This window comes from Hermetia illucens, chromosome 5 (genome assembly GCF_905115235.1).
Source record: "Hermetia illucens chromosome 5, iHerIll2.2.curated.20191125, whole genome shotgun sequence".
In the NCBI taxonomy this organism is placed as follows: domain Eukaryota; kingdom Metazoa; phylum Arthropoda; class Insecta; order Diptera; family Stratiomyidae; genus Hermetia; species Hermetia illucens.
Window position 1 is genome coordinate 91,928,841 of NC_051853.1, and position 1,153,433 is coordinate 93,082,273.

At 41.8% G+C, this 1,153,433-nt stretch overlaps 5 protein-coding genes and 1 pseudogene across 7 annotated transcripts in view; 2 read left to right on the forward strand and 4 right to left on the reverse strand.

Moving 5' to 3' along the window:
* Window positions 1–5,652, reverse strand: part of LOC119657565 (coiled-coil domain-containing protein 34-like) — a 13,765-nt gene extending 8,113 nt beyond the window's left edge. Inside the window, exons 1-2 of the mRNA XM_038064524.1 lie at window positions 5,341–5,652; window positions 5,061–5,274 (exon numbers count right to left, since the gene is read on the reverse strand). Coding sequence (XP_037920452.1) covers window positions 5,061–5,239 — 179 coding nt within the window. The 5' untranslated portion in view covers window positions 5,240–5,274; window positions 5,341–5,652. The remainder of the gene's footprint in view (window positions 1–5,060; window positions 5,275–5,340) is intronic.
* Window positions 5,653–5,957: 305 nt separating this feature from the next.
* LOC119657191 (mediator of RNA polymerase II transcription subunit 8) lies at window positions 5,958–7,715 on the reverse strand. Its single transcript, XM_038063994.1, has 4 exons — window positions 7,425–7,715; window positions 7,154–7,369; window positions 6,418–6,544; window positions 5,958–6,357 (listed from the first exon to the last, which is right to left on the reverse strand). The coding sequence occupies exons 1-4, from the start codon at window positions 7,587–7,589 to the stop codon at window positions 6,095–6,097; spliced, it is 771 nt and encodes a 256-aa protein (XP_037919922.1). The 5' UTR covers window positions 7,590–7,715; the 3' UTR covers window positions 5,958–6,094.
* A 7,902-nt stretch (window positions 7,716–15,617) lies between these two features.
* LOC119656739 (teneurin-a) lies at window positions 15,618–785,460 on the reverse strand. 3 transcript variants are annotated; one of them, XM_038063286.1, is made up of 20 exons: window positions 783,917–785,460; window positions 625,951–625,978; window positions 510,799–511,103; window positions 501,221–501,829; window positions 500,515–500,596; window positions 309,662–309,838; window positions 301,960–302,066; window positions 269,278–270,501; window positions 267,437–267,631; window positions 254,025–254,234; window positions 223,518–223,703; window positions 209,571–209,717; window positions 197,067–197,274; window positions 187,873–187,899; window positions 103,947–104,066; window positions 61,978–62,145; window positions 61,721–61,913; window positions 45,274–46,646; window positions 37,212–37,657; window positions 15,618–21,741 (listed from the first exon to the last, which is right to left on the reverse strand). In XM_038063286.1, the coding sequence occupies exons 3-20, from the start codon at window positions 511,001–511,003 to the stop codon at window positions 17,810–17,812; spliced, it is 9,609 nt and encodes a 3,202-aa protein (XP_037919214.1). In that variant the 5' UTR covers window positions 511,004–511,103; window positions 625,951–625,978; window positions 783,917–785,460; the 3' UTR covers window positions 15,618–17,809. The 3 variants fall into 3 exon arrangements, with proteins under 3 accessions (XP_037919214.1, XP_037919215.1, XP_037919216.1); XM_038063287.1 differs by lacking the exon at window positions 187,873–187,899; XM_038063288.1 differs by lacking the exons at window positions 500,515–500,596; window positions 501,221–501,829; window positions 510,799–511,103; window positions 625,951–625,978; window positions 783,917–785,460 and adding exons at window positions 409,736–410,263; window positions 468,409–469,138.
* Window positions 133,260–133,732, reverse strand: LOC119656891 (annotated as a pseudogene).
* A 263,190-nt stretch (window positions 785,461–1,048,650) lies between the features above and the next one.
* On the forward strand, window positions 1,048,651–1,050,958 carry LOC119658159 (protein tailless). Its single transcript, XM_038065427.1, is given in 3 exon segments — window positions 1,048,651–1,048,877; window positions 1,049,790–1,050,083; window positions 1,050,144–1,050,958. Coding segments are annotated over 3 exon segments (1,200 nt in total). The 5' UTR covers window positions 1,048,651–1,048,786.
* Window positions 1,050,959–1,140,058: 89,100 nt separating this feature from the next.
* Window positions 1,140,059–1,141,626, forward strand: LOC119658014 (pupal cuticle protein Edg-78E). Its single transcript, XM_038065243.1, has 3 exons — window positions 1,140,059–1,140,253; window positions 1,140,351–1,140,601; window positions 1,140,663–1,141,626. Exons 1-3 carry the CDS (start codon window positions 1,140,242–1,140,244, stop codon window positions 1,141,096–1,141,098), a joined length of 699 nt encoding a protein of 232 aa, XP_037921171.1. The 5' UTR covers window positions 1,140,059–1,140,241; the 3' UTR covers window positions 1,141,099–1,141,626.
* The last annotated feature ends 11,807 nt before the right edge of the window (window positions 1,141,627–1,153,433 follow it).

Consider the following 1,153,433-nt stretch of genomic DNA (forward strand, 5'->3'; position numbering starts at 1 on the left):
CGTGTTGGCCCATTGTACTCGCCACCCCCGTCTAACGGAATATTCCGGATTCGTTAACGTATCGCAGGATTTCCGTCAGTGGATGTGATGCTACCCGTCGCAATTGGAGAACATCGGCACCAAAGATCTGATGCCTGATGCGTCCATAGGCGGGGCATTCACATAGGAAATGCTCCGTGGATTCCGCTTCCTCATTACAGGAGGGACACGTATCATTTTCGGTAATTCCTATTCTGAACATATGCCCAGCTAGTGAATTATGGCCTGTCAGAATGCCCACAATACACCTGCAGGTCCTCCTGCTTTTCGACAGGATAAACTTTGCGGTACGTATGCTGGGTTCAGGCAGGAAAAGTTTGGTGTGTCGAGCAGCATTTAGGCTCTGCCACCTGTCATTATGGGAAACTTGTTCCCAGTTTTTGAAAACAGATTTAGTCAATGCTACTGATACCCCAATTGCTGGCTCCGGTCCCTGCATAGGGGAGATTGACCCCTCTTTTGCTAAAGCGTCCAAGATTTCATTTCCCTCTATGCCACAGTGACCAGGTACCCAGAGTAGTTCCACCGTATTGAATCTAGACATAGAGTTCAAACGGTTTCTGCATTCCTGAACGATTTTCGAGGTAATCAAAGGACTGCTCAATGCCCTCAGTGCAGCTTGACTGTCACTGCAGATTGCGATGCGCCTGCCCTTCAACCGCTCGTCAATCACCCAGTTTGCCACCCTTAGGATCGCATAAACTTCGGCTTGAAAAACCGTTGCATATTGTCCCAAAGGAAAAGCTCACTTCTCGTTTTTATTCGAGAGGTAGACTCCGGCTCCAGAACCCTCTTCTGTTTTTGAGCCATCGGTGTAGAAGACTTCCGTATATCCCGCTACGCATTCCTCTGGGTCTTCCCAGTGCTCTCTACGCTTCAGGGTAACTACATATCTTCTACCAAACAGATGTATGGGGACACGAGAATCGGAAGGCATTGTAAGAACTGGATTCAGTCCTCCCAGTAACTGTTCCAATGCTCTGTGCCCCCCACATCCGTTGTTTTCCCATAGATCTAATCGAATTAGCCTATGAGCTGCTCTCATTGCAGTGCTTTGAATAAATATATCCAGTGGCTGCAAATTGAGTAGTGCATTCAGAGCTGCGCCGGATGTCGTGCTCATGGTACCAGTGATACCCAGACAAACAGTTCTTTGCAGTGCGGCTAGTTTACGGTGAAAACCTTTTTGTCTCACCTTAACCCACCACACTACGGATGCATATACGAACATCGGCCTAATGATGGCAACGTATATCCACATTACCACATGAGGCCTGAGTCCCCATGTCGAGGCAAAGGTCCGTCTGCACAGCCCATAAGCTGTGAGAGCTCGTTTCATCTTTACCTCTACATGTTTGGTCTAAAGAAGTTTTTTATCTAGAGTGATCCCCAGATATTTCACTTCTTCGGAGAGTTGAAGGGTAGTACCCCTCATCTCAGGGAGACAAAGTCCATCCATCATCCGCAGAAACAGGCACTATCATTGGCGATGACCTGCCCAGAACTGAGCAATTTAAATATATCGGTTTAAGCTATGATACATGAAGTGGCGTTCCATAACTGGGGTTCTTTGGGATCGACGTGTCAACGAACGTATCAAATCTAAAATTTATCGTAATGGCGTCCATCCTGTCGCCCTCTATCTTTCCGAAGGGACATGGGACGGTGTCCCATCTTTAGGGCGGAACTAAAAAAGACTAGAGCGCGACTAGCATGATCCGCGACCTACAAATTAACATGCACCAGCGTGCAACCGCTTATCAGCTGCTAGCGCAGCTCAATGCGGAGGTAAAGGCTGATCTAGTGCTAATAAGCCAGCAATGCCGGAACAAAGATCCGGCTGGCATCTCGACTTATCGGGTACCGCTGCCATCTGGTTTCGGGACGACGTTCGATTTCGTCTTCGTCTTGCCGAGGGAATAGGTTTGTCTGGATTCGGTGTGCAGCGATAATGTTTTTTAGCGTTTACCTGACGCTGAATGAAACGATGCCGGATTTTTGGCGCCGGCTTGATACCCTGGAGGACACTATTTCCAGCACGGAGGGGCGAATCCTGATAGGCGGTGATTTTAGTGCTAGCACCCTTGTGTGGCGTATGCCCCAGCGGGACTCCAGGGGGCAACGGATCCTGGAAATGGCGGCGAGAACTGGGCTCGTAGTTTTAAATACCGGATCTATGCCAACGTTTCGGCGCCCAGGCTGCGAAGGAAGCATCTCTGACATCACTTTGGCGTCAGAATCTCTGGCACCATTGGTGGATGGGTGACGAGTCCTGGAAGACTCCTCGGCAAGTGATCAGTAGTACAGCACCGACGCGGCGCTCCTCCTGCGTGTGGGATATCGCAAGGGTGAACATTGGCAAGTTCGTCGAAGCATTTGGAGCAGGCAGAGTTGCGCCGAAGGGCGCTTCGGGGGTTGGTAGCGTTGCAGCTGACACTGTCGTAGACTCAGTGATGGACCGCGCGTGAGGCTTCCATGCCCCGGATGGGCCCCAGCCGTAATAAACTTGCTATGTACTGGTGGACGGCAGAAATTGCCGAATTACGGAGAGAGTGTCATAAGCTACGCGGTTTGGCACAACATTTACACGCCAGGGAGGAGGCATGCGCCATAAAGGCAGAGTATAGAGCAGCAAAAAGGAGACTCCGCAGTGCGATAAATAAAGGAAAAATTCGCGGCTGGCAGAACCTGATCAACGAGATGAATGAGGAATCTTGGGGACTTGGGTACAAACTTGTCACCCGGAAAATCGGGGCTCTGTGGAAGTCCTACATACTAAGTACCGACCAGTTGGACCACATTATACGGGCATTATTCCCCAGATATCACGTACGGGGTGATGTTTCACAATAAGAAAGCTTGAAGAAGCGGTTCTCACCATGAGAAACAAGAAGGCGCTGGGTTCCGGTGGTATCTCGGCGGATACCTGGTGGATAACTGGTGTTTCGTCTGCATACTGATCGCTTGACATGGCCGGAAAGAGCAGACTCGCTGAGCGATTTGCGTTACTGGGGACTTATCCCCAAGGCAGTTCGAGCTTAGAACAGAGAGTACCAGGGTGGATGCTGTTATGGAGGTCGTGGATGCGGTTCATCGAGTCAAAGCATATAACCACCGATTTCGACGAATAGTGCTTTTCATAACGCTTGATGTCAGAAATGCCTTCAATTCCGTAAGATGGACAGATATGCTAGGCACATTGGAAAACTCATTCCACGTGCCAAGCTACCTCCCGCGGATATTCAGGGAATATCTGATAGATCACTCCCAGTTCTATTAGGCGCTAGAGGGCCAGAGGAGGAAGGTGATCACGTCGGGGGTAGCACAGCGATCCATCCTACGGCTGGACCCCTAAAACGCTTCATACGATAGTTAGCTAGAATTCGATATACTAGTTATGCAGACGACGTTGTGGTACCTGTTGCCGAACGCACATTTGAACAGGCACAAAGCAGACTTGGCATATTGATGCGACGGTAAGTGGATGGATGACCGCTCATGGTTTGTACCATGCGCTGGAAAAAAACCCAGGTAGTCATCTTGACCATATTCCCATATCGATCGGCAAGTTGATTATAGAGTCAATGCTTCAAATTAAAGCAACAGGAAGCAGGGCTACAATTGGAATCTCGACTTTGAGTCGAATGCTGGGCGCCCTATATCTACTAGGAAACTGGGAGCAACAAAGTCTGTTCTGCTCTATGGCGTGGATGGTCTTGACAAGGAGGGGCATCTTAAGCGCCTTGCTCAAGCGCAGAGATGAACAATTTTGCAAGTGGCGTCTGTTTATAGCACTGCCTCGAAACCGGCAGTGATGTTGATGGTGAGAGTGATCCCCATTGCTCTCCTTGCTCAGGGGCGTAAAGTTATCTGCAACCGCCTTTGAAGAACCGCAACGCATCCTTATCGAGTTGCTACTTTCTTGGCAAAATGAGCGGAATGCGCGGCTCATCGACAATTTAGATCCGTGGTTGAACCGAAAGCATGGTAAGATCGATTACTTCCTTATCCAACTTCTAAGTGGGCATGGAAGTTTTCAGTCTTACCTGCACAGGATTGGGAAGGCGCGATCTCCTGATTGTGTATTCTGCAATGAAATAGCGGAAGATGCTGAACATACTTTTTTTCTTTTGTGAAAGGTGGGATGGCTTTCGTCAGCACCTTTATGGAGACACAGGGTAGACAAGACAAGACACACAAAAGAGATGCTGAGGAACGGTGGCATCTGGAGTTGTGTTGTGCATTATGTTTGGGTTCTTCTTATTGCGAAGAACATTGAGCTCGACCGGTGGAGGGACCGGATGACAAGGGATTCCCTGAATAATAACTCCCTTCCCCTCCTCCCCTTCAGTTGGCGAAGGGAATTCCTTGATTTGAAGGCTCCCGAAGCAGGGAGAGCGGGAGGGCTAACCCGAAGTTATATGTCAAGACGTTCCAGATTAGTTCTCTCATGAAAACCAGGTGTTTAGTTGGTAGACCAACAGCGTACTGTTACGGGAATTCAACACTTTGTACGTAAACGTTTTTACATACCTTACTCCAAAAAAAGGGTTCTGAGTGTTGTCCGACTATAAAAGGCAATGAACGACGTCTTAAGATAATGGAGACGAAGATGTTATTAGCGTAACGCGCCTTGATCACATTCGAAATGAGGATATTCGCGATCGTGGAAAAATTGCGAGGCGTCTTCGATGGTGTGGTCAAATAGTTCGAAGATAAGCTGCAAAAGGCCGGCCGAAACAACGGTGGCTTGATACGTTGGATGATTATTTGAAGGCCTCGCGATTAAGTCCATATTAGGCCTTCGATAAAATAAAATGGCACAAACGATCATGACGACGCGACATCGCTTATGAACGAAGAAAAAGTAGGGAAGTCGTACGTTGAAGTTGAAATGCATTACCAGCAACCGGGAAACATTGTTTGATGTAATTTCGATCAATATAAGCTTCCAAATGGCTCACTGCTTTAATAAGCCTCAATATTCAAAAGAAAACTAAAAACGGTTAATTTCTCATTACCTCACTGTTTTAAAAGTGTTAATCGGCGAACGGCATGTTTGTCTCGCTTGGAAGTCTTGATCGGTCCCTTTGACACTTGCTGCATCCCCACATGTGTCGTTAAAGAATTTCCTGTAAGTTTGTCGAGTGGTTTCGATTTCCTTGCCGTTGTCGTCAATGCGAACTGAATAAAAAGCCATTTTTAATTTAACTGTTTTGTTTGGCAGGCGGCGATCTGAATTAGTGTAAGAAAAACAGTTAGTAACCCGTAGTAAATTAAAAGAGAATAAATTGGAGTCACCTCAGTTGAAAGTTGTGTTGAAGGTCTGCTGTGCACTATGAGCCAATCCGCTGTGCTGTTTTTGTTTTAGCACGAAGAAAACAAATTGTTCACATCAAATAACAATCAAACATCGTCCTCAAAGTCACAACTAATATTCCTTTCGACTCAGAATGCAGGAGCTAATTTTCAAGACAATCCATTAAGTATACAGAGGAGGGGAAAACAGTTTTTGGATGAGTTTTAATTAATATTTTACCGAAACACACCGCGAGAACGGAGAATAGCGTTAGCGGAAAAAGGGAGCTGCCTTTGTCTACAACCAAAATAATAGAAAAGACAGCTGGACTGATTTTTCGTGCAATGATAGCTTGATCGTTTCGCGGCTATGGCACTGGGACTTGTAGGGTTATAATCAAAAGAATACGTGACACGAGCCGGGGCGGCCCTGCGCCGCGATGTAGTTGTCGAAATTCCAATTTAGTTGTCTCGTATGGAACCTGCGAATATGTTGTATTGAACACTTAAATGTTCAGAATTCTACATGGGGGCGCGCTAATTCATTTTTATAATAGGCGAGGCAATGACTGAAATGTTGGGCCTTTATTTTCAAGAGAACCAAAGGAAAGACGGGCAGCTTCTAATCAATTGACACTATCGTGTATTATCTTAGCAAACGTACAAATTACTCCTTAAATATACTATTTACTCATACAGAACCTTAAAAATAACATTTTATATCACAAAGTTCCACCCGCACCCGCCGTGGACACAATCATCGCTGGTTGAATGGGTGAATTTGTGAAGCAGATTTGATGTTGGTTTTAATCGAAGAAGGTGCCTTGCCGAGCGGGTTCACCCCCGACGGGCTGACAGAGCTCATCTGCGTTGGTGGGCGAATGGTTGGCGGCACCATGAGACCTCCTGAGGGAGCGGAGCCCGGCACAGATACAGGCATGGTCACCTTAAGGCCCTTCCCCATGCCGACCGCCGCTACGAGTGCCTGTGTGTCTGTCATGCTACTTGTTTGCTGTACGCCTACGGTGATTGGTTTGAGTATTGTGTCTGGCTCACTAAAGCACAAAAAATTGTACATACCTGATCGCGCCGACGACTCTATCTCCCACTCCTCGCGCGTTTTACTCACCATCTCCGCGATGTGAGACACGACTTTGTTGTATTGTGTAACTTGCTTCATGGCAGCTTCTGCTGATAAATTGCTCGCCTGGAATAATTTAGTGCGTTATCGACAAGCACATATTTCTTGTGAAAAAGTGGAGAATGTAGGAATGCACGCATTGCAAACATTAAACTAGATATTAAAAGTGGGAATTCTAACTGATCATTGTCGGCTGAACTACCACCTAGGGAAGCTAGGGATATCTACGAACACTGCCTGCAGGTTTTGTGAGGAGGACGAAACCTCTATGCACGTCCTGGGACAGTGTCCGGCATTTGTGCAAAGTAGGTCGATACATCTGGGAGAACACTTAATACCAGATGCAAAGCTGAAACATCTGGAAGTGGGGAACATACTAAAGTTCCTAACGGTTACAGGCCTGCTTGAGATACTATGATCAAGAGGTACACTGTAACCAGTAAAAAGGGCACAATAGTTCTTCAAGGACGCGGTGCGACTTTCCCTTAACAGAATAATAATAAAAGGTTTCCATATTTCTAACGCAGTACTTATTTGCGAGCGATACAAAACTTGGAGGATGGATTTTTTGAGAAGAGGAGAAAAGCGTTATTCTTTCCAGGGAGATGTGCACCGATGCCGCCCACTTTTTGGAGGGTTTTCTCCGTTCCTCATTCATAGGCGACGTAGATTTACCTTCTGTTCATGCTGAAGCATTCTTTGTTCAGCCGCCGGTTCAGGTTTAGTCCGCAGATAGTCAGGAACGATGTCGTGCGAAAAGACCGGCACCCGGCCCTCGGTTAACTGCCACAAACTTTCGTCGCGTTCCGGCGAAAGATGCAACGGAAGCACGGTCAGATTTCTAAGCGGCGGACCAAGTTCCTTGGCCAGAATTTTCGACAAACCTGTGAGCTGCAATTAACAAATAATATTAGAAGAAAGTAAAACAACATAAATGACAACCTACATGACTTGAAATCAAAGCGAAATTATCAAGAAACGTCGGCCAGTTGATGGTTTCGTACTCGGTCTCCAATTTGTGTATCATTGCGCCAATGGAAAGTTTTAGATCGTTCAGTCGACTCAGGACTGATTCAAGGAGCATTTCAAGTTGTTTTTCCTCACGGGACATTTTTGACTAAGGTTTAATTTACTTTTTTTCGGAATATTTAAGCAGCAGCGAGAAAATTCACCGAATCTAATGTTCACAAATATACTTTCGTATGAAGTAAGGTTGACATATCACTTTATCATAAACGTCAAGTGGTTACAGCGGTGACGAGCAGGTTGAGTGAAGTGAGATTCTGTAACTTTTAGCCGCTGGTTTTCGAATATCGAATATCGAATTCGAAATCTACGGTTACAAAAAATTCAACGTCTGAGAAAAATTTTATTATATCTTCCAAAACGTATGTATTCTCGGGAAATAGATGCGGACCAGTATTAAATCGCTTACAAACGAGAGCTTAAACTATTAAGGTATGAGAAAGAATTCAGCGCAAATTAATTTCGTAATAATGCTCTTGAAACTATGTTTATATTTTAATAATTTATAAAAGAAGTTCATATCGAATTTGATTGCGTATGACCATGTATGAAATATATAACAAGCCGGGAATGGAACAACAAGCTACCTTTCCGGTAGTGTCCCTCTCTGACTTTTTTAAGTCACAAAGCTAAAGGCATAAATTGAAAAAAAAACTTCTAATCCAGATGTGTGTGTATGAGGTGAAGGGCAGCCTCTGAGCACTCAAACCCTAGTGGTTCATTGTACTCGATTCTTGCACCAACGATCTGATGTCTGATGCGTCCATTGGCCCGGTGAGTTGGGGCTTAAAAATACACCCAAAGCATTCCCTGCTTGTTGTAAGAGGCGACTAAAATAGATAAAAATTTGTGGACTAGCAACCTGCAACTTTTGAAACTACTGCTACCGAAACGTCAACAACGGCTCCGATAGAGACTGACCTACCTGACCTCGAAAACGGACTATGATTGATTTCTGGAATGTACGCACGCTCCTTGATAACGGTAGCGATGCTCGCTTGCTCCAACTTGACCGGGAGTTCCAGCGATACCAGGGTGTTCAATACTAGCCTTCTTTTCTTTGTGATATTGGGACACTCTTCATATGAATGTATGTGAAGTTTCATTTCAATCTGTCAATTCATTTTTTGTTTACAAGCCATTTAGTATCGACGTGTCACAGTTGATTGGATTTTTATTTTTAGAAGGTTTAAAAGCAAATGAAATTTATGAACGAATGTTGAAAGTGTGTATGAACTCTTCGCCTTCAATTATTGTGGTATAGTAGAAAGATGGGTTGCTAAATTTAAACGTGGTCATAGAAGCCTTGAAGACGATCCACGTCAAGGACGTCCAAAAACAGTAACAACATAACAAATATGGCATAGGAAAATCTTCGATTGACTGAAAGAGACTTAGTGCAAGTCCTAAGCATCTCATTGGGCAGTGTAACCAATGTTTTGGCTCTATTGGGTTTGAAAAGGCTGTGTGCACAATGGGTGCCGCATTCGCTAACAATGAAAAAAAAAAACACATTCGAATGCGACTTTCTTAGCAACATTTCGAGTGTTTTCGAAAGGATAAGGGTCGATTCATCACTATGGATGAGACTTGGGTCTATCACCATGATCCTGAATCAAAACAAGAGGCTAAAGAGTGGTGTGAATCTGGTTTTTCGGCTCCGAAACGAGTTCGGGTCCCGAAACCGGCCAAGAAGGTGTTATCATCATCAATGGCGCAACAACCGGTACCGTCTAGGCCTGCCTTAATAAAGAACTCCAGACATCTTGGTTTTGCGCCGAGGTCCACCAATTTTGCTAAGAACCCAGGGCTCCGACGAATACATAAGGACTGGCAAGATCATAGTCTTGTTCAGTAAGAGTTTTGACCTTATGAGGCGTTTCGAGCCAAACAGGTTTTGTAAGCTGAAATAAGCTCTGTTGGCAGCCAATTGTGCGCGGATTTCATCGTCATAGTTGTTATTGGTTGTGATTTTCGACCCTAGATAGGAGAAATTTTCAAGTTGTAATCTCCTATCTTTATTGTTTTCCTTTGACCAGTGCGATTCGATGTTGTTGGTTCGTTGGTTTTTGGCGCTGATGTTGCCACAATGTACTTCGTATTGCCTTCATTAATGTGCAGTACGAGATCTCGCTCCAATCGCCGCATGCTCGATCTGGATGTTGATGTTGAATGATCTCGAGAGTGATTCTGCTGCTTTTATCTTGCCACGCACACTGGTCAGCGTCAGCCTAATCAGCCTTATCAATTTCGTCGGGATACCGAATTCTCTCATGCCCGTGTAAAGTTTTACCCTGGCTATGCTGTTATAGGTGGCTTTAAAATCGATGAAAAGATGGTGTAACTGATCTCCATATAACAACAGTTTTCCCATTACTTGCCGCACAGAGAAAATCTGATCTGTTGCTGATTTGCCTAGAGTGAAGGCTGGTATGGGTATGGGGTTGGTATGGGTCAATGATGTTCTGGGCGTATGAGGCTATCCGGCCTAGCAAGATAATGGAGAATATTTTAAGATAGTACTCAGCAACGTGATACCTCTATAATTGTTGCACTGCATAGTATCATCATCATCATTAACGGGGCAACAACCGGTTATCCGGTCTAGGCCTGCCTTAATAAGGAACTACAGACATCCTGGTTTTGCGCCGAGGTCCATCAATGCGATATCCCTAAAAGCTGTCTAGCGTCCTGGCCTACGCCATTGCTCCATCTTAGGCAGGGTCTGCCTCGTCTTCTTTTTCTACCATAGATATTGCCCTTATAGACTTTCATCCATACGGATTAAGTGACCCGCCCACCGTAACCTATTAAACCGGATTTTATCCATAACCGGACGGTCATGGTATCGCTCATATATTTCGTCGTTATGTATGCTACGGAATCATCCATCCTCATGTAGGGTGCCAAAAATTCTTCGGAGGATTTTTCTCTCGAACGCGGCCAAGAGTTCGCAATTTTTCTTGCTAAGAACCCAAGTCACTGAGGAATACATGAGGACTGGCAAGATCATTGTCTTGTACAGTAAGAGCTTTGACCCTATGGCTATTTTTGTAAGCTGAAATAGGCTCTGTTGGCTGACAACAATCGTGCGCGGATTTCATCATCGTAGCTGTTATCGGTTGTAATTTTCGACCCTAGATTGGAGAAATTATCAACGGTCTCAAAGTTGTATTCTCCTATCCTTATTCTTCCTATTTGACCAGTGCGGTTTGATGTTGTTGGTTGGTAGATTTTCGGTGCTGACGTTGCCACCATTTACTTTGTTTTGCCTTCATTGATGTGCAGCCCAAGATCTCGCGACAATCGCCGCCTGCTCGATCTGGATGAAGGCAGTTTGTACGTCTCGGGTGGTTCTTCCCATGATGTCGATATTGTCAGCATAGGCCAGTAGTTGGGTGGACTTAAAGAAGATCGTACCTCTTGCATTTACCTCGGCATCACGGATCACTTTCTCGAGGGCTAAGTTAAAGAGGACGCATGCGTAGTATCCCCCTTTTTATGTACAGTTTATGAACTGCTTCATGCTTGTGGTCGCCTCCATATTTAACTAATTCCGCTGTATTTCCATTGGGTTCCTGGAGACTTATGGTTTTAAGTTGGTGGATTGCACGGACTGTTTCTTCTATGCTTGACGGTGGCAGCATTTCTCCGTCGTCTTCAGTTAGCGGGACCTCCAACTCGCCGATATTTTGGTTGTTGAGCAGTTCATCAAAATACTCAACCTATAGCTCTGGGCATATTGGCTGGAAATCAGATTTCCCTCTTTGTCTTGGCAGGATGAACATCGAGGTGTATAAGGTTTCATCCTCCTGACTTGTTGATAAAAAAATCTGCGCCTGATGTTCATAGACCTGTTGGTTCTACCAGGCTTCATTTTTCCGTCTGTGAAGTCGCTTGACGGAGTTCGTGATAAGTCTCTACCCGTGCTCGCGATCTTTGAGAACGCAAGATTACTCGGTATGCAGCATTTTTCCGTTCCATTGCTAGCTTATATTCATCGTCGCACCAGGCATTTGGACTTTTCTTGCGCATGGGGCCAAGTATGTTTGTGGCCGTATCGATGATAACGTTCTTTAGGTGGTTAGCTGTTAGCTGCGGTTATTGCGGCATCCATTTCCCCCTTTATAGGTGTTACGGAGGGCTGTATTGTGAATGGCTCCAGTATTCACTATCACCTGATTTTCAGAGGGGATTCTAGGTGGTGTTGTAATTCGAGCTCGGAGCACTATGCTAACGAGATAGTGATCCGAGTCTATATTGGTTCCCCTATATGTTCTGACATTAATTAAGGTTAAGAGGTGGCGGCGTTTGATTAACAGGTAGTCAATTTCGTTGAAACTGGTCCCGTCTGGAGAGGCCCACGTATGTTGGACCGTTTCCGCGAAAACAGGTACTTCAACAACCTTTTTATGCGATATTGCTAACTGAATAATCCGCAGTCTGCTATCATTGGTATCCCTATGTAAGCTATGGGAGCCGACGTATCGGCTGATACACAGGTCGTCGGCCACGCGGAGAGATGGGAACGGATCGATAAACGAAACGTGTTGAAGGCTCTACTGATCGCTGCGAGTGATGGCGGGCATGACGCACTTGAACACCGCGGCAAGAAAGAATTTGTTATTGAGTAGGTCAGGGAAGCGGAAGATGCCGCAGATTGCAATGGTTTCAGAATCATATATCGCATCATGAAAGAACTTGCATGTGGTCGCAAATCTTTGGATGGTCTTGTAAAGGAAGTCAACGGTCGACTTTTCATCCACGATAATGAACAACTGAAGAGGTGGAAAGAACACTTCACCATGTTTCTTAACCGTATTACATCCGGTGAGGTTCCTCTTCTTGTGGATGAAATGGCTAGTCACGGTAACATGCGGATACGGACTGTTCCTCCAATTAGAAGAGAAATCATTTCGACAGTCAATGCCCTCAAACGGAGAAAAGTCGCTGGGCTTAAAGATCTCCCCACATAGTTATTTATCGCTGCACCTGTAGTTACTGCAGTTACTGCAGATCTGCTACTTCCACTCGTACGGAAGTCTTGGGAATTCGGGACCTTTTCCAGAGAGTGGAAGGATGATGATGATGATGATCGTTAAGATTCCAGAAAAGGGCACACGTTTTAAGTGTAGAAATCGGAGGGGTGTCTGCGTGCTCTCTGTCGTTGCAGAAATAACAGCTAAAGTAGTCCTGGAACGTATCAAAGAACATTTCGAAAGCTTGATCTACAGAGAGCAGGCTGGTTTCTGCTCGGGATCCTCCTATATTGAGTGCGCGGGATTTAGATCTTTGCTGCACTCGCTCTTCATCGATTTCGAGAGAGCTTTCGATAGCGTGAACAGGGAGTGAATCTGGAGTGCTTTATGCAGGAGGGGTATTTTGGAGAAACTAACAGCTAATATCAGAGCGACATATGATGGTGCAAAAGGTCATGTGTTGCACCTGGGTAAAATCTCGGAGGATTTTAGGATCCAATGCGGAGTCCGGCAGGGTTGCATTCTGTCAGCGATATTATTTCTCCTTGTTATCGGTTCTGTTCTTCATGCTGCCTTTTCCAGAGGTTGTGGAGGAATTCAATGGACGATGACAGCTGAATCCATTCTCCATGGGCACTTGGCGCAGAACAGTAATCAAAAATCAATTGCATTGCCTGTCTGACAATATTTTAGCCCAGACCGGTATTTCGCACGTAAGGCATCACGAATTTCTACTGTAAACCAGAGCGGGTATTTACGGAGCTTATGACACGATATGGGAACAAAGCATGGAAGCAGTTTTTCCAAGGTGTCATAAAACGCTGTGACAGCCTGATTGCAAGATAATTAAGGACGCCAACGGTCCAATCAACCGAATTAAGAAACTTATTTGGATCCAGGAAGTCGGTTTTATGGAAGTTGAATTTTGGAACCTTTTAGTAATGGTTGTACGGTGGATCGAGTAATATAGAAGTCGGCTTTAAGAGGAGGATGATGAGCATCAAATTTTAAGATAAACGGAGTTACTTCGAGATATTAAGAAACGAAAGTGAAGAATGTTGAAAAAAATTAAATTAAGGAGGCCGTTCCCATGACTGGGATGGACGTGAAATTGTAAGGCGGAGCAGGAATTCATGAATGTCAGGAGAGCTAGAAACGAGGCAGTGATATGTTTGGGAAGAACAAGTGATCCGGCGGAGGTCGCCCATTCAATTGAGGGAAAATTAAAGTCCCCACAGAAGATGAATGGCTGACTGGGATATTTAGTTGAGAGAATATTCGCCAACGTATCTAAAAATTCTTCCACTAGCGAAGCTGGATAGAAAAACGGACAAAAAACATATAATAAAGACCGTGATACAATTCAAAAGTGGAATGTGATCAGTGGTTGCCCCATAGGGCGGGTGCTTAACAAGGTTATAGAGATAAAACGAACATGCTGTTTCACGGCAACCCTCTACCTATGAGTTTGTCCGAACACTGCACACTGCGATCGCAAAGAAGAATTGAGTACCCATTGATAAGCTCAGAGTTAAAAATACTACTTTCAAGACATGTTTCAGTAAGACAAATAATCTTTTGTTGATTGGAAAATTCCGATTAATGTTAGATTCCAAAGCAAATTCTCAAGTGGAGACGAGAGAACTTTTGCCTAGAAGGAGGGTAAGCTGATGAGTTCGGAACTTCTTACCAATCATTATTATTTTCGATACTGAATAGCAATATTTATAATATATTAGTGTATACTTAAAACACACCTCTTGAGATTAATACCTAAAAACAGGAAGTAATCATTATACTCAACACGCTCAAGCTTATGCGGATGACGTGGCTGTGCTAGTTGTCGATCAAGATCCCGGACCTTAGGCATGAACTTTCAGTAAATTCAAGTAAAACCAGATCCAGCAATGATTTACAAAAAGGAGGAAACTGAATGGTCTTTGCCTCCCAGAGATGAGGGGTAAAACCCTTCAACACACTGAAGAAGTGAAATATCTGGGAGTTTTTCTAGACAAGAACTTTCTTTGTAACAAATATGTACAGGTGAAATTTAAACGAGTTCTCACAACTTACACGGGCCAGGTGAGTGTTTCAAAATTGTGGGGCAAGCGACCACTCCGCCAATTACCGCAAGTGTTCTAACTTTGCCAGAGTGATGACGAGCAACTGATACGATGAGAGTACGGCGTTGCATCACCTCGGCACCAACACGGCCACAAACGCTGTCAACCAACCAAACTCCCCTAACAAGTTTGTCAATCGTCAATACCGACTGCACGAAATAATTTGTGGAACCGGACGGCACCTGCTGGAACTAACCCGAGTGCTAGCAGTTCAGCAAGATGAGAGCCGAGGTTCTTGGTCCTCAAATATTATCCCCCTGCCAGGACACAGAGTTTATCAGGTGCCTTGACTCAATAGTACAAGAAAAAACTAAACCCACCCGGGGTAATCTAGTCTAATAGAGACGTGAAGCCACAAGGCGGATCACTTTAAAAATCGTTCAGGAATGTAGAAATCGACTGAACTCTGTTTCTAGATTCAATACAATGTAATTCCTCTGGGTATCCAGTCATTATGGTGTAGAGGGAAATGAAATCTCGGATACTTTAGCAAAAGAGGGTTTAATTTTCCCCATATTTGGACTGGAACGGCAATTGGGGTTTCAGAAGCAATGGCTGATGCTGCTATCAAAAACTAGGAACAAGCTTCCGATAAAGACAGGTGGCTGAGCCTTAATGCTGCTAAACACACCAAACTTTTCCTGTCAGAACAAAACAAACATGGCAGAGTTTATCCTGCCGAAGAGCGGATAGACTTCCAGAAGTATTGTGGGCGTTCTGACAGGCCATAATTCACTAGATGGGCACATGTTCAGAATAGGAATTCTCCAAGATTTTCTATGTGAGTGCTCCACATATGGACGCATCAGACACCAGATTCTTGGTGCTGATGTGCTTCAATTGCAGCGGGTAGCATCACATACACTATCGGAAATCCTGCCATTTATAAAGACGGGGGAATCGAGTATAAGGGTCTGAGTGCTCAAAGGCTTTGCCTGGCCTCCACCTCAAACACACACACACACACAATTATTATACTAAAAATAGAACAGGAAAGTAAAAGTCATTTTGTTTCATTTTTCCAACATGTATTTTTATTGATAAAATTTTTTCCTTTTACTTTTACCATTTTTTGTTTTAATGTTAAGACGTGTGTCGGGTCCTTGCATTTAATATATATAATTTAAGGTATATACAGCTCCTAATATTGTAATATAATTACAATTACTAATTTATTATAGCTTACTCTTTCATCCCGATGCTGTTGTGTGTGTTGGTAATTTTATATTATATGTATATTGTTCATTTTTCTTCCAAATGGTTTTTTTTACATTTATATTACTGCTCATTACATTTACCTTCTAATGGTTGTTTAAGGGTTTATTCGGGGATAGTTGCAGTTTGCCTTTTTGGGTGTTTTGTTAATAATTTAAAGTTCCTCCTCCTTTTAGTATATAATATATAATTTCTACAATTTTTATTTTCATTTTAATTTCTATAAAATATCCTTTCTTTTCTCTTAACTTCATCGACAGCTTAGGGTTTTGTTCTGTTTTTATTTTCATATTATTTATGATGCTATGAAGTTGTCATTCCTTTAATTTTTTTTAATCTCCTATGTTTCTATGAATAAAATTAAGAGAAAAGGACCAAAGAAATGTAAGGAATTAAAAAATATAACAGTTACAAAATTCTGCATGCTTTTTAAATTTTCACAATTTTTTTATTTACAAAATAATATCGCGCTTTTCAGCTATATAGTCTTAAAGTACTTAAATATAATACTTTATCGGGGAAAAACAAATGAAAGTTCTTAAATTTATTGAATTTCAGTATAAATTTTGAGTCTGTTTAAGTTTTGTTAAGGTTGTGTATGTAGTTTTCCAGTTTACTTCGTCTATTGCAAATACAATTACTATGACATTGAGACCATTTAAATGCAATATGTTTGTGTGTTAGCCTGTTTTACTCGTCTTGTCTGCTTTTGTTTCGCTTGCTCTCTAGAATCGAATAGTTTTTATTAGTTACGCCACTATAATTTCTTAAATCAGCTTTATATAGTTTAGATATTTCCTCCCTACGTTCTTATACCTTTATATTACCTCTAATTTATAGTAGTATTTGGCAACAATATAGTAAAATATGACAAAAACGAACAATTTAATAAATGTTAAAAAATTAATGACATCAAAGCTATGCGGTTGAGGGTAGTTGCGGTAGTGCAACGGCTGCAGATGGCTGCGGACTTTTAAGGCAAGTTGGGTACATTTTTTCGGTAGTACTGTTTAGATGTCTAAATTTTCTGATGTTGCAATATAAAAAGTAATAACATAATATAAAAAATAACAGTACTATTGGAAGTGTTTGTATTATAAATATTCGTTCCCAAAACCTTGAGTTATTGAAAAAACCAGCTTCCATCCACAACCTCACACTACCTCAACCGACATCCCCAACTCATCAGGCTCAAAATTATACACACACACATCGAATCCGTGTATATATAACAGAGAGTATGCGGTAATGGTACAATTGTTACAAATTCGAATAATTCATTATCAATTACATTAAATTTTGACAATTTTCACTTCACTTTTAAAAATTCTCTCCGTACAATAGATCTTGTTGAAACCGAATTTAAAATATATGTGTATATATATAGATAGAGATCTTATATGAATATGTTGTTGTTGTGTGTTCATAATCATCATTTCAGTGTAAATACTCTATTAGTTTTTATGTTTTTCTTTTTACTTTTTGTTTTACAAATTGGTCTCATCATTTTTCTTCTCTGGTTTTTCATTTCACCTTCGCAAACAAAAAACCTTCTTGATTCTGTCCTTTCATATTTTATTACTAAGTTTGTAGTCCAGATAAATTTACTTTAGCACTATTATTTTGCAACTATTTGTGTGTTTCATTCCGCGCTTTCTTTCTCTTCAAATAAGTTTCACTTGACAAGGTTCGCTTCATTGTGTTTTTTGTTTTTGTCTTTAATTTAAATTTAAATACTACGCCAGTCTCAAAAAGCTCGTGACACTATTTTTTTAAGAAATTTCACTTTAGGTTTCCATTTTTAGTGTTTGTATTTAAATATATATAGGGTTTTTGTAAATTTAAATAATTTTGCTCTGTTTTTCTTCACTTTATCCTTCAGTTTCTTTCCCTTTGTATAATATAGTTTATATGTATATTTTTTATTAATTTATTGAATATATAGATTTTTACTTTACTTCAGTTCCATACTAATACTAACAGTTAAGCTAACAAGCGTTTTGATCTAAACATTGGATATCGGATGATAATGATGTTGATAAGGGCTGCTGCGATAGTGACGAGGGTGATCCTGCTACCGCATCATTCGATTCATTATTTTTATTATTATTTAATACAGAATTAGGATTATTAATAAAATTATTATTAGTATTTAAAATAGTTGTTGTGTTATTAATACTTTCTAGTTTACTTGTCGCGTTTCGACGTCGTCTTTTTCGTATCTGTGTCGCTTTCTTTTTAACGAACCTAATATTGAAGGGATCCTCAGAAAGCTCGGGATATAGGTTAACGTCGTGGATGTATTCTCCTTCGTATTGGTTGACGTATCCCTGCTTGAGTATCTCGTCGATTTCGGATTGAGTCCAATCCGTCGTGGTGGTCAAACCATTTCGAAGGGCTTCTTTCTCTCGATGCCACGCCTTCCGGACGGCTGTTAATTTGGCGTGGTGCATAAGGCGCTGCTTCTCCTTCTCCACTGTCGTACCGTATCGTAAATTGATCACGGCATGAACTCCGTGTATCTTAACATCTAGATAATTGCTACCACTTCCATTTTCTCTCGTTATCTCATGGAAAGTGGTATTTACTTGACCCTGTAAGCGTTTCAATTGTTGTCGATCTTCACTCGATCGCCACGAGTCTTCTTTTACAAAGAAGAAGGCATCTTGTTGCGAATTATGAACGACAAATGTGAAAGGAAGAAGTTTCGAGCGATTGAATACAGAAGTATAAACATCTCGGTATATAGCGTTGGCTGCTGGAACACTGGACACGATTGCCTGTCCATCAAGTGTCCGGGACACTACTATGCCTTTTCCAAATGGTGGATCGGAATCCGATCCGATCTTTTGCGGGCTAGGATTCATAACGTCGTATTTCAGACGAGACTTGGGTGGGGCTGATAAATGCTCGAAGTTGAACAGTCGTCGAATTGATAGATATGTAAGGAAGCCAGACTCTACGCTCATTGTTGGAATGTTATCTATTGACCGTTTCAAAGCCAACCCAATCGGATTTTGTGGAGCACGACCCCATAGTGAAGGTTGCTCCCATAAACGTCTGCTCAACTGCGGTACCAAGTTTTCAAGGTTATATCCCAAGGTTTCCATCCACATAGAAAAGTTTGGCGGGTAATTGCGGTCGTGTTTTATATTAATTGGATCATTTCCATTGAACCGGTATAAATGCATTTTCGTAGGAGTAATTACTTTTTGCGCAACGTCTTCCCAGTTTGGAGACATCCACTGGCCGATGAGTGGATCATAAACTTTGCCATCATGCATGTGTACTAGGGTAGTAACTTGGTCAAGGATACCTCCACAGAAGTCGATTGGAAGATAAAGGTACGGATTCGAATCATAAACAATGTGACCATATGGGGATCGCATGATCTCACGAATTCCTTCTCCATACTGATTGAAGACCATAACAGGCGTACCGCTCTGATCCGTAGCAATGTAATACTTATGACGATACACCTGAGCGTATATAAGGTGGCCGCGATCATCATAAGTTAGAGACATCAATTTTCCATCTCTGGGTGAATAAATTTGACTCACTTCATATGGCCGCTGCTGATTATTATAGAAAAATTGTGTAACATTGCCGAAATTGTCCTTCCTTGTGGTTAAACGCTTCAAATGATCGTAGTAGTAGCGCACATCAAATCGTCCTCGTTTAGTTGCTCTTATCAGCAGACCTTGCGTGTTATAATGGAATCTCTCTTCACGTGCATTTTGAGCTACTAGCCCACGCGAGTCATACTTGTATTGTCCTTCACCAAACTTCACTATCCTATCTAAGGTGTTGTATTCCATTGGGATGGTATTACCACGATAAGTAAGCGATAGCAGGTTTCCATTGTCATCATACCTGAAGCCCCAAGGTTCTTGGGCTTCCACTCCAATCAACTGACCATCACAGTCCCAAGTATAGTTCTTGACAGTAGTATAAGAATTGACAGCGACATTCCTCGTGTAGGTTTTTGTTTGGGTGATCCTTCCATGCACACCATAAGTGAAGACCATGCGGAAGACTTGCATTCTATGAATAGTTACGGTCATCTGACTTTCAAGGAATCTTCCATCCACGGTCCTGGTGAACGTGCCAGTTCCATCCGAAATTTGCGTCTGATTTAGTTTCGGATGTGTCACTTTGAATTCACCAATCTGATTAGGTTGCCCAGTTTTTGGGTCGTAGGAGAGTATTTGCTGTGGTAAGTTTTGACCACCGATTCTTCCTTGCAGCGAAGACACTCTGAAGTTACTGTCGTACTCATATGTGAACTTAGCATTACTGAGACCGGTCTTAGCAGTAAAATCAATTCTTTCTTCAGTCAATAGTCCGCCTGTGTATTCGAAGTCCCAGCGATACTCCAACTCTCGTTCTGTGTGAGCGACTGTGCTGGGCATTCCAGTTACTTCGTTATAGGTGAATTCACTTTTGCCGTCTCCATGCACTATTTCAGTAACTTGCCCTGCTGAGTTGTATCTGTATACAATCCTAGCTCCGTCACCGGGGAAAATCGTTTGAAGTAATGCCCCAGTGTGCGAGAAATGCTGGAGATACGGTTTAGCACTTCCAGGAGGAGTGTATGTGAACCGGACGAATCCTATTGAGGTTTGCATGCTGAATGTATGTTTGGTACCACTTGGAAGAACAACATGTCTTAGGCCTCCATCATCATCGTACGTTAGCACAAATTTCCTCTGACTAGCCAGTCCAATTTCAGACACCAAGTTCCAATCATTGTAAACATAGGAGACTATACCATCTTGTTGACTTGTAGTTTCTGACAGTAATCCGTGTCGGTCGTAAGTGTATTTGAGTTCAGCTGGACCCCAGCTCCAACTTTCGATTCGATTGAACCGGTCGTACGTTATGTTCACAGGATATCCATTAGTAGGGTAATATGATTTAGGCAGGCCAGAGGGATCGAATGCCACGATTAGGATTGGAACCCGATTCATGTCGTAGAATGTTTCCCTGCTCGTGAATTGATCAAATTCCACTCCTAAGACTCGTGTATTATTCACCCAGATTTCACGATTCAAAGTTTGCTGGGGATTTCGTACATCTCCAACAAGATTATAGACTGACCTCATATCATTCGTAATACCATCACCCATCATGATTGACTGATGAGACCACATGGCCAACATTTCAGCTTCAATTGGTAGAGCAGCTTCGAGAAGAGGGTGTCTGGCAATGGCAGATGATTTTACTACAATGCCATTAGCATCATGGATGGCCAGTGTGTTATTTGCCTTCATTTGAGCTTCCGCGAGCTCTTGCCCCTTCTTTATAATAGCTGAAGTAACTCCACCGACAATTAAGAGCTCATTGGATTCGCTTCTTTCTTGAGAGAATAGGGATTGTATTGAAGCGTGAACATGGACTAAGAGTCCATCATTTTCCGACAGTTTTGATGAAATCCTTACAACTTCGCCAGTCGGTAACGTCATTCCAATAACTCGACCAAATTCATCATATTGGTAAATATAGGTTTCACCATTGCTGGATCTGCTGTTGAGCAAGCCTGTATTGCTATCATAATCCAACTCAATTTCAAACTTATTTTTCTCGGTCAGTTTTGTTAGAATGCCTAATCCGTTGATTTGGAGTTCCGATTTATGATCTTGTGTGTTTTCAATGGAGCTCACCACACTGCTGTAGTCTCGGAGGAATTGTATCTTATTGCCGGAGCTATCCGTGACTGTAGATAATCTGCCGAAACTTGTGTTTTTCGAGTAGAGGAAGGAATATCGAGTTTTTCCGGATGCTAGATCCTTTGTATCCACGTGTTGACCATAACGGTTGAACACATAAATTTCACTGGTGGGCGGGTAAGGAATATGGAACTCGCCGTTTTCATCGTGGCTGGGCAAGTAGTGCTCCAATGCCAGGATGTGCAATGATCCTGGAACAAAAAAGAGACATTGATATAGCGAAATAGTGAATATAAAATCGTAAAATGATAAATAGGACTGTTTTGAAAAAGCTGCGGAAGCTTGATACTTGAATACGTGAAAATACTTTGGGATCATACGATGGCTTGGTGAAAAGGAAGACAGAGGTCTCCTAAAACATTTTGATTCGGATTCTTTTAATCATTTGATCACAATCAGTTCACAAATGTTTTCTGCTTATCTGAATTAATAGATAGGACTAGGAGGGATCCCCAATCCTAGGTGGTATGCGTTGTGGAGAGTGGTGCAAAGGGTTTTTTATTTTCATTTCAGCTTCATTAATGTTAGGTCAAATAGACCGTTTAAGAAAGCGTTTAAAGCTAACCGTCAATAAAACTTCTACAGTTGATCCTAAATCAATGCTAGGCGGCTCAGAGCCAGCCCATAATTCCGTATCATAGAGGAGAATGGTCTACGTAGCACTCGGGGGAAGATGTCTCCTCCTAATGGTAGGACCCCCAAAGTAGAGCCTTAGCCAACTTAAGGCCGAAACACCTGTTGTATCATGCCTTGCCCGCTGTTCTTTGAAGTATGAAAAAGCTGATCTTCAAGTCAATTCAAGGCATCGTTTGTTTTGACTCTATAGTCAGTTCACTGATCGACATGGGATAGAGGATTTTTAGTTAAAATGACTGGTTAAGAGCAGTCACTTATCTGCTACCCCATCATATAAATATACTAAGTCTGCCATAAGTCTGTTCGACAGTGCGTCCGACAACAAATGCCGTAACATCTTTTGTATAATCGATCAGGGGCGACTCTTCTAGTATGCTGAATCTAAGCATACTATTGTACGAAGCGTTCCGGAGGGTGGGCATTAGGATAGACTATTCGTGTTTCCTTTGACCTGCTGTGCATCCTTTAGCCCCAAGAATCTCATACAGCAGGAAGTCTTCTCACATAATTCTTCTATATCTGCAAAAGGGAAGCTAGCACACGGAATGGATTTCTTAATGTCCGTAGCATTTCTTCGGCCTATCTTACGGCATTGAAGGCATTTCTGAAATTAAACATTACGAGACCACTATCCGTCGAAACTTACGGCCCTGCGTCTTAGTTTGGTAAATTGCATCCACGACCTTTATGGCAGTATCCACCGTGGGTCTTCCTGTTTCAAGACATGTCTTGAGAATAAGTTTCCGGTAGGGCGTATCGCTGGGGCGAGTTACTCCTGATAGGCTTTTTGATTATCTTCTGGACTACTTCAAACATATAGAGCAGTCTCCTCCTCGGGGTCTCCGTTGCCTTTACTGATTAATGCTAGTTTCATCACTTATCAGCGACAAATGCCTCCTTCCAGGCCAGCGTTCAATATGCGGAGCAGTAGAATCGACCGTTTGTGGAGCATCAGTTTATATATCTATGCCGGAATACCGTCGAGCCCTGGCAGTTTCTTATTTCTCATAAAGTTGATCGCCCATTCTAGCTCTTTCATGGAGAAAAGTTGGCATGCTTTGCGTCTTCCACGCTGTTTTCATAAATCCGAACGAGATGTCTAGGGTATAATCCTCGAATAATGCAGTCAATCTGTTCGGCATTGAATAACCAAATCTTCCGGAGAGCCTTAATTTTTCGGGGGAGTAGTTTATAGCCGGTTCCCCACGGCACCCCATCCACCTCGTTTGCTACGCCACTCTTCTGTCATTTAGTGCATGCCTCCTCTGACTTGTTTAAACATTGTATTAGAATGTGGAGTAAATGACATTTCATCTGCGGGTCGACAATTTCCGCCGTTCACCAATACATAGAAGGCTTGTCGCGCCTGGGTTTCGTTCAGGCCAGAGGCAGTGTCTGATGAGTTGCCTTTAGTTGCGTTTGTCTTTTTAGAGTACTTGGCTGCAGAGGAGCCCGTGGACCAGAAAAGTAAGAGTAAGTAAGTTGCCCTCCATTTGGTCTGGTCCGACATCAAGTTGATTTAGTTTTGGCCTAGCTTAGGCTTAAAGTATGGTACTTTTTACGTTGAATATAATTTGCACCCACATCGTGTTTGCGGTTATATAAAAATGAGCGACTATCACCTGTTGTCAGTTTCACTGACGCTGCTCCCAGGACAGATGTGAGGAAACGTCTGATGTGTTACCTTTGCCTTGGATGAAGTGGTTAGTCGTCTTTGAGGTTCATAACTAAATTTACAACACTGTCAGCTGCAGCTTCTCCATTTCAAGAAGTGAGATTCAGCTTAAGGAGCATTACAATGAGCAGTGCTAGGTAACAAAGGTGATTTTCGATATAGAGGCAACTCAGTGCGGTCCAGGGGAGGGTTTGAATGTTAAGATGAGATCTCACAACACCTCTTTCTGGGACGCGATGGAAAAGCATGGTCTTAGTAATTGTAATAACAATGGGGGAAAGTTTATAGATTTCCGTATATTTCATCGCTTTGTGAGCAGTTTGAGTGTAGAGCCTGCCACGTTATTTGGGTTTCGATTGACCAGCAATAAACATTGAAACAAATTGACTACATCGTGATCGGCACTAGATTTAAGAGTTGTCTTCTGGATGTGTGCAACAAATGTCGACCTCGAAAGGGAACATCATTCGATGGCCGTTCTCTACACTTGCGTGTCGCTACTGCGTTTGCTTATAGGGCAACATGAATCGGCCCCATGCGCATTGCCGCACGTTGTAGATATTATTATAAATTTAGTTGCATAAAGAAGAAATCAAAGCTTTTAATTTCTCAATTATAAAAATACGTAGCTCTTCCTTCTTTTTAATCTATGTATTATAGATTAGTGTTGCGGGAAGTACTCAATTCCTTCTTCAATACTTTATCTGCGTATTTTTATCATTTGAGAAGTCTGCAATCATTATAAATGATAATTAGATATTTTAATTTACAGTTTGTGGCTGCCTCTTTAATCTGGCTAAGTGTTTACTGGCGGAATTCTATATTTCGTCCAGCATAGTTCCAGGCATATTCTCTTGGGGAACTTCTGCTCTGATCTTATGTTATTCGGTGAGACCATCTTTGTGTTTTACCTGGACTCTCCGTTTTGTGAAATATATGCAAAGGAAACCGGGGAGCAAACATTTGATTTTAGCATAAGAATAAATACAAACCTTTATGATCAGAACCAGCATTCAAACCTGCGGTTTAAAAATCGCCAAACCGATGTTGTTATCTCTTTTTCTTTTTATTTTCTTATTAAAATCAAAAAAAATATTAAAATCGTTTACTGTCTGTCTGTCGCACGCATTTTTCTCGGAGACGGTTGTAGCAATTCACACCAAATTTGGTGGAAAGGTGGGAACTGTGAACACTTACGCATACAGTGAGTTTAAATTTTTTTTTCATCAAATCTAGTCAAGTGGGGTATCAAGTCAAAGGTTTGGTTAGCACTTTTCGAAGCCGGTCTTATTTTTGACACTTGTTGAAAAGGTGGGGAGTGCGGAGGGTCGAAGGTGATCATGTCTTTAACAGACCCATCCTCAGAAACTACCAAACCAACAAATCTGAAAAAAAACAAGAGGCTGCCACTATATGGTACCTAGGCTCCGAAATACCCGCCATACCGATATCTGTTCAAATAAAGTTAATAATAGTACATATTACCATAAATTTTAGTAATTGGCTGCAAAACCCCCCTTAAGTCCTTCTAGCACCACGAAATTGTGAATAGTCCAATTGTACGACAATGTAGGGTACCATATAGACCATAATCTTGCCAAGTTTGCATATATTACGTGCTACGTATTAATGAGACAATTGTACACTCAAATGTCCTTATAAAAGAAATACACGAAACCTTTCATACCTGAAGCATCCAGCTTCCGGTTTCCCGGATATTACTGGGGATAACAAATCTTTTCCAATAGTGAAACAAGTGGATGATCGTTAAGAGAAACCGGCTAGCAAGACACACCCACCGAATGTGGCTACAGGATCTTTCGATTTGGGAACACGTTTAGAGAATTGAAACGTGTATAAAACATTTAAGGCATCTTTTTGGGCAACTGAATTATTTTTTCTTTGAAAAAAATAGGGTCGCCATCATGAAATAGTCATCTTTTTTCATTTCTTAAAGGGGTCATCCCGTGTGTCGGATTTGCCGAATCGTTTTTAAGGTTTTGTGTAAACACACAAATCGGATTACTGTCTGTCTGTTTGTCTGTCCGTCACACGCATTTTTCTCGAAGACGGTAGAAGGGATTGACGGTAGAAAGGTGGGAACTGTGAACGCTCATGCATACGAGTATAGTGAGTTACATCCTTTTACATCGAATTTAAGGGGAGCTCCCCATACATGCAAGAGGAGGGTGTACACTTTTTTTCATCAAATATAGTTATGTGGAGTATCAAATTGAAGGTGTCGGTTAGTACTTTTTGACATTTGTTGGAAAGGTGGGGAGTCCGGGGGGTTGAAAGTGATCATTTTTTTAACGAACCCATTCTCAGAAACTACCAAACCGAAAAATCTGAAAAAATCAGGTGGCTGCCATTATATGGTGCCTAGGCTCCGAGGTACTCTCCATAATGGTACCTGTTCAAATAAAGTTAATAATAGTACATTACTATGATTTTTAGTAATTGGCAGGAAACCCCCCCTGACGTTCACCCTAGTATCACGAAATTTCGCAGCAGTATAGGCTACAGTATAGAGCATAATCCTGCCAAATTCGGTGAAAATCGCATTATTACTAACCAAGTTGTACTAGGTCAAAACTGTCGCTTCTCTGCAAATTGAAGACAATGAATGTCAATATCATCAACGGCGCAACAACCGGTATCCGGTCTAGGCTTGCCTTAATAAGGAACTCCAGAGATCCCGGTTTTGCGCCGAAGTCCACCAATTCGATATCCCTAAAAGCTGTTTGGCGTCCTGACCTACACCATCGCTCCATCTTAGGCAGGGTCTGCCTCGTCTTCTTTTTCTACCATAGATATTGCCCTTATAGACTTTCCGGGCTGGAACATCCACATTGAGCCGGATTTTATCCACAATCTGACGGTCATGGTATCACTCATGGATTTCGTCGTTATGTAGGCTACGGAATCGTCCATCCTCATGTGGGGGCCAAAAATTCTTCGGAGGATTCTTCTCTCGAACGGGGCTAAGAGTTCACAATTCTTCTTGCTAAGAACCCAAGTCTCCGAGGAATACATGAGGACTGGCAAGATTATTGTTTCGTACAGCAAGAGCTTTGACCCTATGGTGAGACGTTTCGAGCGGAATAGTTTTTGTAAGCTGAAATACGTTCGAATGACTTCGTTAAAAGGACAAGAATTGAAGCCAAAGCTGTACATGTGTTTCTTGAAGACACCTAAGGTTTATGGACTAGCTATAGCAGATTAATGGTCAGTTAAGATTTCATGGCTAAAAATCGTATTCTATTTTTTAAATGCGTTTTTCTCGAAACTGCATGTTGAAAATCGGCTGCCATCGTAGCCCAAAATCTATTCAACGAAATTCTTTGAAATTTTCACGACTTATTCCCAACGGTCCGCAAACTAGGATAATTGCGATTCATTCGGTAGTTTTTTTGTATTAATTGAAACAGCCATGAAAAGACACCAAAATTAACAAAATATGTTTAATACGGCACTAAAAATTTAGCTTTTAATATATTTTTAATAATCTTAGTTTGCGGACTGTAGTTAAGTCTGTACGTTAAAATGCCTTTTTTTTTTCTTTAAAATGATCCCAGCGTCCTTTAGTGTGGCAGCAGAAAAGCACATTTTTTTTGGAGTTGGGTGTATAAATTGCTCTTTCAATAATGAACTTTGCGATCGGGCTGGAAAAATTACCATGCACGCTCAAGATATTATTAAATCTATGGTGAAAAATTCGTATTTGTATCTTTATCCAGTTCTTCACAAAAATTCTAAAAAAAACAAAAAAAAAAAAACGGTCTTCACATGAGATGACCCCTTTAATTATCCTCAAGGTGACCGTTTGCACTTACCCCAATATTCTTTTCAGTAAAGGGGTCATTATATGCTTAGTATCTTCCTTCTTTAGGGAATCTTCTAGAGCAAAGAGCAAGCTTTGTAACACCTTTATCACAAATGAAGTGCGTAGAAAACATGTAACCTTGTATAAGTAGATTACATAATGGGAGATTACAGCACTCATTAAGTTTGCTTCCCGTTGGGCCGGAATACAAAAGCAGATTATCCACTTGAGCTGGTTGTTTCCTGTTACCTACAAAGGTATTACGCTTTCAAAGGAATCTGCGGTTGCTAGGTTTATTTCGATCTGGTTCAAGGATGAAGCGTCACTTTAAGCATGACTGACTTCTCGTTAAAGAAGTTGCACCTTCAAACTCATATGCAATTTTAAGAAACCATCAGCCATACATACATCACTACTTAAATTTCATCCACCTGGCCCAGGATAGCCTCCAATTAATCTGTGAGCTAAACGTCTGCTGGAAATATCGAACACGGAGCAACTTCAAATTGATGAATTCATTGTTACAAGCAATTTCCTTGAATAACTTTAACAAATCGATTAATTATACGGGACGCACTTGATGGGAGGCAGAATTACACACATCCAGATACTCATTCCCACACATCCGCACATATGTGACTACAAATGCTTGTAAGCTAATTGAAGGACATTAAGCAATACGTTTTATTGATGAGAAATCACTGTTGCGTGAAAAGTTACAGTTACAAGATGAATACTACTCAGCATGGTTGGCAGCCTCCTGATTCCTTGACGCAATTGGCAGAAAGGTAGGACGAGGATAGAGTCAAACACATCAATTTCATTTGCTCTTCCATTTGAGCATCGATTAGACCCCTAATAAACGTTGCCAATTACTAACAGACAGAAATCGAAAGCTTGTAAGTCTTGACCGAGGAACAGATTCAATATGTCCACCGGAATATTATTCATGACATCTAAGGATTATTAAATTATATTCCCTTCGGGCAAGCCGTACAGATGCACTGAATACACAACGCCCGAGAAGTTTGGGGCAAGTAATTTTTTGGAGGTTGGTGAGCTGTGTTTGCCCAAAGCAAACAGGTCGAAAGTCCTCAACTGTGAATACAATAGATATTTCTGCTATTTTCATTTCATTTGCATATTCATCGATTTTAATATGGAGCTGGACCTTAATATATACAGGAAGCGTTAAAATTCGCATACATAATTAAAACTTCAGTGATTCCTTTTCAGTGTTCTGAGAGTGAGGGAGGATTACGGAGGGAGCCTTGCTGTCAGGGAGTGGATTAGGTGGCAGCCAGGATGAATTCGAAGCGGAACGGGCGTATCATAGATAGTATGAATATTTAAGTAAGGAATAAATTTATAGACAAATTGACGAGCAACGGATATGTTCGTGTTGTATCGATGTTCCACTGACTTGATATCAACTTCGATTATATATTTCCTTCCGATTCAGTGTCTATCTGGAAGCGTATAAATTATGGATGGCAATGACTTCATATCTATGCAGAATTTGGATTTTATCGCTTGCTCCTGATTCACCGTATTTTGCGATCTATCCAGGATTCTACTTTATCTTGACTTTTATGAATGCAGTGGAGTTTTCCCTCAACAGCACTGATAAGTGTAACCTGTAGTAGTTCCTATGGAAGGAGGAAGAGTTTAGAAATGATATTTCTAAGGAGAATTATTCAACATTCCGTTTATTTACTGTAACGGGGTTAACACAATGCAGTGCAACAATCATGTAACTAGTTTACTGAACAAAAACTCGTTTCAGGAGTTTAAATAAAAGTTGGCCTACATGCACAGATTGTATATGTACATAATTGGCCAGTAATCTTTAAACTGCAAAACTCTCCTTGTGTAGAAACTAACGTTACAATTACAGACGGACAACTTTTGGTTCTTGAGTAATAGCACAGATTTGTTTTGAGATTCTCTTCATGATAGTGCATGTGGGGGTTTTCTGCAAGGCAGCTTTTCCAAGGTTAATAAAGAACTTTAATATGATATAACCTGAACACTCTTGATCCGAGATTTGTTTCCTGAAAAACATTAAAGGAATTGTGGCTGCGATAACTTTGTCTAGACTTAGTTTTGTGGTAGTCGAGACATCCAATTCAGAGGAGAGAGGGTTCGTTGAAGCAGCTCATTGGAATGGAGGAGAAGATTCCCTAGTAGAAATTGCTCTACCTCTTTCTTAATATTAGAAAGGGCCTTTAAAGACTGATATGGGAAAAGGAACTAGGCTGACGAATCTAAACTGTATCTAGACAGACTCAACTTTGATAGATAGATGGATAGATTTCAATCTGAAAATCCGTCGCAAATTCGATCAGAAGAAGAATTTTTAAGGATAATCCTTATTAAAAGAGAATTTCTAACAGAGATACAATATCCAATAATTGTAAGTAAGGATTCCTCACAGGCTGCTAACTAGACATAGGGAAAAATTGACTAGAAACTTGAATAATAACAGGGTTGTTGTACCACCGCCAATTTACACGGATGAAATCGGAGTGGCAACTCAAAGCATCGCACTCTGGAATCTGGCTATCTCCACCATCCTAGGAGTTCGCTTCAGTGCGTCCAATTCAAACCAGTAAGTTACTGTGGCTCACGCTGTTTGCTTACGATGGTTTGAAGTATTTTATTTCATTCTGTAGTAGCTGTTAAAACAAAGGATTCTACTCGACAAGTGATGATCTCAACGTGATAGGCGTTTCAACTAAGAATGGTGATCCGGGACCGAGGCCAAATACAGCACTGGGTACTCTGAAAATAGCAATCGGGGGTATGGTTGCTCCAAATGGTCTTTATCTTTGCGGAGTCCATCCAGTGGCGAAACGAAAATATCGTAATTTTTCGGGTAGAACTCTTGAAAGAACATCCATTACAGTGTTGTATATTCCGCGTCGAAATCTTTGCTCTGAGGAGATGTAGAAACAAATATTTTTCAAGAAGCTATCACCTAGGATCCAGTATTTCCTGGTAATTAGCGTATTGTCAATCTGAAGCGGGCAATTGGAGGGCGACGAATGGGAAACATGATATTATGTTGTTGCATATGAAATGACCGATTTGGCAATCAAGTGAAGTTAGTTGCGATTTTATTGTATCAAACCACCACCAGTTGGCGTTGTTAGTGTCGGATAATGAAGTATAAATACTCGTACATTTAATCAAGGAAACATTTCAGATTTCAGATTTGTGATAACAGTTAATGAAAAGGAAAAAAGGATGGAAAAGAGCCAAAAACGTATACTTTTCTGTATGAGTTCAAACTCGGTCATAAAGCAACGGAGGCGACCAGGAACATTAACAGCGTATTTGGAGCTGATACGGCAAGCGAACGAACCACACGGCGGTGGTTCAAAAAATTTTCGTCAGGCGACGTAAACCTTCAAAGTGAGCCACGTGGACATCCAGGACGACGAGCTGCGTATGCTAGACGAATCCGCCACACGTCAGACTGTGAGAGACATTGCAGAGAAACTGGGCGTACACTACAGTTTCCCGGCACTTGCAACAACTTGCAAAGGTGAAAAAGCTCGACAAATGGATACCGCAAGCCCTTACGGAGCAAAACATGGCGCTTCGAATGGAAATTTGTAGTTCTTTACTCTCCCTCAACAGAAGTAACCCCTTTTTGCACAGAATAGTGACATGTGATGGAAAGTGGATATTATACGACAATCGTCGCCGATCAGCACAATGGCTAGATGCTGATGAGCCACCGAAGCATATGCCGAAACCGAGCCTCCATCCGAAGAAGGTAATGGTGACTGTTTGCTGGTCTACATCTGGAGTTATCCATTATTTTTTTTTGGCACCTGGGGGAATGATAAATGCACAGAAATACTGTGCCCAACTCGGGGAAATGCACCAAAAATTGAATGCCGAGATTGGTCAATAGAGATGTTGTGATACTCCTTAACGACAATGCACGACCTCATGTATCCAGAACAACGGTTCAAAAGTTGAACGAATTTCAGTATGAAACTCTGCCTTATCCACTATATTCACTGGACCTTTCGCCAACCGACTACCACTTTTTTAAGTATTTGGATCATTTTTTGGCGGAAAAACAATTTATATATAAAAAAAAAGTCAACCGACGACGGCTTTGCGGTTTCTTACCAGGGCAGAGGCAAATCGTCAGACGCTGCCTCACCTCTGCCCTGGGAGCAGCGTGACCGTAGCGGCTCGCAGATGTTGAATGCTCCTTTATATAATTCGTAAAACACGACATGCCTACGAATTATATTGAGCGCAAATCCGCCTTATTGACCAAAGCTGGCCAGGGCTGAAATATTCGTTTTGAGAATGAAGGGGGTCCTAAGTCCGCATCAACTTAATGCAGGTCCTGCATTAAGTTGATGCGGAATTAGGACCCCCTTCATTCTCAAAACGAAAATTTATATATTTTTACCATCGCCGTTTCTGGTTTACCAAGAAGGTAAGCGATGGGCGTTCAACAAATTGTCTCAATGAAGAAGATGGATGTAAAGCATTAATTGTGCTCAAATAAGCACCCCATCGAACAACGGCAACCAACTGTTTATCGATATTTTTTCTCCAATGGCCACTTATGGTACCTACGAATCTCGATTTAACCTGAAACAGGCGATGTGGTATGGTTTACACGTTTTATATGTCGATTTTCGTAGGCTAACTTTCTGAAGCATTTGATGGTGGACACTAAAAATAAAAGACTCGTCGACAACGGGTCAAGTACAAGCAACCTTAATTAGAAACGTTTACTCAATATACCTGTCGAATATTGAAGGCTCTCTCAGCAGAATTTAAGCCTTTCTGGTCTCATGTCAGATCTAGTCGCTTTTCGACTGCTCCGCCGGTGGCCAACATAAAATTCGATGATTGTGTTTCAGTCTCCACAATTCGTCTACTTCTCTTCCTCACTTTCCCACCCTTCTTCCGATAATTTCGATATTCTTTCACCCTATGCCTCTTCTGTCCTTTGCAATTCTCAAATTTTATATCGACAATTTAGATATTAATGATTCTTATGGTCCATGCATCTTCTTAATGTTTAAAAAAAATGTAAACAAAATATCTCCCTTTCTCTCTTGGTAATTTTTAACAAAAGTTTATCTGAAGGTGTCTTTCCAGACAATTGGAAGAAGGCGTGTATCATCCCGCTGTACAAAAAAAGGCGACGCCGCTTTAGCTGAAAACTACCGGCTCTTATCAATCTTTTGCTCTGTGTCTAAAATAATATATCAAAGATTGCCTTTTGTCTTGATTCGGACATCTTATTGCCAAGGAACAGCATGGGTTGCAAAGGGGGCGCTCGACCGTAACTAATTTATTGGAGTTTACCAACTTTACAACCAAATCCTGACCAGATATTCCAGCGATTTATGAATTATGTACTGCATGCAGGCCTGATGAGATGGGGGGTGGGAAGGGTAATAGAAATAGAAATTTAAACAAAAAAAAAAGAGATAATAGGCTGGCGCACACAATTTTCTCCCTAGACTTGGGCCCTATTTTCATTCTGAGATTTTCTTTCTACGGCCCTGGCTGCATAGATTGGATGTTAGAAAGTGTCACATTAAGGATGTATTAACCATCTCCAAATCCCGCAATACCAATGGACCTCACTGGATCGATTAGGAAAGCACAGAATTTCGGAACATTTGAGTTCGGCAGGACTAAGGTCAAATTACTAGGACACCAGATGTCCAAGAAGAGAATTGAGCAATTTTATGATTGCGCCGAAACAATCGTTATTGCCAAGAATGTCAACAAATTGTGCTAACTATGAAGCTTTCACTACATTTTAAATTTACCGGTATTTCCTCCTACACACGCTCCCGAGTAAAAGCCAACTGTTAACGTCCAACCTCCCGGTGAGGCAAAACGATCAAAAGCTTTCGACCTATCCAGCGAAAGCAACCAGTTTAATTTTTCCACACGGGGATGCACCTCTTCTCCTTGCTACTGAAGCCTCAGACACCGGAGTCAGCACCGTATTAGAACAGGTGACACACGTTGCGTGGAGCTAGCCGCCCTGGAATATTTGATTGCGACACGATGCGGAGTTTGAAGTTGCGGTGAAATAGAGTTTAGTTCTGTTGGCTGTAAGTGCGCATTTTACTCATACATGTCTCGGCCGTCTAGTCTACGTGTCTTAGTGACGTTGTGTTTCTTCTGCGAAAGTCCTTTTTTCTTGTTCTAATATTTCATAGTTAGTACTTGGCGATTTCCATTTGCTTGGATTTACCTCCATTTCGGAATCTCTTTATAAGGATCCGTTCAAATCGACCTGAATTGGTTATACTTTCGATAAGAGCTACCGGCTTTGACTCCTCGATTATGTGGAGACGCCTTTGTTGTAGCAGGAGAAGCTACGGAATGTAGATACTTTGATATTTCATAAGATTGGTATATCTAAGCATACTTTAATTCAATTAACTGAGTCCGTCGTCCTTGTTTTGTTCATGATTTTTTTTATTAATTTATAGCCACTTGCCGTCCACCTTTACCGAAAGGGTGGATTAACTAGTTTATTCTGTAACGGAGATCAAACTTTTCAATGGCTAAAGTAATAATCATGCGCTTGGGACGTTAATCGCAGCAGCTTCGTTCTTTCTTTTTCTTTTCTCTCTTTTTCTCAGTAGAAAGCTGTTGATTGATTCATTACTCCTGATCGATGTTGTGAAGGTTTTATTTTAATGATCATTATTTTATGTAAGACACTTTTTGGGGTCAGAATTAATATTTCCGGCAGCCAAAGGGTAGTATAGGCCCCAGGGGGACACGTTGATTGTTATCCTTGATGGAGCATAAAAGCCGGGAAACGTCTGCTGAACTAACATCAGCAGCTACACTACCAAACCCTATCTCGATCTCCGCGTTGCTGGTAGTTCTTCCTTAATGAAGAAATGCAGACGGTGAAGCATGAATCTCCTGCGCCAAAAACGGGACAAATTGTAATCACTGGTCCTCGAGATTGCGGGTTGGGTAAGGCTGACAACCCTACAAGAAAGCAGCCTGCAGGACTGGAGGGATTCTACAATGAAGAACGCGGTAACGAAAACGATCAAATAATTTGCACTCTTTCTTATGCGCTTTCTGTATAGAAAAGGAACTGACACGCAGCTAGCCGATACCGTGTCTCAATATAAAGCCGATGTAGTAGCTTTTCAAGAGATGCAGTGTACACTAAACCACTAAACCATCTAGTATAGTGGCCATCTAGTAAAGCATGTGTTCGGAGTAGGTTTCTTAGTCAGCCAAAATATGAAAAATACTGTTATCAGCCTTGCCAACATAAACTTTTGCGTGGAGAAGGTAGAAATACAAGCCTCATTAACGTTCATCCCCCTACAGAGGAGACTACAGTGTCGGAGAAGGATACTTTTTACGAGGCTGTGAAGCTTGCACCAGGTATGATATCAAAATCGTACTTGGAGGTTCTAACAGCCAAGTAGGGACGGACCTCATATACCGACGATTCGTTGGCTTCCATATAAAACTACCAATCACAGGGAACTACGGATTATGCTACTAACAATGCCGCACGAAACGCCTCTCCAGACGGGACCACTTTCAATCAAATTAGCCCCGAGCTAATTAAACGCTGCGACCTCTCAACCTTGATGAATGTCAGAACATATAGGAGGGTTAATACAGACTCGGACCGCTATCTCGTTGGCATGGTGCTCCGAGCTCGAATAACGATACCACCTCAAACCCCTCTGACAATCAAGTGAGAGTGAATACTGAAGCTATCCACAACAAAATTCTCCGAAACATCTATAAGGGGGAATGGATACTGTAGTAACATATGTCCTGGAGGTGACGCATCAACAAATAGTTTTCAAAGCCACCTGAAGAACGTTATCACTGATACGGCCATCAACATACTTGGCCCCAGTCGAAAAAAAATTTGGAACGAATGGTTCGACAATGAATGTAAGCTAGCAACGGAATAGGAAAATGCTGCCCGCCGGGCAATGTTGCCCTCTAAAAGAAGACGCATCACGATCTTGTCGAGTGGAGAAGTGACTTCGCGGACAGAAAAAGAAAGCCCGGGAGAACTAACAAGTCTGTCCACTCGAAAAGTACAGGGAGCAACCGCACCAAGCGCGGAAGTTTTAGCAATAAGTCAGCAGGATGAAGGAGGAAAATCTGATTTCCGAACGCATGGGCATATTGAAGCGATCGGTTGATTTTTTTGATGAATTTCGCACCAATCAAAATATTGACGAGTTGGAAGTCTTGCTAACTGCTAAATATGGAGGCGACCACTACGCCCAGCGATTTATCAACTAACATAATGCTGAAGGTGGGAGGCAGCGAATCAATGCCTGGCGACTGACAACATTATCTGTCCCATACATAAAAAGGGAGATATCAGGCAGTGCAGCAATTATAGAGGTATCACGTTGCTGAGCACCACTTATAAGATATTCGCCGGTATCTTGCTGGGTCGGATAGCCCCATACGCCCACAACATCTTTGGCCCATACCAAAGAGGCTTCACTCCAGGCAAATTACCAACAGATCAGGTTTCCTTTCTGTGGTAGGCGATGGAAAACTTTTGGAATATGGACATCAATGGCACCATCTTTTTATCGACTTCATGGCCACCTATGATAGCCCAGATAAAATTGTACATGGCCATGATAGAAATCGGTATCTCGACCAAATTGATAAACCGACTAGGCTGACCCTGACCTGATAAAAGTAGTAGTAGTATTGGTCTAAGACAAGGGAATGCCTTATCATGCATCCTCTTTAACTTGGCCCTTTAAAAATCGATCCATGATGCTGACGTTAATACGAAAACCATCATTATCCTCTGGCCCAACTACTGGATTATGCTGATGATATTGACATTATGAGAAGAACAACCCGAAATGTCAAATGACACTGGTCAAATGACTGGAGTTCCTTAGCAGCGCAAGCTTAGACGTCTTTGAAGATGATGATTAACAGTTTCGCTAGTTAGTACATTGGCCGCATCCAAGAAGTATACAATAATGACATGATTTTTTTGGTTCTGTCTAGAGATACTGAGGTTGTCACTTAGATACTTAGATTTGAGTAAATATTATCCCCATTTTACGGTTATATTCAAAGATTATTAATTTCATTAGAAGCGATGAATACTTCATATGAGAAGTAATAGTCAATATTTATCACCTGTTTATTTCGAGTTATGCGAATTTGCCGCAAGCTGGTAACGTTTGTACATACATATATATTTATGATGGCTTAAATGTGTGTTGATGTTTTTCTATTATCTTGGCTGCTCATTATTTCAAGGCATATCTACACACTAATCAGACTGAAATGAATCCAACCACAATACGAACGATTGCATTGTGCCTTGTATTCCACATTTACGTTGTGTCACAGGCAGCGCCCGTATGGATACTGTAAGTAATCCTTTGCTCAAACTGTCTACCGCTATGTCGGTTCATTCAAAAAAACGGAAATACCTGCATTAAACCACATTTACAATAGAGTATATTTCTTACCTTGATCCGCTATGTTTATGACGCCATCTTGTGCGACAGCAATCGCAGATATAGCTTGGAAGCGGGCATTCGACGATAGAAGAGTCTCCGCATTACTCGTCGTTGCATCCTCATTATTATTGGCGTCCCGATTGCCTGAAATGGCAGAATTAGAACCAACAGGCATTCCAGCCCCGCCACCGACAGCATTGGCGCCCACACCAGACAGCACGCCGTTGATAGTTGTGCCAGTGCCACTACTGCAAGTGCAGCCTCCACCTGATGGACTCATTCCAACTCCAGCCATTATCGTCATGAGGATGGAAGGAGCAGTTCCTCCGGGATTTCCGGTACTTCCGCCACCGACGCCACCGCCGCCGTTTCTATTTGGATTAACGGTAGTCGCGAACGTTGTTGCGGAGGAGCCAGTATTATTGCCGATTGTACTGCAATCGCATGCCAGTGACCTGTAATTATCGTTATCATTAGTCCTGGGGTTATAGACGACGACGCCGCGGGTGAAAGGATGCGAAAGGATTGAAGTTAAATGTAGACGGGAGGCAGAAATTATAAGTAATATGGGCGCGACTGTGTTGTCGATTCTAAAAAACATGCAGTCCGCGGTGTAGCCATTCATTTCTATCCAAATTAACCATAAATTTCTTTTGATAAAACATTAGTACAACTAGAAGTTTGAAGTAAGTAAGACAGGAGAACTATGTTCACAAAAAGGAACCTTAAGTGCCTTATTTCAAGCCTAGACCCATCAATAAGAATGCATGCACAATCGATAGCGCAAACAGATTGCATTCTGCGCGAATAAGTGCGAATTCTCAGCTCCTTGGAAAACATATTCGATAACCCAGTTCTTAAGTGGATACTATCGAATTGTATGCAAATCCTGTTCGTATCGGGAGAGTTGCAGCTTAGGCGAGAATGAATCCTTCGAACACACTATCATCCACTGCTCTTAAATAGACTAGACAGGCAAACGCGAACAATAGCGACGTTGATGATATCGAAATGCTCATCGCAAACGGTCGGTATCCTTTTTGCTATTGTTATTTTGCACATCTCTTGCTCTAAGTTTAATCACCGGGACTGACTCGAAGGAGGATTTGAGCTGCAACAGCAGGCAGGCAAGGATACTTGTACAATACATTGAATTGCAAATATACGCTCCTGAGTGCATATAACGCAGAGTATTGTATGCAAGTAATATTTATACAATCTCGACTTTATTGCATTAATGCAGTTGAATGCAAATATTTGGATCTTTTAATATCATGCCGGTAATCAGACTCTAGGTTTCTCTTGTTTCAAATGGATCAGCCTTTTAATGCTGATAATGACGAGAATAAATGGAGGGAAGAACTGAGGTACCTTTCTACACTGGATCGAGAGTATTTGCTAACGTTTTAAGACTTCACTTGAAAACAATAAACGTTCTCTGCCTTTTTTTCAAGTAAAACAAATAAAGCTTTATTGCTTCCTTCCTGTGAGTCTAATAGTCTGCAAAGAGTTAAATACTTAAGAATTAAGGAGCATATTGTTTTTTACGTCAAGGGCAAAAATGATTTTTAATGAAATATCCTATGCCACATTTCGGGAGACATAAGGGAGTAATACAATACTGTCTCTCTTTTATTTGGATGAGAAGAGGAGACAGAAATAATGGAGTTTTTGTGAATACCTTACCAGGGGTCTAGCTTTAATGTGCATGAAGTGACCAAAAAGTAGGAAGGAGAAACGTCAATATGGAAGTACTGCCTTATGCACGCTTGACATTCATGCTAGTGGATGTAAGGACTATCTATTACTTTTGTCAAGTTTCGTCGGAGCGTCGAAGTCGCTGGAAAACGACCAAAAGGGCCGCCGAAACAATGGCGGCTTGATGCGCTGGATGGTGATTTGAAAGCCTCGTGACTGCATCCAGATCCGACCTTTGACAATAGGTTGAAAGAGAAGAGGTTATAGAAGTCCGGGAGTGACCAGAGCAGCTAGAATAGAATTTCCACCTAGTCCTAGACTTTCGCTCGTGGGAAGAGGAAGGTTTCATATCCCTTGATTATCAGCTACATTCAGTTTAGACTGAAATTTTCGTGGCAACATTTAGGTGAGAGCCTTATTTCTTGTTTATTGTTAACTTTAAGGTAAATCAACTCAAGGATCGACTTTATAATGACCACAACTATGGTGGTCTTTTAATTATTAAGAAGATGTTGGTCTTTTAATTATTAAGACCTATTTTACTTTTTGTCATGGTCTCACTGATCTGAAGCAGCAAAAAACAAGACAGAGAGATTATGGTAGCCTTGGATTTGAAAGCTATGAATTCATTTATGTAATCTATATGTACAGTTTTTGGGTATATTTCCAACTAAACTAGTTGCTCTATAAGATGTTTTGTTTTATAAGCGAAGCGACTTTAAAATTCAAATGGACCTTATGTAACTTCGCTGAGAAGAGCAATAATTTATAATGAGGCACATGGCAAGGGTCACATAGTTCAAAGCAGATATTTTGCGATTACCATTGGGATAGGAAAAGTTCCAGGCGCTATACAGAAGAAAATATAGGCACTGCCGCGCAGATTGATGTGAAATATTCTACTCCGGGAGCCAACATATCGTTCTCCAGGGGTCAGTACAGAGCTTTCCAGAAGCAAAGCTTCTCATCTACCTAGACCGTTAGTGAGTGAATATAGCTACATTCTATAGGAGGGGATCCTGGTTTTAGCAGATCGAAACTGATCTGGGCTAGAGATTCGAAAATACCCCTCCCCCAATTTAGGGTATTACGCGAAATATGTCCATTAGATACATTGCAGTCGGGGCTAGGTGGCTGTATTCTAACGGAGTCTCACTGATATCTGATCGCCTCAGTGAGTGAGCCTCACTTTACCGTGCTACAGGGTGCTATGGCACGATGAAATTTTCTTGCGAAGACCACGCGCAAAAAAGATGGTCATGATCAGAAGATCGAGGATCAGCAATAATAGGTCCGAAGCTGGCATATCAGACGTTAGAAAGAAAGGGCAGGGGTCAAAAGTTAATTTTTCTGCTATTTGAACGTAGAGCTGGAACTGGGAAAGGCCCTCAAGAAGGTTAGACCTAAGTCTTCAACGACAGAGTAACGAATGCTTCTAAAAAACATAAACCCGAACCTAAGAAGGAGTAAACCCTAGAGGTTAAGGGCGGGCGTAACAGCCAGAAGCCCTGTATGGTTAATGGTAACCGACTGCCTATTGCACCCAGATCTTTGTCCGAACAAAAATTCATTCATGTGGAGCAAGAAATTATCAAAAACCTTATCGTACGGCAGATGTGCGAGAGATGGAATGCCACGCTCTTGTTCGGCGAAATATGCTTTCGATTGAGTAGTAGACTGAACGGCGAAATACATGGAATGGAATGGTAGTTCCTAAATTACCCGGGTTGAAAGAAACAGAAGTGTGACGGTCTGCTTTCTCAAAACCGTAATGATGCATTTTGAGAAGCTTCTCAACTTCATGGTTGTTCAACGTGAGTATCTATACAGACGGCTGAAGAGAATGTTCTGAAGTAAATCAGAAGGCAAAGGAAAGCATTTTACGATCTACCCGGACCGTATCATAGATTCAGTAATATCGCGGGGTGAAGAAGGATACTTCAAAGGACATATCGGGTAAAAAAATTTACGGAGGTCCCTAAAAAAATAGTGATGGATATGGAGGTTGATGGGGTAGGAGCGAGTAAAGAGGAAGAGCTCGTCTTTATTGAGGGGGAGAGGCTAGACGATTTCAACTTGGATCTGCAAGGGCTTGAGGAGGACAGGGAATTATGCGCCATATCAGAAGAGAAGGACAATACTATGACGCTGCAAAAAAGCTCCAGTCATTAATGGAGTAAATGGATAGTCCAAGTGAACCATAACAGGGAAATATGGGCAATTTTTGAGGAGAAGATTGGAATAGTGTTCTCTCAAAAATCCTGCGTGCGGCGGATTTGCGGTTTACGAGGAAGAAATATGGCAGGCATCGTGAACAAGGCGTCTCGTTGGGTTATCTTCTGGAAGATGCCACCCGGATTCGACCGAGATAATTTATTAGACTGGTGAGAGGAGGGTACTACCATTTGGGGAAGCAGAGACACTGTACAGGTGAGTAGCTTCTTGAATTCATCGTTAGTAATAGATTAGAAATACATAATGTAGAAAATATGGCAATATCTGTGACTAGCACCGGGAAAGAGGGAATATTTTTATGAATGGAACTAGAGCGTTTATTATAATAAGATGTGAGAACAATTCTGAAATAGATAGTATAGTAAGCAATCCCAAGAGAGCAGAGCGGAAAGCCTATGTAAAGCCAACCATACATGCTCGGGGGAGCCTGTTAGTTTCGCCTAAACAGTAGACAGGTAATCGATGGGCGGAAGGTATGTGGGGTTTGATTTGCCAGCTAGGTTCGACTGTTCACGCGGCCAGTGACCGATTGAAGAATGACTCAGGCTACCAGCTAACCTGATGGTCGCAGGACAGGTTGTTTAGGTAGTGAAAGTTCTCTTCATCATATTAATTTTATGTCAAACCATGGCCAGGGTTCGACTGAAGATGCCATCTGGCTTGGCAGAACGTGTATGCAGTTGTCAGTTCAAGAGGCGACTTAATGAACTGACAGGCCTGTTGGAGCTTCTCTGGCTGCCTTAAGGGACCTGAGTAATAACACGACTAATATAGAGGTGGGCGATGATATCAGGAATGAACTAGAATTGCAAATAATATTGGACCGCTTGAACAGAACCATCATCGACGCGTATGAGGCAAGTTGGCTGGTTCAGAAGTCACCATACTAAGGGAGGTATTCTGGTGGAACACGAACTAGGATGAGGACACAGTGCTGAAAAGTCTTCAATCGGGCAAAACAAGCCGGGGACTGGCTAAGTTACAAAAACGCTCGGACGACGTTTAGAAACCTGATCAGGAAGATTAGGAAGTTCTGTGAAAGGTTTGAATAAACTATCTAGTTTGTACAAGGTTTTGGCCTTGGATAGACTAATTTCCTCTGTTTGTCTTAAAAAATAGGTTGGACCATTTAACGATAATGAGAGCGAAAAGGTACACCTAAAAAGCTTATTTCACGGGGTCTCTCACGGTAGAGAATAGAAATAGTCTGCCTGAAGTTATTATAACATACAGAGGAAGGAAAAAGGAAAACTTCAGAAGAGCAAAAAAAGTTTGCTCCGAAGCTAGAGTAAAGAATTGTTGTTGGGAATTGTTAAACCACTGAAATGAGGAGATGTATGTTCCCAACAAAGGGGCTAGAAATCATTTTTCCCCTTAGAGTGGAGGAAGCAGTGCCATACCGAAATCGAAAACCGGCCGTCGTTTCCATTCTGAAAGGGGCAAAAAGTACTCTTTTTATCCCACATTCTTCAAACCAATTTCCCGACAACCCTGGTCGTAAAAACTAATGTTCTAATGTGAAATCCACCGGGAGCCACAGTGTCAGTTCGATCACATAAGAGCCACTAGACTACATGACATAGAAGTTAAACAGAAAATATAGGTCCTATATTTGGGAATTGTGGTAGACTGGAAGCTACTCTGGAAGACGTATCTCGGATATGTATGGAAAGATTTAAGATTTTTGATGATTTGTAGGTCTATAGCTGGAAAGAAATGTGGGTCCACGCCGGAAATACAACGTTGGATTTAAACAGCTGCAGTAAGGCCAATGGTTATCTATAGGTTAGTACTCAGGGCGGTCACAACAAAATTTGTTGCACAAACTTCAAAGACTAGCTTGTGTGTATTTGTTTGAGATCAGAAGAGCATGCCCAAGGGTATCCCTGGAAGTCCTTTTGGGATTGAGTCCTCTCTATCTTCACTCACAGATGCGGATGAGCGGGGGTATCAGCAAGTCGGAAAGCTATCTAAACCGAAAGAAGGTTAACAATCCTTCTAGGCGGTATTCTAAGTTACTGATAGCAAGGGCCAGTTTAGCCCCGCAACTGATTATGTAGTACATTGGCACGCTTTTCAATACAAAGGCAGCGGCAAGGGTTATTGGTTCAAGTAGTAGATATCAGCCGGGAACATACGTTGTTGTTGTGCTTACCTTCAAGTTGGGAGTAGCAAATTCACTTCAAATTATTGCACCTTTAACTGATTGGCAGGTAGTTATATAGGTAATCGCCCGAATTTGTATAGATTGTTGTGGGAATACTTCTTACAAGAAGGTCTGGATACTTTGGGTCCCAGGCCATATTGAGTTAGAATGCGATAAGGTAGCGGATGCGCCGGCTAAGAAGGGAGCCGCAACATCGTTCTGTAGTTCAGAACCTTTCAGTCGAATCCGGAAGTACTGTGGGGAGTTACTGAGAATAGAAGAGTCCATGGTGATAAAAGAGAGTGTGAGGAATTATTTGAACCTCACCAAGGAGACCTTTAAGATCGTAGTGGGGGTATTCACAGGCTGACTGGAATATTACAAAAAGCGTGGCTGATTGGAGATGGAAACTTGGCTAAGCTGAATACAGTCTTAAAAGTCACCATAAGTACCTTGCACATATAAGGATTACAATTAAATCTAAGCCATTGTTATTTAGTTCAGGAGCTCCTTTCAAAGACATCCTAAGAAAAGATTATAGAGAAAGAGTGTGGGAAAATAGAAGAGTGGAACAACAGAAATTGAGTTAGTTGCTTAAAATTGACAACTAGAATATGTGTAGTTACATATTGAAATGATTCGCAGGGATATCGTTTCCATTGTTGGAAAACCTTTAATGATACCGATTAGCACGCCATGTCTACCAGCAGAGAAGCTCAAGCACATTCCCTTTCAGCTTGTTATTGTTGTTCTGAAATAATAATGGTTTTTTTTGCGATAAACCCAAAACGGACTGAAAATTAACAAATTCATTCACTTTGAATTGGAATCTTGATTTTAAGTTCTGCTGAGCATAATCTAGAGAGACCCTTCGTTGCTATGCATCATGGAAACTTGTCAATTGCACTTGCCGTGCTGTTGTGGATTGGAAGTAGGAAATTCACTTCAATTATTAGTTGCGACTGGTTGTAAATAGAAAAAAAACTTTCAAACAGAATACGAGTGAACTTTGTTTTATTCTGCTGAAATCAACAAGTTTTTTGGTGCCATTGCAGTCGTCGATTATGGAAATGGGTTGAATACAGAAGAAACACCCGGAAAAAAACTATACTAAATTCCTCCTAATTTACAAGAACAAGCTTTCATATCTCCTCTATGCCGAAGGACTAAGGGCGATGCGAGAATCTCCCTCTCGAATACTGTATCATAGCATAGCACTCTTACATTCTACAGACTTTTTTTGCTTCCTTAAAAGAACATGGAGTTCAAAGCTCAAGCACATTCCCTTTCAGCTTGTTATTGTTGTTCTGAAATAATAATGGTTTTTTTTGCGATACTAGCATGGCCTGTGACTATGACGATGCCAAGTTCAAAAGAAGCAGAAACTCAGCTCCATGATGATGTGGTAACAGCAACCATAACAGTCTGCTGGCAAGATAAGGGACGAGGATGATGCAAAAAAACGAATCTGAGAACTGAAAAATGGAAATGAGATGCCATAGCCAAATTGAAGTTGGAGTTTAACGGGATTGCCTGGGGGAGTTTGGACGTCGAGAATGTTTGGTGTTATGGTTTTTATAAGGGTATACTGCATCCTATCCTGTTAATACACTCTGGGCTATTTGACTATTTTAGCGTTAGTAATTTTGCTCTTGCTGCAGAGAGCCCATATATGTGAGGACGTCTATATGCAGTTCTAAAGGAAGTTTTAAATTCATAGCATGGAAAGTGCCTGTGGAGTTTACTGGAAAGTTGTTTAGCTTTCTTTCTTGCTATGTTTCTTGCACAAATATAACTAGTGTAGCTAGTCGAATATCTTATGATGTAATATCGGTAAGAGAGCGGAGAAAGCTTAACAAGAAGGTATGATAACAAGACCGATGCTTAGTGGTATCTCTCCCATCTGTACCTTTATGCATTCAAGCCCTACACATAATGCAATCTTTCATGGGGGAGGAAAAGATTCTCTCACCTTTGAAATGTTCAACTTACCCACTATTCTCCTGTTTCCCGGCAAAGTATCGCATATTTCCGGATGTGTCAACAACACGTATCGAGTTAATACGTCGCGAATCCGAGTCGGCCACATACAGGTCACCAAATGGAGAGAATGCCATAGCCAAAACCGTGCCCAAAACGTTATCAGATGTTTTATTTTTATCTGGACTATTATTACAATGTAGCGGTGTACCGGCAACAACGCGTATTTTCATATCGGCTGTTAGTCGCAAAACAAGTCGATCGTCAATGAAATGCAGGGAGCCATCCAACGGACTCAATGCTAAGCCGGTTGGCCATTGTAGTTGAGCCTGTGATGCCATTAATGTTCCCGAACAAGGGACTGGGCTCCAATGATTGTGATGGCCATGATGTCCAATCAGCGTATGAATAATTCCCTTGGGGTCGACGGCACGGATGTTTGTGCCATCTGCAATGTACATTGTCCTATCGGCCGCTATCGCCAATCCTTTTGGATGAGAGAGGCGAGCTTGAAGAGCTGGTCCCCCATCGCCACAGTTGCCTTCATCGCCAGGAATGCATCGTTGTCCACTTCCAACTACAGGCTCGCTGTTTATAGCCGGATCCTTGACTTTTTCCAGTTTCAAAAGCCGCAAAATTTGATGTTTTTCAGGATCTGATATGTACAAGTGTCCATCTGCTGGAGACACCGCTAGATAATATTGATAGGATACCTGCGTGGCACTCAGCTGCAGAATGGTAAAAACTTTTCCGTCCGGCTGTATTCTTCGTATGAGATTGAAATCCCCGACATACAAGCTTCCATCAGGACCGGAAGCCAATGCTACAGGGGTTAATAGTTTTGCATCCTTAGCAATGCCATTGCAGTGGTCTGGACAATTCAATGGTCGCTGTAGTCCGGTTCCCATGACCACCTTAACTGTTCTCGGATATTCTTTCATGTGTAATGTGCTTCCATCACCTTTCTGGAGAATTCCCTCGTGGAAATTGTAGTGGTGATGTATGTCTAAGCCCCATCCTCCGATATCCGAAATATCTACATCATATCCTTGAAGTTTTGCAGTTTGTGTAATCCAAACAGGCTCCTTGCAGGTTGAATGCTGATATCCGACAGATATTCGGGCTATGGACACACCGTAGACTTTTTGTCGATAGACATTGCGTTTGTTCCAGGCGAAAGTGTGAGTAAGGTTTGGATCGGCTTCATAAGTTTTAATGTGAAGAGATCCTTCGATTTCTACTCCTACGTGGACATGTGTTAAGGTTGGTGGAATATGGTCACCGGTTAGCCGCATTCGAACTATGCTTAGGTAGCCTGATGCTTGTGATGATTGGTATGTTAGGTGTAGTCCGGATCCTGGGATTTTGATGGATTCTTGCACAATCTAGAAAAAGGAAAAATAGATTTATAAATGATACTATCAAAAGTTTTTGGACTGAATTTTCATATTTATTGGCCATAAATAAATGTTATTTATGCTTCTCGTAATCTACGGTATAAGATAGATTTTGCAACTTAATCCGTTTTCTGTAAATGATGGAAATAAGTCAACTGTAGACTACCAAGGACAATGCAGTTACGATTGATATATGAGTGTTTAGGAAGATTGAGAAGTGGAAGCCAGAAAGGACAAGACAATGAAAGGAAGTTTTGGGCAATTTTAGGGCTGATAAAATGTATTCCCGCCTTCATGGGTCTGTTTTTTGCTGTTTTGCTTTCTTCTTTTTACCTTCAGCGTAATTTGGAAGAACTGGCAGATTGGGGGAAATACGTAAGACTTATTATTTTGGGAATCGTCTGATAAACCTGAACTTCTCTGTAGTTTTACTGCATTCAGTTTGAAAATCCTGGGGAAGTAGCATAAATTACGATAATTTGAAGCGAACCACGCTCTACAAGAGAGGACGGCATATGGTTCGGAATGCCATACAACAAGGGCCATACTTTTTGATTAAGTAATGAAATGCTGATAGGCTTCTTAATCCGGAAGATCAAAGCGAAGTTTGCAGGTGAAATGGACATTTGTGTAAAACGAAACCTTATTAAAATTGGTTTACTGCCTATCTGTTTGTCTGCCATACCCTTAAAATTTGGTGGAAAGGTGGGATTTGCAATATAAGGAGATGTAAATTTGTTTTTCACCAGATATGGTCATGTAGAGTATCAAGTGAAACGTTTCTACCACCAAGCTTTGTAGAAATCGAACTATTGTCGACAAAGTTAAAATAGTTCAAAGTTGCCTCTTTTGTGCAAATTGATTGCAGTCTAACGTTCGTATTACACTAAAGTAGCACAGATTCCTACTCAAATATTCTTATATAAGAAATACAAAACCTTTCATACTCGAAGCGTTCAGTTTCTGGTTTTCCCGACTTGTATATCTTTTGAGGTTTCTTGAGTTAACATGAATGTATCTTTTAGATAGCTCATGAGAGTTTTACATAATTCTGTTAAACATAGTCCCAGAACTGTTTGGAAAAGGAAAAAGGGGGGTGTCTAGAGACTGAATGACCGAGAAATAGCTAGGTTTCGTAGGGAGCAGGTGAAACAATAGTTTTTAATAGTGGTCACTATTAATTTAATGCGACAAATACTCAGAAGTAGGGAGGTGAGTTAGTGACTTTCCTGTAAGTTAGGTCAAATAAGATTTCGCACTCGTCTTTCGTTTGAAAATACTTGCTTTCTCGAAATTATACGAGTTCACTCTTGGTGGCGAAATGAGATTAGATAGCGGGACTTTAGAGAGAATTCTCTTCCCTCTTGTGGCACTGTATTATTTTACTTTGAAAAACCTGACGGAAGTAAGTCTAAATCTGTCTTACCGTTTCCTCAATGTGCTCTTGGAAGATGGGTTTGGACAGGACACTCACCGAGAAATGTTCACCAAGAATAAGGAAAGCATTTATCCAATGCTACGCATCAATGAGGATTTTTGATATGGACGATAAGGTAGTCTTCTATGAGCAACCAAATGCTATTCAGGAGAGGCTTACTAAAGGTGCTGTTGCAGTCGTAATGTATGATTTGAATGTCAAGAGCGTCAGCTAGGTTTCAAATGACGGACAACATATGGGGAATCAGATAGACTACATTGTTGTCATAAGTATATTTAGGGAGTTCTTTTCTAGATGTGCATAATACAAGGCTTGTCGATATCGGCCTCGTTTGCGAATTGAAGGAGCTCTCTACCACTATATTTGATCTTAGAATATCCGGAAAATAAAAAAAACCGTAACACGCGGATATGGATTCCTCCTCCAAGTAGAAGTGAAACCATCTAGGTCATTAACGCGCTTAAGCGAAATAAGGCTGTCGGGTTTGAAGGTCCACCTGGGAAGCAGTCTCTTCAATTATGGTTATGTTACTTCATAAATCTAGAAATCTAGAAATTTTGGGAATTGGAGGCTTCTTTTCAAGGGAAAAAAGGAATGGTTATGAAGATTTTGAAAAAAGGGCACCCATCTTCAGTATGATAATTGCATACTTATTGCCTTCGCGAAATAAAAGTTGAAGTAATCTTAGAATGTAACAAGAAATATATCTTGTACTAGCCGCGTTAACATTCCTCGGATCATTGTAGAACAGTGTTCTGAGATTAGATTAATACTGCAACTGCTGCAACAGATTTCGAGAAAACTTTCGACGACGTAGATAGGCAAGCAGAACTGGGCTACAAGTAAATACGAACAAAGTGAAGATTGACAGTTGTGCGGGTCAACGCACTCTTGTTATCTGAATCAATGGGCAGAGCATTGAATGTGTTGAACAATTTGTATATCTGGGAAGCGTTGTTAAGATTAATGCGCTAGATCTTTGCAATGGATAGATCTCACACATTAAGAAAAGTGGATGGAATTACCATTACTGGCTATTCCATGCAATGGAGTCTACTATCCCCGGGGTAGTCGACGAGTGGTTATCCCAGAAACACATGACCCAGAACGGTGAAAGAGAGATCCTAGCACCCCGGGAAGTCCGGAGGGAGCTGGAACACATTTCAGGATATTCAGCAACGATAGGGCGTAGGCATGGTTGACAGATTACGTTCGATTTATGTTTGGTTCATAAGTTTACCAAAAAAATCTGAAGCACTTTGGACTTGTAAAAGTCAGAAAGAATTTAGCTCCCTCCCTCCCTCCCTCCCTCGTCTGGTATTCGGTTTACAATCAAGGCATTCCAATTTTCGCGGAAAACTTGCAGTTCGACAGGGTTGTTATTTCTACCCACTGCAAATTTTAGGGAAGAATGGTTTACCGTACCGTACCGTATATTTTATTTGACATTCTATAGCAGCTAAGAAGCGAAGAAGCTAGGAGTAAAGGGAAAGGCAATGAAAGCCAATGAGAAATAACTGTACTCCTTTGACCGTTTATAAGGGTTTTAAACTTACTGAATCTATCATTAAGGATAAACAGATGAGGATATTAGCTACATTAAAGAAAATCAAAGAAAATTTGGACTTCCCAAAGACTGCCTTATGATAAAGAACAATATTTCGGTTTGGTGGTTGAGTGTCAGTTTATCTTGTTGTCGTCAGTTGTATCTCAATCGATCATTGATGTTGATAGAAATGGCTAATAAGGTTCAATATAAGCAAAACGTTAAAAAATTCGCTAGGGCCTCAGGAATAATAGAGCTGCAGCATAATCTTCATCCAGGGCATGGATATGTCTAGAAAAATCTAACTGCCTAGAAAAGTCTAACTGAAGAAGGCCAAGCCCGAACTAAACCACCTGAGCAGAAATAACAATAGGATCCGACGAACCTATGACAAGTGATGAGTTTTCAGAAACCTTAACGGTCATGTTTGGGTCACAAATTCGATCGGTCTGCTGCCAAGCCACACAATGTAGTTTGAGTCAGTCGTCAAATGGTTCTGTGTGGGCGAAAATAAGTGGTGTATAAATGTACAGTTGCTACACCTCACTACATTTAACATTGTCTGAATTTGATAACATGTTTGCCAATCTTGTTCTTGACGCAAGGGGACGATGATCAAATGTGATTGCCAGTGACTTCAACGTATGGGGCTTTGAATGGGGTGCACTCCAGTAGAACCTTTTGCGGGGTTGGACTCGATAGTAGACCCAGTCCGGCGCGTGGTATGCTCTGATACGTTAATGAGGATTACGGTCACAACGATCAGCAGGGAATCTTTTTTTTTAATTATGGGGGAGCTACAGAGCAGAAAACCAGCCTGCCAGGGAAAGACGTCAGGCTGCTATGCAAATGAGCAAATCTTCGTAGAGCTTAACTAGACCAATGCTTTCATGGAAGGAGCTCCACGTGACCTCATGCATTGTCAAAGCATATGGCTTGGAGATGCGAATATCCCAGTAGAAGACTTAACTGGTGGAATAATAAACTGAGCACGCTTCGGTTAGCTTGCCACCGAGCTAAATGAACGACGGTAGGTAGGTTCAATAAGGGGTAAAAGCATGGCTATAAGAAATCTCCTCAGAAACATCAATTTGGCTATCTAGCGGAGCAAGAGCGGCTTTGTTTCGAGGTGCATGCGAACCCGTGGTGGAACACCTATAAAATGATGATGGGTCAATTCAAAGGGCGTTAATCGCTACAAATCACGCGCATCGATGTTATAATGAATGAGGCCTTAAGCTAGACGTGAAAATTAGAGGTATTAGTGGGCTAGAATCCAACATACTTGCGCGTCCAGCCAGATGATAATAAGATTTTGGTTTTTACATAAAATTTTCAAAATGAAAGAAAGCAACGCATTCATTTGTGATAAAAAGATTTTGGGTACAATAAGAAGTATTAAAACTTATGAGTTTTTTTTACGAATTTAGATCGAAGTTGAAGCCAAAAAGTACCGAATTTGAATAAGAAGGATTTGGGTCAAAAGTATCAAGTAAGGTGAGCTACTGGCCTAAATATGATTAGTACTCTTCAAATTTGCATTGCTTTCAATTATCATAAGGATAAACTAGTGCACTTGGTCTCTATTTGGTTGCAGCCACGAACCGTAATCTGCAGCTCCACTTTGTAATTTTCTCTTAATAGTGACAATTTCTCCGATTATTGATTACAAGCTTAACACCAGGTTATGCTATAGAAATATGACTATTGTTATCTGATTATTAATATGCAGAATGTTTGCTTCTAGTTATTGCTTATTAGTACCACACCTTCAAGTAGATCCTCAAAAGTAAAAACGATTTCATTCAAACTCTTAACAAAAGGGGTCCTGCCTCATCCAATATCATTAGATTAAACTTATTAAATTCCACTACCCCTCCACTTGCCTAGGAAGAAATATTATATTAAACTGACGGAAGAGGTAAAAGCATCAGTTACTCGAAATTCCCCCTTGAATTTTGCACTCGAAATTGTATAAGTGCCTTTCCATTTCATCATGATTACAAATTTCCGTCCTTTTATTCCATGCACAGCATTGCATTGCATTGTCATCATCGTCAAGAGAATTTCGAAGTACGAGAGAACTTTTCACCCCAACGATTTACCTGCAATTTATGTTAAGAATATTTCCCACCAAGAGTTTCATTGTTTGCACCAGTTTTATGCTATTATTTCATACTTACGAATACCATAACGTCTACGTACTTTAGAGGGATGCAGTATCCATTATTTTTCTTTTCTGGAAAACTTTCATACCAGAAGCATTCCAAAGATAGTTTCCCTGGTCACGGGAGTCAGCACTCATACACATTCACCTAAGTATACAGGAAGCCCTGAATGATTTTCTTCAAAATATACTTTTGTTTCCTCACCTTTAGGAATATAACGAGATTAGTTGAGAGGGCGGTTCACATTGAAAGTAGGACAAGCAGGAAGCTTGCAAAAGGAAGTGGAGCCGGGCGGAAACATGGTGACCGATAGCTTGGATGCATTCCAATTCCAAGATAGAATCCAGTGACCAAATGCTTGGAAATGAAAAACATAGACTGGAGTCTCTTGGCACAAATACAATGAACGTATTATATTTTATGCTTTCTAAGCTCCTTAGGATGAGTGGAATTATTTTCCTTCGATATAACAAAATTAAAAATAATTTTGAAAAGGGAACTCTTAGAAGTAGTCAGTAGTTAAGAAATTAGGGAGGCAAGATAAATTGGGCTGAATGAACAGAAGGAAGAACGTAGTCAGCGGAATTGTCTTCTTTGGCAATGAAAAAAATTCAAAATTTCATTAAAGTGGACTGTCTAAGGGATTCTAATCAATAATGACTACAGCAGATATGATCAGAGGGTCGCCGCATTTTCAAGTAGTTGCTTGAAGAGGGAGGTCTACAAAAAAATAGATAAATTTTCAATTCAATGTCCTTCTTTTCTCATTGTTGTGTGATTGATTTATTAGGGTGGAAAATATCAAAAAAGCCCTTCACATCTAACAACTTATTTTTCCGCCACAAATTCAAAATCGGACTCTTGAAAAATTGAACTTTTCTCATATTTTGTCCGTCATCTCAAGACACACGAACCGAATTCAAAGCAGATAGGGTAGGATATAAATTGCATGAATCCTCTGCAAAGACAAGAGCCTGCCTAGCGTAATATCAGAAGGGTATACTTCCCAGACATAATCCTTCTCGATAACAACTTGGTCGTCATTTCTCTTCTTTTCATGTCCGGCCGTCGTCTCTCTTCAATTCAACCTTCAAGACTACTGTCTACAGTACTTTTAATATTTTATTGTTTCAGAAGTTGCAGCTCCAGCAATACTATTCTACTTATGGAATAATTCAGGAGCTGACTACTTTCTAATCTGAAGTCAAAATGCATTTTACAGAGAAGCCACCACCGTCTCCATTAATATTATCTCTTGCAGTTTGAAGCGTTCATACTTGGGGAGCAGCGCCTGGGAGATAATGGACCACGAAGGCAAGCAAGACAACAGAGGAGACGATGGAAGCAAGAAGAATACTTGAGGGCAACTCAGTTTGGTCTTTGAAAGACGTGGAGAGTAAAAATCTCAACACACAAAATAAGGAAATGAGAGTTGAATATAATTCGAAAGGTGAAGCTTAACATTCGTTCCGGAACGGCAAAGCATCCTGGTATCGTCCGTTTAGGTTTTTTCTCACATTTTTGATGGTGTTTGAGTTGACTATGCTTTACGTGAAAATCATGATAATGCAATTTTGTGTTAACGTCAGCTAAAACTTTCTCCAGAAGCTACAAAGGTACGCTGGGTGGTTACAATGCAATGCGCTGAAAAGCTCCTGTCTGGAAATGTTTTAAAAGAGAACGACTCCAATTTGCTCCACAATGAATTAAAGATGACTCGATAAATGTATATCCAAAGAGACAAGAGTCTATTTAGGCTACGTAGGAAAAAACTCTCAGGTATTTTTTGCCAGGATCCTTAGAAACTGTCGTGGTAACATATTTATAGGCTCGAGTGTTCCTGCTTGCATTCGACCCCATTGCAGTGCTCCGCCCAGCACAACTCATGAATCTTGTCGTGCACTTTACTACCGAAACCTAGCCATTGTGCTAGAATGCATCTTAGTGATTTAGTTTCGTGCTCGGGCGTTTGAACAACAAAAATCCTCTCCGGAGAATGTTTAACCATGGCAAACAAATAGTGAGGAAAGATGGTGTAGCACGTTTTACCATCGACTGCACAAAGTTTGAGCAATTACCGCAAAACAATTACCAGATTAATTGATTTTACAGCACAAACATGAGTTAGGTGGTTGGAGGCAAGTATGATGATGGTAGTTGTAGGGCAGAACTCATGCAATTAGTACAGTGGACGGGAAATGCTGAATTTGCTACTGTACTCCACTAAGATATATATTCGTGTCCATAGTTCCTACCCTTCCCCGGATTGTCTTCCAAGCTGGCCTCAGTCTTGTTGTCGGAGCGGTGAAACACACAAGAACTAATAGATCCAGATAATTATATTGTAGCAGGGTTGACTGAATATTTGTCCCAAGATAAATTAAGAACACATACAAGGTGAACCGAAACTCACTGGAATTCAAGGGCGCTTTGTTATTCAGGACAAGACCGGAATACATCAAACCTATGGAGACTGATGGTAATTTGCCTTAATGGCTATCAGAAGACGCTACGAAGTTGATTCATTAAATTAAACAGAAAAAGACATAAATATTACAAAGTTAAAGTAATTGGAGTAAATCTGGACTATTGTGGGGTAGTTGAAAGTGCGCTGTATTCTAAATAACATACTCGTTGTCAAAGTCTTGGAGGGTTAACACTTTCTTTATTTATTTTTCACCTGACAAATTTCATAATTTTCCATTTCAAATTAAAATTTTTTTTAAAATTTTAATATAAAATTGTATATCAACTTTTTAGCTCTGGATAAGGATGGAGTTGGGATCTAACCTCCTAAATTTTTCCTGTTTTATTTCATAATCTCCATTGTGTGCTTGTATTTGCAATTAATTGGGCGGTTTCATGTGGAACTTCATTAATGTCCACTGACAATCGAGAGGACTTTCCAAGTATTAAGAAGCTTAAATTGTGGCGTTGCTAATTAGTCAGGAAGTACCTTAACTGCATCCAATAATTTATTTTCTACCAAAGTTGTCTTTCCTCTAGAAGTTACTTAATTGTCTAATTGTGATTTTGCCGTCCTTCTAGGGATTCAATTAGTTGAAATGATTGGATGGTTTTTCTTTTTCGTTAGTATTTTACTTTAATACGTATATACCGATATCTCAGGAACTACTTGTTTTCTCGTAGCACTGGAGAACCATTTGTTCCCTAATGACTCCTGAAATATCGGTATATGCCAATTGAAATAAAATGTTAAGAAAAAAAAAACCGTTCAATTTGAGCTGAATTAAGATGGACTTAGCCTCAAAGACATAGCCGCAATTTAAGGGTTGTCAAAAAGTTTGAAGTTAATTTTCAAAGACCTGAAATTAGTTCTGAATTTAATTTGGAAAATTCCGAATTATACTAGCAAAATATATAATATATATATTCATTTGTTTGTTTGAGAAGATTAGCCGAATTTTTTTTTCAAACTGGCTAATTCTGAACATATGATGATTCACCATAAATTTCAAAAAGGTTAAAACAAGGCTTGATTACATAATATATTTTTATGAATGCAGTTATGGAAACTACTATCTTATCCAATTTTAAATGGGAAGGTGCTAATAAGACTCCAAGTAGCAGGAACAGCAGCAGGAGCTTGTAAGTGTAGATTTAGACAGAAGGGGCTGCTGATGCCAAACGTATCATAGAAAGGCTAGTTGCTCGTAGCTACCCAGAAGTGCTGGCCAGGTAATACAACGGTTGCTAGCCGCAGCGCCCTGTGTTGGAATCAACAGCATGGCCCCCGGAGAACGAAGCGGCAGACTAGCAGCTTTCAGCCTACAAACCAGTACGAGTGTCAGACATACTACTGCTGTCCCGAAACCGTGGACATCTGGGGCCCCTAGGGAAATGAGACCCGACAAGAATGAAATGAAGTTGAATGGAAGTCAACGAAGAAGCGGACTTCCGCTGTGGTTCTGCTTAAAAGCCAGCATCAGATGCCATTCATATTCTGAGTAGATTGCGAGGAATGAGGACGCCGGGAAATGGTGAAATGGTCATCATTAAGGGGAGAACCACATTAGGAGTTTTTCTTAACTTAGCTATACGCTGCAAGAATTTATGGGCGAAATTCGTCTTCCTTCATTTTTTATGAGTGTAGAACCGACCGATTGTAACTATATTTTATTCGTAATTAGAAGTGATAAATGCCTTCATGAATATATCCGAAATGGGATTTTTCAAGCAATTTTTTTTTCAAACCCGTCATCATCCTCCTTTCACAATAATTCAGAAAGTAATAAAACGATCGATCGATTATGAAATATGGAGGTATAATTCTTTATAAAATTGCCAAGAATGCGAACTAAAATTGTGGCAATATCATATTTTTAAGGGTATTTTTTTCTCATTAATGTAAAGTGTAAAATGTAATGTCAAGTGTAAAGTGTAAAAAATTTTTTTTGCAACAGCTGCCAAATTTTTGATTTGAATTATTTTCACCTGCATTGGTTCATATTTATATTCTTAGAAAATAAGTTAATAATGTAACATCAAAAGATTTTTGGCTTCAGATGAAAATCGGAGCCGCTATAGGTCCCGCATTTGGAGAACTCTTGTTACGACCTTCATCGAAATAATGCCGCACAACTTTTTTATTTTTGGCTTATATTTTTCAAAAAAGTTCCCAAAAGTTCTTCGCAAGATGAGTAATATAATATCCAAATTTTATTGAACTTCAATTAATTTTTCCCACTAAAAATCTCCAAAAAGTATGTGAAAAAGAGGCTTTAACAATCGCCTGGTTTTTAAGCCATTGTTAATGAATATAATAAATGCAGGCTAATGGATGGCAATACTGAAAGGTATTGGCGAGTGTTGACATAAGCTGACCATCGAGTACCTCTTGAACCATATTTTCCCACGATTGTCCGTAGGTATGCGAGAACCATTTCCTTCTTTAGAGATTTTCTTAGTTGATGCGTTGCTAACATCAGCGGAGCCTGAGAAAAAGCTCAAGATTATCACGTATGACGAGATTCCTAGGAGACCTCCACCCTGGAAACCCCAGAATCCCCATGGACATGGAAGGGGATGAGGATCCATAGATAAGCAGCCAACTTATCATATTTTGAGTAAGTGGAGAGTGTGCCATGGCATTGGAAAAGGCGGGTTACAGAGTGCGGTTCGGAATCAGATACGCAAAGTTCAAAGTATTCCACTCCTCGAAAGTGGACGGCAACTTGGACCGGGTCGACGCCGTCAGCGAGCTTTTAGAGGAAATAAAGATTGATGTGCAATGGGACCGATGATCACCTAAGTACGCATACCATATCATGCTTGAAGTGCGCCTCAGCTTGCCCACTGATCTTTCTCTAGAATCGCACCTAAGTTTCAGCGTGGTCAAGCTGGAGCAGCTGGGGATCATGTGTCTCCTCATCATATTAAGCTAGTTTCACTGGATGAGTTATGAAAGTTGACGTTTACTATCTATAATAATTGAGGAAAGTCAACTTGTGGCGCGGCAGGATCTGCACCATTCGAAATTTATTTCGAATGTTGCAGATGCGGACGGGTAGATGGCGCGGAACTCTCCACTCACTCATTTTAGAACGCACCAAGGGAGTGGAGAATTAGCGGTGGAAAAGTGCCGTTGGTTGGGACAGTAAGGACCGCATGGAAATAAGTCGGTCTCTTCTGTTTCCAACCGTGGCAACGAACACTCGCGAGTAGTTTTGGACATTTTAAGCCGCCTTAGCCCAACTAACGAAGTTAAAGAATTCTTAGCCCAACTAAAGAAGTTAAAGAATTCTTAGCCCAACTAAAGTGCGAAATAAATTATAATTTATTAATAATAGTATACACTATCCTCGAATTTATTTTCTTTGACTCAACTGTGTTTCAGTTACTATTATTAACTTCGCATCGTACATCAACTACGAAAGTAGTGCAGCCGGTTAAAAACTTGTAGGCAGGACAGTTTCAACATAAATGAAGGAAGAGGAGGACAATTTTTCTGTCTATAAAAACTTATTGATGTGTAGCAGAGGCACCGCCCTTCTTCTTCTCCAGCTAAGGAAATTTTTACGGTTTGGAGGATATTGCTCCGCTAAATTACAATGGAATTTCCAGGGTATAGGATTGTAGAGTTTCGGACTAGAGATCTTTATCAGTTCACAGCTGGTCAAGTTATCGGATCAAATTTCGTGGTGTGCGCAATGGTAACACCTATAGGATAAACGAATTAGAGCCACAGATTGGGGCTCTAGAGACGAAATTTGAAATTACCTTTAGAAGCTCGAATACAGCAAGAGGGCACCGAGGTGGAACGAACATCCTTTCAATTTCAATAAGCTGACCAGGCTGCTACAGGGATACTTAAATACAGGCAGCCAGACAAGAACTATCTGAAGGTATAAATCAGAACTGCCTGTTTGCAGTACTGTTAGAGCATCGAAAATATTAGTTAGTTCTGGCGGGAACTTGGAGCTGCTAGATCAGAGCTATAGAGACCGCTTTTCACGAGGAAATTAATACGGTTGAGTGGTCATTACAGTGCCGTCCTATCATATCGGCAAGATTATGGAAGATCCTTAAAAAGGTGCACATGTGCCTTGATGGGTACCGTTAATAAATTAGCAATCGAGGGATTTCTTGCTGCTATTCGCATGAAAGATGAAAAGTATACTGGATAACATGTGGTGACCCACAAGAGTCCATCCTGGACCCATTCTAGTGGGTAATTATGTATAGCAGGATACTGATAATAGATTTTCCTACTGATAAGGGCACCATTGGTTTCGTGGACCATATTGGACTGACAGTTTTTTAAGTCTCTTCGAAGAGATAGAGCTTCGCAGGAGGAGCAATTCGTGATAATAAGCTTGAAGTAGTACATACTTATTTAAGACATTTGAGCAGAAACATATCTACTTACAATTTGTGTTCAAGCAGTGTTCAGGGGTAACGTTTGACCAGAAGGTAAATTTCAAAATACATCTGAAGTAGGACTCCCCGCCTCCCTGATTCAAGTGTGGGCAACTAAAGTGGAGAGGAAAATACATAGAGCGAAAATAGAAACTGGTTATGACAAAAGGGCAGTCTGAAAATATTACTTTTAACGAACAATATCTGATGAAGAGGCAGGGGTGATTGCAGAGCTGAGCCCAATTAAAATTCTGATGAAAGGACTCAATATAATGGAACCTATGCCAATGGAGAATTTTCTTCTCGCTGACGGCAATTCGCACGAAATGAAGTTATTTATGAATAGCAGGATGTGTGGAACGAATCAGGAAAAAGATATTGGACATAAAAAAATCACATAGGATATTCTGAGATGAGTCGAAGTATACCGATAAATAAAGCAGAATGATGCAAATTGAAGGCTGAATCTTGCTTTAAACCCTTGCAGAGGTAAATATCGTACTAGCCAATGTTGGATGGATGGTCACTTTCAAAGGTAGTGAGGTAGCGTTGATCGTTAACCCGACAAACCTCATTATTTCGTTGATGAGAGAGCCGATCTCCCTAAATAAAAAAAATAGGATGGATGGCTAGTCCTCCAACACACCTTATAGGAGGAAACATTTCTGGCGGCTCTAGAAGTAGGTCACGACCAGAAGGGTACACCGATTGAAAGGTCCGCTTTTGCGAGTATATAAGGCATATGACTTCACAATGCCATGACTGCGTCCATATCACAACAGGAAACCAAACTAGTTTTTGAACCAGGAAACGTTGGAGATCCCCTTTTCGAAAGCGTGGAGACTGTGTTAAGGGGTAAGATGGAGGGGGAACACCAGGAGATGGAGAAGAATACCAGCATCCCAAAGGCAATTGTAGCTTAAGGCTAGTACGAATCTGTGGGTACTGCTTATTAAATTGTAACGAACAAGGCAATAATGTTATGGGGCACTTGGCTCTAGGCTTTAAAGCGTCTTAAATCATTTCATTTCTAGATCGCAACCGTACAATAGGAGGCAATGGGGCTGTTAAGATATGATTACCCTGAATTGATTCACATTATAGTTGAGTGGACCGGTACTGGATATTCAGTTACAATACACATCCCCCAAATGTCACCAGTGAATTTTGGTCTTCCGTTACGCCAGCTCAATGTTGCAAATAATTATAACTTTTTTCCGCAGAAGCAGCAGAGTGCAATGTCTATTGGAATTCTAGTGTTACCCAGGAGAAATGAGGACGTATTGTAGATGTCCAGAACAAAGACCTCCAATTGACTGCTAATGTTAAGAGCGAGTGACTCAAAAGCAGATGTGAATTATGTATGGTGGAAGCGGTGTTTCCTTCTATAATGTTTCGTCCAAAAACCACATGTCGTATCATCTTTACATCGCCCAAACTGTCTCTTAGACAACATGGGGAAGATGTCGGAAAGGGTAATATATAATAGGCAGTCTCCCTTCATTGAGTTAGTAGGCAGCCTACTGGTAGTATTAGTTCAATGATCGATGCGATAGCTGTGGTTGTGGATCTCTCTTTAGAGGCGATGGTCGTTGGTGAGTGCTATACGTTGTTGGCGCTGTATATTTGGCGTGTTTTAATTCCAGCATCTGCAGTTGTGGGGCAAACTGGGTACCTCTAGTCACTCAGCTCGATTAATCGAGAGGTTGCTTTTGGACAGGCTACTCTGCAATCGCAGGTATATCGTAAGGTCCTGTGGAACATTATCTATGAAAGAGACCTTGTCCTGGAGGTACCAAAGTAATGGTAATTGGGTTTGCAGATGACTTGGCGTTCACTGTAGTTGCGATGGGAATATTGGACAATGATGTGAGACGACCAATCGAAAAGACAATGTGCAGCGCTTATAGGACAGCGTCGCGTAATGGAATGTGTGACATTGCAGAAATGCTTCTTTTTTATCTTCAGTGAACGAGGCGCACTGAGCATTTCCGGAAACCCACCCAAAAGGAATTGTATGGGAGAAGGCGACAACAGTGGGCTGTTGGATTCGTCACCGATTCTTATGAGAGGGGTTCAATACTTGACGCAGTTCCTTACGCGACCCGGTACTTATAGAAAAGTATTTGAATCGCTTGAAATTGGACGAGTCTCTCAGCTGTTCGGAATACGTCTGAGAGTTTGAAGCACTTTATGTTCCATTGTCCGAACTTTATGGATGAAAGAACCAGGTTGAAAGATGGCTTCAATGTGATAATGGAACCTCGTAATCTTGGGATAGAGATGCTGAAATTAGAGGCAAATTGAAGCGCGGTAAACGCAACAATAGATACAAAAGAAGCTCTAGGCTCTGAATCGAGTTCATAAAGTGTGACAGTTGCATTGGTTGGTTTATACTAGAATTCTCTTCGCGAAGTAATACTTTGCGATGGTCCCACAACTGCAATCTGGTTTAGTAACGTTTTTAAAGATTTATACTTTCAGCCATGAAAAAACCTAACTTCTTCTTTTTTCAGCCTTTGTCCGGTTCACAAGCAGGGTCGGCTCATCGTGATCGGTTTCGCCATTTAGTTCTATCATATTACTGAAGAACTCCGCCTCAGTTATCATATTTTAAAAGTTAGCTAATCTAAAATAGCCAGAATTCCATACAACTTAAACTTAACTTAAATTAGTGGCGATTCTTTTTTGATATGCAAATGAACAACTGTTAGTGCTCTTGGCTGATTGATTAATTAATTCTGCTTCTAGGACGAGTAGTACATTTATTTGATAAGGTGCACGCGCAACATTCATTTTTGGTTATTAAAATAATGTTCAGGTTTCATATAAAGCGTAGCGAGAAAAATCTTCTTATTTTCTGCAAAAGTTGGGCATTTTTCTGTCTGAGCAAAATATGATGAAGTCCATAATCATAAAAATGGATTAATTTCGATTTATTATGCCAAAAATACAATACAATATTTGCCTTGTCGGATTGTATTTCAGTTTACCATTACATCATACCACTATCCAAATATTAATCACTTACCTGTGTTTCCGCAAATATTACGCGCTTTCCAGGCATCGCACCAACACCGTTTGGCATCCAAGTACTGATAAGCTGCGGTTTAAGGATTTCATGATTATGGTCCATGCAAATTTCTCCAGTAATCAACGACTCATCCGGGAAACGATAGGAGATTGTGTTCAGGAAAGTTAATGCTGGATTCTTTGGTGGTATTCTGAAAGAGACATTTATAATAAATGTAAATTTGACTAACAATGGAGAATTGTGAGGGAATTTACTTTATTTGTGCTCTCATTTGTTCATCTTCGTCACTGAGTTGCATCTGAACAGGTGGAAGGACAACTATTCGATTCCAGGGTACGAAGACGGTACGAGTTAATGGCCGGAATGGTGACCGTTGGAACTGTAACGTAACAGCTCCACCTCCGTTGACTAAAACATCGAACCTGTAAGGAAATTAGAATGCATTAATTTCAAGAAGATGCTTTATGAAGTAAGGGTGGAAATTCCCCCAAAAAATAGTTTTCTGTTCTTAGATAATAATTACCGTTCATCTGTATTTATGCACTTTCTCTATTTGGAACACAGATTTTAAAAGAAAAGAATATGTCGCGTAGTCCTACCCCGCAATGGTCAGACACATTTCCCAATCAATTATCTGAGAATTCAAAGTGAACTCCGAAATCATGGTTTACATGGTCGTCTCTTAAATATTTGATTATGTTAATTGCAGTATAATGTGTACAACCATTACTTTTCATTACAATCAGAACGTTATAATTAAAATGTACATTGCATAATTTAATGCTGAGGCTAAAATCCTCCATTTAAATGACTTGCACACTACGCCTTTTGTGTTCCCACTATTATATAAAATACACAATTAACAAAAGCATCAATTTCGCATTAAAATAAATTAGGTATTTTGCGAGAGAGCAGGTACGACGAAATCCAATTTCAGTGAACAGTGGCAATAATAGGCATTTCTGCTGTCCCAGTCAAAAAGTATCAATTTACACCAATAAATAAATTTGCTAATCGCTAATGATAGTATCGGATGCAGTGCACATTGATGAATTTTTAATGTCAACCATCATAGAGTGAACTCTGAGGAGCGTGGAGGATACTGTTGGTGGAATCATCATGAATCCGTATCAAATCAAAGTTCTACTCTCTTTCAAGGGAGATGTGGCAGCAATGAAGCGCTACCTGATCGAATTTCCATGAATGGTGCTCTTCATTTGCCTAATTTTACTACCCCCGTACCAAAGAACGGTGTGTATCGTTCTCTATTTGTTGCCTTTGTATTGAGAAAATAGACAAAACTTCTATTAAAAGTTATGATCATATATTTTACGCCATTTATCGATTTTAATTAAGATAAAACCAAAAAGTGGGTGGCGTAAAGTTGGAACGTTTTGTTCAGTTCATGTTCACTTACTCCCACTATCTTTCAGGAAAAGACGGAACGGGCGACCAGTGGGGTGTTGCGACATTTTCGTTGACAAGGAATTTTACGTGTGAGTTAAGTGGACGATTGGGTGAGGAGGGTGGTCTGTAAAAATCGTCCGGCGTTCGTTTTCCAATTTTCCTTCGACACTCATCTTTTGTTTGTTTTTACATCGGCCAATTTTTCGTCCCTACGTACTTACTACATTCCTCGATTGCGACCCCATCGTTCAATCGTCTGTCACTGAACTTACTATATGGTGGAAATGATTTTACCCTTCCGTTACTTGGGGTACGATTGTTGTTTTGTAAATGTACACTTTTCCACCAGAGATAATAGGGAAAATGCGTTCAACATGTTCTTGAGAAGTGCTCTCAAAAGAGAGCAGATAAAATGGGGGAGTGAAACGATCAAAATCGAATGGACAGAAGAAAATGGTTCGAAATGGGGGGATGCTGTCGGCAACGCTGGAGCTATATTTTTCCTTTGTTGATTTTATAGCTGCTATGAGGCTATAGGCTTGTAGATGTGTTGGCGCATCTTAGCGCTACAGTTGTCCACTCGATGCTATTCCTCATTCCTTTTCCATCCCCTCGAGAAATATATCCCCAAAAAGTTTCGTTATAATTAAATAGCTTTCAAGGGGGTGGGAGATGAAAATTAATTTCACTTTACTGAAGAAAATCAATTAAACTACCCTGTCATCGATTCTGGCACAACGTCTGTTCGTCTGTCTGTCCGACATCGGTGACGACGACGTTGTAATCACAAAGGCTCGTTTCGAGCAAAAGGCGCTTACGTATAGTTAAAGCTCACCTTTAATCCTTAATATTTGGTTCGTTGATTATGTTACGCTTCCGGCGATGTTTACTGTGCATGTATGTATTTTTTTTTCGAAACATGCGATATGTTTGAGTGGGATATTTTTTCTTCTTCTTGTGTGGGGTTTGGTGGTGGGAGAATTTTGTGTGTGAATCATTCCTCCAGAATTCTTCCCCTCATTGTTGGTTAAAGAAGCATTTCGATTATTTCGTGCATTCCTCGAACGTTTAATACTTTAAGAAATAGAAAATAATTGGAGGTAATCTATCTTTACCATAATTGCCATGATTTTGCCAGTTATAACCCAGGAAATTGACCTATCTGATTTTCAAGCCCCTTTTTAAAACAAACCTCTATTAAAACCCTGTTTGCCTGTCTGTTTGACTGTTTGTCGGTCATTCTCAGTTTACTAGAAAACGGTTAAACCATTTATCACGACATTTCATGAAAATATGCGGTCTGTGAAACCTATTTCATGCAGTGAGTGGTACAATTTTTTGATGAGTTTAAGGAGAGGGAGGAGGGTTTTCACCTGTGAAAGGGGAGTGTAAACAGTTTTTATCTTTAGCTTCTCACTTTTGATATCAGTTGGAACATCGGGAGGTAAGAACTTAAAATGTGTGGAATGTGTAAAGCGAAATAGGTCTCGTTCGTAAAATTCAAAGTAAAAATGTGCAAAAATCAATATGTTACACGAAATCTTTGCCTCAAAATACATGTAAATATGTAGATCCTATTCTGATATCTTCTTGTGAAAAGCTAATAATAGTAATTTACTGTATTAAATTATTTTATAGCTTACCCTAGAAAAACAAAATTTTGCATTAATAGAGGTCATGTTATAAGGCACGATATTAGCAAATTCTGTCGAAATCCGATTATTATTATTAGCAAAGCTGTCAGTATGTCAATATTATCTTTTCGGGTGAATTTATTGCAGCCTAAACTCTCATAGAATGTCAGTATGTAAGAAATAAAAGTGCATAATCTGTCCCTATTATTATTAAGCGGTGTCATAACATCATTATGCAACAAAAAGAACGTAGCGTATATGACATTACACCCGGTTATATTACGTTACCAATCACTGAAACAACCTGGTCAATTGAAAATTGGCTCAATGAGTGAAATAGTGATCGTTCAATCAACAATGTTAAGTGCTGCTGAATGTAATTAGTACCTGGTCTCCCGGTACAAGTTTTATTTACATTTTATTCTATTTTTTGCCGAATTATAAAAATTCTAATGCTGTGAGCAAGCAGCTACTACAAAGAAATAAAAAGTGTACCGTGTGGAAGTTAAATGTATATTCCAGATGGATTAAAAAGCGCATGTTTGATGAAAATCTATAAAATGTGTGTCTTATTGTACTGAGTGATAAGAATCATCTAGATAGAAAATAATGGGAGGCGGAATAAATAACAGACGATTTACAAGAAATGGCGTTTTTTTGTAGAAATGTTAACACTAAAATATCATATTATTTTACTGACAAGCCAAGCTGCAAAATTTTATATTATAATGTACAGAAATTTTTTTTAATCATCCAAATATGAAAAATTGTTGTCCCTACGAAGCAGCATTTGCAGGAAATTTTGCTGTACTGTACAAATGGAAAAAAAGTGCCGCTAAAAGTTACTGATTTTTTATTGAAGGTGGAAATTATTTAGCCGTGGTAATTTTGACGTTTCCGATTAATCATGCCCTGGCGCACCAACAAAGTTTGATGACAAAGAACTGGAAGCGTTACTGCAATTAGATCCGTGCCAAACCTGGCAGGAATTATTAGAGGCGTGAAATTTTGATACAACGACGGTTAAGAACGCGAATTTATTAAAAAAAGAAGGAAATTCGACATCGCGCCAGTTAACCAAAAGTCAGCAAAAAGCCTTGTGAACTGCTTCTTGAAAGACACAAAAAGAAGTTAACTTTGAATCGAATAATTACGGGTGGTGAAAAGAGGGTTTACTATGGCAATCCTAAGAGAAAAAAAGCAAGAGCGAAGCGAAGTCAACACCAAAACCAGACTCTCCCAGTAAGAAGCTTATGTTGGGTATCTAGTGGGAGTAGCAACGTGCGGTGTATTACGAGTTGCTGTGACAGCTGAACGTTGGGGTGGGGGTGAATTGGGGTCGACTCGTAGATCGCTTCACAAAATCAGGAATTCTTTCAAAGAGGGATCCATCTTTTACCCAAAAGATGGCAAAACGTCATCGATGCAGATGGAAAATATTTTACTTAATTTCAGCTGCAAATGCTTTTTAAATAAAATTATATTTGAATGCCTGAAAAGGTCTGTTATTTATTCCGTCTTCCAAAATATAGTTTCTACGAATCTGCAGGAGTTTTCAGTGATGCACAGACTGGTTTGACTATGGAATGGTAGGTTGTGGTTGTTATTTTTTATATTGCGACTTTTAATTTACATAGTCATTCCAGGTTCCAGTCCAACCATAGTTTGGCCGATAGCTCATGAGTTAGGCATGGTCAGATGGTACTTATTGAATTGAGTTTGTCTATTGTTAGTTGAATGGGGTTGATACCTTTGAGATGTATAACATGCTCAGAATTGCCCTCATAATTTGTGCTCTCTTTGAATCGTTGCTTTATTTGGTTTTTTAGCAAACCGCGTCCCGACAAATGGATTTTAAAATGCATAAACGAATGAAGAAACAACGATTTTTGTTGATAAGTCCAACTTATTGTTGTGGTGTAGTAGAATGGATCGCTTCCTCAGAGTGAATGTAATTTCCTGAGTTTTCTGTTAGTCAATTTTCGTTCGCCATTTCTTCGACCAGTTTAAGATTTTGTTGGCACGTTTTTATAACTTTCGTCGTGCGGTATTGATCTGGGCATAGCGACAAGATCACGAACAAAAGTTGAAGTAAAGGTTGTGGTACGGTGTGGTAGGTTTGAAGTTTAGAAGATTTCTTGGTGTTGATGTTTTTTAGCTTCTCAGTGGGAGAGGAGCGTGTGAATCGCAAGGGGAGGGGACAAGAAGCTGCTGGGGAGGAATAAACATCTGCAAGTTTGTAGAGTCTGAATACATAGGAAAGGTGAAGAGCAGAATCTCCGGCTTCGTCCTCGTTACTTATTACCTAGTTGCTAGGCGGGTTTCTAATGAGCGTTTGCTGTTGCTTTTTCCATTGGTTAGTTGGGTCATTAAGGGTGTTTTTGCGTTCGTGCCTTTCCTTTTCTTTTTGATTTTAGGAGAGAAATGGTTCACCGTATCTACTGTATACCTTTATAGTTGAGTTTAGGTTTGTGTCTTTTCAATCCAAAAATGGCTTTAAAAACTCTTACTCGTTGTTGCTTCGGGGACTAGTGACATCTTCCTATAATTTACCAACCTGAGCAGCTTGTGACTCGCACTAATCGACAAGTCCCTCATCCATTCTAAGATTTTCTAGCTATTCGTTGTGGGTTCTACTTTATTTTCAAATAGGTTTCGGAAATTTTTAGGGAAAGATCAGCCCATTGGAGCTTTCGAAACCTGTTATAGCTTTTGATTTCTCGAATCCGAGCTGCAGTTTTCATTGATATCTTTATTTCGATGCATTTTGTAACACTAGGAATTTCTTAGGAATTTTTTTGAATCCTTCTCTAATACTGAATACTATCTTATCTTTACTTGAATAGATGTTGAAACGGGATGAAGCCCTGGATTCTCATCTATGCATAACACTGTATGAAATTAGATACTTTTCAAAAGGCGTAACCATAATTGGTTTCGGAGCTGGTATGGCATAGCACATTAAAGAGCTTGAAGTCTTTGCAAACGAGGCAGCTTTAAAAGTCTAGATTATATTTGGGTCACGTTGGGTGCGGAAGTTCTGATTACAGATTCAAATTGGCGGGCAAACCACATATTTCTTACCGATCCAAGTGACTAGGAGATACGACCGACTAGAAAGTAAATTTCCAGTCACATTTTGAGAGAGTTGGCAAAAACATTTGGAGCGAGTAAGTTGCTTGCGAGAACGTTATCAAATGTACATACGTGGCCCAAAGCAACGCTATCGTCTTTTTCTTTCAAGGTTTTTTAGTTGTTACTTTTTTTAGCTCTCTACCGACCAAATGCATTACAAACACCTTATGCTCGCTCAACAATATTTGACGAAGTAGTATGTGTGATAGCAATCATGCCCCCATCAACTATAATTTTGTCAGTAATAGTATTTTTTTGTTAAGATTGAAAGTTTAACTCTAAGGCAATTGGCATTAAATTTACCAAATATAAATAGTCAGACAAGCATTTAATGGGTTGCATCAATATTTTGTCTTAAAAAAAACCCTAAAAATAGGATTAAAAAATGTTAGAGAGGTAGATACATTGACCTTGGCTAGAAATCGCGGGTTAATAGGAAATGACCGATGGATCGAGAAAATTGGAAAGGATTACCTCAAGAGGTCAAATGACTCGTATCAGAGTGCCAGTCGAAGGCTGATCCTTGGGAACTGCATACTTTCACAAACAGAACGCGACCTGCGTAGAAATTGGTGAGACATCATGAGTAAGCATGCCGCTTTCTGTGAACAGGTGGTTGGAAGCGCGGTTATCATTCCGTATGATTAAGCAAGCTTACGCAAATACTGCTATGAGCAACTCAACAGTCTTTGAATGGCACAAGTTGTTCTGGGAGAAGATGGAGCTCGTCGAAGAAGACGAACGTGCTGGCTGTCCGTCAACATCATTGGTTTGCGACATAATTGAAAGAAGTTCTGAACTATGGTCGTCAGTTGTCAATTCGTCCGATTAGTGAGGATTTGAGCTTTTCCGATGGCACCGCTCATTGTAGTATCATTAGAAAATTTGGAAATGAGGAAAGCATTCCATGAGTTGTTAATGATGATTAAAAAGCGAATCGTTTACAACATTAAACAGACCAAAATATCTGTTGAGAAAACCCAAATTTTCGCCTCTACGAGGTTGTCGGAGATCAAACCTGATGCTAGTGTGATTCGACAACGAAACGCCAAACTCAGAATGTCATATAATCAGCACTTTCTGCCCAGATGAGTAACTATAAAATGAAAACCTTGCTTTCCGCCTTTTTTTTATCATCGTGGTGTGAAGCAGAAGGAGTTTTAACCTCTTAGTCAAGCAGTGAATGCACAGTTTTACGCGAAAATGCGTAGTCAGTTGCAGAAATGGACCAACCATGTGGGATCACACATTGCTAGTTTGTGGAAGCTCCGTAACGACGCGTCCTGCTAGACCACTATGTTCATGCGGGAGCTGCTGCCTCCGTAGGGTTTTGCTACGTTCCTTCATCCCCGAAGACATTGCTCGATTTAGATTTTTTTCTCCTCCCTCGTCTGAAACGAGCGTAAAGAGACAGTGATCCGACTTTATAGAAGAGTCGAAGCTCCTGTAACAAGCACTTCTCACTACATTCTGGTAAATAACCACCTGAAGGCGTTACAGTTTGTTGCGGCCATAGACCCCAATATGGAGCATAGTGCGTCAACAACAACTATACGCTTCTGATGTCGATTGCTGGCAACGTGTTCCAGTCCTTTTTACGATTTTCCGAGAACCTTGCACTCCTCCTCCACTGATCTATGTCACGTTATTCTAGGATGACCAACTCACCGAGTATCATCTCCATCTCGTTGGATAGTGGGTTCCATTGCATGACATAATCATCAATGAAGTTTCTTCTCAATGCATAACCTATGCACTATTACTTCTGTCTTCTTATTACCAAGTACTTGCCCCTTACGCCAAGGAAGCTTTTCGATTGTTATTGTCTCAAGCCAGAATACTCCGATGACATGACGTAGATACGAAATAATGAAAGCTTTAGGCGTCCGAGTATGTCGGATGTCACGATATAGAGTGGCCATTCCATGGATCAATGTACCTCAAACGATTTGTGCTATCCACCATTAAATTTTCTACCATCGTCAAGAGGACACCATCTTCAGCAGCCCAAAGAGAACATTGACCCCGAACGACCTCAACTTCATGTTGGTGTTGAAAGAGTTGCATTTCCTGGTTTTTAACAAAATAGCGAAAGCCAAATAAGACTGTTAAAGTTCGCTGTCTCCGTGGGCAGAAGCAACGTTATCTAGATATACAAATTTTCGATGTGCTGCCTATTAATGTAAACAGGAAGACTCCGACGATGCTCAGACTGAGAATCTTGGTTTTGTTGCTATTTATCTTCAGCCCCGACTCTATCTGGCTCTATTTTCAAATTCAGAGCCATTTCGTTAAGGTCCATGACTTAGTGGAAGAGCAAGCAGTTATCGTTAGCGTAGTAAGTTACATACTCTTCGGAAAAAAAGTTCTTTTCGAGCAATTCACTCCAAGATATGTCCACTGTGAATATTACCTATCGACATGTTCTTCTTTGTATGTCTTCTGTTAAAGGTTTTTTTTTGTAAAATAAAACCTTACGCGTCTGATTGTCTGTCGCACCTATTATATCAGAAGCGGTTACCCCTATTGATGCGAAATTTGCTAGAAAGCTCGGAACTGTAAATCCCCTGGCATGCAATGAATAACATAGTTACACTTTCAGTTAAGTTAAGTGCCCCATACATGCAAAAGGGGGTATCAAAGTTGTTTTCATCGAATATAGTCATATGCGTTTAAGTTAAAAGTTTGGATAAATACTTTCCAAAGCTAGCATGAGTTCTACCGTTTTCTGCAAAAGAAGGAGCGTGGAGGCTGGAAAGTGATCATTTCTTTCACGGAGCCATTCTTAGAAACCATTCAATTCAAAAATCTGAAAAAAGTCAGGAGGCTAGCATTATACGGTGCCTAGACTTCAAAATACACTCCATACCGTTGTCGTTGCCGTTAATAGTAGTATATTAACATGTAAGTAAGTATAAGTATATTTTATATGAATGAATGACTGGGAACTCCCCCTCAAGTTTATTCTAGAATCACCAAGTTTGGTGGAAATGGTATCATTACTAACAAAGTTATAATACGTCAAAGTTGTCTTTTCTGTGCAAATATATTGCAATCTAAGAGTTTGACTGTAAGCATCATACTTAAGTGAATATTCTGACAAATTAAAAGCATAAACAAGCTAGTTACAAATGAGATGGCCCGGTCAAATATTCTTATATACGAAATACACAAAATTTTTTAATATCTGATGCGCTCAACTTCCGGTTTCCAGATTTGTTTTGTATTAGGATTTATTTCCTATTTGATTTTTAATGAGACTGAGTTTCATTATCATTACACTTAATGCTGTGTAAGTGATAAGCATAGCCTACCCACAGTAGTACATTCATGAGCACGCTTGATTTGAACTCGAGGCAATGAAATCGAGAGGCTGAGGTTCAAGCAACTCAGTCATCGTACCGTTAAGTGTTTCTCTAGGAATATCAATTCTGGGATACTCAACGCAATATAATTGGGGAACAAACATTACATTTGTGGTCACGATGGCGGAATTTAAAAGAGAGATTTCTTTAGCTTAACAGCAAATGAGAAGAGTTTGAAAGTTATGGAGAAAGCAGGGATCAGATAAGAGATTTAGCGGAAACGACATTTTCTATTAATCGTCGGACGAAACTTATTTCATTACACTCAGAAGATATTGAGGTACTCTCACATATAAATAATAAAGTTACAAAGATGAATTTACTTTTCTTGGTTATTTCCTCATTGCGATGGTGACCACATAAGAAACGACCGATTTTTCTATAAACAGCTTTTCGAGCTATCCTGTAGCTGTGCTACCGGTCATGCATGTACTACGCCAACATTCCCATGAAAATGTGCTTAAACGTTTTGATATACGATGAGAGCAGAACAAGCATAACTTATATAAATACACATGGCACTAGCGGATATCACGATATTGTCTACATAGGTACACTATCCTTTCGAATAAACTTGTTTTCCTGTTTTTCTATTTCTTCCTTCATTGCACGAATATGTATGACTGTCCACTATGTACCCTTCATCTACACACTGGGTTTCTCTATTTCTACACATGGTCCCATGCTCAGGGAAACTCATAGCTCTCGTATTTACTAACTCTACTCATTCCCTACATGTATACCATTGCCACTGCTATTTTTTTCCTTCATCCAGAAAAAATATAAATCCTTTCTGTTTCTCACGTTTTCCATTCGAATATCGAAAATGAAGATCGATATCATCGCAATGAGGGCAGAAAAAGCTTTTCAGGCAGACATTTTTTCGCAAGCACAGGATGAAGAAGAGGTAAATGGAAAAGGTATCGATATCGACATCGTCATCGGGATATCAGTTTCGGCAAAACAAACCATTCCGTGTTCCAATACAAATTTTCCCAAAGGAGTAAGTTTTGCATTGATAGTTGTTGTTTGTGTGCACGCTTTCGAATGTTGATTACCTTCAGAGACAGCTGCACTGGCACAACCATCGGTAAAATCACTTTAAATCAGTGGAAAATGCTTTAAGTGATTTTTCCTTATTCAAAAAAGCTGGGAAAATTGAGTTTCGATGTTCGTTGTTTATTAGCTTTTAGGGATGATGCTGGATGTAGTAGAACATCGTATGGGAACGAATTCAATTCCAATTATAGGACAATTTCTACTTAAAAAACGGAACCAGCTTCGCAACACAGCTAGCACGGAAAAAATTTTTTATTTGGCCACAGGCAGGAGAGAAAATTATGCATAATTTCAAATTAAATAAAGTTTACATTCATTGTCATAAATTTGCAAATTATCTGCGCCACAGTTTATCCACTCCTTCTCGAAAATGCACGTTAGCATACAACAGTTATTTTATTGTATAATTTCCTATTTATTAATTTCAAGTTATTACCGAGCCAGCCAGATCGAATTTAAACTTGCTTTCTTTCTGCATTCTCCACAACCAAAATATATGCCAAATAGTATGGAGTGTTTTTGCGAGTTCCGATAAGACCGAAGCTGGAGGAAGTGGCTCTAAATTGAAGTGAAAAGTGGCATGAGGAGGACGCTCGTATTATATCCACGAGCAGGGTATAGAACTGGGAATAAACATCCCATGTAATGAGTGGGAGAGCATATTATGTGCAATTAATTAAGAGCTGCTTCTGCTACTTTGTCCAAATATTCAGAACGTTGCTGCCCCCACGATGTATATCCTGTGCCAGGCCTCGTTTGAAAATATCTGAAGCCAAAAGATCCTTGCAACAGCGGTAAATATACATAATATCGTTTGCTCGTATATTTTTTGGCTTCCTTCCATTTTCACAAAATGCTTGTACGTCTTGTTGCAGGGTTGCCATTGAGATGGTGGGGGGTCGCTTTGAAGTCATGATAGAGTGTAAAGGAGCAGAAAGCTAAGTATGAGGTAGTTATAGGCAACTTTGTGTACTGTCGTATTCAGGAACAGTTCAAAACAGCGTTTGAGAAAACTACTCTCGGTTTCCCGATTATATTCTTATATATGCGTAACATGCGTCTGTAGCGAGCTTATTGCAGTTGAATCTATTGTTTCCTTTAGCCTCCACAAAATATCCTTTTCGTTAGTGATAATTACGCTAAAACTCAAAGTGTGCCAGCTCTTTCCTATTTGAAAAGTCAAATATGGCAACTCATTTGCGATGTAGTTGACGATGAGATCCTCAACAGACTTGGCTTTGCCTTTAGGACTTATTAAAATTATTTTCGTGCAACAGAAAATTTTCATTTTCAAATATACCGCAGATGCCTTATAGTAAAGCCTGATCCATTCAAATCGTAACATCAAGCAAACGCATTTTATATACACAGCCAAATTATATATGAACTTTATACCTATTCTAATATGCATGCTTTACAGTTCTGTTTGCAGAAGCATACATGATAAATGTGGGAGCTGCTAACCTACAAAAGATTTTCCATTCTCTGCTGAGTAGCTGAGTTGCTTCAACCCTGCTTGCTCGCAAGCGTTCAAACACTCGCTCGGCTTCTTCTCCTTCTTATTCTTGTGTACTTATTAAGCAAACACAAAAGGTCAAAAGATATCTGAAATTAATTTTAGGTAATAATTTTGGTAAGATACTAAGGACTTTCAGTTTGCAGAGCTGCTGGAGAAGGCGTTGACTCGGCACAGCTTGGCAGCTTAGTTCAAGTGTGTGTTTATGTAACTTTTGTAAAGGCAAAATCAACAGAAACGTATATCCTTAATTCAATGGTTAATTGAATGGAATTATGAAGAGACCAAATCGTCTTGAGACAGCTCGAAAGCAGTACAATTCTTTTATAGTTCTAATTACGTCGAGGGAGTCATCTTTCTTTACATGTTGCTTTTCTTGACAGTCAAATTTGGGCATTCAAGGAACCTTTTAGTTTTGGGAAATTTCTTCGATTTTTCAACTAATTTGCAGCAAATGAATCGCTAAAAAGGAGAACTTTGTATGTAATGGGCAGATTCTGAACTTTTCTTTCGTAAATTCGTAAAAAAGTGGAAGTATTAGAAATTCGGATTGTCCCTTGACATAGACCAAAGGTGTCAAAAGTTCTAAACTCTTTGTGGAGTGTAGAACATTCACAGAGTCCCACTTTTTTAAATGAGACTGTGATATAGTTTCATAATCATCACATCACATCATTATCGCAACAGGACAGTACAAAGATGAACACAAGCACCTATGATGAACTGGGATTCGAACTCAGGGCAACAAAATCAAGAGGCTGATGCTTAATCAACTCAAACACGGCGCCGATGTAGGCCATCGCTGTGATAATTTATCTATATATACAAAATATTGCTGAAATTGCGTTGTAATTTTATAACTCAAGAACATACAGCGTTATTGTTGTTGTTCTAATTGGTGTATGCGAGTCATTGAATAATTGAAGCAATGAGTAAACATGGAAACAAAGGTGCACCATTTATAGTGCAGTTGGGAGCCGCTTCGTTAGCTGGTCATAGCCCATTTGGCGTTGTCATCACTGTTGCCCAATATGTTCACTCAATGAATTAAGGCAATTCTATTTGTATAATTTTTTTAAGCTTTTGTGTAAAACATACGGTCCGTTACATCCTTTTACGTCCGAGGTTCCCATACATGCAAAAGGGAGGTGCAAATTTTTTTCTCACCAAACATATGTAGTCATGTGGAGTATCAGATGAAAGCTCACGATTAGTACTTTCCGAAGCTGGTGGGGAATTCGGGGGTCAAAAGTGACCATTTATTTGAAGGGGCCATTCTCAGAAACTGCTTGACCCAAAAATCTGAAAAAAATCAAGAAGCTGCCACTATATGGTGGCTAGGTTCCGAAATACCATCCATATAATAATAGTATTCTACTCTAATTTTCAGTAATTTACTGCAGAACCCCCCTTGAGTTTACCCTAGCACCACGATGTAGGCTATAATATAGAGCTTGATTCTACTAAGTTTGGTGGAAATCGCACTGTTACTAACAAAGTTATAATAGGTCAAAGTTATCACTTCCTTGGAATTTTAAGATTTTGAATGTCAATGCCACCCGAAAGTGGATATCCTCATATAATATATACGTATATTACGTGTTACGTACTAATGCGACAAATTCACACTCAAATGTATTTATAAAAGAAACACACAAAACCTTTCTTACCTGGAAGAATCCAGCTTGCGGTTTCCTCACTTGTTTTTAATATGAAACAAAACAAGAGGACTGTATACAACAGCAAATCCAGTGGCAAAGGGGCACGGAATGTCATTGTGTATCTTTGGGGTAGGAACGAGGTAACTAACTAGCCAGTATGACCCATGTGGTTAATGTACTGGTGGGTCGGTGTGTCGATGGCATTTAGATGGTTTTTATTATATAAAATATATACTTAATATATATTATTATATAACAAGTCGGGAAACCGGAAGCTGGACGCTTCAGATACGAAAGGTTTTGTGTATTTCTTAGTACGTAGCACGTAATATATGCATATATTATGTGGGAATAACCACTTTCGGATGATATTGACATTTATAGTCTTGAATTTGGGAAGAAGCGACAACTTTGACGTATTATAACTTTGTTAGTAATAGTGCGATTTCCACCAAACTTGGTAAGATCATGCTCTATGTTATACCCTATATTGTCGCGAAATTTCGTGGTCCTAGCATGAATTTAAGGGGGGTTCTGCAGCGAATTACTAAAAATTATAGTAATATACTATTATTAACTTTATTTATGCAGATATCAGTGTGGAAGGTATTTCGGAGCCCAGGCACCATATAGTGGCAGCCTCCTGATTTTTTTCAGATTTTTCGGTTGGGTAGTTTCTGAGAATGGCCCCCGTAAAGGAATGGTCACTTTCAACCACCCGCACTCCCCACCCTTCCAACAAATGTAAAAACTAAGACCAGCTTCGAAAAGTACTGATCGAGACCTTTAATTTGATACCCCACATGACTATTTTTGATGAAAAAAAAATTCACACCCTCCTTTTGCATGTATGGGGACCCCCCCTTAAATTCGTTGTAAAAGGATGTAATTCACTGTATGCGTGAGCGTTCACAGTTCCCAGCTTTCCACCAAATTTGGTGTCAAACGCTGCAACGGTCTCCGAGAAAAGTGCGTGTGACGGACAGACAGACAGACAGACAGACAGACAGACAGACAGACAGACAGACGGACAGACAGACAGACAGACAGACAGACAGACAGACAGTAAACCGATTTTAATAAGGTTTTGTGTTTACACAAAACCTTAAAAATGGAAGGTTGTCCTTTGCGATCGATAGACTCCGAAACCTTTCAACCAATCGCCATGGAAATTATCATAATACGTGTATATATTTTTGAATGAAGAAGGTTTATACGCTATATACGTTGCTGTAATTTGCTATAATAGCATAATAGATGAGGCTGCAAAGGATGAATTTCTACACTGTTCACCCGATTGTCATGAAATTTGGTATATACATATGTTTTTCCATGGAAAGTATTTTGATCCAATGGTGCTGTGACAAATCGACTTTTACTCCCTTCACATGATCACGATTAAAATCGGTGCACATTTGTAGTTTTTAATGGGAAAAATAATTCGGATATTGGAAGATCAAGCAGGTATGCGTCACAATTGCCGGCCAGTAGAGCTGCTGAAATATCTGACGAACGAAACTCAAGATTAGAAATACAATGAATCAGAGCTTCTACTTTAAAAGCTGCTGAAACACGGGGAGAGTAGGAACCAGGCCGAAAATATAACTGGGTTAGGGCCTTTACTGCAAGAGTTGCTGAAACATCGGAAAAGCCAGATGCATCATTTGACAACATGCGAGTTTGAGCTTCCATTTCAAGGGCTGCCGAAACATCTCAACAACATGGTGTACAAACAACGCGAAATTGAACGCTCACAACAGGCTCGAATAAGATTGAGAATCGAACCCAATAGCATAGTATTCAATTGCAATAAGACTACGAGTACAAAATGCATGCAAATATCCTCATTGAACTAATGTCTCTTTTAAGTTTCAGTGAGAAATGTGTTGCTCCACTGGAAAGGTTAATTTGCCACCACTGACTGACCCGTTAGATCCACTTCTGAAGTTGCTTGGGAATCGAAGCACTATTTACAGGATATTCGAAAATAGAATGCATGCTTTCAAATCACATCGTTTGGAGCGGTGAAGTTTGCAAAAAATGTTAATTTTACACCAAAATTCGAGTTGTAAAGACATTAAGGTCTAGGGAGTTTAACGTAAAGGGGTTGTCGTTTAGGCATAATCCCATGGTCTTCTTCAGATACCAATTGATTTGAAGACTACAATTAGAGTCCCGTCGAGATTGCCATGGCCAAGGGTATATACTGAGTCCATGAGAGACCTATTTAATACCTCTGTCGCAACTAAGGGGTCCGGGGCTCGAGTTGCACAATGAAACTCCACACTAGAGCCCACAATTGGAACTGCGTACTGGCCATGGTAAAATTTGAATGCTTAAGGACGGAGTTGCGTATGGTATGAAAACTGTCACAAGTTTTTGAAGAACGTCTCTTTGGTACCCTACTGTTCTGGATATAGCGCATGAAGCAAACCTTTCATTTTGGCGCCTGTAGACACGGTGACGTTGATCTGGACCTCTTAAGGCTATTCTACTTTCATCCGGGAATAGAACGTCCTTTCATTTCCCACAGTACAGTCAGCATATTCTCGCGCGAAAGTCTAGTTCTACGGTGTTATGGGAGCAGTTGTGGGACGCGAGCTGGTCGACAAATCCGAAGATTTCTTTCTGCCAATCTTCTTCTAATGGTACGTTCACTCACACTGACTCAAGAAGCCGAGTATGAGCTCCAGTAGCGATGCAAAAGCGATTTCTCAACACATTGCTGACAACGAAGCGGTCATCCCGAGTTGAGGTGTATCGATGTCAGCCTTAATCTGGCTTGCGGGTGTATGAGCCTGCGGAATCGACTGATGGCATCCCGTATTGTGACATAAAAATATCTGTTTAAAATGGCGTCCTAACCTCGTTGATTACACCGACAATTCGTGGCTCTTATTTATGCTACATTATGTTGTTAGATGAGTAGGCATACAAAACCGGTTGCTTTCCGACCAATTCGAAAGTTATTAACATCATGTTACGTAAGATTATGATTCGTGAAAGACTACGTAGAATATCAATATCAAATATCAAGTGCCGCGATCAATCATGGAGGCGGATCTATGACGGTACGGTCTAACTTTTTCCGTGATGCAGTTTGCCCAATGTTTATGGTAGTGGATCTAAGGACTATTGTACCACATTCTCGCGATAAATTGGGTAATTGAATGTTTATACATGACAATCTTTTAAAGTTCTCGGCTTGACTGACGAATAGTTAGCTAGCTGACAACCATGTAAACATCCTTCAATGGTCTCTACATACCCCTGACTTGAACGACGAATGTCTCTGGGAAAACGATTAGGGAACGCAGTTTTACAAAAACAACTGACCTATATATCGCCAATGAGTAAGAGTAGACGAGACTTCCAATATATCTAATTTTTTGGCTTGTTGACTCCATTCAGCAACGCTGACGTAAAGTTATTATTACGAACGTAGTATAACTAGTAGGGACACCAGTACATCGACCAGGCAAAACGAATATTTTGGGGCATTTAGTAGTCACCTTGATTTCGATAGTGGTAACTAATAAAGCAATTCCATTACCTTTCTTTTAATTTTTGTTTTAATATCCCAACATCCATTTACTTTAAAATACTAACTTTAAAATAATAATTTTCATTTTTAATTCTATTGCCAAATTTTCTCACATTTTAACTTATCACAGAAATCTAATATTTATTCCAATATTTCAAATATCAGTCACCTTTTTTTTGAATTTGCAGATTAAGCTCGCGTGTTATATTCCGATAGGTATATTCGCTGTTCCATGTTTGTTTGAGTTTCAGGTTTCGGTACGGACCCACACACCGGTTAAGGACACGTTCGTAAAATAACACATTAGGGACTGAAGTGTTTAGGACCAGCAATTGTTTTAGTTATTGCGATAGAGTTGAGAGATAGAGTTTCAACTATTCAACAGTATTGCCAAAAGATGGCCTCATACAAAAGTGTCCAACTAGGGTCCCTTAAGTTGCAGTTAAAATCAAGAGTATATTTGTGGGGGAAAACTTTGAAATTTTTTGTTAAATTGCGAATTATCTTTGATTTTAGTGTGTTACTGTTATTAATTCACTTATATTTCGTAAGTTATGCCACCGTCTCAAGAACTGCACGGGCGAGCCCCGAAGTGTTTTATGCGAGTTTGTACTAGTTTGTTATTTTAAGGACGTGAATTTGATATTGTCAAAAGTTGAACGCTTGTTCATCTCTCGAACTAGAGCATTACCGTCTTTGCATGGTGGCATTCGTACGTACGTAACTTGGTGACATTCTTGAAAGAAGCGGGTCAGGATGCGAACCCGCCTGGTCTTTCGAGGATAGATTGTGCCGTGTTTTAAAATATCAGGTGAGATATTGTGTGTCTCGTCGTGGACCTTCGAGCGGATAAAACATATTAAATCATATTAAAACGATGTGACCGTGGACCTTCGATGGCAGTAACCTTGGGATAAGTGCAAAGAGGCCAACAAAACAGAATTGAATCATACCTTGATAGTAAGATGGACTAGTTACTGGTACATGGAAATGCCTTACATAGCTTTAGCCTAGCGCAGTACCATCTTTATATGATAATAAATGAGTCGGGAGAAAGTGCTACATGGGAAATGTTGACACACCAAAATGTGGTGCTCAGAGCAAAACTAGTTTGTTATTTTGATGTACATACCACTAGCATCTCCTAAGTGAAACATAAATAGATGCAAATGTCACATTATATTCTGTAATTTTATCATCGTGCAACTTATTTGCATAAGTAACTTCGGCAAGTTATTCAACTCATTTAAACTTGTAAGGTTTCCATGAAAAATCGGTTGAAATCACAAACATGATATATTACTTCCGCTTTTGAATTAATAATATATAATATGCAACCCATCCTTTTTCCCTTTACCAGCTCTCATCTCATTATCGTTCCCCAATCCATTAAATAAATTCTGCAGATAACAGCTAAATTCAATTACCAAATAACTGAATTTGCTGGCACAGCGTGGTTAGACCTAACTTCCACTTGACTGAGCGTAATCTTCCGTATGGTCATAGGTAGTTCAGTCTGTCGGTCCAGACGAATTTTCCAAGAGGCAAAAAATTGAATGGTGAACTCCATCCTTGTTTTGTTGTTCTAACTCCTTTTTACAATATATTTGTTTTGTACGGTGAAAATCCAAAATCACCTTTTGATTCGACTATAAGCCCTAAGTGACAACTAACGCCACTTTAGAAATCTCTTTAGGTGGTCGAGGTGGTGGTATCAACTCTACCATGTTAGTGATGCTCGTATATTCCGGAGGAGGGCGGTAAAAAATATCCCTTTTGGAGCAAAGGGAGTTTTACTAAAAAAGGGTCGATTTAACTGGATTTAGCGTTATCCGATGATAGGATATATAACAAATGTTGGTATTCCCTACACGTTTTGGACGCTACGTTGTTGTTATTGTTTTTTCTTTTGCTTTGTTGCTGTTATATTGCTCATAATCTACCCTTAGTGTCGAATGGTAGACAATGAGAAACCACCTGCTAAAATACCAACCTGACTGTGAGTATGTGAAAACATATGGGAGATAGGGAAGAGCAAGGATAGGGTTCTGAAATCGGTAAGATGTAGGTTGTTTCTGTCCAGTTGAAATTTTCAGTGATTGATGCAAATAGAATGGGTTATGCTTTTACAGAGTTAATAAGTAAATGAATCGTTTTTAATTATATTAAAATAAATGTTCCGCTGCTAGGAAACGGTCACTAATTTATTATTCATAGGGGATTATAATTTGAGGAAGGGTAATCCGTAACCCTATTCCTTGCTCTTGCTTAGAATGTATTACAGAAAAAGGGACCCTTCTTCTGTTTAATTCAGTTCAACTTACTTCAGTTAATTGTATTCGTAACTAAATTCTATCTATCTAAATAAAATATCTAAAACTCGTTCTGGTGATATGTTTGGCAGCAGTGAAGAAAAATTGGACCAAAGCAGGATTGTACATGTTCATTGCTATACTTCTTCGCTACTACTCCAAACTATATGTTTCTGAGGTGACTTACTCTTCGGCCATCATGAGATACTGGATTTTTTGCCCTTTCTTAATATCAGACCTAGCCACTGCGACTGATGTCTTCTTATCAACATGTCTGCTGGTGCAGCATTCCAGCTTTCGATTTGAGATTGTGTGGGACCCGAGCACAGCAATGATATGATGGGGACCGTTATTGATGAATACGTGGGCTTTTAGAGTAATACTGGTTGTCAGCTTTTATGTGCTGCTTTTATAAAGCAGCGCAGTAAACATTGACGCCGAACGATCTCAATTTTGGGCAAAACAGCCAAGTCACATTTCTCGAGGAGAGAAAGAGAAGTAAATATAGTTTATAGGTGGCACGGAATGCCATTGCAAATACGCCGGTTAGGTACGAGGTAGCTAGCTGGCGGGTGTGTCCATGATGTCTAGGCAGTTTTTTGTGTATGTTTCCTCATCCCGTGCACCACATACACGACACCAACACCAGAGTAAATACCCAACATATTTCATGCGCAAATGAATACAGAACGTTGAACATGTGCAATGCTATTCTTCCACCATACAAGTTCCACTAATGTGCCGGGAGATGAATCATCCATGATTCGTAGAGATAGCAAGGATATGTTATCAGTGTTGTTATGGCGTTTAAGAAATGATGGCACTATTCTTTGCATTCTGATATGTCTTGTGGGGAACTTAGCTTCAGAAACGTTATGATCACAAAGCAGCGGTGACCGGATAGAACCCCGGTGAACTCCGCTTTTGACTTCAAACTCTTCGGATTTTGCGTCGTGATGTATCACTCTAAAAGGGCCGGAAATATAAACGACTACAACGATTATTCTAAAGAGCATTTTGACAATATAGCATCTAATAAATATCTCCAGGATGGTCATATTCTAGGCTCTTTTTGATATATTGGACGAATATTGCTAGCTTAAAGTGTGCAGACTCTACCCTTAGATTATACAATCAGAAAATAAAAAAGAACATTTTCGAAAATTAGTCAGTTCTGAGATCAGTTGAAACATTTTAAGGATGTACATTTCAATGAGTAGCTCACAAAATTCAGGATGAATGCTAATTTCATGAAATTAATTTAAGGTAAGAATGTGTTTTAAACAAAAAGTGATTGCACTTTGGAATAATATAAATTGATCAAGGTCACATGGCAGAAGACTAGATAGCATGATTCCATCTCATAAGAAAATTATATAAAAAGCCTTCCCCAGCTTTCGCCGTTCCACTTCTTCATGAAGTATAGGGAATCTAGACAGTCTTGTTTTTTTAATGTTGTTTATTCTTAAATTTTTTTATGAGGATATTTAGAATTTATTGCTCTCATAATTTCCGAGTTGTCCTAATCTCGGCAGATGCTGATTTTTTTTAATATTAGCACTAGCTGCCAAACATTTACATTTTAAAAATGTGGTCGCGGCTAGTGATAAGTTAATTGGAGACTCCGTAACTTGAACTCGATCGAATCGACACTTCTTTCAAGATTAAGAAGATACACTTAATCGCTTTGGCTATGGCAATATTGAATAAGGTTGCTTCGTTTTTTTTGGAGTGGAATAGCTCTGAGATCTCAGAGAGGAATGTAAATGCCCTTGTCAAGGAGAAGTTTTTGCCTTTATTTCGAGATATAGATTGATTATTAAAAAACCGTCAGGCCTATCTGTTTTATTTTTTCACAGATAAAATAGGTTGTCTGCCGGTAGCTTCCCAACAAAATTTTCGTTACTAAAATTCTTTCACCCTATACTTGCTGGACTATTGAAAAGAATATGAATGCCTCTACTCCTGTTCCGGCAAATTTTCTGTTCCCTGTCCCTTCTTTATGTGTATCCGTTATCATCATTATCATCACCATCAATGGCGCAACAACCGGTAATTGGTCTAGGCCTGCCTTAATAAGGAACTCCAGATATCCCGGTTTTGCGACGAGGTCCACCAATTCGATATCCCTAAAAGCTGTCTGGCGTCCTGACCAGGCAGCGTCTACCTCGTCTTCTTTTTCGACCATAGATATAGCCCTTATAGAGTTTCCGGGTGGGATCATTCTCATTCATAAGGATTAAGTGACCTGCCCACCGTAACCACAGATTTTGTCGTTATGAAGGCTACGGAATCGTTATGTAGGCTCCCCCTTGTGACACTTACATAAGTGTAAAATGCAACACGAATGGTTTGAATTGGCAGTTTTTTCGAAAGTATTTGAAAATGATTGAACAGCCAGTAATTGGCAGGATCAGTGCTACCAAAAAGGCAGCTGACAAAACGTAGACAATGAGTTACATCATTCTACGTCAAATTTAAAGGAGGACGGGGGGGGGGGGGTTTCCATACATGCAAAAGAGGAGCGTATTTTTTTTCACCAAATTTAGTCATGTGGGATATCAAATTAAAGGTCTTAATTAGTACTTTCCAAAGCTGGTCTCAGTTACACAGGGGGAGGGCGGGGCTAAATTATTTTTCTCCATGGACCCATTCTCAGAACCTAGTAATTAACTGCAAAACCATTTTACAGTAATATAGGATATAATATAAAGCATGAACCTACCAAATTCGGTGAAAATCACGCTATTATTAACAAAATTATAATGGGTCGAAAGTGTCCTTCAAGTGCAAATTCTAAGGCTTTGTTAAGTATTAATGAGCCGAATGTTCACTCAGATGTTTTTGTATAGGAAATATGATACGGAAAACTTTTCATACCTGAAGCGTCCAGCTTCCGATTTTCCGACTTGTTTCATTCTACTGGTGGTGTTGTTAACCCTGATCGGAGATTATCTGACAATATCTCCTGAGATTAAACCACAGTGAGGGAGAATGGAGTAAAATGGAGACGACTTCGGCCTTCCACGATTAAGTATTTGGCGAGGGGTTAGCTACTACTCTCGGAAGAAACCAAAACCATGCTTCGGATAAGATCAAAATAGCGGTTATAATTTATAATAAATAAATAAAAGTGGACGATTCTATTGGATATTGGAACGTTTGAATGCTTAACAAATCCCGTACATTGAGAGAGCTTCTTCAGTAAGTTCCGGGATATAACGTGAATATCCTTGCGGTCCAAGAACCGAAATTGCTAATGTTTGATAACTCCTTACAAATGAAAAAGGCTCGGAAAGGAGACAGTTCGGAGAGGCGTTCATTTTCTACAATACTTTTAAATACCTCATTATAGATTTCAAACCCATCCCCCTATGTGCCATACGCTTAAAGCTAAAATCCTTCAATGTATAGCTTATTAATTGGGATGTGTCAACTGTGGAGAAGAATGAAGCAAACAAAGACGAATTTGCTGGAATACGTTGCATTACCACCGGACGAGACAACACTGGCAGTAGGAGATTTCCAATCGAAGCTAGGACGACAGGAAGACACAGTTCAAAGTTCAATGACAGCCATCCTTAATTCAGGTTGAAGCAGCACAACTCAATCCGAGGGCCAACAAAGCTTCTGGCGTTGGCGGGATATTAGCGGAGCTATGGAAAAAAGGCACACCAAACTTTCTTGCACAACTTAGTCGTAATGATTTGGATTCGTGAAAAATACTTGAGAACCCGTGCAATGATGCCCCAGAACCACAGGTGCTTGAGAAATGTTGGAAATTTAAAGTTGATATATGAATTGAAGCACACTTTAACACATTGAATAAAATAATGCTCACCTTTGAATCCCACCGAAGCTGGTACGAACAACGAAATTAACTATGGGCAACACAGAATTCCAGGTCTAAGGAGAGTTGGAACCCAGGCTCATTAAACACAACTTGGATTTCAAGCAATGAGGCAGACTTGTTTTCATCATGTAAAATGTAAAATGCGGAGTTGCACGAAGTCTGCATTTATTCTATTCAAACTTTGCTTGCGCTGGTCAAGTCTTGTAGAGCGTACGGACGACGCAAGAATCCCCAAGCACATTCTAAAGGCATACGACCAAATAGAAAACCACGAAAGAAATGGGAGTGACTTGCGATGCTGAAGTGCCAAAGACCCCTTCCCTTTTCAGTTTCACCCCAGGCGATGATATTGATATATTGGGAAGTATAGCTTGAAAGCTGCAAATTGCTTCATCCAAGTCAAGCAAATGGCATAAGGTCTTGGACTGGTGTCGAACAAAATGTGGAGTCATTAGTTTCTACCATAATGGTATGCTGAACCATATGTTTCGAAAATAGTTAAAAAAAATCGGGTGCTGAAGTCCTTGTTTCTTCAGTCAATGAAATGACAGACGTAGATACCAAGGGTAAAGGAAGGTAAAATCAGAACCTCTTTAGGAGTCAAGGTCGATTTTTGAAAATGCATTAATGAACCAAAGTATGTTTTTGTTTGTGAAAACAACAGACAGTAAAATTTCAATATACATTGTTAATTTTCGACACCTGATTTTTATTCTGTGTAAAACTAACATTGATAGTTCCGAGTGATATTGACGCTCAGGTTAGGTAGTGATAAACCCCGAAATCAAGTGCAGATCTCAAGCACTAATTAATATAAGTTGTTTCCGAATCATCGATCCCTTCTAGCGAAGGGTACGGCTTCACCGTTTTCATTTCTTTGATTGTCTATCATTTCATCGATAAATGTTTACATAAATATATATAAATATTTTCAAAATCCACAAAATAAAAACCAGTAGGATTTCATGAGAAATTTAATTCGCTGGGAAGTAAAAAAATTTTCCTGCGCCTCCGCCTTTTTATATGAAAATCTGGCAGATGGAAATTTAGTGAAAGGGTCTTCATTGTTGTATTTGTTGTCTTTTGTTCTAGTCCTCACGACTTTCCTTTTTCAACATCTTGAGCTGGAAATGTTTATTTAGGTGCTGCGGGGTGAGTTTTTAGGCACATTGTAATTCATGATTTGAAGAGGCATCCGATTTTGGCAGACTCTTTTCAGAGAGATCAGAGTGGTGACTGAGAGGATGGACTTCCAAGGAAGGGATTCCAAACACCATTTGCACGGCCAGAGATTGCACTTGCAATCAACGAAGCTGTGAGAAACATGCAAACCAGAGAGATCAAGGAATTGGCTCATCGATGGAAGACGCCGGTTGGTTATAGGAGTTGCAACCTAATATTACAGGATAAACAGCAGGTTAAAACAGCCGAAATTACGAAAGTAAGTAAACTGAGAATGAAAACACACTGCACGTCTAATTACCAGGTAATATCCTCTACGAAAATGTCTGCACGTGATGGATGGATGGATGGATCTATAATGTAGACCCAATAAGCCTTTGAAATGAAAACGACGAAGCAGGCTCCGGATTATTATTATAAGAAAGCGTATTCATCCATCTATCCATCCGAGCGGAAACTGTTTTTTGGATAATTGAGAAAACACATACTGGATAAAAACAAATATTGGTCACAACAGGGTCTACATTCCAAAATTTTCGCCAGGATTTATGTCTGGCCAATAATAAATCACTCACTCAATCACTGTGATTTCCAAGCAATCATAGGAACTGACAATTTCTAGTCACTTTAATAACCCTTTCCCTGAAATTCTGGCACACTCGTATGTCCTATATAAGGATCAAATCCGTCGTTGGGTTAAACCGATGGTTCGCCAGTGGTAATCGAAGAGATAAATATGGTGTGTGTATTTATATATTTTTTGTTTTTATTTTTATCTGCTCCATATTTGTGTATATACAGATATTTTATGCATCCAGACGAAATTGGCTTATCATGATTTCCAAGTGGGTGGATCAGATCACAGTCTTTCCTATAAACCAGCATTTAACAACGACGGCAACAACTTGATGCCAAGGACCCTATTATAGCAGTCATGATGGGATGGCTTAGACTCTTGTGTACGTCATATATATATGTATTTTTATACGGATAGATGGGAATACGTTCAAGGAGACCCCCCTTGTGTATATTTCCTGCCGATTTTACTTTTTTTCTTTTCTCTTCGAGCCCGATTGGGTATATAGAATACGATTGTATTGCAATCAATTTATAATGTTCTCTATCCCTCTTATTGGAATACAAGAAATTGTGAGGATTTCTTTTTTTCTGTTTGGCCCTTTTGTCTTTCAATGTTGCTCATGTTCCTTGCCATTTTTTGTAAGATATATAGAATTCAGCAAGTTCTTATTTTGTCCCCACAATTTTCTTCACCAAAAAGGTCAAAAGAAAGTTTCTTGAAAGTGACCCATTTCGAGCGAAGACGAATTTTTCTTCTTGTGTTTCTCGGGATGTTCGCAAACTTGTATTCATGTGTATGTCATTGTGTGGAACACGTTACATATTCTTAAGCTCGTCCCTGACCAAATAAATTGGGGAGGATTTCGTTAAAATGAAAAATTAAAGTCGGCAACATGGTCTCTAAGTGATGGGAATAAAAGGAAAATTATTATGGTTTCTATTCGTTCGCCTTCCTGGAAGATGTATGAAATCCTGCTTCCTTTTCAGAGTACCCGAAATGTACAGGGATGGAGGTTTTGGACCCTCATCGGACGAACAATAGATAAAATGCGGGGTTGGCGAACTCAATAAAAACATAACGTATGGCCACAATGATCATATATGCAAGTTATTCGACTGGAAAACGGATTTAATATTGGATCAAATTACAAGAGCTGGACGGAAGGGAACATGATAAATTTCGACTGCTCTTTATTCGACTATCGTTATCACTTTATAAGGATAAAATATTAAAGATAATTGGTTGGTTTTTTATGATGTGGAGAATGATGTAATACGATGACAATTCCTTGGGGGACAGGAGATGAGTCATTTTGTCAATAATTTGAAGGAGATTTTATTCCATTTACGAAGACCAGGGGGCGAGTCAGTTTTGGCGAATAATTGGGATTGGTAGAAAAGAGAATTGGAGCTTCTTTTAAATTATAATAAAGATGACTAAGCTTTTGGGATTTGTCCGAAATGAAATTTATAAGTAGTTTCTGAAAATAATTTAACATTTTATGCTGCCCTTTAATTTGCCATAAAAGTTGCAAATACGACCGTTGTAGGTGATTGTCAGACTTGATTTTATTCGACAATGTCCACTGAAATCAACATTTGAGCCTTTCTGTCAAAATAATATATGTGCTTATTGAGACATTCAAATTAAGCAGGAAATAACTTGACTGACTCTTGGAGCAAATCATCTTATATGATAGAAAATCAAAAATCATATTTTGGAGAGTACTCCTCTCCCTTTAGCCAAATAGTAGCGTGGATCTGGTGTTAGGTTGTTCCTGACGGCTACCACAAGGTGTGCTCTTTTGACCTGGGAGTCAGTTTCTGACAGATTTCTAACTGCAAGATTCCGGTCCAGGTTAAGGAGCATCACAATTGTACAATGCTACTCACTAACGGAGACTTCCGATATAGTGTAAAAGGATGTTTTCTACTAGCAATTACACGCAGTTCAAGGGAGGCTTCGTAAAGGTAATATTGTGATGGTAATGGGTGATCTGAATGCCAAGGTGTGCTCTGACAACATCTTGCGTGGACTTGTGATCGGGAAACATGGTCTTGGCGACCGTAACGATAGTGGTGTGAGGTTTGTGGATTTCTGCAACTTTCACAGCCTGGCACATTGTTCGAGCACATAGTCCTTCATAAGGTCAGTTGGTGTTCAGATAACCGATACTGTACGGACAATTAAAGAGAGACACTGATATCGGCCATCATCTGCTGGTGGCTTTCCTTCGCTTAGGTGTTTCATTCGCCTGAAGCTCAACAGTGGCATAGTTACTTTGCTGGTCGGAGTACAGGCATACTGAGTTACCCGCCTGAGAATATCGATGAGCATTGCGTCGCTATCAAAGATGCTCTTTTCTCTGATACTATGCTGATTGTCGGTTCCCCCCCGGTTCTGGTTGAATGCGAAATCGTGGAAGCGGATCGATGAACGGAAGTGGTTGAATGATATATTGACCGCTGCGGGTGATAGCGAACTCGAACTCCAACACCGACCGAAATTGCGGGAAGATCTAGGTCGTACGCGCAATAGTAAAAAGGAAGGTCAGGCGAGTGGAAGATGTCACAGATGCAATAATTTCAGGAGTATCTACTGCTTCGCGAAGGAATCCGCGTGCAGTTGCAAATCTTTCGATGGTCCTGTGAAAGACGTTAGCGGTCGACTCCTCATCGACGACGATGAGTAAGAGGCGAAAAGAAGTGTGGTTCCTCCTCTTGTTGAAGAAATGATTAGCCACTGTAACATGTGGATTCGAACCGTTTCTTCACGCAGAAGAGAAATCATCTCTGGAACACATCAAAGAACATCTCGAAAGTTTGATCAACAGAGAGCAGGCTGGTTCCTGTTTTCAATTTTCTTGCATTGATCACATCAACATCCCACCGATTATTTTGGAACAGTGCGCAGAGTTTAGATCTTCATTTTACCTACTCTTCACCGATTTAGAGAAGGGTGCAATAGCGTGAAAGGACAGTGTATCTGGCGTGCTCCACGGCGGAAGGGCCGGAAAAACTAATAGTTATTACCAGAGCGACATATGATGGCGCAAAATATCACATGCTGTACTTATATAATTATATATATAGTTATAATTTTAGAGGAATTTCAGGTCCAGAGGACGTGGAGAAGTTCGATGGACCATCACATCTACCTTGCCTAAAATCTGGAAATTTGGAAGTGAAGTTATTTCAGTACCGAGCTTAAGTTGAGACTGTTCTGTGATAGTGCTCTTTCCATGTTTCTATATGATTGTCGCATTTGTAAAATTACCCCTACTCTCACTCGAAAGCTCCAAGTCTACGTCAACACCTCTTTGCGCCATCTCATCGGAGTGCACTGGTCTGATATTATCAATAACGAAGAAATTGGTCGGTGCTCAGGCTTAACACCCATACTCATTGTTATCGGAAGGAGAAGATAGCAGTGGATAAGTCACACACATGCAGCGGAATCTGCCCTCTCAAGATATCTGACGAGTACATCGCTCCGAAGGCATTTGGCCCAGGAGAGTAGAGAAGGAGTGTGGGCGTCTCGGAAAATCTTCTGGGAGCTGACGCGTTGGCGTGTTTGACGCTTTTTACCTCACCAAGGGGTAAATTGTAACCATATATATGTATATGGCGAAAGCAGACAATATTGGGAATATTTTGTACAATTTTCAGACCGAAATTCTAATTATTTGCTATGTTTCAGCAAATCGAACAGCATATGAAATGTTGACGTGCATACAAGACGAAAACGTTAAACGCATGCTTCTCGACACCACACTTTTTCAATTAGTGGGAACCACAACTATAATTCTATTCACCCGATAGAGCTGATATTCTTACATATTATTCTACACATCAATAGCTCCGGTTCGAACCACGAACAATCGTATTAAGTAAGTATATTTGCAAATAATCTCTTACTTTTATTCTGAATTTTCGGTTCCAGATTACTACATCTGAAAATTTGCTTCCTATTAGACCCCCACCTTTTTTTTCGTTGAGCTCACTTTCGCCGCATAAGACCAATACAAACGATTATCGAAGTGTTTAACTTTTCTGTCACAATTCACGACCTCAACAATATACAAAAAGGTCGAAAGGATTACCTTTATTTTTATTGCCAAAAAAAAATCCCTTAAAGGTTGAAATATTGAGCGCCATACAGGAAAACCCCCTTAAATCAGGGCATGCCAAATATGCCTGTCTGTTTGTTCCTCTTGAATTTGCAGAAAATTTTCCATTAGGGGTCAAAGCCTCTGATTACTATAATTGTCATAGTAAATATCCTGCTGCAATAATGTGTGTTTTCCTTTTAGTTTTGCCTTTTCAGTAACCCTCCTCATTCCTTCTCATTTCAATCTAAACTTGGATACATTGCGACATAGCCGCATTACATCAAGCGAAGAGAAGTGAATTTCGGCTCCTAGACGGAGTTGAGGTTCATTGTGTACCCGCTATCGTTGCTATATCGTCCCTTAGAAACGTGGCCGTCCTCCAAAGGATATGAATTTTCCTAATTGAAATTTATACCCGTCTATTGATTTTATGAAGGCTGTTTGTTGGCAATGTTAATTTAATTAGAGGTGCGGGAGTTTTCTGTTTACATAATATTAGCGAAATGGTTTGAATGCCATCAAGAAACAAACAAGAAACCCAGAATATTGTGATGTGGTATGCCGTCATGCTGGAACGGTTTTAAATGATAAGAGCCCGAGGAAAATGATCTAAATTAGATGAATAGTGTATATAGGAAAATGGCGTTTCTGTATATGTGTTTTATAGTTGGTAAAGAAGAAAGTTATTTCTGAAAAGGAAATTCATTAAACTTGAAGGCAAGGGGTTTCCGCTTTTGAATTTTTGAAAAGAATTGTGGAAATCCTGAAATTTTCAGTGAACAGAGTTATTCGAGGCGTGTACGTATCTCCGGCGGCGAAGGCAGGTATTTTTGCCTAAAACTGGTGGACCTTCAGGCAAGTCATCCTGCTAGGGACCCATGTATCTTTCAGGAATTTTGGGGAAAATGTTGGAGCGGACAATTGCTCTTAGTTATTGAGAGCTAAAGAGGTGTTTCAGATCGTACGAATTCACTAAAGCCAGATCACTTAATGATGCTACCAAATTGGTTATTAGCTTGGCCAAAATAAAATTCATGGAAAGGGTGAGAAATGTATCTCAAGGAGTACATTGCCTCTGCGGGTGCCCCACGGTACTCCGTCATGGGTCCATTCTGGAAAATTATGCACAATAATGTAAATAATCTTCCGCTTCCGTGGAAGATTACCTCGTCATAAAACATTTTAAGGATGCTCAGTTACACTCATGTGGAACAATAAGTGCTGTTAAACTTCATTATCGAGCATTGATGCGGATTAAAAACAAGTCGGGAAACCGGAAACTAGACGCTTCAGGTATGAAAGATTTTGTGTATTTCTTTTATAAAGATGTGAGAATCTCCGCTTTCAACTGATATTGCCATTCAAAGTCTTGAATTTGCACAGAAGCGACAGTTTGGCCCATTATAACTTTCTTAATAATAGTGCTATTTTCACCAAATATGGTAGGATCATGCACTATGCTGTAGCCTACATTGTTTCAAGGGGGTTTTACTGCCAATTACTAAAAATTATAGAAATGTACTATTATTAACTTTATTTGAACAAGTATGGGTATGGAGGGTATTTTTGGGGCCTAGGCACCATACAGTGACAGTCTCTTGAGATAGTAGGCTGACATTTGTAGAGAACGGACGTGTCTACAAATTGATATTATTAATAAAAATAATTTAAAATTGAAATTAAATTAACTTTTATCAAGAATATAAAAAGATATTTATATTACTTAATTAATAATACATAATTTAAAACTTAATCGAAACTAATTTACTTTTGAGTTATTATCTAAGTTACTTTTCCTTAAAAAGTTTTGAGAAAACATTCGTTTTTTTTGGCTTGGCGGGAATGAGCGGTGAGCCGCCGGCGGGTGGCGGACCAGACCGGCCCCCCACCATAAGGTCTAGGGGCACTCGGATCGGTCGTGGAGTCCGCAACGAGGAGGATCCAGACTTGAAAATAGCCAAAGTGAGGATAGCCAATCTTGAAAGGAGAAATGGCGAGCTGGCGAAGACGCTCGAAGATTTCAAAAAGCAAATGACAACATTGATAAAAAAAAATGAAAAGCTGACAGAGCAGCTAATGGCTGGGGAGGCGGGCCCGCCGTCTCCAAAGGTAGCCAGAAAAAAGGTTAAGCTATCTTCGACTACTTTTGCAATCATGGAAGAACCGGGCTGCCTTGAGGGCGAACAAGTTCTCGACGGCGAATCTGTCCGTATGGAGGACATAGAAAGCAGTAAAGCAGACGATACGAGAGTCGGCGACAACGGTGGCGAGGGAAATGTCCCAGAAGAGGATGCTAACCAGGCAAGTTGCAATAGTGAAGATGGAAAATTGGGTGAGTTTTTGGTCTATGTTTCCAAAAAATTAAAGAAAAAAAACAAAACTCAAGAAAAAATGATAAATAATGTTAAAAATAATGCAAGTACCAGTGAAAATTTAAAAAATAATGCAAGTATGAGTGAAAATTTAAAAAATGGTCCGACTGGAGATACAATTAGCACCCGAAATAAAGAAAAGGGGGAAAGGGTGCCCCCCATTAATGTTTATAAATTAGGTGGTAGAGATTTAGCCACTCTACTTAATAGGAGCGCGGGGCTCTCAAATTTTGTTATTAAAAAGACGGGGGCCGAGAGAGCCCAAGTCAAATGCAATAAAATTGCAGATTATAAAAAAGCACGGGAGATCCTCGAGCGAGTGAAGGCTCCTCACTTCACCTACACTCCAAAGGAAGAGAAGGTGCAAACCTTCCTTCTGAAAGGCTTGGATGCGGAGGAAGAGCCCGACGAGGTGCTCAAAATGCTCCGGGAGACGGGAACTGAGGTTAAGTTCCTCTCAGTGTCACGGTTTAGTACGAGGAGGTCCGTTTTGGAAAAACAAATCCTGCCGCACTTCCTCGTGCAGATAAGCCCGGAGAGCCGGGGAAGCGATCTGATCGGCATCAGGTCGCTTAATTACCAGGCCATTCGTTTTGAGCGCCTGCTAAGGGGCGAAATAGTCCAGTGTCGAAGATGCCAGCGCTATGGTCACTCGGCAGTGAACTGTCAAATGACCTTACGATGTGTAAAGTGCGGGAAAGACCATACCGCAGCTGAATGTTCGCTGACTGAAGCAGATGGCAAGGAAAAAACTTTCTGTGTTAACTGCGGAAGCGGAGGGCATCCGGCTTCGTACCGTGGATGTCCTGTATACCGCAATGTTAAGGTCACAAGGCAGCAAGCACCGAGATCGGCCCAAAAAACGAAGGTGTCAGCGGCGTTGGATGGTACCGTCCCTTCGGCACCAATCGTCTCGGGGATCCCATTTGCAGAAGTAGTTCGACAAGGGGGAGCTAAGAAGCCCCAACAAGATGCAAGTGGCGGGATGAACACTATCCTCAATAAAATACTAACCATGTGTGAAAACATGCAGCATACGCTACACGTACACAATACAAAAATAAATAGCATAACAGAATATTTACACAAACAGCATGCCCGCTGCTAGGTCTGCAGTCACAGCGGTACCACTGGATGGTCTCCGGATCATCGCGATTAATGTGAATTCCATCGTAGGAATCCATCGAAGAGCGGAGCTCCTTGATTTCGCTGCCAGACAACAGCCTGACATAGTCTTGATTTCAGAAACCCACCTCAATCCGAGGCATTCGATAACATTCAAGGATTTTGAATTCGTGAGGAACGATAGACGAAATTGTGATGGGGGAGGTGGTACCGGAATACTTGTGGGTCGCCATTATCGTTTCAGGCATATTAATAGGCCTGAATTTGAAACCTTTGAGTGTATCGAAGTCTCATGTATTCTTTTTTCACTGCCTAGAGGAGGGAATTTATACATTCTGTCAGTCTATGCAGTGGGAAACAACCGAGCCAAGTTCAGGGAGGAATTCCATTCTCTGTTTACGATACTCGAACTGAATAGGCTGCATAATTACTATATTATAGCTGGCGACTTGAATGCTAAGCATACCTCGTGGCTAAATGCCACAAACAATCCCAGAGGGGTATTCCTCAAATCTTGGATAGAGCAATACCAGATAGAGTATAAATGCGAATTATATGGGTCAGAGAGTCCAACCTGGCCCAGGGCAAATTCCTATCTGGATTTGTGCATTGCTGACGCGCGCTTGAACTTTAATTTTAGGAATCCTCAACGGAAACTACAGACTCTTCCTTACGATAGCGATCATAACGCTATTCTTATTGAAGTTCTGTTTGATGGACGAAGAGTTCGCCTTCTGCCGATGGACAGTGGTGTCCACAGGCTGAACTTTAAACAAACAAATTGGAAGAAATTCCAAGAGAGGTTTATTTGGGGATATCGAGAGGAATGCCCACCTCTTGATGGGGAAAACGATAGTACAATTGCACCAGGTGACAGGAACTTGAGCAACGAGGAAATACTTCAGTATCTTCTCAAGCTGGAGAACTTAACGCTGGAAACAATTGAACAAGTCGTCCCTAAAATTAAACCTCGCAATAATATGGAAGGATATGAAACTGCAGCCATAAAACGGTTGAAAAAAGTGAAAAGCCTTCTGCTCACTCGCGTCAACAAAATCTATCGGAGATATGGGGACTATCATCATCCCATATTGGTTGAGTTCAAATCACTTCTAAAGATCGCGCGGGATCTTATCCGTCAACATTACGTAAATGAAGTGAACTTCCAGTGGCGGGAGAAGTTAAAGGGTATTTCACCAAGCGATCCAGATTCCATGTTTACTAAGATAAATACGTTATTCCGGAAGAAGTCACGAATAACTGTGCCGAGAATTAAAGTCGGTGGCAGCGAGATACAACACCTCATTGACTCAGGTATAGACACGAATAGTGTAACTGCTGATGCGCAAGGCAATTACATCGTGATGGATGATGCTCTGAAACTCGAACTTATAGGGGAGCACTTTGAATCGGTGCATCGGCCCAGAACGGATTTAGAGCCAACGCAACTTTCGGAAATTGTAGAACGAGATGTCCACAATTTCAAATATAGCCTGAACGGCACCACAGTTCTCCAATTTAGCTCTGCGTTGCAGGCTGATCTCATACCGAGTGATAATCTGCTTGATTACTTTGTCTCATGTGTTGAGTTAACTTCCATATTCAGAAGAGTGAACAATAAGAGATCATCCGGTATGGATGGCATTCCCAACGTGGTCCTCAGGCATTTACCAGACATTGCCATTCGTAATTATTGCATTTTGTTCAATAATTTATTGAACAATTCCTTCTTTCCAGGACAATGGAAGAAAGCCCGAGTATTCCCGATTTTAAAGAGAGGGAAGGATTCATCCAGCCCTCAAAGCTACCGCCCAATCAGTTTGCTGCCTAACATCAGCAAGGTGTTTGAGGTTTTGGTATTGAAAGCCTTGAACGGGCATATCAAGAAGAAGGAATTATTGCCGAACGCGCAATTCGGATTTCGATCTGGACATTCGACAATACATGCAATAACGAAGGTAACGTCTGATATTTGCTGGCGGATTAACAATGGTGAGTGCGTAGGCGCTTGCCTTATAGACATGGAGAAAGCCTTTGATACCATCTGGTTGGATGGACTGATTTTCAGGCTCCTGAAGAATGAGTTTCCCAGTCACCTCGTAGCGATGATGTGTAGTATGCTGTATGGCAAGTGCTTTGTTATTACGGACGGAAATCTCACTACTAACAGAGAATTTCATGTTCTGAATGGATTACAGCAATGGACAGTGACTGCGCCTACACTTTTTGCGGTATTTGCCGGCGAATTGCTCAATTCTTTCGATTTTAATAAATCTCCTAAAAGGTCGTTGGTTGCCTTTGCTGACGATCTGATAGCCTACACGGCGCACAAGAAGGTAACTGAGGTGCAAGTTGAACTTCAGAAGATGTTCAATGATATTAAGTTCTTCACGAACAGTTGGCGGATGAAAATCAATGCGCAAAAGTGTGAAACGATTCTGTTTCGAAATTCCTTGGCGTATGCCAGTAGGAACTTGAAAAGGAATTGGAGAGATTTCCACATTGTCGCGAACGAGGATAGTTCAGAGCGCATTCCTCATAAGAAGTGCGTTAGATACCTGGGTGTGCGTCTTGACGAGCGTCTCCAATTTAACGAGCACGTTAAAGTCGCGCTAGAAAGCGCTCGCAAGGCATTCATGTCTCTTCGAAGACTCTTTTATGCTCCACATCTTAGCCGGAAGGTTAAGATTATTTGCTATCTTACTTTGGTTAGACCGGTGCTTACCTACGGGTGTGCTATCTGGTTTAATTTGAGTGCTAGCCAAATGGAGAAAATAAGGATCTTTGAACGGAAATGTCTGCGTGCTTGCACGGGGCTTAATAGGACTGCTTCGTCAAACTATGAGCACTATGTAACTAATGAAGTGATGTATGCAGCTGCTGCTGTGCCAAGAATCGATACAGTTATCGTCAGATTGATTCGGAATCATATAGTGCGATCTGCTTCGCATGGTGAAAACCCTTGGGTTTCGCAGCCGTTCTACCCAAATGATGGGTATTTCGAGAAAACTCTCACGACAGGCTTCATTCCTCCCGAAGCGTTCGTGTATCTTGACAGGAATGGTCTAATTCTTGATTCTGCCGGTGATCCGGTTATGTATCATATACATAGGCGGGCCACGGACAAAAGGATAGAATACCCCCCGAATTTGACAGTGGGGGCTCCGGGATTCGACTGGAGATACTCCAGAGCGAGAGCAATTGACATTAAGCGGGATGAAAAAGAGAAATCTTGGTACTGGTGGCTGCGGGATGCCGGTTAGCGGTGGCCGTGCTCAGTCCTGCCATTTGTTTCTTGGTGGGGCTTTGTAAATATGTATACATTGAACGGGCGCTGATTTTGTCTCCAGTTGTAACTTATAAATACATACGTTATTATTCTTTGTTTTGTTTTTTGTTTGTTTTTTTTTGTATGGATGTTATTTTAAAAAAAAAGAAAAAATGTGTAATATAAAATCTATAATTATGATAATTTTAAGAACAATAATTTAAGTTAAAAGTGTCTTTTGAAGCGATCAAATATTTATTATTCCTTTTTATATTTCTTTATTTGCCACTAAGGCCAAGTGAATTCTGTCGGGTTTTTGACCATTTCCCGACAACTTATTGTAAAATTAGATTTTCCTTTCTTACTGTTTCTCTTCTCTGTCTGTAAATCGTTATTCAAAAATTTTGAGAGCCCACAGTGGCCATTAGATTTAAGTTATTTTTGTTATTTTAAAAGATTGTTTTTTATTGTTCATTTTTCCAATCCATATACTATTGTTACCTATTTCTTAAAAATAAAAATGATTTTAAAAACAAAAAAAAAAGACAGTCTCTTGACTTTTTCAGATTTTTCAGTTTAGTGGTTTCTGAGAATGGGTCCGTTAAAGAAATTATCACTTTCAATCACCCGCAATCCCCACCTTTCTAACAAATGTCAAAACTAAGATCGGCTTCGAAAAGTACTAACCGAAACCTTTAATTTGATACTCCACATATCTATATTTGACGAAAAAAAGTTTAAACTCGACGTAAAAGGATACAAGTCACTATATGCGTTGGCGTTCACAGTTCCAGTTCACACAAAACCTTAAAAAGAAGCAATAATTATCACCAAATGCCGTATGCTGCATCGAAATTAAAAATCATTCGACTACATTGGTATGAAAACTGATGCAAAGCTCGATTTCGGGCAGTACACAGAGTTTACTTGCGATTAAGCATGCACCATCCACCAGGCTACTTATAGCGAGGGTGGTTGGTTCCATCGTGGTGTATACAGTCTTAATTTGGAGAACAGCACTGCAAGTTTTATATAATGGAGGTGACCTGAGGATGTGTTCTGCTTTTAGGACCACTTTAGATGATTCAGCGCTCAGCAGTGAGAATGATGCCTGTTGCCATATTGGCAGATGAGATAGGGATCATAAGTTCATCTCTCCTTTATTGCAGAAGAAGAATGATGAAAGCGACCGATCCATAAATGTGTGGAAACAGCTATGGGAATAATGTTCACAAAACTGTTGGTTGTATACTCAGACGAAGTGTTTGGAGGATCCATCCGACACTGAGAACACCGTCAATATCTTTAGAGATTTAAATTTGGTATTTCTCCTAGTTATCCAAACTGCAATAGAGTCCTGAAGAACCTAAGAAAACGCGTGTTCTGTGCAGAATGTTAACGTGCCAGGGGAATCGGGAAGCTATCAATTGGATGATGAAATTTATTTAGGTTGAATTGCGCCGTGTATAAAAGAAAGGACAGCCAGCTAGAGTAGGCTGATTTTGCTGTGTGATGCTATATCCTTGGCAAAGTAGCGGGGTATCGTGAATGTAAAGTAAAGTAAAAGGGGCACAATAGTTCTTCAAGGACGCGGTGCGACTTTCCCTTAACAAATAATAATAATAATCGTGAATGTCTTTAATGGGTAAAAATTACACACACTGACACACAGGCCAATGTTTTTGAAGATTTTTACCTCCGTAAAAAGGGACAGACGGACGCACTAACCGGTGATGAAATTATTTTCATAAAGTTATGTTTTCGGTTTCGGGATAGCTATGCTTTCGGTTTCCGGCTATCGTACGGAAAGTCGCGGTTCCACTGCCACCAATGGGATTTGTATCGTGATTTGAAGTCGGATGCCAGTCGATTGAGCTGTGAATGAGCACCTGAGTCAAATTAAGGTAATAATCTCGGGCGAGCGCAATGCTGACGGTCTTGAATGAAGTACTCTAACACACTTCAAGGCCTTGATCCAGTTGGATTGTTGCGCCAACGACTATCATTATTATGTTTTTGGTAATACTTTAAAAACGAAAGTTAATTATGACAGAATGACTTAATTTTAGTCTTTTTTCCTGTAACTTTTTGAATATTAAAATTCATAATTCCCAACTGTAGGTGTTCTCCCTTTTCTCAACTTTCCTATTGGCTTTGAACAGAAATATTCGTTTATGATTTGACGTGCTGCCTTCTGTACTTCTGGTAATGTAAAAAGAGTGATCTATGATATAACGAAAAAAGAGTAATCTATAACGCGTGTAACATAAAGTCATTTTAAAGCTTTTGCAGCAGAGACTTCTATAATTTTGCTTTGAAATCTTATCAAAAATAGTCATGACGTTGTGCTTTCTATTGATTGTGTCCTGACCCTTATATGTGTTATCTACATATGTAACCAATATCAACTCTCAATCTACACTATCGACATTCGACATCAGTTTGAATTCATTATATTCAGTCAGCCGAGAAACCGGAGTAAAATTTGTAACAAAATTGCGTCAAATACAAAGCATCATGGTCAATGGAGTTTATCGTCGATGATATAATGTTATGGATTGTGCGGACAATTATTTTGGTAAATTGTATGAATTCAGTGTAAATTATGAATAGATGGGAGACTCCAACGGAAAAGAAGATATTATATGTGTCTTCCCTCTAGTAGTTTCCGGAGTTTATTAAAATCAATTCAAGCCGAATTTACTTGAAAGCTAAGTGTTGCGGATAATATAATGAAATTTGTGGGAGTTTATGGTCCTTTGAATGCAATGCCATTATTTTGTAACCAGTTTGAGGGAGAAGGTGCATACACATGCGAAACGAGGGTATCACATTTTTTTATGTCAGGTTTCAGAAACTATCTGAAAGAATAGAAAAAACACTGGCCTGAATAAAAGTTAGATTTGAAGTCATATCCTACCGCAACATCTACTCGAATAAAGTTATTGATGCAACTTGTCAATTTTCTAAATATACGGAAAACATCCTTCCTGTGAAACCCGATGAGCGACGTGAGGTTCTATTGAGTTTGAGAAGGCACACAATGGGAAAGCGAGGTACCATTCTTTTCATATAACCTAACAAATAATGCTGTGGAAGTGATAAATCTACAGCAGCGGGATAAAAACAAAGACGGTACAAACATCCACCAAGAAAACAGTCCGCGTGGCAGTTAATTAGTTGTTAGGAGTTTATAAAATTGTATTATAGCTATTTCTGAGTATATGGGGCAAGAGATTCGGTGGATTAAATCTAGCTTCAGCATCGTGCTGGTTTATGGGGTAGGGGGTTTCTCCATCGATGGCAGCACTACAGAGAGGGTGAGTAGGAAAAATACTCGAGTTATAGATAAATAAAGTTAGTAATAGTATAATACCATACTTTACAAAAGTCCCCTTAAGTTCATCCAAGAAGTACAAGTTTTGGTATAGTTGTAAGTAATAATATAATACACAATTTTGCAAAGATTGAAGGAAATCCAACTAGTATTAAACATAGTTACAGAAAGTCAAAATTTTGCATTTCACGTAAACTTATCACAATCTAGGACGTGTATCGCGTTATCACTATATAAAATGAACTCATATGAACCGTGGAGCTGGATATATCAAGGAATATTTTGAGTTTTTAGCTACGTACGAATGGAAAAATGTGCATAGGAAATTTCTCACACAAGATGAAAACGAAAGTTTTCTACCCGAAGCGTAGGGTAGTATATAGGATAAGAAAACATTTGGATTTTTGGTATCAAATCACTACAAATCCAGATATGCTTCCTACCAGCCACCCACTTTTGTTTCGAGGCGCCCACTTTGGCCGCAAAAAGCAAATACGAACGATTATCAAATTCGTTAATAAAAAATGAGAGATTACATTTTCTTATATTGCAAAAAAAATCTCCTAACCATTGTGTTGCTGCAAGTCTTTATAGAGATCACGGTTACGGAAATATCAGGGATCACCGGATATACATTTCAGAATATTGGACTGATATCGCTGCAGCAGATTATTTGTGGTTTTCTAATGAGGTGTATTCCCAGGTCTCTTGTTGGGGTTTACCAACGATCTTGATCTTAAATTGATGACATTTTTTTTTGCAAAGTGAAAGTTATTTGGGCACACTTTGACTCATTGACCTTCATCCTCCACATCTGAAGCCTGTTTTCTACTAACAAACATTTGCCAATTTTCCGAAAACTCGGGCTCGAGGCGCCATATGATTACCCATGAATCTGTAACCTCAGTGAATAATGAAAATGATTCATTATGCGGTATTAATATATTTTCAGTTTAATTAGTTGAAATATTGCATGTTCGTATATTCGTTCTTGTTTGTGATAAGCTTTCTCCGCAAAACCTTGTTGAGAGAAAGAACTCTGAAGAGATATTTGGCTGTAAATTGAACTCAAACTCATATTATTTTATATCCTATGCCTCATTGAAGTAATATTTCTTTGAAGATCTGCCTGCCATAAAATGCGTAACATAAAATATTAAGCCTTCATATTTCTTAGTTCTAAACTCAGCACATTTTACTAAATACGCCCCGAGAAGAGGGCCAAAGGAAACCCATAAATGGTAACATATTGTACAATTTAGGCACTTCTAGTTATGGTTTGTTTGTTTCCAGTAGCTTCCAGGCAGATAATCAGATAAAATGGTAGCCAGCCGTGCCTATCTATTGCACCATGTTAGGATCAAGTTTAATGGATTGTTCGTAGCGTCTACCGACTAGAAATCCCTGCGTGTGGATTCGTAACGGTTTAGTTCCGACACAAATTAATACGAACAACATATTTCAGCTACTTTTTGGACATTGGAAAACATCATAGATCACCGGGATCATAAAACAAAAATTAATTCACTTGAAGTGATTTATCACGGCACATTATAATGAACAACATTTTTCTTATGCTTTGTGGTCGCTTACTGCCATTGCTTGTGCTTTCTTTTCCTTTTCCGTATACATAGAGTCCTTGGCGACTTCACTGCGAAGTTAGATGCTGTGAAGCGGATTCTGAAGGAAATGCTTAGAGACTGTGTAGGAAAGTGCGACGAGGAAATTCCTTGAGGAAAGTCCAAAAGATTTGTAGGTTTTCTGAAGGTATCTTGTTAGAAGATAAGTTGGTGTTGTGCGTTGGCCATAAGGATTTAAATATGACCGAAATGAATAATAAGATAAGAATAAATAATGCATATTATGAATTTATGATAACGCGCGCGCATTTGAAAAGTGAACGTTTTACCATTCGTTGTTTCTGTTGACTCGGAGACAATTTACATAATTATTACATTAGCTTTCTACGGCGAGGGAATAAAGTGCAAATAATGGCTATTGTGGGTTTGTTTTTTTCGCCTTCGGTAGATACTTGCAGGAGATGTTTGAGTAGATACTGACACTTTATTGATGGTGCGGTTGATGTGAGTTTCTCCTTCTTAGATTTATTTTTTTCGGGAATGTTCTGTAGTTCCAAAAATGATACACGGAGGAGTTAAGTATGTATGTGTATGAGTTTGAAATATAGAATGAGAGGAACGTATTAGTTGGAGGTAGTTCAATTTTAATGAGTGCTTTTATTAGGGCAAATATAATAATTTAGCCCCAATTAAAGTTGCTGAATTTGTGCAGTATAAGTGAATTTTAGCTTTAGTTATAGTCACTTTAAGCATGTATAAGTTTTAAACGGTCAAAGCCATCCGGATCTTATCAGATTTTCTTTAAACTTTTGTAATTAAAATCTTCTTTCAAAACCGATAACTCCGGTACTAAGAAAGATCCTTTCAATCAAATAAATATCACAAGCGCTCTCTTCGCAAATCGTCTACTGTCAAAGCAGTACACAGCGTAATTAAATAGGCTTTGCTCAAATCATCCCAAACGACGATGTCATTTCACTAATGCCCCCTCTTCGTTCTTCCTTTCAATGGAAGCCCTCATTTTCAAATAATTTTTAATCTATATCATTCCCAAGTCCTACTAAAGCTTATTTCGTCTCCTCCCTCTCGTTATTCGCTCCCTCTTAGTCGCTATTTGTCGGAAATTTATGATGCAATTAAAAATTCGAAATCGTATCTAAGCTACTCGTCTCTACCACTTACCATCCTCCTTGGCGTGTCAATGTAAATCCAAATCTTGAATCGCGATCCACTGAGACTCGAATTCCAACAATTCCTAATCCTTGTGGCGTGATGACTTGTCCTCGCATAACAGAAACTCGGCTACAATGTTAATAAATTTCAATTATCAGTAAATTAAATCATTGTAATAATGAAATGTCGATTTATAAATAATTAGAGAATTTACGAAAATTTTTAAATGAGAAAACAAAATATATAGTATAGGAGATATGGTATGTATTTTATCTACAAAATATCGAGATTTCAAAGGAATGTCGGATAACAAAGAAAAGTTTTGATGAGGACAATTTTGATTTTTATGAATACATTGACATTAACTAACCAACGTAACGAACTTAGTGCAATTGTCTACTATGAATGGATGATAACAGTTACCTAATGTATGATGTTGTTCATAAAAATTACGACAATTAAAAAATTATTTATATTCATCGATTTAGTGCAAAACCTCCGAATTGGGATAAATAAAAATCTGTGATTGAATGCGAACTGAAAATAGTTGTTTCCTCCATAGAAAGATGCATTTTAAAAGTAACTAGAATAAATAATAAAAATTTACATCTACCATTTACAAAAACAGGTGAAGGTTTCGACTTTAATGAACTACTTTTTCTCATTATTTCTGGTTTTTGCACTTAAGCGCATAAGTATTGTACGATTTGGAAAACTGGTACACACTTCAAACTCGGGAAAACTAATCACTTAACTTTAGTATTTTATTATTGACTGAATTATATTCTTTGTATGAAACTAGGACGTCTGAAATTGGTGGTTAAAAAGGCTACACCGACTACTGTGTATCGATCAAGGACAAATTCCGAGAATTGCTCTCCGCTAATAACATCCATAACTTTACTATGGAATTCTATAAGAGATTCCAAATGGAAAAGGGAATTAGTTCGTTTTTCTGCATGAGCTCTTTGCGAAAAACACCACGAGCGCCGTATGAGGAGTCTCAAGGGTGAAACTAGGTAACCAATTGAAAAGGCGGCATATGAAAGAAAGTAAGGCCATTGAGGTAACATGAATAGGAATCGTATAGTGAATCAACTTTCTTTAAACTGATTCTCTGATGCTCTACAAACGGGGCTCGAAAGAACCCGATCTAATAGACCATTAAAATAAAGTTCAATTCTACGAATTGTAACCTAGAACATTTTATCAATGTTGGGGTGAACCCTGGTAAGGATGGAAAGGAACATGATGAAGTTCAGCGGAGAATCTTACAAACAACATTATCTGGGAAGTCACTTCAGAAATGTATCACTAGAGGGGTTTTCTACGCTTCGAATCTGCATAAGTAAAGAAAGTGGTTTAAGAACCTTTACATTAATCATCCAGGCGATGCATGTTTGGTCCGTCAAATATGTTTTGGTTGTAGCAAATTTTTAAACCAAAGAAAACCCAGTTCCTTTCCTAAATCATTGGTCACAGCTATGTGGGGATCCAGACGACTGCGAATAACATTGCAGAACCAATATCTATTCAGGGTTGAGAGTAATATCAAGCAATTTCTTCACAAGGGCGGAACTGTTTGTGAAAAAAGCATCACACCAAAGGATTGAGCCAAGTCGATTGATGAACGGTAACCATTTAAGTTCGTCTCCACTAAGTGCAAAAGTGTTTTTTGATGCATGCTAATATATCGTTTTGCTAGCTATGGTCGGGAGATGAGCGAACTTTGTCAAATATGTTGCATATGACATTGAAGACGAAGTGGGATTTGAGTTCCAAAACAACTGAACTCTAGATTGTATCCTCGCTAGGACTGTATTGTTTTAACCTCTGTCCTGTTCCGTATTTTGGTTGGTTTATCTGCCTTGGATTTGCTACATCTCTACGTTCTAAGCTTGGGTTGGGTGGAGCCAAGACTTCGCCATATAGCGTGTCAAGCCATCGCTGGTCTAGTTGGTCTCTCGTTCGTTTTCGATCAATTTGGATGTTCTCATTTTGGATATGATTATAGTGAGTTATGCTACTGATATATTGCAACATTTTCATCTAAATTTACTTTGGTACCTGGCCAGCTGTTCAAATCTACGAGAGCGTCAGAAAATATTATGCTGCAGTTTAAGGAATGACGCATCAAAAAATCGACAAAGTTGGTTGATTCAGAGTCCAAGAAACAGTACCTTGGGTAAAAAGGAATACCGGTCCTGCGTCCTGTTGTGATCGACGATACGATATTTGAGTCAAAGCGAATGCCTAAGTACCTTGGACTGACACTCGACTGGAAGATGATGTTAAGTCGACTAATGGCGAATGTTGGAGACCTTACCTTTAGCGAGAGACGCCTTCTCGGGCATGCGATCTAGTTCAATCAACTTTACAGCGGGGAGAGGCGGGGGGGTATGGACTGATACAAAGTACCCTGTGCAACTATAGGGAAATGGAGCTCTGCAGAGGACATCTGCATGTTGCACACTCTGACAACTGAGAGAGAAAATCTCGTCGCTTTCATTAGCGAAGAACCCAAGACCAGCTATAGACGCGAGGGAGAGGGTGGTTGCTTGATAAAGACGATGACATACACTGGCAACACTTTCGGGAAAAGAAGGGAAAACCAGATAGACCACATCCACATCGGAAACTTGTTTTTAACTAAACCCAAAATATGGTAGGCACTTTGCCCAGCTTTTCAATCTCAGTGGCAGGTCGGGAGAACGGGAGATTCAGCCCGAAGGATGATGATGGCGAGGTATATAGTTGGTGGTCCCTCGCGGGAGTTCAAAATTCAGGGGGTAAAAGTGTTTGACCATTCTGCCAAAAAACACATCAAGTCGAATGTGTGATGGTTGTCATTTTTGTGGACTTCCTTTCATCGTTTGGCATCATTTTTAATAAATTGCGTGTATTGGGACAGTTTTAAACCACACAATGAAAGATCCCGAATAGGGATCATTTAGTTCCATCTTATTGTAAAGATACGCCGTCGATATAAAAGCAATCGACCACATACGAAAAATCAAATATTTTTAAAGTTGTGTAAGATGCTTTTTGTTGGACTAAATCTATCCTTTTTGGGCCGAATTTGAATTGCAATGCATTTTTGTAGGTGAAACTGAATATCCCGCAATGGACAGTGGGATCATTTGGCATTTGTATTGGCAAAATTTCTACAGTGGTGATCAGCACAGTGGAAGGCAACATCTTGTTGCATGAGTTGCATTCAGATTTGCGTGGCTTAGGAGAGTCACTATTTGCTATTTTTCAATTGCTATATTTAGCTCTGCTTCGAGGATGAGCAAAATAGGCTTTTATTCCCGATTTGACCATCACAATATATCAAGTTCATGATAGATTAATAAATTGAGCCTTATCGGGAAAGAAAGGTTTTAACCCATTTAGCAGACCTCTGTAGACGGTGGAAAACTTGAGTAAAATCTTGCATATTTGTGGCGCCGGTAAGTTAATTTGTTTCAAGAGGGTGTCCTAGGTGATATTTATCTGAATAATGCATGTGCCCCTTTCAAACGATTATGGATTTCCAAAGAAGGAAATTCAATAACTGCTCCTTAAGACACCATGGATAAAAATTGAGTTAAAAGCATGAAGATATGCAGCTTTTAGCGGAAGCTGACGTTTAGTTCAACTGGCTTTTGCAGTGTGACACGCAAAAATTAATTAAATGAATGAAATTAGTTGGGAAAGTTGCAGTCTGAGGTGAGAACCAAGAAATTGAATGTTGTATTCTCTTTTTGAAATAATAAAATGGCCCAGTCGAAACGCTAATATGTGAAACATTGTAGGAGCAGAGACTACGCGCGGTATATTGCCAGCGCGGTTGAAACCAAGGTGGTTTGATACGCTGAATGGTTATTTGAGAGCTTCGTGACTGCATGCAGGTTTTTGCCAACAACTGATTAGGACGAGCCGTACCCGCTTGTGAATGGCGCAGTGGTTCAAGAAAAACAAGAAGAAGGTTTTAATATGATCACTACCTTTAAGAATATCATTCTCAAAGAATGTTCCTACTTTGTCTGAGGACATATTGAAAAACGCAAGAAACAAGCTGAACCCTTTTGGTGTTATTATGATAGCTAAATGGAATATTTTCAAATTTAAGGCGTTTTGCTTGGCTAAGTGTAGAATTGTAAAAAGGGAAGATGGGAGAAAGGTCTGCCTAGAGATAGATTTATAGGCGAGACCTTGGATAACTTTCGGAGATATTATATTTATATTGAGGGTTTTAGTTACGAAAAGAGAAATCGGTTTCAATGGCAGTTACTCTTTGCTCTTTAAACTTATAATAGTTTCGGCTTTCAAAGTGCCACAAGTGCTTGAAAAGTGTCAATTTCTAGACGACGAAATTTGTTCCTTCACTATAGCAAAGCGTCCACGAAAAGGGCGTCGTCCAGAATATAATGCGCGGAATACCTAAACATCGGCTGGTATATGGAACTCCATTTCATTATTCGATGCGCCATCGATGAGATTTGCATCCACCAGTTGATTTAGAGTCAAAGAAACAGTCAATGGTTTGCAAGTTACTATTATCTCCACAAGAATGAACTTACTACAGAACTAGGAACTAAGAACTAAGTTAAGAGCCGCTGCGGAAATTGTTTAGAGGGGGTCCTTCCGAGTACAACTGCTTGGATATTTGATAGCACATTCTGAAATTGCATTAGTGAACAGCCTTTTTCGTCTTTGATGATTTTGTAGGTTCATTCGTGATGCAAGGGAAAGGTGAACAACGAGTTTGCATCAAATTTGGTATGAAGTGAATGATCTGGTATGTTCAAATCGTCATCTAACCGTTCGGTAAAAGAATGAGGCATTTTGTTCATACCGAAAAATTCTGAGGGAGAATTGCGTATGCATTTAGTGGCGGCAAAGTTTGTCCCGAGGATCAAAAACAAATCAGAACTTCTTGAAATGGTAAACGGCAATGAACATTTCTTGAAAACCATTATAATTGTAGACGAATCATGAATGTAAATCTACGACATAGAGGTAAATCATCGCAATGGAAGAATCGCTTCTCTCCGCGATCGAAAGAGATCACTATGTGTGATGTGTGCCAATCTATTCCATTAGTCGATGCGCGGATCTCAGACAATCATATGCAAATAAAGTCAAAAATTGATTACTTTCCCTGCTTGATTGTTATTGTGATCAATTTCCCATGTGGATACCAGTATCTGAAGTTATTTTATTCACTAAAAGATTTAGTAACATAATTGGAGAGAATAGCAATGTCATGCATATTGGATTGCGAAAAATTTGAGAAATATGACTGAAAATTACAGTTACAAATAAGCAAAAGAAAAAAGATTTTAAACATAAAATCGGAGTTAACATTTCAATCGATCTGAAAAGTGAAATTAGTGCTTCGATTTCATTCCATTCTTTCGCGAATATCTATATATGTATATCTGAAAATGATGAATGATGATGATGAAAAGCATCCTTTTATCTTTTTCTGAAATCAGCAATGAACGAAGAAAAACAAAGATCATTTTCCCCAATTTCTATATTAATATATATGTATTTGGATACCAAATGCACTTTCTGAGATATCAGAAGAAAGTTTAAATGATCGCTGAATCCTTGGTATTAGCAGTTTTTGAAAATAAAAAAATCTCTTTGCGAATTCAAAGCTTCCGTCGCGAATATCTTCATTAGCTGAAAACTGTTAATCTATAATCATAAGATTAAATTCATATTGGATTCTTTCTCCGTTATTTCCTGTTCTACATCAAGGTGCATCTTGCAGAGCCAATTTTTCGATTAAACTCTTCAAGGGAAATAGAGAGAGGCGACGAATCTTTGCACAATGAATGCAAACATTCTACAGTGAATCTTTCGTGCGGACCAAATTCAATTTCCGTCGAAGGTACTGGCTACCATCCTCTTTTTAACTCAGATAATATCTCGTTGCATTCGGATTGTATTTCAACTATGCTTGCGAAGGATGTGATGATGTTGATTGTGTTGTATAATTCAACTTTTAAGGTGAAATGTATGTTTGGCTGGATTCGATTTCACCCTCGAATTCCTTTTGCCCGTATTGTTCTCAAAATTCGACATATGTAATAATAGAAAGTTTGAATGTAATCTACCCGAAATGAATCTGGAGATGAAATCAATTTTCACCAGTCCACATTGCAATTTGAACTGGGAGATGGAAACGTGGAACTCATATTAGGGTGGGATGGCATATTTGCAGGAGTGAAGTAAGATTGATCAAGGAACTGCAACCCTTCAATTTGAACTCAATACATCCCATATTGGCTAGATGCAGGAATTAAGCAAAATCTGGGATTTGCTTCTGGAAAGGTTATATGCATGGAAGTGAGATGATGATCGATTGAACTTATGATCGGTTCAACGAGGATAATATTCTAAGATCCAAGAATTAAAACACTAACTTTTAGATGGGTTTAGGTGCGAAATTGTCCTGGAACACTTTTCCAAATTCAACTTTTTCTCAATGATTAATGACAAGAAATAAGTATGCCATCTAACGTGTGGCGCACCTTTTAAATTGCAAGATAGGGGGAACCGTATGATAAACTATAAAAACGTCATACGCATGGTATTTCTCTCTTACCAAGGACGGCAATATGCTTAGAAATTATAGGAGATAATTCAATTATCATTCTCCGCTTATCAACTAGAACGAAACTACCCTTAGAGCTCTTCACAAAATTAAATTATCGTAGTTATGTTTTCAATGGACACTTTTATTGCTCGTATTTTGCAAAATAAATTCAATTTAATCTATTCGGGCTCTGCTCGCAGTCAGAGTAATGGAATCTAAACGGAAAGAATAAGAATGATGGCCACATGACCCAATTCGAATTAAAACTATTGCCTTGAAAGTAGTGGGAGCAGTAGTGCCCGGTGGTGGTTTAGTTTCCCATACGTACATGCGACCAACCACCAGCAATTCACAATTCACTGGTCAAAATGTTCTCATTGTGGTCCATTAACGTAGACTTTTTTATGACTCAATAAAAACTTTTTGTGGTGAACAATTTAATGATTTTATCATGTTCTTTCTTTAGGCTTATTTTCTATTGACCCTTAATGGAAGCCATCAGGCTAGACATGCATGAAGGCGAGAGGGAAGGTATCAGAAAGCTGTATTTTGTTGAAAATCTATGTTAAGTAGAAGGATGAGTCGAGGGACTATTACAGGGACTACACTCGTTTTGATGCGTAGTATAATTTCCGTGAAATCAAAAAGTTAATTTAATGTGCTTGTTTTGACATTGTCTAATTTGAGGCTTTAATTTTGAAGCACTGCGATTTTAGACGAGTATGTGAAGTCTATTGTTTGGCGGGTGTTTATTACATACGTAGTTATGTATAATTGTTACATTTTAGGTATGGGTACTTTTTAAAGGAGTTTTGTTAAGGGAATACTCTAGACTTGGAACATCAGTTTCTGAAAAAGTCGATACAGGGATAACTTCGTAGGCAGCGATTGTCATCCCGGCTTAGATTTGAACTTGTTGATATTCGTCCCAAATATGATTCACGTTCATTTCGTGTTCAGTAGTGCATATAAGACCTAGGAATACCATTGGTGATCCTGTTTTCCGGGCACTTTCCGCCGGACGGAACCGTTCTCTGTCTCCTATTCACTCTTTTGTGGAGAGTAGGCCATCCAGCCAGTTTGACTTTTCAATGAGACTGTTTGAGTTTCATTATCATCACCCCTAATGCTGTGCAAGGTTGAGTTTCATTATCAGCACACTTAATGCTGTGCAAGTGATAGGCCTACAGCAGCAGGACCGTACAAAGACGAACATAAACATCCATGACAAGTTGGGACTTTAAGCCGCGACAATGAGATCGGGAGGCTTAACTGCAACCATCTCGACGATTGTCCCGTCGGGCGTTGAAATAACCACAAGTATTCCTAACCATGTTGTTTTTTGAATGCATGAACAAGCCTTTTGAAATCAAAGCAACCAAGGGTGAGAATGTATACCAATAGTTTTGCTAACCTACTACTTGGAGGATATAAACTTTCTTCTCATTTTTATTCATAATTTACCTACTGACCTGGAGAGGATATTACTGCAAGGCAGTCTTAGCTATATTTTGATAATTACAACTCCTTTTCATCATTGGAGCAGATGACAGAAATGCGATGACTCGCGAATCAAACTTCTTCCTTTTGTTGCGCACTTAGAGTAATTTGGTTAAAGTTCATGACGGCATAGAAAGGAAGTACACGTTACCTGTCTGGTCAATGAATCTAACAAAATATTTCAAGTTCCATTCCGCCCGTGTCCTCAAAATAAGGTGAAATAATATGAGTTTTCATCGCGAGATACCGTCAACAGAAAAATGTATTCTAGACGAAACACAGAGTAAGCTTTACTCTAATTTCACTATATGCAGGTAATACCACAGTATCCGTAGGAAATTTAGATCCATATTCTTTTTAATTTCCGAATAAAACGAAATTAGCTCTAGGTTTCCAGCATCCAGTTCCTCTAGGCATATTAATTCTTGGATCACCTTCTTCATTTGGCACCGTTCACAGGCTTTTCTCGGCTTGGCTCTTTCTAGGCATGCAAATATCGTATATTTTAATTATCTTTACCCCACAGTCAATAGATGCCTAGGGTAGTTCCACGGAATGAATGAATTTAGATATAAAGTTCAAACTAATTCTGAATTTTTGAACGATTTTCCAGGCGACTTGAAGAACGCTTAAAGCCATCCCAGCTGGTTGGCCCTTCCTGCAGGTTGTGATGCAAATGTTATTTAATCGTTCGTCAATTACCCGGATGTCGCTTGTAGAACAACCTATACTTCAATCTTAAACGTCATTGAAGGACCGAGAAAAATCCACGCCCACTGCTTTCACTTGATAGGTAGACTTAGGGGTTGATTTGTTTCTGGTCTGTTTCAGTTTCCGTTGAGCTTACAAATAACCTTTTATCGCTTAACAAACAAATGTGCGAGGATCTTGGAATTATAAGGTACTACAAGAACTGGATTCAGTTATTCTAAAGGCTGTGAGCCTCTTCCGTTTATTCATTCTCCATACGCCCTATCGAGTTTGTCTGTTTCCATAGCAGTGTTCTGAGACCTATATCAAGCGTTGCAAATTGAGCAACGCTTCGTTGCATTGGATGTCGTGCTCATAGCACTGGTTACACCACGCATGCAGTTCTTTGCAATGAAAATGCCTTGGCCTACTATGGATACATAGGTACAAATCGGTGTAATGATAGCAACGTAAATCCACATTATCACATGAAACTTGAGTCCATCAAAAAGGCTTTGAAGTGTGTTAGAGCACTTCATTCAAGACGTAATGGTACACTACAATAACACTGTAGGAGGCAATGTTGCCAACATTGCGCTCGTCCGAGATTATTACCCTGATTTGACTCAGGTACTCACATCTGAGTCGACTGTTATCCGACGATACAAATTCCACTACCACCAGTGAGGTTTGAACCGCGACCGTACGCTTCCGCTTGATCAACACATTTACGTATATCTGGACAGCGTGTCAAAGTTCTTGATTTGAGCCCATTGTCCCCATTGGAAGAATCAGAGCCAACCAAAGTATAAACATTGTTTGACGTTTTCGGTTTCCCTTCCATCGATATAGATAGGGAGAGTATTGTATTCTTACCGACTCTCTCCTTATCTCCCATTCGCTAAACTTAAATGAAGGCAGCATGAAGAATCCCACCGATTATAAGGGGAGATAGTATCAGTGACTTAATGAAATTCTAGTGAACTCCGGTTCCGGAAATTCACTTAAATTACGTGAGTTTTAATAACTTATACCTGTTTTTTTTCTTGAGCCTTATTCGGTTTGTTTGGTCTGGAAGAATTTGACTGGTTGTTAGGTTGTTGCCTTGAAATTTAAAGGGAAAATAGTTACGAATAATGCGGATGTCTCGACCATACCATCGAGGGAGACCAAATGGGATATCCATCAATAGCCCTGATTTGGGACTATTCTTCGTTTAGTTTAGGTTCATGATTTTTAACATCTGAGTCTGCCGCAAAGATAAGTCCTTGAAAGATTTTGAAAAATCAAATAGGGGGCAATGAATTTGAATGCAGCCAAGGTTACTCCCCTACAGTTAACTGGTTTAATTTAGGGGAAGGGGCAAATGCAGTTCCGCGGAATCAGGTCTTTTTTGAGGCATTTCGTAAAATAGTCTATTTAATGGCCGTTGCCTGTGGTGTAGCTTTTTCTAGCTGCTACAAAATGTTCTTTTCGAATTCGGTAATGTAAACTTGCTAGCAATTGACACCAAACTTGGCAAATAGGTGGGAACTGTGAACCGTCACGCATGTAGTGAGTTAGATCCTTTTAAGTCGAATTTAAGGGGGTGTCCCCATACATGCAAAAGGGGGGTGTACATTTTTTTTCATCAAATATAGCCATGTGGGATATCAAATTAAAGGTCTCGGTTAGTACTTTTCGAAGCTGGTCTTGGTTTTAACATGGAAAGGTGCGGAGTGCGGGGGGTTGAAATTGATCATTTCTTTAACGAACCCATTCTCAGAAACCACTTAACTGAAAAATCAGGTGGCTGCCACTATGTGGTGCCTAGGCTCCGAAATACCCTCCATACCGATTTCTGTTCAAATAAAGTTAATAATAGTACATTACTATAGACCATGATCCTACCACATTTGGTGAAAATCACACTATTACTAACAAAGTTATAATAAATTCAAGACTTTGAATGTCAATATCACTTGAAAGTGGATATTTTCACATAATATAGGCATAAACATACTAATGGGACAAATGCACACTCAAATCTCTTTATAACAGAAATACACAAAACCTTTCATACCTGAAGCGTCTAGCTTCCGGTTTCCCGACTTGTTTATTATACATAGGAAAGAAATGCAGGGCCGAAGCTGATAAATCTATTCCAATTGCAAGTACATTATTTTAAGCCTGCATTAAAGCGCATGAGTTTTTGCGTGACAGCAAAGATCGATTCTTCTACCTATTCCGTCGAGAAATCGACTAAGTGGGGGGAAAATAGTAAGTAGTAGTAACTCTTTAGAGAGTTAGGGCTTAAACATTTTTTCGAAATATTCCCTGCTTGTTGTCACAAAAATAGGTCAAAATCGTCGTCACAGAAAATTGCAAATTCCGTCATATTAACAATTTTCGGGGATAGTGTATAGGCTCTGCAGTATTTCAATACGTACCATTCGCAGTCTGCGATAAAGGAGGCTTTCTGCAAGTGTGAACAGTTTAATCATCATCAACTGAACAACAACCGGTGTGCATATACATGCCTTAATAAGCAACTCAAAACAACGTAATTTTTTTGCCAAGGTCCATCAACGTCATCACTCTATCTCAGGCAGGATCTGCCACGCCTCCTTTTTCTACAATAGATATTGCTTTTATAGACTCTGAGGATATCCGCGATGGATATGGGGTTGCATCGATCGTGGAAAAATTGCAAGAGAGGCGCTTTCGATGGTAAGGTCACGTAATTCGCGCAAACGAGAATTTACCTGTCAATATTGGTCTGAACATCGAAGTTGATGGTAAGCGACCAAAAGGCCGGCCGAAACAACAGTGGCTTGATGCGCTGGATGGTGATTTGAAAGTCTCGCGATTGCATCTAGATCAGGTTTTTGATAGAACTAAATGACGTAACAGATCACGACGAGCCGACCCCGCTTGTGAACGGGACAAAGGCAGAAGAGGAAGACTCTTTGGACAGGATAATTCTGACCCATACGAATTAGTTGATCAGCGCAGGTAGTAGCCTATTCAATCGCATCTTATCAAGAACCAACATAGGCAATGGAACCGACCGTCCTCCTGTAGGTGGCTAAAAATTCATCGGAGGATTCTTGCATGGAACATGGCTAAGAATTTGTGAGTTTTCTTGTTAAGAACCCAATTCTCCGAGGAATACATGAGGACTGGCAAGATCATTGTCTTGTACAGTAGAAGCTTTGATCCTATGGTGCAAATTTGCCAACGGAACAGTTTTTGTGAACTGAAGTAGGTTCTGGTGGCTGCCAACAACCGTGGGCGGACTTCATAGCTGTTAGCTCAGGAGAAATTTTCAACTTGCACTCTAAAGTGGAGGCCTGCGATATTCCGGCTGATTAAATTAAATGCAAATAATGATGCCGACTTCATTTCCGGGTTTTTCTTCCAGGTGCATTTATCTATAAGTGTCGCAGATCACTTTTTCCAGGACCAGGTTAAAAAGGTGCATGGTTGGGTTTTCCCTGCCCTTCTCGTTGTTGGTGATGAAAAGTCTCGAGAGTGATGTTGCTTTTATCTGGCCTCGCGGATAGGTCAGGTTTATCTTAACCATAATTTAATCAGGATACAGAATTCGTTTATGGCCATATAGGGTTCTACTATGGCTTTGCTATCACAGGCGGCCTTGAATTCAATGAAGTGATGGTTGTATTTAAACAGTTTTTCCAACGGGTGCCGTATTCAGCAAATTACTACCTGTATAATTGCTGAACTGAGTGATATCCCCCTTTTCAAACAAATAATTCTCCGGTGCTAACCATTAGACATAGGTTCGCTTCCTCACACCTTAAGTATAAGCTGATCATCCGTTTGATGTAGTTAGTCGGTTGAATATTTAACCAGCTCAGCTGTAATTCCATCGAATATTCGCAATTTATGGTTCTTCATCATGCTTTCTATTCTTGGTAGTGGCACTATTTATCCTAGGTCTTCAGTTGGTCGAAGTCACAAGTCCCTGATATTCGAATTGTTGAGCAGTTCATCAAAATATTCAACTGATCTCTCCAATATGCCCATGCGGTTGGAAATCAGATTTGCCTCTTTGTCTGGACACCATGGCTTCATCTGCTGATTCAGGTAGGTAGAACTTCCGCACCTGATGGGATTGTTCCCTGTACTTCTCGAGTTCACAGATCAATTCATTTTCCCAGGCTTCCTTGTTCCGTCTGTGAAGTTGCTTCTCCGTTCGTCAAAGTTCTGGTGGTAGCTGTCTGTGCGTAACGCATTCTCGCAGGAATTTCAAATTGCTTCAGAGTCGAAACCGTAACGTAACTTTTCCCTTTCCATGTTTTTTCCTAGATTCATTAGCAAGATTGACCAATTAAAACGAAATTACATCTTATTAATATCTTGAAAAGTATTCCAGTCATAATAAACCATAGAAATCAGTGAATTACTTGGAAAATATAAATTAAGGCTCAACTTGAAGTTCGTAGGCCGAACATGCTCTAGACTTAGAGCCACACAACAGTGAAATCAGAATTTAATCTCTTTAACTGCCCAACAAATTCTCTACCATTTTCGAGAGTATCATATAATATATTCTTCGTTTTACTTATTGCCATTATCCTTCGAACAAATCCCCATCATTCTTCCAACAAACCATTTTCTTCGCCATCTACGGTGTCTTTTCATATTTTTGCCTCGTGCAGTTTTTCTCAACAGAAGAAAAGGAAAAAGGCACAGTTTCTCTCTCCTCTGTACATTATGTATTCTGCTCACTAAATGTGCCCGGGATATATTTTTTTATCCACCTTAATTCCAAGTTTCTTTTTCAGTGTAAAATTTTTTTTGTGCTATGCAAATATTTCGAAAATTTCACTGGGAGTATTGCGGGATTGTAAGGGATACGGCATAGTCGAACGGAGCCGGGCCGGAGAAGAGGTTTTAGAAATACACTAATGATTGATGGCATCAGTTCAGGATCTCTTAAGGCTTAAGTATTTAGTGTAGGAAAATTTCTTATAAAACCGTTATGAAAAGCACGTCTAGATCTCTGACGGAAAAGTCCCGAACGTTTTGTCGACGTCTTATATGAGGATGGAAGAGATAAATACGGGCTAACGATCAATAGCGGGAGAGTGGGACACGATTTGGACTATAGAAATGGCTACTCTAGACGAGCGCTTTTCAAATTTAAACTTGGAAATTATGTTAAATTATTGCAAATTCCCTGCTTCGTTGAAAACTTTCTATTGCGTATTTCTCATATTGGCGTGAGAGTACTATAAAATTCGACTAGAAACTTTTAAATGCAATAATGCAAGAACATCTCCGCTTCTAAAAAATATTCATAGATAACATTCTAATAGATGCCGTGACCCAAATTTTGGCCCTTTTTGAAATTCACGTGATAAATTCTCTTCTTAATCTAAAGTCGACAGATCGCGGTCTGGTCATGGAGTATGTCATATTCATTTGGGATTTTTTTTAATGACATATGCGGATGGAGATATCCTTCAATTGGATTTAAAACAGTTTTCGTCTCTTCGTTAAGAAGTCAACAGCTTTAGTTTGGAGGAGTGTTACAATACTGCTTTCTTGCACTTTCCACTTTCTAGAAAGAATGGAAATGAGGGTCCGTTTTTGGTGTTTATGAGAGCTCTTAATGATTAACACCCTTATTTTTGACGAGTTGTAAAAATCAACTTTGCATTTCAGGCAAAATAAAGGTGTCCCTTTTAATTCAGGATGTTCCGGTGTATTAATTTATGCGTAATTGTGAATATTCAATATTTTTAGGAGTTTCATTCAAATTATTTGAAACAAATAACATATTTTCCATATTTTACCACAACGTCGTCAGAGCTTATCAAATTTCTGAAAAATTTCAATTGCTGTAATAAAATATTCTGTATTAAAAGTATAGCACCCATTGTGCTTGGCACAATAACGCGGGCCCTTTTCATGAAGGTGACGTAAAGCGACGTTTTCTTAATTTGGTTGGCTGAAATGGCTTGTCATATTTTAGCGAGAACGCCCAAAGTCTTGCCAGGAACATATTCTGAGCACCAGGCGTGCTTGATAGTTCTTCAAAGGTTACAAACATACGTGCCTGGAAGTCGGTCATCTATCAACAAGTGTAGGAAAAATCTGGCAAACGTATTTCCCGGGAAAAGGGTGTCTACATACATAAGAATGGGTAAAAATAAAGATGGGGTTGGAAAAATGACGACGACACCAAGGACTGATGATAGCTTTGTTTCAAGCCTCCTCTCATATTACAAGGATACTTTAGCGTATCCCCAATGTTGTGTAACTTTCTCGGCATGTCCTTTATTCCGCAATATTGCAAGCCAGTCGGCAGAGCAACTTTTGATGAGGGTTAAATAAAAACCAACGCAACGCACGATACTTCAGTTTTCCCTCATTTTGATATCAATCGAAATTGAGGTTCCCTTGTATATGTTATTTCTTTTGCCTTTTCCGCTAAGCAACAGCCTTTCCAGAAGAAGGCAGAGACAGAAATTTGATTATCAGTGGAGTTAATTGACACAGATTTTCGCCTGAGCTGAGGACATCAGATGAGATCGAAAGATGCCAAGATGGGGGAGATTGGGTTACTCGAGTAACGAGAGGCTATGATGGAATTGAGGGGTGCATAGCGAATTGTGCGGTTACTTTGACGAAGGACGACGTGATTTTGGCAGGACGATATTAGGGGCACACAGCGTGGCCACTTATGATAAATGCAGGGACACACGTGCCGGCAATGCGGTATTAGCGATTTTCTGCCGATTAAAGGACTAAGTAGAGGCGTGTGTGCAGGCGAATAGAGAAAATCGTTGGCTTTGAAATTTTATCAAAAATGAGATGAGATGCAGTGTACATAGATGCACGTGCCATTTCTATGCATGCAGACACGTGGATTGGAATGAAGAGGTGTATTGGCAGGACAAATAGTAGTGACTGGCAAAGATTAAGTTACGCCTCCTGCGAAATTGAAGTGCATTACAACTTCATTGTCTGGATTCTGGATCCTGTGCGCATCTTATCGAATTAGACAATCTGCTTTGCTTCGGTGCGGGTATTTCTGTGTTTATAAACACTTTGTAGCATGCTTTTGGGTTGTTTGTACGTATTAGGAAAGTATAAGGGGCGATGGTGAAATTTGACAGTATTAGATGGGAATTGTAAAATGGACTTTGTAAAGATAGAGTGAAAATCGATGGCAGCTTTCAATTGATATCTGTGAATCTCCTGACGATGGTATGGGATTGCGAGAAGAAGAAACACTACTCCGAAAATCACATTTCAAAGCCTTCTTTCAGTTCGAATGGTTTATGGTAGTTTTTATGTCGTATAACCCTTCCAAGTTGCCTTCGCATACAATCCGTGGGCTGAAATATATTCGACATATACTTTTCATTTCTTTTCCTCTAAATATCTTTACGGAATCCTTGAGAGAGTTTTTCGTTACAAGCAGGAGACACATGGCGAAATTAGTAAAGTATTCTGAGGAATTACAATGAACCTCATATTGAATAACATGTCAAACCTGGAAAGGTGAGATTTTGGGTATGAAAGGTTTTGCGTGCGTAGGTATATTACTGTCTGATATATTTTTAGTCTGCTATTGATATGTCAATGCCATTCTATGATAACAGTAAATTCACACAGTTTTAAGCTATTACAACTTTGTTTTTGACTTAGTAATGTTTCTACCAAATCTTCAGGCGAGGTTAAGAAACGAATCCAGCTTGCAAAACTTCCGTCTTCCATCAAGCTGCATACCTAAGATTAGGAAGCTTCTCATCTGCAAGTCCTAAACCTGTATTACACATTGAATGCGAAACATGGATCCTTAAGAAATCGTTTGAGAAAATGCTGAATGCATTTAAAATTAGAGCTCTAAGAAGAGTTATCGGAGAGAAGCATGATAAGGATTGACGGTGAATCAGGCACAACCAGGAATTTAATGAAATATTTGACAAGTAAAAAGTTTCAAACGATCACGAAGATACAAAACTTATGATGGACTGGCCAAGGTCCAGTCCCGAAATGGACTGTAGAATCTCAATGAAGATAAAATTCCCAGTATTGTGGATCGCAGTATGGTTAGTACTTGTGCTCCTGGAATGAACTTGAAAGGAATTTATCAGCAAATTTGACAAAATACTGTTCCAAAGGGATATCGAAATGGAATTCATTTTGAAACTTAGATTTCAGAAAGCAGTACTAAGTGATTTTTGTTAATATGTAGAATAAGTTAAGAGCGAGCCCTGTTACATTTGATAATGCGTTTATTTGGATCTCCCTCCAAGTTTCCTATTTCTTGGGCTTCCACTTACCCTATACTCCAATTGCTGATAAAATGAGGCTAGTTTCGAAAAGCACTTATTGATACTTATTGATTTATATCCCAATTGTTAGAACAAACATGTTTGTCCTGTTTTCAGATGTGTACTTTTAAACGGTATTGAAAATGATGATATTCATTGGATGTAAAGAGTTCTACAGGAACAATACTCTAACCAAATTCGTCATAATAAGCTTACCAGCTTCCGGATCAATTGTGACAGACACGGGGAGTAAATAGCTTCCGAATGTTTACCCCACTTTTTTCGTAGTAGGAGTAAACATTACTCTGGAATTTGTTGTTTAGAATCAGTTGGGGGAGTAACATTGAAGATATACGGAAACCTTTATGTAAACTCAGGTAAGACAAAAGATCACGTGAAGGATTCGAAGAACAATGGCAAGAAATTCAAAGAAATTACTTCGTTTTCATGAGTAATCACAGCATTGTTTTCCCTAGAATTCGTTGCGGGGCACTGCATACTTAAGAGCAAAATGGTTTATCGAGCGCATTCACGCGTGCATTGCTGGGGACGATAACCTTGGCGAGGAAGACCCACCGAATTTGAAGGGCACATCTGGGTGAAATTACTAGATATAGGATCACAACAATACAATTTGACCAATGACATCGATAGTAAAGCAACTGACTGGAGTTGGTATCTTTTCAGCGTGGAATGCCCAGGTTGTTCGAGAACCAATGGCTCGTATTCGGAGAAATAACATCATCTTCTTCTTTTTTATTAGACTTAGCTCCGGGGAAGTAGTTCCTCCTTTGAGCAGACTCAGCCCGCCGGTCCCTTCCTTATTAGTAAGTATGAATCTTTCAGAAGTATCTTCAACTTTGTTTAAGATGGCTTGAATATAGTATAGACAAAAAGGCGAGTGATGTTTCAAAGCGCAGTCCTAGAGGATGTCAAGCGAGTTGGAGTCTTTGCAGATAACTACAATAAGGCATGGGACCTTTTGGATGCCGATCCAGAAATCTTTTGGTTTTAGATGACAAGGAGATCTAAACGTAGATGCACCTATTTCAAACCACTCAGAAAGACCCTTGAATCACTTTCAAAGCCTTGGACAACATTGTGACGGTAGTATAGTACTGCTGGTTCCAATGTCAAGACTTAATCAGGATGCTAGTTCCAGTGAAAACGACGGGTCTCGAGGTGGTGAGGTTTTCAATCGAAACTTGTGTTCAATGATTGGAGTCATCGTAAATGAATACCCAGGTGCCGACGCATATCAATTATTCTTGAATTTCTACCAAGATTACGATAGCATGAAGCATTGCATTGAATAAACTATTCCTAGAATTAAGAGTCCATTCGAAACAGATCTGGCTAATGAGAGCAAGACGGAAGATAGAGAGTGTTACGCACGAATTCAGCTAGGTACTAAGTGCCACTCAATCTGATCAGCAGGGCGACTTCAGCCGATTCAAGAATCTTCCTGTCGACAAAATACACACAGTTAACTAGGTTACCATGAAGACGTGTGAAGGAAGTGCTTCAAGAAATAAAGGTTAGGCAGAATAGCAAGCAATCGGGAGCAAAGCGTATGATCCAAATACAAAAAGTACCCCAACAGGCAAAGCATCACAGTGGATGATAACAACTTTGAAAAAGTACATCAATTCGTCCCAGGGGTCTTATTTTTAAAAGATGACAGCAAAAAGTACGAATTATCATTGCAATTGCCATGCCCAAGTGCAAGTGCCCCGTCGTAACCTATAAAAACCTCAAAATTAGCAATGCAATAATATCAGAGAAAATATTAGTGCTGGAATGCAGTCGGTCGTAAAAATACAAATTTAGAAGGATTGAGAAGAAGAATTAAGGAAGTATTTTCCACTTGTGGCTAAATAGGTTTACATATAGAGTGTTTCAGATGACAACTATCCCCTTCTTGGAGAAGCACACTAAAATTACTTAAAGGTGCCAGTCACACCATAGCCTTTTAGTTGGTGAGTATTTAGCGACTAAAATCAAGCAGGAAAAACAAAAATGGAAAACAGGAATGGCCAATACAGGAACTACGATTCCGTGTTGAAGACCTGTCGAACAATATATTGGTGTTATAAGATGATTTATTATAATTTTCTACAGAAACATTGTACGTATACCTATATCATAGGTATTCCTCATAATAATAGCAGTAGATGGGAATATGATGTAAAGGAATTCGAGGAGTTTGGCATCTCAGAAAGATTTCTGCAGCTCCCATAATACACACTGTCAGCGCGGATTGAATGTCCATACCATTGAAAATGCCTCTCTCGCAATCCACGATCGCTGCAACCCCATAGAGCCCACCGGTGTCCTCATTTCGGATTTGATCAGAGAATCGTCATGACATAATACAACATTTTTGACTTTTTTTGGCTTTCTACGGCGAGGTGACATTCATTGTCTTTGGTAGCCGGCTAGTATTCAGAACTATACAGCAAAGGAAGGTTTATGAATTATGAAAAAGTTTTAGAGCATTTAATTTTGAAACAGTAGCAGTATGCCACGAGGTGGTCGGGATTGCATTTGCTCTCAATTATTATGACTATGACCTAGGTAGCCATTTGTATTCTCTTATATCCACTTGCTGTCTACAACGCAAATTGTAAAATATTGTGTTGTGTTCTTTATCGTTTACCCTGCAGCTATATCAGCGACAAACGAAGCCTAACTGATAATAAAACAAGGAAGCGGGCATTTTGGGGATAAAGATTTCGTGTTCATCTCATGTGAGAAATGCTCTACGCTCATTTTTCCATTCGTATATGGTTAAGAGTCTTAAATATTCCTACATATTTTTTTCAGACTACAAGAAATACGTACATACTACAGACGTGGATATTATGCTCACGCTAAACAAACAAACATAGCCTATTACCAAATACTGTATTCTATATGCATGTAAAAAATATATAAATTGATCGTACACTTATTTTCGATTTACTTCGTCCATAAAAGTAAAAATAAAAGTATACATGTAAAGTACGTATATTGAATACCGCTTATTGAATGTATAAATATATCTGTCTGAATTAGGCCACCACCCCAAAGCTTTATATAAATACATACATATGTCTACCTCGAGTGATAGATATTGATACATAAATGATTAAAAAATTAAAACGAAATGTTTCCCTCCTGTGATATTGACAAATGAATATGTTATGATGACGTCATATACGTTCTAGAATACACAAGTTGAAAACTTCACCTTCTATAACTTGGTTAATGATAGTTGGATTTTCTTCAAACTTCCCAAAGTAATGCCTTATGTTATTCCTTATACAAGTGCCAAGTGTACTTCTAGCTTGGACTTAAGGGGGGTTTCCGGCTAAATTTCTAAAATATGCTAATATACTATTATTAACTTTATTTATGCAGATATCGATAGATTTCGTGACTTTTTTCAGATTTTCCGGTTGGATAGGTTCTGAGAACGAGATCTGTTACACTTTTTGGGGGTCATGTCTTGAGCCCTCACTCCCTTAAGTTTCACACGGGGTCAAATATGGGACTAGTCTCGAAAAGCATTAATTGAGTCTTTTCATTTGATACGGGGGGATCCCCCCTTCCTCGCCTTAAATTTAACTCAAAATGGCGGCACTTGTTGAATATAAGGGTAACAGCCACATGATCTCACCAATTTTTGTGACAATTGGTTCAGCCGTTTTCGAATAAATCGGGTGTGACAGACGGACAGACAGACATCGACTCGATTGGTTTCACACAAAATCTTAAAAGGGAGTGAAGCCGACCAACTTGCAATTTTTTGCGGAATTGTCGTACATGCCTATTTCAACATCCTAGAACACTATTCTAAGGATTGAAGGATAGGGGTGTTTGCTTGGATCTCAAAGTAGAATACTCGGCATTTGCGTTTCCCCTGCTGTTGAAAACTTATTACACTAGTCAAAGTAATACTGAAGTACTTGAAAATTTCGAAAGTTTTGCTCAGAGTGGGCCATTTTCTGTGGTTGATCATTCTGAACTCATCAGATCTATACCCTGTCGATTATAGGAGAACAATGTGCAAATTTCTTTTGCATCGGAGAAACATTCCTGCGATACAAAAGAGACACATCTAGAAGTAAATGATTCGTGGTGCAATTATTTCAAATTTTAAGGAAGTTGACATCCAAGACGGTGTCTTACAATTCTCTATTTTGTCGCTTATACTACTTCTCTTGTGATCGGCGACGCCCTTCATAATGACTTCGCCGGAGAATGTGACAACAAAATCATCTTCTCATGTCAGACACTTCGAATATATGTGACCGGTTCACTGCATTCAAATAAATGGATCTAGGCCTAGAAAAAAAAGGCGCTTGGATTGGATATTAATACCAGCCAACCAATGTTCTTGGTCTGGTCATAGCACTTCACAAAACTGTCGAAATCGGTTTTGCTCCGTCTTTACTCTTTTACTCGATTGCCCTTCGTATTGATCGCTGCGTAAAATCACAGTGGTCAAGCCGAAGGTCCTTTTATTTATGAGAACTGCTTGCGACCCAAAGCTCTTTTGAAAAATAAGTATAGTATATAGTATATAAATTGTATGAATGCCTGTTTGAAATCTAATTGTCTAAGGGAGCAGGTGAAGTAAACCTTATTTAAACGTAGATATTAACTAATCCAAAGTGGTAAATAACACATTAAGACAATAAGTTTGGGATTCAAAATGCACTTGAAATTTCCTCCTTGTTGTGACCTTTTCATTAGGTTGGATGGATGGAATTTATGCGCTAGCAATCTGAAAATTTCATCACAGACAAAAGGACGAAGATATGAAAATAAAGTTTTCAGAAAAATTACCTTCGGAAGTAGTCTAACCCAAAGGACAACGAGAAAAGGACAACATAACCTTTGGAAACTCCAATCAATCACTCGAAGCAGATTGAATAATTAAGGAATATGGAATGAGAATCTAAGTTCAGGATTCATTATCATTTCTTAAATATGCATATCGCTCTCATTCCTCCGCTTCATATTTGGTTCCTCTTTAATGGTCTCTGTACCCAAAATAAACATAATCAATATCCCGGGGAAAATACTCCAATGCTCCAACGGAAATCAACTAATTACATTGAACAATTTATTGCCATTCCACACCTCCAATTCCTCACTCGAATATCCCGAATATTGCAATATCATTGTGTTTAGCCAATAAAACTTTACGACAATATTACAATCATTTGCGTCTGACATGGCACAGACCTCCGGGAACTGTCTCGACTACAAGAACTCTTGTGCCATTTTCATTAGGACACAATCACAAGTTATTATTGTGTCTTACTACAAACTTCATTTCATCCAATTATTTGAAATAAGATAGACGGCAACGCGCGACCCTGGCCAGGACGAGGACACGAACTATTCGTTATTACACAATCAGGGCGAGAGGGTATCACAATCGTAAAGCGTTAAGGACAATATATCCGGTCCGGGCCGGAATCCATCGAGCAGCAAAGCAACTTGTAATAATGTCGTCATAGTATCCACTCGAATATCTAGTGCCTGCCAGCGGCCGACCAATCGCTACAAAAATCAATCGATTGTGCGTCAAATTTAATCCCACTTACTTAGTTCCACACGATTAATCTAAATGCATTCAACAATTGAAGTTCTTCCTTCCGCTCCTCACACTACCTTTCGCTTTATAACACATAGCGTTTTCAAGTTGGGTTTCGCGCCCTTAGCCAGCTGAAGGGGAGAAATATTAGGTTTGGGGAAGCAAAGCCGGATATGATGGGAGGACACTCGAGCTGTAGTCAGCCTTACGCGACATTTAGGCTCAAATCTTATGTACACAAAAATGAGGGAAAAATTTGCTCGTTCCTTTTGTTATTTTTGCTTGGGCTTTGTTTCTATTCTTGCCTCATTCACTGGCACGGATGGGAAAAAATGGAGAAAAAATGAAAATCTAATATTGTTTGTTGCTTGAATGAGTGGGTGAATGAATGCAAGAAATGAGCCTTACATGCCGGGGAGAGAGAATATTTTATTTTCAACGACGACAACGTCTGTGTCTGTCGGGAGTTGAATGCTACTTTGAAGGAGGTTTCGGGTTGCCGATGTTGTGTTTGCAGGACTTTCGCGAGAGGCCTGGTAGATATGATAATTTCGGGAATTTTAGGATTGCACAGTTATATTAACCAGATACATTTTGATGTGGTGCCTGTTTCTATGCATGAATGTATAGTCCTTTAAAGGTTAACTTATCAGTGAAATTGTGAGACTTCTTTATTTTTGAACATTGATTTTCGGGTTTTTGGGATTATGTAGGAGGGCAGCGTAAGGTGAACGTGAGGATGCCCTCGATATTGATTTCGGTGCTTTATTTCAACACATTTCAATTTGAAGCAAATTCGTTTGGCTTTGAACTTTGTTTGACTTATGCGCCTTATCATAGGAGGCGGCGGCAAAGGATGCAAACACCCCAAACCTATGAATTTGGTGGTTGGAAATCGTTAACCTACCTTCGTTGCTACCATGAGCGCAGAACTCTGTATATTTTACTTCGAGAAAAAACAGCCTCTCTTATTTGGATTTCAAACACTGGAGGTGAAGAATACCGAATTTGGATAAAAATGTGCCGTGGAAGTGTGTGTGGACGGGCATTCCGGTAGAGGTGGACTTGAATGATTATAGTCGCCAAATTTCTCCAGTGAAGTTAGCTCTAGCTAGGTGCGGCTCTGTTCTTGCCGTGTGCAATAGTTAACTTAATTAATTGGTCATCGTTAAAGTTATAAATTCAATGCAGTGACATTTTACAACATTTTAGGACATTTGCTCCTTATTAGCACACCCTCAGCTTGTCGAAGGTGCTCAAGCCTGGGGACAGTTAGTAACTGTTTTAATTTTCTATTTTTTCTAATTTTAAATACATCTCTCTTTTGAGTTTCAAGTATTGTCTGTGGTGGAATTCTCCAAGGATCAACCAGATCTTTCGTGGAGGGTAGCAAAGTTACAGATCTTTGCGTCGCTTTTCACAGATGTCTTCTCTCCTTTGACAGTGATTGGACATGTCTCCTATTCAGTAGGAGTAAAGGGGATCCGATCCATAGCCTTTCGTTAATGCCGTACGTATAAGCACAAAGACAAAAACAATCATGGACGACAATTGGGATTGAAACTCCGGGCAACGAGGTTGAGAGGCTGATACTCAACTCAATCATCGTACCGAGAAACTGGTGTACGTAACCTCGTAAACTCCTCCATCTTTGCGGATTTGCACCCATTTGCATATTTTCCCCGCCTTGATTTTGCTTTCTGATTTTCGCTCAATATCAGCGGGCTTAAAAACACGGAGGAAACATCTACCAAAAGTTTGTCCAATGTTAGGGCCAGAGCAACCGGCAAAGAAAGAGATACAAGCGCATTTGGAACTATATTTAAACCAAGGAAGATCCGAGGTAAAAGGGAGAAGAAATTCAATAGCGAAGCCATAATAACACCACATGTTACACAAATCAGACGAACACAGAATGGAAGACATCTCTTCGAACTATCCAGAAAAAAAGAGTGAGCACGATTTGTAAAAGAACATCACTCGGCAACCATTCGCATCAGTTCAACATTAGTTGCAATAAAATGTAAAGGTCTGATGGCATCTCCATCATAGAGGAAATTTGTATAGCTCTCAAGAATCGGCTGAAACTAAGGAACGTGTAGTATGCGAATGAGAAGAGTCTAAGGAGATTATATGGTAAGCATGACTATATCCACTAACCAAAAGAATGAACAACATTGAATCGCACTGGTCAAACGAAAGCAATGAAGGGAGAAGACGACAACTTTGAAATCGTTGAAAATTTCTCCTATCTAGGGTCAAAAATCACAACCGATAACAGCTATTACGGTGAAATCGGTGCACGGTGGTTAGTAGCCAACAGAGCCTATTTCAGCTTCCAAAACCTGTTTCGCTCGAAACGTCTGACCATATGGTCAAAGCTCCTAGTGTATGAGACTGTGATCTTGCCGGTTCTTATGTATTCTTCGGAGACTAGGGTTCTTAGCAAAAAAAAACTACGAACTCTTGGCCGCGTTCGAGAGAAGAATCCTCCAACGAATCTTTGGCTCCCTACATGAGGATGGACGATTCTGTAGCCTACATAACGACGAAAGTGATGAGCGATACCACGACCGTCTGGTTGTGGCTCAACAGGTTACGGTGGGCGGGGCACTTAGTCCGTATGGATGAGAATGATCCAGCCCGGAAAGTTTATAAGGGCACGTCTAAAGTGGTTATGGTGATGATAGCGAAAGAATCGTTTGATGAAGGAGGTACTGCACGCTTGCGACTCATGCTATCAAGGACGAGTTCAACTTTGTGAACCTTTAATTGCATCACAAGCTCCAAATCATATGTTAAATATAATCTTCGACTACAAGCCGTTGTCGAGACTATGACGTTACTAGTCTCCTTATGAAATCGAAATTTAGGAGAGTGAGACAATATGGATGAGAAAGCTTTGCCTGGAACTTATTAAACATAAAATTGAGATAGTGCTTCGAACAACGCGGTGGAAACTGTAAACTGTTTACGTTTCAATCGATGAACACATCATTCATTTTTTGGTTTTCACTGGAATACCTTAAAAAGTAGAGAGAAATCAGCGAATACGGTCAAACCTATGAGGAAAAAACGGGGCAGAGATGAAAATTATAAAGGTTTCATTGGAATTTTTATTATTATATTAGTATAATCTTCCCTTTTCCACCACCCCCTGCCTGAGTCTAGTGTTCGGCTCGAAGTTAAACTATAAAGCTCATTTGGTAGAAAGCAGCTAATATCAATCCCGGAACAAAGCTGTAAATTACTTCAGTCACTAGCCACTAAACACAGCCGACGACTACTTCTATCAGGAGTCACTAGCTCAGTGCTGGGTGTAGAGGTAATTCCATAGATTCGGTTCCGATGAATCACATGCCAAGATGCAGCCCAAGATGCGGAGCACTTTTCATTCATCTGAACAAGGTTCGAAAGCTTAAGACGAAACTGGGCTCGATTAAGATAGTGTCCTATTTAGCAGTGAGAAACGTGGTAAGCTAAATGGTGGGATAGGGTACAGTATGGATCTTGGTAGTTGCAGCTGTAAAAGGAAACATCAGGAGCAAAAGATGCGGAACCGAGGCGTAGAAGCCAATTCCCAATGGATGGCACTGCGCCAAGCATTAGCAACCAAGGCAACTAGGAACCGCAGAACAGGTTGGATGGTGAGGTCAATCTTAGCGAGTTATTAATTTGTCATCAGCGTGGGTAGCACGACCACCCCACTGAAAGCGCTCGCTCACCTTGGCGGCTGCCCAGCAGAACAAACGAGAGTAAATCGCCGGATGTATACTTTGTATTCGAGATGTTCGTTTATACCTCGACCGCAAAAGATGCCATTTGTTGAATACGTCATTTCACCCAGATTGACTAACAGTGGGAACCGATGGTCAGAACTGATTATACTGAATGAAGTGACCATTCCACGTTTGGACGAGTTGTTGATCAGGTACTCATATATTGCGAGACGCTGGGCAAACATCGTCCGTATGTGCATTGTATAGTGCGCCAGAGGTAGTTTTTCAACGAATATCGGCGGAGTTCCGCTCACACATTGACCTCTGCTCTTGGTATCTCGGTAGAACATATTGCATTGGGGAAGGGGCTATTGACGTAGATAAATTTATGTTTCGAAATAGCAGTGCTTCTACCGGTGACGGTGGCGCTGAGTGGTGAATCACTGAGGCATTAACGGCATCCGGTGCATAGTATAACGTGCAGGTGGTAGTACAATGTTTTCTTTGTCCTACAAAGGTTGACATTTTCTTTGCTTATTATGCTATGCAATCTATGACGTAGAATAGCCGAGGGAGAATAGGAGAATATAAGGTCGACCATTTCCAGCAATCCGTAATGTTAAAGCGCAGGTGTAGTTGCCATATTATTTGCTACATTAGAGGTCTTCAGTAAACACATATAGGTGATACTAAGGAGCTTTGGTAATTTACTTATATCATTTATATACCACATAAATGCATAGCAAGTTAATTAGGGATCAAAACTGAATACTTCAAGATTCTTTTTACGATTGGGTGTTTTAGTAAAGATGTCTCTATGGAGACCTTCTGGGAGTCTCAAATTCATAACAGTTTGATCTTCTCAGAGAAAGTTCTAATAAATTGACAACACTAAACAACATCAACAATTCAGTGCTCTCGTTCGACTCCAGAGAACAGTTAAACTGTAGCATTTGGATCGAAATTGCTACCCTCGACTTCACGAATAGTCCTTAAAGTAAACATAACACCACCCGGGGCAGCGAAAAGACAACACAATACACATATGTATTGCATACATATCTGCAGCATTCTCTAATATGTATAGATGAGTGAATTGTGGATTGGGAATGGCTCCCCAAAGTGGTTTAAACCGAGAAAAGATTGCACAATATGTATGGAAAAAAGTAAAGGGTGGCGCATTTAGTATTGTGGCCTGAATGGCGCGGTAGGGCTTCAAATGCTTGCCGGTTACTCGGTTTAAGAACAACCAACCAACCGAACCGAACCACTTTGTCCTCGAACAACAATAATACTTTTATTATTATCAGACTGAAGGACAATACGAGTATGTAGTCGACGTGTACGCACGTAATATGAACATTTTCATGTTCTTTTCTTATATTTTTCCTTTCTGGTCTGCTTTTTTCTTTCGTGTTGCTCACAAAGAAATGCCACCACTTTAAGATAATGATAACAGTAACGAAGACTTCCAAGCCCTGTTGCTATTATCCTGACGCCAATGCTCTTACTGTTGAAGACAATATACATATCTATAATGCCAATAATTTTCTTGTTTTTATTGAACTTATTTTGCCTTGTATGTATCCTTGCAGGGTTTATGCCTGATTGCATTATGGAGTAGCAAAATTCGTTCATAATGTATAGCGCAAGGAGGATATACATAAAAATTGCGAACGTGTTTATGATGTAGACACTTGGTGCAGACGGGTAACAACCCCAGCAGGAGGTGGACCTTTGGCTGAGGATAAATGTAATTGTTTTGCCCGCTTCTGATGGCTTAAAGTATCAATTAGGGATACATTAAAACAACTGGGATTAAACTTGGGGGAAGATGTAATAAAATACGCATGATGCCAGCATCGATGACTACTACTAACAATTTTCTTTTTTCTCATTGAATTATCTAAATGTTTGAACAAATAACAATTACAACTGATGAACGAAGGATTAGCTCAATAATGCCAATTTTTTGCTTTTATTGTGGATTTTATTGTGCCCATACACATAAGTTTATCGTATTTTCGTCCTTGATGCTTAGGCCATGTGATGTATAAGCCTATGGAAACTGTCAATAAGGACAAAGCAGCCTTATTCGAATTTACTCTCATCCTTACCTTCTTCGCTAGATAATTAAGGCTGAACACAATATGTTTTTATCCAAGAATGTTAATGTCATCAACGGGCGCCTCCGGTTGCATTGAGTAAAACAGCAATTTACTTCACTTTTTCACAGATCTTTTTCATAATTTGATTAAGAAGCAAACTGAGGGGCACAGGGACTATCCTACCCTCTCTTTCGAGCCCGATCAATGTTAAGAGTGCTATATTATTTGCAGCTTGAATTTGTGCAGTTAAGTCCTGTAAATAAAACTCACTGTTAAGGGACAGCGGCTCATCGAAGAAGGTCAGCAGTCACAATATGCCATGAGACCGCGTCAATAGGGTACTTGGAGAAGGCAGGTAGTGAATATGGCCGGATAAGTGGAAAACATCATAGATGTATTATTAAAACATATAACTCGTCGAAACGAACAACGAAAATCTACAACAAGGACTCGACGTTATTACCGCGATGGCTCGGGACCGTTGCATGCAAATGCGAAGGCAGGTGCAACTTCAAAAGTTTCCAGTGGCAAAGAAATGTGAGAGGCGGTCGCTTAAGGTGGACAGTCTACATGTAACCAATGCCGGATGTGGAGAAGCACCACACATGGCATTCGAAATGTCCGTGTCGACCTTGAATTTCGCAAGCCGACGCCAATATTTGCAAACCGATTACTGGAGCGGATTTCCTAGCATGATGACTGATTTAAGAGAATCGAATAGTTATAGACGTAACTACTAAGATGAGCATAAGGGAAAATCTAAACCCAACGACCGCTGATGTCCGCATGGGTCAGCGTTTGGAGAGCTAGGATATCATGCGGAAGGTTACAATAGAAATCTCACTGTTGACAGTGAGACTTTTATAGTCACTGGAAACAGGAGTTTCAATGGAGGTGGATTCAAAGAATTTGCAAACCGACCAACAGTCCGCGAGTCCACTAAACATGGCACCAAAAATGCGACAGGCGAATGGCGGCGGTCCAGCGACTGCATCCACAATATTCTGCAATTCTCGTTGAGCAATATTGTTCGGCATTGTCCTTAGCGCTTGAGAACTTAGACAATATCTATAGCGGTGACGGTCTTGCTCTTGACGTATTCAATGTATGTAACAGCATCACGGATAACCTTTTCCAAAATACTGTCAAGACACCACGAGTTTCCTCAAAGATGACGCTTCACACCACCTCGGCGAGCGAAACGACAGATTGCTGGGTTTGTGATATTTTAGTTGTTACCACGAAGAACTTTCCACCTCCTTTTCTCAATCCTTTGCCACCTTTTCCACGACCAGTCATCTTGAATGTATCACTGGTATCGCATATGCACACACACACATAAGTCATTAATTTTTTTAAAAAGGGACGGGTGGTCGAAGAGACCATCAAGTGAAGAGCAGACTTATGACTCCTTCAGACATCGAAACAAAATCTAATTTTTGAGCATAGTGAATTTTTACCGTCATTTCACGAATGAAGTAGCTGAAATCCAAGCGCCATAAAAAAAATTTAAGGATAGTCGAAGAAAATTGTCAAATTCCAATTAACTGGACTCCAAAGACACTAGCAGCATTTGGGGAATCAAATCGAAGAATGGCGTGACATTGCCCTGGAGGAGGGGCATTTTTCCAATTGGCATCTCCGTGGACTAGCTAATCAGCGTTCAATGGGAGCTGATAAGTTTTAGCTTGGGAAATCTACGACTGCCTGAGCACTCATGCATCGCTTCAATTAGCGATCAGGCAAAGCATACCCTAGGAATATGCCTTAATTGCATTTCAAAGCGTAGTTCAGTACGGAGATCCAGCATGTAATAGGCAAGGAAAAAATGAGTGTGGCCGTAAAAGAGAAGAATAGAAATCCCAAGCATCATTAACGTATATGGAGTACTGAATATGCCGATGAAGAATTGTAAGATCTTCTAGGCTCAAATACAAAAGTTTACCCTGCACCCCATCTAGATCGACAATTCAACTGCAATAGCATACGAGTATTGCGATCTTTCGAGAGGAATTGCACGACCTTACATTCAGCAAATATGCAACATGGTCTACGAAGCACCCAACTCCAGAGTCCGATGCAAGAGTGACATAATTAAAAAAAATTATTTGCCGTATCATGAAATCAGTGCGAATGGCCCTAGCATGGCAAACCCGCAAAGTCGGTCGATATATACAAAAAGAAAACTTTAAGTTTTCTGTAGCAGAGCGCCGATTCCAACACATAGACCTCGATATAGTGGACCATCTGCGACCATTCAACGGATATCGCTATGGGATCACCGTAATGGACCGTTTCACGCGCTGACCAGGGGTGGTCCTTTTTTAACCGGCCAATGCAGGCAACCCAGTAGGAATGGTTCTATTGACAGTTGATATGCCTTTTTAAATGGTCGGAGGTCGTCACCACTGATCAGGGTAGTTAATTTAATCGGTTATGAAGGAGCAGGGATCAGGGCATATCATCCACAGACTGGTTGCATGAGCGACAGCACAATAGAATGCCTAAAGGAAAAAATAAGGAGACAGAAATCCTCGACTCATTTCTATTCAGATTATGAACACTTATCAAGACGCATTAGTGGACGTATGGAACATCTTTGCGAATCCCTGTAGGAGTTATACCCACTGATGTCGATGTGCGGGTTCCACAATTTCGGTGACTAGATGAATTGATTGCAGCAAATACTAACAGCGCATAGGGAGGGCAATGTGTTCCAGAACAAGGATCTACACTCGTATTCGCATTCACGAAGACCTTTTGAAGTATTATACGGGTAGTCGATAGACTTTTTCGCAGTCCGCTCGGGACCGGATTACCAGCGTCTCAGCTGCATGTGTAAAACAAGCGTTCATTAGCTATTATAGCGAACGTGATACCGGTAAGAAACGAACGAGCGAGCCTCGAGAGTGTCAGAAAAATCACAATGCACCCTGCTCTTGCAGATTATTTGGAAAGGGGGGGGGGTTACTTGGCGACCGCTGGTGGAAAAATTCACCGCTTCAAAGGCCAGGCATCCCGTGCGCATAGAAGATCAGTTGCCACACTGCGTCATGAGATGCATGTGAAAAATTATCTAGCCCAATAAAATTTCATTAATTTTTAAATTCAAGTCAATGAATGAATGACGAACAACAGCCGTCAGTTGTGAAATTGGTTTTCTGGAGTAAACCATGATGTTGTACAGTAGAGTTTGTCTGCAATGCTCAGGTATAACTGTTTTATAGCGACGTATATTAAATAGATACCAACATTGAGTAGCTGTCTACGATGGAGCGTCGGCTTCTTATTAAATGCCAAATTTGGATGCTGCTTGCTTTGATAATCCCTGATGACATCCTTGATACTTTTTTGCAGGTCGGATGGAGCAACAAAATGCTCCGCCATTTTCCTAGGTTAAAATAAATAAATCTGTCATCTGGGATTTTCTCCTGTTCGCATATTTTTCTGATAAGCGCCTGCGTGAAGCTTTTCATACCGATATTTTAACCTCTAATAACTACAATGTTATACCTACACGATCAACAAAACTTTGTATAATTTTGTACGTTTTATCCGGGTCAACCCTAAATGCCTTCCATTTGAAGAAATCAACAACAGTGCGTTGAAAGGGAGGCAGATACAACAACTTGGGAAATAAAATTTGGAAGAAGAAATTCCTATATTGACTCCAACATTTTGTGGGCATAAGTGAAGCCGTAGGAAGCCAGAAGGAAATACTTCGAAGAATTATGGACCCTCTATCAGAGGCGTATATCAGGAGGATTTTTTTAAGCGATGTCATGACCGTCGTTGAGTTGTGAATAAATCCGGGTCAGTGGGTTTTGTGAGGCGGGTTATCTCCACATGGGTGAAAATGATCCAGTCCAGGAAGTCACTAGGGGTAGTAGTTATGGTACAAAAAAAAAGATGCGACGGACCAGGGCTCAGATGGAGCAATACCACAAACTAGGGCGCCAGGCAGCTACTAGGATGTCTGAAATTTCTTATTAAGGCAGGCCTAGACCGGACACTGGTCGTTGCGCCCTTGATAATAATGATAAGCAGCTAACTAGAAATTATACGAATATTACTGTCTCTAAACGTAAATGGAGTTATCTGGGAATATTTCAGAAAGGTAAGAGGTGACTGAGTACGTGGCTAACTCAACTCTTCTGAAGTATCAAATATTGATGACTATTTTTGTTGTCCAACTGTGAAGTTATCACAACTTATGGAGAAATTCGCATGACAATTATGATAATGGCAACATTATACTTCCAGAAAAAATACGCATCTTCCAAAATATCAAAAGCTCCCTCTTCTCTACGACATTGAAAATATGAACGAACCCAGAGCTTAGAATTCAAAAATATTCGGCTTGCTACATTGTGGCAAAGCACTCGGAGGCTCCTTGCTGACTTCTCGAGAAAAAGACTCCATCAAGAATTTCTTTGTGCGTTCAAATTGACCTGAATAATGTGGACTACCCTTTTGTCACTCAAAGCGAATGTGGAGTTCAGCATGCTCCTTCGTTTTCGAGATATCCAGTCTAATTCGGTCACGTTTGACGAAAAATGATAAAAGTACACTAAAGAACTTAATTGAAGTGTCTGTGACAAATGGCGCCCAACGTGGTGCACAACCCTTAAACATCTTGACAGAACCCCTGGGAACAAATTTCGAAAAGTTCTTGTAGTCCATTAGAGTTACATTTAAGGAAATAATTGTTCGACAGGAATAAAGAATTTAGGTTCTTTTAAAAAAAGTAATTACTTAAGTGAGGAGAAACAGTTTCTAGACGAAATTGAACCACATTTGGGGCTACTATTTACAATCTGTATGAGTGACTTTCTTATAAATATAAAGACCGACTTTAGGTTGGGTTTTTGGTATATATGTAATTCACTTTGAATAAAGTTGAGTGGCTATAACAATCATGTCTAGGCTTACCTGCTCTAGTCAAGGAGAAGTACTGAAATGGGGTTTAAATAAGCATTGCAATTTTCTTTCAAAGATAAGCGAGTTTATAAAATTGAACTGACTTCCAGTAATAGGATAGCGATAACCTGATTGATCAAATAGCTTTCTTTCCTTACACAATTAAAAGTTTTGGATATATACAATTGGACTAAATTTTTATGCTGGGCAATTCTACCACGAATGGACCACTTTATGGTGATTATTGGGGAATACGAACGAAGGACTGTCTAAACCTCACCAAAAAGAATCTCCGGATTGTAGTGGGAATACCCACTGGCCACAGTCAACTACACTAGCACCTGGGGAAGCTAGAGATATCTGTGGACACAGAGTGTTGGTTATGTACGGAGTGTGCCGAAACCTCCATACACTGTCTAAGAAGTGTTCGGCACTTATACAAAGTTGGTCGGAACACCAGGGAGAATACTTAATACCAGATGGCAAGTTGCGCAGATATTAGATACTAAGATTAGATACTAGGTATTGAAGAGTGAGAGCATTTTATTTCAAGATGATAATGGTCGTATGCTGGATGAGCCTAGGATTATTACCCTAATTCGGCCATTATTATACCGATTTGACTCAGATATTCACTCACAGAGCCGCTACCCTATTTTTCGTAGGCATAGTATTTTTCCTGTGTAGTGCCTGTTTCTTTTACTGCTCAAAGAGGGTCCCTGTTCTAAGTTGCCCTCGCCACTTTCACTTCCTACAGCATAGTACCATCCTAGTCCTAGTTACTTTATTATATTCTAGAATCCACAATTATTGCAATTTACATTTTTATTTATTGTTTAAAAATTAATTCCAGAGACTTTTCTATTTGACTGCCTTCCTCCTCTTCTTCTACGTCTTTAGCCTTTGTCTCTTTCAGTAGTGGGGTTGGTTTTTATTGCCTTTCTAAATCTACTATGAGATAGATGGTTCAAAGGATTAACTATTGCATGAATGAGTTGATGGTAGCGTTACGGGAACAACAAGTGGACTTTCACCAGTCAACGTGAGTAGCCAATGGATACCAGATCGACTAAAAATGTCAATAACCAGTTGGCTGACAGTTGGTATATAGTTGGTTTGCTGCTGTTAACAAACACGGGGGCATTCAAATATCAATTTTTTAAGAACTTTTCTCCTGTTCATTTCTGAGAACGAGTTTAAAAGGACCTAATTTTTAAATGACAAGTCTTTGGAGAATTATGAGCAGACAGCAATGGCTCGCTAAGTTATGATCAAAAAGGGATGGATAAATGAAGATGAAAAAGGCAAGATAATTACTGCGCAGAAAAAGAAATAAAGGGCTGAAGAAAATTTGCAAAATGAAATGCAACTATACACGAGTCTGCATCATGGGATGGCCCAGCGGAACATCAGAGGAAGAGCAGGCTATAACACAAGTCAGACGAAACCAGAAAAATAATGTAAGATTAGCGGATTCAACTGATTTTGAGAGGCTAACCAAAATGAAATAAGAGACAAAACGTGAATTACTTATTGAGTGTAATGCCAGAATCTTCAGCGGAGTTCACTCATAACCACAGTCTGCTACTTTCTCAAGATTTTCGCTGAGGTCCGCTCACTTGCCTGGCATAGTAGAGGGCAGATCATGTGGAGATCATTAGCAGAGGTGGTTCTGGTAACCATTGCAATTGAATTCGTTCTACGTTTTGAAAATGCAGATAATTGTGATTACAAATGGATCGAATTTTTACTCCTATCTTATATTCTGGCTTCAGGTACAGCACACATTTTCCGGGCAAGTGTCCTCCTGTATTATTAGTGAAGTCCACACGTGAATTAAACCAACATAGTTGCCTGATCGCATTGACTGAAAACGCATCTTGTAGTTTCACGATACAACTGAACTTTAGCACTCATCGAATCACGTAATGAAAATTAAACTGTCCTCCATGGAAGGAGAGAGAAGAAGAGAAATTGAGAGTTAGGCTGTTTAGCGAAAACCAATCAATTAATCCTTCAACATAGATTATAATTACTATTTTATACTTGAAAGCATAACAGGAGTTACACAAGTCCAGACTATTCAGGTTGGACTTGTGATCGGTATAGTTAAGATTCAAACGAATGGACTCTGGAATGTTGTGTTTTCGAACACGTTGAGGTTTAGATAGGTTTCAGTTCTAATAGTAAAATTATGAGATCGATATATGTCAATTGCTGTGATCTCAGCAGACTTGCGTTTTAGGGTGTGCGGCGACACTCATTTTCGTCTCAAAAAGTAATGGCGCTTCCGTCCATTATCTTCCTTAAGGCCATATTTTTAGCGTAGGACTCCAAATCCTCTAGGGCAATCCTCTACAATAAACATCGTTGGCGCGACAATCCAATTAGATCAGGGCCTTGAAGCCTGTTAGAGCACTTCATTCCGACATCCAGTCACTATACACATGTCACCAGTGAGATTTGAAACACGACCTTCCGCTACGAAAGCTTAGTGCTCTAACCACTGACCCGTTCAGACAATTTTCTATCCCTCATAGTAAAACGGGGCAAAGAGGAAGGGAACCCATTGTTCAAACCCATTGGTGTGCGAAGTTTTTGCTGTCAGTGCATTGATTTGCGGTTGAGAGTTTTTTTGGTAAGACAACTTTTTCCATTTCGTAGAAAACGTGCTGGCAGATTGTACGGAACAATGCACGGCTGTGTAATTTTGTTTCGTGTTGTGGAAATCGACGCCAGAAACTATTGTAATGCTTAAGACTGTCTAAGTAAAACTAGAGCCTAGAAGTGATTTTCACGTTTTAAAACTGGGGAAAAGTCAATTAAAGATCAACTCCGTTCAGGACGCCCTCAACATCAAGAAGCGGTGAAAGCGTCGACAAAATCAATGCCCTCGTTCATGAAGATCATCGCCGAACTATTGATAAACTCTATAAGATGTCTGGAATATTATGAAGATCAATTCAATTCCAAAGATTTGCACATAAGAAGAGTTATAGCCAAGTTTGCCCCTCAACTTCTGACAGTCGACCAAAAAAACGTCCACTTCAGGCATGTTTTGAGCTCTAAAAACAGCCCGAAAAAGACCCTGCATTTTTTCCTAGGGTGCTGCAGATGGCATACCAACCGGATAATCTAAGAAATACACAAATCCTTTCGGGCTAAATTTAATAAATGGAGAGATAATTTTAGATATAATTAAACACAATTATTGATATGAGTATGTTGTGCCCAGATTGAAATAACGAATAAGGTTTTGCATCTTTTGAATTTAAAATTGTTGAATGCTGACTAAATAATACTACTAATAATATATGAATAAAAACGGCAACTCAAGTTTACTGGCCAGGCTGTTCACCGCACAATGGTCTCTAGAACAAATCTGTGTTTTGGGGGTCGTACGTTTCACTTTTCTATTATAGAAAATGCGCGTACTAAATTTCGTCTAAATCGGGTAAAAAAAAAAGTTTTGCACAAAAAATAGGGTGAACATAAAATTTCTGAACAAGCTATATATATTCCCTTTAGACAATTACAAATATCCTAGACCCTGATCAGGATTCGAACAAGATAGCGAAACTGATACTCCGTCACGTTATTGGAGACGCGAACATGTTGCGCAGGAATAGTGGCATAACACGCAATGATCACGTGTGGATTGATTGGTCCGATCATGGAAATATACCAAGAGAGTCATCGTCGATAGTATGGTTATGTAATTCAAAGAAATCTCTAGCTGAGGCTGACCTGAATATCCAAGTCGGATCACCATCTAATGTCGGTGGTTTGGTATTCCTTGGGTTTCAGTCGGATCAAACCTTTGACTGAGAATAATTTCGAATCCAATCTATATGAGTCGACTGCGCTACCGCATGCAAGTAGAAGCAGAAAGAAAAAGATTAAAACATGTTCCTCGATAATGGAAATTTGCCGAAGTTAAAATGGTTTCTCAACCAGTAGCCAAGTTGAGTTGAATCGCATCGGCCAATATTGCTACTCCCCGCTACTGCCATTTATTTGAAAGGCTCTCCTTAAGAGATTTAAACAAATTATTTGGGATCGAAAGCTGGTATAAGGCTCCCCAATTTGGTCTCCCCGAAAAGCATTCCACAATTCAACAGGTGCAAAGGACCACAACTCCGATTGAAAACGGAATGGGAAAAATCAGGTCAGGCCAGCTATTTTTATTGATATCGTTCAGACGTTCGATAAAGCATGGCATTAAGATGTGCTGTATAAATTGCATAGGGACCTCCCGGAAGAATTGTTTGAGATCCCGGACGAATCAGGTCAAACATTTCGGTATAACAATCGATGGTAAGCTCAGTTGGAAAGGACACATTCTAAAATGCAAGGAAGAGTTAAATGTTAGATATAGACACATGTACTGGCTATTGGGGCGGAATTCTCAACTTATTGTCGACAACGAGCTGCAAAGTTACAAGCTCATCCTAAAATTCATGTGAACGTACGTCCTACAGCTTTGGGACTGCGATGAAATAAGCAAAATTAACATGAAGACGTTTCGAAACAAAGATCTTAGACAGTAGGAGACATAAAGAGGATTTGTGTAGGGGTCTGAGAATATGGATAGTTAGTGAAATCATCAAAGGGCATGCAGCCAGCGATTACGTTCACATGATAATAACTGAGTCGAAAAATTGACAGATACCTCAAGTATGACGAGACGACTGAAAAGAGTAAACCCAAATGACTTACTAATATAAAAGAAAGCCCGCCTAAGAACATTGAGGAACAGTCAGTTCCTCCGGAAACCTAAGCAAGGTGCTTGGGTTGACTGCGGGGTCTCTTCCTATCGTTATCAATTTAAGCTGCTGGATGGGGAAATTTCGGTCGTAGCTTGACGAGAGGTGGTTTTAGGGGGTCAAAATCTCGCACTCTTTGGGCACTGACTTATACTTACTGATTGGACGAATCACAGATTAAAGGAGGCCGACAACTTCATCAGTGCAGTGGAATAGTCATCCTAGAAAAATATGGTGCAAAATAGTCGAGAGAGTAGATTTTTCCATTCCAGAAATCTGCATTGATGGCTTGTAAGAGAGAGAGATTTAACGCGCTATAATCTACGGAGGATATTATTGGATGGACTATCCTACTTTCGAAATCAATTACTTTGTATTTTTGATCGTAATGATCATGTTTAAAAAATTTGGAACTCTTTGCAGCATATTCAAACAATAACAAAGTTTTTCACTATCATAAACGTCCTCCAGTCTGTCACAATATTTTCTACTGACTTTTTGGAAAGTTGAGTACTTTCATGATCACTGATATAAATTGAAAATTGCATGAATGGTTGTAGCAGGTATCCGGCGAAATAGCAGAGTCCATATTTTTGGCACATTCGTCGATTTATTAATTACCACCTATTTTTTAATTAATATTCGGCTGGAATCAAAAGTAAGTCCATCACAATTATTGAGCAAAAAATTCATTCATTTGTGAATTGTAACTTTGCCATAGGATAGACGCAAGCCTCTTAAGGTGTTTCGCTCACAGTTTACTTTTTCCGATGTTTATATTTTCAATTATATATATGTTTATATTTTCAATTATTTATTTTAGAGTCCTCAATATCCGCTTTTCTCTAAGCCTCGTATTATATTCATAAATAAACAGATCTTCGGAATTCTTAATATTTTGCAAAATCTTTGCCTTGAGGTTAACAGTAATAATATCTGATGAACAATGCAAATACGCAAGAAAGTATATACGAAATTTAATTGAAAGTCTTTTAATTAAACCTCTCGCTTGCCTATACGTGTTAATATATGTACCCAGCACACTCTGTAAGTAGCTAAGAGGATTTTAAACATAATTTCCGTTTTCGCCTAGGAGAAGCGACAAAACAAAAATTTTCGCATAAATAAACTGCAGATAATATAATTTAAAAAGTTTACACAGATATATTTTGGTGGAAAACACTCTTGTTCATAGGAAAAACACCCATCAGAATACCTTGTAAAATCAGGAATAAGTGACGGCGGGCCGGCTGCGGGAAGTAAGCAGGCGAGCAAGTGTGAGGAATTGCCCCGTACGTTAAAGCAGACTCATGCCACCCACCCCCAAAAAACAAGCAAGTCAATACAGAACATCGACAACGTAGTCTCCTTGTAGTCAACTTCGACGTCGAAAATATAATTGCAGCCACCATTTTCACCCTCGAGCTATCGACTCTGACTCTCCTGTCTTTGGGCCGCTAGCACTGTAAAACCCCCCACCCGAACCTCCGCTGATGAGTGAGTGAGTCCCGCCGCCTTTCCGCCGTTTCCTGTCATGGAAATCTAATTTACTGTAATTGTTGTTTAAAAACCGATCGATAAACATTTAGGGTACTTCATCTCCGTTTCTTGTTTGCTTCTCACATTTATGTCTCCTTTTGCTGTAGTTGCCGAGGACGGTGAGGACGACGACAAGTTCTAAGTTGGTATTCAGTGTTACCGAGTAGCATGGAGGCTCCGAAAAATGTCGAGGGGTTGCTGTCAGGATGCAGGGAGCAGCGTAGTGCTGGAAAGCATACGAGTAGTATGTATAACGATTTTCCAATATGGATAGGTAGTTGACCTGAAAACCCATCGTCCGCCGTTCCATTCTTTCATCCAACCTTCGAAGTTAGTTGTTGAAACTTAAGTTTGTGGCTGAGTGTTTTACAAAGATGACAGTTAGGATAACAGTTCGCGACAAAACGGAATGATCCTTTAAAATGGAACTTTTCTATTATCGTTTAGGACTTCTCTGCTGTTTTAAGATCTTGAAGGAAAGTTTTAGAGAAAAAGAGGAAAATATCCTTGGAAATATGTTGCAGAGTTCAGACTGGAAGGAGAAGCGTCCGACATAATTGAAGTTTGAAATGAACACGTTATTGTTGCAATGAAAAACCACTGAAGTTATTGAAACTGAATTAGAAATTTTTCAAATGAATTGTTTCATGCAATGTCGATGAGACCTCCTCAGTTTGAGTTTTACTTAGTTATATTTCGGAAGGTCCCAGCTGAGCTGAGAAAACAAGCAGAAGTGGATGCTTACAACACTTACTGTAGCACACCCTACTTTTTAATTTCATCCCCGAACAGCAAGAAGGAGGCGACTAAATAAGAGCACAGGTAAGCTTATGAAGCACCCTTTTAAACAGAATACACCTTGAAAACGAAGTGTATACACTCTTGACGTCTTATCGTGGAGTGGAAAGCTTCAGTTTTCCAACTCCTTCACATCACCCATCCTATGTCGTGATCCTTTAAGGATTCGTTCATTTGTTGGTACGTTTTTCAGTAAACCACAACGGCGGAAATCTTTCTATGCGGTTTGAACGGTTGGGCGTGGGATGAAGTGGAGTCTAAGACCCATCTTTCCATGGCTCTTGTTTCTGCTTAAAGATCCAAGAGAATACGCTACAATATCAAATCGCGTGACATACGAACAGAAACAAAGTTATAAGCTGGATTTGTATTTACGTTTGTAATGGAACGATTAAGATTTCGAGATTAGTGGTTCGGTTTCGTCTAAGGAAAGCTGAAATTTTCGCGTTCTATTTACGGATCATGTTAGTTGCAGGGAGCAGAACCGATGTCAAGTTGATTTCTCCGTTTCATGGCTGAGATTTATGCTGGTACCCAGCACTAGTATTTCTCGTAGGCATACAAGTACATGCTGTAATTAACCATTCATTTATAATGAGTTTGAGGTTTGCGTTGTGAATTGGAAATTCTAGTTTTGATTTGGCGGAGAATCCGTTGAAAATTTTGCGATTTTCATTAGCTATTCATGACTGTGAGGCTTCATATGTGATGAGGTTAAGTCGTCTGTCAGTTGAATATGTGCATTTATAAACATAACCTGAATGTTCAGCCTTTTTAAAAAACAGGCATTGAGACTATATTGCAGAAAGGAATTCTGCTAAAATAATACGCTCATTTTCAAGTGCAACCATGCTTTTGTTTTTACTTCAGAAACAGAACAGGGAGGCAAGATATTGTAACTTTTGATTTAAAAAATTGGAAGATATCGCTTAATGTCTACGTTTTTTGAATGAATATTAAATAATGTATACATTCCCTGTTCACTGCTCTGTCGAACAAGGGGCGTCCCCACTCTTTAACAAGAAGATTGTGTTTCAGTTCTATTTTCTTTATGCCTACTAAGCCCGCCGCAGTGGGAAAATACAGCCATATATGCCTAATTAGGATTCAAGTATAGCCAATGAGGTCAAGAAGCTAAACTAACTCTGTCACCTTACTGTCAAAAATTTTAAAACGCTATATGTTGAATGGTTGAATGTTCAATTCTGACAACGCCATTGTTGACAGAGTAGAACGCTAAACTCTCAACTTTATTGCCGTGCTTTAGACTTCCAGTTGTCATGGATGTTTGTATTCATCTTGTGCTACTGGCTACTGTGAGCTTATCACTTGTGCGGAATCAAGCGTAAATGTAGCTGAAACCATCACTGAATGGCAGAAGAGATGGGATGTATCAGAAAAGGGGCTGCTAGACCCACAGTGTCATATGGGATATTCGGAGATAGATCGGTGCACTAGGTTTCGACCTAACACAGCTTTTGAGGACACGGGGGTTATCAAGCATATCTCTATCGATTTGGGCATGCCGATTCACCATATTGCCCAAAGTACCTGAATATTGAGGATTCACAGTTTAGAGGGCTGTATTGGAAGTTACAACCGGGGAGCACTTAACACACATACAACATGGTGGCATCCATAAGAAGCTCAGGAAGGAAGAAGCGACAAGAGGAATATGAAGGAGATCATGAGTGCAGGATAAATTTTGATGCAGCCTTGTGATGTAATATCATATAGGAGAATCGAAGGAAAAGGCGGTCGTATTAGTGGATAAGAGTCCCACATAGCCGTCTGGAAGAAGTCGATGGTAGCTTTTGAAGCTTTCGACCGGAAATAAGTAGTGATTGGGTAACCTGCAATAGTTGCTAATAGTTTTCTCCGGGTTTCGACCGTAGCGCACGTGTTTGTTCAAATGAAATGAGCTTTATAGAGGTTGAGTAAAAAGTAATTCCGTATTTTAGCAACAGTTGGTGTTAGCACAATTGTGCCAGTACTTACTGATGTAGAGGTCAATGATGAAGAAGTCTCCATTGAAACAATACAGATTGATCAAAAAAGATATTTGGATATGTAACCAAGTCCATTCTTTGGAGTTCTCGTTAATTCAAAGTTAATTTGGCGGTATCTATAAACATCTGTGGAATGCTGTTGAAACGCGAAGAAAATGACCCGTTTTAGGAAACAATGAATTGAAATGTTGTCATGAAATTACTTGAAAAGCAGATTATGCTCTCAGTGTGATGGGACTGGAAGGGTCTGGTGTACTTTGAGCTTCCACTAAGACCCCAACAATCAATTTGGAAGAGTACTGTCGGGAATTGGATAGGTAGAATGTATCTGTCATTCAGAAGTTTGGCTCCATACCGACAGCATGAGACCACATAGATTTTTGGTAACCTGTCAATAAATATTAAAGCTTGAATGGGATGAATTTGACCTTGCGCCATCGGAGTTCCATGTTTTTCGCCATTCTTCAAAACTTCTTGTATGGATTAATATTACATTCAAATGCCTTGTTCAGTTCCTTTCCAATACGAACAGATCCTTCTACGAAGGAGAAGTTATAAAATTCATCGAAAGGTGATAAAAGGTCATTGAACAAAATGGGAAATATTTTACTAATTGATGTTTATTCTATATAAAAATAAATAACTGACTTTGAAAAACATGCGAAGAATATGCAATAACCTATTACTCAATCTAATAATTAACTGGGAAAATAGTAGTCCTGTTCAGCAAAGATTCTATGGATTAAATTCACGTTAGCAATCTCCCTTTGGAGTAGATAAGATCTAGACAATCTAGAGAAGGCACACCCGCCTCTGAGTGTGCATAGTTAAGACATTCGCTTCGAACTCCACGTATTAAAGGAACTAAATGTGCTCAGCATCAACATCAACTTCAGAGTGGAAAGGAGGAGATTGTCCCGGGCTCGGAGTTGTCTCGAATGTAAACATTAATTGAATCTTCACTCCTACAAAATAGATATTTATTAAATCGTAACCGTTCTTCAATTAAATTAATAAATTTTATATTTATACTCTAAATCATAACAGCTAAGATCTTTTGTCGTCTTTTCATTTCTCTTGGGAGTGTAGGGAATTTACCATGGTATTGCTTTTTGGTCCATTTGATTTCCAATGCGACTGTGTTCCAGCTTCAATGTCATTACCCTTAATGCAGTGTCGGTGCAGTCCAAAGACGAACAAAATCCTCTATGACTAAATGCGATTCGAATCTGAGGCAGCGATAGGCCGACCGACCAACCCAATCGACCTGGCATAGTGTGTCTGATTAGGTTTGGTTGAGAGATTAGGGAAATTGTAAGGCCAAGCACTCATGTTTTCGATTGGACCTATTATAGTATCAAGTAATATCAGACTATTTGGACTATTCAAAGGTCTCCAGCCTACGGCGTTCGCAAACTTTCGGGAAACTAAGAACGTCTCTCAGAGGTAGAGCCTACGCCGATTCTTCATTGAAGGAGGCATTTTATCTGAACTCTAAGAAAGCCCGGTAGTGCCTCATAACGGGTCTTTCTCCTTCCATTTCTCACTTCGGGTACATATATCAGTCTGAATTTTTTCCATGTGGTAGTTCAAGCAATGGTGTTCATTGAAAGTTCTACTAGCTGTTTCATGACCTTCTTAAGGGCAATAAAAATGCCGATCTAGGAGTCTAGACTCCTTTCATTTTACGTATACCAAAAGGAGTTCGAATTTCTCCGTTTGCTTTGCGAACATTTACAACTTCACCGTTCAGAGCATACTTGATCCCATGACTGTTGAACCGGATCCTTGGCGAGCCCGTTTGTTAGCTCGTCAGCGAAATTTAGGCGCCCTGTTTCCTGTATCAGGAATATATCGTTCAATCGATAATCTGGTTTTCCGAAACCACCCTTCGTTCCGATCTGTCTTCTCTGACTGGCCTCTCGGTGAAAATTTTTGAGTCTGTAAACCCAAAAGACTCGTGGCCTTTTGTTGAAATTATTCCATTTTGATGATTACGACAGAGTATGTCTTCCCAAAGACAAATCTGGAAACCACATAAAAACCAGCCAGCAGAGCATCCAGTGGTTTCCATTTCCTTGTATGATTATAGTATTGATAGCCGTGCCACATCCGAATGCTATCAAGTTAAGTCGACTTATCTAGGATATCATCCAGTCCAGAGGAGGGCATAATTTTTATCGTATTAGTAATACTTAAGGAAAGAAGTCTTTGGGTTTGTGCTAGCACTTTTCTGCCTCCAGAATCAGACGGTGCATGCATACATGAAAATGGGCTTTATGATGGATATCTATATCCAATGAACATGTTGTCATGGAAGTTCCCTAGTCTTGCTCATCGCAGTCCTCCATTACCAAAGCGATTTGTATAATTTCTGATATCATTTCTGGATATGACGATTGTTTGTAACACCTATGTTTCCACCATTAATAAGGTGGAGAGCATGTAATCTTACTTATGATCCTAGGAAATATATTTAGTTCAATCTTTCTAGCGTTCGTCTGAGTCCGTTGCGGAGGCACCAACTGCTGACTATCAACTAAATTCTATTCAAGAGTTCACATACTTGCTAATAATAATTACGTCCATATCGTGAGCAACAGGGACGACAACAAGGTGTTCACTATAAGGAGCCACAGCATGGGGAGAGGACCTCTCCCTTTGCATATCTTGCTTTAATAGACTTTTCTCCGACCGCAAAGTGGCTCTTCCTCCACTCCAGTTATGAAGACTCCAATTGCACATCGATTCCATGCTATCTTGCATCACTCATTGCTCGGAAGCTCGGAACGGGGTACGGTTTAAGGACCTAGGACCTAAGGACTTAGACCATTACCCAGGATCTGTTCCAGCAAACAAACGAGAAAGTTAACGAAGTAACCATAATCTTCAGCAGTTAGCGGTTTAAAGGTTCAGGTCGTGGAATGAGATATGGTGCTTGGAATACATAGAAGCCGTGCAAAGTTCGAAGCTTTGAGGAAATATATATAGTACCTTGGCAAAGGAGAAAGGAGAAAGAACGTTGCGTAGAGGCAGATTTGAATCCCGGGGAGCTACCGTACAGGACTGTCATGGCGAAATTGAAGGGACGAATATTATAACTGACCTGCCCGTATGTTGTTCTCAATATAATGAAAGAGTTATTCACACTGCAGAAACAAAACCGCCTAAAAATGTAAACCAGCGTTGGCCGTTTTTACTATGACTACGCTACTTGGAGAGGGTCCTGTGGGAATAATAAAGCATTTTTTAAGCTCCATGTAAAGTCAAGGTCTGAGTGATGGAAATTATCGGTGAAGGAAATAGGCAAATAGAGATAACATCATTAGATAGTGAAGCTGATAGGGAAAGCCTCGTAGCAGGCATTTCCCTGTTATGGAATATAAGGAGTTGAATACTAAGAAAGTTCGATGAGCAGTCTTTTACACAAAGTGTAAAGCTTCGATCCTTTGGGGACGTAGAAGAAGAGAGAGTTGGTTTGTTTGACAGACATACACAAAGCTGATTGTTTCTTCCCAACCCTTAAAAATCGACAAATTTGATATTTGTCTCCTAAGGGATAATAGATATGTTTTTAGTAAAAAAACCCAGATGCCGCAGTCGCCATAATGTCTGATACTCATAATAGATTCAACACTCTTGTCAATTTGCTTTTAGTTGATTAGCGTTTACCAAAGCACGCGTGGAAACAGAAAGCGAAGGAAAAGGAGATGGAGTAAAGCAGACAAATATTTCCAAATCTCTGGTACTAATAATTTCTTCTCTCCACGACATTGTGATAGATAAATTAGTTGAGTGCCAGCTTCTTTGTATTTGGATCTTGTCATGCATGCTTACGGTTCTTTGTGCTTGCCACATTTTTCTAGGTTCACAACTTTACCAAGATTGAGAGTTATTGCATATTACAATTAGGATAGATAGACTAACATTGGGATGACTTCTTATGAAATAGAACGAATACTATTTCATCAAAAGGAATTATGTAGAATATCAAAAGGAAAACTTCGACTGGTACGTCCCACATATGGTCTTACTTTTGGCTACCGCAATGAATCATTATATTATCGTCAGTGACATCTAACAAGGTAGCACCTGGAAAATATGATCCTATCGTAAACTCATAAAACTTATATCAGGATGATCTGATTTCAAAAAAGTTAAATTCAATTCGCTTTACCCATTTGTATTTAAATGCACTTTTCATCATAGATACTATTCATTACATAGTTTTAACGAATGCAATTGCACATGTATGCACAAAGAAATGATAAATGTGATTGAAATTGAATTATCAGGATGGCATAGTGAGAATGTATAATACAATTCCCGATATAAACTGAATATTTAATTTAATTAATGAATTCAATAGAAATGGAGACTATTTTTTCATTCCAAATTCGATAATTAATCTATTTATGCACAAAATGTAATTTTTAATCCGCATTAAAGAAGGTCAAATAAGGCATGGACATTTTTCTGTTTTTCGTCAGATATATATTGTTGGCTTTTTTTAAGGATTTAAAGCCGAGGGCTTTCATTTTCATAATAATTTCTGTTCTAGTTACTTAAAATTTTCTTGAGTGGTAGTCATTTGTTCGGAAAATTGAGTATCTAGTTTACTTAATCAAGTTGTGTTATATATAAAATTCTATCTCCGTCCACTTAGTAAAACCATTACTGAGCCGGATTCAGGTGATCCTAAATACAAATCAACCAAAGAACTGTGTGAATTATCTCAGTTCCTCGGCGTAATAAATTCCAATTATTGCTTTTGTGTACACGCCTCGAATACCCAGACGTCGATTAACTCTATTTTAAGGAAGAATAAAAAAATGACAAGTGTCCAGTATCCTGGACTGGAGACACTAACAAGACATTCAATTATGAATCGATTGATTCGTGAATTGAATTAATTCTTCTAGAAAATTTACAGGACCAGATATTTGCTAGGTTAGTTACGATCTATATTAGAATTCACCGCTGATATTCAGTATATAATAGCCGATTGCAATATCATGTCTTTCAGGGGACGCAGTAGAAATCGCAGTAGTAATCATCGCTCAGCAACTGTCAGCTACTCAAGCAACAAATGCCGAACTGAAAAATTTGCTTAAAGTAGGAACAGTACTCATCCTCTGACAAGTGCCCATTTATGACTTTCATACTGGAACCGAAGTCTGTTGTAACGGGTCACTTGATGTGTCGCGGCTGTATATTCACCTGAGTCTCGAAAAGGATTTTCGAAATGATCCAGAATGCTGCGCATGAGTGAATTTATTCGAAGGAAATTCGTATAACCCGATTGGAACCATCGAAAATGTTCCAACATATCGATTTGGATATAATCAGTCAGTCTATAATTCTCATTAAACGGTCACAGATATCTGTTAATACTGACCGATCGTTCCTTTCGTAGCTATCAGTTCATCAGTTACCTCTCATTGTAGGGTATGTCGCTCTGAAGGACCTGCACTTAATAAGAAGAGAGGTTTTTTTGCAGCTTGCAACTCGTCTTTTAGGATGTAGTCCCGTTCAAACAATTGACTACCATCCGTAGCAAGCAGACTCTTGATCACCTCAAAAGTTGGATAGAAATCGTTTAACATCTATATCTAGATTTAATAAAGTGGAACTACTTTGGGTACCTAGTTTTTTTTGGCGTAGAGGGAAATGAAATCCTGGATTCTTTAGCAAAAGCGAATTCAATTGCTACCATACTGTGGACCAGAATCGAAAATTGGGATGTCAATAGCATTGACAAGTGTTGCTGTCAAAAATTGCGAGCACAATTCCCATAAAAACAAGTCAAAGAGACTCAATGCCGCACCAAACTTTTCCAGCCAGAACCTGAAAAAACATACCGCAAACTAAGTTTTGTCGAAAAGCCCGAAGATATGTTGAAGTTTAGTGAGCAATCTTACCGGTAATAATTCCCTAGTAAGACATATGTTGAAAATAGGAGTGTCCCTCCTGTAACAAGGAAGAAGAATCCATGGAATACTTCCCATGTGGGTGCCCCCAATTGTAGAGGGTAGTAAAATCTAGAATCTGGGATATTCCACTAGACAGGATCTACGACATTACGATCTGAGTGATCAGACGCTGGTGGTTTAATGGTTTAATTATTTACAACTTTTTGAATATATTTTCCTTTAATTAGAACAGAAGACTTAGAGAATCTGGTATGGAGCGACATTCAACGGAAGCAACAAATGTTGAACGTATACTCGTAGGTGCAACTTTCTTGGATAGTACAGAAACCCCAATAAGGAGATGTTCGATAGAGTTTGAGTTATTACAAAGGTCACTGCAGAGAATTTTGCATAGAGTACACATGTCTCTACACATAATTCAGCTTAAAGCCGATAGGCTAGCAACAACGATTTGAATTTGCCATTCTATCGCAAAAAGCAGAAAAAGGCGGCGGAAAATTTGAGGGTAGCAAAAAGCAGAAGCAGCAAGAAGATAGTCTCCTAAGTATATTTTTTGGTGCGGTATACCACTGAAAGGATTATTCACCTATACCATATTCCTTCAAGAATGAAGGTGGTGACGTACTCTCCATTACTAGTGCTCAATATCGAGTAACTCTGCAACATTTTCTATTGCCAGCTATGGAAAACTTCATAACCCGTGATCCATGCAAGAAGAGAAGTGATAGCGCTCACTTTGAAGAAGTCTATGCCTCTGTTAAATCACATTTTCGACGAATACAGTTTTTCCTGCAGAGGGAAGATCGATTGTCCCCTGGGTTCACCGCATTTAACCACTCATGAGAGCATGTGTATATGTGAATGACCCGAATATTCCTAATTAAATCACGGTTATACCCCTAACTTTTTGTGAAACGTTATGGAAAATACTTTGATCAGATCACTAATACTGCCTCTTCCGGGATATCGTTTTTGATGTCTAAGCAAACAAAGTATTGCCATTCAAAACTGGGGGGGCCTTGAAGTGTGTTAGAGCACTTCATTCAAGACCGTAACGGTACACTAAGAGACAATGTGGTCAGCATTGCGCTCGCCCGAGATTATTACCCTGATTTGACTCAGGTACTCATTCACAGCTGAGTCGACTGGTATCCGACGTCAAATCACGATACAAATTCCACTGCCACCAGTGAGATTTGAACCGCGACCTTCCGTATGACAGCCTAGTGCTCTAACCACTGAGCTATCCGGACACATTCATTTTAAATATCAGTTAAATATAAAAAAGTTATAGAAAATTTGAATTTTGTGTAAAACAAAACCTTATTTAAATCGATTTACTGCCTGAATGTCTGTCTGTCTGACGCAGCACTTTTCTCCAAAGTGGCTACACCAATTCGAACGAAATATGGTGGACATATGGAGATTATGAAATCCTACGCATACAGTAAGTAACATAAATTTAGATGGATTTTAAAGCGGAGCTCCCCGTACATGCAAAAGGGGATGCATCACCTGATGTACCTGTGTAGGGTTATCAAATGAAAGGCCTCAATTAGTACTTTGGCAAGCAAATTTTAGTTCGACATTAATTCCAAGATAGGGGTGTAAGGAATGAAAGTGAGCAAGCTTAAAGTGAGACAGGACTCATTTTCGAAAACTACCCGACCCAAAAATATGAAAAAAGTAAGCGCAATACCTTTACTTGAAATACATCAAAATACATCTCATACTGATATCTGTCCAAATAAACTTAATGATAGCATATTATCAACTTTCTAAAATTTACCGGAAACTCCCGCTTAAGTTCCTGCTAGGAGTACCAAATTTTGCCGTAGCATAGATGATACTATCACCCATAATATTGGAAAGTTTCTGCTATTAATGTCAAAGTCGTAAATTTCACGTGAAGTTACTACATCTTCATTGTGATCATCAACCGTGCAACAGCTGGTATCCGGTCTAGATCTGCCTCAATAAGGAACTATCGCGATCCCGGTTTTGCGCTGAGGTCCACCAATACGATATCCCTAAAAGCTGCCTGGCATCCTGACCGACCCGATCGTTCAATCTGAGGCATGATCTGCCACATCTTCTTTTTTTTACAACAGATATTGCCCTTATAGATTTTCCGGGCTGGATCATCCTCACACATACGGATTAGATGACCCGCCTACCGTATAGTATCGTTTATAGGTTTGGTTATTATAAGAGCTACAAAATCGTCCATCCTCATGTAGAGGGCCAAAAATGCAATTGGAGGATTCTTCTCTAGAACGCAGCTTAGAGTTCGCAATTGTTCTTGCAAAGAAACCCAAGCCTCCGAGGAATACATAAGGATTGGCACGTTAGCTGTTTTGCAAAATAAGAGCTTTGACCCCATGGTGAGACGTTTCGAGCCAAACAGTTTTTGTAAGCTGAAATAGGCTCTATTGGCTACTAAAAACCTTGCGCGAATTTCATCGTCGTAGTTGTTATCGGTTGATATGAAAAATTATCAACAGTTTCAAGGTTGTATTCTCCTATTTTTATCGTTCTCAATTGCAAGCGCTATTTCTTCCGACTTTTATGCTGACGTTGGCATCATATATTTCGTCTTGCCTACAATAATGTGCAGCCTAAGACCTCACGCGACCTGGATCAAGGCGGTGTGTACATCTTTGATTGTTCTTTTCATGATTGTAGTTAGGTGTACTTCAAGAGGATGTTGCCTCTCGCATTTAACTCAGCATCACGGATCACTTTTTTCAGAGCGAGGCTAAAAGAGATGCATGATGGGGCAACCCCCTGTCTTAGACTGTTGTTGATGTTAAATGGTCTCGAGAGTGATCCTGCTGCTTTTGTTTGACTTCGAATATTAGTCAGGGTCAGCCTAGACAGTCTTAACAATTCAGTCGGGATATCGAATTGTCTCATGGCTATGTGCAAAAATCTGATCTGTTGTTAATTTGCCTGGAGTGAAGCTTCTTTTGTATGAAGCGATGATGTTCTGGGTATATGGGAGTATCAGGCCTAGCAAGATGGCGGAGAATATCTTATAGATGGTACTTAGCAAAATGATACCCCCATAATTGATGTATTACGAGATATCTCCCTTTTGTGTACAGGGCAGATAATACCTTTTTACCAGTCGTGCGTTGATTCGTTGCCCCGCGCCTTGAATACAATTTGATGAACGTCTTGGTGTAGTTGGTCGTATTCATTTTTTACTAGTTCGGCTGTAATTCTATCGATTTCCGGTGGCTCATTCCTAAACCGATGAATTGCGAGGATTTTTTCTTGGTGTTGGCAGCATTTGCCTGTCTATTTCAGTTGGCGGGACCTTTAACTTGCCGATCTTCTGGTTGTTGAGCAATTCATCAAAATACTCAACCCATCTCGGCCGGATATAAGATTTCCCTCTGTGTCTTGAAATGATGAGCATCGAAGTGTATCCGGTTTCTCTTTGGACTTTTCGAGGTCACAAACTTGTTGGTTCTTCCAGGCTTCCTTTTTTTGTCTGTCAACTCGCTTCTCCGTTCGACGAAGAGCGCTTTGAGAGTGTAGCATTCATTTGTTTCATTGCTTGCTTACATTCACCGCCGAACCTGCCGTTCCGACTATTTGTATGACAGGGACTAAATATGTTTGTGGCCATATCACTTTCAGGTGGTGTCTTCAGGATCTCTGTTAGCTACGGTTGTTGCAGCATGTGATTCCCCCGTTGATTGTGCAAACCAGGTGCCTCCAACAACCAGTTCGTGCGATACTGCTAACTGAATAATCCACATTTCGTTATCATTGATGTTTTTATGTGAGCAATGGGAGCCAACCTACTGCCTCAATTCAGGCTTTAACCTACTTGATTGTTAAAATCTCCAAGTATGATTTTGATATCATGCCTCGGTCACGGTTGGCGGATCCGTTTTACTGCCTAGTAGAAGGCCGTGAACGCTAATGAGGCTTATTTTCCGAAATTTGCCTTTGAAGCACAGAGAACAAAGCCATTTGTGATAAGAGCAGGATTCGTTCCAAACGTACTCAGAGCACATGGTTTATTGGATAGCCACTATAATCTATGGTTTAGTGGCTCTTCTCCAGCAAACCGCTCCCTGCCCAGCGGATCGGTTAGTTGCTTTCCAGTTTTGTTTTGTCTAGGGAGCACACGTTCCATGAGAAAATACGCAAACCGTTTGCGGGTTTTCTTTGTTGGATAGTCTTCTGAGGCTCCTTTTATGGCTTTGTAAGACATTACTTTCCGTGTAGGGACCTCTACCCAACCCAATCTGGAGGACAATTGGTACAATTTTTTTAAGTGCGAGAGACTCGCCTTCATTCTTCTCCGTCTGCAGTTTTTCGTTCAGAAATAATTCAAAGCGATCGGCGTGTGATGGAGAAGATAAGGTTTGCTTGCTAGCAGAGCTGTTGGTTTTGGTTCACCGTGTATACAATTGCACGTTTTTGTCCTAGGACCTATACGCCCCTTTGATTGCATCTTAAACCATGCAAATAAGATGCTGACGTCATAATTGACAATCAGACTTTCACGGCTCCTAATATAAGGAACACTCAACCTTTGATAACTGAAGCGTCCCGTTTCAGGTTCCCCGACATGCTTTTATTAAGAAGGATTTCGTTTTTTTATCTCTTCTTATTTAAATATAATTAAATCGTCAATTTTCGGCTACTTTTGGCCAGCTAGATTTATGCATGCGGATACACTTTCTTTGTTTATAGCTGTTAATTCTGCCTGACCCCGTAATTTAGTGTATTCTTAAATTAGTTTAATTATGACTCCTTTGTTAAATCGAACTTTTACAATTATCATATTATGTTTCAAACGAGTATGTATTAGTAACGTAAACTATTTGACCATATTTAACATCAAAATACTCGCTTTTAGCAACATCCCTTTGGACATTGATGATATTAAAATTGGCCCCCATGGGGCTAAGCAACAGTTCGCTTCCTATGCCACGACAGTTGTTATCCGTACATGTCATTTCAGAATTGATCTAATTTAATGATTCCCTCCCCATAAATAGTATCCATCCATGCCCAGGAATTATTTGCAGCTTATTTTATCTGGATTGGAAGCAGATTTCGCATAAAACAACTTCCTCGAAATATAACAATTGCATATTAACCTAAATGTAATTTGTACCCAGCGGGAACATTGCATCATCCGCGGTATTTGCATAATTATTATTCCAATGGCAACATTCCAAATGCATAATTATCATTTATTTTGTTTTTTTTTTACTTTCCACTGTTTTACTGGAAAGGGGTAGGGGCGGCGACTGAAGGGGCACAATAGCAGATACGACCACAGTACACTTGGTCGAACGATCATAATAAATTATAACAAATGGCTACTATAACGCCACAAACGTGTCGGGCAAAAGTACAATACAGCCGACCAGGGTGAGAGCTGTTACAAGTTGTTGCCTCCTCGTATAGGACCCTGTGTCCTGTGCCATGTTGTCCTAGCCCCTCATATAACTAACAGGCATGGGGTTGACCGCAATAATTCCCAACGTCATTCCAACATTTAAAGTCATATGGAAACTTTAATATAATGTTTTGATTTTTTATTTCGCTTTTCATTTAGAATTCGTGTTGTGCCAGATATGAATTTAATGCGCTAACACACTGCCACCATGAATTATTGTCATGTCGATTGTAATATGACGATAAGGCTCGGTACACAATATAAATCGTGGGAACGGGGATAGTATGTTTTTTCGCGGATAGTACCTATGTCGTGTATGACATTAAAATGCCTTTGAGTTATCTGCGGCGGAATGGCTGTTTATCCTCGTGAATGTGGAAACGGCATGAGCACAGTGAAAATCGAAATTAGGTATATGGCCTGGTGTTAGAAAATTTAGATAACCTTTTATAGGCTGCCGTCTGAGATTGATCACAATATTAAAAAGATACCCTACATTCGGTGCAGTACGAAACCTTCAGCATTGTAGGGTTCATTTTCGGTCTGGCTTTACAATTTTAGATTCTCTTGCCATATTAACTCCCCACTCATTAGACTTATGATACACATCAACTGTAGCAACCAAATTGAAACAACAGGAATGGAAAAATCACACAGGTGTGCCCAGAATTATACCCAGGTACAGTTCGTCGCGTTTTATGCAGACGAACGTACATATTTGCAACTATCGTGATAACAGAATGCGAGGGCTCTAATTTCAGAATAAAATTACTGGCCTCAATATACACAAACAAGGATAATGACTGCATACAATTCTAAAATTGCTGTTTATATCTGAAAATGCATTTAGCTAGATTTTATAAATTTTACATAAACCCAAAGTTATTACCATTTTTGAAGCGAATATAAATTAACACCAACCGACTGAATTGGTCAATAGAGCAATTATCATTGTTAATGGTGTTCGTTACCTGGGAATGGATATCCCTGATCAGAATAAATTGAACTTTCCCTCTACGTTCGATCTATTGTAATTTGTGTTTAAATTTCATTTTATTTGTGCCGGTTTATGAATAGTGTTGTGTGCAAAGTTTAATATCGAAATGAAATTAAATGAATGCTGGGACGCCAGAAGAGACCATGAATTGTTCGCGATAAGGATTGTAGTCGTTTCAATTTTCCTTTTGAAATATTACAAAATTTACGGATTGAATTATTTTGTGAAGCTTTTCGGGACTACTAGGTGGATGTTTCATCATTCAGATAAATTCAAATTTGTTGCTGGGTTCTAACTGGAGAACGTTTAGCAACACAATATCTGGTTGTGACGAACGGTTTGGTAGTTTGCACTTAATTTGAATCATGGACTTTGTAACTAGTAGTTTTGCAGATAATTATTTTGAAGACTTTCCAATTTAATCAGGTCTACCGCGAAACTCTGTGCCAACGAATACACCAAAGGAAGATGAGTAGATCAAAGTTTCATTACTAATTGCCATTGAACTAAAGATTCTGAATTGAATATGAAAATGCATTTCTGATAAAAAGCAAATTTGTAAGGGTTTTCTTTTATATTTCTAATATGATTTCATAACCATGCAAAAAACCGAAAAAATATGATAGAGAATATATTTTTTTTTAGAATGATGGGGTCCAAAGTCCACATCAACTTAATGCTTTCTCAAAAAAAATATATTTTCAGCTCTGGCAAAGCTTTGGTCAATACGGCGGATTTGCGCTGCATATATTATAATTCGTAGACATGTCGTATTCTACGAATTATATAAAGGAGCATTCAACATCTGCGAGCCGCTACGGTCACGCTGCTCAGAGGGCAGAGGTGAGGCAGCGTCTGACGATTTGCCTCTGCCCTGGTAAGAAACCGTAAAGCCGTCATCGCTTGACATTTATGATGAGAGAACTTATTATTGTGGAATATCAAACTCCGCCATGTTAATAACATGTATAGTATCCTGGTCCCAAGCTCAGGTAAAGAAGGAGGATTTGAGGCAACGTACTTTATACTATCCTCAGTAAACAAAAATAATATGCTGAGACCAGGGAAAGAGATAAAAAAGTATAGTTGGAGTTATTCCACTATGCTAAATCCTACCTGATCTCTCTTAGTGACAGGTCCCGCGACAGGCCGACCAAAAAAATGCATCCAATGTCGTTGAAAACAAGATAATCGGATCGAGTAACAAACCTCAGTCCACGCGGCAGGACGGGCCCCGGCCCTGTTAAGAAATGGGCAAGAGTTCTTGACGCAAGGAAAGCGTCAGGACGCAAAATGTTGGCACTCTAACTGGAAAGACCGAGGAACTCGCAAGAGCCCTTCGGAAAACGCGCATTGATATCTGCGCTTTGCAAGAAACCCGATGGTCTGGTGCGAAAAGCTGCGACATAGAACACAAACGCGGCAAAAATGACTATAAACTTCTCTATTTTGGTAGCCTACACACTCAATACGGCGTTGGCATTGCCATCTCAGAGGGTTTCCGTGATGCCATTAAAAAAGTCGAACTATTTGATGATCGGCTGATGAAGCTCACCATTATATCAGCTGATCGCACTGTTCACGTCTTCACCGCATACGCACCACAGGCAGGTCGACCTGATGCTGAGAAAGATGCCTTTTGGCAACTTCTCGCTGAAAAGACTTGTCACGTGCTGCTGACAACTATATCATCATTGCCGGTGACCTTAACGGTCATGTGGGTGAAAAGCCAAACGGTAAGAGGTGCCATGGAGGAAAGGCGTTTGGAGCGCGCATGAGGGTGGCGACCGTATAATTGGTTTTGCGGACACCCATGACCTTGCACTTACGAATACATGGTTCATCAAATGATTGTTTCATCTTTCTACATTTTATAGCGGAAAGAGTAAAATGAGCCAACCCCGCTTGAGAACGGGACTAATGATGAAAAAAAAGAAGATTACTGTGGAATATAAAGCAATCTTTCATTACAAGTTCACGGACAAAACTGATAGTGAGGAGGCTGACACTGCAGTGGTACCCATAATACTATTGGTGTGGTCTTCATGAAATAAAACAAGTTGGAAACTGGAAGCTTGGCGCTTTAGGTATTGGAAGTTTTTTTTGGATTTTTTATATAAGTATATTTGGGTACAATAACCAAATTTCTACATATTGGTAGTGTATACGCATACAGTTACATGATTTTAAGGGTTGGTAGTTTCTGAAAAGGAGCCGACTTTGACCAGTTATATCTTTGTTAATAATAATCGCATTTCCACTAAATTTTCCAGTATGGCGCTCCGTCTGGTTTGATAGCCCATATAACCATATTCAGGAAAAAAATACTCACTCCCTTTTTGCATATATGGGGCTCTCTTAAATTCAACGTGAAATGATGTTCCTCACTGCAAGTATGGGGGGTTGGTTCACAGTTCCAACTTTGCCACCAAATTTTGTGTCAGGTGTTCCTAAGAAAAGTACGCGTGAAAAATCGATCGACAGGCAGACAAACATCGGATCGATTTTAGTAAAGTTTTGCTTTCCACAAAACTTGTTGTCTACAATTTTTCAGAATAGTTGGAAAGATATAGTAAAAATTACAAAATCCTGGTGGATTAAACGAGGGTAGATGATTCGAATGGCAAAAAATATCGGTAGACTAAATTATTTGATTCAATTCCGTCATAATATGTAACCGTGAAAATGTTGAAAGGTCACCTAACTGTATTGAGTTTCTTTTCAAAATTAAAAAGTTGGAACAGAAATTCATGCGTATTTTTTCCACTATTAAAATTGTTTCTGTTTTTAAAAATAGATATAAACACGGAAATGAACATACCACCAAGGCATCGTTTTGATCAGCAACGGTCAAACAACTGGTATCCGGTCTGCTTTAGTAAGAAACTTCAGGCATCCAAGTTTTGCGCCGAATTACACCAGTTCAATGTCCTTAAAAGCTGGTTCCGCTATGTCTATCTACGCCAATTGCAGCCGATTCAGCGAGATTTTGTCCATAACCAGACAGTCGTGGGGCATAGGCTACGGAATCGTTCATCCTCTTGCAGGAAGTGGAAAATTCTTCGGAGTCCTTTTCTATCGAACGGTTAGCATCGTCCTCAAGAACCCGGGTCGCCAAAGGAAAACGTGAGGATTAGTAAGATCATTGTGTTATACACCACCCAATGATGAGACGTTTCGAGCGGAACAGTTTTAGTAAGCTGAAATAGGTTCTGTTGGTTACCAACAACCAAGACATCATAAGAATAAAATTGTGGCGATGTTTTTCCCGCTATTAAAATGTTCTTCTTGCAAATGCTGATATTCCGGGAATTAATTATATACTTCATCAAACTTTCTGATCGGGGTATATTCTCGAATACTATATTTTCGAAAATTTTGCCTGTTTTGAGTTAAAGAGAGAGAGGGTCCAATTCCCCCGGGCTGTCAATTTTAGTGGGGGGAGGGGCCCGGAGTAGAGACTTAGATAGATAGATAGATAATATAGAGTGATTCTTGTTTACCTTGGGCCCGGATTATCATTCTACGGTCCTGCTCATGCATGAATATTTTTTGATGCCATTCAAAGGGCATTGTTCGATCGCTTCGATCGAATAAAGTCCATACTGACAAGGAATGAGACATAATTTCAAATTATTGCCGTATGAACCAACGGAGGTAAAACGGTTGCTACTAAAATCTCGATAGGCATTGACTAAAATGACAAAATCAAATTAAATCGACTTCAAACTATTGACGAGTCATATTTCCAATGAACCTTCAAAGTGAACCCTACAAGAATCTCTGCAATAACGGATGAATCATGGATTAGGTTGGTCGAGCCGCAGCATGAGTATCTGGTTGTCAAACATGTACCTTTGTGTAAGCTATGATGGCCGGCATGGATGTGTGTAGCAGTTACATTTCTTGAAGTCTTATTTTTGAAAGGGTATAGGAACATGCCCCGGTAACCCCCTTTTCGACACCCGTGATTGCTTCTGACTGGGAAAAACCCAGGAGAGCACAGTTCATTGTTAGGTTTGCACACTTGAAGTATTGCGTGTTTTTCATTAGCGCTGTGTGTGTGGATTATTCCCACAGCATTCAATGGTCAATTCTATCGCAGCTAGGAATGGGCTGGCAGGAAACAAGCAAGGCCTAAAAGGGGAAGGTCATTAAATTGTTGAAGAAAAGCCAAAAAAATTAAAGTCAAGTATCCGCATAAAGATGAATTTTCTTCAGAATAAAATGCAGTTCAATGTTGATATGATGAACATTTCTCAGCAAAAAACTTAACTATTGGTGGAACAGTGAATTGCCCAGCCTTCGAGTGGGTCAAGAGGGAACAGGACAACTGCCCAGAAGGAAGGAGGTAGACACATTAAAAGGGCAAGAACAAACATATAAAGAAGTCTCAAGAAACTTCAAGTTCCAAATAAAGGAAATTTTAAAAGCAAGAGGTTTGCAGATCGATTTTCACAAAAGCTCATACGAGAGATCAGGTGAACTACTTTTATCATCATTTAGGGGTTATTTTCTAAGCTAGAACATTCCTCATAAGAGGCTTGGGAGATAATAGTTGTAGTATTCGAAATTTGCTATAAAATATGCTCCTCAAAGACAAACTTAATCAGTCCTTGAAATTTGTCGTAAAAACAAGGCAGGACTCATTTTCCAAGCTGTACGTGCATCATGCATTGCAGGGGCGATCTCACCAGCATCATGGGGGTTCCAGAATAGCTCATCCTATTATTATTCCGTAAATTGTTTAGGCGGGACCAAAGCTGCTTTGATTTTGGTACCATACTGATAGTGACCTCAGGAACTACATTGCCTCCGTGAGTATTCAACCGCGCTCTGTACTACACCGATGAAACATTGTGAGGATGTCGGATTGAACTCACTCCAAGACAAACTTCCGGACCATAATACATAAATAATACCCATATTTATTACAGGATTAAAGGGAAATGTTAAGCTGAATTATATGTGAAAGTGGTGCTAGGCGCAACGTAAAATTTTAATTTGCTCCTGCTGCATGCTCGCTACAAAACATTGTCAAGAAGAGAAAGAGTTGATGAAGTTTGAGAAGGAGAGAAGAGAAGGAATTTTGCTGGAAGGCCCCAAGGAAGACATGAAACTGCCTTCATAGAGTCGCTATCACCGTTCGAGCCATAATTCTTCGCCTCCGTTATTGGCATTCTTTGTAAGGTCAGGCTTCGCTATATACTTCTACAAATTAAAATCACTTTTATTGTTCGATGCCTCACATGGCCAAGTTATCCAGGCAATGTAGCACAGAGATTTCGCTGGTCAGAAGCCCGTTCCCCTATTTCCAAAAAACGCCGGTATTGGATTTCCCAGGCCCTTTGTTTTTATTCCAATTTCGTGTTATGTTCCTTTCAATAGCTATTTTGCGCCTTAGAGAAGTGCATGAGCATATATTCAATTTGTCTCGGCGTGACAAGAAATTTATTCGGAAACACGTATTCGACCCAGATGGGGATGAATTCTGCCGAAATTTTACTCAGGTAACACAGACTTTCCTATCAGGAATCTCCTCCATGCATGGTGCAGTGAATTTTTTGCAAGTTGCGACGATTTGTGTAGTCGTTGCAAACATGGACGCGGTCTACAAGTTGATGGACGAAATAGGGGTATATTTCTCTAAACAATCATCGAAGAATTCAATATCAGATACAATAGGATCCTTCGGATGTCACAAAGTCTTTGTTAGAAAGGTTGTCAGGCTAATGTTGGAGGCAACGACATTCAGAGGGGCTGCACAGCGACTTTCCAATTCTAGTATAATAGCCGATTTCGAATTGGATCAAGTCATATGAAAAAACGTATTAGCAGCGAAATTTCTACTCCAAAAAAGACATTAATAATAATCGTTGGCGCAACAATGCATGTTGGATTAGCGTTGTGCCCTAACCACTCTGCTATCTGGACACTATCTACCAAAAATATTCCAGGTCTGTACAATAAAACCGAACCTTATTTAGAGAAGCTAAATTGAACAGATTAGGACAGGGAATTCTAGAACATTCTCCTTATCATCCCAATTATCAGCTATAATTTTTTAAGGTCCTCAATGAAGCACTTCGAAAACTACGTTTACAAAGGAAAGAGAAGAAAGGGCCGGAAATATTCCATTTCGGGGCTTTGAGATTAAGAAATAATATAATTTCGCCAGGAAAAGTAAATGAGGTTACAGCAGAAAACGTTGACTGACGCCTAAACTGCCATTGAGGCCTTGGACTCAGTGCTGATATCTTTCAGGCTGGTAGAATAGTTCGGAAATGGGCTGAACAGTCTGTGGGACACGCTCAAAGTCACTCTCGTTTGCATGTCCGGTCATAGGAACATAGAGGGGAATTTGTCGGCCGGCGGACTGACTAGGTGAAGCTCCGCTCTTGTCAGTCCTTTGGTGGACATAGTCTGCTGTAACTTGCTACAAGATAAACTGCCGTACGTCCTCTCACAAAATCTGAACGTAACTAGTCTCACGCGGCCAAGATAGATCCAGTATTTATGAGACATCGTACAGAAGGAACATTCCCTGCCCGCCGCGAAAACAACATAAGTGACTACTCATGTCTAAACAAATCCTTGGTTGAGTTCATATGCCTTCTAAATACTACTCTTGTAAAGGAGTGTGGTCCTTTGGCAGCTCAGTTCAGATTTCGGCCGGTGGGGTTTGCTACCGATGTCTTAGTGTTGACTGTTAAAGATCGATTCGTAGAGGAGAAATAGTGGGCATTGCCAACATTCAGCCTAAGCAATGCCTTGAATTCCATTAGGTGGAAAAAAACATTCGAGGCAATATTCAAATTACACAGGAACCCGTTCTTGGTCTTCTAGGTTCAAAATTATTGATAATTGTGTCTTCGATCATTCTTCTTGAAATAATTTCGAGGATGATGGGCTGGCTGGAGAATGCCGATCGATCATGGAGCGAAAGTTTAAAGTAAATCCGAATCGTAGTCTAAACAAAGAGGAGGAATGACAACAAAGGCCAACATTTTAGCCATTATTGATTTTTCTGGTCCCTAATGCAGGTAGTTTCAGTATACCTGGATCTCTATATTTGGATAAAAGCCGGATGGCAAACATTTCTTCCAACCTCTTTTATAGTGTCGCTGTTATGGGACGAAAAAAATACGAGTGCTCAATACGAAAACGATTTGAGGGGTACTTTACGTCGAACATCCAAAACGGTCGAAACGGATTGCCACAAACGTAAGAAAGTCCTGGGAAGGGTCTTGACAGCCGAATATACCAGTGAATGCAAAGAAACAAACAATATTGACTAGGAATCAGGAAGGACTGAAACTGAATGGCCGACGTAATGCCAGAGCAAGCTGCTTTTGAAAAATAATCTGATACACAGATATTCTACTAGAAAGTGATGTGAATATATTCCTGAAAATACCGAGGTAATAACTTTTTGAAAATAAAAGTGGTCTATAAAAGCGCTATCAGAAAACTATCTTTCTAAGAATAGTAGGTGCAAAGAAGACTTGAGTGGATCGAGGAGTATAGCGAGCCAACTGATTTAGAATAATTTTCAGAGCTGAAACTTTTTTGGATATTCATAGTGGTGGAATATGTATGGGCCAAGAAACTTATTTTCAGGAGATACAATTGGCACATGACTTCATATTTACAGTTTACATAAATTCGTGAAGGTATTTGTTTTCATTTGCTAGTGTGATGATAGCGTTGAAAAGAGTAATCTGAAGAAGAGTATATTAACCATCTCAGAAGCCATCTCAGATTGAAATGTTTGGGCTTTAATGTATATCTAAACCAGGTCATTCTTTCGCTGGATTTTTTCAGTCATTCACAATGGATGTGAAAAGTTGAATTACATATATGTATATAACGGCATGTCCGACATAGCAAAGCTCATGCTTATACCCCTTTTTCCCTTTCTTTTTAATAAACTGCACTTAGGAGGTTCATTCAAAATTAAATTGGAATCTTCATTCGGAGCGTCCAACAACCGAGATATATAACCTCGAAGCAATGATTGCAATAATGTAACCAAGTAAATCTTACTGTATCAACTGCACCGGAAAAGGAAAGTAAGAGTATAAAAATAGGAGCTGCCAAAGTTTACTGAGAATGTTGTGCTTGCCAAATAAATTTTGAAAAAACAAGAGGTACGATTGCAGAGTAGACCCCAATGATAAATTCCCAGAGGGAGAATAATGCAAATAAGATCCCATGCATGCGGTTATACAATTATCTATTGATAAACACAGCTCACACGGGGCGAAAATATAACTAAATGGAGAGGCCAGGCTCGTTGGACGCACGAAATCATATCGGAGACTTCGAGCCAGGTCGAATTGCGTTACCAGACTTATGACCAGGTACAGAGCTTATAAAACCATTCCTTACCGATAATGATGAATTATCAAAGTAGGGTCCAAGCATAGCATGGCGAAGAACGGGGAACAAATTTGGTTTTTAATTTGGTTTTTAATAAGGAACAGAATTAGAGGCATACGAGGGGGGGGGGGGGGCAAAAAAAACGAGAATTTCGTCATAACTTCTTTATTTCTCAATATTTTTATACCAAATTTCAATCACCTTCAAAGTATTCGCCTTTGGCTACAATGCACTTCTCCAAACGATTCCTCCATTGTTCAAAACATTTTTTAAATTCACTGATTGGGATGTCCTTTAAGCCTTCCAGCGATTTTTGTTTGAGTCTATAGCACCACGATTCATCACCAGTAATCACCTTGGAAAAAAATTCAGGGTCCTCTTCGAGCTGATTTTGAAGCTCAAAACATGCCTGAAGTCGACGCTCCTTTTGCTCATCTGTCAGAAGGCGCGGGACAAATCTGGCTGCAACCCTTCTCCTGTGCAAATCTTCGGATAAAATTCTCTGAATTGAACTCCATGATATTCCCGACATTTCACAGAGTTGATCATTGGTTTGGTGACGCTCTTCACGAACGAGGGCATTGATTTTGTCGACCTTTTCATCGGTTCTTGACGTCTTTCTTTCTTCCTTCTTTCTTTCTTCATTTTTAAAACGTGAAAACTAATCGTAAACTCTGGTTTAATTTAAGGCAGCATCCCCATAAGCAGTCTTAAGCATTACAATAGTTTCCGCGGTCGATTTCCCCAACAGAAAACAAAACAGCCGCGCGTTGTTCTCGATCTGTCATTACGTTTTCGGCGAAATGTAAAAAGTTGTTTTACTAAAAAAAATCTCACAGGCGAACCGATGCACTCGCAGGGACACAACTTCGCACACTAACGCAGGTGACGTAACACTAACGGACATGTGGTCAAACAATAGGTTCCCCCACTCTCCCTCCCCACCACAGCGTAATTCCCGGAACTTATGGGTCCCCCCTCGTATATTAAAGTCGAAGGAAATGTGGACTAAAGTCGACAACGCAACGCAGCTCTCAGAGAAAGTTGAACTGTTTAAATGCAGTAATATTCTACAACAACAGTCTTTTATTCATTCCAAGGGAGATGAACAATATACACTAGTTACCGTTCCTTTTTCTTTAAATAGCTGCTTTCCTTTTTCTTTAGCCTTTTTCTGATTGATTGATGAATTGGTTCATCTGGATTGGTTTCGCAACTTCTCTCGATCACTAGTGGAATCAAAATTATTTCGAATCATCCACTCGCGTTTCGGTCGGTTTTTGAGTGTACCATTGAAGATGCTTCGTTGGCAAATTCCATTGCCATATCAATCGTGTATGTCCATGTTGCGATAAGTTCACCATTGGCTAGGAAGACAGATTCGAGGTAATTAAATCGCAAGTTCTGAACAGATTCAAGTCATTTGCGTCCCAGCCATAATGTAGCAAATACGGCAATTTCAAGAGGGTAACGGGCTGCGATCAATTCTTTGGAATATTTTGGTTTCAGACTGCTGGTAGGGCACGTTCAACTGGTAAAAAGTAATAGGGCAATTCCGGTAACTAAGATTTATAGCAATTTACGTGTTGGAAGGTGCACGCTACTTTGGTCACGTGAACGTGTCCACACCGAAATAATGCTTGCCTTATGGAGAAAAATGAGATGAGTAGGAGCGCTAGCATTACTTCACCTTCTATTCTATGGACTTATCAGTCATCTTGCAAATATTTTCAGTTTTACGAATTTGCTGCTATGCATTTGTGGCAAGCGTTGAAGTGGTGATTTCGGAAGCCATTTTCAACCACCGAGTTTAATTAATCCTTTGTCGGGCTTCGTTCTTTAAGTTTCTAGCACAAAATAGTTGGATCCAGTAGCACATTCAAGATTACAATTTTAAGGTTTTCATATGCAGAGAAAAAAAGAGGATTTTCAAAATTCACGAATAGGGATCAAATCAGCAAAATTTTTTTGTCCATTGAGAACCATCTTGCTAGTCTCCAAATTATTCGACAGGCTGTTTTATAGAATATAATATGATTTATATTTCATGGTTTTGAGTGTCCTTGCATACCATAAATCCATATATGTGTATCTATGTCAATCCACCTTAATGAGTGGTAAGGCCTTTAGTATATTTGGATAATACAGGAATGTCTCCGCACAAAACCATATCAAATTTATCTCACACGTTACAGAATAGACAATCTTCAAGTAGCTCAGGTCAATAAATTACGTTATTGAATTTCAGTAGCAAAATGACGTAGGATATTCGTGATAGTATATTGTTGATGACTGCGTAGATTTCAGGGGCAAATTATTATTGGTAAAGCATATTCAGCTCCCTTTGTTGTTAGTTACAATGGTCATAATTGGTTTTAATAATGAATCTTCGACAGCGCTAATGTGGGTAGATTCACTGCAGTTATTTTGGCAGCTTTAACTTACATTTATTTGCTCTTAACACTAGATGACGACTATCGTGCCTTGATATCTTGGCATATTTTCAAATGTTCTTACAAAACTTAACTTTTTCTTACAAATGACTTTTGCTTCTCTATTAGAAACGTAAAAAAAACATGCGTTACCGGTAAATAATTTCAATTAAATTAAATGAAAAACCTCCGACAAACAAAATAAACTTCCAAAAGCATTTTATTGGCTTTTTCTTCAACCAGGAGACGACGGTGTCCTTCGTTCCTTTCTCAACTCCATCCTCACGAACTTGACAACTTAATAGGTTCGTAATGAAAATGGTATTTTGTCAAGCATGACATAATGAAGCCAGAAACGAGGTTAAATTTGGATACAAAGGAAATTGAATGTCGTCAAAATGGAATCTGCCCGTAGACGTCAGGACAGGACTGTGGTAAACAGTGTCATAATTGATTCATTCATGGTACACATTGATATCGTAGTTTTTTTTCCAGTGAAATGACGTATCTACTTTATGAGACCAGTATCTTTTTCATTCCAGGTAGGTAGCTAAATTTTCCATAGACATGTAGAATAGACATTTTAAGTTCTGGGGTAAACCTTATCAATGATAACTAAGTTTAATTATAATAATTAATAACAATATGATAAAAAGATGCATAAATTTAGCAAAGATTCTATCTAGGGTATTCTGTCCTTGATACGGACATATATAATATAGTGGAAGAGGTGATAATGCGATCTCGTGCTGGGAAATTTGCCCATTCGACCAATATTTCATTTAGTCACGCTATATATGGTTCGCTTAGCGTATCAAGTAGGGAGGTAAATTGCAATTATCTAAACAACCATAAACATCGCCAGCAATTCATATGTCATTAGTTCAGATTTGTTAGCGCACGCAACAAGCTTTTGGGGCAACGAAAACCTTTCGCATGATAATACTTTATCAAAAGTTTGAGTAGATGAAGTGATTGACAATAGAAAGATACCTTCTCAGTAGGAATGGGGCAACATGGAATGAATACCTTTTTTACGGAACTGAAACGAAAAGGTCACGATTCAAGTTAAAAATAGTGATGGCTATTACTAGCTCAATCAGTATAATCAGGAAGTAGGATAGATCGAGAGACCGATGTTTAGCATAAATATGTTTTACAATCAGGAGACCAAAATGTGCCGCGAGAGATTGATATGCCTTCCACTGATTTTGGATCAGGAGCAGAAGAGATAGATGGGAAGGGACTGTAGTTTTAGCATGAAGGGATAAGAAAAGGGATGAACACCGAGAAGTTAGCACCTGATGATAAGAGATTCTGAAGAAGAGTATATCGGTAAAAATCGGTATTCAGTGGTAAGACGTATTATTCCCCACTAAGTCACAGGACGATCATAAGTAACTATAACCAGTAAAAAAAATTTAATGGCACTCGGAGACAATGTACAGAGCTCTTTATGTGTGATCAGAAAAAGTTGAACTTCCATTCTTTCGACGATTCCTCAGTCCTGACTAAATATCACTTACAGGATGTCTTGATCAAGGCGTTAACTAAAATTCAGAATTTTAGAAATTAGGAATATTTTCTGGGAAGCTAGGAATGATATCGGCTTCGAAAAAAACATTCGTAAAAGTTTGCATAAAATAACATAGTAGGCGTTTATCCCTTGGCTGCATGTTAACTTTGACCAAGTGGAATGTTGGGTGTTGGGTGGTTTAGCCCAGAAAAAATGATTTTCTGAAAATCAAACTTAGTCATTGTTTGAATACATCATTAACAGCAACGAATGAGTCAATAGGGCTGGTGGACATCAATCTATACAAAAGGGAACAACCAGGGAAAACTAGTTGTTGATCAAGATGATTGGAGAGCATGATTAGAATAATATTGAACAAAAGCTAATCCTACAATTTCTTGCACGTATCAATAATATGGCCGCCACCCGCACCAGCTACTGTAAGCGACCCTCTTCACGCGTGAATAGTATCCTATCGTGGAGTTGTTTAGGAACAAAAGATTAATGTAACGTATAAGTCTGGCTATCAACAGCTCACTTCTGGACGGCTTACCTCAAAAACAGAAGAAGTGGCAAGAGGTGAACGTGCAGTTTCATTGAAGTAATTGACGACTGATAATTGGGATGATCACTTTGGTAATCTTCAATGTCTACGATTATTATAATTGGGGACCAATTTGGGCTAGGTTTCGCAACTGTGCACTTGTGGAAGGGAACTTATTCGAGCTCCAAAATTATTTTTTTATTTGCCGCTGAAGATGACATCAGCCTTTCAATTTTACTGGACTTCACTTCATTAAGTTTTAGGTCTCCATGAAACAACTGTTCTATGACGCATTCCTTTTTGACACTGAATTGCAGAATTTCCCGTCGAACTCCTGAACCTTCCCCTACCTTTATGTGAAATGACAGGTTTTTCGTTGGATAACCTTTTTAGCAAATCAATATTGGATATGTATGCTGATCTCCTGCTGAATCCCGCCAATCTGAATTCCAGTTTTGTCGCTTTATGGTAGACGTGACGTGATAACATTTGGTTTCGCTCATGCGAATTCTCCACTTTGCAAGCCAGCTATTCAATTCATCTTTATCGGGTTTACAGATTTTTTATTGCAAATTGAGGATTGAAATGATGGAAGCTTTTATCTTTTAGACTGAATTTCCGTTCAACGAGAAAAGAATCGAAAACTTCATTTGACCGTACTGGAGGCAATTTCTTTATTTTGGTAGTCAGACCTGCGTCTAAGATTGTTGAGCAAGATCCCCTAGCCTTCAGTGTACCTTTTATCTCAGAGATGATGAACTTCCTCGGCTGTACCGTACTTCTTTTGAAAAAAAACTGTAGTTACGGCAATATTTTGCTTCCCTCTAGATATGGTGTGATTTTCCAAATCAGTATTTTTGAAAGGGATTTGAGAGTTTGGAGAGGCGACCGTAACTAATGGATATGGTTCCCGCGTTTAAAGGTGCAACTCCACTTATAAGTCCGCAAAAAACTCGCTCCGCGATATGGATGTAGCTAAAATCCCACTTCCTATGAGGTCAGATAACTTTCGAGAGGCTTCGTGACAAGAGTCGCTTCAGATGACTCTTGTCCGATTAACCTCTTCAAGTACGTGGGGGCGACATTCCTCAACGGTTTAATTGGCAACTGATTAAAATAAAAATTTTTAAGCTAAAGGCCTGTAAATTTCGAAAGTAATTTTTGGAAGAAACATCGAACATCGAAATCTATGAACATATTAAGGGGTAAGGATTTGGCGATCTTTCTGTAGAGCGATTGTAGTTTTGAGTTGCTACCTCCACTGATTCGAAAATAGGAATCCAGCATCCCTTAAAGGGTCTTAAACACAATAACTGGAGGGGTACTTAAGTGCTAATCTTGGAACATATCAAAGAACACTAAGAGACCCTGATCCAAAGAAAGCACGTTGGTTTCCGCTCTAGATCATCATCATCATCATCATCAATGGCGCAACAACAGGTATCCGGTCTAGGCCTGCCTTAATAAGGAACTCCAGACATCCCGGTTTTGCGCCGAGGTCCACCAATTCGATATCCCTAAAAGCTGTCTGGCGTCCTGGCCCACGCCATCGCTCCATCTTAGGCAGGGTCTGCCTCGTCTTCTTTTCCTACCATAGATATTGCCCTTATAGACTTTCCGGGTGGGATCATCTTCATCCATACGGATTAAGTGACCCGCCCACCGTAACCTATTGAGCCGGATTTTATCCACAACCGGACGGTCATGGTATCGCTCATAGATTTCGTCATTGTGTAGGCTACGGAATCGTCCATCCTCATGTAGGGGGCCAAAAATTCTTCGGAGGATTCTTCTCTCGAACGCGGCCAAGAGTTCGCAATTTTTCTTGCTAAGAACCCAAGTTTCCGAGGAATACATGAGGACTGGCAAGATCATAGTCTTGTACAGTAAGAGCTTTGACCCTATGGTGAGACGTTTCGAGCGGAACAGTCTTTGTAAGCTGAAATAGGCTCTGTTGGCTGACAACAACCGTGCGCGGATTTCATCATCGTAGTTGTTATCGGTTGTGATTTTCGACCTTAGATAGGAGAAATTGTCAACGGTCTCAAAGTTGTATTCTCCTATCTTTATTCTTCTTCGTGTTTGTGTTTGACCAGTGCGGTTTGATGTTGTTGGTTGATTCGTCTTCGGTGCTGACGTTGCCACCATTCCGTTCTAGATGCTCCTCCATTATCGGCCATATCAGCACCCTTGTACAGCTCCCTGCTCCACAAACCCTTCACCGAAGATTGCATAAATATGGAGTCAATCTGGAATGCTCTGCGTAGGAGGGGCATTCCAGGGAAATTAACAGATGCTACTAAAGAAGCATATTATGACACAGAATGTCACGTGCTGTACCGAGCAAATATCTCAGGGTAATCTAAAGTTCAAAACCGAGTTCGACAGGATTGGCATGTTGTCGACAACGTTTTTTCTAGTTATCGGCGAATTCTTTATGCTGATTTGGCTGAATGACATGAAGTTGTCCAGTAGGTGATGTTAGCTTTCCTCTCATAACGTTGTTCACATCTACTTGCTCTTTCACGGAGCAATGGACTTTAGCCAAGTTTTTCTGGGTTTAGAGCAGGAAGCAAGCAGGGTTGGATTAAAGGTAAACATAAACAAAACCAACCGGCTCCACTGAGCATCGCATTCCTCTTATTTGCATTATTATATATCTAGCAAGCATCGTTTCTTTTAATAGCGTCAATCGACGCATTAACTCCGATAAATCCAGTTTCACTTTCACTGTAACTATATCAATACCAACATCAAATTGAGATTGTTCCGTACAAACGTTTTTGTGCTACCTTATAAAGCGTACATCAACGAATGTCTAACTTTTCACCATGATTCTCTGGCTTGAGACAATAAAAATAAAGAACTTGGATATGGGTCAAACATCTATAGACATGTTCATGAGAAGACACATAGAGGACGATATCTCCATTGTGAATTATACTACGCAATGCAACGCACTGGATTGCTAGGGATTCGGTCACCCTGGGAATACGCGGCGCAGAACGGTGGAACGGTTGAGGAGTTGAAACTCATTACGAAGGTATTTTGTCAGCAAAATGATTTCCTTTTTTAGTCGATAAAATACTTTATGTTTATTTATGTTCAAACGAGGAGTTCGATCATCCTTTGTCAAATGCTTCCATTACGTAGATAACATCTGCATGCTCCCTGCCAAGAACTTTACGCAAATAACTGTGGACCAACGATCTAACCCAACTTTGGCGTCAGCTATGAATCACATCCGTACTTTGTTTTGGTCGTTAGTATGATCTGGGAGTCACTTTTAGATAGTTGTTTAGTGCTTTAAGCCATCTCTGCTTTTGGGGGACTTTGGGTTGCTTTCTATTAAATTGGATCCTCAAGCTAATTTTGGTTAGCCATTTAGCAACCACGCAGATGTAACGACATCACAGGCACCTCTCTTCTAACTTTTGACTATCTATACGACACGCGCCCGTCAATGTCGTCAATGCGATTGTGATTCTGGCCCCCTTAGCAAGGTGAACAAATTTGTTTCCACAACTACCAAATAGCATTGGTAGCCTCCAAAAGAAGGAGACGGGGGGCATGGCATTCGTTGATATGTCGATCCGAAATGAAGGCAGGTGCGCTAATCCTTCACCTACTCCCAGGAACGGCAATGAAATATGCAATCGTGACAAGATGCTGTAGGATCAAGTTGAAAGGTAGGAGATGATCCCCTTATACATACATCAATACTTAACTCTTGCTAGTCTAATTCCTTTGATTTAGTGTAATCTGCTCAATTCTAGTCCTAATGTCACGAATATGCCTAAATCTACGCGCTTTCGTTAATAAAAATGGTAAGGGAGTAAATTCAATAGTAAATACATAATCGTATTGGTGGGAATAATTCTTTTATCAAGAGTTTCAGAGAAATGGGTTCAATTGTTGATGGCAACCACAGCGAAACCATAGGTCAAGGTGGCTTCGACTAATTTTCAAGTCATTAAATTATATTTTTTCTGAGTTTAATGGGAGTAGCTAACCATGTAAAATTCACCTCAAATAGGGAACCTGAACAATTTTTAAAAAATAAGAATATTGTAATGTTAATGTTATTATATCCTGAAGAATTGATTCTACTTTTTTTTCGAAATTCACCCAGAAGCCAGCAGGAGCCACTGAACACCCAGGGCACTCAGAATTGAAAGTATCGATATATTCCTCAGTGATCCAATAACTAACCCTTACAATTCTTGATCTTTCTGAGTTTCACTTCTCCTAACTAAAATTGTCTATGGTACTTCTAATCTACACACCAAAATGGAATCTAACCAGCGAGGATTCACACAAAAACTCGAAATAATTCCCAATTCCACCCTACCAACAAAACACTTTCATTCCCACTAAGAACACAATCTCACGTCGTTCTACTTCCGCGTTTCGGAATCAAGCGCGTCCACAAGAAACTGCATAGACTATAATAGATTTTTTAAACTTTTCTTCCGTCTCTTTTCGGATTTAGATTAATATTCCCATTTAATTTCCTTCGTTTTGATTGCTTTCCTTATGTAAAGAATCATTCTGCGAGAATCTTTTTTCTTTTCCCTCTCCTCCTTCCTTCATTCCAACGGTTTCAAAGTTCTATTTGCTGGACTAGTTGACTGACTATGATAGGAACTGACGGCAATTGGTGGTACATTACATCTACCCTTCAGCAGTAGATAATACCAGCCAACCCTTATTTGCATAGTAAGGTACGAGGAGTAAGTACATATTGTGTTATATCCTACCCATAAAAAAGATAAAACCGCTCCAGTGCAGACAGTCTGTGATAAGAAAGTATGATTAATTAAAAGTATGTTTGATGGGATTTCGACAATTTCAGATTGGTCAGGCTGCTTGGAGATTTAATTGAGGTTTATTTTCAAGTTTATACCGGGACTCGTCTGGCTGGGGAGATTTTGGGGAGACTTCAGGGAGAAACCCTTCAAACTTTATTTTATTTCAGGGCTGCTAATAAATTGCAGGTAGGGTGGATAGTTTTGCGAGCTACTAAATCTTCTCCTTTTAATCCTTCCTTTCAGGGCTCATTCATAATTCAGTCAATGAAAAGAGCGCAACTTAAACGACCATAAAATTCTTCATATGTGGCTAAAATAAGCTAAACAAATTCAAAGCGAAACTTTTGACATTACGCTTTATCCGCTCCAGCTTAAATCGTTTGAAAACGTTGGGTAAGATCCTTTTATATAATCCTGGAAACATAGTAAATTGTTAAAGTCGAAAACAAGCGCCTAATACCTTCCTATTCGACTTATTTTTGTAACCTGTCCAGTTTCCGGCTATATACTGTACATAGTGTGTAAGTCCTCTTACAGCTTAGATTCTTATGTTCCATAAGAAACTCAGGAGTTTTCCGTCAGAATGGAAAGATCCCTTAGAATTCATGAAATATTTCGACGAAAGATAGTCTCTACCCCGCTTAACTCAACACGAGAGCCCAAGTCCCATCCAGTGTGGCTTGGTTAGAAGTTTTCGGCTTGGCTTCCCATACTCCGTGGCCTGAATGGAGTTGAAAATAACAGGAGAGTGAGTTCATTGAAAAGTTCCTGTGGAAGCGTCTTTGATGTCTTACGGGATGCCCTAGTTTTCACTCTAGAAAGTATTGAGGTAATTTTATGCTTAGTAAAATGGAAATTCCGTTTGGTTCACGATTTTAACTTCATAGATGTTGGTCTGGGAAGCGTTCATTCGTAGACACAGCCTTCATCAGAAACCTTATGTATAGAAGAAGTAAATGGTATCTAGTGCTAAGTAAGTGCACCATTACCCAACTAGAATGTCCGTCGTCGTTTTCGTGCAGTCATTTCCATTTTCTAAAGTTTCTTTTCTTTTAATTCCCACTTGTAGTGTTCTTCAAGGAAACGAGAAAGTAGATAGTGGTGACTAAAGCTAGGTGTGCTTCCACACTGAGAAATCTCGTGTTGGGCGAAAACAAGGTGTACTCTATATAGAAGGATAGGACAGTGACAAGGAAACGTCGTGTGATGGTGAGTTTTCCCAATTGTCTTCCAGTCACGACACGACCAGCGTAAAGGAGGTTGTCAAACAATAGCTGCTAACGATATGCATTCTTCATTTCGAACATGGAATTTGAAACCTTGAAGGAGGAAGTTAGAAAAGTATTATAATTCCCGCTGAATGATGAATATTGCTGAGTGAATGGAATTTTCTAAATTCACCACATAGATACATACATATGTATGCTCCTGAATCTTTAGTCGAATCAGACCAGTTCGCTCTAGTTTTCCTGGAAAGAGATCACACAAGTTTCGGAGCTGAGTATATGACTCCTGGGAAATTTGGCAAACTGTCGAAACGTGTTTTATTTATTGCATGTATTTGGTTTCGGGGTGTTTGACTTGGGAAATTCCTATTAAGTCGCCATTCTCTGAAATACTTATTGTCAGGATTACCATGATTATATGCAAATTTCTATGCTGGAATTTTTGCATTCATTTGACACGGTATTTCTTTTGTTGTGAATAACTTGGAGAAAATATGGTTTGACAAGCGATAATAGGAGAAACGATCAAGTTGAAATCAACATATATGTATGTGCATATGTGATATTTAAAAAGCGAATTTGGTGCTCGTATGATTCTGATTCACATAACCAGTAATGTCGTTTTCTACAGATAAAATCCCCCAAAAATTTGTAATTTCTCGAGTTTCTTCATGCTGAATTATGCAAATATTAATTCTCTCTACTCCGAAGGGAAACAGGTGTTTGAAGAAATGGATTCTAAATATTCTATGTAGAGTAATGAAGCAGTGAGGAGCCAACTAAAAAATTAAGAGATAGCACCACAAAGTCCAAATTGACTTCATGAACTAGTGCTGAGTGAAAAGCTGGCAGCCACAAGGCGACATTGGCTCGGGGGACGAAAAGGGAATAAATTGCAGGACAGCAGGCGGCATGAGCTACGAAGCGTGACCGTGCCATTCGTCCTAAGAAAGTGAATGAAGATGAATTTACTGATCATGGCGTCAGCAGCACCCAGGAAGATAACTAAAAAGCAGGTGATCAGCACCATCATTATGACGAAAAACGAGAAGAAATTTGTAGAAGAGTGTTCGTTAGTTTCGAAAGATATGGCATGATCTGGTCCAAGCTAGAAAAGGAACTGAAATAAAAATTTTCAGATGGTTGCCAGATTCATCAATGCTGACGTAGAGACAGTAAAAGCAAGACGAGTCACCTTAAGGCTATGGATATTAAATGTTTATTATAGGTGATCCAGGAGCAAGAAGCCACTGACGTAAGGGCAGCTAAATCCTATACTTCAAGATGGCAACATCAACAAAATATTAAATCTGGGACCTTAGGTTTAAACAAATTTTTGAAGGCGACCATGACCAAATATCTGAAGACGGTCGCAATAGAGGATATTGCTTTTATTGCCCTGATTGACACTGAGTTTGATGAGAATGCTAGAATAAGCTTACCAGCAGTGTAGTGCATATGAACCAGAATTGATGGTATTTGGTTTTCTGAGTGACCTTGTTGATACGTTTTTGATCTTAATGATGCGCATTAAGTTGAATATATTCTAAAATATTTTCAGGAACAGAAGACAAACAAAATTTACTAATTTGTCTGGAAAAGAGGGCGGCATTCGGTGTGACGCTGATAGTTAAGGATGAAATACTTACGATTACCATCTAAAGAAAGAAGCTCCGTTGAAGAAATTATTGATGAATAGAAATTGGTGTTGTACGGTTAGGATTCAGATTACGTCATCGAGCTAGTAGTCCGGGCACCAAAAAAAATCCAGTCCGACATATAGAAAACTGATTTGTAACCCTTAATAGCCGATTCGTTTTCTTTAGCATAAGGTTTTCCCTGTGCAATTCATTTCCTTTCATCCAAAAGCTTTTTCTAGAGTAGAACGAAAGTGGATCAGCAGATCTTGGCGGGGGGAGGCGGGAACGGATGAGGCCGTTCTATTGTTCTCGCGAGAAAGAGGTTCTTGAGATAGCTGGTCCTTATGGTTTAACAGTTTGTTGGAAAATTGTAAATTCCAGGTGGTGATGAATTTTCCTAAATCTTACATGACTAAGGATGTGCTTAGTTATCTAGGTCTCACTATGTCCTTTAGAAAGTTTATCAAAGTTTACCAGAAAACGACCCACGGTCGCATGAGAACTGCAGAAATCAAAGCGTTCAATATTTTTTGAAAAGCATAGATTATATCGTCTCAACCTATACACTGATGCTTGGCAGTTTGGAAGCAGCGGACCAAGGAGACCACAAATTTCACACCCTATATTTTGCGAGTGGGAGTGGAAGAGGACTACATGCGCGTACGCGGGTGATCACCGTTATTTTGCCTTGGATAAAAAATTTATAGTTGCCAACTATGTATGGCCAGGTAGAGTATCTGATACGTAATTGCATAGACTCTATCTTAGATGAGCGACAAGTGCTGGTATGCGGCGGGTTTGATTAATACTGCAGACCTGGTATATTTTTTACATTCTCGTATGTATATCGATATTTCGAAAACCTCCCTGATTGTATAAAACACATGAATAAGGCCTCCGTCAGCTGTTTAGAAATATCTGAATGCTAGATCATTACTATCATAGATGGCATTCACAAGAGTTTGCAACAAAAAATTTGAACGTGCAAATTCAACACAATATTCAATAGTGAATATGCATGCTTGGGTTTTTCCCACGTTAAAGCTTTAGTATGACATGGAAACGTACTCATTTCTAATATACGCCAAACCCGAAGGAACTCCAATGTGCTAGAAGAACATGGCATACACAGAAAATAAGCGCTAGTCGTTAGAAAAAAAACTGTAGAACGACTTCGAATATGTCTGGTTTGTCACCTGAATTAATATATGGAGAATACATGTACACGGTGACCAGATAGCAATGATACATGTTCCAATTGCTTCAGCAGCTGGAAAAGTTACCAGTAACATTCAGCTGTCAAAATATTCAGTCAACTTTGTCATTTCATCATGAGTCGTTTCACGCTTGTCAAATATGTAGAGATAATCAAAAAATATAATGGAAATTCCTGCTTGTGAGTTCGGTTCTCATCATGGATTCAGTGCGTAGGCGATTCATCACACCATGGTAAAATTTGACCGTGAGTACACTCTTTTGGATCTTAGGTCGCCAATCAGACAGACTATATTGCAAAGTGAAGAAAACACAGCGGCGTAGAGGTCAGCATCAAAACAGAGCCAGGAATATCGTTTCGGAGCGATCAGCTGAATTGCGCATCGCATGAAAGTAAACCCGCATTATTTTCTGGTTTGATTTGGGATTATGCTTACGTAGGAATTAAAATTGGATGATCACGGCGGATGCGTTGAGTCCGCTAATTGCACATTGGAAATATTGGTCAAGTTCGATTTTTGGTCAAAAGATCATCCTTTTGGACGATGCCTATTATTGGCTCAGCGACTATGTAAAGAAGCAAAATTGTCACTTTTTCAGCAATCATGCACTACCAGTGTTCGCCCAAGCATCACTCAATTCACAAAGTTTGCCAGTTTCGTATGGTTTATGGTGTGCCGGATCATTGGACTTTATTTCTTTCGCAATGAGGAATAAAACGCCATTACTGTGAATGATCTTCGGTATAGAATGACATCAATGGACTTTCTTTGGCAGGGATCGACAACATTTATATACTCGTGCTTCTAAAAGGACGGCGCTACATTTCTTTTGGGTTGCGTCAAATGTTTAGTCTACGCTGATAAGTAAACTACCTTGGATAAGCTCGAGGCCAACATTCAAGACACTATTGCCGTAGTAACACCGTACATATTGGACCAAGCCTTCAAAAGTGCACCGATCGCTACTGACGGTGGCAGCAAAGCTGTGGTGGTAAATTAAAGGATGTATTCCATACATAGTGACATTAACCTAGCGCCAATAAAACGGCACAATAAAAAAAACATCTCACCCCGTGGAGCTTTATTTGGCTAATAATTGTTAACAAAACCCCCAAGCCACTTACCGTAGATTTCGAAATTATCAACGAAGCACTATTTGATATTCGAATACGAATGAAGTTTTTTAAAATACCACCAAAGGAAAAGATACGGTAATTAAAAATGAGTGTTCACGGGAGAAGAACAGGAGGGCATAATCTCCAGGAGACTAATGATGTCAAGGAACAACTCTTCGTCGCCTCCACCTTTAGTAGGGATATGGTAGTGAGCTCTACATATTTCCAAAATCGGAGCATATACCAAAGTGTTTGGAATTCTTATATGGCGGCAATTACAGCCAGATCGAAAATGTGCTTACTCAGAAGAGATAGGCTTCTGGTATCACCAATATTCCTACATATCGATGATACATTTCAGAGCGAATCGATGGATCAGGTGTACGTTTCGCATCCGGAAAAGAAACTAATATCTACACTCAATAACCAAAAACCACACTCGTCAATGACGTATAGGGAAAAGTAAGGGATATTAAAGAAAAAGAAAAGAAACTGGTTTCGCAACGCACTATGGACCGTTGCAATTTTGCAGTTTACAAACGAGACAACGAGACAAACAATGAAAAGGATAATGATCGGAATCCTAACCTAAAATAAGTACAAGTAGAGTGGAGCTAGCTGAAAAAAGAAGGACATTGATACTGCCACCAATCCATCATCCTTCCAAGAGATTGACGGAGCGATAAACGGCCTAAAAGCAAACAAATCGTATCGATGATACACTCACTACTGAAATGCAATCACAACTTCGTGAAAAAAATTATCTTCATACTTATCCATCAAATATGGAAGGGGGGAGAAATGCTTGAGAAGTGAAAGGGGTAGAAAGGGTAGAAACAGTCCGTGCAATTCTTTGGTTGAAAATTCATTCATCACCAGATATCGATCGAATTGCAGTCGAACTGGTTAACTATGAAGGCAACGAACTACATCAAGCGGTACATCAACTGATGCTTAAGGCATGGGATAGCTGTCCCATACATAAAAAGGGAGATTTTACGCAGTGCAGCAATTATATATTACCTTGTTATGTACCATCTATATCAGTTCCCCAAGGCAATCAGTTCTCCCATCCTTTCATCGACTTCAAGGCCGCCTGTGATAGCATACCAGGGGAAAACTGTACATAACCATAAAAGAATTCGTTATCCCGACTAAAATGATAAGACTAACTAGGTTGACTAATTCGCGAGGTCAGATAAAAGCAGCAGGATCACTCGCGGGACCATTCGATATCAGAAGAACAGGGGATGCCCTGTTATGCATCTTCTTCCGCGATGCTGGTGTAAATGCAAGATGCAACATCCTCTCAAAGTATACCCAATTGCTGGCCTATGCTAATGATGTGGGAAAAACAGCTTGATACATATAATCTACCTTTCTTTAGAGCGATCAGGCGGCAATTGATGTGAGATCTTGAGCTGCGCATTAATGAAAGCAAGACGAAGTACATGGCGTCAACGTCAACACCAAAAAAAAAACAAAGGAGCAGCAACATCAAATCTAACCCATTTTTAAAACAGAAGAGTCTTAAACAGGAGAATGGATTCTCTTCGACGCTCTTCGATTTATTCCTTGAGCACGCAATCGGAAAAATCGTTGGTGATACCAAAGGTACGCTGTACCAGTCAACGTACAAATGTTAACGTACTCCAATAATATCAATATCTTATGGCGCTGCCTTCTTAGTATCAAAGAAATCTTCATAAAACTCGACGATGCAATGAAAGAGGTAGAATTGCGGATTAATAAACAAAAAAAATATGATACTCGATCTAGAAAACAAAAGCAAGCTATACAAAGAACCACAATTGGTGAATACAATTTGGAGCATGTTGATAAGTTTTCATATTTGGGGAGTTGAAACACAAATCGAGGAAGACATTAGGGACGGAAAATTTGGACTTTAAGTCAACATTCTTTAAAAAAATGCTAAACGCCTTTTAAATGGAGACGTTAATAAAAACGTTTGTGGTAGTTTGAGAGGATGACGGATGGTCAATCAGTTGCATTAAAGATCATTATGGTATATATGACAATTTAGATGCCTTTCAGGTGATCAAATTAGGAAAGCTGCAATGTACTGGCCACGTTCAAGGAATAAAATACAAAAAAATATATTCAAAAGGAAATAAATGGCTGCAGACTAGTCGTAAAGACTCAACCGAGCTGGGATATGCGGTGATTGATTGAGAGGGCACGAGGCAATGCAATTGGGAAGTCAAGGCTTCAAATGGGCTAGTGGTAAACAAAAATAGGAAGGTTCTGGGGATTTAACGTGAGTACCTGCCGTATATATATAGTCCCACGATCCTCTTTAGACATGAATTGATTTAGAGACCACAATCAGAGCCCGCCGTGACTGGTTTATAGTAAGTGCACGCTCAGTATTCATGCCAGCGGATGCAACCTAACGCGACTGTCGACACCACGGGATATGGTGATCGAGTTGTACAGCGCAACTCTACGCTTTAGCTGACAAGGAACCCTGCTAGTAATATGGGCACAACCACCATGAAACTGGGCTGAGAGTACATCCTCCAAGAGTTCTCCCGGAGCATATATTTTCAGAGGATCATCCTAGCTCCCATGGTTGCAGATAACATTAGTTGAGGCTTTGTAGCAAGAACCAATTCAGATGAGTCCCATTTTAGACTCAGGTTTGATCGTCCACCTAGAGTATGTGGGGACGGCACTCGACGAACTAGAAGAAAGGTTCTTTTATTTTACCGACTCAACGAATGATTAGAATGTTAGACGTGTAATATCGTGCCCAGGGTTCGAAAGTATGCAGAACTATTTCTGATGGTAACGACGCTGAAGCATATTCTGAAAAATAGGAGTAACTATGCTCCACATAGAAGCATACATATATATACATACGTACTTTTTTGAAAAATCCACTAGTTTGTATAGAAAGTCTGAAGTATTAATTCAATCGCGACAACTAGGTATTACATTTGTTCACTCAACAAATGAAGTCAATCTATTCCAAAAACTATTGAAAGAAATGAAGGAATTTGACAGAGGGATAATTCGATTGGTTTTACAGAGTATGGTCAGTACATCAGGACAGATTAAACTACATAACACATTATCAGCATTAGAAGTCACTAAATGACTTTCATAGTAGGCAATAAAACATAATTATGACTGAGAAGTGGTATCAGCGTCATGAATTGCTGTTATTATTTTTCTTAAGAAGTTTTTCTCTTCATTTGCTGAATCGAGAATTAGAGGACTGGGTTCACAATAGTAAATTGAATAATCTGGATTCTGTTCATAAAGAGTGAAGCTACGAGCCTGTTTATGCAATTTACGGAGCAATAGTTTGAAACAAGAACTATTGCTGCGCTTTCTTGCCTAAATTTAAAGCTCAGGTCCTACAAGCCCCGCAATTCATTTTTCATTTACAGATAAATCTAAGGGTAGTTTGCGCTGTCGTACATACTGTTTTGTTTTAAAAATCAAGAACGAATAATGCAGTAATAATTAATATTTGTTTAGAATAATTTATAATTAAAATTTCAGATGAATTCCTGAATTTCAGCACAATCACCGATTATAGATTACCATCGAAGAAGAAAATAGCAAAAGTTTGAAATTGTTTAAATACATAATCCTTAATGTCGAAAACAACGGAGAATGTTAATCAAAGCCTTAAAGCTTTCATTGAACCATATATTGTAAACTTGATTCACCTTCCATAGAAATCTGGTAGATACTTCAAACTAAATTCTCAATTTTTTTCTAGTCAATGCTGCGAGTCGAAGGCCATAGATATGATACTTTATATTTCATTTTGTATATTTACTACTTACGGATGTTTTGATAATGTAGGAAATCAACCTTATCAAGGCATTTCCTTTTGAACAAAACATTCGAGCAATCGAACATATAGTCAAAAACGTAAAACTTGCGAACAAAGGTTATTGATAAAAACACAATTTGAGACGAAACATTGCATTTGCAAGTGCCAATAGTACGCAATCGAAGCACTAATTACCACCTTTTTAAGCTACTTTTAGATAATATAGATATATGAAAATTTTAGTAAAATTTAAGAAAACAAAAAGTCCCTAAATATTTTCTGACTAACTTTCAAACATAAGATTATAAATATTTTACTAAGAAAATAAAGGTCATTAAAATATCTAATGCCTATTTGTTTATGGTACTTTGGATTTCACACATAAGGCGAGTGATGTAGACACAGACAAAGAGGAAATTGGATACATATAGGGGTAGAACATATATAATGGGAAGGATCTTATAGTTTTAAATTTTTTTTCTTGGCTCTACAGTTGTAGAGTTGCGTATTTTGATTGATTTAAATCGTTGTTTGTTTTTAAAATTCCGCGATATGTCATAGTTATTTCGAATAGTACCTAGTGATAAAAATTCTATTGTTAATATTCGAATTGATTGCTTAATCTGAAGATTATTAGATTATGAAGGATAACGACTTCTCTTCAATATCACCCTTAATATTTTCTTAAATAAATAGATTTTATTTAATATATCTAATAAATATGATAGTTAAAATTCTACGACTGTGACAACTATTGATGTGTAATTGAAAAAAAAAATAAATAAATGAATCTTTTGTTTATTGTTCATGACTTCAAGATTCCACATGAGTTTAGATAAGCAAAGCAAAGAAAAAACAAGATGCAAATTGCAACGTTGAAATGTATTAATTGTGATAAATTATAAAATAATGCAATTGAAAGCCGAAATAAGAAGCGAAAAGGTTCAATTTCAATTTTGAAAATTAATAATAATTTGCCCTCGATTTTGTTGTTGTTCATTTAGCCAATAAATTCAACTGAATTGCTTTATGTTATTTCACTTTGTTGTTTATTAAATTCTACTTATAGAGCGAAGTTAAATGATATTTTCAAAATATTCATTTTTTAAAATACCTGAACAATGTGTTTTATACAAGTGAATATTAGAATTAATTGGAGGATTGCTTCTTGAAATTTCCTTAATTGAAAATATTCGAAAATATAATCATGGTGAATTAGATATTGTTATTACAATAAAGACAGTTGTTCACTTTTCACCAAATATTGTAAGGCATGAACATTAGTTGGAAATACAACCAAGTACGTAGGCTTAAAATTCACTTTAGATATGAAGTACCAGAAAAGCAACCTATGTAATTGTGACGCGCTTTTTCAAAGGACGTTTCAATTCGTAATTAGGGCGAATAAATACACTATATGGCCGTAACTAGTCCAAACTAAAAATGTTTACTGTTAGTATCATAAAATAACGATGTATCAATGACTAAATCTTTACTCTGAAGTTCAAATAAATATAATATACAGAAAAATGAAAATATTCCGTTTGATGAAAGCGGAAAAGAAAACAATACACTCTAATAAAATACCATAAAATCAAGAAAAAATAAAGAAATAAATGAAATATGAAGTTGAGTGATGAAATCACCAATACACATACATATACAGGGTAAAATTTGCACAGACACGTAACACATACAAAGAACATGTACATATAGATTTGAAATGAGCACAAATATTTTATCTTTTGCATTCAGTTTTGCATTTACATCAAATAAAAGGAAAGGTATCTTTATGGTTATGATAGTTTAAGAGAGCGGATATTTTTTTCTGGGAAGTAGGGGTATCAGCGGATGCAAATAATAGCAGTAAAGATATAGATTTTTTTTCCTCATTTGCTAGAGCTTAAGTAAAATATTAACCATTTGGAATTGATTAGAATTTTGCATATATAATGTTAATTTGGCCTTGCTAACCAGTTTCAACCTCATAGATGAACATTTCAAGAAACTTACGTTAGGAAGTCAAACTATATTAGATAGTTTTACCTCTGCAAAATTTTACTTTTTTGAATATTAAAGCCAAATTAATTAATTATTTGGATTAATTTTATTTAAGCTTTGTCTAGCGATTGTTAAATGGATTTTATGCTCGAAAATTTACTGAAAAATAAGAGGCGGGGGAACACGTAACACATATCATCAGAATAGAACATTAAACAAATATTTTTAATGAAAGTGAACACTTTGATCACTATTCAAAGATGATAACAGAAACATAATAGATATATAATTTTTCGATAAGAATATTCTTTCAATTTTACTTTACTTAGAGTACACAGTCACTTCACTTACCACGGTATAAACGAACTCCAAAATAGGCTGGAGTCGAAGTCAATATTTCATTGTTGAGCGTTTTCGTTTGCATTTGTATATTTTTTTTTTCGTTTTTGTTTTTTCAATTCGATTTTTTTTTAATGCAAATACGATTACAATTTCATTGTAATATTAGTTTGGTTAGTAGTTGTTGGAGTAGCAGGAGTAGTAGTTTTAATCATTATCACATAATAACATGTAGGCACCGATCGTCACACGGCACATCGACAGGGACACAGAGAAGACAGGACAAAAAATATATAAAAAATATAGAAAAAAGAAAAATGTAATTATGTAATTAGAACTTTCAACATTAGTTGAGGTACAAAATATTTAGATTTGTCCTTCATTTTTTTCTGGGACGGTTAATCCCGTAAAGTGTAATTGGAATGTTGATGGTGAAGGGCTGGAGCAAGTTATGCATTTTGTGGGAAAAGTGAGTGCAAATAAATTATGTGACATAGTAAATGGTCTATGTATGTAGTGGGTGAATGTGACTTTGTGTGTATGGATGAATTTATGCTTTTTATCATACTAATGCATTGATGTAATTTCGATATGCTTGCTTGACTTTACGAGGGTCTGACTTAAATATTCTGTTTAGATGGATGTACGGATCACAAGGAATGTCTGGCGAATGTGAGTTTCTTCTTTACCTACTCTTGTCTAATTGAGGAATGAGGAACGGTGAATAACTTCCCACAGATCCTGAAGTCCTGTTTAAGGTTAATCCTACACGGCTGTCTAACAAGAAACTGACTCCACATACATTTATACACGCGCGTATGTAATTTATATTAAAGTTTCTGGTTATTTTCTTTTTATCCTCTTAAGTCGTTTTAATCTGGTATATCGCTAAGGGACATTCCTACTGACACTTAAAATATTAAGGTAAGCGCTTATCTTGCTTGTGCTTATGTAAATTAGAATTGTCCCATTTTCTGCCTGACTCAATGTCCATGGCAGAGTGTGCAAAATAAGCAGGGTAGGACTTAAATTAAAAAGGACTTTTTCGACACAGAAGCGTTTTCTCCTTGAGATACACGAACCTACCACCAATCCACCTATACATGCACATCTATATCATTTACCTTCTTATAACGACCAAAAACGTTGTACTACCTTTTTTCTTGTTGTGTACAAGCTTATGCATATATAAAGAAGCCCCGGGCGGGAAATTTTCTTACCGTTGAAATAAATTTGCAAATTCAACAAATTCATGACTTTGTAAAATATCTTATATTGTTTTTCTCAATGTAGCAATTAAATGTTAAGACGAAGGATGGCTGCGGTGGTGGATGGAATCGTGATGGCATGAGATGCGTCTGAGTTTGGTTTTATTTAATTTTAACGCTGAAGTGGATAGTGAAAATTTTAATAATTTTATTTGCATGTTTGCCGTGAGGCTCTGAGCTGACAAGGAATAAGAGATTCAGGGAGTTGTTATGGATCCAATAATGAGCACTATACTATGGTTTTGCAGGAAGGTTTCCTTTAATAATTGATATTAAGGTGGACTGTAGATTGAACAACGCCATTTTAATATTCCATCTCTAAGGAATCCTTCGGCAACCTATCGTACCGCAGCTGCGGATGAAAGATGGAAACAAAAAGCAATTGAAACTTTTCCCGGGATAAGTGTAATTCTTCAGACGTGATTTTAAATGTCAGCCAAATAACATTGTAAGCTTGCCTTTCTTGTGATCACAAAGACAATGTGATTATCACGCTTATTGAAAATATTTGCGGATGCTTCAGGAAGGTTGCTATGCCATCAACATGTGATCGCGCTCTTTTCTCCGGGGGACTAGTCAAGATTTAAACTCGTGGTTTTCAGTCGACATAATTCATACCCATGCTGTGTTTTTGAATTAGCATATTTGGATGTTTTTGAATTAACATATTGCAGGGCAGCATCTGATAAACTTGTCTTTGCACGAAACTGTGATCAAACTTTTTAAAAAGTTGAGTATTTGTCCAAAAAATGCTGAACCATGCACTAGGAGGAAATAGTAAGTTGGTCCTGCAAATTATTGCGGTCCTAGGACGATTCTCGATTTCTCATTATGTTTATATTTTTCGGATTTTGTAAGGCAAGGGAAGCGTTCATCCTCAACGGATACACGTCCAGGCAGGCGTTATTGAGAAGCAAACGAGCCCCAATGAGATAACGGATGTACAGAACGAACTCGAAGCAACAACAGCCGCGAAATTCCTTTACATAAACGAAACAAAAAATTTACACCTTCTTCAAGCCCCCAACCAAAAAGGGCAAATGTTGAAAAACCGTGAAGGACTAGAATCCGCCAATTTACACACTAGAGGCATATCAAATTCCTTGCTCCTGCGGAAAAGTCTACATAGTGGAAACCGATAGGACGATGCAGCAACAAATTGTGACTGTGAAGTTCAATTAAGTCATGCTCTTTAGCTGTGGTGAGTATATGGTGGTGGACGAGCTTAGATGAACCTATTATATTATAGCTGTTAACTAATTATTATATAATGAATTTAAAGTGTTAATCTGATTTTTTTCAAATTCTGACGTAATCAAACTTAATTCAGGGGATTAAACGGCAATATGTGCCTCAATTCTTAATAAATGCCCATCTACAGCCTACTACCAAATCTTTCTCTCATCTGCAAGGTGGTATCCTTTGGTCCTTCAGATTGAGGTCTGGACAACTTGCTAATAATCTGTTTACAATATAATATTGTCCTCGAAACTGAGCATCGAATCGGAGCTGAAATACTATGAGGAGTATGGAACGTGTACGTCATATTTAGAATTGGCGTTGTTAGAGCAAAAAATGAGCAGATTGAAAGCTATGAGATATATATGTTGGCGGCCCTGAAGACGAAATCATTAACAGTTAAGGTTCTCAGGTCCCTAATAGAGAGATGAGCAGGGCTGTTCACTATATTATAATGTCTCGGAACTTGATTCAGAGCCTCGGCTCGGGTCGAAAATATAACATAGACAACGGAAAAGAGCTCCTAGTTTCAAACCGCAAACATGTTTTGAATTTTCAACACTCTCGCTCATGGAGCACTAATTGAACAGTTTAGAAAGTACAAGGCAGATATCTTAGCGGTCCAGGAAACGAAATTATCGGGAAGTGATGTGAATACTACTTACTAAGCTTAATGAATTCACAGACACTATTTGATCTGACGAAAGTATACCGGAAGATTGGCGCGAAAGTGTGATTTATCCTATTTATAGGGAAGGAGATAAATTCTGCTGCGAAGCGCTGACGTTAAACATCGATGGCTCGGTAACGCAGAAAATATTTCCTCAATTTGAAGTGCCAGTAAAACTTGCTAGACTTGCCAGAATGATAACGAATCTGTCTAGTGCTGAAGTAAAGACACAGACTTCGAATTCCGAACGTAACGAAGGAGTTTGGCTTAAAAATAAATGAAGAGAAGACCAAAAACATGAAGCAAACTGCCCAAAAGGAAGACGTCAGTCAGGCAAAATGTGACTCTAAACGGTTAAAATTTCGCTGAAATCGCTCGTAGTAGATGAGATCTTCCCAGCAAAAGTCCAGATGCCCATTTTCCGAGCCTCACTAAGGATAGTAAAGGCAGGATAGGATTCTTTTCTTTTTTAAAATAAGAAAGCATTCCGAAAACAATACGCTGGACATATACTGCCGTAGTATGGCTAGTGATTACCTACGGGGCGGACATCTGAGCAGATAGAACCGAATAACGCAAAATAGTCCAGGAGTAGCTCCCTTCAAAAATAAGCTTTTGTGTTTATCATGGGGCAATGAGGCCACCGCATCCGAGGAGATGACTCTGGGATTGGCTCCTCTTCATCTTCACATACAAGAAAGACAATCTAGGGAATGGCGTATCAGTGAGGCGGAGAGCTACCAAATCGATGACTATCCCAAATTAATGATATCGAGGGATAACACGGCAATGAAGTTACATTTCGCCAAGAAATATAAAACACGATAGAGTAAAAGTGCAGATTGGGGAAGCATAGCAATAACCTATGGCTTAAACCAGCAACTAATTACATGTTAACTGACAGGCCCCTCACAGCAGAAGGGGCAGGTGTCAATGGTACAAGGAAAATGTACTTCGAGTCAACGGGTAAGCATACGTGTATATTTCATGCGCGAATATACGTCGAACTCTGGTGTAAATTGCAGAGGAATTATAGGGGACAGAATATTGCAATTATAACCAACAATCACGCAAATATCAAGATACCTATAATTAACCAGGAGAACTTTAAACTGCTATGGGAATTGCGTAACAGATTGTATACTTTTGAATCGTATAATAAGTTCTGGATACCATGGGATAAGAAGGCAACGAAGCAGCGGATGAGGTGCCAATCAAAGGCGCAGAAACGCCAGTGAACGGACCAGATCCCAGTTGGGAAGGGATTCATGGCCATGACAATAATGAAAGAAAAGGAAGAGTAAGGTCTTACCAGGGCTGGAATAGTCCAGGCTAATCATGGGGGAACATGAACCAAGGCGCTCACAGAATTGTTTAAACCTTATTAAAAAAAACTCTTAGGATCATAGTGGAGAAACTTGCGGGTCACTGCAGGCTAAATTGCAAGCTAGCGATTCCTGAGGATATTGCCTGCATGATTTGCGACGAAAGTGAGTAACCTCCATATATATTTTGGGGCCGTATGCGGTACTTGTGTTATGACGGGGGAAATAGTTAATATTAATTGTTAAGTTCAAACATCTTGAAGTAGGAAACATCTTAAAACTCCCGGTGGTTATAGGATTGATCGATATGTTACGTATATGGCTAACAGCACTACCATCAAAGAGGAAAATTTTGAAGGAGGTTGTATTACTTTCCTCTATGCCAATATTATTATTACCGATTCAAACAAGTCGACAGTTGTGTAGTTGTGCGTAACTCTCAGACAGAACAGCATCGAAATGGACGAAATCAACATTCGCATCATGCTTGCCAATAAAATATTTTGCAGCATGCTGTCAATTCTGAAAAAATGAAAGTCCCAATAGAAAAATAAAGTTCCCAATTTACAAAACTTTGATTGGGCTGGTCTTGCGTTACAGCAGTCAGGTGTAGAAGATAAACCAGGCCGGAGAGCGAAATGGTTTCGAGACCTCTGGAGAATTTTAGGCCCAGTGAAGATAGGCGTCGGATGATGAATGACATAGAACACTGAGTTGTATCTACGGAAAGTCAGAAGATTCAACAACTACATTGGGCAGCACATGTAGAGCGTGTCAATGATAGAAAAATTCTGTCTCCCAGGTGCCTACCTTAATTAAAGGGAACGGATGAGAAGGTTCGCCGAACAAAAGACAAGAAGAACAAAAGAAATATGGAGACTTCGACTTTGGGAGGCCAAGTATCGACATCGGACCGCAGCATAGAAAGAAGAAGTAGAGTGAAATTCTTTTTTTTTCTCCTTAATAAGCTTTGAAAACGATAGATCATCCGTTTTTTCAGAATGTATAAAACTAATTTATAAGCTGAAATTTGTGATAGTTGTACAATGAGGCGAGAAATTCGTTATAACTGTTAACACGACATCTTTCCAATTTAAAATTTCAACCACGCAAAATTATATTAACTTCAATTGCGTTGTAAGCAGAATTCTAAAAACGGATTAATCCGTTTCAAACTTTAGATAGATAGTCACAATTGAGACTATAATACCGGGCAAAGCGTCTCGTAGATATATCGAAATTACATCAATTCTTATGTGAAAAATTTTGTTATTCATTTATCTCTAATGATGTGTATGTGTGATTGTGAATTGTTTTTATGATAGCTTGGAGGTCAAAGTTCTAAGCTTCTGAATTTGTATTGGTTTATCTTACATAATAAATACGCATATATTGAAATAATGATTATCTTCCATAGAGCAGAGAAAATAAAATTACCTAGCCATATTGGAGAAAAAACTGAAAACAGTATGTCACGTAAACAAACGATAAAAATTGCCAAACATACAATATTAGACAGAAAACAAGACGGCTTCACTCAAAGTATATTCAAATTTAGCTTGTTTCGAAAGCAGTTGAAAATAAAATGGAATAAATTCATTTATCAACACACTCATCCTAATAGATGCACACCTACTTATATTATATTTTGATTTTGATAATATACTCTTAATAATGCGTTGAAAACAAAAAGAAAGTATGCACACTCTGAAAAACTAAATAAAGATTTCTCCTGCAGCTTTCACATTTAAATTGATCCCAAGATTAAAACCTAACCCGTGTGTTTCTGGTTGACTTATTTCTCTAAACTATATCTAAATACTTTCAAAAAGTATCTTTTCTCTAAAGCATCCTACAAAATTTGATTGCTTTGATAACACAATTTAACCGAAATTTACTAAACATTTTTTTCAATTGTTTTATGTCCTTGTTTCATTTTTTACATTGCCGAAGAATTGAACAATGCTTTTCTTCCGTTTTCGCGCAAAACAAAAAAAAAATAGATTTTTATATCTACAGCTCATTGTGCTGTCAAAAAATCACAGCGTTTTCTATAATGACTAAAATTCAATGATTATATTGAGATTGTGGAATAGTGAAAGGTAAACCGAAAATTGAAAATCAATACAACAACAAAAGATGAGGCGGTCAACTAAGGTCATGAAAAACGAAGTAGAAAATGGAGTAAAATTTCCTGTATTTGATTCTATAGTTAAGATGAGCATTTGATTTGAATCTGTAGATTAGGAAGACAAAATGTAACTGAGAAATGTATTTTTCAAAGAAAAAGATATTTTCAAACAGGCAAATTATTTATAACGGCAAATAAAGCGTTTGTAAGTTTGAAATATTTCATGTAACTGCCTAGTTGTCTAGTTGTTAATACTAGCTTTTCTTTGCAATGAATTATATCTGAAACACCATGCGATATTGTGGATTTATGTGTTAATATGATTTGTAAAATATTTTTTTCTTTTCAACTAGAATTTAAGGGTGAAGGGCTTGAGTGAGATTGAATTAATCAATCACTGGATTATTATGGATGCAAGATTTTGGTTGCAAACTAAACCGTTTATTTAGCTACACAACAAAGAGTTGTGATTGAGCTATTGGCAAGTACTATTAAACATTATCCTTTATCATAGAGTAGCATGTTAAATATACTGCTCCTTTATACGAAATTTGTTAGTAAAAATATCAAACTAAAATAGCAGTATTTTCTCTAAAGATACTTCTTTAGGTGGAAAATAGAATTGAAAGTAGTAATATTTCTTAAAGAATTCAAATCGAGGATATTGTGAAAGGCCGCAAGGCGAAAAACTATTTCTTTCCATAAAGCCAAATATTAATAAGGAGGATTACCCTTTGGCACCCTATAAACATCCCTGCTAAAGTTGCTCAATTTTGATCAGACTACATTTTGAGCACCGTTTTCATTAACAAACTAATTAGTGGTGTCTAGCATTTCGAGGAAAAATAGAGAAATTATATGATTTGCATAATACTAAAAGCATGGAAGCTTCATGTGAAAATAACACTTCTGGGGATAGAATTCGGTGGTGTAAGTTCAAAGAAAAATAAACCTTGTCAAACCAAAAGAAATATACCGAAAAATCATAACACTTCAAACATGTCACTAAGGAATAACTGAATACACATTTAGTGAATATTCCCATATAACTCAAAACGATGGATTTGGCGAAAGGATGCTTGCAGCGCGGTTCGCATGCTCTTTCCCAAATTTATATTTGCATCACGCATAATTCTGTACGAGCGTTTTACTTTGTTAGTTACGAATCGTCTTCAGATTTGTTATTGTTTTAAATTTACACGAAACATGAAGGGTAAGACGAACACAAGGATGTAAAACATTAGACAATACACATACTCAATGAAATGCTATCATTTGTAATTTGTTCATACTTTTCATTGAACACAGTTCTTTCTTCCATTGGACAGAGGATTTAATTGCATGTATTCGATAATTTTCGAGCTTTTTTCTTGCATAACTAAAAATTAAATATTTTCTAGAGACACATTCTCGGCTAGCTAACTCCCATTTGGTTTCGTGTACAAAACGTTAAACTTAGCAATGTCGGCGAGAATTGGCTTCGAAACATATGAATAATAAAATGAAATGTATTTTGAGATGTAAAGCAAGAAAGGAAAAAGCTCAAAAATTCTTTGATTACTTATTTATTTCGATTGTATTTGTCTACATTACAACATACCATCACCGTACTGTAAATTTATAAAAGCAAATAATCGAATTTAAAAATAAATTTCAATTTACAGTGCATTAAAATGGATTTTAAGGGATAAATGAATTTCCTTTTTTGTCGGTTTCAACAAATTACATTCGGGGAAAAATCCAATATAAAAATAAATACAGTTCGTATTTATGATCATCTCAGGCACATCGACATTTTTGCAATTATTTTTTTTTGTGATTGAAATTATTAAGTGAATACAAACAATTAAATCCTCAAAATGGAACTGAATAAATGATAGACCAACACTGAGGGATATTGGCTGCAAGGATATGAAAGGAAATACTGGGTCAACATTTTGGTTTTTTGATTCTATATAAAAAATAACTGATCCTGATTATTACTAAAATAAACGAAATTCTAATTTTGAGCTTTTTTCTTTTCTTGCATTTTCTTGTAAGAAATCATATGAAACTTTCTATATAGTCCTAAGCTAACTTTGATAAGTTTATCATAGCGAACAGTACACAAATCTTATGTTCAAAGCAAATAAGAAACGAAAAAGAGAACCGTTAAATGGTAATTGAATGTAACAATTCATTCAAAAGTATCAGAGGAAAATCAAATTTCCTCTTCTCCTTCACCTTCATTGTGAAAAACTATACAATTGTTAGATCATCAGGGATTTCCAGTTCGATAATTGATATTAAAATTTTATGAAATTATCTAATGATAATAAGTTGAAAATAAAATGAAACGCAATCAATGAAACATAATGCTTTCATCCTAAAAGTATTTAATATCACTTGATGACTATCAATTAAAAATGCAAGAACAAAGTAACAGAAACGGATAACACCATAGAACTGTTTCTTTGCATAGTTTTTTGTTATGTTCTGTTTTCTTAGGAAATATCTGGTATCTCTTTAGAATTTACATATTTACCAAAGATACAAACATATATATACGTATAAAAGGAATCAAACCAACTTACCTTTCACTGTACTCGTCCATATGGGCGTATGATTGGACTGAATTCTCCTCGATAAGGAACTTCACTCTTTGGTAAAAGGAAGCTGTTACGGATGGCGGTTGCTTTCGTAAAAGCACTTCTACAGGATCGTTGGATGACAAGCACATAATATGCTCGGAGCATGCTGGATGTGAACAACATTCACTGTCCGAGCAATCCGTCATTCCATCTGCAACGAATAAAAGGAAATGTTTGTGTCAAATATGGTACGCCTTTGTAAAGGTCTCTACTTATAGGATTTCGTTGCTATAGCATAAACAGGAAATTGTTTTACTAGAAAGTTACAAATCGCATCAAATCGTCTAACTGGAAAACCATATTAGGAGGTTATCAGAATCGAATTTTTTTATTGTATAGATCGTTAATTTAACAATCCCAGAATACACTGCAAAATAGCATATTTACAAATACTGTATTTTTTTCGTAATTGCGAGTGAAACATTGTTATTTTCAAACGCGTTTTACTCAAAATCAACCCAACGCCTGTTGTTACATGTGATAAAATAGCATACTAACAGGTGTTAAGGGAAGGTGTACTAACCAAAGAAAATGACGATGATAATCGAATACTGAAAACTGCTATAGATAGACTTGACATTTTAAATAGAGGACTTGACGAACAACAAATAGGAATCGAACAAATTTTTGAAAAACTTAAACATTATAACGTAAGAAGGCAAAAATAAACCAAGAAAAGCAAATGACAAATGTCTTGAAAATCATAACGTGGATTGCAAATGGACTGCCACAGCAGTCTTTTTTAATACTGAGAAGATAGGAGTAAGCGTTATTTCAGAAAACCACCTCATGGGACCGACGAACGCCAAAATTTGTGTTTTTTGCTCATATCATCTCATCTCTTCAATATACTATCTTCCAAGATCTGATGTTAAAAAAGGAGATTTCGTTCGACTCTTCCAATTCATCGGAAGCTCCTTCATTTTATGAGCTAAGTTTAAAGCAAAAAATGGATTATTGAGATCTAAGTTACCAATATCCAGAGGCAGAGCATTATTTGAAGTAGGAAGAGCACAAAAGTGCAATTTGCACTCCAGTGATAAGCGTACATACTGGTCGCCCGACGTGAAAAAAACACCCAATGTCACTGATTTCTTCGTAACAGGGGCTACCACACGAATACATCCATGAAAACATGATGTCTGTTCACTCGCCTGTCATAATGCTGTAGCGAAAAAATGACGAGAAAACATTGTCCTCGCAGGCTGACTAATAGATAAACAAATTAGGCAGCTTCGAAATGTACGTCCAAGAAAAAGTTTATGACTGAATGACCAAATCAACGCTGCTTATCAACTCGAGGGGGAGATCGATTTACTGTACAAGAGGCGGCCTAGAAAAGCACTCCCGCTCCTCATAATGGACTGATTAAAAACTGCACTGACCTGTCCTGCAGAGATTAATGAATTATTTGCAGAGAAACGTTGAACTCGCAAACTATAGTGTAAGATCGTAAAAGGAAAGAAGAAAAACCCTAAACTTTCTGACAAACAAGCTAAAAGCCTTAATAAAAAAATATAACAAGTCGGCTGGACGCTTCAGGTATAAAAGGTTCGTGTTTCTCTATATGAGGAACTTTGAGTGTGTGGCAGTTGCACTTGCATAATAACTTAAAATTCAACTGCGTAGGTAGCTCTACACAGTACTTTATCGATTATAGCTAATTCCATACGCTTCCACACTAGGAGTGCGCCATTATTAGCAAATGTGAAGAAGTTCGCCAAAACAGAGACAAAAAGGGTTCCCCCAATAGCAGCAAAAGGTAAAACGGTTGGAGAGAAGTAACTTCTTCACATAGGAGACTTTAATATTTCACTCGAATATCAATTATTCTCATTAATTGGGACGTCAGCATCTTATTTCCATTTCTTCGAAACTGACAAGTTAACTCTAATGACCGGATCTACGAAACTTGACATGCATATGTTAGACATGCAAAATTTGGTACTCTTAGGATGAACTTAAGGTGGGTTTTCAAACAATTTCTAAAAGTTGGTAATATGGGAACGTGAATGAAAAAAAATTCACATTCCCCAATAATCTCCACGTAAATTTGTATCACCCACTCTATGCGTGGGATTTTATAGTTCCCAAAGGTACACCAAATTTCATTCGGAAAAGTGGGTGAATTGATTTTAATAAGGTTTTGTGTAAAACAAATAAATTTACATTAAGCTTTATGTGGGGCATCAAATGAGAGATCCCGATTCTGAATCTGATATGAGTTTCAACATGAATTGTAAAGGGGGCGAATAAGGAGTCAAAATGTACATCACCACCAAAAACGAGTTCTTCAGCAGATAAATCTCAAATCTGACAGCACAAAAATACACAGGCTACTCACTGCGGAAGGCTGCGAAAGATCTAAAAACACCCAGATAACAAATCGCAGCTATTAAGCAGGAAAACGGACAATGGGTTCGCTCTGCATTGAGTAAGTAATCTAGAAAGCACCCTGCCGCCTCTAGATATACAAGCGTCTACATGCTTAAGCCCAGTCAAAAAAATGGACCATTACCCAATACGCCGTATAAGACTAAATGAAGTTCCTGGCTATGAACTTATTAGAAGGAGAATACTGAAAGAATTACCAGAGAAGGGTCTAATCATTGTTATAAATAAATAATGCAGCTTTCAGATGAAAATACGTGCCTTGAAAATCGAAAGTGGCCGAAAAAACCAGGTGGGTTCAGCCATTTTTCTCGTTGCCACCCAGGCGTCTGATAATGTGTGGCACCAAGATCTGTTGCATAGGGACCTCCCGGAAGAATTTTTCGGTATCTGAAAATCATCTTGTATCAGAGCGGCTATTCAGAGTGAAATACCGCTATAGAGTGAAATAGGAACCTACTCTGAACTGAAAAAAAATGCAGCTGGTGTACCGTGAGGTGGTGTTTTGGACCCAATACCATTTGTATACCAACGATATACACACTGACATCCTTACCACGGGTGAAAAGTTACAAATAGCTACTGAAAACATTGTAGAATGGATCAAGCAATGGAAAATAAAATTAAATGAAGTCCAAAAATTGGTTGATAACGTTAATATAATGAGACGACTGAAAAGAGTAAGCCCAAATGACTTTATATTAGATGCCAAAAGATGTAAGCTACTAGAGAACAGCCAGTTCTTCAGCGAAGCCAACCGAAGCGCTGAGGTTGACCACATGGTCTTCTCCCAATAAAAACGAAACTTAAATATGCAAACAAAGCTAACCTTGTCGGGGTTTTGACCATTTCCCGGTAACTTACATATTATTTTTCAATGTAATGAATTTTGTTATATTAATTAGTAATTGCTCAAATCTCACTGGTAGCAGAGGGATTTGTTATCGTGACTAGAAGTCGGATAGCAGTCGACTCAGCTGCAAATGCGTACCTGAGCCAAATCAGGGTAATAATCTCGGGCGAGCCCTCCTACAGTATACTGTAGTGCACTGTTGCGGTCTTGAACACGCTTTAAGGATTATTACGTCAACGATTATTATTGTTATATTTCTGCCTTGGTGTTGTGTTTTGCAAATTACCCAAAGGAGCGTATAACACCTGCGAATCGCTTCGCTCACGCTGATCCCAGGGCAGAGAAGATACAGCGCCTGTGGAGTTGCCTTTGCCCGTAAGCCGTCGTAGTCCCATTTTAATTTTTGAACCTGGGGTGGCAAGCCCAAAAAGAGGAATCCCTTGAGCAAAACGAGAGGGAGTAAGTTGCTCTGCGACTGCCGAATTGTGGAAGCGGATTAATGTACGGATGAGGGAACTATACTGGGCGGGCCTACCAGGGATGGAGCAGTCCAGGGTGCTTATTGGGGGATACGAACCCATGCGCACAAAGGATTGCTTAAACTTCACCAAAAAAACCTTCGAATCAGTGGAAATTCTCACTGATCATTGTCGGCTGAACTATCACCTAGGGAAGCTAGGGATATCTACGGACACTGCCTGCAGGTTTTGTGAGGAGGAGGACGAAACCTCTATACGCGTCCTGGGACAGTGTCCGGCACTTGTGCAAAGTAGGTCGAGGCATCTGGGAGAACACTGAATACCAGATGCAAAGCTCAAAAATCTGGAAGTAGGGAACATACTGAAGTTCCTAACGGTTATAGGCCTGCTTGAGATGCTATGATCAATAGGTACACTATAACCAGTAAAAGGGGCACAATAGTTCTTCAAAGACGCGGTGTGACTTTCCCTCAACAGAATAATAATAAAATACAAGTGATGGCGGGTGTGAGGTATTCGAATTCCGATACCGTGTAAAGTCCCAGGCTGTTTAACATTTTCTGCGCTGTGGCAATAGAGAATTTGTTATTGCGCTGGTTAGGGAAGCAGAAGATGCCGCAGAACGTAATGCCTTCAAAAGAATATTCCACATTAGAGTAAAACCACGGATTTCGACGTTCTCCCCGTAAAGTTAGTTATGCTTGCACCTGCAGTTTCTGCAAATGTTCTACTTCCCCTCGTACGACACTTTTGGGAATTCGAAACCTTTCCAAAAGAATGGAACAAGGGGATAATTGTTTCAATCGTTTCGGCATTAACAGAACTAGATCCGCTTTCGCTGCCTTGCCTAAAATCCAGAATAGCAGAGAAGGAGTGCAGATGCCTCTACAGGTCCTGGGATGGGTTGGGGCGTTGATGTTTTTGACGCGTTATACCCCACCGAAAGGTGGATAACAACCGTATCTGTTGGGTAAATGGAAACCACGTATGTTACTGCTCACAGGGTAGAAATGAGCCAGTATTTGAAGAGTTGCTTCTGCCTTTATGCCCAAAATTTTTGAACAAGTACAGTTGTTGCACAATCATCACATTCAGTGAAGTGCGCTTTAGAAACATGGAAGCTGGCTTTTTGTGGCTTATCTTTTCCATACTACCGGGCTATGTGCCACACAGGGCAAAGCCTCCTAATTTCGCGACGGGATTTCAGACGGAATGATAGCAACTGGCGAGGATTAATTCTTTTCTGGATCTAATTTAGAAATGATGTTTACAAGAACAATCTACAAATATTATTATAGCACTCAAAATACACACATTTCTGCCGTCTTTTGTCTCGCGTTTTCGAAATAATAGAAAAATAGGTTGACACTTTCCCCATCGCACAAATTTTTCATCAACTGCCTGGTAAATTTTGAAGAAGCAGTGGACTGGCCCGCGAAACACTGCATGTTTTAATAAATAAAACTTCCCCGGGAATAGGACAATATCAACCTATTTTCCGTCGTTACCATATAGGTGCCCGGATCAAATACTTAAGGTTGGCCTCACAATAAATATGTTTACTCCATTTCATTATTCCTGTTGCTTCCTTTACTTAGGGACTTCCAAGCTTCATTTCCAATTCAAATGACTCAATTGTCAAGTCAATCCAACAGCTATACAGCTCCAAATAAACAAGGAACTTTATGCAAATCCCATTTAAATTGGAAGTAGGCAAATTACGGGTGTTGAATGGAAAAAATAATTAAAACCCGATCTTGCCCACCAACGGCATTTATATATTAAATGACTTCTAACTTTTATTATAGGCAATTTGCTCCCTATTTTTATTATACTCGGACGGACAGTTTTTTCCCACTCCCGAAGGACTACAAATTGTAGGGTTACACAATAACGAAGTCTTGCACGCTTCCTTGTACTATTACGTATATAATGGTGTACAGGACGAACTCACAAGTCAACTATATTGATAGCTTGTTTCCTGAAGGGTTTGTTATTTATTCCCTTGAATGGATTTATGTATTTTCAACCTCGCTCGAAAGCAATCCGAGGAGACATAAAAAATGGAATATAATTAGATAGGGAATGCCAAAGGAAGATATGTTTTTCATCTATGCATTTTCACTGGAAGCGCTGTATGTAGATGATTGATAAACGTATATAGAAAAACAAGTCAATAAGATACGCAAGGAATGAATGATGCGGAGTAGCAAAGCTTCCACAGGGAAAGTGTAAGCTGGAGTGGGAGATTTAATAAAAGGGCGGCAGTTGTCTATACAGTAATTGAGAGGGAGTCAATCATATTTTGCCCATGATTAATAGAATAATTTCAATTAAAAGACTATTCAGGCGTACTGTCTGTGCGGTACATATATTATCGTTAGATTGAAAATATTGAAAAAAGGTTAGAGCATGGAATTTGTTGGGTAATAGGATTAATTGTGCAGTGGCCTCCGTATAGAAGAGAAATATTCAGATAGCTTTAGGATTCTAGACTTCGGCTTCAATAAAAACCAGGAATTTTTCCTTTTCATATTATAACGTAGTTCAGATGAAATGAGCCCTTTGTTTTCATTCCAGACAGGGTAGGCCTTTGATGAAGTCAAGGTGAAACCCCGTACCTGCATCGTGATCGAAATATCACTTAGCTTACTCAAAGTATCGCGGAAATAAAATTAGTAAAGATCAAAGTGGCCTTGCTTGCTTCTGATCCCTCTCATCCAATTGCGAGTAAATCGAATTGTAACACAATACAAGAAATAAATTACCAAGCGTTGCGAGAGCTAAATGCATCTTTTATATTCACTCGGCAACGCCCTTTCTGGCAACATCAAATCACTTCAAATTCCTTTATCCATTCCTTATTGAATGAGAGGGAGTGGAAAATCACGAGTCCATTTCTTCTATTTCACAACCAAATCCAATAAAAAATACGAAACTTCATTTCATTTATTCGCTTCGCCTTAAAAGTGAGTCCTTAACAGCAAGTTTATGAAATTTCACATTAATAATTTAATAAATAGTACCGATGAAGTGCTGGCTGCTCGTTCGTCCTGTTTCTCTTTAAAATATTGCTTTTACCTTTAATCAAATCCGATGATGATTTTTCAAAGGGCAACCATTTCGAGAAGGGGATGAATGTCATGCCACGGTGCTACCCCACAAATATTAGCCGGCTCCTTGGCTTCTGTGTAATAAATCGTCGCCGGAGAGGGTAAATCGTCGTTGCAGTACAGATTTCCTATGATGAAGAAGCATTCACAAAGCACGAGTATCTTTTCCTTCGTTCTGCTACGGCTCTCATCAATATTTGATATGCATGGGAGGGCACTAGTGAGGTTTTCAAAAGAACGAGGTTGCTTCGAGGAAAACGAATTGTTGCAAGTTTTATCCCTTTTATGCTTGCGATAGTTCGTGATGTACGAGAGTGGAAGAGGTTAACCGTGATTTCAGCTTTGTTTGAGTGAAATATGTTTAAAAGTTTATTTAAATTTCATGATCCTTTGATTAGCAAATTTGGATTTGATTTGATGGTGCAAAATTCATGTGTTTTGTCATAAAGGGCAGGGCAGGGCTCGGATTTAAGGATACTTCAATACTAAAAGTTTCAAAAGAGCATTTCAATTTGGGGAGAGCAAAATAGCTTGGTAGAACGGAAGAAGACATAGTGAAGATGAAATCGCGTGGGACATAGTGCGTCAAACACGCCCACACGGCTTTGCGAAACTTTGTTTAGGTTCTCTCTTAAAAGTTCTCGTTCCAGATTTTGCTTTTCTAAACCCAAGGCAATTATATTGAATGTAACTAACCAAGGGTGACTAATGTCAGAATCAGCGAAACATCCATTACTAATAATAATAATGTAAACCATTCGTTAAACTCCTTTTAGGTAATATTCCAGAGCCTGTCACGGGAGACACCTAAATGGCTGGTATATAGTGAACTTGCATAATACAGTGCACTTATAATCACTGTCAGCTATGCCTCCGACATAACCAATTCAACATATCCACTTTATTCTGACAAAATTTAGTTTTTCTTTTTTGGATGATTTCTTTTCGATTTTTTCCCGGCTTGAAAAGAAAAACGAGACGCAGCGGTGACTGTCAAATTATTGTCACCTTGTGCCGTTCACAAGAGTCCGACATGACGACGAGTTGGTGCGGGTATATAGAAGGCACATCAGGATATATTGATATTGTTGCCGATAACGGCGGCGAAGGCTTTGAAAGAGATGGGAGCTGAAGGGGGACTTGCGGGAGCTGAGTCTTACTCGTACTATCAGTGAACAAACGAAACGAAATATCACATAAAGTGGAGATGGCTTTTCAGCCCATAAATGGGACACCCTGAACACATCGACATATCGAAATGTAATAAAATACAAATAAATCAATTTTGTGTCTGAAGAAAGTGAAAAGAAGTACGGCGAAGACAGTTAGTGACTATCCTTACGGTTTCGAGACGACGAAAATTGTGTGTAGGAAGGACATGCATACGTTCTTTGCCTATTTCTGCTCACCCTTACCCTCTCCTCAATCGATATCTTCTAAAGAAATTCAAAATGGACTTGACTTGGGGGAGAAGGAAGGGCTGCAAACCGCTACCAGTGGTGGGTATGGCGGCATAACTAACAAATTTTCTCCGGTAGGATAGTGAAAAGAATGTGGGGTGCGAGTCCTTTACGGGAAACCTCTAACAGCTGCACAAAAACATGCCGACTGAGTGACTGTGTCGACTGGTTCCCCAAAGGTGAGGCGCGTTAAAGCAACGGCAGCGATTTATCGGACGTGGCTGAGGCGCGGGTGGTAACAAGGCAATAAAATCAAGTTCTTCCTTTTCAAGTGAATTTCGTTCCCATACGACAAAATGCGAGACGACGTTAGTCCTAATACAAATAAAAGTTAGTCAAAGAAAATTTTTCTATTTCCTTCCACTTTAGAATTTTCCTATTTATTGACAACGTTCTAGGGAATTGTTTTCCTTTGCACGGAGAATACCCTTTTTGAATTCAATTCGTTTCTTCGATTCGTTTCTGAGGTTTGACTTTGATCGCTGCCCGCGCTGTTATGCCGTTTGATGTGACACTATGGACTGGTAGCGAACGCGGTACACGCTGCGCCCTAGAGGACTGTATTACGTTTTTGGTGGAATAGATTCACGACGAGAAAGGGGGTCATCTCTACAGTTGACTTTATATGGGAATACTGCCGGGGGCACCATGGTATTTTTATACTGGGGTTTACACTGTGGAGGAGGGTACTTCAAAAATCAGATACATACAAATTTGCAGTCGTCAATTTTGCTAAATCGATTTTGAAAGCATAAAAAGTTGTTTGTATGTTGTTTTCATGGCGTAATTTTCATATTCAATTATTGGCCTTTTATTGGGAATTTTGTTTTGTTTTACTTTTGTGTCACATTGTTATGATTTATATAAAATTGGGAGCCTTACAATGTTGCCTGGTGTGGTAACCAATTTCTCCAATTAGCACCATGAATATTTTTTTTCTCTCGATGCATACCATCCTGAAAATGGAGGAGGCCAACGTGACAATTATTGAGTTTTAAATATTAAGGCCCAAATCGGAAAATATGTCTTGAATTTATAAAGTATAGGGACACCTCTCCCAAAACGCTCAAAAAAGGAACAGTTGAAAATCAATTTCAATTGAACAATGAAAGAATGGCTGCGGAAGACATTTTTAACAATTATATCTCACCTAGATTCGTCGTCGTAAAATGCCGCAGGCATTTTCGCAAGCTTTTTAATTTAGTTTTTACTACTCCAGATAATGGACATGGACATACTATAGCTCCTAGAGGATACAAGGGTTTTCGCACAAGCATTTGTGGACGATCTAGCTGTAATAATTGCTGGCAGGTTTGCAGACACAGTATATGACCATGTTAATGCAACTCTGAATGTAACCCATAGTTGGTGACTTTGCAACGGACCAACGGTGAACGCAACGCAGACTTATGTTCGCCAGAACATTAGGTGGGCCAGTTCTACTCATTTAGCAAGGCCGGAAATCCAGCTCAAGTATTTAAGAGTACACCTCCACACCAATGTGTAAGCACCACATCTTGGAACAATATCAGAAATCCTGCAGATTGATTTAGTGCTGTAGGACTGCGATAGGTAAGGCCTGGGGACTTTCATCTCAATGGATTCAGTGGATGTATACATCTATAATAGAACCCATTTCGGTGGATGGATACATCGTTTTCTGGCAGAGACTGAACTCAGTTGACACAGACTTGAAGATTCGGTTGCGTAAGTATTACTCAAGTAATGAGTACGACGTAGACCACAACACTCCAAACTATCCTGAATTGACACCCCATTCATTTCGAGGTAAAACAGAAAACAGCCAAAGACACACATAGACCCGATACTATTGAAGCCTGGAAAGGTGGCAAATCGTACGGTTATACGTCGATCTGGAAATCTTTGTAAAAGAGCCTGGAGTCGCTAGAGCAGCATTTTTGTTAAAAAGTGGGACATGAAAATCTTGTTACGGTGGTTTCTCCTGAATACAGCCAATGCGAGGAGGAGGATCAGACACTTCATATGCAGTTGCCCGGTCTTCTCAGATCTCAGAACATAACAACGCGGTAAGGTTTTCTTCAACGAAGGATCTGCGAGCTCTCTGCCTCTGGAGAATGGCGTCACATTCGCAAAGCTTGCGGACATTGCAGGGAGGCTATTAAATAAGCGATTTCCGGGGATAGTACAATGGACCTAACAAAGGCCTGAGCGTTTAGAGCTGCCGCTCTTCCACTAAACTAAACTAAACACCCATTTATCCTAGTTATGCTGGATTTATGGATGATCCAGTGCGTGTATTTTTTTATGTCTTTGATTTATGAACGAAAGTAGCACCCAAAAGGAAGCTCAAGGCAAATTAGTTGTATTCGAAATTCTAGTGTGGGGAATAATCGGATAGCAAAACCATTGGAACACGTTTCATTGAACGTTAGCCGAGGAGATATTTACAAGGCTAGGAGAAAGTGTCTACTAAATTGTTCAAAGAAAAATCCTTATGGTGGTTTTATGGAAAGGGGGAGTATGGGCAGCTTTATTAGTCACAAGTACCATAGGCTGGCACTAGCCACTTGGGCTTCAAAGACCTGTAAAAAGTGGTCATATAGGTTTGCGAAATATCAGCTTAATAGGTAATGTTGCATCATATCACTTCGATAATATATTACAAAGTATTACAAAGTAGTATCACAAATATTGTCTTTCATTATTCTAGCGGTACACTCGGCAGCCGATATTACTAAATATTACTTATCATTAGAGTGATTTGTTCTGTATTTTTTACATTCATAGGCAATGGCTCGGTACTTGACAACTGCTGCCGGAACTTGTGCTACATGGAGCGATGATATTGGATATGACACCACAAAACATTACCTGTCACCGAAGTAATATCACCATATACTTGGTAATGCGATGATATAAGGTAATAATAGGTAGTGCGGTGACGCTAGGTAATGGTGTGATGTTTGGTAACGTTTGGGTCGCACTCTTTAATGGTAATCTGAAATTACACTTTAAGGTGATATGACTTTTGTGATATTACATATATCACCTACCTTCCCTTGTCGGGTTTTCTATTAAATACGATTAAATTTGCCGGACAGAAGAATTTACTTATTGTCACCGGATACTCTCTTTCAGATTGCTTGGGCAAAACCAAAATAGCTTACCCATCCAACACAGGAATGGAAAGTGAAAGAAGAAGAAAACATAAAATGCAGGGATACCAGCTTTTAAGAAGTGGCTAGTAGACTCCCAATCGCCCATATTGTGCAGTGTTCCGTAAAAACGACAAGAATGATTATACGTTGATAATCCAAGTATTCAACTTTTTGTCGGCATTACCTTTTGTGAGGACTTTGGTAGCACTGTTTAGGAAGTTGTTTAGCGGTTAGCTGACTACTATCGTTTTGGTTGACCGGAGGATCCATTTCTGTATTGCGTATGCAACATGCCATCGGAGTACGCTTGCCTGATACTATTTCCAACAAAGACTTGTTCGGCGCACAAGCCAGTTAACTGTGGAAGATTTGATCGCAGATTGCAGATCAGCAGTAAAATAGCGTCCTTCTCTCACAGCTGTACCGTACGAGACTGTCCCTCTTCAAGATCGGCCGAAAATTCTTGCCATCGAATGGCTGAAGAGCACACTGATCCGATTTCGTAAGAAAGGAAACGAAATGGTCCCACTAAGTCGACCGCCAGCCATTAGGAGTGCTATAAAAATATGAATTGGAGTCTAAGGTACCACCTCCAAAGCGACCAGCGGACAATTTTTGGGGTCAAAAAGCCCGTGTATATCGAGTGTGTATGTGTATATGCGGTGGGAGATAGGAGAAGCCTCTAAGCACTATTTCTCGATGTCCTAATGCCAAGGACAGTAACTTGTTTGCTGGCCGATGAAGGGAATACTTCGAGCAGAATAATTTCCTAATCTACTATTTTCGTAATCAATGATGGCATTTTAAAAAAATTAATCGTCAATGGAGTAAGAAGTTGAAAAGGTAATGAACGGAATGAAACCAGGGAAAGCAACACAATCAGACGACATTGCGGGTAAACTATGAGAAGCGAGAAGATAAATTTTACACGTGCATTAAGCGGCTACATTTTACAGAAAATCGATTTAATATTTTATCGTAAGTAGCGATTAGTAAGTTCTGAATACTCACCATTGTCATTATCGATGTTATCCTTACAATTCATTTCCAAAGGAATTGAACAATCTGATCCTGCCCATCCTTGATTGCATTCACAGCGATATTCACCATCTTCAAGAGTGCACTGTCCATTGCGAGAACACCCATTTTCACAGCCAGCTGTAATAAGAGAGTGAGAAAAATAAGTGAAAAATAGGAAATGAAGAAAGCAGTGAATATTTTGAAAACGCATATTTATAGTTTATCAGTTATCTTTAACAAAGGTTGCAATACAATCTAAAAATTCGAAGTAGATTTAAGGAAGGTGTTGTAAGTTTATAATCAATTAAAAAGAAGAAACGGAAGGTCGGAAGTAGATGCGAAATCCTGTGGAAGGTTAAGGATGATAATTTTCTACCGAACCTGGTCAAATACGCGAATCATATAAGGTGAAAAAAGGAGATTTATTACATGACACACCGCAAAAATATGTTAAATTTCACTATCTTCATAAAAGCTACTGCTCCAGTTGCGAAGTCAAACTCATCAGTATCTTACCGCTAAGACCACAACTTGCAAAAATTAGCGATCAGTTGGGACGTAACGAATGCCAATATTCTAGTGGACTGCGGCAAATTCAGCATCGGTTCTACAGGAGTCGATTTTCAGCACCCTCTCCTGCATAATAATGCATAACGACCTTTTAACGTGCCGACTGCATGAAGTCATTGTCATCGACTTTGCAGATAATATCTGAGTGATACGCGTGGCGCAACTTACCAAGGCGATTGAGATCCTTTTCAAGTAGCTTATTTGGGAAATAAGAACCTGGCTGAAAAACGTTGATCTCGCGCCCACACAAAAACCAAGATTGGCCACATCTTAAGAGTGCAGCAACAAAAGGATTTGAGTATAATGCTTGCGGGAATGTTACCAGATAACCGTAGGTAAAGCTATTGACTTCTCGAGGATTGTTAACTAGATTTTGTTTTATGCAGCTCCTGTCTGAACTTTGAAATTCGGGAAATAATTATATAGGAAACATATCGAAGGTCTGTCCCGATTAACTGTATTGCGAACAGTGTATATTCATTGAACAATATCCAAAGAAGCAGCTTATTTTTTCTCTGGAGTATAGGGTGTGTGTTCGGATAGCTGAGTGGTTAGAGCACAAGGCTGTCGTACGGAAGGTCGCGGTTTAAACCTCACTGGTGGCAAGGGGATTTGTATCATGATTTGGTATCGGATACCAGTCGACTCAGCTTGAATCAGTACCTGAGTCAAGTCAGGGTAATAATCTCGGGCGAGCGCAACGCTGACCTCCTACAGTGTACTGCAGTGTACCGTTACGCTCTCCACTGCAGTGCTTTATCCACATTCTGTACGACCCTACTATTAAATAAACTCTACGGATCTAGACTGGACAATCGAAAAACACCTCCTCCAATCCAGGGTGTCATGTGAATCGTGCCCGTTGGATAGTTTGCAGTCGGGGGCGACTGACTGTTTTCGAACGGGGAGCTACGGGGCTATGGCACGGCGGATTTACTCGTGGGAACCAAATGAGTATACGAATAAAAACAAAAAAAAAACAATAAGCAAACAAGCGGGACTCCGTACGTACGTGATTACACCTAAAAATGGAGAAGTTGGAATGTGAAGCAGTGGCTCCAAGGTTAACATTAGCATACTGCGAGGACTACAACCAGCAGAGACCACTGCTCAAAAAACAGAGACAAGCAAAAGCATGTCTGAGATCAATATGTCAGACGTCAGAAGAGACCCTTAAGAAGACTCAGAATAGATCTAAGCGATCTTTATCGGAGCCAAGAAAGCGAGGAGCAGCGAAGATTAGCCTACATGAGGGGAATGCTTCCAAAAACATAAACCTGTAGAAGGGAAAACCCAGGTAGGTCAGGGAGAGAAGCAGGAAGTCCGCCATTAGCTGTTCCAGTACGACTGGTCATACTGCCAAAAATGTTTCCGGCAGAAATACACACTCATGAGGAGCAAGAAACTATCGAAGACCTTGTCGTCAGGCAGATGTGGAAGGGCTGTATCGCGAAACTTGTGTTCACTGGGATACGCTTTCGGCCAGGTTACATACTGATGGACTGATGAAGGACACTCTGGAGTGGCTTAGGACTATAGTTCGTAAATTGGTAGGCTGGGAAGGACCAAAACTGTCAACATCTGTTGAGGATGATATACCAGGAGCACATATGGTGACAGTGTTTGTTCCTAAAGCCGCAGCATCAGAGGCGAAAGATCTCATCGGTCTCCTAATCGTTCAGAATAAGGGTCTCCATACGCGATTATGGAGAGTCTGCAGAAGCAAGGTGGAGGGCACGGATAGACTCCTCACGATCGGGATGGATGACCGGCCCCTGGAGGCAATCACACGTCGGAGTTGCCATATCAACTATCGATTTGACAACATACCTGTGCACGCATGCAGGGAAAAGCCGATTGAGAAGAGGAGACATTGGAGGACATAGAGGCGGAAAGGACTGGATCAATTGGAGATGCAGACCTGCTGCCTCGTGAAGAGCAGAAGCTAGACCTAGATAATCTAGCGAAGTCGGGGGAGGAGAGTGATACTCCGATACTAGAGAAGAGCTCCAAATAATAACGGAGGATTAAGAGATCCGTATAAATCTCCACCTTGCGAAAGCCGCATCTGCGGTAATTGCAAGCGCAAGTTCCAAGCAAAATATTGGAATAGTGCTGGCTCAGGAGTTCTCGGTTTACCGGGGGCAGATTTGCGGTCTGTAAAAAGGAAGCATGCAGGTAATTTGGAACTCCTCTTGCGAAAAACCAACGCTCATCACGAAGTCTGGGGAAGCAGTGATACCTACCGAACAAATGAGTACCTTCTCGAATCGATTCTGATCAATATGTTAGATATATATAACATAGGAAACACTCCAACATTCGTGACTAGCACTAGACAAGAGGTACTAGACATAACTCTAAGGAATACTCTGATGAACGGGCAGGTCAGAAATTGAAGGGTGTCGGATAAGCGATCCATGTCGAATCACAGAATAATCAAATTTGACATTGAGGGCAACTTCGAAATCCTATGCAGCACACCTAATCAAATCATGGCTTACCTTCAAAGCGACGGTGATATCAGGAGCCAACTGGAACTAGAAACAGTGTGGAGAAACCTCAACAAAATTGTCATTGTCGCATATGAGGCTAGCTGTCCGGCCAAGATAGCTAAGTCGTCATGGGATGTACCTTGGTGGAATAGAGACTTAGCCAGAATAAGAACAGAGGTAAGAAAAATCCTCAACCAACCAAAACAAACCGGAGACTGGCCGAGGTACGAAAATTCACTGACTGTGTATAGCAGCGCGATTAGGTAAGCTAAATGGAACAGCTTCTAGGGATTCTGTGAATGGATTGAACAAACCACAAAACACTCTATTCAAAGCTGTAGATAAAGATGGGGCAATATCTTCTGTCTGTCTAAAAAAGGAAGATGGGAAATTTACTGAGAATGAGGAGGAGGATTACCGGGGTCCTACCCAACGGCGGACGGAGATACCCGCCTGACATCCGAACAACGAACAAAAGAGGAAGAATGGAGAACTGGAGACTAGCAAAAGATTTATGCTCGGAAGCTAAGGTAGGAACTTTTAAATCACTGAAATCACCCGGACTAGATGGCATCTTTGTAGCACTACTCCGGGCGGGTAAAAGTGGTCCGAAAGCGGGTATAATGGATGGTAAAATCTTTCAGAACAATTTAGCTAACAACGTTCGTATTCAAAACAGCGAAGAAGCTCATTGAAAACTATATTGGAACTAACGTTCTAATGCGTAATCCTGTCCATCAGTGTCAACACGTTTACTAGACAGGAGGGTCAACCGAGCATCAGCTGACGGATGTATTATGGGATGCCATAGAAACAAAAGAAACAGCGTTTTTGCATATCCAAGGAGCATTTGATAACACAAGGGAGTGGGAAACACCCTGGCTTTCTGGATGGACAGAATGTAAGAGGGTAGGTAAATTGAAGTACCGACAGGTGCAAATTCTATTGTCTTGAATACTAATGAAGGTTTTAAACAGGGCAGGGTATTATCAGCGACGAGCTAACAAATATTGAAATACAAATCCAGGGTTACGTTGACGACATTATTTTAATCTGTGGGGGCAAATATGAGGATATCCTATGTGGTAGAATCCAAATTCGATTAAGGTTACCAGTTCCTGGTACAGGAAGGTAAGGCTAAGTATTAATACAGCCAAAACCATCATAGCACCATTCACTAGGAAGCGTAAAGTTGATCACCTCAGAGCCATAAATGAGAAACAGAGATCAAATATTTGGAAATCACGCTAGACCGAAAATTAATCCGGAAAACACATGTCGGAAATACTTGCCGGAAAGCTACGAAGGCTCTGATAACTTACAGGTCCATAGCAGGAAAAACATGGGGTTACGCCCGGAAGATACTGCTTTGGATGTATATGCAGTTGTAAAAATTAAATATGGCGTGTTAATTTGGGCAGGAAGAACTGAACTCAGCACACAAGCTAGGAAGTCACACAAATTCCAAAGACTGGCTTGCGTCTGAATCAGTGAGGCAATGACTACATACTCAATGGCATCCCTGTAGGTCCACCTGGGATTAACCCTTCTTCATCTGCATATACAGATACGACCAAGGAGGGCAAACTTCAGGATGGCCGGGAGTATCAGTGAGGCGAGGAGCTGCCTAAATCGAAGGAAGGTTGATATTCTTGCTAGGCCTATTGATACCAAGGGATAACATCTCAACGAGGTTTCATTCCGAGTTTGAAAGGCAAGGTAACAAGGCAAACTGGGAAAGCGTGGCTGTGACAGACGGCTGAAAACGGCAACTGATTACTTGGTACACTGACGGATCCCTCATAGCAGAGGGAGCCAGTGTAGGGGTCGTTAGCCCAAAAAAAAAGTGATTCAAACCAATGGGTAAGCACGCTAGCAAATTCCAGGCCGAAGTATACGCTATAGACAGATGTTCCTTTTCAACCTCGAAAGGAATTATAATTAGCAGAACATTGCTACTCTGATCAACAACCAAGCGGCGATCAAGGCATTTAGGGACCCAGGTGAACTCTAAGCTGGTAAGGGAATGCTTTGAGATTAAACTTCGCTAGGCTCGCTAGTAAAGTCTGGATACTTATCGTTCCAGGTCATGTTGAGTTGGAAGGCAGCAGCGGCGCCTCTGCACGGACCAGAACCCTTCGGAAATGGATTCGTGACTATGACATTAAAAAATTAAGAAGAACGGCTGAGGAAACTATACTGGGCGAGTCTACCAGGAATAGAGCAGTCCAGGATACTTATTGGGGGATACGAACCCAAGCGCATAAGGGACTGTTCAAACCTCATGAAGAAGAACTTTCGAATCATAGTGGGAATTCTTGTTGGTCACTGCCGACTAAACTATCACCTAGGGAAGCTAGGGATATCTACAGATACTGCATGCAAGCTCTGCAGGAAGTGTTTCGAAACCTCTATACATATTCCGGAGAATGTCCGGCACTTATGCAAAGTAGGACGGCAACTGGGAGAATACTTAATACCAAATGCAAAGTTGAAACGGTTATAGGCTCGCTTGACATACTATAATGAATAATAACACTATAACCAGTAGAAGGGACGCAATACAACTTCCCTTAATAGAATAGTAATAATAAGGATGAAGGTCATGGAAGAGGAGGCCTGCCCTTCTCCTTCCGAAAACTCAATCTTTGTATTTTTCACTTCAATTAATAAGTAATGATCAGAAAAATCTAAAGTAAACAAAGCTCCTAAAATTGGAATTGTGCTTATTCTGCTCGTGTAATTGATACGTAGCTTTGTGAATAGAGTATAAATCATCCACAGTAATGTGGAGCAAATACCCCTTATGCAGTATACCTTTGAGTATACAAGAACAATGATACGTGCACAACACATTTTCCCTTGCAAAACATACGAACTCAAATAGAAGCCAGTTGTCTTCAATTTGCTGCATTCATATCATAATTGAATAAGGAAAACAGAAATAATTTAGTAAGCAGCTTCAAACCACTCAGACAAATTGAATTTTATGTTTCCTGCCCTCGGATATGCAGATAGATTTTCAGCCTCGTAGATATAGATATCGTTTATGATCTGGTTCAAGCAAATGGGCCGAATTATGTATTCGATATATAAGTAACTTGGAAAAAATCGATTTCGACAAGGATCTCCTCCATTCATGCGGCTGAAATATTTGCATCGACGCCGTAAATTATCCATCCATTTTTGTCAGTTGGGGCAATAACCTTTGGATCATAATAATTAACCCGCAAAAAAATTGACGCTGCATTCATCTGTATTTCAAGAGATGCGCTATTAAATTTGAATCAACTATTCGACCCTTAAAGATGGCATGTTCATCGCAAAATGCGCTAGAAAATAAAAGGAAAGCATAGAACTGTCTGCAGAATTTCATGAGGTCTCCTGATTGAAGGCGAAGCGAACTTTAGATAAAGCTGAAAATGATAACCCTCCCCTGACTTCTGCGACGACCTGGCAGTGAACTTCGGCACGGACAAAATATGAAAAACAGATTACAAAGTATGGAATATTTCGCGATAATTTCAGCCACCACTCCTGATTCCGCCACTCGAATTCTCAATGAAATGCAGTGAATTCTGCTTTATTTAAATATTTAAATTCATCTCACGGTCGAAACATTGCAATATTACATAGTTTCAACTACAACAGCCCACAGCCAACATTTAAATTTTTAATCCTATCCATTTAAAAATGTCAACGCCAAGCACAGATGTATTAAGTGGCTAAAACATTCGTCGTCAATCCCGCTCCGTCTCCTTGTCCCCTATCTAGTTTTGCAGTACATAATCGGGGGAGGCTGTCACAGCCATCTCAATGAGAGGGTTGGACACTGTCGCAATCCTCGAGTCCGCCAGCCAAAGTACTCCAGCTCTCCTGAGAATACTCAGAATTCTAGTATTCGGTATTTTTCCCGACTATATTTTTTTCTATTTGGCTTGCTCCTTGCTCGCTGTTCCTTCGTATTATCTGCATATCTTTCAGCTTGTCTAGATAGGTGATACACAGAAACATTATAGACTACGACGACTTTGACTTTGTGCTGTGGAGTACGACGTCGTGCAAAATATTCGACGAAATTCCACTTATTTTCAACGGCTAGACTATTTCTCTGAGGAAAAGGATTCTTTTTGCCTAGTCAGCATTCTTCTAATTTCTCTGTCTAGTGGTGAAAATACGGAATGGAGTATAGCGAAGGAAAGCGTCACATCGCTGAGAGTGGAGGGCAGTTCTTGGCGAAAGGATTGCGCTACTGATGGTGTTTGAATGGTTTTTGGAATAGAGTTGCCGTGATGAGTCCTTATTTCTCGGGATAGAGGATGCTTTAATCGAACTTGTAATTAAGGGCGAGTGCTTTATTGTCAGCTTTTTCTACGTAGCAATCGAAACCTGCCAAACGCAAGGTTCAGCAGAAAAAACGTTAATAGCGCTTGGACAAAGTGGTGCGCTGTAGAGTATAAAAAAGATTTTATAGCACATCTCATACGTAGTGAACTGTTTTTGTTACAGTCCTCAATAGGTTGCTGACCTACGTTTAAAGAAGCTACTTTCGAGGTAATACAAATACAATTAACTTTCAACATGCAAGGTTACATTGAAGTAGAAAAGACTCGAAAAGCAAGGACATTAGAAGATGTTCCGACTTAAGCAACTAAACATTTCTTTATTATTCATTAATTAAACGGAGAACTGTCAAAATGGCTCGGACAGAGGGCAACGATCCTTGCTATTTCGAAAGCAAGTCGACTCGAGCCTCCCAATTACTAGCCACGGATAACCAGCAATCAACCTGATGGGCAACTAACGTCAGCGGCGTAGCAACGAAGACCTTATACGGCGTGGATTTATGATTTTGGGAAACGATTCGGCAGAGGTTGCACATGAAATGATATCTGTGGTACTCTGTTATCTTATTACACCAGAGGGAGGCCTACGTTCAAAACTAATGCATCGTTAAGTTTGCAATGTAGGCTCAGTTGAGATGGACTGCTGACTAGCGCCTGATGTCGGCTCTGAATATAATCTCCCATAACAATTTATGTTAACCCATACGTCGCCTCCCTACTTGCATAGACAATCACGGGGATCATGTGAGGCGACTGCACTTTCTAGCGGAGCTAGTAACTTGCAGCTGGGACCCAAACTACAATGTCATTCTCTCACCCTGATTTGAGAAGGAGTGCTTCTCGGTCGGTTTACTGCCGTTGCCTCAAAAACCATACACCGATTTTCCCAATGTCATTCTCTCGCTTTTTGAGACATTACACCAGGCAATACCTTACAGAATTGGCTGTAGTCTTTCAATCAAGAAGCGGATATTCTCTCAAAATAGCAAGATGGTACCGACTAACTCACTCTGTGGTTAATAGAATATTAACCGTCCTGGACCACATTCGGGATGCGTTTGTTGTCGCTCCGCGCAATGAGGAAATCACGGCGAATGGCAACAATGTTTTTAATTTGACTAACACTTGGGTTAAACTAATCCCCCGGATGAGGGCAACTTGCGATTTTGTTTAAGAAGCGTTATGAATTGCAATTCAAAACAAGCTTTTAATATTAGGCCCCACTCGGAAAGCTAAACAAGAAGTCGGGAAACCGGAAGATGGACGCTTCAGGTATGAAAGGTTTTGTGTGTTTCCTTCATTAAGACATTTGAGTGAATTTGTCCTATTAGTACGTAATAGGTAATATACGCATATATTATGTGAGAACATCCACTTTCGGGTGATATTGACATTCAAAAGCTTGAATTTCCAAAGAAGTGAATGTATTATAACTTCGTTAGTAATTGTGCGATTTACACCAAACTTGGCAAGATCAAGCTCTATATTATAGCCTAGATTGTTGCTTTCGTGGTGCTAGCATGAACTTAAGGAGGGTTCTGCAGCCAATTAGTGAAAATTATACTAATATACTATTATTAATTTTGTTCGAAGGGTATCGGTATGGAAGGTATTTCGGAGCCTAGACACCATATAGTAGCCCCTAGATTTTTTTCAGATTTTTCGGTTGGGCAGTTTCTGAGAATGGCCCCGTTAAATAAATAATCAAATTCGACCCCCGAACTCCTCGCCTTTCCAACAAATGTCAAAACTAAGATCGGCTTCGGAAAGTACTAACTGAGACCTTTCATTTGATACCCCACATGACTATATTTGGTGAAAAAAATGTAGTCTCTCCATTTGCATGTATGGGAACCTCCCCTTCGTCGAAACAGGATGTAACTTACTGCATGCGTGAGCGTTCACAGTTCTCACCTTTCCACCAAATTTGGTGTCAATCGCTGCTATAGTCTCCGAGACAAATGCGTGTGGCGGACAAACAGACAAACAGACAGACAGATAGACAGACAGACAGACAGACAGACTCTGACGGAGCAATAAGGAGGAAAATAATTGTTATGATTCACACTTGTGCGAAGTTAGCTCTATCGGTTAAAAAGATACCAATAACTCAAATTTGACCACTAGCCTTAAAACAAGCTACCTTAAAGTACCCCTTGCTTAGCCTCTTGTAGTAAAGGGAAATAGAAGTCTCTAGGAGAACCTGTACAATGAGATAATATCATGTGGTAGGAAAGTATTACTTTATAGAAAAAGGAATGTGTCAAAAGCAACAACTGCACGAAAAGGATTAGCATATATCTGAACAGTCCACTCGTTATCAATATTTTAATTATTCTTTTTAGTAAAAGGGATATTCCTACTCCCCTATGACTACGCACTGTGCCCTGCCAAGGAGTTTATGAGGGAAGAAACCTCAAGGCACCCCAGATTCCAGTGGTGATCCAAAAATCCTATCCTGAATTGTTATGTGGCAAGTGGTGGTGGTGAATAGCACCAACATAAAACGTTGCAAAGGTCTAGCAAAAGTAGCTCCTGGGACGCCCAGCGAAACCTAGAGCAATAGTCCTTGCACTTCCATAAAGGTGTAAGGCCATTAAGTGCCATCACATTATTAATGCAAGCAGTTAATAATACCAAAAAAAAACTATTTTTAAAAGGCCTATCAGCGAAGGTAACACTCCGCAAATCAATGACACCTTAGGGAGCTTATTGGGAAGCACTAGGCACTAATACCTCGCACAAATCAGCGGATTAAAGGTTGGTTGGAGGCCACGATACCGATTTTTAGCCGACGGAATTATAACGCGCTATGCGGTAGTTGGGGCGCAGAAAGTGGATTCCGACGGCCCATTTCAGTCTCAAAAGCGCAAAGTAATCGATCCCAAGCACCCACTAGGGATGGTGTAACCCTTTTGTTACGAATGGAGGGCAAAAGCTTCAATGCGTTGGAGGACAGAGACTGGGACATAACCTTACCTTTACCCAGATAATCTTTGAAAATGTAAATAATAATAATGATAATAATCGTTGGCGCAAGAATCTATATTAGATCAGCGGCTTGAAGTGTGTTAGAGCACTTTATTAAAGACCTCAATGGTACACTACAATAGCTTTCGGCTACGACAGCCCGGCGCTCTAGAAAATTCAGTCATCCGGATACACTGTAGGTAAGCAGTTATTATTAAATGCATAAACCTTTAAAATAGCAAAGGTGCATCGTTGGTAGGGGAAACGAATCGGCCTTCGACTCAACGCGGCGGAAAAACGTAACTAATATTATCTTCTATATCGCTCGAATCGACTTCAGTGTGTTAAGATAGGATGTTTCTGAGGGGCACTTACTTTCAGATCAATGAACCTTCCTGTGGAAGTCATTCAAATCGATAATCCAGAGAATACATATTGTACCCAGCGCACCAAGAACTGAGTGCATTATGAGCGAAACTTTGCAATTAAAACAGGACGCGCAGAAATGGTTGCTAACACCAGGACAAGTACCACCTCCTATGGCGAGTACAATGGGCCAACACGGCCTGAGTGCTCAGAAGCTGTAGCTTCTCCCCCACCATACACACACACACCACCTCCTATGATAATAGCCATAGACTGGCAAAGAGACGCCAGAACACAAAGTGTAACAGGCGACACGCCGACCTTTTAATAGAGGATATAACACAGAGCAGCGATAAGAATATAGCCAAAGGTTTACCTTTCAAAAAAGATCCGTAAAGTCTAGAGGGATTCTTGAAACAAAGTCTGTGAGGAGAAAGGAAATACTTCGAAAAGGAATAAACCTTCAGGGGACTTTAAATAAAGATTTAGCTGGGACTTGGAACATTAAAGAGATCCAATAAACTATACACAAAAGTGGGAAAAGTCCTAGAAATTCGAAAGATATCTGAGTGAAATTATGCGGTGTTTCCAATGATTAATTAATTGAAATAATAAAAACTTGTTAGCACTGATGAAGGGAACAAGTGGTTCCCGAAATATCGGTATTTGCAAGAATAAATATCCACACCAACGAAAAAGAAACAAGTTTTTATTATTTCAATTTCGAAAGATATATTTGTGGGATTCTGAAATAGGATCGTGTAGCCAGGCTCGCGGGAATGAAATATTTCAACACAATAACGCAAGTAAAGATGACTAGAATTTTGCGAACTCGATCGTGAACTTATTTGATCCTTATAAGTCTTATGGTCCAGATGGGGTCTACCTCATGCTCTTGCAGCAGACGTTTCCACTTATAGAGCAGTATCAGGTAAAAGTGGTAAAATCGGTATCACACTAAGATACGGTTTGAGGGGAAACTAGGGTGATCTATCTACGAAGGCCACGGTGGGATTCAACCCAGGCTGAAGCGTATAGGCCAATAAGTCTCATTCCCTTCGTCGTCCAAATCTAAAAAATTGGTTGAAAAATGGCTGAGGGAGGAGTTCATATTCTTCCCCTTGCATGTATGGTATCAGTGTGCATACCAATCAAGATCATCTTGTAAGTCAGCACTCCATCAACTAGTTTCGACTGTTGAGACCACACCAAATAACAAACAGAACGCTATCGCAGTCGTGGTGGACGAAGCACGTACTCCGATAATCCTTCCGCTAAATCAATGGTGATACCACCAGGAATCATAATTTAGAAACTACAATTTGTAGGCTACTGCAGTTTCGGGAAAGCCGGCAAACTATGTCATATTTATGCGGTGTGAACTTTTTCCGCTACGAAATGCAAATGATGTCGACGGGGTGGAGTTGCATCACCTCTAATTGTTTTATTGAACGGAATAGGGTATCATGCTCAAATCTATACTGGTGGTATCAGCATACTCATCACGGGGAAATTTTCGCAAACGATCTTAGAACTGATACAATAAAATCTGCGTTCAATTGAATGGTGATGGGAGCGCAAGAATTTCGCGGCAAACCTGAACAAGGTCAGTTCTCTCGGGTTTCCCCAAAAAGAAAAATGGATGAAACCAAATTCCTACTCTTACAACTAATAAGTGGGTCCAAAAAATCTGGGAATGGTCCTAATTAAAAACCTAAATTGGAAGAAACAGTTTGAGTGTATAAATAAACAAAGATAATAGGACATTTTTTCCTAAAAGAAGGGTCGTACGTAAGACATTGGAGCACATGGCTTACTAACTGTAACAAACTTTGGGGAACCCTGCGTTTAGCTATGGATCACCGGAATAGTGGCCCAAGGACGAACAAGCACAAGCTATTAGAAACTATCCTCGCTCCTGTTAAAAACTATTTTCGCTGCCTGTGCATTACTGGTGTCAGGAGGAGTATATCGACCGTAGCTTCGGAGACGCAGCTGTAATTGTCACTGTTAGAACTCACAGTAAAAGACGAGATAATTTTGAAGTGGAGAAGGGTATTGTTGGTAATGAGAGGACGAAGGAACGTACAGGAAAGTAGTCCCAAACATCTTATCATCATGCTTGACTGGGAAGTCAAGCAACTTGCCCATCTATGGGATACAGTGGTGAACTATACGCAGGACAATCACAAATCGAAACTAGGTTGGACAGATAATAAACGGACATAATAAAACCAAAGTTAAACTTCATTTGTCACATTTTGTTTGATATTTTACAACATATCGCTCAAGCTATCATCGCACAGGACCAAAAAGCTACTGAAATTGTGTTGGAGTTGGCTTCCTGCCAATCATTATTGTCAATGCAAGAATTACTTTTGCTTCATGTTTTCCGGATGTTGCACAGAGTGCAGTCTTCATCATGATACTCGAAAATTCCACAGTAGCGAAATAGAAATAAATTCTCCCGACAAATCTCATTGGTAACTCCACTGCTAGAAACTTGTTCCTTGTTACGTTCATATTGCTATGTCCTGTACACCCCAATAAGCATTCTGTTGTCAATTTTGAACAGAAGAAAGTCATCACATTTGAATATGTTCGGAAAGCAAACAAACTTTTTTCCGGTAATACAACAAGATGGAGCTACGAAACAGGAGTAAAACGAAAAACTCGGCGTCGAAACCGTCCGTGGGCAATGTCATGTGGGCCGAATTTCCAAGGCAGTATCCAATATTCCAGATGTAATATACAGGAGCCAATTATACGAGAATGCTACCCTTATATTAAAATTTTTTCTCCTGCGATCTGTCTGCCCCATCGATTTTTTTCCGCTGAGTTAGAGAATCCATAAAGCTTCAAATTACATCAACATATTGATAGTCGGATATCTAAAACGGAACAGGACTCGGTAATTTGAACTGCAACCAAGCACCCGGACACACCGCGTCGGGCACACAGGCTGCAGCTAATGGGCCATTTATTCATGTCCAATTCCGTTTCGATAGTCACAGAGGTGTAGTAAAAACGCTGTTCGTTTTGTGGGAGGATGGAATAAAAAAATCCCGGCGAGGGAACTGTGCAAGTGCTGAGTGCCATGTATTGCACCGGAGCTCCAACTCGAGCACTTTTCCAATATTACCAGTACATATAGTAACAACATGAAACAGTATAGAGGCGATGATACTTACGCAAAGTGCAATGTCGGCCATTCCAGCCCTGCGAGCAGACACACGTCCCATTCTTGCACTGTCCGTGACCGGAACATCTGGCATCACAAGGTAATTGGTCGCAAAGATTTCCGGTCCAACCTGGATTGCAGCGACATTTTCCCGATTCACAGACACCGTTCGGTCCACAATCTAAACTGCAGACAGCTGAAAATAAAAATAATTTGCAGAGTTTTATTAAATTGTCTAGGAAAGTCAAAGGATGGTGGATGTTCGAAAAGGGGACGAAATAGGCGAAGTGCTATTTACTCCATCACATTGGTAGCTTCCACATATATAAGTATATACGAATTTTTAATTTAATTACTGCGGAAGCAAATTACTGGTCGTAGTTAAGAATGAAAAATAGAAAATCTTTTTTATTTGGAACATTACCTAATTGAACCCAGATTTTGGGATCTAACTGTGATTTTATTATTATCATAGGAATTTGCCTACACATCGTAAAAAAACTGTAGCTAAGTCAAATACTTGGCTCTGGATGTCCAAATGAAGGTCCGTAGGAGAAAAAATGCTGAGGCGAATATATGGTGGGAGTACTTCTAGATGATTGCAATGAAAGAATTAGCTTATCCACCACTTTCGCAGTCACTGCCGACATTTAGAACAGTTCCATCTTTATTTCAACCCTCCATCTTCACTCCTCTGGCCAGGGCACGCCAGAGTGTGCGATTTTTACCCACTAAAACCAACCAATTTTCCGGTGATAGCACTTCACCTAGAGTATCCTCTAGGTTCCTCCTTTCTTCCACGAACCTAGGACACTGGAAAAAACGTGCGCTGGGTCCTCGTAGTTTGGACAATTAGGCGAGGTGTCCAATTTAAACCTGTACAGGTCTTGACGGTATCCTCCATGGCCGGTGAGAAACTGGGTGAGATTATAATTGATCTCCCCATGCTTTTTCTCCAGCCACTCCCCGATGGAAGGGATCAACGTCTAAGTCCAACGCCCCTTTTCTGACTGGTCCCATTGCTGTTGCCATCTGCTTATGGATCTCTCCTTTTTGGCTTTTTTCACCTGAGATAAGGGAGAGATGGACCTGGTGTTATAAATGTTCATCACCTCGGTTGCCAGGATGTTAAAACGGCATCATTCCAGAGATGACGAACGCTCCATCGTCTGAGACGGTCCAGAAGGCAGAACACACCCTTAGGGATGTTCTTCTGTAAACCGTACTCAGTTTATGTGTATCGCCTAAAACCTACAGTGCTTTTCCCCAAACTGGGATTGCATACAGCATGATAGAACTCACCACCCTGGCTATGAGCAGCCTGCAAGTATTCCGCGGGCCTCCTGCGGTCCGCATCATCCTTACCAGAGCAATACTCGTGGTGGATGCTCTTTCACAAATATGCTCTATGTGCTGCTTAAAATTAAGTCCCCCGTCTATCATCACCCCCAAGTATTTGACGGCCGGCTTGGAAGTGATGATCCGATTACCGATTCTAATGCAGGCATAATTTCTTTTGCGGCGCTTAGTAATAAGGACCGCTTCCGTCTTTTCCTCCGCGAGTGCCAATCCAGCACTTCCTAACCAAACCTTAACAACACTGATTGCTTCGCTTGAGTACAACTCAGCATCCTCGAGATGTTTTGCAACCACAACCAGTGCTACATCATCGGCGTAACCCACCAACGTGGCCTCCTCCGGAACCGAAAGGTTGAGTACATTATTATACATTATGTTCCACAGTAGTGGGCCTAGTACAGACTACTTTGGGACACCCGCGGAGACAACGTACTCTTTGGGTCCATCACAGACACCTGTCAGCGACTCAGTTGCTCTGAGATAGACGGAGCAGCAACCCTGCCGACTGAATCAACGTTACTCATCGGTTACTCATCGGGAAACACCATGAGGGGAATTGTCCTGTGAAACTTAAATTTCTCGTAAACTCATCTGTTTGTGCTAGAGGAGCTTATACATGCGATTAAATTGCTCTACTGCGACTTGAAGAATAAAGATCGAAGGTATTTCAAAATCGATTTGTGTTTCATTAGGTATGTCAAGGAAGCGTCCTCTGCTCACTACTGTTTGTTTTTGCCATGAACATTGTCACGCGGAACATCTAATATGTATAGCTGCCTATACACTGCTTTATGCAGATCATGTTTTCCTAGTGTCTTACAACAAAACTGATCATAAAGTGCAGTGATCGCCTCTCGCAGCGCGCCTTGGACCAAACCTTAGTAAAACGAGGTTTTTGATAGCTGACCCTAATGATACAAGTAATATCACTGTTCATGCCAACGACTTGCTGAGAACTGTGTAATTTGGGTATCTCGGGTTGTTATTATTATTAGCTACGAGAGAATTGCGTGCTGAAATTGTTTCACACTTGGAAGAAGTAGCGTCCCACAATTGGCATTCTTTGTGATTGACACATTAACGAACGTTTCAAATCCAAAATTTACCACAGTGTTGCCCATCCTATCCCCTCTCTAAGGTTCTAAAAGCTGGCCTATTATAAAAGACACTGAACGACGCCTCGTGTTTGGTTTGACAGCCTATCTATTCAGGTCAGCCGTATGAGAGAGCAAAACGGTATAACTGAACAAGACGAGTCGCCCCCGCTTCTAATCAGGACAACTGCTGAAGAAGAAGAAAAATATTACTCTTAAGGAGTGCAATAAATCGTATAAAACTGAAAAGGGCTTCAGCCTCCGCAAATTGGGGAAGGCTGAAAATGGCTCATCGGTGAATTTCAGAGGTTCGTAAAATTTGTTTTGCTTACAAATATATTAGCGCTTGTAGGTTTAGATTTGGTTAAACTAAGGGAGATTAAAGGGAAGCGCTGAAGCTCCGCTACTGACTGGAGCTAGGGAGCCACCCTGAGTGAAGGTGGGCGCGGAAAGCAGAAGAAAGGCACGGAATCCACGAAATCGCAATCTCTGTAGAGAAGCGTTCTCGGGACCACCTTGCCACCAAAAACTTCTAATTGTTGAGTTTTTGAGATTTCTGTGGATGGCTACGTTTTTCATACACCAAGGTGTACCCGTGATAATTCGTAGCATCCCAGATTGGACCTTCTTTCGCTGTGTGTTTTGAATTCCGCTAGCCCAGGTTGGTATTATGACGGTTTTGTAGAACAGACAGTTGCGTTCAATTGCTAGCTTGGGAGTTTTTATTTAGAAAGCAACATGTGTTTTTTATTTTCAGCTTCTTTTGGTATGCCTTTGCCTTGATATGTTTTCTCCACGTTACTTGCCTACCCAGGTGGATACCGAGACTTTTTCCGCATACTGCTGAAGTATCATTACACCACTGATTGAGTCTTTAGCGTAGTTCTGTCACTTTAGGGTAAAAGTAATATTACGACATTTCGGTACTCTATTCTGTAAGCCACCTTTCAATTCGCCCTGGATGGATTTGTAGATGCCATGGAACTTTCCTTAAATTTACTCGCTCTTGAATGACCCGAGCAATTTATGTAGTTCGATATAAGAAACACTTTGGCATAACTATAGTTGCTTTTGTATTTCTTATCAATATTTGCAGTAAATGGAGCAGGAGTACCCTCTCCAGGTGTCTCATAAATGCCGCTTCTTTGTCGGTATCACTTCTACTTCCATCTGCCATCTTCTCATCTTAGTGGTGATTCATTTTGAATAGGTCCGCCCCTTCATGCTTTCAGTTGCTCCTCGTAGGGAAAGGTCAGTTGATTTAGTAGGGGATACCTAGCTTTGCAACTCCTGCTCTCACTTATGGTTAAAGGCTTCATTGAACTTGTCTTGCTTTGGTCAATTTCCTTTTATATCTGGCGAACGGTGCATCTTTGCAAATTGTGTTTTAGTTGGACCAGCTTTAGTATTCTATGTAGTCTACTATTCTTTTGCAAGTTTTGAGCAGCCACAGTTGTCTACACTACCTCTGGTTTTCAAAGAAGTATTCACTTGGAGATATGTTCACATATTTAGCAAGACCAAAATCAATTAGGTCCTGGAATCTTCGTCGATCTGCTGGCCAATAAATGGAGATGACTTCTAATTTAGTGTGACGGGATATCGCATTCCACAATTATCTTCCTTTAGAAGTGGTTTGGATTCCCAACAATTGTACTTTGATAAATCAATTTCGGTTTATTGTGTACCGTACTAATGTGATCCTTACTAACAATAATTTCAAGTGAATCGAATGGATCCTAATTACTAAATGTTTCCACGGAAAACCCTTGTTCCTAAGAGTAGGAAGTGAGGGGATTAAGCAGTTTAAAAAGAGGTTGACGGTAAGTCTTTCCTTTTGCGATAGGTAAATTATCTAAACTGCAAGCTTATTATTTAACTGTATTATTTAACTATTTGGCGAAGTGTTTGAAATCGGGAAATCAGCTCCGAAAACTAACAAAGATTTGAAGAAAAGCCAAATACATGCCAATTTTTCATCCAAGCAATCAAACTCTTATTGAGTAGTTAGAAAGAAAACGTCGTCGGGAGCTTTTGGATTTGTTTAATTCTTACAACGGCAATCGCACGCCTGTTTGAGAAAGGAGGGGAACGAATTATTATAGTTTGAGTGGTCGCATTATACCCAGATGTCTCAGAGTTCAGTTGGGACCTCAGTAGAATTCACTATTAATCTACTGCATCTTTACCTCATAAAGATAGTGACTCCCTCTTGAATTGGAAATTAAAAATATCCCCTGGATATCGTGAATATTGGGATCAGCAATACATAGATTTGTGAGTTGTCTTCTAGATGTGCTTCATGAAAGCGGCGTTGGCATCGGGCTCGATAGAGATTATCATCCAACATTTCCTTGCCTTCGTTTGCATGTTGCGGCCATAGCTTGAAAGGATCGATCCCCCAAGTTCATCTTGCTGATCGGCAGGCAAATGCCCTGAAAAGTCCACCGGAGAATATAAATAAGCACTGGGCCATCATTAAAGATGTTTTTGCCTTTGGTGCAATTTAGATCGTCAGCTACTATCGGCAGAGAATTTATAAGACCTTGCTGACTACGGAATCGTGGCAGCGGATAGATGAACACAGGGGATTAAAGGGTCTCTTGATCGCTGGGAGTAGTGGAGACGGGCTCAATCTCAGATACCGTGTGAAATCTTGGAGCAGCATGGTGTGCACAGTGGTAAAATTAAATTTATGATTGCGCTGATCAGGGAAGGTGAATGCGTCGGTAATGATGATTTCAGAATCATATACTCTTCATGAAAGAACTTGCAGATGGTAACAAATCTTTCGATGGTTCAGTTAAAGACGTCAACTATAGTTTCACCTACGACGGCGAACAGTTTAAGAAGTGGAAGGTGGGTTCTCAAGTGTATAATATCCGGTGAGCTCCATCTTTCATGGATGAAATGGCTACTTATTATAATATACGGACTATTCTTCCAAATAGACGTAGAAAACCCGTTCCGCTCTCCACTCCTGCCTCCGAGAAACCACTTGGGTGCTTCGTGCCATCGTAAAGATGACTGCTAAAATAATCCTGGAGCATATAAAGGAACCTATCAAAGGCTTCATCAATGAAGATTAGGCCGGTTTCCACTCTGGATCCTATTGCACTGACCACATCAACATCTTTCTGAGCACTTTTGAACAAGATGCAGAGTTTAAATTCCCGCTTCAACTGCTCTTTTTCGATTTCGAGAAAGTGTTTAACAGCGTGAACAAGGAATCGGTCTGGAACGCTCCATCCAGTCGGGAGAAATTAGTAGGTATTATTAGAGCATCTTATGACCGCGCAAATTATTACGTGCTGTAGCGAGATAAAATGTCAAAGAAATTTAAGGTACAAAGCGAAGTCGACCAGGGTTGTATCCTATCATCGATATTATTTCTCCTTGTTATCGGCGACGTTCTTCATGCTGCTTTGTCCGGTGGTTCCCTCAAACAACGCGACTGCACTGATGATATCTGTTTGCTCCATCATCCAGATGTAGGCTTTGCCCAAATGGGTTTACATTCATTGCACTTTTCCGAATTGTGGCAGAACATTGACATTGTCGAAAAATTTGTACATCTAGATAGCGTTGTTTCCTTCGGTGGAGAGTCTGATATCAAGGGGGCAAGTTATTGTAGGTGTCCTGCGTTTAATTCCGAGGAGGATGTCGGATCCAATGACTTACAATAGCCCGTTTGGTTGGCAAGCAGGAAGTCCGGGATAGAGTTGTTTTTATTGCAGTGTTCACCTATCATTAGTTTGATGGTCCGCTAAAAAATTTAGGCGGAAATTGAAAGAGTAGGTAGGCCTGTAGGTTTCCTGAAGGAGAAGATTTTCGTTTTTTTTTGAGCAAGTAAGATTTGAGCACATTTCCGGCTAAAAAGGAAGTGGCCGTTCAGCAGGCGGTGGTCAAATAATATTGACAAAGAATAACAAATGGATACAGTGCATTTTTAAGCTTTATAAAAGTGTTTTAGTCGACTTTTTACTCTTGCTCTGTTTCATAAAATATAATGTATTATACACTTCAAATAGGGTTTTTCTTCTGTAAAATTCAAATTTCCCCTAAACCCGATTTTCTCCCAAAGACGTTACAGATTCGGTTCCATGGTGGTCGGGACTGAGTAGTTCTAATGTATTAATATTTAGTAAAGTTTTGGTGTGTCGTCACCAGAAACTGTTGGCAAGCAATTATCATCCTAATTTCAACCACATATTTTACCAGTTCTCCATCTTTTCTGCCTTTCGGGTCGAAATTTCAGGAGTAAAAACAAGTAAGTTTATTTTTCAAATTTACTTGAGAAAATTGCTTGTGAGCAGTGAGAAAGTCCGAGCATTATACTATCCAACATCGGGAGAAAAATCAGGTCCAGATCCCGTTCACAATAAACATCATATTTTCCTTTTGGTAAGCAACCACTACCGGAATCCCATGTTTTAAAATTAAAGTGTTCCCTTTCCGTTATTTGATCTTCTGCAGTTCGTTGATCCTGTTTGTAAAATTTCCATGGTGAGCTTTTGAACCATTAATTAATTATTGGCAGCAGACACCGTTTTCCAGTTAATGAAAAAAGTGAACTCCCTCATGAATACGCTGGGCGAAATCCTCACGTAAGCGACCAGTGGGTTTATAGAGACCACATTTTGCTGCATGTGCAGCATGCAATCAATTACCACATATGATTAAGTACTCATTCCCGCACATGGATACAAGTAGCAGGACACTGTTTATCCTTAGCATTAAGTAAAATCTCGTCCTATTGTATAATCTCCTTGGTAAATTCAACCTTAATCAATCATCTCTCGCAATCTCAGTTCGATATGCTTCAAGTGCTTTCTAATCAATCTGAAAACGGTTGCTGGCAACAAAATCAATGCGTGTCATGGCAATATAATTTAGCGTCAATCTCAACCAACTGTCTGCCTTTTTAGCCTGTCGCATAATTCCCTACAACACCCGCGAGTTTCCTAGCCCCATAATGCAACATCCCAAGCCACCGATATATCGCCGTTCGATTGTCCTAACGACAGTATCATTACAAATTGAAGGAAAATCCATACATTCCAGGCGAAATGATTTATTCCTTTTCCCTGCATTACACTGGTGGAATAAATAACTACCATACACCCCTCATTTCACAATTCCACTAATTTTTCGCTTCGATGAAGTGAAGTGAATGCAGGAATACTAGTCCTTACTATATCTATCACCTTGGGTGAAATGACAACATGGCAAGTCTTTCAAGGTCAGGGGAATTGAATCTGTTAGGCACGCAGCCCGAACCTGAGGCTCAAATAATTATCAAGGGGTCCACAACCATCAGAGACACGTCAGGAGAAGTCATCCCTCACGCATTCTATCTGTGAGCAATGTTGGCAGCCACTGGTGCAGATGCAGTCATGCACCCTAAACTCAATCCCAATATTGTCATCATTGAGCTCGTAATTCCAAGATCAACCCCCGTCGATTCATAGGGGCATTTTTCGGATTCTCAAGACTATTGAGATCTGGCAAGAAGGAGGGTGTCCCATCCCTCTCTTTGATGCGGACAAAAACCGGGAGGTGCGGTATTAATATTAAATTCTATCTTAGGTGAAGTTAATATTACCCAGGATATGAGGTTAGGGGAGAGTAGTTTGAGGAGTGCAGATGTGGATTGGATGAAGACACTCAGCATCGCATACTCGCAATTCCAACTATGCTACTCGTTTATTATGAAAATGTAATATATTTTTTTCAAATTAGATTCGCTCAGATGTGAGATTTCTTCTTTCATAAAACATGAAATCGTAGGTACAGTGGCAGAGATGTTACTTATACTTCAATGAATAAAAAATTGAAGGTAATTTTTGCATCAATTTAACGGTGCGCGAGGTTTCTCTCCTTCTCTCTCATTTGCTTTGATTTTGATTTGCTTTTGAATAAATAAAGTGCTCCAGAATGAATTTCTTATCCCAGGTTGTATCCCTGTCGGACACGTCGGACGTTTGTGTTTGTCGAATTGAAGAAGTTGAAGTGGGTCCCTTATTAGGACTGTAGAATAATGGAGGAGACTGAAGTGACCTCGTGAGAAGTATCTGTGTAGTATCTAGGATAATATTCCTCTACAGGGTCTTATTGAAATTACGTTTTTTTGTTTAAAACATATCAATGTAGACTTGTATTTATATTTTCTTTTTAATTATTAACCGAATACTTCCAAGGGCTGAGGTGTATCCTTTTCATACCAGGTGCTTATGAACGCCACGATTAATAGACCAATAAAACCGAAAACTTTCAAGAAACACATTAAACTCAACAGTTGTTTAGTGAGTTGCTTCTCCCTTTTGTCCGAAATCTGGAAATATAACTACCTCAATAACAATATCAAGGTGGGGCTTTTTCGCGTCAATATTCTCCCAGTGTTGCTATATAGGGGTAGTAAATGAAAATGAGCGCCACTATTATTTGGAAAGGTTTTCTATGTCGTGCCACCTGAGTATTCTGACTTGAGGCAATAACAAATGAACAACTTCCCCGACGTATAGGTCACATACGGGCAGATGGGTCTACCAGGAGGTGGATGTGGTGGAACCGACTATACCATGATGGCCGGCATGGAGCTAACGGCTTGCAACTGAAGTCCACAAATTCGATGACAAGAACAGCAGCAACAACAATGCCAACAGCAAAGTCGGCAATAGTCAAAATTCTTAGAAGGAGCGGTAGTATACCGCGTTTTGCCGATCCTCACAAATAAAACTGTGGATCCAACCATAAAACATTTTTCAAAAACCGCGAAGTTTTTCACCCGGGTCATTTCTGGAAAGGCAACAAGGTCCACTGCCCCAGTGAGGAATGAACTGAAAATAGCAAAGCTGATAGTCAAAATGCTGCGAGAAAAAATGGAGGTATCTCAGCGATATGGGGTCGTGTCATTGTGCAGCAAAGTGACGAAATCGTCAAGCATTTGCTGGCAAAAGTTATCCCAGCGGAAAGGAAGATCCGGAAAACAAGGGTAGAGGAGGAGAGGCAGTTTAGTAAGTGTGGAGTGATTTTAAAGAAGAAGGCAGTCATCATCGCCCAGCAAAGTATTTCAACGGACGTTGCAAATTACATAATGGAGATTAAAAGAACCTCCAAGATCTATCACATACCTGATTCCTGGTAGATCGCCGAAGACAAGTTGAGGAAAAAGTAAGTCGTTAGTGTTAAAACTAGCTGTGCAAAACTCCGTTTCCAAGCCCACCAAAGAGAGAGTAAGTATGTTAATCAGAAGAAATTCCGCGGGGTGGTAACCAAACGAACTAAGTAACATCAAAGGAAGACGCACATGGAGAAGTTGGACAACGATTATAATGACCATAATTACCAGGCCCATAGCGAAATGAACAGGGATAGCGACATCAAAGTAAAAGAGAAGGGGCAAAGGGAGGCCGAAATGGCGCTAGCCAGAAGATTTCTAGAGATCTATCCGGCCTTATTTGAGTCAAGGTCTGACAAAAAGAATAAGTAGTCTAGAGCATAGCATGGGTATGAAGGTGTTAATTTCCTGTCAGCAAAGTCGTTTCGCGATGTTAGAAAACTGCTGCAAGGTGGTTATAACCTAATGTTTTAAGCACTGGGTCTGTTGGTACATTGCCAGAGTACCCAAGAGCCCTTTGTGTTATAAGTATAGCGAAAATGTGTGTCAAGTCAAGGCTTGCACCTCAGAGGAGTGCCGTATTCTCTGCAAAGAAGGTGGTGTGCAGAAAGCAGATTAGGTTCACGTTCCTGGTTCTTTTCGATGACCAATATTCAGAGAAGAGTTGTAGAAAGGAAAAATCCAAGTAGTATGAACAACATCTTGCAAGCAAAAATGCACAGGGGTAAATCGATGTTCCAAATAGTAGGACAAACATTTGACACTGCTGCCATCTAGATTCGAGGTACCGTAAATTTACGAATGCTCTCGTCACGGTCCATTTGTGGGAATAACTTTCCTCAGCATTTACTTTACGAGCCCGAGCCTCGTTTTCGGAAAAAGCTTATCTTCCTGTAGGAGAGTATTAGTTGAAGTTAACTTTAATACTAGAGCCCTTCCGCGGGACATAGCTCAACCAAGCTCTCAGTGAACGCGGGTCTTCAAAATGAAAGTTAGGGCGAGATTTCTAGTCTTGCATATTGGTAGAATTCCGATATATCCGGTGGTGAGGGTCCTATCCCATATATGGCCTTTGCTATGGAGTTCAGAATGCGGGGTTTGTAACGGTGGAAGTCGCAGGAGGAGGATATCAAGCGGAATGGGAGCGGGAAAACTGGCGAAAGTAAATGTTCTGAAACTAACTCGAAAGGGGTATATGAACTGCGAAACTCATACGAATGAAAAAGCAGTCGTTCATTAGTGAGTTCAACGATGAGCCTTTTTATAGCAGCTTGCGATCCCTCAGCGAACAAAACAAGACTTCGTCAAGGGAAGTTGCTGCCACACTGGACAACTAGAATTGCCCGTTTGCGCCAAAGGTAATGCGAGAGGCGAAGATCAGGCAACCCTTAGAATAAAGAGCAGCAGCAACAGCGGAGAAGGAACTGTGCAATGATATTACTAGGCAAAACCCAAACTGCTAGCAGAAGTTATATGGTAACATTGACAGGAAATCATGGAGCCTCGGCTATATGTTTACTAGCCACAAACCTCGACGACCACCGATTACTCTGACATAGGAAAACTACACAAAAGGAGGAAATCTTACAGCTAATTTTTCTTATTAATCCTATTCAAGCCTATGTTTTGGACGAAAAAAGACGACCAATAAGTATCCATTTTTTACGATAAAAGAACTAGAACAAGCACCAAGGGCGAAAAGGGTCGGAATCATTTAGGATCTCGGTGAATTGCTGTAGTTTGCATTTATGGATAAGCAGGTTCAATGCATACTTGTTAGGGATATGCCCCTTCTGCAAGGAAGTGGTTCGAAGAGTTCATTAAGCGGAGATTGGAATAGTATCAATTCTGCAAAAAGGACCCAACATGCATGAGGCAAAGGAAAATCACTTTTATTGGGTATGTGCATAAGCTTTGCCAAGTTTTTCAAGGTTACTCGTGTAACATTAAAGAAATTGATTTCAAAAAAGTAGTTGCGGTGGTTATCAATTTTTTTATATCTCCTCGATAAAGTCTCCCAACAGCTCCTTCACTCACTTCAGGGAAGTGAGCAGACGCTATTTTGGAGGCGTCAAGTCTAGGAGGTGCTTCATGGGGTTGGCCGCGTGAGGTCTAGAAGTGTCGTAAAGTAGGCAGACTTTCTACTTTCACTTCGGTCTTTTAAATTTTTTAAGGACTCACAGTATCCTGCCTATGCTATAATTTTTTTTTTTGGCCGAAATTGTTATTTTGAATTTCTCGACGAAGGATAAAAAGGTGTGATATCACTGCGGAAACTCTATTATAGTTTTAGGCGTGTAGTGGCCACCCTCGTAAACAGCTTTATCATCATTATCATCAACGGCATGATAACTGGTATCCGGTCAGGGCCAGCCTTAGAAAGGAACTACAGGTAACCCGATTTTGCGACGAGGTCCACCAATTCGGTATCCTTAAAAGCTGTCTGGCCAATGTCATCGCTCCATCTAAGGCAGGGTTTGTCACGTCTTCTTTTTCTAATATAGATATTGGCCTTCAAGAATTTCCAGGCTGGATCATCCTTATTAAGTGACCCGCCCAATGCACTATATTGAGCCCGATTTTACCCACAATCTGACGGTTGTGCTGTCACTCATAGGTTTCATCGTTATAAGGTCTACGGAATCCTCCATTTTCATGAAAAGGGCCAAAAATTCTCTAGAGAATACTTTTCTGGAATGGAATAGTTTTAACCGCACTAAAATCTCAACAGGTTTTTCCCTTCACAACGAGGCCTTAATAACGGCCTGGCTGTCACACTTGGTGGAAAATTAGATCGACATTTTTAGCAAGAGATGATCGATCTTAGATCAAGAGTTTTTATCATACCAACCTCGAATTGGACTCATTTTTATGGGGAGTAAACAGGCTACATGGCAGTGTTACCAGTCTGTCACTTACTTTTTGGACGTGCTTCTTATCATTGGGACAGGAGGATAAATTAACTGATACTGAACTATTAGATGGGTTCGAGGGAGATTGTGCCACCATAGAAAAAAGAATCCGATCCATGGATTAGATTACGGAATTCAAATTCTGGGGTCTACACAAGTCACAGAAACAAGGAAGACTGCGTTTTACGCCTAAATATACAAGAATTGGCAATTTCACTGTAAATAGGGATGAAAACTGGATTCTTCACAAAAATATTGAACATCGCAGAAACGTTTGCAAGAAGAACGAAACATGCCTTTGACATCAAGAGCCATTGTAAGGTCTTTTTCTATTACTAAGTTTTACCAAGCCAGCAAACCTTAAAAGCAGAAGAATAGTCTCGAGACTGAAGGGACATTGAAGGGAAAACGTCCATCCCTGGTTAATAGAAGGTAAGGTTATTTTTCACACAGACAAAAAAAAATTAGAATTAGTGTGTCGAAAGATTCCAGCTTGGTGTCTTAGAAGCAAAAGAGCTGAGTTTAAGCTTAAACTTACTTAAACTCAGCACTAAATTGTGTCATGCGTAAAATTCCGTACACCGCATATTCTCAATTTCGAGATAATAGATTTAGCTGTTTTGAAGTCAATTGGGCGAACATGCAACAACGGCTTTCGTTTGTACAAAACATGGGCATAGCCTTCGTATCAACCATTGTAAATTTGCATGTATATTCGTAAAACAGTATGTTAAACCAGTTTTCTTTCTATTGGGAGGGACTCAATCTGTAGTTGTGGGTCTGAAAATAGTAATTATTCGAAAAGTGCAACATTTTTCCCCCCATAAGGTTCGAGTTACTAGAGAGTATCGTCCTGTCGCCCTCTATGGTTCTGAGTGTTGACCTACTATAAAAGACAATAAATGGCGTCTTGCGGTAATGGAGACGAAGATGTTGCGTTGGACTTGTGGCATGATATGTTTTAATCACATCCAAAATGAGGATATACGCGATCGTTATTGGGTTGTATCGATCGTGGAAAAAATGCGAGAGAGGCGTCTTCGAGGGTGTGATCACGCAATTCGTGCTAACGAGAATTCACTTGCCAAGATTGGTCTGAACATCGAAGTCGATAGTAAACGACCACAAGGCCGGCCGAAACAACTGCGGCTTGATACGATGGATGAGGATTTAAAAGCCTCGAGATTGCACCCAAATCAGGCATTCGATAGAGCCAAATGGCGAAACCGATCACGACGAGCCGACGCCGCTTGTGAACGGGACGAAGGCTGAAGAAAAAGAGAAAGAAATAGAGAGTATCGTCATAAGTATCATATCAGTAGATATTTGTAAACGACAATTAAGCCTGAATAGACAGGGGAGTCATCGGGAATGCCTCAGCTACAAAGCTTCACGAAGACTTATGTACAGACATTTTGAAGGATTCCTTCAGCGTGGTTACTTGCGGTACATCCATTTGTGAGATTTTGATAGTTGCCGCAGATATGCCCTTATCGGGTTCCGCGCTCCGTTTTAATGAGTGCAGTTGAGTTTTCCAAATCAGCGGCCATATCTTTTAATTCTCTCAGAAGTTTTATATATACATAAAAGCGTAGCACCAAATTCCATAGCCTAAAAATATTGTTATTTTCTTCTATCGTGAACAAGAATTTATATCTCCCCTAAGCTTTCCTGTAACATCTAGGGAATTCCAAACCTACTAGCATACGCAATTCTATCCCAAACTCCAATCATATTTCTACGGAAAACTATCCACTCTCGTGAAACATATGTATGTGTACAGAATTGATAATTCCCATGATAATATATGTGAGACATTTTAGCAAAAACTATCTATCTTCTACGCTCCAAAATCAAATCACGAATTCCATTAATACCAAGAGTCCAAGAGTATCATCATTATTATATAGTTGCCGTTTTCGATAATCTATTCAACACTATTATCACTCGACGCCCGCAGAATGCTAAATGAGTGTCCTCTCAATGACACATTCAATGAACTTCCGACGAATGGGTGGGACTGCTCCCTCGTCCTTTATCTCATATACCGCTTGTGCTCTACATTTCGGTATGCCCATTATGCGACAATAATTACTATTCTCACTTTGTATGTTCTCGACAACGAAAAGTCAGCGACCGGCGGCCATTTATCAAATTGTTGAAAATTCTATCGGTTGTAACCTTTGCTCAGGAACTACCTATCTCCATCCTCCCTGCTCTCTACCTCATGATTTGATCGGTGTGCATTCGAAAGGGTGTCGTGGAGTATTGTTAGTGCTCCGGGGTTAGCCATCCTCCCTCCCACTCGATACGACAATAAAGAGAAATTTAATAACGTCCTGACTGCTCAACATCGACTAGTATCCCCAATCTTGTCAGCTTCATTGTTATCTATTCTGTAGTTGTATTTTATAAATTTTTTCCTCCTTTTCAATGTCTGCTACAATGCTAGGCATAGTGCCTACTATTCACTGAGGGTGCTTGTTCTTCTTTCCCACAGAAAAAGGAAACCCTTTCATTTTGGGGTAGGCTCTTCGCTGGGCTTTTTGTTAGCAGTTCGTTCTACTCTGACCTAGACGGGCTCAGACGTCTTTCAACATGGCTTTTTTACGTGGAATGATAAGAAAAATACATGCCCTACGTGCCAGCATATGTGGATTAGGCGAATGTGTCGATTTTTCCTGGTGAAAAAGATGAAATGTTTGAGCAAAAAAGAAGGAGCTGTTGAAAATATGTTGATGAACGGTCTTTGTGTAGTAACTGCCCGAAAGACGGTGGAATATGTGGTGATATACCACAAAATGGAGGCAATACTTCATTTTCTCCAGAAGTACTTTTATGTATATTTCAACACCAGGAGATAGTAGTTGTTTAGTTGTGTGATTGACCTCTGTGCTGCATTGCTTCATGAACGTTGATGCAACAGAAGGTGCAAGTTCGGTACGGAGGTGAAATGCTTTGAAATCTCTTTTCGGAAGGGTAGACTTTATCTAGAGCATATGAAATCAAGAACATTCTTTTGTAACGCATGAAAGACTCCCGGGTTGAAAGAGCTGGGCTTATACTTCAGGAGAGGTTGCATATTTTAAACGAACCTTTTGTGAACTGGGGTAATCAAATCTCCTATTAGATTCTAAGAATCTTGTGTGTTAGTTGGGTACCCCAAAGAGCAATGCACTTCTTCGAAAACAATTGGCAAAAGGATTGATTTTATCAATTAGTTACGAGACAAAAGACGGTCGCTGGCGTTAGAAGCAAAGTGAACATGAAATGGATATTAATAATGCTTTTAATGACGAATTTTAGTGCGAATCAATTGCTAGACTAAGGAAGAACGCAAATGCGTACACACGTATTCTAGCCTATACAGGCTTTCGGTAGGCCGTTGTTCGCGAACAATCGTTCTATCTCGTTTAACGCTTAACTAAACGCCACACATCAAGTTGAGGCAGTTTGCGTTATTGTTCCCTCTGTGCTACGACATACGTATATGGAGCAGCATATTGAGAAAAGCTGACAATTCCATTGCGGACTATGCCATGCTATGGAACCCACTATCCCAGGATACTCAACGAGTGGGTTTTCCTAGAGTTAGAGTGGTTAATGCGCTTTGAAGTAAACTTAGAACAGTTACGCAGTGCGTTAAACGGAGCGGCTGAAACCCTGGCTGACCTGTACTCCGGTAAATTTTGAATTTGAGACATTTGTTGATATGGCGATCATAATGCCACTGCATCTAAGTTCCGCTGACGGGTGAAGCAACTTCATAACGCAGTTCACCATTGGTTGGTAGCATTGATCCGAGATAGTTAAATCACTCAGGTCAGTGCCACTGACAGCGATCCCGTCTGTTTCGGTGGGGTCGGCAGTTAAAAACTCTGCTTTATTTGAATTCGGTCTAAGATCAGTGAATGAAAAGTGCTATGAGATGGGCACCAAGGGCAACAAACAAATGTGAAGGCAGAAAAGAGAACAAACTTTAATTAATTTAGTTAGGTAAGGGAGGTGGTGCAGTTACAAGGGCTCAAGGTCACCTCAAATCGTCTATCAAATGGCTTGCGCGTTCGCAGGCTTGTACAAATCTGTGCACATATTCAGGGACAGAGAGCGCCCAGATTCATTGAAGAAAACCATACCGAGGTATCTTCGTCTGAGGTCTCAAAAGTCCGGGAAGCAGCTACGTATGAAGTGCAGATCCGTCTTCTCCTGTTCTCCAAATTGGTTACACAGAGCCGAGATTTTATGAGCCCCAGTTCCAAAAGTTTTTCAAGTGGGCAATCAGCCCCCGCCTCGCCTGGAATATTTCAGTAGTGGATTACCACACCTGGATGGAATATTTCGCAGGAGATTGGCTTGACACATTCATCATTATAGGTGAAGCTCGCCGATCCCGTTATCTTTCCTGGTGCTAATAAGGATGAAAGACGGAGGGTGGTTACCATTTTGACACTGAATTTCAGCGGAGAGCGCAAGAAAAAACCAGCAGAGGAGTAGTGTTCAGACATGACAGCAATAACTACCGTTCCAATCGAACCAAAAAGAATTGAACTGCCCGAATTTGTAAAGAATTGGATTGTATAAAGCTAGCTAAGGTGCAGGAGCAGTGCTCACGGGAACAGGCTAAAGCAGGAGTCATTATCGAAGTTATTATAAAAGAGGACATCTTTGAATAGACAACCAATTTTGACGGGTCGAATAGCAAAAGTTGAAAATCAGCGGACTACGAGAGACATGTGCTGGCACGAAAACTGCAATCATAGGTTAACTGGTAGAAAAAAGCGGTGAGGAAAAAATAGACTCTGCTGTTTTCGACTCAGAGAGCAGGTTTCCCTCTGCAGTACTTTAGATTAATTTGGCCACATAGCGTCAATGTGCACGGACTGCGTTAGTCTAATATCACGAAAAGATGCAAAAATATGGAAGGGAAAGTCAAATTTATAAGAATATATGATATATGATACTGAATGTGGGTTTCACAAGGGAAAGGAGAGTTTTCATTTCTAGAAGGACACCGAAACCTTCTTACAAAAACAGCATCTCATCTCAACAGGTGGGCCTGGCAAGTTATACTTTGGCATCGAAGTTAATGAAGTTCGTCAGAATAAAAAGAGTTCCTTCTTCTGTGCCTGCTTCGTTTCTTGGGTTTCTTTAGCATTTGTCTTTAAATGTCCCAGATTAATGACCGTGTCCTTGTATTCCTTATCATCATCAATGGCGCAACAATTCCTTACACCCAATAATATTTCACCGCCGTGATCGACTGTGTCTTCGTATCCATTCGTCGGTTTTCCGATTGGCTTCTTCCATTAATTTTCCCATTGAATGTCCTTTCGGGTGTTTTCACGTCGCCCATGTGATGTGAATGACCAGCCTACTGGGCTCTTTGTAGCCATATTATGGTCGAGACTTTGACTCGAAAAGTACAAAACGAGTTGCGGTAGTTTAGAGTGTGTAGGTTATACTTTACTATGAAATATTCTAGGAGCTAGTGTTAGAACCACTTAATGGGAGCTACACGAATCAGAGATCTCCGCAGGTGTTAAGAATATAAATGTGGAAGGTCAGAAGACTCTCAGAAAAACAGCCAAATCTGAATATGTGCAATTAGAAAAAGAAGCGGATGAGCAGTATCCGAAAGCGGACCAATTATCTTTCGCCCTGCTCATAGGAAAAATAATTGAGTTTCTTGAATCCATAAAGGATAGAAACAATGTGCACCTGGCCATCAGAATATAATCAGAACCATTACCAATACCAAAATGTTACCAAGAAGTCAAATGTCAGCGACGGCTTTTCAAAACTCAAAGGGTTATTAACTTCACACTTCGAACCCTCGTAAGACGCCAAAAGGCATCTTATCGGTGAAGGCAAAGTCAAGCTAAATAACCGAAGTCGCAGAAGCAGCGGCGCTAGTTGCACATAGGTTGACATCAAGAAAACATCTAAACGTAAACGGAAAATAAAGTCTTAATTGATCTTTACCTCCAAAGAAGATGATATGCCACATTCCAGTCGAATTTGACTGGGAACTGATGACTCTTGTGGAGGTAGTATGGACGCCATCCAAGAAATGGTAGTTTCTGGAAATTGGAAGTTTGTCAGAGCAAAAATAGCTAGAATTTTCTGTCAAGCACAATACGACAAAATACGCCGAAATGCTAGGTGGGCGGTTTTGAATGTGAGAACTTCAAAGTCGAAGTATTAGTATTAGTAGACGTATTCTGCTTGCGGATTTCGTTGAGCTAAACTTGCTTTCGGGGGACAGGCTTGGGCTCAATAATCATTCTGACGTACGTACGTATTGGCTGGAGAATGGCCTGGTTTGTTAGTGAGTGATCGAAACTGTACGGTGTGCAATTCCGCGTATGAAGAGCTAGACAATACGGTTAGCCCGTGAAAGTATTTGAGGACATGCGCGCGTAGAAGCCAGCGTTTACAGAAAAGGAGCTCATAAAAAAGCATATTATCCTGCCAAGCTGGCCAGGCAAGTGGGTCTCTTGGAAAAAGCTTACAGGGCCTTCATTAAGAAATTGAGGGGGCGAACACCACAACTGATTTACCTGCTTCTCATTTTCCATATAGTGACATCTCTCTTTTCGCGGCATAGAGCAAGCCGTAGGAAGTGAAAACAAGCATTGGACGTCTTTGCCATACTTGCGGTAACAGAGGAGGAGTTTTTGGAGATTTGTTTGGGAATCGGAGGTAGTAAAGCTTCTACTTGGGATATCGTTCCCACTAAAACCCTTAGGGTCACTGTTAAAGTCAACCATGACTGGTTTATCAGCGTATCTGAAGCATATATGGTAGAACAAATTTCTCCTGCTCCATGGAAGAGGGAGAAGACTAGCTTTGCTACCGAAGCCCAACAATTAACTGGAAGACCCTGACTGGTTTAGACCTTGCGCTGATTAAAACTGAAGTAGTCAATGGTTAAGTACGGGCAAATCAAAACAGCAGCGGATAGATATGAAGCTGGAGTTGCGTCCATAAGTCAGTTAAACGGAAATGTTGACGGTCCTAAATCTAGCAGGAGATATCTTGTCTTGAGTGCAATGAATGCTTTTCTGCTCTATGGTGCGAACTTATGGGGGGATCACTTGGCAAGGAGGATTATCGTAGGCGCCTTGCGCAAATATAGCGACGGGTTCATGTGGTGTTTGCCTATTACATCAGCTGTGACGGTGATCGCGGGAGTGATCCCCTTGCCCTCCACGCTAAGGAACATAATGACAATAGGAAAGATTCAAGGGGAGAATGAATGGCGACTCTTGTGATTAAATTCATGAGGAGATTCAGATCCATGACTGAATTGAAAAACCTTTTTCGATGGGATTCTTTAGTAACTTTATGCAGGCACAGGGGAGCTCACTCTGGACAAGATTGTGACAGAAATGATGAAGATGATGAAGGTTGATAAATGGAACCGTGCTGTATATTATGTTGGGGTACTTCCTTCGGAGAAGATTGCGCTCGATCAGTGCAGGGATTCGATACCATGGGCTAGCCCGAAATAATGTGTCAAATGGTTCCAGAACCGTTAGGGCAGGAGTATAATTGTGTTCTAACCCTTTCCGTTTTGTGTATGATTTGACTCTGGTGGTCGTGAGATTGCTCAGGTGTACTTCAATGTAATATTCCCAGTATTTTTTGAGCACTTGTTTCAATAGAAGAACTTTATTTATCGAGGATTTGACTTTCCTGAAATCCTATTAGCTGTGCTGGAGGTGAAGTTTCCATTCGAGAAACTTTAGCAGAGATGAGAATTTATTTATTATGATTGAGCGCTTTTCTTCCGCCAAACATCGGTCCATATTTTCGCACTAATTTGCCAAAAAATTATCCAAAAATATGCACCCTATTGCTTTATTAGTTCACATGGTATTCCATCTAATATCTGTATCTTATTAAGGTATAAGTCTAGCATGATAGATTTAATTTGTTCCAACGATGTGAGTTTTTTTGCGACGTTGTCGGAGAAGTTATAACTTTTAGCTGTTTCCCATTAGACTTGTTAGCTCACCTTATTACACCCTCTTCTGTCGTTCTTTCCCATAAAGAAAGGGCCGATTTCCTTTTGGGTATGTCATGGTGTGAAAAAAATATTGGATCTACATTTGATCAGACGGTACCCATTGTGCTCGGAATCCTTTTACTGAACAGTTGGAAACTGGTCATGATTTGACCACAACCGCCATTCCAAGAGCAGTTGCTGAGAGTTAAAAGTTCGCTTGGATATACAGATTCCGCAGTGATCAACCAATTGAGAGATTCAGGTAGAATTTCGGAAGCGGATAGACCTTGTTGAGGTGATGAATTCTTCATTATACCAGGGAACCGAGGTATTTACTCTTTCCCCGTATAACAAGCAAAGTCGTACTGATTCCAATAGTTTACCTGAATAAACTTCTAAATAAATCAGCGATGCCATGAAGAGTCTAATGCTTGAAATTGTTAGAGAAAGGAAGATTTGCATTTATGTTTCCTTCATATTCCCCCCCCCCCCCCCCCCCGGAGGAAGTTGTTAGTCTAGTTTTTCTATGAAGCTAAGAAGAAGTTTCCGAAAGGCATCGAGATAATGGTAGGTGGTCTGAATGCTAAAGTGAGCTCTTACAACACCTCGATCGGTCACATGATATCAAGGTACGCGCAGATACTGACCGCCACTCTATACAGATGCGAAATTATTTTTTCCATCAACGGATTCAAGTGAAATCAGGTGGAGGCGAAGTGTCATTTAGGTACTTCTTGCTCTCGTTAAGAAGTTAGCGAGAATACTCTTGCAGTACATCAACGAATATTTCGAAAACTTGATCGACAGGGATGAGGCTAGTTTCTGCTCTGGATCCTCCTGTACCGACCACATTAACACTCTTTGGATTATTATGGGACAGTGCGCGGAGCTTAGATCACCACTCCAGTGCTCTTCAGTGATTTTGAGATTTCACGGAGGTGAATGAGTCGCCCTAGAACTACGCGAAGGTGCATTGGTATGATTAACGCGATTTAGGGGTTTAGGGCAACTAGAGATTAATGAATGGCAACAAAGTGAAGCAACCTTTGTTCTGTAGGTTAGTCAATAGTCTTTAAAGATACGTTAAGTTAGAAGCATATCATAATGTTCTTCAGTGTTGAGCGGAGGCACTCAAGGTATGCAAATATTTCAATGCAATCACCAAAGTAGCATAAGTTTATTAGGCAGAATTGCTTTTCAAGAAGTCAAATATTCCATCATAATTAACCCTCATTTTACAAAGTTTCTTATGATATTCTTTGAAACATCACTTTGCATGCCCATCCTTCCAACATAAAAAAATTGGCTCAAAGCACTCATTACCATATTTACAATAAAAAAAATCAATCAATCCAATTTCTCCCTCAAATTACCTCATTAACATCGCCATATTACATGAATACATAACAAATTGCCGATGAAAACTTTTACATTTTGAATTTCACTTGTTATTCTGATGACTCAAAAATATTGACACAGCAATAAAACCGCAAATATTGACACGAAGCTACATACATATGTTCCACGATGCTACTCGTTTATCAAGACTAAAAAAATATGTTTTCGTGACTGTTTATTATGGAAAATTCGCCACCTACATACTTGCTTTTCCTTCCCCCGGCGACTTCTGGCCCTGGTTCTCTATAACGGAATCTGTGGCTTATTTTCGCGTTCATGTGCAAACATATATTCTGTTCAAATTTCGTCAATGCCAGCAAAATTTCGGTTCTGCCAATGACGAATTCGCCAAATTACCAACATTATTCCGATGGCCAGTCTTTGGGTCTTTTTGGCTTTACACATTATCACTAAACTGGAGCTGATTGTTGTTTTAGCAACAGCATTTGCTTATATGATAGATATGCGAGAAAAGTGCTTACCGCATACGAAATGCCTTTTCCATAGAGTACGGTGAGAGCCTGGCATGGGGCTAGGATTCTACAAGCGCAGTGCTGTGGGGTGGCACTAGGCTATAGAGGGACTTTCGGTACAGATAAGATTTGAGCGTAGAATAGTAGAGAATAACCTGTTTGTGGTGAAATCATCATTCCCTCTACCTTTATGTTTATATCCTCTCATCCAGATGGGCATGGAATCAGCGGCTGTATCCCCGCACCTCGGCCCCCCTTCAACTCCATTATGTTTCGAAAATGGCACACACGAAGAGAAGATAAAAACCACAACAGCATGAAAATCTCTTACAGTCATTTACCATCATGTCATGTTCATGGCCTTTAAACATTTCCGAAATATTTTATGCTTCTCCATGTTGTAACGAAAAATATCTCGCAAAAGGATACAAGGCTTTACATTCACGTCCTCGCTCATATTCATCCGAGAACGGCTCCATCCCAGTGCCAGGCATGGGTATAGTTATAGCGTGCGACCATATACGTACACACCCCAGATACATCGAAAGCTGCCATGGCGAGGACGTGAGAAGTGCAATTGTGTGGGTTTGGTTTATCGATTTTTCATAAAGATATGACACTTTTATAGTAGAGCTTTCTATCTCGTGGCCTCTCCGTGGCGGGCGACGCGACACTATAAAGAGGAAATGTCTGTCAACGTGAAATGTCTGTCCCTCCACTGCACTGGCACATATGTAGCCCTACCCACCCCATAGTCCGTCCTGTAATAAAGGCATGTAGCGTTTAGGGTTTCCAGAAGGACACGCTGGAACACATATACATACAATGTCAAAGGCAATAACACTTACAAAGAATGCTGTGTCGTTAAAAAATTCGTCCTGCCACAGGTCCTATTTTCGTTCAACAACGTCGGCTTTTATTCGCGAACATAAGCCTAACATCGTAGTCGTCCGTCCATTTGATCCTGAATACTCGCTGTGATGCTGTTGCTGGAGATTTACGACAGCTCGTAAAATTCTTCGCTTTACCTTCGAATATAAGCGTCAATGGACGCCGTGGATGCTATGACTCTCAGGCTGGGTTATTCTTATTCTAGTGCCATACGTTTTGGGTAATTTTGATTCCTTGCATAAAAACATTTGTTGGGTAAGCTCTGAAAAGAACTTGATTGGCTACTATGTATTCTGTTACGTGGACATATTCTAGGGAATACAGTATCATCCCAAGATCCGTGTCAGTAACCTTGCAAAAGTGTCACGCATTGCAAGTCTGACGGCAGGTCTTTATCTAGCGGTCCTAATGAACAATCACTATCTGCAGGCGTTTAGTTTTCACAAATGTGTTTATTTATGGTTCATGTCAAAGGATGAAAGGACGACTCAACACGTACTCGTTAATCTTTTCGAATATACTTATAGTAAAGGAGTAGGTTATATTCAGCCACTATCAGCAAATATCTGACATGCCATTAGATATATAATCCAAATGGATACGTTAATTGTAGGCATTTACGCTAGCAAGTTACCACTAATTTTTTCGAATGCTCTGGTGCGAATGGCCGCCATATCCTTTTACGTCGAAGTGTGAGCTGATTTGTTGTTTACAAAATTTGTCTTGATTTTCATAGGTAGGTGTGGTTGCTATTCACCCGTCGTGAGATATCCGCGTCATTCTCCGCATTTCGCTGAAATGTACTACTGATCTAGTTTTCTTCTTTCTATTCCACGCAGAGGTGGTTCCAATGTTTGGTATTATTATTTTCTTGAAAAGCTCAATACCGCTTGGTTTTGCCACAAAACTTTTCTACAAACTCCAGATTTGTCTAATCTCACCATCAGTTTTGAGTGTAAGATTTTATTATAGTACACCAACTATCAAAAACTATCTTCGGGGGGTTGAGGAACCTTCCACCCTCTTTGAACCACACACATTCCACCACTGTGTATAGTGACGCACCGGTGCAAATGAGTTGGTCCTATTCGAGGCGATCTTCAGGACGTTCCGGTAAAATATCTCTCGGTAGCCTCAATCTCAACAGGTTATGTTTCAGAAGCACCCCTGGTATCTTTTTGTTGTTCGCTTTAGCCCATCCCTGCTTCTTCGTCGAGCAAGGCGAGCAGCTCCTTCAGATATGACCTTTTGCTCTCGGCAATGGGTAATTATTGGATTCGAGGCTTCCCAGAAAGCTCGTTTTCTCTTATTTTGATGAGAATTTGAGCAATACAGGTTGGATATTCTGGGGTTAAACCGGCCCTATTTTATCGTACCCTTGGCCCCGAATCCCCCTGGAGTAATTATGAATCCGACCTCGTATTAACACTTACTACATCCACTAGGCATACCTTCATGTCCTGGGAACTGGTGTTAAATGAATATCAACTGCGAGATTCCAATTCAGATCGAGATACATCTCAACTATGCAGTGTTACCGATCAATGCAGTCCAGTCGATGCAGTCCAGGACAGTTTACGTAAACATGACATTGTGATCATGATGGATGACCTGAATACTAAGGTGCACCCTGATAGCACATATGATGGGGAAAATCATCCTGGAAATTTGTAGCTACCTTCAACTTTAACCGCCTCATCACAGGAAGCGTAGTGTTCGTGTACTGGACCTTCCATAAGGTCAGTTAGGTTTCGCCTAATCGGCAACGTACATCTATCTAGTCAGATCCATTAATGTTGTGTTTAGTAGTATATTTAGGATATATAAAATGAAATAGAGATCGAAATCGGCCTCGAAATGGATCATCACCTGATGGTTGCATGCTTTCACCTGCGTATTGTCTCCGTATTTACTTACAGATGTGGATAGCCTCCACGCCATAATCTCGACATATTCGAATTTCTTGATTCCGTTGTTGCTCAGGACTGGGAAAACTACACAACAGTTCGCCGGAAAATATCGATAAACATTAGAGTGCTATCAATGTGCTTTGTTGCCTAATGCAATAGAATTTATTGGCCAAGTTTCGAACGAGCGCCATAAGACCTGGCTGATTGCCGAAATTTAGAAATGAATCGAAGACCATAAGGAACAGGAGGCCCCTAATACCGCTGTGAGTGGAGAGAACCAGATACATTGAGCTCCTGTACCGCGACAAATTTTAAAATTTGCAATGTTGTGGGCTCCGTGACAAAAGGAATTTAGTATTGCGCCAGTCAAGGTGGCAGAAATTGGCACAAATTAGAATGATTTCAGAACTATCTACAATATCCAAGGGGAATTTGCGGAGGGTATCAAAAAGCCAATTAAGAACGGAATTCTCCTCATGTCCGATGACGAGGACCATAAGAGGTGGAATATGAACGGCGGTTCCCAATCGCATAACACTCAGTTAAGTGTCATCTCTTGTTTGAAATCATTAGTCACCATAATACGCTGATAGGGATCGGTCCTCCAAACCAAATTGAAATTATTTCTGCCGCTTGAAGGTTCGTTGGAGCCTCTGAATTTTCTGTAGAGTTCCTACTTTCATTTATTCATAAATTCTACTAACTTCTTTCCCAATTAGTGGAAAAACTGCACCCATCTTGAGTGCATCGCTACCATCGAAAATACAACGGTTAAAATAAATTCCGTAGGGTTGTATTCTGTCACCAACACTGATCCTTATCGTCTTTGGTGAAGTTTTTCATGTTAGCTAGACTGTAGGATAAAAAGGACTGCAGTCAAACACATCGACAACGTTGCTGGCATCTGTTGGCTCAGTCATTGGGTCTGGTCAAATGCCTCTGGAAGTGGCCCACAAATTTGGGATTCTATCTTCGTAAATATGATGAGTAAGCCTGAAGAAAATGTCTGGATTTTATCTGCTGCAGTTAATTTTCTAAGGAAATGCTAAGTCTCAAATTTACGCATCCACTAAGACCACTTTTTTTGAGAAGGATAGCCTCCGCTTTTCCTAAATTGGTTACAGATAGTTTTAAGACCAAGGTCCGGTTTATACTTCTCTTCATATAGGGAAATTTCAGATTTAATTACAAAGATTTTTGCCTGCCAGCATGATTTTAAATTTGTCTATTTTTCTATGGGAAACTGGCTTAACAGAAGATTGCTCGAACCGGCTACGGTCCTACTACTGTGAAGGATAGCCTTTCATTTTCCAACCAGTGGAGGCACTGATAACCAACGACGGTAGAGTGCTCTGATCCTCAAATTAGGAAAATTTCATTCTGTCGATCAAAGCGTGGCAGCATCTTATCAGCTGGTTTCATATTCAAGTAATGCAACCTCCGCGATCTCGCTCCTGATTTTATCGGAGCCTGAGCTGACCATAATATTTTAGATAATATTCTAGTCTAGGTACCGTGTTTCCATCGAAACTTAGGATCAAGATGTTAGCACTAGTTAAACTCCTATTCCATTGCCTTGCAAATGGCTTCTTTTTGGTTCTTAGTACACATAATTATCAAGTTCTGCTTCCGAAACATTCACCGAGTGTGCAGCTACTGATCACCTACAGAATTATGCGATCAGATACTGTACCCGCAAATTCGTGGGTTGTTATTCTGATTGTATTATCCCCAAATGCTCGCGTTCAGACTTTCTCCCCCTCAGAAACCATATCAAGGTTTTCACCACCGAAAGCCATAGTAAATGAGAAAGAGGATCCTTCCCTGCAAAATATCCCCTCTAAGACACCTTGCTCTATCGATTGCTCTCAAGCCAAAATGCCGATTTTCCCTTTCTATAGCGTGTCAATGATCCAACTAACTATTATAATAGTGGATGAACTTCACACTTTTTACCTCGTCATAAATTGCTGCAAATGAGCCTTAATTGGAGGCACCTCCCATATTTTTGAACATGCCCAATGCGCATTTCTTTTCGGTATATAACCTTCCTAGTTCCAGGTTGTTAGCTCATAGAGTGATGTCTCTGTGGGTTTACTTTTTGGTGGGTGCAGGCAATGCAGTGGCTTTGGTTTCTATCCCGAAGTGACTATTTCATTGTTTACAAACTGACCTACCAGTCTAGCTAATCTTTCTGTAGAAATAATGCCCGCCGGTTCGTATTTGGAATTCGCGGGCAAAGGATATTTATTCCCTCTATTACTAAGGGAGGGATGATGGTTTTAGGCCCTCATATCAAGGGATTGAAAATTCGCATTTAGAATGCTGGAATGACACTACTTTGCATGTCTTCAGCCTCTGGGTTTGAACCTGAGTAGAGATGCTTGCTCAGAATTGATGATAGCTTGTTAGCTAAGGTCGCTCGAAACAGTTATGAAACACTTTGGTGAGCTTAAAACGGTTTGAAAACCACCTCTTCTACTCGGACTAAACTTGTGACCGTGGAAAATAAGGATCCGATTCAGATAAGCCGCTACAAAATGGAAGAAAGGATGAAGAAAAGGAAAAAGGTGGTGGCCGCTACATAGACTATCGATCAAATTGTTTCGGTCGTCTTTTTTTATCTCTCATAAATTTCGATGTTTAGGCTAATATTGGTAAGTGACTTTTCATCAACGCGAATAACATGTCCATACCATTGAAGATGCTTCTTATTGATCTCGAATGCTTTCACATCACACCCGAAGTGATCATGGGGTGTTACGCCTATCTCTATAGTCGACCAGCACTCAGAATCATAGAAGATGATAAGGCGACCGACACTGGCGTAAATTTTGAATTTGAGATGTTCGTCTATCACAAAGAACGCTAGTTATGAAACGCAACTTCATCCTGGTGCCGCTGATGCGTGAAGTATGAAACTACTTCATCATTTGCTGATAACAGTGATCGGAAATATTTAAATCGCTCAGTTCTGGATAGGTCGCTGCCAGTTGCATGGAATCGTATACAGAGCGCTGGATGTTTGGATGTCCCGTGTGACAGTGTCCATAAAAAGAACAAAGAGAACAAGGAGAGTAGAGAGGGAGCTTCTTCGATGAACACCGATGCATACTTCGGTGGGGGAGATAGGGAATATGACCTATTCGGGAAAGTGCGTCCAAATCTGCAGCACTTTCGTTTATATATTTATCAAGAAAGGAATAAGGAGAAGAATTAAGCGCAAGTACTTCCCCATTGCGAATATGAAATCAGAGAATTTTATATTGCTAATGATTTGACACTTCTTTGATTCGTTTTCATCGACATTATGAAAACATATACTCTACACAGGAGGGGTTGCCCTCCAGAGACCCTATAGTTATTATCAGATTTATATGTGATGTTAGATGTCAAATCGAGGTAATTTTTTTAAGAGTTTTGAACTCAAAACTGGAGACCACCAAAGTTGCATTCTGTCGACGATGTTTTTTCTCCTTGTTATCGGTAACGTTCTCCACGCTACTTTGCCCGAAAGAGTTGAACGATTTCAATGAGATCTTTCCTCACGCACCCCAACTACCCACCTACTGGCTTTTACTTGTTTCACACTAAATGATAGACCTTGGCTAGATTTAGAGAAGAGGCTAAAGAGATTCGGATTGAAACCAAACATCAATAAAGCCAAGAATCTAAGCCTGACGGGTCTTTCTATTGGTACTAATTGGAAGCGGAAGTGTTTTTGCTGCGATGGCGACACTGAATTTCCTGGCCGCTCGCTATTAACATCATTAGATAAACATTTTTTGTTTTATTGAAAATCTGAAAATGTAGATACCTCAACTGTTTCAGGCTAATGCTTCTTTTGGGAGTAGCGCATGAAATGTGGCAACCACTGTTATTTGACAGTACCAAGTCTTCACCAGGACTGGACAGCGTCTTGTCATTCTAGTATTCTGGTTTGTTATTCTTTCGAAAGATGAGCTTTGACAGCACATGGCATAGATACCCTTAGGCATATTGACTAGAAGGCGCAGGTCACAGCGGATAGATGACACATTAAGGGAGAACGACAACTCTATTGCTGGTTATGCCATACAATGAGGTCTACTATTTCAAGATTGCTGACAATTTCGTCGCAGAACAGTTATCGAAGAGGGTGCTCCCTGAATAGGTAGCCCCAATTGTCTAAGAGCTATACGATTAGTTTCAATTAATTTGTCATGTTTACAGAAAATAGGTCCACTCTCCCAAGTCGATGAGTAGGTCGCCCCAAGAGCATTTCGCATAGAACAGTAGAGGAGGAGTACGGGGATCTCCGGAAATGCTATACCCTACCGGACACCAGCTTGATCTTGCGAGGAAAGTGTGGAAAGCTAGAAATCTGCAAAATGAAAATGTCATCAATTGAATGAGTCTTTTGTTTTCAACATCTTCATGAGCATGAACAGGAACATGTAACAATATTTCCCATAGTTTTGTTGCATGGTAATGCTAATTGAAGTCACCAAGGCTTTGAATCTTAAGATATACATACATACGGATATGCATACAAACTGTTAATGCATTTCTGTGTTTACATTTTGTCTTAATTTTGATATGTTTAAATAATATTGCAATTATGCTGGCTTTAAATGAGAATCGATTGGCAGCCAATCAAATAGATGTTGATTTTCAGCCCTTCCAGCTGTTGAAACCCGATTAATCCGTAATCTCATTATTCCTCGTATCTGCTTTGCATTTTAAAAATCCCTTTTACGGATTTCCCATCTCATTTAATAGCAATAAGCTATCCGCATCAATCCGATTAATTTTAATTAATCTTTTGTCTCCACTGTACGCAACTAATGCATGAGTTGTAGGAGTTCAGAAGTGAAAACCGGAAAATTTTTAGAGTGGCTTTTCCTCCTCTTCGAACTACGAATTTACAAGTCTATTACTTATGTGAAGCTTAACATATTCCTGCTGATGATGCACAAAGCCGGCCTTTGGTTCTCGGAAGTCAAACACTGCATAAAACTGAGCAATGCTGGAATAGTCGAATCTATAATAAGACACCCCACCATCCGGCAAGATGACTGAGCAGGAATATAGTATGGCATTTTAGGGAGGTAGTACCACAAAATCACAGATTTTGGAGATAAGTAGGGCTTCCTTTTATCTCATCAGTGCCATTGTGTAGTTGTGTCCCTGCAATTCTATTAGGGACTTACGCCGACAAAATTTTCTACTTTAAAGGGGAGCAGACTTTATCCTTTGATTCGTCGCTTCCAGAAGAAGATTCGGAGTAGAGCAGACTAACTTTAGAAAATCTAAATTTCTACGTTACATATGTTCGTACAAACATAAAGGCTTCCTTCATGCACTTACCTTGAGAACAATCAGGTCCGGTCCAGTGCCGTTCGCAAACACATGAGCCACTTTCCAAATCGTACGTTCCATGCTCCGAGCATCCAGGTAGACATTGATAGACTTGCTGGTCAATTGTTCCACAGTCCTCGCCTTGCCATCCGGCCTTACAGTAGCATTGTCCGGCAACACATGTTCCATGACCAGAACATGATGGATCAACACAATCACCTGAAATTGCAAAATATGCATTATGTAGATGTGAAGAGGAAATATACAGTTCCAAGTTTGCAAATAAAGATAAGCTTTAGAAGTGATGAATATATTATATGTCAGGGTTGATGGAAGAATGGGGTTTTTATGCCCTAGTTTGGTGTGATGTATTCGAGGAAGAGCATTCTAAAGCTGGGAAAAATACTTTAATCGATTAGATGACGTTAGATACTAAATTATGAAAGGCATACCTATGTAACAGTCATTGTTATATTGCAAACAGGAGGAAGATGGCGTTTGCTAACTTTTTAGGGGAATACAAAAAATTCAAATACAAACTTAGCAAGCAATCGTCGTTAACTTTTGGAAAGCCATTTTATAACTGAAATTGGATATGCTCCAAGCTGAAATGTTCAATTTAGGATGGGATTTAAGGACTTTCACGTTTATTGAAAGAGATAGTTCAGATTCGTTTTAGTTAGTCTACGGAAAATGCAACCCCTAAGACTTAGCATCTGGCTAGTATGAAGTGTTACACGTTAGCAAATAACTTCTCATGAATTTCAAACAAACGACCCTCGTCGGAGTACAAGAATCAGCTCCAGTAAAAGCCAACAGCGAATGAAATTGGTCATGGAGAGAAGGAAGCGAGGGAAGAGTGAAGAAAGCGACTATTTCTGCTGATGCTATTTAACTGGTTGACTCTACAGTATATGGCCAGAAAGCAAATAAATTGATGTGCGTCGAAGGAAGTTGCTTCTTGCTATTATTAATATACCAGTACGGATGGGGCATAGGTGTTTTCGTGCTCTTTGAGTTGGGATTTAAAGATGTGCTCGAAATATTCCCAGCTACTGATCCTTGCACGTGTTGACGATGGTTAGTTCGTAGTAGCTTATAGCTACAATCAAAGTGTCCAGCATATGGATATGGAAGTTAAGGGTTGGTAAATACTTTCTAGGTCACCATCAGCATGAAAGGAAAGTGCTGCAACTCGAATAATAAAAGAAATTGGAAACCTGACTACGGTCGGTTTACCCGCATAATTGCATCTTCTAGAATACAGAAAAGGAAGTCACAGCAGAAAGAAACTTCAGCCACAAATGAGGGGGGATTACAGGCCAAATCTTTTTTCAAAGAAAAGGCGGAAGAGGGAGAAGCTGGTGATGCCAAACCTGTATGCGAACACCGCGAATCTGGAAAGGCTCCCAGTCGACAGCAGAGACCATGTACTGCGGAAGAAAGATATGATCGTTGCTGTATCACCAGATCTACCAACATATACAGAAATTGGACGCAAAAAACTGAAGAGCTTGGCCGGATGTGGGGACGAGCTAATAATCCTCGTGAGACGCACTTTCCGGGTTAAGACGGTTACTCATCACATATAAGACTTCGCTTATGGCTATAAGTATAAACAATGGTCAAAGTAATTTGCAGCATGCAAAAGACTTTTCCTTTCTACTAGCACCAAGGCTCACAAAGTTGAAGAATTGCTCTTATCAGTTTCGGGTACAAGAGCCATGGGTTCGGTGTAACAAAAGCTTTGGTATTTGATCAGTAAAGGGGGTTAGAATCTTTTACGAAATAAGTTTTGCTGGACTTATGACTGTCAAGGTAGGGTGTGCACCAACATTCCTAGGCGACTAAGGAGTCTTTCCGAGACAATGGAGAATTGAAAAAATTCAGAAAATTGACGGTATTCAAAGAGAAATTCCAGACGAGACTCCTTTATGTTGAACTGCAACTGCGAAAGGAAAATTTCAATGCTATGCATAATCCTTGAAATGGGTGAGTCGGATAAGTTTGAGAAACCGGATAGACTTTCATGAACTCCAAAGTGGAATCACTGCAGGCTCTCATGGAAGTACAAGTACATCCAGGAAACCAAGTAACATAACTGGGAGGATAGTCTTCATACAGAAGCCAGATAATTTCACACAGATCACATTGACATCATTCTTGTCTAAATGTTGAAGAGACTGAGTGTCGCATTCGCATCCATTCAATGAAAACAAACACGATTAATAACGTTGATTGTTGATTGCTCATTATTGACTGAAATCTCGGAAGGATGTGTAGAAATATACAAGGCCCTGACTTCTAAAATTGTAATTCGTTTCAATTCCACATCTAAATTAAATATAGTGAAGTTAGTCTGGTTATCTGCCCACTGCTAAGAGGCAAGTGAAATTATGAATTCTTTTGCAAAAGAGGGTTCAATTTCTCCCATAGAGAGACCGGAAACACGGCCCAGAAGCAGTGGCTAATGCTGGTATCAAAAACTGGGAGCAGGCTTGCTATAAAGGCATGTAGCAGACCTTCAATGCCCCTAGAAATGTCAAGTTCCCCTTGTCAAACTTACTAGATAGTTTGTCCTGTCGAAAAGTCGGATGATATACAAAGGCATTGTGGATATTCTGAGCGGCAAATTTTTTACTAGTTGGGCGTACGTTCAGACTAGAAACAGTACAGGATCATACAGGATCATACGTGCCTAGATTTGGCTAAGAGGCAAGTGAAATTATGAATTCTTTTGCAAAAGAGGGTTCAATTTCTCCCATAGAGAGACCGGAAACACGGCCCAGAAGCAGTGGCTAATGCTGGTATCAAAAACTGGGAGCAGGCTTGCTATAAAGGCATGTAGCAGACCTTCAATGCCCCTAGAAATGTCAAGTTCCCCTTGTCAAACTTACTAGATAGTTTGTCCTGTCGAAAAGTCGGATGATATACAAAGGCATTGTGGATATTCTGAGCGGCAAATTTTTTACTAGTTGGGCGTACGTTCAGACTAGAAACAGTACAGGATCATACGTGTCCTAACTGTGAGGGGAAGCAAGCAACGCTACGCAGGACACTTCTTATGTGAATACCTCGTTCAGATACGAAATTTTTTATGCTGATGTGTTTTAATTGCGGTACGTAAACGAATTTGGGATACTCCTTGACCCAAAAGATCTTAAATTTTCTTCCTCTTTCTCAGCTTTTGTCCCTTCACATAGCTCAGTTTTTCCAACTTGAGCGAGAGGAGGCCTTCAATAAACCATGATGTCTTTCCTCAAGTACCTTGATTGAGTCATAAACCTTGGCGGAAAGTTTCTGGGTTTGGGGACGGTGGAAAACAGAGCCAAAATGAACTTAAATACCGGCAAAATCAAAGTTCTGAATTTGGTAGGTAGTCGCGTTAAATAAGGAGGAAGGAAAGTTGTTAATTCAAAACGTGCCTTCCCAGCCTTTTGCAGGTAAGATTGAAAACCTTCATGCTTGCTTCCTTGCCTTTTGCTATGTTTTCAACTCCTCCAGTTTATGCTGTTATTCTTTATGAGCAATCAACTAACTTGGCTCCTCTTCCTTCCGCTTCTAGATCGTTTTTTATTTCCCAGCAAGGTGAAGGTGAAGGTTGAAAAAGGTTCTTTCCCGAGTCGAGTAACATTCCAATCGATGGCGGTGACTCTGTTATCTTCTCGCGAATGGGTACGGGGCACAGGGTCGGAATTCTTCTTTGATTCAAACTGATTATTGACTACTCCCGTTTTTTCCTGATAATGGCTGAAACCATGGGCCGGCCTGCTTTTTGCCTCTTCGACGATGTGGCCCGCAACAAGTCTTGCAAAATCGTTTGTATAACCGGCAGACTGTTACGTGAAGTGTTCTAGAAACCGGGCCTAGAAAGGACCCCTGGATCCCCCAAACGTAATCTCCATAAACTCTCGCCTTGGCGTTTCATAGGGCCTTACCGTTTCATAGAGCAGGGAGGGACTCTCATACAGTCTCTCAATATTAGTAAGAAAAAGCCCGGTATATGGAAAGAATTTTTTAGTGTGCCTGGCGTGTACACAGTTTTGAATAACAGTTTGAACCGCAGAAACACACACACGAATAGGCCAACCTTTCTTTCAGTTTTTACAATCTTTTCCAAACATTAAATGCGCTTGTCCTTGATACAAACTGAACCGAGAACTGTATGATGAACTCCCACAGACGCAATAACAGTTAACCTTTTATTTAAAAAAACGATTGTGTCTCATGTTAGCTACAAAATTTTACTGAATTGGTACTGAAATTTTCAAATCCGGAGACTGATAGCTGAACTATTCCATCAAAATTGCAAGTGTGTGGCCGGGCTCACGGAATTGAAGGTATTTATACAACAATCATTACGAAAAGCACTCCCCTATCGAGATCAACTCATGTACGCCTCAGCTTGATGAACCGCATCCAATCCCCGACAGCATGCATCGCTTCGCTGGATATACTCCTCAAAGTGGTCACTATACAAACGACCGCTCAGTATCTCGTTCACCTTTACTGATCACCGCGGGCCTTGCAACCATCCAGTGATAAGGAAATTAGGCCCTCTTCAGATAAGTGTTGAATGTGATGAGCAGTAGGCTCATCGGAAGTTTATATACCTCTGTAGCGATACCGTCAGGCTCTGGCGTGTTCTTACTTCTGATAAAGAAGAGCGCCTTTTAAATGGTGAAAAGTGGCTATGTTTAGCATCTTCTACTCCGTTGATATTACCCTGAATGAGATGCGTTGCGAATAATGTCCTGTACAATTTGGTCTATCTGTACGTCATTGAATATATAAGGTATCTACAGAGCCGTGATTTGTTGGATGATCAGTTTATAGCCAACTCCCCATGGGTTCAATCCACCCCGTCTTCTGTCGGTAGCGAGCTTTGTTTTTATTTATCGCGGTGCGAAATCTCTTTTTAGTTGCTCCGCACCCTGTTTGTCATTTTGGTGTATGTCCCTTCCCTGTCATTTAAAGAATGTGTCAAACGGCAGTATTATTGACACTTTTTGCACAGGTCGATAATTTCTGCCATCAATCCTTTCGTAGAGGCTTGCGAACGCTGGGGAATAATTTCTGGGTTCCTGAAACTAGCGTTATCAGGTTCATAACTAAATTTACAACAGTAGCAGATGCAGCCATTCACTTCCGGAAGTGTCCTCCAACTTCAAATTCTTCACCTTCGCAACGTTCCACGCGCCGGAAGAGTACCAGGCGGTTTTACGTTGAGAGATAGTATCCATAACTTTAAACGTGATGTACTGATCGATGCTTGCCAAGAAGTGTTCAAGAACTTGCCGCCTCCACCGATCACACTAGTGATTCCGACGCGAAGATTACGTTGAAAATGCTTGCTTTGCAGCCTAGGCGCTGGAATGTGGGCATAGAACTGATGTTTATGACTATAAACCCCATTTCCGCCGGCATTTTTAAGATATGCGATATATCTGACGTTTTCACGGGAGCGCCTTTGTCGTTGCAGATCTTCGCATTGTCAACTACTTTCCCGTTAAGTTGCTAGTAGGTTGTAGATATGTATCCAAAGTGTAAGCGTTTGTAACACTTGGAAAATCTGTCTGTATTCCTACCTTACATGCTTTCTAATCAATTCTGATTTCCTGGCTTTTCAGAAGTTCCCTTCCATATTGCGCAGCAATCTACACCTCAGAAAGTTGTTGGCATCGAGAACTGGCGAGGGTCATGCTAATCTGTGCATTTGTTGCATCACGCTTGATAGGTTCTTTCACTTCGGTGTGCTCTGCAAGACAGTCAAGATTTCCAAAGAGCACATAGGCTCTAGGCCAGAAATCAAAGCCTACAAGGAGAAGCACCCTTCCTTTTCCGCATGAACGATACTTCTGCTTCATAGTCCTCGGGCTTGATCTCATAACGGATTTCAATCTTGTCTTCCACCAGTTTAATGAGCAGAGTTTGAGGTTGTTTCTTCTTGTTCTTCTTCGCTTTTTTTTCTGTGGCCTGAAAACTACCTGTATGAAGCCTCCTCTGTGCTCCTTTTTTCCTCCTCTATTAGCTCTGCAACGTAGTATTTCTGGAGTTGTATTTGGCCTTGCACAAGTCACTTCGGCTATTTCAGCCAGTGAGGTCTCCTTCACTAAACATTGTGCCAAGTGACCCATTTGCGTACTGCGACCAAACGAAGTCAGAAATGCGTGTTCGCTTGGAAAAAAATCCTTTACCTCAATCCCCTCATGCCCGATCTACACTTAGCTGATCCTGGAATATACGAACGGATCAGCAATCAGGATGACACAATTTACTAATGTCAATTCGAGGTCCACCTCCCGCCCGCAGTCCCGAAGAAGCATGTTCCAGATACATGCCACAACTACCTGCTTGCCAGAGTCAGGTTCACATCACCCCATCGACGTTTGCAGAGAGCTGTCGACGGCTTCGTGTACCGGTCACTCCAGGGTGTGGTGCTTAAGTAATCCAATTAAGTAATTATGATTACTTATTATTTTTATTGAAATATTTAAGCGAACTCAATGCGAATTTTATACAGCAAACTCAACGCGAATTCTATACAGTAAACTCAACTCAAATTCTATTTTCAAAAAGGACTTCCATAGTCTTTAGCAATTTTCAACTTAATCATTAAATTCAGTGACAGGTCTGAAAAACATAATTACTGCGATCTTCCACTCCCTTGGTGTGCCACGCAAAGTGGATAGATCCGCGCCATCTATTCGCTCGCAACATTCGAAATAAATTTCGAATGCTGCGAATCCTGCCGCGCCACATCACTCCGCCCCCAGATGAAACCTAGGGGGTTTCAGCGACTGATCCCCGAACTTCGTTCGCCGTTAATCCACAAAGCGGACACGACGTTGCTTCGGGGCGCACGCGGGTTTCAGCCTGGACAAAGAGACCGCCTTTTTGTGACCACCGATCTCGAGCTGGAAGAAATGTTCTCCCCGCTCGAGAACGCGGTACGGGCCCTCATATGGAGGCTGCAGCGGCTTCCGGACGGCATCCGTCCTGATCAGCACATGCGTGCATGTGTCCAGTTCCTTGGGCGAACAAGCAGGTATGGACGAGTGTCGAGTGGGTGGTGTCGCCTTGATGCGCCGGAGATTGTCCCTCAGCAGACGCACCAACCCCGACTCCGTGAGACCCGATCTCTTGTCGAAGACCGGATCGCTTGGGAGTCTTGGGTTCTCCCCGTAAACCAGCTCCGCGGGGCTGGCAGCAAATTCCTCTCGGCGGGTTGTACGAAGGCCGAGTAGGACGAGAGGCAAGACTTGCGTCCAGGACGGGTCGTCGCGTGCCATAATGGCGGCTTTCAGCGTCCGGTGCCAACGTTCCAACATCCCATTGGATTGTGGGTGGTATGCCGTAGTCCGCTGGCGTTTAAAACCAAGGAGTTTGCCTAACTCGGAGAAAAGGGTGGACTCAAATTGCATTCCCTGGTCAGTGATGACCACTGCAGGGACGCCAAAGCGAGGTATCCACTCTCGACAGAGGGCTTCAGCACATGATTGCGCCGTGATGTCTTTCAGAGGTATTGCCTCAGGCCACCGCGTGAACCTGTCGATGATTGTGAGGCAATACTTATAACCATGCGAGTCTCGCAAAGGCCCTATAATGTCGAGGTGTATGGTGTGGAAACGCTTGGTAGTGCGGGGGAATGAGCCCACTTCTTTCCTAACATGCCTGGAGACCTTACATTTTTGGCATGCGATGCACTCTCTGGCCCAGGAATTAATATCCTTGTTCATGGAGGGCCAGAAGTATTTTCCGGTGACTAACCGGTTTGTTGTCCTGATGCCGGGGTGCGCCAAGTCGTGAACTGCGTGGAACACTTCCTTGCGAAATGTGGCCGGAATGTATGGCCGAGGTCCCTTTTCCGAGTCTTCGCAGCAGAGCGAGAGGTTTGAGCCGAAGATGGGCAACTCCCGAAATTTGTATTTGGGGTTGGACTTGAGGCTCTGAAGTGCTGCGTCATCCACTTGTGCCTTGGCAATAGCCGAGAAATCGAGTGAGGCGGGGATGTTAACTTCGGAGACACGAGACAAAGCGTCAGCAACAATGTTGTCCTTCCCGGACACGTGCTGGATATCCGACGTAAACTGGCTTATGAAGCTCAGGTGTCGAAGCTGACGAGGGGACGCTTTGTCGGGCTTCTGTTTCAAAGCGAACGTGAGAGGCTTATGGTCCGTGAACACTGTGAACGGCCTGCCTTCTAGGGAGAAACGGAAGTATTTGATGGACAGGTATGCGGCGAGCAGTTCGCGATCGTAGGTGCTGTAGTTCCGTTGAGCGGGATTCAACTGCTTCGAGAAAAAGCTCAACGGCTGCCAAACTTGGTCCACCTTTTGGTGAAGGGCAGCACCTACTGCGATGTCAGAGGCATCAACAAAAACGGCTAGGGGTGCATCTTGCAGAGGGAATGCCAAGAGTGTAGCGTCAGCCAGTTGTTGACGAGATTTGTCAAACGCGCAGATAGCCTCTTCAGACCACACGATCTCTCGTGTGTCCTTAGTTTTGGGGCCAGACAAGTACGCGTTCAAAATGGACTGGAGATGGGCGGCCTTGGGCAGGAAACGACGGTAGAAGTTTAGCATGCCCAAGAACCTCCTCAACTCCCTCACTGTCTTTGGACGCGGGAAGCTTGTGATTGCTTGCACCTTGTCTGGGTCGGGCTGTATTCCTTCAGGGGAAATGAAATGGCCGAGGAATCTCACCTGTTGTTGAAGGAATTTGCATTTCTCAACGTTTAGGACTAAACCGGCCTCAAGGAGACGTTGAAAAATGCACTCGAGATGGGCTAAGTGCTCAGACTCAGTGGAAGAAGCGACCAAAACATCATCCAAATATACGAAACAGAATTCGAGGTTTCGCAGGACTGAGTGAATGAACCTTTGAAAGGTTTGCGCCGCGTTGCACAATCCGAAAGTCATCCGGGTGAACTCGAAGAGTCCAAAGGGTGTGCATATTGCCGTCTTTGGAATGTCTTCAGGAGCTACTGGAATTTGGTGATAAGCCTTGGTTAAGTCCAAGGTCGAAAAGATGCGGCAATTCGCGAGGTGATGCGCAAAGTCGTGGATGAGTGGAATTGGATATCGGTCAGGAACAGTCTGTGCATTTAGCCTTCTGTAATCCCCACATGGGCGCCATTCGCCGTTTGGCTTAGGGACCATATGCAGTGGGGAAGACCAACAGCTGTTTGAGGGCCTGCAGATACCCTGTTGAACGAGTTGTTCAAACTCTTTCCGTGCAATTGCCAGTTTCTGAGATGGTAGAGGACGCACCTTCGAGAAGATCGGGGAACCAGTAGTGATAATGTGGTGCTGCACAATGTGCAGCTTCACTGGTTTGGAGAGACTACAGTTGGTAGTAATCTGGCTGAACTTTTGGAGAAGTACCCGAACACGAGAGTCGGTAATGTCTTCTAAAAGAACGGAAAGATTATTGCCTGGGTGAGATACCATATGTCCCGACGTATTAAGGTTGGTCGTGGAATCTATAAGAGACTTGTTTTGCAAGTCCACCAGCAATCCATAGTGACACAGGAAGTCTGCGCCTAGTATGGGGAAGCTGACATCCGCCAGGATGAAACGCCACGAAAACGTCCTACGCAAGCCAAGACTCACGTCCACTTGCCTATACCCGTACGTGTTTATGCGGGAGGAATTTGCTGCCGCAAGTTTGAGCGGTTGAGGGAAAAGTTGATGATGCTGGGGTACGGGAAGAACCGAAACCTCCGCACCCGTGTCGACGAGGTAGTTGCGCCTGCTGAGGGGGTCAAAAATAGTTAGGCGACGTGGTGCTGCGTTCTGGGTGGCCGCCGCCAAAACCCCCCGCGGACCTAGTTTTTTGCGGTAGAAGAGAATCTACACGGTAGCGTACATCTTGTCGCTTTATCCCCGAATCTGCGGTGGTACCAGCAAATCCCTGGGTCCGTGGACTGTCTTGACGACCTGCTACCTGATCGCCCTTTTCGGATGGCAGACCGCGAGCGTGCTCGCGATCTGGCGCCCGAACGCTGAGCGTCCAACGTCGCCCGCATCTCGGCCATACTGGCTGTTAATGCAGCAATCTCGCGCCTCAATTCACCCACCTCATCCGACGGTGGTTGAACGGCCGCCAAGGTTGGGCGTACGTACACCTCCTGAACCTGGTCGGCCGTCGCTGCCAGTTCCTCCAAGGAACCGGAGACGCAAGCGAGGATCGCCTGGGTGCCCTCCGGGAGCCGACGCAGCCAGAGCGACTTGATCAGGTCTTCGCCGATCTTACTCCCACCCAATTGCCTCATTTCACGAAGCAATTGGCTGGGAGTTCGATCACCTAAGGTTAAACCTGCCAGCAAGTGGTCTAATTTTGCCGACTCGCTTGCCGACAGGCGCCTGATCAACTCGCTCTTGAGCTGCACATACGATGTCGACTTCACCACGTCGGACACCAGAAGTATGGACTCTTCGTCCAGGCCGATCACCGCGTAGTTGAAACGGGTCGCGTCCGATGTGATGCCGGACATTTGGAACTGTGCTTCCAGATGCACGAACCACAGTTCGGGGTTCCGCCGCCAAAACGGAGGAACGCGTACGGCGAGGGCGGTCACTTGCGGGTTCGATGGGCCTGCTGCGTCTTTATTGTCAAAAGACATCTTGTTTCACGAAAAGTACGAGATTGAAATGCAAACGCGGTGAGTTTATTCTGAAACGCGGTGAACTTTACACCGACACGGCAGGCCGCACCCACAAATGCACGCACGAAACGAGAAAAAACGAAGCGGACGCTATCCAGCGCAGACCAAAAACACCACCAATGAGAATGGAGGACTCGCGATGCTAAACACCTGCACGCCGACTCTTGCAGCGATTTCAATTTTTTTATTACTATTTTTTTTTTAACTGAATAAATAAATAAATATTATATATAAATGAATAATAATTTATCTTAAGAATAACTCCTCGTTGTTTGTCGGCTGTAGCTGCGGCGTTGGCGGTGCTGGGGACGTCCGTTTGTTGCCGTTGTTGATCGTTGTGGCAATGATGACTAGTCCGGTGCGTGAAAGGTGTTGTGCAGGAGGGCGTGCGTACGGGAAGTCGCGTGAAAATCCACTTCTGGTGAGGGTCCGACGTGTGTCGCGCAGTACACTGTGTAGAGAAGGTTTTCTCGCGTTTTTCTTTCTTGCCTCTGCTCCGACTCGGGATGTGGAGATGTGACACGTTTTCGTGATGTTTACCACGGCACTCCACACTCAACTGTAGATGCGAACGCGTGAAAATCGCTTGCCGTACGGTCTACTGATGTTTTGGAAGGATTTCTCAGTCCTTGGAAGTTCTATTTCTGCCGTGTTGTTCGGACGAATTTTTGTCGTTAATAGAACTTCACCAATGTCGGCGATGGTGGAGTTGAGTGCGGCGGCGAAAGTGGCTGCGGCAGCGATGGCGGCTGCGGCTGCGGAACTCTTACTTATCTCCAATCGGTTGTTGCGGCTGCCTGCTGGGCGATTGTGCTTGCGCAGACTGCGATTTGTTGATGGGGATGATGATGTGCTTGAGTTTTTCAATTTTGCAGGTTCTGGGAATTCGGGATCCTAGTTGTTGATGCTGTTGGTGCGAGTTCCGGGGTCACCAATTAAGTAATCCAATTAAGTAATTATGATTACTTATTATTTTTATTGAAATATTTAAGCGAACTCAATGCGAATTTTATACAGCAAACTCAACGCGAATTCTATACAGTAAACTCAACTAAAATTCTATTTTCAAAAAGGACTTCCATAGTCTTTAGCAATTTTCAACTTAATCATTAAATTCAGTGACAGGTCTGAAAAATATAATTACTGCGATCTTCCACTCCCTTGGTGTGCCACGCAAAGTGGATAGATCCGCGCCATCTATTCGCTCGCAACATTCGAAATAAATTTCGAATGCTGCGAATCCTGCCGCGCCACAGTGCGATGCCGGTTAAGGGGCAGAGCTGCTTGTTCGGCCATCTTGCAGGCACTATTTTTCATATTGTGAGAGCCCCGTTAAATATTGGAAACGACCCCGGGGGCTTTGAGTAGAATGGACGTAATAGTTCACGGTAATCGGCGATGATGTGGGTAGAAGATGAATGATCATTTTAGTGGGTGTATGTCTCTAGCAGACACCGTCTGCTAAGATAAAGAGATAAAACTGAAGTAAGGGATTTTTTTATTCTGCTCTATGACATTATGAAATGCTTTCTTGGCGGTTGTAAGTTTTCAGTCAAAAGGCTTGAGGGTGACTTATTATAATAATGATGAAATTAATGGGAAAGACCTCTTCAACACGATCCTTAGTTGTACGGCACTTGTCAACCCGCTGTAGTTGGAATCGTTGCTTCACATAAGATACAGAGTTTGGAATCTCGTCGCAAATGATTTTTTTTATTACGAGAAGAATTCTCGTTTAGAGAAGTTCGCACAAGGGGTATCAGGGATATTTAAAATCCAAAACAGGGAACGACAAGGCATCATTCTGTCACTGATACTGTTTCTTCTTGTGGCCGGTCAGTCGACATCCTTTTATCTCCCTGCTGCCAATGACATGGAGGAGGTTAATTTACAACGACACCTTTCCACAACCACGGCGTTACTTCTCCGAAAGGGGGCAAGGACAGCTGTCCTGAAGATTACCACAAACAAAAAAACAAATTATAAGTCTCTAACTGCATTGACGGAGAAGAGACTGTGAGACTTAGTTCGATGTGATGTGACACATTTATAATGTTAAATCCGCTATCTATTTCATCCCCACTCTGAGAATGTTGATAACTCCTCCAATATTAAGTTGGACTAGTCAGTACGAATATTCTCTATATGTTTCCAATTCCTTTTGAGGAATATATCTGTGATGAGAGCAGTTTGAACGTTCTGCGAGAAGTCCATTTCGATTGGTAGCAGGGTCCTAGACATAAAATCTGCAGAGTGTAAAAGCAATATAAATTAATGAAGGGTACTTGCACCTCCTATTCGGCTGTCATAAAAACTGCTTAGCACTCTGTCCCAATGGAAATTTCCATCCCATTAGTCGAGGAGCGACTCAATGAATTTCCTGCTAACAAAATTTTCAAAATATTCCATTAAAAGTCACTTCTTCCAATTTAATAGCCATTACCCTAATGACCACAATGTACTCCAGTTAAACGCTGCACAGTTTCATTAAAAGCAAAATCCTCACCTTTGCAATCTTGGAATGTACATGGCAAGCCAGTCTTTTCCATGTTCCGTGTACGGGCAACAAAAGGAAATCTGGCACATAAGAATTCAATTTGAATACTTCGATAACAAGGTGGAAAGAGCTTACGAAGGACTTTAGCATTCGTGCCGGACAATGTGCACATACAAATTCCATCTAAGTTTTCCCCCACATTGTTACGACAATGAGACATCCTATCTATTTGTCAGTATATAATGCAGTACTTACGTTGCTCGCAAAATGCTCCTTTCCATCCACGTTCGCAATTGCATTCACCTTCGATGCATCGTCCGTGTCCTGAACATCCTGGCTCCTCGCATTCACCGGACGGTATATCGCATTCCGGCCCCTTCCAGCCTTCTTCGCAGTGACAAATTCCTCCGCCGTAGTGACCATGAGCCGAGCATAGAACAGGGCATACACCTGCATTTTGCGAAATTCAAGGAACGTATCGGTGCAGGGCAGGAGTGTCCCGTGATTAGATTGTCGTTGTTGTTAGTTTTCCATCGTAGTGGTGGAGCGCCATGGTAATATGAAAGAAAGTTAAAAAAAAATAAATTAAATTAATAGAAAGAAATAAATGCATTAGAGTTGGGAAAGGAGAGGCCCCATAACTCCCTCTACCTTTAATTTCTAGGTCCTGGAAGGCTCAATGTTTTCACTATAGTTTCACAACCGAAATCATGTTAACATGCAAATTCCAAAACTAATTTATACTAATTAAAACCGATGCAGTAATGAAATACCGATGAAGTGAGGAAATGGAACGAAAATCGAAGCTGTAAAAGGTAAATCCAGGGAAACAGAATCCAGACTTTCTATTAGGAGCGAAAGGATTTTTCTGCCCACATTGAAAGGTAGTTAGGCTCAGGGGCTATGCTGTTCAAAAGGGTCTAGTGAGTTTCACTTTTATAGGTCGCATGACCTGAAAGTGCTCTTGTATTCTTTTCCGCTGCAAAAATGGAGCCATCATGAAATATACCATGTGCTCCTGAGTCCTCTTCGGTGATTGAATAGTGGCGAATAGGTAGATAAAAGTAAGTGGAAATCTATTATGAATATGGCGGCACTGGAAACGCTGAAGAGTGGATTGAACTACTAAGGCCGGTTGGATCGAAATCCTTTGTACTGGAACAGCATCCGCAATCTCCTAAAAAAGTCAATAAACTCTTCGCTTAAACGAAGTGCTTTCGACATCATTTCATCCGTAAAGAGAATCTTCAAATTAAAAAAAGAGGAAAATTCCAATATCGACTTCTTTCACGCCATCCAATCAATCTAACTCTCTATCTATTTCTGAAATGCTTTATCGAACCATGAAAAACATTTAGTAAAATGCTCTTTATTTTCCGAGAAGAAGTTCTTGAGTGAGAATGTGGAGTGGTGGGCGAGTGGAGTGGTAGGAAGTGTAAAGGAAATGCAGAGAAGTGGTTCGGGAACAAATAACAAACATGCAAGGAAGTCCCGTACGATATGGCTAGAAGGCAAGCGAGTACATATTTTGAGGAATCCTTTCACCTACGTACTTGTACGCCAGTGAATGGCAAGGTATGTGCTGATGACGATGTGAAACATACGTGAAAATCTCGAGAACAAAAAAGGGTCGACATGGATCCACTTAAGCCCTTTGTGGTTGAACATTGTAAACTTAAAATAGCTTGAGGTAATTTCAGGAGTCAAAGAAGAGCGTATTCAATACGGCTCGTCATCATGTGTGCTTAAAGATATCCGGAATTTTCTTTCGGCAAAACTCGTCGATTTTTTCTTAGGGAAGTTGAAAGTCACCCCGGCAAAGAGGAATGCAATTGCCCGCGAACATAACGTTCTGAAAAGAATGGAGACTGGTCTAAGGGAGTGAAAGCCATATTTGGCAACTTCAGAAAGTGAAAGTGGCATGCAAACGAAAAATCCTTTTCTATTCGCTTTAATTTTCAAACTGGGTTGAATTCGGAACCAATATTGAAGTATAGTAGTTGGTGCTTTGCGGGCGCAAGTTCACCATTCCTCGCTCTTTCCCGAGCAAGAACATCCTAATGAACCATATGAAGTTAAAACTGGACAATACTCACTTTTGGAACAGTCGGCACCCTGATATCCATCAATGCAATCGCATTTGCCTAGGTAACAACTTCCCCGTCCGGAACAATCGTTGGGACACGTCGTGCTCACACCCTCGGCCTCCTCAACCACAAGGGTTACACTGTGTGCCAGCAATTCATCATTGTAAACGGAGAAGAACCAACGCCCAGTATCCAAATATTGGAGAAGTGTAACGTTCACCATCATTGTGTCAGTGTCCAGGGCTGGCAAACCGTCCGACGAGGACCGCTTCGAGATTAAATGCAATTTCTCCCGAGGAGCTACAGTTGCAAAGATTTGTGGCTGCGAGTCCTGTCGCCCATGCGGTTGTTGTAGCTGGCGTTCAATGTGCTGCTGGGGTTGGTTGCCCTCAGATTGCGCTATATTTACGGTCAACCCTGGCGACATTTGTAACAGTTGTCTTATGTATTCAGGTTGATTGCTAATATCCAACAAGTCGACTTTCAGGGGTTCGGGCGAGGCAAGGGATTTCGGTGCGGTCGATAATGAAACAAATGTTGCCTTCGGGCTCATCCTCTCGTCCATATCGTCATCATCGCCACCATTGTACTCCTCATCGTCGGATATGATTTCGTAAGGTGGGGGTGTAGGAACCGCTTCGTACAGACTATCGTAGATTGCATCAACAGTTACATGACGTCGTCGACGTCTCCGTTTCAATCGGCTGTCCAGGCGTCCTCCTTTGATAAATTCCACAAAATCGTACTGTGTCACACTGGGGGCAACATTTCGCCTACCGTACACCGCGAAATTCGCACCCCACGGCATGGTCAGATTGAATCGAATGAACGCAGGCTGTTTATTCCGAAATTCCAAATTCCAAAACTGATATGGAGGGATTGTGGCGTGATAAACTTCGTTGAAATCTCGCAATTCAACAACTTGTGGCCATTTCAACTGTTGTTGTTGTGCCGCGCTGAATTGCTGTTGATCTTGGAATTGTTGCGGTTGTTGTTGCTGTGCTTGCTGTTGCTGCGTTTGCGGTAATATGTTGCCCAGAGCAGGATTCGCATGACCTCCACCTGTCGTGTAGGTGCTATGATCCAGAGTACTACTAGTTTGCGGCGATTCCTCCGTCGGGGGTTGTGTTGACCCCAGTGAGTTCTGTGTTTGTTGATCATGCGTTACGGACTTTACATCTTGGACTAGAATGCAATTTGATGAATCGATATTGGATTTCATCGAACTAACAGCTGAAAGAGAATAAAAGGAATGCGGTTAGTGGTAGAATTTCGGAAGTTATGAAAATTTCGGAAAGGAGTTATCTTGCCCAATTTCTTATGATTATGAAAGCTTAGTGCATCTCTTACTGGGTCTTGCTGAAGAAACTTGTAACAGATAAGGACTATGATAAAATCATAAACTTAAATCCTCACCATCATTATCAACAGAAGTCAATTAAGGATGCTAATGTTCTGAGTAGATATTTTTGCTCAATTGAAATAACTAAGAAATGAAAATAAGTCAGCTCATCGCAGAATTGGTTCCATTTAACAAAGGGGCGCGGGAATAAATTGGAAAGGGTAAATTTAAAACCTGGAATACGCAATCTGTTCTGACATTGCCAATGGCAACTTTGCTAAATTTTTACCCTTTTAGGGGTAGTAGAGGAAGGGGTATTTTTGCGCTCTTGTTACAAAATGATTGATTGATTATGCGAGGAACAAATTGTGCTTGAAAAGGTATTTCAAAACATACATACATAGGAAGCATTCAAATTCTATCCACTTGAAAATGTTGAGATTAGAGGCCGTGTAGTAAGAATAGCCTTGAATTTGAACTAAACATTAAACTTATTGTTATCAATTGAGATTGCGTATGATAGTATCAAAGGTGAAGTACTGTATTGTGTCATGTGCAGGTTCCGCCTACTAGAAAAACTGGTACGAGTGACCGAAGTGACGATGGCAAGACTGAATTCAATGTAAAGGTGCTTGGCGAGCTAACGCAATGCGTGGAAACGAACTGTGGAAAAGCAAGGAGATGGACTCGCCCCTACGCTTTTTAACCTAGCCGTTGAATATGTTATCCGAAAACTGCAGTTAGGTGCCACGGGGACATTTCTCTACAAAGATTCGCAAATAGTGGGATTCGCTGACGATATAAAAATCATGGCACGATTAATTGCAGACGGCAAGGACGTATTCCTACAACTAAATGAAACAGTGCAAGAGATCGGCTTCAGAATTAATGAAAAGAAAACAATATTCATGACCCAATCCAGAAGACAGGCGCGAATACGACAAAACCTGACAATGCCAATTTTAATTTTGAAAACGTGGACAAGTTTGTGTACCTAAAAGTAAACATGGCGAAGGATAGTAATGAAAAGGACAAAGTTCAGCGACGAATAATGATGTCCAACAAATCATACTACTCAGTCCTAACGATAACGAATAGTAAAAGGGTGCACAGGAAAAATGAGCTCCGAATCTACAAGATCATAATACGACCTGTGCTGCTATACGGCTGTGGAGCATGGACTCTAACGCAGACGTTAGAAAAGTCCATCGACACACTCGAAGGTAAAGTTCTACGTCGAATACTTGGACCGGTAAAAGAAGGAGTTGACTGGCGAATTAGATACAACCATGAGTTGTACCAGCTCAATGATGACCCAGCAGTATCGGTGCTAATAAAGCGACGAAATTTCCAGTGGTCCCATTACATAGAACGGATGGACGGCAAGTGAATACCTAACAGGGTATTAAAAGACACATCCGAAGGAAGTTGCCCAGTATGGAAGCCATGCAAACTTTGGGAGAGCTCAAAGAACGAGGCCAGTAAAAAGCTGCTGATCGAAGGATTAAGCGGAAGTCTATCCTGCAAGGCCAAGTGTAGAAGAAGAATTGAGAGTTGGCATTTTTTAAAAATATGTTATGAATTTTTGACTTTTTTCCGATTGCAAAACTTCGACTTAATTCTTAACTAAAGGGTGTTGAAAGTCTACAATAGGTATTTTAGCTCTGAAACCTCTTCTTTTTAGAGGTCTTTTGGTCCATTATCACTGCGGTGATAATCGTTCTCTAAAGAGAGCATGTCGTTTCCCAAATAAGATCTACATGAATTGGGAAATTCTAGCAATATTTTACTGCAAGTAACAGAGACAATTAATAAGGAGGCTTTTATGTAAAACCTTATATTGAGATGCTGGTTAAAAAAGTTGTAATTTTGTGTATTCGATTGGTTTCAGCAAAGCCCTTGGGGGTGTAATCCCATCAAACAGGGTGACCTAACCCATTCTATAGGAAGATTCACCGAAGGTTATCTAGTTCTATCGGAATCGGGATATCCTCTGATGACCTATTCTCCGAGAGATATTTTGGAAGAAACGCTTTCGGCCTAGTTGTTTCTGGTTAACTCCTTTGTGGGAATTTCATGATAATTGTAGTTATATCCATCATCATCAAACCAGAAATCCTTTGGATCTAATGTAATTATTGCGCCATATATTACATATTACACAGAGGTGTTGTAAAGGTCTCGTATTCAGTGATATGAGTGCTGAGTTCTCAGTATATACTATTACCGCTGGGGCAGTTACTATGGAGCTTTAATCGTGATCACAAATCATGAGTGTCCGAAAAAAGATTTTTGAATTTAATTCACCTAGCTCTTGTTCATTCCTTTGTGGAGAAACACTAATCAACTCATCAATCCACTCCTTTTAAGGGTTTGTGTAAAACAAAACAAAACTTTATTAAAATCGATTTACCGTCTAGTCTGTCTGTCACATGCACTTTTCTCAGAAACGGTTACTCCTTTTGGTTTAAGAGGAAAGAGCCCCATATACAAAAGAGGGTTGGAAATTTTTTTTATCGAATATAACCATGTGTGATACCAAATCAAGGGTTTCAATTAGTTCCTTCCAAAGCAGGTCAGTTTAACATGATGGAAAACGGTGGAATGCGAAGGCTGGAAAGTGACCATTCCTTTTACAGGCCCACTCACAGGAACTGTTCAGCCGAAAAAATTGACAAAAATCAAAAAGTTGCCACACTCGCCTCTAAACTTTACAATACTCTCCCCACTGACATCAGTTCAAATAAGGTTAACAAATTAAATTACCATGTTTTTTAGAAATTGACTGAAACCTCCTCTCTTCTTTTTTTTGTTCAGCCTTTGTCCCGTTCACAAACTGGGTCGGCTCGCAATCCGATTATATTGTTTCTAACGATATTGGATATATTTTCTTGGTCAGCCTGTCGCGGGACCTGTCACCAAGAGAGATCAGATAGGATGTAGCATAGTGAAATAACTCCAATATACTTTATTTACCTCTTTCCCCGATCTCAGCATTTTATTTTTGTTTTACTGAGGAGAGTACAAGGTACGTTGCCTCAAGCCCTCCTCCTTTACCTGGTCTTGGGGCCAGTATATTGTGTTAATGATACTATAGTTTTGGTAGGTCAAATTTATTGCTTTTGTGTCAATTTACCGCAATGTAAGACCCTGATATTCAAGGTCTTACATTATCGCACTAAAGTAAATACTGTGACTAATTAAATGCATGAACATTACAAGTTAGGTGCAAATGGAACGTTCGGGTCCTCATATTAGTAAAAGAGCAATTTGTTTTCACCAAATATGGCCATGTGGATTATCAAATGAAGGGTTTCAAGGAGTTGATTCTTTTTCTTTAGCCTTTGCTCCATTCACAAGTGGAGGCAAGCCGAGATCGGTTGCACCATTTTTCTCTGTCATTTGTCTGATCTGGAGCAGTCGCGAGGCTTTCAAACCTTCATCGATCACTGTTGTTGGCGGCCTTTTGGTCATTTACCATCGACTTCGACATTCAGACCAATCTTGGTGAGTGAGCGGCAGGACCATACCATCGCCTTCCTCGTAACTTTTCCACGATTGGTGCAACGCCATATCGATCGCGGATATCCTCATTCCGATGAATAGCAGATATTAGTTTTGACATTCGTTACAAATGAAAGAGTGTCCGAAAGGAATAAATTACTCCAAGGGCTCATTTTCAGAAGCTACTCAACGGAAAAATCTGTAAAAAATTATGGGTGTTCGTGCACATGGTATGTAGGCCTCAAAGCACTCTCTGTTATGATATTCAATAATAGTACATTTTTATATTTTGAAAATTTATTGCGAACATCCCTTAAGTTCATCCTAGGTCCGTAAAATTGCAGTAAGAGAGGCTTTAATAGGGAATATAGTACTGGAAAATTTGGTGGGGATCCTACTATTATTTATAAAATTCTAGTGGATTAAATTACTGCTTCCTAAGAGATAAAATTTCAGTACCACATCGAATTGAATATCGGGTATATTCAACGTATATATACTACATATGTAGTACGGTGATCAAAAAGTAAGGTGAAATTGTCATTTAAAACTCCCGGGCATTAGGAAGGCAAGTAACTTTTTTTTTCCTAGGTTGGTAGGACTGTCTATAACGGAGCGGAGCGAATATTCTTGTGCGGACACGCTGAAAATGTTGCGGAAGGCCTTTGGTGGACAAACTATAGCCCAAAAACATGTTTATAAGTGGTATAACGAATTCAAAGCGGGCCGAGAACGCGTTGAAGACGAATCGCGCTTTGGACGACCATCAACATCTACGACGAGAGCCACGTCGAAAAAATAAAGATGTGGTGCTTGAAAATCGTCGATTGACAATTGGAGACCTCGTTGATAGTCTGAACTATCATTTGGCTCAGTTCAAAACACTGATGCTTTGTGTCTCAAATGCTTCAAGTCTGGAGTGGTTCCAAAATCGCTCAATTTTTTTGGAATTTTTCGTGACTTTTCTGCCGAAAACTCGACTCATATCATTCCGCAAGCACCGAATTCGCTTGATTTGGCTCCGTGCGACCTCCAGCTATTCAGCAAACTCAAAAGCTAAGGCGGAGACGCCGTTTTGACACGTTTATATGACTACATCACGAAAACGGGTTATGTGACTACAAAAGTATCCCAACGATATGCGCTCGCACCTATCAGTACTAATCATGCTTGGAAATGTGAGGAGTGGATATTTCAGTGTAGCTTCAATATTTGCAGTTAGACCTTCATTGTTAATTTCGCCATTTCTTTAGATTTTTCGTATAATTCTGTCCTTTGAACTGGCTTCGGCCAACTGGAATGGTTTTTGCCTATTTCGCAATTCATAAGTAATTACATGTAATTGCGCCCAACGTGGGACTAAACATTCGTAAGATTCAGGCTAGACATTAGTTCCGGCTCCCAACTTCGTATTGTGTATCGGATAGAGAGATGATAGTTTCTCGACTTTGATCTCGGCTAGGTTACACGGTCTTTCCCCGGAAGCAAATGATCCTAAGCTTTTGAATCTGAATCCAAATAAAGCTTATCTACCTTTATTAGTCGTTATATGTACATGAAAGTATGAATTTTAACGTTTCGATCTTCATTACGTAATGAAGGCACTTAAACTAAAACTCTTTAAACGTAACTTTCAAAATTTAGTGTGAAACAAACCGTTATTAGAAATTCAATGTCTGCTGGCCTGTCTGTCTGTTCACCTCTGATTTATTTGGAAGATGGAGATTTGATGAGAACATGCCGTCTATTTACTTCGTTTACATATAGCAAAGTGGCCCCATTTTTTGCAGAGTTTAAGGAGACTCCTCATTTTTTTCACAGATTATAGCCATCTGTGATATCAAATGAAAGGGCTCAATCACTATTTCGGATTTGAGGTACATCAGAGTGGAATTAGAACTCAAAATTTGTGCTCTGGAAAATGAAACATTTTTTCAGAATTTATCTAACCGCAAAATCTGAAAAAAAGTCACAATGGTAGACCTATACGAAATCTAGGCCTCGAAAAAAATCCCATTCCGATACCTTTTCAAATAAAGTTAATAATATCATAACATATTACCATATTTTAGGAATTTACTCCTCTTACCCTCTTATAGGTAATGATATAAAATACATCATCCAGGGCAGAGGCAACTCATCAGGCGCTACGTCTGCCTGGATGAAACAGCAAGTCATATATTTTGCAACTTTGATGCTTGCCCAAGGATGAGGGATTACAACCAAGAAAACATGTTGCTTTCCAACTGGTCCGGTCCGCCATTAAGTGGATGACGGACTTAGGAATCCTCGATTCTTAACCAAAATGTAAGTTTTGTTTCCCCGCTTTTTTCTTTTGAAAGTAAATTCAATTCTTTTGGTCAAATTGATAATTTTTGGTGTATTGTTGTAATTCAAAGATATTGCTTTCGATGCCCCTGTGCTTTTAGGGCCTCCTTCTTGCATGAGATCTTTTTTACTATGTTCGAAATTTCGTTAGTTACTCTGATTACTAGAGAAGTGTTTATTACAATTAATTTGTAATGATTTATGAGCTTAAAATGGGACCATTTCCAACTTGGATGGTCTTTTGATCATCTTGCAACCCAGAAGGCATTAAATAGCTAAGGTCGATTATGATTTCATTGAATAAAAGTTGTACAACTTTCTTTGTCGGAAACAGTTTTTTTTGAAAATATTTTTAAATTTTCCAAGCCAATATCAAATCATAAAATAGACTCGGATAGTTACTCAGACATGGCCATGTCAGATTATCCCTTCATTTAGAGTTGAGGGGATAGTTAAGTGATAGTTAAGTGAAATAAATAAATGTCAACAATAATCAATAGGAATTTCCTTGTATTATTTTTTTTTGGCCAGAATCTAGGTAGAATCTTACTAGTATATATTCCTTACACATATTCAGATGAGAAAACCTTTGCTTTAAAATGTATAGAGCTTCCTTCACTCATAATTTCTAGTATTGCACCACCATTTTCCTAAAATATGAGGACGAGAAAACATCATCATTGCAATTCTCTGTAGCGGAGCTATTTAACTCACCATCCTGAAGGTCTACTGATAGTTGTAGGTACATTCCGCCTTCCATAACAATGTTGTGTAGGCTTCTTATTTTTTACTACAGTGCTAAATTTTTTCTTCTTTTCTTTTTCTTTTCACTGTTGGAAACTTGGAAGCTAAGAGCACCTTCAATGCTCTTGGTGTTGTTGTCTTTCCTCTTCATGGCCAAATTTCTCTGACCGTCACTGTCACTTTTTGATTTTCCGCTCCCTTCCCGCTTTTCGTTTTGTTCAATTAGATGAACTTAAGGAAGAGTAACTTACACCAGATTTGCAGATTTTTATTACACTGAGTAAAGCTATTTGGGCTGTGAAATTAAAACTCCTAATTAGCAGTTTTCCAATCAGGTTTTGATATTGGCTGTAAAGGACAGAAGTGCAGGGGTTCGAAGGAGGTTTATTACGTAAAACACGCATTCTCAGAAACTACCCAACCGAAAATTTTGAAAAAATTATAATGGCCCATGCAAATGGCATATATTATTATATTTTGAAAATTTACTGTAGAACCCCTTAACTTCATCCTAGATCCATCAAATTTTGCTGTAATATTTTATGTTCTAATATGAAGCATCATACTAGAAAATTTGGTGGAAATCCTATTATTATTAACAAAGTTATAGTAAGTCATATTTGCCTCTTTCCTGTCAAATTACTTTTCCCTAAGAGATCATACTAGCTATGTATAAATGAGACCACCGTATTCAAATAATTTCTCATAAACATTAACGAAACCTTTCATACCTGAAGCGTTGAGCTTCCGCTTTCCGACTTGTTTACATTTATATTGCTAAAATCGGTTTAATGTCTAGTTATGCCTCCACGTCTTCACAGGTACATATTCGGATAGAACACCTAGACTTCAACATACATCCCATCCAGGAGGGCACGCAAATAAAGTTAAGTAAATTTACTCGAAAATCCTCTTGAACTTCACTCGAGAACTACACACAAACAATAATATAGAACTATAATGTAGAAGATGCTATTGAAAACCCTGTGGCTAATTGCACTGTTACTATCCACTCCCCAATATAAAGCCTAGCACCTCAAAGTGAGACTATTTTCATGTTATAACGGTAGGGTTTAATTTTGCACTCTATCCCAAAGGAGTAAAGGAGGATATTAAGGAAAAAACTGAAATCCCACTCTTAAACCCCGTTGAAAAATCGCGTCGGTCACCGTCCTAAAAGTTATGGTGGTTCAAACGGGAGGTATTTTGATATCATCATAGTAAAGTGTGATTTGCCAACTTGACTCTCGGAGGGAAGGGGGTAATGTCTGCTAGAGACTCATATCGGCCACTACTGCTTCCTAGCAGCGAAAATTTAGCGAAAACCGTGACTATAGCAGTTTCAGGACTCCGGTCATCAAACAACTGAACGATTTTCCAGTTGCCGTGATTTGGCGTATGGTTTTCGGTTCTTCTACAATCTTTCAATAATCTATTATACTACAAAGGGCATGGTCATTATTGAAGACACGCTTTCCTATCAACAAACTCAGGTACGCGATAAACTAAAAAAGTATTTTCCAAAACGATGGGAAGCTCACAACTTGGCCAATCTGGTCGCTTCCTCGGTGTACCATGTTCTTCCGATTTTGCTTTGTGTATAGGATTGCATCATGAACAAATTGGCCGAGCGCAACTAGCCTGCATTGCATGTATCCTGTTAATAACTTTATGGAGCATAGCACATCCATATAGTCTCTTTGAAATTATCGTGTTTTTTCTCCGTTTTCAATGAGATTGCGGATCAGTTTTATTATCATCACACTAGATGCAGTGCAAATGGTAGACCCACAATATCGAGACAAAATCAAAACATACATAAACAATGAGAGTGAGATGCTAGCGCTCTATCCCTTCAATTATGGTGCAGTCACCTTGATTGGACCACTTTCCAGGGAGAAAATCTCACTATAATCTAACATTTTTTTCTGAAATTTTGGAGGATTGATCGAGACTCTCTTAATAAGGATCATCTAGGTATTTCTAATTAAGACGCGCTGTCCTGATAATTTAAAAGAAGTTATTTTGAAAAGGTATGCAGACTTTGTAACTACAAAGGTGAGGTAAGATTCTGAGGTATTTCAGAACACTTCATGCATGACAGAAGGACCGGAGAGAAAATTATGCCGAAAATCCGGAATATTGAACAATTTTCGAACCGTTGGAAATTATTTGCATCCGCTCCACCACTATCTCGCCAAGTCTTAAAAGCATCTCCGTATTCATTAACCAGACGACACCGGGGTAAGCAGGAACATCCTAGGCAGAAGTGACATCTAATGAGCATGTAATTTGGTCTGGATCTTCGCGGCTCCACGCGAGTTTTCTGGAACTTATCGTAGATTTCCCCAAATAGATGCGAATAAGATTAGGGACTGGCAAACTTTTTGAGCACTCAGATGCTAGTGGTCTGTTTTACTCGAAACCCCAAACAGATACTTCAGATTGTGCTATGAACCCAATATATGATATATTGGGGATGACGTGTGATGGACTGAAGTATCCAAATCGACCCTTCTTCCCACAGTTCTGAGCCTTACTAGTACAGATGCGTGCAAGCGCTTGTCGACGGGGCACTTTAGTGAAGACGTGCTTAGATTTGAGAGGGTTCTATGGGCTTCTACGTTCAACTTTGCTAATTAGGTTAGGTTAGGTTAGGTTTTGGGATGGTTACGTCATTGTAATTGATCATAATCAAACGGGGGCATCATTTTGATCATCTGCTACACCTACACTCATCGCAAAAGCAGAATAACAACCAAGGTGGAGTTACTACCCATTTTTGAAATTTGTGTATGTAACGCGATCCAAACAAATGTAAATCGTTTACCTACCATCGCATCAAAGCCCCTCGGGTTTTCTCAAGGGTATGTAGTTGTTCAGATTGTTCTTCAAGTAACTCGACCGCTCTATTACTAGTAACTTTCGAAGCAACATTGAATGGGTTTATGAAAAGAAATTCAAAATTAGTCAGAGATGAGATGGTCCAGCGGATATCTTTTAAAATACTTGTAAAAGTTTACTTAAAGTACCTACGCCTTGGGTGACCAATCTGGAACCAATTTTGTAGTTTTACAGGACTAGTTTATTATAACACCTATTTTCATAGAGAGAAGTGATGCCAAAGAACGAACTTTTTAAATTTGATAGATATTGCTTCTTAAGTGTGTTAAATGCACCACGAATTTCCAAAGGACATTGCCCTGATTTCGTAGGTTGTCTCCTTTATTATTCCTCCACCATTTCAAACTTGCTGATTAGGTTAGGTAGTGGGTGTTTTGAAATATTAAATCGTTGGTTATATGCATGGCAATGGAATGGCAACTAAAATATTAAATCACGAACTAAAACTCTTTCTTCAACATTATTTGCATCCACCTTCAAGTTTTGTATTTGCAAATGTTTCCAACTTCAGCATATTAGTTTGACCTATTTCGAAGTTTCAAGCAGTTTCCCGATTTTCTTGTTTGCGCTGGTGTGAATATAAATAGTTTATGTTCAGTTCACAGTAAGTTTCCGCCAATAAATAGACACGAATAAAGTTCGCATGGCTACATTTCAATTGTAAGAAGGAGCAGAAACACATCCTTCCTTAAATTCCATTCCTCAGAAATATCATTTCAAGGAAGAAGTGTAGGAGCTGCTTCCAAACTGACTCTTCCTCTTTAAGTTCACAACCATAGACATGATACATCGCATAAAAATGTGATTTGTTCTCTATTTCAATATTTCCCGAAAAAGAGCACTGCGTCGCCTGAATAAATTCCACCGAAGAACACAATATTCTGCATTAATTTGGGGATAATCCGCATAATATAATCCATCTCGAGGCATAATCAAAAGCAAATATGTGATCCATTTCTGCCTAAAGTGACGTTATTAAAGAAATTCTGACATACAGCATCCATCCACTCCGTGTTTGCCACTCGTGTATCGTATATCCATGCTCGTCGCCCGAGTCAGTCAGCCCCGATCCCAAGGGGGAATCTACCAGGACACACGAGATACCTTTCAGGCTGACGGGACATAATTCAAGTTAACATATTCAGTGATCTGAAAGAAACTCATGTTTAATATTATAACGTGTCCCGTGACTGAGGTCCTCTTTTTCTCCCACTCCTCCCCCGCTTAATGCTTCCATCTTCCCCACACTCTACTGCCGACCGGGCAACAAATTGTAGATATAGTATAAGAAGTAATGGCGATTGGGCGAGAATATCTTGCCGCTGGACACTTAATTTATTTAGGCATCCGAATCACATTAAGCATGTTCGAGTGAGTAATAGATTTCAAATGCGAATCGGAAGCGGGTCCGAACTACATAAACGTCCTGGTGTTCACGTTTTAATGAGGTGCCAGCGTAGCGATCTAATTATTATGCCTACAAGTCATAATTACAAACACTTTGGGCACGCGATAAGTTCGTTTAGCGATACAATTAACTGGAGACGTGGTGCCACTGCCATAGTGAACTTGGGAGTTAAGGACGAAACCGAGTGCACGGCAAAGGAGTAAGACTGCGATTGGATCGAATTTCCACTTGATTGTTGTGTCCCATAAACTGTAATGGACTCGTTTTAGTTCCCTAATGTGTACATTGCGTCCAGTGCTCATTTAAAAGCAACATAGACTCTTCTTGCTTACAGTTGCGCGAAGGAAAAACGCTAGCCTGCTTTCGAGTAAATTCAAAATCTAGTTTGCTGAGATTTGATTGAAATGTGTACCAGGAACTCCAAATAGGTGTCTTAAAGATACTTTCCTCATTACACTAATGCAACTGTTAAAATATAGTTCGGGGAGTATTTCAACATTGGAGGCTTGTGAGTTGGAAGTAACATTCCCGTCTCCGTGCTCACAGAGTTTCACGAGTCCCCCATTTCGGTTTTATTGAAATCGTTCGTGCAGTCTTTTTCCACACATTGTATTTCATAATAATGTCAGAGGAGGTTCAGTTGTAACACCTACAAAATGTTTCTCTTATAGGACTTGACAGTAAATATCGATGGAGGTGGTGAAACGGGAAGAATAAATTTCCGGGACATGAAAAGCTAAAGGAAATTTATAGAGCTGTCGGCTAATTGCAGTTTCCCAAAGACTTAAATGACATGCAAGCTTCGAAACAATTTTGTTTCATGTAGCAATCGCGTTCCGCCCCCGTACAGGACATCGCCGGAATGTAGGGTACTGTGTGTGCACAGTGGAATATACGTATGAAGGTTTCAAAAGTTCAATGGGATCTGCTACCCCCACTATCACGCCCACTTGTAACATGCATACGAATAAGTTGAATTAATAGAAGCAACATCGTCGTCGTCGTCGACGTTCCATATATGCAAAGGCTTTGAATGGCAGGACTCGAAATTGCTTCTCATTCCGCATTCCTTTGACGTATTACCGTGGTACATTATCACATGTAAGGATACACTCTATTACGTCGCCACCGTTGCCTGTTCCATCTATCCCGCTGCGCGCTCCAACGTCACGAAGGAATGATCCAGACGAAAGCCGACCTTAATGTTATTGATACATCCACCCAAAAAACCTGTCAATTTGTGATGAGAAGAAAAATACGTTTTTGGACCACCATGACTTTGAAGTCAAAGCGTTGTTGGGTGAGTCCCTCTCGGGCTTCGTCTCTGCATGCTCAGTTGTTGTTGTTGGCGGTACGATGTTGTGTGGTTTTGCAGCGAGGCGCTCCATTAATTTAGTAATTTGATACCTTTTGAAATCTCAAACTTTCGTTACCAAGTTGCTTTCGACAACGTCGAAGACGTCTTTAAAGGAAAATGTATCGTTATGGGTCAGATATTATGTTACGATGTTTCTATGGCTTTCCCGATTCGATGCCATTTGCCTCTCGTTTTTGGGGGTTACTTCGTTATCAAAGTGTGCGCAGTTGTTACGCAAAAAGACTAGGAACGCTTCGAGGAATGGGGATGTTGCACGGTATCGATTCATGGTTTTGCGATTAGAGAGACGGAAAATCAAATCAGAAATAATAAATTGGTTCATGGGCAATACACGGACACAGTTTACGTTGTACGAATAGTGGGAGCGAATTTTAGAGGCTAAAGAATAAAAAATTGGTCCAGGCAGTTAAATTAGCGGAAAGAGGAAATGACTTTAGAATAAAGGAAAAGAAAAAAACAGGTCAAGGTTTTTATTAAAGTCAATCAAAGCCGAAACGACAGTTCTCATCCAACTACGCACAGCGAACAGGTGAAAACCCTGGATTCTAGTCTGTCAAAAATATCTGCCCAATACAAGTGCTAGTGATGGAAATAACAATTGAAAAGAAATATCCATATTTTATAAAGAAGGATAAAGAACCTAAAAAGCATTATATCAATAATATGACTTGCAATTTCATTCAAGGCAGAAGCAACTCATCAGGCATTGCTTCACCTCTTCTCTGGGAGCAGCGTGGCCGAAGTAGCTAAAAGATGCTATTTTAACCAGAACAAATCCAGCTAATAGAAGTCAGCCTTAAGCCGACTTAAGTTAAACCAGCTTTGTTCAGGGAATTGAGGGAGTCCTAAGTCAGCCATCCACGGGCTGGCCAAGATGCATTTATATTTTCTGTAAGCTGGAAAATTCCAGATGATCGGTACAAATGTAAGATCGGAAAATGTGACGAAATTCTATAATCACACTGTTGAGAATAGAATCCTAATTAGAACTGAGTCAAGAGGAGTGAAACACATCCAATATACGATTTACGCTATTTAGTTGCCTGAATAATAGTCGAAATTAGACAGTAGAAATGATTGCTATAAAGGTTTTGCTACGACTACCGTCAGGCAACTGCAATCCAATTATTAGGATGGACGAACACAATATGATATGATAGCATCTACCGATACAAAAGGCATCCCATAAGTTTACAGGTGCAATTAAACATCCACTGTGCGCCAACTGGGCCTTCACCTTCTCTGGATCTCTATATAATAATTGTGTTGCTTTATGTCTCACCCCCTGCAAACCTTCTCCGTATATTGTATCTTTTATGTACTTCTCTGCGCCTCTCTCACCTGTGTGAGGAATTGTTTGAGAGTATGTCTGAAATCCTTACTGTCAGGTTCCCTTCCCATTGTCAACTGGCCTAATTATCCTTGCTTCTCACGCTCCCTCTCCCCCCACTCTTGCTTCCACTCTCTTCTTTTATGAACACTCGTTACGCCCTGTAATTCAAAGCCACCAAAAATCCCTTGGACCACGCTTTCGATCTTTTCCTTTCCAACCTGCACGGGTGCTACCTATCCATATTTACTTACATATCATTGTATTGCTCTAAGTTTAAATCTACGCAAATTTAACGTCTCGATTTAACCTTAACTTAAATCGATGGGGATTGTGATTTATCTAATTCAACCTGCGATCAAGCCCTTAGAAATTTGTACAATATCTTGGCCCACCATGCAGATCTACCTTTCTAGAAAGACAACCTTGCTCATTTCAAGGATATGCCCTTCATTGGGAAGTTAGTGATTAAAAAAGTACATAAGCGGTGCTTGATTATCGAAGATATCACCCCTGCTCTCAGTGATCTGAAACCATAATCCCATCCAACTTTTCCCCACTTTAGTCACAACAATTTTGTGACCTGGCTTGTTCTTACGTGTCTTCCCGTCCTTCCTAGGTTGAGTAGAGTAGTAGTAGTGGAGTAGAGTGGTAATCTTGACACCAATGCCAGATCTGGTTCCAATGGGCTTGCTAACTTATTCCTTTTTGGTAAATATAACAATACGTCTCCCTCCCATGCTCCTAATCATCAACAAAAGTTTTGAAGAATATTACTTTGCTCGCCTTTGGAAAGAGGTCCTTATTATTCCCTTTTTCGCAACTTGCTCCAAAAATCTCGAAAAATACTTCGAGGCCTAGTTGACTGACTTGGTCCACCTCATAATGAAAGAACAGCATGGTTTTTGTTAAACATCGATCTACTGCTTTAAACCTTCTGGACTACGTTGTTAAATGCCTTAATTTACAAAAGGAGGTGCACTCTATTTACAATGATTTGCCTAAAGCCTTTGGTGCCGCTAACCACAATCTTCTTCTTCTTTTTCTTCAGCCTTTGCCCCGTTCACAACCGGGGTCGGCTCGTCGTGATCGGTTTAGCCATTTCATTTTACCAAATGCCTGATTTGGATGCAATCGCGAGGCTTTTAATTCCCCATCCAGCGTATCAAGCCACCGTTGTTTCGGCCGGCCTTGCAGTCGCTTATCATCGACCTTGATGTTCAAACCGATCTTGGCAAGTGAATTCTCGTTAGCTAACCACAATCTTCACCTCTCTAAACTCTCTGCCCAACTTCACCTCTTCAATCATCCCATGGCTCTCCTTATAATTATCACACCGTTCCTGCAGAGAATTTTTTTTCATAGAGACGCATCCCGTTCGTTCCCTACTTCCTCTGGTGTTCCCCAAGGCTCTATGCTTGTCCCATACTATTCCTATTTTAATGACCTTCCCTGCATCCTCGCAGACAACCTTAAATTATTTTCCCTGTTTAGTCTCCTCCTGCGTCATAAATGCACTTACCAAGAATTTGCTATGAAATCTTCACGGCTGGGCTAGAAACAAAACTTTGCAACTCCGCCTATATACCGAACAGTTGACCACTTTTCGTCTGCTCTATCTTGACTTTCCCCTACATTTCGGGATTCGAGTCGGCGCAAGGTGACTGTCCAAAACATCGCTAGACGATCTATACTTTGGACCATTTCGCAAATCGAATACTTAGAAGCTTGTCTGTCCTGAGCCTGTTTGTGAAATAAGTACTGGAGGCAACATTCATCCATCATGAAAAACCCCTCGTGATAGATTCACCACCAGCCATTTTTTCGTGATCGCCAGTTAGTGTTGACCCTTTGTCTCTACGAATATTTTCATAGTTCACTCACTCTAGAGTTACTTACCTCTGAAATTCTTAGAGGCATTTTCACGTCCTGAAATGCTAAGAAGAAAGGAATAACCCAGAAGTCTCACTTCACGATCACCAGAGACACCTAAAGCAACAAAAATATGCAATCCGTGGTCGATCCTTTTATTTTTATTTTATGATGGGATAAGAGCTTGAGTGTCAAAAGAACCTGCCCCATCAGGGCCTGATTGGCATAGAGGAGATTTTCTGGTAGAAAGGAGGAGTAGAATATTTTGGAGTGAAGGATCTTTTTAATAGTAGAATTTTTTTATCCATTTTTGGTTTCCAATCACTTTTAGATTTGTTGACGTTTAATTAATTTAATTAATTTCAATACTTCATTATTTTTACCTTATTTTCTGTTGCCGCTACTGGCAGTTTTTACTGCACTATTTCTCTGTGCCTTTGTGATAAGTTTCATTTTTCTTTTTGTCAAAATTCGGTTGATATCTTAAAATATTTATATTTTTTTGTTCGAGACCGAACTTAGCTAACTATAAGCCCACCCACGATGACGCATTTCTCTACAGATGTGTTCTGCATCAGCCCTGTACACAGTGATTTTCATGAGTGATTATGTTTTGACTGAGTTGCAGAGCTCCACGCACCTCCAAATGGAAGAATTAGATAATTCTTCTTAGGAGTCTGCGCCACAGAACTGCTTCCGGTAACCGAAAGGAGCACTCTCGACTGCTCAGCCGGTTAGTCTATCTTCTGGAAATCTTAGAATAGCGACCGTCTATTTCCCGGTCTGACCTTTTGGAAACGTCAAATTAATTGACCGAATTTCACTCGACTTTCATGGAAAAAGTTTCTCAAAACCCGATCTGTTCCTTTCGTTGACCCAAAAAAAACTAAGATGCAGAAAAGGAAACAACTAGAGGAAATGCACCACCATGCAATTCGAAGGAGCTCATTGTGGTACACCAGGTAGTGGTACAAACCCGACTGTAGCAAAGTTAGCAAAGAGAGTTCAATTGTCACACCTAAGAAGAGTATTCTTTCTCGGAATCATCCCTTTTTTCCACTTCTTAGAAAAGGATCTGTCAAAACTGGAGTGGCTGCTACTAATTTTCGAAGAAGTTATCAAAGCCGATACCTTTACCCATTTGATCACATTGAAGAGAGAGATGATTTCGCTTCTGTATCCGTATCTGTTTGTTATGGCGACTAACTAATGTTACACGGTTGAGCACCCTTCTTACTTGCGGCAGCTTCTGCTTCCTTGTTCGGCGAAATAGTAAATTTGGTTCTATTATATCACGTAATATAATGTCTCTCCCGAAATTTGTATCAGAGCTTAAACTGGCTACTTTCGTCACATTTCGTCTATGTTTATCAGTTCGCCTCTACGATTCCTCAGACAACAAAGTCTTGTGACGCGGCCGACGAACTGAGTAATACCTGAGAAACGAACAGTTTCAATGGAGGTCCAACGCTCATCGTCAACCTCAATATTCTCAAAGCATGCTGACCAATAAGTAAAATAATTCTGCAGCTCTCCAACCTTGTAAAATGTCCGCGTTGTGTGTTAGATACATCAAGAAAACAGCTTCTAAACTTTGGCCGATTTGATTATTCGTGCGTTGCTAATCACTTGAAATTCAACTCACTTATTGCAGACTTTGTGCACGAACAATGTAAGAAATGGCGAGGCCATTGTTGTTATAATTACTAAGGGCATATTTCCCGATGGCCTATATATACCAAGGCCTAACTGAACATTCAGATTACCCATGATGATCCCATTGTCACCTTTAGGAAACCTCGCCTGGACTACATTAAATTGTTCATGCAAACCGTTCTTCTGCTCTGTGTTAGTTGTCTCCGTTGATGTGTAATACTGTACCGTTGAAGCATACTGTCTAAAACCAGCCCCAGGTAATGAGAGTACCTGAGATGCGGTAATTCAAACAATAGTGGCTCAGCCCTCCTTTCCCAAATGAACATGGCGCTTACTTTGACGTTCAAATGATAAATTTTAATATGATTTATAACTTATTGTATGAAGCTCGTTTCATTAATGTGGTGCTGTCGTCTTGCTAACTGGCAAGGGTAGAGTAACTAAACACAACGTGCTGGTCAATTCAATGTAGACTCTGATTCATGAACCAGGTCAAGACGGAATTCTAGCTGCGCCTCGGCTAGAGGATATCGTTTCACACGTTGCTAAGAGCAATACAAAATGTGACAAGGAAATGGGACATCTCTACCAAAATCGTTCCATGAATCCAATTCAATCACAATTAGAGGGCGAAAAAACTCAAATTAAATAAAGCATATCATCGTTGGTGCAACAGCCAGGTAGGTTGCACGCCACTCTTTTAACTTAACATGATTACGCTTTGACAGGACAGGACAGGACAAATTCAGCAAAGTTGTTATAACATGAAAGTCAACATTATTACGAAAATTAAATTATAATTTAGGAGTAATCAGCCTCGAGTTTTATTCTTCTCCCACTCCATGTTAATTCCAGTTGACGAAAGCGCCGATAGTTGATTCCTTATTGCCTTTAAAGAGCAGTTTGAGGAGTGTCTCAGGTAATATGTAACGCTATCGTAGTCCGTTAATACTTGAAATGTCAGACTCCGTTAGACAACTCATTTCTATCAAGTTGATCTGGATTTGGAAAAAGGAGCCAGAAACTTCGGTGCGCCTTCTTTTTGAATGAGTTAATACCTATCCGCAGATTTTTTGATCAAATTGCTACTCCCATGAGGACTTCGAGACTCGAGAAACTCAGAAGGCTTAGACAATACATAAAACACTTCTTTGAAAGAATCTAAACCAAAAACCGTAACTTAGTAGCAATTATTGCCAATTTGATTTCCTAAAAACCGTAACGATAAATAAATAATAAATGTATAGAACGTGTCTTTTCCCTGTTGTAGTAAGCCTGGAATACCCTATTACATTCTTGCGAGTCCCACAAACAAAGCAAGAAATGACGCAAGTTAACGCTATCCTTTCGCATTCGAAATATTTCTGATTAAAATATCGATTCCTGGCTACATTAACCTATCCTTTATTACCTACCGCCGACGCTTGAAGGCCACTATCAGGCAATGTAGGAACGGATAGACGGATATGGGTTTCTCCTAGATTTGAATGTGATCTATTCTGTGAAAAGGAGATATCTTCCACATAGAGTGTGGCCTTGGAGTAGATATAAGATAGTCAAGGAGTCTTTCTTGGATGAATCGGATAAACCGAGAGTATACAACTACGTACATTGGTACGGGTGGTTTAACAGTGGATGATTACAAGAAATATGGCCGCTGAGGGTGATCAAAGTCACCCTCAACATGTAACCATTACATATTGATTTGTTCGAGTTTATATACTGTACAATCTATCGGGTTCGGATGGGTTAGTTTAATAGCATTTTCATTCATCCGTTTCCAAAAAGGGAAGTGCAGAAAATAAACAAAGTGATGAATGATGGTAGCTGGAAATTTAATAAAGGGAAGCATATAGGATGATACAACTGAAGGAGATGTCGAAGATTTCCTTTTACTTGTGAAGTGGGTAAAGAGATAGGCTTTATACGAAAATATTATAGATGAGAATTTTCGAATACATAATATGTTAGTGGTACTTTTTCCCGAATCCAATTCGGGCTGAATCAGTGTCTAACGAATTTTGGTCCTTTAGTTATGATGCTTTTGGTCGACACACGCTTTATAGTATCGAATCTCAAGAATAAGTAAACATATAAATTTGCTTGTAACATCACGGAAGAGTATCACTAAACAAATGCGTTTTGCGAGATACTTAGAGAACCTTTTATAAAAATGGGATGATTTTTTAGAGATAACGGTGGGTGGGAAAATTTACATTTGATACAAGAATTCGCCCATTCTGTTTTGGTACCCTGCCATAGCGTCTCAGATAGAAAGAGAACTAAAGCCCATTTGCACTGCAAAATAAGGAAGCAGATATTTCGTTGCAATAGTCAACCTGTAAACTAGGCATTCAGAAATCACTCAAAATAAAAAAGATGTAAAAGACAACTAAAGCCCCCCGAATAAGGCCTGTCCTCTGACACCAACTTTTAGGGCTCTCATGACCATGGGAACCGCTTTCAGACAAAATATCCATCCAAGTTAACGTCCATCGCAATAACCTATTAGTACCCACCAACGGAGATTTCCGATAAAGTGGCGGATGCTTTTTATAAGCAGCTCCTTAAAGGGTCATCCTAAAGGTGAAGGGGTCCGAACATGTAATAGCGAATACGTTACTGGGGGAATGATAAAGGCGAAAGATTTGTAGTTAACTTTCATCACCTCACCATTAGCGGGATAGCATTAAACTACAGGATTTGACATCAGCTGACCAGTACCGAACATTTAATCAGACCGTGGTCAGCGCTGATACAGACTTCGAAAGACACCAACAAGCTTAACGTTGTTTGCATAAAAACAAAAAATTGCTCCCCATTTGGTCCGGTCCAACATCAAGTCGATGTGGACTTAGGATCCCTCACTTATCCTAAACCATTGTTTGCATAGCATCCACTAGCAGAAGCGAAGAGCTTCGAGCATGCCTCGTCTATCAGTATAATGCATAAACGCAAGAAATTTTGAATAATTTGCCAATATTTATACAGTTAGTGCTATCATAAAAAGTACTTTCATCTCCGGCGCAAGTCATATAGTTTCCCACATCCCTGATAGTTGACAGTCCTGATGATCGCTGTAAATAGAGGCGCGCCAGTAGCCTGATATCAGAGACGGAGGCAGAGATGGAGGCAAATTTATCATTGTTTTAGTCAGGGAATCAGCGGCTGCCGCAAACTACAATGACCTCAGTAAGGTATTATATCGCATCAAGAAAGAGCTTACAGGCTGCCGTGATGTTTTCAATAATCCTACGAGTGTGTGAGCTGAAGGGAACACTTTAGCACGATTGGGTAACACTTGGTGAAGCCTCACCTCTCTATGGTGAAATGATAAGCGATCAATACACACATATACAGTAAAGTTAGAGGGCTGGTGTTGTCTTGAGTTCTTTTTGTGATGATGATGATCTTTCAAATTTCGTGAGCATATTAAGAGTTTTTATGCAGAAGGGAACCCCGAAGAAATTGAAAACTATTATCAGATCATCAGATATGGGTCCGCGAAATGTCACGCGTCAGGGTAAAATCTAGGATGATTCTGAAGTCCAAAGCGCAGTCAAACAGGGTTACCGGAGCGACTCATCAGATGCTACTTCACCCCTGCCCTGGCAGCGTGGCTGCCGGGATTCGTAGATGTTAACGCCCTTCTTTTATATATTCGCGAAACACAACATGACTGCGCAGTATCTGATGAGTTGTCTCTGCCCTGGACGAAACCGTAAGCCGTTTTCGTCCCTGATTTTTGAACTTTGGATAGCTCAGTGCGAGGGGTCCGTGGACCAAAAAACTGAGAGTGAACTGTTTTCAATTTGGTCCGGTCCGACATCAAGTAGATGTCGACTCACGACTCCTCAATACGCAAACAAAAAATCGAACCCCGGTTAACCTTTTTTATTTTTAACTTGTGTTTTGCGAATATTTAAAAGAAGAGCGTTAAGATCTAGGAAACCATTCGGTGTCTGGCTCTTAGGGCGGAGGCAACATGTGATGATTTGCCGCTGTTCTGACTGAAACCGTAAGCCGTCTTTGTCCTTGATTTTTGAACTTTGGAAGCTAAGCTCAGTACAAGGGCTCCGTGAACCAAAAAAGTGAGAGTGAGTTGTTCTCCATTTGTTTCGGACACCTTAATCCTCAAATAAGTAAAAAATGTGGTTCTCTTTACGCCATATAATTTTCAATCAAATTGACCACGTATTATTCAAATGCCGTGACCGTCTGCCTTGATGAATGTTAGAATATAAACAGGACTCAATGGAAGAAGCATCAATAAATGATTGCAACCACCTAAAGAAGGTTATCATGGGTACGTACATAAACTTATTTAACCTCAGTCGTAAGGAATGTCGGAAATATTACTTTAATGGATTAATGGATTCCTTAATACAGGGTTACTTAGTTTACTACGACGACATTACAGTCATGAGAAAAGACTTCTGTTCTCATCTAAAGAGCTTGTAGGATGTTTTACAATGAATTCAGGATGAAGGAGTCAAATCAACCACCCATAAGTGTTCGTTGTTCTAAACAAAGATGAATGACTGTAGTCATAAAGTTAACGCTGAAGGAGAGAAAATTGAGACAGTGAAAAAATGATCAACGCCCAGAAACCTTCACAAGCTGTCAAGTTTCCTTGCCGTATGTACTTACTATCGACGTAAAGGCCAAAAGAAATCACCTTAAAGGAACTATTAAGACATGCGACGGGAATTGTTGACAATAGTTAAGGCAGTGAAACATTTACCTAAGTCTCTCTGTAGACAACGATTCTATTATATTTGCAGACGGACCGTACGACATAACGATAAAGCACCATAAAGCAGGTCAGCATGGTGACGCTGATGTTCTGCAAAGGAGATGTTGCGGTGAGTCTGAGATGGAATCTGAACTCTGAACTTGTAGCAATGTGGAGGGAAACTTCGAGTTAGAGCTTGTCAAAAACGTATGTGCAGTATTTGGCGTCTAGAAAATCCGAACAACCTCAACGCATGCACAAATAGAAGAAATTGTGGAAAGAAAGGAATAATATGATTGATGAAGATAAGAAGAACTGGGAAAACCAATATAGCTGCAATTTACAATGCAGCTTTGCTAATGAATGTGATTTTCTGCCCTAATTTGCGGCTATTAGAAGACTTGAAATTGGGTAACGAAGAGAAACGCTGAAGATTATATGTTGAAGAAGCGGATAGTACTTAATATGACCCATAAAATATTTAGGCGATAATTACGTTAGGATGAGGATCCTTGCCTGAATAACAGTAAACAGTAACAATCAAATAACAGGAAACACTGAAAGCCAAGCGCATCGCAATCTGTAGCGGTAGTTAATGCAGGTTGAGTAGTACTTTGATCACTTCAAAAATCGTTCAGGAATGTAAAAACCAATTGAGCTCTGTTTCTATATTCAATACGGTGGAATTACTCTGTATACCCTGTCATTGTGGTGTGGAGGGGAATAAAATCTCGGATACTTTAGCAAAAGAGGGGGAACCCATGCCCGGACCGGAATTAGTAATTGGAGTGCCAGTAGCTTTGGCTAATGCTGCTATCAAAAACAAGGAACAAGCTTCCCACAATGACAGGTGGCTGAGTCTTAATGCTGCTAGACACAGCAAACTTTTCCTGTCAGAACCAAATAAACATATCATAATACACTAGCTGGGCATATGTTCAGAATAGGAATTATACAAGATGATGCGTGTCCATCTTGTAATGAGCGGAATCCACGGAACATTTTCTATGTGAATGCCCTGCCTATGAACGCATCAGATATCAGATTGTTGGTATTGATGTGCTTCAACCGCAGCAGGTAGGATTACATCCACTAACGGAAATCCTGCGATGGAATCGAGTACAATGGAGCACTAAGGTCTGAGTGTTCAGAAGCTTTGACTCTACCCCACCCCAAACACGCACATATACAAATCCAATAGCCAATTCCTCGGTAACACCTATATTGGAGAAATGGATACCGCACTAGCAGAAGCAGGAGATGTTCTGCAGATGAAGTATCAACAAATGATTTTCACACCTACCTGAAGAACTAAAAATAGATACCGTTTCTGATCCTTGTAGGAATTTTTAATATTAAAACAAGTAGCTTCTCTGCTTAGCTAAGGATTGATGAAACGAGCACTTGTCTCCTGAAAAATTTGTGTATATGCATAATAAAAAAATTCCTTGTTACTTGTTTTAATATCACCGAAGGAACGCGCATTGGGAACCAGGTTTGGCTCCAGTAGAAAAAAAAAATCTGAACGAGTGGTTCGATGATGATTGTAAACTAGCAACACAATGGAAGAAGAAGCGGTCAATGTAGCCAGTCCAAAAAACCCAAATACGTGCTGATATTTACCACGAACTCCATCGAGCGGAAAAGGGACCCTGGGAGAGGCAAAAGGTAATATCAAAAGTAATATCTTTAGTCGAGTATAAGGCATCCAACCTCACATTTTGTTGATATTGTTATTTATTTTCCTCCATTTTTCACTGAGACCGCACTTCAACTTCATTATCATCACACTTAATGCTGTGCAAAGGATAAGCTCACCGTAGCGAGACAATCACACAGTAGCTGATACCAAAGATGTTTCACTCTAGCCAAATTAACAACAGATCAAATTTTCTCCTTGCGGGAAATGGAAAATTGCCGTCAGTTGCACCATCTTTTCATGGACTCAGCTGCCTATGATACATAGCCAGGGTAAAACTGTAATCAGCTTTTGGAAAACTCGGTTTCCCGACTGAAGTAATAAAACTCACTAGGCTAACTCTGAACAATGCCGTATAAAAGTAGCAGGATTACTATCGAGATCTTTTACCATTAACAACTTCATCATCATCGCTCCATCTCAGGCAGGATTTCCCTCATCTCCTTTTTCTTGACTATGGAATTGTTTATAATTTCTCCTATGAAAAATCGAAAATCACAACCGGTAGGTATGGCGAGAAAATTCGTGCACTGTTGATGGCAGCCAACAGAGCCCATTCCTGCTTACAAAAGCTATTCCGCTCGAAACATCTCACCATAGGATCAAAGTTCTTACTCTGCAAAACAATGATCTTGCCAGCCATCATATATTTCTCGGGGACCTTGGTTCTTAGCAATAAAAAATTATGAACTCTTAGCCGCATTCGAGAGAAGAATGCTCTGAAGAATTTTTGGCCCCCTACAAGAATGGAGAATTCCGCAGCCTACATATCGATGAAGTTTATAAGTGATACCACGAACGTCTGATAGTGGATAAAAGCCGTCTCAATAAGTCGCGATGGGCGGGTCACTTAATCCGTATGGGTAAGGATGATCCAGGCCAAAAGTCTACAGGGGCAATATATATGGTAGAAAAAGAAGACGTGGTAGACCCTGCCCCAGATAGAGCGATAAAGTTGGCTAGGACGCCAGGCAGGTATTAGGGATATGGAATTGGTAGACTTCTGGGCAAAACCGGGACGGTTGCTGCGCCGTAGAATGGAATATCTTGTCCCCTAGCTTAACTGTAAATACTAACTGTCCCCTAGCCTAACTGTAAATACTAATCTAATGTTTAGAAAAACTATGTTGAAATATCTATTTTTCTACATAAATTCGGATGCAAAACTGTCACTGACCTTTCTTCCGATATTAAACTTGAACCTTTGCATATCTTTCCACACTCGTGAATTTGAGCTACCATACAGGGGACAGGAAACAGGGCGACAGGCCAAATTGTATTCATGTATAAAATAAATAATGAAATTTCTGATTTTTTTAACAACGCTAACCACGTCATGATAATGCATCCTATTAAACCCGTGGCGCCAAGTTGTACAATGTAATTATGATTGTTTGCAAACAAAATTCATCTCACCATCAAGCAGTGAAAACGAGGGAGTGAAAAACTTCAGAAAAATTCGGTAATGACTTGAAATAACGGCATTACCGCATGATTGTACAAGGAAATGTTGAAGCTGCCGAAAAGTTATGCCATTAGCACCACAAAAACAGATTTGAATCAATTCAAGCATCCAAAGTAGTAATTATGGAGTCCTTCTTCCTTTTTCACAATAGAAAAGCACAAGAGGGTCCAGAGCCAGACAACACGTATGGATGCATAGTGGAGCGTACCGAGGCCGAGATCTACGGAAGCGCATGTTATTTCATAACACCACATTGTTTGATCCCCGAAAATAACAAGTTTCCCAGCTACAGATACGTGCATATATACAGATAAAGAATTGGAACAGCCATAACACGGTGGAATCTATAGAGTGGATGAGCAAAAAGCTTACTCGGATGGCATTCACGAAAAGCATAGGAAGGGGTTTGTACAGCAACAGAAGGGAAACAACCCCAAAAAGCTTTCAAGTACATACAACTTCCGGCTATACAAGCGCATTCTAAACATTACACTAGCGCAACCATCGCCATCCGTCTACATCAAGGCAGAGAAATATCTATTTCGGTTTTGTGCAGAATGAAAAACAAAAGGGAATAAGCTTCCGCGAGTGGTGTGGGAGGCAGGATGAGAAATTGGGCCACAATGGCCATATCGGATGGAGTAATTTAACAGCAGACCGGTGTTGCCACAAGAGAGGCACTGTCATTTATTTGATGAGAGGCCTCCCGTTTTTCAAAGGACAAGACTGACCATATTGCTGGTTTTTGGTTGACCTAACGCTGATATGGCATTACTTATTAAGGAATCAGGAGGCAGATCTACAGTGTAAATATTCAAAAGCTTGTGATATAAATAAGTAGGCCGCAGCCTTTTCTCCTTTTAATTTTGACGGGGGATACAAATAAGCCTTCGGCTGTGATAATGGTAACTCCTACCGAACTGAAGCTGCTTATAGCCATACCGGAATATGAAGCTATGAATCCACAATATAGCTACGGTGGCCTCTACCAAACTATCAAATTCTTTTCATCATCGATTTTACGTCAGAGAGACAAACGACTGCAGACAGTTATAAAATAGGTTATGCTTCAACTACTACCATTCAAGACCTGCCACTATAGAAACCACACCAGGAACCAGGCCAGTTACATAACATGCCGAAATCTCTAGATACCATCTACAGGCAGAAACTGGCTTCACTGCACTCTAGACTCCACGAAAGCATTCACTGAATGTTCCATGATTGCATGCAACTTGAGCGTTCTCTGCTCCGTGAATCCTCACTTCTCCGATTTCTCGGTTCGGCGGAATGGCCAGTTAGGGAGCACCATTCCAGCCGCTGCTCGAAGCCAGGTTTCCCCATACTACCCAACATTTTCGCAAGGGTTCGGCAGTACAAGGGTGGTCACAGGAAAAAGAGCCGAAGAACAATAAGGACAGAGTACATCCTTTTATTTGAGCTCTCTCGAATATCCACTGTTCCCGCTCGGTAGAGTCCTTATAGTTTGAACTGAACAAAAGTTGCCGTAATTGCGCATAGTGGAGAGGTTTTTAATTCACTTTGAATTTGTCAAAACGAATTAAAGTTCGGTTAAAGTTTATACGATGTGAAGTAAAGGATTTTCCTGACGCTTTTCGTGGATGCGGTTCGAGTGTGTGGATTTGGTTTTAACGCCTAGTTCTCTGTCCTCACTATACGTTTCGGTTTCTACAATATTTCGGCCGCTTGATTATGATTTATCTGAAAAAATGAAAGTAATATCCAAATATCTGGCACTAATGCAAGTAGGTGGGCTGCTACTTGAGGGATGTTTGTTTAGATGGTGAAAAAAGGATCTCAAAGCTGCGAATTGAGCGTCAATCGATTATAAAACTGCTTGATGACAGAATTGAAGTTGCTGCTTTATGCACTTTCATGTGTTGATACACTGTTGTCTACATCATATTTGTAGGGTAGTTTAGATACAATTTTTCACTGCATTTCTATAAAAGCAATGCATTTCTCTAAAAATTAAGCTGAAGATACTTATAGCCATTTGCTAGATCGTTATGGTTCCGAGAAGTTAGGTTCTTGGAGGCAACAAAAGTTCTGTATTTGGGGGCTGTTTTGGATGGAACTGATGAAATTCGGGGATTAGTTTTGTTGTCCAGTTAATGAAAGATTATGTGCGTTTCGAATGAAAACAAAGCATAAGGCGCCTTCTCGGTACAAAGAATGGAAAAATATCAAACTGTTGTATTGTATTGGATGGCGGAAATCGCCGGGCCCCGAAAGGAGTGTCACAAACTTCGGCGCTTGCCACAACGTCTAAACGACCGGGGGCAAAATTCGCTACTAGCAGGACTTGCTCGATAACTCGTGGGGACTCGTTTATAAACTGGTAACCCGAAAAATTGGTGCTCTGCGGAACTCTTGTTGACTTACGGCCGAGCAGGTGTACCGGTAGATAACGTCAGTACTCTCTACAAGAAATAAAAAGATATCAGGGACCGATGGTATCCCGACATATGTATACAAACTAGTGTTCCAACATCGGCCAGACCTAATGATTGGCTCAATCAACGTATGCCTGAAGAAGGCAAGGTGGCGAGGCTTATGTTTATCAACAAAGGGAAAAGTGACCCTTAGATGCTATCTGCATACTGTCCACTTTGCATACTTGATACTGGCGAGAATGTGCTTGTAGAACCTATTAGGAATAGACTCGCTGAAGCGATATGTTCTGCCACAGATTTGTCCCGAAGACAGTTCAGTTTTCGAGCAGTTGGATACATATTGAATGCCGTTATCAAAATCGTAGGTGCGGTTAACCGTGCTAAGGCACGCTTAACGCCAGAAATCCTTTCAATTACGTAAAGAGATGCTAGCACTCTGCTGAGTTATCTCTCGCATTATCTGAGAGATCGCTGTCTCCTTTAGAAACTTAGGGGAGGGCTAGAGGAGGATAGTGTGGAAAGACTCGGCGTGCCAGAAAAGTCGCGCCTGGTCGTTTATGCAGATGATATTGCGACACTTGTTGCCGGACGCACTGAACTGGCACAAAGCAGACTTGGTGCATTAATGCAACGAGTAAGCGGATGGATGACTTCTTATGGTTTCAGCCTTGCGCTGGAAAAAAACAGACGTAGTCATCCTACCTAAAAAAAAGCGTCCCATATCGATCGGTGAGTGAGTAATTAAAACAGTGAAAACCAATAGTTAAGTACCTCTGATTGATGGTCAACTCAAGGATGAGCTTTTTTCGAGCAAATCGGCCTTAAATCGGCTAATGGCGTGCTGACAGGTGGAGTCTTGTTGACCATTATATTCGGGTTCTCGTTGACGATGGGAAAGGTGTTTAGTTGGTAGTCCGTAGTGTACCATGCGAGAGTCCAACACAGTCATTTATTGCAACGCATTCACCTACTCAAACCCCAAAAATAAAAAATAGGCAAACATGCCCACAAGAAAGGAACATTTTCATAAATAGTGCGCCATGAGCTCACACCAAAAACTGAGAACTCGATATCTGAAAAACAATACGCCTTAAGTGCATTCGTCGATATTCAAGGTGCAGTCAACCCTAATAATAATAATCGTCGGCGCTTCTGCCACAAGTGAGATTGTAACCACGACCTTCTGCTACGACAGCCCAGTCGTCTGGACACAGTCAACTATGCCTCGTTGCAACGCATTGATGATGAAATGATTTGTGATATAGTAAGAGAGCATGGCATCGATCCTTTGCTAATTAGTTCAATTTTTTACATGCTGGAATGGAGAAAGATGAACACATTGATCAGTGGGTTTCCTACCGAGGCAGGATGTTTTACGGGGTTCTCCTTTCTTTGCTATCGCTTCTAGTAATGGAAACTTTATTATGGCTACTACAGGACGCAAAGGTCTTCGCGCTAGCATTTGCGTACCACTTAGTCGTAATAATTGTCGGAAAATGTACAACCTTGTGAATGAAAGTCTACAGGTAATTCACAGTAAGTGCTTCCCTAACCGACTTATAGTATCTGAGCTAGCTCACTAGAAACGTTAGGTAGGGTAGCTACCCACTATCCTTCTTATAATATCAGGGATGCAACTCTAGGTGGTACAAATAGTTAACAATTTATGAGCACATTTCGACGTCAAGGTAATGCGGAAGAGTCATAACCAGGAACAGCATCCGGAATCCTGTAGATTACTCTGATACTACGACAATGCGATTGGCAAGGTGGCAGAGACGGAACTTTACTAGGCGCAAGCAGCAAGCTATTGGTATAGATCTAACGGCTTGATTACCTAAGTATGGCTGGAGTGATGAGTATTACGCCGGCTGCGGTGCTCGAAATTATTCCATATCTATCCTCTGTCCATTTGGAGTTGAAAGGAAAAACAGCCAGCAACGCGTATAGTATTGGAAGGGATATTAAAAAAATGAATTTACTTTCTGTAATGTCTTCCGGATCTCGAATTTACATTTCTGTTTGATGCAAGCTAGAAAGTTAGCCTGAAGCCCAGAGAAAACAAACTGGGTCTAACACAAGTATCCCGGGATTTTCATAGCCATTTACTTCTTTCTGCATCTCAGAGTAGGTACTTTTTGGCAGCAGATCTTCGAGGGAAGCGTAAAATTAGAAGCAAAAATGGATCCTGTCTTCATCACAGGCCCATGTAGCGGCCGCATGCGGACTTACTACGCGACATTATCTGGAAAAGGTCTTGCAGGCACACATCATATCGTTTCTGGAATTCTCCAATAAAAACTTTGTTTTCATTGATAATAATGCATGCTATTATACGCCGGCATTTGGAGGAGATGAAAGCACTGTAAATGCCATGACCAAGGAGTTGGAAGAAACCATTCAAGATTAATGTTACCTCGAATAACCACCGCAACATCAAATTCTAAGGTGATTTATACACAGATGTAGTATAGTGCGATCTACAGAGATAACTAAACAGCAGGGGGTTGAAATCTCGAATGCCTTCTCAAAAGAGTGTTCAATTTCTCCTCCCTTTCAGGATCGGGACTAGCAATCGGAGTTTCGGAGTATTGACAAATGGTGGTATCAAAAACTGGGAATAAGCTTCCCATAAGAACAAGTAACAGGTAACAGGACACTACGATACATAAACGCATCTGGAATATCACTTTAGACGGGGAAATCGAGCACAGTGGACCACTCCGAGATGATTGCTCAGAGGCTGTACTTCTCTCCACCTCATGCGCACACAAACCACAAGGCAGATGAAGCCATTTCCTCATGGAAGTAGAAGCTAAAGCTGCAGGCAGAATCAGAGGCAGGAAATTCGAGCCGGGGTGGATATTGTGTGCTCCTCCACTTCCCCTTTCTTTGGAATCGAGCAATCAATCTAATTTTGCTGAAGTTCCTTCTTTCAAGTCCATAGAAAAACTCAAGGCAGGGTGGTAACCTCTTTTCTGCTCCTCTCGATTGCCTTGAAACAATCTTTCCGAATTTTAGTTTTGATTTTTTGTCCGATTTTCTTCCAGGTAACGCGATTAAGGGCTAATTTATGTCTTCTACATTTAACAAATGTGCGATACTCATATCAACTATAACGACATTTGATTGATCTGGTTTTATCGCTTACTGCACATGATTTTTGTCCAAAGAGACAGTCTCGCTTCCTTACATCAAGAGTGCAAGTGGTTTGCTTACAGACGTAGCACTGATGAGAGGGAGAGGGAAAACAGTTATTCCCCCAAGTTTCGAGTTTTCTCGAGAAACTTCATTGAAATGAAGGAAGGACACGGCAGGCCTGCGTTAGGCAGTGAGTCACTGACGAACATCCAGGCTGAAGAGCAGGCAAACAATGCCTTTAAATGTCGATTTTAGAGAACAGGTACAACTACCCCGTTTACTTTGACTTGAAGACAAAGTTTTATTGACATACCCCCAAACGCTTTTCGTGTTCTACAGGATAATCAACAAAACTTTTTATTGCTGGTTATTGCATCCTGCTTGCAAAATCGATGGTTTTCTACTATTTTGGGCTAGCAATAGTAAATTTAATAATAGTATGTTGGGTTACATTGTAATCTGGAAGTCCAATGGACATTTTGTGTCTTTATGGATTTTTTTTTCAAGGCTTGATGCCACATATTTACTATTACGTATTAAATATACCGCTGAAAAGCAAAGATTCAACAAAGACATCGTCAGATAAATATCCAACCAATTATCTCTCTATTAGAAACTAGTGGAGCGAAAAGCGACCTCATTTCATCATACCAACAACTCAGTATATTTCTAAAATTATGCATCTCATCCTCGCTCAAATTCCTTTGAACTCCTGCTTTGTCATAATAATTACTTCACAATATTTATCTTTTCTGTAAGCCAACTCACCTGCAAAATAGGCCAGCATTGCTGTTAATCCAACGGCTAATAGAATTAAGGCGATACTTAAACACTTCCAGGAACATCTGTGCTGACATCTTTTGTCTATGTGAAACCTGCAAGTAAAGAATTCAAAAGAAAAACAAGCGTAAGAAAATCTCAAGCCAGAAAACAATGAAGGACGTTGCGTAACAATAGACTGAATTAATTTTCATGCATAAATGTTCCTTCTTTTTTATAACCGTTTTCCTTTATCCGGATACCGCTTCACTTGCGGCCTATCCTAATCTGCGGACCCTCTTCGCCTACCTTCCGCACAAGCCTTATAAACTTTGGCGAGCAACTTTCTTCCTAGATATTTTCCTTTTCAATTACTAGAAAATGTTAATTTCATAAAACTTTCCATTATTTCCTCCTCTAGTTTTTTTCGTCCTTGCGTTTCTCCCATTGCCATTTAATTCAATTTTTAATTAGTTTTACGTTCGTTTGCATCAAAGAATGGAGCACAAAGCCAAGGAGGTATCTAGATGGGACGAACCAGAGGGGTCGCCGGCATCAAGGGCCGCATAAGGTTCAGCTCGAGTTTGAACTTGTAATAAATTGCAAAAAATTAGCGCAATGCATCCCGTCCAGTGTGAGTTCAAGCTCTCAGATATGTCAAAATAACAAATTTCAAAAGAAGTTGAAAAATCTTTCCCATTTTTTCCTAGGCATAAAGTGAATTTTAATTACATCATCATCCAATTGCCGGGGATGATGACAGCAGTAGTAAAAGGCGGAAAGACTTTCCTTTTTTGGAAAATTTGCAATTCAAGCACAAAGTGGAAATATTTACGTGGTCTGATTCCGCAACTAAGGTGTACTGACGGCGATGCCTACGCTAGTTATGTCGGATGGAAATTGAGGCTATTTTTCTAGGATTCAGGTGGCGAATGGTATGAAATGAGCATTAGGCATGTGAAGTGGGATTTAAGCTTTTATGTTATTAGTAGTCTTGGCAGAAGGACTAATCTGGGGCACGATGATTCCGTAATTTATGTGTTGCTCAGGCATCGTGTAATACAGAACCACCTGGACTGGAACAATTCCCTGAATGAGTTTAAAACGCACATGCAGCTGTCTATTGTTCTTGAAAACGGGCCCCTTACTGCTTTCAACCCGTTGATTGCCTTCCTTGTAATTGTTTCTCGGACATTTGTGTTATAAAATTGCAGCTTTGCGCCAACTGTGTTCAGAGCAAATATCTTAAATAGTGAAAGATAGATTATTGTAGTCACTGAATTATTCAGCAATTAACAGAAATTGCGTGCCCTCCATGACATTTGTTAAAATATGTCAAATGATGGAAAAGCCAAAGGTCAATAGCATTTTGCTGAAGGAGCGTGCAATCTGGGAATTTTTAGGGTAGGCGTAGATTGAAATGAGTCTAATGGTTTTGCGATGCTAATGAGAATGTCAATCGATAAATCATTACACGTGGCCCTTATTATTTGCATGCAAACTGTTCTACAACCTGAAACGTGTCTAAATGTTTGTTCTTGAGACAATCACGGAAGTGAATGCTAACGAAATTTGAAGCCAGTTGCGTAATATATACTTTCAGCTCATGTTAGCGAGGAATTGGACATTTGCGTCAGCGGGTGGTTCGAAACGTATTTTTTCATGTTGTAATGTAACTCAGAAGAAGGACTTAAAGTTTTCGGGGTAAAGTAAAGTAAAGTTACTGAAAATATTTAAGTTTTTTTGGGGTTTGGAAAACGAAATCTGCATTTCCATTTCAAAGCCTACTTCCTTGGTAGATCTCTCCGACTGTTAAAGAACTTACGATGGTGATATCCGCGGACTGATTCTTTCACCCCAAAAGAAACTATGAAACAGCTTTGTTAAATTCTTTTGTAACGTGATCATTTCTTTCTAACGACGGTGTAGTATCTTGCGTCGAGCTAGAGTAATTAACACTCATTTGAATGGACTTAAATGGAAAGAACAGTTTGAATCATAAAAAGATAGATACACAGAAGGCACACGCAATAATCTAGGAAATTCAGTGAATTCCGGGTGTAACACCCGATAAGTCCAATTAGCGCTGTGTTGTGCCGCTTTGATGCCACAAACTCCGAAGACCATGACTACTGTGGTAAGAGCAAGGAAGATTTTGAGAACCAGCACGTGACTTTCACGTGGAGTCCTCCCAGCTTGCAATTAGAGATCTCCCGCAGGAGAATGGTTTAGGTAGTGTCCGTAGCCTGGTTCTAGCTGGAGCTGGACAATCACAAAGGAAGTGCTCTAGGGTTTCCCCGTCATTTCCAGAACTTTGGCAATGCGAATTTTAAGGTATGCCCAGTTTGATTGCATGGTCGCATGTATGTCAGTGCCCCGCGCAAACCGCCATAATATTGTATGCGTTTGCAAGCGTCTGGCACAAGAGCTTTTGCGATCGGGTCTTGTCATAAGCGGACCAAATCCTCCATGGCTTGGCGCAGGTGGTGAGCCTTCGCCATCGAAAGTCAGCGCTAGGTGCTAAATTGTGCGAGTAGACTCCCCTCCTTACAGTCACGAGCCGGGCACTGACTGTGTCTAACGAACGTCTGCGAAGAGCAGAGCCCTCGCTCATTGTGCTCTATGTTGCTAGGACCAGGAACCCGGCTCATTCTCCTCTGTGTTCCTCGGACCAGGAACCCAGAGAAAGGTGACTTCAACGGGTCCCTGCACTGCCCCAGCACCCCGAATGATGTCACTACTGTGTACAAAACCTTAATAGCCGCTTGGCTGTTGATCAGAATAGTCATGTTACACCTTGGGCTTAAAAAATGTCCCGGCCATCGGCAGGCTTCCAACATCGTCATAACTTTCTGTTGGAATACATTGGCAAATACTGGTAGACGAAACGGGTACGCTGTGTGTGTTCGAGAAAATTTCCGCACCGAGTTCTCAGACCATCTTGAAACTTGACTTCGGTGTGGTGTAGTCCTTAGGAAATGTTCTGACATCCCTTGGTACTTCGCCTGGGAAGTTACTATGGCCGTACGTCTTCGATCTCTAACATCAGAACTGACGTACTCGGACAGAGGTCCAAAGTGAGGAGGTATAGCAGAACATTAAGAGCATCTGCTGGGTAGATTATTTGAATCCTATTATTTTCTCAGCGGCTGTACCAGACAATATAACCGTATGCTAGGATAAAACGAACTGCGGCTGTGTCCTCAGCAGGAAACCTCATTTCCTTACAAAGGTCTTCTTGCAGGCCTACAGGCGCCACTTCTATAATTTCACTTATAACGGAGGGAGCCATCCCTGGCACCAATATTACCAAACCATCAGCATACGCCACCACTTCACCCTGCTCCTGTCCTATATGTGTAGCACTTGCTCTGCATCACTATCAACCAGAGAACCGGCGTTCTTACGGCGCATCTCTGGTCACATCTCTGGTAAAGTGGCTAGTTAAAGGAATAGTCGAAATTCAAACCTCCAATTTCTGTCAAATCGAGGCTGTAGCAAGAATTAGCTCAAGTGACGTATGGGTATAGTAGTTCACTGGCCAGTAGAAGCCAGTGAAAGTTACGTCAGTTTTCTGAAAGAGTCTAATACTTCCCACAAACAGTGTGTATACTTGCCACGGAAAACAAATGCCAATTAAACATTTTCTTTGTTAAAATAAAAGTTTTATACAATCGCGTGATGTTTGTTTATAAATTTGGTTTACTATCTATACAGTTATAGATAATTCTTCCGTTTGCACTAATTCCCTACTTTTTGAATTGCTTTTTTTTTGTGTATCTTTCAATACCGCATGTTTCGCAGATGAGTGAAAGAAGTGCAGCTGGGATTAGCTCTGATATGTTTTCCGATAAAGAATGTTCTGAATGATGAAGAAACGCCAGCGTCCAGAGTTGCCAGGAAGGTTTCGATTTCTAGCTTGAAAGGGCGTAAAGCAACGAATCTCAGGAGCAACCGGCAGGTCGTCAACCGGAGGATAAAAAACGATCAGCAGAATTTGGAACTTGGAATTTAGTACTTTTTTCAAAATTTTCGCTCCATCAACCAAATTACACCGGGATGTATTTATTTCCTAATTGCAATAAGTGTTATTCGAAAAATTGAATGATCAACTTATGGGATTGGTTAATAAGGAATTAAATTCGTCAATGCTGTGAGAATAATCCTCATTAAATTGCTATTACATGTTATGCACCAGTGCAGCAATGCACGAATGCCAACCGTATAACTATACCTAGCACTCTTTTTCGGCATATATCACTTTCCTCGGACAGCAAAATTAATCAATGAACTTCGCTTGGATTCTTGTAAGTAAAGCCGTTCGGCCTGCCGGTTACGCCGCCAGAGCCCGCAGTGCACCCCCCCCCCCACCAGTTTAATTGAATGCACCATCCACATCATTAGTTCAATCCAGGACGTGGAAAGCCTTGAGACGTGAATTTGAGATATTTTTGTGTGTGAGGATTTATTAAAAATGTTCACCAGCGATAAAAATGCCCATAAAATTCTCGTTCACATCCCAAACAAACAATAAATTATCGCTAACAGCCTAAACAAGTACGTCTGGCCGGTTAGCCGAATCATTTTTCATTCGATCTTCGGCCGCTTGAAGAGTCCAAACGGACAGGCCAGAACCTCCAATCCCCGTTACAGCAGTTGGTAAAATGCGGACTATTCAGAAGTAACTGTACGTGGATGGCGGGCTGCATTTTTATTAACCGTATCAAAATAAGACTTACACTAGAGGGCCAAAGGAGGATGGAAATCACGTCGGGAGTAGCACAGGGATCCATCCTAGGGCCGGACCTCTGGAACCCGTCCTACGATAGTCTGCTGCGATTCGATATTCCCGAAGAGTCGCGCCTAGTCGGTTATGCAGACGACATTGCGGCAAAGCAGACTTGGCATATTGATGCGACGAGTAAGTGGATGGATAACTGCTCACGGTTTCAACCTTGCGCTGGAAAAAACCGAAGTAGTCATCCTGACCAGAATCCCGACCTTGCGTCCCATATCGATCGGCGAGTTGACTATAGAGTCAAAACCAGCGGTTAAATACCTTGCTTTAATGCTCAACTCGAAGATGATCTTCTTCGAGCAAATCAAAGCGACCGGGCTGCAGCGGGAGTGGCGGCCTTGAGTCGGCTAATGGCGACAAATTAGACCCGTGATTGAACAGAAAGCACCGTGAAATTGATTACTTTCTTACCCGACTTCTAAGTGGGCATGGAGGTTTTCAGGTGCACAGGATTGGGAAGGCGCGATCTCCTGATTGTGTGTTCTGCAATGGAGTGGCGGACGACGCTGAACACACCTTTTTCTTTTGCGAGAGGTGAAACGGCCTTCGCCAGCAGCTTTATGCAGATACAGGGGAACTCTCTCCAGACAACAGTGTCAGAGAGATGCTGAAGAGCGCTGGCAGCTGGAAAACGTATTGCGCATTATGTTCGGGCTCTTCTTATTGCGAAGAAGATTGAACTCGACCGGCAGAGGGATCGGACGGTAAGGGGTTTCCTGAACTAACAACAATTCCCCTCCTCCCCTCCCGTTGGTGAAAGGAATTCCCTGACTTGAAGGCTCCCAAAGCCAGGAGAGCGGGAGGGCTAGCCCGAAGTAATGTGTCAAACGGTTCCAGGTTAGTTCTCTGATGACTGGGAGGTGTTTAGTTGGTAGTCCGCCAGCGTTCTGTTGCGGGAGTCCAACACTCTGTGCGTAAACACAATCACCTACCCTACTCCAAAAAAAAAAAATCAAAATAAGACTTGGAAGAACGTGGCAGATGTACAGATATAAACTGTCCCCTGAAAAATCTTTGGTCGCCGAAAGTTTACATTACAACTCAAGTCCGCATAATATAACAAAAATCAATACAATATTGAAAAAAATCCTGCAGGATTCATTTCGGAAGTAGTCTAGGGATCCGAATCCTAAATGGCATTTTGCTATTTTTCGGTACTAGTGAATACCAATATCAGTTATGAGCATTTGGCGCTAGCGGCAATGAAGATATTTTAAAAACCCCCCTTTCCTCCACACACCATGGATTCAATATCGCGTCGAACTCCCCGGCAATGTTCGCCTTATCAGCACAACTTTTGTCTTGAACGGGCTGATTAGCACCCTTTTGCAACCCCTTCACCAAGTATTGATATGTATACGAATAGAATGAAGAAAGTTGCGGAAAAAAACAAGATAGAAATACTGGAAACTTGTATACAGCAGCTGCTGCCGGCATGGAGCGATTTACCTGTGCCGATGAACTAAAGTAGTAGGTAGTTTTCCTTTTGTCCAGTTTACATGAAAGCGACAGAAAGATTGAAACAGCAGAAATCATTACAGAAAAGGAACAGATACGTTTGCCGAGCTCTGTAAGAATTATACAACCAGTCGACTTATCAAGCGATGGCCTACGCGCCTATATATTTGCACTTAGGATTAATTTATTGTCTGATAGTGTGGTTTTTATAATATCCTCAATGAAAAATCACCTTACGAAGAACTATGAGGACCCTGATTGACAAAATTTTCGAGGTTAAGCACCTTTATCACGTATAGACTAGAAAAGCGGAAACAAAGCTTTTTCTGCATTGGAAACGAAAAAAAGGAATATATATTTTCGTGTATCATGCAAAGCGCTAGATTGCGATGAGAGATATTTATGTGGGTCCCCCTGCAACGACTAGTACGAATAGTACGATGGGTGGTACTATTATGAAGCAATGAGGAGTTTACCTGTTCATCGTCGATCTCGAGAAAGTTGTCGGTAGTGTCAACTGGTAGTGTATCTGGAGTGCCGAGGATCTAGAGGGGTTTAATGGATTATGTCATCTTTCCTCACACTTCGACTACATTGACTAAATCTGCTTTCTTTTTCACGGAGTCATTTCTTGTTGTTTCTATCGAAGGCGGCACCTGCTGTCAATCAAGGCATTGATAGCGTCAAATCCGACTTCGCTGTTTACCTCAAAATCTGAAAGAAACTATCAACTTTTCCGTTTCAGTACAGAGCTCTCCAGCACACAACCATCTGTTCGACAAATACAAATTGATAAATGACTACCAGAGACAATTGACGTGTTGATCGAGTATTGCCTTCGAATTCCATTCACTGATACTCTCCTGGTCTGGCTTCACCACACTCGAAAATTGAAAAACCAATCCTCTAAGTTAAGCCACATTCCTTGCCGTTACCGAAAACTACGTTATCAGGACGTTCATTTGGGATTCGTTTAGTAATAAATTCATAAAAAATAACATAATCATAATATTTTCAGGATTCATTTCATCAATTTTGCGTAGGAAGCAAACGGCTAACACCCCCAGCATTTGTGAAAAAGAACAAATCAACAACTCCGGCCTATCACAGTTATTCTCTAGATGTAATGAGGGCTGGGATATCACAATGGGGTTTCGGTCATTTCACCCCGTCAACTAACAACGTAGCTCATATAAGACTATATTTTTTATACTCTCTAGAGAACAACTCCTAAATTTCTGCTCTTTTATTACAGGCACCATTCCTTCCAGAACGGCGAATAATATAGAGGCATCGAAGTAGAAACTACGCCTCACACGTCATGAAAACTAGAGGATATTGTATTAAAAAAATTGACACTACTGACACTACCCTTGTATTTATAATTTGACCACAATTCGAATTTGAAGTCAAAGAATGAAACCTAAACGAAATACTACATAAAAGTTTACAAACCTGGATGGCGAGTATGGTGAATAGTGCGGTGTATGGGATGAATGCGATGTCCTTAGAGGAAATCCAGGCATTACAAGCGGAGATGTACCCCCTAGTTGGCAATGTGGACCACTAGAATTATTTGCCGCTGACATTCCAGGTTGTTGCTGTTGCGCATTAGGTTGCATTGTTCCTAACCTGGAAATGGAAAGAGAGAATATGGGAATTTAGTATTGTAGGAGCGATAATTGTTACTAAAATTCATTATTTTATTTCATTTGCTCCATGTTAGGTAATGAATTTTGTCAGTTAAAATAAGTCCACTCTTGCAGTATTTTAAAAAATTCAAATGTTTGCAGTTAACGCGTAGAGTTCCAAAGCCGTTTTCTAAAATTTCAACGTCTACTGTTCATTCATTGAAGGGTGGATCTACACGAAGTTCTCTTCGTTCTTATTTTCACTTTTTGCCCCATTTTGTTTCACTGTTCAGTTTCATTGTCATCATATTTAATGCTGTACAAGTGAGAAGCCAGCAGCAGCCAAACAAGCACAAAGTCGGACGCAGATATCCACGATGACCGAAATTCAAACCACGAAAATGAGTAGTATAGTCTTTCGAATAAATCTATATCTGACGAGTGTATTTTATTGAAAATATTCTCTGAACCAACCCTGCTTTACATCAGGGTCAAAAGTTGCCACTGATTTACATTTCCAATATTACGACTCAATTCTATGATCAATCACATCAAATAAAATTATCCTTGCTATCATAGTTGAAAGTGTTTTCGAAGTTCCAACAAGTGGTCACCAGGATCGTCTGTTCTATATTGTATTTAGAAAGTGACCTTTGAAACCATAAAGGAAGAAGCCACAACTATACACAATACCAAAAAACTCGATGCACACTGTAATTAACGCTGAACCAAAAGTGCTCTTCCGGTTTGACTAGGATCAACCATGCAGACAGTGTTATATCAAAAATAGAAAAAGTTGGTAAAGTTGATGGTTCACTACAGTTTCACTAAAGTATCCCGTGGACATGTGCTTGCACGCCTCTGTGGTGCTAACCAAGGTCTGGACTGTAGATATCCTTTTGGAGTCAGACAACGTCTTATGAATTGCCTCTGCCCTGGACGAAACCGCAAGTCATCTATTTTCTTATAAACAAAATTGTTGTTACTTTTTATAATCATGGTTGTATAATAAACAACAGATGAAAAATGATCAATAGAAATAATGTGATGGGAATGTACAATGTAGAAGGTAAGAGCTATTACCTAAGATTTCTTTGAAAGATCTGTGTATCCGAAATACCTGAAACAAACACGTCAAAATGCCATGCTCAATTTCGTTAGACTACACGCCTCCCATGACAAAATATTTGTCGCGTCCCAAGGTACTTGAGGAAGGCGTGAAATAATCCAAATTACCGAAAGCGTCGTAATATTCATAATCACTATTCCTAGAATTGTTTAGTCTACCTCCAGCCTGCTTGGCTGGTATAGGGATAGTATTTTCCGCTGAGCTCTTCGCGAGTAATTGCAAACGCACTAAAGTTACGCAATGAAAAACGTCCTAAAATATCTTTTCCTCGAAGTGAATTGGGGATCGAGCGAACACCCGAAAAACTCAGCTGTTCTTCTTTCCAATCCTCGGTCGACCATGCGGACCCCGGTTTAACTACAGTAACAAGAACGCAAGCAGCCGTTTCCGTATGGGAAAAGCGGCATAAATAAGAATTTCCATATTGCTAATGCCGGTTACCCTGCACCTAGCCGTGTGTTAGCATAAAAATATGCATTATATTGCGTGGAAAAAACATAAAAGGGAAAACGACTTAAACTTCCTAAGTCAAATCTATCGTGCCTGTTTCTTGTCTTTTGCCAGTTACCAACATATCGTCCATATACGTATCTGATCTGTTAGCCTCCAGTTTCTATAGGTTGCCTAAAAATATTTGACACGCGGAAAGGCCCTGTTTTGTACAATGCGTTCTTGGATGTCTAGTAAGGCTCATTCATACATGTGAATGCCAGTTATATAGTTTGACCTTCATTCACCATTCAGCTGAATTTTAGTGAATCTTAGTCCACTCCTCGAATAACTGCTGGGATTTTTTTAAAGACAGGCTCGAGAACAACGCTTTCGTATTAAAAGATGCTTGTCTTTCCTTAACTTATTAACTTATTAACGACGACTTCCTTGCTGCTTCTTACTTGACGCTCTCCTGAGTTTAGACCTAGCCTGTTTACTCTTGCCGAAAATCACTTTTTGGATCGGTTAGCTTGTGGCTGCGATTATTTCTCTGACTTCTTTGACTTCTTTATGAATTTGCCGGAGCCACTTGAGTCTGGATGGAGAGGGGTTAGCGATTCTGAAGGTTGTCATAATAATTGATTTGCATTCGGCGCGAGCCTTTTGCTTCCTTTTAAGGAAGTCCTGAAGATTGTATAAGTAATATACTGGTTTCTCTTTTAGTTTTTTAATGATCCTCTGGTCGTTAGTTCCTTCTTTTTTCTTCAGAGTCGTTCATTTTGCGGGATTTAGTACTCAGCGGACTTTATCTCGAAAGGTTTGATCCCTTGTGTTGTGATGTGTCCGGATAGCTGAGTGGCTAGAGCGCAAGGCTGTCGTACGGAAGGTCGCGGTTCAAATCTCATTGGTAGCAGTGGAATTTTATCGTGATTTGACATCGGATACCAGTCGACTCAGCTGTGAATGAGTACCTGAGTCAAATCAGGGTAATAATGTCAGGCGAGCGCAATGCTGAGCACATTACCTCCTAGTGTACCGTTACGGTCTTGAATGAAGTGCTCTAACACACTTCAAGGCCCTGATCCAATTTGGATTGTTGCGCCAACGATTATTATATTACTATTGTGATTGTGTTGTGATGAGGACTTTACTTTTTTTTTGAGATTGTTTTTCTTCCCTTTCCGCAGGTATAGACTATGTAAATTGTCTCCTATATTTCGTCCCTGTAACGATTCCTCCCATGCGTTTGTCTACTGAGCTGCATTCCGTAATTAACGAAAACAATTTTTTCTAGACGCGAGGATACACCACAGCGTTTTATCACCCTTACTTTCGAAAGAACATTCGTCCATCACAAAACATGTATCGAGCTTTTTTCGAAAATGAGGTTTTCAGCTGGCGTACCGTAGTGTTCTGTCAAAGTTTACGCTAACCTTAGAAAGTTTGCTTTCGAAACGATTTCATTAATTCATCAGGCAGGGAGTATGCCCTTGTCTAAATAACATGTTTTACCATGGCACGATATATTCGAGAAGGACTAAAAGGAAGTCGGTGATCCAGCCTACACCAATAAAGTTCTCGAATCACTTTTATTTGATAGGAGAAATTCGAAGCATGACGAAAACGACCGTTTTTCGTATTGCAACCGATGATTTGAAGATGAAGACGGAATAAGTGTGCTTCAAATCGTTCCCAAAAGTGTTGAATGATGAGCAAAGGGACATGTGAATGCTTCAGTTCTAAGAACTCTTGAAAATATGGGAAACTGGTCTTAATTGAACTTTAAGATCAGTTCAAGCGAGTGATGACTCATGGATGTCTGAGGACACCTTTAGGGTTGTTCGGCACCAGGAGGGCATACGTAGTCAAAGCCAGAGTCAAAACCATACTTATTTTAATCCGAGGCAATATTCGCCATGAGTTCGTACCTGTCAAGTATTGTGAACGCAACTTTCTACTTGGAAGCGCTCAAAAGACTGAAAATGAAATAGAAAATTTGGAGGAGAATTGAAAGCATCCGGGACCATTGTACATCGGTGCTATAAGGAGAAACCTAGACCAAATAATGTTAGGTTGGCTTTTTATCTGGGGGTTAAAATTCAACAGAGAATACCCGAATGCATCATATACACTCAGGCCCGCTATCATGACGTTTGGAAGATCAAAGCCAAGAAAGAATTCTTTTTTTCATCTTAAGTTTTCACTTTTTAACTCTTTACGAAACTCATGAGAATAATGTATGCAATTTCTTGTTGAGTGTTCAAAATTACGTGTGGAGATTCCAAAAAGGCAAGTTTCGTATAAAAAAGGCTTTTTACAAAATCCAACCAACCAATCTGAGTACGTCAGTTTTGACATCCACGAAAACAATTACGTAACAACATTGATTATACTGGTCGAAGGTTGCCAGGATACAATTTTTTGGTAATCATATACTCTTTCTCTGTGGAGAAGAAGACGACGAGAAAGCTTTACTTAAATCAAAAAGGGAAGAAAAACTGTACATCGCAATTAAAACTTTTTTCAAATGATGTCAATCAATAATGAATGTGCCTCTTACTAACAACGTTACGCCATCAGTCCTAAGGTTTATTCATAATATTAGAACGGTAGCAGATCTTATCCGAAATCCATCCCTAAGTCATTCGCAAAAAGATGTCTTGATGGAAGAACAATTTAATCAAAAAGTTGACTGAAGGTTTCGTCCAGGGCAGAGGCATCTCATCAGACGCTGCCTCACCTCTGCCCTGGGAGCAACGGGACCGAAAGTAACGACAGATGGTAATTGTTCCACTTAAATATAATCGCAAACACGTAATGGGTACGAATTACATTCAGGTGAAATCCGTCATAGTCCAGACCTAAACCAGGTCGAAGTAAATATTTTTCGTTGAGGATGCTGGTAGTCCTGAGTCCGCACCCACTTAGTGACGGACCGAAAAAAAAGAACCAAAAAGTTGATTGACGGTTTCGTCCAGGGCAGAGACAACTCATCAGCCGCTGCCTTACCTCTGCCCTGGGACATGAAGTGCACAGAAAGATTACGTTTATGTCATGGACTACACCGGCCAAAGCGACCGCGGGCCCTCCTTATCAGTATTGAGGTCCGCAGCGAAGCAATGTTTACTGTGAAAGTACAAATCTTTGCCAACTGACTGAAATGTTCAGTAGTGTTCTTCCCCTACATACCCCGTTCATCACCTCCTTCTTTACCATGATGATGACAATATACCAACATTTGCATGGCTATAATCTTTTAACGGACTTCGAGAAAGAGGACCTCCCACTTTTCCCTCCATACACTCTTTGCTACCTGTGAGGATGGGGTTAAATATTAAATTTTACCATTAACGTCTACTTTTTAAAGGAAATGGCCTTGCAAATCTTTCCTTTCTCCCTTCAAGGAACCCCCACTTTGAGGAACTATAACGTTTTAAGGGCGGGGGAGGGGGGGGGGATAGGCAAAACTAGTTTTTATCGCAGTTGAAGAGGACGAACCATACTTCGTTCTCCCTTTCCGGAGATGGGGTTGAATATTCAATGTTTACCTGAAATATTCCACACTAAAATAACGATATTACGGAATAGTTTGTACATTTAGTTATCACTTGTTTACATTCAGTTTTAGTACTTATTTGTTCACTTCAGTTTGAAAGATGTATAGGACCCAAAACAGCTGTTACGAAGTGCAATAAGTCCCTTCAACAAAAAATTTCCAATTGTTTACTAACCAGTCAAAATGAGCACAATATCAATCTATTTCTTGGAGCTCCTTAAAGACACTTTTTAAATTTCTTGGAGTCCTCACATAAAATACATATTAGTCACGATTGAATCTGATTCTCAGATAATATTTCAAGGAGATTTCTGAGAGTTCTGAAATTCATCCGATAAGAGAGCCACAGATACTTCAGGGATATTATGGTTTCTAAGAATCTCATATAAGTGATCATAAATTTGGAATTCTAGATTAAATTAAAATACTTGTCCTGGTATTTGGGAACAATTTATACCAAACAATCAAAGAACCTCTCCATGTCAAGCATGCTTTCAATAACTTTGTGGCTTTCAGTGTTCTTCATAAAAATGTCATTTCAAAATCAATGATACTTCTTTGAAAAGCTGTAGAATCGTAAAGAAAACGAGCACCAGTACAGGAAATTGCGAACATTTTCTCCATTTTATTCACAAATCATCGTTAAATTTCTTGCATGTTTTGATAGCCGAAAGTAATAAAAACCATTAATAAAAACATCTTCAGACAATCATCAACCAATATCAGCGTCATCTAATAAACAGTTTCCAATTCAATAAGAAAGACATCTTTCTGATTGCAAGAGAGATATCATGATTATCGTTATACCTTGTCCGCCCGTCTGGATTCGCCAATAAAATGCGATTAGGAGAGAAGTGCTTTACGAGTGGATCCTCTTAAATATTGACCATATTTAAGTGGTGAAACAAGCTATAAAGTGACACGAATTTCCTAGTTTATAGTCTCATAATTTACAATAAGTAGGATGACTATATTCTCTCATTATGCGGTTAATTTGGAAAACATCTTTTACAACTATTGGAAACTATTAAACAGTGTGTTGCGGAATAAACCAAAAGTAATTTATCCCTTAACAGATTTGATATCGCATTAACTTCAAAACGAAAACCTACACACAAGCTTGTGGACAGCATTAAAAACTTAATTTATATTTGAGGCGCATCATCATCATCTGGTCGCATAAAAGTGATCATAGTTAGATGCAATGGTTAGGTTGATTAGGGGCGTCCAAACCGCAACCGATTTAGAGGAATAGAGAGTGCCGATAGTAAAATGTTTTTCAGGTGCCGGGAATATGGTAAAGGATGTATTTTTTTTCTAGATGTTCTTCGAGTGATCAAACTTTTTCTCACTGTTGAGTATTTACCAGCACTTTGTGAGTAGAAAGTAGTCATCTTTTGGAAATAGTCGACTGGCTATTTCCGGAATAAGTAAGGCAACGCATTTAGATCAACGGCAAAAAAAAGAACCAAATTGAGAGCGAAAAAAAAAACAGGAAATTAGGGGTAAATTGTCTCGTTTGGCTAATAAATTAGAAGTCGAATCTAGGCCTTGTCTCCAAAATGATCTTCCATAAAGTGGTACTCAAGCCTAAACTCAAACAAGAAGCTTTCGGGGCATAACCAGAGTAACATGACTCGTCACAACCCTAAATATATGCTAAGTTCTTCACATAACCCTAGTTAAAATCGAAATACCTTCTAATCGGAAGAAGTATATTTGATAACTGCAAATTTATGCTAATATATTGGCTCTCCTCCTTACGTGGCTCAAATTTGCTCTAGTGGAATTCACTTGGTGTCGCTAGCTTTATAGAGATCAGCTACTGATTGATTGCAGGTACCTGCAGGTAACTGCTGACAAATTGAGGTCCGAGCATTAAGAAGCTAGGTAAAGAGTGGGAAATATCAGTTGGATCTCGCCGTGAGATTTAGACGGAAATTTTGTAGTACGCCTGATAGCGAACGACCAAAAACCCACTAGTTTCCAGGACTGTCGGGAATTGCTCCAACAATCAAAAGAAGGTGAGAATTTCTTTTCAAGGACCACAATAGATGACGAATCGCAGGTTATGGTTATGCAAATGAAAAGAAATGCAATTGCAGCAAAAAGCTTGCCAAGCTTGATTTGATGTTAAGGGAATGCTGATAGTTTCCTTCGATGCTAAGGGTGCCATTCCCCAGGAGTACTTCTTCAAGGCTCCACAGTAAAGCAGACTTCGTATATTGAAGGTTTAAAGCAACTTGATGACACTATCCATTTCAGAAATGTCGAGGAGTCAAAACTTCATTACGACAACGCTCCAGCCCATTTAATCCTGAGAAGTTGCCGTGATAAGACGCTTCAAATGAAGAAATGGAAAAGGAAATGAAATACATTGAAAACCAATGTTCATTCCTAAAATATCGGGTTACACTTGCTTCTAACGAAAGATCTAGCAATAAATTTTTATTGATAAAGCTTCTCCTTGCTTTGGGGAGGAGCGGTGGGGCATTATCTTACAGTTCAGGATAAGTTCTTAGATGATAATACCCATAGTACTACGAGTGTAATAACTAACCAAGGGATAATTAGCCGTCCCCAACTTATAGATATGTACAATGACGGTGTTAATAACTCTAGAGCAAGGGCCAGTTGCTTTTCGCTATGTAGGCCTTCAACGAGAAAGAAGTCCTCGATGACGTTAAAAAACCATGGCGGGTGGATGCTTCCATGCAGCTTTAATAGGTGGAAGACGATACGAATCTAGAAATACTAGATTATTTTCAGTAAAAAATATAAAGTAGAATCAGCAAACGGCATTTAAAAAGGGTTAGATTCTGAGTATAGCAGGTTCTTTGCACAATCACATTGGGTGGTTACATTCCGTCGTTATGAAGCTTTATATCGCAATTCAAAGGCTCTGACAAGGAAGGTACGACTAGGATGAAAAACTCCCTTGGGTGCGCAAGATTAGTTCACGAAGATATTATCACTTTTAGATCATCTGAATTGGATTCGGATTCCATATGTGCCGCACATTTGATTGCTGCTAAGGGACACGCCATACCACTGAAGGTCTTGACAAGCTATTTCCAAACTAGAGTTACAGAGCGTGGTTTTATTTATGAAATCATATCGAGATGGGACGTGGAGCTTCGGAATAATCCCTACAAAGTTCATTGCTTACCATGCTTACACTGAGTTAGAAGTAACTCTGGCGTGTATTCGAAGCTAAAAAGAGCTGGCAAATAATATAATATAGTAGATTCTCGGCTATCTGTAAAATCTTCGCTTCTCCCAAAAGCCATAATATGAGGAAGAAATGGAAACCAATCGATTGGGCCTCCAGAGGCATGCAAAATTCGTGAATCATGAGCTAAGGGCAAAACTTTCAATCGCCCCAAAAGGGGCGTAAGTAAAAACTATCCGAAACTTTGATCGGGCACGCGTCTATAGATGAATCAGAGCCTGCGAAATTCTTTACCCAGTTTTTCTTATTAAGGCGGCTGAGAGTGTGAATCTCTTGATCTTTAACAGTCCTGGAACTGCTACAGCCCAAGCATGGGATAAGCAGGTGCCCCCACCTGCTGGTCGAGAGCCTGGTAAGGAGAATTCAAAGGAGACCCCCGGTGAAAAAGTCACATTGGTAAGGGACTCTCAATTCTTTTATCGAAGGACAGGGCTGACTTCTTGCGAGTGGAATGATGTCTGACATATTCCCCTTTTATAACCAGAGACACCTTATCATCCTAGGGAAATGTAATCTATCAGACTTTCCGATTCCACAAATACATGGTGATCATTATGGGGTAGCGCTAGTTCTGACGCTATTTATTACAGTAGAATCCCCATAATGCGCATCGTCAAGCGACTGTAGATTTGGTATGAAATATTTGGATTACCAATTATCGGGAATGCAATATAAAGAAAGTTAAATCTGAGGATTCGCAAATTTGTATTTGTACGAATTAGCCTGAAACGAATAATTGATGTACCATTTATCAGAATTCCACTGTATATTGCAGGGTTACGGCCAAGGGTAGAGAAGTCGATCAGGAAACATCTGAAATACACCGGTCCGAAGCAAATCAAAAGGAAAAGCCGATCCACAATGCGAAACAGGTTTCCCTTTTGTGAATGCTGTTTGCCAATCCATTTGTATACAGCCCCCCTGGGGGTTCTACCTTCTGAAGATCGACGAAAGCACCTACTTGTCGGCACTTATCAACATCATTCAGAACATCCCTCTAGTTGGAGTCCCACTTAGTCAAGAACAACTTGTCTTCGTACAGAGTTTCCGACACCTTCTGAATAATTTCTTCAATTTCATCTATTATCGATGCTTTGTTGTCTTTGTTGATGATTGGGAGTAGCAGAATTTGCAGATACATTTTCGTTATATCGCCCGAGGAAACGAAATTAAATTTATAGATGGGAGTAACGATGCCGAAGATAAGTGTTTTGAGCCTTAGCTTAAGAAGAATTCTCTTATTAAGGGCGATCATCCCAAAAAACAACTCGAGTTATATTAGTTCTAAAGCAACATTTTATTTCCCAACTTACACAGCCTATGCAGACGCAGACTTAGGACTCAAAGTAGCTCTTGCGTAGCTAATATAGACAGAACAATTGCAGCAAACATCCATTCATTCCTTAGATTAAAAAGCACAACAAGATTCGATTCGACGATCAGAAGCGCTGTACTATGAAAAAAACCCAGTGACCATAAACTGACAATGTTTGAATAGGAGATACAAAAGTTCATATCAACTATCTACCTTTTGGTATTCTAATGCACTTCAGAGCCAAATAGATCTGGAATAAGAATTTGGTCATAAAGTCACAAAAATATGGCATCAAAATTCAAAATAAATGTAACGCATTATTATTTTGAATAATCCGTATGTACACCGTTATTCGGCTGGTGTATCTAAACTAAAAGAAGTTATACGCTTCTTAGGAAGTAATAAGACGGAGCTATTGAAGTGTTTGATGAAAGATACACAAATTCCAAATTCCTCAAAAGATTGACTAGAATGCACCAACGTTCTTTTTTACAGAATATCCTTACTAAATGAGTATCCGGGTAACTCAGTGGTTAGAGCACAAAGCTCACTGGTGGTAGTGAGATTTGTATCACGATTTAACATCGGATACCAGCCGACTCAGCTGTGAATGAGTACTTGAGTCAAATCAGGGTAATAATTAAGAGCGAACGCAATGCTGACCACATTGCCTCCTATAAGATACAGTAATCCTGTATCAAGGCCGTTACGGCCTTGAATGAAGTGTTCTAACACACTTCGAGGTCCTGATTCAATTGGATTGTTGCGCCAACGATTATTATTTTTATCCTTACTGATATTCTGGAACGTCAGATACACTTTCTGTTGATACATCAGAGTAGTAACATCAGCATACAAAATGTTCATTGATGGTCAAAAAGGTCCCGTATTCCACTGACAAAATTTCTTCTTCTTTTTGTTTCAAAGTTTCAAATAATCATAGAATGTTATGAACGGTGTTTCTTTGATCACTGCTTATTGCTAGCTTGAACCACCGAATTGACCACCCAACCTTCAAAAATTTTGTAAACAACTGGATCTTTGTAATTAATATGCCAATCGCGCCAACGGATTTTTGGAATATTTCAACATAGAATAAGATGAATTTCAACCCAGATATTATTGCCCCAGTTAAAAGATGTTACATCTAACCTGCAAATATGGGTGATAATTATGACATTTTTTTTTAGTTTTATTTGGAAAATATAACAAGCCATAAAGAGGCCTAAAAATTGTTGAGAGCGATTCAAAAAATTGTTTAGATATTTGCGATACTTAACATATTCCCAAACAGCCCTGAATTCGTCCTAAGAATTTTAATTATTTTTCTTTACTCCAGATATACTGAATTTTTACATGGTGATTAGACACGATGACATCTCGTGCATCTTAGATTCAGTTTTCTTTCCCATTAAAGACGCCCATGGGAATTCTCTAATGGCTTTCAAGCAATCCACAGCCGTTGCGGATTCATCAAAGCTTAAGTTTAGATTGCGCTCCGAAAAGATATTAGACAATCAAGCTTCATGTGAAAATGGGCGGGGTTTCAACGGGGACCCAGCTGCTTATGTTCCCTCCAATAAAGTGCTTCTCTGCGATTCTTAGCAGGCACCAGCAGAAAGAGTTAAAGCTCAGTATAACGATCTATTGATGAATTTATGTCTTTAATGTTCTGAGAAATGAGCCGGAGTGTATCTTGTGTGCATAGTCATTTTCGATCTTTAGTAAATTTATGTATCTTGAAATTGGGATATTGATATTTTTACTGGGTCCAAAAGAGTTTATTTTCATGCCGAGCGGAATCTTTTTAAATGGATTGATTTTTTTTACCGCTAGACTATTTGTTGGATATTTATTTTTCTTGCAAAGTGAACATTAATCTGTTGATTGTGTGATATTTAATTTCAACATGAATTTCACTGAAATTTATGAAAGATGTTTAAAGATATTTCTTCCAAAGAGTGTGAGAATGATGAAAATTTAAAACATATGCACATACGGAAATTATTGAAGATAGTTGAATATTTTTAGGATGTTGTGTACCGTTCTGCATTCATTTTCCGGAAAAGATATTTTTTTAAAAGGCATCAGCTCGTATGTTCCCATTGAGTAAGATTATTGCCATATAAACCCACATTTCATATGTACTCTCTTCCTTGTGGATCTTCCGGTCCCGACTGAGACAGTTAGGTGTACTGTTCAGTTTTATCGTGGGCAATTGAATCAGATTATAGTTAACTTCTTCGCGTCTCAGTGTCCGGACCTTAACGTTGGGAATTAGTTTGTGGTTTGAATGACCCTTTACCAATCAATCCCACCCCAGTTGCCTCCTACTTTGAAATTCTTCCCGGTTTCCCTTCTCGGGTGCTGCGGGGAAAATAGTTCAAGCGAAACAAATCCGTATCTGCATGTTAGATATAGCCCTTGTCCGTAGGATAACAATATTCTGCCCCCTATAGTTCATTTCGACGTTGAAGGAGGCACTATTGACGAATATTTCCCCTTGAAATATGTTCGCGTGCTTATCTAGTGATTCAAATGTATTATCGAAAGCCTTTGAAACATGTTCAAACAACCAAGAGTTTGGATAAAATAGAAGAAATGCAAATTACTTTGAATAAAAAAAAATTTAAAAATTCTTTTTATTTACGGTTTTGAGTGAAGGATCGATATAATCCATTACTTGCCTGATTGACTGACTGCACTACATATTTCGAGGAGTAGCTGAAGTTGTAAATTCTAGCGGATGGATGTCGGCCATCGCCATCGGCGTGATCGGTATCACTAGGTGATATAACATACATACAATACATAGGACAGTGTACACATTAGGAGGAAAGGATTAGGGAGTTGCCTTGCCTCATCTGATTCCTAACATGCTAAGAGGAAACTCCATCTCGGTATTCCTTAATAGATGTACCACGGAATACGAATTGCTAGACAAACTCTCTTCAGCAGAAGCCATGACTTTACCATATGTGTGTAAATACAGGCATCATGCACTGCCAGTCCTATGTTCTAAGATCTGTTTAATGAAGTTGAGCTCTTCTCTTCAGGGCACCCATTTAAGCCTCTAACAAGACGATAAATTGGTGACATACAGGTCTTGAGGTACACACCAGTTGTTGGGCACGAAACAAATATTAGGAACTCTCCTGTCCAAATCAGCCAACGGCGTCTTCAAACGTTAACCCCTATGGTAGATCCTTGGAATATACGGTTTTTTTTATTTTTTCTTCATCAAGAACTTGGCTTACTCACTAGGGATCGGAGAGTTATAATAGTAGTGATTATGACGTCCTGGATTGCCCAAATGAATTCTTTCCTCTTTGCAAAGGGCTCCCCACCATACAGCAATTTGTTCTACAAATGGAGATCGACATACAACTGCTTACCCTGAACTGACTTTGACTTCCATTCATCGATCGGCTCCTGGGCCGACTTTATCTCAATTAGAGGATTAAACAATTGATCCTTTAAGTTAAGCCGAGTCAGTTCGCAATCTGTCTTACAAACAGTTGGCGGTGAAGTTTTACCGTAAAGTCAATCACGCCCCGGATTGTTACGAGACAGGTTCATCTGATCTTCTATAAAATTTGGGTGGTGCATTAAGAGCTCAGACATAGCAGTTTGCATCCGCCGCTAGTCATTTTCCAGATCGGTTTTCGTTCATGGCACTATTTCGAGTTCATATACCAATGAAGGGATAATGAACGTATTCAATGTGCCTACTTTGTGCTTGCCCGGGAAATGCAATTCCAACACTAGCTTTATACGTCGCGATAACTCCTATAGCAGAGCATCCTTCACATCACAAATTCGGACATGGGTGCCTTACAAAATCGATAAGTACTTGTCTGTCTGGGTCATAGGTTGAATTTAGAAGCCATCAATGCTACTTTCTAAATTTTTGCCTTAACCAAGTTGCAACCAAACATCGCAGCTGAACATATGTACAACGTAAGATGTACAACGGATTTCAAATACGGTTGGAGTACCAGGATATAAGTTAATGTCATCCAAGTATTGATATATTAAGTGTTTTAGTTCGCCCTTAGTACATGGGTCATTTTTGATTGCAATACCATGCCTTCTAGCATCATTAGTATCCAATAGTAGGTTCAGTGCTATACCAAACCACTAGCAACTCAATGAATACCCTTGGAAAATGCCACTGCCTATACGGATGAACTCTAAGGTGTTGTTACCCTCACGGTAATATACCATCTTCTCATTACTGTCGCAGAAAACTTTATTAGCTTTGGATTAATGCTATACAGCCCTAAATAGACGTCTTTGGTTCCTGGTTGGTAGCTCTACAAGGACCGAGTCGATAATTGGTGGCTGTGCAACCTATCTGTCAAATTCGGCGGCTCTTTTGCTGCTCGGACAGAACCTGTTAGCGTTGAAGGTTTCACTGATCCTTCGACTTATAATGACTGTTATGAGGAGGTTTACTGAGTAAGTTATTGATATGTCTACGGGACCTTGCAGTGGAACTAGGTAGGTCATCCCTGCACAAAGGAAACGGCTTAGGCCTCCTGTGTTTCAACTGACGTTGTACATTGATGAACTTGTTATGCTAGGGGCTCTCAACTCTATTCAGGCCGAGTTTCCTTCAACTATTCAGGGTGTTAATGGGGGATCTTTTCGGCCTCTCAAACGAATAGCAAAAAAACGGATCTTCTGACAGTCTTAACACAGTACATGGTACACAATCGGGAGGCAATCTCATAATTGATTTAAGATAGAATTCTCGGAGTTGCTTGACGCAATGGAACCAGTTCAATGTTCTACACGCTCCCTGAAATTCATTTTGAACCACAGTGGAGAATTCAGCCTGGCGGTGAGGAAGAGTACTTCGGCGAGTACTGGGAATGTTGCCCGCAGTATGGCAATGTGTTGTAGATACCGTCGCTTTTGGCCCCATTGACTCTTGACCACCATCTTCCAGGTTAACCTCTCGTCGGACGCGCTTCTTGATAACGGCTGGGATACCGTCACTGTGAGTGATACAGTGATATTGATCCGAAGCCCAACCATGTGTTTGTGTTGCGGGAAACACTTGACAAGCCTTTGGTGCAACAAGCGACGATTAATGTAGTACTTGCCCCTTAATTATTATTATTATTCTGTTAAGGGAAAGTCGCACCGCGTCCTTGAAGAACTATTGTGCCCCTTTTACTGGTTATAGTGTACCTGTTGATCATAGTATCTCAAGCAGGCCTGTAACCGTTAGGAACTTTAGTATGCTTCCCACTTCCAGAAGTTTCAGCTTTGCATCTGGTATTAAGTGTTCTCCCAGATGTATCGACCTACTTTGCACAAGTGCCGGACACTGTCCCAGGACGTGCATAGAGGTTTCGTCTTCCTCCTCACAGAACCTGCAGGCAGTGTCCGTAGATATCCCTAGCTTCCCTAGGTGATAGTTCACCCGACAGTGACCAGTGAGAATCCCCCCTATAATTCGGAGGTTCTTTTTGGTGAGGTTTAAGCAATCCTTTGTACGCATGGGTTCGTATCCCCCAATAAGCACCCTGGACTGCTCCATCCCTGGTAGGCCCGCTCAATATAGTTCCCTCAACCGTTTCTCTTCGTTTCTTAGATTCATAGTCATGAAACCGTTTCCGATTCCACAGAAGGGTTCTGGCCCGTGTAAAGGCATCCCTGATCCGTTCTTGGCTAGTTCATCCGCTGCCTCATTGCCTTCCAACCCAGCATGGCCTGGAACCGAAAGTATCCAGACCTTGTTGGACGAGCCGAGTGTATTCAGTCTCTCAAGGCATTCCCATACCAGTTTAGAGTTCACCTGGTTGGACCTAAGTGCCTTGATCGGTGCTTGGCTATCGGTGAGAATAGCTATGTTCTGCCCCCTGTAGTTGCATTGCAGATTAAAGGAGGCACATTTGTCTATGGCGTAAATTTCCGCCTGGAATATACTAGTGTACCTGTCCATTGGCTCAAAGTACATTTTATTTGGACCAATGATACCGGCACCCGCTCCCTCTGCTATGAGGGATCCGTCAGTGTACCAAGTAATCAGTTGCTGGTTTAAGCCGTATGTCGCAACCACGCTCTCCCAGTTTGCCTTGTTACTCCAACGTGTTTCAAACTTCTTATCGAAGTGAAACCTCGTTGTCATGTTGTCCCTCGGTATCAGTAACTTGGGATACCGCCTAGAAAGGATATCAATCTTCCTGCCTGCCTAATATTACTCCGGCAGATTCAGTGCACTATCACAATGCTATGGGACCTCAAAGCTGGAATAGTGGCCCACGTACTGAGCTATAATCCCATTTTGTTGCAATTTTTGTTTGAACACGGGTCAATCTTATTTTCATTATGTTTACCTTGAACAAAAACTAATTCATAGCTCTAAGTCATTATTTTTAGCGAAAATGCGTTTATTTTCGTATCCCTTTGTAAGCAATTGTGTACCTTTAATAAGATACAATTGTTTATTTATTTAGAGGTGATGAGTTCCTTAGATACAAATTTCGGTTCCTATCATTAAATTGCTAAATCAAACGATTGTCCAAACATCAATTACTTATCCCTTTTTCTATGGAAGTATCCAAGCTATCTTGAACAAAATCTCGCAATTGTCCGCGGGGCTCGTCCAATACTTCCATAATAAAGATCTTCTTAAGTAAATATTTGGCCAATGCACTCGTCACAATTTCCCTTTCTAAATATTCAGATTTCGTTTATTTGTACGTGATATGTGCATGAGCTGTATATAAGCACATATAGGGTATATATAAACATCATCCAATTCTGTTGGCCAACCGTTTGACACACAATGGAGAATCGATCAGATGGGACGATAAATCACATTCTTTGGAAACAAGTACGTATACGAACATTCCTCCGATAGTAATAACAAATTTTCTCCTATTCATTCATCTAAATTCTACGCACCAAATCGTTTATTTTCAACCAGCTCAGGATTGACTGACATGTTTGTCGTATGTCAATAAACTAAAAACAAACATTTTGTTGGGAAGGAACATTTTGCATGATTTCTTTCTCTCTCATCGACGAGGCCAGACGGAATTCTGAGGACACAACCCAGAATATTGGTCTGCATTTTACGATCGAAGGGTGTCCTTAAGCATAATTTAACAATATTTATTTCAACACAGAGGCAGCGCACTGTCTGACAACGCCAAACGCAACCCTCGTTGCCGATAGATTATCATATGATAATCCTTGGAATCGCCCGCCCTTATGACAGGACTTTAACAATGGACGATTTCTTGCTTTACAGCGAGGGGTTTCCATTTGTTTGTAGTTGATTAGTTTTTGTGAAGAGACCATTCTAATGGGTATTATGAATTTAATCTTAACAGGAATTTCAGTGTTGTATATTTGATCCTTTCCATTTGAATCAAAGCTCAGTGATAATTTGGATTTTTAAAATCCATATCTTGCCTGTCAATTTTTCGATTTTAGATCCCTTTCTCGGAAATTCGGTTCATTGTTAACAATCATACTACGTATATGAATCTGCCCCTGCGAGCATACCTTGGTTAGTTTAGCTCTTCTCTTGTACAGCAAACACTAGGACGCCCTAGGACGAAACCAGACGAATGGTTCAGAAGCATATGTGGGCCGCCTGGCAGGCTCTATATTACCCTAGAAGCGACATACTGTATCTAGTTTTTGGCACTAGATGAACGACCTTTGAGTTAACTTTAGCGTTAAAGATACATCTCGCCCACATTTACATACTCGTACTCACCCCCGTTCGCCCATTCCTACATAAAGTTCCGAATGTACATCCGCTTGTAGACTTCTCGAGAGTGTCCTGCCACTAGTGTCTGTGAGAATGTTTACAAACCGTAAAAAATAAATAGTCCTAAACTAATTGAGTTTACAATTAAAACGGGTCGAGTGTATTTTATGGCCCAGGCACTCAGTCTTTTATGTAATTGTACAGCACACTATATACAACGTACATATAGTGGAGATATTACCTTCAGTTGACGCTTGACGGTAGTGGTGACTACGGGGTAGGGGGATAAGAATTTATGTTCCGTGGAAGGTGTTTAGAAAATGCAGGAACTGTTACTGAAACAAAAGGATGATGAAGCACTTTTTAAAGGTGAAATACGTCCATGTTACCAGGGCGATGACAAAGTACTATTTTCCATAATTAATTGCTAGGTGGGGAGCGATAACTATTGGCGTCAAGGACTACGAAAAACTGTTATTTCCTTTTTGTGTCATTTACAAGTTTTATTGTTGGCCAGTTGTTGTTTGGTCACTTTTGAAGGAAATACTTAAATGAAGGGATGTGTAGTATGTGGCTGTTAAGTATAATTTATGCCATTTTCATAGAGTGGTGCTTTTGGTCCAATATTTACTCGAATTTTATTTGAGGGAGGCGAAGAGGAGAAAGGAAACATTATTTAGAATGAGGCCTAAAAAAGTGAAGAGAGAGAGGACTAATTTCATATTTCATATAAAATCGACAATCCAGCCCCGGTACAAGTAGAAACTTCGACTTACTTACTTGAGCGAGATTTCCGGTGATATAAGCGGGTCATTTCTGGGGAGCACTTCCCTCCCTCTTGCCGCACTGTGAATTTGTATTCAGGAAAGCCTAGTGACGGCGAAGAGCAAAGCGGGGGTTTATCTACCACTACCGAGTAGCAGCGCTCAGATGTCCTTGGAACTGGTTTGTGATAGGATGTTGACGGCGTGACTCCAGTCCATCTTAAGGTGCAACATAGTTTTGGAGTGTTACGCACCGACGGATATTTCCGTTTTTGAAGAGAAGTATGCTTTCTATGAGGAACTCATAACATGCTTGGAGTTGTGATGGGAAGGTATTTCCTTGCTGACCGTAAAAATAATGGCGATAGGCCACAGAGTCAGTTGAGTTTCAGCTGACCGCCCGAGAATATTGATAAGCACTGATCTGACATTAAAAGTGACCGTCGGTTTTGATGATGTTGTCTATATCGTCCAAAAGGGCCTTATAAGACCAGGCTGATTGTGGAGATGTAAAGTGGATCGATGCATTTAAGGAGTTAGGGGCTCTGTTACCGTATTTCCCGGATTATATTATATCTTTAGATGACCCTGTAAAGGATTTCAACGGTAGGCTTCTCATATACGCTAATATGCAGCTGAAGAGGTGGAAGTATTCTGAACCCTATACCATCTGGTGAATTTCCCCCTCTTGTAAGTGAAGTATTGAAGCCAACTTATTGCTGTTCTGAACCAAATAATTAATATTTCGAAATCCCACCTCATCTTCATATGACAACAAAAACATTAGGGTATTTTTAAATACTTATTTATACATTTATACATGATCATTTTAATTCCTTTTTGATGAGTATACCTCGCTTCTGAACAGGGTAAACGCTCAAAAAGAAGAAGAAGGAGAAAAAAATTTTAATTCCCTTCTGAAATTTTTATCCCAGAAGCCTCTTACCTATAAATTGATCGAAATCCTAAAACCTATTTAAGGATTATTCAGTCATATTATTCAATTTATTTTGTTTTTTCTCTTTCATTGCATAGTCTGGCCATATACATGTATATTCATGCTGTGTGCCAGCGAATGCACTTCGCCTAGCGGATCAATGACATTGCTTGAAATAGCTGAATGTATGGAGCATGGAATTGTTCTAGGAATGCGTGCGACGACTTGCTGGAGAAAATGCCAGCGAAACTTTCCTGTTTTTTGGCAGGTGAACGGATGGTGGAGGAAACATTTTTAGGTGCGTCGGAAAAACTCAAATTGTGAATTAATTGACGACTACATTTACCCGAGGCAGTACCAAATAATGAACTTCGCCAGTATATAGAATAGATCTCCTTGAAAGTATTAATTAGAAAGTGGAATTGTGGGAATCTGAAGCACATAACTGTTAGCGATGGCGCGCACCCCACAAAATGATTTATGGTAAACAAATCTTCAGCCGGCCTCAGTGGAACAGCGATGTACCTGCGCAATTCGTTGAAAATTTCATATTGTCGTCATTGATCAGTTACAGTATATTCGAGGAAGGCGATCGGATTCGAGTTTGCAAGGAACGGTTATACTCAGCGTAGGCTCAACATTCATTCCATCATCGCAACTAAGGGGTACGGCTTCCGAGTTATAAAGTACAACTCCACACATAACCCCACGGGAAGCTCTGCTCCCGATAAGGGTGTAACCACAGCAAGCATGCAACCCTGACAAAATGGGCAAGTGAAAATAACTATGCCGAGAACACATCCGCTAGGAGTTTTTCCGGAGCACATGATCTCAGACGACTATCCCGGTTTACAAGGTAGCTGATAATATCCAGTGAGGTTTCGGGGCAAGAGTCTTTTCCAGACTCTTGTTCGAACGTCTTCCTTTAGGACGTAGGGGTAGCACTCCTCATGGGCTTGACTAAAATCAGAGCCATTACAAGACCTATCCTCAAGCCACATATCGATCAGTATACAATAAAGAACATCAAATCATCACGTGACAACACTAATACAAAACACACGGAACTAGTACTCACCACGCTATGGTCATTCGTCCATCATGCTGTAAATGAAGCAGCGTTGAAAAACTTTCTCCGTTTTCAGAAGGTAGCACACGCGTTTGCATTAACGCATCGAAGCGTCCCACTGCTAGTAAGGTGCTGGCTTAGATCATGTGATCTAGATTGAGGATCAGTACACTGGACATTTAACCAGACCTATGAATCTCCCCCACACGCAACACAACCGTAAGTGAAGGAACAAAATCTCGTTCAAGCTTCTCGGCCCTGTCAGGAGGAAGCTCCCCTCTGGCAGATAACATTTCGCGTACTTATATATGCGATTTTAGATGTTACACTCTTGTCCAACAATTTTATGATCGTTGGCGGTGCTAAACTTTCAAGCTGATCATTACTTACAAAATCGTCTTACAGTTCTCGATATTGAAGGTCATGGATCAGCGGTCTACTTCTAGATCAAGAGGAGGAATACCCAAAAATACCTGCATGGCATGTGTCGAATTCGTGCGACATACAGGGAGAGACGATAACAAGGGCCACTCGCTGAGAGACGTAGAATAGTTTTCTCACTTCATACATGCCTCATTACAGCAATACATGCTGCGCGGTTACTCTTGAAGAAACACCGTAAGAAGTATCGCCGTCTTTACACTGCATTTCTGGATCTAAAAGAAGCGTGACTGCGTGCCCACGAACTCATCTGGTATGCTCTAAGACAACACTTACTGTCAGAAGAACTCGTGTGCTGGGTACAATTGCTCTACCATGATCCGAAAAGTAAAGTTCGGCACGCATATCAAAACCGTTTCGTGTCTCTGTTGGTGTTCATCAAAGTAGCGTTCTCTCACGACTCCTCTTTGTTCTTGTTATGGACATCATTGCACCGGACATTCAACGTCCAGCGCCCTACACCCTGCTTTATGCAGATGATGTTTTCCTAGCGTCCAATAGTAAAAATGATCTCGGGCAATTTATCCAAAAATGTAATGATCGCCTCAGTTTTTGACGACCGATCCCATAAAGTGGGCACTATTACTGTCAGCGGCAGTGATCTGCCCAGAACTGAGTGATTGAAATATCTAGGGTTAATGCTATCAGCCAATGGAGAACTGCGTTATGAAATTGGTTCATGCATTAACGCAACCTGGATGAAATGGCGTTCCACCCCTGGTGTTCTTTATGATCGACGTATCAACGAATGTCACAAATCTAAAATTTACCACAATGTCGTCCGCCCTATCGCTCTCAATGTTTCTGAGTGTTGGCCGACTATAAAGGATAATGAACAATACGGTAATGGAGACGAAGGCGCGATGAATATGGGGGTGCACCGATGGTGAAAAAAGTGCGAGAGAGGCGTCTTCAATGGTATGGTCGCAATAACGAGAACTCAGTTGCGGGTATACGTACAAACGTTTCGCGAATCTGATTCCCAAGAATGTCAGTTTCTTCTGATATTTCAAACAGTCTGAATCTTCGATATGCCTGTGGTCAACCGCGCTTCCTGCGATGAAGAAAGCTCTTTCCAGCTTTTTCCAGACAGCCTCTTGTGTTTCGACAGCAAAAACGTCGAACTAAGGTTATCAGATGCGCTTTTGAAATCTACAAAGATTCAAGGATGTAAAATGGATCTTTCCAAAGCCGGGGGAAGAGATATGGCCCAGTATGACTCAAAATTACCCTTAACCTTCTGTGGTGACTTCAGGAGCAATCTCCCAGGAAGCAGGGAAATAACTCTCCGTAAAAAGACTCATACAAATGCTGAATATGAGATAGGATGGGCCATCAGATTGCTTCGCCCGTCATCTCCTCCCAACTAACTTACTTCCGAGATCTGAACCTCGCCATTTTCGCCTCGATCTTACAGCACAGCAAAGCAGGAATTTCTTCTTCCCCTTCAAGTCGCGAAGAACAAGAAACCTATCCCGTGTTTCTCCCATAGAAAGTTTAGTGTATCTGAAAAAGCTGGCATTAATCGCAGACCAGCGGGAAGCGAGTGGAATCGCTGGGAACGCCAGGAACTAAGGAACCTAATGACTTTCAAATTTATGATCGCGCAGCGTACTGTCGTCTTTGCGTTCCTTCGGCGCTAGAAAGAGAATCCATATTTCAAGTTCTTTCGGAGGAGTGCAAACATTATCTTACGTTGATAGAACGATACAAAGCGAGTTCCATGTACTACTATCATAGACCAAGATATTCAGTTTGAGTTCCAGTTTTAGGTATTTTTTTACGGTATGTTTTTGGCTGAGCAAAAAATGGTACGTCAACTAAAACCTGGCCTCAGACCGGCTAGTTGAATATTCGTATCAATCAATGAAAGTAGTATGTGCCATGACCATAACTTGTATTGGGTGGACCTTATCCCTACAGTCTTACTCGACCATCTCAACAGTTCCAAAGAGAAATGATCGAAAAGGTACCCGAAGCTAGCTGGGAGTGAAGGAATAAGGCTATACCCAATTCCTACTTAGCTATCTCTTACCTCTATCTTTTCGGTAACAGCTCGCGATTTTCCTCGATTAGTGGTTTATGGTGTGGCCCTACTGCACCATATCAAGGACACGTGACACGTCAATAATGTATGAGGGGTGTCAAAAGAGCCCTCCATATTCCCGAGCATAGCTAGCACGGATAACTTTTGCCACGTTTTCTATTATTGGGATAGTTTCACCCTCACGTCAACGTTCATACATACTTTTGAAAATGAAACAAACCTTATTTAAGAAGATATTATTTTCTTTGTAAGTTAACTTTTTTCCGAAAAATTTTCTTTTTTCCAAATTCTAGGAAACAAAGTTCCCGACAGTGAAACATTTTTCCCCAGGAACGATTAAGCTTTGATTGTTGTTTTGGTGTGAGCAAAATCCTTGGACAAGGAAAAAAGTTGTTCGTTGATTTTAGCTGAAAAATTGGTCTTGCTGAAACCATGTGTTGTACAGAAATCTCTGCAAGCTGTATCTATTCATTAACAAAATCACAGTAGTTCGGCTTCTTTCAAACTTTTAGACCGATAAAAAGGGAGCAGAACACATTATCTAAAGCCACCACAATTCTTGACATGCAAAAGGTGTTCGCATAACATATTAAGACGAATTCAGGCCCTCAACTATGCACAAAGGAGATATTTCCCGCACCCAATATTTTTTCGTAATTCATTCCTTTAATGACGGATTAAATTACACGCGGCATTCAAATCCAAATGCATCATTTTCAGGGGCTCATCAAATTCAAGCCATAAAGGAGTGAAGTTCTAAAAGGCCAACAACGTGGCAACGATAACGGGCTTGGATGATGGCGAACGGTGGTGATCGTTAATTCTTCAGCCATCAGATTGGTGTGCTGTAATCTAAAACCTCTTCAGCGTTCTATGCTCTCTTGCAGTCGTAATTTCGGTATTTCGCGGTCGGTATGGTTTCCATTCTTCTTTGGTGCTTCTGCAACCATTTACCACTCTTCTCTTGTTATCGCCGTGTCCTTTATTTCTGTTTCAGCATCTTTAGAGTGGTTTTTTTCGCTCATGTGAAAATCGCTTTCACATTATTCTGAAATCTCCAGGCCCCTATATGGTAGTATACATGATATGGCTTCCACCCTCGGAATTATCCTCTCATAACCATGTAGCCTGAATATCAACCCATTTAACTGATAATATTTGCCAGGACATTAATCAAAGAGATGCAGACAAATTTACGTTGCGCATCTTCACACAAGAATGAATTTATGAAAACGGGTTCGACCGAGAGCCAGATAGGGTTGAATGTGCCCTCATGCACGAGGACTGATGCCGCACCTCGGCTCCCACCATCACTATCACTACTCTACCGCCTCGTCCTTTCTGTTTCTACGTACAACCACTTAATGTGGCATTGGAAACGTGTGGAGGCTATTCGTCCTTCACCATATTTTTTCTTATGAGGGCTGCCATTTGGAGCTTGTATTGATTTTCATTTTACATCCGGAGTACGTGCTCGAATGATTCAGTACTTTTCAACATCCACTTGAAGTTTTCCGGTGAATTTAGGGCGGAGCAGATTTTCCAAATCAGTCGAGAGTGGTCTCAGCTGCCGTCAAGTTTGAACCGAATTTCGTACTCTTCGGAAGTGAAGGGTCAAAGAAACGGTATTAATTTTAGCAAAGGCTTAAAGGATGATCCGAGTTTTGTGAAATGCAGAGAAGATCGCTCTGAACTACTTCTGAGATTTCTAGTTGCTTCTCGATATCCTCTCATTGCAACGGCAACACAAATCCTAACCGAACGTATTTGCGAAACGTAAGGAGTGAATGAGCAGTTGATACGCAGATACGGATAGTAAAGCAGATACCCCACTATAGAATACATAATATTGAATATTATGAGAGTACCTATCTATAGTGTTATACCTCTGTTTGTCAAAAAGATATGCTTCTCGTCCGTGTGTGCGGTTTGAGGATCCTTTCATGGAATCAACGACTATCCTATCTCGCATTTGGTTATAAAAGACCGACTTTTAATGTAAATACGCTTAGGTCTACACCATGTAAAAGGTTCCTCTTGTTGAGCATTATTATGTATTATATGGAGGGGGCACATGTTTCCAATTTATACGTTCCGCACTTATATACGTACGTATATCCGGATCCGACCGGAACGCTGCTTCGGAAGGGACTAGAAATGATTTCGAGGGGTTTTATGATGATATTGTGTTACTGGCAATTGCAAAAGCCTTCTTAAATAAACACTAAGCCCATCTCGTAATACGCCTGGCCAACGTAAAAATTTTCCAGCTGCCCGAACGAAACGCAAAATAAACCCGAGGCCACTCTACTTACAGGATTTAATATAATGTGGAATGTTAAATGCGAACAAACAATGAGATTTTTACGGCATTGCTGAGGTAAAAAAGAATGGCAAATTGTGTGCAAAGTGGAGAGTATACGCGTGGAGATTTGAGTATTGCAATATCCTCATATCATTGGTTCGGTACAAAGGCGAATTCCCGTTTATGTACTAATTTTTGTTACCACTCATCTGGCACAGATTCATATCATTTTGGCCACCCTCTGCTTATTAGAAGCGGGGTAACCTTTGAACTATGTACTGGACTCCTCATGAGCGGGGTCAGGAGCAAAAACTGGGCACGAGGTTAAAGTTATACGCCCCCGGAATCGAACAGTCCGTGCCCGGGGTAAATTTCACCCTTGTCCCTGGCTCTCGATAGGTTTGTTCGTGAAACCTTAGCAAGCTTGACTTAGGGCTCCTTTTCCTATGTGCTTTCAGTGGGTACTAATATTTAGGCCCATTACTTTCAGTACTTGAACAGATTTCGGAATGAAAAATATTTGCGATAAGCAGGAGCAAATCAGAAATTTAATAAGTGAGATGGACAAAATACGCCCTCCAAGGACTGAGGCGAAAATGTTCCCTTATAGAATTAGCAATTCTCTGCTGAACCTCGTTCCTCGAACCAGGTTTTTGGCTAGGCTAACGTCTACCTTCAGACTGTTCTTAATGCAAGCAATTTAAAGTTTTTTCGATTATTCGTATATCCTCGTCCAGGAGGAATAGCTTGCCAAATCTCACTAATTTTCTCGTATTTGATTTTTTCCATCGAAACCACCGAAATGGCACTTGATTTTTTTCTCCTTATTGACTCGTCCTCCTTTGAGTTGTTTCATCCACTTCTAGGCAAATGAAAAAAGTGCCGTGTACACAGTCTGGCTGAGCCAATACAGGCGCGTCTTCTATTCTGCCGCTTTCGCGCCTTACTTCTTCCACCCACTATTGCATTTTTCAATATGATTTTCCATTGAATGCTTTCCGCAAAACGAGATTTTTTTGCCGGGTTTCCTTTTTACAGAGTTTCCAAGTGACTTTGGGCTAAGTCGTAATCTCCTGTCTTTCGTTTCATAGAAAAAGAAGATTGTCTGCCTACAACGTTTATTATAAAAAGGTCCCTATACGTAATAGTTCGCATCCTTGATTCCGACTCAGCCATATTCTTGTACGTAAGAGCGTACGTCCTTTTTGTTGTTGTTGCCTTTGTTGATTTTGCTTTTTTCCGGAGGCCTAATGCAACCAGTTTAGCGGCGAGGCGTTTTCGCTTTATGTACTTAAGGTCTGTTACATTGGGAGTGCGCGTCTGCTCTCTATAGATGTCCTATTGTATCTGTATCTTTAAGTCTCTCTGGTAGACTTGAGAAATCACAGGTGGTGGCACTATGGCTGGTTGTACTCTACGGCAGGTTTTTTTTCAATGTTACCTTTCAATCATTACGCTCTCTGCGGCAAGGAAGAATATCTTTTTGTTTTTATCTGAGGTGTTTTCTTTTCATGGTGGGTTGGGTACATTTTCAATGGAACAGTGATTCTGCACGTAAACTCAAATGAAAGGAAAAAACGTTTTCGCAAAGAGAGAAAATTAAATAAATTTCAAGATTTAATGATGCTCTTGTGTGGGCACTGATGAGATTAATGTTGCTCGTGTATCGTGGGGAGCCTATTACCGACATAACACGGTCATGTTATAGACTAGAGGAGTATAATTTATAGATTCCAGGTCTTATGCAAAGTCCTCAGAGATTGAATGTGGTTTATAATAGGGTGTTACATTCTGAAGTCGAGGCATGGGAATTGAGCAAAGCGTGAAGCCAGATTATAAATCAAAACTTCACAAGGTCTATCAGGAAGCTACTATGTGCATAGTTTTCAGTGCAAGAACTACAAAGTGCCCACGCAATTAAATTAGGTTAACACTCAATGGTACATATACATGTGTACTATGCAGGTTTGCATGCATTGCATGAAAATGGCTGTAAAGAGCTCCAAAAAGTACTTTAATTTGCTTCATAGGCAGAATCAGAGAATTCAATGAAATTTCTAAATGGGAATTCCAAAAAGATCCTGCATAAGGACTACATTTAAATGCTTGGGGAAGTAATTTGTAAGTGAAACCGTTTCTGTGCAAAGTGCTTGTGTCAGACAGACAGACAGATGTACTGCCATCGAATTACGGCCGAATGAGAGAGTAGGAGAAAAGAAGGGGATCTCCTAGGAAATCAGCAGTCCTAAGAGGAAAAAGGACATACAGGAAGTTTCGTTCAGAATGGGATCAATACTTGGCCAAAGAGCGAACATCGGCTAGTGTAGCGAAACCCAAGGCAAACGAAAACAATGAATGGATCAAAGTGACGAATGAAAAGGCGAAAAGTAAAGCGAAAAAGCGAATTCACCCATCGGTCATTGTTACCTCAAGCAAGGACAAACTGTCCTATACGATTCCGATTGATTCCGACTTCAAGGATCTCAGCGGAAATGTCAACAGAATCTGAAGAACCCAACTCAAACATGAGATCCCCTTCATGTTTGAGCTCAAAAGATCCAGCACGGGCAAATCTGACAGCTTTCTCAATCAAGTTAAAAACTCACTCTGGGAAAATGCCGCTATATTTGAGATCTACATACATACAGTCCAAGGATCTCGAAGAGTCACACTGAGGGGTGAATTTTGCATTGCCTGGAAGGAACAATTCAAGTTAGAAGATTGCCGGTGAAGGCAGCGCAGAAGTTGTTGGCGGAAAAGTTCGGATTGGGTGGGCAGTCTGCTGAAATCTCACCAACGAAGTTTTTTAAATGACTCATGTTTGAACACCACACGTAGGCATGCACCAGCGGCATTGATCGCAGTAGGGACTCAAAATACATTTTATTCGAAGGAAAGCAGGGACAGTATGCTCGGAATTCAGGAAAGCGTTGACTGCTATGATTTCAATCATTGCAAGATTTACTGAAGCAGACCACTTACCGGATCTGAGATGGAAGCTGCCATTATAAGTGAACTTTATAGAAACCATCACCGTAGAGTTGGGGCAACAGGTTTGACCTGTAGAGCGTTAATATAGGTGTGCGGTCGACAGTTCATACAATGTACCATGAATCAGGCCCACTTCTTTTCACTAGGTCTGACGTTGTCTAAATTCACCCAAAGCGATTACTAGGCAATCCTCTTTGAACAATGGTGGGAGCGACAGGGCAGAAAACCATCATGCCTGAGACCAATAAAAATACCAGGCTACTCCGCAAAAGGTTTGGATGAGCAGACTTTCATGGAGGTGTAGTTGAACCAGCCTAATAACGCAGGTGCTTCTATAAAAAGAGCTCTCCATCCGACACAATATATCGCGTCCATGCCTAGGAACCCCGCATTAAAATTGGGAGTTATATCATCGCTTTAACGTCTGCCATTAAATAATTGGGAGGGATGGTAAACGCAAAGCTCGGTTACAAGCAATACCTGCAGCTTGCTTGCGATAAAGCATCTACTCCGAATATTGCCCAGGCAAGAATGGTGCTGAACGTGGGAGAACCGCGGCTTACCTCTAGGTTACTTATAGTTGGGGTGATGAGCTCGGTTTTGCTTTATGCAGTCCTACTTAAGGCAGGAGAACAGAGAGGAGGCGCTCTACCTTTAGGACTGTCTCAGTTGATACAGCGTTCGAATCTCCGGTATAATACCGATTAACATTTGGCAATTGAGATGACAGGTATATATAATGCAAATCCTATCTTTCCGCAGATGAAGAACGACGAAAGGGAGAGATCAGTAAATGGATGACAAGATCATTGGGAATTCTCGGAAAAGGGTCTTGGAGTGGTATGGGAGACGGCATGGTGAGATGCTCGCACGTCAGGAGGATTGCGATGCTATGAATTCCATGATCGTATCTATCCAGAGAAAACTGCGGAAAGCACTTCCAACAGGAAGAAGAAAGAGACAGTCAATGAGGAGCTGCATGCAGTTCAAGAGAGGTGGCGTTGTGATCGTGATGCTAAGGCGGACTCCAATAACACCCTTGTTTGGGCATGAGATGAATTAACGCGAGACTATTGTAGGAAGGTTTCTGGACTTCTGCAGTTTCGTCCGCTTCCCCATGGTGGCCCATTGTTCGAGCACAGAGCCTGTTATGAGGTCAGTTTAGTTTCAACCGATCAACAATATACATCTAATCAGATTAACCATGTGCAGTTTTCTTCAAGATGTGCGCAATAAGAAAGGCGTTGATATGGGCCTCGATCGAGATCACCATTTGTTGGTTGGTTTCCTTCGCTTGCATATTACTTCCACATCTACTCGCAAGGGTCGGGTTCTCCACCCACTAAGTTTAACACGGTGTATTTTCGTTCGACTGTGGAAGAACTATCTTTCTAACCGGACGTCAACCACCAATCGAAAAGTTGATGTCCGATAAAGAATACGTCCTAAGTGCATTCAGGGACATAGAATGCGCCTGGAATTATAACTCAGACGCCGGGATTTGTAACGCGGCAAGACAGCATGAAATCGATCCGCTCTTAATCAGTTGGATTCTCCACATGCTAGAGTGGAGACAGATTCACATATCGGTCGAACAGAAGTCTATTGAGGCAGGATGTCTTAGGAGTTGCCCACAGGGAGGAGTCCTCTCTTTTCTGTTATGGCTCCTAATTATGGATGCCTTGCTGGCTCCTGAAGGCCACAAAGGTTTTTGCACAAGCATTTGCGGTTGATTTAATCGTAAAAATTATCGGCAAGTTTGCGGGCACAGTATGTGACCGCATGAATGCAACTCTGAATGTAATACACAGTTGGTGCCTCCATAATGGACTTATGATGAATGTTAGGAAGATTGGACTAGTTACGTTCACTAGGAACGTCAGATGAGTCAGCTACACGCTACCCATATTAGCAAGGGCTGAAATTCACCTGGTACAGATAGTCAAATTAAGGAGTACATTTCGACTTCAAGTGAAAGTAGAAACACCATATACAGGAACAATACCAGAAATTTAATAGATTGCTCTTGTGCTACAGGATTGGGATAGGAATCCCGGGATTTTCACCAAAATGGATTCATTGGATGTATGTATGTAATGTCTAGTGGCCAAGGCTGAACTTTGCTAACAGTAGGGGGTTGATGACGCCGATTCAGAGGCTCGGTTGCTTAAGTATTACTGAAGAAAAGAGTGGTACGCCAACCGCGGCCCTCCACGCTATCCTTAATCTATCTTGTCATCCGGCATCCCACTGTCAAGTCGACTCTGAACGGGAAAATTGCAAGGATTCACACAGCGGAATAAAGAAATTCGAACTCTTATCGGCAGGTGAAAACCTTTGAGGGACCGCTAGAGTGGCATTTTTGTTATCCCTCAAGAAGTGGGACGTGAAAACCTTCGTAGCACTTTTAACGGAACAGTGGTCCTTAAACTACCATATGGATAACATCGGGATGGTGGAAGAGACGGCCCTGCACCTCAGATTTCAGACGAAGACACCATGATAAGGTTTTCTGCAATAAAGAATCTGCACACCTCTGCCTCTGGAGAATGTTCTCAGATTTTCTAAAAACTGAGAATACCGTAGGCGGGAAGCCATTGAGTAGACGATTTATGGGGATAATACAATCGGCTTAAAAATGGCTTGAGTGCTTGCAGCTGCAGCTCCCCCAGTAACCAAAACTAAATCTAATCAGGAAATGACCCAGGTGGGAGTGTCTGTTTTTTCACTGGATATAGGGAAAGCCGGGGTGAAATAGAAAGATGGCGGCCTGGATAGTTAAGCGACGATGGAGCTGGCGACATTTAAGTCGCCCATTATTACCAGGACATTTTCATCAAAAGAAACTGCATATTGATGAAGGGCAGCGGAATCCACCAAGGCCACCTAGAGGTACTCCAGACTTTGAGACATGGTATGAGTTTCTCCTGCAACTGAAAAAGTAAGGTGATGTAAAAGTCTCCTAGCGAGCAAAGTCAAAGTCAATCGTCGCGTAACAGCTAGGCGTTTTGGACTAATAATATTTACCATTAAATTAGGTTGAAGTAGTGACTCTTTTGTGAGTTGGAGGTTGAGAATTCATTCAGAGTTATCTTTCCATTTCAGAAAAGTAGACTAAATTTACGAGCTAGTGACTTGAATCTTGAATTCCATTTTATGTTTTGAAAATTGCTACTAAATCTCAGAAGCAGACTGATTTGTGGATATGGGCTGCAACTACTAAGAAAAATGAAATCAATCCATCAAACTATTCCTTGCATCCCCTGTTGCTTCTACGGAGTTCCTCCGTATTTGTAAATTTTCGTAAATTCAGATCATTCTCAAAAAGTGGAAGAATGGGATCATTTCTTAAAGGTATTTACAGGGAGCACATTTGGAGTGCACTATGCAGGGGGGAGGGCATTCTGAAAAAACGTAAAGCTGTTGGCAGCGCAACATATGAAGGTGTAAAATGCCAAATGGATCGACGTGAAATTTTGAAGGGATCAGAAGTCCAAAGTGGAGTCAAGCAGGTTGCATTTTGTCACCAACGTTTTGGTTAGCGTTGATTTCCATTATGTTTGCTTGGCTGGAGGTAAATGAGGGAACTCAAAGCAGCATGCCATCTTTCTTCAAACGCCTAGATTATGTTGATGGTTTTTGTTTTACTGCGTATTCCCAATCCGAGTCGTGGATGTCAGTAAGATGGTTCTAGATTTGGAGGAGGAGGCAAGCAGAGTCGGACCGAAGAGTAATGCTAACAAAACTAAGATTCTCAATGTCATGGGACATAGCAGTTTTCCTGTTTCCTGTTTCTTGTGCTAGATTTGCTATCGCTCTTGTTTAAAACCTGGAAATGCAGATATGTACCTTCAACGTCTACCTTGTTTCTGTCCTGCTATATCGGAGTGGCGCATTGAAAATGATCGCCACTGTTACTTGAAAGCCCCAGGCTTGATTAATACTTGTTAGTACCGTGCCGTCGGTTCCCAAAACAATTTATAAAACATTCCAGATGCCGGTAAATGGATAGATTAGAAAACGGAAGCAGCATTGGATCAAATTAAATTATTCGAGCTTCAAACTAAGTGTTTTAAGAGAGTATATGGCCTGGTTGTTTAAACATGTGTAAATGAAATTGATGCCATGGGAGGTGCAATGGAGCTGTCTTGCGTCCAAACCATTGATGACCATAAGCGTTGTTACATTGATGGCCGGCACGATGACTTCTCAAACAATCAAAAAAGTAATTCTGTCTAAAAATTTGGCCAAATAGCGACAGCCTTGCTTCCAGCGCCTGAAAGTTCCAACAAATGTAGAACAGGGATAGTGATGGCCGCGTCATTCTTCCTAGTAAATTACTTGGTTCCACTTCCCAGATGGCAGAACTTACATCATTTAACCAAATACCATTTGACCTAATCTCAATATCTGTCCACACATCCCACTGTTCCCGTGCAATCGATCGAAAATTAATTAAAGTTTGTTTTGTATCTCTTTACGCCGTCGGCGTTGTCTGTCGTCATCTTAAAACCAACCAGATGACACTAAACCCTAACTTCATTAACAACCTGTTTCACTTTTTCCACAAAAATAACAATGAATGCTCGTCTTCTGTGACTTAGTCATCAACATACACCGCCGACGACTTCTGAATTTGTTCCAGTGTCAACAGGCTGTACGTGTGTTCAAACAAGGAGACAATGTTCTGGAGAGAAAAAAGGTGCAATGATAAGGTTACGTTGATTTTACTCCGAAGATACATATATTTATAGCTCAATTTACCTTGATGTCATGATCTCATCGGATGGATTAGGCGACCCATGGGCATTTAGGCGTCTTTGGTGCTCTACGGACAAAGTCAACTCCTAAGCACTTCTCTTCAAAATTCCTTGGGGCAGAACCCACAACACAATTCCAGACCCTATTAAAATTTTACCTGGAACCTGTCCATGTTCCTTTTGGATACACCTTAACGTTTATCTTGGTTTTCGTTCTTTCTTCAACGAGCGAAGATTAAGGAGCGTAGAAAAAGGCCCAGGTAAATCGTGAGTGGGTTTGCATGGTATGAGTATGTATTTACATGTGCGCTGGCAGGAATAACATTTCAACAAAGTCCTGGATACCAACTGGAGTAAGAAGAAGCTCAACGTTCATGCAATTAGAGACTAAGGAGACTAAGCCGAAAATAATAAGCAAAAAATTCTTTGCAACAGATGTTCTAGTCGAATGGCTGACTAAGAAAAAAAGATAAACTCGTAGGAGAATTCCTCTTGGGTGCTCGAGAGCTGCACAGTGCTTTGCAGTGAACATTGATCATCTAATGGCATTATTTTCTGTAAATTTTGAAGAGCAGAAGATTATGCTACTTCAACACCGATAGTGGGTGAAATACTGGCATCCTATAAAGCGTTTGCATTTTAGCTGTTTCCTATTTTGGAAAATTAACTGGAGGATAAAGTTAGGATAACATGGCGAAGCGAATAAAAGTTAAACTGGTAGTTGTTGTGAATGTGAAATTGAGAACGGTGACCTGTCCCACCTTAAACTGGTAACTATCAACTTGATTTGAGTCATGACTTCAAATTTTGGACTTCGTTCCTCATATTCCCGTGGTCAAACACCCCAATGATCTTCTGTACTGGAAATTCGAGCATCACCCATGATATCCAGGACAGTGTCTTGTGGATTGCTTCAAGTGTCGTGCTCTTGTCGGCACTGTTAAAGAAGAAGTGTATAAGACTGTGTGGATTGAAAGAATCTTTGAAGCGAAAAAACGGTTCCTTTCCTCGCACTAAGCCAAACTATTTCATAGTTGAGAACAGCCAACAACAAACATGCCACCACATATGAATGACTGGCATCGCTCTGAAATGTTTATTGCATCACAACATGTTGATTGAAGCGATCGAAATAAATTGGAAGCTGTCTGGGAACACTGAAGATGCCGAAAGCGAGATGTTGGGCTGGTCGAAGCAATCAAAAGTTGTAGTCGGGGCGGTAAATCTTACCCAGCCTCGGAGGAGCGGAGCTAAAGATCTTCGATGTGTTCCGAAACGGAAGTACCAAACCAATTAATATGAATGATAGTTCGCTTTTCCAGTCGGCTAGGCCGTCACTTACCCAGTTCCTTTTTCGTTCTAAAGGTGCGCCACTGTAAGTGCCTCTCTAATGCTGGCTGGGTGCAATTGACGCAATTAGAGGTATGTTTTTAATTAGGAAACAAATTGCCTTTCAGTAATTAGTGTCTCATGATGTCGGAAAATGGAACTGAAATTGTCTTGAATCATTTTTGGAAAAATTGTTTACAGGAAGAGGGCATAAGTGGTTTCGAGCTGAATGGCTCCTTCCACTGAAAATTGGGTGGAAAATATTTTCAGTGATAATAATCTATTAATCAGAATCGAATGCACATGTTGAAGTTGCTTAATTTTCTGGAAATTTCAGAAGAGACTGCATGATTTGGAGAGAAACGAATTTGAAAGCAATGCCTTCAAGCCTCAAATAAACACAAAGCGGATCAAAGGGTGCGTTATATGTTTTTTCCATTTTTTCTTTGTCCGGGTTTTGAATCAATCCCAGGGGGCATACGTAAGCGCGACTGATATACATTTTCTATGGAACTTGGCATTTAGATTTATGAGCTCCTTTTTTGGGAGAATAAACCGTTCATATCTAGGAATTCACATATTTTACACACATATCATATATTTTCTCTGTAATTCTTTTAATATGTTTGAAAATCATGCGGGAGTTTGTTTAAGAATAAATCTAAGAGATGAAAAAAAAATATAATAAATTTATTAAAATTTTTTCACCCTTAAAAATGACATTTTATTTCGCATACTCGAAGCAGACATGAAGTAGGAATGCATACTTCCATTTCGAATGGTTGAAGACCGCGACAGCAACTCAAGTCGTAGGAGGTGGAGGAAAAAAATTACCATCTCAAATGGTAGTTAATAGGGAGTCCTCGCATAGCGTCGAAATTGTTAATGTCTCGTATTTAGGTGTCACGATGAGCCACTGCGGCTACTTCATAGGAATTTCTGCGAATCACTTAGGCAGGCTAGGATAGGCAGTGAACGAAATTTTATCATTCACTTGTATGTCATCATTGAAAACGCAAAAGACAGAAGAGCAACATGTCGTTCCTTCTTGCACCAAAGATTCCTCAAGCGCTTCCACAATACATTCTAGTCGCAGACCAGCGCTCTATAACTCGCATTTGACAGCAGCAAATATATGTAAATATCTTGACCTCTTTACGGAAGCTAGTGGCTGAGGGTCGACGGGTCAGTATTCCCCAAAACACTCTTCTTCGCCTTCAAACTGAAACTTTACAGATTTTCAATAAAGCAGAGAATTTTATCTCAAATCAATGATAGAATTCTATTTTAACTGTTCCCTGATATGTCAGCACCTCAGCTACAATTGTTTGTGTAATGTCAGATTTAGCAGAGCAGTTCATCAGGCAATTACAAAATTTGAAAAGAGTATACTTATTAAGGAAGATGCAGTATTGCCGCAAGGAAGGGAGATTGAAGGTGGAGCCGTGACGGATAATCAACCCGTGGAAGGTTCATTTTGAAATGAAGGGTCCAGGTGAATTTACGTTGTACAACTTCAAGAGCTCGACAGTCACCGACGCGGAAGGGTGACCAGAATATTCAAGGATGTTTCTGACAAGTCGGTAGCTCTCCACTAAGAGAATAAGAAAAGGATGCTTGGGAGGGTATAAGCGAATAGCATTTCCAGTGGCAATTAATTACATCCGTGTCAGGCTGTTAACCGAACACTAACGGACCAGAGAATTGATAGGATTGACTAGGCTGACCCTGACCAATGTGTAGCCGACGAAATCTATGAGCAGTATAACGACTGTCTGCTTGTGGATAAAATCCAGCATAATAGGTTGCTGTAGGCGGGTCGCCTAATTCGTATGAATTAAGATGATCCAGCCCCAAAAATATATAAGAGCTATGGTAGAAAAAGAAGACGAGGCAGACCCTGCCTGAGATGGAACGATGGTGTAAGTCAGGATGCCAGACAGCTTTTAGCAAAATCGAATTGGTAGACCTCGACGTGAAACCAGGCTGTCTGGAGTTCCTTACTAAGACAGGCCTAGACCGGATACCGGTTGGTGCGCCGTTGATGATGATAAACGGACCAGAATATAGAGGCTGGACAGGAAGAGATCACAGTCCAGCGAAGAACACACATACACACATGGGGAGGTGACGATGGAGGCGAGGTCACTGATAAAAAACAGGACGAGTAGGGGGCAAAGTATAGAGTCTTGGGGAAACTAGGAGAAGGGGCGAAAGAACGAAATGAGTAGCCATGAAAAGAAACTCTGCAGGAGCAGTTTAAGAAATAGGACGAAAGCCAGGAGGTGATTGAAGGCGGGAAATTGAGTGGAGAGAGTCTGAAGAGGAGGATATTATGGTGAGCGATATCACAGGCTTTGGAGAAATCAGTATAAGTAGCATGTATCTCCTATCGTAAATTAAAGCATTTAGCAACAAAGTTAGGAAAGACCAGACGGTTTAAAGCCGTCGATCTATGTTTCACAAAATAATGCTACTCATTGACAAAGAGGTGACCAAAGTGCGTGGTCAGAAAGTCTTTAGTGTATCTCTAGAGGACTCTGGAGCAAGAAAATAGAAGAGAAATGGGACGGTGGGCCTCTTTCCAGAGATGAGGAAAGTAGCATTAAACTTTTCTTGAAGATTATACACAGGTGGAGGGAGATGTGTTTTTTACGGTTAAGAAGAAAGAGTTTAGGAAGCCCACAAGAACCAGGTCCGAACTTGAGGTCAAGATTAGCAATGAGGAATTCAACTAAAGAAGGCTTAAGGAGAAGTATGGCCAGAGATACATAACAGTCTGCAGTTAGAAGATATGTAGAGGGTGGAGTGGTCAAGGAAGAAGATACAGAACAGAAGTAAGGGCAGAAAAGGTCGCTATGGGGAGTTGGCAGTGGAGCTAGCAAAGCTGATGCAAGAAGGAAAAGGGTCAAAACAATTTCAAGTTATCGCGGCAAGGACAATTTCTGCGCTCAATAAATACCTTTTTTGCGCTGTATTAGTCATGAATTTCACAGTGGAGCGCATTGCTTTAAATTTAGCAAAGCCGACGTCATTCTTGGAACTCCAACGCAGGGCGACAGGGAAAGAAGGGACATAACAGAAGAGGAGATCACACAGGATATTGTAAAAGGTGCTAGGAGCTTGATCATAATATGTGATCCCAATTGATAGACGCTAAAGCTGAGTTGATACCGTCAAAATTGGCTTTGCGGAAGTTGAACTTAGTAGACTTATGCGCAGCTTTGGAATTTGAATGGAGGAGCTCCGTTTCAAATTCAATTGGGGGCACTGTGCAAGGAAATAAAGAAAGGTGGCGCTCGGGGAGGCTGGAAAGAAAAAGATCTAGAGTGCGGTCCAAGGAGTTTTTGGTGGTATTGAAATTCAGAGCTGAACCAGCGTTCATGAATAACGAAAATAGAAGGGAAGAATAAGAAAGATTGCTAGAAGGAGTTGGAAAGCTAGGATGATTAGGCCAGTGGAGGGAGGCGCCAAGTAAGAAAGGGAGGGAAGGGAATCTAACAGTAAGAAATTTCGAAAAACTGCCAAACAATTCTTCGTACAGGTGAGCGTAAGGGACGTACATACAAGATATAATGAACGAAGAGAGTTGGGCGGGGAGACACGAAGAACAACACAGCACTACAGGACGAGTTCGGCGCGCAGTGTATATTTTATTGCAATTAGGACCCCACTTACGTAATGCATCCCGGTCCCTGTCACAGCAGAAAGTGAAGTGCCCTTCGAGGAGCTCGAAGTTTAACATGATATCCTCCAGGCAGCTTTTAGATATGCAGATGACAAGGCGTTGCTGAGCCAGCGCGAATAAATTGCAGGTTCCCAACTAGGTTCTTAAACCCCTATTATTTTGATAGAACAGACGGACAGTAAACGCAGATCCAGTTACGTTGTTCGGTGAAGCAAGGGGGTTGTCCTGAAATTTACCCACGAATCGTTGCTCTTATATGGCTTGATGAACGTACCTTCAGGCTAGAAAGAAGGATTGCCGATGACGTCAAGTTCTTGAGGATAAGTGATCTGGGTCGTATCACTCCGGCAGGGTTGCTGTCTTTTGTCACACAGACAGAGGAGAAACCAACTTCGTTCTTCTTCGTCCGTAGAAGCTACGTACACTAGCCTGGTGAGAAACAGTTGTTTAGGTGGTCACTGGCATGGATGAATGAAATGCCAGGCTATAGAGCAGTGACAGGAAGTGGAGCTTCGTTGACGATAGGAACGATGTCAAAAGGTGGGGCGGCTGTGTTCCAATTCATGACCTGTTGACGAGGATGCGGATATTGTGCCGGTGAAGGCGCGATGGAGCGAGGGTAGATTGGAGACTCCGTGGACCGAAACTCATCGCATCGGGGGCCATTAAATCAGAGATGGATAGGTCGCCATTGATAACAGTCATCATCCGAATCAGGATTAGTAATCAGAAATTTTGTTTTTACAAATTTGACCACCGAATTTGTGAAATGAGGGTATAACTCCAAATTAGAATGAGTTACGTGCGCTCCTTGCACTTCATAATTCTCGCACTACTTTCACAAACAACAGGTTGATAGTTATAGTTATCTTATTGTAGAAATGGCTCAGACACCGACTTCTGTTTGAGTTTTCCCTTTTAAGCCTTTTTACTTTAGAACTCTTTCATAGTAAATACTTTCAGTTGAACAAGGTGTGGTTTGTGTTATGCACCTAATGAGAAGATTTAATTTCCGAAGCATCCGAATATTGGTTGGTACGCATCGAGGCTATACGGGCCAATAATGTGAACGGTGTAAATATGGTGTTACCTAGAGGAATCTATTAGACCCAATATGGTAAACCTATTTCTGGATAGAGGTGTCTCGGATTTAGCAAATTGGATTTAGGTAGCTCCAAAAATTACTTAGGGCGAGAACATCCTGAATAGAGGTTCCCTACGAAAACGTCGTCTAGCGTTTATTGTGTAAGTTAGAGTTAAATAGTTTCCTTAAGGATTTGTCTAACTCTAAAAATATTTTGTTGCTAACATGCCTCTGGCTGGAAGGGTGTCATCTAGAATATTATAGATGGAGACTAAACAGTTTTTCGTATGGACATCAGAGCACCTCCCAGGAGTCGACTTAAAACAAGGCCGAAATTGAATGACCACTTCGAACACCTCGAAACTGATCGGAGGACCCAGCGGATAACTGAAGTTACAGGCAGCTCGGTTTCTGAAATTGAAGGGCGTGGTTGCTCGACCGAGAAAAGTGAAGACGAACTTAGGGAGGTGAAGCATCCATATTGGATCAATAGAAGAAGACGAAGAATGCCAGAATCAAAAATACCGCCGAAAGCTACTAATTTATGGACTATTAGTTTCGAAGTTATAATAATCAAGCTGATTTACCGTCAATTTCCCAATCAAGTTATCTTGAGTTTAAATCTCTTAATTACGGATGTTTGTAATCGTCTTTACAACTTGGACACAGTTAAGTGTAATAATGATAATGAAACTGAAGCTTAGCTTCATACAAAATGAAATCTTGCTAGGAACCGCCGAAGATGGTGTCCAAATGTAGTTGCCCGCTGTGCTCCATATTGATCTATGACAAACTAGCTCAACTTTTGGCTCTCTTTGGAACCTGACTTAGGGGATCTATCTAGCGCAAATAAGAGGTATCCAGCCAGCCCCACGTTAACCAAAACATTAGCTAGAATTTTCCCCACAGGGCGAAGATACAAACGCAGCAAATCTAGTTAGGGCCAAGTTACCTCGCTAAGTATTTCATTGAATTTTATTTTATACCAAAGAGATCTGTTTTGATTTAGCTGGAACTGTGATCTGACGACAAAAGTGGTAGTGGATTGGTCACACGTTAAGGAACAATTGCATTGCGCCTCCCAAGGTGGCCGACGAGTGGGTCGCCCCAAGAGCACTTGGCGCAGAACCGTAGATGATGAGTGCAAGCGTCTCGGGAAGTCGTGGGTTAGCTGAAGCATGTTTCGCGTATGTTTGGTTGATAATAAAACTAGCGGTGAGGAATATCGATTCCTACCATCAAAAATGGAAGGACGATGGTCAGAAGCAAACAAGTGAGAAGTAAATCTCATTCGCGGAACACTACTTGGTTCGATTATTTCCAGAACGGATATTTTTCAAAAATGTTGCCTTGAGTCACAAAATTATTTGGTCCCGCTGGAGGAAATATTGCCTTTGATTCGTGGTTTGTTGCTGAAATTCAGAGTTGGCTTTCTGGATATACTTATCTAGAAAAGATTCGTTTTGAGAAAAGATTGTTTTTCGATTTAAGGGTAGACCTGGGATATCGGCGTGTATATCTCTGGAGCTAGTTGTTATTACAATCGGGATGACTTGGTCTTTTGTTCGGAATGACTTAAAAGTAGGTACATTTATTAAAATTGGGGACTATATTCCTACATTTCTAGCTTGAAAGCATTTGCGTTACGGATCAATTAGACGGCGGACACACGCAGCTAATAAAAGAATTTGAATTCATTCCGGCAGGTGCAAACCTTTGGGAGAGAACCCGAAATAGTTAGAGTAGCATTTTTACTATCCCTCAAGAAGTGAGAAACGAAAACCTCAGTAAGGCTTCTAACTCCTTCCTAAAGCTTTCCCAGATCTCACACAAAGATATCTTATAAACACCTTTCTCAACGAAGAAGAGAACTTGGTGAGAGCATGCGACGGCGCTGGAGGAAAGTTGTCTGAGTATATCTCTCAATGGCAAATGGTCTCATATAGGTGATCTTGGTGTTTGCAGCTGCAGTTTTTGAATATATGAATTTCTCTACTATCATCCAGGTTCCTTGGCTAGACAATGGGATATCATTTCATTTTTCATGGATAATTAGAGGACCCACCGGTTGCGTCGACGGCAGGAACACTGACTTTAGTCTTCACTATAATAATACTAATAGTAGGTCACTCACCCATCATAATTCATGAATTAGTAAAAACAGGTGAGATATTACTGTCTGTAATTCTAAAATTTATCCCTTTACTCGACATGGGATGAAGTACTTCAATTCCAACTTTCTAATGTGATGGAACCTAATATAAATTGTGGTGTTCACTCTGCTAAGTTTCTGTTTTTAGTTTTCCTTTGTTTGGCTATTATCATTGCGAATATTGAGAAAGGACCACAATTCAAATAATATAAACCGAGTTAATTTATGCAAACGTATGAATGTGGTACTCATCCCTCCGAAACAGTAATATCTCGATAGCTCAATGATGCGGTGAATAACAGAGGAAGGCTTTCATTCCATGTAGACCTCTACATAATTGAAAACACAGGTACAATTCCCATTTATCTCAGCAATATGTTCATTCTTTTATTAATTGACGGGCAATCCTTCAGCTTTCCCATTTTCAACATTTACCTTTCCAGCATTAATTACTCGCTCCCATGCATAATATTTCCACGATTTTTGATCATTTGCTTGGCCTATTTGTTTTCCATTCTGCTTTCCGCAATCGAAAACTACCGACAACGGGTATCCACTTCCACTTACAATCGGCAGACTCGTCAGAATTTACACCGCGACCGGTTCAATGCGAGGATTATCCTGGCAACCATGTACGTTCGCATATAGGCATCAATTGAGTCCGGACTATGTCCTACATTTTCATGGATAATTTATCATAAAAAACTTTAATTTGCATACTTTCAATTCATTCATTTGCGTAAACACATTGCACCAATTTATTGAAAATATACGACGTGTAAAAAATGCCAGAAAAACATGGACGAAAAAGGAGCAGCAAAGAAATCGGGACCATAAGGTAAAGTGTTCCAAGATAGGGAATTCCTCTACACCACGTTGATACGCTTGTTTGCGAGCAAGGATGGGGACTTCCTTTGCCTTTTTCTTTCTGTTCGTATGTGAACAGCAAAAATTGATTTCATCCTTACATATAAGTTAATATGAATTTTCCAAGGAATGCCACCACCGACCACGTCACAGTCGTCGTATGGCAACGTAACACATAATGTACATGTGTTCGTTGAGTGTTCTCGTCCCAATATCCTGATACCCGTGCCGCTTTATTGTTCCTGCATGAAAGCGGGAATGATGCGAATGGAAAGATACACATACATATATAATATAATGGAATTTTATTGATTGTCTTCGTTTTTGCGTTTAAATAATCTGGATTGCTCGAAATTAGAATAAAAACGAAGCGCACTGGTTGTCGAAAACAAATTGTGGCCAATACGAAGTTAGGAAGAAATGTAATACCTTCTTGGCAAGACATACTTTTCTGGAAACCTCCTGTGCCTTTGAATTATACTCGTAGGACCTACCAAAAAAGTTCAGCAAGTTATTCGCGACTCCTAAATTTTGAAAATTCGGTATAAACTGTATCTGAGAACACATGAATGGAAATAATTTAATTTTATTAAATTTGTAGATATTTAACTTTAATAGTCCAATTCTTTGCAAACCACAATTTTTAGGTACACCGGAACATAGACTAGGTTTTTACAATCAATACTCGATAGATTTAACAATTAGACTTTATTAATTAATTTATTTAAAGAATGAAGAAAAAGTGAAGTGACTATTTGCTCGTTAGAGGCAGAAGAGAATTATTATCTCCTTCATGTGTTTCTTTTCTGCCTCTAACTCATGGCACACTTTTCTCGCCAGTCCTCCAGTCCCGTGGAATAATAAATAAAATAAATTTCGAATGCTGCGAATCCTGCCGCGCCACAGATACATGTATGCGAAACATATAATCCTTGGTTTTAATAATCCGATGTGCATACATACTCTTACAGTTTCCTGTAAATATCTATTTTCGCCCTAACATGTGCTCGATGAAGGAACCAATGAATACAGGAACAGGTAAGGAATTAGTGCGAATGATGAAATCAAACTACGCACAGAATACTCGTGTATATCAATAAGGGTATACACATATACATCCATTTCCACCTCGTCCTTCATCATACACACTCGTTCTAATTTTCTTGCTCCTGACATTGCGTTGCAGCAATCATTATTTTCAGGATATACACCAATTTCCTGAACCTATTACTTGATATCAGATGTTGATTTATAAAGTTCTAGGAAATCAGAATTCAAGAGCAAATTACAATTGAATAGTTCGTGACGATAATTGGCGTGAATTTCTTTGTGATTCTACGGGAAATGCAGGTTAGGATAGGTTGTGAGATTAGGACAACCGCGGTTTCAAGCACTAAAGCCTTTTATTAGGCCCATTGTACTATCCCTCGAAAATCGTCGGCTTCCTGCCTGTGGTGTTCGCAGGTTTTTGCGAATCTGAGCACACCCTTCCGGAGGCGCCGCCTGCATAGATTGAAGACACGCTTTCAAAGGTATCTTTTTCTAAGGCCAGAGAAGGCTAAACAGCTGCATGCGAAATGCAGAACCATCTCCTTACCCAAATTGATTTGCATATGGTAGTCTGAGGAGCACTGTCCCGTTGATCTTCCTACTGCGATTTTGATATTCCCTCTCCAGGGAACTGTAAAAATGCCATCCTAGAGGTCTCAGGTTCTTATACAAAAATCTACTCCTGGCTATAAGCATTTTAAATTCAAAACCATTGTAACTTTACCCTTGAGAGAAGGCTGGGCAGTGAATAACCTAATGCCAAATGCTAGCTCACCACCATTATCCAATCTAACTTTTAGGTAGCCAGCCTGTCGTGATCAAGTATTCACATCATAAATGTTTCGTTGAGTCGGTCAAATTTCAGCAGTGACTAATGAATATGGGATTCTATTTAGTGCTGATAACGCTACTTCAATGTCGGAACAGATTTGAATGATTCATTCTCACCATTTGTATCTGTTGCCAATAAAATGGCATATATCTATGAATTTCACCTAGAATAGGGTCGATATTTTGCAGAGAGTTCAGGCTAGCTCTATTATCGGATTTGCCGAAAACATCTATGACCTCGACTTATCCTCAATGACTGACGCTGTGAAAATGATCGAATCAGTCATTCCGAAAGATTCGTGGCCATTCATTGACCATTCCTCTCTTTGACTATTATGGCAATGTGTGCCTTCTGAATAACAAACTTGGAGAGCATATGATCAGCAGGTATGAGAGCCACGTGTTGATTGTCCAGAAAGACGCAGGCTGCAGAGTTTGCCGCCTTTTTATGCGCTAGTATTACTAAGTCTATATGCATCATAAGATGTTGTCCGTTTTACCTCCGAAGAAGCGAAGATTTAGACCAGATTCGAGTGATATAGATGACGTGCTTCTTATTACGCTTATCTTTGCTAGCACCCTTCTGCTGTTGGGAAAGTTCTGGTTCCACCCCCAAGTAATGCATTCACAGATCAAATCATATATCCAGTGAACCGGTTTTGAACAAAGTGCTTTGGTCTTACCTATTGCAGTTCTACAGCAGCTGGCAGGGTTTTGAATACTGTTCCTGGGTATGATACTTTGACGTTGAGATAAATTCCAAAATACTTGACTTGGATTTCTACTATTTGATAAAGTGAATAGCGTGCAGCTGTCACATCTAGCATTCAACGAATTCGTTACTGAAGCGCAAACTATGAATTATTTGCGGGTTTATTTGAAAACTTGCCGATAGTTATTACGGGTAGTCCTTTGTGTCCTCTAGGAGCCATGCTACTTGCAGTGGAGCGGTGAGCCGAGAATGCACATATCCTTTATTAGTTTAGTAACCTCTGCAGTCCTTTCAGTAGAAAAGGAGATAAACGGTTCGGTCGAAACCTTTTTTGAGTCCGTGTAGGTAGCTTCCGAAGTTTTGAAGCAAAAATCCACATTAACGTAGTCTGAGGTGGTATGCAGACTTAGAGCGTTTATTCCCCCTACTACTAGAGCAATAATGATGCCATCTGGGCCCGAAAATTTCTACCAATGGAACAAGTTCAACCCCTATATTATTCGTGCAATTGATTTGTTTAGATTTCTGGACAGCGGGCTGCTTACTTGGATGGCTCTCCGCACTTAGTTGCGATTACAGGTGCTGCCTGAGAAGTATACTTTGCCGTTTCCTCATGGATTTCTGCGTAATTTCCGCTCCGCAAACATAAATTAATCAGCTCCCGGCTATGTTGTTAGATAAGGATCCGCTTCTATTCTATCTATTCACCATCAATGGGGATAGTTTAGCCGACCTTGAGCTCTTCTTCAGAGCTTTCTAAGCCTTTTTGTACCGATTGCAATACAGAGCTAAACCTGACCTTAGAACTCCGGTGAGGAGTGCCTTTCCTACTTTCCTTAGTTTTACCGATCTTGGTGTAGTTGGTTGACACTAATTCATGTTTCTTCAAATCTTTTTTTCTGGGGCCTGAGAGCGTAATATCATTCAATATGCTGGCAACCGGTGACAACAGCCGCTATGGCAGGGGATGCAACTGTGATGTTTACGAATTTTCGCTTGATCGCAAACAAGGAGACGACGACGATTACTATCTAAGTGTAATAGTCTGAATCCCCTCGTGTTGACATGGCCGCTAACATTGCAACTTGCAATCTTTATTCATGGCATATTTGGTAGATCTTTTGAATGGTTACCGCTCAAAAGAATTCCCTTATTTAACGGTTGAATTTTATGATTAGTTCGAGCATTGTGTTCGTCATATAGGCCGTTAGCGGGGAGGTCAGTAGAGATCACCATCTAAATCTCTGGTGGGTTAACCAGAAAATTGACTACTCATTGCGGAGTGTTTGCAATATTTTGGATTTCCCATAAAACCTGAGCATAACTCATGGGCAAGAAATGATACCTAAAAGGCACTGGGTTTTACGAATTATTCAAAAACAGTATTTACGGTATCTCCCATCCGGGGTAGACAGGTGACTAACCCCCAAAATCTACTCCCTGATGGGCGCACGAGTGTGTACCTCGTATATTATCGACAGAATCAAAAAACAAGTTAGCCATTACAAATCATTAGAGGAAAAACTAAAAGAATTACCAAGCATAGTGATAATCTATATTTTGAATGTGCTACTGTAGCTTCAGTATTACTTATTAGATTTGGAGACTTGGAGATTTTCTGTGATTTCAAAACGGCGAAAAGGACAAAGTTCAGGTTACTTCCTATAGACTGATAAGTGTCCTTCCTTTTATTTCAAAATTGTTTGAGGAACTGCTGGTGACGAGAATGTTATGGTTATATCTAAAAACGATATCCCCCTCTAGGATCAGTTTTGATTTTGTGAAAATATAGTATTATTGAGCAAATTTACGGAGCCAAGTAGTATATGAAGCAAAAATGCTGCTCCTTGGAGAAATGCATCGTATTTTGGAATCTCTCCCCGTCAAACGTAAGTTCCAAGCACCGGAAGAGTTTTTTTTGAAAATAATTATGAATTTTTAAAAACTAACCTGGTTTTGATTATATAAATCTGAACGTTTTATTAAGGAGGCTTCCACTTACCTGTAAAAGAAAAAAAAAGTATGTTAATTTTTAAATGAATTTAAAATTAGGCGGAATATATTATAGGCGCATTAATCTTTCTGAAAATAGGAATTGGTTTTGCCAGTCTTTTTATTTATTATAATAATATAGATCTCTTCTCAAGTATTTCTTCCAACAAATTCTTTCAATGCAACAGAACTACAAAGTGGAATAATACGTTGTCTCAACCTCAATCACCTGGAGATCTATTTCACTTTTTCCTAAAAACAATTCTAAAGGTTTAGATTATTACTGTTCGATGATCAGGCATGGCTGGGTTTGCGTGTTGATCAACCCAAAATTGTTAATTACTCCAGAAGTGCGTCGCTTCGATGTCACAACTCCCAAGGCCATGGCAAAATGCATCGATTTCTTCACCCTACCGTTAAAGGTTTCTTTGATATCACCAGAAAATGGGTTAGTTAGTATTCATTGTTTCGATCTAGCTATAGTTGGACGATTGTAAAGAAAGTGTACAAGACTGTAGATTGCGCCAGATGTTCGCCAAAACCGGGACCTCACTTGAATGAATGAGATTTTCCTTGAAGACCAACTGACGTTAGCGTAGTCTGTGGTAGATACCTTTGATGACAGGTGCTGTGACCCTGACGGCATGTTGCAATGTATTTGACATGGACGCTGAGCGAAAGGAGGTGAACGAGTACGTTGAGACCGTCTTGTAGCCATGACCGCTTAGGCTTTGACTAATAGTCAGATTACAGGACTAATGGTATCCAAGTTCGAGATAAGTGGCTGCTTCCCAAAATTGACTTGATTACCTTGTTTCTTAGTATACGTAAGATTTCTCTTCAACCCTACTTTGGTACTGGATCCTAGTGGGATTTTGTGTTAACTTTGTTCAAGTCTTTTTTTACTTTCAGAAGACGGCCTTTGATACAAAGTGATGTATTGGAGAAATGGAACAGATCGAAAAGCGATGGACTTAATATTTTAAGAACCATAGCAGAATTTCCATACATACATGGCCCACCTACGCTTGAAGAAGTCGAGGATGTATCTAGATGGAACACCTGCTGAGCTATTAAGAGCAAAGTGTATGAAGATGGCGACCAAGCTCCGCCTTGTTTTCACTAATGACGGAAATCACTTCAATAGCGCTACCTAACAAAAGTCTCAAGGATCTTTTTTTAAATAAAAGCCTTTTTCAAATTATCAGCATTTAAAATTTCAACCAAATTCAAACCACTGAAAAGTCCGCGGCATATTGTGTGACGTCAAAACTCCACCCAAGAAACTTCAGTTACTCATAAAGATATAAAACTGTCAAAATTAATTTCTTGCGTGAAACGCCAAGGAGGACGGTGAAATATTGTTTTGTTCCTTGCTGCACCAATAACTCCACAAAAACCCCGCAAAAAGGTTTTTTTGGCTGCTCCGAAAGGAGATATTCGTGTGGATCGCCATCGTCCAACTGAATGTAATTTCTTTGGTGTTAGGTTTAAATTGTGAAGATCATTTCAATATGAGTTAACATTTTTTAAACTATAACTCCAATCTTAATTGATAATATACGACTGCGTTCGAATTTTGTGTCATTATTCTTCCAATTCAAATCAAGTTACAAGCGAAAATATACTGCAGAATATCCAGCCAGCTCAGGGTCCTGATCCTGCTCAGTCCAAATCCATTTTTTTGCACCCTGTTAGTCTTTCAGAAACATTCGTTTTACCAGCGCGAGTGAGATTTATTGCTCACTTGTGTTCGGGCATTATATCCGCCAAAGCTGTCCTTACACATTAACTGCACATATAGTCATCTTCTAATGCTGGGAGTTTATTCTCTGTGTTACGACAGCAAAACGTGAACGATGAATTGGGAGAGCTAAAATCAGTGTTTTAAGACCATGGGTTTTCATGAGAATTTTAGGCGCACTGAGCATGGTCGGCGAATGAGAGAGAACAGTAAGTTCTATTTATATATTAATTATAAATTGGGAGCTCCAGGGCAAGCTATGTAGGGCTTATGGACACCAAAATAATTTCCAGGCGTCTATTCAAAGGCACGATTGAAGGTAAACGACCATCTGAAAAACCTGCAACTAGAAGGGAGGAGTCAGCGAACGCCGGAAGCTATACACTGCCTGATTTTCGACATCGAACTGTAACTCCTTAGAAGAAAGAGACTGATTGGCACAAAGTCTTTTGCAGACTCAGTGACAAGTGAGAGTTTCTACTTTCGGAGGCTCTTTTTGACGAGGTTTAAACAATCTTTCAACCGTTTGGGTTCGATTTACCGTATAAGCATCCAAGTCTGCAATCTGACCTAAAACTCAGGGTATCTAGACCTTATTGAGTAAGTGGAACATGTTCTGTCTCTCCAGATATCTGCATAAGAGTTTGTAATTAACCTGGTAATATCTAAGTGTTTTAATATTGGACCCTCGGGTGAAAGGGTTCCGTTAGTATACCAGGTTATCAGTTGCTGGTTTAACCCACTTGTCAATGTCAGGCACTCCCAGATTTAGGCAGCTCCCCGCCATGCTGGCACTCCCGCACATAACTGTCCTCTTTGCCCGCATCTGTATATGAGGATGGAGAGAAATTAATTGCAGAAGGACCTCCAAGAATGCCATCGGGCATATCATCATTCACCCACTGGTATAGACGCAAGCCAGTCTTTGAAGTTTGTATAACTTGCTGGCTATTGTGCTGAGTTTCGTTCTTTTTGCCCAGATTACGGCCCCATAAGTAATCATCGGCCTTACTTTTGCAGTGTATATCCCAAGTAGTATCTTCGCGGCACATCCCCATTTTTTCCCTGCTATGGATCTGCAAGTCATCAGAGCTGTTTTGAACATTTGTCTTCCAGAGTAGTAGTAGTAGTTTTTAAGTGTCATTCTCAAATATTTGACCCCTGTTACTCCTTTCACCTCGATGCCATGTAAATTAAAGGTTCTCAGGTGATCAAGCTTATGCTTCCTACTAAATGGCATTATATTTGCCTTGGTGGAGTTTTGGACAGCCCCACCTGCCTGCACTAGTTACCAGTGATTCGTAGTCTAGTTTGGATTCTGTCGCATACTTGCCCTACAGATTAAAACAACGTCATTGGTTTGGATCCCACCTTGTGGGTAATATTGGGTAGTATTCGTTATAATAGAGTTTGTACCTTTTGGTACATCTATTTGCCTCTCACTGGTGGCAGAGGGATTTGTTGTCGTGGTCTGTACCTGAGTCAAATCAGAATAATAATCACGGGCGAGCGCAGCGCTGACCACATTGCCTCTTACAGTGTACTTATTAGGCCTACAAATAAGTTCTGTCGGTTTTCACAATAGATAGCGTAGCTTGTTTTTTATTCCATTGATCCACATTTCCAAACATTCATCGGAAAGCTACTATCAATAGGCACAAACGTCAGTATAAATTATTTAATTGAAGTGTAAACAACAATACTTTTTTCATCAACGAAAATGGCCAGTTTTGTACCAAATAATGTGTTTTTGCGGGGAGTTCTACTTCATTATTTCAATATGAAGGAAAAAGCAACCGAAAGTCATCGCATTTTGGTGGAAGTTTATGGTGACCATGCTCTATCTAAGCGAACGTGTCAGAGGTGGTTTGGATGGTTTAAGAGTGGCAATTTTGACTTGGAAGACGAAGAGCGCGCCGGACGGCCAACAATTTTTGAAGATGAAGAATTAGAGGCATTGCTCGACCAAGATCCATCGAAAATGCAAGAAGAACTTGGAAAAACACTTGGAGTCACTTAGCAAGCAATTTCCCACCGTTTAAAAGCAATGGGAATGATCCGAAAGGTCGGAAATTGGGTTCCGTATGAACTGAAGCCAAGAGACGTCGAACGCCGTTTTTTCACGTGCGAACATCTGCTCCAACGACAAGAAAGGAAGGGTTTTCTGCATCGAATAGTTACTGGCGATGAAAAGTGGATCCATTACGATTATCCCAAGCGTCGGGCAACGTGGGGATACCCCGGCCATGCCTCATCATCGACGGCCAAAGCGAATATTCATGGTGAGAAGATCATGCCGTGTATATGGTGGGACCAGCTGGGTGTGGTATACTATGAGCTGCTAAAACCGAATGAAACAGTCACGGGCAAACTCTACCGACGTCAAATGATGCGTTTGAGCCGCGAACTCAAAAAAAAACGGCCGCAATACCAGCAAAGGCATGATAAAGTTATTTTGCAACATGACAATGCTCGTCCACATGTTTCACAGCCCGTTAAAACATATCTAGAAACGTTGAAATGGGAAGTCTTATCCCACCCGCTGTACTCTCTAGATATTGCTCCTTCTGATTACTATTTGTTCCGGTCGATGCAGCATGGCCTGGCTGACCAGCACTTCTCCAATTACGACGAACTCAAAAAATGGCTCGATGAGTGGATAGCGGCCAAGCCGGCGAATTTTTGGCACGATGGTATCTATGAATTGCCTGAAAGATGGAAGAAAGTTGTGGCTAGCGATGGGCAATATTTTCAACAATGAATGTATAACCAATTTTTCACAATAAAGCTTCAAATTTAAAAAAAAACCGACAGAACTTATTTGTAGGCCTTATATTATTATTTGTCTACAAAAGGCAACTACCACTCTTAGGATAGATCCTAAGATGATGTCTAGACCTCTCTGCAGTAGAACTGAGAAAATGCCATCTACGCAGAATGATTTCAGTTGCTTAAAAGTTCCCATTGCCCATTCCATTCTACTTTCCGAGCATATCTCTTTCGCTAGTTTCCGACTCACTTTTTCCCCTTCTCAAGGGACGTTGTTAAGGTGCCCGATAGAATGCTATTGCCTTCCCGCATGCGGTAGGAAATGAGTTCTGAGAAGCAGGCAGAAGATATTGTCTTGTCTTTGGCAATAGTTGTGTATAGCCTGGATACTTCTGTGTTTTTTTGTTCTACCCCTTCACAGAATTTCCTGAAGTTATTTCGTGCATACCCTAGAAGATCACCGCAAAACTAAAAGAAGGCCCAGAATACTGACAATAGATTTTGAGATGAAGCAGCAAAGAATGAATATTCTGTGTAGAGAAAATATAATTTTAAACCCAATAAAATAGAAAACACTGGAAGCAGGAGAACAATTTAATAGATAAAAATATAATTCAGGATGCCGTCCCTGACCCTCTGATTTGTGGGAAACATTTAATTACCACCATAAACTTAAATACAATTTTAATCAAATACACATTTACATATGATATGAAGCTCGATCAAATATTAAATGAACCCTGATGAAACGATATCTAAATACCATTATGCCAACAAATTTTCAGAACAATTGCATTTAGTGGTTCTGTCTTTCATCGATGATTTCTGATAATTTCATATGAATAACACCGCAAGGCTCTTAACATACAAAGCTGAATGAAATTAGAGCTGCTCGCTATGTTCTCTCTGTCTTCACCGCAATACATAACAATGGGATTAATTGAATTAATTATTCTATTTCCGAATTCATTCTGCGTGAGATTCATCCGACCTTTATCAGTGAAATCGGTTTTTGCAACCTAAATGATAGCTCGATAATTTGCCTTATGAAGCCATTGAAAATAAATTCATTGCGTTAAGTACATACGCGCAACGAATTTAGATACAAATATGTAAAATGAGACGTAACTAAACGCGTAAACACTAAATTAGAAATTAATTGCATCGACAGACCTTTCCGGTTACATGACGGCTAGGGAGGAATGGATTACCGATTGACAGCTATCCCTAAAACAAACGTGTCGTTCATATTTTACGAAATGTGTAATGAATATCTGCTACGTTGATCCAGATCCGGATTTAATCCAGATCCCGGAGAACAATTTAATTAAACTGAAATTTCAAAGTGCTCATCGCACACAATGCTGTCCCATTGGTGCTCAGCTTCACAATTATAAAGTTATCATAGGGGAGAGCGGTGGCCTGGTGACATGCAGCTTACACCCCACCCCACATGCACGAGCGCGGTTGGCAGGGCAGGGCATGAGCTCCAGCCTGGAAATCAGATCGCATCAGCGTCAGAGCGGTGAATGCCGAACCACTTGAAAATTAGTGGTGTGCAGTAGATGACGCCGAAATGATGAATTACCCAGTGATGGATTAGTCCTGCGGTATTTCGACACTCAAAAAAAGAAATGATTAATGACGTGCCGGGCGGCCACGGGGCCTACACGGACGCTGGTCTCCATGTATGTTGATACCTATTCGATTTCCATCCCAGCCTGTCAATGTTTTTCTGCTTCCTCGTTCGTGGCCAGTTGCAAACTTGTAACAATAGTTTGCCATTGTTGTTTTTAGCATTTCATCGGGGAAGGAATCTGCAGAAAGGAAAAAACAACCACTCCGATTGCCACTCAAGCGCAAAAGGATCGAACGCCTCGGCCGTAAGGGCAATGTGTGAGCTCATGCTTTTTCGCCTGTTTGCCGGATTTTTCCGATCGATTTCCTTAACAATAAAATTCAATTAATAACCGAGGCTTATGGTCCCACTTCCGAGCCACATAAACTGAAGACGAAAAATTCAACTGTCCATCCAATTGAATTTATGGAAAGCGAAATCATAACAAATTGCAAAATAACAGGAGCAAGAATGTATCCAGTCGAGCCGTCATGTCATATTTGAGTGTTTTGATAAATGTTTCGACCTGGCTTGATGTACAAGTGCATGTCTGTGTTTGTTTTCCATGACTTTCCCGAATACCAACCTGAATTTTGAAAGATTACTTTTCTTCCTTGTGGATTCCTATTGTATCTAGGACTGGAGAAGGAAATATGTAGATTTGCAAATTGGGGAAAGCTTTGATAAACAATTGAAATTTTCGAGAAAATCCTATGGAGTAGGGATCAAGTTTGAAGTTAGGAAGTTAATAAGTTCGATTTGAATTGAACATTGTTTTCAATAAACGCAAAACTCCCTGAAGACAATACTTGAGCTATTGATTTACATTCTTAATATGCATATTCCAATTATGCAAAAACAAACACTGGAAATCATTCGCCAATTTCTAAACTCCACTTCCCAGGATGACACACTACAAATGGTTCAGTTCATAGACAAGGTCAGAGACAAGATAAATCAGAAAACTTTTTGGCTTTGTAAATATTTATTTTATCTTAGGACCAATAAGTTCCGCGTCCATCAGTATCAGATTACTACGTAGTAGTCGTTGTAGTATGGGAGGCCATGGAGAACGGAAGTCAATAATTGGAGCCTCCTACGAAATCATTTTCAAGTAGGATATCGTTTTCCCATATGTATGCTTAATGATGGTATTCAACCTTTTCTAAAAATAGCTGGGATTTAGAAGCTTTAGGGGATGTTCCGCTGACTAAATATATTTGTTGGTTATATGTGTGATTTTTATTCTGAACCGAAGTTTATTCATACGTACATACGTTAATAGGGATGTCTATTAACCGATGTAATGTTAGTGCCACTATTATTAGATTTTGTAATTATGAAATTTTGGACAATTCAGAGGTGAGTGTTTCGAGATTCCGGGCAAAAGTCCCAAATCTTGGATTAACCGATCACCTCGATAGTGTAGGAAGAATGATCATTGTCGCTATGGTACATGCAAGAAGACTAAATACAGCAGAAATAAATTAAGTGCATAGGGGGCACCAAATGTCATGGGACGGCGTGTCGATGGCACTTAAATGTGGATGCCATGTGGCAAGTCAGAAACAGCTGGCACTAAAACCAGATCTAATGGGCGAAACTCTGGCGCATTTACTGTAGAAGACCGAACATGCGCAATGATTTTTCCCCATCATACAATTTCGAGCAATGCGGTGAGAGATGAATCTTCTGAAAGAAGATGTTGAAACTCGAAATCTTAACTAGTTCGATCGCTAGGAACTCAACTTTAATGCTCGATGAGTAGAAATCGATTCTATTCTAAACCAAGCATCGGTAATGATCTTCGATTCATCGAAGAAGTGCTTGATCTTCCTTGTAAATTGTGAAACAAGTATGAGAATCCTTATCAGCTTTCTGTTAAAAAAGCGTAAGCCAAGGGTATATGATTAGTTTAGTTAATTTGCGATTGTACATGCTATATGGCTTCTATAGTTAAGCCGGAAGCTATCTGCCATCGTCACATAGTAGATGTATCAGGTGCACGCCGTCGGTGATGGACGACGAACTGTACCTTAGCTAACGGTTCAGTTTTGGTTGGTCGTCTAATATCCATGTCCTTGGACTGGCACAGCAATTTGTTTGATGACCTGTTGGTCGACTGCTCTCGGAATGAATTAGCGAAAATGATTCAATGTCCCTAGAAGCTAGTGCATGGCACGATACCATATTGATGTTCTGGCAAAAATATTTCACTCCGATGCTACCAATTCATTTCGCCATATTGACGACTACGCTGAATTTTTTAAGATGTTCGAATAGTCATTGAAGGTGTAGCATGTGCTATTCTGGGTTTTCCGATACTAGAAGCATGTCATTAATATAACAAACAAGTCTAATCTCAGAGGACGTCGTTCGTAAAAAATTGAAATGACTGGGGGACGTTCAGCCGGACGATTGTCATGACGGTATATTCAAAAAAAACAAAATGGGGTGACCACGCGATTGGCTTTAAACAGACTAATTTTGGTAAAGATTTCCTTTGTGGTGTCGGGTACTGGTCATATTTCGTCACTATACTCAGCCGCTCTTAATAGCTATATGATCTTCAGGTTCCATTTTTCAAGTTTATGATGCAAGTGAGGAGATGAGCAAACAGTGGGATATAAAGCCCACAGCTTTAACCTAGAACATGTTGCAATAATAGCAATGAAGGAAATTGACACAAAAGCGACACTTTTAAAGTATATGATACAAGCTTATTTAAAACCAAGTCGAACCTTGCACCGATGCGGAAACGTATTCTGCAGCGCTTGTTTATTTTAACATTGTATGAATTTCAACCGAACTGGGTGCAATAGCGAGTTTCCCGTTTACCCAAGTATATCAAAATTCGATTGATTATTTTCATAACTCAGCACACTCTAATTGAATATAAAGGATCACTCGAACAAAGTGCAGCAGTATTTCTCTAGGCAACACAATGAAGACTGGGTTCACCGGTAAAATAAACTCGAGATCATTAAAACCATAATAAAGCCTGTCTTACTTTATAGTTGCGAAACGTTGACTTTGGCGCTGCTGTTTGAAGGTTTGAATGTAAAATCCTACGACGAATTCCTAAATGGGACAAAAATGGAAATAACCGGCGGGGTTCGATTTAACGAAATCTTGAAACTACAGATTTCAATTGACTGACATGGGGCGAGCAATTATACTGACCACTTTGCGATCAGCAGTAGATTTAGGGATTGTCCCCTGGGCATGCGTAATAAGATATGCCAATGTTAGTGGCCTCCAAGGGGATCACCATTTGACGGTCGTTTACGTTTGCTTCTGTGTTGCGTCTGCTGTCTCTCGGAGGGCTGGAGAATTGCGACCCCCCTAGTTCAACTTCGACCGCTTGTATGATCCAGCTGTCGACAGTGGGAGAGCTATCTCGCTGATCGGACGGCAGGAACACTGAGTAACCCGCGCGAGAATATTGATGAGCATTAGGCCGCCATCAAAAATGCTCTTTTTTGAGATGCTATGCAGGTCGTCGGTCACATCCAGAAGGGGCGTCATAAAATGTGGTTGACTGCTTAATCGTGAAAGCGAATCGATGAACGGAAGGGGTTCAAGGCTTTATTACATCACGAAAGATCTTGTATCGTCGCAAACCTTTCGATGGTCCTGTGAAAGACGTTAACGGCCGACTTGTCCTCTTTTTCTTCTATCTTCTTTCACGATGACGAGCAACTAAAGAAGTCGGGACAATGAAGCCCATAGTGTTTTACGTAGGGACCTGTCGTGAGACTTAATCCTACGGTCCTCTTAAGACACGGATTGATTTTGTGACCACAATCAGAGCCCCGCTGAGACAAGTAACAACTGTACCAGTCTTTACCAAGTGCATGGCTTAGCATTCATACTGGTGGATGCAAGAATTACCTAAATCTCTACCGAACTATGGAGTACGGCACCCGTGTTGATACGCAACACCACGTCGAGGCCCGAAGGTCTCTTCTCGCTTGAGCACAACCACAACCGCCATGAAACTCTCACTAGGGGGGCCAACCGCAAATAACCGAGCTGCCCTCACATACAACAGGAGTTCACCCGAAGTATGTGAGTCCAGGGGCTTTCCCGGTTCCCATGGTACCAGTATACCCCTGGTAAGGTTTCGTGACCAATTTGCCACTCCAGATGAGTCCCCGTGCAGACTCGGGTCTGATCGCCCTGATTAGGTCTTTGGAGCATTCGCCTACTGAATCACGGCCAGCAAACCAAAGTGATTACAGCGTCTTCCGGTGCCACCACTATAGAGGTTCTCCTCGACCACTTGGGTTTGGTTTGGCCGATAGGATTGCCACCCCATCTTCCTCGCCGCCAACTCTGAGCACCAAAAGAAGTCGGACAAAAAGATTTCACGACGGTTCTTAACCGTATCACAGCCGGCAAAGTTCCTGGTCTTCTGGATGAAATGGTTAGTCACGTAATTACTGCCATCAATGCACTCAAACCAAGTAAAGCCGTTGGGCTTGACGGTCTGCAAAATTATTTATCGCTGCACCTGAAGTTGCTGCAAATCTACTACTTCCATCTTTTCGAGAGATTGGCAGAAGGGGGTGATGATTAAGATTCCAAAGAAGGGCACTCACTATCAATGTAACAGTTGGAAGGGCTCAAATAATCTTGTAACGCATCGACGAACATCTAAACAGCTTGATCGACGGAGATCATCAATCATTCATCAAGTCAACACTCTACGGCTCATTTTGGAACAGAGCGCGGAATTTAGACCTTCGCTTCCCCTGCTTTTCATTTATTTCAAGAAAGCTTTCGCTAGTGTAAACAGAGGATGAATCTGGAATGTTCCATGCGGGGCGGATATTCCGAAAAAACTAGCTAATATTAGATCGACATATGATGACGCAAAATGTCATGTGCTGCACCGAGGTAAAGCCTCAGAGGATTTTGAGGTTGAAAGCGCAGTTTGCCTGGGTTTCATCTTGTCACCAATACTGAATTACGGTGAGATTCTTCATACTGCCTTCTCCGAAGGACATGGAAGAATTCAATGGACGACATTATCTTTCCTCAAACACCTCAACTACACTGATGACATCTGTTTGCTCTCTCGCCGGAAAATGCACTTTGGCCAAACGGTTCTGGATTTGGACTGAAGATAAACACTAACAAAACCAAGGTTCTTAGCCGGACAGGCAGAGCATCGAAAACGTTGATCTATTTGTATATCTAGGAAGCGACAGAGGCTTGCCGATGGATTCGAACCATATATATACAGCGTGGCAGGTGATCACCTATTCTCGGACAAAATATCGTCGATAACGAAGCAGTGGAAGTGCAGAAATCCACAAACTCCTCACTGTTATCGTTACGGTCCCCAAGACCTTGCTTGCCCATTACATGTTTGAATAGAACATCATTCGGGTCGGGTCATCAATATCGATCACAATGTCATAGAAAGCCTCCTTTTCCTCTGCATTGGAAGTCGCCACATTATCGATAGCACTGTAATATTGAATATTAATTTTGGACACCGGATTGATGGTTTCTTTCAATAGCCTTTGGAAAGTATGATAATACTGTGCCACAGGAGGGAGAGGAGAACTTTTTGTATTTCGTCTAACACCAGAATATCTATTCTATCTGCCTTACCCGAGTTATGGAAAGCATGTATTCTGCAATCCCTTCATATAGTTGTCAAAGGAGTATACTAACACTTCAAGAATCAATTAGTATCTTTATATGATGACCAACAATATTATTTATTGACTTTGCCTGAAGAACCCAGCAAAAAATTTAAAATCTTATGGTACTGATTCTAGCTTACAGAATACAGTGCGTTTTAACTCGCATATAACGCAGGCTAATATGTCAGGATAAGATTTTCATTTTAGCAAATATTTTCTTTGCACTGGTTCTCTAGCACAGGCACTTTCAGCTCTTAATGGACGTTTCCATTTTTAATGGGGCAGTTTGCATAAGTTGACTTTCTTAGTATCTTCGATTATGCTCGCTGTAGAAGTTTGACATTCCGGCACTTTCTTATGGCTGAATGTCGTAATTTCAAATTGGTTAAATTATCGCTTCCAAGAGAAAAAGTGGTGGTGGTGGTGTATTTCAGACTTAGTTTTGATCTCTGGTTGTGTTAGTCAGTGATATTTTCTGGTCCTTGTTATTATTTGTGTACGCGTAGTCTCAATATACCGTTTAAAGGTTTCTAAATTTTTATTATGAGGATCACTTATGTTTGAACGTGTTTTTTTCCGAGTGTAAATGTTATCAATAAATCAGCAGGATGAAGCTATATATACTCAATGTTCATCCCGTCGAGACTTCTTCTTCAGCCTTTGTCTCTTTCAGAAACGAAGTCGGCTCGTCTTGATAACCGTCCAGCGTATCAAGCCAGCGTTGCCACCCGGCCTTTTGGTCATTTTTTTTCGATCTCGATGTTCCGACCAATCTTGGCAAGTCAATTCTTGTTAGTGCAAGTTACATGACCATACCATTGAAGACATCTTTCTCGATCCACGATCCACGATCCACGATCGGTGCAACACCATATTTATCGCGGATATCCTCATTTCACGTGATCATGGCGCGTTACATTACTAATCCAACGCAACATTTTTGTCGCCCTTACGCTCAGAACCACCAAGGCCATATTATAGGCATGAGTTTAGTATTTTGATGAACGGCTTGAGGTATCATGCAGTGCAACTATTATAAAGGTCTCACCTCGTTGAGTACAATCTATAAGATATTCTCCTTTATCTTGCTAGACCGGACGAATTAGGGGATCTCAGTGCAAAGCCGCGATGTATAGCGTTGCTTATTAGGCAAGACTAGACTATTTGTTGCGGCGTTGATGATGATGATGATGATAGTGAGGTGATGGCTTTTTTGTTCAATCACTGTTATCCTTCCATCCTAAAATCACCTTTCGACTTGCTCGTGCTGTTGTTGCGGATATCAGGAAGCAATCAAATATTTGTAATAATGTAAGTGTGACGTGTATAATGCAAAATGGGACCGAGCACGCTTTCATCGGGAATTTCAGTTCCGATGTCTTAACATTCCAAATTATGACTCTGAATCATTGACCTGAAAGGAGTGATGGTAAAACTCCATGCAGGTTTGGATTCTTCAACCTTGCGAAATTCCTGCGCTATGTCAGAGAATGTCGCTGAAAGTTCTTTTCTTTTCAATAGTATTTCGTATTGCATTCGCTATTCGGTACAAATGATCAATTATTTCGTGCTTTTCACGGAATCTAAACTTTCTTTTAATTTTAGATAAAAGCAATTTTTGGAAGAATTTTGACAAATCTGGCAGCAGACATACTGTTTAAAATGAAGCAGGTGCCTAGGGTTATAGATATTTCAAATAACTAGGAAAGTAATTCAGTGCGACCAGCGTAGAAGATTTTTAATCGTCATCGCAGTGATTTTGCCGTACTCAGGCGCTTGAGATAATCTCTGATGGCATCCATGACGTGTTCCATTTTAAATTTAATATTTCTGCCCGCTACTTGTTGCGGTAATTTTGTTGAATGGAAAATCAGATAAGAAGATACTTCGCAAGTCTTAAGCCAATGCAAGGGCTATGTCTTTCACCCTTTTTGCGCAATCTCCATTCAGCAATCGAATAGGGAATTGCAGCGCATTTGAACATACTGAGTGTTCAGATAGTTTTGTTGAGTCTAGTGGGCAGACACGGTTTCCGTTATTTCTGGCGCGTTGGGGCATCAAGTGGGGCCGGACTTAGGGCTCACTCAATTTCAAAAAAAACTCCCAGCTACTCTTTGACCAGAGTAATCCATATGAAGCTTAATTAGAAAAAATGTCAAAATATGCAGATTGCTATCCAACTAATGTTCTATCCATTTTAGTCACAAGTTGGTGGCAAGCAGAGTGAATTCCTAAGCCTCACACCTCAATTTAGACAAAACTAAAAAGAATTCGCTGAAACAAACCTGCATATGGAATTAGCTAAATCTTGCGGGTTGAATTTTGAGGCGAGGACTTAACAGGCTTTGAAAAGTGTTGACCAAAGAGAGCTTTTGTATGCACACTTGAACAGAAAACAGATACTACCCTTAAAACAATGTCCTCATAACAGAAGTAGATTTTTAACGAACAAAAAATTTGATCCTCTTTTTCTACCATGGATAAAAATAAATGTTTCGTGGAAGAGGCTCGCATATTTCATAGAATTTCATCTCTTTAGTTACTCTTGATCAGATCGGGCTGAAAATGTTGACTAAATTGTTATTCTTCATTCTGTGTGAAGTTAGCTAAATGATGATTTTTCGCAGCACTGCATATGCTAATTTAGCACCGATCCACCGTTGGAGGGTTTTTAAGAAATCACGTTTTGCTTTGGAACTTTCTTTCCCAAGATTGTTTTTGTATGTGAAACTTCCGGAATTTCTATTCATAGAAAACCTTGCCTAGAGCAAAACATTAACCTTTTCGAATGACTGGTGTGGGCAATGCCAATATACTTTCCTTTTTCCATTCAGCGTTGCATCTTGTTATCGAAATTTTCCAAAATATGATGAAGCACTAAAATGGAAGTATGCATAGTAATGAATGGATAATGAGTTAGGAATAATAAGAACAACTTATCGTCTCACTCAGAATAATCATCACTGCTGAAGGAGCAGCGTTTTATTTCCAGGATTCTGTGACCACCTGATGCAAAGATGCAAATTTGCTTTTTGCGCTTACAGGATTAGACTTAGAGAGAGAAAAAAGAGCTAATGCAAACTTACTACTTTTCATTCCATTTTTCCTCCCCCCATGACCTTTACAATTTAAACTCCAATTACCTGTCTAAAATTTGTTCACCAGTTTCTCTCCTTTTTTTCAGGACTCTTCGATTTTCGATTTCCATATGTAAATACAATAAATTGCGAAAAAATGTTAAAATCCCGAAAAAGCGAAACCCCATAGTTAACAACCATAGCTGGCTCAGTGAATTCAGTCTTTTGACATACGCGAGGCTACATTTGACATACAATAGTAACAGAGCGAAGAAAAAAACATTCCGAGTAGGGAATAAAAGCGGTCGAGCTCATACATAATGAAAATTTTCGAGAAAATTTGCATTTAATACGTCTCAGAGCGATTTAGCAAAACATTAGTGCCTATCCAATGCCACCACCAAGGCTCAGAACAGGCAATATTTTTGCCAGAATATAGCCATCAACCTACTTGGCTTCGTTGCTAACATGTTGTCTGTATGCAACGCTAGCGTTCTCGTGATGCTGTTAGAAATGGTTGAAAGGCGAAAAACGTATCCTGTTGTGTACAGTATGTGACCAGAAGGGTTTTGACGGGATAACGAAGCAGTTTTAGTTTCAATATTGCTGTCATTCGAATGCCGAATTAGTGGACTATAGGGAAACGTATTTCAGGAGATTCTAGTTAAAAGTCAGTCTCGCATTTTTATTGCGAACTGCGAAATAGGTAGTTTTAATGTTTCACTAATAAACTGCTATTTGGCTTGGAAAATATTCCGACTCATTACTAATCGAGAGTCGCCACTAAGAAATGATTATACTGACTCCAAGAATACTTCTATCGACACAAACTGTATATCGGAAGCCTGTTCTATTTCGTTCTGTCGACATCCCCCAGGGAACAATGAACGGCAATAATTTATTGAATTTATGAATACCAATTGCCAAGCTCTTTCCAGCGCCGCCGCTGTTTTTCCATCACGGCAGCCAACAACTACCATTGTACGAGCATGACGCGCTACAACAAAAATTCCTGCCAGAAGTGCTCCTGAAACTGGCTCAATGTAGGTTGGTTTCTTTTTGGGACGATAACGACAGCGACGACTACCAGGACGAATAAACTCCATGCATGTATTTAAGAAAGTTTTACATTCTCTTTCCCCGAACAAGAAAACTTTCTGACTACTTCGCGAAAATAATTTCTGCAATTTGCTCTCCTTTAGTGTTTAAGCCCGGCATTGAAAAAGGACGGTGAAAAATAACGAAACTTTAACATACACGGCAGGACAGGAAATTTGACATTTGGGCGACACGATGTGCTTGTTACTTCCAAAGTTCTTATCCCTCATAATTTTTTCGGGGGGCCTTAAATGCAAACGGCTGTACCTTAACAATGTATGCAGTAAGGTACTTTTGTCACGAATGGAAGCCACTAGTACATCCAAAACTTTTGTGCTGGGCTGGGAAAGGCAAGTGTTTAAAATGAAATTTGACGGATGTAGGTTAATATCCAACTGGTGTAAAAGTGCGATAAAATTTGTTTGGAACGACAATCGGAATCAGTGATTCCGCTGCTGATTCGCAATGAAGGGAGACTTGCTTCCCTTTAAAGAGTATTTAGGTGACAGCATTTTATGTTTAAGTCCCATTTACATCCCCAATACTACCTACGCCGTTGAGAAATTTCGAACATTAGGAGTAGCAGGAAAGCTGCAGTTTAGGAGCTTCAAGTGTGGGCAACACGAGTTGAGCCCAATTTTCCAAAATTACGGCTATACTGCTGCTGGCAGCTGGAATCGTATTGCGCATTATATTCGGGCTCTTCTTACTACGAAGAAGATTGAACTCGACCGGCAGAGGGATCGGACGGTAAGGGGTTCCCTGAACTAACAACTCCCTTCCTCCCCTCCCCTCCCGTTGGTGAAAGGAATTCCCTGACTTGAAGGCTCCCAAAGCCGGGAGAGCGGGAGGGCTAGCCCGAAGTAATGTGTCAAACGGTTCCAGGCTAGTTCTCTGATGACAGGGAGGTGTTTAGTTGGTAGTCCGCCAGCGTGCTTTTGCGGGAGTCCAACACTCTGTGCGTAAACGCATTCACCTACCCTACTCGAAAAAAAAAAAAAAAAAAGACTATCTTCGGAGGACAAATTTAAAAGGATCTTTTAAGCAGTAATGAAGACCAATAAATTACATACGTTCTACTTATGGTTTTGTGAACTGGCTTCATTAAATTTGTAATGCCAGCAAGTTTATAGGATGCGATTGTGACTGCAGAAACACTCCTAACGAAGCTAATCTTAATACTTGTCTAACCAACGGCAAGGGAAGGGATACGCGATTAAAAAACAAATTCACTTGGCGAATTCATGACGGCGAAACTGTTAGCACGTTTGGTACCGATTTTATACAGTTCAGGTCCAAAAGCCTTCATCTTCAGGATATATAGTACCACCGGGGGCTTAAAGCAATAAAGTGCACGAAACGCAACTGACTTCGTTCCATTTTCTTCACATCGCTTGTTTATATTCAACAAAAAGACAAAAATACGGTTCTTGGTAGACAAAGGCGCCGATATGCATTTATATGTGGTGCAAAAATCAAGGACAAGATAAAATGAGATGCTCCTAACCTATCTTGAAAAACCCAACGACATTAGTCACGTCATCAACAAGTGCATGCAGATGCGACAATACCTCAGCAACTGGTTCAATAATGGCTACCTCGTAGGCCAGTATTCCTTGCTTTGCTGTACTCAACAACGGCTACCATGCCTCGGATTTGGATTTTTTGGCTACGATCTCAACAACTGTTTTGAGGCTCTACAGAACGCTTCCTCCTACTTAAGCGAGAATTTTAATGGTATTACCTGGATTTTCTAGGATTTAGTGAGGTAAAATGGTAAGATTGCGAGAAACACCCTCTTCCCTGTCAAGACATTGTGCCACCTGCACTGTGGAAGGCAAGCATGATTCGGATTAGTAGTTACTACATCCGCAAGACGCGTCCTGATGTCCAGTGCATATCGATTGTGAAATTCTGGTCGAGAATGAAGAACATGCAGTGCTAGGTACCAGCAGAGACCTTCGCTACTCATGAGAAGGGGCTTATTATGAGTAGCCCGATGCAGTGCAGGAGAATCTCCCTAAAGGTAGCATAACCATCAGCCTCACCACAACTAGATAAGCAGTAAACTTACAAATTGTCATCTAAATACATGAAACAAGGGATTAGTCTCTTCACCTACGTACTTCGTCTGCACTTACTCGTAGGGAGCCTAGATGGTCCTAACTCAACATGGCCCGGTTTCGTGACACGGCCGTAATTCAGCTGTGGTAAAACTATCTTCTCAATGGGACGAGAGGCATCTTAAACAGCCCGCCTATTGGCGTTACGAGTGTGGGCGACCTGGATAGACTTGAACTCTAGTACAGAGAAAAAACTCAGGAAATGCAGCGTAGCGAGCGCCGGGATGAATTTCCACCCCGTGCAGATGGTACTCAGAAGCGGCGGTGAGGAAGACGGGGCAGCAACCCTGGGGTATTTCGGAGGGAGAATATGAACACCTGCGGTCTATTCGAGCATTTAATGGCATAAGAGTGTTCCGCCCCGTGGATCAAAAGATGACCCAGTTAACTTAAAGCCAAACAGATGGATCGCATCGTACGGACACTATTCCATGTGAGCCCCGTACTGGTTGATGACGGCAGTACAGAGAGCGCCGAGGACTTCCTACTTTTCTCTATAAAAGAGTTGGAAGAGGCAGTTCTCTTTATGAAAAACAAGAAGGTGCCAGTACCCGATGGCATCCCAGCAGAGGTATACAAACTTGTGTTGCAAGATCGGCCAGACCTACTGTTCAGCGCATTCATTTCATCAATTTTCCCTTCTCGTTGGAAGGTGGCGAGGCTACCGCTGATCGGCAGAAGGAAAGGCGACCCTGAGTTGCCGTTTTCATACCGACCACTTTGTATGTTCGACACCGTTGGGAAAATGCTATAAAAGCTCGTCAGAAGTAGACTCGCTTCTAGGCACACTATACTTTACACATGTCGAATTATCTCTTACGAATATTGAGGGATCATCTGAGGAATCGCCCCTTGCTCTATAAAACGCTAAAAGGTCAGAGGAGGATGGAAATCACTTCGAGGGTAGCGCAGGGATCCATCCTAGAGCCGAACCACGGGAACGCTTCCTATGATAGTCTGCTTAAACTTGACATGCCAGAAGAGTCGCGCCTGGTTAGTTACACAGATGATGTTGTGGCGCTTGTTGCTGGATGCACTGTCGATCAGGCGCAAAGTCGACTTGGCACATTGGTGCGACGGGTAAACGGATGGATGACCAGTCATAGTTTCAACCTTGCATTGGAAAAACCGAAGTAGTCACCGTGACTAAAAAGAGAATTCTGACCCTTCGTCCCATATCCACCGGCGAATCGATAATCGAGTCAAAGCCAACGCAAAGAACGTTGGACTGACTCTTGACTCAAACATGAGCTTTTTCGAAGAAGTCAAAGCAGCATCGGACAAGGATTCAACTGCAGTTTCAGCCTTAAATCAGCTAATGGCAAATATTGGATGCCTACGTCTAGCAGACGACGTCTTCTTCTAGACAAGATTGTCGAGGAGATGTTGACCAGTGTTAACAAGTGGAGTCGTAGTGCCCATTACGTTCGGGTTCTTCTTGTTGCAAAGGAGATAGAGCTCGAGCGGTGGAGGGTCCGGATGACAGGGGGTTCTTGAACTGACAGTTCCCTTCCTCCTCACCCCTCCCGTTTGGTGAAAGGAATTTCTTGTTTTGAAGGCTCCGCAAGGCGGGAGAGGTCGGAGACAAGTCCGGAATAACGTGATAAATGGTTCCAGGCTAGCTCCCTGACGAGGGGGAGGTGTTTAGTTGGTAGTCTGATGGCGTACTGTTGCGGGAGTCCAACATTCTGTGCGTAAATACATTCAACTACCCTACCTCCCTCTAAAAAGGGACTTTTGCAAGTTTTCAGCATGACAGAATTCTCATCCATACGTTTGCATAGTTTATAAAATCAAGATACGAGAATCTGTCGACTGATTAGGGAGATACTTGGGTGCATACATTTAAAATAACGAATCCCTCAGAAGCTGTATTTGGCTTTTAGCTCCAGAAAAAAATTACATTCGGGCAAGCAAATAGAAATTGCTACCCACTTAGCAATAACGACCTTCAACAAAGCGTTTTTGTCCATTTTGCAAGAGTGGAGACGAGAAACGCGCAAAATTATATTTTGCAAAAATATTTGTAGAAAGTCAAAACATGTCCAAATTCATTTCCAAAAATTGGCCTGAAGTTTGCGCTTGATGGTAGAAGACAACGGTCTACGACAAGGGGATGCGCTATCATGCGTCCTCTTTAACCTGGCCCTCGAGAAAGTGATTCGCGATGCTAAGGTAAATGCAAAATGTACGATCCCCTTCAAGTCCACCCAACTACTGGCCTACGCTGACGATATCGCCATCATGGGAAGAACCACCTGAGATGTACAAACTACCTTCATCCAGATCGAGCAGGCGGCGCGAGATCTTGGGCTGTACATCAATGAAGGCAAGACAAAGTATATGGTGGCAAAGTCAGCCCCGAAGGGCAAGAAGAATAAGGGTAGGAGAATACAACTTTGAGATCGTTGACAATTTCTCCTATCTAGGGTCGAAAATCACAACCGATAACAGCTACGACGATGAAATCCGCGCACGGTTGTTGTCAGGCAACAGAGCCTATTTCAGCTTACAAAAACCGTTCCGCTCGAAACGTCTCACCACAGGGTCAAAGCTCTTACTCTACAAGACAATGATCTTGCCAGTCCTTATGTATTCCTCGAAGATTTGGGTTCTTAGCAAGAAGAATTGCGAACTCTCTACATGAGGATGGACGATTCCGTAGCTTACATAACGACGAAATCTATGAGCGATAAAATCCAGCTCAATAGGTTACGATGTCACTTTATCCATATGGATGAGGATGATCAGGCTTGGAAAGTCTATAAGGGCAATATCTATGGTAGAAAAAGAAGACGAGGCAGACCCTGCTTAAGATGGAGCGATGGCGTAGATCAGGACGCCAGACAGCTTTTAGGGATATCGAATTGGTGGACCTCGGCGCAAAACCGGGATGTCTGGAGTTCCTTGTTAAGGCAGGCCTAGACCCGATACCGGTTGTTGCGCCGTTGGTGATGATGATGATGATGATTGTAGAAGACCGACTTAAATTGAAAGACATGGACTTAGCGAATGGAGATTTACTGTATTTCCCAAAAGTCAAAAACTTTTCTGCGTGGGTGTGTTGATGGATGGAGCGAGAATATCTTGAATTCATTTATGTATCGCAGGATTTCCATTAGCATAAGTTAAAAATGCGCCATAGACGCAGCACTCACATAATTAATATTCCATGGATACCAATTCCTGGTTACGGGATGGACATGTATTACCTTATCGAATTCCTATTTTATACATATCTTCAGTTCTAGTTTTGTAGCTTTCGACAGTATGCAATATGTTTGTTCGGTTCTAACAGAAAAAACCATCCAGGGCGGTGGGTTTTTTCCTTGTGCCAATCTACAACAGTATGTTAAGTTGAAGTGTATGCGATCGCAAGAGCGACAACCTGAGTAATTCACAGACAACTGAAGGTTAGCCGTGTCGCGAATGCCAAGCCGCCTCAAGAGCATTATGTAATCATTTGATTACTCCAAAAATTTGTTCAGGAATATAGAGATCGTTTGAACTCTATATGTAGATATGTGTGTTTGTGGTGGTTATTATAGCCTCTGAACACTCGGACCGTGGTGCCTAGTGTACTTGACTTCTCGACTAACGGATTATCGTGGATTCATTTATGCAGGATATGTTAGTCGATGTGATGCTACCCATTGCAACTGGAGCATACCAGTGCCAAGGAGCTGTCTGATGCGTCCATAGACGAGACATTCACATAAAAAATGCTCCGTAGATCGCGCTCCCTCATTTGAGGAGGAACACTTATTATCTAGTAAAATTCCTAATTTTAACATATGTCTAGCTAGTGAGTATGGCTGGTCAGAATACCCACAATACCTCTGCAAGTCTTCCTGCTTTTCGAAAGAATACACTTTGCAGTATGCGTATTAGGTTCTGTCTGGAAAAGTTTTGTGTGTCCAACAGCATTTACGCTCTACCACTTATACCACCACGCGGCAGCCATCGACAACGACTTTTGGCGACAAATCTGAAGGAGTCGGCTCTGAAGGACCACCCTGAATATCGACACCCTGGTGCTGGAACCAACGATACATCTACAGATGGATACGGCCCTTAAGAACAGCTCCGAAGATCAACTCTCTTTTTGTAGAATATTAAAAATACACGCATTTATACCAAAAGTGGAACGCCTGATGATTATAGCCCCTCTGTTAGAACCTGATCCCCGAAGAGATTTCATTTCCTTCAATACCACAGTAACCATGTATCAAGAGTATGTAGATGCGATGGAACTCATTTGGGCTATGGCGTAGAGAGGAGTCAGGTCCCAGATGTTTAAGCAAAACAGGATTCAATTTCCCAATTCGGGATCAGAAGCTGTAATCAGGCTTTGGCTCATGCTGCTATCCCCAGTATTCGATAGCAACGTTAGCTAGCTTCCCATAAGAACGGATGCCAGAGTTAACACCAAATTTTTCGAAGGTCCCTTACAATCAAATCCTTCATAATTGCTAAATTTAAATGTTGCGGTAGCTGGATTTATGTAAATCCAGTGCGCTGAAGCAAACTTCCAATACAAAATGGAAAATATGACGAAGTCGAATAGTCGGGACTATTAATGGCACGACCTTCAATTAGAATTTCATACCAAAATGATCCATTTGGCATTGAACGCCTCATTTGACTATATGCTAACCATTTAGACATTTCATAATCACGAAGAACTATATTCTAAAGAAAACAGCCCAAAATGTACTCTATTAAATTGAGGAATGAATCAAATCCAAACTCCGAGAATTATATTGCCCGAATTAGTATAGAATGTTACACAGTCTGTTGACCCAACTGAGGGTCCTTTTTTATCAACTCATATTTTTACTCTTTAGCTTTGTAAATCTTTTCGGGTTTTACTACTAATTGAGTTCACCTCCTACGAGCAAATGGGTAACATGCCAGAAAATATCATAAACTTTTCCATTTTTCTCGGAAGTATCAGCCAATTTCTCAGCCTCGTTCATGAAATAAATTCAAAAATATTTATAGTCAAATCAGAAAGAATATTTGCCTGGCCACGATGTTTTTTATTATATCAAAATACTTTTCCTTCTAGTAAAGGTTTATCCATTTTTCTTGGAAACTTTTTTTTGGGGAATTCGAGGAGAAAGGACATACTTCAAAGAAATGATAAAAAAGTTTTTTCCCGATAAGGACTCTCTCGTTACGCCTTGAGAGAAGAAATATATTTAATTCTCCGAAGATTTTCCTACGGTTTTTTATTTCTCTTCAATGAAAATATTCAATTCGTCTCTTTCAAGCAGCATGTGGGCGTCATCAAAGTGTAAATGTTGGGGTTGAATAAAAATTGGGTTCACCGCAATTATCGCCGCCAATCGAAAACGGTGCAAGAGTAATTAAAAAAAATATGTCTTTCATAATAACTCCAATTTATTACCTTCACTTTCAGGTTGGTGGCTGCAGATACAAAACCGGGAGCATCACTCTCCCATGTCCTTGTCAAATTACCCTGTTTAAATTTAACCATACATGATACATTGGTACTTTGAACTCTGCTGCATGTTCACCGTTTCGGTGCATGCATGTACGCATCACTATTAATTAGGCATCATGAGAAGTACGCATATTTCCGCTTTCCTTCAAAACATCACCTCATCATCGTTACGAGCCAAAGGAACCGCACACTCGGGAAATATGTCAACGGCTTGCCTATCCAAAGTCTCCCCGAATTCCTATAAATGTATCAAAGAACCCATTCACTACTTTATTATATGCCACATATTCTCAGCTCTAATTGACGACGAAAACGGTGGCAATGGCCATTCTCGGGGCGTGATTGCTCCGTCGATGCTGCAACGCTGGGAACCGCCAGCAGGGAAAAACGTAACACACATTATTATGGTCCCTTAGGAGCGCTCTCTAAATCTTAAATTAACAGCATCCGCTTCGATTCTGATGTTGAATTTAGTTGAATTTGAATTCAACTCTATCGTGCTCTTTTTAGATATTTCCATACCCTTTCCATTCACATTGCATCACTGGCAAGCCAAGAAGATTCGACGGCCATCAAAACTGAATGGCATAGTTGTATTTGGTTGTATCTAACAAATTATCTGAGCATTTATCCGCTTTCAGTCCTGTTCTGGATCAGCTTCTTGGTCCATACTCTTGCTGGGGCTTAGTTGGTCTTATGAAGGCAATGGTTGTACAAGTCTTCTTTGAGATAGAGTAACATCTTTAAGAATATGTTCTACATGGTTGGTGTTTGGGGTTGGTGCTGCCAACTGGCGAGTCGAACCCCAGAATAAGATTTTCTCAAGCTTTTTGTACCCTATAAGATTTTGTGAGGGAGTTGCATTGTAGTATGCAAACTTTTCAACCTTCAAATTCATGACCGGAAATTCTGCAAAGAATGAACGACCCAAAAAACAGCAATGAATTTGGAAGAAAAGTTGAAAATGTCTTTTTTAACTTTTGCCAAGGCCAGCAGTTTCTGGAAAATAATTCTAATAAGTGTGCTTTCTGGAGGACTCTCCAAAATCATTTGGAATAATAGGAGAGCGGACGAATTGTCAGGGGATAATTCAGAACACAGTGAAAACACATGGCAACTCCCCAAAAAACCAAAAATGTCTCCGGTCTTTGCAGCTCACAACCAAAATCCAAAGTCGGATTTCAGATGGAGATGAAGCTGTTTTGCGGTTGTTTTTCCCCAATGATGTACCGACATTTAGTGCTGATCTTTGAAGAAATAGTCCCAGTCGTCGTCAGACAATACACATACACCCCGAAAATCTCCGCAAGCAAGCCACGACAAACCAGAAGCCAGAACAACAAAATCGGAATGAGCAGAATAATTCCAAAGCCCAAATGCTTAAGAAGAAGAGCTAAACGCCAAGCAAAATAGCAAAAGTATAGCCAGCCGGCATCCATACAGTGAAGCAATTTCGGGGGATTAGAGCGATGAATGCTCCTCCTGTTCGGTGGAGCCATTGCAGAAGACGAATGACAGGGGCAATAACAGGGACAAGATCTTGAACATTAGGATGCCGTAAATTTCTTTAATTAAATCTTTTCGGAGCTTATTTCGTTGCGTACACGACATTCGGAAGAAGGTGGTCACAGTGTGGTGAAAGGGGATGCGCAGCTCCGTCTCTCATTTTGATTGATTCCTATTCACGCATGGAACAATCATTCCAATGGTTGATTAACTTTGGGCGCTTTGCTGAAAGAATGTCACTAAATTTCCACGTCGTTTGGTGGCTTCCTAATAAAACGAGACAACGATATCACAGAACATCATTGCAATGAGGTGGGATTGCTACCAGGTACTAGGCTTATAAAAATTAGGTGATGTACCATAATTAAAAGGTGGTGTGATGGGTCCATGAATTTTAAGAAATCATAAAGCGAAGAAGGCATTCAAAATATTAAAAACTAATCACTGGAATCAAAACTAGCAATTACTACATTTACGATAGCGGTATTGGGACCATGCACAGATGCTTACATCCTTTCTTGTAGCTTTGTAGGTCAGTGTTTATCCTCTGCTGCCATGTCTACTCCAGGTTCCCATGGTTTCGAAAATTAGCCCGTTGGAAGGGAAACTTGTAAATTACAGCCGGAAATTTTGACTAACCGCGAAATCGAAGCAATTTTTCACCTTTTTAAAGTCAATAAAGATAGAATGCAGAACGAAAGATATTAGAGCCCAAACCCCGGAAAATTCCAACAATAAACATTGTAGAAGATTACAGCTGTAATAATACACTCGCGCAACACGAAAACAGATTCGATTCCATCAAGCGCTCCAATATTTATGGGTTGCTATTTGTTTTGAAGAGGAAGTTAATGAAGAAAGTACTTTGGTTGCTTCTCAACTCCATGATGATCATATTTCACCACACTTGGGGCACATTGCAACCATAATAGCCCCAAATTTTCTCAATTCAGCATTCTTCAAGCATTAGTGTATCTATGAGCTGAAGCACTTCTTGTTCATCTCACGAACACAATGTACCAGTATTGTAGGAGCGCATCAAAGAAAAGATGGATAGCAATGATTTGAAATTCTAAGAAGCAGAAATTTCATCTTATTCACATGGCCGGTTCAATTAATATGCGGTTTGTTTAATGGCAAGGCGATCAATTTACGCAATGGCGGTCAATACTTTTTACGATACAGATAGGGGGACCGAGAAGATCTTTACATATTCTGAGAATGTTTTATTAGTCTTACCGAAAAAGACCTGGTGTCTTAGGGAAAATATGCAGAAAGCCCACGATTTTATGTCCAGTGATTTACATTTGGGAGATTAATGACTTAAAGTCATTAGGAGCCATTAATCACATTGTGAGCTGATGGAAATTTGTTTACTCATATTGGCTTCGGGTTTACTTTGTTTGTTTGTTGGTAAAGTGTTTCTCAGGTAAATGGCATTTCCGTTGCTGTTTCAGAGATTTCAAACAGTGCAGATACGTCATTACGGAAATATTTCAATCAGGCAATTAATTTCAGCGGCATGTTTTTAGTCGTTCCAGATATCGAATAGCGCTGAAAGCTTACCTTACTGAGTGCATGTTTGTTGATACTCGAATGTGTCTACTTCTTTGTCGGATTGTCAGGAGCAACAGGTACTACCAATGATTGCCGTGGAGATTTACTTTGGAAATCCAGAGTTTTCATCACATCGGCCATACGTTTATGTATACAGTATCTTCTGAGTAATCGGTTGAAGAAGGCGTTCACAACACAGAGAGTACTTTGGCAGAAAATAACCCCAACTCGTTGTTGATATTGAAGTTTCTGCATTTTCACACTTAGGACAAAGCAAGGAAGGCGGGTTTAGCGTTGTGGAGGCACCGAGTGTAGGGCAGACGGATGGGGGTGATGAAAGGTGGTGGTAAAAATTTCGGCAGGTCCGGAGTTCTCTGAGAAAGTGGAGTAGGGAAATTTTAACAGACTTGAAAGAATTATCGCATTTGGGAGTCTGCATGATTTCAACCCGGATCTAGTTTTTGCCCCCTATAACCCTGAACATCCAGTTAGGTGATACCATATGCGAAAACTTCGATGCGCAACAATAGAAATTACCCGACGATCGCAATGCTCTGTCAATTAATGCGGATGGGGAAAGCATAATAACTCGTTAGATTCCCATGCCCAAACTTTGTAAAGAAATAAAAACATTCGGTAAAAGTTGAACTTTTAACCCCATCCGCTGATGGGGTGAGGAATTTATGAAGGAAGATCTCCCTTCTTCACCTTCCCCCCTCCCTTTGAAAAGTTATGGACCCTCAAAGTGGATTTTTCTAATATCATTGTGGTAAAGTTGGAATTTCCAAAACCAAGCATTAAGAAGAGAAGAGAGGATACGCAATAGGAAGGGGAAGGCCCCCTCGCTTTAAATAATTGCAGCTGCCATCCCTCCTTATGTTAGTTATGTCCCAGCAAAGTAAGGCCATTTTCATATCAAAATGAAAGGGTTCGAGCCCCATCCCTGCAGGCGGAACCTTCTCCTTTCTACTAAATTCCTTCTTTATCCTCTCTCCTTAACGGGGTAGAGTTCACAATTAAAACTTTACCATGACGGTATCAAAAAAATCTCAATTTGGACCCATAATTTTTTAAGGGAGATCTCCTACTTCCTTTCTATATATGTCCAGCCCCCTGCGAGAATGGATTTGAAAATTCAACCTTTGCCAAGCAATTTAGTTGTTTCTTCTACAACGGGATAATGGGATATAATTTGTTATATATTGTTCATATCAGTCGCTATAATGAAGATTGAATCACTGAAATCCTTGTAAAAAGTAATCACCGTAAAAGGCTGACCAGCGAGATAATAAACGGGCCTCAAAGGAGAGATTTTAGTGAATAGCATAAGTAGGATTTTCTCACATTAGTGGCAACTTGCTCCGAACGTACCACCGATATAGTGGATCATGATTTGACTGAACGCAGAATGAAGACAGAAATGAGTTGAGCATGGAGCCCTAAGGCGCCCACAATGAGGAAAAAATCTAGATTGGATGTAACCATTGAAGAAGACACCATCTAAGTAAGACCTCAACCAAGAGAGAATAGCTGCTGGAAATCCATACCAAACCCATGCTGTTCTTTCACAATAAGGTGATCGAAAGGAGACGAAACGCAATGTTTACTTGTGAAGAAGGAGAAAAGAACGGATATAGGGCATGCAGTTTTGGACTAGCCACCTTTTTGCCTTAAAGGATAATACGAGTTTCCCCCATATCACATGTCCAGAAAATTACCTTCGTTCTGCTTACTTTTTTTGTAGAATGAGATTATGGGTATCATCGGGACCGCAACCGATCACATTAGCGATAATAGAGGGATTGGGACGAAGAATTGAAGATATACAACCACAAAAGTTTAAATTCCCATATAGTAAGCCTTAGAATTTCATAGTCGAACGTAGGGTTATCAAGTTGGCTCTATATTCAGCATTATTGGAGCGTTTGAATTTTAGTCGAGCCTTGTGTTTCGCTCGATGAGTGTGTTAACCGGATAGGATATTTTCGTAGCCTTGGATCAGAGAGGGGGCGAAAAGGAAAGAAGTCTTTTCAAGAAGGCATGAAATGCTCAAGCAACTTAATTGCCTGATAAATTTTCCGCGGTGCGTTGTAAAATTATCATTTCATAGTAAACTGCTTTTAGAAAATTATTCAGAGCTAAGAAGTCGGAATTATGGAAGTTTTTAAGATAAAATTTTGGGCTTCTTGCAACGGAAATCGATTTCAAGAGGTGAATCGTGATCATGAGCGACCATATAAGGATATTAAGGCAATTAGGAATTCATAGGGATGAGTAATACACTGCCCAACGGCGATTAAAACACCATCCCCTGTGACGTCCACCTGACGCTATCACATCACGACCGCCACGACGAACACTATAACCACCGAGAGGCTCTCCATTGTGTCCTCCAGAGTCAAGCCAAGATACACAAGTGACATCTGCGGATTTGGCAAACAATCTCAAACCTGGCAGCTTGTTTCTGACACCCCCTCATGTTTTAGTATAAGGATAAAGGTGTTGAGTGTGATGCCGAATGCGGCAATCCTTCCGAAAATTTACAGGGCTTTACAGCTTTAGCTAAAAATCTTTAATGAAAACGTCCGAGGTTTAAATCGACAGATAACTAATTCATCCCGCTCACGTCATGTGGATGTGAAATTTTCATGATTTGACGAGGATTGTTGTCATTCATCAAGTTAGAACAATCAAACGAAATCAGCAGATGTCCCAGTCATGCTACCTGTCCATAGGCAGGACTCGCACATTGTTCAGTTTCGATTCGCTAATGTAGTGAAAACACAAGGCCAAAACGAGCCAGTATACAGCAGGCATTTTTTTCGACTCGAGTGGACTGAGAATATGAACTTCGTTATCATCCGCTTCGACTACGAGATAACAACGCCGGCGGCGGGTACAACAGTTGCACCAGAGATTCGTCGAGCGTTTCCCGCAACACGCGCATGTGATTGTGCAGCGAGTTGCAGATCAGTATCGCGTTATTACTCGCGGCGATAAAATCCCAGCTATCTTCCGGAAGCAAGTTCGACTTGAGGGCATCGCGGAAACTGATGACCGATAGGGGCAGAGGCTGCGGCATCAACACCAACACACCACACTGCAGGCAACAGTTTTAGTACTCACCGTGGCACTCTTCTCCACTGCCCGGCTGAAACAGAGCAACTCATTATCAACGCGATAGGTGTAGGACATCACAGGGTACTAACACCTCAGACCCCATCCGTGTACAAAAAGGAATCTTCCAGCGGATTCATTGTGCTTTCTTTAGTTGTGCATGGCATTGAACCCCCTATTGAATGATACTAGAAGGCATGGTTTTGCAAAAAAATATAGTTTACGTGCTGTTTGTAAGGCAAATTGCAAGCTGGCTCCTAATAGCTTGAAGGATCGACCTTTTAATTCTTTGACTGGGATGAAGTCAAACGAAGGCCGGACACACGAAAGAAAGTCGAAGGCAATGCAAAGTAAAAACGCCTCTTGCAGCCATTTTCCCGTCTGCATTTGTTGGACGTTCAGGATGGCGTGGTCGTTATCAGAGCTTATAAAAAGTTTGTGGTGAAAGTTCAGAGGAAGAGCAACCAGTGCGGAAAATATGGTTCAGCGCTAGAGACTTTGAACCATTTGATTTCTGGTTACATTGTTATGGCGGAGAAGCATATTGTCTGTGTGTAAGGTGATCCATCAAAACCTTGCATATAAGTATAGGCTGAGCACGGGAACATGTCCTGTTTACCGGTATGAGCCGCAAGCAGTACTCGATGGTTCGGTTTATAGTATATATTGGTATTGTAAAGTTCTAAGTGATCACCACCACCACATAATAAGCATGACGTGCTGTTAGTGGACAAGACAGGCCGCCCCGCGTATATAGTAGACGTTGCTATCCCCCATGATAGCAATGGTACACCACAAGTTTATAGTACCATGTAGGAAGCAAGGTGATCAGCACTGCACTGAAAAGGAAACCAAATTTTAATTCTAAGCATACCTAGTGGAACTTCAGGTTAGTCTTTTCTGAATGTAAGGGATTGTATAAGGCAATCTCAGCCAGCAAATTTGCCTGTATGTGAACAAGTTGGCATGCTTACTGGCCGACTGGCATTAGCAAAACGACAGGTTTATTCGATTTTTAGTGTCCAAGGAAACAACATCCACAATGTACAATCACACAATTTGTCTGTCCATTATGTCAGAAACTAGCAATGCACTTGAAAGAAGAGGCAACGTATGGCACGCGCGTCTTATTAATCAAATGAAATGCCTGCTCACTGGGAGATGGAGGCGAGCAAGTAGAAGTTTGCACAACTAACCTTCACTTTGCTACCTCAATTAAATGACCTGGGAATACATCTTGATAAAAGGGATTATCCCTACGGAGAAGAAAGAATATTAGATTTTCCAAAATCTGAAACGAAGAGATAGCCCTTTAATATAAAGGTAGGGAAGGATGCTTATCAGAAGCTCGGACGGCAATAACTTTCAGCACAAGGCCGCAAAGGCCCGTAGATCCAGAGACTTCTGGAAGCCAATTACCTACAAGACCTTAAGTCTACAAGACAAACACAACAAACGATTAGCTCTTGTGGTATACTACTAAGGATAGGGACATAGTCCAAAAATAATAGCCTGAGGATGTCGAGGAAGGGTGGGAGGCCGCCTCTCACTAAACATTTGAGGCAGGAGGAACAATGGTCGAAAATGTGCTCCCTCGTAGATCCTCCCTTTCGATCATGGGTCTACGTGCGCGGTCGAGCGGTTTTTTTTATTATTTTCTCTTCCAGTTTTCACTTGTGTGTGCTTATATCGTTAAGTGCACACGAATCCCTACGTCTGTTTAAGTATGTTTTTTTCAGGATCCGTTGCGGATCCACGAACTGGCAAAGACACGTGAATTTTTGCATAATTACACCTCAGGGATCGAAGTGTTCAAAGGATCCCTTCCCATTCCCGAGCCTGGCTAGCACAGAGGCGTACAAGCACTTGTCGCTGGAACACTTCGATGGAAGTTTAGAATTTGCGGACCGACCTTCATGGTCAATTTAGCCAATTTTTTTTAGGTATTTGGGATAGCTCTTCCATCTAGGTCGTCTTCTTCACTCAGGATGTTCGTTTGACCAACCATAAACCCATTGAGTCATTACAATGCATATGTATGTTTAAACGGGCGTTTCAGCCAATGTGGGATTTAACTATAAGGCTCTTCCAAATCGCCCAATCTTAATCTGTTAAATCGATGTGAGTCCACAATTCTGAGATCTGTACACACGATGAAGTATAAAACCTGGGAAACGCCTGCTGAGCTAACACCAACAGCTCTATAGTACTATCAAATCCTAGCTCCGCCTCTACGTGGTGATCGCTGGGAGTTCTTTCTTAACGAAAAGTTCCAGACGGAAAAGCCTGAAGTTGAGTCTCCTTCGCTTGAATACACCAACTGGGCCTCCAGGTTGAAAGTTGGGTAGGACCGCCAATCGTATACAGAAAACTATTTATTACCAAGCCACAAAACCGACCCGACAATGAAGCGTTCCCTGTACAGAAAAGGAACTAAAAAGAGCTAGCAAGCAACTAGTAACAACTAAGTAACAGCGTCACATAAAAATGTGGTGGACAGGAAACGGTTTCCTCATTTTAAAATGACCACGACCTAGTTTATTCTGGATATTCACTTTTCTAATTAAATTTAAATTAATAAAAGAAATAGGGTAAAATAAGAAAAAGAATCTAAGTTAACACAGGAAACCAGGGCAATGATGTGTTATTATGCATGACATTCACTAAGGATTGAAATTTTTTTGAATCTGCCTAATGGAGAAGAGCGGATCTAAGGTAGTTTTATATATTATACGCTAGTTAAAGAAAGGAAGGATAAATTCTTCACACTGTTTCAATGGAATTGCTGGGAAAATTTGAATTTGTACCATCTTTGCTATTACTTCTAACACAGACTGAGAATCGAATGCGACTCAAGGTACGAACTTCTTTGAAAGCAGAGTAGGAGGAAATTTCATAATATATGCTTGACCATTTTCAAAAGCTGGTACCTTTTCCCCTCAAATGTCAGATGTCCTCTCAAAACACACACTATATAAGTACCGATATAAGTACACACTATTTTTCCTGAATTAGCGAAGAAGTAAGAGGTTAGAATAGTGGACTCCTTCCGGGAATACAATCCATTAAGGGATTCATTTACTCTTCTGATACCACAAAAGTCATTATCGATAAATACCCTCAAGCAATATATTCTGCCCGTGTACTTCTACTTTATTCACCGGAGTTGCTTCCAAGTAGTTCGTACTTTTTCTTTCAATAAGCCAATCGACCACTTTTCGATGTGCACGGTGACAAATCGGTTCCGTTTTTGAGCTTTGTTCGCTCGGCTTGTGTAATTACTTCCTTCTCCAGAACGGAGCAGAATTTTAACAACCAATTTCACTTCACTTTGGCGGTGTATTTTTAAGTTACCTGTTCATCGCCGTGCAATAGAGAATACGTTCTTTGGAAGCGGTTACCGAGTTACGCAAAAACAAAAGCAACCATTAAACTTGAAAGGATTCTGTTCATACGGAATCTCGAGTCTGAGCATTCGGGTACCCACCTCTTTCTAATTACTGTCGAAACCACTAACAAATTGATAAATGCCGAAAGGAAGCCGTAACAAAGAAGCCAATAAAACACATTGCTCTGCACGAGGGTTAAACATATTATTTCCACTGCGGGGTTACCAACGTCTTGTCGTTAGTTAATCAGGTTCACGGAGGAATTGTTTTATTGATCCACTTATTTTATACGCTTTATGGGGAGAAAGTCAAGTTAGCGGGTTAATGGAAAAATATTTCAAAAATGTGTACATCCATACTAAAAGCAAGTCTTTTGGGCAAAGGCATTCACTCTATCACTCCTTAGAGAAGGAGGATTTATCGACCAACGCCATTATAACGAGGACATTCCATTGTGCGACCGAGAGACTGGCGAAGCAGACCTCATTATCGAATACTTATTAGAGGAATGAATTTTATATAGCGAAATTTTATATGGCAATCAAAATATCGCATAAAGATACAATCTATTCTGAACAATATCCCTTTATCGGCGTCGTTATGTAGCTTTATTGTACAATCTTATATCTGAGACCGTAAGTAAAAGCGAGTAATGAGGTGAAGTTCTGCAGCTGGTAAATTGGTAACACTATCCTTCGCTTCCAGCAGTCACGGGCACTCCACCATCTTACCCGGCGATTGCTAACGAGAGTATTTGAAAACATTAGATCCTCCCCGAAAATGATTTACTTTTCCTTAATAATCCATCAAGAATATATATAGTGCCGCGTCCCAATAAAATCACTCGTGTTTCAGAATTATAAACACAAACCCTATTTAACAAGCCCGTAAGAAGTTACGCGTGGGGTGGGATGCTGCGACGGCTGAAAATATGATGCCTACTCCAGTGCTAAGAGGGCCTATTATGGAGCGTAAAGCGCTACATTTTCCTACAACTACGTATAATACACAAGACATGAACCACCCCATAAAACACCAAAGTGTTTTGAATTAAACCTAATGAAATACCCAGATGAATTATAAATTAGGGGGTCGAAAAAGACGAAAATGTCGGCTGCACCCACAACAGCGGCGCTCCCACAGCGCTCCACTCCGAGCCTTATCACACTCTCCCACGGATGGCTGTGCACAGAGTTTTTAGCTCCTCATCTCTGCTAAGGGTTGCGAATGGAAACGTTATTCTATGCCAAAAAGCTTTACAAATCATTCTTTCGGGAGTTGCTTTACGCGTTGCTGCGGTCCATAGATTTCTCAGTTAAAATGTAAGAAACGTGGTAAAGAAACGACACAACGGCTTAGAGTTTCGCCACTTTTAAGGGAGTTCGTCTTCATCGGTGTAGTCGTGATGATAGCATTGGGAGAGTTTTTTTTTAAACGTACGGGAAAGGTTATATCAAGCGTACTAGTTCAGAAGAGGAGGTGTTAACTGTGCCCCGATTTTATAAGAGCATGAACTGTAAATTGACTGACAGTGGTAGAGCCAAGTAATTGAAGGGTTGGAAGCGACATTTTCCATGCTTGGTTAATAATTCAGGACTGTTAAATGATGCATGTTTTGATTTGGAGTTTTTAGAATTTAATATCACAATTTCAAGCTACAATCATATGAATCTGCAAACAGACATGTACTATAAGAAAAATTCATTTATAATCCACTTGTATCCGGATTTTCTTGTGTATGATAATAAATGGAATATGTGAAGAAAGGAGAGAATTACGGCATCTTCGCAAATATCTACAGACTTTTGTCCACTGTTGGGAAATAGTTCAAATAACGCGTTTAAATAAGGATATAAATGTGGCGGATGTTCATATGTGTTAAAATGATAGGTTAGATTGAGAGATTAGATGTAGCTCTTTTACTAGGTCCATTATAATATGCCCTTAAATTACCTACTTAATGGTCTTCTACCAGAGGATTTCACAGGTTTTTACCAATCTGAAGACGTCTTGTAGAAGAAAGCCTTTCCTGCAAATTTTCGTCTAAGATTTGCATATGAAATACAGGGTAGTTGTCCCTTCCGCCTAACGTTGGGTGCATATAGTTCAGAACGACAATATATTTTTTTCATGTCGACCACAAGGTGCAGCGTACCTTTGGAAGCCTGCTAAAGTTCTCGTGGTCCTCTTTCCAACGGCCACGGAAACTTCTCCCTAGACTTGATAGTGGATGGTCTAACGTCAAATGCTGGCTCGCATCGGACCATTCTGGAGCCAGTCTATCTTTTGAATTTTTTTTACAGTTTGAAGTTGCGAATGCCTCAAAAATGCCTAAGCTTTACGGACAAACTTCCCCTCCAAAGAGATCTTGTTTTTTCTGGTAAGCCTCATGGAAGATTTCTCGAAGGAACGTCCTTACGAGACCTTCGCCGGGAGTGCAACTCTGACTTATTTAACACCATTACCACCTTGTGTCCAACTCCACCGTTGAGCACATACGAAACATGCCTCCATCACTGTTCAATCCCGAGGTATGCGGTTGCTACAGACTCCTCTTAAGCCGGTGCAGTTCCTTACGGAATTGTTGGATTCGAAACTCAACTCCAAGCTCCAACAGCTTATGCCGTCCATCGGTAAACGAAAGAACCGTCCTCCAATTGCATGCTTGAATACGGCGCGTGTATTGATGGTTACGCATTTACGATATCCAAGACTTGTCAAAACTCACCTTCGCTACGTACAGTGGAAGGAACAAGTCCTCCAAGGAACAATATGCGCGCTCTGTGTAAACACAAGAGCAACTCCTTTTCGAACCCTGTAATTTTAATCACGCTATGGGTCCAGCATGTTCCTACCAAACCTTGATTTGTTTCATAGAACTAAATGAACTCAATACATATAGCCCAATAGTATTGTAATATAACACGTCAACAGTTCCACCAGCCTTATGTCGAGCTGCTTTTATCCGATGTGTGAAGTCTCAAGACATCCGCCTACTGCATCATGGCCACAGTGAATACAGCGTTTTCCAGTACGACCGCATGGAAATTTCCCTATGGCTAGTTTGATGTTGATTCAGCAGACAGGATTGCTGCCCCCTCTGTCTCCTCACGACCTTTGAGTACCTGTATTTAAGGACAGTTAAAAACTCTGCTTTTAAATTTTGCTGTCGCTATAACCGTGCTACCGATTTATAATGAGTGTAGATGAATGAAGAGATGTGGCTGCCGAGTTGTCAAGCGCAACTCCATATATTATGCCCTCAAGGGATTCTACATGTAGTATTCGGACCTTCATAGAACTGTCACCAAAGAGTTAACCGCAAATAACCGGCCTGAAAGTACATCCTTTAGGAGTTCCCCTCATGCTCTCAGAGGAAACTCCTGAGTCTGTGGAACCAGATAATCTTCGGTGAAGCTTCATGACAGAAGTCACCCAAGATGCATCTCTTGCAGACTCATCAGATTGGGTAAAACGACAAATGGTTGCATATGAATTTCCGTTAAGTAATAAACAACATATTAGACTTCCTTTGGAGCTAACAACAAGAAAGAGAAAGGGGGGGAGGGAGTTGGCGGGGGTAGTATGGTTTAGACCTCTAAAAGTCGGGTTTTGAAGGAGTATTTATCTGCTGATGATAACCAGAAACTAGGCCAGCTGGATGTGCACAGGATGGTGAAGACGGAATTAGTCTTGGGGTTTCTCGCGCGGAGATATTCGCATTTCAGGCGGAAAAATGCGAATTTTTATTATTAGTGACAATAGATTCAGATGTAATGAATAAAAAGGTCGCATGGGAAGACTCTATAAGATCAGTTAACTTTCTTTTTGACTCGTCCGTTGCTAATGTCAGACGTCGCCTATTTTTTTTCTTTTTCCTTGCCGATGAAAATATTCACCCAGATCGAAAATCCTCCGAGTCTGTTTCATTATTTATGTTATAATAGAAGGTAGAGTATCTCCAATGCATAGCTAGGAAATAAGATAGAAATTGCTTTGGAATATGGCAAGGATTTCCATATGAAATATTTTCGGTAATGTTTGCAACAAAGTTCAGTATTTTTATAAAAAATGTACGATTTTAAGCCTGACAGCATTGAGGTTTTTGCTTCCTACTGAAGAAAAGTGCAGCGGAGTCGGAATGTTTTGCGAGACTTATGGCATTTATGCTCTATCCGCATCTTAGTTCATAGTTTGGTCTCGCAGTTTCCAAAGTGATGACTTTGAAATCCGCAATGAAAAACGTGGGCGAATGCCGACAAAATTTGAAGACTCAGAACTGGAGGTCATTTTGAGCGAAAGTGACACCTTGTGTCAGCAGCAAATGGCAGATATACTGAAGGTCAATGAGACAACTATTTCACTTTGTTTGCAACCCATGGGGGAAGACCACAAATCGGGAAAGTGAGTAACACACAAGCTGACTCTCAGACAAATGGAAAACAGGAAGAAGACATAAGGAATCCTGCTTTCCAGCTGCAATAGAATGATTTTCCGTCATCATAACGAGAAATGTATTTGCTTGGAGAACTTAAAGCAAAAAAATCGTGGGGCGGCAGAGAACAACCAGCATCATGGTTAGCGAGACCTAGTCGTTTTTAGAGGAAACGCTATTTGTTCTGTGCTATCAAATAGGTGTGTTGTATCGTGACCTACTAAAACCTGACAAAACAGTAAATGTTGATCGTTATTAACTGCAAATGATCAGTTTGAACCAAGCTTAATCGCCACTTTCACCAGACTTGGATCCTTCCGATTACCACCATTTATTTTCTTCAAGGGGGCATGCACTTACAATATTTTTTTTTCAAATTACGGGGAGGTCGAAAATAGCCTTGATGAATGGGTTTGGGGTCCATAAATTTCTAGGATGAGAAATAAGGAGCTGTAGATGGAAATGGATGCAAACATATTTTGATTATAGATATTTTTGTTTTTCTTTCCAATAGATGTTTCATTTTCACTTATTAGGTGGGTTACACACATCTCCAAACATGTCATCAGCTTAAAGGTTGGACCTCAAGTCAGGGTCGCGAGTGTAACCCCATCATTGACGAGAAGTAGTCTACCACGGAAGAAGCCGACATTGAAACTGCAGTTTTTCGCAAAACAAGCCTCATTCGGCGAATGCCGTTAAGTTCAAGTTCATCATATTTCAAGGAAAAAATTTGCGCGGCTGGTAAGCTAACCCCTGTTTTCATAGATCAAGAAGTTTGCCACCGGATCATTTTGGGCCCGATACTTTCATTGACTCAATAATACTTCGGCGATACGAATCGAATGTGTTGTTGAAACAGTCAAAACTAATCCAAAAATAATATCAGACCCACTTTTTTAAATTTCACGACGTCTGTAGATTGACCCAAGTTGTTGCACTTCCGTTCATCATAAACTACATTGATTGAATTCACACAACTTTATAAGGAACCCATGATTTGGAATATAATTCCGGTTCCGGTATCGTAGTGACTTCTTGTTATATAAATTAATTAAACTACGAGACCGTATCCTATTCAAAGTATTGCCCTTCCATTGTCGTGGTGTAGGATCCGCTTCCCGCTTCCCCACATCTCTGGCTCCTTCTTTTTGACAGCTTCCCGCAAATATTTCTAGGTTTAAGCATTTGAACGGCAATGATAAAATGCCTGTCCCTTCTAAACAGTGTTTTTTCCGAAGCCCCGTTGGTACATTATTCAAAAAGCCCAGAATTTCTCTTACGTCGTGACTGGTATAACGGTACTGGTTTATACCGTAACAAAGGGGTACGGCGCCCGAAATGTTTAATACAACTCCTGTCCTCCGCGATGTCTGCACAGCCGCTAAAGACGTCTTCGAACCAGAAATACGGCGGTTTCAAATTCCTAAATCCCATGCCGACTTCACATTAGACAAAACATTAATGTAATTTGAATGCTCATTCATAAATAATCAGAATTCCCCTTCCATTCCCCTTCAACACAAAAGGTTCTCACGTTTTAATTCCCGGAAGCCCCAAAATAAAATTTAAACTTTACTTTTTATTTTTTTAATTGTCAAACATCAAAATTAACTTTAACATCTTGCTACGCTTTCCCCATAAATTACATTGCCTCTCATTCACATTTCATCTTGTCATTCTACCTAGCGGTTCTGTTCAGGCAACTGCGAAATATTTCTCGATTTATGTAAACGCATAGAGCATAGGATTTCTGATTTCTGGTGAATAGTAGCTGGCCAAGGACTTGAAAACTCAAGTATATCCTGTCATACAGAGAATAATTTTTTGCGACTTTATTTGTTTGGGGGTGCAAAGGCTTTTCCCTCTGGATCATGAGACTTTTTATTTTAAACTTTGCATTAGTTGCGTTTCAACTTCATACGACAAGCCTTTTTGTATTTCAGATTTCTCCGCGGTTTGATCGCACTAGTTCAATGACACTCAAAAATTTGGTGAACAATGTGAAGCTGAAGTGTCAAAACGACCCCACCCTTCGTGTCGATGGAAGCTAGATTGATTGCGGGTTAACTTTTATGGCTAATTTCGCCACTTCTTCAGGTTTTTGGAATATCTTTGGCCTTTTCATTATCTTCAGCCAACTCAACTAGCCATTTGGCCATTGTGCAATCAAACAAGTTGTTGCGAGACGTTTGCAGGTCTGCATGGAATGACAATTGTTTTTTCCGACCGACGTTTGGTACATTTATTACTTGCATGAGCGTCATACAATAAATGCACTTTACATTGTAAGGTTTTGAGTGAGGTAAAATCTGTCTATTTTTCCAGAAATTTCTCTTCTCCTCCACGACAAACCTTCAAAGTAAACTTGCAGACCAAATGAGATGCATTTCACATGATTATCCTCCCTATAGTCTTGCTTTATCATGTTTGAAATTGTATCTTTTAGGGTTGATTAAAGAAGAACTAGGAGGATAACGCTTTTAAGACGATGCAATGGTAAAGTTTATTGTGCGTGATTGCCCCCTGACATAAACCCTCTCCACTTTATAATGATGTGGACAAACATCTACCAAATACTTGCGAAGATAAATTTCAAATGTTGAATTATATTATTGTGGTATACAATTTTATTTTATTTTTTATTTTGACAAGTATTGCTTATATTTAATATTCCCCCAATGAATAATCTGCTTCTGTGAAAGAAGAAAGGAATGGCCTATTCTAACATTGTCTGTAAAGATGCAATTTCAACCAAACTTTCTTGTATCAAGCTAATTAATAATTTGGTAGTATCATGCGAATTAGTAATTTCTGGGAATGGCCCCATCAAATAAGTGATAATTTTCCAGCCTCCGCTCCCCGGCCCCCTCTTTACAACTAATGTCTAATCGAGACTTTTCAGTTAATATCCATGACCATATTCCGAGAAAAAAAAATTACCTTCATTTTTGACATGTATGGATAACTGCCTTAAACTTAACCTAGAACGAGGTTACTCAATGCGTGAGTGGGAATTCGCAATTCTCATCAAATTTTGTGTCAATAGGTATAACCGTTTCTGAGAAAAGTCCGTTTTTTGGCCCAAAATCTTTAAAAACCTTCCAGAAGATAACAGGCAAGATGTGATACGCATATTTTGAAAACTTTAACTTAGCAGATACTCATCACAATTTACATTAAATTTTAGAAAAATCTGAAGTAGAAAACTAAAACGAATTTTCGGACGTTAACAGTTGTCGGGAAAGTAGCAGCACGAAATTTGGTACGCATTTAATAATCTGGAATAAAGGCTCAAGATAAAGTGAACAACAAGGCATAAAAATAAGACCGTCTTACAATGCCACTTCAAAAACGATAAACATACGAGAAACCCGAAGCCAGTTATCGATATATCAACTTTCATTCACGAGCATCGTCCAATCGTCTAATATTGCCTCACAAGATGGACGTTTCCTGAAATTGAGAATTGGGTTCCTCAAATTTCATTAAAAATGAAATGAAAAAGTATGTGTCTATTAATCTTGAACGAGACTACTGTCCGTCACTGTATGGCGAGCTTGCGACCTTCGAGCAACAGTAGAAAGCCTGAAAAGTGATACTTAGCTCCTCTCACACTCGCATCCGTTCACTTGGCTCCCTTAACGCTTTGCTTGTTTATATTTCCTGCGACGTACAAAGTGGGTAATGTTCTTAGTCTAACCTTGAATTAGGGCACAAAGGAGGGTGTAGAGCAGAATGAAGTGGCTCTCTAGTCTGGTAAAATGGGGAGTCGGTCACCCTACGCAACAAGAGAGCCAAAAAAAGCGAAATACAAAGAAAATGAAATCTCGGATGATCATAAATTTCCAATTTATTCGCGAAATAATTTCTCCGAGACGAGATAATGGGATGTGAATTTTCCTTGCTCCCTTCCTTATTCTTTCTCTCCTGTGTCTTATTCGAAACTGGGGTTGATGTCGACGGTGGTGATGCTCCTTTCTAGACCAGATACCCTGGTACCATATTCTGTGAGAAAGGAGCTATGTTCATCTATTTATGTTCGTAAACTTTAGCAGATTTGATATGTCCGTGCTGGAGGAACATGCTAGCATTTGTAACTCGTACGGTATCCTTTTTGGGTGAGGTAGATTGCTTTGAACTTTCAGGAAGATGCATACATGTGGTGACTTTTCAATAAAGTCATTGGAAACTACACAGGTAAATTTTCAGCTAATGCGGAGTATACTCGTATGCTGGGAATGAGGACGGAGTTTATTCATGTTCAGGTGAAAACGGCGAGCAACTGGACATTTTATGCAAAGACGATGGACGTCCGGGAAGTTTTGATGAAAAAAGTTTTGATGAAAACCACGATCCGTAGGACAAGGGAGGACATTACTTTCAGCTGATAGAAAACATACATTAACATGGTAATCACTTTTGTTGAGCAAGTGATAGTTTGAATGAACATTTTTGGGATCATATGTCAATAACTTTCCTTTTTTAGAAGAGTCAATTTGCATGGAAAAGCCCGACTTAATGCTCTGTAGTGATGCAAAATCCGCCTGAACTTTTCGTCATATGAATTATTCTGGATTGTGTCCAATGATTATTTTATGCTGGTAACCTTTCGAAAATATCAATTTATAAATAACCATCCTTTGTGCTGAAATGTTCTTCTCTACGCTTCCTCTTCATATCTTCCGGTACCAAAACGGATAAGGCAGCTACCATGTATACATCCCTTAAAGTACTCCACTTCTGATTCCCCACATATTCTTCAGGCCCAAATAAAACAAGTTCTATCTTTTCGATAAACCTTACAAGAAACTACCCTACACCTACCACGGCACGGAGAAGATCAATGCGAAGTTTGCACGTGCTCTACGCAATAACGTAAATTTAATAATTGAATCAGGATATAATTCTCTTCATCCCGTTCGTTCAGCCGAGCTCAGGTCGTATCGTCCGACTCGTATTCCTTTTTCGCACAATCGCTGCGTATATCAGGACGTAGGAACATCGTCTACAAAGTTGTAGCACATCGTGTATGCAGTGACAAATCCAATTAGTTATGTCTGAATGGATATCCAGTTTGGGAGGATATTCGACTTTAATTCAAGTTGAAAGGATTTCAAATCGGGACGAAAGTGGTGTATGGAATCCTAAAAAAGACCTGCCATTCTGGCCGCCATCTTGCTGCTCGGTCAAATCTGGGAAACAGCCAAATGTTGAACGTGCAGCAAAGGGGGACTGAATGTCGGCTCCGTAGAAGCAACACAACGCCAGCAAAATTGGATCCGAGAATAAAAAAAATGAATGAAAGTTTTGGAAGTATATTGGCATATTGAGATAAAACCATTAATAATGAAAAGGGATCAAAATGGATAGCGGCAAAGGAGCTGAAATGCTCCGTGGCCATCGACGGAAAAGAGGTTCAATTCGATTGGAAACAATATTGCATTTTATCAGTAGCAGTCTGATGAATTCATTTCAGATTTCGCAAGTCCTTTTCAGGCTCTGTCCCTGTTTCATCAGTTCCATCTTCAGCCTGTTTTGTTTCGCCGAACAATACCAATATTAATCGTTGAATATTGAATGCAATGGCAGATTGCTTACAGTCTAATCGAACTTGGCAATTTAGGCATCTACCACCGCGAAGTTGGGGGAAATTCAAACCCTGTCTGCTATTCCATTCTCAAGTCAATGAGAATTTCAGTCAATTGGCTTTTTTGTCTTCTGTTGACGCCTTTGTGCAGCGTAGGATATTTACAGAATCTATTCATTCTTAATAATATTTTGTTTCCATTTCATTGTCAATGGGAGTATGCCCACTGTGCAACTGATAAGCCTACAGTTGCGGGATAATCGTGACGCAACCAGGACTCGAACCCGGGGCGGCGGGGTCGGAAGACTGCTGATATTGAACCAACCCGACTATGGGACCGTCAATTGCTTTAAATTCAATTGAAGCCTTCAGCTAAATAATATGAAGGACAATTCGAAATTTAGGCAGACTCTGTCAATTACATTGAAAAAATGTCCGATTTATATGTATATAACATTCGGTATGAAAAGCTATACATTTTTCAACGCACATATGTATGTTCGCGTCTCTTTTCCTACGAGTAATTTGAAAGTGGATTTCGCAGCTTCGATTTAATTATGAAAACATTTTAAGCTACATCGATGATCACCCTGGAAGTAACTTTGTTAGCATGTCCCTTTCCAAATGCAACATGACACCAAAAAGCTTTGGTCCATTGCATGCTTTTAACATATCCAAATTCAATTTTGAAATCCCTAGTAATTCGATTGCTGTCTTATCGAAACTTCAATCATGGACCATTTACGCCACTAAGTTACGGCAGAATGAAGGATGGATATACGAGCTGGGCCATAGATATATTTTTTTTGTCCTTCGCTTATAATTTACGAGTATGACATGTGATTTTTTGCCGTAATAATTACATTTTTGCATGCTGAATATAATTTGAAGGACAACATTTCAGTTGGGTGAACTCCATCAGCTCGGGAAATTCGATAAAATTAAAAATTTTACATATGGCGACGATGATGATGATGTATCCGGTGAATTGTGAAATAAAAACGGAATTGATTAAACTGCATTTGAAAGGATGGCTTTCCCATTGCTCAACCTGTGAGATGAGAGGAGTTTTCTAGGGTGAAAAATATAAATATCTCGAATATTGAAAAAAAAATCCGGAATTGCTGTACGGTACTCGCATCCACACAGAAATTTTGATTTAACTAATACAGTAGCGAAACTAGGGTTCCGATAGCTTCACGAACAAAATAAATGAACATCAAATAACAGCTCGTAAAAATTTTATTTCCAGGATAAAACCGTAACCGTAAGTTCCAGTGGGCCCTTAGCTTAGGTGTCTAAGGAATATGAGCTTCTAATCTGCGATGGTATCTCAAAACTTAAGTGGCCAGTAGGTATCTTCATGCGGTGGCATCGGAGACAGGGTAATTAGATTGAAAGTTGCGGTACAGTACCGTTCAACATTACGGTCGACACATTATGCAGGCTCCAGATTCAGGGTTTGAGGGACAGAAAGATAAAATAAGCGATTAAGCGAATTAGGAAGAAATGAGGAGGATCACCAAGAGGAATTCCGTGAAGTGGTAACCAAACGAGCCAATCAGCGCTAAAAAAATATGACAATGGCCAAAGTGACCCCCTCACAGTAAAGTTGAACCCAAGTCTGATAACAACAGAGGCATCAAAGAAGCAGAAAACCGCGGCCAGATAACTTTCTCATAAAATCGAACGCTGAGAAATCTTTTGGGGAAGTCCTTAGTGAAATCTGAAATAGCATCTAACCAGAGAACGTTGGGATAAAAGCCAAATCTCGAATTCAAATCGATGGCAGTCCAGTTCTGAGCATCCTAGTGGAAAGCATCCTAGCGACGAAAGCACTACTTTTCTGTTTCCTTGAAAGAAGGCTTCCTTCATATTTCGTAATGATTGTAAGAGTGAGGCCATTTGTCCTTTTCTCGAAGAATTGCCACCATTTAGTTCGCCGTGGGCCAATGAGGTTCTCAGGTTGTCTTAAGGATGGCCGCAGTTAACAACGGAAATTAGGGTGAAATAGGCTTGTAGGAAACGGGTTTAATGTCAGTGACAGTGAGAATATAGCGGCTGAATCGACGAGACCCCCCAACCTCGTTGTGTCTTCCAAAGTTTTACCTCCATGGCATCGGTTGATGTGTGGCTTTTCTTGGATACATCTATAGCGATCGCCTGCAATGACAATACAGTAGTGGCCAGAAGGCGTCTTTCTCAGTACCTAGTCGAGCTGCTCGTGAAAGCAAATCGTGCCGCCAATTGAGATAATAGTCAGGTTCATCAGCCAATCATATAATGGTTTGACTTTTTCAATGGCATCCTGGAAGCTCTCGGAGATGGCAATGCCATCACCATCTTGAGTGCGTGGGCTATCAAAATAGAGAAGATTATATTTGTTTTTACCGCGTCCATATTCTACGTCGCAGTTTGTAGCACCATATTATGGGATTTCCGGTCCAATATCGATGCTGGACACTAGCGAGTTTTTCCTTCTTACAATGTTTAGTGTACAGGCACGGATTCGGGTGATTCGGGCTAATTTGTATGGGTCTTGATGCCAGCCACTCTTTAAGAACTTCTGCTTGACTGAACCATTCATTACTTTCACATTTACTACGTTCCCTTAGATCCCCTATTGCTGACCGCTCACAAATCAAATCAATAGAAAGACATTGCTGCGTCAGATAGTATAGTGTGGGAGATCTGAACTAGGGAAAACTTTCTTCACTTTTTACTTCTTTCTTCCCTGCGCAAACACAGGAAAACATTACTACGTTACTACACTACATTACTATCGAACACGTCTGCCGCTCTTCGCGCTTTCTGTCTGCGTCATCTTTATAACTAAACTAACTGCTAATCCATTTCCCTATGACTTCAATATTACCCCAATAACGTCTTACGGACTTATGCTAGTTTATAGAAAATGTTCCAGGCTCCTAGTTTTTAAATAAAATTTTGCCCAATAGACCATAATGTGCTTTGCCTTCACGTGTGAAACCACTTTAAGACGAAATGAAGAATCTTCAAATTTGACGCGGTATAAATACTTCCCGTAACCCTCAAACCTTCACAAGAATTTTTGGGGGGGCAGTTAATTTTGCTGCCGCTGTATCTCGGTCTTCCATTATTGACCATCATCTATGTTTGCAGTACGCTGGAATTTACCTCCTAGTACTTGATATTGTAATGATGCACCCAAAAACCAGGATACTAATATTTTTTTCCTATGGTTGGTAATCTAGACTTCTTTTGCCTTTTGTTTGGCTACGTCAAAGTTAACCATTTTAAAGCATCTAATTAGGGTATCGTTCATTTTCATTTTCTAATCGTTTAGCGATGACGACCATACCCATATCTGCAAATTCATTATCGTAGATTCTTTCGTAACGAAAGGGATAAGAACGAATGTTGGCAATGTTGCAGTGTAGCCCTGACTCAGCCCATTTAAAATGAGACTAATTCGAGGTTAGTATGTTGAAAACTCTCGAACCAGGATCATCTCTTGTAAAAAAGGTGACCCAATCCCTATCTTCATTTTTCAAAACCACAAAAAATCATGGCATCCGTGTTTTGCACTATAAAAGCAACATTTTGATTGAATCTGTAGCTCAGGAAGAAACCAGGAATGCGGCAAGATACTGTGAGACTGTGGCGCAGCGGGGTTAACGATATTCGAAATTTCTTTCGAGGTAGATTTTCAACGTGTCCCACGAAGAAAGAAGCGGTCAAGCCAGTTATGGTGCTCACCCCTTCAACTTCGTACTAACCCTGTACGCTATTTCCCCGCCTGCGGATAACGTTTTTGAAGTAACCTCCCATGTTGGAGTGTATCATCTGATGGAGCCCATTTCCAAAATTTGCGTGTGCTTCCCGTTTGCAACCCACAATTCCACGATTTTATTCTTCTACCTATTGGTATAAATTTGTCACTCCCTCGTATTGTATTATCGTTGCTTTGAATTATAACAACCGTGTATGTAAATGCCAGCTGTTTTTGCCCTAACGAATTCAACTTTGATCTCCTTTTCATAGACATCCTGTAAAACTATAAAACTAAGTATTGCGAAAACCTCTGAGTGGCTGTGGTTGATTTACATTAACCATCATTCTTCATTGCGTTTAAGCTCCTCCCAAATGCTGATCAAAAATTGATTCCTATGGCATACCGCCAACCATCACCCTCTGTCTGTATGTCTGTCACATGTACTTTTCTCAGAAATATTGACGCGATATTTTGTGGGAATGACATCATTTTACGCTGAATCAAGCGGTTAACATGCGACCACATGTAAAAGGCGGATACCATTTTTTTCCACCTAATATAGTCATAATGGAGACGAAGATGCTACGTTGGACTAGTGGCGTCACACGTTTAGATCACATCCGAAATGAGGATATCCGCGATCGTTATGGGGTTGCACCGATCGTGGAAAAGTTGCGAGAGAGGCGTCTTCGATGGTATGGTCACGCAATTCGTGCAAACGAGAATTCACTTGCAAAGATTGGTTTGAACATCGAAGTCGATGGTAAACGACCAAAAGGCAGACCTAAGCAACGGTGGCTTGATACGCTGGATGGGGATTTGAAAGCCTCGAGATTGCACCCAGATCAGGCATCCGATAGAGCCAAATGGAGAAGCCGATCACGACGAGCCGACCCCGCTTGTGAACGGGACAAAGGCTGAAGAAAAAGAAGATAGTCATAAGGAATGCCAAACAAAAGGTTTCGATTAGTACCTTCAGAAGCCAATCTTGATGGTGGCATGTGTCGTGAGTGGTCATCTGTTTCAAGAAAATATTCGCAGAAATTGCCCAATAGGAAAATTTGAAAAACTATACTGCTTCTTAGATACGATGTCTAGGTCTCAAAATAGTGTTTATTATATATTATATAAACCACAAAATCCGTAGGTGAACTAGAGGTACTCGGCCAAATATGTTTACCCCTTGTCCTGTCGTCACCGGATAAAAGGAAAATCACATTCCTTGTCAAGGTTAGAATCGTAGTTGAAATGATGATTGTGACTAAAATCTTGAATCAAATAATAGAATTTCAACGTCGTGGAAGAAGGAAGCAGGACAGCTGTCAAATATTAAATCATGCTAACGTGAGACCAGCGTAATAACTTTTAAGCCAAAGAAGTATTCATGATCGAGAAAGCTTCTGTAAGAGGCTAATCTATGAAGACTTTGCTCTAGATCATGTGACGGGCGAGAGAAAACAAGGTCGAATCCTTTTTTCGACGATTTTCAATAGAGTTTTCGTCAAATCCGAACCGGAAAAACATAAGAGTAAGAACATCGTATCCAAAGTCGCAAAAGGTAGTGCAACAATCTAAACAAAGATGTGAAATTATGGCATTCAGAAAAAAACTCCGCTTATCATTATAGACAAAAATTGCACTATTAAGGGCGAATATTGTCGTAATCGAAATTTGCAAATACACAGTGTGCAGCGAGTGGACTAAAGTCCGACAGCGAAATCCCTAAGCAATATTTCCAATATGTATCTAGGATGAGCTCGCTGCCATTCTTCGAAAGACAGTATCCGGAAGTCCAAACAGGGACTGGGCAGATTGGTCTGGTAATTCAAGTGATTCAAACCCAATTGAAAATTTGTATTCTAGATTAGAGGAAGCCGTGTTTAAAAAACAGATTTGAGTGCAGAGCAAGTGGAATGGAGGATAATCAAGCGCGACCAAATAGGAAGGACTTCACAGAGCCTTGTTCAGCGGCAATCTGCATCCATCCATTATACTCCTTCCAATTTCTTAATTTCCAACCCGCCATTCATCTATATCTCAAAAAGTTAGTTATTAAAATTATCAATTTAATTTTCATAATTTATCTTTCCCAAAAACTCTGAAATCCCTTTCCATTTAAAAAACTTGCTTGCACTTGTGGTTGCTCAGGCTGCATATTACTGCATGCAAGTCGAAAGTTTTTGGCTGTGGCTGGGGCGAATAGAAAGTTGATGTAAATTTTGATGTTGCCACTGCCGACATTGAATTGCAAGTTCAAGGTAGCAGAATTACCGGGAACTGAACCTGCTGATGAAGGTAGGGGGATGAGCAGTTGGCAAATCTTTTTTTGGGCTGAGATTGATTTCCTAAGCAAGACGAACTGGCAGTTACGATTTTGAAGAAAAAGTAAAGTAAAGAAGAAGAATTTGGTTTTTTTTTTGGGCTTAAGAGTCGGGAGCCTGGTAGACGAGAGTGATATCCGTGACTTAAAGTAAAAAATATAGCAAAGTGAGAAAAGTGTTGACTGTGCAGGAACGTACGAAAATGCATTCCTTTGTTTGGCAGTCATCATTGTGGCACATGTGGACCAGAGCGGCAATGGTTGCTTAGTTATAGCAATTTTATCGCACGATAGTTGTGTGATCTCTATGCAAAAGATATACAACATGAACTGGATTCTTTACGGCATTATTTCTCAACAAATCGCCGTCAAGATTAAGAGGTAAACGAAAATTATCTTTTATTGCAGGGGGATCAAGTAGATGGTGGTGTCTTGTCGATGAAACGGACACCTCAAACAGATGGTGAATCATCTAGAGATCAACTCAAGAACGAGAATCTTGCGTTAGTTTTACTCGATTTGGAAAACTTTAAAATATTTGGATATGAGTGACAGTGTAGGTGAACTATTGAAACAAGTCATCCTAATAGGTTACACAAAATGACAATAAATTTAATAAGTTTATATAGAAATTAATCAGTGGGTAAAGTCGGGAGTTTATCAGTGCTTTCCTTCAAGCACGACTTCGCAGAGGTTACAAAGGTGTTTTACCAAATATATACGAATTTGGAAGCACCTAGGGATTACTTTTTTCATGCGCTATAATCCTATTAAAACTGGAATACAAGGAGAAATCAATTCAACTCAGTTGAGAAGGATGTAGCATATGCTGGCTGCCTCTGATTCTGGAATGATAATCAAGGGAAAATCCCTGAAAAAATCAATTGACGGTCATTTTTAGTCATCTTACATTTTCAGGTTTAGCTCACGTGTTGATCTCTCGCTAGGTTGGCAAGTCTCATGTTTGTTGATATTTAAGCTTCCGGCGCGGAACATGCATCGGGTAAGGACACGTGAAGTTTTGTTAAATAACAGATGAGATATTGAAGTATTCAAAGAACCCCTCCACATTTCCAAACGTCAAGGGTCTTTTGGCAATCGACAAATCATCACACTCTAATAAATAAATTAGTAGTCGGGAAACCGGGAGCTCGGCACTTCAGGTATGAAAGGTTTTCTCTGCTTCTTCTGTGAGTATATTTGAGTGCAGAACTATCCCATTTGTACGTAGCCTCTTATGTATATGCATTTAGCACCATACCACCAGCAATGTGGACCATAATATGGAGTACCATTCTGGAAAGTTTGGTAGAAATTCTGCACGTTATTAACAAAGCTATAATTGGTTAAGGTTGTCCCTTTCCGAAGTATTATTATTTGTTGGGGCATAAAATGCCAACTCCACACACATTTCTTATCAGGAGCGCTGAGCTTCTGGTTTCTGGCTTGTGTGTAAATAACATGATCGTGGAGTAAGCACCAAGGACCTAACTTAGGGATCTGAATAGTTAAGAGTTAAACGACTGGTGCCCCTTTGAAACTGCACTCAAGCAATTTTAGGTGTGAAGATGTGAAACACAACATTTTTAAGGGTCTGATCTCAGTGCTCATGACTGTCAAGAGTCAATTCCGGTATCAAATTGTTATAATTTATGGAGTAGATGACCTCATTTTTGCTTAAGGAGAAGACTACGTCTCTTGGTTAGCTTGTGGGACGGAACGCTGAACGACACAGAGACTGGCACATAATATGTAATTCACGTGAAAAATCCGAGAAATATGTTTACTCGCAGAGCAATAACAATTTCTTCATTTATCTAACTTTTACTGTTCCCTTTTCGCTTTTACATTTTTCAATAGACCCACGTCGTTGTCTCATTAAAGTCCTGCGTGAGGCAAGGCTGAAATCTTCCCCTTCGAGTCCGTTGGTCCATTTGTATCTATCCAGACGGTTTTCATTAAGTTCATCATTTTTCAAATTAAAACACGGTGGATTCGTTGAACCGGAAATGTTGCCATCTCGAAAACTCTCCAGACTCCAGCAATTACCTTGTCACAGCTACTTACTCACGCTGTATTTTCTTTGATAAAAAAAGAAATATTTCGGACTCGAGTACGTGATAGACGGCAGTGCGTAAGGGCCTACGATGCTGTTGACAAATTCCTCCGTAATTGGTTGCAGCCAGTAGACGACGCTTGTTAAAAATACTCGTCTATGTGGCGGGAGAGTATTGTTTTGAAAAAATTATTATATGTATGAAATTTCAAAACAAAAGCCGGAGCACCATTCTAAAAAAAACCCTACACGTTGTGTGTGCCTTGTTGATCCGGATTGACTCCTAACTAAATTGCCCTTTAAATTACACGATACTTGCTTCCGAGTCTGCTCTACCTTCCCCCGATAACGAGCATTCCTGTTGCCGTCTTTAATATCATCCGCCGATCTGTAATTATTTCGACTATAGTCGGGACCTTTGTTGTTAGTTCCCCGTGCATTTTTATTTTAAGCCGCTCACTTGAGAAGTAGAGTCAACTAGCAACCACCCGATGAAACTATAACACAAATTGGAAAAAACAATTTTTTTTCAGGCGAACAGATCCAGTTTCAGACACAAAGGGTCTGCAAATGTTCCACTTGCAACAATAACAGGCAAACGGGAAGCAAAATGTGATGAAGAGGCAACAAGGAATGATTCCTGAACGTATAGAGTCTGAAAGGTGAAATTTGGATATATGTAGCCCGTGCAGATACGACGAGTAGATACAAGATTCGCATTGGAACGAAAGCGCTTACTGCCCTGTGGGAAATTACTTGTATTCTTTGGTTCGCTAGTCAGGCAGTGGTTGAGATTGCTGTGACTTACCAAGAGTTGCCAACGAATATGACTGACGAAAAGTGTTAAGTTGGGCTACTTTTTGGTCTGCAAAATAAATATTTTTCCATTCGTTCCATGGCATGGCCAGCCTTAAAATTACTCCAGAACTATGCGAATAACAGCAAATTACTAAAGTTACGAACTTAGTATAATGAAAACTGCTCAAAGTATTTCACAAATAAGGCATTGTAACACTATTCTTCTATCAAATCCACCTTCTTGTTGGAGTTATGTTATTTTGAACAAGCTCCGGCGAACCGTCCTTGTTAGGGCTATTGTTCACGTCCAACGACTGCTGCGTTACCTCATATTCTCCGTTTTTGTTACTTAAATTCGCCTTTCAGCTTTCTTCCGCGTACTCCTTATAAAAAATATATAAGAAAAGTTTCAAAATAAATTTAATATTTAAGGATTGCATAAGCAGAGAGGAGTCATGCTGACTCAAAGTTTGTATAAATACGGAGCTATTACACACCAAACAGCGTACGCAATGTTTCAAACTGATAACTGAATGAACATGAAAAAAGTCTTGAGGCATGAACAGGACAAGGAAAAAGTTCAGAGCCCCCGACGTAATCATCGTCCTCGTCGTCTTCCCAGAGAGGAACCCTTTCCCCGGTGAACGTATAGTATTTACATATATGTGAAATTTATAACGCATGTTGGCTCCGGCAGGAGAATATGCCTCATAAACGGTGGATAAAATAAAATTTCTTTTTCCTTTATTAAATAACAAACACAACAGAGGAACTTGGAAAACGCCGCCCTCGCATTCTGCATTATCCACAATTGCCGGGAGGATATTAAATATTTGAGTATTAACAGAAGAGTGTTGTTATTGAATTCTGAAACAATGGCCTGACCGCCCCTCGGCAGCTTCGGATATGGTGAATGTGAAAGGGTATCTTATTTATTGATGCCTCTGAAACAATGAGTATTTTTGATTATGGCTCATTATTTGGACAAATAAATGGTTTGTTTGCCAAACGAGGACCTCTGGGAGGGAATTCCTTTGTCCTGTGCCGCCACGAACCATGGGGCAATATGAATTTGCAATTTGGCGCTGTTAATAAAATATATTTGGTGTGCTGCTGTGCTGCTCCACTGCTCGGGGGACTGAATGCATTAATTAACTATTAGTTGATAAACAATGCCAGCTTGAATTAGCCAACGAAACCGCATTCGAATGTATTCCCTGTAAATGCAACCTGTTTGAAAATGACGACGGCCCAAATCAAATTAGCCTCGTTGGGGATCCTCGCGCTTCCTTGGAATTCCGGACTAATTCCAATACTGAATAAAATTTAGCACTCACAACGTACTGAAATCGCAACCGATCTAACGCAATGAATACTGTTCCTAAATTGTACTTACCGACTGGGATGAGGTTGTGGCTCATGGGCGAACGGTTCGGCGTATATGTTCCGGGATGGCGGCACCCTGCGTGGCAGGGGTGGTGGAACCGGATTGTAACTATCCATGATTGTGTCACAATCCGAATATTTCATCGACTTCATTGTCATGGTTCGGGCGAATTTTAAAAATGGGCGGCGACAGGACGAATTTTCAAATCAATTGACTTTTAAAATTCGTACGTACGCGAGCTTTTATTTCACATAAATCGAATAGAAAATTACTCGCGAATAAAATCATGTATTTACTCAACCGTTAACACGTTTCACGCATTTCGATCAATTATGTGCTGTGCAAAGAATTCACATATGAATTTCCTCTCGTTGGGTTTTCGCTTCCAATTTCACGTGCACATATCGTATATGTTGTATGTGGGTGTTCGGAATAATTTAAAATATTCAATGTCTTGCCATTGCTCAGGATATGATTATCATTTCAGCGATAAAAGTTGTTATGTTCAGATGTGTACGCTTTCAAGGTTCATATTTTCTAGAAAAGAATATAATAGTAATGAGTAAATAAAACGCACAGATATTCCGTGCGGATAGAGAACCCAAGGAGAATAGCTTGCAAAGCTGTTGCTTCTATAATCAACGCAAAAATATATGTATAGATGCAGACAGGGCTGGTTGCTAAGTGGAATGCGTTAAACCTACAGTCAATGGTTATTTTGTAATAAGAAAGTACATTTTCACCTCGGGTAAAGGTGCAAGAATTTCAAATGCTAGGAAAGAATCATTGTCAGCGGCACAACAATCTGTATCCGGTCTAGGCCCGCTTTAGTAAAGAACTCGAGATAACTCGGTTTCGCGGCAGTTGGATATCCTTAATAGCTATCTGGCAGCCTAGCCTAGGTTATCACACTATCTCAGGCGAGGTATAACGTATCTGTTTTATCTACCTAGTCATTGCGGGATCGCTGCCAGCTGCATGATCTGTGCTCATATGGATTACGTGATCCACCCACCGCAGTCTAGTGAACCGAACTTTATTCATGTCCAGGCGGTCATGGTATTTCATCATCATTTCATGTCCATTCTCCTATAGAGGGCCAAAAATTCTTCGTGGTACTTTTTTCTCGAATGCCGGTTGCGATTTTCGACTCTAGATAGGAGAAATCTTCACTGGTTTCTCCTACCTTTGTTGTTTTGAGTTCGCCAGTGTATGGATAAAGGCAGTTTCCACCTCTTGATTTGATCTTCTTCGTTAGTCTTTGTCCGGTTCAGAAGCGGTGTCAGCTCGTCGTGTCCTATTGCACCATTTTCCTTGGTCTCATCAGCATGGAGTCGAAAAGCTCTCAAATCACCATCTAACATATGAAGCTTTCATTTTTTCGACAGACCTATTGGCAATTTCCTATCAACTTAGCTACTTAGGCCAATCTTGCAAGTGAGTTTTCGACAGCGAAAATTACAATTACATAACGATGGATGTCTTCATTTGGAAAAGTTGTACCAATGGTCCAATGCAACATTTTCGTCTCCATTAGTGCGAAGCACCGTTCATTGTCTTCGATACTCGGCATAGAAGACAACAGTGAGTACATTTTGCATTTAAGACTTTCATTGATGCGTCGAACAAAAAGCACCTTAGTTGTAGAACGCTACTTTCTTCAAGTTACGCGAATACGTGGAACAATTTCATATCGCAGTGCACCATTGTTTGATAGCGTTGATGCGAGAAATCTCGGTATATCGCTGCCACTCACAGTGATAGGACGTGTTTCATTGGGATCTTTCGCCAAAAAGGCTGTTCTATTCCAATTCAGTCCAAGTCGATCATTTCACTTTGGGACACGTGACTCCACGTCGACTTTGTTATAAGATGCTAGGAAAATATTATGTCAATATCATGGCCAAAGATCAGCAGTTGGGTGGGTTTAAAGAGGATAATAAGTTTACATCAGCACCACCGATTACTTTTGTAAGGCCAGGCAAAAGAAACATGTTTAATAGGGGTTCCCCTTGTCTTGGATCGCCCCGTCTTTATGTGCCTTCGCACATTGGTCAGAATAAGCCTAGTCATTCTTATCAATTTAGTCGGGATACCGATTGCTTCTATGATTCTGTACAGTTTTTTCCCTGATTATGTTACCATTGAAGTGAAAAAATGATGACTAACAGATTTTCTACTGACGGTCGCAACGATAAAATCTGATATGTTGCCGATTTGCATAGACTGAACCCCCTTTGGTATGGCCTGTTGATTTTCTTAGTTTACTGGGTAATCTGTTGTAGCCAGGTGGCGGAGAATATCTTACAAATGATACCCAGTAATGTAGTACCTTTGTAATAGCTACATTAACCCCTTTTTCCATTAATGGGGAAACTAATGCCTCACTACCAAACATCAGGGATTTATTCGGTGCTCCCAACCGCTTGAGAAATTCATCAAAATGGTCAACCCACCTCTCACAATATGCCCGTACGGAAATCAGGTCTCCCAGCAGGATGAAGGCTTCACTCTACTGACTTGTTGGTAAAACTTCCGGGGCTGCTCTAGTTGCTTCCTGTACTTCTGTTAGTTCTTCCAGGCTTCCTTTGTTCCAAAATTGGAACTTTGAAACTTTTGACTAGTTAAAAGGAGCAATTTGAAGATGAACAGAGTGCTTGCTGTTACTCCGATTTTGTGGAAACTAATTGTGACTCTACTTTCGCCTGAATAACCAGTAGACAACGGTTGTGTGGTCGACAAATCTGAACGGCAACGAATGCTGTGGCGATAGGCAACAGCAACATAAGACAACTTCAACAGCTTAACTGGGAAGAAGCTTGCAGCAACGAATGATCGTATTACCAGCGATGTTAAGGGCGACAGCAATTGCCGCAGTGGTAGCCCATCCAGCGATACCGGTAGCAGAATGATCAACAATGCTAGAACGTCAACTTGGCAGAAGAATACATCAGTATCGAAGTAATGATTGAAGGAAAATTGTTTTGATACCACCACCAGTACTTCTAGCACACTTACTATCATAATAAAGCCCTAGCTATAAAAAGGCTACATAAGGAATTCAACCTTTTGGAAATCACGAAAGAGGTGAAGGCTGCTCATCCCCAAATCTTAATAACTCCGTCGCAAACTTTCTGATGAAAAAGGATAAATTACCTATTTAGCCATAATCGGGACTATGCATTGAAATATTTGAACTTGACGAAGTTTCTAAGGTATGTACATGCTTCATTAAAAGGTTGCTTTTGATAAATTCAACAGTGTAGAACAAACTTCGGACACATTGCCCTGAGTCATAGTGCACAGATGTGTGAAGTACAGAAGTTTCTCGGCAATTAGCGAGGAAGCCCGGTATTAAAAAATATGCTAACGTGAATTGCATCCACGAAATTTTAAAAAAAAAACTTCACCTGAAACTTGAAAAAGAGCAACAATAAACTAAAGTAATAAAAACATTGTCACACCTAATGAGCTTTATGCTGAGATCACGAGAAAGGATTTAAATCTACAAAAGGGTACCAATCAGAACACCCACATCGGCAGATTTTCTAATCCTGTTTCGCGACAGCGGCTATTTTTAAACTGCATTTAGAGAACAAATCGTGTTCGCGCCATTTTACGTGAGCTGCGACACCTAAAACAGCCGGTTAAGAGTTGATCACCTCTTAATAAGTGGAGCCTTAATTTCCAGGCACACCTCCTGAGATTGAAAATGCCCTTTATAATTGGCTACATACAAATCTAAATCTTGAGGTCATACCATCCGAATCACTCACTAGGCCATGCAATCAGGTATTCACTAGAGTTCTTCATGGTGTTAGATAGAATTAGACAGACCTTTCAAATAAAGCTGCAAAACTCTCCTGGTCTTGCGAAGAAATCCTAAAAGATTGTTCCACACATTCCCATGTCTATGGGAATAAAGTCAATACCGAATATAAGACTTGTCATTTTCAATCCGTTCAATCCGTCGTCCAAACTTTAATGACTTTCTGATAAACTTAAAGGGGTTTTTGATGGAGGGTATTTTAAAGCCTAAAAGTCATCTAGTTCCAACGTTGTCGTGGATTTTTTGATTAAGTAGTTTCTGAGAACGAGTCCGTGAAAGAAATGATCACTTTTCTCTCCCTTCATTGCATGAGGACAGCTTTGAAAAGTACTAATTGAGGCCTTTCATTTAATATCCGACATGACTATATTCACCGAAAACGAATTGTACACCCTCCTTTTGCATGTATGGGAACCCCCTTTTCCATATATAGGAACCGCCCTTAAGCTCACGGATCACGGTTATTACTGAAGACAGTACTACGTTCGCTGCCTCAAATCGAAATTATCAAAACTGCATAAGCAGACTCTGCTCTCTCGTTTGGTACATTTAATCGTTGGTAAAGGCTGTTTAAAAATTATATTATATAAAGACGATTAAAGATAAGAAGAGAAAAGGGAGACCAATAGCACGCGTCGTGCGGGCTGTAGGTTAATAAAAAATAACCTTAGATACCTATAGCTTTCGTTTTACACGAAAGTGTGAAAAAACAAAACATCTGCACAAAGATTGTAGCGCGTGGTTTGACTGCAGAATAACAAGAACAAGAGTTTCATACGTGGAAGAGATTCTGAACATACTTAAAACTCACCATAATTTTCTGCAATAAGTAATTCTAGGAGATAATAATATTGGTACTCTCGTGTGAAAGACGGAGGAACTCGTAAGAGCTGTTCGCAAGAGGCGCATCGACGACTTGATGTCGTGAAAGATGTCTTTTAGGCAATTACACGCGGCAAAAACTTGTAACGTACCTGCTGATGACTCTATTGTCTTTGCTGGTAGTAGTTATGGTAATTTGTGCGGAAAGATAGATTGTAATAAGCGTCCTGGAGGTAAAGGTTTGAGGTCGACTTTATCGACACTCTCGGCTATTTACTTGTCAATACATGGTTTATGGTGGTCTAATCTGAAATCAAAGTACAAATACGATTCACAAAGCGCCCAATGCAACCCTTGGGCTCACTAAACGTGGTAAGAGGTTCATTAACCAAGGCACTTGGCATTTCAACGTATGGGTGACAGTCGGATATCTAAAAGGGTATTCGAGGGGAGAGCAGAAAGATGATGCTAGCGGGAAAATTCGAAAGGTATTGCACAGATCCTGTTGATGGAGACAGCCGGGATAGCTGGAATTTCGCAATCGGAGGACGCAGCGGATGAATCGAGATGGAAGGAGTAAGGAGATCCTGAAGGCCAAGGCCCGACATCGGCTGTAAAGCCTCGACGAAGAAGAAAAGAAACGCATTTATCATAAATTTCTAGTTGGTGATACACTGGCCGATCGGAAGTTTTTTGAAAATGTGAACTGTGAACAAAGGAAAGAAGAAGAAGAAGGAAAGAAAATCGCAATACACTACAAAGATCTAACGAACAAACTAAACATTTGGGACCTATACCGCCTTGTTAAAAGCTGACCCCAATGCACAGAGGTTTCTATTGAGTTTATGACTAGAATGGTACTTTTCTCACCGACTGACAAGTTATAACGGACATATGATACGAGCACTGCGAATAGATATCAACGGAAGGATTTGTTCATAGGGACGATTCCACCTTTCGGTGCCGCGGAATTTGAAGAGGTAATGAAATGATTGCAATCGGGAAAGGCAACAGGACTTGATGACTTCGTAGCTGGGTTCTGGAAAATACAGAGTTGGATTGCATTCAGGTTCAGTGAGGTCCTCGATCGCATTGTTGAGGACTGAGGAGGATGTACGACAACAACTCACTAGCAAGAAAGCACCACCGTTCCAATATGGACGAAGAAAGGGAATCGAGCAGAGGGCTCAAATTACCTTTCGATATCATTTTTGCCCCTCACTATCAAAATTGTTCAACACAGTTTTAAGAGAGTTGTGCGACATTGTTCAAATAACCGTGGTTGTGAAATGCAGTACACACTTCATGATTACTCATTTAGAGACTTGATTAGAAGCACTGCCCTCTCGGCAATTCTGGATCTAGAAAACACGTTGGGTCATGCACCACAAAAGACTCATGCTAGTGCCAGAGAAATCAAAATGTCTTTGTCGGTGTCTCCACTCTTCTTCATTCTTCTTGTTGTGGACACTGCTTCCCAACAAACAGCCCTCTTTAGTTGATGTTTTCATAGCGAGATGTAAACCGATTTTAGTAAGGTTGTTTTTTATAAAACCTTAAAAAGGAGAAAAATTTGAGAACCAATTTGAACTAGTCTCCATAAAATTCGATTTCTTAGTGAGGACAGAGAATTATCCGAAAATCGCCACTACTTTGGCTTTACGACAAACTATATCCGGTAAGCTTTGAACTAGTCTCGATAAAATCTGATTTCTTAGTGAGGACAGAGAATTATTCGAAAATCGCTACTACTTTGGCTTTACGACAAACTATACCCGGTAAGCTTCGTTCTTAATTCGCAATAATATAAAATTAAGGTCAGCGCAACTCGGATGAAGTGGTGTTCTAAAACTGACATTCTTTGAGATTGATATATCAATCAATGTCTCAATTTACCAAAGTGCCACCCTCTATGCTTCCAAGTGTGCTGGCCGACTATACAGGGCAATGAACGGCGCCTCGTGGTAATCGAGGTGAGGATTTTACGTTGGACCAGTGGCATAACACGCCATGATCACAACCAAAACGAGGGTACCTGCGATTGATACGGAGATCGTGATCGTAGAAAAAAAATGACGTAATCGATCAACTTTGCAGATGAAGACGCTTCTCAAGATAGATTTAACGCTTAAAAGTAACGAAACTTTTTTTGTCTGCGAGTTTAAGTTCAAGCACCACCATATTATTAAGGATAATGGCGGATTATGTTAAATACAATAAAAAAGTAATACTCTCCCATTTTAAAATTAGCTTAAACTAGATTTGATTTGCATCGAAAATTAACCCTCTCAAGAGATCCTCAGAATAAAAGAAAGAATATTCTGAGGTAGGAACAACGAATCTACAAAAAGCTATGAATTATATTATAGAATGCACAAGGAGAAGGAAAATAAAACTAAATGAAATCAAATTGAATGATATTAACTTCCCTAGCAAAAAAGTGAATTCAGCCGAAGTCATCATCAAGGGACAAGGTATGCCACTGGCGAATGAAGTTAAATATTTAGGTATTACCTACCCCCCCTGTAAAGCTCAGTTGAAAGAAGACATCATAAAAAATAAGGAAAATATCAAATGTATTGGATGTTGGGATAGAATTGCCAGTTCATCATTGATACCAAGTTATTAATTTATAAACAGATCCTGAAGCCCATATGAACGAAAAATATGCAGATTTGGGGCTATATATACCAGGGAGACTAACTTGAAAGTTGTTTAAATTTTCCAAAAAAAAAGTGCTAAGAACCATAGTAGATGTTCCCTGATACATTTGAAATGAGAATCTGCATGGGAACCTACGAAGACAGACGGCGGAGGTCATCAAAGGGCATGCAATTAAGAACCTCCTGCGGTTACGTTCGATTATGAATAACGAAGCCCAGGAATTGGCCCATACCGCAAGATTGTCTAGACGACAGAAGATAGTTAAGCGGAACGACTTGTTCACACAAAGCAGAATTTTCCAAAAGACCCAAGCTTATGGGGTACAATCAGTTCTATAGTAATAATAACCAAGGTGAGAGGTTGACTACAGTCTTTCCCCTATAAATGTGAAGCAGAAGTAGTTCTAGTGGGTGTGATGGGTAAAAACCCACCCTCTCGGGATACGTTAACCGTCATACTAGTCCTTTAAAGATTTTTTCTAAAAACATTAAATTTTCGAGTGGAAATTACTTTCATAAATGAAATTTGTAGAATTGCAACCAAACATGTATTGTATACACACTTATTATCTATATGTGTAGCCGCAGCTTTCCAAAATAAAACCTATCGGGATTCCACTGTAAATATTTTATGATTGCTATCAGACTTACTTAAAAGGGTAAAGTCTCTGAGGAGCGACAACAGCAAACACACAACGACGACGTAAAGGGTAAACATTAAAATTCTAAAACTGCAATATCCTATGGGCAATGGGCAGTTTAATTTTCTTTTGAGATTTCTTCATATTTGTTTCTCTGTATTCCTTCGTCAAGTGGAGAAAGCAAGTAAACGGAACCAAAAGGGAAAAAGCTAGCGCACAACTAAGATACAAAAACAAGAACAATATGGTTTCCTCGGTTGTTTTTTCCTTTTTCTTTTCGCTTGCAGCCAACTCTTTTGATTCTTCTGGTTCCTTGATTCTGGTGTCTGCAAACCTCAGCCGGCATGTCCGAAGGCATAAAATTTTCAATTCACGAACACGAATTCCCTTTTTCATCGAATCGTGCAGCCCACTGATTGCGTGCGTGCCTTCATCAATTTCCTTCATTCAAAAGACATCTTTCTGATTATGGGGGCACTTTATGGAGAAGTTTTCTCACTCTTAGTCTAGGCAGTGCGACCATGCAGTATACCCACGTACTGGGCGAAATTATGTTTCAAGGGATTGGTTTCATTTTCGGGAATGGGAAATTTTAGTCGGCAGTTGAATGTTTGGAAATATTTTCAGTGCAGTAATGAAAGGACTTCTAGGAAATTGAATTAATGTATTTCCGGGACTAGGAGTTTTCCTGCGACAACTCACAGAGTTAGTAATGACTTTCGTATAAAAGCAGACTGAAATATCTTAGCTGGTTTAATAATTCCAGTAAGTGACCTTCAAAAGTGGGATCCTTATCTCGAATGAGAAATATCCAACTTGCAAACTGGCCCTGCAGGGTTGTTTGGAGTGACCAGGGTAAGCTCGAAGTTCCCCAACTTCTAAAGTTACGTAAACTTAGTATATCAGATATGAAGCAAGTTTCCAGTGTTACGTGCAATGATGGTGTTATTATCAAGCAGAATGCTAGCAATTAATTTTTCTGAGGTTATTAAACAAGTTCCTTCATCAATTTATCCAGGTAGGTCAGCCATGCTGTCCTCAATATATTCAGGTTGCTTTTTGATAACAAAAGCAGCAATTACTAAATCAGCCGTTAAACTGTATATTCCTTTGACGTGGGAAAGAAGCATCACAATCCACAGAAGATAACACAGTCCAGAGCCACGGAGGTCTACTTCTGTGATGGTGTGCTCTCCTGCTTCCTTATCTGCTATCATCTTTGCATGCTAGCCCACAATTAAATGTACTTTTGCTTACCGGATCGATGCAGGCAACAGAGAAATATTTATGTATGTATGCACAGTTGTGAAACTGCTGGCTGTACATTTATTGCAGTGCGCAAAATTTAAAATTTTGAACGATTGCTCGTATGGGAAAACACTTCTTTTTCTTTATCTCTGCTGACTGGTGGATGGGGGAGATTAAGGAGTTAAATCTCATCAGGTGTATACAATTGGGAAGAGATAGATAAAACAGTTTGTTGAAAGGAATGCGTAGTAATCCCTCACACACAATCTAGTCACTGTGTATTTAGTTAGCGGTGTAAACTGAGAATTCACAAAAGTATGTGGTGTTCTGTACGAGAAAGACAGAAGTTATCGAGGACCAGGCAGCAGAGGACTCTTACACCCAGCTTTCGGAACAGCCAGTATGTGCGCTCTATTCTCGACTGGGCTCTCTGTAGCAACTCTGGACGGGATGTGTACGCTGAGCCTCTGAGCTAAATTCCGCAAGTCCAGGTTGGCATTATTACGGTTTTGTAGAGGAGGGTCCCAAGTTAGAGCTTTTATTTAGAAGCTAATGCATGTTTTCTGTTTTTAGCTTCATTTGCAATCCATTTGTCTCAATATGTTTCCTCCACGTTAGTGGACTGCACATGTGCATACAGAGATGCCTTTCCCCAGTCTGTTGAAGAATCATTCCACTATTGATTGAGATTATAGCACATTTTCGTGGCAACATATAGTTTCGCTCACGCTAATTCTCCTTTTTGTACGGAACTTTTTACTTACAAAGCCAACATTATCTTCACAGGTTGCGGCTGTTAGGTTATGGTCAGTTGGTATTTCCGAAGTATAGATCAGCTAGGTCAGGTCGTAAGTTGTAATCTGAAGACTTTGTGTTTTACCCTGAATTTGCACTCCAAGAGAAAATATTACAAAATTGCATGCAACTGTTCTGGAATTAACTTCTCTGTTCCAAAAATTAGACCTCCGTTTCCCACTTTGTCGAGGGTTTAGACCACGTCCAAGAAGACAGCTGAATACAGGTAATACATTCTATTGTCCATTGTGTTCCTTATTTCAGATACGGTCCTGTAAACTTGTTGAATGTTAGCATGCAATTGCAAGCCGGACGGATAATGAGGAACGACCTAGCTTTCCATTAGATATGGTCTGATTTTCACAAATCAGTAAAAGATCTTCGAAGACCTTGATCCTTCCTAAATTTTTTGTGTTTTGCATGAGTAAGGATTTAGGTTAGCAATTCCTGAATTGAAGATCCCTTCTCCTTTCTTCTAACTCCCCGTAGAGCTCAGATAAAAAGGGCACACCTCCATACTTAATGATCGGAAGGTGCTACAATGTCGTGGATCTTCCCATATCGATTGCATCGCACGGGACACAAGTCCTTCGATTCCATGTGCGAGATTAAGCCGGTACTTTTTGTTTTTGTTTTTACCATTTAGCTTTGCGTGCGTTTTTCGGCAAGTTTTCGTTCTTCTCTCATAATCTCTCAGTTTTTCATGCGGCCCCAATGCATCACGTATATGTGAAGTTTTGTATATGATGTGAAAGAGACTAAAGTGTCTAAGAGAACTCTCCTCTTAAATCCCGCGCCTGGTTAGCATAGAAGAGTCTAAGTACTTCAGTGGTGCATTTAGGTGCTGGCGACCCTGCGTAGTTTACTTTCGCCACTTTTCTGCTTTTGTGATAGATGTGAGGTCGCAATTGGTCGCAGCCAATGCGGATGGACACTGTGGTCGTCTCTTACCTCTGCATTGATTACAAGTTATTAGGCCATGCCACCTTCGCTTTGCTAAAACGTAAATGACACTTATGTACTCTTCCGCTTCAAAAAATGCCTTACCTCTTGGGGTAATAATTTCAGAACCATGCATATATTGCATCGTTCATGGTAAGGCGGGCCCAGAAATGAAATTCTGCTGATTTTCACCATTGTAAAGTTGGTAAATGCTTATTAAGCGCTACTAGAAAGTATGACAATAGGCAGTGAAGATGAGCAGCCATAAGTATCATACAGAGAAGAGGCGATTTATACAAAATGAAGCAGCGTGGTGTCCCATTAATGCTGAACATTTGGGTCCATGTCGTAGAATGTGTGTGGGTGGGGCATTCAAGTAACAATTGTTCAACATGTGGTACCCATGATTTCACAGCGTCCGGATCATTTTTTCTGGCTTTGTTTAGCGACGAGCTGACAATCCATTTGCTTGTATACAGCGTTTTCCCTTGAAATTTTTATTACAAAACCCATTCAAACTAACACCTTTTCGAAATTTTACAAGCTTTTTTTGAAACATTATTCCATTATAATAGTACTTAAAATATTAAAAATAATCATTCAACTTTTTTTTATGTTTCCAATACATTGCTTGGATCGGTTATATACATGCCCATGCTGTGTGCAAGCAAATACACTTAGCATAGCAGTGCGCCTACGGGATGTGAAATATGGCGGTCTTTTCGGCGGCCTAATAATATCATCGCTTTTTGACTTACTTCCTGTTAACTCAGAAGAAGCCCAAACCTAGTTATCTGATTTAGACGATTTAAGTATTTAATGAAGAAATTATTGTCAGTCTCTGAGTTAAATTTCCACAGAACTCAAACTAACAACGAAGACCCGGTATGTTTATGGTCTGGGAGTGTAAGGAAGTGCGAATATATTAAAAATGGTTCCTCCTGAATAACCGAGCCAGGAGAAACATGAATTGAGGACGTGATTCGCTGTGGATATTCCCTTTCGATTGTGGTTCCTAGGTTTCAAATTCTACCGGTCCCACCTTTCTATTTTAGCTTCGAATGTGTTTCACGCGGTCTTTTCGGGTGCAATCCCAGGCACGGACCCAAGGACACGGGGAATTTTGACGATGACGTGAGAAGGACTACAGTGAGCCACTCGCTTCCTCACATTCCCAAGTCTGGTTAGCACAGAGGCATACATGGAAAGGTTGGGGGTGAGTCCTCACGCTCAATTTAACAATTTTTAGGATTTAGGGCTAGCTCTGCTTTCTTAGTTGACTCAACTACCATCGCAAGATTTCCTAAGTCAGATAACAACTAATAGTGAAGGATATGAGGACCAGGATTGTTGAGTTTCAGAATTGATTCAAGAACAAACATTGTTTATGTGGTCCTTATAAAAATATCGACGTAAAAAGCATTACAATGTTTAAGGCAGAGGACTCTTTTTGGTATGCATTCTGCTTTTTATGTCGTTGGAATGCCAAAAGGACCGAAAAAGGAAAACAAGAAAAAGCTTGCTAAACAAGAAGATTATGAAATTTCCAAGACTGAAACTGCACAGATAATTCGAATTTTACTTGACATTGGTATGAGCTTGAAACAAGTTTATTCATTGACTGGAAACTTAAACGTGAAGCTCATCACTAGAATTTTGATGTTGTATGAATTAAAATTTCGTGTTATTTGCGTTTGTTGAACTCGTAAAGAATTATTTGATTTCAGATAAAATTTTCAAATTTTATGAAACATCTAAACTTTTCGTCCGCATATTTAGTTGAAGAAATCTGCTTTAAACTCGCAGTACTCTTCCTAGAAAATCTCCTCAGTGAACCTACTCAATTCGGATTTGAGTCTAAATTATTTATTATTATTTTAGTTGTGGGCCAATCCAACCATCATTCGTCGCTTGCGGCCGTAGCGTGATTATACCATTATTTAAGACATAACTTTGCATATCGTCTCTGGTTTTTAGGTTTGAAACCTGCAGTATCTGCAACAGGCATGAACCCTGCATTTTACGATTCTCTTGAAGCACGCAAGCATTCAAAACCCGCACGTATGAATAAATCTTCAACCCATTGAGCCGAAGTATCTGTGTTCTTCGAAAACTCCAAGCATCTATAGTTACCGACTTATTCTTGTGTGCTTTCAGTCTAATAATTTCTGTTATTCTCTTCCTCCCGATATGTTGAATGGGCGAATCCAGAAAGACCAGCAATTTTCTGAGCAATTCCCATTTTTCTTTCAAAAAAAGTCAAGAGAAATAAGTCGAAGACGGAGAGGAAAAAAAACATTTTTCTTGTTCCTTTGCGCTTGGCTTGTTTGTACCACCATAATCTCTGTACCAAGTGTTTTGGTTCGGTGAATATTGTAGTGTACAAAGTCTACGGTCTCGTTCGTGTAGTTCATTCTTAGCAAGCGCTACAAAGGGAGCAGAATCAGATCCAACGGAGGCACAGTGCAGTCCCGGCCACTATCGACTTAGTTAAGGTTCTGATTCTTTGGATCAATGTCCAAAGCCCTCGTAAAATTCGTATGCCATGCTCCTACCCGAGTTCGAACATGCTGAATTGATGTATATTGGTTGTATGGTGGTTGCCCCATTATCCGAGATCGGACTTGAAGTGGGCATGCAGAGATTTCTCAAAAGAAAAACTTTAAAGAATTCGAACCGAACGCATATAAAACACTACGGACATACGGACCACAGTCAGATAAATTGGTTAGAGGTGGATTGAGGTTGTACGTTGGCAGTGGGAAATGTTTGTCCAGCACGGGAAAACGATTTTCGCCGAGAGTACTAGGAAAGTTTCAACATCATGTGGGGGGAATGCAAACATTTAGCGAATGAAGAACATATCATTTTCGCATGAATATAATGACTAACATATTTGGTAGGACGAAGGCAAAGTGTAGAAAGGGATTGGAAATCGTTTTATACTTCGTTTGCCTCAAGTATCTGTTTTGCCGAATATTAATCATTCAAATTTGAATGGATTACCCAAAGGCTCAGCAATTAATACTGTTTACGGTAACGCAATGCAGTCACGCCTCCATTCCAGCTAACCAAATATTTATGCGCCATACTTTCATTGTTTCCGTTCATGTCTGCTGGAGCCGTGTACCTTGGGGCCAGGACAAGACTCTCATTTATAATGAATGGGTTTATTTTTGATTAAAGCAGCATGATCGCTTGATTAGTTCGAAATACCGGTCTCTCTATCCACACACACTTGAGACACAACACACAGACTGACAGATAAATATTTGGTCTACGATCAATCAAAGGAATCTCCGCTCCGGAGCACTCAGCTCAAAATTAATGTAGGTAGCCGCAAATACCTCAGACATCAAAATAATAACTTCAGATACAACACCACACGGTTGATAGCAATAAGAAGGTGTTAACATGAGTCTTCAGATGTGAAAAGATGACTTGCGAGTAATCTCGCGCATCCCAGGCACGAATATCTCACAGATAACGAACGCCCGTGTGTACCTGTACACGTTTGTATCTATGTAGCTTGCGTTGATTAGTTTCAATTGTTAGACACCAAATGTACATATCTACAACGTATCAAAGAGCAGTTGGACACAGGTAACACGTTAATGGGATTTCGTGGTAGAGGACAAGAGAGTTGGTTGGATTTTGGGGTGCCAGCAATTGTAAGGTGGGTTTAATTACAAAATAAAAACAAAAAAGCAGATACAAGGAAAGGAATAACTCAAACAATAATCCCAGAGTGTTTTCACTTCATTATCGATTATTCTTGGCTTTGCTCGGTCGTGTTTGCCTGCGTCCATCGTTCATACGGAAAATATTTTGTTTGTATTGTGGCCATATTGGATGGAGGATTTTCAATAGATTATCGGTTTCCGTTTTGGCTAAGAAGAATTACACGCTGAAAAGAGATTAGCTTGCATTAAATCTAATTTGATGGAGACACAGCACAGGGAAGTAAGTGATTCCTCGATTAAGCGATCATTCAACTTTCCCGCAGACGATAAATCGCTTTAATGATAGATACGCGTTCAAAGAGTTTGCTGAAATGGTGGATTTTCAATGCCCCAGATTAGAGTTCGAATGGAACGCTTCCTCCTTCTAAGGTTTCCTGAATAACTCTAACCGTATATGTACACGGAGTGCATTCTCTCCACTTTTGAAATGATGGATTAATCGCTGAATGCAGGCCGTTATGAAATAGCTGAAGGCATTAAATTTTGCAATTGAGTGAGATAGGATTCATATATTTTACTCTGTTTTGGGGTTGTATAGGAGGATCAGGGATTACTTCGCAAACCCTGGAAAGCCTTTACAAGACTGCTGCTATAGTTTACACATTCCTTGCATGAATGCTGCACGATACAACTATTTTAGTGGTCATCCATTTTTTCGATACCATTTTTATAGTACGATTTGGCCGAAAAGGCCTCCATTTCAACGATTACCTTATGATCGACGCTAAATTTCTTTCCAGCGAGCATTGTCTTTAGATTTGAGAACAGGAAAAAGTCACTGAGGCCAGATGTGGAGAATACGGTGGTTGCAGAAGCAATTCGAAGTCCAATTCATGCAATTTTGCCGTCTTTTCATTGAATTGTGATACCGTGCATTGTCTTGATGAAGCAGCACTTTTTTCCGCAATTTCATCCTTCAAACGCTCTAATAATGCTGTAGTTCATGGGTTTTTCCTTCTCAAGATAAAATATTAGATATTGCCTTCTGTTTGTAGTTAAGTCTAAAATTGATAGACCAGTAGCTTACTCCAAACTACAATTTTATTTTATTATGTATATATATATTTCGGGAGCAACTTACTCCCTTCATCAGTACAAAGCTACCTTAGTAGCTTAGTAGTTTGGAGTAAGCTACTGGTCTATCAATTCTCAAGATAGTTGTGCGCATCCTAAAATACTGATGCCATAGCCGGTTCGATCGGTTCGCCACGTGCAGTCCATTCGATCGTTTTGTGATTTTGGTGTGAAATGATTGAGCCATGTTTCGTCTATTGTCTCATGGCGACGCATAAATTATTTTTGGAGCGTCCACTATGTGCATCGTCTTCGGTGGTCATTTCGCCTCGCTTTGACTTAGCAAACCACTTCTAAACGGTTGATTTTCCAGGTGCCAAGTCCGAATATCATTTATTAAGCCAAGCGTTGCTTTCAACAGATTTTTTTTACCAAAAAGCAATGCTTAATTAACACACGAAATTCCTTTTTATTTATTTTCTTCAAATGCTCTATCCCACAAGCTAATAGTGCGTCAAAATTTTACACGTATCTTTTGAAGGTTAAATTCATATGGATTTATAATTAGGAGCGCTATCTACGAGTATGTGTTAGCCTACAAAATCTGACTGTCTTTCATACGCAATTTATCCGAAAGGGATCTAAAGTATTGTTACAAAACTGGAAGGGAGTATGGTTTCCGTGGTAACCAACTGCTTATCATATAGCGTGATGCGCTTCGGTTAGGATAGACAAACCAGAATACAACAAACAAAGGGGCACAATAGTTCTCCAGCTTTTGTCCCGTTCACCAGCGGGGTCGGCTCGTGGTGATCGGTTTCGTCATTTGGCCCTATCAAATGCCTGATCTGGGTGCAATCTCGAGGCTTTTAAATCCCCATTCAACGTATCAAGCCACCGTTGTTTCGGTCAGCCTTTTGATCGTTAACCATCGACTTCGATGTTTAACCTATATTTTGGCAAGTGAATTCTTGTTAGCACGAATTTCGTGACCATACCATCAAAGACGCCTCTCTCGCAATTTTTCCACGATCGGTGCAACCCCATAACGATCGCGGATATCCTCATTTTGGATGTGATCAAAACGTGTGACGCCACTAGTCCAACGTAACATCTTCGTCTCCATTTTGAGGGAACTTACAACCCTCCCAATGCCAAGTCCCACGGGATTCAATTCGAAAGTTCACTTCCAGCTCTTTCTTCCCAGCTGAGACACCAAAGGAAACATTTTTGTGCTCGATATGGAGGTACATTTTCTTCTAATCGATTGCTAGTCGAGATGTCAGATATGCCTTGCGTCATATCAAGTGGCAACTTAGCAAAGATCGCGTCCGGATAATATAGTGGTGGTAGGCAGCGGAACGTCACGGTTCAAATTTCACTGGTCGCAGAACGATTTGCATCTGTATTGGATGCCGGATACCAATTAACTCACTTGTGAATGAGTATCTGAGTCAAATCAGGGTAATAACCAAAGGTGAGCGCTACGCTGGCCAAATTACCTCTTACAGTGTACCGTAGTTCTGCAGTGTAACCTTTGGTTTTGAATGAAGTGCTCTAACACCCTTCAAGGGATGGATTCAATTGGATTGTCACGCCACGTCACGTCATTATAACTAACATATGTAGTCCGATGTGGGCACGTGTAGGATGGGGGAGAGCATCAACACATGAGTTACTCATTGCATTTGGCAACGCCGCCTAATGGAATATCTCAAATTCGACAATGTGGTCTAGGAATTTCGGTTAGTGCGTATGTAGTTAGTCTCCATAAGCAGATCAGCAGTAAAAGTCGCTCTCGGAACAAAGATGCAGCTAATGGGTAATGGTCAACCAAAGTATGAAGAGTATTTCTGCATGTCTTTCTGCATTTCGATCGGATAAACTTCTTCCTGACAGGAAGAATTTCCTTTTTGTTTTTGTGTTCAGACTCAACCAGTTGCGTCTGTTCTCATTTTTTTGTCAATGCTATTGACATTCCAATGCGAGTCCCTACATGGGAGAAATTTAGCCCAGAGGCATACGAGATTTCAGTGTGAAGACCTCAGTATATCCTGTAAAGTGTTCTTTTGGTCTGCCCTAGCTTTCTTTAGCTAACTTTATACTAAACATTAGAAGAACTGGTTCCAATTCGTCTTATATCACTTCCAATGGTCCCAGATAAGTCTGTGGCCTATTCTCATTACAGTGCTCTGAATGTATATCTATATACAATAATTCTACACTTATTAGTATATCTAGAGCTGCGCCAGATGTCATCCTGCGGCATTCTAGTTCGCTGTAGTATGGCAAGTTTACCGTGAAGTGTTTTTCTCTAACATTCACCGTCTACACCACGGATTTAGTGGCGCAGATCGACCGAATGATAGTAGCATATATTACCACATTGCCTCCATTGAATGTTCCAAACAAGGAAAGTTCAAAAATTATTGTCCTTATTTTTGGAATATTTATATGCCGGCCAATATACTATACACAAAGTATAGCACGTCTGCCACGTCTACGTAACATCTTTGCTAGTTCAGTGATATGCACTTTAACTTACTCCGAGCCTTCCAGAAAAGTTTACATTCCTCCTGTTTTAGGTCAAATGCCTAAAGGGTGACCCAATAGTGGCACAGTTAGCAATGCGGTCGTCACCCACGCCGCATTAATGCATATAGAAAAACTGCGACAACCATTAAGACTGGGAACCTTGTTTTGTTGATGTTAATCTTAAGTTCAACTTTACTTACCCCTCTTTTCAAATCAAGAGCCATTTGATTAAAGGTGAATAAGTCGGTGAGCAAACATATGTCATTGGGGTATTCGAAGTGTTTGTATAAGCTCGAAGTCCTCTGGATAAGGCAGCATGGAGAACATCACCGATAACAAGAGAGAATATTATCGGTGGCAGCATCCAACCTTGAACTTGGTTTCCAGTTTCAAACTCCTTAAAAGAATTTACGGTAACGCAATTCTGCATAGAGTTTTTCAGATAAACCGCCTTGTCATGATATCCAGAGCTTTCTTGAAGTAAATGAAGAGCGAACGAATGAAGCGGACGTTTCTACTCCAAACATTTTTCCCAAGTGATCCGAACGATATTGATGTGGTCAGCCCACTTTCTGTGAATCTCTTCTCTAATGCATTCGAGGCTAATTTTAACTATAATCTTTGGGTCGACAAGAAGCACATAAGCACTCCAATTATTCGTGGGAGATAATCAAGCCCAGCAGCCTTTTCCCGCTTGAATTCATTGATAGCCGTGATGATTTCAGTTTTGCTTGGTGCAGCAGTTTCTATCCGCATGGTGTTGTGATAACTAGAAATGTCATCGACAAGAGGTGAAACTTCACTATATGTTGTACACTTGACCACCATGGCGAAATGTTCCTTCCCCCTCTTAAACACATGGTGAAACCTTGCATTCGCTAGCAAAACAGACCCTAGCTGTATCGCAAATGTGGTGAATAAGACCCTTTTTCAAGAATTGCAACGAAAACTACTGAGTCTGCATTACTTTCGAGTGGACCAAGATATATTCGCACTCTCTGTTTTTTTCAATCCCAACAGTTGCAACTGAAAATACGGTTAATTGGTAGAAAAAGGAGCACTAAATTTATGAAACCGCAAAGAAGAGATGTCTTTATTTCAGCTGTATTCTAACGCATTACTCACAGAGATACTTGTAGAAAAACGAACCTTAATCTATCTCAAGGAATTTAGCGAAAACAGGGAAGTCGACCAAAGGAGCTGCACTCTGCTGTGGTTACAGCGAGAAGGAAGAACCGTACTGCACCCGTCTCATGGCAGTTCACCAAATTCAGATAGTGCAGTGCCTCGACGCAGGAATTTACACTGCCGGCGATGCAATAGGTAGTTCATGTCTCCGCTGTGCGATCACATTAAGAATTCACATTGTTTCTGGAGAATAGATCAGCGGGGAGACCACTGCAAGAGGAAGAATATAACTGGAAGTATTGTCACGCTTAAATATGGTACCTACAGGGAGTGAGCCAATATTTACCAGAGGAAAGAATTGTAATCGGTATTAGACGTCATTCATTACACTAGTCAAGGGACTACATTGGTTTGTCAAAGTAAAGTACAAACACGGTGATCATCAGGATATCATCTACCAAAACTTCTACAACTAGAATATTAATTAATAATAATAACTCCGCCGAAGCCGGTCCCAAGCCCGGTTGTGAAAGGAGGAGGGATGGATAGCTTCAGTCTGAATGGCTGTACGCCACCGCAGCGTCTCAGGGGGTAGGTGAGGAAAGTGCAGGAACTTTGCAGTCTTGCAGATTACTCACTAAGGAAGCTATCTACACACCTGGCAGCTAGGGATAAAATGCACCACCAAAAAATGAGAAGAAGGAGAAATTTAAGGTCCGGTACGGATAACCGGCGGGAGTCGTCTGACTTGGTGACTGGGTCGGGCTCTCGTAATGGACAGCACGGCGTCGAAACCGCTAGTCGTGGGGCGGTTCGACGTCTAGGCGCCACGACAACCAGGAGCACAGCTCCGCCTGCTGCAGCTGTTTCGCCACAATCTGTGGCGACCACTTCAGCAGGTTCGCGTAGGAAGCGGATGAAATAGACTGAAGAAATGAACCTCTTCATCATCCGCTCCTACTACGAAATAACGGCGGGGGCGGGTACAACATCTTACCGTCCCTTGTTGCACCAGAGATTCGTTGAGCGTTTCCCGCAATTCGCGCACGTGACTGTGCAGCGAGTCGCAGACCAGTACCGCTTTATTACCCGCAGGTATTCCCAGGCTCTATGCATCTCCAGCAACTCCGGGAATTCTATCTCAAATCAATGATGAGATTGCATCTCGACTGTGTGCTGATATGTCGCTGCTGCAACTACAATCACTTGTGTATTGTGGTGCAGTTGCGGCTATCAGATTGCACGGTCAGAAGATTCGCTTTCGCGTTATTGGTTTGAGTGACAAAAGAGATCCACCATGGAAAATTCGTCTGGAACGTCGGCGGGACTCACTAAGGCAGGACATTGCTAGACTGATTCAGATCAGCACTGGCAATGCCAGCCGACGGGTGAGAAATAAAGTGCAGAGGGTTTACCGGAACTATGCCATCCCCTGTGAGACACCCGTAGTTGAAATTCTGGACACACTAAAACAGAAACTTTCTGTCATATGCAGTCGGTTACGATGGTATGGCGAAAGTTATTCCAGACGTGTCCAGAATGCAACATACGCGAGGAACCAGCGGAGCTTTTTCAGATCTCTCAACGAATCCCAACGGAGCGCCCAGACAATACAGTTCTCGGTGACGGAAGCGAAAGAGTATTGGGGTGGACTTTGGGGGTTACCTGCCCAGCATGCTGAGCATGCTGAGTGGATCACCGTCGAAGGCACCCGCCATGCCAATACACCTGGCATGAATTTCGCGGATGTTACCGAAGAGGAAGTTCGACGAGCCATAAACATCTCGAAGAACTGGAGGGGCCCAGGTCTGGATCGGGTGCAGAATTTCTGGTATAAGAAATTTACCAGCGTACACAGTCGGTTGGCACGCAGTATAAATGAGGTCATGAGTCGGCCGGAGGAATTTCCACCTTTCCTCACTGCGGGAATTACCTACCTTATCCCTAAGAAGGACACGGTTTTGGACCCCGCAGACACAAGACCGATCACTTGCTTACCAACCCTCTACAAATTCATCACGTCCATTATTAGTGGAAGGATCAATGCGCACCTCGAGACCAACAACATTCTGTCCGAGGAGCAGAAGGGCTGCCGAGTTGGGTCAAGGGGTTGCAAAGAGCAACTCATTATCGACTCGGTAGTTGTAGGACAAGCAACTAGAGGCCAAAGAAACCTCTTCAGTTGCTATATCGATTATGCCAAGGCTTTTGATAGCGTTCCGCATACCTGGCTAATCGACATCCTACATCTGTATCGCATTGATCCGAAACTAATAAAGTTTTTGGCGACAGTCATGGAAGGGTGGCATACCACCTTATCAGTCCGTACATCTGAGGGTGCTAATACCTCAGAGCCCATCCGTATACGGAGGGGCATCTTCCAGGGGGATTCATTGAGTCCTCTTTGGTTTTGTATGGCACTGAATCCCCTTTCATGGCTACTGAATGATGCTAGAGGGCATGGTTTTGCAATAAAATATGGCCTACGTGCTAAGTGCGAACTGACACACTTGATGTACCTAGATGACATCAAGCTGTATGCTGGTACTGACAACCATCTTAGAAGTCTGTTGAGAATAATAGACATGTTCAGCCGTGATATTCGGATGGAGTTTGGATTAGACAAATGTCGAATCCAAGCCATCCGCAAAGGTCATCACGAGCCGCATGCCGGACATAGCATTGGTGACCTCCACATCGAAGCTATGACCGAGACAGACTTCTACAAGTACCTAGGAATTCTGCAAGGAACCCATGCTCGAGTTGGTGATCTGAAGGAAGCTCTGCTGTCCGAATTCCTGCGACGTGTAAAGCTGGTGCTGAAATCGCATCTCTCGGGGAAGAATAAAATAAGCGCGTTGAATGTATTCGCTATCCCTTCACTGGCTTATGCATTCGGAATATTGCCGTGGACGAAGACCGACCTGGAAAACGTCCAGCGGCGGATACGGACAACTATGTCCAAATTCCGAATGCATCACCCAAAGTTTGCCGTGGAGCGGATGAACCTGCCTCGTGACATCGGAGGTAGGGGCGTGGTTGACGTGGCGGCACAACATCATCGCCAAGTCGACTCGCTGCGCGCTTATTTTTACAGCAAAGAGCAGGCGAGTCCCTTGCATGCGGCTGTCTGTAAGGCAGACTGTGGACTGACTCCACTTAACTTGAAGGATCGATCTTTCAATCCTTTGAGTGGGGTGAAGTCGGACCAAGAGCGGATCGAGGAATGCAAGTCGAAGGCAATGCACGGTAAACACGTGAATTGTCTTTGGCAGCCATTTGTCGATTTGCATCTGTCGAACAGATGGCTGTGTGCTGGGGAGCTCTTTGCTGAGACGGAGGGGTTCATGTGTGCCATTCAGGATGGCGTGGTCGCCACCCGAGCTTATAAAAAGCTCATCATGAAAGAACGGGTGGAGAACGACCAGTGCAGAATGTGTGGTTCGGCGTTAAAGACGTTGGACCATCTCATTTCTGGCTGTACTGTTATGGCACCGGTGCAATACATCACCAGGCATAATGCTGTATGTAAGGTTATCCATCAAAACCTTGCATACAAGCATGGGCTGATCACGGGGACATGTCCGGTTTACCGATACGAGCCGCAAGCAGTACTTGATAGTTCTGCTTACAGCATGTATTGGGACCGGCAAGTTCTGACTGATCGCCATACCGCACACAACAAGCCTGACGTACTGTTAGTTGACAAGACAGGTCGCTCCGCGTATATTATTGATGTTGCTATCCCCCATAATAGCAACATTGAACGGAAATACGTGGAGAAGAAGGTGAACTATGAGCCATTGGCTCGGGAAATCAAAGAAATTTGGCGTCTCGAGCGGGTGGTTGTAGTTCCCATAATATTGTCAGCTACAGGTATTGTACCTAAATCCCTCACGGCTTCCCTTGATGTCCTGGGACTTTCGCACAGTCTGGTTCAAACCATGCAGAAGTACACCATTCTGCATACGTGCTCGATGTTGCGGGGGGTACTCGACGGATTCTCCCACTGACCTACCACCGGCCACCACCACCAGTGCCCCTTTAGTTTTTAAGTAGGTAGGATCGTCCGAGCCTAAATGCTTGGCACTTAGTGCTAGTATTAGGTAAAATCCGGCATCTGCCGAGATTGTGATAACTCGGAAATAAAATAACGATAAGCTGGGCAAATGACGAATTTGAGACAGAAATATTCAAGGAAGTATTTCTGAAGGACTTGTTGCTATGCGTAATACAAAAACAAAAAAAATGGAAATTTCCATCACGACACACCATTGGCAAATTATTTAAGCTGATAACGTACAGTAGACTACTTCTTACCGCAGAAAGAAAAGGCGGCCTTTCTGATAACCAGTTTGGATTTTGTCCCGGAAGATGTCGAAGATAGTCATTGGCCTAGTAAGGGCAGCAACGAAGGAAGACGAGTGTGACGAACTGTTAAATCTGGGTGCAAGCAATGCCCTCAACTTTGCAAAATACCATAGAAGCAATTCATCAAAGGCCCTTACAAAAAGCCGCTTAACACTCAAAAGTATTGTAAAGTTCATACTAAAGACAATGGAGGCATAAGACCAAGTCGAATAGATGTCAACTATCCATGAACCACTAAGGTAGTGAAGCCCATGGTGTTTTACGTAGGCATCTGTCATGAGACTTAATCCTACGGCCCTCTTAAGACACGGATTGATTTTGTGACCACAATCAGAGCCCAGCTGAGACAAGCAACAACGGTACCAGTCTATACCAAGTGCGTGGCTTAGCATTCATACTGGTGGATGCAAGAATTACCTAAATCTCTACCGAACTATGGAGTACGGCATCCGTGTTGATATGTAACACTACGTCGAAGCCCGAAGGTCTCTTCTCGTTTGAGCATAACCGCAACCACCATGAAACTCCCACTAGGGGGGCCAACCGCAAATAACCGAGCTGTCTTCACATACAACAGGAGTTCACCCGAAGTATGTGAGTCCAGGGGCTTTCCCGGTTCCCATGGTACCAGTATACCCCTGATAAGGTTCCGTGACCAATTTGTCACTTCAGTTGAGTCCCCGTGCAGACTCGGGTCTGATCGCCCTGATTAGGCCTTTGGAGCATTCGCCTACTGAATCACGGTCGGCAAACCAAAGTGATTACAACGTTTCCCGGTGCCACCACTATGGAGGTTCTCCTCGGCCACTAGGTTTTGGTTTGGCCGATAGGGTTACCGCCCCATCTTCCTCGCCGCCACCTCTGAGCACCAACCACTAAGGTAGGCAGGATTCAGACGAAAACAAGAAAGGGGGCAGCCGTAACTAGTCGTAGTTGATTCACGATGTAATACTTTAGAATAGTCCCATGCGAAACTTGTAATGATGGAAACAAAACAAAAACAGACAAATGGATAGACAGACACATAGTCAGAAATTATTACTGAATTTGGCTTTTTGAACTTTAAAAATCAACCATGTTACCTTAAATAAAAGACGCAGTGACAACTGAAGATGTTTTATAAGCAGTTTAATTAGTATCCTTTAAAACTAGATCTATTTTCGGTTAGAATATTGGGGAGCTAGGACGCAAAATGTTTGCAGCATCTACATGAAATCTAAGCCCGACATTATAGTCCGTCTCAATATCTGTTCAAATAAATTTCACGAAAAATTTACCAGAAAAGTGCCTTAGGTAAATCCTAGACGCTACTATAATTTATAATAGTAACTAGAGAAAGATCTTGGGAAGTTTGGTGTAAATGCAAGTATTACTAACAACGTTGTAATAGGTCAAATTTCCTTTTTTCGGCCCATGGAAAATTAATTTTGCATTAAAAGTCCACAAATGCACAAATGTCGCACGGAAGGTTGCGGTTCAAATCTCACTGGTGGCAGAGGGATTTGTCTCCTACAGTCTACTGTAGTGTACCGTTACGGTAAATGCGAAGGGAGTGTCCTTGCTTATTGTTAATTACTAGACAATGGGATAGGGTATGGTAACCCATATGAAGAATTTGTCCTTTAGAAGGGTTTTGGCAGTTATTTCACAATTGAATTTTTCGTTACGAAGAATCGAACAGTTCAAAACAGCACATGCCACCTGCGGTGTGCAGCTTCCGGGTTTCGATTTGTGTGCAGCTATTTTAATTGCAGATTTTTGTATGGTTCTCAAATTCTACCAAACTTAGATTGCAACTATGGTGTAGGTATGCAATACTCCAATTGTGTTATTCATAGAACTTACTCTCGAGACCGAACTCTCGCCATGTGAATCAGTCTTAAAAACCAACCTTTCCCCAAATACAATTTATAATTTTCAGTTATGGACACATGGAGAAGTTCAACCCCGTAAATAAGGCACAAGATCAGAAAGCTGAAGCCCAGCTTTTGGTTTTTGACTTGTTTTGTAATTTCTTCTTCTTGTTAGTGACGACATATTTTAAGCCTGAAGTTGAGAGGCAAGCACAGAGAAACTTACATTAATTAATGATGGAGGCAAGGGAGTTCCAGTATTTCATCACTCGTATTTTCCAGTCAATAAAGGTTGGCAGTGATATGCAAAATTCCACGAAACAGAGGCTACAAAAGAATGGGCTAATATTTTTCCCATTAGTGCTGATTGGTATTTTCTTCCCATTCAAACAAACAACGTCCACATTTAGACAAACCTAAAAATAAACAAATCAAAATTCCCAACTAAATCTGAAGCATTTATGCAATTTTCTCCACTAATTTCACCCGAACAAAATTAATCATGGCATTTTCTTTTCAGACATAAATTTGTGAATGAAGTGAAATGAAATGGTGGATGGCGATGATTTGTGCTAAAAATACACATCAAAAGTAAACCCAATGCATTTGCATGGCGTTTGTCTTTCTGCGAGCGTGTTTGCGCAGAAAGGACGTATGGACGGCATAAGAAAATATTGGAAATATAATTGACATAATTGGTAATTTATGATGTTTTATTTCGGTTGGCACGAGGGAATAGATGAGGCTGTAATTCTTCAGCGGGGGTTTCCTATGAATAATTTCCTTTCTTTGTTTATTATATTCAGCTTTCAAAATTTTGTTGCTAATTTAATTTAATGCGTGGCAGGTTCATTTTGTTGGTGTGGTAGGAACATAATTCGGTTTTAGACTTTGATGTTAATTTGTCAGTCTACTCTGAAAGTCGTTTCAAAATATTTCTTTACAGAATCATTTATGAGGATTAGAGAGAAATATTGAGTCGTCTGCCTAATTAATTGTCGGTTGGGTGTTCGACAGGACATAAAAGTGCTTCATTACTTTGAAATTAGAGTCGTGTTGCTTAGCCGAGAATAATGTGTTTATTGAAAACTTTTCAAGGTTTTGTTCAAAGCAAAAGGTTGGCCTTGTTGCAAAAATATCTGTTGGAAATCTTGGAGAATGTTAACAATCAAGTCTTCAGGTTGTGTCTTTAAGTTCGGTTAAGAAAACTCCATATAAAATCCGTTTGGCTCGTAGCCCTAAAGGTCTGACCCTTAATCCTTACGGCCAGAAGACTCTAGAGTCAACCGTCGCAATGCCTGCGTAGACATGCTGAGATATTTAAGGTAACTGTATATTAGTGCAGCAGATAGCCCCTTCAAGTGAGGACCAACAAATACGAAATAATGAGTAAAAACCCAAACAAAAAAGATGATAAAGCGAACAAAGATACAATGGCGGATGTTAATGTCAAAGCGTTCAAGAAGAGACAATGCCGTTTTAAGTGACATTTGGTAGCTCGAAACCTGAACAGAAAACCCGGCAGACAATATGAACGTGAGCCATCCACAATAAGCATAAGAAGCGCCTCAAATGCTGGGCTGGGGCAGAAGAAAAGGATGCGTGGATTAAATGCTGATGAATCCTACGTAAAGAGCAAGCTGCAATGATGGAGCAGAGAAACATCAATATGTATATCCTATTTTGCAAAGTTTTTTGACTCCGAATTTTGAATTTACAGTTGTTATGAACAAGATACGCGCGCAGAGGTCACCTGAAGTGACTTGTCCTGGACGCTTGCCCTAAATAATTATAAAACTTCTTCTGTAGAAAATTTCCAACTCTAGTTCCACCGGGCATCTCTTCAATACTTTTGGTTGCTGGGGAGGAACTACGAGGAATCTGTGGGCTGTTAGGAGAGCAAGGTTTCGGGATTGTATGGAATATCGAGATTCATTTCCCGCTTTGCTTGAATTTGAAGGGCGGAACAAAGATATTGCGCATGTTCGATGCGCTGTAATCACTTGCATGTGGAAAATTTCGCTCATTTTGTTATAATGTTAGTCGTCATCGATACACACGCCAGTTAGCAGCCTCGTGCCTAACTCATGTATATGCAATGGCAATCCGTTTCCGTATAAAAACTCGATTTGTTTCTACTGAATGTAGTCTTCTTGGACAACTCTTAATTTGTTCGCAAACAGTTTTGATTTATGAATGGTGGAAAGGGTATATTCCGTCTAATAGAAAAGATAGAAGTTGACGTTGCTACCTAAATCCCAAAAATTACTTTATGTAGCCTATTCATATTACCCTACCTGTCGTTTAGATACCACAAGAAAGATATTTCAGAGGGTACCCATCAAATAGAGTATCTGCTTTCATATAAGAAATAATAATAATAAAAAAAAATATACAAGACCGTAACGGTACACTACAGGAATATAATACCCTGCAGGGGGCAATGTGGTCACTACTACTACTACTGATTTGACTAAGGTACTCATTCACAGTTGAGTCCACTGGTATTCTCCGTCGAGCCACGATACAAATCCTACTGCCACTAGTGAGATTTGAACCGTGACCTTCCGTCCGACAGCCTAGTGCTCTAACCACCGAGCTATCTGGACGCATATAGGAAACCGTTTGGTTATTAGAGCAGCAGTATGCGGCGAGCCCTGTAGGAGTAGGTAATTCACGAGGCCTTCCAGTCTTGGTTCAGTTGGTCTAGAGTTGATTGTGATTTTGAGAAACACCGAAAGTGTAGGGTCATAGGGTGAAACCATATATACTATCTGAAAATATTTGCGAATGGTCAAATTAAATCTAGAACGAGGAAAGGCAGAGATGCCTTACCATCGCCTGCAGGCAAACAACACTATTAATATTCAGTTTGATGCCTATAAATCTGGGATTAATGATCGATGCCAGGTAGAATTTCGTGAACACTAAAATGGCAAGAATATGCTAGGCATCAGATGACTGCCACCAGATATTGAGCCAGAGAAGCGATATTCTCGGCAGAACATGAAATTAAGGGTCCTCCACTGTATAATGGATCTCTAGTTGATTCAACCTCTTCAGGTCTAGTGAACAAAAGTTGGAACATTCGTGCAGTACGTGGTGCAGACCATGAAAACAACGATGGCTATGCCTAAAATCACAGGCGAGGTATATTCCGTAAACAAATTGACGCAATTATACCGTGTTTTTGAGAAATTCAACGTTGGTTTCCTCAGACAAATTCTAATTATGTTTACTTTACATAAATTCCATCTTTCAATATAGTCATTTATTTTAGGCCACCTAATAAATGTGTATAGTTTTAGTGACTTTTAATGGTTCATTATATATATCAGATCCACCTTATTGCTACTACAAGGCTAAGCTTTCAAAGGCGGGGTGGCTGCTAAAATTCGACTTTTGTGGAAGGATACGTTGGATGTTAGAAATCAGTCGATCTTGCTGAGCTTAATATCCTGTTAACTAAGTTATTAATCACGTCAAAGTTTGTTATCCATCACACGCTTCAGTAACGAGGATCAAATTAGGCCTTGCAGCTTAAGGGTTGAATATAAAAACTAGAATTTTACATCTATTGGTATTTGCATTTTCTGTCAGTTGGAATCCTTCTCTTTTGATAGCTATCATATATGCCAACAAAATACCATCATTTTGTAGATTTTGGTATGTGATCAGTCCAAAAAATATATTTTATAGGATCCTATGAAAAGCAGGTAGTTCGTGGGCTTAGAACCATTGTTTATTGGTAAAGTGACTGCAGGAACACACAGATTTTAAAACAGAGTAATGATTAAGGTAAATGGAAGCTACTCAAAAGGCACTCATCGTGTTTTTAGTTTTGTCTACCTCAAGATGAAGCAAAATTTGTAATAAAATTTTGGCCATTCTTCCCAATTAACCGTGACCGTGCAATGTTACCCAACCGTAATGGCATGTCCCCATTTTATCGCAATGATTGGAAACGTTAAGGTTAAAACTTGGCTTTTCAAAACTTGTCCGGGAATGCTGCACTAGTAATTACCTCAATATCTGTAGGTGTCACCGGTATCACTAGTGGTGTTCTCGGTCCTAGACCTTAAATATCACTTACTAGCACTTTTAGTCGAAATTCCCTTTCGGATCAGACGAGCTGGCAAGAAGCAATGTAGGTTCTGGAATTTTAAGTACCTGTCATGTGGGAATAATCCCACGGTTCTTTTTGGACATGGATTAATTTGGTGACCCCAATTAGAGTTTCGCCTTACTACCATAATAGTAGTAGTTTATATTAAGTGCATGCCGATACTAAAGGATGTGAGCTTATCGACATAGCATCTGTGAAAGTATGTTTTGAAAAGCTGAAGGCCAGTTTAGCGCAAGTTGCGTTACTCGTCTATTCAAACACCAACGCTTGACTTGTACTTATTTGTGATCCCTCTCAATTATCCGATCAGACTACGCTACAACAGAAAGTCGTTGGGTTTCTATTCAAAGAAATTGAGCCTCACAGAAGCCAAATGTAAAACCTTTCGACCGCGCAACTTACTATGCCGTAAAATTCTTTATATACATGCTCAAGTTGAGGGATTTTACTATCTTCACAGACCACATAAGAAAATTAGAAAAGGGTTCACCATGACAATAACACGCATTGAAACTACATCAGCGAATTCTCAAGAGACATTCAATATATTGGGTTGGGGAAAAAGAAATGACGTATTTTGTCAATAGATGGCGACACTTAAACATATCTTGTGTTGTACTTATCGGATCGGGTCATACTATACGGCGATTTGAAGACGACAATCTGGGCTACAAATGTCCCTTTGATAGTGTTGTGATCGTACATTTCAATCTCAAGTTATAGCCCGTCAAAAATGGAGTCCACCAATCATGAAACTCGTCATATTTTACGTTTTTACTACCTGAGAGGTAAAAATGTAACGAAAGCGGCCGAAAAAATTTGTGAGGGTTATGGGACCGATACTGTAACGATTCCCACAGCACAGTGTTGGTTCGATTGATTTCATTCTGGTGCAGTGGATGTCGAAGTATACTCCGTACTGGTAGGCCAATCGTCATAGAAACCGATAAAATCGTCGAAATCATCCAAGTAGACCGGCATGTGAGCATTCGCTCGATTGGCCAAGAACTGGGTACGGACCGTTTGGAACCATTTGCAGAATATTGGATTCCAGAAAAATCTGGATGTTTGGGTGCTACACGAGTTGACGCAAAAAAATCTCTTGGACCGAATCAACGCCTGCGATGCACTGCTGCTCAACTATGGCCAGATCCTCAATTCGATCCCCTACTGTGAGCAACTCGACCGTTTGAAGCAGGCAGTTGACCAGAAGCGGTCAGAATTGGTCAATAGGGATGATGTTGTGTTCCACCAGGACAACGCTCGGCCTTACACATCTTTGAGCACCCGCCAGGAGCTACGGGAGCTCGGATGTGTAGTCCGGACTTGGCACCAAGTGATTATCGTCTCTTCCGGTCCATACAAAACGCTCTTGGTGTTAGTAAGTTGGCTTCAAAAGAGACTTGCGGAAACTGGCTGTCTGAGTTTTTTGCAAATAAGGAGAGGGGGGGGGGGGATAATGAAGTTATCTTCTAAATGGCAACAAGATTGCGAACAAAATGGTGAATATTCGGCTTAGATCGGATAATTCTAAGTATGTTAAATAAAGCGTCAAATTTCGATCACAAATACGACATTACTTTTCCCCAACCCAATATATATATCTGGTAAAGGAAGGAAGCTGATGCAATCTCTGGCATCAAATCATGAGAAATTACTACTATTGATTACGAGACCCTGGCATCTTCATAAAAGGGGCATGACCAGATACAAATATGTTTGCAGCCCAGCTTTTGTTTACTACTCAAGGGAAAGTAACTTCCTGGGACGGACGGGCTCAACAGCAAAGGTGCCCCGATATCTTACAAAATAACTTTGCAGGGCAGCTTCTATCATTGTGCACAATCAATCCATCAGGGTCTAGAGCTATAGCCAAATAGGTCAGTGAAAGGATTGATTGGGAAAGGGTATGCCTACCTTCTAAACGTTCGAAAATTTAGAGACACGCCCAACTGTAGAAAGGTTTCGACATATTCATAAAGACATAATAGCGGCGCCATAATCTTCAAATTATAGATACTGTCTTGCCTGAATTAAGAGTCACTTATTCGCCAAAAGTATTCCCAACGAACACATGGAAGCAAGGACTGTAGCTCATGCATTTTACAAAAGACGAGTCAGTGAGCTTGATTGTCCTTTAAAAGTTACCATCGACCAAGGGAAGCAGTTTTTGTTAGACTTATACAGGTTTAGATGACTTACGGTTTCGTCCAGGGCAGGGACAACTCATCACACGTTGCCTCTGCGTCTGCCCTAGGAGCAGCGTGTCCGAAATGTTTACCGGGAGTTATTTTTGGTTGTTATTATTTCAAAATGAATATAATTTCCACGTATTATGAATACCAGACCAGAAACGGAGAGAGGAAGTTTCTTTTCAATTAGTTCGGTCCACCATTAAATGGAAGGCGGACTCAGGACTCTCTTATATCCTTAAAAAAATGTATACAGGTCGTTTCGCCGGTTGACTAGCTCGAAGATAACAAAAGAACAGCTCAGCCTCAAACTAGTGGCTTCACCGACACCTCAAGCAGCGATTCAATGTCCCCAAACAGATACTTGATCTGAGAAAGTGTGCAATAAATTCGTTTAAAGTTAAATGGGAACCTGCCATATGCAACTCTTTGTTACGTTTCTTATGAGGGTTTATAAACATTACAATCTAGAACTGATTAATGCAACTTGCGATTACATGACTTATTTTCCGAAACCTCTTACTTCTTGTTATCAGGTAGGTAGGTAATAGAGTAGTGAATCGAATGCTAGTCCTTCAAAGGGTGGAAATTATTCACACAATCTATTATAAATAACTAAGCTAAAGAATAATCGCACGAAAGCTTAATCTAACCAAGAATTCTAACTCATTAAGTTGATTTTACTTATGCTGGCAGATTTGGATGCGAAGGCTCGGCGTGGGGAGAATATTCTTATAAAGGCGTAGTTGGTCTTACTACTATTCACCTACATGGAATTCCACATGTTTGTTGATCAGGTCCAATTTCGTTCTCAGAGTCCACGCCTTCTACTGAACCCTTAAATATTTCCTCAAAGATTAGCTTATCATGGTAATTCCCCCCTTTCTTTCAATTCCAAAAATAATTACTTCCCTTTGTGAAGTTGGCCCATCATTCAACAATCGTGTCGAATGCCATATCATCAGCTCCCTTAAACAAAACTAATTACAATTCGTCACGGTGTCAGCAATATGTCTCGTCCTATCGTTCTCAAATTTATAGCTTTGGAAATAGTCTTTAAGCTGGATTATTTATTTTAAATTCCAGCCGCTAACAGTGGCGTGTTGGGATCGCAATCACTTTCTAAATCCCGTTCGATCCCCGGGACTCTCGCTTTCATTGTTTGTTTTTGTGGGTAGCTGTGAGGTAATTTCTTGAGGACTGAGCACAAGTTATGAATTTAAATATTAACCAAATATTAAATTAGTCACGTTTGAAATTGAATGAATTTCTTGTCTGTAGATCGATAAGAGCCATTTATAAGCATTAATATTCTAGGCATCTGAGTTCAATTTGTTGATGATAATGGTGCATTTGTGATTGAAATTGCAATGACCCTTATGAACTTTCAGTGGTTTCTGTTGGAGGGGTTCAAGTCGCTGATGAATTTATTGATTAAGATACTGTAGGAAAGTATGTAGCAGGAGATGAGAGTTGCAGTACTTAAGAGCCTTCATGCATAAAACAGAAATCAGGGACAGAAATCTAATTATATGAATAGAGGAGGGTAGTAGGGCTGAATTCCCGGCGTATTATTTCTCTAAACATTTCCTGGTATTATGCAAACATATAGTAAGGACAGAATGCAACTTAAATGCTATTTTCAGGTATTTTCACGTGGGAGAGTTGTTTTGCAAGATTTCTATCAAAAGGCAGCATTTAGGAACCCTCCTTTAAAGTAAGTAGGAATTATTGTACTGTTTAGGCCTCATTGTTTATCTGGTCAAGTTCTTCCCTATATTTTTAAATCTCCGCCCTTATCGTTTGTTCTTAAAATCTGGAGCTTCAATTCACAGAAGAAATCAAAATTATAAATTCAAAGACATAAATTCATCAGCCATGATTGTCTTGTAATTGAAAGAATTGGAAGAAAGAAAGAATCAGGATGGGACGGGCCACGTAGTAGACACAACAAACAGATCAAGGCATGTGCATGCATTCGAAAAGCTACCACTAAAACTGCCTTTTGAGTTAGAATTAACATTGCAACGACGACCGTACTAAACAAAATTGACGGTTGTGACTTTTCACTATCAATTGAAGTCAATTTAAATAGAAGGAACACACTCCACGGACGTACAAAGATAAGCCATTATTTCATTGTACATTTCAGAAAATTTTAATCAGAATTATTGCTTACGCGGCCATCATTTAAAAGATTTGATGTGCCTTTAAATGTCTGCTTCATTAAATGAAAGAATTTGAAAGTTAATAATTTTGAATTAATCAATTTGTATGTTGATTGACCGTAACGAAGAAGACTTGGAGGTTCTTCGTTCTTCAAGTTGGAGAGCATGATGTGCGCACTTAGACTCAATATGGGCGAATGTTATATCATTATTGCTTGGTAGAAGATAGTATACTTGATTGTGAGTTGATTGCACACAAATTCAATAGGGAAGATGACGAATGTATTGAAACAGAATAAGGTTTAGTGCTCATTAGAGAATATTCTCATAATATGGCGGCATTATATAACAAAAAACAGAAAAAGAAAGTTTCTTAGACTCGATAGCCATGAGTCAACTTGCACTTATCGAGCGGGCTGGAAGAACAGTTTCCTTAGTTTAGGGAATACTCGCAACAGATCGAAAGTTCCAAGCTGGGCTTTTTAGGCTTGATAAGTTGGGACGACAAATTTTTAGTAATACATATAATCCAGTCGGATGTGATATTGCTATTCCATGAATTTTACACAGAATTAAAACGTAAATAACTCTGTTTATTATAATTTCGTTGACAAAAGTTTGATATGCACCAAATTTCCATTATGTGGCGCTTTCGTCTTTTTATTGTAAACTAAACTTACTTTAGGTTTCTCAATGAATTTTCAAGAAGTGATAAGTCAATGCTATTAACGTTTATAGATTGGTACGTCAGTTTTACTTGTGTGTACTTGTCAACCTCCAACTGTCAGTGTGATGAACGGAAACTCGACTCAACTCTTTGAAGCATCGTACGGGGCAGCAGAGCTTATCACTTATTAAAAGGAAAAAGTATGATATTGAGCCAGCCGAGAAGTCCTTGAAAACTAAATGAAAAATAAAAAAATACAATTCTAGAAAGAAATCGATTTGCAAAAAATCTTAACTCCTCTGCTCTTTCCAAAGGAGATAGTTGAAAACAGAAAGGAAGGGAAGGGAGAAGGTATTTCTATGTTGTTTCGTGAGTGCAATTTTCCAGTGTTGGACAAGATTGCCCTCCAATGAAAATGTGTTTGAAATTATTGAAATTATTCAACCAATTTCTGAACTTCGGATCCATGTAGATAATTTTTTTCAGGTCAATATTTTCTAGAAAAATATAATAAAAAATATTTTTTTGCGCCCATAAATCCATCTTCGGAGGAAATTTTCAATAAATATCATCGACAGGTCTTCGTCGGTCGTCATGGAAAATTCCGAGAATGGCTTTAACAGAATTGTTTTTTTTTGTGGAGATAGGTATTACCCAGTCTAAAAAAGTTATTCTTGAAATATCGGGGGGTTTTCGAGAGAGTTGAAACAACAAATCGTTATCGATATATATAATACCTTGGCGTGATTGATGCATGATTGCATCCAGAGGATACTGATGATATTTCCGAGTCTTAAAATTCCAATTCCAGTTTTTCCTAGCAGTACTTATTCCAGGAAGTGTAGAAGTTGGGCAGTTGCCTCTCTTAAGTTTAGCCTAAAAGTACCAGTACAGTGATAGTCCAGGTCATACAATGGAGGACAGTATTAGTAAGTTTGGTGGAAACCTTGCCATTGTTAACGAAATTATTTACAATTAACCAAAGTTGATTTTTCCGCGAAACTTAAACTTCTTGCAGAACTTGCACCCTGAGATATTATATATAGATATGTTAGTGGTCGGCGAAATTAATAATCTGAAATACTAAGAGCATATACAGTATGAACTGAATTATCGAGCTTCCGGTTTCTGCCAACGGATCAAAAATATTGAGGATTGGCGATAATGCGGGAAAAATATTTTATGATATTCTGATGCTCCGAGAACGAAAACCATACTTCATCGCATTATCATCTTGGAAGATGGCAGTGTGTGGTAGCAATACGCTAGGCATAGTTGTGCCATTGAGAATGTCGATTCATAGTTATCCGGCCAGTGTCGGGCAATTTTATTCATTGACCTCTATTGGTAAATTTTGATTTTCGATCACCATGGACACTGTCACTCACAAAACGTTATATAGTTCGAGTGCTAACGGTCCGCGCTCTTGTAAAGTTCGAGAAGTCATACATCTCGCCATTCGCATGGTATAAGCGTCGGAGAACACACAATCATCCAGATTTGGATGGTGCTATTAACTACTTAGTATTCGACATAGCTAAGGTAATTTTAGGTGACGAACTTTTGCTGCAAAAGGTGTGCAGAACATGCTCTGTAGTCATAGCGTGTAGAGGTAAGCGCTCAAGCGGCCTATTTTACTGCCTTATGACTAGAAAGAAGTTCAGGAAAACGATGTAATAATAGAACAGGCTGAAGAGACTGGCACAGTAATTATTTACTGGGAATTCATAAGCTGTCAGTGAACTCGTAAGTAATAATGTTGGTTTTATTGCAGATATATCAATTATTCGCCCCAGTGCCGATAATGTCGGGGAAAGTGAAAATGACCTTCCAGATTGACTATGGTCAATTACTAGGGAAGAGCTATCCTTAAACCGAAAAAAAAACGAAAGTTGACCGTGTAAATTAGAATTAGGGGGTTACGAGGCCAAAAATTCTTCGGAGGATTCTTCTCTCGAACGCGGCAATTCTTCTTGCTAAGACCCCAAGTTTCCGAGGAATACATAAGGACTGGCAAAATCATTGTCTTGAACAGTGAGAGCTTTGACACTATGGTAAGACGTTTCGAGCGGAACATTTTTTTTGAACTGAAATAGGCTCTGTTGGCTGACAACAACCGTGTGCGGATTTCATCATGATAGCTTCTATCGGTTGTGATTTTTGACCCTAGATAGGAGAAATTATCAACTGTCGTAAAGTTGAATTGCGACCGCGACCATTATCTATCCAGAGAGATATCGATGTCGGATAGCAAATAGTGAAAATGGAAAGTTCACCCGGTATAAGGTTCGATATTGAAAAGTTCTAAAATGAAAAATGGCATTGAAACATGTCGGGAAGTTAGAAGATCAAATTCTGCTGAGGCTGAACTAGGGAATCGATAGCACTGAAGTGCAATAAGCCGAAAGTGGCAAGACTACCAAGGGACCAAAGGAGATAAATACGTAGAATCATTATATGACGCTGCCAAGATCTACAGAAAGGAGATCGCATATAAACGACGAAATCGGCAGATCAATCGATAACCAGAAAACATATGATGTAAGATACGCTTACAACCTGCCGAAAATTCTAGCCTAGGGATATTTTACAGAGCCCATAGAGTAGATAAAAAACCAATTTGCCAAAGATTTTGGGGAACTGCTCAATACCCCAACACAACATCGTACAGGCACCTATTCCATCACCTGCACTGGAAAAAATGAAAGATATCTTTAGAGTGCTCAGAAACAACAAGGCACCAGTTGTGGAAACTGCAACAAAATCGATTAGACTTACGAGAGTGACATTGAGTTAGTCTAGCGTTCAAGTAAAGCCACAAAATATGTTAATACCATAGGATGGACCATTTCCAGCATTATTCAAGATCACTCTTTAGCCAAACATGGCAGATGCCTAAATAGAATGTTATTGCGTAAATCATCAGCAAAGGAAGTTGACCAAAATATGAACGAAGAAACGACCACAATTATGATACACACGAGTAGAAAGACGCCACTCAGACAAAGCGTAGCCCTAAACGATTACAGCCTCGAACAAGTCGACAGTTTTGTGTCCCTAGGCTGATCTCGCTCTCATGATTTTCCCACTTCTTTGTGCTAGCAGTAAGACTTAGACGATGGTATACTGCGGAGAGCCAAGAGAATCAATCCTGAGAAGAGTTTAACCCCAGTGTCTACAGTGAGTTAAACGACACGCCATTCATTTTGAGAGTCGAAGCTGCAGCGGGCAGTGGAATTCCCAGGCGACTACTCATAGCTAAAATTAAAGGAGTATTCACAAGCTGATCTGGGAACGGGAACAAATGCGGGGACACAATAGAGAACGCAAGTTGTACACTGCTCGGTTTCCGAAGTTGACTCAGACCAATTATGAGAAAAGTCACTTGCAGGTGTCATATGGCGAGAACATATGGAATAAAAGTCAGACCACTCCCTAAATTTTAGATACTTCTAAACAGAGAATTACAGAGCGAATATCGACTGAATGCGATTAAAAACACCTTGAATCTGCCTGCAGACGATACCTGAACATGAATGAAGAACGTATTTGTAACTGCAGCGATGGAAATTCTTGGGTATGAATCCTCGCGCAGAAGAAATAATTTGTTTGACGGGGAATACGAGAAAAACAGTATGTCGAATGAAATACAAGGACGAGGAAAGAGAAGGAAGAAAAGAGGAAAAGTCTTATAAGATTCAACGATGTTACAAAGTAGTGAAAAATAGTCTTACAAAGTAGTCAAAGCCTGAGATACGAGATAAGATAAAAGGACAAATGAGATGACTTTTGGAGGTGCTATGCATAAAATGGGGAACCAACTACAGTGTAAGGATTATAAAGGTATCAAAGATCATTGTTATGCCATCACAGCTTAAGGGGGGAGTAACGTTTTCACATTTTTTTTTGGATTTTTTTATTTGAGTTTTTGAGATGAATCTGAGCAAAACTAAGAAAGATGCAGCGGTTCAAGCAGTCTCGCCTAATTTATTACTGACCGCGGACTCGTGATTCAAATGGCAAAAGGCTACAGTTGCTAATGCAATTGATTCGTCGAAACACACGTATAGTGTCCTCGATCCTATCTATTAAGATCTGAGCAAAGATGGCCTCCTGGAGCGATATCTCGGAGGTTTTAAGTAGAACTACAATGAGACTTCGCATCAACTGATTTAGAGAATCTCACTAAAGCAGTTGAGTGGAACCTCTCCCATCGTTGAGAGTGTAGCTTGTGTGGCGGCCTGTGTCTTCAGTGAAGGCTTTTTGTTTTACTAACCTTCAGGCATGAGGCATGAGAATCAGTAGCGAGCCACGCACACACGAGTGCGCGTGATAAGCCGAACAGAACCGGAAGCTCAAAAACAGATTTAAAAGAGGCAGGATTCGAACGTTTTATTCCAAATTTTCCAGTGTTCAAAACTTGAATGAAGAAACATGTTTTCAAAGTCGGTGCCCCTCATAACTCCAAAATTGCCGCACCGATTCTTTTTAAATTTTGAACACTATTTCTATAATTTGCGAGGTAACGTTGTAGAGTTTTTTTTTCAAATTTGTCTATATTGTTCATTTTGCAATAATAAAATTAGTCGACTTTGTTCAGCAAAAAACGGGTTTCCACTTCAAAGTGCTCCTAAAAAGTGAAAATTTTAAATTTCGAAAAACCCTACCGGCATTATTTGGTAAAGGTGATTATCGAAAGAAAGAATTTTTTATTTCAGATGATTCAGTACCGAATTAATGGGGCGCCGTGATTCTGTTTTCCCCAAGACGCTTCTAAATAATTGCTGCCATTGACATTTCTTCAAGCAAATTTTACATAATATTCTACGAATGTCATGCCTTAATGTACCATTGGTTTTAAATAGATTTTAACACAAAATTGTTCTTTTTCTTGCACGAATTAACGTTACCTTCCCCTTTAACAAAAATTTTAAAACATAACATCAGCAGGAGGGTTTTCAATTTGGACGATTACCAATAAACCAGTGCTGAAAAAATGGAAGTTTGATTACAAAGTAATGCTTACTTTTGTAATGTCAGCGAAAGTTGTCCAACTCAGCAGAATGACTATGAGCAACTCGGCGAAGAACGTCAGAATCAACAACAATTTGACGAATGGTTTCGAGTTAAATAGCGAGTACAATGGATAACTAGGGTCTGAGTGCTCAAAGGCTTCACCTCTTCCCCACCTTATGCACACACACATATAGACATCGAACTTAAACAGGGTGCTGGGCTGGCTGGTGGTGGGGTGACTTCATTTTTATTCAATCTTGGACTGGAGTATTTTATGTGGAAGCATCCCGCAGATATCAGAGAGATGATGCTCTACGCAGACGATATTAACATCATGTCATGAACCTTTACTCCTTCGAAAAAGTTTGTATATACCTTGACGAGGCAGCAAACGAAGTTAGTATACGAATCAGCGAAAACAAAATAAAAACAAGTCGGAATACCGGAAGCTCGCGCTTCGGGTATAAAGGTTTTGTGTTCATCTTATGTAAGAGACGCACATTTTTCTGTCCGTATATAGCTACAAATCCAACATAATCCTTCATATTTTTCCAAACTACGAGACATACGTACATATTAGAGCCATAGATATCACGCTCACCCTAAACAAACAAACTGCCTATTACCTACTGTACACATATATGCACGTATCTAAATTTATCGTACCCATATTTCCGATTTACGTCTTATATCTAACTGAATTAGGCACTACCCGCAAAGTTCATTAGCACGCATATATTATATACCTACATACACACATGTCTGGTTGACAAATAACTAAAAAACTAAAACAAAATAATTGTCTGCGACCCAATTCATAAGAGTTCATTTCGTTGTGGTATTGACGAATTGATATGTGATGATGACGTCATGCGGGTTGTAGAGTGCACGAAATTCACAAAAAATTGTAAAGTTTCACCCCCTACAACTTTGTTAATAATAGTTGGATTTTCTTCAAACTTGACCAAACTGTGCATTATATTCTTCATTACACGCATGCCAAATTTTGTACTTCTGGGATGAACATAAGGGGGGTGCCGGGTAAATTTCTAAAATATGGAAATATACTATTATTAACTTTATTTGTACAGATATCGGAACCGGATATATTTTGAGGCCTAGATTTTGTAGAGGTGCACCACTGTGATTTTTTTCAGATTTTTCGGTTGGATAGGTTCTGAGAACGAGACCTGTTACACTTTTTGTGGGTCATATTTTGAACCCTCACTCCCCTATGTTTCATCTGATATCAAATATTGAACCAGATTCGAAAAGTACTAATTGAGACCTTTTATTTGATACCCTACATGGCTACATTCTGTGAAAAAAAAATTTGCACCCTCCATTCACATGTACGGGGAGCCCCCCTTAAACTTAACACAAGATGGCGCCACTTACTGCATGTAAAGGGATCTCCAGATTACATACTCTCACCAATTTTCGTGACAATCGGTCTAGCCGTTTCCGAATAAATCGGGTGTGACAGACAGACAGACAGACAGACAGACAGACAGACAGACAGACAGACAGACAGACAGACAGACGGACAGACGGACAGACAGACACCGTCTCGATTCTAATAAGGTTTTGTTTCACACAAAACCTTAATTAGGGCGCAAATCTGAAGAAAGATGCGTATCAGGCAAAACATCTCAATTAAGGAATACAGGGAGACAATTGACTAAAAGGTTTAGTGAGCTTAACGAGATTAGGAGACGAATTCAACTCGCAAATATCGTGCTATTCCGTTCTGGTAAAACCCAGTTGCATAAAACGAACGGTATTCAGTAAAGGTTTGAAACGAGCTGTAAAACCTCAAAATATCTTAGAAACTAGTGATTGAATATGTCCTTAATTCTAAAATGGGAAGTGATGCTTATTTCTTCTTTGTAGGATACCACTGACGTAACGTAGAGCGAACATTAGATTGTAATATTGGTATACCTTATATTTCCTGATTTCTATAGATATTACTATTGTGTTTCCACTAGATACCTAGACCTAGAAGAGGTTACTCTCTAGCTCTTTCTTCCTAAACATATCGAATACACTTTTCACTAGAATGATGACATGGTAGTTCTATTACATCACGAAATCACCGAAATCAAACCGTAACTGTTAGTCCTGCTTGATATTCGATTGCACATGAGAATCGAGGGATACGTAGGTCCAGTATTTGAGGTCCCCAAAATATCGAGTATAAAAGAACAATTGTTCAAAATCGAAAAGCAGTTTATCCATTCACTTTTTTAAGAGCATTAAAATCTGTGAGGAGAGATTATATCTTCAACAATCCCACTTACAGATAGTACACAAGTGACCTACATTTTATCCAATCAACTTAATTGACGTTTAATCTAGTTCGGCATATTGGTATCTAAAGAGCAAATAGGCAGAAAGTTTAGACCAAATGATAAAAATACGGACTTCGAGGACTCCAAGGGTAGTTTCATAAAAAGGCATACAAACAGCTTTCATTGGTGGAATGAATCGGAACACTAACACACTCGTTGATTGAAACTGTATAATGATCGATGGATTGAAGGGAGCATACAGTACAAAAGGAGATTTGTGGCAATCGAAACCCTTAGAGCATACATGAAAACATTTTCAATTCAAATCAAATTCGTTTCGAGTTAGTTTGTAAAGAAGTACTTCTCTTTAGGAAATCACAGTAGACCAACAGATGCCTCAAATGATTGATTCAATCATCATTAGCTGCTCATTCAACAAGTTTCGTTTCTAATGGCTTCATTTTACTCCATCTGGAGTTCTTCTCATTACCAATAAGTTGCTATCACAATTTCACCCAAAACACCCTGATGTCAACGTGCTATGCAGCACAATCACAGTCAGTGTCCTTTTCTACTAATTGCATCCTGTTTAAATATTTAAGGGCCAAGTGTATTTGAAAAGTTACCTTTCCACATGCTCCCACAACACACGAGCTAGTCGCTAGTGTCATACATATAATGAAGTCACGTTTGAGCAAACATAATTGGAAAACTACTAGCTGACTTCTTTCCGCTTTTCGTTTTTTAGAAACATTGAATAAGTCATTTCAAGTAAACTTTTCAAAAAGCAATTTAGTTTATTGCTGCGATTCAGGAAAAAGTTGGAGAGCAATCAGTTGGGCGTTCGAATGTGGCCATGGAGATAGCGTCGTATATTACGTGAGCATGCAAATGCTCAGAAAATATTCTCAAGAAATTACTTAGATGCAATTAAGAAGTTTGTTTGTCTGTGAATCAGGGGATGCAGTGTAATGAATTGACGGCAATTCAGTGTTATATGATGCATTAATTTTTCATGGTTCAATTCGAAAGTAATGGCGGCAGTTATTAAATATGTTTACATAGTAATACGCACTTTCGCGTCTACTGCAAAAACCTTAATGTTTCTTGCTTATTGACCAGTACCTATAAGTATGGGTAATTCCAGGTGCTATTTGCGTCCCTCCCAGTATATCATTTATTATATTGGAAACCGAGCTAGAATTTGCCAAGGATGCCCAAGTTGAGAGGATGTTCGCTGATTCAGACTTCCCACGTTACCATTTGAATGTTTGGTTTTGGAACCCTAGCAATAGGTCCATTTTATCAAGCGGCGTTACAGTATTTTTTTCGGCAAGCAGAGTTACAGGGGATGGAGAAAAAAGTGGAAGTAATAGGGCTAAGGATGTGTGAGATGTCTTCAATCCCGTAAAAGGGCCACGCCGGCCCCCCCCCCCCCTTTTAAAAAGTTATGGCTCCTCCAACGGAGTATTTGAAAATCACCCCGTTGACGTTTGATTTGACAACCCTACCGTCGGAGAATGACGATACGCAAAGGAAGCAAAAAGGAAGGGGAAGGTCCCCCCTATTGAAATTTCATATATATTATTTATAAACTGGGAAGAACTCCTGCAAATTAAGTCGGTAATTGCCTTATTATAAAAACAGTTTCCTTTGAAGCGCCGTAACTCTTTACCGAGTAGTGACCGCTACGAGTTTTCTGTATCAATTGGTATAAATTGACGAGAAGATGACTATTCATAGGACCTTCCCTTACAGCAAAATCAGCTCTCCTCTTCAAATTAGACCTAAACAGAATACCGCGATACAGAGGAAAGATCCACGGTGGATCACATCCTCGATCGGTGCTTCCTCTTCCCCATATCTTTAGGAGATTCGGCCTTGGATCTGGAGTTATTACTGCTTCACGTTGTGGAGTCAGTATTTTTTTATTTTCTCCAATTTGGTTTGTCCACGTGCACATTACTTTGCCTTTTAAACTTTGTGTTACACGCCTCTTTCTCGGGAGCCAGTATTCCACCAGAGCCACCAGTATCATCTGGTGTTTCCTTGGTAGCACATCTATCCGCCTTTTGACTCTTGTATGTCATCGCCTTCCAGAAGCCTCTGGATCTATGCTTGTCAGGAGTGCATTTCCCTACCTGTGTGCGAAATGGCCATCTCTTCATTCAGTTGCTTATTTTTAATATTCTTTCTTTTTCATCGGGATGAGCGACATGAAAGAGGCAGTCGGCTAAGGCGGTGCCGATTCCGTCCTGAATGATTCATCCTCACTTTGTTCTTGGATTTCAAACGAGGAAGATTTAATTTTTGTGAATCCCATTTGTTTTGGATTGGTCATTTTGCACTCCACGATGGAGGAAAGCAAAATACCATCCGCCGATTCTTCGGAGGAGTGATGAATTCTGGAGGAAGAAATTGCCAATGTACCCGAAAGTTATTATTAATCGCTGATCTTATTCGTAATTATTACGACGTATGCGTTGTTGGAAATTCTTGGTTCTTTTCAAATCGATTATCGTAATTCAGAAGCCTTTCCCAACTTGACCACAAGACTACCTGTCTCTTATCTGAAATTTTTGGAGGGGAAAATCGTCATGTTCTATGGCCTTGTCAAATTCGTCCTTGCCGTCACCTAGCAGAAGACCTTATGGTGTCAAGCCGGAGTCGCCAATCGTTTATTACTTAGAGGCGTCGTTAATATTAAGAGTAGACCAATTCAAGGAGATTCTGGAAAGAAAGCGTTTATGCACTTTGAAGAACCGCGTGTTGTGAGCCGACCTCCTATCACTGTTTAATTGCCGTTGGCGTAGCCTCCACTTATAGTTCGAGCCAGTTATCCGAACGTGTAACTCACAATTTGAGTTCATGCTTTTATGGTCGAAATATTAAAACGTTTGACTCCTAAAGGACACTTTTTTTAATGAAATATATATATATATGTATATGCTCTGTACCGACAATGCGAAAAACCGTTGCTGGAGATTCGGTAGTTCAAGATGTGAATTAATTGGCTCAATCTGCGAAATGTTCTTCGAGGTCAATTCTGTGACCACTTACCCGGTATTGATCTATGGGAGTCAAGACCCAACGTGAAAATTAACTTTTTGTCGAAAATTATCGGGAAGTGTACCAGACTGCACCAGCTACCCTAGAATACCTTCTATGACTGGAAATCATGCTATCAACATTTCCCATCCCTAAAAAACTAGTTGGTTGCTTGTAAGCCCACATAGTGTTTTAGGGTCCAAAACGGCAATTATCGGAAGGGGATGCTTGTAGAAAAGGACGGCCGGAACCTTTCCGGTACCTTTGAAGTTGAGATGGCGGCCATCCATTCTTGTGGCAAGGTTGTGGTATCCCTTATATCTTTAAGTCACATTGTCTGCATTGAATACAGCCAGAAACCCAGAGGACGCGATCATCTGGGGATGAGAACACATCATACCACCGACCACCCGTCGAATTGAGACGTTCCAAAATATTGACACATAGATTACAGATTTAACAATACCACTGATAATTGCAAGGAAGCCAATGCTTTCGGTCGTAAGACTCCAACAGTTGCAGTCATCATATGATAATGCCACCTATGCTCAAAATTACAATAGGAGAGGAGTCCTAAGAGGCTTAATCGCGAGGCTTTATGACCTCGGTATATAATCTCAGAATGAAAGAGTGACAGAAGGAGGAATCTTGATGGAATCTCGAAAATGTCTAGGTTACATGTTTAGCAAATTGTAGTGCATTAGGTAATGTCTGGAGAAATGTAACAGTCTATCAGGCTACTTTACAGTTGATATGTAGTTCCCCTGTTTACTCTTTTGTGGAATAAAAGGCATCCGCACAGTTTCAAGTTTCAATGAGACTTTGTTTCAGTTTCATTATCATCACACTCAATACTGTGCAAGTCATAAGTCTACAGCAGCGGGGTACCGTAAGTACCAACACAGACTTCTAAGATGACCAGAATTCGAACCCGGGGTAACGAAATCGAGAGGCTGGCACTCAACCATCACGGCCATACACATATGGAGAAATCGCAGGCAAGTAGGATAACGTACATAAGCATTCAATAAGGAAATTTCGATCCTGTTGAAATCCGAAGATGGAAGCAGAGAAAAGCCCGGAAATCTATATGGACACTGAGGACATCGAAGTTGTAGCTGCTAACATGGAGTTCATCGCTGAAAATTACGCCAAAGTTATGAAAAGAGCGCAGAGATAGAGGTTGTTCAGAAGAAGAACAGGAAGACGGGTTTGAGGAGCGTTTTGAGCGTTAGCCAATAGCCAATCCATTCACAAAATACCAGTGTGTTAAAGAGTCTATGTTAGATTGGGAGGCGGCGCATTGGGATGCGATAGCAAAAGCAGGCGGTGTCGAAAATAGTAGGGGTCCCAAAGTGGGGCCTTCGGGGTGTCAGACGCAGAGGAGAAAACTCTAACATATAAAATTTGGTGGTGGAAGCGTGCGCTTAATGAATAACGAAAGGTGAAAGGCGTGAAAAGCCGTAGCCTGCATAAAGACGAAATCTATCAGCGATACCACGACCGTCTGGTTGTCAATAAAGTGTGGTGGTCGGGTCATCGAATCCGTATGGATGAGGATGATCTAGCTCGGAAAGTCTTTAAGGGCAATGTCTATGGTAGAAAAGGAAGACGAGGCAGACCCTGCTTAAGATGGATCGATGGTGTAGATCAGGACGCCAGACAGCTTTTAGGGATATCAAATTGATGGTACTCGATGCACAACCGGGGTGGCAGGCCTAGACCGGGTATCGGTTGTTGAGCCGTTGATGATGACGATTTTGTCCCTTCAAAACGAGTAGCACTGAAAACGGAAATAAGTGGTTTCCGAAATATCAGTATATACATATTAAAAGAAAATACCAGCTGGAATCACACTTAGAGGGTGAAGAGTTAAGCAATAAAAAGGAGTTCGCAGTGAAGCTGGTGAATTTGATAAAAATGAAAAAGGACTTAGCGGAGTTGTTCCAATATGAGATCAAGTGAAGTTGAAGGACAGACTTATTAAGATTGACTTTGAAATGATCAAAGCTAGATCTTTTACTGAAAAACGCAATTTTTTCCATGCTATATTCTCCCGGCGAAGGTTGGTTTGGATCTCAATAATGACCAAGGTATGTAATTAAGAGTAGGACAAAGACAAAGAATATGGTATAAAATACGTAGGGTATGTTGAGAAAGTGAGGGCCAAAACCTTGCCAGGGTTAAATTTAGAATACGAAAATTAGCCCTTCATCATCATCATCAACGGCGCAACAACCGGTATCCGGTCTAGGCCTGCCTTAATAAGGAACTCCAGATATCCCGGTTTTGCGCCGAGGTCCACCAATTCGATATCCCTAAAAGCTGTCTGGCGTCCTGGCCCACGCCATCGCTCCATCTTAGGCAGGGTCTGCCTCGTCTTCTTTTCCTACCATAGATATTGCCCTTATAGACTTTCCGGGTGGGATCATCTTCATCCATACGGATTAAGTGACCCGCCCACCGTAACCTATTGAGCCGGATTTTATCCACAACCGGACGGTCATGGTATCGCTCATAGATTTCGTCATTGTGTAGGCTACGGAATCGTCCATCCTCATGTAGGGGGCCAAAAATTCTTCGGAGGATTCTTCTCTCGAACGCGGCCAAAAGTTCGCAATTTTTCTTGCTAAGAACCCAAGTTTCCGAGGAATACATGAGGACTGGCAAGATCATAGTCTTGTACAGTAAGAGCCCTTCGGAAGTTAAAATTAGAAGTTTTGCGCATACTATAAAGGTTGAACCGTGCAATTTATGGATCGGCGTTAATATAACAAAATGTGTAAAGACACTGAAAAATGCTGAAGCAGGTTGAAGAGGAGGATCGAGGATTCGATTCAACTGCTTCGTAGTGAGATTGAAATTAATTACGGGTTGTTTATGAATATGGGTTGAAATTGAGAGGAATTAGAGTAATAATTGAAATAGATAATTGCAGAAAACCGAGATTTTTACCAGTTTAAGGTTTGGGAGGACATAGCAATTAAAATTCAAGATAGTCTGCCACAGAACTTTTGATTGAGTCAGGAAAAATATACACAGGTGCCATAAAAAGGACTGCATTGAGTGCAGAAATAAATAAAATGGTCAGAGAGAAAAATATAAAGAAAAAATAGAATCAGCTCGAAAAAGAAATGTAACTGGGAACAAGGCAACTATTATACATCAGTGTGACTTGAACTCTCCTACAGAAAAGTATCTTCAGTGTATCGAAAATCGAATATCTTGCCATCTTGCGATGTTTCAGTGACATGGAGCTCAAGTTCATGAGGTTCAAGCAGATAAATTATAGTTCGGCAGATTGATGTCAAGGATTTTCAAAGTTTGGTAGGTGGTCGGTAGTTTGGGGCGAACCTTTGTTAATTATTCTAATTACAGAAGGACTTCTCGCAATTAGAATGAAAGCTAAATTTTTTAATGTGCAGTTAATTAGTTCTTACGTGCATGCAGAAGATGGAATTAGAGATCGAGTGCATTGCTTCCTGAAACGGACATACGATTCCCTTGCGATGTCAAAGTATCCTTCGGTGATTTTAGTGTAGAAATGGGATGGAAGCAAACACAACAAGCAATAGAGAGCGTTTTCTCGATTTCGCTTGTAGTAATTACTCTGTTGATAACTTTACATGTTTTTCGCATACTAACATTCGTTAAAGAACATGGCTATAGTCAGACAATGCTATCTTTAGGCGAATCGACCATGCTGTACTCGGACGTTAGGAGCCTTCATGGATCAAATTTCAAACTCGACCACTACTTTATCATAGCCCAATATTAATGTCATATGTCGTGGAGTGGTCCTCGACTCCAAGACTCGATAGATCGAAATTAAACAAGGATAAAAACGCAGATACATACATATGGTTACATTAGGACAGACTACTCAGAGCACCATCACAACAGCAGCGACCCTAACAATAATGGAACTACTATCACTATAAATGGTCACTGAAGTAACAATGCAATACTTTTGACAAAGGGAAAATAAATGACGACTTGATGTGAAATGCTACGATTCCGTCATCAGAAAGGTTATAAACAAAATCCAACCGAGTCAAAAAGGACATTTAGGATTTATTGGCAAGAAAACAAAGTTTATTAAACAAAAACATTGGACACGGAATGAAGACATAATTTTTAACCTGGACGAAAATAAGATGAAAAGCAGCATGCAAGTTGCACATACGGCAATGAAAAACTCACCAAACGGTAATAGATTGAAAATAACTTTCTGTAAAGAAGGAAATGGAGATATTGTCCGTAATTGCCATGACATCAAAACCTGAACCCCAACCTGTTCGTCAGAATCATTAGAAGGGTCGTTCTAGAGGTGCTAGTAAATATGTGGGCTATCACGGGGTCACCGACCAGACACCAATTCGAAGCTGCCATACAACATTCAAGGGCAAATCAATTACTTGGAGCTGATTGGAAAGGATCGATATTCTCCAGTATCATGCATGGCCAGCAAATTTGCACAGATAAGGTGATACTAGGCGAATTTGGCGAGAGCATATCACTTCCAACATTCCAACAAAAACGAGGTAAACTATGCTATAAGAATTACAGAGTGTTTTCACTATTGTGTACACCAATCGAATTTTGAGTAAAATAAAAAAAACATTGACTGAAAAACAAAAAACAGGAAAAGGGGGTCGAAAATGCTGTATTACTTTGGATTTTCCTCAGATCAAACTCGAACCAATAAACAATTCAGATAAGTCAGTCAATGCAACTTACTTTAGGATATTAGCGCAATTTTGTTAAATTTAAAAACGAACAAGGAGAAATTAAACAGTCAACCATATAATTAACTGGAAGGTCCTCTCAAGAAAAAAGTTAAAGAAAAACCACCGAAAGACTCCTGGAGATGGTCACTAAACCAAGTAGACTGGAGGGAAACCATCCGGAAGGCCTAGGACGAAATCGGATCTGTTGAGCTTTTGAAGAAAAAGGGAACATCATAAATGGACAACGTAAGAAAAATCCTAAGCCGGATATCGAATATATGCACTTTAGATTTTTAAATGCCTATATGGAAACTGTGATTTGCAGGCATAGGTGTACGTAGGTACGTAGGATTCAAGAACACAATTTGTTTTTTTAGAGACCAAGTCCAACGCAAGCTTTTTGAAACTATACAATCTAGAGGAACGACCGATTCTTTTGCTAATATTTTATATGTGATTTCGACCAGTACCCGAATCCTAGTTAATGATATAGGCGATGTCTAAGGAGTTCAATCATGAAAATGTATTTGGGAAGGTCTGTATCGATCTATACTCACAGAAAGTAAATTCAGTATAAGTAAAATTCATCATTTCGTTTCTATTCATGTTGGCAGTTTTTGAAGTACGATTTTTCAATGATTCGGGCTCCGGACAGGCCATTCCTATTGATAAAAATATGATTTCCTTTAGAGAGTATCAACCATTATATATACGCCTATATATAATATATAGTATGAAGAAAAAAATGGTGACATATTTCTTGAATTTTACTAGGATGGTCATTCCTTAGTTGGCACATTATACTTCCATTTTCTCAGTCAATGAATCAGGTGCCATCAAGTACTTTCTCAACATTTGGTAACATTCCAGAATATCTCGGTCAAGGATTTGGAACTACAATTTCGGAATTATAATGATTTTTCTTGTGCTTAAAAGCTGCCTTGATATAAACGGAATTAAAGACGGAAGGAAAATGAATTTTCATCTATTTCGAATCAGGGAAAAGAAGATTCAAGACATAATTAATGCTGCAAACCAAATCTGTTCTCTCTGAACTTTCCTTAGAAGTATTTTTATTTTTGTAATAATTGTTGATTTTGAAACTTGAATTTAGATTTATTTTTAATTTCATAATATTTCTAAAAATCTTCAATTCCGGTCAAATATCTTATTGAATGTGGTGAAAAGGACCCACCATTTCATACAAATGGGAATGTGCAAGAATTACATAATATACATTGGAGAATTGAACCCGTCTCTTTTCCATCAACTTCAGATATTAGCAAACCATCATAGGAAAAACCTACGTACATAGCCATATTCAAGACTAGAAAAACAGGTTTTATTTTCAGGTGCATTATTTCAAGGAAAGTGCAAAAGGAAGAAACGCATTTTTGTAAAGTACGTGACAGAAGAATGGAAAGGATGCGCTCAAAACATTTAGGTGATCTCTTGAAATCTACCTGAGCACATGTCAAAATTTCCACTCATAGTTTCGATTTAATAGCAAGTCCTTGTACCTGTTATAAGGTTAAGTGTGTATGATCTCCTTGACCATATTTCAGAAATATATTTTCATTTATTAAAAGTATCAAACTGGTTTGCATGGCTTATATAAAGCACATGATTACATATATAAGAAATAAGATGTTCTTTTTAGTTCTTGCTTTCCATATATATAAGTTAAGTTAGTGATCATGGATTTCTGATTTAGGCACAAATTTCTCCTTAGCTTATCGCAAACATTTTCAATATATTCAATAGGCATCAATGAGGATCGTTTTGCCACTTATCGGGGAAGACCTTGAAACGTGAATTTGCTAGTTCACTCAGCGATCTTCAAAATTAAGTACTTTACTTTTAGATAGCGTCATATCGTACTACTGTAGCTTAGTGTTATTGTGTGCATATGTGATTTGTGTTATTATAGGTAATTAGTGATTGGAGCGGCGTCACTAATGAGGATAAATTTTGCACCATCGAAAATATCCGAGAAGAAAGCATGGCAGAGTATTTTACTATGCGTTCCAAAGAGATAATTAGCGAGGGTTCAGAAAGAGAAATAAACAGCGTCATGCCGAACCTTAAATTTCAATGGGAACAAATCTCTGTTTCGAACGCTTCCGAAGTAAGCCTCGAAAAGTGAAAATTCCTAAAACTGTGGGGTATTACCATATACCCCACACAAGGTTTTGAAAACAATTCAGGAAAAGGGCCTTAAAATGTTCTTGAAAATATAGAGGTTTGGAGGTATGATATTCTCATCTTCGTGAAGTCGGCTGAAAATCACAGAGAAATTGTCACGCGCATTAGAGGGTAAGAGCTTAATGCCGTCGTCTGGACTTCTCCAATTTTGAAAACCATGCTAATCATTATTATACCAATGAACCCTGCAGAAATCTTGTCTGGACTAACCATCGACACAAACTCAGTGTCCCGAGAGGACAAATAAATCTTGATCGGGACTTTTAAAAGCCACTTTTGAGCTATCCTTCGAACTCGTAATGAAGGTGAAATACATTCTTCACCAAACAATAATCCTAAATAAAGTCAGAAGTTTTGACAAAATACGGCTCGTAAACTGTCAGAACTTCGGGCATATTGCCGATAATTTGTCAATAATGCAGAAATGTGAAAATTGCATGAATGATCATCGAGATGCCCAGTCTACAAAGAAATGGTAGCCAAAAAGGAGATAGTCATAAACAGTAAACTCAATGAAATTGTTTGAGTTAAACAAACAGTGGTACAATTTTCTCTTATCCCCAAGCCGCTAACAAAGCACTGCCAATAACGACAACCAAACCTACGGTGATGAAAACGTTGGTTGAAGCCCTTGCTACAGTATAAACATATGACCAAGGACAATTCGCTTTCATTAAATCAATGGAGTTAAACGTCTTAATATTCAAATTTGTAACAGTTCAAGTTTCAGTTGATTTGCTGTAAACAGGTTTCGACTGTTTTCGGGGACATACCTAAAAAACAGGTATAATATGAACTTAACCAGATATAACATTACCCAGATATGCACCGCGTTACCTTCATAATAAGAAAAGGTTAACCACTTCGACTGCAGCAGCACCAATTAAAATAGCTGATAATACACTCTATGTCAAATGCATGTTCCAACTGATCTCAAGATAAAATCCAAGTCCCTCATTTTCGGTGGCAACTTCTGCTCGAAGTATACCTCTTGGGGCGATACTGCAGATCACCAAATAGAGTAATCCAGTTCAAATGGATGAACATACCAAATTTTCCCATAAAACTCACCAGTCAGTCGATTCTTGGTTATTTCCTGCTTTCTGAGAAAACCAAACACTCTTTGCTGGTATAATCTTCTAAAATGTCAGCTACACTCAGTTTGAACTATTCTACTCGTTTCAGCTGAAATACTGAAAACGATGATATCCTTCGCCTACAATAATTGGAACAACTTTAAGTTAGATTTAGAACCAACGTTGAACCTGAAGATACTCGTCACTACCTACGAAGTCATGATACACCTCAGTCAGATTGATTGCAGGCGGACATCTTAGTCTTAATTTCACCATAAATATGGAAATAAAGTCAATGCCGAATACAAAACACTAATCTCTTATCCCCCCATGAAAATAAAGATAAATTGATAAACTTCTCTATTTGGAAATCCGCCGAACAAACTGTCTGACAAGCTTTCAGACTTTATGTCGATTTGTGGAATTGACCAAACTCTTTAACAACAAAAATCTGTTGGTCGCGAAGTAATTCTTAAATTTATTATTAGATGGGAGTCAATGAAATTTCTTCCGGTAGTTCTTGGTAACTACATTAACAATGGCTACTTCTGCTCTAGAAGATAGCAAAAGTAGTTGCTGTAATGAAAAAAGGATATTTCTACAAACGATAAAATTTCATCTCCATTTCAGTGTTATATAGCATGGATCGTGAGGTTGGTAGGGTAGGTGCGATCTCAACGTGCACTAAACTATCTTCGCTAAACCGTACTCAGTAGATTTCACATCAATAACGAACCCTCAGATTTAGAAAACACCTTTGAAAATATCGGTAAACGAACTCAGATATAAATTCATTGCCTATGAATTTCCTATAACGCCAGTATTCCGATTGGACTTGCTACAAGCTTCTTTGATGATAAGCACGTCTATACCAGTGTACGATATGAAATGGTAAATAATACCTCATCTCTTGCCAGTTACCTCGCGAGTTCTGCAGGAATCCATTTCAAGACTAAGCTTTTGTAATATTTTGACGCGTGAGTGGCACCAATCTGATCCAATTTTTTGTCGACGTGCTTATCTTTTCTTGGACTCCTACGTGGATCACCTGCTTTAGGAATGGCATAGGAAAATATAAGGCATCTGAGCGGCACACTTACGCCACTTTACAGTCTTCTCCTTCAATTGGCAGGACAGAAGTGGACCCGTCAGAGGTTCATTGAGAGAACGGAGAATTATCTAGAACAACTTATAAGACACCTATACCAACAGGGCAGCTCAACGCAATTGTCAACATTCTTAACGCCTTGTTAACTTGTGAGCGCTTGAACTAAACCCGTCATCCCTTCTCTTGTTAATACTCTCTACCTGATAGGGTTACACCGAGTTAAGCACAGCACGAAAGAGAGAAGCAGTATTTCGGTTATAACAAGAGATGCACACAAGATGTAGAAAAAAAAAACGAAAATGCCTTGTTTGAATAGTAAAATTATGGAAAAGTCTGGACTTTGTTACTGACCAATGGTAGAACTAGGAGATGCTAATTGGTATTACTCTGAAAATAAGTAGCAATTAGGCGATTATTAAACAGATGTTTTTTTGGGTTTGCATCTAATATAGAGGAACCAACTTTTTTAAGCAGTGTAATAAAACAGTGTACTGCAGAAAGTTCGGCAAAGAATAAATCGATGGATCACTAGGATCGTTATCTGACTCAAATTTTTGGTTTTGCCGGCTGATCCCGAAGTTATTATCATGACGAATCCTATTGTACTCTATCATTGCCAATGTTTTTCTGATTGCTGGAATGCATTTAGCTAGCGAAAACTAGTAATTCGTGAGGTATACCAACGAATTTTGAAACGAAATGAAAGTCTTTCAAAGCGACTCCTATGCTTAGTCTTTAGAAATCAATAAGATGGTGGTCAATGTATCAGGAAAGGTTTGTTTTTAGTATGTGTAATTTCTCACCCGGTAGCTGTGAGAGTCTCAGAAAAAAGCAACTTTGACTTATTTCGAAAAAATGTAAATGAGTTTCGGGCAGTGATTAAACACTTATATTTCAATAACCTGACAAATAAAGAGATCAATGCAGAGTTGGGTCAAGTTATGGCACATTTGCCCTTACGTTTTTTACTATTTAGAATTATGTAAAAGAATTTAAACATGGCAGTGGAAGTGACTGTTCCGAAATGACTGACACAATATAACCAATATTAGGTGATAGATGCGAAATATTCGAGACGCCAGGCATATGTCAAAGTACGGTATTCCGATTTTGACAAAGACTAGGTTTGAGAAAAATTTTGAAGAAATGAGTTCTGCGTTTGATCCCAGCAGAGGATGAACAAATTTATGTGGTCGACTCTGAAGTTGTTTTAGCGTTTCTCTGTTTCGATTTTGACCAAACGTGGATCTCACACTCCAGAGAGAAAGGAATGGTGAAGTTAGTTTTTAATGGCGGTCGATGAAGATTCTTTCAAGTCACTAAACAAGTCACGAATTGGCCAAAAAATAAACCCAGATACACTTGTGTCCACGTCGACGCCTTTTGAACAAAATCGTGGCGAGAGTGAAAAATAGTATCTATACGCCAGTATGAGACAAAGGAAAAAATAGGTGTTTTGAGGAGAAACGCCGCACCCGATAATCAAGCAGGACCTAAATCCAAAGAAGATTTCAATTTGGTGGGGTAAGCGCAAAGTGAGCTCTACATTACCCGTCTGCTCCGCGTAAATGAAGCAATTCAGGTGAAGAGATCCGATCGACTAGGTGAAACCATCTTGCTTTACGACAATGCTATGCCCTATGTTGCGCAAGTCGTCACGAGTGCCCTCAAAGAGCCTGAATAAGAGGCTCGTTAGCATGCACCATACTTGTGCCAATAGACTCCCATCTTTTCCGCTTCCTATCAAACCAAATGAGAAGCGCTACTTTGGACAGGAGAGGAGATCAAAAACTAGCTAAACAATTTCGACAGCAGACTGGAAAATTTTTGGCGGCATGGAAAAAACAAACTGACAGAAAGATAGAAGTAGTACCGATGAATATTATAAATTAATATATTGTTATAATCGTTGTCTTTCGGTCAAATAAAACTCCTTGAAAGAAAAAGAGCGAACGCTATGATCATATTAACCAAACCAAAGCAGATACTGTCCGTTTTTGAGGACTTACTGAATGCTCCTCGTAACTAGAGCAATTCAAAAACTATTTCCCCTAATTGGGAATAAACAAATCCGTCAGAAGCTACTTAATTACTAATCGAAGTATCTGAGTAGCTTCATCGAAAACAGTAGAGCACAGTGTGAGGAATTACTTTTAAAATACTATAAAGCAGAATTTTATATCTTCCCATTAAAAAAAGTCTACTCTTAAGGTTCCAATCAAGTGTTTGCGTAAAACAAAATCTTATTTATTTTGTATTTTTTATATTCGATAGAATATCGGAATAATAACTATTTCATGAGAAAAAACACGCGCGCTAGGGGCGAGCCCGGTATATTGAATCTTCATTCAACTCGACCTTTCGAGGCAGCAGTATTCCTTTCCTAAACTTTTCAATAAATATTGTAGTTAGAGGTGGGTATAACCTTTAACTGGAAGTATAGTTCATATGTGAAATATTTAATAATTTCGGGGATTATTCGCTTCTCATAAGTTCGGGAGGAAAGGAAAAATATCCATTATTTTTACGATAACATCTCGGAATCCGTATATGTCACCATTAAAGATTAATTTGTTTTTATATAAATATGTACAACTGTAGGCCAAATAGTATCAACTTTCAATTGATTTCGTGTGAAACATTTCAGATAGTGAAATGTTAAAGGCAAAGAGAGCCATAGGAGAAATACGCAACAGGTGAATTCTTTTAAAAATCATTTATGAAAAATGGAGACAAAAAGCTCCCCTTTAGAGAAAGAATTCTACTTCTATATTTTAAAGGGACAGAATGAAATGAATGAATAAGTATTTGCGCCTAAATTGAAATTTATTTTCGTTAATTTCCTTTAAAGACAACTGTGCGCTGGCGATGAACTTTCGGTCTTCAATTTGACGTTTAAAAATTACCTAACTTTGAATATCCCATTGGGATGGAGGTGGATGTTTCTTTTTGGTACATCGCTTATTATAGTCTCTCCAATTCTTCACCCCAATGAAACGTTGCATAAATCTTTTAGTATTTGCATTTCTGCTGAAGGTTTTCTTTTCACCGTAGGAAGAAAAACTTTGTCAAATCCTTCTTACCTAGGACCCTTCTCCACCTACACCTTTCCGTATTCAACATTCAGGTACATGCCAGAGAACATTTCCATTCAGAAAACAATATTTTTGACAGGAATTTGCCTATAAATCTCGGCATAACGTTTTTCATTCAACATTCATTTTTCTCCTGTCTCAGCTCTTATGTGTGAAATATTCGAACATATGTACATCGCACAGGATTCCCAAAAGGACAATTCTCATAAGTGTGCAAACACACGTTTATGATGTCCGGCTTATTTATTTTATTTCATTTTCATTTTTTCCTTTGCTTTCTGCTGGATTTCTATACACACTTCGCACCGTTTTCTATACTTTGCAATAAAAATGCCGCACCCTCTGTTATACACTAAAACTTACTCTCACTCTCTCACTTACACTCTAGGAAACATAACGGCATCATAAATTTCATCCTGTGCGATTCTCTAGTAGACATATTGACTGAACAGGACACATGGAAGTCGACAGTGGAAAATAAGCCATCGTTTCACGGAGAAGGACTATTGAATCCAATGGTGGGAAAACGCTCTCGGAAAGTGTTCTTTCTGCATGTTAAAAGTCAAATATTTTGATAAATGTTGTTAAGTGGGTTGTTTGTTTCCCCCGTAAGTGCCTCCGGAATATAAATTTTCGGAACAGCGAATGTGGGTTAATCGGACTTGTGTTCCATGCATTTACAAACTATGGATTTTGTATGTCAGTTAACATGTGTTTTAGGGAGATTGCGGTATTCATCGAAAATTGTATTTCATCTGAATTCCTCACAGGTCTAATGCGATGATTAACTTCTTATAAAAACGAGCACCACTAGAGCAGTGTCCTCGATTTATCTCCATAAACTTAAACACGGTACAGGAGGCCTAGGAGGACAACGAATTCGCAATGCGAAACCCAAAGTTTCGGTCCGCATTCAATTATACAAGCAAAGAACATCTCTTGTTTTCTCGAATTTCACGCAAGGAACACTTATTAGAGATAAAGTAAGCAATTAACTACGGTAATTACGTTCGGTCTCGAAAACATTGCGACAAATGCGTATCTACAGTATATTGGGGCTCATTATTTATTACCGCAGATACTACCTGGAGTTTTCGATGCACCAGTTTGGGGCTTTACGTAATACAGAAACTTCGTTATTGATTATTACCCTTCGTATTGCTTGGTTAGCAGAACGTGCCGTGTATCTAAAAACTGATTTTGAAGTCCCGAGATAACATAAAGTTTGTAACAACAGAGGACTTGACCTGGTCCCCGCTACTCCATTCTAGTGATATCTAGTAAGCAACAGGCTCCACTCATTTTGTTAAGCTATCTCCCTGTGTTCTCTATCCTTCAATAAATGTACATAAATGTATAACTTTTATAATTACTTTTGTTGCCAATTTGCCGCATTTATCTGGTACAACTCCACAATACTCGAATTGACATAGAGAATTGCACTGGTATCCTTGGACAGAGCTTTCAATCAATGTGACTTGCAGGCTATCGTAAGGACTGTTTCACGCTTGTTCTATTCGTTGTTCGCACACTAAAGGACACACAAAACACTTTGGAGGACCTATAAATTGGATTCTCGCTCCTTCGGGATTAATTCATCACTTCTGGATCGGATATTTATTGACAAAACACTGGATTGCTGAGGGACAGCGACAACATCGACAATAACAACGAGTAGGCGAAAAACTCCTGACGAAAGATTCGTCCGATTCTATTGGGACATTTCGCAGGACGCGCCGAACTGCGAGTTATCAAATACCATAAACAGGTACTTAATTGAATGGACCGATAAGACAGAATTATTTCTCATTTCAAACGAAACATCTCCGCGCATATCATTCTTTTGCACATCACATCAGATAAGATGCCGTGGATGGGACGGAAGCAAGATGCACGCATCATCTTCCAATGTTCGGCGCATTTCACGTGGAGAACTCGAACGGACACAACTAACAAGTAGTACAGCAGCTAGTGTTTCTCACTATTTCACAAATTTTCCAAAACTGGATTCAATCTCTAGATGTTGAAGTCAATGATGAGGTTGAATCCTTCGCGGACGCATCACAGAGCATATACAAGCGGTGATAACACCCCGACACAACACTGAAGACTAAACACCAAGAACTCAGTCGATACCTTTGGCAACAAGATTGCACGAATGGGTGTCGTTCAGACTAGGCTGTGTTCAGAGCGAACCGACAAACACGGTCGTGGTATTTTGGTCTTGCAGTGGCGGTTCTGGTCTTAAACCATAGACTCCACTATAGGAACCACTCTTGCCTTCTCTTGTAACACGCTCTTGTACTCTTACCAAGCAGCGGCATACCCTTCGACACATAGGTGCATGCATTACAACGTTCTTTTTTCCACAAGGTGTTCAAAGTTTTGGACTAAGCACTGTACACTATACATGGCAGAAGCGACGAGTTTGCGCCTTTGGTCCAGGCGGATGATGGGGGTGTGAGGCCATGTCAAGTGTTGAGTATGCGAAATGTGCGCTAAGTAAATGGCCGATCTCCGCATGCCATGGTAACGCATTCGCAGATGCATTCTTGGTCAGAGTTTAGTGGAGTTTGCGTTCCAAAACGAGTATCGAGTTGAGAAAATTAAGAGACTTAGTTCAACTAGAAAGAGATATGAAAAAGGATATCATTCTCTTTGTGTCCTTTGGAGAGTAGCATGTCGTGCTCTTTGATGATGTGCACTCGATGAATTGAATGCAATTTGGGTGAAGGGTATAATTCATCCCCGCTCGATGAAGTGTACGAGAAACTTTTGATCAGGAATGAAAGGATATGATGCACACTATATTTGTTGCTTGTAGGGTTTTTATATAATCTGAACTTGAGAATGAGAGAGAATGAGAAATATCCTTTAAGTGTTTTAAATGATTACATCAAATAACGCGGCCACTCAACTTTCACTCAAATTGAGTTGATTTATGACAAGCTCCTGCACTCCAGTGCCTGGGAGCTATGTAACTTATATTTAATAAATCTATCAAATACAACCGTTAAAAAGTTTAATTGGCAGACTTTTGAGATAATCTATGAAGTTAAAAATAAATCATAAAGAAGTATCGTTTATTTCTAATTACGGAAGGTGTAGTATATAACTGCAAAAATTATGAAAGCCAGTTTTTTTTGGTCCGTCGAGCCGGATCAGCAACATCGGAGAAGGAGAAGCCTATAATTGAACTGCTACAGAAAATTGAAGATCAATGAAACAGAGTAGATCATTGCCATTTGGAGCCAAAACTATGATCATGTGTTTAGGATTTTCAAACTACCATTTAACGTTTATACTGTTAAAACCATGTGGAATTTGAAAGGACTACATTATCAGAAACAGCGGCGGAAATGACTTTAACATAACAGTCCATAAGAGGCCATACGGGTCATACGGAATATCATGCTAAAATGAATTCGAACAATCAACATAATGGGCTAGATATGCTCGAAGCTAAACAGAATTTGTCCCGAAACAGGACAGCATCCGTCGGAAAACAAAACAGCCGAAATTGAATACAACCCACATGTTGTAGAATTTAAGGATAGACTTTCCGAGTTCAGGTGACGATAAGGATGTACCGACGTGAGGATTCAACTGATGGAAACCCATAATTATCAGAATCAAAGTACTTACGCTTGTTAGACCTGGATTTCATTGAGAGAGCTCTTCAAGTCCCTTACCCACGACAATAGGAGATTTCCTGGTGTGCAGATGTTACAGTATCTTCGGGCATCCGCCGCTTCCTCCGGCTTAACAAATCAGGGATCTTAACATGACAGATGCCAACTACTACTCAACTTGGAATCAAGCTCCTCATTGCTCAATAATATTTGGTCCGCAGTTGTCTAATGTCAGTAATGCAAATGAAGTCTTGAAACTAACCAAGGAAGATAGCAGATCCAGTGAAACTAGATTCCACCTTTTTGCATCGGAAGCTCAAAAAGCACCAAAAGCAACTACTAAAGCTAAACCTCTTCCAATTTACCTCCTTGGGAACAGCAGCGAAAGTTTGGTGGAGAAACTCCAAATAACTCTTGGGAGAAACAACTTTCACATTGTTCCCTTTAAAAATGGAGAGATTTATCAGACAGAAATTCGAATTTACTCTGAGGACGGGTCTAGAAAAGTCACCAAGGATTTGAAAGGAAATGAAAATACTACACATACAGGTTACAAGCAGCAAAGGTCTGTGCATTGTAATCAACGCATTGAACGAAACGTTGTTTCTAATGAAATAAAAGAGGAATTTACGGAGATAGGACATGCGGTCAAATCTGTTAATGAACCGAAACAGATTAGCGCAAATTTTATTCAAAGTTGAGCCTAATTCAGAGACATGCAAGTTAGGAAAGAAAGACGATATACAATCTTCGTTATCTTTTGTACAAGAGAATCACAGTGAAAGGACTACATAAACGCAATGGTCTTGCCTAGTGCATGAACTATCAGGAACTTTGGAACACCAAAAGATATAGGACATTTTCTAGTGCAGATTAGGTGAGTTCCTTCAAACAGTTCATTGTACCAAAAATAAAAAGGACTTTAGAGCTAGAAAATGCAGTAATTGTGGACAAAGCTATACTGCCAAATATAGAGGATGTCAAGACAATAAAGCCTTGAAATAGAACGCACTTCCTGTTCCAAGATGGAAACAGCAACAAATGAACACTGCGGCAGAAACTTAAACATTGTCAAGTTCCGATAGCTTTCCAGCTTCAACTATTTGCCCTGGAGTGAAAACACAACGTCAAAATGTATCTGGAAATGAAAGTTCACAGCCAGAACAACCTTCGATTCTCGCTACACTGTCTAATAAGATGAGTTAGTGAATACTACCAATAATCCAGGAGCGAATTAAAACCTAAAATATGATGCTGCGGACTAGTTTAAATAAGTCGGGAAACCGGAAGTTCGGCGCTTCAGGTATGAAAGGTTTTGTTTGCTTCTTCCGTGAGTATATTTGAGTGCAGAACTATCCCATTTGTACGTAGCCCGTTATGGATATGCATTTAGCATGTCAGACTACCCACTTTAGTGTGATATTGATATTTAGTTGCAGTAAATTTACACGGTAAAGTCGATTTTGAGCTACTGTAGCTTTGTTAGTAATAGTATGATTTTGATCAAACTTGTGGATAATATGCTACATATTATATTCTATATTACTACAAACTTTTACAAATTTAGTGCGTGGAGGGTTTACTCAATTTGTCCAAAAATGTGGTAATATACTATTATTAACTTAATTTGAGCAAATATCGATATCGAGTGTATCATCAGATTTTTTAGTTGGGTAGTTTCTGAGAATGGATTCGTTAAAGAAATGATCACTTTCCACCTTTCCCACTAACTGCTTTGCTAACAAATGTCAAAACCAACACCGGCATCGAAAAGTACTAATTGAGACCTTTCATTTGATATCCAACATGACAATATCCCTTAAAAAAAAATTTACACCCCCTTTTGCATGCAATATGGAAGGATATCACTCACTGCATGTCTGGGCGTTCACAGTTCCCACCTTCTCACCAAATTTCGTGTCAATCAGTATAGCCGTTTATGAGAAAAGAGCGTGTGACAGATAGAGAGACGGACGGGCAGACAAACATCGAACCGATTTTAATAAGGTTTTGTTTTGCAAACCACATATCAGCCTGTCAGCCTCCTTACTGGCTGACGGATATCAACAAAGCTTTAGATCTAATCGACTTTGGAGTCTCGAAAGTCTGGACGCTTTTGGAAGACCAAGAGTCTGATATAAAACGATATCTGCGCGCTTCCCGCTACTGTGTCTTCTGACTGTGGAAAACAGCCAGAGATAAACCAACGTTCAAATAGCTTATGTAAAGAACTGCCACGGGGCAAAAAGCAGTGAAAACAAAACGAGAGTATTGGCAGTTCACCTGAAAGAATTATTCAAACAAATCGTCAAATGCTATTTAAACTTCCCAGATGTCCAATTAGCAACAAAACTAAGCCACCTGCAAACATCCGAAAAAGAAGTTCAAAGTATTCAATTTGATGTGATACTGATATTTTATCTCGTTGAAAGTAGTAATTTGTCGCAAAAGAGGCAACTCTGACTTTCTATAACTTTGTTAATAGCAGTGGGATTTTCACCAAAATTTTCAGTGTACTGCTTCATATTAAAACCTGTATTGCTGTAATTTGCCGGATCTAGCATGAACTTAAGGAGGGTTCGCAGTAAATTTACGAAATATAATAATGTACTATTATTGACTTTATTTGCGCAGCTATCGTGACGGAGAGCATTTCTACGCTTAGATACCATTCGTATGGATCACCACATTTTTTTCACATTTTTCGGTTGGAAGATAATTTTATGATCCACTTTTTGGTGTATGGAGACCGCCCTTAGGTTCATCGTGCACCAATATAATATATAAGTTCAATCATTTTTTGTGGATGCTACACTTTCTCTGAACTGCAAGTTGTTGACCTACATCAGTGCTTAAACTTATATGGGCTTATAGGATTCAGCTATGGGGCTCTGCCAAGTTATTCAAAATTAGTCTATTTCAGTCTAAAATTCTGAGATGTATATTCGGTGTTCTCTGGTATTTCAGCAACTTTGATCTTCATAAAAACTTGTAGACAAAATAATAGTGACATAATAGTTTCACACAACTCTATTAATTTTGATTGTCACTCTCTAAATATTTGTTCTTTAAAATTCAATTCATTTAAATTTCCAGGAGTAGCATAGGAGGAATACGTGCATCGTACTATTGGCAACGGCAATGATTGAATTTTAGAATATCAATGGCAAATTCATTAAATTGCAGGCACTACTAGAATAAGAATGGATAAAGGTTGAAACGAAAATGTGGCTTAGTGGTCATACCTGGGTTTAGAAGCACACCCATGAAATGTAGAAGGTAAATACCAATAACCAAGAACAAAAAAAAATTTTAGACAACGAAATTGGTACCATTGTTCTAATCACCAATGCAATCACGAAGCCTTTGCATTCTACAACAATACTCAAGGAAGTTCACATCTTGCTAATCTGCTGACTCAAATTACCAAACGAAAGGTAAAATAGATGCTCAACGGTTCGCAGACATCTAAGGGAACGCTTTTTGGACAGCATTATTCTCGGAATCTTAGTGGCTCCATCAAGACACCATATTAGCATTAGCTTTGTTAGCTTTTAAACACGAACGAAAAGGATGCTTCCCAGCGGGACGTTTAGTAAAAAAAGGAAGAGCCTGAGGTCCGCTATCCGCTATCAGACTACCAGGGAGTATGCTGATCCCAAGCCCAGGTAAAGGAGGAGGGTTTGGGGTAACGTACTTTGCACTATCCTCAGTAAATCAAAAATAAAATCTGAGATCAGAAAGAGATAGATAAAGTATAGTTGGAGTTATTCCACTATGTTAAATCCTACCTGATATTTCTTGGTGACAGGTTCCGCGACAGGTCGACCAAGAAAATTCATCTATTCCGAGCAAAAAAAAAATGTGTGTCTGCACACTAAATGTTGGCTCCCTAACTGGAAATACTGAGGAACTCGCAAGAACCCTTCGAGAAAGATGCCTTCTGGCAACTTCTCGATAAAAAGAATTGTAACGTGTCAGCTGATGATTATATCATCATTGCCGGCGACCTTAATGGTCTTGTGGGTGAAAATAATAGCAAAACTGATCACGAACAGCTTGTCCAAAAATGCAACGATCGCCTCATGCAACAGGGTTTCAGATTGAATCTGAATAAAACTGAGTTTTTGCCGGTCGATCCCCAGGCACAATCACTGTCAACGGCAGTGACCTACCCAAAAGTGAGCGATTTAAATATCTCAGGTTAATGCTATCAGTCATTGGAGAACTCCGTTATGAAATTGCTTCACGCAATCTGGATGAAGTGGCATTCCAGAACTGGTGTCCTTTGTGATCGACGTATTGATCAACGTCTCAAATCTAAAATTTACCGCAATGCGCTCTGTGTTGTTGACTGACTATAAAAGACAATGAACGGTATGTTTCGATAATCGAGGCGAAGATGTTGCATTGGACTAGTGGTGTGGTACGTTTTGACCACATCCGAAATGAGTTGAGCGATATGGAGTTGAATGTTCGTGGAAAAATTGCGAGAGAGACGTCTTTGATGGTACGGTCACGTAATTTGCGCCAACGAGTATTCACTCGCCAAGATTGGCCTGAACATCGAAGTCGATGGTAAACGACCAAACTGTTGGGCGAAACAATGGCGGCTTAATACGCTAGATGGAGATTTAAAAGCCTAGCGATTGCATCATTTTCTCCATTGCCGGCAGCAAACTAGAGGGCCTTCAATTCCACAGACAACCAGATCTTATGGCGCCTCTTCGGAACGTCGGCGGCAACCTGCGTCTTGTTATGCACATTTAGAAAATAGTTCGCAAATTTGTGGCCAATTTAACTACATACGGTGTCGGTAATTTGAAATCCAGCTGATCATATAGCAAGCTTTGTGCTCAAATAATTTGCCAGCAATGACGAGTCGATGGAAAATGCAGAAATCCACAAACCTATTACCATTATCGCTACGGTCTTATCACATGTCCGGGCGAGGTATTGTCAGAGCTCACCGTTGCATTCAGATTACTCTTCATATTCACATGTCACCTTTAGGAAGGCTTTTCTAAACTACAACGGTGTACTTGCTTGTATAAAGCATCATTATCCACTATATCGAGAGTCTCCCTTTGTGTATAGCTCTGTACAATTGTGATGTATCTTAACCTGGACCGAAGAGCAAAGTGCGCCTTGCAATAGCCGTCAGTTACAATCCGACACTGAATTTACATCTGCTATCGCTTGGCTTGGCCTCGCACTCTCCAGAGTGCCAGCATCTCCCTTAGCTTAGGTCCAGTTAGACAACTTATTTTGCTGGAATTCTCCCTCTAATTGGAGAAGGCGAGCATTGCAGGGAGCCTCGAAATTGTCGTTGAGGGGCGTGCTCATATTCCAGAGACAAATCATTAACCATTTTCGATAGCCGAATGTCGTAGCCATGAGTTATTGACATATTGTATATATTCTTAAACCCCAAGTCACAGCGTATCAGGTAGGGCGTGGAAGATACTCAAAAATATAGACCAAATATGAAGGAGAAACGGTGCAGGGTTTCGAAACCCAGCAGCGCCAGTTTTTGTGAATAGGCAGTACTTAATAATCGTCGTACTTCGATAATGGGAATCCTGGCTCATGTAGCATTTAATGCTAGAAGAGATGTGAAGGTGAAATGGAATTTCGATCTATGCTGGATGTTTTTCCTAAAAGGTGGAAGCTTGACAGATCGCACCACTGTTCCTCGGCACTAAGGATTTGGCGCGGAACTCGGCAAGGAATGGCATTTTTTTACTTAGTGAATGGAAAAATGAATTGTGTGAGTTCGTTAAGGAGACGTGGAACATTCACCAAAATATTCGCCACCGATAAAGGGCATTAAGTTGCCTTATATTAGCTCTCTGGATCTCAACAAGCTCCCAAAAAGAAAAAAACCTCTTCATCGCAGGCAGATTGCTGAAATATCGGCGAAAGTTGGCAATTCCTCGATTGTGGCCACAGTAGTCACAAAACAGGAGCATCAAAAACCAGTGATCCTTTGAGATATACAACGGTGGGTAGCAAAAAGCGGCAAAAGAAATAAAAGATCTATCGAGAAATGATAATTACCTCAAAGAAAGGAGATATGTCCCACGTCGTGCATGAATGTGGATCCGACATCGAGAGAAAGGGGATCTGATGTTTGAATTAAATAAATCCAGCGAGAAGTCAGCGGATAGTTTCCGCGGCCATGTATAAAAGGTATTAGGCGAGCAAGTCGAAGTTAGAGCCCGAAAGCAGAAGCTAATGATCGAATATAAGGACCTAAACGAAGTGACATCTCGGGAAGATGCCTGCGTACACACTGTACTGCGGAGAAGATCAAAGCACCATGGAAAGGAAGGCATTTTAGGTTATACAGAAAGCTTCCATTAGCTTGCCGGTGAAATCAACGGTTAGACTGATTACCGCGGGCAAGGTAATAATAGGTTGGTTCTTGTGCCAGTATTTCTCAAGAAATGCCTCGCACAATACGATAGATTATGCAGGATGGGCGAAAAGAAGGCTATTTTATCAAAGAATTTGATGGAGATCCACAACGCATGTCAAGGGAAGAGGGATGTGGTCGATTAGCATGTTGCAGATGGTGGCAAGTGTCTGGCATATAGTAAGCAGCTGAATCGTAAGGCTAAATAGGGTTGACATAAATCAACCTCAATGACTATGAGGCGGCTCAAAACCTGCTCTCATAAATCATTCAACGCAATATACGAAACGCATCTAAATTAACATAACGCTACTTGATTGAGGGTTACGTCTGATAACATGCCGATATGTAAAAGACAAACCATATGAGAACCAATGGTCTACCCTGATGCTGGCTTTTCCTAGTGCCACAAGATCGCAATACGACGTTTTGAAAGTGATTTCGATGCGTGGGCCATGGAGTGGAGAGGCTGATAAACTACCAAGTCCTCCTTGAAATCTTAGCGGTACGACGTTGTACTGGACAACCATGAATGCAAGCTTACCTTCCGTGGTAAAAGGTTAGGTCTGAACAGAAAAATTAAGCAAGTTAGTGAAAAATACATTGATAGTGACCACAAGCCCATCTTTCTCGATGGAAACGAAGAAAGCGATATCGGGAGGCGCACTGGGAGTAAACGAATAAGGGGGGATCTTTGAGAAAAGAATATTTCTGATCTGATAGGATTAGCTATAGAAAAGATGAATCAGTAGTAATCAGTTCTGTTCTGTAGGTAGAAGTTTGTTACAGAAGAGGTATATGTATAACAGCCAGCTTCCGTTCAATTGCTTAGCGTATTGTTTATCGGACGGACAGTGTGAGTTTTGGGGAGCACGTTCAAAACAATAAAAGTGTTCGCAGATCGGTTTCGGGAGGAGTTAGCCGTTGGTGATGACGCTATACGTCAAAAATGTCTTTAAGTTGAGCCAATTGAGTTCCGATTAAAGCACAAGGCTGTCGTACGGAAGGTCGTGGTTCAAATCTCACTGGTAGCAGTGGAATTTGTATCGTGATTTGAGTCGATACCAGTCGACTCAGCTGTGAATAGGTAAAGTCAAATCAGGGTAATATTCTCGGGCGAGCGTAATGCTGACCACAATACCTCCTATAGGGCACTGTAATCCTGTAGCGAGTTGGGTTAATTGAGGTTTACTTCTCGCCTTCTATGGTGCGAGACCAACTGGGACACGATGAGTTTGGCATATCGATGAATCGCACTAAGGGTGTACAGGATATAGAAGGCAACATCAGGTGACGAAAGATGAGTGATCGCGGGAATGATGCCTATGGATCTTCGGACGAATGAGGTACCCTGTTTCCACCGGAGAAGAAGAAGGGATCATATGTGAAGTGACGGTGGAATTCAGAAAAGTCACTAGGAACGAAGTATACAGGAGGTGACAGAAAAATGGGCCGAATTGTGATGTATAAAGCTAGAACTCATCTGCGAACCTGTCCGTTGATAGAATCTCGTGGTATTATTTATATTTGTATATAAATTATTTGGGGTAAGTGATTTTTAAATGTCATTTAGTTAAACGTGTGTAATAATATCACTTCTTTCGGGACAATATGAATCTTCGGAGGAATATAGGTCGGGACTGTTCCTTTTATTTCCTCTTCGGTTATCCTCCTGCCCAACTAAATTAGGTGCAGTTGACAACTGAAGTAATGAACTCCTCTAAAAATAGTGCTGGGGAGGAACACTGATTGAAAATTCAAGCAACTTATGTGTATGTTACGCTTCGTGCCATTACTTCTAAAGACAGTTGGTGAATATAATGGCGATAAACAACTCCTGCGTGTCCTTTTATTCATGGAATGTGGATACTCTTTTGGTCGAATTCATTTAGTTAATACGTTCGCTGCAATGGCATCTCTATACCTCATATATTCATATCCTGAAGAGAGAAAATATATGTTGTGGACTAACCGCAATAGTCAACTTTGGAGAGTGAGAGCGAAGAGAATTCAGTGAACTGGCACAGAAGAGAATGTCAAATAAGAGAGAATAAATCCGTGTGAAATAAACCTAATTAGATATTACAATAAAATTATATGCGAGAGATATCGATCTTTTGGATCTCCACTCGTTGTAGTTTTTTGTTGTTCCGAAACACCTCTTCTCAGATGATTACTTTAAGTGGCAAAACAATATGCCGGAACTTTCCTTTGACCCTTGTGACGGGCTTGTTTCGGAAATTGTTCTCACTTATATTTCTGGTCGGTTTCCACTGTATAGTGTATTACGGCAGGAGAGAGAAAGGGAGATTGTTGTCCTCGTGGTATCCAACATCAAGAGAGGCTATGAGTACCCTCCAGGGAGAGTATCGGAAATGTGGACGTGCTGCACGGATATAGCGCACGTTTTTTCACAGTGCCACCCTCTTCCTTTTAACTTCTGACAACAAATCCAACTTCCTTTTTACCTTTATTGCGTCCTAGCACGTTTTGGAGCGATTTTAATGCGCTCTGATGTGGTTTTCGTCATGGATTGCCCTTAACCCTTTCCCATCGTGGGGAGGTTCGACACAGGTGAGACATCCTGACGAAATAGGTGGCAGCGTTGGGATGATATGTAGTCGATGGACGGAAATTTTAACTGTTGATGCGTTTGCGTATTAATTTGGAAATTTATTAGGTTTGTCTGTGAAAACATACATATTTCATGGAGCTGAAATTGTGTGTTTGGGGGAAACGATTTTAGACGGAGAGGAGAAAATAATGACTTTGCTCGTAAATTCATGTACAATTTGGCCTCACCTATTTATTCGGTGTAGAATGAGGGGAGTTGTGCCAGTAACAGTTGAACAAATCTACGCATATAAAAATAATTGGTGTTTCTGGTGATATATTGTTATCTGCCTTGTGGTATTATGACGTATGCTATCATCATTCGACTTGATAATTGTAAAAACCTTTTAGCATATATTGCGCAGCTCATACTATAGTTCGGGTCGTTATTGTTTTTTCATTTAGACTAAAACTTACAGATAATGACCAGTTAGAAGGTTTAATAGTGACAATAATTCATTTCTAAATGAGAGCTCGGTGTACAGGAAACGTTCAAGTCATATAATTACAAAGCCATTGGATTGTATTATTTCGGGAGTCTAATGAAAATTAGGACTTTTTCGCCTTCGACATGAGCGTGTACATGGGTATTACTTGGTTCACATGTTCTTCCGTTCCTTTACATAAATATATAAAGAACCGAGGATTAAGTTTATAATTGGATACAAAATTAAGGGTTAAGGAAATTGGAAAGGAGATTAGAACTTCGTTTTGACTTTTAAGTTGTTTTTCGAGACCACATATACGACAATATTTCAGAAAACATTTAAAGAGTTTGTTTGATTACCGGATGCGAGTTGAATTAAGTTTCTACTAAACCAGTTGCATTAACTATGCGCCTCCGTTGAAGGTTTGTGGCAATGCGCCTCAGTATCAACCGGGAGTTACCTCTTCTCAGTGTTCCTCCTCCTACTGTTCTGCGCCATATATGTAGATCTAGGACAAACCATCTGTCGACCATCCTGAAATAATGAATTCCATTGGCATGGCAGAACCCGCATGGAACTATTGTTCCTTCTAATGTTTCATTTTGTTCTGCTGCCTCTCAGGGATCATCAGCGATATTTAATAGGAAGTCAGACGAGTAAAGTAGTTTTGAACCCCTGGCTGGAAGTATACCTGCGTCCAAGGTAGCAGCCTTGAGAAAGTCTCTCGGTGAAGAACGAACCACGAATGACCGATGCACGTCAGATCACATTGGAGTCCACAGAGCCATTAACAGCTCGTTGCCGTCGTCGATGGATCAATGTGGTAGTTGTGACGTGTATTAGTAGTCAGTTCTTTCAGTAGTGCACTTTGAATTGGTGTTAACAGACCGCGTTGCCCGGAGCCAACGCTGATCGATTTGCCACTTCCGAAATCAGCTAAGTATAGGTCAGGCCTGAGGCAACAGAAGTAGGGGTTTGCCCCCGTACACCCATTCCTGACTATTGCGGTCCGCTTCTATGGAGAATAAACACCGCACACCGCAGCCTCCAGTGAGGGTTAATTACCCGATGTGACACCGCGACGTACAAATAAATAAGAAGCCTTGCACAGTGGTGTGGCTGACGGTAACTCAAATCTCCCATAGTGATCCCGTTCCCCTGAAGCGGACACGAATTGAGTGGAAATGTAGTCGATCATCTTGGCTAGTACTGAAGAGGAAAGGCTCATCAGTGGTGAAGAACGTCAGTAAAGGCGTCAAAAATGGGCTAAAGGAACTACTGGACCGCATCACCTTCTGCAGGCGAATGTGGAGAGCAGTGAAAGAAGCGCGGAAACCAAAAACCGCCGTACTTCCTGCTGAGAACACTACAAGCGCCAAACAGATCGCAGATAGCCTACTGCAAAGCGAACGGGGGGAAAACGGAAAGAGGGAGACGAGGCTGAGACTTTATTCAAGTAGTTTCCAGTGCCCAAAATAAAGGATAAAAGGAAAGACCTCGCTGCGCCGCTACCCGTCTCTCCAAAAACAAGGGGGCTATAAACCAAAAATTAGTAAGAGAAAAGACGAGGAAATGAAGAAAGTCCCCGAGCAATATGCGGGTGGATCCATTAGCAGCGGAGAAATGAAAATTAAGTGCTATAGGTGTTTGGACTATGGACAAACGTCAGCAACTTGCAAGGAACCCAGCAGGAGAACAGCATGCCGCAGATGCGGTCAAGTAGGTCATCAAGCGAATACCTGCAATGAAAACGAAAATTACACTCTCTGAAAGAATCGTAGCGCGTCTGATGAACGCGTTGCTCACATTACGGGTTCGGAGCGGTGTCCGGCCTTTAGGGCGGAAATAGAAAGGGCTACGACGTACCAAATTAATATGCGCCGAGGTGCAACTGCTCACCAGTTATTAGCGCAGTTCCATACGGAGGTCTAGGTTGAGCTACTGCTAATCAGGGAACAAAACCGGAACAAGGACCCGGCTTCATGGCACCTAGACTTATCGTGTACCGTTGCCATGTGAATTTCGGACTGCCTTCGACTTCGTGTTCTTGTCCGAGGCCGAAGGAATGGTTTGTCTGGAGTCGGTGTTAAGAGATAACATTTTTTAGCATTTACCTGATACCAAATGAGACGATGCCGGACTTTCTGCCCCAGTTTGATACTCTGGGGGACGCCGTTTCGGGCACGGACGAGCGAATCCTGGTTGGCGTTGACTTTATTGTTAGGACTCTTTAATGGGGCATGCCGCAGGCAGACACCAGAGGGAAACGGGCCCTGGAAATGGCGGCGAGAACAAGGCTCGTACTTCTAAACACTGGATCCATGCCAACTCTTCGGCGCCCTGCTTGCTAAGTATCCCTGACATAACTATTCCGACGGAATCTACGACATTGGAGGAAGGGTTGCGAGTCCTCGTAGAGTTCACGGCAAGCGATCAACGGTACATTGCGCAAGAAAGGGTTGACGCTACTTGCCGCCGTGTTTCAACCTGGCGCTCCCTTTGCGTATAGAACGTCGTGATGGTGAACGTTGGAAAGTTCGTTGAAACCATTGTAACAGGCAGAGTTGCACTGAAGGACGCTTTGAGTGGTGGTAGTGTTGCAACTGGCACTGTTGTAAAATCAGTGATGAACCTGATAATGATAGCTTGTGAAGCTTCCAATGTTCGGAAGGGGCCCAGCTGTGACGAACCTTCTATGTACTTGTGGACGGCAGAAACTGTCGAACTACGGAAGAGCTGTTATAATGGCACAACCTTTACACGTCCAAAAAGGAGACTCCGCTGTGCAATCAATCAAAGCAATGCTCGCAGCTCGCAGACCTTAGTCAACGTGTTAAATAAGGATCCGTGGGGACTTGGCTATAAACTTGTTACCCGGAAAATCGGGGCTCTGCGGAAATCCTGCATTCTATGTACCAACCAGCTAGACCACATTGTACGAGCATTATTCCACAGACATCCCCTACGGGTTGATCCTAACACAGCGAAGAGCGTCGAAGATTGTTCGCTTTTCACAATGAGAGAGCACGAAAAAGCAATTCTCACCATGAAAACAAGAAGGTACCAGCTACTGACGGTATCCCAGCAGAAGTTTATAAACTGGTTCTCAGTCAACAGCCAGACCTGCTGCTCGAGGCGTTCAACGCTTGGCTGAAGGAAGGCATTTTTCCTTGTCGCTGGAAGGTGGCAAGACTTGCACTAATCAGGAAAGGGAAAAGAGATCCTGTTGTATGTTGGACATAGCATTGCTTGAAAAGTTTATCAGGATTAGACTTGTTGAGGCGATCAGCGCTGCCGAGGACTTATCCCCAAAGCAGTTAGAGTATACATTGGGGACATTCATGGTGGATGCTGTCATAGATGCGATTCATGTAGCCGAGGCACATAGTCGCCGACTTCGACAGATTGTGCTTCTCATAACGCTTGATGACAGAAATGTGTTCGATGCCATAAGATGGACGGATATGCTAGGCGCATTAGAAAACTGATTTCACGTGCCAGTCTATCGCTTCCGGACATTGAAGGATTATCTGAAAAACCGCTCCCTACTCTATGAGATGTTAGAGGGCCAGAGGAGGATGGAGATCACGTCGTGAATAGCCCAGGGATCCATCGTAAGGCTGGACCTCTGGAACGCTTGCGGCGGTATCCTGCTAAGAGTCGACATACCAAAAGAGTCGCGTCTGGTCGGTAATGCGGCCGACGTTGCGACACTTGTTGCCGGATGCACTGTCAAGCAGGCGCAAAACAGACTTGGTATATTGAAGTGACGAATAAACGGATGGATGACTGCTCATGGTTTCAGCCTTGCGCGGGAAAAAACCGAAGTAGTCGTCTTGATCAGAAAGAAAATTCCAACCCTGCGTCCCACATCGATCAACGAGTTGGCTATAGACTCAAAACCAACAGTTAAATGCTTAAATGAAGATGAACTACATGAAGTTTATGAGAAATTGGTCGCGATAGAATATCAGTGGCCGTAACATCTTTAGTGGAAAGTTTGTAGATTTCTGTAACTTTCACTACCTCGTCTTCGTCAGAAGTAAATTTAGAAGTTGTTTTCTGAATATGAGATGATGATGCTTAAAAGGTGCAGTGGTTTACCTTGAGAGATTATAAAACACGGCTGATAACGCAAACATAGAGGAGGATTGATAGAAGCAAGGAGCTGAGGAGTCTGCTGTTGGGTGCAAGCGATGTATTGAAGATCCCTTCCCATGGAAAATACGACGTACTGATCAAGCAAGCAAATTTATCACGAATAGCAACGATGTTTCTACCGTTTACCTTATCATGAAAGACTTAGCAGATAATCGTAAGCTTTTGGGTTGTCCTATAAAGAAAAGCTAACGGTAGGCTTTTTATTCACGATGATGAGATGGCACGCTACCCTAACGTACGGATACAGAATGCTCTTGCAAATAAAGTGAAAATATTTTCAACACCAAGAAAAAAACTGCCCACTTTTAAGGTTTCCATGAAATGCTCTAACACACTTCAAGGCCCTAATCCAATTGTTTTGTTGTGCCAACGATTATTATTAATCTGAGCGACATGCGGCAGCACAAGATGTCACATGTTGCTTAGCTCTCGGAAGCCTAAAGCGAACTCAATCAAGTTACTGATACTTTTCTTGTTCTAATCGGTGGAGAGTTGGTGGTTGGAGAGTTTGAATATACAATGTTACCGGTCTCTCGCTTACGTTACCCAGGGTTTGAATTCTTTTCTTTTGAATGTCCTATCTCCCATCCCAAAACCCATTTATTTTAAGATATTACTTTATATATTGTTATTTTAATTTTCTTTTTAAAATTTTATTTGCAACCCCCCTTCTAACTTTTAAACTTTCCGAAATTATAAAATCTATTAAAATATGTTCCATTCTAATCTGAAATTAATCTAATATCTATTCTGAATTGATCATTAACATTTTTCTTTTGTTGTTGCTTTCACTATGCATTGCATTGCTAAGCCATAGACTTGATTACGTTGTGTGTTAGAAATGCTTTTCTGGCGTTTGTTTCTGGTTAAGGCGAAATGTTATGCATGCGAATAATACTAAGGATAGGTGATGCTATGTGTTTTTAAGGTTTTGTGTGAAACAAAACCTTATTAGAATCGAGACGGTGTCTGTCTGTCCGTCTGCCCGTCTGTCTGTCTGTCTGTCTGTCACACCCGATTTATTCGGAAACGGCTGGACCGATTGTTACGAAACTTGGTGAGAGTATGTAATCTGGTGATCCCTTTACATGCAGTATGTGGCACCATCTTGTGTTAAGTTTAAGGGGGAGCTCCCCATACATGTGAATGGAGGGTGAAAATTTTTTTTTCACAGAATGTAGCCATGTGGGATATCAAAGGAAAGGTCTCAATTAGTACTTTTTGAAACTGGTGCAATATTTGATATTGGGTGAAACATGGAGGAGTGAGCGCTGAAAATATAACCCCCAAAAAGTGTAACAGGTCTCGTTCTCAGAACCTATCCAACCGAAAAATCTGAAAAAAATCACAGTGGTGCATCTCTATGAAATCTAGGCCTCAAAATATATCCGGTTCCGATGTCTGCACAAATAAAGTTAATAATAGTATATTTCCACATTTTAGAAATTTACCCGGCACCCCCCTTATGTTCATCCCAGAAGTACAAAATTTGGCATGCGTGTAATGAAGAACATAATGCACAATTTGGTCAAGTTTGAAGAAAATCCAATTATTATTAACAAAGTTATAGGAGGTGAAACTTTACAATTTTTTGTGAATTTCGTGCACTGTGCAACCTGCCTGACGTCATTATCACATATCAATTCGTCAATACCACAACGAAATAAGTTCTTATGAATTGGGTCGCAGAGAATTATTTTGTTTTAGTTTTTTTAGTTATTTCCCAGCCAGACATGTGTGCATGTAGGTATATAGATAATATATGCGCGCTAATGAACTTTGCGGGTAGAGCCTAATTTAGATAGATATAAGAAGCAAATTGGAAATATGGGTACGATCAATTTATATACGTGCCTATATGTGTACAGTATTCGAAAATAGGCAGTTTTTTTGTTTAGGGTGAGCGTAATATCTATGGCTGTAATATGTACGTATGTCTCGTAGTTTGGAAAAATATGAAGGAATATGTTGGATTTGTAGCTATATACGGATAGAAAAATATGCGTTGAAATTTCTTACATAAGATGAACACAAAACCTTTATATCCGAAGCGCGAGCTTCCGGTATTCCGACTTGTTTAATGCTGGGTAGAAGCCGGTTCGATGAACTGCTGAAGCTGTTCTTTGTTTTTAGGTTGGGGAGTAGAAGAACTCACAGCTGACGGATTGGCGTTGTTGCGTGGACTTTTGCTTGCTTTGTTCAAGGAATGAAGTTTGATTTTTGTTTGGGAAAGGAATGGGGGAGCAGAACTGATTTGATAAGAGAAGAGTATTTTTAAAAATGAAGCATTGACAGATATTGGTTTAGTATCCGGATAGTCACGTCTGTATTTTTGGTTGTTCTTATAAGAATTGAAGCGATCCGTAGCGTTCTTCATACACAAAACGTTTTGAAGTGGCGGTAGCAAAATAATAATCTAGAATCGCTTGGGAAATATGATTATTAAATCAAATTAAACATCGGCTGTGACTAAAGTTAATGTTTACGAGACACTTTATTGGAGTTTCAGTATTTGCGGTCGGACCTTCACGATCATTGTCGGCAACTTTTGTGTTCGATTTCGGCAAAATCTGGATGGATTAAGACTACCAAATCAACTAATCCAAAAAGTCATCATAGATCTGTGTAGGCAGTGAATGGAGTAGACCTAGGAAACCACAACCCAAAGAGAATCAGGAAGATGGTATTACTTCCTATTGCACCAAAGATTTCAATGACTTTTCTTGCAATATTCATATGTTCTTGTACAAAGGATTACAACCAGAAAGGGTATCCTTTAATACTTTGCTGTCCGAATGCCTGGGACGTTTGAAGGTGGTACTAAAATTGCATCACTCGGAGAAGGGTAAAATATCCACATTAAATGGATTCGTTATCCCTTCACTGGTATTTGAATTCTGAATATTTCTGTAGATGAAGACTCATGTCGAAAACGTATAACGGTGGAAAAGGTCTACTATACCCAAATCTCCTATTTAACACCCCACCTCTCATAACATCAGAGGTAGCGGTAAGTGTGTTTAAGGCAGATTGTAGACTGAAGGAAGGAAGGAAGGAAGGATCTCTGTCTGCGTGGGTTGAACTCGGGCCAGAAGCGGATTGATGAGTAGAAGCCGAAGGTATCTTCATTTCTTGAGTCGGTGGAGAAACATGGTATTAGGGACTTTTTTAACAATGTTCTGAGGTTTGCGTTTTCTGTAAACCCGCGATCGTCGACGATGTCTCCGCAGAACTTTTTGTCCTAGTTCCTGGTTTTTCTAAAGAACTGCTTCTACCATACATCATCATGAGCAGGGAGACAGGGATTATCGTCGAGATTCCCAGGAATTGCGTCTTTCTTGCTAGTGGCAAGTTAGAGGGATATTTGCGTGCTCCCTGCTATCGCCAAATTTATAGCTTAAATTATCCTCGAACGGATTAAAGGAAGCTTAAAAGCCCTATTGACTGAGCGCAGGGTGGATTCCGCTCTAGATTCTCTCGAGTCGGTCACATCAATCCCTGCGGATTATTATGGAACAGTGTGCTGGGAGCAGATCTTCATTTCACCTGCCCTTCATTGATTTCGAGAAGCCTTTTGACAGTGTTAGAAGGTAGTGTCTTTGAAATGCTTTCGGCAGAAAGGGTATACTTGGGAAATCAAAAGATATATAAAGCAACATATAATGGTGGAAAATGGCAAGTGCTGAATTAGGCGTCGTTAAATTTTCCAAACTTGGTTGCATTATTTCTGCCGACTGTTGCACCGAACTCAATGTTTATTCTGGCCCGAATAAATCTCGAATAAAGAGCTGCGATGTCGCACGAGCCGGGTACGTATTAATTAAGGGGCAGAAGTGGCAATTACACCTTAAAAAGGGATGATCTAGAAACACTGGAGGCAAAATCGTAGATGAGGAGTCTAGGCTTCATAGGAAGGCTAGAAGTGAGCTGCAGCATATTTCGTCAAGCCGTCAATGATAGAATCTAGGCGTGGTAAAAAAGCGAATAAACCAGATAAAAAATTGCTAGGGCTTCCAGTTATCGAACGAGGCCTGCTTTTTAGAATATGTTTCTCGATCTTGAACCCTCAGAATACCCTTGCCCTTATAGTTTTTTCCACCTTGATCGGGGATTCATTGAAATGAAGTGAAGGAACTTTGGAAAGCTCGCCTTTCTCTCTTACAACACTGCCCTCGTGTGTTTTGGTAAGCATATTGGTACTCGATTTAAATCTGGCGTTGGAATGTTGACAGTTATCTTGCCATCAGGAAGCTAATATTTGGCAGACCTTGACTATAATATTCCGGTCTAGTGTAACTTTACACCACTATCTGTACATCAAATCGTTTCATATAAATTTGCTTGCTGCGGTCAGTTACCTATATACCTTTCTGGCGAACGAATGGTTCTTCTACCGCAAGGTGAGTGGTCATCAATCTAAGTACATCAAAAGTTATTACGTCTACGGATCAACTTCGATTTATCTGTAAGTTAGATTTTAGCAACAATTCGGATAAAGAATTTAGTTCAATTTTCCTATTCATGTAATATGGTACTTAAGAAGGTAAGGATGCCCGTGATAACCAAAGGAAGCCTGTACTTGTTTAATGCTCTTATTTTTTGATATTATCAAACATTTATATTCATGTTTCTGATTATATAAGCTATAATTTTTCAAACTTGATTTATGTAAATAACCCTATTTCTAGTACATGAACGTCGGTTTGTCGTATAGGTGGTATTTCTTGGATGGTGACTTAGTGTGGAGCATCATCACGATTTATGTGATACAAATCAACCTCAACCATTGCCAAGCAGCTCAAAACTTGCTCTCACAAACCATTCGAGAGTGGAATGTGGACTTGGCGGTAAATCTGTGATCCTTACCCAAATTTCGGTAGCATTGCATGGGCTAGACACTCATTTTTAAACGCGACGATAGGGGCATGCGACAGCAAACCATTCAAGAAACAATGGCTTCCCCGGAAGCCGCCTTTGTAAGGGCAAAAGTCAACGGAGTCCAAATCTACAGCTGTTACGCTCCTCCTTGCGCAACATTAGCGCTATATGAGAAGATGCTAGAAAATCGTCAATTTGGCTAACCTAAGTAAGAGTGAACATTAAACTCACAGCGACCACCAGGCCATCTTTCTCGATATCAGAAACGGACGAAGCGACAGTCGAGTGAACAACTAAAGTTGAAAAACAGGGATAGGTGTTTGGTTCACTGGAACTTTCGAGAAAAGAACTTTTCAGGTGAAGGGAATGGCTCTGCCAGCGGTAATGCATGCGCGCATGCGACTCTATAATGCTACGGCAGAAGCTCTACCACACTAGTAAACCAAATTAGTGGTGAAATAAAGAAATCACGCTGTTGAAAGCTTCGTGACTGAGAGCGGGGGGACTTTGCCAAAGGACAAGAGGTAAGCCTGAACATCAGCAGATGGAGAAGAAATACCGTGATATTCGAAGTAGGCTTGAGAAGGCTATAGGGGAAAGTAAGTGGAATTGCTACATGCAGTTAGGCCCTGAGGTAAATTCCAAACCATGGGGCGCTGCTTACAAGGTTGTAATATAATGTAATAACAAGAATCGTGGACAAAAATCACTCACAAGCGACGTGCCCACGATTCTTTTTCAAAATAATCAATCAATCATTTCATTAGGCAATAGGAAGAAAGTGGACCGCAGCGAAAGGCGGAGGTTGGCTGAAACCCCAAAAGCCGCACGGCGTACTCTATTCACATCGCCCTATCTGTCTTTTAGGCTCTATGGGGAAGGTGCTATACAACAGGCTGCGTGCGTTCGTCGAGCTAGTGGGTACTCAATCGGACCGGCAGAATGGGTTTCACAGAGCGCGGACCACTGTCGATGTAATAGCAATGGTCGTGGACCTGCCTCGGAAGACATCGACCGTTGGTAAGTGTTGCGCGGTGGTGATGTTAGTTGTCAGGAATACCTTTAACTCAGCCAACTGGGGTTAGATCAAGGGCGCCCTGGCTAAACTGGGTGTCCCTGGTTACTTAGCTAGGGTAATCAAGAGCTATCTCTCGGAGATGTACGACAGGCCGAAGGAATATGTTATGACAGTAGATGTTCCCCAAGTATCGGAGCCCCTGCTGTTGAGCATAATCTATGAAGGAGTGCCCCCGGGTTGTCAAAATTCGGGTTGGTAATCCCGGGGTCGTCTCAAAATCGATCATTAGATCCCTGAGCTGAATGATCGATCTCAAGTTGAGCTTCGAGCACAAAAAACAGCAGAGGCTAACTCATCTCTAGCAAGAGTGATGATTAATATTGGTGGGCTAAAATTTAGATTGCTTATCGCAGGGTTGGTGAAATCCATCCTGCTATACGTGACACCCGTCGTACTGGATAACACAATGAACCAGGCAAAGGTTCGGCATACGGCGAATGGCGCTGGGGGTGTGCAGTGCATATAGGACAAAATCCGGTGAGGTAGTGCATGTTATCGCGGGGACGATTTCGTTGGGTCTTTTAGCGAATGAAGCACTCAGTCTCTACCGAAGGAGGAGCCCGAAGTGACTACGTTCTTCTGGAAAGCCACTAGGAAGGAGTTGTACAGGAGACGGGGGCAACGGTAGGATAATTCTGGAAAAGGCCGTTGGACCTATACTCTGATCCCATGTATTGAGAGATGGGTCGAGCGAAAACACGGAGAATTGAATTACCACCTAACATAGTTCCTTACGGGACACAGTGGATACAGGAAGTACTTGCATCGTTTCGGATTGGATGAGTTCCCAGACCGCTACACCCGAGGACCCGGAGCATGTTAAGTTCCATTCTCCGAGATTTAGGATTGAAAAAGGGAGGTCAAACGATACCCTCAACTATCGGGTCCCATAATTTCGTGGAGAAGATGCTGATGTCGAAAGCAAATTGGAGTACGGTAAACGCAACAGTACCTACGATACAAGAAAAGTTGCAGGAACTGGATCGTGTCTGTAAGGCGCGACGGGCGCGAGACTTAATCGTACTGGTGTAAACCAGATCCTCCTCCCGAAGTAATACTTCACTATGGTCACGCGGAGGTATGGGCAGAGAAATGGGGGTGGTTTTAGTGGGTGAGAATCCTACGCAATCTGGCGTAGTACGTCTTTTTAAGATTTGTATCTCCACCCATAAAAAAAAAATAAATAAAGGTGATGTTTGGTACGTCTCTAGTATTTGCTATCTTATGTAAAATTTTTGCACTTGTCAGTATGGTTGTCGTTTTCCATTGACAATTACTGCGAAATATATTATATATTGAATAGGATATAATTTTCAAAAGATTTGCAGGAAACATTCGAGTTAGATTTTCCTCTGTAGTACACTTTTTTTCGAAAACGTTTTGATACCGTCACATTTTTTTCAACCTTCTTTTAAGTGATTGGATAGGCTAGACTTTTTTATGCCACCCAAAATCTATCCTCTTTGCGCCACATTTATAAAATATTCAAAGAACTCGGAACATAGTGCCGGCAACATACTAAACAAGCCATAAACTACATTATACAGCAGCTAAGAACGTCCTACGCCAATCGACCTAAGTCGGATATTATTTTGTATTTTCGACAATGCTTGTTTTATTTCGGTAGCAACAGCATTATCTAAACTTTCTTTCAGTCGTTTGCTACTTAGCTACCTTCTATTCAGCAAGACTTCCTTCTATGATACATTGATACAATATTCAATTTCTACTACCAGCACTAATCCATTGAATTACGTGCTAACGACAATCTTTCTCCTTTCTATCTTCTTGTGATGTTGCATCGAAACGGTTAAGCTTTTACCTATCGATCTTTCCATCTATAAATTACAGTTTTTCTCAATTAAAACGATGATATATATTTTATGTGTGATGATTCAGAGCTGGTCCCCGAGGCAAGTCATCATACAAAATGTAACAAAAGCACATTCTAGACGTCGATTAAAATAAACATTTAATTCTTGAATTTTAAGCCGCTTTTATCGCGACAGAAGTAGATATTTTCTTCTTAGAATGTATGTTGCCAGTAGCACTCAAATATGGAATCAAAATATTTAATATCTGCGGTGTACAGCTTATATCAAAATAGATGCGTGCATGGGAGTAATTCCAGATATTAAAACTTTATTAATTGGCTCAAACGGAAAGCAGTAGGAGTAATGCGAAACGCCTCCATAATAATCCCTCTCTGCCAGGAATTCGACGTGTTTCGTTTTATCGGAACAATAATATCTCAAACTTTTGGTTCGCATTTCACTGAAACCATTCGAAATAGGATTTAATGTGAAATGGTTAGTTTTGCTATAAAAATCCTTTTTCCTTAGGCCCATCGTCTGGGAAACACTATTTTGCAACAGCCTATATAACGTCTTCTAGTTCGGCCACAGTCAGATCTCGAAGCAGACGATGAATCTAAAGACCATCTGATTGAATCTAGTGCTGCGGATTAAAACGTTTCTCTTTTTCGATTTTAAGCCTCCATAAAAGCACACGAGTATCAAATGGTACACACGGCGACAGCACCAGCATCCTAGTATTGAGCGCTCTTCCTATCTTTCTATCTGCCTGTCTGCCTCTACTTTTGTGTGTCCACGATTAAATCCGTTTCGAGATACAACACGAAAGATCATTTAATTCCCATTACGTGTATGGGTGCAGATGGCATTCAACTCTGATCCTCCTCAATTGAGTTTTGAGATTCTTTCTAATGCTAGGTGTACGGGAATCTCCGATTGTTTGTTTGGACAACCGATTGCCACATTTAATCATTACCGCATCTTATTGTATGGGGTCGTTTGGGGTATTTTATTGAGTGCACATAAATCCGAATTTGGAGGCATGTAATTAACGTGGATACCTATGCGCCACTGCACGTAATGGAGAAGCTTCTTGCCTTGCTTACCATTTGTTAATTCCTCCCAGGGTTGAAGATTGGCAGAAGCATGTCTCCTGTGTTGGCCTATTTTATGAAGTTAAAGCAGATTATCACAGATTTGTGATGGTTTAGAAAATAAATAATTTAAGGGTGCTTAGTATTCGAATAATTCCAACTCCGTAATCATTATTGCCAAGATATGATAATACCGCAGCTAATTTTGAAGGCAACCTGTAATATTAAAAGGGAATTTACAATTTTGGAGATCAAATGGGGCAATATCTGGAGAATACATGGCTGTATATAAAAGTCAATATTCCTCTACGATATGGGTCGAGTCTTATCAGTATCAGTTCCACATCAGTCAGTCAGCTAAACGGGTTCGGACAGACAGGCAAATTTGCTCGATGGCAACGATCTTTTTTTTCCGAACCAACTCGGCTCACACCTCCCAGTTGGTAGCCCCGGATAACCACTAGTCCACTAACTAGTAAACTAACGTGAGCGGCGACAGCGACACACGGCATCGACTTACGATTTGGCAAACGTTCCGGAAAGGGTGCATATGAACTGGAAGCTGTGGCATTCTGTTACCTTACCTGTGACATCTCGGAGAAACGGCTTTCAGGTTAATGTTACAACTGCCTCCGTCTCGATAATAACCTTGGCATGGCTACAAGTACGTTCAGAGCTATGACACCATTAAGTTGGCAGTTGGCTCAGTTTAGATAGACTCCTGCCTTGCACCTGATTTCGGCTCTGAACCCAAACTGCCGTAAGGGTTTGTATCAATCCATGCGTGACCTCCCTGCACGGATAGACAGTCACGACGATTAAGGCAACTGCACTTTCTAGCGAAGATAGTGGCTTGTAGCTGAGACTCAAATTAAAATGACAACAACAAGAACAACAGCAATGAGGAACACGATGACACAACCAGCAATAGCCGAAATTTTTAAAACGAGTAGTAGTACAAAAAGCTCTCCGCTTCTGGCGGCTAAAATGGGAGATCCCACTATAAATTCCTTTACAAGAAACGCCAAGTTATGACGGTCATCTACTGAAAAAACAGGAAGGTCCACTGTCCCAACGGTTAATCCGACGGGAAGTGAAAAAGGGAGTGACACCCTAAAGGCTAAGAATCTTGGGGACCAAAAGGGGGAGACGCCCTCCAATTTGAGTTCGGAAAAAGGTGCCAAAAGAAAACATGGTAAACTCCGAACTGCATGACACCCCCTTGTCGGGAAAAAGAGTGAAGAACTCTCCAATCAGGCACAAATGCAAGTCATCCCATCGGAGAGGCTGGAAGTCATACGAAAGACAAGAGTAGAGGAAGAATTGCTGCACGAGAAGTGTGGGGTGGTCTTACGGAAAATGAAAACTACTACCACCGGCCATCTCCATGGATGTTAAAAACGCCATGATGGAGATAGAAGAATTGCTGGACCTCATTACACACCACCGAAACTGGATGAAAGCCGAAGAGGAGCTGAGGGAAAAAGTACATCGGTAGTGCAACGTCTAGCAGCGCAAAACGCAGTGCCCTCAGCTCCCCAGAGGGGAAACCAAAAATCGACAAAAGAAGGCGAGGAAGAATTCTGCGAGGTGGCAATGAAGCGAACCAAGCAGCGTTGAAAAGAGAAGAAAACACAACAACTTAAGTTGAAGAACGATAGCAATGGCTCTACTGTAGGAAAGTCGAAGTAGACTACAACTACAGCGTCAAGGAAAAATAGTGGAGGCAAACCACAGTCAGAGGCCTTCCTCAACTGGTAACGACCTGATGGGGCAGATGGTGCAAGAAAGAAGAGTTGATTTGTTGCTTCTAAGTGAACAGTACCGAGAGAAGAGCCATGCCCATATATCTATCACTGCTGCCATCTGGGCGAGAGACACGGTTAATTTTCGAGTGCGGGCCTATGGTCGAGGAGACGGCTTCGTTTGGATTCATTGTGCGGAAGTGATATTTTTCAGCGGTTACCTCACATCGAACGAATTTATACTAGCTTTTCGGAATAGACTCTTGGAGAAAGAGATTCGAAATACGGAAGGGAGGATTCTAGTCCAACGAGACTTTAACACCAGGGCGCCCGAATTGGGCATACTTCAACCAGATTCTGAAGGGATACAGATTTTGGACATGGCCGTGAGGACAGGACTCATTGTCTTAAATACCGGTAGCAGTCCGAAATTACGACGCCCTGGTTGGTAGGTCACTTTCCCTGACGTAATATTTGCTATGGCGACCTTAGTGTCAACGGCCCAACGATGGGAGATACCACCCGCCGTGTGTCACCCGCCGGGTGAAGCATCCAGAAAATCGACATAGCAAAATTTGTCGAAGCTCTTTTATGAGGGTTACATCAGCCACAAGACCCGGGCGCACACAGAGGAATTGCAATTGAGTGGCTAGTTCACTCAAGAATGAGCCATATTACCGCAGCTTGTAATGCATCGGCTCCCAAAAGGAAACTGTTTTCCAGGAAATTTGCAGTGTACTGGCGGACGGTTGACATTGCAAGCGTACGAAGAAATTGCCTCACACGTCGGCGGATTGCGCAAGAGGTTAAGATGAGGTGACTCCTAGAATAGCGTGGGAAAAGGAACTCCGCCACGAAATCAACAGGTAGGAGGCACGCTGCTGACAGGAGCTAATTAAGGACGCAAGCAGAGAGCCATGGGGCCTCGGGTATAAGCTGGGTTCCGAAAAACTCGATGGCTATCGGTCGCCCTGTTCTATGGAAGCAGCGAAGGTGCAAGAAACCGTGCAGGTTCTTTTTCCTCTCTACCCCATCCGAACTGATGCTGTCGTTGAAGAAGTGAGTACTGAGGAAGGCTCTCTATACTGCAAAGGAACTAGAGGAGGTCCTGTCTTTGAAGGACAAAAAAGCATCAGGACCGGACGGTATTACCAGCGAAGTATTGAAACTCGTATGTAAATACAAGCCGGACTTGCTGGTCAGCGCATTCAACGCGTGTTAGACACCGGGTGTTTTGCCCTCCCGCTGGAAGTTTGCGAGACTTGTGCTGATAAGCAAGGGCAAGGACGAGCCAGAGGCGTCGTCAGCCTATCGTCCGCTTAGTATGATGGGCATAGCGGGGAAGCTGCTTGAAGAGCTGATCAAGCTACGACTAAATAACGCAATATGTGCTACGGGAGACTACTTACCAACACAATATGGTTTTAAAGCGGGGCAATTTATACGATTGGGGAAGTGGCCCAAGCGGCAAAACTGGTTTACGTACATACTCGCCACTGTCAGTGCCGCCTTTCTTTCTGCAAGGTGGTGCGACTTGCTTGAAGTACTAGAAAATTGTTTCGATACTCCAGGATACCTCTTGTGGATGTTGAGGGACTATTTAAGAGGCCGCGGCCTACTCTACGAGACTCGAAAAGGACAGCGCAGAATGAAGATGACATCGGGGGCAGTTCACGGACGTTTGGAACGTTTTATACGATAGCCTCCTACGAGTCGATGAATCGCATTTGGTCAGATACGCGGACGATGTTGTGGCACTGGTTTCCGCACGCACGGTTAAGCAAGCTCAGCGCACTTTGGGATTCGTGATGTGGGGAGTAAGCAGATGGATTGCTGAACGTGGATTCTCTCCAGCTCTGGAGAAAACTGAAGTCGTTGTACTGACCAAGGAGAGGGCTCCTACAGTCTCTCAATTTTCGTTGGTGAAGCCATGGTTTTGTCGAAGCCGCCGATGAAATACCCAGACATCTTGATAAATACGAAGATGAGCTTCTTCGAGCAGATTTGCAACACCGCGGACAAGGCTGCGGCTAGAATGCTTGCGATTTGCCGGCTGATGTCCAACGTCATTATCCTGCAGGCGTCGCTTCCTGATGAGTACAGTTCAGCCCGTCCTCTTTTACGGTTCCGAAATATGGGTTGGCTTCCTTAGTAAGTGCTCTCTGCGCATGGCAGAACCGAGAGGTACATGGATCGCGCATCTCATAAAAGACGTGCGGCCGTGGTTCAATCGAAAGCACGAAGTCGAAGTTGACTATTACTTCCGCTGCTCAGCTATAGAGCTACGAGCTGAGTGGCAGGATATATACAAGGCATTCTTAAGACGAAAAAGTGGAAGATAGAGGGATAGACGAGATGCCAGGGTGGCTGAGGTTCACTGAATCCATGGGGTTTTGCTCCTATACTGAATAATCAGATAATGTGTCAAACGGTTCCGGATCAGAGTCTTGGACGCTCCAGGGGGTGTTTTAATGAGTAGTTCTGTAGTCTGAGACAGGAGACCGACACTTTGTGCGTAAATGCAGTTCACCTCCCTACCCTACAAAACAAAAAAAATGGATTCATGTATATAACACATTGATATTCGAATTTAAAACGTAAGATACATACGAGTTAATTTTTTTGAGCCTGCATTAATCGTTTCACGTAAGTAACACTTGGTGATTCCGACTATCTCATTATCGGCAGAACACACGCTGAGGGGATGCACAAAATATATTTTCAAAATATATTTTCAAATAATGGCTTTTGTTTCCTGATTCCTTTAGTTTCAGTTTAAAAAAAGGCAATTAATTTACGTATATGCACGCAAATAAAGAGGTGACCAACTACGCCAAACAGTTCATCAACTTATGCTCAAGCTGCGGGACAGCGAATCAATGACGATAGGCCCATACGCCCAGAACATCATCGGCCCATACCAAAGGGGCTGCACTTTGGGCAAATGAAAAACAGATTTGATTTTCTCTCTGCGCAAACAATGGAAAAACTGTTGGAATATGACCATCAGTTGTACCATCTTTTCATCGACCGCCTATGATAGCATAGCCAGGGTAAAACTCTACACGGTGATGAGAGAATTCGGTATCCTAACGAAACTGATAAGATTGAATAGGCTGACTCTGACCAATAAATGAGGAAAGATAAAAGCAGCAGGATCACTCTCGAACTCATTCAACATCAATAACGGTCTAAGACAAGGGGATGCCCTATCATGCGTCCTTTTTCATTTGACCTTGAAAGAAGTGATCCGCGATTCAGATGCTAATGTAGGAGGCATCATCTTCAAGCTCACCCAACTACTGGCCTATGCTGGCGATATTGACATTATGGGAAGGACAACCCGAAATGTACAAATTTCCTTCATCCAGATCGACCAGACGGTGTCGGATTTAGGGCTAAAAATTAATCAAGGCAGAACGAAATATATGGTGGGAAAGTCAGCACCAAAAAACAAAGAAGCGATAATATAGAATGCACTATCCAAATAAGAGCAATAAAGATAGGAGACTATAACTTTGAGACGGTTTATAATTTCTCTTATCTAGGGTCGAAAATCACAGCCGATAACAGCTACGACAGTGAAATCCGCGCATAGTTGCTTGCAGCGAACAGACCCGGTTTCAACACAAAAACACTGTTCTCCTCAAAACATGTCACGGTAGGGTCAAAACTCTTACTGTACAAGTCAATAATTTTGCCAATCCTCATGTATTCCTCGGAGGCTTGGGTTCGTAGCAAAAAATTGCGAACTCTTTGCCGCGTTTGAGACAAGAATCCTCCGAAGAATTTTTGGCCCCCTACATGTGGATGGACGATCCTGAATTCTATATAACAAAGAAATTCATGAGCGATATTACGACCGCCTGGTTGTGGATAAAGTTCGGCTCAATAGGTTGCGGTGAGCGGGTCGTGTGGGAGAGGATGATCCGGCTCGAAAAGTCTATAAGGGCACTATTTATAGTAGAAAAAGAAGACGTTGCAGACGCTGCCTGAGATGAAGTGATGGCATAGGCCAGGACACTAGGCGGCTTTTAGGGATATCGAATTTGTGGACCTCCGCGCAAAACCGGGATGTCTGGAGTTCCTGACTAAGGTCGGATACCGGTTGTTGCATTGCTTCTTACGATACGCCCAATGATGACCGACGAGTAGGCCGCTCCAGAAGCAGATGGGCCTCAAGAGGAGGGGTAATGAAGTATATTTCAGCAAACCCTCGGTAGTCGCATTATTATTTCGACTGAAGTATCAGGAGCTAAAACTTGAAAGTATGAGCAGTTTCTGCAAAGAATGCAGGTTCAAATAGATCAAGTAGCTGCGTTATTATCTACTACAGCCAGCGCAATGTTTTAACCGCGCACAGAACCAGTGTTATTTAAAGTTCCATATGTATCTCAAAATAACTAAGAAGGTAGCACAATCATATCTTATATCAAAAGTCAGCAATTGTCTGTCCGTAACATATGCGTGTACTTTGTATGTACATAATATAGGCACGGGTCCATGTACGACGAAGGTTCAATTTCCTTATTTCTTCGGAAAAACGACTACAACAACGCAATTATATTGCAAGATCCCATAAAAGGGATCCTGAAAAGGCTCACCTCAATCGACAACATTTGTAATTCTTTTCTACAATTGGATACACTCGATATGACTCGATAGTCGGAAGACGGGAGCCCGGTCTCGAATTCTGTCAACTGTAAACAAAAGGCACATATTCCGAAAGGACTTGAAAATGTTCGATAAAAGGTTATTATCTCCATAAATCCTACCTGAATCCTTACAACTTAGATTCGGATTTGAGCGAACATCAGGTTTTGGTGAACACTGTAAACTGAACAATTCACCAGGGCTACCGTTTTGACTTGTCCCACTTGCCAGGGAATTAACTTTAGCCTGCCTGATGTAACGTGACACCGTGCTTTGCTCACCAAGCTCCCTTCTACCCTTGATGATTGCCTAAAGTCCGTTTAGGGGAAAGTTATAAACTGTATGATACTAAGTCGCAAATCCGATGCAATTTTTATTAAATAGGAACAGCATCCTTGCCTAAAATGCAACACTCTTGACAGAACCCTTCGCCGAGGAGTCTACAGAAACTTATCTGGAGTTGCTCCGTATGTTCATGAAGCCATTGTGTCCTGTCGATTATTGCTCCATCCATTCGTATTGAATGGAAGCATGTTTAGCCGAGAACGGAAAAAAGAACGGAACAGGAGGGTTTTCTTTTCGAAGGAGATCACTGTCTCAGCACACTATTACAGGACACCTTAAGGTACAAATTATTGATAAGAACTACTGAATTAAGCCATGGCCGACACTCGTCCGGGAGGGAACTTCAAGCAGCTTCCCCGGGAATCGAATTTCAAACTTGACTCAATTTTCTCCTTCGCTTTATTCTTTAGTTGAATAGTTAATTTTAATTAAGAACTCAACTGGAGCATTGTTGAATCTCCTTCGGCTTACGACACGATAAAAACTTTCTTCTTACTCCTTAATTGGATAAGAACGCTTGTAAAGTCAAAAGCGAGGCCTAACTAAATGCTCTTCCCGGTTAGCTGGCAGATTTCATAAATGAATTGGTATCCCAGAGCAAAAGGTTGGATGGTACTTACCCTTGTTGGCTGTGCGAATCACTGGACGTAATTGACTTTGATGGAAATTCACTTGAATGTGAATTGTCTGCCATTAAATAATCTATAAATAGAAGTTGAAGAATTGAAAAGTGTAAGAAACGAATAGAAGTGGTTGCACAGGGAAATCTGACAATCGGAATTGGTGGAAATTGGACTGGGGGCGGATATGTGTGACGGGAAACTTCAAAGAAAGTTTTGATTTGGAGTACGAGGAGCGGGGGAAAAAAACAATCTGACACAAGAAGGTGGTTTCGGGTCTGATGCGACCAGGAGGGCAACGCATAAAAGACATCGTATCAGAGTCTCAGTCAGATGTTGTTAAAACTTTCTGAGTAAAAGTTCGACGCCCTTTAAGGGTGTAAAGCACCGGCCATGAAAAAGACAAAATAACTTCCACACCACCAGGAGAGTGTTAACTTGTTAGCTTTGTACAATTGTTGTTGGACTATTTCTGCTGAATGGAAATCATTTCCAGAAGGTCCAAGTGAGGTTGGCACGTGGAAGGAATCACTAGGAAATAAAAGCGCCTACTAATGGCTTCCCTTGTGTTTTTTGCTCTGCGAAATATTGAACTATTGCAGAAATAAAATTGAGATTGTTTGACATTTGTTTTATCAAGTTTTCCTGATCTGAGTTCGTGTTGGTAGTATTTTGTAGGGATGCTCAGTGTTAATCCCGAACTTACCTTTCTGGTGTCCCTGCGGAATGAACGCCTCGTGCTTCTGGTCGCCATTCTCCTCATACTTGAGCTGGTAGTCCGAGCGCTTTTGCATTGACATCAGCAACGATTGTGTCCTGGGTGGTATTTCGGGTGGGGCAGGGTCTGGTGGTTGCGGTTCATATAAACTCTTCGCTGCCTCCCCGTAGTGATCGCTTCCATCGTTCCCACAATCCGCATCGTTTAAAGCTTTTTGAAAGTGTTGATGAAGACGACTGGTGGCATTACTATTCGACGAAGTGGCACTACTTGATGAAGTCATACCGCTTGCCCGGTTGAGCCGGTTACTTTTCGATCGATTTGACCGGGATGTGTTGGAAGTGTGATTTGGCTGCAAGTAGCTGCTGTCTGAGCTGTGAAGACGATCCAGGACAGCTGTACTCCCTCCATTGTACGACATTCGATCTGACTCGATGGGAGGATGTATTTCATATTTTAAGTGAAATGGATTCCTAGATTTGGCAGTTGAACTTGGCGAATCGATTGCAGCGTTTTGATATGATTGCGGGTACTCTGTTAGTAGCGATTCGGTTACTTCTTCATTATCACATTCGGAACGGTAAGATCTATCTACATCTGGAAAGAGAGTAGAAAGAATAACTGTGTAAGTGGTCATCAACACAGATTAAACAAATTAAAGTGATGGTAAGAAAGATATATCGTTTTTGTTTTCTCTTAAATATGAATTCAGTTTGTGTAATAATTTCAATTCGCTGCGGCTGAAGCTAGCCTTATTTTCTGCTTTCAGTACAAAGTATTCAGTCAGTTTCGCGTTCATAATTAACACTTCTCGGACAAATCTTGAAAAGCGTATGAAATTACTAGCGCGGATTAAGTCATGCTGCCAATTATAAAGGATGCGAAGTCATTAAAGCCGTGGAGTAGAACACGTTTCCTGTTCAAAAATTGGAACAATAAATTAACACTTTGCCAAAAAATTAAATATTGTCTAGCTCGGGTAACTGTCAAACTTCAACTATGCACCCTGGATTGCGATTCGTCGACGTAGTGAAAACACAAGACTAACAAGAATCTATCACTGATAGTTAACAGGAAGAATTACCTTCGATTCTCGCTATACTGTCGGGTAATATGAATCAGTTCATGAATACCATTTTTCTTTCTTTTTTTGCGGGAGGGGCGGGAAGTGGAAGTAAATACGCCTACACACTTGGTTTTGGGCTCTCCAAACGGTACGCCTTTGGACTACCAACTAAACACCTCTAAATTGTGAGAGAACTAGCCTCGAACCGTTTGCCACATTACTACGGGCTAGCCCCTGGGCTCTTCCGCCTTGAGAGCGGAGTTCTATCTTTTTTGCGATAAAAAGAATCCCAACCTAACGTGCAAAACGGTTCCACCAGTCAGCGGTCCACACCGTTTCCTCGAAAATATTGTCGGGAGAGAGCTTTCACGTCTTTAAATAAAGTTGTTGGCGAATCCCATACCACTTTCTACAAGAAAAAAGTTCTGACATCCACAACCTCATTGCAGAACCCACAATCAGGAGATCCTGCCTTCCCAATTTTGCACAGGCATGATTGGAAACCTTCACACCCACTTAGCAGTGGGTAAGGAAGTAGTCAGTATCACCATGCTTCCCATTCAGCCGCGTAGCTAAGTGGTCAATTAACTGTGCATTCCATTTGCCTCTTGTCTCGTTTTGCCAAGAGATTTGCCACTCATTTAGTGTAACCGCCGTTCTTCACGAGCAACCACCTTCCTTGCGCTTCCATACGGCTCTATGTTCCATAACAAGAAGAGTAATGGGAATCATTATACCAATCACCATCACGGCCAGTGCAGGTTGTTTACGATATGCACGCTTGCTAGAAGGATCAGCCTGTGCATAGAGCAGAACATACTGCGTTGTATTGTTTATAGAAAACGTAGCCTGCTAGATGTAGGACCCCGAATGTTAGCCATTAGCAGATTTAAAGTCGAAACTCTAAGTGCAGCCTTGTCCGTGGCTACTCTGATTTGATCAAAAAGGCTGATCTTTAAGCCGAGCTGCTTTTTACCCGATTATCGACTTATCGATCGCTATGAAACGCAAGGGCGAGATTCTCTGTCCCGTCAGGATAACTAGTTCAATGTTTTTCAGTGGAAGGTTGAAACCATGAGAAGTCATCCATCTGCTTACCCGTACTGATCACGTCTGCTTTGAGCCTGTTTGACAGTGTGTCCGGCAACAAGCACCACAATGTCATCTGCATAACCAACTAGGCGCAACCCTTCGGGCGTGTTGAGCCTTAGCAGACTATCGTAGGAAATGTTCCAGAGGTTCGGTCCAAGGATGAATACTTCCGATGTGCTCTCCATTCTCCCCTAACTCTTTAGTCTCATAGAGCAGAAACCGGTTTCTCAGACAATCGCTCAATATCCGTAAGAAATAGTTCGATACATGGAAAGTACTGTCTAGTATATCTAGAGCATCTTTTCATCTTCTGGAAGTGAAAGCATTTCTGACATCAAACGTTACGAGGAGCATCACCTGCCGAGCACGGCGGGATACTATCGATATGTTTTTCATAGATAGGACTACCTTTTCTAACTCTGTTATAAGGAAAAGTTGGCAGTCGTCGGTGCCTACCACACCGCTGTCATCATTCCGTACGGGATGCACAGGGAATTATTCCCATACAGCACGTAGCGTCCCGATTTTTTACGTTACCAATTTATAATCGAGTCCCCACGGGTCTTCATTCACCCAATCGCGAGCTTTACTTCTGTTTATTGTGCTGCAGAGTTCCATTTTGGCTCTGTAATTGAGTACATGCCGCCTCCTGGTCGTTTAAACGTTGCGTCGAGCGGTAGGGTTTGTTTCGGAGTCCGGTAATTTCCGCATTCTATCAATAGGTAGAAAGTAGGCCACATCTCGATGCCCTCCTGGGCATAGAAGCTTCGCAGGCTGTATTTATCAGATTCATAACTGAATAGAATCCGGATAGCTGAGTGGTTAGAGCACAAGGCTATCGTACGGAAGGTCGCGGTTCAAATCTCACTGGTGGCAGTGGAATTTGTATCGTGATTTGACGTCGGATACCAGTCGACTCAGCTGTGAATGAGTACTTGAGTCAAATCAGGGTAATAATCCCGGGCGAGCGCAATGCTGACCACATTGTCTCCTACAGTAACTGTAGTGTACCGTTACGGTCTTGAATGAAGTGCTCTAACACACTTCAAGGCCCTGATCCAATATGGATTGTTGCGCCAACGATTATTATTATAACTGAATTTACAATCGCGGCAGTTGTAGAGCCACCACCCCTGGAGTGCTCCTTAACGTGGCCCCACCTGCTCCACAGCTGGAGCCGGTGTTTACAACAACGAGTCCTATCCTCGCCGTCATTTCGAGAATTCGTTTCCCCATGGATTCAGGGTGAGGAATCTCCGTTTAAATGTCCCAGCATTGAAGTCTTTCCCGAACAGGATCCTAGCTATCCCCTTACCCTTGAACAAGAATCCCGAGGTGGGTACCAACCCGAATCCAAATGACAGCGGTTGTTGATATGTCCGGGCGCCATGACGGTGTGTCTGTGCATATTGCACATGATATGCAGGATCCGGATCATCTTAACCAGATCCTAGTTTTTTCCAGTTCTACTCCGAAGATTGGACACAGTTTCGCAACGAAATTCTCCTTTTCGTTGCATGTATTCGCTCTAAGTTCTACTTGGCCGCATCGGCGGAGTGATGCCCTCCCAGGTTGTAGACGTGCGCCAGTAACCTTGAGAAGTTTCCTCACGTATTGCTTCACCACAGTAAGTTTTTGTCCTCGACAGTTCGCAAAGATGATTTCAATCCGGACATTCGCACATAGTTCCAGTTCGTTCTTTTCTGTGAGGCGGTCAAGATTTCTGATTTCCAGAGAGCACGTGAGTTCTAGACTGGAAACAAAAGCTTCCTCTCCCATGAACGTGCCCTCGCTTGTTGCCTTGAGCATAATTCGATCAGGACTCCACCACTTTTCGTTTTCCTAATGGAAGACACTTCTGCTTCGGTATCTTCATTCTTTACCTATAACGGATTTCGCTGACGACTTCCATGACTCGGCTTAATAAGTTAAGTCCGGGGTGCAGCCTTTCTTCGCTTCTGCACCTTTCATTTCGCGTTGTACCATTCGTGCCCGCCCTAATTTTACGCAGAGGGTTTCCAGATGATGCGGCATTTTGTTGAGTCCTGTCCCTCTTCGCTATCTTCTTTCCAGTTCTTCACTAACTGAGTGATTTTTTTTTTATTTTACGTTTTTATTTTTCAATTTTAGCTCGCTTTCTGGTCGTTATTTGTTAGTCCATCGCGAATTCCCCTGTATTGTATATTTTGGAATCCAGTGCGAACCCACGCATCGGGATAGACACGTTAATTTTGTAGTAATGAAGCATGAGGGATCAAAGCACTCAAAGGATTCCCTCGCCCCATATTCTCGAGCCTGGCTAGCACAGGGGCGTGCAAGAACGTGTCGACCGAGCACTTTAATGGAGCTTCAATCTTTGCGGGCGGATCTTCACGGTCAACTTCGTGCCACTTATTATAATCGCTCTGATCATCCTACCCAATTAATATCATTACAGTAGACCAACTGCTTGGCATCGACGCCGCGGAAAAGGACACTCGGCAGCAAGCAGCAGACCACAATGTCTCCGAAACATAAACAAACTCAGGTACCTTAGAGGAAACAGGTGAATGTCAAGATTCCTCCTATTGTTATTGTAGATCCTGCAGAGAACTTCAGGGTTACCCTGGGTGGTACCCCAAAGTTACCCTCCTCTGATCTCCAGATAATAGGAACATAGAGAGGAATGAGCGAGCCAACGGACGGCATTCCTTCGGGCGCCAACTCCGTTCGCCCTGCTTGAAGCAGTTACGGTCTTTGTGGGAGTTTTTTGGCATCAAAACGGGGCACTATAGGAGTAATTGAGTTTTTCACAATGGTCACTTATACTTACATACCTTATTTCACCGTATTTGGTATGTTCAATTACAGCACAAGCAAATTCCTTTCAACACGTTCGCACTATCTGGTATGCTGGTATGGGTTCGATCATTGACATTGCTTTCGCCAGCTTTTTCGCTTCTGCCTAAGATGAGGTAGTTGGTTAGCGAATAATGATCATCAGACGGTAGTGTTTGAAATCAAAGAGCACGGAATGGCGCAAAGAGGTCCAAAATGGAAGGAACTCCGCCAGTATGAACCAAGGATCAGCAGAAAAGTTAACCAAACAACTAATTGAATGTGTTGCCAACGCGTGCGATGCTGCAATGCCGAGAAGAGTTCTCAGCAGAAGAAGCTCACCATGCTACTGGTGGAGTTATTATAGGAAGAAGCGTCCAACGTTCGAGAAGAAGTTTGAATTTCCAGGGCTGCTCTCCATATTCAAACAATTGAGACATGATTTGCAGAAAGCCATCAAACAAAGCAAAAACAAAAGCTTTAAAAACCTTTGCAACGAAGCTAATGTAAACTCCTGAGGCACAACATATAAGATGGTGATGTCTAAAATAAAGTGGGGAAGAAATCACCGCAAGTAACTTGTCCGGTAATGCTGGCATCGATAGTGAAGATACTGCTTCCCCAAACATCGAACACAGTCGTCAAAGCAATCGGTGCAGCTGGTTTAGAGACCATATCGCGTACCATTGAAGATGTAGATCCAGATGTAGATGAAGATCCAGGTATGCAACAAAATAAAGGATAAGAGAGCACCGGGACCTGATGTTATTTCCAATAAAGCAGTGAAAGCAGCCTTCCACGTGAGACCAGATATGTTTACACGAACAATACAAAAATTCTTCTACGAAGGGATATTCCATAGAAAAAGAAAGAGCAGTATTTGGTTTTGTTGCCAAAAAGGTAGCAAACGAGCTGGTGATTCGTCGTCATATCGCCGATGGGAAGAAAGGGCTTCTTCCGATATGCTGTTTGGATTCAGGAAAGGTCGCTCCACCGTCGATGCAATAAAGAAAGGTGAGAGATGGCGATGGGGGTAAAAGGAATACTAAGCAGTGGTTACGTTAGACGTGAAGAATGCTTTCAATTCAGTAAACTGGTCTGCCATTAAAACGTTCCTCATCCGAATGAACACTCCACGCTACCTGAGAAATATAGTGTTTAACTACTTTGCAGACAGTGAGCTAAAGCACGAGAGCTGGAAAGGCAAAAATTACTACCGTGTCTCAGCTGGAGTCCGCAGGGGTCAGTACTGGGTCCACTCATGTCTAACATCAAGTCTGATGGAGTCTCCCGCCTGCATTTGCTGGAAGGGGTAAAAGTAGTAGTGACGATATTGCTGTGGTTGCAGTTGCAAATCACATTGCATCACATTGAGGCAACAGCCAGTGAAGCGATCTGGAAAATCGAGAGTTGGCTGGAAACTGCTGGACTAGTGCTCCCAAATAAGAAAGTAGAAGCCGTATTGAGAAGCGGCTAGACCCTGGAATACTCCAAAATTCGAGTTGGAAGCCCGACAATAAGAAGCATGGAGGCGTTACAATACTTAGGTGTGATGCTCAATAATAGACTCAAAAGTGCATGTAGAGTATTTCCAAAATCACATATTGCACATATTGGCGGACCCATATACGTCAGTAGAGTGTTGCCATCTCGAGTCATTAGCCCAGTCTTAATTGATGCCGCTCCTGTATGGGCTGCAGTATTGACGACTAAGGAAATGTGGAGAAAACTATTACGCTCGTACAGTTTATGTACTCTGAGAGTGATTTGTGGCTATCGAGTGATATCAGACGACGCGGCATTAGTTATAGTCGGCTTGTGGCCGGTAGACATCTTGGCTGAAGAAATGTCACGAAGATACATTAAGAGAAGGGCAACCCAAGACCCTGCGCAGTTGATTAAGAGCGAGGAAAAGGCATCATCAATGGTCAGATGGTAGACCCGATGGGATAGCTCAACAAAAGGTCGATGGAAGCATAAGCCGCTTCCGATCATCCGTATGTGAGTCAATTGTTGCCAAGGAGCCTGTAGTTACGAGTTAACGCAGTTGGTCACGGTGGGTACCGCAAATATCTACCCAGGTTTGGGCATGGCGACTCGCCAGCATGCCGAACCTACCGAGGCGAGGAAGAAGACGCAGAGCATGCAATATTTTATGGCAGTCGCTTCGCGGCGTGGAAAACCAACTTTCCGAGAGTGCATCTTCTGGTGAATCGCATGGGAAAACAAATGTCAGGAATTAGTGTTATTCTAATATGGCCATATAGCGAAAAGGAAAAGGCGAGCTTACAGCCATACAGAAAGTAGAGCGGGGTGAGCGATTGAAGGATAGACGGGGGTGGTTTAGTATGTAGAGACGGAATTACGTCCGCGAATCGTGCACGTTAGCAGTTTTTGCTGATGACATTGGAAGATCTGTGCAAGGACTATCACAGGGTGTGTGTGTGTGTGTTTATGGTGGAGCAGAGTGTGTTTTTATGGTGGATTGGTGATCCATTGTACTCGACTCCTCCATCTAACGGAATATTTCGGATTCGCGTATGAATCGGAAAATTTTCGTCAGTAAATGTGATGCTACCCGTTGCAACTGGAGCACATCAGCACCAAAGATCTGATGATGATAGGCGCACATTATCATAGAAAATGTTCCGTGGATTCCGCTTCCTCATTACAGGATGCACTCGTATCATCTTGGATAATTCCTATTCTGAATTCTTTTTCTGAACATATGCCTAGCTAGTGCATTATGACCTGTCAGAATACTTACAGTACGTCTGCAAGTCTTGCTGCTCTTCGACAGGATAAACTTTGTGGTCTGCATATTAAGGTTTTGGCAGGAAAACTTTGGTGTGTCTAGCAGCATTTAGACTTTGCAACCTATTATTATGGGAACTTTGTTCCCAGTTTATGATGCTACTGGTGCTTCTGATATTCCAATTGCTGGATACAGTGACCAGGTACCCAGAGTAGTTCGACGGTATTAAATCTAGACATAGAATTCCTTGCGCAGTAGTTAGGCTATAATTTGACGACCATTCTGGTTGCCTAAATCTTATGAGCGTACCAATGTCCTGAACAGGATCATCAGCACCTGCAAAGCTGTAAAATTTTATGTTTGTTTTCCAATCAGGGAGTCAACCGAAATTGACCACGTCTCGATGTCACCTTTTTGAACCAATCTCAAAGCACATTACAACAACTTCAATTGGTCTTTCATCATCATCAACGGCGCAACAACCGGCATCCGGTCTAGGATTGCCTTAGTAAAGAACTCCAAACATCCCGGTTACGCGCCAAAGTCCATCAATTTGGTATTTCTAAAAGCTGTCTGATATTGTCTTTATCGACTTTCCGGGCTGGACCATTCTCATCCATATTGGTAAAGTGACCCGCCCACCGCAACCTGTTGCGCCCGATTTTCTCCACAACCAGACGGTCGTAGTGTCGCTCATAAATTTCGTCGTTATGTAGGCTACGAAATCGTCCATCCTCATGTAGGGAGCCAAAAATTCTTCAGAGGATTCTTCTCTCGAACCCGGCCAAGAGTTGACAATTTTTCTTGCTAAGGGCCCAGGTGTCCGAGCAATATATAAGGACTGGCAAGATCATTGTCTTGTACAGTAAGAGCTTTGATCCTTTGGTGAGACGATTCGAGCAAAACAGTCTTTGTCAGCTGGAATAGGCTTCGTTGGCAGCCAATAACCGTGCTCGGATTTCATTGTTATAGTTGTTATCGGTTGTGATTTTCGACCCCAGATATGAGAAATTGTCAACGGTCTCAAAAGTTGTATTCTCCTATCCTATTGCTTTCATTTGGCCAGTGTGATTCGATGCGAAGTTGTCACCATGTACTTCGTCTTGCCTTCATTAATATGCAGCCCGAGATCTCGCGCCGCCTGAACGATCTGAATGAAGGTAGACTGTAGATCTGGGGTTGTTCTTTGGTTTTTGCTGCCTGCAAATATTGGTGCGCTCATTTGCAGCTTCATCAATTCAGATAAAAAGAAATCTTTCCATTGGTTACATTGGACTCTTAGGTAAAATGCATTTAATTGCACGTCACTATGGTCATATACATAGCACTGTGATTTAACTATTAGAAAAGAAGGCTAATAATGATTTGTGTTTTTAAATGGATATAATTATATGATTACTATGTAGGATGTACAGTTTGGAGAGATTTTACTGTCGAGTGGTTTCAGGTAAAAATTTAGAAACGATAGCTATATAGCTACATAGGGGCATCGAGATGAACTGCAGGAAATTGGAAGTTGGATTTGGCATTTGATTTTAAAAAGCGAATTATTGTGAGAGGACCCATTACATTATATATGTGTACGGCTATCTTGTAACAACTTCTTTCTTATTCTCATTTCTACCGTAATATGTACTTCATATGAGGGCAATATTAATTTAGATGACTCAGAAATCGGATCAATTAACCGAAAATACCGCTCCCTCTTACCCCATATATGTCCTATATATTTATTATAGTCCGACTAATGTCATTTTCGACTTAGGACGGGTTTTCATGGAACCAATTAGCGTCCTAAGCCGAGGTATTTCCGCAATAGTTCTCCATTCTACTCACCAGCTAATTGTTGGCTCTGAATAAGCAACGAGGCTAGCAACTGTGTATCGAAAGCGCCTATCGTCTGTTGTTTCTGGTTCTGGTACTCCTCCTCGCTGCTGCTGTATCCATGCCTGTTATGCCATTCAGCCGATCTTTGCCTGCGAATTTGATCGCCGAAATATAAATCACGCTTTCGTCCTATTGTTCCTGAATGGCTTGACATGTTTGAGTATCGCGAGCGGCGCGCTTCCCAGGATGAATTAATTAATCAGAAACGTATTCAGTGGGTTCGTATCCATCCGCTGGCTCCGGTCCTCTGCAGACTGTAAACAAACCAACAAAAGAGAGTGTAATTATTGAAGGGGTCTCTGTCAATTTCAAATTATTTATTGCATTCTGTTCAGCGTTGGATGATGTGTAATTAGGAGGTACCTAGTATCCGGGTAGCAAACATAACGAATGGTCGTGAAGTCGAATTTATTGTTCCGAGGGTTACTGCAACGGAGGGAAAGAGTGTGCGATAAATGTGCGGATGATGAGGCATCGTTTCACCATTGTATCGGTTGAATTTATAAATTCAATTTGAAAAAACTAACCCACCTTAGCATAGAGGAATTTGGAAGTGGAGGAAAAAGTTAATTCGATTAAATCCGCTTTAGACGTAATTATTAGGGAGTCTTGCAGTATCTTAATTACATGTACAACCATGTCGAAAGATTTAATCATTTGCGAACCACAGTTTCGCGTCTAACCATTGCTTCAGCCAACTTTAGATGCTTGGATTTTAGTCAAATGAACCAATTAAGGCTTCCTCAAATCGTTTTATATTTTGGACGATTTAGGGCCCTTTAAACCCAACCCTGAATTTTCCATTCTTTTTTCGTTGTCCTTGATATCATTTTGAAAAAAATCACCCCAGGTTCGTTTTTAATGTGTTCGCGTTTTTGAGTGTTTACAATTTCCCTTACTTGTGAGCCGAGAAAGGGGTGAAAATGAACCTTTCAAAGGAAAGGCCACGCCGCCTCTCACTTAATTGTAATTTATCGTCGAAATTTGTCCAAATTATGTTTAATGTTGACTACACGGGACGGGAAAACAGTTCCAGGTTGTGTGCATGTGCGTATCCTCGCCCAAAAACCGTCACTCATTTCCCAGTGAACATAGTCCCATTGAAATATGGGACTCATGTGTGCAACTGAAAGTATGTTTGCGGACTTTCAACATAAATATCTGACATCCTTGTTCGCGCTTTCCTTGGTTGCTTCAGGGAATCTCTCAAAGTAAGTTCAGTTTGGATTGAGTATTTGATGTGGAAAAGTGGAATCTAAATCAACTATCCCTTGGACCCAAACCAATCTATACCCAAGGCACTGGAAGATTTTCTGAGAGATGGCGCAGCGTGCATCGAAACGAATCTGGTCCAAAGGAAATTGGTACTTATGCGGAAAATACTGACCTACATGCAGCGGTTAGATTGCAGCTGTAATGCTTGATGCGAGTAATTTTGGAGTGGTAACTGTAGAGCAAATACACATGTGTGTACATATGGGAAAGATAATGGACTATCTTGATAATGGCACATTTTATGCTTTTCAGTGGAAGGCATCTGCACGTTGTATGAATCCGTCCAGAATCAAAGCTCGTAGCAGGCTTTAGCCACCACCACTGAGAATGCAATTTCCAAATTGAAAATTATAACAAAAGTGTTCTTGGACAGGAAAAGTGATGTCGAGAAGAGCTCAAGGAGCCAATTATTCATTTAATTAACATATGTGTGTATGCGGAACGCAATTATTTTAATTTAATGGGAAAAGCTTTGAGCCCATGAAAGTCTTCAATCTCTTCCATTTATTTAAGGGCTTTGGTCCTTCAAGTATTATTCTTTGGTCAGAGTTTTTGACCATTTCTCAGTCAGAAAATAGAGAACAACAATAACCATAATGAGAGGAACTGGACACCTTAATGTAAGTGACGGTTTTGCCTGCTTCCGACAGAAAACGGGAAAAGACGGCTGTACCGAAAGAAACTTTAGCCTGAAAGGATAGGGGAATACAGGCTACCCTTTCCTGTCAGAACCTTTTCTTTCGTCTCTACCCGGAAAAAGCGGAAGAAAGTGAACCTGGAGAAGTGAGCGCAACTGGTCCGATTTAGTTAGTTAGTTTAGTTTACTAGGGGGGCCGCAGCTCCGAGCACTCAGGCCATTGTTAGGCCCATTATACTATCCCCGTAAATTGCCTATTCAATGGCTTCCCGCCTACGGTGTTCGCAGGCTTTAGCGAATCTGAGAACATTCTCCAGAGGCAGAGCGTGTGCAGATTCTTCATTGAAGAAAACCTTGCCAAGGTGTCTTCGTCGTCGTCGGCAGCTGCATAGAAAGTGCAGGGCTATCTCCTCCTCCTCCTCACATTGGCTGCACATAGCCGAAACCACTACCCCAATCTTTTCCATATGGTAGTTTAAGGAGCAGTGTCCCGTCAAAAACCCTACTTCTTAAGGGACAACAAAAATGCAGCTCTAGTGGCCCTAGGCTCTTTCACAAGGATTTTCGCTTGCCGGCAAGAGTCCAAATTTCACCACTCGGTTGCGTGAATCCTTGCAATTTCACCTTTCAGAGTAGACTTGGCAGTAGATGGTCGGATTCCAAGAGCTGGTTTTGGCCCCACTATTGTGGATGCAGACCCTCGGTGAGCCAGTCTGCCAGTCTCCTCATTACCAGCAATGTTTGAGTGCCCCGGCACCCATATCAGGAATGTTTCGTTCAGTCGGCTAAGTTTCAACGGCGCTCGATGACAACTCCACACCAACTGGCTTGATATGTCGTTGTCGTTTAGTGCTGATAATTCTGCCCGACTGTTGGAACAGATTCGAATGGTACGACTCCTCCATTTTTGTCGCAGACATTCTTCTGTTGCCAATGAAATGGCATACATCTCCGCCTGGAATATGATCGTCATTTTTCCGAGGGGTCGGGCCAGTTCTATAATCGGATTCTCCGAGAACACCCTTGTGTCCGATCCATCTTTCATGACTGACCCGTCGGTGAAGATTATTAGGTCTGTGATCTGAAAAGACTCATGGCCACTTGTCGACCATTTTTCTCTTTCGGTGATTACGACAGTGTATGTCTTTTCAAAGACGAATATGGAAACCATATGATCGGTCGGCATCAGGGCTACCGGATGTTTTCCAAGGAATTTTCAGATAGACGCATGACCGTGTGATTGGCCGCCTTTCCGCGCCCAATGCTATCGAGCCTATATGAATGGGGGGTAAATTTAGGATAGCTTCAAGTGCCGCAGTCGGCGTAGTACTCATTGCTCCAGTAATACTTAGGCAACCAAGTCTCTGTATCTGCGTTAGCAGCTTCCTGCTGTTAGCAAAGTTCAGTGTTGGCCACCAAACGATGCATGCATACATGAAAATGGGTTTTATTATGTATGTATACATCCAGTATATCCGTTTGGGTGAAAGTCCCCAGGTCTTACTTACCGCATTCTTACAGTACCAGAGCAATCTGCAGGATTTCTGATATTGTTCCTGGATATGATGCTTCCACGTTAACTTGGAGTCGAAATGTACTCCGAAGTACTTGACTGTTTGTGCCAGCTGGATTTCCGCCCCTGCCAAGGTGGGTAGCGTATGGCTGTCCCACTTGACGTTTCTAGTGAACATGACTAGTCCAGTCTTCCATTGCGGAGGCACCAGCTGTGGATTTCATGCCGAGTTGCATTCAAGTGGTCACATACTATGTCCGCAAACTTAGCGGTAATTATTCCGGCTAGGTCGTCCGCAAATGCTTGCGTGAAGAATTTTTTGTCCTCCAGGTGCCACAGCAGGGTATCCATTACCAAGAGCCGTAACAGAAGAGAGAGAACCCCTCCCTGTGGGCAGCCCCTGAGACATCCTGCTTCAATAGACTTCTGACCGACCGTTATATGGATTTTTCTCCACTCTAGCATGTGAAGGATCCAACTGATTAGCAGCGGTTCGATTCCATGCTGTCTTGCCGCATCACAAATTGCCGCGAATAAGGCATAATTGAAGGCACCTTCGATGTCCATGAATGCGCCTAAGGCGTATTCTTCTTCGGTCATCACCTTTTCAATTTTTGCCGTAAGTTCATGGAGTGCCGTCTCCGTAGATTTGTCTTTCTGGTAGGCGTGTTGCCTATGGTGAAGTGGCCACTTAGGAATGTATGTATCCCTTATAAACCCATCTACTAGTCTCTAGTCCTTTTAGCAGAAAGGACGTTAGGCTGATCGGTCGAAAGCTTTTTGCGTCTGTGTAGGCGGGTTTTCCTGGTTTGGGAATGAATAACACCTTCACATCCCTCCATTTAATTGGAATATAAGCGTGTGCTAGGCATGCACGATATATATTCCGAATGTGTAGACCCAGGGCATCCATTCCCTCTATTACTAGCGCAGGGATGATGCCATCCGAACCTGCAGACTTGTATCTATGGAACGAGTTAAATGCTCAATTAACTCGCTCCAGTGATACTACTTTCCATGCCAGATTCCAGTCTCTCGGTTGAGGGCTGTATGCAGCTGTTGGCCCCGAGATTAGATTTTGGATGCTGCCTGGGAAGTGCACTTCAAGCAACTGGTCCAATACCGGCATGTAGAAATGAATTCATGCACCGTGAACTTGAGAAGGCTCCCAGCCAGCGACAGCGGAAGGTACTACAAAAGAAGGCACAGCATCTTGGGAATAAGGACATCGGCGTTGCTACACTGCCAAATGTGGCAATATCTAGAGAAATCAAGCACAAGAGGAGCTTTCGCCGGAAGGTGGGGGCAAGCTGGTAACTTCGGTGAGACCCATATTGGACAGAGCGAACTCTTCAGTTAGGGGCGGTTTCCACATTAAACTACACTTATGCCAACAAACATGTTTTTTAGAGTTTTGTAAGCGTTAAATCACAGAGTGCCCGACTCCTGAAAAGCGCTCGGTCGGATTACCAACTAAACACTTCCCCATCATTAGAGAGCAAACTGGGAACCGTCTGACACATTACTTTGGACAGGCAGGACTAGCTGCTCTCCCGGCTGAGGAAGCTTTCAGATCAGGAGGAATGGAATTGTTAGTTCAAGGAAATTCTTGCCCGCTGGCCGACCTCAATCTTCTTTGGAACGAGAAGAACCCAAACCTGCAAGCTCTCCTCACCATCTCTCTGACAATATTGTCTGGAGAGAGTTCCACTGTGTCTGCAAAAAGTTGTTAACGAAACCTACCCCAAGAGGTATGTTCGGCGTTGTTCGCCATTTCAGCGTAGAAAACACAATCAGGAGATCATGCCCTGCCGATCTGGTGCAGATAAGCCTCAAATCTGCCATGCTCGCTTAGAAGTTGGGTAAGGAAATAATCAATTTTACCATTCTTTCGGTTCAGTCACAGATTTAAATTGCCTACAAGCCGCGCAGACCATCTGCCTCTTGGCTCATTTTGCCAAACAAAGTTGTTACTCGGTAAGTGGGTAAGTCCTTCACAGACAACCCTCGCTCTTCCGGCTGCAGCTTTACGTTCCTATGCAAAAAGGACAACAGGGATCATTCCTATGATCACCGCGACGCGACACTACATTCAGCACAACTGCTGCGACGGGGCATGTCTATATTGTGGCTGCAAACTGCAAACAACTGTATGTTTTGACATTCCAACAAGTGGGTGCAAGTCAAAATTGTCTAAAACAAAGCAATTCACTGAGTTCGTGTGGTCGTACCTTTAGAATCCAGCTGCGGTCCTGTCAGCTGCTGCTCCGATTTGTTCGAAGCAGTTCATCTTCGAGTGGAGCATTTAGCCAAGGCATTTAATCGCTGGTTTTCACTATTTAGTCAACTCACCAAACGACAAGGGACGCAGGGTCGGGATACTCTTTCTGGTCAAGATGACTGCTTTGACTTGCTTGTCCAATAGCGCGTCCAGCGACAAGTGCTGCACAACCGGCTCGATGAACAGCATCCTGGCTTCTGCAGCAGCATTCACCATTTATTTCCCTGCTGTGAACCAAACGAACTGCCTTGGGGATAACAGTTGGCCATCTGTAAGTACAATGGCGAATGGTGTAGTTGTGGGGATTATAGACGCCTGAATACTCAGACGATCCCACTCATTCAATACTTTGCACTTTATTTGGCAAACTGTCATGTTTTATCGACCCTCTATCTCGCCAAGGCTTACCATCAAATATCTGTAGCTACAGTAGATATTTCAAAAACGGCAATTTGGACAGCTTTCCTACTCTTCCAGTGCACACGGATGACTTTTGGCCTGTGAAATGTCACACAAACCTCCCAGAAATTCATCTACTCTATGCTACTCTGCTGTTTTGTCTACTTGGATTACATTCTCGTCGCATCTTCCACCGAGTCCAAACATTTGGTACAACTCCGTTCACAATACCCTAATTCTTAACGTTGAAAAATGCGGTTTTTTTCAGCAGCTAGTGAAATTTCTAGGCTATTCCACCACCACTGGTAGCACACAACCCGATCCAAACAAACTGCAAGCGATCGTGAACTTTCCAATGCCAAAGGCGGTGAAAGACCTTAGAAAGTTCTTTACCAGTTGGTGAACCAAAACTATCGACTGTTAAGTTTCTTCTCAAAGCAATTTAATTCCGCTCAACGGAATTATAGTGCTTATGATCGGGAATTAAGAGCCGTGTATCAGAACATCAAGTACTTTCGTTGTTCTCTTGAAGGTAAGCCACTTACCGTGTCACAGACCATAGGCCTCTAACTTTTGCCTTAAGGTGCAAGACCGATAAAGCGTACCCTCAACAATTTTGGCACTTAGCCTACATCAGTCATCCAGCCATCAAGGCATTCTACATGTGTCCGGCAAAGACAGCCTAGACGCTGATACTTTCTCTCGGATCTCCAAGACCAACATTCCAGCTGCAGTCGGGAATCGGTGTGGCTCAGAAGGGTCACGCAGTTCTTCAGAGCCTAAACTCGGACTCCAAATACAAGTTGAAAGAGTTTCCCATTTTCGGCTCACTTTCCTCTACCTACTGCGCGATCGTCCTAAATGGACCTGGGCTATATATACTTCCCGCTATCCATAAGAAAGTGTTTAGCTCGATGCACGATCTTGCGTACCCTGACATTCGGGCAACGAACCCGCTAGTCTGCAGCAAATATTTCAGGCCGTTCCTGAATAAGCACGTGAACTCTTGAGCCACAGAGTGCAACGCATGCCAAAAGTGTAAGATCACTAGGCATGTTAAGAAGCAATTAGGTGTATTCCCCTGGCACTGGATGTATGTGTGCGGCGTTCACGCATCCGATTTTGCGAACACCCATGACGCCGACATTTCACCACCGTCACCGATTGCAAAGCCGTTCCCTAAGAGACCATCGCACCTCAACATTAGCCGTTAATTGCCGTCCTGCAAATTAAGCCACCGATAACATAGCGTGTGGAACGCACTGGCCGCCGCGCATTAAATGGTGGCGATTTCGTGAGAAGAAAGAAGGAATGATTTCACTTACGCGATTACCAACCATTATGAATATGGAAGAATCGTGGAACCAAATGAAAGACACGATCTATATAGGGGCCTCTGCTACCTTCGGGGTTCTCAACCCACTTAGGCGGTACATCAACCCAGATGGCTTCGGAATGACTATGTTGAAATGAAGGCCAGCGAAAAGAAACGTCTCTATCACAACGTTCTCGACGATAAAACGCTCGGACCATTACAAAAATCTTTACGGTAAGCTGGACACTCGGGGTGGCGAGAGAGATTTGAATCAACTTGCCAAAAGCAAAACGAACGCACACAGGATATCGAACACTTCTGTTTCGTTAATGACAACATGCTTACCGACCGTCAAACCGCAATGAATAGACGACGAGAATACTTCGCGCAGATTTTAACTGAAGAATTCGCTCATCCTCTACTTCCATAATCATTGCCGCTGTTTGGAGCAGTTCCACCTGTTAGCGCAACTGGTGGCAGAGATGGCAGTGAGGAAGACGGGGCAGCAACCTTGTCGGCTGAACCAAATCCAACTGGCTGAGGAGAAAATGTATAGTGTTGGCACCGAGAGACGCCGTACTCACTTTGGCTTGCCGGCCGTGATTGCTCCGAAGGCCTAATCAGGGCGATCAGACCCGAGTCTGCACAGGAACTCATCTGGAGTCGCAATTGGTCACGAAACCTTACCAGGGGTATACCGGTACAATGGGAACCGGGATAGCCTCTGAACTGTCATACTTCGGGTGAACTCCCGTTGTATGTGAGTGCAGCTCGGTTGGTTGCGGTTGGCCCCCTAGTGGGAGTTTCATGGGGGTTGTTGGTAATGTTCAAGCGAGAAGAGACCTTCGGGCCTCGGCGTGGTGTTGCGTTTCAACACTGGTACCGTACTCCTTAGTTCGGTAGAGATTCAGGTAGGTATTGCATCCACCAGTATGAATGCTAAACCATGCACTTGGTATAGACTGGTACCGTTGTTGCTTATCACAGCGGGGCTGATTGTGGTCACAAAATCAATCCGTGTCTTAAGAAGATCGTGGGATTAAGTCTCCACGACAGGTGCACACGTAAGACACTCAAGGACTCACTGTCAGCGCAACTGAAGTTGAGAGACAATAAAGCGAATGAAATTGGGGAAAGCCACAGGACCTGGCGACATCGTATCTGAGCTCTGGAAAGCGAAGAGGTGGGCACCAACACTCTGGCTCAGTGACTGGCAAGAAAGTACCATAGTGTTAATATGGAAAAAGAAAGGTAGTCCAGCAGAATGTTCAAATTACCGTCCGATGCGGTTACTTTCCCATACCATGAAGATTTTTGAACGCATTCTTGACAACCGTATTCGCGAAATCGTTGAAATAACTGTGAATCAAGCCGGATTTATCAAGAACTATGGAACTAATTAGGGTTACTCATGGAAAAACAACGTGAGAAGCATCGCCTTCTTTACATTGCATTTCTGGATCTAGAGAAAGCTAGTGACCGGGTGTCACACGAACTTATCTGGTATGTTCTACGACAATACTTAGTGTCAGAAGAGCTTGTGCGCTGTGTTCAATTGCTCTACCACGATCTGAAAAGTAAAGTTCGAAGTGTGGCGGTGTATCAAAACCGCTTCGTGTCTGTTGGTGTTCATCAAAGAAGCGTTCTTTCACCAGTCCTCTTTATTATTGTTATGGACACCGTCACACGGGACATTCAACGTCCAGCGCCCTATACACTGCTTTATGCAGTCGATGTTTTCCAAGCGCTTAATAGCAAAAATGATCTAGAGCAACTTTCCCAAAAATGAAATGATCGCCTCATGCAACACGGTCTCAGATTGAATCTGACTATAATTGAATTTTTGACAACCGATCCCCATGAAACGGGGACAATCACTGTCAGCGGTACAGACCTGCCCAGAACAGAGCGATTTAAACATCTCGTGTCAACGCTATCAGCCAATGGAGAACTGCGTTATAAGATTGCTTCACGCATTAGTGTAACCTGGATGAAGTGGCGTTTCACAACTGGTGTTCTTTCTGACCGACGTATCAACAAACGTCTCAAATTTAATATTTACCGCAATGTCGTCCGTCCTGTCGTCCTCAATGGTTCTGAGTGTTGGCCGATTATAATGAGAAAAGACACCTGCATACGTATTTTGATCCCGTCCAAAACGTTTCACAGAAGGCTTGGTCGCAGTCCCCCTTAGGGGGGGTTTAGGAATTGCCAGGTGAAGTTGATAGCTCAAGTTGAATGACGAATATGGGATGTGTTTATTTAAGTCCAATATCGATCCTGTTTCTCGTTGTAATGCTCACAAAGTGAGAGCTGTAAGTAGACTGTCTCTTCTACCGAGTGACTGCTCTACTTAACCCTGTCGTAATTTGCCAACTTTCAGAGAGTAGATCATTTCGGTAGAAGAGAAAGGTAATTAAAAGTCCTAATACCAAGTAAGCACCGCCAGAGCACTCCCTTGCTAGTGATTGAGTGCAAGGAAATTACGATAATTCAGTTGGCCGCGCCATGACGACAGCTGAAGGTTTGTGGTATTGTTATTGTTGAACTGTGGGTGGTGTACGAAATTATCAAAGGCCCGCCTGATAACAATCAGCAAATCTGGCTTGTTCGGTAGATTTCGTTGAGTTTGCCATTGCAGGTTGTTGAATAGGAGTTCAGCAGTTTTTTGACATGTCTCTCTCGGGAGCGTGTATTGTCATGGTGGTTTTCTGATGTGGGTTCGAGATTGGGTATCTTTCGATTACATGAGAAGTTTCTTGTTGATAAGCCAACTGAAGACAGTGGCGCTATTTGTGGATTCGTTTTCAGATGAGCTTCATTTAATCGGTTGCTGGGATATTGACGTCAAGTGATCGTTGGGGAGTTTGCCGATGCTGTTGGCTTCGCCTGGCTGTCTTGGGACGTCTCTTTTTATATCCTTGCGATATAATGCTTATATCGGCACCTGTGCTTATAGACAACCGCGTTTTTATTTCAGTTGGACATACATAGGCGTTGTGAAGTGAATAAAAGGGTACCATGCGCATTCTCCGAAATCCATTTGCATGATTTCGTGCTTTTGATGGCTTTGATACCAACATATATCCTTGAAGCGAAGATTTTTGAAATTGCGCTTTGTACGTTGAGATTTCCGTCTAGATAGATTCATAGAGTGAATCTGCTGTTTAATTGCGCGTATCTTTGCTCGCAGCTCCGCGAGTTGGCTTAACATTGCTCAACTACCTGCGTTAAATATGCTTTTACTGACGAAGGTGATGGTGTTTGTAGGTGTAGGTGTCTGCGAGGCATAGTGTCGAAAGAAATGCGCGTAGACCTTGTCAGCTACGTCGGCTGTGGTTTGTGATGGATTGATGACCATTCGTCGTCATAATCGGTTGGAGTGGAGATGGTAGGCGTCTTACCCATAGACTATGCATAAGCGGCTCAGGAACTTTGGTATCGCCAAGACATTGCAGGCGGCGGAGGAATTGAGAGGGTTTCCCGTCACCCATGAAAATGCTCTCTATGAGCCACCGTTTAGCACTCAACCGTTTTATTGGTTGTTCAAGTAAGCGGCTATATAAGGTATTTGTCACTGACTCTAAAATTATGTCGCGGACTTCGGTGACACTGTGTGGTGGTAGCACTGCTATGACTTGGAAATATTGCTTGACTCCACTATTTCAAACCAAATTTCGAGCTCCTGTGGATTGAAGTCAAGAAATATTGGAACTCAGTTTCCCATGGTTCGAGTCGTTCTTGTGTCTGCGGGTGTATTACATGCTCTCGTCATACCACAAACCACATTAGGGGGTTTTCAGAATCGATTTTTTAAATAAATTGTTAGCTGGTTCTTTGGTGGTTCTTTAGATTTTATAGGCGTTGAACAGAGGGGTTATCGGGTACAGGCTCAGGGCCCACCGCCGAGGAGGTAGCTGCTTTACGTCCTTACCAAATTCTGTAGAATTATGTAAATAATGTATTCGTAAATACTTAGTGTAAGTCTCTTGTACGAGTGCAGTTATATGCATTGTAACTGCTTCTATTCATAATTGAGAGTGATAAATGTCTTCATATCCATAAGGGGATTGTTCAATCATTTTTTTTTCAAATGTATTTTTCTCGAAATGACGTTTTTTAGGGTCTTGTGTAAAACAAAACCGTATTAAAATCGATTCAATGTCTGTCTGTCTGTTTGTCACACACATTTTTCTCCAAAATGGCCAAACCGATCCGAACGAAATTTGATGGACAGATGAGGACTATGAAATCCCACGCATACAGTGAGTGGCATAAATTTAGGTGGAGTTTAAAGGGGCGCTCCTCATACATGCAAAGAGGGGATTCAAAAATGTTTTTCACCGGGTATAGTCGTGTAGGGTATCGAATGGAAGGTCTTCCGAAACTTTTACTTTCCGAAACTGACATTAGTTTTGGTGTGAATTGCAAAGTGCGTGAGTAAGGAGTCAAAATGTACGCACTTAAAGTGAGACAGGACTCATTTTCGGAAACTACCCAACCTAAAAATCTGAAAAAAATCAGGGTGGTGCGCTTAGATGAAATCTAGGCCTTGAAGTATGTCCCATTCCGATATTTGCTCAAATAAACTTACTAATAGTATATTACTACTTTTTAGAAATTTACTGAAAAACCCCCCTTAAATTCATCCTAGGCATCAGCATAGGGGACAATATTTCCTATATACGTGCTAAATTTTGTGGAAATCTGGCCATTAACGCCAAAGTTATAGCAGTTCAAACTTAGCAATTTCGCGCTAATTTACTGCTTCGAAAGCCATGCAAATAAGATGCTGACGTCATAATTAACGGGAATAATTAACATTTGCGTGAAATATTAAAGTCGCAGTTATGAAGAATCTATTTATCTGCAGCCCTTTTTAAGGTTTTGTGTAAAACGCTTAGGCGAAATCTAATCTCCGAGAGATGTCCCGTTCCGGTATCTGCTCTAATAAATTTACTAATAGTATATTATCAACTTTTAGAAATTGGTTAAAAAACTTAAGTTCATCCTAGGTGTACTAAATTTTGCACCGACATAGAGGACAGTCTCGTGCATACACATGCCGAGTCCCATGAAAATCCAACTATTAGTGTCAAAGTTATAGAAGTTCAAACTTATCAATTTCGTGCTAATTAACAGTATCCTAAGGCATACAAATAAGATGCTGACGTCATAATTAACGAGAATAATTGACATTCGAGTGAAATATTAAAATTCCATTCAAGAAGAATCTAATTCTTCCTAGCCCTTTTTAAGGTTTTGTGTTTACACAAATTTATTAAAATCGGTTTGCTGTCTGTCTGTCTGTCTGTCCGTCCGTCCGTCTGTCTGTCTGTCTGTCCGCCACATGCGTTTTTCTCGGAGACGGTTATAGCGATTGACACCAAATTTGGTAGAAAGGTGGGAACTGTGAACGCTCATGCATATAGTGAGTTACATCCTTTTACGACAAATTTAAGGGGGGGGGGGGTCACTATACATGCAAAAGGAGGGTGTAAATTTTTTTTTCATCAAATATAGTCATCTGGGGTATGAAATTAAAGGTCTCGGTTAGCACTTTTCGAAGCCGGTCTTAGTTTTGACTTTTGTTGAAAAGGTGGGGAGTGCGGGGGGTTGAAAGTGGTCATTTTTTTAACGAACCCATTCTCAGGAACTACCAAACCGAAAAATCTGAAAAAAATCAGGGGGCTGCTACTATATGGTGCCTAGGCTACCAAATACCCTCCATAGCGATACCTGTTCAAATAAAGTTAATAATAGTATATTACTATAATTTTTAATAAGTGACAGGAAAACCCACCTTAAGTTCACCCTAGAATCACAAAATTTTGCAGCAATGTAGGCTACAGTATGATTCATGAGCATGATTCTGCCAAATTTAGTGGAAATCGCACTATTACTAATAAAGTTATACTAGGTCAAAACTGTCGCTCCTCTGCAAATTCAAGACTATGAATGTCAATATCACTTGAAAGTGGCTATTTTCACATAATATATGCATATTTTACGTGCTACATGCTAATGGGACAGATGCACACTCAAATCTCTTTATAAAAGAAATACACAATACCTTTCATACCTGAAGCGTCTAGCTTCCGGTTTCCCGACTTGTTTATATTTGATGTTGGTTAAATTCTTGGCATTTGCTAATAATATTAAACTCAGAGTGTGAAGCGTATGAGGTTGACTATTATCAATACAGGGCTTTCCACCAAATGATTTATTTATATCGCTTTCTAGAAAATAGAGGGTAATGGAATTTTTAGCTATGTGACACGGAGCTGTCGTGCACTCGCCGCTCTTCACATCTTTTTCTTTTTGTTCAGCCTTCAATTGACAAGCGGGGTCGGCTCGTGGTGATCGGTTTCGATATTTTATTTTATCAAATGCCTGATCAGGATGTAATCTCAAGAGCTTTAAATCCCCATCCAGCGTATCAAGCCACCATTGTTCTGACCAATACTAGTTATTGAATTCTCGTTAGCGTGAATTACGTGATCACACCATCGACAACGCCTCTCTCGCTGTTTTTCCACGATCGGTGCAAACCCATATCGATCGCGGATATTCTCATTTCATTTGGTGTCACGACACCAGTGCAATGCAACATCTTCGTCCCCATTACCTCAAGACGCCGTACATTGTCCTTCATAGTCGGCCAACACTCAGAGTGCGGCAGACGGACGACATTGCTGTGAATTGCAGTTCAGCTCAATATTCTTAGGAAATAAGTTCATAATTTTGATTTTGAGTTTCAGATAAAACTGGAGTCTCTACAAGTCCTGCAGTTGGAAAACTCTAGTTTCGGTTTAAAATTTTCCAAAAATTTCTCAAAAGTTGCTCGAAATATGACTAATGTGGTTTCCCCATTAACGGAAGCATCCTAACTTTGATAAGAGATCCTCTGATTACTGGACCGTAGTATTGCCAACTTTCTTCCAGAGAATATGATTTTCTACTACTTGCCAACGGTGCGTCGAGAACAAGTATAGTTTCCAGTTTCATTAACTCGTTAAATTTCTAACCTGGAGGGAGTATTCTTGGTACTTAACATATGGGATAGGTGGTGTTATTTGAACTGAAAATCCCAGGACTTGCTTATGTTGACATCAAGGATTTATTCACGTTTTTCAAAAATCCATACACAATCGTTGACGATTTTCCTCAGAGCCGGGGGCTTTGTTTAAAATTTTCGAATCTCTACCGTAAATAAAACAACCCCTGTTCGATACTTCCAGCAGGTGAAATACAATCAGTTTTCATAAACATTTAATTTCATTCCCAATTTGAAGGACGACCATGGACTGCATATCCTGCACAAATTTGCAAGTGATCAAATTTCGTTTCATAGCACTCGGAGCACTTTAGATTTGCTCTTTAACCAATTCCTTGTAGCACTAGAGTTGCTCGTTAGTTTGTTTTTCTGAAACTTGGAAACATGATATCTAAAATCCGGACTCCATTCGGCATAAGAAGCATATCTTATACGATGCATAGCAAATAATCACATCAAGTGCAAATTAAAGTCTTTCAAGGCTCGTAGCTCAGTTCTACGAAGTTTCGTCCTCCTAGCGAAATCAAACTTTCTTCCAGGACCTTGCGATTCTTGTTGTATGTTATTCCGCGCCGGAGGTGCTAATGAGAAATTGCAGAACAAATGTAAGGATGCGCTTTGCAATGCAGGGTTACTTTCATCAATGACTCTCAGCAGATTGGGAAGGGAAGCTGGAGTCAAAATAAAAAATCAACCGCAAATGAAATTACGAAAATTCAGAAAACTACGTTTTCAAAGAATTTACTCGTGTATTCGAATTGAGCTCGTGTGGCTTGAATGCACTGTGCACTGCAGTCGTCTGTGAGTATGTGTTCCAGTGGCCACTTAACCTAAATTTGCAGTGAATGCAGTGGAGTACATAAGCTGCGTTCATATATGTACGTGCACGGTTATGAGAAATTTTTAATGAATCCCTGCCCAGGGAACAATATAACGCTTAATCGATTCTACTCTGGAATCAGCCGTAGTTGTCAAGAACGTTTAGACAATTATGTCATTTGAAATTCATGACTGCCGTCTAACAGCCTTTAAAGCATTTAATTTAAACAGGAACGTTCGAACGTGTCATGTGCTTAACTTTGTAATTCTCTTTAATTAGGCACGATGCCTAGGCAAGCCAATTATCTTTAAAACCTCCCTGCGGACATAAATTGAACTCGCATGTAGTGTATTTTGGGAGGGAAAGTGTTAAATGTCCTAATGAGGCGATATTTGGGGATCCTGTAAGCAAAGACTTTCAACTGATTCAAATAGGATTTGGAATTGGGAATGCCAGCGTGTAGGTTGCTTTTACCCAACCGAATGGTTGCAGAAAATAAATTTAAATTGAGCTTGGTTAATTTAGATTTAATTTTGTGTCGAAACATCGAATGAGTTTGATACCATCATAAATAGTTTCTGGTTTTCGTGTGCTGAGATTTTAGAAACCCCCTGAGTAGACTTTGATAATTTCTATTGACCGACTTTCAACCCGTGATCAAAACTTTCCAGGATAATTTCTGAAAATAGTGGAACACCGGATAATAATAAGGTAATTTCCAAAATTATCTCTTCTTTCCGAAGTAATGGAAGGAAAACTCATTTGCGAAGATTGGTCCGAACATCGTAGTCGACAAGAAACGACCAAAAAGCAAGCCGAATCATGATTTGAGAGTTTTTTGACTCCATCGAGATCAGGTCTATGACCGAACAAATGACGAAAACTATCAAAAAGAGCAGACGGCGTTTCTAACGGGGCAAAGGCTGAAGAAAAAGTAGAGATAGAAATCTCTTGTGCCAGGCAGTTAAAGAGATTCAGAGATTCTCAATCATTAAAGCCACCTCAATATACAGCGGTACGAACGTGAGGTGTTGCTTTCGAGTGGCACTCTGGTCAATACCTACACGTTTAGGTTACGCGTCGGATTTGCTTTCCACGGCTTTTCCAGCTCCTTGAGTTTTCCCTCCCTAACCTCAAGATATCCTCTATGAGGTTGCGGGGTGTGACATTCACGAGTGTAGCAGTATATCCTGGAAAGTCGGGGGACACGTCCAATCCGAAACGATGCAAATATTCCTTACAATTTTCGTGTCACGTAAGAAATGCCTGGTTTAACACATTTTTCACTACACAGGACCAATGTATTAGTCCAGCGATAATTTTTGGAACCCCGGTTGTTGGCATTTCCTTTTTGTTGTTTTTTTGGGAGACTTGGATGGATTCGTCTTTGGATAAAATTATGCAACTTATTCATACACACACCGCTACATCTGACGCTGCCCTATACTGTACACAGGATGCGCTGGTAAAAAACCCTATGGACAATAAAATAAATAAATCAAAAAAACATCCCAATAACAGGGAAGGAGGAAGAATTGACTGCGTCTGGGCGCAGCACGAAAGCGTAGCTCATCGCAGTCCACCACCCCAATAGAGAGGAAGCCTTGCAAAGTGACGGGACGTGCGGGGACGGCAACTCCATTATTCTACAGTGACCCTGTTCCGCAAAAAAAAACTCTGTCAAAATCGGTAGATCCCAGCAGTTGGATTCGGAGACAAACTGAGAGGAGGCACAGTTGACCTTTTAGCTACAGCTGAAGATGTTCGCGACAAAGGTGAAGCGTTTGTAACCGGCAACATTCCGCCAAAAGAACGTCAGCAAAGGCGTTAAAAACGGGTTAATGGAACCGCAGGAATTTCTGGAGTGCACTTTTACGGACAAACATGGACAGCAGCGGAAGACGCGCAAAAATCAGCAACAACCCCACTTTCCTCTAAGAACACTATAAGCGTCCAACGGATTGCCAACAGTTCACTGTAAAGTTTACTTGAGAGAAAGCAGAGAGAGGAAGATGTACCTGAAGGAGACTTTATCCAAGTAGTTTCTAGGGTCAAAAAGAAAAGAATTTAAAGAAGGGCCAAAGGAAACAAGATGTTACATCGTCAGAAACTCGTCTGTCCAAAGACAAGGAAACTTCGAATAGAAAAGGACTAACAGAAAAGACGAGGAAATAAAGACAGTCCAAAGGTGTCAGACCCGAGGAGTCAATTTTGTTGACATCAATTGTATCTAGATATAGTGTAGAATATATGGGCAAATTGATTTGTTGATCTTCGGAATCGTTCGGAAATTATAGTGTTAAACATGTCGATTGCCGCAATAAAACACTTATTTATCAGTCCGAATGACGTTTGAATGACTTCAAGAGAGAATTGAAGCCAAGGCTTTGCATGTGTTTCTTCAAGAAACCTAAGGTTTATGGACTAGGGTACATATTTGTATCCTTCGCACATTAGGATAATTACAATTCATTCGGTAATTTTTTTTTATTGATTAAAGAAGCCTTGAAAAAACACAAAAAGGAACCAAAAATTTAATTTTCAATATTTTTTAACAGTCTTAGTTTGCGGACTCTGGCTAAGTCTGCACGTTAAAATGCCGTTTACATTTTTTCTTTATGGCGATCACAACGCCTTCTAGTGTGGCAGCGGAAAAATATCTTTTTTTGCAGGTGGGTGTAGAAGTTATTCAGTATTTCAATAATGAACTATGCTATCGGACTGGAAAAATTAGGCAGAAACTGCCGACCTAGGTGAGCTTCGCCGTTTGGCGTAACGTTTGCATGCCAGCGAGGAGGCATGCGTCGCAAAGACAAAGTATACACCAGTAAAAATGGACGATAAATAAAAGCAAAGTCCGCGGTTGGCAGAACCTTGCCAACGAGATAAATGAGAACCTGTGGGGACTTGGCAACAAAATTATCACCCGGAAAATTGGGGTTTTGCGACGTTCGCGTTAACCAATAAAGTAAAAGGAGACCGTGAGCAGCCGTCAGGAAACCGACCGCCCTATACGCTTGACACAGCCGGGGAAGTGCTTGAAAAGCTCATCAAGAGCAGATTCGATGAAGCAATCTGTACTGCGGGGACTTATCACTTGGGCAGTTCGGATTCAGAGCAGGGAAATCCATGACAGATACTATTATGGAGGTCATGGATGTGGTTCATCCAGCCGAGAAACACAGTTATGGATCTCGATGGGCAGTGCTGCTTATAAAGTTTGATGTTAGAAATAACTTCAATTCCGTAAGATGGGCATATATGCTAGGAACATTAGGAAACTCATTCCACATATTGAGCTATCTCTTACGGATATTAAGGGATTATCTGAAAGAACACTCCCTGCTCTATGAGATAGTATAGGGCCAGAGGAGAATGGTGATCACGTCGGGAGTAGTACAGGAATTCATTCTAGGGTCGGACCTTTGGAGCGCTTCTTACGATAGTCTGCTAAGAGTCGATATGCCAAAAAAGTTGCGTCTGGTCGGTTATGCAGACGATGTTGTTACTTGTTGCCGGGCACCCTCTCGAATAGGCGCAAAGCAAACTTTGCATATTTATGCGTAGGGTAAGTGGATGGATGAACGCTCATGGTTTCATCCTTGGGCTAGAAAAAACTGAAGCAGTCATTTTGAGCAGAATATCGTTCGGCGAGTGAACTATAGGATCAAAACCAGCCGTTAAATACCTTGGTTTAATGCTAGACTCGAACCTGAGTATCTTCGATCAAATCAAAATAGCAGCGAATAGGACTGTGGCTGGAGTCTCGACCTTAAGTCGGCTTATCGCGGATGTTGGGGGCCCTATAATATATCCACCATGAGACGTTTTTCTGTGAGAGCAACGAAGTCCATTCTGCTCTACGCCTTGCTCAAATGCAGAGACGAGGAACTTTGCGAGTGGCGTCTGCCTATCATACTGTTTCAGAGCGACACCGTCACCGCGGTAGTGATTTTCATTGCCTTCCTAGCTAAGGGACGGAAAGCCATCTACAGCTGTAAGTACCCCGTTACGAAGAAAATTGATCTCAGCCGGTGGAGGGATCAGATGATAATGGGTTCCCTGAACTCATTTACAAAGACTGGTCTGAAAGTCGGAGTTACTGGCAAACCGAAACGATACAATATTCTGTATAATTACCATGTTGCGTAAGAATTGCCTGGTTTAACACATTTCTCACTACACGGTACTAATGTACGGGTCCAGCAACTATTTTCGGAATCATCCCATGGTTGTTGTGATCTCTTTTTTGGCAGTTTTTAGAGGTGTTGATTCGTTTACCCTCTCTGGTGAAAATAGTACGCCTCATTTATGTACACACTGCTGCATCTGATGACCAGTATTCTGAACTCACTTTTATTTGGTTCCCAGCATTGTCCAATTTCACCATCACTGTGATAAGAAGGCTGTGACAATATTTTGGCTACCGATGTAAGGCGTCTTTGTTGCTATTGACGAATTAGCATCTTCTGCTTTCTTTCAAGCATAGTTCAGCCTGGTATCGATGACTGTTCCTAGGTGTTTAATGATCAATATTGCGTCGATTTCGTAAACACCAAACTGGATGTTCACAGCATTGCTCTTCCTGTCACTTCGAGTTTCATTATTCGTAAAACTGATTTGATGGTCTAAATGCTTCCACGCCATCAAGGCGACTGCAACCACAGCTCCGTCGTCTGTATACCCAATCACCGCTGCATCCTCTGGATCACGACGGTCAGCAGGGGCTGCACTACGGAATCATGGAATATGGCACAATGTACAGATTCGGTCCGTCACGTCGCCCGTTTTACTTAAAAGAAGCCTCTCCGAGAAGTAGCTCTCGTTTAACCAAGCTAAATAGTCAGGGAGAACCAGTTCTGCCAATGTACCCTTCACCTAACTCTGTTTGCATTAATTAAAGGCATTGTTGGCATCACCTCTGACAAAGGACATCATCTCCTCAACCAGATTCATGTTCGTTGCTATCACTTCAACCGTAGAACAGGCTCTCTCAAATCGCTTTTATATACTACCGAAAATTAGCCTGTTAAATACCACCCACTTTAAAAGTTAGCACCTAAAAGGCAAGGCGGTGTGAGGAATGTACTCCGGGTGGTTTTTCGAGCTTTGGCAGCAAAATGAATTTATGTCTTATGTACTCCTTCCACTAACGAACAATTAAATGAGCGGCTAGTCCCGAGAGACCGAGCCATCTTTTTACCTTTTTTTCTAAACCTGCGCATTGGGTTGCAGCTTTTCCCATTTCTAACATCGAGAAAGATAGTCTCGTGATGATCGTGCGTGTACTGCTCCTTACGAGAGATATTAAGGCATGTCAGGTAGGGTATTTTTCTTAGCCCGTTATCTCCGAAAATCGGAACATATCCAACTTTGACTTGTTCAGTATCCAGCTATTCAAAGCGTCTGATTAGGATCTGACCCCGGTATTCATCATTTGACGCTGGTAATTATTCGAATATTCCTTGCATAGCATGTACCATCAACATGTTTGTCATTGCCAGGCGTATCACTTCACCGAAATAGTCCCATTATAATTTCGACACGACGATACTGACAAATTACTATTTACATTCAACTTTATAATGGTTTGTGGAAGCAGAGCCTGAATTCCTTCGCAGTGCTTGAGATTAATTTGCAGCAACTATATTTACCGGTTCGATCAGCTTCCTGAATAATGTTGCCGGTAGTCCACTCCCTCTTTCTCTCTTGAATAAAGTATAATATTGGCTTGGGAGTCCGGGCTCTTCCATTTCAGGGCACCAGTAACAACATGATGTCGATGTCTTTCCCTCGGAGGAAGACCAACTCAATAGCTGAGGTGCACTTTGAGTGCTACAGATTGGCCTGTTTCGCTGGTGTATGCTAGACCCCCGATTTTCACTTTCGCTTTCTCGACACCGAACTGCACTTTGTAGTATGCTTTTTCCAGGTTACAGGAATGTCCATCCACCACGCGATCCATCGAGATCCCAGGGTTTTTCACGAACAGGGATTGGAGGAGTTTGCCCGTATTCATGAGGATCTCCGGTAACCAGATCCGAGCAGCCAGTCTCCTGTTCCTGTTCTTTTACTTCACGCTCTCCGTGGCATCATTGATTTTAGCGAAGAATGAACTGGGAAACTCTCTGGAGAATTGGTCCTTGAATGCTATCTCGTTGCGGCCCAGGACCGCTTTGAAGGAATTAAAATAAATAATACAACCCCCTTTTCCCTTTCTTGCCCAAGAGATGCATGATGATTATCCCCAACAGTCTGGTCTCAACACTACTCTTGAGCAGAACTCCAGAATCAATGATTTCAGGTTAGGAAGATTGCGGTTTATACCCGTCATATCCACTTCGATAACAATGGTCTATAGACTGGAACCAGCTAGTTTGGTTACCGCCCCATTCATGAAGTTCGCCGCTGTTGATTCAAGCGTAGTTGCGCTATAGCTACCAACACGTAAATTGCCTTCGATCGATACTCTTTCCTGACAGAAGGGCTAATTCAAAATTTAGAAAGATCTGTTCAAAATGGCGCATTTGGCTAATTGACTTTGAATAAATCCTTTATAGACCCACTTAAACCAGCCAACCAATTTAGACTTCGACTCCTCCCTGACTAAAATGACAGTAATATCAATGACCAATACGACTAATATCGACTCGGATTACTATCTCATTGGCATGGTGCCCCAGGCTCGAGTAACAACACCCTCTGAGAATCATTTGAGAGTGAACAATGAAGTCATCCACAAAACAGTCCTCCGTAACACCTATAAGGGGGAAATGGATGCCGGATGGATACCATAGTCAACAGAGGTGCTAGAGACGAAGCATCGCCTTCACGGCCACCAATATTGATACGGCTACAAACATACTTGGTCCCAGTCGCAAAAAACAGGCGGAACGGGTAGTTCGATGATGATTGTAAGCCAGCAACATAATGGAAGAATGCTACGTACCGGGTAAAGCTAAACTAACTCTATCATGAAATCCGTCAAGCGGAGAGACGACTTCATAGCCAGAAAAAAGAAGCCTGGAAAAACCAATAGGTCTATGAGCTCGAAAAATTCAAGAAACAGGCGCGGGAGTTTTATCAAGAAGAATATCGGTGAAGTTTCGGCCAACTGATGATGACGGACAAATGCTTTTATCACTAATTATAGAAGAAACAGTCCGTGAGATGCATCGGCTTAAGAGCGCCAGCAGCCAATGAAATTTCAGCTGAACTGGTTAAATATGGGGGCGACCAATTACGGCAAGCAGTTCATCAAAGGTCAAGGGTGTGTGATAGTGAATAAACGCCTGACAACAAGGTATTATCTGTCCCATATATAACATACACAGCGAAGCAATTGTAGAGGTAGCCAGTTACTGAGTACATAGATTTTCTCTATGCAGTAAACGATAGAAAAACTGTTGAAATATTGTCATCAATTCCACCACCTTTTCATCGACTTCAAGGCCGCCTATGATAGCATAGTCATGGTAAAACTGAACATCGCCATGAGGAAATTCGGTATTCCGACGAAATTAATAAGATTGACTAGGCTGCTCCTTACCAATGTACGGGGCTATTTAAAAGCAGTAGAATCACCCTCGAGGCCAATCGGCAGCAGCAACGGTCTAAGATAAGGTGATGCACTATCGCGCATCCTGTTAGTCCATTTACCTATGGGCCTACGCTGACGATGTCATGGGAAGAACTACCAGAGATGTACAAATTGCCCGTTCGAGCAAGCGGCGAAGATTTTGGGCTGCGCAGTAAACAAAGTAAGACGAAATATATGGTCGCAACGTCAACACCAAAGGCCAAAGAGACAACAACATCAAATTACATTGGTCAAATGTAAACAATAAAGATACGAAACTACAACTTCAAGGCCATCGACAATTTTTCCATACAATGGTCAAAAATCATAACCGATAACAGCTTCTATGATGAAATCTGCACACGCTTAGTGGCTGTCAACAGAACCAATTTTGACTTACAAAAACTGTTCAGCACGAAGCGTCTCACCATACTCTACAAGACAATGATCTTGCCAGTCCTCATGTATTCCTCGGAGACTTGGGTTCTTAGCAAGAAAAATTGGGAACTCTTTGACGCGCTCGAGAGAAGAATCCCCTGAAGAATTTTTGGCTCCCTACATGAGGATGGACGATTCCGTAGCCTACATAGCGACGAAATCTATAAGCGATACTATAACCTCGTTGTGGATAAAATCCGGCTCAATAAGTAGGCCAGGATGATCCAGCCCGGGAAGCCTTTAAAGGCAATATCTATGGCAGAAAAAGAAGATGAGGCAGACCTTGCCTCAGATAGAACAGGGATATCGATTTTTTTTGGATCTCGGTGTAAAATCGGGATATCTGGAGTTGATCATGATGAATATCAAGTATTAGCTGCAACTTTTCCTACCACTAAAATTTACATTCCATCTGTACACGTATAGAATAAGTAACTCTCGAAATACGTACAATCACACATCAGCTTTTATGACAGTTTAAGAGAAAAATGTAGATTTTTATTTAAGACACTCCTAGAAAATTAGAATTATGATATTATTATATTATTCCTAAGTGAAGTCCCGTAAAGTCGCACCCAGAAGCCCATAGTAGGGTAAAGTATAATTAGACACCGTAATAGTTGCTTACTATATTCTGTAATTGAATGCTGACTATTTACGCACTTCGCGTGACGGGGGCTGACTTTTCCAGCATTTATATCTAAATTAGAGGAAAACAAGTGCCTTTTTAAATCTGAATAAGTACTACTTTCATTAAAATACAAAATTCCTATTTTTCTACTCAACTCTCTCGTCTAAGAGTAGCCCCTTGAGCCCATCTCACCTTGAAACAATCTTTCTAATTAACTAGTTAGAATCTCCCATTTACCGGGGAATGTTCTTATTGCGTTGCGCATACCTCCATAAGTTGTGCCAATTTGTTGCAGAATTATGAGAATTCAAGGATAATTTGACCCTCGAAGAAAATCTGAAATTCTTCTATGAAGAGATTTGACGGGGAAATGGGCTAACCACTACTCGAGCATTAATTAGACTATGAAGGAGAAGGTGGCGGCGAACAGTTTTTAATAGCATCTTGTTAGTAATTATGAAGGCCATTCTGGCAAATAAGAAGTAAATGCTCAGCGGTAACTAGCTCCCTGTCCGACTGTGTGCCGGAATGCTTTAATTTTCATTAAGGCCAACTACTCTATTTCTTTGGCTGTTTGTTGGATTTAGTGGCATTTAATTAGTTTATATTAAACTGCTTTAGAATGACCTTTAATTAATGCTAGATTTATTTTAATTGTAGAAGTTCCATATTCCGTATCTTATGTGATGTGGACTAGTAGATGCACGAGAGTTTAGCTCTCAATTTTAGGAGTCGTACTCAGACGCTAGTTTATTACAGATTTGAGAATATTTCAGATGGTGTACTTTATCCGTAAGGTCGACAATAATTATAGTTGGGGCTGGCACTAAGATAACAATCTGTGAAAGTAGCGTTAGTCGGCTTAGTTATCTGCATTTTGGGAAGTCCTGAAGGGAGTTGGAACATATTTTAGCAAACCGTCAACGATTTATAGTTGACGGGCTATATCCCACTTAGGCATCTAGAAAACACTGTAGCATATGTTCCTAGGCCCTGTTTGAGAAAAGCTGATTGTAACGTTATGTATGCATGGAAGTGAATAAAAATTACATGTTTCTAATTATAGATCCATCAGTATCGTCGTATAAGTTTTAGATATTTAGAGTTAGGTAATGTGCAATTCGAAAAGAAAGCATCTCACCTGATCGAAGAATGACAATATCTCCGGATATTAAACGATGCTGAGATCAGGGAAAGAGATAAATAGAGTATAGTTGGAGCTATTCCACTATGCTAAATCTTATCTGATCTCTCTTGGTGACAGGTCCCGCAACATGCTGACCAAGAAAATGTATCCAATGTCGTTACAAACATGATGATCGGATTGAGTCATAAGCCTCGAAAAAATGTTAGGGCGTCCATCTCAGTCGACGCGGCAGGACGGGCAAGAGTTCTTGACGCATGGACGGCGTCAGGACGTAAGCAAGTTAGTCTGAACACAACAAACAAAACAAATATGTGTCTGCACGCTAAATGTTGGTACCCTAACTGGAAAGACGGAGGATCTCGCAAGAGCCCTTCGGTAAAGGCGCATTGATATCTGCGCTCTGTAAGAAACTCGATGGTCTGGTGCCAAAAGCTGCGACATTGTACGCGAACGCGGTAAAAATGGCTATAAACTTCTCTATTTTGGTAACCCACACACTCAATATGGTGTTGGCATTCCATCTCAGAGGGTTTCCGTGATGCCATTAAAGAAGTCGAACGATTTGATGATCGACTGATGAAGCTCATCATTATATCAGCTGATTGCACTATTCACTTCTTCACCGCGTACACACCACAGACAGGTCGACCTAATGCCGAGAAAGATACCTTCTGGCAACTTCTCGATGAAAAGACTTGTCACGTGCCGGCTGACGACTATATTATCATTGCCGGCGACCTTAATGGTCATGTGGGTGAAAAGGTAGACGCTAATAGGTGCCATGAGGGAAGAGGTTAGGAGCGCACAATGTGGGTGGCGAGCGTATAATCGATTTTGCGGACACCCATGACCTTGTACTTATGAATACATGGTTCATCAAACGATTATCTCCTCTTCCTACATTTTACAGTGGGAGCAGTAAAACGCAAATCGACTATATTCTCATAAGATGCCAACATTTTACCACTGTCACTGATTGCAAAATCGTTCCCTATGCGACCACCGCACCTCAATATCGGCCGTTGATTGCCGTCCTGTGAATTAAGCCACCGAGCCACCAGCGTGAGGAACGCACTGGCCCGCGACGAAATGAAGGTCCGTGAAAAGAAACGCCTCTACCACAAATTTCTCGATGATAAAACGCCTGCTAATTAGCAAATTTATAAGAATGCCAACCGGCAAGTAAAGAAAGCTGTCGCTGTCGTCATTACAAAAATCATTGTGATTAATTTCGACACTCGGGATAGCGAGAGAGATCTGTATCGACTTGCTAAAAGCCGTAACGAACGTACATAGGATATCGAACAATTCTGTTGCGTTAATGACAAGAACGGTACTTTGCTTACCAACCGTCGAGCCGCAACAGATAGATGGCGAGAATACTTCCAGTATTTCAAGTGATGAATTTGCTCATCCTCCACTTCCACAATCATTGCCGATATTTGGAGCAGTTCCATCTGTCAGCGCAACTGGTGGAGGAGATCCTCCATAGTGGTGGCACCGGGAGACGCTGTACCCACTTTGGTTTGCCGGCCGTGTTGCAGTAGGCGAATGCTCCAAAGGGCTAATTAGGGTGATCAGACCCGAGTCTGCACGGGGACTCATCTGAAGTGGTAATTGGCCACGAAACCTTACTAGGGATATACTGGTACCATGGGAACCGGGATAGCTCCTCTCATACTTCGGGTGAACTCCCGTTGTATGTGAGTACAGCTCGGTTATTTGCGGTAGTCCCCCTAGTGGGAGTTTCATGGGGGTTGTGGTTATACTCAAGCGAGAAGAGACCTTCGGGCCTCGGCGTGGTGATGCGTTTTAACACGGGTGCCGTACTCCTTAATTCGATAGAGATTTAGGTATATCTTGCATCCACTAGTATGAATGCTAAGCCATGCACTTCGTATAGACTGTGTGTGATTGTGGTCACAAAATCAATCCGTGTCTTAAAAAGTCCGTGGGATTAAGTCTCCACGACAGGTACCTACATAAAACACTCAAGGACTTAACTGTCAGCGCAACTGGTGCTCAGAGGTGGCGGTGAGGAAGACGGGGCGGCAACTCTGTCGGCTGAACCAAAACCAAGTGGTGGGGGAGAACCTCCATAGTGGTGGCACCGGGAGACGCTGCATTTACTTTGGCTTGCCGGCCGTGATGCAGAGTCTGAACGGGGACTCATCTGAAGTGGCAATTTGGTCACGAAACCTCACCAGTGGTATATTGGTACCATTGGAACCGGGATAGCCCTTGGACTCTCATACTTCGGGTGAACTCCCGTTGTATGTGAGTACAGCTCGGTTGTTTGCAATTGGCCCCTAGTGAGAGCTTCATGGGGGTTGTGGTTATGATCAAGCGAGAAGAGACGGTCGAGCCTCATCGTGGTGTTGCGTTTCAATACGGGTGCCGTACTCCTTAGTTCGGTAGAGATTTAGGTATGTCTTGCACCCATCAGTATGAATGCTAAACTATGCACTTGGTATAGACTGGTACCGTTGTTTCTTGTCTCAGCGGGGCTTTGATTGTGGTCACAAAATCAACCTGAGTCTTAAGAAGACCGTGGGATTCAGTCATCCAGACAGGTGCTCACGTTAATACCTCAAGGGCTTAACTGTCAGCGCAGCAATAAAACGAATGTAGTGTTGACGACATCGCATCTGGCTCTGAAAAGCGAAGAGCTGGGACCCAACTCTGTGGCTCAGTGAATTTTCTAATCAGGTTATTCGGAAAGGAAGAGCACCATCTGGCTGCAAGAAAGTGATACTATTCTAATATGGAAAAAGAAAGGTAGTCCAGCAGAATGTTCAAATTACCGTCCGATCCGGTTACATGCCATACCATGAGGATTTTTGAACGCATTCTTGATAACCGTATTCACGAAATCGTTGAAATAACCGTGAACCAAGCCGGATTGGTCAAAAACTGCAGAACTACTGACACAATATACGCCGCGCGTTTACTCATGGAGAAACACCGTCAGAAGCATCGTCCTTTTTACATTGCGTTTCTAGATCTAGAGAAAGCATTTGACCCTGTGCCATACGAACTCATCTGGTATGCTTTACGACAACACTTAGCACCAGAAGAACTCGTGCACTGGGTTCAATTGCTCTATCACGATCTGGAAAGGAAAGTTCGAAGTATGGCGGGTGATCAAAACCGCTTCGTGTCTGTGTTGGTGTTCATCAAGAAAGCGCCCTCTCACCACTCCTCTTTGTTCTTGTTATGGACATCGCCACACGGGACATTCAGCGCTTTATACACTGCTTTATGTAGATGATGTTTTACTAGCATCTAATAGTAAAAATGATTTCGAGTAACTTTTTTGGTGTTTTTTGTGATCAACGTATCAATGAACATCTCAAATCCAAAATTTACCGCAATGTCGTCCGTTCTGTCGCTCTCTATGGTTCTGAGTGTTCGCCGACTATAAAACACAATGAACGATATCTTGCGGTAATGAAGACGAAGAAGTTGCGTTGGACAAGTGGCATGACACGTTTTGATAACATTCGAAATGAGAATATCCGCGATCGTTATGAGGTTACACTGATCGTGGAAAAATTTCAAGAGAGGCCTCTTAGATGGTATGGTCACGCAATTCGCGCTGACAAGAATTCACTTGCCAAGATTGGTCTGAACATCGAAGTCGATGGTAAATGACAAAATGGCAGGCCGAAACAACGGTGGTTGGATACGCTGGATGGAGATTTAAAAGCCTCGAGAATGTATCCAGATCAAGCATTTGATAGATTCCAATTCCGAAACCGATCACGAAGTTGAGACTGTAGTGGAAGCCACTATTGCAGGATGGCCGATCAGTAGGTCATCCTTAAGCTCGGTGGAGCTGAAGAGTAGAAGCTCCTCGAAAATCCATGTGGAAGTTGCCGGATATTCCAGTGAACCGACAGCAGTGACCGGTCATGCCCTAAATATTGCTTTATGGTAACCATATCTATTATCGTAATTTATACGATATTGTTCTTGACATTCGCATCCGAATGCTTTCTTTATCCAAAGTTATGTTCCGTTGCACATATTACATATATTATCGCATAGAAAGACCGTAGAAAGAATATCAAAAGAGGCAGATAAAACGTTAAAGGTGTAATAAGATATTATCTATAGTATATTAAGAATAATAATTCGTCATCAAATTGACCGTCAGATTTCCACTCAAGGACGTGGTAGCTATAAATATGCCCGTAGCTGTCCTCAAAAAAGGATACACTAAACAATGAGATGTTTGTCCGTCACTTTTACTCAGCAAATTCAGAGTTACTGTCCCTTCCATTCGATGACACTATCTACCCTCGAATCAAGATTGTCGCTTCTTATAATTTTGTTTATTCGTAAACATCCCGCTGCTTCTCGACTCTCCTGTCGTTTATATTACTCAAGCGCGTACTCATATAATTTACAGCTCAAACATATGACCTATCTGCACATATTGGAATTTGGCTCGAGATTTTGTATCTTCGTATCTTATATCTAATCCATTCGAAGGATATTGCTTCTGGTATATTTTTACGGTGTCGAAGGGTGGTGTGGCTACTCTTGCAGTAGTGTGGCAGCACCTATTCGTCTTTCATAAGGAGTCTGGACGAAAAGTCGTTATGGGTGAAATCTTAACACATGCTTTCACCATTACGCTCAATGTTGCCACGTTATAGGATGAAAAACTGTGAAAAGATGTGGATACATTAAAGTTACGTGATTGCAATTTATTACTGACTTCTGGCAACAAGCTCATGGTGGATGACTAAAGTATCGACTGCTCAGGAGTAATTCGGAGTTTCATATGTATATTAGCTTATAGAGTTAGAAGTTACAAATGAAGCAGGCAACTGATTCGCATTTTAACACGTTAAATTTTCGACCGGATGAATTCTGAATGCACACATGACTCCTTCTGTGGTATTAAAGTTTAAGAATAGCTCAAAAGATAGTTGTGTGGCTGAGGTGAATATACAACGTGATCTGCAATTTGTGGGAACTATTCGCAGCTTGAGAAAAAATCTCTGCCTGAGATAATTTGTGTTAATGTATGCCTCCTGTCCACTCCTTTGGGGGTAAAGGGCATTTTATTTCTCTATTTCACATTGTTGTTATTTTTTCCTGTTTGATTTTCAGTTTCATTATGATCACTCTGCACGATGTGCGAGTGGCAAGCCTACAGCAGCTGGAAAACACAAAGACGAATATAAACATCCATGATGATTCGGGATTCAAACCCGAAGCAACAAGTTCAAGAGTTTGATACTTAACCAGCTCTGTCATTGCACTATCAAATCAATGGATAACGTCAAAAACAAAGTAGAATTCACTGTGACCTAGAACGTTATTCAGCAACCACTGGTGCAAGTAATCCAATCTTATGAAAGCACCTATAACGTGCTTTTATTGAATTATCTTCTGCAGAAGGCACTCATAGGCTGTCAAGGGTTGTCGAAGAGCAGCGAGGAATGTCTTATTACCGGGGGAAACAAAAAAAAACCCCATGACAGTCGAGTAAAAGTTACTACATTATTTTGCAACAATGAAGATGACTCTGAAGGAGAGCCGTGATAAGTACTAAAGCTAATTTCCCCTTCCACTTTCCTACCTCTTTGTCTACATCAACATGGCATGGATCTACTTTGCTTTCCTCTCGGGGAGTTGCGTTGGCAATCCAAACGGCTTAAGGATTTCTGTGAGCATATCCTTAATATGGATTGTCCTTGCATTATACATATAATGACAGTATAATGCCGGCGGATTAATGAAATTTATTAAATTATTGCTACAATTCTGAAACTTTATTGCTTGTGCAAACACAGGAATTCATACCCGTCTGGGGACTAGTGGAGAACGTGAAGTGGGAGTCGAGTAATCCACTTTGTGAACTTTGAGACACATTTAATCACTTTGCATGATTTCAGAATGTAAGTTAAAGCTTCGAATCGCACCTTTTATGGTGGAGGGGGTGGCATGACGTAGTGTCTACAGAATGTCTTGCCTTGTCATGGAAATTGATGTATTGCGAACGCTAACGCGTAATCAAATAAGGAATGAAATTTAATTCGGAAATTAGTTTGGACTAATTGGGGTGTAACCTATTACATAATGAACAAAGACTTTGTGTTTGCTTTGAAGTTGTTCGATATGAATATCGGATTCCGTGGAAGTTGGGCTGCGGCAAAACAAACAAAAGAAATTGGTTATGTGCTATACAAAGTTATCTTTTAGGGACCGTCATAGAAGCATAGAAGACCAGCAGTTCAGCTAGACCCAATTTTCGGTTCTAAACATTTCCTGATTATTATGCCGTTCTCCATCTTGTTGAGGGTAAATACTAGACCATAATTGACTACTTTTGTAAATTTTTGTTGTTTTAATTTTGAATTTTGTCGATAATAATGTGATATAAAAGTAAAAGAATATTTAAAATTGTTAGAAATACCAACCCGTGCGAATGGTTGCCTGTTTCATTAATAATCAACACCACCACGACAATCCACTTGCAGCTGAAACCAAAGGGGGTAGGGGGGAATTGGACGCACGTTAAAGTTAAAATGACTTCTCTTCTTTTCTGCGCTTTCTTTCTGAAGAAAGGCTTTGGCCGGGCCATGGAGACCTTTTGAGACTGGCTACGTGTTTGACTTTGAAGGGGCCCTCGGAAGGTAGCTGCAGTGGCCTTCGGGAGGCTTCCGGTCCAGTTAGGACGTGCGTGCGGAAGCCGAGATCCTGGGCCTGCTAGCCTTGTTTTTCGTGTGGTTGGGGGAATGTCATGGCTTCACGTTCCGCAGTGCGTTCTTGAGCAGACGCAACAAACAGTTGGTGCTGAGTTCCGACTTAATATCGATTACAGGATTGCTGGGGAGTCTTAGGTTCTCGCCGTATACCAGCTCCGCGCAACTTGTAGGAAGTGTCAGGGCTTGCGACGGGAATAGATTGTATTGGGCATTATAGTGGCTTTCAGTGTTCTGTACCATCTTTGAAGCACTCTATTACTTGATCTTTCAAGCATTTGAAGCCGAGAAGTGTATCGTTGACTGCGAGGCAATACCCAAAAGCCACTTAAGCCGAGATGAATTGTATGGAAGTCCTTAGCGGACCGAGCGAACACGTTTACTTCTTTTGTTTTGAATTTCTGCATATTTCTTCATGGATGGCTAGAAATATTTTGCGGTGACTAACCAATTTGTTACGAAATAATTCCTTACGGAATTCGGCGGGATATATGGCCTTCGTACTTATCTGAGTTCTCGCAGTATATACTGGATGTTGAACCGAAGATAATAAACTCCCTAAATGTGTATTTGGTGTTGATCCTAAGGGGCTAAAGAACTGCGCCGTCATTCTGCGGATCCACAATGGACGGAAAATTTAATATCCAGACACCTGTTAAATATCGTAAGTGAATTCACTGCTAAAGCTCAAGTGCCTAAGTTGGCAAGGTGACGTTTTGTCGGGCTTTCCTTTCAAAGCAAAAGTGATTGGCTTATGGTTCGTGGATATTTTAGACGACCTGCCTTGAAGCTAATACCGGAAGGATTAAGTTATACGGCTAATAACTCACAATCGTAATTGCTGTAGTTCCGTTCAGTTGAACCCCACTGTTTGGAAAAGAAGCTCAATGCCTGTCAGATTTGGCTCACCATTTACGGAAGCGCAGCATCTGTTCTTTTTTCCTTCAGCCTTTGTCCTGTTCGCAAGCGGGGTTTGCTCATCGTGATCGGTTTCGCCGTTTTGTTTTATCAAATGGTTGATCTGGATGCAATGTCAAGGCTTTTAAATCCCCATCCATGGTATCAAGTCGCCGTTGTTTCGGCCGGTCTTTCGGTCGCTTGCCATCGGCTTCGATGTTCAGACCAATCTTGGCAAGTGAATTTTCGTTTGCGCGAGGCGGTCATTCCATTTTTGGACAAGTTGCTCAAGATCATTTTTGCTATTAGGTGCTAGGAAAACATCATCTGCATAAAGCAGTGTATAGAGGTCCCGTGTGATGGCGTTTTCACGGACCTTCATTTGAACATCGTCATTCGAAAGCCAAGTATCTCGGTTGATGTACCGCTTACCTGCAGAGCAGCACCTGAGGCTGAGGAATCGACAAATACGGCTGGGGGTGCATCTTGCTAAGGAAATGCCAGAAGCTGTTGCTTGGTGTTGGTGTTGCTTTCAAACGCCTCGATAGTCTCAGGGGGGAGGGGGTACACAATCAGACGAGAGTTGGGGAGAAGTGGGAAGCACGAAATCGCTTGTACTTTAACTGAGTCGCGTTCAATACAGAGGCCATCGGGTGGCCGTGACATATCACCCGTGATTGTAACAATCTGCATTTTTTAACGTTGAACACTAGACTTATATCAAGGAAACGTTGACAAATGTCCCCGAGGTGCTCAAAATGATTGGACTTAGAGGAAGACGTAACCGAGACAATTCAAGTAAACGAAACAGAAGTTAATAATTCGCAGCACAAAATGGTTGAATCTCTGAAAGGTTTGCACCATATGGCATGGTTCTAATGTCATTCTTGTCAGAGCGGATTTGATGATATGCCTTGCCTAATTCCAAGATCGAAAAAATCCGGCAGTTCGCGGAATAACGCGCAAGTCATTGATGAGTGGGATGTGGTATCGGTCTGGCATGGCCTGGATATTTAAACGTCTGTAGTCGCCATAAGGTCTTCAATCGCCATTGGGTTTAAGGAACATGCAAAGGGGCGCGGGCCGATAACTGTCTGCATGTCGGCAAATACCTTGCTTATAAAATTCGCTGAATTTGTCCGCGGTGGTAACGTACGCAAAGATAGCGGAGTCAGTAGTTTCGTTGTGCTGAACATCATGCTTAAGGAGCTCAGAGAGATGACGAGTATTTGAGGAAGTGCGCGAATCTCCGGATCAGCAAAGTCTTTAGAAACGATAGGTTTAACAAGATGAGATTTTTCCTGATGATCTAAGGGAAGTTGTGGGACATGTTATGAATATCCACTAGCAATCTATAGTGGCGCAGGAAGTCTGCGCCTAAGATTAGAATGTTGGTTTTTAGTCTTATCGGCCAGCATGTCCTGATACTTAACGGAGGCCTTGACGAGCTATTACGAGGTTGCCCAGCAGGCGGATCTAGATGCTGATCTAGTTCTACTTTCCGAACGCAAAGCATCGAAGGGCTCTGTAACTTAGAAACGGTGACAGTTAATGTTGTCTGGAAACCTTGTGTACTCTACGAAAGCTTCTGCAGCCACAAAAACTGTAGCAGCTCGGTAACGACTTTGTCACCACTTATTTTGGTTTGGCGCACCGGCACCTAGCGTTAGTTTTGTTACTAAGCGGTTAAGTCCGACCAGCGCGTGATTAAAGCGAGTGGCGTCCATAGTCAAGTGGCTGAAAGGAGCGACAAGAAAGAGCGGAAAAAAGGAAAACGGTCCTCCGTCGTTTTCTCCTTATTTTTGATTTTTTTTAAATTGACTTTCAGATTACCGGTTATTTGTTTTTAAGCTTTTGTGTAAAACAAAACCTTATTAAAATCGGTTTACTATCTGCCTGTCTGTCTGTCCGTCTGTGTGTCTGTCCGTCACACGTATGTTTCTCGGAGATTGACATCAAATTTGGTAGAAAGATGGGAACTGTGAACGCTCACGTATACAGTGAGTTACATCCTTTTACTTCGAATTTAAGGGGGATCCCCAGACATGCAAAAGGGGGGCGTACATTTTTTTTTCATCAAATATGGTCACGTGGGGTATCACATTAAAGGTCTTAGTTAGTATTTTATGAAGCCGGTCTTAGTTTTGACATTTGTTAGAAAGGTGGGGAGTGCGGTGCGGGGGGTCGAAAGTGATCATTCCATTCTCAAAAACTGCCCAACCGAAAAATCTGAAAAAAATCAGGAGACTGGCACTATATGGTGGACCGAAATACGAAATACGTCCATACCGTCATCTGTTCAAATAAAATTAATAATAGAAAATTAGTATAAGTAATTGTAATTGTAATTGGCTGCAAAACCCCCCTTAGGTTCATCCTAGCAGTGCTGTAGGCTATAAAATAGAGCATGATCCTACCAAGTTTGGTGAAAATCGCACTATAAATAACAAAGTTATAATATGTCAAAGTTATTGCTTCTTTGAAAATTGAAGACTATGTGTATCAATAGCACCCGAAAGTGGATACTACGTATTAAGAATTACGCAAAACCTTTTGTTTTAATTTCGCAGTCACAAAAAGTCGGTTGTGTTAATAACTGTATGCGTTAATAATTTTCGCATCAACTTCTCAAATACAATTATTAAAATCAGAATGAAATTGTTTGATTATTTTTTTTCACAATTATTACTGGAGAAGTGCATTAAACTGCACTTCGTGCACTTTCTCCTCTGACCCTCTTTCCATTTTCTTCCAGACTCACTTCGAAAAACACTTTTCGTTGTCAAAAATAGTTTTTTCAAGTCATGGCATGGCATGATTTTGACATATCAGGTACCGCTATCATCTAGCTTTGGAACGGCTTTCGACTTCAGATTCTTTCTGAAGGTTCAAACACCGGATCCACGCCAACGTTCACGCGCCCAGGCTGCGAAAGAAGCATCTTGGTAAGTTACCACCAGCACATGGCCATCGAAGTGGCTGACGCTATTTGTAGGCGTGCACCAACCCGTCGCTTCCCAGCCATGTGTAACGTCGCGAGGGTGAACATCAGAAGATTCATTCCTTAGAGCGGGCAAGTTCCCGCGTGAGGGCACTTCGGAGGATGATAACGTTGCAGCTGAAATTGTCGTAAATTCAGTCATGGACCTGATAACGACTGCCTGAAGTTTTCATTCCCTGGAGGTGCCCCAGTCGTAATGGCAGACGGCGAAAATTGCCGAGTTACGGAAGGAGAGTCACGAGCTCCGCCGTTTCGTACAAGGTTTACATGCCCCAAGGGAGAATACATAACCACTAAAAGGAGGCTCCATAGCACGACAAAAAAAAAACGAAGCCCGCGATTGGCAGAACCTAGTCAATGTAGTAAATGGGGATCGGTGACGACTTGGTTATGAACTAGTCACCTGGAAAATCGGGGCTCTCTATATTTAGTACCGATCAGAAGGACAGTATTGTACGAGCATTATTCTGCAGGGATCCTGTACGGGTTAATGTCAGTAGCAAAGATTATGAAAAAGCTTGAAAAGGCAGTTCTCACCATGAAAAATAAGAAGGCGTAGGGTCCTGATGGAATCCCGGCGGATTTCGTCAACGGCCCGACTTTCTGCTCGGGGCATTCAACGCTTGGCTGAAGAGACAATTTTTCCTTGTCACTGGAACGTGGCGTTGATAAGGAAAGTAAAAATGGTCTTTGAGCTGGAGTCTGCATGCCGACTGTTGTGTATGCTTGACACAGCCGGGAAAGTGCTCGAAAAGTTCATTAGGAATAGACTCGCTGAAGCATTTCATACTTCCGGGGCTTATCCATAGTACGGGTTCACAGTAGGGAGATCCATTATGGGTGGTCATGGAAGCAATTTATCGAGACGAAGCAAGCAGTAAAACGAAGCAGCGTCAAACAGGGCTGTAGCTGGTGTCTTGGCCTCGAACCGCCTAATGGCGAATATTAGGGGCCCTATATCTACCAGGTCCCCTAATAAATGCAACGCAGTCTGTTCTGCTTTACTTCGCGGGAATATGGACTATTGCTCTTAGCAAGGAGGTATATCGTAGGGCCTTTGCGAAAGTACAGAGACGGGTTGTTTTACTGGTGACTTCTACCTTTCGGGCTGTCTCAGATCGATGGGGGGTTGCTCCTATTGCCCGTCTTACTAAGGAGCGTAAAGCCAAGTTCAAGGAAAAAGACCACGAGATATTTTCTCGTGAAGAACGGCAACGTGCACTAGAAAAGTAGCAAGTTTATTGGCCAAACGAGACGAGAGGCAGATGAAATGTAGGACTCATTGGGAATTTAGTAAGGTGGCTGAATTGGAAGCCGATTGAGACTGATAATTTTCTTAACCAGTTTTGAATGGTACCATATCCTGATTATTTGTTCTGCAATGGAGTGGCAGACCACGCCGATCACACCTTTTTCTCGTATGGTAAGTGTTATGGGTTTCGTCAGCAACCTTATGTATACATAGGGGCTCTCTCCAGATAATGTGGAACTGTTAAGGAGAGCTGGAAGTTGGAGTCATGTTGTGCATTAAGTTTGGCTTCTTCTTGTTGCGAAGAGGATTGAGCTCGACCGCTAAAGAAGCCGGATAGGGGGTTCCTTAAACTTCCTCCCTCCCCTCCCTTCCTTCTCTCTCCTTTCGTTGGTGAAAGGAATTCCCTGGCGGGAGAGCTCGAGGGCCAGCTGGAAGTAATGTGGCAAACGGTTCAAGATGATGGGGTGGTGTTTAGTTGGTAGTCCGACGGCGTACCGTCAAAGGAGTCCAACATTTTGTGCCCTACCCAGAAAAAAACTGCAAGTTATTTTGAATTTCAATTGTCTGTTGAAGAATCGCGACGATAAAATTTCATGCAATTTTCAAAAGTCATATTAATAGTTAAAAATGAAAATGCCAATGAATAATAGAATTAAACCTGTGAATAATTATTTATTAAGGTTTTGGATTATTGGAGTAGTAGCTTATGAGGAGTGCAATTTATCTTAAAATGTTCAGTCTGCAATCGTTCATACTAAATGGGAAGCTGCACCAATGAATGGTATTTTTTATGTTTGGGGAAACCAACGCCACTGTTTTTGGTATTTATGTATTATCATCCATTAAAGGTTCACGGACTACTTAATAATATTATTTTCTTCACAACATTACGTCACTTGTAGTTTCTTGCAGAGCTGGATAAGGACAAGGACAAATAAACCAATCTTAAATAAGAGCAGTTGAAAATATACCTTACACGGTTTACCTTTCACGGAAGACACGTTTGCTCCTAGGACCATCTAAGAAATTCATGCTCCGGAAATTTTATGCTCTTTTGAATACCTAAGGTTGAAAAATTAGAAGCGCTGTTGCTTTATTATCTGTTCTAACGATGAAATTTCATGCTGGTGCAACTTTCGTGACTGTGTAAGTGCACGTCCGTTAGCATACACAGTCACGAACCTAGCTATGTACGTATGTGTATCGAACATGGCACTGTGTCACCACGTATTGGACTAGGATAAGGACATATAGCAAGATGTCATTTTCTTGTGGTTTTATAGACTTGGGACTTCCTACGCCACAGAAATAATAAAAAATGCCCATAGGAAAAACGAAGAAAACCCATGTTTGTTTTGCGGTGTGAATGTGGAAGCGAGAGGCAGGACTTGTTGTAAAAAAGGTCAAACAAACTTTCGCCTCTTGGTTTCCTTCCTTGAAAAGAAAACACCTTAAAGTTGGCAATAAGACATGGGAGCGGGGCAGAAATGAAGTGGTATAAAATGAGCACTCTTAAATAAATTATTAAACTGAAATTGGAAAGCTTGTGTGCTCGATGTGGGTCGGTTGGTTCGGGGTAAGGTTTCCATCTTCTTCTCGTTTCCAACTGTTTGTTTCCATGTCCTACTAAGTGCTAAAGCTCTTAAGTGTTTTTTTCTTCTGTTTTATCTTTTCCTATTTTTTGGTAAACATTTCTATATTTTCACTCTGCAAAATATATTCACTGGCACGATTGTGTTGGACATTTCTTTCTATGAGGAATGATGAATTTGGACTTACACTTGTATCAAACAACTCCGGAAGTTAGAAATTTCGAAAAAAAAATTCTAAGGAGCTTATTCAGGCGTAGATTCAAAAGGATTATTTGCAATATCCATAGAAAGCTTTATAAAAGGTTTTCAATCACGATGGATATTTTGTAATATATATACATATGCTTCTGCTGGAAGAACGATGACAATCACTTGCATTTTTGATAACACAAAAATAAGCCATCTTCGCTGAGAAAGTCCTAAATTAATTCGGATATCGATAAGCGAAAGTTCAGAGTGACTTGTCCTGAAGTGGAAAATTGACATAAAAAAAGTAATTTTAACCAGTTACAATTCCTGACACGTAAAATCTTTATAAAGGATGCAAGATGCAAAGATGTTAATAATAGTAGAATTTCCACTAAACTTTCCAAATGATCTCCACTACAGCAACATTTTGCAAATTTCCTAAATTTAGTATTACTATAATTAACTTTATTTTAGTAGATATCAATACGGAGATATATTAAGACTTAAGCTTCATTATCATATTTATTTACACAGTAGAGTTTGTGTTACGGATAAAAACGGAAAACTAGTGATATCAATATGTGAAAATCGAATGACTAAGACCCTCGATAGTGATTTCACGAGAGCGGAAATAGCTGGTTTATTTGGTACGCTGGCCTTGAGCCAGTTGTGTCGGCGGCAGTTGTTCAGTGCGTCGGCGGAGAGGGTCTCACTGCCGGCAATGCAGTCGGTGGTTCTTGCATCCGATGTGTCGCCACATCACTGTTGAAACTGTCAATGGGACTAACAGGCAAACTGACGCTTCGCGGATGCTTTTCTGGAGCGTCCCCGGTTAGACGAAGAGGTTCAGCCTAGACAAGGGGACCCATTTGAGCTCGTCCCGAACGACGAGCTAGAAGGAGTGTTCTTGTCGCTCTACGAGTTCAAAGGGGCCCTCATATGGTGGATGCAGTGACCTCTGAAAAGCACACCTGCGAGCATGTCTCGAGGACCCTTGGAGGTGTCCACTGCAGGCGTCGTATGTCGGGAAACTTCGAAAACGCGTCCTTGAACAGACGAAGCGTACCTGAGTCGCTTAACCTTGCTCTGATATAAAGCATAAGGCTGGCAGGGAGTCGCGGATTCCCCTCGTATATCATCTCCGCGGGGCTGGCCATGAAATTTTTTCTCTGAATTGTGCGGAGGGCGAGGAAGACGAAAGGCAAAGACTGCGACCACGACGGATCGTCTCGAGCCATTAAGGTGGCCTCTAGTATCCGGTGCCAACGTGCTAGCATCCTATTGTATTACAGATGGTATGCAGTGTATCTGTGTCGTTTGAAACCCAGGATATTGCCTAACTCCGAGGAAAGAGTAAACTTAAACTGGTCCATGATGATTACGACTGGTACACCAAAGCGCAGGATCCATTCTCGACAGACAACCTTGGCACATGTTTGTGCTCTAACATCATTCAGAGGATATTGCTTCACCGTGTAAATCTGCCGATCATTGTGAGGTAATGCTTGTACCTCGCAGAGGACCAATGGCTTGATCCGCATTTTATAAATTAACATTTACCGGAGTGCAACCGCTTACCAGTTGCTGGCGCAGTTTGCTGCAGAGGTAAATTCTGGTCGAATGCTAACCAGCGAGCAATACCCAAACAGGGACCCGGCTTCATGGCATCTCGACTTATCGGGCATCGCTGCCATCTGGGTTCAGGATGACGTTTAAGTTCGTGTTCTTGCCGAAGGCCGAGGGAATGGGTGTATCTCGATTCGGTGTTTAGGGATAACGTTTTTTAGTGTTTACCTGGCGCCGAATGAGACGATGCCAGACTTTCGGCGCCGGCTTGATACTCTGGAGGACGCTGTTTCGAGCACGGAGGGGTAAATCCTGGTAAGCGGTGATTTTAATGCTAGCTGACAGGCGATTCATTTTCCGCCCTTCCGTCCTTCTTCATGGACGGCCAGAAGCATTTTCCAGTCACTAACCGGTTCGTCGTCCTGACGCCCGGGTATGCAAGATCGTGTACTGCGTGAAATACTTCCTTTCGAAAATCGGCCGGAATAAATGGCCTAGCTCCTCTGTCTATGGTCTCACAGAGTTAGTAGGAGTTTGAACCGAAGATAGGAAATTCTTTGAACTTGCATTTGGAGTTTGTCCTTAGGTCCAGGAGCTCTACGTTGTCTTTCTGCGCATCCGCCGCCGCGGTGACTGTGACCTTCGAAATTCGTGGCAAAGTGTCCGCAACGACGTTGTCTTTTCCTGACACGAGTTGGATGTCGGAAGTAAACTGGCTGATGAAGCTCAGTTGCCGGAGTTGGTGAGAAGAAGTTTTGTCGAGCTTTTGTTTGAGCGCGAGAGTAAGGGACTTGTGGTTCGTGAACTCGGTGAAAGAGCGGCCTTGAAGGGAGAAGCAGAAATATTTAATGGAGAGGTACGCGGCGAGTAGCTCACGACCGTAGGTACTGTAGTAACATTGAGCTGAGTTGAGTTGATTCAAAAAGAAGCTCAACGGTTGCCAGGTTTGGTTCACCCGTAGGTACACAGCCTAATGCTAGGGGTGCATCTGGATTAGGAAATACCAGAAGTTTAGCATCAACCAGCTGTGGTTTGACGACTTCAAACTCTTGAACAGTCTCAGTAGCTCATGCAACCTCGCGGAAGTCTTTCGTTTTGGGAAACACAAGTAACCGCTGAAGATCACTTGGTGATGAGCGACCTTCGGTAGGAAACGACGATAGAAGTTTAACATGCCCAAAAACTTTCAACTGGCGCGGTTGGTAGGGGAAAGTTTTTGATCGCTTCAACCTTGTTTGGGTCTGGTTGAATTTCATGAGGGGTGATCATGTGGCCGAGAAGTTCCACCTACTTGCATTTGCCAATGTTTAAAATGAGCCCGGCCTCAAGGAGACGTTGAAAAATGCCCTCAAGATGGTCCAAATGCTTAAATTCGCAGGAAGGGGCGACCACATCATCTATGTAGATGAAACAGAAGTTTAAGTTTCGCAAGTCAAAGTGGATGAATCTTTGAAAGTTCTGCGAAGTCAAATGTTATCCTGGTGAACTCGAAGAATCCAAAAGGTGTGCAGATAGCCGTTTTCGGAATGTCTTCAGGAGCAATCTGGCCAAATCCAAGGCCGTGAAAACACGGTAGTTTGTTAGTGAATGTGCAAAGTCATGGATGAGTGGAATAGGGTATCGGTCCGCAAGGTCTCCATTCGCCATTTGGCTTAGGAACCATATGGAGTAGAGATGGCTAACAGTTATTGGAAGATCTGCCTTGTTTCATGAGATCATCAAACTCTTTTTTTGCAACAGCTAGCTCCTGGGGTGATAAGGAACGCAGTTTTGAGAAGGTCAGGGAACCGGTGGTGCTATTTTCGGCAAAGTGCGCGAATGCGATGGTCGGTAATAATCTCGAAAACAATAGAATGAGTGTCGTTTGCACACGCAAAAGAGGCTGCGGGGTCTATTAAGACTTTGTTCTGCAGGTTCATCAACAGCTCATAGTAACATAGGAAGTCTGCACCAGAATTGGGGGTGCTAATATCCGCCAAAACGAATCGTAACGAAAACGTTCAGCGCAATCCGAGACTCACCTCTACCAACGCCCTCATCTCTATCAACGCCCGTGTCGACGAGAAAGCAACGCCTGTTCAGAGTGTCGAAAGTTGGAAGGTGACGTGGTACTGCGCTACGGGTAGCCGTCGGCGAGGCAACCAGCGAGCCTTATTTTCTATTTTGTTAAAATTGCATTCGGTTGTACATTTAATCGCTTGAGTTCCGAATTCACGGTGGTATCAGCAATTCATCTGTCCATTGAGGGTTCCGTCGTACGACTACCCGAACGTCCTTTTTTGGAAACGGATTTTCCAAACGCAAAGTACCTACAGTCGCCGTAAGCTTGGAGACCACGTCTGCAAGAGTTGTCATCATTTACTTGAGATCTTCGAATTCCCGGGGTGTGTCTCTAGACACTTCTGAGACCACGGGTCGCGCGTATACCTCGTGGAGTTTGTTGGCCCTGGCGGATAGCACCTCCTGCGACCCCGGGTCCGCGCAGGTCAAGATAGCGCTTGCGTTCTCTGGGAACCGCTGTAACCACAGCGTTTTCAAAAACTCTGAAACGACCTTATCCTCTCCACCTGCCTCATTTCTTTCGGCAGGACACAGCGGGACTTTGTGCATCAATGATTTCATCAATGCAAACTAATGAAAAATGAATGCATGAAAAACAACGAATTTTTTACAACACTCATATCTTCGCGAAATTTCAGATCAAGTGAAAGTTCGAATTACGGTCAACACATGGAACCGTTTAATATTTGCGAAAATTATGCTTGAATCCTTGTGAGTTACATTTTGATTTAGACTGGCCTTCGACGGAACAGTTCCTAAAAAAACTCATGCACATGTCTATGCTTTTTCGCATTCAATGGAATAGCTTTTCAGTTTCCCCCTTCCAGCACGGGGAAAATATTCTTTGCAAGAACTCCTTTGCCTGCTGCTGGGTCGTATGAATACTCTTACTGTGAAGGTATGGATCAATTCTTTTGCGCCTGAGGTGTGCAGTGCTGGACACGATAGCTGCTGGATCGTACGAATAGAGCTTAAGAATGAACATTTTAAGCGACTATATAAGGAAGGTAAAACGGACCTCTGGGGTGGCGCCTGCAAAACAATAATTTCGAAATTCAAAGGAAAATGCTTTCCACCTTGCCTTACTTGCTCAAAACTACTACATGAAATAGTGATGAATCGTTTCCTACGAAATAACGACCGCTTACTTCCTCAAAGTCGGTATAGGGCCAGGCCAAAGATAAGCGAGAAGTAGATCTTAGAAGTCGTGAAGCAAGAAAACGAAAATAAGGTGCCTGGCCTAGATACCGTCCCCAAAAAAGTTCTTAAGGCAGCAATGAAAATAGTGTCCACTATGTTTGCCGAGACATTTACCTTACATGTCCAAGAAAAGGAACATGTCCCACATAATGGAAGACGCAAGAACCGATACTCATTCCCAAATGAAACAAATCTTTGTGCGAACCGTCATCTACAGGCCGATATGCCTTTTAAATAACACTGGCAAATTATTTGAATGGTTAATCTAAAACCGATAACCGACGAAGTAGCCCGCGTAATAGTAGGAATGACCCCGATTGATATTCTTTAGAGTGACAACGTCTTTATGATCGAACTTATCTCACCGGAAAATCTCCCGCCTATCCGCACGAAGTCGCGCAGAATGGCAGGAGAAGTAGAACAAGTCAGAAAAGGCCGCTGGTATAACAGGACCTTAAGGGAAATTCGAGGATGGAACAAGCGACACCAGGAGGAAGGAGGTTTCGACTTAATGCAGCTTTTGAGCGGACACGGAGATTATCGAGTATATAGAACCTCCATCGATTTGCGCATGACGATTAGCTATATTCCCCAAAGTGCCCGAATATTGGAGAGGACGAAGAACACGTCATATTGCAATGCCCGAAATTCACTGTTCAAAGGGCTGCATTGGAAGTTACAACCAGGGAAAACCAAGATGAATCTTAAGCAGGGAGAATCCAGTCAAGAGGAGCAACAGAGCGACGAACACAAATACGAGTACAGGATAAATTTTGATGCAGACTTGCGAGGTAATACCATATGGGAGGCCCGCGGAGAGAGTGGAAGGAGAAAGAGGTGGATTTAGTGGATAAGAGTCCCACATAACCGTCTGGCTGAACCCAACGGAAGCTTTTGAAGCTTTCCATCTTTCATCGAAAAAATTCAGAGATTTTAATAAGACTTGGTTTGCCATATACGGTGTGGAGGCTCGGAATCCCAGTTCCGGCGGTTTTTGAGAATGTGGAAGCTCATACCTCGAATGTAGAGTCTAGTTGGAGGAAAGGACTTCTAAAATAAAAAACACAGGAAGATGTTCCGGGTTGGATAATAATCTGTCGCCTTAGGGAGCAGATTCTCTTGAAGATATGATTCAAGTGACCCTTATACGAACATCTGGTGAGGTCATGTACAATTGCAGAAATGTGACTGGGCTTCCCAGTGCTGTTGTGTGACAGAAAGAGAACCTGTTAGCAGTGTCAAGTGCATTATCTACTATGAGAAAATCAGGTTGATTCAAATAAAGCTGGGTCACTATGATGTCGTTTTTAGACCTTCTCTCGCCGGCCACCTACAAACCGGAGGTGGAATTGATTATAACAAACAAATACTGACTATAGAAAGCTTGTCAATAACCCATGCGTAACTGATCTAACAAGTTGTCAGATAGCTCAGTGATTAGAACAATAGGCTATCGTGCGGAAGGTCGCGGTCCAAATCTCATTGAGAAATGCTAGGGCGTCCACCTCAATGGACGCGGCAGGACGGGCCCCGGTCCTGTCGAGAAATGAACAAGGGTTCTTGATGCATGGATGGCGTCAGGACGTAAGTAAGTTAGCCCGAACAAAACAAATACGTGTTTGCACGCTAAACGTTGGTACCCTTACTGGAAAGACCGAGGAACTCGCAAGAGCCCTTCGGAAAAGGCGTATTGATATCTGCGCTTGGCACACACTCAATATGGTGTTGGCATTGCGACCTCAGAGAGTTTCCGTGATGCCATTAAAGAATTCGAACAATTTGATGATCGGCTGATGAAGCCTTCTTCTTCACCGCGGACGCACTACGGACAGGTCGACCTGATACCGAGAACGATGCCTTCTGGCAACTTCTCGATGAAAATACTTGTCACGTACCTGCTGACGACTATATTATTATTGCCAGCGACGTTAATGGTCATGTGGGTGAAACGGCAGACCATGGAGGGAAAGGGGATGGGAGCGCGCAATGAGGGTGGCGAACGTATAATCGATTTTGCGGACACCCATGACCTTGTACTTATGAATACATGGTTCATCAAACGGTTATCTGATCTTCCTACATTTTATAGTGGGGACAGTAAAACGTAAATCGACTATATTCTCATAAGACGCCAACATTTTACTGTCACTGATTGCAAAGTCGTTCCCTAAGAGACCATAGCACCTCAACATCGGCCGTTGATTGCCGTCCTGCGAAACAAGCCACCGATAAAATAGCGTGAGGAACGCACTGGCTCGCCGTGCATTAAATGGTGGCAATTTGGTGAGAGGAAAGAAGAAACGACCTCATTCATACGATTATCGACCATTACGAATGTGGAAGAATCGTGGAACCAAATGACAGACACGATCCACAAAGTAGCCTCTGCAACCTTCGGGATCACCAAGCCAGGTAAGCGGTACATCAACCGAGCTACTTGGCTTTGGAGAGATGATGTTGAAATGAAGGTCCGTGAAAAGAAACGTCTCTACCACAAATTTGGCAAATTGGCAAATTTATAAGAATGCCAACCGGCAAGCAAAGAAAGCGATGGCTGTCACCCGAGCGAACCATTACAAACATTTTTATGATAAACCGGACTCTCGGGATGTCGAGAGAGATCTGCAATGACTTGCTAAAAGCCGGAACGAACGTACACAGAATATCGAACACTTCTTTTGCCTTAATGAAAAGAACGCTACTTTCCTTACCAACCATCGAGCTGCAACGGGTAGGTGGCGAGAATACTTCGAGCAGATTTCAACTGGTGAATTTACTCATCCTCCACCTCCACAATCATTGCCGACATTTCGAGCAGTTCCACCTGTCAACGCAATTGAAGTCGACGAGGAAATAAAACGAATGAAATCGGGGAAAGCCACAGGACCTGACGACATCGCATCTGAGCTCTGGAAAGTGAAGAGCTGGGACCCAACACTGTGGCTCAGTGAATTCTTTAACCGGGTTATGCAGCAAGGAAGAACACCATCTGACTGGCAAGAAAGTACCACTGTTCCAATATGGAAAAAGAAAAGTAGTCCAGCACAACGTTCAAATTACTGTCCGATCCGGTTACTTTCCCATACCATGAAGATTTTCGAACGCATTCTTGGCACGCGCGGTTACTCATGCAGAAACTCTGTGAGAAGCATGGCCCTCTTGACATTGCATTTCTAGATCTAGAGAAAGCGTTTGACCGTGTGCCACACGAACTCATCTGGTATGCTTTACGACAACACTTAGTGCCAGAAGAACTCGTGCGCTGGGGTCAATTGCTCTAGCACGATCTGAAAAGTAAAGTTCAAAGTATGGCGGGGTTCAAAGTATGTTTTATTAGCATCTGATAGCAAAAATGATCTCGAGCAACTTGTCCAAAAATGGAACGATCGCCTCATGCAACACGGTCTCAGATTGAATCTGAACAAAACTGAATTTTTGACAACCGATCACCATGAACCGTGCACAATCAATGTCAGCGACAGAGATCTGCCTAGAACTGAGCGATTTGAATACCTCGGGTCAACGAAATCGCTTCACGCATTAACGCAACCTGGATGAAGTGGCGTTCCACAACTGATGTTCTTTGTAATCGACGTATCAACGAATGTCTCAAATCTAAAATGTATCGCAATGTCGTCCGCCCTTTCGCCCTCAATGGTTCTGAGTGTTGTCCGACTATAAAAGACAATGAACGGCGTCTTGCGGTAATGGAGACGAAGATGCTACGTTGGACTAGTGGCGTGACACGTTTTGATCATATCCGAAATGAGAATATCCGCGATCGTTATGGGGTTGCACCAATCGTGGAAAAGTTGCGAGTGAGGTGTCTTCACTCACGAAATTCGGGTTAACGAGAATTCAGTTGCCAAGATTGGTCTGAACATCGAAATCGATGGTAAACGACCAAAAGGCAGGCCGAAACGGTGGCTTGATACGCTGGATGGGGATTTAAAAGCCTTAATATTGCAATTATGATGATTTCCGTTGTGGAAAGCTGTAAATTGAAAATGAGAAACAAACATTTTGAAGCATTTCAGAGAAAATTCCCCAGGAAGGACTCATCCTGGGCAGTTTATGAGTCCCGCAGAATCTACTTGAGAATACCTTTGTAGCTATACACGTTTTCCTTTTAAGGCACAGTTACTACGGAATGAAGGTAAGTATCATCTCCGTCTTTGAATGGAACCTTTGTGATCTAGGTCATGTGGATTTGATTTTAAGGTAATGCCTTTCGGCTGGTGAATTTTCAGTTGCGTTTTTTGGCAAAAAAAATGTGAATACGAGCACGATTCGCACACAGTGACTTTTTCTCCCCACCGTACGATCAAGCGGTTATTCTCACACCTATGATATATTATGATGTCGATGCTCCGTAAATTATATCTTTTATCATTCTTCTACTACTTAACTTAAAAACCGCCGAAAAGGCTTCTTTATGTGCATCATACGAATGAGTCACCTCTGTTGCCACGCCTAAAAATGCCTTTACTGATACACCGCAGTTCTGCCTCCCGGTTACTTAAAATGTATAGCCAACTATGCTATTAATAGGAACATTTTTGAAAAGTTGGGCTTACTTACTAACATACTAGTATTCTATAGTAATATATGACTTTAGCTAAAGTGGCTTTACTGCACGCCGATTTGGCTTTGCTATGCCACAGATTTAATTATCCTGAACAACAAACCTCTAAGCAAAGGGCGCTTTTATGTATGTATTATAGATGGCAGCAGCTACACCCGTACATTCTGAACGAAAGTGATTTATTCAACATCTGATGTTATGACTATACATGCTGAAAGCTATATAATCCAGTTCGAAACTTATCGAGATATATTTGAAGTAGCAGATTCATCACTATGGACCCGTGTTCAATACAGTTCGAGTAACCAGCTGGCGAAACCCACATGCGAACTAGGCTACCGGTATATGCATATCGATCTAATCTTGCATATTCCCCCAAATTTTTATTGCAAACTTTCTTATTCAATGGGGATATGATATGCTCAGGGCGAGCTGACATTGCTTTCATGAATCGCTTCGAATAAATGTTGCCATGAAATACATATTTGGGTAGAAAGCATCGTATCTTTTCGCATGAATGAAAACTGTTTGTGATCCCTTTTGGGAAATATTCCAAGCAACTAATTTTAGAAGGTTCCAAACTTTTGTACCATTTTGTACATTTTAATTCGATTTCTTGTAATGGAAATATTTCTTTGTGCTGCTTACATGTTCATATCTCTTTAGTGAAATAACGAATGTAGATTATTTTCTGCATGGTTCAAAACATGAGAGCGGGACAGGATATTCGGAATGTGCGTCCAGCATAAATAGCAAATGTATGTGTTTTTAAAACACACCATTCAATAAATGTTTACATTGAAGTTAATGTACAGTGTAAGACGCATGGATGCATCGAGGAAATAAGGAGCTCACCGGCATACGCTTTCGACCGGGTTTTGTACACTGTGTGGCAGAGGACAAGACTGATCGGCTTAGGACTGTAGTTCTACATTACCAGGATGGAAAGGAATGGAACTGTTTACATGTGCTGGGGATGATATACCAGGGCACACATGGTGACGATCTCTCTTTCCCAGGTCGCAGTGATTAAGACGGGGCAGCTTCTAAGTCTTCTCATCACTCAAAATATGAATCTCCACATACGGTAAGGGAGAGTTTTAGAAGCAACAAGGAGGGCAAAGATAAACGCCTCATAATCGGGGAAGATGACCGGCCCATGAAGGCAATTAAACATCGTAACTTCCCTGTCAATTACAGATGTGGTAACCTGCCTGTCAAAATGTACAGGGAGAAACAAACGATCGATTCTACAAATAGGGTGGAAAGCCTACCGACTTCCCTGAAGAAATCGCGAAGGCCATAGAAGCTGAAAGGGCGGAGCGGAGCAGGAAAGTTGACCTGCTACCCACAAATGAAGCTAACGGCCAGCATTGAAATAGCCCAGATAAACGTCCTCCTTGCGAAAGCTGCATCTGCAGTAATTGCAAGGGGGAGTTCCAAAAATAACATTGGAATAGTGCTAGTTTAAGAATCCTGAGTGTTCCTACGGCAGATTTGCGGTCTGCGAAGGAGAAATGTGCAGATAATTTCAGGGTCCTCTTGTGAAAAAAAAGGACTTGCATCATTCTCAAGCGAAGCTTACCTCGTGCCTGTTCAAGTCTGGGTGAAGAAGTCAGGATACTTCCTAGGGTAAGATCCCCGGATTCCACAGGAGTTTGTCATTAGATTGGCGAAGTTCTGGGAGAGGGTGGCGCGACCACTTCGCATCGCCTACCTTGCCACCACCCACCATGAGATCTAGAGAAGTGGCGACATTCTTCAATTCATCCTTAGTAATAAGCTGGAAATACATACATAACGTAGGCAATACGCCAACATTCGTCACCAGTACCTGGCAAGAGGTATTTTTTTTCGGGTAGGGTAGGTGAATGCATTTACGCACCCAGTGCTGGACTCCCGGTTCGGCATGTCGTCGGACTACCAACTAAACACCTCCCAATCGTCAGAGAGCTAGCCTGGAACCGTTTGTCACATTACTTCGGGCTAGTCCCTGAACTCTCCCGCCTTGCGGAGCCTTCAAATCAGGGAATTCCTTCCCCCAACGGGAGGGGAGAGGAGGAAAGGGACTGTCAGTTCAAGGAACCCCCTGCCATCCGGTTCCCCCACCGGTCGAGTTCTATCTTTTTAGCAACGAGAAGGGCCCGAACGTAATGGGCAACACGGCTCCACCTGTCAGCACTCCTCAGCATCTCTTCGACAATGTTGTCTGGAGAGAGATCCCTTGTGTTTAAATAGAGCTGCTGACGAACCCCATCCCACCTTCCAGAAGAAGAAAAAGTGTGGTGGGCGTCGTCCACAACTCCATTGCAAAACACACAATCCGGAGATCGCGCCTTTCCAATCTTGTGCCGAAACTCCAGCTGTAGCTTTGTTCGCTGCTGCTTTGATTTGTTCAATAAAGCTCATCTTTGACTCAAGAGTCAACCCGAGGTACTTTACCGCTGATTTTGACTCGATTATCGACTCGCCGAACGACATGGGATGCAGAGTCGGAATTCTCTTTTTAGTCAGGATACTATAATACTTCGGTTTTTTCCAGTGCAAGGTTGAAACCATGAGTAGTCATCCATCCGCTTACCCGTTACATCAATATGCCAAGTCTGCTTTGCGCCTGTTCGACAGTGCGTCCAGCAGCAGGCGCTGCGACATCATCTACATAGCCGACCAGGCGCGACTCTTCTGGCATGTCGAGTTTACGTAGACTGTCATAGGTAACGTTCCACAGGCCCGGTCCTAGGATGGATCCTCGTGCTACCCCCGACGTGACTTCCATCCTCTTTTGACCCTCTAGTGTTTCATAGAGCAGGGAGCGGTTCCTCAGATAGTCCCTCAATATCCGTAAGAGATAGTGCGACACGTTGAAAGTATTGTCTAGTGTGCCTAGAATGTCTTTCCATTTTACGGAATTAAAGGCGTTTCTGACGTCAAGTGTTATGAGGAGCACCACCAAGGCAAGAGGTATTAGACATAACTCAAGAGAACACTCCGATGAGCCGCTTGGATGAGCGGCTTGGTCACGAATTGGAGTCCTGGGATTGATAGAAACTTTAATAATGATCCGTTACTTATGTGCTAACATACGTTTCAGTAGCGGGCAGGTCACTAAACAGTCGTTGGGGGATGTATTATTTATCCCTATGGCCATAAGAATTTAAAAAGGTGCTCGGTTGCTCAAAAAGTAGGGTATTCTAACCGGCATATCTTTCACAGGGGAACGCAACTTTCATTAGGACATATACTAGCGATAGGGTTAAGTTCAGAGTCATCTTCTACGATCGCTAAGATACACAAGGTAAAAGCAATGAAATAAAAGTCATTGCTTATTCAAAGTTGGAATGCTACCACCTTGGGTATATATAAACTCTCTTTTTAAATGCGTTGCAACTATTCAAGTTAATTCAAGTGCTAAGTACAATAAATGAACAGAAATAGGAGGCACAAGAGGAATCGAGGTTGCTTTTCGCCTAATTCTATTTATATTTCACAGCTCTAGGTTGAGTGGAGGATATCTCAAATCAACGTCTAGTGTATGAAGCCATCGCTGTTTCGGTTGGCTTTCAGTAGCTAGCCAACGATCGAAAACATAGGGAGCAACAGGGACACTACGACAGATTTTCCATTATAGTGGTTCGTTGATGCGTCAGTTGCAACGTACGTCAGTTATGGAACGCTACTTCATCCTGGTTGCAGGGATTCCTTGGAGCAGTTTATTGTTATTTGGTAAGATTGATCGACATAAATCGCTCAGTTCCATTCATGATAGTAGTGTACAAGGCGCTGGACATTGGATGCCCTGTATGTTAGTCTCCATGACAGGAACAAACAGGAGGAGGGAGGAGGTACTTTCTAGATGAACACCGACTGAGATATGGAATCGTTTTGTAACATTTCGAAATTCATTCTTCAGATTGCAGTAAGCAATTTAACCCAATCCACGACCTCCTGTGGCAGTAATTGTTGTCATATTCCATACCGGATGAGTTTGTGTGAGATACGGTTAAACGTTTTCTTTAGATCAGGGAATCCAATGGTGTCCCTACCGAGTAACCGCATAACCGAAATTGCGCCAGTAACCCAGTATTTCTTTCAATTTTCTAAGAATTTGTCCATTATCGAAGGAGGAAAGATCATGCAGGTGAGCTTAGGGCCATTATTCAATTAAGGTTCATTATAGTCAGTACATATATATAGTTGCCAACATTTTTAACGCTCGGCGCATTGGTTAGTTGTGCTATTCGATCTCTTCCTATACATTTGTTTAAATTGGCAAACTACATGGATGTACAAGTTGTTTTTGTATGACCGAAAGAAAAGAGGTCCTGATATCCACCTTGAAAAGGATCATAATATAATGGTGGGTTGTGTTTGCTTGGGTATCCCTACCGCATTTGTTTAAAGAGGCGCAGAGCATCGGAGCCTGGAATTCAATATGGACCATCTCCGCGATCTAACTTTCATCCACGAGAGGGAAAACAAGAATATTGATGAACATTGGTTTATCATCGAAGGTACCCTTATCTCTGGCTCAGATGGACCAACCCCAAAAGGAAGTAATAAAACCTAGCTGACAGGGTTGATGATGAATATAAAGAGCAGAGAGTCCTGTTGTTGACTACAAACGAGGGTAGTGCGACGCACGGAACTTCGTTACCGTGGTAAAGTACAAAAAGTGCAACGTAGCCTACACCTTGGTTAAATTGTTCTAAAATGGTCCGAAAAATAAAAAAAAAAGTGTGCGGGTATATCAAAACTGTTTCATCATTCGTTCGGTGTTTATCAAGCAAGCGCCTTCTCAACACTCCTCTTTGTTCTCGTTATGGACACTGTCATCATGCGTCCTATTCAACCTGGCCAGGGAGAAAGTGATTCGCGACGCAGAGATAAATGCGAGAGGCACCGTCCTCTTCAAGTCCACCAACTACTGGACTACGCTGACGATATTGACATTATGAGGAGAACAACCCGAAATTTACAGTGTACCTTCATTCAGTTCGAGCAAGTGGGGCGAGATCTCGGGCTGCACATTAATGAAGGAAAGACGAAGTACATGGTGGTAACGTCAGCACCAAAAACCAAACAATAAAGATAAGAGACTACAACTTTGAGACCATTGAAAATTTCTCCTGTCTAGGGTCGAAAATCACAACCGATAACAGCTATGGCGATGAAATCCGCGCACGGTTGTTGACAGCGAACAGAGAATGATCGCCTCATGCAAAATGGTTTTTGACAACCGATCTCCATGGAACAAGCACTATTAGTGGCAGAAGTAGATGATTTAAATATCTCGGATCGATGCTATCAATGGTGAACTGCGTTATGTATTTGTTTCACTCATAAGCCCAACTTGAATGAAGTGGCGTTCCATCACTAGCGTTTTCTGTGATCGAGTATCAATTAATGTTTCAAATCCAAAATTTAACGCGTTGTTGTCCGCAGTCTTATCCTTTATAGTTTTGAATGTTGGCCGACTATAAAAGATAATGAACGGCACCTCGCCGTGATGAAGATGAAGATGTTGCTTTGGATCAGTTGTGTAACATACCATGATCACATCCGAAATGAGCATATCCGCGATCTAGATGAGGTTGCACCGATCGTGGAAAAATTGCTTCGATGATGTGGTCATATAATTTGTGATGACGTGAATTCGCTTTCCAAGATTGAGTTCAACATCGAAGTCGATGGACAACTGCTATAAGGCCGAGAAAACAACGATGGCTTAATGAGATGAATGGTGATTTAAGAGTCTCGCGACTCCATCCAGATAAGGGCCGATCAAGGCGAGCCGACCCCGCTCTTAAACTGGACAAAGAGTGAAGAAAAAGAGGAATAAAGAGTATATTTTGGAATCTTTTATGCTGATTCCTAAGAAACTAATAGCGATTTTCGAAACGACTTACGGTGTCCCAAAATGTGATGCATCGAGGTAAAATTTCAGAAAATTTTTGTTTTATACAAGGCTTTTCATTATTTCATCTTGTTTAATATAAAAAACTCACAATAAGTTTTTAAATAATGAAAACTAGGTTTAAGCCCCGTTCACTACCAATATAATAACTTTCTTTAGATGGTCTTATTTCAAACCTTTGGTTCACAATGAATAGTGCTAAGTCAGTGATAAATTCTGAAAATAACTTGGCATTAACAATGGGTTTCATAATGTGCCAACAAATTACTACATTGGCTTGGTTTATCAACTTCTTTACGTTTATCCATTAAGCTAGACTGGAATTTTCAAGTGCTGGTGGATTTTCGGAGATCTATCTAGATAGGCCTTAAAGTATACTTGATTCGCAGTTTAGACCTTTTCCAAAGAGCCAGCTGCCGATCAAGATCCATCCTGAGGCAATGGACGTCGTTGACCTGATAGATATCAATTACGTTCAGTGCAACGAATGGTCATGTTTCTCACTTGAGTGTAAAGATTATTTGACATCATCGGATTTCGCTCAGTTTTATTCACTACTTCTAGCAGCTCACGATTTAAGTTTCTCTTGATGTCAAAAATAGATCAAATCTGGTACTTCTTTTAGAACAGCCGGCGAATATGTTAGTTACAATTCACAACTGTTCTCAACTTGATGAATCGAAAAAATGCTCGAACTGCTCCGTGCTAATTCCAAATCTTGGTAAGTAATATGCTGCGGGTATTCTTACCTATTTTGTTAATCGGATGACTGTCGTTTGCAGACGAAAGTGGTAATACCACTTTAAATAATAAGATCTGATTTTCGACTCTATCAATATCCCCGTCCTTCGATTAGTCTGGCGGAATCGCTTCTGTATCGCAGATATAGGTCAGCTGAATCTCTCTGGGCTAGCATATCAATATTTTTCCAAGTATCCCAGTATCTCCTGCTTCCTTAACCAAATCCCGTTTACATTCGGATGTCTTATAGCTCAACCATTTTTCAATGAGAAGAACCTACAGAATTTGAATTTGGTTGCGTACCATCTCTTGAAAATGGTTTTGCAATGATGACAAGAACTGGGACATTCTCTGCGTAAATGCCACGAGAAATCCCTCTAGATTTTGGCAAGAGCTGTTCACAGACCAATATCTGGTGGCATAGATCTCATAGCATTGGTACAAGTGATGATTTTCTGGTCATTTGGCTATGTAATTGCTGTTTGCAAAACCGTGGAAATGCTTTCACTTTTAGGTATTTTTGCAGGTTTTAGGTGTGGCTCGTTGTGGTTTTTTTGGTTAGTATATACACTGGGCAATCTTCACGATTAATGATATATGCCTCGCCGAAATCGCTATAGTTACACAGGGGTGCTAAAGTTTAATGCTGCTCCTTCTCGCTATGACCAACTTCATTCGCTGTCTTGGCTGGGGTACGGAAACCTCGGCTACGGTGAAGACATCTACTTGCCTTCTCATCAAGTAATGAACTGGGGGCAAGCCAACTCAAATTTAAGACGAGGACTAATAAAATCAATTTCCAAGTTGGGTGGTCATCGCACTCTTCCTATTTGCATGAATGAGTAGAACGGGACACTTCGTATTAACTAGATAGCGTTGTTTCTGTCAACAGGGACATTGAACTCAATGTCACCCGACGTGCTAACAGCGCTAAATCCTCAGTGAATAATTTGTTTAAAATCTGGAAATGAAATAATCTCAACACCATCTTCAAGTTGAGACTGCTCCGTTCCAACGTTCCCCTCTCTCCACTCTATGCTATGCTATGCTGAAAGCAGAGCACTATTTTCTTGGAAGGTTTCGGATTGACCCTCATAAAGATTCTTAAATTATTTGGTTATAGCGGCTCCCAGTGAGAGACCGATTTATCCAAGTTAGGGAGACATGATTCTTGGTTCCGTAGGCGATCAACCTAATTAACTCCTTTTGTGCTCTCACCAACTTTGACCAATCGTCTCGCGCTATTTCCAGGGTTTTCCAAGCTTCCAATGTAGTGTGAAGCATTGGACTGAAAGACAGGCTAATTTCATCATTCCCCAGAGTTCTATCCTATGTAAGAAGACAATTTATGTTTCGCACTCCAATAATAGACAGAAGGAGAAAAGAGACTGCAATATAACTATAGTAAGATGCGCAACGCGAAAATTTGGAGACATTCGTGTCAACATTCCGACCAGGACTATCAATCACAACTGCTCTGTGGTAGCTGATGTGATGCTATGTGTCCGTATTTGAATGGCGAAGGAGCTTTCGAAAACACTTAGAATTCACAGATACAAAATGCCGTAGTCATGAAGGGGGTTGGGATCACCCAGGCCAACAACCAATTCTATTGTTACGAACATTATTCATGGTTGTTTACAGCCTGGGGTACTATTACCGCTAAAGTAGGGTGCAGTAGTTGACAACCTTCTAGCAAAGCTAACAAATACTGGAATACTGGTCTAGGGTTATGTTGACGATATTGTATTAATTTGTAGGCACAAAAATTAGAACACCCTTTGTGAAAGAATCCAAATTAGATTAAGAATTACTAGTACCTGGTGAAGTGTGTGCGTACCAATCCAGCCAAGGTTATCATGGTACGATTCGCAGCACAAGCTTGGTCACTTGAGAATCATTAGACTGTATGGAATAGAAGTGTAATGAGAGACAGAGGTTGAAAAGTGATGTGAATTACAGTACACTAAAAGCAATTTTAGAATTATGTCGGGCAAACTTGCAGGATTGGGAGATTCCTTAGTGGGCATGTAGGGATATAAACACAAACGCTCGCAGAATTGTGCAAACTTCACTGCACGTTGTAAGATAAATTACTACCTGGCGAAGCTAGGGATATATGCGGGCATTGTCTGAATATTATGTCAGAGTGATGAAACCTCCATACAAGTTTCGGTACAAGTTCAATCCTTGTGCAAAGTAGGTTAAGGCATCTGGGAGAGTCCTTACCATCAGTTACCAGACTGAAATACCTAGAAGAAGGAAACATCTCGAAATTTAAGTCAGCGATAGAGTTGATCGACATACTATAGTCGAAAGGGATAAAAAAGTTCTTTTAGGAAGCGGCCTTACTCCCCTGTCGTACCGATTGCCAAACTTTCTTCGTCACGGAATGTGGACGTTATTACCATCACTACCTAATAGTAATGACTCTCCGTCTTTCACTGCGTTGTGCCTACTTTGTGTTGTGAAATCCTGTGCCTAGTCGGTTTGTCGGGGCAACATAATATCGGTTGGCATCCCTGCAACTTATTTTGTATACAGCGTCTTCCTTTAGTGGGCCACCCTCACTTCGTAGTCGTTTTCTACTGGAGTGGATATTTTTATAATAAACATTTTACCGCGCGAAAGAGTTCGTACTTTTCTCTACCTTGAAGTCATACGTGACTCCTGATAAAGCAAGATAAGCGAGGTATTACACCGTTTTAAGATCGGCATTTTTTAAACATTTTTTAAACTTTTTTTAGAGGCTTTAATTTTCACGGACCTTCGTTTGGACATTGCAATTCCAAAGCGAATTATCTCGGTTGATGAGCCGCTTGCCTGGCTTAGTGACCGCGAAGGTTGCATCAGTTGTTTTATGCATCGTATTTTTAACTTGGCTTTATGATTCTTGGACATTCGTAATGGTTGGTTATCGCATAGTGAGGTTAATTCTTTTTTTCAGGGAGTCGCCACAGTCTAATTCGCGGTGGTCTAGTACGTCCTTCACGATGTTTCAACGATTACTTGATTTGCAAGACAGATGTGCGATGGTCTTACAGGGAACGGCGTTACATTTAGTGATGGTGATATATGCCTATTATTACTATTACCATTATAAAATATAGAAAGATTAGATAAACTTTTGTTGAACCATGTATTCACAAGTTCAAGGTCGTGAGTGTCCGTAAAATCGACTATACGCTCCCACCCTAATTGCATTCTCCCAACCTTTTCCCTATGGCACCTGCTGCTGTCCTTGTTTTCGCCCACATGACCATTAAGGTCACCCGCAATAGTCGTCAGTATGAACCGAGTTGTTGCCAGAAAACATCATCCTCGGAATCAGGTCGACCGATCTGTGGTGCGTATGCAATAAAGAAATGAATCTTGCGATCGGCAGATATAATGGTGAGCTTCATCAGAAAATAGATAAAATAATATCGGAATGCATCAAGAAATACATGGAAGATTTCGATAGAAACCAGGCTGGTTCCGCTCGAGATCCTCCTACGTTGACCATATAAACACTCTGTGGATCATTTTGGAACAGTGAGCGGAATTTATATGACCGCTTCAACTGCTCTGCATTGATTCCGACGGTACTTTCGACAGCATGAACAATCTGGTGCGCTCAACACAGGGGTGGCACTCCGAAGAAATTAGTAGCAATCATCGGAGCGACATGTGATCGCACCAAATGTCACGCGCTTCATCGAGGCAAAATCTCAGAGTAATTTGATGCCCAACGCGGAGTCGCCAGCGCTGCGTCGATATTATTTCTTTTTGTTATCGGTGGCGTTTCTCATGTTGCCTTGTCCGGAGGACGCGCATGGGTTTAATGGAACATGACATATTTCATCAGATACCTTGACTACGGTAATGATATCTGATTTTTAGTAGCTCACCGGGTTACGGACGACAAATGGCTGGTAGAGTTAGATTGAATATAAGCGCCAACGAAATCAAGATTCTCGGTCTGACAGGCCTTTGCAGTCTCCTTATCTGCATTAATGAACAGAGCATCGGAGGCGTTGATCAATTTGTATATATTTAGGAATATTGATTTCTTCCGAAGGCACCAAATTGAATGTTGCCCGTCGCATACAAAACTAGATTCGTGTCCGCTACCTTGTCTAAAATCTGGAAATGCAGTTATCTCAACACCGGAGTGAAGTTGAGACTGTTCTGTGCCAATGTTCCTTCTGTGTTGCTCTGTGGAAGTAGTACTTGGAAAGTCACCCACACTGTTACTTAAAAGTTGCAAGGCTTGATGAACACTTCTTGGCGGAATATATATAGATATATATTAGGTTGCCGTATTTGTGATCGAAATTTGAAGCTTTATTTAACGTACTTAGAATTATTCGATTTAAGTCAAATATGCGCCGTTTTGTTCGCATTTAGTAGGCAACTTCATTATCCCCCTTTTATAAAACCCCCCGTCCTTATTAGCAAAAAACTCAGACAGCCAGTTTTCGCATTCCTTTTTTGAGGCCAACTTAATAGCACCAAGAGCGTTTGCATCGACCGCTTCAAACGGTCGAGTTGCTCACAGTAGAGGACCGAATTGAGGGTCTGGCCATAGTTGAGCAGCTCATAGTGGATGATTCCCTTCCAATCCAACCAAACACACAGCAAAACCTTCCTGGCCGTCAATCCGGGCTTGGCGATGATTTGGGCCGGCTCGCCGCGCTTCGACCATGATTTTTTTCGCTTGAGGTTGTAGCACTTGATTCACTTTTCATCACCAGTCACCATCCGCTTCAAAAATAGGTCGAATTCGTTCCATTTCAGCAATGCATCGCAGGCGTTGATTCGGTCCAAGAGATTTTATTGCGTCAACTCGTGTGGCACCGAAACATCCAGCTTTTTTTGGAATCCAAGCTTCTACAAATGCTTCCAAACGGTTTTATGGTCTATACCCAGTTCCTGGTTAATCGAGCGCTCACATGCCGGCCTACTTGGGTGATTTCGACGGTCTCTACGACGATTGGCTTACCAGTACTGGTAGTACTGGGTGTATCTTCGATATCCACTACACCAGAGCGAAATCAATCAAACCAACACTGTGCTATCCGAATTGGTACAGTATCGGGTCAATAAACTTAACAAATTTTTTCGGCCGCCTTCGTTGCATTTTTACCTCTTAGGTAGTAGAGACGCGATATATGATGAATTTCTTGCTTGGGGGACTCCATCTTTGACGCGCTACAACTTGAGACTCAAACATACGATCACAATACTATCAAAGAGACACTTGTAGCACAGATTATCGTCTTCAAATCGCCGTATAGTATGATCCGCTGCGATAAGTATAACAGGTATGTTTAAGTGTCGCCATCTATTGACAAAATAAGACATTTCTTTTTCCCTAACCCAATATATACGTACCAAGTTTATCCTCACCTGAGTTGCAAACGCAGAGCTGCATGCGACCAGTCGCGTGTCATGGGTTGCGGATAATGACATGACCCATCGAGTCAGCTACGAATATCGCAAGTTAATCTTGTAAATAAGTAGCCGCGGACAAGCAGAACGTTTCCCTTTGTGTTCGTCCTCTCTTACCCATTCTTCCCTTTCAGGAGGAGTAAACCTCCTTAACAAATCCGTAATCCGGGGTGAAGGGATCGACGCGCCTATCAGATGAATTGCAGTGACAGTACACTGTATTTCAGGGCTCTCCTACAAATAGCTTCCCTACCTTTGGAGATAACCATGGGACATTGCAACATTGGGCCTCTTTTACAGGGTCGACTGCCTCCCCAACTCTCGTGGGAACAAAATTGGGGATAATTTTTCAAATTCTTTTGATGGGACCCCAGGGACACGAAGACAGTACCCAACACGGTTAAGAGTCGTTCAACAACACCAGAGCGGCTCTTTGCCCTTGGACGTTTTGGCGGTTATGGCGTCAACCACCAAGAACGGGAGACCTAGGCGTCGTATGGTTTGGACGAGCCAACTTAACGAATTTATTGTCCGCGCCTATTACCGTGTCACGGATTTGAAACGGAATCCATCAGGGTACCGACACCGACTCCATGACGCGTTCATAACCCGCTTCCCGGAACTAAGTCATGGTCCGGAGCAGAACGTTGTCAATGAATACCGGGTGATAGTGAAAAATAATCGAGTTGTCCTACCAACTAGGCAACAAATATTCCAAGAGGTTTCACTTGAGCTCGGTCTGGAATTACCGGACTGAAGAAAGGAGCAACAAGAATACTCCCCTTATAAGGCACTCCATGAACCCAGTAATCAGGAGAAGCTTAGTGGCTGGGGATGTCGACCCAATTTATAAAGAGGCTCTGACCGCATTCCAGGTCGCATTCACAGAGTATGCTGAGATTCTCTCAGACGCTAGGCCAAAGATCCCAAAAGTGAAGTTTACTTCGGCAACTACTAACATCATTGTTGGCGTTGAGAGAATTTTCGCTGATCGTTTCGCTAGCGGGATTACTTCTACAGAGGTTTACAGCCTGATCTACGTTGCAGCTGCCACGGTTATTTGTCTCCATAATCATCATCTTAGAGCGAATAATAGAGGTATGCGCAGAAGGACTTTAACGTTCTGGGTGTTTCGACTCAACAAAAGAATCGAAAAGTTGAGAAAGGAGATTGGTCGTGTCACGCAAGCACTCCTTGGAAATCCATCACCAAGAGTGCACAGATGCGTTGCGAACATCATTGGAAACTACCATCTGTCCAATGATATGCCAATCGAAGAAATCCTCGAGGTGCTGCAGAAGAAACTTGCGGTATGCTCCAATCGCATCCGTAGCTATCAAAAAAGCTTTCAGCGAAGGACAGACGACACCTTGTTCTTCCAGAATCAACGAGGATTCTACAAAAATCTCAACAACTCAGGTAGGCAAAGTAACCTCGATCTGGATCAGGCAGAAAACTTCTGGAGAACTGTTTGGGGCGAATCCAGCCGTTGCAAGTTAGAAGTGGCGTGGCTCCCACACCTTATGCATTCATGCGAAGCCGTCCCCGAAATGACCATCCCTGACGTAACTGAAGTCGACGTAGAAACAGCCCTTGACAAGGCAGGTAACTGGAAGGCGCCAGGAGTTGACAAGATTCACAACTTCTGGCTGAAGCGGTTCAAGAGCACTCACAGGATATTGGCAAATCAATTTAATCAGATGATTGCCAATCCTGATTTAGTTCCACAATTTTTCACCAAGGGGATAACTTTCCTCATCCCCAAGGAACAGGGTGCCTCTTGTCCTTCAAAATGTCGACCAAATACTTGTCTTCCTACCATCTACAAGGTTTTCACTTCAGTTCTGTGCGCGAACATCTCAAAACATCTTGATGTTCATAAATTGATAGCTGAGGAGCAAAAAGAATGCGCAAAAGGCTCCCGAGGCTGCAAAGAACAGCTTATAATCGATGCGGTAGCTGTAAAGCAAGCTGTCTATCAGAAACGAAATATCTCGACAGCCTACATCGATTATAAATCAGCCTTTGACTCCATATCACATTCGTGGTTACTACAAGTGTTACGCTTCTATAAAATCAACCCGAATGTCGTTCTCCTTCTGAGAACAATAATGAAGAAGCTATCGGTATCCTCATAAACATCAGGAGAGATACCAATCAGGCGTGGCATTTTCCAAGGCGACTCTCTAAGCCCACTGTGGTTTTGTTTGGCTTTGAATCCGCTATCCCATCTTTTGCATGAAAGCAAATATGGGTTCCAAGTCAAGCATGGCATATTGTCGAAATGTACATTAAGCCATTTAATGTACATTGACGACATCAAATTGTATGCCAAAGACGAGAACCAACTTCGCTCCTTGCTGGACATCACCAACCACTTCAGCAGGGATATCGGCATGCAGTTGGGTTTGTAGAAATGTCGCATAAAAACAATTGTTCGGGGAAAACACACCGACAACGAAGGATACAGCCAAAATAACATCTGAATTGAGGGTATGAATTCGGACGACGTCTACAAATACCTCGGCATATTGCAAGCAACAACACCTGCTGTGGCAATAATCAAATCTAAGTTGCTGGGGGAATTTGAACGACGTCTGGATCTTGTCCTTAAAACTGAGCTGTACGGGAAAAATAAAATCATGGCAATCAACATCTTCGCCAGTCCTTCTATACACTTCTATACACTTTCGGTGTGATACAGTGTAGTAATACTGATTTAGAATCTGTCAATAGACGGGTAAGGGTAGTTCTTGCAAACAACAGCATGCACAATAGAGCTGCCGAAAAATTGAGGATCACTATCCCACGTCATGAGGGAGGAAGGGGGGTACTTGATTTAAAAACGTTGCACTTCAATCAAGTGCATTCTCTTCGTGAGTTTTTCTATGACAAACCATCCTCTAGCCAAATACATCAGGCTACCGTCATGGCAGATAATAAATTATCTCCTTTGAACTTGAGAAGCAGAGAATGGGATCCCATATCGAATGTTACTTCAGTCCAACAGAAGATCGACATGTGGAAAGAGAAACCCATTCACGGAGGTCATATAAAAAATTTGTTGTTGTCAGGCATTGACATCGAAGCCTCCAACAAATGGTTGAAAAATGGTGTACTTTTCTATGAGACCGAAGCATTCCTAACTTCAATTCAGGATGCTTCGCTCCCAACAAAAAATTATAAACGGTGTTCTTCACGACTCCTCAATCATCAACTTCAGTTGTAGGTTATGCAACTGTCAAGAGGAGACCATCCAGCACATAACATCTGCATGCAGGATGTTGAGCAGTACCGAGTACACCAATCGTCATAACTCCGTCTGCAAGATTCTCCATCAAAACCTTGCGTTGAAGTATAACTTAGTGGCAACCTACCATCCTTACTATAAGTATACTCCGCAGAGAATCTTGGAAAATGATCGGGTTAAACTACTGTGGGATCACACTATTGCCACCGGCCACAGTGTTAATCATAACAGACCCGATCTAATTCTGCTTCTGAAGAAAGAACGAGTGTGCTTCATAATCAATGTAGCCGTACCATTGGACCGGAACACTGTTGAAAAACAGCACGAAAAAATCCGGAACTACGGCCCCTTGGCAGACGATATGAAGCAGACTTGGAGACTACAAAAGATCGAAGTAGTCCCAGTAGTAATTTCAGCGACGGGATTAGTCCCGCAGAACTTACATAAAGCGCTGAAAACGCTCGATCTTAGGGCTGGACTATACATGGAGATGCAAAAAGCGGTTATCCTTGCAACCTGTGCTATAGTCCGAAGAGTCCTGTCCGGTAACAATCTGACCTAGTGAGTTTCAGTCTTGACCGGCACTGTCTTCGATTCAAGATCCATGTCTCTGTAGTGTAGAACCACCGCGTCATTGGCTGAAGTGTTTGCGACAATCGGGATGAAAGTCCTGGGGGGTTAAACGTGAGTACCTGCCGTGAAGGCATAATTCCACGGTCCTCTTCGGACACGGATTGACTTTGGGACCACAATCAGAGCTCCGCCATGCAAGCACAGCGGTCCTGGTTTATACTGAGTGCAGGTTCAACATTCATACCAGTGGATGCGAGGCCTATCTAACACCTCTGCCGCAACTAAGGAGTGCAGCACCCGAGTTGTACAGCGCAACTCCACGCTCGTGCTCCGAGTAGCTCTGCCCGCAACCACAACCACCATGAAACTCCGACTAGGGGGCCAACCGTAAATAACCTTGCCCAGAACACATCCTCCAGGAATTCTCCTGGAGCTCTCTCTCTGCTCTCAGAGAACCATCCCGCTTCCCATGGTACCAGATAACCTCCGGTGAGGCTTCGTGGCAGAGCCACTTCAGATGAGTCCTTTGCAGACGCGGGTCTGATTGCCCTCCTCGAGTACGTGGGGGCGGAACTCCCCAACGGGTTAACTGGAATCAGTGACAATCGGGATGTAGGAATACATTTTCGCATGGTCGGTATGTTTGGATCATGGCACATCGACCTTTAACTGGCAAATTGACGGGGAATTAAAGTGAATTCCATAATAACAAATATTTATTTAGTATAATACTTATTCTCAGTTAGCCTGAGCCTGAATACAGAAACATGCAATGTAATACGCTACGAATAAATTATTTTCAAGTATAGGTCAATGTTCAATATTAAAATGGATGCTATGGAATTTTTTATTGGGTTCGATTTTCATAACAAGAGAAATTTTAGTGAAATATGGATGGCGTAGAATAAAATATATCCGTTACTTCCCACTCTTTTCAGTTTTAGCTAATTGATTTCTGGAGAATTTAGATAGCAGGAATATTAAATATGCAAACTTCCAGGTAATTGTATGCATTTCGAAAGTATTTTGAACGATTTAACCTGATGCTGTGAAGGGGACCAATATGTGAATATATCACGTTCGATTGAATTTTGCTTCATGTCTAAATGGCTCCAAGAGAATTGAATACTTTGATTGATGAAGCACACGCTTCCATATTTCACCGTTAATAAACCGACATTGAAAATAATCGGACAGGCCCCTGTGCAAAGTGCATTCATGTGCAAATCCTTGTTAATTGAAATTTTTGGAACAACCAGCACTTACTGGTACGCACTTAAAATATGGAGCTTTAAAATTCGCTTTCGGGACGAATGGTTTTTGGTTTATGTGGAGCAATTGTTTCATAATTAATAGCACATAGCATGGCAGCCTATGTGGCAATGAAATTTAGCTCTGCTTCTCTCCCAGGGATCAACGCATTCCAAATTATTAAATGGACGCAAATAAAGAGCGCCACCATTGTGCTCCCTCAATTTCAATACTTTACACGGTCGAGTAAAATATGCGCATATATTCATTACAATCAAAGTATTGTCAGACCTGTAATTATGAAGCTGATGATGTGGAAATTTGAGATATTAAACCTGAAATATTTGAAATACTGACAATGCATGTGCATATCAACCCATGTTGGGCGCCAATTGTTGGAAGAATGTTGAACTCAACAATTAGTAAAATCTATTTATGATTTTCCCCATCCTACTTTGCTATTAACAAATAATTGAACTTTGCTTTGTTATTCGATAATGGCAAAATATATTTTTAGATCGAGTGGGGTGACGCCAAAGTAACGCTTTTGTATGGAACTTAAGATTTTATCCTCTTTTAACGTTGGGAAAACACAGGTGGATAATGTTTTGAATCTTATGCTCTTTTCTGACTTTTTTTTCGACTACTAACACTCAGTGGAAAGCATTTAGGCTTGGACGATGCTACCTACTCAAACTATAAAGGGCAGGTGGCAGTGGCCGGTGGTGGAGAACTCTCCCCACATCGAGCACGTATGCAGAACGGTATATTTTTGCATGGTTTGAACCAGACTAAATTAATAAATAACTCCGCCGAAGCCGGTCCCAAGCCCGGTTGTGAAAGGAGGAGGGATGGATAGCTTCAATCTGAATGGCTGTACGCCACCGCAGCGTCTCAGGGGGTAGGTGAGGAAAGTGCAGGAACTTTGCAGTCTTGCAGATTACTCACTAAGGAAGCTATCTACATACCTGGCAGCTAGGGATAAAATGCACCACCAAAAAATGAGAAGAAGGAGAAATTTAAGGGCCGGTACGGATAACCGGCGGGAGTCGTCTGACTTGGTGACGCAATTCGCGCACGTGACTGTACAGCGAGTCGCAGACCAGTACCGCTTCATCACTCGCAGTGACACAATCCCGGCCACCATCAAGGAACGTGTTCGACTTGAAGTCATCGGGGAAACTGGTGACCGAGAGTCGATGGGGGCAGAGGCGGCGGCATCAACAACACCACGCCGCACTGCAGGCAACAGGTTCAGTACTCGCCGAAGCACTCTTCTCCACCGTCCCGCTGAGGTTTCCGCTGAGGTTCGGGACGAATTCCAAAGAGCGTGTATAGAATTCTCGGATATGGATCCGTTGCATAGACCAGGTATTCCCAGGCTCTATGCATCTCCAGCAACTCCGGGAATTCTATCTCAAATCAATGATGAGATTGCGTCTCGACTGTGTGCTGATATGTCGCTGCTGCAACTACAATCACTTGTGTATTGTGGTGCAGTTGCGGCTATCAGATTGCACGGTCAGAAGATTCGCTTTCGCGTTATTGGTTTGAGTGACAAAAGAGATCCACCATGGAAAATTCGTCTGGAACATCGGCGGGACTCACTAAGGCAGGACATTGCTAGACTGATTCAGATCAGCACTGGCAATGCCAGCCGGCGGGTGAGAAATAAAGTGCAGAGGGTTTACCGGAACTATGCCATCCCCTGTGAGACACCCGTAGTTGAAATTCTGGACACACTAAAACAGAAACTTTCTGTCATATGCAGTCGGTTACGACGCTATGGCGAAAGTTATTCCAGACGTGTCCAGAATGCAACATACGCGAGGAACCAGCGGAGTTTTTCAGATCTCTCAACGAATCCCAACAGAGCGCCCAGACAATACAGTTCTCGGTGACGGAAGCGAAAGAGTATTGGGGTGGACTTTGGGGGTTACCTGCCCAGCATGCCGAGCATGCTGAGTGGATCACCGCCGAAGGCATCCGCCATGCCAATACACCTGGCATGAATTTCGCGGATGTTACCGAAGAGGAAGTTCGACGAGCCATAAACATCTCGAAGAACTGGAGGGGCCCAGGTCTGGATCGGGTGCAGAATTTCTGGTATAAGAAATTTACCAGCGTACACAGTCGGTTGGCACGCAGTATAAATGAGGTCATGAGTCGGCCGGAGGAATTTCCACCTTTCCTCACTGCGGGAATTACCTACCTTATCCCTAAGAAGGACACGGTGCAGGACCCCGCAGACACAAGACCGATCACTTGCTTACCAACCCTCTACAAATTCATCACGTCCATTATTAGTGGAAGGATCAATGCGCACCTCGAGACCAACAACATTCTGTCCGAGGAGCAGAAGGGCTGCCGAGTTGGGTCAAGGGGTTGCAAAGAGCAACTCATTATCGACTCGGTAGTTGTAGGACAAGCAACTAGAGGCCAAAGAAACCTCTTCAGTTGCTACATCGATTATGCCAAGGCTTTTGATAGCGTTCCGCATACCTGGCTAATCGACATCCTACATCTGTATCGCATTGATCCGAAACTAATAAAGTTTTTGGCGACAGTCATGGAAGGGTGGCATACCACCTTGTCAGTCCGTACATCTGAGGGTGCTAATACCTTAGAGCCCATCCGTATTCGGAGGGGCATCTTCCAGGAGGATTCATTGAGTCCTCTTTGGTTTTGTATGGCACTGAACCCCCTTTCATGGCTACTGAATGATGCTAGAGGTCATGGTTTTGCAATAAAATATGGCCTACGTGCTAAGTGCGAACTGACACACTTGATGTACCTAGATGACATCAAGCTGTATGCTGGTACTGACAACCATCTTAGAAGTCTGTTGCGAATAATAGACATGTTCAGCCGTGATATTCGGATGGAGTTTGGATTAGACAAATGTCGAATCCAAGCCATTCGCAAAGGTCATCACGAGCTGCATGCCGGACATAGCATTGGTGACCTCCACATCGAAGCTATGACCGAGACAGACTTCTACAAGTACCTAGGAATTCTGCAAGGAACCCATGCTCGAGTTGGTGATCTGAAAGAAGCTTTGCTGTCCGAATTCCTGCGACGTGTAAAGCTGGTGCTGAAATCGCATCTCTCGGGGAAGAATAAAATAAGCGCGTTGAATGTATTCGCTATCCCTTCACTGGCTTATGCATTCGGAATATTGCCGTGGACGAAGACCGACCTGGAAAACGTCCAGCGGCGGATACGGACAACTATGTCCAAATTCCGAATGCATCACCCAAAGTCTGCCGTGGAGCGGATGAACCTGCCTCGTGACATCGGAGGTAGGGGCGTGGTTGACGTGGCGGCACAACATCATCGCCAAGTCGACTCGCTGCGCGCTTATTTTTACAGTAAAGAGCAAGCGAGCCCCTTGCATGCGACTGTCTGTAAGGCAGACTGTGGACTGACTCCACTTAACTTGAAGGATCGATCTTTCAATCCTCTGAGTGGGGTGAAGTCGGACCAGGAGCGGATCGAGGAATGGAAGTCGAAGGCAATGCACGGTAAACACGTGAATTGTCTTTGGCAGCCATTTGTCGATTTGCATCTGTCGAACAGGTGGCTGTGTGCTGGGGAGCTCTTTGCTGAGACGGAGGGGTTCATGTGTGCCATTCAGGATGGCGTGGTCGCCACCCGAGCTTATAAAAAGTTCATCATGAAAGAACGGGTGGAGAACGACCAGTGCAGAATGTGTGGTTCGGCGTTAGAGACGTTGGACCATCTCATTTCTGGCTGTACTGTTATGGCACCGGTGCAATACATCACCAGGCATAATGCTGTATGTAAGGTTATCCATCAAAACCTTGCATATAAGCATGGGCTGATCACGGGAACATGTCCGGTTTACCGATATGAGCCGCAAGCAGTACTTGATAGTTCTGCTTACAGCATGTATTGGGACCGGCAAGTTCTGACTGATCGCCATACCGCACACAACAAGCCTGACGTACTGCTAGTTGACAAGACGGGTCGCTCCGCGTATATTATTGATGTTGCTATCCCCCATAATAGCAACATTGAACGGAAATACGTGGAAAAGAAGGTGAACTATGAGCCATTGGCTCGTGAAATCAAAGAAATTTGGCGTCTCGAGCGGGTGGTTGCAGTTCCCATAATATTGTCAGCTACAGGTATTGTACCTAAATCCCTGACGGCTTCCCTTGATGTCCTGGGACTTTCGCACAGTCTGGTTCAAACCATGCAGAAGTACACCATTCTGCATACGTGCTCGATGTTGCGGGGAGTACTCGACGGATTCTCCCACTGACCAACCACCGGCCACCACCACCAGTGCCCCTTTAGTTTTTAAGTAGGTAGGATCGTTCGAGCCTAAATGCTTGGCATTTAGTGCTAGTATTAGGTAAAATCCGGCATCTGCCGAGATTGTGATAACTCGGAAATAAATAATAAAATTCCGCCGTAGCCGGTCCCAAGACCGATTGTGAAAGGAGGAAGAATAGCTTCAGTCTCAATGATTTTACACCACCGCAGTGTTTTAGGTGGTAGGTAAGGAAAGTACAGAAACTTTGCAGCCTCGCAGATTTCTCACTAAGGAAGCTATCCCAACACCTGGCAGCTAGAGATAAAATTCACCACCAAAAATGTGAAGAAGAAGAAATTTGAGGTCCGGTACGGATAACCGGCGAGAGCCGTGTGACTTGGTGACTGGGTCGTGCTCTCGTAATGGACAGCACAGCGTCGAAACCGCTAGTCGTGGGGCGGTTCGACGTCTAGGCGCCACGACGATAAGGGGCACAGCTCCGCCTGCTGCAGCTGCTTCGCCACAATCTTTGGCAACCACTTCGGCAGGTTCGCGTAGGAAGGGGATGAAATGGACTGAAGAAATGAACCTCTTCATCATCCGCTCCTACTACGAAATAATAGCGGGGGCAGGTGCAACATTTTACCGCCCCTTGTTGCACCAGAGATTCGTCGAGCGTTTCCCGTAATTCGCGCACGTGACTGTGCAGTGAATCGCAGACCAGTACCGCTGTTTTACTTGCAGCGACACAATCCCGACCACCATCGGGGAGCGTGTTTGACTTGAGGTCATCGGGGAACTGGTGACCGAGAGTCGATAGGGGCAGAGGCAACAGGTTCAGTACTCGCCGAAGCACTCTTCTCCACCGTCCCGCTGAGGTTTCCGCTGAGGTTCGGGACGAATTCCAAAGAGCGTGTATAGAATTCTCGGATATGGATCGTTTGCATAGACCAGGTATTCCCAGGCTCTTTCCATCTCCAGCAACTCCGGCAATTCTATCTCAAATCAATGATGAGAATGCATCTCGACTGTGTGCTGATATGCCCCTGCTGCAACTACAATCACTTGTGCATTGTGGTGCAGTTGCGGCTATCAGATTGCACGGTCAGAAGATTCGCTTTCGTATTATTGGTTTGAGTGACCAAAGAGATCCACCATGGAAAATTCGTCTGGAACGTCGGCGGGACTCACTAAGGCAGGACATTGCTAGACTGATTCAGGTCAGCACTGGCAATGCCAGCCGACGGGTGAGTGTAGTAGTATAGAGCAGAGGGTTTACCGGAACTATGCCATTTTCAGTGAGACACCCGTAGTTGAAATTCTGGACACACTAAAACAGAAACTTTCTGTCATATGCAGTCGGTTACGACGGTATGGCGAAAGTCATTCCAGACGTGTCCAGAATGCAACATACGCGAGGAACCAGCGGAGTTTTTCAGATCTCTCAACGAATCCCAACAGAGCGTCCAGACAATACAGTTTTCGGTGGCGGAGGCGAAAGAGTATTGGGGTGGACTTTGGGGGTTACCCGGCCAGCATGCTGAGTGGATCACCGCCGAAGGCACCCGCCATGCCAGTACGCCTGGCATGAATTTTGCGGATGTTACCGAAGAGAAATTTCGACGAGCCATAAACATCTCGAAGAACTGGAGGGGCCCAGGTATAAGAAATTTACCAGCATACACAGTCGGTTGGCACGCAGTATAAATGAGGTGGTGAGTCGGCCGGAGGAATTTCCACCCTTCCTCACTGCGGGGACTACCTACCTTATCCCTAAGAAGGTGCAGGACCCCGTGGATACAAGAACGATCACTTGCTTACCAACCCTCTACAAATTCATCACGTCCATTATTAGTGGAAGGATCAATGCACACCTCGAGACCATCAATATTTTGTCCGAGGAGCAGAAAGGCTGCCGAGTTGGGTCAAGAGGTTACAAAGGGCAACTCATTATCGACTCGGTAGTTGTAGGACAAGCAACTAGAGGCCAAAGAAACCTCTTCAGTTGCTATATCGATTATGCCAAGGCTTTGAATAGCGTTCCGCATACTTCATCATCATCAACGGCGCAACAACCGGTATCCGGTCTAGGCCTGCCTTAATAAGGAACTCCAGACATCCCGGTTTTGCGCCGAGGTCCACCAATTCGATATCCCTAAAAGCTGTCTGGCGTCCTGGCCCACGCCATCGCTCCATCTTAGGCAGGGTCTGCCTCGTCTTCTTTTCCTACCATAGATATTGCCCTTATAGACTTTCCGGGTGGGATCATCTTCATCCATACGGATTAAGTGACCCGCCCACCGTAACCTATTGAGCCGGATTTTATCCACAACCGAACGGTCATGGTATCGCTCATAGATTTCGTCATTGTGTAGGCTACGGAATCGTCCATCCTCATGTAGGGGGCCAAAAATTCTTCGGAGGATTCTTCTCTCGAACGCGGCCAAGAGTTCGCAATTTTTCTTGCTAAGAACCCAAGTTTCCGAGGAATACATGAGGACTGGCAAGATCATCTTGTACAGTAAGAGCTTTGACCCTATGGTGAGACGCTTCGAGCGGAACAGTCTTTGTAAGCTGAAGTAGGCTCTGTTGGCTGACAATAACCGTGCGCGGATTTCATCATCGTAATTGTTATCGGTTGTGATTTTCGACCCTAGATAGGAGAAATTGTCAACGGTCTCAAAGTTGTATTCCCCTATCCTTATTCTTGTTCGTGTTTGTGCGGTTTGATGTTGTTGGTTGATTCGTCTTCGGTGCTGACGTTGCCACCATGTATTTTGTCTTGCCTTCATTTATGTGCAGCCCAAGATCTCGCGCCGCCTGCTCGATCTGGATGAAGGCGGTTTGAACGTCTCGGGTGGTTCTTCCCATGATGTCGATATCGTCAGCATAGGCCAGTAGTTGGGTGGACTTGAAGAGGATCGTACCTCTTGCATTGACCTCAGCATCACGGATCACCTTCTCGAGGGCCAGGTTAAAGAGGACGCATGATAGCGCATCCCCTTGTCGTAGACCGTTGTTGATGTCGAATGGTCTTGAGAGTGATTTCCGCATACTTGGCTAATCGATATCCTACTCTGTATCGCATTGATCCGAAGCTAATAAAGTTTTTGGCGACAGTCATGGAAGGGTGGCATACCACCTTATCAGACCATGCATCTGAGGGCGCTAATACCTCAGAGCCCATCCGTATACGGAGGGGCATTTTCCAGGGGGATTCGTTGAGTCACTTTTGGTTTTGTATGGCACTGGACCTCCTCTCATGGCTATTGAATGACGTTAGAGGGCATGGTTTTGAAATAAAATATGGCCAACGTGCTAAATGCGAAATGACACCCTTGATGTACTTAGATGACGTCAAGCTGTATGCTGGGACTGACAACCATCTTAGAAGTCTGTTGCGAATAATAGACATGTTCAGCCGTGATATTCGGATGGAGTTTGGGTTAGACAAGTGTCGACAGAGTCTAGATAAAAAATATTGACCGGAGAAGCAGGAGACAGGCTCTAATATGGGTATCACCGATATAGCCTTGGAATCGGGAAATAGAAATAAAGAAGTCAGCATCATGGAAACTCCGCAAACTCCTATGTCACGCGTACTGTGCGAAGCTGTGCAATGTATGGAACCTGTGGTGACGGAGTTTTTCTTCCAGAATCTCCTTCTTGGGGGTATTTGCATTGAACTTTCCCAAGAGCAAGACAAACTGAGTTGTGGGGAGGAGACCAAAATCACGGAGCAATACTCGAGGATTCTGCTATCGTGGCAGCTGGGGAGTCATAAGGAAGGTTGTATAGAGTCAAAACCATAAGGGGTACGTAATATAATATATATTCTCGCTTGTGGGGGGAAAGTGAATAGAAAATGAAAGAGCCTGAGGCGTCGTGTCCGGAGAATTTAATTCTTTTCCTTCATGTTGGTTTCAGACGGAGGTTCCTATGGATATCGGTGGTGATGAGCATCAAGAGTGACGTAATAGAGAGCGTCTGGAAAATGGGAAGAGCAAGGCCTACGCAGGTGTGCTATTTAAGTGATTCCTGGTTAGGTATATGCATAACAGAAACAAAGAGTGGAAGGAGTTCTTTGGAATGTTAGCCGAAGTGAATGAAAGGGGGAGAGATGAAAGCTATGGCGAAGCCTTCCTATAATCGGCCGAAGCATTCCTCGTGAAAATACGAGGAGCTTGGGACAGGCAAAATATTTTCAAGAAATAACAAACGGAATTGCGTGGGGTAAAGAAGCACTTCGATTAGCACAGTCATAAGGGGAAGAGGGAAGGAAAGATGGATTGAGTTTTCATCAGTTGCCCTAGCCAAACCTGCGCGGTTTCTATTGCAGCGAAAGGGAGAACTCTGAATTCATCATCCAGCTAGGTTTCAGAAATGCGAATGATATGATAGCTTACCTTTTAAGGCATTTTGAGGCGCTCGGAATGGTGGCAGGTGTAGTTCGGGATGCTTTTGTGGTGATCAGCAGTGATATGATATTGAGAAAGCGTCTTAGAGTTTAACTCGTGATTTATGGTGCGCGCGTCGTCGCTAATATCGAGTGAAGGTAGTGCCCCATCAATGAAGTTCAAGATGTTGCACAAAGCTTAGTTTGAAATGGTCAACATCGACATTTGTGATTTTATCAGAGCCTTGGGGAGCAGGCATAACGGAGGATTGGGGGGACTGGGATGATTTTGGTATAGACGACGCCATAGTATCTTGACCAGAGGCAAAGTTTCTCACCACTCACCGCAAAGTAGTGGAGCACATAGTCGTGGTGAACCATTTCCGAGGAAGGTATGATTAGTGTTTCACTGAACCGCCAGAAAATAAGAAAATCACGCATAACCAACAATATAGAAGTTTGTGTCCGGATAGCTCAGTGGTTAGAGCAGTAGGCTGTCATATGGAAGGTCGCGGTACAAAACTCCCTGGTGGCAGTGGAATTTGCATCGTGATTTGACGTCGGATACCAGTGGAATGAGTACCTGAGTCAAATCAGGGTAATAATCTCGGGCGAGCGCAATGCTGACCACATTGCCTCCTACAGTATACTGTAGTGTACCGTTACGGTCTTGAATGAAGTGCTCTAACACACTTTAAGGCCATGATCCAATATGGATTGTTGCGCCAACGATTATTATTATTATTATATGATAGAAGTTTGCGGTACCTAGAAACACGCACTTCTCAACAAGGGCCAAGGCCACGGCTATTCCTGACTACTCAAATTGATCAAGAGACGTAATAAAACGAACAAATGTAATATGCGTTCCTGCATCCAAAAGAGTGAGGATTTGATTAACCGCCCGTCTCGGGGGCGATCTCAGATTCCTTGAATCCTGAGGAAGGCGACAAGTGGTCGCCGAAATAGGCATCTTTGCTGAAAGAATAAAAACAATTAGTGAGGCGAAAAGGGAAAGATTCGAGATTTTAATTTTGATTATTATGGTTAAATATAAGTCTTGCTAACTGTGCACCATGCAGCATATTTTAGTAACTAATCGATAAATACTTCTATAGGCGGTCACTAATCTGAAGGAGTTCCTGGCAATCCAGTTTTGATCAAGGGGCTAATAAAACGACGTAGTAGGATTGCACGCTGAAGTCCAGTTCCTGGGACATGCAGTTCTTCAAGTCCGTTTCTACGACAAGATCATTATCGTCCATCAGGTGACTTCCATACCTAAGACCAAGGGAAAATGAATGGACACTCGATAGATGCTAACGGAGCCTGCAAAATAGAGCATACCAATTGAATCGAGACAAAATGCTGTCACTTCACTCAAATATCAACGATTCCCTCGAGGACCTCAGGTAAGCTAACTTCAAGGATGTGTGGGATCACTTGGGCTATTAATCAACGACAAAACTCTCATTGTCAGCCAGTGATGCGTTGTGATGTCCAATCTGTGCTATGTCCAGTGTTCTTGGGGTGGCCCACTCGTCGGCAATCGAGGGATAATTCGCTCCAGTGCATATCGTAGCCATTCGGTGGCACTGTTGACAGAAATCACGTCGTCTGGCGTTTATCTTCAGTCTAGCTCTACTTGCCTCTCTTTCCAAATCTACAGCCATTTGGCCACGATCCATGACTGGTAAGAGAGCACACAAATATCAGCGTAGTCCGGAGCGCAGGGAAACTTCTCCTACGTAAGGCAAACCAAATACACTGCCTGTTCCTGGTGTAGAAAGCTTTCTCGAAATCGGTGAAGCGCATGTTAAGTGAAATTGTAAACTGTGTGCACTGTTTCAAAATGATCAGTAGGCTGTTGATGTGGTCAACACAGGAGAATCTGAAGGGGATACTAGCCTGTTATCCGTCGATCAAGCGTTCGAGATGTTTTTTAAGGCATTCAAGGATCATTGTAACTATTATCTTAGCGATTGCAGGGATCACGCGAAAACTCCTCCAATTGGTACATACAAAGCGGGTGTTGTTCATGATGATCTTAGATCTTTAGACTTTAATCCCTTTTTGCCCTCTGCGCAAATGGTCCCGGTTGAAATAACGCCTCTAACAGAGACTTACTTACTTATAGTCGTGGGGACTATAACCTTTCGGTATTAGAAGCCGTTTGTTATTGATTTTTTGAGTATACTCACGTTCCTCAATAACGGTATCATGGCACTAAAAAAGCGCAATTTTTCCAAATTGAAGGAAAGTTTCGGTGAGATAGGCTCGATATTCTGAGACTACGTAGAATGAGATAGTGGACTCTGGGGAGTAATTTCCTCCTTCTTGCGAAAAGGTGCTTTTGTAATCTAGAAAGGTTAGTGGTAGCAGACGCGATGACAGTATTGGTCTGTTGCATTGAGATTCCGGCCAGGTTAACGAGGATCACAGATGTGCAGTGTTACGCACCAGCTGAGATTTCTGACATAAAGGAGAAAGATGCTCTTTATGGGTACCTAGACGCAGTTCAGAGGTGCAGTGCGATCGTGATAGGTGATCGGAATACCAAGGTGAGCTCTAGCGATACCTTGCTGGAGCGTGTGATGGCAAGGCGATCATGACAACAACAGTGAAAAGTTTGTAGACTTTTGCAACTTCCATCACTTCGTCATTGGCGGCACTCTGCTCAAACATCGGGCTTGCCGGTCTCGATAGAGAGCAGGCTGATTTCCGTTTTAGATCCTTCCTTATCGATCATTTTAACACCGTCCACGAAGGGCTTAGCCTTCACGTGCCAAAGAAAGTAATAATAGTTACTAATCGTAAGAAAACAATGTAGTTAAAGCCCGGGTTGGTAACCACGAGGTCGATAGATAGCTAGGGGTAATGATCAACGCCATGATAAGTTTCAAGGGGCATCGGCATCATGTGCGAGAAAAGAAACAGTAAAGGCTAGTTTGTTTCTAAATAGGATGATGCTTAATGTTGGAGAGCCAAAATAAAGTCGCAGGTTGCTTATTGCAGGAGCGGTGAAATCCCTTCTGGAATATGGAGCGCTGGATAACACGATGAGCCAAACAAGGGTCAGTTCGACATAATGCCTAATCGCGCTGAAAGTATGTAGGACAGTATCCGGTCAGGCGGTGCTTGTCATCACGGGTTTGATTTTCTTGAATCCTCTAGCAAATGAGGCACATGTGACTACGGATTTCCGGAAAGTCACCCGAAGCAGCAGGAGAAGACAGCAACAGAGGAGATGCCGAGGTCAGAAGCAGATTGAGCGAGTATAGGCCCCAGTCTGAAACGTGGATTGACCAATACGATGGAGCATATAACCTGGAAAACTTCTGCTGAACCAAGCACAACAGCTCTATGTTTAAACCCTAGGTATCTCTACCTCCATGTGGTGATCGCTTGGAGTCCTTTCTTAATAAAAAACTACAGACGGAGAAAGATGAAGGCGAGTCCCCCGCGCCTAAAAACGGGAGTAGGATACCTATTCAGCCAAAAAATAAAACCTGCATTGGAAACATAAATGCGAACCAAGTTTCGAAATATAAACCTCATTAAAGTTCATGCCTGTACAGACGAGACTGCAGAATCGGAGCAGGATATCTTGTACGAAGCAGTAAAGCGAACACTCGAAGCTTGCTCCAAATATGATATTCAAATCAATCTCGTAGATTTCTACAGCAAGTAAGGACGAACTCCTTATACAGCCGATACGTTGGCTTCAATAATAATAATAATCGTTGGCGCAACAATCCATATTGGGTCAGGGCCTTGACGTGTATCACAGTCCTTCATGCAAGACCGTAGCGGCACACTATAGAACACTGTAGAAGGCAAGGTGGTGAGCATTACGCTCGGTCAAGATTATTACCCTGAATTGACTCGGGTACAAATTCACGGCTGAGTCGATTGGTATCCGACATCTAGACACGATAACAAATCCCTCTGCTACCAGTTAAATTTGAACAACGGTCTTCCACTACGACAGCCCAGCGAGCTAACCACTTGAGACATGCGGGCATTGGCCCCAATAGCGTACATAAAACTGCGAATGATAACGGACTGCGGACTATCAAAGTAGCGGTTTCGCACGAAATGGTTCTTGGAAGTACCTGATTTTCAAGGGAAGCGGTCCACTAACACGACAACGACTTCCCAGACAGAAAAAGCAAACCATAGCCCTCGATGGTCATCCTGTCGAGGCCAAGAGACCAATCTAATTTCCAACAGAATGGGTATATGGGTTGAGTACTTTGATGAGTTGCTCAACAAACAAAATATCGGCGAGTTATAGGTCCCGCCAACTAAATATCACACAATGCAGCAATTATGTATGTATCACCTTGCTGATTGCCAACTATAAGATGGGCGGATAACCCCACACGCCCAGGTCATTAACGGCCATACCAAAAAGGCATCATTTCTGGCAAATCAGCGACTAATCAGATTTTCTCCGAGCGACAAACGATGAGAAACTGTTGGAATATGTCCATTAGTTTCAAAAGTTTCCCATTGATTTTAAGACTGCTTGCGATACCAAAACCCCGGCCATAACCAAATTTAATTGATTATGTTCACCCTGGCCAACATCCGAAGCCAGATAAAAGCAGCAAATCACCCTCGAGACCATTCAGCATGTTAACGGTCCAAGATATGATGTTGTCCTATCATGCATTGCTTCTAACCTGGCTCTGGAAAATTTAATCCGCGATACTGATGTAATTGCGAGAGGTGCCATCCTCTTCAAGTCCACCCAACTAACGACACCATGGATTAAACAACCCGAAATGTACAGTCTACCTTCGCCATCTGGATGGCGTAGGGGGCGCGAGATCTTCGGCTGCGCATTAATGAAGGCAAGACGAAGTAAGTGGTATGTATTGTCGGCACCAAAAGCCAAAGAAGCAACATCATAAAATGACTCTGGTCAAATGAGAACAACAAAATTGGAAGACTTCAGCTTCGAGACCGCTGAGAATTTCTCTTACCTAAAGTCGAAAATGACAGTCTATGGCAGCTGCAAGGATGAAATCCGCGCTTGGTTGTTGGCAGCCCGCAAAGCCTATTTCAGTTTATAGAAACTGATCTGCTCGAAGCGTCTCACCATAGTGTTAAAACTCTTACTATAGAAGACAAAGATCTTACCAGTATGCTTCTATTCCTCGATGACGAACTCTTAGTCGCATTCGACAGAAGAATGTTCCAAATAATTGTTCGTCCCTACAGGAGGAGGGACGACTCCATAGGCATATAACAACGAAAGTCTGTAAGGCAAAATCTATGGTAGAAAAAGAAGATGATGATCAGATCGAGCGATTGCTTCGGTTAGAACGCTAGACAACTTTTAGGGATATCGAATTTCTGGACCGAAACCGAGGAAGTCTGAAATTCCTTACTAAGGCAGGACCAGACCTGATTCCGGCTGTTGTGCCGTTGATGATGATGACTACACAAAGATAAACCCAAATATCGATGAACAAATGGATAACAAGATCGAAAAACTATTCCTTTATCAACTCGAATGTCGTACCATCAACTGTCAACTGGCGTTTAAGAATACACTCAATGCCAAGCAGGTATGGCAACTAAAGGGGATAGAAATATGTGGGCTACCACCCTGCTAGCCCCGAATTTTTATTACTTTGGAAACGTCAACAACATTTTAAACCACACTCCTCAAAATATCCTCGAGGTCTCTAAAATGCTCGATTTCTCTAATTTGAAAGCGAATTCCGAAAATATAGATTTAACGTTCTTAGCCCAAGCAGAGTGAAATGATGGGACATTAGAGAATTATCCTCCTTCCCGGTACTGCACTTTTGTAGTCTGGAAAGTGCTAGCAGACTTGAATCCAGTGACGACTACCGCAAGTCGCTCTTTTTTGCCTAAGCAAACCGTTTCCGATAGGATCTTGAATATAAGATTTCGGTTCAGGTTAAGGTGCATCACTACTGTGCAAGGATATGAACCAACGGAGATTGCCGCTGGTTAGGATATGAATGGTTCATATATGCGTTTACAGGAGAGGTTTCTGCAGTTTAGGAGAGGTTTTTTAAGAATGATATTAAGATCATAATGCGTGATCCGAATATTCAGATGGTCCCTGTAGCACATTGCTCGTGCATGCGGTGGATAGATGTTGTTTTTATGATAAAAATAACAAGGGTGGAAAGTTTGTCAACTTCTTTAACTTGCAACGCTTCCTCATCGGCGACACTCTGTTTGAGAAAAGGGCTTATCATAAGGTCAGTAAGGTTTCTACTCACCGGCTATAAACATCTAACCAAATCGATTACATTGTGGGCAGTAGTAGATTTAGGAATAGGCTTCTGAATGTGAGCAACAAAAGGAAGGTTGCCATCGGTGTTACGAGTCACTATTACATCAGTCCGTCTGATTCTAAGATGTTGCTTGATTTTGTAAAAAAGAGGTGGACCGAAGAACGTCAGGAATTGGGAGCTGTGTTAATGGCTGCGAGCGGAGGTGAGTTTGTCGTTTTAGAGCCCTGATATGACAGAGAATTACAATGTAGTGTACGCCGCGACGAAAGAGAGTTCATTTTCATGTTCAGGAGGGAAGCAGAAATTCCGCTAATAGTAATGATTTCGGCAAGGCTTCACGAAAGAGCTTTCAGGTGGTCTGTTCAACAATTGTGGTATGAAGGTTCCGCATCCATGCTGATGAGCAGCTAGAGAGCTGAAACGAACAGTTCTCTACGATTCGGCATCGAATAACATGCGGTGAACGTGACAGAAGCGAAATGGTCTTTGTTATCAATAAGCTAAAATGGAGTAAAGCTCCTCCTCTTGATGGACTTTCTGGAGACATTGGAGTGTTGTTCCTGCAGTGTGCGCGGAGTCGCTATCTCCATTCATTCGTAAATTCTGGGAATCTGAAATGTTTTTCGATGAGTGGTAACTCTTTGGTTGTAAGAACTGGAGGGGTATTTGTGTGCTTAATGTTGGCGAAAGTATAATAATAATAATAATAATCGTTGGCGCAACAATCCATATTGGATCAGGGCCTTGAAGTGTGTTAGGGCACTTCATTCAAGACCGTACGGTACACTACAGTATACTGTAGGAGGCAATGTGGTCAGCATTGCGCTCGCCCGAGATTATTACCCTGATTTGACTGAGGTACTCATTCACAGCTGAGTCGACTGGTATCCGACGTCAAATCATGATACAAATCCCACTGCTACCAGCGAGATTTGAACCGCGACCTTCCGTACGATAGCCTTGTGCTCTAACCACTCAGCTATCCGGACACTGGCGAAAGTATGTTAGCTAAAATCACCCCAAAATGTGTCAAATCTGACCACAGTAACACGGTCAACATCGTTGTGGAGTAGTCAACAGGGATTAGATTAGGCCGCCATGCAATTGCCGTCCCTCCTTAATGTGTGCCCGAACCATGGTCACTTCTGCCTTGCGATCACATGGCGTACGAGTGCTAAGCTTTGCGCGACTAAGTTTTTCGTAGTGTAAGGGAACGTTCTCCGATGATACGCCGCAGGTAAGTATTTACGCCTTGGAGTGACAGGGAGGATGACTTTCCGTGTGCTACTCCCATATAGCAACACAGAAAGAATGCCACAGGGCAGTCTCAATTTGATCTTCTTGTAGTGATAATTGCATTTTCAGATTTCAAATAAGGCAGTGAAAATGGATCTAGCGCTAATAATTTGTCGGGCAACATACAGTTTGGGGTCACCATCAGCAGAAACCACACTTCCTACATATATAAATTGCTCAACGCTTTCGATGTTCTCCCCAGTAATTCAAATAGGGAGAGTATAATGAGCTGCCAGACTGAGAAACTTGTAAGTATTATAAAAGTAGTTCCTTTGTCTCTTATATTATAATTCTTTTAAAGAAAAATTTTTAAAAGGAAAAGTTAGTTTCCCGTTGAACTATAGATTTTAGTTAATGATTGCAGACAGGTGTTTCGGACACAACATGTGTCCTTCTTCAGTGCTCGTTTTGTAATTCAAAAATTACAAAATTACAAAACCAGCACTGAAGAAGGACACATGTTGTGTCCTAAATACGCGTCTGCAATCCTTGAACAAAATCTATAGTTAAACTGGAAACTTTTCCTTTTAAGAATTTTCCTAAGAACCTTGGCTTCGTTGGTGTTTATCTTCAGTCTAACTCCTCCTGAATTTCTTTGAAATCCAAAGCAATTTGTCCAAGGTCCATGACCCGGTGAGAGAGCATAGTCGAAGTATTTGGTTCATCGATCCACTTTCATGAATCCCAGCGAGTGGGGCCTTATGCCACCCTTGCCGGACGTGGTCGGCCGCCGGGAAAAGAACGTTTCTGATGGCAATCCAGTGCTTATCGATATTCTCCGCAGAATTACTCGGTTATCTGCTGTCCGCAGAGTTACTCGATTATCTACTGTCTGGTGACAGCTGGATCAGACAAGCGGTAGATGTTGAACATGGGGATCGCAACCCTGCGAGGAGTGGTGAGCGCAAACCCAAGTGAACGTAATCGGCCATCACATGGTGATTTCTCTCGAGGCCTATGTCAGCGCCTCTGTTGTTACGTACATCTAGGAGACAATTTCTAAATCTTTACATTGCCTTTCTGGATCTAGAGAAAGCGTATGACTGCGTTACATACGAATTCATCTCGTATGCTTTACGGCAACACTTAGTGCCAGAAGAACTCGTGCGCTGAGTTCAATTGCCCTACCACGATCCGAAAAGTAAAGTTCGAAGTATGGCGGGTGTATCAAAACCGCTTCGTGTCTCTGCTGGTGTTCATTAAGCCAGCGCCCTCTCACCACTCCTCTTTGTCCTTGTTATGGAGACTGTCACACGGGATATCCAACGTCCAGTGCCCTACACACTGCTTTATGCAGATGATGTTTTCCTAGCATCTGATAGCAAAAATGATTTCGAGCAACTTTTCCAAAAATGGAATGATCGCCTCATGCAACACGGTCTCAGATTGAATTTAAAGAAAACTGAATTTTTGACGACCGATCCCCATGAAACAAGCACAATCACTGTCAGCGGCAGTGATCTCCCACGAACTGAGCGATTTAAATACCTCGGGTCAACGCTATCAGCCAATGGAGAACTGCGTTATGAAATTGCTTCACGCATTAACGCAACCTGGATGAAGTCGCGTTCCAAAACTGGTGTTCTTTGTGATCGACATATCAACGAACGTCTCAAATCTAAAATTTGCCGCAATGTCGTCCGTCCAGTCGCTCTCTATGGTTCTGAGTGTTGACCGACTATAGAGGACAGTGAACAGCGTCTTGCGGTAATGGAGACGAACATGTTAAGCTGGACTAGTGGCGTCACACGTTTAGATCACATCCAAAATGAGGATATCCGCGATCGTTATGAGGTTGTACCGATCGTGGAGAAGTTGCGAGAGAGGCGTCTTCGATGGTATGGTCACGCAATTCGTGCAAACGAGAATTCACTTGCCAAGATTGGTCTGAACATCGAAGTCGATTGTAAACGACCAAAAGGCAGACCTAAACAACGGTGGCTTGATACGCTAAATCGGAATTTGAAAGCCTCAAGATTGCACCCAGATCAGGCATACGATAGAGCCAAATGGCGAAACCGATCACGACGAGCCGACCCCGTTTGTGAACGGGACAAAGACTGAAAAAAAAAGAAGACTACCGATCGCAAAGTGATCGATCTGATTGCTCCTATGATGTCAGTCAGTTAACCCAACTGACCTTATGGCAGGCTCTGTACTCGAACAGTGTCCTGTCGATGAGAAGGCGGTGGACGCTGCAGAAATCCATTTAAAAGAAATGGACGTTTTAAGAACTATCTAGAGCATTGCATAAACCTTCAAAGCAGAAGATATAAAATATCATCCCAGTGCACAAGTTTAACAAATTTCTTGATGGATTATTAACCATCTGAAATGGACCCTTACCAGACAACGATACTTAAAGGATTTCAATTAAAGATGATATAGAACGTCATTTGAGATTCATATTTAGTTGCGTCCCTACCAGCAGCAGTCTAGTTAATGTGCCACTACACATTTTTTTACCAAAGTAACAAAATTTCAGATAATTCTAAAATCTTTATTAAAAAAATTTAGTGTCATTCCCGTCACATATTACCATTCACATAGATTCAAGATTTTGAGATACCAAATAATTAATTAGGGTCAAGTGGAAATGAAGCAAAAATAAATACCATAGATAATCTCCCTAAGTAAGATTTTCTTGTGTGAAAACTTACCGAGCTGAAATGCAGCCTTTAAGATGATCCTTTCATATGAAAATGTTGGGATAATGGCTACTTTTGCGTAACCACTAGTGTTATCGATGATCATAGAGAAAAATCGAAATAGCATGAAATCTTATTCAAGGCATAATGAGGGCTAGTCGAGACTATCAGGAGATTGGTTCATAAATCTCCAAGATCCGTTATAATAATAAATAGAAGAATGAATGACGCTCTATACAGGATGTGTGTATATACCCGTACGGGAGTTGTGGAGGTCGTGACCTTTTCAATGGGTTTATATAAGTTGACCGGGAAGCCCAATAGGACTTTCGATTTATCCGAAGGTAAGATTCAAATGAAAGTTATTGGCGTTTTATTGAAAGACATGACCTTAATTTCACTGTTGAAAAGGGAGATAAGGACTTTTCTGAAACATTCACAATAGATTTTTTTATTAACTGAAACCCTGAAAACACGGTTTGGGAGTGAAATGTTGGGGTTAGCTTCCGCAGGTTGTTATTTTTGGTAAGCAAATTTACATGTATAACTCTGCAAGGTAAAAATTGTAATCACAGCATTCCAGCATCCGGTATGGATGTTTTTCCATGGAATAAATATTTGTGGAACATGTGGTGCACATCATTTCTTGCCTCATTAAATAAACCCATCATTCATGCTCCTCGTATTAATTTTTATGTAACACATGTACCCACAGGCAATATGTGTACTAATCAGTTAAAATTGGATTTGAAATTTAAAGCTAAGCGAATAATGCTATTTATGTTTTCGCCATAAACTGATTGTATAAAATTAATGAGGGTATTATGGCATTCATTTGCATTAATTCCTTAATTGGTAGGGTTACTACATCGCCATAACATTTCCGGGAAGGATTTACTACTCAAATTCTGCTTATGTTATAATATTGGATTCGATTGTTTTTTTAGTTTGAAAATCTCCTTTAGAAATGAAGTAGTAAAGATAGAAAGATTCGAAGCTTTTACAGATTGTTGTAAAGCATCGATGGGTAGTTAGCATTGCCCATTTGTGGAGGTTATGTGTTATTGCATAGTACAGTGAAAATTCTTATGGGCGGACACCGACGGTCAAGCAATTTTTGTCCGCTCAAGAGGGGAGGAATATTACAATTCTTCGAAAAAAATCTGTTGAGGATGGTCACCTTTGTGAGCAAATGAATTCGCTTTCTAAATGTATGACGAAAGTTTATTTCAGTCTTTACCAGGCGAAACTTAAATTAAAGATTTATTACATTTTTATTTATATTATATTTTTCAAAAAACTGGGAAATTGTGGACTGACGTAGCATTTTCTGTTTTTCTTTCAAGAAGAGTGTTTGAATACGTCCCTCTAAATTTTTTATATGCTCCAAGGCAATATAGTCGTTTTTACAAAAACTTTCAGGTTGAAATTGTTTTCAAAGCAGTCTGATTTGACAGCACCTCTGATGCTTCCTCAGGCTGTTCAGTGTCGTAATCCTCTCCATCTAAGCCGATTTCGCTACTGGAACAGTCGATCTCAAGCTCTGGAGATGCAGATGGAGACTCAGTGGCTAATTTTTTATCGATTTCGAGGAATTCTGTTGCGTCGGAATAGGCCTGCCCAATGTTTCTGCCAACTAGAAAATAGAAGACAACGTTGCTAAGGGCAAGTCATCCTCAGAGTTGAATTCTTCTAATTCAGAATCAGGCTGCTTTAATGAAATGCCCAGCCTCCAAGACGTTACTTAGTTTCTTCGCCGAAGAAATGTCAATGCTTGCCAAGATGTGTTTAACATGTATACTGCGATAGTGAACTTTGCAATTTTTAATAATCTAATCTAACGGTTGACAAGCTGATGTCGTGTTACTTGGAAGAAAAATAATTTGTTTATTTAGTAATTTCAAGTCGCGAGGATACGAAGTTTCATTGTCTAGGAAAAACCAAATTTTCCATTTTTACTGTCTAATTTTTCGGTCAAATTTCATTAGCCACTGAGTCATTAGCACGCATATCATCCACGCCTCTTTATTAAAATGCCAAATTATTGGCAACCGCTTGATGTCCATGGAGGCAAATGCTCTAGGACCTGCAGCTTTCCCAATCACGAGTGGTTTTTCTTTTCTCCTGGTAAATTAACGCACAGTAAAATTGTTAACCTTTCCTTGGACAATTTTCGACTGTGACACTTATCCGATTTGAGAGCAGGCGTTATGTTGGGTACTTTTCTAAAGGAATTGGGCATTATCAATGTCCTAGGGTATATAACTAATTAAAAGTGCTGGAAGTTTTTTTAAAAATTGTTCAGCGTCTTCTGGATTAACAGCAGAGGCTCCACCAAATACATTTCGAAATGCTATCTTGTGCACTAAGAAATCTTTGCAGCCAAACGTTAGATGAAGCGAAATCTTTAAATCCAAGGTTTAAAGCTATTTCCTTGGCTTTCTCTTGAACAATTGGTCCCAATAATGGAGTGTTTTGACTTCGGACCTTGGAAAACCAGCTATGAATGAGTACCTGAGTCAAATCAGGGTAATAATCTCGGACAAGTGCAATGCTGACCCCATTGCCTCCTACAAGCTACTGAAATCGTGTTATTTCTATCGTACCGTGTACGGTTACGGTTTTGAATAAAGTGGTCTAACACACGTCAAGGCTCTGATAATTCGAATTGAATTATCACAGCCATGATTATCATTACTATTAACCAATCTTACAGATGGGGCAATTTTGTATGTTGATCAAGTAGTACAGGAATGTATGAATTGGCCTGCAAGTGGCTGCATGGGCAAAAATAGACGGCATATACACCTATATTTGCTATGCTCCTGCTCCTGACATTTCACTTTAACTTGCTGCGATTAAATGAGACAATGTTACGCTCATAAACGAAATTAGCACATACATTTCTTATCAAGGGACGCGTGTACGCTTTTCAAAGGTTAGTGTCCGGCTATTATAAAATTTACTGACCGTGTCCGGACAAATGGGGTGTCCGTCCACGAGAGGCAAATTATTCTGATATATACAAAAAAATCATAATCAGAGAAAAATTGTCTGCCAAAGAGGGGCGTCCGCTAAGAGAGCTTTCATTATTTTTGTTCCTTCAGCGGGCACACAAGGTTTCGTGCACAAAACTCTTCTTTTTATTTTGTCCCAATTAGTTTTTAAGCTTTTGTGTAAAACAAAACCTCATTAAAATCGATTTATTCTCTGTCAGTCTGTCTGCCACAGGCATTTGTCTGCAAAAGGGCTAAAGCGATCCAAGCGAAATTTGGTGGGCATATGGGAACTATAAAATCCCATGCAAATGCGAATGACTTAAATTCACGTGGAGTTTAAAGGGAGACTCCCCATATATATGAAGGGAGGATGTAACATTTTTTTTTCATCGAATATAGTCATGTGGGTGGGGTCATGAAAGGTCTCGATATGTACTTTCCGAATCTGATATTAGTTTTGACGTGAAGTGCAAAGTGCGCGACTAAGGAGTCAAAATGCACACACTTAAACTGAGACAGAACTCATTTTCGGAAACTATCCAACCCAAAAATCCGAAAAAAATCAAGAAGGTGCGCCTATATGTCCATTCCGATATCTGCTCAAACAAATTTACTAATAGTGTAATACCAACTTTTAGAAATTGACAGAAAAACCCATGTTAAGTTCATCCTAGGAATACCAAATTTTGTACCAGCATAGAAGACATTGTCTTGCATATGCATGCTAAGTTTCACGCAATAGCGCCAAAAGGTAGCAGTTCAAACTCATTAATTTCGGGTGAATTTACTGTATCTGAAGCCATGCAAATGAGCTCCTTACGGCACAATTTGCGAGAATAATTGACATTCGCGAGAAATACTAAAGTCCCGTCTATGAAAAATCTGCTTTTCTCCAGCCCTTTTTGAGGTTTTTGTTTAGTTCAATGACTGTCTGTCAGTCAGTCTGTCAGACTCGATTTACTCGAAAACAGCTTCTCATACATATGAAAAGGGAGTATACATTTTTTTCCTCAAATATGGTCATGCTGGGTATCAATTGAAAGGGCTCTATTACTATTCCAGTAGCATTCTACAACGGTATTCGATATACGTTCATATGTATGTATGAGCATGTACATGCTTTTGCGCACGAAGTAAATCGGCAATATGGGTATGATCAATTTATGAGGTTGACTTCAAGCCTCCAGAAATTACCAATCAGAGCGCAGATGAAGAAGGAAACAAGGAGCAGTTAGAGTCAGGCGAACGGCATAAATTGTTTTAACGAGGATGAGGAGACTGGTGTGCTACGAGAAAAGAATGCTAATGAAAAGAGGCAACATGATCATGCTAAAAATGGAGTTAGAGGTAGTAATGTCAGAGGGTGTAATGAAACAGTTTCAGTTCCTGCCAGTGCTGACTCGATTACGCCTCTCGCAATTGATGAACTAACGTGCTCTACTGCCCGAGACACCCCTCTAACCTTAAGGGGGTCATCCCGTATGTCGGATCCGAGAAATCGATTTTTTTGGCATCAATTGTATCCAGATATAATGTAGAATATATGGGAAAAGTGATTTTTTGATATTCGTAGTCGTTCAGAAATTGCAGTGTTAAACATGTAAAATGTCACATGCCAGGTTTATGTCGATCGCCGTAATAAAGCGTGTATTTATCGATCCGAGTGACGTTTGAATGACTGCGTTAAAATCATAAGAACTGAAACCAAGACTTTACTTGCAGCAGATTAATGGTCAGTTAAGATTCTGTGGTTGAAAATCGCATTCTACTTTTTAAATGCGTTTGCCTCGAAACTGCATGTTGAAAATCTGCTACCACCATAGCCAAAAATCTATCCAACGAAATTCTTTGAAATTTTCACCGCTTACTCAGAACATATTTCTACAGTCTGAAAACTAGGATAATTGCGATTCATTCAGTAGTTTTTTTTTTTATTAAAGAAGCGTTGAAAAAAACACAAAAATTTACAAAAAAAAGGCACTAACAATTTAGCTTTCAATATTTTTTAATACTCCTAGTTTCCCGACTATGGTTAAATCCGCACGTTAAGATGCCGTTTTAATTTTTTCTTTAAGATGAGCACAGCGCCCTCTAGCGTGGCAGCATGAAAACTCCTTTTTTGGAGATGTCTGTATAAGTTGCTCAGTATTTGAATCACGAACTATGCTATCGGGCTATTGGTATTTGCACCTTTATTCAGTTCTTCGCAAAAAATTTCTAAAAAAAAACGAAGAAAAGCGGCCTTCACGTGGGATGACCCCCTTAAGAAAAAAATTAGACGAAGAAAGTCAGGAAGAGATATAAAATCAGACCTCCCTCTTTGCACACTACATCGGGCGAGATTGAAGGCTGAGAAAAAAACGCTAAAACGAAAAATAACAGGAGGGGAAGCCGGCTCGGCGCTTCAGGTATGAACGATTTCATGTAATAATGCTCGGTTCTAAGATGGAGCTAATAAGTTAAGTAAATTTTAAAAATATGTTAATACATTGTTATTAACTTTATGTCGGGAGATATCGGTATGGATGGTATTTTGAAGCATAGATGTCATATAAAGGCACCATCATAATTTCTTCTAGATATTTCTGGTTGGTAATTTCTGAGAATAGCCCCTTAGTTTAAGTGGCATTTTTATGACCCTCTCACTCCCCCGTTTTGCAATCAACTTCAAAACTGAGACCTGATGCAAAGCAACAATCGAGACCTTTCATTTGATAACCAATTTGACTATATTCGGTGAAAAGAAATTCAACCTAGAAAGAGTTAACTCACTGCACCGGATTTCATAACAAAAGGTGTAACGACTTCTAAGAAAAGTATATGTGGGAGACCGACGGACGTCTGTGTGTCCGATTTCAATAAGGTTTGCTTTCAACAAAACCATAGAAAAGGAAAAGTCACTAGGGTGGCGAATGCTAAGAAACAAGTGTTTGCAAAGAGCGCCAAGAAATCTCGGTCACAAACTCGGAATCCGACGACTATTCAGTCAGAGTGAAATTATGCCGTGTTTCCAACGATTAATTAATTGAAATAATAAAAGTTGTTGTTTCTTTTTCGTTGGTGTGGGTATTTATTCTTGCAAATACCGATATTTCGGGAACCACTTGTTCCCTTCATCAGTGCAAACAGTGCAACTTGTTTGCACTGATGAAGGGAACAAGTGGTTCCCGAAATATCGGTATTTGCAAGAATAAATACCCACACCAACGAAAAAGAAACAACAACTTTTATTATTTCGACTATTCAGTGCCAAACAGCAGTCTCGATTTGGACATGAGCTTTTTAGCAGGAGAAAAAGAAGAAGACCAAATAGCCGACGTGGACGTGGCAATTAACAAGAAGCAATACTGAGATCCAGCAGCTGCAAACAGAGGATCTTGGGGTGATCAAAGTACAGGGCAAAGTCTTCTTTTCGGTGTTGTTGGAGTGGAAGGAGTGTTTTTCAAGAGAGCTCCTAACTACGATTTTCGGAAACCTTCGAGGAAAAAAATATTGGTGATGTTAAAAGGAAGTTGACTCAGCCGTTGATTCACATGAACCCACGTTTTCGAAACACCTTATGATGGAGACCTGGCTGGGGTTCATTAGAATTTATTGATTTGACTATTGATGGGGACGGGAGATTTCTACCAAAAGGTCTCAGTTTTTGTGTTATTTTATCCTATTTGTATTTTTTACGTTTTCTTCTGGTCATTAAAGATAGGTTTCAGGGAAAAGAAAAATTAATATGGTTGAAAGAGATAACGTTTATTTTAAGAATTGTATGCTTCTAAGAATTGAGAAATAAATTATAACATCCACAGAAAACCTGCTGTTTTTCTTTCACTTTTCTTACTTTCTGGGCAATAGGGTAAAAACTCGCAACAACAAATTTCAGTTTTTTCCCACTTAATGGAACATTTTCTGATTCTGATCGGATTCTGTACTTCTGTACAACAAAGCCACATTCATTTATTCTTGAAAATGATACTTTACTATTTCACCGTTAATGTTCTCAGCGAACTAACTTACCAGATACTTTCTAGGATGAAAACGTTCATTCCAGTAAGAAAATCAACAAATATTATTTACTCATGAAAAAGATTAGGCTGATGCACAGTTTTATTATTATGAATGTACTGGGTATGTAGATTGCTCTGGGATAATTATCTCTAATGTGACGGTAGCTTCAGAATACCCATTAAATGCCATTGACGTTTAAAAATTAGAAAGAAGTCAAGGATATTGGATTTGGATTTATTTTTTGAATAAATATACGAAGGCCTAGGTGTGCTAGGGTGTCATATACATATATAGCTCCTTTTCTGAGTCGACTTTTTGTGATGAGTCGACTCAATTACATCAATGGACTGAGCAGCACGACTGAGTCGACTCATTTATGAGTTATCCATCTCTAAATGGAGTCACTTTTTAAGTCTGTCTGTCACAGGGACTTTTCTCAGAAACGGCTATACCGATTGACACGAAATTTGGTGAGAAAGTGGGAACTGAAGACCCCCAGACATGCAGTGAGTGATATCCTTCTACGTTGAGATTTAGGGGGGGTCCCCATACATGTAAAAGGGGGGTGTAAAAATTCTTTTCACCAAATATAGTCATGTGGGGTATCAAATGAAAGGTCTTAATTAGTACTTTTCGAAGCCGGTCTTAGTTTTGAGATTTGTTGACAAGGCGGGAGTTGGGAGGGGTGGAAAGTGATAATTTCTTTAACGGACCCATTCTCAGAAACAACCCAACTGAAAAATCTGCAAAAAATCATGAAGCTGCCTCTATATGGTACCTAGGCCTCAAAATACTCTTCATATCGATATCTGTTCAAATCAAGTTAATAATAGTATGTTACCATATTTTTGGGAAAATTGAGTAAAACCCCCTTTAGGTTTACCTCAGAGTTATAAAAGGTCGTACTAGTATGAATATGAAGTATGAATATCTCCAAGTTTGATCATCATACTATTAGGAACATAGTTACAATAGCTCAAACTTGTCTTTACCGTGTAAATTTATAACCCAAAGTACTAAATCTGATATGCTAAATGCATATTCCTTCCGTATTACGTATAAATGGAATAGTTCTACACTCAAATATACTTACACAAGAAGCAAACAAAACCTTTCGTACCTGAAGCGCCCAGCTTCCGGTTTCCCGACTTGTTTTGTGTTGATTTTGGGATTTTAAAAAGCAAAAGCATTAAAGTAAAGGAAGGACGTCGATTAGAAATTGCCTCATATCGGTCGAGTAAAAGGGTCGAAAAATGGAATCTAAGCGTCACACTGATAAACTAAAACGGGTATTGTAGGAAGAGCGCATTTCTCGTCAAGTCAAGTAGTCAACGCGAAAAATTTATCATTTGTTGTGTATTTGTTTTCCTGAATGCCGTGGAATGCCAAAAAGGAACCACTTTTAGATGACATCGTTCGAAATTTCACAAACATTCAGTGAAAACTATTAAAAATTGGGCAAGTCTTGAGGCTTCTAGACAGTGGCTTAATTGACGTCTTTGGAACCGAGAATACAGTAACTTCTTTCCTACACAGTTGCAACCATGCGACGTCAAGAATTTTCAGTGACATCCAAGCTGATCTAACATAAAAGTGGAAAGTCGTGTCCCACGGTTCTCTTCGGACACGGATTGATTTTGTGACCACAATCAGAGTTCCGCCATGACTAGCACAGCGGTATTAGTTTATACTGAGTGCAGGCTCAGCATTCATACCAGTGGATGGGAGGCCTGTCTAACATCTCTGCCGCAACTATGGAGTACGGCACAGCGCAACTCCATGCTTGAGCTCCGAGGAGCTCTGCCGGCGATGTAGGCATAACTACAACCGCCATGAAAGTTCCACTAGAGGGCCAACCCCAAATAACCGGCCCGAGAACACATCTTCCAGGAATTCCCCTGGGGCATATGCTCTCAGAGGGTCATCCCGGTTCCCATGGCACCAGATAACCTCCGGTGAGGCTTCGTGGCAGAGCCACTTCAGATGAGTCCTTTGCAGACTAGGGTATGCTCGCCCTCGTCGAATAAGTGGGGATGGAACTCCCCAACCGTTTAACTGGAATCAACCCGAAGCGGAGAACCGCAACGAAATTTTTCACCAACTAACCGCGCTCTGCGTGCAACATAAAAGTGGAAAAAAGTTTCTAATCAATTGTGTCGGTTTGATATCAACTGGATGCCGACTTAGGACACACCCCATTCGCAAATTAATTAATTTCGGCCAAGTTTGGGACTGAATATAAAGCGGTTTCCACTTGGATGTTCGCACTCATATCGTGTTTGCGTTTGTGTATAAAGGTGTGACTACCACTCAGCTCCTCGGCCAGAAGTAAGGCAGCCTCTGATGAGGTGTCTCTTCCCTGGACGAAATCGTCAGCCATCCTGTTTGGATTATAGCAAGAGGACTGACGGCGCGATGGTTGAGGGAGTAGAGCGTCAGTCTCCTAATTTCGTTGCATTGGGTGCGAGTCCCAGTCGTCATGGGTGTTTGTGTACGTTTTGCGTTTGTCTCGCTGCTGTGAGCTTGCTACTTGCATAGCGTTAAGTGCGATGATAGTGTAACTGAAGCAAAATCTGACTGTGCCCTACACTCAACTAAGGAGTGAAACACAAAGTAGTCCTCAAACTTTTTTTTGTTTTGGGAAAGAGTTGTCCTGAGCCCACCATCCATTTAGTGGCGGCCGTACTCGTTTGAGAAGCTTCTTAGTGCTTGCGTTAAGGGCACGGACTCCTTTCTTGAGCATGTGCCCAATACTTTCAAAAATTATGTTTTATGCTTGGTCGGTTTCGATCGCAGGGCAGAACCGATCTAATCAGATGCTGCCTAAGCACCTCAACCCGTACAGGGTGACCGAAAGCGGTTGCAGGTTGCATATAACTCATTTGTTTTGTACAAAACCTTATTAAAATCGGTGTACTGCCTGTTCGTCTGTCCGTCAGACGCATTTTTCTCGGAGATGGTTGCAGCGATTCACAGCAAATTTGATGAACATTTAGGAACTGTGAACGCTCCCGCATACAGTAAGTTACATAATTTTACATCGGATTTAAGGGCGAGGGGTCCCCATATATGGAAAAGGGGGGTGTACCTTTTTTCATCAAATGTGGTTATGTGGTATCAAATGAAAGGTCTCGTTTAATACTTTCCAAGGCCGGTCTTAGTTTTGACATTTACTTGAAAGCTGGGGAGTATGGGGATTGAAAGTGATCATTTCTTTCTCAGAAGTTGTCCAACCCAACAAATTTGAAAAAAGTCAGGAATCTGTGACTATATGGTGCCTTGGCTTCGAAATATACATCTGTTTAAATGAAGTTAATAATAATATATTACTATAGTTTTTAGCAATCGGCTGGAAAGCCTCCTTAAGTTCATTCTATCACCACGAAACGCAACATTGTAGGGTATAACATAGATCATAATCCTACCAAATTTGGTGGAAATCGTACTATTACTAACAAAGTTATAATAGGTGAAAATTGTCACTTCTTTGCAAATTCAAGACTGAATGCGGATATTCTCATATAATACTATATATGCATATATTATGTGCTACGTATCAATGCGACAATTGGACACTCAAATGTCGTCATAAAAGAAATACACATAACCTTTCATACCTGAAGCGTACAGCTTCCGGTTTTCCGACTTGTTTATTAAATTCAAAACGCGACAAGGCTACGAATTATATCGATCGAAACCACCTGAAGCCATTCACAACACCTATAAGAGGGAAATGGATGCCGCAATAATTACAGCTAACAGACGGTTCGAAGATGAATGTAAGCCAGCAACGAGACGGAAAAATGCATACCGAATAATCTTTCATTTTCAAAGACCGCGGACACAAACAGAGACCTATAACGAACAGCGTGTAGCGGAGAAGCGACTTTTTAGGCGGAAAACAAACAGGTCTGTGAATTTGAACACTATAGGTGGCAACCGGAACAGCAGGGTGAAGCCGTATACACTATGATGTTTATCCTGCCGAGACAAAGAGAAAAATCTGATTTCCGACAGAATGGGCATATTGGAGCGACTGGTTAAGTATTTTGATGAAAAGTTGAACAACCAAAATATTGGCGAGTTTGACGTCCCCTCAACTGAAGACGACGGACAAATGCTGCCATCACCAAGCATAGAAGAAATAGTCTGCGCAATCCACCGGCTTAAAAACCATAAGTCCCCAGGAGCCGATGGAATTACAGGCGAATTGGTTAAATAGGTTAAATATGAAGGCGACCAATTACGCCATACGGTTCATCAACTGATGCTCCAGGTGTGGGAGTGGCAAAGAGGCATTATCTGTCTCCCTCAGAAGGGGGATATCAAGCAGTGCGGCAATTATAAAGGTATCACGTTGCTGACTACCATCTATAAGATATTATCCGCTACCTTGCTAGGCCGGATAGCCCCATACGTCCAGGAAATCATTGGTCCATACCAAAGAGGCTTCACTCCAGGCAAATTATTATAGTAACAGATCAGGCAGGCCATGGAAAAACTGCTGGAATATAGCCATCGCTTGCAATATCTTTTCGTCGACTTTAAAGCCACCTATGACAACATAGCCAGGGTACAACTGTACACGGACATGTGAGAATTCGGCATCTCGACGAAATTGATAAATCTGACTAGGCTGGTCCTGACCAATGTGCGATAAAGATAAAATCAGCAGGATCACTCTCGAGACCATTCAAAACCAACAATGGAGAAAGTGATTCGCGGTGTAGATATCGTTGTAAGAGGCACCATTCTCCTCAAGTCCACCCAATTACTGGCCTAAGATGATGATATTGACATTAACAACTCAAGAGTCTGCCATCATCCAGATCGAACAGGCGGAGCGAGATCTCGTGCTGCACATTAATGAAGGTAAGACGTAGTACATGGTAGCAACGTCAGCGCCAAAGAACAAACAACCAACAACATCGAATTGCACTGGTCAATCGAAAACAAGAAAGGTAGGAGACTACAACTTTGAGACCGTTGAACATTTATCCTCTCGAGGGTCGAAAATCACAACCGATAACAGCTATGACAATGGAATCCGCGGACGGTGATTGGCAGCCAACAGAGTCTATTTCAGCTTACAAAGACTGTTTCTGAAACATCTTACCATAGGGTCAAAGCTCTTACTTACATGATCTTGCCAGTCCTTATGTATTCCTGGGAGAACTGGGTTCTTAACAAAAAACTGCGAATTCTTGGTCGCGTTCGAGAGAAGAATCCTCCGAAGAATTTTTGGCCCCCTACATGAGGATGGACGATTCCGTAGCCTACACAATGACGAAATCTATGAGCGATACCATGACCGTCCGGTTGTGGATAAAATCCGGCTCAATAGGTTACGGTGGGCGGGTCATTTAATCCGTATGGATGAGGATGATCCAGCCCACCTCCCAGTCTAGAAGGGCAATATCTATGGTAGAAGAAGAAGTGACAAACTCTGCATCAGATGGAACGATGGCATAGCTTTTAAGGATATCGAGTTGGCGGACCTCGGTGCAAAACCGGGTTGCCTGGAGTTCCCTATTAAGGCAGGCCAAGACTGGATATAGGTTGTTGTGCCGTGGATCATGATGAAACTGCCTAGCTTCAAAAAAGAACTAAATGCCACCTGTAACCGCATTAGAGATAACGGAGATAACGTCTGATGATATCGCCTATGCCCTGCGATAGATAGCAACCAAGCCAAATACATAGTACTGAGTAGCCCTCCTCTCTAACTTGCGAAACTCCCATTATTAATCAAGGGGCACAAACAAAACCTTAAAATGGAATAGCGGCTGGACTCCACTATTCCTTTTTAAGGTTTTGTTTGTTTATTTTAATTTAATTTCTAGCTTTACTTCGAATGGTATATTCTGATAGTTATGCGACTTTTAAGTTCTGGTGTCCACCCATCTACATGAGGGGCTGAAGTGTTTAAATGAACCCCCATATTCCGGAGCCGCAGCGCAAGCATGCGAGTGTCCGCGAAGTACTTCGGTGGAACTTCAGTATTTATCAACCGGCCTTCACAGTCAACTTTACCAAAAATTTTAAGTTTTTTGGATAGGTCTCCATTCTAGGTCGACTCCAGCTGCTCAGGATAGTGTTCCAATTGTCAAATCTCAGTTGCCATTGTACAATTTTTACAAATTTTCATTTACCCCTCGTTTTGATTGTATCTAAAAATTTTTTTTTGATAAAATGTGGCCAAGCGGGGTATCAAATGAAAGGTCTCAATTAGTACTTTTCAAAACTGGTTCCGCATTTGATATTGGGGGAAATATAGGGGAGTGAGGGCTCAAAACATGACCCACCAAAATTGTAACAGGTCTTGTTCTCAGAACCTATCCAACCGAAACATCTGAAAAAAATCACAGTGGTGCATCTTTACGAAATCTAGGCCTCAAAATACATCCGGTTCCGATATCTGGACACTGAAAACTCAGCGTGGGTGTAACAAAGAACATAATGCACAATTTGGTCAATTTTGAAGGAAATCCAATTATTATTAACAAAGTTATGGGTGGTGACCTTGCCATTTCCGGTGAATTTCGTGCATTCAACAACCTGTATGACGTCATCATCACATATCAATTCATCAATACCAGAACGAGATGAGCTTTTATGAATGGGATCGGAAAGAATTATTTTGTTTTATTTTTTTAGTCATTTGTATATGAACACCAATTATTCCAATCAGACATGTGTGTATGCAGGTATATAATATATGCATGCTAATAAAGTTTGCGGATAGTGTCTAATTCAGATGGATATGTTTGTACATTAAATCAGCCGTATTTAATATACGTACTATATATGTACATATGTATGCTTTTGTGCATGAAGTAAATCGGAAATATGGATACGAGTTTATATACGTGCATATAAATGTACAATATTCGGAAATAGGCAGTTTGTTTGTTAGTATAGTATCTATGGCTATAATATGTACGTATGTCTTGCAGTTTCGAAAAATATGAAGGAATAGGTTGGATTTGTGGCTGTATACGGATAGAAAAATGTGCCTTGAAGTTTCTTACATAAGATGAACACAAAACCTTTATAGCCGAAGCGTGAGCCTCCGGTATTCCTACTTATTCTATCCTCTCTTCGAATACCCGTTTAGGTACCTAAGTGTCGTTCATATGTTGCACGTGGTCAGTCTAATACAGCTTCTAAAGCTTGATTATTTTGTAAACTTTAGGGTCGTCAAATATTTGATACAACTAATGGTTGTATTTGATTCGCCACTGGTGCTCCTCTAGTTTAGCACATATAATTTTCCTCAGGACCCTCCTATTGAAGCTATTGACCAGTTTTCGAAAATTTGCATCAGGGTCCATATTTTACATCCGTAGGATAGCCCATGTCTTATTATTATTTTGGGTATACGGTGGGCGTTTTCTGTCTTGTTTGCCTCATAACTTTCGCATTGTTTTCATTAATTCGTAGACCAACTTTGTTTGCTGTTTGACCGAGGTTTACGCCATAATGAAGCAGCGTGCCGTCTGTGTCCAAAGACAATTTTCCTGTAACCTGCTCCAGTAACAAATTGAACATACCTGATTGAAGTCCGGGAATATTAGATTGACGTCGATATTGAATTGCTAGCAGTTTTCTAGTGTTTCCTTGGTATTCACCAATCCTCTTATCGGTGTAAAGTCTAATAGAAATTGGTGTGGTCTCAAAATATTTTGAGTTGGTTCACAGAAACTGGGATCTCTTATTTGAGGTGTCCTAAGTTTGTCGCCTCATTTCACGGGAAGCCACCAAGGAGTAAATGGCCACCATATATGTGTATAAACGTAAATGGAGGTGCACGCAATTATATCTGTCATTGCGTTTTGAGAAACTACAAGGGCTTAATTGGCTGGCGGTTTCACAAAACCCCCACATATATTAAACATGAGTAAATCCAAATTAATATTTCTCCAGTTCATCTATGTGAATGAAAAATATCGTTCAATTCGTTTTCGTTTGACGCATCTTCATTTCAATGCCATGGATAGCATCTTTCCTTTATTGCCTGGTCCAATCTGTCTACAATTTTATTTATAGTTTTCATTCACACGCGCAATATCAAAATATAACAAATTTATTATTACGACGCCCATTTTCTGCTGCCTGGTAACAACAAATGACATCTCTGTGCATAAAGTGTAACCATACGGCCTACAATATCATTACATTTGTCGTTGACGCTGAACCCCGGGTGACTTTCTGCTGTAAATATGTAGGTAGAAATGTCTCCGGTGAAGCGTAAAAATTCAATTTAGTACCTTAAAGGGTTGAACATAGTGTATTGTTTGAACCCTCATATGCGTCCCAACGTGAGGTATCTAATAAGAAATATTGGAACGCTTTTCAAATATTTTAAGTGAGTGCTGAGTTATTATTTTCAAACATGGATAAGAAGAGTATTTTAACATGTGAAGATTTGCAAAGTATTGATTCAATTACGAAAATATTTAGTGTTTATTAAAATAACATGATGTCATACCTCCCCGAAAGAGGGCCCACATAGATGGTCAATTAGGAGAAACTTATGGGAAAAACCCTAGGTAATCTAACTGCTCGAAACACGACTCCTTAATAAACCCATTACTACTACAGTTAATACTTTCGAGAAAAAGGCCTTCAGCAATCCAAATTGTTGCAAGAATATGATAGTTAATTGGTCCCTCCGGATTGCGTAATGCACTTTTCCTTACACATATTCCCGAACAAGTTAATTCGATTTTCGAACCAGACTGACTTCTCGGTTTAACATATGCACATCCTTTTTTGGCACGTCACCATTAATATCAACATAAATGTGTACCAATTAATAAAATTAGGGTTGAGCCTGGGGTGTTCATATTGCGATTCTGTAGTTGTCAAATAGGCAATTTTTAGGTTAGAATCATGAAAGGACTGCAGTCGATACATATTATATATATTATGTCGGAATATCAACTTTTCCATGCTACGGACATTCAAAGCCTAAGAATTTGCACAGAAGTGACAACTTTGACTTATTATAACTATATTAAGAATAGTAGGATTTCCACCAAATTTGGTGGGATTGTGTTCTATATTATCGCGAAATTTCATGATTCTAGGATGAACTAAAACCCAAAATAAGATTAATATACTATTACTAACTTTATTTGGACAGGTATCGATATTTTGGAGTCAGGCAACTATATAGTTGCAGCTTCCTTGTTTTTTCCGATCTTTAGGTTGAGCCAGTTCTGAGAATGGGTCCGTTAAAGAAATGACTGTTTTTCCACTTCCTACCTCCCTCTTGTGAATTAAATGTAAAAACTGAGTCCAGGTTTGAAAAGTACCTATCGAGACCTTTCGTTTGATACTCCACATGGTTATATTTGATGATAAAAAATATTACACCCCCCTTTTGCATGTATGGGGACTACCGCTTAAATTCGGCATAGAATGAATCAATATTTGGTGTCAACCGGTATAATTGTTTCTGTGAATGAAGAATATGTGAACATTCGAGGTAGGCTTAAGCAGACTAGCAGCATACTTGAAGGAGCTTTGTGCAGAAGCAGACCAAAGCCTCTGGGAACAGCCTACAGGATGGTTATGAAGAAGATGAGAGGGCGAATGACAAAAGTAACGTGTCCGCATCTTCTGCCCTTCCCTTTGGATAGAGGGCAGCGCAAAAACATAACCAAGCATCGGCCTCCTACTCCATTTGTCCAGCGTGGAAGACTCACTAAAGCGCGGAAATCTGAATCCTTTCTGGTCCCACATTCGCAACTCCCGCCGCCCTGCCCAGTTATCCCCTCCATCCATTAAATTCTCTGGCTTATCAGCAAACTCCCCCCAACTATCTTGTGATTTACTCTGCCGCTACTTTTCGTCAGTCTATGTTCCTCCCCCTTCCTCCGAATCCCTCCCGATAGTAGATGTAGCCTGCCCCGCATCGCCTACCATTCCCCTTCTTACCTCTATCCTTGTCGAATACCTCATTGGCAAACTTGATGCCAATGTCGGACCTAGCTACGATGGTCTTCCAAACCTCTTTTTGCTCAAAACTGGTAAGTCCATCTCCCTTCCCCTATCTATTATTTTCAACAAAAGCTTTGAAGAGAATTATTTTCCCAGCTTGTGAAAAGAGGCTCTCATTATCCCCATTCACAAAAGTGGCGATCGTTCGCTTGCCGAGAATTACCGTCCCATTTCCCTCCTCTCCTTCTGTTCCAAAATCCTGGAAAGATATGTCAGCGACTGATTGTCCGTCCACTTTGACCAACACATAGTGAAAGAGCAACCCCCTTCGTTAAACGTAGGTCCACTGCCTCCAACCTGCTTGACTTTACCAATTTTGTCGCCAAATGTCTAAATTCACGGCAAGAAGTGTATACCATTTACACTGACTTCGCGAAAGCCTTCGACACTGTAAATCACAAGATACTTCTATCCAAACTCTCGTCCCTAAACGTTCCCATACCACTTGTTTTATGGCTTGCATCTTACATTTTCAACCGATCCTGCCGCATTTCTTTTGACGGCTGTACTTCCCGTTCCTTCTCCCCCTCTTCTGGCGTCCACAGGGGTCCATTCTGAGTCCTTTGCTATTTTTATTTTTTATTAACGACCTTCCTCCCTTCCTTACTTGAACCTGTTTGCTCTATGCAGACGCCCTTAAGCTGTTTTCCGCTATATCGTCGCCTATGGACTGTGTTTCCCTTCAGAATAACCTCGAGACTGTGGTTCGTTGGTGCTCGACTAATGGTTTAGCGCTAAACGTCAGAAAGTGTCACTCTATGTGCTACTCCCTAAAATCCTCACCCACTTCTTTCTCCTACTCGTTTGACGGACATTTCTTAGTCTGCTTAAATTCCACACAAGACCTCGGAGTCACTTTCGACAATAAGCTCCGCTTTGACACCCATTGCCTCGATGTCATCAATCGAGCAGCAAAATTGTCAAGCTTTATTCTTCGCTCCTCCTCTGATTTTGACTCCATCCAACCCTCCTTAGCTCTCTTCAATTCTCTCGTGAGGAATACCCTCGAGTATTGCTCCGTGATCTGGTCACCCTCCCGTAACTGTGATTGTCTTGCCCTTGAAAATGTGCAACGTAAATTCACCCGTTCCCTCTTCTTTAAGAAAAGCTTCCCTCGTGTGGATTACCCCTCCCACCTCCGCTTTCTGAACCTTCCCTTCCTACAACAACGTAGATCCTATCTGGATCTATGCACATTCTTTAAACTTTTCTCAGGTCTGATGGACGCTGGCGAGATCACCTGCCGTCCTGCGTCTTATAACACACGTAGCGCAGACATTTTCAACCTGCCCTTCGCAGAGCTCGAAGTCTATTTTCATTCCCCGATTCCCAGGCTTTGCCGAAATTATAATGCAAAACAGCTTGGTCCTTTTAACTTCCCTACTTTAAGTAGTTTCAAACGTAGGATAAGTTTTTTGCTTTCTCCTCCTCCTGAGGACAATAATTAATTGGAATTTTCTCTGTTTGTTGTCCGAGAATTGGTGATAGCAAAGTTCCCGGTCTGGATGCTGTTCCCAATAGAACCCCAAATCGCTGTTAAGGCCAGACCTGACTGGTTTATCAGCGTATTTGGGACATGCATGTTAGTAGGAATTTTCTCCGCTCGGTGGAAGAGGCAAAAACTAGTGTTACCCCCGAAGTCGTATAAGCATCCAGGATATCGGTTTTCATACCGCCAGATTTGTCTTATCGACACGGTAGGGAAGATGCTAGAAAGGGCCATCTATAATAGATTTCTCTTTATCATTGAGTATAAGGATGGACTATCAGAGCCACAATTTGGATTTCGACAAGCTCACTCAACGACCGACGCCGTAGACGTTGTTTTGAAGTCGGTTCGATGTCGCAATTGCTTGTGGCATGGGTGGTTCGCTGCACACTATTATACGCGGCACCAGTTCGGAAGAAAATACTAGCGTGTGAGAGCAATCGGAGGAGGGTAAATATGACTTACCGCTTAGCGACGCTAAGGGTGTGCAACGCTTTCCGTGTGTTATTGTGGCAATGGTTCTTATGGGCATTCTGGGAAGTAAGGCACGCTGTCTGTACGAGAAAAGGAGAATGAATCCACCTAAAAGGGATACAGAATACCGAAAAGCGGGAGTTGGTGAAAAAGTAGCAGTAACGTTGAACCCAAACTTTGATTCCCCGTTTTGAGGAGTGGAGTTAGCGATGACACGACGAGATTAACTACCATCTGATGCAATTCCTATCAGGGTATGGTGGTTACAGGGAGAATTTGTATCAATTCAGGTTGGGTGATTATCTCTTCTGTTCTGAATGTGTTATATGAATGTTATGTTCTACTGTTCACAATTTTACTCAGAAAGAAGGAGCTTGGAAGACTCTTTGAAAATCAGCATAAGCCGGCAGAACATCATTCGGGAAATGCTGAATTTGGGGGGCACCTGGTATACGGTGAACTCCACAATCAAAAGGATGCAAGCGGAACTTCGAAAAGCGGAGCGCGCAAGGAAGACGTGAAGGACGGAAAGTTCGGTCGCCCCGCGGTATCGCGGGAAAGGAAGAAGTAGAAAGTATGGGTGGTTTTAGTGGGTGAGAATCCCGCACACTGCTAGAACCGGAGCTTCAGTGTCTTACTAGCAACTAATTCAAGACCAATGCGCCTGCAGGAAGTAGGACATTCGAAGATGGAGAGGTTCACCTTAGATCGTGGCTCTCGCGAAAATTTGACGTTTCTTCATGGAATGTTCCTAAAACCATTAGGTTAGCGGACTCAAGGTTCAATGACTCGACACGAGTCGATATGTTACTAGGAGCGGAATACTAAACTAGGGAAGAACTAGCCGCTGCTGCAGAATACATTTCTACTGCAGAATACGTTACTCGGATGGATAGTTACGGGGAAGCTGATGGAATCGGGTGAGTCTTCTGTGGCATGCGGGATCTACACATTAGATGAACCATCAGAGCGCAGCATTGAGTGGTTTTTGCAGGCCGAAAAGCTTTAAGAATTCTCCACGCACACATTAGCACTTTTATTGTAAGCCTACCATTTTGCGATAGCACCAGGAAACTTGGAGCCTCCAGGGATATAGTATTGAGCAGGTTTCATACACTTGAATCCAGGGTAGCGAAAAAGGAAAACTTGAGGAAACAGTATACCGAGATCATAAAGTAATATCTCAATCTCGGTCATATGAAGGAAATCAACTCGAATCAGATACTTCACCCTCATTATTTCCTATCAGATGTGGCCATGCTTCAGCCAGAGAGTAAAATTGCAAAGTTAAGGCTCGTGTTCGACACCTCCGCAAAATCATCGGCAAACGTTTTGTTAAACGACATTTTAGACAGAAAATTCCTTTTGATTTGGTGAAGGGAAGATCCAGGCCGCCGAAATTCAAAAGTAAGTAGTGACAGTTTTGCAAAAGGATGATTTTAAGTTTAGGAAATGGAGTTCGAATCATAAAGCTTTGTTGCAGGAAATTCCATAAGAAAATACAGAATTGTGCCAAAATCAATGTCCTTCACAGGACCATCGAAAAATTTGCGGCTACATGCCAGCTATTTTGGTATATGTTTCTGAAATCACTGCGATCTGCGGCGTCTTCCGCTTCCCTGACCAGCACAATAGCAAATCCTCTTTTGTTACGACGTACGAAATTTTGCCTGGTATTGGAGTTTGAATGTGTAGCACCCGCCATCTCTCGTAGAAGAGCTTTCAATAATAATAATAATATAATAATTGTTGGCGCAACAATCCAATTGGATCAGGGTCTTGAAGTATGTTAGAGCCCTTCGTTCAAGACCGTAACGGTACACTGCAGTACATTGTAGGAGGCAATGTGGTCAGCATTGCGCCCGCCCGAGATTATTACCCTGTTTTGACTCAGATATTCATTCATAGCTGAGTCGACTGGGATCCGACGTCAAATCAGGATACAAATCCCACTGCCACCAGCGAGATTTGAACCGCGACCGTCCGTACGACATCCTTGTGCTCTAACTACTCGGTTATCCGGAAACAAGAGCTTTCAGCCTTTCGCGACAGCTGGGTTACGCAAGCTGACGCTGACGCTCTGACGCTGCCGGTCAGTTGAAACAACACATCTTACCGCGAGCTCTACGGTCGAATAATGTGTCACCAGTGACGAGGTGGTGGAAGTTGCAGAAATCTCCACTATATTGGAAGTCACCATTGATGCATTGTACAATTGTAGGAGCATCAGAATCTAGACCGGAATCTTGCAGTTAGAAGTCTGTCAGAAACCGATTCCCAGGTCGAGAGAGCCCGCCTTGCGGTAGCCGTCAGAAGCAACCCAACACCGCATTCGCGTCTGCCACCATTTTCCATTCTAGAGTCCAAAAGCACATTGCCATTCACGGTAAGAGGGAGAAGAGAGAGAGAGTCCCACCAACTTAATTCGCTTAGGTCCAGAATGTCTAGCTTATATAGTAGGAATTCCCGCTCAAGTTGGGGAAGGCGGGCATTCTGAGGACCCTGGCTACCATTCTCGAGGAGCGAGCGCATATTCCGAAAACCAATCATAGTCCGTTTTTGATAGCCAAAGTTCGTTGCTGTGAGGTCAGTCCCTATCCGAGGGGTTATTAACGTTTCGGTAGTATTAAAGTTTCAAAATTTCCAGGTTACTAACGCAAAAATGTCTATCCCTTTTAGTTGCAGTTTACGACAAGCAGGGAAGACTTTGAGTGTGTTCTTAAGCCCCAACTCATTGGGCACATAGCTTGCAAAAAGTTACCTACGACAGCGGACTGCGGATTATTCAGTCAGCAGTATCGGAGAAGATGGTTGTTTAAAGCACCTGGTTTGCGCGGAAAAGCGGACTACAAACGAATATGAGCGTTTTCAGTGAAGAATTTCGTTTGATAGATTTTGGGCCATGGTGGCAGCCGATTTTCAACATGCAGTTTCGAGAAAAACGCATTTAAAAAGTAGAATGCGATTTTTAGCCATAAAACCTTAACTGGCCATTAATCTGCTATACCTAATCCATAAATCTAAGGTTTCTTTAAGAAACACATCTAGAGCCTTGGCTTTAATTCTTGTCCTTTTAGCGAAGTCATTCCAACATCATTCGGACCGATTAATACGAGCTTTATTACGGCGATCGATATAAATCTGGCATGTGACTTATCACGTATTTAAAATTTTATTTTCGGAACGACTCCGAATACAAAAAATCACTTTGCCCATATATTCTACACTATATCTAGAGGCAAACGATGCCAAAAAAAATTCGATTCCGCGGATCTGACACACGGGATGGCTACCTTAACTTGGCTTGACGACCGCAAACTTAGCATAGACATAATAATCTTACTTTAAAATTATTGACTTTTCATTAGTGACTGGCGGGTGCTAGACTTAGTGAGAACTCCCATATCATAATTACTTTTAGGAAAACGGATTGGACAAGGTTCAATGCTTTGAATAGGCTTGCCTTATTACCCGTAGCAAACACGATAAAACGGTTTCCTGGTGGAACCAGGAACTACTAAAATTCAGAAAATCAGACGACTTAATAGAGATGGGTTAATCAAGTTGGAAACCCTTAGAAAACCGGATGGAACTTTGACAACCTCCAGGGTCGAGTCCGTACAGATTTTGAAAGTACACCATCCGTGAGAATAGGTGACAAAAGTAGAGGGAAACGAGGGGAATTGGTATACTGCGAAAGCAGTAGTTACTAATGGAAAAGCGAGGGTTTCTATACTTTCAAGCACCGGACCTGGATTGCATCCATCCAGCGATGCTAAAGAAAGGTATGGAGCAATTATAGCGACTTCTAGAAAATATTTATCGAGGTTATCCTGCTCTGAGTTATGTACCTATCTCATGGCACGAGCTTAGTTGACAAAGCAAATACAAACAACTCTAGACAAATCAGGTTAACATCATTTTTATAGAAATGTCCCACTAAATGAGAACTAAAAGTTTACCTAGCGTGGAAAGTCCAGTGAGTCTGCTCGTTGCTCTTCGATTTCAAAGATAGAGGCCACAATTCTCAAAGACCAGTACGCAGTGATGGTGTTCGTGGACATGGAAGGGGTCTTGGAGTGTTTCTCGATGCAAAAACTAGGCAGTAAGGACTCTGATGAAACCGCGAAAAGGAGAGGATCACAATGAGTCGCCGTTAAGGACTGCGCATAGCCCCGCGACACAATAGTCTATTGCAGCCTCGTGGGGAGAGTGGAAGGACGAAGAGATGGTTTTAATAATAGTCTCACATATCCGCATAGCAGAAGCCAGTAGTAGGTTTTGAAGTTTTCCACCTGCCAACGATGCAAAAAAATATAGACATTAAATTGGAATTAATAAGGTATTGTGTCTCATCAATCTTAAAAAATAGTTTCAGGAAAATGCAGATAGTGGGGGAAATTTCATACAATGAAAATTAGGCAGCGGTTTAATAATTCCCAACTTTTCAGTACAAAATATTGCATAAGACGCAAAATTTCGTACATGTCATTGTCATCATAAACTGAAGCCGACGCAACCGTAAACCACAAATGTCGCTATTGCATTTCCTATTTGACTATCCAAGTGAATGGTGGATATAAATATGTTCGCGAAAAATAATAATTTCAATTTGATTGGCAAAATTTCGAATCCAGGAGATTGATTTTATCGTCCCTCGAAATTATTTTCAAATTCCAAATTGTTTTTTCAGATAAAATGTCACTAGAATGTTATGCCGCTATGGAATTATGCTTTGCTAATTTCCCAATATGCTTCCAAAATAGCACAAAACTGCCACAGATTCACTTTTGAGCATTGACGGTTTTAGGATAGCTATTCTGTCTGAACAATTTGTTGTTAATACTTTGGCAAATATGCGGTCGATCCCTACCCAAATATTCAATATATTTGATATGCCGAATTGGTCAATTCTTTCCGCTATTGACTCAGTAATCCGCTTACTATATTTTTGTGTGGCTGCAGGATAGCATAGTATAGTGGCTTTGCCCTAAATTTCGTTGTAACGTTTGATGTACTCCATATCCGGCGATTAGTTTGCATTGTTAAAAATTACGGTATGGCTTGCAATTTTTCTTTGGTTATAATGTTGAAATAAATTCCGGTTAATGCGGTCGGAGTTTTGATATGCATTCGAGAATATATTCATAGAAGTAATTCACTGGGAATTCTGAAAATTATTAACATTCAGGCATATCACTACAATTGGTAGGAATCCCTATTTTTGATTCCTTATATGCCTGCACGTTTTAAGTCCTTAAATATGAAAATGCTTTTAATTGTTTACGCTTCCTTAACCGTTTGATTTTGTTCATACCTTACCCTTTGTATCTAACAAAGGGCACACGCGCATATTGACTCTTGAAATATATGTGTTCACGCTTAAGCCCTTGCTAGATACGACTCAGGCGAATCAGGATTAGCATTGTAGAGCATTCTATTTCTCGTCAGTCACATAAAATCTTACACACTCGCCACCCCTTATTTCTAGTTATTACTGGCACGACAATTTGATCATACGATCGACCAAACTTTTTTCGTCAGTTCCAAAGGCTGTGGGTAATTCCACATCATACGATCAAAGCCTGTTATGCCCCTGATTCAACGCAAGGTCTTCGTGTACATCATCGCGAGGCGCCACCCGTTGACTTTGGTGGTGGGTAAGCATTGAGAATTACAACCGAAAACACTACGGCTGATGCTGTTAAAAAATCTTCGCTAATACGTCGATTCTAAATATCATTAGTGGTGGTCTGTGAACTCGAAAATTACAAGAAGTAACTGCATCAAGTGCAAAAGTTTTACCAGCAAGTCAGCTGGATGAAGTCGATGCCCATCTGCCTGGACAAAAAGGGAAATCTGATTTCCGACAGAATTTGCATATTGGAGCGATGGTTTGGGTATTTTGGTGAAGTGCTTAACAACTAAAATATCGGCGAGTTGAACGTCCCGCGAACTGAAGACGGCGGACAAATAATCCTGCCATCACCAAGCATAGAAGAAACAGTCCGTGCAATTCATCGGCTTAAAAACCATAAGTCACCAACAGCCGATGGAATTACAGCCGAATTGGACAAATATGGAGACGACCAACTACATCAAGTGGAATCAATGCCTGACGACTGGAAACGAGGCATTATCTGTCCCATATATAATATAAAACTATAGAGGTATCACGTTGCTGAATACTATCTCCGCTATCTTGCTGTTGGATGGGCCCATACGCCCAGAACATAATTGGCCGATACCAAAGAGGCATCACTCCAAGAAAATCGGCAACAGATCAGATTTTCTCTCTACGGCAAGCGACGGACAAACTGCTGGAATATGGACATCAGTTGCACCATCTTCATCGACTTCAAGGCCCTCTATGGCCGTCTATGGCATGGCCAGGATAAAACTCCACTCTGACATTAGAGAATTCGTTTTCCAACGAGATTGATTAGGCTGACTCTGACCAATGTGCGAGGGCAGATAAAGGCAGCAGGATCACTCTTGAGACCAGTTAACATAAACAACGGTCTAAGAAAAGGGAATGACTTATCATGTGTCCTCTTTAACTCAGGCCCTGGAAATGTTAATGGCCTACGCTGACGATGTTGACATTAAGGGAGGAACAACTCGCGATGTACAGTCTACCGTGATCCATATTGAATAAAGAAAACTGGAATTATTCATTTCGGTACTAAACTTGACGAATTAGCAATGGACATTCAAATAAAAAATACTAACATATGTCATATTTCCGAAGTATAAATGAAAGAGAACGGAATGGTGAATATAAGGGATTTCATATGGTATTAATTGCAGTTTCCAGAGAAGAAATGGTGTTATGACGATGTTTATTGGATTCACGTTGAACTACGCCCCATACGTAGTAATCCAGATTATTAAGGTCAGGTGACCACAAGTTCGGTGTTATGTGGTCATGGAAATTATCAGCGTGTAACGTAGCGACCTGTGATTTCTGCCGTTGGTCTTTTGGTCTTGGTCAAAATTTTGTTCGTCAGAAGAAAAAACCATAACATCTCGGGCGGTTCGCGATATTTAATTTTGTTGAGAAGGCGTTTTGATTACTTATTGATGTTATTGATAACTCGCTGTTTTCGTATTTTCTCCGACATAAACTGTCTTCTGCACATAACGTAGGATTTATACCAGAGGAGATCTTCGTGGACAACTCGACAGATAAGATCGTCAGAAACATTAAGCTTCCTCACAAGGGCCTCATTGATTTTGAAAGGTCATCGTCAATGATCGCTTGTACTTGCTGAATAAATTCTGCAGTTCGGACAGTGTCAGAATGTTCCTCGTGTTTTTTGCATTTTGCGGCAGATTGTGCATCGCCACCTGACGCTTCCAAGTCACAACGATCCTTATGAACGAATGAACGGCACACTTAAGAAAATTGGAGATTTCTAAATCGGTACCTTTTGCGTGTATAGCGACAATAACTGCATGACTCTTCATTTCTTGAGTTAAGTTGTAATCCTCCATGTTATTTTTGAAAAAGAGCAAAATGAAATATGATGGTCTCGAGAAGTTATAGTATCGGGGGAGGTTTCATTATAGATTCCAATATATCCCAATCTAAAGAATTTCTAATTTGTTGTTAAAAATTACAAAACCTAACAACTAAAGTCCCAGTCGAAAAGGCAATGGTTAAAAAAGAGGAATCAAACAACGATCCAATAATGAAACAGCTAAACACATTGTTGATGCTCTGGTGATCTACACTCAAGGACACACATAGGGACTGACCCAGCAATGGTATTGAGGGTCCCCAAAATGCTCGCTTTTTCCAAGCTTATGAGAGAATTCCGGCGAAATATAGACATTCTAGGCTTATGCGAAGTGAGATGTTGGGACTATGCTTTTGTACTCTGGAAAACGAAGTGTTAGTAGACGCAAATATGGTATCAAACTATTGTGAATAGCTACCGCAAACTGTCCTCCCATTACCTGCTAGCCAATCGTATTACAAGATTCTAAGTCTAGGTTAGAAAACATCATGATGGCGCAGTATTATGCACCAATAAAGATTTCCAATATAGAGGCGAAGAATGTTTTCTATGAACAATTATGGTACGCTCAGTCCCAGAGAGACTTCTTAAAGGTGGCATTATGATTGTTATAGGTGATCTGCATGTCACACACGGTTTTGGTGCCTTATTTTCAACAACTGTGAAAGGTTTATAACTTCTGCAGATTTTACAGTCTCATTATTGGTGGCGCACAGTTCAAACGCAGAGCCTGAGGAAAAGTTTCAAATTGATGTGGAACAGTGTGGAGGTCTGAACTCACAACTACTCTTGCTATTTATTGAATTAAAGGAATCTTTCGGCAGCGTCAACAGGGAGTGCAGCTCTATCCAGGAGTGTCATTTCGAAGAAACTGATAACTATTATCAGAACGACATATTCGTATGATGAGGTAAAATTTGCTGATGTTTTTTCTTCGTGTTATTGGTGACGTTCTTCATGCTGTCTTGTCCGGACGACATTTAGGGGTTCAGTGGTCGATGTTATCTTTCTTCAGATACGTAGTCTATGCTGGCAATAAGCGCCAACTCCCTTTCAAATGTTTCCGGACTTGTAGAAGGTGCTGAGCAAACTTGAATTGGAAATGATCATAAGCAAATGTATCTTCCCAACCCCAAATTTGTTTCACACGACGTATTAACAGCATTAAATCGGCCTTCACTGTTTTGTTCAAAATTTTGGAATGGAACTATTTCAGTACTAACCAAAAATTAAGGCTGTTCCGCGCAAACGTTCATTCTGTGCTATATGGGAGTAACACATTGAAATTAGCTATCACCTTTACTCAGCCGTTTCATCAGTTCATGTCTGTGTCGTGTCATCCAGGCCTTCTAGCCCGAGACAATAACAAATAAAGAATTTTGTCAGCTTACAGGAGAGTACCTAATCAGAAATCGAAAATGGGAATGCATAAATTACGTATTTAAAAAGGTCGACAATTTCATTACGGGTTAGGTTATATAATGGAACCCACTATCCCCAAAATGCATGTTAAGTAGGCCCTCTAGATCTGCAGGATGTAGGCCAGTGGATTAGGAGTGAAAGTTTCTCGGAAAATTGTGGAGGGAATTCAAGTGCATTCCCGGGACCAGACTGTGGCAAAGGGGACTCTGAAAACAATATAACCAGACCGAGGGGCGACCGGTATAATGATGGGCTGAAGGCAACATTTGAAGACCCGCATCACAGCGCTGATGCGTTTTAACACAAGGTGTTAGCGACCATGCGAAAATGTATTGGTACCTTCTCAATTGTCGAAACATTTTCAGCGGGGCTTTTACTGCAATGCAAGAAGGCAGTATACAGGAGGAGTCAGTCAAGTGGCATAGTGGAATATCATTGTGTATCTTTGGAGTAGGTACCAGGTAGCTAACTGCCCGGTGTCCTACGTGGTTAATGTACTGGCGTGTCGATGGTGCTTAGATGATTTCTTGTATGTGCTTCCTCGTCCCATTTGACAAACCATAAACAGCTCTGCAATACCACATGCCCATTATCATGTGTTCGCAACCACGAGGCTCGAACATATGCAGGGGGGGGGGGTGTGTTCTCCATGGCGGAGTAGGCCTTGATGGGTCGAAAAAAAATAATGGAAAGTAAAAAGTGATTTGACATTTTGGATTTTCAATGAACGCGAACTTGAGTTAGTCCATAATGAACTTTTCAGCTTCATATTTTCAATTTCGTTTTTGAATAGTTTATTACGTTCCGTTTAGATAATATAATAAATAAGAAATAAAGTTGGAAATTGATTACAGCGTTGTATTAGATTTGGGGCAACTTTCTTCCTTGAAGGAGTGAACAGGAGAGGGAGAGAGAATGCTTGGGTGAGAATTCACATCGAAAGAAGATTTTTATCTTCAATCGCATCCATCGTGAAAATATTATTATAAATCGAAAGCAAATGCTAGTGATAGTCAAATCCAAGAGACTAAACTTGTTTGATGACATGGGATAGTGACCCTCAATTGCAAAACTAGCCCTTAGGCAGATTCTAAATCACCGAACATATACAGGAGGAAATAGCAAAGTTTTGATTTCCATTATTTTATGTTTTTCCCCAACAGCTTTGTTTTCAGGAGAAAATCCAGATGCCGTTTAAATTGCAGCAACTTAGATTTAATAATTGCTATAGTAGGTGGTGTTGCTTTTGTCGACGTTCATCAGAATCCATGATTGATGAATGATCGATATCTCTTCTGATATTTGTGAGGATACCAATAGATTAGGGCTTCAATTCTTCATCAGTGTTCTCAGGAGAAGAACGGCATTGTGGTTGATTTTATACAGTAACCACAAATGTGAAATGGACAGCCTGCGTCATAGCTACTGTATCGATTATCATTTGTTCTTGGTAGGTTCTGCAGCCTTTTGCACATCTTTTTTGATCCAAGGAATCAATTTATGAGCATCAAGATCCTTGAAGATGTTCGCGCAGAAAACTGAAGTGAAAACCTTGTAAACGGTAAGAGGATAAGTAGTTGGTCCACATTTTGAAGGCGATCTTAAACTTAATCGTTTTTGCCAAAAGTTTTGAATTTTGTAAACTCCTGGAGTATTCCAATTACTTGCCTTTTCAAGAGCTATTCCATTATCATCTTCAGTGATGTTGGCGTGGTCATTTCCGGGAAGGCCTTGCACGAGTGCATGATTTTTGGGAACCGAGTCTTCTGTCGGATCCAGATGGAGGTTACTTTCCCGATCTAAGTAAGTGATATTTTTAGATTGTCTCAGTATATTCTGGGGATGCGACTTGGAATACGGCCAAGGTCTCATTATAAATTTGGTCGATATCCCCGCTTTCCAAGTTTCTCCTGATTATTAGATTCATATAGTGCTTTACAGGTGGAGTATTTAAGTTGTTTCTTTAATTACTCTTGTAAATCGACGACTCCACAATGAGTTCAAGCAAATCTGTTGCCTAGTAGGTAAGTCAATTCGAAGATCATTCACTTTCACCTGGTATTGCTTGACGACGTTCTGTTTCGAAACATGACTTAGTTTCGGAAAACGAGGTATAAGTGCGTTATGGAGTCGCTATATGTACCGTGCTAGATTCCGCTTAAAATGCGTGACACGGTTATAGACGCGAACAATAAATTTGTTCAGTTGGTTCGTCCAAGCAATACGATGTCTTCCATCCGTGATAGTTGGCGACATAACTATCAAAACGTCCAGGGCCGAAGAGCCACTCTGATGTTGTTGAGTGACCTTCAATCGTAGTGGGTAGTTTAGTTTAACGTTCTTCAATCTTGCAATGCCCCGTACTTATGTCCAAAGGTAGGAAAGAAAAGAAGGTTACAATCCGAAAATAGAAGAATGTTTATAGGAAAACAAGCGCAAATTAAAACGTTCCGCTTGCATGCGGCTCCTTACGGCGCGCGCCTGGTCGCATGCAGTTCTGCGTTTGCAATACAGGTCGGAATTTACCTGGTATCCTATCCTCGGTGGAGAGAACTCTTCAATTCACATTCTTAAAATATGCTGAGGTTCTTTTAGAGATGAAGCACGTCACGGTTGTTCGCGTCCATAATCAACTTCTTGGAGCATGTAATAGAGGGGCGCGCAGTAGGACTTTACGGTTTTGGGTATTTCGACTTAAGGAGGAAAACCACTTTAGATCTCTCGGGAGGTACTTAAACTATACTACTATACCACTAAACTATACTTTAATAAGAAAAGCCTATAAGAGCTCGAATTGTGCGGTCCGTTTTCGTTTTCGTTCGTTTCCCTCCTTTTATGAATTTCTTATCCGATTAACCAAAAATTATTTGGAGCTATAAGACGAGGTTATAGTCCAAAATAGTCCCTTTAGAATGACATATTTTTTTTTCAATAAAACAGCGTTCTGATGGATACTCACTTTTTTTACAACGTAGCAGTACTGGTTTCTGAAAGATAAAATTTTTCAATTATTAGTAGCTAGTAAGGAATGGACGTGGGCTGTACAAAATTCAGAAATGAAATGTTTTCTCAATGTTGATGATAATTAACTATAAATAATAAGGTTGGTTAGTGCTTAAAAGAAAACAGTACGAAATGCATCAACGAAAGTCTTAAATCCAAAATTAACCGCAATGTTGTCCGTCCTGTCGCCCTCTGAGCTCTGAGTGTTGGCTGACAATTCTGATTGTTGGCGGACTATAAAAGTCAATGAATGACGTCTCGCGGTAGGAAAATGCCGAGAGAAGCATCTTCGATCGTATGATCGCTTTAAGGAGAATTCGCTAGCCAAGATTGGTTTAAGCATCGCAGTCGATGGTAAGCAAGCAAAAACCCGGCCGAAACAATGATCGCTTGATATGAAAAACTCACAAATGCATCCAGATCAGGTCCTTGATTGAAGAAAATGGCGCAATCGATCACTACATGTCGACCTTGCTTGTGAAAGGGGCAAAAGCTAAAGAAAAAGGAAAAGTTCTAAATTAATAAATTGGGAAAGCCTTCTTGATCGTTGTCCGGGGAAAGCCCTATTTCGCTCACGTAGGCGTTGAGAAATTACCTAATACATATATGGTGAAAATTAAGAACAACAGATTCTGATGCTTTAAAAAATCTATTTACACAGCGCCAGGAAAATAACTCGATGTGTTATGCTCCAAATGAAACGATTCTAGTTTCTCTTTAAAAAATAGTCTGGAATCACATCTTAAGAAAAAATGTATTTGATAAGTAGCAGTAATATATAGACCTTGTCATGGATGTTTATGCACACGTATCAGTTTGAACATTTTTTAAATTTATCTACCTTAAAGGCACTATTACCGTCGGGAAAACACACCGCTTGCAGTGAAACAGAGAAGAGATTATCATCAGTAGAAATTTACTGTTACTGTTTAATTGGTCCTTAAATGCTCAGCTGATGGACCGAACGCAAAAGGTGCTATTTGCCATTGGAGGTGAGTTTTTTAAAAAAAAAAATCAGGCAGTCAAATTTTATTAGTCGTTTTAATAGCTCGGAACATTAATAAAAGTAATTATTAATTGTTTTAAAATGATAATAAAAGCTATAAAGGTAGACAGCAAATTGCTGGCTCAAATTGAATTTTCCACTTGGTGTGGTTTTTGGGTAAAAGCACTACAAAACGTTATGTTCATAATTTAAAATTCATCACGACTATTATTGCGGAATTATTTTTATTTAGTGGAACCATTTTTAATGTTGCTTTTGTCCTCGTTTTAAATGACTGCAAATTATAGTAGACTTTCGGTTATTTGAACTAAATGAGACAGTACTCGCTGGCATAATGAACATTTTGGATAATAGCGAGATTTTTAAATCCGACAAATGAGAATTAAACATCTTTAAACACACTTCTACCTCCTGAATATAAACGCACTCGAAGGATTAAACTAAATGCGGGTATGCGGGAAGCTCTCTCAAGAAGGATTAATCAGCGACAAAACACAGGCGTAGACAGAAGAACTATAACTGAATCGCTAGTTCATTCCCCAATGAGCTTTACTATCGTACCTTGCAATGCATTAGCTCCCGAAAGGAAACTGCGTCCTCGGAAGATACCTGTATATTGATGGACGGCAAACCTACGAAGGAACTAGCTCAGACTTCGGTAGATTGCTCAGCATTCCAGATCAAATCGAAGTGACTGTTAGATCCGCCGAATATAAGAGAGGGGAAAAAGGAGCACTAAGACTGGATGGTATTCCCAGCGAAGTATTGAAACAAGCAGAACTTGCTACTCGGTTCATTCAGCGCATGTGGGCAGCTGCAAGTAAGGCTGCAGGTAAGATATTTATGATTTGCAGGATTATGTCCACTGCGGGAAATCCCCTAGCCAGTAAGCGCGGCTTGCTACTGAGTGCCGTTTAGTTCCCGCTTCTTTACGGTTCCGAAGTATGGGCTGATTCTCTCAGTAAGGAGATCTATCGCGAGCATCTAAGGCAAGTACAAATGCGAGGGGCCGTAAGAGCTGTATCCGCCCATGGAATCGTCTCGGAGCCAGTAGTAATGGAGCTATCAGGCGTTATTCTGAATGCTCTCCATGCTTCGAAGCGGAGGTTTATATACCTCAGAAAAGAAGAGGAAAATAAAGAAGCCGACACTTATAAAGAAGGAGTTGGTACTCTCAGCGGCAGCAATCTTGGGAAAGAAAATCGAAGCACGATGAGGTTGCCTATTCAGCTGTTCAACGGGCATCGGTATTTTCAATCTTACCTTCACACAATCGGGAAACCACGGTCGCCCGACTGTATTCATTACATTGTGGGGGACGATGCTTGCTGCACCTTTTTCTTCTGCAAAAGATGGAAGCGCCATCACTACAGCCATCACCTTCCGATGGAAGGGTGTCAAGTGTCCTCAAACATCACAATTGAAACCATACTGCAGAGCGAGGACACGTAGAACAGAGTGCCACGTTACACTCAAACCATTCTTAATGCGAAGAAAACAGAGATGGATAAGAAAGACACCGGGTAACTGAGACTCCCTGAACCACCGTACCATACTCCTATATTGAATAGCTCTGGCCTGAGGTAATGTGTTAAATGGTTCCAGGTTAGATTCCTAGAGGCTCCAGAAGGTGGTTTAGTCAGTAGTTTGTCTGAGTCAGAAGTCCGGAACTTTATCCGTAAATGCATTTCACCTCCCTAAAATGTCTCAAACGAAATGGATCAAATGAGAGATCTCAACCAGAACTTTTCAAAACTGGGGTGCGGTTTCACGTAACTTTAAAATAGAGAGTTACGACCCAAAATATACCCACCATAAAGTGTAAGATCTATTTAACCCCAAAATTTGAAGAAATTACAATAACGCAGAAATCTAGGCCTCAAAACACATTCCATTCTGATATCTGCTCAAATGGACTTAATAGTGAATAATGGTATGTTGAATCTTCCTCCAGCCATTTTTCCACGTCTTCGCGAGAAAATTTCAGCTCCCCGCCAGTTACAAGAGTTTGCTCTGTTGCTTTTAATCCGTTATAATCTAGATCATAGTTAGTACTAAACAAGTTTTCTGGTCCATAAGCTGGATCGAGGGGTTCGTATTTGAAAGTTAAAATTCCAGACTTGTGTTTCTATTGTTACTGCGTAAATTCCCTGGAATGTTATGATGTCTTTTGGGCTAGCCATGCATGTTGGACCTTCGAAAGACATCAGTGGAAACCCTGATGTGCATGATTCGCGTCTATGCACTAATCGACGCTTTTCCGAGGTCTGCAACCATTCGTCCTTCAGCTGTATCATGTGATCCACCAGGTAATGCACATTCGGAATGTTGGCCCTCCAGGTCACGGAGCTGCTTCATAAGAATGTTGCATACCTTGCGCTTTGTGAATGCTTCAAATGGTAACTACAGCCCCCATGGCGACGTTTGATCTACGCATCGATGATTGAATAAGATTATGTGTCAATCGCTCGCTCGTTGCATCGGTTCTGTCAACTAATGATTGGTTTTGCCTTTTCCTCCAATTTGGTCATTTCTATGTCGCCGATCTTCTGGTGTTAACTGCTAACATCTCCACAGCTAAGTTGATTACCGGTAATAACCACCCTCTAGACACAGGTCCTATATGACCGTAACTCGTTTTTTCTGATTTCCTTGGTCGTAAATGCTGCAGTTTATATATGCTAATGGCTCGCGAGAGCGTATCTGGGCCCACGAGGGTGTTGCCTTTAGCAGTGATGCCTTTTTGGCTGAATATTCCACATGCGCCTTAAAGATTGGTCGATTATCGAGCATTACTTCTAATTGACTGCCTCCTCGCATCTTATGCTATGGTATCCAGCCCTTATTTCAATGTATTCCACTGTTCTAGTGCGAGCACTAGTTTCAAGCCAATCTTCGATCTTCCAGACCGCTTCATTTACTGCTGTCCCGATCTCGTGGATGTGCTCGGCCGCCACAACCACGGCAATATCCTTGGCGAAACCGGCCATTTTTACTACCTTCGATAAGGGCAGGCGTAAGATTCCGTCGTACATGATACTCCTCAAAACTACACCCAGCATCGATCTCTAAGGGAGGCCTGCTAACATACAGTAGTAACTTCATCGGTGTTGTATTTACTTTCCTGTCAGTGAAGTAACCATTATGCACTCACCCTGATAAGCAATTTGCATTATTGAATCCATTCCCTATTTCCCACATGACCACCACATAATGCTCTTTTCATCTTCAGCGCAATCCCTCGCCTTATGTGGCAGCAACTAGGATGTCAACTCCCACCTTTACTGCATCGACGGTGAAGATATCATTCTTGAGTCCCAACTTGCATATTAAATAGAGCTGCTTCGTCTTTAACTATATCCAGCAATCTGTTCCCATTATTCCTTATAGAATTTTTCCGACCGTAGCCAGAAAGAATATTGGACGATATGTGGCCATCTACCGGTCATTTCTCTCCTTTCGGTAATAAAAATAATCGTTGCTGCTTGGAATTTTTAGCGAACATTCCTTCGTCGAGGCATGTTAGCATGGTTGGTTTAACTGTGCCTGGTCTCGTGCGGACAGCTGTTTTCAATGCTTTGATAGGAATATCATCGGCGCTTTTTTGTCGATTCTTTATCTTCTTAGACATTTTCAGAAATTAATCTTCCGTGGTACGGGAAATGATCTCCAAATGGGCCATTTCGCTTGCTTCGATCAAGATGTTCGACTTTTCCGAGAACAATGACTCCATTATTGAATTCAGCATTATCGGATAAGTTACCTGCGGTGTTGGCTTCCCCGTCACTTTAAGCATCACAACTCTGTAGGTTATCCGCCGAAGGTTTCCCGCAGCTTTCTTGCAGATGTCTCGGAATTTCCGCGTTTCTTTCTTTAACTGCTTTCTGCAAGCCTTTCTCCAATTGAACGAGCTGTTCTAAAAAATTCAGTCTTCCCCTCAATAGTTGAGTGAGGTGTGGCATGGCTTCCGAGCACTGAGAACGAAATGGTTCACTCTACTCGATTCCCCCGGGTTCGGAATACCCCGGATCATGGTGGTCAAAGGGTAGTATAGTTCCCAGGGCGAAACGTGAATTGGTACCCACGATGGAGCATAAAACCTGGGAAATGCCTGCTGAAACAACACCAACAGCTCTACTACCAAACCCTATCTCCATCTCCACGTGGTGATCGCTCGGAGCTCTTTCGTAACGAAAAGCTACAGACGGAGAAGGATGAAGGCGAGCCTCCCGCGCCTAGAATCGGGACAAACTGTACCAACTGGTCCTCCAGGTTGGGGGTTGGGTAGGGCTGACAACCCTACACGGAAAACCGATGTTACGTAGCCACGAAAGGAGCCTCGAACAGGATGGACTTTAAAACGACGGACCCGGCAACGACAACGGATTAACGATTTGCGCATTTTCTCATGGAACGTGCGCTCCCTGTACAGAGATGAAGCTGATGAGCAGCTAGCCGATACCCTGCCCCAATATAGGGCTGATATAACAGCGTTACAAGAGATGCGATGGACAGGGACCGGTTTTCTGGAGAAGAGCCGCTACACCATATATTATAGCGGTCATCCAGTAAACCATGTGCACGGAGTAGGTTTCTTAGTCAGCCAAAAAATGAAACCTACTGTTATCGGCTTTGAAAACATAAACGAACGGCTATGCACTCTGCGTTTGCGAGGCAAGTTTAGAAATATAAACCTCATTAACGTTCACGCCCCTGCAGAGGAGACTACAGAGTCTACGAGGGAGTAGAACTTCAACTTCAACCACTTTCAACCAAATTGACCACGTGTTGATCGAACGCCGCCATCTCTCAGCCTTGATGAATGTCAGAACATACAGGGGGACCAATATGGGCTCGGATCACTATCTCGTTGGCATGGTGCTCCGAGCTCGAATAACAATACTACCTAGAATCCCCTCTGACAATCAGGTGAGAGTGAACACTGAAGCCATCCACAACACAACCCTCCGCGACACCTATAAGAGGGAAATGGATGCCGCAATAACACAATCACAATCACTTGAAGAACGTTATCATGGATACGGCCACAAACATACTTGGCCCCAGCCGCAAAAGGAGTCGGAACGGCTGGTTTGACGATGAATGTAAGCTAGCAACGGAACGGAAGAATGCCGCATACCGAGTAATGTTGCATTCTCAAAGAACGCGGGCACGCGCAGAGACTTATCACGAACTCCGTTGAGTGGAGAAGCGACTTCACAGACGGAAAAAGGAAGCCTGGGAGAACCAACAAGTCTGTGAACTAGAAAAGTACAGGGAGCAACCGCACCAGGCGTGGAAGTTTTACCAACAAGTCAGCAGGATGAAGCCTTATACACCTCGATGCTCATCCTGCCGAGACAAAGAGGGAAATCTCATTTCCGACAGAATGGGCATATTGGAGCGATGGGTTGAGTACTTTGATGAGCTACTGAACAACCAGAACATCGGCAAATCATAAGTCGCCAGAAGCCGATGGAATATGGAGGCGACCAGTTACACCAAGTGGTTCATCAACTTGTGCTCAAGGTATGGGACAGCGAATCAATGCCTGACGATTGGCAACGAGGCATTATCTGTCTCATACATAAAAAGGGGAGATATCACACAGTGCAGCAATTATAGAGGTATCACGTTGCTGAGTACCATCTATAAGATATTCTCCACTATATTGCTAGGCCGGATAGCCCCATACGCCCAGAACATCATTGGCCCATACCAAAGAGGCTTCACTCCAGGCAAATCAGCAACAGATCTGATTTTCTCTCTGCGGCAAGCGATGGAAAAACTGTTGGAATATGGAAAACAGTTGCACCGACTTTAAAGCCGCCTATGATAGCATAGACAGGGTAAAACTGTACACGGCCATGAGAGAATTCAGCATCCCGACGAAATTAATAAGACTGACTAGGCTGACCCTGACCAATGTGCGAGGCCAGATAAAAGCAGCAGGATCACTCTCAAGACCATTCGACATCAACAACGGTCTACGAGAAGGGGATGCGCTATCATGCGTCCTCTTTAACCTGGCCCTTGAGAAAGTGATCCGTGATGCTGAGGTAAATGCAAGAGGTACGATCCTCTTCCAGTCCACCCAAGTACTGGCCTATGCTGACGATATCGACATCATGGGAAGAACCACCCGAGACGTACAAACTGCCTTCATCCAGATTGAGCAGGCGGCAATTGGCGCGAGATCTTGGGCTGCACATCAATGAAGGCAAGACAAAATATATGGCGGCAACGTCGGCACCGAAGACGAATCGACCAACAACATCAAACCGCACTGGTCAAACACGAAGAAGAATAAGGATAGGAGAATACAACTTTCAGACCGTTGACAATTTCTCCTATTTAGGGTCAAAAATCACAACCGATAGCAGCTACGATGATGAAATCCGCGCACGGTTGTTGTCAGCCAACAGAGCCTATTTCAGCTTACAAAGACTGTTCCGCTCGAAACGTCCCACCATAGGGTCAAAGCTCTTACTGTACAAGATGATCTTGCCAGTCCTCATGTATTCCTCGGAAACTTGGGTTCTTAGCAAGAAAAATTGCGAACTCTTGGCCGCGTTCGAGAGAAGAATCCTCCGAAGAATTTTTGGCCCCCTACATGAGGATGGACGATTCCGTAGCCTACACAATGACGAAATCTATGAGCGATACCATGACCGTCCGCTTGTGTTACGATGGGCGGGTCACTTAATCCGTGTGGGTGAAGAGGATCCCATCCGGAAGTCTATAAGAGCAATATCTATGGTAGAAAAAGAAGACGAGGCAGACCCTGCCTAAGATGGAGCGATGGCGTAGGTCAGGACGCCAGACAGCTTTTAGGGATATTGAATTGGTGGACCTCGGCGCAAAACCGGGATGTCTGGAGTTCCTTATTAAGGCAGGCCTAGACCGGATACCGGTTGTTGCGCCGTTGATGATGATGAGACATGATACCACCCGCTGCAATTGAAACACATCAATACTCAATGATTTATAATCGTCCATAGGCAGGGTAGCCACAAAGAGATGTTCCGTGGATTCCGCTTGCTCATGATAGGCTGAATACATATCATCCTGTAGAATTCCTATTCTGAACATATACCCAAGTAGCAAACTATGACCAGTCAGAATAATCAAAATCCCTCTACAGTTCTTCCTCCTTTCGACAGGATGAACTTTCCTGTATGCTCCTCTGTTCTTATGGTCTGAGAATGAAGGCGACCAAACCTTCTTTTGCTAAGGTAGTAGAGACTTCATTTCACTCTACACTGCAGATAAATAAAGTAAATAAATAAAGTATCATCGACACCATGCTCTGCGTACCATGGAAAGCCCCTTCAATATAAACGAACTTAGTTGCCCATCGCGTACTCGTCTTTCAGGTTTGCCTTCTTTAACCAAGAAATGAACAACAGACTGTTAGGCCTTCCCATGTTGATTTTTATTTAGTTGGACCGATCGCGACCTAGCGACATCACCGGTCGCCGCATGCTCGATTTGAATGAGGGTAGACTGTACACCTGTCGTTGTTCTTCCCATAATGTCAAGGTTATCAACACAGACCCAGTAGTTGGGTCAACTTGAAGAGGATGATGGCTTCTGTATTAGCATCATTATCGCGGATCTCTTTTCGAAATACCGGATACCGAATTTTTTTATCGCCGTGTATGGTTTTATCCTGGTTTTGCTTGAGTATCAGTTAATGAACCACTGCAGTTGGCCGCCCCATATTTAACCAATTTGGTTGTAATTCCATCGGTTCCTTGCAGCTTATGATTCTTATACCATTAAATTGCACGGACTGTTTCTTCCATCCTTGGTGCTGGCAATATTTGTACACCATCTTCAATTGGCTTCTTGATAGTTCTCCGCCTTTCACCACGTTTTTTGAGAATGCATCATTGTCCCGTAAGCAGCAATTTTCCATTCCGTTGCTAATTTACTGTCGAACCAGCCATTCCAACTTTTTTGCAATTGGGGACAAGCATGTTTGGGACCATATCAATGATAACGCTCTTCGGATGGTTATGAAAATCATTCGTCGATGCTTCATCTTCAGAAACACTATTAACTGTGGTTATTGCGGCATCAATTGTCTCTTATTGTTGCTTCGGATGAATTTGTTATTCATGACTTCCGTTTTCGCTCTCTTGACTGTCAGAGGAAATTTATCAAGGCTGAGCGGTGGCGGCGTTCAATTAACACCTGGTCAATATGGTTGCAAGTAGTCTCGTCTGGAGGGGCGTACGTTTATTTGTGGTCCGTTTTGGGCGCACACCAAATACTTCCAAGAACTCCTCATTCGATGCTGCTAACCGAATAATTCATAGTCCGTTATCGTTGGTGTTTTTATGTATTGAAGTCGATGTATGGCCTCAACAAGGTCTCTGTTCCTGCTTAACTGTTAAAATCTCCAAATGTGACTTTTGATATCACATTTGGAATAAGCCTGGAGGATCTGTTCTACTGCCACGTTGAAGGTTTCCTGCTCCTACTCTGTAATTTCTAGTGGGCGCGTAAAAGTTAATGAGGCTTATATTTCGACATTTGCTCGCAAAGTAGAGTGCGTAGCTTTCCACTTATGTTTTCAAAGTGGATAGCACCAGGATCTATTTTAACTGACCAGGGAACGTACTCCGGACACATGGTTTGCTCAAATGCCGCTATATAGGGGTAGTGACTCTTCTTCAGAAAACTGTACCCTCTCCTACGCATTGCCACTTTTCTATTGACTTTCCATACTATAACAGCTTACATTGGCTTTATATTAAAACAGGGTATCGGCAAGCCTTTTCTGTACACGGAATGCACGATCCATGAGCAAATGCGGAAATCGTTAGTCCATTTTCATTACCGGGTCTGCCGTTGTAGAATCCATCCAGTTCGAGGCCCCTTTCGTGACTTCATAGCTTCGGTTTTTCGTGGAGGACCAGTTGGTGTAGTGTGCTCCCTTTGTAGGTGCGGGAGATTCACCTTTCTCCTTCTCCGTCTATATTTTTTCATTAAGAAAGAACTCGCAGCGATCACCACGTACAGATGGAGATATAGTTTAGTAGTATAGCTGTTAGTGTTCGTTCAGCAGGCGTTTCCCAGGTTTTATGCTCTATCGTTGGTGAAAATCCACGTTTCGCCTTGGGGCCTATATTACCTTTTGATCACCGTCACGCGTTAGTCTGGACTTTATTGCACGAACCGGTCTTTATTTTAGGCCAATACCAATACAAAATGGCGCTAGGGCGAAATCATCCACCGACTTCCTATCTTTTGAGCGCACTCGAATCATTTCAGCATTTCTCGACCATTCTTGAAGCGCTAATTTCCAATAAAAGCGATGTTTTTCCGTAAGCAACTTTTTAGAACAATTCACACATGGCTTGCAATTCCAATATGTTTTATCGATAGGTAGACCAGAGTAGAGTTTAGAAAAATGATCGGACCTCATTACTTGTCCGACCCAAATTTGGAAAACCTAATCGGACGGCTAGTCAAGTTCGTCATCCTAGAGTCCGGTAGAGTGGGAATGTGACAACCGAAGATCTACTGTGCCTAGCACCTACGATGTTTGAATACTCGTGGTTCTCTCGAATCCATAGAAGTGATGGTTATGGGTACGACAAACAACGTGACTCCCAACCATAATTTGCAAAACCCGAAAATAAAAACTCGCATCCAAATATTTTCCTATCTCTTTCCACGGGAGCCTCATATCTGATGGAATTCACTCAGCAAAAGGATACCTCATCCTTTAGTTTGACAAACAAATTGTATTTGTTAAGTCTCATCCCCAGAAGGGGGTTTAAACCATTCATTTATGTTTTCCTTTTTTACCAAGTTTTTATCTTCCTTCTGGAACAGACTAAAGCTGTTGGAGTGATTATTTTACATCGGCACCGCCTTGAGTAATTATGCTAATAATAAATTGTGTATTTTGTACACTTCCTAATCAGACGGGTAGATGTACAACCTGAGATATGCTCGGCTCCCTACCAGCTGGTATTTGTATAGCGAGCGCTATTTAAAACGCCTTTAAAATTTTAATCTACGACACGAGGGTTTGCTTATCTGATTTAATATTCTGAAGAAAGTCTACAAGAGATCCAGTAATAAATTATGTGCTAGGGTGAAAAATTATGCGGTAGCTTGAAAGGTAATTAATCCTAGGTGAGCTAAATAAGAGCGTCCTTGCCTTAGGATGCAGCCATCAAAATCCATCGCTATAGACATAACACCTATAAAAGATACAGTTGCGAAGCATCTCTGCGCCATTTCGTACTGCTTCATTCACTGTCTTGCTGGGAAATATTTTCCGTCCCATACACACGAAGCACATCATAAAAGGTATGATAAGCGACTTGAGAACATCATGTCAGACTAATATTTTATTATAAACTTGTAGAAAACTGATTTACATCTGATAGCGTATCTAAATGTAATGTCTATTTGGATAATCCTTTTCCAACGCCGGTTTGCTGGTAGATCGCATAAAAGCTCAAATCCAGACAGGGGAGTAGTAGGCCCCAGCGAGAGATGTGGGAGAGATGATAAATTGCCGTTCCCGGCTATACAGAATTTACTGTCAACATTAGAGCGATGTATCTCGTAGATATGACACTCAGGATGTCATGCTAAGCATTCAACATATACGAACTTGTGTTTCACTTAGAAATGCACATGTCAAATACGCTGTGTTTAGAAAGGGTTTTTTTATTTTCCGTTTTTTTTTCAACGTATGAATGATTTTCTCATTTTCTTTCTCAACACTCCGGCCCCAAACCTTCATGTTTCCGAGCACAAACGCCTAACCGTGGCTTAAGCGTTCATACGTCGAGTCTGCAGAGCAAAATTTGCTGGAAAATGACTTGTTTCACGTCGCTCAAATGTGTTTACTTAATCTTTCTGTAGAAATGACAAACCATTTGATATTCTTGTATAAATATGCTTTGGGAAAGATTTACTGAAGCAATCATAAACCTGCTTCTGGGATTCTAGACATATCAAAAATGAATGGGCTTTTCAGCCTGAAATTACCACAAGTGAATATTTTATTCCTGTACCGTTCTACTTCCACTCTTTCTAGTAAGGGTTAACTATGTTGAAATGGACTTTTCAAGATTATAGAATTCTTAAATTTGGGATTCCATTTGGACTTATATTGTGACTTTTAGGTGAACGAAAATTGTCGTTCCATGTCCTAGATCCTGCAATACACCGAATGAAATTCAATGCCTAATCAAAAGCAGGAAGCGTCGATCTTCAACTGAGCATAATTTCCGTCCTTATTATGATAAATTTGTAAAACACGATTTACGTCGACAAATTGATGAACTTTATATTAGCACACGAAAACCTACTTCAATACCCCACAAGAATTCTGCGGGACATAAATTTCAGCGCCTGCTTTTCGAGCGCAAGTACCCAGCATTTGCTGCTTGGGTTTTCCCGTAAAATTCCTCGGAAGCTTTTCCTTGAATAATGTGCTCCACATGGTTGGTCTGGGAAAATTTATTGTATATTATTACTTGTAGTGACTCGAGGTGCAAAGGTTGTTCGCAAAGTGCATAACTTACAATTATTCTGATTGAAAAATTTCAGGAAGAGGAGGAGAGAGAGTCTTGCCGATTGGGATTATGTATGTAGTTATCTAATTTGCAACGTGATTTATGAGTTTTCACAAAGTGTCATTCCCTAATTTCGTTAGGAGAGGGAAAATCGTAATCTACAGGGTGAGATTGTTTCATTGTCAACTGATACTCAACCGGATGCAACGAAGTTTGGCTGAAAATATGTACATATGTCTCGAAAATTTGGTGACATAAATTCAGCAGTCCTGATTTAGTGAGGTCAAATTCTGCTATGTGGAAGCTTCTCAGTTCTCCGGGAACCTGCAATAACTTTGAAGGAATTTACAACGACTATTATTTCTCCGAAATGTAGTAGCTCCAAATGGATGGGATCAAAGTGTTTAGCTCGTGCACAGGAAGCGTTCCATTCTAAGCATGGTTAGGTTTTTCCATAAGCGCACATCATCAAGTCTTCGTCTAAATGGGGAATGCTTTCCTTTGAAGAATCAGACAAATGGGGAACAGCGATATATGTGATGAACATTATTCTGATATGCATGAATTCTCCTTTTGATTAAGATGGGAAAGACAGATCGTCATAGAGAATTTCTGAACTGAGGAAAGCTTGAAAATGCAGGACTTGTCTTTTTAAAATCATTGAATTAGCCGAGCTAATATCTCCAATTAAAAATATTTCTATCGCGACTATACCGTAGCTCCCTAGCCAAGTCGTCTCCGAATTAGAAACGAGCGAATGATAAAATAATCAGGTAGCGAATTTTCAAAAAGAACTGCGCCCTTTCTCTCTTTCTCTATAGAAAATAAAATAAATAAATAATAATAATAAATATTCCTAAAACGAATAAAAAATAAGGATACCAAGCATGCCAGTCACAATGTTTCTCGCGAACATTTATCTAGTGGATGTGAAGGATTGATTTCTAGGATGTAAAGCTACATTGTTACCATCGGAAGGAAGATGAAGGACTGCAAGGCTACAGTAAAACGAAGCAAAATTGAATAACCGTGAAAACAATTATTCGCTCCAGTGGATACAAGACATACAGAGAAGGTTGAAAATGTGTCAAGATTCTACACAATAAAACACTTGGGGTTGATTCGCTTATATGTGGCTACCAAGCCTGACGAAACGGGGTTGGAAAGGCGGCCCGAAGTTTCCTCGGAGGCCTGAATAATAAATTTTAATGAGAAAAGGGGTAATAGGGAGTAGGCCAGGCCCTCTTTTCCCCCATACTTTCCTGTTTTAAAATTACCTCGTATTTCAGTGTAATCTGGATCAAGGCTGACGAAAAGTTGGGGTAAGGTCAAGCCAATAGAGCTGATCATAATATCCACTGTTCACTACTACCTGGTGTTACTTCAAAAATGTCCGCGCTATGGGAGTACTGGCAGAGCAGTTCATCAGGCAATTGTAAAGTTTGAAAAGGGAGATTGAGGGTGCGAAGCCGTGACAGATAGTCCACCTGGGTAAGGCCTTTTTTTGAAAAAGGGTGAATTTACGTTGTACAACAATGCGACAATCATAGTTCAGAAAGGGGAACCAGGCTAGATAGCAATATTCAAAGATGTTTCTTACAACATAGTTGAAAAGTGTTAAGGAATGCTGAATTAAGGATGAGTCCGTGGAGGAATGGTTGATAAAACCAGACATTTCGGAAGCTCGATTAATGATGTCAATGAAGTTGATGGGGGGGGGGGGGGTAAGTTTAGTATAGACAGTTTGGAGGAGAGAATATTGTGGTCAACGATATCACCTTTCGTGAAGTTGGTAAAGGCCAAAAGGTTTGAAGCAGTAGATCGATATGTTATTCTTTCATAATGAGGGGACCGAAATGCACGGTCAGCTAGTCGGAGACGTATCTCTCGAGTATTTAGAAGCAAGATGATAGAAACTAGGTGGGGCAGTAGTTCACAGCTAGTGAAGGATTTTCGCCCTTGAGGGTAGGGATGATAAGGGCCTCTTTCGAAAGATGAGGGAAGTAGCACTCTTTTAAACTTTTGCCGAAATTAATACACAGGGAGATGGATATGTATTGCTTACAGTTAACAAGGAAAAGGTTAGGATACCATTGCAACGGTCGTAGACTTGGTCCGGGAGGAATTGGCCGCTGGTAAATGCTGCGCGGTGGTGATGCTGAATATCAGGAATGCTTTTAACTCGGCCAACTAAGGTTGGATTAAGGGCACCCTGGCTAAACTGGGTGTCTCTGGCTAATTAGCTTGCATAATCGAGAGTTACCTTTCGGAGAGACTTTTTGGTACGAGACGGACGACGGGCCGAAGGAATATGTTGTGACTCCGTACTGGGGCCCTTGCTGGGGTGAACATAATGTACGACAAAGTGCTCGGCCTTCGCGTGCCAAAGGAGGCAACATTTATTGGTTTTGTAGACGACCTGGCAGTGGTAGTAGTTGCGAAACACCACCAGGACGTGGAAATGTGTGCAAGCGAAACCATTCATGCCATCCAAGCGTGACTCCAAATGGTGAAATTGGATTTGGCGGAAGATAAGACGCAGGCGGTCCTTATTACCAATCGGAAGGAAAAACAATACTGTTAAAATCCATTTTTTGGTAATCCAGTCGAAGTGACTGCGAACTTCCGAAAAGCCACTAGGAAGAGATGCCAGCAACAGTGGGATAATTCCGAAAATGGCCACTGGACCCATACACTGATCCCGTGTATTGAGAGATGAGTCGAGTGCAAACATGGAGAATTGAACTATTACCTAACGCAGTTCCTTTCGGGATACGGTGGATACAGGAAGTGCTTGCATCGCTTCGGATTGGATGAGTCCGCAGACTGTCCCGAATGCGCCGCTAAGCCCGAAGACTCAGAGCATGTTACCACACATTCTCACCGGATTTTGTGACAATTTGTTCAGCCGTTTCCGAGAAAATCGGGTGGTCAAACAGACGGATAGACAGGCATTGAACCATTTCTAATAAAGTTTTGTTTCACCCAACTACGCACAGGAATCAAAGAAGAGTTACGGGAAAGGCGATATGCATAACTAAGACTTTGAGTTCATAAGATAAACTTAATAAGGTCTTCCAGCTTATTTACCATGCCGGATACGTTCGCTGAGTTGTTCGAAGCATGCCCTGCATTGTTTGAGTGGATGTAACTTCTTTTGATACCCAAGCTTTGTAAACCGCCAGACGAGCCTTACTGACCCATATATATAAAATCATAGTTCTGGATTGCCGATTGGCTAGAGAACTTTTACAATGGGAATTTGGCTTGCGTAAACCGATCTGACTTCCGAAATAATAGAATGGGTTACAGGCTTGGTTGACACTATGTGGATTTGAGGAATGCAACACATTCAGTCAACAGCATAGAATCAGATCATGTGTTCCCTAACGACGATTGATATTTTCTTCTCTAGTCTGTTTTTTCGACAACCACACAGGGGAAACATGTCTTTAGTACAACACTGATGATGGACTCAAAGAACATTACCACTATTGTGGAACGTCATGTACAGTGATGTACTTAGCCTTTAACAAATAGATAACGCCAAAAGTATAATGAGTTTTGGTAACAAGCCATCTTAAGGATGGCAAGTTGCGCTCAAGTGAAGATGGAAATTCGGGAGGCAAAAAATGTAAATGCTGAATACCGAAAGGAGGAGATGTGCAGCAAATAGATTCCCTAAGCCTGATGAAAGGGGAAGGAAAGGAAGGAATTATCCGCGGGCCCTGCATAGAGACACAAAACCACCAAACCAACGCTACGGGGAGGATAGAGGGGCCCGCATAATTTCCACTCCGGTCCCACCCACAGCCCTGCTGGCTGCCTAAAGTCGACTAAATTTTAACATTCAACTGTTATTTTAAGAGGCGTTATTTCGTTGAAATTAACTTGCAATAAATAAACGACAAAAGATGATGTTATCAAACACACCAATAATCCATTTTGCACTTCCAGTCAGCGAATCAACTTCAACATTCAATTGGGCAAGTGGTCCTTGCCTGACTCAAACATCTGGACTACGCTGATGAAATCTGTTGGCTCTGTCATCGAATCATGGACTTTGGACAAATGCCTCTGGACTTGGAAAGAGAGGCATGTAGAGTTGGACTGAAGGTAAACACCAACAAAACCAATATGCTCAGTCTAACAGGTCATCGCGCTCTCCCTATCTGCGTTAGTGGGCATAATAACCAAGGCATTGATTAATGGTACCGGACTTGATGGTGTTGGGTGTAACTATTTGCAGCGATGCTGCCTTGTCTACATTCTGGAAATATAGTTAATACCTGCCAGATTAAAAACCTGGCGTAGACCTGCAACCTGTATATGATGTGATTGGATAGGTCAAGGAGGCGTACAAAACTGGAATTGATTTCGAACGTGGATAAACACTTTATTTTTCTTATTTGACATTTTATTAAATTATTAACAAATTAAATTAATGATTATCAATTACAAATTAATTGCCCGTGAGGAGCCCCTCCTCTTCTTGGACTCTTTTCGCGAAAGACAATTTTCGCTGTTAAAAATTGTTTTTCGATGTCGTGGTCAACTTGACTCGCACGTGCGTACGAGACGCAAGTTGTTCGATCTGCCACAACACTCCAGGCCGTTCACTGTGTTCCCGGACCACAAGCCCCTTACTTTCGAGCTTAGACAAAAGCCCGACAACGCGTCCCCCCGTCAACTTCGGCACTTGAGTTTTACGTCTGATATGCAACACGTGGCTTGAAAAGACAATGTTGTTGTAGACGCTTTGTTTCGAATCTCGGAGGTCACAGTTCCCGCCGCGATCGATTATACGCCAATCGCCGAGCCGCAGAAAGACGACGTAGAGTTTCAAAACCTGAAGGCAAACTCCAAATCCAATTTCAAGCTGTTTCTTGTTTTCGGCTCAAACTCTTATTTACTCTCCGGGCCTGGGTCCCTTATCTGACCCAGGCCATTCATTCCAGCCGATTTTCGCCGGGAAGTATTCCACGCTTGTGCATCCAGGCATCAGGACGACGAACGGCTTAGTCACAGGAAAATCCTTCTGGCCGCCTATGAACAAGGACATGATCTCTTGGGCCGGACAGTTCATCGCGTGCCAAAAATGCAAGATTAACAAGCACGTATGAAAAGAAGTAGGTGTATTCGCTAGGTCCACCAAGCGCTTCCACATCATCCATCTCGACAACATCGGCCCCTACAAGTAATGCCTCACAGTCGTCTACAGGTTGATGCGATGTCCTGAGGCAATACCTCTGCCGTACACTACAGCGCAATTCTATGCCAAGACCCTCTGTCGGGAGTGGTTCCCGCGCTTTGGAGTACCAGCTGTAATCATCACCGATTACGGAACGCAGTTCGGATCTACTCTTTTCGCGGAGTTAGGCAAGTTCCTTGGCTTCAAACGTCATAGGACTACTGCGTACAATCCACAGTCCAATAGTATGGTCGAACATTGGTACCGGACGCTGAAAACCACCTTAATGTCTCGCGACGATCCGTCCTGGTCGCGGTCCTTGCCTTCTGTCCTCCTTGACTTCCGCACAGCCCACCGAGAGGAGTTTAGAGCCAGCCCCACGGAGATGGTGTACGGAGAGAATCTGCGCCTCCCCGCCGACCCTGTGCTGGACATCAGAGTAGGGTTAAGCGACTCTGGCATACTATGTCTGCTCGGAGACGCGGTTTCGAAGCTGCGACCGACTCTTCCTTCCCGACACGCGGCAACTGAGGTCGACATCCCCAGGAACCTCGAGGTGTGCTGATTGAACGGCCGCGGAAACAGCTGACGACCTCACAGGAGACTGGGGTGAAAAATGTCAAGAATGACACTCTCGTCGACTCTCCCGATAAGTCTGCCGGGCAGTTTACATCATTTTGATTTAAGACGAAAAAGCATAATCTAAATAGTAACGAAAGTAAGTGTTAATGAAATAACGTAAATATAAATACATTATTGTGATATTAAAACAAATCACGTAAAATAAAGTGTCGTAACAACTTGGAAATAAATTACGTTTACATGAAATCTGATAACTTTTTCTTGGGGAAACGTTCTGCAATGTTTACCGCCATCGGTTGTCACTATTACATCTGCTCCGGGGGAATGGAACATCGATCTCCAAAATTCAATGCGGACCACCCCCGCGATTCGCCTATCAGTTAAAAAGCTTTCTTATTGCACAAGCGAGGCAAACTCTAGACAAGTCTTATGAAAATGTTGATGAACACTGCGCCGACGTCAAAAGCGCCTTTCATTTCAGTGCGGATGACATTCTCTGTCACTTTGTAAAGGGACGAGACAAGACCAGGTAGAATACGAAAGACCGGAGGAGGATCGGCGGGCATAATGATCTGAGAGGCGGAAGAAACACTTTACGCTTTTGTCTCTTAACGAAAGTTTGATCGACAATGGGGACTGTTTTTCACTTTGTATCCTCTTATACTGAGCACATTAACACCCTTTACCCTTTTAGATCTCCGCTTCACTTCATTGATTTCAAGAAAGCTTTCACATCGTCAACACAGAAGGAAGGGCGAAAATTCTCGAGAAACTATTATCAGAACGACGTATGACGGCGAAATATGTCACATACTATACTGAGGTGGAATCTCAGAGTAATTTGAAATCCAAAGCAGTGTCCGCAAGGTCGCATTTTGTCACTGCTACTTTGTCTTGTCGTTATCGCTGAAACTCCTCATTGTGCGTTGGCTGGAGAACGTGAGAGTCCAATGGATTATGTCATCTTTCCTCAAATGTCGGCTTTTACTCATTCAGGGATACAATGGTTTCGGATTTCGAGAAGCAGGGAAGCAGAATTGGACTGTGGATAAATGCGCTCTTCCTATGTGAATTAATGGGTAGCATTTGGAGGACGTCAATCAATTTGAACATTTAGATGGAGTCGTTTCTGCGACAAAAACCCTGGGGGAGGTATTCCTAGACAATACAGCTTGTTTGGCATATGGGTCAGATACTCGTGGTCGTGTTGATTAGAAAACAAGATTGACAGTGGATAGGGCACACATTGAGAAATTGTGGGTTGTGCCAAACAAAGTTCGACGAGTGGTTCATTGTAGAAGTACATGGTGTAGAACCGTGGAGGAGTACAAGTTTCTAGGTTATCCTAGGACCTTGTGGTTTTTCATGGGGGGAGCTGCAGCTCATTGCCGTGAACAAACAGCGATGTTGTCCGAGTGAACTTGATAAGCTAAGCCCTACATAGAGCTTTATGACTATCATTTATCTACTTCGAGGGCACGATATGTTGTGGTACCAGCACACTACATTTAGGCCCCAAAATATACCATTCCAATGTCGGTTCTATAATCGAAATTCGAAGTACGTGCCTTTTTAAAAACACTTGCATCCAGTTCCAATTCATTGGTAAGCCATCAAACATATATGAGTGGGGGAATTTCAAATATTCTGTTAGTTTGGAGACACAATCTGTGTGCTCGAATTTCTTGGTGACCGATATATTCAAGAAATCGTGGGCTGCAGGTGGCTCTTACTCTCACCAACAGGAAAGTGGAAATTGTGTAACATTTACCAGATGGAAATATGCACAAAGTATAAAGTTCTTCAAACATTTGTGGGCTGCATCCGATAATCAAAAAATATCTGATGAGGGAGTCAGAAATTCTTGGTTAAAATTGGGCTCAGAAATGCTGGATTTGTTCAGAAAGTCTCAAAATCTGTTTAGATCCCAAATTTAAACCTAAATATATGTACATATGCCAAAATCTAATCCGCATAGTTTTCTGTAGTCGAATTCAAAATCAATGTTTACATTCTATTGATACATAAATGCGAATATGCGGAAAAAATGAGAAACTCTCTAAGAAGCATCAAACCATGCGACAGTTCGTTACCTCATATAACCTGATAAACGCTTTCCTCACGGTACATATCCTTCTTAGTACTCAATTCTGCCGAGCTGCGCTCTATTCACTACTTCAGGCAAAGCATAATAGCCGAAAATAGTTCAATGGGGTAGAAACCCTGGAGCATGAATTCATAAATTCCCGCTGTGCGAATACATTGCCAATTCACATACAAACACCCAGTCGTCGAATTGACGTGGGTATATCACCTGGAACTATTCATGCTGAACATTTTCGCTTCGCATTCTGTTTAATAGAAGTAAATCGTGCTAATCGAGGCCAATTCACCCTGAAACGGGCTCGATTTCCAACGTAAATTAATTGCGTATCATTTCACCGTAAAATACGGCTAATCGATATCTGAATGCACTAAAACCATGTCTGCTAATAACGCGGATAGCTACCTATGCGTAATAACCAATTTCAATTAGTTGTGTGGGCACGAAGACCACTGGTGTTTTCTTCTAATAGAAACATTCCCACACCCCCAGGTAAAGCCAACTCGATAAAATAAGAAATCTTGTCGGCATTCCATTCCGGTGAAGTGTACGATACGTTCCTGATTAAATGTCGACTCTATCCATTTCCCATATTCCCAGGTTGAGGTGAACGTATGTGAAAATACACGCGTGGAAGTGCTTTTAACCATGCAAAGCAATACTTAATGCAAGAAGGCAAGCAAGGACAACTCCGTGTCTGAACAGCTCCTCTCCGCTCCTATCTCGCCGTGCATTGGTATTCCCTCGAAGTAAGACGTACTTTGCCTAGCTTACCGAGAAGGGAGAGTTTCCACGAAGGATAGAAAAGTTTGATAAAAGCAGGGCATCGAAGGAACGGGCCGTGTTCATAGAAAAGTTCAGATATCTCTCTCTGTTTATAAATAATTCGGTTGTCAGGCGGAAAATGTCGATGTGACACATAAATGAAAAGTTTCATCCTTGTCAGTTGATGATAAGCAAATATTGAAAAAATGAAAACTGAAGTTTGTTTTGAAGGGAGTTTCAGGAATTTCGATTCTTATTTCGCTTATTGGCAACGAGGATATTGTAAACATGTGACCCACGGATCGGTTTCAGGAACGCTGAAAATATGGAGAGGAGGAAAGGCTTCCAATGTTTTCTCAGATACAAATGGTGGTAGTGAACCTAATCAATAGCCTCATTAACTTTTTCAGTCCTTTGTTTATCGCCCCATCTGACATGCATTACTTGCACTTTATACTACTTGTCCAGAGGATTTGCGGGAATGCATTACTATTTTCACCCTTTTGTGATTAATAAATCAGCGTCATTCGGCTGCAGTAACATTGGACATGTTCAGTACTACTGTTGGGCGTAATCTGCGATATTTTCTCCATGTAAATGATTGTATGCATATGGAATGCAGCACTTGAAATTGGTTGTAGCTTAGATTAGGAAGGGTGAATTTAGTATTAACAAGTGGCTTGTTAGAAGGTATGATAAATTGTTCGAGGTATCACTGGATCAAACACACTTCATTTAGGAATTCCGAACAGTTTGGTAATCCATGGTACTTAAGGGGGTTTTCTATGTAACGACCAATATTTGATCCTTTCTTTAGATTTTCTTTGACAATGGAGCAAAACAAAATCTTTTTATCTGTTATTATTGCATCTTAAATTGTGATACAAAATTGATAATTACCAAATTTAATAATTGTTTATTTTCTGATTTTTGGTGTTAAACTTCTAGGTTGACCTGGAGGGGGGAGGCAGATCGTGTATTTTAATTAGGGACAGCCCTAATATATTTAATTGCATATATGGATATTTAAGGAACCACTTGATGCCTTCCGCAGTGTTTATAAATAATAACTGCGCGGTAGCCGGTCCCAAGCCCAGTTGTGTAAGGAGAAGGAATGGATAGCTTCAATTTGAACACCTGTACGCCACCGCAACGTCTCAAGTGGTAGGTGAGGGAAGTGCAGTCCTGCAGATTCCTCACTTAGAAAGTTATCACCACACCTGGCAATTAGGTATAAAATGCACTACCAAAAATGAGGAGAGATTCGTCGAGCGTTTTCCGCAATTCGCGCACGTGACTGTGTAGCGAGCCGCAGACCAATGCCACTTCATTGCTCGCAGCGAGATAATCCCGACCACCATCACAGAGCGTGTTCGACTTCATGTCGCCGCGGAAACTGGTGACCAGAGGTCGACGGGAGCAAAGGCGGCGGCATCAACACTATCAGGCCGCACTGCAGGCAACAGTTTCAGTACTTGTCGAAGCACTATTCTTTACCGTGCAGCTGAAGTCTTCGCTGAGGTTCGGAAATGGATCCTTTGCATAGACGAGGCATTCCTGGGCTTTATGCATCTCCACCAACTCCGAGAATTCTATCTTAAATCAATGATGAGATCGCATCTCGAATGTGCTGATATGTCGCTGCTACAACTACAATCCCTTATCTATTTTGGTACAGTTACGGCTGTCAGATTGCACCGTCAGAAGATTCGCTTTCGCGTTATTGGTTTGACCAAAGAGATCCACTATGCAAAATTCGTCTGGAACGTCGACGGAACTCACTAAGGCGGGACATTGCTAGGCTGATTCAAATCAGCCCTGGCAATGTCAGCAGACGGGTGAGAAATAAAGTGGAGAGGGTTTACATAAACTATTCCATCCCCAGTGAGGCACCCGTAGTTGAAATTCTGGACACACTAAAGCAGAAACTTTTTGTCATGTGCAGTCGGTTACGACGGTATGCGAAAGTCACTCCAGATGTGTCCAGAACGCCACTTACGCGAGGACCCGCGAAGTTTTGCCAATACGCCTGGCATGAATTTTACAGATGTTCGACGAGCCACAAAAAACTTGAAGAACTGGGCAGGTTCAGGTCTGAATCGGGTGCAGAATTCCTGGTATAAGAAGTTTACCAGCGTACCCAGTCGGTTGGCACACAGCATAAATCAGGTCATGTGTCGGCCGGAGGAATTTCCACTATTCCTAACTGCAGGGATTACCCCTTATCCCTAAGAAAGACACGGTGCAGGGCCCCGCAGACACAAGACCGATTACTTGCTTACCAACTCTTTACAAATTCATAAGGTTCATTATTAGTGGAAGGGTCAGAAGTGCTGCCGAGTTGGGTCAAGGGGTTGCAAAGTGCAACTCATTATCGACTTGGTACTTGTGAGGCAAGCAACTAAAGGTCAAAGAACCTCTTTGGTTGGTCCAGGTCCTACGTCTGTATCGCATTGATCCGAAACTAATAAAGTTTTTGGCGATAGTCATAGAAGGGTGGCATACCACCTTATCAGTGCGTACATCTGCTAACACCTCAGAGCCTATCCGTATACGGAGTGGCATCTTCCAGGGGGATTCTTTGAGTTCCCTTTTGTTTCGCATGGCACTGAACTCCTTTTCATGGTTACTGAATGATGCTAGAGGGCATGGGTTTGCAATTGAATACGGCCTACGTGCTAAGTGTGAACTGACAAACTTGATGTACTTAGATGACATCAAGTTGTATGCTGATACTGACGACCATCTTATCAGTCTGTTGCGAGTAGTAGAAATGTTCAGCTGTGATATTCGGATGGAGTTTGGATTAGACAAGTGTTGAATCCAAGCCAACCGCAGAGGTCATCACGAGCCGTATTGCGGACATAGCATTGGTGACCTCCACATCCAAGCTATGACCAAGACACACTTCTACAAATACCTAGAAATTCTGCAAGGAACCCATACTCGAGTTGGTGATCTAAAAGATGATCTGCTGTTCGAATTCCTGCAACATGTAAAGCTGCTACTGAAATCGGAAGAATAAAATAAGCGCATTGAGTGTATTCGATATCTCTTCACTAGCTTATGCATTCGGAATATTGCCGTGGAGAAAACCGAATGCATCATTCAAACTATGCCGAGGAGCGGATGAATTTGCCTCGTGACATTGGAGGTAGGGGCGTGGTTGACGTGGCCGCACAGCATTATCGCCAAGTCGACTCGCTGCGCGCTTATTTTGACAGCAAAGAGCAGGCGAGTCCCTTGCATGCGTCTGTCTGTAAGGCAGACTGAAGACCGACCCCACTTAACTTCAAGGATCGGGAATTTCTCGACGGATTCTCCCATTAATCAACCACCGGCCACTACCTCCAGCGCTCCTTTATAATTTAAGTAGGTAGGATCGTCCAAGCCTAAATGCTTGGCACTTAATGCTAGTATTAGGTAAAATCCGGGATCTGCCGTGATTGTGACAACTCGGAAACAAAAAATATAATCAAGGGTAGCCGCACTGCGTCCTAAAAGAACTACTGTGCCTCTTCACTAGCTATACATAGCACATCCATAAACAATAGTACATCGTTTAAACCTATAACTGATAGAAACTTTATTAGGTTCCCTACTTCCAAATGACATCTAACATTAAGTATTCCCCCAGGTGCCCCACCTTACTTTGCACAAGTGCCGGACAGTGCCCTAGAACATGTATGAAGGTTTCATCAGTCTCATCACAGAATCTGCAATGCTCGTAGATATCCCTAGCTTCCCCAGGAATTTAGCCTGTAGTGACCGATGAGTATTCCCACTTTGATCCGGAAGCTCTTCTTGGTGAGGTTTAAACAATCTTTCTAGCGTTTGGGTTCGTATCCTCCCATGAGCACCGAAGTGAAACCTTGCCATATTATATCGCGGTATCAATAATTTGGGGATACTGCCTAGAAAGAGTATCAATCTCCTAGGAGTTCATCAACTACTACGCACCACATGAATAGTGATAATACCCTACATTGTGAAATTTGTACTTGCCCGTACTTCCATTTGTATACTCCCTAACATTCTGCTCATCTGGAAGGCCGGGGAGTTTTGCACTCCCATACGGATTACGGCAGATTGCATCCCTGTGGGCGATGTGTTATCGAACGCTCCTTCGATGTGCAAAAAGGTGTAAAGCGCTATTTCCTTTGTTTCTTTAGCATCGCGAACTACATCCGTCGGCTGATACAGGGCAGCTTTGGTTGGACTTCCTGCCCGGCAAGCGTGCTAACATGGATGAAGGAGATTACATATTAGAATAATAATTCTAATATAGTTGTCTATGTCCTTCTCCAGTGTTTAAGTACGAAAGATTTCAGGCCAATTGGTCTAAAAAATTTAGGGTGAAAAAGATCCTTTTTACCCGCTTTCGGAATAAAGACTACTCTTGCTAGTTTTCGTGCCCTTGGTCTGTATCCTATGGGTATGCTACCTCATGCGACTCTTAGGAGAGATTCTAAGATGGTTTTAAGGCCCTCTGGAGTAGTGCTAGGAAGGTGCTATCTATTGCGGGTGATTTCAGTTGTTTAAAGGTTCCCACGGCCCATCTTACTCTAGCTTCCGAGCATACCTCTTTCTCTAGTTTGCAGTCCTCCTTTTTAAGGTTTTGTGTTAAACAAACCGCGATGGACTTTCGGGGCCACAGAGGAAGTATTCTTCCATTTGTGTAAGAGGGGAGGGACCAAGAGAGACCCTAGGCCTAGACCTTAGGAGAAGTGCTGGTTCCAGGAAATCCGTTAATGGCGAATGGCAAAGAAGTTTGGGAAAGGGAGTTTATGATCGCCTTTTATTGAAGAAAAAATGAGGCCAAGCTAGAATGATGTCATATCTTGATAGGTTGGGAGTTGGTGATGGTTTCAGCGAAATAAACTCGCAAAAAATCTTCTTTTCGCCGGAAGATTTCCAGGAAGGATTATTCCAATTCTTCAACACAGACTTTTTTAATAACAGCTAACCGGGCCCTTGGCGCATATGGTATGTTCATTACTGGCTAGCCGTTGGACCATTTCATTTAAGGTATCGCCGCCGTGCGTAAGATACCACAGTAGGCGTATTTCCAGCAAGTTGGGGGGATTTTCGGGGAAGCCTTTTTACTGTGCTAGAAAGATAGCTTGTAGGATCGCAACTGGCTGAATTCATAAACTGGAAGCAGAAGCTTTCTCTATTGTGGAAGAGATCCATTTGCCAAGGCGAAGGCGACATGGAGAGAGGCTGTTCTTGTGAGACCTAGACAGGTTTTCAATTGTATGACCAACAAATAGTTAAGCTTGGATTCGATATAATAGTGTCATTCTGGCTTCGGGGCTGAGTCAGGTCACGTTGTATTTTAATGATCCAATTCACCTCCGGAATTCAAGCGTCTTTGTGCTTGCTAAGTACTTTCTCTAAAGTAGGGGTTTGCTGAACGAAGGGATGAATGATCAGTAGAAGCTGAGGGGTTTTGGTGCTGGGCGTGTAGTATGCTAACCGGTTGTTAGTTTGTTTTCCTCCTGCGGAACTTGAAGTTATTTATTTTAGCTTAGGAGTCTTTGGTGTTGGAAGTCGAGGTGGGTAGACCCCCATCCATCCATTTAGTTTTATACTTCCGTGAGTTCTCCTCGCTGCAAAATGAGGCTTGAAATATGACTGTTACCAGTCTTTAGGGTTTGCTCTTTTCCCTTTAACTGGAAAGTTTCCCTTAAGTATGCTGTTTTGCATAGATTTGACAAGATTGTCGTTAAAAGCTTGCAGAGTACCATCTTAAGGAGGAATTGAAGGTGTTTCATATCTGCTGTGATTCTGGACGCAAGTTTAATTTCTGTAGCAGGTGGTTAGAATTGTTCAGTGTAGTAAAATTGTCCAGTGTGTTTCAGGACTATGCAGTGTTTGTTACATTAGATTGGGGAAGACAATGTTTTCGCCCCGAGCCAACAAAATGAAATTCCTATTGCTTAGGAAGTTAAATTCGAAGTAACAAACAAAGGTGAGCATAGCTTCCCCCTTAGGTGAGGCTCTATCATTTAAATCATTAGGCACGATGATATTGGGCTTATCACTCAGGAAATTAAGGAGGTCCAGGGGAGCAGAATAAGAGATGCCTGTGGAAAAATGAGGAGGAAGGCACGCTGACGCTACAGTGAGATTGGGTATGAGCTTTAGAGTCTGAGCAATCATAATATCAAAATGAGTCCTGAATTTCAGTTTGTCATAGTTTTCATGAATGCTAGGACCGTACATGCCGTTCCTAACATTAGCAATCAGGGTAAAGCCTAATACGAATTTAGATTTAGGTTTTTGTTCTATTATGCAAAATGGCAAGGATGTTATATTGTGGATTTATTCTAAGGTAAATTGTGGATATTGTTCTATAGAATTTCGATCATTTAAATTGCAGGTGGTTGGATGGCCAATGCAGTTAGGAATGGAATGACATGTTGTTGGACTGGGTGGAGTTAAAACTAGATTGATAAGTTGACTTAGCAGTCGGTCGAAATGGCTCACGTTGACAATAGACGAGCATTCAAATGCGGAGCGTGTTGGGTCTTAGGGCTATTCTTGTTCCATTTGAGGATATGGGCTATTGTTCTACTTTAGGACTGACCTGTATGACCTCTTGGTTGGCAACATCAAACTCCCCCTGGGAATTTTTGATCCTTGCAAATCTACGGGTTGATAATGCAGGAAGTCTTTGTCAAGTGACTCATCGGAATTTAGAGTAATGTAATGGTTGGTGTAGTTCTTTGTCAATTGCATTGTGTGGAGAGCTTTGGCACAGCGCACAGAAGATCCCCATTTTAAGTAACTGGAGCTGTAATGCGCCGAACGACGATTTACGAAATGTGTTCCAATAGGAACTTGGGTGATCTGGGTGAATGCTAACACGCCAGACCTTTGGAGAGATTAATAGCGCTTTATGAAAAAGAAACACATTGGTTGCAGCTCCACGGCGGCTTGGGTGGTATTGAGCATCAGGAGCCACCTTTAGTTGCAGATTGTGCCATTTCAGCCAACTAGCAGCTAGGAGTTGTTTTGTGAATGTGCGTAACAGATGAGGTTGTTTATATTCGCTTGCTTGTTGACTCCGCTAACCTTTGCACGGTTGGAGGGCTGCAATCCCTTAAGTTTACCATCGACCGCTTGTAAGATCAAGCTGTCGTTTAACAGTGGAAGAACTATCTTTCTAGTCGGACAACAGATGAACTGAGCAACCTGTCTAACAATATTGTTGAACATTAAGGCGCCATCAAAAATGCTCTTTTTAAGGTTTTGTGAAACAAAACCTTATTAGAATCGAGACGGTGTCTGTCTGTCCGTCTGTCTGTCTGCCTGTTTGTCTGTCTGTCTGTCTGTCTGTCCGGAAACGGCTGGACCGATTATCACGAAAATTGATGAGAGTATGTAATCTGGTGTTCCCTTTACATGCAGTAAGTGGCGCCATTTTGTGTTAAGTTTAAGGGGGGGCTCCCCATACATGTGAATGGAGGGTGCAAATTTTTTTTTCACAGAATCTAGCCATATGGGGTATCAAATGAAAGGTCTCAATTAGTACTTTTCGAAACTGGTTCAATATTTAGCTTCGGGTGAAACGTAGGGAGTGAGGGCTCAAAATATGACCCCCAAAAAGTGTAACAGGTCTTGTTCTCAGAACCTATCCAACCGAAAAATCTGAAAAAAATCACAGTGGTGCATCTCTATTAAATCTAGGCCTCGAAATATATCCAGTTCCGATATCTGTACAAATAAAGTTAATAATAGTATATTTCCACATTTTAGAAATTTACCCGGCACCCCCCTTATGTTCATCCCAGAAGTACAAAATTTGGCATGCGTGTAATGAAGAACATAATGCATAGTTTGGTCAAGTTTGAAGAAAATCCAACAATTATTAACAAAGTTATAGGGGGTGAAACTTCACATTTTTTTGTGAATTTCGTGCACTCTACAACCTGCATGACGTCATCATCACATATCAATTCGTCAATACCACAACGAAATGAGTTCTTATGAATTGGGTCGCAGAGAATTATTTTGTTTTAGTTTTTTAGTTATTTGTCAACCAGACATGTGTGTATGTAGGTATATATATATGGAGCACAATAGTTCTTCAAGGACGCGGTGCGACTTTCCCTTAACAAAATAATGTAGGTATACAATATATGCGTGCTAATGAACTTTGCGGGTAGTGCCTAATTCAAATAGATATAAGAAGTAAATCGGAAATATGGGTACGATCCATTTATATACGTGCATATATGTGTACAGTATTCGAAAATTGACAGTTTGTTTGTTTAGGGTGAGCGGAATATCTATGGCTGTAATATGTACGTATGTCTCGTAGCTTGGAAAAATATGAAAGATTATTTTGAATTTGTAGTTATATACGGATAGAAAAATGTGCGTTGAAATTTCCTTCATAAGATGAATACAAAACCTTTATACCTGAAGCACGAGCTTCCGGTATTCCGACTTGTTTGAATGCTACGCAGGTTGCCGGAATGATGGAAGCGAATAGATGAACGAAAGGGATTAAAGGTTTTATTGATGAAGGTGAGTGCTGACACGGTCGAGTTCAACGTAGTGTGCGCCGCGATAAATAGAACTTTGTTGTTGCGCTGGTCAGTGCGACAGAAGCTGCGCAGATTGATGATCCTATAAAAGACTTCGACAATCGGCTCCTCATGAACGATGACAAGCAGGTGAGGAGGAGGAAATAACACTTTACCACGATTCTTAACCGTATCACATCTGGTAAAATTCCCCCTCTTGTGGATGTAGTGACTAATCAACATACGGATACGTACTGCTCATCCAAATGCAAGAGAAATGCTCTCGGCGGTCAATGCACTCAATCGGAGTTAAGCCGCTGGGCTCGACGCCACGCTCTCCCTGCGGACTTATTTATCGCTGCACCTGCAGTTACTGCAGATCTACTACTTCCACTCGTATGGGAATCCTAGGGATCGAAGATCTTCCAAAGAGAGTGAAAAAGGGGGTGATTGTCAAGATTGCAAAGAGAGGTGCCCGTTTTGAATGTGGCCATTGGAGGAATTTCTGCGTGCTCTCTGTTGCTGCAAACATAATAGCTGAAATAATCCTGGAACGGATCAAAGAACATCTCGAAAGATTGATCAACACAGAGCAGGCTTGTTTCCGCGGCAGGTTTTACAGCATTGACCATATCAACGCTTCACGGATCGTTTAAGAATAGTGCGGGGAAAATGGATCTTCGCTGCACCTGTTCTTCATCGATTTCGAGAAAGAGATAGGGACTGATTTCACGGTTCTCACCTTTGTTATCGAAAACGGACTATGGTTAGTTCCTGGACTGTGCGCACACTCCTCGACACTGCCAGTGAGGCTTCTGAGAATACCCACTTTCTGAAATTTGAGCGGGAGTTCCAGCGATATATGATGGACATACTGGTCTTAATCGAAGTAAGATTAAAAATACTTCTCTCCCACTTGTGACAATGACTATGTACTCAAACCAAGTGGGAGCAGACATACATCCGGTGCTAGGTTCTTTCTGACAGCTACCACAAGACGCGCGCTCTTGACCTGGATGCCGGCTTTCGACAGACTTCCAACTTCAAGATTTCGTTCCAGGCTAAAGAATATCACAATTCCGAAATGCAATGCACCAACTAAGACTTCCGCTGTAATAGAGAAGGATCCCTTCTAGGATCAATTGCACCCATTCGTGGAAGGCTTCCTAAAAATGATATTCTGATCATGATGGGCGATCTGAATGCCAAGGTAGATTCTGATAACACCCTGCTTGGAGATGTGATGGAGAAAGACGGCCTTGGCGACCGTAACAATAATGGTGGGAAGTTCGTGAATTTCTGCAGCTTCCATCGCATCAACATTGGTGGCGCATTGTTCAAGCCCAGAACTTGCCATAAGGTCAGTTAAATTTCAAGTGACCGACGCCGTACGAGCAATCCTTTCAACTACTTTGCGATTAGTGGTAAATTTAGGAGTTGCCTCCTGGATGTGCGCATCAAGAGATGCGTTAACTTCGGCCTTGAAAGGGATCATCATCTGATTGTCACTTACTTTTGCTTGGGCATTGCGCTCGCCACTTTTCGCAGGGTTGGGGAACCATCCTGAACATGAACCTTCGCTGCACTTGCTTTTTATCGATTTTGAACAACTGAAGTTCTCTCCGCAGGAGGGGCATTCCAGAGAAACTAATAGCCATTACCATAGTGACATATGATGGCACAAAATGTCACGTACTGCACCTAGGTAACACCTCGGAGCATTTTGAAATCCAAAGCGGAAGCAGCCAGAGTTGCATCTTGTCACCGATATCATTTCTTATTGTTATCAGTGACATTCTCCATGCTGCCCTATCTCAAGGATGTGGAGAAATTCATACACCTCGACTAGTCTGATGACATCTGTTTGTTCTCTCATCAGATCATGGACCTTGGCCAATTGGGTCTGGATTTGAAAAGAGCGGTAAGTCGATTTGGACTGATAATAAACCAACAAAACCAAGGTTTTCAATCTGACGGGTTATCTCTCCATCTGCAAACAGTTTGTATATCTAGGAAGCGTGGTTTCTGTCGACAGTGGCACCGATCTGCATGTTTCCCAGCCTATTGGCAACACTAGATTTGCTTTGGCAGTTCTGTTTAAAATCTGAAAATGCAATTATCTCAACACCGGGGTCAAGTTAAGACGGTTCTGTGTTAGTGTCATTTCAGTGTTGTTATATAGGAGTAGCACATGGAAAGTGAACCCCACTGTTACTCAAAAGCTCTAACCGTTCGTCAACACCTGTCTGCGTCGTATTTTCAGCTGGCCTGACGTTATCTCAAACGAAAAACTTGGTCGGCGTTCAGGCCAGGCAATGTGATCGGAAGCGGTAGTGGATAGGTCAAACATTAAGGATGGGCGATAATTTCATTTTGGGCTATGATATACGGTGGAATTGATTCTCGCAAAATAGCCAACGAGTGGGTCATCCTAATGGTACTTGGAGGAGGACAGTAGAGGAAGGGTACGGGTGTCTCAAGAAGTCATAGATGAGCTGAAGGACACTTCAGGTAACGGCGAACGATGGTGCGTAGGTGTAGTTGACGCGTACACCCAACCAAGGGGTGAACAGCAACCTATGAGAATGGATATTTTCATTTTTTCCGCTCAAGCCAAGTAATTCGGTAACAAGTACTTGGGTCAAAATTTATATTTAGTTCGGAGGATTCATTTGAAGGAAAATGGCTTTCTTATCACGTTTCTGTTATTTTTCGCGCTATTTAAAAAAAGTTTGGAGTCTCTGTTAACCCATTCCTAATATTTTATTATGGTTGTATCTATATGCGAATATTTATCGAACCCAGGTGTGTAGATTTTTCATAAAACTTTTTTTTTGCTATCGGTACTAAGAAAAGTAGAAAAAACGGCCAGGGAAAGCGAAAAGGAGGAAAATAAAAAGGTATACGCAAATAAAAATCAAATGGCGAAAAGATTTCGCTGTGTATAGACGAGATGAGAAGCAAAATCAAAGCAAATTCAAGGCAAAGTGTATTCTGTTCTGATGCTGGAGAAATGTGTACACGTAAACACGCCGTAGTTGAAGGCATTACGACAACTACTCCTGCAGAAAACGACTGGCTTACAGCATCCCCATACCTTCAAACTACGTAGGTATGGAAATTTCCGCAACAGCTGCTACAGGATATTGGACTACAACTTTGAATTCAAGCCCGTTCCGAGTGCTTGCTGAACGTGCTCCCATCTACATCCTTATATATGTACATAATCTCCACGTTAGGGTGCCAGACTAGCTCTGATCCTGCTCTTGGACCGACATCTGAAGTACGTACCTACTGAAAATCGATAATAACCATGTCAACGTAATGAATTTGCGAAATTTGTTTCATAACTCGATTTCACATTTTACCTCAAACGAACTCGCCTGCCATCATCAGACTGTATCGCCTCCGCTTTCGGGGAGCGCACGGTGCTGCGGATGGAAATGAATACCTTTTCCCATTACTAAACACTTTAGTCTAATTATTGTTAAGATTAAGCTCTGGCATAATTTCCTGAAATCTGAGAGATAACTTCTCCAACCGCAGTATCTGGTGTGCTTAGCCCCAACTTGTTCCCTTTGTAGGATAATTAAGCCACAAAAGTTCAAAGCGATTGTTAGGAGTGTATCAACCCCAACCAAAGGAATATGATAATTCATTGAGAGGGATTTTTAAGGTATCGGGGAACTTACTTGGAATGCAGGAGTATTCAGTTGATTGAAAATGAATCTGCAGCTTTTTCCGCAGACAATACAGATAGCACAATGTTATGTCGCATTCTTGTCATATGAACTATGTTCCAATTTGGGCGATAAAAAATGGAAGAACTTGCCGGTTGCAATGCAGATACACATGCTCCTGCTTTGAAAAAAAACAGCACTCAGTACTGAACATGGGCAGAAAAGCAATTATTGACTACATTCGTTGAACTTTTTGAATTCTGCCATAGATACGTCCCTTTTTGCATTCGATATGACCGAATTAGGAGCTAAGCGCTATGTGTATGCATCCTGGCCCTAGAATTTTGATTAACGTGAGAATCCACTTTTCATGCTTCGTTTGATAGTGAAGGCTATCAGGCTATAATTAAAACCGTCAAGTCAATAAAAAACGCGGACTTTGTGAATTATGAAACTTGATCGAGTCGGAAATAGGTCGATTCAAAAATGAGCAACTGTGAGGCCTTCAATTATTCAAGTCCAGTCCTAGTCCAGTTGAGTTTACAAGATAAGGCTGGCAGCATGTACATGTTAGATTGGAAAATATTGATGGTGGAATTTTCCACGGACGTACTGACTAATGCTTTGGAACTGTAACAGGAAAGACGTCAGGAAACACATGTATTCACATGGGTGTGATCCGAGTGTATTTTTAAACTTCAGAGTCGAATTTTTTCCTTTGTAACATAATCGTGAAATTGCAATTCTTTAATACGGAGTTCGTAGACATTTTATGAAAGGGAAAGCTTAAATAAAAGCGATCCATTTACAATACTCTTCATTTTTATGTGCTCATAGTTAGTCTTGAAGTCTTGAACCGACGGAAAAACAAAAATATCAAACTGATCAACTGATGAAAAAAGTCCCGAAATTGTTGTGTTGCGTTCAAAAATACAGTTCCATACTATTATTAACTTTATTTAAGCATACATCGAAATCGCGATTACATCTAAGCCTAGATACCGGTTTTGACAGCTTTTGAGGCAGTGTCCATATATGCAGAGCAGAAAAGGCCGGCAGTTCCCATGGGGCTCTTCCTCATTGATCACCACCCAATCGACCCCGCGCATCCTACACTTTAAAAGGCGTAAAAACTGGACGAGCTTGTGCTAATGCAAACGGTAACCAGATCTGAGAGATCAGTCACCTGGGAATCTCGACGTATGGGATGACCTTGTGACTTACCCGCTTATCTCAGCGACGCACGTACCTGGTGATTTGGTCTTCGCATGCTATGGCACAGTGTATCATAGATCCCAGAGTCAAATGAGAAGAATGAAAGCGAGTCTCCCACGTTTAAAAACGGCACATATTGGACCACCCGGTCCTCCAGGTTGGGCGTTCGGGACGGCTCAGAACCCTACACGGAAAACAACCTAATACGAAGCCACAAAACCAACTTCGGACTGGACTGACAACACAACGACGAACCTGGCAACGTATACGGAATAACGATTTGTGCATTTTCTCATGGAGCTTGCGCTCCCTGTACAGAGACGGAACTGTCAAGCTAGCCAATATAGGGATAATGAAACAGTGTTGCAGGAGATGCGTTGGACAGGGAGGGGTTTCCTGGAGAAGAGCCACTACACCTTATATTATAGTAGCCATTCAGTAAATCCTGTGCTCGTAGTAGGTTTCTTAGTCAACTAAAAAATTAAACCTACTGTACACTCTGCTCTTGTGGGGCAAATTTAGTAACATAATCCTCATAACCTATCACCCTTCTGCAGAGGAGACTGTAGTGTCGGAGAAGGATACCTTCTACGCGGAAGTTTAGCGGGCCCTTGAAGCCTGTCCATAGTATGATATCAAAATCATATTTGGAGATTTAAACAGTCAAGTAGGGGCCGAGAACGTATTCAGGCGATACGTCGGCTCCCATAGCCTACATAGGGATACCAATGATAACGGACTGCAGATTATTCAATTTGGAAGCACCTAGTTTGCGCGGAAAGTGGTCCACACACAATCGTGGGGCTCTTCAAACGTGACCACTTTGAACCAAACCAACCACGTGTTGATCGAACGTCCTCGCCTCACAGAACACAAAATGTCAGAACATATAGGGGGCAAATGTAAACTCGGATCACTATCTCGTTGGCACAGTGCTCCGGGCTCAAACTACAACACCACCTACAATACCCTCTGACAATCAGGTGAGAGTTAACTCTAAAGCCATCCACAATACAGCCCTCCGGAACACCTATAACAGGGAAATGGATGCCATACTAATCGTAGTAGCAATAGAGATCCTGGAGATGAAGCATCTACAAATGATTTTCACAATCCCCTGAAAAACGCGCAGAGACCTATCACAAACTAGAACCAGTACCGTACCAGGCGCGGAAGTTTTACCAACAAGTCAGTAGGATGAAGCCTTTCACACCTCGATGCTCATCCTGAAGAGGCCAAGAAGGAAATCTGTTGGGTTGAGTATTATCAGTATCAGGAGCCGATGGAATTACAGCCGAATTGGTTAAATATGGAGGCGATCAATTACACCAAGCGGTCCATCAGCTTACGCTCAACGTGTGGAACAGCGAATCATTGGCTGACGACTGGCAACGAGGCGTTATCTGTTTCATACATAAAAAGAGAGATATCACACAGTGTAGCACTTATAGAGGTACCACGTTGCTGCGTACCATCTATAAGATATGCTCCACTATCTTGCTAGGTCGGATAGCCCCATGTGCCCAGAACTTCATTGGCCGATACCAAAGAGGCTTCACTCCAGGCAAATCAGCAATAGATCAAATTTTCTCTCTGCAGCAAGCGATGGAGGAAATGTTGGAATATGGACACCAGTTGCACCATCCTTTCATCGACTCTAAGGTTACCTATGATAACATAGCCAGGGTAAAGCTGTACACGACCATGTGAGAATTCGGTATCCCGACGAAATTAATAAGAGTGACTAGGCTGGCCCTGACCAATGTGTGAGGCCAGGTAAAAGCAGCAGGGTTACTTTCGAGACCATTTAACGTCAACAACGGTCTCCGCCAAGGGAATGCCCTTTCCTCTGGAAAAAAAATGATCCGTGATGCTGAGGTAAATGCGAGAGGCACGATCCTTTTAAGTTCACCCACCCAATTGAATAGCGATGCAGACAGAACTACCCGAGACGTACAAACTACCTTCATCTAGATCAAGTAGGCAACGCCAGATCATGGGCTGCACATCAATGAAGGCAAGACAAAATATATGGTGGTAACGTCAGCATTATATCGCACTCGTCAAACGACAACAATAAAGTCAGGAGACTACAACTTTGAGACCGTTGATAATTTCTCCTATCTAGGGATAAAAATCACCATCCGCGCAAGGCTGTTGGCAGCCAACAGAATATATTTCAGCTTACAAAACCTATTCCGCTCGAAACGTCCATAAGGCAATAATCTTGTATTCCTCGGAAACTTGGGTTCTTAAGAAGAAAACTCCCGAACCCTTGGCCGCGTTCGAGAGAAGAATCCTCCGAAGAATCCTTCATAAGGATGGACGATTCCGTAGCCTCCATAACGATGAAATCTATGAACCATACTACGACCGCCAGGTTGTGGATAAAATTCGGCTCAACAAGTTGCGAAAAGCTTATAAGGTTAAAATCTATGGTAGAAACAGAAGATGAAGCGGATCGTGCCTGAGATGGAACGATGGCGTAGGCCAGGACGCCAGGCAGCGTTTAGGGATATCGAATTGGTGGCGCTCGGCGCAAAACTGAGATGTCTGGAGTTCCTTATTAAGGTAGGGCTAGACTGGATACCGGATGTTTCTCCGGTGATGATGATAATGATGCTATGACATGGAGGCCATGGCCACCTAAGAGGAATTAAAACATGATATGAGTCCACCTTATTCCCTGTTGCTCGAGGACTACCTTTGAACACTGGTCCATACTTCGGCTCAATATGTATGCAGCCCGTAGTCTTTTCGCTCAAATGGATGTTCAGTTCATGTCTCGTTGTACCCACCCTTGCACACTCTGCCCGCTTGTGTTGCTATTCGACTTTATCTTGAGATCGATTGAGTTTGACGGCGGTAGGTTTTGTGATTTTCCGAGCGTTTGTATTGTATTCTGCGACCATTGCCCGGTATTGAGCGAGGTCCTTTTCATGCCGCTCATCAGCTTTTTTTTTATTAGAATATGTAAGACCTTCTGGTACTGGCTCTTGCACAGAGCTCTAGTGGATCTCCGTGTCGTTGCTCGCTTCCGCTTGCTTTTGAAGGGATGCACGACGTTGACGGTTTCGGATGAAGAGTACTTTGGCTGGTGGTCCCTACGTGTAGTTCGACGACAGTGGTTTCTAATCTAGAAATCATTAGTCCGCCTGCCGAGACCCCTATTATTAATTTTATCACGGCGGTGCTATTGCTGGCTCCGATTGTACTGCCTGCAATGGTTACTGTCTCAGGGCTGGATGCGCTTGGCATCATCACTTCTTCTCTTTCTTATTCCTTTTTAAGGTTTTGTATAAACACAAAACCTTATTAAAATCGGTTTACTGTCGGTCTGTCTGTCTGTCCGTCTGTCTGTCTGTATGTATGTCTGTCTGTCCATCACACGCATTTTTCTCGGAGACGGTTATAGCGATTGACACCAAATTTGATACAAAGGTGGGAACTGTGAACGTTCACGCATACAGTGAAGTACATCCTTTTACGTCGAATTTAAGGAGGAGTCCCCATACATGCAAAAGAGGGGTGTAAAATTTTTTTCCGTCAAATATAATCATGTGGGGTATCAAATTAAAGGTCTCGATTAGTACTTTCCAAAGCCGATCTTAGTTTTGACATTCGTTGGAAGGGTGGGGAGCGCGGGGGGCTGAAAGTGATCACTTCTTTAAGGGGGCCATTTTCAGAAACTACCAAACCGAAAAATTTGAAAAAAATCAGAAGGCTGCCACTATATGGTGCTTGGGCTCCGAAATACCTTCCATGCCGATATCTGTTTAAATAAAGTTAATAATAGTATATTACTACAATTTTTTGTAATTGGTTAGAAACCCCCCTTAAGTTCATCCTAGTACCATGAAATAGTGATATAGGCTATAATATAGAGCATGATCTTACCAAGTTTGGTCGACATTGCACTATTACTAACAAAGTTATAATACCTCAAATTTGTTGCTACTTTGAAAATTGAAGACTATAAATGTCAATATCACCCGAAAGTGGATACTCTCACATAATATATGGATATATTACGTGCTACGTACTAAGAAATACACAAAACCTTTTGTACCTGAAGCTTCCAGCTTCCGGTTTCCCGACTTGTTAAGGTTATGTGTGAAACAAAGTCTGATTGAAATCGATACAATATCTGTTTGTTCGTCTGCCGCGCAATATATACTCTGACACAACTGTAGCTATTGCCACAAATAGTGAGAATTTGTGGTCTATAAGCCACTTGACCTGCAACGATAATGGATCTGGTTGATGACATAGCGGTGCTTGTAAGTTGTTTTATCGCAATCATTATTATAACAAGTCTCCAATCGGGAGCTTGGAGCTGCAGGTATAAAAAGTTTTATTGATCTGTTATGTAAGAATATTTGGATACACAACGGTTTCATTTATACATAGCTCGTAGTGTATACGTTGAATATACCCGATGTGCAATTCGTTGCGGTATTGACATTTGATCTCCTAGGGAGTTTCACGCGAAGGAGGTAAATTCGACCTACTATAACTTCGTTGATAAAAGCAGAATTTCCACCAAACTTTGCTGTATAATGCCTCATATTGCACCCTATATTACTGCAATTTGATGGATCTAGGATGAACTTAAGGGGGCTACGCAGTAAATTTTGAAAATATGATAATATGTTATTATCAATTTTATTTGAGTATATACCGTAACGGATACTATTGTGATGACTAGATACAGGCCACCATAATTTTTTCAGATTTTCCAGTTGGGGAACTTTTGAGAATGTGTCCTTGAAGTAATTGATTCTTTTCGGATCCTATCAGTCCTCCCCTTTGCAATCAATGTCAAAGCTAACATGTGTTTCGAAACATATTCTCCAAGACCTTTATTTTTTTATCCCACAAGATTATATGCGGTAAGATCTTTCACATGTATGGAGACCTCCCCCTTTAAGTTAATCATGGAACATTGTTTTTCATTCCATATGTGCGGTTCACAGTTTCAGCCTTTTTACCAAATTTCGGGACAAAAGGGGAGGAAAGTGTCCTTGACAGACAGATAGCCAGACAAACGGACAGACAGGCAACCAGAACCCAGCAAAACCATCAAGCTCCCCAGCGGAACAAGAGGGAATGCTTTACCTAGGTCTATTCAGTGGCGGACGTAAGTCCATGGGGAGAATAGGCGACAGTAAAGCCTCGGACCTGGACGAAGTACTGGATGAGGTCCTTACTTGCTCTGAATCCAGACCGGACTTGTTAGCTCAGTATGTTCAAGGGATATTTCCAGCAGCATGCAAGCAGCAGAAGTTGATACATATGCCTAATGTTGGCAAACATCCAGCAAACCATCCTCCGACAGACTCATATGCCTTCTGCGCTCTGTGGGGAAATGCTAACATTTCGGATCGGCAACATAGATTTTCTTGAGGCAGATCATTGCTGCTTGTTTACTGACTTGACCAAAGATGCAATTACCGGAAAGGGTTGCAAAAGCGGACATTGCTTGGTGGTGACCCTGGACGTGACAAAAGCATTCAATTCGGTCAATTGGAACCTAATATGGGAATCCCGAAAAAACATTAGTATTCTCGCTTATCTTGCTGCTATTATCAATAGCTATTTACAAGAACAAAGGCTTTGGTATGACACCAAAGACGGGCTCTAGGAGTACTTTGCTTCGGCGGGTGTCCTACTTGACACACTCCTATGAAACATCATATACAACCATGTTGTCCCCCAGGTCTTTAAGGAAGCCACGGTAGTGCGTTACGCCGACAATATAGCACTGGTAGTGATTACAAAGGATCTCGAAGATGTTGAGTTATATGTATGCGAAGCGACCGGTGTTGTTAAGAATTGGCTATAAGTTCTGGTTCGACACTTGCGGACGAAAAAATATTAGCGGTTGTCATCGCCAAGCGCCATAAAAGAAGTATTATCCATAATCAAATTGGGGATTATGTAATCACTTTCGGTCATCATCAAACTCAGTTATAAGTAACACTTGCAGCATGTTTGCAGCAAAGCATCCGCTGGAAGTATGGCATTGGTAAGGATTATGCCAAACGTGGGAGGGCTACGGCATACTTCTAGGCTGCCTATACCCAAGTTGGTGAGACCGATTTTGCTTTTAGCAGCCCCAGTTGGGACCGATCTTAGGTAACGCTCATAAACTGAGTGCAATTTACAGGAGGACCGCCCTAAGGGTGTCACAGTATATGGAATGATTCCGATAGATATTTTGTCCGATTTGGCCCGCATTTATGATGAACGCGGTTTTCAAACAGTATGGTCCCGATATAAAGAGGCGTACTACAACCTCACAAAATTTCTCGGAGGCCATGATAGATACCGTAAATACCCAGGTCGCCTTTCTGTCCTAGTAGCGAGTATGCAGGAGGACCCGGTCCATTTCTTCATGGGGAAGAGTTGATAGAAGACATTGGAAACGATTGGACCGGAAAGCCTCATTGAGGAAATATTTGAATGCGATGATAATTGAAATGCAAATGACCCCATGCTGAGATGCTTTCAGCATAGGTTGAATGAGTAGGAAGGGACGAGAAAGGCACGGTTTCGAATACAATCGCTTGACGACAAAGAAGTAACTAGAGCTTTGCCAACTCGACGGCGTAATATTATGCTTTGCAGTGGTTTTACCTGCAGGTGAACAAGAATTAGGGAATGGTTTTCATAGGTAAAAGCTTCCCACGCTAGAACGTATGTACTAGTGTCTTCTAAAGATTTTCACCTCCAGGAAAGAAGATAGATAGATAGAAATTGAACCGATCTGAATAAGATTATAAATTACATAAAAAAAACTAAAAGTGAATCCAACAGTAATTGACTCTTAAGAACATGATTATATCTATATCTAATGACCACTAACTGCAAAAATGGAAGTTATAACTCCACCTAGAACTGTCTTTTCAAAGGAAAAACCGTTCGCTAGTATTTGTCTGCCGAAAATAATTATATAAAGCTCATATTTCAGATATAATAGAATTTCCTCGCTTTTCCACTAAATTCCGGAATTTTCAGGTAAATGGTAAAAGCATGTTATATACATGCGGTCATCATTTGGATGTGGTTTTTGTCTTCATTTTTGAACACATATCATTACGTACTCATGTGAAGAACACTTAACAAAATTGAGGAAAATGCAATCTGGTTAAATTCATTTTCTGATTTCTTATAGAGATTTACTTGGGAAAAACCAAATGATAATTTCGTTGAGTGCAAATACACTGTCTTCATGAAAAGATTGTTCTAAAATGTCAGAAAGCACCACCTGAATATCACAGTGAATTTCGTAGTAGTGTCCCTGTTTGTGCTGGAGTATAAACAAGTGTATAAATAATTTTCTGCATCTGTTTGGTTTTTACCTGTAGCTTACATTATAGGAAATATGGTTTTATCTGAGCAGTTACATAAAATGGGGCGGGGTAGGGACAGTGAAATCTCTACCAAAAGGCTCAAAGTTGAAAGTTCTTTGCTGGAAGCCAGCGAAAGTAGTAACCTTGCTAAGAACCCTCACCGACGTAGCAGTATCTGAAGGGCACGCCATTTGAAAGTATTAGTTTCCTGAAAACGGACTCCCTCATGGTTCATCTCAGGTTGTTATGCCAAAGGACAGGCTAAGTCGTTCTTTGTATATCGTTGATATAATTTTCCTATGTAACTTTTTGTTTTTCAACCACGACATAATTGGTCGGGATCGGAACAATTTTTAAAACTGCTTGATTGTCTGTCCGCTTGTTCGTCGCATGCACTTTTCGCACGTTGCACTTAAGCAGGGAGGAGTTGGGAGTCTCATGCACCGAAAAGAGGGGTGCATCATTGTTTTCACCGTGTGGAGTACCAAATGAAAAGTCTCGATTAGGTAGGTGATTGCAAAGGGACTTGTGAGGGAATCAGAAAGGGGCCAATTACTTCCAGGACCCGTTCTAAGAAACCATCTAACCGAGAAGTATACACGGTGTCTAGGCCCCGGGGTACTCTCCGTTGCGATATCTGCTCAAATAAAGTTAATATATTATTATATTTTGACAATTGCTGCGAACTTCCCTTAAGTTCATCTTAAATCCGCACTAACATAGGTCTCAATATGAAGCAGTAGATAAAATGCCAGCACATTATCGAATCGCATGTTTTTAAAGATGGAAAAATCGAGTAGCCAAATATTCTTATCTAAAAAACCGGCAAAACCTTTCATACATGAGACGTCAAGCTTCCAGGTTCCGACTGGCTTTTAATTTCCTCGACCTTATTGTTATTCTTGGCAATCACCAAGTCAAAAGTATACACGGTTGTGCACCTGCTCATAATTTCATTGAATTTCTTCTTTTTCTTCAACGTTTGTCCGGTTCACAAGCGGAGTCAGCTCGTCGGTTGAGCCGGTTGCGTTCTGTCAAAAGCCTGATCTTGATACAGTCGTGAGGGTTTCACATCCCCATCCAACGTATCAAGCCCCCGTTGTTTTGGATGTTCAGGCCAATATTAGGAAGTGAATTCTCGTTAGCGTGATTTACGTGACCATACCATCGAAGACCTCTCTCCCGCAATTTTTTTACGACGGTGCAACCCCATATCGATCGGGGATATCCTCATTTAGGTCGTGATCAAAGGGGATGGGTCCTGAAAAATTCAGTTTTGTTCAAATTCATTGGACGCTACAAAACCATCATCTGCATAAAGCAGTGCATTAGGCGCTGGACGTTTGATGTTCCGTGTGACAGTGTCCATAACAAGAACAACGAGAAGTAATGAGAGGGAGCCTCCTCCATGAACACCGACAAAGCCACGAAGCTATTTTGATATACCCGTCACCCATCGCTTTTTAACTGCGTAGTGTATATTGCGTAAGCAGTTCCGCAGTTCCTGACAAACCCTTGCCAATCACTGTTCCACTTTCCTCAATAACCCGATTGAATAATTTACTAAGCTACAGTGTTGGGCCCCAGCTCTTCGCTTTCCAGAGTTGCGCTGTTTTATCGGTGGCTAGATTCACAAGACGGCAATCGACGGCCGATATTGAGATGTAACGGTTTCATAGGGAATGGATTTACAGTTAATGATGGCGGTGAAATGTCAGCGTTTTATGAGAATATAGTCGATTTACGTTTTACTATTCCCATAAAATGTAGAGAGACAATCGTTTGATGAACCATGTTTTCACAAGTACAATCTCATGGGTATCCATGAAATCGACTGTAAGGTCGCCCCCTCGTTGCGCGCTTGAAGCTCCCATGGAACCTGTTTGACCTGTTTACACACGCCTATTCACCCAACGGACCATTAAAGTCGCATGTAATGACGATAGGTATTGTAGGTATCTTTTTCGGCATCAGGTCGAGCTGTCTATGGTGCGTATGAGGTGAAGAAATGATTAGTACGATCAGCTTATATAATGATGAGCTTCATCAGCTAGTCATAAAAACGCTCAACTTCTTTAATGGCATCACGAAAACCCTCTGAGATAGTAATGCCAACACCCGTTATTGGGTGTTTGGGCTACCAAAATAAAGAAGTTTATAGCGATTTTTATTTTTCGTAATCTAGGGTCAAGTTCTCACCGCAATTCAACAGATGACTGTGCAGCAACCGACAGAGGCAAACCATACACTGCTAGTAGTCTAAAAAGTCTGTATTTAATGGATAGTCTGTTTCCACCAGCAAATCTCTTATGCGTGCTTATTACGTGTGCCGTTAATCGATCTGACCAATGCAGAAGGTGTGGGGAAAAGGACCCAAAGTGCAGATTGCGTAGAAGGAAAGAAGGGTCAGGATATTAGGCATATTACTGGAATCAACAAAAGTTTTGATTTTGAACCGATGCTTACAGTAGCGAGAGTGTGAGCTGCAGCATTTGCTCCATAGATCACCTATGAACGAGCACAGAAATTGTCATAATAAGCGAACTCCAAGGATGGGAGTTGCTTTGTGGGCATTCGGTAATCTAAATGCAAAGCAACGCACAACTGGTCTTGTGTGGACGGAAACAGGCCTACAGTTGCAATGCTGTTTAAAATTTCACATATGGATCTCAAATGTAAGTTTTTCTTGGCAACTTCAGCTCGCATCACCGAATGGGGAAACTCATTGAAGAACGTAAGGTGTTATTGTCTTCTGGAAACTTTTCGCAGTTTAACATTATAGTGACTGAAGGGGGGTGAAGTAAATATATACCAGAAAGATTCGGTTCAGCTATACTGAAGAACCTTTCATTTTTGGAATGTCAGTGAAGGCCCATAGCGATGGCCAATCAGTCATCGTTGAACCAGTCAAGCGGTGTCCAAAAATGATGCGCAATTGGTGACTCCGCAACAAACGCTAGAAAGACTGGATTAATTATGTATGCAAAGAACGTTAGGTGGGGTAACTACTAAATGCTATCCACTGCTGGTGTGTTTGTTAGCGGACTACGAAACCTACCTCATCTACCTCATAGAAGAAATCTCGGCTATATGTAGCCAATGTGAGGAAGAGGCGCTGCACTTCATATGCGACTGACTGACTTCCTCAAATCTCAAATAAAGATACCAAGGTAAGATCTTAATGACGCAGCGTTCTTTCCGTCCCTAGGAGATGTTCTTTGATTCATAAAATCCCGCTGGGGAATGGAATGCTTGCAGCTTTGACTCCACCGCCAAACTAAACTAAATATTGTATTACTATACATTTTCATTTGGAAATGCAACTCACCAACTGGAAGTAGCAGATGGAAGGTCATCGCCACTGTTACACGAAAGCTTCAAGTTTTCATCAATTCATGTTTGAGTCATATGTTTGGGGTATTCCGGCCTAACATAAGAACTAATGAAGAACTTCATCGGCGTAGACGCTTCACACCCGGGGATATTTTGATTAGAAAGCGAAAGTGGCAATGAATAGTTGTCCCTCCCCCCTCCAACGGGATTGCCAAATCTTCCATCAGGCACGTCCTTTCGTGCAAATAAGGTCGGCGGATGCGTTATGGCCATATACATGTACGCAATAGAAGATATGCGCGCGGCATGCTGATGTGCAGCCCGGGTTGGTGAACAAACGCCATCCGTGGATAAAAATTGATAATAAGGAGAATACCCAAGATTCAAAGTAAATATGGAGGATTAAAAAGGAAGCTTTTCTCACGATGCAGAGTGTCGGAAACCCAATGCCGGTGGTTTTTGGTTGTAGGGAAGCGGGTTCCTGGCCGTCGGTATTCAGCAGCCACAGAGCCTCAACGGCATCTAATTACTACAGATAGTCAGCCGAGAATCCATGCGTGAGTTCATCAAAGAGAGGTGGAGCAGTAGTGCGCACGATGGGTAAAAAAGGTCCAGGAAGTGTGGAGAAGAGGATCATCTTATCAATGATTGCACCCTAGATCCACGATGCATGTTCTGCAAAGGGAAAGAGGGAGTAGACGACCGACAGGTTGTAGGTGATCGCAGGTGTCCGATATATAGAAGGGAACTGAAACGAGTGCAAAATGTGACAAATCAACTTCAATCATTGCGAGTTAGTTCAAGACCTGCTGTCGTAAACCATTCAAGTGTCGAATGGGGCATTCATCTATAACCCTAAACGAAATTTCGGTAGTGCAGTGCTACTTGAGTGACTCATCTGGAGGCGATGTGGCATTCGGAAGCAAGCCATTCAAGAAACAATGGGTAATGGTAAAAGCAAACGGCGTCCATAATTACTGCTGTTACTCCCCTAGGACAACATTAACCCATCTTGCTGTTAGATGCTACACACCACAGCTCTAAAATAATTCCAAGCATAGGCCTTGGACTGGGGAATGCCCGGGGCCTGACATCGCGTTTACTAACGTTGGATGCGTGTCTACCTTCCGAGGCAGAGTGCTAGGTTCCATTGTCCTTCTGACGTACCTCAGTACCTCCTTGGCGAGGCCGATGATCCGGTGGGTGAGTGAATATTGCACCCACAATGACCACTAGGCCATCTTTCTCGACATTTGAAACAAAAGATTCGGCAGTCGAATGCGAAACAGAAAAACCATTATAGCTGGCTGGTCCACTGAGACGTTCGAGGAGGAAACATTCCTGGCAGCTTCAGAAAGAAGTCACGGCCTGAAGGGCACGGCGCTAGATAAAATGGGCTAGCCATGTCAGCAGGTAACTGACGCATGAGGCTTTATAATGCCTCGACGGCAGTGGAAAACCGATCTAGTGGTGGATCCCGATAACTCCGTTGCTGAGATTATCGTGTCATGAGTAAGGGTGCTTTGCAAAGGACAAGAAGGAAGCCAGAAAATCCGGGGATGGAGAAAGAATACCGCTGTCTTGGAAGCAACTTTCAGAATGCCTAAGGGGAATTGCTACAATCAGGTGTGCCTTGAGACAAATACGAACCCGTGGGGCACTGCCTACAAGGTTGTAATGTCGTAACTCCCTATCTACGAAGGAAGCGAAGCGGAAATATGAGTTTGGGAGAGCGAGTTCTACATACATGCAAAAGAAGGGCGTAAATTTTTTTCACTGGATATAGTCGTATGGCATATTAAATGAAAGCTCTCGATTACTTTCTTACTACTTTCCGTAGTAGATATTAATTTTGAGCTTAGGGGGAGTGCGGGGATTTTAAAGTGATCATCTTTTTCACGGTAGAGATCAGCCGCGACCATTCACAAAGGCAAGCAGCTCTCCTACCCTGCAGTTAGAGATCTTTCTAACGTCATCAAAGGCACTTACCTAGTGTCTAATCTGGCTAGAGCTGGGTATTCGTAAAGCAAGTGTCTGAGTGTTCCCGTTCTTCTCCGCAGCTTCAGGAATACGAATTTGACGGTATGTCGTGTCGGGCGGCATGATTCCTAAAAGTTAGCGCCCGTGCATCAGCCGTAATTTTGTATGAATTTCCATGCGTTTGGCACAAGAACTCTCGCAATCGAGTTTTGCCATAGGCAGATCAAATCTTGCTCGACTTCCCATCTGTTTCCAGCGGGACCCGCCAGAGCACTGCCACGGGCAAAACCCCGTTTGGCTAGTATGTCTGCCCATTCACTCCTCTATATGTTCCTATGGCCCGGAATTCAGAGGATGGTGACCATGAGCCTGCCGCGATATCGCATTGCCGTACCAGTCTCGGGGATGTCGCCGCTGAGTACAAGAACTTAATGGCCGCTTGGCTGTCGGCCAGAATGGCTACGTTACGTCAGAGGCTCGGATCATGCCCTGCCATTAACAGGCTTTTAGCATCGCCAGTACTTCCACTTCCACTTCGGATTCAGTATTACATTCACATATTTTATATTGGAGGAAAGAATCAATCTTTGTTCATTGATCCGCGGAGGTGAAATTCTGGTACCCTTGCCCTGGTGGGGAATAGTATCAGTTCCCTTTATGATGAATCCGCGTCTTGCGGCCCACAGGCAAACATTTCCTAGCGTTCATTTCATAATGAAGGGAAATATCCTAGACATCAATATCACTAAGTCATCGGCTTACACCACCCTCTTCATGCCGCTCCTGTCCAATATTTGCAAAATTTTGTCCATCACTATCAAGAGCACCGGAGACATAACGCTACCCTGGGGCGTGCTTCTACTCACAGTTTCAGCCAAGTGACTATCTCCCAGATCCAAATGGATTATTCAGGTTGTTAGCATGGATATTATCTAATCCGTAAAATACTGCTCCAATCCAGGCTTCAAGGCTTCCTTGATGGCATTGGTACTAATGCTGGTGAATTCTCCCTCTATTTCCAGGAAGGGTACTTGTGCTACAGTGACCGCTCGATCATGTCAAATACCAGGTAGGTTGAAAAGTTCGTAGGCTAAGATAGAAAAAAAATTTTGATAACAGTTGCTTTTATTATTCAATATAGTTGCATTCGAGGACAATTCAAGTATTATCACTGTCATGCAACTCTTCGATATCATTTTTATAGTACGATCTGTCTTTAGTTTAAAAATAGGCCTCAGTTTCGGCGATTAGCTCTTCATAGACGCTAAACTTCTTTTCAGCGAGCATTCTCTTGAGATCTGATAACAGGAAAAAGCCGCGAGAGGGGGGGAGGGGGGCAGATCTGGAGAACAAAAGCAATTCGATGCCAAATTCATGCAACCATCAGTTCGAGGATTTTCATTCTGTCCATGAACCTTTCGTCTTTTTAAGAAAAGATAGTTGTGAATGTTTCTTAGGCGGAATATTACTGAGTCTTTCAAATTCGCTGCTTTAGATATGGCGAACAATAGTCCTACCAGGACCGCCTGTTGACAGTCTTGATGGTCGACTTGTACTTCTTCAGGCAGTTCTTGCATGGTTGTCAACATTTTTGATTGTAGTAAACTTTGAAGATCTCCCTGGTCAGCTTTCTGAGGCTGGACAGATCTTTATTCCACCACGGTGGAAATTTCTTTTTGCTGTATTTCGAGGTTTTAGAGGCAGGCGAGGTTTTAGAGGCAGTCTTTCTCAGAGCCCTCACTATTAGCTCCATTTCGTCTGTCGTGCCAATGTTACCAATTTGCGCACTGGAGAGTTTGTTCTTGATAACTTAACCCAACTTCCTCCAGTCGATCCTCCTGCTATGGTGGACGTCAAAGGTTGCAATTCTTCTGGTAGAGCTTATCGATCGTGAAGCCGAGGAAATATACATGTTCTCTGTTCCCAGCTTGCTCCAGCTTGACCACAACTAGGTCGCCGGAACTCAGGTCTGGACACAGAGAAACTTACACACTCTTCCGCGCTAAGATACATGCTCTAATTCTGTCCCGATTAGCGTCTCTTGTGCTATGGAATAAATTATAATATTTGCTTTGAAGATCTTTGGTGGTTGAATTGCCTCTGATCCAGTGCTCCCGTGTTAGTGTGACTTCGATGTCTTCATCTAGGAGGAAGGTAAGCACATTAACTGAGGTGCACTTCGAGTGCTGCATATTTATTTGCGATACCTTCAGCAGGATCTGCTTCCGTAGCGAGTTCGTTAGCCTTCGTCGGACCATCGATCTTCGTTTGCTGCAACAGCTCATTCGCGACGTCGACTGAGATTCAGGTCGTCATCTGCAATTTCGATTCGTAGTTTGTCTTCTCCATTCTCCATTTATACAGAGCAGGAAATGCCTGGGCTTCCCTCAGCCCTCAGCCTCCTTCAACCGTTAATTGGAATCCTGGGGTTTTGAAGGCGGAGGGATTGGATGAGTTTATACTTATTCATGCGGATCTTCGGCAACCAGATGCGTTGTATGAGATAACTTTGAGCTTTACTCCCCGCTAGGCGTCTCTGTTCTTGGTGATGCACGAACTGAGAAAGTTCCTGCAGAATTAGTATTCGCATGCTATAACGTGGAACCCACGTACCACCTGGAGGAATCGAAGCAAGGAATAAATCCCGTGTGTTGACCTTTGTCGTCGAAGAGATGCTGGATGAACGAGCTACATACAAATGCGACAGTTTTGCTCCCAAATATACATATACCAAAATTACACAAAACTTTTCATACACCAAGCTTTTCCGGTTTTGGACTTACTTTTCAATGCCTCAGTTTCATAGGAGGAAGAAAGAGCCTTAGGTAGAACGGTGGCGTCGGAGAACCATGGACGTAATGAAAGACCGCGTGAAGTGTATCAAGTGGAACTGAGGGAGGCGGAGCGAATTATGCAGGAATGGATTTGAGAGGGATCGATTGGCAAAGAATATATAACTGGCTAAGTGTGCCCCACAAGTTAATATTTTGCCGTGGCTCCACAGAAAAGAATACAGGGATTTAGTATGACTTGTGTGTTAGTGTTTCTGAAAAAATCCCGAAAAAAAGACATAAAATCCAATTTCAATAAGATAATGGTTACTCTTCTTACAACCTATAAGTTTTGCAATGTTTCTATAATTTTTCAGCCCATTCGAACAGTACACAATATTATTTCTATTTACACAAATGTAGCGTTATTTGCAATTGTGCATTCAAAAATCTACCTACAAGTGAAAATACATGTTACAGTTTATGGAGTCAAATTCCATTAATTTCTCTTTCAAATTTACTAATATTTGGAGAAGGTTAGGACGTAATCCACCGTAATTAATAAATTTTCACTATTCCTAACTCTTCCATACTCCATTATGTACTCTTCTTCTTTATCAAATAGCTATCAGGTATCGGGCTTCTATCGACTTTCCACAGCCCAAAGGCAAACTCTTAGTGATAACACTGCGGTTGAATGGTACAATGAAAAACCAAATGGAATCGAACTAATTCCAGGGGAGCACAAATCGTACGGTTAATGCCCAAGGATCACAATGAATCTGGTATCACAAAATGTTCACACAAACCTGATGAATGTTTAATTATTGCTTGCTTGGGGCGGAACTGGACTAAATTTCGCAATGCGTGGAACCATAATAATTGTCAATGCGGTTCGAACCCTTTTCCCTAACACTCTTGCAAAAACCGCCACGTAAATCATTTTGTTATCAGTAGCACCTTCAATTTTCCATTTGTTCGGGGGATTCGGAGTGCCGGAAGTAGAAAATAGTAGGGTAGTGAGGGTAGTAGTGACAACTGTAAATTGGTACAGTGGAAGACGACTGGAGCTTCACATTCGCACATCTGAGGACGACATAACATTGCAATTTGATGTTCAAGTTGGGGTAAAAAATGTGTAGACATATAAATTGTGTCCAAGAAAGGATAATGCTAATCTGAAGTAAGTGACAATTTTTATGTAAGTCCGTCTGCACAAACAAAGGCTAGGAATTTCGGACAAATTCAAGTCATACTTAGTGAAATTATGGCTGCCCAGCATCTACACAAATCTGCTAAGATATGTGCATAATTTGTTTCGACTGAACAGTTTTCACCGTGCGGCGCTATCACACCCAGCCACCCTCGGTTCGCAAAAGCACAACGCCACTGTTTGCCACTCAATATAGATAGGCACCTGCCTACCTAATTAGGAAATTCAAGGATCATAGATTTCAAATATTACTGCGGTCGACTGCTTTTGGGATGATTACGACGAGATCCGCTTTCGTAATCAGTTTTTATGGATCGACCCTTTTCATTCCCACTCGGGGTAGAACGACACACTAGAAATGATGTACATAATTAATTCATGGATGCTAACTCATTCAAATGGGGGGTAAAGTCACACTTAACTTTTAGTTGGGATTCGTTTAGGGCAGCGATACCGAAAGTTTTGATATGATTGCTTTAGATATGGTAATTATTAGAAATAAAGTAGGTTGTTCCTGCCACTGCTGGGGGAAATGAGGTATAGTAGACTTGAAAAGGGATCGGCTGTCTAAAGTTTCTAGATATAGCATTACAGCATCTTATTATGTCTATCACCGTCGCAATTCCGTTCATGGCGCATTTGTTAAGAATTTATCATTTCTGGATATTTAAAGACCAATTTCATTCATTTGCTTCAAATCTGCTACTGACGATTGCTAAATCCAATGCCAATTAAAATTATGTTAAATAAGATGAAACTTTCAAAGTTCGTAAAAAGATTAGATTAAAAAAATGTGCATTATCCATGGACTTCATTAGCAAAGTCATTTAAATAAATCGCACATGTAGAAACGGAAGTTTTAGAATTTCAGATAATTGGGAAAAAGTTCAGCTCTTACGTAGTGAGTAAATACTGAAATTCCCTTGCTATCACTTAACACAAACTAGGCCATCAGGTGTACATGACGTTATGATATATACATATCAGCGGTTGCATACAGAGCAAGTCGGGAAACCACAACCTCAGTGCTTGAGGTATAAAAGGTTTTTTAGTATTTCTTATGCATATAAGAATAGGTAAGTGATAAATATACGCATAATTTGTCAGATTAAATAGTTAGTGTGAGAGAGACCAATTTTTTCTTAAAATGGAATGATCACGTCATGCAACACGGTCGGTCGGATTGAATATAAATTAAACCGAATATTTTTTGGTCGATTCACATGAAGCAGGCTCAGCAGCGATTTAAATATCTCGGGTCAACGTTATGAGCCAAGGGAGAACTGTGTTATAAGATTTTTTCACGCTTTAATGTAATCTGGATGAAGTGGCGTTCCGCAACTGGTGGTCTTTGTGATCGACGTATCAATAAACGTCTCAATTCGAAAATTTACAGCAGTGTTATCTCCCTTTATGATTTTGAGTGTTGGTCGACTATAAAAGTCAATGAACGGCGTCTTGAGGTAACAGAGACGAAGATGCTGCCTTAGACTGCGTGGTCACCTAATTCCCGCTAAGGAGAATTCAAGATTGGTGTGAACATGAAAAATGATAGTAAGCGACCAAAAGGCCAGCCGAAACAACGGTGACTTGATACCCTGGCTGCGGGTGTGAAAGCCTCGTGACTGCATCCAGACAGATTTTTGATAAAAAAAGCTGGCGTAGCTGATAAGGACGAACCGACTCTGCTTATAAACGAATCAAAGAAACCACCACTACCACTCCTAAAACTACTAGTAAACTATGTCCTTAGCATTCATTAGATTTGTGGCGCCTGTAATATTCTCCATCCTGCTTTATTTGCGGATTATTCGATAAAGATTCTGAAAGTCTTGCATTCCACCAGATACAATGCAAGCTCTATCTGTCAATTAATGTACGCGACAATTAATTATATTTAAATTTTCAATTCACAATTAATTTATGATATATTAAGTCAAAAGCTCATCAGTTAGAATATACAGGGTGTCCAGTTCGTCTTGCGAAGAAAAAATTGAGCAATAGTGTACTTTCAAAAAGTGAAATATTGCCTACTCCGTTACGAAGTTTTTCTCGTACTCTTTTTTGGGAAGACACTACTTACTACATGAAACTGTTTATCGTCGAATCCTGATAAATTCAGTTATCTTTCTGATACCATTTTTCGATTCAACGTTAAATTTTCTCCTAAGCCTACATTAATGTTACGCAGTTATTTCAAGAAACACATCAATTTTAGATATGGAGTTTCTGAATATTTGAAATTTGTATTATTCTCCTAAGCAGACTTCACGCAGTCAATATATTGATCAATGTCGGCTGCAGATTGACATGAGGTATTAAAGACGATATTAAATATTTACAAAATTCAAATTTTTTGAATTGTAATGTTCATTATCGTTAATTGATAGCGACATTGGTGAATATACTGATAATGTCCGGTGGAAGTTTAATATTTGTATCAATATTCAGTCTAGATAAAATTTTGTGCTGAGTTAATGTCAAGTGTTTATGACGCAATTCAAACGGGGTCGTTAATTTTATATTATTTGATGTAGGACAGAGGTTAAAGTAAATTGGTTCTCGAATCAAAATACAATTAGCGATATGATGTGCTGGTTAATCCCAAAGCTCCCAACATCATAGCTGTCGCAGGGACAAGGAAGTAGAAATCCACTGCGATATAAATTTTAGATTTCTTTAAAAATTGCTTTGAAGCTTTGCTCTAGCTAGAGATGGCTACTCTCAAAATTACCTGCATAATAGTGTTGCCTCTGGCACCTTCTCCAGTCCGCATTAACAGGTAAGCCGTCTCATGGAATGAGTTCGCTATTGAACCCGGCCGTGTAGATCGCTAAGACTTTTTTGTTACGGTTTTTGAACTAATTTTTCCAGGATTTTAAACACGTAGTGGGGACGAGAAACCTGGAATCACTGAAAAGCAACTGATGAATAGTGCGAATAGATTCTGCTCCTTACCACAACCTAGAGCGGAACCACGAGCGAACTAGCATCACCAATTCTAAACGGAATAAATTGTACCATAAGACCCTGTAGGTTGAAGATTGGGTAAAGGTAGCAACACTATACGCAAAACAATTTGTTAAGAAACCCCTATCAGTCAGTAGGATGAAGCTGTTAAACAGCTCGATGCTTATCCTTGCTGAGACAAAGAGGCAAATCTGATTTCTGATTAAATATAGAAGCGATTAATTATACCAAGCAGCTCTTCAACTAACGCTCAAGGTGTGAGACAACACACAACTGGCATCGGGGCGTCATCTGGGGTATCACGCACTACAGCAATTGTACCGGTATCACATTGATGAGTACCATCTATAAGACATTCTTCCTTATCTTGTTAGGCTGGTTAGCTCCATAGTTAGTTAGTTTAGTTAACTGGGGGAAGCCGCAGCTCCGAGCACTCAGGCCATTGTTAGGCCCATTGTACTATTCCCGTAAGTTGCCTATTCAATGGCTTCCCGCCTACGGGGTTCGCAGGCTTTAGCGAATCTTAGAACATTCTCCAGAGGCAGAGAGTGTGCAGATACTTCATTGAAGAAAACCTTGCCAAGGTGTCTTCGTCTGAGATCTGAGCATGCCGGGCAGCTACATAAAAAGTGCAGGGCCGTCTCCTCCTCCTCCTCACATTGGCTGCACATAGCCGAAACCACTACCCCAATCTTTTCCATATAGTAGTTGAAGGGGCAGTGTTCCGTGAAAAGCCCTATTAGGGCTTTCATGCCCCACTTCTTAAGGGACAACAAAAATGCCGCTCTAGTGGCCCTAGGCTCCTTCACAAGGATTTTCGCTTGCCGGCAAGAATCCAAATTTCTCTACTCGGTTGCATGAATCCTTGCAATTTCACCCTGGTTCTGGCCCCACCATTGTGGATCCAGACCCTCGCGAGCCAGTCTGTCAGCCTCCTCATTACCGGCGACGTTAGAGTGCCCCGGCACCCACATCAGGATGTTTTGTTCAGTCGGCCAAGTTTCAGCAGCACCTGATGACAACTCCACACCAACTGGCTTGATATGTTGTTGCCATTTAGTGCTGATTATGCCGCCCGACTGTCGGAACAGATTCGAATGGTGCGACCCTTCCATTTCTGTCGCAGACATTCTTCTGCTGCCAATGAAATGGCATACATCTCCGCCTGGAATATGGTCGTAATTTTTCCGAGGGGTCGGGCCAGTTCTATAATCGGATTCTCCGAGAACACCCCTACGCCCGATCCATCCTCCATGATTATTAGGCCTGTAATCTGAAAAGGCTCATGGCCACTTGTCTACCATTCTTCCCTTTCGGTGATTACGACAGTGTATGTCTTTTCAAAGACGAATCTGGAAACCATATGATCGGTCGGCATCAGGGCTACCGGATGTTTTTCAAGGAATTTCCAGATAGACGCATGACCGTGTGATTGGCTGCCTTTCCACGCCCCAATGGTATTGAGCCTATATGCGTCGTTGGCCGCTTTCCGTTTCACCTCCAAGTGAATGGCGGGTAAATTTAGGATAGCTTCAAGTCCCGCAGTTGGCGTAATACTCATTGCTCCAGTAATACTTAGGCAACCAAGTCTCCGAATCTGCGTTAGCATCTTCCTGCTGTTAGCAAAGCCTTGGCCACCAGACGATGCATGCATACATCAAAATGGGCTACATTATGGATGTATACATCCAGTATATCCGTTTGGGTGAAAGTCCCCAGGTCTTACCTAGCGCATTCCTACAGCACCAGAGCAATCTGTAGGATTTCTGATATTGTTCCTGGATAAGATGCTTCCACGTTAACTTGAAGTCGAAATGTACTCCTAAGTACTTGACTGTTTGTGCCAGCTGGATTTCCGCCCCTGGTAAGGCGGGTAGCGTATAGCTGCCCCACCTGACGTTCCTAGTGAACATAACTAGTCCAGTCTTCTTAGCGTTCACCGTGAGTCCATTGCGGAGGCACCAGCTGTGGATTACATGCAGAGATGCATTCAAGCGATCGCATACTGTGTCCGCAAACTTACCGGTAATTATTACGGCTAGGTCGACCGCAAATGTTTGCGCGGAGACTTTTTTGTCCTCCAGGAGCCACAGCAGGGTATCCATTACCAAGCGCCATAACTGTGGAGAGAGACCCCCCCCCCCCCCCCCCTGTGTGCAGCCCAACCTGCTTCGATAGACTTCTGGCCGACCGATATGTGGCTTTTTCTCCACTCTAGCATATGAAGGATCCAACTGATTAGCAGCGGTTCGATTCCATGCCGTCTTGCCGCATCACAAATTGCCGCGAATGAGGCATAATTGAAGGCACCTTCGATGTCCATGAATGCGCCTAAAGCGTATTCTATTTCGGACATCGCCTTTTCAATTTTTGCCGTAAGTTCATGGAATGCTGTCCCCGTGGATTTGCCTTTCTGGTAGGCGTGTTGCCTATGATGAAGTGACCACTTGGGAATGTGTGTATCCCTTATGAACCAATCTACTAGTCTCTCTAGTCTTAAAAGACCGGTTTTCGATCTTCGTTTTGAAAGAAAAGACTTGGTTCTTTCTCGAGTACAATTTTAATACTGAATCAGATACAAATTTTTTCTTAGGTTTACACTTACGTTTCGAAAATACATTCTTTTGTGGGATTTTCCACATCCTATCTTTATCTTTACCTTATCCTTCTAAAATGACATCCCTCGTATTTGTTATTTCAACGACCTTCGTACATTTCATTATCTTAATCCTAATTATGGTTTAGAACCCATTTACTAGGTATTGATGACACATTATGATATTGTGGTGCATCATCGAATTGCATTGATGACATAACTTCATATGCCCAGAACATCATTGGGGAATTCCTGTAAAGTCTATAAGTTCAATATCTTTTGGTGGAAAAAGAAGATTGGGCGGACTCTGATGAGATGGACAATGGCGTTGTCCAGCAGGTCAGACAGCTTTTAAGGATATCGAATTGGTAGAGTTTATCGCAAAACCGGAATTTCTGGAGTTCCTTATTAAGGCAGGTCTAGGCCGGATACCGGTTGTTGCGCCGCTGATAATAGTAATGAGTGTGGGGTCAGTTTAATATGCTACTCTCGTATAATATCATATTATTTATTTTGGATAGAATAACGATATGAAGCTTAGCAGTATTATTTCGTTGACGGACATCGAGTTTCTTACCACGGTCAGCAGAAACAACGCTAAATTGTTCGCCGTTTTTAATATTTAAAACCGACAGGGTGAGTGCAACGGCATATCACAAAAATGACGTTGTCCGTTGAAACGTTCTACTTCATCTAACCAAGCTAACATGAAGAATCAATTATAGAATGCCGAAGAAGAAGAATTCGTGCCTGACAATTCTGAATTGAAGTCGCTTTTAATTCGATTCATCGCATTCGCCGGGATATGTTGCTTTGATAATAATAATAAATGAGATGAGTAATCTGTAGGGTGAGACTGGGAGTAGGCTTCTCCAAATGACGAGGATGTCTTTGCCTGCTGGTACCTTGGACACCTTCAGTTTCAAATAAGACCCTTAGCCATGTGGCCGGGCTAGTTAGGGTAGACATTTTTCCTCGACTACTCGTGTCAACAAGTTATGGACTCAACAAAAAGTAGATAAAACAGACGATAGAAGAGGCGGGAAAGAAACTATTGGTTTTCAGCTTCAAATCCACTGTTTTCGAGCTGGGTGTAGCGAACGCCGGCCACAATACTCGTGACCCGAAACCATCGTCGTCGGTGGTCTGCCTCAAAAGCAAGGCTGACAAGAATTGCAGTTACCGGAAAGCGACAAAAAAGCGGAGATCCACTGCAGTCTTGCTTAAGAGCTAGCAGCAGAAGACTACACATATTCCGAGGAAACAACTTCTTCTTTTTCTTCAGCCTTTGTCCCGTTCACAAGCGGGGTCGATTCGTCGTGATGGGTTTCGCTATTGGCTCTATCAAATGCTAAACAACTTCTGCAAACATGTAATCAGTAGCAGCCAGCCAACGAGCCACGAACTACGAAACCCTACAGCGACGTAGCCAGGAGTCACTTGCGTGCGAAGCTGACGGTTGGTAATTTCGCTAGCAGCAAATTAGCTCCGAAAGTGAAATACACAGAGGACTGAAAGTGCGACTCAGCTAATTTGCTTGTCTTCCTCCTAGAGCCAATTTGCTTGTCTTCCTCCTAGAGCCAGACACTAGACCTAGAGCATGCATCCTTGTTAGGAAGACTCTACATGCTTTTCTATGTTCGGACTTGAGTTGCAGTGACCTTATCTTGGGTAAACAGGAGTGATCGGGAGCGGAGACGTGTATACTTCCCAGAACTATATTGGTAAAGACCGAACAGTCCACTAAAAGAACTGTAATATTTGACGTTAACAAGCTGTGGCGGTGCCAATGCAATGCACATTTTGGTCAGCTAAGAAATCAAAGAAAAGAGTGAGCTATTCTTTGATTTTATTATTAAAACAAATCTATCAATGTGTAACAGGGCCAGTACACCAACCTTCCATTTTTCCAGCTTGGAGAACTGTGACGGTTGTGAGGAGGTCCTAGATATTACCCTGCAATGACGACAGTGATTAAGCGCCTCGCTTGAAGTATATGTAGCCCTAGCCGGGCTATAAATGGCTTCTACATATATAAATTTTCCGCCCAGATGACATAAAACCAGCTATTCTACAGATGCAGCAAGAAAGGGTTGCGCCGTTGATTGTTGACATTGACCAGAACTGCGATACGTACCACACTTTTGTAGAGAAGTGCGCGTGGTTTTCATACCGAAAGCGGGTAGGCGCCGCGAGTCCGCGAAGGACTTTCAACCAATGAACCTCACCTCTTTCGTGTCGAAGATTCTAGAACATGATTTTGAATATCTACGTAAGGAAGATTATGGAGAGTCCCAGCACGCCTGCCTCAAAGACAAATTCACACAGGGGGAAGTTTGTAAAGGATTTGAGTGTAATAGCCGATCATAAGTTAAGTTGGAGATTGAATAGGGAACTGAGGGTCAAGTATAATCTTCTATGCCTACAAGAGGACTTTTGATAGGAAATAGAGTCTTTGGCCAAGGATGGTTGTTCGGATGTACCCAGCCGTGCCTTGTCTCATCCTAACTTACGGTTTTATTGTGTGGTTGCAGGTGCTGAGCAGAAGAACGACAGAACCGAGCTTAGTATAATTCTAAGGACCATGTATGTAGGTGCTACCGGGGCTCCGGAGCCTTGGCCGGCATATGCTTTCTATGTACTTCCACACTACCTCCCCTGGAACTTTATATGAAATACTTTGTAGGATACAGTGCTGGCAGCCTACGTGATTTCGGATGTTGCACAACGAAGCCCTACGCCATAGTAATATCCTGAACGAAGTATGTCGAAAACTCTGGACATTCTCTATGGACTGTGCCACACATAAGGAACTTTCCAATCAAGGTAGAGCGGAGCACAGCAGATGCCTACCTACTCTGTGTATAAAAGCTTTCAATGAACCTTGTTAGATTTAAGTAGAAGTTTGAATTTTCGTTTGTCTTAGATGACGCGAATTTAACGCGGTAGTCCAAGCCAAGGTTTACTTTTAGTGAGTTAGAAAGTTGAATAGAGGAAAAGAGGGAGACAATGTGAAACAGGTCTTTAATTCCAAGTTTTAGGTCCAGAAGAATATTGAATTATGGTTAGGAAAGGAGGAACATAGTCGATTTCGTGGTCGTTGCTATCGGGCGGTGCTGGAACTAAAGGGATTTTTGATATGAATAGCGTTGCAAATTCTCCTTGTGTATATCTCTTTTAACTAGGGCATAGAGTGACAGAATCCCATATTAGATTGGATATTAATTCGAGATAAAAAAAATTAACAAAACTAAGACTAACCCTTCCTACTAATAAATTATTGTCTACTAAATTTGAAAATTTCTGATATATGTTGTATCAAAATGCTCTCTATATTTCAACGAGGAAGTGAAACTATTTTTGATGCAGAATGGCTTGAAGAGCGACAGGAAATTTAATAGTTTTATATCGCAAAAAGGCGCCGAAATTGAAGATAGGAGGATTTGAGCAGAAACGTAGTCGTTAAACTCGTTTCTACTGACACGTAAATAGAACTCGTACGTTATATTTCGAATATGTCTGGACTGACAAAAAAGTTTTTTGTTTGAATATATCCCGAATTTCATTCAGTGTTTCAGTGGAGATGGCATAGTTCGACGCACTACAGCGGACACTCTGGAATCAGCAAATTTTCGCCGCCTCAATAAATACAAAGCGATCAAAGGGTCGATCGATGCAGTATGAAACCTGGGAAATGTCTGCTGAACCAACACCAACAGTTCTACCACCAAACCCTAATCACTGAGAGTTCCTTCTTGTACGTCCACATTGTTATTTGGGAATGTGTTGCGGAAATACCAGTTAGAAACGGAGATATATTACTATAGCAACTTAGTTTTAGGTGATTTGACAGAGTACTATAGAAGAACCCCACATACCTATATTTTCAATATGAAGCTGCGAAAGTAGTATAAAATTCGAGGAGAATTGAGTAGGAGGACATAAGCTCCCATAGGATCTCTAGCAAAATGCCGATGTTACTAGAGATCCTTCGTTGTTGCACTCCTGGATCTAGAGAAGGCGTTTAGCCGTGTTCCAACTGAAACCCATTCGGGATACTGTGCAGCAGCATCTAGTATCAGAAAAGCTTGAGCAATGAATTAACCCACTTGGAGTGTCTGCCGATGTTCATCAAGAAAGCACCCTCTCGCCACTCACTTTTATTCTTGTTATGAGCAGTTTTACATAGGATATTCAACATTCAACTCTCTATACACTACCCTCTACAGATTATGATTTTCTAACGTCTCACAACAAAGCTGATCTCGTGCAATTTGTCTGGAATCTCATGCAAGATGGTCTTAGAGTGAATAAAAGCTAATTGTGAACCGTGTTATGAAATTACTTACACATTTTTTGCGGTAATGGAGGCAAAGATTTATCGTTGGTTCAGTGGCATCGTGATCATTTCCGGAATGAGGACATCCACGATCGATATGAGGATGCACCTATTGTGGAAAAACTGCGAGGAAGACGTACTCCATGGTATGGAGCTCTGATTCACGCTGGAGAGAAGTTACTTGCTGAAATTGGTATGAAGATATAAGTGGGTGGGAATTGACCAAAAGGCCGGCCGAAATAACGATGGCTTGATATATTAGATAGTGATTTGATAGACTCTCTATTCAATCAAAGAAGTCGACCCCACTATGAACGGGAAAAGATTAAAGAAGGAGAAGACTCTTAAATAAAGGGAAGGGTAGAGTATTAGAAATAATGCAAGTTCCCAATTGTAAAAGAGACCCATAACATAGGATACTATAATGCGAAATTCTCTGCAAATCTCACTATTGTTCACAAAGTTGTAGTAAGTTAAAATTGCCCTTTGTCCATGTGAATTTGCTTCATGCAAAAATATTATGCATACATATGTACATACAATGTCAGCATCATATTAAAATAAATAGTCTGGCATATCTCGCTTCCTTGCCAACTACTTTCCATCACACCGCTTAAGACGAGATAATTAATCAACAATATTGGAAGCTCTAATTAAATACACACGGAATTTAGCATCACATAAAATCGCTTCAGAAAGTAATATTACAACATTAGTAGCTACTTATTTGCAATCTTCTATTTGCTTGTAAAGTCAAGGCTAAAAGTGGAACGAGGCTGAAGTTCCAAATTTAATCTCTAATTATAAAAGTTCAGATAGAGACATGTATCAGATTTTGTTTGAAACAGATCTGTCCCCATTCCTGGACTTTCCTGCAGAATGACGTTACATTTTGTGATGGTACATTGTCAGTATCATGCAGGGACTGCAAAGAATGCCAAAATAATGAACATAACGAGCATAATGAACAGTCTGATTTCCGAAACAGTGCTTCATCATTATTTCATATTACGTCAGTATTTTTGGATCCTTTGTCAACGGAAAGGTTTTTTTTTTTCGAATTAATAATATCGACGAAATTTTCATTTTTCATTTTTTATCTTTCCCAACCATGTAGGCTTTCCGTGTGCTCAATTCATCTCTACGCATATCTAATATGCTGTGTGTTTGCTGTGTTCATATCGAGGCATATAATGACGATACGCATTCAGAAAAGCAATTATTGTTAATTTTACCCACCTAAAGGAGCTTTGCTGTCATAATGTCATTCTATATGCAAATTCCATTTCATATCGTCTTATTCCATAAATAAGGAAAAAGGGTAGCACATACCACTTGAGCTTCAAAAATCATCAATCACTGACAAATACAACTAATTCCATTCATACCAGGATGCGAGACCATTTGCACACTCGCTCAAACAAGGGTATTGTACTCGTACGTATGTCCTTTCACCAAACAGAATGTAGGTCCTGTGTGAAACATGGCGATATACAAGCACGAACAAATCCATCTTTGGGACGTGAGAACAGCAAAAGGGAGCGAAAAAATAAAACAGCATGCTGAAACCGAACAGAAGAAAAAATGATATCGGGAAAATGCTTGGATGGATAGATCCCTCTCTAGCATCTTTGCTACGTACGCAATTTCCACGTCCTGCCTCTCAAACTCGCAATCGCTCATCGAATATAATCAACAAATCCATCATAGGAAAATTCTTCGTTTCCCTACTTTTCTTGAATGCGTAGAGAAAAACAATTTCGACCATGATAAGCGTATTTCTTCATCCGATACTGGAAATACTACCCTTTGGGCATTCGAGGATAAATCCAATATAATTTATTGGTTTATATATTTTTGATTCCGATATATCGGCCCATTAAAATGTTAGTGGCGTATGCAATTATGACTGGGCTGGAGTCGGTGCAGTACAGGACTTAGAGCTTGGAAGGTTGAACTCGGATCGGGACGACTGACTGACGTAAAGGACTGCTCTTTTATGTTTGTTGGAGCCAATACTAATTAGTTCCGACGGAGGTAATTTAACATTTGAGAACTTAATCAAAAATTCCCTAAGTGGTTTCCAATTCAATGAGCTCTCCTCTGAATATGTTCCGAACATGTTAGTAACAGATGATTGCTGCACAGTCTACCTAGTTCTTGAGATGGATTTCAACCTCAACTAAATAGGTAGCATCACGAGTTTCAGTTGCCGGAGAAATCGTCGGGAAAGCGAAGCTCAAAGTTTGTCCTTCCAAATGTGTTCATACGTTGGGAGGCACATACACACGCTTATTAATTATTCAGAGAATCCTTATAATCATGTGGGTTTACAACTAATTACATATGTATTTGGAAATTACCGCCTCACTGACTGCCTATTAATTAAATTAAAGGTTCTGTTCGTTTCTAGCTGTCAATTCTAGTTCTATGGCTTGAACGACAACGCGTCATTACAACATTTTCATTATAATGTCCGCGGCTTAGCGAGAGGATCAGTATTTCACTCGCATTTTCCGGAGTCAATTTAACCAAATAATGCATGCAATAATGTGTAATAGTCCCTTCATCCTCCCTTCCTAAAGGGGTAGAAAAACCCCTTTAGTTTTACGAATTATCCTTCTTTATTTCTCAATTCAAATCCCGTCATTCATTTAAATACAATACTTAACAGTTCAACTAATTAAATTTTCTTAGTTTTTTAAAACAAACCAACAACGGGTCCCTTTCCGTTAAATTTCATTGTCCAATTTCAATTAAACAATTTTAAATTTTATTTATTCATAAATTTCCAATGTAGCCAGTGAGAATTGGCCAACCGTTCGTTGATCCTGGCCGAGGGAAATGACTTGCTGCACATAGCAGTTTAGGTTGCTGTTGACGTTGAGCTGGCAAGTTCCAGGCCATGGACCAGAAACGAAATTGGTGGGACCGAGACCGGCTGACGGATTGACCGCAGATGAGCTGAACAGTTGTTTAGAGGACACTGTAGCAGCAAATAGTATTAAGTTAAGTAAGTTCAATCCAATTAAACTCGCGCTGTTTATAGGCTGAAATCGTGCTCACTTCCGTTCCTTGTATTGAGTTGAAATTTTGATTTGCCTTAATTATCTAAACATTTAGTGGAAGTGGGAAGTGGTTCGATTTTGTTTCTGGTTGCAGGACGACCTACGATTTTACTGTGTCACTGCTCTTCTGCATCCTGCTGCTCGGAGGGAAATCTGAGAACTACATTCCTTTCTTGTGAGAAAAGTCAGATTTATGGGAAATTGGTCCATGTGGGAGTTTCTGATGAGTAAGAACTTAGACTGCTCAGTAAGTGTAAGGAATGGTTAAGAATTTACATTTTAACAGGTGATCTCAATTTGACGTTCTGATTTGAAACTTTTGTGTGTGTTATTACTGCGTCGACCGCGACTTACCAATGGATGGATGCGTTTTCCTCCGCCCGGTGTCTTGTTTCGCTTACGTTCTTCACATATGCAGGGATATTTCAGGTTCTAGTAGGAGTTTTCGAGATTGCTGAGGGAAGACTATCGAAAGTGAATGGTGTTTGAGCGAGCGATTTCGACGTTTCAGGACGAATTAGATGTTAGACCAATACCAGTCCCGTGTTTCGATATCAATTCAAGTGGGCGAGTGCTTTGCTCTAGATCGGAACGAGCGATTATTTATACGTTTACGCTATTCTTCGACAAATGTAAAAAAACTAGATGATTGCGAAAGTTATGGAGATGACATAACAAACATTAGGTTGCATTCAGCAAATCCGGATTCATAATTCTGGGCTCTACCGATAGTTCAGTGAATGTTTCTGATATTCCCAAAGACAACGAGGATGATGCATTGAGTGTAGTTATGTAGAGTAGAGTACCCAAATTTCATTGACAAGAAAGCTATTGATAAAGTCGTTGAAGTTCTCCGCATCTGAGCTTCCCTGCGTCGCTAATTTTCGAGTTCCCTCTAACTCAATGCTTGCGTCGATCGGCAGGTTTATACTGGATTATCCTTCGCTGTGTGTCCGGACGACTCAAGTGGTTAGAGCGCTGGGCTGTCGTAGCGGAAGGTCGGGGTTCAAATCTCGCTGGGGACAGAGGAATTTGTTATCGTGACTGGATGTCGGACACCAGTCGACTCAGCTGTGAATGAGTACCTGAGTCAAATCAAGGTAATAATCTCGGGGGAGCGCAGTGCTGACCACATTACCTCCCACAGTGTACTGTGGATTAAATATGGATTGTTGCGCCAACGATTATTATTATTATATTTCCTTCACTAGGTGCACCGTTGATGGACATGTTTCACAAGAAGCTGTTTTGGCCTTCAGCTCTATATAAACGAGTCTTTCTTCGGTTCCAGTCTTGTCCAGCTCTGACTTTTCATACCCTTCACTATTCATTGTTACGCACGCAAGCATGGCGTAGTGCACTTCTTACGCAAGTAATAGAGAAAGAAGATGAAATTCCTAAACGAATATGTCGAAGAAGCTTACGAAAACTAAGCGAAACTACACTGTCATTGAAAAGGTATGTTTGGTAGCGGTAGAGATAGTCTCAAATTTCGAGCATTCGTAGAAGGCTCAACATTCAAAGCCGTAACTAACAAAGTTTCAGTCAAATGGTTGATGAAATAGTTAGGCCTGCACAGAGGAGTAGCCAAATGGGCGTTGAAATTTCAAGGATTCTCGTTCGTCTCAGAACACAGGAAAGGCTATCAAAATATTGTGCCAGATTCTCTGACTCAAATGCATTGTCGAACTGAAGTGGATACTTTGGAGGGAACCGAAAACACTGCGGATGTGAATTTTAATTTGAATACAAGCGAAAAAATCATGCTTCGGGAAACTGTGGATTCCGGAGGAGCAAACGACACCGGTAACCGCCCGTGTCACCATTCATTCTTTGGCAAAACTTTGGGTAGACTGCATTTGTGATATTATTGGCCTAAAATTACTTTATAGGTGAAGGACTACATCTGTAACTGCGAAAAGCACAGAAGTCGAAAGCTCCCAACCAAATCCTCCTTTCTTCAGCTGCAATAGCACTGATCTTCAACAATGCGTATAGATCATCATGCACCGGAAATATTGGGTTAAAAGTTCTTCTCGAAATTTTTATTGGTTGAGCCGATCAAACGCCTCACCGTAAATGCGCTGATGAGATACCTGAGAAATAAGATTCAAGAACCTCCGAGAGAGAGTGAACCATTAACCACTGATTGCCATACGCACATATATGTGTAGATGCGGCACTAAGGTGGTGGCTTTTTTGTGAGCTGTGGATTGTAGACTTCACTCCAAGTATTCCCCTGTCGTGAAATACTATTGAAAAGGGATAGAGGCCGGATATTAGCTGTGAGATATTAGATTCCGTAATGGCAATGGTGATAGGTAGGCGACTTTCTTGAGCTTCCACCGTCTCTATATTCCTCGACAGTCCTTTGAGGAGCATTAGCGGTAGGTTTCATCCTCACGGACGAGCAGTGAGAGATGGACGGGAACATTTCCCAGTTCTGAACCGTCTAACATCTGCTAAAGTTTAACTTCTTGTGGATGAAATGGCCAGTTACCATGCAAATATGGGCTAGTCCTCTAAATAAAAGAAAAATTATTATTATCCCCGAGGAACTATCATCGCAGCTCCTGTGCCAGCAGCACTACTTTTTTCACCATTTCGTAAATCCTGGGAATCTGAGATCCTTTCCAGTAATTGATGGAAGGGGATGACCGCGAAGACTCCGAAACAGCGTACCCCTCGTGAGTATGACAATTTGAAGGAAATCGGCGTGCTTCCTCCCCGTTGCAAAGATAATAGCTTGAATTCCACTGAAGCGCATTCAAGAACATACCAAAAGCTTGAGGGATAGAAAGTAGGCTGATTTCCCCTCTGGATCCTTCTGCGCTATTCACGTCAACACCCTGCAGGTTATTTGGAAACAGTGCGCGGAATTCAGATCTTCGCTACTCTTGTCTTCATCGATTCCTTTCAACAGCGTCAATAGGGAGTGTATTTGGAATACTCCACGCAGGAGGGGCATTCGGGATCTACTATTACCTATTATCAGAGCGGCATATGATGGCGCACCGAGGTAAATTTTTCCGAGAAATTTGAAGTTCAAAGTGGCATTCTGAGACTTCAAAGCTATTATCAAATTACGGTTGTTGTGAAGGTCAAGCAGTGAACTGCAGGATAGTCTGATTCAGAGTACAGGCTTTTGGGAGCTAATCTATTCCTGTCTGAGGAGAATATTTGATTCACCAAGCCATTCATCTATCAAGGCCGTTAATGGGTGGTATCCGTATCAAAAGCAAGGAAACAGGAAGTAGACAGGCCTCAATGGTGCAGTTGCTAAATGAAATCTGTGCTATCTGAAGTAAAGACTGAAGGCAAGAAAAGTCCTAGTGACAGCTCAGGCAAACCTGAGCCTTTGGCATCATAGCTAAGACTGAAGAAAGGGGAAATCTCCGAGCGGTAAGAGGTGAAGGCAAGAGGCAGTTGACCCGCCGATAGCTATACTAATGCGGTAAAGAGCATACAACTGGTTACGCTCACATGTGGGGAGCAGGCAATAGTTGAGGGCTTTGTCGTCATTGAAGTATCTGAGGAATAAAATAATCCGCTCTTGTTCACTGGCATAGGCTTTCTACCAGGTATTATACTAGTTCACTGCGCGAGGATAAGGTGAGCCCGCTTAGGATTATAGTTCCCAAACAATCAGAATGGAAAAGAACGGAACTGTCGACATATACTCAGGATGATGCACCAGGGGTACACACGCTGACTGCCTACCTTCCTAAAACAGCGATTGAGACGGGGAAGCCCTTGTCACTCAAGATATGCATCTCTACATAGGCTTATGAAGAGTTTTTACAAGTTCTTTACTTGGAGGCGAAAGGCAAAATCTTCACCATCGGTGTAGATGACTCTGAAGGCAACTAAACTTCGTTCGTACTATCAATTAGAAGTTTGGTGGCATACCTGTGAACCGCACAGGAAGAAGCCAAGCAGGCATACTTCCTAAGGCACATCGGGTGGAAAGCCTACTGCATTACCAACCAGGAAATTGGACATGATGCCCACAAAAGAGGAGAAGCTGGACGACCTAGATCTTCTAGGGATCAAGTCGGAGGAGTAGAAAATTTCTCCCATTTGAATTAGAGCTGCAGGGATTAGCGGCGCCCGGGGACACCCCTAAAATAGCCCAGGTAACCTTCCAGCATGGAAGAGATCCATCTACAGTAATTACAAGGGCAAAATCAAAGGATATCATGGGAATAGTACTGAGTAAAACGCGATGGCTGTAGCGGGGCAGATTTGCGATCTGTGGGGAAAAGATATGTAGGTAATTTGAAATGCCTCTTAAGAAAAACCAAGAATTTGCATCATTTTAAAACAAACTTAAAATATGCATGTTTTTCACAGTTTTTAAGTTCTTGTGGCATCAGGATACTACCCAGCTCACGACACCTGGTTCCCATCGGCATTAGTCAGTAGACTAGCGTACTATAAGAGGAAGGCACTACTTCTTCTCGACTGCGATGCCAACGCCTATAGATAGAACATGGAACATTTACCGAGAATGAGGAGGTGATGGTACATCTGTTTCTCGAAACTCATTTCCCGCGGTTCTACCTTACGACGGAGGGCAATAGCATTCTACCTGACACCCCAAAAATGGACAGGAGCAGGAAAAATATGAATTGAAAACCAGCGAAAGAGATATACTCGCAAATTAGAGTAAGATGGGAAGTGGGAGCCTTTAAATTAGTGAAATCACCCGGGGTAGATAGCGTTTTCCTAGCACTATTCCAGAGAGGCTTGAAAATCATCTTCAAATCTCTCCTAAGGCTGGTAAGAGGCAACATATGGTATATGTCAAAGGCATTGCGACGAGTATGGGTCACCATTATTCCAAAAACGAATAAAACGGATAATCTTCACCCTACATTTTCAAAAAAAGTTCGGGAACTTTCTAATACGCAATCCCCTACATTCATGTGAACAGGCTTACCGGGCAGAACGGTTAACCCAATCCGCCTTGTATCAATTGGTGGATCTAGTCCGAGATGCCATAGAAACAAAGTAAATAGAATTGTGTGCGTTTTTGTATATCGAAAGATCGTTCGATAACCCGTCCCATACGGGGTTACGAGATGCCCTACTCCGTAAGGCAGTGGAAACCCCCTGGTCTTCTGAATGGGAAAAGTTTTTGGAAGTAGGCAGTTAGAAGTACAGATAGGTACACACTCTATTGTCATGAATATCACTCAAGGTTGCCCACAAAGTGGGATATTATCACCATTAAGGCGGAGCATGGTAATAGATGGACTCCTAGGAGAGTTAACAAGCACTGGAATACAGATCCAGGGATACGCTGATGATATTGTTTTATTCTCGAGGGGCAAATACGAGAATACCCTTTGTGACAGACTGTAAACCGGACTGCGAAGGTGTAGGAAGCCAGGGCTGTGCAGAAATCCGGTCAAGGCCAATATAGTGCCATTCATCTTGATCATCTGAGAGCCATTAAATTACATGCCATGGAAGTGAAACAGTAACAAAGGTCAAATATTTCGGTATAACATAAGAGCAAAAACTTCTCTGTAAGACACATGTTGAAAATATATGTCGGAAAGCTACGAGGGCTCTAATGACGTGGAGGGCAAAAATGGGGATGCACGCTGAAAATACTGCACTGGATATACACTGCCATTGTAAGGCCAATGATTACCTATGACAGAGGTAAACTTAGCATGCGTGTATATCAGTGTGATGATACAATGAGAACTTGCCTAATGGCATCGCTAGAGGCCTTTCTCGTAAAACGGGGAACTGTCAATATCAAAGGAAAATTAACGTTCTTTCTAGGCGACATTCGACATTTCTGATACCAAGGTATAACATAACAACTAGGTTGCACGTCGATAAGAAGTTTGAAGCACGTTAGCGCAACATGGCAAACTGGGAAAGCGTAGCATTGCCCTACGGCTTAAACCAACAACCGATAACCTGGTACAGTGTTGGATCTTTTATAGCAAAGGGTCAGTGGTTCAAGGAAAACGCAGTTTGAACCTCAGGTAAGCATAACAGCATATTCTAGCAGAAATATATGCCATAAATAGATATGCCTCTTTCAACCTCGGAAAGAACTATATGAGGCAGAACATTAAGGCTGCTATTAAGGCGAGACAAACACAAGCCGAATACAAACATCCATGATAACCGGAACTTGAACTCGCGGCAACATGATTCAAAGGCTGGGGCTCTACTCCTTAGCCATCGTGCGGTCAGTAGTAGTTAACCTTTGTGTAAAGTACTCCAGATGTACTTAATTTTCTATTGTCGGCCGCTCTTTCGAAATAGAAGAGGTGAAGCTGGAGTGGAGATCTGATGCTCCAAAAAAGTCCAAAAGGTACTGATAAACGATCAGCAAAGCATAACCTTGAGTGAAAGCCAGCCTGCTATTTCAATACAAATTTTAGTATCTTTACGACAACAAAGAAGCACGAAAGTAGCATCCCAATTATTGTACTCAATGACGTTCTTCTTGGAATATGTACTTTAATCTAGACCGGGTGCATTTTAATCTGGGCCGCACTCAAAAGAGGCAACTGCCAGCGTCAAACTATCCAGAGCACAAAACCACTGTGGAGAACTAGGTGGAGAGAAGTATTCATAAGAATCCCAACATCTCACTTCACTTAAGCTTAGTTTATATAACCCAAATTCTCAGTTAAAGCGAGTGTTCTGGGGCCAGGCGGTACTGTTGTCAAGGAGTGAGAACTCCTTCCAGAAATCAATCAAACTCGACTTATGGAAAGTAGAGATCGGAGCTGTCAACTCTGTCCATAAGCTCACAAAGTTCTATCTCCTTTCGCCGCCTCTTAATTGAAGAAGGAAAAACTGGGAGTGTAGTTTGAAACCGCAGTTCAATGCGTGTCCGTTACGAACATAATATACTTAACTCTTGAAGGTGAAACCAAAGTATATGAATTGCAGCCAAGGACATTTCACGCTTCTGTAAAGGACTGACCTTTTATACCGGTCCTTATTTGGTTGGGGAGCGATTATGATGCCATGAACCGAATTTCCGTCGTATCTAAAAGACGAACAGCGATGGTTTTGCCAGTGTTTTTACTGTATATCTTAACTCAGTGACGATAATAATTAATTTTCACTCAAATTTGCGGATACATTAATATTTCACTGAGACAGCAAGTTCAACGAAAACAATACTCGCAGAAATGGAGATTTCCTTATTCATAAATAATAATATCGCATTTCGTCCACTCACTCAATCATATTATCGTATTTTATCCATGATTTCAATCAATAACTTTTAATTTTAATGATTTTTTTCATCGAAAAGCAACATTTCAGGCAGATGGTGAACATAATATTGATTCGTGCCGTTGTGGTGTCTGATAAGGCCGAATTTATCCGAGGTTTACTTTCAAAGAAAAAAATGGGAATGCAATGAGTAAACAAAAGGAAACAGTCCGAGGGTAGCTTTTCAGTAAGTTCCGCCTTTCCGTTAATCACGTTTTATGCCAATAAGTCTACATGTGAATGAAAATTTTCAGTGTTATTTACCCTTGCTGCTGTTGATTAATCATTCATTGCATTTCCTGACCATATGAAATGTTTTCGGAACTTACCTGAAAGTAAAATAAAAAGTTTCGGCTTTACTTATTTCAGATATACGCTGTGTAAATAATAAATCTTAGCAGCAATTAAATATGTGTTATATATAGTAAATGGTTAATATATTACAAATGTATGTAATACAATATGTGCTATACCGAGACAAAATATTTGAAAGTTAATGCCTTATGGAGGATATTTACGAATTTCCAGAAGAGTATTGGTCCCATTACTGCTCTCAACCAAGGGCAAGGGGATAAATATGCAACGAACAGATTCTAGTCCGCCTTCTAAACCACCGTAACCACATTTCACTTTCCAATGATAACCTCGACGATATCAAAAGATCCTCCTGCGGAGACCATTTACTATTAGATACTCTCCGCAATTCTCTCTTTTCAGGTCGTTCCGCTAGCGAATGGTGACATTGTGTATTGGCTACTATAAATGCTTCTCCAGCATCGAGCGAAACCCTGGTACTTCGACTGGGCAAAAGAGACCAACATACCTCAATCCTACCTACAAGCACCTAGCCGCCGGAAAAGAGAACATTATAGCAAACTACTCCCTCCAAAGCTACCATTTCACCCTGAACAGTCATGACAAAAGCACCAAAACCGGCGGCAAGGAGTCCATTTTCCGATTTTAATCGATCTCATCATTCTATCACACCCATCCGGTCAATTATCCGCGCAATCGGGAGAGCTTCCCACCCTTCCATTTTGCCACACTGAACATCATCATGTGTCGATCCCATCCATGCCTCGAGTATTCAACCACTGCCTCCTCAACGCCCATTTCTCTACTGATAAAAAGAATACGGTATAGTTCCTATCCCCAAATCCTGTTAATCCCGAAAGCCTATGTTCATCCTCGCTTCTTCCACCGAGATTTTCAAGCAGCGCATTAAGTCCACTATAGACGAGCCCAATGACACCAATTGTACACCTCCCGACCTCTAGTTGGTTTTAATACTGGGTTTAGAGCGCGTTTCCTTAAAACGGGCATTCTTCCCAGTATTACCCAAGAGAGGCCTCTAATCGACACCGTAGGACAACATGAATTTGCTTTTAAGCTTTCTAAAAGCCATCTTTAAACTAATCATAAGTTTCCTAGATTAACGAAAATTTCAAACCAATATCCTACAGTACATTTCGATATTCCACATTCCGTTTTCCCTGGTCACCGTATGACTTCCTAAACTAAATCTCAACCCTAATTCTATGTATGTCCAAAAATATGCGGAAGACCTGATCTCATAGAAATCCAATAAGAACATTTCCATGGCGAAATTCGTCTGAATTCCTATATGAGTGAACTTTCCCGAAACTTTCCCGGAAAAACCTTTAATCCTCAGTAATATGATGCAATTATCATTCACGCCAACCTGGGAATTGTACTGAAATTTGGGAGGAAAACGGAAGTGGCAATTCCGCCCTTTCTTTAAAAATTAGTATCTTCCCAATGTGAATGAATTTATTTACCGCATTCCCTATGTTTTGAAGATACCCAACCCAGCAAACGGTGCTTGCCAAGTCTACATGCTGCGGGAGACTACTCACTAACACAACATAGTTTCGGAGTGGGGCGATCAAGCCGATTGAGGAGATTTTCCAAGCGGAGAAACTGACTGAATCAAATAGTCACCACTGTCGGCGAGTGGTGGTTCTTGTAAGCCTAAACGAAAGAAAAGCCTTCAATTCTGCGAGGTGATCCCATATGCTATAGACACTGAAAAATTATTTCTGTATACAGGTTACCTACTGCGAATAGTCCTCCTTGACATTTCCGAAGTAAAGGCTGACCCTCAGATGTACCACAAGAGCTTAGAGCAAGTATAAAGACGGGCGGCTCTTCGAGTTGTCTATTGAAAAGGAGGGGGAAATAAGGAACGCTTACAAAGACAGAATGCGCATTTTTTGTGCATGGCAGCAGTCTAAGAAAAGAGAATCGAGGGTTAGATGGACCGCGTATCCCATCAAAGATGTGCGGCCGTGGCTCAATCGAAACTACTATGAGGTTGACTATGACTTAATCCAGCTGCTCAGCGGACATGGGTATTTTCAATCTTATTTACACACAATCAAAGAATCACGTCGCCCGACCACGTTTATTGCAAGGATGTGGTGGATGGCGCCTCTTTCTTCTGCAGAAATCATCATCACATTGCGCTGGGTGTCACGCGTCCCCGGATAACATAAATGAGACCATACTGCAGAACGAGGACACGTGGACGCAAGTGGCGCGTGGCACACCAGAAATGGATAGAAGAGATGCCAGAGTAGCTGAGGTTCCCTTAACTATAGGGTTTTGCTCCGATCTTGAATAGGCCTGACCTGAGGTAATATGCTAAACGGCTCCGGGCTAGAGTCCTGGACGCTCCTGCGTGCGTGTTTTAACCGGTAGTCTTTCTGAGGCAGGAGTTTGGAAGGCAAAACAAAAAACAAAAAAAAGAAAAAATCTTCTGATTCGACAATTCCTCGTTCCAGACAGAAAGGTCATATTTGATAGAACGGAAGAAATATATTTCTAACCAAATCCCAAATGATTCCTGCCAAACTCACAGCATAGATTGTCTGCTTGCCTGTCGTGCTATTAATTTTTTTTACCAAATGTCAGGAACATCTCATCACGTAGCTGATGTAATTGAGAACCTCTTGCTTCGACTCATCTTTTTTCTCAATTGCTGGTTCGAGGTTTGTGGATTTCTGAAGCTTCTACCGACTCGTAATTGTTGTTACATTCTTTGAGCACAAGGTTATGGGAAGCATGTTCTTCAGATCCCTTATGTATCAGTTGGGTTTTAACTGACCTACACCGCACGTTCAATCAGATTGAGAAGTTTCCGATCGACAGTAGATTTAAAAGTTGTATTCTGGATATAATAAGAGAGACACTCGAAAGGGATAGCCATCCAATCATCATTTGCCTCCGTTTGCGTATTGCGTCCGCCATTTTTCATAGGGTTGGGGACCTGCAAGTTCAACATCAATCACTTATATGATTCAACTGTCGCTCGACAGTGGGAGAGTCCACCGATTGGGTGATATATAGCATCAATTATCCATCTCATAATATCAATGAGCATTGGACGGCCCTCAAAAATGTTCTTTGCTTGAGCGTCGTCGTCGACCACGTCCTGAAGATGCACGACAAAATTTGGCTGACTGCGGAATCAATGAAGCAGACCAAAAAAACGTAAGAGACTGAAGGCTCTATTGATCTTTGTGATGGCGGGAGTGATGCATTACGCAAGAACCTTCGATATTCTCCTCAGGGACGTTAGCAGTCGATCCTGTATTCACGGTGATGAGTAGTTGATCACTATGGTTCTCAGCCGTATCACATTCGTTGAAGTTCAAACCAATCTTGCATAGCAATTTATCTTCTCACAATTTTTCCACGACCGGTACAACTCCATTTAGCTCGCAGTGATGGTTCCATTTTTGAACAAGCTGCTCGTCATGTGGTTTGCTATTAGACGCCAAGAAAACATCGTTAGATAGTGTGACGAGAGAGCGCTTGCTTATTGAACACCGACAGAGAGATGAATCGGATTTGATGGTAGAGCAATTTGATCAAGCCGGGTAGTTCTTCTCGCATTAGGTTTGGCACAAGGTCAAACGCCTTCTCTAGATCCACAAATGCAATGTAAACGCCTTCTCTAGATCCACAAATGCAATGTAAACGCCTTCTCTAGATCCACAAATGCAATGTAAAGAGGGTTATGTTTCTGACACCGCGCAAAGTGTATTGCGTGAGTAGTTCCGCAGTTCTTGACAAACCTTGCTTGATTCACGATTGTTTGAACAACGTTGCGAATAAGGTTGTAAAGAATGTTTTCAAAAGTCTTAATGGTATGGGACATGGAAGATGCTGGTCTTCCACGCTTGGAAAGTGGTGCTTACTTGCAAGCCAGATGGTGTTCTGATCATCTTAATAACCCGATGGAAGAAGTCACTGAGCAACAGTGTTGGATCCTAGCTTTTCGGTTTCCATTGCTCAGATTCGATATCCCACATCTCATTCGTTTTATTGTTTCTTCGACTTCAGTCACGCTGACAGGTACTCCAAATGGCAGCAGTGCTTCTGGAAGTGAAGAACAAACAAATTCTTCCATTGAGAGTTGCTCAATATATTCACGCCATCTATCCGTCGCGGATCGTCGGTTGGTAAGCAAGGTATCGTTTTTGTCATTAACACAATAGAAGTGCCGACTTTTGATAAGTCGACAAAGATTTCCCACGCCGTCCCGAGGGTCCAGTTTATAGAGAAGGTGTTTCTAATGGGTCACTCAGGTAACAGCGATGACTTGGTTTTCTTCCCGTTTTGCGCCGAGTAACTTATGGTAGAAGCGTTTTTTTGACGAATCCTTATTATTTTTAACGTCTTCTGTGCTTCCTTGGCTAGAGAGCGTGGGGAAGCTCAATGGACTATACCATTTTTTCTCAACCACTCCAGCAGCGCTGATTATATCTGTTACTCTCACACCGAGTCATGATGCTTGGCCACAAGGATCTGAAAAAGAGGCAAGCAGAGTCGAACTGAAGAATTGCATGCAACTGAATTAAGGTCCTCAGTTGAACTGGTCAGCACGTTTTTGATATTTGCGAGGGCGTTGTATATCTAGGAAGAGTTACTTCTGCGGAAAATGGCTTCGAAATTGAAGTCAGCAGACCTATTAACAGCACTAAGTGCGCCTTTGCTATTTTATGAAAAAGTTGTGAATGCGCCTATCTCTATACTAACATTAATTTGAGGTTATCCTGCCGCAGTATTCTATCTGCTATGTTGTATGGGAGTAGTGCATAATACGTGACCGCCACTATTACTTAAAAGCTTTCATCAATTCATGTCTACGCCGTGCCGTCGGGGTATTCTAGCCTAAGTTAATAATTATCGAAGAACTTGGTAGGTTTATATATTATACATATATATATACACTCGCGGACGTATCGATGAGAAAATGGCAGTGAATGGTTTGCATATTAAGGAAGGGCGACATTTCCACTGCGGATTTTGTCATGCAAAGGAATCCACTATTCTACGAGGCCGACGAATGAGCTGCACTAGAACAACGTTCCGTAGAACAGTGGCTTAGGAGTGCAAGATTTTCAGAAAATAGTGGGGGTTGCTGATAAACATTGCCAGGAACCGACGACGATATATCTAGGTGCGTTCCACGCGCTGCGCCCTACATGGGATTCATAACAACCGTATAAATGTAGTTGCACTATCTCCTTCTCGGTCGTCCATGACAGCACAACCAAGGTAAAACTTTACGAGGTCAAAAGAGAATTCGATATCCCAACCAAATTGATAACACTGACTGGGTTGACCCTGATCAATGTGCGTGGACCCTGATTTTATCAGCCCAGTATCATCTAGAGACTATTCAGCATTGACAGCCTTTTAAGACAAGAGAAAGCTATATCATGCATTCTTTTCAACCTGGCCATGGAAAGAGTGAGCCTCTTCAACTTTTGACCTATGCTGTTATTGACATTATATTCAGAACAACCTGAGATGTACAGGTTACTTTCATCCAGATCGAGCAGGCGGCAAGCAGTGCGACATCTTAGCGTGCGCATTAATGAATGCAACACAAAGTACATTATGGCAATTTCAGCACCAAATGGAGTAGGAAAATATACCTTTCGACCATTGATAATTTCTTCAATCTAGGGGCGAGACGAATAATAACAACAGCTACCGCGATGAAATCCGCGCACTGTTGTGGGCTGCCAATAAAACCTATTTCAATTTACAAAAACTGTTCCGCTGGCAATGTCTCACCACTTCTACGGTTTGGAAGAAAAATTACAAACTTTTAGCCGCGTTCCTGACAAAAGTCCTGCGAAAAATTTGACCCCCTACATGAGGATGGACGATTCCGCAGCCTATACATGACGAAACTTATGAACAATACCACGACCGCCTAGTTGTAGGGAAAATCCGGTTCAACAGATTGCGGTGGGTGGGTCATTTAATCCGTATGGCAGAAAAGAAAGACGTGGTAGACCCTGCCCCAGATGGTGCGACGACGTAGGGATATCAAATTGGTGGACCTACTTGCAAAACCGGGATGTCCGGAATTCCTTACTAAGGCACACCTAGACCGAATACCGACTGTTGCACCATAGATAATGATGATATAAACGCAATTAAACCTTAACCACTGAAATAGTAAGCGGCATCTTTTCCTTATATTACCATATTGCCACAACGCTCAAAACGAATTCCTGAAGCCAATCGAAGGTATTCAACTATTTGCCAAACAAACCATTTAGTAGAAAATAATAACGAAACAGACACTGCTTTCATTTCAATCGACGAATCAAACACAGATAACTAATAATTGACTAGTGCGACTACCTGAAACGACATGATGCTTTATGATAATTAAATAAATTGCAAACCATTTGCGTCTGTTCTGCCATCTATAACCGATACAAGCACAGAGTGAGGCAAAAAATTGAAATTCATTAGAGAAATATCAATTAAAACTAAAGTGCACAAAGGAAACGTTATAATTTGAATGAATCGAAACGGGGGTCACATAGAAAGGACCGAAAATTGGAGGAACAATCGTCAGGGTGGAAGTGAAAAGAGTCATATTCACCTTCAATGTGATCATAAATACATGCACCAATGTATGCACATATTTAAATTATAGTAGGGTATCTTGCCAATACAAGCTACATGCATATACAAATTTTGAATTGCGAACCCACTTTAACCAAAATGGTTGCTTCCTAAGTTCAGGAAGCCGGATAATTAGATTAGAGATATTGTGGAGCCGTCTCCACCCTTTATTCATACCGGCTATATGTAACCCAGTCTACCAGCTCGGTTTTCTCCAGGTGACAGTTTAAGGAGGAATGTCCCTTGAAAAGGTTTTTGTGTTCCCTTCTTAAGTAGTAATCATTCCCATTTCCACTCCGGAAAGCAGTTTCAATTGGCAGCACGAGTTCAAATGTTGGAATAAATGTAGATTGTTCATAGTCCTAGCAGACTCACGGGTATATGAAGACAATATGTGTCCTCTGATTATTACAACAGACTATGTCCTCTCAATGGAATCCCCTTTCTGGGCGCCAATGGTACCAAACCTCCAATCACCTCCTCCTCACTCCTTTTCATCTCATTACAAAGTAAATGGAGGTAGATTCAAAATAGCTTCAAGTAATATGAATTGCATGCAAGTAGTTTTCATCACTCCAGAGATGTAGGCGTAACCGATTCCCTCCCTTACCGTATAACATCAGACGAAGCAGCACGTGTGATAGCATTTCATTGACATCATGGCAAGTGAGGGCCAACTCCTCTATGACCCACCATATGCGATCGGCGAGGCCTGTACCTATCGTCGGGAACTAGCACGAAGTAAAATTATTTCAGAGTGCAAGAAAGATGGGATGATTCACTTAAAGGACACTGTATTCACAAAATTATTGCAGATGTCTGAAAATGGACCAAACGAAAGCACATTGAACTTAACTTAATTCCTAAGCGAACATGGAGGGTGCATATCTGTATCGCTTCTGGAGTGACGACTCCCCATATTGCCCGACATGCGAGATGATTCCGAATGATGCTGTGCATGTTGTTTTCAACTGCCTAAGGTTTGCCGCACATGGGGTGGAGGACGAAGTCTGCAAGGTACTTATCTGAAGTGACTCTAACCACGAAATCTTACCGAAGGTTATCAAGTACCATAGGAACCGGGTTGGCTCTTTGAGAACATATATTACAGGAGAGTTCCTGAAAGAGTTGCTTTCGGCCCGGTTATTAGCTTTTCGTGGATTCAAGACTAAAGTTGCGCTGTACAAGTCGGGCGCCATATCCCTTAGCTGGGGCGGGACTCTTATTGTAGTCTCCAAATCAATCCGGAACCGAAGAGGATCGTGGGATTATCCCTAATCGGTAGGTATTCACATTAAAGTCCCAGAAAAGTCAACCTCCAAGGAAGGAAGGAGAGTACAAAAAAATCCATAATGTGAAAAACAAGAATCAGGAGCAGGATCTGTCGGTGGCGCAGTTACCTTATTCTTCCAGGAAGCGGAAGGTAAATGCTTGGCAGAAGAAAATTTCTACCACAAAGAAGAGGGGACCATAGCCTAAATCTTAACTGTCAGAACCATCTTTCGCCTCTGCCAGGGAATTCGGAAGAAAGGAAAGCGGATAATGTGAACGCAACTCGTCTAATACGCGGAAACTACGCAGATTGAACACCGTGAACTTGGTAAGGCTCGTAGCCGAAGACAGTGGAAGGAGCTGCAAAAGAAAAATAGGGCCCCTTTGGAAGGTAGAACTTTCGGTGGAAGGTGGAGGCAGGCTGGTGACCCTCTTGAGACCTACATTAGACGTAGCATACTTCGCGGTAAGCGTTGAATTCTAATCACACTATTGTTTTGTCTACAACTTTGAACGCTGCTCAGAATAACTTACATCATGCCAAAGCCACTTCCTTTCTACTGACAGGAAGGTTGGCAAAGCTAAAGAAGTATTCTTATCTTTTTGACACAAGAGCCATGAGTTAGATTTTATGAAATCGGTGGAATTCATATCATATTTTGCGATGAAAGACCCACAAGGTCGAGGGCATACGTACTGTGTCACAATTATTAGGAGCAATCATACTAAGGCTATTCTGTTCCCAGGACCTTTATAATAGTTGCAATCATGTTGCAATACCAGATTAATAATAATAATCGTTGGCGCAACAATCCATATTGGATCAGGGCCGCACTTGATTCAAGACCGTAACGGTACACTACAGTAGACTGTAGGAGGCAATGTGGTGAGCATTGCGCTCGTCCGAGATTATTACCCTGATTTGACTCAGGTACTCATTCACAGCTGAGTCGAGTGGTATCCGACATCAAATTACGATACAAATCCCATTGACACCAGTGAGATTTGAACCGCGACCTTCCGTACGACAGCCTTACGCTCTAACCACTCAGCTATCCGGACACATTAATAGTAAAAGTAAAAATTCGGTAGTTACTTTTGTGTACTTACCCTATGAATTCTTTGTGTCTCCGATGACGCAAGAATTAAGGGTAGTGTATGAGGAGTTAAGTATGCTTGAATTTTTAGTAGCCTGTGATGCAAAAAATCAAAATATTTTTTGAGCGAATGGCAAATGGAATCCTAGAGGCGAGAAGCTAGTTGCGTGAGAAATGTGGAACGATGGTCAATTAGAATGTACTTGAGGAACGGCAAGATGAACGAGAGACTTAAGGCACTGCCGAGTCTTTAAAAAGGATAAGTCAGGCAAGTTTGAGTTTCGTTGCAAACCGGTTGAAGCTTTCACGAACTCGAAATTTGTGTTATTGCAGACTCTCTTTGAAATACTATACACAACCCGGAAGAACAGGAAACGGAAGTGGGAGGGAGAGAATTAGTGGTTTCTGCAATACAAAAACGAACGCCTTCTGAGCACTTCAAAGTACTTGGCATAGATGGCATTTCTCTAGCGATACTTGAGTAAGGGACAAAGCACTTAGAGTGACCTCGACGCATTTTTTTCAGCATGTCTTGCTCTAGGTTACTTACCCGCCTCTTAGCAAAACGTTAAGGTAGTCGTCATACCGAAAGCTGGAAAAGATGACTACTGAAATCCACAGAAATTCAAATTCTCGATGAAAAATCCAGAGAGACTGATTGAGCACCAAACGCGGAGGAAAGCGCTACGTTTCTACCCACTAAGTGAAGCAACAGTAACAAATCATATGTACCTGCTTTTCATTCCTTGGTTTCCGAGAAAGTGGACGCAACTCTGATTACCGACTGACAGTAGATTAATAGTTGGTGCACGGGCTTTTAGTAAATCTAAATAAAACCACTATAGGACAATGTACAAAAAGGGAAGAAACTGAGACGATATTTCAAGTCTCTTTGGAACAAAAGGAGGAGGGAAGGAGGAGGGAAGTGTATGTCGAAAGGAGGAGGGAAGTGTATGTCTGGGTTTTACCGATAGTATGTGTATGGCATTCGACGTAGGTTTATGTTACATACAATACTTAATTTGCAGCCCATGGATATAAATATTCAGAGCGTTGCAGTGAGGGAAGCTCAGAGTCTAATCGTTTGGGTCTATGACGAAACTGTGGTCGAAATTGATGGATATTGGGAGAATTGAATACAGTTCTAGAAAACCTCATACATCTGTTCGGTAGAAGATGTAAAGTTATCTTCAAACTCAGAGAAACTGGGACTAACCAGAAGGATATACCGACGGTTTATGAATAGAAGAGGGTTCTAGATTACAAACTTGTAGAGATGTAGAAATACCCTGGGTTTCTGGCCACTGTGGTGGAGGTCGAAATGAAATCTCAAATGCCACCGAATATTTCTTGACTTGGCACCGAATATTGCCTGAGTTAGCTCCCCCCGGGAACCCACACTACTTTTCCAATGTTCTGCGCCAAGTGCTTTTAGGGTGAACCACTCATCAGCCGGATTCTACTGCATATCGCGACCAGCAATGCAATTGTCGCCCCTCCTTAATATATAACCTACCCATTGACACTTCTGCCGTACGACCACAGGACGTACGGATGCCAGGCAGTGTAGGAGAGGCGTTTGAGAAAAGATGTCACAGTCCATTGAACAGCTCCACACGGACAATGCAGCACGAAGAAGAAGAAGCAAACATTTCCTCTAACAGTAGACTAACCGCTTAAGTTTGAGGTGAAGAATCCAAAAGCGCCTCCTTTAGATTTTATGCCCTAGGTCAAAACAACACCTTCGCTGTTCTGTCCAGCAATCCAAGCAGGAAGAGCGCAATTGCCTTTTTCAGGCCAGATAGAGTCAGACGAATTTAGCAATAATATGATATATATGTTGTTATTCATCCTTTGTGGGGTATAGTGAGTCAACCACGCCTACACGTCATTGTACCCAGTGCGCTGAAATGTAGATAAAGCAACATGAAAAACGTTACCGATGACAAGAGGAAATAATCTCGGCGACAACATGCAACCCTGCCGGGTTCGCCTTGGACCTGAAAATCCTCCGAGATTTTATCTAGGTGCAGCACGTGACATTTTGCGTCATCATATATCGCCCTGATAATGGTTATTAGTTTCTCTGGAATGCCCTTCTTGCATAGAGTACCCTAGATATATTCCCTATTCACGATGATTTTTTCATGATGAAGAGCACGTGTAGGGATGGGGGATCTAAAAGAAGATCTAAGTTCGGCGCCCTGTTTTAAAATGATCCGCAAGGCGTTGATGTAGTCACTGCAGGAGGATTCGGAGTGGAAACCAGCTCGCTCTCTGGCGATCAAGCTTTCGATGTGTTCCTCCAATTGTCACACTCAAAACGGGTGACTAAACGAATCTGGGATATTACGTTAGATGGGGATGTCAAGAACCATGAGTTTAGTGTTCAGAGAGTACGCTCCTCCTCACGACCCACGCACACTTTGAGTGGAGATGTCTTGGACTACACATCCATTTTATTGGCCATCGGATTTGTCACTTGTAACCTGAGATTTATAAGCCGTCACTTTGTTCCTAAAACCTTTTTTGCATCTATCTCGGAGATAAAGATATTTTAAAAGCTCAGCTTTCCCCCGAAGTACTTCCTAACATATATATATATACTATGAGGATACATAAGTTTCAATAGCGTTTGATCAAAGCGAATGCTTTGGGCTGGTTGAAAAAACTAAGCCCCTCGATTTACTCTTCGTCGTAGATGATCATCATCAACGGCGCAACAACCGGTATCCGGTCTAGGCCTGCCTTAATAAGGAACTCCAGACATCCCACTTTTGCGCCGAGCTCCACCAATTCGATATCCCTAAAAGCTGTCTGGCGTCCTGGCCTACGCCATCGCTCCATCTTAGGTAGGGTCTCCTTTTTCTACCATAGATATTGCCCTTATAGACTTTCCGGGCTGGACCATCCTCATCCATACGGATTAAGTGACCCGCCGACCGTAACCCATTGAGCCGGATTGTATCCAGAATTGGACGGCCATGGTATCGCTCATAGGTTTCGTCATTGTGTGGGCTACGGAATCGTCCATCGTCATGTAGGGGGCCAAAAATTCTTCGGAGGGTTCTTCTCTCGTCGTCGTCGTAGATACCTTGGAGAATCCCTTACGCTCAACGTTAGTTTAATCTGGAGGAAGTGGTTTGCATGGAACTGATTTGCTCGATTTTTCCTTGATATACTATACAAATTATTAAGCAAACGCGCCCTTTATTGTTTTAAATAAATCCCCTAAAATCTGGAATTTGACTCAATTTTGAGCTGTTATCATTAGATGTAGGTACCAAAGCTCAACAGAATTGTCGATGTTTGTCCTTCGTTAATTCAACTTTATTTATTAATTAATTATTAAGCGGAGCAACTATGAAATAATCATTGAAAATTGAATTAAAAGAAACTTGAATATCCGGTCCGAAGAAAATATACGCTTTCACAATTTCACAGAGTCTAGAACTCTACAGCTTGGGTAAGTACTATATATGTTTTCATTTCACCATCATCTCCTCCCTAGAAGAGCTTCACATTCAAAACATCGTATTAAAACGTAAATAAATAATAATAAATTGTGCCCAAGAAAGCGACTGTATTCTCCCTAGAAAGGGCCATTATTCATTAAAATTTATTGTTTCTTTAAATCCTCTACCTAGATTTCTACTCCATTAGACTTTTCTCGAAAGCCAAAGACACCCACAGAACAACAATCATAATTTCCCTCAGTTTATTCCAATAGAAGCTGGCCTGCGTAGGCTCCCAACACATTCACACAATTGTGCACTGCATACAAGATAAATGTATTGTTAATTGTGCATCGTGGCTTTTAGCAGCCCTTCACAAATTAACAGCCTTCTCTCGGAACGTTTACTCCTTCTTGGCCTTCTGAGCTTAAGCTTGATCCGGTGGACCGAGCCCCATTTGTAATTCTCAGGGATACTTTGTAGGCCAGGCATGGACAGTATTAAGTAACATCTCCATCTCAAATATAAACAGCCGTTTGCATATATATATACGTCGGGCTGAATTCCCATTTGTTTTCATATTTGTGGCCATTAATAATGATTAGTGATACGACGTATTTCGGTAGGACTCCCTCTCTTGCTTTAAATGCCAGGCATAAAATGTGGCCATGCAGCTCTCTGGGCGCCCCTTTATAACAAGTCTCTTGAGCCAGTGCTCAGAGGGTTAATAATGTCGAACAAGATTTTGCGTTAATTTTCAGTAATTAACTTAAGGTGGACAGGTTTAATTAGATCTTATGTTGGTACTTATGTTACCTAACCCAGCAACAGTGAGTCAGTGGAGCGGTGCAAATGGAATTGAGTCAATAAAGGGCGAATAAAAGAATAAAATCCGTTATTTATGGCGAATATTAGCGCCAGGAGCTAATTTCTGGTAATATTACAATGATGTTGGAAGATGGATGCTATTTGTTTTACCCTCGGTTCCATCGCGCATCCGCTGTCGCAACGGAGCGGAAATTAGGATTCATTTAGTCAATTTGTTACTATTATACATGATCTCAGTTGACCGAATGAAAAAAATGGAAATTGTGCCGCTCAGGAAAGTATCTATATTCATATTCCTTCAAGGCATTTCTCCACATAAAAATCTTGGATTTCCGGGAGTAAAAATGCTAAATGTACATACCATATGCTTTTCCTTTTTTTTTTTCTGGCACATTTACTATCTTTTATACATATAATTATTGATTGATTCCTCAAAATTCCAAATTTATAATTTTTCATTGTGCTTGGCCTACTTGAACCTATTTAAGTAGTATCTACACAAAAAGAAAGAGCTTCACTTTGTTGACCTAGCGACAAGCAAGTTCGGTCGCTCTTTCAGTCGCATCCGACTTTTCTCTTGAGTGCTAAGTGTTATAAAATGAAGTGTGTGTGTGCACATATTGAGAATCTCAGAATGACCAAATTTAATTCGAATTCTTTGTCGAAGGGGGTTGTTGAAATTGGATCCTGATCTTAAAGGAATCAACCCCACAGATGACAGTGAAGATGACGTTCAATTCAGCGTTGCGCACTCCCCAGTAACGGTTCTGAAATGCAACCAGACCTTTCCGAAGAGGACGATGAAGTTGCTGTGTTGAGGCGGCAAGTCCACCACCTTACCAGGCCCGCAAGAAGATGACAATGGATATGAATGGCTTGTATATCTTTGGGCATACCGCCTGTAGTTTCTAATGGTTTCTAATGACGATCTTATTCCTGAGAATCAAGGCCGATCCCTCTCAACAAACCAATCCCTCAATCCAAACCATCTCAAATATTTTGTACCCTTACCTCCAGTCCCACATTCAGTCCTATGCATCCATCGCGAGAAACGCTTTTCGTCCCCAAATCTGCTTCTCCTATTTACCGTAGAAATCCAAACATCCTTTAACTCGTACACTTACGAACTCGTCGCCCAACTCAATTCCTTCCCCTTCACTTACAACACCCATTCTTCTCCAATGGAGAAACGCTTAGCGTTACTATCCTTCCTCAGTCAGGTCTCCCCGGATAATGTCTGGTGTCAATTCAGCAGTCAGCAGCCAGTAACGTCATAAATTATCAAAGTTCACACAAACCTGATCTTCTTTTCCTCAACGAAAGCGAACTTAATCCTAGACACAAATTTCGCATCCCCAATTACACCACATTCTGCACCGACCAATTAGTTGGCGAAGGTGGAACTGTGGAACTGTCATCTTGGTAGCAACTCCCCATCACGCCCAGAAAATTTTCAATTCCACGAAAATCACCCCTCCCTTGAGCAAACTGTCATCTGCGTCTCCAACCGCCCCTTCCGTTGTATTCCTCATGAGCCTTTACTGTCCTAACCAATCCCTACACTCTGCCGATATTACGCACCTTGCCATAGGACTCTCCCAATAACCCACAATAAATGCTCCTCCCTCATACTAGGAAACGACATAAACGCCAAATATAGTTCATTGTACGACGCCCCCATGAGACCAAACGGCAGAAGTTAAGCCAACTCGTACGCCCAAAGCTAACCCTCCTTCACTGACCTCTTCCTAGTAAGGGACAATCTCCCGTTCCAGTCTTATGGCATCACCACTCCCATAGACCTTCCAACAATACCAGGCTTGAGGCTTCAAACCGACCTCCCACAATCCAGCTTCTTCCTAACTACGCTGCTCCCAACTGGAGCCTCCTCAACCACGTGAACAAATTCACCGCCGTCATTCTCCCCACTGCCCGTTCCAGTCAAATAGACTCTGTTGTACGAAAATGCACAGAGATCATTCTGGAAATATATATGTCGCTAAAGTATCCTTACAGGGCCCCTAATTATCAGGGAATAATCACGTTCGCTTCCGAAACCATTAACCTCATCAAGCTTCTTCGTCGTCAACTTCACGACCACAGATCCCCCCGCATATATTGTTAAACAAAACTTTCATTCAGAACGATTGAGTAAAATTGTCCATATAAAAAAAGCCTAAAAACCGTTTCCTTTCACTTTACTAAAATGATTTATTAATAGGCAAATATGCATATTTCGACAAATACTTGTCGCTTTCTTTAGTTCTTAGGTTTGAATGAAATTTCTTTTTTCATCATATATTTCACGAATTCAATCCCTGTACGCAGAACATTTCGCCGACCAACACGCAGGCATAACCGACACACGTGCGGCCAACCACGGTGCAATTAACCAATTAACCAAACCCCTATCAGCCTGCTCTCCCCCGCAAAGGATCCCTCGTATAAATTATGCAGACAGCGTCGCTCTCCACGTTTCTAACGCTGACACACCAGTTCGCCAATACGTGCCCCTTTGTACATTTCCCGATCCCTTCACAAGATCAAGCAGTAAGTCTGTTTCCCCTTACTTGCCGTCACTTCTCAAAATTAACCGGTCTGGACCAGATCCCAATTATCGTCATCAAGAAGTGCCTTAAGTCCCTTAGCCCCTTGTATCCAATCTATTTAACTAATGCATCCTCACTGTCAATTTTCCCACATTTCCTCCACGATATCATTTTCCCCCAAACTTCCGAAAACAATATTATCCCACCCCTCCAATTTTCAAACAAACGAGCTCATGATAGCCCCCATGAGCGCCTTATCCTTAAAGCCGACATATGCCCCATTCTAAATAACAACATCCCTACTAATGCATAGCTTCTCGATATACAGACTTTCCACTTTGTCTTTCACTAAGGCCTAATCAATATTTATCCAGTTCCTTTAATTTTCACCCCACCTTTTCAAATTAATTTTAAGTTACAACTCCAACCGACAATCATTTATCCTTATTTCCGACTTCCTTTCGGACCCATTCTCACCTCCAGGAAGAATCCCACAAGCATCAGTCTTGTCAGCCACCATTTTTCTCTATACTGCAGATATCCGTTTTGAACACCCTAACAACACTCTCTACGCTGTGAGAACCATTCAGTACACTGACGACTTGATTCTTACCAACATCTCAAATTCTCCATTCAATCCCTCAATAAATTTGTCCACTCCTGGAAACTCCTTCACAATTCGTACAAATGCGATGCTACTGTCTACCGAGGTCCACTTTAGTCGGAAGATGACAGTGGACAAACGAAACCTCAACATCAAAGTGGGGCAGCTTCCATCCCCTCTAAACACCTGGGGTACACCTACATTCCCGTTTATCACCAATTCACCACGTCAACTCCAGCATCTGGTTTAATAACTTTGTGGACATCCTTAACAAAAATTTCTCAATTCGCCCCGCTATAAATAGCTCTGATTGCGTTCGGCTTCGTAGCCTGGTGCAACCTTTCGTCTCCTCAGATGAAGAAAGCGTCTACCCCCGCATGATTCCGATATCCTCTCCTCCTATCTCTCTTTCCAACCAGTCTGCTCATTATCACAATCCGTTCCTAAGAAGCTTGCACAAACATACATGGGCCTCCCCAGACGGGACTACTTTTGACCAACTTGACGAGGTGCAGATTAAGCGGAACATATAGGGGGCCAAAATAGACTCGGATCACTATCTCATTGGCATAGTGCTCTGGGCTCGAATTACAACGCCACCTACAATCCCCTCTGACAATCAGGTAAGAAGGAATACTGAAGCCATTCACAACACGGTCCTCTGTAACACTTATAAGGTGGAAATGGTTGTCGTAATAACCACAGTACATAACAAATGATCTTCACAACCACCTGAAGAGCGTTATCATTGATACGGCCACAAACATACTTGGCTCCAGCGGAGAGAAAAGTTGGAACGACTCGTTCGACGGTAAATGTAAGCCAGCAACGGAACGGAACAGTGGTGCATACGGGTAATGCTTGACTCTCAAAGCACGCGGGTACGCGCAGAGACTTATCACGAACTTCGGTGAGTGGAGAAACGACCTCACAGACGGAAAAGGAAGCCTGGGAGATCCAAAAAGTCTGTGAACTTGAAAAGTATAGGAAGCAATCGCACCAGGCCAGGGAAGTTTTACCAACAAGTCAACAGGATGAAGCCTTATACAGGGTGCGGCAGCATAACTTCCTTTTTTCAAAACTCAATAAATACTATTGTATGCATCGGAAAATATTTATTTATTTTTTATAATGTAGGTACATGTCTAAAGTTTTTATTTACATTGTTTTGAAGATCAAATCTGTTAGGTGACGTCCCCCATTCTCCATACATTGCGTAAACCGATTTCTGGCGTTTGCCATGACTCTTGTTAGCATAGCAGGTGTTATGTTGGCAATTTCTTCTTGGATGTTGGTCTTCAAATCTTGTAGGGTTCTTGGACGGTTCACATAAACACGGGATTTCAAAAAAACCCCATAGAAAAAAATCACAAGGGGACAGATCGGGAGAGCGTGCCGGCCATTCCAAATCGCCTCTAATTGAGATAAGGCACGTTCTGAAAGTGCCTGCACTATCGCCATCTTATAGGGATGAAAATGAAGATCATCACGAAGAATTCTTCTCACAGAACGATCGGATAGTCCAAGGGCAGATGCGTGTTTGCGCGCAGAACGCCGTGGCGATCGCAACATTGACGTTTTCACTGCTTCAATGTTCTCAGGTGATCTAACGGGCCGAGGGACTCCAGTTCTTCCTTTTGTCGCACTTGCAGTTTGTCTGAATGTAGTGACCCATGTAACAATTGATTTGCGGTCTGGAACGGGAGCCAACGGGGCTAAATTAAAGCGATTCCGAAATGCACGCTGTGTTGCAATAACCAAACATCCGCTTGAAAAGTAAACCTCAACGGCAAAGGCACACTCCTCACTATTCCAACGCATGATGGCGACTGAACAGTATCGGGACAAAACTTTACAGTATCCCCTCTTGAACGAGACCACTAGCGCTCCGCTATGACATCAACTAACTGAGTGGCGCGCATTTTAAAAAAGGAAGTTATGCTGCCGCAGCCTGTACAACTCGATGTTCATCCTGTCGAGACGAACAAAGAAATCTGATTTTCGACAGAATGGGCAGTTTGGAGCGGTGGGTTGAGTGTTTTGATGGACTGCTCAACAACGAGAATGTCGCAGGAGGTCAATTGAAGACGACGGAAAAATACTGCCACTACCAAGCATAGAAGAAACAGTGCGTGCAATCCACCGGCTTAAAAACCATAAGTCGCCAGGAGCCAATTGAATTATACCCGGATTGGGTAAATATCGAGGCGATCAACTATACCAAACGGTTCATCATCTGGCGCTCTAGATGTAAGATAGCGGTTCAATGCCTGACAACTGACAACGAGGCATTATCTGTCCCATACATAACAAGTCGGAATACCGGAAGCTCGCGCTTCGGGTATAAAGGTTTTGTGTTCATCTTATGTGAGAAACTTCAACGCACATTTTTCTGTCCGTATATAGCTACAAATCCAACATAATCCTTCATATTTTTCCAAACTACGAGACATACGTACATATTACAGCCATAGATATCACGCTCACCCTAAACAAACAAACTGCCTATTTCCGAATACTGTACACATATATGCACGTATATAAATTGATCGTACCCATATTTCCGGTTTACTTCTTATATCTATTTGAATTAGGCACTACCCGCAAAGTTCATTAGCACGCATATATTATATACCTACATACACACATGTCTGGCTGACAAACAACTAAAAAACTAAAACAAAATAATTCTCTGCGACCCAATTCATAAGAACTCATTTCGTTGTGGTATTGACGAATTGATATATGATGATGATGTCATGCAGGTTGTAGTGTGAACGAAATTCACAAAAAATTGTAAAGTTTCACCCCCTATGACTTTTTAATAATTGTTGGATTTTCTTCAAATTTGACCGAATTGTACACCATGTTCTTCATTACACGCATGCCAAATGTTGTACTTCTGGGATGGACATAAGGGGGGGTGCCGAGTAAATTTCTAAAATGTGGAAATATACTATTATTAACTTTATTTGTGCAGATATCGGAACCGGATATATTTTGAGGCCTAGATTTCGTAGAGATGCACCACTGTGATTTTTTTCAGATTTTTCGGTTGGATAGTTTCTGAGAACGAGACCTGTTACACTTTTTGTGGGTCATATTTTGAACCTTCACTCCCCTATGTTTCATCTAATATCAAATATTGAACCAGATTCGAAAAGTACTAATTGAGACCTTTGATTTGATACCCTACATTGATACATTGATACCCTACATTCTGTGAAAAAAAAATTTGCACCCTCCATTCACATGTATGGGGAGCTCCCCTTAAACTTAACACAAGATGGCGCCACTTACTGCATGTAAAGGGATCACCAGATTACATACTCTCACCAATTTTCGTGACAATCCGTCTAGTCGTTTCCGAATAAATCGGGTGTGATAGACAGACAGACAGACAGACAGACAAACAGACAGACAGACAGACGGACAGACAGACACCGTCTCGATTCTAATAAGGTTTTGTTTCACACAAAACCTTAAAAATGGCGATATCACGCAGTGAAGCAATTATAGAGGCTTCACTCCAGGCAAATCAGCAATAGGTCAGGTTTTCTCTTTGTGAGAAGGGGTGGAAAAACTGTTGGAATATGATTGATGACCATGCACCATCGTTTCATCGTGGTGCAAAAATCCAACTGGCTCAGGGCCTTGAAGTGTATTATAGCACTTCATTCAAGACCGTAACGGTACACTACAGTACAGTGTAGAAGACAATATGGTCAGCATTGCGCTCGCCAGAGATTATTAACCTAATTTGACTCAGGTACACATTCACAGCTGAGTCGACTGGTATCCGAAGTCAAATCACGATACAAATTCCATTACCACCGGTGAGATTTGAACCGCGACCTTCCGCACGATAGCCTTGCGGTCTAACTACTCAGCTATTCAGGCACTTAACGGACACTATGATAGGATGACCCGGATAAAACTGTACACGGTCATGAGAGAATTCGGTACCCAGACGAAATTGATGAAACTGATTAGGCTGGCCCTGACCAATGTGCGACCATTCAACATTAACAACGTTCTAAAACGAGGGGATACTCTATCATGCGTGCTCTTTAACCTGGCCCAGAAAAAAATAATTTCCGATGCACAAGTTAAAACAAGAGACATCATCCTCTCCAAGTCCAATCAACTACAGATGTATAGTCTACCTTCATCCAGATCGAACAGGTAGCGCGAGATTTTGGGCTGCACATTAATGAAGGCAAGACGAAAGCATAGTGGGAACGTCAGTGCCAAAAACCAAAGAACGGATAACATCGCACCGCACTGGTCAAAGGAAAACAATAAAGATAGGAGACTAGAACTTTCAGATCGGTGAAAATTTCTTCTATCTAGGGTCGAAAATCACAATCGATAATAGCTATGACGATGAAATCCGCGCGCGGTTGTTAGCTGCCAACAGAACAGGTTAAAGCTCGTATTGTACAAGATAATGATTTTGCCAGTGCACAGGTATTCTTCGGAGACCTGGGTTCTTAGGAAGAAAAATTGCGAACGCTTGGCCGAGTTCCAGAGAAAAATCCTTCGAAGAATTTTTGGTCCCTACATGAGGATGAACGATTCGGCAACCTCTGTAACGAAGAAATCTATGAGCGATACCACGACCGTCTAGCTGTGGATAAAATCCGGAGCAACAGGATGCGGTGGGCGGGGTCCCTAATCCGTATGGGTGAGGATGATTCTGGACGGAAAGTGTATTATGGCAATACCTATGGAAAAGAGAGAGTTGGAGCGATGGCATAGGTCAGGACGCCAGACAGCTTTTAGGTATATTGAATTGGTGGAACTTGGCTCAAAACCGGAATGTCTGGAGTTTATAAATCATTTCAGCATCAATATCAATAAGATTACTGCCCGTGCTCAGTGGAATTTCATTATGAGTGAGCAGGCGTAGAGTAATCAATGCAGAGTAGGTGGTTCGAAAATGTGGAACTACGTTCTCTATACCGAGACGAACTGCTATTTACTTAGAAATTCTGCCACGGCGTATTAGGTTTTATTTCAACGGCCTAAGCCTATTCGGCCGAGCATAATAACTCAACACTTCAAGAGCACTGACTCCTTCAGGATGGGTACATTAATAATAAATGTCCTCCAATTCCTTCTTATTTTGCTACGATTTGGTTTCGGCAAAAATGACGTTTCTCTGAAAATCCATTGCGTATCTTCATGCTATTAAGCTTTTAATATCTGAAGCACTTCTGGAATAATCCTGTGTTATAAACATTGGCAACTAATGAGGCCGCATTATTTATTGAACACATCAAATCCGATGATCCTTTGAAAAGCTGTACATTTTCTTTGCTTAGTAAGTTGACTTGGCGAAATGAGTTCCATAGTGGTTTCTGGTCCGTGAATATGAAGAAATGTTCTCAGCAGTAATCTTGAATTCAACGTAACTACCATTGACGCCTTTGTGCTGATTGCTAATTGACGACACGTGCCAAATTTTGTACAAATTCGCAGACAATTAGATCAAAAACATTTCCGAATGGTTGTCAGCTAATTTGTAAGAACGAACTAAGTACTTTTAAGTAGCTAAGCGTACGGGGATGTTTCCCCAGGAGACTCCATTCCGATTAAAGCAATTAGAGAAGTCTTCCTAATTAGTTACACTGCTGTGTAGCAATTTTACATGATAGCTACCCTTTCACTGTACTCGTGTGTACCTCAAACAACTATCATCCCTGGAATAGGGGCGATGGCTACGCAAAGAATTCAGTTCAAAGCCTGGCATATTTGAACTTTACAAACAATCAGAAAGTTGAAAAATTGGAAAAATACAGAGAATCAACAACGAAGCTCAACTGTGGCTTGTATTCCTCTCAGTGCAGAAAACCATTGCAACCTTTGATGCGGTTTTCAATCTATGCAAGTTATGCTCCCTTATTATCTTTGTATTTCCATAAAGATGAAAACTATCTTTTTCAGAAGGGGCAGGCAGGAATGCGGGAAAGGTGGAAGCCAGTTACAACGAGAAAAATGTGTATACTGAAATCGTAGGAAAAACCTCTCAAAACTAACGTTTGCTCCAATTATAAAGAAAGACTCGAATGGAGTAATGGCTGCAGTTGTAAGGATGGATGCCGTTGCCTGGGAACCGGAATGAATTTCTAACCTTCTTGGCTTTGAAATGCTGAACATTGAAGAATTGTACAAGAGTCGATGAAATGAGCATTTCCTTCAGGCCAAGGTACAAGAAAATATCCACTCCATTTAGAAAATCTGCAAATTGGAAAAATAGTGGAGAACGGATGAATATAATATTTTTAGGTCGTTTGCGGATTTAATTAGGAAGTTGGTTTAAGTAAATCTTGGTTACATAGTCTACTTTGTTATTTATATCAAAGCTACTTTGGAATTACCTCCACCGATATTCTATCTGTCTTCAGGGATAGCTGAACAACCCCATTCACTTCTTTGGTTGAAAATTACCTTGTGAGAATCAGATTCCCCTGGCAGAAAACAATGGTCAAATGAACTCTCACTCTAGTCCTTTTCGCTTGCTGGGATAATCTAAAGATGCTAAACTCAATTCGAATGCTTGTCATGTGGGAATGAGCGTAATACTTGTTTCCAAATGTTGTCCTACGAAAACTAGAAAGCGAAGCAGGCGAGGTCATTATAATTAGTTTTCATACTCTCTGAGATTCTTCATATTCGTCGCCGTTACCATTGGAAATTAGATGGCGAAAAGGACAATACATGGCTACGGTAAAATCACGGCTTCCTTGTTAATGTTGCGATAGTAACACTTGAAACTAATGCGAAATTTCAATTTGCCGACTTTGCTGTATTTTCTTGCTTGCGAAATGGAAGTTGGTATAAATTGTAGTAAATGCATAGATTTCTGATGATGAGGAAGCAGAGAAAGTTAAGTTATGTTAGTTTAGTTGAGCGGAGGAGTAAAAGCTTGCAGCAATCATACCTTTTATTAAGCCCTTTTTATTGGTCTCTAAGAAAGCGAAGGTTTTTTACAAATGAAAACCTTTACGAAGTATTTCTGTCTAGAGTCTGTGTAGGCAGGGAAGCTACATGTGCAATTAATGATCGTCTTCTGATAGTTTCGACTGCCACAAAGGGGCTATTTCTCAATTCTGCAACAAAGAGGCAAGTGATACAATCTGTGCAAGTAGATTCGTGCTGTATGGAAAGCCCAGTCGCGGCTTCCAAACGATGCATACAATTACGTCAAAATTGTCTTTATTATGGATGTCTGGAAGCTCTCCGATCAGAGCCACACAACACGAGGGTAATCTGCATTCTGCCTTTCTTCTTGAATATGTTGTTTCCACGTTTGCCTGGAATGGAGATCCACTGATAAATACTTGATTGCTTGTACCAACTAGGTTTAAACCCAGTATAAGGAAACGTGTAACTACCCCTTGCGTTCTTGGTAATAATAATTAGTCCAGCCTTCCAAGCCTTCACTTCACGACTGTGGATTGGGTGAAAAGTTCCGTCCAAGTGGTCACACACTGTGTTCCCAAAATTGCCAAGAATTATTACCGCTCCATACTTCCCGAGAACCCAACACTCTTCCTCTACGGCTCTGCGAAAAGTGCTCTTGGGCCAACTCACTCGTCAGCCATTATGGGAGAGTGGGTTCCATTGCATGGCGTAGCAAGTAATGGTATTGTCGCCTCTATTAAGTGTCTGATCTATTTGCTGTCCCTTCTGCCTTCTAATCAATTTGTTCAGGGGTACTGTTACTTCCTCCGGAATGCCCCTCTTAAAGCACACCAGATACGCTCTCTGTTGACACCTTGTCGAGAGGCAGGTGAAGCGAATATCTGATTTCCGCGCACTATTCTAAAATGACCCGTAGCTTGTTGACGTGGTCAATGCAGCAGGATCCGGAACGGAAATCAGAGGGCAGGTCGATCAGGCTTCTGAAATGTTCCTGTTTTCTCTGCGACGGCAGGAAGAACACGGAAACACTTCTTCGCTAGTTTCGGCTCCCCTAATCAGTGCAATAACAAATTCTTATTTGCCACGTCGTGCAACATGCTGAACTTCCCGAGATTTAGTGGTTCCCGTCATGAGATCTGCAGCGTGTCACGCTCAACGTCACTCGTAGCGATCAACAGAGCCTTGAATCCCTTCGATTCATCGATCCTCCGGTCAACCAGATCTTGTGACGCCCCTTCGGAACATACCTGACGACCCGCACAGCACCTAAGAAAAGAGCGTTTTTGATGGTGTCTCACTGTTCATCAATATTGTCAGGTGGGTTACTCAGGGTATCTGACATCCGATCAGTAAGATAGCTTTCCCAGTAATAGCTGGATCATATAAGGGACCGATATTAGACTTGGGGGCGAAGTTCTCTAATCCTGCGAAAAGTGGTAGACGCAACGCCTTAGTGAAGGCAAGCGACCAGTAGATTGTGATCCCTTTCAAGGCCAATGTCAGTGCCTTTTTTGTTACTCATATCCAAACCCATCTAATCGTATGGCAGCTCTGTGCTCAATCAATGTACCACCAATAAGCAGGCGGCGAAATATGTAATATTCCCACCTTTATCGTTACGATTCCCAAAATCATGCTTTCACATCGCACGAATAAGGGGCTGTCGGAGCCCACCCTGGTATTCAGATCACGCACTAAGATCAAAACAACACCTTTAAGAAGCCTCACCTAAACTACGTGTAATTGCTCATAGAAAGCATCCGTTGATGGACTGCTGCTCCTTAACTTGGATTAGAATTTTGCAGGCAATATCTTGTCAAAAACTTGCTCTCAGGTCAAAGGAGCACGCCTTCCGGTAGTCATCAGTAATGAACCGAAACTGGTTTTGCCTCTGCTGCCACTTGGGTTTGCAGAGCACAAAAGTACATTGCAGCAAGAGGGAGAGGAGCACTCATGGTAGTCCCACCATCCACTTCGGTAAGGCCCAGAATTTTCTTTCCGGATTAAGGGAGCGAACCTTTTGGGGTCATTCGACTCTGTTGTCGAGAAGAGTGTTTATATTCCAAAAAGCAATCACAAGCCTTTTCCTGTAGCTTAAGGACACAGTTGTGTAGTTAGTCTATATCCTCTGTCTATATCCGAGACATTGTTAACGTTTCCGTAGCAGTCGCCGCTTTTAGTCGCCTTTTACGGCAACAATGCAAGACTCTACAAAATGCTTGCGCGAAAATCGTTCTCCTTCAGGAGCCATAGTATAGTATCACTTATCGGCAGCCATATTAGAGGGGAGAATTCCCCTTGCTGCGTACAGTTCCTAATATATCCTGTCTACTACGTGGATCTTTTTCATTCCTAGATGTGAAGAATCTGAAATTCTTTGTCATAAATTTCCCTTGTTTCGATATGGATATCGCCTTGAAATCACGCAAATCACTTGAAAGGTAAACGTGTACGAAGCGCGGTATAGAGTACATTACCAACATGTGATTTCAGGCACCCATCCCCTCTATGACTAGAACAGGAAAGATATCATCCAGGCCCGCAGGTTTATATCAATAGAACGAATTGAATTTCCATTTCACTCACCCAATTGACAGTGCTTTGAATCCGAGTCTAGTGTCATGATTTAAGGCTATATACGGCTGTCAGCCTTGAGCTACGATTTTGGATTCTGCCTATCACTTCAAGCAGATCGCTACCGATTCCCTCATAGTATTATATTATGTGTACTCCCCGCTCTGAAAATGTAGTTCACTCATCTATTGAATGCGGCCCGAACCAGTCAGTCTTTCTGCAAAACCGTTCCTGGATTGATAATTTAGCCAAGCTTATACAATTCTTCAGAGCTACGTACAGCGCGTAGCTTTATATGAGCAAAAATCAGAATGGGATGCATTTTGAGGGCTAGATTTCGTACGCGTCATTGTGATTTTTTTCCAGATTTTTCGGCTGGAAAGGTTCCGAGAACGAGACCTGTTTCACTTTTTGGGGCACACATTTTGAGCCCTTTTTACCCTATCTGTCACTGGGCATCAAAGATAAGATCAGTTTCGAAGTTTCGCCCTTTCATTTGATACCCCACCTGAACATATTCGGTGAAAAAAACTAAACCACGCTTTCGTATGTTTGGGCAACCCCTGAAACTCAACACAAAATGGCCGTTTCCGAGGAAATCGGGTATGACAGTCAAACAGACAGACCGTTCATATCTGCATCGACTTACATACCGTTTGCTTCCAGCTATCGCTAAAATACCTGGGACTACTGGGACTTTCTACTCAAAGCTTAATTTTAAATATAGGCGGCCGAAACACAGCCAACGATTACTTTTATTGTTAGTCGTCAGGTTTACTTTCTTTTACGCAGCACTAGTGTGAGCGCCTGTGATAAGAATCGTAGAAAATAGCAGACAATATCAACCTGGATATCGGCTCTCCGCACATGCTCCGTCTACCGGACAACATCGTTTGAGACAGCATGCATAATTCCGGAGATGATTCCAATGGATATTTTAGCCGATGAAGCAAGCCGCTTGTACGAAAAAGAGGAAGCTTAGCAAGTAAGCTGAGCGAATTAGATCATTCGCCGCATGACAAACTCCATGGGATGAGACGAAGAATGGTAGAAGGACATTCAGGCTAATCCCGAACATAACATACACGAAACCATGGTGAGACGAATTGCGACTTGACTCAATTATTAAACAGGTATGGTGGATACAGACAGTACCTCTACAAGTTCGGGTTGGGTAAGTCGCCAGATTGTCCTTCATGTGAAGGTGTAGTAGAAGATGCAAAACAGGTGCCTAAGATTCGAACGCCCAAGGAGAAACGTCGAGAATTTTTTCACCAAATATGTGGAATATCAAATGAAAGGTCTCGATCAGTACTTTCTGAAACTGATATTAATTTTGACATTGGTTGCAAAGGTGAGGGGTGCAGGGGTCCGTAAACGGTCAGTTACCTCAAGGACCCGTTCTCAGAAACTACCCAACCCAAATATCTGAAAAGAAATGCAAATGGTGTCTAGACCTCAAAATACTCCACATACCGATACCTGTTCAAAGCAGTTAATAAAAGTATATCACCCTATTCATTATAAGCATATTTTCTAGGAATTGATTGGGAACCCTCCTTAACTTTATCCTAGAATATCCCCAAGTTTGGTGAAAACTATAATATTACTGACAACAAAGTTACAGTAGCTCACATTTGCCTCTTTCGTGTAAATTTACTGCAACCCAAAACACTAGCATGACACTCTAAGTGTATATACATTATGAGCTACATACAAATGGAGCAGTTCTCCACTTAAATATCCTTACATAAGAAATACACAAAACCTTTTATACCTGAAACGCCGAACTTCCGGTTTTCGACTTGTAGCCTTATGGGGATCGTTTTATATGCCCTTCGGAACATCCATATAGAATTAAAACGAGAGCATATATATTATATATACTCGGTACTCAGTGCAAATAATGAGCAGTCTGGCTGGGATAGTTTTTTTAACTTTTCTCATTAATCTCCTTAAATGTTGTCGTCTTTCAAAATAACTGCACCATTGTGCTCCGGAAAATTACTGTTGTTACATTTGAACATTTTGGCGTTGTGCCAGTATTTCAAGTTCCTTTCCCCCAATGTTACACAAGATGTGGGGGCAAATATCCTCTAAATAAAGGAGAGCGTGTCCCATATGCCTAGGCGAGCACCAGGAAATGTGTTCCAGCTCTTCAGCGAAGCCTACACTCTTCCTCTACTGTTCCGCGCCATGTGTTTCTAGGGCGATCTATTCGTCAGCCCGTCTGGGATAAAGAGTTTTTGCCCTTATTTGATGTATAACGTATACACTGCTACAGGGACCAATTAGTGCATTGCAGGATAGACTAATGCGGAATGTAGCTCTCTAGGGCCAACTTATCTCTCTTTGAAAGTGAGGCGTCCAGAGGCCAAGCCTCTCGTCTACTAAGGCCGTTAGAGGGTATTGATACGAGGTAACTCTACTAATAACAAAACGAGGTAACTCTACTATTAACAAAACGCTACGGATCTAGACTGGCAGTCGAAAAATACCTCTCCCAATCCAGGGTGTCATGCGAACTGCGCACATTGGATAGTTTGCAGTCAGGAGTAACTGACTATATTCGAAAGGACTCTCAATGATACCTGGTCGCCTAAGTGCGTAAGTTTGATCTTACCATGCTACGGGGGACTATGGCACGGCGGACCTTCTGACCCCCATATTTGTGGAAATCAAATCAGTAAAATTACAATACAAAAATAAAAAAAAAACTACAACAAAACAAGCGGGATCCCGTACCACACACAAACTCGTTATCCAGGCCGAGGCACATCTGCGAAATACTGAGAACCAGGTGATTACACCCAAGAAGGAAGAAGTTGGGAAGCCAAGCAGTGGAACCAAAGTCAATATTGATATACTGCAAGGACAATAACCAACAAAGACCATTGCTTAAAAAGCAGGGACAAGCAAAAGCACGTCTGAGACTAATATATCAGACGTCAGGAAGGAGACAGGCTTCAGAGGCGCAAGTACTAAATCGTACTTGCGTAATCTGATGGAAGGCCTGAAATCAGAAGAAAGCAGGGAGCAGCAGAGATTAGCTCGCAAGAGAGGAACGTTTCGAAAAAATCCAAATCTAAACCTAAGATGTGAGGAATCCGAGTAGCTCAGCGGTAAAGGCAGGAATTAGGACGGCCACCATTAGCTATGCAAGTGCGGTCAAGGACATTCGACTGGCCATACTGCCAAAAACGTTTACCGAGCAAATATTCACTCATGAGGAGCAAGAAATCAGCGAAGACCTTGTTGTCAGACAGATGTGCAACGGATGGACTGCCAAACTTGTATTCACCGCAATATATTTTCGACCAGGTCACATAATGATGGACTCCGTGACGAAGGATACTGCAGAATGACTTAGAACCATAGTTCCTAAATTGTCAGACTGGGAAGGAGGAGCTGTCTACATGTGCTGGGGATGATATACCAGGAGCGCTAAAGATGACAGTGTACAGTAGCTTCTCCCGAAAGCTGCAACAATAGAGACGGAAGATCTCATGCACCTACTAATCGCTCAGAATGAGGATCTCCATACGCGATTATGGAGAGTCTTCAGAAACGAGGTGGAGGGCAAGGGTAGACTCCTCACGATTGGGGTAGATGACCGATCCCTGGAGACAATCAAACGTCGGAGCTGCCATATCAACTATAAATTTGGCAACATACCTGTGCACAGGGAAAAGCCGAGAAAAGACACCGGATAGAAAACATATGGAAGTCGCCGAAGAAATTTTGGAAGCTTTAGAGGCGGAAAGGACTAGATCAGTCAGGGATCTGTTGCCCAGTGAAGAGCAGAGGCTGCACGACCTAACCTAGATCTTCTAGGTCTTGGTCAGCAACGCGAATGAAAGCTCCATGTCGGAAGAGGAGGGTGATAGTGTGACAATGCAGAACAGCTCCAAACAATATCGGGGCCAATGACCAGCACTTAGATAGCCCTGATAAACCTCCACGTTACGAAAGCTGCATATGCAGTAATTACAAGGCAATTTCTTAGGAGAACATTGGAATAGTACTGCCTCAGGAGCCCTGGGTGTACTGGGGGCAAACTCGTGGTCTCCAAGGAGGAAGCATGCATGTAATTTGGGATTTATCTTGCGAAAAACCAACAACCTGCATAATCCTTAAATGTAGTTGAAACTATATATATATTTCAGAGTTCCTAACCGGTGACCTTGTGGCCAAGCCCCACTAGAAGCCGGAGGTAGCACTGGAGAGACTGTCGTGACATCGGGCTATTTCCCAGGAGATGACATCCCGGCCCCACTGGAGGTAGTCGCTAAACTGGTGATTTACTGTGAGAAGAGGGCCTGACCATTTCTCGTCGGTTGCGATACCAACGCCCATCAAGAAGTCTGGGGAAGTAGTGACACCAATCGAATACCTACTTCAATTTATTCTTAGCAATAAGTTGAAAATATATAGCAAAGGGAATACTCCAATATTCGTGACAAACACTAGACAAGAAGTACTAGACATAACTTTAGGAAATACTCTAAGACAGTTAAGTCATCAAGGGATGTTCCCTGGTGGAATGGAAACTTAGTCAGAATGAGAACAGATGTACGAAAACTCGTACGCCAAAAAAAAAAACAAACCGAGGCCTGCCGGAGTACAAAGATGCACTGACTACGTATAGCAACACGATCAGGGAAGCGAAGCGGAACAGCTTCAGGGAATTCTGTGCAGGGGTCGAACAAACCATAGAAGCAGCCAGGGTAAACAAAGCTGTAGCCAAAGACGGGGCAATATCTTCTGTCTGTTTGAAGAAGGACGATGGCGCATTTACCGAGAATAAGGAGGACAGATTATACCGGCTTCTGAGAATTCTTTTCGCGGGGTCCTACCCCACGCCGGCAGGCGATAACATTCTACCTGATAGTCCAACCACGGATAAAAGCGGAAGAAAGGAGAACTGGAAGTTAGCAAAAGAGGTATGCTCGAAAGCGGAAGTGGGAACTTTGAAACCACGGAAATCACCCGAAGTAGATGGCATCTTCCCAGCACTAATCCAAATCAAAAATCATCTTAGAGTCTCTTCTTAGGGTGGTGAGGAGCAGCATAGCCCTGGGATATATACCGGCTCTGGAGGCTCTGGAGGCGTGCTAAAGCGGTATTTATTCCGAAAGTGGGTAAAACGGATCCTTTTCACCCTAAATCGATCAGACCAATTTGCCTAGCATCGTACTCGAAACGATGGTAAAGGTCATAGACAAGTATATTAGAACTAACATTCTAAAGCGTAAGCCCGTCCATCAGTGTCAACACGATTACTGGGCAGAACTGTTCTGTATGAAGTTATGTGGAGTATGGTAGTGATGAACTTCTGGACGTGCTAACAAATACTGGAATACAAGCCCAGGGTTACGACGACATTGTTTTAATTTGATGGGGCAAATATGTGGATATCCTATGTAATAGAATCCAAACTGGATTAAGGATTACTAGTGCCTGTTGAAGGAAAACGGGACTGCGTATCAATCCAGCGAAAACCACAAAAGTACCATTCATTGGAGAGTGTAAGCTTAATCACCGAAAAACAACAAGGTCAAATATGTGGGAATTATGCTAGACCAAAATTTACTCTGTACGACGCATGTTGGAAAGCTACAACGTTTCTAATGGCTTCTATGGGGTTGCACTTTGGATATTCACTGCAATAGTAAGGCCAATGGTTACCTATGGGGCGGTAATCTGGGCAGAAAGACTTCAAGAACTGGCTTGCTAGTGTATCAGTGGGGCAGTGAGGACATGCTCAACCGTATCCCTGGAGGTCCTCCTGGGACTAACCCCTCTCCATCTGCACATACAGATGAAGGTAAGAAGAACGATCTTCAAGATGGTCAGGAGTATCAGTGATGCTAGGAGCTGCCTAAATGAAAGGAAGATTCATATTCTTTCTAAACGGTACCGCGAATTATTGATACCCAAGAGATAACATGATATGAGCCAAGAAGGGAGCAGGGACGCCTATACACGGGCCAGAATCCTTCCGTGGAATCGGAAACGGGTTCATGGCTATAACATTAAAAGATGAATAGGAACGGCAGGGGGAACTATACTGGGCGGGTCAACCAGGAATGAAGCAGTTCAGGGTGCTTATTGGGGGACACGAATCCAAGCGAACAAAGGTCTGCTTAAACCTCACCAAGAAGAACCTCCGAATCATAGTGGGAATTCTTACTGGTCACTGCCGGTGAAACTATCATCAACGGAAGCTAGGGGTATCTACGGACACTGCCTGCAGGTTCTGCGTCGAGTGTGTTTCAAACCTCCATACATGTTCTGGAACAGTGTCCGGTACTTATACAAAGTAGGTCGAGGCACCTAGGAGAACACTTACTACCAGATGCAAAGTTGGAAGATTTAGAAGTAGGAAATATACTAAAATTCCTAACAATTATAGGCTTGCTTGATATACTATAGTTAATAGTTACACTATAACTAGTAAAAAGGAGCACAATAGTTTCGTAAGGACGCGGTGCGACTTCCCGTCAGTAAAATAATAATCGACTGCTTCATCTGCCCTGTAATTAACACATCTACTGTTACTAGCCCTTATCTTGACTCAGCCCTTCCTTCAAAATTTTCGCAGGACATCGCACTGTGAAGGAGGGTTTCGGTGGCATGAAGCTCGATCTAATATACACTTCACAATTTTAAGTGGAAAATTCAATATGAACTCTTGCCTCAATCACTAGATGAAAATATATGGAGCACGAGTATATTAATGTGAGCTCCCAAATTTCAATTTGCTTCACTTTCATCAAATGCCAGAATCACAGAGAATGTGGGCAGAATTTTTCTTCCGAGTATGATTGGCCTAATTCTCTTTGAAATTGTAATTCAATGTAGGTATGTAGGTATGTATATATTCACAAATTATTACATGGTGCTGAATTTAAAATGAATGGAATTGAAATCTGATAGTAAGTTCTGGATTTGGTAAAATGATTTACAGGGACAATTCAGAAAGAACTCATAAAAGAAGAGCGAGGCTAGTTCAACTCGATTATGCGTTTCCTTTTATCAACCTAATTAAATACAGTTCCCTAATCAACTTTTGCATTCTCTCCTCTGCCCCGACAATGCCAAACTTATTTCTTTCATAAGAAGCAGATCATTCTCGTTTCAATTTCAATATTTGTTTCCCCGACTTCAACTTGAATTATAAATAGACGAAACTTTTCATCACAGTACATCGTTCAAGTGAATAATCCACTCTCCTTAATTGACTGACCAACATCAAGGGAATATAATAGAATGTAGGATGAAAGAACGTAGTGACTAATTAGAAAAATTGCCAGCGAATCAAGTTGCGCCTTAATTGGAAATGGAATCCACAAATACTCATCCAACTTGAAGCAAATCATCTAAAGAATTTCCAGGATTTAAGCTCGCATCGTACTAAAGGCAAAGGAGGATTGTTCAAAGTAGAAACCTGGAGATGAAATTACGAATTTGGTGGTGGTCCTTTGTGAAGGGAATTTGATTGATGACACACATCCACCAGGGAGCACGATTTGCTCATTGAGGACTTGCCGCTGGTTTATTACTATCAACGTAGCAGTCACTGCTGCCTTTGTGGCCCCTCTCCCAAATATCAATTACTACTGTGGGCGCAAATGGATGACAATTACTACTTCTGTTACTTCTACATATCCACTCGGCCCCAGATCATCAATCTCTCCAGACGAACCTCCATCAAATTTATTTCTTTATTGTCGATTTCTAAAGTACACAAACGCTTCCATGTTTGCCTGCTATTGCATTCATACATCAACCGAGTGTGGCCATAATTCTGCTCTGGTTTGGCTTTATTGCACCCTACGAAGCTGTTTGCCACCGAACGGGCTTGCGTTTCATTTTTAATTTTCCAGCAAATGCCTGCGCCGGAAATGAACACAACACCAGCCCATCAATAAAATAAACTTCGAAAGAACAAATATCTAAAGGCTAATTGCCGTCCGCAGCATATAGCAAAATACCCACCAAGTATTCGTCCTTCTTGCACTGGGCGCCATATGGCGAGGGTCGTGGCCGCTGTAACAGCTTGCAGGCATATCGATATTTGGACGCACCACCCCCTCCGCCGGTCCGCACACAAAAAGCTTGCACCCGCCTAACTGCCTGCTATAAACTTGTCATGCTAAAACCATTCATAGCTAATTGATTACACTTTGTTACGGCTTATCGCTTTCATAAGTTCACCCCAGAACCGACGCTTTAAAACTAACTGGCGAAAGTTTTCCGCAAAAGATACATTATTAATGAATTCCTGCGATTCATCCTTGTCGCTGTCGCTGCTATTGATGAATGTTCAACTACGACAGTAGTTGGAAAGTGTAATATTTTATTCAAGAAATTGATACTAGTCGCAGGCAGTGTGTAGGTCCCTCGGAGATGAGATCACTGCTTTCTTTGCGAGCATTCCGAGCAGATTCAGTATTTTATTTGCGTAAAAGAATTACTTTTAATGGACTTTCTATGGAGGAAAATTTATATTCCAGTCGGGGGTCGTGGCTTATTCAATTATCTTGTGAGGAACTTTGGGTATCAAATTATAGCGTGCTGGATTCGAAGTTGATGTGGTGTGAAATTATTGGATTCCAGTGGGAAGATACGACAGGAGCTATTCTTATGCACGAGACATCATTATAAATGGAATCATCCGAATAAACTTTCTAGACAGGCTTCGAGTCATGATTTGCTCAAAAGGATAACAACAAGCCTCGTTGTTACCAAAAATAAAATTACTTTTCTGGCTAATTCCTTTCAGATAATTCAATTTAGATGTAAACATCTGGTGTTGCTCTGTGTGTATTATTATTTAGGAAGCTTCATACATTCGAAGTAGAATGAATTATTGTGGGAGGTAGGAGTTTTGGATAAAAAGATAATCCTTCTATCCCGAAGTGCGGAAAATCTTCCTTGTTTCAAGACTTCTTAGGAACACTAGAAAATACACAATAAAAAATAATAATAAAGTCGGAAAAGGAAACTGGCCCCATTGGGAAAAAAAAATTCGGTGGCTTTCTTACCTATGAAATTTGGGTGCACAGCTGCTCCACACTTTACTTTTTAAGATGAAAGTACTACTTTGGGAATGTGCAGGAATTGAATATTTAGGGACGGAAAAAATGAACATTAGAGTTGTCCTTTGCTAATCCCGAGGGCCAACTATTTAATAAACTATAGTGTGGCAAATTTCAAACGCGCAGGTATGCTAAAAATTAGGTGCATTTCAACGCTCCACTCAGGCACAACCTTGTCGTGGTGGAGTTGCCTGAAGTAGTTCGCTACTATACTAGGAGTATCTAAACAATATGATCGAATGAATCTAAAGAAATTATCTCTTAAAGTTCCACGCTTCAAATTCCCCTCGGACACCACCTTGTCGTGGTAGTGGAGCTTGTGATAATTTACTACTGCACTAAGAGTGTCCAAGTGGTAGGAAGCCACAGGCTTCGAATCTACCCGCGACTTTCAGAAATCAGGTCGTGTCTGAAGCACAGATTTTGGAGGAACTAGAAGCTTGAATATGGCCGACCTGTCGATGACTTTGTTGCCTAAATCTTAGAGAAACCGGAAGAGGAAGATTCGGCGGAAGGAAACGTCAGGCGCAAAGGAGAGGGGACTACAGTCTTGCCTGTCAGAATCTTGTCTTCCGCCTTTACCAGGAAAAGCGGAAACTAGAGAAGGAAATTGCAGAGTTTGAAAAGGGTACACATATCAAATAAGGTGTTGCTGTAGGGAGGGGAGATTGAGGGTGCGGAGTCGTGACGGATAATCAACCCGTGGAAGGTTCTTTTTTCAAAAGAGGGTCCAGGTGAATTTGCCTTGTACAAATTCAAGAGCGCGGCAGTCATGAATGCGGAAGGGGGACCAGACTACACAGCAATATTCAAGGATGTTTCTGACAAGGGAATTGAAGAATGTTAAGGAGAGCTGGATTGAGGTAAAATCAGAGGAGGAATGTAGGATAAAAGCAGACATTTTGGAAGCTCTATTGATAATGCCAACGAAGTCAGAATTGGTCTTTGAAGGAGCTCAGGAGCGAAAGGGGTTGTCCGCTGAGTGAAGGTCGTCTGCGTAAAGCAAATACGGGCTGGTGGGAATGGAGGCGAGGTCATTGATAACAAATGGGAAGAGTAGCGAGCCAAGTGTAGAGGCACCACCAGAACACCAGAGGAAGGAGAGAAGGAAGAAGATGAGTAACCATGAAAAGAAATTTTGCAGGAAAGGTATTATAGATAGGAGGAAAGCCAGGATGGAGGTCCAGTAATGAAAGTTTAGAGAGGAGAATGTTATGGTCAACGGATCAAAGGCTTTGGAGAAATCGGTATAAATAGCATGTACCTTCTGTCGTGAATTCAAGCATTTAGCAACAAAGTTGGTAAAGACCAGAAGGTTTGAGGCCCTAGATCTATGGTTCACGAAACCGTGCTGCTCTTCGACAATGAGGTGATCGAAATGCGCAGTCAACCAGTCGTTGACGTATCTTTCGAGGATTTTGGAGCAAGAAGGGAGAAGAGAAATGGGGAGGTAGTTCACAGCAACAGAAGGGTCTCCGCTCTTGAGGATGGCGATGATAAGAGCCTCTTTCCAGAGACGAGGAAAGTACCATTCATCTAGACTTTTGTTGTAGATTATACTCAGGGGAGATAAATGTGTTTTCTGCAGTTAAGGAGGAAGAGGTTATGAGGCGCATCGGGGACAAGTCCGACATTGGGGTCAAGATTACCAATGAAGAACTCAACTAAGGAAGGCGTAAGAAGAGGAATGGCCAGAGATTTAGAGCAGTCTGCAGTTATGAGAGTTGTAGAGGGTGGAGGGCTCGAGAGGCAAAACAGTGAAGAGAAGCAGGTGCAGAGACGGTCGCAGGATTGTTGTGGGGAGTTGGCAGTGGAGTGGGTCAGCGAGACTGATAGAAGGAGGGATAGATTGAGTGGGATTACGAGAATTGCGAGCGTGAGACCAAAAGGGCTTTAATTTATCGCGGCATGGTCGGCTTCGCCGCTCAATAAGTACCTTTTATGCGCTTTTCTGACCATTAACTTCACAGTAGAGCGTATAGTCTGAAAGTGAGCAAGGTCGACGTCATTCTTAGAAGCCCCAAACTTCTTCCGTAGTGTAGGTTTCAAGCGAATGATAATAAGAATTTTCGTTGTGAACCAAGTTAGGTACGAGCGTAGGTAGGGAGGGGAAGAAGGAACATAACAGGAGAGGAGATCGGACAGGATATGGCAAAAGGTATTTAGAGCTTGATCACACGATGAGTTGGTTAATATATGTATCCAGTTGAAAGACGCTAAAGCTGAATTCAGACCGTCAAAATTGGTTTTGCGGAAGTTGAACTTAGTGAATTTACGCTTGGTTTTGGATTTTTAACGAGGGAACTCCGCTTCAAATTCAACCGCGGGGTGATGAGCGTTAGTTTTGACATACGGGGATGTGCAAGGAAATAAAGAGAGGTGGCACTCGGTGAGGTTGGGAAGGAAGAGATCGAGAGTGCGGTCCAAGGAGTAGTATTCATAAAGGAAGAAAGTGGAAGGGAAGAATGGGAGAGATCGTTGGAAGGAATTGGAAGGCTAGGATGATTAGGCCAGTGAAGCATGGGGAGGTTAAAATTTCCGGAAAGAAAGAAAGGGAGGGAAGGGAATCTGATTGTAAGGAGTTTAGACAAACTGTCAAACAATTCTTCATATAGGTGGAGGTGTGTAAATTTAGCATATTTTTGGAGAAGAAGCAAATGCAGTCCTAGAGGAAAAATCTATTTTCTTTTACTACTTCAGATAGTCTGATGTGGGCCAAAAAGAAATGAAGTCATTGACCTAATAATCTACACTACAAGGTTGTTACAGTTTATTAGAGACTGGCGAATGCAAGATCACCGTTACTTAGAATTTAGTTGCCTATTGCAGTCGAACAGTCTTTAATACGAAAACGGAATCTTAGGAAAATGGGCTGGACAAAGTCCAATGAACTTCTTGGCAACAAACTGATGCTCCCTAGACAACAAAGGACCCCTTTGGTGATAGAATATCGATTGGAAATTTTGAATCACACGCTTTAAGGGGGCTTCGGTTTCTTCAATTTTCCAAGGCCAAAGCGGTAAAACGGCTCCATGGTGGTATCGAGAACTGCAATGACTCAAGAAATCAACCAGACGGCTTCTGCATCGTGATTGTAACAGCAATAAGACTGGTTAAACTTCCTGAACCTACAACTCAATATAAGAGGCTCGTATAGCGTTCCAAGAAAGACTTCTTTAGAACATATTGTGAGGAACTAGAAGGAGAGAGAGAGACTTCCAGGCTGTGCAGAGTACCAAAAAAGGATGAGTTGACCAACCTGGAGTAAAAACTGGTAACTCCGGAGAGATCCATAGAGGGCGAACAGACTGCAAGCTTAAGGGTGCCCGAACATTCGGCGAAAACAGAAGAGTGAAATAGTTGACCTTACAATTATGTTATTAATAATAAGAAGATATTAGGATCTAAAGACAGGCGGCCGTTAGAAGAAGTCTCACTGTTAGAATAACACTATTACTCAAAATTTAGTTTAACTTTCCAGGCCGATTTAATACAAAGACAAAATACAAGGTAGCCAATTTGGGCAAAGTTCATAGAGGGCACTTCTTAGGCAACTAAGGAATCCTTTGGCGATGGGAGCTGAAATAAAAACGTTTAGCGCGCTTTGAGAAACCTTCTCCTACTATCCGAGACAATCGGTGTAAAATGGTTCCCTAGTGGAATCGAGGACTGCAGAAACATAGGAAAGCAACCATCCGACTGCATGGTTATGAAAGCAATAAGAATGGAGATGATAAGGGGATAAAGGAGTTTCTGTAAAAGTTCGAAGCATATTACCCTTAGATATTTCTATGAGGAACTGGAACACGAAAGAGATACTTTAAGGGGGTGCAGGGTCTTTAAAAGCGATGAATCGGCCAACTTGGACTTGGTACCGGATGGCATTTTCATAAACCCTAGAGCTGCGTCAGAACGCATTTTGGGAGATACGTCAGAGGTGGCAGAGCTGGGAGAGTATTGACGATTTCTGACAGAGAACCCGGAACATTGCGGCAGCAATGGTAACCATGGTGAAGGACGAGCTACAATAAGGCACCGGCCATGAATGGCATCTATTCAACGATGCCAAAGGAGGGTATAAAACACTAACTGAGACTTCGACCAAATATTTATCTCTTGTCCTGGGTTAGGTGTCCGACTTCTGACAGAAGGTTAAGGGTAGTCTTCATAACAAAACCTAGGAAAGCTGAGTATTGAAACCCAAGGAATTTCAGTCTAATTAGCTAAACATCATTCTCGCAGGATGTCATTCGCGAGAAGGCACACATATTGCACCTATTAAATAAAAACCAATATGCTTATCAGAGTGTAAAGTCTTATTACAATTCATTCCCTAATTTCAAAGATAGAGGAAGCAACTCTGAAAGACGGGAAAGCGATGAAGGTGCCTGTGGTTATTTAAGGAGCCCTTGACTGTGTATCTTTTCAAAACTTTGTGATGCATGCACCCAGTGAATAAAGTGTCGGGTGCACTTTAACTGAGGGGATCTATGTAATACTAACACAGAGATTGCTAAGTGCTGAAGTAGCGGCTAATCACTTCCTGACGAGAGAGCAACGGAAGTCTGTCCAAGGAGGTGTGCTGCCGCTACTTTTATGCAGTATGTTGATTAATTTACGGCCATATGAACTTGCACAGTATACACCTTAGCTTATGCAGATGATGCTGCTAGTTGAGATCACGGCACGTTGACAATTAATGCCTCAGGCGTGAGCATGTTAAATTATCGTTCCGTTCAAAGGGGAACTCGGTTCGTCTTGATCAGTTCTGCCATTTTGTTCGGTCATACGTCTGATTTGGATAGAGTTGCGTCGGATGGCTTTTTGGTTGTTACCCATCGACTTAGATGTTTAGACCAATCTTAACATATTAGTTAACACCAACGCCAAATATATGTCAATTCCATGAAGACGCGCCTTTCATAATTTCGCTGCGATCGATGCAACAAGAACACAAAAGAATGGTAAGATTGTGATTGCGAAACACTTCGCTGGTGCTGAAATGCACTCATGCAAGGAATCAGCGCTGTTAAGGCTTGCTTAGAGAACGTTGGAATGATGCTTGTGGAGGACAAAGCAGAAGCGGCCTCCATCAGCAAGCACCATGAGAGAAATTATACCCCCCCCCCCCCCATCAAATAGATGCAAAGCACATAAACTGAGTACAATGCATACAAACACCGCCCTTAAATTGCCTTCTGCTTTTAGGATTGCCTTAAATGATTCAGTGTTTTGCATATCGGGAAGGGTGCCGGTTGACATCTCCCTAGAGGAAATGACGAGCCTCTACAATGCAGACGAAGACCTACAAATAGGAGAAATCTATTAATAGATGGCGACAACAATGAGGATGTTCAAGGTATGGTCGATGGATATAGAGGTTGATACCAACTACCATGGAATAATTAAAGAGATCAGTTACAATCTCATATACTTTCTTCATGGGCACGAGAGCTATCGTCAGTACCTCTACACGTTTAGATTGGACACGTCCAAATTGTGATGGTTTCTTTGAGGATGCAGAGTACGTTTGAAATCCATACGCGAGAAGAAACATTCTGAGCAAAATGCTGGTACCGGAAAATCTGTCACAAAATATTTTAATATGCATAGAAAGTTGGATTACGATCAACTACATGATCGGATTCATAGAAGGTAAACTGACAAAGGTGGTTGCGAGAGGCGGTAATTTCGGTACGTAAAAATCCCAAATACTGGCGTCAATGTGACAATGTTTTTTGAAGAAACTTCTCTCTAAAATTTTCTCTCCACCTCTCTTTCGAATTGATTACTAAAAACCACCTACTAAAAAAAAAGAAATTCTTATATTGAATTTTTGGCTTTTGGTTTAATGATATTAATCATCATCATCAACGGCGCAACAATCGGTATCTGATCTAGCCTATCTTAATAAGGAACTCCAGACATCCCGGTCTTGCGCCGAGGTCCACCAATTCGATATCCCTAAAAGCTGTGTTGCATCCTGGTGCTCCATCTGAGGCAGGGTTTGATATTAATAGAATATTCTTTTCCATCCGTCATTCATCGCGTTTTATAGATTTGTTTGTCCACCGCAGTTGTTCCTTGAAGTTGCTTCCCGTCATACATTTGCATTTGCCACTCTATTGCGGATTGGGTCGTAGTGAGGTATACACCAGCTAATCTGGCTGGCAAACTCCGACTTCATATCTCTGTTCGCCAAGGAGGCTTTGTGATCTTTGTGATGTCCTACTAGGCCCATAATCTGCACAATATTAACTAGGAAGATAATGACACTGAAGTATTTATGTTCAATACATCAAATATGCAAAAAATAACATTATATGGAATCAGTTTTCAGCACAACGTTACAGAGAGTCTGTACAAATGCTCGGTTCTTCTCAAAGGAATGAGCAGAAGACTCAATTGACCACGAGGGAGTCCACAATCCTTAAAAGCTATGTATACTAATGGTGACGTAGGTTAACAGACGAACCATCTTACAGAGGATATTGCTGTGTGTAACCGTCGAATGATGTTACAGTAGAGACAGCTATCATAGGAAGCAAACTAAAGGAAAATATCGAAGATATCAGAAATACATTCACTGCTGGTCAAAATAATTCAAAAGCTTTGTTATTATCTAACGGAATTTGCTGAAGTTTGCTTACTTAGTGCCAACTAATTAAGTTTTGATTACTATATCTACTTGAAAGAGCAGTGGTAGTGTGACTAGTAGTATTCCAAGACTTTCCAAGAAGTCTTCACTGTTCCAGATCATATAGAGCACGCACGTATGTAGAATTATAATTCTGCACGATTTGAACAACTCCCAGCGAAATTACAACAGAAAATATTATAGGAAATACAACAACCTGTCCAGAGCGTCAAATTCCTTCCGAGACTAAAGTTAGCAGTTTACTTTCTGCTCCATCCTCGTATTTTCTTCAAAAAAGCACCAACAACGTTTCTATCACAGCATGAATATACGGTGGTAACTCTTGAAATAAAGAAAACCTGTCACTCTAAATTTTCCCCCGTATCGCGTGTTTATTTCTACCTTTTTTTTAATCTCAGAGATAATGTTTGGGAAGGACACGCAGCTAGTGATCGAATTTTAATTTCTTTTTTAGATCCCACATAAATGGAGAGTATAAACCGAATGACTCCCACGTAAACGGAAAATCGTTTATTTGTATGTACAATATAATGATGTATCACCGTTTGTAAGATGCGTAGTCCAAACCAAGATACGGATAGCATCCTGAAGTCAGTCACATAAATAATGATTGATGATAGGTTCCAGATTAGTTTCCATTGAAACCACAGGCTAGCCTGGAAACAAATTTAGAAAAACCTTTTGAAAGTTATCTTTGTACTTTGAGTAGGTCGAACGTGTGCATCCACCAAAGGACGACTATAATCAAGTTAAATCCGAACGCATTAGTGGATGAGCTACAGACAGCTTACTTGATACCAGGTAAATTTAGATAGGAACTCTGTTATCCTAGATAAGCCGGAATAAACTGGAGTAGAACGGTGTGCATGTGGCTATTTATTATCATGCTATTTGTTCAAAATAGCTATGCACAAGCATTTTTGCACATGGTATAGGATAACTGCACATTATCCATATCTAATGCATCCATTCTTCATAAAGTAGAAAATATTTCCTTTGGACAACATCATCATGCAGAAGAAAAGCTCATTTATAATGTGGGAGAGTACAATGAAAATAGCACAAGAGGGGTTTCGACGAACCTGAACAATAGTGGACTTTTGATAACAATACAAATTATTACGCTACGCGGACTGGAGATGAACTAGTTCAGGCGAGCGCACATGTCACTTGCTCCTAATTCGTGTTTGATATAAATCACTTCTTGAACACTTGCCTGACGTAGATCGGTTTAGGAAGTAATTGTAATGTCGCTAGTTCTAATAGACGCAACTGTGAGACTGCTGTTACTTTAGAACCAGATGACTAGTTAATTTTCGACGATAGAGTTTTGCAAAGGGCCAACTTCGAATGATTGGGACGTATCTTCCTACATCAAAAAAGTTTCAAAAGTACAATGGCCACTGCGACAGCCATCAACATCAGCAACAACTACATCGAAACTGAGGTTGTCGGAATGGCCAAATTTACCCCAGAAGAATGCCTCTACAAAACGAATAAATAGATAGTGAGGCGATTTCAATTTTGTGAAGCCCAAAAAAAAGAACCTGAATAAGTTTTAATTAATATCTATTGCCCTTAGCACTGGGTTCATGAAAAGATGGCTTCCCTGCTGTATCCAAAAATAGTAAAGAAACTTAAGTCTAAAGTGCTCTCGCAGAGGAGGATGATTACGCCGACTAAACGCTAAACGTAAGAGATTACACAGGGAACTGACTCTACGGATATAAGGATGGGAATGTAGTTGCTCATCCCATTCTCTATTTCGAGGAAGAAGTAGCTCCTTCATAAGAGAAACCCGACATTTTCTTCCTAACTTCAATCGGAGCATAAATGCAGTGCGGTGTTGCAACTGCCAACCCAGAATTTTATAGTGTACTGTTGTACTGGATGCAAAAAAATGCTAGTGCTTTCCCTAAATAGGCGAGAATATTCGCCGCATTCAAATTGGTTCAGTCACTTTGAGTGTTAGCATACCACCTTCAGAGGCAACCAGCATATGCAACGTCGATTCCAAAGACAGTGAAATATTTCCTCGTTATATATGCGATTTAATAGATGCTTCCTACGCGTCCCCATACATTTAGTGTAACATCTCTATGAAGTCCTCGAATTTCTACTTGCTGAACTATGGTAACAAATGTACTTCCCAACTAACGATATTTTGAGCCACCAGTGTGACTCCAAAGTTATTAGAAAACATTAAGCCTGACAGTATCACTTGAAAGCTCCTGGCCATCCGCGCGCAGTCTCTCTTGGATGAACTCCGCCTCTCTTTTTCCTTGGACAATGCACCAACCTTTCATTTGCACCTGACCCAATTTTCCAAAAATGTCGAACGTATTTCCATCATCTGTTGCCTTCAAAAGGGTTTCTAACAGTCTAATAGTTAGATCACGTCCACGCAATGTTTCATTTTAGCCAGAAACAAGCATTAAAATTGTATTTCGCAATATGCAATGTAAAACACGTTGATGATGTGTAAACAACAACGAAGTTGAATAAATGTTTGTTTTTCCAAGTGTTGGAAATTTTTCTATATTAACCTTGAAATGTTTACATGAATTGTAGAGTTTTGTGGGAAGTCAAAAAGGCGGGGGTCATTTTAGATAAAAATTTTATAATAAACAATAAAAAAGATTATTTTTGAAATATTATTTTAAAGTGAATAAATGTCTGGATGGTAAGTAAGGAATTATAAGGATGGAAATGGAGGTGTGGAAGGGAGTTAGGTGCAGCCTTCAAAATCTTGGGCAATCTCCAGTTTTAAACTGATCGTCTCATCATTATTTTCAATTCCAGATTCAACTGCACCATCGTATCTAGAACAAATGCTAAGGACACATTACCCGGTAGCTTATTTTTTATAAGACTTATATCTCGCGTAACGTTATGGTACCCATAATAATACCAACCTTTATAGATCGTATAATTTCCAGCACATTTTATTGCAAAACAATTCACTACAAATCAGCCAAATTTGACAAAAAATCTGAAAAGGCTTTTTCATACACACAATCAGTACCCAGTGTAAGGCATTGGTTCCTTTGATTAGCTGCTTGAGCACTCTATCCAGGAAGAATGTGACTCACCCTAAGTTAATACTTTCGCACACTAGCTCAACTACAAAACCAACTGAATGATACCATGAATGGTAACAAATCCACAGGCTATAACGATATACCTAAATCAACCCCGATCTCGTGCTCCTTTGAGGTTCATTATTTTTTTTTAATACACTTTGACTGAAGCTATTTTTGAAGAACTTGAAAAGTAATTAATGAACCAGAATATGAAAAAGGACATCTTAAGCAAATATAAAATTTCGAGTTTATAACGCTCCCAAGCAGTTCAAAAAGTGTGCATCGTCCAAAACTACGAAAGTAATAAAGTTATCCAAGACCATTAGTTCAGGCTTTAGCATCATAGACTTCAGACTTAAAATAAGTATTAGCTTGTACCAATATGGACTTTGGATGTCAGCTATCGTACAATTGTGGATTCCATTGCCAGGCGTGGCTCACAATAGAGTTTTCGCTATTTCTCAATCTGTCATCCATCCGCTGTCACCTTGTCATTCTCAGGAACCCTTCTACGGGTATCTGATCCATGAACTCACGAAGTTTTCCATTTGTTATTAGCTCAAAGCAAACTACTCTGTTGACATGACGCAAACATGATTTGGTGAAAGGTTGGAACTTTCGAGTAATACTGGAAGTCTCCTTCTTTAACGCCGAATAACCTCAACTTCGCGTTGTTGTTTAGATAACTCTATATCCAAAATATGATCGTTAAGATTGCGAAGTAGGGCACCCATTTTAAGTGTGACGGTTAGAGGGGTATCTACGTCCTCTCTGCCGTCGCATGGCTAAAATGATTCTGAAACATACCAAACAATATTTCAAAACTTGACGGAGAGCAGGTTGGTTTCCGTTCTCCTCTTGCATTGACCACATCAATGCCCTACCGACTATTCTGGAGCAGCGCGCAGAGTCTAGATCTTTGCTTCACGTGCTCGTCATCGATTTCGTGAAAGCTTTCGACAGGGTGAACAGGGGAGTATATTAGGAATCTTCACTCAGGGGGTATTTCGGACAAACTAATAGTCATTATCAGAGCGGCATATTATGCGCAAAATGTTACGCACTGTACCGAGGTAAAATTTATGAGGATTTTGAGGTCCAAAGCGGAGTCCGCCAGGGTTGCATCCTGTCACCGATATTATTTCTTTTTGTTATCGGTGACGTTCTTCATGCTACCTTATCCGGAAGACGTGGAGGAATTCAATGGACATGGCATCTTTCCTCACACACCTCGACTATGTTCATGACAACTGTTTGCTCTCTCACCAGGCCATTAGCCTCAGCCAAATGGCTATAGATTTGAAAAGAGAAGCAAGTAAAGTAGCACTGAAGGTAACACCAAAAACACCAAGGTTCTCAGTCTGATGGTTCATCGCGTGCTCCCTATCAGCGTAAATGGACTGAGCATCGAAGGTGTCGGTCAACATGTATATCTAGGAAGGACGGGTGGCAATTACATTTCTAGCTAAATCATGCAGTGCAATCCGCTGTTCTAAGATGGCCGACGGGTGCGTTGCCCCCAGGGCACTTGGCGCGGAACAGTAGAGGTGGGGTGCGAACGTCTCGGGAAGTCAAAGGGAAGGGCTGAAGGACATTTCGGGTAACCACGAACGATGGTGCATAGATGTGGTTGACACACTATACCCTACCGAACCACATTAGGTTCAGTGCAGCCATGAGGTCCATGACTTCATTAGGGTAAACAGATTTCATCAACATAGTCGAGGTGTTCGATGGAGGATGACATCATTCGGTAAGCTTTGCCGTATCGTCCATGATGGATGTCACCTTTAACGAGAAAAAAAACTATCGGTGATAGTAGGGGAGCCGTCTCGTTCTGCCAGGTTATTGATGGCCTCGCTTAGTGTGCGCTGTCGAATGTGTAGGCTCCGCACAACAATTTTTACTCTTACTAGGATGGGAATGATGTCATCTGGGAACATTAATTAGTATTTATGAATCGAAATTAATTGGCCGTTTATGCCAAATGCCAAATTCCAGTTTCTGAATTGAGTGCTATATATAGTTTTGATTTTGGATATTGCTTGGACCGCGTATTTGAACTGATAATCTGTTGCACTTCGAAGCGATAGTGCATCGAAGGAGGGAATTCTTGGACGCTACTTCCGTGTTATGGCACGAATGACTATAGTGGCCGTGGTGAAAAGTCAAACGTTACCAGTTAGATGCAAACTTCTACTCCACAAAATTGGCTTAATGTCCTTCTAGACTTACATTTAGCATTTAGTCAATGACTGGTTCCATAAGGTCTCATCTGTCAAATTTATTTAGGAAACTCACTGGCGGCAGAAGGATTTTTGTAGGATACCAGTCGGCTAAGCTATGAATGAGTACCAGATTTAAATCTGGGAGATAATCACCGACGAGCGCAATGTGGACCACATTGTCTCCCACAGAATACCGTAGTCCGGTCGTGTAGCATTCACTCTGTAAGCACGACACATTTGACACATTAACTAATGCGTCCAATACAAAATTAATCGTCCGCTCTAGTGGCATCACTGGTTCTGAGGACGACCAGTGGCATCACTGGTTATGAAGGACTACCTGCGCTGCAATAATGGATACAAAGATCTTATAAAAACCTGCACAAATAATGAAGCTTCTTTGAAGTATTCGAAAGAACCTATCAACATTTTCGAGGCTAGCTAATAGGAAAGCAACGAGGCATGTAAGAGCGTGTCGACGGAAAACTTTATTTGAGCCTCGGTTTATGCGGCCAATCCTGCCAACATTTTAGGGTTTCCGGATTGCTCTCCTCTCTAGATCGACTACCGCCACCCAATATGGCCTTTCGGCCATCGACCCATCCAATTAATTTATTACAAGGAGCATTCCGTATTCACACATTAAGGTGACAAGCCTTTTGACACAACAAGCGAAATTTTACCAGATCGTATATTCGTAAGAACCGTGTCAAAGTTGTGTTTATCGCGAATGAAGGGACGACCGCTAAACTCCCTCACAGGACTATGAGAAGATGTGTGAACGCCTGCAAGTTCCTTCCAGGAGGAGTGTATGGTGCTGCAGCCGTTATTCCTTGCGGCATCTTCTGCTTGCCGGACGACACCAAAAGTAAATTTCCTTTTGTCATGGCGCAACCTGCGCCTGATTTCCCGATTTTTCTTATGGTATGGGAGCTCGAGCACGTGACACTCGAAGCCATTCAAACAGCGATGAAAAGTACCAAATATCTTTGGCAAGTTTCCCATTCAGATCACCTTTACGAGATCTGTCCTGTATATTCAGTTGTTTGTAGATATACTTCTTCTCCTCTGTATCGACGGAGTATATAGCATTGTACTGTTGATATGCACATATCATTGCCGTTCACCCGTTAATCGAGCCTAACGTGCCAGACACGTCTACGTGCCATAGTTCATGGTTTTCCGAAATGCGTCTCAACTGCTCCTAATATTTAACGAGACGCTTGCATTCCTGCACTGGGGCGACCCACTTATCGGTTACCTTTGGATAGTGGATTCCACTGCATGGTGTAGCCAGCAAACGAATTGCCTCTCTCCCTTCAAGCGTAACCTATCCATTGCCATGTCATATGGTTAAGAACTATGGTGAAGTGTTCCTCAGTGGCTGGTCATCCTGAAAAGGAGGCGTTCGTTGAAGTCCACCGAAGGACCTTCGAAAAATTTACCACCACTTGCAAGCTCCTTCTTGATGCTATATACCGTTGTGAAATCATTATTTAAAAATATTGACAGACGTGTCTTTCAAGATATCATCCTTCCGAGCTGCAAAGTAGCTCTTCCATCGTAGCCCTTCAGTCCTGCGAGAGGTCGATTTCAGTACCTCTTTCGTGGTGCACAATCTAAGAAACTCCTAACTCTATTGCTAATCGGAAAGCGGTCAGTCTGATTACTTCTTTAGTGTCGTTCAGTTGAAACTTAACTGACCTTACGGCAAGCTCTGAACTCAAACAATGTGCTACCAATGACGGAGCGGCGGAAGCAGGAAAAATCCGCAAACCTTCGCCATTATTATTACGGTAATTAAGCCCATATCGGAGCAAGATTTCATCAGAGCCGACCCCTCCCTTGGGTTGCATTTATCTAATCATCAAAAGTGCCCTTTTTTTCTATATTGGAAGCTTTCGTTGCTTCTCATTCTGGACCGGAATGTCACAGTCAGTATCATGTCCAAAGGGGCTCCCATGTAATGAGGGTAGACCGTGCGGTTGTCGTAAGCATAAATCCAACACCGAATTCGCTTTGCTGTCCCAGCGTAATAGTACAGTGACGCAAGAGGGAGCGGAGTCCTCCAGGGTCCCACCATCTGACCTCACTTGGCCACAGAAAATCAAATTTTCTCGTTCTGCTAGCCCACAAATTCCTGTGCTTTTCAGCGACAACCGGGGAATATTTTCGGTGAATTCCTAATCCCTAACTTAAAGGGCTATAGAGACTCATCCAACTTTGCCAATTGTTCAGATGAAACTAAAATGGACAATTTTTTACTACAATTGACAAAAAGTAATTATTCATATAGGACAAGCACTTTATTTGAAAAATACGATTCGCCACATCAACACGTAGACCGCAACTTTTGAGAATTATTCCCAACTCTCGATGAAGACACAGCTTACAAATTTAACAACGTTCCCGCCCTTCAAATTAACACCGAACATTCCTTCTGGGCCATAACAACCGAAAGTGGTGAGGACCAATTAAAGCTAGTAAAGTTGAATTCCAATTTAACGAGAGAAAATTTTAGAAACTCATTACAACGGCAAACTCTGCATGTTCCATAGACAAACTGGTAAGGGTATCCTTATCAGCAGTTTCCCAGACTATGACCTACAGAACGAAACTTGAGTTCGCTCTGAAATCCTATGTCATCACGTTTACGGATGAATGAACGAAATTGCATAAAATACTTCTTCAACAAGCTCCGCCGGTATCCGTAGGATTCCTACAATAGTTTCTTAAGATACAACAGTTCACTTCGTGCATCGTTAGCTTCGCATTGAAGTTGGGAGAATCTTGAGGTAGCTCAATTATAAGAGTCTACATATTATTTGCTAACAAAAGGAAACCCGCTTTGGTGTTTTAGCATTTTGTAGAAAGTAACGTTATTTCCTCAATTTAGATTTGGGGAACTGAGGGTAACCTACTTCAATGTCGGACATAGAAGTTTCTGCAAGAGAAGGTGAAGAAAATTTATTAAGTATTACGACTTCTTGGCAATGGATTCAGGCAAGGTACAGAGTTTCACATGGACGAATTTTGATGTGATATGTAACATCACAAGAGAAATAGAAGTTGTTGGTATTTCATTTCAATGCGAGCTGGAATTAAAAAAATTAACCTCAAATTACAATTGATTCGTTGCCTGTCTACACTTCCAATAAAGTTTAATCGGAGAGGGTCCACCGTCGTGGATGGTGCGAATTTGCGAGCTATCTCATGAAGACAGTAAGCGGCATGATTTGGCGTTAAGTTTAAATGAGTTTAAAACTTAGCTGTGCAGGCAGCCAAACACAGCGATTTTCACCTTTTCTAGTGAAATTCGGTCTTGCGTTGTAGATCAGTAAGCATTCCATTATTGCGATGGCCTAAGTACATTTCGTTCACAAGGCATACAACTTGGCCGGAGTTAATGTGGTTGGGAATCATGGTGAAGAATTGCTTCCACTGCAATAAGTTGCTCAAGCCACCGTTGACATCCTACACCATACTGTAGAAGGGCCTTTTGTGATGCCCTCTACAGTGTGGAAATTACTCATATTTGCCATTGGCTTGGGACAATTGGAGGATCACGATACCAGCAACACTATAGCAATTCCTGGTAATTTGATTTCAGCATACATTTCATTTAATTGTGCCAGAAAATCTCCCAGTGACAATATTGACTGGCGGTCAAAGGGTAGTATGTCCTAGGGCGAAACATGGCTTGGTACCCACGATGGAGGACAAAGCCTTGAAAACACATGTTAAACCAACACCAAAAGCTCTACTGCCAAACCCTATTTCCACCTCCACGAGGTTCATGAAAAACTACAGACGAAGAAAGAGTCTCCCGCGTCTGAAAACGTGACAAAATGTACCTACTGGTTCTCCAGCCAACCTGGTTGGGTAGAGAGGACAACCCTACACGGAAAATCCAAGTTACGAAGCCATAGAAGGCGAAAGGCTATGCCATCTGCGTTTGAGAGGCAAATCTGGAAATAAAAGACTCATAAATGTTAACGCCCCTATAGAGGAGACTGCAGAGGCGGAGAAGGATACTTTCTACGAGGTAATTGAGCGGACCCACAAAGCCTGTCCCTTATCAATCAATATCAAAATCATACTTGGATATTTCAACAGTCAAGTAGGGACGCAAAGCTTACATAGGGATAGCAATGATAACGGACTGCGGGTTATTCAGTTAGTAGTGTCATATGAAATTGTTGTTGGAGGTACTTAGTTTGCGAGGCAAGTAGTCCACAAACAGACGTGGGCCTCCCCGGAAGGGACCACTTTCAACCAAATTAACCACGTGCTGATTCAACGCCGCCACCTCTCAGCCTTGATGAATGTCCGAATATATAAGGGGCCAATATAGACCGGACCACTATCCCCTATATGGCATGGTGCTCCGAGCTCGAATTACCACACCACCTACAATCCCCTCTGACAATCAGGTGAGAGTGAATACTGAAGCCATCCCAAACACAGCTCTCCGTTACACCTAGAAAGGGGAAATTAATGCCTCAATAACCGAAGCTAACAGATGTCCTGGAGATGAAGCATCAACAAATGATCTTCACAACCACCTGAAGAACGTTATCATTGATACGGCCATAAAGATACTTGGCCCCAGCTGCAAGAAAAGTCGGAGCGGCTAGTTCGACAATGACTGTGAACTAGCAACGGAACGGAAGAATGCCGCACACCGAGTAATGTTGCATTCTCAGAGAACACGGGCACGCGCAGAGACTTATCACGGACTCCGTCGAGTGGAGAAGCGACTCACAGACGACAAAAGGAAGTCTGTGAACTAAAAAAGTACAGGGAGCAATCGCACCAGGCGCGAAAGTTTTACCAACAAGTCAGCAGCATGAAGCCTTACATACCTCGATGTTCATCCTGTCGAGACAAAGAGGGAAATCTGATTTCCGACAGAATGGGCACAGTGGAGCGATGGGCTGAGTGTACTTTGATGAATTGCTCAACAACCAAAATATCGGTGAGTTGGAGGTCCCGCGAAGTGAAGACGACGGACAAATGCTGCCACCACCAAGTATAGAAAAAACAGTTCACACAACACATCGGCTTAAAAACCGTAAGTCGCCAGGAGCCGATGGAATTATAGCCGAGTTAGTTAGATATGGAGGCGACCTATTACACCAAGAGGTTCATCAACTGATGCTCAAAGCATAGGACAGCGAATCAATGCCAGCCAACTGCAACAGGGCATTATCTGTCTCACACATAAAAAGGGGGATATCACGTAGTGCAGCAATTATAGAGGTATCTCGTTCCTGAGTGCCATCTATAAGATATTCTCCTCTATCTTGTCTGGTCAGATAGCCCCATACGCCCAGAACATCATTGGCCCATACCAAATATGCTTCACTCCAGGGAAATCAGCAACAGATCAGATTGTGTCTCTGCGGCAAGCGATGCAAAAACTATTGGAATATGGCCATTAGTCATTGCGCTCGCTCGAGGTTATTACCCTGATGTGACTTAGGTACACATTCATAACTGAATCGACTGGTATCCGACATCAAATCACGATACAAATCCCACTGTCACCAGACCTTCCGTATGACAACCTTGTGCTCTAACCACTCAGCTATGCCGGCACGGCCATGGGAGAATTCGGTATCCCAACAAAGTTGATAAGAATGACTAGGCTGATCCTGACCAATGTGCGAGGCCAGATAAAAGCAGCAGGATCACTTTCGAGACCATCCAACAGCAACAACGGTCTATGACAAGGGGATGCCTTATCACGCGTCCTCTTTAAACTGGCCCTGGAGAAAGTGATTCGCGATGCCAATGTAAATGTGAGAGGTACCATCCTCTTCAAGTCTACCCAACTACTGGCCTACACTGGCGATATTGACATCATGGGAAGAACAACCCGAGATGTACAGTCAAACTTCATCTAGATCGAGCAGTCGGCGCGAGATCTTGAGCTACACATGAACGAAGGCAAGACGAAGTACATGGTAGCAACGTCAGCGCCAAAATCAAAACCGAAAAAAACGAATAAAATCGAATCGCACTGGCCAAACAACGAAGATTGGAGACGACTAGTTTCAGATCGTTGAAAATTTCTCCTATCTAGGGTCGAGAATCGCAACCGATAACAGGTACGACGATGAAATCCGGCTGTCAACAGAGTCTATTTCCGCTTACAAAAACTGTTTCGCTCGAAACGTCTCACCATAGAGTCAAAGCTCTTACTGTACAAGACCTAGGTTCTTAGTAAAAAAAATTGCGAACTCTTGGCCGCGTTCGAGAGAAGAATTTTTTGCCCCTTTATGAGGATGGACGATTCCTTAGCCTACATACATAACGATGAAATCTCTGAGCGATACCATGACCGTCGGGTTGAGGATAATGTTCGGCTCAATAGGTTGCAGTGGGCCGGTCACTTAGTCCGTATGGATGAGGATGATCCAGCCCGGAAAGTCTATAAGGGCAATATCTATGGTAGAAAAAGAAGACGAGGCAGCCTAGTGCTCTAACCACTGTGCTATATGGACTACAGCTTCCTTCCGCTCATATCTGCGCTGAGTCATCGGTATATTTTGATTTAAGATGATTACTATGATAATAAAGACCTTTGCGGCGTACGAGCTAGATACCTGGGCACGTGTTGATGAGAAAACGAAAGTGGCAGTGACTAGTTCACATATTAAAGCATGGCAAAAACTGACTGATATAAAAGCCTCTATCCCGAAAAGACCTTACACCTAGGGCAGTGGTGGAGAAATCTCGGAAAGTCGTGAGGTGAGATTCGTTATATGAAGTGAGAGCGATAATGCTCCGTACATATCATAGGCAAGCGAATACAGGAAACGATGGTACCACATTAGATAATTGAGTATACAGAATTTGGCTAAGAGCTTTTTGTCCGAGGCAACACATGTTCCTGGCTATTGTGGCCCGCTCTTCAGCACTCTACACGCTGGTACAATTAACGCTGGCTTTATTACCAGGAGATAGTAAAGAACGGTGGAAAGCTAGCTACGCTTCACTTATTACGAAAAGTATCAAGGACCAAAGCACCCGATGATATCCAAGGGGCGCACGGTGAAATACAGAGGAAGTCTTGCAAAGTGACCCAGTTACCGGTACGGCGACGGCAACTCCAGTCTGAAAGAAGTCCAGAGGAGGCCATTGAAACTGGCCAAGCATTCGACTGCCCTTGCAGGGTTGAAAAGGAAAGGCAATCTCTTGAAAAACATTAGCAAAGAATCGCTAGGACTCTCCCGGACCGCATTTACTTGCAAAGACAGACACGAACGCGCGAAAAGCAGAATCAACCATACCTCCGCCTAATGTAATCGCCGAACGGACCGCAAATACTCCATTACCATGCAAATTGCGGGAAAACCATTAAACCAATTGAAGACAATATCTTCGCGTTAGTTTTTAACGAGAACCACAGCAAGATCAATTTCGAAGATAATGGAGGAGAAATATCTTCCTCTTCGAAGGATGGCGCCTTCGTCTTAGGTTCGATAAGCGTCAGTTCTGTGAGGTGACCCAGCGACTAGATGAGAAAAAGCTCTAGTTTCAAGCCTATGTGCTCTTTTCAAATTCGAGATATTGACTGTCTTACAGGAAGGGCCGAAGTAGAAGAAGAAGCCATTAACAGTGAATACCCAAAGGCGACCAGTGCCCGGACCTCTGCGGAGTCCGGAAGTCAAAAACTCACTGTGATGGAAATTCCAGAGCAATACTTGGGGTAGTTTCTTTGCAGCAGGGAAATAAGAATTGGTTGGCTAGCATGTAGGGTGAGAATAGGGGTAGCCCCTATCAAGTGTAATAGGTGCCTAGATTATGAGAAAAGCCTGGGGCCGGGCTAATAAGATCCACATCCAACAAACCAACAGTGTAATTGACCACAGGTGGCGATAAAAGTAACCTTGCGTTGATTAGTGGCATTACCGGAATAAAGGCGCAGCCTGATAGCATCTTGATTTATCAGGTATTGCTGACATATATGTTCGGGATGGTGCCTGACTTGGCTCAGGCTCAAAGTCAAGTTTTAGATGCCGGATCCACGTTGCACAGGATTAAGTTTAATGATAATGAAAATAAAGCATACACACACACAGTGAACAGGAAGTGCAATTATCTCGTTCAGGTTGATGTCGACTGCATGGAAGATGATGACGATTACCCACTTTTCACTATGTAAGAGCGTGAAGAGGCAGTCCTTTCTACGAAAACGCCAGGACCTGACGGTATCCCGGCAAAGGTACAGAAATAAATGCCTCATTACCAGCTGGACTTAATGCTCGGCTTTTTCAACACTTGCTTAGAATTGAGCATTTTACCTTATCGTTAGAACGTGGAGAGGCCGGCAATGAATAGGAAAGGGCAAAGAGACAATAACCATGAGCAGCCATCTGCATATAAAATGTCCTTGAAGCAGCCGGGAAGTAGCGAAAAGCTTGTAAGGAGGCAGTTCAGTTTTAGAGCAGGGAGAACTACGGTAAAACCTGACATAGGAGCCGTGCGAACGAGTTCAGTTGAGGCACACTACCGCGGATTTAGACAAGTCATTCTCCTCGAAAGGCAAGATGGCAGAAATGCCTCTAATTTCATGAGATGGTATGATATGCTGGGCATCGAGTGCCGGACTATATCATGCTGATATTGAAGGATTATCCGAAAAACCTTTTTCTGGTCTATGATATGCTGGAAACCGAGAAGAGGATGGAGATAATGTCGGGGGTTGGACAAAGATCCATTGTCTGGCCGGATCTTTAGAAACCTTTTTACGATGGCCTGCTAAGATTCGCTGCACTTGTAGCACGGAAGAAGGGAGTTGTTCCCAAAATATCGGTACATTACTGAAAAACCCTAGGGGTCCTACCTCTAGCGAGAGACGTTTGTTTATGACTCGAACGCAATCACTTCTACTTTACAGCGTGATGGTAGGGGCTCGTTCACCTTCTGCAAGTACAGAGACAGATGCTTTCCAGGTGGCTCTAGCTACTACACTGCCTGAGCACGAACCATCGACTGTATGGTTTGCAATGGATTAGTGGACGACGAATACCCCTTTTTTCTTGTCGGAGGTTGGGTGAAATTCATCCTCAGCTTAGTGCGGACAAAGCACTCCTCGCAAAATATTGTCAGATAGATTCTGAGGAGGAGTGATAGATAGAGCCAGGTAAAGTTTTAAAGTATTCCAGACTAGTTCTCTGATGGCGGGGAGGCTAGTATTCTGATGAGTGAGTAATCCGCGGTTTACGTACCGGGAGTCCTATACTCAGTGCATAACAACTCTTTATAACGAGGTTAATTGCAAACTATTACGAAGATAAAAAACAATTTGAACCATTTACAAATGGCTAGAAAAAATGGAAACTTAATATTTGACCAAAAATTGACCTTAACTATCTAATGTATAAAAGCAAAATAGTCGACAGCACTCCATGGTTTGCATTTATAAATGTAATTACCTTATTTCATAAAAAATATAGCACACGACAAATACCGGTCGTTGTGGGCTTTAGTCAGTTCTCTGTAACTGACGTTTTAAAAAAAATTCCGGGCCACTGGGTGCACTGCCCGGAAACAAGGTTCTGGAAGGCCAAGAAAGACTACATCAGCCGAAGACAGACTGATGCGGAGATTCAGTCTGCGGGATCGGTTGAAAAGTTCATTAGACATTAAAAAAGAGCTCAAGGATTCCATTGGGATAGAAATTGATGCATCAACGGTTCTTCGGAGGCTGATAAAGGGCGGATTTCATGGCCGTCGTCCTGCAAAGAACACTTTTTTAAATGGAAGAATGTGGAAGCAACGCTATTTATGGGCAAAGGACCGCGAAAATGGGACCCTGAAAAAATGACAAACTGTGGTATTCTCCGATGAATTCGAATTTAATATTTTTGCGTCGGATGGGATCCATCACGTATGGAGAAGAAAGGTGAGCAATTCAATGGGGAGTGTATTCAGACCACAGTACACCAGCTGGTGAACAGGATGATCTGGGGCTGCTTTTCGTTTTATGGTGTGAAAGGACTTTTATTAATTGATGGAACAGTCAATGGTGCAGCATCTAATACCTTGTATTGGAGAGCAATATCAGCATTTAAGTGGGGTCAACTTTCAGGACGATTCTGCGACCTTGCAAAGTAAAGTACTGTGAAGACTGTGAATAAAAGTCCCTCCTGAAAAATTTTGGATAGTTTTCTTTTCTCCAACAACTATTTTTAGAGCAAAATATCAATACATAAAAATCTTGAGTTCATCTTAGCACCACGGAATTTTGCAGTAACGTAGGCCATAATATGATCTTATCAAGTTTAGTGGAAATCGCATTATTACTAAAAAAGTTATAATAGGTCGAAATTATCATTTCTTTGCAAATTCAGGGCTGTGAATGTCAGTAGCACCCGAAAATGGATACTCTCACATAATATGTGCACATATTACGTGCTACGTATTAATGGGACAAATGCACAATCAAATGTTTTTATATAAGAAATACACAAAATCTTTCATACGTGAAGCGTCAGTTTCCGGTTTCCCGACTTGAGATGGGCGCCCTCTGGCCTAAGTAAATAGTAAATATATGGTAAAAAATTCAAAATTTTATTCAGTTCTTTACAAAAAATTATCTAAAAAGCAAAAGAAACGCCCTCACACGGAATGACCCCCTTAAGTCAATTTCCTATGATCGTTAAAGCAACCGGTTTAGGAGAAACGACAAAAGTAGATGAATAGACCATAATGTTTGCAGATGACCTGCAGCTATTTAAAATGGCAACTATGAAGTATCTTTGTGTCGATACAACAAAACCTTAGTCTCTATGCAACTACCTTTATTACATTTCAAAATGAATTAACCTAACTTTTGCTTCAGCTTTAGAACGCTGGTATGGTGGATTTATTTGCGATATAGTATTATTGGAGGCAATACCCTACTTTTCATTGCATAAAGTTTGCTTCCAATATAGAAAGATTTCTTTCAAAAGCAAAAAGAATAAAAACTCCCTGAACTTTTCTAACTACCCCAACCTACTTCTGAACCTCTTTGTTTTTTGTGCATCGACATTCATAACTCGGAAAATTTGAAAAGTATTAAATATTAATATCTTCCTCCATTTTTCAATATATTTCACAGTCTACTTGGAATTTCAGACAGATCCATTACAATGGGTAGACAGAATGTGCTCAATTATTCAAAATACCGAACTGTGTTGGTTAAAGTTACCAAAAAATTGTTATCTTTGAGAAAAATGTATAATGCTTGAATGTAACTCATTGAATCTTTGAATATGGCATTTAAGACTCATCCTACGTATTTGTGGGACGTGTTGAATATGTAGAATACGCGGAGATGGACGAGAAGTTGTTAAATGGAAAAAATGGAAAACGAACAATTTCATCCACTATGCTTCGTCCTACATTACTGTATAGTCCAACGTTATGATACAAACTATGGGTTTTAATTTTCGACTAACCTCCTCAAGTAAGGCATGTCAGCATTTTCGATGGAAGAAATTAAGTTTGGCTGATAAATTCAGTCCAAGTGATTTTGATATTTCTGCTAGAGTTGACACCTTGGTCAGCATCATTTTAACATTAAAGACGAAGACTGTATCGATTCTTCCAACAGATATAAATTTTCCGCAAAATCTAATTCATTCATATAGATCAAGGAAGCTGCCGTGAGTTAGTCAATATAAGGTCCTAGCAAATACCTCGTCTTGAGAACAGAGTAGGCCTATTTCAACAAAAGCACTGATACCACGGTGTCTACATAACAGACACAAAGCCATGTTAGCGTACCATTGACTTGCTCATAGAATCTACTAACACTAACAACTATTTTCATTTTGTGTCATTTGTATGTATATTGTTTTCGGCGAAGCGATCAAATTCACTGTACAATTTTATTTGCAAAAACTTATCACGTTTTAACTACTTACGAAACCCTAAAAATCAATTAAATATTTCGAGGTTAATATTGAAATTTTCTAACATTTCGAAGACAATCGTCAACTCTTTTTGTTGTTGTTCCCAGATAAATATAACAAAAAGTATTCCTATCGCTTATTTCTGGCTAACGCAAAATATTTTGCATGTAGATGCTAACATCTAGCAGTATGGCTATTGAGTAGACGCCGAGTCGATACTATGTTGGAAGAGAAGTTGATTTGTGCTTGGAATGCCAGCGACGCTAGTGCTAGTTGGCGCCCTCAGTGGCTACTCTCCTTCTGCCAAAAAATTTTTTCAAAGAAATGCAGTGTGATTTCGGGCTCGGAAAGTTCAATGAAAAAGAGGCAACCACTTAAGCTGCTGAAGTCTTGCCTCGCTATCCCCGTGGTGTCTACCGAGTGTAAATTCCGGTGGTCATTGGTGGTCAATAAAAAGGTTGTTTTAATTTGCAAAGTTGGGCCATTGTACCTATACCGAACCTCTTCCCCTTCATACCTATTTCTGATCAACGTTTTTCTTTGATGTCGTGTAGATTGACTCAATTATTCCGATCCGCGCAAACGTTTCGCATGCTTTGGATAATTTGGATGAATTTTGAAGAAGAAGAACAGTAGATTCTGGTGATGTCCTTTTATCATTTATTATAGAAAGGCTGCTTTGTATTAGGAACCAGGTAAAATTGGGTAAGTAACTACTTTGCCTGTTTTGCTCCTTACGATATTCTGCTAGATTCTGAAGTTAGATAGGAAAAGATTCCGTTGGTCATTTGAATTTACTTTCGTGTTCCACCGGTCCAAGAAAAAGATGATACAAGGATGTAGAGTAGTTACCTACATTTTTGGGAATTATTTTTTTCTTCATCCTCAGCAAACCGCACTCTCCAAAATGACTTGAGGATGATGAAGCAGAGGGCAAACGGAAGGCCGCGCCTCTTGAATATCTGAGACAGGAGAAGCATCGATTGAGGATGCAACCTATCGTGGATCTTCTCTGTCAATCGCTTCTCTCGGATCCGGAGTTAAATGGCTCCTCGTTCGTGGTCGAGCCGTTGTATTTTATTTCCAGCATTGGGTACGCGCGGTGTCCCATGCTTGTGGTGGTACATAGCCACACATCGCTTTAAGAGCATGTGGAGTTTTGTAAAATGACACGTGGGCGACTGACTCAAAGAAACCCTCCCCCCCCTTTCGCCAAGTATGGTTAGCAAGTAGGGATGCAAGGGTCTTTCGGTATTGAAAACTGAAGCGACAGAGAAAACGATGTGAGAAATGTTCTGCCTGCAGTGAATTAAATCGAGGTGACTTCGCATGAAAAGAGAAATAAACTCACTTACAACACTGGAAACCCAAAAATACGATCTAGAAAACTACGCACAGCACAAGAACCGTACTTTGCTTATCAGCCCACGAGCTACGATGGACTAATGGCAGTAATAGACTAATCCAAGAAGCAATCAAATGAAAGGAATCACGGAGTGTTTCTATCGGTCGGAGGAGGGTAGAATACTGTCTGAGTGACGAAGGCATTACAACGGAATGTTCCTATTACCGACGGATACGGTTGCTGTGCCATGAAGAAACACCGCAAGAAACATCGTCCTCTCTACCTTGTACTGGAGCTACGGAAAGAGTTTGACCGTGTGCTACACGAACTCACCTAGTACTAGAGATACTCGTGCGTTGGGTTAAATTGCTCTACCACGACCCGAAGGATAAAGTGTGTCTGGTATACCAAAACAGCTTCGCGTCTCTGTCGAGGAAGCCCAATTTCCACTGTGCACTGTTCTATTCAGATTACCTCCACTGTCTCATAGCGAAGTTGATATCGAGCAACGTATTCAAAAATGGAAAAATTGCCTCATCCCACAGGGACAGACTGAGTCTAAATAAGATAAAGTCTTGGGCGAACGATCCCAATGCAGCAGGCATCATACTTGTAATTGGCAGTGACTTGCCAAGAACTGGGCAATTTAAATATCACCCAACAAACGCTTAAAAAAGACATACAGTCAGTTCCGAAACCATTACTAAAACTAAAAGCTCAGACGGGGAAAAGAATGTGGCCAATGAATGAACGTCAGCTAACATAGCAAAACCTAAGGGGAACGAGAAAAATGGATTGGCTCAGGTAACCAACAAAAAAGCGAAGAGGAAGGCAAACTTGTGAATTCGCCCTGAAGCGATTGCTATCTCTATCTATCTACAATCTTTGCTATGTCGAGGAACTTAAAAAAGACAACGCTGATCCCGATCTAAAAAATCTGAGCGAAAATTGAACAGAAAAACCCAGAAAGGAGATGTCAATTGTGCAAAGTAAATGAGGGATGCATTACGGGCATATTGCTGGAAGTGATAAATATATAGAATTCAGCAAACCACTAACTGCTTCCGCATTGTAGTTGTGAGGTTTACTCGAGCAACCCACCTAGGAATCCAAGATGAAAATTGCCAATTGACGAATGTGTCGCAAATATGACTGGTGAAATGGCGGGTATATGGTTGACAACCCATACAACGAACTTCAAGTCAAGCTGCCAGTGGTTTTGTACGACTACATCAATCTTGTTCTCGGCGCAGTAGGCTGAAATCCAAAGGCTTGAGTGGGGTAGCACAGAAGCCAGTGTAACAGGACGCAATCGATTATAATCTTTTGCGCGGTTGGAATATTTCTAGCCTCCATTTGGAAAAGGGGGTCTACCTCAATCATAGGCCTGACCTTTGTCAGTCCGGCGCTAGCACGTGGTATGTCTTAGTTTGTGAGAGAGAACCACACCCGCAGCAATAACTAGGCGATCGCCAGCCAAAGTTCAAAGATCTATGGGGGAAACCACAACGCAAGGAACCATCATGTCAGAAACCGACAAAAACGCCCGGCTGATCTGCCCTTTGGATGAGCAGACTTTTATAGAAGCGTAGTTAAACCAACTTAAGCAAGCGCCTCTACGGAAAGAGCTCTGCATGTAACACTGTGCATCCACAAAGCATGTGACACGTTCATGTTTACAAGATACACATTCCCCAGTATATGACCCAACCACTGTAAGAATAGTAAACTAGTAAGCAGCCGTCGATCAGCCTACCATTGAGCCAGATGAACGGCTCAGTGGACGGTAGGCAAGATCGATCAGGGATAAAAAGATCTCGCCTAAAAATAAGCCCGGAAAACGCTCAACCTGGACATCCAGCGGAGCAGTGCTCATATCTGGAGGTTACCCCGCCGTCTTGAGAATCATCCCCAGCAAGAGAGGAGCACTGACAGCTTCCAGCGGCCTCTAAATGTGACGGTTATTCGGCTAGTCCAAAGAGAAGTTGCTGAAGATCTGCGGTAGGATAGGAGAAAGTGAAGCCCAGACTGGACGTAGTGGCGGATAAGGCCTTTGTGCTTTCCTCAAAATCAACACCGAACATGTTCGCTGAGTTGTTCGAATCGCTTACCTCGGTGCTTATATCGATAGCTATTTAGAAGAACGGAGGCTGTAGTATGACAACTATCACAGGAGTACGTTTTCTGGGGAGGTGCCCAATAGTGCTCCGAACTAGCCCCACTGTTATGATATCATCATCATATAAGACGATGGACTTCCGATGCCCAAAGTGGCCTGGATGGTGGGCTAAGCCGACGGCACTGGTAGTAGTAGAAAAGCACCTCGAAAATGCTGAGTTATAGTTATGGTCTGACACTTGGGCGGTGATTAGAATCCATAATCGTATCGATCCAAAGCAAACTGCGAAAAAAAAGATAGTTTAAGCATCCAAAAGCTTAAAAAAGTACGCCAGGAACAAGGTTCACAATATGTTGTATAAAACCCAAATTTGGCTGTTTCTGTCACAACAACACGTGAAGAATAAGCCAGGCCGGAAAGCAAAAAATCAATGCTTTCGAACATCGAGCCCTTAGGACAATCTTACGCCCAACGAGTTTGGACGGCGGCAAATGAGCCACAACATTGGGCAGAACTAGTACATATGGTGAAATAGCAGCATGCATAATGAAAAAAAGAGAATTTTTAATTTTTTAATTTATTCAAATGCCGAATAGTGGGTTTTTTATTCATCATATATCGCTATTTCGAGGACCAGTTGGCCTCTCCCTCAGTGATTCTTTTTATTTTCATTATAAAATAAGCCGGAAGAACGTCACACAACCGAAGAAAAAAAGCAGCATGCATGTATATTAAGTTTCGGAACTTTCAGTAGGTAGGCGATGTACGTCAGAAAAATTTCCTTGAGTCCAAGGCAAACGGGAAGGGAGGATTTAATGGACAACGCAAGTCACAAGCTGCTCGCTCTGCGGAATTGAAAGACACGTTCGCTCGTGCGAGAAGAAAAGAGACGAAGGCTTCGCGAGGTTAATCTAACTGTTTGCGGCCAGGTAAACTAGATCAGTATCAGCAACATTTCATACCTTCAACGGACATCAGGTGTCGAAACTCAGCAATAAACATAAGGGGTATCACCATTATTAAGCAAAGAAGCCTATTCAGTCGGTGATAATGTCATATGAAGGAACGAGCATCGCTTAAAAGAAGTCTTCTTTCGGATTGAGCGGGTGGCATATCAAAACCTTTCGCCTAAGATGTGTCTCAACATATATCAAGAGTTATACGCAGCACCTGAATCAAGGAACATTAACTCGCGGTTTATTAACCAAGCCCTTAGATCCAAGCTAACCCAGATCAAACTTCCTCAAAACAAAAGGGTTTTAAACGATATCATTGATAGCACTGTTTGTCAGTACACTGAAGCTACTTATGAGGTATGCGACGAGTTTGTGCAGTCCACACCTTTAACTACCGAAACCTCACTTCCATCCGTCATGACTTCCTTCAAGATATACATTACAAGTAAACTTTACGGTGGAAGTCATTTCCCAATTTCCATTAAGTAGAGTAAGAGGAAAAAAGTTGACTGGCCTTGACAAAATTCCAAACAAGATCTCCAAAAAATGCTCGGCTACCATAAGTCCTTTGCTGAATGCACTTTCCTCCTATCCCGAAGAAAAATGACTGTACCCTCCTTTTTGATTGCTGCAGGTGTATCTCTACATCTTCTTAATCTTAGCCAAAATATTCGATCGCACCAAGAAACTAATCATCGATGGGCACTATGATAGGAACAATACTATTTCAGATTTCCAGTTCTGCAACCGAACCGGTCATCCGATCTGCTACCTAAAACGGGTAAACGTCCAGATGAGCCATCCTCCTAAAGACGCATATGTCTTGTAGACACTATGAGTAAAATGTTGGACCGGGTAATGTATGAAGTTGTTGAGAGCCAAGGAAGCCTGTCCGATCAGCAGGGCTGCGTACTGGCCCCACTGCTGTGAAACATCATGTACGATATTGTTCTTAATCTGTCGGTTTCACTCCGTGGCCTCCATCGTTAGGTGTCACTCCGGTGGTCACTGGTTGTATTCACGCGAAGCAATCAGTGTTATTAAGGCCTGGTTATAAAGCGATGGACTGGAACTAGCGGAGGAAAAGGTGGAAGCGGTCCACATCACTAAGCGCCTTAAGAAATTATGGACAATAATTTCCCGGTGCCATGGGAGAAAAGCGTTTGGAGTACGCAATAAGGGTGGCGAGTATAGTGTCATTTTTGTGGACACTTACGACAAAGTTAATATTGATTCATCAAACGGTTGTCTCATTTTCCTACATTTTATAGTGGGAGAGGTAAAATGAAAATCGACTATATTCTCTTAGGGTGTCGACATTCTATCATCGTCACTGACAGCAAAGCTATTCCATATTAGACTGTGGAAGCGCTGCAGTGTGAAGCCGCTTAACAGCGATTCATTCGAAATCACACGAAAGTAGCGCAACTTACAACAACAAGAAGCACGGGCGGATCTCCATAGACTTGTCAAAAGCCAACATCAACGCACACAGGATATCGAACACTTCCGTTGCGTTAATTGCAAGCACGGTACTTTGCTTACCGATTGACGAGCCACGACGGATAAATGACCGGATAATTTGACCAAATTTCTACGGAAGAATTTATTCATCCTCCACCCTTGCCGACATTTGGAGCAATTCAATCTGTCAGCGCGACTGAAGTTGCGGAATAGCCAAACAAATGAAATGGAGGAAAGCAACAGAATCTGACGACATCTCTGGAAAGGGAAGAGCTGGGACCCAACACGACGGTTGCGTTCCCATACTATGAAGATTTTTGCACGCATTCTTGACAACCGTTGACAATCGTTCCAATTACCGTGACAGAAATGGAGTTTATCAAGAACTTCGGAACTACTGACGTAACGGCACGTTGCGCGATTACCAATGGAGATGGGATCTAGAGGAAGCATTTGACAGTGCTCCACACGAACTAATTTTGCATACTCTGTGGCAACACCAAGTACATCTCTGTGGGTGGAGGAAGGAAGTGCCCTTTCACCACTCCTCTTTATTCTTGTTATGAACACTGTACCGTGCAATATCCAGTGTCTAACGTCCGATATACTTTGTGCAGATAATGTTTTCCTAACGTCTGAAAGTAAGGTTTTTCTCGGGCAACTAGCAAAATGGAATGATCGCTTCATGCCATGAGCGGCCTAAGATTGAATCTGAATAAAACGGAATTTTCGACCACCAATATTATTGAAACAGGCACTATCACCGGCTATTTAAATACCTCGGATCAACGCTATCAGTCAGTGGAGAACTGCGTTATAAATTACTTCTCACATCAGCGTAACCTAGATGATGTGGCGTTCTCCAACAGGCGTTCCTGGTCATCAACATATTAATGAACATCTGAAGGCGAAAATTTACAACATTGCCGCCCACGCTGCCACTTGATATGGTTCTGAGTGTTAGCCGACTACTGAAAACATTGAACGGACCTCATAGTAATGGAGACGAAAATGTTGCGTTGGAATAGTTGCGTAATACGCCATGATCTTCCGGAATGGGGATATTCGCGATCGATATGCCGTTGCACCGATGGTGGAAAAAATTCGAGACAGGTGTCTTGGATGGTATAGTCATTCGCGCTTATGGGAGTTCATCTGCCAAAATTGGTCCGAACATGGATGGTGGCTTGATACGCTGAATGATGATTTGGAAGTTTCGCGATTGCATTCAGTCAAATCAGCGCACCATTAAGACAAAGTAAAATGGCGGAACCGATCAAGACGAGCCGGATAATTGATGCAAAATTCAGTCTTAACTCACAGAAAGAGTATACTTCCCAAAAGGCATCCACAATGATTATGGTCCTAGCGAGGATGATGTCGAATGTAGGATGGTCACGGTGTACTTCAGGATTGCACATAGCCAGGGTGATGAGTTATATTATGCTCTGTCCAGTCCAGGGATGGGATCACTTAAGAAAGGGTCGCTGGATCCACATTTTAATTCCTGCCAGTGTCTCGAGAGAAAGCAGCAGGGTCAAATATAATTTTACCCAGTTTCTCACCAGCCATGGAGGATCTCGTTAATACCTGTATAGGTTTAAATTTGACATCTCACCTGTTTGTTCAAGCGATAGAATGCCGTAGGTCCCAGCGCACCTATTCTTTAAATGCCCAAAGTTTCTGGAAGAAAGGAAGAACTTAGAGAGTAACTCTATGTGAGATGCCATCCCCGGAAAATTTTGTCCAAAGAATGCTATCAAGTTACGAGGGCTAAGATGCGATCAACTTCATAATTGCAACGATCTAGGGTAAACTGCGGAAAACGGCAGAGGTCAAGTAGGCGCAATTGCGAACGCTGCGCATAGAAAAGAGAAGATCTAAAATAAGCTAACTCCGTCCGGAGTAGGGAGAAGTTGGAGGTGGTTTTAGTGGATAAAAATACCACTCACTGGCGTATCCAGGCCTTCAAAAGAGTCAACTCCTGCAACTGCTTAGTCTCTGTAACGCTCATAACCGTCTGTTCGACAGGGGAGGTAGAGTAGGCGTATATCAAGCTGTTCCTGATCCACTTTCCTTCCCACTTCCATCGCTCTCACTCCTCCTCAAACTATGATCCTTGCCCACGTCACGTATTATTCGGGAACTGGGGCCATAAGCAAACAAAAGATACTTATCGCGTTCAAGAGGAAAATCCTCCTCCAGCTCTTTTCAGGACATTTTAGCTCCAAGTGACTAATTTTGTCCAGTGGAAGCTTTTGTTTGCATGTACATAGCGCAATGAGATGACAGAAAAATAAAGAGACAAAAGAAGATAAATATTTAATTCCACGTCGCATGTAATCTGGAAACGGACGGAGGATAGCGATTTCTAAGGGCTCGTAGGAAAATCAAAGCCTGCATATGATTGATGATTTTCCCGCCGGTTTTTATTAGAGAAAATCAATAATTTAATATATTTTTCATCTTCATTCATTCAACGAAGTGGAATACTACGTACCGTTCCACTGTCCAGAGCAACAGTTTCTTCATCTTCTTCCGTTTGATTGCCACCTCACACAGGAATCTGAGGGAAAGAAAGCAGATGGTCCCGCGGATTGTGCCATGAGTGTAATCACCTTCCAAGTTCCGATTGGGAAACAGAAACGTACTGAAGCACCAAGGAAACGGAATCTGTGCGACCACCGTGGTAGAAAAGTCCATTGAACCGTGGGAAATCTATATTTTTTAGCGGAAGTAATTCAGCCGGACACCTATCCGCAATTATTAAGCTCAAAAATAAAGATGAACAAATGTGGGATGCAATTCACACACACGATATCGGTCGTCATTTGTTTGCCATTCGTAGGCGAGCGACAGTACATAACGATATAGCAGGGACGCGAGAATAATCAACACTGGCTTCATTCAGATTATTTAGATTAAATTTTTGGCTGATTTGAATGGCAATTACTGTTAGTCCAAGCAACACTTACTCCTACATACATTACTTTTCATTAGTTGAGATGAATTTATGAATATTCGGATTTCTCACGACTTCAGAATTTCACCGTACTATCCCCGCACTAACTCATTCACACCGCGACAATGCACCCCTGCTGCACAGGAAACCGGAATCAACTGCTGGTTGATCTGGACTTTTAGCACCACATTGTCTGGTGGTACAAATGCAACACTGCAACAACAAACCTTAACTTCCCAACGAAAAACTCTTAGAGAGGTTCACGGGTGTGGGAGGATCTTTACTCATTTTTTAAGTTTTTGTATAAAAAAAATTGTTAAAATTGTTGTCTGTCTCTCTGCCTTTCCGTCACACTCACTTTTCCCAGAAACCCTTATATCTATTACTACGCAATTTGGTGGGTAAGTTGAAATTATGAACCCCTATGGGTGCAGTGAGTGACAGCATTACACATTCAGTGTAACAGATGATCCCTATATATGCAAAAGGAAGGTGTACAATTTCTTTTTACCAAATATATGTAGTCATGTAGAGTATCAAATGAAAGACCCTAATCAGTACTTTCCGAAGCCGATATTGATTTTGATATTTCTTTTAAAGGGATGGCGTTTCAGGGTTAGGAAATGATGCCTCATTTCACGGGCCCATTCTCAAAAACAATTCAACCGGAAAATCGTATATCTATATACTCATATTTCGAAATACAGGTACACTTCGACTTATATCATTTTTGACTTATAACACCCGAAAAATTAAGGAGCATGCTTCGAGTTGACACATTTTTTTTTAAACAAACCCACATACCTGTATTGATAAAAGATACAGCTCCCCTAAAAGGAAGGGGCAGAGGCAAGTTGTTAATTTAAAAAAAAAGAAATAATTAAACGTTTGGACGAAAGAGAGAGAGAGTCGCGCAAATTGCTGTTTCCTTAGGATTGAAAGTATGTGCTGTAGATAAAAAGGAATGCGGAAAAACTCGCGAGCATATTAAGCCGGGCATTTCTTCCCCAGGAAGTACCATAATAACAAAACACCGACCCTTTGTATTAGAGAAGAAGGAAAAATTGTTGTATGCTTGGACTTTCGACATGAACCAGAGAACAAGTCGGGAAACCGGAAGCTGAGCGCTTCAGGTATGAAAGGTTTTGTTTGCTTCTTGTGTGAGTATATTTGAGAGGGAAACTATCCCATTTGTACGTAGCCCGTTATGTATATGCATTTCGCAGTGAGAATTAGTACTTCAGGTTGTAAATTTACATGGTAAAGACAACTTTGAGCTACTGTAACTTTGTTACTAATAGTATGTTTTTGATCAAACTTGGGTATAATATGCTTTATATTATATATTATACTACTACCAACTTTTATAACTCTGAGATAAACTTAAGGGGGGTTTTACTCAATTTTCCCAAAAATATGGTAATATACTATTATTAACTTAATTTGAACAGATGTCGATATGAAGTGTAATTTGAGACCTGGGCACCATATAGAGACAACTTCATGGTTTCTTTCAGATTTTCTCAATTTCCATCCCTCCCACTCCCCGTTTTTTTAAACCTCAAAACTAAGACCGGCTTCGAAAAGTACTAATGGAAACCTTTCATTTGATACCCCAAATGACTATATTTGGTGAAAAAAAAATTTTTACACCCCGTTTTAGATGTATGGACCCCCCCTCCCCTAAATCTCAACGTAGGAGGATGCCACTCACTGCATGTCTGGGGGTCCACAGGTTCCACCTTCTCACCAAATTTCGTGTCAATCGGTATTGCCGTTTCTGAGAAAAGTGCCTTTGATAGACAGACAGACAGACCCTGCGAGGAGTGGCCAGATCTCCCATCAGGCGCGACCCCAGATGGCAGATTGGGGCGTACCTATTGATGTGTAAATATGTGTTCATGCACTTTTATTTTCTGACTGTGCATGGGCTAATGTTTGCTCATCTCTGGTGCGTGGACCAAAATGGCTATGGGAAATATACTCAGAATATAAAACCACCATGGAAGACGAGAAAAAGAGGAAACTTACGGTGCAGGGGCTCGGAACCCCATTACCGGCGGCTTTTGGGAGTGAGCAAGCGGGCTCCCGGTCGTCGATATCCTCGGTGGTGGACAACTTGGCCACCTTGGCATATAATGTTACAAGTGATTTGGATCTGGAGAAGGAGGTGTTCAAGCGAAGTACGACCCTATCGAGAACACCAGTAACAAGAATAAGCAAAGATGAACTGAAGGCAGATCGTTGGATGGAAAAAATAGTAATAACACCCACCGCATATGATTAAGATGCGCAACAGCAGGAGGTGCCCCAGAAACAAGGAATAGAAGAAGAAGCTCGTCAACTTTGAGATCTCCACCAAAGCCAAAGACGATGAAGGATAAAGTACAGGCAAGGCCAATAAACGTCAAAAGTGAAGGAGCCTATAAAAGGAGTAACTCTGCCGGAGTTTATAGGGAGCAGAGTCCCGATCCGGAGGAATTACCCTTCACCCAGCTTGGGGCAAAAATAGTTGAGCTGTCCGAATTTATCAAGGACAAGCACAACGTGCACCAAGCCATAAAGAATATGGTTAGGGCTATTAGACTCCTCTATAATAGACCGCAGATGGAGGAAAAGAATAATAAGGATACGCCGAACGCGCTGTACAAACAGTATCACAAGCGACCCAAGTGACGCCTAACCGTACTATTATCGAATCACAGCGAAATAAACGAGTACGTGAAAAAGAGGGGGATCCTATAAATAATCAGCAGGCGCGTAAGAGAAAAAAAGGTGGACAGGACATTCTGAAAACCTGGACTAACAGTTCAGAATGAGGAAAGCGTACAGCGAATGTAGGAAACTCGACCAGCGACTCGACTCGAAGGCCAAGACGAACGAAAACGATGGATAAACTAAAGTTACGAACAAAAAAGCGAAACGAAAAGCAAAAGTGCGTACTCGTCCAGATACGATTGTTATCTTCTGTAAGGGCAATCCGTCCTGCGCGAAGATACTCGAAAAGGTCAAAGCAGACTTGACCTAAAAGATCTGAGCGGAAATGTGAACCGGATACGAAGAACCCAGAAAGGAGATCTCATGTTCGAGCTGAAAAGATCCAGCGTGGGCAAAGCTGATAACTTTCGCACTCAAGTGAAAAACTCACTTGGGGAGAATGCCGCAGTGCGTGCCCAAAACCATGAGATCTATATACAATGTAAGGATCTCGATAAAGTGACATCGAAAGAAGAAATTTGTGCTGCTCTGCAGGAGCAATTCAAGTTGCAAGACCTTATAGAGGAGTCTGTTGTGGGCCTACGAAAAGCCTATGGTGACATTCAAACGTACCAGCGGAGGCAGCGCAGATGTTGTTAGCTGCCGGAAGGGTTTGAATTGGATGGGTTCTCTGCCTTTTAAGAGAACAAACTTCACTAAAGAGGTGCTTTAAATGCCTCATGTTTGGGCACTTCGCAAAGGCATGCATCAGCAGCAATGATCGATCCGATCGATGCAGGAGGTATGGGCAGAAAGGCCATATTGCCAGAGAGTGCAATAGGGACCCCAAATGCCTATTGTGCGAAGCAAAAGAGGGACAGGATAACCGGCACATTGCCGGTAGTGGCAAATGTCCGGAATTTAGGAAGGCGCTCACTGCAATAAAAAAATGAGGTTTATTCAAATAAACCTGAATTATTGCAAGGTCGCTCAGGATTTACTTGATCTGAGAATCTGAGATGGAAGTTGCCATCATAAGTGAACCGTATAGTAATCATCACGGTGGCATATGGGACACAGATTCGACTGGTGGAGCGACGATACGGGCTTGCGGCCGACAGGCCATACAATGTACTGCAAGTCAGGCAGCCAGTGGCTTTGTGTGGACGAAAATAAGTGCTGTATATGTATACAGCTGCTACGCCCCGCCAAGTTTGACACTGTCTGAATTCGAGCAAATGCTTGATAATCTTGTTCTCGACGCGAGGGGACGTGGTACAAAGGTGATTGCTGGTGATTTCAATGCTTGGGCCCTAGACTGGGGTAGTAGGGAAACAAATGCTAGGGGGCGCAGTTTATTAGAAGCTTTTGCGCAGATGGACATGGTTTTGGCTAACGAAGGTGCTGTAAATACCTTTCAGAAAGCGGGGTCAGGCTCGGTTGTAGACCTGACCTTTGCCAGCCCTGCGCTGGCACGTGGTATGTCCTGTTGCGTCAGCGAACGCTACACCCACAGCGATCACCAGGCAATCTTCTTTGAGACATGTGTCGAGCCTCAGGCTAAAGAGCTATCATGCCCGAAATCGAGAAAGATTTCAGGCTGGTCTGTAAAATCTTTGGACGAGCAGACCTTCATAGAGTTGTGGTTAGATCAACCTGATAAAGCAGGCGCCTCTACGGAAAGAGCCGTCCATCTGGCTCAATGCATCGCCAAAGTATGTGACGCGTCCATGCCTAGGAAGTGCTCATTCCCCAGTAGAAGACCAAACTACTGGTGGAATGATGAACTGACCGCCCTTCGACCAGCCTGCCACCGAGCCAGAAGAGTAGCTCAGAGGGCGGTAGGTAGAGTCGATCAAGAGCAAAAAGAGTGCGCCTATAAGACAGCCCGCAAAACCCTCAAGCTCGCCATCCAGCGAAGCAAGAGGAAAGGCTTTAAAGAGCTCTCCTCAGAAGCGGACATAAACCCGTGAGGGAGTGCTTATAGAATCGTGATGGGACGATTCAGAGGCCGTTCCTCTCCGCAGATCACGTGTCACACCCTCTTGCTGAAAATCATCCAGGGGTTATTCCCTCGGAGTTGGAATATGTCGGAGCACCGACATATTCCAACCACCTCCGAATCTGACGGCAATTCCTCCAGTCACCAGAGACGAACTGGTGGAAATCTGCGGCAGAATAGGAGACAATAAAGCACCGGGTCTGGACGGAGTACCGAATAAGGTCCTTGGGCTTGCTGTGAAATCCAAGCCGGACATGTTCTCTGAGTTGTTCAAAGCGTGCATGTCCGAGGGAATATGTCCAGCGGTATGGAAGCGACAGAAGTTCGTGCTTCTGCCTAAGCCTGCTAAACCTCCAGGTGAACCATCCTCATACCCGCCCATATGTCTTTTGGACACTGTGGGGAAAATGTTAGAGCGGGTAATCTATAATAGATTACTCCCGGTAGAGCCAAGGCGGCCTTTCAGATCGGCAGTATGGGTTCCGTAAAGCCAGATCAACCATTGATGTCATCAAATTCGTTACTGGCTTGGCCGAAGATGCAATCCACGGAAAGGGTAGTACTAGCAAATATTGCATGGTAGTAGTGAAAAATGCATTCAATTCGGCCAATTAGAATCTAATAGGGAAATCACTAGCGAAGGTTGGTATTCCCGCCTATCTTGCCGCAATTGTCGATAGTTATTTAACTGAAAGGAGGCTCTGATACAACTCTGGTACGACATTGATGACGGACCCCCAGTAGCACGTTATTTTCGCGGGTGTCCCGCAGGGCTCCGTATTTGGCCCACTACTGTGGAACATCATGTACAACGATGTACTTAATCTTCCCCCTTCGGGAGAAGCCACACTGGTGGGTTACGCTAACGACATAGCGCTGGTTGTTGTTGCAAAGCATCTCGAAGATGCTGAGTTATACTCAAGCGAGGCAGTCGGTGTTGTTAAAAGTTGGTTAAAGAGCTCTGGTTTGACACTCGCGGAGGAAAAAACAGAAGCGGTCCTCATCACTAAGTGCCAGAAGAGAAACTACGCCTGTATAAGAATCGGGAATCATATCATCACTTCCAAGCCGACCATCAAATACTTGGGGGTGGTGATAGATAGGAAGCTCAACTATAAGCATCACGTGCACAGTATGGCCCTGGCGAGGATAATGCCGAACGTGGGAGGGCCACGGCATACCTCTACGTTGCTTATAGCTAGAGTGATGGTCTCAATCATGTTCTATGCGACCCAAGTTTGGAGAGAGTCTTTGCGGATGTCAGTTAACACTAACAAACTGAGTGCAGTATACAGGAGGACAGCCTTGAGGATAGGCTCTACCTTCAGGACTGTCTCAGACGATGCAGCATTCGTCATCTCTAGAATGATGCCGATTGACATGTTGGCAGATGAGATGGCGAATATATACAATGCGAAGCCAATCTCTTCCTTATTACATACGAAAGACGCGGAGAGGGAGAGTTCCATAAATAGATGGCAAGAGCGGTGGGAACGCTGGGGAAAGGGACGGTGGACTCACAGGCTCATTCCTGCTATCAAGGAGTAGTTGGAGAGACGACACGGTGAGATTAATTATAACCTCACCCAGTTTCTCTCGGGGCATGGAGGATATCGATTCCAGGGGACCCATAGTATGTATTCCTCCACTGTCCGAGATTTGTGGAAGAAAGAAGGAAACTAGAGGACACTCTAGGAAAGGTGCTGGTACCAGAAAATCTGATGCCGAAAATGCTAGCACATCAAGAAAATTGGGATGCGGTAAACTTCATGATCGCATCTATCCAAACCAAACTGCGAAAGGCAGAGGAGAGGAGAAAAGCGCGGTCACGTCCGCCGCGTATAGAAGAAAGGTTGCTAAGCTAGAATGATCTGACTCCGCCCTGTGATGTAATACCTTATGGTGGTTCCGCGGGGCAGGGAGGGAGTCGGGGGTGGTTTTAGTGGGTAAATCCACACGGTGAAGATTTCCACCTCCTGGAAAAAAAGACAGGCAGTAAACCGATTTTAATAAGGTTTTGTGTTTACACAAAACCTTAAAAATTAAGGAGCCTACTTCGAGTTAACCCGTTTTATTAGAAGTTTTTAAAAAGTGTGAATGTGTTTTATTGAGTCCTTGTTTTCTCGATCCTTAGTTACATATTAACATATTAGTTGAAAGGGAAGAACTTAGTGCACGTGAACAAACTTCAATGGTTGTGAACAAAAGGAGCAAATTATTTTGGTTTATTATAGTTGGTTTGCAAGTTGACATGAAAACGGAAGAACATTAGAAGTTTATTCTTAGATAAACATTGAGGGTGAGTTAGGTAATTACACTTTCCGATAATGTTGGATGAGGATCCGTTGTATGTAAGCAATCTGTTCAAATAAAACCTGAAAGGAGCGGACGTGAGGCAGAGGAAAGTTATTAATTTAAAAACAAAATTGGAAAAAGTAAATGTTTGAACAAAGGAGAGAGAGCCGCGCAAATTGCTGTTTCCTTAGAATTGAAGGCATGTGCTATTAGGCAGATAAAAAGGAATGCGGAAAAGATTCGCGATCATATTAACGCGCACATTTCTTCACCAGGAAGTACAGCAATAATCAAACACCGACCCTTTTTTTAGAGAAGACGGAAAAATTGCTGTATGCCTGCATTCTCGACATGAACCAGAGAAACCTATCAATTTCAATACTATCAGAAATGAAAACGAAGCCTTCCAATTTAATGCAGGTCGAGGATGGTTCGGCAAGTTCAAATCAACATTGGGTCTGCATAATTTAAAATTGACTGGAGAAGCAGCTAATGCTGATAATGAAGTAGCGGGAAAAATTCTCGACATGCCTAACAGTATTATTAATGAAGGCGATTACAGCCCAAGACAAGTTCTTAATGGCGATGAGACGTACTTTACTATAAGCGTTTAACATCACGTACATTTATTTCCAAGGAAGAAGCTACAACACCAGGCTTAAAAATCTCCAAAGACTGGCTTACACTTGTTTTGAGCGGAAATGTCGCTGGCGATTTCAAACTGAAACCTCTACTGGTGTTCGATTCGGAAAATCCAAGGGCCTTAAGAACTATTTCGAAATCCACTCTGGCAGTTATTTGGAGATATAATAAAAAGGCTTGCGTAACTTCGGCGTTGTTCACTGAATGGTTTAAAAATGAATTTTGCCCAGGAGTCAAAGAATACTGTAAAAAGAACAACTTATCGCACAAGGTTTTGCTATTAGCCGATAATGCTCGAACATCCTGCAACTTTCAACCAAAGCGATGAAAATGTAAAAGTGGTCTTCCTACCGCCAAATACCACTTCCCTGCTGCAACCCATGGACCAATACCAAGGTGTAATTGCTACCTTTATAGCATACTATCTGTGTCGAACTTTCAGGCAGTTGGTGGAACGTTTACACGATATAATAGCATTGGATAAAACTTGGCAATTATCAATTAAAGAAATCTGGAAAAATGTTGGTATTCTCAAGGCTGTTGAAAATGTCGAAGCTTCTTGGAAACAGGTAACTAGTGGCGCAATGAACAAACCCTGACGTAAAATCTAGCCAGAAGCGGTTGAGTCTCCTTCTGGAATTGATATCGACAGAGATTCAGAAATCAACAGAAAAATTCTTGAAATTGGGATACTAAAGGCTTTGACGAAATCGATGCAAAGGATATATTTGACTCCTGAAGTGCCACTTTCCAATGAAGAATTGTTGAATATTGTAACAGATGACACAGAATTGGTACAACAAAATTTAGATGAATGAGGAAAAGAGTTTCCAACCAAAAAAATTTCCAAATTTTTGGAACACATTGAGAAGGCACTGTAGTGAAGCATGATCGAGACAATGAAAAGAGGCAGACAGTGTCCTTTCAATAAGTTAAAGTGATGAATGTTATTGGGAATTGTACAAATCAAGAAAACTTAAAACAAGTCAGACAACTTTAACTAAATTTTTCACACCGTCAACATCTGGCACAGCTTCTCAAGCGTCATCAAGTGATGAGGAGTGACTCATAAATATTCATATTTACTTTTACTTTTGTAACATTTTCTAATAAATCCTCTTTATTTTGATAGTATAAACTAACAAGTCGGAAGCTAGACGCATCAGGTATGGAAGATTTTGTGTATTTCTTTTATAAAGAGATTTGAGTGTGCTTTTGTCCCATTAGCATGTAGCACGTAAAATATGCATATATTGTGTGAAAATATCCACTTTCAAGTGATATTGACATTCATAGTTTCGAATTTGCAGTGAAGCGACAGTTTTGACCTAGTATAACTTTGTTAATAATAGTGCGATTTTCACCAAATTTCCCAGGATCTGTAGCCTACATTTCGTGATTTTAGGGTAAACTTGAAGAGGGTTTTCGTGTCAATTACTAAAAATTATAGTAATGTACTATTATTAATTTTATTTGAATAGGTATCAGTATGGAGAGTATTTCGGACCCTAATCACACGGTCCGTAGTTTCTGAGAATGGATCCGTTAAAAAATGATCACCTTCACCGCACTTTCTAACAAATGTCAAAACTAAGACCGGCCATTAATTTGATACCCCACATGACTATATTTGATGAAAAAAAATGCACACCTCCTTTTGCATGTATGGGGACTCGACGTAAAAGGATGTAACTCACTATATGAGTGAGCGTTCACAGTTTCCACCTTTCTACCAAAATTTGGTGTCAATTGTGTAGGGTAGTCGTCTTTGGGCTTCATTTTACCAGAATTTCTCCAGTAAGAGTAGCCTACCGAAGGAGGGCTCCACATACATGCGAAAGAGGGATGTAAAATTTTTTTCACAGAATATGGCCAAGGGGAGTATCAAATGAAAGGGATCGACTGGTGCTTTCTGAAACTGATCTTATTTCTGATATTGGATGAAAAATTGGGGAGTGAGGGCTCAAAATGTGTGGCTGAAAAGTCAAAAAGGACTCGTTCTGAGAACCTATCCAAACTCAAAGTCTGAAAAAATTCTCAAATCTAGGCCCCAAAATTCATCCCGTTTCGATATCTACATAAATAAAGTTATTAATAATATATCATTACCTTTTAGAAATGTAGATGGAAACCCCTTTTTTTGGGGCGAGAGATTAGGGTAGGTTTACGCACAGAGTATTGAATTCCCGTAACAGTGCGCTATTGGACTACCAACTGAACACCTCATTGTCATCAGAGAGCTTGCCTGAAAACTTCGGGCGAGCTCTCCTGCTCTCTCGGCTTTGAGAGCCTTCAAGTCAAGGAATTCCTTGCACTACCAAAGTTGTTAGTTAGTAGGTAGGCGGAAGGACTGGATGGCCAGGGATCCAGTCCTTCCGCCGGTGGAGTTCAATCTTCTTTGTAAGAAGAAGAGCGCGAACATAATGCGCAACACAATTCCAGCTACCAACGCTCTTCAGCATCTTTCTGTCAATGTTATCTGGAAAAAGCTCCCCGGTGTCCGCATAAAGCTGCTGACGAAAGCCGTCCCACCTTTCGCAAGAGAAAAAGGTGTGCTCAGCGTCGTCCGCCACTCCATTGCAGCATACAATCAAGAGATCGGGTCTTCCCAATCCTGTTCAGCTTCACTGATAAACGTAATAACGATAGCGTGAGAACTTCCCTGCCCCGGAGGGGCCCCAGCCTTCTATGTATTGGTGCACGGCAGAAATTGTTGACCCATGGAAGGAGTGTCATAAGCTCATCCGCTTGGTACAGCGTTTACAAGCCCACGAGGAGACATGTACCACAAAGAGAGTATGGATCAGCGAAAAAGAGGCCCCGCAATACAATAATTAAAAGCAAAGTTCGCGGTTGACAGAACTTAGTCAACAAGATATATGAGAATCCGCGGCGATTTGACTATGAACTTGTTAGCCAGAAAATCGGGGTTCTGCGGAAACCATACTATATACCGACCAGATGGACCGCCAAAGGCCAGACTTGCTGCTCCCCGGGCTTGCAATGCTTGCCTTAAAGAGGGCATGTTTCTTTGTTGCTGAAAGGAGTCAAGAATTGCATTAATCAGCAAAGGAAAAGCATACCCTGAGCGGTTGTTTTTTGTTGTTGTTGTTTTTTTTTCTTCGGCTAAGCCTGGATGTGGGATCTTCGAAAGACATCAACAGAAATCTCTGACACGATTCGTGGCCAGCCGTCATGCTGAAACCTGTGTAGATAGTTACAGTACCGTCGTGCCCAGATAGACACTGTCTTAGCTGGTAACTGCAGGCTTCGTGAGACGACTGACCCGCACGCGGACGGTCAGAACCAGCTTTTGTGTCCATCAGACTTCCGTTGAGCTATTCCATTGGGTCTGCTATCTGACCATTGCTGATGCCTTTTCCTCGTAGTTGATCAATTGTACAAAGGCTTAGGTTATCGTTCTCCTGATATAGATTCATGACATCCCGTTAGCCAAGATGTCTACCGGCAACAGCCTGGCTCTAACAAACGCCACGTCGTCTGAAACCGTTTAAAAGCCACAAATCATTCTCAGGGCACATATTCTGTACGATGGAAAATGGGCTTTTTTTAATTACCTTAGTCTTTAATGCAGCAGCTCATACAGGAGCGGCATGCAGCAAGACTGAACTCATCATTCGAGATAGCAACACTTTGCTGATGTATTTGGGTCCGCCAATGTTTGTCAATATTCGCGACAGTGTTGCCTGCAACAGTGCTGCCATTTTTTTGACGCATTGAATTTGGGTCCATTGACGAGCTTCCTTCCTTCTTATGGTCTGCCTTGCAGCCAGAATTTTGAAGTATGCGATGGTTTTCCGGTTTGTTATCAAAACGGCTTCTATTTTGTGATCTGCGAGCACTAATCCAGCAGTTTCCTGCAAACTCTTGATCTTCCAGATGTGGATGTGTTCCACCGATTGTTTCGATGACTGTGTTCGATCTTTGTGGGAACAATATCTTTACTATCGATGTCAGTACTGGACAAGTTACTTGCGGTGATTTCTTTTGCTTTATTTTAAACATCACTACTCTATACGCTGTGCCCAAAGGTTTACGTCAGCTTCTTTGCATAGGTTCTGTTTTTGCTTTGTTTGGTCGCTTTCTACAAATCGTGCTTCAATTGTTTGAATGTGGAGAGCAACTTGCGGAACTCCAAACCTCCAAAATGTGGGACGATTCTTCAGGCTTGACCCTCAGTTTCTTTACTTCTTCACTCCACCAATAGCATGGTGAACTTCTTCTTCTAGAAATTCTTCTCGGCATTGCAGCATCGCGCGTGTTGACAACAGGCTCAATTAGTTGTTTGGTCAACTTTTCTGCTTATTATTGGTTCATACTGGCGAAATACATCACCAAGCCAAATGTATCTTTGTCGAAGAGGCTTCCATTTCGCACCTGTCAGTTTGAGATTCTGCGCCATTCTGTGTGTTTTGATTTCAAAGAAATACCGCCACTATTACATCTTAGGCAGAAGAGAAAAACTGGCTTTAGGACATGTGTTTGTCCCGCAGTTATTTGCAATTCCAAATCCTAAAGACGAAAACGTTTCTAGTACACTGCGACCTCTGACGTTAGTGGGCTTGCTACCCTGCCCACTCGTTGAAGTCACCGCCGATAATTAACGAACCTCTAGTGTTTGTGTATATCGCCATATACTACTCATCACACCAGATCATTGTCTGCGGAGGGATGGTTGGTCGTGGTTTCGGTTTTGCGCTGGAAAAAACCCGTCCGACCGGCGTCCCATATCGATCGAGGAGTTGACTATAGAGTCAAAGCTCGCGGTTAAATACCTTGCTTTAATTCTAGACTCGCAGATGAACTTGGCTGCAGCCTGAGTCTCAGCCTTGGGTCGACAAATGGCGAATGTTGGAGCGCGGAGGTGCCTTGCCCAGCTGCAGAGACAGGGAGCTTTGTGAGTGGCATCTGCTTGTCGAACTGTCTCAGAAACGGCCGTGAGGTGATCGCGGGAACGACCCCCGTTGTCCTCCTTGCTCTGGAACGTAAAGCTACAGCCGCAGAGACGAATATTTAATAGAGGTGGTTGCCTGTGATGAACGTCAATGTTCACTTACCGAGTGGCAACGCTCTTGGCAAAATGAGCCAAGTAACAGATGGGCTGCGCGGCTCAGCGACAATTTACAGCTTACAGTCTTACTTGCACTAGATTGGAAAGGAATGGATAAATATTGGAGGAAAAGAGGAGAGATCTAGCGTGCAGGATTTCGGAAACCTAGTACTGGTCTTTTGGGATTCGGCAAGAAGGCGTTCGATATCAAACAACCGCAATGCCTTCGTAGTAGGAACCTTGGCTATTGTGATATATAATGTTATGCGTAATCGCAGTAGAGGGTGTAGGACTGATTCCATTGCATTCTGACAAAACTCGTTCTTTAGTAGATTCCCACCCTTATGAACACAATTCACTGCGAATGAAAGTGCTACCCCCAAAGTCGGCAGTATAGCAGGATGCGAGACGGGGGAAACTGTGGCAAATAACTAAACGAGCGAGTTAAGATGTAGCGACCAATCGGGAGTTTGTCAAAATCATAGAACTCTACAATTTTATTATGGAACGCCGGGATATATATCAGAATATGAAAGCCATGATAAGATGGGTGAGGTGGGCAAGGACCAGGAGCAAAGAGAAGTCGAGGCGTCCGAGGAAAAAGTAGATCAGGCGAAATAAGTTATGGGTTTTCAAAATTCGGGAGAGGAATAGGCTATGCTATGCTAAAAAAAGCAAAACTTAAATATCCCGAATTCCGAAGAGAGGAATTGGACCTCACAAGGAGAAGTTGGAAGCCTAGGTGGTGAAACCTCGTAAAAAGTAAAATAGAAGGATACGGCGGAAAGTTACTATCATCTCCAAACGAGGCGAAAGGTCATACGCTAACATTCTCAGGAGAGTAAAGGCAGAACTCGCCAATTGGGGGATAATGTTAGCCACATTAGATGGTCTCAGGAAGGTGTGTGCACAATTTTGGAAAGTTTGATAAAAAGTCAACTACTATTAGCAAAGTTATAGAAGCTAAAATTGTGTATTTCACATGAATTTATGGTACTCTAAGACGTACATAAAGCAATCTCATATGAGCGACGGAGTTGAAGTTTGGAAATAAATATGTACATCAAGAAATAATTAGAATTGGAGGTATATGCGAATGAGAAACGCAAGTAGGAGATTTCTCTCATATGATAAACACACCTGAAGCGTCCAGCTTCTGGTATTGCAACCTATTTGTCTGTTATGAAGACAAGAGTCGTTTTCCAAAGAGTTCAAAAGGATTACTCACATCCTGAAGTCTGGCAAGCACAATGGTAGCCAAACGTATATTTGGGGAACATTTCAGGGAAGCTCCATTATTTGCTGGTGAACCTATGTCACCTCAAATGGTTCATGGCCACCTCTCGATCCACCACTTAATCATCCTATAATTGTTCTGCAATAATTAAAAGCAATGGCGGTCAAGGTATAGGTATAGGGCCCAGGGCGAAACGTGGACTGGTACCAACCATGAAGCACAAAACCGAGGAAACGTCTGCTGAGCCAACACCAAAAGCTCTACTACCAAACGTTATTCTCACCTCCCCGTAGCGATTGCTGGGAGTTCAGAAGACAGAGAAGGATGAAGGCGCAATTGTACCTATAAACGGGAGAAATTGTACCAATTGTCTTCCTGGCCCTGGGTTGGGTAGGACTGACAATTTATACAGAAAACGGAAGTTATGAAACCAAGAACTGAACGGATTTTACAATGACGGACGTGGCAACAGAAACGGACAAGCGATTTGCGCATTTTTACATGGAACGTGCGCTCCCTGTACAGAAAAGGAGCTAGCCGATACCCAGGCAGATGTAACAGCGTTACAAAAGACACGTCGGACAAAGACTGGTTTCCTGGAGAAGAACCACTACACTGTACATTATAACGACCATCGAGTAAACCGTGTGCTCAGAGTTGGCTTTTCAATCAGCCAAAAAATGAAACCACCTGGTGTCAACTTTGAAAACATTAATGAAAGGCTATACATTCTGCGTTTGAGAAGCAAATTTTGAAATACAAACCCTCCCAATAGAGGAGGCTGCATAGTCGGGGAAACATACCTTAGACGAGGCAGTTGAACGGATCCCCGAAACATGCCCAAAATATTACATCAAAATCATACTTGGACATTTTAACAGCCAAGTAGGGACGAGCACGTATTCAGGTGATATGTCGTCACTTATTGTTTACATAAAACTTCAATGATAACAGAATATGGATTATTCAGTTGGCAATATCGCACGAAATGGTTATTGGAAGTACTTGGTTTGCAAGCGGGCCACAAACAAACGTGAGGGGAGAGGATCACTTTGAGCCAAATTGTGCACATATTGATTGTAAGTCGCCACCTCTGTGCACCACAAACAAACGTTGTTGGGAGGGAACCAAATTGGTCACATATTGATTGTAAGCCAGTACATGCCAGTACATTCAACAAAGTCCTCCGTAACGCCCATAAGGGGGAAATGGGCGACGCAATAATCGCCACTGAGATCCTCGCAATGAAGCATCGACATATGATCTTTGCAATCACCTGAAGATACAACCGCATATATACTTCATATATACTTGAACCCAGTTGCAATAAAAAGGTCGAAACGATTGGTTCCACGATGAACGTAAGTGAGCAATAGAACGGGAGAGTACTACATATCGGGCAATGCTGCACACTCAAAGAACGCGGGCACCCATCCAGTGTAGAAATGGAAGGAAAATGAAGCCTGAGAGAAGCAACAGGTCTTCGAACTCAAGAAGTACAGCTAGTAACATATCCAGGGCGGAAGTTTATCAAAAGGTCCGCAGGATAAAGTCCTATACACCCCAATGCTCATAATGCCAAGACAAAGGAGGAGATCTGATTTCCAACGGTATAGGCATATTGTCCGTGCAACTCATTGCCATAAGAATCATAAGTCAATTCCGATGAATTTATAGCCGAATTAGTTAAATATTGTGGCGACCAATTGCACCAAATGGTTCATCAACTTATGTTGAAGATATCGAGAACAGCGAATCAATCCCTAATGGCTGGTAACGAAGCACTATCTGTCTTATATCATCACGCAGTCCAATTATAGAGGTATCACGTTACTGAGTACCATCTATAAGATATTCTCCGCTATTTTGTTAGGTCGGATAGCCCCATACGCCCAGATCATCAGATCAGATTTTCTCTCTGCGGTAAGCAATGGAAAAACTACTGAAATATGGTATCATTTGGACCATCTTTTCTTCGACTTGAAGACTGCCTATGATAGCGTAGCCAGGGTAAAACTGTACACGGGCATGGGAGAATTTCGTATCTCGACGAAATTGATAAGGGTAATTAGGCTGACCCTGAAAAATGTGCGAGCTCCGGTAAAAGCATCAGGATCACCATTGAGGTCAATTAGCATCAACACGATGATAGGAAGAGCAACCAGTAATATTCAACCGACCATCATCCAGAACGACTAGACCACACACTAATGAAGGTAAAACGAAGTGCATGGTGAGGATATCAGGACTTAAAAACAATAAAGCAACAATATCAACAAAAAAGCTAGGAAACAACAACTTTGAGACCGTTAATAAAATCTCCCATTCAGAGTCGAGAATCACAGCCGATGACAGCTATGACGATGAAATCCGCGCGCGGTTGTTAGCTGCCAACAGAGCCTATTTCAGCTAATCAAAACTGTGCCGCTAAAAACGTCCCACCGCAAGTTTAAAGCTCTTACTGTACAAAACAATGATTTGCTAGTTCTCATGTATTCCTCGGAGAACTAGATTCTTAGCAAGAAAAATTTCGAACCCTTGGCCGCGTTGGGAGACGATTCCTCCGAAGAATTTTTGGCTCCTTACATGAGGATGGAATATTCCGTAACCAATACGACGACGAAATTTATGAGTGACACGTCGAAAGTCCGGTTGTGGATGAAATTCGGCTAAATAGGTCGCGATGGGCAGGTCCCTTAATTCGTATAGGTGAAGATGATGCAGTCTGGAAAGTCTATAAGATAGAGAAAAAAGACGAGGCAGGACCGGGATATCTGGAGCTCCTTTTTAAAGCAGGCCTAGACCAGATGCCGGTTGTTGAGCCGTCGAGGACGATTGAAAACAATGACTTTTGTTGCTCTACTCTCTCCCAAATAACTTTCCCCGTCGACTTAACCAAAAAAAAAAAAGTAAACAGACAGGGCTGTCGGGGAAGTCGAAAAACCATCGTGTACTACAAATTGACGAGAGAGTTCCCCAAAAACTGCATATGTATGATGTCACAGCATTAGACCCGATTTCTCTCGTACAGTTTTCAAGTGGTCCACATATTATTCGGAAACCTTTGCAAGAGGTGGAAATGTTACTTGGAAAACTGCCAGAATTTTCCTGGAAATTCATAATAGGCTACAGCGCTTCTATGGCATGAAGTATTGTGACCACATTTCCACCAAAAGAAAAAAGAAACCAAGAACACCAGAGAAGCAAACAACAGTGATGCAAATTAACTTCATCAAAAGTCCCCTCCCTATTACTTGTTTTTTTAACCATTCTGGTAAACTAAATGCGTTGTCTAGAAAAAGGGAATAGTTCCTTGTTCTGTTCCATTAAGGATCCCACAGTATCATTTGACTTTCTGGAAATGAAAGTAAAGAGTTTTGTTGCGACTGATTACCATCTGAGCTCAAACATTGTTATGTCCTGAGCCATTCTCGTTTGATGGGGACAAATGAAAAAGACGAATTCAACTTGTTTATTTTTTTCGCTTCCAACAAGGATACACTGAAGAAACGTCCTTTGACCTTATTGCTAATACTTTTTAACGAATGTAAATCGTTTCCTGAATAAAGACCTTTATAAAATTAGATTGCAAGACAAAATCGTGCTAATGATGAAAGTGCAGGTTCTGGTCGACCGTCATTCTCCCTGAGAATTTTTAATAAGGAAAGCCCAGCTGAATCCATTCTCCATTTTTCCCGAAACGACAGATTTTTGCTGTTCTTGTTTTGATTAGAACCAGCTTTCTTTTATTGCCTAATATCATAATCTTTAAAAAAAATTTCTGGAATTAGAAGTTGGAATCCGAGGAACACAGCATCGGATTCTGATAAAACAATGCCTCTGTAGGCAGCGAATTGTCTGCCTTGATGTGTATCCGTCCAAGAGTCGTCATTAGAACATACAAAGGATCAAGCTGACAAAAAATTTAACAATCTCCTGCGGAAAATTCCTGGGAACCTTCTACACGTTTCAGATTATCGTATCAAAATGGAAGGAAAAACAAAAGTATGAAAAGCGGAATAGTGTGCGAGCAGAATGCTTGCCAAATTCCATTGTACACATGAATGCATTGCGCAACAAGTATACGTCCTTTGCGAATGTTATTCCACGACACCCCACCGACAAATGGTACACAACAACGTAAATATTCCACGCTAGGGGTGCTGCCGAGCTCAGTATTGTTATTTCAACAGAATTTTTCCAAGGCATTTTCTCACATTTAGGATGAGAGCAGATAAGGATTATTGTTATGTGACTGTTCATAATGGTTTGTGTTTATTGAGAAAACAATATTAACGGAGTAGAATGGGAAACTTTTGGCCAAATGAAAAATTGTCAATGATATTGTATTCGAAACTTACTTTTCCGGAAGTTGCACAGCCATCTCAGATAATTGATTGAATTTAATCTTTGCTCTTTCCCAACGACCGAACAGCAGCAGATCGAAGAGATTAGATTCCCGATGGACACCAATGGGACGATATAAATGGTATTACTGCTCCTGAGAGTTTGTTTGTGAAGCGAAAGTTTTGATTGCCATCCTCTTTGAAGAACCCGAAACTAGAATCCTAGAGTTCGACGACGTACGAATTCCTTTGTGTACGGTTATCCTTGTGTCAGGGTCTAGATCACTTTAATCCAACAAATAAAGCCCGAGTATAGCAGTACGACGTGGACAAAAGAATCGAACTCCCGGTAGGCCGGAAATAAACCCATTGGTTTATTCGTTACGGATTCAGGATCTCTGCTCTAAGAGTCCGCAATGTAACGTGACGATAATTGCTTAATTCAGGTATTTATAGTCAGCACGCAGCTATGGGATTAGAATACCTGCCGTACTGGTTGGAAGATGTTCCGTGATAAACTTCTGAAGGTTCGGAAGTCACACACTATCTTTACTCAACAATTTTATCCACCACATAAATTATTCAAAATTTCGATTTAGGTTCAGTCGATAGTATCTTCTGTTACATATCTCGATCTTAACGTACATATATTCGTACCCACACATTCACCAGGGATCCGATGACAAACCAATAAAGGAGCGTATCAGTCACATGTCAAATTAAATCAAATTGAATCGAATATTTATCAAAGAGGCCCAGCACCAAGCCTGTAGATGCCGCGGGAACCAAGCAACGTTCGCCACGACTCTCCGAAGTGTTCGTGGCTCTACGTACGAGGCAACATTCCTATTCAAGGACCGCAAGGAATTTCTCTTCTCAGAGAATTTATGGCCGATAGATACTCCAGAGATATATTTATACCACTTCGAATCACTTTCGCCGACACTTCCTATCTTCCTTCCTGCATCACTTTTCGCCACTTTCCGTTCACCGTTAACCGCTTTCCGTTCTCCGTGCCTGATTCACTCGACTTTTCTGATTTATTAAAGACAAAAACGACGGCCCCACTGCACATACGCGCTAGTTGAACATAAATAAACAGACAAATGCCTCAAGCACATTTTGCACAATTCATAAGGCTCAGGGGTGAGAGCTGTACTGCTGCAAACCGAGCCCGATCCCGAAAATCTGACTGAGCTACCCTTGCATAGGCAGTAGCATGGCGCTTCCCTTAATGGCACACAGAACTTTTCTTAAAAATACATGCTTTATGACTTGACCCACTACCGTATTCCTCACTACATCGGATGCGAAATGAAGATTCCCATGTCAAAAGTCGCACCAAGGAGCAGAATGAGCCGTGGCAGCGAACGGTGGTATGCACGTTAATTCACGAAGGTAACTAAATGGCAGGAGATTTAATCAGTTCCCCCACGAAATAAAAAAGAAGATTTTGGCACCCGATAAACACCAAAAACAAATATTAAATAGGAAAAGTCCTCAGTCAAGAGTGCTGGAGGAGCTTTGCACGCGCGTGTCGCAGTCCTTCCAGGCGAGAACGATTCTTATCAAAACTCGACTAGAGACTGAAACGGGATGTTCGTACAAGCTTCGATACAATATACGCTAAGGATTCAGGACTCGGGGCCTCCCATTAGTCTCCGATTGCCAGGCGAATCCCTTCCGAATCCGATTGTCGACTTCCAGCCGAAGCAAGTAACAGCTTCCACATATCCTTAAGCTTGGGGCAGGCATGAGGCCGAACGCACGACGATATCTGTTGTAGCCGAGTGTGTCCTTTTCGCGTGCGGAAATTCGTGAATAGCGCAACGAAAGCTCTGGCTTTTGGAGACTTCTCTGAAGCTCATGGATGTCTACAATGCGTGCAGGTGGGGGGTGAATCGTCGGGAATTCTCCACGCGAGTTCTACTCCTTGATAATGATAACTTCGGAGGGCATTGCAAAGTTTCGTGCTTAAGATGCCCTTAAAACACTTTAATTCGGGGAATCGTAATAAGTTTGCAGCGTAAACAAAGAAGCTGATTTTCTTTTGCAAGTGTTGATTAAATTCAGGAAGTAACCGGAGCAGAATATGGAAGTGGGTGTTGGAAATTTGCTTGAATTCCTCTGTGTCACTACGAACCTTAATTAGCTATAAATCGAAGGAAATTTGTGCGTGTAATGCGTTCATTCTGACAGAACTGCTCTATCTTGATATCCGGTTTAGCTTAGAAAGTTTGCATAGTTTCCGGAAGTAAACTTTCTGATCACAGATGGTCACGAAGGCAAAATTTGTCTCATGTTTTCTGCATTATGCTAGGAATGCTGCAGTTGTTGGGAGCGATGCAAGAAAAAAAATTTGCACCTCATTGAACTTTGAGGGTATGGTCATATCATTCACCCTAATGAGAACCACTAAAATTTGTCCAAACGTCGAAACAAATACGAAACGACAAAATGACAGGCCGAAACAGCGATGGCCTGGTAGATTATGTAGCGATTTGAAAGTCTCTCGATTTTATCCGGACTAAGGTCACAACCGTGAAAAATGGGAAACACGATCTAGAAGAGCCGACCCTGCTACCGAACGAAGAAATGCCAAAAAAGGATGACACCGATCTAATTCTGGACTAAATGGAACATTGCTCAATATATTAATGGTATTCCTAAATTGTATTTTATGAAAACCATCAAATCTATGGTTTTGGTTAGGAGGTGGTTATTTAGCCAAAGTTTTAAGTAAATGATTTATTTTGATGATACTTTCCTTTATTGGTTAACAGTAATGTAAAATAGATACAGATGCGTTTTTCCGGGACCGACTGTCCCCTTCCATTTTCCAAATCAATTTTTTGTATCAAATGTACCGACCAATTATTGTCCCTCACTAATGCGTGGCCTTTCCACATTTTGACATGGCAGTGAAGCGGATCAAGCGCAGTTAATGCGTTGAGAAACGTCCAGTTCGCTGTCTGCAGAAACCACGTCTCCTACAAACACAAATTGATCTACACCTTTGATGCTCTGCTCATTAATGCAAAAAGGGAAAGTGCGATGGCCGTCAGACACCAACAAAGTCCTTGGTTGATTCTTATCTTCATTCCCACTCGGCTAAATCCAGAACCATTTGGCCAAGGTCCTGGACCCGAGTCGAGTTGTTTGAGGAAAAATGTCATAAACCATTAAACCCCTCCACCTCCTCCGAACAAGACCCCCCTCCACCTCCTCCGAACAAGACCGAAAACACCAACGATAAAAAGAAGAAATAATATCGGCAATAAGATACAACCTTGAATAGATCTGCTTTGTACGTCGTTCGCCATCAGATGTTGCGCTGATAGTAGCTATTAGTTTCTCCGTAATGCCCCTCGTGCGTAGAGCATGCTAGATATAGTCCCTTTTCACGCTGTCGAAAGCTTTCTCAGAATCGATGAAGAACAGGTTAAGAGAAGATCTAAACTTCCAGAATTGTCTGTAGGGTATTCATGTGGTCATTTTAGGAGGATTCGTAGAGAAAACCAGGCTTCTCTCTGTCGAAGAAGCTACTGAACTGTTTTTTGTTGCGTTCTAGAATTATATTAACTATTGCCTTCGCAACAGCATGAAGCCGTTTTCACTCTTTGGTAAACCTCTCTTCCCAAAATTTCCGTGCTGGTGAAAGTAGCAAATCCGCAATAACTAGAGGTGCAGCGATAAGGAACTCTCTGCGCGGAGACTACCAAGCCCAGCGGCTTTACTTCCTATAAGTAGATTGATGGCCAAAATGATTCCTCTTCTGCTTAGAGGCACAGTCCGTATTCGCAAGTTACGGTGACTAGCCATTTCATCTTATGATGCAATGGCCCCTCGGGGTGTGGTGGGCGACCTGAGTAGCACCCGAGGAAAAAGTATTTCTGATGGCGGTCCAATGCTTAGCGATATTTTCAGGCTGGTTACTCAGTATATCTGCCGTCCGATCATCGAGATAGCTCTCCACTGTCGGGCGGTAGCTGGATGACACAAGCGGTCGATGCCGATTTTGGGTTGCAGTTGTTCAACCCGGTGAGAAATGGCGGATGCAACATGCAAGCGAACGTAAGCCACCATCAGATGGTGATCTCTTTCGAGGCCGATGCCAATGCCTCTCTTGATACGCACACGAAATCCATGAACCGCCTACCATTCTGGTTGCGGTTCCCAAGACCCGACTTTCTTCTTCATGTATACGAGGGAGTTGTAGTTAGAGTCCACCTTGACATTACCCATCATGACCCCAATGTCACCTTTAGCAAGCCTTCCCTGAGCTGCGTGCAATTGATCCTAGAAAGCATGCTTCTCCATTATATGAGCAATATCCGTTGGCGCATAGCACCGTACAATTTTCATGCTCCTTAACCTTAACCGGAATCTTGCAGTTAAAATCTGTTAAAAAACGGCTCTCAGGTCAAGAAAGTTCTGTGTGGTGACCGCCCAAAACATCAGGACACCGGATTCTGTTGCCACTTGGCTTTTCAGAGTATAAACGCTCATTGCCGATAAGCGTCACAAAGGGGGAGGAATACACTCCTGAGTCCGACCATTTTACTTCGCTTAGATGCAGAATATCGAGCTCATTTCTTTGGAATTCTCATTCACGTTGGAGAGTTGTTGGTGAGCGTGCGTAGATCCCAGAAACTAATCAGAGTCCGCTTTCGATAGCCAAAGATCGAAGCTTGAAGCCAATCCTTAACCGAGGCATTGTTGACGTTTCGATAGCAATAAAGTTTCAAAATTTACAGGTTGCTAGTCTAAAAATTTGTATCCCTTTTAGTCTTCTCTTACGACAAGCAAAGAAGACTTTGAGTGTATTCTTATGCCTTAGCTGACAGGACACAAACTTACAAAACTGTGGATTTTTTGTAGCGATCCATTGAAGGTCGTAACTATTGCGATGTTGCAACCTAGTCCTAGTTAAAACCGGGTTACATTACTTATAAGCATAATTTTCCTGGTTTTTGCACAAATTATGGCGGAACTGAAATGTGGAGAAAAAGATGTCTTCTCCAAGACTTCGAACTTTTAAAGCGTCGTTATGTAGTTCACAGGAAGGATTGCTTTGAGTTTTTCTTTTAAAGTAAGATCAAGGCAAGTACCCATTTCCAGAAACATATTTTTCTGAACTAACTCTGGTCTCAAGCCTGTTTGAGAATGGAGAAAGGACAAGGCACTATAGTCGGAATGTAGAGTAGGTGGCACCTTTTTAACATCTGTAAAATGGAATTAAAAATTCATTCAATTCATTTGTCATAAAAGGCAATATTTGAGCGACCAGCTGGCAAATTTCAAAACTTTCTTTTTGCTTTAGAGTCACTTTTTTGTTAAAGTAGGGAGATAAGATACATTTAAGAACTCTTATCTCAGACGGACATCAACTATCACACAGTTTCAGTAAATGAAGTTGGACGATCGTTATTTTCCTATATGTGGGTAAAACTAGGAATGTCCATATCCACTGAGCAGCTGGGTTAAGTGATAGTCAACTTCACCGTGATTCGATTAAACCACAGCGCATGTCTTTAATGAGATTGACGGTCAATCTAACCCTTGATTCTTTTTGCTAGATTCCTGCCACGCGCTGAGAGTCGAATTTGTTTGACGAAGCTCATCTTCGTGTTTATCATGATATAAGGTATTTCATGGCTAGCTTCAACTAGACCATTATTCCACCGACCTGAGTATGGACGGCCGTGGGAACCCTTCCCTTGGTCAGGACGTCTATCCCGTTTTTATCTGGAGGTAGGGGGAATCCATGCTCAACCATCCATTGGCTGATTCGCCCCGTCACCATTCAGAGTGTAGGCTGAGCTTGTTCAACTATGTGTGTGGCGACCAGCACACCATCATCGGTGCATACAATTTCATCTATGCATCAGTACACATCGAAAGCTGGGGGTGATAAGGCTCACTGCTCAGTTCGCTAGCGATTGAAACGCTCTGTCTGGGTCTAGATTTCTTTGCTGGTTTACCCCTTTTAAGAAAGCTTTGGTAAATTTGCTAACGTCGATTTTCCTGGTCTTCAAAATGGTGGTTGCTGGTTGAAGTTCAGAACATTTAGAGGAACTGCTTGTCATTTTTAAGAAAATGTACAGATAATTATTTGCCGTGAAATCTTCTGACCATATCTCACCACAGTGCCTACTATGTCGGTATAACACGAAGCGAACTCCTACCTCGTTGCTGCTTATTTGGGTGCAAGAAATGGGCTCTTTTTTCGAACGCCATCTGTCCCATCAGATCGTGAGCAGTTGCACTCCTGTGCGTGTTCGTTTGCAGGATATGGATCATAATGCTTGACTTTTCACTTTTAGCAACTCTTCTTTGTAGACCTGGCACCGCCCGGAACTATGAACGTGAGCCACGTCTTCTATTTTAAGTTTTTGCTTCCGAAGAATAAAGCATTTCTTCGACCACAAATCTCATATTGTGCCTGGGTTCGCCACAATTGTAGCACAAGGTGCTTCTGTTCTGTATCTTGCAAACCCCCAACATTTAAAGCAGCAGGTTGAAAAACTTCAAAGCCTGTGTTAAGCATTATGTCGCACAGCTAAATTAGTTCACTTTAATTTGATCTCGCCGCACTCGTAACCGTGCTTTTCTGGTTTCGTTCATTTTTCGCGCTTTACGCTGAGTAGATCCGATCTCTCAACTCGATCGTATGCAAATCTTCTTGGCATGCCAACTTTTCCGAGCTTCATTCCTGGTATTAGCGCCTCGCTTAGAGTTTCCTCTCGTCTAGGAGTCCAGCAATGATTCATCGGTGACTCCTCGACAGGTTGGATTATCGGATGTTCAATTTAAACCTGTATAGGAAGTGGCGATATCCTCTTTTCTCCTTGAGAAACTAGGTGAGATTATAATTAACCTCCCCATGATTTTTCTGCAACTCGACGGTAAGGATTTGCTTCTGTGGCCACGGGTCCTTTTCTGAGCGCTTGCTCTTTTTATGGAACAGGAGGAGAGGAGATGTTAACCAGCATCACTCCAGAGATGATGAATGCTGTCTCGTTTGAGGCGGCCCCAAAGGGGAAATTTCTTGTCATGGTTGTCCTTCGGTACGTCGGGCTTAGGTTATATGAGTTACTTGAGATCTGGAGAAATTTTCCAGAAATCATGGCCGCATAGAGCAAGACCGAGTATACCACTCTGCCAATTAAGGACCTACAAGTATACTGTGGTCCTCCTACATTGACCACCATGCTTACCAAAGCCATCCGCGTGTGGATGCTTCGTACAATATATGGAAATATACTGCAAATGTTGCTTAAAATTGAGGTTCGCGTCTATCATTACTTCCAATTTTTTTGGCAATACTGACATGATCGCTAACTCGAGCGTAATTTCCAGCTCCCTAACCAGTCCTCAATAGTCTTGATAATTTCGTATGAGTATAACTCAGCAACTTCCGGATGCTTTGCTTGTACATGATCTTCCATACCAATGAGCCCAGTACGATCCTATTGGACACCCGTGGAGACAACGTAATCCTAGAGCTGTTCATCTGTGTATGACTATGTGCATCTCCTAGCTATCGACTGTGTCACTTCATCTCCTTCCGCTGAGTCACCTGCCTTATTGGGTTTATTTAGTCACATTCCTATAAAGATTTGTTCATCCAGTGCTTTTGGCCCCCAGCCTAATGTCCTTCCCGGCTTTGGGAATCCTGCCTATCTTTCTCTCTCCATAGTTGGACACAAGTCGCAAACTGGAAGATCGGCTCTTTAGGTATAAACAGTGGTGTTGATTTTATATGTAAGAATATTTGGGTACACAATGGTTTGATTTATACATGCCCCGCAGTTTATACGCCTCGAATATGCACAATATTGAATTTGATATGATGCTGGTATTTTATAATTTGAGGCGAAAGGGACGACTTTGTTAACAATAATAGGATTTCAACCAAAGTGAAACTATTATTAACTTTATTTGAGTAGATATTGTAACTGAGAGAAATTCGGGGCATAGATACAAACTGCATGGGTTACTATAACTTTTCCGATTTTTCGTTGGGTATTATAGTTTCTGGGTACCCCTGTATTCCTCCCCCTTCCAACTATTATAGTAACCAAACTTCTCCCTAATTGGGACCTTGCATTTAATATCCCAAATAGCTCTATCTGGCAGAAAAATATTTTGCACCTTTTTTTTAGGTCCCACCTTAAGTTCAGTGCGGAACAGATCATAGTCCAAACTTTTCCACAAAATTTTGTGACAATCGGTAAAACCGTTACTGAGAAAAGGAGGTGTGGCAAGTAGACAGACAGCCTTTGGCCGATTTTAGCAACACACAACGCATTGGCGGAGCCTCGGATATGAACTGAGAGGGTAAAGAGCTGTGCATAAGGTCGTGGCATATGTAGATTAAAAAGATCACATCATTCAGACGGTCGAGGTTACACGAATAGTTAAGGCCTTAAAAATCAAACAGTGAGTATACTTCCACCGGACAGATTTAATTACGGCGTAATCCTTATAATGGTAAGGGTGCTATCATACTGAAACATACTCAAGAATATTGCGTACAAACGAGTAATAAAGAATTACTGACAACCTTGCAGCGGTTATTATGATTGGGGTAGACTTTGAATTTTGGCGCGGTGCAGGCATTCACGAACGCTATAAAAGGAGTAGATGATTTGGGAGAACGGATATATCAGCAAAGGCCGACCACATTCCTCGTCCTCATTGAGAGTGAAAGACTAGTAAGGATATGAAGTGAAGAGAACATCCTCAGCGTATCAAAAAGGTGGGCAAGAACAGGCAAAATGAATACAGAAAATAATGGATGGGATGCAGCTTGAAGGTGAAATGTCAGTCAATGGCTCAGAGGTGAGAAAGCTTAACCAGTTGACTGTATGTCTTTTTTGCACCACATCAATTCGACCCGATGCTTGAAATCGAAAACGTGCTTTTCAAAATCTGAAATAAGTCGGCAAACTGGCAAGCTTCAGTATGAAAAGTTGTGTGTTGCGCATCAATTTTCAGAAGCCATTTACATAGATCATCTACTCTGGAAAGTACTCTATAGTTTATAATTAACTCCATAAGCCCGTACACTAGGAATTCAACATTATAATCGAATGCAAAGCAAATGTAAAGAAATTTACCCAAAACAGATACAAGCAACGCGGAATCCATAAGCTCGGCGCTTCAGGTATGAAAGGTTTTGTCGATTTTTATGTAACAATATCTGGCTACAGGATGGTTCCATTTATTATATATAGTAGTAAATATACCTCGAATATACCCAATATTCAATTTGATGTGGTATTCACATTTTCTGTCGTAGAGAGTAGTAATTTCACTGGAATTTTCTTAATAATAATTGGCCTTTCCGTATGCTGCTTTCCATTAAAATCCATCTTGCTGCAAAAATTTACGGATCTAGGATGAACTGAAGGGAGTTTCGCAGAGCAGAGCAGATATTGTAGCGGCGAGAATTTGAGGCCTAGACACCATGGGCACGGACCACCATGATTCTTTTCAGTTTTATCGGTTGGCTATTTTCTGAGAAGGGTTCCTTCAAATAATTGACCCATTTGGGCCCCGCCCTCCTTCCCTTTGCCACCAATGTCAGAATTAATGTCTGTTTCGAAGAAAACTGATCGAGACATTTTATTCGGTACCCCACATGGCAATATTCGGTGAAGAAAATTTTCATTCCCCTTTTGCATATATTCCCCGCCCTCCCCCCTCAAACTTAACAGAACAATGTTACTCACTGCCTGCAAGGAGAGTCACAGTTCCTATCTTTCCATTAAATTTCGTCTCAATAGTAAACGTTTATGAGGAAATTGGTGTGACAGACAGACTAGCGGCCAGACACACAATAAGGTTTTGTTTTCAGCAAAGCGAAAAATTAAAGGTATTCACTTACTGTCGGTGGGTTAAGAAGGTGGTAAGGACTCCAGGAATATGTTGTTTCAAGCAGCTAAGTCCCCTTCACCTATGATAAATTTGCATATTGACGCAAGTGACGTTTTAGTGAGACAGTATGATATCGTCGGTTGTGACCACCGAAGTTCCCAATGGGGTACTAATCGTTAAAACTTTTGACGAAAACGCCCGGCCACGAAAATGATAACAAATTGAATCCAGCTATGCCATGGGGGTATGTAATTCTAAATGGTCCTATAATTTGGCCCGGATGGTTGATTTAGTCAGCGTCGTACAAGCAACCGGAGATGGGAAGTACCCAGTCTGTACTACGTCAAAATGTCCTCAAACGATGTATTGAAAGCTAATCTGGATAGGGCAAGTTGTTTCGAGGCACGACAGTATATAAATTCCTACACGAAAAATCAACAAATTACACATGAACCGCTGACCTTCCGATTTCTGATTTATTTTGTTTAGGTGATCCTTTCATTGGGGTCAGTCCCATTGTGTAAGGACTAAAATACAATTTCGCAAGGCTGAAAAGGGTTATGATGAAATATTTTAACTGACTCCCTTTTCCCGTGGGTTATAATATTTAAGAGTTCCTGGAGAAAACCTAATTTTTGAAAAGTGTGCGCTTTGCCGAAAACGGAAAGTCGATGAACCAGAAAATGGCGTAACATTCTCCCTCAATCCAGTCCAATCCACCATAGAATGGATGAGGAGACATACATATATGGTTGCCATTAGGGTATAGCGCATCAACCACACCTACATGCCATGGTACCCGAAACATTGAAATGCTTTTCAATTCCTTATCAGAGTTCCGTGACGGTCGCTTTCTTCCTGTACTGTTCTACACCAAGTGCCCTAAGGGCTACCTGCATGTCATTTTGACACAGTGGATTCTCCTGCGGCGGCGGCGGTATCCGGTCTAGACCTGCCTTAATAAGGAACTCCAGACATCCCGGCTTTGCGCCGAGGTCCACTAATTCGATATCCCTAAAATCTCCTGGTCTACTCCATTGTCCCATCTCAGGCAGGGCCTGCCTCCTCTTCTTTTTCTACTATCCATACGGATTAACTAGCCCCCCCACCGCAACCTATTGAACCGGATTTTATCCACAACTTCACGGTCATGGTATCGCTCATAGATTTCGTCGTTATGTAGGCTACGGAATCGTGCATCCCCATGCCACTTTTTTCCAGGGCCAGATTAAAGAGAACGCTTGATAGGGCATTTCCTTGTTTTAAACCGTTGATGATGTTGAAGGGTCTCAAAAGTGATCCTGCTGCTCTTATCTTCCCTCGCACATTGGTAAGGCCAGCCTAGTCGGAATACTGAATTCTCTCATGGCCGCATATTGTATTACTCTGGCTATGCTATCATAGGCGGCTTTAAAGTCGATGAAGAGATGGTGCAACTGATGTCCATTTTCCAACAGTTTTTCCATCGCTTGCCGTACAGAGAAAATTTGATCAGTTGCTAATTTACCTGCGTAAACCCTCTTTGGTATGAGCCGTTCTCGGTGTATGGGGCTATCCGGTCCACCAGGATAGTGGAGAATATCTTATAGATGGTACTCACAACGTGATATTTCTATAATTGCTGCACTGTGTGATACCCCCCTTTTTATGTATGAGACAGATAATGTCTCGCTGCTAGTCATCCGGCATTGGTTCATTGTCCCACACCTTGAGCGTAAGTTGATGAACCACTTGGTGTAATTGGTCGCCTCCATATTTAACCAATCCGGCTGTAATTCCATCGGATTGTGACGTCTTATGATTTTTAAGTCGATAAATTGCACGGCCTGTTTCTTATATACTTGGTGGTGGCAATATTTGCCCATCGTCTTCAGCTGGCGGACTTGCAACTCGCCGATGTTCTGGTTGTTGAGCAGTTCATCAAAATACTTAACCCATCTCTCCAATATGCCCATTCTGTCGGAAATCAGATTTCCCTCTTTGTTTCGCAGGATGAGCATCGAGGTTTGTAAGAGTTCATCCAGCTGACTTGTTGGTAAAAATTGCATGCCTGGTGCGGTTACTCCCTGTACTTTTCTCATTCATAGACCTGTTGGTTCTCCCAGGCTTCCTACTTTCGTCTGTAAAGTCGCTTCTCCGCTCGCCGGAGTTCGTGATAAGTCTCTGCACGTGCCTGCGTCCTTTGAAAATGTAACATTACTCGGTATGCAGCATACTTCCGCTCCTATGCGACTAGGGCCAAGACTGTTTGTGGCCGTATTTATGTTGTGTTGATGTTGATGCTTCATCTTCAGGGTCTTTGATGACTGCGGTTATTGCGGGATCGATTTTGCCCTTATAGGTGTTGCGGAGAGCTGTGTTGTGAATGGTTTCAGTGTTAATTTTCACTTGATTGCCAGAGGGGATTCTGGGTGGTGTTATTATTCAAGCCCAGAGCACCATTCCTACGAGATAGTGATCCAAGTCTATATTGGCTCCCTATATGTTCTGACATTCATTAAGGTTTAGCAGTGGCGGCGCTCGATTAACACGTGGTCAATTTCGAGTGACACTGCTAATTGCATAATCTGTAGCCCGTTATCGTTTGTGTTTTTGTGTAAGCTATGGTAGCCGTGTGTCCGTATAGCTGAGCGATTAGAGCACAGGCCTGTCATGCGGAAGGTCGCGGTTCAATTCCCACTGGTGGCAGTGAGATTTGTATCGCGATTTGACGTCGGATACCAGTCGACTCAGCTGTGAATGAGTACCTGAGTCAAATTGGGGTAAAAATCTCGGACGAACGCAATGCTGCCGACAATGTCTCCTACAGTGTTATTGTAGTGTACTGCTACGGTCTCGAATGAAGTGCTATTACACACTTCAAGGCTTTGATCCAATATGGATTGTTGGGCCAATGATTATTATTATTATTATTTGAGCCAATATATCGCCTGAATACGGCCTCCATCCCTACTTGACTGATAAAATCCCCAAGTATGATTTCGACATCTAACCCGGGATAGGCTTTGAGGATTCGTTCCACTTCCTCGTAGAAGTTATCCTTCTCCAACTCTGCGGTCTCCTTTGTAGGGGCATGAACGTTAATGAGGCTTACATTTCTAAATTTGCCTCGGTAGCGCATAGTGCATAGCCGCTCGCTTATGTTTACAAAGCCAACTCCGAGCGCATGGTTTACTGGATGGCCACTATAATATATGTTGTAGTGACTTTTCTTCAGGAAACCGTCATTGTCGTTTTCGTCATTATGGAGTCAATCCAGTTCGAGGCTCCTAGTAGGTTGCTTTCCTTGTAGGGTTGTCGCACTATCCAACCTCCAACCTGGAGGACCAGTTGGAACAATTGGTCCCGTTTTTAGGCATGAGAAATTTGCCTTCATCCGTCTCTGTTTGTTGCTTTTCGTTAAGAAAGAGGGTTTGGTAGTAGAGCTGTTGGTGTTGCTGCAGCAGACGTTTCCTAGTTTTTATGCTTCATCGTGATTACCAATCTACGTTTCGCCTTGAGACCTATGACCTATGACCCACCGACTACCACTTCTGCTTTCCGATCACAAGGCCCATGAGTGCAGACCTGTGCGCTGATCAAGTTCTTTGTTTGAAATAGTATCTGGCCAGTGTACTACGATAATACTCTGCAGGCGCGTTACGGCGTTACTCCAGAAAAGGAGTAAGATCGGTTAAGAACCACACCCCTCCAGTTGGTAGTCATGGTGGATGCAAGTTCTTTGGTGATGTAGATAGGTGCTCAGAGGTGGCGGCTAGAAAGATGGGGCGGCAACCCTATCGGCCAAACCAAAACCAAGTGGCCGAGGAGAACCTCCATAGTGGTGGCACCGGGAGACGCTGTAATCACTTTGGTTTGCCGGCCGTGATGCAGTAGGCGAATGCTCCAAAGGCCTAATCAGGGCGATCAGACCCGAGTCTACATGGGGACTCATCTGAAGTGGCAAATTGGTCGCGAAACCTTACCAGGGGTATACTGGTACCATGGGAAGCGGGAAAGCCCCTGGACTCACATACTTCGAGTGAACTCCTGTTGTATGTGAGGACAGCTCGGTTATTTGCGGTTGGCCCCCCTAGTGTTAGTTTCATGGTGGTTGTGGTTATTCTCAAGCGAGAAGAGACCTTCGGGCCTCGACGTGGTGTTGCGTATCAACACGGGTGCCGTACTCCATAGTTCGGTAGAGATGTAGGTAATTCTTGCATCCACCAGTATGAATGCTAAGCCATGCACTTGGTACAGACTGGTACCGTTGTTGCTTGTCTCAGTGCGGCTCTGATTGTGGTCACAAAATCAATCCGTGTCTGAAGAGGACCGTGGGATTAAATCTCACGACAGGTGCCCACGTAAAACACCATGGGTTTCACTGATGATGTAGATACACTTCTGAAATCATTCCGATATGCGGTAATTTCCGCCTCCCTGACCAGTGCAATAACAACTTCCCTTTTCTCACGGCTTACACTACATTGAAATTCTCGGGATTTCGGATGGTGTTGGGGGTTGAGCGTGTGACGCTCGTCATCACGTAGCGGCCAATATAGTCTTCAATCCCTTCAGTCAGCTAGATTTTGTGACGCCCTTTTGGGAAGTTGCCGACGACTTGCATAGTATCTGAGAAAGGAGCATTTTTGAGGGCGACCCAGCGATATTTTCAGGCGGGTTACTCAGGATAATTGCCATCTGATCAACAAGATAATTCTCCAAATGCCGAGCGAATAGTCGACGTTAAGCTTGGCGGATCGTGACTCTCTAACATTGAGAGAACTTGCGGACGCAATATGCAAGCGACCAATGACGAGGCGGTGTAAACAGTAAAAACCTACAACCCTTCCATCATTATCGTTGCGGTCGCGAAGACCGTGCTTCTCATCACATGTCCGAGAAAAGTGTTGTTGGGGGACACTTTCTTTGCGATCGGTCGGATCTGCAATCGAAAGAAAGTGAACTTAACAATCTCTCGATTCTAAAATAAAATTACTATAATATCATATGCTAACATCTAGTGGTTTTCCTTGTTCCCTTTAGAACGGCTTTGTGACCATGTCTTACGATACCAGGATCGGGACATGAATGTTTTCTCAATATTTTAAGAATCTTTTTTGTCTTAGCTGTGGCCCTCAAGAAGTTCATGTGAAAGTTGGTAATGTAATCGTTCAGCCATTTCCCTTATATCTTTCCTGATAAAACCCCGCGTTCTGCAGAACACTATTCATCACATCCCCAATAATGGATTTTCGGACTTCCAATAATGTCCCTTTCCTCGTTATTACTGTCATTAGTTTCAACACACTTGGCTTTCCTTTTTATATTAGATACGTGGAGGTTATCAAATTTCGCTTCCCTGAATCTTGGCAACTGTTTGTGCATGACAGCTTCCGAGTATATTGTATGATATATCAAATCCGTCATTCCCGTTTCAATATAGTAAATTCGCGTTCATTATGTTTAATGAAATATTTTTCTTTAGTTTCCTCTGGATTTCTAGTGATTTTTCCGAAATCAGGATGAAATCTTTCACTGTTGGTACTGTCTCCTGCAAAATTGGTTTGGTTGACAGTTGCAATTAACATTTCACATCATTTTTTCGTCACCATTGCCGCTACTTATTGTGCTTAGTTGATTATTTATAAAGCCGTTGGTTACTAGAAGTCACTTTGATTTCGTGCTGAGATTCTTGTCCAACAGGTGTCAGCCATATTTCCTATTTTTAAAGCTTCGTACTTCCCATCTAATTGTTATGCTTGGCGCTAATTGGAATTTCACTGGGGCTGAAGGATGTATTCCATAATTAATGCAATCCTTGTCCACGGTGTATACAAGGGATCGGTTTTCACTTTGCAAAGGTGAATAGTAAAATAGTAAAGGGAGAGCCCGTGTCTATTAGCGCGGAAAATGTGTCACAGTGATTTAAATCAGTGGAAGTTCACCCAAGACTATGCAGTTCATAAAAATTTACTCATCGCACTAGAGCCATCGACAAGATTTCATTCGACCAGGTCGTTGAGACTTAGCAAGGAGTGTACTTTCAGAGAACCATCCTCGGCCGAAGACCTCATTCCCTTACAAATGTCCTCTTGCACGCGTAGAGGGCTATACAGATATTCACTCGGTTCCGTGTTCAATCTCCAATTTAACTTAGCATTCAGGATTACAACCAGATACTTCACTTTGGGAGAAGAACCAATCTTTGTTCATTTAGTCGCGGAAGGTGGCAATTGCATCAGCTCGATTTTGGTTGGAGTTATGCCGAGCCCGCATCTTGATTTCATTCATAAGGGAATTTATAAAGTTGTCAGCATACCCCACTAACTTCTGTGCAATATACGTGGAGGTAGGTAGGTAGGTATCAGTGGCCGCTCCGAGGAGCCCAATTAGCGCTTTGGTGCGCCGTTTTGATGCCACAAACTCCTAAGACCGTGACTGTTGTTATAGGAACAGGGAAGCAGAGTGCAGCCTCCTCGGATCTTCAGAGCCAGCCCGCAGCATTCACGAAGGAAAGCAGCCCTCCCACCCTGCAGCTAGAAATCTCACTGAGGTCTCCAAAGAATGGATTACCCAGTGTCCGCAGCCTGACTCGAGCCAGAGCTGGGCAATCGCAGAGAAAGTGCAGGAGGGATTCCCTTCTTTCTCCGCAGCTTCGGCAATGCGAGTTGTAGGGTAAGCCGAGCCTAGCGGCATGGTCCCCTATAGGCCAGTGCCCCGTGCAGACCGCCGTAATCTTGAATGTATTTGCACGCGTCTGGCACAGGAGCTCTCGTGATCGGGCTATGTAATAAGCGGGCCAAATTCTCCTTGATTTGGCACAGCTTGTAAGCCTTTGCCATCTCAGGCCCGCGGCTGCTAGGTAGTGCGAGTAGACTCGGCCCCCGACAGCCGCCAGCGGAACACCGACTGTATTCCCCGAGGGACTGCCAAGAGCAGAGCCTTGCCTGGCCAATCCGTCAGCCCGCTCGCTTCCCTCTATGTTCCTATGCCCGGGAACCCAGGGGAGAGTGATCTTGAGCGTGCCGCCCAGATGGTTGAGCCCGTCTCTGCACTGCCCCATCAACCGGGAAGATGTCGTCGTTGAGTACAAGGCCTGGATGGCCGCTTGGCTGTCGGTCAGAATGGCTATGTTACGCTTGGGGCTCGAATCACGCTCCAGCCATCGACAGACTTCCAATATCGCCGGTACTTCCGCCTGGAATACACTGGTGAAACCTGGGAGACCATACGACTTGGATATACCGTGTGTATTCGAGAAAACCCCCGCGCTGACTCCATAGGCCATCTGTGATCCGTCCGTAAAGAATACCGTGTCATAGTCTTGCAACACGCCGCCAGTCTTCCACTTTGCCCTGGTTGGAAGGTCCACAGCAAAGTTTCTCATGAAGTTCTGCTTGCGTGTGACATAGATTGCTGTGGCCGTAGGACTTCGCTGCCCAGCATCCGGACTCACGTAGTCTGACGGCACTGCACGCTGCAACATATTTGATGTGGAGGTCAAGGGGGAGGAGATGCAGGAGTACATTGAGAGCATCTGCCGGGCAGGACTCCAGAGCCTCCGTAGCACCTGCACACGCGGTTCTTTGAATCCTATTAAACTTCGTTCTATTGCATTTTTTCTTCAAAGCCTGCCTCCATACAATAGAGCCGTACGTCAGGATCGGACGCACTACAGCGGTGCACATCCGGAGAATCATCCTCGGCTGGAGGCCCCATTTCTTTGCAACTCTTACAGGCATAGAAGGCTATACAGGCCTTCTTAACCCTCAGTTCTATGTTCAACCTCCAATTTAGCTTAGGATCCAGGATTATACCCAGATACTTTACATTAGAGGAAAGAACCAATCTTTGTTCATTCAGCCGTGGTAGATGGAATTCAGGTATCCTTGTCTTGGTGGTGAATAGCATCAGTTGCGTTTTGGTTGGGTTTATGCTGAGTCCGAATCTTGCGGCCCACAGGCACACCTTTCGCAACGCTCCTTCCATGATGTCGCTCATAATGGACAGAAACATCCCTGATACTAATATCACCAAGTCGTCGGCGTACGCCACCACCTTCACACCGCTGCTGTCCAATGTACGTAAAATTTTGTCCATTACTATTAACCAGAGCACCGGTGAGATAGCACCACCCTGGGGCGTGTCTCTGTTCACAGCTCTGGTCAAGTGGTTGCCTCCAAGATCAGACTGGATTATCCTGGTACTCAGCATGGATATAATCCAATGCGTGAGATACCCCTCCAATCCAATACCGGTCAAGGCTTCCTTGATGGCGTTGGTACTGACGTTGTTGAAAGCGCCTTCTATATCCAAGAAGGCAACAAGGGTATACTGCTTGTACTGTAGCGACCGCTCAACCGTGCCAATTACCTCGTGGAGGGCGGTTTCTGTGGATTTTCCTTTGAGGTAGGCATGCTGGGACTTAGAGAAAGGCGTTCTCTCCATAATCGTCCTTAAGTGAATGTCCAGGACGCGTTCTAGGGTCTTCAGCACGAAAGAGGTCAGGCTGATTGGCCGAAAGTCCTTCGCGGACTCATGGCCGCGCCTGCCCGCTTTCGGTATGAAAACCACCCATGCGCGCCTCCAGGACTGCGGTACGTATCCTAGAGTGATGCAGCTCCGGTAAATCTCCTCAAGCCACAGCACAACCCTGCTGCTTCTGTAGCATGAATGGCATTATGCCATCTGGGCCTGGAGATTTGTATGCGGAGAAGCTGTTTATAGCCCAGCCGATCCTATCCCCGGTAATTACCGATTCGATAGTCTCGCACAGCTGGGGTTGCCGCAAACCCTCCAAGCGAGGTTCTGACTCACAGTCCTCTTTGCTGGAGGGAAAGTGCGTTTGCACCAGCAGCTCCAAGGTTTCGCTAGAAGATTCCGTCCAGGAGCCCTCCGACTTTTTAAGGAAGGATGGACTCTTATGTTCCTTGGACAGAGTCTTACTGAACCTCGCGGATTCACTAGTGCTTTCAATGTTCTGACAATAGTCTAGCCAAGACCGCCTCTTGGCGGTCCTGATGGCCGACTTGTACTTCTTTAGGCAGTCCTTGTATGGCTGCCAGTATTTTTGCCTGTAGCAGATGTTGAAGATTTCTCTGGTCAGCTTCCTGAGACTAGAGAGATCTTCGTTCCACCACGGTGGCAGGGTCTTTTTGCTGTACTTAGCAGGGCACGAGACTTTGAAGGCGGTATCAAATGCCTTCTCCAGAGCCCCGACCTTTGACTCCAGTTCGTCTGTCATGCCAATCCTACCAATTTGCGCACCGGAGAGTTCGTTCTTAATTACCTGGTCAAACTTTCTCCAGTCGATTCTCCTGGGGTCTCTAAAGGGCTTGGAGACCTCTGCGGCGAGATCTAGACTGAAGAGTATCCAACTGTGGTCAGAGAAGGTTTTCTGGTCAGACACTCTCTAGTCCTCCACCCCAAGAATCCCGTTGTCGGTTATTAGGGTGATATCAAGGACCTCCTCCCAACTGTCACAGTTCTCCAAGCAGGGGAAATGAAAGGTTGGTGTACTGCCCCTGTTACACACCGATAGATTTGAAGTAATAATAAAATCAAAGAATGACTCACCTCTTTCGTTGATTTCGGAGCTGCCCCAAAGCGTATGCCTTGCATTTGCGTCGCAGCCTATCAGCAGGTTGGCTTTCTTTGCTGTTATGGTGTTCGTCAGATGTTGTAGTTCTTCTGGCGGAGCTGATCGGTCGTGAGCCGTGTACGCCGAGGAAATATACACGTTCTCTGCCCCCACCTGCTCCAGCTTGACCACAACGAGGTCACTGGAACTCACGTCCGGGCACAGGAAAGCGTGCAGACTCTTCCTCGCAAGAATACACACTCTAGGTTTAGCCTGATCAGCGTCTCCTGTGCTGTGGAATAAATTAAAATATTTGCTTTGGAGCCCTTTCATGGTTCGGTCGCTTCCGACCCAGGGCTCCTGTATTAATGCGATGTCGACGTCTTCCTCTAAGAGGAAGACGAGCAGATTAGCCGAGGCGCACTTCGAATGCTGCAGATTTATCTGCGTTACCCTCAGCATGATCTGCTTGCGTGGGGGATTTGTCAGCCCCCGTCGGACCGTCGATCGTCATCTCCTCGAACAGCTCGTTGGCGGCGTCGATTGGGTCAAGGTCGTCGTCCGGTTTTGCAGAGCGGAACACTTTTACTTTGGCATTCCCGACTCCGAACCACACTTTATAATCAGCCTTTTTCAGTGCCTCCAGGCACTCCTCGTTTATGCGGAGTAGTACGGGCTGGCTGTTTATCTGAGGTTCCTCCTCCTTTATAACAACCCAGTCGTCCATGGGAATCCCGGGGTTGTGAAGGCGCACGAAATGGACGAGCTTGTCCTTCTCCATGCGGATCTTCGGCAACCAGGTGCGAGGACCGGCCTGCTGGGAATCTCGTCGAAAGGGATAATCTTGAGCTTAACGCCCCCCCCAGGCGTCGTTGATCTTAGGGACACACGAACCGAGAAAGTCCTTAGAGAACTGGTCCATGCAAGCTATTACGTGGAACCTATGGACCACCTGTGATGAATCAAAGTGGGGAGTGAGTCCCGGGTGTTTGCCTCCGGTCTCCACGAGATGTTCATAGACCATGCCCGACAGCCTAGCCTCAACACTGGTCCACACCTCCAGCGTTAGTTTTGCCGCTAGCAGAATTGCCATCCGCCAGCGCCACACGTAAGTGACTCCTGGCCACGTCGCTGAAGGGCTTCGCAGTACGTGACCCGCCGGCTGACGGTTGCTGTACAATTTCCTTCGTATGTTGCTTGGCGTCTGCGCTCTTGCCCACTCTGCTCCGCTTCTTATCTTGTTCGACCTCGTCTTGAGATCGATTGCGTTTTAGAGCGATGGGCTTCGCCTTCTGCTCGTCAGCCCGGCGTTTGCTGTTGTATTCATCAACAATCGCCTGGTATTTAGCGAGGTCTTTTTCATCCCGCTCGTCGACAGTACTAGCCTCCTTATTCTTGGCAATCTTGCCGAGAGCATGCATGGCCTTCTGGTACTGGCTCTTGAGCAGGACACCCGTGGACCTTCGCTTCTTAGCCGGTTTCCGGGGACCGACATTCTTGTCGGTTTTCGCTTTCGAGGGATCCCCCGACGCTGAGGGCTTCGGGTCAGGAGTACTATGTCTGGTACTCGCTACACCCAGCTTGACGGCAGTGGGTTCCTGGCTGGAAGCCACTAGTCCATCTAACGCCTCGCTCCGGGAGGTCCCTGCGGTTGGTTTCAGCACAATGGTGCTACGGCTGGCACCGAGTGTACTGGTCTCGACGGCCACTGTCTCCTGGCTGGAGGCCAGCAGCTCGTCCTCCGATGATGCGCCTGGCATCATCGCCTCCTCTTCTATCGTCGTTTTAGTTTTTTTTGTTAATTGAGTCCATGTCTTGGTCCCACGAGTAGTCCGGGAAGAATGTCCACCCTGGCTGGCTTGGCCACCAGGGTAAGGGTCTTATTTGAAACTGAAGGTGCCCAAAGTATTCAGAGTTCGCATATTAAAGACCAAGCTCCCCATTGGCCATGCAGCCCTCGGCATATGCTGTTCCACCTTGGCTTGGGGTCCTATTAGCACCTTCTCCGGTGCAGGGAGGACGATCCCCGGGCTGTTGCTTCAGTCCATCCCCCCGCCAGATCTACTTGCCCCTAACACATGACCAGCAAACAAGCAGATCCTCGTCAGTTGGATGAGCCTACACCCAGCCCGGCCCTACACACTCTTGGCCCGTCCGAAGACGGTTTCCAGCGGCCACCACGCGGAGGTCGTGTGAGGACTTGCCGAATTATGCAACTTTAACCTGAAGCATAATCAGACCGGGCCGCCATATATATATACGTACAATTTCGTGCATTATTATCAACAATAGTACTGGAGAGATGCTGCTCACAGCACTTGACCAGTGGCTACCTCCCATTATGCCATCTGGGTCCAGAGATTTATATGTGGAGAAGCTGTGTATAGAGCCGTCGATAATTCTCGGTTTGATAATCTCGCATGATTTGGGTGGCTGCAAACCCTCCTCGTTGGCGAGAAGTACGTCTGAATCAGCAGCTTTCAGGTTTTACGAGAGAATTCCGTTCAGGAGTCTTCCAACTTTTTCGGAAAGGGTGGACTCCTATGTTCCTTTGGACAGAATCTTGCTGAGTATCGCGGATTTGCTGGAGCGTTCAATGTTCTGACAATAATCAAACCAGAACTCACTCTTGGCGGTCTTGACGAGCGACTTGTACTTCACCAGGCCGTGCTTGTACAGCAGGCATTATTTGTGTCTATGGTAGAGGCTGGAGACCTCCTCAGCTTCCTGAAGCTGAACAGTTCTCCATTCCGCCACGGTGGCAGTATGTTCTTACTGTATTTAGCTGGGCACGAAACTTTGAAGGCGGCCTGCCTTTTCCAGTGTCCCGCCCTTATACTGCAATTTCTCTGTCCTGTCAATCTTAACAATTTGCACACTGGAGAGATTGTTTTGATAACTTGACCAAACTTCCTTCCTTCGATCCTCCTCGGGTCCCTAAAAGAGTTGAGGATCCCGTACAGAGATCTAGACTGAAGTATTCAACTGTGATCTGAGGAGGATCCCTGGTCAGACATTCTCCAGTTCTCTACCCTAAAAATACCATTATCTGTCGGTAGGGTGATATCAAAGGCCTCATCTCAATTGTTACAGTTCTCCGAACTAATGAAATGGAAGGCTCATGTATTGTCCACGTTACGCAGATAGCTTTGTGCTAATAATAAATTCAAAAAGAAAAACACCTCTTTCGTTGATTTCTGAGCTGATCCAAATAGTGTTGCTTTCATTGGCGTTGAAGCCTATCAACTAGTTGCTCACATCAATATATACGTCGTCTGCTGCTGCCTGCTCTAGTTTCACTACGGTCATGAAACAGAGAAATGTGGCGGCCTTTCTTGGCTCCTCTTTTACTGTGGATTAAATTAATATTTGCTTCGGAGCACTTTGGCGGTTCGGCCTTCTCCGATCGAGGGCTCCTTTATTAATGCCATATCGAGCAGCAGCACTTCGAGTGCTACAGATTAATCTGAACTATTCTCAACATGATCTGCCTGTAATCGAATCGCCGATCTTCATCTCATTCAACAGCTCGTTGGCGGTGTCAACTGAATCCAGGTCGTCATCAGTTTTCGCGAAACACTTTCACCTTTCGGTTCCTGACTTCAAATCGCACTTTGTAATCTGCCTCTTCCACTGGTGCTCTGAGGTGGCGGGGAGGAAGACGGGGCGGCAACCCTGTCGGCTGAACCAAAACCAAGTGGCCGAGGAGAACCTCCACGTGGTGGTACCGGGAACCGCTGTATCGCATTGGCTTGCCGGCCGAGATGCAGTAGGCGAATGCTCCAAGGCCTAATTAGGGCGATCAGACCCGAGTCTGCACGGGAACTCATCTGAAGCGGCTTCGGTCACGAAACTTTACCAGGAGTATACTGGTACCACGGGAACCGGGGTAGCCTCTGGACTCTTATACTTCGGGAGAATTCCTGTCGTATATGAGTACAGCTCGGTTGTTTGCGGTTGGCCTCCTATTGGGAGCTTCATGGGGCTTTTGGTGATGTTCAAGCGAGAAGAGACCTTCCGGCCTCGGCGTGGTGTTGCGTTTCAACACGGGTGCCGTACTCCTTAGTTCGGTAGAGATTTAGGTAGGTCTTGCATCCACCTGTATAAATGTTAAGCCATGTACTTGTATAGACTGGTACCGTTGTTGCTTGTCACAGCGGGGCTCTGATTGTGGTCCCAAAATCAATCCGTGTCTTAAGAAGACCGTAGAATTAAGTCTCCACGACAGGTACCTACTTTAAAACCCCAAGGACTTAACTGCCCCTTCCACTAATTTCAGGTACTCTCCATTTATGCGGAGCAGAAAAGGTTGGCTGTTCGCCTAGGGTTCTTGTTCTTTGATAGCCACCCACTCGGGGCGGATCCTGCGGTTTGCGAGGGGCAAGAATTGGACGAGCTAGTCCTTTCCCATGTGGATCTTTGGCTACTAGATATGAGCAATCAATCTCCCGTGAATCTGGTTTTATGAGAAGACCTTGAGCTATACGTCCTCCCAGACCTCGAGAATTAGTTCTTGCATACTATGGCATTTAACCCACTAACCATGGGAGGAATCAAAGCAGTCTCCCTGCTAGATGACCACCTCCGAAACCCTGGCTTCGGCAATCGTCCACACCGGCAGCACCAGTTTACACTAGCGTGAGTCACAACCCACCAACGGCACAAATAGTTGACCCCTGGCCATGTCACTGAAAAGTTTTGCAGAAGTTTTTGGCGTCCGAGTCCTTGCATACTCTGCTTCGCTTGAGTTGCTTTTCGACCGCATCTTTAAGTCGATTGTGCTTTAAGGTGGTGGGCTTTGTCCTTTGCTGGCCTCCCAGGCGTCTTTTCTTGTATTTTTTGTCTGGTATTTAGCGATGTCCCTTTCGTCGGTAGTACCTGCCTCTTTAATCTTCACAATCATGCTTAGAATATGTACGGCCCACTACCCTTGGCTCTTGACCAAGACTTTATTGGACTCCGGTGGCCGACATTACTTTCGCCCTTGTTGAGGAGATCCTCGTCATCGACGGTTTCGAGTTGGGAGTACTATGGCAGCCACCAGGATAATGGCTTTACTTGAAACTGAAGAAGCCCAAGGTAGACTAGGCATACACTTTGCCTTGGGGCCATCCAGTGCAGGTGGATGATCCCCGGGCTGTTGTTTCGATTCATCCACTCGCCTGATCCCCTTGCTCCTAACGCATGATCACCGGGCAAACAGGTTCTCGTCAGAGCCTATCGCCAGCCCGGCCCGATACACTCTTGACCCGTCCGAAGACGGTTTTCAGTGATCGCTGCGAAGAGGCATCCAACCTTAATCTGAAACATAATCAGGCGACACCAATGAAGAATATCCAAAATTAAAACCAAACATGAATGAGCAGAAAAGATATTATGGTGGGTTTTGGGAGCGGGTAGCAGTGGGAATCTTATCTACTGCGGCATCTAATGTTACGAGCGCATGAGGGGGACTAGAGTTGGGTCCATCGACAAACCTGTTAAGAAAAAGCTTGATTCTTCCATGATCCCCAACCGGTAGAGAGTATATAATGGGAGGATGTGCAAAAACAGAGATTTTGACCCCAAACATCTTCCCTTCTACCAGTAGTGTAAGATGCAGTGGCCAATCAGGAGCACTTTAGGTAACAAGAGCATAAAGTTGTACGAATTTATAAAGGGACGACGGAATATTAACAAGACTATAAGGGCCATGACAACAAGCATCAGGTTGGTGTTTGATGGCGCCCAGGATGGTGATATTCTTAGGAGAATAAAGACAAACTCCGAATTCACTAATTTGGGGGACAATGTTAGCCATATTAGACATTCCCAGAAAGGACGCCTTATTTTGCAGCATAGAAAATATAAGGATGCAGCCTGAGAAAAATTCTTGAGCCAAATTGGAAAGGACAGGAAGCCGTGGTAAGGGTTAGCCGGGCAGAAATCTCCATAGTTGTCAAGGATATAGATGAGATCACCATGAAAGTGGAGGGTCACGGAGACTTGAAAACGCTTATCAGACTGCAAGAGTCAGTGGTAAATACACTAAGGAAAGCTCAATATGGAAGACAAACCGCCATCATCAGTTTACCAGTGGAGGTAACACTCACACGATTCTCAGCAGGGAGAGTAAGAGTAGGCTGGAGGAGATGCTGAACGGAAGGCCAGAGCTGACCCGAGTTGCTTATGTTTATGTTTAGCGTCATTAGGTGTGGAAAGCAGCACCAGTTACCCGGAATACGAGAAAACCCTTAAAGCAATTGACGAATCAACCTCAATTATTGCCAGGTTGCGCAGCAACGACTCTCGCAAACCATTCCCAAGAAAAATAAGTAAATAGCTAAAATAATCCTTAAACTCAATAAAGTACACTTCAGGGGCATGATCGACAGAGAGCATGGTCTGGAGATTGGTCCTGCTGCTTTTATCTGGCCTCACACAGTGGTCAGTTTCAGCCTAGTCTTATCAATTTCGTCGGGATACCGAATTCTCTCATGGCCATGTACAGTTTTACCCTGGCTATGCTATCATAGGCGGCTTTAAAGTCGATGAAGAGTCCGTTATCATTTCTATTTTTATGTAAGCTTTGGGATGCCGAAAACCCGAATGTCTGGTTATCTTACTAGGGCGGATTTGGACCGGGTGCCGATTCCGCTGATAGTCATGATAATGATGATAGTTCATCACAGCGTAATGGATGAAATAGTGTCCTGCAGCTTACGTCTCCTACGTAGTGGGCGAACGATAAATATAAGAAACGCTATCTTGCGAACACTTCCAAAGTGAGCACATTTACGGTATGTATGGGGCTATTGTCGAGAAGTTTCACGAGAAACATTTTCAACAGTACGCTCTTGCTATTCATGCTGGTAGTAAATCATTACTAAAATTGGCTTAAAATGAAAAATGATCCAAGGATTGCCGGAAAGAGTGATTGGTTGACAGATACTGATTAAGGCTTAAAAACCGTTCAACTCTGGCGGGCCTAGTTTATGACCAAGAGAAGTTATAAAAGTTAAAAACGTAACTTGTTCTATTTCAGTCCTTGCCCTAGTTTTAAGTATGGTTGTTGTGAAATCTCAAATTTTAGCTCCCGTACAGACCAAGCCTAAGTGTCATGATTGTCGGTTTTCGAACAATCTATTATCCCCTCCCAGAGTTTCACTACAATTCTTCTAGGTTATCCAGGTCCTTGTAGTTCTCAAGCAATACTTCGTTGCTTAACTGGGGAAGGGGACTCCATTATGTAGTATAGCTCGAATTTGAATCCTGGCATTTTCTTGATGTGTGACCTATCAACTTCCACTTTCACTTGTTCATTCTGTTCAACACATCCACATCAACCCACCCCATACACCAGGTTAGTTTCTTCATTCGAGATTGTGTTTGTCCAGAGTGTCCAGATGACCCAACTCATAGCTTCGGAGAGACAGTGATGGCGATTTAGTTATTAATGCTCAAGCAGGTTCTCTTCGTCTTGGTTTGACAGCAAATATAAATACTTCGAAATCAATTAAACCTGAACCTGTATTATGCCAAGAGCTGTAATACACTAGAAAAAAGCTGATGTGAACAACTTACCCTTATCAGTTATGCCTCATATAATAGCAAAAACCATAATTGGTGCATCCTATGCGGCTTTCACAAATCCACTCTAGACTATCTAATGCAGTGACAAAATATATTTTTAGAACTCCAGGCGTCTTGTTTGCATGTCCTGTAGCGAACAATTTCAAATCCTCTTATCAAAAGCTTCGATGGTCGAGATTAGCCGCACTGCCCAGCTCGCAAAATGAATTTGTCTTAGCCAGGGGGTGCAATTACTCTGGGACGAGAAAAGTTTATGAATTGAATTTAATCTCGCCCACACTTGATGCAGCTGGAAATTGTACCAACAATTTTCACTCTCTCAGAGTACACTAAGCAGAAAATAACGAGCAGAAACAACAAGCAGTAAATGGCATTTCTAATTAGTAACCAGCAGAGTAGGAACTTTGGCCTTTTGCTTGGAAGGTGCTTACGTATTTCGAATCATTTTCACTTCTTGTTTACCAGTTCACTGGGGTATGGCGCGGAGTCATCCGTCGTGACACAAATATGATGTTTAACTTCAATGGGACTCGCCATGAAAGGAAAAATACTACAGAATAGACTACATAAAGAACACTAGAAAGTGGTAAGGAGCGAAAAGAAGCTGCGTCGGAGTGTGTTGGGAAAAGTAGTTTCAGTTCGCACAAGTCCGGCGTGCCACCTCGAATGCACACTTCCTTGCACTTAGTTTATAAAACTTTTCCTCAACTCAAAATATAAAAAATTAAATTGTTCCAAAGCTCTACGCATATATATATAATGCCGTTTCACCCTTGAAACGTGTCCCAAACATTCGTATATGCATTCCACGTTCATGCATGTGCCAAAACTTAAGCAAACAAGCTATTAATTGGTGAGTAAGTCAAGGCGCCAAATGCGCCTGCCGCCCCTTGAAATTTACCCCAAAACTTCTTTTACAAACTTCTTCCACCTTTCTTCACTCAAGGGTTAACAACTCAACAATTAATAACCGTAATCGTTGTTAATATTTAATAAAAAGTAGTCCAGGAGCCTGGCGGTGACTCTTGAGGAACTTGAGGGACGGCAACAACAGTGATAACAGCAACTGCTGGGTAATGTCACCAAAACTTTTCCTAACCGCCCCATGTATAGCCGAAACACAAAAACCTCGAAAGCACCGAATACATCCGCATGTTCCGCTAATACGCAAAGTTTGCTTGTGGCATGCGGCTAAGTTTCTAAGAGTCCTTTTTTCTGCTGCGACTCGTATCAGGCGCCCCCAAGGTCGTCATCGTCAATGTATTTTGGGGCTGTTCGTTGGGGTTCAACGACGTAAGATGGGCGAGCGCGCTCCAAACAGACACGAGGGAAGGTGAGGGCGGCTCGATTAAATGAAACGAGATGTGATGGAACCCTAATGGCAGCGATATCTGAGACATAAATGAATTTCTAAGGTAAATGGATTGTTTTGGCGCGACTGATAAGCAGATAGTAAGGGACAACTGCCACGTAGGGCTGCCAGAATTGACTCAATTTAGACGGGCTGGAATTTATGTACAAGTTTTCAAAATCATCAATAGCAAAATATGTGAGCATTATTAGATTCGATTTTGACTAGATAGCAGGTTGACTATCTGTTTTGGTGGTTGATAAATATGATTTAAGGGCGTCTTCTGTTTGCAGTGAAATGTAGTCACTACAGTTAGCTTTTTCAACTCGAATGTGTATTATTTGCTTATTCAGGATTCAAAAGGATGTTGCCCAGTAAACTGAATCTCAGTCTATATAGACAATTAACAGATGGGCTTTCAATTTAGGAGGAGATTATGAAGCAGTGTATTCAATAAAATAAAAATAAAATGCTGAGATCAGGGAAGGAGATAAAAACAGTTGCATTGATTCCACTATCATAAATCCTACCTGGCTTTTCTTGTGGGCCCGGTTCCTGCCGAGAAATAAGGAAGGGTTCTTGACTCATGGACGGCATCAAACCGTACGCAAATTAGTCCGAACTGCATAAATCCGTGTATATATTCCATTTTTCGGTACCCTCAATGGTAAGCCGATCGATCTTGCCAGAGCTCTTCTCAAGAGGATCATTGATATCTGCGCTCTGCAAGAAACTTGATGACCTAGTGTTAAGAGCTGCTGTATAGCACCCGAATAGTCCCCTTTTCCTTTTTCAATCTTTGGACCTTCTAGATGCTGGGTCGGCTGATCTTGATTAGCTTCGCTATTTTGCTCGAAAACGATCACAAGTCGTTCCAACAGTGAAAAGTTTGATTATAAATTCGTTTTATTATTAATGAATAATATTATATTTTATTTATTTTTTGTTGGAAGAAAGTTTATTTATATGTTCTTCTTCTTTTTCTTCGGCCTTTACCCCGTTCACAAGCGGAGTCGGCTTGTCGTGATCGGTTTTGCCATTTAGCTCTATCGAATTCCTGATCTGGGTGCAACCTCGAGCCTTTTAAATCACCATCCAACGTATCAAGGCAACATTGTTTCGGCTTGTTTTTTGGTCGTTTACCATCGACTTCGATGTTCAGACTATTGCGAGAAGCAATTTCTTAGCGTAGTTATCTATTGGTTGATGGCGTTGATCCGAGGTGTTTAAATCAGTTAGTTCTGGGCAGGTCACTGCCGCTGACAGTGATTGTATCTGTTTCATAGGGATCGGTTGTCAAAAATTCAATTTTATTTAGATTCAATCTGAGACCGTGTTGCATGAGGCGATCATACCATTTTTAGCCAAGTTGCTCGAGATCATTTTTGCTATCAGATGCTAGGAAAACATTATCTGCATAAAGCGGTGTATGGGGCACTGGACGTTGGATGTCCCGTGGGACAGTGTCCATAAAAAGACCAAAGAAGAGTGGTGAGAGGGCGTTTTATTGATGAATACCAACAGAAAGACGAAGCGGTTGTAGTACACCCGCCACACTCCTAGCTTTACTTTTCGGATGGTGGTAGTGCATTTGAACCCAGCGCACGAATTGTTCTGGCACTAAGTGTTGTCATAGAGCACACCAAGCAAGTTCGTGTGGTGCACGGTTAAACGCTTTCTCCAGGTCCACAAAAAGGAAAGTAAAGAGGGTGATGCTTCTCACGGTATTTCTACATGAGTAAGCGTGCAGCGATTTCACGAATACGGTTGTGAAGTATGAATCCAAAAACCTTCACGGCACGGGAAAGTAACCGGAACGGAGGTGTTATCTATCCTGTGTGCGTTCATTTCGGCTTTTGGCAAATAGATACAGATCTATTTCGCCGTCCCAAGTGTCCAGTTTATCGTAAAGGATTTTGTAATGGGCCAGTCAGGTGACAGCGATCGCTTTCTTTGCTTCCCAATTGGCATTGTTATAAATTTGTCAATGAGCCAGCGTTTTATCGTGCAGAAACTTGTGATAGCGGCATTTCTTTTCGCGGACCTGCATTTCAACATCGTCATTCCAGAGCTAAGTATCTTGGTTGATGTACCGCTTACTTAGCTTGGTGATCCGGAGGGCAGACGCCGCAGTATGGATCGTGTCTTTTATTTGATTCCACGATTCTTCCACATTCGTAATGGCTGGTAATCGCATAAATGAGATCATTTTTAAGGTTTTGTGTAAAGACAAAACCTTATTAAAATCGGCTTACTGTCTGCCTGTCTGTCCGTCTGTCTGTCTGTCTGTCTGTCCGTCACATGCATTTTTCTCGGAGACGGTTATAGCGATTGACACCAAATTTGGTAGAAAGATGGGAACTGTAAACGCTCATGCATACAGTGAATTACATCTTATTACGTCGAATTTAAGGGGGGGTCCCGATACATGCAAAAGGGGGGTGTAAAATTTTTTTTCATCAAATATAGTCATGTGGGGTATCAAATTGAAGGTCTCAATTAGTAATTTTCAAAGTCGATCTTAGTTTTGACATTCATTGGAAGGGTGGGGAGCGCGGGGGGTTGAAAGTGATCATTTCTTTAAGGAGGCCATTCTCAGAAACTACCAAACCGAAAAATCTGAAAAAAATCAGAAGGCTGCCACTATATGGTGCCTGAGCTCCGAAATACCTTCCATGCCGATATCTGTTTCAATAAAGTTAATAATAGTATATTACTACAATTTTTGTAATTGGTTAGAAACCCCTCTTAAGTTCATCCTAGTACCATGAAATTTTGCAATAATATAGGCTATAATATAGAGCATGATTTTCTGGTGTCTGGTGGAAATCGTACTATTACTAACAAAGTTATAATACCTCACATTTGTTGCTTCTTTGAAAATTGAAGACTATGAATACTCTCACATAATATATGGATATATTACGTGCTACGTACTAAGAAATACACAAAACCTTTCGTACCTAAAGCGTCCAGCTTCCGGTTTCCCGACTTGTTTCTTTCTTCTCACGAAATCGCAACCATTTAATTCGGGGCGGGCCAGTACGTTCCTCATGCTGTTTTATCAGTAGCTTGGATCGCAGGACGGCAATCAACGGCCGATGTTGGGGTGCGATGGTCTCATAGGACCGGCTGTGCAATCAGTGACGGTGGTAAAATGTCGGGGTCTTATTGTCGATTTGCGTTTTACTGTTCCCACTATAAAATGTAGGAAGATGAGACAATCGTTTGATGAACTATGTATTCATAAGTACAAGGTCATGGGTGTCCGCAAAATCGATAATACTTTTGCCACCCTCATTGCGCGCTCCAAATCTCTTTCCGCCATGACACCTTTTACCGTCTGCCTTTTCACCCACATGCCCATTAAGGTCGCCGCCAATGATAATATAGTCGTCAGCAAGCACGTGACAAGTCTTTCCATTGAGAAGTTTCCAGAAGGCATCTTTCCTTTCATCAGGTCGACCTGCCTGTGGTGCGTATTCGGTGAAGAAGTGAATGGTGCGATCAGTTGATATAATGGTAAGCTTCATCAGCCGATTATCAAATCGTTTGACTTCTTTAATGACATCTTGGAAACCCTTTGAGATGGCGATGCCAACACCATATTGAGTGTGTGGACTACCAAAATATGAAAGTTTATAGCCATTTTTACCGCGTCTTGGTTCCGAGTCACAGCTTTTGGCACCAGACCATCGGGTTTCTTGTAGAGCGCAAATATCAATGCATTTTTTCCGAAATGCTTGGTCTCCAGTTAGGGTGCCAATATTTAGCGTGCAGACAAGTATTTGTTTTGTTCGGACTAACTTAAACAGTTCACTTTCTCCACATTTGGTGACCTCGACATCGACAGCACACGTGCCGAAGACATATTTTCTGCGACCTAATGTTCCCCGGTGCGGTTCCTTCCTGTATCTCCAGATAGATAAAACAACAGTGAACACTTCACTGCCCAAAACATCGTGTTCAATCATCCTGGTCAAAACTCTAACGGCTAGACCCCAGTGTTATATTGTCACACCGCCCACATTGCCTGCAAATTCTCCGAAATTAAGGAGAAGATCAATCTTCGGTCCGGCAAATCCTTCAAGGAAAGCCCTGGCGTTTGCTCCATATTCGGGGAAGGGTCAACTTCTGCTACAACGATTTTCTAAGGCGGGAATTTTATGCACCAGGAATTTCCTGCTCATTTGGGTTACTACGGCAATTTGTGCAATTTTAGTTCACGTCATTACACTCAACTCCAAAGACGGCTACTGAACAAAAGGACGCAACAGGTTCGCACACCCAGTCAGCTGTTTAGGGAAATGAAGCAGCTTGCTGGGCGCACAGTTGAGTCGGCTCTGCCCCAATCTAAGTTATTGCAGCGCCTTTCGGAGAGCACTCATGCCATTTTGGCGTGTGCGAAATTCGGTTCGTTAAACATGCTGATGGCAAATGATGATAGGTGCACTCGCGGCCCATGGTTCTCGAGATGTCGAACGACGCGCCGGCTAAACTCGCGCAACTACAGCCGCCAATGACCGCATAGGCCGCACCGTTAGCTCGGGAAATAGTGCAAGATCCGCTTCATTCGGGCAATCGGGTAGTAGGTTGTAACGACCCTCAACAAGTACCGGGCTACGCTGGTATCACCGAACACTTGCGGAAAAAGAACTGAACTTGTCGGTAGCCCTGCAGCGCTTTCCAAAACTGTTAAGGACCTTAGAAGGTTCTTGATCATGCTAAACTTCTACCTTTCTTTCTGCCCAGGGCCGCCTACAATCAATCGATCTTTAGCAACTATCTGTCCGGGCAGAAACACAAAGACAGCCGACAGTTTGAGTGGCCCACAGCAGCTATCTAGGTATTTGAGTCAATGAAGCAACGACGAACCTGGCAACGACAACAGAATAACGGTTTGCGCATTTTCTCATGGAACGTGCGCTCTCTGTACAGAGATGAAGCTACCAAGCAGCTAGCTGATACCCTGCCCCAATATATGGCTGATGTAACAACGTTGCAGCAGATGCGTTGGACAGAGACTGGTTCTGTGCAGAAGAGTCACTACACCATGTATTATAGTGGCCATCCAGTAAAGCATGTGCTCGTAGTAGGTTTATTAGTCGCCCAAAAAATAAACCGTGCTGCTATTGGCTTTGAAAACATAAGCGAACGGCTATGCACTCTGCGCTTGCAAATTTGGAAATATAAGCCTCATTAACATTCACGCCCCTAGTGAGGAAACTGCAGGGTTGGAGAAGGATACCTTCTACGAGGCAGTAGAACGAACACTTGAAGCCTATCCCAGATATGATATCAAAATCAGACTTGGTGATTTTAACAACCAAGTAGGGACGGACCCGTAATGTTGCATTTTCAAAGACGCAGGCACGTACGCACAAGGCGCGGAAGTTTTACCAACAAGTCAGCAGGATGAAGCCTTGTACACCGCGATGATCATCCTGCCGAGACAAAGAAGGGAATCTGATTTCCGACAGAATGGGCATATTGGAGCGAACGGGTGAGTATTTTGATGAGCTACTAAAAAATCAGAACACCGGCGAGTTGGAGGTCCCGCCAACTGAAGACGACGGACAAATACTGCCACCACCAAGTATAGAAGAAACAGTCCGTACTATTCATCGGCTAAAAAATCGTAAGTCACCAGGAGACGATGGAATTACAGCCTTATTAGTTAAATATGGAGACGACCAATTACACCACTGTGCACGGCCATGAGAGATTTCGGTATGCCGACGACTGACTACGCTGATCCTGACCATTGCGTGAGGCCAGATAAAAGCAGCAGGATCACTCTCAAGACCATTCGACATCAACAACCGTCTAAGACAAGGGGATGCCCTATCATGCGTTCTTTTACCCTGGCCCTGGAGAAAGTGGCCCGTGATGCTGAGGTAAAAGCGAGGGGTATGATTGCCTTTAAGTCCACCCAACTACTGGCCTACGCTGATGATATCGACATCATGGGAAGAACCACCCGAGACCTACAAACTGCCTTCACCCAGATCGAGCAGGCCACGCGGAATTTTGGGCTGCACATGAATGAAGGCAAGACAAAATATATGGTGGCAACGTTACGTTAAACCAACCAACCAACAACATCAAACCGCACTGGTCAAACAGAAAGAATAAGAATAGGAGACTACAACTTTGAAACCGTTGATATTTTCTCCTATCTAGGGTCGAAAATCACAACCGATAATAGCTACGACGATGAAATCCGCGCGGTTGTTGTCAGCCAACAGAGCCCATTTCAGCTTAGAAAAACCGTTCCGCTCGAAACGTCTCACCATAGGATCACAAACTCTTATTGTACAAAACCATGATCTTGCCAGTCCTCATGTATTCCTCGGAGACTTGGGTTCTTAGCAAGAAAAATTGTGAACACTTGGCCGCGTTGGAAAGAAGAATCCTCCGAAGAATTTTTGGCTCCCTACATGAGGATTGACGATTCCACATTCTACATAACGACGAAATCCATGAGCGATACCATGACATACCATGGTGGCGGGTAAAATCCGGCTCAATAGGTTTTGGTGGGCGGGTCACTTAATCCGTATAGATGTGGATGATCCCACCCAAAAAGTCTATAAGGGGAATAACCTCTAATAGAAAAAGAATACGAGGCAGACCCAGCCTAAGATGGAACGATGACGTAGGCCAGGACGCCAGGCAGCTGTTAGGGAGTTGGTTGAGTTGGTGGACCTCGGCGCAAAACCGGGATGTCTGAAGTTCAGGCCTAGACCGTTGATGATGATGAAGCAACAGTTGATGGTCGCCAAGCTTCTGGCATTTCCCCAACAAGATACACCCTTGAGTTTCTTCTCGGAAAAACTAAACTCCACACAACGGAACTACCGTACCTACGATCGTAAGTTGTTAGCTGCGTACCTCCCCTGGAATAATTCTTCTGGGAGACAAATACGCCCGGGGAAAGCGCGAGCGGTTCGATTTGACGAGCTGAGAGAGCTATGTCTCGGGCTTTCACTAAAACTTCTTGGTTGCTGGTGGTAGCAGTACGCTATGTATATAACGCGGCCTTGTCTTGCAGCATTTTCAAGAGGAGCAACAAGGTCCAAACACATAGGGCGTCGAGATTTTTGCCTGGCCACTAAGTGCAAACTCACACCCCATTAGCCATTGATTGTTACCCTGCGTCTAGTCTTGTAAACTGATTGTGAAGATAGGTTCGCGAGATGAAGCGCGTCTTCTCCTTCTGCACACAATATTTCTCTTTTAGCATTCGTTGAGTTTCATCATCATCATCAACAATAGGTATCCCGCCTATGCCCGCCCTAATAAGCAACTGCAGACATTCCGGTCTTGCGAAGAAGTCCACCAATTCGATATCTCTAAAAGCTGCCTGGCGTTCTGGCCTACGCCATCATTCTCTCAGAGACAGGACCTGTCACGTCTTCCTTCTCTGCCATAGATACTGTTCTCATAGATTTTTCATCGTCGCAGCTGTTACGGATTGCGCAGCTTTTGCAATTTTTGACTTTAGATAGGACAAATTTTCAACGGCCTCAAAGTTGTATTTATTTATATTTATCATTCTCATTTGACCAGTGTCATTTGACTTTTTGGTTTTTTTTTTGGTTTTTTTGGTGCTGGCGTTGCCACAATGTACTTCGTCTTGCTTTCATTAATGTGTGGACCAAGATCTTGCTCCTATTGTCTTCTGGCCCATCTGTATGAAGCCTATATCTGGTTGCTTTCGCATGATGTTGATATCGTCACCATAGCCTAGTAGTTGCTTGGACTTGAAGAAGATGGTGCCTTTCGTATTTGCCTCAGCAATACGAATTACTTTTTCTTGGACGAAGCTAAAAGGGATGCGTGACAGGGCATCCCCTTGTCTTAGACCGATGTTGATGTCTAATTGTCTCGAGAGTGTATCTGCTGCTTTTTTCTGGCCTCCTTTATTGGTCTGGGTCAGCCCACTGAATTCTCTTGCGGGGGTATTCAGTTTTATGCTCGTTATGCTGTCATAGGCGACCTTGAAGTCGATGAAAAGATAGTGCAACTGATACCCATATTCCATCAGCTTTTGTATCGCTTGATGCATAGAGAAAATCTGATCTTTTGCTGATTTGCCTTGAGTAAAGCTTTCTCCGCTTGATCGTCAGTTGATGAACCGCTTCATGCAGTTGATCGTGTCCATATGTAACCAGATCATTTGTAATTCCATCTGCTCCTGGAGAATTAGGGAGAGTAGAGGGGCTGCGTTGACTGTTTCTTCCATGGTAGGCGGTTGCAGCATTAGTCGCCCGTCTTCAGCTGGCAGGATCTGCAACTCGGTCCTATTTTGGTTGTTGATTTCATCAAAATACTCAGTCCATAGTTCCAGTTTGCACATACGGCAAATCAAATTTCCCTCTTTGTCTCGGCAGTATGAGCATCGAGAGATATAATCCTACTAACTTGTTGTTAAAACTTGCGCACCCGGTGCGGTTTCTCCCTATAGTTTTCGTGTTCACGGAGTGTTGGTTCTCCTGCCCTGTTTGTTCAGATTCCCTCAGCTTTATCTTTTACCGTCTTTGACATTGGGGCATTTTGAACAGATACTTCGAGCGAAATCGCCTTCTTTGACCCTTAATCTCATTTCAACCTATCATTCCTCGCCTTTGCTTTTGGTGTTCGTACTGGAGTCGTGCTTGTTCGAACACCCGCTGCTTCGAATCTTAATCTATCTACTACTCCTCCTCGGACACTACCTTCTCGTGGTGGGAGGGCCTGTGGTAGTTTACACATGAAGGTAGAAGCAATGGCTTGTTGCTAAAGTGTTAAAAAGTCACAGACTTTGAATCCGCTGGAATCCTTTTGGCAGAAGGTTAAGGTAGTCTTCATTACTAATCCTATGAAAGTTGAATATTCACATCCAAAGAACTTTAGACAAATCAGCTTGATATATTTTTCGCTAAAATATCTGGAAAGACTGCTTGAACGTCACATTCGCGAGAGAACGCTAAGGTCACTGATTACTGTGAGTCTACTACTGCTCTTAGCACTCAAGGATGGAGAACCCAAGTCTGAAAGGTGAGTACGTGTTGGGGGTGTTTGTGGACATTAAATGATCGTTTGGCTGTGCAGCCTTCCAAAAGCTCTGTGATGCTGCCAAAGAGCGTGGTGTTAATGAAACCTTAAGTGGATCTATGCTATGCTGACGCTGTGTGCTAAAGTGGGCGTTGATCACTACCTAAAAACGGAAACGACGATAGGTAGCTCTCAATATGTTGACCGACTCGCTTATGCAAATGACGTGACTGTACATGTTGTTGATCGGGATTAAGGAACGGTGTGCAGAGACGCACAACGCGCCTCTGATTTCATTGACAGGCATAGGTTTTCTGTCACCTCAAATAAAACCATAATGGTCTCATTTACAGAAAGGAGGAAACTCAATTGTCTATGCCTTGCAAAGATGAGGAGTACAACCCATCAACTCACCGAAGAAGTGACTTTTCTGGGAGTTATTCAAGAGCAAAAGAGGGTTCAATTTCCCCCGTATCCGGATTGGCTGATACTGCTGTCAAAAACTGGGAACAACTTCCCATTGTGACAGGTGACTGTCAGAGCCAAACATACACACGGCAAGGTTTATACTGCCGAAAACCAGCGAGACTTGCAGGAGTATTGTGCTCTTTCTGATTGGCCATAATTCATTAGCTGGACATATATTCAGAAAATTAATTCTCCAAAATGATACATGTCCACCCTATAATGAGGAAGCAGAGTGCATGCAACATTTCCTATGTCAGTGGCTCGCCTGTGGACGCATCAGACATCAGATGTTTGGTGCTGACATGCTCATGTTGCAGCCGATGGCATCATATCCACTAACGGCAATTCTGCTATACGTTAACGAATTAGAGATATTCCGTTAGACGGTTAAATCGAGTACAGTAGTAGTAGGTTCTAAAGGCTCAAAGGTTTTGTCTGTCCCCCACCTCAAAGACACACGTACACTACTCTCAGAAAATTAGTCGAAAGGGTGGAACTATGAAGCCAAACCCATGCTGTATGAGACCGTTATGCATGTAGCTTCAGAAAGGGATAATTTAATGCTCTTCCAAGAAGACTCAAGTAGTCATCTTCCTATTCAGTGAGAAAAACGGACACGAATACAAGTTTAGGGAAGCAGTGAAACTTCCAGAATTGCAATCACTCGTATCTACCCACATAAATTTTCTCCAGATCAAAAGTGATATTCTGCAGACTTTAAGTTCAGGTAGATGGCCACGTGGAAAATTCGGTTCACTCGCTTGTTTGCTGGCAACACTCATTGTAGGAGCACTATCTGAAACGACATCGTCTAGCGACTCCCTCGGGGGCGCGGAAGTTTTATAGCGGAATGATCAATTTGTGCGAACGAACTTTTAAGGAGTCCCCGAAGGAGTGAATGTTAAGAAAGTAAGTGAAATTCAACGAAGAAAGTGTTTTGAAATAAATTAAGGCATGCACATATCCCAATTTTTTAGGTATTTTCGCTTTGATGAAGTGATAAAAATAAGAGGAAATTGCTTTCCACCCCCATCCCTTCCGTACGAAATTGGCGCCTGCACAACTCCAGTCCAATGTCTTATTTATTCAATGCTAATTATTTGTATGAGACCTAATGTGATTGGAATGTATGAGATTATGATTATGGTAATGACTGCATAATTTTCTATTAAGTAAGCTCGTTCGGTGAACCAACAGCGAAGGGCGGCCAGACAATGCCACGCTACTTCCGACCACCATGCACGGCAAGGATGAGCTAAAACTACCTATGAGCAATGTGCGGACGACTCCGGGTATTATAACACGTACGTTCCATGAGGCAGTTGTGAGTCCTTTTGACCGTAATTTTCGGATAGAGCACTGTCATTTTACGTCACTGAAAATTGTTATGTTTTCTAGGTAACGTGGAGGAATGTCAGATTTACGATAATGTTTTAATACGATAATGGTCTAATTTGGGAAGCGAAAGGTGGACAAGGAGGGCGTCGTATATGGGAATATAGTGGATTATGGCTTCGGATGTTGGGAAGGATTTGCACACATTTGAATTTTAAAGTGTTCCACAATAAATAGACAGTGAACCTTCGATTCGGCTAAGGTAACTTGTGCACGTAGTTCCTCCATTTAACTTTCGCAATGTGCATAAATGTGCAATTCCGTTCTCAGCAAATGTTGTTTTAAAATTCTATCTTGCAAATTTAAAGAGGAGGACATTAAGGAAGGACTACGAATTTTTCCAGTCCAATATTTTCCCTGGGAGAGTAGATAAGTAATTAGGGAGTAGCGACTGGCATTCTTCAATTAAAATTTCAAAATATTTGCCAAAACATCAAGTGGAAAAGAACAAAGTTTGCTTAATTTTGCTTTATTGATTTTTATAAACATCGACATAATGTACATAATTACTGGCCAAAATTAGATTTCCAGCTAACGTACCCGCAACCGCTTGCAAAAATAAGGAAAATGAACTGAACGCTCATCCCTTGAAACATTATCCTAAAAGGTTTTCCCTCCGAAATCAATTTTTTCTTGGTCGTTCTCTTCGCAGAAGATAAATATTTCTTAGAACGCCTGCCGGGCATTCGGTAAATGGGCCGATTTACGTTTATCCTGGAGTGAACTTAAAAGCGACAATTTGAGTTACTATCGGGCCAAAAGTATAGCAAATCTGATTGAGATATTCAAAGGATTTCGAGGACGTACGTTCGTGTAAAACTATGAAGAGGGTTGACAGTTTGACAGGTAAGTATATAGATAAATGTGTTATCTTAAGATAATTTCTGATTTTCTGATAGAAAGTTAGAAGGTCGCAAATACATTATTGATATATTTGTCGGTATTTCGTTCTCATAGACATGCTAGATACACCCATTCCCTTAAACATACATAATCTATCTATGAATGAAATCGAAGGGCTTCTATTCGACGGTGTAATTATGTCAACATTAGCGCTTGGCTTTCTATTATTGTTATTAACATTATTTGTTTATATTGAACTTGTTAGAGGTAGTTATTAATTTTCGAAGCAATATTAACTAATTGAGGTTCAAGGTTTTCTGTAAAAGGAAACTTTATGAGAATCGATTCAATCCCTATTTGTCATTTTTAAGGTTTCGCAAAATAAAATCTTATTAAAATCGCTTTACTGTCTGCTTGTGTGTTCCTCCGTATGCCTGTCTATAATTTTTTAAGGAGTTGTGTGCGTGTGCGTTGAGTGAGTGTTGAGTGTGCGGGATTTGACCGACTAAAACCTCCTCCCTGACCCCACCGTACTTTGCACAACCCACTCAATGGAATTACAGCGAATAGCATCATGAATTACTACCCGCGTAACTGAGCATCAAGTACGTTTTCCCTCCAAGGCAGGCCGTTCACCGTGCTCACGGCGCATAAGCCTCTCACTTCTGTCTTAAGGGAGAAACCCGACAAACCGCCCCTCCCCCGCCCGCCAATTTGGGCCTACGTTACATCAGCCAGTTTATATCGGACACTCAACATGACTCCGGAAAAAAACAATTTAGTCGCTGCCGTTTTGCCTCGGATTTCGGCAATCGCAGAACTTGCAGTAGGACTCCAAATATAAGTTTAAGGAGTTCCCGATCTTCGACTCATCTTCAACAACTACTGGAAGATTTCTGAAAGGAGCCGGAAGTGTTTTGCTCCATACACGATTCTGCGCACCTTGCCATTCGGAAAAAGAACTGGTTAGCGTCCAGCTTGGGCGACCATGAAAAAGTATACCTCTGAAGGATATTCCAAAACAGTGGACAGAGGGCCAGTCGAGAATAGATTCCGCGCTTTTGTGTTCCCACCATAATGATCACACACCATGGAATGCGATTCGAATTTAGTCCCTTGAGAACTCGGGAACGCCAAACACCAGCGGATAACCACACACCATTCACAGCTCATTGGTCTTGCCTTTCGTTTTACTTGGCCTTCGTACTTCAAGCCGTGCTTCCAGCCTACCTGATCTGGTGAACCCACGATTCCCCAACAGCCTGATCTTCGACAAGATCGACGGCTCATAGAAATCGGGTTGTTGCGCTGCTACAGGAAGCTGTTCCCAGATTGACACCACCTCAGCGATCTCGTCATACGCAGCCAGCGATTCACACCCATAGAGAGCTTGAAGTCTGCACCCAAGTTTTGATATGGGCTGATGCTACCAGAACCCATTGCAACCACCTTACGAGGATCCCCATACAGTCCGCGAGCCTGGGAAGCGTACAATCAGTTTGAACGGTGGCAAGCCAAAGACGATCTCCTTAGACAAGCTGAAACCTTTCTTGCAGGGCAGAAGGCACCGTAAGGAAGGATGAGCACAGCGTATGTATCCTCACTGCGAACTCTCTCGCCGAAATCAAGTGCAGCTTCAGCTTGGGACCGAGTGCTACGATGTAGCGACGGACAAACAGGAAGCGGGCGGCTACTAGGCCAGTAGGACCGCAAGGTTTAAAAAAACGTTCCAAATTTTAACAAGTAAATATTTTTTTTAACGGGTGGTGGTGGAAATCGTAAAAAGACGCTGCTGGGCCAAGTTGCAGGAGTAGGTGGCATTTTTACTCACTGAAACCATCCCCACTTCCCTTCCCATATCCCTGCAGGACCACCGTGAAGTATTACTTCGCGAGAAGGGCTTTGGTTACACCAGCATGACTAAGTCGCGCGTGCACTACGCTTTCAGGACTCGCGATCCAGTTCCTGCAGCTTTTCCTGCATTGCATTTACTGCTGTGTTTATTACACTCAAATTTCATCCCGACATCAGCATCTTTTCTGCGAATTTGGGAGTTCCAATAACTGCGATAAGGGCATCGTTTAACCTCTCTCTTTCAATGGCGAATCTCGGACAATGGAACATAACATGCTCCGGGTCCTCTAGCATAGCGGCGCATTCGAGACAGTCTGCGCACTTATGCAATCCGAAGTGACTCTATATCCACCGTCAAGTAAGGACCTCTGTTAAGTGGTAATTCAATTCTCTGTGCTTTCGCTTATTTCTTAATACATGGGATCAGTGTATGGGCCCAGCGTCTTTTTCGGAATGACCCCAACTCTGCGACCATCTCCTGTTCAGCTCCTTCCTAGTGGCCTTCCGGAAGTCCGCAGTCACTTCGGCCGAATTCACCCTCCTTTTCCTGTGAAGACAGTCCGCCTCATTCGCTAGAAGATCCAAGGGAATCATTCCCGCACTGATACCTATATGCAAAGATAATCTTCAATGCAATTGGCCGTTAGGCCGAAAATACCCTTCTTTAGTTGACTGTGTTATCCAACGCGCAGCCTAGATAGGAGTCGCGTATAATAAAGATGAGCTAGCCTTTACAGCCTTCTTGCGCGCGTAATCCAGGAGCGCCTTTAAGCTCAACTTGGCATCGATCATTACTCCCAGTTATCTAATGATCGATTTTGAAACGACCTCGTGATTACGAATTCAGATTTTGACAATATTGTTTTGTTGCGATTGGTCTGACTTAGAGTGTCTGCAAAGCAAATCTATGTTGCGCAGATGCCGAACACTCCGTCAAATATTACGTTCTACAAAAGGGGCGCCAATACGGAGCCTTGGGTAACACCTGCTGCAACAACATATTCTTTCGGCCAGTCGTCCGTCTAGTACCAAAGAATTCTCTCCAAGAGGTAACTCTCGATTATCCGAACTAAGTAACCAACCATTGGCTATGCTCCACTTTCTTCCTGTTACGGGAAAAGTATTAGAATTACTTTGGAAGAGAGTCGCGGGTACGCCACTTGGGATGATTTTTGTCCACGAATCTTCTTCATTACAACCTTGTGGGCAGAGCACCACAGGTTCGTATTTGCCTCCAGGCGCAGCTGCTCGTAGCAATCCCGCTTGCTTTCCCGTCCTGACCTACGTATTCTTAAGGCTACTTCAAAGATCGCGGTATTCTTTCTCCGATTGCCGATATTCTGGCTTTCCTCTTGTCAAAGCAAAGCAAAGCCTCCTCGTTTGCAGACACGATTTTCTCAACGACGCGATTTCTCGGTCCCACTAATAGTTTGGTTTCCTACTGTGATGGAAGAGTGAAGGCCTCAGTTACCCGTTGGCATCACTGACTCACTTTTCCCAACGCCATTTCCTTCGGATTATAACTTCTTTCAAAAGCTGCCAGGAAAGTGTTTTCCTCGAAAGCTCTGGTGGACCACCCAGGTATCCTGGCTTTTCCACTTCTCTTGCTCACTCTTCCGTTGCCTCCTCCGTTTCAGATGTCGAGAAAGATGGCCTGGGGGTAACTGTGAGTATAGTATTCACTCCCTCGGGAATGCCACTGTTTCTTGAATGACTTGCCGTCCACGTGCCCATTACGCCGCGTTTCTTGGGAGATACTTGATCGTTAAGTCGTCCGATGAGCCAACCTAGTTTTACTTTAATAATAATAATCGTTGGTGCAATAATGTATATTGGATCAGGGCCTTGAAGTGTATTAGAGCACTTCATTCAACACCGTAATGGTACACTACAGGATTGCAGTGCCCTGTAGGAGGCAATGTGGTCAGTATTGCGCTCGCCCGAGATTATAACCCTGATGTGACTCATGTACTCATTCACACTAGTTTTACCTTGCCAGCGGTAATCAGTTGAATTCCTGATCCAACTGGTAAGCAAATAACAGCGGTTTGTGCTTCTCCATATGCATTCTTCATCCTCTTTATAGCGCTTGCTTCTATTCCGCTAAGGTTGAACTGTTCCGTTATCGCAGCACAGATATCCTCTTATGATGTGACCTCGTCTAGGTGATGAACTCAAAGAGTTCATTTATGTGTTTCCCTAGTGAAACAAACGCTGTTGCAGTTTGTTGCCTTCCACGGTCGTCTTTGATAGCATCGGTGATTATGTCAATCTGGGAGCTATCGAAGTTTCTTTTCGAAAAGCGTGACAAATTTCTTATTAGTGACCTCCCATGTTTTGAGCTGTAGATCTCATTTCCACTCCACTAAGGTCCCATGTAGCATTATATGTCAATTTAGCGAAGTTCCCACTACTAACGCACTGCGGTCGCAATATATGGACAGCCAGGAGCCCGCTTGGCTACTCCCAGAAACCGCCCTGCATCGATAAAAGTTCCTTTCTCGCCCTTCATATTTGGTTTGATTTCTGGGTGCCCTTCTCATAGCCAATTCTTATCCGTAGGTGGGGTTGTGAAAATATCTGTTTACGCTGAATTTGTACGTTAAGACAACTTAAAACAAGTCGGGAAACTGGAAGCTGAACGCTTCAGGTATGAAAGGTTTTGTGTATTCCTTTTTTAAAGACATTTGAGTGAACATTTATCCCGTTAGTACGTAGCACGTAATAAATGCATATATTATGTGAGAATATCCATTTTCCACATTCAGTCTTGAATTTGCAGAGAAGCTACAAGACTGACCTATTGTAACTTTGTTATTAATAGTGCGATTTACAAATACCTCGAAATACCGGTATATAAGGAATAAAAAACTCACTATTCGGCATTTAAAAAAAATGTCTTTTTTTCATTATACAAATTATAGTTACACACTATTACTAACTTCATTTGAACAGGTGTCGACATGAAAGGTATTTTGGGGCCTAGGCACCACATAGTGGCAGCGTCTTGATTTTGTCAGATTTTTCTGTTGGGTTGTTTCAGAGAATGGGTCCGTTAAAGAAATGATCAATTTCGACCCATCGCACTCTCCACTTTTCCAACAAAACTAAGACCGGCCTCGGAAAGTGCTAACCGAGAACTTTCCTTTGATACCCCACATGACTATATTTCATGAAAAAAAATGTGCAAAAGGGGGTTTTGCATGTAGGGTAGCTTCCCTTAAATTGGACGTGGAATGATGTAACTCACTGTATACGTGAGCCTTCACAGTTTCCACATTTTCACCAATTTGATACCAATCGCTATAACCGTCTCCGAAAAAATGCGTGTGACAGACAGACAGATAGACAAAACAGTAAACCGGTTTTGATAAAATTTTGTTTTCCATAAAACCTTAAAAAGAATTTCAGATATCTTATGCACCAATATTCAAACGCGTGACTGTTTAATTTGTACGCATGTAGGTCAGGGGTCGGGTTCGGTTGTGGATCTGACTTTTGTCAGTCCTTCACTAGCTCGCGATATGTCCTGGAACGTTAGTGAACAGTGATCACCAGGCAATAGTCTTTGATCTAAAGAGCAAGTCAAGCGGTTTGAAATCTACTCGTCCAAAAATGAGGAGAACGTCAGGTTGGTCTGCGAAAGCAATTGACGAGGAAACATTCGTAGATGTGTGGTTGGACCAGGATACTTTTCAAGGTACACCATTGATATCGCAAAGGGATGCCAAGACGTTAACTTTCCCCACTTGAAGGTACAACTGCTGGTGGAATAGTGAGTTTTCAGATCTTCGGTCGGCATGCCATCGGACCAGATGAGTGGCTCAGAGAGCAATGGGTAGGATTGACCAAGAGTAAAACAGCGAGCTTACAAGGAAGTCCAAAAAAACTTGAAGCTGGCTATACAGTGAAGTAAGGGGGGCAGTTTAAAGCAACTCCGCGCAGAGGCGGATAGAAACCCATGGGGATGCGCCTACAGGGTTGGATGGGGAGATTTAGAGGTCACACAGCCCCGCAAATTACTTGTCCCTCTCTTCTATTAAAAATCGGTCAGGGTTTGTTCCCTCAGGAGAGCACAAAAGGTTACAGTATGTAGACATCTTTAGATGTGGCTGTAGTAGCGCCGGTAACGATGAAAAGTACTAGAGATTTACGAACGGCATACGAAACAAAACCCTTAATTGGCCGTTACGTCGGTGTTAGACATACTCGTGGAGTTGTTTGAAACATGCTTGGCGGAGGTGATCTTTTCCGTGACATGGGAAAAATAAAGGTTAGTATTGTTGTTTAAACCTGGTAAGTCTCCTGATAATTCATTTTCCTGCAGACCTATATGTCTATTAGACACTATGGAGAAAATTCTGGAGCGAATCATGTACAACCGATTGCTTCCGGCTGGAGGAAGTCTGGGAGGCTTATCAGACCGACAATTCGGTTCCGTACGGCCAGATCAACTGTCGACACCATCAAGCTGGTCACTGGCTTAGCTGAAAATGCGATGCAGAGAAGGGTTGGCACTAGCAAGTACTCTGCTGTGATTACCCTTGACGTGCAAAATGCGTTCAACTCTGCCAGTTGGAACCTTAAAAGGAGGTCATTGGCGGCAATTGGTGTATCCAGTTATTTAGCTGCGTTAGTAGACAGCTATTTAACTGAAGGAAGGCTCTGGTACGACACAGACAATGGAATCAAAGAATACATTGTCTTCGCGGGTGGTCCACAGGGCTCTGTGCTGGAACCGCTATTGGGGAGCATCATGTATAATGAAGTCCTCAACGTCCCAATTGCTAGCGAGGCCACAATGATATAATGGTGATTGTGGTTGCAAAAAACCTGCTGGATGTGGAATTACATTCACCCGAAGCAACCACTGCCATAAGAAGTGGCTGAAAGATCCAGGTCTTGGAGGGCGGGGCTTGATAGGGCGGATTCAGTGCAGGTTGAGAGAGGCAGAAGGAGCGAGAAAGGCGCGACTGCGAATGCAGTCAATGTGCGAAGGGAGAGGCTAGAGCCATGTCCACCTCGCGACAGAATACTTTGTGGTTCTTCGACGGGGAAGAGGACAGGATTTATGGAGTGGTTTTAGTGGGTAAAGAAGGATTTTAAGGTTTTATTTTACACACCTTAAAAAGGATTTCGGATAGTTTAAGCAACAATATTCAATTGCATGACGGTTCGATTTGTAGGTATATAGCTCAGAGTGCGTATATTAAGCTGGAAAGAAAGAAACTCTTACGTGTTTGGTCCTAGCGCTCCTGGCTTGCGCAAAGCCCCATGTTTTTTTTTTAATTTTAGATTTTCTATTTTTGGGAATTTGAGCTTGATTTAAGTATGTATTTGTTATCCCCCACTTTGCTTTTTTTCAGTCAATGTGAAAATTAAGACCTTTCATCGCACGTGGTTAAATTTGAAAGAAAACCATTTGAAACCACTCTTTTGCATGTGGTTTTCTCTCCCCTCTACTTTACTAAATTTAGTGTTGAATGATGAAGATTCACAGTTCTAATTGCGAATAAGACATTTTACATTTTGACGATTTTAATAAGGTTATGGTTTCTTCGAACCCTTAAAAAGGTAGGAAATGTGCGAAAATAAAATGTGGTTTCCCAAAAATCAACATTTTAATAAGGGTTGGCAGGAATCATTCCCCTCCGCCGGCGTAACACGCACAGTTGTATACTAGCTTACATACAATAAATGGTTTCTTGTCCATAACAAAAGTAGGAAAGATAAGGAAAATGTATATGTGCATGTATAGATGCTTGTGACAAAGACTTTTCACGCATTGCAAAGCGTGCCAATATTCGATTGCCCTCCGACCTTTAAGACGTTCTGTTTCCAGGATGCCACCCTTCCTTGCGCTAGTGGTGCCCGCATGAACCGACGACAGCTAATCAGCCATGCATAAAGAACATACTTCCAAGTTTAAAGCTTCCCCCAACGAAATCTTGTTTGAAGCACTTTATCTCCAATAATCACAGGACCCATAATCCACGTGACCCTCCCGTACAAACATAATTATCATATATTCCCTATCAAACTTCTCCAATATCATATACCTTCGACTTCGTTATCCGCCTACTACGCCTCCCGCAAGGACCTGCCCGCAAATTTTGAAGATATCACAGTAGTTGAGTTACAAAACGAAATTTCCTTTAATAATAAAAGTTTTCTCTCTGTTGTCGCTTCTCCGCAAGACAGGATCGAATGTGCGTAACCGTCAAGGTTGAGTGTTCTACCTTTTGATTATGGCTTCGGCAAAGTTTTTCTAGGCTAGATGGCGACGGGAAGAAAGAGCAAAAGTGGATAGACTAATTCGACGAGGGTCGAGGCGAAATAGGAGACTAAGGTATACTTTGTAAACAATATTATGGAAAATTTCATTTGGCAGCAAGGCAGCTCAGTCCTGCTTTATCAAGAGAACGCTCTGCCCGGCAGCGTTGTTGTTGCTCTCGGTGTTTCCCAGAGGGTAAAACAAGTTTCTACGCTCGTCTACCCTTTAATAATGCTCAAAAATATTTGGCAAATAAAAGATGTTTGTTTTCCCGTTCGAATGCTGGCTGGCGAGGAGCGAACGGGAAATAACGTGGGATATTCGACTGTGAGCTAACTTCATGTATTTATTTCGAAATAATCCGTTTTCGGGTAAAACTTTTCCCGACTTTTTGATAGAAGCTTTTCGATATTGCATTACCGTCGAATTAACTTTCTGATACGCGCTCAGCTTTCTCTTCTCTCCGTAGTTGCCTTCCGCAGTGACGATGGCATGTTCGCCGGCAGATAGGAAAAAAAGAACAATAGGAAAAGTTTCTTAATGAACGGAGTTTTCGGGTAACTTAAGGACGAGCATTGAATTTAGTTATTATTCATATTGAATCAAGCGTTTCTGTAGAGTTCCCAGGAAGATATTGTCGTTTTCTGTTTAAAGGGATTATTTTGTTCCGAAAAACACCGACCAGAAGGAAGACTGAATAGTCCGCAATAGTCCTCAATACAATTTCAATCAGCGTATTCTGGTGTTTTTCATGGTCTTCCAGTTTGTCTACTTAAAACTTTTCGAAACTTCAAGTGTCCTTTTTTTCAAAAATCATAGTAAATATCTAAAAATTAAAACTTCTTTTATGCACATATATATCAACGGAAAGAATTGGTTTATTGGTTATTGATAGATATTTCGACTAGGCATGATCCTGTGGCTTCTAAACATTTTTTATACCGATATTGTTATGGACGCGATGCATCCTGCTTTCCTGCTGATTATGTCTTATGTACAAGCAGATCTAGCAAGGGATGCATCGAAAAGTCGTCCTTACATTGGAAAATTCGCTAATAGGACCTCATGCCAAGATGAAACAGCATACACCGAGGGCTGCGTGGTGAATAGGTAGCTTGGTTTCTGATATGTGGACTTCGGATACCTTGTGCACATTCAGTTCCAAACAAGACCCTCACTCTAGCGGCGGACATTTCTCCTAGATCATTCGTTGGATCAAGACAGGAATTTAAATTGAAGAACCAAAGAACTGACTATGGAAGAAGAATAGGTGTTGATGGCAGGAGGCCATCCAGCCTGCAAAGAAACTGGGAGCAAGGAGAACCTGACACAGTACTGCTCTCCGAAACCGTCGACATTGGGTTTTCCACAAGGAACAAGAGTGGACAAGAATGTCGGCCACCGGAAGTCAGCGATGAAGTGAAGGTTCCGTGGAGCTCTACTTACTGGTCAGTATCAGAAAGTCGTCCATATTCACAGCAAAATAACGAATTATAAACAGGTTGGTTCTGTCGACGACCAGAATGAACAGATTCTTCCAAAATACTATAAGTAGAGAATTATAATAAACTAGCGGACGAAGAAAATTATCACCTCAAAGCGCACTCTATTTCAGGATGAAGTTGAACATCAAAGCAAAACAAGCGGAGTGTGCAAGCGGACGCCCAGCACCTCAATAAACAGTGAAATAACAACGGCTCGAAGATAAGGTACGCAGTTCTAAACTCATCAGCGACGTGTTCACGAACAACTAACGGGTGGCGCTGGTGGCTAGAAGTTTCGCTAGCGGCATAATTGGTACTAAAACTGTAGACCAGTGTTGAGGTCAGGCTGTATCGAACATTTCTAGAACGGCAATTGGGAACAAGTGGGATGCACCCGATACTTTGGTTCTTCCTTCTTTGCTCCATAGGGTTCCATAATGTCTGGGAGGACATAAAGCTGAAGATTGTCCCATACGACGAAACTTCCAGGAAATCGTTGGCTCACATTTGATTGCCAAAGATCCGCGTAGATAAAGATAAGCTTGTCTAATCCTTCTGTCATCATCATCAACGGCGCAACAACCGGTATCCGGTCTAGGCCTGCCTTAATAAAAAAAACTCCAGACACCGCCGTTTTGCGTCGAGTTCCACCAATTTAATATTCCTAAAAGCTGTCTGGCGTCCTGATTTACGCAGGGTCTGCGTGTCTTCTTTTCTACCATAGATATTGCCCTTATAGACTTTCCAGGTTGGATCATCCTCATCCATACGGATTAGGTGACAAACCCAACGCAACCTGTTGAGCCAGATTTCATCCACAACCAGACGGTCGTGGTATCGCTCATAGATTTTGTCGTTATGTAGGCTACGGAATCATCCATTCTCATGTAGGGAGCCAAAAATTCTTCGGAGGATTCTTCTCTCGAACGCAGCCAAAATTTCGCAATTTTTTTTGGCTAAGAACCCGGGTTTCCGAGGAAAACATAAAGACTGGCGAGATCATAGTCTTGTACAATAAGCACTTTGACGTTTCGAGTGTAACAGGTTCTGTAAGCTGAAATTTGCTATGTTGGCTGCCAACAACTGTGCGCGGATTTAATCGTCGTAGCTGTTATCGGTTGTGATTTTCGAGCCTAGATAGGAGAAATTATTAACGGTCTCAAAGTTGCAGTCTCCTATCTTTATTCTACCCGTTTGACCAGTGCGATTCGATGTTGCTGTTTTGGGTTTGGGTTTGGGTCCACATTCCAGCAGTTTTCCATCTCTTGTCGCGGAAGCAAAATGTGATTCGTTGCTGATTTCATCGGTGCGAAGCCTCTCTGGTAAGGGCCAATGATGTTTTGGGCGTATGGGGCCACTTGGCCTAGCAAGACAGTCGAGAATATCTTATAGATGGTACTCTGCAACGTGATACCTCTATAATCCCACACTTTGAGCATCAGTTGATGCTGATCAATCCTTTCATAATCCGCAAAAATGCAGAGTTCATGGAGGCAATGGAAAAGTCGACCTTTAAGGTGGGGTTGAAAGTCAAGGAAGGTGGCCTGTTCTGCGACAACCAACGAGCGGTTGGAAGAGATGAAAACCGCCTATCAGCTTTGATTGGGGAACCCCTACCCAAGTAGATAATGCTGAGGGTAGTGTAGATAAATCTGCTGCGTTCGTGGTGTTCTTCAGCTAATTTGCTCTTCTTCTCCCGACAAGAAGACATGTCGCATTAATAAAGGGGCTTTGAGATAGCCGAACCATCAACGAGTTTGAATGTGAGTATTACAATTTATACCACAGCATAAACTGCGCGTTCAGAACATATATTCATGTCGGGAAGACCCTGCATGCTTTTCTCTCACCAGACCTGAGTTCTGGCGACCTAAACGTGGTGGATGCGGCAGCGGCAAATATGTACATCTCTTCCGCGCAGATGGCGGATCAGCTTCTAGGAAAATTGAAACATTCCACGTCCATGATCCCAGCCAACAACTACTTGGAATCAACGAAAGCGACTTTATTATTAATACAAGCCTATCGGTACGTCATAGGCGTCGTACAGCAATCTTCCATTTCCCTAGCACGGATAACGGTGACGATTGGGAGGAATTCTTGAATATCGCCCTACTGACTGACAATAAGATTTTCAAAGTGAAAAACTGGAGAGTGTCTGACCAGATATCCTCAGATCACAGTTGGATACTTTTTAATTTAAAACTGGCTGCAGACGCCTCCAACCAAAACATAGAGTCCACCCTTTTTTCAAAAGTCGGAAAGCCCCTGTACTCAATCTTCTCGTGAGCCATACTTATTTCCCGGGAAAGACGATGATCAGGAGGATACATTTCTCCAAGTCTACAAAGATTGCGAGGTAGTTAACACGATTGAGCGGTATAAATATCCCACATCAAAATAAAGAGATATTCAACCACGTTATTACCAAAGTCGCGAAGGAATCTCTGATTAGAATAGGATAGGAGCGGTGTCTTATGTATCATGATAAGAATCGGGTGAACCCAATCTGCTCTGACAGATATCCACTTGACCGGAGCTACCAGTAAAGTGTCGTTCCCAGGTGGTACCATCTCTCCTGCCCTCAGGTTGATAATGATGAATGAAATTCAACGAATATTGGTAGCGATGGTAGCGTATGTCGTCGCCTTGATTATATTGGCGTCAGAGATTATGAGGAAATCATTTGTGTGGACGTGGATCCTAAGTTAAATTTGAGAGTGAACATAGAACGGAGGATAAAAGCGGTCGGTATGTCCTCCGACGTCTGCAAGAGGACCTATGTAAAGAAATGTTGGAATTACACAGGACCTTTCAGTAATTTATATATTCTTAGCGCCAGAATGAAATAAGCAAAAAAGCATAAATCAATAATCTTATCGATCTCATTGATATTGCTGAATAATCTAATTGATGCAAATGTCTGCTCGTACTTTTGATTTTTCACTTCATGACTTCGAAAAACCATTTTTTCGTAGCTGTAAAAAAATTGTTTTTCGAAGTGATGGCCACTTCATCTTGCTCGCTCCGCAACAAGGTTTTCGCTCGAGGGTGGTTCTGTGGAAATACAAAGCCATGGTTTGTTTGATCCTAACGTACGGTTCTATTATGTGGTGGCTTTAGAGGATTTAAAAAACGCCTTGTGCAGCCATAGTAACATCAGAGACGACGCACCTCGGGAACTCTCGGCATTCTTAGTGGACTTCGCCATAAGAATGTCGGGCTTGAAAAGGAATTTAGCTAGAGGCTTTCCATCCAGAACGGAGTGGAGGACAAGTATCATGTTACCACGTTATGACGCACTATTCTTAAGCGTCGGGTATGTGGAGTCAGTGCGGGACCTTTTCTTGGATATATATTGTTTAGTCAAGTCATACCTTCTAGACGACAATGGAAGGCTAGCGGTATTATCCGAGCCCCAAGCGTTATGTAGACATTCTGACAGATAGCCAAGCGACTATTATTAAAGCTTTGTACTGAGTGGTGGCATCCTCCAGGCTGGTGGGGTAATGCAAAGTTGCCCTCCACAAGGTTGCTGGTCATGAGAATGTAAAGGGAAATTAGGGAATTAAAGAGCTGGGCAGGCTGGTATCTGCTGTTGGCAATAGTGGGCGCAGTCGGTGTCCTGCTTCCAGCTCTGAAGGGTGGAGTCTACTTGCACTACTTAATAGCCACTAGCTGGCTTTCGATCAGAGGCATGCAAATGTCTACAAATATAGATATAGTGATCTCCAAGGGGCACTGGGGTCAATGCGAGGTGGAGGGAGAAACCTTCAGGCCTTTGCGATTACCCAGCTCTGGCTAGAGCCAAACTTTGGACATTAGGTATTCTTTAAGAACCCAGGGAGATCCCTGGTTGTTACTATCCTTCGTAAATGCTGCAGGCTGGCTTTGAAGATTTCCTAGAGCGATGGAGCTGGTGACCACGGTTGTTGAAATATGTGTCGATCCAGGAAATATGACCGGCATTCCAGTATTCTACTAAGATCTGAAAATACAAGTTACCAACTGGAATGGGCGTTATTGGTCCGCATAGAAAGGTTGTTTGGATGAAGGCGTTGATTTGGAGAGTATAAGAAATCGACGTATATGAAGCCAGATGTGGTTTCGTTCATGGCGATGATAAACTTAAACGATAGCAGGTAAGGAGAATTCGGCTGTGAGGAATCTATTGTGTGTAGCTGCCCTTTCATATAGGTATGTGAATTACTAGCAGTATGCTGTATACCGAGAAATGCGGCATCCTTAAAGAACGCGGACACGCGCGGAGTCTTATCCCAAACTCCTTTGAGCAGAGAAGCGACTTCATAGATGGAAAACGGAAGTTGGGAGAACCAACACGCCTGTGAACTCAAAAAGTACAGAAAGTAGCAACATCAGTGACGAAAGTTTTACCAACAGCAAGATGAATCCTTATACATCTCGATGCTCATCCTACCGCTGCTTGCGGCAAGCGACATCAACCTCAACAACGGTCTTAGACAAGGGGATGCCCTCTCATGCGTCCTCTTTAACCTGGCCCCGGAAAAGGTAATCTATGATGTTGAGGTAAATGCAAGAGGCACCATCCTCTTAAGTCCACGCAATTACTGTCCTACGCTACGACGATATTGACATTATGAGAGGAATAACCCGAGATATACAGTCTACCTCTATCCAGATCGGGCAGGCAGCGCGAGATTTTTGGCTGCATATTAATGAAAGTAAGACGAAGTACATGGTAGCACGGTCAGTGCCAAAAGCAAAGAACCAACAACATCGAAACGTACTAGTCAAACGAAACCATTAAAGATAGGAGACTACAACTTTGAGACCGTTGAAAATTTCTCCTATCTAGAGTCGAAAATCACAAACGTTAATAGCTATGACGACTAACAAAAAAGGTTTCGGTCGAAACGTCTCATCATAGGGTCAAAGCTCTTATTGTATTAAACAATGATTTCGCCAGTCCCCATGTATTCCTCAGAGATCTGGGTTTTTAGCAAAAAAAAACCGAACTCCTGGCCACGTTCGAGAGAAGAATCCTCCGAAGAGTTTTTGGCTCCCTACATGAGGATGGACGTTTTCGTAACCTACATAACGACGAAATCTATGAGGACAGGACAAGTGCTTGAGGATGTTCGGCATACAAATGGTGGTCTGTGATAATTTAGCGCGTATATGCTGGTACTTGGACTGCTACTGAGTACGGCATTGGCAAAGGCACCAGGACGGCCGACTGAATGAATACGTTTTAATCAAAGGCTGCTTGTTCGTAGGTATTAGCTTGATTCAAAATTGAGGGCCCCCCGTTTGAAATTTAAGTAAACATTAATCTCTTTGGTTGAATTTGAACTTAATTTCGATATCGCCAATGGCCCTGGCAAGGAGCAAGGATGAATCAAGATCGAGGGACCATTGAGTATGGTTTGAAAAGTTGTGTAACTTCCGAGCATCCCAGAAGTAGGTGCGTCCTCCTTGTGACTCACTGGTCAATCGAGGATGAAGAAGTCACTGATAGTATTTTTGTATTGTCGTGAAAAGTGACTAAAATCGAAAAAATTCTATGGGCTGGCAACTGGTGGCTACGCTGATGGTATTTGCTTGCTCCCTCACCAAGCTGTGGAGCTTTACTAAATGGCTCAGGAACAACCATGCAATCAAACCAGACAAACCAAATTTCTCAGTCAGACGTTATTCAGGATGATTAGAACCATGCTTTGCGTGAAAAGAGTGCCTACAGTTGGTTAAAGTAATTCACAGAAGGATGCGAAAGTAGTGAAGACGAAGAGCTTTCCGGACGATCTTCAACCTCAACTGATAAACAACACATTAAGGAAATTGAAAAGAATGTGCTTAACAATCTTCAATCTTCTGTTAGAGACCTTACTAATGCTAGTGGTATTTCAAAACCTGTGCCAATGCGATTTTGAAAGGTATTGTAGGGGATGAAATCACAACTAGTGCCAAAAAAACTAAACGAGCTGCTCGTGACTTTATCGCTAAAAATTCAATCAATATCATTCCACAACCATCATGTTAGCCTGATTTAGCATCGCATGACTTCTGGCTATTCTCGAGACTCTAAAGACCACTGCGGAGAAATCGTTTTGAGATGATAGAAGAGATGCAACGTCACTCGATTCGCGCTCATTGCTTGAATTCTTGTTTCCAGGATTGGAAAATACATTGGCGTAAGTGTATTGTGTCCGGAGGGGATTCCTTTGAACTCCATGAAATAAATGTTTTGTAATTAAATTTTATCTGGTGAATTACATTTTGGTCCATAGGTTGCAGGAATGGTCTAGTGTTTCGAGGCAAATGTAAAACTTGATTTCATTTTTTTTCGGAGTATAACTCCTCTTCTTAAGAGTATCCTGGGGCCTTATCCAGAAGTAGCACAGCTTTTGCATTTCGTTCGCAGTGGCATTTTCTTTCCAGAGGTACTTTTTTCGGGTGCCCTGCTTGAAGACCTAATTCTTGAATTTCCCACTTAGATTTCTTTAACAATGGTTCAACGACTGACGCAACGCTAGATAATTTTCCCTCCGTTAAAAGCCGATGCTCGAAACTTTTTCTAAATCGATCTTTTTCGTTACTTTTTCGGAAAAATATTGAGATTTTTCACGAATGTCGCCCAATAATGCTGCGTGCTTGGCACCATGAACCACGACAGTAATGCGTTTCCTAGTTCTGGACACTCGCCAAGTTCGGCAGTATTTCTTTTCTTCAGTCCCCTTCGCGTTTCCCTCAGTAATTTTAACATAATCTTAGATTTTAGCACGGCTGACTTTGATGTCGCAGATAGTGAACGGTTCAGAACCGTGAATTTCAACAAGTTTGCGCATGACTCGAATTTTGAACTTTGTTACACTATGAAGCAACAGAGCGCACTGGAAGAATGTGGCAGGAACCGTTTTAAACCAGAAACTGATTATCTGATACACTGACGGATCATCGGGTCAAGAAAAAAATTATTTAAGAAAGAATACAAGTATGCGGGTATTTCAGGCGGAAATATATGCCATAGATAGGTGCCCTTGCTTTACCTTCCAAGGGAACAATAGGGGACAGAATATTGCGATCCTAACCGATAGCTGGTGACTGTCAAGGCATTTAGGTCCGACAAGGAGAACTCGAAACTGCTACGTGAATGCCTCAAAAAATTGAGTACGCTTGGCTCGCAGAACAGAGTCTGGATACTCTGTGTTCCGGGCATATTGGGCTAGGAGGCAATGAGGAAGCGGAGGAACTACTCAGGAAAAAGCAGAAATGGCATTGCATGGTCCACAATCCTTCTGCGGTACTGAGAAGGAGTTCGTGGCTATGAAAATGAGGAGTAAGGTTGGAGTAGCTATAGAATTGAGAGGATATAAAACGCAAAGCTGTAGACTATAGGGTTGATCGACATACTGAAGTTAGTAGTAGTACTATAACCATCAAAGAGCAACCGATATCGTGATTATTTCCGAGTCACCACGATCTCGGCAGGTGCTAAATTTTACCTAATACTGGCACTAAGTGCTAAACATTTAGATTCAGATGAACCTACCTATTTAAAAAGTATATATATGGAGCGGCCTTGGCGGTGGTAGCCAGGGGTCCATTAGTGGAATCCGTTGAAAACTCCCCGTAACATCTAGGATGTTTGAGACTGTTATGGTAAATACAACCAGCCTCTTGAGAGGCCAAACTTCTTTGGCGCGAACCAGCACACAACATTTCTTCGACAAACAGAGATTAACAAGACGCCAGAGACATTTCGTGTTTAGGGCGCACTACCTTCGACTTCTATTTATCGATACGCACCTGGGCTGACTTCACTTCACTCAAAGGATTGATAGATCAAGTTAAGAGCATATAATTCACAACTAGCTTTAAAAGCAGCCGTACGTGCTTTTACTGCAAAAATAAGCACGCAGTTAGTCCCTTTGCGCTGACATTCTGACTGACTGACTGACTGACTGAATTCTGACCTGCGTCTAATGTCACAAGGCAGGTTCATCAGCTCTGCTTCAGAATTCGGATGACATAGTGGTTTCTATACGCCGTTGTACGTTTTCCAGATCTATTTTCTTCTACAGCAATATTCCGAATGCATCCGCCAGTGAACGGATAGCGAAAACATTTTGTGCGCTTATTTTATTCGGATAGCGGAGAATACTTTGAATCATTAACCATTTGTAGAAGGTATGGAAGTATGGACCTCTACCCTGGAAGTAGCAGATGAAGCGTAGTCGTCAGAATTGTTTAAACTCTGATGTTAGCCTTAGAAAGAAGTCCCTGGATCAGAAAAGTGGGAGAAAGTCTCCCTGCAATTGGTCCAGTCCATCATCAAGTGGATGGTGGGCTTTGTCTTTCCTTCCTTTTGTGACAAAAATAATTTTAGCTCCAGCGGTTTACCGGTTTCACTGTGAGTTGAGACTTCAGAATATACTCAAAGCCTTCTTTCTTATCGTAAGAGGTGACCAAAGGAAGAAAAATGTGTGGGATAGCAACCTGCACTTTGAGACTTTGTTGCTGTGCAACGTCTATAACAAAGAGAATAACGGCTACGGTTCCGATTTTTGGCTATCAAAAACGGACTATGATTGGTTTCTGGAATGTGCACGGCAACGGTTGCGAGGTTCCTAAAATGATTTTTTTCGCCAACTCGAGCGGATGGTGGGAATTTGAAGAGTACTCCTCTCCCTCTTATCCCATCTAAAGCGACATGCTTCTGTAATCTGCAAAGCCAAATAGTAACAGACGATGATCTCGTGTCAATCTGTTTCTCACGGCTACCGCAAGGAATGCTCTCTTGGTCTGGGAGCCGACTTCTGACAGATTTCGCAATTGTCCAGTGCCATCTACCAATGGAAACTTCCAGTGTAGTGGAGAAAGACGGTTTCTACGAGCGATTGCACGCAGTTTAGGTCCTAAAGGAGACATTGTGATTATAGTGGGTGATCTGAATTCCAAGGGTAGGTTCTGACAGTCCCTAGTTCGAACATACAATGGCGAAGTACGATCTTGACCGTGACAATAATAGTGAGGGATTTGTGAATATCTGCAAATTCCACCGCTTCTTAATTGGTAGCACATTGTTTGGGCATAGAGTCTGTGATGAGATCAGTTGGGTTTCAACTTACCGACACGGCATAAGCAATCATGTCTTCTGGATGTGAAAGAGGCTCTAACATCGGTCTCGAAAAAGATCGCTCTCTAACGGTCGCCTACGTTCGTTTGCGTGTTGCGTCAGTCACCTCTTGCAGGGTTGGGGATCTATAACTTCCAAGATCAACATCGACTGCTTATATGAAAAAGCTTTCGCCCGTCAGCGTGACCGCTATCTTGCTGATCGGAGGGCCGATACACTGCGCAAACGGCCTGAGAATATAAATTAGCATTGGGATGTCATCAAAAGTGCTCTTTTCTCGGGTGCAGTGCGGGTCGTCCGTCACATCCGGGAGGATCATCAAAAGATCTGACCAACTGCGGAATGGTGAAAGCGGATGGATGAATTAATGACACCACTGCGAATGATGGTAAGGATGACGCGCCCGAAATCGGATACCAAGCGCCGTCGTTTGCGCCTTCACAAAACGGAACTTGCTATTGTGCTAGTCAAGGAAGCTAAAGATGCCGCAGATCGCAAAGATTTCAGGAATGTATACCGCATCACGAAAGGGCTTACTTGTGGTCGCAAATTCGATGGTCCTGTGAAGGACGTTAACTGCCGTCTTCTCTTCTATAATGAGGTGGAGGGAAACTTCACTACGGCTCATGATCCTGTCTCATTTGGTGAGGTTTGCTCTTCTTGTGGACAAAATAGCTAGTCACCGTAACATACCGATGTGGATTATTTCTCCAAGCAGAAGAGAAATCATTTCGACAATCAATGCACGCAATGGAGTAAAGCGGTAACGCTTGACGGTCTCCCCGTAAAGTTATTTATCGCTGCACTTACAGTCACTGCAGATCTCCTACTTCAATTCGTACGGAAATCTGTGGAATGACGTTTCCTAGAGAGATGAAGAAGGGGATGATCGTTAAAGCTTCCAAACATCGGCACCCGTTCTGTGTGTAACAATTAGGGAGGTATCTGCGTGATGCTTATCGTCACAAAGATAATACCTTAAAAAATCCTGGAATGCATCAGGCTGGTAACCGTTTCCGATACTACTGAGTTGACCGTGTCAACACACAACGGCTAAATTCGGAACAGTGCGCGGAGTTTATATGCAGTATTAATTGCTATTATCAGAGCGACATACGACGACACAAAATCGAGATAAAATTTGCGAGGATTTCGAGGCCTAAAACAGAATCCACCAGGATTGCATCTTCCTACTGATATTATTACTTCGTATTATCGGTGACGTTCGTCGTGCTGTCTTGTCCAGTGGACGTAGATGTGTTCAATGGACGATGATATCTTTCCTCAAATACCTCGACTCGGCTGATAATATCTGTTTGCTCTGGATTTGGAAAGAGAAACAAGCAAGGTAGGATTGTAAGTTAACACTATCAAAAGCTAGGTTTTTAGTATGACGGGTTATCGCACTTTCTCCATCTGCATTAATAGGCAGAACATCGAAGGTATCGATCAATTTGTGTTGCTATATGGGAGTAGTAGTGGAAGCTGCCCTCCACTTTTATGCGTCCTATCATCGGAATACGCTCGCTTGACACTATTACAAACGAAGAACTTGGTCGGCGCACAAGTTAGTTACCCATGATTGATGTGATTGGAAGGCAAAAATGGCAGTGGATAGGTCACATATTGCAGTAGATATTCATATGCAGTAGAATTCACTCTCCTAAGATGGCCGACGAATGAGCTGCCTGAAAAGTACTTGGTGCAGAGCATTGAGGAGGAGTTCAATCGTCTGAGGTAATCGCGGGGATCGGGGGAGCTGAAGAGCATTTCAGGTAATCGCGATCGATAGTGCGTTGGCATGGTTGAGGCACTATACCCCATCTAGAGGAAAATTGCAGCCATATATTCGGCCAGTTTAAGGTCAGGCTTTGTGTGCGGTATTTGAAGCTGAATATATTTCGCACCAATGTCGTGTTTGCGAATTAATATTAGAGAGTAAACAACACGGGCAGAGGTGAGGCAGTCGTTGGTAAGTTGTCTCTGCCCTGGACAAAACAGTAGTCGTCAGATTTTTTTTAGCTTTGTTGGTAGCTCAAGAACAAGACCATAAAAATTGCGACTAAGTTTCTCTCCAATTGGTCGAGTCTGCCATTAGGTAGATGGCAGACTTAAGATTCCCTCTATAGTTTAAGAAAATATAAAAACTGTTCTATTGGGATACGCAGAACGATCTGAAAACACTCGGTTGGTTTCTTCCGTTTCCGCCCATCTGCTGGCAGTGCCAATGCTGAATTAAGTCAGACTGGGAATGGTTTGCTTCAATGAGCTGCGCCAACGTTTCTATGGTTTCGACCACCTTAAACTAATAACAAGAAAGTGAATCTTCTGACCCTGCAGCCTGACAACCGCAACTGCAATGTCGAGATGAAATCTCGTCATCGATTTGAGCTAAATTCTCGGAGTGGAGATGCATCGAACCTGGGAATACTCGTATCTGGTATAGGCAAAAGATACATTTCCGCGAAATTTTTACATGCTCTTTAGATGTTGTGCCGAACCTTACCGGTGAAGAAGACTGTTTAAGCGAGTGCTGAAATTGTTGTCCGCCGTTCGGTATGGTGTTATTGACGCCGTCGCCTCTGCCCCCATCGACTCTTGGCCACTAGTTTCCGCGATGGACTCAAGTTGAACATGCTTCCTGATGGTAGGCCAGGATTATGAGGCTGCGGGTAATAAGGCATTACTTCTTTTAGGAGGGTCGGTGAATGCATTTGCATGCAGACTGACTCCCGCAACGGTGAGCCGTCTGACTACCAACTGCACAACACATTACTTGGAGTTGGCCCTCGCGCTGTCTTTGCTCAGGAAGCCCGCAAGTTAAAAAATTCCTTTTATAAACGGGAAGGGAGGGGAGGAAAGGGCACCGGGGAAAATCTGCGCGAAATGCACGACTCTATCTGTCAGCGCTCCTCTGCATCTACTTGACACCGTTGCCTAGAGTCGCTGTGTTCATAAAGTTGCTGACGAAACCATTTTACCTCTCACAAGAGAATAAAGTGTGTTCGCTGTCGATTAGGAGATCCTGCCTTACAAAACTTGTATAGGTAAAACTGAAGATTTCCATGCCCACTTCAAAGCTGGGTAGGAAAAGGTCAAACTCACCATGCATCCAGTTCAGCGACGGATCTAAATTGCTAATGGGCCGCATAGTCCATCTGCCTCTCGGCTTATTTTACTAAGAGTGTCTCTCTTAACCCTTTACCCTTGCGGCTGTAGATGACTTTATGCTCCTTGGAAAGGAGGGCAACGCTCTCACGCCTGTTTTGAAGTAGTCAAGAAATTTGGTAGAAAAGTTGGAACTATGAACCTTTACACACGCAGTGGATTGCATTATTCCATGTTAAACTTAAGGGTAAAAGAAAGATACAGATGCAGATGCTGGTGAAACTTCCGCCAGGATACCACGAGGAACTACTTCTTCGAGTTCTTTCATGGTGAAAAGGGGGCAATCTATACGGGATGTCTGGTGAATAATGTCTGTTCAAGGCGGTTCATCTGGTCAGCATATAATATGCAGGATTTCTGTAGAGTCCCGATTTTCCGGGGAACGAATTTATAGCCAAATCTCCACAAGTCCCCAAGCTTTCCTTTTAATTATCGCGCTACGGAATCTCCTATTACAAGTTGAGTTCTCGTCGCCATTTTCAGGATCCGTTTCACTCTGAAATCTGGATGAAGCATATCTTATTCAAGGGTCTTAGCATTAAAGCCACCTCCTACCAAGATGCGCCTCCCCGTGTACAAAACGGCGTCCTCCGACATGGTCTCATTCAGCGCTAAGTTAATGCTAAAGAAGTCGAAAACCGGAAGCTCGGCGCTCCAGGTGTGAAAAGTTTTGTTAACTTTTTATGTATATATAGCTCGTCGTGTATGTGCTTTGAATGTACCCAATATTCAATTCAACGTTGTACTGACATTTTAGGGAGTAGTAATTTGACGCAAATTTGAGGTACCACTCGTATAACTTTACAAATAATAGTAGGATTTCCTCCAAGTGTTCCAGTATTTGTCTTTCTAAGATGCACTGACAGATTCACATTCAATTTTCAAAATATCATAATTTAATATTATTTACTTTATTTGAACAGCTTTACAGGGTATTTTCAGGCCTAGATACCATCCACACGGACCACCCTAACCTTTTTCAAATTTTTCGGCTGGGTAGTTTCTTAGAATGAATCTTTGAAGTAATTGACACTTTCCCGGTCCCCGTACTCCACCAATGTCAAAACTAATATCTGCTTGTAAAAGTACTAATCCAGATCTTACACTTCATACCCCTCATGATCATATGCGATTAACAAAAATTCAGACCCTTTAAGTTCATCGCGTAGCAATGTTATTCACCGCATGTGTGAGGGTTTACACCTCCCGACCAAACTTCAGGTCAATCGATACAGCGGTATCAACGAAACCTTAAAAACCTAATCCCTAGACACCGAATCCTGATAAACCCAATCCCACGCTCTTTGGCAGGAACTCACCGCAGCGAGTTTTCTCGTCTCAAGCAAGCACGGAAGTGATACCTATCCATGCATTGGTTACCTCTGAACAATCACACTTTATGGCCTTTTTGGCAGTCAAGACCTTTGATTTTTATAGAGCATATAAGCTCTAGACTAGAAACTGGAACCTTTCCACTAGTAGACTTTGCTTCGAAAAGGTACTGTTGCTAATTGTTTTTGGAATAAATTCAATTCACACTTCGTTTTCCGTGTGGAAGACCCTTCTGCTCTATAGTGTTCAGGCTTCATCTTGTAGTGGATATCACGGAGGACTTCCACAATTTTTTTGCTTTGCCGCTTAATAAGCAGTGCCGACGATCTACCTCACCTTTGTTTCCGCACCTTTTCTGTCTTTGGATAGACAGATTTCTAACAGTATAGCGGGTTGTTTCCTTTTGTCTGGAAACCACTTGGCTAAAGTTTCCTTCAGTCGCGTCTTTCTCTTTCCGCTTTTTCCCCAGTTCGCTGTACAGTGGACTGTCAGCGATCTGTTTCTCGTTCAAAGTGCTCTCAACGGGCTGGTGTGGCTGCTTCCCCTTTGCGCGCGTCTTCCGCTGCTGTTCATGTTCGCCTGTAGAAGGAAATGCGGTTCAGCGACTTTTCCATTTCATGCCTTTGCTGACGCTCTTCTGGAGGCACGTTGCCAAACAGAGCCAACACCCCAGTTTCCTGAAGCCTGACCTACGCTTAGCTGATTCCAGAGCTCATGGATGGATTAGTGCTCGTTTGGGGCAACGCGGTCTACTAATTCCGGTTCAATGCACACTAACCGGCCAAGGTCATGAAAGGGCTGGCTATTGATTCACCTCGCAACCACCACCTTGGCAGAGCTAGGCTGACAGCACCCCATCGACGTCAGCAGGTAGTTATCGAGGGCTGCGAGGACTGCCAGTATGACGAATACTGCTCATTTCTGGTTCGCTTTCAGCCGAGAGCTCTTCTCAAGGCACTAGGTCTTCTCAAGGACCTACGATGCAGGAATACTGGTGACGGGGGGGGGATCAGAACTGTTTAATCGGGCACCTCGGGACGTCACCCTCCGTATCGTGAGCGACACGTTAAAGAGAGCAGCTGGTCCTTAAAGAGATACTGGTCTGCAGCCCGCTGCGCAGTCACGCACCGATATTGCGGCAAATGCACGGCAAATATTTGGTGCAACAAGGTACGGTAAGATGTTGTACCTATCCACGTTGTCGATGTCTCGTAGTAGGAGTGAATGATAAAGAGGTTCATATCCTAAGTTCAGTTCGTCCGCTGCCGACACGAACCTACAAAAGAGGTTACTACGGATTATGACGAATAGCTGCAGCAAAAGCAACTATGCTCTCGTCACCCGCGCCCACGATCAGCGGTTTTGACGCCTTACTGTCAGTAACGGGAACCCTACCCAGTCGTCAAGTCAGCCGACTTCCGCCAGATATCGGTACCGGATATTAGTTTCCTTTTTCTCCTCATTCTAAGCATTTGCATTTCATACTTAATTGCCAGATGTGGTGTTAACTTCCTCAGTGAGTTATCAGCAAGACAATGAACTTCCTGCACTTTCCTCACCTACCTTTTTAGCCGCTGCGGTAGCCTACAGCCACTGAGACTGAAACTATTCATCCCACCTCGTTTCACAAACGAGCTTGGGAGCGGCTACTCAGGATTTCTTATTATTGCGATTATTGGTTTGTTTTTAATGATTAAATTGAACTGGGATAAAAATATTATGTCAATTTACTTCAAATAAAGAATGGCGTTCGTCAATTTGTCTTCTAATCAACTCTTCTAGAAAAACAGCTAACATTTGGCTGTTGAAGTAATCACTTTCATGGTGCCGGTATGCAAATTAAGGGAATTTATATCCAGTTACGCTGTGCAGGAATGAGTCCTTATTACCCAGGCTTATGTGTATTCGCGTCCGTTGGAGTGTCGAGATAGATATGTATGTTCCGTGTGCTTTCCATTTTTCTAGCCTCTATTCTGGCTGCAGCCCACTCAGTGTGTAGTCTATGAACTCGGACCGCGCGATGAATAGATGTAGATGTGTTTATATCCCGTTAAATGCCATTCATACCGATATGCCTTCCATTTACTCACTTCTCGGTGAAAGAACGCTGGGAAAATGTGTTTTTTACTGTGGGGCTGTGCCTACCTACGAATGAAGCTAAACAGGATTCTTTCGAGTGTTCCAGATTGCAACATATGAGCGTAAGTTCTATCAGAGTTAATAACGGCATCGTAGTAAAATGCCATGAAGGCTTGATGCAAGTTTTAATTATTCTGTCCCATTGTAGTGGAAAAAATCATGAAGACCGGCTGCAGTTTACGGTGGAGCTACCCCGACTTCAGCCTGAATATAACATGTTTCGTTTGTCGGGTAAGTGCTTACATATATGTTCCAGCTACATGGGAAAAATCAAGTGGTCACTTCAGTTCTTTTCCAGCATCGACGAGTATGGCGACAGCAAGAACGGCGAGCAACTGCATCCATATTCGCAGCATATGAACGCCACGAACTGTAAGTTTTAGGATACGCTGCTCCATACCGACAATCGGGGCCTACCCCATTCTCCATCCACTCCATGTGTCCTCTCACTGCACGTGTGTAGCTTTTGTCCAACTTGGCTGGATACAGATGCGAGCAACTACAGCCGCTTATATATATGCATGTGCGCCTGGAGTGCATCACAAATAGTTGGAAGAGCTAGTAGTTGCATTTCCCCATTTTCCTCTTACGTTTTGTTAAACCAATTTAAAAGATACAACAAATCTCGGAGCGGAAAGTATTTTTAGAAAACTGTGTTCCAACACTGGAACTTTTCGTTATGGAAAGGATTGCCAAGCCCTTATAAATGGGACGCAATTAAAGTGAAAGCATCATTAATTGGTTTGGTAACAGCCACAAAGGGATGATTCCGGTTTATTTGATGCAGATACTTGATACACATTAGACTTAATTAACGCATGTGTTGGCGAGGACTTTGAAAAGCCACATTTTCACATATAATGTACACATGCCAAGCAGCAATAATGGGCGTTGACTTTCAAATGCTATGCAGGCTGTCTACTACGGTTCTGCAAATTACAGCCCTTTGAAGGCTTTGCGGTAGCAAAGAACCTTATTAAAATCGGTTCACTGTCTGACTGTCTATTTGCCTGTCAGATACAATTTATTCGGTAAAAGTGTTGGGTCTGTGCAATCCGCTTGTGACGAGTGGCATAATTTTCCGTTGAATTTAAGGGGAGCTTCCTATATTTTCTGCTTGTAGAGCACGTATCCGTATACATTGAAATAATAGATTGGTCTGAAAGGCTGTTTAGAACTAGTGGCCTTAAAGGTTAGAAACTAGATTATACTAAGGAAGTAGAAGAGGAAAAAGAAGGCACACATAAATTTAACCGGAAGAAGTAATGAGTGTTGTTATCGAAAAATCTTCAAAATCAAACTGACTATTTGAAAGTAATCTAATACTTTGGTCCCACTTTCAGGTGTGGAGATGTTTGCTGCTGCTGTTTTTTTTGCCTGAAAAAAAGGTGTCCTAATTTTGATTGTACTTGGGTTAGTAGAATGAGCTCGGGGAGGAACTTTTCGAAAAATCTTCGTTCCTGATTTGATACTGTACAGTGTCCCGTACTGATTTCGAATTTATTTCAAACATACAAATGCTAATTGGTGCGTGGTTGGAACTTCAATGTTGATTCTGTTCTGATCTATGGCCTTATAACATACATTCCAAGAGACATTTATGCCAACTCCTTAGGTTGATTGTATATCGCGGGGTTGAACTTTAGTTTAGCCGTTGACGTATGTCCTACCGGCGTGCACCAACCCGGCGCTCCCCTGTGTGTGGAATGTCGTGAACATCGGGAAGTTTGTTGAAGCTATTGGGGCAGTTTGAGTTGCGCTGGAGGGCGCTTCAGGGGGTGGTAGCGATACAGCTGACACTATTGTAAACTCAATGATGAGCCTGATAGGAATAACGTGTGTTTCATATCACGGAGGGACTCTAGCCGTGACAAGCATTCTATGGACTGCTGAATGGAAGAAATTGCCGACCTATGGAAGGAGTATCATAAACTTCGCCATTTGGTATAACATTTATACGCTAGCGAGGAGGCATGCGCCATAATGGCATAGATAGATCAGTGTATGAACACCTAGGGACTTGGCTATAAACTTGTTACCCGGAAAATCGCGGCCCTGCGGAAACCCTGCATACTAAGTACAGACCAGATGGATTGCATTGTACGGGCATTCAGCAGACATCCCGAACGGGTTGATGCCAATCGCGCGAAAAGCGTCGAGGATTCCCCTTATCGTTAGCATAGGGCAGCAGTTGGGTGGAGGAATTAAAGAGGATTGTGCCTCTCGTATTTACATCAGCATCACGAATCACTTTTTCTAGGGCCAGCTTAAAGAGGACCCATGATAGGGCATCCATCCCCTTGTCTTAGACCGTTATTGATGTCGAATAATCTCAAGAGTAATCCTGCTGTCTTTATCTGGCCTCGCACATTGGTCAGGGTCAGCCTATTATTCACTATCCGACCTAGCGAGATAGTGGAGAATATCTTATAGATGGTACTCAGCAACGTCATACCTCTATAATTGCTGCACTGTGGGATATCTCCCCTTTTATGTATTGGATATATAATGATCCTTTGCCAGTCGTAAGGCATTCGTTTGCTGTCACACACCTTGGGCATAAGTTGATGAACCCCTTGGTCTAATTGGTCGCCTCCATATCTCACTAATTCGGCTGTAATTCCATCGTCCCTTGGTAACTTATGGTTTTTAAGCCGATAAATTGCGCGGCTGTTTCTTCTATGTTTGGCAGTGGCAGTATTTACCCGTCATTTCTAGTTGGCGAGACCTGCAACTCGCCGATGTTCTGGTTGTTGACCAGTTCATCAAAATACTCATCGGTCTAATATGCCCATTCTGTCGGAAATCAGATTTCCCTCTTTGTCTCGGCAGGATCAGCATCGAAGTGTGTAAGGCTTCATCCTACTGACTTGTTGGAAAAACTCCCGCGCCTGATGCAGTTGCTTCCTGTACTTTCCGAGTTCACAGATCTATTGGTTTTTCCAGGTTTCCTTTTTCCGTATGTGAAGTAGCGTCTCCTCTCGCCGGAGTTCGTGATAAGTCTCAGCGCGTGCCTGCGCCTTTCGAGAATGCAACATTGCTCAGAATGCGGCATTCCTTTCGTTCCGTTGCTAACTTACATTCATCGTCGAACCAATCGTTCCGACTTTTTTTTGCGACAGGTGCCAAGTATGTTTGTGGCCATATCAATGATAACGTTCTTCAGTTGATTGTGAAAATCATTTGTTGATCCTGCATCTCCAGAAAGCCTGTTGACTGTAGTTATTGCGACATCCATTTCCCCCTTATAAGTGTTACGGAGGGCTGTGCTGTGGATGGCTTCAGTGTTAACTCTTACTTGATTGTCAGAGGGGATCCTAAGTCATATTGTTATTCGAGCACGGAGCACCATGTCAACGAGATAGTGATCCGAGTCTCTATTGGCCCGCTATATGCTCTGACATTCATCAAGGCTGAGAGGTGCCGGCATTCAATCAACACGTTGTCAATTTGGTTGAAAGTGGTCCCGTCCGGAGAGGTCCACGTTTGCTTGTGCACCACTTTCCGCCAAGCCAGGTATTTCCAACATTTCGTTGGACACTGCTAATTGAATAATCTGCGGTCGGTTATCATTTGTATTTTTATGTAAGCTATGTATTATGTACCTGGTGCCGACTTCTAGGGTTCGTTCTACTGCCTCCTTCTCCGACTCTACAATCTTTGTGAGGCGTGGACGTTAATGAGGCTTATATTTCTAAATTTACCCCGCATGCGCAGAGTGCATAGCCGTTCACTTATGGTTTCAAAGCCGATAACAGGAAGTTTAATTTTTTTGACTGAATAAGAAAAATACTCCGAGCATATGATTTACTGGATGGGCACCATAATGGATGGTGTAGTGGATCTTCTCCCGGAAACCGGTTCCTGCAACGCTGTTACATCAGTCCTATTTTGTGACAGGGTATAGGCTAACTGCTTAGCAGCTCGTTCTCTGTAGAGGGAACGAACGTTCCATGAGAAAATGCGCAAATCATTATTCCGGTTAGGTTGGTGGGTTCGTCGGTGTGTAATCAGTCCTTTCGTTTCTTCGTAACAGGTTGTTTTCCGTGTAGGGTTGTCAGCCCTACCTAACCCCCAACCTGGAGGACCAGTCAGTTTAATTTGTCCCGTCCCATGCGTTTTTCTCGAGACCGCATGTTGAAAATCGGCTACCACCATAGCCCAAAATCTATCCAACGAAATTCTTTGAAATTTTTGCGACTTATTCAGAACATTTCTACGGTCCGCAAACTAGGATGATTGCGATTCGTCCATTAGTTAGTCATGAAGAAGCTGTAAAAAAACACCAAAATTCACAAAAAAAGTTTAACACGCTACCAGAAATTTAGCTTTTAATATCTTTTAATAATCCTAGTTTGCGGACTGCAGTTAAGTCTGTACGTTGAAATGCCGTTTATTTTTTTTTCTTTAAGATGATCACAGCGCCCTCTAGCGTGGCAGCAGCAAAAAACACTTTTTTTTGGAGATGGGTGTATAAATTGCCCTGTATTTCAATAAACAACTATGCGATCAGGATGGAAAAGACAAGACATTAGTAAATCTATGGTAATAAATTGGTATTTGTATCTTTATCCAGTTGTTGACAAACAATTTCTAAAGAAAGCCAAAAAAACGGCCTTCACACGGGATGACCCCCTTAAAATGAGATTAAAAAAAAAAAACGGCTCGACCCTTCGCATGGAACTGTAAAACTCCGGGCCGAGTACCGCGATCGAAAGGAGAATCCGCGAGGGATGGCGTCCTCGATCGATGTTTTCCTTGCTTCAGATCTATTGCGAAGTGCGACTTCGACGTCTTGGCATCCTCAGGCCATTATATTAAAGGATGCCCCTTTTTTAAAAAGAGTTTTGTGAGACTAAAGATGCGTCAAGGAATAGGAGGGAACTTCAAAGGCTGCGCCTCACAATGCATCAGAGTCAGGGGAAACATCGATCGATGATGCGTTTCGCCGTAGATCCTCTTTTCGATCACGGCACTCGAGTTTGGAGTTTACGTGGACCCACGTATTGGAAAGGACACGTGAATTGTTCGAAGAACCCCTTTCCTTCCCAATTCTCAAGCCTTGCTTGCACAAAGGCGTGCAAACACCTGCCGACGGAGCACTTCGATGAAGCTTCACGGTCAATTTCGCCATCTTTTTTTGGCATAGCTCTTACCCCTTGGTTTCCTCCGCACACTCAAAATGGTCTTCTGATCATCACTAAATAATTTTGACGTTACAAATCTTACATGATTGGTTCTATTTCAAGTCGTTTTTACGAGTGCAGCTCATTAACGCAGGCTTGTTGTCGTTCCTCAGTGCAACATTTCCTGAAGAATAATTTCTAGTTTTGTCTAATTCTACATTAAGAGTCTGTCTAGACGCCGTACTTTAGTAGGTCCCACAGTCGGACTTGCTTCCATATTCGCATATAAGGTCCGGTGTCCGGATAGTTGATTGGTTAGAGTACAAGGCTGTCGTACGGAAGATCGCGGTTCAAATCTCACTGCTGGCAGTGGCAGCCTAACGCCCTAACCGCTGTGCCATCCGCACAAACATCAAATCTACTGCTGATTACAAAGTGGTAAATCTCATTGCTCATACGGTGATGATCAATTGAAACCCAACTGAACTTATGGCAAACTCTATGTTCATATAATATGTCATGACACCTTCCAGTATTACCGTTACGGTCGACAAGACCATCCGAAAAATACCCGGGCAAAGTTTTGTCAGAGCCCAACCTGACATTCAAATCACCCATTTGGATCACAAACCATTAGCGATAAGAAGGGGAATACTCCTCTGAGTCTCACTTTGCTTGGACCCAAAGTGTCCTGCTGGAATTGAATTGGAAAAATCTAGAATTCTGCAGACCTTCAACATTTTGTTGCCGAATTTCAGAGATTGTTTTCTGAAAGCCCTTTTCGATATTTAAATTCCGTAGCTATTATGTAAGTCCCTATCCGAGATGTTGTCGACGTTCCGGTTGCGGTAAAGCTTCGAAATGTGGAGTATATTGCGTCCGTAATACCTGCGTGGTTACCTTAGATGCAATTCAGCTGCCAACCACGATTTCTCCTCATCTTGGAAGAGTGGATTCCATTGCATGACTCAGCTGGCGATACAATTGCTGCCCCCACTTAAGGTGTCATCCATCCACTGCCACTTCTGTTTTCCGATCACCAGGCCTATGCGCCGACCAAGCCCTTCGTTTCAGATAGTGTCAGCCCAGCTACGAAGACACGTCGGACACATGTATTAACGCAAGCTTGGAGCTTTTGGGTAACAATGGAATTCACTGTCCATGTGCTACTCCAATATAGCTAGATAGAAAGAACACTAGCACAAAACAGTCTCAATTTGATCTTAGTCCGTTGACTCGTCAGTCCTTGATTTTGTTGGTGTTTATATTCAGTTCAATCCGAGAGAGTAGGCAGATGTCATCAGTGTAGTCGAAAGATGTCATCGTCCATTGAACTGTTCTACGTCCTCCGGACACGACAGCATGGAGAACGTCAAGGGTAACAAGATGAAATAATATTGGTGACAGAGGGCAACCCTGGCTGACTCCAAGTAGATCCGTGATATTTTCTGCAATCAAATGTCCCTTTGATAATAGTGATTAATTTCTTTGGAAAAGCCCCCTTGCGCAGAGCACTCTAGATACACTTAACGTTCACGCTATCCAAAGTTTTGTCGAAATTGATGAGAAGCAGGTGCAGCGAAAATATAATTTCTGCACACTGCTCCAAAATGATCCTTAAAGCGTTGATGTAATCAACGCAGGAGGATCCTGCCCGAAAGCAGCCCGCTCTCTGTCGATCAAGCTTTCGAGATATTCTTTGATGCGTTCGAAAATTATTTTAGCTATTGTCTTTGCAACGGCAGAGTGTACGCAAATACCTCTCCAATTGTCGCATTCAAAACGGTCCCCTTCTTTGGGGCCACTCCCTGGGAAAGGTCTGCTTACCGTACGAGCGGAAGCAGCAGATCTACAGTAACCGCATGTGCAGCGATAAATAATTCTGCGGGGAGACTGTTGAGGCCACGGGCTTCACTCATGCGTGAAGGAGCAGTTCGTATTCGCTTGTTACGGTGACTAGCCATTTCATCCAGAAGCGGAGGAACTTTACCGGATGTGATACTGTTAAGAATCATAGTAAAATGCTCTTTCCACCTCTTCAGGTGTTGATCATCGTGGATAAGAAATCGACCGTTGACGTTCTTCACAGGACCATCGAAAGATTACGACCACGTGCAAGTTCCTTCGCGATGCGGTACACATTCTTGAATTCATTGCGATCTGCGTCATATTCCGTTTTCTTTATCAGCGCAATAGCAAATACTCCCTGTGTCACCCCCGCCATCGCTCACAGTATTCAGTAGAGCCTTCAGCCTCCTTCGTTCGTCAGCCCGCTTCCATATTTTCGCTGTCAGCCATATCTTATGACACCGTTTCGGGATCTGGCCGCAACCTGTGTAGCACCCGGGAAAAGAACACTCTTGATAACAGCGCAAAGTTCTTCGATATTCTCAGCCTGTTTACTCAGTATACCTGCCGCTTGATCAAGAAGATAGCGCTCCCATTGCCGAGCGACAGCTAGGTAAGTAGAAGCGATCAATGCTGAATTTAGGGGGTCGTAGATTTCCAACCCAGCGAAGAACTGGCGGACGCAACACACAAACAAACTTAAGCGACCATCAGATGGTGATCCCTTTGGAAGCCGATATCAGCACATCCAACAGATAGCTGCTAAATCTACTGCTGGTAGCGAGGTGGCCGATCTGATTGATGCGTCGGTCAGTCGAAACCCAGCTGACCTTATGGCAGCCTGTGTGTTCGAACAATGTGCCACTAATGACTTGGCGGTGGAAGTTGCAGAATTTCACGAACCTCCCACTATTATTGATGCGTTCGACAAGACCATGTTTCCGTATTACATGTTAGAGCATGGTGTTATCACAGCCCAGTTTCGCACTCAGATCGCCAACCACGACCACAATGTCACCCTCCCAAAACTGCGTGTAATTGCTCCTAGAAAGCATCCTTCTCTTCTGCAGCGGCAGTATCCGTTGGCGCATAGTACTGTACAATTGTGATGACGCTTGACTTGGATCGGAATCTGCAGTCAGAAGTCTGTTAGAAACGGGCTCCCAAGTCAAGAGAGCACCTTGTGGTAGCCATCAGAGAAACCACCATTGGATCTGCATCTGCTACCACTTGGCACAGTGTACAAAACCACATTGCTCCACGAGAAAGGGGTTAGCATCCAATGCCCCAGCATCCTACTTCCAGTCCCAGAATGTCCACCTTACATTGCTAGAATACCCGCTCATGTCGAAGAAAGAGAGCATTCTGAGGACCTTCGCAACCACTTTCGAGGAGTGTGCGCATATTGCAGAAACCAATCATAGTCCGTTTTCAAAAGTGCGGGTTGATATTCTGAAAACAGACTGCTTAACATGCATAATGGCGCTTTAACCGAAAGCAATTCGGTCAAACCTTCGAAATTTAATTCTGAAATTTAAATATTCGGTTGGGGAAAAAGTAATTTCGTATTTGTGATCGAATTTTAACGCTTTATTTAACATAATTAGAATTATCCGTTTTAAGTAAAATATGCGCCCTTTTGTCCACAAACTTTATTTAGAAGACAACTCCACTGTCCCCCCCCCTCCTTATTTGCAAAAAACTCAGACAGCCAGTTTTTGCAAGCCTCTTTTGAGGTCAACTTAGTAGCACCAAGAGCGTTTTGCATGGACCGGAAAAGATGGTAATTACTTGGTGCCAGGTCGGGACTATACAGTGGGTGCGATAAGACATCCCATCCGAGCTGCCGTAGCTTCTGGCGGGTCATCAAAAATGTGTGAGACCGAGCGTTGTCCTGGTGGAACACTCGTTTGGCACCCAAACATCCAGCTTTTTTTGAAATCCAATCTTCTGCAAATGATTTCAAACGGTTTTATGGTCCTTACCCAGTTCCTAGCCAATCGAGCGAATGCTCACATGATGGTCTACTTGGATGATTTCGACGATTTCATCGGTTTCTACGACGATGTTAGCGGTTTCTACGACGATTGGCCTACCAATACGGGGTGATAATCTTCGACATCCACTATACCAGAACGAAATCGATCGAACCAACGCTGTGCTGTGCGAATCATTACAGTATCGGACCCATAAACCGCCTTCGTTGAATTTTTACTTCTCAGATAGTAAAAATGTAAAATATGACGAATTTGTTCCTTGGTGGACTTCATCTTTGACGCGCTATAACTTGAGATTGAAACGTACGATCATAAAACTGTCAAAGATACACTTGTAGCCCAGATTGTCATCTTCAAACACAAGATATGTTTAAGTATCGCCATCTGTTAACTAAATACGACATTACGTTTTCCCCAACCTAATATTTATAAATTTAATATAAATGGTAAGAACATAAATGGGGTAATCCTACATAAATAGATTCCCTCCTGCAAAGGTGACCTTCCTAGCTGAGTATTTTCTCAAGGCACGTCAACATATTCTGCACATTCGGGAGCAACATTTCATACCCCAACCAAATTGAGGGAAAAGGAACCCTCTCTTCCACGGTCTGCACGGATACCGTCAGGGTGTCGACCGCTACATTCACTGGTTTTAGCAAAATCTCATCCGTACTGCCAAAAAGGTGAGCATTTTCAATATTCTCGGCCGAAGTGCTTGCATACCACCTATTACTAAAATGAACCAAGACCCACTTAATCAATCCTGATAGATACAGCCCGACCACTATCTTGTCGTCGTCTGTCAAAATTTTCGAAGGAAAGCTTTCGATTCCGCATGGACTGAAGTTTCCGAAATCCTAAGCCAAACTCCAAATTCCCCATCCCCATAGTCATGCTCTAAGGACAGAAATTAGTCCTTTCTGCTACACTATATTCCCTATTCATCCTCTCCCCTCTTTGCCAGCCGAAAATGAAGAATGACATAACTGATCTAGCTCTCAGAATCCCAAATAATTTCATTTCTACTTTTATGGCGTTCTACCTAGGGATGATGATAAACTACATGCCCCAAAATATAACAGCCATCTTGTACTAACGACCAAACTACATCTCCGACTTAATTTTCTTGTTAGCAGTTCCCTTAGGTAAAACGAAAGGTTCTGTCTTAGTCAGCGCAGAATTTTTCACTTATGTTGCAAAATCTTGCAGAATAAAGACTGCTCCAAAATCGTTCTCAACCAAATTCTGTACGGATCCTGCAAAATGATACCACAAATGTTATGTTGGGTAGCTATAATACAAACCTCGTAATCATTTTATCAGAAATCCGAACGATATGGTAATATCTGCGATTGATATGGGGTTGCACCGATCATGGCAAAAATTGCGAGAGACGTCTTCGATGGTATGGTCATTTAAGTCGTGCTTAGGAGAATTCACTTGGCAAGATTGGTCTGAACATCGGAGTCGATAGTGAGCGACCAAAAGGTTAATCGAAACAACATTGGGTTAATATGCTTGATAGTGATTTGAAAGCCTTGTGACTGCATCCAGATCGGACCTTTGATTAAACAAAATGACGCAACTCGGCGACCTCGCTGGTAAACGGCACAAAGACTATATAAAACCAAGAAGATCTCTTGCAGTAATATCAAATGCAGACTGCTTAACTACTGCTAGACTGCTGCACTGCGATAATGACGCCCATTGCATAACCCAAAATGCATCCAATATAAGTCTTAGGATTCTTCAATTCATTTTCAAGACAGCTTTGAAGGGCGCTTTCACGGAGATTGAAGCTATAATCTGTTGGTGAAAATCTTTCTTAACTGAATCATGTTGGCTATCAAGAGCCCAAAGTCAAAACGGGACAGAGTAATGACATATTCCTCGTAAATTTTTAATAACCCGAAATTCCTCTCTCAATTTGCATATGAATGTCTCCGCACAGGACGTAGTCCTCCGGAACTACTGCATTATTACTGTATGATCCAAATTCGGGTGGTTCTGTCCCAAATATATAATAACACTGTCAGTACATGAACCTTAATTCACTAATTAATCAATTATTTTTTGTTCAATTCGGAGCTCAGTAGGACACGACTTTCAGAGATAATTGGAGTATTAACCACTAGACCACCAAGTGCTACTTTCAACGCCTCCTTGATTTCAATACTCAGCTCGGGACCACGAGAAAGTGTTTCTCGGAATCCCACGCAGTAATTAAGAATAAAGCGTTCGGGTTTTATAGTGTATAAAATAAAGGAAAGTAACTATATGAATCAATTTTCTAAACACCGTTACCTTTCCAGTTTTCCGAACTTTGATTTCAAAATGAAACAATATTATACCGATTAACTTTTATTGATTACGAACTACTATAATTTGGACTAATTGATTGATAGGTTGAGCAGAGACTTAAAGTAAGTTATAAACTTAAATTTACTTATGAGTAGCGGAGAAATTACGCGATTGGTTGCGCCATTTTATTCCATCGAAAGCCTGATCTGGATGCAGTCGCGACGCTTTCAAACCCCTACCCAGTCTTTTGGCCCTTTACCATTGGCTTGTTCAAACTATAATAATTTTGGCAAGTACGGAATTGGGTGACTGAAACCATCAAAAACGCCTCTCTCGCAATGTTTCCAAGATCGCGTGCAACTGTATATCGGCGGATATCCTTATATCGCCGATACGATTAAAGCGTGCCACACCACTAGTCCAACGCAACCTCTTTATTTCCATTACTACAAGATGCGTTCATTGTCTTTTATATTCGGCCAACATTCAGAACCATAGAGGGCGACAGGACGGAGGAAACTGCGGTAAATTTGAGATTCGAAAAGTTCATTGATATGTCAATTACAAAGAGCATCAGTTGTGGACTGCCTCTTCAACCAGGTTGCGCTAATGCGTGGCGCTACATTTCATAATGTAGTTTCATTGATTCACAGCGTTGGGCCGAGAAATTAAAATCTCTCAGCCCTGAGAAGGTTGCAGCCAATGGTAGTGATAGCGCCTGTTTCATGGGGATCGGTCGTCAAGTATTCAGTTTTAATCAGATCCAATTTGAGACCGTGTTGCATGAGGTGACCACTCCATTTTTAGACAAGTTGCTTGCGACCATTTTTTATATGAGACGCCAGGAAAACATCATCTGCATAAAACAGTGTATAGGGAGCTAGACGTTGGATCTCCCGCGTGATAGTGTCCATAACAAGAACAAAAAGGAGTGGTGAGGGAGCGCTTCCTTTATGATCCCTAGGGACGAGGACGGTTAGTATACTTGAAAGTAACCGAATAAATAGGCACAGTTTAAGAAAATCATTTAATTAGGTATTGCACTGATGAAGGAGACACGTATATTATTAATTTGGTAATTCAGGCAAACTGAACCGAATTCAATATAACCACCAAGTAATTACAACTTCAAAGACTGGCTTGTGTGTATCAGAGAGGCAATGAGGACATAACCAACGGCATCTTAGAAGGTCCTTTTGGGATGGACTTTTCTTGATCTGCACATACAGATGGCAGAGGAAAGAATGCGTTTTTCATTATGTCTGTTGTTTTTTTGGGGTAGGATAGGTGAATGCATGCACGCACCGACTGTTGCTTTCCCAGTTCGGTAGGCCATTGGACTACCAAATAAACATCTCCCTATCCTCAGGAGAGCTAGCCTGGAACCGTTTGTCACATTACTTCTGGCTAGTCCTCGAACTCTCCCGTCTTGCGAAGCCTTCAAATCAGGGAATTCCCTTCTTTCATGGTAGGGGAGAGGAGGAAGAGATCTGTTAATTCAAATAACGCCTTACCATCCGGGTACTCCACCGGTCGAGCTCTATACATTTAGCAACGAGAAGGACCCAACCGTAATGGGCAGCACGGCTCCACCTGCCAGCACGCCTCAGTGTTTCTTCGACACGTTCTCTGGGGAAATTGCCTGGATTTAAATAAAACTGCTGACGAACCCCATTCCAAGGAAAAAAAAGTGTGGTGGGCGTCGTCCACAACTCTTCACGAGCAACCACCTCCCTTGGCTCATCTCCTTTGCGCTTGTATATGGCTTGACGCTCCTTAACAACGGGGATCACTCCCGCGATCACCATCACGGCCGGTTCGGAGACAGTGCGGTACGCAGACACAACCCGCAGAGCTCCCCGTCTTTGTACTTACGCGAGAGGTTTAGGATATACCTCCTTGTTAAGAGCGTCAGCCCATACCTCTGCGCCATAGAGCCGGACAGACTGCGTTCAACTCATCAGGGGACGGTGCCTGCTAGACGTGGCACCCCCAATGTTTGCCATTAGCCTGCTTAACGCCGAAACTCCAACTGCAACCTTGTTCGTTGCTGCTTTGGTTTGCTCAAAAAACCTCATCTTTGAGTCAAGAGTCAGCCCGAGATACTTTACCGCTGGTTTTGGCTCGATTATCGACTCGCCGAACGATAAGGAACGCAGGATCGAATTTTTAGTTAGAATAACTACTTCGGTTTTTTCTAGTGCAAGGTTGAAACCATGAGTAGTCATCCATCCGCTTACCCGTTGCTTCAATATGCCGAGCCTGCCTTGCGCTTGTTCGACAGTGCGTCCAGCAACAAGCGCCACGACATCATCTGCATAACGGACGAGGCGCGACTCTTCTGGCATGTTTAAGCAGACTATCATAGGTAGCGTTCCAGAGGTTCGGCTCTTGGACCCTCTAGTGTTACATAGAGCAGGGAGCAGTTTCTCAAATAGTCCCTGAATATCTGTAAGAGATAGTTCGGCACGTATTGTCTAGTGTGCCTAGAATGTCCTTCTATCTTACGGAATTGAAGGTGTTTCTGACGTCAACGACTTGCATGACAGTATCAACAGTAGATCTCCCTGCTCTAAAACCGAACTGCCGGGGAGATAAATCTCCGGGAGCCCATATCGCTTCAGCGAGTCTACTTTTCTTGACCTTTTCGAGCACTTTTCCAGCAGTGTCAAGCATACATAGTGGGCGATATGAAGACGGCAACTCGGCAACTGTGCAGAGAAAAGTGCCCTTACAATGCGGTCCATCTGCTCGGCCTTAAGTGAACAGGGTTTCTGCAGGGCCACGATTTTTCGGGTTACCAGTTTTTAACCAAGTTTCCAAGTCTCCATGCATCTCGTCGATCAGATCTTGCGAGCAGCGAGCTTTGCTCTTTTTTTGCGCTGCGGAGTCTCCTTTTGGTTGATTTGTATTCCGTCATTATGGCACATGCCTCCTTCCGTTCACTTTCGCGACGTTCCATGCCTAGAAGGGTCGCCGGGGTGGCGTACACCGAGAGTTTGTGTCCACCACTTCGAAGGCAATGTATTGGTGGTCGCTTGCCGGGAAGTCTTCTAGAACTCGCCACCCGTCCACCAGCGACAGAAGCGAGTGCGACGGGAAGGATATGTCTGGAATGCTTTCCTCGCAACCCGGGCGCCGGAACGTTGGGGTAGACCCGTAGTTTAGAACTACCAGTCCTGTTTTCGCCTCCATTTCCAAAATTTGTTTCCCTCTAGAGTCTGTGTGATACATGCCCCTTTCAAGTGCCCTAACATTGAAGTCAGCTCCGACCTAGACCCGCCCATCTGTGCCTAAGATAGCGTCCTCCAAAGCATTAAGCCTCCATCGAAAGTCCGGCATCGTCTCATTCGGCGTAAGATAGACGCTAAAAAAACGTTATCCCTGAACACCGAAACTAAACAAAGCCGTCCCATCAGCCTTGGGTAAGAACCCTCAGGAGGGTGCCGTCCCGACCCAGATGGCAGCGGTACCTGATATAACAGGGTGCCATGAAACTGGGTCCTTGTTTGGTTTGCTCACTGATCAGTACTAAATCAGCTTTGGTCGTCGCAGTGAACTGCGCTAGCAACTCGTGAGCAGTTTTTTGTTATGAAAACTGGACTTCCGCAAAAGTGTTGCCTTCCGTCGGCTCAACAAGAAGAGCTGACGTTCTATTTCTCCTTCGTCTCCCCACCTTTTCTTTTGGCGCTCCGTCCTTCGTGTCAACCTTAATTTTAGGCAGAGGTTTTTCTGATGGCGCAACGTGATGTTGTCTCTTGTTCCTCTTCGCCTTCTTCTTTTAAGCCCTGAATAGTACCTGAGTCTCCTTCAGATGTCCCTTCCTTCTTTTGTTTTTTTTCCCAAGTTCGCTCTGCAATGGGCTGTCAGCGATCCGTTTGGTACTCGTAGTGTTCTCTTCGGGAGGCGCGGTCATTTCTGCTTCCTGTGGATTTTCTCTTACTTTCCTTGTCCGCCTATAATATGAAATCATGTCCAGGAGCTTCTCCGTTCCATTAGCCCGTTTTCCACCCCTTGCCGACGTTTTTCTGTACGAACGTCGTAAATCCCATGCGCTTCACAACTGCCGCGCATTTCTTAATAAGCCTTGCCTCTTCAGCTTGTGCCATAGTAGTCGGTAGCCCTTCCACTGGGCCTATATTCAAAACCATTTGGTTAGTTTTGGCAGTTTCCACTGTGCCTCTTTCTGGTATGGTCTCCGTTGTAGGTGCCATATTACTTTGCAGGTCCTTCTCTCTGCCAGCCCGTCCTGATGTCTCATCGGGTATTTCAGCCCTTGTTGCGTCCTTCGCTGGGCGTTGGGGCGAGCGGTGCATTTTCTTGCTGAGAATAAAGCAGCCAGCTCACTCTCCACTTCCACTATCTCCTCGTTTGGTTTGTTTTTATTCGCCATTTAAGTTGTTTACCAGCGCAACGTGTGCAAAGGAGCGGGCCGCAATAGTCAGGAACGGGTATACCCTCGGGGACAAAGCCCCTACCCCAGTTCCCTGAGGCCTAATCCACGATTAGCTGACCCGGGAACTCATGGACGGATCAGCTCGAGGCAACGCGGTCTACTAATGCCGGTTCAATGCACACTACCCGACCAGGGTCCTGAAGGGGCTGGCTCCTGATACACGCCACAACTACCACCTTGGCAGAGCTAGGCTCATATCACCCCATCGACGTCGACAAGGAGCCGTCGACGGCTTCGGGGACTCCCAGTGTGTCCTGGCGTATATTGGTCATTAGCAGTTCGCTCTTCACCGAGAAACTTTCCCGTGGCTACTACCTAGGACGTAGGTGTTACGCCAGCTAGGGGGTCAGAACTACTTGCTCGGCCACCTCGGGGACGCCAGTCTCGGGATCGTTAACGATCCCTCAATGTCCGAGAATATCAGCCATAGCAACCTTAATTGAGGGAAGAATGACATTTTTTTCTAGACAGTATCAATAATTATCGCCACCAATAGATAGCAGCGAGATTTTATTTTGATAAGAAGTTTTCGACATATTGGAGTATCAGGGCAACCTGGGGGAGCGTGGCAGTTACCTAAGGCTTAAATCAGCAACCGAGTAAATGGTATATTTATGGATCCCTCACAGCAGAAGGAGTGGTCGCTGGGGTCACTAGTATAAGGAAACTTTGCGCCAATTGGAAACCATACTAGTATATCTCAAGTGAAAATATACGGAATAGTTAGATATGTCTCCCTCACCCTCGAAAAGAAGTATAGGCGCAGAGCATTGCTATTCTAACCGAGAGTCAAGCAGCTATTAAGGCATTTAGGTCCAACTAATGGTATTGGAATACAATAAAGTCTGGATATCCTGGATTTCAGGCGACATTGCGGACAATGATTCAGCAAGCGAGCTAGCCTGGAAAAGAACAGTGACGCCTCTACATGGACCAAAGCCCTTCTGTGGAATCTGAAATTGATTAGCGGCTATGACGTTGAAATGTAAAAAAAAAACCAGCTGAGGAACCTGTACTGGGCAAACCTACTAGGAATCGAACATTACTTTGTTTTATATATTAAAATATTTAAATTTATTAATAAATTACTTAAACATATTTATTTTTCTTGATATTAATCGGCAGACTCAGCTGCCTGTTTCTCCAATCGCTGTAAAAATTACTTTTCGACGTCGTGACCAAATTGATTGGCACTTGCGTGCGGACGACACGCAAGTTGCTCGTTCCGGTGCTCGTTATGATAATGTATAAAACAAAGTAACTTTAATTACAATTTAATTTAAATAACAAAAGAAAAGTGTTTTTAAATACACTATGAGCCAAAGCTTGGCCAAAGTTGAAATATTTTGTTTGATGACTCGTTTCTCCTTTGAATTATTGAAGCTTGGGTGCAAAGCCCAAACGAGGAGTCTGTGGTCCAAAAAGGAGGGAGTAAGTTGCTCCCCATTTGGTCTAGTCCGACAACAAGGGGATGTGGACTAAGGATCCCTCAATTCAAACAAACAAAATATTTCACCTCTACGCCTGTTACCGAGTGACATTGTAGGGTGTTTTCTTGTATGACGTACCTTCTCCATTAACGCCATGTGAGTATCATTAAGTGTTTCTCCTCTTGGTCTAGAAGTAATTCGACGTACCACAGCCTACAGGATTAGGAGGGTCGTACCTTTGCTGCGAACTTATTACAATATCTAAGTGGCAGCTTAGGTGGAATGAGTACGGGAAAAGTTGGCCAGAGGAAGTTCTATCATAGATTGGGGATGATGATGAGTTTCCTTCTAAGGGACATTGTACATAGCTTGAATGGGTTTGTCTTCTCGCGTAACCTTGCCTCCAGTCACGGTTGTATTCTGTGTACTGTAGCAAATGCAATGTAGATGACACGAGTGAACGATATTTTTAATTTTAGCTAGTGCCTTGCTAACAGTGATATCTGATCCCATGGACACCGGGATGACTCTCTTAGAGCAAATGCTCGAGGAAAATTCCTGGAGAATGTGCTCTCGGTCTGGTTATTTGTGGTTGGCTCCCTTATGGGAGTTTCATTTTAGTTGTGGCCAAGCCACGAGAGGAGATCCTTGTGGGCTCGAGCCTGAAAAAGCACTGTACAACTCGCGGACCGTTCATCCGAGTTGGGTGGAGATATTATATATGCCTCGAATTACAGATATCGCCAGAGTGGATCTCAAACATCTCACACATCTCACTCCAGCTCCACTAGGCGATTGTCGGGCTTAGAGCGGTTGTGTGTGAGATTCAAATCCACTAAAACCTACCGTAGGTCTCTCCAACCCAGTCCTGCTGGATTAACATTTAGCTATTACTTAGCGAGGTGAGTTTACCTTTAAGCACGTTTCTCGTCCTTTGAGGTTTCCTCCAGCGCTTAATTCAGATTGCTTCTCACTATCGGGAAGCTTGGATAGTAAAATATTAAATGTTTTGCACTCTGTGGTGTGGTACTGCTTACAAGACAAATTGGTAAATTATCCAACTCAAAGCGGCGCAGATATATTGCCTGTTGCAACAATCTTATCGCGTGAGGAACTGCGTAATGTAATAGCTGCAAGTCACCTAATAATTTTGGGATTCTGCGTTGCTACATATTTTGCGACATTATTTCGTTCTGTGTGCTCCCCATACGTCTTGCGTAGTATAACACTCCCTTCATTTGTCTCATCTAAGGTGTTTTTAAAAGCGCTGCGAACCCTCAAAGCTATCACCTCGAAAACCGAATTCCATGTTTGAAAATTTACGAATGCCTCATCCCACACAAGTGACGTGTCAAGCGGAATGGATCGCAACACCTCCCCCCGACATTCAGTAATATTCTGGCAGGTGCCGCGGTGATACCAGCTGCATACTTTTAAAGACGTCCACCATCTTTGGTCTTCATGGTGTTTTTATTTCTACGGTTCATTATTAAGACCGCTTCCGTATTTTATCTGCGAGGGTCAACTCGGCCTTTTTCAACCAGGACTTTACAGTTCTCACCATCTCCGTCGCATAAAACTTGATGTTTTATTCCAACAACTTCAGGAAAGTCATCGGCAAAGCTTACAATTGTAGAACCTGTGGATCTGGACCACAGTTTGCCTTCCTCTGTTTTAATCATGAGGTGGAAATAATTTTTTCATGAGTGGCGAACCGGGTATTTTCGCAGCCTTTTTTTTTAACCGTCGTGTAGGCCTCATAGCGAGGGTCTATGTATATCGGCATCTATTTAAAATAGTTCGTTTTACTTTTGCAAATCGCTTCTTTTAAGTGGCTCCGCAGTTACTTATGCATACCTTCTTAATAGTCGCTACCGGATTTGTCACTAAACCTCTGGTAAAACCTAGTCCCCTGGAAACATGTGGCTCGCTCCCTAAGCGCGCTTTTGCAGCTCGATCTTGATCTCCATGTAAATTGTCTAGTGACTGTAATCCTCACATAATTTCCAAGCGGTTCTTCTGACTAAAGCAAAAATCACGTATGTCAGGTCCACTGTAGAGTCTGAATGGCCAACATTCGTGAGTATCACGTCTAACTATGCGAATGCTTGGAGCAGAATACGTCCTCTCACTTTCGTTGTCCGACTGCCGTTTACCAGCCCATATATTAAAAACACTTTACCAGTTAATGTGCCCTTATATTAAAAACCAAATGGCCCTGCCCCGCCTGGCAGTGGTTGAGGTTGAATTGTATTGACCCCATCTGCTATTTGGGTTGGCGATTTTCCTGCATTTCGGGCACCTGCTGATGCCTACAATGTGGGCATGGTCCACACCTTCTTTCCCTGTACACCGTGGGCAATTATGGTTTGCCCAATAGTCCTTGTTGATGTGCCCCTCCTCTCCAGATCTCCTGTATTGCTTCAAACCGCTATCCGTGCTGAAATATCACTGGAGCTAAGGCATCTAAAGCATCATTTCAACGACAGCTGCTCCCTAAGATAGCACATAACTCAGTCAATTTGTACGCTCCCTGCTGCCAAAAGTTTAAGTTTTCTCTCCTCTGGTAGACTGATGAAGGCGTTTTGTATCCTGCCATATGTTATCCATAGCATTCTTATCGCTGGCTCTTAAGTCCAATAAGGTCGAACTGCTTTTTCAAGTCCTAGCGAACCTCCTTCTTCGTGGAAACCTCATCTATATGCTTGTATGCTATAGAGATATCCTCCTAACCCTAAGGATTTTCGAGTTTGACTAAAGAATTTGTCTGCGGTTATATCTTTGGATTTTTGGAGGTCCAACATAAGGCCGCCTTCCTAGGACGTCTAACCTCGCTAAGATTATCTCCCAGATTGGTGAGTTCTGGGCCTGCCTTCACACTTCTGAAAACGTCAGCGTATGATCTTTTACCTCGTTTGAAGATGATGATAACTTCCGGCCGTATTCTACTCCTGTTTTTCAAGGTATCACTTCAGAAATGGTTTTATCGGCTGACATCAAATTTGGTGAGAAGGTGGGACCTGTGAATGCCTATCCATGTTACATCGTTCTCTCATAAATCATCATAAAGGGGGGTAATATTTTTTTCCGCCAAATATAGTCTTGTGGGATATCAAATGAAAGATTTCGATTAGTACTTTTTAATGCCCGTCTCAGTTTTAACATGTGATGCAAAAGGGGGAGGGCGGGGCTAGGAAGTTGGTCATTGCTTTCATCGACCTATTCCCTGAATCTACCCAACCGAAAAATCTGAAAAAACTCCCTGCCTGGGCTTGGAAATACCGTCCATACTGATATCTGTTCAGATAAAGTTAATAGGTAGTATTATATTACTGTAATTTTTAGTGATTTACTGTAAAACACTTAAGTTCAACCACCGCACTGATGAAAATCCACTTTTATTAAGAAAGGGACAGTAGGTTTGGGAGGCAGGTTATAGTATTGGCTTCAGGGCGAATTCCAAGGCTTCGAATGTGATATGCATATACATTACGTGCTAGGTACAAATACAACAAATGTCCCCTCAAATATTTTATATTAGAAATACACAAAACTTTTCATACCTGAAGCGTCTCGGCCCCAGTCTTCCGATTTGTTTAGGAGTTGGGCTCTTTTTTTGGGGTTTTGCTGGCCTGTTTATTCATTCAACCCTTCTCCTTTCCCGAGTTTCGAGTTGGCGTCATTTTTATTTTGTCTCTTTCATCCTGCGTCCTTACATTCTGATGAATATTCCGGCGTACCTTAATAAATTTTCCAAGCTCCAAGATTTTATTTTCCGGTACGTTACGTCTCTCAGGTAGTTAGACTCCCCTTAGGAGTAGCATGTTGTTTTGCGGGGGCTGATGCTGTAAATATGGGGGTTTACGGTGAATTGGGCCTTTTTTGAATAGATCTGCCAATGATACAAGCTCTTCCTCTTGGTCCGCCCTTGTAAGATTTGATGTCGCAGTAGCCAAGGTCCCCACCACTATGGCGCCGCGGTCCTTCGATATCGACGGCCGGGAGCCCGGTTACCCACTTCGAAAAACCGCCAGTACTGGGTTTCTAAAGACCTGCACTGTAACTTTAGCTCTATTCTTCTCCTCTATGTTCGGTATTATTTCTACGTGCGGGCATTTTTATTCCCACCTACCGGCCCTGCCCATACACCCACATCTCCAGATACGTGCATACCATATCCGAGGAGCGTTCTCTTGCCCACGCAAAGGGACGCATCTGATGGGAAATTTGGTAACTCCGCAAAGGTGCACTCATTAGTATGAATGCTGTGCCTGTTCTCAAGATAAAGCTATACCGCGCTGCTAGTCGCAGCGGGGCTCTGGTTGTGGTCTTTAAATCAATCGGTATACGAAGAAGACTGTAGGATTATGCGTACAGGGTAGATACTCACCTTAAGCCTCCAGGACGAGCATGTCAGCAACTCAGAGAGATGCTGAGGAGCGATAGCAGATGCAGTTGTGTTTCGCATTACGTTTGGGTTATTTTTCATCTGAAGAAAATTGAGCTGGACCGATAGAAGGATCGGAAGCCAAGGGTTCTTTCAGATAACAATTCCCTTCTAGAGGAGGTTACGGAACTTATTCGGACTATTATTTCACAAATGAAGTTGCCTTGAGAGCAGCTAGTAAGGACGAATTTTTCATTTTGAATGTTGTACCCTTGTTTTCACTCATCAGCTTTTTTGTATGCCAGTTCAGATGAAAAATATGGATACATGCAAAATTCTACGAGCTACAAGTGAGTTGAATCGATCAATGAAGTGCTTGTGTTGTAACTTGTATCCATCCTCATGGCAACAGCAATATCCATTACGGGTCTCCAACGTTTCGTGTCCCTGTTTGGACAAGCTTTTACTAGATATGGAAGTAAATAGTAAGGAATATATTTTTATTTCATGTCAGTTCAGCTCCTCTCCACTCTGGACGTTTTCCAATAAATTCCAATTTGGGGTGATCACATTATTGGACACGTGCGAGCCCCTCCACTTGCTACATATTACATGCCATCAATAGACATCTTTTGTAAACAAATTTACCACATACCGAAGTCAGATATTCCATATGAATGGAGAACCGATAGAGAAGTTTCTCTGCTCTGCTCGCAAGGACTCGATCCACGATTATCCCATCTTATTTGATGTTCAAGCTTTGCAGGAATAAAGCGCAGCCGAAAATGAACCAGCTCAACCGCAAATGGAATTTAATGGGAAGAAGATGATATCGGCCAAGCATGAAGGCACTTGCTCATGTCCCAAATATATCTCATAACCGATTAATAATCGGAACTATTTCCATTTATATCAGATTCATGGGAGCACACATATGTCCGGACACCATTTTCCCACGGCTTCTCCCGGAGTTCACCCAAATTCAATTGGAAACCGCTGCCAATGAACTTTGCTCAACTTTCTTGCATCAAGTCAGTTACAGTCGTAACCTATTAAAATCCACTTGGAGTCTACAACGTATGAAATTCCTGCTGAGGAGTGGACTAAATTGACTTTGGAAATATAGGTACGTGCCTGGGCCATATTCATTTGTAAGCATGTACGACTCCCTACGTATGCATGGGTGGGTGCATAGGGGTAGCTTCATATTTCACATTCATGGCAAAGTTGCTTTCCGTACGATTGGTCTTGTAGCATCGAAGTTATAACTAAATTTCGGGGTCAATTAAATTTTCAAAAGTTTTCTTGCTGTCTTAAGAGGCTTATGGCTCTTCGGTTTGTGACTTGAAGCGAAAAATCTACGGAGTTTAGTTGATTCTGTGTTGCGTTCATGCTTCACAGCAAATATCCTGATTATCACTTCATGGTTTTAATTAGGAGGCTGGAATTACGTGTTTAGTGATATTAGTTGTCTGACAGGAGATAGGGTTCACTACACGAAACTATTTTGCACATTTTAGGTGAAATGCTGGGAAACTTTAGACAAAGCTGAAATTAGATACTTTCGAAAGTTTTCGAGCTAAAGAGGACACATCAGAAGAAGATAAATTGCAAAATATGGGAGCTGACCCTCGTTTTGAATTTGACATAAATGGAACTCAAGTTTATTTTAGAATTGTTCAGTACATTAAAAGTGATTCCTTAATTGCCAAGAAGATTGTGAGTCCATTATAGCAATCCGAGTACCATCCTCCCTTCCCAGAGAGGGAGCAAATTATCAACTAAGGGACTAAAGAATAGATGACTCTGAAATTATTGGAAAGGAAAGAAAACCTAGGGAAGATCTAAAATCTACATCATCATCATCATCAACGGCGCAACAACCGGTATCCGGTCTAAGCCTGCCTTAATAAGGAACTCAAGACATCCCGGTTTTGCGCCGAAGTCCACCAATTCGATATCCCTAAAAGCTGTCTGGCGTCCTGACCTACGCCATCGCTCCATCTTAGGCAGAGTCTGCCTCGTCTTCTTTTTCTACCATAGATATTGCCCTTATAGACTTTCCGGGTGGGACCATCCTCATCCATACGGATTAAGTGACCCGCCCACCGTAACCTATTGAGCCGGATTTCATCCACAACCATGGTATGTCATGGTATCGCTCATAGATTTCGTCATTATGTAGGCTACGGAACCGTTCATCCTCATGTAGGGTGCCAAAAATTCTTCGGAATATTCTTCTCTCGAACGCGGCCAAGACTTTGGAATTTTTTTTGCTAAGAACCCCGAGGAATACATGAGGACTGGCAAGATCATAGTCTTGCACAGTAAGAGCTTTGACCATATGGTGAGACGTTTCGAGCGGAATAGTTTTTGTAAGCTGAAATAGGCTCTGTTGGCTGACAGCAACCGTGCGCGGATTTCATCATCGTAGCTGTTATCGGTTGGGATTTTCGACCCTAGATAGGAGAAATTGTCAACGGTCTCAAAGTTGTATTCTCCTATCCTTATTCTTCTTCATGTTTGACCAGTGCAGTTTGATGTTATTGGTTGATTCGTCTTCGGTGCTGACGTTCCCACCATATATTTTGTCTTGCCTCCATTGATGTGCAGCCCAAGATCTCGCCCCGCCCGCTCGATCTGGATAAAGGTAGTTTGTACGTCTCGGGTGGTTCTTTCCATGATGTCGATATCGTCAGCATAGGCCAGTAGTTGGGTGGACTTGAAGAGGATCGTACCTCTTGCATTTACCTCAGCATCACGGATCACTTTCTCGAGGGCCAGGTTAAAGAGGACGCATGATAGGGCATTCCCTTGTCGCAGACCGTTGTTGATGTTGAATGGTCTTGAGAGTGATCCTGCTGCTTTTATCTGGCCTCGCACATTGGTCAGGGTCAGCCTAGTCAGTCTTATTAATTTCGTCGGAATACCGAATTCTCTCATGGCCGTGTACAGTTTTACCCTGGCTATGCTATCATAGACGCTTTAAAGTCGATGAACAGATGATACAACTGTTGTCCATATTCCAACAGTTTTTCCATCGCTTGCCGCAGAGAGAAAATCTGATCTATTGCTGATTTGCCTGTTTGCCTGGAGTGAAGCCTCTTGGGTATGGGCCAATGATGTTCTGGGCATATGGGGTTATCCGGCCTAGCAAGATAGAAAAGAATACCTTATAGCTGGTACTCAGCAACGTGATACCTCTATAATTGCTGCACAGTGTGATATCTCCCTTTTTATGTATGAGACAGATAATGCCCTGTTACCAGTCGGCTGGCATTGATTCGCTGTCCCATACCTTGAGCACAAGTTGATGAACCACTTGGTGTAACTGGTCGCCTCCATATTTAACCAATTCGGCTGTAACTCCATCGGCTCCTGGCGGCTTATGAATTTTTAGCCGAGGAATTGCACGGACTGTTTCTCCTAAAGTTGGTGGTGGCAGTATTTGTCCGTCGTCAGTTGCCGGGACCTCCGATTCGTCGATGTTCTGGTTGTTCAGTAGTTCATCAAAGTACTCAACCCATCGCTTTAATATGCCCATTCTGTCGGAAATCAGATTTCCCTCTTTGTCTCGGCAGGATGAGCATCGAGATGTATAAGGCCAGCATCCTGCTGGCTTGTTGGTAAAACTTGCGCGTCTGGTGCGGTTGCTCCCTGTACTTTTCTAGTTCACAGATTTGTTGGTTCTTCCAGGCTTCCTTTTTCCATCTGTGAAGTCGCTTCTCCGCTCGACGGAGTTCGTGATAAGTCTCTGCGCTTGCCCGCGTGCTTTGAGAATGCAACATTACTCGGTATGCGGCATTCTTCCGTTCCGTTGCTAGCTTACATTCATCGTCAAACCAGCCGTTCCGACTCCTTTTGCGGTTGGGGCCAAGTATAATTGAGGCCGTATCCATGATAACGTTCTTCAGGCGATTGTGAAGATTATTTGTTGATGCTTCATCTCCAGGTCCTCTGTTGACTGCGGTTACTGCGGCGTCCATTTCCTTCTTATCGGTGTCGCGGAGAGCTGTGTTGTGGATAGCTTCAATGTTCACTCTCACCTGATTGTCAGAGGAGATTCTAAGTGGTATTGTTATTCGAGCTCGGAGCACCATGCCAACGAGATAGTGGTCCGAGTCTATATTGGCCCCCCTATATGTTTTAACATTTATCAAGGCTGAGAGGTGGCGGCGTTCGATCAACATGTGGTCAATTTGGTTGAAAGTGGTCCCGTCTGGAGAGGCCCACGTATGTTTGTGCATCGCTTTTCGCGCAAACCAGGTACTTCCAACAACTATTTCGTGTGACGCTGCTAATTGAATAGTCCGCAGTCCGTTATCATTGGTTTTTTCGTGTAAGCTATAGGAGCCGACGTATCGCCTGAATACTGGCTCCTTCCCTACTTGGCTGTTAAAATCCCCAAGTATGATTTTGATATCATATTTGAAACAGGCTTCGAGGGTTCTTTCTACTGCCTCGTAGAAGGTATCCTTCTCCGACTCTGCATTCTTCCCTGTAGGGACGTGAACGTTAATGAGGGATATATTTCTAAACTTGCGTGGCGCAGAGTGCATAGCCGTTCGTTTATGTTTTCAAAGCCGATAACTGCAGGTTTCATTTTTTGGCTGACTAAGAAACCTACTCCGAGCACATGGTTTACTGGATGATCGCTATAATATATGGTGTAGCGGCTCCTCTCCAGGAAACCCTTCCCTATCCACCGCATCTCTTGTAACGCTGTTATATCAGCCCTATATTGGGACAGGGCATCGGCTAGCTGCTCATCAGCTATATATCTGTACAGGAACTCACGCTCCATCAGAAAATGTGCAAATCGTTAATCCGTTGTCGTTGCCAGGTTCGTCGTTTTAAAGTCCATCCTGTCCGAGGCTCCTTTCGTGGCTCCGTAACATCCGTTTTCCGTGTAGGGTTGTCAGCCCTATCCAACCCCGAACCTGGAGGACCAGTTGGTACAGTTTGTCCCGTCGTTAGGGGCGAGAGACTCGCCTTCTTCCTTCTCCGTCTGCAGCGTTTCGTTACGAAAGAGCTCCCAGCGGTTACCACGTGGAGGTGGAGAAAGGGTTTGGTATTAGAGCTGTTGGTGTTGGTTCCGCAGGCATTTCCCAGGTTTTATGCTCTATCGTGGGTACCAATCCACGTTTCGCCCTGGGACCTATACTACCCTTTGACCACCCCCTAAAATCTACAATGTATCCGAAAGAAGCATGAACATATTGCAAGTAAAAGATAATGGCAATATAATTTTTCAGAGAACTACTGAACCGTAATTGATCCAACCCTGGATGAAGGGGCAACCTTGAGCTTATCGTTGGAGAACCTGAGTCTAGACTTGTTCAACTAGGAACCAATCTAGTTGGTATTCAGCCTTTAACACTCCAGACGGCGCCACCTGCTGAAGCTAAATTCTTGTCTACCGGTAAGCACCTGTCTTCGATCAAACCGCCTCTGGGAAAACCGGCTCCAGGGAAGGTAAGATCTGGGCACTTTCAGCAAAACGGATTGATTACATGTATCCATATTAAACATAATTTTCATGTATATATGCATCGTTTGGAGGCCGAGAATCAATCAGGTTGCCTAAATATTATTGGAGCAATGAGTACTACGCCGGCTGCAGTAGTCAAAGCTATCCTAAATCTTGGCAAACACTAGGTTGCTCTGATGTTGATTGATCGTATGGTTTTCAGATTCTTCTTTGAAAGGATATGCTCCGTCGTAATCACCAATCACCGAAAGAGAATAAATGTCTTCGCCGACGAGTAGGTCATAGAAGACGGATCCGCAATTAACTGGCCCTCTTGGAAATATGACTTCCATTTTTCAATCCTCGGAGATATGACATCATTTTCCAATCGAATATATGTTCATATCACAATTCATTGCCAGCAAAAGAATGTTTGCGGCAAAAATTGTGGGGTCGCACCATTCAAATCCGTTCCAGCAGTTGCACAGTATTAATAATAATAATCGTTGGCGCAACAATCCATGTTGGATCAGGGCCTTGAAGTGTGTTAGAGCACTTCATTCAAGACCGTAACGGTACACTAGGAGGCAATGTGGTCGGCATTGCGCTCGTCCGAGATTATTACCCTGATTTGACTCAGGTACTCATTCACAACTGAGTCGACTGGTGTCCGACGTTAAATCACGATACAAATTCCACTGCCACCAGTGAGATTTGAACCGCGACCTTCCGTACGACAGCCTTGCGCTCTAACCACTCAGCTATCCGGACTGCACAGTATTATCAACAGTAAATAGCAACGACATATCAAGCCAGTTAGGGAAGTGCCGTTGAAGCTTAGCCGAATGAACGAAACATTCTTGAAGTGGGTGCCAGGACACTGAAATACCGCTGTTTATGAGGAAGCTGACAAGCTGGCTTACCAAGATTCTGCATCCAGATTGGTGCGGCCAGAATCAGTTTTTGACACCTGGCCATCCACTGTCAAGTCTACTTGGAAGGGTGAAATTGCAAGGACTCATGCAGCCGAATGGAGAAATTTGAATCTCTGCCGGCAAACGAAAATGTGGAAAAACCCAGGGTCGCTAAAGGGACAATTTTTTGCCCCTTAAGAAGTGGAACATGAAAACCGTAGTTAGGCTTTTAATAAGACACTCCGCCTTAAACTACCACAGAAAAAAATTGGAGAGGTAGTCTTGGCTATATGCAGGCAATGGAGGAGGAAAACGCCGCCCTGGACGTCATGGTAACTGCCCGAGGTATTTAGACCTCAAACGAAGCCGGCATATTCACTCTCGCTTGAAAGTGTTCTCAGATCCGCGAAACCCGTAGGCGGCAGGGCACTGAGTGGGCGACCTTTGGGGATAGTACTTATGGGCCTAACAATAAGGCTTCGTACAGATAAGAGCCGCTTACCCACACAAGTCGGGTAGGTGGAAACAAACGCAAATTCATAGATTGAAATTAGCAGCGGGAAGCATACCAATCAATCAAACCGAATACGGAGGACGAGAAAGGAAGTTTTTCACAGTGCAGTGCTTTGAAAGCCCAGAACTGGTGGTTTCTGAGAGCTGGAAGCGGGCTCCTGGTTTCCGATGTCCAGACCACAGGGCCTCAATAGTGCGAAGCTTAGCTGGTACGCATTCAATGTTAGAATAGATAATAGTGGTATGACAATGCCATACCCGATCCTTTTTCGTAAAACTTGGAAGGGAAGGTTGGTTCTTCTTTGATTACGGCCTTAGTATTGACAAAGTGGGAGGAATCGGCAGTACATAAATCCAAGCAATGGATAAAGGTGGGCAGCAAGAAGCGACAAAAGAAAGAGATAATTTCTCCGGAAATAATGAGTATTTTCAAGAAAAGAGACATGTTTTACGCTGATATCCTTCGAAAAGTCAAAGCCGATTGGCTGACTTGGGCCGTAGTGTGACTCCCATCACACGTAAGCGGAAAGGAGATCTGATGTTGGAGTTAAACAAATGTAACGTAAAGTCAGCCGATAGTTTTTGCGCACAGGTAGAACAGGAGCCAAAGGAGACAAAGCTTGAAAGCAAGAAATAGTAATCGAGCGCAGGAACCTAGGCGAGGTTACATCACCTTTGTTGTGCTAAGTGAACACATCAACCTTAACGAAATAGGAGAGCTTGCGATCAGGAGGCTGATCGTGTATTTCTCGAAAGATGCTTTAGATCTCACGATTCCGGTAACTTTGTAACCGGATGCACTAGTGGGCATGATAGGTTGAAAAGGTGCAGGAAGTGAAAGCCATCTAATCAAAGGTTACACTGGAGATCCCCAGTTCATATTATGCAAATGGGAAGAGGGAGTAGATAACCTACCTGTGTCCGGCACATATATTAAGAGGGAGTGAGTTGTAGGGCTAAGTCAAGTTAATACAAATCAACTTCAACGTTTATGACGTAGTTCAAAACCTGCCTCCTCAAACCGTTCGAGATTCGAAGGTAGTAGTCGCCATACTTCCTAAATTTACGGTAGTGCTACGTGGTGGAAAGACTCATCTGGAAACGTGATAATGTGTTTCTACGAAAAGCAACCATACAACACTGGGACGGCGTTTCTTTGACTAGAGGAAACCAAACTACTGTCCGAACCAGGAAATGAGACAATCGTGTTTGCAAGCGACAAATCGGAGCCTTACTGGCATTAGACGGGATTCCGAACAAAGTTCTAAAGTTGGCTACTAAATTCATAAGCACATTTGAATCACGCACCATGAAAGGAGTATATTCCGCCCAGTGGAATAAGCAGGAGTTGCTTGTACAACTGAAGCCCCGAAAATCAACTATCCTTTCCTCTCCATATAGCTTTACCTGTATTTTGGACACTATAGGAAAAGCATTGGAGAGTGTGATATACAGTTGGTACCCCTATACGTCGTAGTTTGTCGGAGCGGTAGTATCGGTTTGGGAGAACGCTTTCTGGGGTTGATGCAATGGTAACAGGTTGCTTCTTTTGGGTCGCTCCTGTTATTGTCGTTTCTCTCATCGGTGAACTGCTAGCACTCTTCCTCCTTTTCTCTACTTCCTAGTAATGTTATTGGCCACCTAGTTCAGTGTCTGCAAGTTTTTCTTCTCTAACGCCCCGACATATTTCGATGCCATTTCTTCGGACAGTAGCTGTTCAATGTCGAACCTGTTAGGCCGGATGAGTCTGCTATGCCCGATATAGTGGATTGATGAGATAATAGTTGTTGTTGCAATTTGTCCTCGGTATAAACGCACGTCAGTGATGCTTGATGCAACTTCTTTCTCAATAAGGACCTAGTCAATCTGGTTAAAAGTCATCCCATCTGGCGAAGCAAGTCAATAAGATTTCTGCTGCAAACGAATCCTAAGAGCCTGCTTCCGGTCTGGTTAGTTATGCCGAGGAGTTTATGGCCACCAGTAGTTTCCAGGTCAACAACCTCGTCTCCAATCTTCAAGGGTACGGAATCAAGCATTGCCTCAAGGCGACTATTTAGACGTTTACGGAGTCGTCCTTGTCCTGTGTTGGAGCATATACAGTAAGGGTCGAATAAATTAAAGCAACCAACTGGTATGAAATCAAATGCTTATAAAATGATAGTTTGTGGATCCTTTTTATCGGACTTCTCACGTTTTATTGATTATAGGGTTGTTAATTGAAAATCAGAAGAACAGTTAATTTAAATTAATTAAAAACTAGACGCTTAAGGTATGAAAGGTTTTGTGTATTTCTTTTCTAAAGAGATTTGAGGGTGCATTTGTCTCATTAGTAGGTAGCACGGAAAATATGCATATATTATGTGAAAATATCCACTTTCACGTGATATTGACATTCATAGTCTTGAATTTGCAGAGGAGCGACAGTTTTGACCTAGTATAACTTTGTTAGTAATAGTGCAATTTTCAGTCAGTTTGGCAGGATCATGCTCTATGCTGTAGCCTACATTACTACAACATTTTGTGATTCTAGGATGAACTTAAGGGGGGTTTTCCTGTCAATAACTAAAAATTATAGTAGTGTACTATTATTAACTTTATTTGAACAGGTATCGATATGGAGGGTATTTCGAAGCCTAGGTACCATATAGTGGCAGCCCCCTGATTTTTTCCAGATTTTTCGGTTAAGTGGTTTCTGAGAATGGGTTCGTTAAAAAAACGATCACTTTCAACCCCCCGCTCTCCCCACCTTTTCCATCAATATCGAAACTAAGATCGGCTTCGAAAAGTGCTAACCGAGACCTTTAATTTGATACCCCACATGACTATATTTGATGAAAAAAATTTACACCCCCCTTTTGCATGTATGGGGACCCCCGTTAAATTCGTCGTAAAAGGATGTAACACTATATGCGTGAGCGTTCACAGTTCCCACCTTTCTACCAAATTTGGTGCCAATCGCTATAACGGTCTCCGAGAAAAATGCGTGTGACGGACAAACAGACAGACAGACAGATTGACAGACAGACAGTAAACCGATTTTTAAAATCTGTTTTCCTAAAGTTAGTCAAAAATTCATCCAAAAATGAAAATAATCCTCATAATTAGTATTTATCTGTTTATTTTAGATCTTCGATGACAAAATGTTGTCAAGTGATGTAAAAAAAGAAAGAAAGAGGAACAACTTTGGAAGATTTTGGAGAATATTTTAGTGCTCTTCTTCAGCCTATTGAGAACTAATGCAAAATGAAAATATACTACCGCCAAAAAAATGCAAAAAGGAAGTGGCCGGCCGTTAGAATAAAAAGGCTTTAGAAGGCTTAGGCGTCCTCTAGTACGAATTATCTAGAAAGATTTGCCCAAAACCAGTGCAGATACCTGAAAGGCGGTGGTCAAAATTACAATATTGATATGTCAAAATCTGTGGCCCAGCGAATTTTGCGACAATATCAGCAGAGATAATTATCCTAAATAGGATCATCATTATCGTTGCACTACAACCCGACGTCGACCCCTGGCCGCCTAGATCGTTGTCCTCCAAATATTTCTGTCGCATGGCCGCGTTCTCCAATCTTGCAAACCCAATATTTGCTCGACGTCCGTGATCTCCATCCGTACTGTCCGTCTTCTTCGTTGGACATGCCCTGCTCATTAAAGGCGTTCTAGTTTAACGAATTTCGAGACTTTTAACTCATCGTACAGTTCATACTACCCAGGCGGATGCGCCAACACGAAATTTTCGGAGCCTTGTGCTAAGGTTTCCCACCCATAGCATAACAATGTTGATATCATCTGCATGCACTAATAATTGTGTCGCCTTAATGAGTAGCGTCCCGCTGGTCTTGGCATCCATTGCTCGGTAGTGTATTCGAGTGCTAGGTCGAAGAGCATCGGCGCTCTGCTCTAAATCAGTACGTTTTTCAAAAGGATTAGTCAACGTGTTCTGGATCCTCACCTGTGTGAAGTTAGTCACACTCACCTTCGTCAGGTGTACTAGTTTAGCTGATATACCAAATTGTAGCGTTAGCAGGCATACGAGAGTATAAGCCCGCTTTACGTCGACAAAGCTTTGGTACAAGTCACCGTTATATTCTCAGCACTTTTGCGGGATTAGTTTAACGGTAAAAAGCTGGTCGATTGTGGAACGACTTGGCAGAAACCGCCATGGTACTCACCATGGTCGTATGGTATTATTCTATTCTCCATAATTTTCGTCAGTATTTTGTAGCACGAACAAACTATTGAAATGCCTCTGTCGTTTTCACAACGCAATCTATCTCCATTTTTTGCGGATGAGGCGGATAATGCTCCTGCGCCAGTCGTCTGGGATCTCCTCCTCCTCCCAAATTCGTAACAGTAGCTGGTGTATCGCAATTAGTAGACCCTTTCCACCGAATTTTCACAGCTCGGCTGGTGCGGGAAGCATGTAGAGCTTACGACAAGATTTCTACTGAAGGCGAAGTCAATTAATCGTTGACGGTTATGATTGCATTTCTCGTCGAGGCTGTGACCTTCAGTAGTTCCCCGATGCTAACTTTCGATTCCGATTTTTCCATTAAAATTTAAAAAACATTATTTTGCATACAACTAGTTTTTCACTGCAACGTATGCACGTTGATGAGCCAGAGGTTAAAAGATCCAATTTGTTTCCTGGACTGCAATCATGTTCAATTTGCAAATCTTGGCTTTTTGAAGGAGTGTCTTGACGGCCCCTGGTTTGTTCAGGGTGCGTACATTCCAGGATCCAAAAGAATAGCCCGTTAGACGTTTGCTTGGTCGTCGTAAAACGCTATTCAGGGTTGGACGCAGTTATAGCAGCTTCAGGTGGTTCGAATCATGCCAGAGTTCACAGGACTATGTTGCAGGTCAGGCTACGTAATTCGTGACACCCTAATCACCTGAGACGCTTAGCCATTCAGGCTACAGCTATCCCTGCCTCCTCCTTTCTCAACCATGACTTGGGATAGGTTACGGCAGAGTTATCCTAAGTAAGACAATATTGTTTTTTCCTGGAAGAAATAAAGTTATCACTGGAAGGCCGCAAAAGAAAATCCTTTATTTCTATGAAAACTGTGAGCATCCGTTTGAAATTTTTTTCCGAGCATCAGCATTGAACCATTACAGATTGGGGCCGCCCTCTTTGGAGTGATGAGAAGCAAAGTGAGTTTGATTAGTGTCCCCATCTGAAAAGCCAAGTACTGTCAATAAACCACGAAGAAGGGAGTCTAACCATCTGGATTATGACTTAAAACCACCTAGCCAGTTTATGATGTGTTCAATATCGTTGTAGGTTGCTTTTCGCGCGATGAAGTTTCTCTTTTTAACGTAATTGAGGACTTATTGAGAATTAAATCTTTCAAGATCTAATTAGGTTAACCATTAGATTGAGTGAAAAAAATGTCGCAATAGTCTGGCCGTTCCAGGAACTCGATCTCCCGAGCCCCATTTTGAAGTTATAAATTGACCTGTTCGTATTCAGGTATTTTCTAAAACGGCGGAATTAACGTTTGTATCACAAAAAGGACGGACGAAGACTTCGATTGATGTCCTGATTAATCTTTTAACCTATATGCCCCTCAAATTCGAGCCTGGGACAAAGGTAAAGGTCCACCCTATATATCAATTGAAAAAAGAAAGTTTTCACTCGAGGCGCAAAAATTTTGTTTTGTGGTGCCTGTGATCTTGCACAGACATCACCTGCTTCTTGCGGACGAAACAAAACAACAAAAGTTATGTCGCATTCTTGTGTTCGTGAAGTTTCTCCGCCTTTGGAAATAGTGTGCGTTCAAAAGCCAAAAACCTCACTGCTATTAGTCTGGTTGTATCTCTAGTTGTTCAATGAGTACTGAAAGAGCACCTATTCTGATTAGGGAATGTACGTTCCTGGTTCGAAAATTATTAACTATTAAATAAGCGAAGTATTCCCAATGTGGAGGCGCCACATATGGACGCATCAGACATCAGATATTTGTTGCTAACGTATTTGAGTGTGGTCAAAAGGTAGTATAGGTCCCAGAGCAAAACCTTGATTAGTTCCCACGATGAAGCATGAAACCTGGAAAATGCCTGTTGAACCAACAACAACAGCTCTACTACCAAATTATATCTCCACTTCCATGTGGTGGGCTCTGGGAGCTCGTTTTAAGGTTTTGTGTGAAACAAAACCTTATTAGAATCGAGACGGTGTCTGTCTGTCCGTCTGTCTGTCTGTCTGTCTGTCACACCCGATTTATTCGGAAATGGCTAGACCGATTGTCACAAAAATTGGTGAGAGTATGTAATCTGGTTTTCCCTTTATATGCAGTAAGTGGCGCCATCTTGTGTTAAGTTTAAGGGGGGCTCCCCGTACATGTGAATGGAAGGTGTAAATTTTTTTTTCACAGAATGTAGCCATGTAGGGTATCAAATGAAAGGTCTTAATTAGTACTTTTCGAAACTGGTTCAATATTTGATATTAGATGAAACATAGGGGAGTGAGGGTTCAAAATATGACCCACAAAAAGTGTAACAGGTCTCGTTCTCAAAACCTATTCAACCGAAAAATCTGAAAAAAATCACAGTGGTGCATCTCTACGAAATCTAGGCTTCAAAATATATCCGGTTCCGATATCTGCACAAATAAAGTTAATAAGAGTATATTTCCACATTTTAGAAATTTACCCGGCACCCCTCCTTATGTTCATCCCAGAAGTACAAAAATTAGCGTAGGTGTAATGAAGAACATGGTGTACAATTCGGTCAAGTTTGAAGAAAATCCAACAATTATTAAAAAGTCATAGGGGGTGAAACTACAATTTTTTGTGAATTTCGTTCGCACTACAACCTGCATGACGTCTCCATCACATATCAATTCGTCAATACCACAACGAAATGAGTTCTTATGAATTGGGTCGCAGAGAATTATTTTGTTTTAGTTTTTTAGTTGTTTGTCAGCCAGACATGTGTCTATGTAGGTATATAATATATGCGTGCTAATGAACTTTGCGGGTAGTGCCTAATTCAAATAGATATAAGAAGTAAATCGGAAATATGGGTACGATCAATTTATATACGTGCATATATGTGTACAGTATTCGGTAATAGGGAGTTTGTTTGTTTAGGGTGAGCGTGATATCTATATATCTGCTATAATATGTACGTATGTCTCGTAGTTTGGAAAAATATGAAGGATTATGTTTGATTTGTAGCTATATACGGACAAAAAAATGTGCGTTGAAGTTTCTTACATAAGATGAACACAAAACCTTTATACCCGAAGCGCGAGCTTCCGGTATTCCGACTTGTTTTAATGAAAACCTGCAGACAGAGAAGGTTGAAGGCTAATCTCCCGCGCCTAAAAACGGGAAAAATTGTACCAATTGGTCCTCCAGGTTGGGGGTTGGGTAGGGCTAAGAACCCTACATGGAAAACAACTTGTTACGAACCCACAAAAAGAGCCTCGGACTGGACTGACAACACAACGACGAACCCGTCAACGAATACGGAATAACGATTTGCTAATTTTCTCATGGAACGTGCGCTTCCTGTACAGTGAAGGGGCTGTCAAGCATCTAGCTGATATAGGGCTGATGTAACCGCGTTGCAGGAAATTCGTTGGACAGGAACCGGTTTTCTGGAGAAAAATCACTACATCGCATATTATAGTGGCCTTCCAGCGAATTATGTTCTCGGAGTAGGTTTTTTAGTCAGAGAAGTAAAGAAATATTTTGATTACTGTTTAGCGAAGGGGAGTTGGAAAGACTAATGAGGAGCCCGGCTAAGGAAAGGATAAAGAGGATTTATTTCCAAAGATGCGGGGCACGTTTCACTCAGGAGAAAGGGGAAGAAGAAGGAGGAGAGATATCAGAGAAGAGAAGAGTAGTTAAGAAAGAATAGAGCAGTCAAGACGGAAGAGAGGAGACAGCGGAGGAGATATGTAAGCCAAAGGACGGCTCGCCTGAAGCTGTACTAGTGTACCAACATGAACTTCTGCGACTTTCATAATTCTGGGAAGATCTCCTCTACAATGCATTCTCCCCATAACTTCCTAAATTTGTCAGGCCTTGTCCTTACCACGATCTTAAATGCCTCATTAGGTTTGTCTTCCCGACCCGAAGCTTCGTATCCCAGCTCCTTATTAAAGCAGGCCTAAATGTACTTCAGCTGCTGCGGCTTGCGTGATATTCACTATAGGAATACATAAATATATTCGGGATAATACGTAAGATGGGAAAATCGAGTACAACTGACCAGGTGCGTCTGAGGGCTAAGAGCCTACGCGTCACCCATACCCCGCCCCCACCTCCTGGACTTACCAACTAAATAACTAGAAGTAAGATTTGTTTTTTTTCTTTTATTGTAAATCTTAGTCAATGATTTCTATAATACCTTCTGCCCACTGAATGCGGAATTAACTATCGTTATGACTCTTTTCTTCCATGGACCACGCTTATCAATTGGCAATTTAGCTACACTAGCATAGGTCATGACCTTGTGAACCGGAATTTTCTACGACAAAAACATTCCGACCGCAATTCATGAGTCTAACTTTCTTGACTTGTAATGGAAAGTATTACTCCACGTCGCAGGGCTGTGGAAGAGATTAATTTGCTTTTCAAGGAATGAATACAGAGGAAATGGAATAAGTCCTCTTTTCTGGAATTAATTAAGATTCATAACGTAATAATTTTCCACAATTCTAAAACGACCACGTCCCTAATGGCCTGACTGCGTGAAGTGAATGAACAATACCAAAATAGTACCGGGAATTCATGAAGGCACGCGTATTTCCGGTCATAAAATTAAGTTACAAAAGGACATCTTACGGATACCAAACAAGTTGGCAATGCACCCTAATTTACATCGTCTTTTCAAAAGAACCGTCTTATACTTACTTTGAGTAAAGGTTGACCAGTCAAACGATTTTCAGGGTTCAGAGTTTTTTTGTCGACATATACATATATATGTATTCATAACACCCAATTGCCAGGGTGTGACCTGCTACAAACTGCTTGTCGTGAAATGAGAATATTCCCCCAATTACTTCTTTCCAACCGCGGTTTCGAAACTCCACCATAAATATTTAACATCACACCAATCTCCAGAACAGGAATTGCATAATAAGCAAGTTTGAGAAATTTTCGCATTATCGAAAACTCTTTATACAAATCAAAACACAGCCATGCTTTCCTCCATCGAAATTTCAAATAAAAAGGAACGAAAATGGAAAGAAACTTAAAACTTACAACGTTCCTTATGCATACCTGCCAAACGTAACGTCCCAAGGTTTCAGGATTTTTTACATCCCGGGTTACCTTGCTTTGCTTTGCATTTCAGAAACTTCTCACGTACACGTGATTTCGTCTTTTTTTCGGCAAAAATGCTTTCAAAAGTAAGTTTCTGGCACGAAGGCAACTACAATACAAAGGCCAGGTGAATGCTAAATTGAATTCACCTCGGAGTTATTGTCTCTCTGGAAATATGGCGGAAGAAAGGCAGGTGAAAGATTATCTGAACAAAAGGCAATTTAAATCTTATTAATAATTTTAATTTAATGTCTTGTTACTCCCCAATTTGGAAGAGAATATCTGAGCGGGCACACATTTTTTCAAATCATTCAATTTCCTGGGAAGGGAAAGCATATAATACATAGTTAAAGGCTAATAATAAATCGGAGAATTTTTTTTGCTTAATTATTGATAAATGTGGCTTAGATTATGAATAATCTGTATAATAATCATATAATCAAGACGAGAAAATTCTTTCAACACAGAAAGTATCAACAGTAACATTTCAAGCGACAGAAAATGGCCAAAAAGTCTACCCAGGGTAACTATTGACGGCTGGACTGGAGGATAAGCTAATGCGAATATTGCTCTGTGGAAGCCTATCTGATATGCAGCTCTGCAGGAGGTTAGTCTCTAGTCTATCAAAACCGTCAGTGGCTGGTGATACCCACACTCTGTCCGAGGTGACCTTACTATTAATAAATCGCTACAGATCTCGTCGAAAAACCCGACCTTCGAACTGTGCCGATTGGATAGTTTGCAGTCAGGAGGCCTAACTATATTCGAAGTCAACCTCACTAATACCTGGTCTCCTCAGTGAAAACGCTTGACTTTGCTGTGCTACGGGAGGTTATTGAACGGCGGGCTTCCTAGTTCCACACTTGCGGGAATTGTATGAGTATCAGTCGTCAGCCCGTAATGATCAGGTGAATGTCACAGAATTGCCACAGTGTCGCCGCCATACTACTGCCCTCAAGGGAGAGCGCTTTTAAAACCGAGACGGTAAAAAATGCCACAAAAATAACGGTAATCCGGCTACTGTAGAAATGGATGCAAATCGACATACTGTGGACCTAGCGCTAAGCCGATCAACTACTTAATATCAACAGCCCTGAAGCAGTTCTAACTAAATCTAACAAAATATAATAGGTTCCAGTATCATCTAAACGGCAACTGCAACAAGCACCCCGAAGGAAATAGGTGGGTACCAAAATTGCTCCAATTGTTGTTGTTGAACCTCCCAAACATTTCAGGCCAACGCAAATTTCGTATAAGAAATCACGAAATTCAAATCATCAGATACTTCTAAAAAAAAGAGGGCTACGCAGCCACCAAGAATCTTCCAAACGAAGTTCTCCACCCTTAACCTCCCTAGAAAGAAAACCACATCACATATAATTCATTGTCTAGACCATACTTACAGATTTATTGCTGGGGACCTGAAGGTCTAACGCGTTTCATGCGTGCTTTCTGCGAAAGCCTTGATCATAATGAAGGCCAGAAGAGAGAGCCGTACAATGAGTCCATGGTTAGAGAGAAATTTTGAGATCGATGATCTCATCTCCATTAAGAAGGTAAACCCCACTTTGGTTCGCTTTGAGCAAATCATGGATAAACAGATTTTGTAATGCAAAAACTGACAGCGAGTCTGTTATGCAGTACTGGGGCCGTCAAATGTGATGGCATACACAGACCATCGGTCTCAAAATGCTGCACGAAAGTCCCAAGTGCGTGAACTGCAGGATAAGTGACCACCTTGCCAACTACCGCAAGCGCCATTACTTCGACAGAATTAAGGCAAGGAGGACTGCCGAAAAACGGGCCATTTTATCACGGAATAGACCGATCCAACCAACCAAACCTCATGTGATCTCTATACCCTTCATCACTCTGCCATTTGCATCCGCAGCAGCAACACCTTCCCCTTGGTTTCACAAGCACCAACACACCAAGCTTATCGGATCTCCGTACGTTTGCCGAACACTCCTATCAATTTAAGATAATATTCATTACAATGATCAACCTTCTAGCATCCAGCTATGGATGGCAGGATAATTGAATTGAATATCAACTTCATAGCCAGCCGGGATCATAGACACGAGCTTCAAATGGTCCTCCGCGAACGCAATTTCCTGGTAAAAGCACGCTGCACTACCATCTAAGGTACTCATTCCGTAATTTTAACCTATTCCGTACTCCATCCTAATAATCAATTACACACTCTGCCGAGGCACTGCAATACTAGTCTCCGACAATTTCCTATCCACTAAACTCTTCTTACCCATCAATGCCCTTAAATCCCTTGAGGTGATTATCGCCTCAATACAAACTACCTGCTTCATATATATCATTTCTCTCTACTGTCCAGACCATGGCACGAACGACCTATCTCCCACTATATCTTTCCATGTGAACCAACCCCGCCCAGCTGGCAGTTTGTGATTCCTAGTCTTCTGTCTTCAATGCCAGACACGACTCCTAGTTTAACACCTATATATATAATAATGGTCGTCATTTATAGCGCTGGCTAAAATCAAGCTCTGCTGCAAGAAGTATCTCCCATTTTAGCCCGGCGCTCCCTACATACAACGTAAGTAACTGCCACTCTTACCTTAACCACTTTCTGATCAGCAGCAACGTTAGCATAAATCCGAACCCAAATACGTTCCAACTGCTAGAAACCGTTTTTGGCATCACTGATATTGATATTTATCTGCCCGCTATGACCCCAGTTATGCACTGCGCTTTGACAGCATCTAATTTCAGGAACACTAACTGGCAGCTTATTAATAAATCCCTAAAATCCAAGCTATCTCAATTTCAACGTTCTCAACAGAGTTTCAAATGATACAATTGATAGCATAGTTTGTCAGTACATTGAAGCAATTCAGGAAGTATGCGACGAACTTGTGCCAACCCAGCCCCTCAATTACCGAAACCTTATCCACCTCCCTGCCATCAAAGAACTAGCCTGGAACTGTTTGACACATTACTTAGGGCTAACCCTCCCGCTCTGCCGACTTTGGGAGCCTTCAAGCACCACCAACGGGAGGGGAGGGGAGGAAGAGAGTTGTTAGTTCAGGGAACCCATTACCATCCGGACCATCCGCCGGTCGAGTTCAATCTTCATCGCTATAAGAAAGCCCAAGCATAATGCGCAACACGACTCCAGCTGCCAGCGCTCTACAGCATCTCTCCGACAATGTTGTCTGGAGAGAGCTCTCCTGTGCCTGCATAACGCTGCTGACGAAAGCGGCCCTAGTTTTTGCAAGAGAAAAAGGTGTATTCAGCGTCGTCCGTCACTCCATTGTAGAACACACAATCGAGAAATAGCGCCTTTCAAATCCTGTGCAGGTAAGACTAAAAACTTCCATTCCCGATTAGAAGTTGGATAAGGATGTGAAGCCCATAGTGTTTTATGTAGGCACCTGTCGTGAGACTTAATCCTACGGTCCTCTTAAGACACGCATTGATTTTGCGACCACAATCAGAGCCCCGCTCAGACAAGCAACAACGGTACCAGTCTATACCAAGTGCATGGCTTAGCATTCATACTGGTGGATGCAAGAATTACCTAAATCTCTACCGAATTATGGAGTACGGCACCCGTGTTTATACGCAACACCACGTCGAGGCCCGAAGGTCTCTTCTCGCTTGAGCACAACCACAACCACCATGAAACTCCCACTAGGGGGGCCAACCGCAAATAATCGAGCTGTCCTTACATACAACAGGAGTTCACCGGATGTATGTGAGTCCAGGGGCTTTCCCGGTCCCCATGGTACCAGTATACCCCTGTTAAGGTTTCGTGACCAATTTGCCACTTCAGATGAGTCCCCGTGCAAACTCGGGTCTGATCGTCCTGATTAGGTCTTTGGAGCATTCGCCTACTGAATCACGGCCGGCAAACCAAAGTGATTACAGCGTCTCCCGGTGCTACCACTATGGAGGTTCTCCTCGACCACTTGGTTTCGGTTTGGCCGATAGGGTTGCCGGCCCATCTTCCTCGCCGCCACCTCTGAGATAAGGAAGTAATCAATCCCACCATGCATTCGGTTCAGCCACGGGTCCAAATTGTCTATGAGCTGCGCAGTCCATTTGAAGTTTGGCTCATTCTGCCAAGAGAGTTGCCATTAGATAAGGGTGCGTTGGCGTTCTTCTCGAGCAGCCACCTCTCTGAAGTTTTCGCTCTTACGGCGGTAGATAGCTTTACGCTTCTTGTCAAGGAGGGAAACGGCCATCGCCATCATAGCCAGTTCTGAGGCAGAGCGATAAGTAGACGTCACTCGCAAAGCTGGGTCACTGATTCGGTATTGCTCGCTGATTAACACTAGGTCAGCATTTATCTTCGCAGCGAACTGCGCTAACAACTGGTGAGCGGTTGCACATATGCATAACTCCCTCTGCAACTGGGCGAAGCTGCCAGTCGCAACGACATCTCCCTTTCCGAAAAAGCAAATATCCTTTTGAATCGTTTCCTCAAAACCCACCATTTCACACTCCAGATTCGCGACCAAAGCTTCAAAGTCAGAAGTTAGTGCATGAATCACCCCGCTTAAATCCATACCATTAAATTCCCCAACACCAACCAATCCGGCCCATTCCAGTACTCACTTCTCCCAACCAGTCTTACTGGCTCTATCGTACCAATTTAATTCGTCAGGACCAAATTGGCCGCAAAGCGGAGTAAAATTAAAAAGGCGACCGGGCTTGACCAAATTCCAGCCACTATCCTTAATAAGTGCCCTGTTACCATTAGTCCCTTTCTTTCCTCTCTGATTAACCATTGCTTGCTGAACCCTACTTCTCTGCGAGCTGAGAAGTGGGCTCCCTCCGACCGACTATAAAAGACAATGAACGACGTTTCGCAAAACAACTTGTTACGAAGCCATATACAACGACGAACCCGGCAACGACCACGGAATAACGATTTGCGCATTTTCTCATGGAACGTGCGCTGATGAGCAGCTAGCCGATACCCTGCCCCAATATAGGACTGATATAACAGCGTTACAGGAGATACGTTGGACAGGCACCGGTTGCCTGGCGAAGAGCCGCTACACCATATATTATAGTGGCCATCCAGGTGTAAGTTTCTTAGTCACCCAAAAAATGAAACCTGCTGTTATCGGCATTGAAAACATAAACGAACGGCTATGCACTCTGCGCTTGCGACGCAAGTTTAGAAATATAAGCCTCATTAACGATCACGCCCCTACAGAGGAGACTGCAGAGTCGGAGAAGGATACCTTCTACGAAGCAGTAGAACGAACCTTCGAAGCCTGTCCCAGATATGATATCAAAATCATACTTGGGGATTTTAACAGCCAAGTAGGGACGGAGCCCGTATTCAGGCGATACGTTGGCTCCCATAGCTTACACGAAGAAAACAAAAGGTAACGGACTGCGGATTATTCAATTAGCAGGGTCACACGAAATGGTTGTTGGAAGTACCTGGTTTGCGCGGAAAGGGGTCCACAAACATACGAGGGCCTCTCCAGATGGGACCACTTTCAACCAAATTGACCACATGTTAATCGAACACATCGCCACCTTTCAGCCTTGATGAATGTCAGAACATATAGGGGGGCCAATATAGACTTGGATCACTATCTCGTTGGCATGGTGCTCCGAACTCGAATAACAACACCACCTAGAATCTCCTCTGACAATCAGGTGAGAGTGAACATTGAAGCTATCCACAACACAGCTCTCCGCGACACCTATAAGAGGGAAATGGATGCCGTAATAACCGCAGTCAACAGAGGACCTGAAGCATCAACAAATGATCTTCACAACCACTTGAAGAACGTCATCACTGATACGGCCACAAACATACTTGGCCCCAGCCTCAAAAGGAGTCGCAACGGCTGGTTTGACGACGAATGTAAGTTGATCCCGTAATTCAATAGCCAAAATAATGTCGACGAGATGACGCTCATCTATGATGGACCCCATTCTTCCTCTGATTAGCACGCGAGAAACGTCAAAATAAAAGAATCGTTAAGCAAGTGACAAGCGGCGGAAAAGGGTCGATGGACAATCTGATTGATTCTCAGCAGAATGGTGTTTTGTGGGCATAGTGAATACTGATATAAACTATGATATCATGCACTTTCTCACAGATACCGTAAATTTCTATGTAGGTTTAACTAGGTAGCTCGGCTAGCCGCCCTAGCTGCGGTGGTTTTTTATGGGACACGAATGATGTCTTCTTCCATTGTTCTTAATTCGTCGAAGAAAGAAGAGTCTAGAGGAGTCATTATGAGGAATAGAATGTTGAATAGGGGGAAACGGTTGCTTGTTAAGAAATTATATGCAGTTGGCTCCAGGGTTAGAAGGATTCAGTGCGGGTTGAGAGAGCTGGAGAAAGCAAGCCTTGAGGTATGACCACTCCGCGAGGTAATGCATTTCGCTGGTATCGCAGGGAAGAATATCTGAGTTCATGGATAAAAATTCCTACCCGCATATATTTCGGTGTCTTTTGAAGATTTCTAGCTCCAGAAAAAGAAGCAGACTGAGGGACAGTCAGACCGGTAGACGGATAGAGAGACATTGAATCGATTGGAATAAGATTTAGTTTTACCCAAAAACTTAAAAAGCGTTCAAGTCCCGAAAAAGTGAGGTGGTCCACTGATGAAACTCTCGTAGTGCTAAGGCAGGAAGGGAGTGGATCTCGTAATAGGGATAGGGAAGTCAGGATTATTGTAAAGGAGAGACCGGAAAAGAAAAGACTACCAAACTAGATGAAGGTTCGTGCGCTGACACTCTCAGGAGATTGGGCTTTGAGCTCACCAATTCGGAGGATAATGTTAGCCGCGTTAGACGCTTCCAGAAAGGAGACCTTACATTGGAGTTCAATAAAGCCAAGCATATAGCCACGGGAGAATTCTGGTGTCAAACTAAAAAGTATCTAGGACAGGAAACAGGCCTAAAATCACCACAACCCGCAAGGATAAATTGTAGATTAAAGTGAAGGAGGAGGTTTGTGAGTTCTTGGAGAAACAGTTTGACCTAATCAGGCAACGAAATGGAAGCAGCACACAAATTTGAGGCAGGAAGGAGATTAACAATAGGCTGAGTTATGTGGTGCTTCGGGGGCAGGTGGCACTGATGTGATACTTCAGATTCCTTCAATTTGGTCATATTTCGATGGCAACGCAAATTGTAGATGAGGTTGATACAAATCAACCTGACCGACTATCAGGCAGCGCTGGATCTGCCGTTGCAAACTATTTGCATCGCTTTTGGTTTAATCATTCATTGAATTCGCCGAGTTGTGGTGCCATACCGGAAGATACAGAATATGTGACCTAGAGAAAAGGGTAATAGAGATACTAAGGTTGAAAGAGTACTGGTCCAAAAAGGGTTGGTAAATGAGGAAAATTCATCCCGCGAAAGAATACCTAAGCGTTGGTCCCGTGAGTGACTGTGAATCGTAATATAGGATCGTCTTATTTTGATCTTTTTAGCTTTTCTCAGCTATTTGTATCTTAATTTCAGTTTCTCGAGACGAGACATACATATATATGTATAGGAACCTTTGTAGTAGCGGTCAATTCGGGTAAATATATATAAATATACGTTTTCTTGTGTGAAATACATTAGCTCCTGTGTAAGAAAATAAGCAACTATTCAGATACGTGCTATTAATCTAGAAATATAAATAACTGTGATTCAACCGGGGTTTGCTGAGAACTGCGCAACTACTAACACAACTGGTTACTAATGGAGAAACATCGAAAAGAGCATCGCCCTTCTCAGATTGAATTTCTGGATCCAGAGAAGGCGTTTGAATGTATGCCATAAAAAATCATCCGGTATGTTCAACGACAACACCAGTGATATGCCCAGAGCTGAGCGATTTAAATACCTTGGGTCAACGCTAACCGCCAATGGAAAATTGCGTTATGAAATTGCTTCACGCATTTACGCAACCTGGATGAAGTGGCGCTCCACAACTGGTGTTCTTTGTGATCGATGTTTTCCGCACTCCTGGATGAAGTGACATTCTACAACTATAACGTATTCGTAGTATCAACGAATGTCCCAAGTCTATAATTTACCGCAGTGTCATACGCACTATCGCCCTCAATGGTTCTGAGTGTTGCCCGAATTTAAAAGGCAATCAACGGCGCCGCCCGGTAAAAAGGACGAAGTTGTTGCGTTGGACTAGTAGCGTAACACGCCATGATCACATCCGAGATGAGGAAATCCGCGATCGATATGCGGTTGCACCAATCGTGGTCACGTCGATGGTCACGTCATTCGCGCTAACGAGAATTGATTTAATAAGAATGGGCGCAACATCGAAGCCGATGGGAGACGGCCAAAAGGCCGGTCGAATCAGCCATGGCTTGATACAGTGGATGTTTATCTGGGAACCTTGCCACTGTATAAAGATCAAGCCTTTGACAAAGCACAATGGTACAACCGATCATGAGGCGCCGACCCCGCTTGTGAACGGGACAAAGGTTGAAGAAGAAAAAAATGTATATGCAATATTTGTTTGTATAGGATGACCATAGTAATTATGATATATCTTTAATATGTACATACATATATATGTACTCACAAGGGAAACGCAGGTGACGCCTCCGGGCTAGAGACGGTACCAGCGAGCCTCCAGGACCACAGCAAGTCCCGAAGAAGATGGTTTTAGTGGGTGCGAATTCCACACACTGCTGCAACCTGGCGCAGCAGCGTCTTTCTAAGATTTCCACCTCCATCCATAAAAAAAAAAGTATAAGTACTCTTGGACATGGACATAGGTTCAGGTATGTGTTGAAATGTTAGCTATGTATAAATGGGTAAACGTTTATTGGAAATTTCCCACATAACAAAAACACAAGTGTTGTTGGAAATGATGAGTACTTTGGTTTGCAGACCAATTCCATTTTTAAGGTTAGCTTATTTCCTTGGTCCAGCATTCAAAATTCAGTTTGTCAACACTACAAATTAAGCACACATTTTGCGTTACATTGAAGGGTAATTACTCTTGGAGCTGACGAAATAGAAAACACATCCTCGGCTGATCACTGATGTTGGTTGTTGCTGGAAGTAATTTTTTCTTAAATTTTTTTTAGTCAATTGTGGGAGAGAAGGAGGTTCAGTCACTTGAAAATAGATATAATGTGGATTTACATTTCTCATGAGGTATGTTCGATTGAGGGCTGATGAAGTATTTTAGTAATTACCATTTAGTTTCATTCCAATTGATTCTGACAAAGATTTTATTCCGATAGAACTCAGCTTTTACAGAATTACTTTGATTGGGAAGTAAGCTCCTTCAACGTGGAAGCCAAATATACTTTAATTCATAGACATAATGAAAAGTGAAATGCAGGGAAACCATACACTCTTCAATTTATCTGAAAGTTTCACTCTCATGCTTTCAGCCAACATCGTAGGTATCACCGTTTCTTTGCAAACACCTTGTCCCACAATTGCGCTATTGAAATGTTGCCAGGATACATATGTGCGTGTGCATATATACACAGGATACGCAAAATTGAAATGAGAAGAGAGCAATCGAATTTTCTCGACTTCGTAACACGGACATACGTGGGAATCGCAGAATAAGTCACGTATTTTGGCTCGTGTCAATACACACTAAACGAGCTCACAGGGGTTTCTGGAACATAATGAACTTCATAAACATTTTCGTGCTGTATCAATTTCAAATTCATTTTCGCCGTATATTGGAATTCATCCCTTGCGAGAAGGAAAAATGTTAAAATAATTGGATGGCCTTGAAAAGGTCGATTGTGACTCTAACAAAAACGTATTTAGTAACTGATTGTATCCATGCTTTAGTTTGATGATTGTCTCCACGGAAAAGATAGGTGCAAGAGGTGAAAATGCTCTTGTGTAGCACCTAACTCTGCCTGCAACGTCATTATTAATTATATAAGGAATTCCGCATTTTGAAGGAAATTTCCAGCAAGTCCGTAGTCCGGATAACACCTAACTAATTAAATGTAACCCCTGACCAAGTCATCCTTTGTTGTGGTCTATTTGACCACGAGCTTCCTCATTGAAATGAAGTTCGTCAGAACTCCAATATTTCAATAGAAGGAAATCTCGGCCCGTACTGTTTGTAGTTTGACGTGGAATTCTTTTGAAGAACATTTCTGTTTAGATTTGAATTTCATCTGCATGTATTTTTCCTCCTATTCTATCCGAAAAAGGATTCCTACCTAACAGTCACGACATATGTACATATATTGTATCGTTGCAAAATTATATACTTCTTGAATAAAGTTGAATACGTTTCTAGCAAGTCTTTAAAATGCATTGTGACTACCAGATTCCATATAGGACAATCAATATGTTTTTTTTTTCTGAGAATCTCACAACCTAATACCTGCTTTGTCAACAATCAACCAAGGCTTTCCATTTAATATTTCACATAGCTATATACGTAAACAAGCCGAGAAACCATAACCTGGACGCTTCAGGGATGAATATTCACATTCGCCTGCAACTGATATTCAAAGTCATACAATTGGCACTGAAGTGACAACTTTGACTTATTATGACTTTCCTGGTAATAGTGCGTTTTCCAGCAAGTTTGGGAGGATCATGTTTTGTATTACAGCCTATATTACTGCAAAATTGCATGATTCTGAGATGAAATTAAGGGGGTTTTACAGCCAATTACTAAAAATTATAGCAATATACTATACTAACTTTATTTGAACAGATATAAGTGTGGGGGTATTTGAGAAATTAGGCACTCTATAATGACAACTCATTTTCGGCTTCATCTTCTGGTCCGACACTTCCCCTTACCAAATCGGACAAAGAGCGCAGAATCCTACGCCACAGTTCCAATATCTAAAAGAACGAAGACCGCTCCAAATACCAGATCCTCTACGACTCCTGTCAAACGCCCTGTGTCGACGCCGTCCTAGCCAGTCATGCCCTCAAATTCCTCGACAAATGCATATCTCATCCAAACCCACTTACCTCCCAGGCCATGCAGATCGCGATCGTCGAAGAGAATCTTCTACGAACTCATCTGTTCCCTCAAATCCTCCTGTTTATCTAGTCCCGTAACCTTCCCGTAACCCGTAAGCAATCTTCTACAACGGCATCCACTCCGCATCCCAGTTTTCAAAACCCACCCATCCTCACCGCCGCTCTTAGCTTCCTTTCCCAAACCACATCCGCCCCTAAATTCTCTGTATAATGATGTAACTCGCTGAGTGCTCACAGTTCATACCTTTCCCCAAAATTTAATGCAATGGGTTTAACTATTTCTGAGAAAAATGCGTTTGACAGACAGACAGACAGGGTCAATAAGCCATAGTTTCTTATCGAATCCGCAAAAATTGCGATTGCAGCAGTCAAAATATGTGTTGAATGGGTAGTTTGTCGGCTACGTGAATAGGGTCCAGTAAAAAAATGCTTTAAGTGCTAGCAGTTTGGCCACATAGGCTTGCACTAGCTTCCAACACAAATCCAATCTATGCCGCAATACGGAGACCAAGGCCGTTTTGCCAAAGACTGCAATGGAAAACTGAAATGGAAACCAAAAGTAGCGACAGCGCCCACATTGCAAGAAGCAGTAAGTGCTCAGCGTTCACAACGAAGTTCATAACTAAGTGCAAATGTTTATAATTCAACAGTGCAAGACCTGCTTTCCCATATCGTGTTCGAAAAGAATGTGGATGTAGTGATTGTGTGCAAACAATACAAAAATCTGGATAGTGGAGTGTGGATAGTAGACAAAAACCGCGAACAGCTATCTGAAAGAATGGAAGCAGCGAAGAAACTAAAGGAAGAGGACGGATATTGCAGGAGACATTTTGCCACTTGAATGTAGTACTTGTAAACTCTGAAGGATTTAGCACTTTACGGAGGAGAGAACCTTTGGTAGATCTCACCTGCGTTAGTGATGCGCTTGCCAGGGATTTGCAATGCCATGTCAACGAAGAGTACACGTGCAGCCGGCTATCATCTTCCAAACCTCACATTGGAAAGCTAAGAAACAAAACAACGATGAGTTGAGTAACCAACAAATATGACACGGAAATGTTCAAGGAGGTAATTATGGCAGGCATTTCATTGCCGGGAAGTGCAAAAGAAAAACTTTCAGAAGTCGTCCAAAAATTTCAGCGGGCATGCAAAGCTTCTATGTCTCGGCGAAGAGTTTTCTGAAGGCAAAATCCAAATTTCTGGTGGAATTAAGAAATCAAGAAATGTCGGAAAAACTGCATTAAAGCTAGGAGACGCTCCCAACGTAGAGAAAACCGGCATGAGTTCGGGAAGCTACGCATGCAATATAAAAACGTGAAGAAACGTGCAAACTGCTACGGAAGTGGACGGCCAGGCAGTTCTGAAGACAGAAAAGGAACTCATTGCAAATAAGACTCAAAGGCTGGATGGCATCCCAAATATCGCTTTGAAAATGGCAGCCAGAGCGGCACCAAGTATGTCTCCCAAGTTTTTACGTCATGGTTTAGAGAAGGAGTATCCCCCGAACAATGAAAGCTACAAAAGCTGAGACTCTTTCCGAAGTCAGGTTAGTCATTGGGAGACCCCTCTTCATACAGACCGGTATCAAATCGTTCAGGCACTAGTCAAACTACTGGCCCTGATATACATATACATTGTACTCATTATTTTCGAGAGAATGCAGAATTACAAGTCGGACGATGGATTGAAAATATTCCCGGCAATATATGATCGACGTCTTTTTCTCTCTCCCAAGGGTAGTCAATTTTGTGTTAGCTCCAGTATAGGCAACATAACAATAAACTAAACTGTTGGAAACTAGGAGTGGCTTATCAGCTAAGTGCGTTCTGGACATGCCGTGCTTACTGAAGAACGTCGGGAGAAGTAACATGCGTACTAGCATTCGGATATGAATTGGCTTCGTCTAATCTACGGGGCATCAAATCACGAACTGGCACAATTCACATGGAGGTTATCGAGCATATCCACATCGATTTGGGCACGACGGTTCTCGCTTATGACTTGAAAATATTGAAGAGTTCATGTTGGAGTCAAAGGAGGTTTCCAAACAAGTTGAAAAAGTATTACCAAAAATTCTCGAGCAGCTTAGGAAGAAAGAATGCCGAAGAAAAGAAGAAGGGGTGATAACCACAACGAGCAGCAGTTAGGAACTGATGCAGCCCCCCGACGCAATGCTTTAGAGCAGTCCCGTTGGGACTGTGGAACGTGGTGGTTTTAGTGAATAAGAGTCTCGCATGGCAGAAACCAGCAATGGGTTTCGAACCGTTCCACCTTCCACTTCTGAAAAAAGACAGAGTGATGGAAAATCAGGCAGACAGAAAACCGATTTTAATAAGGTTTTGTTTCACGCAGAACCTTTAAAAGGATTCTGCATCGTCCATTGGGCAGATGCGCGGGGCACTCCCATAAGCACCACTTATTGCGCCTTATAGCACCATTTGCTCCATACCACACGCTTCCACCAAATTGACAGGATTTTGTGTCATTGACATAGTCGCTCCCGACAGGCAGCCATATATACATAATACATAATAAAAATATATTGCAGTGTCCTAGTAATCGTTAACTTGGCTAACGTGGCACATAACACCACAAATGATCTAAAGAAGGAGTTGTTCATCACTCATAATAGAAGCTGGAAAGAAGAATGAGAAGCTCACTCTTCGAGACGAGAAGGGTTACGAAATCGTTTCCAATTGTCGAAGTGGGGGCTCGCAGGAGTGGGTCATACTAAAACCTTTAGTTTACGACAAGTGCAACGTTTCATTCGACTTGTCCTGTGACAATCTAATGAGAAAGTGCATTTGCTAATATATAGCACCTCTTCCTTTTTTCATGAGCGCCCTTTAGCATCTTCAATTGACTCCTTTCGGATTTCGAGTTCAAGGTAGGGCTCAATAAAAACAAAATTAGCAGGACACCCAGTATGTGGAAGGTAGATCGGTAATCAGCTAGGCTGACGATGTGTTTGAAGAGCTCATGGGAGTGCAGGTTGATACTGAAAGTGGATTAACACATGATTGCAGTGCACATCAGACTTTGACTTGACTCTAGCGTATTTTTGGTTTTCAGCATTCTAATGAACAGGGAGCATATCTTAGATGGAATATATGCATGAAGATGGTTTTTGTAAATTCAGAATACTGAGAGTTTGGCACTTTTGTAGTTCATATTGTGTGGCCTGAGGAAAATTTTGTTTGGAAGTAGTGGAATAAGAAAAGCATGATATTCATCCGTTTCGGGAGCTGATTATGAGCTCCATAGTTTGTACAAACTGCACGATTGCTTTGAAGCGAATATAAACCCCTTGAGACTAGCGCCATCATCAGTGGGTGAAGAGTTTATCAGATGTTCGCCGGTGATTAAATTCGGGATAAAACTCATGTGGTATTATATGCGATTCGAATGGATGCTTATTTAAATGAATGATTTAAAGAAGTCGTCTTAATGGATTGCACCAAATGGCAAAAAATTACATCAGTTCGAATAGAAGTTAACAAGTGGATAGATTCAGAAATTTGCTCTAAACTGTAGTAAAATTATTGTAGTTTAACAAATGTGTTATTACTATCGAAAAATAGGACCTCGCGAACTTTATAAAGGTGGTACACGTATGGTGACTCGGAAGCTCTGTTATCCTCACTAATACTATTAAATGATGAATACAAGAAAGAAACACTTGAACCCCTTTGCGCGCTAACGACAATGAGACAATATACATGGGAATTAACCCAGGAGTTCTGAGAGGTTTTGGTCGGGTATAGACTATGTGAAGGTTCCAGGATATGTAAAGAAGCAGTAAGGGACTTAGGTTACCTGTAGTTGCAAACGTTACAGGTACTAAAACCACCTTCTCGAGACCCCAACATTGTAACGGTACCACAAAAGTGCAGCCAGAAGTGAGATGACCCCATCGAACTACTCATTTTGCACTAGTCATTCTCCATCCTCTATTTCATTGCGAACTTTTTATAAGCTCGAGCGGCCACCACGTTATTTTAAATGACATGTCCAAATCACTCTGTTTCAGTATAGAACCGCCCGCCACCTGTTCGCTAAATAGAGATCGACAAATGCTTACCGGAAACAATTTACGTGTTGATCGTGCATTATCTTCGACTTCGATTCATCGACAATTTACCCCATTCAGACGATTGAAAGATCGATCCTCCAAGTTAAGTGGAGTCATCCCACAATCTGCCATACAAACAGCTGAATGCAAGGGACTTGCCTGCTTTTTGCTGTAAAAATAAGCGCGTAGCAAATCGGCTTGCGGGTGATATAGTGCCGCTAAGATAACCACGCCCCTGCCTCCGACGTCATGAAGCAAGTTCCTCGGCCCCACGGTAGAGTTTGGATGATGCATTCAGAATTTGGGCAGAGCAGTTCGTGTTCGCCGCTGTACGTTTCCCAGCTCCATGACAATATTCCGAGTTCATAAGCAAGTGACGGGATAGCGAATGCACATAATGCGCTTATGTTATTTTTCTAGCATATATCGCAGGAATTCAGTCAGCAGAGCATCCTTCAGATCACCAGCTCAAGCACGGGTTTCTTGCATAATTCCCAGGTGTTTAAAGAATTCTGTTTCGGTTAAAGCTTGGATTTGGAGATCATTAGTGCTACGTCCGGTATGGAGCCTGTGATGATCTTTACACATAGTTTGGATTCGATTACTGTCTAATCCAAATTCCTTCCGAATATGACCGTTTATCATGTCTGCTATTCCCGATTTCTAAAATGGCTATCAGTGCCAATGTAAAACTTAAGTGTATCAACTCCCACTTAGCACGTAGACCATACTTTATTGCGATATCATGCCCTCTTCAGTAGTTATGAAAGGAGGTTCAGTGACATATAAACCCAAAGGGAACTCAATGAATCCCTTTGGAAAATGCCTTTCCGTATACAAATGTACACTGAGGTGTTAGCATCCACAAACGACTGAACTGACAAGGTGTTATGTCAGTTTTTCCGCGACTATCGCCAAAAACTTTATTAGTTTCGGTCATCATCGTATCATCAAAGCGATGCGGATGTAAGACATTGATTAGCCAGGGGCGACGCTGTCGAAAGTCTTGTATTATTGATATTGCAACCAACGAGATTTCTTTGACCTATAGTTGCCTACCTTATAAAGAGTCAATAATGAGTTGCTCTTTGCAAACCCTAGACCCAATTCGCCAGCTGTTCTGCTCCACGCACAGAATGTTGTTGATATTAAGGTATGCATTGATTCTTCCACTGATAATGGACTTTACTAATTTATGGAGGATTAATAATAATAATAATAATCGTTGGCGCAACAATCCATGTTGGATCAGGGCCTTGAAGTGTGTTAGAGCACTTCATTCAAGACCGTAACGGTACACCACAGTAGACTGTAGGAGGCAATGTGGTCAGCATTGCGCTCGCCCGAGATTATTACCCTGATTTGACTCAGGTACTCATTCACAGCTGAGTCGACTGGTGTCCGACGTCAAATCACGATACAAATTCCACTGCCACCAGTGAGATTTGAACCGCGACCTTCCGTACGACAGCTTTGCGCTCTAACCACTCAGCTATCCGGACACAATTTATGGAGGATTGGTAAGCAAGTAATCGTCCTTGTGACTCCAGGGCCCTGCACCGTGTCCTTGTTAAGGAAAAGGTTGGTAATGCCTGCAGTGGGGAAGGGTGGAAATTTCTCCAGTTGCCTAATGACCTGATCTATGCTATGCGCCAACCGAATATGTATATGGTAAATTTTTATACGCGAAATTTAACACCCGATCCAGGCTAGGACGCCTCTAGTTCCTCGAGCTATTTATAGCTTCCCTTCTTCGGGTACATACGCGAAATCCAGGCCAAGCGTCTTGTCGCTCTGTTGGGATTAGTTGAGCGATTTGAAAAACTCTGCTGTTATATCCGAGTTGTTACAACCTCGGCGGATACTGAATTTTAACTACTAATAGAATGAAGGGGCAATGTTGATAGATCTTTGAATCTGAAAAGCGCCTAGCGGCGGATATGGGCTGTGCTGGGGAACTCTTTGCTGAGACGAAGGGATTCATGTGTGCCCTTCACAATGGCGTGCTCGTCACCCAAGTTTAGAAAAAGCTCATCATGAAAGAACAGGTGGAGAACGAACAATGCAGAATGTGTGTGCGTTAGAGACGTTCGACCATCTCATTTCTGGCTGCACTGTTATTGCACTGGTGTAATATCGGGTATAATGCTGTATGTAAAATGATACATCAAAACCTTGCATGCAAGCATGGGCTGGTCACAGGAACATGTCCGGTTTACCGATACCGATAGCAATACTGGATAGTTCTGCAAGTTTTAACTCGCTACATATCGCACGTGCTGCAATGATGTGATGTGATGCGATGATATTCTCAGCTGACGATGTCTTGGAACACTCACACAGTCTGGTTCAAACCATGCAGAAGTACACTATTCTGCATACGTGCTCGATGTTGCAGGAAGTTCTCGACGGATTCTCCCACTAACTTACTACAAGCCACCACCACCAGCGCCCCTTTTGTTTTTAAGTAGGTAGGATCGCCTAAATGCTTGGCACTTAACGCTAGTATTAGGTAAAATCCGGCATCTGCCGAGATTGTGACAACTCTGAATTAAAAGATCATTTTTATTAGCAAGGTCTTTTGCAATGTCGTCTTTTGACAAGTTGGGTGGAGTCCTCTAGCCATAACCTTGTGATGCGTGTTGTTTTCGTACGAACACTATTGAAATTTTTATGCTCAGCTTTTTCGAGATGGCCATGGTTACTGTGTGTACTTTCCAAATATTAGCAATAATTGAGTACTGTTTTATCACACCTGCCGATGGTAGGCTTTTAACTTTCTGGTGATTATGGATTCCGCTAGTATTGATCGGCAAATCAATTCAATTCAATTTTGTTGCATTTCTCACTTCATCGCTTTTCACCGGACTTTGTGTAATGATTTCATCTTATTTGCAAAATCCAGTCAGTTTCTCTACCCAATTCTTCTTCATCGGTGTGGTATCTTTCTGGTTCATTTACGCAAGATAGGCAGCACTTCCCTGAGAGTGAAGTAACCTGAGATGTTCTCTTGAGGATTTCATTTTCCTACTGTAGTTCTTTAATTTGCAAGTTGGGCTGTCATGTAAATTTGTTCAGCATGTTAAGCTTTTCACGCAGTTCCTCCTTTTCCATTTCCCAAGGTGCTTTCGCAACAAAATTAGTTGGTTTTATAGTTCTAGGCTTTCCTTCTTTAATTTTAGGGGTATTTTTTTGGTTGTTGGGTTACGTTTTTGATCGATCGTGGCGATCTTCTTTCCCTCTAGCTTGTAGTAAAAGGCTCCATCAAATGCGAAAAAAGATCCTTCCCTAAAATCCATACCGTAATCCGTAATGCGACCAACCCTGAGAGGGTAGGCTCCAGTACAACTGGTCTGTTACCTAGGGTATATAATCTACTGTTTTGTTCCATTTCATATGGGTGGATTCAATTTATACCTTTTGTCAGGTCCGGGGGTCTCTGTATGCCTAGGACGCTGCTCACGTTTGTTCACTCGACGATGGTCGTCAAATGGTTATGCAGGGCTAACACTGGGAGGTGTCAGTCGATTTGATCCAGACACGGACAAGAATCGTTACTGATCTTTGCCGAATTAAATGCGAAATTCACCCACCTATTCAACCATCGAACCCTTTTCAACCCCTGAACCCTTTCAAGCACCCTAAAGATTAATGACGATGTGAAAAAAATTAATTTAAAAATTAAAAATTAAAAAATATATTCTAAAATGGAATTAAAAAAGGACTAATGCAGTGAATCAAAAATCTCCGAACGAAGGAAATCTCCCAGGATTTCCCTCATGTGACGTCACAAACATTCAACTTAAGCCGTGGATTTTTGCCCGTTTGCTGTGCCTTTGTTCGTTGCTTTTAATAGTTGCAGGATATTATGGGAAGCATATTTCGAGCTCTACAAACAGAACCTGAGAAATATCTGTACAACTTGTTTTGTGACGTAAGACGCCATGAGATTTCCGCATTAAACTCTTTCTAAATACTCAGTGCTATGTAATTTCCATTTATAACAGAACGAGGTAATGAATTTAGCTTCATACAAGAGCCTATGTTCCTCGTGTTTCAGAATGCTAGTCAAAACCATGATTCTTCCTCTACTTAGAAGCAGTAGCACTGTAGTGCGATGACGTTCAACAGGGATTCCATCGCAGGAATATGAAAATGTCGGAACAATGTATCCTCTAAGAAGTTGTCCACCCTAGTGAATCCCGCGAAATATATTTCCAGATGGTCTCGTACAGCACAACGAAAAATTCGGAAGCTGTGCTGTAAAAATAGAACCAATAGGTTCCCCGGCCTTAAACATGCGTACATGTGTTGTAAAGAGAACAGCGGAAACCTAAATGGTAGATGATTAATTAATGGCCCGACAAATCAAAACAAGACCAGCTCGTTACCATTTAGCTTCAACAATTACTGAAATCCAATATTTAAATTACACGCCATATTTTCTGTTTCCCGTAGCACATCCTTGACTGCAAAAGCTCCTGTTATTACTGTCCTATACTGCGAGTACCTATGCGTAAACATGTGCTGTCATATCAACGGCAGTATTTGGTGATGGTGGAAATTTCTCGGAATACATTGCTAGTTTATTGCCTAGCTCCCGATATATGCACATATACATATCTTCATAAAAGGAAAATAATAAGAAGAAGTCTCGTATGTCCTTGTCCCCTTCTCTCCGCAGATCCTGTAGCAGGGATGCTCTGTCGTGTTATGATGTAGCTCTCACATGTGAAAATTGATCTACTTTTCTGTACAACAAGAAGTTGAAAGTCGAACGAGCAAGCCTGTTGTGACCCATGTATGTTTCATGTTCAAAGGTCATGCTTTTGAAAACATGATACCCTCACTAGTTGCCATGAATGGAAACCAAATCGGAATTCGAAAATGAAGCTAGGCCAGAGCCAGCAACAAAAAATCATTCCCAGAGCAAAGGAAGAAAAAATGTAGAAAACTCCAACAAAGCTCTTGGAAGAAAAACTGTTACGTGATATGTTTGTCAACACGCTCGGTGACAAATTATTTTAAATTACGGCACCTTCTGATGCCATCCCTGCGGAATTGTACTGTGCCATATTTCTTCATGTTGTTTTCGTGTGGGTTGCGGACGGAAAGGAGGGCACAAAAAATAAGGCGATAACACGAAAGCTGGTGGTGCCAGGATCCTTCGCTGAGTTGAAGAAACAGCGAAGGGAGATGAAAACGCTCGCTTTATTAATTAACTAAAGACAAATTGTCCATTGTTCTTGCATTTTCTCCTCACGAACTATAGTAATTGCTCATTGAGGATTTTCTGGGCAATATCATCCAAGTGAGCATTTTTCCAGATGCCTGATGCATTATTCATTCTATTATACAATGCATCTTTGCGCTTTAGCGTTTGCTTACGGGAATAGTGTTCTGACTCTCTATTCGAAGAAATTTAAAAGCAAGCTTTTGGATCCCACGTCAAGGAGTTTGTGAACATTACCAGAGGATTCATTTATTTGTACCCAACAAAAGTCTTGAGGCTTTTCCATGTCTGTTGCCATGTGACATTTCTCTTAGGCAGTGATGCGGCGTCTCCAAATTATAGAGACAAATTTGAAGTTGACTCTAAGCAGGACAAATTGGAATTAAAGCCCATTAGGACAGATTGCTCTTTTCAGCTATAGTTTAAACCCCAAGGATGACAGCTTTTTAGTTCTCTCCATATAGTCTGGGGCTTAGATTAAGTGTCTTCAGCATTTTATATAACTTTATATAAATTAACTACCTTTGAAAAAAGAAGACGTCGCCTTTGTCTTGGACCACTGTCCCAGAACATGTGTGAAGATTTCATCACTCTCTTTATAGAATCTACAGACAGTGTCCGTCGATATCCCTAGCTTTCTCAGGTGAAAGTTTAGCCTGCAGTGACCAGTGAGTATTTCCCCAATAACTGGAGGATCCTCTTGGTGAGGTTTAATCCGCCTTTTGAGCGCTTGGGTTTATATCCCCGCTTGCTTGGGCAGATATATTCTTGGTAAGTTCGCCCAGTAAAGTTCCCTCAGCCATTTCTCATCGCCTGAAATATGCCGGTATCCATTGGTTTAAAGTGCATTTTCCTTACACTAATGACCCCAGAGCCTATCCGCTCTGGCGTAAGGGATCCGTTAGTGTACCAAGTAATCAGTTACTGCAGCATTTCCGGGTGCATCTTCATGTCCGACACAGATTTCAAGCATGTATTTTCCAGAGTAGTTTTTGGTCTAGTGTCATCCCCAAATATTTAACATCTGTTACTCGTTTCGCCTCCTTACCATGTAATCTAATGACTCTCAGATAATTCAGCTTGCGCTTCCCATTGAATGTTACTATTTGGACTTTCGCTAGATTGATACGCAGCCCCGCCTTTCTGTACCGTTGAGTATTGATTCGTAGTCCGGTTTGAATTTTGTCACATAAGGTATCCTCATATTTGTCCCTACAGATTAAAACAGTATCAGCAACGTGACTCCGGAAGTGTATTCCAGTGTTCCCTTCCTAGCTCTCCTATGAATTCACTAACTACCATGTTCTACATCAATGGTGATCAGTAATGTTCATGACAATAGAATTTGTACCTGGTGGTACTTCTATTCGCCTGCTTTCTAACTGTCTGTCTTTCGAGAATTCCAGGGTGATTCCAACTCCCTGGCGAATTGGGTCATCATGTACCTCTATGCGATGTGTTATCGAACGCTCCTTCGATATACAAAAACAAACACAGTACTATTCCCTTTGTTTCTATGACATCACGTAATATATCCGTCAGCTGATACAGAGCACTTTCGATTGACCTTCCAGGCTGGTAAGTATGTTGACATATATGTAGGGGATTCTAGTTTAGAACGTTAGTTCTAATATATAGTAGACCTTTCCCACCGTGTTAAGTACGAATGATATCAGATAGATTGGTAAGAAAGATTTGGGTTGAAAAAAATTCTTTCTATCCACTTTAAGGATAAAGACCACTCTTGCCCCTCTCCATGCCCCTGGCATATATACCAAGGCAATGCTGCCCCTTACCGCTCTTAGCAGAGATTCTAAGATTATTTCTAGGCCTCTCTGGAGTAGTGCTGAGAAAATGCCATCTACTCCGGGTGATTTCGGTGGTTAAAGTTTCCCTCTGCCTGTCTTACCCTACCTTCCGAGAATACTTTTTTCGCTAGTCTCCGATTTACCTTTTTCCTGCTTCCATGGAAAGTAGATGTATCCTGTCTTCCTCATTCTCGGTTAATGTTCCATCTTCCTTTTTCAGACAGACAGAAAATATTACTTTGTCTTCGGCTATAGCTTTATACAGACCGGATGCTTTTGTTCATTATCTTTACAGAAATACCTCTTTCGCTTTCTCTGATTGTGTATACGCCATTAATTTCCTTTTGTACATCTCCATTTTCCTAGTTTGTTGCGCCCGGTTGAAGGCACTGCACCTCCTTTCTCGTTCTGGCAAGTTCCTGCTCCACCAGAGGCGTACCATGACTTGTTGACTTGGCTTTCTTAGCATGACAGCTGGCCTCATATGCGTCAATGACAACTCTGTTGAGGACTTCCACCACTGCTTCTAGCTCTGTTCCGCTCGTCATGTCAACACTAACCTAGAGATGACCCATGTTGTGATTCAGGTGTCTTGTGTAGGAATACCAGTCTATTCTCCTGGGATTTCTGATTATTTTATTTACTTCCGAGTTGCTCTTAATATCGAATCTGATTATCCTGTGATTTGACATTGAAGGCTTATCCGATAACCTGCAATTCTTGACCAAGGCGCTTATCAGAGTGTTTTCTTAGAGTTATGTTTAGTACCTCTTACCTGGTGCTGGTCACGAATTTTGGTGTGTCTCCTACATTATATATTTCTAACTTATTACTGAGGATAAATTCTAGAAGATACGGGCCTTTTCGTTTAATGTCGTTGCTTTCAAAGGCCTAATGATGGACGTTGGCATTGCAACCGAGAAGAAGATGTAACGCCTTCAACTCGCAAAAATTCGCCAGTCTAACGAATAATTCTAGTAAGATCCGGGGATCCTCCCCTGGGAAGAATCCTGATGCCACGATTACTCCTCTAGTTCCTCCCCTGCTTCCAATGAGACTTGGACATCCACGAGGTCTGGAGTTTGGGTATCTGAAAGACATATGTGTCTTAAGTTTCTGTTGAAAATCATGCAAGCTCTTGGTTTTTCATAAAAGGAGTACCAGATTAGCTGAATACTTTCCCCTTGCAGACCGTGAATCTGTCCCCGGTACACCCAGGGTTCTTGACTTTGCAATTACTGCAGATGCAGCTTTCGCATTGTGGAGGTTTACCTATTTTAGTGCCATCGGCTCCGTTAACGCATAGAGCCCTCCTTCAACCATTACCCTCCTCCTCCAACATGGCACTTCTTAACGTTTCTCTGTCAAACTTGAGCTTTAAAAGGCTTATAGCAATTTCTTCCAGCTTCTTTTCTCCTGTGGGCAGCAGATCCACTTCCCTACTCGGTCTTACCTTTTGAGCCGCTGTGGCTTCCACGATTCTTTCGGTGACCTCGGTCGGATTTCCACCCAATGTGTTCTCCGAAGTATCCTTCCTTGGTTTCTCCCTATGCACGTGCGCAGGAATGCTATCAAATCTGTAATTAATGAGGCAGTTACGACGTTTAATTACCCTCAAGCATCGGTCATCTAGCCCGATCGTGAGCAGTTTGCTTTTGCTCTCCTCCGTTTTTCTAAAAATTCTCCATAACCGCTTGTGGCGATCCATGTTTTGGGTGATAAGGAGGCGTAGAAGATTTCGCCTTTCAATCGCTGCAACTTTGGGAGGGAAGTTGGTCAACATTTGTACTCCTGGTATATCATTCCCAACACATGTCGACGGTTCCGTTCCCTACCTTCCTGGTGGTTTTTGGCACTAGAGTCCTATGCCAGGCCGCCGTATCATTTGTCGCACAGTCTAGCAGTATAAGACCCGGTCGAAAGGATACGCCGGTGAATATGAGCTCCTTATTCCATCCTTCGCACATATTTATGACGATGAGGTCCTCAATTATTTCCTGCTCCTCGCTAGTGAGTATTTATTTCGGAAATACTTTCGGCAGCAGGGCTAATTGTATCCTCTTTATCGCATTAGCACAGCTAACGACGAGTCTTCTGTCTCCTACTTTCACCCCTAGCCGCCCCGAAATTTATCCTCTCTTGGGCTCGGGTTTAGGACTCTTGAGAGCATTTCCCTCTTACGAGCTGATTTCAGCTATTCCTCGCTTTCTTCATTGACGAGTTAGGTCGGTGCTGATCAGGCTCAGATACTATTTCGCCTCTGCGCCACTGAAACCTATTCTCAATGTTTTACCTGACTTCGGAATAAGTATCAGCTTTTGTTGCTTCCATTGTTCCGGGAATTTTTTCTTTTCTGGGAGATGGTGTAATAACTTAGGCTGGTGCTGATTTGGCTGCCACTTTCAAAGCGATTTTCGGGATTCCATACGACTCTGGGGTCTTATTTTCAATGAGTTTCTTAGTTGCCTTCAAAACTTCCTCATCGACCATTACAGAACCTCATATGGTGCACATTTTTTTAGAACAAAATGTTCACTATATCCTGCTGTAACTTAGGACAAGTAGTTGGTACGAAGGGCTTGCCGTTTAGTCATGATATCACCGATCCCTATGCACCACCCCATGGAGCAGAGTCGGTTTCGGTACACATGCGCTTGTACTCTTCTCTCTTCATACTTCTCTCCCATGTTTACTGCCTCAACCACTGTACCCTCAAGTCTCTTCTATATGGAGATTGCTGCGAATCACTTGGTGTTTCTTAGTTGAGTTCGTCATTAGTAATCTTAACACAAATGTCGAAACTGGTCCCGACGGACTTCCGAACCTCTTCTTTGTTAACTGTTAACAATAAATTTCCTTCCTCTCTCTCGAAGAATGTTACTCTGCTGATTTTCTGAAAGAGTCCATTATTATCCCTATCATCAAGAGTGGAGATCCATCTCTTGCTACGCAAGAGTGGAGATCCTTCTCTTGCTACGAATCTCTTGGTTTTTGTCCTGTCTATTATACCGTTTCTGCAGAGTTGTCTTTCATGGTTACTTATTCCGTTCTTTAATGTCCATGTCCCCTTTCAGAGTTGTGCCTTCTATATTTGAAACCAAAGGATGAAGTGCAGACTCAGAAGACTTTTTACGTTGATAAGCATGTTAGTTCTCATTTAGTGGGTGGCACTTTAGGGCCTTCCCATGAATGTGATGCTCAACCAGTCGCTCCAAACCTTTCAGCAGGAATGAAGAAGTGCAGCTTTAAGAGGAAAGGGTGCCAGCAAGATCCCGTGAACATGCACCAAAGTGCGTGAGAAGCCACCGCAGCCCCCGCCCTCAAGGCCAGCGTTATCGTCGCAGGATTCGAAGCCGCCGCCCTCAACACCAGCGTCATCGCCGCAGGATTCGAAGCCGCCGCCCTCAAGACCAGCGTCATCGCCGCGGGATTCGAAGCCGCCGCCCTCAAGACCAGCGTCATCGCCGCGGGATTCGAAGCCGCCGCCGTCAAGACCAGCGTCAACGCCGTAGCCGCCGCCACAACCATCAACAACGGCGCGTTATTATTATTTACAATTTTATTAAAATTTTGTTGTTTTAAAAAAGTGGTAACAATAAAAACAAAATCGCCGCAAGAGACGGCGTCGAGGCGTTTGCATCGTCATCTTTTCACTGGCTCTCCGCTCTTTTAGCGAGTTTTTTGCTTTAGGGTGCGTCGTTGGTGTCGCTTTATTTTTTCGCTCGTACGTGCATTTGTAGGTTCGGCCTGCCGTGTCGACTAGATCAGTTTCACGGCGTCTTCGCTTTAACACTCGCGTCGTAGTCAAGATGTCGAACGACAGGCCCATCGGACCCGCAAGTGACCGCCCTCGCCGTACGCGTCCCTCCGTTTTGGCAGCGGAACCCCGAACTGTGGTTCGTGCATTTGGAAGCACAGTTCCAGATGTCCGGGATCACAGCGGATGCGACCTGTTTTAATCACGCGGTGGTCGGCCTGGACGAGGAGTCCATCGTGTTCGTGTCTGACGTAGTGAAATCGGCTTAATATTCACTGCTCAAGACGGAATTAATCAGGCGCCTGTCAGTAAGTGAGTCAGCAAAACTGGATCACTTGCTGGCAGGCCTAACGTTGGGAGATCGGACTCCCAGCCAATTGCTGCGCGAAATGAAGCAATTGGGTGGGAGTAAGATCGACGATGAGTTGATGAAGTCCCTTTGGCTGCGTCGCCTCACCGGAAGGCACCCAGGCGGTCCTCGCGTGTGTTTCAGGTTCCTTGGAGGCACTGGCAGCTGCGGCCGACAAAGTGCACGAGGTGCACGTACGCCCGACCATAGCGGCCGTTCAACAGCCATCGGACGAGGTTGGCGACTTAAGGCGCGAAATAGCCGCCTTAACAGCCAGTGTGGCTGAGATGCGGGCGACGCTGGACGCTCAGCGTTCGGGCGCCAGATCGCGAGCTCACTCGCAGTCTGCTACCCGGAAAGGGCGATCAGGTAGCAGGTCTTCAGGACAGTCCACGGATCGAGGGATTTGCTGGTACCACCGCAGATTTGGCGATAAAGCCACCAAGTGTACTATGCCTTGCAAATTCACGCCTGCCGCAAAAAACTAGGTCCGCGGGGGTCCTGGCGACGGCCACCCAGAACGCAGCGCCACGTCGCCTAACAATTTACGACCCTCTCAGCAGGCGCAACTACCTCATCGATACTGGTGCCGAGGTTTCGGTTCTTCCCGTACCTCGGCAACATCAACTATTTCCACAACCGCTCAAACTGGTGGCAGCAAATTCCTCCCGCATAAGCAGATACGGATATAGGCAAGTGGACATGAGTCTTGGCTTGCGTAGGCCATTTTCGTGGCGTTTCATCCTGGCGGATGTCAGCTTCCCCATACTAGGCGCAGACCACGACCAACCTTAATTCGTCGGGACAAATGATAACTCACCCAGGCAATAATCTTTACGTTCTTTTAGAAGACATCACCGACTCTCGTTTTCGGGCACTTCTCCAAAAGTTCAGATTACTACTGAGTGTAGTCTCTCCAAACCAGTGAAGCACAATGTGCAGCACCACATTATCACTACTGGTTCCCCGATCTTCTCAAAGGTGCGCCCTCTACCATCCCAGAAACTGGCTATTGCACGGAAAGAGTTTGAACAACTCTTTCAGCAGGGAATCTGCAGGCCCTCGAACAGCTGTTGGTCTTCCCCACTGCATATGGTCCCTAAGCCAAACGGCGAATGGCGCCCATGTGGGGATTACAGAAGGCTAAATGCACAGACTGTTCCTGACCGATACCAATTCCACTCATCCACGACTTTGCGCATCACCTCGCGAATTGCCGCATCTTTTCGACCTTGGACTTAACCAAGGCTTATCACTAAATCCCAGTACCTCCTGAAGACATTCCAAAGACGGCAATATGTACACCCTTTGGACTCTTCGAGTTCATCCGGATGACTTTCGGATTGTGCAATGCGGCGTAAACCTTTCAAAGGTTCATCCACTCGGTCCTGCGAAACCTCGACTTCCGTTTTGTATATTTGGATGTTGTTTTGGTCGCTTCTTCCACTGAGTCTGAGCACTTAGCCCATCTCGAGTGCATTTTTCAACGTCTTGTTGAGGCCGATTTAGTCCTAAACGTTGAGAAATGCAAATTTCTCCAAAAACAGGTGAGATTCCTCGGTCATTTCATTTCCCCTGAAGGAATACAGCCCGACGCAGACAAGGTGCAAGCGATAACAAGCTTCCCGCGTCCAAAGACAGTGAAGGAGTTGAGGAGGTTCTTGGGCATGCTAAACTTCTACCGTCGTTTCCTGCCCAAGGTCGCCCATCACCAGTCTATTTGAACGCGTACTTGTCTGGCCCCAAAACTAAGGACACACGAGAGATCCTGTGGTCTGAAGAGGCTATCCGCGCGTTTGGCAAATCCCGTCAACAACTGGCCGACGCTACACTCTTGGCATTCCCTCTGCAAGATGCACCCCTAGCCGTTTTCGTTGATGCCTCTGACATCGCAGTAGGTGCTGCCCTTCACCAAAAGGTGGATCAAGTTTGGCAGCCGTTGAGCTTCTTCTCGAAGCAGTTGAATTCCGCTCAACGGATCTACAGTACCTACGATCGCGAACTGCTCGCCGCGTACTTGAGCATCAAATACTTCCGTTTCTCCCTAGAAGGCAGGCCGTTCACAGTGTTCACGGACCATAAGCCTCTCACGTATGCTTTGAAACAGAAGCCCGACAGAGCGTCCCCTCGTCAGCTTCGACACCTGAGCCTTATAAGCCAGTTTACATCAGACATCCAGCACGTGTCCGGGAAGGACAATATAGTTGCTGACGCTTTGTCTCGTGTTTCCGAGGTTAACATCCCCGCCGCACTCGATTTCTCGGCTATTGCCAAGGCGCAGGAAGATGACGCAGCACTTCAGAGCCTCAAATCCAACCCCAAATACAAATTTCGGGAGTTGCCCATCTTCGGCTCAAACCTCTCTCTTTGCTTCGAAGACTCGGAAAAAGGACCTCGGCCATACATTCCGGCCACCTTTCGCAACGAAGTGTTCCACGCAGTTCACGACTTAGCGGATCCAGGCATCAGGACAACAAATCAGTTAGTCACCGATCAATACTTCTGGCCCTCCATGAGCAAGGATGCCAATTCCTGGGCTAGAGAGTGCATCGCATGTAAGGAAAGAAGTGGGCTCATTCCCCCGCACTACCAAGCGGTTCCACACAATACACCTCGACATAGTAGGGCCTTTGCGAGACTCGCACGGTTATAGGTATTGTCTCAGAATCATCGACAGGTTTACGCGGTGGCCTGAGGCAATACCTCTAAAAGACATTACGGCGCAATCATGTGCCGAAGCCCTCTGTCGAGAGTGGATACCTCGCTTTGGCGTCCCTGCAGTAGTCATCACTGACCAGGGAATGCAATTTGAGTCCACCCTTTTCTCCGAGTTAAGCAAACTCCTAGGGTTTAAACGCCAGCGGACTACTGCATACCACCCGCAATCCAATGGGATGCTGGAACGTTGGCACCGGACGCTGAAAGCCGCCATTATGGCACGTGACGATCCGTCCTGGACCCAAGTCTTGCCTCTCGTCCTACTCGGGCTACGTACAACCTGCCGAGAGGAATTTGCTGCCAGCCCCGCGGAGCTGGTATACGGGGAGAACCCGAGACTTCCAAGTTATCCGGTCTTCGACAAGAGATCAGGTCTCACAGAATCGGGGTTGGTGTGTCTGCTGAGAGACAATCTCCGACGCATCAAGGCCACTCCTCCCACCCAACACTCGTCCGCATCTGTCTGTGCGCCGAAGGAACTGGACACGTGTACGCACGTCCTGGTCAGGACGGATGCCGTCCGGAAACCGCTGCAGCCTCCTTACGAAGGCCCGTACCGCGTTCTCGAGCGTGGAGAACATTTCTTCCAGCTCGAGATCGGGGGACACAAAAAGGCGGTCTCCCTGTCCAGACTGAAGCCCGTGTGCAACCCTAAACAACGACGCGTTCGCTTCAAGGACTGATGGGGAACACAGTTCCGGATTCGGTCGCTGAAACCCCTCGGTTTCATCTGGGGGCGGAGTGATGTGGCGCGGCAAGATTCGCGGCATTTGAAATTTATTTCGAATGTCGCGAATACCAGCGGACAGATGACATCACCGGCGCTCTACTCAGTTCAGAACTCGCTACAAGAGTGAAGAACAGAGTAGGTGACGAAAAACGTCAGATAGGAAAAATAATAATTGGTTGGCAGTCACGGTGAAAGGAAAGATTTTCGTGCAGAAAGAAAACAGTTACATACGGAAATCAGTATTATTTCTAATATCTCGGAGTTATAATAAGAGTAATTTATAATAAGAGTAATTTATAATAAAAGTAATTTCTTGAAATTGCGTATTGAACTTTACAATATACGAAAAATATGTCAAAAACCTATTTCAAATAATAAAAGAATAAAAGGTTAAATACAAGCTCCTAAATTTGACTGAGAACTCTTGTAGATTTTTAGCGAGCATGTTCCTTCCACCTGAAGATCCTCACACAGAAGGACAGTCTCATCCAATCCTTTTACCGTCAACACCACAATATCTCCATACATGACTAGGTTGTGATCAACAAGAAACCGAAGAGCGCTTCGAGATACCAGAAAAGCAAACTACAGACCGCGATTCGTAATCAGTAATGCAAGGCCAAAGGGTTCCGCTCCTCGAAACGTCGACATGGACTCAATTGAACTCCCCAAAGAGCTTTTCGAGAAGATGAAGATTGACTTTTGGCGGAGACCAACGATCATGCTATGATGTTGAGAACAGCGCAAATAAATCTACATCACTTCAGGCGTGCATCGGCTAACCTATTCCTCCAGGAGGGAGATACTGATATTGGAATAATACAGAAGACCTGACCTCGTGCAAGTTAGATGTGTATGTAGCCCGTAATGTATATGCATTTAGCATGTCAGACTACTCAGTTTAGTGTGATATTGATACGTAGTGCTCCAAGATGTAGAAAATTTACACGGTAAAGATAACTTCGAGTTATTGTGACTTTGTAGGTAATAGTACGATTTACTATATAACTCTAAGACAAAATTAATAGGGGTTTCTAGTCAATTCCGCCCCTCCCCCCAAATAGTAACATACTATGATTAACTTAACTTGATCAGATATCAAAAGTATTTTGAGACCTGGACAACATATAGTAGTAGCTTCTGGATTTTTTTTTCAGATTTTTCGGTTGAGTACTTTCCGAGAATGGGCCCATTAAAGAAATCATCACTTTTAACCCCTCCCACTTCCCGCCTTTCCAGCAAATGTCACAATTAAGACTGGAATCGAAAAGTACTAATCAAGACTTTTCATTTGATACTTAACATGACCATATTCGGTGATAAAAAATTTTACACACCCTTTTGTAGGTATGAGGACCCCTCCCCCTTAGTGTCAACGTAGAAAGATGTAACTCAGTGTTTGTCTGGGCGTTAATAGTTCTCACCTTCTCACTAAATTTCGTGTCAATCGGCTATACCGTTTCTACGAAAGATGCTTGTGACAGACACAATGACATGAACAGATTTAGTTTGCAAAAACGGGTTGTCTTTTTAAAAACTAAATTCTGGACTAAGCCAGATGTTTGTCTCAATCTTGAGTTCATTCACTTAACATACATTCGAAATTTCAACAATTTGTGGAAGTGAGGGAAATTTAAATGCGGAATCAATGTTTCTGCTGAGAAAAAGTGAGGCCATTGCGTCATTGATTATTAGGTGCGCGTGAATCTATTAATTTTTTCTCTCGTAAGAAAGAGCCTGCACGCACATCAGTGTTCTGGGTTCCAGCGACCTAGCCGTCGTGAAACTGGAGCAGACAGGAAGGACAGACGTGTATATCCACTCTGCTTACTTGGGCCTCGTTTTGACAATCGGAAAAATTACAAAATCTGACGTTAAATATCTCATCCAGGAAAGGACACTCTAAGGGTAAGCCTATTCGACTTTATTATTCACAAGAACTTATCGGTAACAAGTCCGAACTCGGCAAGTTAACCAAGGGGACTTTCAACATTTACTGCGGACATTAATACAAGTTCGTCGTTAGACCTGCCAGGAAGAAGTCCTGGGAGAATTACGATAAAAAAATTGAAAATATCAGCAATTCTGTGAAAATCGGCAAGATTCCACTCCAGTTCCCCCGGAAAAGCATTAGAAGTAGAGCGGCCGCCTGTTACATTCACACCCACTAAAACAACCTCCGGTTTTTCAAACCCCAACCCCGCTAGGATCAGAATTTGGGTATTACTTTGCAGGGTTTCCGTTTTTCTGCTCCTTTCTACTTTGCTTCTACCGCAGCTATTGGTATATTTTTACGATTGCAAAGGGAACCGCATGTCAATTCTCCTTCGACCTCAGCATTTCGACAGCTAAATTTTTAAGAATCACAGTCCTCGCCAACACTTGGTTCACATTCCTGCTCTCCCTTATGAACTATCGCATGCTTGGGATTTCGCGGTATGCCACTGGATCTAGGACAATTCTGTGAATCATCCAACCCAAAGCGGTGCAGATACTGCTTGTAGCTACCACTGTAATCCGTGAGAAAATTAGTAATGTGGCAGTTGATCTCCCCATATTTCCCCATTTCTTCGTTGCCTCACCCTAATGTTACGAATGAGCCTGTGCATCCACCAACCCTTCGTAGGCTCGTCCAATCTGCATTGCAGGGATCATCCGACTCTAATTTTGTAACATTTCTGCGTTCTTTTGCCTATCCACACTACTTCCGCGGTACGGCACTCGGGATCATACCCGCTACCACCATTGCTGTTTCATCTGCTGTGGTTCTAGAAGCGCTTCAAAGGCATCAGCTGGTAAATCGAATTCATCTGGTTCCATCTCTGCGAGTTTGCAAGTGACCCTACCCACACAGATAACGAATAAAGATGGTTGGATTACATTCAATTGAATATTGAGCAGTATTTTTGTAAATGTCATTGTGGTGGCTATTTACTCCCTAAAGCTCAGTTCGGCATCCATTATCACCCCCCGTAGTTTGATAGCCGCCGTTGACACGATTTTCGCAGTGTATTTCTTTCTACTGTTTGCTAATCAGACCGCATCTGTTTTCTTGTCCTTCAAAATCAACCCGGCTCTTTCTAGCCAAGATTTTACCGCTCCCACTATTTCCATTGCATACAAGTCCACATCTTCTTGGTGCTTTGCCACCAATCCTCATGCCGACAATCGTAGTCCTCTCTTCAACGAAAAGAGAAGGCACGTCATTACACATGACATTCCACAAAGGGGACCTATTACCGAGCCCAATGGTTCCCACGCTGTGAAAATGTATTCTCCGGTTAAACAACCTCAGAGTTCCCCCTGAAAGGGAGTTTTTCACCGGATTCGCTAAATATCTTAGGACGCCCTTGTCATCCAAAAGTAGGCACTTGTTGTTACCGATCCTTTTAAATATTTTCTGCAGACCCTTTTTTAGTTACTGGAGAATTATGCCCTCGTTGAGCTGGACAGCCGTTTGCCTTCCACTGTTTTGTCAGGTCACTTGATGCAATGTTTGCAGCATTTTCATTGCTGCTCTGCGGGGCCATCCCAAAGGTTTATATTGTCATGGTCGCCCAGCTGTTTGAAGTAGTTCTTTTTGCAAATCGGAATTGCTTCTTTTTAGCGACTTCACAGTCGCCTGTGAATTTCCTCTCGATCGTCGGAACCGGCTTTTCCCCTGAACCACTGGTGAAGCCTCCTTGCCCCGAAACGTGCGAAACGGGCGTTACTTGTGTCGCTTGGCTCACTTTTTCGTTCGCCCTCACTCCTCTTTTTAACCAGTCAAATAAAAGCTTCGAATTGGTCGCTGCCTCCAATATTGCTCCGGCGGTTTTGCGATAAAGTTTCTGCTTGATCGTGTACTCCCGCTGCACACTTCCCACTGGGGTGGCGCTTTCGATTGAGGGGCTCGTCCCCGGTCCCCACTACTGAGGTGCTGCGGTCGTTGCATATCGACGGACGAAAGCCCCCTTGACCGTTCCCAAAAACCGCCGGTACTGGGTTTTCAAAGCCGTACATCCCTTCTATTTCTCCATGTTTGGTATCCTTCCCATAGGTACAAGCACACACTTCCGGATTCGCGGATGTGCACATCTACAGAATATTCCCTTATCCGCACGAAGGGCTATGCATGATGGGAGATTTGGTAACTCCACACAGTCGGCGGGTGCAATATGTATGCATTGTGAAATCTACACAAACTACTTGACTGCTGTTGCCTCCAATTGCTGAAGGTTTATCGTACATGTTAAGTCGAGGAGGTTCTTGCCATCTACAACCAAACCAGATAATGAAATTTTTTTGTTCAGATGCACGCAAATCCTACCGGAACATGCAGTTTAAACGGTGCACTGGCTGGAGGAGACCATACTGCCAGAGCCAGAAGGAGAGTAGCGAGAGATCCGCAAGCATTTTCCTTGCGATTGTTCGCCTCTAGCTTGAGTCAAATTCCGGGGATAAACAAACTATTCTTTTCGACCAGAAAAGGACCCATGATTGAAGGCCAGAGAATCGAAACTTTTGTTAAATTCACACGAAAATGACAACTTTGAGCAGTTATGATTTTAGTGTTAATATTAAGATTTCAATTTTACTTTTGCCTTATGGATCGCAGATATGCCGATTTGCAAAAAGATGGGCAAGCTATTGGCGGAATGAAGAGATCGCGGAGCTCTGGACAGCATATTTTCGAGCTAGACGGATCTGCTAACGATCTAAGGGAAGATCAGACTTCGACGAGAACCACCAAGTATATATGAACCTTCGACGTATGCTTGAATGCTTGAATGAACTTTGGGCAGAGGCAGACTAAAGCCCCTGGGGAACAGCATATAAACACCACACGTGACCTGCCGGCATCTTTTGGTCGCTATCATGATGGCGCTCTTTCTCCTGGATAAATGAGTGCGCGAGAAACATAAACAAGCATTGGACGGCTACCCCATACCTGCGATAACTGAGGAGGAACTTGCCCAAATTTACTGGAGAATCGGTGATAACAAAGCTCCTGGTCCAGATGCTGTTCCCAATAGAGCTATTAAACTGGCTGTTAAGCCCAGACCCGACTGATTTATCAGCGTATTTGAAACACGCATGGTAGAAGGGTTTTTCCCCGGTCGGTGGAAAAGGCAAAAAAACAGTTTTGCTTCCGAAGCTGTATAAATAGCCAGCCAGCAGGGAGTGGATAAAAGTTCACTGGCTAAAACGGTTGTCCCTGGTTTTTTGACTAAAATCCTCGAAAGTTATCTCTCAGAGAGGACACTTTGATATAATACGGAGGAGGAATCAACGCAGCTCAGAGTTAGGTACTCTCTTTATTTTTTCAGGAGGTGGAAATCTTCAAAAGACACTGGTCTGGATACATCAGCGTGTGGGATTTTTACCCACTAAAACCACCCCCGACTCTCTCCCTGCCCGCGGAACCACCATAAGGTATTGCGCCACGGGGCGGAGTCAGCTCCTTCTAGCTTAGTCACCTTTCTTCTATACGCGGCGAACGCGACCACGCTTTTCTCCTCTCCTCTGCGTTTCGCAGTTTGGTTTGGATAGATGCGATCATGAAGTTGACCGCATCCCAATTTATAATTAATCTCACCGTTTCGTCTCTCCAACCACTCCTTGATGGCAGGAATGAGTCTGTGAGTCCACCGACCCTTTCCCGAGCGTTCCCACGGCTCTTCCCATCTATTTATGGATCTCTCCTCTCAGTGTTCTTCGTCTGTAATAAGGAATTGTATATATCTCATCTGCCAAGATCTCAATCGGCATCATTCTAGAGATGACGAATGCTGCATCATCTGAGACAGTCCTGAAGGCAGAGCATACCCTCAAGGCTGTCCTCCTGTATACTGCACTCAGTTTGTTGTGTTAACCGACATCTGCAATGCCTCCCTCCAAACTGGGGTCGCATAGAGCATTACTGAGGCCACCACCCTGGCTATAAGCAACCTAGAGTAATGCCGTGGCCCTCCCAGGTTCGGCATCATCCTCGCCAGGGCCATACTAGCAGTGGATGCTCTGCCATAAGCATACTGCACGTGTTGCTTATAGCTGAGCTTCCTGTCTATCACCACCCCCAAGTATTTGATGGTTGGCTTGGAAGTGATGATATGATTCCCGATTCTTATACAAGTGTAGTTTCTCTTCCGGTGCTTACTGATGAGGACCGTTTCTGTTTTTTCATCCGCCAGTGTCAGACTAGAGCTCTCTAGCCAACTATTAACAACGCTGATTGCCTCGCTTGAGTATAACTCAGCATCGTCGAGACACTTTGCGACAACAACGAGTGGGGGGACACCCGCGGAAACAGCGTACTCCTGGGGTCCGTCATCAGTGTCGTACCAGAGCCTCCTTTCAGTTAAATAACTATCGACAATTGCGGCGAAATAGGCGGGAATACCAACCTTCGCTAGGGATTTGCGTATTAGATTCCAATTGGCATTTTTGAATCCATTTTTCACGTCCAGGGTTACTACAACGCAATATTTGCTGGTGCTAACCTTTCCGTGGGTTGCATTTTCGGCCAAGCCAGTAATCAATTTGATGGCATAAATGGTTGATCTGGCTTTACGGAACCCATACTGCCGATCTGGAAGGCCGCCTTAGCTCTCAACAACAGGGAGTAATCTATTATAGATGACCCGCTCTAGCATTTTCCCCACCGTGTCCAAAAGACATATGGGTCGGTATGAGAATGGTTCACCTGGAGGTTTACCAGACTTAGGCAGAAGTACCAACTTCTGCCACTTCTATGCCCCTGGAAATATTCCCTCGGACATGCACGCTTCGAACAACTCAGCGAACATGTCCGACCTGGATTTCATAGCAGGCTTAAGGGCCTTATTCGGTACTCCGTCCAGACCCGGTGCTTTATTGTCTCCCATTCTATCGCAGATTTCCAGCAGTTCGTCTCTGGTGACTGGCGGAATTACTGTCACATTCAGAGGTGGTTGGAATATATCGATGTTCTCCTCTTGCTGGGGGAATAAGCCCTGGATGAGGGAGAGGAACGGCCTCTGAATCGTCCCATCACGATTCTATAAGCTCTCCCCCACGGGTTTACATCCGCTTCTGGGCAGAGCTCCTTAAAACATTTCCGCTTGCTTCGCTGGATGACGAGCTTGAGGGTTTTGCGGGCTGCTTTATAGGCGCCCTCTTTTGCCCCTGATCGACTCTACCTACCGCCCTCTGAGGCGCTCTTCTGGCTCGGTGGCAGGCTGATCGAAGACCGGTCAGTTCATCATTCCACCAGTAGTTTGGTCTTCTACTGGGGAATGACCACCTCCTAGGCATGGACGCGTCACATGCTTTGGCGATGCGTTGATCCAGACGGCTCTTTCCCTAGAGGCGCCTGCTTTATCAGGTTGATCTAACCACACCTTTGTGAAGGTCTGCTCAAAGATTTTGCAGACCAGCATGAAATCTCTTTCGGTTTCGGGCATGACAGCTCTTTTCCCTATGGCTCGACACATGTCTTAAAGAAGATTGCCTGGTGATCGCTGTGGATATAGCGTTCGCTGACACACCAGGACATACCACGTGGCAGCGCAGGGCTGACAAAGGTCAGCTCTACAACCAAGCCTTAACCTCCTTTCTGAAAGGTGTTTACATAACCTTCGCTAGCCAAAACTATGTGCAGCTGCACAAAAGCTTCTAATAAACTGCGCACCCTAGCATTCTCTGCGACCCCACTCTAGGACTTCGTCCCCTTGCGTCGAGAACAAGATTATCAAGCATTTGTTCGAATTCAGACAGTGTCAAACTTGGTGGGGCGTAGCAGCTGTATACATATACATCATTTATTGTCGCGCACACAAAGCGACTGGCTGCCTGACTTGCAGCCTGTCGACCGCAAGCCATATCGCCGCTCCACCAGTCGAATCTGCGACCCATACGCCACCGTGACGGTTTCTATATGATTCACTTATGATGGCAACTTCCATCTCAGATTCGAACGTGGTCTGCTCAAGTAAATCCTGAGCGACCCTGCAATGATTCGGGTTTATTTGAATAAACCTCATTTTCTCATTGCAGTGAGTGCCTTCCTAAATTCCGGACATTTGCCACTTCTGGCAATGTGGCGGTTATCCTGTCCGTCTTTTGCTTCGCACAATAGGCATTTGGGGTCCCTATTGCACTCTCTGGCAATATGGCCTTTCTCCCCACACCTTCTGCATCGATCGGATCGATCAATCCTGCTGGTGCTTGCCTTCGCGAAGTGCCCAAACATAAAGCATTTAAAGCACCTCTTCAGTGAAATTTGTTCTCTTAAACGGCAGTCAACCCATCCAATCCGAACCCTTCCGGCAGCTAGCATCTGCGCTGCTTCCGCTGATACTCGTATTGAGATCATTTGAGTGCCACCATAGCTTTTCATAGGCCCACAAAAGACTCCTCTGCAAGTTCTTTCAACTTGAATTGCTCTTTCAGAGCGGTATAAATTTTTCCTTTCGATGTCACTTCTTCGAGATCCTTACATTGTATATAGATCTCATACTTTTGGGCACGCACTGCGCCATTCTCCCCAAGGGAGTTTTTCACTTGATTGCGAAAATCATTAGCTTTGCCCACGCTGGATCTTTTCAGCTCGAACATGAGGTCTTCTTTCTGAGTTCTTCGGATTCTGCTCACATTTCCGCTCAGATCTTTTAGGTGGGGATCTGCTTTGACCTTTTCGAGTATCGCCGCATAGGACAGGTTGCCCTTACTGGAGGTAACAATCGCATCTGGACGAGTTCGCACTTTTGCTTTTCGTTTCACTTTTTTGTTGGTAACTTTACCATATCCATCCATCGTTTTCGTTCGTCTCGGGCTTTGGAACGCTGGTCGAGTTTCCTACATTCAATGTACGCTTTGCGCCTTCTGAGCTGTTGTCAGAATGTCTAGCCCACCTTTTCTTCTCTTAGGCTACTGCTGATTTTTTATAGGATCCTCCTCTTTTTCACGTACTCTTTTATTTCGCTGTGATCCGATAATAGTACGGTTAGGCGTCACTTGGGTCGCTTGTGATATGTTGGCACAGCGGGGTTCGACGTATCCTTATTATTCTTTTCCTCCATCTGCGATCTATTATAGAGGACTCTAATAGCCCTAACCTTCTTCTTTATGGCTTGGTGCACGTTGTGCTTGCCCTTGATAAACTCGTACAGCTCAACTATTTTTGCCCCAAGATCGGTGAAGGGTAATTCCTCCGGATCGGGACTCTGCTCCCTATAAGCCCCGACAGGGTTACTCCTTTTATACGCTCCTTCACTTTTGGCGGTTATTGACCTTGCCTATACTTCATCCTTCATCGCCTTTGGCATTGATGGAGATCTCAAAGTTGACGAGCTTCTTTTGAATGGATCTCTTCTCTGTTCCTGGAGCACCTCCTGCTGTTGCGCATCTTAAACATATGCGGTGGGTGTTATTAAGTTTTTTTCGTCCAACAATCTGACTTCAGTTCATCTTTGCTTGGTCTTATTACTGGTGTTCTCGGTAAGGTCGTACTTCGCTTGAACACTTCCTTCTCCAGATCCAAATCACTTGTAACATTATATGCCAAATTGTCTACCACTGACGCACGGCGGTCGAGGGATATCGATGACCGGGAGCCCGCTTGCTCACTCCCAAAAGCCGCCGGTGCTGGGGTTTCGAGCACCTGCACAGTAAATTTTCCATGGTAGTTTTATGTTCTGGGTATCCTTTCCATAGCCATTTTGGTCTACGCACCAGAGATGAGCAAACACTAGCCCATGCACAGTCAGAAAAGAAAAGTGCATGAACACATATTTATACATCAATAGGTATGCCCCACTCCGCCAGCTGGGGTCGCGCCTGATGGAAGATCTGGCCACTCCTCACAGATACTCTCCTGTGGAACGTGATGTACAATGGAGTCCTCTTTTCCCCTGCCAAAGGAGGCCACGATAATCACGTCGCAAAACAACCTGAAGACGTTGGAGTGTATACTAATGAAACCACAATAAAAGCATGGCTGACAGAGGCGGTCTTGGTTATCAACCGTAGCAAGAGGAATACGGTTAATATTCGTGTTGGTGGCCCCATTATCATTTCGAAACCGATTATCAAATACCTGCAGTTGATGATTGACACTAAAATCAGCAGCAAATTATTAGCATGGATCATGTCTAACATTGGAGGTCCAAGATATACTAGCGTGTGAGTGCAATCGGAGGATGGTAAACATGACTTACCGCTTACTGGCGCCTTCAGAACAATATCAGGCAAGATAGTGTGTATTATTGCGGGAATATTCCCAATTTAGGTTGGATGATTCTACCTTTTGTGCTAAATGTACCTGAGCACCCGGAGTATTTTATGTTTTGTTAAATCATGAAGCCTGGAAGACTTTTTGAAAATCAACATCAGCCCGCAGAACATAGCCAATTCGGGGGGAAATTGGTGTACGGTGAATTCCGCAATGAAAAGTATACAGGAACTTGGAAAAGAGGAGTGCCCAGGAAGGACGCGAAGAACGGAAGGTTAGGTCGCTTAAAACGTAGTCCTTCCCGCGAAGTAATACTTTGCGGCGATTCGGCATGGAAGAAAGTAGTAGAAAGTGGGAGTTTTTTTAGTTGGTGGGAATCAGGGACACTGCTGCAGCCTGGCGCGACAGTGTTTTTCTACGATTTCTACCTCCATCCATAAAAAAAGACAGACGGACAGACATTCAATCGATTTTAATAAAGTTTTGTTTAATAAAGAAAACCTTGAAAAGGGAGGGTTATATTTATATAATGGTAATATAATATTTTATTAGGGACTTGATTTAAGTGGATTTCATTGAGTAGATTCAAAAACTTCCCCTCCTTAAACCACCTCTCAAGGAAGTTTATTTAGTACCCATTTGCCACGTAATATGTACTTTTGATACCACTAAAATGCTTTTAATTCAATAAGAACTTGGAAGCACACAAATGTGTACTTTATTTATGTAACGAGATAATTGAATTGATTTCCCTACATTCCTCTCATCCCTCAAAAACCACTTTACAATGAATTCCGTTGGGATCCTCCAGCTCCACATTCGTGATATTTGAAGTAATAATTAGCAAACTACTTACGAACATATTATTAAACATTTTGCATTTAACATCAAAATCAACATTGAACTCCTTAACAGTTAGCGGCTGAACGCAACGACCGCAAACAGGATAATATCAAGAGCAGTAGAACATTAATTGAAAAATTCTGTTTGCAAAAGTTTAGCAAAGTTGGGAACTGATTCCCTTGAGCCCGGCCAGGATCCGCTCAGGTTGGCCCACACACTCCTGCAAAACACCTGCGAATATAAGTACCGAATATATGAGTTTGCAAGGAAATTACCTTGACAGAGTGAAAGGCTCGAAACAGTCATCGTTCAGCGTTTTCTATAAACACGAGTGGGTCCTCGTAGTCGTCTTGTAATTACATACTCGCTCACTGTAATTATCCATATTATGAAAATTCACTGAGAGAATAATATGCATTACACATGATAATGGCTGTTTCGGATTTGGAGCGGAGTGCGTCGTTCAGGAGCTGGGACTCAAAGAACCATTGCCACCTCGTCCTTCTACCAATGTTTCAGTCAGGGTTGTTGCTGCAAATGACTCCACTCGTTTCAGCAAACAATTCGGGTAACCGCATGTGTTAAATCCAACGCGAAATCACTACTCCAGGCAGAAAGTGGTTCACCTGGAGCCGATCCGCCACAGCGGCAAGAATAATTAGGTCTATTATCGACTTCGAGTGAACCCGAGGTGTCGAGCTGTCTCTGAGTGGAATCACTACATCTGGAGTAGACACACTTGGGACTATGTAATCCCGAAGGCTCCTTACGTTACACGCTAAACGAAAACGAGGATGCACAAACAGGCCACCCACATCTCGCATGCTAATAAATTCAGGCGCATATTGAGTAGGTAGACAACACCGCATCGCATATTCCGCAAATTCCCATACATTCGCTTTAATCCCACTCGTCGCGACGGCGGTAAGGATTACTTTCTTCGTCCTTTTGTGAATGCGACTAGAACTGAAACTGTGACTGAGCCCTCCCGAGTGTGTATTATAGAAGATCGGTAAACAAAAGATTGTGTGCCGGTGAATGACTTGGGTGAGAAGGAACCTAACTACGTGCAGGATAAAAGTGCTTGAGACCGGGCTTGACTCGTCCCATAAATTTCTTCCTCCTTTAAAATCGTTGCGAGTGAAAGCGAAGCTTTTTTGATGGAACTTCTATTTTCCTTTGTCTGGTCGTCAATAGAAAGGCTTTCCTCACTTCGCGTTCCGTCCGACTCCTGCGGTTCATAATAGAATCTCAATGGAAGTGGTCCTTGTGGGTGGCGCTCGTTCGCAGGGATAAGGGTTTCTCAAGAATATCCTTTCAAATTAAATCTTTGCGTTCTTTATCGTACTTTGAAAAGAGCAATATTTAAAATTGATTATTTCACCACGATATGGCGATTTAGCGAATTTAAATGTAACGCTAATTTGCCACTGAGCCTCCCGCAAACAAGGATGGTTTGGACGTGCGGGTTTCTGTTTTGTTGGCAGATTAATTAACTAAGTGGACGTGTGAAAAATCAGTTCAAACAATCAAGCACTTTTGAAAATGACCCAATAAAATTGTAAACGGATATTTCCACAAATCTTCGAGTATGTAATCAGCAATTTCATAATAGATTTTGGCTTGTGGTTTACTTTTTTGTTGGTAGTTGGCGATTCAGATGAATTGACTGCGTTCATAGTTGACATAACATACATTTAATTTTCAATGCACCGGAGCACGGAAATGAAGGTGGGTCAGCTTCCACCGAATCTGACAACATTTGCAGGAAACAGCCGACATGGGGGATGAAAAATATATTGTTGGTTTGTTATCAATTTAAACGGAATATAGCTGGATTTGCACAGATCAAATTTGAATGATTGTGAACTATATAAACATCGATGCATCGTACTAGGGACCAAGCTATATAGTGTCCCTACTGCTGTATTTATTTAATCGCGAAAATAGGAATATGAGTAAAGTATGAAAAACAAAAAGCTAGACAAAGTAGTAGCGGCAATAAGTCAAATTAAATGCGAACCATATCAAAGTGTTACAGATAGTTCAGGACGATAAATAGGAAAAATTTGAAAGAGTAATCAATAGACCACTTGGAAAAATAGAGCAGAGAGAACAGCCTTAAAGAGTTGAAGGAAGGCTTCAATAAGTTTAAATAAAAATACCAGAAATGTGGATCACTACCACCGGCTAGAGGCGAAGAAGTCGGGGCAAATTACTTTTTTTTGGTAGCAGGGTAGGCGAATCCATTTGCGCACGGAGTGTTGGACTCTTGCAATGGTACATCGTCGGACCACCAACTAAAGACCTCCCTGTCATCAAGAAACTAGCCTGAAACCCTTTGACACATTACTTCCGATAAACTCTCCCGCTTTCCTGGCTCTTCTTCACGCTAGGGAAGGACCCGAACGAATTGCTCAACACGAAATTATCTACCAGCATTTCTCAGCATCACCCTGACAATGTTAGTTTCATCAAGCCGCTGACGAAAGCCATCCCACCTTTCCCAGGGGAAAAGTTGTGTTCTGCGTTGTTCGCCACTCCATTGCAAAACACACGATTGTGCCTTCCCAATCTTGTGCAGGTAAGACCGAAAAATAGCATGTCCCCTTGGATAAGGAAATAATCCATATTACCATACTTTCGGCTCAGCTAAGTATCTAAATCGTCCTTGAGCCGCGCAGTCGATCTGCCTTTTGACTCACTTTGCTGCTAAATGAGAATAAATCTTCACTCTAGCGGCTGAAGATAGCTTTACGTTCCTTAACAAGAAGGGTAATCACTTCGAGGGTATCGGAACATACCGCCGCGCCGTAGAGCAGAGCAAACTGTGTTGCTTCTATATATAGGGCCCATAAAATTCTACATTAGCCGACGTAAGACCGAGATTCCACCAGGCGCGACCTTTTGGAATGTCGGATCTTAGCAGACTATTTTAGGAAGTGTTCTAGAAGTCCTAGGCCCTAGGAGGGATCTATGTGCTACTTCCGACGTGATCTCCATCCTCCTCTGCCCTTTTAGCGTCTCATAGAGGAGGGAGCGGTATTTCAGATAATCGCTCAATATCTGCAACAGATTGCTCGGCAAGTGGTATAAATTTTCTTATGTGTCTAGCATATCAGTCAAGCTGGTTGGAATTAAGTATGCAGGATTTCCGCAGAGCCCCGATTTGCCAAGTCCCGTTTTTGCTAACCTGTACTTTGCCTTCATGGTGATGCTTCCTCGCAGGCGTGTAAGTGTTGTCCAAAGCGGCGGTTATGACATTCCCGTCATAGGTCAGAAATTTTTTGCCGTCAGCCAGTACATTGAAGGTTTATCACGGCTGGGTTCGTGCGGGGCATGGAAGCTTTACAGGCTGTCGTTATCAGATTCATCACCTAATTTGAGACAGTGTCAGCTGCAACGCCGTGAAGTAGCTGAAGGTGTCTTGCCGAGTAGTTCGTCAGAACTGACCACCCATCCACCCGTCCACCGGCGATGGCAGAGATTTCGACGCAAAAGTCGTGTTAGGGATGTTTTCTTCGCAGCCTGTGCATCGGAAGGTTAGCATGGATCCAGTGATTAAAACAACGATGTCGATTTTTGCCGCCATTTTCAGGATCCGTTTTCTTGTAGAGTCTGGGTGACGCATACCTTATTCAGGAGCCCTAGCATTAAAGTCATTTCTTACTAGGATTCCCCCCTCTGGGCCCGAAAGGGCGTCCTCCAGAACGTCGAACTTACGCCAAAAGTCCGGCATCGCCTCTTTTGGCTTTAGGTGAACTCTAAAAACGTTATCCCTAAACACCGAATCAAGACAAAGCCGTTCCTTCGGACTTGGGCAAGAACACAAAGTTGAATGCAGTCCCGAACTCAGATGGCACCGGTAAGTGATAAGTCGGGATCCCATGAAATCCAGTCCTTGTTCCGGTATTGCTCGCTGATTAGTACTAGATCAGTTTTTACCTCCGCAGTGAACTACGCTAGCAACTCGTAAGCGGTTTCACGCCGGGGTAGTCAATCGACAGTTGAGCAACTGTAGTTGCTAGATTTCCTTTGGGCCTAAATCGGCGAGGACTCAGTCACCTTTCCTTTTCCATGCCGAAAGCACTTCTGCTCCACTGTCTTCGGTCTGGTTCGATTTCATTGAGGTTTTCTATTGATGTCCTGCCTTTCGACTTAATGAGCAGAGCCGACGATCAAGCCCTTCTTCGTTTCCTTGTCTTTTCTGTTAGTGGTTTTCTATTCATAGCCTCATCGTCTTTGGATAGACGTATTTCTGACATCATAGCGAATTGTTTCCTTTTGCCTTTTTTGGGCCCTGGAAACTACTTGGCTAAATCTCCTTTAGGTGCATCTCCCGTTTCAAGAAGTTGTGTAAAACACAACTTTGTTAAAATCGGTTTACTGTCTGCCTGCCTATCTATCTGACACATGCATTTTTTTCGGAAACGGTTATACCGATTAACACTAAATTTGGTGCAAACTATAAACGCTCATGCATGCAGTGTGTCACATTATTCTACGTCGTATTTGAGGAGGCACGTATGGTGCAAAAGGGCCGTGTACAAATTTTATCACCAAATACAGTCATGTCGCGTATCAAATGAAGGGTCTCGATGAGCAGTTCTCAAAACTGGTCTCAATTTTGATATTTAATTCACAAGGGGGAGACAAAAAGTAGTCGTTTCTTTGACGAGCCCACTCTAGAACCATCTCAACCGAAAAATCTGAAAAAAATCACGAAGTCTAAGGCTTAGGCTTCGAAGTACCCCCCATAGCGATATCTGATCAAATGAAGTGAATAATAGTATATTACTATATTTGTGAATAATTGACGGCAAAACCCCCTTAAATTCATCCCAAGATTATAAAATTTTGCGCGAATATAGGTTGCAGTATAGAGCATGATCCAACCAAGTCGATAATAACCATAAGCCTCATATTATTTGATACGTATTAGGCTTATCGAAATAACGATATCTGCTGGACCCGTACAAATTTTAGGTTTTTCTGACTTGAATTTCGTCCACGTAGATTGATCGTAGATCGTAGATTGATCATTCATCATCCACTGTGTGATGTTCCAGGCAAATTTCTCATGGTGTATCTTTTAAACCAATAACGCGGAAGTCAATCTTTTGACAGCCGCAACAGCACCAGATAGACAAGAGATTGTAGTTGCAGCAGCGACATATTAACACCCAGTCGAGATGTAATTTCATAATTGATTTGAGATAGAATTTTTGGAGATGCAGAGCCTAGGAATACCTAGCCTACACAAAGGGCCCATTTGCAAAAATTCTATACACGCTCTTTAGAATTCGTCCCGAACCTCAGTGGAGACTTCAGCCGGACGGCGCAGAAGTGTGCTTCGGTGAATAATAAAACTATTGCCCGTGGTGCAGCGTGGTGTTATTGATGCCGCCGCATTCCACTCAAGTCAGATGACTCTCGCCGATTATCTTGACTGAACCTTAAATTTCTCCCTCTCTTCATTTTTGGATTTGCAGTTTGTACTTAATTGCCTGGTGTGCTTATACTTTAGCTAAAACTAAAACTCATTGAGTAAGAGGACAAGGTCCGCCTTTGCTGACGATTGGGATAAGAAAGAAAGAGGAAACGCGCCGGCCTCGTGCCAGGCCGCCAGCTGTGTCGGCGGTAGTTCAGTGCATCTGATGGAGGTGAACTGACCGCCGGCAATGCAGTCGATGGTTCTTGCCTCCGATTCGTCGCCACAATAGCTTCCTCAGTGAGTAATCTGCAAGACTGCAAAGTTCTGCACTTTCCTCACTTGCCCTCCGAGACCCAGCGGTGAATTCACCGCCGACACATTCCCTTCAAGTTCCGCCCTCCTTCCAAACCGGCCAGGAATGCCTCCTATACGAAAGTTCCAGTGGACTAACTATTCTATATTTTGCAATTCTGTTGCATATACGACAATCGATTTCTCCGGTTCTAATGTGAGGAGCACTGGCGAGTTGAAGGTCCCCTAACTGAAGACGACGGGCAAAGCCGATGGAATTACAGCCGAATTAGTTAAATATGGAGGCGACAGTTACACCAAGTGGTTCATCTACTTGTGCTCAAGGTATGGGACAGCGAATCAATGCCTGACAATTGGCAACGAGGTATTATCTGTCTCATACATAAAAAGGGAGATATCACACAGTCCAGCACAGTATCACGCTGCTGAGTACCATCTATAAGATATTCTCCTCTATCTTGCTAGGCTGGATAGCCCATAGAACATCATTGACCCATACCAAAGAGCTTCGCTTTGGCAAATCAGCAACAGATCAGATTTTCTCTCTGCAGCAAGCGATGGAAAAACTGTTGGAATATGGACAACAGTTGACCATCTATTCATCGACTTTAAAGCCGCCTGTGACAGCATAGCCAGGGTAAAATTGTATATGGCCATGAGATAATTCGGTATCCCGACGCAATTAATAAGACTGAATAGGCTGAAACTGACCAATGTGTGAGGCCATATAAAAGCAGCATCAGACCATTCGACATCAACAACGGTCTAAGAAAAGTGGATGTCCTATCATGCGTCCTCTTTAACCTGGCCTTGGAGAAAGTGATCCGTGATGTTGAGCTAAATGCAAGAGGTACGATCCTCTTTAAGTCCACCCAAGAACTGGTCTATGCTGACGATATCGACATCATGGGAAGAACCACCCGAGACGTACAAACTGCCTTCATCCGGAACAAGCAGGCGGCGATTGGCGCGAGATCTTGGGCTGCACATCAATGAAGGCAAGACAAATTTTATGGTGGCAACGTCAGCACCGAAAACGAACCAACCACCAACATCAAACTGCACTGGTCAAACGGGAAGAATAAAGATAGGAGACTACCACTTTGAGACCGTTGATAATTTCCCCTATCTAGGGTCGAAAATCAAGGCCGATAACAGCTATGATGATGAAGAGCCTATTTCAGCTTACAAAAACTGTTCCGGTCGGAACATCTCACCATAGGGTTCAAAGCTTTTATTGTACAGGACAATGATCTTGCCAGTCTTCCTATATTCCTCGGAGATTTGGGTTCTTAGCAAGAACTTTTGGCCACGTTCGAGAGAAGAATCTTCCGAAGAATTTTTGGCCCCCTACATAAGGATGGACGATTCTGTAGTGTACATAAAGACGAAATCTATGAGCAATACCATGACCTTGAGGTCGTGGATAAAATCCGGCTCAATAGGTTACGGTGGGCGGGTCACTTAATCCGTATGGATGAGGATGGTCCAGCCCGGAAAGTCTATAAGGGCAACATCTATGGTAGATGGAGCGATGGTATAGGTCAGGACGCCAGACAGCTTTTAGGGATATCGAATTGGTGGACCTCGTCGCAAAACCGGGATGTCTGGAGTTCCTTATTAAGGCAGGCCTAGACCGGATACCGGTTGTTGCGCTGTTGACGATGATGATAATGTGAAGAAAAATAGTCTAGTGGTTGCTCTGGGTATAGTGTTCACTTATTCGCCAGACAATCTCTCTAGGCAAAGGAATGTTGAGGTAAGTCAGAGCGACAATGTTTCCTAACCCTCGAACTATGATGAGTACAACGTCCAACTTTACGAAAGTTTCAATTAGTATTTTCCCCCCTAGTATTTGTCACTAAGCTTTTTCAATCCAAGGCTGAAGGTTGAAATCAGGCTTCAAAGGATCATGACATGTTTCCTTTGCCACCTCGATTATTTTCGTGACATCTGGTTTTATTAAGTGGTGAACATTGGAGAAATGGCTTAGCATTTATAGAAGCGTCAAGCAATCTGACTGCTCGATGTATTAACAGTGTGAAATCATTTTTGGTTGTTATGAGTGGAAGTGAAGTTAGAAGTTTCCATACTTCTTTGTATGCTAAAATGTCAGTAAAAACACGTGACCTTCTCAGCGATTAATTAAAACAAAAAATTATAGATACAGTTACTGTTCCGTGGTATATTAAGAGCATCGCATTCTATATTAATGGTGAGATTTCCACCTGGAATGACAGAGCTTTTGGTCTACAACATGTTGCACATGTAGAAGGTTGTAGAAGGTTTAAAATCAGCGCTTCAATTGTTTAAGGTTTCGTAGTTCTCTTATGCAAGAAATTTTGGGTCAGTGGTTCGGTTAAATTGAGTTAAATTTTTAATTGTATTTTTCAGATCTCTCTACACGACAGGATCCTTGCGTAGAATTATGTAAAGGGGGAGTACATTTGTAGACTCGATTACTGATGATAAGAGCTGAACATTATTAACAAGCAACAGAAGCTCACAATCTGAATAGACGAAAAAGTATTGCAAATTGCAAATAAATTTTGCCTGAAAATGAACGGCGAAACTATAGTTGTGTAGGGAGATTCTGAAACCAAAATATGTAAATTCTGTGGGCACAGAAGCATTACTCACAAAGTTATAAAGACGCAAGCGATGCTGCATGAATCCATTAGAAACCAACCCCCACCGAAACAACAGGCTGACACTGATTGAATAAATAATAATATTCAAATTTCAACCAAACTCGAAACAACAACCCAAACTCAAATTAAATTAAGAACAATAGCCAAAGTAGCGATTACCACTTGAACAAAGAATAATACGGATGATATGGCAATTTGGGTCCAAAAATTCGATTATGCTGACTCGCAGAAGCAGCGAAGTTTAGACCTAAGAATACTCGAGACAATTGAATGGCAATGATTTCCAATGAATAAGACAATGACCGACTACTAATGAGGATAATAGTAAATCGATGAAGGTTGGCAGCATTAAGGGATGGAATGGAAAATGAGTGAATAGCCTCGAGAAGCAAATTGCCAATTGATTGTTTGCATAATTGCTGTTATAAATTTTAAATGTCCTATCCGGCTTGGATTAAGACTCCCAGTACTTGAGTACTTTAGCCTAAGGCGCTAATTAGTTGTGCTAACTATAATAGAAAGCTTTGATTTGGTGCCAAGTTAGAAAAAATTGGTGGTAATTGTTTCGAAAATCGTCATTTTTAGGCGTAAATGTTTGCGTTATTTAAAAACTAACATTTCCTTAAAGTTGCATATATATATACAGTTAAAAAAGCCTACGAACTCTGTTCCCACCAAACCGAACCGAGAGCCGACCTTCCTAAGGGGCGGGGGGCTGAAGGCAACATCCTAAGGCCCGCATCGTAGCGATTATACAGCTCAACGCAAAGTGTGCGAATTACGTGTTCGGACCGAGCGGGAAGGTTTTTAAAAAGGAACACAAGATTCACAGCACACTATAAACTTTAATCGAAACAAAAATTGAATTACACGTAACTTATCCACGATCAATTTGAGTCCGTTTGGGAAGGATCGTACGATCATTTTATTTTAATTCCAAATGTTGACTGAAGACTACTTACAATATTTCTTACAAAGTAACCTATCTTGTAAACATTATCCTATCTTTATCTTTATCATGTGTCGCGCACATGTCCATATTAAATTTTACAATTCGCAAGTCAAAGTGTCTTCATTAACGACCACACATTTCTTACGAAATAGGGTACAAGCAATATAAAATACATTATGCCTGCACCCAATAATATTTATTCTATATGTATGTCCTAAATATTCATATTGTGCTATTACTACCCATCCCCTTAAGCTGATTCGTCCCGAATCTGTTTGTGATCGGCGATGTAGCGTACGATACGTTCGATTTCATTTTCGACGTCGAAATTCATAGGTCGGTTAGGTCGTCTGATCGTCGGCTTACCGCGGCATTTTCTATGCATTACTATAATCATCGTCATCATCATCAACGGCGCAACAACCGGTATCCGGTCTAGGCCTGCCTTAATAAGGAACTCCAGATATCCCGGTTTTGCGAGGTCCACCAATTCGATATCCCTAAAAGCTGTCTGGCGTCCTGACCCACGCCATCGCTCCATCTTAGGCAGGGTCTGCCTCGTCTTCTTTTTCTACCATAGATATTGCCCTTATAGACTTTCCGGGTGGGATCATCCTCATCCATACGGATTAAGTGGCCCGCCCACCGTAACCTATTGAGCCGGATTTTGTCCACAACCGGACGGTCATGGTATCGCTCATAGATTTCATCATTGTGTAGGCTACGGAATCGTCCATCCTCATGTAGGGGGCCAAAAATTCTTCGGAGGATTCTTCTCTCGAACGCGGCCAAGAGTTCGCAATTTTTCTTGCTAAGAACCCAAGTTTCCGAGGAATACATGAGGACTGGCAAGATCATAGTCTTGTACAGTAAGAGCTTTGACCCTATGGTGAGACGTTTCGAGCGGAACAGTCTTTGTAAGCTGAAATAGGCTCTGTTGGCTGACAACAACCGTGCGCGGATTTCATCGTCGTAGTTGTTATCGGTTGTGATTTTTGACCGTAGATAGGAGAAATTGTCAACGGTCTCAAAGTTGTATTCTCCTATCCTTATTCTTCTTCGTGTTTGTGTTTGACCAGTGCGGTTTGATGTTGTTGGTTGATTCGTCTTCGGTGCTGACGTTGCCAACATATATTTTGTCTTGCCTTCATTGATGTGCAGCCCAAGATCTCGCGCCTATCGCCGCCTGCTCGATCTGGATGAAGGCAGTTTGTACATCTCGGGTCGTTCTTCCCATGATGTCGATATCGTCAGCATAGGCCAGTAGTTGGGTGGACTTGAAGAGGATCGTACCTCTTGCATTTACCTCGGCATCACGGATCACTTTCTCGAGGGCCAGGTTAAAGAGGACGCATGATAGCGCATCCCCTCGTCGTAGACCGTTGTTGATGTCGAATGGTCTTGAGAGTGATCCTGCTGCTTTTATCTGGCCTCGCACATTGGTCATGGTCAGCCTAGTTCGTCTTATTAATTTCGTCGGGATACCGAATTCTCTCATGGCCGTGTACAGTTTTACCCTGGCTATGCTATCATAGGCGGCTTTAAAGTCGATGAACAGATGGTGCAACTGTTGTCTATATTCCAACAGTTTTTCCATCGCTTGCCGCAGAGAGAAAATCTGATCTGTTGCTGATTTGCCTGGAGTGAAGCCTCTTTGGTATGGGCCAATGATGTTCTGGGCGTATGGGGCTATTCGGCCTAGTAAGATAGTGGAGAATATCTTATAGATGGTACTCAGCAACATGATACCTCTATAATTGCTGCACTGTGTGATATCTCCCTTTTTATGTATGAGACAGATAATGCCTCGTTGCTAATCAGGCATTGATTCGCTGTCCCATACCTTGAGCACAAGTTGATGAACCACTTGGTGTAACTGGTCGCCTCCATATTTAACCAATTCGGCTGTAATTCCATCGGCTCCTGGCGACTTATGATTTTTAGCCGATGAATTGCACGGACTGTTTCTCCTAAACTTGGTGGTGGCAGTATTTGTCCGTCGTCTTCAGTTGGCGGGACCTCCAACTCGCCGATGTTCTGGTTGTTCAGTAGCTCATCAAAGTACTCAACCCATCGCTCTAATATGCCCATTCTGTCGGAAATCAGATTTCCCTCTTTGTCTCGGCAGGATGAGCATCGAGGTGTATAAGGCTTCATTCTGCTGACTTGTTGGTAAAACTTCCGCGCCTGGTGCGGTTGCTCCCTGTACTTTTCTAGTTCATAGACTTGTTGGTTCTCCCAGGCTTCCTTTTTCCGTCTGTGAAGTCGCTTCTCCACTCGTCGGAGTTCGTGACAAGTCTCTGCGCGTGCCCGCGTTCTTTGAGAATGCAACATTACTCGGTATGCGGCATTCTTCCGTTCCGTTGCTAGTTTACATTCATCGTCAAACCAGCTGTTCCGACTCCTTTTGCGGCTGGGGCCAAGTATGTTTGTGGCCGTATCCATGATAACGTTCTTCAGGTGATTGTGAAGATCATTTGTTGATGCTTCATCTCCAGGTCCTCTGTTGACTGCGGTTATTGCGGCATCCATTTCCTTCTTATAGGTGTCGCGGGGGGTTGTGTTGTGGATGGCTTCAGTGTTCACTCTCACCTGATTGTCAGAGGGGATTCTAGGTGGTATTGTTATTCGAGCTCGGAGCACCATGCCAACGAGATAGTGATCCGAGTCTATATTGGCCCCCCTATATGTTCTGACATTCATCAAGGCTGAGAGGTGGCGGCGTTCGATCAGCACGTGGTCAATTTGGTTGAAAGTGGTCCCGTCTGGAGAGGCCCACGTATGTTTGTGGACCGCTTTCCGCGCAAACCAGGTACTTCCAACAACCATTTCGTGTGACCCTGCTAATTGAATAGTCCGCAGTCCGTTATCATTGGTTTTTTCGTGTAAGCTATGGGAGCCAACGTATCGCCTGAATACGGGCTCCTTCCCTACTTGACTGTTAAAATCCCCAAGTATGATTTTGATATCATATCTGGGACAGGCTTCGAGGGTTCGTTCTACTGCCTCGTAGAAGGTATCCTTCTCCGACTCTGCAGTCTCCTCTGTAGGGGCGTGAACGTTTATGAGGCTTATATTTCTAAACTTGCCTCGCAAGCGCAGAGTGCATAGCCGTTCGCTTATGTTTTCAAAGCCGATAACAGCAGGTTTCATTTTTTGGCTGACTAAGAAACCTACTCCGAGCACATGGTTTACTGGATGACCGCTATAATATATGGTGTAGTGGCTCTTCTCCACGCACGTTCCATGAGAAAATGCGCAAATCTTTATTCCGTGTTCGTTGCCGGGTCCGTTGTTTTAAAATCCGTCCTGTCCGAGGCTCCTGTTGTGGCTTCGTAACGAGTTGTTTTCCGTGTAGGGTTGTCAGCCCTACCCAACCCTCAACCTGGAGGACCAGTTGGTACAATTTGTCCCGTTTTTAGGCGCGGGAGACTCGCCTTCATCCTTCTCCGTCTGCAGCTTTTCGTTAAGAAAGAGCTCCCAGCGGTCACCACGTGGATTTGGAGATAGGGTTTGGTAGTAGAGCTGTTGGTGTTGGTTCAGCAGGCATATCCCAGGTTTTATGCTCCATCGTGGGTACCAATCCACGTTTCGCCCTGGGACCTATACTACCCTTTGACCACCTATACTATAATACCAGCCGGAATCGCTATTGCCACGACGAGGACAAATGCATACCATGCATACTCATTGTTGTTGACTTTGTCGGCATCAAATTGTCGGATCTTCTCCAAATTGCAGAGATGTACCTTATGCAGGTACGGCAATGTCAGCTGTGTCGAATGTGCTGACCCATTAAGCTGGAATTGCTTTGAAATTTGCGGAACCACTGATGACACCTTACCTGTAACTTTGTACAGTGTGTCGTTGACGAGAATATCCTCTTCAAACTGTACGAGGAATGTACCCGTAACAGTCACCGAGTGATTTTTCTCTACTATTGTGGCTGTTGCATCATTAATGATCAATGTATCATCATCAACCCTTTCGATTGGTGAGATGTGATATGAAGTGACCGTTTTACACGTTGCGACGTTTCCATTGAAGATCATTGCAAGGCATTTATCAAAACGATCGTGCTTGCAGACTGGTTTACCCTTACCTTCCTTACAATTAACCAGTGGCAGTGTGTCTTTTTTGCACTCGGCAACATACCTATTACTTAAATCTAATATAGTATTGTTATGAATTACGGGGTACACAACTATGAGAGAACAAATAGTAATTATATTTGGTTTTTTAGCTAAATATTTAAACACATTATTACTAATATATATTTTAAGAGTAGAAGATGAAGTCAATTCACTTATAGTAATGGGCATTTCTTCCTGTTTTACGATTGAGAGGACCCCTTGGTCTGTTAAAATGACAGGATTAACAATGTTTAATTGAGCAAGGGTAACCGAGTAGACAGCGTTCGTTAATAAGGATATTACTCTTTGATTTCTAATGGTAATAATTTGAAATAACTCAGGAAATCTTGGTTCGCTGATATCATAATACTCTTTTTTTATTAAATTTATGCGCTCTGTCAATTCATTAATTTTCTCAGTTAGCTCAGAATTAATTTCTACCTGCTGATTTTGTGCGTCTACTAGCCTAGACTGTCGTTCTCCTAACAAAACAAAGTCATCGTGATCAGGTGTACCCGGAATAAATTTGATAGCAGAACCAAGGAAGTCGATTGATCGTCTATGCCTGCGTTCACCAAGCTTTAGAGACGACAATAATCTAGACATTTCATTCGCATCTGCGTCCAGTGATTCCTTCTGCTCCGATATTGAAAACATTTTTCTTAAATCACTAATATCTCCTATTATACTTTCAAATTCAGTTAAATTTATATTATGGATAAGGTATATATAATCTTCGTACAGTCCCACGTTCCCTTTTCGTAATGGTATATAATTAGATGAACTATAGTCAAAGATTTTACCGGCGACGGTGGTGACCAATGTTAATCTGGAAAGAGAAACATTAACGAATATTATCTTTGTGCACCTCTTTACCATCTACTAGTACCGCAGTACCTAAATCTTTCTGCACATTTTTCCTATCATACTTATTCGAAAGTTTATTCCCACAACGTTTGTTCCTTTTGACAAATATTTCTTGCCCCTTTTTAAATTTTCTATTGACCCTTTTTTTGTTGTGATAATTATTTTGGGCTTTTTGGGCATTTAACAAAAATTTTTCCGTATTAAGTTTATTTAAATCAGAAATGTCTCAAAGTAAGTCAATAGGTCTTGCTTTTGTTACAGAGTGTATGAATTTTTATACTTTATTAACGCTAATTGGATAATTTCAATAAGATCTGTAAGTTGCATATCCTTTTTTATCGCTCTCGATATTTCTGCAAGAGTTGAATGGAATCTCTCGACCTGTCCATTGCTTGTACTGTGCATAGCTGGAACTTTATGGTGAGACATACCAAAGTGGTCCCTAATAAGGGATTGTATAACATTTGAACAGAGTGATGGCTCATTATCCGTAACTAATATTTTCGGATTTTTGAAGAAACCAATTATTTTCGTAAGAGGAATTTTAATATCTACAATTGAACGTGAATCAATTTGTTCCACTAGAGCATATTTTGAAAATTTGTCTATGCACGTAAGGAAGTATTTATTCTGAGTACTGTAAATACCCATATGTAGGATTTCACCAGGATATTTGGGTAATGACGTACCCTTCATAATTTACCTTTTCGGATGTCTTTGGTATTTAGACTCTACGCAAATTTTACAATTACTAACGAATTTTTGTATTTCCTTACGAAGTCCAGGAAAAAAGTATGTATACAGAATTTGGTCGTAGTTCTCCTTCGCTGAACGATGTGCTCTATTGTGTTCCATTGCAATAGTTTCCAGCTGATCATTTTCATTTATTAAATCCATCACAATCTTTTCGGTATGCTTAAAACGAACCGAGGGAAACAGATTGATAATATCATTCTGTATTTTTCCAAGAATTTCCAAAGAACAGTGGACTCCATTAACTACCTTCGCGTCAACTATCTCCTTAGCTTTGAATATAGACTTTCGGTGTTTGAAAAATCAATTTCGTGACGTAGGTACCCATTAAACAATCCAATTGTTGTTACTTTTAGATCCTTACCCACCGAAAGAATAATCTGACTTTTAAAGCAATTTATAGGCGTTGACACTGTCCTTATGACCTGAGATAGGGATACCTCACTATTATAGCAATTTCCGCTAGATTCACCATTTCCAGTAAGATTCCGAATATACTGGCGAGATAGCGCGTCTGCGACAACATTTTGACACCCAGGCTTATAATGAAAAGTCGGTGCGAATTCTTCGAGAAAGCTTTTCCAACGCTTTAGCTTGGTGTTAGGATTTCGATCAGATATTGCGAATGTTAGTGGTTGATGATTGGTATAAATGTGAAGATTGTTTACTCCATAGAGATAATTTCTAAGAGACTGCAATGCCCATACTATGGTAAGCATTTCTCTCTCATTGGTCGCATAGTTTTGCTCAGTCGCACTAGGCGTTCGTGATACGAAAGTAATCGGATGTTTGTCCTGAGATAACACAGCACCAATTGCTACCGATGAGGCATCAGTTGTGAGCTCGAATGGTCTGCTGAAATCCGGAAAACGTAAAGTAACGTCCTCTGATACTAAAATATTCTTTAACTTGTTGAAGGCATCTTGAGCATCCTTCAACAATGTAATCTTCTTTCTTTCCGACTTTTTTGCACTAACATTACCATTTTCTCCTCGCAATAATTGAGTCAAAGGTTTTGCAATTTTTGCATAATCACGTATAAACCGACGATAGTAACCCGATAATCCTAAGAAGGATCTAAGGCCCTTAATAGTAGTTGGCTCTTTGAAATTAAGAATAGCACTTACTTTGCTATCTGCAGTTTTTAAACCATTTTCAGATACAACGAAACCCAAGAACTCGAGTTGCGTTTTGAAAAAATTACATTTTGCCAATGAAATGCGCATATTCGCATATAGAAGCTTTTTTATTACTATTTCAATATCTTTTAAATGACTCTGAATATCGGAAGAAAAAATTATAACGTCATCAATGTAGACGTGGCAACGGACTCCTATGTTGTCCCTTAATACATCATCGATCCCTCGGAGCATTTTTCAGACCAAATGGCATTCGACAATATTCGTATTTGCCATTATTAACGGAAAACGCCGTTTTCTTACGATCTTTTTCTGACAACAAGATTTGATGAAAACCTGACTTTAAATCTAAAGTAGAATAATACTTGGATTTTCCTAAATTCGACAATATAACTGAAGTATCTGGAATAGGATATTTATCCGAAACAGTTTTCGCATTGAGTTTTCGAAAGTCAATTACCAGACGTAGTTTAGGATTTCCCATTTCATCTACACCCTTTTTATTTACTACCCAAATTGGGTTATTATAAGGAGAAGAACTCTTTCTGATTATACCATCACGTAGCATAGTTTCAACCTCAGAATTTACAAGTTTAGTTGCCGTCATCTGGTATGGGTAACTCCTTGAATATATTGCTTCGTCAGTGGTAGTTTTAATCGTAGCCACAATGGTAGTATTATAAGGCAATGCTTCATTTGGATCAGCAAATGCTTTTTGATTTTCCGTAATGATTTTCTTAAACCCGTCTACACCTTCCTCAGGAATAGAATTGTAATCCAAATCCTGTAGGAGATTTATTTGTGTGCTATTAGAAGGAAAAACCTCTTGAATTCCACCTATAGAATAAAGTTTACTACCAGTGACATCAATCATTGCATTGATTTCCTTTAGAAATCTGTAACCTATAATTCCATCCATATCATTTATTTCAGACAATACATAAAAATCAGAAGTACGTCCCATAATGCTTATCTGACATTTCGCGGTGATACGCGTTTCCCCATGAATGGAATGTACATCAAATTCATCGTTTTTAAGGTTTTGTGTAAACACAAAACCTTATTAAAATCGGTTTACTGTCTGTCTGTCTGTCTGTCTGTCTGTCCGTCTGTCTGTCTGTCAGTCTGTCTGTCTGTCTGTCTGTCTGTCCGTCACACGCATTTTTCTCGGAGACGGTTGTAGCGACTGACACCAAATTTGGTAGAAAGGTGGGAACTGTGAACGCTCACGCATACAGTGAGTTACATCCTTTTACGTTGAATTTAAGGGGGGGTCCCCATACATGCAAAAGAGGGGTGTAAATTTTTTTTTCATCAAATATAGTCATGTGGGGTATCAAATGAAAGGTCTCGGTTAGTACTTTCCGAAGCCGGTCTTAGTTTTGACATTTGTTGCAAAGGTGGGGAGTACGGGGGGTTGAAAGTGATCATTCCTTTAAGGGGGCCATTCTCAGAAACTACCCAACGGAAAAATCTGAAAAAAATCAAGAGGCTGCCACTATATGGTGCCTGGGCTCCGAAATACCTTCCATAGTGATATCTGTACAAATCAAGTTAATAATAGTATATTACCATAATTTTTAATAATTGACTGCAAAACCCCCCTTAAGTTCATGCTAGCACGACGAAATTTCACAGCAATATAGAGTATAACATAGAGCATAATCTTACCACTGGTGGAAATCGCACTATTACTAACAAAGTTATAATACGTCAAAGTTGTGGCTTCTTCCCAAATTGAAGACTATGAATGACAATATCATCCGAAAGTGGATATTCTCACATAATATATGGATATATTACGTGCTACGTACTAAGAAATACACAAAACCTTTCGTACCTGAAGCGTCCAGCTTCCGGTTTCCCGACTTGTTTAATTTAGATACACCAACTAGAAATGGAAGATTTTTCACATAGTTTCTTTCGGCACCTGTGTCCAAAAGAAGTTTAATTTTCTCACCGTTTAACAAAGTGTGTTGAACGTATGAAAGACATGCTTTTGATTGTAAAATGTCTACAACAGAACTATCCTTTAATTTCTCTACCCAGAATGTGTTCAATTGATGTCTTTTTGAAAAATTATTGTTTGATGATTTCGAACGAAAATTATTATTTTTTCCCGAATTTTGTCTAAATCTAGACGTTGATGGATCTACATCCATTGGTTCAGGTGGAAATTGGGCTTCATCTTGGGTAGCTTTGTTAACCACTTTATAATGTGGACTTTTAGCCAAATTACTCGTATGTTCCCTATCAGAGTTCGAATTAGCAAAAGCAGCGGCGAAATTATAGCGTTGCCTGTTAGACTCTAGTTCCTGTGCGAGAGCCAAGGCAGATGGTAAATCCTTTGGTTGACTCGCAAAGGGAGTATCACCGATTGGTCTTTTAATACCAGAAATGAAAATACACAATGCGTCGTCTCTATACTTTTCATTCAAAACTACGCTTTCATCGCCATATTGCATAATAGCTTTATTGGTTATTAAAGTCAATTGTTTTTCTACCATATCATAAAATTGCGGAATAGAAAAACGACCTTGTCTAAGAGTAGACAATTCCTGCTCGAGTAAATACAGTGGTCTCTTATCGGAATACGTATGGTCCAATCTAGCCAATATAGCGTCAAAATTCAGTGGTGTACTGAACGACGAAAAAACCATATCAGCAGAACCAGTAATTTTGTTGCGGATAATAGCAACAGCTTGATAATATATGTCAGAACCAACATATGGTTGATACGGTTTTATTGCAGCTTTGGCTGACTGTCGCCATGATGGATACTTATCCATAACACCGCTAAACTCGTGCATTGATTTTGGTAAGTCAAGCCTCATATTACCATCAACAACCCTACTTGTGATGGCAATTTCCTCATACCTCTGTACAGAAGGACCTAGTGTCTTCAGTTGCTGCAAAGAAGACTGAAATTCTTCCCTTAATTGCGAAACAACCACATTAATATCACTCTGTTTTTCAACAGGTAGTGCTGACGCTCGCAGTTCCTGTATGGTAGAATGAAATTCCTGCCTTAACTGAGAAACAACACTGTGAATGTCACTCCCTTGAGTTGACGGACCTGGCTGAGATTTCAATTCCGCAATTGCGTCTTGAAATTCCTTCCTAAGCTGAACAGCTAATGAAAGGTTAACCCTTTCAATCATATTCGAAATAACTTCGGCAGATAAAGACATTTCTATTACTTTTTTTCTAAGAGATTTAAAATCGTAATCGGCCCTCTTTAAGCTTAAATTTCTCAATTTAATATGTTAGGATGTTTTTAAATTAATTGTACATACATAATACTCGTACAGATATTCATATCTGTTTGCAAGTTAGACACACGCCACCAGTTGACTCGATTCGCTTTGATTAGATATCTCGTTCACCCAGTCACAGTCACTTGTTGCAATGTTGCAATATGTAGGTACGTCTGAAAACTCCGCTGCCAGCCGCTTCACTCGATTATTGTTTCGTTTTAAATTTGCGCGATCGTGAACATTTATATAACTAAATTTTCACATACTTTTTCACGAAATTAATACCGACTCCTTATACAAGGATTAAAGATTGTGGTTCAAACCACGTTGGGCGCCAATTAAAATAAAATTCAATTTGAGTCCGTTTGGGAAGGATCGTACGACCGTTTTATTTTAATTCCAAATTTTGACTGAAGACTACTTACAATATTTCTTACAAAGTAACCTATCTTGTAAACATTATCCTATCTTTATCTTTATCATGTGTCGCGCACATGTCCATATTAAATTTTACAATGCGCAGGTCAAAGTGTCTTCATTAACGACCACACATTTCTTACGAAATAGGGTACAAGCAATATAAAATACATTATGCCTGCACCCAATAATATTTATTCTATATGTATGTCCTAAATATCCATATTGTGCTATTACTAATGCATTTAAGAGACTGGTTCGCGGGAGGTTACGTTGCACCTGTATTTATCATGAATAATTTGCTGATCTCGCGTCTTCCCACGTTTTCCAGAAGGTGTCTAATGTTGCATATTGCGGTTTCGTATTCTATTGGGTTAGATGCAGACGAATACGTAACTTGCGTGCTCATGCGAAAATGTATTTCTATATCCCAATTGTCGCATACACTTCAAATAGGGACGTGGTGGTTCTAAACTACAGATATTAACCGAAAATAGTACGAATCAAGACCACTAGGTTAGACTGTTACCGAACAGGATTTTTTGGGACTATAGCACAGGTTGCAAGGATGACCACTTGATTCAAAGCCTTCGTTGACACCAACATAAACTCCACTATATTTTCAGGTGTTCAGCGCCTGTCTGCGATCGCCTCCAGCCTAGTTCGGTGCGCTGTAAACCTAGGGGCCCTCGAACACAACATGCTCCTCATCCTCAGCCATCTTACCCCTTCTTGGGCAGCATGGTGACTCGTCGTGTCCAAATCGATGTAGATAAGCCCGATAACCTCCATGTCTACTTAAAAACTGTGTTAACTTGTAGCTTTGTTGCCCGTGGCTATTTTCAATCCATCTTCGAATGTGTGGAATGATATGGTAGGTCGAACGGTCACTTTGTGCCTCGTTTCATCTCTTTTGCCATTCTGCGATGGATTCCCGCCGTGCTAGTTGCCGTCGAAGTACAAAAGACTCCGCGATTGCATACATTTTGTCGTAGGGACGCCGACCTTCATCCGCCAAGGGATTGTCCCTGCCAGTACATATGCTGCTTCTCCTGATGTTTTTCGATAAACACTACATATACGGAGTGCACTTAGTCGTTTTCCGCAGTTTGATTTGTTTTCCAGAACAGTTGTCCAAACTGGAGCTGCGTAGAGTAGCACGAAACTAACTACCCTTGAAATAAGACGACGTCGACTTTGTCTTGGTCCACCAATATTCGGTAGTATCCTCGAGATCGTTACAGCGATGGAAGACGCTTTAGTTGCAGCGCACTCAATGTCTTTTTTACAGTTGAGCCTTTTGTCAACCATTACTCCCAAATATTTAAGCGACTCTTGGGAGTAAATTGTTTGTTCACTAACTTTAATTTTCACGGTTGTGTTCTTTTTTCTTTTGCTGATTAGCACTAGTTCCGTTTTATGTTCAGCAAGTGATAGACCGGACTTTTTCAACCAGGAATTGATCTCCCATATCGCTTTATTTGCGTAGATTTCGATCTCATCTAAGTGTTTTACCACTACTATAACCCCGATATCATCCGCAAAGCCAATGGTTATCACGTCGTTAGGAAGGCGTAGCGTCAGCCCTCCATAGTTTACTAATGGTATTGACCAAACATGTCGGTCGATATGAGGAAGGGTCACCCAATGGTTTACCTGGCTTCGGAATAAGTATTAACTTTTGCAGCTTCCATTGTTAGGGGAATTCTACTTCTCTAAGGGATGCCGTAAAAACTTTGGCAAACATACCTGCTGCTGCCTTGGCTGCCACTTTCAGGGAGATATTCAGAATTTCAGCTGGCCCTGGGGTCTTATTTTCAGCGAATTTCCCTGCTGCATCAAGAATTTCCTCTTCTACCATTACAGGAATTTCGTCGGAGTTTACATGGACTTGAGGCAGATTTGTGTAGTTAACATCCTCTGGGAAGAGAGTGTCCGCTATGTTTTGTAGTAATTTAGGACAAGTAATCGGTGGGGAGCACTTGCCTTTCAATGATGACATAACAGACCTGTAGGCGCCACCCCATGGATCAGAGTCAGCTTCAGTACACATCCGCTTGAAATGTTCAGATTTGCTCTTCGTGCAATTCTTTCCTTGTATTTCATATGTAGCTCAACGAATTCAGGTTGATTTCTTCTGCGCTGGGAGCATCTACTTGCTTTGAGGCAGCTTTTCCAACATCCCTAAATTTCTGAATTCCACCAGAAATTGGGATTTCGTCTTCAGAAAGCGCTACGCCGTGGCATAGAGGCGTGCCCGCTACAATTTTTCCACGACCTGTCAAACTTTTTCTTGTGCGCTTCCCGATAATAATGTGTCGTCAAGAAGTACCTCCTTGAACATTTCTGCATCGGATTTTTTAGTTACCCAGCTCATCGTTATTCTTTTTGGTGGCTTCATATAATTCGCGAGGTTTGGAAGACTGTCTGTCTGTCTGTCACACGCACTTTTCTGAGAAACGGAGGTACCGATTGACACGAAATTTAGTGAGAAGGTGGCAACTGTGAACGCCCAGACATGATATCCTTCTTAGCTGAGGTTAAGTGGGGGGAGGGTCTTTTTGAATCCGGTCTTAGTTTCGACATTTGTTAGAAAGGCGGGGAGTGGAAAGGGTGGAAATTGATTATTTCTTTAACGGACCCATTCTCAGAAACTACCCAACCGAAAAATCTGAAAAAATCATGAACCTGCCTCTATATGGTGTCCAGGCCTCAAAATACTCTCCATATCGATATCTGCTCAAATTAAGTTAATAATAGTATATTACCATATTTTTGAGGAAATCGAGTAAAAAACCCCCGTAAATTTATCCTAGAGTTAAAAAGTAGTGTAGAAGTACAGATTATAATACGAAGCATGTTATCCCCAAGTTTGATCAAAATCATACTATTACTAACAAAGTTACAGTAGCTCAAAATTGACTTTACCGCGTAAATTTATTGCAATTATCAATATCACACTAAAGTGAGTAGTTTGACATGCTAAATGCATATACATAACGGGCTATGTACAAATGGGATAGTTCTGCACTCAAATAAGAAGCAAACAAAACCTTTCATACTTGAAACACTGGGCTTCCGGTTTCCCAACTTGTTCATCTCTACGTATAGTCAAGCTCTAAGATTGAGTGCTGAAATAACGACTATTACTACTTCGATATTTTGTACTCTCCAAGTCTGCTTCATTTTGTCCGCCAAGGAGTCGTAGCTCCGAGTTTTTTCTAGCTATTTTTCAACAGCGTTCCGGTCTACATCGATTATGGAGCACGGCTGTCCATCCTTCCTTCCTTCCTTCCTTGTCCTATAAAATCTAAAGGGCCACGAATTTCGCTTTGAAATTTCTGTAGCATATTCTAAGATAGCTAAGCTAATGATCCGTGCAATAAAAAGAATCGATTCTGAAAATTTCCTAATGTGGTTTCCCCCTTAAAGTAGACACATTTCGACAATATGCAATGCTTAACTAGGAACTCGTATCTGCTGTAGATGGTACAAGACAAGTAATCGGTTGACGTTTTCAAGGACAAGAGGCACCCTATTCCTTGGCGACGAGGAAAGCTATCCCTTTGGTGAAAAATTGTGGAACTAATTTTGGATCAACAATCATCTGATTAAAATTATTTGCCAAAACCCTGTGAGTGCTCTTAAACCGCTTTAGAGAGAGGTTGTGAATCTTATCAACTCCCTTTTCAAGGGTTACTTCTACATCGACTTCAGTTATATCAGGCATGGTCCTTTCGGGGATGGCCTTGCAGGAACTCATTAGGTGTGGGAGCCACGCTGCTTTTAAATTCGCTTGGTTGGCTCCAAACACTTCTCTAGAAGTCGAGGTTACTTTCCCGCCATAAGTCAGTGTGATTTTTATAAAATTTCCTTTGGTTCAGGAAGAACAAGGTGTTGTCTGTCCTTCGTTGAAAGTTCTTTTGATGTCTTCGAATGCGAGCGTAGCGTACCTCAAGTTTCTGCTTCAGGTATATCATTGGAAAAATGGAAGTTTCAAATGATATTGAGAACGCATCTGAGCACTCTTGATAATGGATGTCCAAGAAGTGCCTACGTGGCCAATCTCCTTTCTCAACTTTTCGGCTCTTTTATTGTGTTCTGTCTGTTATTCGCAAAAAGATGTTGATTATTGAGACGAATAACTGTGGCAGATGCAACGTAGAACAGGCTGTAGAGCACTAGCCAAACGATCAGCCAAAATTCTCCATCAAAAATTTGTTGTTGTCAGTCATTGACATCGAAGCCTCCAACAAATGGTTAATTAAGAGTGTACTATTCTATGAGACCGAAGCATTCTCAACTTCAATTCAGAATGCTTGGTTCTCAATAAAAACGACAAACGGTACATTTTTTATGACTCCTCAATCAGTAACTTCAGGTGTAGGTTATGTGACTGTGAAGAAGAGACCATCCAGCATCTGCGTGCGGAACACTGTTGACAAACGAAAAAATCCGGAACTACGGCCCCTTGGCGAACGATATAAAGCGGACTTGGAGAGTACAAAAGATCGAAATAGTCCCAGTGGTAAATTCAGCGATTATACCTGAAAAATTTAAATAAACCGCTGTACACGCTCGATTTTAAGGCTGGCCAATAAATGGAGATGCAAAAGGTGGTCATCCTTGCAAACAGTGCTATAGTCCAAAGAGCCTTATGCGGTAACAATCTGACCTAGTGGGCTCCAGGTTTGATTTGACATCTATCTGTCACTGGAGCTTAAAACCACCACGTCACTGCTTGAAGTGTTTGCGATAATCGGGGTGTAGAAATGCATTTTCGCATGGTCGCACACACTTTGCGTTGAACCGCATCATCGATCTGATGCGGGCCTTTGGGTGTTGCCTTCAGCCTATTGTTAGGTTGGTTGCCGCTCGGTCCGGTTGGGCGAGAAGGAGGTTCGCCTGCTTATTTAAATATATATGCATACATATAAGATATAACCGCAGATTACTTGTGGGCGGAGTGGTTTGCTCTCCACTATTATACGTGGCACCGGTCTAAAAGAAAGCACTAGCGTGCGAAAGCAATCGAAGTAGCGTAAACACGACTTACCGGTTATTTGTTCTAAGAGTGTGCAGCGCCTTCAGGACAGTTTCAGGCGGGGTAACGTGTGGTATTGCAAAATTGATCAAATGAGGCACGCTGTCTGTATGAGAAAAGGAGGAAAGTGTCTACCTGAAATGGATGAAGAATATCGAAGAACGACAAGGCAAAAGACGCTGGAAAGTGGTACCAATGGTGGGAGGGGGCATCCGTACCGATTCAGTGTGGATGGCTCCTCCTTTTAGCCTAAATGTGGTTGCACACCTTATCAACCGGAGTATGCCATGTCCTACTGTTCAAAACTTTGCCTGGGGGCGCTGGTGGACTCTCTGATAATCATCATAAGTTGTCGCAGGGGGAATTCTGAAGTCGAAGGCAAACGGGTGCGCTGTGTACTCCGCAATCAACAGGATTAAGGTGAAATTTGGAAAACCGGAGCGCGCAAGGAGCGCGCGAAGAATATGTCATATAAAACGCAGTTCTCCTCGCGAAGGAATGCTATGCAGACAAGTAGCCGGGCAGACAAACAGATACGCAACGAACCAGCCTTAATAAGGGTTTTTTTTAAAAAAAAAAGCTTTGAAAACCTTAAAGGAATTCGTCTAGAAGTATCTATATGCGGATAAAGGGTTCTGGCAGTGCTTTTAACTGACAAATCTAAATTCAGTGTTCTGTGCTCTTGAATAACAATAGGTATGGTGACAGCCAAATGGAACACTCGGAGGAATTTGACTGCATCGGGGGAACATAGTGGAGGAAGTGTATTCGTGTGAGAGAAAGTTTCGCAAATAGTGACTTTGGAAGTTTACATTGAACGAAGAAGCCATAAGTACTGCAATATATGTTGAGTTCTTAAAACAAAATTTAAACCAAAAGGCATAAAAATTGGGACTACGGGGGACGTTCCGGCTGTATTAAGACAAACATCCTCAACATACCGCGATCGATACTCAGTTATGGCTGCACTATAATTGCTGCCCTGTTATGCCAGTCCCGAAAGAGAGGTCAGAATTGAGCCCTATGGAGAAACTGTGTGACTTCTTGCGGACAAATTGCGTAGGACACCCATTACCAGTCGTTCCCAGTTGAGAGAGCGTCCATAGGAAAAATAAAGCAAAATCCCAGTAGATTACTGTTGCAGTTTGGTCCCTTCGAACTTTGACCTATGAAGTACTGATGTCTTCCTTTCTTGTACCCTGGAAGAGGTGTGAGTCGTCATGTTCCACTGACCAAATATTATTGTGCTGCACCAGTTTCGACTTTTGGTGTTCTTTGTACCGTGGTTTTGATACGATTACGCTTTTCTCTGCTTTGTGTCGATGTATGTATTCTAATGGTTTCTATGACGGAAAAATAATTACGACTAAGCTTTATTTCCCTCTATTTGGTGCTAAATATATGAATAGGTATATTTGACTAGTGGGACCCTTTCTGCAGATTCTGCTACCGGAATAACAATATGGCAATACATAGGCTCATGAAGCTGTTGGATGAAACCTCCATTTATCAATAATGATAAAACAAACGAGCATCCTTTACTAAAATCCTTTTAAAAACCCCTTGATATAACCGTCAATCCAATGCTTCCGCTGAAATGCTTTCAATCTATTTCTGATCTGCTCAGCGGAAGAAAAAGCATTATTTCAGCAATAATAAACACTGAACGCCATGTTAAACCTAAAAGCTCCAGACTCATGCAATAAACCCATCTATGTGGTAATTTCGAAACTTTGGCGCAGGAAAATATCTACAACCCCATCAATTTTATACATCAGCGGAAGAAAGTTCTAAACATTCCTGAACTGTTTTCAGTGTTTTAATCAAACATTTTTCTGTGGTTTCCGAAAATTTTCCAAGCAGGACATAATTATTAGATAACCCTCGGTCGACAACATATTGGAATTTTATGCCAACTCTGAAACAACGTGGATGACAAAGCATAAAATTTCTCGATGAACCCGAAAGTAGTGCTCAATGTTGAGATGGCAACTATTGAACAGTTCTGCGAGTACATGGCACATAACATCTTAGAGGGTTGTTGCCCGTTCCATTTGTCATTCATGTTTTCCCAGGATAATACGCGTATCCGCTTTTATGTACGCAGGGTTTTATTCGTTATGTAAAGCGTACTCAACCTCCGTAAAAGTGCTCCTGAATACATATGCGGTTGCTTGAAATATTTCACTCATTCTATTGAAAGTAATTCAACAATGTTGAGAATTCAGGACTAGAGCAAAGTTTTGTCATCTTTCTTCTCCCAGTTGCTTTTTCTGAAGAAACCCATTGTCTTGGCTGAGTCTTAAGGTCGAAGCTGTGTCCTCATGGAAGTTTCGCCCTGCCCTGCCCGTGGATACGTAACACGTCCTCTTGCTTTCCTTTGACACAAACTCCGCTTTGAATGTCTTTTAAAAGGCCGAGACCCTTGTCCACGTACTCCTGAAAGTACCTTAACATCCTGCAGCTTCCTGTGCTCTACCGCTATACGCGCTATACAGACGCCAAGGATATATCTTTAATAATAAATTGCAATCACGTAGCGTAAATGTCTTTACCCTTTACACTCTGTTGCCGCGCTGTTAGTTGTCTTTAAGTCTTCTCTGCTTGCTGGTTCCCTGTGTATGTATATTTTTTTATTCACGTCCTCGAACCTCGAACTCTTCTTGCAATAGAACACCACAATGACGACGAAAGGTTGCGAACTTTTTCTCATGTTCGTCCTTTAGGTCACAAATTATATTTTGTACTTCAAACGGAGCTGAGCGAAGGTCTGGCACCAGAAGCATGAGCCCAGTGGGAAACGGGCTCAAATCGGATCCGACTCATTCGACCATAAGTGAACCAGGAATGCGGTTCATTAAAATTTTCCGAGAACGCAAAATGCGTATTATGAAAAACAGCCCAATTCGTGGCTACCCCACTCCTGCAGGGTGACGAGCAGTAAATCTTGCTAAGTGTTGAACTCTCATCGCGGTGAGATGTTGTTCGCAGATGGTGTTATCCTGGCAAGCAAGACTCTCCGCAGGAGCATGAAAAGCTGGGAACTAGTGCATTCCAAAGATTTTCCATCTCGCATGTTCCGCCGTTAATATATCCTCACTTCCCAGCTGGATTATTGCGCGAAAGAAAGTACGAAAGGTACGAGAGAAAATCAACTTTCATGGATACTGTTACATTTATGGTTTGTGATTGTAGCCATGGTCGGACTAATGAGAGAAATAATAGAAGCCTACGCCTCCTGAATATTAAGCAAATGGCACGCCGTACCTATATTTAGCAATTTGGGAAATACGCGAAGGACTTCATTTTATAGCAACAAGTACACATTAATGCAGGTACAATGGCGAATAAAGTGAAGTTATGTTTTATAAATGAGTAATTTGAGTGCAAGAGACCGAAAAGTTTTGGAAGTGGGATTCATAAAGTGAGCAATCGATACGAACTTTGCGAGATGCGGAATAGTCCAGGATAAATATGTAAAGCTACAACTTGTTATAATTACCGCTAGATCATGATTGTAGTTTGATTGCGGAAATTTCTACCGGGGATAATTGGGAGCATTATTTATTCAAAGTATTCCGAGCAGCGAACACGGATTCATTATTTATTGGAGCGAACGTGTGCCGGAGAAAAGTGGATCTAACGTGCATGATAAAAGTTTACGCAAACACTTCAGCAATTTAGAAAATTTGTTTTGAGGAACTCCCATCGGAACATTTTAGGACTTGAACTGTAATGTTTCAGATACCATTTGTGTCAAAATATTTTGATTAATTATCGCATAATTGAAAAATAAATTAACGCCGCCAAGTTGTTTACGTAAGACCCAAGCCTAGTTAACGGAGGACGGTTTGAGGCAACGCACCTTGTACTATCCTCAGTAAAACAAAAATAAAATGCTGAGATCAGGGAAAGAGATAAACAAAGTATAGTTGGAATCATTCCACTATGCTAAATCCTACCTGATCTCTCTTGATGACTGGTCCCGTGATAGGCCGACCAAAAAAATGCATCCAATGTCGTTAGAAATAACATGATCGGATCGAGCAACAAACTTCCGAAAAATGCTAGCGCGTCCACCTCAGTCGACCCGGTAGGACGGTCCCCGGTCCTGTCATGAAATGGGGAAGGGGTTTTGAGGCATTGACGGCGTCAGGACGAAAGTGAGTTAGTCCGAACAAAGCAAATACGTGTCTGCACGCTAAATGTTAGCACTCTAAATGAAAAGACCGAGGAACTCGGAAGAACCCTTCGGAAAAGGCGTATTGATATCTGCGCTCTAGAAAAAATGCGATGGGTTTGTGGCGCGGCAGGATTCGCGGCATTCGAAATTTATTTATTATTTGAAGTCGGCTTCATATTCACTGCTCAAGACCAAATTAATCAGGCGCCTGTCAGTAAGTGAGTCAGCAAAACTGGACCACTTGCTGGCAGGCCTAACGTTGGGAGATCGGACTCCCAGCCAATTGCTGCGCGAAATGAAGCAATTGGGTGGGAGTAAGATCGACGACGAGTTGATGAAGTCCCTTTGGCTGCGTCGGCTCCCGGAAGGCACCCAGGCGGTCCTCGCGTGTGTCTCAGGTTCCTTGGAGGCACTGGCAGCTGCGGCCGACAAAGTGCACGAGGTGCACGTACGCCCGACCATAGCGGCCGTTCAACAGCCATCGGACGAGGTGGGCGACTTAAGGCGCGAAATAGCCGCCTTAACAGCCAGTATGGCTGAGATGCGGGCGACGCTGGACGCTCAGCGTTCGGGCGCCAGATCACGAGCTCACTCGCGGTCTGCCATCCGAAAAGGGCGATCAGGTAGCAGGTCGCCACCAAGTGTACTATCCGCGGGGGGTCCTGGCGACGGCCACCCAGAACGCAGCGCCACGTCGCCTAACAATTTACGACCCTCTCAGCAGGCGCAACTACCTCATCGATACTGGTGCGGAAGTTTCGGTTCTTCCCGTACCTCGGCATCATCAACTATTTCCACCACCGCTCAAACTGGCGGCAGCAAATTCCTCCCGCATAAACACATACGGGTATATTCAAGTGGACATGAGTCTTGGCTTGCGTAGGACATTTTCGTGGCGTTTCATCCTGGCGGATATCAGCTTCCCCATACTAGGCGCAGACTTCCTGTGTCACTATGGATTGCTGGTAGACTTGCAAAACAAGTCTCTTATAGATTCCATGACCAACCTTAATTCGTCGGGACAAATGGTATCTCACCCAGGCAATAATCTTTCCGTTCTTTTAAAAGACATTACCGACTTTCGTGTTCGGGCACTTCTCCAAAAGTTCAGCCAGATTACTACCAAGTGTAGTCTCTCCAAACCAGTGAAGCACAATGTGCAGCACCACATTATCACTACTGGTTCTCCAATCTTCTCGAAGGTGCGTCCTCTACCATCCCAGAAACTGGCTATTGCACGGAAAGAGTTTGAATAACTCGTTCAACAGGGTACCTGCAGGCCCTCGAACAGCTGTTGGTCTTCCCCACTGCATATGGTCCCTAAGCCAAACGGCGAATGGCGCCCATGTGGGGATTACAGAAGGCTAAATGCACAGACTGTTCCTGACCGATATCCAATTCCACTCATCCACGACTTTGCGTATCACCTCGCGAATTGCCGCATCTTTTCGACCTTGGACTTAGCCAAGGCATACCACCAAATCCCAGTACCTCCTGAAGACATTCCAAAGACGGCAATATGCACACCCTTTGGACTCTTCGAGTTCACCCGGATAACTTTCGGATTGTGCAATGCGGCGCAAACCTTTCAAAGGTTCATCCACTCGGTCCTGCGAAACCTCGACTTCTGTTTCGTATATTTGGATGATGTTTTGATCGCTTCTTCCACTGAGTCTGAGCACTTAGCCCATCTCGAGTGCATTTTTCAACGTCTTCTTGAAGCTGGTTTAGTCTTAAACGTTGAGAAATGCAAATTTCTCCAAAAACAGGTGAGATTCCTCGGCCACTTCATTTCCCCTGAAAGAATACAGCCCGACCCAGACAAGGTGCAAGCGATAACAAGCTTCCCGCGTCCAAAAACAGTGAAGGAGTTGAGGAGGTTCTTGGGCATGCTGAACTTCTACCGTCGTTTCCTGCCCAAGGCCGCCCATCACCAGTCCATTTTGAACGCGTACTTGTCTGGCCCCAAAACTAAGGATACACGAGAGATCGTGTGGTCTAAAGAGGCTATCCGTGCGTCTGACAAATCCCGTCAACAACTGGCCGACGCTACACTCTTGGCATTCCTTCTGCAAGATGCACCCGTAGCCGTTTTTGTTGATGCCTCTGACATCGCAGTAGGTGCTGCCCTTCACCAAAAGGTGGATCAAGTTTGGCAGCCGTTGAGCTTCTTCTCGAAGCAGTTGAATTCCGCTCAACGGATCTACAGTACTTACGATCGCGAACTGCTCGCCGCGTACTTGAGCATCAAATACTTCCGTTTCTCCCTAGAAGGCAGGCCGTTCACAGTGTTCACGGACCATAAGCCTCTCACGTATGCTTTGAAACAAAAGCCCGACAAAGCGTCCCCTCGTCAGCTTCGACATCTGAGCTTCATAAGCCAGTTTACGTCAGACATCCAGCACGTGTCCGGCAAGGACAACATTGTTGCTGACGCTTTGTCTCGTGTCTCCAAGGTTAACATCCCCGCCTCACTCGATTTCTCGGCTATTGCCAAGGCGCAGGAGGATGACGCAGCACTTCAGAGCCTCAAATCCAACCCCAAATACAAATTGCGGGAGTTGCCCATCTTCGGCTCAAACCTCTCTCTGTGCTGCGAAGACTCGGAAAAGGGACCTCGGCCATACATTCCGGCCACTTTTGGCAAGGAAGTGTTCCACGCAGTTCACGACTTAGCGCTTCCAGGCATCAGGACAACAAATCGGTTAGTCACGGTAAAGTCTCCAGGCATGTAAGGAAAGAAGTGGGCTCATTCCCCCGCACTACCAAGCGGTTCCACGCAATACACCTCCACATAGTAGGGCCTTTGCGAGACTCGCACGGTTATAAATATTGCCTCACAATCATCGACATCGTTCGCTTCAAGGACTGATGGGGAACACAGTTCCGGATTCGGTCGCTGAAACCCCTCGGTTTCATCTGGGGGCGGAGTGATGTGGAGCGGCAAAATTCGCGGTATTCGAAATTTATTTCAAATGTCGCGAATACCAGCGGACAGATGACGTCACCGGCGCTCTACTCAGTTCAGAACTCGCTACAAGAGTGAAGAACAGAGTAGGTGACGAAAAACGTCAGATAGGAAAAATAATAATGATAAGTAAAAAAGAAGACAGTCGGTTGTCAGCAGTGAAAGAAAAAGGAAGAGTAATAAAATTAATGAATGACATAAAATAATTATAATTTAACAAACAAAAACGAAAGATATAATTGTAGTTGTAATTATATTATTAATTTCATTATAAATTGGTGCTCAAATCTGCGACATTGAACGCGAATGCGGTAAAAATGACAATAAACTTCTCTACTTTGGTAGTCCACACACTCAATACGGTGTTGGCAATACGGGCTGCCATATCAGAGGGTCTCGTGATGCCATTAAAGAAGTCGAACGATTTTATGATCGACTGATGAAGCTCACCATTATATCAGCTGATCGCACTATTCACTTCTTCACCGGGTATGCACCACAGGCAGGTTGACCTGATGCCGAGAAAGATGCTCCGGCCAACTTCTCGATGCCAAGACCTGCAACGTGCCTGTTGATGACTATATGATCATTGCCGGCAACGTTAATGGTCATGTGGATGAAAAGGCAGACGATAACAGGTGCCATGGGAGAAAGAGGTTTGGAGTGCGCAATTAGGGTGGCGAGCGTATAATCAATTTTGCAAACTCCCATGATCTTGTACTTATAAATATATGGTTCATCAAACGATTGTCTCATCTCATCATTCCTACATTTTATAGTGGGAACGGTAAAACGCAAATCGACTATATTCCCATAAGACGCCGACATTTTACCACTGACACTAATTGCAAGGCCGTTCCCTATGAGACCATTGCACCTCAACATCGGCCATTGATTGCCTTCCTGCGGATCAAGCCACCGGTAAAACAGCGTAAGGAACGAAGTGGTCCGTTGCATATTAAATGTTGACGATTTCGAGAGAAGGAAGAAGAAATGATCTCACTTACGCGATTACCAACCATTACAAATGTGGAAGAATCGTGGAACTAAATGATGGACACGATGCAAGCCAGATAAGCGGTACATCAACCGAGATACTTAGCTTTGGAATAACGATGTTGAAATGAAGGTCGTGAAAAGAAGCGCTTCTATCGCAAGTTTATCGACGAAAAAACGTTGGCCAATTGGCAAATTTATAAGAATACCAACCGGGAAGCAAAAAAAGCAATCGCTGTCACCCGAATGGCCCATTACAAAAATCTTTACGATAAACTGGACACTCGGGATAATGAGAGGATCTATATCAACTTGGCGAAAGCCGACACAAACGCACACAGCATATCAAACACTCCTGTTGTGTTAATGAGAAGAGCGGTACTTTGTTCACCGACCGTGGAGCCACGACGAATAAATAGTGATAATAATTCGAGTAGATTTCATGGGAAGAATTTGTTCATCCTCCACTTTCACAATGATTGCCGACATTTGGAGCAGTTGCACTTATCGGCGCCACTAAAGTCGAGGAAGCAATAAAACGAATGAAATCGGAGAAAGCAACAGGACCTGAAGACAGCGCATCTGAGCTCTGCAAAGCGAAGAGCTGGGACCCAACACTGTGGCTCGGCGAATTCTTTAATCGGGTTATTCAGGAAGGTACAACACTATCTGACTGCCAAGAAAGTACCACAGTTCCAATATGGAAAAAGAAAGGTAAACGACCAGAATGTTCAAATTACCGTCCGATCCGGTTGCTTTTCAAAACCATGAAGATTCTTGAAGGCATTCTTAACAACCGTATTTGCGAAATTGTTGAAGTACTCGCAATCAAGCCGGATTTGGCAAGAACTCTGGAACTACTGATGCAATACACGCTAGAGAATGTGTTTGATCGTGTGACACACGAATTCATCTGGTATGCTCTACGATAGCACTTAGTGCCAGAAGTACTCGTGCGCAGAATCCAACTGCTCTACCACGATCCAGAAAGTGAAGTTCGAAGTGAGGCGAGTGCAATAAAACTGCTTCGTGCCTCTATTGGTGTTCATCAAGGAAGCGCCCTCCCACCACTCCACTTTGTTCTTGTTACGGACATCGTCACACGGGATATACAACGTGCAGCATGCTATACACTGCTTTATGCAAATGATGTCTTCCTAGCGTCTAATGGCAAAAATGATCTTGTCCAAAAATGTAGTGATCATCTCATGCAACGCGGTCTCAGATTGAATCTGAATAGAACAGGATCTTTGAGGACCGATCCCCATAAAACTGGCACACTGTCAGTGGCAGTGACCTGCCCAGAACTGAGCAATTTAAATATCTCCGGCAAAGCTATCAGCCAATGGATAACTGCGTCATGAAATTGTTTCACGTATTAATGCAACTTGGATGAAGTGGCGTTCCACAACTGGTGTTCTTTGTGATGGACCTATCAGCGAACATCTCAAATCTAAAATTTATCGCAATGTCGTCCGTCCTGTCGCGTTTTTGATGGTATGGTCACGTAATTCGCCCCAACGAGAATTCACTTGCCAAGATTGGTCTGAACACCGAAACCGAGTGTAAGTGACCAAAAGGCCGCCCAAAACGACGGTGACTTGATACGCTAGATGGCGATTTAAAAGCCTCGCGGCTGCATCTAGTTCAGGCATTTGATAGAACCAAATGGCGAAACCGATCACGACGATCCTACCCCGCTTGTGAACAGGATAAAGGCTGAAGAAAAAGATGATGAATTGAAAAATAAATTAACTCCGCCATGTTATTTACATAACATGTTGGTCTCAAGACCAGATAAAGGAGTAGGGTTAGAGGCAACGTACTGTATCAACATTCTGATTCCATATTTGTAATGGATCAATCTAATTCACAGTTACGTATCGTATAAAATGAAATTGACGATTTCATCTACTTACCTATATTTTGAGTTCAAAATACTACTTTCGGTAAAAAATTGTTTTTCGATGTCATGCCCACCGCGATTCCCACTTGCGTGCATTCGACATGTAAGTTGCTCGCTCCACCACAACAACTGCACCCCAGCTGAAAGCAAAGGGGGATTCAGCAAGGTATCAGACGCGCGACTCCCTCAATTCTGCTGCCGCAAGCCAAAACGTCGCGCGCCTCTCCTTCTAGTTGGGCTTTCTTCCTGGAAGAAAGGCTTTAATCGAACGAAGAAGACCCTTTTGACCGTGCCCCGAAGCTGTAGCTATAATCGTGTGGGCCTCGCTCGAGAACTTCAAAGTAGCCCTCGTAAAGTGGAGCGGCTTAAAAGAGGCGTCAGTCCTAATTAACGTTAACGTTATATACCGCTTTCCCAAAGCACAGCAGCACATTTATGGTTTTGTTAGCTTCTCTAGCTTATACGGGTAGCCTACAGCCTTATCTGGGTTTTATTTCGTAAGCTGCAGCTACTCTTAGACCAAATAAAAGAACAATATATATATATATATTTTTGTGTCCTTTATTTCTATTTTAACATGACTTTCATTTCCAGATCTTTTTCCTTGAGGGTCTTGGGATCCAGAGGCATATATACGGATCTTCTAAGCCCTCGGAACCAATTGGTTTCGCATGCCCTTGAGACTAGCTCCTCGGCCAGTTTGTCGTTCTGCTTTTTCTAACTTTAGCCCGTTTCGGCTCTCGAAGGTGGCGTTCGAGCAGATGTAGTCGTTGCGCACCTTTCGGCCTCCCTTGGGACGCCGCTACTTCTTGTCAATTACCAGTGAATTTTTCATGAGTGTGAGATGCCGGCCCGATACTGACCTAAAGTTATGTCTGTCCTTGAACGAGTCCGGCCGTTGGTTGTAGGAGAGCTATGGTCTTCGGCTGGGTAGGCATTGGTCCTGATCACGAAAGGGTTGGTAATTGTGCGGATACCAACCACAGATCGAATTAGTTAGCTACAGTGCTGAGAAGAGTTCTCCTTACTGGGAACCCTAGTGGTGCTCATACCGACTGGAGTGGCTAGAATTCAATAAATCCTATCGAATTGACTGTTTCTAGGCGGCACTAGAAAAACTTTAATATTTCAATGAAATACTTTGGAGTTGTTTCAGACAATTTATTCTGTAGAGCAATGAAAGATTCTCATTATCATCATCTATTAGAACCCTAGGAATAATACGCAGTATTATTCTAACTACGATTTCGGGGAATCGAGGATTAGAATCGGCAAAAAAACGCAATTCATCAACACAAGAGTGTTTACATAAACACACCGATGACTCGAATTACATGGTAAGAACTGATAAGCATGGTTCAGGTAGGGTGTGAGTAATTGGAGTGAAGTACCATTGAATTAATTCGATCTCTACGCTGGCTCGCTTCGGGAATAGCATTTTTCTACGGGTACGTATCAAAAGTGTCTGAAGCTCTTGACGTGAAATTTTCATATCACATCACAGGATTCGAGATCCCTGGGTCCGTCAGCTACTGTTTTCGCGTAGTTTGCAGGTCGTGGCGGCTTTAGCTTCGGCATTGCGCCCCTGAGCAAATGTTGACAATGTTGAGCCCCAACTTGATGTCGAGTACAGTGTCACGGATACCGGTTGTTGCGCCGTTGATGATGATGATGATGAGGAGAGCTGGTTTCCAAGTTAAGGGAAGTGCTCGTTATTCCAGCAGATGTTGAAGAGAATGGCAAAATGTTCACTGAATCGCACATCCGTTGGATTAAGTTGAGGATATCATTGGTACCCGATGATTTTTTATTGTGTGACTGGATGATTGCAGGCTCAACTTCTTCCTCGAAGGTAAAGAACAGACCGATTCGGACAATGTCCGCCGGGTAGATGGGAGGAAATGTATAAGAACAACCTCTTCATACTGCATTTATCGTTGATAGCAGAGTCGGCTCCCGAGCACTAGATGAAGCCCGCGGGTGATCTGACTCTGAATAAGTGGCTGAAGTACTATGCGCAGACAGATATTTTTTCTTCAGGGGAGTGGAACCGAAGGTTTCCTATTTTTATCAAGGATTAGTTGGCGTCGAGAGCATTTTTTCCCCTCCAGACAGTCGAGTAATTATTGTGAAACCTTGGGATCAAATAGTTATCGTTCCGATGCTTGTAGTTCTTCTAAATAAAAATAAAACTAGGTAGCTTGCTCCTACTACAATATATTTTAATAGTTAGTAAATACGTATTTCGAAAGCTTCTTACTCTCTTCCTCAGTACTTAAGCTACTAAAAAAAAGCTTAAGTACTGAGGAAGAGAGTAAGTAGCTTTTGATATACGTATTTACTAACTATTAAAATATATTGTAGTAGGAGCAAGCTACCTAGTTTTATTTTTACTTGGGATCAATTTAAGAGAAGAAATTTCTGAAATTTCTCGGAGAGGAGACGATAGTCAGCATTGCATTTGTTACGTTGTCGGTGGAATAATGGTCCCTTTTGCTGCAATATTCTATTCCTATCGCGCGTAAGAGAAAGGTTGAGGGGAAGGGCTCCCGTATTTGTAGTAGCGAGACTTCTTATCGGGGTCGATTGTGCGATCGAAAACACAGTTGAATTTCCTAATACAAGTGTCTAGCTCTTCATTGGGATGGATACGCATTTACTGGAGAGGGTCGAACTTACTGGATAGGTCGTGTTAGAAAATATCACAGTTTATCAGCATTTGCACCGGCGGGTGACAGAAGGGAGAATTTTTCGTAATTGCAGTGAGGGGCTAAGAGCGTGATGGTCAGAGTGACCTGCAACTAAGGAGCAGTTAGTGGCAAAGGCTAAGAGGTTGGATGAGATCATAAAGTCATCTAGGAAGGATCGCCCACGTGGAGAAGTTGGGGCTCCTGTGTTAATTATGTCTGCGTTAAGAAATGGTTTTGACTGAAACCAATCGAAGAGGACTTTGCCGTTCTCGTTATTAACAGAGTCAGCCCAAGTTTTATATCCGTATTGAAGTTGCCTCAAAGGAGGAAAGCGTCAAAACTGAATCCTATTTCCCAAAGTTTAGGACAGGATAGGGGTGAGGCGATAACCTTTGCCACACGGCAAGTAGCGAGAGGCGTTTGGGGCTCGGGGCACGCTGCCCCTGATAGGTAGCCTAACGGCTGCCAACAGGCAGTTTGAATTTAGTGAATACATTAAGATGATATTTTCTCTTAGTCTCGTTTTGACTAGAATGACTGTGCCTCCGCCAGCGTCATTGCGAGAATGAGAGTTGACCTTAGCGCTCTCTGATTCCTCCCTATGGGGACATTTAGAGAAATTGGCTGAGTGGCCCAGTTGCTCACAGTTTGCGCATTTGTGGGGACCCGTCGTTTTATTAGCGTTGTCATGGACAGTCAGGCCAAGCAATTCCTAAAGGTATGTGGGTCCGGAGTATTTGATACGTCCAGGCTTGTAGCTGCAATTTACGTAGCCAAATCGTTGGCAGGTGGGTAGCATCCTCTTTCCTCGAAGCCGTTTGTTTGTTTTTATAAACCGACTTACCTGAGGCTAGTTACAATTCGTCTTGGAGTTTGTAAATAAAATTGATCGAGCCAATTACATAGACATTCCGGGCGTCCGGACAGCCCCCTGAAAGGGAGCATTTGTCACCCTCAATGATAATAGAGAGACAATCATGGTTTAGCGTCCCTCGTGTAAGGGTGGGTTCCGCACTTGCTGCGAGAAGCCTGTTCCCATTTTACAATGTTTTCAGATATAGCCCGTGGTCTAAATATCTGGGTGCTGCTGATTTACTATTAAACCGGCTAAACAAACGAAAAACATTATGGAGAAATTTGGCAGCAACGGAAAATCACATTCCAAGCGCAGGAGTCTGGTCTACTAGACGGAATTCATGACAGGATTCAGTGCGCGCCCGTCTCTTTTGGAAGTACAGCATGCCCGCTGTGGGTTCCGTTGCTAGTTTACATTCATCGTCGAACCAGCCGTTCCGATCGTATCAATGATAACGTTCTTCAGGTGGTTGTGAAGATCATTTTTCAATGCTTCATCTCCAGGGCCTCTGTTAACTGCGGCTATTGCGGTATCCATTTCCCCTTATAGGTGTTACAGAAGCCGTTGTTGTGGATGGATTCAATATTCGTTATCACCTGATTGTCAGCGATGGTTCGAGGTGGTGTTGCTATTCAAACTCAGAGCACCATGTCAACGAGATACTGATCCGAGTCTATATTGGCCCTCTATATGTTCTCTCATACATCAAGGCTGAAAAGTGGCGGCGTTCAATCAGCACGTGGTCAATTTAGTTGAAAGTGTTTCCGTTTGGAGAAGTCCACGCTTGTTTCTGGACTGCTTTCCGGCCAAACCAACAACCATTTCGTGCGATACTTCTAACTGAATGATCCATGACCCATTATCATTGGAGTTTTTATGTAAACTATGTGAGTCGACTTATCGCGTGAATGCAGGCTCTGTCGCTACTTCGTAGTGTGATTTTGATATAATGCTGGTTACAGCCTTCGAGGGTTCGTTCTATTGCATTGTAGAAGGTATCCTTTTCAGACTCTGTAATCTCCTCTGTAGGAGCGGAAACGTTAGTCAGGCTTATAAGAGTGTTTCGAAATTCGCCTCGGAAGCGGAAAATGCATAAATTTTTGCTTGTTTTCAAAGGCGATATGCTTTTCGTAATCCCTTAGTAGATTTCAAGCTATGGTTGCACAGTTTCTGTTAAAAACAGTAACATTATTAATGAGAACTCATATTTTTCTCATTTGTAGCGAAGACTCCTGGGGCTAATCTAGCGGAAATTTCAATTTTACGAGTTTGAATAACTTTAAGTTTGTGTCCCTTCGCGGCTATTGCAAAACGTCTTCAGTTGGTTTCAAACGGGAAGTTATTAGTGGTCGTTCAATGTCATATGAATCAAGACCGAATAATGTACAAGTATCCCACCCCAACTAAAGTTAGATATCTAATGCGTTCCCCTAGATTTATCTTTGTGCACTTCCATCAATACCTCCTCTTCGCTGCTAAGTACCACCTGCGTCTCGCCAGGAACGCTTCCTCCATTTCCTCAGCTCCGTACATTCCCTTCCATTTGGTGCTTGCCTGCAAGCCAATACGACGTAGGCACCTGCTAAGAGACGCTAATTGAAGAGGGTCACACGGCGGATGGTTGTTTAAAAAATTGCTTTCTCAACTTTTTCAATTTACAGCAAGAAATTTCACTTCTGCATAGAACGTGAAGTAGTTAAACGGCCGATAAATTATTAACGCCGAATGATGTGAAAATTTATTTCCATCGTGGGAGCGCTCGTGTATTGATTAAACTGCTGGGACGGGCGTGTTGCGTGCAGAGGGAACGCCGTCCGTAGAGTATTGCTCTCGCTTTTTTAAATTTTTCATTTAAATTTAGTGCTTGACTTATCATCTCCCGGCTCCGTCGACATTTTAGCATTTCATGTTGCATAATTTAGATGGTTAAGGAGAATCATGAGGAGTTCCTGCTCGTATCATATCGTTTTGCAGACTCGGGGCGTCCACAAGAAGATTTGCAAGTAAACGTATTACCGAGCGTAAGGCAATTGGGAAAAAAGTGGGCCTTGAGTTTTCCAATAAAAATACTCGAAATCTCGAGTTGGATTTCTATAAAACATGCTAAAAATAGCTTTCTCGCTTTCACTTTTCACCTACACAATCAACAGAGGACCCTGGTGGAGCTTCTTTCCTTTTTAGTTCAAATATTTATAAACGGCACAAACTCAATCAAAACGAAGTCGGAGTTGCAAAAATAGAATTTGCAGAGGAAGTGCCGTAAACATGTGGACAACCGTGGCGATGTTGAGCAAGGTAGACAATGGAAAACATCCGACCCCGCAAACGTCAATATTAATGGGAATTCCATTAGCGACAAAAGCCCTCCGCTACCGCATCAGAAAAACTACTATTTCTCATTAAGGACCGAATCCTTGAAGATAGTGAATATAGCAGGACCACGACAGGTTGGTTTGGCGTTCAGGCAAACCAAATGTAATGTTGACAATTCGGAGAAAAGGAGCTTAATTCGTAATCGTTTCGTTTAGTCGTTAATGAGTTGCAATCGTTAAGATGATAATATTAATTCAAGCGATGCTGCAGTTTTAGTCGTTATCCGTTTGGATGAATGACTAAGGAGGGGAAATGTTCGGAAAATGGAGGAATCTTTGCAAAATTTTAAACGCTCATAACTCCGTTAATATTGTTAATTTCGGGAAAAGTTAGAATCAGAATTAGAACTTTCAAACAAGATACGGGTTTAGAGGATCCAGGTGGCGGCAAAATTGTGGAAAATGGAGGGACCTTTTGAAAAACTTTAAGCGCTCATACCTCCGTCAATATTGCAAATATAGACTAAAGGAGTTCAATTCGTGATCATGAGAAGGGGAGAAATAGAACCATCAAATGATATACATACAGGTTTGCGGGCCCTGGTGTCGGGAAAATGGGCCGAAAATTTAAACGTTCATACCTCCGTCAAGATTATAATTTCTAGGAACAGAGTTTCATTCGTGCTCACTAGTTAAGAGCAGAATTAGTAGAACCTTTAAACGGTACATAGGTTTGTAAGTCTACACGGCGGGGAAATCCGCAGAAAAAGGAAGAATCTTTGGAATAACTTTAACGATCAAATCTTCGTTAATATTGAGATTTTCGAGAAAACGAAATTAATTCGTGACCACTTGCATCAGGGCAAGGTCTCAGTTTCTAAATGGTATACAGGTTGGGCGGTCTGGGTACCGGGAAAATTGCTGAAATTCGGAGGAATCTTGAGAAATTAAAGTTTTTTCGTTTATATCTCCGTTAATGTTAAAAATTTCGAGAAAAGGAGGTTAACTCGTGATCACTACTATCGGGGGTGGATCTTCAAAATGGTATATAGGAGGCCTTGGTGCCAGGAAAATATCTGAAAGCTGGAGGAATCTTGGGAAAAGCTTTAAGTGCTTATATCTCCGTTAATGTTGAAAATTTCGAGGAAAGGAGCTTAATTCGTCACCACTGCCATCGGGGGAGGTTCTGAGCTTCAAAATGCTATACAGGCTGGCGGGTCTGGGCTCCAGGAAAATGGCTCAAATTTGAACGAATCTTGGGAAAACTTTAAACGCTTATATCTCCGTTAATATTGAGAATTTCAAGAAAAGGAGCTCAATTCGTGATCACTACTATTCGAGGAGGGTCCAAGCTTCAAAGCGATACCTAGATTTGGGGGTCTAGGTGACAGGAAAATGGCTGAAATTTTGGAGGAATCTTTAAAAAGACTTTAAACGCTCATATCTCCGTTAACAACTTAAGAAAAGGAGCTTAGCTCGTTGTCACTACTATAGGGAGAAGGTCTGAACTTCAAATTGGTATATAGGTTGAGCAGCCAGGAGAGGAGTTGCCAGGAAAATGACTGAAATTTGGAGGAAACTTGAAAAAAACTTTAAACGTTAATGTTGAGAATTTCGGGAAAAGGAACTTAATTCGTGATCACTATCATTGAGGGAGGGTCTGCGCTTCAAGATTCTATATTGCTTGGGGGGTCTCGGTGCCAGGAAAACTGAAATTTGCAAGAATCTAGAGAAAAACTGCAAACGCTTATGTGTCCGTTAACATTAAGAAATTCGGGGAAATGAGCTTAATTCGTGATCACTACTATCGGAGGAAGCTCTGAGCTTGAAAATGGTATATAGGTTGGGGGGTCTGGGTGCTAGGAAAATTGCTGATTTTTGAACGAATCTTGGGAAAAACTTTAAACGCTCTTATCTCCGTTAATATTGAGAAAAGGAACTTAATTCGTGAATTCTCCTAGCGTGGGCGGGTCTGAGCTGCGGTCTAGGTGCCAGCAAAATGGCTGAAATTTGGCGGAATCTTGGGAAAACCTTTAAACGCTTGTATCTCTGTTAATATTGAGAACTTCTTGAAAAGGAGCTTAACTTCTGATGACCACTAACGGGGAATCGGCTGAGCTTCAAAATGATATAAAATTTCAGGGGCCTTGGTGCCAGGAGAATGGCTGAAATTCGGAGGAATCTTGGGAAAGACCATAAACGCGGAGCCTACTTCGTAATCACTGCAAATGGGGTAGGGTCTGAGCTTCAAAATGGAATATAGGCTGGGAGGTCTGGGTTCCAATGATATGGCTGGGAAAAACTTTGAACGCTTACATCTAAGTTAATATTGAGAATTTCGAGAAAAGGAAATTAATTCGTGTTCATCACCATTGGGGGAGGGTCTGAGTTTCGAAGTGATAGATAGGTTGGCGGGTCTGGGTGCCTGGAAAATGTTTGAAATTAGGAGCAATTTAAGAAAAAGTTTGAGCGCTTATATCTCCTTTAATATTGAGAATTTCCAGAGAATGAGCTTAATTCGTGGTCACCACCATTGGAGGGAGGGTGTGAACGAAATGGTATATAAATTGGGGGGTCCGGATCCCACGACTATGGCTGAAATTTGAAGGAATCTTGAGAGAAACTTCAAATGCTTATATCTCCGTTACTATTGAGAATTTTGAGAAAAGGAACTTGGGGGTCTGGGTGCCAGGAAAATGGCTGAAATTTGGAAGAATCTTGGGAAAACTTTGAACGCTTATATCTCCGTTAATATTCAGAATTTTGCGAAAATCATCTTAATTCGTGATCACTACTAACGGGGTAGGGGCTGAGCTTCAAAATAATATATGGGCTCGGTGGTCTGTGGGGCAGGAAAAAAGCTGAAAGGAGGAGAGTTGAGGAAAACTTTAAACGCTTACATATCAGTTAATATTGAGAGTTTCGAGAAAAGGAGTTTGATTCGCGATCACTATTGCCTGGGAGGGACTGAGCTTCAAAATTGTATATAGGTTGAGGGGTCTTAATGCCAGGAAAATGGCTGAAATATGGAGGAATCTTGGGAAAGACTTTAAAGGATTACATCTCCGTTAATATTGAGAATTTTGAAAAAAGGGGTCAATGCGTGATCACTACTGTTAAGGGAGGGTCTGAGCTTCGGAACTGTATAAAGGTTGGGTGGTCTGGGTTCCAGGGAAATGGCTGAAGTTTGGAGGAACTCTGGGAGAACTTTGAATGCTTATATATCCGTAAATATTGAGAATTTCCAGGAAAGGAGCTTAATTTGTGATCACTACTATCGGGGCAAGGTCTAACCTTCAAAATGGTATATAGGTAGACGGGTCTTGGTTGCAGGAAAATGGCTAAAATTTGGAAGAATCTTGGGAAAAACTTTAAATGCTTATATCTCCGTGAATGTTGAAAATTTCGCTAAAAAGAGCTTAATTCATGACCACTCCTATCGGGGCAGGGTCTGAGCTACAAAATGGTATATAGGTTTGGGGGTGTGGATGCCAGGAAAATGGCTGAAGTTTGAAGGAATCTTGGCAAAACTTTAAACGCTAATATCTCCGTTAATATTGAGAATTTTGGGAAAGCGAGCTCAACTCGTGATCACTGCTAAGAGGGAAGGGTCTGAGCTTCAAAATGGTATGTTGATTTGGGGGTCTGGATACCAGGAAAATGGCTGAAATTTGGAGGAATCTTGGGGAAAATTTTAAACGGTAATATCTTAGTTAATATTGAGAATTTCGAGAAAAGGAGCTTAGTTAGTGATCCCTATTATTTGGGGAAGGTCTGAGCTACAAAATGGTATAAAAGTTGGGGAGTCTGGGTACCAGGAAAATGGCTGAAATTTGGAGGAATCTTGGGAAGAACTTTAGAAGATTACACCTGCGTTAATATTGAGAATTTGGAGAAAAGGAACTTAATACGTGATCACTACTATCGGGGCAGGTCTGAGCTTCAAATGGTATTTACGTTGGAGGTCTGAGTGCCAAAAAATGGCTAAAGTTTGAAGGGATCTTGGCAAAAACTTTGAACGCTCATATCTCCATTAGTGTTGAGCATTTCAAGGTAAGGAACTTAATTCGTGATCACCAGTGAAGAGGAGAATTAGAACCTTCAAACGGTATATAAATTGGCGGTCCAAGTGGCGAGGAAATGGGCGGAAAGCGAGGAATCTTTGGAACGGACATATCTCCGTTAATATTTGGAATTTCGAGAAAAGGTGCGTAATTCGTGATCACTAGTGACGGAGAGAATTGGAATTTTCAAATTGTATATAAGTTGGGGATTCCTGTTGACGGGGAAATGGGCGGAAAATGGATGGTATTGACTCCACTGGTAGTCATTGGCCGTTTGAGTAGTACAGTAGGCCTTTCTCAAGTTCACGATGGATTCTACTGCCAGTTCCTCGAATTTAAATTGTTCTTTTATCGCAATGCATATTTCTGGCGATAGCGATTGCCTCTGGGCGAGCTCCCACTTCACCATTTTATTAACGACCACCATTTTCGTTCCCCTTAGGTTTACTTCTTGCATTCTGGTAGAAGGGTGTAAACTGTGAACCCGCACGCATAAAATGAGTTTTATCATTTTACGCTGAAAAATAGGGTGTTCATTTTCCCCACCAAATATAGTCTTATAAGGTATCAAATGAAAGGTCTTGGCTAGTGCTTGCGGGGGGAGGCGAAGAAAGTAATCATTTCTTTCACTGATCCATTTTCAAAAACTGCCCAGCCGAAAAATCTGAAAGAAAAGTGAAGAGGCTCCCTCCATACTGATATCTGTTGAAATGAAGTTGATGATAGTATAATTTTTGGTAGTTGACTCGAAAAAACCCCTCAAATTCATCCTAGAATCACGAAATTTTGTAGTAATGTAAGCTACAAGATGGCGCATTATTACTAACAAAGTTATTATAGGTCATAGTTGTCACTTCTGTGCAAACTCACGTCTTTGAATGGCAGTATCACGCGAAAGTGAATATTCTCACATAATATGTGCATATACAGGTGTACCAAAGGGACAAATTTCATACCTGAAGCGTCCAGCTTCCGGTTTCCCGACTTGTTTTCTGTGAGTGAGAAATCAATGTCATGAGTGTGCAAGAAGAGGATAACTTCAACTCTGTGTTGGCTTAGACCATTTGCATTCCTATAAGCAATTTTGATGGTATTTATTTAAAAGAATCTGGAACATATTTTAGTTGTCTATTCGTTCTTAGATCATGTTGCTGATAGTATTCAATTCGACAGTACAGCAATAATGGAAGATAGTTCTTGCGTGAACCGTCAGCGGCAGGTTAGTGTGACTTGGTGTGGTTATATTCTTGGCAGTTCATACACAGGACAAGACCATTGCGTTTATGTGGTTCCTCCACTTTGATCCTCCTGTGCAAGAGGTAGCGAAGATTCTATATGGCGAGCCTCTAGATTCAACTCAACTTTGAATAAGGGTTGCGGTATTCTATTTCGATTTATTATCACACTGACTGATTCCACTGTATTTGAGTAACTTCCTCTTTTATTTCATTGGAGTCAACTTCAGGGTCAATGCCGTTGATCATAACGCAGAAATCCTTGCTACTCTTAGGCTGATATGTGTAGTATTGTCATTTTTCTGTATTGGAATCCTTAGTTGCCTTTCTAAATCCATTCTCAGAATAGACTTTTATTTTCGTCTCATTGATCTCTCCTTTTTTGATGGGAAAAAAAGGGTGTGCTTATACTTTGTCCATCAAATCTTTGCTGCTCTTCTCAAGAAATTAAACCGGGTGGAGGCAATTTAGCTTAACTTTAAGGATTGTTTTTGGTTCTTTATCTATTTCTGGTCCTAAAAGTTGGAATCGGTTTTCACCAAATGAACTACAATCATTCACAGTGAGTTCCGAAATATTCTTAGCGTTGCTGGTTATTTTCGAGAATTGTGGACTGCGATGCCTTTTTATAATGGTGACGTAGCGATCGATTCCATTTTGTTTTGCAGTAGCCTTGACGAAGAAGTAGATGCTTCAGACGCTACGTTGTTGCCATCAAACTCATTCAGTTTGCTTCTAGTTTGCCTAGTTGTTGTCAAATTTTTTCGAACTATTACCCTTTCCAGAAATTCATCCTGCCTAGACTCAATTTTTATTTGCGCTAGGTTCTGTACAGGCGCGGTTGGTCAGGGGTTCTATGTTCTATGTTTTGCAGTTGACATTCTCCTTTTTTTGTTTTTTTTTGTTTGCAATTTTAAAAAGGAGTTATTGTTAGGGAAAGAGGATATTGGCATACGATTTTGAAAGCATTCTTAACTACCACATATGCGAAATCGGTCAAATAATAGTGAATTAGGACAGGTTTGCTATACATGTTGCGCTGACGACCGTCCCTAATGATATAGGCACTTTTACTGTCAATAGCAGTGACCTGCTCAGAACTGACCTGAACGATTTAGATATCGCGGATAAATGCTATCAGCCAATCAACTACTTTATGGAAACATTATTTACTTCTTTAAATCGTTCGATTCGCAGTAAACGTCGAAGCTGAAATCTGTTTCCAAGAGTGCTGGTCGAGGCACATTGCATTTTGATGGAACAAGTCATGAAACCGCAAGCTGGATGCTTCAAGTATGAAAGGTTTTGTATAGTTATTTTCTAAAGGCATTTGAGTGTGCATTTGTCTCATTAGAATGTAGCACGTAATATATGCATATATTATGTGAGAATATCCACATTCAGTCTTGAATTTGCAGTGAAGCGACAACTTTGACCTATTATAACTTTGTTAGTAAGAGTGCGATTTCCACCAAACTTGGTGCTCTATATTATAATGGGCGCTATGATGGGGGGGGGGGGGTTCCAGCTAACTACTAGAAATTATAGTCATACACTATTATTAATTTTATTTAGATAGGTATCGGCATGGAGGGTGTTTCGGAGCCTAAGCACCATGTAGTGGCAGCTTCTCGATGTTTTTTCTGATGTTTTCGGTTGGGTAGTTTCTGAGAATGGGTCCGTTAAAGAAATGATCCCTTCCGACCACCTTTTCATCAAAGCACTATGCAAGATCAAGACCTTTCAGTTGATGCCCCACATGACTATATTCGATGAAAAAACATGTGCACCCATCTTTTGTATGTATGGGACTATTCGACCACCATGGCATCTAATTCTACAAGTGTTTTAGATTAGGAAAAGGAAGAGTTCAAGCGAAGTTCCACTCTACCAAGGAAACCAGCAACAAAATCGAAGAAGGATGAATTGAAAGCAGATCGCTGTACGACAAAAACAGAAACAACACCGGCCGCACATATTCAAGAGGAGTAGCAGCAGGAGGTACTCCAAGACCAGGAAAAGGACCCATTCAGAAGAAGTTTGAGATCTCCGCCAGTGCCAAACATCAAAAAGGATAAAACGGAGTAAAGGTCAATGAATGCCAAAATGTGAAGGATTATTTAAAAGTAGTAATCTGATTAGGACCGATGGAGAGCAGAGCAGAGCAGAGGAATTACCCTTCACACAACTTGGTGCAAAAATAGTTCGCTGTTTGAGTTCATCAAGGACAAGCACAAAGTCCACGAAGCCATAAAAATATGGTGAGAACTATTAGAGTGCTGTTCAACAAATCACAACAAAACGAACGACATTCCAAGAGCAAGTCGAAATCTGTTGCCCTAACGATGTCACAGGAGACCCAAGAGATACCTAATCGTATTGCAATCAACCTGCCACCAAACAAGAGAGTGCGGGAAAAAGACGTGCATCCTCTGGGAATCCAGTTGAGCCAATCTCCTACAGACCTGTTTGTCTTTTGGACACTGTGATTACTCGCAGTTGTTGCGACTCAGGGAGGCCTCTCAGATCGTCAGTATGGGTTCCCTAAAGCCAGATCCACCACTGATGCCATCAAAATGGTTACTGGCTTGGCCAAAGATGCAATCCTTCCGAGGAAGCTACGGTGGTGGGTTACGCCGACGATATAGTGCTGGTTGGGGTCGTAGAATATCTCGAAGATGCTGAGCTATACTCATGCGAAGCGTTCAGTGCTGTCAAGGGTTGGCTGGAGAGTTCTGGTCTGACACTTGCGGAGGAGAAAACGGAAGCGGTCCTCATCACCAACCGCCGTAAAGGAAATTTTGCTCGTATTCAAATTGGGAATCATATCATCACTTCCAAACCTACCATCAAATGCTTGGGAGTGATGATAGACGGGAAGCTTAGCTATAAGCAACACGTGCAGTAACAACAGGTGGGAGGGCCCCGGCAGCCTGAAAGCATGAAGTTGCGTAGAGCTAGGGTAGTGAGTTCAATCCTGCTCTATACAGCTCCAGTTTGAGGAAAGGCATTGCAGGTTGCAGTTAACAAACTGAGTTCAGTATACAGAAGAACAGCCCTAAGGGTGTGCTAGGCATTCAGAACTGTCTCAAATGATGAAGGTTTCAAATGATGCCCATTAACATCTTGGCAGATGAGTTGACGAATATATACAATGCGAAATCTATCTCTCCTTTATTGCAGACGAAGAATACCGAAATGGAGAGATCTCTGAAAAGATGGTGACGTTGGGAACGCTCGGGGAAGGTTCGATGGATACACAGGCTCTTCCCTGCCATCAAGAAGTGCTTTGAGGGACGGCACGGTGAGGTCATTTATAATCTTACCCAGTTTCTCACTGGACATGGAGGATACCGCCAGTACCTGTTCAGTTTTAAACTAGACATCTCTCTCGATTGTCCAAACTGCAATGGAGTCCCAGAGGACTCAGAGCAAGTATTATTCTACTGTCCAGAGTTTGTGGAGAAGAACCTAGAGGAGACTCTAAGAGAGTGCACGTTCCAGAAAATCTGGTGCGAAGAATGCTACCATGTCAGGGAGACTGGGTTGCGATCAATTCCAATTTTAATAAGGTTTTGTTGCATGCATAGCGACACCCTTAAACACCCGTGCCTTTAGCAAATCATGCCAGCATGACAAAATGTTTAAAAAAATTGATTTTAAGTGGAGGTTCGTAGTTTTTCTGTAAACATGAACAGTCAATTAGTCATATGCTTTGAAAACTTGACTTTTTTCCGTTAAAAAGGGTATGTGAACGACTGTGTACCGTTGCATTAGCTCTGGACAATTTTGATGTTCTTACTCTTGGCAAGAATCCTGTAGTCAAAATGCGAGAATGCGCACGGTAGATGGAAGCATCAGTCAAATCACGCTTACTACCGCTGGGTTTACCAAAATACTGAAGGACATATGTTCTTCAAAATTCGGCCATTTAATTTTATTGAAGCTTCAAATGTGCAGCCAGTATTGTCGAAATGTAGCTATACTAGAAGACATATGTATGCGCTTGCCAAGGAGGATGGGGGCATTTCAGAAGCCAATCGTCATCCGTGCTCTAACAATAAAGGTCATAGCCGTAAAATTCGCTTCTGTGCAATTTGTTTTCCGTAGCGAATTCGCTTCAAATTTCCCAGTTAATTTGCTCACAGGTTCACTTTTTAGACAACCTTCTAGGACGAGCAGCGAATACTTTAAGTGAGTTTTCTCCAATTGTTCTCCAATTTAAAGAAATGTAGAAAATCTACAGATGAAAAGGCTAAATTCTCAGAAATAAGAAATGGAAAATATTTGAGCCTCCATAACCCTTTGGGTGCTACTGAAACGTCAAAAACTTGAAATTCATGATAACAAGGTAGCACACAATCCCATTATCAATCAGCTTTTCACCCGACTTAAAAGGATTATTTTTGGAATCAATTAATTTCATATGAATAATTTTGTGGCATAATTATGTTGACCTTAACCCTGTTTAATGTTATTTTGGGTTGTATAAATTAAATTGAATTAAAATTCATCGTTTCCGAGAAAAAAGATTTTATTACAGATTATTCTTCATAAAAAACAAAATAATGGTGTGGAATGAGAAATGGAACCAGTAAATGTAATGCAAACGGGGAGTGTATTCCTTTAAAACGCGTTACATTTTACTTTGCATTCAAACCTTGGCTCCTCCCATGCAGTGATACTCACTAAAACCACATCCTTTTCCTCACTAAAACCACTTCCTGTTCTTTTTATTATCCCTGCAGACTACCAAGTCGGTATTACGTTACAAGGCAATATCAGGTGCGAATCGCGACTTGTGTTGTTGTTTATTTACCAGTTCCCTCCAAAGTTCCGCTGACCTTATCATATTGTGGATCGCCTTCCAAGTTGTTGCAGAGGCTAGCGTGTGATTGACAATTTCTTCAAGTGATATGTCAGACAATATGAAGAGTTGCCACGCCCAAAACGATAAAGGTATGAACGATACCCTCGGTGTCCGCTGAGGAACTGGGGTAGTGTTTCTTGTTCGCTACTTGGTGGAGTATAGGACATACACATGATCGAATTGTGCTTCAGTTTCACTATCATCACAATTAACGTTGTGTTACAGCAGCGACAAAAGAGGAACACACAAACCCATGACGACTAGGATTAGAACCCACAGCAGCTAGATTGTGAGACTGACCATCGCCTCGTCAGGAATCGAGTTAGGTGTACTTGACTTCACCGTGCCTTCGTTTAGTCTCTTTTTGGAATATCTCGAATTCTGTGAATCCAGCGAATCCTTTAGGTGGACGGTTTTTGCGACTTATAAAAAGCTTCAGTTCGTATTAATTGCCCAGATGCCGAGGGTGTAAGAGTATGGAGCCGAAGTTTAGAAAGGAGCTACGTAAAGCAACATGTAGCTGACGACTCTCGTGATAACGAGCAGACAGCTTTGCCTTGGGGCACCTATATTCAGTACAACACCAGCGATGTAGCAGCTCCGAAAGCCTTTGTTGCTAAACTCTTGAGTTGTGACTTGAAGTTTAGTTTTTGGCTCCTAGGTATTTAAGCGCTGGTTACGAATCTATAGTGTAAAGTACTGTAAATTTATCCAGATTATCATTGCCTGCTATGTAATATTTTCTCTAAAATACTGTAAATTCATATGTACAGGCCTACTAAGTATAGGTAAAATTTGTGAAAAATAGGAAATATGAATTGAAAATATATAGTTCGTTAGAACTATCAAACAAAATCACAACGTGTTTTATTTTGTGGAGTCCAGGAAATTGCTGCTCCCAAAATTCACACTACGTGGTTAAATTATTGTGGAGTTCAGGCAATTGCTGCTCCCAAAGCCGGTTAGTCTATTATTAACTTGATTTGTAGGGAGATCAGTATGGATTCGGAGGCTAGGTTTTTCGATTGGGCAGTTTCTGAGAATGACTTCGCTAAATAAATGATCACTTTCGACCCCCCGAACTCCCCGCCTTTCCAATAAATGTCAAAACTAAGACCAGCTTCGAAAAATACTAACCGGCGCCTTTCATTTGATACAACTGCCACCACATGATTATATTTGGCGAAAAAGAAATTTGCACCCTCCACTTTGCAATGCAATGCGCAATGCTGACCAGATTGCCTCCTACAGGGTTCTGTAATCCTGTAGTATACCGTTACAGATGATGGAATGAAATTATACCAAACAACATACGGAGTTACACAAGGGTCTGTCTTCGGGCCACTCTTGTGGATTATTATGTATAACGGAGTACTGACGCTTGACCTTCCTATTGGTGTGGACTCCATTGGTTTCGCGGACGATATTGGTGTGACGGTTGTTGCACGCCTTCTCAAAAAGTCGAGCTTTATGCATATGAAGCAGTTTATGAGATTAAAGCCAAGTTAAACTTCAGATTGCATGTGGAGGGTGCAGCAACCAAGGCATATAGCATCGGAGCGCTCGTTGCGAGAATGCTACCAAATATAGGTGGCCCAAGGCCGAGCCGTCGACTCCTTATTTCGAAGGTGGTCAGTTCAATCCTACTGTATGCAGCCCCAGTATGCACTGAAAAATATAGCAAATAAGAGAAAGATTGCAGCTGCGTATCGCATAAGTGTACTCCGAAAATATTGCGTTCACAGAACAATATCCAATGAAGCAGCTGAAATTCTGACGAAAGAAATAACACGACTTTACGATCGAACGTATCTCACCGGAGAATCCCCTGCCCGTCGGCGACAGTTCACACGAACTGAAACTGGGACGAGTCACACAATCATATGGGATATCCGGAATGGGTCAAGCGACCCCAAGGCGAAGTAGGTTTCGACCTAACTCAATTCTTAAGCGGAGATGGAGGCTATCGAGGATATCTGTATCGATTTGGGCGTGATGATTCGCCATATTGCCCAAAGTGCCCAAATATAGCAGAGGACGCAGAACACGTATTTTCTCATTACCCCAGATTCGAAGCCCAAAGGGCTATATTAGAAGCTGCAAGAGGGGGAGGACTTTACATCCGAAAATATAATGGAACTTATGGTGAAAGCAAAGGGGATATGGACCGAAGTCGAAAAGGTGATTGCAACATCGGAAAGAAATTTAGGCAGGAAGAAGTCATCCAAAAGAAGGAACGCGAGAGAAAGACGAATATGAGCACAGAATAAATTCTGATCCAGCCCCGCGACGTAATACCAAATGGGAGTCCCGCGGGGAGAGTGGAAGGAGAAGGAGGTGGTTTTAGTGGGTAAGAGTCCCACATAACCGTGTGGTAGGAGCCTGTGGTAGCTTTTGAACCTTTCCACCTACCATTGGCAAAAAAGGCAGACAGACACTAAACCGATTTTAATAAAGTTTTGTTTTACACAAAATCTTGAAAAACAGCTAGACCCCGCGCAGGAAGCGCGAAACTCCGGGCTCGAGTGCCGCTATCCAGAGGAAAGGTGCACGACGGTTGGTATCCTCAATCGATGCTTCTTTTCCGTTAGGTCTGCTATGAGACGCAGCCTCTCAGGTTCCCGCCCTGTCTTGCCATCCTTAGGGGATAGGTGGGGAAACCCATCACCACAACTTGCAGTTTACTATAAAGTGCAAATCCATTAAATGAGGAAAAGAAAAAACCTAAAATCTGGTACGGATAACCGGCCGGAGCTATCTGACTGGATTGGGCTCTCATTCTGGACAGCCCGGTGTGGAAACCACTAATCATTGAACGGTTTGTCGCCTAGACGCCACGATGATCAAATACATTTCTCCGCCTGCTGCAGCTTTTTTGTTACATTTTATGGCTGCGCTTCAGAAGCTTATTGTAGGAAGCGGATGAAATGGACTGATGAAATGAACCTCTTTATAATCACTACTACTATGGAACCACGGCAGCGCCAGGTACAAAATATTACCGCCCTTTGTTGTACCAGATATTCGTCAGGCGTTTTCCGAAATACGCGCACGTGACGTGCACCGAGTTGCAGACCAGTACCGCTTCATTATTCGCAGCGACGCAATTCGCCAGGCATGAATTTTGCTGATGTTATCGAAGAGGAGGTTCGACCAGCTATAAACAGCTCGAAAACCTGGATGCGTCCTGATTTGGATCGGGTGCAGCATTTTGGGTACAGAAAGTTCACCAGTATACATGGTCCATCGGTACATTGTATAAACCAAGTTATTAGTCGGCCTAAGGAATTTCCACCCCTTCTAATTGTGGAGATTACCTGCCTAAAAAAGATCCTTTGCAAAACCCCGCAAACACAAAATCGATTACTTTCTTACTAACCATCTTGAAAGTCATAATGTCCATAATTAGTGGAAGGGTCAATGTGCACCTCGAGACAAACAACATTCTATCCGGGGAGCAGAAGGGTTACCACAACCAGATCCCTATCGCATTGATCACCAACTACCACCTTGTCAGTGCGTTTATATGAGGGTACCAAAACCTCAGAGCCCATCCGGATATGGAATGGCACTTTCCAAAAGGAATTCTCTTTGGATGTGTATGGCACAGAACCATGGCTGGTTCATGGCTGCTGACCAGTGCAAGAGAGCATGATTTCGCAGTAAAATATGGCCTACAAGCTAATTGCGAACTGACGCATTTAATCCACTAAGATGACATGAAGTTGCATACTGGTACTGATTACCATTACGGTATGAACAGTAGACATGTTTAGCTGTGATATTCGGATGGAGTTTGGATTTGGTAAGTATCGAATCCAAGCCGTCTCCTAAGTTCACCACGAGACGCATCCCAAACATGGTGGCCTCCATAGCAAAGCTATGATCCAAACTGACTTCTACAAATACCTGGGAATTTCGCAAGGAACCCATGCTCGATTTGGTGATCTAAAGGACGATCTCCCCGCCGAGTCCAGCTGATCATTTTCCCAACCTCATTAGCCGGGCCGGATCCCGCTAAACCTTGCTTTTAATCACCTCGACTGCAAGACTGGCAAAAAAGTACCACAGTTCCAATATGGAAAAAGAAACGTAGTCCAGCAGAATGTTCAAATTACCGTCCGATCTGGCTACTTCCCATACCATGAAGATTTGTCCAGAAATGCGGAACTACTGACGCAATACACCTCCCGTGGTTACTCATGGAGATAGGCGGTGAGAAGCATCGCCCTCTTTACATCGCATTTCTGGATCTGGAGAAAGCATTTAACCGTGTGCCACACGAGCTTATCCGGTATGTTCTGTGGCAACACGTATGCTGGGTTGAATTGCTATACTACAATCCGAAAAGTAAAGTTCGAGATGTGGCGGGTGTACCAAAATCGCTTCGCGTCTCTGCTGGTGTTCATCAGAGAAGCGTCCTCTCACCACTCCCCTTTGTTCTTGTTATGGACACCATCACACACGGGACATCCAACGTCCAGCTTTATGCAGATGATGTTTTCCTAACTTGTCCAAAAAATGGAATGATCGCCACATGCAACACGGTACCAGATTGAATCTAAATAAAACTGAATTTTTAACGACCGATCCCAATGAAACAGGCAGACTCCCTGTCAGCGGGGGTGATCTTCCCGGAACTGACAGATTTAAATATCTCTGATCAATGCTATCAACCAATGGAACTCCGCCATGCTAACATAGTATGCTGGTCCCAAGCCCAGGTAAAGGAGGGTTTGAGGCAACGTACTTTGTACTATCCTCAGTAAAACAAAAATAAAATGCTGAGATCAGGGAAAGAGATAAATAGAGTATAGTTGGAGTTATTCCACTATGCTAAATCCTACCTGATCTCTCTTGGTGACAGGCCCCGCGACAGGTCGACCAAGAAAATGCATACAATGTCATTACGAACTGCGTTATTAAATTGCTTCATAGATTAACACAACCTGGATAAAATGGCGTTCCAAAACGGGTGTTCTTTGTGATCGACGTATCAACAAACGTCTCAAATCTAAAATTTACCGCAATGTCGTCTGTCCTGTCGCTATGGTTCGCAGTGTTGGCCGACTATAAAAGACAATGAACGGCGTCTCGCGGTAATGGAAACGAAGATGTTGCATTGGACTAGTAACATGGCACATTTTGATCAAATCCGAAATGAGAATATCCGCCATAGAAATGGTTTTGCATCGATCGTGGAAAAACTGCAAGAGAGGCGTTTTCGATGGTATGGTCACGTAATTCGCGCTAACGAGTATTCACTTGCCAAGATTGGTCTGAATTTCAAAGTCCATGGTGAACGATCAAAAGGCAGGCGGAAACAACGGTGGCTTGATACGATGGATGAGGATTTAAAAGCCTCGCGATTAGAGAATCAAATAGCGAAACCGAGGACGACGAGCCGATCCCGCTTGTGAACAGGATAAAGGCTGAAGGAAAAGAAGAAGATCGTCGTAGCCTAAAATTCCGCGTCTACCGAGATTGTGATAACTGGGAAAATTAGTAAAATAAAATAATAAAAGAACAAAATTAAATAAAGAAAAGGAAAGGTTAAAATATCGTCCACCTAAAATTCGAGAATTGGTGAACAAATCGTTGTTTACCCACATCCACTTTGGGATTTCACTCCCATAGCACAAGATACTTCTGTTGCTCCCTGAAGGAAATGAGGGTTCCCATCTGTTATTTTTTTTAACAGAGGGACAATTTATAGACATAAGTTACCAAAACTAGTAGTAGTTCTGTTTTTTGTTTATTTGGGATATAAGGATCCTAAGAAGGAGGTAAGGTAAGGATAGATATAGATATTTTAAATATTATTGCTACTGAAACATCAACAACGCCTCGGAAAGGGGCTGACCCAACTTTCTCTCAACATCGGAAGGCAAATAAACTAAGTAATCCGCTTAAGAATGTCTATCAAAAACGTTCTTTTCTTAGGTGCTGCACAGACCATCGGCCACGTCTCGAAGAGACCAAGATCCGGCTGATCTTGATAGATTCGAACACGAACCGTCCTTGCAAGAGCCGAACAGAAAACGCTGATCAGGAAATACGCGTCAGTGGTGAAGCGTATGCGGTCGGCAATGTTCCTTCAGACGAACGTCGCAAAGGCGTCAAAAAGGGACTGATGGAACTACAGGAACTAATGAACCGCATCTTCTTCTACGGGCGAGAGTCGAGAGCAGCGGAAAACACTTGGTTGCAGGATGAAACCCGAAGACAATGGAGCTGAAGTGTTTTCCATATGGAAAACAAAGGGTGCCCGAGTGCTCGTCGAACTAGGCTCGAAGACGACTAGGAAGAGTACATTGTACGAAGCGGTTACTGGGGGAGTGGTTCGAGATCTGAGCATGACAGAAAAGGTTGAAGTGGAAAACGCCATAAAGCGTGAATGTCCAGAGGCAAACAATGACCGGATAGGTATGATCTTTATAAATCCTCGAGGCCAAAAACTCGCTGTGGTGGAAGTCTCGGAGCAATATGCAAGGAAATTCATTAGAAGCCGGAAAATCAAAACTGAATGAGTAGTATGCAGGGCACGAGTGTGGTAAATCCCCATCAAGCACTGTAGGTATCTGGACAATGAACACACGTCCGCATCTTGCAAGAGACCCAACAGGAGAACAGTATGCCGCAGATGCAGTTAGGTAGGTCACCAAGCGAAGACCTTCAATGAAAGCGAAAGTTGTGTTCTCTGCAGGGATCATGGTGCGTCTAGTGAAAGCGTCGCACACACTGCGGATTCGGGACAGTGTTCAATCTTTAAGCCAGAACTGGAAAGGCCTAAGGTGTGAATGGCATGATCTGCATTCTACAAATTAACATGCATCGGAATGCATCCGCTCATATGCTGCTAGCGCAGTTTGCTGTGGAGGTATAGGCTGATCTAGTGCTAATCAACGAGCAATACCGAAATAAGGACGCGGCTTCATGGCATCTCGACTTATCGGGTACCGTTGCCATCTGGATTCGACTACGCTCGACTTCGTGTTATTGCCCAAGGCCGAGGGAATAAGTTTGTCTGGATTCGGTATTTAAGGATAACGTTTTTATTGTTTACCTGACGCCGAATGAGACAATGTCGGACTTTTGATGCCGACTTGATGCCGTTTTGGGCACGGACGGGGGAATCCTGGTTAATATTAGAGCCTTTGAATGAAACACGCCTCTGCCAGACTCCAGAGGGAAACGGATCGCGGAAATGGCGGCGAAAACCGGGCTCGTAGTTATTAACACCAGATCAGCGCCAACGTTTCGGCGCCCAGGCTACGAAGGAAGCATCCCTGAGATCACTTTTGCGTCGAAATCTTTGGCACCATCGGTGGACGGGTTGCGAATCCTGGAAAACTTCTCGGCGCTCTCCTTAGGTATGGAATGAGAGGGTGAACATCGGGAAGTCTTCCGAATCTATTGGAACAAGCAGAGTCGCGTTGGAGATCGCTTCGGGGGGTGGTAGCGTTACAGCTTATAATGTAGTAAACTCAGTGATGAACCTGATAACGACCACGTGTGAGGCATCCATGCGCAGGGTGCAGAAATTGCCGAGATACGGACAGAGTTTAACCAGCTCCGCCGTTCCTCTCAACCTTTACACGCCAGTGAGGAGGAACGCGACATAAAGGCAAGTAGATTAGCAAGAAATAGACTTTGTAGCGCGATAAATAGAAGGAAAGCTTGTGGCTTCCAGAACCTGGCCATTAAGGACCCGTGCGGACCTAGAAAATGGGGCTCTGTGAAAGCCATGCATACTAAATATGGACCAGATGCACCGCATTGTACGTGCTGTCGAGGACTTATTCCAAGGCGGGCGAAATAAATTTCGAATGTGGTTAACTCCGCTGCGTCACATCACTCCGCCCCCAGATGAAACCTAGGGGTTTCAGCGACCGACTCCAGAACCACGTTCCTCATCATACCGCGAAGCGAACGCGACGTTGATTTGGGGCGCAAACGGGCTTCACCCTGGATAAGGCGACAGCCTTTCTCTATCCCCCGACCTCGAGCTGGAAGAAATGCTCTCCATGCTCGAGAACACGGTACGAGCCTCCGTATGGAGACTGCAGCGGCTTCCGGAGAGCATCCCTCCTGACCAGGACATGCGTGCACGTGTCCAGCTCCCTGGGCGCGCAGGTAGGTGCGGACGAGTGTCGTGCAGGAGGTGTGACTTTCATGTGGCGAAGGTTGTCTTTCAGCAGGCGCAGCAATCGCGAATCTGTGAGACCCGATCTCTTGTCGAAGACCGGATCACTTGGGAGCCTTCCCCCCTTATACCAGCTCCGCGGGGCTGGCAGCAAATTCCTCTCGGCGGGTTGTTCGTAGGCTGAGTAGGACGAGAGGCAGAACTTGAGTCCAGGACGGATTGTCGCGAGCCATAATGGCGGCTTTCAGCGTCCGGTGCCAACATTCTAGGATCCCGTTGGATTGCGGGTGGTATGCCGTAGTCCGCTGGCGTTTGAAACCCAGGAGTTTGCCTAACTTCGAGAAAAGGGTGGACTCAAATCGCATTCCCAGGTCAATAATGACCATTGCAGGGACGCCAAACGAGCGATCCACTTTCGACAGAGGCTTCAGCACGCGTAAACCTGTCGATGATTGTAAGGCAATAGTTGAAACCGTGCGAGTCTCGCAAAGGGCTTACTATGTCGAGGTGTATCGTGTGGAACCGTTTGGTAGTGGGGGGAATGAGCCCACCTCCTTCCTTACATGCCTGGCGATACACTCTCTGGCCCAGGAGTTTAAATCCTTGTTCATGGAGGGCCAGAGGTATTTCTGGGTGATTAGCCGATTTGTTGTCCTGATGCCTGGATGCGCTAAGTCGTGAACCGCGTGAAACACTTCCTTCCAAAAGGTAGCCGGAATGTATGGCCGGGCTCCCTTTTCCTAGACTTCGCAGCAGAGAAAGAGGTTCGAGCTGAAGATGGGCAACTTCCGAAATTTTTATTTGGGGTTGGATTTGAGGCTCTGAACTACTGCGTCATCCTCCTGCGCCTTGACAATAGCCGAGAAGTCGAGTGCGGCAAGGATGTTAACCTCGGAGACACGTGATAAAGCACGTCAGCAACTATGTTCTTCTTGCCAAACACGGGCTGGATGTCTGACGTAAACTGGCTTATAAAGCTGACATGTCGAAGCTGACGAGAGGACGCTTTGTCGGGCTTTCATTTCAAAGCATAGGTGAGAGGCTTATGGTCCATGAGCACCGTGAACGGTCTGCTTTCAAGGGAGAATCGGAAGTACTTAATGCTCAAGTACGCGGCGAGCAGGTCTCGATCGTAAGTGCTGTAGTTCTGTTGAGCGGGGTTTAACTGTCTGGAGAAGAAGTTCAGCGGATGCCAGATTTGGTTCACCTTTTGGTGAAGAGCAGCACATACTGCAATGTCAGAGGCATAAACAAAAATGGCTAGGGGTGCATCTTGTCGAGGAAATGCCAACGGTGTAGCATCAACCAGTTGCTGTCGGGGTTTATCGAACCCGCGGACAACCTCTTCAGACCACACAATCTCTCGTGTGTTCTTTGTTTTGAGGCCAGACAAATACACATTCAAAACGGACTGGTGTTGGGCGGCCTTGGGGAGGAAACGATGATAGAAGTTTATTATGCCCATGAACCTCCGCAAATCCTTCACGGTTTTCAAACGCGGGAAGCCCTGTGTCTGGAAGAACTTGCATTTCTCAACGTTTAGGACTAAAGGAGACGTTGAAAAATGCACTCAAGATGGGCTAAGTGCTCAGACTGTTGCATTAATTGTTCAAACTCTTCCCGTCCAATAGCCAGCTTCTGGGGTGGTAGGGGACGCACCTTTGAGAAGATCTGGGAACCAGTGATGTTAATGTGGTGCTGCATATTAAGCTTCACTAGGTTAGAGAGACTACACTCGGTAGTAATCTGGCTGAACTTTTGGAGAAGTGCCCGGACACGAGAGTCGGTAATGTCTTCTAAAAGTACGGAAAGATTGTAACTTGGGTGAGATGCCATTTGGCCCAACGAATTAAGGTTGGTCGTGGGATCTATAAGAGATTTGTTTTGCAAGTCCACCAGCAAACCATAGTGACACAAGAAGTCTGCGCCTAGTTTGGGGAAGCTGAAATCCGCCAGGATGAATCGCTACGACAACATCCTACGCAAGCCAAGACTCACGTTCACTTGCCTATACTCGTATGTGTTAATTCGAGAAGAATTTGCTGCTGCCAGTTTTAACAATTGTGGAAATAGTCGACGGTACTGCACTACGGGAAGAACTGAAACCTCCGCACCAGTATCTACGAGATAACTGCGCCTGCTGAGAGGGTCGTAAATTGTTAGGCGACGTGGCGCTGCGTTCTAGGTGGCCGCCGCCAGGACCCCCGCGGACCAAGTCTCTTAAGGTAGGCGCGAATTTACACGGAATCGTACATTTGGTGGCTTTCTCGTCGAATCTGCGATGGTACCAACAAATACTTCGGTCCGTAGGTTGTCCTGACGACCTGCTACCCGATCGTCCTTTTCGAGCAGAAGGCCGCGAGCGAACTGGCAACCTGAAGCCCGAACGCTATTTCACGCTTCGGCTCGCCAACTTCGTCAGAAGGCTGCTGAGCGGCGGCTATCGTTAGACGCGCGTGCACTTCGTGCACCTTATCGGCCGCAGCTGCCAGCGCCTCCAAAGAATAGGAGACGCACGCGAGGATCGCCTGGGTGCCCTCCGAGAGTCGTCGCAGCCACACTGATTTTAACAAGTCGTCGTCGATCTTGCTCCCACCCAATTGCCTCATTTCGCGAAGCAATTGACTGGGAATTCAATCGCCCAACGACAAACCTGTCAGCAAGTGATCCAACTTAGTTGACTCACTTACCGACAGGCGTTTGATTAACTCGGTCTTCAACAGTGTGTAAGATGCCGATTTCACAATGTCGGCTACCAGGAGGATGGACTCCTCATCCACACCTACAATCGCGTGGTTAAATTTGGTTGTGTCCGCCGTTATTCGAGACATGTGGATCTGTGCCTCCAAATGGGCAAACCAGAGCTCCGGATACCGTCGCCAAAATGGAGGGACGCGGACAGCGAGGGCGGTCACATGAGGGTCTGATGGGCCTGCCGCGTCTTGATTGTCAAGCGACATAACTAAGGTGCGGCTGTACCGGATTCTAACAAGGCCCTGTACGGTAGACCGTACCCACATATGCCCGCTCGAGCGAAATGCAGACACCAACAACGCACTCCGAAGCAGATGCGTAGGCAAAAAAGAAAAGAAAAGAACTCGCCACCAAAGGCGAAACTCCACCGACTAACGTATAAGCAAAGTGTAAAAAGTCTGTTTGACATAAAATACCAATAAAATAAATATAACATAAAATGTAATTAGGCTGGGATTAAAATTCGTTCCTAAGATACCTGAAAGATGTACATCTAATCATTTGTAACACGTTGGCACCGCTGACATCCTTGAAATGAGCAGTCTTGTTTACGTCAACAGCGATGGTTTGTCGCCCATCACGAATGGCGAAATGACCCGATGGAGTCCTAAAGGCGCTAAGGTTTGGTTGAGGGGAAGATGACGATGGCAGTTGATTGGTTGTGTAACAATCAATGGTGCAACGCCGCACCAAAACAAGAACTTCCTCGAGCAAAATATTGAGTTGTATTTATCTGCTGTCTGATTTTCTTGTCTCGGCTACTTCGTCATCAAATCCTGGTCTTGCTCTTACCAGACGTGCGGTCGCCTATCGAAAGAAGTCCGTAAAATGACAAGATATTCAGAGTCTGTTAGATCATCGAAAAGCAGTCTTGGGAACACGTGTTGCCGATTTTGGGGTCACCAATTTAGTTATAAAAACACTTTAATCTATTTTTTGTTATTTCATTCTATTCAATGTAGAATTCACAATTTTATTTCTCCTTTTTGTAACGTCTACGACTTCAGTCTGTTCAATCTGACTTTCTTCTAATTCAATTCAATTATTTTTTTTCCATTTTCATGGCCTGCCCCGCCACGGAGAACACTGTCAAATCGAATTAACAACATGAGAAATAAATTTCGAATGTTGATATCTTTTCTCAAACATCTCCTCTGCTGATGACATCTGTTTGCTCTTTCACCGGATCAAGGACCTTGGCCCAAGAGCTCTGATTTTGAAAAAAAAAAACAATTAGAGTTGGACTAAAGATAAACACCAACAAAACCATAGTTCTCAGTCCGAAGGGTTATCGCGCGAAGGTGTCGATCAATTTGTTTATCTAGGAACCTGGTTTCTGCCGACGGTGGCACTAAACTTGATATTGCCCGACGCACTAACAGTGCGAGATTTTCTTTCACTGCCCTATCTAAAATCCGGAAATGCAGTTATCTCAACACCAAGATCAAGCTTAGACTGCTATATGCTGCTATTCTTTCTTTATTGCTGTATGGGGGTAACGCATGGAAAGTGCATTCCACTGTTACTCAATAGATCTAAGCCTTCATAAACACCTGTTTGCGTCATATCTTCGGAGTACGCAGGCCTGACACTATCTGAAACCAAGAACTTGGTCGGCACACAGACCTGGCACTCGTATACAATGTGACCGGAAGGCTGAAGTGGTAGTAGATAGGTCGTACATTAAGGGGGGACGACAGTTGCTTTCCGAGTTGTCCCATTGAGTGGAATTCACTTTCTTAAGATGGCTGACGAATAGGTCGCCCAACAGGCTATACCCCACCAAAGGGTAAATGGGAACCATACACCTCTATTGGGAAAGCTGAGGAATATGAAAACGGAACAATAGGAGGAAATGTTACATATTATTAAATGTACTCTGTTGTTAGATTGACCCTAGAAAAGGCAAATAAAATACGGTACAAGTTGCAAAGTCTTCAGTGTTCGTGGCTTTGAGGTATGTGCAGTTATCATTTCTTTCACGGACGCATTCTCAAAAGCCATCCAATCGAAAATCTGAAAAGAATCACAACGCTTCCACCCACACCGATAACTGTTATTAATATATTGTGTAGAAACTGCGCGGAAACCCCTTGTTAAGGTAACCTTAAAATTATGAATGTGGCAGTAATACAAGCTACAGTATTCAACCTGATACTGCTTTGAATGTCCGTATGACGCTACAGTGTGTAGTCTGACATAATATATGCATACACATTATGAGCCAGATGTAGATGATGGAAATGTCCATTCAAATATTCTCACACTCGTATAAGAAATACACAAGACCTTTCATACCTGAAGCGGTCAGATTCTAGTTTCCCGACATGCTTCGATTCTTCTGCACCCATATGTCTTTGGATATAACTGGGTGGTAATTTGCGGTCCCCACTTCCTTGCAATAAAACCACGAAAGAGCATTAACGTGATAGAAAACGACCAATGACCTATAGAGCAGCGGAACTCCCAATGTATCCTTTCCAAGTTCTGATTATTCACATTTCTTAAATTGGAATTGTCCCCTATCAGACAGAATTAGCCTCTTTTTTGAAAAAAGGAAAAACGACATGGGATGAGTTTTCACCACTCTGCAACCGCAACTTCTTCTCGTCCAACAATCGGGCAAAGAATGTCGGAATGTCGAATCAATTTGCATGCACTCAACCAAATGAACGAGTTCCACGCCTCAGAAACAATCATTCGCCCATTCAGCGGGCATTATTCGCCCCCAGAATCCTTCCCGCAAACAAATTCAAACAATTCATTGAAATAACTCTCCATTATGCTGATATATTACTCGGCGGTCTAAATAATACCCTTTCCTCCGCATCCATCCTGTTAACCCACTTTTGCCGACTGTGCTTCTGCCGGCAACGCATCGACATCCGTTTTAATTCGCGACATGTCCTGTTTTTCCCACTGCACTCATTTCCTTCGGTTATAAGGCTAATAACTGACGAACCACTAAAAGGGGACATTTTTATGTGGGGGAGATGCATGCACACGGAATGCTACTGTAAGCACCGCACTCCATGCACAGAATTACAATAGGTGCACCGAGGTACACACCCCCGTATTGTTGTAGTTCTTCATCTTATCGGACCAGAGCATCGTGTGCATAGAATCCGGCTCTCACCGCCTGCAACGCTATCTGATGGAAAACTTACAAAATATAATCCACCGAAATGGATTGAAGCTTGAATAGATATTGGTGGGTGCCGCAACTAAGCGATTCTGATAAGAAATCTGCACCTCCAGTAAAGTACATAAAAACATTAAACTAACGACATATACCCCGCACGAACCGGCTACCAATGAAAAAGAACTATCAAATGAAAGTCACAACCATTTTTGAGATAAGAATGCGTTATTCGTTCGAAGGAATAACAATTGAAACTTTTTCCCCCAACATAACATATAATTATCATCTTTGACGAGCATGTGGCCACCTGTCATCAGGACAACCCTCAGCAAGGGGCGTGCCTGAAACCTAGCTAAAATAAGGGCCGAAGCCGGGGAATCCTTCAACCTGACAAAATAAACTGTGGCCGGGCAAGGTGCAAAAGCGCATTGACGACGAACTTTAACAAATTCTGTCAATGAATTGAACAAACCATGGCCCGAACTATACAAGAATGCAGTTAAGGAAAGAGTAATGTCCTCTGTCTACTTGAAAAGGACGATGTCCTGAGCATATGGAAGACAGAGTACACTTTTTTACAAAACTCATTTCCCGCGAACTTGCCCCAAGGTGGAGGACAGAAACATTCTTTCAGACACTCCAATAACAAACAGAGGCAGGAGAAGGGAAAGTTGTTTTCCAAAGGGAAATAAATATCATTCTAGGCTGCAGCCTGAGGGTATTTAGAGACACTGTAGCCTTCAGACACATGCCAAGGACATGAACGAAGACAAAAGTGGTCTTCATTTCGAAAGCGGATAGAAAGGATCCTCTTGCCCCTAAATCTTTCCGACCAATTGGTCTGACACTTTTCGAACTGAAAACAGTGCAGGAAGTAAGTAGTAGCACTGGTACTTTACTACCTCCTCTACGATGTCACTATAGCCCAAAGCGAACCTTGGCTTCCCCGATGCTTGATCATCATCAACGATGCAACAACCGGTATCCGGTCTAGGCCTGCCTTAATAAGGAACTCCAGACATCCCGATTTTGCGCCGAGATCCACCAATTCGATATCCCTAAAAGCTGTCTGGTGTCCTAACCTACACCATCGCTCCATCTTAGGCAGGGTCTACCTCGTCTTCTTTTACTACTATAGATATTGCCCTTGTGAACTTTCCAGGCTGTATCGTTCTCATTTATACGGATTAACTGACCAGCCCACCGCAACCTATTGAGCCGGATTCCATCCTCATGTAGGGGGCCAAAAATTTTTCGGAGAAATCTTCTCGAATGCGGCCAAGAGCCCGCAGTTTTGTTTGCTAAGAACCTAAGTCTCCGAGGAATACATAAGGCCTGGCAAGATCATAGTCTTGTATAGTAAGAGCTTTGAGCCTATGATGAGACATTTCGAGCGAAACAGTTTTTGTAAGCTCAAATAGGCTCTGTTGGCTACCAACAACCGTGCGCAGATTTCATCGTCATAGCGGTTATCGGTTGTGATTTTCGACCCGAGATAGGAGAAATTTTCAACTCCAAGTTGTAGTTTCCTATTTTCATTGTTTTCGCGTAACCAGTGCGATTCAATGTTGTTCATTCTTTGGGTTTTTGCGCTGACATTGCCACCATGTACTTCGTCTTGCCTCCATTAATGTGCAGCCTAAGATCTCGTGCCGCCTGCTTGATCTAGATGAAGGTAGACTGTACATCTTAGGTAATTCTTTCCATAATGTCAATATCGTTAGCGTAGGCTAGTAGTTGGGTGGACTTGAAGAGGATGGTGCCTCTCGCAATTACATCGGCATCCCGAATTACTTTCTTCAGGGCCAGGTTAAAGAGGGCGCATGATAGGGCACCCACTTGTCTTAGACCGTTATTGATGTTGAATGGTCTCGAAAGTGACCCTGCTGCTTTTATCTGGTCTCGCAGTCAGAGTCAGCCTAGTCAGCCTAATCAATTTCGCTGGGATACCAAATTCCCTCATGACCGTGTCCAGTTTTACAATGGCTATGCTATCATAGGCTAGGAGTAAAAACTCTTTAGTATGGGCCAATGATGTCCTGGACGTTTGGTACTATCCGGCCTAGCAAGATAGAGGAGAATATCTTATAGATGGTACTCTGCAACGTGATACCTCTATAATTGCTGCACTGTGTGATATCCCCCTTTTTATGTATGAGGCAGATAATGCCTCGTTGCCAGTCAGGCATTGATTCGCTGTCCCATACTTTGAGTTGATGAACCGCTTGGTGTAATTGGTCGTCCCCATATTTAACCAATTCGGCTTCAGGCGACTTATGGTTTTTAAGCCGATGAATTGCACGGACTGTTTCTTCTATACTTGGTGGTAGCAGCGTTTGCCCGTCATCTTCAGTTGGCGGGACCTCCAACTCGCCGATATTTTGGTTGTTGCATCGAGGTGTACAAGGCTTCATCCTGGTCGCTTGTAGGTAGAACTTCCCCGCCTGGTGCAGTTGCTCCCTGTACTTTTCTAGTTCACAGACTTGTTGGTTCTCCCAGGCTTCCTTTTCCTTCTGTGAAGTCGTTTCCCTGCTCGACGGAGTTTGTGATAAGTCCCCGTGCGTGCCCCGTTCTTTGAGAATGCAACATTATATATGTATGCAACATTCTTCCGTTGCATAGGTAGCTTATATTCATCGTTAAACCAGCCGTTCTGACTTTTTTTTGTGGCTCGGGCCAAGTGTCTTTGTGGCCTTATCAATGATAACGTTCTTCAGGTGGTTGTGAAAATCAATTGTTGTTGCTTCATCTCCAGGATCTCTGATGACTGCGGTTATTGTGGCATCCATTTCCCCTTATTCGTGTGTCGAGAGCTGTGCTGTGGATGGCTTCAGTGTTGATTCTCACCTGATTGCCACCGTGGATTGTGGGTGGTGTTGTTATTCGAGCTCGGAGCACCATGCCAATGAGATAGTGATCCAAGTCTACATTGGCCTCCATATGTTCTGATATTCCACAAGGCTGGGAGATGGCGGCGTTTGATCAACACGTGATCAATTTGGTTGATAGTGATCTCATCTGGAGAGGCCCACGTATGTTTCTGGACCATCTTTCGCTCAAACCAGGTACTTCCAACAACTATTTCGTGCGATACTGCTAACTAAATAATCCGCAGTTCGTTATCATTGATATCCCTATGTAAGTTATGGGAGCCAACGTATCGCTTGAATACGGGCTCCATCCCTACTTGACTGTTGAAATCTCCAAGTATGATTTTGATATCATATTTGGGACAGGCTTCGAGGGTCCACCCAATTGCCTGTAGGGGTGCAAACGTTTGTGAGGCTTATATTCTCAAAGCCGATAACAGAAGCTTCCATTTTTGGCTGACTAAGAAACCTACTCCAAGCAGATGGTTTATGTCAGTTTATTTTGAATTTTCACCTGGCCCTCGTAGTTAATCACTGAGGCTGTCACAAGCCAGACTAGCTTCATTGGGATTTTAATCTCGATCATTATTGTACAGAACCTTATGATTCACACTATCTAACGCCTGACAGAAGTCAACGAACAGTTGGTACAGATCAATTTCATAGTCCCAGCAGTTTTCAAGCACCTACTTAACTGCGAATATCCGATCCGTTGGCGATCGTCCGTATCTAAACCCACCTTGGTATTCCACGATGATATTGTCTGCATACTCTCTCAGTCGTCGTTCGATTATATTAATCAGCAATTTGTAGCACGTGCACACCAATGAGATCCCCTGTAGTTTTCGCAAAGCACACGATCACCCTTTTTGTATACTAGACTTTTCTTCCAGTGGTCAGGTATTTGTTCGTGCAGATTGTGCTGATTAGTTAGTACATTCGACTGGTGAGCTCTCTTCTTTTAAGAGCTCAGCTGGGATGCCATCGATTCCTGGAGCTTTATGTGATTTTAATCTAAACAAAGCTGCCTCTACTTCGTACAATGTCGGGGATTTGGTCCCTTTTTCTTCGTTCAGGTCATCCGGAATGAGAAAATGGTGAAAATGTATCGTCGTTGAGTTCAACAGTCCATTTTCGAGGAGACTATTGGGCTGACCGCGGACGTCTTGGAGGAATGTTCCTACGCCCGATTAAAGGAGCAGCCCATACGCCAGCTGTTAGTGAGTGAGGAGGCCAAGCTGAATCTCTTACTGACCAAGCTGACACTGACTGGCCGTACTTCTAGCAAGCTGCTTGGAGAAATGAGACAGCTGGATGCTTATAAGGTCAGTTGAAAGCTGCCAAAGTCCCTGTGGGTGCAGGGGCTTTCGGAGAGCGTTTGAAACCGTCAACTAACAGCTGGTTGATGCTACACTGTTGGCATTTCCTCAGCCAGATGCCCCTCTAGCCGTGTTTGTCGATGCCTCAGATACGGCGGTAGGCACTGCTCTTCACCAACGGGTGACCCAAAACCTGGCAGCTTCTTTTCTAAACAATTAAACCCAGTTCAAAGCAATTACAGCCAACTGCTGGGCATTTCCGAGGTTACAGCCGAAGTCGATTATACGGCAATCGTCGAGGCGTAAAAAGACGGCGTAGAGTGTCAGAGCCTGAGGAGAAGCTCCAAATTGAAGTTCAAAGAGTCTGCTATCTTCGGCTCAATCTCCTATTTATTCTGCGAGACCCAGCGAGACCCAAAAGCGACTCAGGCTATTTATTTCGGCTGAATTTCGCATACTACTACAAATACTACTGGCCGTCCATGAACAAGGATGTAAACTCTTCGACCAGATAGTACATCGCGTACCAGAGGTGTAAAGTCAACAAGCACGTAAAAAAAGAAGTAGGCGTATTCCCTCAGTCGAACAAGCACAACCCACCAAGAGGAATTCTCAGGCAGCCTAGCGGAGATGGTGTACGGAAGGAGTTTGCCGACCCTGTTCTTGATACCAGACCGAGGTTAAGCAACTCGAGCTGGCCCTCGGATACCACCTTGTCGTGGTGGGAGAGCCCGTAGTAGTTTACTGCTACACTAAGGGGGCCCACAAACACATGAAGATAGAAACAAAAAACTGTAACTCGGTGAGAAATCGCAGACTTCGAATTCACCTGCGACTTTCAGAAATGGTTGAGACACGGATTTTATCACATGATTAATGAAAGGAAGAAGAAACCTGATTACGGGCGGCATTTCGGTAACCCTGTTGCCTAACTTTTCCAAAAAAACGGGAGAGGAAGGCTCGGCAGATGGAAATTTCAGCTGTAAAGTAAAAGGGACGACAGGCTTCCCTATCAGAACCTTCTCTTGCGGGTTTACAAGGAAAAGTTCAGGAAAGGGGAACTGGTGATGCCTGCGTGCGGATGTCAAATTTGTTAGATGCAACCATGCTGAGACAATTCTGTTCCCAGGACCTTATTGCGGTCAACTTACAATACCAATGCCTCTGCTTACTTACTGATTCTTTGTGACCCCCGTCGACGCAAGAACTAATGAATCTAGTAGTCTATGCATATTCAAGTGGTCTTGAACTCTAAATAGGTTGTGATCCGAACGCTCAGCATATTTATTGAGGCAGTAGCAAATGCAATCCTCGAGGAGAGAAGCTGTTTGATTTTATCACTTCAGCTAGGCCAATGACCGCGAAGGTAGGGTGCACTGTTACTAAGAATTTAATCTGACTATTACAACAGTATGTAATACAAAGACGGAATCCTAGGAAAAGGAATTGGCTCTCTACCCTTTGGCGATAGAAGGTAAATTGGCTGCTCTAAATCGCAAAGTGCTTTGAAGAGGCTTGTCCTATTTCTTAAGGCCAACGCGGTAAAATGGTTCTTTGGTGCAAGAACTGCAAAAACTCAGGAAGCCAACCAGACGACTTCTAAATAGTGGTTGCATAGCAATTTGGACGAAAACTGGTTTAACTTCTGGAATTCACAGCGTGAATATAAAAGACTCGTAAAACGTTCAAAAAGAGACTCCTTTTGGGCATACTGTGAAGAACTGGAAGGTGAAAAGAGGACCTCCAAACTGCACAGGGTCCTTAATAAGGATGAGTCGGCCAAGTTAGACTCTCTTAGAAAACGGGATGGTACTTACACGAGCTCCAGGGTTGAGTCTATACAAACTCTCTTGAAAGCACACCACCCGAGAGAACAGGTCTTAGAAGTGGGAGGAAAAGAATTGGCGGTTTCTACAAGCCTTTAGGATTCGATTTTCACAATTTTGTTTTGCAACATATATTTCCTTTCTGATAAAGATATGGGAATGCATTCTTCAGTATATTATGTAGGAGGATTTAAAGAAAAACCGTAGCTAAAGTAACCAACAAATGCACGAATTGGAAATGCCGGAGATCAAGAATCTACTTTGAACGTTAGCAATTTGACAAATTCCACGAGAACTTACTGTGGTAAAGGCGGCGAAATTTTGAAATGTAAAATCACTTTAATTGAAATAATGAAATATAATATATATATAAATTGGTACAATTCACTTTTATCACTGTATCTACTACTACGCCGGCAACTTCCAACCTCCTTGGTGGTTGAGACCGAAGAGACCGGCTTATTTCCATGCGGTCTTTTCTGTCCCAACGCACGGCACTTTCTCACCGCTAATCCTCCACTCCCGTGGCGAGTTCTAAAACGAGTGGAGAGTTCCGCGCCATCTACTTGTCCGCATTCGCAACATTCGAAATAAATTTCGAATGCTGCGGATCCTGCCGCGCCATAAGCCTATCAGCACGAAGGGGGAGACACTGTGAGAGCGGTTGTTACCAATGAAAAGGCGAGAACTGCTATACTATCACGTCAACACTTCTACGCAGTAATGCCAAAAGAGGGTATAGAGAGCAACTTCTAAGAAATATTTTTCGAGGGTATCTTGCTCTGGCCTCCGCGCTTTCTTCTTGACAAAAGGTGAAGGTAGTCTTTATACATAAACCTGGGAGCGAGATCTCCGAACGGTTTGTAGAAATACACAACGTGCCGTTGACTTGATTGACAGTTGGTGCCTCAGGCATGGGCTTTTGACAAATCCAAACAAAACCACAACAGTATTATTTACAAAAAGGAGGAGACTGAATGGTCTAGTGGTAGTGTTGTCGCTGCCATGAGACCAGTGTTCGCTTATGCATCAGAAGGGTGATGGGCTAACGTTATGCAAAACAGTTTTCGCTGAAAACTAACCACACTGCAAACAACTGTGTGCCTGGGTATCACCGGTGCCATGAGCACAACATTCGGCGCAGCTCTGAAAGCATTACTCAATTTGCAGCTCTTGGATTTGTTTATTCAGATCATTGCAATAAAAGCAGTGGGCTTTTCCCTTGGGCAATATACAACGGCCTTTCAGGCGGAACTATATGCGATGCTAAAGGCCACAACCTGGATGACTGACGAGCCGTTGAAGGGGAGCCGCCTTGCAATCTGTAGCGATAGTCAAGCTGCATGGAGGGCATTGAGAAGCCCTTTGATTACTTCAAAAGTCGTCCAGGAATGTAGAAATCGATTGAACTCTGTTTATACATTCAATACAGTGGAACTACTCTAGGTACCCGGTCATAGTGTTGTAGAGGGAAATGAAATCTCGGATGCTTTACCAAAAGGGGGTTCAATTTCCCCCATGGCCGGACCGAAAACAGCAGTTGGGGTGTCAGCAGTATTGGCTAATGCTGTTTTAAAGAACTGGAAACATTGATCATAATGACAGGTGGCTGAGCCTTAATGCTGATAAAGACACATACAGCAAATTTTATCCATGTTGAGAATAGGAATTCTCCAAGATAATACATGTCCTTTCTGTAATGAAGAACCGAAATCCATGGAACATTTTCTATGTGAGTGCCCTACTATGGATGTATCAGACATTAGATTTTTGGTACTGATGTGGTACAATTGCAGCGGGTAGCATCACATTCGTTAGACGGGGAAATCAAGTACAATGGACCACTAGAGTCTAAGTGCTCAGACGCTTTGTCCCTCCCCCACCTCAAACATACACATAAGCATGCTGCGTTTCCCTAGGGACGCGGTTTCGAACCTGCAGCCGATCCCACTTTCCCGACGTACGACGCCGGAGATCGACACCTCCATTGACCTCGAGACATGGTCGCAGGTCCTCATTAGACTAGACGCTTCTTGGATGCCCTTGTAAGTACTATACGAGGGTCTCTTTAAAGTTTTGGAGCGATGGGGACATACCTACAAGCTCGATGTCATGTGGGCCTCCTTGTCGAAACTGATCCCATTCACAGAACTGGGGGACGCTCTAACAAAGATGCCAACCACGCACTGAATTACCAGCCGGAAATGCGTTGCATTGAACCCACCCCACGCCGACACATCTAGCCTAGCCTAGAGGCCCGTGTGGAATTGTACTTCTTTTTGACGACCGCCTTCTCGTAGTCAAGACTTAACAGCTTCCAAAGGAGCTCAAGCCTCGCGTTGATCTGGAAGTTGGACTCTGTCGCGCTGCTCTATATTTTTCGTGCATGTGTGCAGACTCAATTCGGCAATGAGTTTCTTATCATATTTTACCAGATTTCACGCGAATAGTCCCATCCGATTGTTCGATCGCACGCGTTTATTTGGCTTTTTCAATAACCATTTCCATTCTTATTATAACTCCTACAACAAAAATAGAACTTTTTCTAGTTTCCTAGACTGCAAATATTTTTCTCCAGAGAATGGAGACACGAAGGTACTCCTTCTAAGTCAGAGGCGAAATTGTTGGAAAACTGGATGTTATCCTTGAATATTGAAGTTGTCATAATTGGGAAAGCACTATTTCTATTGATACCTTGCCAAAAACTAGGATAGTGAAAACCATCCGGTAATACTACACATGGATAAAACTGTAATATGACGTTTCAAAACATATGTATTCCAACCGCAGTATGCAATCCAAAATTTAAACTTTACTTGCATTTTAAATATAACTCTACTTAAGACCTCCAGAGTAACTTCCACCCATTCCGAAATGACATGGGGTATAACTCACTTCTCTTTAACATTGCACTTCTCCAAATCCACGCACGGTACCTTTATGTCTGCTGCTCTACCTGCTTCGCTGTTCTACCCACAAAGCTCTCATATCAATATTTTTGAGCTCATAGCTGTTCATGGATTAACTTCAGTCATTGGTTGTTTGCCGTTCGCTCCTGGCTGGTTTCCCACCAGAGTATACCGTGAATACACGAAAATTTAATTATACTTTAAGCATGAATGATACCAGTGAATTCCACACCATGTCTGACAGACAACAGGGATCCTGAATGCGGGGTACCGGCTGACAATAATCCCAGCTACAATGGTTCACTACTGCATGCATTCTAAATCCATTTCATATTCATAATTGTGGATTTTGGCTAACTTACATTCCTGTCTGGGTGAACCGAGGTAGCCTACTACAACCGGATATTAGGGAGGCGGAAGCTGCGAAATCCTTGTCGTGCCATATATTCCAAATTTGATTAAATTTACATATTCGGCAAACGGATTAGCTTTCAGGAAGTCAATTATTGCAACACACGTTGTAGTCATGTTCACTGGGAGTTTTCGCTTATTAACTTGGATTGAGTGGTTTCTAGCCGAGCAGTTGTTGGCACAAGGACACCATTTACACAAAGAAGTAATGGCAATAAAAGGATTCTAATCAAATTATATCCTTTTTAGAAGAAAAAGCGTTTCTGTTGCTTACCTAAATTCTTGTATGCACATATGCATGTCATTTGACCTATACAAAAGTAAAAAGCGTGTAAAAAGGAGACACTTTTTCTAAATGAAAGAAATTTACAATTTTATGGGAGATGAGTCCTTATCCCCGTAGTATTCCGGAAAATTGATAAAAAAATCAACAATACTACTACGCTACTTTCAATAGGTTTAAAATTGAATGCAGCCAGGCTTTGATGCCAAATTTTACAAAGTAAAATCTACTGCCTAGAAAAGGACGCATTTTCATAATTCTTATTAAGCAGGCCTATAACCGTCAATAACTTTAGTATGTTCCCCACTTCCGGATCTTGCAGCTTTGCATCTGGTATTAACTGTTCTCTGAGATGACTTGACCTACTCTGTTCAAGTGCCGGACCCTGTCCCAAGACGTGTCTAGAGGTTTCGTCATACTCCTCACAAAACCTGCAGGCAGTGTCCGTAGATATCCCAAGCTTCCCTAATAATAATAGTTCAGCCGACAATAACCAGTGAGGATTCCCACCCTGGTAGGCCACCGAGTATAGTTCCTCAACCGTTCCTCTTCATTTCTTAGAGTCATAGCTACGAAACCGTTTCCGATTCCGCAGAAAGGTTCTGGCCCGTGTAAAGGCATTCTTGCTCCCTTTTTGGCTAGTTCGTCCACTGCCTCGTTGTCCTGCAACCCAGCATGGCCTGGAAGCCACAGTAATATGGAATATTCTAGTGTACCTGCCCATTGGCTCAAAGTACATTTTGCTTGGACCAATCACACCGGCACCCGCTCCCTCTGCTGTGAGAGACCCGCCAGTCTACCAAGTAATCAGTTGCTGGTTTAAGCCGTATGCCGCAGCGACCTTCTCCTAGTTTGCCTTGTTACTCTAACGTGTTTCACACTTTCACACACGTCAAGATGATTAGGAATGGTAGATCATCAAAGGGAAAGGCGAGGAAACGAAGAAGTACCAGGCTGTCAGCTGTTCTCCGTAAACTGACGGAAGTTAACAATTTGTGAAAGTTCTCTGGGAGGTTGTCTACAAGATCAAGTCCGGAGACAAGAGAGCAGAAGTGTCATACGAAAAACGAAAGGTGGCGGAACCCTCGCTAAATTAGGGCCGAAGACAATTGACAAGGACCCCCTTCCCAATGCGATCAAGAGGCTACTGAGAGAGAATGTTCTCATTTCTAACCTGTGTGCCCCCTTGAAATTCGAAATCTTGGCTGTATCACAGAAAAGATTCAAGCGGAGGAGACCATCAGGAGTGAATGTCCAGAATTAGCCTATACTCTGATAGGTATCACCTCTGCGAATTCTCAAGCTGTAGGGACGGAGGTCAAAATTGAATGGGGAGCATATGAGTTATGAATGCGGATAGCCTGCATCAAGTGTTATACGTGCTTAGATGTCTACAAATTGCCGTGGACGTGACAGGAGGACAGGATACAATCAGGTCAGAAAGCACAAACTTGCAGCAAAAGAGAAAATTCGATTCTCTGTGGGGATCGTGACTGGTCTGGTTAGAGCCTTGTACACACAGCGGACTCGGACCTGTATTCGGTCTTCAAGGCGGAACTGGAAAAGGTTCCAATGCGATTATCTTCATTCACATTCTGCAAATTGACAACCAATCGCCCATGAGTTGATCTAGTGCTAATCAGCGAAATGTACTGAAAGGGGGGGATTACAGCCGCTGCCATCTGGGTTCGTGTTGGTACTCGAGTTCTTGTTCCTTTCCAGAGCCAAAGGGATAGCTTTAACTTTTAGGGATGATATTTTCAAGCATCTATATAAAACCGAATGGGACTAGGCCAGGCTTGATGCTCTAGAAAATGCTGTTTTAGGTATAGGGGACGAATGATGGTAGATGTGACTTTAATGATAGGGCGCTTGAATAGGGTATGCTTCACACAGACTACAGAGCGAAACGAATCCAATAAATAGCAGTTGGGAACAGTCCTCGTAGTCTTATACATGGGATACACCCTAAAGATCCTGGACCCAGGCTGCGAACGAAGTATTCCTGTAGTAAACCTTGCGGGTGGCAGAATCTGGAATACTTCTCCTCAAGTGACCACCAATATATATCGTAGGAGGTGCTTGGGACTATTTGTCGGAGAGCACCAGCTCGGCGTTCTCCCTGCGCGAGTAACGTCGCGTAGGTGAATATCGGAAGGTTCGCCGAAGCTCTTGGAACAGACGGAGCCACGCTTGGGGGCACTTCGGAGGGTGACCACGTTGCAGCTTGCACTGTCCTAAATTTAGTGATAAGCCTTCCACAATGTTTAAATGCTTGTGAAGGGGCATGCAGTACAATAGCAGAGTACAGATTAGCTTAGAAAGCTCCCAAGAGCAATGCACAAAAGCAAAGATCGCTGCAGGCAGACCTAGTTGACAAGGTAAAAGGAGATCCGTGAGGATTTGGTTGTAATTTGTCGTCAGGCAAAAAATGTATAAGCTCAGTTCTGCAACTGTTTCAGCCTTGCTGCCAGTAGCAAATTAATTTGACCAACTTTTATATGTAGACATAATTGCGGTCCAATACGTGCTGGAAAACCATCGCTTATAAAAGAGTCAGGTGCGTTCAGTGTGGGTCTAAATGAAGTTATCAGTTTATCCCCACACTTTACCCACTGTTTACCTACACTTCCCATAGAAAATTTCGCTCCTTTGCTCCTTTCTTTCGCTTATTCGAGAAGAGGCGAAAGAGACGGTTTTGACAGAGGTCGTAATCTCGCCTTCGCGGCAGAAGTTTTCTACTACCGATCCTTCCTTTCCGCTTTCGTAGTAGTCGCACCTCAAAATCTCGTTATTCTTATTTTCGTATTCAGGCTTATCGCTTTGATGATCGCCTTCCAGAAGTCTTTATTGGCGTCCGAGATTTCTTCCGAGTGTCCTTTCTCACCTGCCTACCAATTGGCATCTCCTCGGTATTTGTGAGACCAATAAATGACACCAGCGAATCGAAAAAACAAGTTTTAATTATTATATTATTTCATTGATTTAAAGATTTTTTTCTCACCGTAATGAAGGGATTGGGTACAACATTTTGAGGGCACTTGAAGCAGACCTGAATGAGCCACCTTTTTCTGACTCCATGACAAATTTCTATCAAACATGAAAGTACGGATTTATTCAATCAGACAGGGGAATCTTGGACTGTTGTACATTCAATTTCTAGAAGTTGGACAGTATAATGGAATTATTATGCTGTGCTTCCAAACTCAGCGTATAGCGGCAACTTGTCTACATTCCGGCCGGTTAGCGAGCTGTGCTAGTAAGTGCAAATTGATAGATCAGTAGCTTCTTCCAAACTACAATTTTTATTTTTCAATGTAGATATATATTTCGGGAGCAACTTACCCTCTTCATCAGTACAAAGCTACTACACCTACTATACACATCTGCGGCATGTTGCCCTCCTGTCAGGTCTCCGGTAGGTTTCAGACGTGTGTCGATAATCCAAACATTTGTAACATCTGGTTGGGGGGTAGTCCGGATTCGAATCCTACAGATCGCCTAACCAATTTCGATTTTCCTGCTGTTAAGAAACTTCCTCGCGTATTGCTCTGTAGCTTACACCACAAGGAATTTGTAATCCCGGGGGATCGCAGAGGTGATACAAATTCGGACATTTCCTCCGGACATTCGCGCTTGATGGCCTCGTCTACCTGGTTCTTTTCTGTCTGCCAAGGTGTCGGATTTCCAGAAACCAAAGCTTTCCCTCCCAGTAACTCCTTGGCCGCTTCACTGAACTTGCCTTTATCGGTTTTCTTTGGGTACTCCATTATTCATATCCGTCTTAATTTTGTGTTGTTTATGTTGTTGCCTTTTGTCCCACTTTCCCTTCTTCTTTTGAACCTTGGAGAGTACCTGAGTAAAATCTCCTGCAGATGCCCGTTCCTCCTTTCGTTTTTCCCCAGTTCGCTCTGCAACGAGCTGTCAACGAACTTCTGTTACACTCTATGTCCGCCTGTAATATGAAGTTCTGTCCTGTCTGAAGCTCCTTCAGCTCCATCAGCCGGTTTTTCACCCCTTTCCTGTCGTTTTTCAGGCAGAACCTCGCAGGCAGCACGCACTTCACAAGTGCCGCGCTTTTCTTGATAAGCCTTTCCTCTTCGGCTTTCGCAACAGTCGACAGCGCTCCAATTCGGCTTATATTCGAAGCCATTTTGTCAGTTTCAGTAGTTCTGTGTTCTGTGTTCTGTGCTTCTTTCCACGACAACAGCATTGCATGATGTATTCTGGATTGTCATCTCCGTCGCAGGTTTCACATCACTCTGCAAGTCTTCTTCCCTGTTTACTAATCCCGATGTCTCGTCGGGTATTTCAGCCCAATTACGGACACAGCGATCTTTCGCTGGGAGCTGGGGCGAGCATCGCACTTTCGTGCTGCGTACAAACACAGCCAATTCATTCTGCACTCCCCCCCATCTCTTCATTTATATTTTCTTTTTTTGTCATTGTGTAATTTGTCATTTGTGTTCGGATAGCTGAGTGGTTAGAGCACAAGGCAGTTATACAGAAGGTCTTGGTTCAAATTCCACTGGTGGCAGTATGGTTTGTATCGTGATTTGACGTCGGATACCAGTTGAAACGGCTATTAATGGGCACCTGAGTCAAGTCAGGATAATAATCTCGGCCGAACGCAATGCGGGCAACAATGTCTCTTATAGATTGCTATAACCCAGTAGTGTACCATTGCGGTCTTGAATGAAATGCTCTTACACACTTCAAGGCCCTGATCCAATTGAATTGAAGGTTTTTACTAACGGATCGTATGCAAGGGAGTGGGCCGCAATAGTCAAAAACGGATGTACCCTCGAAGACAGCCCCTACTACAGTTGAGGCCTGACCAACGCTCAATTGATCCCAGAACTCACGGACGGATCAGCGTTCGCTCAAGGCAATGCAGTGTACTAATACCCCAAATGCGTAGGTATTATGCCAGCAGGGGATCAAAACTAATTGCTCGGACACCTCGGGGATGTCATCCTCCATATCGTAAGCAATCCAATTAAGAATCGCTGGCGACGCCTGAGGAAGAAATTTGAGTACATTGCATTCACTTCTATCGGAAGGACCAATCCGTATTGGTATCAGACCGTGACTACCCATTTCAATTACCGGTGGTATTTCTTCACTAGATGCAATATGACTAAGTACCGTTTACCGTTGAAGTGTTCCCCCCACCTCTTCAGCTGTTCATCAACCTCAATGAGGAGTCGACCGTTAACGTTAAAACATTTGAGACTGCATGCGTAATGCGGTATACCGTGCATTTTTCTCAGTGGTTCGCACGGAATCGAAGATTGTGTGCCCAATAGAGCCTTCCTTACGGTCATCAATCTACTTCGACAATTCCGCTGTCACCCAGATCTTGCGATCCCGAACCCTGTAAGAAACGGTAGACGCAACATTCAAGCCAAGTCAAGCAGCTGTCAGTTGATGATATGTTGTTGACCAATTAAGAAATTTGTGGTCTATAAAACGTTTCAGATACAGATGCATGATTGAGTTTAAAGGCCAGGAGTTTAAACCCAAAAACACAGTAAAAATTACTTGGAATTGGAAGGAGAGGATTATCTATACCAGCTTTTCCTCATATTCATAAAAAAAAGCTCGAAAAATGGTAAATCCTATCAAAAAATAAGGAAAAACTAATTCTGGAAAACCAATCGAAATACCAGAGATAGTTTTTCGATTAAAACCCAATACAAATGGCCGTCATGAGGCCTAACAGCCGTCATTCTTTCAGAAAGATTTATTGCCGTGGGGTGCAACGTATTGCATATTTTAACGTCAAGCCGTAATCCTCAATGAGTACTCGTAGTTTAGTGAAAATTCTTAAAGTGCACATATCTTTTTTGTCAGAAGAATTTTCCACATAGCGTACTGCTGGTGCATTTACTAATTCGAAACTGCAAGCACACGATACGTACACATTATGCAAATATTGATAAAGTGAGTGTTCTGTGAGGTAAGGGTTGACAATGAAAAGGATCAAGATGCTTCGATTCGATTTTCCCTATGATTTTCAATGAATTTTATCACAATTCAAATGCAAAATAAAGACCGCAATTTCGAGAGTATTTCTGGCACGCCATGAAGAAATGGGTTTCCAGTTGACAGCTACTGTTTCTATTATATAAAGCAGCTTCAATACTATGCTACCCGGTGCGTTTATGTACATATGTAAGAAAAATGAAACAACCCACTAAAACGGAACTTAGGTTGGTGGTGCTAAAAACATTCAGCCCGTCTATCCTTACCTCACGACCATTTATTTAGGCAAGATCCATCATTCACTGAGAGATAAGCTAATTTGACCATGGGAACGTGCAAAATGTCAACATTCAGTAAAGTCCTATATATTCTCCAGACAGGATAAAAGGAAACACCAGAGGAACAATATCGCCACCAGTATTCAACATTAACAAATTTAAAGTTTTTCGAAGACCTCCCTTCATATGGACGTTCCTAAGGAATATCAAATCAAATATGAACCCTGTCAAATTCTTGCTGGTCATGATTTCAATATGTTTCTACAGTCGCTCGTTTTGCTATTATCTTTGTGACAACATGAGCTATAAAAGTAGCAGTCATTCTGTTTTCCTTATCTGGGGCCCCACCCACGACCAACCTGTGATAATGGGCTCCATGTGTCACATACCTACTGCTATATACAAATTGGTGGAGATCTATGTTCTGTCCACTAATGCAAATAGGCAGGGTGTGATGATGAGTCACATTGAGAGCCTTTTGTCAGTATAAGTCCATCCAGAAATCCATCGTCATACAATGTACAATAAAAAATCCTTATGGTTACCTGGCTAGAGCACTAGGCTATCGTACGGAAGGCTACGGTTTAAATCTAATTAGTGCCAGAAGGATTTATATTGTGATTTGATGTCGGAGACCAGTTGACTCAACTTTTAATGAGTCCCTAAGACAAATCAGGATAATAATCATGGCCGAACGTAATGCTGACCACATTGCCTCTTGCAGGGTGAGGTAATCCTATAGTGTACCGTTACGATCTTGAATAAAGTGCCCTAACACACTTAAATGCCCAGATCCAATTATATTGGTGCCCCAACAATTATTATTATTAAAATAATAATTAGACAGGGCAAAGTTACTGGATGGAAACAATCCTTGCTATTTCCGCATCAAGTCGACTGACACCTTCTAGTTAGTAGCTTCGGATAACCACCAGTCAACCTGATAGTGAACTAACATGAGCGGCGACAACGGTAACGACTCGGCATGATTTATGATTTGGCAAACGATTCGGAATAGGCTGCACATGAGCTGACAGCTGTGGCATTCCCTTACCTTACTATGCCAGAATGACTTTTCATGGAAACGGCTTTCAAGTTAATGCAACAGCTGCCTCCGTCCCGATAATAAGCTTGACATAGCATGACACCATTAAGTTGGCAGTGCGAGCTCAGTTGAGATGGACTCCTGATTAACACCTGATCCCGGATGCGGGGACAAATTCCCGCAACGATTGCTGTAAACACGCGCGTGACCTCCCTGTTCACATAGACAATCACGGGGATCATTTAAGGCAACAGCACTTTCTAGCGGAGATAATGGCTTGCAACTGGGACTCAAACTACAATGGGAACATCAACAACAAGAAACACAACTACACAAACGGCAATAGCCGACATTTTTTTAGGATTAACAATGCACGACGTTCACCGCTTCTAGCATCTAAAGTGAGAGATTTCACTATAAACCCCTTTGCAAGAAGCGTGAAGTTACGTCGGTCAAGATCTTCGAGAAGTCTAGAAAACGCTGGCAAGATATAAAATTTATCCGGTAGACTCGAACTGGCGATATACTAGTCGACCCAACTTCCCTTCGTACCAAGACCCATAAGAAGAGGAGTCTTAAAATGTAGTCCGGAGCTTTCTAACCTTGAAACCAGTGACTGGAGACTAAGATCCATATACACCCTTGAATTAAGGGACCTGCATTGTCTCATTACGGAAAATGTGGAGGACGTAGAGTATTCAGATGTGAATAACCGCAAAATGGAGTTAACATACGTTGGTCAATTCCAGACGACAAAAATTAACCACTGTCACTGTCCCTGGGAAGGCATCGAGCTAACTTCTTCATTGCGGCGAAAATAAAGATCGGGTGAATCACTTGATGTTCCAACCCGCTATTCCAAGTACTGGGCCTAGGGACATATAGCAAGGCAAGGAAGAGTTGTGAGTCAGCAAAATGCTGTGTTGTTGTTTATATTACCGATTCTTGCAATGCATCAACACTCAAAACAGAATGACGTCCTGGGAAGTTACATGTGTACTGGCAAATGGATGAAACTGCAAGTCTACTACGGAATTGTCTCAAACTTCGATGGATTGCTCAACATGTAAGAGGCCAAGATGAGATGATCCTTAGATCCGAAGAATATAAGAGGAGAGGAACTCCGTCAAGAAATCAACATTTAGAAAGGAACTGTTTCCAGCAGCTAATCAACGATGTTACCATGAAGATACGGGGCCCACCGATTACCCTATTCCATGGAAGCAGTGTAGATGAAAGAAATCGCCCGGACCCTTCTTCCTGTCCACCCCATCCAAATTGATGCTGTCGGTAAGAGAATGAGTACTATTCCCAGCGAAATGTTGAATTTTTAATGTAAATACAAGCCGTATTTGCTACTGAGCGTATTCAACGTATGTTTGACGGCGAGTGTTTTTCATTCCGCTGGAAAATTTCTCGACTGATGCTGATGATCAAGGGTAAAGGCAAGCCTCAGGCGCCAGCAGTGTATCGTCCACTAAGTATGTGGGACACAGAGGGGAAGCTCTTTGAGATGTTCGTCAAGCCAAGAATGACTGACGGAATACGCACTGCGGTAGATTGCTCGCTAACGCAATATGGTTTTAGACCGGGACGATCCAAAATTGATGCGACTGTGAAACCACAAGCACAACAAGCGGTAAAATTCACTGAGATACAAAATCGCCACTGTCGGCGAGTGGTGCCCGCTATCCAAAATAAATGCGTTCAACTCTGCAAATTGGTGCCACATGCTGGAGGTGCTGGAAAATCATTTCCATACTCGAGACTACCTATTGCGGACATTGAAGAACTATTTAAAGGACCGTGCTCTACTTTTCGCGATCACGGGAGGACAGCGTTGAATGAAGGTCATATCCGGGCGGCTCAGAAATCTATTCTTGGTACGGACTTTTGGAACATCGTATAGGATAGTTTTTTACGACTCGGTTGGTGAAACCACGGGTTGGTCAACGCCGACGGGGAAATATATACTTCGGCATTATGATAAACACCAAGATGGGCTTCTTCGTAGAACAGATTTCCAACTTCGCACACAAGGCTGCGGCTAAATGTTTGGGATTTGCGGGCTGATGTCGAACCTCGGAGGTTCCTTATCCAGTAGCCGTCGTCCACTGATCAATACAGTTCAATCTATCCCTCAATTTCAAAGTATTGCCGACTCTCTCAGTGAAGAGATATACAACAAACACCTAGTGAAAGTACAAAAACCAGGGACTTAGCGAGTTATGTCTCCTTATCGTACCGTCTATTATCTAACGCGGCCGCTGACTGGGCACGGGTATTTTCAGTCGAACCTGCATACACTCGGGAAATCACTATCACCCGATTGCATTTATTGTAAGAATGATGTGGATGATGCATTTAACACCTTTTCCTTCTGCAGATGGTGGGATCGCAACCGCCATTGGCTTTCCATGGAACGGTGTCATGTGTCTCCGAGTACCATAATTGACAGCATACTGCTGAGCAAGGACACGTGAAGCCCAATGCCACATTACAATCAAGTTTTTCTTAGAGGAAAAGGTGTAAGGTGAACATTCCGGGTTAGAGTTCCAGACGCACCAAGTAGCAAGCAAATATGCCTCCAGTTGTGCCACTCAAGAGGCTTCCACTACATGATGTCTAGGTTCCGAAATACCCACCATGCCGACATCTGTTCAAATAATGTTAATAATAATATATTACTATAATTGTTAGTAACTGGCAACCACCACCAGTTCATACTCAAAAAAACATGATCCTTCCAAATTTGGTGGAAATCACACTATTACTAACAAAATTATAATAGGTTAACTGAACGTGGACATTTTGCTAGGTACTAATGGAACAAATGGACACTCAAATGTCTTTATAAAAGGAATACACAAAACCTTTCATACCTGAAGCACCCAGCTTCCGGTTTCCGGATTTATTATATAGATATATAGAGGGAGAATTCAACAAAGTTAATATCAATGACATCGAGGAAGGAAGGATTATCCAGTCTGATCTAAGAGGTAGCCATTTGATCAGAACCGTGAGCAAAGATACCGAGCACAATGCCACCATCTGTCCGATGCTCTTCTTGATAGTCATGGACGAAATTTTACGCATATTAAGCAGGCGCGTTTTGAGAAAGACGCTCCTGTGGACTGCAAAAGTCGACATAAATAATCCGTATTAATTCAAAGGGTCACAGGGTAGTATAGGTTCTAGAGCAAAACGTGGATAGGTACCCGTATATATATGGTTGCTTTTCACCCCTTGGTGGGGTATCGTGCGTCAACCACATCAACGCGCCATCGCTCACGCCTGAAATGCCCTTCAGCGCCCCCATCACTTCCTAAGACGCTCGCATTTGCCCTCTATGGTTCTGCGCAGAGTGCCATTGGGGCAACCTACTCGTCGGTCATCTTGGCAGAGCAGATTCCACTGCATGACATAGCCCGCAATTCAATTGTCGCCCTCCTGAATTTATGACCTTTCCACTAGCGCTTATGTTTTCCTATCACATCTCATACGAGTGGACGCCGACTAAGTTCTTCGGTTGAGGTAGTGTCAGGCCAACGTACTCCGATGATACAACGCAGATGGGTATTGAGGAAAGCTTTGAGCTTTTGAGTAACAGTGTAGTTCACCTTCCATGTGCTACTCCCATATAACAACATAGAAAACATACTGGTATAGAACAGTCTCAACTTGATGTTAGTGTTGAGATAACCGCATTTGTAGATTTCAGACAGGGCAGCGAAAGCGGATCTAGCGCCGTTAATGCATCGGGCACCGTCTAGTTCAGTGCCACCACCAGCAGAAACCACGCACATGCTTATTGTTGCAGATAGAGAGAGGGTGATGACTTGTCAGACTGAGAAGCTCGGTTTTGTTGGTATCTATCTTCAGTCCAACTCTACTGGCCCCCTCTTTCCAAATCCAGAGCCATTTGACTAAGGTCCATGACCCGATTAGAAAGCAAACAAATGCCATTAGTATAATGTCATCTAAGTCCTCCGGACAGGACAGTATGAAGAACGTCACGGATGACAAGAAGAAATAATATCGGTGATAGAATGGAACCATGGCAGACTCCGCTTTCAACTTGAAAATACTCTGAGATATTACTACGGTGCGGCACGTGACATAATGTCCCATCATATGCCGCTCTAATAATAGCAATTAGTTTCCCTGGGATGCCCTTTCTAAGTAGGGACCTTCAGATATACGTTGTCGATATCTTCGCGGATCCCAGCCTGTTCTCTGCCGATCAAACTTTTAAGATATTCTTGAACGTTCCAGGATTATTTTATCGATTATTTTTGCAGCGGCAAGGAGCAGGCAGATACCCCTCCAATTACCACACTCAATACGGGTGCCGTTTTTTGGAATCTTAACAATCATCCTCTTCTTCCACTATCTGGAAAAGGTCTCGGATTCCGAAGATAACTGCAGGTGCAGGGGTAAATAACTCTGTGAGGAGACCCTCAAGCCCAGCGACTCCACATCATTGCATTGATGGCCAAAATGATTTCCCTTTTGCTCGGAAGATACGGTATACATTTCTGAAATCATTGTGATTGGCGGCATCTTCCGCTTCCCTCACCAGCGCAATACCAAATTCTCTCTAGTCACGGCATACACTACGCTGAGCTTCTCGGGAATTCTCTCGATATCGGAGTTCGGACGCGTCACGCCCTCCATCACTCGCAACTTTGAGTAGAGACATCAGTGCCTTCCATTAATCGATCCACTTCTACGACTCGTCGCAACTTCATGGTGATCCCGTTCGAGGCCTATGTCAGCGCCTCTCTTGTTACGCACGTTCAGAAAATAATTCCTAAATCTACTGCAGATCGGGAAGTGATCAATCTGATTGCTCGTATGGCGTCGATCAGTAGAAACTTAATTGACTTTGTGGTAGGTTTTGTGCTCGAACAATATGCCATCAATTACAACGCGGTTGAAACCGGATTTGCGTCTGCTACCACTTGGCGTTCAGAGTCCCAAAGCACATTTCCACAAATGGCAGAGGAGTACTCTCCAGAGTCCCACTATCTTACTTCGCTTAGGTCCATAATGTCCTGCTTCTATCGCGGAAATTCCCGCTTAAGTTGTAGAAAGCGAGCATTCTGAGGACCCCCTCCACCGTTGTCGAGGAGCGTGTGAACATTCCAGTTTCGATAGCCAAAGGTCGTTGTCGTGAAGTCAGTCCCTATCCGAGGCGTTGCTGATGTTTTGGTAGAAGTAGAGTTTCAAAATATGCAGGTTGCTAGTCCACAAATTTCTAGCCCTTTTAGTCACCTCTTACGACAAGCAGCGAAGGCTGTGAGTATATTCATAAGCCCTAACCCACAGGGCTTGGAACCCATGAAACGTGGTGGCCGCTAGGAGTATTTTCTTAATAAAAAACTTCAAATAGAGGAGAATGAAGGCGGGTCTCCTGCGGCTGAAAACGGAACATGGTGTACCAACCGGTTCCCCAGGTTATTGATTGACTAGGGCTGACATCTCTACACGAAAAACAGAAGTTAGGAAACTTCGAAAGGGACTTCGTACTGGACGCATTCTGCAACGACGGATTCGGCAACAAAAGCGAACGAACGGCTTCCGTATTTTCTTATGGAACGTCCGTTCTCTGTACGGAAAAGGAGTTGCCAAGCAGCTACGTTTGATGTAACAGAGTACAAGAGAAGTGCTGGACTGGGACCTTTTCCTAGAGAAGAGCCACTACACTATATATTAGAGCGGCCATCCAATAAACCGTGTTCTTATGAAGTCTACCTTGATGCAGTTCGACTAGGTGGCAATCGGCGCAAAATATTGGACGACAAATTAATGAAATCAACATGAAGCACATGGTGGCAATGTCAGAATTAGAAAACAGAGAGGCGATAGCTTTAAATGACATGGACCAAATGAGAACAATAAAAATATGAAACTGCAACTTCAAGATCCTCAACAAGAAGATAGAGGATTCCGTAGCCTATATAGTCTGCAGAACGATGGTCGACGAATTCTTTGAACGATTGTTGTGGGCGAAATTCGGCTTAACAGGTGGGGTTTCCAAAATATGGTAATATGCTATTATTAATTTCATTTGTGCAGGTATCGGCGTGGGAGACCTAGATTTCGTACGGATGCGACATTATAGTTCTGAGACTTGTTAAAAGTTTCGAGGCGCACATTTTGAGCTCTCACTCCTCTATGTCTCCCCCAGTTTCGCTCAGTTTCACAGCACTATCAGTTTCAAACAGTACTAGTCGAGCTCCAATGCAAAATGATGCCACCCGTTGAATGTAAAGGGATTCAAAGATAACACGTTGTTACTAAATTGACAACTGATTCAGCCGTTTCCGAGTAAAATTGGTGTGACAGATAAATAGACACGCAGACATTGAATCAATTCTGATAAGGTTTTCTGTTACACAAAACCTTAAAACTTGGTTCTGTCCTTCATTGGAAAGTGTCTGGGTATGATTTTGGAACCTAAATTAAATTGGAGACTGAATATAGAACTGAAGGGTAAGAAGGTATGTATAGCCTGCAAGAGCAGTTTTGTAAGGAAACGGTCCGTTTCATCCTGATGTACAGTTCTATTATGAAGCGGCAGTCACAGAATAAGAAGTACGATAGAACGTAACTTAATAGAATTAAAAGAGCCGCCTGCGCAGGTGCTACTGGGGTTCCTCAGCTCAGCCCTCAATGTGCTCTTACACTTCCTTTCCCTGGACTGCCAGATTAAATAAGTTGTAGCGCGTAGTACTGGCGGACTACGTATACCTGGATGTTGGGTCTCGTAGTGCTACAATCAACATCCTAGACGAAATACTTCGGAAACTCGGGAAAAGACTATGCCACACGCAAGCAGTACTTCACGGGGAACATTGTTGTGATTTTCCAACTAGGGCAGAATGGAAGACCGGTAATGCGTTGCAAGGTTATAATATTGTATTCCCCACCGATGGATCCAAGATGGTCTGTGGAGTTGCTGCAAGATTTTCTCGGATACACATACGTTCTCCAGGATTTTCCCACGTATTCTAATAGGAAGCACTGGCGATATTGGAAGACTGTCGATAGCTGAGCCCTAAGCGTATTATAGCGGTGCTGATCGTCAGCCAAACGGCCATTAAGGCTCCATCCAGACCGGCAGTCTGGGTGCAACGCTCAAAGTCATCCTCCTTTGGGTTCCCGATTATAGGATAATAGGGCGAATGAGTTGGCTGACGGACTGGGACTGGTGGAGACTGTCAGGAACAGAACCTACTCGTACTACTTAACAGCTTCTGATTTTAGATGACGAAAACTTACCACCTACGACAAGTCAAATATGTTTTCGCTCACTTATAACAAGACTGGCCGTGGTGGCCGCGGTTTTACAACGGGGGCGGAATTTCATTCGCCTTTTTCAGGATTAATTTGCTCAAAGAATGCATTCTATAATGTCCAATTACCTTAACTTTCGCCACAGGTTGCACATTATTGAATGCATTCGGGCGAATTGATCGTGACAGCGGGTAATGATTTGTCGCATCCAGATGCGCATGAGTATGTTGCTACAACATAACTCTCGAAGTTGAAGGCGAGCGTTGCGGGCATCGGAACTGGTTCGTGGGTGGACAGCTAAGAAACGTTGCGGTTTCTAGAGAGTATAGTATTCATTTCTGTAAGAAGAGAGGGTAAGGGATACACGCCTGTTTGGTGCCGAGTGTTTCGTACTTCATTCGAGAAGGAGTCGTCAGGTTACAAAAGTTCTTTTTAAATAGTCCGCGGTCTGCTTTGAGGATATAGAATAATCCTTCCCGGTTTGCATGTGGGCGTGAGGTGGCAGGACGACAAGCGGAAGAAAGCATAATTTGCTAGGATGACGGGATTATCGAAAGACAAAACGTTTGTCAAGAAGGAGCTCGCCTTGCTTCTGCTGTTCTCATGAATTTTCTCAGCATCTGGCTGGAACAATCTTGCGTTAGTCGAATGGTGTTCCGCCTGTGGAAAAAATAGTTAAAATAGTTTCACTGGAATGATTTGTGGTAGAGTTTTAGTTTTGTAGAGCTGCGGGGACATCGTCGCATTTGTATAATAGTTTCCAAGAATCTCTGGTGGGAGTGTTTGCGGCGCTAGGAAGACGAGGAAAAAAAAACAAGGAAGAGACAAATTTTATTTTGTACCTAGGAGGAATTACGGAAAAATTCTTCTGTTTCTCGGTGGACAAATCCGATGATTACTTAAAAAATATTCCGGTACATGGTTAAAATATGTGTTTATTATTTTATATTTCTCAACATTTTCTTGGATGTGGAGGTCACCAATGCTATATCTGGCATACGGCTTGTGATGACCTTTGCAGAAGACCCGGATTCAACACTTGTCTAATCCAAATTCCATCCGAATATCACGGCTGAACATGTCTATTATTCGCAACAGACTTCTAAGGTGATCGTCAGTATTAGCACACAGCTTGATGGCATCTAAAAACACCAAGTGTGTCAGTTCGCAGTTAGTGCGTAGGCCATATTTTGATTTAGTAGCCATGAAAGGGGGTTAGTGCCATGCAAAACCAAAGGGGACTCAACGAATCCCCCTGAAAGATCCCCTCTGAATATGGATGGGCTTTGACGTATTAGCATCCTCAGATGTATGCACTGATAAGATGGTATGCCATCCTTCCAAAACCATCGCCAAAAATTTTATTATTATGGGATCATTGTGGTACAGATGTAGGACATTGATTAGCCAGGTATGGGAGGGGAGGGGATGCGGAGGTTTCTTTGGCCTCTAGTTGCTTGTTCTACAACTACCGAGTCGGTAATGAATTGCTCTTGGCAAAGCCTTGACCCAACTCGGTAGCCCTTCCAGTCCTCGCACAAGATGTTGTTGGTCTCGAGGTGCGATCGACCCTTCCACTAATAGTGGACGTCAAGAATTTGTAGAAAGTTGTTAAGCGAGTAATCGGTCTTGTGACAAGGTAGGTAATCCCCACAGCGAGGAAGGGTGGAAACTCCTCAATCCGATTAATGACCTAATTTACGCTATGTGCCATCCGACCATGTATATTGGTGAGCTTTTTGTACCAGAAGTTCTGCACCCGATCCAGACCTGGGCCCCTCCAGTTCTTTGAGCTGTTTATGGCTCGTTGAACTTCCTCTTCGATACCATTCGTAAAATTCTTCAGGCTTATTGGCATGACCGGTGCCTTCGGCGGTGATCCACTAATCATACTGTGGGGGTAACCCTCAAAGTCCACCTCAGTATTCTTTCGCTTCCGTCACCGAAAACTGTACGGTCTGGACGCTCTGTTGGGATTCGTCGAGATATCTAATAAAGCTCCGCTCGTTCCTCGCGTATGTTGCATTCCGGACACTGCTGGGGTGACTTTCGCCATATCGTCGTAACCGACTACATACGCAAAAAGTTTCTGCTTTAGTGTATCCAGAATTTCAACTACGGATGTCTCATTGGGGATGACATAGTTCCTGTAAACCCTCTGCACTTTATTCTTCACATTATCTGCTGCCAGCGCTGAACTGAGTCAGCCTCGGAATGTCTTACCACAGTGGGTCACGCCGACGTTCCAGACGAATTTTCCATAGTGGATCTCTTCGGTCACTCAAATCAACAACGCGAAAGCGAATCTTCTGACTGTGCAATCAGACAGCCGTAACTGCACCACAATATACAAGTGATTGTAGTTGCAGTAGCGACATATCAGCACATTCGAGATGCAATCTCATCATTGATTTGAGATAGAATTCCCGGAGTTGCAGGAGATGCATAAAGCCTGGGAATACCTGGCCTATGCAAAGGATTGTAGAATTGTGGCACTGCGAGCAATAAAGTGGTACTGGTCTGCGACTCGCCGCATAGTTACGTGCGCGATTTGCGGGACACGCTCGACAAATCGCTGATGCAGTAAGGGGCGGTAAGATCTTGTACACGCCTCCGCCGTTATTTCATAGTAGGGACGAGTGATGAAGAGGTTAATATCTTCAGTCCACTTCATTCGCTGATTTGGTCGCCAGAGATTATGGCGAAATAGCTGCAGCAGGCGGAGCAACGCTTCTGGTCGGCGTGGCGGCTAGTCATCGAACCGCCCCTCGACTAGCAGTTCTGACGCCGTGCTGTCCATTACGGGAGCCCGACCTAGTTACCAAGTCAGTCGGCTCCCGCCGATTATCCGTACCGGACCTCAAGTTTCTCCTTGCATTTTATACTTAACTGTCAGGGGTGGTGATAGCTTTCTCAGTGAGTAGACAGCAAAGTTCCTGCACTTTCCTCACCTACCCTCTGAGATGCTTGGGTGGTGTACAGCCATTCAAACTGAAGCTATCCATCCCTTCTCCTCCCATAACCGGGCTTTGGGCGTTATATTCATTTTATTGTATCATTTATTTTATGATTTTGGCTTTACCAAATGGAATTAGTTATTTTTTGCTAATTCTTATTTTTTCTGCCTGGTTTTCTGTTTGGTTTTTCTTTTTGGTTCCTACTTTATTTTATATTTCATGTAGATGCTGATGAAATCCTTTTAATATGAAGACTTGCTCCTTTTCTCCTCCTTCTTGACTCCGCAAAACCGTTATATAGGGACATCCTCCTCATAATAGCCTGAGGATGCCAAGGATGGGTGGGAACCTCAGAGGCTGCATCTCATTGAGAATCTGAGGCAGAGGAAACAATAATTGAGACTGTAATCCGCTGTGGTCCGGAGACTTACTTTTTTTTAGGCCGTCGCCAATTTTCCTGTTTGTTGAGATATTTTTAGATCCGGTGCGGATCCACGAATCGGCATAGACATGTTGATTTTGTAAAAATGATACGTGAGGAATCAAAGCGCTCAAAGGATCCTCACATTCCCGAGCATGGCTAGCACTTCCGCCACTTAGGACATCATCATCAGGACATCAGCTTTTGACTTTTGGGCCAAACGCGTGCAAATGCATACAAAACTACGTCGGCATCATACCGCCAGACTCTGCATACCCTACAATTCGCATTGCCGAAGTTGCGGGAGGGAGAAACTCTCTGTAACTTCGCAATCGCGCAGGTCAACTGCTAACTATGAAGATTATTACTATGAAATGTTACAGCCATGACGACGAAATCTGTGCACCGTTGTTGCCTGTCTACAGAGCTTATTTCAGCGAACAAGAACTATTGTGTTTGAAAAATGTTAGCATAGGATCAATTGCCAGCTCTCATGTTCTCCACGCTTACTAAGGTTCTAAGCAAGAAAAATTGCGAACTTGTAAATGCCTATATAAGAATGGAAGCCCTCATAACGAAGAAATCTATAATCCATAGGTCCAGCTTTTGGTCTGACTAAATAGTGGGCGGTCTCAGTAGTAGGCGTGTCATCTGACTCATATGAGTGAGGGTGATCTTGCCTGGAAAGGCCGTAATATCTATGGTAGAAATAGAAGACGTGGTAGACCATGACTCAAATGGAGCGATCACGTATTCCAGGATGCCAGACAGCTGTTAGGGATACAGATGTATTGAACCTTGGCACAAAACGCCGATGTTTGGACTTCTTGAAGCCTTTGACAATGATAAATTAATTAATTATTTACCTTTATAAGAGATATTCGGCTGAAAGAACTAAATGGGAAACGTTTTGCCTTTATTTATTTCTCTAATCTTTGCAGCTTTACCAATTCGCTAATTATATTTATTGTGTTTTAGTAAGTTAAATTTTTCACTACAATGTGATACTGGCGTGTCTGTCTAGAAACCAATCAGAGAAGAGAATATAATTTTGTAACATAATATCCAGCGATAATTCTACCAGCCCCATCAACCCTATCTCCACTTACTAAATGATACCGAAATTCATCCTATCTCATCCGATGCTGATCTTGCGGGTACTTGTTAGACTGCTGCTGACGCTGATTGCAGTTCGTTTTTTGCTGCTTTTAATTAATCGTGGCTTCTAGCCCCGCAAGAATGCCGTAATGAATTGAACGCCAGCAACTGGAAACAGCTCGCGTGAAAATTCGCGTATGTGGTGCATAAAGTTTTCGCAGCCAGAAATAGAAGTTCATTGAGAAAAGCAATCTGAGCGCTGAAAGCAACACAGTCTAGTCAATTTTCCTGAATGGAGAAAAGTGTTGTCTGTGCGAATTGTAAACATTCATGGGGCCTGTTCTATGCTCGTAGCCAATAACACATTTGCAGCAGATTTGCAGCTTCCTCGAGAGTGTTTTATGGCAAATTCCTGTAATTCCTTGCTTAATGATGGAAGGAAATGAAAGAGAAAAAAACGATGGACGCTGTATTAATTCCGCAAATTTCGCTTCCAAATTATACTTGGAGAACTTCGTGATGTATTTGTTCATCAATTTGGTGCAGATTCGCTCTTTCTATATGTCAAGTGAAAATTATCTCCCTTTCTGAACTATGGAATCCACGGAAGCTAAAGGAATTAAAAAAAAAAATTCAGGGTATTGGATCAATCACAAACATTCCAATGTATCCCCCGAACATATGAAGATCTCATACCATCACCGTTCTTAAACTTATGGCGACTCGCACCCCTATTTTCCAAGCCACAGGTTTCTGTCCCCGAACAGCAGGAAGCAAAATCACTTGCCTGTTGATTTTCAAAGCGAGAAAAAGTATTCGGTATCCAGCCAGTCAATCTCGACGAAAATATTGTTTTCAAAACGCGAAAAAAAAACCGTACCGCCCATATACCACTGTGCATTCTCGCGATACGATCCACTCTACTTGAAAGAGGATATGAGCACTTGAATAATTGATGTACGAATCGAATCCAGATAAAAAGCGACTATCCTCAGTCTAAACCCTCTGCGAAGAAGTGACGCACCTGATGATGAGTTAACCCCTTTTGAAATCTCCTCGAAGCCTTAACAAAAGTCCGCGACTCGAAGACGATCCTTCGCAGCAATAGAGGCCAAAAAAACGCATCGACATATGCCAGCCCTGGTAAATGTATGTTTGAGTACATCACAGTTTATTAGAAGGAGCACTTTGAGGAGGATATTCATTTGATTTCGCTGGTGTATAGAGTACAGTTCAAGAAGGCGTTCGAAATGAACAATAGCGTCCCGTCTTTAAGTCTTCAAGACGTTGAAACTACCCTCACGATGGTGTGCCGTGATGAGGATCGGGAGACCTTTCAGCAGCACATTTTTCACTGTTCTATAATTTTGTTTTGTTCGGCTGTAGGATTTTTCGCTGTCGTATCAAATGACAACGATGTGGGAAGTTTAAAATCCAGTTGGAAGAATACTATCTGCACACAAATGTGGGACCGATATTTCATAGATATCTAATATCAATTCAAGCAGCGACACTCACAGCCTTCCTGGGTGAGTGATTAAAAATACCAAGTGCCAGTTAGTTATTTCCCCGCTATGAATAATTGATATCGTAACAAAAGATGCAAAAATCCAGAAAGATTTAATATCATTTCTCATCGGCCAGTCTGATGTAATCATCTTTTGTAAAATGTGTTCTATTTTAGATACATGTATAAATGACTTTCATACCATTTGTCAACAAAACTGTTTTGAGTTGACGTGGTTTTTGCCCAAAATAAATGAAATATTCATAACTTAGGATGCAGTTTAAAATAAGCTGAGACGCGAAATACTGCTCCTGGCAGAGGAAAGTCGAGCAGCATTGCATGCTAATGAAGATGTCCGATCTAGAAAAGAAGGAAAATTCCGATACAGTGGAATATGCGATTCAATACAGTGTAATATATTGGAGATCGGGGTCGAGGTTGGTCATCATCAACTAGGTTAACTACTGTTAACCATGACAGCCGAGGTATTCCAGTAATCAAGCTGGCTGACTTGAGTACTGAAGGGTATCATCGCCATGCGCTTACACGCCCACCTCTGTGCTAGCCAGGATCGGGAATCTGTAAGGGAAATGACTCTGCACGTCGCAAGTATATGTTTTTCCTACGTAGCAAGCTTTGAATGTACATTTACTCATTCATTATCATCATCATCATCGTTTTGCGCCGAGGTCCACCAATTCCATATCCCCAAAAGCTGTCTGGCGTCCTGGCCTACGCCATCGCTCCATCTTAGGCAGGGTCTGCCTCGTCTTCTTTTCCTACCATAGATATTGCCCTTATAGACTTTCCGGGTGGGATCATTCTCATCCATACGGATTAAGTGATCCGCCCACCGTCACCTGTTCAGTTGGATTTTATTCACAACCGGACGCTTATGGTATCGTTCATAGATTTCGTCATTGTGTAGGCTATGGAATCATCCATCCTCATGTAGGGGCCAAAAATTCTTCGGAGGGTTCTTCTCTCGAACGCGGCCAAGAGTTCGAATTTTTCTTGCTAAGAATCCAAGTTTCCGAGGAATACATGAGGACTGGCAAGATCATTGTCTTGTACAGTAAGAGCTTTGACCCTATGGTAAGACGTTTCGAGCGGAACCATTTTTTGCAAACTGAAATAGGTTCTGTTGGCTGACAACAACCGTGCGCGGATTTCATCATCGCTGTTACCGGTTGTGATTTTCGAGCTTAGATAGGAGAAATTGTATTCAAAGTTGTATTCTCCTATCCTTATTCTTCCTGTTTGACCAGTGCGGTTTGATGTTGTTGGTTGGTTCGTCTTCGGTGCTGACGTTGCCACCATATATTTTCTCTTGCCTTCATTGATGTGCAGCCCAAGATTTCGGGCTAATCGCCGCGTGCTCGATCTGGATGAAGGCAGCTTGTAAGTCTCGGGTGGTTCTTCCCATGATATCGATATCGTCAGCATAGGCCAGTAGGTGGACTTAAAGAGGATCGTTCCTCTTGCATTTACATCAGCATCACGGATCACTTTCTCGAGGGCCAGGTTAAAGAGGACGCATGATGGGGCATCCCCTTGCCGTAGACCATTGTTGATGTCGAATGGTCTTGAGAGTGATCCTGCTGCTTTTATCTGACCTCGCACATTGGTTAGGGTCAGCCTAGTCAGTCTTATTAGTTTCGTCGGGATACCGAATTCTCTCATGGCCGTGTACAGTTTTACCCTGGCTATGCTATCATAGGCGGCTTTAAATTCGATGAATAGATCGTGCAACTGTTGTCCATATTCCAACAGTTTTTTCATCACTTATCGCAGGGAGAAAATCTTATCTGTTGCTGATCTGCCTGGAGTGAAGCTTTTTTTATATGAGCCAATGATGTTCTGAACGTATGGGGCTATCCGGCCTAGCAGGATAGAGGAGAATATTTTATATATGGTACTCCGCAACGTAATACCTCTATAATTGCTGCACTGTGTGATATCTCCCTTTTTATGTATGAGACAGATAAAGCCTCGTTGCCAATCGTCAGGCATTGATTCGCTGTCCCATACCTTGAGCACCAGTTGATGAACCATTTGGCGTAACTGGTCGCCTCCATATTTAACCAATTCGGCTGTAATTCCATCGGCTCCTGGCGACTTATGATTTTTTAGCCGATGAATTGCACGGACTGTTTCTCCTAAACCTGGTGGTGGTAGTATTTGTCCGTCGTCTTTAGTTGGCGGGACCTCCAACTCGGCGATGTTCTGGTTGTTCAGTAGCTCATCAAAGTACCCATCGCTCGAATATGCCCATTCTGTCGGAAATCAGATTTCCCTCTTTGTCTCGACAGGATGAGCATCGAGGTGTATAAGGCTTCATCCTGCTGACTTGTTGGTAAAACTTCCGCGCTTGGTGCAGTTGCTCCCCATACTTTTCTAGTTCACAGACTTGTTGGTTCTCCCAGGCTTCCTTTTTCCGTCTGTCAAGTCGCTTCTCCGCTCGTCGGAGTTCGTGATAAGTCTTTGGGCGTGCCCGCGTTCTTTGAGAATGCAACATTACTCGATATACGGCATTCTTCCGTTCCGTTGCTAGCTTACATTCATCGTCAAACCAGCCGTTCCGACTCCTTTTGCGGCTGGGTGGTTGTGAAGATCATTTGTAGATGCTTCATCTCCAGGTCCTCTGTTGACTGCGGTTATTGCGGCATCCATTCCCTCTTATAGGTGTCGCGGAGGGCTGTGTTGTGGATGGCTTCAGTGTTAACTCTCACCTGATTGTCAGAGGGGATTCTAGGTGGTATTGTTATTCGAGCTCGGAGCAGCAACGAGATAGTGATCCAAGTCTAGATTGGCCCCCTTATATGTTCTGTCATTCATCAAAGCTGAGAGGCATTCATACATAAAAAATCAAAATATTTCCTAACGTATTTCAAAACCTTAAGATATAAATATATGTTTTTGCATTTATGTGCATTGAAGACATAATTATTACGAACATCCTAAACACAGCACCCGAAAACCAACCAACCAACAACATCAAACCGCACTGATCAAACGGGAAGAATAAAAATAGGAGAATACAACTTTCAGATCGTTGATAATTTCTCCTATCTAAAATCCGGCTCAATACGTTACGGTTTGCGGGTCACTTAATCCGTATGGATGAAGATGATCCAGCTCAGAAAGTCTATAGGGGCAACATCTATGGTAAAAACAGAAGACGAGGCAGACCCTGCCTTAGATGAAGCGATGGCGTAGGTCAGGACGCCAGACAGCTTTTAGGGATATCGAATTGATTGGACCTCGGCGCCAAACCGGGATGTCTGGAGTTCCTTATTAAGGCAGGCCTAGACCGGATACCGGTTGTTGTGCAGTTGATGATGATGATGATGATGATCCTAAACAAACAAACATCGCCCATTACCGCTTACTGCTGCGAACATATACACATCTATAAGCTTCTAGACTGATCGTACCCATCTGAATATTTTCGCTTTACTTCATACATAAAAGACACCCACTAAAAATATACATAATATATATATTTATAGGAATTGGAGGCTATACGCAAGTTTTCTACCCATATATGAATATGTCTATTACCTGTGTCTCTCATCTCAAGATACTGGGGCTAATATATAATAGCTGAAAAAGTCAAAATAATAAAAATTCCGTGTATCAAGCCCCTTTGTGAAAGGAGGAAGCATAGGTAGCTTCAGTCTGAATAGCTGCATGCCACTGCCGCGTTCTAGGGGATATGTGAGGAAAGTACAGGAACTTTGCAAGCTTGCAGATTACTCACTATCACCACACCTGGTATAAAATTCAAACCCAAAAATGAGAAGAATGAGGTATTTAAGGTCCCGTACGGCAAACCAGCTGGAGTCTTCGGACTTAGTGACTGGATCAGGCTCCCATAATAGACAGCTGTTTCGTCACAATCTGTGCGACCATTTCGGCAGTTTCGCATAGGCAGCGGATAAAGTGGACTGAGGAACTGAACTTCGGTATTATCCCACTTAACCCCCTACTAGGAACTAACGGCGAGGGCAGCTACAACATCTTCGCTTGTTGTACCATAGGCTCGTCGAGTGCTTCCCGCAATTTGTGAACATGACTGCGCAGCGGATCGCAGACAAGTACCGCTTCATTACTCGCAGCAACACAATCCCGGCCGTCATTAGGGAATGTGTTCGACTTGACGTCATCGCGGAAACTAGTAACCAAGAGTCGATGGGGGCAGAAGCGACGATGTCAACAACACTACGCCGCGCTGCAGGCAACAGTTTTAGTATTCGCCGAAGCACCCTTCTTCGTCATCCCACTGAAGTCTCCGCTGAGATTCGGGACGAATTCAAAAGAACGTGTATAGAATTTTCGAAAATCGATCCTTTGCATAGGCCAGCTATTCCCAGGCTCTCTGCATCTGCAGAAACTCCGAGAATTCTATCTAATTAATGATGAGAATGCATTTCGACTCTGTTTTGATATGTCGCTGTTGCTACTACAAACACCTCTGTGATGTAATTGCGGTTGTCAGACTGAACGATCAAAAGATTCGCTTCTGCGTTATTAGAGATCCACCATGAAAAATTCATCTCGAACGTGGACGTGATTCACTAAGGCACCTGGCTACCCTGAAACAAAGTAGCTCCGGCAATGCAAGCAGACCGGTCAAAAATAAAGTGCACAGGGTTTCCCAGAACTATGCCATCCTCAGTGAGACACTCGTAGTTTTAATCGTAGACACACTAAAGCAGAAACTTTCTGTCGTATGTAGTCAGTTGTGACGATATGGCCAAAGTCACTCCAGACGTGCCCATAAGTCAACACTTGGAACAAGCGGAGCTATTTCAGATCTCTTAAAGAATCCCAACAGAGCGTCCAGAGAGTACAGTTCTCGGTAATGGCAGCGTAAGAATATTGAGGTGCACTTTGGAGGTTATCCGCCCAGTATGCTGAGTGGATCACCACCGAAGGCAATCGCCATGAAGAAGAGGTTTAACGAACCATAAATAGCTGGAAGAACTGGAGGGGCCCAGGTCCTGATCGTGTGCAGAGTTTTTGGTACAAGAAGTTCACCAGTATACATGGTCGGTTGGCACACAGTATAAATCAGGTCATGAGTCGGCCGGAGGAATTTCCACGATTCCCCACTGCGGGGACTACCGACCTTATCCCTGAGAGGGACACGGTACACGACCCCGCAGATACAAAACCGATTACTTGCTTACCAACCCCTTACAAATTTATAAGATCCGTTATTAGTGAAAGGGTCAATGCGCACTTCGATACAACAACATTCTGTCCGAGAAGTAGACTGCCGGATCGGGTGAAGGGGTTTGGAAAAAGCAACACATTATAAACTCGGTAATTCTAGGACAAGCAACTAGAGGCCAAAGATGACCTCTTTAGTTGCTATATCGATTATACCGAGGCGTTTGACAACGGCCGGCATTTCTGACTAATTGATGTCCTACACCTGTCTCGCGCTGATCCGAAACTGATGAAGTTTTTGGCGGCAGTCATCGAAGGGCGGCACACCACCTTATCAGTGCTTTCATCTGAGCATCTGAAATCGGGGAAAACCACAGGACCTGACGATATCGCATCTGAACTCTAGAAAGAAAAGAGCTGGGACCCAACACTGTGGCTCAGTGAATTCTTTAATCGGGTTATTCAGGAAGGTAGAACATCATCTGAGTGGCAAGAAAGTACCACTGTTCCAATATGGGAAAAGAAAAGTAGTCCAGCAGAATGTTCAAATTGCCGTCCGTTCCGATTACTTTCCCATACCATGAAGATTTTTGAACGCATTTTTCACAACCTATTCGTGAAACCGTTGAAATAACCGTGAATCAAGCCGGATTTGTCAAAAACTGCAAAACTACTGGTACAATACACGCTGCGCGGTTACTCATGGAGAAATACCTCGGACCGGAGAAAGCGTTTGACCGTGTGCCATACGAACTCATCTGATATGCTTTACGAAAACACATAGTGCCAGAAAAGCTCGTGCGCTGGGTTTAATTGCTCTACCACGATCCAAAAAGTAAAATTCGAGGTATGGCGGGTGTATTAAAACCGCTTCGTTTCTCTGTTGGTGTTCATCAGGGAAGCGCCCTCTTACCACTCCTCTTTGTTCTTGTTATGGATACCGTCGCACGGGACATCAAACGTTCAGCTGCCTATACACTGCTTTATGCAGATGATGTTTTCCTAGCTTCTAATAGCAAAAATGTTCTCGAGCAACTTGTCCAAAAATGGAATGATCGCTTCATGCAACACGGTCTCAGATTGAATCTAAATAAAACTGCATTTTTGAGGACCGATCCCCATGAAACAGGCATAATCACTGTCAGCGGAAGTGATCTGCCCAAAACTGATCGATTTAAATACCTCGGGTCAACGCTATTAGCCAATGAAGAACTGCGTTATGAAATTGCTTCACGCATTAACGCAACCTGGATGAAGTGGCGTTCCACAACTGGTGTTCTTTGTGATCGACGTATCAATGAACGTCACACATCTAAATCTGTCGTGCGTCCTTTCGCCCTCTATAGTTCTGACTATTGGCCGACGTTAAAAGATAATGAACGGCGTTTTGGGGTAAAGGAGACGAAAATGTTGCTTTGGACTAGTGGCGTGACACGTTTTGGTCACATCCGAAATGATGATATCCGCGATCGTTATAGAGTAGAATTCACTTGCCAAGATTGGTCTGAACATCTAACCAAAAGGCCGGCCGAAACAATGGTGGCTTGATACGTTGGATGGGGATTTATAAGCCTCAAGATTGCACTCAGATCAGGAATTTGATAAAGCCAAATTGCGAAACCAATTACGACGAGTTGACATCACTTCTGAACAGGACAAAGGCTGAAGAAAAAGAAGATAGAAAAAAAAAATCAAAATCGTCAGATATTGCTTTTCTCGATTTCCAGCCGCAAGCTTTTTAGGCATTCGCTCGAGGGGGTATTCTTCATTTTACTCTATTCCTCCATCAAAGCTTCTTCGAGGTCCTTTTTATTAGAAATATTGTTTTTATCCTTTCCTCGAAAAGTCATAGATAGCATTAAGGTCTGGAGACTGCGAAGACGTTGGCGAAGTAAAGGGTATGTTTGCACCTCTACACTAGGTTGCAAATTTTCTGATATGCTACACCTGAAAATTAGAAGAATGAGGTATTTAGCATATTCGGCTTGAGTTTATCGCGGCGGAAAGGGCCCGGGTCTGGCCCGGATGCAGGAATTCTGGTACAAAAAGTTCACCAGTTTTCATAATCGGCTGGCACACAGCACAAATTAGATCATGAAACGGGTTGAGGAATTTTCATCTTTCTTCACTGCGAGGATTACCTACCTTACCCCTAAAATGGACATAAGTCAGGGCCTCCCAGACATAAGCCCGATTAATTGCTTACCAACTCTTTACAAATTCATAACGTCTAATATTAATAGAAAGGTTCATGCTCACCTCGAGACCTAAAACATTCCAGCCGAAGACCAGAAAGGCTGCCGAGTCAGGCCAAGGGGTCCCAGAGATCAACTCAGTATCTACTCGGTAGTTGTAAGACAACCAATAAGAAGCCAAACAAATCTCCTTAGGTGCTACATCGATTATACCGAAGCTTTTGACAGCGTCCCGCATACCTGGCTAATCGATATTCTACATCTGTATCGCATTGATCCCAAACTAATAAAGTTTTGTGGAGTTTTTGCATTCATCTGAGGCTACCAACACCTCAGAACCCATCCGTATATGAAGGGGCATCTTTCAGGGGAATTCGTTGAGTCTTGGGTAAGAATAAAATAATCGCATTGAACATGTTCGATATCCCTTCACAGGCTTATGCATTCGGAATGTAGCCGTGGACGAAGACCGATCTGGAAAACATCCAGCATTATCCAAGTTTTGTCGTGAAGCGAATGAACCTGTCTCATGACATCAGAAGTAGGTGGTTGACATGACATAACATATTTTTGAGCAGGCGACTACCTCGCCATTTGCCGATTGAGACGTTAAAGTGTCTCATTTCTGGCTGCATGTACTTGATAGTTCTGCTTACAGCATGTATTGGGACTGCTATGTTCTAACTGATCGCTACATACCGCACAACAAGCCGGACGTGCTACTAATTGACAAGCTTGGTATATTATTAATGTTGCTATCCCCCATAGAAGCAACATTGAATCGAAATACGTGGAGAAGAAGGCGAGCTATGAGCTATTGGCTCGGGAAATCAAAGAAAATTGGCATCTCGGGCGAGTGGTTTTGTTCCCATAACATTGTTATCTACAGGTATTGTATCTAAATCGCTCACGGCTTCCCTTGATGTCCTGCGACTCTCCCACAGTCTGGTTTAAACCATGCAGAAATATACTATTCTGCATACCTGTTCGATGTTTGGGGAGTCCTCGACGGATTCTTCCACTAACCTACCACCGGCCACCAGCATCAGCGCCCCTTTATCTTTTATGTAGGAAGACTCGTCCAAGCTTAAACGCTTGGCACTTAGTGCTAATATTAGGTAAAATCCGGTCGGAAATATTTCAGCCTGTTCACGACTCAGTCTAAACAACAAGATTATCCTGTTCAAGACGAGCACGAGGCCCGAAAATCTTTATGGGTTACCTATATGGCATCATGGAGCGAACGAATAAAAAAACAAACTACAAAAAATGCGGAACAAATGTCTCAAACTGGTCTACAACAAACTCTTTGTCTCCCCACTGAAATCTGGGAGTTGAGTTTCTCACGGCCAAAGCAGCGTTAATCCACAGCAAATTTCTTGCGAATTGTTCCCCTTCACACAACCCTTCGTTAAATGGCTGATCCAGTGGGTGATTCACTATGCGCCATTATTATTGAGGTGAGTATAAGTTAGGCTAAGGTACTCTAAGGTTTTTATAACAATTTCCTTAAATAATATACCGTAAGCGATTGTAAGTAACTACCTAGTTTGGTTTGTCAATTTAGTATATAGATAGTGAAGAGCTAAGAGTAGCTAGACCCTATGTACAAATATTGTAAGTGCTGTGATACATTCCAATAAATATTAGCTAAACTAACTAAAATATGTATAACGATATTTACTTAGAGAAAACTGTTCTAGTATACACAAATCAAGATAATCTTATTTGGAATCCTAAATTTAAACCTTAATCTTCGGGGAAGGGTAAGTTCGTTTAAACTAACCAGAGACGCTTATTATAGAATTTCACTTGTAAAAAGAATTGAATACAACCGATTTTACACAATGTAAACTATTTACAAAGAAAAGGACGGCACGCAGCATAACCTCATTTAGTGTAACTTGATATACTTTGGTAACCAAAAGTAAAACCAGATACTTTTATTAGTTAAATTTTATTGATATGATGAATTGGAGTTGGTTAGACGACGCAATGTTAATTAGAAACGAATTTTTATTCCATATTTTGAACTTTGAACAAATTTCATGTGCCACAGCAATTTACCCTCCATTTGTGAATATTCTCATGATATGTTTATTTTAAGGTGGAAATGTATCATCATTCTCATGCGAATTCCCATAGACCATATTCTCCCACGCTCCTTCCCTGCAACCATCATCCAATATCCAGCCAATTCGTTTCTACGCATCTCGTCTGCTAATATGTTTTGGGGTGATTAAGCCATATGTCATGTTATTTCCTCCCACCGAAAACCCAAGTATCTGCAACGAAACATGCAATCCATTCGAATCGTGATGCACTTGAATAATAAAACTCGTCCTATTCTCCCTGCATTCCGCAGGATCGCAGCATCACTTTCGCATCTATTGCATACGTTCTGACGTGCATGCATTTGTCCGGCCGCAATGACAGGGAGGAATATGAGTTCAGGCTTTGTTTTAGGTTGTCGTTGGTTATTACAAGTCAGCGGTGGTGAATCAGTAGTGTCACCCACTAGGGGTGAGGGTGGCATGGTCACCTTACAATATATGTGCATTCATTTCGGTATCCGCGGCGGAAAGGTGTGAGGATGTATCGACGCTCGGGATATTTTGTTGCGTTTTGAAAGTTACGACAGATGGGAAAATGGGATCAATCGAGCGTGGGAACTGTGTTTGCCCACGGTGTTTTGTGTGGAATAATAAACATTGTCCACCTCATCGTACAGATAATGACATCAAACTATTATAACAGTAATTAGTAGTCTTTTCAGTGATTAGGCAACTCGGAGAGGAGAGACAATTTCCGATTAGGTTAGATGGACAGGTGCTCGGAAGTTACTTCGAGTATGTATCTTTTTATGCTAAATATATGTGCAATGAACTAAGTTACAAATGTGATTTCACTAAGTTTGGGGAATCAAAGAAAAAGTAAAAGGCAAAATATCGTCTATTATCCTTCAGTCGTCACATTTACGGGCAATAATAATTGCCTATATATCTTGTTTTGTCTAATGATTTTATCTATAACACTGACTTACACGGTTTTTACACTTTCGGAAGATGGGTATATTTTTAAAGATTCTAGTTCACTGAGTACCGGAAAATATTTTAAAAAGTCGATCATGTCTAGTTTAAAAAATATATATTAAATAAAAAATAAAAATAAATTAACATTCATGAAATATGAAATGCAAAAAATTAAATACTTAATTCTACTTTGCTTGATATAATTTTCTTGATCTGATTCCTTTAAAATATAGAAGCTGTGGTCCCCTAATGTACCTTCGTCCTAAAAACTTTTGTATCCGCTGCGCCTCACTCCCGGCATCCAGGTTTTCGGAAAAAAAATTCAGGTGTGAATGGAACAATGTATTTTGAGCGAATTTTGTTATTCATCATCATCATCAACGGCGCAACAACCGGCATCCGGTCTAGGCCTGCCTTAATAAGGAACTCCAGACATCCCGGTTTTGCGCCGAGGTCCACCAATTCGATATCCCTAAAAGCTGTCTGGCGTCCTGACCTACGCCATTGCTCCATCTTAGGCAGGGTCATCCTCATCCATACGGATTAAGTAACCCGCCCACCGTAACCTATTGAGCCGGATTTTATCCACAACCGGACGGTCATGGTATCGCTCATAGATTTCGTCATTGTATAGGCTACGGAATCGTCCATCCTCATGTAGGGGGCCAAAAATTCTTTGGAGGATTCTTCTCTCGAATGCGGTCAAGAGTTGTACAGTAAGAGCTTTGACCCTATGGTGAGACGTTTCGAGCGGAACAGTTTTTGTGTGGGCGGATTTCATCATCGTAGCTGTTATCGGTTGTGATTTTCGACCGCAGCGATAGCGTGAATAAGGAGTGTATCTGAAGTGATGATGTGGTGGAGAAACTAATAGCTTTTATCGGAGCGGCATATAATGGCGAAAAATGCCACGTGCTGCACCGAAGTAAAATCTCGGAGGATTTTGAGGTCAAAACAGGGTCTGAGCGGTTTATTTTGTCACCGACATTATTTTTTTTTGTTATTGGTGATGTTCTTCATGCTGCCTTGTCCGGAGGACGTGGAGGAATTGAATGGGTGATGACATATTTGCTCAAACACCTAGACTACGCTGATGACATCTGTTTGCTCTGTCACCGGGCTATGGACTTTGGCCAAATGGCTCTGGATTCAGAATGAGAGGCAAGTAGAGTTGCACTGAAAATAAACATCAACCGAACCAAGGTTCTCAGTCTGGTAAGTCATCGCACTCTCCTTATTTGCATTAATAGGCATCGAAGGCGTCGATCAATTTGTATATCTAGGAAACGTGATGGTCATGCCGAACTGGCTGTTGCGCTATTTTATGCAAACGTTCTTGCTATGTTCCTGTACGGCAATATTGCATGGGAAGTGATCCCAATGTTACTCAAAAGGCTTTGTCAAAACCCGTCTGTATCATATCATCAGAGTACGCTGCCCTGATACTACTACAAACGAAAAACCTGTTCGGAACTCATACGCACTATGATAGAAAGGCGGAGGTGGCAGTAGAAAGGTCACACATTAAGAAGGGGCGACAATTGCATTGTTGGTTACCCCATACAGTGGAATCCACTTTACCAAAAGAACTAGCTAGTGGGTCGTCCTAAAGGCGCTTGGCGCAGAACAGTAGAGAAGGCATGCAGGCGTCGCAGGAAATCATGGTGGGAGACAAAGGGTATTTCGAGTTATCGCAAACAATGTCGCGTGAGGATGTTTGAAACGCTTTACCCCAGCAAGGAATAAATGGCAATCATACGAAGATGATTTGGTATTACCGATATGAAGAAAAACAGTTAGGCTTAGATTTCACATAAGTGTTTTACACGAAATATTAAAAAGGGCTGGGGAGAAGTGGATTGCTCATAAATGCGACTTTAATATTTCAGGCGAATGTCAATTATTCTCGTTAAATATGACGTCAGCATCTTATTTGGATCGTTTTAAAAGCAGTAGATTCCCGGGAAATTACTAAGTTTAAATTACTATAACTTTGGCGTTTATTGACAGATTTCTGTGACATGTGGCATGTGTATGCAAAATATTGTCCCCTATGCTGTAGCAAAATTTGGTATTCCTAGGATGAACCTAAAGGGGCTATTTCAGCCAATTTATAAAAGTTGGTTATGTACTGTTGGTGTGTTTATTTGAGCAGATATCGAATGACAGATATTTTGAAGCCTAGATTCCATCTAAGTGCACCACGCTGACTTTTTGCGGATGTTTGGGTTGGGTAGTTTCCGCTTTAAGTGTGAATATTTTGACTCATTAGTCTCGCACTTTACTATTCACGTCAAAACTAATATCAGTTCCAAAAAGTACTATTCGCTTTCACCCCGCTTTCACTTGGTACCCCACACGACTATATCCTATAATTGTAAACCCCCTTTGCATGTACAGGGAACCACCTAAATTTATGTGACTGGATGTCGGATACCAGTCGACTCAGTACCTGAGTCAAATCAGGGTAATCATTTTGGACGAACGCAGTGCTGACCACATTGCCTCCTACAATGTACTGCAGTGTACCTTTGCGATCTCAAATGAAGTGCTCTAACACACTTCAAGGCACTGATCCAATATGGATTGTTGCACCAACGATTATTATTATTAATATGGTCTGAGCATCGAAATCAATGGTAAGCAACCAAAAAGTCGGCCGAAACAAAAATGGCTTCATACGCTGGATGGGGATTTAAAGGCCTCGCGATTACATCCAGATCAGACATTTGATCAAATAAAATGGCGAAACCGATCACGATGAGCCGACCCCGCTTGTGAATGGCACAAAGGTTGAAGAAAAAGAAGAAGATGTGAAGAGCGACGAGTGCACGATAGCTCCCTGGCACATAGCTAAAAATTGCATTTTCCTCTATTTTTTAGAAAGCGATTTAAATAAATTATTTGATTGAAACCCCTGTATTGATAATAATCAACCTTATACGTAATATTGTTAACAAATGCCAAGAATTTAACCTACATCAGATATAGTCGGGAAAACGGAAGCACGGCAGTTCATGTATGAAAAGTTTTGTTTGCATCTTCTGTGAGTATATTTGAGTGCAGAACTATCTTATTTGCATTTAACATGTCAGATTACTCACCTTAGTGTGACGTTGATATTTAGTTGCAGTAAATTTACACGGTGAAGTCAACTTTGAGCTATTGTAACTTTGCTAGTAATAGTACGATTTTGATCAAACCTGGGGATAACATGTTTCACATTATATTCTATATTACCACAATTACTACAATTTTTATAGATCTAGGATAAACTTAAGGGGGGGTTTCTACTAAATTTTCCCAAAAATATGGTAATATACTATTATTAACTTAATTTGAGCAGATAGCGATATAGTATTTCGAGGCCTGGGCACCATATAGACGTAGTTTCATATTTTTTTCAGATTTTTTGGTTGGCTAGTTTCTGTAAATGGGTCCGTTAAAGAAATCATCACTTTCCACGCCTCTCACTTCTCTCTTTGCTAACAAATGTCTAAACCAAAAGTATTAATCGAGATCTTTCATTTGATATCCAACATGTCTATATTCGGAGAAAAAAAATTTTACACCCTTCTTTTGCATGTATGGGGACCCCCTTATATCACTCACTGCATGTCTGGGTGTTCACAGTTCCCACCTCCTCACCAAATTTCGTATCAATCGGTATAGCCGTTTCTGAGAAAAGTGTGTGTGACAGACAGACAGACGGACAGCCAGACAGACATGGAACCGATTTTAATAAGGTTTTGTTTTGCAAATAAAACCTTAAAAAGGGCTGGAGAGAATTAGATTCTTCTTGAATGGAGTTTTATGATTTCACTCGAATGTCAATTATTCTCGTTAATTATCACGTCAGCATCTTATTTGTATGGCTTAGGATGCTATTAATTCCCACGAAATTGATAAGTGTGAACTGCTATAACTTTGACACTAATAGTTGGATTTTCATGAAACTTGGCATGTGCATGCACGAGGCTGTCAAATTTAGTACACCTAAGATGAACTTAAGGGGAGTTTTTCAGTCAATTTTTAAATTTAAATTAAATTTAAATTTTGAACAGATTTCAGAATGGCGCATCCTCGAGGATTGGATTTCTCATAAGTGTTTTACACAAAATCTTAAAAAGGGCTGGAGAGAAGTAGATTCTCCATAAATGCCACTTTAATATTTCAGGCGAATGTCAATTATTCCCGTTAATTATGACGTCAGCATCTTATTTGCATGCTTTGGAAGCAGTTACTTCACGCGAAATTGATAAGTTCGAACTGCTATTAATTTGGCATTAATAATCAGATTCCCATGAAATTTACCAAGTATATACGAAATATTGTCCTATGTTGGCACAGAATTTGGAAGTCCTACGATGAATTTAAGGGGGGTTTTTCAGTAAATTTCTAAAAGCTGGTAAGATACTATTAGCAAGCTAATTTGAGCAGATATCGGAATGGGACACATTTTGAGGCCTAGATTTTATCTAGGCACACCATCCTGATGTTCCTTGGATTTTTAGGTTGCGTAGTTTCCAAAAAAGACTCCTGTCTCATAAAAGTGGGTACATTTTGACTCCTCACTCGCGCACTTCTCGACTAAACTAATATCAATTGCGGAAAGTACTAATCGAGACTTTTCATTTGATACCCTACACATACATACCCTACCCCCTTTGCATCTATGGGAAGCCCTCCTTTAAACTCCACCTAAATTTATGCCACTCGCTGTATGCGTGGGATATCATGGTTCCCATTTGTTCATAAAATTTCCTTCGAACCGATTTAGTCGTTTTGGAGACAGACAGACAAACAAACAGTGAATCGATTTCACACAAAACCTTAAAAACTAATATCGTTTAGATCATTTCCAGTCCAGAATATTTGATTCGCATGGTGTCGTTTTGTAGCTTTACTTCTAACTAACCAAATGTCAACGTTGTTCAATTGCGGGCAGTGAGGAATGATAATGCTTCTGAAAAGTATGAGAAAATACAGTTTCAACATTGTATCCATAGATATGTCTCAAACATTAAAGCGGAAATAGTGTTTCCTTTCAGATTCCTCTATCATCATTCACGAATTCGGTATAAGTTATTTAATCGTCACCGAATGAAATGAGTTTTCCCACCCATTATCCATTGCGACATCCTTTTAACGATTGCATTGCATTAAATTCACCGATCCAAATAAAAGATACGCTCTACGTTAAGAAGTCTAAGGCAAAAAATCATTTGGAATATAAAAGTTTCTCTGAAAGTAGATCGCAGGAAGTAGCTTATTACACATTATCCTCGAAATGTCGGCTTGCTCGAAAAAAAGGATATCTCTGAATGGTCAGAACGAGTACATGCAATCACAACTCTATGGAGGGAACATTTACAGGCATTTATGAATATAAGATTTACGTGTACTCCCCTCGCGACAGGATATCCAAAAGAACTCCTCACTTTGCGCATTTTGAAAAGTACTTTGCAGAAAGATTGCTCCTTATATGTATGTTTGGAAATTGAGCAAGATCTCTGCTGTTCAGTTGGTTGGTTCTGTCCTGATATTATGGAACTTACACTCTGCGTTGTTGATTGATATTCGCTTTCCTTTGAATAGAAAGTAATATCCCTAGATAAGTTTCGACTCCTTTATATATCGTTGCTGAAATCAAAGAAATTAGCCTTCAAAGGTATTGGAGCATTCATTTATTATTTGCATATTTATTATTACCTTTAAAGCATATTTAAGCGAAACTGATAACGTAAAACACAACACCACTGTAAACCGCGTATTACCGAAATAAAAATCATGAAAAGGACAACGTTTTTCAATTCAAATGGAAGGCGAACAAAATGACTTGAAACGGAAAGACACACCTTCACGAAGTTTGAATAAGAAATTTGAGAAGCTAAAGACTTTTTTCTTGAACAAACGGTTTCAGCAACGATTATGTCGGATATGGGAGGGCAGGATAGGTTGCTCGGGTTGCTCTTTTGTTCACGCTCTGCCAGGACACCCTACAGAATACCTGTGTGACTATTTGCTTCGTGAAATCTTTGATCTTTAGCATTTTCCTGGACTTTAGTTTAAATGATTTTATGATTCTGATAACAGGTTGAAAAGCGAAGATGCATAGTGTCCTCGTTAAGTTTTCTGACGTAAATAGTAGCGATAACTATCTCTGAAGATTTCTCACAAAGTTCTTTGTACGATGCATGTTTAGTACTACGTAATGTTTGGTTCGGGGGCAGACACAAGACTCACAAATGTCATTCAGGTGCTAAATTGTCACTTTGGGTGAAGAGAGTGGACAGTTCCATCAGATAGAATATGGTATTGTATTTATGTTTACATCATAAAAACGGGAGATAAAAAGATAAATGCTACTAAACACTAAATATATCCAAGTGATTGGTGCGTATAAAAAAATGCTCCAAAGGATCGTATATAACTAAAGAGTAGCTAGTATTTGATTGTTTCTTATTCAATGGTAAACTATACAATTTTCGTTCAATTTAACTTATGGTTTTATGAATGTTATAGATTCAAATTTCATTCAGCAACCTCTTTTCCACTCAGCAGAATTTGTGTCTAAGGGTAGATATTAGAGAAGTAAGGGAATTTCTACTTCAGAACATTTTCTGCTTTTAACTGTAGTTGAAGCACCCGTAGCTTCATTATTTGGTTGTAGATTCCACTCCGTAGGTTTTTATTACCCAGCGCCAAGCGTTAGAATTATTTAAGTCTAAATTAAGTGGTTGAATTAAAATAATTTAACAATAGATTTTGGAAGAAGATAAAAGACGCGAACGGCTAACGGTTTCGTTCAGGAGGGGAGAAGCATTAGACGCTGATTTAGCCGTACCCTGAAAGCAGTATGACCAAAGCGGCTCGTATGTGTTAAACGCCACTTTTTAAAATTTTGCGAATTTCAACGTGAGTGAGACTTATATCGTAAGTAGATCCACCATACTTAAACCAAAATTTGACCACAGCTAAAAATGTTGATTTAAGGACTGTCGTTATCGAAAGTCTCCTCGAAATTGATGAAGAGCAAGTGAAACTAACACTTAACTCCGTGCATTGCACCCCGTACGGGGTTACGTGATCTGTATAGAAGGATCTAGATCAAAAATCAGCCTGCTCTTTGTCGATCAAGTTTTTCAGATTTTCTTTGATGCGTTTGAAGATTATTTTGGCTGCAGGTGCAACGATAAATAACTTTGCGAAGAAACCATCAAGCGCAGCGGCTTTACTACCTCTGAGTGCATTGATGGCCGAAATGACTTCTCTTCTACTTGGAGGAACAGTCCGTCTTCGCATATTACGGTGACTAGCCATTTCATCCACAAGAAAAGGAACCTCACCGGATGTGATACGGTTAAGAGCCATGGTGAAGTGTTCTTTCCTCCTTTTCAGCTGTTCATCGCAGTGGATGAGGAATCGAGCGTTAATATCCTTTACAGGATCATTGAAGGATTTGCGAGATCTTCCGGTATTTTGTATACCGTATCGTATCCAAGTTCGAGCGTAACTTCCACGACTTTGCTGTCAATGTCACTTCGGAACATGACAACGCCCAACGCAGCATCCAACGAAAGAGCATTTTTTTGGTGACGCAAAGTTCATCGATATTCTCAGGATGGTTGCTCAATGCTGTAATAGATCTACCGTTGCCGAGGAGCAGTTCATCATATAACCGGTTGATATTTAACTTGGGAGGTCACCGATCTCCAGCCCGCGAGGAGTAACGGACGACCACCAAATTATGATTTCTTTCGAGGCTGATGTTATTGTCTCTCTTATTACGTGCATTCAGGAGATGGCTCCTCAATCTACTGCTGATGGCGAAATGGTCAATCTGATGGTGCGGTGTCGATCAGTTCAAACGCAAGAGACCTTGTGGCAGGCTATGTGCTCAACCAATGTGCCTGTAATAACGAAGTGGTGAAAGCTGCAGAAATCCATAAACTCCCCACTATTACTGTTACGGTTGCTAAGACCATGTTTTGCCACCACATGTCCGAGCAAGTGTTGGAGCCCATCTTGGTATTCAGATCATCCATCAAGATCACAATGCCACCTTACTTGCTCATAGAAAGCATCCCTCTCCACTATATCGGAAATCTCCGTTGGTGCAGAGAGTTGCATAATTCGAATGCTCCTTAACTTGCGCCGGAATCTTGCAGTCAGAATCCTGCCAGAAACCGGCTTCCAGTCAAGACACTAAATTTGTATCTTCCACCTTTTACGAAGAGAAGACTTTGACTGTATTCTTAATAAACATCTCACTGGGCAAAGCAAACATGGAGTATTCAAATTTTTGTCCCGATTAAGCTCACGTACTCAATGAATCCCATATTTGTGACAATGAGCCTGTTGGCTCTTATGTCGTCCAGAAATGCCTGTGGGGGTGTGGTTTTCAAATATAACGCGAAGTTTGCTTTCTGGACATGCGGTTCCAGTTCTGACTTGATATACGTGTTGCACAATTTGAGGCCATCAGGAGGTAAGCGTGATGTTTTTTTGACTATTAGCACAACGTGGAAGCGTGGAAAGAATAGTCTGACTGAAGGATATTTTTGACATTTGGCGGAGCACATAAACGTTTGGCTATTGCTGCTAGAGAAGTTGTCCGCGATTTTCCTCTATGATTTTCCTGGAGCGTATAGGGTTTCAATAATGAAAACATAATGTCCGATCACTTGCGTCTTATGATTCTGGCCAGTGATGAAGAGAAAAGGAAAGGGTTTCTTCCTAGGCAGACTAATGGACGGACAAAGTGTGCAGCATTCAAAAAAGTATATTCAACAAAACGTTGGCGTAAATAACTCAATCAACACTATTTGTCAATTTGAAAAGGGAATCGATCTGCAATGAAAATACGAGAGACAACTTGGAAAAGCACTCCTGTTCATTATGAACTGAAAAAAACATATACCGAGTGTCCTGCAGAGGTCAATGGATTAATTGTAGGCAATAGAAAGAAAAAAAAACAAACTACCTACATAAATATAAACTATAACGGCTACAACGAATCTGGTTTATAACGAACCAATCTCACAGTCGCGTCACATTTTGATTATTTCACTTTGGAAAATTACCGTATATAATGAACCCTGTTATAACGAACACTTGCATGTAGCGAATGTTGAAACAAAAAATTTGCGTAAATCATTGCAGGATGATGTGGACAAAATGTTGCTGAAGTGGTTTACACAACAAAGACACAGTGTCTTTGACAATAAGTGGAGCAGTTCTAAGGATAAAAGCTTAAGGCTTCGACCGAAAACTTAACGACGCGTTTATAAGCAGCCCAGGATGGATTGACAGATGGAAGGTACGTTATATAATAATATTTGTACTGGAAAAATTATTGATGAATCAGGATTCGTTGACACAGATGTGGTTAATAAGTAGACGACCACTGTTTGGGTAACAATTAATCATAAATTCGCCGATGAGAATATATTCAACGCGGATGAAACTGGCATTTTTTACAAATTGACTCTGGATAAAACTCTAAGGTTTAAAGCAGAAAGTACAAAGATGGAAAATTATTGAAAGAAAGAATTACGGGGTTGGTGTGCACTAATATGTTAGGCACTAAAAAAGAAAACTGTTAGTAATTGAGAAATCACATTATTGTGCTAATAGTCGAGCGTGGATGACATCTGATATATTCACCAATTATGTGTGCCAATGGGACCAAGAGTTATCGAAAAAAAGATAAAATAGCATTATTGCTTGATAATTGTCCCGCGCATCCAAAACTTGGCAAGTTTAGTGCTGTAAAGCTAGTATATATGCCACCCTCAAAGCTCAAAACTACAATCCATGAACCAAGGGGTTATTCGTTAACTGAAAAGTCACTATCGAGGCGCTCTCCTGTTGAACATTGTGGACGCGGGTACGTGCTTTAATGTTACATTACTTGACGCAATCAATCTTTTATATAAATCCTTGCAAAAGGTTTCAACTGAAACAATTAGAAAATCTTACAAACACGCAGGTTTGTTGAAGATTATTGATAACAGTGCACTCGATCTATAAAAATAACGGACTATTTTAACTAATTTTTGTTAGAAAATAAATGTGCGGAGAATACATCGATTTTTGGCTCTATTCGGAAGACATATTTGGATATAGAGAAATGCAGCTATAGCGAACCAATTTGTCAGGTCCTTGGTGTTCGTTATAACCGAGGTTGACTGTATATAAGAAAATGTGCTTCAACCAATGTATTTCAAATCTGACAGCACAAAAAGACACAGGCTACTCATTATGGAAGGTCGTGGAAGATCGAAGAAGACCTGGACAACAAAGTGGGGTCTGGGTTCGTTCTGCAAAGGATAAGGCATACCTTTTCAGTGGTATCATCAGTATCTGGAAGGTACCATCCAGCGTCTAGATGCACAAGCATTTGCAAGCCTAACTCCGGCTCGAAAAATTGACCATTATTCAATACGGGGTGTACGACTAAATGAGTTGAGAAGCCGGTGTACTCAGCCGTTTTCCTCGCCCGGGCAACATCAAAGTATTCAACACAAATTGCATAAGGGCGTCCTGGAAGAATTCTTGGAAATCCTCAAGTTTTATTTATCCGAGCTCGTATTCAGAGTGAACCACGAATAAACATACTATGAATTGCAAACAAAACTGCAGCCACTCTACAGCAGTGTTTTGGACCTCTGCATACCTATGATAACCTTGCGATAATGAAACCAAAAAGCTATATTTGCAGATGATAATGCTATGCTGAGGAAGCAAAAGTTACAAAAAGCCATTGACCATTTTATAGAACAGACCAAGAAGTTAAAATTGAAATTAAATGAAACCAAACCGAAATATGTGTTTACTAACAGAAAGGTGAATCCAGGTCAAGTCAACGAACAAGATTAAATATTTAGGTACGGCACTCGATTAAATTCCAGATACAGATAAATGTACTGGCTGTTGGCGAGAAATCCCTAACTACCCGTTAAGTCACTAATTTACGGGAAGATTCTTAGTATCATATGAGCCATACAACTCTGCGCCTGTTTCAAGGGAACTAACTTGAAAGTCGTACAAACTTTCGAAAGGAAGAGCTACTTGGTATAATAAAATGGGACTTAACGATCTGCATAGGGACCTGCTAACACAGATGGTTAGTGATGTCATCAAAGAGGATAGTCAGCAGGATAAACAGGGTAGTCAACAACGATTACGTTCACATGAGAATAACGAAGTTCGAGAGACATCACCATTGTGATGAGACGACTGAAAATAGTAAAAGCGAATCAATTGCTCTCATAAAGGACAAACTATTTGCTTATAACCAAATTTCTAAAATTTGGTAATATACTATTATTCAAAATAATTAATATTTAAGCAGATGTGGGAACCCGATGTATTTGAGGCCTAGATTTCATATGAATGAACTGTTGAGAACGAGACCTGTTATACTTTTCGGGGCACGCATTAAGAGCCTGCACTCCTCTATGTTTCACTTTATCGAAAATGATATTACCAGCTTCGAAAAGTATAATACTAACTGAGCCCTTTCTTTTGATACCCAACAAGACCATATTTTGTGAAAAAAATTAAACCCCCCTTTCACATCTAGGGGGAGCCCTTAAAGCGCAGCGTCGGTTAATGCTGACTTAAAACAGAATGGAATCGAACATCATTGCTGAACACGTAAGACGAATTCTTACGTTAAAATGAGATTGACAACCACGATTTAATAGTGCAAGTGGTTTCTCCTGTGCACAGCTTCATGTCTTCGGACTCGGTTGGTCTGATACATCGAAAGTACTTCGGATTTGCTGACGTATTGCTATTTTTAAAACTTTTATTACTACTACTACTACTACTTTTAATATTGAACCCGAGCAGGCTATTGTACTTGTATATGACTCTCTCCAGTATTTTTCCCATGATATCTGAAAGTCGGACAAGGCAAGGTATTTGAGTCATTTTTCGGGTTCCGTCTACTGAGCATTAACCGACCCCACATACCTATACAAAAGTGTTAATGGATCGGTTAGTTTGTTTTTCCCATTACACCCACACATCTACAAATAATTACTCCTCGGAAGTGGGGTCAACGAATATTCACCCTAATTTGTTTTTAGGTAGGGTAAGTATATGTGTTTGCGTAAACAGTGTATGGATACCCGGAGCAGTACGCTGTCGGACTACTCAAAAAACGTCGCAATGCTCCCCGTCTCTGTACTTGGGTAAGGCACTCACGATACACATGCCAAGTACATCAGTCCATACCTTCATACCGTAGAGTAGAACAGCCTGCGCTGCTCCCATAAAAAGTGTCTCCTAGTATATGATATATAAGGTTCCCCACATTCGCCATTACAATAATAATCATTGGTGCAACAATCTAATTGGATCAGGGCCTAGATGTGTTAGAGCACTTCATTCAAGACCATAACGGTACACTACAGAACACTGTAGGAGGGAATGTGGTCAGCATTACGCTCGTCCGAGATTATTACCCTGATTTGACTCAGGTATTCATCCATAGCTGAGTCGATTGGTATCCGACGTTAAATCACGGTACAAATTCTACTACCTCCAGTGAACCACTTGAGATTCCAGGCACTCAAACATTCGCTGTTAACGGATTTAAAGCCGAAACTCAATCTGCAACTTTGTCCGCTTTGATTTGCTTCAAAAAGCTCATCTTTGAGTCGACCTTTAAATCAAGGGTATCCAACCGTTGGTTGTGACTCTATAGTCAAATCGGCAATCGACATGGAAACAGGTCAAAATGACTACTTCGGTTTTTTTCCAGGGCAATACTTAACTATAAGAAGGCATCCGTTTGCTCAACGCATCGATATGCCAAGTCCGCTTTGTGCCTCCGGCAACATGCGCTAGAACTTCATCTGACCGACCAGGCATGAACATCTCTTAGCAGAGGTCCGGCCCTAAAATTGATCCTTGTGGCACCACTAACATGATCTGCATACTCATCTGCTGCATAGCATCTATTAGAGCAGGGAGCGGGCCCTCATTCACTAGCCCGGGAAATGGAATGGATTTTCTAATATGCTAAGCATATTTGTCCATGTTACAGAATTGAAGGCATTTCTGATATCAAGTGCCACAAAAAGCACCCACCACACGTCGAGATCCGTGACTTCGTTCGTCAGTTCGATCCTTGAGCTGCAGCTACCGAAGATCTGCTGCTCCTGTGGCAGCTCAGTGGAGACGTGAACGGTGCGTTACGGTTCCTTCCTTCTTGTTATGGTCGCCACAGTGAAAGGTACATACTACGGCTTACAACGTTTTATAAGAAAAACCTGTCTTTGAAGTTAGAAAGAAAATAGTTACGCTGAATTCAAAAGTCTGAGTTCTATCGATTCAAAACATATTTTACTCAAAATACAATACTTCCAACCAGAGAGTTGACTTTATAAATGTTGGGATATCGCACCTCGTGCTATGATCAGTTTTGGACTTCGTTAACAGTGCTCGCTTGGTATTTGGTTTGAAATGGCGAACGTACTATCATAATATAAATTCCAGTAATTATCGGTGTTGGAGATAACTACACTCCCACTCGTACGGAAATCTTAGGAATCCGAAATCTTTCCCAGAGAGTAGAAGAAGAGGATGATTGTTAATATTCTCAAAATGGTGGGATATCTACGCGCTACCTGCCATCACAAAGGTAACAAAATAAAATAATAAATAATCCATAAAATCCATAAAATAATCCAGGAACGCATCAAACGGATCTTTCTGCATTGACCACATTAACACCCTATGGATAATTTTGGAACAGTGCGCGGAATTTACACACATCGATTTCGAGAAGCTTCCGATAGCGCGACAGGGAAAGGAAGAAACTAATAGATATTATCAGAAACTAGGAGAGGTATAGCAAATGTGTCCGAAGTGACTGTTTTTCATTACCTATTTTCCTTATTGAAGAGTAACAGAAAGCAGATAAAATTGAAAAGTAAACCCCATTGACGTATAATCCTACAATATCGCCCCGATTGACACAGAAATTCAGTCCATGATGCTCGTGCTTTCAAAATATAATATATTGGATTTGATGTGCATCCGTACAGATACACATGCGTCGACACATACTTGTATTTTCCATCGTTTTAACTTTTCTAAAAGTTTGTCAAAATTTTCAAATACTCATAAAGTCAGAAAAGATTTGCGTTTTTAAGTATGAAGTAGTCAAATTTGGAACATATTAAGTGTATATGCCTCAAAGGAACCACGGAAGGAGGTGTTTTCAAATATGCTAGCCATGCTGAAAGGTGGATATTAAATTCAATAGTTCATCAACAATTTCATAAACGGTAGATAAAAAGCATTACGAATCTGGAATACGCTCCATCCCTTCACTTACAGCGAGAGCGCAAATATATTCATTTCTGGAATAAATAGAATAATTGTGTCACAGAATTCCTCTAAATCCATTGCTAAGAAAAATATAATCTGGATATGAGTTAATAATTTCTTTTATTCCACTCGGAAAATGGCAAGTACACATGCCATTCATATATCTACATACAAGCATATATCACAGGAACTCCTTAGCAAATATTTAATTTAGGCATTTTTCAAATATTTTTTATGAATGAAGAGAGGGTCCATGTGATCATTATTATTATGACATTAGACCGATTTTAATATACTTTCTACCTGCAACCCCTGCACAATGAATACCACATCGTCATTGACATCGTAAACATCAACGTAAAGGGTGGAAGTGCCTTCCGAAAGGTGAACAAATAAACAGCAATAAAACTTTAGTCCCTTCCAGCGAGGCACACACACGACTTTGCCATTCATAAACCTGGCCTTTTAACGTTTCGCTTTCAGGAAAAGGACAGTCGTACAGTGGTAGCAGTTAGAGGGTAGAAGAAGGCAATCTTGCCAGCAGAAAGTTGAAATACCAGGGGATGGAATAACGAAGCCACTCCCCGATCACGGCATAAACGTCTCCAGGATCATCCCTGTGAATGAGGTTAGTTGCTCAAATCGAACCAATAAGGCCCAATTTGACTTGTTCATTTGAGCAGGGCGTACATGGCATTAGGTGAATAGTATATTAAGGATGGGAACCTCATAAATTGTGCGCAATTCCCAGTGGTCTTTTGATGAGTGATAGTGACCTTTCATGATCTTAATGGAAAATTTTTAGTGATGATATGAAGCGTGAGAGTGCTGTAAAATTGTCATAATCGAAAGTGGAAAGATTCGGTAGTTTAAAATAGTGCAAATATTAGCCATTATAACGAAGGAAAGTGCTGCATATTTTGTGCACTCAGTTTAGTGTTAGAAAGGATAGTTAAATGTGTAAAATGCAATCATCGAACAGCTCGCCATCTAACTCGCCTCCAATGGAGACACGATTTTCTAATATGAATGCGCCAACAGCTTCAAGTGAGTAGTGATTTCAATAATGCTAAAGGTCCTGCATAAACCCCCATACTAACTTATTGTAAGTTTGTGAGTCAAGTTATTTTGCTATCATTGGAAATCTGTCCGATCAACTCTTCATCAAATATATTGTAATCACGAAAAGTGGAATTTAGTTATGGTGCTCAACTTTATTTATTGATGTACATCTTTCTTACAAAAGATACATCAGAGAGTAATTTGATATGATGCTCCCTTAATAACATTCACCCCCATCAGGTTATTTACATCTGAAAAGTACCATTTGGTTTAAAATATTTATTTTTAGTTTAAAATATTTATTTTCTATTTAATTACGGAGTCGACATTTAACCCAGTAAACTTTAAAAATTTTAAGTAAATGTTATATCATGCAGGGAAACCGGTAGGAAAATGAACGTATTTCGATTTCATCAATGCCACCAAAATTTTAATTCGTTTTCATGTAATGTACGGATTCTTTGAGTAATCAGCCATTTCTTTAGTTATGCACTGAGGGTGAATAAATCCTAGTGAAAATCTACCTCGCTGCCCGCTATATTTTAACAGAAATTACTTTTGATAATCTCCTATGAGCGTAATGCTCCCCACATTGCTTCCTAGTATAGCGTTGCCGTCTAGAACAAATCTCGCTATAACACATTTCAAGGCGTGGGTCTAAATTGGATTATCGTTCCATCAATTATGATTATTACTATTGAAAAGTTTATGTAAACGTTAAATCCAATGAAAAACCATAATGAAATGATCAAGTTAGCTATAACGTTCCTGTTTCTACCTTCTTCGCTCTTCCATTCACCCGCAGAGTAAATTTAACGTTGATATCAACTAACCACTTTCCACTTCCATACTGAATCAAAGCTTGTTGGAATCTAAAAATAAATTCTTTTGTTGCAGGTCGAATCCTTTATCATATTCCTTGTAAAGTGTGCCGCGACCATAGTTCTGGCAAACACTATGGCATTTACGCTTGCGACGGATGTGCGGGATTTTTCAAACGATCAATTCGCCGGAACCGTCAATATGTCTGCAAAGCACATAATCAAGGACGTTGTGTAGTCGACAAAACCCATCGAAATCAGTGCCGAGCCTGTCGACTTAGAAAGTGTTTCGAAGTTGGTATGAACAAAGATGCAGTACAACATGAGCGAGGTCCACGTAATTCAACACTTCGAAGACAAATCAGTATCTGCAATGAAGTTATGGGCAGCGAAATGCCACTGCATGGCTTAGTATCAGCTGGTCTTACAGGATTACCGATGTCTCCATTTGGTGCTCCACCATTTGTGTTAGATCTCTCGATTCCCAGGATTCCACATATTCCACCACCTTCAATATTTGCTCATCCAGGTCTACTTCCGCCTCCTCCAACATTCCTACCGCCACGACCACCTCCACCACCACCACCTCCAAATAGTAACGAACTAAGCCTTCAAGAGGTTGCGGCTGAACATCTGTTCCGTAATATTCAGTTAACAAAACACATGGGAGCTTTCACGGATCTTTGTGTTGCTGACCAACTACTTCTGATTGAAGGGAGCTGGAAAGAACTATTCATCCTTTCAATAGTCCAGTACATGATGCCTATGAAATTCCAAAAGCTTCTGCAAACATACATAGCAGAGAAGGGCTACCATATCTACACGCACCAATTGACTAAGGATGTAGAAACTATCGACCAAATTGTGAACCATATTGTCAACCTCAATTTAACTCCGCAAGAGTTTGATTACCTCCGAGCGATAATCGTTTTCCAGAAAGCATACAACGATCGCATAATTTCTTCCACTTTTCATAGGAAGGATCATCCTTCGGTCTCAGCTCTCATGGCTTTGCGGGAGGCCGTGAAGGTTGAAGGGATGTACGATGAAGCTCGTGCGAACCTTATGAACTACTTGATAGACACCCGAGCAGGAGAGATGCGTTACAATGATATTGTCCGACTAATTCCATATCTTCGGGCTGCACCGCTGTACACCATTGAAGAATTATTTTTCAGGAAAAGCATTGGAAATACAACTATTATGAGGCTCATTACGGATTTGTATATTACTAAAAAGCTGTAGTTGTCATTCGGTTAATCAAACTTAAATTGTAATAGTCTAGCCCCAATCAGTGAATTCTATATTTCATGTAAATAAAATATTCGTAACGGAATTATGCTTTAGCAGAAATAATAATAATGTAAAAAAACATCTGTGATAAAAGGAAGTATATATAGAAATATGTCTCAATTTTAAGTTGAAAATTAAATTATAACACGAAAAGTTACAATAAAAAAGTGCATTAAATACGATAAATTTCGTCAAATAGAACAATTATTTATACAGTTCCAATTAATTATGTAATGAAAAGGTACACCATGTTGCACTATATGATTTGTTACAGTCCCAATGTTCCCGCAAAATGTTTAAACGTTGTTGCCTACTAATGCCACGAGGGAGTAGCAGTTTACCTAACAATAGAAGTGTAAAGTAAAAATGAGTTCTCGAAAGTAAGAGAAGTTTGAAAGTTGGTATTTAGGCGAATTTTATTGAACAATTTTGTTACTAACCAGCCGTAAATTGCAAGTTTGGAAGTGGAGTATATATACCTAGTTCTGTTAGGAGATTCAGCGGGATACGAAACGAAGGGGGCCTCGGGAATAGGACAATAGGAGAAGTTCTCCGTCTATCAAAAACAAAAAACAAAAATGAAAAGTCTTCACAATAAGATCATTAACAGAGGTTACGGTGGAGGAAAAACTAAATCTGTTGTGAATTGCAGAAGTAATTTTCCCTAAACTAAGCACCGAATTTAACAGCTTCTTATCTCTGTACACAACATAACAGAGAGGGTCCGGCATCGGCCTTGACAGGGATCACCATCTGGTGATCCGGTGATCACTTGCGTGTTGCGCCCGCCATTTTCGCAGGGTTGAGAAGCTACGATCCCCTAAGCTCAACATCTTGTGCTTGATGACCTAGTTGTCGCTCGATAGTGGGGAAGTTCTTTTGCCGATCGAGCGGCAAATAGACTGATTAACCCGCATCAGAATATCGATGTGCATTGGGCCGCCATTAAAAATGGTCTTCTCTTGGGTGCTATACAGATCGTCGGAGATGTCCCGAAGGGGCGTCATAACATCATTGTGGAACTAGAGCGATGAATGAATCGGGTTTGAGGCTCTACTGACCACTGCGGCTGATGGTGAGCATGACGCTCTCGAACTCCGATACCAAGCGAAATCCCGAGAAGCTCAGTTTATTGTACGCCGTCACAAGAGAGAATTTGCTACTGCGCTAGTCAGGGAAGTGAAAAATGCCGCATATCACAATAATTTGAGAACTACATATCGCATCACGAAAGAGCTAACATGTGTAAATCTTTTGATAGTCCTGTGAAGGACGCCGACTTCGTATCCACGATAATGAACAATTGAAGAGGTGAAAGGAACACTTCGCCATGGTTAGGATTAAGAACCATGCAGTGAAGTTCGTCCTCTTGTGGATGAAATGGCTAGTCGTCGTAACATACGAATATGGACTATTCTTCCAAGCGGAAAGGAAATCAATTCAGGCATCGATGCACCCAAATACTGGTTTTGACGGTCTCCCCGCAAAGTTATTTACCGCTGCACCTGCGGTTACTACAGATTTGCTACTTCGACTCCTACGAAAATTTTCTGAATCCGATATCTTTTCCAGAGCGTGGAAGAAAGGGGATGATCGTCAACATCCCAAAGAAGGGGACCCGCTTTGAGTGTGGCAATTGGAAAGTGCAAAGATAATAGCTAAAATAATCCTGGGACGCATCGAAGAACATCTCGAAAACCTGTTGGATATCCTCCTGCATTGACCACTATAACACCCTACGGATCATTTTGAAACAGTACGGATAATTTAGAGCTTCGCTACATCTACTCTTCATTGATTTTCAGAAACCTTTTGATAGCGTGAACATAGAGTATTTCGGAAGTATTCTACGGATGAGCGGCATTCCGCAGAAACTAATAGCTGTTATTGCAGCGGCATATGATGGCGCAAAATGTGAAGTGCTGCACTTAGGTAAAATCTCGGAGGATTTCGAAGTCCAAACCCGAGTCCCCCAGGGTTGCATCCTGTCACCGATATTACTTCTTCTTGTTATCGGTGTTGCCTTGTCAAAATGGCGTGGAGGAATTCAATGGGCATCGTCGATCTTTCTTCTTTCTTTAAACATCTCAACTACGCCCATGGCATCTGTTTACTCTCTCACTGGGTCATGGAACTTGGCCAAATCGCACTGGATTTCGAAAGAGAGGGAAGTAGAGTTGGACTGAAAATAAACACCAACAAAATAATGAACAAATTCATGGTTCTCAGTCTGATTGGTAATTGCACTCTCCCCAACTGTATTAATTTGTATGTCTAGGAAGTGTGGTGTCTGCCGAAGGTGGCACCGAACTGCATGTTGCCTAACGCATTACTAGCGCTTTATCCGCTATCGTTGCACTGTCTGAAAATTCAGTTATCTCAACACCAAGATCAAGTTGAGACTGTTCTGTGCTGGAGTTTTTTCTGTGTTGCTATATGGCAGTAGCACATGGAAACTCCACTTATACCCAAAAACTCCTAACTTTTCCCACTACCTATCTGCCTTGTGTTATAGAGTACGCTGGCCTGACACTATCTCAAACGAATAGCTTGGTCGGCGCATAGACCTGACACTCGTATACGATGTGATTGGAAGACGGAAGTGGCAGTGGATAGGTCACAGATTAAGGTGGGGTGGCAATTACGTTGCGAGCTACGTCATGCAGTGAAATGCACTCTACCAAGAATGCCGACGAGTGCGTCGCCCCAAAGGCGCGTGGCACAGAACAGTAAAGTATGACTGCGAGCATCTCGCGAAGCCATGGGAGTGCTGAGGGGTATTTCAAGCAACCCTGAGCTATGGCGCGTTGGTGCTGTTGACGCACTATATTCCACCAAAGTGTGAATGGCAACCATATATATGGAATCTCTGCATCACCTAATAAATAAGTTGAACGTTTCGTGCCATAAAAGCAAATTTTATCCATAATACAAGTATAATCGATGAAATCCCATATTTCAGAAAAATTGTCGAAGCAACCATTTTCGCTGATTGAGTTATATCTAGGGCAATTGTAAAACTATTATTGTTTGTATCATTTCGCTATTAGAGTTTAGCAGCGAAGTTCTCGGTAGAAAATGCATGTTTTCTACATGATTTTTTCACATGTCAATCACACGATATCTTTTCCCAAACCTACCGCACTTAAGCATTCTCTTATCACTTGATACATGGCTCGACACCTGCCCCTCAAACCGGTCCTGCTGCGTTTCTTTTGATGGTTCTGTATTCCGTTTGCTGTTCTTCTCCTCTGGTGTACCTCAGTTATCAATTCGGGATCTACTTCTATTTTTATCCATTCGCTCTACCGTGCTGTGTGAGCCAAAGTTGGACATACCAATCTGATTCACTGGTGCTCTATAAATGAGCTGGCGCTAAACATTAGTAAATACCATTCGATATGGTACTCTACAAAATTTTCTCCTACTCTGATTTCCTATTTTCTTGGCGAGCGAGCGTTGCTTATCATACCGAAGCTCCATCCAAGAACTTGGTGTTACTTTCAATAATAAGCTTCGCTTTGACAGACATTGCCTTGATGTTATTGAGAAGAGATGACTCTCCAGGCAACAAGTTATTTAATACTTTTTGCGAAAAAACGGAGAGTATCTATGATATGGAATGAAGTCGCATATTGACATTGATGTTCAAACGTAAAGGCACAAATTTTTTAATTAGAAAAAAGGAACTCAGAAAGCTCAAACATAACTTTTTAATTTTCACTTTCACTTTTCACCCCCAAAAGTTATTCATCAAAATAAGTTTTTCGCCTTGTATGTATCCATTTTTAACAAAGGACAACATATGTTATGTGAGAATATCCACTTTCCACCATATAGTGCCAGTTTCTTGATTTTTTCAGATTTTTCGATTGAGTAGTTTCCGAGAATTGGTCCGTGAAAGAAATTATCACTTTCGACTCCCCGCAGTCCCCATCTTTCCAATAAATGCCCAAACTAAGAATGCTTTAGAAAGTTCTAAACGGGACCATTTATTTGATACCCCAGATGACTATATTTGGTGGAAAAAAAGGTACACCCCCTTTATATTCGGCATAGAATAATATATCTCATTGTATAAGCGAGCGTTCGTAAGTTTCCACCTTTCCACCAAATTTAGTGTCAATCACTATAACCGTAAACAGTAAAGTTGAAAACAACATTTTCAGAAATAATTTAAACAAAACTTTTAGGTACATGCAAAGGCCAATACGTGCAAAACTTCAAGTTCGGAAGTTAATTGGGGAAACCACATTGGAAGCCTTTTTTTTTCTGCGGACAGATTTAATAGAAATTCAATCAAATTCAAATCATTATCATCAACGGCGCAACAACCGGTATTCGGTCAAGGCCTGCCTTAATAAGGAACTCCAGACATCCCGGTTTTGCGCCAAGGTCCACCAATTCGATATCCCTAAAAGCTGTCTGGCGTCCTGACCTAGGCCATCGGTCCATCTCAAGCAGGGTCTGCCTCGTCTTCTTTTTCAAATATTATTGTAAATTCGTCATATTTCGGTCAATTTTGTTTAAATTATTTGATCGACAGAGCAGAGAAGAGAGAGTTTTCCAGAAAAACGGATGCAAAGTTTTCATTCTTCACAAGTGGCAAGGCAATTTGTGGTTACCTACGCTTAATCTACGATGCCAAAACAATAAAGCAAGTTTCTACTTCGCAGAAGTATTCATTATAGCTGCATACTTCTTCCAAAAAGTAAAGGATAAATCAATTTTATGAAAGAAATTAAAAGTATAGGCCGTAAAAAGCCGTTTCCCTAGCATGGCTTGCTCTGGATTATGTAACTACCTCTCGGCAAAAAGTAAAGGTACTCTTTATACCGAAGCCTGGGAAAGATGATTATCTAAACTCAGTGAAATTCATCATTTTTGCTGAAATGTCTCGAGAGATGGATTGACGTTCACATCTGTAAGAACGCGCCAAGGTCTCAAATGAAAACCAGCATGGTTACTAGTACGGACGGTCCTATATGTCTGCTCTACACTCTTTGCTTTCAAAGATAGACGACGCAACTCTATAAGGGTAGCATACGATGGGGGTGTTCATAGAAATTGAAAGTAAGTTTGATTGTGTGGCTTTCCAAAAACTTTGTAATGCCGATAATAGTTTCCTTAAGCTATTCAAACGAAGAGATTGCTGAAGTAGGTGTTGATCGTGTGCTACCGCCACCTGTGTGTTAGGTATGCTGTTCTACTTACTGTTATTCAACTGCAAAATTTACCAAAATACGTCCAATTTGGATGACGTGGCTGTGCCAGCTGCTGATCTAGAACTCGGAATGTTGTGTAGAAGTACATAAGATGCGGTTAATTTGACTGACAATTGGTGGCTTAGGAGTGGCCTTCATAAAATTCAAATAAGAAGGAGGAGGTTTAATGGTCTTTCGCTTTTACCATTTTCTCTTTTACAATTTTCCGGAGAAGTGAAATATTATTTGGGAGTTATTTTACATAAGAAGATGAAAGATGAAAGGAACTTTTATAGTTTATGGGTTGTGTTGCGGAAGTTTGCCCCGACATAGGGACTTGGGCCTTATGTTGTAATGTGGATATATGTGGCTATCAGTAGGCCGAAGTTTGCTTATTCGTCCGTAATATAATGGGTTAAGGGGAGACAGAAGGGTTTTCCCTTTTAGCCGGCCTCTTTGAAGTCAGGTACGCCATCTGCCATCCGCAGAAGCTCTGGATATATTAATTAGTTTGTTATCATTGGGCATATATGTACATTCAGAAGCATTGCAATGCAAGCAGCTGAGAAACTAATTTGTTTTGTTCTATGTGGACACAGTATGTGAAAGTCACAGAACATTGAGAGAGATAATGGGAAACTGAATCAATTCCTTCTAGTGCCTGATTCTAGGACCCTTTCATACTTGTTTGGTAAAAAAAATGAAGTTAACCAGAACCATAGAGAAAGAAGTATGAAATTCGAGGCACACAGCAACAAGAAAGCCACGGCGTAGGAGGTTGTTGTTATACAAAGCTCGCGGATCATACTTTCGTTTGTTTCCAGCTACTACGGACTTGAAAGATTGAATTGAATATTCCTAGTTCTTCATTTTGTTACATTGTTCCATTTATGTTAATTTTCTCCATACTCGTCCCCCATTGCAAGAAAGTAGCAATTTCAATCATTTGTATTCAAGTGAGTGTAGTTTTATTCGACACGCTAGTGTGTGGGATTTTTACGCTTTAACACCAACCCCACTCCCCCCTACTCCGTGGAACCACCTTCAGGAAGTACATTCATAACTAGGTCTCCTTCCGCTTACCTGCGGCGATCTTAATCGCGTCTTCCTCAACTCTTCATTGTTTACTTTCTATCGTTGTGATCATAAAGTTAATGAGGATCGCTCCCGTTCTTTCGTTGCGAATGCCAGCCCAGCGCTAGCCAGCCAAGTTTTAACAGCAATGGTTGCTTCGCATGAGTACAAGTCAGCACCTTCGAGATGTTTGCAACCACAACCAGCGCAATGTCGTCGGCGTAGCCCACCACCGTGGCCTCCTCCAGAACCGGAAGATTTAGAACATCATTGTATATGATGTTCCATAGTAGTGTGCCCAGTATGAAGCTCTGCGGGACATCCTCGGAAACAACGAACATCTAGGATCCATTATCAGTGCTATACCAAATACGAAACGGCCTCTGAATTATCCTATGACAACTCTGTAGGTACTCCCAATGGGTTAACATTCGCCTTAGAGTAGAGTTCTATAAAACATTCCCTTTTGCTCCACTAGATAGCAAACATCAGATTTTTGCGAGCTTCCTTGTAAGCACGCTCTTTTTGCGCCTGGTCTATCATCCTCGGCTGATCGAGAGTTCATGGAGAAATTTTTCAACGCCAGCTTTAGTAAGTTGGTCCTGGTACGCTTCCATGAAGGTCTGCTCATCCAGTGCTTTTACACACCAGCGCGCGGGGCTTTGTGTATGTCATTTTGCCTCCCGTATGGATGTCTCCTTAATTCGATGATAACCGCTTGGCGATCGCTCTGAATGTATTCCTTGCTAACGTGCCAGGGTCAGTACCAGGCTAACAATGGTCAAGTCTACGATTGAACCAGACACTCTTTCCGAAAGATACTTACGTTACCTTCGTTGACCACAACTATATCTAACCGGGCAAAAACCCCTAATAGACTTCGGCACCTAGCATTATCCCCTCTGCTTTCCAATTCCAGCTCCCGCCCATTAAAATCACCAGCAATCACTTCAAGCTTCATCCATTTGCGTCGTGAACAACATGTTCAACACGTCCTCAAACTAAGTCAAATTGAGACTGGGTGAAGCGTAGCAACTGTGCTCGCACACGGCGCTTATCTTAGTCCGCACAAAGCCACTGTCCGATTGGCTTATGGTGTATTAAATACTTTGCCTATCGCAAGCATAAATCGTTGCTCCACCAGTCGAGTTTGCGACCCATACGCCCCCGTAACGGTGTCTGTATAATTCACTTACAATGGCCACTTCTATCTCAGACGACGAAATCCTGAGCGACCCTGCAATGATTGAGGTTTATTTGAATAAACCTCATTTTCTCATTGCAGTCCCCGCACCTTCTGCCGTTGGTGCCTGTCTTCGCAAAGTGTCCAAACATGAGGCACTTAATGCACCTTTTTAATGAAATTTGCTCTATCAGACGGCAAATAACTCATCTGATTCGAACTTTTCTGCCGCTAACAGCTTCTGCGCTGCCTTCATTGGTAGATGCATTGTGAGCGTTTGAGTACTACCATAAGCTTTCCTCAGATTCGCAGTGGATTTCTTCACAGAGTTTGTCCAACTTAAATTGCTTTTCAACGCAGTGCAAATTTCTCTTCTGGATGTTACTTCGTCGAAATCCTTACAGTGTACTTTATATAAATCTCATGTTGTTGGGGCCGTATCCAGACGTTCACCCCAGGTGAGTTCATAACTTGGTTTCATAACTGGCATCGTTTTTTCAGTTCAAACAAGAGATCGCCTTTCTGGGTCCATCGGATTTTGCTGACATTTTTGTCTAGATGTTTTAATACCTTCGCGTGCAACAGATTTCCTTTACTGGAGATAAAAATTGCCTCTAGGAGAATTCGCACCTTCGGTTTCTTCTTTCTCTTTTTGTGAGTGGCCACCATTTTTGATTCCTTAGGTTTCGCTTCGGTTATCGACGATCGCGCTAGGCGCTCAGGGTTCCTCCTTTCCGTATATTTAGTTCCGTCTTTTGGAACCAGTAATGCGTCTTTTTTCTGTTTAGGTGTCTGTTGGTTCCCCAGAAAATCACCATCTTTCTCCGGCACTCTTTTATTTGAGGGCAGGTCGATCGTACTTCGGTTAGGTGTCATTTGGGTCGCCTATCACACGGTTTGCATGGGTGTTTTCCGCTTTTGCTTGGGTGATTTTTCTTGGGATCTATTCTAGAGGACCCTAATGGCTCTCACCATGTTTTAATAGATTGGTGCACATTCTTAATTAACTCGGACATCCATGTCAGTGCTCTGTTCTCTGTGAGTCTTGCCCGGATCACCCCTTTTAAACACTTCGTCACCCTTAGCTTTTAAAGTGCTTTCCAGACTTTTTACCGTCTTTGGCATTGGTGGAGATCGAAGAATTGAAGAGCTACTCCTGAATGAGTCAATCTTTTGATCTTGGACAGATGCAGTGGTTGTCGAAACCGCCTTCGTGGGCTAGCGATTTCCTTTCAGCCATTTATTTTTCACCTTCGTTATTGGTGTTCCTGGCAAGGTCTTTCTTTTTTTGAACACCTCTTTCTCCAAATTTAAATCACTTTTAGCATTTGGTACCACGATGGCCAAGTTGTCCACCACCGAGGCACTAAGGTCGAGGAATATCGGCGACCGGGAGCCCGCTTTCTCACTCCCAAAAACCGCCTGTACTGGGGTTGCGAGCCCTGCATCGTAACTTCAATCGTTCTCACTTCTTCCATGTTAGTTTTATTTTCTGGCTATCCTTCCAATAGCCATTTTGGTTCACGTACCAAAGATAGACAAACACTAGCCCATGCAGAGTCTGAAGAGAGAAGTACATGAACGCATATTTACACATCTATAGGTATGCCCAAATCCGCCAACCGGGGTCGCGCCTGTTGGAAGACCTGACAATTTCTCTCAGAAACGGTTAGACCCATTGATATGAAATTTGCTAGAAAGGTGGAGTCTGTGAATTTCACTGTATGCAATGACTAACATTGATTTTACCAATATGCAGAGAAGGGATGTAAATGAAAGGCTTCAATTATTACTTTCCGAAACCGATATTAGCTTTGACATTGATTGCAAATGGGAGAATTGCGGGGGTTCGGAAAGAGTCAGTTACTTCAAGAAAACTAGGGCCTGAAAATAGTTTCCATACCAATACCTGAACACATTTGAGCATTTATGGAATATCAGATTAGGAGCAAAAGAGGACAAGTCTTCAACTATCATTAAGCACCCACTTCGCACTTATCTAGGAAACTATTCTACGCTGAAATGCACATTCAATATTCCAAAGTTAGTTATATGTTTTCAATTTACTTCAAATTAAATTTTAAACTAGATTGGATGCGGAAGTAAGAGCATGGTGGTCCGTCAGGAGTATCCTTCCTCGCCGTGCTCGAACCAACATCAATTCCTTTATAATCGAGACGTGCATAAAATCATGATCGAATAGCTCAGCTACACATTTCAGAACCTCGTACTTCTTGAATATTGCAAATGCGGGTCGTCTTGTAATATCGGTTTTGAGGTTAGCCTGAAGAGCTCTTATCATTGCACTTAAAGTATCACACAGTATGTCGCCGTGCTTTGTCGATTTGCAGGCTGCAACGCCTTGAAGAATTTTCTCACCTCCGGGAGGTCTACTTGATCAAAGTTTTCCTTTCTGTGAAGATAAAATCCTTGTTCGTGATTTCTTGTAGCACTCACACATGACTTGATTTCAATGATCGAAGAAATTACAAATACTCTTACGTATTGTGCTCTCAGATGATTACAAAGTTTACAGGATACAAATCGTTGAAGGTGAGAAAACGGAGGATGAAGAATTGATTGTGTTTCAAGTTGCGGCTCTTCTTGGTAGCCTGAACTGTCGTTATTAAAACATATGACCTTTCTGGGTAAGAGTCTCTGTAGGGGAAATTAGAAGATTCAAGTATCAACTCTAGTGGGACTTAATGCATAGAAGTAGTTACTTTCCATCAATTCCACGAGAGTAATGTAACACAAATACAGATCCTGTTTGACATATCTATTTGTCTTTTCTCACTAAAATGCATTTGCTAGATAAACTATATATGTAAATGTTTTATTAACAGATTACTTTACTGTTTGAATTTCTTCCTGGGTGGGACAATATATGAGTATTTTCAAACATGTTAACATGTTCTCAGCTACTCAAATCCTTCATACAATGCAACGTGTCGATAAACAAGGATCCAATGTGTAGGAATCAGATATTATTACCTCTACGGCTCCCCCGGTCGCGCGGACATCTGTCGTGAGAAACAAATTGTATATATTGAACAAAACATTGCGTACCTCTACAGGAAAGGACTATAAGCCGGGCATATTGATTAAGTGCCTCTCGTGTACTTCTCGTCCAGGACATCGAATTTGCACCCTTTACTAATTTTGCAACAATTCCATGTTTCGATTTTATCCCGACAAGTGTGCTTCAGTCCTTTAATGTGCGAAGCCCTCGAATGTATCAAAATTTTCGCAATGCCTCAAGTGGACCTGATTTCCCATATTACACAGCACTCCGGGAAAGCCTTATTGATTCCCTTTGTTTCGAGCACACAATTATCGAATCGAATGAGAAAGGTGCCGGGAAAACCCAGGACTTCAGACGTAGGACTTTAGCCACAGGACTTTTATGTTCCGAGGACCGAGTATTGGCAGCCGACTTTGTTTCACATTGCTATTTGCAAAGTAATAACAACACGTAGACCGCAAATGGTATCGGCAGCAAACCGCGGACCTACACTCAAATCCTTTAGCTACAGTGTGTCACTGGTTTCATACTCTATAAAAGGGAATACAATTTTCGAGACAATCTTAGAAATTATCAAAGTTATTTTCCAGTATTTTCTAATGGACTGATGCGTAGGTAATAACTGCAGGCAGTCAACTTAGATCCTGAATGGTAAGTAAACTTTATTGGCAATCCTGCCCATCATCTATGTAGAGTCAAAAGTACGCCATCACTCCTCTATCACAGACTGTACGCCCAGTCTGCATGTTTCCGTAAGCAACCTAAATCCGCACAAACATGAAGTAAGGACGTGTACAATATTCTTGATAGGCACTACTGAAACAAAACGTCTTGTTCCTAGTGATTATTAGTTTTTCTGTGGAACAAAAGATTTGTTGAAATCGTTCTGTTGTATTTCGAGAGCTTTTCATCCTTTGTGTGATGTATTGTAGCGTTTTGAGAAACAACGGCAAAGTTCAATGAATATACGAGGTGGAGTTTGAAAGGGAAGTTCTCAAGTTAGAAAACCTGGAAATGAAAGTCGTAAATATTAAAAGTTCAGCTCAAGCGGAAGAACAGTAATATGTACATGGAAGTATATACCTACAAACATACTTGATTCAAGCCCATGGTTTCAGCGCAAAAGGTGGTTGGTTTAATTAAAATGCCAGGGATTCCCAGGAAGATGTGGGTTACGGTACGACATAGGACACAATTCTTGTGCTATTAGCGTCGTGCATGTCCTTTTACCTTTTCGCTCATAACATAATCATGAGTAAACTATAATAGAATCTGAAGACACTCTTTTTCGCTGTAAAGATCATCTTACTGGAGGAAACTCAAATTAAGAAAATTCTTCAAAAAGCAGTTAGCATTTTTGATGCTTGTAGTCTTTTCCAGTTATGTAAACATGTAAATTTTCCTCCTACGAAATTTTGACTCCATGTAAATATGTCTATATTTGGAGAACTACTTATTCCATTATTCAGTATTTTAGCCACTAAATTATTGTTAAAGAGAAATGAGTTGGGTAGTATCACTTTGCTACCAACTCTCTATAAAAACCCATGCTTTCTTTTTTTAGTTTCCTTACTGAAGAAGGGAAGAAGTAGCTCCCGAAATACGCATCTACGTAAAATAACAATTTTATCAGACGAAAAACTACGTGCTTTTATCATTCAGTTACGACTCTGAGTAAGTGTTAGTCAGTTCTGACGCAAGATAGGTTGTACGTAAACCAAATACGAGCGAGTTCTAGAAAGTAACTAAGCCGAGAAAATAGCCAATCCCTGTTTTCCATGCCTAAGTCCGCCTGGAGGCATTAAATCCCATTAGGATAGCTATTATATATGGGAGTAGGACAGCACACTGGTTAGTTTGTTATCTAACTAGGTACCAGTTTCTATCTTATAAAAAATACACAGCTTCGCTATGCCATACCAAGCAGATACAAGACAAACAATATCCCCAGAAAAGGCAAGATAAAATTTTGAGTCCCACCTTGAACAACTTAACGTATTGATTAATCAGTTTAAGAATGGGTTATATAAACTGTGAGAATTTTATAGATTAGAAAACGTTACCTAGTAAAGTAAAAAATTAAGACGGCAGTTACAGGGATAAAATCCAAAATTTGGAATGAACTTTAACAAGGACGGCTTACCGCCAGGAACAGAGTAGCAGCTCGAGCCCTACCAGATAGCCAAGATCAGGCAAACATTCTCTGAAAGAATCAACGAAATGTGCGGAAGTAGTTTAAGCTTAGATACAGTTTAAATTTCATTCACCTTTTCTATTATTATTGTGTTATGAGAGCAAAACACGCCAGGCCGCAAGAATCAGCACTGCCTCTTTCCATTAAAAAAACAAGTCGGGAAACCGGAAGCTGGACGCTTCAGGTACGAAAGGTTTTGTGTATTTCTTAGTACGTAGCACGTAATATATCCATATATTATGTGAGAGCATCCACTTTCGGGTGATATTGACATTCATAGGCTTCAATTTCCAAAGAAGCAACAAATTTGAGGTATTATAACTTTGTTAGTAATAGTGAAATTTCCACCAAACTTGGTAAGATCATGCTCTATATTATAGCCTATATCATTGCAAAATTTCATGGTACTAGGATGGACTTAAGGGGAGTTTCTAACCAATTACAAAAAATTGTAGTAATATACTATTATTAACTTTATTTAAACAGATATCGGCATGGAAGGTATTTCGGAGCCCAGGTGCCATATAGTGGCAGCCTCCTGATTTTTTTCAGAATTTTCGGTTTGGTAGTTTCTGAGAATGGCCCCCTTAAAGAAGTGATCACTTTCAACCCCCCGCGCTCTCCACCCTTCCAACGAATATCAAAACTAAGATCGGCTTTGAAAAGTAGTAATCGAGACCTTTAATTTGATACCCCGCATGACTATATTTGATGAAAAAAAATTTTACACCCCCCTTTTGCATGTATGTGGACCCCCCTTAAATTCGACGTAAAAGGATATAATTCACTGTATGCGTGAGCGTCCACAGTTCCCACCTTTCTACCAAATTTGGTGTCAATCGCTATAACCGTCTCCGAGAAAAATGCGTGTGACGGACAGACAGACAGACAGACAGACGGACAGACAGACAGACAGACAGTAAACCGATTTTAATAAGGTTTTGTGTTTACACAAAACCTTAAAAAGAAAGAAATAAAAAATCCGGAAGCTGCAATTCGTCCCATTATAACTTTTTTAATATAGTGTAAGAACCTCCGTTAAAAAAATGATCCCTTTCGACCCCGCGCACGCCCCACGTTTCCAACAAATGCCAAAACTAAGCCCGGCTGCGGAAAGTACTAACCGAGGCTTTGATTTGATATTCCACATGACCAAATTTGTTGAAAAAAAATTACACCCCCTTTTGCATGTACGTATACAGAAAACCTTAAAAACATTTCCATTCTTCCATACTTTTCAAAAATATAACAATTCGGGAAACCGGTAGGTGAACGCTTCGGTTATGAAAGGTTTTCTGTATTTCTTTTATAAAAACACTGCATTGGACATTCGTCCCATTAGTCCCTAGCACGTAATATAAGCATATATTATGTAAGAATATCCACTTTCGGGTGATGTTGACATTCGAAGTCTTGAATTTGCACGGAAGCGACCAATTTAACATATTATAACTTTATTAGTAATATTGGGATTTCCACCAACCTTGGTAAGATCATGCTCTATATTATAGCCTGCATTGCTGCAATTTCGTGGTTCTAAGATGAACTTGGGGGGTCTGCAGCTAATTACTGAAAATTATAGTAATGTATTATTATTGGCTTTTTTTGAACAAATTTCGGTATGGAGGATATTTTCAAGCCTAGACACCATATAGTGGCAGCCTCTTGATCCTTTTCAGATTTTTTGATTGAGTAATTTCTAGGAATGGGTTCCACCCCACCTTTCCAATGAATGTCTAAACTAAGGCTGGCTTAGAAAAATACTATCCGAGACCTTTCATTTGATACCATATAACTATATTTATTGGAAAAGAATGTGCACCCCTCTTTTGCATGTATGGCGACCCCACCTTAAATTCAATGTAGAAGGATGTAACCCGCTGTATGCGTGAGCGTTCACAGTTCCCACCTTTCCACCGAATTGGGTGTCAATCGCTATAACCGTACCTGAGAAAAATGCGTGTGGCAGAGAGACAGAGAGACGTATAGATAGACAGATCTTGGTGAACAAGGGGGGACGCCTCTATGACCCATCATAGGAAATCGGTGAGTCCTATACCTACCATCGTCAATTAGTAGGGAGTGAATCTATTTCATAATGGCAAAAAAGATGGGATGGTTACTCCAGAGGTCTCAAAATGGATCAAGCGAAGGCACGGTGAGGTTAGTTACAACCTAACTCAATTCCTAAGCGGACACGGAGGGTACCGTGCATACCTTTGTCGCTTCGGGAGTAACGACTCCCCTTATTGCCCGGCATACGTGATGATTCCGAAGGATACGAAGCATGTTGCTTTTAACTGCCGGCGGTTCGCCGCGCAAAGATTGGAGGCGGAAATGTAACAGTAGAAGTAGATTCTTAATGAATGGTACTTTGATATTCCACTCGAATGTCAATTATTCTCGGCAATTATGACATTAGTATCTTATTTACATGGCTTGGGATGCAGTAATAGCCGAATTTCCATAAAATTTAGCATGCGTATGTGCGACACTGTTCTCTATGTCGGTTCAAGGGGGATTTTCAGTCAATTTCTAAAAGTTGATAATATACTATTACGAAATTTATTTGAGCAGATGTTGAAGTGGGACATATTTTGAAGCCTAGATTTCGAATAAGAGCACCACCCTGAATTTTTTCAAATTTCTGCGCTAGATAGTTTCTTGTCTCACTTTAAGTGTGTACATTTTGTTTCTTTATTCACGCTTTGAAATCTACGTCAAAATTAATATCAGTTTCGGAAAATACTAATCGAGACATTTCATTTGATACACCACATGATTTGGTTGATAAAAAATTTACATCTCCACTTTGTATGTATGGGGAGCCCCCTTTAAACTCCACTTAAATTGATGTCACTCACTGCGTATATCGGATTTTGTAATTTCCATCTGTCCACCAATTTTTGTTCGGGTCGGTGTAGCCATTTTGAGAAAGGCGCCTGTGATAGATAGACAGGCAGTGAATACATTTTTGTTTTACACAACAAATGGGGATACTGGAGGCTGGGCGCTTTGGATATGAAGGCTTTGTGTTCATCTTATATGAGAAACTCTCTATGCACAGTTTTTCATTCGTTGATAGCTAAAAATGCCAAATATTCCTTCATTAATTGCTAAACTCCTGATACATACATACATCAACACCGTCGTTCATCGATCTTCATCTAAGGTGCATCCATTTCCACCGCAAAGGGTAGCAGTGGGTTACATTTTTTCCCAGACCAAATAGCATGGTCAATTCAAACAATGACAGAAAATTCATAGGCAAACCAATTTTTTCTTCAAAGAATCCCAGCTTCATCGTCATCCAGTGGTAAAAGGCTCGCTAAAACATTATAGTAAAATATTGAAAAAATTCTGAATTTGAAATGGAAAATTCCGAAATTAGTTAATTTGGAAAGGTCTAAAATTAGTTTGGAAAGTTCTAAATCAAAGCTAATATACATATTCCTAAGTAGCCGCTTCACTGTAGATAGCATTCCGTGTCATATGCACGAAGACGAGGGTACAAGGGTACGCCAAAAATTGAAGAAATATGACACCGGGACATGCCTTGTGCACTTTTATCGTCATAGAAGGTGCCTTCAACCCACCTCATTTTCTACAAGTGGTGTTGCGGCAAGCAGCATGAATCGATCAATTACTAATAGTTAGATTATTCACATGCTGGAGTGGAGAAAGATAATCCTTGTTGTCAAAAAAGATAATGAAACAAGTTGTCTTAAGTGCTACCCGTGGAAAGGATTTTCTCTCCCTTGTTATGGCTCTTGGCAATGGATAGCGTTGATCCAAGGGCTCAGTAATACCTAGACAACCTCACTCGAAGTTATACTAGATCTAACCCCCGTTAATTTGAAATGGGAAACAAAACGATTCATATAGGAGGCCAACAACTCATATAGTACAGTCATGCGTCCATCATCGATAAATGGCTGACCCAAGTAGTTCCGTAAAGAGAAAATCGGAGCCCGTGGTGGGAATTATAGGAGTCCGGGCTAACAATTATGCCGGGCCACGGGCTGCCGTTTTTCCATTGAAAATTGTATTGCAAGTCCTTGATAAAAGTCCGGGCCTGCGAATCCCCAGCCCTTTCATCACGCCAGGGCCCAGATCATATACTTTCTAAATTTATCTTTAAGAATACATACTAGGCTGTAATCACCAAAAGGGAAGAATGATCAACAGTCGGCAACGAATCCTTTACGATTCTGATAATAATCTTAGCAAGCGGTTCAGCCGTGGAGGGTGTATTGGGTTCAAAAGTGTTTTCGGAAAACCCGTTTATGGAATTGGGCTGACAGCGATATCATATTTCCGACGGAGATATGTGGCATTTTGTTAGCAGCAGAATCAATGTTTTGGAGCCTGGGCACCGTATGAAGGCAGCTTCATGATGTTTTTAGATCTTTTGATTAGATAGATCTGAAAGTGGATCCGTTAAAAATAATAATAATAATAATCGTTGGCACAACAATCCATATTGGATCAGGGCCTTGAAGTGTGTTAGAGCACTTCATTCAAGACCGTAGCGGTACACTACAGAACACTGTAGGAGGCAATGTGGTCAGCATTACGCTCGCCCGAGATTATTACCCTGATTTGACTCAGGTACTCATTCACAGCTGAGTCGACTGGTATCCGACGTCAAATCACGATACAAATCCCACTGCCGCCAGCGAGATTTGAACCGCGACCTTCCGTACGACAGCCTTGTGCTCTAACCACTCAGCTATCCGGACACGGATCCGTTAAAGACATCGTCAATTTCGAACCCCGAACTCCCCGCTTTTCCAATAAATGTCAAAAGTAAGGCTGGATTCGAAAACTACTAATCAAGATATTTACAATTGATACCCAATGTGCCTATATTCGGTGAAAAAACATCTTACACCGCCTTTTGGCATGGATAAGGATCCCCTTAGCTGAGTGCTCAGAAGCTGTAGCTTCTCCCCCATCACACACACACACACTGAAGTCGAGAAGATAATCGGAAGAATGAAATCAGGGAAAACAATAGGGCCTTTTGAGATCTTAGCTGAGCAAAGAGGAAAACCAAGAGCTGGGTCCAAACACTGAGGCTCAGCGAATCTTTCAGCGGATTGAACACCATAAGTTGATGCGGACTTGGACCATACAATTCTCGAAAAAAAAAATATTTTCAGCTCTGGCCAAGCTCTGGTCAATAAGGTGGATTTGCGCTCAATATGATTCGTAGTTATGTGTTCTGCGAATTATATAAAGGAGCACTCAACATCTGCTTCGGTCACGCTGCTCCCAGGACACAGGGGAGGCAGCGTCCGCCGATTTGCTCTGCCCTGGTAAGAAACCGTAACGCCGTCATCGCCTAATTTTTGGTAGGAAAGCACCACTCTTCAAATACGGAAAAAGAAAGGTAACCCAGCGGAGTGTCCAAATTACCGTCCGATCTGGTTGCGGTCCCAAACCTTGAAGATTTTTGAACGGAGTTTTGAAAATCGTATTCGCGACATCGTTCAAATAACCATGAATCAAGCCAGGTTTGTCAAGAGCTGCAGAACTACCGAATGCACATGGCGTGGTTACTCACAGAGAAACAACTCAAGTCCTCTTTATATTGGAATGCTCTGCGGCAACACCTAGTACCAAAAGTGCTCGTACGCTCAGTTAAATTGTTCTACGGCAATGCAAAAAGTAAAGTTCGCTTCATGTGTCTCACCATTCCTCTTTGTTCTTGTTATGGATATTTTCGCATGTGACATCGAACGTCGGCTGCTTTATGCAGATGATGCCTACATAGTGTCTCATAGGAACGTTGATCTGGAGCAGTTTGCTCAAAAATGGAATGGGTCGCTTGATGCAACACCATTTTAGACTGAATCTGAATAAAACACAGTTTTTGACGACCGACCCCTGCCGGAAATAGTCATTATCACTATCAGTGACTGACCAGAACTGTGCAACTTAAGTATCTCGGATCAATGCTTTCAGCTGATGTTGAATGGCGTTACGAGATTGCTTCACCCACCATTACAAGCTGGATGAAGTGACGTTCCGCAACTGACACTCTTTATGATCGACGTATTAATGAAAGTCTTAAAAAGAAAATTTACCGTAGTGTCGTCCACCCTGCCATCCTCTCTGGTACTGAGCTTTGGCCGACTATAAAAACAATGAGTAGTGGTGATGGAGACGAAGATGTTACTTTGGACGGGTGACGTAACACGTCTTGATCACATCTGAAATAAAGATATTCGCCATCGATATGAGGTTGCCCTTTCGTCGATAAATCGCGAGAGAGGCGTCGTTGATGGTATGGCCATGTAATTCATCCTAACGAGAATTCACTTTACTCTCTGTTTCTAAAACACCTTTGAATATTCACAATAGACCGCGAACACCACAGGCAAAAGATCGTTGAATACGCGATTTAGGAAAATAGTCCAATGGGAATGAGCGCGTGAAGCTGCTGCACTTTACAGTCTCTCAAATAAACGCAGCCCAATAACTGTAACTGGAACATATTTTCCACCTCGAGGTAGTGATTATAAAGGAAACGTATTAGCCCGAATTTGTATTCGCTCCAAAACCTAACCTTCAGCCTTAATCCGTGAATGGAAGTTAGGGAGGAAAGAGTGTCGGATGAATGGATGAGATTTGGTTACAAACTATTCACTTTCGAACGCAATAGGCTCCTGTACTTTTTTTTCTGCTTTTTCCAATAATTTTTTACAAGAGAAGAAAATATTACTATTATAATAAACTCACAACCCCAATTTTATTGGGAAGACCCTATCTCAATTAAAGATACGGTGTTATAAGTGCTCTACGTTTTCGATTTTGTCCTGAAATATTTCCTTAGATTGCGAATTCACAGCTAAAGAAATGATACGTGCTATGACAGCACATGATATGAAAGATTGCCTTGGAAGATATTTTTCCCTTTTATTGGCTAAAAGTATCTAATTTAAACGAATACGTATTACGGACAGGAGATCTTATAAATGCCGCTTTTTCCGTACACTCTTTTTGTCCTTGACTGATTGTAACCATAACTGTAAGTAGGTATCGTCTGCTGGTCGATGTGAACCGGAATCCTCGTTTATGTAGCTGCCTAACCCGAGTAGGTTAGTGTTATCCATTGCCTAGGTTTTGTGTTCACCTCCTGGAAGAGTGTTGAAAGTTGCTGTCTTGAGACCTGGAGTTTCTTTTTGATCCGGTTTTCGATAAGGTTCTTGTTGTATCCGTTTTTCATGGCTGTTTCCAGGACGTACTTCATTTCTTTATTTCTTCTCTCCTCATTGAGCGGTACTGTGACCATCCTGTGAATCACAAAGTTGTATGCTACCAGCTTATGGTGGAAATCATGGTTTGAGGTGTATGTGATGGTTTGTTGTTTTTGGGTTGGTTTCTTGTAGATGTCGAATTGAAAATCCCTTCTTTCCGGGTTATTTTGAAGTCTAGAAAGAGTATCTCCCCTTCCTTTTTGATCTCCATGGTGAAATCGATGCTTCTGTGTGCCCGGTTGAGTTTCTCGAGGATTGTTCCTGCTTCTTCCCTTTTGATAATTGCTAATACATCATCCACGTATCTAATCCAGAATCTCGGGAGTGCCCCAGCTTCCTCGAGTTCATCTTCCAGGTTTTCCATAAATACCGCGCATAGCAGCGGTGAGAGAAGGTTGCCCATTGCTGCTCCGGAGGTTGTTTTCTAAATATTATTCCTGAATGTGAAATAGAATTCACTCATGCACGTGAAGACCAGTTTCTTATACAATTTAGCCTTCTTCCTCCATTCGGATGAGTTTTCGTGTGTCGTGATCCATTCTTCGAACAAGTGTAGAGCTTCCTTCATCGGTATGCTTGGAAACAGCGCTTTTACGTCGAGGGATACTAACATTTGTATCTCTGTATCACTCCGACCTCGTTGAATCAGGCAACGACTTTTCCACTGTTTCTCACTGCTCGTTTTTCTATTTTTAGGCCTAAACTTTTAACTTCTTCAAAGAGCCACTTCGCAACATTTTGGGTCCATCAATTCGTTGCTGCGATTATCTCTCTGTCCTTGTTGCCTTCTTTATGTATTTTGGGGAGGCATTTTATTATGGGGAGAGGTGGATTAGGCATACTCAATTTGGTTGCTTTCTAAATAATGAGCTTGCATTCAGCCTGCGCCTTTTCCACTCTTTTAACGGAGTCTGGCAGAGGGTCATTCCTCATGACATGAAACTTACCTTCTTCTAATTTTTGGCGTACTAAGTCGTCTACATACTCCTTTGTCTAAGATGTCTGCTGGTAAGTAGAAAACGGGTTTCTCTTTTAATTCTTTAATGGTTTTGTGTTGATTGGACGATGCTCTTATCTTTGTGGCCATTCGCTTGGTGGGGGTCAGTAGTCGCCTAATTTCTTCCCAGGTGCCGGCTTTTTCTTCTTGTAAAGTATATTTTTTTTCAGAAGATAAAACACTGAAGAAGGGGACAGTTGGTTGAAGTACGTATTTTTTTAAATTAGATACTTTTAGCCAATAAAACAGAAAAATATTTTCCAAGGCAACCTTTCATTTTAAGACTTCGTCCATAGTGTCCTTACAATCATATGGATCAAATGAAATTTACGATTTTACACTTTAAACTGCTCTTCTTTTAAACGGTTTCCTTTTCTGTATATAGCGCTAGCACCCAATATCGCAGCACAGAAGCTAAAACATGTTTCTACCCCCTCAAATTAACGAAGTGTGAAAAGGAATCGGTTAATGAGCTAAAGGTCATTCTAAATTTAATTAGAGACAACTACATATTTATATAAGTTGAAATGGTTCTTCATTTTAAAATTCATTTCGCTATGTCCTCAATCCAGGAAACATTTTCGTAGCTGTAACCACACACAGGTTTCTTCCATATTTCTATGAGGATCGAGATTGTTGAATATCTCGAACTCATTAGAGTATGTATATTAATATGTCCTCTCTGCACAGTAGTGAACGCCAAGTAATAAAATACACTACGGACAAATTATGGTATCTTCTCTGATAGGACCTCAGAAGATGTTCTCGTATTTCAGGACCTAGGCCTCATTGCGATTATATCTCGGCTGTAACATAATACGTTCCAGCTTCCCATGAACGACTTTTATAAAGTCAATCACTGCCCTTTCCCCAGCAAAAACTATGTCCTTATTACACAGATAAAAGTCGTCGAGTCGAAACTCACCGACTAAAATAAGTAGCGCATAAAAAACTTTCTCCGTAAAATACGGCCTAAGTACGTCGATTTTGAGCCTTGCAACAAAGCCGGAACACCTTTTCAACTTTTGCCAATTGTTCGCATGTAAATAGAGGTTCTAATGCCAACGGTATCGGGTAGCGCTGGGAAGAGAGAGGAGAATTTGTCGGTTAAGGATTGAAACCCGAACAATGGTTTTAAATGGCAGTGATGACTACATGATGAGGATTATCGTGCACAATGAACAGATATAGAGTCTATTAAATTTACGGCAAATGGACAGATAAGAATGGCCGGTCCCCTAGTAATAATGGGAAGGGAATCCTCGGCATTATGAATGCCTATGTGACTGGAATGCTGAACTGACTAAAGTATCAATGAAATTGGGAAAAGTACGTTTGTGTGTATGTTTATTTACCTTAGGCATTATAGTCGTGATGATATGGGTTGCGAAGTCGAAGTTGGTCCTGCCGTTTGAGTGAGAGTTTGATTTCCTGACGTTAGATCCTGTGAAAAACAACGAAGTGAAAAGGTGCACCTCTAGAAACTGTTTTTTCAGGTTTCGGATTTCGTGAACTGACGCATAAATTTTTTTGCAGATGAAGTCAGTTTCTTGGAATTTGGTAAATGACCTAAATTCAGAAGTGAAACATTTTCTCTCGCCGCACTCTTTTATAAACACATGTCAAGCGACTGCGAATATGCAGATGCATAATCGTGCAATTGCACCATAGAAGGAATAATTTAAAGTTACATTTGGAAATAATGGCTTCCCGTCATCTTTTAAAATCGGCGCTCCTTTGGATAATGATCTGCCAAAAGTAAAATCTAATTAATAAACAAAAATTTAGAAAATTATAATAGTAATTCAGGTGGATCAAAAAAAGTACCTGGAAGAGGGTGAGTATTCGAAGTTGAGAAAAGTAAGGATTAGAATTAAATGGCATCATAGGCAGTAGTACAAAGTGTGTGTGAGTGTGTGTATGGTGGGGGAGAAGCTACAGCTTCTGAGCACTCAGGCCGTGTTGGCCCATTGTACTCGCCTCACCCGTCTAACGGAATATTCCGGATTCATTAACGTATCGCAGGATTTCCGTTAGTGGATGTGATGTTACCCATCGCAATTGGAGAACATCGGCACCAAAGATCTGATGCCTGATGCGTCCATAGGCGGGGCATTCACATAGGAAATGCTGGATTCCGCTTCCTCATTACACGATCTTCGGTAATTCCTATTCTCAACATATGCCCAGCTAGTGAATTATGGCCTGTCAGAATGCCCACAATACACCTGCAAGTCCTCCTGCTTTTCAACAGGATAAACTTTGCGGTACGTATGTTCGGTTCAGGCAGGAAAAGTTTGGTGTGTCGAGCAGCATTTAGGCTCTGCCACCTGTCATTATGGGAAGCTTGTTCCCAGTTTTTCAAAACAGATTTAGCCAATGCTACTGATACCCCAATTGCTGGCTCCGGTCCCGGCATAGGGGAAATTGACCCCTCTTTCGCTAAAGTGTCCGAGATTTCATTTCCCTCTATGCCACAGTGACCAGGTACCCAGAGTAGTTCCAACGTATTGAATCTAGACATAGAGTTCAAACGGTTTCTGCATTTCCGAACGATTTTCGAGGTGATCAAAGGACTGCTCAATACCCTCAATGCAGCTTGACTGCCACTGCAGAATGCGATGCGCCTGCCCTTCAACCGCTCATCAATCATCCAGTTTGCCATCCTTAGGATCGCATAAACTTCGGCTTGAAAAACCGTTGCATATTTTCCCAAAGGAAAAGCCCACTTCTAGTTTTATTCGAGAGGTAGACTCCGGCTCCAGAACCCTCTTCTGTTTTTGAGCCATCGGTGTAGAAGACTTCCGTATATCCCGCCACGCATCTTCTACCAAACAGATGTATAGGGACACGAGAATCGGAAGGCATTGTAAGAACTGGATCCAGCCCTCCCAGTAACTCTTCCAATGCTCTGTGCCCCCCACATCCGTTGTTTTCCCATAGATCTAATCGAATTAGTCTATGAGCTGCTCTCATTGCAGTGCTTTGAATAAATATATCCAGGGGCTGCAAATTAAGTAGTGCATTGAGAGCTGCGCCGGATGTCGTGCCCATGGCACCAGTGATCCCCAGACACACAGTTCTTTGCAGTGTGGCTAGTTCACGGTGAAAACCTTTTTGCCTCACCTTAACCCACCACACTACGGATGCATATACGAACATCGGCCTAATGATGGCACCGTATATCCACATTACCACATGAGGCCTGAGTCCCCATGTCGAGGCAAAGGTCCGCCTGCACAGCCCATAAGCTGTGAGAGCTCGTTTCATCTTTACTCTACATGTTTGTTCGATATTTCACTTCTTCAGAGAGTTGAAGGGTGGCACCCCTCATCTCAGGGAGCAAAGTCCATCCTGTTTTCTCCTTTTTGTGAATAAAATCATTGTGGTTTTATTTGGATTAACTGACAGACCATGTCTGAGGCACCAACTGTCTATCAAATCAACGGCACGTTGTATATTCCTACACACCGTTCTAAGATCCCGATCAACAGCAAGTACAGCCACGTCATCAGCATAAGCTTGAGCGTGTATTGGCAAATTTTGCAGTCTGCATAGTAGTGAGTCGATCAGCATGCTCCACAGAAATGGCGAAAGCACACCTCCTTGGGGCAGCCCTTCGTTGCTTCTGTAGTCAGGTAGCGATCGACCCCCACCTCAGCGCACAGCAATCTTTGCGTTAACATAGCATGGATCTACTTAATTAAAGCATCATCAACACCATGCGCAGTGGCGGCATCACAGAGTTTTTGAAAAGGCGGACAGTCAAAATCCCCTTCAATGTCCACGAACACCCCCATCGCGTACTCACCATTCAAAGTTGCATCCTCTATCTTTGTGACCAAAGAATGAAGAGCAGACTCACAGGACTTTCCACGTTGGTAATCATATTGGTTTTCACTAAGTGGGTGTGACCTAAGTGCGTTTCCATGAATGTGACGCTCAACCAGTCTCTCCAAACCTTTCAGCAAGAATGAAGTGAAGTTGATCTGCCTGAAGTTCTTTGGATTAGAATAGTTATCTTTCCCAGGTTTCGGTATGAAAATTACCTTAACCTGTTGCCAAGAAGAAGGCACGTAGCCCAGAGTAAGACATCTTCGAAAAATATTTCTTAGAGGTCGCTCTAAATGCTCTATACCATCCTTTAGCATTGCCGGATAGATGCCATCCATGCCAGGTGCTTTGAAATGTTCAAAGGACAGTATGGCAGCACTCACTGTTCATGGGTAACAACCGCTTTCGCAGTGTTCCAGTTCCCCTTGCAACACTTGCGTGTTGAAGGGGTTGCAAGAACCGTCTCTCCCCCTACCACTTCTCTCACCCGTTCTCCCGGGTGGTGTACTTCCAGGAGGATCTGTACTGAATCCAGTCTGGAGCTCGTGAAAGTACCGTCGGGTTTTCTAAGGGAATCCAACTTGGCCGACTCATCCCTTTTGAGGACTCTGTACAGCCTTGAAGTCTCTCTTTCGCCTTCCAGTTCCTCACAGTACGCTCTAAAGGAGTCTTGTTTCGAACACCTAACGAGCCTCTTATATTCACGTTGTGAATTCCTGAAATTTAACCAGTCTTCGTTCTTGTTACTTTTGCAAGCACGGTTTAGAAGCCGCCTGGTTGATTTCCTGAGTTTTTGCAGTTCTTGGTTCCACCAAGGAACCGTCTTACCGCTTTGGCATCGGGAAATAGGACAAGCCTCTTCATAGCACTCTAAAAGTGTGCAGTTCAGAGTTTTCAATTCATCTTCCAGCACCAAAGGAGTCCTTAGTCGCCTAGGGAACTGTACTTTATTACCAAGGAGTTCATTGAACTTTGCCCAATCCGTTTTCCTAGGGTTCCGTCTTTGTATTGCAGACTATTCGCCCGCAATAGTCAGACTGAATTCTAGATATCGGTGATTTGACAGTGAAACCTCGTCTAGCACTCGCCAGTGTGTAATCAACTCTAACAATTTTGGGGTACAGATTGTTAGGTCAATTACTTCGCTTCTTCTCGGTCCCACGAACGTAGGGGCGCACCCTACGTTTGCAGTCATAAGACCAGCTGAAGTGATGAAATCAAATAGCTTCCCTCCTCTTGGATTGCATTTGCTACTGCCCCAACAAATATGTTGAGCATTCGCATCGCAACCTACTAAGAGTTCGAGACCACTTAATTCTGCATACGCCACCAGTACAAAGAATAGGTAAAAACTGTAACAACAGTTAAGGAATGCAAAGTAAAACGTTGACACCTTATACCAGGCATGCGCCTTAAGAATTTTGATAATTTAGAAATCCTGTGAATGTCAACTTTAAACAAAAATGTGTGGGATATAAACAAGGTGGATTTTAATCATAACAAAGAAAAATATTTGGAGATGTAAGTAAAGCTCAATTTGCCTCCAGTTGAGAAACAGAATATTCTTCACTAGCACTAGAAGTAGTTTTTTTCTCCTGATGCTACACTCCGACATTGATTTCTAGTCTAGTTTATTCCGAAACCAACCAGCGTTTAATTTTTGTTATCACTGTGTTCTCATTTCTTTTGAGGTGGTTACATTTCAACTTGCCACTGAATGAGGAGTTCTTCTGAAGCTTTCGAATTTTATTAGCGTTGTATCCCCTTCCTCCATGCACCCTCGACAAGCCAAACATTTTCCTGAAAATTCGACATTCCACATCGTTAATTTCTAGCTCTCGGCCCTGGTTCATCGTCCATTCTCACTATCATAACATGGGACAGGCCAAATCAAAGTATTTTACTACACGAGCTAAAATATTTAATTAGCAAGCACGATAGTCTGTTGATTTCGTTTATTTTGTTGTTGTTCTTTGTGAGGGTTGTGCCTGCATACGCAAAACTGTCGGCTTGTCTAAAGTTGTAGTCCTTTAGTGTCGCGTTTTATTTGGTTGCGTCTTTATTTCGGCTTATGTTATGGTTTGGTCTTCTCTTTGTTGAGTTTTAGGCCCCTCCCTTCACTACTTCGTGTAGCTTTACTAGGGGCTCTTTTTCAATCGTGCCAGGATATTTACATCATTTTTATAAACCACACCACGAGACCGAAGGTCCTCTGTTTGCATAACGACTGAAAGGCCATTTACTGAGTGTGTTTTCAAATCACTTGAGCGTTGTCCAAACATTCTGGAGGTGCAACATTGCAACACTCCTTCTTGCTTCAGAATGCTTGGACCTACTCAATTGTAGTCCTTTGTCATTTTTTCAAATTTGCCTGCGGACAACTGCTTCGTCAGAATCTTAACTAGCTTTGCTGGTCTTTTGCTAAATAGTGCAGGACCTCAATGATCTTTTTCTCCAGTAGGTTCCTCATCTGATGTTAGCAGACGACAATATGCTTGCTCCTTACTGCTCCGGAACGTGGCATCAGTTTTTTACAACCTTGGTCGTCCTTGAATATAATGATTGGCTCTCTCACTGGGGTGCTCATGAAAACCTTCCTGTAATGTATTTTGCTTCTGTAGATGATAATGCTTTCCTGCTTAACCAGGTGATCATCGCTTCGCCAAATCTTTGACGTAGAAAAGAATGTATAGTAGGTCATTCTTCAATCCTTTCCTGCCTTTGAGTACAAATACTTCTCAGCACTTCCATTGCTAGGTCCTAGTTCGCAGAGAATAGCTGCTGCGTTCGAGTTTCAGACCCTTCCCTACTAGATTCAACCAGTATAGGCTCTTGTGTAACCTCAGCCATTGTTATTTTGGCCTGATACGACAAATACTTCGGTTACTCCATGAAGATTTCTTCATTCATTTCTCCGTTCAGGTATTCACTGTACTCATCGAAGGAAAAATTTTTGCAGCGTTGCCAGTGAAAATAAGACTCGGACGCATTTCCCAGATATGATCGGCCACCGCTACGACTACAGATCTTGGTCTCAATCTTCTTTTGACAATCTTCATAGAACTGCTAATCCAGCCCTCTTCCTTTGTTGCATCCTGTTTCCATAGCGTTGCAACAATTGCCTAAGAAAACTTCTCTCGTACTTTTTCTCGTTTAGGACGAGAGAGAAAGCTTTGAAGTGAAAAGCTTTGATTTAGTCCAGGTGTTTAGGTTTTCACCAATAAACAAATCAACTGGAGTTTTCGCGATGATATTGCTTACTACCCCGTTTTGCAAATAGGTCGCTGTCAGCATTACTTTTCCCCAGTACCATCCCTGATTTTGCACCAAATCCAATTCCCATTACAGCCACATACTCTTTATTTGCATCGTTTACCTTTATTTTATCAGCTTGACGACTGTGAACAGGAAATGACCACCAATGAGAGTTTGCATCGATCGGCAAGTCAGAATGAATCAGCATCCTTGGTTTCTTTTCTCTTTTCTCTTGATGCAACTCACATGCAGTGTCTGGGAGAGCTGTATATTCCCGCTGCCTGTTCTGGGCTGACCATTTTTTTGATCGCTATGAAATCCCGATAACCCAGATATCGTTGTCACTCGTGAATACACACTACTTCTCTCAACAAGCGTGGGATGTTTAGACTACCGTCGTCGCTTGCATGGGCTTTAGCTTCTTGTCAATGGAGAATCCGACATTTATTACATTTGAAAACTACTTTGGTGAATATCCGAACTGAAACCAACCTTTTGTCATTTTAATTAACTTTTCTAGGAAACGAAATTTCCTCTATTCAGCAGTTGAAAGGTCTTAACGCCATTCTGCATTGTATTGGTTAACTTCGTGTCACTTGGAGTCACTTTATTCAGAACCTTACGTTTTCAATTTAAATGTTAGGTTAGATACCCGAGGTCCTCGATCGACGTACCATATATCGAGTGCATGCTCGGCCATTTGAGAATTACACAAACATTCTGCAAGCGGCAATTCCTAACAGCATAGGTAAGTCAATCCTTGGTACGAGACTAGAGTTTTGGCGTCACGAAAGCATAGTTTTTTTTTGATTATTGATTTGATATAAACACTGTATTTATCTACGTTTACCTGTCTCGGAACGTACCATCCGTATTCCAAAATCCTTCCCGAGCTTTATGCCCTAATTTGAAAACACCGGCTAAAAGAACAATCCCCGAAAAGGTGTTCATTTTGGCTTACTGTGACCTACTGTCCTCTAAAGTTTAAAGTGACTCCTTAGACTTTCTTATGATTTTTCAACAGTCTTGGAAACAGATCTTTCCCGTTAGGGGACTTTAGTGCTAAGTACATTCATTGAGAATCGAAATAGATCACTACCTATGGAAGAGGGATGTGGGACGCGGTAGCGTGGAGTACTAAATTTGACATCGCCTTATTTGGACACTCCACTTATTGGTCAGCAGGTGATGAAAAAACCAGGACTTAATTGATTGTGTTACGTACAAATGCAAAAAATTAGCGGATAACGAACGAGCGAGGGTGCCTCTAAGAAGGAATAAAAGTAACAATCAAAGGTTTAATTGAATTTCAGGAAGTGCATAAACAAGAGGCAAAGTGGACAAAACCGTGTTGAGATTCAACGTCATATTGATATAGGCACAGCACTCTACTCCACGCTAATGAGCTGCCAATCTCCCAAAAAACAATAAGCCGGATAGCATAGTACAGCTGGTCCAAATAAAATGTAAGCTGAGAAGACAGTGTCTGATGCACATCTCCAGACCTAGAAAAAGAAACAAGCACAAGAAATCCTCAAGGATCACCGGGAGCAGAACTTATAAAGCAACTCCTCAATTCGAATGGTCACTAAAATCACCGGAGAGCAGTTGGGCAAGAAGCGGTGTCGAAAATGGGGTGGCACTTGCAAAAAGTATTCCTTTCCCATTTACCGCAGATGGCGTTAAGACTTTCAAAAATGTCTATGGTTACGCCAAAGAGAAGTTTTCGTTTCGAGCCAAACAAATTACTCCGAGACATAACCTCAGGTTACAAAAAAAACCAGAATGGAGGATTCGGATGAATGAAACCAAGCATTGTCACGGCGCCACTATCTACTAGATACAGACGTTGAAGTCTCGGTGAATAATTTTGCAACACCACAATCTTCGAAACTCGCAGCAGCACATTGCTTGTCGATCCTCGCAGGCTCATGTTTTTGTGCAAAATTGTTAAATACTCCAATATTACTACCGAGCACGGTCTTTTTGAGTCCGTTAAGGATGATATTCACCATAGCATCAACACTAATGGCTCTCACATTTTCTTAAGGTGCATCCATTACCATCGCATAAGCTCGCAATTACGTGAAAAGAATTAAAAAAACTTCTCAAGCGGGGTGTTTGCAAACCTTCAGACAGCTGATGTTCCTCGCCACTTCACATGGTCCCAAAACCCAGTGGCGAATGGAGGCTTTCTGGCGATTGTAGGTGACCAGACGATTCCAGATTGATAACCCAATTCACTCATTCACGATTTTGTGCACTCTATCGCAGACTACGGTATTTTTTCGATCTAGGACCTAGTCAAGATATACCATCAAATCCCTGTAGCACCCGAGGAAATTTCGAAAATGGCAATGTGCACATCTTTCAGACTGTCCCTTCACTAGGATATCTTTTGGACTGTGCAATGCACTGCAAACATTTCAGAGATTCATTCACGTTCACTTTTGTTTCATACATTCGGAAAGTGTTCTGGTAGCTTCCCCCTTCTGAGTCTAAGCATTTAGAACACCTCGAACGCATTTTTAATTTCAACGTCACCTTGGACCCATCTAGTACTCAATACAAAATATAAAGTTTTTCAACCACAGCTGTGATTTCTTGCTCACCTGATAACGTCTGAAGGTATTCAACTGGATCCAGTCAAGATGAAAGCGATTCCGAGCTCCTCGTTTCCGAAGACGGTTAAGGATCTGAGAAAGCTATTAACCATGTTAAACTTATACAGGCGTTTCTAACCCAGACCGCCGGCTGTCAACCACTCCTTAACATGTACCTGTAGCTGTATCGAAGATTAAAGGCTCTCACCGGATTGCGCGGTTACTAGAGGTTATAAAGGCGTTTGAGACCACCAAACAATAACTGCTGCAACTTACACTTCTGATATTCCCTCAGCAAGATGCAGCCCCACCTATATTCATCGATGTCTCAAACATGGCCGTGGGCGCTGCTCTTTACCAAAAGATGAATCAACTCTAGCAGCCTTTGAGCTTCTTTTCTAAACAGCGGAGCTCCGTACAAGGACAATTGTGAGTTATTAGCCGCGTATTCACAATGAAATATATTGCAGGCAGCCACTTACCTTTGTTTTGAAACATTTCCGACATTCAACGCGTGTCTGGAAAGGATAACGTAGTTGCCGTGTTCCCACATGTTGCAGAGGTCGAGACGACCGCCAGCGTCGATTTTCGGGTAACCGTGGAGGCATAGAAAGGCAATGCAGTTCTCGAGAGCCTGAGAATCAACTCTAAAATCGTAATTTAAAAAACTCCCTATCTTCGACTTAACGTTAAGTATATAGTATGAGACTTCAGGCACAGAACCAAGGCCATATATTCTGGTCAATTTGTTTATAGTTTGTTGTTCACGATCCAGTGCACCATGAGTAGATCCATCTGAAAGACATCACTGTAGAATCTTGTGTTGAGACCCTCTGTCGAGAGTGGATTCCACGCTTCGGTCTGTCGGCAATTATAATCACCGACCAGGGAATGCAGTTCAAGTCCCCACTTTTCTCGGAGCTGTGCAAACTCCTCAACTTCACGCCACCAGACAACCATGTACATCAGCACTCCAATGAGATGTTTGAAAGATCGCACAGTACCTTGAAAATCGCTATAAGTGCCCAAGGCAACCATTTTTGGCCGCCGGCCCAGTAACTTATTCTTCTTGGCCCAGGGATCTCGACTCCTGCATAAAAGTCCTAGTTAGGATGGACGACGTAGACCACTGTAGCCACATTATGAGGGCTCCTACGAGGCCCTCGAGCGAGGTCCGCATAATTTCAGCTTCGCGATCAGAGGTACGCCCAGGAGACCTTTCTTCCCTGCAAGAAGGATACACAGCGCGTCCGTTTTGACTCGCTGTAGTTGAGCTGACGACGCCATACATTTGGTTCTTCGCGGAAAATCTAGATAAGACTGATAATAAACACTATGAAGACACACCATGATTTTACTTTTTGAACAATGTAGTCCATAGCATTTACAGGGGGATACATGCTAAGTTTAATTGTAAGATTCGAAAACGTATTTTTGTTCCAACGCCAGAGAGGTTCAATAAAATAAATATGTCATTAATAAAAGTTGACCATATTCACAAATTCTTGATTCGATTCTTGAATTATCTTCTTTGAATTCCCTAATTTATGTAGTAACGTGCAAAATTATAATTTCAAAGATCTCATTTGACTCCCAAAAATTTCCATGAATCTTACTCTAATGTATTTAGTGCTTCACGCGCTGGACATGCCAAGTCAGGAAGGTGTATGGTGAGGACCAATGTAGTAGTTTTTACCACGAGAGTGACTTAGCACTGGGCCTTTTCTCTGGTCTTTTACGTCTCCTCTATATATCTTTCATCTTTCCTCTTATTGTTTTCAGTATCAATATTACTTGTTTCAATCACGGTGTCTTCTGGACTGCATCAAGTGATTTCTCCATCATCATTCTGATACAAAAACTCATTGACTTGCTTATAAGCTTAAAAATCCCACCATGGATGTTAAAATGTTCAGTTAGAGCCAGCATTTAGATTACCCTTGCGGCTGACAAAAATCGACGAAGAATATTATTTCCGTGAGTTCCACCATTAACAAGGACTCGTGTCACTCTCACCAGAAAATCATGTCATTTGCACTATATATAATTATCACCAATTTCCAAAAAAGCAGGTTCAGTTTTTCTTGGGAAAATTTCGAGTGACGGACAGGCAGGGTGACCAATGATGAATCGAGGTTTCCTGTCATGCATGATACTCAGAAAGCATAGGGAAGTTTGCAATCTTTAGCGAAATGTAGCACAAAAGTCACTAATAAGGATAATGATCAGGAAGCAATAATTACAGTACACCCTCAACATTTTCGAGCGTAGCGTTCCAAATTTTGTTCGCGGATGGTGAATTCGCGAATATCGAGTTTGGTACCTAGTATAGAAAACGAGGTTAGGTTTGAACATAAAAAATAGGTAAACAAATAACAAAAATTGGATAAACAAAAGTTTAATGGACCATATATATACATGTAAATTTTGTTTGTATTATCTGTTATGTTATTATATCTACCACCATATGCCTTGCAACCATAGACTTTATGTTTCGAGGATCGTCGTTTTTACGTTTGTTGTACTCTCTTAGGTGCTCCTCGAATCGAGTTGTCACTAGTCTTTTAGTCTGCCCAATGTATACATTTTCACATTCTGGGTAGTTGACCTTATAGATTCCACTCTTCTCTTCTTTATTCAATTTATCTTTGGTTGAACCTAGCTTAGTCCTCAGTTGTCTGTTAGCGCTTGTGCTTACTATTTCGATGTTGTGTTTTGAGAGCGTATTCCTTCCTGGTGAAAAAGCTACGCCGCATGTAACAAATACAAAAAATAGAAATATGTGGGAAATATGGGTAGGATGAATTAATTAAGCATGATGTAATTATTAGAGCTAAAAAGTTTCAACATAAATAAGGGTAGCTTAATTAATTAGGTATTAGCACTGAAGAAGGAGGCACGGGGTCTCCGAAACGATCGTATGCGGGGAAAAAATAAAAATATTTACAGGATAAGGAAAAAAACCTAGTTCTCATTTTTCAACTTATATACCAACTGTAAACAAAACACAGCGACATTTGCTCTTATCAAATTCTCCTTCATTTTAATCTATATTACCGTGGATTCGTTTATCCCAAAAGCCGAGCAACTCTTGCTACACTTTCCCCTACCTTTAATTTGTCCAAAATTTTAATGGTGGTCAAAGGGTAGTATAGGTCCCGGGGCGAAACGTGGATTGGTACCCACGATGGAGCATAAAACCTGGGAAATGCCTGCTGAACCAACACCAACAGCTCTACTACCAAACCCTATCTCCACCTCCACGTGGTGACCGCTGGGAGCTCTTTCTTGACGAAAAGCTGCAGACGGAGAAGGATGAAGGCGAGTCTCCCGCGCCTAAAAACGGGACAAATTGTACCAACTGGTCCTCCAGGTTGGGGGTTGGGTAGGGCTGACAACCCTACACGGAAAACAACCGTTACGAAGCCACAACAGGAGCCTCGGATAGGACGGATATTAAAACGACGGACCCGGCAACGACAAAGGAACAACGATTTGCGCATTTTCTCATGGAACGTGCGCTCCCTGTACAGAGATGAAGCTGATAAGCAGCTAGCCGATACCCTGTCCCAATACAGGGCTGATGTAACTGCGTTGCAAGAGATGCGATGGACAGGGACCGGTTTCCTGGAGAAGAGCCACTACACCATATATTATAGCGGCCATCCAGTAAACCATGTGCTCGGAGTAGGTTTCTTAGTCAGCCAAAAAATGAAACCTGCTGTTATCGGCTTTGAAAGTATAAGCGAACGGCTATGCACTCTGCGCTTGCGAGGCAAGTTTAGAAATATAAGCCTCATAAACGTTCACGCCCCTACAGAGGAGACTGCAGAGTCGGAGAAGGATACCTTCTACGAGGCAGTAGAAAGAACCCTCGAAGCCTGTCCCAGATATGATATCAAAATCATACTTGGGGATTTTAACAGCCAAGTAGGGAAGGAGCCCGTATTCAGGCGATACGTTGGCTCCCATAGCTTACACGAAAAAACAAATGATAACGGACTGCGGACTATTCAATTAGCAGGGTCACACGAAATGGTTGTTGGAAGTACCTGGTTTGCGCGGAAAGCGGTCCACAAACATACGTGGGCCTCTCCAGACGGGACCACTTTCAACCAAATTGACCACGTGTTGATCGAACGCCGCCACCTCTCAACCTTGATGAATGTCAGAACATATAGGGGGGCCAATATAGACTCGGATCACTATCTCGTTGGCATGGTGCTCCGAGCTCGAATAACAATACCACCTAGAATCCCCTCTGACAATCAGGTGAGAGTGAACACTGAAGCCATCCACAACACAACCCTCCGCGACACCTATAAGAGGGAAATGGATGCCGCAATAACCGCAGTCAATAGAGGACCTGGAGATGAAGCATCAACTAATGATCTTCACAACCACCTGAAGAACGTTATCATGGATACGGCCACAAATATACTTGGCCCCAGCCGCAAAAGGAGTCGGAACGGCTGGTTTGACGATGAATGTAAGCTAGCAACGGAACGGAAGAATGCCGCATACCGAGTAATGCTGCATTCTCAAAGAACGCGGGCACGCGCAGAAACTTATCACGAACTCCGTCGAGCGGAGAAGCGACTTCACAGACGGAAAAAGGAAGCCTGGGAGAACCAACAAGTCTGTGAACTAGACAAGTACAGGGAGCAACCGCACCAGGCGCGGAAGTTTTACCAACAAGTCAGCAGGATGAAGCCTTATACACCTCGATGCTCATCCTGCCGAGACAAAGAGGGAAATCTGATTTCCGACAGAATGGGCATATTAGAGCGATGGGTTGAGTACTTTGATGAGCTACTGAACAACCAGAACATCGGCGAGTTGGAGGTCCCGCCAACTGAAGACGACGGACAAATACTGCCACCACCAAGTTTAGGAGAAACAGTCCGTGCAATTCATCGGCTAAAAAATCATAAGTCGCCAGGAGCCGATGGAATTACAGCCGAATTGGTTAAATATGGAGGCGACCAGTTACACCAAGTGGTTCATCAACTTGTGCTCAAGGTATGGGACAGCGAATCAATGCCTGACGATTGGCAGCGAGGCATAATCTGTCTCATACATAAAAAGGGAGATATCACACAGTGCAGCAATTATAGAGGTATCACGTTGCTGAGTACCATCTATAAGATATTCTCCACTATCTTGCTAGGCCGGATAGCCCCATACGCCCAGAACATCATTGGCCCATACCAAAGAGGCTTCACTCCAGGCAAATCAGCAACAGATCAGATTTTCTCTCTGCGGCAGGCGATGGAAAAACTGTTGGAATATGGACAACAGTTGCACCATCTGTTCATCGACTTTAAAGCCGCCTATGATAGCATAGCCAGGGTAAAACTGTACACGGCCATGAGGGAATTCGGTATCCCGACGAAATTAATAAGACTGACTAGGCTGACCCTGACCAATGTGCGAGGCCAGATAAAAGCAGCAGGATCACTCTCAAGACCATTCGACATCAACAACGGTCTACGACAAGGGGATGCGCTATCATGCGTCCTCTTTAACCTGGCCCTCGAGAAGGTGATCCGTGATGCTGAAGTGAATGCAAGAGGTACGATCCTCTTCAAGTCCACCCAACTACTGGCCTATGCTGACGATATCGACATCATGGGAAGAACCACCCGAGACGTTCAAACTGCCTTCATCCAGATCGAGCAGGCGGCGCGAGATCTTGGGCTGCACATCAATGAAGGCAAGACAAAATACATGGTGGCAACGTCAGCACCGAAGACGAATCAACCAACAACATCAAACCGCACTGGTCAAACACAAACACGAACAAGAATAAGGATAGGAGAATACAACTTTGAGACCGTTGACAATTTCTCCTATCTAGGGTCGAAAATCACAACCGATAACAACTACGATGATGAAATCCGCGCACGGTTGTTGTCAGCCAACAGAGCCTACTTCAGCTTACAAAGACTGTTCCGCTCGAAACGTCTCACCATAGGGTCAAAGCTCTTACTGTACAAGACTATGATCTTGCCAGTCCTCATGTATTCCTCGGAAACTTGGGTTCTTAGCAAGAAAAATTGCGAACTCTTGGCCGCGTTCGAGAGAAGAATCCTCCGAAGAATTTTTGGCCCCCTACATGAGGATGGACGATTCCGTAGCCTACACAATGACGAAATCTATGAGCGATACCATGACCGTCCGGTTGTGGATAAAATCCGGCTCAATAGGTTACGGTGGGCGGGTCACTTAATCCGTATGGATGAAGATGATCCCACCCGGAAAGTCTATAAGGGCAATATCTATGGTAGGAAAAGAAGACGAGGCAGACCCTGCCTAAGATGGAGCGATGGCGTGGGCCAGGACGCCAGACAGCTTTTAGGGATATCGAATTGGTGGACCTCGGCGCAAAACCGAGATGTCTGGAGTTCCTTATTAAGGCAGGCCTAGACCGGATACCGGTTGTTGCGCCGTTGATGATGATGATGATGAAAATTTTAATCCTTTCTGCAATGAGAAGCACTTTTTTAAGGTTTTGTCTAAAACAGAACTTTAAAAAAAGCGGTTTATTAAGGTTTTGTGTGAAACAAAACCTTATTGAAATCGGTTTATTGTCTGTCTGTCTGTCTGCCACACGCATTTTTCTCGGAAACGGTTATAGTGATTGACAGTAAATTTGGTGGAAAAGTGGGAACTGTGAACGCTCACGCATATAATGAGTTACGTTAACGTTCAAGGTCAAATTAAAGGGGAAAGCCCCATACATGCAAAAGAGGAGTGTACATTTTGCTTTCATCAAATATAGTTATGTACGGTATCAAATGAAAGGCCTCGGCTAGTACCGAAGCCGGTCTAAATTCTGACATCTGTTGGAAAGTGCGGAGGGTCGAAAGTAATCATTTCTTTCACGGACCCATTCTCAGAAACTACCCAACCGAAAAATGTGAAAAAAATCAGGAGGCCACTATATGATGCCTAGGATATCAATTAAAATAAAGTTATTATAACAATAGTATTTTATTATGATTTTTAGTAATTGACTGCGATACCTCGATCTGGCTACTTTCAAATATCATCATTAAATATCAGATATCAAGATTTTTCAACGCATTCTTGACAACCGTATTCGCGAAATCGTTCAAATAACTGTGAATCAAGCCGGACTTGTCAAAAACTGTGGAACTGCTGACGCAATACACGTTGCGCGGTTACCAATGGAGAAACACCGTGAGAAGCATCGCCCTCTTTACATTGCGTTTCTGGATCTAGGGAAAGCGATTGACCGTAGGGCGCAAGAACTTACCTGGTATGCTTTACGACAACAATTAGTGCCAAAAGAACTCTTGCGCTGGGTTCAATTGTTCTACCACGATCCGAAAAGTAAAGTTCAAAGTATGGCGGGTGTCTCAAAACCGCTTCGTGTCTCTGTTGGTGTTCATCAAGGAAGCACCCTCTCCCCACTCCTCTTTGTTCTTGTTATGAACACCGTGACAAGGGACATCCAACGTCTAGCGCCCTATACACTGCTTCATGCGGATGATGTTTTCCTTGCATCTGATAGCAAACACGATCTCGAGCAACTTGTCTAAAAGTTGAATGATCGCCTCATGCAACACGGTCGCAGATCGAATCTAAATAAAACTGAATTTTTGAGGACCAATCCTCATGAAACAGGCGCAATCACTGTCAGCGGCAGTGATCTGCCCAGAAATGAGCGATTTAAATACATCGGGTCAATGCTAGCAGCCAATGGAAAATTGCTTTATGAAATAGCTTTACGCATTAACGCAACCTGGATGAAGTGGCGTTCCGTAACTGGTGGTCTTTGTGATCGATGCATCAATGAACGTCTCAAATCTAAAATTTACCGTAATGTCGTCCGTCCAGTGGCTCTCTATGGTTCTGAGTGTTGGCCGACCATAAAATACAATGAACGTCGCCTTGCGGTGATGGAGACGAAGATGTTGCGTTGGACTAGTGGCGTGACACATTTTCATCACATCCGAAATGGGGATATCCGCGATCGTTATGGGGTTGCATCGATCGTGGAAAAATTGCCAGAGAGGCGTTTTCGATGGTTTGGTCACTCAATTCGTGCTAACGAGAATTCTCTTACCAAGATTGGTCTGAACATCGAAGTCGATGGTAAACGACCAGAGGGCAGGCCAAAACAACGGTGTCTTGATACGCTGGATGGGTATTTATAAGCCTCGATATTGCACCCAGATCAGGCATTCGATAGAGCCAAATGGCGAACCGTTCACCGCTTGTGAACGGCACAAAGGCTGAAGAAAAAGAAGAATTGAGTGCAAAATCCCCCTTAAGTTCATTCTACAAACACCAAGTTCTGCAGGAATGTAGCTTATATTATAGAACATAATGGTGAAAATCGCACTATTATTAACAAAGTTATAATATGTCAAAATTGTCGCTTCCGAGCAAATTCAAGACTTTGAATGTCGACATCACCCGAAAGTAGAGATTATCACATAATATATGCATATATTACGTGAAAGTTACTAATGAGACAAATGTTCACTGAAATAAATAAATAAAGGAAATACACAAAACCTCTCATAGCTGTAGCGCCCAGCCTCCGGTTTCCCGGCTTATTTTCTCTTGAGCCTGGAATGCCCGGACATCGCAATAGACGAAGATGAACTGACTGAAATGCTAAAAATGCAGAATCCCCCATTTGTGTTTATTAAATTTTTCGCGTAATTGCCTTTGCTTACGAGGTTTGATAACGAAGAGAGCCAGTGCCAGGGTTGAACCACATACATATTTCTAAGAAGCGCTTCGTATTCTATCTTTCTTTGAAACAAAAAGGGGAGAAAAAAAAATAGAATAGAATGCCCTCGCAAATGTCGAATGTCGCGAATTCTAAACCCGCCAATGTTGAGGGTGTACTGTCTTGTGTTTAAGGACTCCAGCAAACATTTTGAGAAACAAAGGCAGACATTGAAATGGCTAAATAAAAACCTACCTCGGCCGTTGGTCCGACAGTTTACGATACTAAAAGCAGCTTTATTAAACTACACAAAAGCGTGAAATATGATTTCTAAATTTATTAAAATTCGCAAAAAAGAAATGTTACAAATCAATGAATAATAAAATCTGGATCAACTCTGTATGAAAAACCCAACTTAGTTCTCCACCAACTGCATAGATGGTTGCAACCAATATAAAATCACATGCATTTGCATATTAATTTTTTAATCGCACCACTAAAGCCGCATAGAAGGCATAGCGCAAAAGAATCTGTCAATGCACATGTACGTACATATGTACGAACCTATACTATGTACATCCAAATCACGAAGGGATTTAGTTTGCGACAAAAACGCATGCATCGAACATCCCAAAAACCTTCCATCCTGTAAACCCGCTTGCACATCGAACCGATAATCCGCCCCTTGACAACTTTCCCGGAGTGAGGAAAACTTTAAGCCTTTGTGACGCAATCATTTTGGAGTGTCCTCAAACACTTTGTTGGCGTTCGTTAATAAGTACAAAATTGCTAGATGACGTTCAGACTTATGCACGTTACACTCATACATTATCCTTTAAACAAAAAAAAATGTTGCTCAACCAAGGGTAGAATTTGGATGAGTACACAAGCGGGCAATGTGCGGCGAATAGAGGTGTACTTATGCTAAAACGGAGGGTTGGATTTGAGGGTATGACCAACACACATGTCTTCCAATCAGATCATGAGCGTAGGCCAGACCGGTTACAGCACATTGCCTGGATAAGGATTAGAAACTGGAGCGACCAAGTCAATGTGTCAAGTCGTAAATTTTTGATTATTTGAGGTTTGGGAGAGAAGATTTGTACGCAATGGATGAGAAAGAAACTTTCCCTTAGGAGGGACGGCAATGTTCTTACCATATATGCTTGTATTGTTGCTGAAATAAAGTCAACACAATCCAATAAAGGAAGACGATTTGAATGCTCAGCTTTAATTTCTCGGTATTATATAATTATGTATAAATATGTATGTATTTAGCGTGTAATTTAGGTGAAAACATTTCTATGAACGGCGAAGAAATGAATTTAGATTTGTCTCCGAAATAGACGAACTCCAACACGGCTGTCAATCACTTCTAAGTGGAACCAAAACTAAAGCACAAATTACGCGCTGATAATTTCAGTCAGAATACCGCCACTATCAGAGTCCTTTGTTAGAATTCTCTTTGGCTGTTGGCATATGTTTCTGATGGTTCCATGGGCAACTGTATTTAATCGAAAATGCTTGACATTTGACCAGTGTGATTCGATGTTGCCTGTTCTTTGGTTTTTGACGTTGACGCCTTAAAGTCGATGAAAATATGGTGCAACTGATGTCCATATTCCATCAGTTTTCCACCGCTTGCCGCAAAGAGAAAAACTGATCTGCTGCTGATTTGCCTGGGACGAAGCCCTCCGCCCCGCTCGATTAAGCGCATCCCCGTACGGGATATTTGAAAGATAATGCCCGTGAAGGGTTTCTACAGAGTACCGATTTTCCCTGTGGCAAGTTTATAGCCAAGTCCCCACAGGTCTTCGTTGACTAGGTTCTGCTTTTATTTACGACACTGCGGAGTCTCCTTTTTGTTGATCTATACTCTGCCTCCTCGCGGGCGTGTAAACGCTATGCAGCGGCGGAAATTAGGGTCGGTCGGTAATTTCTGCTGCCCATCAGCAAATGGAACGCTTGCTGTGGCTGGGGTGCCTCCAGGGCATGGAAGCCTCACACGCGTTCGTTGTCGGGTTCATCACTGAATCTAAAATAGTGTCCGCTGCAACGGTGCCAAACTCCGAAGCGCGCTCCAGCGTTACTCTGCCTGTACGAGGAACTGCGACGAATTTGCCGATGCACATCCTCGCAAAATTTCACACGCAGGGGGAGCGCCGGGCTGGTGGATGCCTGCAAGTGGCGCCAACCTCTTCGAACGCGATGTACCGACGATTACTTGCAGAGAAGTGCTCGCCGCCCATCCACTAATGGTGCCAGAGGATCCGATGCTAAAGTTATGTCAGGGATGCTTCCTTCGCAGTCTGAGCGCCGAAACGTTGGCATGAATACGAGCCTAGTTCTCGCCGGCTGGAGCATGCCCCATTCAAAGGCTCTAGCATAAAAGTTACCTCCTACCGGGATTCGCCCTTCTCGCCCCGAAAAGGTGTCCTCCGTAGCATTTGTTTGACAAAAAACCTTATCCCAAAACACCATATCCAGACATTCCTTTGGCCTTAGGCAAGAACATGAAGTCGAAAACCGTCTCGAAGCCATATAGCAGCGGTAGCCAGTATGTCAAGATGCCATGAAGCCGAATCCCTCTTCCGCTGATTAGCACTAGATCAGATTTTATTTCCGCAGGGAACTGCGCTAGCAACTTGTTAGCGGGTGCACTCCTGTGCATATTAATTTGTAGGATGCGGATCATGCTAGCCGCGTCTAAGCCCTTTTTAGTTCCGCCGTTAGATTGGACAAGGCAAGGCAAGGCTTCCATTAGGTACGGCACGATCCTTGCAAAGAACGCAAACGTCCTTGTCCGGGAACATGCGGCTCGCAAACTTGTCACTTCGTTGTTCTATCGCCAGTTGCATTGCCTAGTGAGGAGCAGTCGCCTTTTGGGCATAGTTGCATCACATCCTTCCGTCGCCCATTGTATCATCCAGGGATCTGTCGACACCATCATATGTCGCTCTGATAATGGCTTCTAGTTTCTTGGGAATACCCCTCCTACTTAGAGAATGACAGATAAACCCCCTTTCCCGCTATCGAAATCGAAAGCATTGTCGAAATCGATAAAGGACGGAAAAATCTGAACTCCGGACACTATTCCAAAATGTTTCTTAGGGTGTTGATGTGGCTTATGTAGTAGGACGGGGAGCGGAAGCCGGCCTCCCATCTATCAAGGCCTACTGTGTTGCTTTCCAGGATAATTTAAGCTTTTCTGCTCTGCTTCTTTTCCTCCAAATGTTTTGGAACCCTAACAAACACCCTTCCTTTTACTCTCTGGGAAAGGTCTCAGATTCGGGTGAAAGTAGCAGATCGGGAGGCGTCAAATCTATTGGCATTACTCCGCTTGGGTTCATTGATTGGCGAGATGAATTAACTTTTGTTTTGAGGAACAGTCCGTATTCACATGTTACGGTAACTAGCCACAAGCGGCAAAACATCACGAAATGTAATTCAGTTAAGAACCATGATGAAGTGTTCCTTCCAACTGTCGTTAGCTCAGTGCTTGAAAAATTTGCCACCAATGACGAGTTGGCGGAAGCTGTGGAAAACTACAAACCTTTACGGCCGCCAAAACCCCCCATTACATGTCCGAGCAAGGGGTTGTCAAAGCCCACCTTGGCATTTAGGTCACCCATCATAATCCAGGACTTCATGTAATTTTTCACAGAAAGCATCCGGAATGTCTACCTACGCTCGAATTGGAAAAAGCGGCCATTTAGGAAAGCATCCACACCATTGTCCAGGAGCGTAAAAACAATCATAGGCCGTTTTCGATAGCCAGAGATCGTAACCCAAAGATCAGTTCCTATCTGAACTGTTGTTGAAGTTTCGTTAGCAGTAAAACTCACAAATTTCTATCCCTGCAATCCTCTTTTACGATAATCGGGGAAGGCTGAGTGTATTCTTGAGCCAAAAATCACAGGACACACCATAGAACATCATAATCAATCTTTTTTCACTCGTCTTGAGATTTATGAATAATAGCAGTTTTCCAGTCGTGAGTGTACTTACTCCGTTGCTGTCAGCCTATTATTTTTACAGCACAAAAATAAATCTAAATTAAAATCTCATTAGAAAAAATAAATAAGAAATAATAACATGAACAGTATTTTCAAAGGATAATCACTTCGAGGTGTAATCAACCGAAATCTGTGAGTTTTGTGTTATAGCCTTAAATATAGATACATAAAATAGATATTTACTTGTTTACTTTTTTTGCAAAAATGTTTATTTTTCCGCCCTCCATAATGATTTCATTATCGAGTAACTTAATAACCTAACGAAATTACTTCTGGCGCTTCGGGGCAAATATCTAGCAATGGAATCATTCAAAATCCATCACATGCTCTAAAATCAGCATTTTCCGTGGCTTATAGATTATCTCTGGCAGGACTCCTACTGTACACGCCAACGTGCCTTTGCCGCGTGTAATTGCAAATTTTCACCACGATAAATCTCTATTTTTTAAATTTTCCACTTAAATGTTCGCCCATGGGTACGAGTTTTCCGTGATCAATATTTTCATAGCTGGCACACACCGTTGATAAAAAATTGTTCTCTCAATCACTTTTCACAAAGAAGATTTACCATTGCTGTCATTTTCCTCCGCCTTCAATAGCATTTTTCAAGGGATAACTTTTTAGCTACATTGGAAATTGAATAGGGACAGGAAAACAAACTTGATGTTATTTCCAAACAGTACTTTTATGCTGGAAAAAGTCTTAGGCGGGCAACAATTAAAACCAATTACTACCGATGAAATGGGCTGAAAGGGAAATGAATCAGAGCGCATAATTCGAAATCCTCAAAGTAAATATTCCGAGAGGACTGCGAGACATGGCCTATTGTTGGACAGTTGATGTGGAGGCACCGTGCCAACCAAGTAATTTAACATTATTTGGTTGGCATTCAGTAACTTCTTAGGAGGCATTCAGTGGGAAGTTAAGTAGTTACCTGAACACAATAATACCGTGGTAATTATGGCTATTTGGGAAGTAATGAAAACACCTTTGTGACGGTGAATGCGGCCGTTGCGGAAATGTTAATAAGGATGTTTGTGATGAGCTAAATTGCGCCGTTGTTGTGTTCATTGCCGTCTGTAAAGATAAGCGGTTTCGTTAAAATTTATTTGAGAAATATTTTGCTTCCTTAGAAGGAGGAAGCGAAAAGTACTGCACTGTACACCTGCTCATCGATACTTGCTTTTCTGGTAGATATTCATGTATATACCCGTCAGAAAAGTTAATAGAGTCTACATTCATATCTAAAGACATTTCCGTTGTTAGTAAAGTGTTTATTGTTGTATGTACCAGGAGCTGCAACTTCCAATATCCAAATAAAGAAAAGCTGGAATTAGGTCCTAAACATAATTTTTGGTAGCGAAGCAGCAATGAAATTTATGCCAACCGATTTAAAAGATGAGGTTAGACAGAGAGTATCGAAAGAATTAGTAACAGGTAAGTATAAAAAGACCACTAACAACTGCAGAGAAACATAGTTCATCAGACATCTTTGAGAGAAACTGATTTAATACCTGATGACCAATAAAAACTTCTGAAAGAAAATAATTTTGCGCTGCAAAACGAATCTCTGCCACTTCCGCAGGTTGTGACGAAACCAGCTCAGCTGCGGATACCAGACCCCTTGTTGTTTACAATGATATGCGCATCTGATATCGTAAAGTGGGCTAGCCTAAAAATGCAGGAAACTAGAGCTTGCTGAGGAATTAAAACGATCAAAAAATTATAGAACGACCGTAGAAGACAGAACTAGTATAAGATGACTATTGCTTAGTATTCTACAACTTAAAGTTGCTGCTTCCGAATAAAACAATGAATAAAGCCTTGGTAAAATTTGGAGAATGATTTCTGACGTCAAAGCTTCCAGGAAAGGAAAAGCGAAAACAAGTCGGGAAACCGGAAGCTTGACGCTTCAGGTATAAAACGTTTTGTGTTTCCTTATGTGAGGAGCAAAACGCAGTTCTCCATTGACTGACAGCATTGACTCGAGATATTTAAATCGCTCAGTTCTGCCAATGACAGTAACCTGCCCAGAATTGAACGATTTAAATATCTCGGGTCAATGCTATCAGCCAATTTAGAATTGCTTCACGAATTAACGCAACCTGAAAGAAGTGGCATTCTAGAATTGGTGTTCTTTGTGATCGATGTGTCAGCGAACGTCTCAAGTTTAAAATTTACCGCGAAGTCGCTCTTCTGCCGCTCTCTAAAGTTCTGAGTGGTGGTAGACTATAAAAGGCAATCAGCAGCGTCTTGCGGTAATGGGGCATTGGACTAGTGGCGCGACACGTTTTGATCACATCCGAAATGTGGATATCCACGATCGTGGGAAAACTGCGAGCGAAGTATTTTCGATGGTGTGGTCACATAATTCGCGCTAACAAGAACTCACCTATCAATATTGGTCTGAACATCGAAGTCAATAGTAAGCGAGCAAAAGGCCCGCCGAAAAAACGGTACCTTGATACGCTATATCGGGATTTAAAAGCATGGCGATTACATCCTGATCAGGCATTTGATAAAATAAAATAGCGAAAAAGATCATGACGAGCCGACCTCGGTTTTGAATGGGACAAAGGCTGAAGAAAAAGGAGAAGATGTGAGGAGCGACGAGTGCATGACAGCTGAGTGTCACATAGCTAAAAATTCCATTGCCCTCTACTTTTTAGAAAACGATTTAAATAAATAATTTGATGGGAAGCCCTGTATTGATAATAGTCAACCTCATACGCTTCTCATTCTGAGTTTAATATTATTAGCATATGCCAAGAATTGAACCTACATCATATATAAACAAGTCGGGAAACTGGAAGCTGGACGCTTCAGGTACGAAAGGTTTTGTGTATTTCTTTGTACTTAGCACGTAATATATCCATATCTTATGTGAGAGTATCCAGTTTCGGGTGATATTGACATTCATAGTCTTCAATTTGCTAAGGAGCAACAACTTTGACGTATCATATTATAACTTTGTTAGTAATAGTGCGATTTCCACCAAACTTGATAAGATGATGCTCTACATTATAGCCTACATCACTGCAATTCGTGGTGGTAGGATGAACTTAAGAGGGGGGGGGGGGGTTTCCAGCCAATTACAAAAAATTATAGTAATATACTATTATTAACTTTATTTGAAGAGATATCGGTATGGAAGGCATTTCGGAACCCAGGCACTATCTAGTGGCAGCCTTCTGATTTTTTTTCAGATTTTTCGGTTTGGTAGTTTCTGAGAATGGCCCCCTTAAAGAAATGGTCACTTTCAACCCCCCGCACTTCCCACGCTTCCAATGAATGTCAAAACTAATACTAATCCAGACCTTTAATTTGATACCCCACATGACTATAGTTGATGAAAAAAAATTTTACACCCCCCTTTTGAATGTATGGGGACCCCCTTAAATTCTACGTAAAAGGATGTAACTCACTGTATATATGAGCGTTCAAAGTTCCCACCTTTGTTCCAAATTTGATGTCAATCGCTATAACCGTCAATCGCTGTAACCGTCTCCGAGAAAAATGCGTGTGACGGACAGACAGACAGACAGTAACCCGATTTTGATAGAAGTAGATCCTTCAGGAATGGAATTTTATTATTTCGCTCGAATTTCAATTATTCTCGTTAATTATGACGTCAGCATCTTATTTGTATGGCTAAGGATGCTGTTAATTCGCACGAAATTGATAAGTTTGAACTGCTATAACTTTGGCGTTAATAACCAGATTTCTGTGAAATTTGGCAGGTGTATACGAAATATTGTCCTCTATGCCGGTTTACATGTATGGGGAACCTCCCTTTAAACTACATGCAAATTTATGTCACCCACTGTATGCGTGGGATTTGATAGTTCCCATATGTCAACCAAATTTCGTTTGGATCGGTTAAGCCGTGTTAGAGAAAAGTGCGTGTAACAGACAAACAGGCAGACAGACAGTGAATCGATTTTAATGAGGTTTTGTTTTACACAAAACCTTAAAAACGAGGCAGTAGATGCATTCTTCGCTTACTTCAGATGTGGATAAGGAGAATTCTCATCCCCATCAAGGAGAGAGTTTTTTGTCTCATCAACGAAGCAAAAAGAAACGAAATTCTGGCTGATGTAAAATCGCTGCAAGGTTCCTAGTCAGTCAACAAATGACACTTACTGTTATTGGCTTTGAAAACCTAAGTGAATGGCTATGACACTCTGCGTTTGCGATGCAAATTTTAAACGAGAGACTACAGAGTCGAACACCTCCTACGGCTTAATGAATGTCAGAACATATAAGAGGCCATATAAGGGGATCACTATCTCTTTGGGATAGTACTCCTGGCCCGAATAACAACAGCATCTCGAATTCCCTCTGACAATTAAGTGCGATTGAATACTGAAGCCGTCCATAACAAATTCACTCGTAACACCAAATGAATGTCGATAACCATACTGGCGATATCGACATCAGGGGCGGCGCAACCTCAAATGTAGAAATTACCTTCATCCAGATCGAGTAGGTGGAGAGAGATTGTGGATTTAGGCAAACGAAATATATGATCAGCATCAAATTGGAAAGAGGCAGCCAAATTACACTGTTCTTCTCTTAATGTATGGAGCATCAAAGGAAAAATTGCGCAAACTGAACGTGTGATAGGACTCATTTTGGGAAACTAAACTAACTCAAAAGTATGGAAAAATTCAGTGAGATGGGCCTATATGAAACCTAGACTTTAAAACACGCCCCACTCCGATATCTGCTTAAATAAACTCAATAATAACTTTTCTCGAAATTGACTGAAAAACCCCTTTAAGTTTATCATAGGAGAACCAAGTTAGACTAGCATAGAAGATAGAGTCGCGCATATTGTAAAACGTCCAAACCCGGCTAGTAAATACAAAGTTATAGAAGTTCAAAGTTATTAACTTCGCCCGGATTTACTTCATGGTAAGACATAGAAATAAGACGCTGATGTTGTAATTAACGAGAATAGTTGAGATACGAAGTGAAGAAGCTAGTTTTAGCTCTAGTTCCTTGGAGGCGTAGAAAGTAGGACAGTTTGCTAAGTAATATGCAGTCTTGAATGAGAGAAATGGGGTCTGAAATCATCTGAGCATCCAGACGTATGTAATCTCGACAAGGTCGATATTCGTCATTAGGCCTGGGGACCAAATGGAGTAGAGATAGGCAAGAGTTGTCGGAAGGTCTATATATACCCTATTTAGGGTGTTGATGACGAATTGACTGAATTGTTGCGGCTGCTACAGGCCGCCAAATTCAAGCCGCCTCCACCCACCTCGACACACGCAGCCCCCTTGGACCTGATAAAAATTAGTGCCACTCGGATATGAGGGTGGGAGCGCGAGTGGTCACGAGGTTAGCCAGGAAGTGGGACTCTGCCTACTCCTTTGAAGAGTCTTTTCTAGGTTGAACAAAAAAGTGATTGCAAAATTACCAGTGTCTTTTCCCTTAATTAACCTGGACAGTATTGGTTAAACGGATATTTCTAGCAAATTTTGTTCCAAGCGTAATTGGTATTGCGGACAAAACGGCACACACAGAGGCAGTTAGACGAATTTCGAGGAGACGTCTGCCAAGCTGATCAAGGAATGCTTGCTATCTTATGAAATAGAACTGGTGAAACACAAACAAAAGATAAAATAATTTGAAGCATTTTCTTCTTCATTTTTTTAGTAAATCCGGTATTTCGGGAACAATTTGTTCCCCTCCTCAGTGCAGTTGTCTCAGAAATATCGAAGATTGCGAAATAATAATACCGAAGAAAGCGTCTTTCGTTGTTTCATGTTTGAATTTTACGCTGAAAACACTCATCGTGACGCCGTCTTCTGCACAATAGCGGGCAAGAGTCGAACATATCCATGCGAATAGATACCAGCGGTTTATAAATATATCGTTCTTATCTGGAATATTTAATTGGATGAAGACTTAGACCGCGTACTTTTTGTATGCCCTAGATTTTTTCGCATAGAAAGCCGCTTGAATTATTTTTGGAGAGACTTTTAGGAATAGATACGCAAAAATCTAACAGGCGTGGAATATAGTACGTGTCATCATCATATGCTGCATACAGGACAAACATCGAACGATAGAACACAGAACAGATAGAAGAAATAACTATGAGAGAACAGGGCCAGGATATAGGGCTGTGGGCCTTGTTTTACTCAAATCCCCAAAAAACGGCCAGACGAAGAGAGCGACTTGAAAGCATTATTAGATAAACACTTACCTTAAACCAAAACCACTGCTTCGCATCAACCGACAGGCATTCACTGAGAAAGATGCAAAAGGAGAAAGATTAATTTAGTAGTAAATATATTTGAGTGATCATTTGTACCATATGTACCTAAGTCATAATGTTGACGTGTTTATTATGCCAAACTATTCACTTTAGTGTGATACAACATTTAAAGGCTTAGATCACAGCGTGGTGACTGTAATACAGGAAATTAAGCTCCAAATGCATTGTTCGAAATTTAATGATGGAAAAAAATCATGGCGCATGTTCGACCGTTGACGGTAAATGCATGTGGCGCCGTGGTGGTCAGCATATGGCATTGTATAGTTGTTTATGAATTGGCACATGGGATGAGGAAAAACAACTACTAAAGTAGATGTATGGCAGCACTAAAACTGCGTCCATTAGTCTCGGTCTTATAGTGACCAAAAGTCCGGATCGGTTGGGTAGTCTGTCGACTACGAGAGCAGATTTTTCTGGAAAGATGCTTTAGGTTGACATTATACAAAAAATGTGCAAATATATACGGCAGGCCTGAGTTGTGTTTGAATTGGAGGAAAAAATGAAATTGTTAAAAAATGCAATGCAAGACACCAATGACTATTCTGCAAGCAAATAAATGGCATTGATAGCGCCCACGTCATAGGCTGCAGCTCATGTCCGGTGTTCAGAAAGAAGCAAAGCTAGGCCAAATGAGGTTCTTAAATTTAAACCAGAACCATATCCTAACAGCTTGGGACCTGCTTCGACCGTAATAGGATCGCACAGTCGTTATATATTGGAATTGAATTATGATTCAAGTGAAAAGATAATCGCAGCCATTAATAAGAAGCTTAGGATGGAAAAGTTAGCCGGAAGAAGGAATGGGTAGGAAGCGCAAAAGCTAATTCATGTGCTAAATAAATTCTTATCCTGTTCCGCGACGTAATATCATATGACAGTCCTGCGAGGAGGGTGGAAAGAGAAAGAAGTGGTTTTAGTGAATAAGAGTCCCCCATAACCGCCTGGTGGGAGCCAACGGCATCTTTTCAAACTTAAAAAATGCAGGTAGTTAGGCTGACACACAAACCTGTGCGAAGAAGGGAATGATCGGCGGATGCATATGCATTTGTACATATTCGGAGGTGTACGTGCATGGTATGTTTAGGCGCAAGTCATTTAGATGGGAAAAATATACCCACTTGTGAAAAAAATGGCTATGGGAAATTACCTAGAATATAAAAGCAATTTGGAGGAAGAAAGGAGAGAAAAACTTACGGTGAAGGGGCTGGTAATCCCCGTGCGGGCGGCTTTTGCTAGTGGACAAGCGGGCGTAATCGCCGATATACCCCGACTGCAGTGCCTGGATGTTAGAGGGCAAGTGAATGCATTTACGCAAAAAGTGTTGGACGCTTGCAACGGTACGCGATAGGACTACCAACTAAACACCTTCCGATCGTCAGAGAACTAGCTTCGCACCGTGTGTGACATTACTTTGGGCTAGCCGCCGAGCGGAGCCTTCAAAGCAGAGAATTTCTCTCACCAACGGAAGAGAAGAGCAGGAAGGGAACTGTTAGTTTAAGGAACTTTTTACTATCCGGCCCCTTCACTGGTCGACCTCTATCTTCTTTCCAAGAAGAAGAACCCGAACGAAATGCACCAACACGGTCCAATTTCTCAACGCTCAACAATGTTGTCTGAAGAGAGATCTCCTGTGCTTAAATAGAGTTTATGATGAATCCCATCCCATCTTTCAGAATAACAAAAGGTCTGAGGGGCGTCGTCCACAACGCCATTGCAAAACACATAATCAGGAACCTAAAACCTCCATGCCTACTTAGCCACGCATCTAAGATGCCAATGAGCCGCGTAATTCATCTGCCTCTAGTCACACAAGCAACCACCTCCCTTGGTTCTAGTCCCTTGCGATTATATTTGCTTTACGTTCCTTAGAAAGAACGGGCAGCACCAAAACTCCTGGAAAACACCGTACAGGGTGGCAAAGAAGAAGATGAGAGGACGAATACCGCAACTGACCTATCCACACTTTCCACTCAATATAGTGATGGCGGTCTTCCATCTGGATAAAAGGTAGCGCAAAAAATATAAGCAAGTGTTGGACATCTACACCATACCTGTGGTAACTAGTAATTCGCACTAATGAAAATTCACCTGCAAGATTTGTGTGAACATCGAAGTTGATGGAAAATGACCAAAAGATTGGTCTGAATAATGGTAGCTTGATACACTGGATGTAAGATATGAAAGCCTGGCGGCTGCGACCATATCAGGCAAGTGATAGATGCGCAACCGATCAGACGAGCCGACCCTGCTTGTGGACAGGACAAAAACCAAGGAAAAATGCTTGAAAGGGTCATCTGCACTAGACTTCTTCTTATCATAGAATATAAAAATGGTCAATCGCAAAAGTGGTATTGAAGCAGGTTCCAGGCAGGATGTCGTGTAATAAATGCTGAAGTGGTGAAGTTGGACATAAAAAATACATTCAATTCAATCAACTGAGAGTGGATAAAAAGCTCACTGGCTAAAACGGGTATCCCTGTCTGCTTGATCCCTCAAAAGTTACCTCGCGGACCTAAGCAGTAAATCGTCGCAAAAGGAGTACCACAATGCTCGGTGTTGGGTCCTTTCTTGTGGAACGTGTACGCTAAAAAAACTGTTAGTGGCAAAAAATTGTGGCTCGAGATGGTTCAGCTTAACTTTGCGGAACAAAAGACGGAGGCAATCTTGATTGCCAACCGTAGGAAGAGGAGAACAATTAGTTTTCATGTTGATGACCACATCATCACTTCAAAGCCGGTTATCAAATACCTGCGGGTGACGATTGCGCGAAGGCGACAAATACCAGAGTATCGTCAGCGCGGATGATTAGTAATGTTGGAGGCCTAGGATACAGCCGTAGATTCCTTGTGGTTGGTGTGGTTCGCTCTACACTAGCATACGCAAAACCAGTCAATTGAACAAATTGAGGAATTAGATTGAAGGAAAAAGCTTGAAAAGCCATTCTGCTTCATGACAAGGCTAACACACACGGTTATGAAATACTCCGATATATGGATATACATACATATGTAACACAGCTCGATTAATCGACTTGCATATATGTATGTATATTGATTAGACCACCAAAGCTTTAAACCATAAGGATTGAGTGAATCGCTTCAAATTGAAATGCAGGTTTAGTAAAGTTCTGGTCCTTGCTCGGTATTAATATTTTAACAAAATGTTCACCTAATTACATAAATCGTTTTTCCGAGAAATCAATCACCTAAGTAATAATTTTTATGTAATAAATTGTCTCTTTTCAGATCAGGTGTTTCTAAGAACAAGTAGTTTGATTTGGTTTCTAGAAACCCCTCCCTCTGGAGTCCTTTTGAAGTGAAACAAAATTGCTTTATTCACTTTATTTAGAAAGTTCACCATATCCGTTTACTTTTGACAGTAATTGGGACTTCCTATCGAAATGTGTATCAAAAATTTAAAAAGGTTATAGTGAATGCAACCAAATTTTGAAACTTGAGACAATGCAATATACATATTTTCATTAGGTTTACCGTTTTGTGATATATTGCAACTTTTATTTTCAGTTACCGATCTGATTTACTAATCAGTGATTATACACATTTCACATTTTGACCCCTGAACAAATTACTTCGATACTCCCTCACTCTACCAACAACTCAGCTAACCTATTTGCTAATCACATACATACACACCCATTACCGGCTTCATTAGATTCGAAGTAACTTCATTACTTTTGTTGGGCGATCATAATAAATACTCTTTTACATATCTCCAAACAAGACAGATACATTCAGCCATGGCAATCCGGCTTTCTTTAATCCCAACATTTTGCTCAAATTACAAACTGGCTCACAGGCCATCAGGTAGGTAAGCGTGCATTATCTCCGGTAACTTTTCAACTCCACAATAAATCCCTTGATCATGAGCAGGATACGAAAAACTGCAAAGAACCTTATAGTTAACCCATGGAAATACTTTTGCGAATTATCCTTTCAAACAAAGTCAAGAAAGCAAAATAAGTACGGGGATGATTCCCGTCTTAAGAGTTTCCCAATCTTTTCATTTACATTATTCTTATTTGGTGCATGACTTAGTTAAGGGTGCTTGTAAAGAAATATTTTAAGTAATTACCCTTAAAACTTTCCTTTGAAAATTCACCGCAAAATTAATTTTTGATTATCGGTTTAAAATATACGCTAAGTAGACTCTGACGGGGGAGGAAACAGCACCGAAATATGGTATTTCAGTGGTAAATTTTCAAAAGGAAAAACGGCATTTCAACAAAACACAATCAAAATTTCTACTCAATGTAATTTGTAATTAGCTGTTTTCATCAGGGTGTCACAAAACCGCAGATAATGTATTATAGATATCTACATATCTGGTGGCTTTTCGTCAGGGGTTCACTTCTGCATTCTAGGTTGATGTATATTGAATTAAAAAACACCATATTAATAAATGTTAATAAATATTAATAAATACCACAACTAACAGGAAGCCTTCCAGTTCCTTTTGTGTAATTATACTTACACCGCTGACTTATCCGGATAGGAATGAGGCCAACACTTGAAATATTCTTCAAGCAAAAATGCTCGAATATCACTCGCATCGTCATGAATTTCTTCTTCGCATCATCATGAATTTAGGCAGATTACATAGTTCCTAATCTGCAGCTTCTGAGGAATTCGATATACAAAGCAGAGTCAGCAAGGGTTGCATCCAGTCACCAGTATTATCTTTTCTTGTTGTCCGTAACGTGTTTCATGCGGTTTAAGAGACTATGAAATGGTTTTACACTGATGCCATCCACTTGCTCAACCACCGAATCATGGACCTTGGTCGAATGGAGTTGGAAAAGATAAAATGGGTTAAGGTTCTCAATGTAACATATATCGCACTCTCCTTATTTCCATTAATAGGCAGAATTTCAATTTCGTTGATTAATTTGTAAATCCCGAAGGCGTCATTTCTGCCGATGACAGCAAGCAGCACCAGGTTTCACCTGAACACAATAACAAGGCTAGATCGGACTTCGCGACAAGTGTCATCGAGTACCCTGGTTTTGGGCGAAACCCTATATTTTTTCTGTTTTTATATTTTATTCACTCGAGCCGGGTGAGAATGATTTTTCTATTTTCCAGTATAATTTAATTAGTATTTTTTGATCATAAATAGTGAATCCTGTGCTTTTCGTGGATTTTAGCAAAACCAGAGCATTAGCCAGTGCTAATCGCTTAGTATTGTGTTTTGACACGCCACTGAGTTTTTCCGCCTTAGGGAAAACTGTGGTTTTCGCCCTAAATGAAGGAAGTCAAAAACCCTAACTGCACACATGGTAGGTCGAATTTTTAACTCCCACAAAGCTCAAAGACGCCATTTACTCACCCAGGTACAAATAAGGGCACAATATCTACGAATATCAAAAATAAGCCGTTAAAAGCACCCAAAAGGAAAAACTGGAATATTTGTGATCATTGGGTCTTCTTCGTTCCCACAAATGAATTAACAAAACAAAAACCCAATTAACGTTAGAAAAATAACCCAGTTTTGGTTGGTAGAATATTCGGCAATGAAGAGAAAAGCGGAAGGGTTGATGGTCTAAATCTTTTCGAAGAGAAATAGAAACGTGAAAAGGATTACTGACACCAAAAAATAGGTTTCGCGAGATTCAAAGTGTAAAAGTGCGAATGATTTCGTAACCAACGAAAAACTCGAGGAGAAGCATTTAATTTCATTCCCCACAATTTTATATACAGTTAATTTGGTATAAAACTTGTTCCGCTAGTATTCACTGGAAAAGAGATTGTTAGTGACACAAAATCATCTATGAAAATTGCTAATGCTATTAGACTCAATAGGAAGGATACACATAATCCTATTTTCATTCCTTCAACCAATGTTAAGCTAACCTTCGAAAGGACTGGAATCCACCCTCGGTTATAGCAAAATTCAGGTGGAGTATTATCTCCCAAAGCCTAAACAGTGTATCAAATACTGAAGACTTCTGAAAGTCTGTTGGTGCGAAATATAGTGTAGAAAAGAAAGCAAGCGTCCAAATGAAGGAGAGAATAAAAAATATATGCACGCAATAGTGTCCTGCATACGGCCAGCGATAGGTCTTGCTCGAAATGGACTGAGTATCTAAAAAAAGGAAACAAGCAAATCATCGAAATGCTTTCCACTTTGAGTTCGGATTAACTCGTTTTCGACTTTGCCCAATGTAAACCAACTTGGAGTCAAAAATCGTCAAAATAACATAAATAAGATCCTGAGAGACAATCAATGCCACAACCTCATCATTAAAAAGAAAACCACTGTTTCCATCAATAAAGCCCAACGTCTACAGGAAGGATGTAACAGCATATAACTACCGAGTGCAGCAAACTTGTCGGACTATCGTAAGTTCGTAAATCAAATTCAAATTCGATATTCCGGTAAATTTTAGATTTGAGGCGCTCGTTCACACGATCACAAAGAACACCAGTTCATCTAGGTTGCTTTAATACGTGAAGCAATTTCATAACGCAAGTTCTCCATTAGCTGACAGCATTGATTGGAAATGTTTAGATCACTCAGTTCTGGGCAGGTCACTGCCGCTGACAATGATTGTGCCTGTTTCATGGGGATCGGTTGTCAACAAATGAGTTTTATTCAGATTCAATTTGAGACCGTGTTGCATGAGACGATTATTCAATTTTTAGACAAGTTCTTCGAGATCGTTTTTGCTATTAGACGCCAGGAAAACATCATCTGCATAAAGCAGTGTATAAAGCGCTGAACGTTGGATGCTCCGGATACAGTGTCCATAATAAGAACAAAGAGAGAGAGAGAGAGAGAGAAGAGTGGTAAGAGAGCCCTTCGCTGATAAACACCGACAGAGACACGAAGCGGTTTTGGTATACCCGCCACACTTTACCGCCGAACTTTACTTTTTCGGATCGTGGTAGAGCAATTGAACCTAGCACACGAGTTCTTCTGGCCCTGTGTTGTCGTAGAGTATACCAGATGAGTTCGTCCGGCACACAATCAAACGCTTTCCCCAGACCCGCAATATAAACAGGGCGATGCTTCTCATGGTGTTTCCCCATGACTAACCGCGCAGCGTGTATTGGGTCAGTAGTTCCACAGTTCTTGACAAATCCGGTTTGATTCACGGTTATTTTAACATTTTCGTGAATACGGTTTTCGAGAATACGGCCAAAAATCTTCAAGGTATGGGAAAGTAACCGGACCGGACGGAGATTTGAACATTCTGCTGGACTATAAGTCTTTTTCCATATTGGAACTGTGGTACTTGCTTATCAGTCAGATGGTGTTCTACCTTCGCGGATAACCCAATTAAAGAATTCACTGAGCCACAGTGTTGGGTCCCAGCTATTCGCTTTCCAGAGCTCAGATGCGCTATGGTAAAGTCCTATTGCTTTTCCCGATTTCAGTCGTCTTATTGCTTCTTCGACTTCAGTTGCGCTGACGGGTGGAACTGGAGGATGAGCAAATTCTTCAGTTGAAATCTACTATAATAGAAATATTCACGTTATTCATCCGTCGTGGCTCGACGGTTGGTAAGCAAAGTACCGTTTTTCTCATTAACACAACAGAAGTGTTAGATATCCTGTGTGCATTTGTGTCGACTTTTGGTAAGTCAGATCTCTCTCGTCATCCCGAGTGTCCAGTTTATCGTAAATATTTTTGTAATGAGCCGTTCGAGTGACGCTTTCTTTGCTTCCCGGTTGGCATTCTTATAAATTTGCCAATTGGCGAACGTTTTATCGTCGAGAAGCTTGTGGTAGAGGCGTTTCTTTTCACGGACCTTCAATTGAACATCGGCATTCCAAAGCCAAGTATCTCGGTTGATGTACCGCTTACCTGGCTTGGTGACTCCGAGGGTAGCAGAGGCTGCGACCCTCGGATAGTGTTTTTCATATGGTTCCACGATTCCTCCACATTCGTATTGGTTGGTAATCGCGTAAGTGAGATCATTTCTTCTTTCTTCTCGCGAAATCGCCGCCATTTAATGCGCGGCGGGCCAGTGCGTTCCTCACGCTGTTTTATCGGTGGGTAAATAGCAGGACGGCGATCAACGATGGTCTCATAAGGAACGGTTTTGCAATCAGTGACAGTGGTAAAATGTCGGCGTCTTATGACAATACAGTCGATCTGCCTTTTACAGTTCCCACAATAAAATATAGGAAGATGAGACAATCCTTTGATGAACCATGTATTCAAAAGTTCAAGGTCATGGATATCCGTAAAAACTCTCATGGCACCTGTTACCGTTGCCTTTTCACACATATGACCATTAAGATCGCCGGCAATGATGATAGTCATCAGCAGGCACGTTACAGGTCTTTTCATTGAGAAGTTGCCAGAAGGCATGGCATGCTTATGCGGTGAAGAAGTGAATAGTGCGATCAGCTGATATAATGGTGAGCTTCATCAGCCGGGCATCAAATCTTTCAATCTTTTTATTGGATCAAGCAAATCCTCCAAGATGGCAATGCCAACACCATATTGAGTGTATGGGCAACCGAAATAGATAAATTTATAGCCAGTTTTCCCGCGTTCGGATTCTATGTCGTGGCTTTTGGCACCAGACCATCGGATTCATTGCAGAGCGCAGATATCAAGGTGCCTTTTCCAAAGGGCTCTCTCGAGTCCCTCGGTCTTTCCAGTTCAGGTGCCAACATTTAGCGTGCAGACACGTATTTGTTTTGTTCGGACTAACTAACTTTCGTCCTAATCCATGTGCCCACTTCTAGGATGTGACAGGACCGCCGGGCCCGTCCTCCCACGTCGACTGAGGTGGATGCCCCAGCATTTTCTCGAGGCTTATTACTCGATCCGATCATGATGTTTCTCACGACAGTGAATCCATTTTCTTGTTCGGCATGTCGCGGGACCTGTCACCAAGAGAGATCAGGTAGAATTTAGCATATTGGAATATACAATTATACTTTATTTATCTCTTTCCTTTATCTCAGTATTTTATTTGTGTTTTATTAAGGATAGTACGAAGTATGTTGCCTCAAGAGATTAGATATTGCTATTTGTAGTCTAGCCTAAAATTAATAGACCAGTAGTTTCCTCAAAACTACAATTTTTATTTATCAGTCTATGTGAGCAACGTACCCCCTTCATCAGTACAAAGCTACTTGTTAATAGCGCTGATATCTGAAATCTCTCGGACGTTTTCAATATCAACGATAGTTTTCTCATAGTACGATCTCTGGGTACAACTTTTCAAACTTAAGAAAGATCGATATCTCGTTATTTAAAGTACATTATAAATCTGATCATGATATTCTGATAGCCATTACCAGAAACTTCCCACTGAATATTTGAAATGATACCTCATTGGTGGCGATTTTAATGCCTCAAGTAGAACCAATGGGAGTTAATGACTTCACCAGAAAACAGGACTCTATAGGTCCTATATCAGCAACACCGAAGTCAGAATCAAAAATAATCGTAATCTGACCGTCAAACCCATATTTTACTTCCTGGTATCACTATGACCAACTCCACTAGTCTCTCCGGTAGTGGGACTCGCCTCCATTAAAAACCAGCAATAGTCTTTACAGCGTAATCATCATCCAAACCATAACCTCGGAGATGCTTTCATCAGTAATACCCTTCTCGAGAATAGGTTAAGGAAGTCATTCCGTGTGTGGGATCCGGGAAATCGATTTTTTTTGTATAATTGTATCTAGATATAGTGTAGAATATATGGACTTTTGACATTCGGAGTCGTTTGGAAATTACAGTGTTAAAACAGGTAAAATGTCACATGCCAGATTTATGTCGATCGCGTGTTTATCGGTCCGAATGACGTTCGAATGACTTCGTTCAAATCATAAAAATTTATGGACTAGGTATAGCAGAATAATGGTCAGTTAAGATTTTATAGTTAAAAATTGCATTCTACTTTTTAAATGTGTTTTTCTCGAAACTACATGTTGGGGGAGGGTAGGGTAAGTGAATGTATTTACGCACACAGTGTTAGACTCCCGGTTCGGCACGTTGTCGGACTACCAACTAAACACCTTCCAGTCGTCAGAGAGCTAGCCTGGAACTGTTTGCCATATTACTTCCGGTTAGTCCCCAAACTCTCTTGAAATCAGAGAATTCCTTTCACCAACGGGAGGGAAGAGGAGGAAGGGAACTGTCAGTTCAAGGAACCTGCCATCGAGCTCCTCCACTGGTTGAGCTCTATCTTCTTAGCAACGAGAAGGACCCGACCGTAATGGGCACAGTTCCTCCTGCCACCACTCCTCAGCATCTCTTCGACATATTGTCTCAAGAGAGATTCCCTGTGTTTAAATAGAGCTGCTAACGAACCCCATTACACCTTCCACAACTCCATTGCAAAACACACAATCCGGAGATCGCACCTTTCTAATTTTGTGCTGATAAGACTGAAAACTTCCATGCCCACTTGGGTAAGAAAATAGTCAGAAACAGTCAGAAAATAGTCAGTCTCACCATGCTTCCGATTCAGTCACACACCTAGCTTGCCAATGAGCCGCGTAGTCCATCTGCCTTCAGTTCCATTTTGCCAAGAGAGCTGCCGTTCATCTAATTAAAGAAGCCTTGAAAAATACCAAAATTCACAACAAAAAGTTTAGCAAGGCAACAAAAATTTAGCTTTCCGTCAATTACTAAAAAAAAGCCTTCACACGGGGTATCGGTTTACCTGGAATGATTCTAATGATCAACACTTTTTGAGTATGTTCAGTGCCTGAATTTCAATTACCTAAATCATCCGTTTGTCCAGCAATCCTTCTCAATTGAAACACCTACACATCCTACCTACACCTACATCCTACCCAAACGCAACTCCTACTTGCCCCGGAAATCGTTAAAATATGGTATCACCACCTTAGGTGGATAATTTCGCCAGCTAAAAACTATGGCACACTGCTAATGTGCAAAAGCAAAACATGGCTGCAATTGACAATCCAGGCCGATTGGATGTGTATCAAAATAGTCCCCCAAAACACTGTTATCCAATTTTACAAACGTTCGCCTAATAAATTTTAGAAAAAATGCTCAATCCGATGGTGACACAAAAACTTGAAAACTCCGTACCTCTTGGAAGTTACGTTCAACGGCGGACTGACAAACTCCAATGTTAATGACCTTCTATTACACATCTCGGTTGAAGTAAGAAATAAGAGAAACGTAGTGCCCGTAATCCTATAGATAAAAATATGTATGAAAAAGTCAACCTAGACTTATTGAAAGACAGTTTCCTTGAACACAATATCCCCACTGGCATAGCTTAATGGCTACTCCGCTTCCTTTAGAGATAGGGACAAAATCTTTCGCTGTTTACCATAGATTATCATTCAGCTTTGAAAAGTCTGACACCATCGCTTTGGCCAGAAAACAACGGGGCGGTCTCAAACTTAAATTTAACGGTCACACACTAAACCGGCTACTGTCGAAACTTCAAGATACCTACAACAGAAGATTAATTCGTTCGTGACTGCAAAACCCCGTAGATATTTGGGACTTACAAGCATGGTTAATCACTGAGAGATATTTCAGGCGGTCCATGAAAAGGGACATCAATTCTTAGAGCAGACAGTGCATCGCATGTCAAAGGAGTAAAACTTCGAAGCATATAAGAAAAAAAAGAATGTGTGTTTCCCAGGGCCACCAAGCGCTTCCACACCATCCACCTCGAAATAATCGGCCCATTGCGAGATTCGCACATTTTCAAGTATTACCTCATAATCAGCGATAGGTTCACGTGATCGGATAAGGTCACTTCCCTAAAAGACATTACATACTATCATGTGCGCAGATCCTCTATCGAGAGTGGATTCCACGCTTTGGTGTGCCGGCGTCACCACTGACCAAGAAATGTAGTTTGAATCCTCTCTTTTCTCGAAGTTAGGCAAAGTCCTAGACTTCAAACACAACCGAACAGCTGCCTACCACCCTCAGGTCAACGAGATATATGCCATCCTCTAGCCGCAGTTACCAAGTGAAACGGATCGGAATTTAGACGTTTCGGAGAATCGTGGACCCATGTTAAAGACACGATCCAGAAAACGGGCTATGTAACCCTCATGGTCACCAAGCCTGGCAAGCGATTCATCAAACGAGGTAGTTGTCTTTGGAATGACAATGTCGAAATGAAGGATAAAATGCTGGTTAATTAGCAAATTTACAAGAAGATAAATTGAGCTGATTATTTGGGTCATTCCCAATACGACTACGACTGTGCTGGAATAGTCCACAAAAGCGAACGTCATGATTACTCGTTATCAGGGTACTCTGGCCTAAGACACTAACATCACCCCGAGAAAGGACGACAACCCCATTGAGGGTTATGTTATGAAATCGATACAGAATGGCCCACTCATCGACCATTCTGCATCCATTTCACCATGTTGTCCTAGCACCAGGTGGCCTAGAACATTTGCGTATAATGTGCAAGAGAACAGTCTTCTGAAGAATACACTTAATAATTTTTATTTACTCATATCCCGGCTTCGTCAAAATACCTTAGATTTAAGGTTTTGTATTTTTATCGTCAAAGTATTTTGAAATGAAATGAATTTTCCTCAAATATTTTAGTGTTCATAATAGATTTGGAGCACAAGCGTTATGGATCTGTTATGAAGTTGAAGCCAAAATTGCAACTCCATCGCTATAAAAACAGGCACCACAAACGTCGAAAAACTTCATTGTGGGAAATGTAGTTTTCGAATCAATAAGCGTTTTCAATTGGCACTCACTTTTCTTCAACTAAATCAAATTAACGCGTCGAAATTACACTACTACCCCATTGATATCTCCCATCAACCCATCAACGTATCTACGTACTCTTACAACATTTTTTAAGGTTTCAATTTGTAATGGAACATACAGAATCACTGAACGGGAAACGGGATAATCCCTTTCGCATTGTTCCCGGAGGAAAAGTTACCTGGAGTCCAACACTTACAAAGCAGACCGAGAAATGCTTAAAATTGCACATCAGAGGAGAGGAAGTACACGCCAGATTTGTGCCTAATTGCAGTTGTCTGCTGCCTGTATTCCCTAGTACTCCATCTTATCCCTACTTGAGCAAAATGCGTACATATTCTATGAATGAAGGGATGATAGCTCGAGGGGTGCGTCATGTACTCTCATCCTTGGTTTTTTCGATGTGAATCCAAAGGCAAACACGCTCAGGCATATAACAATGTGACCTAAATTATCTGCCATTACGATTGAAAGATCAACCATACGTCGTCGAGCTATTGAGTCCTGAGCGTATCTCCGACTTTATTGGAAGAGCAAATCTTTCGGGTTGGCTTTTGCCATTCACTTTTGTCTGAGAGTAAATGACATCAGGGGATTTAACAAATGGAAAAATATGGCCGACGCATATCAATTGGTGCAAGGAGTCAGTTAGGCGATTTTTATGCTGATATTACATTTCGTCAAAAGGACCCTTCTTTTTACTTTTGGTATTCATTTAAATTCTGAATATTGTGGACATCCATGCACATGGGTAGTTCATGTGCATGGTTTTGATTATCAATATACATACGCCCTTTCAAAGTTAATTTTTGAAACATACAACACTTAATTCTCGTAAATTGTTCGCCAATTTATTTTCTATTATTATTAGAGGAGAAGGTCTAAATGTGGCCCCCCCTTTTGTTTTTCGAGCATGAAAAGAAAAATGAAGATCGGCATGTCAAGTTTCATGTGCTATGCATTTCAATATTCTCCTGGTCATTGATTCGTAAGGAAAAAACATGATAAAATTCCATATATTTTTAACAAAATCGTATATTTCGACGTATCCAAAATTTTGGTTTTGATGTAAAGTGTGGGTAATATGGCACCCAGGGGGCCATATTGGAAGTATGAAAAATTCTTTAAAAAATATTTTCCAAAACTTAACAATTAAGTAAAAAATAAACAATAAATTACCTTCTTTTCTTAAAATTAAGTAAATCCATTAATAAAAAAATAATAATGAACATAATAAAAACGAAATCAAGATAAAATACATATAAAATAAAGTTATCGGCAAAAATCGCAAATATAATAATCTCCTTCGTTTCCCGCACAAACGCAATGAGCCCATAAATTGCATCCCTGGCATTGAATCCACTCCTCCCCTTGTTGGTCATTTGAATACCTTGCATCACAAAATAAGCATTCTGCATCTAAGCTCGTTGGTATTTTATCATTTGAAGGTCCTTCGTCGAAGCTGTCGGATTGTGTGTCTAAATGATTTTCATCTGAGACAGTGGTTTTCCCTCCACGGCTACGACTTTGGATATTGTCAGGATTCCGATTTCCATCTGAAGCACTTGATGTACCTGCCAGGTGTGTTCTATATGCAGAAGAAGTGAGTACTTTTGGTGTGGTACCTTATCGCCCTCGATTCGAAGTTTTATTTTTAGGTTTTGGTATTGGTTGAATAATTTCTGGTGAAACTATGATGTTTAACTGATGATGCAACAACTCATCTCTTTGCGATGCAGTCAAATTTTCCTGTGTGTTGCTCCCTGGGCGGTTTTCGGAAGTGTTTTCATCGTTATAAACTTGAGCTTCTGCTAAAAAATCTGCGTCAGAAAAAATCTGCGGATTAAAGGGGTAGATTCCGGTGACGCGAAATCCATTTGCAGCGATTTCTCCTGTTGAGCTTCGTAGATAGGCTCGACCAAACAATTCGGCGATATCGTAGGGTTTAAGCAACCGATCGGAATGCAACAAGAAATTTCGGATTTCTTCACTATAATAGGTTTTTAGTGCCCCCATAAAGGTTTTATCCAGGGGCTGCAATTTATGCGTGGTGTGAGGTGGAAGAGCTATTGAGTTCTCATGAGCTAACTCCAGAAGTTCAATGTTACGAGTGTGGCTGTAATGCCCGTCGAGTATTAACAGTACAGGCGACTCCTTAGTTGGATTTGTTTTAGAAAGAAAATGACGAAACCAATCGGTGAATAAATTCGTTTGAATCCAGCCGGATGGGTGGACTTTGCCGATAGCACCATGCGGAGCTCCTTTCATAAGTATATCGGAATAATTTTTTCTGGGGAAAATCATCATGGGTGGCATAAAAAACCCGGAAACATTCATACAGCAGACCACGGTCATCAATGATCCTCGTTCCGCAGCAGTTAAAGCACCTATTTGTTTTTTGCCTTTCTTCCCAATTATTTGAGGAACTTTAGATTGAGCGATTGTCAGCCCGGTCTCGTCAACGTTGAAAATGCGATCAGGAGGGTATCGAATTTTTTCCTTTTCCGCCTTCAAAATCTCAAAAAATTCCTTTACTGCCTCACGGTTAAAGCCTTGAACACGGGTAAAAGATGTTCCTAATGGTTTCCTTAAAGAAAGTTCGTGTTTGTGTCTTCGTAGAAAAAGGTCTAACCACGAACGCCCTGCTGTTTCCTTTGTAAAATTGTTGGGTATGTTATTTTTCAAAGCTAACTGATAGGCCATTCGCCGAACATCTATTCGTGTTAGACCATAGTATTTTGCTTCCATTAGAAGCATATAATCCACGAGTTTCTTTTCTATATTAGGTGGAAGTACAGTTTTCCTGCCTAGCGGTTTTTCAACAATTTTTTCAGACTCTCCTAGATCGTGCACCAACCTTCTTAATGTAGTCCTCGGTACGCCAAACATTTTTACGGCTTTTTTGTAACCCATCGTCTTACTCCTGACTGCATCTATAGCTTTTTTCATTTGTTCCGGGTCCCATGTTTTCCTCTTTTTGGCTACGGTTAACATAATGCTGTTCCGGGGCATCTATAGGAAATAATGCAGCAATCTTTAATACTTTTGTGTTTCAAACATCGATTATGGCCCCCGGAGGCCATAATCGAAACCGAACGGGGGGCCATATTAGACTTATGCAATCACAGAAAAAAAAGCAAAAAATAAAACGAAAAGTAAGCCGTGCTTCAGCATTACCTTGATATGTAATACTGCTGAACCTGTAAAAACTTTTTAGCACAAAACACCATTTAAACATGCCACATTTACAGGAATACCGACAACAAATATCTTCTTGGAAGAAAGTTAGAAGAACACAAAGAACAGAAACTAGAATTTGCAAATTGGGAAAACATTTATATATCTATAGGATTTTGTAGGATTCTGAATGCCACGGAATTGTTGGGAAAAAGTGCCGCTGGGAAATTTTCATGTATATGGAGGATTGTGTGATTTTCTTATGCACAATATAAGTGGGCGTTTGCAGGTTTCATAACGCAGCTTACGGTTTCTCATGACAGACTGAGATTGCATTTAGTTATGCCGGCCCTCTAAGAATTTTCATCCAGTCCTTTCTTTCTATTTGATAATTGTTTATTAGGAAAGACTTTATAAATTTTGATAATGTTGGTGACATTAAACAACGATCTATGTAAAATAAGTCAAAAGTGCTTCCAGTTAATTATTTATCCTAAACACAGTATCTATTATAAAGCCCGTAACTTGAATAAGAAAGTATTCTGCGCATTTTGCTGGAAGTTCGTTGTTACGTTCGCGAGATTATGGGGTGGAGCACGGTTTCTAAATTAGTGGCTAAAACGCTAACAAAAAAATAACTACATAATTTTTTAAAAAACCCACAACATTGTGGATAATATGATGTCCACAACGTGTCACATTGGCCGTTTAGAGGAAATCCGAGCCCGTGGTGAAAATTGTGCTGAAAAACGGGGCCAGAGCGAAAATTATTCAGCTCGGAGTGATTTTTTCTGGGCCCCCTTTTATCCCTTTTTTTGTTGAAATTTCTATTCTGGACCCGTAAGGAAACTCGGGGCCCGGGGAAATCTCAAATTTCTAGGTCTGCCGATAATAGTAATAATAGTAGAATGTTAGAACTAGCAAATCTAATTTAATAACGGCAACCATAATGACATAAAGGAGTAATACGAAACCTAAGGCCACTTTTCACAATCAGAACGCAATTAGTGGAGTGTTTTTAAAATTGCAATTTCTTAGAAAAGAAATAACATATTGAATTGCGGTTTCTTTTCTTTTTAAAATAAAGGATGAAATTACCATAACAAATCTATTTCGTTTATTGTTGTTTTTATACACAGGCTGATGATGCTAAAATGGCTCTGGTTTTTGAGACCTCATCCAACTTCTTCTGCTTTTTCCACCAAACTGTGAATCCGGAGGAAAAATTGTTCATGGAAGTTTGTTTAGAACATATGGAATTATGGCCCGAATCAGAACTAGCAGCATCGGCCAGAAAGTACAATTTTGGCAGCTTTTAAAAAAATAAATTTAAAAATCATTCATTCATTTATTTTTTAACTAAAACATCGGAAAAGAGACTTAATGCCAACGAATCTCGGAAATCTTGTTAAGTTTAAATGCAGTTTTCTAAATAAGAGTCTTAGAAATAGACAACAACAAGTCGGGAAACCGGAAGCTAGACGCTTCAGGTTTTGTGTATTTCTTTTATAAAGAGATTTGAGTGTGCATTTGTGCCATTAGTAGGTAGCAGGTAATATATGCATATATTATGGGAAAATATCCCTTTTCAAGTGACATTGACATTCAAAGTCTAAACCGATTTTAATAAAGTTTGTGTTTACACAAAACCTTAAAAAAGGAATCAAATCAAGGTTGAGCAATCGTAAAAAGTATCCGGAAAAACGTGATGTCACAATGACAATTCGAATGAAAAATGGGCTATTTTGACTTGTATGAAATTTCCTGACTTGCTTTCACCAAAAAATTTTCAAAAAATTAAAAATTTTTTACTTGAAAGTTTGTGGTGTGATGCCGAAGGCGAATTAGTAAATAAAAAAATTTTGCAAAAAAAAAATACTGACTGTGAAAAGTCCCCTTAAGGAAAAAGGGTCGTCGTTCTCCCAGGCTATCTCAAAGAAGAGTAAACTCCAAAGCTAACGAAAACGACAACAATGAACTGACTCCGCCTCCCAATAACTGAGTTGGCTCCATCTACCGCGCACGGTTATTGTCAGCCAACAGAGCCTATTTCAGCTTGCAAAAACTGTTCCGTTCGAAAGGTCTCACCACAGGGTCATAGCTCTTACTGTACAAGATTAAGATCTTGCCAGTCCTCATGTATTCTTCGGAAACTTGGGTTCTTAGCAAAAGGAATTGCGCACTGTTGGCCGCGTTCAAGAGAAGAATCTTCCGAAGAATTGTTGGCCCCTTACTTGAGAATGGACGATTCCGTAGCCTACACAATGACGAAATCCATGAGCGATACCATGACCGTCCGGTTGTGGATAAAATCCGGCTCAATAGGTTATGGTGGGCGGGTCACTTAATCCGTATGGAGGAGGATGATCCCATCCGGAAAGTCTATAAGCGCAATATCTATGGTAGAAAAAGAAGACGAGGCAGACCCTGCCTGAGATGGAGCGACGGCGTGAACCAGGACGCCAGGCAGCTTTTAGAGATATCGAATTGGTGGACCGCGGTGCGAAACCAGCATCTCTAGAGTTCCTTATTAAGACATGCTTAGACCGGATAGCGGATGTTGCACCGTTGATGATGATGATGGTGATGATATGAGGCACTTGAATACCTTATAGTATAGAAGTAAAATTACGCACTGGTATATTTTGATTGAAATGTAGTAATAAAATACGGCCTAATAGGTGTAAAATGAAATGTATTTTTGCCACTTATTTAGTGCATTTGTCCTTGAAAAAAGTGTATTTTTATCCATGTTTTACGCAATATGCACAAAATTAGAATACTTATTAGATATATGGAAAGTTGGCATTGAGAGTACAAGGAGTTAGAGCTAAACACTCTGCATTGATAGTTAGTATCTCTTGTCACATTATCATGATAAATCTGTTCACGGTAAAATGCCGTGCCGTGATAGTAACTATTCATATATCTCTAAAAAACGTTTATTTGAAGTGAGACTGTTTAATAAACAGTAAGTCCCCATCTTGCCTTTCCGTAGCCCTCAAAAATTGCTTAACTTGACCATTTGGCGATTACGTCCACACACCCCAAGTCACAAACAATGAATGACTTAATGCAAAGAGCATACTATGATAACGTTCTACTCTGGTATGATTTACACGAAAAGTTTTGCAAAATCACCCCCACACTGAAAGTGTAGCGACTTTACAAAACTTACTGTGTAATATTACAACGATTTTAGTTTATTCCCGAATTACAAAAAATGATCAGTACACAACAAAATACTTCTCTTCTCCCTTACCCGTGTTTAATTTACGCAGACGTTCTTAAATTATTTGGGTATGTTTCGTCTGGTAATCAATTCTTTTCGGAACTGACCTACGTACCCTAGTGCGTTGATGTTTGGTAAATAAGCTATTAATAAATGCCACTTGATGTGTCATTCGGGGAAATCCCCTCCCTTATCATCCTCTTCCTACTCTCTTGATGGACAACCCCTATCGCTTCTGAACTCCTTTGAAGACAAGTTTCATTTCAGTTCCCAGTTCCGCTGACATTTTCAACCGCACTAACAAAATGTCTGGTTTTATTCACTTTTCATCTTTCTTCTTAGAAATTTTGTTAATTTGTTATTCCGTAATTTGAGGTTGCAAAACGCGAATTAACCGAACTCTCTTTTTCAAAAATAATTTTCCTCGTTTGGAGCACCGCACCCCCTAAATCTTGGTTCCTTTATCTCCACTCCCTTCCCTAGTTTTAAGTGTAAATTTTGCTGAAACACGCTATTATTGGGGATATGTAGAAACATCGATTATATACGCGGAGCCAGCCACGTTGTCAACTTTGTTGTAAGAGATGTGATGATCAATTAAAACTTCACCGTCCCAATAGAGCAGTCCCAGTAAGCACAACCGCTGACTACTTGCTTAGTGCAAGCCAAAAATCAGATAATCCTACACACATTTCACACTGGCTTCTCTCCACTTGAACTTTCATTGTGAACTTCATAAAAAGACGAGTGGCATCCTGAATCCTGGATCGCGCACATAAAACCCATCGGTTCAGCAAAGCGTTCACGGACATAGTCTTCCTCTTCTATGGTTATACAGTCCGAGGACGGTCCTTGGTCGCTCAAAGTGTTCGTCTCTATTCGTCTCCGTCTTCCAATTTTGGAAAAGGAGCAGCATTTAACTTGCATTCTCCGCTGACTTCTCTCATTTGTTTCCGGATCTCCTTAGTTTCTTTTCTACCTTACCTTTGAGTATGCGCCTGGGAATTCTGTTCTGGTCCATGCGCTCTATGTGGCCCAATCAAAGGTTATTATATTGTAAATTTTGTTTTACTGTGTACGCATTTATTTTTATGCATAAGTAATACGAGGCAACATGTTTTGTTGATAAGACTCATGCGCCTGTTAAATTCTATTGTGATACCTATGCTTGTACACGAGACTGTCAACTTGTAATGAGCTTCAATAGTTCAATGTTTCATATTCCCTGATAGGCATCGTTTTTCTGATGTGGGCCATGATTTTGGGTTTCTCTTAGTTTAGTTTTAGGTCAGGGATGATTTATGGGAAAGCATACCATATAGGTTCACTTCCATCTTTCGGATTATATACGCCAAAGCAACTTTAAATAAAATTATGGCAATTATGGCAATTGTTCTAATCTGCAGTCTGTGCCAAGGCATTGACATTGGATGGTATCGTACCTTTACTTGAGCGAAAGATTGGCTCATTGTCATTCTGATGAGTCTAAACAGAACGATAGAACTTCAAATTCAGACAATGTTTTGTACAGTACTAATCGATTGGTGCTATGTTATGTAGACAAACCGAAGAAACTGCTCATCAATCAGCAGACATTGCGGCTTCTTCATTGTCGGTTACTACTGGTAGCCAAGACCACCCCAGGCAGCTTCCAACAACTGCAATTTGAGAAACCACAACAGCAAGACTACGGTCTCAACTGTGTATAAAGAACTTCGGTTCCATTCTATGGATACATCATCAATGCAAAAGAAATTCGCCCAAACCTCGACAACATCAAAAGAATCAAGAATTGGCCCCTACCATCCGGCGTTCATTCAACACGAATATTTCTTGGGATAATTAATTATTACGGCAAGTTTAACGCAGGTATTGATGGCCTGTGTGGTCCGCTTAAAAAGCTTCTTAAGAAAGATTTTAAGTTGCTTTTGCAGAAGGAGCAAGAGCAACCGTTTCAGAAGTTCCGAAAGATGCTGATGTCCGACTAAAAACTACCCGCTGCAGAGTCCGGCCCGTTTTGATGCACGAATTCCAGGACCCGGCATAAAGCAATTTCGCTCAATAGTACCCAGTGAGGCTACCCTCAAGTTAACTTCGAAACTGTGGGCCAATTTTGCCAAAATAGTGACATCTGCGGACGACACTGCTATCTTTACCACGGGCAAAACTACGGAAGAAGCAAAAATAAAGCTGCAGCATTCTAGAATAGACCAAGGAATGGAATGTAAAATTAAACGAAAACAAATCTATGTACATCAACTTCACAAACAAAAAAGAGAATTCAGCTAATAATAATAATACTAAGCTCAGTTGAAAAGGACACATCCTAAGAAGGAAGGACGAGCTAAATGTACTGGCTATTGGGGAGGGACTGACAGGTAGCCATCGACAATAAACTGTTAATTCATAACCAGATCCTAAGGCCCATATGCACGCACGTATCCAGCTCTGAGGCTGTGCCAAAGAATCAAATCTGAAGGTAATATAATACAAACGTTCAAAAATATCCCCGTCCACACGATCCTCGCCTGCGATCTTAGAATCTACTATATAAATACCGAAAATACTTGACCTGCCGATATCAGGCAAGCATTACGCAGCAGATGTTTTAATATATTGTACATGCGATCTCTGGCCGAAAAAAAAAAATTAATTAGTGATCCCCAGGTGACAGCATTTTTGGGGCAACGGCATGAACTTTTAATTATGGAGGGCTCCATTTTTGCTCGTGATTAAATATTCATCTCATCCCAATACTACTTGCCTTTAGTAGCTCCACAGGTATTTCATCTTCATCCCGCATTTGACTTCTTCCAGTTGAAGTGATAGTATAGTATGCTCGTACGGCCTTACCTCCTTCTATGCATGGAGGTCGGGTTCTCGCATTGAATAACTCCTCGAAAAACTTGAACTTGGTCTTTTACCTTTACCTTTTTAATGTCTCCAACAAAATTCCTAGCGTCTCTGCAAAATATGATGCAGGACTATTATTCTGTTCGTCAACTTGTAGACGGATGTTAGATTATACCAATTAAAGTTGTGATTCAATCTCGTGATTTTCATGCTTCCGGTTCTTTTTTCTGTAGATTTTACTAGCTGTACATCTTAATTCTACTTATTTGTCTTGTTTGGCTCTCGCAGATCGCTCCTGATATTATTTATATAAAACATTTTGCTGTCGTCACTTTCCGTCAAACGCACATATCCATTTGTTTGACAAACAGAATTCGAGAAATAGCTGGCAAGGACAACTGACGTATTTACCGTGCATTTCCTTCGATTTCCACTCGCCGGTGTGTCCCTGATCGATTTCAGCCAAACACAAAGGATCCATAAATCGGTGCTTCAAGGTAAAGGTAGTCAGCCCGAAAAGGGGGTGTAAAATTTTCTTTCACCAGTATAGCCGTGTGGGGTATTAAAGATCTCCATTAATCCTTTCCAAAACGGATATTATAGTGGTTGCAAAGGAGAGGAGTACGGGGGTCCGAAAGAGGTTAGTTACTACAAGGATCCGTTCCTGACTTGTTAACTTTGCAATCGTAGAGTTTGAGTGTATTGTAATAATGTATTTGAGATCCCGTTATGGTCCGCGCATCGTATGACATCAAAACGATTGAAATGTCAAAAACCCCAGCCCCAAAATTCCGGTATGCAAGCGCGTGTCAACGAGACACCACCGTGGAGCTGCATTAATATCGGGCAACTAATCGAGACCTTTCATTTCTTCTCTGACATGGCTATATTCTAGGAAAAAAAATGTTGCAGCCACTTTCACTTGCATGCGGATTCCTTTTCACTTCAGAGAAAATTTTGCCTTTTGACTACATTCCTGAGATTTCATAGTCATAGTTATATGTCTGCCATTTTTCTCTGAATAAGTATAACCGTTTTCGAGAAAAGTGCCCGTGATAGACAAACAAACAGACAGTACTACCCATTCAATAGTCGTAGTGGCGTAAATCATTTCATTTATCCAATTCTGTAATGATTGTCTACTTATTCGCACAGTATGCGTTTATGAAACAAGTAGCCATGGAATTTCTAATTAATATCGGATTATAGATATTATCGTACTTCAAAACACCCAATACCCACACATATCTTGAAAAAATTAATTGTGCCGCTTATTGGTTCTTCATAAGTGAAGCCTATGGTTCGGAACCTGAATCCAAGTCGTCTCATTCCACGTGAATATGCTCTCAAAACGCCAGTTTTCCTGTTACTGAAAGAATTGCACCGTTTCGAATGGTTGGAATTCGGCCTTCAACTTGACAATGACTTATACTCGTTGTTATGTGTTCGCACGAAAAGCTCTGGTTAACTCCCAGTGAAGCGCGAAATTATAATAGCTCCGTGATTTTCTCACACATTTCCGACGTTAGATTACGCAAATATGTGCACGTATGAAGAAATAAAGCAATTAAAAATTCAGGTAGTAGCCATCAATTAATCTCTTTCTGCCGATTTCTATCTGTAACGTTCCCTCGGCGTGACCGAGAGGAAAACTACTGCCAAGTATGCGGTGTCTTGCTACTGGCAACAGGCATCAATATGTCGTCATTCAAGTGCATATCAAAATATTTCTTCATGAGAGAAATATCTGACCCCGCAGCACACCTATGGACATCTAATAATGTGTGTACCCATATGTGATTACATTCAATCTTACGTGCGTGCAGTATGTTCATATGTACGTGTCAGACTACCGCATTTTGAACTTCATACTGGCACAAGTGACTCGAGGCAAGCAAATCAGATGCAGCCAAGAGTGTTTGTCATCGGCTCAGGGAATATAAACAATGCTACGAGGCTTAATGAGCGTAATATCTTGTTACTATTATCGAGGGCATTGTCATCAATCTAGGTGTTAAATGGATACCATCACCCAAACAGCAGACATACTGATGCTAATCAGAGTTTACAAAGACAAGCTGATTTATTGAGTATCAAGGACACTTCCTACGCCTATATATACTCTTCAGATAATAGTTGGTCTCTCGTTTTCAAATTTTGCTTATTTTAATGTTACTGCCTTAAATTTACATAATTTTTTAATTATAAATCGTTGCTTCATGTAGACCGGCCCAAATTTATAGTCATCACAACCATTTTTAAGGTTTTACAAACAGCAAAGATTTTTTGGTGGAGATGAAAATCTCAGAAAAGCACTGCTGCCCTAGATTTTATTCCTGCCTCCTTCCTCGCGAAACCGCCGCAAAGCATTAATTGCCTCGCTAAGCTCCACCTGAATCTACCCTATTGCGATGTTTACGCCACATTTCTGTCGACCCCCTACCCCCAGAATGTCTTATGGTCTTATGCTGACTTTGAAAGAATCTTCCAAATTATTTCTCTCTAAAGTGTGTAACCACATTTTGGACAAAAACGGAACCATCCAGCCTTTGTAAATCGGTCCAGATACTTCCTGTAACTACCAAACCCTGTAAAGCAATTGTATCAGGTGATAGTTGCTTTCACTGTGTCATCGTCCACTCATCAATTTAGGAACGGTGTGGATCCAGCGACTCCTTCGCAAATTACTCCACTGTACTTGCCATTTTTAAGGTTTTTGTTTTGTCTGTCTGTCTGTCGGTCACACGCATTTTTCTCGGAGACGGTTATAGCGATTGACACCAAATTTGATAGAAAGGTGGGAACTGTGAACGCTCACGCATACAGTGAATTACATCCTTTTACGTCGAATTTAAGGAGGGGGTCCCCATACATGCAAAAGGGGGTGTAAAATTTTTTTTCATCAAATATAGTCATGCGGGGTATAAAATTAAAGGTCTCGATTAGTACTTTTCAAAGCCGATCTTAGTTTTGTCATTCGTTGCAAGGGTGGGGAGCGCGGGGGGTTGAAAGTGATCACTTCTTTAAGGGGGCCATTCTCAGAAAGTACTAAACCGAAAAATCTGAAAAAAATCAGGAGGCTGCCACTGTATTGTACCTGGGCTCCGAAATACCTTCCATGCCGATATCTGTTTAAATAAAGTTAATAATAGTATATTACTGCAATTTTTTGTAATTGGTTAGAAACCCCCCTTAAGTTCATTCTAGTACCATGAAATTTTGCAGTGATATAGGCTATAATATAGGGCATGATCTTATCAAGTTTGGTTGAAATCACACCATTACTAACAAAGTTATAATACCTCAAATTTGCTGCTTCTTTGAAAATTGAAGACTATGAATGTCAATATCACCCGAAAGTGGATACTCTAACATAATATATGGATATATTACGTGCTACGTACTAAGATACACAAAACCTTTCGTACCTGAAGCGTCCAGCTTCCGGTTTCCCGACTTGTTTAAGGTTTGAGGGGGTCATCCCGTGTGTCGGGTTGGAGAAATCGATTTTTTTTTGCATGAATTGTATCTATATATGGTGGAGAATATGTGGGCAACGGGATTTTCCGATATTCCGAGTCGTTCAGAAATTACAGGGTTAAACAGGTAAGGGGTTTGCAGCCGCGGCAACTACAACTACTCGATGAGAAAGAACATCGAATTTTTTTTTGTAAGTATTCTGCTGTTTGTGTGTTCAGTGATATTTTTAAATGGATGGTACGAAGGGAGATCGCTTTAAGGTTCAATGTCATGCTCGCACTAAAAAACGAGTATTTCATGGGAATCGATAGTTATCAGAAAAGAAAAAGGACTTCGCATCAACATCAGCAAAGAAACTTTTAGCAAGCTTGAACATGGATGTTCCAATTGCGACAAGTTTTGTATATTGTATATTGGACTTTGCTGGAGTTTTCTCCGGTATTTCTGCAAATCTCTGCAAATAATAAAATATACGTGGTAGTAAAAAAGGAATACGTAGGACATGTCGAGAAAAGAATGGGAACGCGGATTAGAAATGCAAAGAAGAATCACAAAGGCATTGGTGAAAAGGGGCTGGAAAATTTACTGATAAGGACCTCACTACATTTCCTGGGCTAGCTATTCGTCGACACGCAAATTTGATAGAAGGAATGAAGCAAGAAATTTGGGAAACTTTCTTGCATAACTGTTCTACAGACGAAAATCCTCAGCATCAAAATTGTCCAGCAGGTGAGGACAGTTGGTGCAAACGGCGCAAAGCGGAAGCTAAAGGAGAACTGGATAGTTTTCACCACGAGAAGGCACCTTTGACTGAAGAAATTCAAACAGTCATCAAACCAATCTACGAAGATTTGTCACGAGATGATCTCTTGAACAGATGTTTAGGAGGAGAGACCCAGAATAACAATGAGTCGTTAAATGCATTGATCTGAACTTTCGCTCCTAAACACCTTCATTCTGGGGCCAAGGTCGTAGAAATAGCCACTTTTCTGGCTGAAATTATTTTCAATGAAGGATTCAATGCCATTCTCAAAATCCTAGTGACAATGGGATGTCAAGTTGGTCACATATGTCAGGTTTATGCCGACCGCCGTAATGAAGCGCGAATTTGGCGGTCCGAACGACGATTGACTGACCTCGCTAAAAGAGCCACAATTGACACCAGAGAGCAACAATCGGCCTTACAAGACTTTTTTGAAGAAACGGAGGGTGCTCTCTATGGAACAGGTACAGCAGATTAATGGTGAGCTAAAATTTTACTGTTGATAATCACATTTAAATTTTCAAATGCGTTTTTCTCGAAACTGCATCTTGAAAATCGGCTGCCACCATAGCTCAAAATCTATCCAACCAAATTCTTTGAAATTTTCACGGCTTCTTTAGTATATATTTCTACGGTCCGCAAACTAGGATAATTGCAATCGGACCGGTCGTTTTTTTTATTCATAAAAAAAGCTGTAAAAAACACCAAAATCCAAAAAATTAAGTTTAAAAGCCCACCAAAAATTGATATTTTCTAATTATCCTAGTTTGCGGACCGTGGAATATTGTCCACATTAAAATGCCGTTTAGTTTTTTTCCATCAGATGAACACAGCGCACTCCAGCGTGGCAGCAGGAAAACACCTTTTTTGGAGATGGGTGCATAAATTAACACATATTCCGAAAATTAGCTACGATATCAAGCTGAAAATCACATATATTAGAGACATCAATAAACATATAGTAAAAAATCACGTCTCTATCTTTATCCAGTCCTTCAAAATAATTTTTCAAAAAAAGGCAAAAAAAACGGCCTTCACACGGGATGAACCCCTTAAGTGAAACAAAACTTTCTTAAAATCAATTCAGTGTCTGTTTGTATGTTCGTCTGTTGCACGTGATTTACTCTGCAGTGGCTGGAGCTATCGTCACGGAATTTTGTGAGAATATGTGGTCTATGAAGTGCTTTTCGTGCAATGAGTTGCATCATTTTATGTTGGGTTTAATGGGACGCCCCACATATGCGAAAAAGCGGAGTTATTTTTTTTTGGTCATTTTACTTATTTCTGATATTAAGAAAAAAGCAAGGAAATGAGGACCCGAAACGTGTGCTCCAAATAGTGAAACAGGTCTTGCTATCAGAACCTATCTAACCGAAAAGTGTTCCAGACACACAGAGCACGAGCTCAAAAGCAATTGGTAATGTGAAAAAGACCTCGACTATGAAAACACAGACTGGCCTGAACAGGTTTCCAAACGTAAGAGAAGCCCAAAATCATACGCTCCGAAAAATACACCCCAGCTAACAGAACACAGACAAAAACGTCAGCCCGACTCAAAATAGTTTTGCACTACTCAGTGCACAAAGCGAGAAAAAATAGTGGGGGAAAACACTCCACCTGAGGCAAAAAAAACTCCAGTGAACTTGTCAATGATCTCACATTAATTGGTAAAAACGCTTACTGGTCCCACTCATCAAAGGCTCCATCCATGAAACAAAAGTGCAAATATACGATGAAAATAAATACAGAAAAATAATAGCCAGCTTTGACGAAGAACGTAAACAGTACTATACATACCACATTTAAGAATATTCTACGTGCCCGATGCAGTGCCAGAATTATCAGGAATTTGGTTACGCAGGAACATATTGCAATCTACCCTGTTTTTGTGTCATTTGCGAAGATCCGCACGCAACAGCTAATAGCAAGAAAACGGCCAATTACAGAAGTATGCTGCAAAAATCGCAACAGAAACAATGAATTCAACGCGACCAAACAAATATCACTTCCGCCAGCACATCTGCGGGTGAAGGCTCTATAACACCTCAACCTCAAAGCCAAGAAAATACAAGCGCCTTAACCCACAATCTGGTAGGGCTCTGACTCAAACGATGAACTAGTTTATGGTCTTGATGCAAAACATGATACAAGAAATGATGCGTAATCAGACCCAGGTCTTAGAGGTCCTCTTAGAAACAAATGAACCAGCTCCAAATATGTCACTGGAAGGCAAACGTCAGCCAACATAAACTGGAAATATGATACTTCTTGTTTGAAAAAGTAATCGACATAATGCTCAAATCCGAAACGCATCTCACTCACGAAAACAATTTTCAAGTTGATGGGTTTTGCTTCTAAGAAGAAAAAGCCCACGACGGTATCCGATCCCGCATTAAGCATTATCTTTTCGGAGATTACTGTAAAGATTACCTCCAAGCAACTTCAATCTGGCTACTGCAGTCGGCCAGCGAGATAACCATCACCGCGATATTGCCCTTCAAGATAAAAACTGACTTCTTAGACATTCTAAGAAGTTTTCAACACACTAGGCAACAAATTTCGGGCCGCTGGGGATTTTAATGCTAAACACACACACTGGAAATCCAGACTGGTCACTCCCAAGGAAAGACAGTTGTTTGAGGTGCTTTCCTGAGATACTAGACTTGACATCATCTGATCGGGACAGTGCACTTATTGGCCAGCAGATCGACGAAAGTTCCCAGAACTGATTTACTTTGATGTTACTAAAAATGTGCTGTTTTTAGACCACACGCCCGTCATTATAACACGAATATACCTCCTGTAACGAGGGATGCAAGTAGGAAACTAACAATCAAATCAACAAACTGATTACGTTTCCGGATGTATTCTATATAAGCACTCACCTGCAAAACAAAACTCCTTTGAAAACCATAGGTGAAATAGTCAAAGCTCTGCTAAAATTCAAGAAACGAATGAGCGTGGCTGCACCGTGTCTCCAATCTTCCACAAAATAGTATTTCATATTGCATACTCCAGCTGGTCCAAGTAAAGTGGAAGTTGAGAAGGTAGTGACAGGCTTATAGGCCTCCAGAGCTAAAAAACAATTGGCGAGAACAGGTCAATCGCTCCATGAAGCCGTTAAGGATCAACGGGAACAAGTGTTCCAAAGTTACTTACGAGGTTTATCGCCTGCATCAACTGAATTTTCCCTTCTCATCAACTACGAGAAAGTTGAAGAGACCTGCTCAATGCGAATCTCCACTGAGATCTGCCGATGGCAGCTTGGCAAGAAATGATGCCGAAAAAAGGGCGGTATTTGCATAACACCTGAAAAAGCTATTCCTCCCTCACTTATTGGAGATGAAATCAAGACTTCCAAAAATATCCAGGCCTACTATCAAGAGAAACTTCGCATTTGGAACCAAACAAACGGTCTAAGTCTTTAGAGAATAAGTGGACCTAAAGACAGCTTCAGGATATGAACTAAAGGTATCGCAGTCACTCCCTTAACTCTAATATTCAAGGAAATTTTACGTCTCGCCTATTTCCTTAAAGCTTGGAAGGTTCCAAAAGTTATAACGATCCTTAATTGTGGGAAGGGCTAAATGCAGATTGCATAATGCAGCCCTTTAAATGTGCTACCTATCAAAAATCTCACCACACTTGGTGGAAAACAAACTAATTGCTCAGTAATAGCTTGGCTTTCGAGAGACGCATAGTACAATCGAACAGGAGGATAGAAAGTACTATTCAGCAGTCTTTCTTAATGTGGCGCAAACCTTCGATAAAGTGCGGCACCAAGGTGTGATCTTTAAAACAAAGAAGCTACTTTCAGTAGAGTTTCATGGAATTTTCGAATCTTTTCTGGCGGAACATAAATTCTGGATGAAATACAAAAATGTCACATCTCCCAAGTACAGCATACAAGCTGAAGTCCCTCAAGGCAGTGTCCTTGGATCGACACTCTACCTCATCTATACCTGGGATCTACCAACTGATCCTAATTTAATACCTTCCACACCAATCCTCACGTTGCATCAAACAACCTATAAACCCACCAGAGACGAATTGCGAAGTAGTTTACAAAATGAGGTGCTCTACAAACCCGTCATAATGCCAATATGGACTAAGGAATTCAGCTGTGGGGTTCAATGTGCACATCTATGATAACATCGAGTTGCTATAGAGAGCCCAATCCAAGATACTACGGATGATCACCAGTGTACCTTGGTATATGGAAAGCAAAAACATCCACTCGGGGTTTTGCAGTCATTACAGTAATATTCTATTATTAATTTGAAAAGCTATCGGTATGTAGCCAGCGTATAGTGGCAGTCACTGAATGCGCGTGCATTCATAGTTACCGCCTTCCCGCAAACAAAAAACCTTTAAAAGGGTTTACCTAATAACAGGGGGTAAAAAGGTAAAAATGCTGGGGAGAAGTAACTTCCTCATGTATGGGACTTCAATATTTCACTCGCATGTCAATTATTCTCGTTAATTATGACGTTTGCATCTTATTTGCACGGTTTCAGATGCAGCAAATTCGCGCAAAATTGATAAGTTTAAACTTTGGCACTAATAGCCAGATTTCTACGAAACTTAGCATGCATGCGGAGGGAGGAGTTTCAGTCAATTTTTAAAAGTTGGTAAAACTACTATTAGTAATTTAATTTGAGCAGATATTGGAACGGGACATATTGGGTTGGGGAAAAAGTAATGTCGTAGTTGTGACCGAATCCGATTTAAGTCAAATATGCGCCGTTTTGCTAGCAAACTTGTTGCCATTTGGAAGGCAACTCCATTGTCCCTCCCCCTCTTATAACCCCCCCCCCCCTTTTATTTGCAAAAAACTCAGACAGCCAGTTTTCGCAAGCCGGAAGAGATGGTAATCACTTGGTGCCAGATCCAGACTATACGGTGGGTGCGAAAGGACATCCCATCCGAGCTCCGGTAGCTTCTGGCGGATCATCAAAGATGTGTGAGGCCGAGCGTTGTCCTGGTGGAACACAACACCATTCCTATTGACCAATCCTGGCCGCTTCTGGTCAATCGCCTGCTTCAAACGGTCGAGTTGCTCACAATAGAGGAATTGAGGGTCTGACCATAGTTGAGCAGCTCATAGTGGATGATTCCATTCCAATCCCACGAAACACACAGCAAAACCTACCTAGCTGTCAATCCGGGCTTGGCGATGGTTTGGGCCGGCTCGCCGCGCTTCGACCATGATCTTTGTCGCTTGAGATTTTCGTACGTGATCCACTTTTCATCACCAGTTACCATCCGCTTCGAAAATGGGTCGAATTCGTTCCGTTTCAGCAGTGCTTTGTAGGCGTTGATTCGGCCCAAGAGATTTCTTTCCGTTAACTCGTGTGGCACCCAAACATTCAGCTTTTTTTTGGAATCCAATCTCCTGCAAATGGTTCCAAACGCTTTTATGGTCCTTACCCAGTTGCTGGCCAATCGAGCGAATGCTCACATGCCGGTCTACTTCAATGATTTCGACGATTTTATCGGTTTCTACGACGGTTGGCCTACCAGTACGGGGTGTATCTTCGACATCCACTACACCAGAACGAAATTGATTGAACCAACCCTGTGCTGTGCGAATCGTTACAGTATCGAATCCATAAACTTCAAAATTTTTTCGGCTCCCTTCGTTGCATTTTTACCCTCAAATAATAAAAATGTAAAATATGACGAATTTCTTCCTTGGTGATCCATTTTTAATAATAATAATCGTTGGCGCAACAATCCATGTTGGATCAGGGCCTTGAAGTGTGTTAGAGCACTTCATTCAAGACCGTAACGGTACACTAGGAGGCAATGTGGTCGGCATTGCGCTCGCCCGAGATTATTACCCTGATTTGACTCAGGTACTCATTCACAGCTGAGTCGACTGGTATCCGACGTCAAATCACGATACAAATTCCACTGCCACCAGCGAGATTTGAACCGCGACCTTCTGTCCATTTTTGATGCGCTATAACTTCACCTAACTAACACCTGTAACTCAGATTGTCGTCTTCAAATCGCCGTATGACTCGATGCGATAAGTACAACATAAGATATGTTTAAGTATCGCATCTATTGACAAAATGCGATATTACTTTTTCCCCAGCCTAATATTTTGAAGCCTATATCTGCGCGCCATCCTGATTTTTTCGCATTTTTGGGTAGGGTAGTTTTCGAAAATGAGTCCTGTCTCACTTTAAGTTTGCAACTTCCCGTTGAAAGAAATATCAAATTCAGCACTAATCCAGACTTTTCATTTAATAACCCACATGACTATATTCGATGAAAAAATTTTTATATCCCACCATTGCATGTGAAGTAAACTAACATGAATGGCGAAGTTGGAATTCGGAGACATATCATATTTCGAATTTTTAACTGTGTACGAGTGTGCAAAATGTGCATAAATAGTTTCTCACATAAAATGAACATCAAACTTTTATACTCTAAGCGTCAAACTTCCGATATTCTGGCTTGTTTAGTGATTCTCGCTTTGCTATTCTAGGTACTCAGCATTCTTTTCAGGTATACTAATTCTTCCCTCCTCGGGCAGACAGCACACCAAGGTCCATCAAGAGCATTCTCCCAACAACGCCAACAATTTCGTCCCTTAGTGTCAGTAGCCGGTAGATCATGTTTACCCTCGTTTGATCACTTTCACACGCTACCGTCTCCATTAAGACCAGTGCCGCGTATAATAAGGTGGATCATTTCGACCACGAGTAATCTGTGACCATATTTCACACCCCGAATATTTGGCATCACTCACGCTAATGATATGCTGATTTCTTTGCTTGCTGATTTCTGACATGTCAGTCACCACTTCCATGTAGTTGATAAACAGCTTTGTAGTAACAAAAACATAGTATTCTGTGTCCTATAGTTTTTGATGATCAAAGGTAACATAGCTCCCTCAACAGTTGTTCTACCAAACTCTATCTTAACCTCCACAACAAATGATTTGCACATTTTCTCATGAAATGTGCACTGCTTGTACGGAAAAGGAGCACCCTATCCCAATATAAGGCAGATGCAACGGCGTTACGAGAGAAAGAATGATCACTTTCAACCTCCATACTCCCCCTTTCCAACAAATGCCAAACTAAGCCCAGCTTCGAAAATTACTACCCGAGACTTTTAATTTGATGCCCCACACGACTATATTTGATGAAAAAAAATTTACACCCCCAATCACTACAACCGTCTCCGAGACTGCGTGTGACAGACAGACAGATAGTAAACCGATTTTAAACACAAACCTTAAAAAGCACAAATGATATCCGACTGCGGATTATTCAATAAGCGGTGTCATACGAAATGGTTGTTGGAAATACTTGGTTTGCGCGGAAACCGCTACCTCTCAGCCTTGACGGATTTCAGAACATATGAAGGAATTAATAAAGACTCGGATCCCTATTTCGTTGGCATGATGTTCCGGGCTCGAATAATAACACCACCTCGAATCCCCTCTAAATATTAAGTGAGAGTAAACACTGAAACCATCCACAAAAAAGCCCTTTGTATAACCTATAAGAGAGAAATGTATGGCGCAACAACTGTAGATAACAGAGGTTCTGAAAATAAAGTATCGACAAATGGTCTTCACAACCATCTGAAGAACCTGAACCCTAGTCGCAAAAAACTCGGAACAATTTGCTCGAAGATGAATGTAAGCTCGCAATGGAACGAAAGAATGCTACATACCGGGCAATGCAGTAACCTCAGAGAATGTTTGCACCCGCAGAGACCTATCACGAACTTCGTCGAGTGAAGAAGCGACGTCACTAACAGAAAAAGGAAGCCTGAGAGATTCAACTGGGTTGTGAACTTAAAAAGTACAGTGTCGAGATAAAAAGGGAAATCGGAATTCCGAATATATGATCGCGAAAAGAGTCCCTGAATTCGTCGGCTTAGGACTCATAAGTAGCAATGGAATTATAACTGAACTGCTTAAGTATGGGAGCGACTAACTAAACCAAGCGGTCCGGGGATATCAGTTAGCGTATCAATTTTAGAGGTATCATGTTGCTTAGCACCGTCTATAAGATATATTCTTCGCTTTTTTTAGCCGGATAGTCTCATACACTCAGAACATCATCAGTCCATACCAAAGAGGCTTGCCTCCAGGCAAATTAGCAGGAGGTCAGATTTTCTCTGTGCGTCAAATGATGAAAAAACTGTTGAAACATGACCATCAGTGTCACCATCTTTTTATCCATTTCGAAACCACCTATGATAAAAAAAAAGACGTTCACCTATAATAGCATACCTCAGGTAAAATTGTACACAGTTATGAGAGAATTTGTCACCCTGACCTTATTGATAAGACTGTGAAGGTTTACCGTGACTAATTTTAGAGTACAAATAGAACCAGCAGGATCAATCTCAAGAACACTCAGCTTCACTCGGAGACAAACCTATGCCCACGCCCTATCGTGTATCGCTTTTAACCTGGACCTGGACCAAGTCATCTACGATCCTGATGTAAGTGAGAAAGGCACTAGCTCCTTCAAGTTGATCGAAATACTGGCCTATGCTGACCTTCATCCAAAAACCAAAAGAGCAACAGGATCAAATGTCACTGGTCAAATACGAACAATAATGATGTGAGAGTACGACTTTGAGGAAAACAAAAGTTGGCTGACGGTTTCGTCCCGGGCAGAGGCAACTCATCAAACGCTGCCTCACCTCTGCCCTGGGAGCGGCGTGACTGAAAGTAACGATAGATGGTAATCACTCCATTTATACATAATCGCAAACACGTAATGAGTAAGAATTATATTGAAGTGAAATCCGTCATAAGTTCACACCTAACCCAGGCCGACGTGAATATTTTGTTGAGGATGCTGGGAGTCCTGAGTCCGTACCAACTTGATGAGGGACCGGACCACTTGAGGCTGTTGATAATTTCTTCTATCTAGGGTCGGTCACAGCCGATAAGAGTAACGATGATGAAATCCGCTTACCGTTGTTGCAGCCAACGGAGTCTACTTCAGCTTAAAAAATTTTTTCCCCACGCAACGCCAAGGTTGACTTTTTATTACCAAAGATACCAGATTTTGTGCCTTTTGAAGTTTATCAGTGCCTCTGTACTTTTACTCATTTTTTTAGCACATTTCTAGTTAGGCTTTTTAGTACTTTTCAAAAAAAAACGAAACGAAGTCAATATTTGGAAAAGCATATCACTTGAACGTGAATGACAAAATGACCGAAAAGTTGAACAGGTAACGTTACCTATCGTAAACTACCGTCACTGCGTGAAATAGGTCAAAATTCCCGTAAAATCGCGATATTCAATTGGGTGAGTTGGCAAAAGTCAATACAATCTGTTTGATTTTAATAGAAAGCAGTATGTCTATAGGTACGCCAATACGAAGTTTAATCCAGCGGCGTAGGTGCAATCGTCAAACATGATCTCGCGAATCAGTTAACTTGGCGCTTCAAAGTGACCAGAGTGAATTGATTGGTATTTATTGACCAGAAGATGAACGGGTAGTATACTTCAACGTATTGTGCTTTAATTTATTATGGAATGACAGCTTAGGCTTAGAACAATCGTTTAGAAGGGCAACAAACTCAAGAATACTTTCTTCTAGGCACGAGAATAGTTATTGCACAATGTCTCATGGCGGTAAATCTTAACATAGTATTCGAACTGAATTCACTAAATTCTAGTTTGCAAAGCAGTCGACGTATGCATTGTACATACATATATATATATATGAGCACAATCACACTGTTATGAAGATATGTTCGAAAGTTTTAACTTAAGGCAGAATTTGAACTTAGAAAACACACGTTTACACCCATATAACGGAATCACTTCCCACCAGAGAAACTCCATCCAGCGGGTCCACAATGTGGAAATTTCAGCACCGTTGCTGGTGCTCATGGCTTTTCACTGTCACCAGGGCGGGCTTCCATGATTTCTCCTAATATCACCGTCACCACCGCGGGATGAAATCCAAAGATGGGAGATTGTGATGGCTCAGCAAACTGTTCAAAAGATTTTTAGCCCGAGTCAACGCGTAAGTCTTCCTACAATGACCGCCGCCACCACAGCGAGTTGAAGCATCAACAAATGATCTCCACAACCACCTGAAGGGTGCTATCATTGATATGGCCACAAACATACTTCGCCCTAACCGCAACAAAAGTCAGAACTGCTCGTTCGACGATGAATGTAAGCTGGCAATGGAATAGAAGAATGCTGCATACCGAGTAAAGTTGCATTCTCAAAGAACGTTGGCACACGCAGAGACTTATCATGAATTCCGTCGAGTTGCGAAACGACTTCACGCATGGAAAAGGCAGCCTGGGAGAACCAATAGTTCTATGATCTTCAAAAGTACAGGAAGCAAGTTTTATCAGCAAGTCAGCAGGATGAAGCCTTGGACACCTCAATGCTCATCTTGTCGAGACAAAAGGGGAAATCTGATTTCTGACAGAATGGGCATATTGGAGTGACGGGTTGAGTTTTTTATGAACTGCTCAACAACCAAAATATCGGCGAGTTGGAGATCCCGCCAACTAAACAGGATGGACAAATGCTACCACCACCAAGCATGGAAGAAACAGTCCGTGCAATTCATCAACTTATCTTCATAAGTCACCAGGAGCCGATGGAATTACAGCCGAATTGGTTAAATATGGAGGCAACTAACTAGCGATTCATTAATTGATGCTCAAGGTGTGGGACAGCGAATCATTGCATTATTTGTGCCATACATCAAAAGGAGGATATCATGCAGTGCAGCAATTATCGAGATATCATGTTGCTGAGTACCATCTATAAGATATTCTCCGCTATCTCGTTAGGCTGGATCGGCCCCTACACCCAGAACATCATTGGCCTATACTAAAGAGGCTTCACTCCAGGCAAATCAGCAACAGATCAGATTGTTTCTCTGCGGCAAGCGATGGAAAAACTGTTGAAATATGGTCATCAGTTGCACTATCTTTTCAACTACTGACCCTCATTCTCGGGACCTTTCAACATCAACAACGAATTAAGACAAGAGAATGTGTTATCATGCGTCCTCTTTAACCTGGCCCTGGGGAAAGTGATCCGCGATGCAGATGTGAATGCGAACGTCACCATCCTCTTCAAGTCTACCCAACTACTGGCCTACGGTGACGATATTGACATTATGGAATGAACAACCCGAGATGTACAGTTTACCTTCATGCAGATCGAGCAGGCGGCGCGAGATCTCGGCCTGCACATTAATGAGGGCAAGACGAAGTACATGGTGGCAACGTCAGCGCCAAAAACCAAAGAACAAACAACATCGAATCACACTGGTCAAACGACAACAATAAAGATAGGAGACTACAACTTTGAGACCTTTAACATTTTCTCATTGTAGGATTGAAAATCATAACCGATAACAGGCTCACAACCGAGCCTATTTCATCTTATAATAACTGTTTATAAGGGCAATATGTATGGTAGAAAAAGAAAGCGAGGTAGGCCCTGCCTGAGATGGAACGATGACGTAGGTCAGGATGCCAGACAGCTTTTACGGATATCGAATTGATGGACCTCGGCGCGAAACCGGGGTGTCTGGAATTCCTTACTAAGGCAGGCCTAGGAACGTGAATCTGGTGAATCTTCCAAAATCCCTGTCTCAACCGCGTCTGGATCGGTTTGTAACTCCGTACCACCTGTAGGGTTAAAATCCTTTGCTTCCGTCTACAGGCTGCTCCACAGCAAGAAAGTTCGAGGAGAGGACACCACTGATATTACACTTTATCTCTGTATTACTTCATTTACCTGGACTTAGGACTAGCATGTAATCTAATTACAATAGCAGAGTTGGAGTATAACATTTATAAATTTATACCGTAATAATAAAAGACAATTTTGTTACTGCGTGTTTCTCTTCACTTTGGACTACGACTGTTTGTAAATTTTAATTTTGATATCGAATAACTCCCAAGTGAATTATATTTGTAAGTTAAATGTACCTGCATATGGTAATTTGCCTCCCAGCGCTAATGCTCTACAGCATGTGACATAATTTTCGGTAACAAAAGCTACAAGTGTTATGTTAACATTGAAAACTAATTCAATGTGCAAATAAAATATTGAGATATTGCAGATAGTCTTACGCACTATAATTTCAGGTATCTAATGGGCTAAACCGATCTATTAAACTTGCACTCAATGTGTACAACCAACGCGAATTCAGTTGGCAACTTTTTTATAAATTTACGAAAAAAAAAACATTTTTGAGTTGGGTTAATTTGCCAAAGTTCAATCAAAAGTTCGGAAAGGTCTTTAATAGTTTGATTAACCAAAGCATCTGAAGTTCCCGGAAAAGGAAGCAATATTCAATATAAAAAGGCACAAATTCATACAATTGTAGCGCCCGTTACAATCTTCACTTCGCACTTCCATCAATAAAACTTTCTCATGGCTGACAGGGTATTCTGCCACCATGTCTCATTATCTTCAAGGCCACTCAGAGCATTCCAATTGCCTCAAAGAACCGCTTATTCCAGGCCCAAAGTACGTACAAAGTAAGCATGTATGGATTAATGTTTGCCACGAACTTCACAACGCCGGCTTAAAATTGGGGTTGGCCAGAATCAACTCCAGTACAACTCAATGACATCATGAATCTGAGCCGCTTATCCCTATCATTCCGTTGAAGATATTAAAAAATAACCTGGTCTTGATCCGGATTATATGGTCTAAGTAATTGTATCTGCCTCTTGGAAACAACGAACGCGGACTCCAATTCGACCGAAACACGCTTCCGTGCCCAACATACTCGTACACAACATTTATAATACTTGACATTACCAGTTGATATTAGATAGATACAATATCTTTTTTATAACCAGCTCCATGATTTGAATTGGGTCCAATACTACTGTCTGCAGAGCGATAAATTCTTGCTGCCAAAAAACACACACACGTTTCCATTATCAGTAAATAAATTTCTTAAGCAAAAGAAGTAAATAAACGAAGTAATAATCGAAAGTACGTACAAGTTCTCCCTTCTCACGCGCTCTTGAATGGTCGCTTGGTGGTAATGTAACATTATCGAAGCAACATTTCTTTCCCATTCCGCCGGGGTTCGAGTTGTCGAAGAATGAGAATGAAATCCTACCACACCTGATTAGGTCGCGCACCTCAAGGTTTCCGCTGCTCATATAAAAGTGAAACGTCGCATTTGTAAGAAATACAGTGCAACTTAGTTCCTGGTTCCAACAAGTAGTCACACTACGGAGACTTGCGGGAACGATAAATATTACTCTCGATTTCTGTCGATATACGCTAGTGGGCTGTATAGGCTTTATACGATAGTGCAATTATTCAAAGCAATTTACACTGCCGGATTCCATCATAAATCATGTTCCGTTTCGTAAGTACCACGCCTACGAGTTGTTTGCGTTGATTTGCATTCACCGGAGAAATGGATTGAAGCAATTTGATATATTTTCCTCATTGGAATATTACAGATGGTAATTGCGGCCATTGCCGGTGTCGTTTTGGGACAAGGACACTACAACTCTGACCCACGAACCGCCGCTATTTTAAGCGAGCAAAGGTATCTGTCCGGAGACGGAAAATTTGGTGCCGCCTACAGCCAGGAAGATGGAATAAACTTCAAAGAAGAGACTGATGCCGATGGTACCAGACATGGATCTTACAGTTATGTTGACCCAACAGGACAACGTCGTACTATCTCCTACACTGCTGGAAAGAATGGGTACATTGACGCTTTCTAGACATGCCGGAAATGGATCCAAAATATAATTTTTCTATTTCAGATTCCAAGCTTCCGGAGATCACTTGCCCCAAGCACCACCCGCTCCACCAAATACACCACCTCAGCCGCAATACCAACCCTTGCCCCAATACCAACCACCACAGCCAGCTCAACAATACAACAGTGGAAACAACTACGATAGTGAAGGACAATATGATCCCCGCTACAATGACCCAGGCTTCACCGGAAATCAACAAAGCAACTATCAACCAGCTCCCCAGCCTGCCTACAACCCACCCCAACCAGCTTACAACCCACCCCGACCAGCTTTCAACCCAACCCCACAACCCCAGTACCAACAACAATACCAACAGCCATACCAACCCCCACAAAATCACTACACCACTGAGCCACCACACCGATTCCAGCCACCTGGCAAACTTTCCCTCAACCGCACCCCCGATGGCTTCAGTTACAGCTTCAACAAGGTTAAGTAAATTATGATAGTTCACGACTGTTCATTTCCCCACTTCCTAGTAGTCTGTAAACTTTGACTTCCTTCCGTATCAAAGCCATTTTCTCCTCTTCCTCTATTTCATTGACCATCAAATCTAGCTCCCAACGAACAATTACGGTTTTCTCCCCTGGAAGACCCACCCACACCTGAATCGAAATTCGCTTCCTTTTAGCGGGACAATTAACTCTTTGAGTACGCATGCTGTGCCCGCAGAGGTGAAGGTGGTTTCTTCCGCTGCTTCACTTCTTTCAAATTCCTTCGTTGGGTGTGTCCTAATTCTCTATACAAACGACTGAGCTGGTCATCACGATAAATTATATATATGTAGCATTTTGTATAATATTTTATTTTTGTGTAAACTATAGAGCGTAACGGAAACGTTGTTAACTCTATTCCACTGTGAGCGTAAGCGTAAGCTAAACCATAAGGCTTGTGTGTTTGTGTTAAATTACAACAAATCGAAACGAAAAAAGAAGAGAGAATAAAATTATTGTTAAAGTAAAACGGAGACCATTTTTTTATTAGGAGCCATTCTCGGTAGGTTGGGCCGGACGCAAGGCATGTTTTTATCTGTTTATCTAAGTGTGATGTAATTTTCAATTCTGATGAAATATCCCAACACAGATCAAGTGGAACGGCTGCACGCTCACTTGCCTTTTCTAAGCAACAATCCGGGCTGCCTGGGCCACCTAAGTAACCCGGGGCCCAACACCTAGCGAACTTGTTTGCTCTATTTCATATGCAACAATGCAACAATCGCATTCAGGTAACTGCTACCGCAGTATTATCTCCATTGAGACATGTCCAAGTAATTAGGTGAATTGTCTTGCAACAATCAAACGGTATGGAGAAAATGGAATGAAAATGAAAACAGCGGTTTGCCATTGGCATTCAAGGTTAGCACCCATGCCGTAGCGACAGTTAAGAAACTTGTTATGCTTGGCTGCAGGAACAGCTTCACCGAGCCCCGATTTGGTCCAGATCAGCTTACTGCGGCGGCAAATTATTTAATACACATCGCCAACCTCACTCATTTGTACGAAGCAGTTGACAGTAATCCGCAAGTGCGTTACCAAGTGCACCTATTTCAGTCATTTGCATTATCTTTAAAGCGGTGTCTGTAACATTGGAGCCATTCCGATTGGAAAGAATGAAGAATGTAATTTGACTGGATGCTTCTGATGAGCACTTGTCGAGATATGATATCATCGCATTTTCAATTATACCACCAAACAATTTGTTGCTGAACAAGCTCCATTATATGATTGTTTCCTATATAAGGATGCACCAATCCAATTACTACGTTGAAACCAACTACCCCTTTTTGTTACCCTATTCCCTGCTTCCAACGGGTAGCATCTTTGTTCGCTGAATTGGTGTACCTGCATTTCCCAGATCCATGAAAGTTGAAAGCGGTCAAAAAGTCAAATAGTACTATAGGTGACATGACGAAAGCGTGGATTCGTACTCACGATGCAACGCAAAATTCGAGAAAAGACAAACTGTTCCAACTGATCCCGTTAGTGCTTGGAGTTTGGTGTGGCCAACTGTCACAAGGCCACAGAAGCAGCCTTGGACTGGGTTGAGTATACAGTGACAGATCCAGGAAAGAAAAGCGGCAAATGATTGTGCATCCTGGCAGTGTGATCCCTACACAGAATAGAAACTATAAAACAGCCAATCGACATCATGTCCCAATATAAGACTGATGTCATCGTTTTGAAATAAGTGCACTGCACACAGATTGGTTTCCTGGAAAACCAAGCAGAGGACTGCAGAATACGCTGATGCACAATATACCCTTCTGTAAGCCAATCTGTAACCCCAATCTGTGCTTTTTTAATCGGGGTCTTACTGGTAACCCTGTGAATCCCTAAAAAGGTACAAGTTCGGAAGTTGTACAGCGTAGCCAAGTTCAACAAGAAAAGCTGCATTTTTACTAATTGCGAAAGTCAATTTCCAGGCACAACCTTAGAATAGTGCCGCTACTCCTCAAGACACGACACCCTGTTCTCACCGGAGCAACCGAATAGTAAGATCAGACGTTGAGTACCACTCTCATCTACTACGTTCACGGACAACAACCTCTCTTAAATCTTCGTCCTTGTGGCTGTGGCTGGTTTTGCGTTCCTTAGCAAGAAAGGCAACGGGATCACTTCTGCCATCACCATTACGACTGGTTTGATACAGCGCGATAAGCAGACGCCACTCGCAAAACTCTCCGTCAATGCACCTCTCAGCCAATAACTCCACGTCGCAGAGCAGAATTATTTAACCGATGGTTTTGCCTATATGATCGACCAGTCGATCGATATCGGTCGTAGGGTTGGGATTTGCTTTCTGTTCAAGATGAGTACTTCAGTTTTTGTCAGCGCAAGGCTGAAACACTGTGCAGTCATTCATCTACTTGCGCGTTGCATTAATATGCCAAGTCTGCTTTGGGCCTGTTCAATAGTGCGTATAGAAATAAATGCTGCAACGTCGGCTGCATAACGCACCAGGAGCGACTCTATTGGCATTGGAGTCTTAACATACTATCGTAGGAAGCGTGGCAGCGGTCCGACCCTAGGATGGATTCCTGCGCTACTCCCAGTGTGATCTCGATCTCTCATTCAGATAATCCCTAAATATCCCCAAGCAATAGTTCGGCTCGTGATGTGAGTTTTCTAATATGCCTAGGATATTAGTCTATCTTACGGAATTCAAGACATTTCGGACACCAAGCGTTATCATCGTCATCACTATCAACAGCGCAACAACCGGTACCCTGGCTAGACCTACCTTAGTAAGGTACTCCAGACATCTCGGTTTTGTGCGGAGGTCCACCAATCCAATATTCACAAAAGTTGACCAGCGTCCTGGTCCTCATGTAAGCGAAGAGTTTGCAATTGAACCCAAGCCTCCGATAGGTAGATAGAATAATCAACGTTCTCAAAATTATAGTCCCATATAATTATCCTTCTCATTCAGCCAGTGCTATTTGATGTTGTCGTTTTTTAAGGTTTTGTGTGAAACAAAACCTTATTAGAATCGATTCGATGTCTGTCTGTCCGTCTGTCTGTCTGTCTGTCTGTCCGTCTGTCTGTCTGTCTGTCTGTCTGTCACAGCCGATTTATTCGGAAACGGCTGAACCGATTGTCACGAAAATTGGTAGGAGTATGTGATCTGCCGTTCCCTTTACATGCAGTGACTGGCCCCATTTTGTGTTAAGTTTAAGGGGGGGCTCCCCATACATGTGAAAGGAAGGTGAAAAATTTTTTTTCATAAAATGTGGCCATGTGGGGTATCAAATGAAAGGTCTCAATTAGTACTTTTCGAAACTGGTTCAATATTTGATATTGGGTGAAACATAGGAGAGTGAGGGCTCAAAATATGACCCCCAAAAAGTGTAACAGGTCTCGTTCTCAGAACCTATCCAACCGAAAAATCAGAAAAAAATCTCAATAGTGCATCTCTATGAAATCTAGGCCTCAAAATATATCCGGTTCCGATATCTGCACAAATAAAGTTAATAATAGTATATTTCCACATATTAGAAATTTACCCGGCACCCCCCTTATGCTCATCCCAGAAGTACAAAATTTGGCATGGGTATAATGAAGAATATAATGCACAATTTGGTCAAGTTTGAAGAAAATCCAACTAGTATTAACGAAGTTATAGGGGGTGAAACTTTCCAATTTTTTGTGAATTTCGTGCACTCTACAACCTGCATGACGTCATCATCACATATCAATTCGTCAATACCACAACGAAATGAGTTCTTATGAATTGGGTCGCAGAGAATTATTTTGTTTTAGTTTTTTAGTTATTTGTCAGCCAGACATGCGTGTATGTAGGTATATAGTATATGCGTGCTAATGAATTTTGTGGGTAGAGCCTAATTCAGATAGATATAAGGTGTAAATCGGAAATATGGGTACGATCAATTTATATACGTGCCTATATGTGTACAGTATTCGAAAATAGGCAGTTTGTTTGTTTAGGGTGAGCGTAACATCTACGGCTGTAATATGTACGTATGTCTCGTAGTTTTGTAGCTGTATATGGGTAGAAAAATGTGCGTTGAAATTGCTTAGATAAGATGAACACAAAACCTTTATACCCGAAGCACGAGCTTCCGGTATTCCGACTTGTTTATTCTTTGATGCTGGCGATGTCACCGTGTGCCCTCGTTAATGGGTAGCCCAGGATCTCGCGCCGATTATCATCTCCTCGATCTGGATGAAGCTAGATTGTACATCTCGTTTTGTTCTTCGCATAATGTCGGAATAGGTCAGTAGTTAGGTGATTTGAAGATATTGGTAGCTTTTTCCAGGACTAGGTTGGAGAATGTATCTGATAGGCAATCCTTGCCTTGTACCGTTGTTAATGTTCAATGGTTCCGAGAGCGATGCTGCTGCTTTTATCTAGCCTCGCATATTGGTCAGGGTCAGCCTAATCAGTCGTATCAATGTCGTCGAAATACCGAACTTTCTCATGGCCATATCAAAGGTAGCTCTGAAGCCGATGAAAAGATCGCACAGAGAAAATCTGATCTGTTGCTGATTTGCCTTAAGTGAAGCTTCTTTGGTATGGACAGATGACGATTTGAGCATATGGGGCTATCCGGTCTCGAAAAATAGCGGAGAAGGTAGTACTCAGTAACATGGTATCTCAGTTTTCACGTCTGGGATAGATAATACCTCGTTTTCAATCCACACCTTCATCATCAGTTAATGAACCGCTAGGTGTAGTTAAACGCCTCTATATATAACCAGTTCGCCTGTAATTGCATCGGCTTTTGACGACTTATGATTTTTGAACCGACGGATTGCACGGACTGTGTTTCATGCATGCTTGGTGGTGGCAGCATTTGTCCGTCGTCTTCAGTTGGCCGGATCTCCAACTCGTCGATAGTATTCAACCCATCTCTCCAATATGGCTATATAAACGAAAATCTGATTTGCCTCTTTGTCTCGGCAGGATGAGCATCGAGTTGAATAAGGCTTCATCCTACTGACTTGTTGGTAAAACTTCGGCGCTTGGTGTGGTTGCTTCATGTACTTCTCGAATTCACAGACATTGAAATCCGTAATAGGTCTCTGCGTCTTACCGCGTTCTTTGAGGGTGTGTCCGATGTACAACATTCTTCCGTTCATTTCCCGGCTAACATTCATCGTCGAACCAGTCGTTCCGACTACCGCCAAGTATGTTTATTGCAGTATCAACGATAATGTTCTTCAGGTGGTAGTGAAGATCATTTGTTGACACTTTTTTTCCAAGACCTCTGTTAACTGCGGTTATTGCGGGATCCATTTTCCCCTTAAAGTTGTTACGGAGGGCTGTGTTGTGGATGGCTTTGGCTGGTATTGTTATTTGAGCTCAGAGCACCCTACCAACGAGATATTGATGGAAACCTATATTGGTCCTTCTATATGTTCTGGCATACATCAAGCTGGCGGGGTTCAGTCAGCACGTGGTCATTTTGGTTAAAAGTAGTCCCGCCGGAGAGGCCCACGTATGTTCGTGGACCGCTTTTCGTGCAAATCAGGTACTTCTAACATCCATTTCGCACGATACTGATTGAATAGTCCCCAGTCCGTTGCCATTGTTGTTTTTGTATTAGCTACGGGAGCCAACGTACCGCCTGAATTTGGGCCCCGTTTATATATGGTTTTTAAAATCTCCAAGTATGATTTTGATATTATACCTGGGACAGACTTCGAGAGTTCTTTCTACTGCCTCGTAGAAGGTATCCTTTTTTTCTGTCTCCTTTTTCGGGGCATGAGCGTTAATGGGGCCTACATTTCTTAACTAGTTTTCAAAGTCGACAACAGCATTTTTTGGTTAACTTCGAAGTGAAGTATACATACGTTGGCGGGACAACTTAATTGGATCAAGGCATTAAAATGCGTTAGACGACTTTATTCAAGAACATAACGGTATACTAAAGGAATATAGTGTCCTGTAGAAGGCAATGTGGTTAGTATTGCGCGCGTCCGTGATTATTACCCTGATTTGACTCAGTTAGTCATTCATAGCTGATTCGACTGAAATCCGACTTGAAGCGTAGGTTAGCCTAGTGCTCTAACCACACAAACGTCTTTCTGAAAGCCACATTTCTTCAGCTGGTAAGAAGCACAACCTACTTATAAAAGAAATGATCACAAACACAAAATACCCTATTTGAGAAAACATAAAACCTTGAATACCTGGAGAGTCTAGTTTTCGATTTTCTGACTTGTTCTTTTTAAAGGTTTGTCTGTCTGTCTGTCACACGCATTTGTCTCGAAAACTGTTTTACTAATTAACAAACAATTTGGTGAAAAGGTGGGAACTGTGAACGCTCACGCATAGATTACACCATACTACGTGAAATTTAAGAGGGGGCAGGAGAGTTTCAATACATGCACAAGAGGGGTGTACAAGTTTTTTTCACCAAATATTGTCATATGGGGTATCAAATAGTCTCAATTTTGATATCTAATGCGCAATGAAGGAGGGCTGGGGCTGGAAATTAGTCATTTATTTCACAGACGCATTCTCAGAACGCATCCAACCGACAAACTTGAAGAAACTCACAAAGCTGCGCTATACGATGCCTACGCTCTGAAATACCCTCCATATAATCTGTTCAAATGAAGTTAATAATAGCATCTTACTATATTTTTTGATAATTGACTGCAAAACCCTAATTAAGTTCATCCTGGAGTCATGAATCCTAGAGCAAGAAAACTGTAGGCTATAAAATAGAGCTTGATCCTACCAAGTTTGGAGGAAGTCACGGTATTACTATAGGTCAAAGTTGTCGCTTCAGTGCAAATTCTAAGACTCGGAATGACAGTAGCACAAAAGTGGAAACTCTGACATAATATATTCATATATATTACGTGCTAGATACTAATGGGACAAACGGCCACTCAAATCAGCATCATCATCAACGGCGCAATAACCGGTATCCGGTCTAGGCCTGCCTTAATAATAGACATCCCGGTTTTGCGCCGAGGTCCACCAATTCGACATCCCTAAAAGCTCTCTGGCGTCCTGACCTACGCCATTGCTCCATCTAAGGCAGGGTCTGCCTCGTCTTCTTTTGTCTACCATAGATATTGCCCTTATAGACTTTCCGGGTGGAATCATCCTCATCCATACGGATTAAGTGACCCGCCCACCGTAACCTATTGAGCCGGATTTTATTCACAACCGGAAGATTATGGTATCGCTCATAGATTTCGTCGTTATGTAGGCTACGGAATCGTCCATCCTCATGTAAAGGGCCACAAATTCTTCGGAGGATTCTTCTCTCGAACGCGGCCAAGAGTTCGCAATTATTCTTGCTAAGAACCCAAGTCTCCAAGGAGTACATGAGGACTAGCAAGATCATAGTCTTGTACAGTAAGAGCTTTGACTCTATGGTGGGACGTTTCGAGCGGAACAGTTTTCGTAAGCTGAAATAGGCTCTGTTAGCTGACAACAACCGTGCGCGGACTTCATCATCGGTTGTGATTTTCGACCCTAGATAGGAGAAATTATCAACGATCTTAAATTTGTATTCTCCTATCTTTATTCTTCTCGTTTGACTAGTGCGGTTCGATGTTGTTGATTGGTTGGTTTTCGGTGCTCACGTTGCCACCATATATTTTGTCTTGCCTTCATTGATGTGTAGCCCAAGATCTCGCGCCGCCTGCTCGATCTGGATGAAGGCAGTTTGTACGTCTCGGGTGGTTCTTCCCATGATGTCGATATCGTCAGCATAGGCCAGTAGTTGGGTGGACTTAAAGAGGATCGTACCTGTTGCATTTATCTCAGCATCATGGATTACTTTCTCGGGGGCCCGGTTAAAGAGGACGCATGATAGAGCATCCCTTTGTCGTAGACGGTTGTTGATGTCGAATGGTCTTGAGAGTGATCCTGCGGCTTTTATCTGGCCTCGCACATTGGTCAGGGTCAGCCTAGTCAGTCTTATAAGTTTCGTTGGGATACCGAATTCTCTCATGGCCGTGTAAAGTTTTACCCTGGCTATGCTATCACAGGCGGCTTTAAAGTCGATGAAGAGACTGTTGTCCATATTCCTACAGTTTTTGCATCGCTTGCCGCAGAGAGAAAATCTGATCTGATTGCTGATTTACCTGGAGTGAAGCCTCTTTGGTATGGGCGAATGATGTTCTGGTCGTAGGGGGCTATCCGGTCTAGCAAGATACCGGAGAATATCTTATAGATGGTACTCAGCAACGTGATACCTCTATAATTGCTGCATTGTGTGACATCTCCCTTTTATGTATGAGACAGATAATGCCTCTTTGCCAGCCGTCAGGCATTGATTCGCTGTCCCACACCTTGAACAGAAGTTGATGGACCACTTGGTGTAGTTGGTCGCCTGCATATTTAATCAATTCGGCTGTAATTTCATCGGCTCCTACCAACGAACCGATGAATTCCAGGGACTGTTTCCTCTATACTTGGCGGTGGCAGTATTTGTCCGTCGTCTTCATTTGGCGGGACCTCCAACTCGCCGATGTTCTGGTTATTCAGTAGCTCATTAAAGTACTCAATCCATCGCTCCAATATGCCCATTCTTTCGGACATCCGATTTCCCTCTTTGTCTCGGCAGGATGAGCAGCGGGTTGTATAAGGCTTCATCCTCCTGACTTGTTGGTAAAACTTCCGCACCTGGTGCGGTTGCTCCCTGCACTTTTTCCGTCTGTGGAATTGCTTCTTCGCTCGACGGAGTTCGTGATAAGTCTCCGCGCGTGCCCGCGTTCTTTGAGAAAGCACCATCACTCGGTATGCAGCATTCTTCCGTTCCGTTGCAAACTTACATTCATCGTCAAACCAACCGTTCCGACGCCTTTTGCGGCTGGGGCCAAGTATGCTTGTGGCCGTATCCATGATAACGTTCTTCAGGTGGTTGTGAAGATGATTTTTTGATGCTTCATCTGCAGGATCTCTCCTGACCGCGGTTATTGTGGCATCCATTTCCTTCTTATAGGTGTCGTGGAGGGCTGTGTTGTGGATGCTTCAGTGTTAAGTCTGATCTGATTGTCAGAGGGGATTCTGGGTGGTGTTGTTGTTCGAGCTCGGAGCACCATGCCAACGAGATAGTGATCCGAGTCTATATTGGCCCCCCTATATGTTCTGACATTCATCAAGGCTGAGAGGTGGCGGCGTTCGATCAACACGTGGTCAATTTGGTTGAAAGTGGTCCCGTCTGGAGAGGCCCACGTATGTTTGTGGACCGCTTTCCGCGCAAACCAGGTACTTCCAACAACCATTTCGTGTGACCCTGCTAATTGAATAATCCGTAGTCCGTTATCATTTGTTTTTTCGTGTAAGCTATGGGAGCCAACGTATCGCCTGAATACGGGCTCCTTCCCTACTTGGCTGTTAAAATCCCCAAGTATGATTTTGATATCATATCTGGGACAGGCTTCGGGGGTTCCTTCTGCTGCCTCGTAGAAGGTATCCTTCTCCGACTCTGCAGTCTCCTCTGTAGGGGCGTGAACGTTTATGAGGCTTATATTTCTAAACTTGCCTCGCAAGCGCAGAGTACACAGCCGTTCGCTTATGTTTTCAAAGCCGATAACAGCAGGTTTCATTTTTTGGCTGACTAAGCAACCTACTCCGAGCACATGGTTTACTGGATGAGTGCTATAATATATGGTGTAGTGGCTCTCTTGTAACGCTGTTATATCCGCGCAATATTGGGACAGGGTATCGGCTAGCTGCTCATCAGCTTCATCTCTGTACAGGGAGCGCACGTTCCATGAGAAAATGCGCAAATCGTTGACCCGTTGTCGTTGCCGGGTCCGTCGTATTAAAGTCAGCCCTGTCCTAGGCTCATGTTGTGGCTTCGTAACAAGTTGTTTTCCGTGTAGGGTTGTCAGCCCTACCCAACCCCCAACCAGGAGGACCAGTTGATACAATTTGTCCCGTTTTTAGGCGCGGGAGACTCGCCTTCATCCTTCTTCGTCTGCAGCTTTTCGTTAAGAAAGAGCTCCCAGCGGTCACCACGTGGAGGTGGAGATTGGGTTTGGTAGTAGAGCTGTTGGTGTTGGTTCAGCAGGCATTTCCCAGGTTTTATGCTCCATCGTGAGTATCAATCCACGTTTCGCCCTGGGACCTATACTACCCTTTGACCACACAGTCTCGAAAAGTAATAATCGAGACCTTTCATTTGATACTGACTAAATTCGGTTGAAAAAAATCACATTCCCCCTTTGCATGTATGGTGAGCGCCCATGTCAATTACTGCGTCAGATTTCACAGTTCCCACATGTGCACCAAATTTCGTTTGTATTGGTGGTTTTGGAGAAAATTGCGAGTGATAGACACTCAGACAGACAGTGAATGGGGAACGCGGAAAATATTGTTTTCCTTTTAAAGGGGAACTTGTGATGGAGTTGCGAAAAGAAATGAAAAGCAAATAGTAGATATCACAGAATGATCTAGAAACAAAGTTGTAAGGAGAAAAAGGCGGAAAAGGTTCACAAGGTTTAACATCTTCCTAGGGCGTGTATCCGAAAGAAGCCCATTTAAAATATGATGTGATTTCTAGAAATGGGATTAGATTAGAGAGAGATTAGAGTTATAAAGAATGTATCCTTTTTGGGCAAAAAGGGTCTAAAGCTAAAGTTTAAATTCATCCATAAACACATTCAATGCGCATTTGGGACAACATGCTTTGGTTCCACGAAATCGAAATAAATTAATTTGGATTAGACGAGAAAGACTATGTTCGGCAACCTGAAGGTAAAGCGTTCTATCAAAAGTACACCATTAAAGTAAGACAGGCAAGCTTAGAGGCGAATCAGCAGTTGCTTTTCAGCTGCTGATGCTAGCATTCTCTGCTCGGTGAGAAGAAAGAATGAATGGTGGAGAAGATCTATATAAACTGAGAATGGACATGGACCTTTATATCGTGGTGGTAATACCAAAAAAAGCGAGACTTTATCCAGCATAAAAGCGCTAGCGAAATGGTGATAGCTGCAGTCTGATGGCTGCAGTCTGTTGAAGTTACAATTATGAAATAGCCTCGGCACTTTATAGCCCTTAACCTGATAGAACGTGTGTAAGGTTCTTTGAGAAAGTCCGTGGAAACTCATAAGTATAAAAGTAAGAATAAATTCTGGGAAAAGGTGCAGGAATCATGATACAGCATCCCTAATCAAGTTTGTGCTATTATAAATTCTTCGATTCGACGTTGCTTTAAAAACTTTTAGGCATATGCTAGATCAGTAACTGCTTAAAATCAAAGGATTTGCGACTTGGATATTTTATATTGGGTTGGGGAAAAGAAATGTCGTATTTTGTCAGTAGATGGCGACACTTAAACATATCTTGTGTTGTACTTATCGTATCGAGTCATACTATACGGCGATTTAAAGGCGAAAATCTGTGCTACAAGTGTTTCTTTGACATTGTTGTGATCGTACGTTTTCGTCTCAAATATTAGCGAGTCCACCAATCAAGAAATTCGTCATATTTTACGTTTGTACTACCTGAGAGGTAAAAATGCAACGAAGGCGGCCGAAAAAATTTGTGAAATTTATGGGTCCGATACTGTAACGATTCGCACAGCACAGCGTTGGTTCGATCGATTTCGTTCTGGTGTGGTGGATGTCGACGATACACCCCGTACTGGTAGGTCAATCATCGTAGAAACCGATAAAGTTGTCGAAATCATCCAAGTAGACCGGCATGTGAGCATTCGCTCGATTGGCCAGGAACTGGGTATAGACCATAAAACCATTCCAAAACAAGCTGGATGTTTGGGTGCCGCACGAGTTGCCCCAAATAAATCTCTTGGACCGAGTCAATGACTACGATACACTACTGAAACGGAACGAAATCTACTCATTTTTAAAGCGGATGGTGACTGGTGATGAAAAGTGGATCACGTATGGAAACCTCAAGCGAAAAAGATCATGGTGGAAGCGAGGCGAGCTGGTCCAAACCATCGCCAAGCCCGGATTGACGGGCGGGAAGTTTTCGCTATGTGATTGGTGGTATTGCGAGGGAATCATCCACTATGAGCTGCTTAACTACGGCCAGATTCTCAATTTGGTCCTCTACTGTGAGCAACTCGACCATTTGAAGCAGGAGATTGACCAGAAACTGTCAGAATTGATCAATAGGAATGGTGCCGTGTTCCACCGGGACAGCGCTCGGCCTCACACATCTTTGATGACCCGCCAGAATCTACGGGAGGTCGGATGGGATGTCCTATCGCACCCACCGTATAGTCCGGACCTGGCACGAAGTGATTACCATCTCTTCCGGTCCATGCAAAACGCTTTTAGTGCTACTAAGTTGGCCTCAAAAGAGGCTTGCAAA

Bases quoted from the DNA above. Each gene is read 5' to 3' on its own strand.
- LOC119657191 (XM_038063994.1), bottom strand. From the start codon at position 7,589: ATGTCCCGTGAGGAAAAACAACTTGAAATGCTCCTTGAATCAGTCCTG. The intron at 7,370-7,424 runs GTAGGTTGTCAT...TGTTAATTGCAG, and splicing joins TCGCTTTGATTTCAAGTCAT to CTCACAGGTTTGTCGAAAAT. The intron at 6,358-6,417 runs GTATGTACAATT...CAATCACCGTAG, and splicing joins AGAGTCGTCGGCGCGATCAG to GCGTACAGCAAACAAGTAGC.
- LOC119656739 (XM_038063286.1), bottom strand. From the start codon at position 511,003: ATGTCAAGCCATTCAGGAACAATAGGACGAAAGCGTGATTTATATTTC. The intron at 270,502-301,959 runs GTGAGTTGGCTT...ATTCTCTTTCAG, and splicing joins AATGCTGGCCTATTTTGCAG to CTGTTAGTTCGATGAAATCC. The intron at 62,146-103,946 runs GTAAGTGGTAGA...ATTTCCTTACAG, and splicing joins TTGACACGCCAAGGAGGATG to GTTCGATGTTTTAGTCAACG.
- LOC119658014 (XM_038065243.1), top strand. The intron at 1,140,602-1,140,662 runs GTACATTGACGC...TTTCTATTTCAG, and splicing joins TACACTGCTGGAAAGAATGG to ATTCCAAGCTTCCGGAGATC.